Source organism: Pleurodeles waltl, chromosome 7 (assembly GCF_031143425.1).
Source record: "Pleurodeles waltl isolate 20211129_DDA chromosome 7, aPleWal1.hap1.20221129, whole genome shotgun sequence".
NCBI lineage: Eukaryota > Metazoa > Chordata > Amphibia > Caudata > Salamandridae > Pleurodeles > Pleurodeles waltl.
In genome coordinates, this window is record NC_090446.1 from 958,199,270 (window position 1) to 959,340,894 (window position 1,141,625).

Genomic DNA, 1,141,625 nt, shown 5'->3' on the forward strand with positions numbered 1-1,141,625 from the left:
GCCATATTAAGTATATGGTCTGGGAGTTTGTCAAAAACAAACTCCACAGCTCCATAATGGCTACAATGAATACTGGGAAATTTGGTATCAAACTTCTCAGTATAATAAACCCACACTGATGCCAGTGCTGAATGTATTAGGAAATGCACACAGAGGGCATCTTAGAGATGCCCCCTGTATTTTACCCAATCCTTCAGTGCAGGACCGTCTGGTCAGTGGCAGCCTGCCACTGAGATGAGTTTCTGACCCCATGGGATGAGAGCCTTTGTGCTCTATGAGGCCAGAAACAAAGCCTGCACTGGGTGGAGGTTCTTCACACCTCCCCCCTGCAGGAACTGAAACACCTAGCAGTGAGCCTCAAAGGCTCAGGCTTCATGTTACAATGCCCCAGGGCACACCTGCTAGTGGAGAGGCCCACCCCCTGGACACAGCCCCCATTTTTGGCAGCAAGTCCGGAGTCAGCGACAGCCCCTAAGGTGTCCTGAGCTGAGGTGACCAATGCCTTAGGAAATCCTCCATCTTGTTTTGGAGGATTCCCCCAATAGGATTAGGGAGGAGGCACAAGGAGGGTGTCACCCTCAAGGACAGTAGTCATTGGCTACTACCCGCCAGACCTAAACACACCCCTAAATTGAGAATTTAGGGGTGACACTGACCCCAGATTCCTGCAACCTGAAGAAAGAAGGACTGCTGACCTGAAAGCCCAGCAGAGACAACAACTGACTTGGACCCAGCCCTACCAGCCTGTTTCCTGACTCAAAGAACCGGCACAGCGACGCATCCAGCGGGACCAGCGACCTCTGAGGACTGCCCTGCAACCAAAGGACCAAGAACCTGCTGTGGACAGCGGCTCTGTTCAAAAACAGCAACAAGAAACCAACTTTAAAGAGACTCCAACTTCCTGCCAGAAGTGTGAGTCTTCACACACTGCACCCGACGCCCCCAGCTCGAGTATAGAGAAACCAACACCGCAGAGAGGACTCCCAGGCAACTCCAACAAAGTGGATACCCTGAGTCGACCTCCCTGCATCCCCACAGTGACGCCTGCAGAGGATCCAGAGGCTCCTCCTGACCGCGACTGCCTGGTAACAGAGGAACCTGACGCCTGGAGCAAGCACTGCACCCGCAGCCCCCAGGACCGAGAGGAACCACCTACCAGTGCAGGAGTGACCAGCAGGCTTCCCTCATCCTAGCCCAGTCGTTGGCTGCCCCAAGAAGCCCCCCTGTGCCCTGCCTGCATTGCCAGAGAGCCCTCCGGGTCCCTCCATTGTTTTCAATGACAAACCCAACACCTACTTTGCACACTGCCCCCGGCCGCCCGTGTGCCGCTGAGGGTGTATTTTGTGTGCCTGTGTACCCCCACCCCAAGTGCTCTAAAAAAAAACCCTGGTCTGCTCTCCGAGGACGCAGGTACTTACCTGCTAGCAGACTGGAATCGGAGCACCCTTGTTGTCCATAGGTGCCTATGTTGTTTGGGCCCTCCTTTGACCTCTGTACCCGACTGGCCCTGTGTTGCTGGTGCTGAAGGTTTGGGGTTGCCTTGAACCCCCAATGGTGGGCTGTCTATGCCCAGGAGACTGAACTTGTAAGTGTTTTATTTACCTGAGAAACTAACCAATACTTACCTCCCTCAGGAATTGTTGATTTTTGCACTGTGTCCACTTTTAAAATTGCTTATTGCCATTTTTGCCAAAACTGTGTGTACTACTGTTTTAAATAAAAGTTCTATACTTACCAGTGTGAAGTACCTTACAATTTATGTACTTACCTAAATTCTGAATCTTGTGGTTCTAAAATAAATTAAGAAAATAATATTTTTCTATATAAAAACCTACTGGCCTGGAGTTATGTCTGAGTGTGTGTTCTCATTTTTTGCCTCTGTGTGTACAACAAATGCTTAACACTAACCGCTGATAAGCCATAAGCCTACTGCTCGACCACACTACCACAAAATAGAGCATTAGTATGATCTAATTTTGCCACTATCAACCTCTAAGGGGAACCACTTTGAGATAGTATATACAGAGCCAACTTCCTATGTTGTTAATGTATTGAGTGAGTATTGAAGCGGTTGTTTTTGCTGCTATTCTCCTCAATCACGTCCTGCCTCTCCCAGTGTCGGTCCCCCTCCTTTCTAGTCACCAAGAGCTTTTCAAAGATGTGATCAGTAGTTCCCAGGCTTGCGCATTTTCCACTCTGCCTATCCCCCATGCGCATCTCTTCGCAGCAGCGTTCCCCTCACATTCTGCCCATCTCTCCAATTCCTTCTTCCAACAGTGTAGGCTACGGCCTTTGTGCGTTTTCCATTTTCTAGTTATTTCCCTCTTAGCTAATATTAAGCCTAGATCTTGAAATCTGCTGGTTACTTTAGTCTTAGCAGTATGGGGGAACCAGTGTAGCAAACAAGGGGCGGGCGGGCGTAGTTGGAATTATTTTTTTCAATAACCTCTGCTAGGCGTTTGACAACCTGCGTCCAGTATGCAATCAAAACTGGACATGCCCACATCAAGAGTAAAAGTGATTCACTCATCCCTCTTCATCCATAGTATGCAGCCTCTTGTGTGCTACAATATTTATGAATCCTCTCTGGATGTAAATATGCTGTGTCGTACACAGAAACTAAAGAGACTAAATCTGGGGTTTCTAGTAGCTCTGGGGGTTCTAATACGTCCTTCCTATCTTTCTCTGAAATAGGGGTACCCAGGTCCGCCTCCCACTTGCCCCGTATGCCATCTAAGGGCCAGAGCGTTTCCGTTTGCAAGTGGCGGTAAATGCAAGTAATTGCTTTGAACGTCCCTGCTGCTTGTAAGACATAGGATGTTCCTACAACATTTCTGCATGGTCTTGTGGGCCTGCAGGTTCAGCCCGGTGGGGGTATCAATTCTCAGGACCAGTTCGAGCAACGTGCATTGTGTTGGTATAAACCCATCTAAAGGCCTATCCAATTGTCGCCTGCTTACTAGCCATTGCAATTGGGTCTGCCAATCCTCCCTGCTGTACAGGATGTCGGAGTGTAGCGAGCGCCACCCGCCATCGCCCAGTACCACATATAAATGCTGTGCTAATTGTGGCTAGTTTATTAAAGTATGACTGGGGTACCCACAGTGGGAGTGCTCCGAATAAGTACGGCAACCGGGGTAGGGCCACCATTTTTAGGAGGGCAATTCTACCTGCCACTGAGACAGGGAGCATCGGCCAAAAGGCTATGGATGACTTCGAGTTTCTGAGGCCCAACCCATATTTACCCTCAAACATATCCAGAGTGGAGCGGTACATTTTCACACTTCGGTATGGCAAGCAATGAAGTTCTAGCTCCAAGTCCCTGGGCAAGTCAACTGGGATCCCGGCTTCTTCAATCAGGAAGAGTTTAGTTTTGGTCCAGTTTACTCTGAGTACGAGACTTGCACAAAACTCTCCAACAAAGATTGAGCCCCTTGTAGATCTCTCCCCACATCTCTTAACAATAGTAGAAGGTCATCAGCATAGAGTGCAATGCATTTCATGCCTTGCTCTAAGGCCCTCAAAGAAGGTCCCTGATCTAGCCAACACTGCCAGAAGCTCCATAGCAATAGCGAATAGCAAAGGGGACAGTGGACATCCCTACTGCGTGCCTCGCTCCAGCCCAAAGCTCTCTGAAATGCTTTGTCCCGTCCATACCCCAGCCGTGGGCTTAGTATACAAGTCTCGTCCTGGCCACAAAGCCCTGGCCGAACCCCATGAGAGTCATTACCTCATACATGTAGTCCCATTCAAATGCCTTTTCAATGCCTATAGAAAATATTGTTGTCTGGTTGTGTGAAGTATCTTCAAGTGTAGCCAAAAGCCATCTGATATTAACTGCAGTGCTGCGTTTGGGGATAAAAGCTGTTTATTCAGGATGTATCTACGCAGTCATTAAGGGGAGGAGCCGAGAGGCCGAAATGCCACTCAGAATCTTGTAATCGTCATTCAACATAGAAAACGGTCAGTATGCTCCCACGTCAGTGGCCGATTTCCTGGGCTTGACAAGCGGAATAATCACCGCCTCTCTAGTAGATGAGGCAGATACCCAAGTGTGTGTGCCTCATTAAACTGCTTCACTAATCTCAGAGCCACCACTGCTGAGTAAGTGCTATAAAATTCGATCGGCAGGCCATCCGACCAGGGGACCTTGCCGTGAGCCATTCTTTTAATTACCCACAGTACCTCAGGCAGAGTAATTTCCTCCCCCAGGGCATCTGCAGGCCCTAGTTGGGGAACAGCAACATCACACAAGAATCTAGTTTGTCGGATGGTGTAAAGTGAAAGTCTGCTATGATACAAGGACCGATAAAAAGAGGCAAAGCAGGCATTTATCTCCTCCTGAGTCTCCAGGGGTGCCCCGGAACTTGTATTAAATTTCACTATCAAGGAGCCTCTCTGGGCCGGATTAGCGAGGCATGCCAAAAGTCTCCCCGCTCGATCTCCTTCAGCATGCGTCTTTGCAGTATATATCTTACTGTCGAAAGAGTGAAGTCGCTCTGTGTAATCCGCCACTTTCTCCCAGGCCTCTTGCAACCTCGGCTCCAAGTTTGGGTGGCCCGGCCTATCTCACTCCAAGGATCAGACCTTAGATTCTGCGACACTAATGTCTCTTAGTAGGGTGGAGCGAACTCCAACAGTCTCTGAGATACAATGACCCCGAATCACTACTTTAAACTCGTTTAATGCAAAATAGTTCTCTATTTGTTGACGTGCAGTCTCCTGAAATGGAGGATCCTTGAGAGCTTCCGGCCTCAGTCTCCAACCCAGAACTGTCGCAAGCCGTGTCCCCCAGGCAAAACGAAGCAGCACAGGGTTGTGGTCTGATAATGTACAGGCGAGGTACTCAATTCCCTCAATCAAAATATGAACGGCTTGGGAGCACAGAAAAAAATCTAGAAGGAATGAATTGGTACATGTATTATCATTGTATATTTGATTTAATAATTGGTCTTTGATTTATTATTTTTCATTGTTCCGTTTTACGAGAACACGAAAGTCCAGAATTTGAATTGATTGATACATTTTTTTATTATTTTTTTTTAACGGGAGCAAGCTCAATAGTCTGTTTATGTCTATGTGAGTTTGTTATATTTAAATATATTCACTTCAAATGGTCTGAACTGCGGAGCGCTCTTACTGTGGGTGCCAGCACAGGGTTGAGACCACAACCCTAATATATTATTACCACACCGAAAATGTGGCAGTCCCTGAGGCTTTAAGTAGCAAATTCCATTTATTTACAGAGCAGTATTTCAAACACCACAACGCGTTTCAACATTCCATCTTTCTCAACTGGTTTCAGTTTGTATGCACACATTGTTCTGATTAACCTGCCTTTTATCCTTTCAGAGGCATTCTGGGAATTATAGTACATGGTGCCTCCTTTCAAAGTCTTTATTCAGCTGAGGCTGATAAGCCCTGTTTCCAAACGACCAACTTCTGATGATTTTATGGGTAAAAACATTTTTTTCGTTGTTTCTGCTCAGTTCATTAATGCTCGTACTTTCAGTTGTAAAAACAACACTCTCAAAGTTGTTTATCAAAAGAACTCGTATTTAGATATTTCAATAAAGCTTTCTCAGCAAGCACCAATTCAGATTTAAACTTTCCAGTCCTCTTTAGCTCTGCTACATGACAATAAAGATTTACTGCTTTGCCTCCAGGCCCTTTCGCCCCTGAATGAATATTCAGTTCAGGGCTGCATTGATATTGTGACATGTAGTAAATCTTTATCAAATCATAGCTAAATCTGGACTCTGCACAGTAAGGAATCGCCTCTGTCCTAGTGATTAAGGTCTCAGAAATATACACTAAAAGTTAAGGGTTCTAGACTAGGTGAGTCTGTGGTGATTTCCTAGGTTATTTTATTTTCAACTATAAATACAGTTACATACTAAAAGGTGATCTCACTCTTTAATTGACAAAAATATTTATTTTTTCAACTTGTCCGGAAATATCTCATTCTAAGTACATATTTCATCAAAGCTTAAATTGCTCTCTCTCTCTCTCTGTCTCTCACAGGTTTGGGTGGTTAGGGGGTTTGGCAGCAGGGACTGGCGGGGCACTAGGTTAGGTAGTGCATGGCGGTGGTCGGATTCACATAAAGTGCAAATTACTATACATTTAAAAAAACATCATATTCACTGAAATATACAGTGACGTTATAGTTAGGCTCACATTTTAAATGTACCAAACCATAGAAATTCACTCAGAGTTATCTCAAGAGAGTAAAGGAAAGAACGGAGAGAGATAGGTGAAACAGACCCTCCCAAATAAAGATGGCAGCTAACAATTGATTTAATTGGCTGCCCCACATCCTCAAACAGAAGTAAGAATGTGGAACAACAGGGGGCACTGCAGAACAGCAGCAGATGCATTAGCAGAGTTGTATGTGAACCCCAATACAACAATAATGGGGCGCCTCATATCTGTATTGGGGATATAGACAGAGCTGTGTCCCGGTCCAGTGCTGGAACAACAGGAAGGCAGCTGGTGAAAAATGAGAAACAGAGCGCTGTGTAATTCCTGGTAGTGGAATAGTGGGGGGCTGCAGATTAGGGTTGAGGTGCACTGACAGAGTTGTATGTGGGCAGCAGTACTGAAATAGTAACAGACACAAAGGTCAGAAGTGAGGTATGTTAATGAAGCTATGTGTGGAACCTAGAATTGGCATGCCAGTGTTGCCAAGTGTTAGCCTGGAGGTTCCCTGGTGAAAGTGCGAGTGGGTTCCAGCATGGGAGTGGCAATGCCTCTGAACTACAGAAATGAAGGGCGTGTGTGAGCCTTAGTACTGAGAGGAAATGTGCACTGAATGTTAGAATTGATGGACTCTGGCAGAACTGTGGTGGTTCCCATCAACATTGGCGCTGGATGTTAGACTTGAGGTGCACTAGCTGAACTGTGTTTTGCTCTTCTGGGTCCAGTATTGGCCTGGCAGTTGGACTGAATATTAGAATTGAGCTGCTGTAACAGAACTGTATGTGAGCGGGGTCCCAATATAGGAAAGGAAGTGACCTCGCCGGGGTAGAACTGAGGTGCACTGATGGAGCTGCGCCCGAGATCCCAGAACTGGAACAGTAGTGTGTATTGACTGTAAGAACTGAGGTGCTCTGGCAGACTGCATGTGTGGGGTTCTGGCACAGGCATGGCTGAGGGGCTGAGGGGCTTCGAGTGTGTGAACTGCGGTGCACTGATGGAGCTGAGCCCGAGGTCCCAGTACTGGAATAGCAGTGCTTGCGACCTCAACATTCCAGGAACCATCTTTGAACTTACCTGTGCAGTGCTTTTCCAAGTGGTTGCCCGCAGTGGCCCTGCACCAGCTCCAGAGATCTTTCATCACTGCTTCCGCCGGAACTGAGAGCCCCGGAACTTCTCCAGCTGGCACAGTGTGCCCACCGACGACTGCGACTAACCTGCGAAAGAAGAACTTGGTAAATCAACTGTACAATTTTAAATATATTTTTAAAGGTGATCTTCCAATGATTCCTATGGTGTGTAATTACGCACAAAAAGACTATTTTTATTCAACTTTAAAAATTAATGTCTCAAAAAGTATTTAATTTTGATAATCTTGGTCTTAAATATTACATAAACATCTGAAGTATTTTTATAAATTGGTCTCGAGTTATTCCTTTGAGTGTGTGGGTTGCATGATTGATGCTGTGAGTACAACAAATGCTTTGCAGTCCTCCAAGATTGGTTTAACTGCTCGACCAAGCTACCTTAAAAATTAGAGCATTGGGTGATTTAGTTTTTACTCTTGTAAACCAACATGTGTTTGCCTGGATCCCCTGCACAGTGTGCCTAGCTTTGCACACTACACAGAGGGCCAGACTCCTACAGTACTGACTGATCGCAGTGTGGAGCAGAAGAGGGCACTGTCTCTAAGGATTGCTGAGGCCTGGTAGAGCTTGATGCCTAGGTTATAAGCAGTTATAAGCGATCCTCCGCCCTTGCTCTCAGCACCGGGGACCACAGGCAGGCACACTTGGCAAAGAAAATCTAAGCAAAGGAAGGGCGGGAGCCAGCCAGCTGAGAGAGGGTGTAGAGGGCCCACAAAAAACAAATGTGACCAAGGTAACAGCCTGATTTATAGCCTTGTTTACAACTAACCTCAGAGCAAGAAAGCTTTGCAAATGAAAAGGGAAGCTTCTCTGGACAGGAGCAGGAAACAAGTTAAAACAAAAAAAAAAGTCTCCTACAGACCAGATAAACAGGACAAAGCGTAATTATACGGTAGTTGTTCCCTGCTCCCACACAGGAGGGACAAAGAGGCACGACTGACCACGAGCAAACAAGGATTTTTAAATGACACAAACTAACAAATGAAATAGCTGGAAGCCCACAGAAGAAGTATACTTAAAAGTATACAAGAGGTCGGACACTTAGGCTCAACTTAAAAGGGTCGCTTTCTGAACAAAGATCTACCTTTCTGGCAAATTTGGTATAAATCCGTCCAGTGGTTCGGGTGTTATTACTGTTCAAAATTCCTATGGAAAAATGCATGGGGAAAAGGTGGATTAGATCCCCCCTTTTTCTCAGCCCCCGCTTGACGGATCACCCCAACACTTTCAAGACAGAGGCTGAAGGGAGTGTTGTATTTTTTTTTGGAAAAGTTCATTAAGATCCATCAAACAGCACCAACAGTATTAAAAAAAAAAAAAACGCTTTTTCTATAGAAACTAGGTCCAGCTATAACTTCCTAGTGGCAGTAATATATATATATAAGGTTAAAGTGACATTATAATTAGGTGAAAATGTCAGCTTAAAAGTAAAGTTTTGAACAAAAAAAAATGCAACAAAAAAAAATCACTGAAATTAACAAGTTACAGAGAGCAACTATAACTTGCGGCTCCTCCATGCACTCCTTAAGCTTTCACATGACACTCATGACATGTTCTATGACCTTTATGACATCACTGATGACATCATCCAATGAGCATGTTAGTTTGTTTTAGATTTTATACAGTTGTAGGGAACTACCATATTACATTTTTACCTAATTTTGTACATCATGTATCTAGCTTCAGTGTTTACAAAATGCATTAGCTCCTAATGCACCATAGATGTGTAGAGGTATTGAACGCCTTCTATATCTTTGAGGACTGTGTGTTCAGGTCTCGGACGACTCAAGTTCATTATGTACCACACACGCTATTTTGGTACTGCAGAAATGGTTTCTGGTAGGGCAAAGTTTCTACATACTAAGTACAGTAAGCAGTCTTGAGTTGTTAGACAACCATTTCAGCATGGCAATTTCAACTTAACAGTAGAAGACTGTGTGCACTAGGTATTAACCTATGTACATGTGCTTGTTTTGCTTCAGAAGATGGACTCAAGTTTTAACCACAGTATAAAGGCTGCAGGTAGTATGATCTTTAGCACCTTCAGTCCTTGGTTATTTTAAGTGAATAGTCGCTCTTTGGCCATGTTTTGCACATGGTATATACTGTACTAAGTAGATACTTTTTAATACTCTGTTGCATATTTCTCATGAGAGTTTCAATGTCTGCAAACAGTGCAGTACAGAGTAAATAGAGTAAACTGCATTAACATTACCACCCTTTCTACTTTATCGCTGCTTTATTTCTCAGTGTAGGTTCAATCAGTTTCAGGGGTTTGATACAGGTAAAGACTAAAGTAGGGCATTAGTTTTGTAACAGGGCTTGAGTATCTGGAGGAACTATGTTTCCCCTAAACAGCTGCATATAGGTTGAACACAGTGTGCAGAATATGTTACCTTTTATATGTGGTTCATAGCCAACATGAACTGGGCTACTTAAAGTGTATGGTATAGGGTCAATGATGCAAGTAACACAAGCTTGCTTTACCTTTGGGGTTTTTACATATGATAGTAATAGAGGTGCTTCATATTATTCTGAGCTATTTAGCACTTACTTCTAATTGCCTGTTTATAGAGTAATGTGTAGAAAAGCTTGAATGATGTCATCAATGACGTCATTTGATATGTGATGAGTGATGTCAGGTGAGACCATAAGCAGCCCATGGCAGGGCGCAAGTTATAGTTAACTCTGCTAACTGGTGAATGGCTTTTTTTTTTTAGTTCAAAATATTTATTGTTGTCACTGAGAAAGTCACCTAACTATATTGTTACTTTCACCTTTGTTTTTTTCAGGGAACTTCTAAGGTTTAAAAAAAACAAAAAAACAAAACAAAAAAAAAAAAACATCTTTTTAATCACATCTAACTATAACATTGGTTTAACCTTTTTCCCAAGTGAATTTCTAGTTTATTTTTTTATTTTTAACATTAAGTAAATATTTAATTGCCATCCGTAAATACACCTTTCCACGCACAGCTGCATGAACTTCAGCCAACCTACCACAGCCAGCCAAACTCACACTGCGCAATACCCTCGGTTGTGCATGACTGGGTTAGCCACGGGCATGGATTGCAGCCATTCCCGGCTTCCAACCCTAGGGTGTGTGCCTGGCCTTTGGCCATGCATGGTGGGGGGTTGACCACAAGGCCTTGTGGCCAACCCTACAAAGGCAGCCAACCCCACAGTGCACATGGCCTTCATCCGTGCACGGCGAGTAGTTGGCCTCAGGGCCTGGCCCTGATGACCCCATCCTCAAGGGCCTTTTTAATTAATGAATTTTTTAAAGGGGAAGAGGGCCGCGCGGCCCTCCCCAAACCTATTATGGCCCTAGGGACCCCATCACCCCGGGCCATACATATATATTTTAAAGAGGAGGTGGCCGCGGGCTCCCCCCTCTCCCTTGAGCCACATTAGGCCCTGGGGAACCATCTTGCAGGGCCTTATTTGTTTTAAAGGGGGGCATGGCACTTCTACTTGACCTTTGTTAGGGCCTGGGCCCCCTCCCCCCGCCTCTGAACGGCCACTCACTCACCTGAGCTTTATTAGGCTGAGGGACCTCCTCTACAAGCCTAAAAAGGGTCTAGGGAGACACATTCCTCAGGGCCCTGAATTTTTTAAGGGGCCTCCCTCCCCCGGTGCATTTTTCATGGGCTGATTGTTTAAAGATGGCTGCCCTGGTGCCCAACCAAGGCACCCATGATATACTTGCTGTTCCCAAGGACCTGCTGCAGCAGTTGGCTACTTGCATCCAGCTGGAGCCGGCTTTGCTCCCACCCATAGGCAGCAGCTACTAACACTACTCCCTGTGTGCAAGAGAAATAGTTTTATCTATTTCCCTCCCCCCAAAAGTCTGCTCCCATTATGTCAAGCAGACTTGGTGTGTGATCCCGATTGGTGGCCCTTGGTGGGAAATACAAAAATGCTTCCGCTAAGATTTCCCTGCCTGCGCCGTTGCAGGCACGGAAAACCGATATGTTCTGGGGTGGGCTCCCAGACACATAGCTAGTAAGATAGAGCCTGGGATGTGCTCCCTGGAGCCATTAAGGAGGGGAGCTTCACAGCCTCCCTCCCCTACAGTAAAGAAATGGGCCTCAGGGGGTGGGGCTCCTCAAGGCCTTTTATGGATCTGGGAGCGGGGGCCCCCACTCTATTTTGTTAAATTCCGTCCTCGGAGGAGGCTCCCCTGGGGCCTTTTGAGGGTTGGGGGGGGGGGGGTGGAGGGGGTGGAGGAGCAGCCCCACTCCCTATATGGATACATTTTGGTCCCAGTGTTCAGCCCCCCTCCCCTTCATCAATACAGCCACAGGGTATAAACATAATAAATGCAGCCCGGCTGCCATTTCTCCCCACCCGATCCTGCGAGATTGCCCCATTTTTGCCAAATTTATTTTTCTTTCTGGCCCCGGAGGCAGGTAGGGTGGGGGTTTCTTCCATGGGGCCTAGGGGGCCAGGGGGTCCCAACCCTGCCCCTTATATTATTATTGTTTCTTATTTCATGACAGGGGACTAAGTCCCCAAGGTCTGTAATGGCTGCCAGCAAATTTTTACTCATGTAGCTGGCAGCCAATCAGAGTGCTAGCTCCTGTGGGAGTCTGACTCCCGAAGCAACAAGATGGCCCAAGAGAAGTAAAACTCCCTGGCCAATCAGAATGCTTTATTTAGGTCGCAGCCTCCCAGACAGCACAGCTATCTGGTTTGCTGAAGACATCTTGGGAACATTCAAAAAGTTGACCTAGGAATGCATTCTGCCTGTTGCATGCCATTGGCTTTGTGGTTTGTAACTCACATTTTCTTGCTTTCCATGTCCTGGCTTTATTTGTTTTAGGCTGTGCAGCTTGAGTTTGAACCTTCCCTTACCAAAACCTTTTTTTACAGTATCCTTCAAAGCGCTCCCTTTCTGTGAACAGGTCTGTAAATCTTGTTCTTATCTCGTCGCATTTGCTGTGCATTCAAAGAACGAGATCAAATGTCAGGTGCTGTCTTCCGAGGGCGCTTGCTTACTTTTCTTTCTCTGACTTCAAAGTGAGAGGATTTAAGTGACTATCATGCTGGGTATTGGTGGGGTCGGAGGGAGGACGAAAGCATTCTCTTTCTAGCACACTACAACATTTAAATGAACTGCGTAAGTATTTTAGAATATATCAGAATTAAGAACAAAAACGAAGCATATTTTTGTTATTTCTGGAGTGTGCTGGAAACAAATACTTTAAAATGATCAAAACAAATCATTACACTAGGTGATGCAATCTCCACACGTTTGTCTGTGCACTGTATAGTGTAATTAGTCAAACTAAAAACTGTATGTCTGTGCAAATGTAATAGTCATTTCAATTGAAATGTGTTGTCTGTAATGGGTGTGTGTTTGCAAACCACAAATACTCCTCTCTAAGCCACTCCAGTATAGCCCCACCACTTCATTCTACTCTGCACCACTCCACTTTACCCCACTCCGCTGCACTTTGCACCAATCCACTCTATGCCACTGCACTCTAGGCCACTTCATGCCACGCCCCTCTACTCTACCCTGTACCACTCTGCTATATGCCAATGCACTCTTTGCCACTCTACTCTAGGCCACATCAATCTACTCTGCACAACTCCACCCTACACGTCTCTGCAAAACTGCACTCTACACCACTGCACTCTAATCTACTCTGCAACATTGCACAGTACATCACTTTACTCTACCCCATTACACTCTATACAACTGCACTCTACCCAGCACCACTCCACTTCACTGTATTCTGAAATAATCTACTCCACTTTTAACCACTGCACTCAGCATATCTTAACTCTATATCAGTGCACTCTACTCTGCATCACTGTACTCTCGACACTGAACTCTATACCACTCTACTCTGCACTACTCCACTCTACGCAACTGCACTCTAGACAGCTCGACTCTAATCTGCGCCATTGCACTCTGCATCACTCAACTCCACACCACTACCCTGTATTTTGCACCACTCTAATTTACACCACTGCATTCTACGATGCTGCATTGTATGCTGCTGAATTTAATGCTACCGCACTCTATGCCACTATACTCTACAAAACTGTACGTAAATGCACTCTAAACCACTTCACTCTAAGCCACTCCAGTGTATGCCACTTTACGTGACCCCACACTGTGCCAGTCCAATACATGATACTCTTTGCCACTCCACAACACTCTACTCTTCACCATTCCACTCTAAGGCACTCCACGCTATTCACCTCTAAGCCACTAACTTTTAGCCATGCTGAGCAGCAGCCACACGGGTGTATAACATGGATAAACCACATTGGCAAAGCCAATAGCTCTTGCATAGGTGAGACCTACTAGCTTTGCAAATGCTCATTTTAAATTGCCTGTGAGGATCTCTTGAGGTTCTTGCGGACCCAACTGTCCAGATCCAAAATTATATTTCATCCTTCATTTCTTAAGAGCTACGGAACAAATTCACACCAAATCACAACAACGCAATATGTGGGCCAAGATCTAGCTTCCTGGCAAATATGGTGTAATTCTGTTTAGCAGTTTTTGCTGTAGCCCATTTTAAAGAAGTCTATTAAAAATGCATGGGGATTTTGCATTTTGGGACCTCCCTTTTTTCTTGGCCCTCACTTGACGGATCACCTCAAAACCTTCCATTCACAAACTTCCAATGTAGAACCTTTTTGGAAAGCTTTGTCAAATAGTGCCAAAGTTAACTATAACTACCCAGCGGCGACTGCCACTAGAAGACAGACAGACAGACAAACACACACCCACCCGAAAAGTATCTCTATACTCAGGGGACTAAGAAGAACACATATTGGGGCTGAAGATTTTCCTGTATGAGGAAGGTCTAAGCATAATTAGCTCTAGCGGATTTCTATGCAAAGAAAGGAGCTGCATTGCCTGTGGACTCCTTGCAAGACATCAACTAGAAATGTGTTTTCTGCCCATAGATCAATTCCTCAGGGGAGTGTTAAAGCACAAAATAAATTATTCGCTCAGTTTCTGGTCACCAATTTGAAGTGGTGGGAGTAAAGTATACTGTGGAGTTATGGCTTACCTGCAGGTGGAGACAGAAACTTCTACACAGACCTTCTAAAGTGTGGAAAACCATACAATTAGCACAGGCCACGGTATGAACTTTGTATCCCACCATCTCCATTGTTCACCAGATGACCCCCTTGAAACCACAAAAGACAAATCAGAAACCTTTCAACAACTACGAAAGTACAAATGTCGAAGCTCATAAAGAAAACAAACAAGCCTCAAAGTCATTGTCTTTATTGCACCAGCTAGGTCCAGCTCTGAGGGGCTCGATCATAAGGCCAGATTTAGAGTTCCCAACCCAGACAAAGCTCCCAGCAAACAACAAGAAAACGTTGCTGATCATTTGCATATTTCATTAACGCTCACAATGATTTGTACAAAAACAACATTTATCTAAAATTAACTTGAGTGTGATAAAATAGGCAGACCTGAATGAGTTTCCATTAACGGTGATAAACAAGACACTCAATAGCTCGTTTTTTGATACGTATCGTTAATTGATGGACACACAAAACTGTAGGTTTACAGCTACTCGCTGCCTCCTTAAAATAAAACCTTTCTTTTAAACGAAAATTTGGAAACTGCCATGATAACATTTTCTTTAATATAGTTTTATATGTATAATATATAATTTTTGGAATAATTGCGAACTTTTAACGCTTTATCAAAATTCGTGCTACAGAGAGCATTTTAAAGTTGGCAAATAATGGTGCCTTGGACGCTCTAAACTAGATTGTCTATTACACAACAACAGATTAAAGCATCTGGATATCGTCAGGTATGAAAATAATGGAGAAGAGGAAGCCGAAAAACAAATTTACAGAAAGTTACATGGATAGACAACTTTGGGAGTGTTGGCGTAACTGGTAGGGCAAATTACAAAAATACCAAGGGAAAAAACGGTGAGAGCAGACAGAAGTGAATTTAAGGTCAGAGGAAATTGACAAACAGAGGAGGCAACATAGTGACGGAAGAGCAACTGAAGAGGAAAATGAGGGAGGGCAGAGAGTACTCAACTACTGGAAGTAATAAACCATCCCTTGTTCAGAATGCCGCCGAAAGCCTTAAAGGGAGGATCTTCTGTCACAAAATCAACTGTGAGCAGTTCTTCACTTTGACATCAAACATGTTTCCTGCAATGCTGCGGTATGCAGGACAGCACTTCAAAGAAGGTTCCTCAAAGCCAGCCGATAGCAGCATAACATGACTTAGTCCGGATTCACACAGAGGAACAACATTCCTTGCAGTCATGTAATTTAGGGGCATACTGAAGTGCTTGGGAAGGATCAAGATAAATTGTGGTTCACGTGATTACAGCTACAATCCACCACTACAGAGCCCCAACACATGGTATGAGACAGGGTCAGGACCTCATTAACACTTGAGCATAAAATCCAGGTTTTGCACTGTTTAGTACAATAGGTGGTAACTAGATGCTTAGCCAATCGACCCCAAAGTGGAATGACTGGGATAGACCAACTGGGGAGTATCGTATTAGGATGGTGTATTCGCCATGGAACAGAGGTATGAACAAACGCCCGTCTATTGCGCATTATGTTCTTATAAGAACACCACTGACCAGATGTAGAGTCCACTGCTTCACGCATAAGCATGGAAAAGTTTGAAGACAATTTAAATATAACCCCATCACGCTCCTCAGCTGTCCACTGCTTCTCAAAATACACAGAAACCTGACTGAGCAACGTTTTATTCAATACATTTTCTCCAGACATGGCGGGAGCTTATCGGGACACTTCTAAAGTCCTCCGAAGCACAGCATTCTGTATACAGGGTCTCACAACAACTGCCAGCACGCTCCTGTCCTCACGAGCAACAGATTCCCAGTCAGTGACAGTTGTTAGGGGCAGAGGTTTTGAAAATGCACTTCTGGGTCAGCACATCAAAGAATCACCGCAGTTGTCCGGTATTCCCAAAACATTGTTCAGACCTAGTCACTTCGGTGGTGCGGACAGATTCATCTGGAAAATAATCAACAGAAAGAATTTCAGACCACATTAACAGCGAGATAAACAGACATTTTGGGCTACAATTTAAGTATTATACTATGAATGTAACTTTGCAAAACTGGCTACCATGACTGGAAAGTGAACAGACTGAAAGAAGGTCCTCTACATCACCTAATAGTACATGCAATAATAGCCATCACACAGTAAGGTACCACGAAAAAAAGACAACCATTTACCTTCACTTGACTAGTAACATCCAGCACACAAAATATAAACGCATCCCCACCTTCCTATCCAGCAACCCCACCACCCAGTAAAATAACTGCACTCAGTCCGTAGAAAAACGAAGTATCCATGTAACTCTACCAGCACGACCTATCTAAGAAAAACAATTGCTATCAGCTATAAGAAAAACAAAGCATGACCTCAAATAAACCACCCTGCTTCCCTCATTGAAGAATAAGCAGCACACTCCACACAAGCATGTATAGGTTACTCACCGACTAAGGTCTTTTTTCCCCACGAGTGGAAAGTGCTGAATGTACTGGAAACTACTAAAGCTTTAGGCTTGGTCCTCTCATGCTCCTCTGGCACTGTTATAACTTACGTATCAACCTGCCTGCCCCAATTTAACCAAACAGTCTTCAACAGGTAAGATTTTATGGTAAAAAAGCGCTGAAGGTGGGAGTTTTAAAGGCAACTTGACATCAGTGCACACAGGGTAGGTCTGTGGCAGAGGAATATGCCTCTCCGATCACATCATAGGGATGAAGCCAGCAGGATTCGCTTCTATAGTGAGAGTTACTGTAGAAATGTCCCTGTTTGCCCTGTCACCGCTCAGAACTGACACACATGGGATTTGGGTTTGAGCAAAGGCATGATTTCTGAAGGATGATCGTCACTGATATTAAGGAAAAAATGCCTTGATTTTCTAATGAACTTTGACGGATTGATACATCACCTGTAATTTAAAGTGCCTTACGAACACCAAAGATGCATCTCCATCTTGGAGCCACATCCCACCCATCTAAACTACACGGCAAAGGAATGTGTTTTTTGTGGAATACTAACCAGTCATCTTTAGTACAAGGACGTAATAGATACACATCTTTCAGACAGGGGATACCATGTCTTTTCCACTTTACTGGAGAAGTATTATCATTAGGATCTCACAGAGCTTGCCCTCGTGAAAGCCTTGAAAATGGGTCTAAAAGCATCTGCTAGGCTTATCTGTACAATAAATACTTAAAATATGAATGAGACAAAATATATATAATTTTTTTTATTTATTTATTTACATACGCAGAGTGTAGGTTACTTCAAAGGAATGGATGATCAAGGTCTCACTTCTCGTAAAATGTAGTTGTATTCCTTCCTGTTAGTGGAAGGGATGCTAGTGTGTTGGGGACGAGGCATTCGACAAACATTTTGCAGTACAGCCCTTTACTTCATTTCTCCCTTAGCGTTACATTGATTTTCTTCATTATTTTGCTCTGTCTTCATTTCTTTTCCTTGACTAGCCCTAAATTTCACAACAATAAACATTTTCTTAACCTAATTACATTTACTTTGATTAATACTAATCCTTAATATAACTTTTTTTACATTTAATAAAAATAAGTTACTATGTTTTAACACTAAAAATATATATTTTAATAATAGTGAATATTAGATGTAACCCCCTAACCCTATTTAATCTTGTTATAATAGTTAACTTTAAGCCTTTCATTAGTGCATGAAATACATGGCACTGGAGCACGCACAGAAAATGGCATGTGATCAATGTATAAATGAATTTAGCAGAAGCTTTCATGAAGGTCAACGTCTCTTAAATTTAATCTAACTAGTTCTTGAAACAGCATTTACAGAGACACATTTGTTAACAGCAAAACAGCCAATGCATGTTTTGTGCGATGGACTTCATCAAGGCTTATATGAAATTTCAGAATGGACTGCATAAAAAGAGTAGTTAATTGGTAGGAAGTGCCATTGGGAAGTAGCCCTTATGTAATCAAGGACAGGATGTTGGCCTGTATTAATAGATCGTCTGTACTGGTGTCCAAAATGATGGATCTACATAGCTACTCAATAAATAACATGAACATACGAGGGTCTTTAACTTTTTTAACCAAGTTTTCTTGATAGAAATTATTTTTTCATAGCCAAATGTAACTTTGTGTTTTCATATAACTGGGTATTCAAAAATGTTAAGAAGCAAAGAACACTGACGTTTTTTTATGTAAAATACCCCAAAACTTGTAAAAGAAAAATGTAAAAAATGTTTGACATCATATACATAGGTGCAGCTACTACGTTTATACATATAAAAGATGGACAGATAACGATAATTAGAGGTAAGTAAACAGTTGCTTTTTCAGAAGGAATATAGTATTTATTCACATGTTGCTCACAGGATAGCAAGTAGTATCAAAGTAGTTGTAGGGATGTGTAAAAACCTGTCCTCATGAAATTGGATGAAAGGAGCATCAGTGATGCATGCTTGCTAATTGCTTATATTCCTTAGCGACATAATGGCAAGGAGGCAGGTCTACTTCAGCATAAACTTTCATATTGGCCTGGTGCATAGGTTCAAATGGTGGCAGCATGAGATTAAAGAGAACTACGTTCAGATCCGAGTTGACAATTTGTATTCTCAGTGGACACAGCTTTTATTCCGGGTACATTACATTAAACAAGGGTTAATCTTGTGCCAACAAAATAAACCGATCGAGCATATTTAAGTCCCTTCTTTGTGAATTATAGAATGTTTAAAAGTATCTTGCATCCTGGTGCAAATGGGTGACATAACAGGTGCAAATAAATAACGGAAATATGTTACTTACTTCAGGAAAAGTAACGGATCTCTTCTTGGTGTCTATGAATGCCACTACTGTTTTTCGAGTATTCGTGACACAAGATATGGAGGTTGACTCCTTTATCAGCAAGTTGTATGTGTTGATACACATTTCTGATATACATCTGCTCCCTCCCTCACGTGTTGTCACCAAAGAAACATTATGTAAATACACTTGATACAGATTTTATTGAGAACGCAAAACTTTAAAAAAAGACGATGCTAACACATACAGTACATTTCATCTTTCATCCCTAAATGCAAGGACTTAATATAAAGTGTTCATCCTAAAGCATTGTCACAAATACCTCGTTCTGCTGGGATGAGGATAATGCAGTTGCTGCTTTCAGCAGAACAGGGATAGTCAGGGGCCATCCCTCACACGACATTCTGGAACGCTGTCTTTTATAAAAAAAAAAAAAAATGTCTAGTTGTGTTGCACTCTTTTCCAACAGCTAACTTGCTCCTTACAGGCCTGCCTGCTTTATGCCGCTTACCATTTCAGAGACGATGTGCCTCATTTGCATTCTGTTCTTCGTTATCAGTCATATATAGATAATATTTTTAACACTGATATAATCACTATTTTAAGATCCTAAAAACTCCAGTGTCTCTGGTCCCTGGAGCGATGATGACCAATTAGTCTCAACCTCCAAACGAGTAAACTGATTCATCCACTTGCTGCAGCGATCGAGTTTATCGTTGCATATTTTATTGAACATCCGGAGTAGAAAGGACCCTTTTGTTGTAATTTCAACGTCCCCGTGTTCCTTAAGACTGGTTGCAGCTTTTCTGAAGCGTTCCCAGATGATAATAATAATGAAGGCCTTTGTGGGTTGTGGCTAGAGTTTTGCAAATCCTTCGAGTAGGGGATTCATGAATAAGTCTTGCCAAGGTTGCAGTTTATCTAACTGCTAAAGTACTAGTGGGCATGAAACAATCCTAAATGTCTATGAGTAGGACCAGTGCACTGGTTGCCGACAGGCAGAAGGGAGGCTTTTAAAACTGTGTATTTGATGCAAAATGTATTTTTCTATCTTGGTCGTTCCTCTTTTCTGGGGAGTAACTATAGTACTAGGTTTAACTTCACTACTTATCACCTGCCCTTTTCTAGTTCCATTCTTTAAGTAGGCCCAATAAGGCAAAAAAAACTCTTCTCTTTTCGGGGTGCTACTGTCTGGAACTCGCTCTTGCTTGACTGAGCAAAGCAGCCAACATCCTCTGTTTCTTCAACAAACTGGAGATTTCTATTGTGTGGATACAGTACAAAATGTGACTCTACAGCACTTCACGCCACAAACTGATGCTTACAGGGTAAGTAACATAATCTGTTCCAAGGCATGTGTGGCTGTAGATACTCATGCTCTGCACAGATTGTAAAGCAGTCCCTCCATAAAAGCGGTGGCTAGCCTGTAGGAGTTGCAGTTTACTGGAAAAGAGTACATAGCACAGCCTGACCTACATTGGCTTGTTGGCATGATAGCACATCCACACAGTAGTGTTTTGTGCATGTGCGTGATGTGGACCATGTAGCTGCCTTGCAAATGTCAGCTATAGGAATGCTTCAACGGAAGGCCACAGTAGCCCCCCTTTTCCTAGTAGTGTGTGCTCTACCTAGCAGTTTATGCTGTAGGAGTAACGGGTAAATGTCTCTTGGCCTTAGCATAACAAGCCTGGGCTACCATTACAAGGTAGTGAAAAAGCCACAGAGTTGCTTGGTTTTCCTAAAATTTTTGTTTCTGTCAATATATAACATGAGAGCTTTTGTGATATCTAGAATGTGAAAGGCTCTTACGGCAACAGAGTCTGATTGCGGGAAGAAGATTGGTAGTTTAATGGACTGGTTACTGTGAAACTACTTTATGGAGAAATTTAGGGTTAGTGCGAAGGACTACTTTATTCCAATGAATTAGGAAGAATCGCTTTTCCTAGGTTATTGCCTGGCACTCTCCAACATGCCTGAGTGATGCGATGGCAACTAAGAAAGACACTTTGCAGGAGAGAAATTGAAGTGGACATGAATGAATTGGTTCAAGTGGGGGAACCATGAGTCTGGTGAGCACAATGTTAAGGTTCCACAATGGTGCAGGAGGTACCCCTAGGTGGAATTACATGTTTAAGACCTTCCACGAAAGCCTTAATGGCTGGGATTCTGAACAAGGAAATATGTTGTCTGTTCTGTAGATATGCAGCTTAATCTGTGAGATGTAACTGAATGTTAGTGTAGGCTAGATTTGCTTTCTGTAAGTGGAGCAAATAACAGTCTATTTATTGTACTGTAGGTTTCATGGGGTCAAGGCATTTGGGTTGGCAGCAGCAAACAAAAGGTTTCCATTGTGCAGCACAACAGGCTCTAGTAGTAGGTCTACAGGTTTCCTGGAGAATGTGAATGCACTCTACAGGCAAGCCTAAGAAGCCAAACTATGACCTAAGGAGCCATATTGCAAGGTGGAGTGGCTTGGGGTCTTGATGTTTGATTTGTCACTGATTTTGAGTGAGAAAGTTTGGCCTGTTGGGGAGCTTCTCGTGTGGGACTACTGAGAGATCCAGGAGTGTGGGAACCAAGGCTGGCGTGCCCAAGTGGGAGCTACAAGGATCATAGTGAGAGATGTTTGCCTGATCCTCCAAACCAGAAATGAAATGAGAGGAAGAGGTGGAAAAGTGTAGGTAAACATCCCTGACCAATTCATCCATAGTCAGGGGTGTGGAATTTATTAAAATATCTACTTGTCCAGGGGACAGGTTGCTTCTCAAATCTACTTGTCCTGTAAAAAGATCTACTTGTCCCTTTGGTGCCATGTAGTGTGGCGACAAATTATGGCAGCAATTAATAGCCTCTCTGATTATGCCAGGGCTACTACCATAGTAGGGCTTGAATACTTGGAGTTTCAATCCCTACTGTAGCAATTTCCTTATTTTGCCACCTTTCTGCAGATCTGCATACTGGGGCTGGAGGAAGCAGTAAGCAATAGTTCCAGGGCTGGAATGCCTTTGAGTCTGCAAACCTACTAACCTGCATGTTTTAAAGATTTTTACCAGCTTCTCTCTAATATTTTCCCATAATAAGAAAGGTTGGACATTTACTCCTGACAATGGCAGAATTAGAACTTCTTCCAGGGTTGGGAAGAAAGTGGCTGGAGGGAAAATGAACTTGCAAATGCTCAATAGATTTTCACATGAGCAAATCTACACATCGTATTTACCCACACTAAAATACAGTTCACAAATATTTTATAGGGTTACGACACATACCATGGGTGCACTTTTGTGACTTTCTTTAAGAATTTGGGGCCACAAGTAGGTAGGTTCAGATTTGTGACCTGCAAATTGCGAGTCGCAAATCCGAACGTAGGATGGTGTCCTTGACACCATCTGTGATTCGCAGGGGCTTCGCAAATGCCCACATCATGAATAATCATGAGGTGGGTTGCAATTTGCGACCCCCTCACGAATGGTGGCCTGCTGGAGACAGCAGACCACCATGTCTGTGACTGCTTTTCAATAAAGCAGTTTTTTTTGTAATGCAGCCCGTTTTCCTTAAAGGAAAACGAGATGCATAACATAAACGAAAAATGAAACGTTTTCGTTTCATTTTTTCAGAGCAGGCAGTGGTCCATAGGACCACTGCTTGCTCTGAAAAAATGTTTACAGTGACATTCACAATGGGAAAGGGGTCCCATGGGGATCCCTTCCCTTTTGCGAAAGTGTTAGCACCCATTTGAAATGGGTGCAAACTGCGATTGGTTTGCGCCCGCGTTCGCGGTCACAAAACAATCCTACATTGCACTGCGAGTTGCAATTAGGAAGGGAACACCCCTTACTAATTGCGAGTCGCAAACCCGTTTTGTGATTCGGTAACCAGGTTACTGAATCGCAAAACTGGGTTTGTGCATCGCAATGTGCTTTTTGCACGTCGCAAACAGCGAAAGTCGCTGTTTGCGACATGCAAAAAGCTACCTACATGTGGGTCTTGGTCCCTAATTAGGTCTGGTGTTAACAAAGACATTTTGTTTTTATTAAACTTCTATTTCTCTCTCTTTAGGCTGGCTTTACTGTGAGTGATCGCATTCTGCTCTTCCACAAGGAGCATATTGCCACACAAAGTAGTTTTGTTCAGTGTCAGGAACTACAGTGGCAATCAGTGACGTAACGAAACTGGAGGGTGCCCCTTTGCAAAGAACATGGAGGAGCCCCCTCTCCAGACTCACTCAGGGCAGGTGCTGTGCTGACGGGGTCCCCTGGAGGGCGGCTGCGGGGCCTTTGTTATGCCGCTGGTGGCAACGTGTGCTTTAAGAGTTCAAAAACTTTTTGGGGGGGTTTTGCCAATGTTTGTTACAATGTTGAGGGCCTGGTAGCTCCCACAACAATAAAGTGTTACAAAAGCCATGTCAAAACAAGACACGCATTGATGAAACTAAAAGACTTATAAAAATATGTCAGATCAGTTGGCTTTGTCAGTGTTTGTTTATTTTCATGCTTCCCATAATCGTGTTGAAAATGGTTACACTGATTTTCCATTAGAAATATTTTTGGGAAATACTAGCATGCATCAACACATTTTACTAAATGACACTTCATTTGCATATAATCAGAGAGCATTCTGGGAGCATTATACTTAGCCTCTTAGCCTAAACTTTTCAAACATGTGTGTACACGTTTTTTTTTTTTTGTACTGGAACCAACGTCAGTAGTGAAGTGTGACCTTAAAACATTTATTTACAGCACGCACCCTAATAATGAAGGCTTTCAAATAATGAACAATAAATACAAGTTCGAACAGCATTATCCTTTGGAAACACATTACCTCAACTGCAGAGAGTTCAACTCTCTGTAAACAGGCAGCCAAAGGGTTTGTGCTGCAGGGGGTTGGGCTTACTTGTCCCAAGGACAAAGTAAACATAAAAACTTGTTGCCCTTGACCCCAAACAAGATGTCCCGGGCGATAGGAATTCCACATCCCTGCATAGTGTGTTGCCCTGGATAGTGTATGTGGATACCTGTAGGTGACGATTGGGCCTTTTGTGTTTTCTGCTGTGGCGTAAAGGTCTATGTGAGGAGTTCCCCACTTTGTGAAGTATGACTGAAGGACTTATGGATGGAGTTCCCACTCGTGGACTTGTTGCTGCATCCTGCTGAGCAGATCTGCACTCATTGTCTGTGCCAGGCAGGTATCCCACCACCAGGTGAAAGTGGCAGTAAAGGGCTCACTTTCATATGATCTGAGAGAGTTGAGAAGACAGTGTCCCCCTGTTTCTGTAAGTAATATATGGCTGTCATGTTGCCCGTGCTGACTAAGACAACCTTGTAAGACAGGTGAGGAAGGAATGCTTTCAGAGCTAGGAATACTGTTTGAAGCTCTAGGTAACTGATGTGTAGGGACCGGAGATTGGTATCCCAGAGGCCCTGTACTGGCAGGCCTTGAAGGTGAGCATCCCAACCTGTGAGTGATTCATCTGTGGTCAATGTGGTTTGAGGCATAGGGTCTAGAAAGGGCTGCCCATTCAAAAGGCTATTGGTGTTCCAGCATTGCAGAGAACAATAAGATGGATGGTTTAACATTAGATCTTCCAGGTGACCCTGTGACTCAGACCATTGGCAAAACAAACATTGTGGTAGGGTGCGCATGTGCAGTCTGGCATGTGGAACGATGGAGATGCAAGAGGCCATTATCTCCAACAGACACATAACGGTCCTGATTGAGGGAGGTGGTCAGAAAACTCTTGACACAAGCCGGGTTGGGATATGCCAACCCTAACTCCATATTCAAGATAGCCTCTAAGTAAAGTTGCATCTATAGGGTCTGGAGGTGAGATTTGGGAATGCTGAGTGTAAAGGCCAGGTTGTTGCGAAGAAAATCCATTATCAACTGAGTGTTTTGTTTACAATGGCGTAAGGTGCATGCTTTGATGAACCAGTCGTCGAGGTAGGGAAACACATGAACGTTTTGCCTTCTCAGGTGTGCGGGACTACTGCTACGCATTTTGTGACAATTCTGGGAGTGCTAGTGACTCCAAATGGAAGGACCTTGAACTGGTAGTGTTTGCCCGCAATAACAAATCTTAAGTATTTTCGATGTGCAGGGCAAATTGGAATGTGAAATTAGGTGTTCTTAGTCTAGAGCTGTCAAAATCACCTTGCTGTAGAAGCAGAATGGCACTGTGAAGGGTAGCGACGTGGAAGTGTTCCGAAAGGATGTATTTGTTTAGAGGCCTGAGGTCGAGTACTGGCCTGAGAGAGCCATCCTTTTTGGGAATCAGGAAGTATAGGGAGTACACTCCTGTCCTCTGATGTTGTAGCGGAACGGGCTCTAAGGCCCCTTTGAGAAGATGGGCTTGGACCTCTTGTTTGGGAAGAGTTAAGTGTGCCTGAGATTGCCTATGAGTGCAAAGGAGAATATTGGGCGGGTGGTGTAAAGTCCAGAAAATAACCATATTTGATAACGGCGAGGACCCACTGGTCCCAGGTAATGGTGCCCCATGTTCAATAGAAATGTTGGAGTCTTCCCCTGACAGGTGTTGGAAGAAGAGGGGAGGAGGAAGGTAGTCACTGCTTGGCAGTGAAGGAGAACCCACGTGTGGCGGTGCTCCTTTTCCTCCCTTTGTTGATGGTACTTGTAGGAGGCTGTCTCAGTTTATAGTGTACACCTATTGTGTGGCTTCCAATACTGAGGGCAGGCAACCCTTAGTGATAGTGTTTTGGTGCCTAGATAACCAAAGCTCTCTAGGGGTAGCTGTGGAGATCAGCTCAGGCTTATCAAGGAGGAGTGTAAAGCACTTGCAATACCACAATAGTCAGTCAGTGATGTTCACACAAGAAAGGACCACACCAAGTGTTACAAAAAATAAAGTAGTCTTTATTATAACACTCATACTAACCTAACTTTGGTATATCTTCACTTGGTGATATCTACACACAACAAATATACTTAGTAACAAGCAGGGAAAGCATAGAAATACATGCAGCCCTATGAGGAGGCCAAACCATATAATAAGAAAGTGGTATAAGAATGGAGGTGTCCAACCAAGGTAAGTGTGTTAGAAACCAAGGGGCTGGGGGAGTATGTAAGTAGGAGAAATCCCCCAGACACACGTATGCAGAGGTGTTATCTAACTCAAAGTCCCATGGGCTAACCCAAGACCTTTGTGATTGGAATTTTCAAGATTCAGGACCCTTCCCAGAGAACACCAGTTGGCAGGAGAAAGGTTCAATAGTACCCCTACCCGTAGATACCCAGGAAGACGGAGTACCTACACCAGGGAACCCAGGTGCATAGGTGTGAAGTGATGTCAGAAACCTTCGATGAAGTCAACGAGGGTCTCGATTGTCCAGTCACGACCCGTGGACCAGGCCTGTGGAACCCAAGGGTGGATTCCGGTCAGGAAGAACCTAAAAATGAAGGGGACAGAGTCCAGACCACTTGGAGATGTCCTGTGGTGCAGGTAGGAAATGCCCACCCTTCTTGAGAAGTTGTTCCATCAGGACTGTGATGGAAGAAGCACAACTGCAGAGTCTAGGGGATGCAGGAGGTCCTTTGAGTTGCCCACGAGTTGTTGCATGCCGGACACCGGAATGCAGGGGAGAGGTGAGTCAGTGGTCAGCAGAACCACCACCAAGTCTTTTCAAAAACAGGAAGAAGCTGCAGGGAAATTTGCAGGATTTTGGGGACCGGTAAGGTCCAAATGACTCAACCCTTGGTCGGCCTTCAGCAGGCAGGAGAGCCGGCCGGAATCTTTGGAGCCCCCATGAGGACTCACTAGCAGCAGGCACAGGGAATCGCAGGGAAGCCTCAGCAGCACAGCGAAGGAAGGGTCCGACGCCACAGGAGTTGCAGAGTGGATGCTGTTCTTGGAGTTGCAAAGTGCTGGAGGCTGGGGCTTCTTGGAGCTTGAAGATCTTCAGGAGGAAGAGTCACCAAGCCTTGGCAACAGCAACAATGCACAGGGGTTCCGTCCCTGTGGCTACTGCAGGGGCCCACCGTCTCCCAAGTTGTACAGAAGACATGTTGGACCTGGAGAGGGCCACAGAACCACCACCTGTGTTGCAGAACCTTAGGATGTCTATGGGATAGCAGAGTCAGCCAGCCAGTTGTCATAGAGGTGCCTGCGGATGCAAAGGAATGGCTCCTTCATTCCAAGGGAGATTCCTTCTTGCTTCCTAGATGCAGGCAGAGTCCTTATGACCCTGAAGGATGCACAGCCATGGATGTTGCAGGATTCTTGCAGGAACTAGAGAAACAATGTTGCAGCAGGAGCCCTCCTATTGGATACGGTCTTGTTTCTGTTCCTAAAGCAGACTAGCAGCGGTTCTGGAGTCCAGGTTGCAGAAGTGTCTTGCAGAGAGTTCCTTGTGGAGTCTTGGTTGACAATTATGGGGACCCACTCTCAGGGGAGCCCTTAAGTAACCCTATAAGTGGGTTGGACACTATCTGCAGTGACCCACTTATCAGAGGCGGTCAGGGACGTCAACTAGCTGGCCTAATCAGTCAGATGCTCCCAGGGGCTTATACCCACCTTGTTTCCAAGATGGCAGAATCAAGCGGCCACTTGGCAGAGCTCCTTGCACCTTCCTAGGAGAGGAGCTGGACAGGGGGCGTAGTCACTCCCCTGCCCTTTGTGTGGTTTTGCCCCAGGGCGGAAACCAAGGGTTCCTGTACTGATGCATACCAGTTTATGCGAGGAGGGCACCAAATGTACCCTTCAAAGCAGTCAGGTGGCACTCAGAGGCCACACTACCCCACCCCAGCCCAGGGACAACCATTTCAAAGGGAGAGGTAGCCACACTTCTCCCCTACAGAAAACCCTTTGTTTTTGCTTCCTCTGCTTGAGTTAGTCTCACCAGCAGGAGGGCAGAACAGTGCCTGGGGTCAGTAGCAGCACAGGCTGACGTTCAGACCCTGCAGGGCTGTATATGCAGATGTGGGGGACCCTTTAAGGAGCCCCCATAGTACAAGGTGTCATGCAACTAACACTGGAACTGGTGCAATTGCATATTCCAACATGTTTGATGCCAAACATGCCTAGGTTTGGAGAAGCCATTATGATGTTGGACATCTCGTGTTGACCAGTGTCCACTACATACCTTAAGATGGCTTCCCTGCACTTACAAAGCCCAGAGAATGGAGTCTAGGGTTTGTAGGGGTACTATTGCTCATGCAGGGGTACCCTCACACTTGGGGCCATGCACCCTGCCATTGGGCTGAAGGGTCTACCATAAGGATGGCTTACAGGGTCCAAGTGCAGTGAACACAATATAAGGCAAGCCTTATATCTAAAGTGAAAGGTGCATGCACCATTTCACGCAGGCTGCAATGGCAGGCCTGCAGACACAGTCTGCACAGGCTCCATGGGTGGCACAGTAAGTGCTGCAGCCCATGGGAGCCCCCTGGTGCACCAATGGCCTGGGTACCTAAGTACTATTTACCAGGGACTTACAGGGGTGCACCACTATACCAATTGTGGGTGAAAGAATCACTTACAAAGTCAGTTTTAGGGGAGAGAGCACCGACACTGGGGTCCTGGTTAGCCGGATCCCAGAGTACTACAGTCTAAACACATTGACACCAGGCAAAAAACGTGGGGGTAACTATGTCAGAAAGATCCATAGGTGCCTCTGTACACTCTTCTAGTATAGATCGATTGAAACTTTCTAGGGTGCGAGGTAGACGCCACCGAGGTGGAGGACTTGTATGAGCCTCTGAACCCAAGGTGACAGAAAGTGCCTCTTTGTGTAAGGGGCTGAAGGGCACCCATGACTTTAGTAGTGTCCGTGTCTTTCTTGAGTTTCTCTAAAGTGGGGTAAACCTGAGGCCTAAACAGGTGCTCCCTGTCAAAGGGCACGTTGAGGGCTGCTTGCTGGACTTCAGGTTCGAAACCTGAGCAACGCAGCCAAGCACTTCTTTGGAGAATGACACTGGTGTTTATGCCTCGAGCTGCTGTGTCTGCGCCATCAGGAGCACACTTGATTGAATTATTGGAGATGACCTGCCTCTCTGCAACTATCTGTTGCCTTCTTTTACAATGTTCATCAGGTAAAAACTGGAGGAGCTCCACCATTTCAGCCCAATGAGTCAGGTCATACTGGGTTAGCAAGGCTTGAGAGCTGGCTATGCGCCCCAGTGGTCAGCGGCCTTTGCTGCCACTCTCTTCCCCGCAGCATCTACTTTCATACTCTTCTTCTCAGGGGGAGGAGACCCCAGTGGCCTAAGCTGTTGCTGCTACAATAGAGTCAGATGGAACCTGTGACATGATGTAGAGCGGGTCCGCGGGGGCTGCCTTATACTTTTCCCCCACCCTTAGCGTGATTACCCTAGAGTTGACAGGCTCCTTGAAAATATCCTCTGTACGCCAAGGAATGCTGGGGAGCATGGGAAAATAGTGTATGTACCTGTAAGTGCTAGTTAGTGTGTCCAAAAGAGGTCCTGCTCAATGAGATCCTTATATAGCTCTATGTTGTGGAACACAGCAGTCCTAGCTACTACCTGTTGGTAAGAGGTAGTATTCTCAGGTGGAGAGGGGTGTGCTGGGAAGAGGTCAGGGTTGTTGGAGGGAATAGGTTCAGGGTCATATACATCTCAAGGATGTGTGTCTTCCTGGGACCCCGCCATACCACTAGTGGAAAAGAAAGGAGAAACTTGAGCTGTGTAATCCCCTAGTAAGGGTGTAGTGGGGGAATGGGGAGCAGAAAGGGACGGAGGAAGAAGAAGAGGTGGGGAAGGCCTACACAAGGGACTAATAGCCTTGTCCTCAGTTCTCCTCTTAAAAGAGACAGGGATGTCCAAATCCTCCTGGAAAGACAGTTTTTTTTTTGGAAGCGCAGGACCGGAAGAAGCGGCAATGATTTAGCCTGTGCCCTCTTGTATTTGGAGTCTGCGCTGACGAGCGTCCATTGTTTCAAAAATTGGCTCGACCGGATAAGGGCTGGTAGAAGACTGGCCAGAGTCTAGTTTCTGAAGTTTTCGGCTCTGAAAATCTCTGCACAAAAGGTTTTGGTCTGTGTGGTTTGGTTGGCACCAAAGTTGAGGCTGAAGGCTGCCTGCTTGATCCTGACGTCTGGATCGAAACCAAAATGATCTCTCAGTCCGAGGAAATGGAGGTCGATGCCGAGCATGTGGCCTTGGTCTTAGCAGTGGTTTTCGGTGCAGGCTGGGTGGGCCATTCAAAAACAACAGTTCAGTATCGACCATGGCATGGTGGCACTCAATCTCGTGACTCAGAAACCTCTTTGAAGAAAAGCGAACGTGCACCACTCTGGACCAAACATTACACAGCAAGAGTATGTAGAGCATGTCTATGAACAGCCACACGTCATCAAACTGTTATATTCTCAAAAGCCCAATAGAAATATTCAACAAAACAAATATACAAGTGCACCAGTCCAATAGTTATCAAAAAGTGTCCCAACTAAGCTTTACAGCAAGTGACTTTGCCCATGCTTCTAACAACTGTATGTGAAACTGGCCCTCGCAGTAGTTCTTGGGCATCAACTTTAAGGCAATTTCCTTAGTTCCCTAAAGAGCCTAGCAATTTAAGGGGGGCGGAACTGTGAAATTTTGCAGACTTTTTGTCTAAATCTGCGGACTTATGCAGAGTACAACTCATTGAGTTCTGCCCACCCCTAGTTGCAGCAGAGTCCACTAATCGTGGTCAGTGGAAATAATAAGTATATTAAGCTTGAGCCTTTAAAACCTATCGGCTTTAGCAATTACTTTTAGCCATGCTAAACAGGAGCGCGACTGTTGTGCAGCATGGCAGACAATAATGCAAAAAAAAAAAAAAAAAAAAAAAAAAAAGAACATTATGACACAGCCTTCGCATCATTTTTAGACATGCGCCGATGCGGATTAGTAAACAAAATATGCGCAAAATCCGCTTTTGGGTTGGAGGCAAGGGACAAGGCAACACAGGGTGCAAGAAGCATATAGGTGGTGGGGAGAAGGACAAGCAAGAGACAGCATTGATGTAGTACAAGGACAAAGAAGGGTGAGTGACGGGGAAGCACACAGAGGATGGGTGGCCAGATGGGGATAGGGAAGCACACGGACAACGAAGGGTGGGCTGGCAGGCATAGGGAAAAATGGACAACTGAGGAGGGGTAGGGAAGCAAGAACAGCAACAGAAGGTAAGCGGACTAGGGAGGAAGTAAGTATGGCAACTCGGGGAGGGAGAAGGGAGAAATATGAGCAAGAAAAAGGAACACAAAATAAACAAGAGCTCTATCTGGAAAACATACACTCTTGTAGAAAGCTTAACCAAAAAGAAAAAATCTTAGTATCTGAAAAGGGAGCCGTGGAAGGACAAGTAATGAGTTCTAGCGCCAAGGGATGGCCACACACTAGAAAGGGAAGGAAAGAAGGCAAGGCAACAAAAGCTGATGAAACAGCAAGCAAATGAGTGTGACAAAGCCAACCAATGGGCAGGATATAAGCCAAATTTAAGCTGGCAGATCTCCAACAGACAGCACATGTGCTACCATAGCCAAAACATAAAAAGGGAACAGAGCATAAGGCTTTACCATGACTCATAGGAGCAAAGACAAATGCATACGGTTCTTTAGATTCATTACACTTCCATTTGATACAGTTTCTAGTACCATATATTGAGGACTTGTATGACAAAGCAAAATATCAATAGTCTTCTCCTTTTTTCTCCATCCTACCCTAGAAATCAAGGACATATGATCTCATATACTCACTTTATTTTTCAGAACCTGGAACTGAAGCTGGAAAACTTCCCAGGGTGCGTCACGGACCAGAAGTTGCGTCTGTTTTGTAGCTTCTGAAAGGCATTGAGACGTCTCCTCCTTTCTTGCTTCAACTTTTTTGCCTTTTTCACCTGATGTCGAAGTCATATTAGAGCACTCTTTAGAACAAAGACTCAAAAAAATGTTCACATTTCCCTCTTATACTTGATACCCAAGAATGACCTGACACACACATACAGTAAGGATATAATGCACCATTTAGGATTGCAGTATAGCTAGTTGACAATGTTTACGCTTCCAACAACATAAGTACAGGAATGTGCTTTTAAACTCAAACTTTCATTTAATTTAACATTTTTGAAAATTCTGGTTATTCCTGCATCAGTTCAAAGCACTAGCGACCACATTTCTTTAAAATTTCAACAAGTTTTATTGAAAATTTTGCATGAAGAAACATATCCAACAATTCCATTAAAGAAAAGAAAAGGAAATACGAAAAAGGCATATTTACATACAAGGTCTAATCATGTTTAAAAAAATTACATAGGAGGGTGTGAAGAAAACATGCATAAAATTACACTGATCACTATGGAGTAGTTGAAGAGGACTGTGAGACAGTATAAGCGCCCAAAAAGACCACAAACGCTCAGTCATAAGAATCAAAATGGCATCTGAAGGAAATGCAAGTAATACCTATAAGGATTTACCAAGCATGTCAGGTAGAAAAGAGCAAAATAAAAGGCACAGTGTACAAGTAATACATAGAATAGTATGCACAGTGCAAGGTATACTATTAACAAACTGTCATAAGATCCGCCGGGAGAACAAAGATAATAATCCGCTAAATGTTCATAAGGGTTTAGTAGTAGTAAAGAAAGCATCAAGCCTATTCAATAATTTTCTATATTGTGGTTTCCAGTGGGAGTACTGTAAAGCAATATTATCAGAACCCCTAATATGTGTGATCCAATTCAGCCAGGATTTAAAGGAGGTAGATGCATTATCTTTCCAACTGGAAATGACTGATTTACAAACTGCTGTTAATAAAACGTTTAACAGTAATGCTTCTGGTTGGGACTGTATGTGTGGGTTGGGAAAGCCTATATTAATCGAGTGGATCTCACGTTTAATCTGAAAGCCAAATAATGAAGAGAGGAACTCAAGAACGTGGACCAAGAAACTAGCAACAGCGCTGAAAGGAAAGAGTAAAATTCGTAAATCGCCAATCTCTTTACTGCAATTCCAACAAGTTGGTTCAATTCTCAAGCCAACTCTATGAAGGCGAGAAGGGATCCAGAATATTTTGTGAAGGAGCGATAACTTGGTTTGGGAGAGTGCAGATATAATTTTATGGGAGACCACCGATTTCCAAGTCAGTTTCCAATGTTCTTGGGTTAGTGAATTATTCAGACCCCATTTCTTGAGTATATCTCAGGCATTTGGTTGTAGTAGCTTGTAGTACTTTGAGATCTGGTGACCCTGTTATTGGTGACTATTATCAAATTAAGAAGGGTGGACTCTTGGTAGTGAGGGCTGGACCTAGACACACAGGCCCTGAGTTTGAGCAAGTGATAAGTCTATATTATCAAGGTTAAATCGTTTCTGCAGTTCTCTAAAAAAAAATGATTTTTTTTCGGTCCCAATTGTATTAAAAGGTGGATCCCTTCAACATACCATGCTGACCATTCAATTGGGGCACCTTCAATTATGAACTGTGTATTTTTCCATAGGTAGACCAGGTTAGAGTTCCTAACTGGAACCTCCAACTTTTTGTCTAGTTGCAACAAGGCTTGTTTGGGGGCCAGGAAAATTTGTCTACCTGGGAGAGAAAAGGAATGGTTTCTTACCTGTAACTCCAGTTCTCTCGTAGGGGTATTTCCATGATAGTCATAAGCACTGAATAGTTCAGCGCGCCTGCGGGGACCCCGGAGCACTGTTCTGTAGTGTATTCTTAAGTGTAGATTTTAGCCTTTCTTGAAAAAAGGCCTGTCAAGCCACTTAAGAATATCAATGTGCAGCCTAGGTGAAAAGCTACACAGGTCAAATTGTTCATTCTTGAGGTTGGAAAGAAAGGAAGCTGTAGTACAGATACACCTTTAAACACATATTTATTCTAGAAATGTAGTAAAAAACATTCTCAAACTTTATTTACACCTCTAAATGAGAATGAAACAATACAGGGCAGTGTAGCCCATAGGCTGCCATTATACAGGATGTAAATAGAGCTGTGCCTTTAAGAAAGGAAAGTCTTCCTGTATCCCATCATGCACAGCAAAAGGCAGTTGCCTCAGTTCTTTTTGTAGGCTTGTAATATGACATGAAGAAACCTGAACATTCTTTGTATTAACAACATCGTTATCGTTATTGCAGATATCCTTATGTCAACTCCACCGGGGAGGAGGGAGAGTTGCTTATGACTATCATGGAAATACCCCTACGAGAGAACTGGAGTTACAGGTAAGAAACCATTCCTTCTCTCGTAGGGGATTTCCATGTATAGTCATAAGCACTGAATAGATTAGCAAGCCCATCCCAATAACCGCAGTGGAGTAGACAGAGCAATAATGAAACCATAAATTACGCAAATAAATTCTTGAGAGAGGCCTGTCCGACCTGCGCATCTGTCCTAGCATCTGAATCAAGGCATTAATGCTTAGTAAAGGTATGGACAGATTTCCAGGTAGCCGCTTTGCATATTTCTGCCAAAGGAATATTTCTCATCAAAGCAGCAGTCGCTGCCTTCCCTCTAGTGGAATGGGCTTTTGGCCTGCCATCTAGGGATTTATTTGCTAACTGATAACAGAATACGATGCATGAGACAATCCACCTGGATAAGGATTGTTTGGAAGTGGCTAAACCTGTTCTAACTGGGCCATAGTTAATAAACAGCTGCTGTGATTTGCGCAAGCATTTTGTTCTATCCAAGTAAAATTTTAAAACCCTCTTTACATCGAGAGAATGTAGGGTTCTCTCAGCAGGGGTAGTCGGATTTTGGAAGAAAGTCGACAATGAAATGGTTTGGTTCACATGGAAGTCTGAAACGACTTTAGTTAAAATTTTTGGATATGTCCTCAGTACTACTTTTGAAAAATAAAAAAACTTATAAGGCTCTTGAGCGCAAAGGGCCTGGATCTCACTGACCCTACGAGCTGAAGTGATTGCAACCAGAAAAGCAGTTTTCCACGTAAGATGTTGGAGTGATGCTTTATGTATTGGTTCAAAAGGATGTAGCATCAGACGCGAAAGGACAATATTCAGCTCCCATGGAGGGGATGGCCTTCTAATGGGAGGAAAGACCTTTTTTAAACCTTCCAGGAAGTCCTTTATGATTGGAATTCTAAAGAAAAAGGATTGGGAAGGGCTCTTTCTATATGCTGTTAGAGCTGCCAGATGTACTTTTATTGATGACAACTGCAATCCAGACTTTGCCAAACTTAACAAGTATGGAAGAATAGCTTCCCCTCCGCATGGTATTGGGTCGACGCTGTTGTCCAAGCACCACATGCAGAACCTTTTCCATTTGCAGGCATAAGCTGTTCTTGTGGAGGGGCGCTTTGCCTCCCTTAGAATCTCCATGCAGTCCTGAGGTAGGTTCAGATGACCATATTGTACTAACTCAGGAGCCATGCTGCCAAATTCAACGATGAGAGGTTGGGATGTGTTATCTGGCCTCAAAACTTCGTGAGAAGGTCTGGGTGACAAGGTAGTCTGATGTGTGGTTTGAGTGACCAGTGAAGGAGGTCTGGAAACCACCACTGGCGTGGCCCTTCTGGGGCAATGAGAATCATCTTGGTGTGAGAATTGGACAGCTTCAGGACTGTCGGTATCAGGGGAAGCGGTGGAAAGGCGTAAAGAAATGCTCCTGACCAGTCTATCCACAGGGCATTCCCCAGCCTTCCTGGATGGTAGTATCTGGAGGCGAAGTTTTGGCATTTTTTGTTTTCTGGGGTTGCGAATAGGTCTATAGAAGGGGTACCCCATGTGGCAAAAATGGAATGGACGTCGTCGTCGTGCAAAACCCATTTGTGGTTTTCATCCATTGCTCGGCTGAGGGCATCCGCTTGAACATTCTGTATGCCCGGAAGGTGAGTTGCCACTAGCGATAGGTTCCTGGCTAGAAGCCAGTGCCAAATTGTTTGAGCCTTTGTCAACAGAGTCCTGGATCTGGTACCCCCTTGTTTGTTTAAAGAATACATGGTGGCCATGTTGTCTGTCTGAAGAAGCAGAGTTTTCGCCTTCGGTGAGGGGAGGATGGCCTTGAGTGCAAGATGGACTGCGCGAAGCTCTAAAAGATTGATGTGATACAGTCGCTCTCTCTGTGACCACGTGCCTTGTATCCGAAGGTGATCCATATGCGCTCCCCATCCGAGCAGCGATGCTTCTCTGACAATGGTTTGTGTTGGTGGCTGTTGTTGGAATGGAATCCCCTCCAGAAGATTGTCCGGGGAACACCACCACTTGAGAGATTGTATGGTGTGGGGAGAAAGAAGGACGCTGTTCTCCCAATCGTCCACTAGTTGATACCATTGATTCTTCACATTCCTGTAAGGGTCTCATATGGAGGCGAGCATTGGGAATGAGGTAGATGCAAGACGCCATCGAGCCCAGGAGAGAGGATATCGCTCTTGCAGTGGTCTGAGGCATTTTCTCAAGCTGCTGGCACTTTTGGAAGATTGATAACCGTCGTTCCTCCGAAGGAAACACCTTTCCTTGAGTGGTATCTATGATGGCGCCTAAGTAATGCAACCTCTGAACAGGTGTTGCTGTGGATTTGGAGAGGTTGACCTGAAGGCCCAGACTCTGTAGCAGCTGGTGAGTCCAGTTGAAATGCTGCTGAGCCTCTAGATATGTGGAAGCTTTTATGAGCCAATCGTCTAGATAGGGGTAGACGAATATCCGATGTTTCCTTAAATGGGCTGCCACCACCGCCATGCATTTGGAAAAAGTTCTCAGTGCTGATTTGAGGCCGAAAGGTAGTACCGTAAATTGGTAATGACTTTTTCCGATGAGGAATCTTAGAAACTTTCAATGCTTCTTGATCACCGGAATGTGAAAGTAAGCGTTGCGAAGATCTATTGCACAGAGCCAGTCTCCCTGACGAAGTTGAGAATAGATTTGGTTTAAGGATAGCATCCTGAATTTCTCTCTGCGAATCCATTTGTTGGCTACCCTTTGATCTAGAATGGGATGAAACTCGTGTTTGTCTTTCTTTGGTACCAGAAAATACCTAGAGTAGATTCCTTTTCCCTGCTGGTGGATCGGGACAGGTTCTATCGCTCTCTTTTGTAATAGGGTTGTTACTTCCAATTGGAGAGCGTTGAGGTGGTGACTCACTGGTTTGGGTGGAATAGACGGTGGAGGGCTGATGAACCTGAGACAGTAGCCATTCCGCACAATATTCAACACCCAGGAGTCTGATGTGATGCGTTGCCACTCGTCCAGATGATTTGAGATACTTCCCCCTACCGGAGTGGGTAACGGAGGAGGGGGAAGCGAGGATTCAGGGCTTAGATGCTGGTGTCTGACGAGCTGTTTGGGTTTGTGGCATACAGCGACCCCTTGTTGGCTTTCGTTGGGTCGAGAAGGTTCTCTGATGCTTTTGCTGGGATCTTGAAGGCATCCACTATGGTGTTTGATATCTCTGAGTAAAGAGTCTACGGTGGGAGGGACGGAAAGTTTTTCGTTGCTCTCTTGGTCTCTCGATGCCCACCGCTTTCAGAGTGTCTAGTTCCGTTTTCATTCTCGACATCTCGTCGTCAGCATGAGAACCAAACAAAGTGGAACCTGAAAAGGGCAAATTTTGTATTCTCTGTTGCGCCTCTGGTTCAAGTGACGTCAGCCGTAGCCAGGAGTGTCTTCTTAAAGAAACTCCATGAGCATAATTATGTGCGGATAAGATCGAGGAGTCGGCAGCGGCGTTGATCACTTGATTGGAGACCATGGCACCTTCACTAACGATCTCCAAAAAAACCTTTTTTTTTTTCTCCTTAGGGAGATGTTCCGCAAATTGCAGCACAGAGTCCCAAAGGGCACGATCATACCTGCCTAACAGGGCAGTAGCACTAGCTGCTTTCATCGTGATGGCTGATGTAGAGGATACTTTGCGGCCTGTGGCATCAATCTTTCTACTCTCCTTGTCCGGTGGCAAAGAGGAAGACGGAGATGTAGAATGCAACTTTTTAGCAGCCACCATAACCACCAAGTCAGGCACCGGATCCGCCCTCAGACACAAAGGGTCCTGCTCCGGAGGACGATATTTCTTTATAAGCCTGGAAGGAGCAGTTGTAGCTGTGGACAGAGTTAAAAATATGTCTATTGCCGGTTCAAGTAGTCCTGGGACCAGCGGTAGTAATGGTCTTGAAGACGAACGCTGGTGTAATGTCTCGAAAATGACAGAGGTTGTTGGAGCGGGTACTGCCAGTGGGATGCTCAATTTGGTAGCACCTTGAACTAGGACCTCTTGAAAGGTGTTCACGTCGTCTATGGGAGAAACTCTTGGAGACGGGGCGTAAGATAAAGTCTGAGAGTAATCCCTTGTGGATGAGGAGGAATGTCTATGGTGGGACCGAGGAGATCTTTGAACAGATTCACGTCGATGATGATGACGAGATGAAGAAGAGCGTCTCGAAGAGTGTGGGGAATATCTTGTAGATTCTGCTGGAGTCACTGGAGCGGTATCTGAAGGAGGTACAGGCGGAGGAGCTGTCGGTGCCAGAGGTGTCTGTGGTAGAGGTGACGGCTGAGGAGACGGCTGAGGTGAAGATGGTAAAAGAATGAGAGAAGCCGAGGATTCTGAGGCTCCTTGGCCTCTTTGAGTGCCTTCTCGACGTCAACACACTTCTCGACGTCGAAGTACGATGACGACGAGTACCTCTCGGCGTTGACTCCTCTCGTCATCGAGAGCCCCTCGACGGTGATCTCTCTCGACGTCGATGGGATGATGGCGATCGCCTCCGACGCTGAGTACCGTCCACCGACGTCAATCGTCCCCGTCGCGTCGACAGCGACCTGGACCAAGATCTTCTCGACAGCGAGTGTCTACGCCGTCGCAACGGCGATACAGCTGTCGTCGTCGAGCGATGTCTCTTCCTCAATGGTGAGCCGGTCCTCGACGGCGAGCATGTTGGCGCCATTCCTGGCCTCGATGTCGATGCTCTCGACATCGGAGACCTATGACGCTTGTGAGCAGGTCTGGCAGCTGCTCCAGAGGACACAGTGAGAGCCCTGGTAGAAGACTGACCTTCTCCTCGCTCTGTGGCAGATTGCCCTCTTCATCTCCTGCCCTCTCTTGCCTGAAGGCGGATTTTCTCCCTGTCACGAAGAGTTCTTCTGGAGAAAGTTTTGCAAATGTCACAGGCATCAGGTTTGTGACTTGATGGTAGGCAAATAATACAGACTTGATGTGGGTCTGTTTTGGCCTTTTTCCTGCCACAGCTAGGGCACTTATCAAAAAGAGAAGGCATTCTGGAAACAGAAAAGCTTTAAATTTGTCAGAATTTGACAGGAAAAGCTAGAAAATGTTTACTCTAGATGAAAAATGTCGAGTGAAATTGAAATCCAAAGGATTTTAGTTGAGTTTTTGTCAAAAAAAGCTACGTAAAGGTAGAGCTCAATGCTTCAGGGTCCTGTCAGAAGGAGCCGGAAAAAAGAACTGAGGCAACTGCCTTTTGCTGTGCATGATGGGATACAGGAAGACTTTCCTTTCTTAAAGGCACAGCTCTATTTACATCCTGTATAATGGCAGCCTATGGGCTACACTGCCCTGCATTGTTTCATTCTCATTTAGAGGTGTAAATAAAGTTTGAGAATATGTTTTTTACTACATTTCTAGAATAAATGTGTGTTTAAAGGTGCATCTGTACTACAGCTTCCTTTCTTTCCAACCTCAAGAATGAACAATTTGGCATGTGTAGCTTTTCACCTAGGCTGCACATTGATATTCTTAAGTGGCTTGACAGGCCTTTTTTCAAGAAAGGCTAACATCTACACTTAAGAATACACTACAGAACAGTGCTCCGCGGTCCCCGCAGGCGCGCAGAACTATTCAGTGCTTATGACTATACATGGAAATCCCCTACGAGAGAATTTAAGTTTAGTACAAAGTAACATAATAGGATGGTAAACTTCATTAAGTGCTTTTTCGGCTAGAAGCCAGGCAGGATTATACACCTGTGGCAGATTAAACCACATAGAACACTGTTTGGCCATAAAGACGTTTGATGTAACCCAAAGTTAGCGAGGTTTACACCACTAAGGGAAGTTGAGAGGCGGGGCTTCTTGATTGATATCCTTGGACGTTTATTTTGCCAGATAAATATGTTCAAGAATGTATCTAATATGCATTGGAAGTCCTCATACAGAGAGAGTGGGAGCATGGGTATGAGGAAATTTACTATTGGTGTAATCATCATTTTTATTGTTTCTATGCATCCCACCATGTAGCACATTTGGGGTTCCAGGATTCAAGGAAATTTTGGACTTTTCCATAGTTCATTTCTCATTGTGTTGTAGGGTGTCTATTAGGTCTATGCCGAATTCCATGCCTAAATATTTCAAATAACCTGAATGCCATGTCAGGCCAGGTTTACCAACAACTTCCACAGTGCAAATGTTATTTAGATCTTTCACTTCCGACTTATCTCTATTAAAATTATATCCTGCAACTCGAGTATAATCAATAGTATGAATGAGTGCACCAATCGATGGTTGGGTGTTATCCGTCATAATCAAGTTATCATCCAAGTAGGCTGCCAACTTCAATGTTGTATCCTTGAAACTGACCCCTGAAATGGAGTTATTACTTGGATACTTTGGAGGACCGGTTCTAGTATAAGAATAAACAGGGATAAGGACAGAGGGCAACCCAGTCTAGTTCCTTTCCCGAGGCTGAAGAATGCCGAGATCGACCACATTTTTTTAAAAACAACTATTTTTGATTTTCTTGTAGAAGTGGAGAATATCAATAGAACATGAATAGAAGCATAGAAACATAATACATCTTGCAGTTTCCCCAAGTACCAACATACAATATCACAATAATATTTATATTAACATTAACATCGACAAGCGTTCCCTGGTGGATCAAACACATAAGCTCCTGAATAATAAGTTTTTACAAAGGTTTAATCATAGCTGCAAATCTGATAATCACCAGACTGTAGTCTGACTCCATAATTTCTATCTTAATAAAGGAAACTGACATGCTTTGAAAAGCAATGGTTTTAAATTGAAAGCTCCTGGTCCTAATATTCCTAGGAAGAACGATGTAGATTGCTGCATGGCACGGCACCTTGCACACTGTGCTGCAACTACAAGCTTTTTAAGTGCAGCAACTTTAATGTAGGACATCAGCATTCGAAAACTCATCTCTCCAGACACAATATTCCCAGTAACATATTATTTAGTATCAGAAGCAAACTCATTCCAATTAAAGAGCATTGGTCTCCCACGGATGGCCCTTTGCTTACACTTCTGAATGCATCGGCTTACTTTTGAATCATAGCACCACAAACTCTCCACTTAACCTTCAAAACATATTTAGTGACATACAAATCTCGGAAATGCACCACCTAGCTTCAAATCCTAACCTGATCACTGCGTACAAATCCCGACTTATACCTCACTTGTCTCTACTACTAACAAACCAACCACAAGAATCAGCGCTGTCGCTAGAACACTGAAATAATGTGCCACTCAAAAATGCCATATTAGTCCAGGCGTCACAGTTAAATTAGAAAAGCAGAAAATGAACCATTATATCATCTAATCTGTTGGCTGTCCTGGTGTGCAAGCTCAGGCATGTTTTTTCAGCATGTCCCTAATAACCTAATGCAGCAGCATTTAAGAGATTTCATCTGGGGCAGAGTGAACAGAGCCATTTACCCCCAAATTACTGCTCTGTTGAAAATGCTAAGCAATGTGTACCTCGTTTTGACCCATTTGGCTGACAATTTACACCTATCAAAAGCAAGTAGCAGGTATAAAAACAATCAAGATGTAGACATCAACAGCTATCTTGAAGAGCCATTCTTACCTTCCCGCGGTCAAACTCCTCATCCCACTCATCGATTACAGTTTTGTCCTCGGAATCCCTTAAGTCCTGAATGGCGTCCCGACTTATGGCAGACACTGCCCCGTCCCAAGTCAGCACTGTGGGGCAGAGAAAAACAGCCCATAAATAACAGGGGTATGTACATTTGCTCTACAGAACTTCTGTGAAGAGGACGTGTGGTAGTCCAACAAATTCACAGAAGCAATCGGAAGTGCCACATTGTTTGTGAAAGTCTTGGGCAACAGCATGTTGAAATGTTACTGTATGAGGATTAATTCCAGTGCAGAGTTAATACATTAGAACCAGAGTAGAATTAATCAGAGTGCACTATCACCATGTACCTACTAGTCAAGATGGACCAAAACACATTTAACAACCGTCCGAAAGCAGAAAAGAGGGTCTCCTTTAAATGATTATTTAGATTACTATTCAGCAGGTTTACAAAGTGCTACAACACCATAGATACTCAAGTGAAGAGAAAGGGTGCGTCAGAAACAGAAAGCCCACATATCAGCTAATCAGTCACAGTCCATAAACAGTAGAACAAGTAATTTACTTTGGTAGCGATCTTTCTGGTGGAGAATATAAATGCAGGTTCCACACCTAATAATACTCCACAATCACCAGAATGGATCCGGAAACTCTCAAGCAATGCTCCCACTCACCGCTAGGTGGCAACATGTGCCTCTACACTGGCTGTACCAACCTGGAAGTAACAGAATGGAGCAGCATGCAAGAATCAGACTTGCACCCGGACATCAGTTTCCTACTTATCTCATTCTGTGCCATTAGAAGCAGAGCGTGAATGGTTGTTTGTACCGGTTCTAACTTGGACATTATTATAGCCTTAGAACCCGCCGTAGCGGGCTCTACCGGCTATTAAAGGCCCGCTCCCCGCGTTAAATGCCGAGCCGAAGGCGAGGGCATTTAACAAGGGAGAGGGACTTTAATAGCCGGTAGAGCCCGCTACGGCGGGTTCTAAGGCTATTAGAACATTCTGCCACTCAGGGCAGAATGTTCTATTAAAAAAAAAAAAAAAATCACGGAGCCCGAGGGCTCGGGCTCTGTGAGGCTTTGTTCACAGCTGTTGTTGTGAACAAAGCGAACATTGGAATGTTGGCGCTGCGGGCTTTTACCGGCCAGTAAAAGCCCGCAGCACTCCATTGTTTTCAATGGAGCCCCCAGCATTCCAATGTTCTAATAAGCATTAAAAAGAGGTCACTCCAGACAACAGGAAGCTGGGAGAGCACTGAATCTGAAGTTAGAGTAGCCACCAGATGGTAACCTGTTCTTCTGATGTATACAGCTAACTGAAAATTCCTCACCTTAAAACAGATACCAAACCAGTACCTCTCCCTCAGTGGACAGTCTCTAGAGTGGGCTCAGACCAAGAAGTCTTGTAGGACTGAATGGATGAAATGCCATACACGCCAGACCCGGCTGTAAAGGTAGTACTGCTTTGTGAATGGTGCAGCCTGGCAAATGTCAAGAACAGGCACTTTGCATGCCAACACAGTCGAAGCAGACTTGGTCCGAGTGAAATGGGCTCTCAGCCCTTCTGGGGGTGCTTCTTGACCAAGCCGTAGAAGATCTTGATAAAGAGGACAATCAACCTAGAGTACCCTTCTGCACAGCCTTACATTTCTGCGCCTTGCAGAACCCCACAAAATGCTGATTCCCAATGAACACTATTTCTTTGTACAATCATCATAAAAGCTTAAAGCCCAGTTGATGTCCAACCAACATAGCTTATCCTCTTTCAAGCAATAAGTGGAGCAAAGAACGCAGGAAGGGTGACAGATGGGAAAAAGTGTCACAACTTTAGGCATGAAGACCGCTTGAGTCCTCAACACCAACTGAAAGTGCCTGGAATTCACTCAAGAGACAAGCTGATATGATTTCAATGAGGAAGACGGTCTTTGAAGTTAGGAGACCCAATGATTGGTTATGCATCAGCTCGAAAGGCGTGCACATGAGAAAAGGTAAGACCAAATTAAAGTCATGCTTTGCCATCACAAATGTTTTGGGAGGAAACTGGTTTCAAACCTTTTATAAACCTCATCACAGCAGGTGATTTAAATAAAGGCAGTTGGTCCAGCAAAAGTAGAAAGCCTAAAAGGGCTATCAAATAACCTTCCATAGTGCTCACTGCAAGGCTTTGGTGGGCAGATGACAAAACAAACTAAAGAACATTCAACAGCTTGGCTTGTAAAAGTCAAAATGGCAATTAACACACTAGGCCATAAATCTATCCTAACACCTAACATAAGGGGACTTTTTCTTTTATTGAAATTAAATATATAGCACAAATCCGACCCAAACGTATTTTGCACTGTACATGAGCACTTGTTACATTACACCATGTCAATTTTTTCTAGACAAAGGGAGATTAGGCGATTTTCCCAGAAAAAAAGGATGTTGAGCTGAGTCAGAGACTCAAACCTGGTCCCCAGTTCCAAAGTTGGCAGCTCCAGGGATGACACCAGATCCTCTGCCACTCTTTTGAAGGGTGTCTGGCATCCAGGACGACGTCCTCCTTTTCAGACAGCAGCTCAGAGGCACTCAACTGCTATCCATCTTATTCCACAAATGGAGGTTTAGATTGTGCAAGTTCAGTTACATGCTACTGCTATGCTGCTGTGACAGATGGTGCTCCCAAAGAGGAAGCCTGTTCAGTGGACTGTTACTCATGTCCAGAAAATCTGGGTACCACCTTTCCTGGCCCAATCCAGACCACTAAGAGGACTTCGGCCCTATCTCTAGAGATCTTTTTGAAAACTGGGGCAGGAAAGGCAGGAGGTGGGGTTGGGGGTGTGAGAGAAAGACATACAAGGATCCTGTGTCCCATTGCAGCCAGAAAGCATTTTTCATTGAGCGTTCCTGTGGAAACTCCAATGCGAAAAAGCTTTGATACTGTGTATTTAATGGTGGAGGAAAAAGATCTAGCTAAGGTTTTTCCCACTGTCGAATGATGCCCTGTGCCACTTCAGGATGTGGCCGCTTTTTGTGATCTGCCAGAAGGCATCTTCTTTGCTCGTCCGCTCTGGCAATTATCGACCCCACAAAGTGATTCATGACCAGGGAAATGCCCTGATGCTCCAACCAACTCCAGGGCCACAGAGCTTTCGGACACTGGACCTAGGATCCCACTTCTCCCTGACTGTCGCAATACAACAAGGCAGTGGCTTAGACTTTAAGAACCTGCACCAGTCGCACTCTGATGAGCTGCAGGAAAGTCTTCAGTGCCAGAATGGCCCACAACATCAACAGCCTAATATAAAGCTGAAAGTCCTGAGACCGGAGTCCTCTGATCTCCACTTTCTCCAGGTGACCTTCCCTTCCTCCAGATAGCCTCTTCAACCCAGTAGTGACACATCCGTCTACTCTGGGTGTGGAAGGTAAAGGGGCCTGCAGCTGGACCATTTGCTTTCAAGTATTCCGAAATGTTGTTGACATCTGACTGATTTCTTAGGTGCTGGTTCCACTGGAATGAAAATGTCACTTACCCAGTGTACATCTGTTCGTGGCATTAGTCGCTGCAGATTCACATGCTGTGCATAGTCCGCCGTCTTGTGTTGGGTCGGAGTGTTACAAGTTGTTTTTCTTCGAAGAAGTCTTTGAGTCACGAGACCGAGGGACTCCTCCTCCTTTGTTTCCATTGCGCATGGGCGTCGACTCCATCTTAGATTGTTTTCCCCGCAGAGGGTGAGGTAGGAGTTGTGTATGTTAGTAATAGTGCCCATGCAATGGAATGAATAAGTATGTACAAAATAAAGTTTAAGTAATATATTTACAAATGTTGAAGATTACTTCCAAACGGCTACAGGCTCCCGGGGAGGCGGGTGGGCGCATGTGAATCTGCAGCGACTAATGCCATGAACAGATGTACACTGGGTAAGTGACATTTTCAGTTCGGTGGCATGTGTAGCTGCAGATACACATGCTGTGCATAGACTAGTAAGCAGTTATCTCCCCAAAAGCGGTGGCTCAGCCTGTAGGAGTGGAAGTAGTTTGAAATAAAGTTCTTAGTACGGCTTGACCTACTGTGGCTTGTTGTGCAGATAGCACGTCTACACAGTAGTGCTTAGTAAATGTGTGAGGCGTAGACCATGTGGCTGCCTTACATATTTCGTTCATTGGAATATTTCCTAGGAAGGCCATGGTAGCGCCTTTCTTTCTGGTTGAGTGTGCCTTTGGTGTAATGGGCAGCTCTCTCTTTGCTTTAAGGTAGCAGGTTTGGATACACTTAACTATCCATCTGGCTATACCCTGTTTTGATATTGGGTTTCCTGTATGAGGTTTTTGAAATGCAATAAACAGTTGTTTTGTTTTCCTAATTAGTTTTGTTCTGTCAATGTAGTACATTAATGCTCTTCTGATGTCTAATGTATGTAGTGCCCTTTCAGCTACTGAGTCTGGCTGTGGAAAGAACACTGGTAGTTCTACTGTTTGATTTAAGTGGAACGGTGAAATAACTTTTGGTAAAAATTTAGGATTAGTTCTTAGAACTACCTTATTTTTGTGTATTTGAATAAAAAGTTCCGGTATAGTAAACGCTTGAATTTCGCTTACTCTTCTTAGAGATGTAATGGCAACGAGAAATGCAACCTTCCACGTTAAGAATTGCATTTCGCAAGAATGCATGGGTTCGAAAGGTGGACCCATGAGTCTTGTTAAGACGATGTTGAGGTTCCATGAAGGAACAGGTGGTGTTCTTGGTGGTATAATTCTTTTTAGGCCTTCCATAAACGCTTTAATGACAGGTATCCTAAATAGTGAAGTTGAATGGGTAATCTGCAGGTATGCAGAAATTGCCGCGAGGTGTATCTTTATGGAAGAGAAGGCCAGATTTGATTTCTGCAAATGTAGTAAGTATCCTACTACATCCTTTGGAGATGCATGTAATGGTTGAACTTGATTACTTTGGCAGTAGCAAACAAATCTTTTCCATTTACTTGCATAGCAGTGTCTAGTGGATGGCCTTCTAGCCTGTTTTATGACCTCCATACATTCTTGGGTGAGGTTTAAATGTCAGAATTCTAGGATTTCAGGACCCAGATTGCTAGATTCAGCGATGCTGGGTTTGGATGCCTGATCTGTTGTTTGTGTTGTGTTAGCAGATCTGGCCTGTTGGGTAGCTTGACATGGGGTACTACTGACATGTCTAGTAGTGTTGTGTACCAGGGTTGTCTTGCCCATGTTAGTGCTATTAGTATGAGTTTGAGTTTGTTTTGACTCAATTTGTTTACTAGATATGGAAGGAGAGGGAGAGGGGGAAAAGCGTATGCAAATATCCCTGACCAATTCATCCATAGAGCATTGCCTTGAGACTGCCTGTGTGGGTACCTGGATGCAAAGTTTTGGCATTTTGCGTTCTCCTTTGTTGCAAATAGGTCTATTTGAGGTGTTCCCCAAATGTGGAAGTAAGTGTTTAGAATTTGGGGGTGAATCTCCCATTCGTGGACTTGTTGGTGATCTCGAGAGAGGTTGTCTGCTAGTTGATTCTGGATCCCTGGAATAAATTGTGCTATTAGGCGAGTGTGGTTGTGAATTGCCCATTGCCATATCTTTTGTGCCAGGAGGCACAGCTGTGTCGAGTGTGTTCCCCGTTTGTTTAGATAATACATTGTTGTCATGTTGTCTGTTTTGACAAGAATGTATTTGTGGGTTATGATGGGTTGAAATGCTTTCAACGCTAGGAATACTGCTAACAATTCGAGGTGATTTATATGCAGCTTCGTTTGATGTACGTCCCATTGTCCTTGGATGCTGTGTTGATTGAGGTGTGCTCCCCACCCTGTCATGGAAGCATCTGTTGTTATCACGTATTGTGGCACTGGGTCTTGGAAAGGCCGCCCTTTGTTTAAATTTATACTGTTCCACCATAGAAGCGAGATGTATGTTTGGCGGTTTATCAACACCAGATCTAGAAGGTGACCCTGTGCCTGTGACCATTGCGATGCTAGGCACTGTTGTAAGGGCCTCATGTGCAGTCTTGCGTTTGGGACAATGGCTATGCATGAAGACATCATGCCTAGGAGTTTTAATACCATCTTTGCATGTATTTTTTGTGTCGGATACATGGCTTGTATAACCTTGTAAAAATTTTGAACCCTTTGTGGACTTGGAGTGGCTATCCCCTTTGTTGTGTTGATTGTCGCTCCTAAGTATTGCTGTGTTTTGCACGGCAGAATGTGTGATTTTGCATAGTTGATGGAGAAACCGAGTTTGTAGAGGGTTTGTATGACATACTCTGTGTGGTGTGAACACTTTGTTAGAGAGTTGGTCTTGATTAGCCAATCGTCTAGGTAGGGGAACACGTGTATTTGCTGCCTTCTGATATGTGCAGCTACTATTGCTAGGCATTTTGTAAATACTCTTGGTGCGGTCGTTATACCGAACGGCAACACTTTGAATTGGTAATGTATTCCCTTGAATACGAACCTTAGGTATTTCCTGTGCGAGGGATGTATCGGTATGTGGAAATACGCGTCCTTTAGATCTAAGGTTGTCATATAGTCTTGTTGTTTTAGCAGTGGTAATACGTCTTGTAGCGTGACCATGTGAAAGTGTTCCGATTTGATGTAGATGTTTAGTGTTCTGAGATCTAAGATTGGTCTCAGTGTTTTGTCTTTTTTTGGTATTAGAAAGTACAGTGAGTAAACTCCTGTGTTCCTTTGTGTACGTGGTACAAATTCTATTGCGTCCTTTTGCAGTAATGCCTGAACTTCTAATTCCAGAAGGTCTAAATGCTGTTTTGACATGTTTTGTGTTTTTGGTGGGACATTTGGAGGGATTTGGAGAAATTCTATGCAATAACCATGTTGGATAATTGCTAAGACCCAAGTGTCTGTTGTTATCTCCTCCCAAGCTTTGTAAAATTGGCTTAGTCTTCCCCCCACTGGTGTTGTGTGAAGGGGTTGAGTGACATGTGAGTCACTGTTTGGTTGTAGGGGTTTTGGGACCTTGAACTTTTCCCCGGTTTCTAGGGAATTGTCCCCCTCTGTACTGGCCCCGAAAGCCTCCCCTTTGGTACTGTCCCTGGTAGGTAGACGGTGTTGATTGTGAGGTGCTGGCTTGTGTGGCTTGACCCCGAAACCCCCCTCTGAAGGGTGTTCTGCGAAATGTGCCAAAAGTGCCTCTGCCCTGCGGGGAATAGAGTGCGCCCATGGCCTTGGCCGTGTCAGTGTCCTTTTTCAATTTCTCAATTGCCGTGTCCACATTGGGTCCAAACAATTGTTGTTCGTTGAACGGCATATTGAGCACTGCCTGTTCTATCTCGGGTTTAAACCCGGATGTGCGCAACCATGCGTGCCTTCTTATGGTTACCGCAGTATTTATTGTTCTTGCAGCTGTATCCGCTGCATCCATAGAGGAGCGTATTTGGTTATTAGAGATATTTTGTCCCTCCTCAACTACTTGTTTTGCCCGTTTCTGTAATTCTTTGGGTAGATGCTCGATGAGATGCTGCATCTCATCCCAATGGGCTCTGTCATATCGCGCTAGGAGCGCCTGAGAGTTCGCGATGCGCCACTGGTTTGCAGCTTGTACAGCAACCCTTTTTCCACCTGCGTCGAACTTGCGGCTCTCTTTGTCCGGAGGTGGGGCGTCGCCTGATGTGTGCGAGTTGGCTCTCTTGCGAGCTGCCCCTACTACAACTGAATCTGGTGGCAGTTGTGATGTGATAAAAGCAGGGTCCGTGGGCGGTGCTTTATATTTTTTCTCCACCCGTGGAGTTATCGCTCTGATTTTGACAGGTTCTTTAAAGATCTGTTTTGCGTGCCTTAGCATTCCCGGGAGCATAGGCAGGCTTTGATAGGTGCTATGGGTGGAGGAGAGGGTGTTGAAAAGGAAGTCATCCTCGACAGGTTCTGAGTGTAACGACACGTTATGGAACTCTGCTGCCCTAGCTACAACCTGTGCATACGCTGTGCTGTCCTCAGGTGGTGAGGGCTTGGTAGGGTACGACTCAGGACTATTGTCTGATACTGGGGCGTCATATAGGTACCAAGCGTCCTGGTCATCTTGGCTCATGGTGGTATGAGCTGGTGAATGTGACGGAGTTTGTGCCGGTGATGTAGGAGTTACAGGTGGAGGAGAGGGTGGTGGAGTTACTTTCTTCACCACTTTTGCTTGTGGTGTTTGTTCTTGTGTTTGGAACTCGAGTCTCCTTTTCCTCCTGATTGGGGGAAGAGTGCTGATCTTCCCTGTCCCACTCTGTATGAAGATCCGCTTCTGGGTGTGGTCTACGTCAGTGGTTTGTAACTCTTCTTCAAATCTGTGTTTGCGCATTTGAGAGGACAGTGATTGTTCCTCTGAATACGAGCTGGCAGTCGGTTCGGTTGCTGGGCGTTTTGGCACCGAAACTGTGTCTTTGCTTGTTTTCGGCTCAGAGGAGAATTTTCTCTTTTTTGTAGTCGAGCTTTCTCGGCGTCGATCATCCTCGGTGCCGCTGTCTCTGCGTCGAGCAGCTTCGGTTCCGCTGTCTCGGCGTCGACCCTTTTCGGCAGCACTTTCTCGGTCCCGAGATTGCTGCGTGCCTGTGTCTCGACCCGAGTCGGACGATCTCGGCACCAGTTCGCCCTTTTTCGGTGCCGATGGACGGTCACCTATTTTATGGGTTGAGCCATGGCCTGTTGGCAGTGGCGTCCCCTGGGCCTTGTCTGTTTTCCCGTGTGGTGCTTGTTTCGACGTCTTACTCACGGTTTCTTCGACGTCGAACTCCTCCGAGTCCGATTCATGGATGGAGAAGGCTTCCTCTTCTTCTCCTTGTTCCTCGAACCCTCGTTGTCCTGTCGGCGTGGACGCCATTTGCAACCTTCTGGCTCTTCGGTCACGGACCGTCTTTCGGGACCGAAACGCACGACAGGCCTCACACGTTTCTTCCTTGTGCTCGGGCGACAGGCACAAGTTACAGACCAAATGTTGGTCTGTATATGGATATTTACTATGGCATTTAGGACAGAATCGGAACGGGGTCCGTTCCATCGGTGTCGATGTTACACGCGGTCGGGCCGACCAGGCCCCGACGGTGGTCGAAGTTACCCCGAAGGTCTACCGGAGCTCTTCACGATTCGGTGTCGATTCTATCTAACCCGATACCGAACGAAACAATACCGACGTAGTTTTCCGAAGTTCTGACTATCTTTCCGTCCCGAAACCCGGAGCGAAAAGGAACACGTCCGAACCCGATGGCGGAAAAAAAACAATCTAAGATGGAGTCGACGCCCATGCGCAATGGAAACAAAGGAGGAGGAGTCCCTCGGTCTCGTGACTCTAAAAGACTTCTTCGAAGAAAAACAACTTGTAACACTCCGACCCAACACCAGACGGCGGACTATGCACAGCATGTGTATCTGCAGCTACACATGCCACCGAACCTTCAGTTTCCATTGCAGAACCGCCCACATGTGCCAGCACGTGCCTTTTGGTGTGGTTGACTAACAAAATGTCAGAAAGAAGAGGTCAAAAAGTCTCAGAACTGCTCTCCCAGAGATCCAGGACAGAGGATGAAACATCAGGATCATAGCACAAATGTCCTGGACTTGTTGTGGCGGAAGGAAGACCTTGAACTGCAATGAGTCTTGGATATCTCCAAAGAATGGCAGCCTCAGTGAAGGAGTTAGGTGCAACTTCGACTTGATTGAGAACTCCAACAATGTCAAGAGGTTTGTAGTCTTGAGGAGGTACTCTATGACTGATTATGGAGAGCCTGGATTTAACAGCCAGTCATTTAGGTCAGGGAAAACTGGCACCACCAACATCTGAATATGTGTGGCAACCATTGCCATTGCGAACCACCGAACTGTGGTCAAAGGCCAACAGCAATCACTGCCAACACAGTGCTCCTGGGCGATATTAAACCATAGGTAATGTATCAGGGACTGCAGGATGGGTATATAAAAATACACAATCTAAAAATCCAGACCCCATCAAATTCCCCAAGTCCAGAACAGGCAAGATCTAGGCCTGCAAGAGGATTTTTAATTTGTCCTTCAGAAGGTCCAACATAGGTCAGAGGCCTCCATCCTTTTTCAGCACAAAGAAATAACATTTAACAACCCCCTCCCCGTTTCAAAGCCCGTAACCTGCTCTTCTCAGTAGCAATGGGGAACAGCAACATTAGCATTTTTTTTTCTTTTAAGAGAATGGAGAGGCACTCCTCCGAATGCTGGACAAACGTGAGGTGGGGGGTAATTTAGCAGAGCAAAAAGAAAGCCTAGGGCAATGCATGCCGAAGGATTTGTATGATCAACCTGTCAGACATGATGCATCGCCACCCTAGAAGAAAATAATGAATCCTGACCTCCATGGGATGAGTGTGTGCAGATAATGGCAAACAAAAGTGAGTTGGTGGATGTTGTCGCAGGGAAAGAGGACTAGTGACCCTTCTGGCCTCCACGTTGTCTACCAACCCCATGTCCCGGGCCTTAAAAGAACTGAAGTCATTATTGCTGTGCTGCAGTAGGGGCGACTGTCACAGTCTATACGACAGCTCACTGGAGTAGCATTTGAAATTTCAGCTGATGTGGGGGCTGCTTGGCAGGGGATAAGAGACTCCGGGATTGCACCGTGGCTCTAGAGCTGGAAAAACTCTCCATGTGAGAATAACCTTTTTGACTAAAACAATGTAAGCCATCAAAGGGTATACACATGTGAAAGGAAATTCCAGAAAATCCACTGGACAGCATCCACATGCAGCAGCAGAGCACAACACTTGTGTTAACCTTCCCCTCGCAGGCAATCAGTAGTATCAAGGCCAACACGAATCACGTATTTGGAAGCATCCTGATCATCATGAATTGTTCTAGTGAAGCCCTAAGGACTTCTGTGACCACCAGCAAGGTTTGCTAGCCATGTCCTGAAGGGCAAGCATGTTGAGACCCAAAACTTTAATGCAAGCTAGCTGAGATTTTTTATTTTTTATTTTTTAAACAATGCCTCAATCCTCTTGGACTCCCTATCTGGCGGAGTTGTGGGGAATACATTGGGGTTCAACTTGCTGGCTGACGCCTGAACCATGAAGGAGGGTATTTAGCAAAAAAACAAATCAGGATCACCAGATCAAGGTCTAATTCCTGGCCACCTGCCTATCCACTGGTAGACAAGAACTGGGCTCCGACAAGGGTCCATCATGAAATCACTGAGGGCCTGATTAAAAGGAAGCAAGGGCTCAGATGTGGCTGGCACAGGCTTCAAAATTTATGCAAAGGAGGGAATGCAACTGGAGGCCCCTGTGGTTCACTGGAGCTGGAAGGGCACTGAATATCTGCAGCATAGCCCCTCTGAAGGCCTTGATGTGCTGAGGCATTTTTGATAGCACAGGAAGCTCTTACTGCACTGTTTAGAGTAGTGTCCCAAGCCTAAACATCACAGGCGCTCCTTCTGTGGGTCTGTTACACAAATGTTTTCTACAGTTGTGCCATGGTTTGAAACCTATATTTGTAGAAGGGCACATCACTCTGTGGCACACTGGGTTTCTTTATAGTTGTTGGTAGGTAGACAAATTTAGGAGCGGAGCTCTGGATCCGAGTTGAATGGCGCAAAAAGAAAGTAAATGACGTCAGTGTGTAGGAGTGTTGCTTATGCTAAAGTCCACGTCATCGCTGTGGAAGCATTACAGAGACAGCATAAAGCTGCATGGCGACACCGAGAAGCTCCCAGGAGCATTTCTTGAAAAAAAAGTTTCCAGATTCACTATGGCGCATGGCAAGTATTCAAAGGCAAGGAATCTATGTTTAAAAGTATCCATTAGAAAGTTGTAGTAAAGAGAAATGTCTTACAGGGCAGCCGAGCAGACATAGCCCTAAATAACAGGCTGCAATCCAGTACTCACTCTCAGAGCTGAGTTAACAGGTTACCTTGAGTCCCGTAAGCTTTATCTGAGGAATTCTTCAGAAGTTCCAGCACCACATTAGAGTCCTTCCTTCCATCCCAGGGTAAGTCAGCTGTAGTGGATGCAGGGGTTTTCATGCTGGAAGCACACGTGTACCCATCCTGCACCTGGCTATCCCACAAGAATACTGCAGCTGGGGAGACAGAAAATCCCTTATTAATGCTTACCTAAAATACCACAATTCTGGAGATATAAATATATCTATTAGACCTTTGGTGTCCATATCAGTCACAAAACTCTGGACCATTTCAGAATTAACCAAACACAACCAAAAACAATAACACTTTGACCCATCACTGGTGAGAAACATCGCTAACAGCCTCACATACTTTAAAAAAAAAAAAAAACAACAACCTACTTAGAACTATTGGCAATCTGAAGCTTTCAACATATTAGGCCACCAAGAAACAGGAGTGATCGACTCATGACAGTTTTCCTTCCGAAGATATTCTCTACCTTTCATAAGTGATGGGATATTTCTGTTTGTAGCATATTATTGGAGACCCCATGCTGTGCACTAGTTCAAAAACGGTGTCTCGGTGGTAGAAACTAAAGGTAGCTGTGACACGTAATGTTTGAAAGACTGTTTAAGCTACCTGGGCATCGTTTGTTGCATACATGGTATATCAGTAATGGTTTGTGACTGTATGAGCAGACGACTAAGCTGCTGTCTTGCAAATAATCATATGTGGGGGTGCTGCTCACGAAAGCCCTTCTAGCACCTTATTATGTGCTAAATGATACCTGTGGAAAATCTGAAATGCCAGTTGGGTGTGCATAACAAATCTGAAAGCACTAAGATTCATCTGGCTATGCCAGCTTTAGAAATGGGTGAGTAGGCATAAGATAAGTAACTAATTTGTTTTGGGTAAATGTCGGGTTCTGACTATGAAGCACCTAAGTGCACGCTTTATATCTAATGAATGCAGTTCCATTTCTATCCTGCTTTAAGGGTTTTCAAAGCATACTTGGGAGTTCAATGGTTTGAGAGAAGTGAAAAGGGTTTACAACATTTGGAAGGAAATGTGGATGAGTGCAAAATACTTTTTTGTCTTTGTGTTCCTGGATTAAAGGTTTCTTCACTGATAGTGCATGGTGTGCACTAACTGCGCAAGAGAGTGACTTCTAGTAGAAGTAAAATGTTACTTTTACAGTATGCATCTGTTCGTGGCATGAGGTGCTCTAGATTCATATGCTTAGCATAATCCTGCCATCTATTGTTGGGCCCAAAGTGTGCAAGTTGTTTATCTTGGAATAAAGTCTTTCGAGTCACGGGTAGTGACTCCTCCTCTTGCTGATAATGGCCATGGTCATCCGCTCCATTGTTAGATTGTTTTCCTGCAAGGCTGGTGAGGATGGAATGTGAAGTGGAGCATAGTAGAACAAGATGTCCATGCTGAAAAAATTTGTGATCATCTACAAAAGTAACTGCAACACTCACAGGTGTCCTGGGCACATGTGGATGTACGGCACTGCATGCCACGAACAGATGCTAATTAGATAAGTAACATTTTCCATTCAAAGGCATGTGTGGCTGTAGATAATCATGCTTAGCAGTCCTCCTACATAAGCAGTCGAAAGCCTGTGGGGGTTGCAGCTGTTTGAAATGGTGTATATAGAACCACTTGACCCACAATGGCTTGCTGACAGACCAGCACATATACACAGTAATGTTTCTTAAATGTATGTGGTGTAGACCAAGTAGCAGCTTTACATATGTCAGCTATAGGTATATTTCCCAGGGATGCAACTGGAGCTCCATTTTTGCTAGTGGAGTGAGCTCTTGGAAGGCTAGGTACAATTCTTTTAGCTTTAGCATAGCACGTTTGGATGCATCTGGCAATCCAATGTGCAATGCCTGATTTAGAAATGGTCTTCCCTTGTGTGGTTTTGAAAAGGCCGCAAATTTGCTGTGTTTTCTTAGATTTCTGGGTTCTGTTACTGTAATACACAAGGGCTCATTTGTCATCAAAGGTGTGTAGAGCCGTTGCTGCTACTGAGTCAGGTTGGGCAAAAATACTTACAATTCACTAGATTAAGGCGGAATTGATATACCACCTTTGGAAGATATTTTGGATTGGTACATAACACCTACCTATCTTTATGTAGTTGGAAGACAGGTTCTTTTATGGTTAATGCCTGAAGCTCACTGACACGTCTGAGTTAAGTGATAGCTACTAGGAATGATACTTTCCAGGTTAAAAACTGGAGGGAGCAGGAGTGAAGGGACTCAAATGGGGGCCCATGAATCTTGTTAATACGATATTGAGATTCCAAGTGGGAGCTGGTGACACCTTAGGAGGAATAACTCTTAAGACATTCCAAGTAGGCTTTAATAACTGGGATCCTGCTACTACCACTAGGTGTAGCTGTATAGATGTAAAAGCTAGACCGGAGGTATGTAAATGAAATAGATAATAGACAATGTCTTGAACATTAGGTTTTAATGGATCAATTTGTTTGGAATGTCAGTAGTGGCCAAATCTTTTCGATGTTGCAGCATAACAAGCATGAGTAGTGGCCTTGCGTGCTTCTTTAAGGTTGTCCATCCAGGGTTGTGACAGATTCAAATAACCAAACTCTAGGACTTCAGGAGCTAGATCACAGGGTTGAGGGATCTGTGGTCTGGGTGTCTGATTTCTCCATAGTTCACTGTGAGGCAATACCCCAAAGGGGAACTCCTGAGAGTTCTAGGAGTGTGGTGAACCATGATTTCTGTGCCCATGTGGAAGCTACGAGGATGAGGGTGAGAGATGTTTAAGTTTGTAAACCACAAACCGAAGCAGTATGAGAGGTGGAAAAGCATAGGCAAACATATCTGGCCAACCCATCCATAGTGCGTTGCCCCTGGACTGAGGGTGCGTGAACCTGGAGGAGAAGTTAGGGTATTTGGTGTTTTCTGCTGTGAGGAAAAGCTCTATTTCTGGTTGACACCAATGCCGGAAGTATGGGAGGAGGGTTTGCGTGTGGAGCTCCAACTCATGGACTTGCTGGAGCCCCCTGTTGAGGAGATATGCAAAGTCATTTTCACTCCCGGAAGGTACTCCACTAGCAGGTGAATGTTGTATAGGAGAGCCCATTTCCAAATGGTCTGGACTAGATGAGACAGCTGAGGGGAACCTGTTGTCTCCCTGCTTTTAAAGATAATACATTGCAGCTGTGTTGTCAATCAATCAGGGTTCTTCTAAAGCGTGACCACTCACCCGTGAGGGTCTGAAGGTGCCGAGAAGGGAAAGGGTGGATCTGCAGATTAGTTGAAAAGCCAGGTCTTGAAGTCCTTCCTGATTTGCCGCAGCGATGGGGATTGCCTGAGGTGCAGAGGCAGGGAGCTCCAGGTGTTTGCAGCAAGGTAGGAAAAGGATCTTCCTCCAGCCGTGGTCTTGCAGATCCATTGGATGGTAGCCAGGGCCAGTTGGAAGGAGTGGAGGTGTCTGGTGGGAGTGAAGGAGTGGCAGTGGTTGAGGTATGCAGGTCCGGCGTTGTGGAGGGCTTTGTAGGCGTGTGTGAGGAGCTTGAAGGTAATTCTTTTGTTTATAGATAGCCAGGCAAGGTTTCTCAGGTGGCCGGTGATGTGCCTGCAGCGTGGGACATTCAGGATGAGTCTGGTGGAGGGGTTATGCATGTTCTGTAGTTTCAGGGTGATGCCAGTTTGCCGTAGTCGAGTCTGCTGCTGCCGAGCACATGGGTGACCCTTTTGCCTGGATTTGGTCGGGATCCACTTGAAGATCTTTTGAAGCAGGCAGAGTGATTGGGAAGCAGGACGACAAAACAGCGTTGACTTGGCAGTTCATTGAGAGTGAGAAGTCCAGGATGATGCTATTGTTTCGGGTCTGAGGGGGGGTGTGTGTGTGTGTGTGGAGGATGGGTGGTACTTGGGGTCCAGGTCTCGTCTCAAGTGGAGCAGGTTAAGCCCAGGATGACGACTTCCTTGTCTGAGTTAAGCTTGAGGCAGCTATCCTTCATCCAGGTGGGGACTGCCTTCACTCTATTGTGGAAGCTGTTCTTGGCGGTTATTGGTTTGTCTGTGAGGGAGAGAATCAGCTGGGTGTCATCGGCATAGGAGAGGTTGTTGAGTCCGTGGCTTTTGACGATGGCTGCCAGTGGGGCCATGGAGATGTTGAAGAGGGTGGGGCTCGGGGAGGAGCCCTGAGGCACTCCGCAGCAGATCTCTGTGGGTTTTGAGTTCAATGGTGGAAGTCTAACTCTCAGTGTTCGGCCAGTGAGGAATGAGTGGATTCATTCTAGTGCTTTGTCATGAATGCTGGCGTTGTGAAGGCTTGCGCAGAGGGTGTGGTGGGAGACGGTGTTGAAGGCGGCTGAGAGGTCCAAAATGATAAGGGCAGCAGTTTTGCCTCTGTCAAGGAGGGTGCGGATGTCGTCTGTAGTGGCAAGGAGAGTGATCTTGGTGCTGTGGTTTCTTCTGAAGTCTGATTGGGAGAAGTCCAGGATGTGGTTGAACTCACAGAGTTGGGTGTTGATAGCTTTCTCGACTTTGGCTGGGAAGGGGAGCAGCAAGGTGGGTTTGTAGTTCTTGAGGTCCGTCGGGTCGCGGAGGGTCTCTTCAGGAGGCGATTTATCTCTATGTGCTTCCAGTGTTCCAGGAAGGTGGTGAACTTGATGGAGCAGTTGATGGTGCGGCAGAGTTCTGGTGCGATGATGGTGCCGGCTCTGCTGAAGATGTGGTGAGAGCAGGGGCCCGAGGGGGCTCCGGAGTGGATGCTCATCATGATCCTGAGAGTGTCTTCAGAGGTGAGGGTGGTCATCTTGGATAAGATCTGCAGGGGTCTGGAGTCATTGGATGCGGGTAGAGTGGGTGGGCGGATCTTGGGTTGCAAAGCTATCTTTGATCTTGCTGGGGAAGAAGGTGGTGATGTTATCACATAGATTTTGAGAGGAGGGAATGTCTGCTGTCTGTGTTGGGTTTGGTGAATTCTTTAACTACGGCGAAGAGTTATCTGCTGTTGTGTGCGTTGGTAGTGATGCATTCCTTTAATGCTGCTTTCTTTGTTGTTCTGATAGGGTGGTGGTGTGCGGTGATGGCTGTTTTGAAGGCTGTGTGGTCTTCCACAGTCTTACTGCTCCTTCATCTTTTCTCGAGCGGTCTGCAGGCGTGCTTGGGGAGGGGAGAACCAGCTGGCTTTCTTCAAGGGCAGCTTGTCTGAGGGTTTCCTGCGGGGAGCCAGTGTGTTGGCGCAATTGGATGCCCATCGATGGAGGTTGCGTGCTGAGGTGCTGGCGTCCGTGGATGTAAGTGGTGGGGTTTTGCTGAGGGAGGTGGTGATCTGGTCTTCAGTGACCTTGTTCCACCTTCTGCGAGGATCATGGTGGGCGTGGTGATGGAGGGTGTGTTTGGTGAAGGAGAAGTGGACGTGTTGGTGGTCGGTTCAGTGTAGCTCTGAGGTGTGGCTGACAGAAATGCTGTTGCTTGCGGAGAAGATTGGGTTGAGCGTGTGTCCTAATGAGTGGGTTGGAGTTGTGGCTAGTTGTTTGAGGCAGATGGTGGCGAGGTTCTCCAGTAGGGATGAGGTGTTGTGGTTGTCAAAGTTGTCCAGGTGGTAGCTGAGGTAGTTGAGGAGGATGTAGTCAGTTGAGGCGAGAGCTTGGTGAACAATAAAGTTGAATATGGCTTCACTGATGGGGGGAGGGGTTCAGGTTGGTCTGTAGACGAAGGTGCAGTAGAGGATGGTGTTCGGGTTGATGTGGATCTGGAAGTGGAGGTGTTCCAGGTCGGTGAGAGGTCAGAGCTGGTTGTGAGGCGGAGGATGATGCCGCCTCCTGATCGGTTGATGCGGTCCTTGTGGTTGATTTTGTAGCCGTGGGGGATGGCGGTTGCGATGTCCAGGGCTGAGGTGGAGTTCAACCAGGTTTCCGTAAAGTAGGCGACGTCGGGGAATTGGAGTTCAAGCAGGTTCCAGTTTTCCATTGCGTGTCTTTTGAGGGAGCAGGAATTGAGTAGGATGTATCTAAGGTGGTCGGGTCTAGTTCTTGAAAGTCGTGCAGTCGGTGAGTCTGGTATGAGGCGAGAGAAGAAAGCACAGTTGCGGCAGGTGAATGGGCCTTGGGTGTTCTTCAGACATATGAGTTGGCAGGTGCTGGACGGTCGGGTTGAGTGCGTGGAGGGTGCTGGAGTTGTGCCATTGGACGGTCCAAAGACTAAGGTTCGTGGCACTGGTTGCGGTCCAGGTGCTGACGGACTTGCCTTTGGCATGCGAGCGGCGCGGCCACCATTAAGTAGAGTTGGGGAGGGCTGGCCAGCTGGGAGGTGGGAAAACGGTGCTGGAAAGGGGGCAGGGCCACAGGGGATGAGGAGCGGCAAGGGCACGAAGAGAAAACAGGCGCAAAGACAATAAATTAGATAAAGTGAAAGAAAGCAGTAATAGATGAAAAGGTGGAAAAAGAAGAAGGCAGAGAGCAGCAGCAGAGAAGAGATGCTCCCCACAGGACCACCAGGGATGAGGCGTAGGCGGGTGCCTGTGGGTTGAGGAGGACCTAGAACTAAGGAACTGAAAGGGTCAGGGGGCATAGCTACCAGGCAGAGCCGTGCGGTGAGACAAACAATTTACTGAGAAGGTCAGTAAGATTGCTTGTGGTCTGTTTTGATGACGACTACCTTGTCAATCAGGTGGAGTACTAAGGCTCCGAGTGGTAGGTGAATAGCTAGTAAACCCCAGGTGATTGATAAGGAGAGGTTTCTGGCTGCGTGTCCATCGTCCCTGGACATTAATGAGCTCCCAAACCGGTGAGGGAGGCATCTGTTATAGTACTCTGCTGTACAGGGTCTATGAAAGGCAACCTTTAAGAAGCTTGGTGGTTTTCCACTACTGCAGAGAATGGCAAGCTTGATGGCCGACCAATGCTAGATCCTCCCACTGACCCTCCGCCTGAGACCATTGGTGCACTAAGCACTCTTGAAACGGACGCATGCTGAGTCTGGCATGAGGTACCTGGCTAAGCATGAAGCCATCAAACCAAGAAGATGCATGACTGTCTTCACTTGCTGATGAGACTAACTGGGGGAATAAATGCCTGGAAGGATTAAATCGAGCAGCATTGGGGTAAGCAATCCTCATTGAGGATGGCTCCTGGGTAGGGTTGTATTTGGAGAGACTGGAGATGGGATGTGAGTGCATTGATTGTAAAGCCTAGTTGATGAAGTAGGTTTATAGTGGCCTTAGTGCAGATGAAGCACTGTTGACGAGTAGTGCTTTTGATGAGCCAGCACTGTTGACGAGTAGTGCTTTTGATGAGCCAATCGTCTAAATATGGAAAAAAAAGTATATGTTTTGCATGCACAGGTGGGTGCTACTACTCCAAGACATTTGGTGAAAACCTGGGGGCGGTTGTGATCCCAAAGGGGAGCCCCTTGAATTGGAAATGCTGGTTGTTTATTACGAACCCAAATTATCAGTGATGTGCTGGGTGAACAGGAATGTGGAAATTGCCTTTTTTCAGACTGAGTGCTGCCATGAATTCGGCTTGTTGTAATAACGGGATTATATCTTGAACATGCGAAAGTGCTCCTAGAGGATGTATTCGTTTAGGGGTCTGAGGTCCAAGATTGGTTTCAAGGACCAGTTCTCTTTGGGAATAAGGAAGTAGAGTGAGTAGCCTCCTGTGCCTTGCTAGTGTATTGGCGCTGGTTCAATGGCCCCTTTTTAAAGTAGTGCTTGAATGTCCTCCTTGATCAGCTGTTGATGTTCTGATGAGAATCTGTGTTTGCGAGGTGGAATGTTTGGAGGTGTGAAAGTGAGCTCCACACAATAACCATGTTGATTAATATCGAACATCAACATCAAAAGAGGGACAGGGAGGTCCAGTGTACAATCTCCCAAATTACTAGTTGCACAAAAAGAGAACACTGTTCCAAGGGAGGGATAATTCACGGGAACCTTCAAGCTCAGGAGCAAGAGCCCTCACACATCCTGACGGATGTCATGCTTCATCATCGGGGTGCTCCTCTTCAGACCGGCACTGCATTGTCTGACGGGTTCCCCGTTAGGGGGCTCTTTGCCGGAGATCTTTTGTGGTGACTGCTGTGGTAGAAGGTTCTAAAGAAATTACAGGCACTGCTCAAGGCAGATTAATATCTAACACCAGCTGGTTGGAAGTGCTGTTCTGCCAGGCTGGAAAGAACCCTTCTAGCCGACCCCCGAAAGGTGTTGTGTGGTCAGGGAGAACGGTTGGCTAGTCAGGGTTTGGTGGATGTGGCAGAGGATTTGGTAAAACCACTCACACCTTTACTCCTAGAATTACTGCCCCTATAGGAGCCCATATAGTATCCGTTAGGCAAAGTGATTTGTACCTCAGGAACTTTGGTAGGATGTAGAGGGATCTGTGGAGGTGGATTTTGTTCCTCCATGATAGAGGGAGTGGCGAAAGGAGCCGTGTTGAGATGAGGTCTGCAATGCTCCCATAGCTTTGGTCTCTATCTTTTTAGATTTTTTCAAGTAAAGTGTCCACTTGAGGGCCAAAAGAATGTTCGCCATTAAAAGGAAGTGTGAGTATGTTTTGTTGCACTTCAGGTTGGAAGTTTGAGACTCTAAGCCAGACGTGATGTCTAAGGAGCACGCTGGAGTTAATGCCTCTTGCTGCTGTCAGCTGCATCAAAGGCACAGCGAATAGAGGTGTTTACAATTAATTTACCCTCAGATGCGATCTCATATGCCTTTCTTTTCTTTTGTTCCTCTGGGATATGTTAGAGTAGCCCTCCATCTTCTCCCAATGAGCTCTGTCAGAGAGGGAGAGGAGACCAAAGGAGTAGGCAATTCTCCATTGGTTGGCAGACTGGGCAGGCACTGTCTTCCCCACCACATCTATCTTTTTACTTTCTTTGTCTGGTGAGGACACCTCCCCAGATGTTTGCACGTTTGCTAATTTCCTCGCTGTTGCAACCACCAGAGTCAGGACGAACTTGACCTTTAATGTATGTGGGAAAGGTTTATGTTTATCGACCCTTGGCGTAATGACGCAGGCCTTAACTGGTTCTTTAACGACGTCAGGAGTGTGTCTAAGCATACCTTTAAGCATCGGCAAAGACCATGTTGAGCGTTGACTAAAGGAGAGTGATTTGAACAAATAATCATCCTCTAGTGGTTCTGTTTGGAGCCCAACACTAGATGGTGGGATCATGATAAGCATTTGTATCTACAGACACACATGCAGCTTTCAATATGAACATGTGAAGTGAGCATGAGTGTCGTGGCTCAAAAAACATACCCGTAAGTCTAAGCAAGACAATGCTGAGATCCCAAGTGTCAAGCAGGGTGCCCTCTACTGGACATCTCTTTTTAAACCTTCTATGAAAAATTGAATGACCGATTTTATGATTATTAATTGAATGTCTACTTTGTAAGTAGCGTGCTACTGCTGACAAATATTTTCTAATATAAGTGTTGCATAGGCCTGCTTCCGGAGGCCAATAAAAGGTATCGCACACGTTCATTCACAATAACAAACAAAGCGTCTCCCATTTTGCCTCATAGCATGCCCATGTTATGAGGTGATATGCTTCCATACTCCCTGATGGCAAGCTATCTAAATTCAAAGAATTCAAGAGCCAAATCGATTAACTGATGTGGAATGCAAAGATAAATTTGGTCACTATGTATTATCAACAAGTTTGGGCAAATTCATAGCGTGAAGTATGGCTACATGCACATCAAGCAACTGAGTATCATACCTCTCTGGTCAAGCTGGTGCAATTACGATTAAGAGCATGGGAGCTTATCACATTTTTCATCCAACTGCTGGAATCAACATAAGAGGTGGAAAAAGCTCATGTAAACATCCATGGCCAGTTTAGCCACAGAGAATTCTCTAGACTTTTAAAGTGTTGCAACTTGGTTATGCCTGTTTTGCCCCATCACTGGTAGTACTAGTTAGAAAACTCAGGATTCAGTTCATTTTCTCATGTGTGTTTTGACTGTGACGAGAAATCTGCAAGCTACTAGTCTTTCCCAGGAAGGTCTTCTGCCCGGAGGCAGATGTGCTATTTCCGTTCCCAGTTCCACATCTTTGGTGCAATTGTGCAATTTGAGACTCAAGTGTTGAGTATGTTCCTCCTGGTTTTAAAATCAAATAGACAGTCATGTTATTTGTGTTTATCAGTACATTTTTTCCCTGAAGTATGGTTGGATAGCTTTCAGTGTTAGAAACACTGACTTTAATTTCACATTCATGTTGTGCAGTTCTTCACTGGTACATCTTCTTGGATTATGAAATGGGTGTTGTGTTCCCGATGCCCGCGTCTGTCTTGAATGCTGTGAGGCTAGGGATATATAATGTGCCATGCTATCCGCTACGTTTCATAATAGCAGCCTTTGTTTGATAACATCCCTGTTGAAAGGATCGGTTTTGAGGTGCTTGCTGATGAAGACTGTCTCACTTGAAAAACTTGCCTAATACGACGTGTGACTCAACTCAACTTGTTTCATGCATGTCTGGAACAAGGTCTTCAGATCATTGCCCTTGTTTCTCCTCTACATCTGTTTTGGCTTGTGGATAGACAGGGAATATAGTACTAGATCCTGTTGTCCAAACATCTGTGAGTGTGAGTTGACGACTGGGCTGAAAAAGAGGTAAGCGCTGATGTAATACCAACATCCTTTGTGGACTGGAATAGGTTTTGCCAGTGACGAGCACTGCCCATAGCAAGGTTTGGATCTGGAGGGGGTGCAGGTAGCATTTGGTGGCACTATTTGTAAAGCCAAGACTGCAGAGAAGGGAGAAGGTAGAAGGTAGCATGAGCGTGGGCTAAGCATTGATGCTTACTTGTGCTCTTGATCAGCCAATCGTTGAGGTAGGGAAATATGTGGATCCCCTCATCCTTAAGTGGGCAGCTATCAATGCAAGGAACTTTGTGAATGCCCTTGGAGCGATGGTGACTCTGAAAGGAAGTACTTTAAACTAATAATGGTGGTCACTTTCGATGGAGTGGGTGTAGCACCGGTCTGCAGGACAGATGGGGATTCGAAAGGCTTTCTTCAGGTCTTATGTCATCATGTGGTCACTTTGGTGGATCAGAGGGATGACCTGTCGCAGTTACCTTCCAGAAAGGATGTATCAATTGAGAGACCTGAGATCTAAGATAGCCCTGAGGGAGCCATTGTTCTTTGGGATGATGAAGCAAAGAGAATAGACTGTTGCACCAATGGTTGAAAGGCAATGGTTCTAAGGCCCCCTTTTTAAGGAGTGCGTGTACCTCTTCCTGCAGGAGGTTGAGATGTTCCTTGCTGAGGGTGTGGGTGACAGGGCGAGTCCGTGCTTGGAGGTGGAGGCCTTAACAGGGCCACCTCTACTCCTATATTTGAGTTTGCATGCCTGGTGAACCCTCTTGTAGCCTTTTGGTGGAAAGTGTGTTTCATTCTAGAGTATCAAAGGGCAGCCCTGTAGCCCCTCTCTAGCCTGCTGTCCCTAAGAGGAGACTATGTATGATGGCGTCTGGAGAGCACCCATACATTTAGATAAGTCTTTGTCCTGCAGCTTTACCAGCATCTAATCAATCTGTGGTCTGAATATGTTGTATCTGTTAGAACACCATTCAGAAGGCCACGGGCAAGCATGCGCTACTGAGCCAAACCATAGGGGTTGAGGCCTTTTACTCCTGATGTCCAGTTCTTGACTCTCAGGAATAGGGTGATCCATGTAGTCCAAGGCTCCCTTCATGGAGGGAGGGTGAACATGGGTTCACAAGTCAAAATATGAGCAGGAACAGCAATAAGTTACTGCCAAGTCAAATACTCACTTTTATAATAAAAGAGTAGTGTTTAATTTTGCCGAAAACACAAAGGTAAATAGGACACTGACACACAACTAACACAGTCCCGGGAGGTAAGGGCTCTAGTGTTTCATAGACAGTTCCTTGTTGCTCACTCCTACTCTTATGATAGTGATTATTTGCCATTCACTACTGCCAAAGCCCCAGGAATTATGAAGCAGGGAAGCACCAATTAGTGCGGCAAGAAAAGACACATTACACAGCATAATGCACCATTTTCTTGGTTGATATTATGGATTAATCATTTTCTCATTTTTACACATGGTAATACTGTCAGAGTGTCCAGAGTTCCTGAGTGAGAATCTGCGGGTTTCGGAGTAGCAGCGGCTAGTTAAGGTGAGCTCACTCCACACGTCCGAGGTGGGCTGCACTCAGCGATCCGCTAGTTACTCACCCCCAGGCATGCTCCCACAATGCCCAGAGGCATCTTGCTGCTCCTCCTGGCAGGGTAACTCTTTCAGTCCGTCCCTCGCTGGGGAGAAGGGCTTGGACGGATGGAGGGATTTTTAAGGGCAGGGTGGGGTAGGTTTTAGAGTTCAGGGAGGGGTAGTTTTTAGGGGAGGGTGGGGTAGTTTTTAAGACAGGATATGTTTTGGGGTGGGAGGGTCAGTATAGGTTTTAGGATGGGGTAAGTTTTAGAACAGAGCAGGGTAGCTTTTAGGGTTTAGGGTGCGGGTCGGTGTAGTTTTTGGACAGGGCAAGGTTTTGGGGGGAGTGGGGGAGATCGATTAGTGGTGACATTGTAGGTTCTCTGTGGTGGCAAAAAGATCGAATGAAGGTGCTTCCTAATTGCAGGAGAGACCTCATACCAATTCTGACTAACTCGCACTCTGCTAGGCGGTGATGAGTGAGTTTATCTGCCCTGGCTTTTAGTGAATCCACAGGTGCTTTACCATCAGGAAAAGTCCTTGAAGGTCTAGCTTTTTCCAAGGACACAGTGCCTCCTGGCAAAAGGTCCATAATCCCCCCATCACCCTGTTTGCTGCAGTACCACATGGTGGTTGTCTTGGCCGTAAGCACCTATATCGGCCTCCCCTTGATGGGTGGAGATAACGCTTTTAAGCCAAGCCAATGGTCCTCAGGTCAAGAAGACTGATATAGAGCTGGCACTCCGTCAGAGACCAAAGGCCTCTGATCTCTACCTCACCCAGATGCCTGCCCAAACCCAATAGAGATGCACCGTCCACCACTGTCTGCTCTGGGTGGGTTAAGCAGAGGGGCTTGCCATAGACCCATTTGCTGTTCAGCGAGTACCACAGCAGATCTTTTGCAGTCTCCTGAGAAATCTGGATGTAGTCGCAGAAGTCACCTTGATGTTAGGCCCACTGAGACTTCAGATCCACATGTAGAGCCCGCATATGTCAACTAGCAGACATGACACGCAGGAGCCATTAACCCCAGCAGCCTCAGAGATGACCTCACTGAACTCCAGACAATGTAGAAATAACCCTGGCAATCAAAATTGTTTAAATAACAATGTCTCAGATATTACAATAGCGCTCAGACAAAATTATTCATGTGTAACTTTATTACTACTTATTATCACTGTATTTAATGTAATCTCTACATTCATTGCCATGTAATGCACCAAAGACTCATCCCACATACATACTCCACTCATACTTATTTGCCTTTAATTGAACACTCCAACCCTTTCACTCCATTTTAAAATCTCAGACAGAATGTATATAACATATACGTATAATGTATATTACCGAAATGACAATTTGGATCAACAATTTTTGTTGTACAGCAATTTGACCTTTTTTTGCTGCATCATTAGGATCTGTCATATGTTCTTTTTAACCATGCCAGTAAAATACGATATTTTCTAAAAATCAATGCAATTCGCCTTTGTGTGTGGAAGTAATATCCCATACTTTCAAACAATGACATGATACTATTCATTTAATCCTTTCTCAAAAATGCAACATAATTGGTAAATATGTATAGTACAATCTCTTTATCTTTAAACAGACACACTGTTAGTAGACTTGTGTAGCTTCAACTATTTCTACGCAAGGTTTGGTGAACCAATGCCTTTTTCAGAAAAGCCATCTCCAACTTAGCATATTTGCCAATACCTGCAACACATGTAATGATTGAGCCATAAGAATAAAACTACATATTATACTATTTTTAACTATTGAATCAAAACCTCCACCAGGGTCACGCATGAACAAAAGATGCTGAAGGACAAGACAACCTCACAACCAATACACCCCTGTGAGCCAATGACAGGAAGATAGATGGACAAACAGCAATATGTCCTGAGATCACGGTCATTAAATGATACTGACATAGAAACACTCTCGATGCTGAATAATATATTCTATATGTGTAGCGTCATACAGTTCAATGGAACAAAGCACAAACTTCACAAGCCAACCTGGCTCTTTATCACACGAGAAAAAAATAGACTAACAATTCCATGTAAAAGGTGGTAGCTAAAGATACATCAAACTAGAATATCTGAAGGAGGCACTTCCAAAGGGCTAACCAAGCGTAGTACAGACAACCCTAATAACATGCAGTGTTAACAACACAGACCTTGTATCTCTCAAAAATGCTCTATCAAATGCCGTTTTAACAGACAGACGTGAACAGATAATATTCCTAAAGGACGCTGACTTACCGTTGTCTTTAAAACCTTCCCGCAGATGGCCGCATGAACGGTACAAGGGGAATGAGCTTCGGATCGTGGTCTTGGACTCAGAGAATCGGCCACTGAATGCTCCGGCCATATTGGAAAAGGCCATGCAAACAAAGTCTTAAATTGAGCTGCTATACGAAATGATAGTAAGGATCTGTGAGAAAGTAGCCTCTTTCTAGCCTTGTTACCCCCACTTTTGGCCTGTTTGTGAGTATATGTCAGGGTGTTTTCACTGTCTCACTGGGATCCTGCTAGCCAGGGCCCAGTGCTCATAGTGAAAACCCTATGTTTTCAGTATGTTTGATATGTGTCACTGGGACCCTGCTAGCCAGGACCCCAGTGCTCATAAGTTTGTGACCTATATGTATGTGTTCCCTGTGTGATGCCTAACTGTCTCACTAAGGCTCTGCTAACCAGAACCTCAGTGGTTATGCTCTCTCTTTACAAATTGTCACTAACAGGCTAGTGACCAATTTCACCAATTCACATTGGCATACTGGAACACCCTTATAATTCCCTAGTATATGGTACTGAGGTACCCAGGGTGTTGGGGTTCCAGGAGATCCCTATGGGCTGCAGCATTTCCTTTGCCACCCATAGGGAGCTCTGACAATTCTTACACAGGTCTGCCACTGCAGCCTGAGTGAAATAACGTCCACGTTATTTCACAGCCATTTACCACTGCACTTAAGTAACTTATAAGTCACCTATATGTCTAACCTTTACCTGGTAAAGGTTGGGTGCTAAGTTACTTAGTGTGTGGGCACCCTGGCACTAGCCAAGGTGCCCCCACATTGTTCAGGGCAAATTCCCCGGACTTTGTGAGTGCGGGGACACCATTACACGCGTGCACTGTACATAAGTCACTACCTATGTACAGCGTCACAATAGTAACTCCGAACATGTAACATGTCTAAGATCATGGGATTGTCACCCCAATGCCATTCTGGCATTGGGGAGACAATTCCATGATCCCCGAGTCTCTAGCCTGTGCTACTGCCAAACTACCTTTCCCGGGGTTTCACTGCAGCTGCTGCTGCCAACCCCTCAGACAGGTTTCTGCCTTCCTGGGGTCCAGCCAGGCTTGGCCCAGGAAGGCAGAACATAGGACTTCCTCAGAGAGAGGGTTTTACACCCTCTCCCTTTGGAAAAAGGTGTCAGGGCTGAGGAGGAGTAGCCTCCCCCAGCCTCTGGAAATGCTTTGATGGGCACAGATGGTGCCCATCTCTGTATAAGCCAGTCTACACCGGTTCAGGGATCCCCCAGCCCTGCTCTGGCGCGAAACTGGACAAAGGAAAGGGGAGTGACCACTCCCCTGACCTACACCTCCCAGGGGAGGTGCCCAGAGCTCCTCCAGTGTGCTCCAGACCTCTGCCATCTTAGATGTAGAGGTGCTGCTGGCACACTGGACTGCTCTGAGTGGCCAGTGCCAGCAGGTGACGTCAGAGACTCCTCCTGATAGGTTCTTACCTGTGTTGCTAGCCTATCCTCCTTCCTAGGTAGCCAAACCTCCTTTTCTGGCTATTTAGGGTCTCTGCTTTGGGGAATTCTTTAGATAACGAATGCAAGAGCTCATCAGAGTTCCTGCGCATCTCTCTCTTCACCTTCTGCCAAGGAATCGACCGCTGACTGCTCAGGACGCCTGCAAAACCGCAACAAAGTAGCAAAGACGACTACTGCAACCTTGTATCGCTGATCCTGCCGCCTTCGACTGTTTTCCTGGTGGTGCATGCTGTGGGGGTAGTCTGCCGCCTCTCTGCACTAGAAGCTCCGAAGAAATCTCCCGTGGGACCGAATCCTCCCCCTGCAACCGCAGGCACCAAAAGAACTGCATCACCGGTCCTCTGGGTCCCCTCTCAGCACGACGAACGTGGTCCCTGGAACTCAGCAACTCTGTCCAAGTGACTCCCACAGTCAAGTTTGGTGGAGGTAAGTCCTTGCCTCCCCACGCTAGACTGCATTGCTGGGTACCGCGTGATTTGCAGCTGCTCCGGCTCCTGTGCACTCTTCCAGGATTTCCTTTGTGCACAGCCAAGCCTGGGTCCCCGACACTCTAACCTGCAGTGCACAACCTCCTGAGTTGTCCTCCGGCGTCGTGGGATCCCCTTTTGTGACTTCGGGTGAGCTCCGGTTCACTCTTCTTCGTAGTGCCTGTTCTGGCACTTCTGCGGGTGCTGCCTGCTTCTATGAGGGCTCCCTGTCTTGCTGGGCGCCCCCTCTGCCTCCTCACGCAAGTGGTGACATCCTAGTCCCTCCTGGGCCACAGCAGCATCCAAAAACCCTAACCGCGACCCTTGCAGCTAGCAAGGCTTGTTTGCGGTCTTTCTGCGTGGGAACACCTCTGCAAGCTTCTTCACGACGTGGGACATCCATCCTCCAAAGGGGAAGTTCCGAGTCCTCTTCATTCTTGCAGAATCCACAGCTTCTACCATCCGGTGCCAGCTTCTTTGCACCCTCAGCTGGCATTTCCTGGGCATCTGCCCAATCTCGACTTTGTCGGGACTCTTGGACTTGGTCCCCTTGTTCCACAGGTACTCTCATCCGGAAATCCACTTTGGTTGCATTGCTGGTGTTGGTCTTCCTTGCAGAATTCCCCTATCACGACTTTTGTGCTCTCTGGGGAATATAGGTACACTTTACACCTACTTTTCTGGGTCTTGGGGTGGGCTATTTTTCTAACTCTCACTGTTTTCGTACAGTCCCAGCGACCCTCTACAAGATCACATAGGTTTGGGGTCCATTCGTGGTTCGCATTCCACTTCTAGAGTATATGGTTTGTGTTGCCCCTGTACCTATGTGCTCCTATTGCAATCTACTGTAACTTTACATTGCTTGCATTACTTCCTTTTGCTATTACTGCATATTTTTGGTATTGTGTACATAGATCTCGTGTATATTTGGTATCCTCATACTGAGGGTACACTGAGATACTTTTGGCATATTGTCATAAAAAATAAAGTACCTTTATTTTTAGTATATCTGTGTATTGTGTTTCTTATGATATTGTGCATTTGACACCAGTGGTATAGTAGGAGCTTTGCATGTCTCCCAGTTCAGCCTAAGCTGCTCTGCTATAGCTACCTTCTATCAGCCTAAGGTGCTAGAAACACCTCTTCTACACTAATAAGGGATAACTGGATCTGGTACAGAGTGTAAGTACCCCTTGGTACCCACTACAAGCTAGGCCAGCCTCCTACATTGGTTGTGCAGCGGTGGGATAAGTACTTCTAACTACTTACCACTTAACAAAACAAGTTCAGTGTATGTACACCTAACCAAAAAGTTTTGCTTTTCTTCTCTTACTCTATTGCTAAGTGCTGAAAAGTACCTCTAAACTTTCAAAAAGTTTCTAAAAAGTTGAAAAAGTTTTTTTTCTGTTTCCTTAAAAAGTCCTGAAACTTTTTCCTTTCTTTTTTCTGTCCCTAAACCCTTTTCTATCATGTCTGGCACAGGTCCTACTCTTGATCTGGCCAGCACAGCTTATGACCTCCTTAGCTGGAAAGGTTTGAGGAGTCTCTGCATTGAAAGAGGTTTAGGGGTAGGGAAGAATCCCTCTAGCGAACTGTTAAATAACATGCTCATTGAAAATGATAAGGCCTTAGCTGGCACATCTGTTGAGAAGTTAGGAGATGGCTCACATTCTGTCTCTGGGGTAATCCCAGTAAGAGTGTTAGATGGTAACCTTCCCAATCTGCCCCTTAGCAGACCACCTAGCATAACTGGTACTAATGTGAGTTCTCATCACAGTAGGGATGGTCTTCCTGCAGCCAGGTTGTTAGAGTGCCAACTGTAAGGGATATTTCACCCTCTGTTCATTCACATCATTCTTCTGTCTCAAAGCATGCCCAACCCACCCACCCTGATGACAGAATGTTAGAAAGGGAGCTCAATAGATTGAGAGTGGAGGAGTCCAGGCTGAAGCTTAAACAGCAACAGCTGGCTCTAGACAGGGAATCTTTAGACTTAGAAAGACAGAGGTTGGGGTTTGGACCCCATGGTGGCAGCAGCAGTATTACAGATAGTAATTCTGTAAAAGAGCATGATTCTAGGAATCTGCATAAGATAGTTCCCCCTTACAAGGAGGGAGATGACATTAACAAGTGGTTTGCTGCACTTGAGAGGGCCTGTGTTGTAAAGGGGGTCAAAGACAGTGGGCTGTTGTCCTATGGCTATCTTTCAGTGGAAAGGGTAGGGATAGGCTCCTTACTGTGAAGGAAAGTGATGCCAATAATTTTACAGTTTTGAAGAATGCACTCTTGGATGGATCTGGCTTAACCACTGAACAATACAGGATTAAGTTCAGAGAAACCAGAAAAGAGTCCTCACAAGACTGGGTAGACTTTGTTGACTATTCAGTGAAAGTCTTGGATGGGTGATTACATGGCAGTAAAGTTTCTGACTATGAAAGCCTGTATAATCTGATCCTGAGAGAGCATATTCTGAATAACTGTGTGTCTGATTTGTGACACCAATATCTAGTGGACTCAGATCTGACCTCTCCCCAAGAATTGGGAAAGAAGGCAGACAAATGGGTCAGAACAAGAGTGAACAGAAAAGTTCATACAGGTGGTGACAAGGATGGCAAGAAGAAAGATGGTGGGAAATGTCAGGATAAGCATGGGGATAAGGGTAAAACCAAAGATCCTTCTTCAAATCCTAAACACTCTTCAGGGGGTGGGGATAAAACAGATTATTCCTCTTCTTCACAAGCTACACACATTAAAAAGCCTTGGTACTTTGTGTGTAAAAACAGAGGCCATAGGCCAGGGGATAAGTCCTGTCCAGGTAAACCCCCTGAGCCTACCACTACTAATACATCAAGCTTTAGTGCCCCTAGTAGTAGTGGTACTAGTGGTGGGACTGCTGGCAACAGTCAAGCTAAGGGTGTAGTTGGGTTCACTTATGGGTCCATCATAGAAACTGGGGTAGTCAGTCCAAAGACCGTTTCTGTCACACCTAGTGGCATTGGCCTTGCCACACTGGCTGCTTGTCCCCTTACAATGGATAAGTACAGGCAGACAGTTTCAATAAATGGTGTTGAGGCCCAGGCCTACAGGGACACAGGTGCCAGTATCACTTTGGTGACTGAAAACCTAGTGGCCCCTGAAAAACACATCATTGGACAACAGTATAAGATTATTGATGTCCATAACTCCACTAAGTTTCTTCCCTTAGCTATAGTTCAGCTTAGTTGGGGTGGAGTTACTGGCCCTAAGCAGGTGGTAGTATCACCTAGCTTACCTGTAGACTGTCTCTTAGGTAATGACCTAGAGGCCTCAGGTTGGGCTGATGTAGAGTTTTATGCCCATGCAGCCATGCTGGGTATCCCTGAGGAATTGTTCCCTCTCATTGCTACTGAAATGAAAAAGCAAAGGAGAGAAGGCCTGAGAACTCAAGATCCCTCTCCAAAAACAGGTAAAAAGGGTATCACAGTATCCCCTAACCACCCTGCCATTCAGGATACCATTCCTGTGGTGGGAGAAACCTCTCCTGGGGTGACACCTGTTCCAAGGGAATCATCAGCTGGCATAGCTGTACTCCCTGAGGTGGAAGTACCTCTCTGTGGGATAACTCATATTGGTGAGAAAAAGAGCACCATTTTAGTTAACATGGAGCATCCCTCCAACCCTCCCAGAGAAACTTTAGTGCAGAAACCCTGCACTGCCTCACTACACTTAGGACAGCAGCCCTGCCCTAGTGTGGAGCTCATAGGACAGCATCCCTGCCCTGCTCCAACTCAAGAGAAACAGCATCCCTGTTCTCTCTTCCAGCCATATGGACAAAGTTTTTGCCCAGCTATGGCTTTACTGAGACAGCATCCCTGTCTGGCATTCTCATCACTAGAAATAGGTCCAGTGGACAATTCCCACTGCTCTAAACTAAAACTTACTGATAGAAACTCTGAAAATACATCTTCACATTGTTGCTTAGCTACAAAACTTCAAACAGGGTGGTTTACATCCCCACAGGAAAGTAACCATATAGTGGATGATAAAGGGAGTAACCAGTCTATTGCAGAGCTACTCTCTACTTATCACCACTTACATAATAAAGTCTCAACTGGCCAAGGTTAGCCTTATTGTCCATCGTTTGGGGGGGGGGGGGGGGGATTGTGTGGGAAAGTAGCCTCTTTCTAGCCTTGTTACCCCCACTTTTGGCCTGTTTGTGAGTATATATCAGGGTGCTTTCACTGTCTCACTGGGATCCTGCTAGCCAGGGCCCAGTGCTCATAGTGAAATCCCTATGTTTTCAGTATGTTTGTTGTGTGTCACTGGGACCCTGCTAGCCAGGACCCCAGTGCTCATAAGTTTGTGGCCTATATGTATGTGTTCCCTGTGTGATGCCTAACTGTCTCACTGAGGCTCTGCTAACCAGAACCTCAGTGGTTATGCTCTCTCTTTACAAATTGTCACTAACAGGCTAGTGACCAATTTCACCAATTCACATTGGCATACTGGAACACCCTTATAATTCCCTAGTATATGGTACTGAGGTACCCAGGGTATTGGGGTTCCAGGAGATCCCTATGGGCTGCAGCATTTCTTTTGCCACCCATAGGGAGCTCTGATAATTCTTACACAGGCCTGCCACTGCAGCCTGAGTGAAATAACGTCCACGTTATTTCACAGCCATTTACCACTGCACTTAAGTAACGTATAAGTCACCTATATGTCTAACCTTTACCTGGTAAAGGTTGGGTGCTAAGTTACTTAGTGTGTGGGCACCCTGGCACTAGCCTAGGTACCCCCACATTGTTCAGGGCAAATTCTCTGGACTTTGTGAGTGCGGGGACACCATTACACGCGTGCACTGTACATAGGTCACTACCTATGTACAGCGTCACAATGGTAACTCCGAACATGGCCATGTAACATGTCTAAGATCATGGAATTGTCACCCCAATGCCATTCTGGCATTGGGGAGACAATTCCATGATCCCCCGAGTCTCTAGCACAGACCCGGGTACTGCCAAACTACCTTTCCCGGGGTTTCACTGCAGCTGCTGCCGCCAACCCCTCAGACAGGTTTTTTGCCGAGCAATTCAGTTGGTTTATCAGGCACCAGAAGCAAGGGTGTTGGTGAATGGGGGACTTATGGATTCATTTGTGATTACTAGAGGTACTAGACAGGGCTGTCCTCTTTCTCCTTTGTTGTTTGATTTGTATATTGAGCCTTTTGCAAGAAGGATTAGGCAAGATCCAAGAATTTCTCCCTTTAGTAGTAAAGGATGGGTGAAGAAGGTTGCTTTATTTGCTGATGACCCCTTGGTCTACACTTAAAATTGATCTGACTCTCTCCCGGCATTGAGTTTAGCGGATGATTTTGGGAGGGTTTCTGGTTATTGTATTAATCCAGATAAAACAGAAATTATGATATGGAACCTGAGTGCGGACAATTGCCATATGACAAAATCTATTAGATACTTAGGTTTGGTAATAGAGCAGGAGGTGGAGCGTATTGCAGAGGTTAATTTTAGAGTGGTAGCAGTAGAATGTAATAAGTTAATGTTAAGATGGGCACATCTGCCTCTTACATTGATTGGGAGGGTAAATTTGATCAAAATGATGATTCTGCCTAAGCTGAATTTTCTTTTCAACTCCATCCCATTCTTAATGCATAGTAAGCTCTTGAGTTTGTTTCAACAAAAGGTCAATTTGTTTATTTGGGCACAGAAGGGGTCTAGGATTGCATGGAAGAAACTGCATAGAAGGAAGGAGAAAGGAGGCCTCACACTTCCGGATTTACAATATTACGCATGGGCATTCCATTTGAAGAATGTAATTTAATTATCCAGGCTATGCGGCGATTGGAGAAATGCTTAATTGTATGTTAACAACAGTTAAAGGCGCAGCTATTTTTTTTTTGCATAAGTCGGGGATCCCAAGTTTTTTAAGAAAGTGAGACTTAAGATATTACAGGATGCGGCTAAAGTGTGGTATAGGGTGCGTCAATTGGCAGGTATTGAGTATTACAATTTTTGGGGACCGGTTTGGGAGATCCCAGGGACACCGGAATGTCTCAATGATGTGTTAGCTTTGCCGCTGAAGAGAGCGGGGATCCAATACTGGTGGGAGCTAGTCGATAGCGGTTTGTTATTATCTTGGGAAGATCTTTCGGAACGGACGGGTCATAGTTTATCAAGGCTGAAATATATACAATTGAGGAATTGGTCTCAGAAGGTTATAGCCAGGTTGGGGCCTGAAAATCAGTTCTTAGACAATATAATAAATAACCATGCAAGTTTAGCAAAGGTTTCAGTTGGTATTGGCCCTGGTGGAGGTGCAGGATGGGGATTTCAATTTGCCGCACTCTCTTTGGGGGGGATGTTATGCCTGTAGATCTAATACAAAGATGGTGGGGAGACTCAATGCGTATTATATATAAAGAAGTTAAGTTAGCATCACTATTAAGGAACCACCTCTTTACCCTGCATAGGGTCTTTTTTACACCAGCGAAGCTATCAAAGATGAGAGGAGGTGACCCAGATAACTGTGCAAAATGTGGTTTATTGAGAGCATCAGACATCCACATGTTCTGGGATTGCCCATTGGTAAAAAGCTTTTGGGTAAAAGTGTGTAAGGTTATTACGAAGGTTGTGCAACAACTGATTGTGCCAAGTCTCCCATTAGTGATTTTTAGTGTCCCGAATGAAGGTGAAGTTAAGAATTGGCTGGAGAGTAATTTGTTTTGCAATAATTTTGGCTAGGCGGGAAATATGTTGTAAGTGGACTTCCTCTCGCCCTCGGTCATATATGGATTGGTTGGGAGCACTTAAGGGGATTGCTAGGCGGGAGGTAATAATTAAGGATGTGAATAGGGAGGGGAAGGTGGAGGTATGGTCACGTACAGCACAGCACTGCTTTATAGATATTTTCATAAATGTAAGTCTTGTCCGATGATTAAAGGCTAGGTTAATTGAACTCTCAAGTGGTGTTAATTGAGATCCAATGAGAGAAACCCAAGCCCCCCCCATTTTTGGCGTCATGGACTTGTATGTAAGTGAGATCATTTACTTATTTTGATAACATGAAGCTGATCCAATTAGGGGTGTATGAGGACAAAAAAAAAAAAGAACAATTAGCATTGAAAACTCTCACGAACAATAACTCATTAACCGTAAAAAGTTGTAACAAAGGAGGGGGGCATCGTACTGATGGCTACGGATCATTATAAAGCAAAAATGACAGAATGTCTTAGTAACTTGGACCAGTGTTCACAATGAGTCTTCACAACAGAGTTTCAATCTGCACTCCCCCTATGGCCATCGGGTTCATCTATGTGCAGTCACTGCAGGCCTTTGAGTTGTGACTCGAATCTTAGCACCAAAAACAAATCTAATGAGGATCTGTCACAGACATTGCATGCAACAGTTCTTGCAGGGTTTAAGACTGGTTATCTTGGGAGGTGCAATTTCCACTGCACAATGCAAATTTTGAGGTAAAGAAGGTCTCAGAGGTAAGAGGTAGCTCCAGATCCGTGTCTAGTGGCACATAAAATAAAGGAATTGACATCAATGCTTACTGGGGCACTGAGGTACTGCTGAAAAAAAAAAGCTTCCAGATCCAAATATGACATCTGGGGAATATTCATAAGGTGAGGAATCTGCTCTTAGAAGTCTATCAGAAAAATGTTTTCTTTAAAAATAGCAGGCGGTCAACTTTTTCGTCAAGTGCAATAATGATGCCATTATATAAGAAAGGTACTAGTAATGGCATAGCTAATCAGAAGACATCTCTCAAGATTCCACTGGTAAAATCTTTGACAGACTAACATTGAATAATATTCAGAAATGAAGAGAACGTACTGCCAGATCGTTAAGATGTGTTTTGAAGTGGCAGAGGGACTACTGCCCGATGTTTCAGACTACACGTAATTTTGGCAAAGCAATCAGGAAATCAAGAGCCATCTTGTTTCTAGTTATGGTAAAAAAACATTTGACACCTTCAATCGAATGAAAGTATGGCAAAGATTAAAATAGTCGGAAAACTGATTTGATTTACATGCTTCAATTAATGTGTACCAGTAACAGTACACAAGTTAGAAAAGATAGAAGAATCAAATTGACTCATTTGATTCTAAAGTAAGCTAGTGCTTGCTAACTTTATTCCTGAATGATCTGGACCAGGCTTCTCAAACCATTAGCTTGGGAGCTACTTGGCAGCTATCCACCTACCAGTGAGTAGCTCTGCTGTGTGCAGCCCAGCCTAATAAATTAGAAGTGTATGTTTAGTTAAATTAATGTATGCATCCCAAAACTAAAAAGTGTGCATTCTAGACAAAAATGTTTGTATTTTTAGAACTCATAAGTTAATGTTTGGAAAAAATGGTTTGATTCACAAAATATATGTAAAGCTGATATTTGAGTAAGAAATAAATAAAATGTTGGGGAGGCCTATTACCATGATTATGAGCTTGGTGCCGGAGGCATTGCAGTTATGTAGGTAGATGCAGCATTGAGGCATTTCAAAATCATAAATCCTTTTATAACAGTAATGCTGGCAACTCTGCCTGATCAACTGAGGTGATCACAGCCGGTAATCTTGTATGAAGTTGCCATCTTGTCTGTTGTGGTCACCATCACACTAGTAATGTTTAGTAGATCATTATGATTTTCATTGAACATAAGTAGCTCTTATTACAGAAAAGGTTGGAGACTCTTCTGGACACTTCCTTATTGGACCTGAATCTGGACTTTCCAAACGTCAAATCAATAAGGCCCTTTCCAGTACTATTATTGTTCAAAGATAGGCTAACAATGTGACAGGAAAGCACCCTCAACATCATATGAACATAATAACGGATATTTCTCTACCTAGGGTAGCCTCATACAGTCTAAGCCTGAGAGCTCAGATTATGCCATCAGACTAGAAACTGGGCTCACTAAACACCTAATCAACAACCTTGAACAAATCCAAAGCTCTGTTGCCAAACAAGTCCTTACTCTGAATGGCGATGACTGTTCACACACTTCAAGGCCCTACACTGGCTACCTGCAGCAAAAAGAATAACTCAGACTGTGAAGGCAATAAACTGACTTTTCGCCAATCCATATTCAAATTGTACACTTTAAAAAGGAACTAAAGATTGCCACCTCTACTAATCATCATTCCTCCTTTCAGAAGAAGGAACCGTACAGATGAAGATCTTGAACCATGGTACACAAAAAATTAAAAATAAATGCCAACAAGAAAGCACACAGAATTCCGGAAAAAACAAACAAAGAAAACGTGTAGTTTTGATAAAACATGACTCAAGCGCAAGGAGAATGGATAATACTTTCACATCAAACATATCAAAAGGTAGTAGGAAGATATCTAATGTCCCAATGATTAGGTCCACAGTCGCACTGGATGGACCAGAAAGTCATTGAAGGGCTTCCATTTCTGTCCCACAGCTGTGTGAGGACCGGCATTGTGTTTCAACTGTGTGCTATCAATGGCAGTCTCATAAAACAATGTCAAAATATTTGGAAAGCACCCTCATGCAATGCTTCATCTATCTCACACTCTCCACCATACTCACGCTTTTGAACTGGAAGCCTTGTGCAACACCTCAAACCTGCTTTCTAAGATCACATGAAGCACCCAGTTTTTTTCTCCAGCATAAGAACCTACTACCAATACCCTTTCAATCACCACTGGGTGCAACCAACAACCTTTCAATAACCATACAGCGCACAGAAAGCTGGTGAAACTTTAAGATCGCAAATGCCTTTTTGAGGGCAATGAGAAATATATATATTTAACAAAGAGTAGCTATGTATTCAAGAAACAAGAAAGCACTTGAAGCTTCAGAAAGGTTATGGACACCATAAAAAATGCAGATGTAACACAATAAAATACAATATCTTGCGGTTGATGGAGTCAATCAAGTTAACTAAATTGTAAATGCATAGGCTAGATCATAGGGTCAAAAGATATTGTTTGCAGAAAGGCTCACTACAAATGAAACAAAAACTAAGGTGATAGTCCCAGGTAATCATAACAGGCAAAATCTAAATACAGAGTTAACATTGGTTCCCTGGATCAAACATCCAAGTTTGATTATCTTAGGCTTGCTAAGTGACCATGTTGGTCATCACAAAGTGAGAAATGTGTTTTCAGTACGAAGAGGTACTGAGCAAACAAAAGATTTAAAAAATGCAAATGGCTTATTTCCCTCAAGGTCATGAAGGACATTTAGAATGCAAAGGTGTTATCTTCCAAAACTAAATGAGGACATTTTGAGAGTAGTTTTTAAAAAGTGATTTTTCGTATGGCACCAAAAATCAAAATTAAGTTAAAATCTGGCAAAAACCATATTAAAGATATTGCTCAGTTGAAGCTAGTAATTTAATGGATTAAAATATGTTTAAGAGTCCACATCAGTATACAAAAGTATGCCAATGGAGCTAACAGGTTAGAGCAGATCAGTAATGTTACAGTGGTTAGCCCACATTAGGGAAGCACTTGGTGCAGTTGAACCTCAGGCACTATTAGAAAAATCTGAACTCCAAAGAAATCGTACACTGATAGAAGTTAAAGATGGGTACTGTTAGAAAATATTTTTTTGCTGTGCTTGAACACAAGACTATTTGGTTGGTAATTCCATTGTTTTTCCCATCAATGGTACCTTATGGAGTTTCAATTTGTGACAATCTTAATCAATTCTCATATGCGCACAATCAGTTAACTCGTGCAGCAAAATATATTAATTAGTAGTTGTTCATCTTTGAGCGTTTTTTTGTTTTCATCCATTGTTGTTTCAGTTGTCCTCATCCAGTCCAAGTGTTCCAATGGCGTTGTCTCTGTCTTTCCCTTCTTGGTCTTTGTATTCGTTTTTAGTTTTGTTTCTTTTGCCCTGACTTTTATGCTAAGAAGCTTTATTTAAATGTTCGACGACTTGTTGTAACAGAGGAGAAGGATTACAACTCAGGGCGCATTCTAACTTTTGCAAAACAAATTTACAAATTCAGAACACAGATGGCGTAGGATAATACCTTAAAGTCAATGGACAGAAGAATGGAGTATACAGCCTCCATAGAGGTGACTGATACTGAGAGAGAGGTTGTCAAATTGGGATTGTCATTCTGCTGTAACACTTTGTGATAATGCGCAAATAAGAATAGATTGGTTTACGTTTGCTCACAAATTGAAACTCCATAAGGTACATTTGATGAAAGACTAAAATCTAAACAGTGCTATTACCAAATATGGAGAGATCATATTTAATCATTGATGACAATGAAATGCTAAACACATTCTATGATTTGAGTCATGAAATTGACATGACTTTTGAAATAGAGATATGTGATTTCTTTGATCCCAGCTTTAGAATGAAGATGCTGAATGAATATGGTTTAAGTACAAATTCAACTGTAAAAACCGATATCAATACATATGTACAACAGATAAAGGATAACACTGGTATTTTCTGTGAGTTAGTTGCGAAAGATCGGTTACTGTTCAATAATGGAGGGAATGTGGTACTAATGTTGAGGAAGCATTCAGACAACTTAGTAATAGTGCATGTTAAAAGAAAATCGACAAGCAGTATTAAACAGACCTACAGAACAAATACTACATGGATACAAAGAGTGGCACACTAGCAAATTGACTGAATAGGAAGAGGTGCAATTTTTAAAGAATCATACATCTATGGTACCAACTTTATGTGAGTTACCCAAGATTCACAAGAATGGCCTAAACCTTCCAGGGTGACCCATAGAGTCATCAATAAAACAGCTTAATAGAGAGTACTTCTATTTATGTTGACCACTTTGTGTTTAACTTGTATAAAAGTTAGCGAACTATATAAGGGATACTAAAGACTATTTCTAAAATACAGTACATTGACTGTGAACACTATTTTCTACTATGTCTAGATATAGAATATCTACACACAAACATACGACACATGGATGAAATTGAGGCTAGTAAGTATTTTTTGAGAGCAAGAGGGATCATCCTTTTACAACAAAACCACATTCTCTTGAAAATGATCCATATCTAAGTGAGAATATTTTTATATTTCAGCACCAATACTTTGGACAACTGTAAGGGATGGCTATGAGCACCTGCTTTGTCCCAGCTATGTGAATTTGGTAGTAGCCTTGTGGGAGGACCATATACTATGGACCACTGAACTTGAATAACTCACTGACAAAGTAGTTATGCGACTATGATATATTTACAATGTGTTTTGCATTTGGAAAGGACAGGCACAAGAATTAAAACAATTTGTAATGATTTTGAATCAGAATCAGGTAAACTTCAAGTTTATTATGAATTACAGTAAGGAAACCATTGATTTTCTAGATTTAAAATAGAGTTAAAAACCAATCTTTGGATACAGAAATGTTTAGGAAAAGCGTGCAGGAAATTCCAACTTAAATACAGAAAGTATTCATCCACTCAACTTTAGGTGAAGCATTCCCAATAGCAAATTTCTACAAGTGAAACTTAACTGTGGCTTGGTAGAAAGCTATAAAAGAAAAAGATGCTGAATCAAGCCACTGAGATGGCTAGTGAAGTAAGCAGGAAAACCATTTTGTATAGACCGGGGAAAAATGAGATGAAAGGCCAAATTAAAGAATCAATTTGCTTCATAACAGCACAAAGCGATCCAAAAAAACTAAGAAATATATTGCGTAGAAGGTGGGATATTTTGCCACAAGATGAAACCCTGAAGGAGGTGATTGGTGAGAATCCAGATATAACTTTCAAAAGAAACATGCCACCTCACATTCTGGCTATGCTTGAGGGACGCTTATCTGAATGGCGCCTGAGGCATCTTTTAAACACGGAAACCATATAGTAGATCCAGAAGGTTGGTAAGTCAAACTGCACAGGACCCTTGGTGGCCGTGAGATGTTTTTTAATGTTTATGCTCCCAACACCGTTTGCCCAATTTTTTCCCCCAGGGTTTTAGCAGAGGCATCGCCTCACGTTTTCGCAACCGTCGTGCGCAGGGGACTGTAAATGTGTTGTAAATGGGGAGTTTTATTGGGAACCCTCTCGGCTCAACACTAAGCCCAGTCTTACCGCGGTGCTCCTTGAAATAGGGAACGGATTACGCCTAGGTGACATATGGCATGAGAGAGAACCTATGCAAAAGTGTTTTCTTGCTATACCCCGATGACAGGCACATCTAGCCAAACAGACTACTGCTTTATCTCCGCCTAATTGGCACCCAGAGTTGCTGACATTGCTTACCTGCCTCAATATCTCTTCATCACTCCTCGGTTTTGTTGGGCTTTGAGGAGGAGTCGAGATGCCTGGCGATACCTTTGTGGCGTATCAGGGAGGAAGCCTTAACAGACCCACCATTCACACAGACAATCCAGGACATGCTCCTGCTGCACTACTTTACAGATAACTGGGACTCAGCGAACAGCAGAGCCCTTAATTGGGAGGCCATGAAGGTCGTGCTACGTGGGGTTTGTATAAATACATGTTACGGGGTTTGTCACCAGCTACAGAGTGTCACCAGCTACAGAGTGACATTCACATTCAGGAACAGAAACTAGGCAAGCTAGAAGCTAAGCTCCCCTTTAACCCTCATGTGCAGGTGGCCTGTTGCACGGCACACACCAAGCTATTAGACTAATAGCACTGACTTGAAAAGCACCACTACACATCATGTAGACAGCTGCTACATGCAGAGGGTGACAGAACGGAAGTGCTGTTGGCCTGGCGGGAGTCCCTTGACCCCATTGTGCTGTTCATTTCTACAGACACAGGGACCCTAGTACACACACAGAGGACAATTTACATTGCATTCTTTACCAGTCTTAGTGCAGTATATGCCTAGCCGCCATTTTCTATTGAAGACTGCAAAGGTAGTCACATTCTTAAAATAGTTATGGCAGCTTTATTTATATGCCTAGAATGTTCTTCATGTTAAGGACATTTCTTCTATCTATATTATTAGGACTTGAACTACTTATGTATGTTTTAGTGAAACAATACATTTTCCACTTGGAAGGAAGTTTTCATTTCCGGAGTAATGTCTTTTGGCTGTGTGAGATTTATGTGTATTTTATTAGATATATTTGATGGTGCTGTAATTAGTTGCTTTTTTGTAGGTTGTGCAGTTGGTAGAAGAAGTTCAACTGTTGGATTGAATTTAAGCTTTCTTTGTTTCATAGATTCGTCTGCGTAGCTTTTTTTCTCTTTTTGTATTTGTTCTATTGTGTGCTTTCGTTGAACGGTGCAATTCGGTTTGTTAACTAATAATGTTAAAGAGGTCTGATTCTTTTATGTTCAAACAATATAAAGGCTTGAGCTTACAAAGTCTTTGACTTGTACCTGCTGGAGAAAGAGCAGAGGAGGCACTGATGGGGAGTTGTTCTGGATGGAGTCCACCCTGTTCTACCTCCGTTTACTGGAGCTGATAGTTGTTCTGTGGACACAGACAATTTAACTTAAATTGTTTATTTTAATCTCTTTGTAGATTATGGTTCTCTCAGCAGGCTTGTCATTCAAACTTAACTCTAGGGTGAACAATATTTGACACAGCACCAGGACAGACTTCAGTTTCATTCAAGAGTTCACAGTACAACTAATGTTGAAGTAGTAGTTTTGGGGTTTTACTCTCCTGATGGGAATTATTAACAAGCCAACAGTTTCCTCATTCTATGGTGTGGTGCACACCATTATTCTCTGATGCCATAAGCAGGATTTTTTTTTTGCTTCTGCAGTCATGCTGCATTTTTTTTTATAACACACAAATCCTTCCCATAGATCAACCAGACTCTGATCAGCTATTCAAAGTTTGTCCTGTCATGGACCACTTTCTGGGGGTATTTCAAAGAAATTTATAGTGCAGGAAAAAAACAGCCATTGATGAGTTCTCAATGTTATACAAATGACGGCTGCGGGTTAAGCACAATATCAAAAGCAATAGAGCTCGGTACAGTATAACATTACCTACTTTGTGGAAGAAGTACTGGCTGTATCTACACATGTATCTATACGCGTATACACATGGAAGGACACTGTGCATGTTATTACATGGTTTTCCTGAGTCACTGCCACCAATGGAAATATCGTTTGGGGTCTTCTAAGCCCCTTATTGAAGAAGGAGCACTACTTTTATCTAGACAACTTCTACCCTGAAAATTCCAGTGTTCAGAAAACACCTGCGTGTGGTACAATCATGCACAAGAGAATAAATGTTTCCAGTGGAGCCAGTTAACATGAAGCTTGTAAAAGGGCAGTGTAATGCTTTACATTTTGAGCCTCTGCTAATCCTTACATTTCAAGATCGCAGGCAAGTGTATCTTTTAACCACTACACGAGGAAGCATCCTGCATGCCAATGGTAGAAGGGCCAAAGTCCAGAAGCCTGATTGCGTTGTGGACTATAACAAATACATGGGTAGGGTTGACAAGCACGACTAGGTGCTTCAGCCCTACAATGCTGCATGTAATGCCTGTATCTGCTATAAGAACGACCCAATGCTTCAGCCCTACAATGCTGCATGTAACACCTGCAACTGCTATAGTAAGCTGGCTGTGCACCTCTTGAAAATGGCATTGTATAATGCATATGTGTAGAAAGGCTTTGCGAATAACAAAAGAGACTCCATGAGGTCTCAGAAAGTCTTCTTTATTCAAAATAACTTTCGTTATTTATGGCTTTTCCTGTTTTTATTTTATGTTTTAAAAAGGAGGGTGTATTATACTTGCTATTTTTATTTTATTAAGCTATATGTAGTGAACTTTGGATTTAGAATATAGAATTTTGAATATATGGGGAGTTTGTGTGAAACATTTGGATATGGCAGTGCAGGGACAGCAGATTGTAACGAGCTCATCTGCTCCTCTTTGCTCCTTGTGTGTCCGTGATTCTTTTGGCATGCCTTTGGCATGGATAAGTCACCCCTCTAGCAGGCCTTACAACCATAAGGCGAGGTGCACTATACCACAGCTGAGGGCTTAGCTGCATGAGCAATATGCTCCTACAGTGTCTAAGTCCATTCTTAGACATTGTAAGTACAGTGTGGCCATACTGAGTCCCTGGCCTGGGAGTTTGTCTTTACAAACTCCACAGCTCCATGATGGCTTCACTGAAGAGTGGGAAGTTTGGTATCAAACTTCCCAGCACAATAAGCTCACACTTTATTGTAAAATGCACACAGAGGGCATCTTAGAGATGTCCCCTGTATTTTACCCAACCCTTCAGTGCAGGACGGACCAGTCTGTGCCAGCCTGCCACTAACGGACAAGTTTCTGACCCCATGGGATGAGAGCCTTTGTGCTCTCTGGGGTCAGAAACAGCTTACTCTGGGTGAAGGTTCTTCCCACCTGACCCCTGCAGGAAATATAACACTTGGTGGTGAGCCTCAAAGGTACAGGCATCCTGTTACAGTGGCCCAGCAACTGGAGTTGCCACTCCCCCCCTTGACCAAGCCCCACTTTTGGCAGCAGGTCCGGTGGGAAAATTAGGTAAAACAGGGAGGAGTGACCACTGCAGCTAGAACTACCCCTGAGGTTTCCCGAGCTGAAGTGACCCCCTCCTTCCAGAATCCTCCATCTTGTTTTGGAGGGTAGGGACCAATAGGGTTAGGAATGTGCCCCCTTACCAAAGGAAGTGGGCACCGGAAGTGTGTAACCACCTTCAGAGACAGTGGCCTTTGGCTACGCCCTCTGACCCCTGTAATGCCCCTAAATCTATTATTTAGCAGTCCCCCTGAACCTCTCTCATCAGTTTCCACGTCACCTGTAGAAGAAGAAGAAGAAAGAAGAAGTACTGCTAAGCCGATCGCAGCAGAGAAGACTTCAGATGACAAATGACTTGGCCCCAGCTGTACCAGCCTGTCTACAGCTTAAAACACTCCTGCTCCAAAAAGGTGACGCATCCTGCAGGACCACTGACCTCTACAAAGTAACAAAATATATTTTTGCCATATAAACCAATTTGTGTGTGCCTCATTTCTTGACTGTGTGTGTATAACAAATGCTTTGCACTAACCTCTGATAAGCCTAACTGCTCAACCACACTACCACAAAAGAGAGCATTAGTATTATCTACTTTAGCCTCTGTTAAGCCTCTCGGAAACCCCTGGACTTTGTACACTGTATCTCATTTTGGTATAGTATATACAGAGCCAGCTTCCTACAATGTCTTAAATTGTTTCCACATGATGCACAAGTTACAGTGGCCAGGACACTGTTCTCTCTAGGCTGGATTATGCCAACCTGCTGTATCTGGGTATCCCGGAATATCTGACTGCGCAGCTACAAATTATGCAGAACATGGCAGACTGCCTATTGTACAAAATACCTAAATACTTATTGGTGTCCTTATTTCGGGAAATACTGCACTGGCTGCCAGTTTGACAATGCATAACGTACAAGGCACTGACCCTGATGCACCACGCTCTCCACAATAACGGGCCTATGTAGCTCAATGAGAGGATTAAGCAATTTAGACCAGGGGGGCCCCTGTGGTCAAATTAACCCTGGCTTAATCGTGGTTCCCCATTTTAAAGGGCAATGCATAGGAGGCTTTTCCTTCATTGACAAAGCGACCGGTATGTGGAATACATTGCCTGAAAAGTTGAGGTCCATTAAAGAGGAAGTAAAATTTAAGTAAGAGCTGAAATAACTCCTATTCAAGCTTCAGGGATGACATGACTCCTGTGGTTCCCGGCTTCTTTCAGGCTTTAGTTGCCTAAAGCACTGGGGCACTTTTTGAGTAGCCGTGCGCTACAGAAGACTCTCTCATTCATACAGTTGGGTCTACGAGTGAGAGCACCATCTTTGTTGAAACACTGTTCCACACTTTCCACAGCATTAACTTTTGTCGTATTATCTGCTTACTATTTTGACAAACACTCTGAAAATGTCCAATCTTGTTAGAAGTACATTTCTTATTTAGAGTAGGACAACTTGAGTCATTACTGTTACGAGTTTTGGACCCACACCTTAAACAACTGACTTGTTCACAACCTTTTTAGCTGGAGCCACCCTGCATCAAATCACATATACTAACAGTGGAGACCACCTCTTACTTTACTATAACAACTTCTGATTTCATGGACCTCTGTATCTTCTTAGCAGTATTCAATACCTCTGTAAAGTGTGGGATTATGACATGCCAATAATTGCTCTTATTTTCTTTGACTCACAATCAAAAATAAATTGTTCTCCAATACAGGCAACAACAATGGCATCAAATTCGCAGTTTGATGTCCAAATTATCAAGCTACCACATCCTCAGCAGATTAATCACCATACGGTTTCCTCTTAAAAGAAACTGTGATGTTTTGTTTTAACATTTTGGTTCTTCTGTAAAATGCTTATACAGCCTACACACTGCTTCCTTGTACAGATTCCATGGAACATTTTTAGCTACAGGTACGGGCACTTGTTTAAGATTATCAAAGATTTCCAGAGCTGCTTTCCCTAGGAAGCTGAACAAAAAGTTCTAATTTCCTCTCAGGTGATAATTCCTTACCATCAATTGCCACCCAATAATTCTCAAATGACCTACACCCCTGATGTCTTCAACGTGCTTTCCCACAGGCCAGGACTGTGAGTTTATTGCCATGCCACGCAGGAGCTGTGAAAGGGAGCTGGAGCCACGTGGTCATGTTCGTGATTAAGTATGGACCAAACCTTTGACATTTAGAGGCATACCCTTGAGGGGATATTTAGAGGGCATTGCTGGTTTACCACGTTGCCGGTGTCAGAGCTTGCCCCACCCAACCTCTCACCTTGCTCCGTGTTTGGCTCACTCGGGGAGCAGAGTGAGTTGAAGCATACAGCAGAACAGGAGGGTGGTGTTAGTATGAGTGTGTGTGTCAGGTGACAGGGAGGATACTGGCTACTGGAGGCATTGAGAGAAGTAAAGTGCTGATATCCCCCCCTACTTTTCTTTTCTTCTGTCCATTCACTTCTGGAGAGATAGCCCCCTCTGGACTTGGACTACAAACTGTCCTCAGGACCTACAGTCTATGGATTGAAGGCAGAGGCCTAAAATGCACTAAGTTTGGAAGTACACTCAGTGCTAGTACATATCTGGTCAGGTATGCCTGTTGTTCGAGTTGAGCCTGGGGTGGAGGTAGCAGCATCTTGTTTGCCCAAAAGTGAGAAGTCATTTATAAGCACACTTGCAGGGCAAGTGCTGGGATACTATATTGTGTTAAACTGTGCTACACGTGCTGGCCGAGTGTGTGTGGAGCTTCAGGCTTGTGTCGTGTACCCACCCACACAACACGAGGCGAGAGGATGAAAGGTCTCTCCATGTTCCAAAGTTTTCAAACCTTGAGCGTGGTTTGAGTGCATTTGGACGGCGGTTTCCCTGCCTGCAGTATCCAGTATTTGCCTGCAGTATTCAGTGGGGAAGGAGTATGTTTTTTTTTTGAGTTCCTAGTGTCAAACTCAGGAAGGACTCAAGAATAAGTAATTCTGAGCTCACAGCATGCAACAGCATTTCATGGAGACTGGGCTTGCTTAGTTAGTTATAGTACCAAAGAAGTTTGGGGTTGGGTTTGACCCCTCTTCTTGGTTTCATCTTTAGAGGGGAACCCCAACCTAATCTAACCAAAATTCTACTAGAGTTTGACTTCAGTAGTATAAAATATGGGGAGGAAGAAGCCAGCAAGAAGGGTCCCTGTCTCACACCCTTACTTTGAAATTTACTTCGATAGACCATATGCTTGAGAGGGCGATAAGGATAGGGAGTACAGAGATTGCCCTCTCAGAAAGAAGGATGTCATTAAATTTAGGTTCTCCTCCTCCTTCTCTGGCCTCGCAACCCCTACAACCTTCCCCAGTGGCCGGCAAAGATCTTAAAATAGCTGCCATCCCATCCCAGGGCCAATTTTTGAGTCTCACATCAAAACTGCAACCTCAGGCCAAGGCCGGAGTTTCCAGCAAGGACAACCATTCACCTGATTGCATCATTCCCCTGGCCCCTAAGTCCAAAAGGATAATACACCAGGAACAAACTGGAAAGAAAGCTATGACTACAAACCTTGCATTATCAAACCACTCAAGATGGTCATCAAACCTTGCAGTGCAACCTGCACCCTCAGCCACTTTCGTCTGTGATAAATGAGGATCTTCAGGAACCCATATCTCAGTACATGTCTATGTTAATAGAGAGCTGCATAGACAGATTTAGAGAAATATTAAGGGCAGAGCTAGCTCCCCTGGTGGCTCACCTTGAAGATTAAATATCAAAGTAGAAGCTCTTAGGAGCTCTTCTCCCCCTGGAGTAGGAAATAGATCTTCCTCCACTACTGCACTGTTATATCTACCTGCGCAGGCTAGGGTGAATCCCCACTCTTCATTGCAAATGCCTTGTGAGCCTGAATCTACAACTTACCAGTGAGTAGCAGACTTAGTGAGTTAGGCAGAAGGGCGAGCCCGGGGTAATACAAGGGTGCAGCGGATAGAAGGAAAGGACATGTCTAGTACAAAAATCCATTTAGGTAGCCATTCAGGTACAGCCCCGACCAAATGTCCCCAATTGCCCCCACAGTGTACTCCCTGATTGTGCTCAAGAATGTTCCAGAGATAAAAACCCCCCTCACCCCCCCCCCCCCCGGTGTAAGTGAAGACTCACAGGCCCTGAAAAATACATCTGTTTATTGGATAAAAACAAATGTGAGATGGCCCCAGGAATTGGCCCAGGTGGTTATATCAGTAAGAAGAGGCCCCTGGCTAGGCAAACATCCTAAATCCTTCCCTGGGGACTATCTACTAGTTAACTTCAAGTCTCCCTTTTTAGTAGAATTGCTTTTACGGCGATTAAGCTCAAGGACTTCCCCTCTAAGCCAAATTAAAGCCCTTACATTATGGTATTTCTATAGACCAGTTGCTGCACCCACACTTAATAGGGATTCACCCGGACCTGAAGGTCCCATCACCAAACACGGTCAAACAACGTTCTATTTAGCCATGAAAAATTCCTTTGAATCCTTTTCAGCTCTGGATGCTCAAGATTGACTGTGTGAAAATGTTATGTGGGGGCAACAGTACATTCCCTAGAGAGGGTAGGGGCCCCAGGATGAATCATGATTGAGTAGCACATTACATCTAGTACCCTTAAAGGGGGCTTGTTGCCATATAACAGATCCCTTTCTTATGAATTGCCCTACAGATGCATCTGCAGTACAACCAAACACAGGATGTCAGCTGGATGCTCTTGACCCAGATCATTATCCGGATAATGCCATAAAAGCTACTGCCAACTTGACACCATCAAAGGGGACATGCAACGATTTTGAATCTCTGCTTTTTCTAACAAGTATATCCCACAGCCAGGCGACTGATTCGCCCTTGTATTGGCAAAATCTTCAGCTTATCAGGAACAATCAGAATTCTCTTGTTGAACATTGCTGGTAGTAGGTCTAAAGAGCTTGCACCTGACTGGAGGGAATATATAGACCAATTTGATGTATGTATGCTCCAAGAAACATGGGCAACTGACAACCTGTTTAAATCTGGCTAAACTACATGTTATGTTAAAGCATTGCCGGCTGCTCGAAACAGGGCTCAAGTGGGGTGGGGGTCTCTTGATTTGGGTCAAAATTGACAAACATACAAATCAAAATTTTAAATGCGGACTCGTCAGATATTTTGGGGCTAAAAACGTATTTTCCAGAGGGGACTTGTTTGTAATGTCTATTGCAGACCTAGAAGCCGAACTGAGGGATCGCCAATTTTAAACATCTTTCAACATTATGTTAGCTGGATTAATTCCTTGGGCATGGTTGCTATAGGTGGAGATTTTAATGTAGACTTCAAACTTCTATATGGATATGATTTAGTAGTGGAGAAAGAGGACGAGAACTTGGGTATTCCTTCTCTCTGCTCAAGATCCAATATCCCGAGCTCAGTGGCTGCCATACAAGTTAGCCCGTTTTTTGCCACAAAACAGTTGAGGGTATGTAATGGTGGATCCGTATCTGACAAGCTAGGGGCACTGACATTTACGAAAGGCTCCATAAGATCAATAAATGATTACATCATGATAGAAGTCACCATGTAAGGAAGATTGCAGGATTTTGAAGTGGATTAAAGAAAGGAGATCGACCACAATCCCTACATCTTATTCTCCGGGGTTGTCACTCCAACAACTACCTGACCCCTGCAGCACCATAACTAATGCTAATAATGGGAAACATTTGTAGGTCCATCAAACGGCCCTCAATTACGGGGAACGCAGAGACTATGACAGAGATATATTTGTGAAGGTACTATCTCCACTAAATAGCTCTGACAGCCCTAAGATTTTTATTGCTGATATTCATGCAAACCTGCTAGCTTCTTTAACACAGATTTTGACCCAATCACTAGAAAAGAAACCCCTTACAAGGATGCATAGTGTAGACAGTAATCCATGGTATACAAAGGACTGTAGGCTGGCAAAGAAAGTACTGGTGAATGCTCTTTAAAAAAAAAAAAAAAAAAAAAAGAGTCCCTGACGGTCATATAGCCAGGGACTTACATAAGAAAACACTAAGAAATTCAAGGGCCAGGTGGGAGGATGCCAGCTGGAGCGACCTGATAATGGCTGCCAGGTCTGGAGATAATTGGTCGTTCTGGAAAATAGCTGCCCATGGGACAGGAGCTCCATTTTACAAATAGATTGTCACCTGAGTCCTGGGTAGACCCCTTCACTAAGATATGCGACTGTGCCGCAATTAACTTAATTGCAGCAGCCCCCCCCCCCCAATTCCTTTAACTCCTCAAGACCTTCACTTCACACTTGAAGAACCCAAGACAGTTATCACTGCTATTAAAATAGGTAAGGACCCAAGACCAGACAAAATCCTTGGCGAGTTACTTCGCCATGACAGGTTAGTCAGGACCCCATATGTTAACTGCCTGAGCAACACAATAGCTGGAGGGGCTCAAGCTCTTGATACTCTCTAAAAGGTTTTCGTAAGGCAGCTGTTAAACAAATTAAACAAATGGATTGAAGGTGCAGAGATTTTAACCCCCTATAAAGCAAGATTTAGATCCAGGGTCAGCACTAAGGACCACGTACTCAGGCTGCTTCTTATAATTTGGAAGTATACAAGGCTGAGGGAAGGCCATCTGTATATAGCCTTTGTTGACCTCAGAGAAGCCTTTGACTTGGTCCCCCGTGGAACTCCTAAGAGTGACATTAAAAACCCTAGAGGTACAAGACACCCTGCTTAGCCAACTATTTGAACTCCATCAGGACAATTATGCCCAAGTGCGATGGGGTCCTCCGGGACAATTAACAGATCAGATCCCAATACACAGAGGGGTGAGACAAGGGTGTGTGCTGTCCCCCCTCACCATTTGTTCTTATTTGTTAATGATGTTATTGAGGCCCTCTGAAAAGGAGCCATAGATGCACCCAAATTAGATGGGGGATAGTGTCCCTGCTTTACTGTTTGCCGATGACACCCTTCTAATCTCACAGACCACTATGGGATTACAGCAGCTCCTGGCTAACTTTAATTTTTTCTGTGGTGCCATGGGTCTGGAAATTAAATGTTTCAAAAACCAAATTCATGGTAGTTAGACCCCACAGGATCATTTGAAAACACCCTAGCCCTAGGAAATGAGGAACTGGAGCAGGTCTTTAGCTTTGAATATTTGTGCATTGCACTGGATAGCAGGGCCTTGTGGTCCTCCCACATCCAGAAGAGAAGTGTGGTGCTTCAATATCAGGTATCAATTATTCATTTAAAAAAAACATCACGGGATAACCTCAAGAGCCCCACTCCCTGCCATAGAGTTATACACATTAAAAGCCCAATCAGCTGTCTTATATGGCACAGAACTGTGGTCCAGGTGAATACTCACTTACTCTTAGTGAAAGTAAGATAGTATGATCGCTCCTCCATCTCCCTAAGAGCACCCCTTTAACACCTATGTTTCTTAATGTGGTACTCAAACGGGTAGGAGATGTTGCCCGGCTAAGGCCCTTAATATACTGAGCAAGGATTTGGACCACAGAAGAGCTTAAGCCTTACCCCAGTGAAGTAAAGGCATTATTGTCAATTGTCACAAGCCTCACTTTCCTGTGGTTCAAGCATGTCTAATCCTGTTATGAAAAACTGGGTTTTGGTTCTTTCTGGACAAACCCCACATCAACGACCTATGCCTTAAAGAAACAGTTAAAAGCCTGCTACTGGGCTTATATTCAAGCCAATCATTCTTATTCTTCCAAACCTTAGGGAGACTGACAAATTATTTTTTTATTTTAAGACACTCCCTCGTATGAGGCATTCTAAGATATTCCCCAACAATAGGCAAAAACTTTATATTTTGACGTTTTGCTCTGGCATACTTGAAATAGGGGCCTTTACATCCATGGGGAATGCTGGCAGGAGTACTGACCTTAATGATCTCTGTACAATGTGCTCATTGGCAGCTAAAGAAACTGCAAGTCATGTTTTGTTTTTCTGCCCTGCATATAAAAAGCCAAGCAGCAAATGTATTCATCCACTCTGTAACCATTTAGCTATTAGGAGGCACATCGAGGCGCTAAGGGTACTGAAGAGCAACACATCTATTATTATAGTGGCTACCCTTTGCAAATATTTATTTTCAGTGGGGTTTATAAGGAAATAAAAAGGTAAGATATTATAGCCCTGCTGATTGGCAAGAAACGCTGAGCTTTATCAAGCATATATGTTCCCCTTTTAGACTGATGGGTCAATTAAGAAAATAATGAATTATCCTGTTGTGTAATAAACATGTGCTAGGGGTTGGTGAGCTTTCCCCAGTTAGTAACATATTGAGTTCTGTGTCCGATGTCTTGTAAACATTTATAATCGTTCTGTGAGAAAAAGTCTATAAAACAAACAGTGGGCTTGTTTTATAGTATTTGGATATTATTATTGCACTAGACAGTCTGTATTAGATGTTAATTTATGTTTCATCTGATTTTAAAGTATATGCTATTGTTATTTTCCGTCCATTAGAGGATGGGCGTAAAACGGACATGAGATGTTATAACTGCTATTATGGACTTTGCACTTCTCGTTTGAACTTATGGCTCAAGTGTCCTATCCAAGAATTGAACTTTTTTATGAAAATAAATGTTTTATTAGGTATATGTTTTACGCAATGAACATTTTCTAAAATACATATTCTAGGTACTCTTGATCCAGTTCAAAACTGGCTATCTGCAATGTGCAAAAATAAATTATATTGATTGAAGGTATCATCTGTAGCTGTAGCAGCCAAAGATTACAAAATACACTTGGCACAACAGAGGTTAAAATCCATCAGTTGTATGAAACTAAGAATCTGAAGAAATTACTTCACATAAAACCCTCTCCAGAATGTTCTCACCAGTGTGCCGATCACCGAAAAATGATCAACTCTATATTGCAAAGTCGTGTGCCAGTCACCATGGTAGTAAGAAGAAATGTTTTTAAAGGTATGTCAATCACTAATATGAAAACTGACACTTCAGCTTTAAATGGTGTGTCGATCACCTAAGTTCTGATAAACACAAACTACAGACGAGGCCAGTGTTGCAAGATTTTAAAAGCCTTCTAAAGCCCAAAGCTGTTAAACTACCAGTGAAAAGTAAGCCCAGAAAGAACCAGTCCTAGCCCAAAAAGTAGCTCGAAATTTTAACAATGAAATAATATGCCTGCCTCTTTTCTCCCTGATCTCATGTGGTGCTGAAGCAATATATAACAATAGCCAGCCAGTAAAGGATGAGGACAGTGCAGCAAAACGTGACTGAATCCAGTGGCGCCTTGCCTTTTGTTATTTCATGTCAGGCAAGGAACTCAGTCACCACCAGGCACGCAGCCGACTGGCACAGAGTAGCAGTGGCAGCTTTGTGTTTTCATGTGCAATTGTCTGCTCCAACGAGACACTGAGATCTCAGCCTCTGGCGGGAGGTTTCTTCGCCTCGGACTCCTGTCTCCAGCACATCACATTGACACTATCTGTGCAGCAGAGCAGCTGCCTGCTGAGTGTGACTCCACAGACTGGCACCACCTCGAGGCAGCAGGCATCTTTCCCAGCACTGACAGTGTCTCTGAGTTAGTAAGTCAAAGACCTGCTGGAGAGAGTTTGGAGTTTTCTCTAGTGGCAGTTTTGAGATAGTTCATCTCAAAGTAGCACAGAGGGTTAATGTGCCTGCTGCAAAAAACATGCATGATATCTCAGAACTGTATTACATGTAGAAAGCTCAGTGGATTGCTGTTATTGCCATAGAGATCTTTTTGTTACTCGATTCAGCCACACCTGGGACTACGCTGGGGAAGGGGGGTGCTGTGCTTGGGCATAACTTATGGGTGTAAAAGCTCCTGAAGGAGGGTTACTTGTGTGTCTAGCAGTTTTCAAGCAACACTAAAAACATCAAAGTTAAATGATGATTAATGTTCCTGCTGGAGAAAAATGAGTTTTGTCTAATAGCAGTTTTACCTCACCATAAAGTATTGCAGAGGGTTCAAATGCCCGCTGCACAGATCCGGTGCTTTACACCAGTTTCAAGATCTTCATAGAGTTTTTCCTTGATCAAATGGGTGTAATTTATGATATTTATCTTTTACCATGGACTTCATTGCTTGATTTTGCTCGTGAGAAAGTGTGTCTCAAAGAGTTGGCCATTTGGTCATTATGCCACTCATAAGTACACAAACAATTATGAAAATGTCATAAGCAATCTGAAACACCTTAGCAGCTATGCAGGCCCTGCAAGGCAACGCTCTTCCAGGTAACAAGGGAGGCTGGCAGGCTGCCATGGCGTTAGCAGTGTTACCTAAAACAGCGGTAAAAATGCTCATCCTAAAATCACTTTGACCGCTGGTTTCAGACAGTGAGGCTTGGGTGGCAGAGGAAGTAGGGGGGGGGGGGGGGAGGGGGGGTAAGGTTGGGGTGGGGTGGTGTGATGGGGTTTGCTGGTGGTGGTGGGGGGGATGACGGAGAATTTCCGTTTGCATTTTGCACAGGCACGACAAATAATGCGCACACACCAGCCCAGTCAGCAGCACTTACCTTTTTTTTTTTTTTTTTTAACTTGCAGGGCAGGCTAAGCTTGAGAGCAGGTGTGTCACGGGCCTTTGAGTTGCAGGCCACTCACGACTGCCGGTGCCCACAGAAGGAGGGGGCGGGGGGAGTCTGCGACGGCATAGGCACTGGAGACTCCGAGAGAGTAGAGACATGAGTAATCCGAGTGACGGCCCGGATACACCAGTCATAAGCCACTACTCAAACTATGCGCAAACATAGCAGGCCTGGAACAAATTTGCTACTCTGACTTCAATGGGGTAGCCTTTATCTCTCCAGGATGGAGCGAGATTAATGAGCGCACTGAAATCACTTTCAAAAGCCAAGATTTTGTCAAGGCTCTGTAAGAAAGTAAGAGACAGTTTGAACAATGGGGCATACAACTGATCGGGCCTGCTGTAAACAAGTACCCAGCATGCTTCCAGCATATGGACGCCTACTTGAACATAGCAGCAGGCCAGGAGGCCAACCAAAAAAAACAGAAATAAGCCGGCCACTGGCTCACTATTAATTGGCACCCCAAGGGAAAGCTGCAAGAGGGGATATACGGACAAGAGGCTAATGATCACGACAAGGAGTTCAGGGGAAGGACAGCCATGCACATCACAAAGGCAGGCTCCAATGGAGTGGACATGGTTATCAAGTTTATTACATTCCAATGTTTAACATCGGGCCTCAAAAAAATAATAGATCTCAAAAAGAGAATGGCCTGCAAATAAGCTCATGGAACATAAGAGGTCTAACTGATTGCACAGACAAGGTAAAAGCGATTGAAGAACTGAGGAAATGCGATATTAATGCTCTTCAAAAACAAGGGCAATAAACACCTCTCCTTGGCCCGACTTCACTGTATACAAATATCCTGCAATGGCGTCACAAGTAGGGGGGCCACACCTCTGGGGGGTATCAATTTATGTGAAAAATGACCTGGTGGCAACAACCAAGGTACTAAAAGCACTGTAGGGGGATTACATTATTGTGGAACTAACCCTCACCTGTAATACGCGCATGAGTCTATGTAAAACCCTTATTGTAGGTAGTATATATCTACACCCCTCAAGGCCAAGAATAGATGTAACTCTGATGCCATTGCTCCCACTCCTCCAGGACCTTGGCACCTCCCACCCAGATGAGATGTGGATAATTATGGACTACTTCAACTGCAATTTAATGCAAAAAGATCTGAACATCAGCTTTGTAGAACTCATCGATGAGGTCTGGGATATTTAACGCCTAATGGTGCAATATCTAAAAAGTGACAAACAAGGCAGAGAGCTGGCAGTGCAATTAAATCAACCTTGCCTTCGCATCTTAAAGGGCATAGTAGCACTGGACATCCCTGTGGCCTACACTCACACCTTGGTTTTTAAAATGGATTATATCTGGGTGTATATGGCCCATCTCAACCGGATAGGCAAATTCGAAGCATGTGTGACATTAGTAAGTGATCACGCCATCCTTAGCTGTGAAGTCTCAATTTAACGACTGTGCTGCAGAAATGTGACCCTTATCGGAAAACAAGATGAGTTTGAACCAATCAACAGGGTGAAGTGGATCATGGAAAATTGAGAAGAGTATGGATCAAGGGTGGATACATTCCTGGAGATGACTGAATGAGGAGGAGGAGGCATACACCCATTTTAGTCTTTGGGGCACCTGACCATTTTTCTAAAGGTTAAGGATGGTCCCCTTATAAGAAGCATAGGCACCAAGAGATCATTCCAGCCCACATTTGTAAAAAAAAAAAAAAAAAAAAACAGCTCATGCCAAATACGGGCCTTAAAACAGCAGTTAAATAAAGCTCTGAAAAACAAAAGCCACAGCAAAAGGCAGAATAAGTGGTGCATTCCCAGATTTCCACCATAAGGAAAAAATACAGAAATGGTCTATACACAAAAAAAAAACGGATGAAGAAACAAGGAAATGGGCTGATTCACACCAAATCATAAAAGCAATGGACCAAAGAAAATTATGGAGATGGATTAATAAAACCCTCTACCCCAAAATCTCAGGTGACAACATCGCTCCTTCTGACTGGAAAACATGTGTCTCAAATCTATATAGGGAACAAACAGAAGTCACATCCACAAAAGGTAATAATGGAATGGGCTGTGGCAGGACTAGGCATCTGTCTCCAATACCATCAAGGACTGCAGATAGGGATTTGACAAAAAATAGCGCGGCACAAGTTATTAAGGCGATCAAAGCAATGTGCACAGGAGGGGTCCCCCCGGTCCAAACGGTATCTCGTCCGCAGTATGTAAATGGGCCCCAAGGAGATGGGTCTTAGTCATGGTCCCCCTTTTCCAACAGTACCTGCTGGGGTCAGCCATTCCTGGGTCATGGAGGGGCTCACTACAGGTACAAATATACAAAAAGGGGCCCAGGTCAGCCCCCATTAATTATAGGCTAATCGCTCTCCTGGACACAGAAGGGAAGTGCTTCGCTAGTGTCTTAAACTAAGAACTCCAAGCTTGGGCTGAAAGTGTAAATATAATTCAATCGAGCCAAATGGGCTTTCAAAGAGCAAGCCATATTGAGGACAACCTCTTCTGCTTGGCTCACCCGAGCAAATCAACCATAGCAACTAAGGCAAAGGCCCTATATACAGGTTTTATGGATTTCCAAACAGCCTTCGACAGCGTCTCAAGATCATGGCTTTGGGAAAAACCTGAAGGCCTGGACAATTCCAACCAATCTACTGAAAGCCATTACTGCACTTTATACAGACGCTTGGGTAAAAATAAAGGTCAGCACTAGATGGCCTACCACAGCAAAAAATAGGACTGACAAGGGCCTAAAACAAGGATGCATATTGGCACTGCTACTATTCAATCTGTATCTGGAGGACCTGCCAATCCATCTAGAGATGGTGAGTGTGTTCACCCCAAAAATGTCAGGCACCAGATTACAAGCTCTACAGTACGCAGATGACATGGTGCTTCTGGAGCAGACATCAATAAGGCAACATCGCCTTCGCAACACTCTCGTGGCTTATTGCCAAAAAAACAGCTTGAAAATAAACGTCACAAAAACAAAAGTCACGGTAATTTCATCAAAACTGAAGAAACATGGGCCAGGTTTATTGAGGGGAGCCCCGTGGTATAGCAAGTCTACAAATACTTGTGGATTTAGTTTGACCACAGGGGGCACACACTTCAGCGCATATTCAAGCCCTACAAGCAGCCGCAAACTCATAAGTCGGCCTTCTGTAAGCTCCGGAAGTCATTGATGAATCCAGACTTAAGACCCTTGTTAAAAGTGATGGGGGGAAAATTACTTCCAACTTTAACACATGGTGCAATTATATTTAGACAGAAAATTGCTAATTGGCTTGACAGGATACAATCAATCTGTTACTGCAGAGTATCTTCTCTACCAAACTGTACAGCACATGCCCAAATTTGTCAGGAGTTTGTCCTGACATCCAAGTATTGGGCTCTGAAAGCGAAATTCTTAAAATATTGTGTGGAATCCAAACAAGTAAAAGAAGGCACATTAAAAAATACAATCTCGAAAATAATTAAAAAAAACATCCAACCAATTGTTAGAAGTATTTAAGTCAAGCATTGGACACCCTAAAGATTGTCTTTGGCGTGCCAGCGGCCGCCATTACGAAGGGGAGTGAGGGTCCAGTCAACTAGGAGGTGGGGCTGCAGGGGGCAGCAGCGGCGTGGGGGAAAATGCGGGACAGACTATGGAGGGGGGGGGGGAGAGACAAGGGGAGAAAAATGGCGTATAAGACAGAAAAATAAAAACAGAAGTAAAAGGCAGGAGTAAAGAGAGAAAGAAGATACTTGCATGCAGATGGCCACTAGGCCACAAGGGATGAAGCACAGGCGGGAGCCTGCGGGTGGAGGTGGGCCTCGAACTGAGAGTCAAGCAGGCTCTCAGTTCGCCAGAGGCAGCAGCAACAGGTGGAACTGCACAGGGGTGGGCAACAGACACTGACCAGGCGGTCAGAGGAGTTGCCCTCTCACTGCGCAGCGGCTGCCATTAAGAAGGTGAGGAAGATGGGGAGTCTGGTAAGCTTGGAGTCAGGCTGGTCGGGCCACAGAGGCAGCAGCGGCGCGGGGGAAAACACAGGCCAGAGAAGGGAGAGATAAAAGGGAGAGAAAAAAGGCAAAGGGAGGAAAACGGAGTATAAGACAGAAAAATAAAAACAGAAGTAAAGACAGAGGTAAAGGCAGAAGTAAAAGCAGGAGTAAAGTACTTACATGCAGATGGCCACTAGGTCACCAGGGATGAGGCGCAGGCAGGAGCCTGCGGGTGGAGGTGGACCTCGAACTGAGAGTCAAACAGGCTCCCAGTGCACCAAAGGCAGACGCAGCAGCAACAGGTTGCATCATCTCTTTCATAGAAGGTTCTTGTTCTCCCATTGTTGTGGGCTGTGTAGATTCCCCCTATCCATCTCATCGCCCTGCACAGTGGTGCCAGAGACATATTTCTCCAGTTTGCGGGATAAAGTTGATTTGGGGCCTTTATTTGACACCATTTTGGTATCTTTGCTAGCAACAGATGTCTGCCATTGAATGTTATCTGGAGAAACAGCAAACCTTCCCTTCTACCTGAGGCCTCTGATTTATGGACCGGGTCAGGGCTGTTCCACTCTTACACTGAGTTGCCCCCGTCTCCTCATATTGGCACTCCATGGTGCTCTTCCCTCTCGGTCCAGCTTCTAGCTTGTGTGCCCCACCCTTTTGCTATCTCTGGATGGTATGTCGGACTGCGTTTGCACCCGTTCAAATCTTCTTTGTCTTATCCTGGACAAGCCCAGCCTGTCACTGCTCTTCTGATGGCAAGCGCTGTGAGAGCTCTCAGTCCTTGGCCACTCCTCACTCATGCCCAGCCGCTGTCTCAGGCACTCCACCTCTCCACTTTCCCCGGGTGGTTTGTCAGGTTAACGACCGCCACCTCCACCTGGGTGTTTTTTCTATGCCCACAATCTCACTGGGACTGACTGTCTGCTGCCCTGCAGCCTCTGTTCATCAGGGAAGCATTGTGGGTCTTCTTGCTCTCTGGCATTCCTGCTGGCTGTCCTTCTGTTGCCACTCTGTTCTCCTTAGCATGTTTCTCGAGCTGATTTCCATCTCTAGATTATCGGCGCTGATGTACGTTGAGGCCTTAATTGCTGCAACCGTACACTGCTGGTCTCCTCCTGTGAAGATTTCAATATATTTTGCCCTCCTCTGTGGGAGCTAGTATGCCATCTTAGTTTGGGCGCTTAGCCACGCCTCCCATAGCACTGCACATAACAGTGGATGGGACATATACGGCACGTTGGCAGACTACCCTGTGCCACAAATTGTAAAGCCCTTAGTAGTTTTGGAAGTACTCTTTAGCTAACTTAGGACAGCTGGCTGCATTATTAAAGGTTTGCTAGGAACATGTATATTATCAGTCATGACTTCGAGCGACATGTAGTAAAAGCTTAGACTAGGTGTCTTTTCATTGGGATGTTGTGAAGCTTGAGGCTCCAACCCACATCATTCTGGTGGTATGTGTGTGGAGGTTTGCTGGTCAGGTGTATCAAGCTGGTGTAAGACTAGGTGAGTGGTGTAGTGATTGTGTGAACGACCCGTAAAGTGGTTGGTGCGTTGACAAGGCTTTACAGCTCCCCTCCAGCAGTTATGAGTTTAATATTTTATTACTGTTGCTAGCATTTGCTCTTTGACCCTAGCACTACAGGTGGTGCTAAAAGCAACTGGTGTGAGTCCATAATCAAGTAGTGCATGGCATCTGAGAAAACCTATCAACCCCAGCCAAAGTGGTGTGCCTTGCCTACAATACCATGCAAACATCAAACTTTGCCTAAAATCACACAATTCCATCACATTTCTGTGAGGGATAATTCTGGATTCACTAGGGATCCACAAAATTCATACTAACCAGCCTTTCATACTGGTCCAGAGAAAAACACTAACCCACTTGGGTTGCTGAGGCTAGTGTTCGCGACAGGAACAGATCAAACTGAAACCAGGAACGCTGTGTGTTGTTAAGGATTTAGTAAAGGTGTACAAGGAATTTGTGTTGAATTAGTTAGGATTTCAAGAGACACAGGTAGTAAAAACTTAGTCTAGGTTTTTCGAGGACTTGCACAGGTCCTGGTTTGGCCCGTTCTTGTGGCGTGGCGGGGGCACTAGGTCTAACCACACAAGTGAAGTACCATTGTTATTGGAAATCATGTGGAAATATTGGGTGGTAGAAAATGTGTGGATCCCCGAAGAGGAAAAGGTGTGTGTTTAGCTGAGCTTTGCAAGGGCTTTTGGGTTAAAAAATATATTGTGAGAGCAATGTATATGACACCTCCCTGGACTCCTCTGCGTGTCCAGTAATGCTTAAGTTTGGTAGGGATCCCTAGGTGGCAACCAAGCCCAGGCTCAAAATCCACTACTATCGGTAATACAAAAAAGTGTGGGTTTAGAATTCTATTGTATTCAAGTTGCTTTTATGGGTCTTTCTTGTTGTGGACTCTAGGTTCACCCACATATTTGGGGGACAGTTTCTATCAGGAGATATGTGGTAACACAGAATATTTGAACATTTATTACTAATTGGATTTCTCTGCATTTGTGGCTTACAAATATAAGATACTGTGCAAGAAAGATAACTTTTTGGAAAATGCCCTCTGAATCACATGATATAATGGGTAACCACAAATTCAGAGATGCACAAATAACCACTCTTCCTAAACTAAGTAAATTGTGAACACTTCAGAAATACGTAGGTTTCCATCACACCCAATTTTTCATTTCCATATTTTACCGTATGAATTTCTACATAATGGTTACATAATGAAAAATTATTATATGGTAGAGCTCATTTGTAGACTCTGGGTACTGCATTTTTTTGAAGATTCTACAAACCCTATATATATATATATCACGGTGACTAGAAGGGTCTATTAGACAAACAGTGCATTGTTTTCATAAACTGGGCATCATCAAAACAAATTAGAGATAAAAATGGTAGGTTATCTCCTACTCGATTTCATTTGTTTCTTATTTCAACACTCAGTTTCATTTGGGAATCCTTGAGGGATCGACATAAGTCACGTTTTGCTGAATTCAGAATCTTATCCTCTTTTCAGAAAGCCCTAGCAGTGAAGCAGTTAAAATAAATGTTTTTTCTTTATCAGAAGCCAAGTAAGTTTCTTCAAAATGGGACTGGTTCCAGCAAAGAGGGACGTTTCCGAAAAACCAACAAAGCTGCTGTATTTTGGAACACTTGTAAATCCTGCAACAAAACGTAATGTTTTACGCAAGTCCAACTGGTGAACAACCATCGATAAACACAAGCAGCGCGGAGCTTCCAAAGACATGCTTGGTGTCCACTAGTATTATGGAGCAGGGCAGGCAACATATCTGCAGGCTTCATGTCCAGCATAACACCACCAATTCGTCAAATAGCTACCACCATTAACAAACTGATGAACTCTGCACCCACAAGTCAAGCTTTACACTGAAACAATCTTGACAAACATCACTTACAATATGCATACATGTTCTAGACATGAAGGCCAAAGGACTGCAATGAGCTTAACTAAGTGGGTGCTAGTAGGCAATTCCATCCTGAGGGGTACAAGAAAAAAGACCTAAGCCTAGACTGCCACCACCTTCAGTTTCTCATACCACAGGTAAACAACACATCAGCCACTGTCACGCTTTTTGTGAAGCAACTTCAACACCAAACTGGTTCTGAAGTCTCAAGTCAGTAAAAAGGGTGTACTTTAAATGGGCTTACTAATGTTAATCTCACTGGGGCTCACTAAAATACGTACACATGAGGGAGGCAATGCTTCCCAAATCCATGCAAGGAATCTACATCTTAATTATAGATGAAAACGTATTTATTAATCACCATAAAGTGAACACTGGCAATTTACCCGAGTCGGTGGGTGCTCCTGGGGCAAAGACACTTTTGAGTGTTCTGTAATTACAGGAGTTAATCGGACATGTGTATTGGCCCCAGGCTTGTTCTGCACCTCTATAAATGATCTTACAAATACCTTTCAAATGTAATAGCTGACACTGCAAATCTGGGTAGCAAAGCATTTAACATACCGCAGTCTGCAGATGTTGCTCCACTTCTCCCCAAATCACGGATGGATTTAAACAATTTACTAACTAGTTTTATGATTTCTTTTTGGATTTTGGACATTTAAAACTAAACAATGCATTCCAACACCACAAATTGTTAAAGGAAAGCATTTGCTTAGAGTGTAAGTGGCTGGTGAGTTTATCAACCTTTGATAAGTTGTGGGACTAGGAGTCAGAAATGAAATGTTAAGGCAAAAAAAGAAAAAAACAGCCCATTCTCAATGGCTTGCTTAGCGGGTGTCAACAAGAGATTGAACTCGAGCAAATTTTGCCAGCACTGAAAGGCCAAGTCAGCTGCTTTTGGAGGCTCAGAGAAATCTGAGTCATGCTTCCATCCTAATGCAAGCCAAGACATAAAATGTTACTATATGACCTGATTAATGCTAAGATTCCTTTAACTTCTTAGTTATCAGAAATGCGGTTGGACAATATCTTTAGTTTAGCCAGATTTCACCCTTAAATTTTGGCTAATGACTTGCACGCATTGAATATTCGACTATAGACATGTTATAATAAATATGCTTAGGGAGTTGTGATATTCTGACTATGCACACACAAATATATATTAAGAGTGCCTTTTGTTAACTCTCACACTGGCAACCAGGAGTATCTCTCAGATCAAGAAACTTTACCTCACTTCGTCTTAAATCATGCTTTCTTTTAATTTCAGTCGACTTTACTGAATTTATAAAAGGGAAAATTTACTTACATGAAAGATCAGTTATACACTTGGTGGAATAGGAATAAGGAATAGGCTTTGATTACTTAGCAGTGTTCATGAAAATAGAAAGTAAAGAAAGGGAAAAAACCGAATCATATAAAATAGCATGCGAATGAGGAATTGTTACCTATAGGCATGACAGATTAGGAATGGAGGAATTATAGATGAACCTAGGACCAAACTAAGTAAGTCTGGGGATGGGCTTTGGAGGGGGAAGGAGAGAGGATGGGGAATCACAAGCAATGTAGGTAGGAAACGTGCCACTTACCATGTGTACATCTGTTCGTGGCATGTTCCACATGCTATGCATACTTCTGCCATCTCGTGTTGGGCTCGGAGTGTTACAAGTTGTTTTCCTTCGAAGAAGTGTTTGAGTCACGGGATCGAGTGACTCCTCCTCGTCGGCTCCATTGCGTATGGGCATCGACTCCATGTTAGATTGTTTTCAAGCAGAGGGTAAGGTAGGAGTGAGAGTATAAAGAAACGAGATGTCCATGCAAATGGAATATATATACATATGTACAAGTGTTTGTTTAACTTGAACAGCTACAGGCTTCCGGGTAGGTGGGAGGGTGCATGTCAATCTGCAGTGGAACATGCCACGAACAGATGTACACTGGGTAAGTGACCTTTTCCGTTCGATGGAATGTGTAGCTGCAGATACACATGCTATGCACAGACTAGAAAGCAGTTATTCATCCCATAATAGCGGTGGTTAGCCTGTAGGAGTTGAAGTTGTACAGCTTTACCTACTGTGGCTTGCTGCACTGCTAAAACATCTACACAATAATGTTTAGTAAATGTATGCGGTGTTGACCAAGTAGCTGCTTTACATATTTCACCCATTGGTATATTTCCTATGAAGGCAATTGTAGCACCTTTTTTCCTTGTGGAATGTGCTTTAGGTGAAACTAAGAGTTGTCTTTTAGCTTTAAGGTAACGTGTTTGGATGCATTTTACTATCCATCTTGCTAAACCTTGTTTTGAAATGGGGTTTAGTTTTTCTGAATGGTTTTGTTTTACCTATGTAGTACATTCAAGCTCTTTTAATGTCTAATGTATGTAGAGCTCTTTCTGCCACAGAATCTGGCTGTGGGAAGAAGACTGGTAGTTCCACTGGTTGATTGATATGCAAAGGTGATACTACTTTAAGAAGAAATTTAGGGTTAGTTCGTAGTACGACTTTATGTACTTGTATGAACGGTTCTTCAATAGTAAAAACTTGAATTTCACTAACTCTTCACAATGATGTAATTGCGACTAGGAAGGCAACCTTCCATGTTAAGAATTGCATTTGACATGAGTGCATAGGTTCGAATGGTGGGCCCCTAAGTCGCGAAAGCACTATGTTTAGATTCCACGAAGGAACTGGAGGTGTTCTGGGTGGGATGATGCATTTTAAACCTTCAATGAAGGCTTTGATAACAGGAACTCTAAATAAAGAGCTGTGCTGTATATTTTGCAAATATGCGGAAATTGCAGTGAGATGTATTTTTATGGAAGAGAATGCTAAATCAGATTTTTGTAAATGAAGTAAATAGCATACAATATCTTGTATTGATGATGAAAGAGGGGCAATTTGTTTAAATTGGCAGTAATATACAAATCTTTTCCATTTGTTGGCATAACACTGTCTGGTAGTGGGTTTTCATGCTTGCTTAATTACTTCCATACATTCAGTTGGTAGTTGTAAATACCCAAATTCTATGACCTCAGGAGCCAAATCGCTAGATTTAGTGTGTTGGGATTTGGGTGCCTGATCTGCCCTTTGTTTTGGGTCAACAGATCTGGTCTGTTTGGGAGTTTGGAGTGTGGTACTACTGACAAGTCTAGTAGTATTGTGTTACACGATTGACGTGCCCACGTTGGCGCTATGAGTATCAGATTGAGCGTGTTTTGATGCAGTTTGTTGACTACAAATGGAATGAGTGTGAGAGGGGGAAAAGCGTAAGTAAATATCCCTGACCAATTGATCCATAGAGCATTGCCCTTGGATAGGGGATTTGGGTATCTGGATACAAAGTTTTGGCATTTTGCGTGTTCGCTGGTGGCGAACAGATCTATGTCTGGTGTTCCCCATTGATGAAAGTATTTTTGAGGTACTTGAGGGTGCATCTAATGTAGGAGGCTGGACTGGCTTGTAGTGAGTACCTAGGGGTACTTGCACCTTGCACCAGGCCCAGTTATCCCTTATTAGTGTATAGGGTGTCTAGCAGCATAGGCTGATAGATAATGGTAGCTTAGCAGAGAAGCTTAGGCTGAACTAGGAGATGAGTGAAGCTCCTACAGTACCACCTAGTGTCATATGCACAATATCATAAGAAAACACAATACACAGTTATACTAAAAATAAAGGTACTTTATTTTTATGACAATATGCCAAAGTATCTCAGAGTGTACCCTCAGTGAGAGGATAGGAAATATACACAAGATATATATACACAATACCAAAAATATGCAGTATAGTCTTAGAAAACAGTGCAAACAATGTATAGTTACAATAGGATGCAATGGGGACACATAGGGATAGGGGCAACACAAACCATATACTCCAAAAGTGGAATGCGAACCACGAATGGACCCCAAACCTATGTGACCTTGTAGAGGGTTGCTGGGACTGTAAGAAAACAGTGAGGGTTAGAAAAATAGCCCACCCCAAGACCCTGAAAAGTGAGTGGAAAGTGCACTAAAGTTCCCCAAAGGACATAGAAGTCGTGATAGGGGAATTCTGCAGGAAAGACACAAACCAGCAATGCAACAACAATGGATTTCCAGTCGAGGGTACCTGTGGAACAAGGGGACCAAGTCCAAAAGTCACAAGCAAGTCGGAGATGGGCAGATGCCCAGGAAATGCGAGCTGTGGGTGCAAAGAAGCTGCTACTGGACTGTAGAAGCTTAGGTTTCTGCAGGAACGACAAGGGCTAGAGACTTCCCCTTTGGAGGATGGATCCCTCACGCCGTGGAGAGTCGTGCAGAAGTGTTTTCCCGCCGAAAGACCGCCAACAAGCCTTGCTAGCTGCAAATTGTGCGGTAAGGGTTTTTGGACGCTGCTGTGGCCTAGGAGGGACAAGTATGTCGCAAATTGCGTCAGGAGACAGAGGGGACGTCGAGCACGACAAGGAGCCCTCTCAGCAGCAGGTAGCACCCTGAGAAGTGCCAGAAACAGGCACTACGAGGATGCGTGAAACGGTGCTCACCCGAAGTCGCACAAAGGAGTCCCACGTAGCCGGAGAACAACTTAGGAGGTCGTGCAATGCAGGTTAGAGTGCCGTGGACCCAGGCTGGACTGTGCACAAAGGATTTCCGCCGGAAGTGCACGGAGGCCGGAGTAGCTGCAAAAGTCGCGGTTCCCAGCAATGCAGTCTGGCGTGGGGAGGCAAGGACTTACCTCCACCAAACTTGGACTGAAGAGTCACTGGACTGTGGGAGTCACTTGGACAGAGTTGCTGGATTCAAGGGACCTCGCTCGTCGTGCTGAGAGGAGACCCAGGGGACCGGTGATGCAGTTCTTTGGTGCCTGCGGTTGCAGGGGGATGATTCTGTCGACCCACGGGAGATTTCTTCAGAGCTTCTAGTGCAGAGAGGAGGCAGACTACCCCCACAGCATGCACCACCAGGAAAACAGTCGAGAAGGCGGCAGGATCAGCGTTACAGAGTTGCAGTAGTCGTCTTTGCTACTATGTTGCAGTTTTGCAGGCTTCCAGCGAGGTCAGCAGTCGATTCCTTGGCAGAAGGTGAAGAGAGAGATGCAGAGGAACTCGGATGAGCTCTTGCATTCGTTATCTAAGGAATCCCAAGAGACAGAGACTCTAAATAGCCAGAAAAGAGGTTTTGGCTACCTAGGAGAGAGGATAGGCTATCAACACCTGAAGGAGCCTATCAGAAGGAGTCTCTGACGTCACCTGGTGGCACTGGCCACTCAGAGCAGTCCAGTGTGCCAGCAGCACCTCTGTTTCCAAGATGGCAGAGGTCTGGAGCACACTGGAGGAGCTCTGGGCACCTCCCAGGGGAGGTACAGGTCAGGGGAGTGGTCACTCCCCTTTCCTTTGTCCAGTTTCGCGCCAGAGCATGGCTAAGGGGTCCCTGAACCGGTGTAGACTGGCTTATGCAGAAATGGGCACCAAATGTGCCCATGAAAGCATTTCCAGAGGCTGGGGGAGGCTACTCCACCCCTGCCTTCACACCATTTTCCAAGGGGAGAGGGTGTAACACCCTCTCTCAGAGGAAGTCCTTTGTTCTGCCATCCTGGGCCAGGCCTGGCTGGACCCCAGGAGGGCAGATGCCTGTCTGAGGGGTTGGCAGCAGCAGCAGCTGCAGTGAAACCCCGGGAAAGGCAGTTTGGCAGTACCAGGGTCTGTGCTACAGACCACTGGGATCATGGGATTGTGCCAACTATGCCAGGATGGTATAGAGGGGGCAATTCCATGATCATAGACATATTACATGGCCATATTCGGAGCTACCATTGTGAAGCTACATATAGGTAGTGACCTATATGTAGTGCACGCGTGTAATGGTGTCCCCGCACTCACAAAGTCCGGGGAATTGGCCCTGAACAATGTGGGGGCACCTTGGCTAGTGCCAGGGTGCCCTCACACTAAGTAACTTTGCACCTAACCTTTACCAGGTAAAGGTTAGACATATAGGTGACTTATAAGTTACTTAAGTGCAGTGTAAAATGGCTGTGAAATAACGTGGACGTTATTTCACTCAAGCTGTAGTGGCAGGCCTGTGTAAGAATTGTCAGAGCTCCCTATGGGTGGCAAAAGAAATGCTGCAGCCCATAGGGATCTCCTGGAACCCCAATACCCTGGGTACCTCAGTACCATATACTAGGGAATTATAAGGGTGTTCCAGTAAGCCAATGTAAATTGGTAAAATTGGTCACTAGCCTGTTAGTGGTTATGCTCTCTCATTTCTTTCAAATTGTCACTGAGGTTCTGATTAGCAGAGCCTCAGTGAGACAGTTAGTCACTACACAGGTAACACATTCAGGCACACTTATGAGCACTGGGGCCCTGGATGACAGGGTCCCAGTGACACATACAACTAAAACAACATATATGCAGTGAAAAATGGGGGTAACATGCCAGGCAAGATGGTACTTTCCTACAATCTCCCACTCGTGTGTCTGTTGATGATTTCTGCTGAGAACATCTGCTAATTGGTTGTGTATCCCTGGAATGTACTGTGCTACCAGGTGAATTTGGTTGTGTATTGCCCATTTCCAAATTTTTTGAGTTAGGAGGGAGAGTTGGGATGAATGTGTCCCTCCTTGTTTGTTTAGATAATACATGGTGGTCATGTTGTCTGTTTTGATCAAGACATTTTTGTGAATAAGGAGAGGCTGAAAAGCTTTAAGTGCTAGGAACACAGCTAACATCTCTAAGTGATTTATATATAGCTGATTGTGTTGGGCATCCCATTGTCCTTGAATGTTGTGATTGCTGAGATGAGATCCCCAGCCAATCACTGATGCATCTGTTGTGTGTATGGTCTGAAGCACAGGGTCTTGAAATGGCCGCCCTTTGTTTAGATTTGTGGAATTCCACCACTGAAGGGACATGTATGTTTGGCGGTCTATCAGCACTAGATCTTGAGGCTGACCCTGTGCTTGTGACCATTGCTGTGCAAGGGACTGTTGCAAGGGCCGCATGTTTAGTCTTGCATGTGGAACAATTGCAATACACGATGCCATCATGCCTAATACTTTCATGACCAATTTGAAAGTGTCCTGTTGACCTCTCTGTATGCTGTATTCTTTGCGTATTTGGACTTGCAAGCGCTTTTTGAGTATTTAGTATTGCCCCTAAATACTGTTGTATTTGCGCATGTTGTAGTTGTGACTTTTGGTAGTGTATGGAGAACCCTAGCTTGTGCAGGGTTTGTATTACATAATATGTATGGTTTTGACACTGCGTATGACTGTTTGATTTTATTAGCCAATCGTCTAGAGATGGAAAGACATGAATGTGTTGTCTTCTTAGGTAGGCTGCGACTACCGCCAGGCACTTTGTGAATACCCTTGGAGCTGTTGTTATACCAAAGGGTAACACTTTGAACTGATAATGCTTTCCTTGAATGACAAACCTGAGATATTTTCTGTGCGCAGGAAGGATGGGTATGTTTAAATACGATCTTTGAGGTCTAATGTTGCCATGAAATTGTGTTGCTGAAGTAGTGGGATAACATCCTGTAGGGTTACCACATGAAAGTGTTCTGACAGGATGTAAAGATTTAGGGGTCTGAGATCTAATATTGGCCTTAAGGTGCCATCCTTTTTGGGAATGAGGAAACACAGTGAGTAAACTCTCGGCCCTACTTGATTTTGTGGCACGGCTTCTATTGCTTGTTTGAGTAATAGAGATTTGACGTCTCCCTGTAACAGAGTAATATGGTCTGTGGCTAGTTTATGTGGTTTTGGTGGAGTTTGTATGAATTCTAGGCAATAGCCATTGCGGATAATTGATAATACCCATTTGTCTGTGGTAATGTTTTGCCAATTGGTGTGGAACTTTTGCAGTCTCTCTCCCACAGGGGAGGTGTGGAGTGGAAGGAAATGGAACAAGTCACTGTTTACTGTGTTGTGAGGCTTGTTTGATATTTCCCTCTACCTCTGGGGTACTGGCCTCTATACGTGCTCTTAAAACCACCTTGTTGGTATTGAGGTTAGTAGGACGGTTTTGGCTGCGATGTGGATGCCTCTGCAGTTTGAGCCCTAAATCCACCTCTAAACTGGGGTTTCCGAAAGGATCCCTTGTATTGTGTGGTGTATAGTGCACCCATCGCTTTTGCGGTGTATGAATCCTTATGCATTTTTTTCAATTGCAGTGTCCACCTCTAAGCCGAAAGGCTGTTTTTTGTTGAACAGCATATTCAACACAGCTTGTTGGATTTTGGGTTTGGACCTGAGCTATGCATGCCTCCTGATGATTGTTACAGCAGTGTTGATGCTCCTGGCCGCTGTGTCTGCTGAGTCTAGGGCAGACCTAATCTGATTGTTGGTGATGGCTTGCCCTTCCTCCACTATCTGCTGTGCCCTCTTTTGCTGTTCCTATGGGAGATGCTGAATTATATCTTTCATCTTGTCCCAATGGGCCCTGTCATATCTAGGCAACAACGCCTGTGAGTTGGCTATTCTCCATTGGTTGACTGCCTGGGATGCCACTCTCTTCCCTGCAGCATCAGATTTTCTACTCTCTTTGTCTGGTGGGGGTGCATCACCCGACGACAGAGTTTGCCCTCTTCCTGGCAGCGCTTACCATCACTGAGTCTGGAGGGAGTTGCCGAGATATATAGACAGGATCAGAGGGAGGAGGCTTGTATTTTTTTCTACTCTAGGAGTTCTTATTCTTGCTTTTATAGGCTTGCTAAATATTTGATCAGCATGAGCATAGGGAGCGACTGGTATGTTGTATGCGTGGAGGAGATTGTATTAAACAAAAAATCGTCCTCCAACGGTTCAGTGTGCATGGTGACACTATGGTATGCTGCAGCCCTAACTAACACTTCATTGTAGCCTGTACTATCCTCAGGTGATGAAGGCCTAGAGGGATAGCAATCAGGGTTACTGTTGGTAATGGGGTCTGGATCATAAAGATCCCATGGGTCCCACATTGTCTTGCTGTGAGTCAAATTAATGTGATGGTGACTGCATTGGTGTAGGACTAGTAGTAGGAGAGATATGCATGTGTGGAGGAGAATGAGGAGGAGAAAATTGAGGAGGTGGAGGTCTCTCCTTTGTCTTTGGCACTTTAGCTGTAGGCTGTGTAGAATCCAAATCCTACTGAAAGGCTAATTTCCTCTTAGGTTTTAGAGGAGGTGCTGTTAAAATTCTGCCAGTTTCTTTATGGATATGAATCCTGGCTTGCCTTTCATCCATTACTTCCAGTATTGGCTGTATTTGGGAGTCCTCCTTAGGAGTTTTATGGCCTTCTTTAAGTGTCTTAGAAAGTCCATGCTCCTCAGTGTAACCTGCTCTTTTCGGTATCGAAAAAGATGGCGTTGTGGATGGTCTCAGCTCCGAAAGGGATTTCCAAAATTCTGACTCAGAAGAGTAGTGTTTGCTCGAGTCGGAGACAGAGCTTTTGGTCGACTCCGATGGCTTCGGAGGAGTGGCCTTTTTCCGTGCCGAACTGGGGGTTTGGTTATCGGGTCGAGCCATGGCCTTCTGGCAGTGGCGTCCCCAAGGCCTTATGTTTTGGTTTAGATTGTACGGGGCAGGCATACTCACGTGCTGTCCTGCGGTGACCGGTCTCTCCTCCTCGGAATCCTGGTTGGAGTCGGATCCTCGAATGGAGCCTGAGGTCTGCATGATCTCTTCGACAATTGAGATGTTTGGAGCTTTTTTACGCCATCTCGATCCTTCGTGATCTTCTGTCTCAAAGTGTCTTTTTTGATCAGAAGGATCGGCAGGCCTCGCAATTTTCTTCCCGATGATCTGGGGAAAGGCAAAGATTACAGATGAGGTGTTGGTCTGTATAAGGGAATTTAGCGTGGCACCGAGGACAGAATCGGAATGGAGTCCAATCCATGAGGCTTCCACGCGGTCGGCCCGACCCGGCCCGAGTTGGGCGCGCGCGCCCTCAAGGGTGAGTAGATATGTTTGTTCCGACGGTTCCGAAGTGTCAATTGAAGATGTAACTCGATCGAAACAATACCGACGAGAAATGAAGCGTTTTCAAAGTTTTCAGAATCGAAGTATAAGCCAAAGGAAACACGTCCGAACCTGACGGCGGAAAGAAAGCAATCTAACATGGAGTCGATGCCCATGCGCAATGGAGCCGAAGAGGAGGAGTCACTCGATCCCGTGACTCGAAAACACTTCTTCGAAGAAAAACAACTTGTAACACTCCGAGCCCAACACTAGATGGCAGAAGACGATTTCAGGCCGAAGGGCAAGACTTTGAACTGGAAATGGTCTCCGGCTACTGCAAATCTGAGATACCTTCTGTGGGAGGGATGAATAGGGATATGGAAATATGCATCCTGCAAATCGAGGGTGGCCATGAAATCCCCCGAATTTAGAAGGGACAGAATGTCTAATGGGGTGATCATACGGAATGATTGTTTTTTGAGATAAGTGTTGAGATCCCGGAGGTCTAGAATTGGACACCCACGTTTCTGCTTCTTTCAGACTAAGACGAATCAGGAGTAGTAACCCTTTCCTCTCTCCTGATGTGGAACCCTTTCTATAGCTCCCTTGAGAAGCATGGACTCGACCTCCTGCTTGAGCAGATGCAAGTGCTTTACCTTTCGAGGAAGGGGAGGCTTCGTAGGAGGGTAGTACAAGAACTCCAGGGTATGGCCAAACTGGATGAGATTTAGGACCCATTGGTCTGATGTTATCTTATGCCAATTGTGGAAGTAGAGGGAAATCCTTCCCCCTAGTCTTGGGCCCAAGAGAAGGTAAGTAGCCGGAGACAATAGCAAGTCATTGTCTACGGCCTGTATCTTTTGGTTGTCTTCCGGCCTTTCCTCTCTGGGAAGCTCTCGAATAAGCTGCTGGTGGAGGCATTCTCTGTTGGAACTGAGGACGAAAGGAATGGGATGCCGCAGAGACACAAGGGTATTTATACTGCTGAAAACCTGGTCTATGTGATGAGTAGCCTCAGCCTCTAGCTCCTCGGAAAGGCTGTCTTTTAAACTGCAGGGTGCCGAGGGACCTGGCTGTGTCAGTGTCTGTCTTGATTGACTGAAGCGTATCATCAATGTGCTTCCTGAAAAGGGCTTCACCATCAAAAGGGAGGTCAAGGATTTTGTTTTGGACCTTGGGTCTAAATGAAGTCGCTCTAAGCCAACCCTGCCTTTTGAGAACCGCAGAACCTGCTATCTGACGGAAAGCCGTGGTGGCGATGTCCATAGCACAGTCTAATATTTCTGCAGAAGATCTCTCCCCTTCCTGCAAGACTTTCCTGGCTTCTAATTTAGAGTCTTCAGGCAGTTGATCCAAATAGGGCGCAATGTCAGCCTATAGCTTTCTATCATATCTGCCTAGGATAGCCAGAGAGTTAGAAGCCCTTATTATAAGCGAAGCCATTAAGGAAAAGCGTTTTCCTATATTGTCTAGTCTCCTACCCTCCTTGTCTGGTGAGGCAGATTGGTGTTAAAGGGTTCCTAGTTCTGCGTTGTGCCACATGGGCAATAACTGAGTCGGGTCTGGGATGGCCCATGAGGCAGGCCGGAGAGTCTTCAGTCGCCTTATACTTTTTGTCAAGGCGAGGTAGAACCGGGGTGACTGTGGCCGGGTTCTTCATAACTTTAATGCCCTCATTCCAGATATAGTCCACAATCGGCATAGATTTAACACTCTTCTGAAATGGCTCCTTAAAATCATACAAAAAGCAGTCCATCTGCTTTGTGGGCATGGGCAACTCAAACCTTTTAGCAGCTCTTTCAAGCAGGTTTTGGAAACCGCTGAGGGGAATCTACAGGAACCGGAGAGGGCGAGGACGGAGTAGGAATTTGATAGTCATCCCATTCTGTTATTGCATCCGGTAATTCTCCCTCCTCTCTGTCATCATCATCATCATCAGAAGAGGACAAATCCTTCATAGGGATGGAAATTAGTGTCTGTGGCGGTACATGAGATGGTTGGATTCCTGGATGGACCGGGGTAGAAGGCACAGAGCGCGCAACAGAAGGCTGCTGAACTTCCAAACCAGCTGGTAGAAACCGCCTTCTGTTGTCATCCAACATGAGTTGCAGATCAGCTATGGGCGATCCTGGCAAAGAAACCATCTGCTCCTGATAAGGATACTGGGGTGCCTGCGGGTAGTAACAGTGCAGATCATGCTGGGTGTCTTTCTCTAGATCCTGGCACTTGACGTGTAGTTCTGATGGGCTATGAGCAACCCCGAAAGGTCCATCATCATCTGAGTCCTCTTGTTCCAGTAAATGCGTAGGTACCAAGGCTGAAACCCTACTTGGAGATGTCACCAATGGTGAAAGGAAAGCAGACTTCTTATGTGCTTTAACCCTCGTCGACGGTATCGACAGCAACAAGGATGGCATCGTCAACGGGGATGTAGCTGGCACACTCTTCGGCATCACCGACAGCATCATCGACTGTATCCGCATCGTCGACGGGTGCGCCGACGGAGACATCGCTGGAGAAATTCTCGTTGACGAGGAAAACGATGACGACAGAGTCAACGCCGTCGGTCTCACCGGCAGTATCATCGATGGAGAGGCGATAGGCGAGGCAACCATTAACGCAGTCGACGAGGACGTTGTCGACACGATCGTCGATGAGGAAGACAACGCCGTAGAGACTGTAGAAGTTGTAGCAGTCAACGATGAAGCTGTACAGACACCTTTAGACACCGCTGTTGACGCTGCTCTCGTCTACGATGTCGTCGACTGTGTCGTCGTCGTAGATTTTTCGATTGGCCTCTTAAAGACATGTTTCACCACAGGAGGTGGCATTGGAGGCTCAGAAAAGGCCCTTTTGCTGCGCTCCGAGGAGAGAGATCTTTCTTTACGGTGCCTTTTAGAAGAAACAGAACTCCTGTGAGGAGAACTGGAAGGACTTCCAGCTCTAGAGGACACCCGTTTGGTCTTCTTGTGAGCCTTTTTTGGAAGATCTTTTGAGTGGGGTTGAGGAGATCTGCCTTTTTTCTGTAGTTTTCTGGAGGAAGTTGTATATTCCTCACTGTCAGAACCAGACACTGGACTAGATCTGGACTTCAACTTCTGGAGCCAAATTAGTAGCCTACCCTCCCTGTCTGAGGGTTTTGTTAGAAAAGGTCCTGCAAACTTTGCAGTCTTTGGCTACATAGTCTGGGTAGAGGCAATAAATACAGTCCCTGTGTGGGTCCTCAAAGTGGAGCCTTTCCTTCCCACAGGTCTTACAGGCTCTGAAAGGCTTTTCTTCTCTTTATCAGACATGGTGAATTCTCTTCAAAATAGAGTTCCCTTAAGTAAAGTAAGAAGAAGACACCTTACTTGCTGTAGGAAATCCTTTTTCTGAGGAAAAATAGCAAAAATGAACTTCTCTGAAGTGTTGACTGAGCAGAGCTCAATGGAGACTCCCTAGCACGACATGCAGTAGTTCTGAGGGAAGGGAGCCCTCTCAGGAGGGTTCTAGAGGGAGGGGTAGCCTGATTGGCTGGGTCTTGCTTTGGTCCTTTTTGCTCATAATGATAAGGATGGGCTACTAAAGTGAAATCCTTAGGCCTTTTTTCATTGCAGTAGCCTATATGTATAGCTGTTTTGATGTACTGGGGGCTCCCATCTCGACGTCGGGGAAGGATTCAAGCATGTGAATCTATGAAAGTTCTAATACTGGAGTAAATAGATTGCATCAGTACTTTAGTGACTATGTTGGCTAGCAACTGGAGACCACTGTCAGTTCCAAATTATTTCCATAGTCCACAGCACTCTCTCTTCCGTACCCTTTTGATTCTTGTGATTAACCCTCCACAAAAACAAGAACCAATTCATAAAACTGCACCAAAAAAAAAAAAAAAAAAGAAACCAACAGGAATTGTGTTCATGGTAAGTGCTTCCCTGCAGGCATGTTGCTGCTGCTTTCCAGCTGGTACCCGGCAATAGCTCACATTCAAACTGCCAAGCTCAACGTGAGCTAGCACAAACTGCCAGCACGGCAGCAGTCAGCCGCCTTTGACCACTGAACTCCATAAGGATGCAACTAGCAGCAACTTACCAGTTAGTTTTAGAAGTCAGTTTGAACATCTTATCTCTCACATGGTCCATAGGAGGTATCTAGTTGTAGCAGAGCACATTTATCTCAACACCCTCACTACCCCCTTCCTCCTAGATTCTAAACTAAACATCCAGGAAGAAAGATAGGCGGGAACACACAAATTTACCCATACCCAGCTCCCTAGAAGGTTCGACCAGCAGTGCAGACTAACACACCACTATGCGCTATAGGTTCCAAACACACACACACACGCCAGCTTCATGAAGCCAGCAAAGATTCTTATTATGCCAATCCTCTGATACCTGTTTTTTTTTCACTTGCTGTGGTGTCATCTTCAGTTCTATTTGATGTTCTGTGGCCAGACTCCAGGTAGCAGTCATCAGTTTCAGTTTGCTTGCAAGTCTCAAAAACCAGCTCTTCTGATCTTGTCTTCTTTCTGCTCACAGGGCACGCGTGGGGAATGGTTTCCAGTAGGGCATCTTCTGAGGCCAAGCACCCTCTGTTTTGGATTTAAAAAAATGACGATAAGGCCTGCAATGCTACACACAATTATAAAATTAGCCCAGCTGTTCTATGCTCATTGCTACACACACCACCTGGTGCACTTTAACATCCTGCATGCACATCTTCAGGCTACTTTAGGCTCAACCTGCCAGAGCACATGAAAAACAGTTCAGACACTCCATGAATGCTATCGCAACATACATATTTGTAGATTCTGAACTGCAGTACACATGGCATTTTAAAGAACATGGTGATACTCTGGAAGCCATATTTAATTCTGGGAGTACTGCTTTGTAAAGTCAGCAGTGTTAGAACAGTGTTTAGCACCTAGAACTTAATCCCAGGTTGCTGAAGGCCAGTAGCAAAATAAGCATACACTGAGCAGAATGAGAGGGCATGAAGGTGGATATCAGAATGAACAAACAAAGATGACAGACTTCACCTTCCCCATTCTGTGCAGTATGCATGAGACAGTTTCTGAATGTCAATCTGTGGGACCCCAGAACTGCTCACAAGGAGACCTAAGCAACTGAGAAGACAATGTAGGCACACAAACAAGCACATGATAACAAATCTGAACCCAGAGAGGCATTACTGCCATGTTTCAGAGGTGAAAGCATTATCTGCTTGGATTCTAAGCAGGTGAAGCAGCAAGTATTCTCCAATGAAGAAGTAGCAGTTGCGTAAGCAGGTGGGTAAATTGAGGAGGCAAATATTCTGTAAGCTTAAAGAAAACAAGCATTACATAGGGTGAGTGACCATTTGCAAATAATTCAGCACTCAAAACGGCAACCTTCTAAAATCTGCATAAATAGAAGTCGCTAAAACAGTAGCAGAACACCAACCTCTCAAACCCCACACCAGAAAGACCACTAAAGTCCAATCGGTCCCAGTCATCTGCTCGTGTTGGGAGTGAAGAGGGTGGATGTGATGCGGGTAGAGGGGCGGGAGGTCTGTTGTGCTTCTGTTGCAATGTGGTTATTTTAATATGGATCCCTGGAGACACTTATTTATTTGTAGGTTCTTGAGTTTCTGAACGTACCTTGGTAACGATTGGTAAATAATACATTCATGTAGGCACACACAGACAACATAAGTCAGACAGGAACAATGTGCATTCATTTAGCCATAATCAGAACCACAAGGATAAAGATCCCTTAGTGATTAGGGAGTGCAACATGTCCCAGACTTACACAACCAAGGTTTCTGACCTCAAGCTGCAGTCAGTCTTAGGCTCCAAGCTTCGCTCTTCATCTGGCTTCCGTTTTTTCTTCCTCTTGTATTTGATGGCATTCCCAGAGCACACTTTTCCTCCGAGCTGATTACCCTCTACCAGATTCAGTCCTCTGTGTTCCAAATGGGAAGTCACACATTCCTTGTGCCAGGGCTGCTCACAGTTTTCAGGGTCCATGTTTCTTTTCCTCGTAGGATCTGGACTTGACAGTGTTCTAACATTACTCTCACAGGACACCATAGTACAGGTCTCTCCTGACTTGTGCTTTTTCCTTTTCTTTTTTAGGTAGGGTGTAGGAGGTTGCTGTTCATAGAGATTCTGGAAGACTGTCTGTAAAGGGACAGGAGATTGAAGACTAGTTTCCATGTTGGCTTTCCCCTGTACACCAGGTGCAGGTTGAAGGCAAGATCGTGATGGGGGCATGGCGGCATGATGTGGTGTAGGTGATCCTAATGCCTGGTTTATCAAGGCAGTATCCAAGGACTGAGTAAAAGGTCCACTAGGAGGAGAGGCAGCAATTAACTTTAGCGGACCTGGTGATTTTGAAGGCAGCAAGACATCCCTAGAGAAAAATGATAAAGAGTGATGTTCAATCAAGCCTAAGGGAGACGAAACAAAAGAAGCAAATACTGTCAAGCCTTAGGAAGGCAAAACAAGAAAATGAATGCAAGATCTGAGAAACGTAACCAATATTGAAAAATATGAGTTTGGTTAATATTTCGAACAAATTCCCTAGTGAATCACTTTCATTTTGTTGCAAACTAAAGGAAAGAAGTGTACTAAATCCTTAAAACTATTTGTATGCACTGTGGACTTTAATCACTACACACAGAAGAAATGGAAAGTTGCTAACAATAGTGGACACTACTATTACAATAGCAGAATTTCTACTTTAATGACAGATGTGTCAGATTTAAATGAAGCTAATTTTGTCCTAGGCTCCAGGCACCGCCAGCGCCTCTGCATCTAATGGAGCCAGCCAAGTCATCTCAAAGCCACTAACAAATTGAGAGCATTTTCAATGGACCAGTAAAAGCATGATGAAGATACTGGCTCTATGGCATCTTGCAGCAGTTTGGTCCAAGCACATGAAACCGAGAGGAAGGAGTCTCAATTTTGAGTACAATTTTAGCCAATAAATGGCTGGACGCAGAGTAGTAATACACTCAATGGGGGAAACGTTATTTAGACTTTGAGCAAAGCACCAACAGATTAAGCCTCTTATTACTGAATGGAGTGATGATGGTGTCTTAAATCTAATACATCAATGAAGTGTCAGAGAGGGCCTTTCCTGCTCAAATTGCTGGATTTGGAATAGAAGAAAGTGCTTTCCTCCACACTAACCTAACTGGCCAACTTTAGCACAAGTGCTAATCGTTTACTTGAGCGCCCTTCAGCTTAATCAATAAAACTAAAACTTATGTCCATGGATCTTTGGAGCAGATAGCAGACATTTGAGTAGACTGAGGGCCAGAATTAGAACTTGGCAGACAGGTTACTCTGTTACAACAGTGACAAATATCCCATCCACCAAAATCTAAATTCCATTATAACCAATGGGATTTAGATTTCGGCGGATAGGATGTTCGGCAGCATCATCACGGAGTAATTTGTCTGCAGAGTTCTAAATCAGGCCTCTGGTTTGCACTGTTCTCGAAGGATGTTGCCTGTTTATCCCCATTTCCTGAATAGAACAAAACAAAAAAATAATAACCTCTAGAAAGAAATATTGTTTTCAAGAAGATATGTTTTAACAAAGGTTCTTGGATTCTTCACCCAAGCAGAGATTTGCAGGTTAGCTACATGGCTTAGCAAGTTAAGCATGCTGTTGACTTGTGTATGACCTGTCGATTCAGAGTTTGAATCCAGGCAGAGTACACAGACCTTTTCATTCTTCCAAAGTAAATACACTGGATTTTAATAACACTTGGCATTTACTAAACTTAGGAAAGGAAAGGAAAATACTGAACAACTGAGTGTCTATATAAAAACATGTTATGAGTATGATTATCAAGTAGATACTGTGATTAAGAATAGGGTGGAACACTTTTATTGGTATTCCACTGAAATTACAACATTCTTGTGGAGACTTTTTCCAGTCTGGAGTACAACAATGAGGTGGGGAGGGATATTTGGACGATTAAGTAGCAGTCGTCACCACGCTGAATCACATTTACCACTGCTTGCATCCTGGTCTCAGGACCAAGTTTCACAAGTTTGAATCAGCACCTGTTAAAATATCCTAACTAAAAATGTTTTTGAACTTGGCTGTGACTAAAGTGCAGATCAACAAGGGAGTAATATTGCATTTCAGCTCCTTCATAAAGCAGGTGTTACCGATGACACTGATAACTGCATGTTTTGTGAAAGGTAATGGAGGTTGCTTAGCTTTGTGAATTTGTGTTACATTTGTTACTTTTACAGACTTGTGTTCCACCCTAAGGTCACCACAAGGTGCTATGGTGTGTCAGAGATGGAAAAGACAGGCCCACACTGCAATAAAAGTATACCACAAGAGAGGGAATGTGAAAGGAGCCTTTACATAAAACGTATAAACCTTTGATCTTATAACATGAAGCAACAGTTTGTTATGTGTGGCTATAAAAATAGGAGACGGAATGAGACTGCATAACAGTCAAGAAGCATCAGGAGAATGCAGGTGGTAGAAATTAGGAGAAAGCAACAGTAATAGGAAGCATGGTATGACAGAAGGTATGATAGATTTGCCCCTCTATAAAATGTACATTTACCTATTGGTACCCAGGTTAAGAGGGAGCTGGAATAGTGGGGCAACGTGGCTATTACGTATAATCTATCATATCCTTCACAGATCAGTTTCCTTTGAGGAAAGAAGTAGCAGGGTTCAATGAAAATCCCTCAACAAGTCAAAGGAGAGGCCCCAGTATTTGCCTAAAGATCACCTATGCTTTGCTGTTACAGAGATGCACCCTTGCATCTTCAATGGAGAACCTGCACCATTCCTAAAATTTCCTGTAATCGGTCCCTTGACCAATGTTATACAAAATCTAAAGCCTAGGAGCCCTAAAATATTTGAAGTCATGTTTCAGCCTGAGACTATCCTAGTACTTTCTAACTGTAGATCGATCATTTAGAGCTGCTGTTTCACTAACCTGTTAAAAAAGTTAATTTCAATCTTTGAAGATAAAGTAATGTTGGACGTTGAGTATGGAATATTAATTAAATTACCATGCTTTATCTGAATTTGTAACCCCTATCCACCTTTTGGTATTAAACCTGAACTGCTAGACTTTAACTACTGCTGGTGAGTCACAGGCCTAAAAGGAGTAACTTGGTTATAATACTGGATTGGAACAGTACTGGTGTACCAGTGACACGAATGGTAAAAGACAAAACAGTGCCCAGCGCCCCAGCATTTTGGGAAAAGTCCATATATCTGGTTTTCCATGAGGTTTTAAATAACTCTCACCCAGAAAAAATGAAGGCAGGACTTCTGGTGGAGAAAATTTGTCTTGACCTTAAAATGGTTTTATATGAATATCTAGGTCTTCGTGAGTACAGAGTCAAACAAAATGGCCCCAAGACCTACGCCCACAACTATAACTCTAGTGGGAAGAATTCATGGTCAGTGACCGCAGGTATGTACCTTGGAAAAAGGACTAATTTTAAAAGATGATGTATAAAAATCCGCATGTGATGGAACTAGTTTAACAACTTTTGCACAGACGGACTAAGGACAATGATGATGATGCAGGCATCTGTTAATCCCAACGATCTCTGCACCACCAAACTAAAAATCATAGGATGATGGGTGGGAAGTCAGTTCTGAAGAGGAGCCTATCACTGCTCCTACGAACGGATGCTCATGAAATAGATCTAAATAAGGTTTTCTGGTTGTAGTGGAAAATTCAAGCCAGATTTTCCAAAGACCTTAAGGTTCCACATGAAAGCAGTTGGAAAGGTTTTGAGAAGCTAGTTGTCCAAATTTGGACATGATCCAGACCCCTTTTTGCATGGCCACAAGAACTAAGTAAGCACAAGAATGTCAATGGTCACTGCCAGGAGAAATTCAGGTTGTAAAGTTGAGGTTCTTCACAGTCCACACCTCTTAAAAATTTTTTTTTTAAAAAAAAATAATAAATGGGTGGAGTGGGGGAAGGTAATGTAGAAGGGGATACCAGTACATTTAGTTTTACAGCATATGCTTCCCCGCCCTCAGTGAAACTCACTAATCCTTGTTTCCTGTGTTGTGACTTACTTTAATAATGTATCACAGATCATTTATGTATATCTACTACATGCATTTCTTAAGCTAATCCGTGTTAGTATGTCAAATGTGCGTTAGAAGTGATCCAACAATACTGAAAGTTTCCAACAAGAAGAAAACCAATCTAGTACAAGAGAAATAGGCCGTGCTTTCATAGGAATACCAATGAAGAAACACATTCTTTACTAAAAGAACTGTGTAAAGAACCACAGTGAGAAAAAAAGCATAAAAACATTAAAAGCATGGAGAAAGCATGACCCACGATTGATACCATTAAAAATCGGTCCATAGAACAAAACCGGTCTAGAACCATTCAAAAAGGCCAGGCATTCATAATAATGCAAGTAAGCCCAACAAATTTCACCACATAAGACTGGGAGGAGTCACGTATAAGGAGTCACAAAATTTTCAAAACATGGAATAAAGAAAATAAATGTTAATATGACCAATATGTGTTAGAGTCTAACAAAGAGAGTGAATATTAAACGTCTTGCTCCCCTCATGGGATGAGAACCCATGCACGAACACCCCATCAATATTGTAGGAAGGATCACAGCTATGATATCATAAAGAAAAAGAAAACATGAGTAAGAAATAATATCCATGACTGTAGGACAGTATTGCCAAATGACATAGTGAATATGAATCTATTTGATCTTATATGTAGGAAGAAACTGCATGCTCTACCCCGATGGAACACAAAGCAGCATAGCACGCTATTGAGTAATACCCTCTTACCACATAAAGGTATATCCTAACCAGATCTACACTATAAGACACACACAGAATGTTTAGTTCTTGCAGAGAAAACATAAAATTGCCCTTGGTTGTCAAGGACGCAACCATTACGTCCTTGGCTGCAGCGCTGAGGCGCCAAGGACATAACCTGAGACTGGCTGAGACCCCACTTCTCCCCGCAACCCTCAGGGCATGGATGGAAGAGAAATTGCTTCCCCTTCCACCCGCCCCGCGTGATGCCAGTGCGCAATCGCACGCTGACCTCATCAGAGGCTGCCCCCCATTGCACTGGTAGCTCAGCTTCTAGTGCGATCGAACAAGTCACTTACCTTCGGTAACAAAGTATCTGGAAGAGACTATCCAGCTGCAGATTACTTACCTTAGAATACCCTGGCGTCCGCTTCGAATCTGGAATTTTTCTGCTGACCAGTACCCTGTGCACACTGTCGGATGGCTTCGTTCGGATCCGCATGTGTCGTCCGTGTTGTTGGAGCCGTCTGTGACATCACGGTCTTCTATATAGGAACCACCCCAGCGCACATATGTCAGTTATTTTCCACAACTTCCCACGCCAAAAGCGCAGTCATGGAAGAACCAACAATTATTTACTTTTCTTTGTTTGACTAAAAAGACATGCCCTTGAGAAAGGGAAAACATTTTTAAAACAATATATATATATATAAAAATATATATATATATATATATATATATATATATATATATATATATATATATATATATATATATATATATTCGCAGAGCGGGGAGGCTTGGGTGGGTGTAAGGAACCTGCAGCTAGATAGAGTCTCTACCAGATAATTCGTTACCGAAGGTAAGTAACTTGTTCATCTGATAGAGACTTCTAGCTGCAGATTCCTTACCGTAGAATAGATACCCAAGCTACAACTCCTGGTGATGGGCTGCGAAAATATACTTCACACCAGGAAGTCCTGTAGGATCGAGCGGGCAAAATGCCCCTCCCTCCTCACCTGGCTATCCAGGCAGTAGTGTCTTGCAAACGTGTGCAAGGAAGCCCACGTTGTGGCTTGGCAAATATCAAATACCGGCACACCCGAGCTAACACAGTGGTAGCAGCTTTCCCTCAAAGTGAGCTCTTAAGTCCTCAGGAGGCTGCTCCTTAGCGAAAGCGTAGCAAATTTTAATACAGAGAACCAGCGCAAAATGGTTAGTTTCTGGACTGCCCGACCCTTCTTTGTACCAACGTACCCCACAAAGAGTTGGTCGTCCACCCGGTACTCTTTTGTGAGGTCAAGGTAGAACGAGAACGCTCTTTTTTGGGTCCAGCCGATGGAGACGCTCCTCTTCTTTAGAGGGATGCGGTGGAGCAAAGAAGGTGGGCAGGGTGATATTTTGGCCCACATGGAAAGGGGTCACCAGCCTGGGGAGGAAAGAGACACGAGTTCTGAGGACTACCTTATCAGGATATATTGTGAGATATGGCGGTTTCGATAATAAAGCCTGCATCTCACTCACTCGCCTGGCAGATGTGATTGCCACTGAAAAGGCTGTTTTGATAGTGAGCAGCCGGGGAGGACAGTTATGTAAAGGCTCAAAAGGAGCACACATTCGAAAAGTGAGCACTAGATTAAGATCCCACTGGGGCATAACAAAAGGCATAGGCGGAAACATATGTACAAGCCCTTTTAAGAATCTCTGTACAATGGGAGACTTAAACAAAGATGGTTGATCAGGCAAGCGAAGAATAGCTGATAAGGCAAAAAGATAGCCCTTGAGAGTCCCTAAGGAGGAACCCTGTTGGGCGAGTGACAGAATAAACAGAAGGATATTAGAAAGAGAAGAAGAAAGTATCAATAGACCTCTCTGTACAACATGAAACAAAACGTTTCCAACGGCAGGCGTAAATCGACTTAGTAGTGGGATGCCTGGCTGCTAGAATGACATCACAGACTTCGGGAGGGAGGACATAAACCATCAACTGTCGCCACTCAATCTCCACGCATGAAGCCACAGAGTTGACAAGTTTGGGTGGAGAACCTTCCTCTGTTGCTGCAACAGAAGATCCTCCCGAAGAGGCAACCTGATTGACGGACTGATGCTCATTTTGAGAAGCTCGGGATACCAGACTCTTTGTGCCCAATCCGGAGCCACTAGGATTACTTGGGCCCAGTCGTTCTTGATTTTCTTGAGAACTCTGGGCAGAAGTGGCATGGGCGGAAAGGCGTACAGGAGGCCTCAAGTCCACTCGCGACGAAAAGCGTTGCCTAGCAATAGCCGCCTTGGAAACTCCAACGCGCAATACTTCTGACATTGCGTGTTCTCTAATGAGGCGAACAGATCTAACAAATGCTCTCCCCACTGCTCAAAGGGTCCTTGCACCACCCCCGGATGGAGATATCATTCGTGATCCGCTAAGCATCGCCAGTTGAGGTCGTCCGCCCTGACGTTCAGAGAACCTGACAGGTGTTGAACCACCAGGGTTATGCCCTGTTGTTCCAGCCATGTCCAGAGACTTAGAGCCTATTGACAAAGAGTCCATGACCCCACACCGCCCTGCTTGTTGCAGTACCACATTGCAGTAGTGTTGTCCGCGAACACTGGCACTACCTTCCCTTTCACAACAGGAAGAAATGCCTTTAATGCTAGTCAGATAGCCTTAAGCTCCAACAAGTTGATATGGAGCCCGGATTCCGCAGCCATGAGTCCAAACAGCCTCAGAGTCTGTCTTACCAAAATCCAGGATAGAGGCCGAAACATCGGTATCATAACCTGAATATCCTGGACTCGCTGCTCAGGAGGATAGGCCTGATATTGCACATTGTCCAGAACAGCTCAGATGAAAGTGAGCTTCTGAGAGGGAGTCAGGTGTGACTTTGGAACATTTATAGTGAACCCCAATGAATGCAGGAGGTTCGCCGTCGTCTGGAGGTGGGTGACGAGAGCCTGGGGCGTTGGAGCCTTCAACAACCAATCGTCTAGGTAGGGGAAGACTGAAATATCTAACCTGCGCAGATGAGCTGCCACCATGCTTTCACCTTCGTGAACACCTGAGGGGCACTGGTGAGACCGAAAGGGAGCACGGTAAACTGAAAATGCTTGTGGCCCACCTTGAACAGCAAGTAACGCCTCTGGGTGGGCAGGATGGGGATATGTTAATATGCATACTGCAAGTCCAGTGCCTCCATTCAGTCTCCTTGGTCTAGGGTAGACAAGACCTGAGCCAGGGTGAGCATCTTGAATTTCTCCTTTTTGAGGAAGAGATTGACGTTCCTTAAATCCAGGATAGGGTGAAGGCCCTTGTTCTTTTAAGGAATCAGAAAGTAGCAGGAATAACAACTACTGCCTACTTCTGACATCGGGACCCTTTCTATAGCTCCCTTGGCCAAAAGAGCCATAACTTCCTCATGGAGCAAAACCAAATGATCCTCTATCAGCCGTTCTTTTATCAGAGGGATAGAAGGAGGGAAAGACTGGAAGGGGAGGGAATAGCCCGCCCTTCCGTATGAACTGCAAGACCCATTTGTCCGATGTGATGGATTTCCAGTGAGGGAGATGAAATTGAATCCTCCCTCCAACTGGACGGACATGGTCTTGCAGAACCACACTAGGAGGGCTTGGGCGCTGTGGAGGGGGGCTGTGTGGTGGCCGAACTCTGAACAGACCCTCTGGGTCTGACGGTACCACGACCACGTCCTTGCACGGGATGTTGTGAAGCCAGAGAACGGTGGCTAAGTTGTGGCTAAATTGTAACCCTTCCGAAGCCTTGAAAGGGACTCAAGAAAGACTACTGGCGAGCTGGCACAGAGAGGCCCAAGGATCTGGCCGTAGCTCGAGAATTCTTGAACCTCTCAAGGGTGGAGTCTGCCTTCTCACCAAAAAGGTGAGAGCCATCAAAGGGCATGTCCATCAAACTCGACTGGACATCCCCTGAAAAGCCAGAACAGAGCCAGACGTGGCGACGAAGGGCCACTGTCGAAGCAATCGCTCTACCCAGCAAGTCGGTCGTGTCCAATCCACACCTAAGAGTAAACTTAGCTGCATCTCTCCCATCCTTGACAGCCTGGGTGAGAGTGTGCTGTATGCCCTTCAGGATCTGGGGCAGCACCTGTGCCACCGTATCCCATAATGGATGGGAAAAACGTCCCAATAGACAAGAGGTGTTTACTGACCTCAATGCCAGGCTGGAGGAAGAAAACAACTTGTTTCTAAGTTGGTCCAGCCTCTTGTATCCCTATCCGGAGGAGCGGAAGGGAAGGCACCACGGGAAGTGGAGGCTTGGACAACTAAGCTCTGGGGTGGGGTGTTGGGTGAGGAAACTAGGGTCATTTGGAGCAGGTCTATGGCGGCGGCCCTCTGTCCTATTCACAGGAGCCCCTGTGCTGGGTTTGGACCATGTTCCCAGAAGGATATCCGTCAGGGCTTTATTGAAGGGTAACATGGGCTCCGATGTAGTCACCCCCCGTTGAAGCATCTCCATCAGGAGATTCGTCCTGACTGGCACCGTATGCAAAGCTAGGTCCAAAACCTCAGCTGCCCTATGCACCATAAGAAACCCCTTCCTCCGTAGCCACACTGGGAGGAAAGAGCATGCCAGTATCTGGAGAAGTATCCAAACCACTGGCTTCCCCTAGATCCTCATAACAGTCCTGTTCTTGCTCCAATCCTTACTCTAATGGGACCTCTCCTGTGCCTGGCTGTTCTGATTAAGCCTCAAGCACTGATCTGGGCCTAGACGGCGCAGTTGAATTCGGAATCGGCGTCGTATGATGTTGTTCCGGCTCATCTGGAATAAGGATGGAGCTACCACCACCACCAGAGGAGGTCGACTGTGAGGGACCGGCACCGGTCTAGATCCACTATCGGATCCCAGGGTCCCCAATAGCACTGAGCCCAAAGCCGCCGCTGTCGAACCCAATGGGGTCCCTGCTGACTCCGCAGGGCCCGAAGACCCACCTGAGGGTGCAGCCCGCTCAAAAACAAGGTGCATAGCCTCGTAAAAAATCTTTAATTTGAGCGGGTCGCGCTGGTCCCAGGAAAAGGGGGAAGACGTGGAGTCGACCCTGGCGATGGCTCGGCAGAGCCGCTCTCTGAACGTCTACGTTCCCTAAATGCCTCGTCGGCCGACGGGCATGGCGAAGTAGAAGTCCGCTTGGACTTCTATTACTTTTTGTGCCTCTTATCTGAGTGCCCCGATGACCTCAAATGTGAGGAAGGACTTGGGGCTCCGGGAGCGGTGTTGTACCCCTCTTATTGTGGGACTGTGACCTCCTCTGTGTCGCGCCGACTGAAGACTGCTGTCGGGCTGCTAGAAGCTTTGGTGATCTCTCCGTCAAGGCCTTTGGAGCCATGACCCAACAGTCAGAACATGACGTCGAATTGTGGTCCTTCTGCAGACACCAGAGACACACTCGGTGGGATCCGTGACCGACATGGTGCGATGACATGCACCACACAGTTTGAATCCTGTCTTTCTCGAAGACATCTCAAACAATCAAAAAACCTCGACAAAATCGTTGAAGAAAAAGTGTAGCTCTTCCCGGATCTGCACTTCACCAGTGCGGAAGGAAAAGAACTGACGAAAGTGCACTGGTGTGGTGCTCATATACAAGACCGTGATGTCACAAACGGCTCTAACGATGCTGACGAAGCTACGCGGAGCCGGACGACGCACGCGGATCCGAACAATGCCACCCGACGGCACGCGCATAGTACTGTTCAGCAGAAAAATTCCGGCTTCGAAGCCAACGCCAGGGAATTCTAAGGTAAGGAATCTGCAGCTAGAAGTCTATCAGATGGAAGAGAAATGCAAAACATTTCTCTTCCAATCGGAGGTGGGGGCGGCACAGAGACATGAAAGGAAAGGAAAAGCATTTCCTTTCATGTCTGAGCATTTCTGCAGCCCAATCGTGAAGCGATTGGGCTGCAGAAATGCCCACTAGACACCAGGGATTTTTTGATTTTTTTTTGTATTTATGTATAAAGGGATGGCAAGGGCCGCTCCCCAGGGGGGCAATTTATTATTAGGCCTTTTCAACGCAACCTCCCGGGGGCAGATCCCACTAGACAGCAGGGATAATTTTTTTATTTTTTCACCTTAGGCAAGGGTCACTCTCCAGGGGCAAAGTGTTTTGAGGCCTTTTCTGCCCACCTTGGGGGCAGAAACCACTAGACAGCAGGGATTTTTTTTGCGTCACTTTCAAGCAAGTGGAGAAACCCCTTAGGCAGGGGTCGCTGCCCTAGGGGGCAAATTTATTTTAGGCCATTTCTGTCCTCCTTTGGGGCAGTTTGGCATATTTTAATTAGGCCAATCTGCCCATGGGGGGTGGGGTGGGGGATGGGGGGGGGGTATATTAGGCCATTCCTGCCTAATGCAGAATGCAAAGCAGAGACCAGGGAAGATTAAAAAAAAAAAAAAAAGAAAAAGGGTGGGGATATGGCCATACTCCCACCCAAAATAAATTGGGACAAAGTTATTCTCCCCACCGGTGGGCAGATGGGGCAATTACCCCTGATCCATTCCCCGGTAGGCAGAAAGCCTACTAGATGCCAAGGAATAACAAAATAAAAAAAATTGTGGGGTGGCAGCTACCAACCAGTATGGGCATGGTTATCGGAAGACTGGGGGGGGAACGTTGGGTGGTAGGAAATTTGTGCTGGTGTGGTGAGCTAACACAGAAATGTGGGGAAAGTGTCATTTTTAGCTAAATTTGAGGTTTGCTGAGGATTCTAGGTAAGAAAACACTGGGGGATCCACGCAAGTCAAACCTCCCTGAACACTCTTGGGTGTCTAATTTTCAGAAATGTCTGGGTTTGCTAGATTTCCCTAGATGGCTGCTGTGCCCAGGACCAAAAATGCAGGTGCGCCCCTGCAAAAACAGGTAGTTTTGTATTTGATCATTTTGATGTGTCCATGTAGTGTTTTGGGGCATCTCCTGTCGCGGGCACTAAGCCTACACACACAAGCAAGATACAATATTTATCGGGAGACCTGGAGGAATGCTGGGAGGATGGAAGTTTGTGACTCCCCTCAGATTTCAGAACTTTGCAGTACCGAAATGTGAGGAAAAAGGGTTTGTTTGCCAAATTTTTAGGTTTGCTAAGGATTCTGGGTAACAGAACCTTGTAAGAGCGTCACATGTTACTCAATCGGTTCCCCTAGGTGTCTCGTTTTCAGAAATGTCCAGGTTTGCTAGGTTTTCCTAGGTGCTAGAGTCCAAAATTCACAGCTAGGCACTTTGCAAAAAACGGGTCAGTTTTCTTTGGGAAAATATGATGTGTCCATGTTGTGTTTTGGGCATTTCCTGTCGCGGGCACTAGGCCTACCCACACAAGTGAGGTACCAGTTTGATCAGGAAACTTGGGGGAATGCTGGGTGAAGAAAATTTGTGACTCCTCTCAGATTCCTGAACTTTCTATCACTGAAATGTGAAATATGAAACCTTGTAGGATCTACACAAATGACCCCTTGGTGAATTTAAAATTTTGTCTGCTTTTCAGAAATATTTAGCTTTCTGTGATCCAGCATTGGTTTCACACCCATTGCTGTCACTAACTGGAAGGAGGCTAAAAGCACAGAGAATAGTAAAAATAGGTTATGGCCCACTAAAATGTCAAAATTATGTTAAAAACTGGTTTTCTGATTCAAATCTGCCTGTTCCTGAAAGCTGGGAAGATGGTGATTTTAGCACCCCAAACTCTTTGTTGGTGCCATTTTCAGGGAAAAAACCTCAAGCCTTCTTCTGCAGCCCTTTTTCCAATTTGAAAAAAAAAAAAAAAAAAAAAAAAAAAATAGCTGTATTTTGGAAAATTTCTTGGTCCCCTCCAGGAGAACCCACAAACTCACAGTACCTTTAGAATCCCTAGGATGTTAGAAAAAAGGACGCAAATTTGGCATGGGTTGCTTTTGTTGACAAAAAGTTATGAGGGCCTACGCATGAACTGCCCCAGATAGCCAAAAAAATGCCTGGCACCTGAGGGGGAAAAGGCCGGGCAGCGAAGGGGTTAAAAAGAAGATGAAGACAACAATAGCATCCATGTGGCATATAAATATAGTTTTACCCTGGAAAAGTAGAAAGAGCTCATAAAAATAGATGTTCAAGATATTCTCAATATATATACACCCAATGACTTAGGAATATAAACAAATGCATATATAGATATATAAACAAATACATGTGTATGTGTTTATATATATATACGATTTTTTTTTCCCTACAGAAACCAAGGTGAATATGTGACTTATTATGAATAAGACTCATCCACAGATTAACTGGAAAAGTCAATGACGCAAAAATAGAAAATGTACAAGATTCTTAAATAAAAAGAATCCCTCTGATTTTAAACAGTCGGGTCTTACGTCAACACTCACATTGTGAACCTAACCTACAACAAGTACTAGACCTTATCAATGCATGATCTCATAACTTAGGAAGATAACTTTCTGCAGAAGGAGCACCTCTGTACCCCCAAATGAAGGTGTCACAAGATAAAGAATCCAGCCTGTGCATATATATAATACTAATGCTCACCAGGCATACAAAATAATACTCCACTTACAGTAAGGGACATACTATGAAGGTATCAACTCTTCAGCACCAGCTCTTCTTCATCACACTGTTTAAGTGACGAACACATAATAGGCCGAAAACAACCTGCCAACCATTACTGAATCTGCATTGAAAGCAGAATAAAAGGAACTGACATCGGCAAGGGGGTTATATGGACTCTGCTGATGTCATATCCGGTGGCCAATGTCAATATGGAGTTGTGCAACACCCTCTTCAGATGCACAGACATGCTATGGGAAAAGGTTTCCGGATCCAGGCTCATGCCTGGGCAAGATTCTAAAATAAGGATTCTGCAGCTAGATATCCCTATCAGATATGTTTCCTAAGGTCAATTCCTGTACCCTTAACCCCACTGGTGCAGGCCACGACCAGTGGCCGACACCAGGGAGGGGATTAAAAAAAATCCTCTGGTGGATTTTTTTTTCTCTTCTTTTTTTTTTTACCCTGGGAGACGTGGAACAACTTCCATGTCTACCACCACCTGCCCACAGCGTGCTGGTGTCACATTTTTTCCCCCACCAGAGGATCGAGGAGCAGGTAAGCGTCCTCTCCCCACTCTGGTGGAGAAAAAAAAAAAAAAGGGCCAAAACGCCCCCCTTTCCATCAATGCCTTCCTGGCACTGTTACCTGGTCATGGATCGCAGCACAGTGGCGATCCATGGCCAGGAAATGCCCCTATGCACCAGGGATCTTGTTTTTGGAGGGGGGGTTTGGCTCACGTGTAAGTGGGCCGGTCTCCCACCCCTGTGGAAGCATACATTAAAAAAAATTAGTAAGTTGGGGGTTCTTCTGGGGGGCAATTGCACCCCCCAGATTATTAAAAAACAGGTATATTTAAAAAAGAAGCCAGTCATCGAGGTAGGCAAAGACAAATTCCTAGCTGGTGCAGATGAGCTGCAACCACTGCCATCGCTTTCATGAACCATGAGGGGCGCTGGTAAGGCCAAAGTAGAGCACGGTTAACTGAAAGTGCTTGTGACCCACCACAAACAACGTCTGTGGGCAGGCAGGAAGGGAATATAAAAGTAGGCATCCTGCAAATCCAACACTGCTATCCAGTCTCCCAGGTCCAGGGCAGATAGGACCTGAGCCAGAGTGAGCACTCTGAACTTCTCCTTCCTGAGGAAGGGATTGAGGGACAGGAGGGCTAAGATAGAGCAGAGGTCCTATTTGGGCACCAGAAAGTAGCGGGAATAACCATGACCTACTTCTGGAACAGGGACCCTCTTCTATAGCTTCCTTGGCAAAGAGAGCTGTAATTTCCTCCCTGGAAAAGTGCCAAATGATCCTCCATCATCCGATCGTAGGATGGTGGCATAGCAGGAGGGGTAGTCTCAAAGGGGAGGGAGGAGCCCCTTTGGAAAATTTGCAAAATCCACCTGTCTGTCGTGATGGATTCCCGGTAGTCGTCTTGCTACTTTGTTGCGGTTTTGCAGGCGTCCTGGAGCAGTCAGCGGTCGATCCTTGGCAGAAGTCGAAGAGGGAAGTGCAGAGGAACTCTGGTGAGCTCTTGCATTCGTTATCTGAAGAATACCCCAGAGGAGAGACCCTAAATAGCCAGAAAAGGAGGTTTGGCTACCAAGAAAGTAGGACTTGCTACCAAGAGAGGTAAGAGCCTATCAGAGGGGGTCTCGGACGTCACCTGCTGGCACTGGCCACTCAGAGCAGCCCAGTGTGTCCCCAACACCTCTGAATCCAAGATGGCAGAGGTCTGGGACACACTGGAGGAGCTCTGAGCACCTCCCCTGGGAGGTACTGGTCAGGGGAGTGGTCACTCCCCTTTCCTTTGTCCAGTTTCGCGCCAGAGCAGGGCTGGGGGATCCCTGAACTGGTGTAGACTGGTTTAAGCAGAGATGGGCATCATCTGTGCCCATCAAAGCATTTCCAGTGGCTGGGGGAGGCTACTCCTCCCCAGCCCTTCACACCTATTTCCAAAGGGAGCGGGTGTGACACCCTCTCTCAGAGGAAATCCTTTGTTCTGCCTTCCTGGGCTGGGGCTGCCCAGACCCCAGGAGGGTAGAATCCTGTCTGAGGTGTTGGCAGCAGCAGCAGCTGCAGTGGAAACCCCAGAAAGGCAGTCTGGCAGCACCCGGTTTCTGTGCTAGAGACCCGGGGTATCATGGAATTGTCCCCCCAATCCCAGAATGGTATTGGGGTGACAATTCCATGATCTTAGACATGTTACATGGCCATGTTCGGAGTTACCATTGTGACGCTATACATAGGTAGTGACCTATGTGTAGTGCACACGTGTAATGGTGTCCCAACACTCACAAAGTCTGGGGAATTTGCCCTGAACGATGTGGGGGCACCTTGGCTAGTGCCAGGGTGCCCACACACTAAGTAACTTGGCACCCAACCGTCACTAAGTGAGGGTTAGACATATAGGTGACTTATAAGTTACTTAAGTGCAGTGAAAAATGGCTGTGAAATAATGTGCCAGACCTGTTTAAGAATTGTCTGAGCTCCCTATGGGTGGCAAAAGAAATGCTGCAGCCCATAGGGATCTCCCGGAACCCAATACCCTGGGTACCTCAGTACCATATACGAGGGAATTATATGAGTGTACCAGTGTGACAATGAGAATTTGTAAATCTAGTCACTAGCCTACAGTGACAAATTTAGAAAGCAGAGAGCATAAACACGGAGGTTCTGGTTAGCAGAGCCTCAGTGATACAGTTAGGCACCACACAGGGAACACATACAGGGCACATACTTTGAGCACTGGGGTCCTGCCTGGCAGGATCCCAGTGACACAAGGGCTAAAACAAACATACATACAGTGAAAATGGGGGTAACATGCCAGGCAAGATGGTACTTTCCTACAGAGGCTCTGTGAGAAGGTAGCCTCTTTCTAGCCTTGTTACCCCCACTTTTGGCCTGTTTGTGAGTGTATGTCAGGGTGTTTGTCACTGTTTTCACTGTCTCACTGGGATCCTGATAGCCAGGCCTCAGTGCTCATAGTGAAAACACTATGTTTTCAGTATGGTTGTTATGTGTCACTGGGATCCTGCTAGTCAGGACCCCAGTGCTCATAGGTTTGTGGCCTATATGTATGTGTCACTGGGACCCTGTCACACAGGGCCCCAGTGCTCATAGGTGTGCATGTATATGTTCCCTGTGTGGTGCCTAACTGTCTCACTGAGGCTCTGCTAACCAGAACCTCAGTGGTTATGCTCTCTCATTACTTTCAAATTGTCACTGACAGGCTAGTGACCATTTTTACCAATTTACATTGGCTTACTGGAACACCCTTATAATTCCCTAGTATATGGTACTGAGGTACCCAAGGTATTGGGGTTCCAGGAGATCCCTATGGGCTGCAGCATTTCTTTTGCCACCCATAGGGAGCTCTGACAATTCTTACACAGGCCTGCCACTGCAGCCTGAGTGAAATAACGTCCACGTTATTTCACAGCCATTTTACACTGCACTTAAGTAACTTATAAGTCACCTATATGTCTAACCTTTACCTGGTAAAGGTTAGGTGCAAAGTTACTTAGTGTGAGGGCACCCTGGCACTAGCCAAGGTGCCCCCACATTGTTCAGAGCCAATTCCCTGAACTTTGTGAGTGCGGGCACACCATTACACGCGTGCACTACATATAGGTCACTACCTATATGTAGCTTCACAATGGTAACTCCGAATATGGCCATGTAACATGTCTATGATCATGGAATTGCCCCCTCTATGCCATCCTAGCATAGTTGGCACAATCCCATGATCCCAGTGGTCTGTAGCACAGACCCTGGTACTGCCAAACTGCCCTTCCTGGGGTTTCACTGCAGCTGCTGCTGCTGCCAACCCCTCAGACAGGCATCTGCCCTCCTGGGGTCCAGCCAGGCCTGGCCCAGGATGGCAGAACAAAGAACTTCCTCTGAGAGAGGGTGTGACACCCTCTCCCTTTGGAAAATGGTGTGAAGGCAGGGGAGGAGTAGCCTCCCCCAGCCTCTGGAAATGCTTTGTTGGGCACAGATGTGCCCAATTCTGCATAAGCCAGTCTACACCGGTTCAGGGACCCCTTAGCCCCTGCTCTGGCGCGAAACTGGACAAAGGAAAGGGGAGTGACCACTCCCCTGACCTGCACCTCCCCTGGGAGGTGTCCAGAGCTCCTCCAGTGTGCTCCAGACCTCTGCCATCTTGGAAACAGAGGTGCTGCTGGCACACTGGACTGCTCTGAGTGGTCAGTGCCACCAGGTGACGTCAGAGACTCCTTGTGATAGGCTCCTTCAGGTGTTAGTAGCCTTTCCTCTCTCCTAGGTAGCCAAACCCTCTTTTCTGGCTATTTAGGGTCTCTGTCTCTGGGGAAACTTCAGATAACGAATGCATGAGCTCAGCCGAGTTCCTCTGCATCTCTCTCTTCACCTTCTGATAAGGAATCGACCGCTGACCGCGCTGGAAGCCTGCAAACCTGCAACATAGTAGCAAAGACGACTACTGCAACTCTGTAACGCTGATCCTGCCGCCTTCTCGACTGTTTTCCTGCTTGTGCATGCTGTGGGGGTAGGCTGCCTCCTCTCTGCACCAGAAGCTCCGAAGAAATCTCCCGTGGGTCGACGGAATCTTCCCCCTGCAACCGCAGGCACCAAAAAGCTGCATTACCGGTCCCTTGGGTCTCCTCTCAGCACGACGAGCGAGGTCCCTCGAATCCAGCGACTCTGTCCAAGTGACCCCCACAGTCCAGTGACTCTTCAGTCCAAGTTTGGTGGAGGTAAGTCCTTGCCTCACCTCGCTGGGCTGCATTGCTGGGAACCGCGACTTTGCAAGCTACTCCGGCCCCTGTGCACTTCCGGCGGAAATCCTTTGTGCACAGCCAAGCCTGGGTCCACGGCACTCTAACCTGCATTGCACGACTTTCTAAGTTGGTCTCCGGCGACGTGGGACTCCTTTGTGCAACTTCGGCGAGCACCGTTTCACGCATCCTCGTAGTGCCTGTTTCTGGCACTTCTCCGGGTGCTACCTGCTTCAGTGAGGGCTCTTTGTCTTGCTCGACGTCCCCTCTCTCTTCAGGTCCAATTTGCGACCTCCTGGTCCCTCCTGGGCCCCAGCAGCGTCCAAAAACGCCAAACGCACGATTTGCGCCTAGCAAAGCTTGTTGGCGTCCTTTCGGCGGGAAAACACTTCTGCACGACTCTCCACGGCGAGAGGGATCCGTCCACCAAAGGGGAAGTCTCTAGCCCTTTTCGTTCCTGCAGAAACCTAAGCTTCTTCTGTCCAGTCGAAGCTTCTTTGCACCCGCAGCTGGCATTTCCTGGGCATCTGCCCATCTCCGACTTGCTTGTGACTTTTGGACTTGGTCCCCTTGTTCCACAGGTACCCTAGATTGGAAATCCACAGTTGTTGCATTGCTGGTTTGTGTCTTTCCTGCATTATTCCTCTAACACGACTCTTTTGTCCTTAGGGGAACTTTAGTGCACTTTGCACTCACTTTTCAGGGTCTTGGGGAGGGTTATTTTTCTAACTCTCACTATTTTCTAATAGTCCCAGCGACCCTCTACAAGGTCACATAGGTTTAGGGTCCATTCGTGGTTCGCATTCCACTTCTGGAGTATATGGTTTGTGTTGCCCCTATCCCTATGTTTCCCCATTGCATCCTATTGTAACTATAGATTGTTTGCACTGTTTTCTAAGACTATACTGCATATTTTTGCTATTGTGTATATATATCTTGTGTATATTTCCTATCCTCTCACTGAGGGTACACTCTAAGATACTTTGGCATATTGTCATAAAAATAAAGTACCTTTATTTTTAGTATAACTGTGTATTGTGTTTTCTTATGATATTGTGCATATGACACTAAGTGGTACTGTAGTAGCTTCACACGTCTCCTAGTTCAGCCTAAGCTGCTCTGCTAAGCTACCATTATCTATCAGCCTAAGCTGCTAGACACCCTATACACTAATAAGGGATAACTGGGCCTGGTGCAAGGTGCAAGTACCCCTTGGTACTCACTACAAGCCAGTCCAGCCTCCTACAGGCTCCCTCCTCTGTAGCCACGGTAAGGTGTCTAGACCACTGGCTTCATCCAACTCCAGAGCCCAGTCTACATCAGGTCATCTAGCTGGTAATCTGGCAGCGACTCCTCCATACTCTCACCATACCCGTAGTCTTAGGCATAAGGGTCAAAAGCCAACCTGGGGAATAAGAGACCTGTCGGAATGGGGCAATGTCGTTTAAGCTCTGGGTCGGAGTTGGGAATCAGTATGGGGTTGACGTCCATTGTGGACAAGACCAATGTGGGGAGTCCGGACTTCTGTACCAGCGCTGTGGAAGGTCCCAATGGTACGACGGGCATCGGCTCGGATCCAGTAACAGATCCTGGTGTTCCCTCCAGGGTAGAGGCAGAATCCGCAGGTGGGGAACCGGAGGGGGCCACGGCCGACCCCACTGGGCCCAAAGGTGTCACAAGAGGTTTGAACTGCCCAAAGATGAGGAACATGACCTCATAAAACTCCCTGAATTGGGCAGGGGTGGCTCCATCTCCCAGAAATTCTGGGAGGCGTGGAGCCGACCCAGAAACAGGCTCCGAGGACAGAGGCCTAGAACAACAACACTTCACCCCTTTGCTTGGGTGATGCGATGAGGGAGAAGTCGAAGAACGTTTTGTTCTCTTTTGACTTCTTCTTGTGACCAGAATGTCCAGAGGATTTGGATTGGAACGAGCATGAGTGGTGATGGGTACGCGAGTGGTCTTGTGACCTTCCTCTTGAGCGAGACCGGGAGCAACACATAGCCAAACCCCGGGTCACCATTAGCTTTAGGGACCACTCCCTCAAAGCCTTCGGGTTCATGGCCCAGCACTCAGAGCACAACTTCGGGTCGTAGTCACGCCCAGGCACCACAAGAACACGAATTGAGGATCCGTCATCGAAATCATTCGGTTACAGGAGTCGCACCGCTTGAATCTGATCTTCCAGGACGACATGTTGATGCACCAGGTGATCAAAAAAAGTTCAACAAAATGTCAAAAAGTAGGTCAAAAATCGACTGAGGGTAGCTCTTCTCCAGATCTGTGCGTAGGCTGGTGTGGAAAGAAAAGAACTGATGTCAGCATGCCGGGTGGCACCTAAATATGACAAGGTACGTCATCATGGTGACCACAACACCAACGTCAGGCGCAGAGTCGACCGTCGACACCTTACGGCGCGCAGGGGTACTGCTCAAAGAAAAATATCCAGATCCAGTCTGAAGCCTGGGGGAAATTCTAAGGTAAGGAATCTGCAACTAGAAGTCTCTATCAGATCTAGCTAATTTTGCTGGGGAAATGTTATACGTGAACAGAGAGATAAGATGATTTGTCATCGAGGAGTTTTGATGGTCCATTGGTGGCTTTGTCTTCAAGCAAAGGTGTTTTGGTCAATAGTCCAACTCTCTTTTTATGGCCAATTACACAGAATCAATGTAGTTAATAATAAAGTCACAATTTTCTTAGCTTTTCAGAGTTCTTGTTTTCAGTATACAAGTTGTGAAATCCACTAGGCCTGTTGATTCATTGTATTTAATTATTTGATTCCCACCCAGCTAGAGTTTACCTTCTGCTAGCTAGGTTATTAGGGCCTTGACAAAGCCCACTGATGCTGTGCAGTGCCCTGTAGTTCTACTCTCCAGCCTGCAGTGTTTTTCTATGAAAACCTTTCATTAGTTAAGCAAACCTGAATGGTTGGTAAACAAAAGAACATGTGCACACACATAAATAACAAGGGAAATGCCTGTTACAACTTGTGTGTAAGGTAAGGGTTTATTGTATGTCCAGGCTCTGTGCTGAAAAAACATGAAAAGCAGCTGAAAAGCCATTCATCGGCAAAGACAAGATTATAGTCACTTTTAGTTTAAGAAGCAGGTTACTAACCTGTAACAGTGGTTTCAGAGCTAGTTTTTCCAGTCTCAACTACAGATCACTTTTAGTTTCATATTACTTTAGTGAAAGGATCAAAAGTGAACAACACAAAAAAGGGGTGGGGGGAGATGCAAGAGATATCAGGATATCAGCAGCAAGGCCATTACACAATCACAATGAGAACAGTCCTGGAATAAACAAAGATACAACAGTATAACTCGCCTGCTGGGCTTTAAGGCTAGATCCTCTGGAAGCTTGTAGTCCCAAGAGCTACAAGAAGCAGATGATGCTTGGGCATGTGGGTTCATAAGTGCAAGGGGTGGGGGTGTAACAAGGTGGACAGGCTGAGATATCTGCATGTGGGCTTGTGGTAGTGCAAGGGGTAGAGAAGGTGGGGAAAGTTGGGGGGTCGTGTTAGCTTCGAGGAGTGGTGGGGGGGGGGGTTGGGAGGTGCCTGTTTGGGCCAGTTCTGTCAGTGCTATGGGACCTGAGGGAGCCCATTCACTGGCTAAGCTGATAAGGCATGGTAGGAGGTTGGTGCAGGACCAATGGTTAATGCAGGGCATCACTGAGGAAGGGCGTCAATGTTTGGAGGAAGTTATCAGTTCTGTCCTGAAGACTGAAGACGATTCCCTCGTGTGAGGCTTCTTGGGACATCGCCATGAGCCATTCATCATGGGAAAAGGGCTATGGGGAAATTCCAGTGACGGGGAATATATATCTTGGTTGTGGCGAGTGCCTGTATAAGAGTAGGCTCTGCCAGTGGGAGAGGTTTGGTGAGTCAGCAGGATCATGTGTAAAAAATCAGAGGTTTGGGGAAGGGGTGTTGTGACCAGTAGGGTCTCTCAAAGTATTCTCAACCCCAAAACAACTTTATCTAGGGGCAGTCACAGAGAATAAATAGCAGGTCAAAATGGGTTATGGGGCAGTGGCAACAGTTTGTGTGGGAAAGAAGGCCAGTCCAGTGCCAGTCATGTAACATTTTGAAATAGACAGCTTTTAGTTGTCTTGTCAAACGCCTATTGTGCACAGAACCAATACTTAGAGTGGGCTTTGTGGCAGCCCACTGCTCCTCATTGGTTGGCTTTCTTGTCAATCTAATCTGCTTCTTTATGAACCTTCTGACTGGGTGACTAGATGTTCCAGGGCATACATCATGGAACTACTTTTCTCTTTTTCCTGGTGCACTTCATGCAACTGCATGCATTTTCTGGCTGCAACATTAGCATAAGTATGTACAGAGATGTGAAGCAGTAAAGTCTGTGTGGTAGGGGTGAAGAATATACACTAACAAAAATAGCGACTGGTAAATGTCAGTGTGTACAAACATCCAGAAATGTGGGAGCACCCATGTCAATCAACAGCACTACAAGCTGCAAAATTATTATTAAGGTTAAGTTTCTATTTACAGCCTGTGTTGTTCTAGATCACATGGCAAGCACAGACCGTAAAACAGTACCCTCGACCCTAAAGCAGTGGCTTGCAAGCAGCAAAAAGGTGTTTAGAATAGCATTGTAAGTAATGTTTGTTCAGACTGAGCTTCTTGTCAGGCATGAATATCCACTCAGTGCTTTGTGATCCTGTGGATATAGTGTAATTTATCGCAGCACTGCATGTTTCTATGAGTTTTTACATAAAAAATGTGCCCTAGGCACAGTGTGTTATGAACGTTTGGCTCTGGCTTAAATATGAATGCATCTGACACTCCATATAGCTAGGTTCGCATTGGAAATTGCATTTCCTACATAGGACTGTCCACAAGCCACAGATAACTGCTGGTCTTTCTAATGGATTTGGTACTTTCAATGTGGTACACAAGGGCCCTTAGCACCTTAAGTGTGTAGGACCTGTTCCTCTACAAACTGTGGTTGAGGTAGGAAAATCCTGATAAATCAATACTATGACATGAAAAGGGGAGACTACTTTTGGCAGAAAACAAAAGGTGTGTTCTAACACAAACACTGTGCACTTGGATGAATGGCTCCTCAAACATTAAGGCTTGCAGTTTACTAAGTATGTGGAGGGAAGTGACTGCAATGATGAAGGACACTTTCCATGAGAAGAACTGTAGTAGACAATTGTCGGAAGCTGGCTCCTTATTGTAGGAAAATGGCTCCCTCATGCAGTTACCCCCCACTTTTTGCCTGATATTGATGCTGACTTGACTGAAGTGTGCTGGGACCCTGCTAACCAGGCCCCAGCACCAGTGTTCTTTCACTAGAAATGTACCATTGTTACCACAATTGGCACACCCCTGGCACACAGATAAGTCCCTTGTGAAAGGTACCAGTGGTACCAAGGGCCCTGTGACCAGAGAAGGGCTCTAAGGGCTGCAGCATGTGTTGTGCCACCCTTACAGATTGTGTGTGTTGGTGGTGAGAAAAAGGCAAAGTCTACAGGGCATCCCCCTCAGGACGCCATGCACACACAATGCTGCCTGTGGCATAGGTAAGCCACCCCTCTACCAGGCCCTACAGCCCTAAGGCAGGGTGCACTATACCACAGGTGAGGGCATAGCTGCACGAGCAATATGCCCCTACAGTGTCTAAGTCCATTCTTAGACATTGTAAGTACAGTGTGGCCATATTAAGTATATGGTCTGGGAGTCTGTCAAACATGAACTCCAGTCCCATAATGGCTACACTGAATACTGGGAAGTTTGGTATCAAACTTCTCAGAATAATAAACCCACACTGATGCCAGTGTTGGATTTATTAAAACATGCACACAGAGGGCATCTTAGAGATCCCCCCCTGAATTTTACCCAATCCTTCAGTGCAGGACTGACTGGTCTGTGCAAGCCTGCTGCTGAGATACAAGTTTCTGACCCCCAAGGGTGAGGGCCTTTGTGCCCTCTGAGGCCAGAAAAAAAGCCTGCTCTGGGTGCAGGTGCTTCACACCTCCCCCCTTGCAGGAACTGTAACAACTAGCAGTGAGCCTCAAAGGCTCAGGCTTCGTGTAACAATGCCCCAGGGCACTCCAGCTGGTGGAGATGCCCACCCCCTTGACACAGCCCCCACTTTTGGCGGAAAGTCCAGGGGAGATAATGAGAAAAACAAGGAGGAGTCACCCACCAGTCAGGACAGCCCCTAAGGTGTCCGGAGCTGAGGTGACTCTGACTTTTAGAAATCCTCCATCTTGGTTTTGGAGGATTCCCCCAATATGAATAGGGATGTGCCCCCCTCCCCTCAGGGAGGAGGCAGAAAAAGAGGGTGTAGCCACCCTCAAGGACTGTAGCCATTGGCTACTGCCCTCCCAGACCTAAACACACCCCTAAATTCATTATTTAGGGGCACCCCAGATCCCAGGAAATCAGATTCCTGCAACCTGAAGAAACAAGAAGGACTGCTGACCTACAAGCCTGCAGAGAAGGAGGAAGACGACAACTGCTTTGGACCCAGCCCTACCGGACTGTCTCCAACTTCGAAAACCTGCTCCAGTGACGCATCCGACAGGGACCAGCGACCTCTTAAGCCACAGAGGACTGCCCTGGACTACAGGACCAAGAAACTCCAGTGAACAGCGGCCCTGTTCAAAATCAGCTACTTCTTTGCAACAAAGAAGCAACTTTCAAAGACTGCAAGTTTCCCGCCGGAAGCGTGAGACTTCACACTCTGCACCCGGCTCGAGATCCAGAGAACAAACACCTCAGGGAGGACTCCCCGGTGACTGGGAGCCCGTGAGTAACCAGAGACGACCCCCGTGAGCCCCCGCAGCGACGCCTGCAGAGAGAATCCAGAGGCTCCCCCTGACCACGACTGCCTGTAACAAGAGACCCGACGCCTGGAACCAGCAGTGCACCTGCAGCCCCCAGGACCTGAAGGAACCGAACCTCAGCGCAGGAGTGCCTTGCCCAGGTGGTGGCTGTCCCGAGAAGCCCCCCCTGAGCCTGCCTGCACCGCTAGAGTGACCCATGGGTCCCTCCATTGATTCCTATCTGAAACCCGACGCCTGCTTTGCACACTGCACCCGGCCGCCCCTGTGCCGCTGAGGGTGTGTTGTGTGCCTACTTGTGTCCCCCCCCAGTGCTCTAGAAAACCCCCCTGGTCTGCCCCCTGAGGACGTAGGTACTTACCTGCTGGCAGACTGGAACCGGAGCGCCCCTGTTCTCCATAGGCGCCTATGTGTTTTGGGCACCTCTTTGACCTCTGCACCTGACCGGCCCTGAGCTACTGGTGTGGTAACTTTGCGGTTGCCTTGAACCCCCAACATTGGGATGCCTTTGCCCCAGAACTGAGACTTGTAAGGGTTTTACTTACCTCCTAATCTAACCTTTACTTCCCTCCCCCAGGAACTGTTGATTTTTGCACAGTGTCCACTTTGAAAAAAGCTTATTGCCATTTTTACAAAGACTATGTGATATTGCTTTTATTCAAAGTTCCTAAAGTATCTGAGTGAAGTACCTTACATTTAAAGTGTTTAATGTAAATCTTGAACCTGTGGTTCTTAAAAACAAAAAAGAAAATATATTTTTCTATATAAAAACCTATTGGCCTGGAATAGTCTTTGAGTGTGTGTTCCTCATTTATTGCCTGTGTGTGTACAACAAATGCTTAACACTACCCTCTGATAAGCCTACTGCTCAACCACACTACCACAAAATAGAGCATTAGAATTATCTACTTTTGCCACTATCTTACCTCTAAGGGGAACCCTTGGACTCTGTGCACACTATTTCTTACTTTGAAATAGTATATACAGAGCCAACTTCCTACACTTATTTTATACAGTATACCAAAATGAGGTATACCATGCAGAAAGTGCTGGTATTCCCTTATAAGTGGACAGGAGCTTGCTCTAGCAATCAGAAGGTGCTCTCTTATTGTGGTCGAGCAGTCTTAGGCTTATCAAAGAGGAGTGTTAGACAGCTGCAATAGGCACATAGTCAATAAGTGATGCACACAACTCAACAAGGATCTCCACACCAACTGAAAAAAATTACACCTACATTTATATAAATTTATGCACCAAAATCATCACGATCAGGTAAGTACATTTGAGTTAGAAATTCATACAGGTCTAATAAGTTGACACTTCACAGCAACTTACACGACCAATCTTGCAGACTTAAGGAAAGTATGGGGCAGGGACCTAGGCCACAACTACAGGTCACCTTGGGCAGCCAGGTGCAGTTCAGCTTCTGGTGTCCCACTGAAGTCAATCGGGATTGGTAAGTAAGAGGCTGCAAGCTGGGACTGGGGAGTCAGTCTGGCTGAACCAACAAAGGGGCTCAGGTCTCACGATGTTCTGGACGTGGGGACACCACCTTTGGTCCTTTTTGCCTGGGGCCAGGGTGGTCGGGTGCAGAGGTGTCCTGAGGCATCGAGTCTGTCTCCAGGTCACTTGCGGTACAGGGGGGGCCCATACAAAGAGGCTGCAGATGTCACTGTGAAGTCCAGAGTGGATGGTCCCAAGTTCGGCTTCATCTCTGGAGGGTCCGGGGACCATGCTGGCACCGCTGGCCCACTTCAACTCAGGTTAAGGGACACGGGGCAGTGGTGCTTTCCGTGTTGAATTTTGGCAATCCGGAGTCCTTGCAGTTCTTCTTGAGGCGCATGCAAGATGAAGGGGAGCAGCTCTGCTACTCCATAGGAGTTCCTGGGTCTTGGGTGAAGGCTGGCAGTCCTCCCAGGCTTTTAGACACAAGCTGTTGCAGGAAGAGACGACTTTGGCACAACTACCGAAGACAGCAGGCAGGCTGAAGGGTTGATGCCAAGTCAGTTGCTGGTCTTCTGTTCTTAGTTTTGCATCTCTTTCAGTGTCCTCCTCCTCCTCCTCTCAGGTTGGCAGGAGCAGATCTTCTGGTGCCAGGGGCTCCACTAAATACTGGGTTTAGGAGAGTAGCCAGAGGGCTACTCACCCCTGGGGTCACTATGCCCCCTATTTGACCACCTAATCTGGGAAGTTGGCCTAATCATGTTCCAGAGTTCTTAGTTCTGCCATCACCAATATGGCAGACTCAAATTTTGTGTTCACATCAGATAGTTCACCTTAGGGATGGAATTGGCCTGAAGGTGGACAAGCCTCTCTGACTACTGATTTTCCCATCTGTGCAGCTGCCAAATGGGCCCTGGGGTTTGGGGGCAGTGGAGGGGTCATTATCTCCCCACCTCTGAGGGAAGCCAGATTCACATAACAGCAGCAGCAAGCTCTTTAAAGCTCCGTGTCTTGGGATGCTAATTTGTAGGTTATCCTGTTAAACAGATGTGTGGAACACCCCTCCCAGAGCAGGCTTTGTTCCTGACTGCCCGAGAGCGTAGGACCTCTGGGGGTCAGAAACGTGTCTGTGGTGGTAGACTGGTTAAGCCCAGTCAGCTAGCATGCTGGTAGGTTTTTCAGGGGGCACCTCTAAGGTGCCCTCTGGGTGAAGACATTACTAAATCCATCACTGAAATCAGTGTGGGTTTATGAATATGAGATGTTTGATACCAATCATCCCTGGTTTCAGTGAAGCAATCATGTAGCTGGGGAACTTGTATGGACCAATGTCCATCACATGTACTTAAAGTGGCTTCCCTGATCACTTTTTAAGTCTAAAAATCGACAGACAGCAGGGGCATATCTGCCCTTGCAGATATGGCCACACATTTAATATAATGCACCCTACCATGGGGCTGGATGACCTGAGGTAGGGGTGACTTACACTGCATGCAGTGTCAGTGAGCATGGCACACAGGCTGCGTGCCATGTTGTGTTTTCACTTTTAACTGCACCAAGACACACTGCCTACAATGGCAGTCTGCATGAGGTGGGTGAGGGGTCCCTTACAGTGACAAGACATGCTGCAGCCCGCAGGGACCCTCTTTGGTAACCCCCATGCCCTAGGTACCTTGGATACCAATTTACTAGGGACTTACAGGGGTGCCAAAGATATTGTCAACTGGGGGAACAATTTTACAGTTTAGGGGAAGAGATCTGCCGTTGGGGACCTGGATAGCAGGAGCCCACTGCACTTTCATGTCACTATTGAATCAAATACAAGACAAAAAGTGGGGGTGGCCATGTCAAAGGGAGGCCTCATAAGTTGTGTTAAGACCATATTTAGATGCCATAAAAGGACAGGTGTCAAGCGACGTGGGGGAACCTTCATTAGACTTTCTGTAAAGGCTTAACAAGTGGAATTTTGAAGACCTACTGATGTTCCTTATTTTGCAGGTAGGCGAGTACAACTGCTAGGTGTACCATTATGGATGAGTAAGCTAATTCTTCTTTTAATAGGCGCAACAAGTAATAGATGACCACTTGTACCGTGGCTTCTAAGGGCTGCTTGTGAAGATTATAAGGATAATGTCCATTCTCTTCCATTTTGCCATACACCATAGTCCTGTAGTGGGCTTTCTAGCTTCTTTAAGGCCTTGCATGTACTCCTCAGGAAGCTATAGGTAAGTACATTCTCTAACTTCAGGTGCCAAATCGCAACATTTAGTGCTGAGGTTGGTGTGAAACAGCTGATCACAACCCTGTGAGAGAAGATCTGGGCACAGTGCTAGCTTTCCTGAGAAAGAATAGATATTTCCAGGAGCAGCGAGTACTATGGCTGCTGAGTCCAGGTGCGAGCTATTAGGATTTAACTCTACTGCTTGGTGCATCTATATCGCTTTATATTAAGTGTGTAGTAGTGGGGAACAGTAAGCAAATATCCCTGACCAACTGATAAATAGAGCACTGTCCATGGGTTGTGGCTACCTGGATGCAAAGTTTTAGCACATTCACTTGTGGTAAATGGATCTACCCATAAGGCCTCCAGTGGTGACGTATTATTGGAGCATCTCAGCCTTTATTTCCCATTTATGTGTTGGTGGATCCTGCTTAGCAGATCCCCAAAGGTGTCTACTCCTCTGAGGGTTTCAGCTAGGAAAACGACTTTGTAGGAAACCAGGCTTTTTCATGTTGCCACCCCCCACCCAAACACGTTTTGCCCCCATTTGGACTACTAGATGCTGGTTTTTTACTTTCTGTGCACCGGGTCCCTGCTAACCAGGCCCCAGTGTTCTTTCCCCTAAAAGTGTTAGATGCATAACTGTACCCCAATTGGCAAGGACGTGAGCACCCTTTTAAGTCCCTAGTAAATGGTAGCCCTGGTACCCAAGGCATGGGTAATAAGCAGAGCTCCTAGGGATTTCAGCATGTACTATGCCAACCTAAAGGGCCGACTCACACTCAAACACATGCAGACTGCCATAGCAGAATGCGTGAAATAGCACAAACCATTTTGAAAAACACATTGTATGCAATGTGTGCAATGCCCATACCACTGCATATAATATATGTAAGTCACCCCAATAGCAGGCCTTAAGAGCCCTAGGGTGTGCATTATATTACATGTGAGGTCACATCTGCATGAGGAGATAAGCCCCTGTGATGTCTAGTGTCATTACTAAATATATTGCAAGTGATCGAGCAGCTATCTTGAGGACAAGTTTTGGGCACTGGTCAACATGAGTTACCCAGCTACATGATGGCTGCACGAAAACCTACGGGGTTTATCCATACCAATGCTAGAATTGGATTTATTATGACATGCACCCAGAGAGCACCTTAGAGGTGCCCCCTGAAAACTACCAGTCTTCCAGTGTGCTAGCTGCCCCCTGAAAACTACTAGTCTTCCAGTGTGCTTGCAGGCTGGTATCGACCAGCCTGCCACCACAGACTAGTTTCTGACCCCCTGCAGGTGAAAGCCAGCGCTCTTTGAGGTCCTCCAGCAGGATGGCTAGGGAAGCTACGTACCAAGGTCAGGGTCTTCAAAGTCCCCGCCGCCTTTGATGGGGGACCCCCCATGGCTGCCTCCACACCTGCAGAATGCCACTCCCTCCCCTGAGGCCCCTTTGGAACCAGGACGAGTGGGAAATTAGCTATGAAGGCTAATCACATCCCTAAGGTGGGTTATTTGATGTGTTTAACGAAAAAAGGGTTCCATCATCTTATTTTTGGCGGATTTAGGAACTCTGGGAAGGGTTATGCTTACTCCCCACAGGAAGATGTCATATAGCAGGTGTAGTCAACCCAGGGGTAAACAGGACATTGGCTACTACCCTACACTCCCCTCACAACCCCTAAGTTCAGTTTTTAGGTGGCTCCCGACACCGGGAACTCAGATTTGCCTGCCTAAAAGAAGGACAAAGAAGAGCCAACCAGCGCAAGAAATGTGGACTATTTGTGGACTTTGGCACCAAACCTTGCCTGCCTGCCTTCTCCTGTCCCGCAATTGCAAAGACCTGACTCATCCCACAGCTGTGCATCCTCCCTAAGCCTTGGAGGCCTGCCAGCATTTCGCCAACTAGGCAGCATCTCCCTTCACGTGGAGGAGCCACTTCCTGCAGCCACAGCCCGCAATGTCCGTTTAATCGATCTGTTGACCACTGGGTCCACCAACATAGCAGCAGCCCAGGGGGTGTCACCATGTTGTCTACGCAGAGCAGCAGAGTAATTTCTTGAAGAGTTTTCATCTTAAATTCTGAAAGTATTTCAATATGATATAGTGATTGAGTGGTCAGAGGTTGTGCACCGGCTGCAACACCCTACCTTTCTTTGGAACTGGAAATTAAAGTGAATCGATTCCTTCTGTATGTGTGCATGGAGGAACAGGTTCAATAGCTCATTTTTGGGTACAGCTTGCAGTCGTCAAGCAGCAGTCGTAGGTGGTCGACTTATGCTGTGGGGTTTTGGCATCCTCATGGTAGGCTACTGAATTCCATGCAGTAGTCTTGATCTAGGACTGAAAACATCCAGTTGGTCTGAGGTATATCCTTCCAGTGTGGAAGGCATAAATTGACGTGTCTCCAATAGTTGAGTGGTTGGGGGAATTTCTGTAAGGTCATTGTTTGGAGACAAATGTGTCCTTGTTTTGTGTACCTCTTGACTCAACGTGACTGTTGCCCTGGAAGCTGCCTCTGGTGTACAACCTGGATGATTGAAACCCCACTCCCCCACCCAATCTTAATAGGACTGGTAACAGCAGACATTGTAAGGTAGCTGCAGTTATTGCTGTAGCCTGTCTGTTGAAGACAAAATCCTGACTTTGATTGTACGTTTGCATTGCTCATGTGGCTTTTGCCACTTCAGTATCAGCTTATATGTACTCCTACAGAATAGACCAGAGGCCTAAAGAAGGGTTCACCATCAAAGGGCAAGCCAATCAGGTGCTGTTGCATATCTGGCCAGAAGAGGGACACACTGAGCAGAGCATGGCAGCAAAGAAGAATATATTAAGTCTACCAGGAGATAGAATCAGAGGTCTCAAGAGTGCATCTGATCTTTGTGTTTGAAATTAACTAGTCCTTGTAGGAGGCTGGCCTGGCTTGTACTGGGTACCAAGGGGTACTTACACTCTGTACCAGGTCCAGTTATCCCTTATTAGTGTAGAAGAGGTATTTCAAGCAGCTTAGGCTGATAGAAGGTAGCTATAGCAGAGCAGCTTAGGCTGAACTAGGAGACATGCAAAGCTCCTACTATACCACTGGTGTCATATGCACAATATCATAAGAAAACACAATACACAGATATACTAAAAATAAAGGTACTTTATTTTTATGACAATATGCCAAAAGTATCTCAGTGAGTACCCTCAGTATGAGGATGCCAAATATACACAAGATATATGCACACAATACCAAAAATATGCAGTAATAGCAAAAGGAAGTAATGCAAGCAATGTAGAATTACAGTAGATTGCGATAGGAGCACATAGGTATAGGGGCAACACAAACCATATACTCCAAACGTGGAATGCGAACCACGAATGGACCCCAAACCTATGTGAGCTTGTAAAGGGTCGCTGGGGCTGTAAGAAAACAGTGAGGGTTAGAAAAATAGCCCACCCCAAGACCCTGAAAAGTAGGTGTAAAGTGCACCTATATTCCCCAGAGAGCACAGAAGTCGTGATAGGGGAATTCTGCAAGGAAGACCAGCACCAGCAATGCAACCAAAGTGGATTTCCGGACGAGAGTACCTGTGGAACAAGGGGACCAAGTCCAAGAGTCGCGACAAAGTCGAGAGTGGGCAGATGCCCAGGGAATGCCAGTTGAGGGTGCAAAGAAGCTGCCACCGGATGGTAGAAGCTGTGGATTCTGCAAGAACGAAGAGGACTAGGAACTTCCCATTTGGAGGATGGATGTCCCACGTCGTGAAGAAGCTTGCAGAGGTGTTCCCACGCAGAAAGACCGCAAACAAGCCTTGCTAGCTGCAAGGGTCGCGGTTAGGGTTTTTGGATGCTGCTGTGGCCCAGGAGGGACCAGGATGTCGCCACTTGGATGAGGAGACAGAGGGGGCGCCCAGCAAGTCAGGGAGCCCTCACAGAAGCAGGCAGCACCCGCAGAAGTACCGGAACAGGCACTTGGAAGAGGAGTGAACCGGAGCTCACCAGAAGACACAAAAGGGAGTCCCACGACGCCGGAGGACAACTTAGGAGGTTGTGCACTGCAGGTTAGAGTGTCGGGGACCCAGGCTTGGCTGTGCACGAAGGAAATCCTGGAAGAGTGCACAGGAGCCGGAGCAGCTGCAAATCACGCGGTACCCAGCAATGCAGTCTAGCGTGGGGAGGAAAAGACTTACCTCCACCAAACTTGGACTGAAGAGTCACTGGACTGTGGGAGTCACTAGGACAGAGTTGCTGAGTTCCAGGGACCACGCTCATCGTGCTGAGAGGGGACCCAGAGGACTGGTGATGCAGTCTTTTGTTGCCTGCGGTTGCAGGGGGAAGATTCCGTCGTCCCACGGGAGATTTCTTCAGAGCTCCTGGTGCAAGAAGGAGGCAAGCTACCCCCAGAGCATGCACCACCAGGAAACAGGCGAGAAAGCGGCAGGATCAGCGATACAAGGTTGCAGTAGTCGTCTTTGCTACTCTGTTGCGGTTTTGCAGGCGTCCTGAGCAGTCAGCGGTCGATCCTTTGGCAGAAGGTGAAGAGAGAGATGCAGAGGAACTCTGATGAGCTCTTGCATTCGTTATCTAAAGAATTCCCCAAAGCAAAGACCCTAAATAGCCAGAAAAGGAGGTTTGGCTACCTAGGAAGGAGGATAGGCTAGCAACACAGGTAAGAGCCTATCAGAAGGAGTCTCTGACGTCACCTGCTGGCACTGGCCACTCAGAGCAGTCCAGTGTGCCAGCAACACCTCTGTTTCCAAGATGGCAGAGGTCTGGAGCACACTGGAGGAGCTCTGGGCACCTCCCCTGGGAGGTCAGGGGAGTGGTCACTCCCCTTTCTTTTGTCCAGTTTCGCACCAGAGTAGGGCTGGGGGATCCCTGAACCGGTGTAGACTGGCTTATGCAGAGATTGGCACCATCTGTGCCCATCAAAGCATTTCCAGAGGCTGTGGGAGGCTACTCCTCCCCAGCCATGACACCTTTTTCCAACGGGAGAGGGTGTAACACCCTCTCTCTGAGGAAGTCCTTTGTTCTGCCTTCCTGGGCCAGGCCTGGCTGGACCCCAGGAGGGCAGAAACCTGTCTGAGGGGTTGGCAGCAGCAGCAGCTGCAGTGAAACCCCGGGAAAGGTAGTTTGGCAGTACCCGGGTCTGTGCTAGAGACTCGGGGGATCATGGAATTGTCTCCCCAATGCCAGAATGGCATTGGGGAGACAATTCCATGATCTTAGACATGTTACATGGCCATGTTCGGAGTTACCATTGTGACGCTATACATAGGTAGTGACCTATGTATAGTGCACGCGTGTAATGGTGTCCCCGCAAAGTCCTGAACGATGTGGGGGCACCTTGGCTAGTGCCAGGGTGCCCACACACTAAGTAACTAAGTAACTTAGCACCCAACCTTCACCAGGTGAAGGTTAGACATATAGGTGACTTATAAGTTACTTAAGTGCAGTGGTAAATGGCTGTGAAATAACGTGGACGTTATTTCACTCAGGCTGCAGTGGCAGGCCTGTGTAAGAATTGTCAGAGCTCCCTATGGGTGGCAAAAGAAATGCTGCAGCCCATAGGGATCTCCTGGAACCCCAAGACCCTGGGTACCTCAGTACCATATACTAGGGAATTATAAGGGTGTTCCAGTATGCCAATGTGAATTGGTGAAATTGATCACTAGCCTGTTAGTGACAATTTGTAAAGAGAGAGCACAACCACTGAGGTTCTGGTTAGCAGAGCCTCAGTGAGACAGATAGGCATCACACAGGGAACACATACGGGGCACACTTATGAGCAATGGGGCCCTGGCTGGCAGGGTCCCAGTGACACATACACTAAAACAACATTTATACAGTGAAATATGGGGGTAACATGCCAGGCAAGATGGTACTTTCCTACACAACCCCGCCCCCAAACGAAGGACAATAAGACTAGCCATGACCTGATGAGTCTTCATTGTCTAAGTGGAAATATCTGGAGAGTCCATCTGCATTGGAGTGGGTACTCCCAGGTCTATGTTCCACTGTATAGTCCATTCCCTGTAGAGATATGGACCACCTCAACAATTTAGGGTTTTCACCTTTCATTTGTTTTAGCCAAAGTAGAGGTTTGTGGTCTGTCTGAACAATGAAGTGAGTGCCAAACAGGTATGGCCTCAACTTCTTCAGAGCCCAGACCACAGCAAAGGCCTCCCTCTCTATGGCAGACCAACGCTTTTCTCTAGGGGTCAACCTCCTGCTGATAAAAGCAACAGGTTGATCCTGGCCCTCAGAATTGAGTTGTGATAAGACTGCCCCTAGCCCTAATTCAGATGCATCAGTTTGAACAATGAATTTCTTGGAGTAACATGGACTTTTTAGGACTGGTGCAACGCACATGGCCTGTTTCAGTTCCTCAAAAGCTTTCTGACAGCTAGCTGTCCACAATACCTTTTTAGGCATTTTCTTGGAGGTGAGGTCATTAAGTGGGGCTGCAATGGAGCCATAGTTCTTAATGAACCTCATGTAATACCCAGTGAGGCCTAAGAAGGCTCTCACCTGGGTCTGAGTTGTAGGGGGAACCCAATCTATGATAGTTTGGATTTTCCCCTGAAGTGGTGCAATCTGTTCTCCACCTACCAGGTGTCCCAGATAAACCACTTTCCCCTGCCCTATCTGGCACTTTGAAGCCTGGATAGTGAGGCCTGCCTTCTGCAGGGCCTCCAAAACTTTCCACAGGTGGACCAGGTGATCATCCCAGGTGGAGCTAAAGACAGCTATATCATTTAGATATGCTGCACTAAAAGCCTCCAACCCTTGTAGGACTGTATTCACCAACCTCTGAAAAGTGGCAGATGCATTTTTCAAACCAAAGGGCATTACTGTGAAATGGTAGTGCCCTCCAATAGTCGAAAATGCAGTTTTTGCTTTAGCATCCTCTGATAACTTGATCTGCCAATACCATGCAGTCAAATCAAAGGTGCTTAGATACTTGGCAGATGCCAGTGTATCTATGAGCTCATCTGCCCTGGGTATAGGGTGAGCATCAGTTTTAGTTACCTGGTTGAGACCTCTGTAATCTACACAAAACCTAATTTCCATTTTTCCATCTTTGGAGTGAGGTTTTGGTACAAGCACCACAGGAGAGGCCCATGGGCTTTCAGAATGTTCAACCACTCCCAGTTCAAGCATTTTCTGAACTTCTTGTTTTATGCAGTCTCTGACATGGTCAGGCTGCCTATAGATCTTACTTTTGACAGGCATGCTGTCTCCAGTACCTATAGTGTGCTCACACCAAGAAGTGGTGCCTGGCACAGTAGAAAAGAGTTCAGAAAACTGACCCAGGAGATTTATGCAGTGGTCTTTCTGCTCAGCAGTAAGACAGTCTGCCAACACTACACCCTCCACTAGAGCATCTTGTTCTGTGGAAGAGAACAGATCAGGGAGAGGGTCACTCTCTTCTTCCTGCCCTTCATCTGTTGCCATGAGCAGGGTGAGATCAGCCCTGTCATAGTAGGGTTTTAGGCGATTGACATGGAGCACCCTAAGGGGACTCCTGGCAGTGCCCAAGTCAACCAAGTAGGTGACTTCTCCCTTCTTTTCAACAATGATGTGGGGTCCACTCCATTTGTCTTGGAGTGCTCTTGGGGCCACAGGCTCCAAGACCCACACCTTCTGCCCTGGTTGGTACTGAATCAGAACAGCCTTCTGTTCATGCCATTGCTTTTGGAGCTCTTGGCTGGCCTGAAGGTTTTTACTGGCCTTTTTCATGTACTCAGCCATTCTGGATCTTAGGCCAAGTACATAATCCACTAAGTCTTGCTTAGGAGCTTTTAAAGGTTGTTCCCAACCTTCCTTTACAAGTGTTATAGGACCTCTTACAGGGTGTCCAAATAGGAGTTCAAAGGGGCTGAAGCCCACTCCTTTCTGGGGTACCTCCCTGTAAGCAAAAAGGAAGCAAGGTAACAGGACATCCCATCTCCTCCCGAGTTTTTCAGGGAGTCCCATTATCATTCCTTTGAGAGTTTTATTAAACCTCTCTACCAGTCCATTAGTTTGTGGATGATAAGGTGTGGTGAATTTGTATGTTACACCACATTCCTTCCACATGGCCTTCAAGTATGCAGACATAAAGTTGCTACCCCTGTCCGATACCACCTCTTTTGGGAAACCCACCCTGGAAAAGATTCCCAGGAGGGCTTTTGCCACTGCAGGTGCTGTAGTGGTCCTTAGAGGAATTGCTTCAGGATATCTTGTGGCATGGTCCACTACCACCAAGATAAACCTACTGCCTGAAGCAGTAGGAGGGTCAAGGGGGCCAACTATGTCAACCCCTACCCTTTCAAAGGGAACGCCAACCACAGGCAGTGGAATAAGGGGAGCTTTTGGAGTGCCACCAGTCTTGCCAGGTCACACAGGACTTACAAAAATCCTTTGTGTCCTCCGACATCCTAGGCCAGTGAAACAGGGGGACAAGCCTTTCCCATGTTTTGATCTGACCCAAATGTCCAGCCAAGGGAATGTCGTGTGCCAGAGTTAGGAGGAACTCTCGGTATTGCAGAGGAATGACCAATCTCCTGGCTGCTCCAGGTTTTGGGTCCCTTGCCTCTGTATACAAGAGGTTGTCCTCCCAGTAAACTATGTGAGTCACTGACATCCCCATTTTGCTGTTTGACAGCTTGCTGTCTTAGACCCTCTAATGTGGGACAGGTTTGCTGTGCCACACTCAGCTCCTCCCTGGCAGGCCCCCCTCCACCCAAAAGCTCAGCAGTGTCTGCTTCCAGCTCCTCTGGTGAAGGTTCTGCACAGGGGGGAAATTCTTCTTCCTCAGATGTAGAATCATCTGTAGAGGGAGGGATAGTGGGTAGGGATTTACCCTTACTAACCCTAGCTTTAGGGAGCACTTGGTCCATTGTTCCAGGATCCTCCAAGTCACCCTGTCCTTTTTGCTTTTTGGCCTGAGCCATTGTCAAAGCAAAGATATGCCCAGGAATGGCCAGCATTGCTGCATGAGCCTCCAACTCCACTTCTGCCCAAGCTGATGTCTCTAAATCATTCCCTAGTAGACAGTCTACAGGTAAATCTGAGGCAACCACAACTTTCTTTGGACCAGTAACCCCCCCCCCCCAGTTGAGATTCACAACAGCCATGGGGTGGCTAAGAGTGTTGTTATGAGCGTCTGTCACTTGGTACTGGTGACCAAGTAGGTGTTCTTCAGGGTGTACCAGCTTCTCTATTATCATGGTAACACTGCCACCTGTGTCCCTGTAGGCCTGAACCTCAACACCAATGATTAGGGGAAGTTGCTTGTACTTATCCATATTAAGGGGACAAGCAACCAAGGTGGCCAAATCAATGGCACCTTCAGAGACTAGCACAGCCTCTGTGGTCTCCCTAACAAAACCAACCCCAACTAAATTACCAAAAGTGAGCCCAGCTACTCCCTTGGATTGGCTATTAGTAGGTTTGCTCCCACCACCACTGCTATTACTAGGGGCACTAGAGGTTGCAGTAGGGGTTGTGGTAGTGGGAGGCTTGGTGCTTTTCTTTGGACAACTGGCATCAGTTGTCCAATGGCCTTTTACTTTACATAAATAGCACCATGGTTTCTTTACTTGATTAGAAGAGGATTTGGACCCACCACCCCCACCAGAGTGTTTTTGTGGGCCTGATGAAGACTCATTTTTTGATTTGTCCCCACCCTTGTCTGAAGACTTACCATCCTCCTTGCCATCCTTGTCACCCCCTGTATGAACTTTTCTGTTCACTCTTGTTCTGACCCATTTGTCTGCCTTCTTTCCCAATTCTTGGGGAGAGGTCAGATCTGAGTCCACTAGATATTGGTGTAACAAATCTGACACACAGTTATTCAGAATATGCTCTCTCAGGATCAGATTGTACAGGCTTTCATAGTCAGAAACTTTACTGCCATGTAACCACCCCTCCAAGGCCTTCACTGAATGGTCAACAAAGTCTACCCAGTCTTGTGAGGACTCTTTTCTGGTTTCTCTGAACTTAATCCTGTATTGTTCAGTGGTTAAGCCAAATCCACCAAGAGTGCATTCTTCAAAACTGTACAATTATTGGCATCACTTTCCTTCACAGTAAGGAGCCTATCCCTACCCTTTCCACTGAAAGATTGCCATAGGATAGCAGCCACTGCCATTGAGGGACTCCCTGTACAACACAGGCCCTATCAAGTGCAGCAAACCACTTGTTAATGTCATCCCCCTCCTTGTAAAGGGGAACTATTTTATGCAGATTCCTAGAATCATGCTCTTTCACAGGATTACTATCTGGAATACTGCTGCTGCCACCATGGGGTCCTAACCCCAACCTCTGTCTCTCTTTTTCTAAGTCAAGAGATTTCCTGTCTAGAGCCAGCTGTTGCTGTTTAAGCTTCAGCCTGGACTCTTCCACTCTCATTCTATTTAGTTCCCTTTCTAACAGTCTGTCATCAGGGTGGGTGGGTTGGGAATGCTTTGACACAGAAGAATGATGTGAATGAACAAAGGGGGACCTGTCCCTAACAGTTGGCACCCTAACAACCTGGCCTGCAGGAATAACATCCCTACTGTGATGTGAGCTTCCATTGCTACCAGCTATGCTAGGTGGTCTGCTAAGGGGCAGGTTGGGAAGGTCACCTTCTAACACTCTTACTGTGGGCTCCCCTGAGTCAGAGTGTGAACTATCTCCTAACTTCTCAATGGAAGTTCCAGCTAAGGCCTTATCATTCTCAATAAGCATGTTAGACAATAATTGTCTAGAGGGATTCTTTCCCACTCCTAAACCTCTATCAATGCAGAGACTCCTTAAACCCTTCCAGTTAAGGTGGTCATAAGCTGAGCTGACCAAGTTAGTAGAAGTTCCTACATCAGACATGATAGAAAAGGTTTAGGGACAGATAAAGAAAAAGTTTCAGGACTTTTTAAGGAAACAGAAAAAAATAACTTTTTCAACTTTTTAGAAACGTTTTGAAAGTTTAGAGGTACTTTTCAGAACTTAACAGATAGTGTAAGAGAAGAAAAGCAAAACGTTTTGGTTAGGTGTACATACACTGAACTTGTTTTGTATATTTTTCTCTTATGAAAGGTACACAATGACAAAGTGGTAAGCAGTTGCAAGTACTTATCCCACCGCTGCACAACCAATGTAGGAGGCTGGCCTGGCTTGTAGTGGGTACCAAGGGGTACTTACACTCTGTACCAGGTCCAGTTTTCCCTTATTAGTGTAGAAGAGGTGTTTCTAGCAGCTTAGGCTGATAGAAGGCAGCTATAGCAGAGCAGCTTAGGCTGAACTAGGAGACATGCAAAGCTCCTACTATACCACTGGTGTCATATGCACAATATCATAAGAAAACACAATACACAGATATACTAAAAATAAAGGTACTTTATTTTTATGACAATATGCCAAAAGTATCTCAGTGAGTACCCTCAGTATGAGGATGCCAAATATACACAAGATATATGTACACAATACCAAAAATATGCAGTAATAGCAAAAGGAAGTAATGCAAGCAATGTAGAATTAAAGTAGAATGCGACAGGAGCACATAGGTATAGGGGCAACACAAACCATATACTCCAAAAGTGGAATGCGAACCACGAATGGACCCCAAAGCTATGTGAGCTTGTAGAGGGTCGCTGGGGCTGTAAGAAAACAGTGAGGGTTAGAAAAATAGCCCACCCCAAGACCCTGAAAAGTAGGTGTAAATTGCACCTATATTCCCCAGAGAGCACAGAAGTCGTGATAGGGGAATTCTGCAAGGAAGGACAGCACCAGCAATGCAACCAAAGTGGATTTCCAGACGAGAGTACCTGTGGAACAAGGGGACCAAGTCCAAGAGTTGCGACAAAGTCGAGATTGGGCAGATGCCCAGGAAATGCCAGAGAGGGTGCAAAGAAGCTGCCACCGGATGGTAGAAGCTGTGAATTCTGCAAGAACGAAGAGGACTAGGAACTTCCCCTTTGGAGGATGGATGTCCCACGTCGTGAAGAAGCTTGCAGAGGTGTTCCCATGCAGAAAGACCGCAAACAAGCCTTGCTAGCTGCAAGGGTCGCCGTTAGGGTTTTTGGATGCTGCTGAGGCCCAGGAGGGACTAGGATGTCGCAACTTGGATGAGGAGACAGAGGGGGCGCCCAGCAAGTCAGGGAGCCCTCACAGAAGCAGGCAGCACCCGCAGAAGTACTGGAACAGGCACTTGGAAGAGGAGTGAACCGGAGCTCACCCGAAGACACAAAAGGGAGTCCCACGACGCCGGAGGACAACTCAGGAGGTTGTGCACTGCAGGTTAGAGTGTCGGGGACCCAGGCTTGGCTGTGCACAAAGGAAATCCTGGAAGAGTGCACAGGAGCCGGAGCAGCTGCAAATCATGCAGTACCCAGCAATGCCGTCTAGCGTGGGGAGGCAAGGACTTACGTCCACCAAACCTGGACTGAAGAGTCACTGGACTGTGGGAGTCACTTGGACAGAGTTGCTGAGTTCCAGGGACCACGCTCGTTGTGCTGAGAGGGGACCCAGAGGACCGGTGATGCAGTCTTTTGTTGCCTGCGGTTGCAGGGGGAAGATTCTGTCGTCCCACGGGAGATTTCTTCAGAGCTCCTGGTGCAAGAAGGAGGCAGGCTACCCCCAGAGCATGCACCACCAGGAAACAGGCGAGAAAGCGGCAGGATCAGCGATACAAGGTTGCAGTAGTCGTCTTTGCTACTTTGTTGCGGTTTTGCAGGCATCCTGAGCAGTCAGCGGTCGATCCTTTGGCAGAAGGTGAAGAGAGAGATGCAGAAGAACTCTGATGAGCTCTTGCATTTGTTATCTAAAGAATTCCCCAAAGCAGAGACCCTAAACAGCCAGAAAAGGAGGTTTGGCTACCTAGGAAGGAGGATAGGCTAGCAACACAGGTAAGAGCCTATCAGAAGGAGTCTCTGACGTCACCTGCTGGCACTGGCCACTCAGAGCAGTCCAGTGTGCCAGCAACACCTCTGTTTCCAAGATGGCAGAGGTCTGGAGCACACTGGAGGAGCTCTGGGCACCTCCCTTGGGAGGTGCCGGTCAGGGGAGTGGTCACTCCCCTTTCCTTTGTCCAGTTTCGCGCCAGAGCAGGGCTGGGGGATCCCTGAACCGGTGTAGACTGGCTTATGCAGAGAGGGGCACCATCTGTGCCCATCAAAGCATTTCCAGAGGCTGGGGGAGGCTACTCCTCCTCAGCCCTGACACCTTTTTCCAAAGGGAGAGGGTGTAACACCCTCTCTCTGAGGAAGTCCTTTGTTCTGCCTTCCTGGGCCAGGCCTGGCTGGGCCCCAGGAGGGCAGAAACCTGTCTGAGGGGTTGGCAGCAGCTGCAGTGAAACCCCGGGAAAGGTAGTTTGGCAGTACCCGGGTCTGTGCCAGAGACTCGGGGGATCATGGAATTCTCTCCCCAATGCCAGAATGGCATTGGGGTGACAATTCCATGATCTTAGACATGTTACATGGCATTGTTCGGAGTTACCATTGTGACGCTATACATAGGTAGTGACCTATGTATAGTGCACACGTGTAATGGTGTCCCCGCACTCACAAAGTCTGGAGAATTTGCCCTGAACGATGTGGGGGCACCTTGGCTAGTGCCAGGGTGCCCACACACTAAGTAACTTAGCACCCAACCTTCACCAGGTGAAGGTTAGAACATATAGGTGACTTGTAAGTTACTTAAGTGCAGTGGTAAATGGCTGTGAAATAACGTGGACGTTATTTCACTCAGGCTGCAGTGGCAGGCCTATGTAAGAATTGTTAGAGCTCCCTATGGGTGGCAAAAGAAATGCTGCAGCCCATAGGGATCTCCTGGAACCCCAATACCCTGGGTACCTCAGTACCATATACTAGGGAATTATAAGGGTGTTCCAGAATGCCAATGTGAATTGGTGAAATTGGTCACTAGCCTGTTAGTGACAATTTAGAAAGCAGAGAGAGCATAACCACTGAGGTTCTGGTTAGCAGAGCCTCAGTGAGACAGTTAGTCATCACACAGGGAACACAAACAGGGCACACTTATGAGCACTGGGGCCCTGGCTGGCAGGGTCCCAGTGACACATACACTAAAACAACATATATACAGTGAAATATGGGGGTAACATGCCAGGCAAGATGGTACTTTCCTACAGTCCTCATGGTCAATTTCTTTCCCCTGCTTTTTGTAACATCAAGAATGTGCCTGACAAGCTTCTCTATTTCATCTGACTGACATGTGTCTTAAAAAGGAAAGTAGTCTGATGGAGTTGACGTTTTGACACTGCATGGCAGCCCCAACAGATACCTGCCTGCCTACAACACCAGTTCTCTTGTTCCCCTTTTCAAGTGAGGGGTCCCCCGTTCCTTCATTAATGTCCTTTTTTATGCTCTCTACATAATCAGGTAGCTCTGATTCAAAACAGCCAGTGTTCAGAATAGCTCTGATGAACAGGAGTGTCTGTGAAGTAGTCAGGTGTGACCCCAGCATGTTGATAGGGAACCCCAACAATGTTAAAAGGTTCAACATCGTCTGGAGGTCGGCGACTGCTGCCTGGGACAAGCACCTTTATAGCAGCCAGTTGTTCATGGAAGACTGGAACCCCATTCCTCGTCAGGGGTGCTGCAACCACTGCCATCATTTTAGTGAACACTGGAGGGACACTGATGAGGCCAAAGGGGAGTAGTGCATACTATGAACCACAGATAACACCTGTGGACTCACTGTGAACCATAGTTAACACCTGTTGGCCAGTAGGTTGGGTAGAAGGTAGTAAGCATCCTCCAGGTCCAACTCCGCCATCCAGTCTCAGGGTTTCAGGGCAGACCAGACCACGTTAGTGTGAGCACCTTTATTTTGCCCTTCTAGAGGAAGGTGTTGAGAGGGTGAAGGTCTGAAATAGGAAAGCTGCCCTCTGTCCTTTTTTCGGTACAAGGAAGTAGGCGTAACATTCAGTTACTACTGCAGAAGCCGGAACATCCTCTATATCTTCTTTAGCCAAAAGGGTTTTCATTTCCTGCTGCAATATAGACAGGTGGTCCTCCAACAGCCACTCTCATGATGGTGGAAGGTGTGGCACACTGGGGAGAAATGGGAGGGCATAGCCCTGATGTACAATTTGGAGGACCCAGTAATCTCTTGCCACCCTTGGAGGAAACACCCGATCCTACCTCAGGCAGAGTGGCTGTGCACAGCCAAGGCCACAATACATTGGTTTTGTGGCTGAAGGAGGGGCGATGGACTGACCTGTACGTTGTCTCTGCTAACCTGGGTGTTGGCTTTATGAAATGCGGATTCGGCCACGAAAGGGCTTTAAGACCTGCTGGGTTAGTGGAGGGGCACTGATGTTAGCGAAACTGCAAATCCAGACCATAACAACAAGGGGGCTAAATTGGTGGTGGAATTGTTTGATAGAGAAGAAAGACCCAAGGAATGTGTTGTGGCCCCACTTTCTTTAAATTGTTGCACAGCTGGGCTGCAGCGTCCCATAAGGCATGTGTATAGCAACCTAGAAGACACCAGATGTTCACTGTGTGAACAGCAAGGCTCGTAGAGGAAAAACAATTGCCGAATGCACCTATTCTCTCATGATCAGGTGGAATGGTAGGGAAGGTTTTGTGATTAACTTTAATGGTGGACTCCTGCACAATCAAACTCTGTGACTTAGGATGTTGTGTAAGAAAGGCTGCATCACCTGGTGCTGGAGGATGACGTGCAATCTTTTATTAACTGGTTATTCCAAACATGGTTTCGCCCACATGCTCAAAAGGGTATCTATAAGGGCCTAACTAAATAGCAGTAGTGGTTCTGGAGGGGGCTTGAGCAGGCTGGAGTACCTCTGTCAGAAATTTTGTTTTTACCTCCACAGTTGGTAGTTGTAGGTCTGATACTTCTGATGCCATTCGCATAATGATGGGGAAGGATGAGCTTTTCTCAGTAGTAAGAACAGGAGGAGACAGGGCTAGAATGCAGAGAAATATTCAGGCCTCTGACATCTTGGAGTTCTTCATAACAGTTTTCTTCATCAGAGTGGGGGACATAATCATCTCCATCATCAAAACTGTCAATGTCAAAGTTGGTGCTTAAGAGTGCCTAACTTGGCCACTACCGCATGGTGAGAGCAAAGTGTCAGAATCCTAAGAATTGCCTGTTGGCTATGCTCCGGTGGAAGCCAGACACAGCCTCAAGTCAAGGTGGAATCTATTCAAAGTGGGATGGCACAATAGGCTGCAAATCTTCCTTTGGCATTGGCAGCATTGAAGCAAAGGGAACAGGCCCAGAGGGTGGCATAGGAACCGAAGTCGGCCCCAGAGCTGGTACAGGACCAGATGCAGGTAAAAGACTCCGCTGAGGGAGGACCTGGTGGCAGAAACCGGACTGGAGGCCTCTGCAGATCCATGGGGCCTGAAGGTGCGCTAAAAGTAGCTGGTAAAATGCTGAAAAAACACAGCTTGACCTTCTCGAAGTCCTCTACTTGTTGTGACATCCCCGACAGACCCGGAAATTCAAGGTGCATTAGGATTGGACTTTGGATTAGATCTGATGGACATAAGAGCGAGACAGGGTAGGCACCTACTCTGGAGTTAGAGAATAGCTGGAAATGGGTGCCCTCTCTGGAGTTAGAGAGTAGCTGGAAATGGCAGATTACCACTTGGAAGTTTTGTGTACTTTGATTTAGAGAATTTAACCGCAATGAGCATCTGCTTTGAGAACGACTTGGGGGAGTGGAACAGGACCTTCCTTTTGATTTAGGTCGATTGTAGTACAGTCTCTTCCGATGTTTGGTGACAGAGTTTCACCTTGCAGTCCTCTATGTCACCTTTCGATTAATCTTGGAGCAGGTGTCCCCAGCCGTGGAGCCATGAGCCAACACCAGGCACTACAGGCATACCTCATGGGCTTGTGTTACACATTTTCTTTTTTGAGACAGTCACCAGATGTTTTAAACACTGTTGTTTTGGGGAGTTGATATTTTCCCATGCACAGTCAAAATTAGTTTGAGAACTGCTTCTTCAAAAAAGTCCAAGAAGTAGCTAAGGATGAGAGTCTGAAGGTGTAAAAAGAAAGGAACTTACATCAGTACAAAACTTTCTCTCTTCCACTGGAGAGGTGGGAGGGTTGCTCATGATGTCAATGGGGATACCCCTAAAGGAGAACTAGGATTACAGGTAAGAAGGAATGTCTTCTCTTTCAGGGGATCTCCACTGACAAACATGGAAGCAAATGGCTACCTTATCCCCTAAGCTATATAGGAAGAGGTAAAAGGTAAAACAAAAATAAGCAAAGATATTTTTCAAAGAGGCATAACACCTTTCACATCTGCTCTAGAGTCTGAACGAAGACAAGACTGTCTTGTAAAGGTATTAACAGATTTCAAGGTTGCTGCCTTGCATATCTCCGAGACTGGAATATTTCTCAGTAATGCAGCGGCTCTACCTCTGATTGAACAGGTATCCGGCTTTACAAGTAAGGTTTTATTTTTTTATTTTTTTTATTTTAGCTTTCTGGTAGTACAGGAGTATGCAAGAGACTAGCCATCCAGATAAGGATTGTTTGGGTGACAAACCCCATTTGCAATTGGACACAGTTTACAAGCAATTGTTTAGACTTTCTCAAGCTCTTACTTTAAAACCCTTCTCACGCCAAGAATGCGGCAGGTCCTCTCTGCCAGAGAAGAGGGATTCTGAAAAAAAGGTAGGTAAAGTAATAAGCTAATTGATATGAAAGTCCAATTCAACTTTTGCAAGGAATATGGGATGGGTTCTCATCATTACCCTATTACTGTGAAAATGCTGTTTAAAGGTTTGGGGGAACAAAGTCTACATTTCACTAACCATGCATGCATGCAGAGGTTATCGCGATTGGGACAGAAGCTTTCCATGATAATTGCTGTAGAGAAGCCTTATGTATAAACTAGAAAAGAGGACCCATGAAACATGAAAGTACAATAGTCAACTCCCACAGAGGCGAAGGTCTCCTGATGGGAGGATAAACTTTCTCAGTTCTTTCAAGCCAACTGTCTAGATAGGGGTAGTTTAATAACTTCAAACTACTTAGATGTGCTGCAATGACCACCATACATAAAAGATCCAGAGTGCAGACGTGAAACGAAAAGGAAGGACTTTGTATGGACAATGGTCTCATCCCACTCTTTACCTTCAAGAATTTGCAATGTGTTTTTGGTTACTGGTATGTGAAAATAGGCATCCTGCAGATCTAAAGAGTATAGCCACTTCTCGGATGGAGGTGGTGGTAGAACTGATGTACAGCCAACATTCTGATTTTTTTTTTAAATTGCCAATCAACTAGTTCACTTTCTTCAGATCTAGAATGGCTTGCAACTCAATTGTTCTTCGCCAGGAAGCAACAGGTATAAATTCTCATTACTTTGTGAGGATTTTGGACCTTTTTTCACTATCGCAAGATGAAGACTTCTTGCTGAAGATATTCCCAATGCAAAGGGAAGGACTTCTTTGGTAGATTTACAGGTGTATGATACTTGAATCTGATACAGTATCCATTTTGCACAATATGGTTATCCATTTTTTTTTTTTAAACAGATTTATATCTCCGATGGCTGCCCTGAAAAGGGCTTCCCAGTGTGCCTGAAAGAAGAATAAAGTGCTTTTCTACTTTAAAACAGCCAGATCTTGAGCACGTACTTTAAGCGGGTAGTTTGTGTTGTCCTATAAGGTTGCTGGAAGCTTATTTCAGAAATGTGGCCCAAGACAGTGGAAAGAAGTTTTGCCCTGTCTAATTAGCTTAAAGTGAAGAATAATTACCAGACTAAGGATCTAAGAAATCCAATTAGGTGACCGACCGGTAGAGAGTTGGGATAGGAGGGTCCATATTTTATTAAGGACACCATGAGTGACAATGCCTTGAACTCAATGTGTTTCTCTAGAGGGAGCCAGTATAGACTCCGTAGCTGGTTAAAGATCGATCACAATTAGAATAGCTGACCCAGCAATAGGGTAGCAGCATGGATAATTTTAAATATATTCTTAACAGACTTGATAATGCCAAGATATAGGATGCTACAGTAATCTAGGTGTGAAATGACCAAAGCCTGAATAATCGCTCTCTCTACAGAGAATCATTTAAAATAATTTTCTTTTTAAGCATACCAAAGCAGCAAGATGTCACAGCCTTGATTTGCAGCTAAAAGGACAGCTTACTATCAATACAACTTTCTAAACTCTTCACTGCTGATTTCAGAGTCAGAAGTGGTTGCAGCACATCAGGCCACCTGTGAGGTCCCCAAGCCAGAGACTGTTTTACACTATTAAAACCTCAGTTTCGTTGACATTCAGTTCAAGGCAGTTCATATGCATCATTTTGCCACTGAGGTCATACAGTGTCTGAATTGGGAAGGACCCCACTCCCCACTCGAGGACACAGAACAGATCAATTTTAAGATCTGTATACAGTATGACATCAGTGACAGTCTATAATTCTCAAAAAGGTTTGGTAAAGGGAGGACAAAGATGTTAAAAAGAGTAGGGCTAAAGACAGATCCCCGAGAGACCCCAAACTGAAGCTTACATTTTGTGGAGGAGAACAGAGGCAATACCATGTGGAAAGAACGTTAGTTCAAAAAAAGACCTGAACCACGCTAATGCCTGGTCACAAATCCCATAATCTCTCAGTCTTTCTCAATACTTTATGGGATACTGTATCAAACTCAGCACTCACAATCAGCAGGATCAGTGCAACTTAATCTCCTTTATCCAAAATTGGATGGAGCGCTACCGTGACCCTAAGCAGACACAGTACAGTCTCTGTATTATGTGTTTGCCTAAAGCCAGTTTGAGACAGATGTAAATGATGTTCCTTCAGATATTCTGCCAGTTGACTATTTATACATTTTTCAAGCACTTTTACCAGAAAAGGTAAATGTGAAATAGGCCAACAATTCTCTGGCAGCCTATAGTCAAGTGAAGGTTGTTTTAAGTAGGGGTATAACCATGGCATGTTTACAACTGGGTGTAACCACTAATGTGGAGGTGGAAAAGTTCAGACGTTTAAGAACAATGGGAAAAATAACTTATTCTGATATATATATATTTTTTTAATATGGCTGGCCTTGCCAGATCAAACAGCAACCCAGATTTTACTATAGTATAGTTTTTCAGGCAAGTTGCTAGACAAGGTCTCAAAAAATGCTTCTGTTCTAGTTGTGCATGCTAATCAGAGACTATGCTGGGGTCCTCACCAGCACAATTGACATAAATCAGCCCTGCCGAGTACCCCGCCTCAGGGGTTATAAGGCATTTTAAAGCAAGCAACACCACATTAAAATACTAGTTCACGTAAATTAAAGGTTAAGTGTGAATTGCGATCAGATGCTGCAGCTGTCGGAGCAAAGGTCTGAGCTGGGTCCAGGTTGAGGAAGGTTTAGTGTTTACTATGGATACCACATCCCCGCCTGGGCCTGGCTTGTTTAGTTCATCTGGTTAACAGTTACTCCAGACACAATAACCGAGGGAATGGGCTGCCTCCGGTCCTCCTCATTGCATCCTGATCTCGGCCAAAACCGGTTTAGAATTTCTCACATTAACATTTCTTAAAATAACAAATAAAATGTAGACTAGAGGTGTCACTGTCAAATTCACTGTCCAGTTTGAGAATTGTTTATTTTCAGTTTTATTTCACTTACTTGTATAACCAACAGCTAAGATTGGGAAAATACCTGAGGTACTTCCTTCAACAGCTTACACATACACCACTGAAAAGTAAGGGAAAATCAGACCTAAAGGAAGAGAAAAGATGGTGTTTGGAGGCAGGAAACAGAAGTAGTGGACAGAAGAGACAGGGGCGTAGCTTGGTCAGTAAGACTTGAAGGCGGAGGTGAGCTTCAGATTTTCCAACAATCAGGCTGGCATTTAATGTTAAAATACATTATACAATGGTAAAATCCGACAGACATCTCTGCATACCCGACTGAAAACAACTGTACCCAACTATTTATCAGATAGTACATTTATTAGAGGGGATTTAATACCCCAAACATCACCCGAGAAGACAATGTAACATGAAGCAGGCGAGGTGGGGAAAACCAGACCGCACTGTACATGGCTACTCCGATAGGGGCACTTGCTGCAGATCACTTTGTAGTTAACAGAAAACGATGCTAGTCACTGAGAGAAGATTGAGACCTCTAACGCATTGCAAATTCATTACATGCCCCAGAAGGCACTGCAACTAGTCCGTAAAAACCATTACAGCTTGGAGGACTAGACCAAGATGTGGTTCGAAAACATGGACATTGTTTGCCTCTTCCTGCCGCCCTGTCGCTGAGGCACCCTGGAATTATTGTTCAGAGCAGTACTGGTTGCATACCTGTAGGAAAGTACCATCTTGCCTGGCATGTTACCCCCATTTTTCACTGTATATATGTTGTTTTAGTTGTATGTGTCACTGGGACCCTGGTAACCCAGGGCCCCAGTGCTCATAAGTGTGCCTGAATGTGTTACCTGTGTAGTGACTAACTGTCTCACTGAGGCTCTGCTAATCAGAACCTCAGTGGTTATGCTCTCTCATTTCTTTCCAAATTGTCACTAACAGGCTAGTGACCATTTTTACCAATTTACATTGGCTTACTGGAACACCCTTATAATTCCCTAGTATATGGTACTGAGGTACCCAGGGTATTGGGGTTCCAGGAGATCCCTATGGGCTGCAGCATTTCTTTTGCCACCCATAGGGAGCTCTGACAATTCTTACACAGGCCTGCCACTGCAGCCTGAGTGAAATAACGTCCACGTTATTTCACAGCCATTTTACACTGCACTTAAGTAACTTATAAGTCACCTATATGTCTAACCTTTACCTGGTAAAGGTTAGGTGCAAAGTTACTTAGTGTGAGGGCACCCTGGCACTAGCCAAGGTGCCCCCACATTGTTCAGAGCCAATTCCCTGAACTTTGTGAGTGCGGGGACACCATTACACGCGTGCACTACATATAGGTCACTACCTATATGTAGCTTCACAATGGTAACTCCGAATATGGCCATGTAACATGTCTATGATCATGGAATTGCCCCCTCTATGCCATCCTGGCATAGTTGGCACAATCCCATGATCCCAGTGGTCTGTAGCACAGACCCTGGTACTGCCAAACTGCCCTTCCTGGGGTTTCACTGCAGCTGCTGCTGCTGCCAGCCCCTCAGACAGGCAGCTGCCCTCCTGGGGTCCAGCCAGGCCTGGCCCAGGATGGCAGAACAAAGAACTTCCTCTGAGAGAGGGTGTGACACCCTCTCCCTTTGGAAAATGGTGTGAAGGCAGGGGAGGAGTAGCCTCCCCCAGCCTCTGGAAATGCTTTGTTGGGCACAGATGTGCCCAATTCTGCATAAGCCAGTCTACACCGGTTCAGGGACCCCTTAGCCCCTGCTCTGGCGCGAAACTGGACAAAGGAAAGGGGAGTGACCACTCCCCTGACCTGCACCTCCCCTGGGAGGTGTCCAGAGCTCCTCCAGTGTGCTCCAGACCTCTGCCATCTTGGAAACAGAGGTGCTGCTGGCACACTGGACTGCTCTGAGTGGCCAGTGCCACCAGGTGACGTCAGAGACTCCTTGTGATAGGCTCCTTCAGGTGTTGCTAGCCTATCCTCTCTCCTAGGTAGCCAAACCCTCTTTTCTGGCTATTTAGGGTCTCTGTCTCTGGGGAAACTTTAGATAACGAATGCATGAGCTCAGCCGAGTTCCTCTGCATCTCTCTCTTCACCTTCTGATAAGGAATCGACCGCTGACCGCGCTGGAAGCCTGCAAACCGGCAACATAGTAGCAAAGACGACTACTGCAACTCTGTAACGCTGATCCTGCCGCCTTCTCGACTGTTTTCCTGCTTGTGCATGCTGTGGGGGTAGCCTGCCTCCTCTCTGCACCAGAAGCTCCGAAGAAATCTCCCGTGGGTCGACGGAATCATCCCCCTGCAACCGCAGGCACCAAAAAGCTGCATTACCGGTCCCTTGGGTCTCCTCTCAGCACGACGAGCGAGGTCCCTCGAATCCAGCGACTCTGTCCAAGTGACCCCCACAGTCCAGTGACTCTTCAGTCCAAGTTTGGTGGAGGTAAGTCCTTGCCTCACCTCGCTGGGCTGCATTGCTGGGAACCGCGACTTTGCAGCTACTCCGGCCCCTGTGCACTTCCGGCGGAAATCCTTTGTGCACAGCCAAGCCTGGGTCCACGGAACTCTAACCTGCATTGCACGACTTTCTAAGTTGGTCTCCGGCGACGTGGGACTCCTTTGTGCAACTTCGGCGAGCACCTGTTTCTGGCACTTCTCCGGGTGCTACCTGCTTCAGTGAGGGCTCTTTGTCTTGCTCGACGTCCCCTCTCTCTTCAGGTCCAATTTGCGACCTCCTGGTCCCTCCTGGGCCCCAGCAGTGTCCAAAAACGCCAAACGCACGATTTGCGTGTAGCAAGGCTTGTTGGCTTCCTTCCGGCGGGAAAACACTTCTGCACGACTCTCCAAGGCGAGAGGGATCCGTCCACCAAAGGGGAAGTCTCTAGCCCTTTTCGTTCCTGCAGAAACCTCAGCTTCTTCTGTCCAGTCGAAGCTTCTTTGCACCCGCAGCTGGCATTTCCTGGGCATCTGCCCATCTCCGACTTGCTTGTGACTTTTGGACTTGGTCCCCTTGTTCCACAGGTACCCTAGATTGGAAATCCACAGTTGTTGCATTGCTGGTTTGTGTCTTTCCTGCATTATTCCTCTAACACGACTATTTTGTCCTTAGGGGAACTTTAGTGCACTTTGCACTCACTTTTCAGAGTCTTGGGGAGGGTTATTTTTCTAACTCTCACTATTTTCTAATAGTCCCAGCGACCCTCTACAAGGTCACATAGGTTTGGGGTCCATTCGTGGTTCGCATTCCACTTCTGGAGTATATGGTTTGTGTTGCCCCTATCCCTATGTTTCCCCATTGCATCCTATTGTAACTATACATTGTTTGCACTGTTTTCTAAGACTATACTGCATATTTTTGCTATTGTGTATATATATCTTGTGTATATTTCCTATCCTCTCACTGAGGGTACACTCTAAGATACTTTGGCATATTGTCATAAAAATAAAGTACCTTTATTTTTAGTATAACTGTGTATTGTGTTTTCTTATGATATTGTGCATATGACACTAAGTGGTACTGTAGTAGCTTCACACGTCTCCTAGTTCAGCCTAAGCTGCTCTGCTAAGCTACCATTATCTATCAGCCTAAGCTGCTAGACACCCTATACACTAATAAGGGATAACTGGGCCTGGTGCAAGGTGCAAGTACCCCTTGGTACTCACTACAAGCCAGTCCAGCCTCCTACAATACCTACTAGTGCTGCAGAGTGTGTCCAAGTAGCAGGTGCAGTCTGTCTTTACAGAATTATTTTATTTTCCTTGAAGCCTCTCTTGGGCCACACGATGGGGCTGGGTACCTCCCAACCACTAAATTCCAGAATCAGAGGAGGGGTGTGGTCACAAACTGACCCACTACACATATGTCTTTCAGGCTGAATGCAGTTCTTCAATGCCAGTTCATAATTCAGTGAGTTGGATTTCTAGGATTAGAACGTGTGACACGATGGTAAAATTTAGGCTTCTGCAGCAGCAAAAGGAGTAACCCGCTGAGCTGTCTGCATAAAATACAAATCTGTGACCTGCTGTGCTTTGCAACACACAGATTAAACATATACACTGTCTTATGATGAGTCAAACCTGTGACTAGACTGCACACAGATTTCTCCAGCAAGTAAGCACCAATTAAGTTAGTGAGCTTCAATTTCTGAGGCTCTGCAGCAGTGTCAATGACCTTTTATAGCTTCTCATTGCTCCCAAAACGCTAATTGCCAATATTTGTTTTATATGCACTCGAAATGTCACACATTTGAGAGTCGAATGTCACTGAAACCATGGAAATGTCGCACAACAGTAATGTGAAAACTTGGCAGCTATGATAAATGTCCATCACTTCTTTTAATACACAGGTAGCATGTTGCATTTATCATCCGAGGCATCAGGCAGAGGAGTCATCAGTTGCATTTATCAGCAACTGCACAATGGCAAAAATCTCCTTGGGCAAATACTGACCACCCTCAATTGTTAAACGGACACATTTTAGCCTTTATGCTGACAATCTTGTGATCATTTATAATAGCTGGAGAATAGATCATTTTAGCAGTTGAATCATCGGACTTATGCCATAAGTGTTCAAGAATTTTGCATTTTTTTTTTTTAGCTTAACTAGACTCTTACCCAACAAAGGAGCAAGTAAGTGTTTTGGGGTTTAACTACCATAACCAAGATAAGGGTATCTAATGCGGTTAGTAAACTAGGAGTTGACCTTAGTCACTGATTTAAAAAAAAAAAAAACATTTTTGTCTAGAGGCAGTATATCACGTTCTCACAGATTACAAAATCCAACTTAGTCTAATTTATTCCCTCTAAAGATACGTGGTCTGGGATTCCTTGGAGGTGGTGTATGCTTCACCAGTACAATTATAGGGACCACATATTGGTCAATGCAGGATAATGGGGTAGAGATACTAACATCCAAAAAAAGCTAGATAAGAAAAGGCTGGATCCAGAATGGCCTGCTGAGTGGGTTGATGCTTTACCTAGCTAAGTTAACTAAAGAGCTTCCAAGTCTTTCACCAAGTTTTATGTAGGAATATGGTTATCCATATCAAAATGGAGATTCAAGACCCCAATCTTTTCAAATTGGCAGACCTCATAGCAAAAGGTGCAATTACATGAACAAAGGCTTCCAGGAAAACGTTCCCTGGCCCTAGGGGCTGGTAGAAAAGTATTCCAGAAAAAAACAAAGGTTTTGGTCAAATCAATAGAGAACAGGATGCTTTCAAATCTTGGAATCATAATCTGCTCCACGAGCAAGAAAAAAGTATATTTGAAAATTATTGTGATGCCCCGCCCCTTCTACTGCCTCTATCAAGTCTACGAATACATAATCCTTACACATGCCTCAGAGCAACATCCGGATTAGCACACTGATTCAGACAGGTTTCTGTTAGAAATTAGGCATTTTGATTATTATCGTCAATTAAAAAAAAATAGCAGCTTTATGCCTGACCGGAAAGCGACAGTTAAGACTAAACGTGATTTTTATCAACTCAAGTTTTCCCCAAACTGGAACTATTTTATCACCGGATCTAAACATAAAATTGAAAGATTTGCACCTGTTGTCCGACTTATCACAGTTAATAGAAGGCCTGAATCTATTACCCAACACAAGATGAAGTACAAGCAGTTGGGCAGACTAGTGTTGTACGATATGGCTTGAAGAACTGGCATATTTCCTGGCTTTGTCCAGGTGAGCACAGGTGCAGACAGGCTTGCCTTTGGCGTGCCAGTAGCGCTCCTGTGCGTCAGCCTTTTTTTTTTAATGGTGAATGTGGCTTGTACATGGGATCATGTGCCGGTCAACTAGACAAAACAGTGCAAATGTTTCCCTGGTATGGTACAGCCAAAATGGCTGCTGTAGTGTGACTCATTCCGCAAATGACAGTGCACTTGTGCCTACCCAAGTGAGCAGTAAAAAAAAAACAATAAAAAAATAATAATAAAAATAATGCACAAGAATTTCCAAATTATCAAAATAGCAAATTTAAAAAGTTAATAAGTTTTAGCCAACAAACAAGCTGCCACCGGGAGCACGTTTAGTGGGTGGGGCAGACTGGTGACCTAATTTGCCTCTGGATTTCCACCCTTGTTGTTGATGCTTCTGCAGTTGTTGATCTTGATGCAAGTGAGGGTTCTGAACCCTCAAGGGGTAATTTAGGAGGTCTTAGGGTCTAAAGGCATGTTTTCTGTATTCCTTAATCTTCTCCAATCCGATCATGCCTAGTTCTGCTTTCATGAGAGAAATATGGTCATCAGCATTTAATTCAAACAAAGTGCTCCATGAAAACAGGACATTCAAAATCCTGTGCTGTCCTTCAGGTTTCAGTCCTGTGCGCCTAAACAAAGATGAATGACGAAAGGCAAACCATTAAAGTATCAATGGACTGCTAGAAAAGATGTATCCACTGATGAATTTCCTGGATACCACCATATCTTTATGATCTACTAAAGTCTTTGTCTCTTGGCAGGTCATTTATGAACTGCTGCAGTGAGTCCCCGAGAGAACTACCATACCTCCCAACAAAGGTAGAAACAAATGACCCTAGTGGTGGAACAGATCCAGGTATTTTTTATGCGGAAGAGAAGAAGCCGCCTTGATGGAGGCAGGAAAAGATGGATGACTGGTTTAATGAGACCTAGTGCTGGAGGAAGTAACAGACTTGAGACAGACAGTTGGTGAAGTGACTAAAAATTACAAATGTAGAGGCTGTAGTTGCCCAAAGAATGATTTTCAATTTGTTGGCACCTCTTGAAAGGTATTGATGCCATCCACAAGAAATATGTTCAGTGAAAAACTTTTTAAAAGTAGATGAGCAAAGGTCCATGGATCTGGTTGTGCCGTAAGAACTCGAAGACCTTGATTGGGAAGTGGAATACAGTTTAAATTTTGAACAAAATCACCTGCAGACTAAAGGTAGATGGGGAGGTGGCGTAGGTGGGGAAATAGAATCCACTATGATGACTAGAGAAACCGGTCTTGAAGGTGAGTAAGTCCTGGAGTATTCAATCTTGTTCAGAGAGAAGGCTACACATTTTCATCCTTTAAAGCCACTCTGCCATTTTCTTTTCCGTAGCCCAAGAGTGTCTTGACGTTAAACCATGTCTCAGCGTTGAATTTCTCGCTGTTGATGAACCTCTCAGTGTTTATGCTCGCCTTCTCCTCAATGTCATGTGAGTACTTGAAGGCAGCCCGGCAACTGATGGAGAGCAAGAAGGCGGATGTCTTTTTTAGATCTCACCCGCAGGAGTTATCTTAGAGTGCGATAGGGGCACTAGTAGAGGAAGCAGCCTTCCCTCTCCTGTCAAGTGTCTTCCAGCCAGGGAGTTTTGACTTTTTCACCCTTCTTCTTGAAGATAAATCTTCCGATGCTATCTTAGGGTAAGCCTGGAGAGCGACCTGCAGTGTGACATACTCTGGGGTTATTCAAATCTAGCAAACATAGAATACAGATCTGGTGTTGGTCTGATTTTGTAATTTTCAAAGAAAAGTTCCAGTTGCGAAATACAGAAAAATATTCTCTCCCTCTTGGAAATTTGATCTTGATGCAAAGTCACCTTGGATTTTTTTTGCTGGCTATAGAACTCTGTGCACTTTACCCGTGCTAACCAATGCAAGAGTGCTTGTGCTCCTCCTTTAGCATGTTGTAATTGGTATACACCAAATTGGCACATTTAAATTACCTGTAAGTCTCTTGTGAATGGTACCAAGCTGAATCCAGGGCATATAAGTTACATTTCACAAGCGGACTGCAGCACCTCTTGTACCATTAACTACAAAGGCAATGTTACTGCAGGCCTGCCACAGTCGCCTGGTTGTGCAGGTTTTAACTGCAAATTTGACCTGTCAAAATAACCCCTTTTCACAGGCCTAAAACTCCCTTTTAAATTTAAGTCACCCATCTAGTAGGCCTTACTGCTCATAAGGCAGGGTGCAAGGTATGTAAAAGTAGGACATATAAAGCTTTAATGTCAAATAAGTCCTTACAGTCAAAAGGCCTTAAAAGCTATTTTCACTGTAGCAGCCTTGGCAGTTCCATAGGAAAGCAATGGGATACAATATTTAGTTTAATATATCTTATCTTTGCCTAGGAAAAAGTTACACTTGTAATGTTTGGACTTTTTAATATATATTGCAAGCCCAATTCACTAGTAAAATTGGCTTCATAACAAATATGTTGAAAAGATGACTTTAAATAAGTTCCGTCTGCCCTGCTTGAAGTCCATGGAACCTAAATCTGCATTTTGTTCTCCCTTCAGCCAGCTAGTAATAAGCATTTAAATGGGCGTGATGAGGTGCGAACGTGGTCCCAGGGCAGGGACAAAAGGATTGGATGTGGGAAGGTGTTGCATCCTTGACAGGATGGCCTGTGACCTGGCCTTAGGTCTTGGTTAAGTTCAAAGAGGCTTACCCTGCCACAAGAAGATGCAGCTAACACCCAAACGTAGAACTGCATCTATCACAGTGGACCTCTAGTTATAATCACACTGTCAGATTCTGCTGGAGTCTCACAATTTGCTTGACAGGTCTGCTGGGGTTTTTCATATGACACTGGGAGTGCATTTTAGAAGGAGGGAAACTGAATGTCACAAGGTGTGTGCATCCACTTTCTGGTTGCTGATAGCTCAGCTTTATCTTACCAGACTTGCCTGAGTCTTTTGTGGCACAAAGAACCTAAAACTGTATTTTAATATTAGCTATGGGAGGAAACTAGAATGGTCATAATACATTCCCCTCACACATTCCAGCTCTCAAAGCCCAGGTTTAGAACAGTCAAAGACTTTGGTCATCTTGAAAATGCCCACAGTGGGTAGGGTTAGCCCCAGGATCCTTTACCCCAATGGTTAGGGCGTTTTTAATGTCATTTACCCTGTAAGCCTCTGTTTGTATTATGCAGTGCTGTATATTTCCACGTTGTGCATACTTCTGCCATACTTCTGATATCTAGGTTTGGGCTTGGACATGTACAACTTGTTTTCTTCGAAAGAAGATCATGGGATCAGGTGACTCCACCTAACAGTGCTAATAAGCACAGGATCAGCTCCGTTCTTAGACTGTTTCTTCACATGCGGAGGACGTGACTGGAGATGCAGCTCATAGATGCAGGAAAGAATGACCATATAAAGTAGGAGGTATCAATATGGGGAAAAGGAAGAAAGACTATATACACCAACCACAGGCATTCAGGGAGGAGGGTACGCGCATGTAAATGTACAGTATTACATGCCAAAAGCAGATGCTTGCAGGGTAACATTTTCCGTCCATGGCAAATATAGCTGTAGATAAACATGCTGTGCACAGACTGTAAATCTTTCCTCCTAAAGCAGTCCCAGCCTGAGGATGTTGCAGAAGACTGATATAGTGTACGCAGAACAGCCTGACCAACTCTAGCTTGTTGCCTGGCTAGGACATCCACACAGAAGTGTTTAGCAAAGGTGTAAAGCAGTAGTTCTCAATTTGTGCACTGCAGCACCGTGGTGTGCCATCAAACTCCGTTGGGGTGCCGCGGTCACTACAAAACTATTAACGATTAATACATTATATATTCAACAATGAAGCTTGCAGATCGTTTCAATGAACTGCAGTTCCATTAATAGCCACTAGATGCCAATTTGAGCACAAAGCTCCAGTCTTCGGGACCAGCTGCCCATAGGAAAGCTGAAGTATCTTTAATATACAAAGGTAAAGTCGCAACATATTCTGCGAAGAAGAGACAAATATCTGGAGGTGTTTTCAATAATGCACCGATGGAGCTCACAATTGGCCTTCTTGGTGCATGGTTAAGAGATTTATGGATTTTGGGGAGGAAGTATATGAAGAGTTTTCAAATAATGATATTCCTCTATTCCCAGTAAACTCTTCACTTTCCAGATCAATAGCATCTGATGACATTCCATTTCAATTTCTTTAAGAGGGTTGGTTTTCAAGATTTCATAATGCTGGTGATTCCTCGGTTGCCTCAGTGCCTCCACTAAATACTGTAGTTGCATCATTGTGATTACTGAAGGACAACTTTAGTTCTACTTACATGTGTTTCCCCCATTTGTAAGTCACCTCATCTGGAGAAAAAGGCCAGTTTTTCAGAAAAATTGTAACCCTGCCCTAAGCACTCAAGATGACTCAGTTTTTCACTGTTGCACACTCTACCCTTTGCCGGAACACTGCTGATATTTTACATCAGGACTCTCTTTAGAAGTAGTTAAACATGCTGGTGTTAACATTGTTTTCTACATTCAGTCCTGTGTTTGTAATAGTCACTCTAGCCTTTAAATTAACATAGTTTTTCAGGCTCACCCCTGTAACAAATCGTGTGATGTAATTTTGAATGTGTGCAGTAGGGGTTTACATGTATCTTTTTTCAATATCTGGTGGTGTACAGAAACAACAAGCTGCTGGGAACTGCATGCATTAATGTATTGTCTTTCCCTTCGCTGTGAACTGATGCTGCATTAGCCATCATTATATTCAGTCTCTACAACAAGGCTGATGAATGAGCATTATAGTGCAAACTGTGCAAGAGCAAAGTGCCATTACTAAAAGTCAGTGGTTGAAATAGGCCTTATGTTGTGCCCCACTCCATGCGTTTTGGAGGGCAGAAGCAAAATGTGAATGACACCACAATGGACTAATAACAAATAAACAGGGCAGAGAGAAAGTCCCTGAAAGCATGTATATTACATATTTTTTTTTTATTAAAAACAAAAAGTTGTGATTAACGCCCAACCTAAAACGTTCCTGGTAGTGACAAATTAAACAATGCAGTTTTGCCACATCCAGGAGGGGTGTCCAGTACACTGTCATATCTAGATTTAAAAACATCTCTTGATCGAGAATATGGTATCAAAGCAGAGACTCATAGAGTCATATAACAGCTCTTTTTCTTTGCAGTTTTATATAGCCCAAATTCGACCCCACCTGCCCAAAAAAAGTAAAGTAATGGGGAGCCACGGCCAATGGCCGACTTGTCAAGTGACCCGCAGGTCAAAAAAGTTTGGGAACGGCCGGTGTAAGAAGAGGAATAGGCAGTTGCTTTACAGATGTCAGCTAGTGGTATGTTACCTGAGAAAGCCATAGAACCCCTTTCATGCGAATAGAAAAGAATAGAATATGGTTTAGGAGAGGCAGGCACAGTCCTTTTAGCTTTTGTCTGAATGCACTTGACAAGTCAACGTGCAACCCCTGCCTTAGAAATGGAACGCCCCTTATGCGGCTTAGATTAAGACACAAACAGCTGTTTGGTCTTACAAAATGGGTTGGTTCTTTTTATGTAGCCAATCAATCCTCTTTTGAAATGTGTATGTAAAGCGTGTTCCGCTACAAACACTGGATGTGGAAAGAAGATTGACAACTCAATTGTCTGATTAAGGTAGATGCTAGAGACCACCTTAGGGAGGGATTTGGGATTCTGCTAAGAACCACCCTATTGTGATGAACCCAGAATTGTTTTTCCTCTGTAAGAGCATGTACCTCACTGACTCATATAAGGGGAAGTGTTGGCTATGAGGAAAGCTGCTTTCCACAACAGAAATTGTAAGGGGCAAGAGTGAAGTGGCTCTAAAGGAGGGCCCATGAGCCTACATAGAACAATGTTAAGATTCTTTGAAGGGACTGAATTTGGGATTTGGTCAAGTTGATGGTAAAACCTAGACAGGTGTGTATGGTGGTTTACAGATGCACTAGGCATAATTGGTGTGTGGCACTCTTGATCAACCACTAATCCAGGTACAGGTACATGTGGATGCCACTCCTCCGGAGATGAGCTGGTACTATGGCAAGACATTTTGTAAAGACTGTGGAAGCTGCGGTAAGCCCAAAAAGGAGCATGTGGAACAGGAAATTTTGTCCACTTACCATGACTCTCAGGTATATTCGATGGACTGGGTGAATGGGGATGTGGAAGTAGGTGTCTTTCAGACGAAGGGCATTCATGAAGTCGCCTTGTTGCAGCAGAGGAATGACATCCTGTAGAGTTATCCGATGGAGATGTACCTGTTGAGAGGTCGGAGGGAGCCATCCTTTTTGAGGATAAGGAAGTACGAGGAGTACATCCACTTTCCGTGGTGCTGTGCCAGAACTGGCTCTATGACTCCTTTGGACTAATTTGGCGGGGGAGGGTGATGGTTCTTTGCGCAATGGGGAGGAAGGGGACAGACTAGATGGTGACTGTTTCGGAGGGACAGCCCTTTCCTCTGCCTTTCTTGTGATCACCCCTGTATCCACCCATTTAATATCCCCGTGAGGGTGTTTGCTGCATTGGCCTGGAGAAAGTGTAAGAGGTCTCTGAAGCCGGTAGTCTTATGTGCAGTGCGGTATTGTAAGCAGCTTAAAGAGCCATGAGGAGTGGGAGTCTACAATGCACCCCACTGCTTTGGCAGTCTCTGTATTCTTTTAAATTCTTACCTAGCATCTTATCGACTAGAGGGACAAATTGATGCTGACCATCAAAAGGGACGTTCAAGAGGTTTTGCTGGACCTTTGGCATGAAGCCAGACACTCACAGCCACTGATGGTCGTGTAATAAGATCCTCGTATCTATCTCCTGGGTAAGTGTATCAGCAGCATCAAACGTGAAGTGAAAACTGGTGTTGGAGATGATGTTGCCCTTCGCCACCAACTCCTGTCCTTTTTTGCGATAATGCTCCCTGATAGCTGCACAAAAAGATCTGCCATGTGATCCCAGCAGGTGAGTCGTACCGGGTGAGTAAGCCTATAGGGTTTGGGTGGAATGGGAGTTATGAAGGGGGGGCATTCACCAAGCACTCCTATTCACTTACCAAAATGCAAAAAAGTTGCACACAGTTAGCATGTCCCATGAGTACGCTTTTTGAAAGGAAGGAAAGGGTGCCCCGTGGACCATTCAGTTACTTTGTGCACATGCCTGCAGGCAGATCTCTGCCTCCTTTTTAAATCAAGCAGGTTTGGGGCCTCAAAATTGAAATGCTGGCTAGCGGTTTCAAGCAATCGATCATCCTTTCACTGAAGTGCGGCTCCTATGGCAGGCACAAGACTGCAGTTGCACTAAGGACCGAGCAGCACATTAATTTATTTGACTTTTTTTTTTTTTTTTTTTGCTTTTCATTTTTCTGTTGCCACAATGTAGTCCTGAATTGAACCCAATGGCTGAAATACACAATCTATATAAAAAATATGCTAGGACATACATGTGAAACTACTGTCGACATCAAGTGGGATTAGTACCTCAGACACAACCATGGTGAACACTGACAATTAAAAATTTGCAGTAAAACACAATGTTGTCCCCAGTGTTGTATAACAGTAGACGGCAACCTAAAACAGAGTTAACGATGCTACATTTTTGTCAGTCATATTCCCCCACCCATTCAGTGAACACAAATCTTGTCATGTTAATTTGACATTCATTCAAACCCACTTTCCATTAGCTTTTAGAAAATCTCCTATGTACTCAGGTTTCACGTACCTGGAGATACTGGGAGGCCATTGTCTGGCCGGACAGATGGTGGTGGCGATTGGGGCTGTCATGGGATGGGCACGGTTGATGATGGATGAACACTGTGATGAATAAACGTCATTTCCTCCCTTCGTCATCATGTGGCTGTCCTGCAGTTATTGACATAAATAAAAGCTTGGTGGTCTAAAGAAAAGGGGTTGGAAGGGGTTATGATCATAGACAACACAATGAAAAAAGGAAGTGTGGTGGGGAGGAGTTAGGGTCAGCAGTCAACAGTATGGAAGGAAAAGAATTGGAAACAAAAAAGGAAGGAAGGAAAGTTAAATAAAAAAGCACCATCTAGAGGACAGAGTGCAAACACACACAATTGTACATTTACAGCTCAGAAGGGACTTATAACACCAAACATGGAGACTTCTGGAAACTTGGAGACTTTTGGATCTAGTTTTCATAAAATCCACAATAATACTAGAGAGCGAGGGGAGGTTGAGGTTGTGCACTCAGGTTCACTTCAGAGCAACTCTTCTTCATTTTTTTTTTTTTAATTCACACACTCACAGCACTTAGTCAAGAACACAATGAGTGCATTTATGGTCGGGTGTCCCAATCATACCAGATGTCCAAATGTAGCCAAGATCTTCAACCTGCCCTTACCAAATGAAGGAGTTACATACTTTTGAGATTCTCCAACAGCACTCTTCACCGTTTTATCCTCCGTAGGTTGAAGACTAGATCCTCCAATGGCTCCTGCGTATGAGCAAGTGGTGCCATCTACCTCACTCACAGCACTCTCCTACTTACAGACATGACAGATCTGCATAAAAGTCATCTCTGCATGCTGATGTAAATTTATTCATTATACCTTTCTGCACCCTCAGACGTGACTTGTAGCTGAATGACAAATTCAACTGGCAGTGTGCAAATCTAACTTGGGACTTTATTAACCCCCGAAAGCACCAGGATAACTTTGCGGGTGATAGTGTGCTTTACAAATACACAGAACATAAAAAGGTCCTCCCCACTGAACAAGTACGTGGGCAGTGTGGGTTATGTGGTTAGGCAACTTATTCTTCTCATGGGTATGTCTGACCTCTGATTCCTAAACTTATAAATCAATAGCAAAGCAATAGCCCCTTCAGACCCACTTTCTTAAGGAGTAGACTTTTTGCCAGGATAGTACTAAGCAGGCAAAATGCCACCTTTTCCAGGTCTGCCAATAGAGTAGTGCTTGATCAAAGTATGGGCAGATGCCCAAACGGCCGCAAGTAGAGGTCCAACACTGGAACACTATGAGCCAGAGATGTAACTTTCAACCAGGTGGAATAAGCTTTAAGGCCCTCAGCAGTCTTTAATTAACCAGGAATAGCACGGAACGATGCAAAAGAACAGTCCATCAGGATAAAGTCTGTTGCTGGGCTGCCATTCCTTTCTTTGCACCAGTGATTCCTACAGTCATATACACAGTACTCCTTAGTTCCATCACTGTAGAAGCTAAAGGAATGATGTAGGTACATCATTTGCCTCTGCTCCTCCTTAGATAGATAGGACAGAAAAAAAAAGTGTGTGCATGATGGTCTGTCTCACATGGAAAGACAATACCTTTATCAGATTAAAGGATGTACAAATCCAAAACACCAGCTTGTCAGGGAAGAAGGTAGTATATGCATGCTGAGCTGACCAGGCCTACAGCTTAACGTAATGAAATGCATAAGTGACTGCCATAAGAAACAGTTTCAAGGTAAAAACCCTCAGAGTAAAACTACCAGGATGCTGGAGAGGACATACAAAAATTAGGACCAATTACCTAATGCAACTTTGCTATTAACATAAGCATGCAGGTTTCTCCCAACAATAACACAGCAAACATTTATTTTATACTCAATAGGTTTAAACTTAACAGTCCTTACATTTTGATATATTTACTTCGGAACAACATTTTTTATTCTCATTTCTCACAATTCAATGTTTCTCCTTTCTCTGATTTTGCATCACTAAGCAATGTTGGATTTCTTCGCATTTGTTACTGTATCATTTTGAAAAACCAATAAGGTACACTTGAAATCATGGCATAATGAAGGGAACATGAGGAATCCTCTAATTCATTTAAAAACAATGTGCAACAAAGGGTGACTTGAATGAGGACGCCACATAAGCAGATGAAGAAAAGTAGACCGGGCCTATAAGTAACCACTTCAGTGCCCACTGCAAAATCTTGCCAGATCAATGATAAAACAAAAGGACATCAGACAATATTATTCACAGAGGGAGAGCCAGTTTTTCCCAGCATTAGGCCATAAAATAAATATCCTAAATACATAGATTTGGTAGAAGGGTGGCAGGCAGCCAGAATAACATCCACGTCCTCCAAAGGGATACTGAAACAGTGCAGTTGATACCGCTTAATATCCACACATGAAGTTGTAGACAACTTTGTGACCGGAGCGATCCCCATAGACTTACATATGGCACCCGATGCTTAACTGCATCACTGCACCTGGCTGCCGCAGTGCTGCCTGAGGCGACCGGTTGGTGTGGCCTTGGACCCTGCCCCATACTTACAGTAAGTCCAGGAGATTAGTCCCGTTAGTCGCTGTTCAATACCTGCATGCAGTGCTCGTTCTTCCTCCAAAGTATAACATTGCTGCATCTGCAAAATGCACTGTCAACTTTTGAAAACTCAAAAAAAAAAAAATCTTAACTTGAAAAGTAATCACTTGATTCTGGTCATCTTGGTCTCTAAATTTATACACATGTATGAGTTATTTTTATAAACTTGGGTAGGATTTCTTTGAGTGTGTCTCACTGTATGAGTGTGACTTACATGCTTAGCACTACCCTCCGATATGCCTAACTGCTCGACCACACTACCACAAGAGAGAGCAATTGGTATCATTTGCGCCTCAGTGATTCCTTTAGGTGTGCCTGGAATCTATGCACAATGTACCTCACTTTGGTTCACTATATAAAGAGCCAGAATACTACAATGAGATGTAAATGCCAGCTCTCCTACTGACCCTTGATACCACCATAGCTCAAAATAATTGCACAAGTGTGAGAAAGAGCATTATAAATGAGCCTCTGACAGAGAAGGATGGATGGTAGCATGTCAACATAAAAGATACAAAGGGTGTAGAACTGGAGTTACATATAAGGAAATACCTTGTTCTCCAGTCTTGGATCTTTAGTATTTTACATGCTTGAATCAATGGTAAGCTGTACATCACAATTAAGATAATTATAAGGGTGAGAAGCAATCTCACCTTTACTGAAACAGGTTTTGGAGGACTGCTTGCCCCACTGTGGAGTCGGTTTCTGCATTCTCTTTAAAGAAATAGTGTTTTGTGAATGTGCACCTGGGTCTCCAGGTAGCAGTACGACAGAGGTCTTGCAGGGGTTCACCAGTGTAGTGTGCAGCAGTCCTAGCCATGCTCTTGATGGAATGCTCCCTCACTCTTCTCTGGAGCCATTGCTTGGCTTTGCTGTGGCAGAAAAGGATCCAGTCTGAGAGCAAACGTGCTATCCTCTGTTCGGATAAGGGTCAACTCCCTTCCTGGCCAATGGGAAGACACAAACAGCTGGTCTGATGAACAAAATCCTTTGTCTTGTCCATACTGAACCTAACATTTGCACACATCACTAGGCCAATAATCTTTCTGTTGATGTTGTGGGATTTGGGAAGAACAAGCAAAGGAGCAGCACTGAAAGCTAGGGAGCGACTCACGTTGAGGAGGCGGAGTCTTCACTGCGGGAACATGGCGGCTGGCTAGCGGCCATTCAGGACACCCGCCTGTAAGGAAGCCGCTCTGCCGCACTGCAAAATGAATTCTACATGCGTCGCATGGAAAGTGGCGCTGGTGCTGCTGCCCCCTTCCACCATCCCCACCCCTATTACTAATATCATCCTACTGATGGTGGCCACAGGCATCCACTGCTGGGTCCAGGCTGCTGGAGCGCTCCGTGAACAGCGTGCAGCACAGTGGAGGCAGCCATCCAGGATGTCACAACAGGAGAGGCAGGAGAGGTAGTGGCAGAGTCAGGACAAGTCAGAGCTATTAGCTCGGAGAAGAGATGAGTGCTGCAACAGAGGTGAGGAGTGCAGGCTGAAGAAAATAGCTGACAAAGAGAGCAGGCAACTCCCTCGGTTAACGGAGAATGTGGATGTGGGACAACGCCTAGTGGGTGAGCTGACTCAGGGGGCTGCGGTTGAATCTGGGGTTTAATATCTTAGAAATGCACCTTATGTGAAGCAGGGCTGTATTGAAAGATACTCTTTGAGGTACTTTAAGCCTCGTCACTCGCAAGAAGGTGGTGGGAGAGACAGGATTGGCCTAGGACAAATGAAAATAAGGGCTCCTGCAATAGATTAAACCCCGGGCGAAGAACTCCTTAGTGAGGGCCCCCCACTCTAAAACTCCTTGGAAAAATCAGTCGTACAGTGTTATCAAACTGAGGAAAAGTTATCTTTGGGGAAAAGCCTCTGTTGGCATGGTTACTCCCTAAGTTTTTGCCTTTTGTTGATGCTAGTTATGATTGAAAGTGTGACCCTGCTAACAAGGCCCCAGCACCAGTTCTTTCCCTAAACTGCACCTTTGTCTCCACAATTGGCACAACCCTGGCACACAGATAAAACCCTTGTACATGGTACCCCTGGTACCAAGGGCCCTGTGGCCAGGGAAGGTCTCTAAGGGCTGCAGCATGTATTATGCCACCCTGGGGACCCCTGACTCAGCACATGCACACTGCTTCACAGCTTGTGTGTGCTGGTGGGGATAAAAAGACAAAGTTGACATGGCACTCCCCTCAGAGTGCCAAGCCCACAACCCACTGCCTGTGGCATAGGTAAGTCACCCCTCTAGCAGACCTTACAGCCCTACGGCAGGGTGCACTATACCACAGGTGAGGGCATAGTTGCAAGAGCACTATGCTGCTACAGTGTCTAAGCCAAATTCTTAGACATTGTAAGTGAAGGGTAGCCATAAAGAGTATATGGTCTTGGAGTTTGTCAAACACAAACTCCACAGTTCCATAAAGGCTACACTGAATATTGGGAAGTTTGGTATCAAACTTATCAGCACAATACATCCATACTGAGGGCATCTTAGAGATTCCCCCTTATACCAGCCCAACTACTAGTGCTAGGCTGACCAGTTTCTGTCAGCCTGCCACATGCAGACAGGTTTCTGGCCACATGGTCACCTCATGTGGGTTTCTGGTCACATGAGGCGAGTGCCTTTGTCCTTCTGTGGCCAGAAACAAAGCCTGTACTGGGTGGAGGTGCTTCACACCTCCCCCTGCAGGAACTGTAACACCCGGCAGTGAGCCTCAAAGGCTCAAGCCTGATGTTACAGTGCCCCAGGGCACTCCAACTAGTGGAGATAAACCCCCCACCTAGATACAGCCCCAACGTTTGGCAGCAATTTCAGAGGAGATAATGAGAAAATCAAGGAGGAGTCACCCTCCAGTCAGGACAGCCCCTAAGGTGTCCTGAGCCTAGGTGACCCCTGCCTTAGGAAATCCTCCATCTTGTTTTGGAGGATTCCCCCCAATAGGATTAGGGATGTGCCCCCCTCCCCACAGTGAGGAGGCACAAAGAGGGTGTAGCCATCCTCAAGGACAGTAGCCATTGGCTACTTCCGCCCAGACCTAAACACACCCCTAAATTGAGTATTTAGGGGCAACCCTGAACCCAGGAAACCAGATTCCTGAAAACCTACAACAAGAAGGACTGCTGACCAGAAAGCCTCGCAGAGACGACAACTGACATGGCCCCAGCCCTACCGGCCTGTCTCCAGACACAAAGAACCTGCACAGCGACGCATCCAGCGGGACCAGAGACCTTTGAGGACTCAGAGGACTGCCTTGCAACCAAAGGACCAAGAAACTCCTGTGGACAGCAGCTCTGTCCAAAAAACAGAGAAAAATAAATCTTTAAAGAGACTCCAGCCTCACTCCGGAAGCGTGAGTCCCCAACACTCTGCACCTGACGCCCCAGCTTGTGTCCAGAAGAACCAACACTGCAGAGAGGACCCCCAGGTGACTCCCACTCGATGACTCCCTAAGACGACCTCCCTGCACCCCCACAGTGACATCTGCAGAGAGAATCCAGAGGCTCCCTCTGACCGCAACTGTCTGGTATCAAAGAACCTGACACCTGGAAGAAGCACTGCACCCGCAGCGTCCAGAACTGAGAGAAACCAACTACCGGTGCAGGAGTGACCAGCAGGCGGCCCTCATCCTTGCCCGGTAGCTGGCTGGCCGGAGAAGCCCCCCCCCCCCCTCGGCCCTGCCTGCATCGCCAGAGTGACCCCCAGGTCTCTCCATTGATTTCAATTACAATCCTGACGCCTTGTTTGCCCACTGCACCCGGCCGCCCCTGTGCTGCTGAGGTTGTGCTTTGTTTGCCTACTTGGGACCTCCCCAGTGCTCTACCAAACCCCCCTGGTCTGCTCCCAGAGGACGCAGGTACTTACCTGCCAGCAGGCTGGAACCGGAGCACCCCCTGTCTCCATAGGTGTCTATGTTATTTGGGCCCTACTTTGACCTCTGCATCTGACCGGCCCTGTGTTGCTGGTGCAGGGTGTTTGGGGTTGCCTTGAACCCCCAATGGTGGGCTGCCTTTCCCCCGGAGACTGTACTTGTAAAGTGCTTTACTTACCTGAAAAACTAACCAATACTTACCTCCCTCAGAAACTGTTGATTTTTGAAGTGTCCACTTTTAAAATAGCTTATTGACATTTTTGCCAACTGTGTACATTACTGTTTTAATTCAAAGCTACATATTCACCTATGCCAAGTACCTTACAATTTTTGTACTTACTTGAATTATGAATGTTGTGGTCCTAAAATAAATTAAGAAAATAATATTTTTCTATATAATAACCTATTGGCCTGGAGTGAAGTCTTTGAGTGTGTCATTTATTGCCTGTGTGTGTACAACAAATGCTTAACACTACCCTCTGATAAGCCTACTGCTTGACCACACTGCCACAAATAGAGCATTAGTATTATCTATTATTGCCACTATCAACCTCTAAGGGGATTCCCTGGACTCTGTGCACACTATCTCTCACTTTGAGATAGTATATACAGAGCCAACGTCCTACAGTATCTCTAAGCAAAAACCCTCAGAGAATTACGCCCTCCTTAAAAACGTACTATAAAATTCAAAAGGACACAAGTGGCTGCGCTAGAGAGGACAAGACATAGGAAAAAAGATTATGGTAACAAAGTGAAAGACATGGAACCTGGGAGAGAGTTGACCCCCCGGGAGTCCTTCACCTCTGTAGCCCCGCCAGTGATAACGATGCTATCTATGCATAATAGATTTGCAGGCTTGGCGGTGGATGCTCCTGATTTAGCGGATGGGGGGCCTCACATGGGAGACAGTAAGGTTCAGCCCGAGCCCCAACAGATGGAAGACTTAAATACACAGAACAACTGGTCCAGTGCGTGGGACTTGGTGCAACAGATACTCCCTCGATTAGCCCAAGAGATTAAAGAGCGTTTCGCAACCTCTAAGGCAAACCAGATGGGAATTCAGGATACTTGCTCTGTTTAGAAGCCACAATTGCGAATTTAACCCAGCGCACTCAAGTTCTAGAGGAAGGGTTTCAGGTCATCCAAGCTGAGGTACAAGAAAATGCCCAGGAGGTGACAGGTATAAAGACTAGACTTGGAAGAATAGAAAACAATGTCAGAAGAAACAACGTTAGAATTCTGGGGGTAAAAGAGTTGCGGACATTAATTCATTTGTATTTAGTCTATTGAGTAACTCTTTCCCCCAAGATAGGTGGACGGATAGTCTTGAAAGAGAATTTCAGCAAGTTCACAGAGATCCTTTTAAACTACACCCTGGGCGGAAGAGCAAGCGAAAGATTCTGGTAAATTGTCTTTCATATTCAGTCAAAGAGAAACTATTGGGCCTCGCTCTAAAATCAGGCTCACTGAAAGCATTAGGGGCATCTTTCAGGATCAGATCTGGTATCTCCAGAAAGACAGCTGATAGGCAGTGGGAGATGGGAAAAAGATTGAAGGATCTAAAGGAGTTGGGTGCAATGGCACAATTGAGGTTTCCAGCTATTATGAAGGTCAGGTGCCAAAATAAGATGGACAACTTCTCTGAACTGATGGATTTAGACAATTTTATCTCTCAGATAAGGAGGGTGGGGCACCCAGGCGCAACTTAAGTGTGATTGGGTGGTGATGATTTCCTTTACAGACGGGTGAAATAAGCATTTGGAAATGCCTAACAATGGTTGGGAGGGTTCCTGAGGGAGGTCACTTGTGGTGGGGAGCAGTGGGAGAAAAAGAAAAAAAAAATGTTGTCCTCAACTTTGATCATGCACATAGTTCTCAAATGGAAACACCAGCTAGATTCATGGCATAGCAGGAATCAAGACAGCAGGAATAGGTTTGGGTGAGAGAAATAGCACGAACACTTGGGCGATACTTTGTTGGAATGTAAATTGGCTTCAGATAGCTAAAAGGAGGTGAATAGTCTTACAATATTTAAAAATAAGTAATGCTCAGATACTTATGCTTCAGGAGACACATATTGCGTCAGGAGTGCAGGGAGCTTTTTTTCGAAGCAAAGGTGGGTGGAGACTATAATAGCAACAGAGCAAGCACACTGTTCTGAAGGAGTTGCCCTAGTATTTAAAGTAAATTCAGGGGTGAGCCTAGTTTGGTATAAGGCAGATATGAAAGGACGATGGATAATCGTAGAGATAAAGGTTAACAACTCCTTGTACACCATAGCTAGCTATTACGGCCTAAATGTGGATGACACTATCTCGTTATCTGAGCTTTTCGAAAACCTTCTCCTTTTTAAAGCCTTTATTATTTTAGGAGGTGGGGGGAACTTTAATGTCCTATTAGATAATGCGCTAGACAGGTCCTCAGAGGGGATACAAATTAGTTCCCTGAAGACGAGGGCCTATTTGTTGGACATGATGGTAAACTTTGGCCTATGTAATGCCTTGCGCAGTCTGAAAGGGAAGTGTAGAAAATACTTTCCAAAGTAAAAAAAAAAAAAAAAAAAAAAACAACACACAAACACACTACTCAAGGTTAGACTTTTTTTTTTTTTTTTAGAAAGAAAGAAAGGAGATAGAGTTATTGGTTTAGAGCATTTGCCTATCCATATATCAGACCAAAGGACAAAAGGATGTTAGCTGAGTATGTTGACAAGATATTACAACAAGCCACAGAGGTTTTCTCATGGAATCAGGAGTCTGCCCCGATACATGTGGTATGGGACTCATACAAAGCTTGGCTAAGGGGGACAATTACTAGTTTAGCTGCCCACTGGGTAAAGCAGGAGAAATTACAACAGACCCAATTGGAGGGGGAAGATTGAGAGACTGGAAGAGGCGCCAAAAACCAACACTTTAAACGAGGCAGGGAAGGTGGAATTGCCTGAAGATTCGCAGTAAAGTTCATGGTCATGATGGATGAAAGGGTGTCACAACAGTGGGAGGCTAGTAGAGCACGTAATATAGCACATGGGGAAACCTGTGGTAAGCTGCTGGCATGGAAATCCAGACTGGAAAAGCATCAGAATAACATTAAGAAGATAATATGTGGTGACATAGAGGGGTGGTCAAAGAGATAATTCCAAGATAACTGCAAATTTTCCATTCTTTTTTCAAGAGTTATATAGACTAAATCTGGAGCCAGATTTGGATGCAGTAGGAGCGTGGCTGGAGCAGAAGCACCTCCCGAGGATATCCATTGAGCAGAGTCAATCACTGTGTCAAGAGATATCTGAGAGTGAGATTTTAGCTGCTATTAGAAAGGCAAAGAAAGGGAAAGCGGCAGGACCCGACGGGATTCCCCGTGAACTCTATGGCACGATGGAGGAGGTTGTTATCCCAGCCTGGGTACAGTTGTTCAATGCCATATTGTTAGAGAGTGGTCCTATCCTGAGCTCTTAGAACGACACAGTAATTTCACTGATATTGAAGCCAGGCAAGGACCCCCAACAGTATCACTCTTATCGTTTAACATCCCTACTTAATTGTGATTATAAAATCTTCACTAGTATTCTAGCAGACCGTCTAGATAAACTTGCGGGTCACTTGGTGCATCAAGATCAGAGAGGATTTCTGCATGGAAGGAATATGAGGGATCTCAACCATACTTGATTTGGCCACAACGCTGGATATCCAATAACTACAGTGATGGTAGACGCCGCTAAAGCTTTCGACCGCGTGAATTGGCAATATCCTATGATGGTGTTGGCCCACTTTGGAATAGGCAATTCCTTCATTAATGTGCTAGCAAGGATCTATAGTCCTCCCACCATGAAAAGCCTGGTGAATGGCTGTGGGAAAGTACCATCTTGCCTGGCATGTTACCCCCATTTTTCACTGTATATATGTTGTTTTAGTTGTATGTGTCACTGGGACCCTGTCATCCAGGGCCCCAGTGCTCATAAGTGTGCCTGAATGTGTTACCTGTGTAGTGACTAACTGTCTCACGGAGGCTCTGCTAATCAGAACCTCAGTGGTTATGCTCTCTCATTTCTTTCAAATTGTCACTAACAGGCTAGTGACCAATTTTACCAATTTACATTGGCTTACTGGAACACCCTTATAATTCCCTAGTATATGGTACTGAGGTACCCAGGGTATTGGGGTTCCAGGAGATCCCTATGGGCTGCAGCATTTCTTTTGCCACCCATAGGGAGCTCTGACAATTCTTACACAGGCCTGCCACTGCAGCCTGAGTGAAATAACGTCCACGTTATTTCACAGCCATTTTACACTGCACTTAAGTAACTTATAAGTCACCTATATGTCTAACCTTTACCTGGTAAAGGTTAGGTGCAAAGTTACTTAGTGTGAGGGCACCCTGGCACTAGCCAAGGTGCCCCCACATTGTTCAGGGCCAATTCCCCAGACTTTGTGAGTGCGGGGACACCATTAAAAGCGTGCACTACATATAGGTCACTACCTATATGTAGCTTCACAATGGTAACTCCGAATATGGCCATGTAACATGTCTATGATCATGGAATTGCCCCCTCTATACCATCCTGGCATAGTTGGCACAATCCCATGATCCCAGTGGTCTGTAGCACAGACCCTGGTACTGCCAAACTGCCTTTCCCGGGGTTTCACTGCAGCTGCTGCTGCTGCCAACCCCTCAGACAGGCATCTGCCCTCCTGGGGTCCAGCCAGGCCTGGCCCAGGATGGCAGAACAAAGGACTTCCTCTGAGAGAGGGTGTTACACCCTCTCCCCTTCGAAAATGGTGTGAAGGCAGGGGAGGAGTAGCCTCCCCCAGCCTATGGAAATGCTTTCATGGGCACATTTGGTGCCCATTTCTGCATAAGCCAGCCTACACCGGTTCAGGGACCCCTTAGCCCTGCTCTGGCGCGAAACTGGACAAAGGAAAGGGGAGTGACCACTCCCCTGACCTGTACCTCCCCTGGGAGGTGCCCAGAGCTCCTCCAGTGTGCTCCAGACCTCTGCCATCTTGGAAACAGAGGTGCTGCTGGCACACTGGACTGCTCTGAGTGGCCAGTGCCACCAGGTGACGTCAGAGACTCCTTCTGATAGGCTCCTTCAGGTGTTGCTAGCCTATCCTCTCTCCTAGGTAGCCAAACCCTCTTTTCTGGCTATTTAGGGTCTCTGTCTCTTGGGATTCCTTAGATAACGAATGCAAAAGCTCATCCGAGTTCCTCTGCATCTCTCTCTTCACCTTCTGCCAAGGAATCGACTGCTGACCGTGCTGGAAGCCTGCAAAACTGCAACAAAGTAGCAAAGACGACTACTGCAACTCTGTAACACTGATCCTGCCGCCTTCTCGACTGTTTTCCTGGTGGTGCATGCTGTGGGGGTAGTCTGCCTCCTCTCTGCACTAGAAGCTCCGAAGAAATCTCCCGTGGGTCGACGGAATCGCCCCCCTGCAACCGCAGGCACCAAAGAACTGCATCACTGGTCCCCTGGGTCTCCTCTCAGCACGACGAGCGAGGTCCCTTGAATCCAGCAACTCTGTCCAAGTGACTCCCACAGTCCAGTGACTCTTCAGTCCAAGTTTGGTGGAGGTAAGTCCTTGCCTCCCCACGCCAGACTGCATTGCTGGGAACCGTGACTTTTGCAGCTACTCCGGCCTCCGTGCACTTCCGGCGGAAATCCTTTGTGCACAGTCCAGCCTGGGTCCACGGCACTCTAACCTGCATTGCACGACCTCCTAAAGTTGTTCTCCGGCGACGTGGGACTCCTTTGTGCGACTTCGGGTGAGCACCGTTTCACGCATCCTCATAGTGCCTGTTTCTGGCACTTCTCCGGGTGCTACCTGCTGCTGAGAGAGCTCCTTGTCGTGCTCGACGTCCCCTCTGTCTCCTGACGCAATTTGCGACATCCTGGTCCCTCCTGGGCCACAGCAGCGTCCAAAAACCCTTACCGCACGATTTGCAGCTAGCAAGGCATGTTGGCGGTCTTTCGGCAGGAAAACACTTCTGCACGACTCTCCACGGCGTGAGGGATCCATCCTCCAAAGGGGAAGTCTCTAGCCCTTATCGTTCCTGCAGAAACCTAAGCTTCTACAGTCCAGTAGCAGCTTCTTTGCACCCACAGCTGGCATTTCCTGGGCATCTGCCCATCTCCGACTTGCTTGTGACTTTTGGACTTGGTCCCCTTGTTCCACAGGTACCCTCGACTGGAAATCCATTGTTGTTGCATTGCTGGTTTGTGTCTTTCCTGCAGAATTCCCCTATCACGACTTCTATGTCCTTTGGGGAACTTTAGTGCACTTTGCACTCACTTTTCAGAGTCTTGGGGTGGGCTATTTTTCCAACCCTCACTATTTTCTAATAGTCCCAGCGACCCTCTACAAGGTCACATAGGTTTGGGGTCCATTCGTGGTTCGCATTCCACTTTTGGAGTATATGGTTTGTGTTGCCCCTATCCCTATGTGTCCCCATTGCATCCTATTGTAACTATACATTGTTTGCACTGTTTTCTAAGACTATACTGCATATTTTTGGTATTGTGTATATATATCTTGTGTATATTTCCTATCCTCTCACTGAGGGTACACTCTGAGATACTTTGGCATATTGTCATAAAAATAAAGTACCTTTATTTTTAGTATAACTGTGTATTGTGTTTTCTTATGATATTGTGCATATGACACTAGGTGGTAATGTAGGAGCTTCACTCGTCTCCTAGTTCAGCCTAAGCTGCTCTGCTAAGCTACCATTATCTATCAGCCTATGCTGCTAGACACCCTATACACTAATAAGGGATAACTGGGCCTGGTGCAAGGTGCAAGTACCCCTAGGTACTCACTACAAGCCAGTCCAGCCTCCTACAATGGCAGCTTGTCTTCGGCAGTGAAGATAGAAAGGGGACCTAGACAAGGCTGCCCCCTTGCACTGATCCTTTTTGATTTTGATAGAGAGCCTTTTGCAGAAAGTTTGAGGTTAAATGAGCAGATGAAACCACCTTTTGTGGCATGAGATTTTCATAGGAAAATTGCCCTATAAGCAGATGACCTGATGGTATACACCTCTGATATGATTTCTACCCTTACAAACCTTTTAAAAGAAGCATTGGTTTTCCTCAAAGATGGCTGCCTATGAGATTATTGAGGAAAAAACAGAGATAATGATATGGAATCAGAATAATGAGGATTCTAGAGGGGTCTCGGAGATGAGGTACTTAGGTATTAGAATAACGCAAGACGTGGGAAAGTTAGCGGATAGAAATCTGGAGAAGGTGGCCGGTGAGGTTGGGGTTCTCTTGAAAGAAAAAAAAAAAGAAAAATGGGGAAGCTGCCACTTACTATATACAGGCGGGTTAACTTAGTGAAGATGTCCATCCTGCCAAAAATAACCTTTCTATTTGATAACAACCCCCTAACTTTTGATAAAAAGGCTATTTCAATCCTGCAAGGGAAGATACCCTCATTTATCTGGGCTGGTAAAGGCATACGCCTATCTTGGAAAAAACTGAGGAGGAGGGTTGGTGTTGGTGGCCTGGCCCTTCCTTGACCTGCAGCTTAACTGTTGGGCTTACCAGTTAAAGAATAACAGAATGTTGTTACCCTGTCTTACCCCGGACAAGTCGGTACTAGGGACCATGGAAGGGGAAGGCTCCTTGCCTAGATCAACAAAGTCATCTACTGGATTCGACATAGTAGAGGCTGTCTCTCAGTAATTAGAAAAGATTTTCTCAGGGCCAGACGACATAGGTCCCCGAGCTCTCTGTCCGACTGCATTGAACTTCTTCTAGAAAACGGGCAGTTAGCTTATGACTTAGTGGCACTAAACCAAAGAACCAATCCCCCAGATGGGTCTACCATACAGTTTAAACTCAAACCATCCCTCTCTTTTTGCACCCCCCCCCCACACTGTTGTAGATGATGGCACTGTCTGTTCCAAGTTAGACTGCCCCATTGAGGCCGAGGCACAGGCCTCTCATGATAGCTCCAATAGCAGTCATGCCCGATCAGAGAGGCAGGAAGTCTCCTATTGTACCACCTAACGCCGTTGCACTAGTCACCAAGGAAGCCTGTAAACTTTCTACAGGCTCTGTAGATTCCCAGGCAAAACTTCCCTCAACGCTTAACTCCATGACTACTTGTTGGAAAGCAAACATCGTCCCTCGGAATGTGGCAGGCCTTAAATCCAATCTTCTATTGCCCCACTGGCATACACTCACTGCATTTTCCAGGAAACCTGGCTAGTCGAACCTGCCTACAAACCTGGTTATGCACCTACCACATTCCCGCTATTTCTAGTAAGGTGGGTCCGCCCATCCGGGGTCCTCGTAATATGGGTGAAAATCGCACTTCAGTTCATAGTGAATTAGCTACCTACAGATAGCCCCAACATTCTTGGTATTAGTCTCAGGGGACCTAGGACCACTCTCACTGACATATTCAACATCTACGCTAGGGGGACAAAGGGGCACAACTACTCCGCCACCCTGCAGTCTCTCGAAATCCTTCCTGGTGAAAAACCGTCCAATCACACCGTTATTGTAGCAGGGGATTTCAACCCCTCCGTCTGGACAATATGGGCGATTTCCTAGAAGAAGATAACCTTTGGCATGTACCGAAGCTTGAGCCCCCTCCCTCCCCCATCAAGATGTGGTGTCAGGCTGCTATGCAATTAAATGCCTTGACCCTTGGCCTAGGCCTGAGTGCAGTCAACAGGAGAACCAAGTCTGACAGGCATGCTGCCCATACTTTCATTGGCACACAGGGGAAGAGTTGCATCAACTACATCCTGATGGACTTCAGACATTGGCATCTGGTAGATGACATGGTAGTTCAGAACCAAATGGACAGTGACCCAATCCTATTTGCCTTAGCCTAGAGCCCCCTTGAGGTATGCCGCCTATTGCGCCAACCACCGCCAAAGTAACCAAAGTGGTCCAAGCTGAGAACAACAGAGGGTGTTTAAGATGGAGCAAGGTTGTCCTGCAAGACGACATTCTCTCTACCATCAACCAGGATCTGACACACTGTGCAGCATTGAAATGGAAGAGGAAGAGGGCAAATGCTCCCATATATTTGATGTACATACTGGGCTTTTCAAAAGATTGGAACAGCTACTAACTATGCCAGCTGCCCACACCACACGTAGTCCTCTACCCCGTAAGGGAGACAACGGGTTTAAGCGAAACTGTCAATTGGCCCGAGCAAACCTAATTAGTGCAATCAAGCAAAAAGATGTTGCCCGCGTTAGGAGTCTGCGGTACCAGTATAAGCAAACGCAGACTCAGGCCAGGAAGGATTGGGAGGAGGAAAGATGGAGGTTTATGAAGGTCGCTTGCGAACGCAGGGACTCCAAATCCTTCTGGCTTATGGTAAGCAAAAGAAACCAAAGGGGAGTTCCTGCAATTGGCAATAACATCCAGCCCTCAAACTGCTTTCAACATTTTAACTTCCTTTACAATGCTGAAAGCCAATAACCAACCACCTCTGTTCTTTTACTCCCCCCTCAGCTGAGTATTAACCACTGGGAGGTTTTGTTTAACATAGTACGTCTGAAAGCTGCTGGCCCTGATGGTATTTCCGGTGACCTTTTTCTCCATAACATTGACAAATCTGCCGAGTACATCCTCCTTTTTTCCAATGCATTTGCCAGGAGAGCCTCCATTCCAGAGTTATGGAAGGTTGCCAAGGTAATACCCATCTATAAGAAAAGCGATAGATCTCTACCTGCCAACTTCAGGCCCATAAGCCTCATGGATACAATACAAAAGGTATTCTGTAGTGATTTACTATCAAAAATCCACGACTGGATTACTGAGAACAACATCTTGTCACTATTCCAGGCCGGCTTCAGGTCTAAAACCAGTACCATAGATCAGGTGTTTCGGTTTCTGCTTTTGTATTGGAAGGTTGTAGCGATAGGGAAGGGATGCCTCTATGTAGCATTCATAGACCTTACATCTACCTTCGACCTGGTCCCCAGAGGCAAATTCTGGGAGGTTCTCAATGAGATGGGAATGCCCCAGGGTTCCTGACCATAATCATTTGATTACATGAAGCCAACTTTGCAAGAGTACGTTGAGGGAACCAAGGCGACCTCACCAATCCAATTAGAGTAGGCAGGGGCGTCCAGGAAGGATGGGTACTAGCTCCAACTCTCTTTTTTTCTATATCTGAACCAGGTCGTCCAACATCTCACCTCACAGCCCTCTGATGCACCAGCCATAGGCAATGAAAAGATCACAACACTCTTGTTTGCTGATGACACCTTGTTAGTATCTAAAACCCTGACGGGTCCCCAATCTCTGCTGAACCGATCTGACGAGTTCTGCTCAAAGAGAGGTTTAGAAATAAACACTTCCAAAACTAAGTTCACGGTTATTAACCCTCACAGATCATAAAGGGATCTTTCCCTAGGCGGGGACTAAATTAGAATGAGTTAACACTTTTGAATATTTGGGGATCAAACTATCGGACTCAATGTCCTGGAAAACCCATATTAATTCCATTTCGTAAACTTTAGCCAGTTGGTGGGCGTCCTTCTAAGGGAGCATCATGCATCCACTACACGACCAATAGCTGCTGCTCTCCAGATTTACAACATGAAGTCGGTCGGTGCAGCACTCTACAGGACTTAACTCTGGGGCTTTGAGGATGTAAAGGCGCTTACCCGCACAAAAAACAAGTTCATGAGAAAGATCACCTCCCTGCCCCAGAGTACTCCGCTCCTCCCCTTGCATTTGGATCTGGCCCATAAAACCATTAACTGCCATAGTTGGTCTTGGACCACTGCTGTTTTGGAGGAGAATCATGGCTACTCCTGAACTGTCTTCCTATGCCATTGCGCTCAGGGAAGATTGTCTGCTTGATACTTCTAATAAGATCAAGTGGATAATCTCAGTTAAGTCACCATTGATCGCCACGGGGATGGGAGAAACATAGAATGGCTCATTCACAGGGTCACCACCCACTAAAAAGAGAGTGAAGTCTTGCTACTGGGAGTCTATATCTTGTGCACTTTGCATAGGGCGACTACCTAGCGAGTTTGTGGATTTCAAGTCTACCTGGCTGCTAGAGTCCTATTTGGATAGCATAATAGACCCAGCTGACAGGAAGCTCTATAGGCAATTTAGATTTTGCTCCCTCCCACTCAAACCTTTCACTAATAGATGGCAGAGTGGGGCTTCTACTAACTTGTTATGTCCCTTCTGCAACATGTCGCAGGAGTCTATTGCCCATGCCTTCTTTGTATGTCCACTTTACACTTCCCTACGCAGGACATGGCTTGTCCGAATCTGCAAACGGCTGGGTGCTTGAGACCATTCCACAGGCATGAGGATTCTAAAATCAGACCCAAGCCCGCTCAGTGCAGCTGCCAAATTCCTCAGAGGAATGTGGAGTATTAGAAGGAAGTTGGCCAAGCCTGTTTAGCTCCAAAGTCCCTCAGTAGTCCTACATGCACTTTTCAGTCCCAGACTGTAATTTAGAATTGCACTTTGATTGTATTGTCCTTCGTCTATTGCTTTTATTTTAAAGTATGTTTTTATGAATCTATTATTTATTGTGGTGCTATGTGACTTTTATGGCACTGGATGCCGAAATAAAGTTTTTATTGGATTCTCCAGGTTAATGGATGGCTTAAGAGTCAAGGGGGTCTGGGCCCTGAATCTACTCAAATGGAGTTAGATCTACAGACATTCAGGCCACAAAGAAGGAAGTTGCACAATGGTATCAGTACCTTTTAGCCGCAGTGGAGAACCTGATGCAACCTTTGTGTTACGGATGGAGAGGTTTTTTCCCCAGATGAGGCGCTGCAGCAGTTACGGCAAGTATCCTTTGCTACATTATATTCAGTGATTGCATCCGCTGCTCTAAGGAAAAATCATTTTTTTACCCTTCATAGAGCGTATTGGACTCCCAAAAAATTGGAAACTTAAGAGGAAGTGCAACCTCCAATTGCAAGCGGTGTGGCAACTGCGAGGCAGACAGCATTCATATTTTGTTTCCTGCCAAAATTAGAAGGATTCTGGTCTGCAGTTGGTTTAAGACAATCTCAGACTCCAGGGACTTTACAATCAAGGTGAGCCCCTTCTTAGTTATGTTTGGAATTTTGCCCTAGAAAATTGGTTGCTCCCCACCTAAGCCGCAATATAGAGACCTGGTGTTTTACTTGATATTACTGGCAAGGAGAGAAATTTGTAAAGGCTGGGGTCAAGCCTCCGCTCCGCGCTGGCATGCATGGAAAAGATCTGCATTATTCTTCAGCGAAGTAGATAAAAGAGAAGTAAAAAGGAATGGGAAAGAGTTTTGGGACTCCCTTAAGTTTTGATGTGTTTGAGGTGTTTCAGGTCCAATGATAAGTCGCCCCGACTGGCTAGGCTGGGAATCTACCCCACGACCTAGAGGGATCACTGTGAGGATTGAAGAAAAAAAAAAAAAGAAAAAAAAAAAGTATAGGTTCTTTCAGATGTAACTCAGTAGGGACTGGTTCATAATATTACTTTCTCCCTTGAGAAACCATATCAAGGTTCCTTTAACAGCGAATGCCTGCATCTGATGTACCTTGTTTATTGATTCTTTTGGAGAACAGAGTAGAACAGGTGTATTCTTTTAGACTGATTCTTGATATTGCTGTCATATAGACTCATACCGTTGAGTATTTCAGACCACTCTGGGCTAAATCCAACAAGTATTGAAGTATTTGGTGAGACTGTGCTTTTGCTTCAGACACAAAAACTCTTCCATTTAGAGTTAGACATCCTTGTGGCGGCAGCTGCTCGTGCCTGCATCAGGATGCTCCTACATTCTGTTGGCAAATCCAAGTGACCAAAGTTGTCAGGTATAAACATGTCAAGTTCAGCAAGATAGTGTTGTGATGAAACATTTCTCTGTGGAGCCTGGAGTGCAGTTTCAAATAATCACCAACATGCAGATATTTGCAGAAGTTTGCTGTAGCGGTACAGGTATAGCAATGCCAGAGAAATGAGGTTCAGGGTACAGTGATCCACCTTCGCTTTCCTCAGCAACTTGGGGATCAGGAGAAATAGAGGAAAGATGCAAAGGCTCTGGATCATCTGGCCGAAAGGACAATGCTCATAATTCCTGATGGCCAAAATCTGCTGCCATAGCACTGGCATTTTCTGTTCCTCGGGGTGGTAAACAAAGGATGTCTACTTCATCATCAGGGCCTGTGTAGTTAAGGAAGCGCAAACCTTCAGACTCATAATGGGGAATGTGCGAAAGGCTCAATATCTGCAGTAGATCCAAATAGGGCTGTAGGTTATCATAATACTGGTGTGAATGCAAGGGGAATCTTTCCACACTAAGGGCTGGAATTTGAAACAGGCATTGGGGTTGGAATCTGGAACCTAGTACAACTTGAGCAGAGGTCGGGCCTGAACCAGCTGGAAATGGTATAGTCTTCAGCAAAGGTGAGGCCGCCTGGGCTAGGACACACAAATAGCCAGGTGCAGGCCTGGTGAGGTCCATCAGTGCCAAGGGCAGCATGACAGACAAAAGCCCTACTGGTGATCCCGCCAGAGACATGAGCCCCAAATGCACTCCAGGTGGACATAGAACAATCTCAAAAAGCTGCAGCACCACCTCCTTGAATGCCTCAACATGTAACAGAGTGTACAATGGCCCACAAATTTGGGGGTGCAATGCCTTCAACTGAGGAACATGATCGGAGTCTGACAATAGTGGCATAGTCTGACCCTTAGAACTTCAACTGCGCAACCTCTTCTCTGGAGTGGAAAAGTTGGGGAGGAATGGATTCTCGCCTACTATTTCTGTGCTTGTGTCAAAACTAGTCTTTCAACTCAATCTTGGACTTACCAAAGGAAGGAGATGTGGACCAGGATTTAGATCAGGAGAAGGAGGAATTCTAAAGTAACCAACCTCACTTTTTGTCTTGGACTGGCTGACATACATATTTGCTTCACGCACCCTGATAGCCCAAGGGTGCATCAGGAAGCACTTTTCATAGGACTTTGAGTCATATTTGGAAACTAAGCACCAGAATCGGGTGTTGTGCGAATCTCTGACCAACATCGGTTTTCTGTAGGCATGACGTAAAATCAGTAGTCTCCAGTGGGGACATTTTCCCTATGCACATTGATAGTAACTGTTTAGAGAGGACCAACAAAGGTCCTGATTCACAAAGGGCCTCTGTGCTCGTGGCATAGGCCCCACAGTCCTGACAGGGGTCTGTACTGCATTTTCTCATTGAAAAGGTGCTGCCACAAATGTGGAACCTATAATGACTGCGGGGCCTCCACCACAAGTGTGGAGGCCCTTTGTTAATCAGGCCCAAAATGTTGGGGAACAAAGCTAAAAATCCACATTGAAGGACATAGATATCAGCATGCTAGGGTGGGGCCTACTTATGGTTCTCTGTCATCACTTCGTGGGCCAGTGTTTGGTACACGGAGACTGGTGGCATCACTTATTGGCATGCAGGAGCTTTTCAACAAAAAAAATACTGGATACATTCTGGCACCTGGAAGAACTCAAAAGGCCAGTAATCTGCATTTAGATGTGTCCATCATAAGAACTATGGTCTAGTATTGACAAGAAGAATATGATGTTCTGCACCAATATTTTGGGAGACTCTTAAGTTCTGTCACAGGACAGATGTCCAGGGACCATTTAATGTAAACTTCTGTTTTGTCAGCGCATGCATGAATGCTGATTTGTGAGCCTTGAAAGATATTGAAAATGCATGCAAGGTAAACATTAAAAAGTTAGTGAAAGTAGGGAGCCTTGGGGCAATCCCTATGTTGGGTCATCTAACTGAGAGAAATATAGATCCAAAAAAAAAAAAAAGAAAAAAACTGTTGGGCCCAATCCTTGTGGAATGACTCAAACTATTTTAAAAGACTAGAATCTGTGAAATCTACAGGTGGCTGTTTACTCACCATGAGTGGATGATCAACAGTATGTTGATGAACTGGAACGTGCACTGGCAATAAAATATTAACTTAGGCTTTCAGTCACTGACAATCAGTGCCACTAGGTTTGAGCTGGTTTACCTGACAAGAAACTACAACCTTACTTAGAGCTTGACGGATGGAATACTCTGTCAAAATGTGATGTATTTAGAGCCTGTTGTATTACAACTGCCATAGGCTATAAGGCAATTGTAATATGGTAGACAGGACATCCGCTATGTTTGTGATTGAGTAGTTCATCCACTCAACCCCAAGTAAGGCCCTTAAAAAGGTTTTAAGTACACACAGTTTTCAGGCATAAGGTTTTTACCAGAGCTTCCAAGCCATCACATATCATGTATGATCCTCCCAGTCAGTCTTGGATTTTAAATCAAAAGCATTTCGCGTTAGGTGACTTTCCATATTCAAATAGATTCCCAAGTTGTGAAAAAAAAAAAAAAAAAAAGCTTTTAGCTGAAGGGCCGACACGACCAAGAAGCTTCACATTACATGGGGCTACTTGGTACCCATAGCTTTACTGTACCCCATATTTTCCCCTTGAGTCCTGTTTACAAAGTAACAACTGGTAGCAGTGGAAGTAAACATCCATACTGAGCAAAGCTCAACAGATATGCCAGGAGGCTTCAAGAGCACAGATCTCAACTGCACTGATGAGCTGGCAGAAACACAAGTTGGGGATCAGAGTTTCTTCCTTACAGACACTGAATAGGAGTAATGTTATCACAGGTGGTACATAGACATTTTATATGCAACTATACCTAAGCATGCAGGACCCTTTCTGCACCCCTCCAGAAACACACCCATCATGTGATAATACTACAAGAAGTGAAACAATTAACCAATTTCTGATGTTGCTTCTTGATCCCATACTAAACAAGAGACACCAAAGCAGCAGCTATCAAAATGCTGGCTGAAGGGGAACATGAGTAAGTGAAGCAGCCTAAGCATGTGGCACGTGAGCCAGTCTACATGTTGTCCCAACATATTCATCAGCAGGCCCTCTGAATTCTATTGCACATTACCTAAATCATTACTACTTTTTGTGGCAAGATGCTGTTGGGTGGAGACATCTAAATAAGGATTGTCTACTTGCTTTTAGCAACACCAGTAGTATCCTCTTTAACAATGGACAATTGCCTGAATAGGTCAAATAGTCCTTCCAGTGGCAGCTGGGTTCATTTGAAGAACAATTTGGCAGTTTCATCAGTTATGCTGAAAAGCAAGTTAATGCTCAATTGACTACGACACCCACCTTCTTTGTGGAGAGGGCCAGTTTCTTGGCAGGCGGAGGAGACATGTTGGCAATGGCCTCAGACACAGCATTCAACAAGCCCTGTGGTTTTAACTTCACCATCTTTCGTTCATTGGCAGCTTCTACTGGAGACTCCTGTGGGTGGGCACTAAGTGCTGGTGCAAAGTCCTGGGAGGCACAAACGTCTTTCTTGCCAAGAGGAATTGATGAGCAGGTGCTGTTTACTTCACATTCTGGGGTGGCTGGGTTCTTTCGCAACTGTTCACAGACTCTCACATTGTCACTGGGTTTGGGTCCACTGCATGAGGACTCTGCAGAGGAGTCCAACAGCGACTCTGGTGACCCCGTCAGGCTATCATCATGGCCCTCCCACGAGTTAGATTTGCACCTTACTAGTTTGGTTTGAGACAGGTCTCCAAAGCTCTGGCTACCTTTCGATGAAGGCTGTGTAGGCAGTGGTTTTTTAAACTTCTTCCAAGATGCTTCCAGGGTTGCAGGGGTGGGCTTAGGTTTGCTGGTCAAATTTGTGGGTGGTGTGATGGGGGTGGAGGGCCTGTGGTGGGAAGGGCCATTCAGAGATTTGGAACCAGGTGTAACACAGAGCCTGGCAACCGGGACCCCCATCTCTTCTGTGGTGTGATGTTTCTTCTCTTGTGGATTATCTGGCCTCTGAAAAGCAACAAGCAAAACAAGGTGTGTGTTATTGCAGAGATAATAGCTTTACTATGGCTAGGGTTGTATGCAAAGGTCTCTGAAAATACAATCTACACACCCACACAGCAAGAACTTCAGATAAAAAGCATAAAGAGGTGTACAAAAGGGCATCAAGGTTAGGAAGGCACTACAGTGCCATATTAATAATAGAAAGTACTGCACAAATACGGATAATGCAGCATAACAATACACCTGCCTGCTTGATTAGTCGCATTAAAGTAAAGTCTGTTCCTGTGATCATGGGTAGTAAAGGGATAGTGTGGTGCGTTCTAAATGTGTACCAATTACCATTGAGGTGTCAGGGTCAGAAATAGTGCAGTACAGTTTGATAACCAAGTTGTTTGCTTTGGGCACTCGACTCTCCAAGAAGTCAACTCTTAACCTGGGTTTTAACAGTTAAAACGGATATAAAACACAGCAAATAACACAAACTTAAAGTCTAGTCAGTCTTATAAAATCTAAGACCATGACTATTAGCATGTTAGTAAAATAGGACAGGTAATAATAGCATCCAAAAAAAACAGAAAGTTCTAACACCTTTTAGGCTATAGAGATTACCATTCCGCACTTTTTTTTATTAAGTCTTATGGTCAAATGTTAATCTTTGGGGTAACGTTTGGATACAATGGCAACCAGTCAAGTGCACTAAACTGTAAATCAAACTCAATCGTCAGGACAGTGGGGCCAGACAATAAGTATCCAGTTAGATATCAACAGTCTGCCCTATGTTTGGAGCAAGACTGCCAGCTCAATGGGTTTGAGACTCTGATGCTGTGATTCCAGTCAAAACAGTGCATAAATCCTTTGGCCCGAAACCCTTCACCTAAATATTAGCAGTTATCCCCAGCACAACCCAAAAAATGATAAGCCATATTCTCATGCGATCTCAGTGTCCAGTTAACAAGAGCTACTAGGAATCTGGTAGCTGGTGTCGAACAAAACAGAGAATGTAAAGACAAGATAAGGAACTAACTGGCCGTTTACTTTCAAAAGGGGGACAAAGGGAGTAGTGGTTTAGCAAATAAAACTTTCTGAAATACCAAGCACTCGATCCCCTGTATCTCAAAACAGGAAAGTTACAGTGGCAGTGTCTTTCTTCCTTTTTTGTTTACATTTTGCAGCAATGGGGCAAACAGAAGTGAGAGCACCACTGAACCTACTCAATTCAAACTGGGGGCAAGGATTTCAGGTTAGGTTGCAACACTAGATTCAAAAGACCTTATCTGTGGTTATCTATCGGATAGCTTTTCTGGTATCAGGTAAATGGGCCACAGCCGTGCAAAAATAGCTCCAATGGTAAGAGTGAAGAGGAAAAACAGTTTGGGGCTGAATATAGCAGGTATAAGTAATCCAAGTTACCATGTTAGTCTGCAATGGTCCCCAACCTTAAGGAAGGCCGCTAATTGAAAGAGTCCTATCTGCACACCAGTGCTCATATGATAACAGACAGGATCACCAAAAAATTAAATAAAGTTAAAGCTATTGGCTGTACGGTGCCACTATTTAATTAAGTCTACTCTGGAAGCATGAGCCAACCAAATTGTAAGCTTTGTTTAAAGTAAAAAGTTGAAAGTATTTCTTTAACCAGCAGGACATGTATTTTTTGGTCTTTGCCTTAAGGATTTCCCATAAATGAAGTGCAGGGTTGGAGTGTAGGATAATATTATTTAAATCTTAGAACCAGACGGCTCCGATCACAGACCTCAGATTCCCAAAAGTTACCTTGTTTAAAGCATCAAAAGGGGGAGAGGAAAATGCTACAAATTAAAGCACAGCAGCAAAACCTACTTTGCAAGGAAAGTATTAGGTCGTCTTCTTCCACTGCCAGTCATATATCTGCATTTTTGAAAGGTCAATCATGAGCAAAAGGACAAGAAAGATGTCACAACCACGATGATTAAGAAAATCTTTCCTGGAAACCGCCACCTTGGGTGATTTGTACTGTGTCCTGAGCTGACAACAGTGGCAGCCGGATGACCTAATAATACATGCGTATAGGCACCATTAGGAGGACTTGTCTAAGTTCATAGGAATAAGCCAAAGGATTCTGTACATCTGCAACCCACCTGACACAAAGTGTGCACCCCTTTTTTGACTGAAGGTTGGCAGGGAGTTAAAAATAAATAAATAAAATAAATAAATAAACGAAACCCAAAAACCCTCAATTACAAAAAAAGAGACATATTAGGAAGCTCTCAAATGTAGCTCATGCCAGTTTTCAAATGAAGACATTCCTCATGGATATGATCTATAAAGTGCAGCTCTGGGTGTGTTTGCATTGGTTATAGAATATGCTGCTCTTGGTAACAGGGCAAACGGAGCGAGCACTTAGAAGGAACTTACTTAATTGTATCAGAAATGGACGTTCAACAACTTTTAGTGCTGAAGAGTTAGTATTTGCTACTGCCCAAAAGAGCGAGAAACCGCAAGGCATGAACCAGAATCCCACTGATCAACCACCATTTCTCAGAATCCCACTGACTTGCTTGTGGCAACTCTTACAAACAAAACACACACACACACAACCCCACACACACTATTTCCAATACGCAAATAAGGGGACCAAATATACACACCTTTAATAATTATAACTCAATTTCCATTAATGATGGAATGGGCAAACTGTATGGTAAGGTCTGAACAGAGAGCTTGTAGACTTACTTGTTTTAAATAATATCATTAAAGACTGACAGGTAGTCTCTAACCCTCATTTAGGAATAGTGGAATATGGTTTCAAGCTATAATGTTTCATTATGAAATATGTCGGTCTGGTCCAGACTCCAGTCCAGTCCGGATACAGGACTGGATCCCTGAGAGCCCATCGGCGTTGAGGCCGAAGCTGCAGGTGTGAAACCAGATGAGGCCCTCTCCAACCCCTTGAGTTCCAAAGGCACTCCAACAGAGTTGGACTGCCCAATTGAGGTGCATGGCCTCATAAAACTCTTACCTGGTAAGGGGTCACTCCGGCTCCCGGAAACTCGGGGAGGCAAGGAGTCAGCCCAGGCTTCGAAGAACGATGCCTAGAATAAAGATGCTCTGTTGTCGTGTCGGCCGACAGGCGAAGACAAGTCTAAGAAGTGCTTCGACTGCTTACTTATTTTTTTTTTGTGCCTCAACTTACCCGATCGCCCCGAGGACGTCGGGTGGGACGGCAACTACTTTGAACTCTGCGACTGGTCCCAGGTCCTTCCTCTCGACCAATATCTCACTCTACAGGGAGTTGCGTGCCAGTTCACCATCAGCTTTACAGACTGCTCCCTCAAAGCCTTCGGATGCATGGCCCGGCACGCGGGTTGTGGACGTGCTAAAGACACCACAAGAACACAAGGTGTGGATCAGTCATGGACATCGCCCGATGACAGGAATTACAGGGCTGGAGCTCGTTTACCTAGATGACATTCCCTTGACACACCAGGAGTCCTCAAAAAGGAATTCGACAAAAAAGTAAAAAAAGACTGGTCAAAAAGTGACTGAGGGGTATCTCTCTTTAGATCAGCGCTGGATGGTGTGTGTGTGTGTGGGGGGGGGGGGGGGGTGGAAACCTGATCGTCTGGGTGGTGCCTATTTTGGAACCATGACGTCATTTTGGGCGTGGACGATGCAGACGATGGATGCAGAGCCGATCAACACCACCTACCAGTGCGCAGGTTACTGCTCATGAAAATCTTCCAGTGAAGTGATTTGGCAAATTATTTTAAGGCCATGAGAATCCGTTGTCATGGATTCCTCATATTTTAGTTCCAACAGCTTTCCATAATGAGTTATTGTTGCTTTAGGACAGACTTCTTTAAATTGTGGGGCACCAGGAGTCTGTGGTATCATTCCCAGGGGGGTGCAAATGCCTCAGCTAATATATGTAAATAAAAAAGGCCTGGAAGCACAACACTGGCGCAGGGTCAATGAGAGAGGTGATGGGGTAAAAGATGTGGCTAAGAAGAACAAAACATTATTTAACTATTGTGTTGTCTTTTTCCTCCTTCACGTAACTGCATATAAATGAAGCACTATTGGTGAGGAATGTATTGTTATGAAACCACAGTTGGCTAATTTGATCATTGCAGATGTCTGTGTGTGACTAGAGAGACACAGACTTTAATCTTGTTTGGGACAGTGGGGAACAGTGACTTCTTTGTTTATGGTGCTGAAAGGTTCCAGCCCATGACCAAAAGCAATCTGAATATGTAAGTCAATATATATATATATGTATTTTAGTAAGTCATGCTATTACACCTTGAAACGTTTTTTTAACTTTCCATTAAAAGGCCACACTCCAGAACTTAGCCACTAACACCCTTATATTATTTCTGAATAAAAATACATCTTTGTCATTATGGAGTCCACTAGCACTCAAGCAGCTTTTGTATTTGGTGATTAACCACTTGAATATACTTACATTAATTTCAGGTAGTAGGTACCATGGTGATAAGGCTTGTTTGTTCATTAGTTTTGTGTTCCTCCCTCAGGTTCACAGAACAGAACCTTCTTCCTCCCACACCTCACTTTCAGGTAGAGGCATCTAAAGGTTAGACTTGACCTATAAGGTACAACTATTTTTGTTTTTGTAAAAGGGTGTGTCCAGGGGGTGGCAGGGAGGAGGCCAGCAGGGTTTCATTCATATGCAAAAGTCCAGTTCTCCAGATTCCTGGGGCCTCAGAGTAATGGTCCAGGAGAAAGAGAAGAAGAGCCACAGATAGAGTCCAAGAGAAAGTACAGCGTGGAGGTCATTTTCTGGTTACAAATGGAGAGTGGCAGCTTCCTTCGAGAGATGACTCCAGGGAAGGTGGGCAAAAAAAAGGGCCTTTTTTTTTTCTTCTTTTTTAAAGGCCATCAATACTAACAGTGCAGCAAGTGCTGAGGCGCTGGAGCCAAGGGTGTGTGCAGCCACTGTGCCCCCATTGTGTCGGTCTTACTACCAAAAAGTGGAGTGAGAGCCCATTTTACTTGCTAGTATTATGGACAAAGCCATCCTTGAAGTTTACAGAACAGGAAGCAAGCAACAGGACGGTGAGACGTGGGGCTTTAAAAAACTAAAATAAAAACTAAAAACAATTATGTTTATGCAAAGTCGCAGAACACCTACTTTGTTCCTCAGACCTGGCAGTGATGGCCCAATGGCTGAGGCAGAACAAATAGCCTGTAGCTATCATTGATGGTGCAGTGGCACCACGGCCCATCTGTATGAGAGACCAATTAAACCCCCTGTTTTACTATTCTTCGTTGCACTATGGTCCAGTGCACACCTGCCGCACCAGTGTAGCTTTGGCCTCAAAGCAATGGCACAGGAGAGGGTAATTTGAAGGAGAGGTTAATTTGATGCAGAGGAGACATCTTATTTTGGAGGTTGGAGACATGGAAGGGAGAGGGATAGGGGAAGATAAGATTCCGTGTGTTTTTTTTTTTTTTTTTAACTAAACAAAGGGCTGAGGAGATAGTCCGCTTCTCAGGGCAGTAGCTATAGTTAGTTAATCAGGCCCAGTAACACTAGGGTTAACTGGCCTGAGGTGCCCACTGTACTTTAAATTAAAGTATGACTCTAATAAAAAAAAGTAAAAAAAAAAAGGGGGGGGGGGGGGGGGGAGAGACACACGGGCTCTTTTTCCTGGATTCTATTAGGGCAGAGGGCACATTAACTGGCAAAACAAAAGGGGGACAACAAATGGGAGCTCAATCTTTTCTGAAAGGGACAGAAAGCCTGTGTCAAGACTACAATGATGATCAGGCGTGGTAAAGGGTTCAAAGAGGCAAAGGAGATTGTCAGTTACTCAGGGCTGCAGCTATTAGAGCAGCAGCTGCAGTTGCATTAGGGCCCATGAAAGCAAGGGTCTTACATCACCCCAATTATGGAGAACGGAGATTTTTGGTCAATTTCTGTTTTTGTTTAATGCATTTGCTCTTCTACAAGTCTCACATTTATTGTGGATTATTAGCTACACAAAAAGTATTCCTATGCTCATCTCTCCAATCCATGCCAAAGTTTTGGAGGGGGTCCCGCCTTCAATATATTTTGCTGTGGGGTGTTTCAGAGCAAAAACGTTCAAATACCTCTACTTTAGGATGTAGATATTGATCTTGCGATGTATTTACTATATACTGTCTTAGCAATGGTGTATGCATGATCGTGTGCACACTGAAAACCCCTACTGCCGTTGGGCAATAAGTGCCCTGCCACATCCTCTTTCCGATAGAAGACAGCATGGAGAGATAAGAGTTTGTATTTCATTTAGACAACAGGGTACGAGTGAATTTATATGGCTCTTTTCGTTTGTTGCAGAACACAGAGTTTTATCTCGTGTACTGGTACAGCTTACAGCATAGTAAAATGCCACACAAATACATTCATGCATGCACATACATTATTGTTTTAATTATTTTGTTCATTTCAGTGTAGGTTTTCAGCAGAAGAGCAATACTGTTAGTTTGGGATTGATCATATCGCTTTTTGATAATAGGAGGTAAACTGTCAAATGTGGGGTGTTGCATATTTGGCTTCCCTGAAGAACTGAAGCCGCTGAAAGTACATCGTTATGAATAACACGCGTTCTTAACTCGGAATTATTTTGTTTCCATTTATATTTTTGCCTCTTTTTTGCTCATAACCTCCTTCACTGGGAGGGTACGAGGGGCGGGGATCACTTGTGACTCTAGAAGAGCTTCAGACTACAAAAACATTGTTACAGGTAAGTAGCTTGTTTCTTTTGTAGCATGAAACTCATCCAGTTTTAGATGCTGTACATAGATTATGTAGCTGTATTTACCTCTGGCAGAGGAGGAGTTGAAGTCTGAATAGTGACACTTCTTACCTATTAGACCTTTGATTGTATGTGTATACAATATAGTTTGTGGAACATGATCAGCGAGGACTAGTAGTGGCTGCGACCGTGACCTAAAGAGTATGTTGGTTTATATACTTAATAAGCATGAAACAAATTTTTTATACTTAGTTCAATTTCTGTGATCTCAATATGCTCTAACTGTATTTGTAATTATAGGATGTTGCTTTAACTGTTGCCAATCACTAGTATGTTTTATTCCGTTTTGTAACTAGGATTGTTTTTGTATCTATGAGTTAAATGGCACTGTCCACATTCTTGACTCAAAGCTGCATGCTTTATTTTCCTGCTTGCCAGGACCACTGTGCATTTTGGTGGGCCTTTATCTGCAGTCAATCACCCATTGAGGGAGCCTGCTGCAAATACTTATGTATTTATTTTTTGACTGTTGTGGAGGTGGTCAACATGCATTGGGTGCTGACTATCATAGCGTCATTATGAAGAGCATCTTGAAGCTTACTGTCTTGCTTTTAAGACAAATTAAATGTGGACTGAATTTCAAAGTCATTTTATGTGATTTGTACTTCTATTTGGGTCTTGTTTGGAGATTGTGATGTGGTCCCTTCAGTATGTATTCTATTGTGTGACGAAGTTGAGTCAGGGTCTGCTTTTACACTGACTCGATCATCCTCAGACGTCGAGCTGCGGGTACCTCCTTTAGCTGACCTGCATGAATGCTTTTACCAACATCGATCCTCCATTGAAGTCTAATCGTGGACTCGTTTTACACTTCACTCACACACACACACACACACACAAACACGCGTCTTATGAAGTTGAATGGTGGTCCATTTTTGTGATCTTACTACTATATTGCAACTCAGGAGATGTCGCGTTTTGGCTTCAACAAAAGAGGTCACCCTTGTATCATTTTGCCGATAATTCTGCTTCCTTGGTTTATGGCACTGTTGTGGAGCATACCTTAGCCAATGACACCATTGGCTGTAAAGGGCTTTAGTTACATTTTCCTGAAATGGTAAGTGGTCTTTAAATAGTGTGTAGTGTGGGCAACATTGTTAACCCTTCATTCCTTCATTATCATAACTCTTTTCTCAAGAGGCATAATAATGGGTGTAGGAAGCTGGCTCTGTATATACTATATCAAAATGAGATCTAGTGTGCAGAGTTCCCCCGAGGCTTGACAGAGGCAATAATAGATAATACTAATGCTCTATTTGTGGTAGTGTGGTCGAGCAGTTAGGTTTAACAAAGGGTAGTGTTAAGCATTTGTTGTACACACACACAAGCGATAGAAGAAACACACTCAATAACCTAACTCCAGACCAAAGGGATTTCATTTAGAAAAATATATTTTTGTTACTTTACTACTAGAACCACAAGACTCAGTTCAGAAGTAAATACTGCTGCAAGTAAGTACTTAGCATAGACATCAATATAACTGTTTCACTTTAGTCAAGTAAACAGTTTTTAAGAGAATATCTATTTTAAAAGTGGACACTGCATTTTCAGAACAGTTCCTGGGGGAAGAAAATAAAGTACAGATTTTGAGGTAAGTACACGATTTACGGTTCCAATCTCCGGGTTATAGGTAGCCCACCGTTGAGGGGTTCAAGTTAACCCCAAACACCCACCACCAGCAACACAGGGCCAGCCGGGTGCAGAGGTCAATGTTGAGCAATTTTAACGTGGGCTCCTATGGAGACAGGGGGTACTCGGAATTCGGTCTGCCAGCAGGTAAGTACCCGTGGTTCGGAGGGCAGACCGGGGGGGGGGGATTATAGGAGCACTGGAGGGGCCCCAAGTAGGCACCAATCCCACACCCTCAGCGGCACTGGGGTGGGCGGGTGCAAACAGGGCACCAGGGTTTCCAAAGAAACTATGAGGGGATCCCGGGGGTCACTCAGACGCTGCAGGTGAGGTCCAGGGGGGTGTTTCGGGCACACCACTTGTCGGACATGGAAAAGGGCCGCCTATTGATCGTTGCTGCACCAGGTGTCGATTTCTCCAAGGCCTGGGGGCTGCGGGTGCAGTGGGTCCTTTGGTATTGGTTATTTTCATCCAGGTCAGTCACAGTCAGGGGGGTCCTCGGGATGCCCTTTGCAGGCGTCGTTGTGGAGGGGTCAACCCAGGGTGGGCGCTTGGTCACCATCACCTGGGGGTCCTCTCTGGTCGGTTGGGCCACCTGGACTCGTGCCGTGGGCGTCGGGTGCAGAGCGGTTAGGGACTCACGCTTCTGGAGTGAGGAAGCGGTTTCTTCTTCTTTTCTTCTTTGGACTGGGCTGCTGTCCACGGGAATGCTTGATCCTCTGTTATGTAGGCAGTCCTCAGGAGGTTTTTCAGAGGTATCTGGACCTGCAGGATGCATAGCTTTTCTTCTGCAGGTTCTTTGAAGTAGGAGACAGGTCGGTAGGGCTGGGGCCAAGTCAGTTGTTGTCTCCTTTCCTTCCCTGCTGGGGTTTCCGCTAAGCAGTCCTTCTCCTTTTGAGGTTGTCAGGAATCTGACTAGTTTAGTTCAAGAAGCCCTTAAATACAAGATTTAGGGGCGTTTTAGGGGTCAGAGGGCAGTAGCAAATGGCTACTGTCCCTGAGGGTGGCTACACCCTTCTTGTGCTCACTCCGTTTGGGGAGGGGAGCACATTCCTATCCCTGTTGGCCCTGATTCTCCAAACTAAGATGGAAGATTCTGCGAAGAGGGGTTCACTTCAGCTCTGGAAACCTTAGGGGTGGTCCAGCTGAGGTGGTGACTCCTCCATGTTTTTCCTAATTATCCCTCTGGACCTGCCTCCAAAAGTGGGGGCTTTGTCCGGGGGCTGGGCACCTCCACTAGCTGGAGTGCCCTGGAGCATTGTAACACGAAACCTGAGCCTTTGAGGCTCACTGCTAGGTGTTACAGCTCCTGCAAAGGGGGGGGGGGGGGGTTGTGAAGCACCTCCATCCAGTGCAGGCTTTGTTTCGGGCCTCAGAGAGCACCAAGGCCCTCACCCCATGGGGTCACAAACTCGTCTCTCAGTGGCAGGCTGGCACAGACCTGTCAGACCTGCACTGAAGGAATCAGGAAAAATACAGGGGGCATCTCTAAGATGCCCTCTGCGTACATTTTTTCATAAATCCAACACTGGCATCAGTATGGGTTTATTATTCTGAGAAGTTTGATACCAAACTTCCCAGTATTTAGTGTAGCCATTATGGAACTGTGGAGTTCGTTTTGACAAACTCTCAGACCATTTACTTAATATAGCCACACTGTACTTACAATGTCTAAGAATGGACTTAGACACTGTAGGAGCATATTGCTCATGCAGCTATGCCCCCACCTGTGGTATAGTGCACCCTGCCTTGCGGCTGTAAGGCCTGCTAGAGGGGTGACTTACCTATGCCACAGGCAGTGGTTTGTGTGCAGGGCATCCTGAGGGGGATGCCATGTCGACTTTGCCTTTTTCTCCCCACCAACACAAACAACCTGCAATTGTTGTGTAGCCATTTTAGTTATAGCTCCATGTACATTATTTTAGCCTACTAGGCCTGCCGCTGTGCATTTTAACCTAGATCTATTTTATTCAGCTTCATTTTATTATTCTTACAATAGTCACTTTTGCGGTCTTGTTTTATTTCTCTCTATCTTGCAGTTTTTACCTAGTCCAGCCCTACACTATATGTGCTTTGTTCAAGGCTGTAGTAAAATAGGTTGCCAATGAACGTGGTACAAGTTTTGTCTCTGACATTCATAGAAAAACACACATTCTAAAGTAGGGACATTTTCTCAGAACATCAGCTGTTTATTATAAAACCACTCATCGGTCCCTTACACATTAGAGTGAGATTCCAGCCTGAGAACCACGACTGTATGCTTAACGCTTCGCTACAGCTGCTTATACAGACTTCAGGCCTTTGCTCAGGTATGGGGGATGTCTTCTTCCCAGGGGAACCTGAAGGGCAGAATTAGAGCTTAACACGCTGTGGTCTATTATAGCTTAGGTGGAAATTAGTCTATTGACAACATGGTAGCGTTATTTCTATGCTTTACTCTCCTTGTCACAATATTAATCTTGTCATGCTGTATCGTCCTGGTTATTGCAGCACATGCTTTGCTATATAAGATGCAGTCGCTTCATTAAAATCTTATTAAAACATATACTGCCTCTGCTTGTCATTGTGTATGTGAGAACAATGTAACTGAGAGAAACGAATGGGACCTGAGTGACCATGGTTTCCCTGAGAAATCAATTATGTCCTGCGCTCGGCTGCCCAATCATCCCTGCCCTTGGGCAGAGATGAGGCACTGCTAGTTAGCCGGAGCAAAACCCAGATTGGGGCGACAGGTGCAGTGGCGTAGCGTGGGGAGTGCAGGGGGGGGGGGGGCGGCCGCACCAGGTGCAACATCTTGGAAGAGACTAAAACCACGGGTTAGAGGGCGCAAATTACTTGCCTTGCCCCGGGTTAGGGGGCGCAAATTACTTGCCTTGCCCCGGGTGCTGACAACCCACGCTACGCCACTGGACAGGTGTCACCTGCAGTGGGTCAGGCTCAGTCTCCCACACCGCAGGCGATTCTGCCGCTCAAAATCCAGTAGTCTCATTAGAATAATGAGAGCCTACGAGACATGGCACCGCCAACGTTTGGTCAGGCCCTAATTTTCGGGTCCTATCTCTGTTTCACTATATACAAGGACACCTAAGTACTATATACGGAGAAGTCTGTTTTATTGAGGATTTCCTCCTCAGCAAAGTAGGGAACACCTATCTGATGCTGGAGGTTGTTCAAGCTTGAATTCTAAAAGAAAAATCCCCATCTGGTGCACTTATCTCTGAACAAATTCACCATCTAACATAACGAATCCACTGCAGGAAGCAATTGCAGTTAATATGAGACAACCCCTTACTACACATCTATTTGCACATGGCCTAACGGTCCAATCACTTTTGTTCTTGACGCAGATGCAGCTTATAGGACAGAAATCTTTTATTCTTGGGTCACATTTCCAGCAGTTGATGGGAACACAAACACATTTCATCACTATACACCTGCAAACGTACCTGGACAATACAGAGCGTACGCATATTTAGAAATACCGTTATCTTATCAAGAGCACAATAATTGGCTTGATGGCGCCCTACTCCATACAATTTTACCAGTTAACTTAGGTCATCTAAGTAATGATGGCCCTACCTGGCCTTTATTGGCCACTTATACACCCCACCATGCAGTAGCAAACCTAGCAGTAGCTGAAGTCCGTCGCTTGTATACTGATCTGACAGCATTATACAGACGACGAGTACAGTTTGAAATGCAAATTTTAAATACAAACCCAGCACGTGCTCCACCGCAACAACATGCAGTGACGCCAGGTATTAACCATGCCACTGTACATTCGATCATCGGTAAGGTACCCACCAAACGAGAAGAAATTCCATTTTGGTTAGATCAAAAAATAAATGCACTGGAAGCAGTATTTCCCCATACGGGACCTCAGGATAAACACAGAATACTAACGATGTGCTTGCCATTTGGGATGGATACCACAATAGATAACTGTAATACATGGGGCAAGGTATTTGGCGCGCTCTATACTATCGCACACAGAACACTGACACTTGCCAATTTACCGGAAGTGTTGAAACCGATTCAAGATGAATATGGGGCTGCCCCAGCCCTGGATTTGGGGATGCAATTGATGGGCAACTTTGGCACAGTATCTTCCATTATCCTAAGTAACCTTAAAGGGGAAGCAGTTGCATTAGCGGTGCACATGCGGTTCCGGGATGTTCCTAAACAGGATCAGCCCTTAGGGACCTTCCCTGGTCTAAAGGCCCTTGGTGCCACTTGTCCTTTTTACAAGGGACTTAACTGTGTGCCAGGGGCATGCCAATTGTGGAAACAATGGTACATTTTTAGTGAAAGAAAACTGGTGCTGGGCCTTGGTGAACAGATTCCCAGCACACACTCAGTCAAGTCAGCATCAATATCAGGCAAAAACAGGGGGCAACTACAACAAGACAAGTTTCCTACAATGGACATTATGGTGCATATTTAAACCTGTGATTGATTTGGTTATAAAAAGTTTAACCTTTAGCACTTAAGTGAATCATGTAGGATGCAATCCCAAATACCTATGTGCTTTGCCAGGAAGGTACTCTCACCCCTGCTAGGTACTGGTGGAAGTTAGAACAATAATATCAGTAGTAGGTTTTCATAACTGAAGTTTTCTCCCTATTCTATGCCCTTGTGGTTGGGCAAAGAGTGCTCCAACATTAACACTTTCAGCAAAACCCTGTGCCAAAATTGAAACCAAAGTTGTATTTTAAAAGACATGAACTCACCTTTCATTCTGTTTAGTTGAAAGCAATCTAAAAAGGCTTTGTGGATAGTGATTATAAGGTGACTTCGATCTCTTACACAATTTTTTGAGGATGTGAACATTACCCTTAATTTGTAGTCTTAAAAATGTGAGGTGTTGTCATATGAATTTCTAATTAACTGTCACTGATAATATTCCACTAGTGCAGGTCGTGGTTGTCAAGGATCAATGAAGACAGCGAGTCAGTAAGAAACTGTTTTTTTATGCACAGTAAGAGCAGATAGAGTGACTCGCACAATGTCTCGTTACATGTTCCAACACATCATGGCATGGTTTGGATGACAGTGTGGAAACCGAAATGCATTATCACAATGTAGAGATGCATTGTAGGCAGATCGTCATGTTACCTTTTCGGTGAGTATAGCATATGTATGTGGCCAAAGGCTAATTTTATATGTTTTTTTGTAAAGGTACAATTAGCACTTTTTACCAGACATTACTCTGTGTAACCCTTTCTTTACATGTTGCCTTTAAATATAATGTGTAAATAAATAGTGATGGGAGCAAAGCAACTGAGCATTCCTAGTAAAGCATGCACATTCTATAATTATAAGTTTTAAGAAATGTGGTGGGCAAAACATTTGATTTATTTGACATGCCCCTTAAAATTCACCCCATTGCAATTGTTAGTGGAGGTGTTATGAAGTGTTTGACATCAACAGTGTTTTCTTAGGGAAATGTTACTACCCCTGTCCTTTGAAATCACCGCAGACTGAATATCTAACTAATTTTTTTTCATTAATAAAATATATATATTTTTTAAAACATGATGTGTGGTGGACAAGACGTGGAGCAAGATAGACGCTTATCTCGGCAGCTCTGTTTCAACACTGGAGATATGGCATGCACGCACAGAGCCTGAGAAACTCCTAATGAGGTGAAAGCAAAGTCAGAACATCCAAGGAACAAATCCTCTGCCCTGCAACAGCATCTACAGCAAGCTTTATCCGTACCATCGGCAGGGCACCAATTTCGGCATGGGTGGTGTGTTGGAGAACCTCGGGCATGGAACGATGCAACCACTCCTCACGAGAGGAGTGATCCTCGCTGCTGAGACACACGAGGTTGGCTTCCTAATGCTGGATTTCTGCTCTTTTTTGAGGAAAAACACACACTGTATTACATTTGACGCCAGCTCATGTTTGAGCTACTTAGTCTAATAGACAGAATGCAATGATCTAGCAAGTGGAAAAGGGTGATCTTTGCACTTATTATTCGTCACAGGACTTATCTTTAAGCAGACTGATGTATTGCTGTTAGACAGAAATCATATGTCAGTTCATTTGCAGTTCTGCTACTTTTTGTTTATTCTGCGCTACTTATTCCACCATATATAATCCAAAGCTTCTGTCCAATGCATCTACACAATACCTACCCCTGTGTTATCCTGTGCTGTGTTTCACAGCAGGGTGCAGTTCTTCCTCGTTTTGTGTCTTCACAGGTCCACAACTAACATAGCCCAAGTCACTGCTTTCACACTCCTTAGCTATTAACGTCTCGTTTATGCTACGATTTCCTACTAAATCCTATTTGCTGTGATTCTGATGCCACAAGTGCTTGATTTTCACCTTATGCTCATAAAAGAAAATTGAAGTTTTGATGTAACCAACAGGTTATGTATTAAGGAATATTGCCAAGCCAGCAACTTACAGTTAACTTACAGTGAATTCTTTTGACACTTTCATTATTACAGGCTTTATGTTTTCATTCATCTCTGGAGACATGATTCGGGGTTCATCCCTTCATCAACGGAGAAAAGTAGTCTGTAATGTTTCACCTCAGTAGGTGTAGCCAATGCTGAAAGCGTTCAAGACATCTCCTCCCTTGTTCAAAGACCAAGTGCATGGCTGCTCAGCTGGTTTTAATTGCCAGCACCTGATTACTCTGTTAAATACCAGTTCTGCCCCAGTGGGCCTCTAAAGTGAGTTGAAAAGTGCATTCTGGTAAAGGTAGTCCTGCATATTTGATAATATTTTCCCAAGTGGGTCGCTGCAGCCAAGCGAAATAATAAAAACAGAGTTCATTACCTAAAGTAGGCATATTCAATGTAAAAACACCGGGTTTGCTGAAAGTGTCCCAGCCTGCTGCTCAAAATGTGACAGCCTTTAAGTCACACAGACCTGCTCCTTTATGCAGTGGTGCTGCCTTCCTGGCTGGACAGGCTAGTAATTCAAGGCAGCAGGTTGGGACGACTGGGTTCTCTTAGAACCGGAGAGAGCACACCGAGTTCCAGCTCATTCCAATCAGAATAAGAAACAGTTTCAGTTGGGTCACAGGATTTCTCAAACGCCTCAGTAGATACTAGGAAAGCCTTCTTAATCCTTCGACCAAGACAGAGCGAGGAACTTAGAATTTTTCTTTTGCAGGTCCTTCGAAATATTGAGTCTCACTAAATGGCGACACAAAAGTATCTTCACTTCTGATAAGAAACTGGAAAATGTTCCTTGAAAAATTTGATGACTGATATTGATACCTCTTTTTCAAGCGCTAAAGCTTCTCTGAACAATGACAAGTGGTAGATTTAATAACTTCAATTAATCATATGTTCATTACATGGTCTTATAATGGAGGACAATGTTGTCCATTTCACTCTTCCACCAATATTCCTAAACATTCTCTCAACTACATGATTACCTACCTTGGTATTTGCTCTAGTATGTTTTCTTAAATACCCTTAAAGCAGGTTTCATAAGGATGTGTACAACAGTTCTAGCCACAACAGCTGTCAATGTTTAGTTAATGATGCTACTGCTTGTTACTATCTATGTGTCTCGGGTACTTAGTGTTCAAAAGATCTCTACTCTGTTGGGAGGGGGCTTCTGGAGGAGGGCAGGGGTCAGGGAGATATCCTGTTCCCTATTCATTGCTGGCGTTCCTAGTTTTTAAGGGGTAGGGGTGGGTGGGGTACTTAGGGTTGGATAAAATGTTTATTCTTTCATATCTATGTTTTAGGGGAAACATTTTCTTTACCTTTGTTGAAGCCTCGTGATTTTTTTGTTGACAATTCTGCCCTTTGATCTCTTCCTTCTTTCTTACCCTCCCACTGCTCACCCTTTTTTTTTTTGGTTTGATTTTTTATGGTTTGATTGTGTTGTTTTATCTATGGGGTGTGCCCCTCTCTAATACTAGGAGGACCGCTTATTATATGGTTAGGTTTAATATTCACCTTGGAGTTCTTGCTCCGAACAAATACTGCATTATATTTACTACACAAACTCATGGCACTCACTAAAACCAATCTCAACATACTTACACTCAATACCAAAAGGTCTCAACCACCCACACTAGCGGCGCCAAATAACTGACTATCTTTACAAGTTGAAAGGAGACATCATTCTGCTACAAGAGACTAAGCTCTAAGAGAGGGAAACAACCTCTTTTGAGAATAAAAGGATAAGTGAGGTGGCTTATTTCCCTGCTTTGGGTAAAAAGAATGGAGTATTGACTCTAGTTGCAAAGAAATCCAATAGCGCTACACTAAATAGTAAATTTGACAAAGAAGGCAAATGGACTATCTCCGAAATGCGTAATGAAGGTAAATCCTTTTATGTCATTAATGTTCATGCAACAAATGGGGACCCGCAAGGTTTTTGAGAAGAACTTTTCTTGAATATGACTTTTATCCCTGATGTCTCACTGACACACTGTAGAAGGAATTTCAATCTTCCTATTGACTATATAACTGATAGATCCGCTATATGTACCTTTCGGCTTCCAAACAGCTCACAGAGCCACGTAAAACATATGTTTAAGAATGATTTTAAAAGATCCATGGAGACTCCAAAACACAGATACACTAGACTTCAATTTTTCTCTCCACCACACCTTTGCTACTCCAGGACTGATTACGTATTGATCGCTCGATCTCATAAGCAAAGCATCAACTACACTAGTATAGAACCCAGGTCTATCGAACCCAGGCCTATCTTAGACAACCCTATTGTTTACATGGGTAGCCTCTTCTACTAAATGTAATCTCTGGAGACTGACAAAATCATCACAGAAATTCAAAACATCCTAGTCAATGATACCTCCCCTATTACCAGATGGGAAGCCTTGAAAGTGACTGTCAGAAGTACACTTGTCTTAGATACGTTATGAACAAATTAGAGAATCACTGAACAACTTGTAAAAATAAATAAAATCCCTGGAATTTAAATTCAGAAGAGATGTAACTAATACACAGTTGCTGGCCAATTTAAATAAACAGTACTCATATAATAGGCTATTGAGTAAGAGGAAAGGAGTGTGGGTTCAAAAACAAAAACGTATTTGTGTGAAGCTAATAGAGGAGATAAAATACTGCTTGCTTATTTACAACTTAAGGAGAATATATCCTTGATTTTGAGTTTCAGACGCTCGGAAGGTACAATTCATACTAAGTCAGAACATATAGCAGACATTTTCAGAAACTTCTACTTGGACCTCTATAGCAATAAACAATTTGACGCTGAACAATGTAATGACTATCGCCTTCGAGGAAGGGATAACCCTTGCCATGCCCCTTTCCTATGAGGAAGTTTGGTCAGTTATAAAACAGGTAAAAACCTCCAAGGCCCTGAGTCTCGACGGTACACTGCATCTTTTGGTCTGATCTGGACGTCCCTTTGCTAGACTTGCAGCAATCATTCTTCTCGTCATTCATGCTAGCCTGGCTGGTCCCATAATGCTTGTTTCCAGTCCAGGGAGGACCTGCCTGCCAGTTCAGGCTGGTCTGTTTCCATGGGGAGCATGGTCAAGACTGATTTATGGAACAAGACTGATTTGCATATGGCTGGGTCCAAACTGGGGCGGCATGGTGAGCAAAAGAACGATGGATTCAACCCAGATCTGTGACTGGGTGCGAGTGTTTGAAAAGTTTCAACACTCCATGCATTAGCCTTTTGTGTTGCTAAAGTCACCCTAAGTGGCCAGGTTATGCCCAGACATGGGTCCCTTGCTCACTGTACCACTGGATTCATGCTAGCCTGGCTGATACCCCAAAACCGGGCCCTAAAATGCTTAGTTTTTGACCAGGGAGGTCCTGGTCTGGAAGTTCGGCTGGATGGTTACCATGGGTAGCAGGGTCAAAACCTATTTGCATATGGCTGGGTCCAAAATGGGGTGGCATGGTGAGCAAAAGAACAATGGATTCAGCCCAGATCTTGAATTGAGGTAAGTGAGTGAAACATTTCAGCACTCCATCCATTATCCTTTTGTGTTGCCAATTTTAAGAACAAACCATACTCATAATAGGCTACTGAGTAAGAGGGAAGGAGTTTGGGTTAAAAAACAATAAAGTATTTGTTTATGTGAGGCTAACAGAGCAGGTAAAATGCTGCTTGCTTATTTACAATTTAAGGAGAATAAATCCTCGATTTCGAATTTAAGAAACTCAAATGGTACAATTAGTACTAAGTCAGAACGTATAGCAGACATTTTCTGAAACTTCTACTTGGATCTCTATAGCAATAAACAATTTGACTCTGAACAATGTAATGAATTTCTAAATAGATTAGTACTTTAGACTATCACCGATGAGGAGAGGATAACTCTTGCCATACCCTTTTCCTATGATGAAGTTTGGTCAGTTATAAAGTGGGTAAAAACCTCCAAGGGTCCGGGTCCCGACAGTACATTGTATCTTTCGGTCTGATCTGGATGTCCCTTTGATAGACTTGCACTCATCATTCTCCTCTTCAGGAGAACTACTGGCACACGGCTGAAGTGGCCATTGCAATCATCCCAAAAGAAAGGAAGGATTTATCTCTCCCGAAAAATTGTAAACCAATATCATTGATCAATATACTTTGTAAAATCGAAGCTAAAGCCCTGGCCACACGTTAGACAAACTAATTCTGAAACACAATCACCCCACCCAAGTGGGTTTGTTAAAATCAGGCTTTCTAGCGATAACACTAGACTATTTTGTTATGTTCAGAGTTTGTTGCAGTACTGAGTTAGCCCTTATCGGTGTTACAGAATATCTTCAAGGCCAAGTGGACTCAGGTAGCACTGCAGCACTGATTCTTTTAGATCTCAGTGCCACATTTGATACTGTGAATCACTCCACTCTGCTCTGTATGCTAGAAGGAATGGGTATTCAAGGCAGAGCCTTGTTCTGGCTCAGTTCTTTCCTGTCTAGCTGCATCTTTTTGGTGCACTCACACAAATACAGATCCAAACCACATCACCTAGCCTCAGGAGTGCAGTAAGGTTCTACCCTTAGCCCACTGCTGTTCAATCTATATGTGAGGCCTCTTACAGAGATTGTGGAATCCCATGGGCTTACACTTTGTTTCCTACACCGATGACACCCAAACTGTGGTATCCTTATCTACTAAGGATAACCGCAACGCAGAAGCCCTTAATATTGGTCTAGCCCAAGTCTCAGCATGGATGAACACCAATTTGCTGAAACTTAATGGGGGCAAGAGAGAGGTTCTGCTTGTGGGCAATTATCCCCACCCCTGGGGTCCTCATCTTTGGCTTTCAAACATGGGTTTGTCCCCCTCTCCAGCTCAAGTAGTATAAAGTTAGGGAGTGCTGCTAGATGATAACTGACTAGGTGTTGCCAAACAAACAAGGTGGTAGACAGTTGTTTGGCATCCTTAAATGTCTGAGAAATATCTTGGCATGTATTCCAGCTGCTGCTCAACGGACTGTGGCCCAGGCTCTGGTGGTCTCCAGGCTGGACGGTGGCAATATATTGTATCAGAGTTCTGCAAAAGCTATATTGAAACAGCTTCAAATAGTTCAAAATGTGGCAGCCAGCTTACTTCATCCACCCAGATTTACTTCTTTGGCCAGCCTACTACACACCTTACACTAGCTCCCCATGGAGTGGTAAGTCCATTTCAAGAATCTTTGTTACATGCACAAGTCTCTTGCCAACACTGGACTTGTGTATTTGAGACAGTTCGTGACTGGGTGACTGTTCAAATCGTACATTTTGCTTTAGCCATAAGGATCTGGCAATAGTTCCCAGGATCAGTAAGTCTCTTCAGGGTAGCTGGGCATTTGTGTTTCTTGGCCCTAGGCTTTGGAACAATAAGCCATATTCACGGAGAGCCTGTAAACCGCTCACAGCTTTCCAGAAGCAGCTAAAAACCTGGCTGCTTCCATCTGCCCTCTAATTGGTAAGGTTATGGCTTGACTGCCCTGGGCTTAGGAGGCTAGCGCTATGAAACCTTTTAGGTAGCCATGGGCTTTATAGGTAAAAATAACATAACATGTTGTTGAGAAGCCTTCTCAATTAACTTCCCCCCACAGTAGCGATAGCACTTGATGCTGACAAAGGCATTTGACAAAGTATCTTGGCCCTTTCTCAAAGCTGTCAGTAACAAAATTGATCAAGGAGAAAATGTTATTAAAAATGGCAATAGCCCTTTACACCCATCCTAGAGCAAGAGTCAGAATTAATGGCAATATCTCTAAATATTTTAACCTAAAGCAAGGTACAAGGCAAGGTTTTCCGCTATCTCCTTCACTTTATGTCATACAGCTTGTAGTAGTTGTTCAGTTATTGAGAGAAAATAACAAGATCAAAGATTGCAAGGGGGTTCAATTCGGTAATTTTACAATTAAAGCAGCTTCATACTGCAGATGACCTACTAATTTTCACTGACGACACACAATCATCCTTCCAGGCCTTGTCAGAAACTATTCCAGAGAAGTGTTCCAAGGGGCTTACTCTTTAAACAGAGCTCTAAATAGCTATATATCCCAGACCAATACTAACCAATATGGTTGAGGTAGAACGTCAGATTATGCAAAACTCCAACCTAATTTGGTTTCTAAATTCTTCTTCTAACGTGCTGCTCCCGCACTCCGTAATATATTTCACCAATCAAAATGAGTAACACTATCATACTAGATGGCTCATTTATTTACTGGCCAAGCTGGACCCACTTGGATCCCAGCACTCTCTAGTGACTCTTTAGTGGGTGCGGCTGTAGTTGTGTATAAAATCCCTATGGGAAATTGCATAGAGAAAATAAGTTTTGGTCCTTCTGCTTTTTTCTCGTGCCCAGCTTGACGGATCAACCTGAAACTTTATAGACAGTAGCTGAATTAACTAGCAAACTATTTTTTAATAACAAATTGTGAAGTTTCGTCAAATGGCGCCAAAGTTTTTAGCAAACAAAAAAAAGCTTTTCCTATGGAAACTAGGCCCTACCTAAGGTGTAAGCGAGAGAGTGTGACTGTGTCCCATCCACCCCCCACACTGAAAAAAAACAAAGGCAGAGGGACGTTCTAGTTCGGTCCTGAATTTACACACAAAACTATAGAAATTCAGCTGTTATAGTTAGTTATTTTAAGTAACTATAACTCGTGCCCTAAGGTAACTATAACTCGCACCCCCACCAAGCACAGTTTCCTCATCAATTTAATTGCAAATGTTGCAGAAATAATATCAATGATGCCATGGGAGATGTTATGAATGATGAAATATGTGTGGTAATTAGCTATGCATGGCGAGGGCGCAAGTTATAGTTACCTTAGGGCACAAGGTCTAGTTACTTGAAATAACTATAACAGCTGAATTTCTATGGTTTTGTGTGCGTAAATTCAGAACCTAACTATAATTTCCCTCTAACCTTTGTTTTTTTCAGTGAGTTTCTAAGGTTTTTTAAACGTTAATTCTGAACTGTAACGCCCCTGTAACTTTTTTTTTCCTGTGACTTTTTATGATTTCTTTTTTTTTTGGTGGGGGGAGAGGGGTTAGCTCGAACTCTGGCTGTAGGGTTCGGATGCAGAGGTGTTTGGACTGGTGGGTCACTGGAATTAGAGGCCCTCACTTCTTGGGGCTCACATGGTGATGAGGGGGAAACACAACGGTTAAACCCCCAGCATGCATGCAGCCCCACACCATGCGCAGCCTCTGGTCATGCACGTTGGGAGTTTGCTTCAAGGCCAGCAGCCAAAACCCGCAGGCATTTAACCCCGTGCCATGCACGGCCTTCGGGCTGATGTGAGGCAGAGTATGAGGACACTGAATTGACAGTAGCAACTGACCAATTCGAATCTCAAACATTTTGAATGATTGAGGTGAATAGGAACATCAAAAAAATGCATCCTATACTTCATTGTGTTGTGTGGACAAGTAATTTATTTTTGACTTCCTGCATAGACACCCTTCAAAATGTTTGCTTCTTGAGAAAATCAATTAATTAGCATAGATCTAAAATTGATGCCCTTGTGTTTGATTTCTTTTGACGAGAAACCTCTACTTGATTGCGAGTTGGACCAGCTCCATCACTCCCTTCTGTAACATTTGGATGTCTGTTTGTAACAGACCAAAATGCTGATGGGGCTTCTTGGATATTAGAATTGGTGGAGGTTTCTGGATGAAGTCTAGTGTGCCCATCAAACTGTATAAGCCTCAGAACCTAGCAGCTGGATAGTAGTTTTTCACTGTTTGAAAAAATTAAATCTTCCCTCAATACATAACTGCTTGGAGAAGTTGGAACCGTCGCCAGAAAGGTCCTGCGGTTGTCTGAGGACTCTAGGCCTCTAGAATGACTGCAGTCACTTTTTTGAGGGGGCTGCCTTAGCTAGAACGCCGGAGGTGGGGCTCTGTATTGAGGGGGTATATTGTTGGCTGTAGGGTTGCTGAGGCAAATGATATGACTGGAATCCGGACCCCTTCCTCTAGCTCTCGAAAAGTTCTGAGGTCATCACTTACAAAAATCCAAATGATCTTGCTGTAATTGCCCTGCCTCATTCACATGAGGCACAAAAAAGGACTCATCATAAGGCATGTCTAAGCTACTGTTTTGCACCCCGCGTGATAACAGTAAGACTTCAACAATCCTTGCCTACGCAAAACAAAGGTTTCAGCTTATTGCATGAATCCAGGGGTCAGAATGTCCATGACTCTGGTGATTATGATTGAAGATGTTCTTTCTCATTCCAAAAGAGCAGCCCTCCCTTTGCTCCGTTTGTCAACCAACAGGAGATCCAAATTGTAGAAAGCTGGCTATCTATGTAGTGTACCAATATAGGGGTACACCATGCAGATAGTCCAATCAACCTTTACTGGTTTACAGGGTTTAAATTAATAATCCCAAATGCCCTTTTTGTGGTCGTGTGGCAAACAGTTTAGGCTTATCAGAGGACAGTGTTAAACATTTGTTGAACACACAAGGTCAATAAATGTGACAAAAGCTTAGAAAGAAACTCAAGACCAATTTAGAAAAATTGTAAAGATTTTATTATTAATTTAGACACCAAGATCTATATGATCAGGTAAGTATGTTTTGAGTTAACGATTTTAAGTAACACAGAAAATACAGCGGTCAGATATAAGCCTTAAACGCCGTAATGTTATCCAATGGGGGAACAAAACACTGCACAGGGTCACTTTCAATCGACTTACAAGACTGTTCTTCTCAATTTAAGTTAAGTAGGAGCCAAGGTCCTTAGAACCACCAGCAGTTTTGGGATATATGCCCTTGTGTGTGGAGTGCAGAGATGCTCCTAGCGGTGGTAGCCTCGGATGCTACGCATTCAAGTCAATGCGAGCAGTACCTGTAAGCAAAGGGCTGCAAGTGGGGACTGGGTGACCACTGACTGAACCCAAAGCAGGACTCTGGTCTTGAGGGTCTCTGGACTGTTTTGTCAGGTCACTGGCATTAGAGGCCCTCACTTCTTGGGGTCGACCTGGTGATATAGGGGCAGGGCAAGAACACAGCAGCAGGGCCATTCTTGGTGCTGACCTCAGGGTTGCTGATGTCCGTGGTCAATAGGTCAGTCTTGGCGCTGTTGGTGACTGGCCTGGTTACTAAACAAGCCTTGGCGCTTGCAACTGGCTGCGATACTCCAGGCTGTGGTACAGGAAGACTCAAAGAGAGGCTAGGTCAACAGGGCTGCACTTCAGAACACTCGGGAATCCTCTTCCTGGCACAATGCTCCCTCAGAGGACCCGATGGTCAGCAAAATAGAGAACCGGGCAGTTGCGGCTGATGCCTGCTGGTGCAGGAAGTGGCTCAGTGGCTCCTCCACTCTAAGGGAGATGCTGACTGGGGGGCGAAGTGCTGGCAGTCCCCCACTGCTCTGGGCGGATGCACAGCTTCAAGAAGAGTCAAATCTTTATAAATGTTGGAACAGAAACAGGCAGGGATTGGCACCATGTCCACAGCTATTCTATAGTTTTTGCGTCTTTGGCTCTACTTTTTCCTTCTCTTTGTTCCCTTTGTAGTGAAGTGAATCTGAGTTCCTGGTATAAGGGGGCCCCCTAAATACTACATTCAGAGGTGTTCAGGGGAGAGTAAGCGACTTAACCCTGGGGTGACTACACCCCCTGTATGACCACTTCCTATAGGAAGGGGCCATAACCCTGTCCCACAATTCCTAATTCCACCAAAAACAGGATGATGGAATCCTTCCTTCATGGATCACATCAGGCAGCTCACTTTAAGGGTGTGACTAGCCTAGACGTGCAACACGCCTACTTGCATAGCAAATTTCCCACCTGTCCTGGTGTCAAATGGGCCTCAGGTCAGGGGGTGGCATCTCCCAGGTCTGGGGTAAGCAGGGGCTGCATATCAAAGGTGGTAGGGACTTTGAAGTCCCTGGCATGCAGATTCACTAGCCATCCTTGCTGGAGGAGGTGATAACACCTTCCTCTGGAACAGACACTGTTTGACCTCTGAGATCGCAGGCTCTCACCTCCAGAGGGTCATAATCTTGGCTGTGGTCGCAGACTGTTCGATACCAGTCAGCCAGCACACTAGAGGACTAGTAGGTTTTCAGGGGGGCACCTCAAAGGTGCCTTCTTGGGTGCATGTCATATTAAATCCAACACTGGCATCGGTGTGGATTTACTAATATGAGGTGTTTGATACCAAACACAATAGGTTTCAATGACTCCATTATGTAGCTGGGTAAATCGTAATGACCACTACCTTGTACATACCTTAAGATAGCTTCCCTGTTCAACTGTAATGTCTAGTAATAGAACTAGACACCACATGGACATATCTGCTCATGCCCCCTCACATACAAAATATTGTACCCTGTCTGGGGGCCTCAATGTCTGTTGTAGTGGTGACTTACATATATTATATGCACTGTGTCGTGTTTTCACTCATGTATTGCACCATGACACGCAGCCTGCAGTGGCAGTCTGCATGTTATTTGTATGTGGATCCCTTGGGGTAGCATAATACGTGCTGCAGCACTTTGGCACCCTCTAATACCAATTCCCTAGGTATTAGGGGTACCAATTACTAGGGTCTTACAGGGGTGACAAAACGTGTGCCTGTTGTACACAATTGGGTATTTTCGTTTTTACGAGGAAGAAGACTGGGACCTGGAGCCTGGTTAGACTGCTTCAGTACACTGTCAGAGTCAAAAACCAGCATCTTTTAGTTCAAATGGGGATAAAAAGTGTGGGGACAGCCTGCAAAAAGCCTGGTTTCCTACACAAATATGGTACTGGGCCAGGACTGTTATAACTTTGGAAGCCCTAACTGAAGTCGCTGCTGTAGCAGCAAATAACTTCTCATTATTATCAGGTCTCCTACCTTCAGTCTGATGGCCCAGATTCTAGATCATCTCTGTTCAGTTTGATTTACTACAGAGTCTGCCCAAGTATGCACAACTGGGTAGCTAGTGCATCTTTAGATGCTAAGTACTTTATGTTGAGTCTGGGAACTGCAGCTACAGTAGCTGGATTATTCTTCACTTTAAGCACCCTCAGCCCAGATACGATCTATGACTAGAGTCAGTCTAACTGCTTTAAGTGTTGGCTCCTTAAAGTACTTAAAGTCATAGGAACCAGAAGGTCATATATTCTGCCACCCTCTAACAAGTTACATAAGTCCCCGTGTCCTCTGGAGGGGAGTCTGCTGGGCGAATAATAGGATCTCCAGCTATTGGCACTACAATCACCCCATTCTGGGCCAGTATGGTGTGGAGTAATACCTTCAACTTGTAATTCCTCATCACAAGCCACAGTCCCTCTGAGGGCAGCTAGAAGAATGCAATGGTTGAGACACTGATGGGTTGTCTGAGTGGTAGATGTACAGGTGTGAGTAACGTGGAGGAGGAATAGCTGACCTTCATTTGAGGTAGTGAATACAGTCTGGAAGGCTGTCTACTATGAAGGTTGTTGCACTTTCCAGAGAGCGTATGTAACAGACTGCCAGCATAAGTCTAAGTTCTTTCAACAGGTTAATTGGTGCTTGCATGATAGGTAGACTTAGCTTTCATCCTAAGAGGCGAAATGCAGCCAATCCTCTAGATGTTCAGCAAACGGCTTGTAAGATCGCAGGCAGTTGTGTCTTGCTGCCTTTGGCCCTGATAAAAATAGAAGACCTCTTCTGCCTCACCATGTTCTTCCTTATCAGGGTCCGGATATTTCACGTTGAGCTGCATGTAACTTCGCTGGCCAAAAAGTTCCCTTGTCATCACATTCCTCTGTGTAGGACAGGCTTTGTACAGGATATGGGGGAGACTTTCCTTGGAGATTTTTGTTCAGGCATCAAGGGTGTTCGGATGCCATTTTCTGAGATTACTCTCACTTTTGGTATTTTTGCACTGTTAGAGCGTGGCATTGTCGACAAAGCTTTAGTCAAAGAAATACTTGTCAATAAGATGGTCCTCTGTGAAGTTGATGACTTAACAGTGATGTCTAAAATATGGTAGTAGTGAATAAACGTCTCAATGAGTTAGCTGTCAGTGATGGCTGATTTGAGGACTTTTCCCATCAGGATGATCCTTGTTGAAGGTTTTGTTGACAACGGTCTCTTTAAAGATGTCCTCATCACTTGAGCCAGTCAACAATAGTACTATGGTTTTGGTTATTCCAATTCCAGAGGTACATTTGTTTGGGGCTTTGATGGTTCACAAGTACTCCCACTGACTATTGTACTACTGCCCTAGAGCAAAATGGTTTAAACAATATTGTCGGAATATGGGGTTTCAGGAGTATCTATCGGAGTAGATTTTTACTAGCTGTGGGGGTGCGACTCTGAAAACAGTTGGTTCTTCCACTGTACTATAAGGCTGTATTGTATTTCAGGCCCAAGGAAACATGCAGCAGGCTTAATGTCTGTATTTTTTAGTATATTCTTGTAGTACCCAACATGATTGTTCTTACGCAGAGACATAAAACAACACAGCAGTAACTACACACGAGCAATTATAGGTGGATCCACATATATTGCAGGGCTTTTTATCGTATACCAATTAGGTCGACTCGAGGTTTAGGGCCTAATGTGCTGCTTGCACTGAGGAAGGGTTGTGCTAAGCTTTTATGTTCATGAGTTGGGTGATTTTATTTCCAATTTTAATGTATTTTTACAACTGTAATTATATATTTTGCATTATTGCTAAATGGTCTGTGACCGAAATAAAGCGCTGTACTAGTCTTTGAGACAACTCTGTCAAAATGATCAGAGGCGACAGACTTATCTCTGGATTTTTGAAAGAAGTTTGTTCGGAGTTTCTTCGGATGTAGAAAGTATCTCCGCAGAAGTGGATTTGGGAGAGCGCCCTGCCAGAGAAGAAGGCTTTTATGGAGGTTATTTCTTTCTTTATTTCTTTAAACACATTCTTGAGAAACCATCAGAGTTCTAATCTGAAAATGGTGTGTCCTTTGATTTCACAAGGCTGATTAAAATCCTACTTGTCCTGTCCTTGAGGGAGGTTTTTGCGGAAACTTTGAAACAGATATTACAGTCTTCACCTTTGCGGTGACCCGTGCAGCTCCCTCTCAAAATAACTACCCAATTTAGTCAAAAGGTAATTTATCTGAAGGCTAAGCGTAATGCTCAAGGAACTCCTTACACCATATGAGGTAGAAATTGGAGGAATGGTGTTCTTTGAGCTTGCTTCTGACTGGTGGAAGTTTAGTTCTTTTGAAACATGAATAGGCTAATAATGTGACCATGTTAAAGCTTCCCAGGTTATGTACAATACTGCACTGCTCAGGCTGACTCAAAGCCATGTGAAAAATAAACAAATGCTATTAAGATATTCTTTATGTGATCTATAAAGTGCTTTTTCCACGTGTATACATGTGAGCTATTGGCTAGCTGCTTTTGGCAACCGCACACTGGAAGAGAGCACATAGAAGGAAAGGTTACTTACCTATAACTCCGGTTTACCATCATGGAATACTTAACTATTAAATAATAGACAGATCCAGGCTGACCCTTCTATCTCAGATGGCTCAACTCAAAGACTTTCAAAGACACTTATTTTGCACCTTATATCATTTTGAAGAGACTCTACCTCCATTTCTCAGAGAAGGTGGGTTGTTGTCCAAGAATGTAGTAAATATTCTCATGAGCAAGACCTTGCTAATCTAATTAAAGTAAAATAGTATTGTGGTTCTTAGAAAACTGAGGTAAAAGACAAAGTGTCAACCCAAACAGAGCCCCCAAGGGGAATATAGATAATAGTGATAATTGTAAAAAACCAAAAAAAAAAAAAAAAACATATTGCCTAGCACTGTTAATTTTTTTAACTTCGTAAAAACAAAAAATATAAGTCTTACTGGTTAGTGATTCTATGGAGTTATTTATTGTGCCATACTTTGATTTATTGAAAGCCTACCTCCTGATTGTAGGAAGCTGGCCTGGTGTGTGGTGAGCACCTACAGTGTTATCATTTTATACCAGTTCCAGGTATCCCCTATTAGTGAGGTGTAGGCAGTGTCTAGGAAGCCAGGGCTCTCTAGAGCTAACTGTGGATGAGCAGCCAAGACTTATCTAGAAGACATGCAAAGCTTCTGCAATACCACTACAGTCAACAGCACTTACACACATGAAAGAAACCACGCAGTGTTACAAAAATAAAGGTACTTTATTATGGTAACACAAATACTAAAATACTGTATAGGTAATACTCTGCTAGAAGGTGAGTAAACACACTATTATATACACATTAGAAGTCAGTGATTAGCATAGAAAGCAGTAAACTCAATATTAAATAGTGAAGGCCCTGGGGGAGACCAAGCAATATACTAAGTAAGTGGAATATGAAAGGCAGTCCCGTACCCAAAGAACTGGAATCGGTAGAGGCGATCTGGAGGAACTAGGAACCTGAAAAGGTACGTACCAGGGTGCCCCCCCCCAGCGACCAGGAGGAAAGAGGTCGGTACCTGTTTTCCCCAAACTCAACAAGAGGACTTTAGAAAAGGACTATGCAAGACCCAGATAAGACTGAGAGAAACCATCAAAAGAAGGGGAACAAGTCCAGTTCGAATGGGAGTGTACAGTTGTGGTGGGAGCCACTACCTATCCTTCTGTGGATGCAGAACCAGGTTCGAAGGTGGACGGAAAAGGTTAGCAGTGCAGCACCAGAGCACGAGAAGAGTTCCAGAAGTGATGCAGTCGATGTCCCATCTCAAGAGTCGGTCAGTGGTGCTGGAAAACTACCATTCAAGCCTTGGCAAATGCAAGAAACAATAAAGACTGTTTTGCAAGGCTGAAGAGGACCAGCAAGGCCCAGGGGACTCGACCCAAGGAGGGGAGTCCGAGGTGACCCTCTGCAGCTGAGAGAGTCACAGGAAGAGGAGGCAGCCCCCACAGGCAGCAGGCACAGTAGTCGTGGTGAGGCCCACGCAGCACACCTAGAAAGGTGTCCCATGTTGCCTGAGCAGCGAGCAGGAGACCTTGCGTCACAGGGAAGAGTACGGGGGGCTGGTGCTACATGGAGTCTGAAGACCAACCCCTTTGAGGAGAAGCAAACAGGCTTGGCAGCTTGAAGAGTCACGGTGGTACTGTTCTGCATGGAGAGGCAAGGGCTTACCATCTCCCAAGTTGGACAGCTGGTAAAGAGGACCAGGGGGACCACTCTAAACCTGCACAGGTGATGCAGGATCCACGCAGCCGGTCGTCGTTGCAGTTGGTGCCTGCGGATGCATCGGAGTGACTCCTTCACTCCAAGGGAGATTCCTTCTTGATTCCTGTGCAGGCTGAAGACTTGTCACCCTCAGAGGATGCACAGCCAGGGAAATAATGTTGTTGCTGGAAGGAGCCGGAGAAACAATGTTGCAAAGGTTTGCTGTAGTTGCAGATAGTCAGTTCCTGGAGGGTCCAGTTGCAGTTTCAGTGGCCAAAGGGTGAAGTAAACGATGCAGAGGAGTCCTGCTGGAATCTAGCACGTCGAATCTGAGGACCCACCCAAGAGGGAGACCCTAAATAGCCCAGGAAAGGGGATTGGTCACCTAACAGAGTGACCACGTATCAGGAGGGGGCTGTGACATCACTTGTTTGACCTGGCCACTCAGATGCTCCTAGGGGCCTCTGCCCACTTTGAATTCAAGATGGCAAAACCAAGTGGTCACCTGGAGCAGCTCTGACCACCACTCCTGGGGTGTTGATGGACAGGGGAGTAGCTACTCCCCTTTCCATTGTCCAGTTTCACACCAGAGCAGTGACCGGGGGTCCCTGGACTGGTGCAAACCGGTTTATGCAAGGAGGGCACCAAATGTGCCCTTCAAAGCATACCGTTGGCTTGGGGAGGCTACCCCTCCCAAGCCATGTAACACCTATTTCCAAGGGAGAGGGTGTTACCTCCCTCTCCCACAGGATACCCTTTGTTCTGCCATTCTCTGCCTGAGCTGGTCAAGCAGGAAGAGGACAGAAACCTGTCTGAGGTGTGGCAACAGCGTGGGCAGCCCAGAAAACCCCAGAAGACTAGCAGGAGCAATGATGGGAGTCCTCTTAGGAGTCCCCAGAGTGCATGGAATCATACACCCAATACTGGCAACAGTATTGGGGTATGATTCCGAAATGTTTGATACCAAACATGCCCAGGTTTGGCGTTACCATTATGTAGCTGGACACAGGTAGTGACCTATGTCCAGTTCACAGGTAAAATGGCTTCCCCGTACTTACGAAGTACAGGGTAATGGAGCTGGAGTTCATAGGGGCACCTCTGGTCATGCAAGGGTGCCCTCACACACAGCAACCTGCACCCTCCCTCTAGGCTAGGAGGGCCTACCATAGGGATGACTTACAGTGACCTGGTGCAGTGACCTGCATTGAGAGTGCATGCACCTTTTCACAAATGCTGCAATGGCAGGCCTGCAGGTACATTTTGCATGGACTCCCATCGGTGGCACAATAAGTGCTGCAGCCTATGAGGAACCCCTGGTGTCCCAATGCCCTGGGTACCTAGGTACCATATACTAGGGACTTACATGGGGGAACGAGTATGCCAATTTTGGGGTGAGTAAAGTCCCAAGCAACCAAATTTAGAAGGAGAGAGCACAGTCACTAGGGTCCTAGTTAGCAGGATTCCAGTGAACACAATCAAAACACACTGACAGAAGGCAAAACGTGGGGGTAACCACGCCAAAAAGAGGGTACTTCCCTGCACTGATGTCCACCCCACTCAAAGTCAAGTGCCTAAAAGGACAGTCTCTGCTGTTCCCATGGGCTGCACCTGTATTGTGGCCATGGGACACCAGTACAACACCGCCAGAACATAATACTGCTGAATAATCATAGGGCTGCCCAGGATTTCAAGAAAAGACATCAAAGAAATGTAGCAGTTAATCATTCCATGAAAGGCTCTGGGTACAAGAAGCTAAAGGTTAGCAGACAATTCATATCTACGAGCTCACTATATAGAATACTCTAAAGGTGTCAAGAAGGTTAGAAATCCAGTAAGATAACCAGTGCAAGGGGTCTCCTAAGACTTGCAACTCCACAAACAAATTTGAGTCACTTAACTGTAACCCGCAAACAAAAGGGTCACCAAAACAGCTTCAAGTAGCACTTAGCAGTTTTGTTTACAACCTTATTTTGCGTAGACAAACCACTAATGGTGTTCATGGATTGTCCATTTACTAAGGATAACAAATACTTGCATTTGACTGAAGGGGACCTTCTGACTACGACCACTGAGACTTGACGGGTACTGCTCGTTTAACCTGTCAAAGGGTCAGAAGAGGCTGGCTCCAATTCTGCAGGCATTTAGGCAACTTTTGTGGCAAAACTGTTAGAGCTCATGACCTAAGCATAATTGTTCTGCATTAAAGCATGCTATATCAATTAATAATAACGTTAACGATTACCAGGGACTTTCAGCATTACAACTGGGTGTGATTCAAGAATTGAAAAGGTTACTTACTGGCACTAGTAGGTTTTGCAGCTGGAAGAATTTTTCTGGACTCGCATACTGAGCATTATTGTGCCATCTAGTGGTTGAGTCTGAAATGGTCTTGAGTTATTCATAGTCCCTCCTTTCTCTTTTGTGTGTGGGCATTGTAGAGTCTCTGACCATTTGGTGCGATGTCCGATCTTTTGAGACGTCAGATGCACGTCTTGGAACCCCTTTGACATAGCTGCTATCTAAAGATGCTTTTTTTCTCTTTTTTGTCTTGGACAGGTTTATCCCCTTTGCGTCTGCTGATTTCTCCTTAAACTTCTTTGAAAATAAACATCTACAGGTGGAGGTGGGTGGGTCGTATGTGAATCCAGTAAATTTCTCAAGCTCCAAAACTATTTCTACTGCCAAGTATACATTTCATTTTGCAGCATGAAGCTTTTCGGGATTCATCTGCTGTAAATCGATTAGATAGCGGTGTTTTCTTCTGTGGGGAAGTTGGGCCCTTTTGAGTATGTGTTTGCAAACATATTTTAGCAATGTTTTTACCACTCACACCTCAGTGTTGGCTTGAATGGAAAAACAGTAGTGTTTTGTGAATGTGTGTCTTACTACACAGACATTGCCCGGTGCCACGCTTCCTAGTAAGGAGGACATTGCTCCGTTTTCCTTGTTGAGTGGCCTTTTCCTTTGTGCAGTGGTTCCCAAACTGTGGTCCGGGTAACCCGGGGGGGTGGGGGTGAGGTGGGAGCGGGGAGGTGGGTTCACAAAGCCTCCACAGGGGGTACGTGTAGAAAATTAAATAATATTCATGAATTATTAAAGTGTATATTAATAAGTGGCTAAATGTACAATTGAAAATTTCACAATGTACTGTAAATGTTAAGGAATTTGAAAGTGGAGTTAAAAAATTAAATTAGTATCCTCAGATTGATTTGTGGGAGCAGTGCACTTACATCACAAAGAATATAATATGAATGATGTGTGGCTTCAACTGAACTTAGAAAAGCTCCAACTATTATAAACAAATAATAATTGTATTTGTTTGCAAATTATATAAAATGTGTTATCATTTGTGTATGAGTTGGAAGAATGTTTGTTTCAGTATTTTTGTGCATTGTTTTCGCATTTGCATTTCAAATCATCGAAAAATGTTTAGGCCGGGATCCCTGGCTTCAAACACTGACTCAGTTTGGATAGTCCCCGGATTCTAGTATTCAGTGGGGGTCCCTGTGTTCCAGTAATGATAAAGTTGGGGTCCACAGAAGTCAAAAGGTTGAGAACCACTGCCTTAGTGTTTCTCCTGCTGCCTTATCACAGTAATGGATTTTCTGTACTCTCCATCTTGCAATAACTCCTTTAGTGACAGGGCAATACTTACTCGCGTGGGCGAAGGATACAAAGAATTGATCCTTGTTCCTGATCGTCTTTGTTCTTTCCAGGAAGTACTTGATTACTCGTCTCACCTCGTGTATGTAGACCAAAAAGGCTGTTAAGTGGATAGACTGATTAACATCAAATTGTGAAAGCACCTTTGTTTGAACTTTGGAGTTGTACTAATTACCACTTTTTCTTTGAGGTTTTGCAGATGTGATTCATGAGTGGTAAGCGCTTGGATGTTTCTAACCCTCCTTAGTGATGCGATAGGAAGGCTGTTTTTAGAGATAGGGGCTTCAGTTGAAAGTTCGACACTGGCTCAAAAGATGATGTCATTAGCTGTGTTAGAATTAAATTGGGGTTCCACATTGGTAAAAGTGTTCATCTTGGTGGCAATAATTTCCCCTGCCCCTCCAGGAAATGCTTTACCAATGGTGTGGTGAAGAAACTTCCCCCATCACTCCTCTTGCGTATGCGACAATGGCTGCTAGGTGGACCTTCAGGGAGACGTAAGATAGGTGTTTATCTAATAGGTGAGTAAGGTATCTGATCACAGCGGCTTCCTGTGACTAATTGTTTTGGTTCCCCTGCTTATTGCACCAGTGCAAGCACCTGTTCCACTTGGTGCTGTAACATCTTCTTGTTGTCTCCATCCTTGCTCCTTAAATATTTCCTTAGATCTTGCAAGTAAGATGGCCAAACTCTACATCCTCAGAAGCCATTCTGCAAGACTGAGGATGTCAGGTTCTGGGTAGCATACTTGACCTTCCTCTATTTTCACCAGATCCCGATGTGTTGCCAGTCAATGTTTTGAGACCTAGTGGAAATGTCACATGGACATTTGTCTATCACATGTGGTATCGGAATAGGAGGAAAAGCATAGGCAAAGGTCCCTGATCATTTTATCGACAGGGTACTTACTAATTTTTTTGGGTGGTAGAATCTGAATGTGAAGCTTTGGCATTTCTCACTCTTGTGCACTGCGAACAGGGATAAATGGGCTGTCTAACTTGTGGGGAATATTTAGGACCACCTCCTGCTTTAACTCCCACCTGTGCATGCTTTTTGCTCATCTGCTTAGCCTGTCTGCTTCTATGTTTAGTTCTCCTGGTAGGTGTATAGCTACTAGCAAAATATTGTTCTCCATCACTCATTTCTATATTTATTGCACTAGTTTTGATAGGGTGTGTGACTTTGTTACCCCTTATTTGTTGAGGTAGAACATGGTCGTTGTCTGTTTGGATTACTGTCCTTCCCATTGGGTTACTGTCTTAATTTCCAGCACATTCATGGGTCGTACTGCTTCTATAGGGCTCCATAGATGCCCGATGTTTAGTTTTAGCACCGGAGATTCCCATTCCGTGTGGGATGAGTCTGCTGTGATGGTCACTGAGTTGGTGGTTTGAAGGCTTTCCCTACTGTAATTTTTATTAGATCAACATTGCACTCCGTTCTGAACTTTATAACTAGCACTATATGTTAATTTCAAATTAATGCCATTTGTAAAGCACACAAATGCCTATCCTCCCCTCCGCTGTGGGTGCTCTTTCTCTGTGCCATCACACAGGGTGGTCCTTTGTACTGTGAAGGGCAGGTTTATTACTGCCTGTTGGACCTCTTGTTGGAATCCAAAGACCTTAAGGCAAGCATGTCTACCTACGGTAGTAGGAGAACATAATATGTGTTGCATTTCGTCCTACTGTAGGTGGGCGTATCGAATGAGCAGGGCGTTTGAGTTGGTTAGACTCAATTGTGCAACAGTTTACATCTTTATCTTTCTCCCCACCATGTTCACCCTTTTACTTTACTTGCCTGGTGAAGGACCTGTGGAGATGGGGTTGTTGGCTCTCGTGAGCAATTCCCACAGTTAGTGAGTTGCTCGTCCATTACCCCTGATATTTGGTGAAAAAACTATTTATTTTCCACAATACAGGTGAAGACCTTAGCTGATGCTTGCTATTTGAACGCCTCTCTACCCTGGTCCAGGACACTGTGTAACATTTCAAGGAATTAGTTCCTCCTCTAGTCCAGCAGTAATGTCTCTAGAAGAAGCACACTTCTGTTTGTTCCTCTTCCAGTTACATCTCGAATGTATCTGCAGGTCGTAACTATTGTATGCATCTTTGAAATCTAACGCAGGCATGTAATCTTGTTTTTATAGTAGTGGAATGACGTCCTGTCGAGTTACCATGTGAAAGTGTTCTGACAGGATACATAGATTTAGTGGTCTGAGATCTAGAATGGGTCTGAGAGTGACATCCTTTTTGGGAATGGGGAAGTATAGTGAATATACTCCTGTTCCGTGTTGAGATTTTGGAACAAATTCCATTGCCTCTTTCAGTAATAGCGATTGTACTTCTTTTATTAATAGAACGTTGTGTCCCGGGGACACCCTGTGTTAACGAGGAGGAATATTTGGAGGGGTAGAAATCAATTCTAGGCAATAACCATTGCTGATAATTGAGAGTACCAATTGGTCTGAGGTGATATTTTGCTATTGGGAGTGGAATTGCTGCAGTCTGCCCACCACAGGAGATGTGTGGGGGTGTGGCCTGCTTATGAAGTCACTGTTTTGATGGGGTAGTGACATTTTTCGAGGCCTGGAATTTGCGTCTGGCTCTAAAGTGTTGTCCTCTATAAGAGCCTCTAAATCCCCCCCTCTGGTACTGCTGCTGATGACCTTGTTTAGGCTGGGAGGTAGAAGCCTTTGTAGATTAGGGCTTGAATCCTCCTCTAAATTGCTGCATGCAAATGGAACCTCTGTAAGGTGTTGTGTATAAGGCTCCCATTGCTTTAGCAGTGTCTGAGAGGTGTCAACCTCAGGACCAAACAGGTGTTTTTTTTGTTTGTTCCCCCCCCCAAAAAAAAAATCAAATCGATGGGCACATTCAGTACTACCTGCTGTATTTCTGGTTTGCATCCAGAGGAAGAGAATTATGCATGACTGCGTATGGTTACAGCAGTATTCACACTTCTAGCTGCTGTACCTGGATCAAGGGCAGACCTTATTTGGTTATTACTTATGGCTTGCCCTTCCTCAATAATTTGTTGAGCCCTTTTCTAATGCTCTTTTAGCAGGTGTTGTAATAGCTCCTGCATCTCATCCCAGTGAGCTCTATCATACCTTGCTAGAAAGGCGTGTGAGTTTGCAATTCACCATTAGTTAGCTGCTTGTGTAGGTACCCCTCTTGCTAGCAGCATCGAATTTCCTGTGTTCTCTGTCAGGGGGAGGGGCATCCCCTGACGATTGACTATTGGCCCTTTTTCTGGCGGCACTGACAACCACTGAGTCTGGAGGTACCTGTTGTGTAATATAAGCAGGGTCTTAGGTGCAGACTTATTTTTCTTATCTATGCGTGGTGTTAAAACCCTAGCTTTAACCGGCTCATTAAATATCTCATCTGCATGTTTGATCGTGCCTGGTAGCCTTGGGAGGCACTGGTAACATGAGTGCGTGGAGGATAAGGTTTTAAAAAGGAAATCCTCTTCTAAAGGCTCACTGTGCATAAGTACCCCGTGGTACGCAGCTGCTCTAGAGATGACCTGCGTGTATGCAATTGTGTCTTCTGGTGGGGAAGGTCTGGAAGGATATAAGTCTGGGTCATTAGCAGGTATAGGATCTGGATTATACAGATCACAAGGATCAACCGTATCACCATGAGAATAAGTCTGTGAGTGAGTGAGTTGGTGAAGGCAAAGGTGGTGGGGTAGTGGGTGGTGGTGAAAAAGAAAATCGTGGTGAATGAGGGGGAGCAGTATGCAGAGGTAATGGCTTCTTCTTCCGTTTGAAAATCTTTGCTGGTGGTGGAGCAGTATCTAGATGTTCCTGAAAAGCCAACTTTCTTTTAGTCTGTGGAAGAGGTGCAGTAATGATTCTGCCAGTCTCTTTATTGATATGGTTGCTTGATTATCTTTCATCCATGATTTCGAGAATGGGTTGAATTTCAGTGATGATTTAGGGCTGTTCAACATATGGCTTGGAGCTCTGATTTTGATGGTTCCAAAGTCCTTGTTCATCTGTGTAAGAATACTTTTTCAGCTCTGAAGTTTGCAGTTTTTTCGGGCCAGAAAATACAGCCTGTTTCGGTCCCGAGGCAGAACATCAAAGTTTTGACTCGTAAGAGTGTGGACGCCGACTCGGTTCAGAAGTTGAGCTTTTGGTGGTTTTGCTCGACTCCGGTATCGAAGTAGGTGTTGACTTTTTCGGCGCCGAACCAGAAGGTCCATCGCCCAGTATTTTCTACGGGTCGAACCATGGCTCTCTGGCAGTGGTGCACCCAAGGCCTTCGAGGACTTTTTTGGAGTGGGAGTATGGGCGGTCGTACTCACGTGCTGGCCAGCAGTGATGAGTTGGCTATCTTCCTCTGAGTTTTCTTCTGAGTCAGTGTCCTGAATGGAACCTGCCATCTGCACCTGTTCTTCCTCAAGTGTGTCGATATACTCGGTACTTTGACGGCATCTCCAGTCTCCTGGCTCTCCGGTCACGCAGTGTCTTCTTGGATCAGAACGATCGACAAGCTTCACAATCCTCTTCTCGGTGATCGGGAGAGAGACACAGATTACATACCAGGTGTTGATCTGTGTATGGAAATTTCACGTGGCAGCGAGGATAGAATCGTAATTGAGTCCCATCCATCAGGCTTTGAGGCGGAAGGCCCAAACAGGCCCGAGATGGGCACTCGCGCCCAGAAGGACGAAAATTGGTTTTCAACTGTACTATCGGCTCGACTATAGATGAAAAGCGCGATTGAAACAATAACAATGGTGAAAGAAAGTTATCTAGAGTTTCCAATTCAAAATCTCGGAACGGAAACCCGTCCGAACCCGACAGCGGAAAGAAAAAACAATCTAACAAAGGAGTCGATGCCCTTGCGCAGTATGACCGAAAGGAGGAGTCACTCGATCCTGTGACTCCGAAAAGACTTCTTCGAAGAAAAACAACTTGTAACACTCTGAGCCCAACACCAGATGGTGGAAGCAATGCATAGCATATGTATCTGCAGCTACACATGCCATTGAACACACACACACATATATATATATATATATATATATATATATATATATATATTTCATATTCACATACATACATACATGGGAGGGGGCTCCAAACTCCTTTCCCATTCTCTGAGCCATGTGGTCTTGATGTGCTTCTGGCTTCTCATTTCTTCAGTATTGTTTGATGTTTTTCCCCGTCTTTGCATTACCAAATGATATTTGTTGTGATCTTTGATATATTTTAACTATATTCTCTGTTTTCTTTGATTAAAACTATACCCTGCAATGCAGCTTCATCCCCAGCTCCGGGTCTCCTCTTTGCTCCCAGGCCTCAACAGTGTAAAAAAGAAGCTGAAGATGGTGACTACATCGAAGGGATTCCAGAGCACGAGTCTGACATCTCAGAGAGGACATAGCACTAAATGGTATAAAACTCAACATCGGCGACGTAAAAAAAAGGGTGGGGCTAAGAAAGACAAAAAAAAAGTTCAGACCCAAGCACTAGGTGGCGGAATAATTGACAGATTCGGAATCAGAAAATAGACATGCTGAAAAAGTAAATTCATGAAAATCAATTTTGGAGAAATGACTGACATGCAGAAGCCATGATCGCTACTAATATGCCTGGGGTTTAGGACTAAGGGAATACTCTCTAGGTCAAAATTGTTGCTCCACAGCATTTCAGCCCATCATCACTCTCAGTAAAGCTCCTAAAAGGATCTTTGAATGAATAAGGATTCTCTTAGCATTCTGTTTTGCACTTTCCCTCACTTTTTGTGCATGCCGCTGCTGATATAAAGCAAAAAAAAGATTACCATCTCACACTTTTCAAACAAAGTCCAACTTCTTTACAGCGTTGTTTTTAACACAATTTTTTTTTTTTTTACTTTATCCCTTCAGAACAATCCCTCATGCTAGATACCCAAATCTTCACAATCTTTTTGTTTGACCTCAAAGTAAACATTACAACATTCATTACCAAACCGAATTCCTAGACTGAGTGCAGGAAGTGTTCCTGGCAGAACTCAACAATCAAACGCTTATAGAGTCCAAAAGGAGTACTACCAACTTGACTACAGTAAAACTTGCAACATGCGTACAAGGGTCACTTCTGACCAATGTTCCCTCTAATTTTTTTCCACTGTGTGCAGCAGTGTGCGGTCTCTGTGCGCTGCAGCCAAGGATACGTGCGCCAAGAAATTTACCATTCACACGCGCGCAGCGCATAACTAGCCAAGATCTTTGGCATTAGCCTCTCCATACCACTAAAGCAAAAAAGGGATATCATTGCTCCATGCAATAGGGCATCAAGGCAGTATTGTGACCTGGATGCACACCCCAAGGACATGACCTGTTAAGTGCCACCTACACCCCAGTTAGAGAAAACAGAGGAACATTGCCAGCGGCCTTTAAACGCTGTTTTCATTGACTTCAATCCAGATTCAAATATGAGCATTTTCTGCAATAGGAGAGCACGACTATCGCTCTAAAAGGCTTATTTGAGCTGAGAAAGTGATAATGCACATAAACAACTATGAAGTATGACAATGATGGAAAAGTTGATAACAGCACATTTCCTACTATTCTGAAGCATTTCCTAGCTCATTAACCATTAATTTTCAACATAAATATCACTTGCTCGCTTGTATGCTAAAGTGCGCCAAATGATGTTTAAAACACTCCCCGCGGCCTTAAAAGCTGTTTTCATTGACTTCAATCCAGATTCAAATATGAGCATTATCTGCCTTAGGGGAGCACGTATATCGCTCTAAAAGGCTTATTTATTAACGTGCGCGCTTGCCGAAAGGGCCTGCGCGATGGGGGAAGGAAAGGTGCGCGCGCGCATTACAGGGAACATTGCTTCTGACTCAGAACTGCACTTATGGCAACCAACAAGGTACCTGAATGGGACATCACCAATGGGTGTATAGATGTTTCCTTCAAAAGGAGGACAGGATGGTTCAACCTAGCTTAGATTTTGATAGGCTCCCTGAACTCCCCTCTTGTATTATCCTAAAACACTTACCATTCCAATCGCAGGGGAAGAGTGAGAGCCATTCATTGTGTTCTTTTTTGCAGGATCTGGAACAGTGACAGGTCTGTTTGACAGGCTGCCCGAGCTTTTATAAAATGAAGCCTCAGAACTCTTCCTGGAATCCGGAATTCTGACATGGACAACAACAAGTAAAAAAGAAAGACTCAAGTGTTTCCAATAATAAACCACAATAACTGCACAACAGAGAATTAAACAACCTTTTCATGACATGAAAAGAGGGAAGTCCAGGAGTACTTAAAATCACTGACAGTCAAGTTAGAAAGAAGAAAGACAACAAAGCTATGACTTGCAAAACAAGACTTGAAATTGGATGAAGATGTTCACAGGAGATAAGAAAACATGTTGGAACAAATACATACATAAAAAAAACTGCCACTAGTTACATTGACAGATCAGAGGGTTTGTAAAACAATACAAAAAAATGGGGCGAGGTGTATGCCACCAACGTACAATGGAAAACAACCAATAAAAACACTTAAAACTCAGGTTAAGATACAGAGGTCAAAAGGAATATATAAAAAATGTGGATACTAGAACTCCTTGCACAGATAAAGAATTGCACCTTACATTGCAGGCAAGCAGAAGGAAAGCTGAGGAAATAAAACACCACAAAATAGTGGGAGGAAGAAAACCTGGAGCCAATGCTAGGAAATGTTAAGGGGTTAGAACAGACAAAAATAGATAATATATTTAAACAATGGTTCCAAACCCCTTTTCATGCTGAGAAAATCTGGCTTAATTTAGGAACACAACATTCAGAAAGAAATTGGAGCAGGATTGCAGTTTCAGGTTTTAGTAAAGCTTTAAAGCTAAGCTATACAGAAGGCACAGAAACAAGCAGAGAGAAATAGGGCTGAGAATCATTAAATGTTCTAGTGTCACATGGTTAAAAAGTATTGTGGAGTGATGATTTCTGAACATAGTGGTAAAACGTGAGGGCATTCAGGACATTCCTGGAACCCCTGCTCTAGGATCCTTCCTAGGATCTACAGAAATGTTAGAAAGGAAAGTGCAATTTCTAGAGAATATGGCAAAACTTTATTTTAATGGGATTCACACAGCACATTGTCTCACCTTAGATAGAAGAGCACATAGGCCTGTTGGTTCAGCACTACCTTGATGTTGCTTGAATGTACTATGGAGTCGTTCATCTGGTACCACTGCCCGTTACTGGCCTGGAGACGAGAAGAGTAACAGCAACATACATGAAAGGTATCCAACCCCTCTGTAAAGCTTGTTGTAGCACTATGTTCACTGTACAGAACATACACAATCTGAACTTTTATCTGTACAGCCCATTAGATACATTAACAAGTACACTTTTTGTAAAAATCCTGAACCTACTTTGTGTAAGGCTATATAATGAAAATGTCACTTACCCAGTGTACATCTGTTCGTGGCATCAGTCGCAGTAGATTCGCATGTTTTGCAATAGCTCGCCATCTGGTGTTGGGCCGGAGTGTTACAAGTTGTTTTTCTTCGAAGAAGTCTTTCGAGTCACGGGACCGAGTGACTCCTCCTTTTGTCTCCATTGCGCATGGGCGTCGACTCCATCTTCGATTGTTTTTCCCCGCAGAGGGTGAGGTAGGAGTTGAATTGTAGTAATAGTGCCCATGCAATGGAGTGACTAAGTATGCACCTATTTAAGGTTGAGATGATACATATACAAATAGTTGAAGGTAACTTCCAAACTGCTACAGGCTCCCGGTGAGGCGGGTGGGCACATGCGAATCTACTGCGACTGATGCCACGAACAGATGTACACTGGGTAAGTGACATTTTCAGTTCGATGGCATCTGTCGCTGTAGATACGCATGTTTTGCATAGACTAGTAAGCAGTTATCTCCCCAAAAGCGGTGGATCAGCCTGTAGGAGTGGAAGTAGTCTGAAATAATGTTCTTAATACGGCTTGACCTACTGTGGCTTGTTGTGCGGATAACACGTCTACACAGTAGTGCTTGGTGAATGTGTGAGGCGTAGACCATGTGGCTGCCTTACATATTTCTTGCATTGGGATGTTTCCTAGAAAGGCCATGGTAGCACCTTTCTTTCTGGTTGAGTGTGCCCTTGGTGTAATGGGCAGCTGTCGTTTAGCTTTAAGGTAGCAGATTTGGATGCATTTAACTATCCATCTGGCTATACCTTGTTTTGATATTGGGTTTCCTGCATGAGGTTTTTGAAATGCAATAAATAGTTGTTTAGTCTTTCTGATGTTCTTTGTTCTGTCAATGTAATACATCAATGCTCTTTTGACATCTAATGTATGTAGTGCCCTTTCAGCTACGGTATCTGGCTGTGGAAAGAACACTGGAAGTTCCACTGTTTGATTTAGATGGAACGGTGAAATAACCTTTGGCAAAAAGTTTGGATTGGTCCTTAGGACGACCTTATTCTTGTGTAGTTGTATAAAAGGTTCCTGTATTGTAAACGCCTGAATCTCGCTTACTCTTCTTAGGGAAGTAATGGCGATGAGAAATGCCACCTTCCAGGTTAGGAACTGTATTTCGCAGGAGTGCATGGGTTCAAAAGGTGGACCCATAAGTCTAGTTAGGACAACATTTAGGTTCCATGAAGGAACAGGTGGTGTTCTTGGTGGTATAATTCTCCTAAGGCCCTCCATGAATGCTTTAATGACTGGTATCTTATATAGGGAAGTTGAATAGGTAGTCTGCAGGTATGCAGATATTGCTGCAAGGTGTATTTTAATGGAAGAGAAAGCCAGGTTAGATTTTTGTAAGTGAAGCAAGTAACCCACTACATGTTCTGGAGTTGTGTGTAATGGTTGTATTTGATTAATATGGCAGTAGCAAACAAACCTCTTCCATTTCCTTGCATAGCAGTGCCTGGTGGATGGCCTTCTGGCTTGTTTTATGACTTCCATACATTCTTGGGTAAGTTGTAAGTGCCCGAATTCTAGGATTTCAGGAGCCAGATTGCTAGATTCAGCGATGCTGGATCTGGGTGTCTGATCTTTTGGTTGTGTTGTGTCAACAGATCTGGCCTGTTGGGCAATTTGATGCAGGGTACTACTGATAGGTCTAGCAGCGTTGTGTACCAGGGTTGCCTTGCCCAAGTTGGTGCTATTAATATGAGTTTGAGTTTGTTGTGACTGAGTTTGTTTACCAGGTAAGGAAGGAGAGGGAGAGGAGGAAAAGCGTAAGCAAATATCCCTGACCAGTTCATCCATAGGGCATTGCCTTGGGACTGTTTGTGTGGGTATCTGGATGCGAAGTTTTGGCATTTTGCGTTCTCCTTTGTCGCAAACAAGTCTATCTGAGGTGTTCCCCAGAGTTTGAAATAAGTGTTCAGAATTTGGGGGTGAATTTCCCATTCGTGGACCTGTTGGTGATCTCTCGAGAGATTGTCTGCGAGTTGATTTTGGATCCCTGGTATAAATTGTGCTATTAGGCGAATTTGGTTGTGAATTGCCCAACGCCAAATCTTTTGTGCTAGCAGGCTTAACTGCGTGGAGTGCTTCCCCCCTTGCTTGTTTAGATAATACATTGTTGTCATGTTGTCTGTTTTGACGAGAATGTATTTGTGAACTATTATTGGTTGGAAAGCTTTTAGTGCTTGAAAAACTGCTAGAAGTTCTAGGTGATTTATATGCAGTTTTGTTTGATGTACGTTCCATTGTCCTTGTATGCTGTGTTGATTGAGGTGTGCTCCCCACCCTGTCATGGAAGCATCTGTTGTTATTACGTATTGTGGCACTGGGTCTTGGAAAGGCCGCCCTTTGTTTAAATTTATGTTGTTCCACCACAGAAGCGAGAGGTAAGTTTGGCGGTCTATTAACACCAGATCTAGAAGGTGACCCTGTGCTTGTGACCATTGTGATGCTAGGCACTGTTGTAAGGGCCTCATGTGCAGTCTTGCGTTTGGGACAATGGCTATGCATGAAGACATCATGCCTAGGAGTTGTAGTACCATCTTTGCTTGTATCCTTTGTGTTGGATACATGCGTTGTATGATGGTGTTGAAATTTTGAATTCTTTGTGGACTTGGAGTGGCTACTCCTTTTGATGTGTCTATTATGGCTCCTAGGTATTGTTGTACCTTGCGCGGCAGAATTTTGGATTTTGTGAAGTTGGCGGTGAACCCTAGTTTGAAGAGGGTTTGTATGATATGATTTGTGTGATTTGAGCACTCTATTAACGAATGGGCCTTGATTAACCAGTCGTCTAGATATGGGAACACATGTATTTGCTGCCGTCTTATGTGTGCAGCGACTACCGCTAGACATTTGGTAAAGACTCTTGGTGCGGTTGTTAATCCGAAAGGCAGTACCTTGAATTGGTAATGTATTCCCTTGAATACAAACCTTAGGTATTTCCTGTGCGATGGGTGTATTGGTATATGGAAATAAGCATCCTTGAGGTCTAAAGTTGCCATGTAGTCGTGTAGTTTTAGCAATGGCAATACTTCTTGTAGTGTGACCATGTGAAAGTGGTCTGATTTGATGAAAGTGTTCACTACTCTGAGGTCTAGGATTGGTCTCAGCGTTTTGTCCTTCTTTGGTATCAGAAAGTACAGTGAGTAAACTCCTGTGTTTATTTGTGTGTTTGGCACTAATTCGATTGCATTCTTTTGCAATAGTGCCTGCACTTCTATCTCCAGGAGATTGGAATGATGTTTTGTCAAATTTTGTGCTTTTGGTGGTATGTTTGGAGGGAATTGTAGAAATTCTATGCAATAACCATGTTGGATAATTGCTAGAACCCAAGTGTCTGTAGTGATTTCCTCCCATGCTTTGTAATAATGACTTATTCTTCCCCCCACTGGTGTTGTGTGGAGGGGGTGAGTGACATGTGAGTCACTGTTTAGTAGTAGGGGTTTTGGGGCTCTGAAATCTTCCTCTATTCCTAGGGAATTGCCCTCCTCTATATTGTCCCCGAAAACCTCCTCTATACTGTCCCTGGTAACTGGACGGTGTTGCTTGTGAGGTGCTGGCTTGTGTGCTCTGACCCCGAAACCCCCCTCTAAAGGGTGTTTTACGGAATGTGCTGTAATTCCCTCTGCTCTGCGGGGAGTAGAGTGCGCCCATGGCTTTGGCAGTGTCCGTATCTTTTTTGAGTTTCTCAATCGCTGTGTCCACTTCTGGACCGAACAGTTCTTTTTCGTTAAAAGGCATATTGAGAACTGCTTGTTGAATCTCTGGTTTAAATCCAGACGTTCGGAGCCATGCATGCCTTCTGATAGTTACAGATGTACTAATTGTCCGTGCAGCTGTATCTGCAGCGTCCATGGAGGAGCGGATCTGGTTGTTGGAAATGGTCTGTCCCTCCTCAACCACTTGTTTTGCCCTATTTTGTAAGTCCTTGGGCAGATGTTCAATGAGATGTTGCATCTCGTCCCAATGGGCTCTGTCATGGCGCGCAAGTAGTGCCTGGGAGTTCGCGATGCGCCACTGGTTTGCGGCTTGTGCTGCGACTCTCTTACCAGCTGCATCAAACTTGCGGCTTTCTTTATCTGGGGGTGGTGCATCTCCAGATGTGTGGGAGTTGGCCCTTTTCCTAGCTGCTCCTACAACGACAGAGTCTGGTGGCAGCTGTGTAGTGATGAAAACCGGGTCTGTAGGAGGCGCCTTATACTTTTTTTCCACCCTTGGTGTGATTGCCCTACTTTTGACTGGCTCCTTAAAGATTTCTTTTGCGTGCCGGAGCATACCAGGGAGCATAGGCAGGCTTTGGTATGAGCTGTGGGTGGAGGAGAGTGTGTTGAATAAAAAATCATCCTCGACCTGTTCTGAGTGGAGGCTTACGTTGTGAAATTGTGCTGCTCTAGCCACCACTTGAGAATACGCGGTGCTGTCCTCTGGTGGAGATGGCTTCGTAGGGTATGCCTCCGGACTGTTATCTGACACTGGGGCGTCGTATAGGTCCCATGCGTCTTGATCTTGGTCACCCTGGCTTATGGTGGTGTGAGCTGGGGAGTGTGATGGAGTTTGTGCTGGTGAGACGTTAATCACGGGCGGAGGAGAGGGTGGTGGGGTAACTCTTTTCACCACTTTTGGTTGTGGTGTCTGTTCAGTTTGGAACTCCAACCTTCTCTTTCTTCTAATAGGGGGAAGGGTGCTTATTTTTCCTGTCCCCTGCTGTATGAAAATACGCTTTTGCGTATGGTCCACATCAGTTGATTGTAGCTCTTCCTCAAACCTATGCTTTTGCATTTGGGAGGTTAGCGAGTGCTCTTCTGTATAAGAGCCTGAAGCTGGGTCGGTTGCAGTTTGTTTCGGGACCGAAACCCTGTCTGCGTCCTTTTTCGGCTCCGAGGTGACTTTTTTCATTTTCGGGGCCGAAACCTGTCGGCGCCGATCTTCTTCGGGGCCGCTGTCTCAGCGTCGAGCCGTGTCTACACCGGCATCTCGGTGTCGATGCTTGTCTCCAGCACTTTCTCGGTCCCGAGAAGGCTGCGTGCCGGTGTCTCGACCGGAGTCGGACGATCTCGGCACTGTTTGGGCCTTTTTCGGTGCCGACGGTCGGTCACCGAATTTATGGGTGGAGCCATGGCCTGGTGGCAGTGGCGTCCCCTGGGCCTTGTAAATCTTCCTCTGAGTGGTTTTCGACGTCTTACTCACGGTTTGTGTATCGTCGAATCCTTCGGAGTCTGAGTCTTGGATCGAGAAGGTACCTTCCTCTTCTTGTTCCTCGAACTCTCGGTGGGCTATCGGCGCGGACGCCATCTGAAGTCTTCTGGCTCGACGGTCTCGGAGTGTTTTTCGGGACCGGAACGCACGAAAGGCCTCGCAGGTGTCTTCACTGTGCTCAGGTGACAGGCACAGGTTACAGACCAAGTGTTGGTCTGTATAGGGGTATTTATTGTGGCATTTGGGGCAGAAACGGAACGGGGTCGGTTCCATCGGCGTTCTTCAGCACGCGGTCGGGCCGACCAGGCCCCGACGGGGGATCGAAAAAACTACCCCCGAAGGGCACCGGAGCTCTTCGATCCTTCGACGCGGTGTTGAATCTAACTACGCCGATCCCTAACGCAACAATACCGACGAAAATCTTCCGAAATTAGCTATCTTTCCGTTCCGAAACTCGGAGCGACAGGAACACGTCCGAACCCGATGGCGGAAAAAAAACAATCGAAGATGGAGTCGACGCCCATGCGCAATGGAGACAAAAGGAGGAGTCACTCGGTCCCGTGACTCGAAAGACTTCTTCGAAGAAAAACAACTTGTAACACTCCGGCCCAACACCAGATGGCGAGCTATTGCAAAACATGCGTATCTACAGCGACAGATGCCATCGAACACAGTGGTTTTCTTTTCGCCAATTGTCGCTCCTTGGCAGCTCATAAACTTGATATATGCCTACTTCTCAGTGATCGCGCACCGACCGCCTTGTTTCTCACTGAGACCTGGCTTAATAAGCGGTCATTTCCAGATGTAGCCTTGGCGTTACCCCAAGACTACTTGATAAGTAGGCTGGATAGAGACAACTCAAGAGGTGGGGGAATTGCCATCATCTACAGGGAATCAGTAAAGCTCACCGCCCAGCCTTTACAGATACAGGGTTGTGAAAGTATGTATTTTTCTATTACACTAAATCCTCAATTCACTTTTCCAGGAGCCCTTGTGCATAGACCCCCAGCCCTCCAGAAACCGTTCTACAATCTCTCTTAGATCATATTTCTGAATTAATATGTAAAAAAAACCAATTTTACGGTCTTGTATGATTTTAATATTCATGCAGAGGATTTAGAAAACTCGGCTGACAAAAATCTACTTACTGATATGGCCGCATGAGAGTTGTCCCAATGGTTAGGGGTCCTACGTATGTTAACGGCCACACTACTGATTTAGTTTTCAGTAACATAGTTGGCTTAACTTCCATGCCTCCCCGTCCTTTGGCTTGGTCTGACCATTTCCTAATTAGGATTAATTTAGCTTAACTAAGCATAAGCTTAAGGCCAGCGAATGGATCAATTCTCTTGAAACACTGAAACCCTCTCTCAGGGATAATGAAGTTTGCCATCTAGAGTCATTTAAAGATTGGCTCCCCAAAAGTTTAGACACACTGCTTCCTTATTCTATCAAACCTGCGGTGCCATATAAAAGGCGCTCCTTGGTTCTCTCCGCATCTTCACAACCTAAAAAGGGAATGCAGGCGTCTGGAAAGGAGATGGAGAAAATCTTATGAAGTGACACTGAAGCAGGAGTATAGGAAAGAAATCAGATTTTTCCACTCAGAAATTAAATTAGCTCAATCTATCTATTGCGCTACTAGAACTGAGCAGTCATCAAACTCGCCAGAAGAGATTTTCCAAATAATTAAGGAAATTGCACAGCCTTACACTCACTTATGAATCCCTCCCAAGAACATAGTAATAATCTGGCATTGTTTTTTCAACAAAAAATATATCTATTCAGCTTTTCCAGTAAACTCTCCTCAGGCTACTGATTTTATAGATCAGAATATCATTCTTTCCACTTCCAATCTGCCCCCCTCTCCAAGGACATGGTATCCAAGTTACTTGCTGCTCTCAAATCGGGGTCCCAGCTCAACCCAGCCCCTCCTTAGGTGCTGGCTCAAGGTGCTTCTTCCACTTCTTATTGATCTCCTAAACTACTCATTTTCTAGGAGTCTTGGTTCCGCAACAACAGAAACATGGTATAGTCAAACCTCTGCCAAAAAAGCGTAACCCTGATGCAGCTCAGCTGAATAACTACAGGCCCATTTCTCTGCTGCCAGCCTTATCTGAAATAATTGAAATGCATGTTAATGCCCAACTCTCAAGTTTTCTTGAAGATAACAATGTCCTTCATCCCACCCAGATGGGCTTTAGACCACTTCACAGCACAGAATCGGCTCTGATTGAAGTCACGGAAGAGGCCGGAAGGCATCTAGATCAGGGGATTGTGACGGCTATTATCCTTCTTGACCTTAATGTTGCCTTCGACATGGTTGATCAGGATACATTACTTCTGAGAAAGAGGGCAGTCAGAATCTTTGGTAGTGCCTTGGGATGTATTTACTCTTTTTTGGAAAGGAGATCGTTTCAGGTACTGGTCCAGCCTTTTCTATTCAGTCGTGTTAAGAGCAGCTGTGGAGTGCCACAGGGCTCGTCGCTTAGTCTGACACTATTCAAGATTTATATGCAGAGCTAGTGAAGCCCTTTGGTCTCTCATTGGTGTCTTATGCAGATGACACTCAGCTGGTAGTATCATTGTCCACCAACTCCAGCTCTAACTGTTCGTCACTCGCCCTATGCCTGCAGGTATTGTTGGGATGGATGCCTGAATATAAGCTTAATGGAGACAAGACCGAAGTAATGATACTAGGATATAGCCCTCGATTGGGGATCAATACTTAAATATTTTGAAATCCTTGGAAAACCTGCCCTCCCCTAAAGATAATATTAAGAGCTTAGGAGTCAGGCTGGACCCACGGCTTAGCACGGAACATCATGTTAATAAGATTTCCTCAACATGTTTTGGCTTGCTTAGGCTTTTGAGGAAGGTTTTTAAAATTCTTCCATTTATTGCGAAAAGACTCAGGCCCTTATTGTTTCCCGGTTACACTATGGCAATGCACTGTATCTTAGTTCCCCACAATATGTGACTAGAAAGTTGCAGGTGGTGCAGAATGCCTGTGCCCGCCTTCTTTTAAATACACAGAGACATGTTTCAGCCAAAGCAGCTATATCTTCCTTCCATTGGCTACCACACATCGCATAAAGTTTAAAACCTTGTGTTGTGTCCACAGGGCCTTACGTAATCAAGGGCCCCCTCTGCTAAGGTCATTAGCTTCTTTCCATAGGCCAGTTAGACAGCTTAGGTCCTCATCAGCAGCTTTGGCCTCAGTCCCCAGAGTAAACAAATCCAGGTGGGGCGGAAGTTCCATAGCCTACCTTGGAGCCAAGTTATGGAATTCACTGCCTCTTACCCTTCGCCTTACTAGCCATGAACTGTCCTTTCGGTGGATACTTAAAACCTGGAATTGCAGAGTATAACCACTAGACTATCTTAGAGGTTTGCTATCAGCGCTGTGATGTTTTTGGGAAACCATGCGCTTCATAAAAGACTATAACATAACATACCATTCGGCTGAAAGCCTTTGTCACGGATAGAGTATTGTCATGGCAACTCATTCAAATAACCCAAAACAATGACATAAAAAAACGGACCAACTTAAGCTCATACATTATTTCACTTGTATCGGTGGCGGCCATCTTTGAATGTCAAATTTTATATATATATATATATATATATATATATATATATACACACATAATAAATGCACCAATGCAATTAAATACTCTCAAATCAAAATTACAATAATCAAATATAACTATACTCTGTTTATAAATTATCTATTAGGCTACGCTGAAAACATACTCAAAGATATACTGTACATTTCTCTACTTATTTCATAAATTGAAGTCTGCACAATTCCTCAATAACTGTTCCTATGATTTCATTATATTCATATTCAGCACTAATAGAGCATTCTGGCCCAAGTGGGCAAAGTCAATTGCACGGTAAACATACTCTATATAATTTATAAATGACATTTATCTAATTTTTATTTCATTCCCCTGCCGTTATATATAATTTGGTCCTGATCCTATTAATGTAAAAAGTGCATATTAACCCAAAACCAACACCCTGATATGTATAACAACATATAATCAAACAATTAACCCACATGGATGCTCAATTCTTCACTTGAGTTCAACCCCACGGGGTCCAAAGTCTCAAAATCTATAATATATCTTGATTCCATGATTCTCAATAATCGCTCTCTCTTGCCACCCCGTTTATTAGATTTCACCTGGTCAATAACCACAACAGATTTTCATTACCTAAATGATGACTAAAGAAGTGTCTCGCCACTAGATAACTTTTGTCATAATTCTTAATCGCTCGCCTGTGTTCCAAAACTCGTTTTTTAGCACTGTGAATTGTGCTCTCTACATATAATTTATCACAGGGGCATATTAAGCAATACACACAGTATATGGTACCACCATCATAACTACCTTTAATGACAAACTCTTCATCTCTCCCTGGTATTCTCAATTTCTTACAGTTACTACTTGTCTTACAGGCTTTGCATTTCATGCAGCAAAAGTATTCCCTTACTGTATTGCTCTTACTATTACCTTCACATATTATGTCATTACGACACAAATCATCCCTAAGGGAATCTACTTCTCTTGAATGTTATCTGAGGTCTCTCATTAATACAATCATTCAGGATTGGATCCGTTTGTAAAATATGCCAGCTTCTATTTACAATAGTCCGTAATCTCTGTGATTGATTACTAAATGTCGTTATAAATCTAACTTTGTCTTCCTTCTTTCTCTGATTACTTGTCTGATAAAGGAGATCATCTCTGTTCAATTTCTCCACTTTCTGTTTAGCTTGTTCAATAATCTTAACCCCATAGCGTCTCTCTTTAAACCTCTCGCACATTACTTCACACTTTTGATGAAAGTCTGCCATACTTCCACAATTCCTACGGGCTCTTAATAGTTCACCATAGGGGATGCTACGAATCAGACTGATTGGATGTGCGCTCCGAGCATCGAGAAGACTATTACCAGCTGTTTTCTTCCTATGTAGTCTAGGGATTAAGCCTTGATCAGTTGCCATAACTTCAACATCTAAGAACTCAACACTACTAGGGTGCATATCTTCCGTAAATCTCAGATTATATTCATTATCATTTAGATTTTGTACAAATTGCATTGCTGAAATCTCATCCCTCTTCCAAATCAAAAAGATGCTGTCAATAAAACGACACCATAGAATCACATTCCTATCAAATTCAATCATAGTTTCCGATACTTGCTCCTCCCCCCAGCCCATTAATCAATTTGATTAGCTGGGGGCAAAGCAAGTACCCATAGCTGTCCCCTGCACTTGTCTATACAGCTGATCAAAGATAAATTATTCCTCAGACAAAACTTGATCAGGTCACATAACATTTCAGAGTGAAAGAACAATGATAATGATCTTGCTCTTAGAAAATGTCTAATAAATTTCAGCCCCAAATCATGATCTATACATATAAACTATATATATATATATATCTAAACTGGTAACATCCAAGGTTAATAATAAATAATCATCCTCCCATTGGATAATCTCAATGATCTTTAAGAAATGTGTTGTATCCTTTAAATATGAAGGAATTGTCTCAACAAATGGACGCAAGAAGTAGTCAATATATTTTGATGTATTCTCTAGAAGGGAACCAATAGCCGAGACTATAGGCCTTCCAGGAGGACTTATCCTGTCTTTATGCATCTTGGGTAAAAGATATAATATTGGGATTTTGGGATAATCACATTTAAGAAATAGGAATTCTTCCCATTCTATTAGGCCTCTCTCCCTCCAATCAACCAACATACCATAATACTCCTCATTCATCAGTTTGACATCTTCATAACCAACCTTTCTATAACATTCACTGTTATTCAATTGTCTTATCCCTTCAGCCACATATCTGCTAACATTTTGTACCACTACATTGCCACCCTTGTCAGATTGTCTTATGACAATGGTATGATCTTTTCAAATCCTGAAGGGCTTTCCATTGCGATCCTGTTAAATTCATTTTTTCTTTTTAACCTCATTTCTCATATTATATCCCATCTTTTTCAATTGTTTCGTAATCTCTCGTTCAAATACATCTAAAGCATCACACTGAATTGTCGGTAAAAATGTGGATTTAGGTTTAAACTTGCTCACACATTTACCATCTAAAGAAATACTCAATCCGTCCAGATTTAAGATCGAATCGTCATGGGCAGTTGTACCATCACACAGATCTGTAACTGTATGTAAAACCTCTATATCAGAGATACATATAAGGGAGCGAGCACAGCTGCTCAAATCCATTACCAACATTGGGATTTGATATGAAGTAATTTATACACGGCTGCTGTGCCCTGTGAATTGTTTGAAGGCAATTGTACCCCCTATTACAATGACTTGCAGAACACAGTGGATAATAAATAGAAATTGAAGTAAAAAAATATTTATTTTTATCCACATTCGTACTCGACAATTGGAATATTGTTGAAACATACTATCAGGAAATCAAGTTTAATATGGCAATTATGGCTTCTGTTTGGGAAGCCAGACGTAAAGAGAAATCTAAGAAGTTATTTTTTTCCCCAAATGGATGGTGTGCAGCTCACCCAATCTGGTTGTGGGAATATTGGAGTGAAAGTGAAGCTACAAACTTTATATGACAAACTGGAGAAATTTGACAGAAGAGAACTATCTAAATGGTGGGAAGTTGAGTCACTGCAAAGGTATATTGATGTTGAGTAGGTTCCTAGAGGGTTCAGAATTTATACTATACCAACCTATGAGGATCCTGATCCAGAAATGTTGGAAGAAAGGGCGGATAACTCCAAACAAAGTTAATTGAACATGATGTCAATACTAATTAAATATGCAGTCAAAGATAGGAGTAAAATTCTAGATGAAAATGAAAAAGTTTGGTTGGAGCTATTGAGGATTATCACACAGGAGACATTGGATGAATTTATGAAGAATTTGGAGAAGAAACTACTCAAATTGGAGGAAGAGATTACCAATAAAAAGCAGAGAAAATGTATACGAGACTTCAAGATTTATCAAACAGGTCATATTTTGACTTTCCAACGTAAATATGACCATATGTACAATGATGAAGTGTCTGAATTAAGTTTAAAGGATTTGGAAAGAACATCTGTGCCAGCGGAGCAGCAAGTGAAAAGTGAAGTCTCGGACAGTAATCTTTCTGATGTACCTGAAACAATATTGTCTAAAGGTTTAATACCTGATAAGGGAATTGAAAGATCTAATTTTTTTAAAACAATTCCGACTTTTAAATCCGGGACGGACAGATCAGTACAAGGAATCTCATCTGCAGAGGAAGTGGACCCAGAGGAAGAAGAAGAGGAAGAGGAACAGACAGGCAAAGAAGAGGAGATGTAGAAGAAGATACAAGATCTTTGGGGGTGGTAACTCGCGCCCGAAAATGAATGTTATGAATGTTATTAATCTCTCTAGCAGAGTGCTGTCTGATGTGGAAGAGAGCCTGTAAGGAAATGCCTCCTTGGCATGGTTACCCCCTGACTTTTTGCCTTTGCTGATGCTATGTTTTGAATTGAAAGTGTGCTGAGGCCTGCTAACCAGGCCCCAGCACCAGTGTTCTTTCCCTAACCTGTACTTTTGTATCCACAATTGGCACACCCTGGCATCCAGATAAGTCCCTTGTAAATGGTACCCCTGGTACCAAGGGCCCTGATGCCAAGGAAGGTCTCTAAGGGCTGCAGCATGTCTTATGCCACCCTGGAGACCCCTCACTCAGCACAGACACACTGCTTGCCAGCTTGTGTGTGCTGGTGAGAACAAAACGAGTAAGTCGACATGGCACTCCCCTCAGGGTGCCATGCCAGCCTCTCACTGCCTATGCAGGTATAGATAAGTCACCCCTCTAGCAGGCCTTACCGCCCTAAGGCAGGGTGCACTATACCCTAGGTGAGGGCACCAGTGCATGAGCACTGTGCCCCAACAGTGTCTAAGCAAAACCTAAGACATTGTAAGTGCAGGGTAGCCATAAGAGTATATGGTCTGGGAGTCTGTTTTACACGAACTCCACAGCACCATAATGGCTACACTGAAAACTGGGAAGTTTGGTATCAAACTTCTCAGCACAATAAATGCACACTGATGCCAGTGTACATTTTATTGTAAAATACACCCCAGAGGGCACCTTAGAGGTGCCCCCTGAAACCTTGACCGACTATCTGTGTAGGCTGACTGGATCCAGCAGCCTGCCACAACCGAGACATGTTGCTGGCCCCATGGGGAGAGTGCCTTTGTCACTCTGAGGCCAGTAACAAAGCCTGCACTGGGTGAAGATGCTAACACCTCCCCCAGGCAGGAGCTGTAACACCTGGCGGTGAGCCTCAAAGGCTCACCCCCTTTGTTCCAGCACCACAGGGCACTCCAGCTAGTGGAGTTGCCCGCCCCCTCCGGCCACAGCTCCACTTTTGGCGGCAAGGCCGGGGGAAATAATGAGAATAACAAGGAGGAGTCACTGGCCAGTCAGGACAGCCCCTAAGGTGTCCTGAGCTGAAGTGACTAACTTTTAGAAATCCTCCATCTTGCAGATGGAGGATTCCCCAATAGGATTAGGGATGTGACCCCCCTCCCCTTGGGAGGAGGCACAAAGAGGGTGTACCCACCCTCAGGGCTAGTAGCCATTGGCTACTAACCCCCCAGACCTAAACACGCCCTTAAATTTAGTATTTAAGGGCTTCCCTGAACCTAAAACTTTAGATTCCTGAAACTACAAGAAGAAGAAGACTGCTGAGCTGAAAAACCCCTGCAGAGGAAGAACAGAAGACACCAACTGCTTTGGCCCCAGACTTACCGGCCTGTCTCCTGCCTTCCAAAGAAACCTGCTCCAGCGACGCTTTCCAAGGGACCAGCGACCTCTGAATCCTCTGAGGACTGCCCTGCTTCAAGAAAGACAAGAAACTCCTGAGGACAGCGGCACTGCTCCAAAAGAACTGCAACTTTGTTACAAAGGAGCAGATTTAAAGACCCCTGCAACTCCCCGCAAGAAGCGTGAGACTTGCAACACGGCACCCGGCGACCCCGAATCGACTGGTCGAGAACCAACACCTCAGGGAGGACCCTCCGGCGACTCCGAGTCCGTGAGTAACCAAAGTTGTCCCCCCTGAGCCCCCACAGCGACGCCTGCAGAGGGAATCCCGAGGCTCCCCCTGACCGCGACTGCCTGAACCTAAAGTCCCGACGGCTGGAAAAGACCCTGCACCCGCAGCCCCCAGCACCTGAAGGAACGGAACTTCTGTGCAGGAGTGACCCCCAGGAGGCCCTCTCCCTTGCCCAGGTGGTGGCTACCCCGAGGAAGCCCCCCCCTTGCCTGCCTGCATCGCTGAAGAGGCCCCTTGGTCTCTCATTGAAAACCATTGAAAACCCGACGCGTGTTTGCACACTGCACCCGGCCGCCCCCGCGCTGCTGAGGGTGTACTTTTTGTGCTGACTTGTGTCCCCCCCGGTGCCCTACAAAACCCCCCTGGTCTGCCCTCCGAAGACGCGGGTACTTACCTGCTGGCAGACCGGAACCGGGGCACCCCCTTCTCTCCATTGAAGCCTATGTGTTTTGGGCACCTCTTTGACCTCTGCACCTGACCGGCCCTGAGCTGCTGGTGTGGTAACTTTGGGGTTGCTCTGAACCCCCTACGGTGGGCTACCTTGGACCCAAAACTGAAACCTGTAAGTGACTTACTTACCTGTGAAACCTAACAATACTTTACCTCCCCCAGGAACTGTGAAAATTGCACTGTGTCCACTTTTAAAACAGCTTATTGTGTTTTATGTAAAAAGTATATATGCTACCGTGATTATTCAAAGTTCCTAAAGTACTTACCTGCAATACCTTTCAAATGAGATATTACATGTAGAATTTGAACCTGTGGTTCTTAAAATAAACTAAGAAAATATATTTTTCTATAACAAAACCTATTGGCTGGATTTGTCTCGGAGTGTTTGTTCCTCATTTATTGCCTGTGTGTATGTACAACAAATGCTTAACACTACTCCTTGGATAAGCCTACTGCTCAACCACACTACCACAAAATAGAGCATTAGTATTATCTCTTTTTGCCACTATCTTACCTCTCAGGGGAACCCTTGGACTCTGTGCATACTATTCCTTACTTTGAAATAGTGCATACAGAACCAACTTCCTACAGAGCCTCTTATCTTTGGGTCTTTCCTTTTGCCCGACAGGTTGTTTTAACTATGCTCAAACCAGGATAGATACCTTCAAGTTTATTAGGAATCTGAAATTAAGAAAATGGTATCAGACTAAGGTAAAGAATAAGGAGACAACTGTAGAAAGACAAGAGAATAGTAACCTGTGTATCTCTGATATAGAGGTTTTATATACACTTCCAGATATGTGTGATGGTACAACTGCCCATGAGGATTCGATCTTAAATCTGGATGGATTGGGTATTTCTTTAGATGGTAAATGTGTGAGCAAGTTTAAACCTAAATCCACATTTTTACCGACAATTCAGTGTGATGCTTTAGATATATTTGAACGAGAGATTATGAAACAATTGAAAAAGATGAGATATAATGTGAGAGATGAGATAAAAAAGAAAAAATTAATTTAACAGGATTGCAATGGAAAGCCCTTCAGGATTTGAAAAGAGATCACACCATTGTCATCAGACAATCTGACAAGGGTGGCAATGTAGTGGTACAAGATGTTAGCAGATATGTGGCTGAAGGGATAAGACAATTGAATAACAGTGAATGTTATAGAAAGGTTGGTTATGAAGATGTCAAATTGATGAATGAGGAGTATTATGGTATGTTGGTTGATTGGAGGGAAAGATGCCTAATAGAATGGGAAGAATTCCTATTTCTTAAATGTAATTATCCCAAAATCCCAATATTATATCTTTTACCCAAGATCCATAAAGACCGGATAAGTCCTCCAGGTAGACCTATAGTCTCGGCTATTGGTTCCCTTCTAGAGAATACATCAAAATATATTGACTACTTCTTACGTCCATTTGTTGAGACAATACCTTCATATTTAAAGGATACAACGCATTTCTTAAAGATCACTGAGGGTATCCAATGGGAGGATGATTATTTATTATTAACCTTGGATGTTACCAGTTTGTACACATGTATAGATCATGATTTGGGGGTGAAAGCTATTAGACATTTTCTAAGAGCAAGATCATTATCATTGTTCTTTCACTCTGAAATGTTATGTGACATGATCAAGTTTTGCCTTAGGAATAATTTATCTTAGATGGTCAGGTGTATAGACAAGTGCAGGGGATACCTATGGGTACTTGCTTTGCCCCCAGCTATGCAAATTTATTCATGGGCTGGTGGGAGGAGCAAGTATCGGAAACTATAATTGAATTTGATAGGAATGTGATTCTATGGTGTCGTTTTATTGACAACATCTTTTTGATTTGGAAGGGGGATGAGATTTCAGCAATGCAATTTGTATAAAATCTAAATGTAATGAATATAATCTGAGATTTACGGAAGATATGCACCCTAGTAGTGTTGAGTTCTTAGATGTTGAAGTTATGGCAACTGATCAAGGCTTAATCCCTAGACTACATAGGAAGAAAACAGCTGGTAATAGTCTTCTCGGAGTGCACATCCTATCAGTCTGATTCGTAGCATCCCCTATGGTGAACTATTAGGAGCCCGTAGGATTTGTGGAAGTATGGCAGATTTTCATCAAGAGTGTGAAGTAATGTGTGAGAGATTTAAAGAGAGAGGCTATGGGGTTAAGATTATTGAACAAGCTAAATAGAAAGTGGAGAAATTGAACAGAGAGGATCTCCTTTATCAGACAAATAGTAATCAGAGAAAGAAGGAAGACAAAGTTAGATTTATAATGACATTTAGTAATCAATCACAGAGATTACGGACTATTGTAAATAGGAGCTGGCATATTTTACAAACGGATCCAATCCTGAATGATTGTATTAATGAGAGACCTCAGATAACATTCAAGAGAAGTAGATCCCGTAGGGATGATTTGTGTCGTATTGACATAACATGTCAAGGTAATAGTAAGAGCAATACAGTAAGGGGATTCTTTTGCTGTATGAAATGCAAAGCCTGTAAGGCAAGTAGTAACTGTAAGAAATTGAGAATACCAGGGAGAGATGAAGAGTTTGTCATTAAAGGTAGTTATGATTGTGGTACCATATACTGTGTGTATTGCTTAATATGCCCCTGTGATAAATTATTTGTAGGGAGCACAATTCACAGCGCCAAAAAACGAGTTTTGGAACACAGGCGAGCGATTAAGAATTGTGACAAAAGTTATCCAGTGGCGAGACACTTCTTTAGACATCATTCAGGTAATGAAAATCTGTTGTGGTTATTGACCAGGTGAAATCTAATAAACCGGGTGGCAACAAAGAGCTATTATTGAGAATCATGGAATCAAGATATATTATAGATTTTGAGACTTTGGACCCCGTGGGGTTGAACTCAAGTGAAGAATTGAGCATCCATTTGGGTTAATTGTTTGATTATATGTTGTTATACATATCAGGGTGTTGGTTTTGGGTTAATACACAATTTTTAGATTAATAGGATCAGGACCAAATTATATATAACGGCGGGTGAATGAAATAAAGACGAGATAAAGGTCATTTATAAATTATATAGAGTATGTTTACCGTGCAATTGACTATGCCCACTTGGGCCAGAAGGCTCTATTAGTGCTGAATATGAATATAATGAAATCATAGGAACAGTTATTGAGGAATTGTGCAGACTTCAATTTATGAAATAAGTAGAGAAATGTACAGTAAATCTTTGAGTATGTTTTCAGCGTAGCCTAATAGATAATTTATAAACAGAGTATAATTATATTTGATTATGGTAATTTTGATTTGAGAGTATTTAATTGCATTGGTGCATTTATTATGTATATATATATATATATATATATATATATACAATTTGACATTCAAAGATGGCCGCCACCGATACGAGTGAAATAATGTATGAGCTTAAGTTGGTACGTTTTTTATGCCATTGTTTTGGTTTATTTGAATGCGTTGCCATGACAATACTCTATCCGTGACAAAGGCTTTCAGGTGAAACACGTTGGTGTTTGTGTTTGCTTAATTAAATTGGATTTTCCATTTTACGGAGGTGTCCTGTTTCTCTTCGTATTGGAAGAGTGTGTACGTTATAATTGATTTTGGGCGACTCAGAGCCCAGCCAGGACCGCTGTAGAGTAGCGTCCGCACTCCAAGGAAACACTGTGGGTTTGCGTGATACATATGGAAAATGTCACTTACCCAGTGAACATCTGTTTGTGGCATGAGACGCTGCAGATTCAGATGCTGTGCATTATCCTGCCATGTAGTGTTGGGCTCTGAGTGTTACAAGTTGTTTTTCTTCGAAGAAGTCTTTTCGAATCACGGGACCGAGTGACTCCTCCCTTTCGGCTCCATTGAGCATGGGCGTCGACTCCATCTTAAATTGTTTTCCCCGCAGAGGGTGAGATAGGAGTTGTGAGTATACTAGAGGTGCCCATGCAATGGAGTAGTAATGTATGTATCTAATGTCTATTAAAATATTTATTTACATATTTACAATTGTTATTCAACTAAAAACGGCTACAGGCTACCGGGGAGGTGGGAGGGCGCATGTGAATCCGCAGCGTCTCATGCCATGAACAGATGTACACTGGGTAAGTGACATTTTCTGTTCGGTGGCATGTGTAGCTGCAGATACACATGCTGTGCATAGACTACTAAGCATTTATCTCCCCAAAAAGCGTTGAGTTGAAGTTGTCTGAAATAATGTTCTTAATACAGCCTGTCCTACTGTGGCCTGTTGTGTTGCTAACACGTCTACACTGTAATGCTTAGTAAATGTATGTGGCGTATAACAGGCGGCTGCCTTACAAATTTCTGTCATTGGTATATTCCCAAGAAAAGCCATTGTGGCACCTTTCTTTCTAGTGGAATGTGCTCTTGGTGTCATAAGTAATTCTCTTTTTGCTTTAATGTAGCAAGTTTGAATACATTTAACAATCCATCTGGCAATGCCGTGTTTGGATATAGGGTTACCTGCATGAGGTTTTTGGAAAGCTACAAACAATTGTTTTGTTCTGTCAATGTAATACATTAGTGCTCTTTTTATGTCTAATGTATGCAAGGCCCTTTCAGCTACTGAGTCTGGTTGTGGAAAGAAGACTGGGAGTTCCACAGTTTGGTTTAGATGGAATGGTGATATGACCTTAGGTAAGAATTTTGGATTCGTACGGAGAACCACTTTATGTTTATGTATTTGTTTAAAGGGTTCTTGAATAGTAAATGCTTGTATTTCACTCACTCTTCTAAGTGATGTGATAGCTATTAGAAAGGCTACTTTCGGAGTCAGATATTGAATTTGACAAGAATGCATGGGTTCAAATGGTGGTCCCATGAGTCGTGTTAACACAATATTAAGGTTCCACGAAGGTACTGGTGGTGTCCTTGGGGGTATGATTCTTTTTAGTCCCTCCATAAATGCTTTAATGACTGGGATTCTAAAAAGTGATGTTGTATGTGTAATCTGCAGATAGGCAGATATTGCAGTGAGATGGATCTTAATGGAAGAAAATGCTAGATTAGACTTTTTTTAAGTGTAATAAATAGCTTACAATGCCCTTTGTGGAGGCATGTAGTGGTTGAATTTGATTAGTGTGGCAGTAGCAAACGAATCTCTTCCATTTGTTTGTGTAACAATGTCTTGTTGTAGGTTTTCTGGCTTGTTTAATGACCTCCATACACTCTTGTATAAGATTTAAATGTCCAAATTCTAAGACTTCACGAGCCAGATTGCTCTGTTGTTTGTGTTGTGTTAACAGATCTGGTCTGTTTGGTAGTTTGATGTGGGGTACTACTGATAAGTCCAACAGTGTTGTGTACCATGGTTGGCGAGCCCAGGTTGGAGCTATGAGTATTAGTTTGAGTTTGTTTTGACTTAGTTTGTTGACCAGATAAGGAATGAGTGGGAGAGGGGGAAAAGTGTAAGCAAATATCCCTGATCAACTGATCTATTTGACTGAGGGTATGGGTACCTGGGTGCAAAGTTTTGGCATTTTGCGTTTTCTTCTGTTGTGAACAGGTCTATGTTTGGTGTTCCCCAGCGGTGGAAGTGATCCTGTAGGATCTGGGGATGTATTTGCCATTCGCGAGTTTACTGGTGATCTCGACTGAGATTGTCGGCTAACTGATTCTGAATGCCTGGTATGTATTGTGCTATTAGGCGAATGTGGTTGTGAATTGCCCAATGCCAAATCTTTTGTGCTAAGAGACAGTTGTGACAAGTGTGTCCCCCCTTGTTTGTTGAGATAGTACATTGTTGTCATGTTGTCTGTCTTGACAAGAATGTGTTTGTGGGCTACTAGTGGTTGAAACGCTTTTAATGCTAGACAAACCACTAGCAGTTCCAAATGATTTATGTGAAGTTGTTTTTGTTGATTGTCCCATTGACCCTGTATGCTGTGATTGTTGAGGTGTGCTCCCCACCATGGAAGCATCTGTTGTGATAACAGCTTGAGGCACTGGGTCTTGGAATGGCCGCCCTTTGTCTAAATTTATAGGGTTCCACCATTGAAGCAAGGAGTGTGTTTGGCGGTCTATCAACACTAGATCTTGAAGTTGACCCTGTGCTTGTGTCCATTGTTTTGCTAGGCACTGTTGCAAGGGCCACATTTGTAATCTTGCATTTGGGACAATGGCTATGCATGAGGACATCATGCCTAGAAGTTTCATTAAAAACCTTACTGTGTAGTGTTGGTTCGGTTGTATGCTTGATCTTACATTTTGGAATGATTGGACTCTTTGTGGACTTGGAGTGGCAATTGCCCTTTGTGTGTTGAGTGTTGCTCCCAAGTATTGTTGTATTTGGGATGGTTGCAGATGTGATTTCTGGTAATTTATAGAGAACCCCAGTTTGTGTAGAGTTTCTTTGACGTATTGCCTGTGAAGAAGACACTGTTGTTGAGTGTTGGTTTTTATTAGCCAGTCGTCTAAATATGGGAATACGTGCATGTGCTGTCTCCTTATGTGAGCGGCTACTACTGCTAGGCATTTTGTGAATACCCTTGGGGCTGTTGTTATTCCGAACGGTAGCACTTTGAATTGATAGTGTATGCCGTGCATTACAAACCTTAAGTATTTTCTGTGAGAAGGATGGATGGGTATGTGGAAATACGCATCCTTGAGATCCAATGTCGTCATGTATTCCTCCTTTTTTAATAAGGGAACTACGTCTTGAAGTGTTACCATGTGGAAGTGGTCAGATTTGATGAAGAGATTCAGTGTTCTGAGATCTAAGATATGTCTTAACGTTTTGTCCTTTTTTGGAATCAGGAAATATAGTGAGTAGACACCTGTTCCTCTTTGGTGATTGGGTACGCGCTCTATTGCTTGCTTTTGTAGTGGTGCTTGGACCTCTATTTGTAATAGGTCTAAGTGTTGTTGGGACAGTCTGTGCGTTTTGAGTGGCACATCTGGTGGGAATCTTGTGAATTCTATGCAATAACCATGTTGGACAATTGATAGGACCCATGCGTCTGTGATAATGTGTGTCCAGTTTTGGTAGTATGTGGTTAGCCTCCCCCCCACTGGTGACAAGTGTTGGGGTGTTGTGACATTGAAGGCACTGCTTGGTCTGGCTTGGTTTAGTTGTTTGGAATTTTCCCCTTCCTCTTGGGAATTGTCCTCTATAGGAACCACAAAACCGTTCCCTTTGGTATTGTGCCTGATAGGTGGGTCTGGTTTGAGAGGTGGAAGGCTCAGATGTTTGTTGCCGGAAACTTCCTCTGAATTGTGGTTTTCTAAAGGTGCCTCTGACTTGCGGGGAATAGAGCGTGCCCATGGCTTTGGTCGTGTCTGTGTCTTTTTTCATTTTCTCAATGGCTGTGTCGACTTCCGGCCCAAACAACTGTTGTTGGTTAAACGGAATATTTAACACCGCTTGTTGAATCTCTGGCTTGAATTTAGAACTTCTCAGCCATGCATGTCTGCGAATGGTCACAGCCGTGTTGAAGGTCCGTAGTGACGTGTCTGCCGAGTCTATTGCAGACCTTATCTGGTTATTAGATAGGGCCTGTCCCTCTTCCACTACTTGCTGGGCACGTTTTTGGTGTTCTTTGGGAAAGTGCTGTATGATGTCTTGCATCTCATCCCAGTGTGCCCTGTCGTAGTGTGCAAGTAGGGCTTGTGAATTTGCTATTCGCCATTGATTGGCTGCTTGTGCTGCCACTCGCTTGCCTGCTGCGTCAAATTTTCTACTTTCCTTGTCAGGTGGTGGAGCGTCTCCTGACGATTGAGAGTTTACTCTTTTTCTTGCCTCCCCTACAACCACTGAGTCCGGTGTGAGTAGTTGTGTTATGAACACAGGATCTGTTGGGGGAGGCTTGTACTTTTTCTCAACTCTAGGCGTGATAGCTCTTCCCTTTACATGCTCCTGGAAGACCTGTTGCGCGTGCTTGAGCATGCCCGGGAGCATCGGCAGACTCTGATAGGAAGCATGGGTGGATGCCAGAGTTTTAAAAAGGAAATCATCCTCCACTGGCTCTGTGCGCATTGCTACGTTGTGGGACGTAGCTGCCCTGGATAGTACCTGCATATATGCAGAACTGTCTTCTGGTGGTGACGGGTTTGTTGGATAACATGCTGGACTGTTATCCGATACTGGCGCATCATACAAGTCCCATGCATCAGCATCATCCTGTGTCATCCCAGTATGTGTGGGCGACTGCATTATAGGTGTTCCCACTGGTGACAGTTGTGGTGAGTGCGGTGGGCAGGGTTGTGGTGAGAACATTGGTGGTGGAGATTTGTCTCTAACCACTTTTGCCTTAGGTTGCATTTCTGTCTCCTGAAATGCAAGCTTCCCTTTTGATTTGAGTGGAGGTAAAGTTTTTTTTTTTTCCAGTCTCTTTTTGGATATGTTACCTCCTTTGTGTATGGTCAGGTTCTTCCATACCTAACTCTTGCTCGAATCGATGTCTTTCCTTGAGTTGGCTGGAAAGTCCTTGCTCTTCTGTATAAGAGCTTCTTTTCGGCTCCGAGGCCGCTTTTTTCGGTACCGAAGTTTCTGTTACAGTCTTTTCCGGTTCAGAGGAGATTTTCCGTGGTTTGGTCGATTCGAACTCTCGGTGTCGAGATCGTTCGGTGCCGGATTTTCTACCGGAGTCGGAAGTCTTCGGCAATTCTTTGGCCTTTTTCGGTGCCAATGTTTGGTCACCTTCCTTTTGGTGGGTTGAGCCATGGCCTGCTGGCGGTGGCGTCCCCATGGCCTTAAATGTTTTGGTGTGACCCTGAGTTTTGGACGGGGCAGGTTTACTCATGGTTCGTTGCACCGTCGAGGGTCGTTCACCTTCGGATTCACCCGAGTCTGTCTCTTGGATGGAGATGCTTTCCTCCTCTCCAACGTCGAGCTGTTCTTTTGGTTTCAACTCCATTTGTAGTCTTCTTGCGCGTCGATCCCTCAAGGTCTTTTTCGATCGGAACGCTCGGCAAGCTTCGCAAGTATCCTCTCTGTGTTCGGGTGATAGACACAGATTACAGACCCGACCCTGGTCTGTATAAGGATACTTTGAGTGACACTTAGGACAGAAACGGAGGGGGGTCCGGTCCATTAGTCTGGGACGATGGGTGTGGTCAGGCCGACCATGCCTCGGTGAAGAGTGGAAGCCCCGAAGGGCCGCCGAAGCGGTCTTGATGGCGGTGCAGATACACTAACACTAACCCGGTACCGAGCGATAATACCGTCGAATTTTCGATACTTTAGCTTACTTTCCCGATTCGAAATACGGAGCGAAGAGGAACACGTCCGAACCCGATGGCGGAAAGAAAACAATCTAAGATGGAGTCGACACCTGTAAGGAAATGCCTCCTTGGCATGGTTACCCCCTGACTTTTTGCCTTTGCTGATGCCAAGTTATGATTTGAAAGTGTGCTGAGGCCTGCTATCCAGGCCCCAGCACCAGTGTTCTTTCCCTAACCTGTACCTTTGTTTCCACAATTGGCACACCCTGGCATTCAGGTAAGTCCCTTGTAACTGGTACCCCTGGTACCAAGGGCCCTGATGCCAGGGAAGGTCTCTAAGGGCTGCAACATGTCTTATGCCACCCTGGAGACCCCTCACTCAGCACAGACACACTGCTTGCCAGCTTGTGTGTGCTGGTGGGGAGACAATGACTAAGTCGACATGGCACTCCCCTCAGGGTGCCATGCCAACCTCACACTGCCTATAGGTATAGATAAGTCACCCCTCTAGCAGGCCTTACAGCCCTAAGGCAGGGTGCACTATACCATAGGTGAGGGCATAAGTGCATGAGCACTACGCCCCTACAGTGTCTAAGCAAAACCTTAGACATTGTAAGTGCAGGGTAGCCATAGGAGTATATGGTCTGGGAGTCTGTCATACACGAACTCCACAGCACCATAATGGCTACACTGAAAACTGGGAAGTTTGGTATCAAACTTCTCAGCACAATAAATGCACACTGATGCCAGTGTACATTTTATTGTAAAATACACCCCAGAGGGCATCTTAGAGATGCCCCTTGAAACCATACCTGACTACCAGTGTGGGCTGACTAGATTTAGCAGCCTGCCACACACCAGACATGTTGCTGTCCACATGGGGAGAGTGCCTTTGTCACTCTGTGGCTAGTAACAAAGCCTGTACTGGGTGGAGGTGCTTCTCACCTCCCCCTGCAGGAACTGTAACACCTGGCGGTGAGCCTCAAAGGCTCATCCACTTTGTTACAGCACCCCAGGGCACTCCAGCTAGTGGAGTTGATGCCCCCTCCGGCCACCGCCCCACTTTTGGCGGCAAGGCCGGAGGATATAATGAGAAAAACAAGGAGGAGTCACTGGCCAGTCAGGACAGCCCCTAAGGTGTCCTGAGCTGAGGTGACTCTGACTTTTAGAAATCCTCCATCTTGCAGATGGAGGATTCCCCCAATAGGATTAGGGAGGAGGCACAAAGAGGGTGTAGCCACCCTCAGGGCTAGTAGCCATTGGCTACTAACCCCCCCAGACCTAAACACACCCCTAAATCGAGTATTTAGGGGCTCCCAGAACCTAGGTAAAGAGATTCCTGCAACCTAAGACGAAGAAGGACTGCTGAGCTGAAAAACCTGCAGAGAAGACGGAGACACCAACTGCTTTGGCCCCAGCTCTACCGGCCTGTCTCCCCCTTTCAAAAGAACTGTTCCAGCGACGCGTTTCACAGGGTCCATCGACCTCTTAAGCCTCAGAGGACTACCCTGCATCTAAAAGGTCCAAGAACTCCTGAGGACAGCGGCTCTGCTCCAAGGAAGAAGCATCTTTGCAACAAAGAAGCAACTTTGAAAGAACACATGTTTCCCGCCAGAAGCGTGAGACTTTGCACTCTGCACCCGACGCCCCCGGCTCAACTTGTGGAGAACCAACGCTACAGGGAGGACTCCCCGGCGACTCCGAGCCTGTGAGTAGCCAGAGTTGACTCCCCTGAGCCCCCACAGCGACGCCTGCAGAGGGAATCCAGAGGCTCACCCTGACCGCGACTGCCTGCTTCGAAGAACCCAAGCCTGGTAAGGACACTGCACCCGCAGCCCCCAGGACCTGAAGGATCTGACCTCCAGTGCAGGAGCGACCCCCAGGTGGCCCTCTCCCTTGCCCAGGTGGTGGCTACCCCGAGGAGCCCCCCCCCTTGCCTGCATCGCTGAAGAGACCCCTAGGTCTCCCATTAAACTCCATTGCAAACTCGACGCCTGTTTGCACACTGCACCCGGCTGCCCCTGTGCCGCTGAGGGTGTACTTTTTGTGCTGACTTGTGTCCCCCCCGGTGCCCTACAAAACCCCCCTGGTCTGCCCTCCAAAGACACGTACTTACCTGCTGGCAAACTAGAACCGGGGCACCCCCTTCTCCATTGAAGCCTATGTGTTTTGGGCACCACTTTGACCTCTGCACCTGACCGGCCCTGAGCTGCTGGTGTGGTAACTTTGGGGTTGCTCTGAACCCCCAACGGTGGGCTACCTTGGACCCAACCTTGAACCCTGTAGGTGGTTTACTTACCTACAAAACTAACAAACACTTACCTCCCCCAGGAACTGTTGAAAATTGCACTAAGTGTCCAGTTTTAAAATAGCTTATTGCCATTTTGTGAAAACTGTATATGCTATTTTGCTAATTCAAAGTTCCTAAGTGAAATACCTTTCATTTAAAGTATTGTTTGTAAATCTTGAACCTGTGGTTCTTAAAATAAACTAAGAAAACATATTTTTCTATATAAAAACCTATTGGCCTGGAATTGTCTTTGAGTGTGTGTTCCTCATTTATTGCCTGTGTGTGTACAATAAATGCTTCACACTACCCTCTGATAAGCCTACTGCTCGACCACACTACCACAAAATAGAGCATTAGAATTATCTCTTTTTGCCACTATCTTACCTCTAAGGGGAATCCTTTGACTCTGTGCATGCTATTTCTTACTTTGAAATAGTACATACAGAGCCAACTTCCTACAACGCCCATGCGCAATGGAGCCGAAAGGGAGGAGTCGCTCGGTCCGTGACTCTAAAAGACTTCTTTGAAGAAAAACAACTTGTAACACTCCGAGCCCAACACTAGATGGCAGGATAATGCACAGCATGTGTATCTGCATCTACACATGCCACCGAACACACATATATGGAAAATGTCACTTACCCAGTGTACATCTGTTCGTGGCATTAGTCGCATTCACATGCTGTGCACATCCCGCCATCTAGTGTTGGGCTCGGAGTGTTACAAGTTGTTTTTCTTTGAAGAAGTCTTTTCGAGTCACGAGATCGAGGGACTCCTCCCATTTCGGCTCCACTGCGCATGGGCGTCGACTCCATCTTAGATTGTTTTCCCCGCAGAGGGTGAGGTAGGAGTTGTGTATTATAGTAATAGTGCCCATGCAATGGAGTGAATACGTATGTACATAATGTAGTTTAAAGTGATATATTTACAAATTTACAAATGTTCAAGATCAACTTCTAAACGGCTACAGGCTACCGGGGAGGTGGGTGGGCGGATGTGAATCTGCAGCGACTAATGCCACGAACAGATGTATACTGGGTAAGTGACATTTTCCGTTCGATGGCATGTGTAGCTGCAGATACACATGCTGTGCATAGACTAGTAAGCAGTTATCTCCCCAAAAGCGGTGGTTCAGCCTGTAGGAGTTGAAGTTGTTCGAAACAATGTTCGTAGTACTGCTTGGCCTACTGTGGCTTGTTGTCCCGTTAACACATCTACACAGTAGTGTTTGGTAAATGTATGAGGCGTAGACCATGTGGCTGCCTTACATATTTCGGTCATTGGAATATTTCCTAGAAAGGCCATGGTAGCACCTTTCTTTGTAGTTGAGTGTGCCTTTGGTGTAATAGGCAGTTCTCTTTTTGCTTTAAGATAACAAGTTTGAATGCACTTAACTATCCATCTAGCAATGCCTTGTTTAGATATTGGATTTCCTGTATGGAGTTTTTGGAAAGCAATAAATAATTGTTTTGTCTTCAGAATTAGTTTTGTTCTGTCAATGTAGTACATTAACGCTCTTATGATGTCTAATGTATGTAGTGCTCTTTCAGCTACAGAATCTGTCTGTGGAAAGAACACTGGAAGTTCTACTGTTTGATTCAAGTGGAACGGTGATATGACTTTTGGCAAGAATTTAGGATTTGTTCGTAAGACTACTTTATGCTTGTGTATCTGAATAAATGGTTCTTGTATGGTAAATGCTTGTATCTCACTTACCCTTCTTAGAGATGTGATAGCAATTAGAAATGCAACTTTCCATGTTAAATATTACATTTCACATGAGTGCATAGGTTCGAAAGGTGGACCCATAAGGCGAGTTAAGACAATATTGAGGTTCCATGAAGGAACTGGTGGTGTTCTTGGTGGTATAATTCTCTTCAGGCCTTCCATAAACGCTTTAATGACTGGTATCCTAAATAAAGAAGTTGTGTGTGTAATTTGCAGATAAGCTGAAATTGCGGTAAGATGTATTTTAATGGAGGAAAAAGCTAGCTTTAACTTTTGCAAATGTAGTAAGTAGCTTACAATGTCTTTAGCAGATGCGTGTAATGGTTGGATTTGATTATTGTGGCAATAATAAACAAATCTCTTCCACTTATTTGCATAGCAATGTCTAGTGGTTGGTTTCCTAGCTTGTTTTATGACCTCCATACATTCCTGTGTAAGGTCTAAGTGTCCGAATTCTAATATTTCAGGAGCCAAATTGCTAGATTCAGCGATGCTGGATTTGGGTGTCTGATCTGTTGTTTGTGTTGAGTCAACAGATCTGGTTTGTTTGGTAGTTTTACATGAGGCACCACTGAGAGGTCTAATAGTGTTGTGTACCAAGGTTGTCTTGCCCAAGTTGGTGCTATTAGTATGAGTTTGTTTTGACTCAATTTGTTTACTAGATATGGAAGGAGTGGGAGAGGGGGAAAAGCGTATGCAAATATCCCTGACCAACTCATCCATAACGCATTGCCCTGAGACTGATCTTGTGGGTATCTGGATGCGAAGTTTTGGCATTTTGCGTTTTCTTTTGTTGCAAATAGGTCTATTTGTGGTGTTCCCCATCTCTGGAAGTAAGAGTTTAGTATTTCGGGGTGACTCTCCCATTCGTGGATCTGTTGGTGATCCTGAGAAAGATTGTCTGCTAACTGATTCTGAATCCCTGGAATAAACTGTGCTATTAGGCGAATGTGGTTGTGAATCACCCAATGCCATATTCTTTGTGCTAGGAGACATAACTGAGTTGAGTGTGTTCCTCCCTGTTTGTTCAGATAATACATTGTTGTCATGTTGTCTGTTTTGACAAGGATGTGTTTGTGGCTTATTATGGGTTGAAATGCTTTTAGCTCTAGAAATACAGCCAGTAGTTCTAAGTGATTTATGTGAAATTGTCTTTGCTGAGTGTCCCATTGTCCCTGGATGCTGTGTTGATTGAGATGAGCTCCCCACCCTATCATGGAGGCATCTGTAGTTATTACGTATTGAGGCACTGGGTCTTGGAAAGGCCACCTTTGGTTTAAATTTATGCTGTTCCGCCATAGAAGCGAGGTGTATGTTTGGCAGTCTATCAACACTAGATCTAGAAGTTGACCCTGTGCCTGTGACCATTGTGATGCTAGGCACTGTTGTAAGGGACGCATGTACAATCTGGCGTTTGGGACAATGGCTATGCATGAGGACATCATGCCTAGTAGTTTCATTACCATCTTGACCTGTATTCTTTGATTTGGATACATGACCTGTACTACCTTGTGAAATGCTTGTACTCTTTGTGAACTTGGAGTGGCAACCCCTTTTGTTGTGTCGATTGTCGCCCCTAAGTACTGCTGTGTTTGGCACGGCTGAATGTGCGACTTTGTGTAGTTGAGTGAGAAACCTAGTTTGTGGAGGGTCTCGATAACGTACCTTGTGTGTTGTGAACACTGGTTTTGCGTGTTGGTTTTGATTAACCAATCGTCTAGGTACGGGAAGACGTGTATTTGCTGTCTTCTGATATGCGCCGCTACCACTGCCAGGCATTTTGTGAAAACTCTTGGCGCAGTTGTTATCCCAAATGGCAACACTTTGAATTGGTAATGTACCCCTTGGAATACAAACCTTAGGTGCTTTCTGTGTGAAGGATGTATCGGTATATGGAAGTATGCATCCTTTAGGTCTAGTGTTGTCATGTAGTCTTGCTGTTTAATCAATGGGATTACGTCCTGTAACATCACCATGTGAAAGTGATCTGATTTGATGTAGGTATTTAATGTTCTGAGATCTAATATAGGTCTTCGAGTTTTGTCCTTTTTGGGTATGAGAAAGTACAGAGAGTAAACTACCGTTCCTTTCTGATGAATTGGTACTAATTCTATTGCTTGTTTTTGTAACAATGCTTGGACCTCTATTTGTAGAAGATCCATGTGTTGTTTTGACATATTGTGTGTCTTCGGTGGGACATTTGGTCGGAAATTGAGAAATTCTATGCAATAACCATGCTGGATAATTGCTAAGACCCAAGTAACTGTTGTTATCTCCTCCCATTGTTTGTAGAACTTGGTTAGTCTCCCCCGCACAGGTGTTATATGTTGGGGATTTGTGACGTAAGTCACTTCTTGCTTTGTGGTGTTTTGGGACTTTGGAATTTTCCTCTACTTTTTTGGAACTGTCCCCCTCTATATTGTCCCCGAAAATTTCCCCGCTGATATTGGCTTTGATAAGTGGGCCTTGTTTGTGAGGTTGTGGGTTCTGTGCTTTGTCCTCGAAACCCCCCTCGAAACTGTGTCTTTCGAAATGTGCCTCTGCTCTGTGGGGAGTAGAGTGCACCCATGGCTTTGGCCATATCTGTGTCTTTTTTAAGATTTTCGATGGCAGTATCCACCTCCGGCCCAAACAACTGCTGTCCGTTAAATGGCATATTCAGCACGGCTTGTTGTATTTCCGGCTTGAATCCTGATGTACGCAGCCATGCATGTCTTCTTATTGTCACTGCTGTGTTTACAGTTCTAGCAGCTGTATCTGCTGCATCTATTGCTAACCGTATCTGATTGTTTGAGATACTCTGTCCTTCTTCCACTACTTGCTGTGCTCTCTTTTGGAACTCCTTGGGCAAATGTTCTATAAAGTGTTGCATTTCGTCCCAATGAGCTCGATCGTAACGGGCCAACAAAGCCTGTGAGTTTGCAATATGCCACTGGTTTGCTGCCTGTGCCGCCACTCTTTTTCCTGCTGCGTCGAATTTACGACTCTCTTTATCTGGAGGTGGTGCATCTCCTGAAGTGTGTGAGTTAGCCCTCTTGCGAGCTGCCCCTACTACTACTGAGTCCGGTGTTAATTGTTGTGTGATGTACACGGGGTCAGTTGGTGGCGGTTTATATTTCTTCTCCACTCTTGGAGTAATGGCCCTTCCTTTTACAGGCTCCTCAAACACTTGTTTGGAGTGCTTTAACATTCCAGGTAGCATGGGGAGACTCTGGTACTGGCTGTGTGTGGACGACAGTGTATTGAATAGAAAGTCGTCTTCAATTGGATCTGAATGTAGGCTGACATTATGAAACGCCGCTGCCCTAGACACCACCTGCGCGTAAGCTGTACTATCTTCTGGTGGTGCCGGTCTAGCTGGATAACAGTCAGGACTATTATCTGACACTGGCGCATCATAAAGATCCCACGCGTCTGGATCGTCCTGACTCATCCCTGTATGAGTCGGGGATTGCATCATTGGTGGAGTGGCTATCAGTGATGTTTGCGGAGAGCGTTGTGGGGACGGTGGCGGGCTTACTTGTTTAGCCACCTTTGCCTGTGTCTGCTTGTCTTTCTCCTGGAAGGCAAGTTTGCGTTTCATTCTAATGGGAGGGAGAGTGCTGATCTTCCCCGTTTCTTTTTGGATGTGGAGCCTTCTTTGGGTGTAGTCTGGCTCCATTGTCTCTAGTTCCTGTCCAAATCTGTGTGTTTTTATTTGTGAGGACAGTCCTTGTTCCTCTGTGTAGGAACTTGATTTCGGTTCAGAGGCCGGTTGTTTCGGTATCGAAACCTTTTTGGCTGCTCTTTCCGGTTCCGACGAAACCTTTTTTTATTTTCAGCGTCGTGGTCTCTCGGTGCCGACTTATTTCGGTTCCGCCGTCCCGGTGCCGAACTTGCTCGGAGCCGCTGTCTCGGGCCCGAGATTGCTGAGTGGCGGTATCTCGACCGGAGTCGGATGACTTCGACACCAGCGTGCCCTTTTTCGGTGCCGATGATCGGTCACCTATTTTTCAGGTTAAGCCATGGCCTGTTGGCGGTGGCGTCCCCTGGGCTTTTGTGGTCTTTTCGTGAGTTTTATGTTTCGACATCTTACTCACGGTTTTCGGCGTTTCTTCTGGATCGAGCTCGTCCGAGTCCGACTCCTGGATGGAGAAAGTTTCTTCTTCCTCCTCGAAACGCCCTTGTCCTGTCGGCGCCGACGCCATCTGCAGTCTTCTCGCTCATCGGTCCCTTAATGTCTTTCTGGACCGAAACGCTCGACAGGCTGCACAAGTATCTTCCTTGTGCTCTGGAGACAAACACAAGTTACAGACCAGATGCTGATCTGTATACGGATACTTGTTATGACATTTTGGGCAGAAGCGGAATGGGGTCCGTTCCATCAGCCTTGAAGAGACACGTGGCCGGGCCGACCAGGCCCCGACGGGGGATCGAAAAAAAACCAAAGGGCCACCGGAGCTCTTCAAAAATCGGTGTCGATCTGTTATAACTAACCCGATACCGAACGCAAACAATGCCGATGATTTTTCCGAGATTCCAACTAACTTTCCGACCCGAAACACGGAGCGAAAAGGAACACGTCCGAACCCGATGGCGGAAAAAAAACAATCTAAGATGGAGTCGACGCCCATGCGCAATGGAGCCGAAATGGGAGGAGTCCCTCGATCTCGTGACTCGAAAAGACTTCTTCGAAGAAAAACAACTTGTAACACTCCGAGCCCAACACTAGATGTCAGGATGTGCACAGCATGTGTATCTGCAGCTACACATGCCATCGAGCATATATATATTTGGATTCGATCGGTTTATACATGAAATCTGACACCAGAGAATGTCTGCAAGGGAGGTGGGAGGATGCATGCAAATCTGCAGCACTACACACTACGAATAGATGCTTCAAGGTAAGTAACATACTCCATTTGTAGCATGTGTTGGCTGCAAATACATATGCTGTGCACAGACTGTATAGCATTTTTCCTCCTGTGGTGGCTTTAGGCCTCAGATGGTCCAGGTGTGTGTAATAAAGTTATTAACACTGTTTGCCCAGCAGCTTTAGTCTTACTGGGACATCCACACAACAGAATTTAGTAAACGTATGCAGATTAGTCCATGCAGCTGCCTTACAAATATCAGCTGAAGGACTGTTCCCTAGAAAGACCAAAGAAGCACCTTCCTTTCTAGTAGAATGAGCTGGCAGAGCTGATAGTAATGCACATTTGGATTTTATGTAACACATTTGTATGCATTTACTATCCATCTCACAATTCCGGCTTTTTCTCCTAAAAGGTTTAGTCCAAACAATGCAATACATTAATGTCCTTTTAACATCAAGTGTCTGAAATGCTCTGTCAGCTACTGTCTGGTTCTGGAAAAAACAAAGGGAGCTCAAATGTTTGATTTGAATGAAAAGTGGATATGATTTTAGGAAGAAACTTTAGATTGAATTTGTCCATAGTTGTACCTTGTTTTGGAAAACTAAGTATGGTTCTTCTATTATGAGGGCCTGCAACTCACTAACCCTTGTTAATAATGTGACAGCTACTAGAAAAGCAACCTTCAACGACAGGAACTGTAGTAGACAGGAAGGCAAAGGCATGAAATGCATGGACATTAGTCTTGTGAGTATCACAATTAAATTCTATGATGGGACCGGAGGTGCTTGTGGAGAAATTATCCTTTTAAGCCCTTTCATGAAAACTTTAATGACTGGTATGAGGAAAAGGGGCTGCTGCTTTTGATTTTGCAGATATGCTGCAACTGCAGCAAGGGGCAGCCGAACTGAAGTGTAGGCTAAACTTGATTTTTGTAGGTGCAGCAGATAACATACTATTTGTTGTACTAATGGAACACAAGGGTCTATGTGTTGAGCCATGCAGTAACGGATAAACTTTCCATGTAGCTGCATAGCAGGCTCTAGTTGTTGAACACCTTGCCTGTCTGAGAATGTCCAAACATTCTTGAGGCAGCTGTAAGTAACAGAATTCTATTCCTTCACAAGCACGATTGATAGGCTGAGTTGTCTGTGGTTTGGATGCCCCAGCTGTGAGCAGGGTCTGCGGTGTTGGGAAGCCTCTTGTGAGGTATTAGGAGCAATTCCGGAAGTGTTGTGTACCAGGGTTGTCGTACCCAGGTGGGAGCCACTAGGATCATCCCAAGGGTTTCCTGACAAGAAAAGGAATAAGAGGGGGAGGAGGAAAAGCATAGGCCATTATCCCTGACCAATTCATCCACAGTGCATTACCTTTGCCATTTTGCGTTTTCTGCAGTGGCGAACAGGTCCACGTCTGGTGTCCCTCAGTGAAGAAAGCAGGGCTGGAGGACTTGGGGATGGAGTTCCCACTTGTGAACGAGCTGCTGTGTGCTGCTGATCAGGTCTGCCACAGAACTGTCCACTCCCCAGAGATATTCTACCTGAAGGTTGATGTGATGGTGAAGAGCCCTAATGCCAAATCCCCTACAGTAAGCAAGACAACTGTCTCAGATGGGTGCCCCTTTTTACTGTCTGTAATACATTGCTGTCATGTTGTCTGTTCTGAGGAGACCAACTTTCCCAGTTACACTGGTGATGAAGGCTTTTAGTGCTAACTGAATCGCTATGATTTCTAGTACATTGATGTGCAGCATTTGTTGATCAGTCTATGCAACATGCCTCGCCATGTGCTACATATGCGCTGTGTTAACTGTCACTTGTAGAATTGGGTAGAAAAAAGGTCTGCCCTTCAGAAGATTGCCTGTGCTCCACCACCGCAATGACCAATGGCTAGTAGCTGGATGTAATGACTGATGGGCATGGCTGAAATGCTACACACTCTTGTAGGGGACATATATGAAGCCTGGTGTGTAGCACAATTGCTGTACAGGAAGCTATCCTGCCCAAGAGCCACATCACAAATATGAATGGCAGACAACTATGTGGCTGAAAAAAAGGCAGTTGATTCTGGAGATTGAGAACCCTCTGGCCTGTGGGATATGCTTTGGCTGTAACAGAATTTAGAGTTGATCTCAAATATGTTTGTATCTGGAGAGGCTGTAAGTGGGACTTTGCTGCAATGATTGTGTAACATGTGTTTGTCTGTGTATCCTGCAAGCATTTATGTCTGCATTAACTCTTAATCGTCCAGGTATAGGAAGACATGTAAGTTGTGTCTTAAACAGGTTGCTGCTACTGCCAGGCATTTGGTAAAGACTATTGGTGCTGTCGTCACCCCAAAAGGCAATACCTTAAACTGGGAATGCCTTCCATGTAACACAAACCTGAGGTAACGGCAATGTGCCAGATGAATGGGAATATGAAAGTACGTGTCCTTCATGTCGATAGTCGCCATGAGATTGCCTTCCTGAAGCAGAGGGATCACATCCTGTAGTGTCACCATATGGAAGTAATTTGATAATATATATTGATTGAGAAGATGGCGATCCAGTGTAGTGTAGCCATTTTTAATATAGCTTCTGCGCGTTTGCTTAAAGCATTAGGCCTCTGTGCACTTTGTTCTAAATGCATTTTATTCAGCCTCGCACTGTTATTTTTCAATAACCAGTTTCACTGTCTTGTTTTATTTTCTTCTACCACACTTTAGTTTACTTCAGCACCGGAGTTCTCAAACAATACATTCTTGCTCGCTCTGTGCTTCAGTTAAGGATAGTCTGGTACATTGCCGATAGACGTGGTAGAAGTTTAGTCTTTAGGGTTCGCAGAAAGTACACATTCATACGTAGGGACGTTTCTTAGAACTCGGCGTGTTAGTTATAAAAACACTTCCTAGTCCTGGTACACGCAAGAGAGAGATTCCGACCAGGGAACCACAACTTGACGCTGACTGCCCTGTTGCAGATGCTGATCCAGATCACAGGCCTTTGCTCACGTATGAGGGTTGATGTCCTCCCGGGGAACCCGAAAGGCAGGCTTAGAGCTTAACATGCTGTGCTCAAAATAGAACTTAGAAGAGAGAACGTACTATAGTAGCACTATGATAGCGTTATTCTCATGTTTCACTCTCCTCGTTACTATTTCAATCTTACTGTGTTGTATGGTTCTGGTTATTGCGGCTCACTCTTTGCTATCTAAACTGCAGTTGTTTTATTAAACTAATCTTTAAAACTCAAACTGCCTTTGTCATTTATATATGAGACCACACTGTGTATGAGAGAACTGGTTGGGACCTGAGTGACCACGACTTCCCTGGGAAGCACCAAGATGTCATGAGCTCGGCTGCCCAATTGTCTCTTCCCTTTGGGAGAGATGAGACACTGCTAGTTAGCCGGAGCTCAACCCGGATTTGGGGTGACAAGGGTCCTTCTCCGTGGGTTAGACTTACTCCCCCACACTGCGAACGATCCTGCCACCCAAAAAATCCAGTAGTCTCATTAGGATAATGAGAGCCTACGCGACATGGCGCTGCCAACGTTTGGTCTGGCTCTAATTTTCGGGTCCACCTGTCTCTCTCGGTCTCATATATTATAATGATCCCTCAGTTCCTTTAACGGAGACGTCCGTGGGACTGAGGACTTCCACCACCGCAATATAGGCAACCCTAGATATATCGGATGGTTGTTCAAGCTTGAACCATAAAAGGAAAGACCCCATTTTTGGTGTGCCTTCTCTGAACCATCACGGTTTTTCTAATGCCGAATCCCCAGGTAATACAAATAGCTCTTAATATGAGACAGACGCTCACAGCGCATTTGCTAGCACACAGTCTTACGATCCAGGGGGGTCCAGTCACGTTTGTGGTGGCCGCCCATGCAGCTTATAGAACAGAACTTTTCTACTCTTGGGTCACATTTCCAGCAGTTGATGGGAATACAAATACATTTCACACATACACGACTGCGAACGCGCCTGGCCAATACAGGGCGTACGCATATTTAGCGATACCTCTATCTTATCAAGAACATAATAATTGGCTTGATGGCGCCCTACCCCATACAATATTGCCAGTAAGGTTAGGTCCACTGAGTAATGATGGTCCGACCTGGCCTTTATTGGCCACATATACACCACATCCTGCGGTTGCAAATATGCCGGTGGCTAAAGTTCGTTGTTTATATACCGACTTAACGGCTACATATAGACGCTTAGTACAATTTGTGATGCAGACATTAAATACAAACCCAGCGCGTGCTGCTCCAGCACAACCACATGCAGTAGCTCCAGGTATAAACCCGACGACCGTACACTCTATCATGGGTAAGGTTCTGGCAAAACAGGAGGAGACTCCATTTTGGCTGGCGCAAAAAATTGATACGCTGGAGGCGGTATTTCCCCATACGGGACCTCAGGACAAACATAGAATATTAACTATGTGTTTACCATTTGGCATGGTTCCCACAGTGGAACATTGTAATACATGGTGCACTGTTTGCTCCGCTCTACACAACAGCACACGGTACACCAACATTGGCAAACCTACCGGAGGTGCTTAAACAAATTCAGGATGAATGCAGGGCTGCCCCAGCCTTAGATTTGGGAATGCAACTGATGGGCAATTTTGCCACGGTTTCCTCAATAATACCAAGTAATCTTAAAGGGGAGGCAGTTGCACTAGCGGTGTGTATGCGTCCTTGTGATGTCCTGCAACTAGATCAGGAGCGGGAACTGCCAAAAATAATAGCCGAAACATATTCCAGTATCGGTCGAGATAGCCTAGGGGCAAGACCACAAAAACCACAGTTTTAAGGAAAAATTAGTAAAGATAATACCAAACAGCAACCTGAGGGTAATAAAAAGCGCTGGGAGAAAAAACAACAGACACCTAAAAAAGAAAGGGGAGAATCTCCGCGACCGGAGACCCCCCCAGACTAGGTATAATCTCAGAAATAGGGATAACTTGAAAACGCCTGATAGATATCAATACACTGATACACGCCAATCTCGTTCCTTTCAGGACTCATCGGAAAAGAGAAATGAGAGAGGTGGGCGGTCAGAGCGGAGAACATAGTACGTGAAACCAAGAAAGGAATCACAACGCTCCTCAGAGGTTTCTGTCAAGAAGGAAGAAAAACCGATACAACAAAAACAACAGTTTAAAAAGAAAAAAGTGGCGGCAGTCTCAGTTAGACATGCCACACAGGAAGAAAGTTCTCTTGAAGAACAAGACTTAGGCACTAGCACTGCTAGACAGCGCGGAAGAGGTCACAATAGTTTGCCTGAATCTTCTAGAGCATCTGGAGGTGAAAGCAACTGATGACTTCATACAAGCTGAAATAGCAGATATGCATCTCTGAACTCGATAGGGTATATACAGTGACTTTACAATTGGAAGGAGACATTGAACGCACTAACGCAATCTTTTGGGATCGTGTAGTCAAGATATATGACATTTTGCTGGCTGAACAGGATTGGCTATCTGACTTTGTTCGCACCTGCCCAGTTGGGGAGGAGGTTATTAAACCTTAGTTCTCACCACTTGTTCCAGGGGAACTCGCAGAGTCCTATAGCATCAAATGAGCTCTAGCACAAGCGCCTGCCTTATATAGAAATCACGTAGGGTGGGATAAGGATTCTCCATATCATGTAATTCCGATTAAAGGTGAACCTCAGCCACAACCGCAATATCCAATAAAACATGAAGCAAGGGCACCGGTGAGAGAAATACTTACGCAATTAGAATACCAGGGAGTAATTGAACCCTGTGTCTCGCCGATGAATAATCCCTTATACCCTGTAGCTAAACCAGACCATTCATATAGAATAGTCTTAGACTACAGACACTTGAACGGACATACATGTACATATGCTATACAAAATCCACATAGCGCAGCACTAATGAACAACATTGTGCAGAAAAAGTACAAAACGACTTTGGACATCTCGAATGGTTTCTTCTGCCAGAATATAGCACCCGAAAGTAGGGACCTTACAAGCTTTAGTGCGTTAGGCTCTCAGAAACAATTCTGTTGTTTGCCTCAGGGGTATAAGAATAGCCCAGGACTGTTTGAGGCTCATGTGACTGAAATTTTACAAAGGTTGGACCCTGAAGCATTGTCATATGTGGATGATATATATCTCACGGATGACGAGTTACTACAACATTTAAGACGGGTAGCCTGCATTGTTGTTGGGTTTGCCAAAATTGGCTACAACTTTAACTTCAAAAAATCAAAAATCGCCTTCCTCAGCGTCATATTCCTGGGATATGAGCTGTCAAATGAAGGTAAGAGCCTAGCGCCACAATTTTTAGAAAAATGTGCACAATTGCAACCACCTAATACGATTAAGAAACTTCAATCATTGTTGGGCTTTCTAAATTTTGGCAGAACATACATTCCTGATTTTCTACACGTATAAAACTATTATACGAATTAATACGTCCTGATTTTTCAAGCAAATTCTGGACAATTGAGCATACACATACTATTCGGGAGTTGCAAACAGATCTCCTGGCTGCAAAACATTTACATACGCAGGACAATAAGACATCTGGTCATCAGGGTAATAGCTGGGACCATTGGGTTTACGTATGTCACATTTAATGAAGGTGAGACAGTCCCGATTGGATACAAGTCCCACTTGTATTCGGCTGCTGAACAACGATTCGCACCAACAGAGAAAATTCTCATTGCTGTACAGATGGCTGTTATTAAAGAACGACCTCTTGCCCAGGGCAAACGCATTATAGTCGTTTCCCCTATTCCGGCCCTAGAGGCTGTTACAAAAGCGAGTGTTCCTAATGCGAAAGCACTGCACCCGCGATGGATACAATGGGCTACGTCTTTAACAGCCACTGATGTAGATTACATTTTTGACCCAAAGTTACAAACTCAGGAATTTCTGCAATATGAAATTGAATATCCAGTTCCCGCTGACACGTTGCCTGTTGATCACTATCAAGTAGTCATGTATACCGATGGCTCTGCGCAACCGGCGGTGGGGGCAAAACACCAATATTCTGCTGCATGTGCAGTAGTGAGCGGCCATATGGTGGGGGAGAAATTCTGCCCCCAACATACTTATACACAACCCTTAGGGGACTGTACGGCACAGTTGGCTGATCTGAAAGCTCTATTGATGGCATTAGAACATACGGATCCGACACAGTTCACACTGATAGTTTGTGATTCGTATTATTGTGTACAGCCTTTTAATGAATACCTACATTACTGGAGCCTGAATGGGTTCAGAGATTCAAAGGGCAACACCATAAAACACAGACTACTGTGGGGGAAGGTAGCGGATCTGAAGGAGACGCTACCAAAAGTCCATGTAGTACATACTCTTGGACACCAGCGCGTTGGAATACACGTTGCTGGGAATACTTTGGCTGATGAAGCCGCCAAGTCGGCAGTGGCAGTTGCCACTGTGGCCGCAGTGACTTGTTCGAGTTCCTAACCAGACACAGAGATTCTGGCTGCCATAAAAGCTACGGTTGATGGCACGCCTTATCCTAAAGGATTTCCTAATAAATATCAGTACTTTATGGGAAGTATGCTGAATGCCGAGGTTAAAATTCCAGGCATACGCGAGATCCCCAATAAAGTTTTAAGACCTCAATTGATTAATGCAGCGCATGAGGGGGTGGCATCTGCACATGCTGGCGTGGCCGCCACGATTTTGCTAATACAGGCCCATTACTGGTGGCCTGGTCTCTATAAGGAGACAAAGCAGTATGTCCTTTGTTGCGACATCTGTCAAACAGACCATTACAATGTGTGTATTTAGATCATTGCGGTCCACTGACACCGGATAGTGCATACAAATATATAATGGTGGCTGTAGATTCTTGCACCAGATTTGTGTGGGTATGGCCACAGCGCTCGGCTGACGCTCGAACTGTTATTAAAGATTTGCGTGTCTTTGTCAGTACATATGCAGTTGCGGCGTTCCATTCGGACCAGGGCCCTGCTTTTGCCACAAGGGCATTCAGGGACGCCATGGTTTCGTTGGGGGTCTAGCTCCAGTTCTCATCTTCATTTCATCCCGAGGGAAATTCTGCCGTGAAGCGATTAAATCGTGATTTAAAGCAATCCTTAACGGCAAGAGTCTTAGGTATGGGTCGTAGTTGGCTAACCCACGCATGTTTGTTCCGGATCTAGATGGTCCTGGTGTGGAGGCGGCGGAAACGCCTTTTGACATAAATGATCGTGTCACTGTTTTGCAGGAATTACAACAGTTCCGTGAAGATAACTCTTCTAAAAGTGCTGCCTCCACAGGAATTAAGGATGTGCCAGTAACGCCTACTGGCTGGATTCCCAGGGTTGGGGATCTTGTGCGTAGAAAGGTCGCAGTGAAAAAAGAATTTGGCCATTCTTATCGAGCACCAGTCCCTGTGTTGGGGATACACGGAACAAGAACTGTTATTTTACCACCGTTGCCAGGTGCCAAAGAAAATCGCTTTGTTTCCATTGACAATATCAAGTTACAACATGTGGCCGATTCTGCACAGCAGACCAAAAGGAACGCCCAGTAGTTCCCGAATCCCTCTCACTACTGGGGAAGATGTTCCGCTCCAAGTTATTTATACCAACACTGTTACCTCCCGGAGCTTGGGGAGGGTGGAAGATGATCGTGCATTAGTTCCACTGACGACAGATAATTCGGAAACATTTGATCGAGTAACAATGACTACTGATATAGCGGGTGGTGCTATCTACAGCGTACCACAGCGAGAAACACCAACTCCTCCATTGAATACGGCAACACCTTTTACAAGAACTGCCTCTGGGTACTTTGCAAACAACAACAATGGTCTATCAGACTTGTTTGCCTCTTCAACCACTGACCCAGGTCCACGTAAGCTGATTTATTGGCTCAAAGATACGTATTTTGTTTTTCCTTGGAACTATCTGTGGCTCTTATTGACTATGTTAGCATTTTTTCTCTGGATAGGGTTTGTCGTTACCTTCTTTCTATTAATACATGGTCATTTTCTTCCTGAGAGATCAGCGGTTGAACAGGTGGAGGAGGTGTTGAAGCCACATTTTTCATTGCATAAGGTTTGAAGAGACTTGTCCTTTGTGAACATTTCTGCAGTACCAATTCCGGATGGGATTGTGTGGGATAAAGTAATGTTTGATATATACGGTCCCACTGAGATAATTCAAATACTGTATGTTCTAAAGTTATCTATAAATGATATTGTAATACCAGGCATCGTATCTGATGATTGGGATGTGAAGACAGTTGATTCCATGATGACTGAATTACAATACTATACTGTCTATGAGAATGAAGATGTTTACCAGTTTAAAGACAATTATGGTGACAGGTTTTGCTATAATTATTATGGGCACCACTTTATACATAAAGCAAGTAGTCTAAAAACGATATTTGACTATACGCAATGGGAGCATTGCCCAACTCCCCCGCAAGGGGGTTCTAAAACATATTCTGACAAATTTGCATATTTTTCTGGGCATCATCAAATGAATGCTAAGTCATATTATTTTAAGTTAACTCCGTATAAAGATAAGCAAATGTTGTTGACTAATACGAAATTCATATACTCAGATTCTTTTGTTTCCCGACTGTCGATTGAAGGTTACGAATATTGGTCAAATAATGTTGATTTGAAAAGTGTTTGGGGAACAAAACATTGGCAGACACAGGGTAGAGAAACATTGCTTAGAGCATGTCTCATTCCTATCCAAATGATTTTTTTAAATGAAACAGTACAAAAGACAAGCTGTTTGGGCTTAGCAACGATTAGAGAATTGAATATGCCTAGTATACCTGTCCCTACAAAAATGAAGGATTGGCAGAAATAAATCAATGCCACTTTTAGTGAACTTACAGACTGGGTCCAGAATGGTACATTTAAAACTTCATTGTCACACCCGGGCGGGTAGTTATTGTGGCCTATAGACACCAATGGGTGTCATCAACGTTTTGTCACCTCCTCGGGGGGTTTCAGGACGAGTCGGGCAGACCCTCGCTTCATCTCACCTGAACATGCTGAAATTATTACTACATATAATGTGGGAAAACTGTGTCAACAATGGTTAAAATCATCCTCGCTAAATGCAGTCAAGACACATCTCACTCTCCTATCTAATAACACTGACTTGCAAGATTTTTTGTCAGGCCTGAAGACACCACGTAGGAAGCGTTTTTTGTACGAAGTGTACAATAAAATAGGGAAACTTTCCCAACAAGAGGCTGTGGCCCGGTTAAGGCAGATAGATCAGGAAAATTTGAAAAAGGCATTTGCTGTTGTGGATAATGGAATTCACACCCTGTCTGACCGAATATATACCATAGACAACATTGTTTCTTCTGCCATAGACATTATACGATCTGATATGTCTTCTTTATATCATGGACAAAGCCAAACAAGGTCTATTATGCAGTTGGGTTGGACACTCCAGACACTGAAGGCGGGTCGCGTTCCGTGGCAGCACATCAGGGATAGGGAGATATTTTTTTCCTTTAATTTGACACGACAACAACAACTGATGGCTGAGAAGGAGGCAACTTATGTCATGCTTAACATTGAAAAATTGGAAAGATTGCCTTTTACCGTGGCCGAGATTCCCTCAGCTGAGTGGTTGATACACAGGGTTATTAATCTGCGCATTTCCACACTACAATTCACTTCTTGTTTAAAACATGTTCCGGTGGGCAGATATGAAAAGCTGGGAGATAGTTATATACATGAGGTGTGGGAACTTCCCTTCTTGTACAAATGTCTTAATGGCATGAGAGAAGTTTTTCTTAGCGGTAGTGAATGCAAGACTTCAGTCAGCCATTCGATGATTTGTAAGCAGCTGTCCTTGCATGGGGCATGTAATGCCTCGGTTGCGAACTTGGCTTGCTATCTGAAGGGAGTTCTGGTCCCCTTGATTAAACGCACATTCCAGGTGCTTTCAAACGGCAGCTACGTCCTCCTCAATAGTGAAGACTGTTTACGCATGCGGGCCGGAAAAGTTTACATTGTTTTGGTCACCAAGGTCGTAACTTGCTGCGGGAATGTGTTGTTTCCCCCCACTAAATTAAGGGAGGTAGATATCTGGCCTCACATTGCTACTTCCAAGGTGAATTTCGACAACTTAAGTAGACTAAAAGCTTTATTGTTTCAGAAGCATGTGGCCCTTACATCTGCAAGTGAGAACTACGCACTTCAGGTGGCAAGGTCATCGGCGGAAATACAGTCCCTGTTAAATACCAACTTTCCGAGCCACTTTGGTGAACTCATGGGACGTATATTTAATGCGTCCAGCACGGCTGGATTTGCACATTGTTCACACCTTCTCGTCCATATTCGGTTTAATACCTTCGGCTATTCATTCAATTTTCGGAAGCATTTTTTGGGGATTTCTGATAACTTTGGCCTTATTAGCCGGCATTTTGCTGTTGCTGTTGTTTTTCCGCAATGGCTGTCCCGCCGCAACAAGGACGAATGTGGGCGCTCCCATCAGCGCAGCTGTGTCGTGAACGCATGATGCAGTACTTCAGAGCAACACTCCTGGGACATTTGGAGTATGACTGGTCTCTGTCATTCAGACCGGTTTTGGATTGTGTGCAGCCCGTGTTTCGGTGCCGTTGGTGCTCTTTTGAACATGCACTAGACATCTGTCTGTCACAGCAACGTCCCCCAGTGGTTGATGCTGATCTGTTGATGTTCCCGATGAGGGCTCATTCCCAGACATGCGCGCTGCGGCTGCGTTTGCTTCGTGAGGATGATTACGAGATACCCTTCCTGGAGGAAGTTGATAATAACTTGTTTACGGACGATGTACGGGATGCTGCCTTGGTTGATTCCGGGGCTTTGGAACACACTTGCTCCTTAATAGTCTTTGGTGTGGATTTTCTGGTCTTGTCATCTGCCGAAGTGGAGAACCTCCTGCTTTCAATGACCACCGTTTGAATTGGATTTGGTCTGAATTGACACTGATACATGAACTTGGCTATTAGCCGCATGCTTATTTTTAAATTTAGGATTATTGTGCTTTGGTGTCCTCTTGACTTGTTGAAATTATATCAGGTTTTAGTTATTATTATTATTATTATTTTTTTTTTAAACTTAGGGCATTTTTTAGCTTTGTTTTAAACCACTTTCTACCGACACAAGAGGGTGTAGTGTAGCCATTTTTAATATAGCTTTTGCACCTTTGCTTAAAGCATTAGGCCTCTGTGCACTTTGTTCTAGATGCATTTTATTCAGCCTCGCACTGTTATTTTTCAATAACCAGTTTCACGGTCTTGTTTTATTTTCTTCTATCACACTGTTTAGTTTACTTCAGGACCGGAGTTCTCAAAAAATACATTCTTGCTCGCTCCGTGCTTCAGTCAAGGATACAGTCTGGTACATTGCCGATAGACGTGGTAGAAGTTTAGTCTTTAGAGTTCGCAGAAAGTACACATTCTTACGTAGGGACGTTTCTTAGAACTCGGCGTGTTAGTTATAAAAACACTTCCTAGTCCTGGTACACGTAAGAGGGAGATTCCGACCAGGGAACCACAACTAGACGCTGATTGCCCTGTTGCAGATGCTGATCCAGATCACAGGCCTTTGCTCACTTATGAGGGTTGATGTCCTCCCGGGGAACCAGAAAGGCAGGCTTAGAGCTTAACATGATGTGCTCAAAATAGAACTTAGAAGAGAGAACGTACTATAGTAGCACTATGATAGCTTTATTCTTATGTTTCACTCTCCTCGTTACTATTTCAATCTTACGTTGTTGTATCGTTCTGGTTATTGCGGCTCACGCCTTGCTATCTAAACTGCAGTCGTTTTATTAAACTAATCTTTAAAACTCAAACTGCCTTTGTCATTTATATATGAGACCACTCTGTGTATGAGAGAACTGGTTGGGACCTGAGTGACCACGTCTTCCCTGGGAAGCACTAAGATGTCATGCGCTCGGCTGCCCAATTGTCTCTTCCCTTTGGGAGAGATGAGGCACTGCTAGTTAGCCGGAGCTCAACCCGGATTTGGGGTGACAAGGGTTTTTCTCCGTGGGTTAGACTTAGTCCCCCACACTGCGAACGATCCTACCACCCAAAAAATCCAGTAGTCTCATTAGGATAATGAGAGCCTACGCGACACCAGTACTGGTCTTCGTGTCCTGTTCGTCCTGGGAATCAAGAAGCATAGGGAATACAAACCTCCAAAGTGTTCTTTTGGAACTAGCTCAATAGCACCTTTTAACAGCAGAGCTTTCAACTCCTCCTTGAGCAGGTGAAGGTGTTGAGAGTGTGTGTGCGGTGGCATGTTTGGGGGCTGGAATGCGAGTTCTAGGAAGTATCTGTGCTGAACAATGGACAGCACTTATTGGATGGATGTTATTTGAGGCCAAAGGTCGTGGAACTGCTGCAGTCTTTCCCAAGAGGTGTTGTGTAATGGCGGGGGTGGGTGTGGGCTTGTTGTGGGGACTTATTGTTTAGAAGTAGAGGCTTTCTTTCCACGAGTACCTTTACCTTTTCTTCTTTGACAACCGCCCCACCCCACGGTATCTTCCTCTGTAATAGCCCCATGCGCTTTGGTGGTGGTATACCTGCTGCGTCTGGTAGGAGTGGCTGTCAATAAAATGGAGGTTTCGGCTGCCCCCTTGCCCTGAAACTAAAGGACTGCTGACTAGGTGTTGTGGCCTGTAATGCACCCATAGGTATTACAGCTTCAGTTTCAGTTAATCTTTTCTAATTGAGTACCCACCTCTGGGCCAAAGAAATGTTCCCCATCAAAAGAAATGCTTTAGAGGTGCTGCTGAACCTCAGTCTTGAATTCCGATATGCACAACCAGGGAGGTCTGTGTAGTATAATTGAGGAATTAATTCCTCATGCAGCGGTATCTGCACTGTCCAGGGCACACCGAATAGCTTCACTGGAAATTTGTTTGCCCACAGAAAGTAGTTTCTCTGCTCTTTGTTTATATTGATCTGGGAGATAATGTAACAGCTCCTCCATGTCATCCCAGGCAGCCTTGTTGAATAGCAAGAGTAGGCTCGTTGAATTTGCTGTGCACCAATGATTGGCATGCTCTACTGCCAAATGCTTGCCCTGTCCCCTAATTTAGAGCAGATAATTAGGAGAAGGTTTCTATTTACACTTATTATGAGGTGATAGTACTAAACTTAACTGGGTATTTAAATATTTCTGTTGAGACTCTAAACATTAACACCCTCACGGGTAGATACTGAACTGAGCACTCCATTTTGGTGAGCATCTCTACTAAAATAATAATATCACCTCCCTTCTCTGTGGTGTGCATCTGTAATTTAGTATAGTCAGTTGTGCACTGCAGAACTCTATGATAAAAAGTAATGTGTGGTGGTGATGCTTTGACTGGGGTCAGCACATAAATGTCAGGGGCTGGTGGAACAACAACATATGTGACCCCAGGAACTGAACTATTTTTTTTTGGGAGGGGGGGGGGGAAGGATATTTCTTGAAAGTCATCATCATGTGTAGTATGTAGGGCTCCCTGTGTCTATGTTGTCTGAGTGTGTGGAAACAGGTGACATGGAATGTGATGAAGTGTCCAACGGCACAGGGTTGGTTGCCTTGCGTTCTACCAGTCTTTCTTTGGAGAAGGCCAAGATTGAGATATGCCCTACCTCGTCCTTTTATGACAGTTTTCCTACTACATTTTCCACCTTCAAAATCACTTCATATTCATCAGCCCTTGGAGGTTCTCAAAGACCTTGCCCTCTGCATCAGGGTGGCCAGTGCATTGGGCTTTGTGATGTGCACGTCTTATTGTCTGCCGCTGCTGGGAAGCTGAAGCCACTGTAGTTGGTGTCTTCGGTGGTGATGCCGATTATGCACAAGTTCTCAATGACGTGTGTCGATTCAACTCCGATGGCTTTGCCGGCACCAAAGCGGTACGGGCACCAATGGCTTTGTCTTCACCGAATGCTCCTTTTACTTTGAGGGCTGCATGCTCCTTCCACTTTTGCCCTGTAGGCCCTTGAGCCTGATTAGCAACGTTGCAGTCATCCTGTCTCGGCTCCGATGGACGCTCTTGGTGTTGACCAGAAGGGTGTGGCCCAGGAAGGCTGTGATTAGTGGGCGCTGTGGCTAATTGCGTGGTGTAAGTGTGGGACTGGAGACTCTGGGTACTCACACCCCTCAGAGTAGTCTTCATCCTGCGCCCAGATCTCGTTATTCCACACATCTGCCCCACCTGATGCTTAAAACAAACCACGGCAGAAAATTGCTTAGTCTATACAAAGCATGTGTATCTGCAGCCAACACATGCTACGAATGGGGTATGTTACTTACCTTGTAAGCATCTATTTGTAGTGTGGAGTGCTGTGCTGTGCTGCAGTTCCACATGGACCGTCCTGCCTCCTTGGCAAGCATTCTCCGGTGTCAGATTTCATGTATAAACCTGTTATATCCAAATGTGTCTTTATATTTTAGCCTTAAATAATTCTTGTGTATCTACATTACACCTTTGCACATATGATTCTTAATCGTCAATTTTCACTAGCTCCATTCTTACTCGCCAAGATGGCAGGGAAAAAATTAACAATCTAACAATGGAGGTGCTGAGCATGCGTATTCACTCAAAGAAGAGTCTCAGCATAACGTCAGCAAAGGAAAACCCAGTACCCAGTAAGCATCTGTTTGTGGCACGTAGTGCTGTAGATTCACACACATTGCATACTCTTGCCATCTAGTGATGGGTCCGGAGTGTTGCAAGTTGTTTTTCTTCAAATAAGTATTTCCAGTCATGGGATTGAGTGACTACTCCTCCTCGGTGATACTCCGCATGGACTCCTATGTTAGACTGTTTTCCCCCGGACAGGTGAGAAAAGGAGAGTAGAGGAAGTACAGAGAAAGAAATGTCCAAGCAAATATAACTATATTAGCAAGTTACTTACCTTCGGTAACTCATTATCCGGTAGAGAGACTAACTAGCTGCAGATTCTTTACCTTTGAATTTCCCTAGGCATCAGACTGGATCCGTAAACATTTGCGCTGCCAATACCACTGCATGCGTTGCTGGGTGGCTGTGAGAAGGTAGCCTCTTTCTAGCCTTGTTACCCCCACTTTTGGCCTGTTTGTGAGTGTATGTCAGGGTGTTTGTCACTGTTTTCACTGTCTCACTGGGATCCTGATAGCTAGGCCCCAGTGCTCATAGTGAAAACACTATGTTTTCAGTATGTTTGTTATGTGTCACTGGGATCCTGCTGGTCAGGACCCCAGTGCTCATAGGTTTGTGGCCTATATGTATGTGTCACTGGGACCCTGTCACACAGGGCCCCAGTGCTCATAGGTGTGCATGTATATGTTCCCTGTGTGGTGCCTAACTGTCTCACTGAGGCTCTGCTAACCAGAGCCTCAGTGGTTATGCTCTCTCATTTCTTTCCAAATTGTCACTAACAGGCTAGTGACCATTTTTACCAATTTACATTGGCTTACTGGAACACCCTTATAATTCCCTAGTATATGGTACTGAGGTACCCAGGGTATTGGGGTTCCAGGAGACCCCTATGGGCTGTAGCATTTCTTTTGCCACCCATAGGGAGCTCTGACAATTCTTACACAGGCCTGCCACTGCAGCCTGAGTGAAATAACGTCCACGTTATTTCACAGCCATTTTACACTGCACTTAAGTAACTTATAAGTCACCTATATGTCTAACCTTTACCTGGTAAAGGTTAGGTGCAAAGTTACTTAGTGTGAGGGCACCCTGGCACTAGCCAAGGTGCCCCCACATTGTTCAGAGCCAATTCCCTGAACTTTGTGAGTGTGGGGACACCATTACACACGTGCACTACATATAGGTCACTACCTATATGTAGCTTCACAATGGTAACTCCGAATATGGCCATGTAACATGTCTATGATCATGGAATTGCCCCCTCTATGCCATCCTGGCATAGTTGGCACAATCCCATGATCCCAGTGGTCTGTAGCACAGACCCTGGTACTGCCAAACTGCCCTTCCTGGGGTTTCACTGCAGCTGCTGCTGCCAACCCCTCAGACAGGCATCTGCCCTCCTGGGGTCCAGCCAGGCCTGGCCCAGGATGGCAGAACAAAGAACTTCCTCTGAGAGAGGGTGTGACACCCTCTCCCTTTGGAAAATGGTGTGAAGGCAGGGGAGGAGTAGCCTCCCCCAGCCTCTGGAAATGCTTTCTTGGGCACAGATGTGCCCAATTCTGCATAAGCCAGTCTACACCGGTTCAGGGACCCCTTAGCCCCTGCTCTGGCGCGAAACTGGACAAAGGAAAGGGGAGTGACCACTCCCCTGACCTGCACCTCCCCTGGGAGGTGTCCAGAGCTCCTCCAGTGTGCTCCAGACCTCTGCCATCTTGGAAACAGAGGTGCTGCTGGCACACTGGACTGCTCTGAGTGGCCAGTGCCACCAGGTGACGTCAGAGACTCCTGCTGATAGGCTCCTTCAGGTGTTAGTAGCCTTTCCTCTCTCCTAGGTAGCCAAACCCTCTTTTCTGGCTATTTAGGGTCTCTGGGGAAACTTTAGATAACAAATGCATGAGCTCAGCCGAGTTCCTCTGTATCTCTCTCTTCACCTTCTGATAAGGAAACGACTGCTGACCGCGCTGGAAGCCTGCAAACCTGCAACATAGTAGCAAAGACGACTACTGCAACTCTGTAACGCTGATCCTGCCGCCTTCTCGACTGTTTTCCTGCTTGTGCATGCTGTGGGGGTAGCCTGCCTCCTCTCTGCACCAGAAGCTCCGAAGAAATCTCCCGTGGGTCGACGGAATCTTCCCCCTGCAACCGCAGGAACCAAAAAGCTGCATTACAGGTCCCTCGAATCCAGCGACTCTGTCCAAGTGACCCCCACAGTCCAGTGACTCTTCAGTCCAAGTTTGGTGGAGGTAAGTCCTTGCCTCACCTCGCTGGGCTGCATTGCTGGGAACCGCGACTTTGCAGCTACTCCGGCCCCTGTGCACTTCCGGCGGAAATCCTTTGTGCACAGCCAAGCCTGGGTCCACGGCACTCTAACCTGCATTGCACGACTTTCTAAGTTGGTCTCCGGCGACGTGGGACTCCTTTGTGCAACTTCGGCGAGCACCGTTTCACGCATCCTCGTAGTGCCTGTTTCTGGCACTTCTCCGGGTGCTACCTGCTTCAGTGAGGGCTCTTTGTCTTGCTCGACGTCCCCTCTCTCTTCAGGTCCAATTTGCGACCTCCTGGGCCCCAGCAGCGTCCAAAAACGCCAAACGCACGATTTGCAGCTAGCAAGGCTTGTTGGCTTTCTTTCAGCGGGAAAACACTTCTGCACGACTCTCCACGGCGAGAGGGATCCGTCCACCAGGGAAGTCTCTAGCCCTTTTCGTTCCTGCAGAAACCTCAGCTTCTTCTGTCCAGTCGAAGCTTCTTTGCACCCGCAGCTGGCATTTCCTGGGCATCTGCCCATCTCCGACTTGCTTGTGACTTTTGGACTTGGTCCCCTTGTTCCACAGGTACCCTAGATTGGAAATCCACAGTTGTTGCATTGCTGGTTTGTGTCTTTCCTGCATTATTCCTCTAACACGACTACTTTGTCCTTAGGGGAACTTTAGTGCACTTTGCACTCACTTTTCAGGGTCTTGGGGAAGGTTATTTTTCTAACTCTCACTATTTTCTAATAGTCCCAGCGACCCTCTACAAGGTCACATAGGTTTGGGGTCCATTCGTGGTTCGCATTCCACTTTTGGAGTATATGGTTTGTGTTGCCCCTATCCCTATGTTTCCCCATTGCATCCTACTGTAACTATACATTGTTTGCACTGTTTTCTAAGACTATACTGCATATTTTTGCTATTGTGTATATATATCTTGTGTATATTTCCTATCCTCTCACTGAGGGTACACTCTAAGATACTTTGGCATATTGTCATAAAAATAAAGTACCTTTATTTTTAGTATAACTGTGTATTGTGTTTTCTTATGATATTGTGCATATGACACTAAGTGGTACTGTAGTAGCTTCACACGTCTCCTAGTTCAGCCTAAGCTGCTCTGCTAAGCTACCATTATCTATCAGCCTAAGCTGCTAGACACCCTATACACTAATAAGGGATAACTGGGCCTGGTGCAAGTACCCCTTGGTACTCACTACAAGCCAGTCCAGCCTCCTACAGTGGCTCAGTTCGTTTCTGCGTGGCATCGTTGGTGTTGCTGGCACCAGATGTGATGTTGCGGTCACCTTTATAGGCACCACCAAGGAGCACGGATGTCACTTACGAAATGGTTTCTTACTGATAGAAGTAGTTTTGCAGCTTGAAGAGTTTTCTGGGTTCACATACTGTGCTTTATTCTGCCATCTAGTCCTTGGGTCTGAAAAGTTGTGATCTATTCTTTTTTCTTATTTTTCTCCTCCTCTTTGGGGTGTCACTGACCACCATTTGGTGTTAAGTCAATCCTCTGTGTGACGTCAGACAGCGCCCCAGAAGTTCCTGTGCATTGTTGTCATATTCAGATTCTTTTTTTCTCTTCCCTTTTTTTCTTTAACTTTTTTTTTTCCTTCTCCCACCTATTTGCTTCCTGTTTCATTTCTGGGGAGGTGGATGGGTCACATATGAATCCAGAAAACATTTCAAGCTGAAAAACTACTTATACAGGTAGAAAACCATTTAGTTTTGCAGCATGAATCCTAATCCTTTTCTGGATTCACATGCTGTGCATTGGATTATACAGCAGTATCCCCAGTCTTGAGTTGGTTGGGGTGAAATGTGGATGGAGTTGGCAAATAAGTATTGTAGTACCTTCTGACTCACACTTGCTTGTACACAGTAGTGTTTTGCAGTGTGTAGAGATGCCCATGTCGCTGTAGTGCAGATTCCCTCAATGGGTACGTTTGCTAGGTACACTAGTGTGGTGCCCTTATTTCTGGTTGAGTGCGCTCTGGGTCGCGCAGGTAAGTGTTTTGCAGCTTTTGCATGACAAATTTGGATAGTGACAACAATCCATCTGGCAATGATTGCCTTAGACAACGGTGGTCCCTTTTTGACCTTGGTAAATGACACGAAAAACTGGTCTCTCTTGCAAATGTTTTGGTATACAGCAAGTAGTACATTTTGCGTTTTTCTGCTGTGGCGAACAGGTCTATACGTGGTGTGCCCCAAGTGTTGAAGATCCTTTGGAGAACCTCTAGCTTTATCTCCCACTCATGTGAGCTGTTTTCCTGTCTGCTTAATTTCTCTGCTTCTGTGTTTAGTTCTCCTGGTAGGTGAGTTGTTTGTAGAGTTGTTTGATGTTGTATTGCCCAGTGTCAAGCGTCTTGGCCTAGCCTAGATAGGGTGAAGGATTTTGTTCCACCTTGTTTATTCAGGTAGACCATGGTGGTTGTATTGAACGTTTGTGTCAAAACCTTTATGCCTGCCAAGTGCGCTTGGAAGGCCTTTATGGCTAGGAAGAGAGTTTTCAACCGTAGGTAACTGATGTGTTTCACTGCAACTGAGTCATTCCATTGGCCACATACTTTCTGGGGGCTTGAGTGAGCTTCAAAACCCTTGTGTGATTTGTCTGTTATGGTCACATTTGGAGCTGGTGTCTTGAAAGGTCTCCCTATGCTTATGTTTGTTGGATTCCACCATTGTATCCCCTTCTGTACCTCTGCTGTGACAACCACTAGATCCGCCCAGCTCCCTGTGGCTTGTCACCATTTGTTGCAAATCTATTCCTGGATGGGTTGCATGTGGGATTATTAGGTCCATGAGCTTTATGAAAGCCCTCAATGTCAGAGACTGACCCTTCTGGTACAAGAGTGTTTCTCAATGGCCTGTACCCTAATCTGAACTGGAGACGCTCTTGCCTTCTTTGAGGTTAGTGTGGCTCCTAGGAACATCTTTACTTGCTCTGGTTAAGGTTAAGATTTCTTCAGGTTTTCTGTGAAACCCAGGAGTACCTTTTGCATTTGCTCCCAGATTGTGCTTTTACTAGCCAATCGTCCAAGTATGTGTAAATGTGAATTTTTTGTCTTCTTAAATGTGCCACTACTGCAGAGAGGACCTTGGTGAAGACTCTTGGTGCAGATTTTACGCCGAAGGGCAGCACTGAGAATTGGTAGTGTTTGTTTGTCTATTATGAACCAGAGATATTTTTTGTGACCTTGGCTCATGGAAATATGTAGATATGCATCTTACAGCTCTAAGGTGGCCATGTAACCTTCCCCCTTCAATGAGTGGGATTACTTCATGCAAAGTTGTCATTTTGAAGTTGTGTGTTCAAATGCACTTGTTTATAAAGCTGAGGTCCAGGATTGGCCTTAATGTGAGATTATTGGTAAGCCTATGGTTGTATGGCTTGGAGAGAGTAACCCTGTTGTTGGTGTTCTTGCTACCCTGTATTATAAGGCGCCCTACCAATGGGCCTTCTGTTGGGATGCCTCTCTTATGTGTGCCCCTGAATTGCAGTGCTCCGACTGCTCTTGCTGTTTGGTTGCCTTGTTTTATCTGTTGCAAGGTGTTATCCACTGCCTGACCAGAAAGAGTGTCTCCTGTGAATGGCATTTTTAATATGGATGCTTCCACCTCTGGTTTGAAACCAGAGATCCTCTTCTTAGGATGGTTCCTCTGCAGATCTGCCTGCCGGCTTTATCTGTCGCATACAGTGCTGATTTTAGGCTTGTATTTGCAATGCCTTTCTGTAGGAGGCTGGCGTGGTGGACGCCTATGGTGTTAGCACCTTTTACCAGGTCTAGGCAACCCCTCTAAGCGTTACAGGGTCTAGGAAGCCAGAGCTCTCTAGTGGTAGCTGTGGTGAGCAACCAAGACCTATCTAGAAGGAGTGTAAAGCACTTGCAGTACCACAGTAGTCACACAGTAACGTATCACACATGAAAGGAACCACACAGTGTTGCAATAATAAAGGTACTTTATTATAGGAACAATGAATAAGAATACTATAAGCAATCCCTCCTTTCTGGAGATAAATACACACAAAACATACACAGGTAAGTACTGTGAATTAGCATAAAATCATTTGAAATAGCAAGGGCCCTATGGGGGGGGGGGGCAAACCATATACTAAAATAGTGGAATTCGAGAATGGGTCCCTCACCAGAGGATATTCAGTAGTTAGCCAAAGGCTAGGAGAGTATGGAACCCCAAGAGGTGAGTATCTAGAAGGCCCCCAGTGACCAGGAGAGCAGAGATACATTTCCTGGTCGTCCCATACACTAAGATGGAATTGGAATAATGCGAGAACAGGACAAGGCTGGTGGAACCAAATGGTGGATTCTGGATGAAGAGGGCCAGTAAAAGAATGGGACAGAGTCCAGTCCATGCAGGAGGGTCCAGGTGGAGCAGGACGCAATGCCCTCCCTTCTGTGGGTAAAGTTCCAGGTCGACTGTGGTGGTTGAAGGCCAGCTGAACAGTCCAGGAGCTGCAGACCCTGAAGTCACCAAGGAGCTGTCTCTCGACGGTCGTCGGATTGCAGACGGGTCAGTGGTCAGGAGGACAAGCAAATGCAACTGGAGCTGTTGGAGATTTGCAGAGTTGAAGAGGACCAACAACGTCCTGGGGACTCGACCCTTGGATGGAACTCCCAGCTGACCCTAAGAAGACAAGGGAGCCAGCAGAAGCAGTCTGAGCCCCCCACGAGCAACCCACTGGCAGCAGGCACAGTAAGTCGAGAGTCCCACGTCGCTGGAGCAGCAAAAAGGAGACTATCCTTGCAGAGGTAGAGTGTTGGGGGCTGGGGCTACTTGTAGCCTGAAGATCCCTCGGAGCAGAAGTCAACAAGCCTCGGTTGCACCAACAGTCGCAGTGCACAGGGATTCTGACCTGGAGGAAGAGGCAAAGGCTCATCATCTCCCAAGTTGGAGAGGACCCAGAGGACCCCTCAGAACCACCACCCTGTGTTGGAGAATCTCTGCTGGTCCAGAGGACAGCAGATCTCAGCAGCCGGAAGTTGTTGCCTTAGATGCATAGAATTGACTCCATCCCTCCAAGGGAGATTCCTTCTTGCTTCTTTGGTGCAACTGAAGTCCTGCTGACCTCACAGGATGCACAGCAGTGGAAATGTTGCACGTTGCTGACAGGAGCCGTGGAAACAATGTCGCAAGGTGAGGTTGTCTCAGTGTTGCAATCTGGTTCGGTTCCTGTGAAGTTCAGCAGCGGTTCCAGTGGCCAGGAGAAGAAGAGGTGGAGTCTTGCACGCTAAAGCTGGAAACCTACTTGCAAGGGAATCCCAAAATAGCCCTAAAAGGGGCTTAGTCACTCTGCAAGGGGACCACCTATCACAGGGGGTCACTGACATCATTTGCCTAACCTGACCAGTCAGATGCTCCCAGGGGCCTGTGCCCATCTTGATTTCAAAATGGCAGAATCAAGTAGCTACCTGGAGGCACTCTGGGCACCACTCTTGGGGTGGTTACGGACAGGGGGGGGAGGTCACGCCCCTTTCCTTTGTGCAGTTTCGTGCAAGAGCAGGGACCGGGGGACCCTGGATTGGTGCAAACCGGATTATGCAAGGAGGGCACCAAATGTGCCCTTCAAAGCAAGCCGGTGGCGTGAGGAGGCTACCCCTCCTCAGCCTTGAAAAACCTATTTCCAGTGAAGAGGAGGTTGCACCCCTCTCCCACAGGAAATCCTTTGTTCTGCCTTCCCCTGCTTGAGCGTGTCAAGCAGCACAAGGGCAGAATCCTGTCTAACGTATAGCAGCAGTGTGGGCTGCTCGCAGACCCTGGAAGACTGGAAGGAGCAATACTGGGGGGTCCTCTAAGGAACCCCCAGAGTACATGGAATCATGCCACCAATACTGGCATCAGTACTGGGGTATGATTCCAATATGTTTAATACCAAACATGCCTAGGCTTGGAGTTACCATTATGTAGCTTGACCATAGGTAGTGACCTATGGTCAGTACACAGCTAAAATGTGTTCCCTGCACTAGGGAATTGGAACTGGAGTTCGTAAGGGCACTTCTGCTATTGCAGGGGCACACACACACACACACACACACACACACACACACACACAAGGACCTGCACCCTGCCCTTAGGGATCGAAGGGCCTACCATAGGGGTGACTTAGTGACCAGAAGTGAAAAGGTGCACGCACCTTTTCACGCAGGCTGCAAATGGCAGGCCTGCAGAGACAGATAGCTTGGGCTCCCATGGGTGGCATAATACATGCTGCAGTCCGTGGGGGACTCCTGGTGTACCAATGCCCTGGGTACTTAAGTACCATATACTAGGGACTTAGATGTTTACACCAGTATGCCAATTGTGGAGTGTAAAGGGTACCAAGAAAACCAAATTTAGAGGAGAGAACACAATCACTGGGATCCTGGTTAGCAAGATCCCAGTGAAAACAGTCTAAGCACACTGACAATAGGCAAAAAAGTGCGGGTAACCATGCCAAAAAGAGGGACTTTCCTACACTTTCCCTTCTAGTATGACCGCCTTGCACCTCTTCTTGTATTCCTCTGGGAGGTGTTGTATGTGGCTCTCAGTTTACTGGTGTCCAGAGCACTTCCTGAGGGCATTGGAGTTGGCTATTCTCCATTGAGTAGTGGCCTCACTTTCCATTTTTCTTCCCTCCAGGTCCAGCCTCTTACTTTCCTTCTTGGGTGATGGCCATGTAGAGGTGGGTGCGTTGTTTCTCTTACTTGCAGTGGTGACAATAATGAAATCTGCAGTAACATTGCCCATGATGTATCTTGGATCCTTTAGTGGAAGGCTTATACTTTTTCTCCTCTCTGGGTGCGATTGTCTTTGTAGTAGCTGGTTCCCTAAAGGCATCCTTACCCTGACCTGGGATGCTGGGTAGCATGGACAAAAATAGATTTTCTTTTTGGGACAGCAATAGGCTTTCTAGGCGGAAGCACGATCCCTTCTACTTTTCTTCCAGTTGCACCCTATAGGTATCAGCAGCTTACTTCACCAGGTTGTTGTACATGGACAGATCATCTGGTGGTGAAGGCCTTGATGCACAATTGTCTATACCTTCTTCAGGTGACTGTGTCGAGGTCCTGCCATGTTTCCTCGAACTGGCTTGAGTCGTCGAAACTTTGAGTACATTCTGCGCCTTCGATTTTGAAGAACTCCCTGTTCTTCCTCATGGAGTGTGGGGTAGCTGGAGCCTCCAATGCTGACTGATCCTTCTCCGCGACCATAACTGCTGAGGGTCTTGCGGGGATACGAACTGTTTCAAGGAATTGTCGAATCCTCTTTTCCTCTGAATGAGAGCAGCCATTTCTGTCTCGAGCTTCCTCTTTTTGCTTCGGACCTCTTGTGCCCTTAGGTCTGCTTCATCGGTCAGCAAAAGGCTTCCTTTTTTGGTGTCGCGGGCTCCAGCATCTTTGACGCTGGAGCCTTCTCTCTCACTCATACATGCCCAGGGGCTTTTGTCGAGTCCTTCGACAATATCTTCAGGCCTTGGGTATCTTTTGGTTGGAATCCCTGCGGCTCTTTTGACTTTTGTCACCGCTGGTTTTGATTCCAAGGCTGCTTTAGGGGGGTTTATCTGATCATTTAGAGTTCGAGCCTTTCAGCAGTTTTACCTTTTTCCTTACGGCATCCTTCGACCCCTTCTTCTGCGGCTGAATTTTCTCTGCTAAGGACTCAAAGATTTCGACATCTGAGTCACCCCCTCTTGTCTGTTTAGCCTCCTCCACGTTGTCCTCTTTATCACTCAAAAGGCCTAGGTGTTGAAGTGATTCCTGCTTCTGAGCCAATGCCACACGTTGTGGTGCTCGAGTCTTTTTCTGCGGTGTGCCTTTAGATTCTTCGGCACAAATCTGGCACATCCCTCACAGTCCTCATCCTTGTGATCTTTCAGTAGGCGAAGGTTACAGACTTCGTGGAGGTCTCTCTGTGCAAATTTGTGATGACAATTGGGGCAGAATTGAAAAGGTTTTTTTTTTTTTCCATTATCCTTTTTTGTCACCTGTTTCTTCATTCACCGTCGGCGGTGGAATCTTCTCTCTTGGTGACCCCACTGGGGCTCGCAGATTCTTGCCAGCGGTGTCCCCTGATGGGGCACAGCAAGATCTCTCCCCTTTTCCCCTCTCCTCTCGCTGATGACTTCGTCTCGCTTGGCATACTATTTAGTTTTGCCAATAAAACTTTGAAAAAAAGCCAAACATTTTTAAAGCTCCTGACGTACTTCCAGACCCAAGGGCAGAAAAAAGAATCTGAATATGGCGACCACGCACAGGAACTCCTGGGACACCATCTGGCGTCACAAAGACGATGGATTTAGCACCAAAAGGTGGTCGAGGACTCCCCAAAGGGGAGGGGCGTCTCGACAAGTGACTAGAACACAACTTTCCAGACCCATTCACTAAATAGCAGAAAAATGCATTGCATATGAATCCAGAAAAGGTATTCATGCTGCAACACTTTAACCATGACTTTCCACGCCAGGAGCGCAGAGCCATGAAAGCAACTGACAATTACATGTGTCTAAACTAAGGCCTTGAAAGGCATCACCCTAACCCTAGTAAAAGAGTCCGCAGAGCGGTGATGCATGGGTGGGTGTACGTGATCTGCAGATAGAGTCTCTATGAGATAATGCATTACAGAAGATAAGTAACTTGTTCATCTGATAGAGACCTCTAGCTGCAGATTACTTAACTTTGAATAGATACCCAAGCCTTACCATCCTGGCGGTCGGCTGTGGACAAATTTCTTAAACTACAAAATCCTGCAGGACTGAACGGGCGAAATGCCCATCCCTGCAAACTGACTTTCCAGGCAGTAGTGCTTTGCAAACATGTGCAGGAACACCCATGTTACTGCCTGGCAGATGTCCAGGAGTGGGATTCATAGAGTTAATGTGGTGGTTGCAGCTTTTCCCTTGGTGGAATGGGCCTGTAAGCCCTCAGAGGCTGCTTTTTAGACAGGGGGTAGCAGATATTTTTACAGAGAATGACCCAACGCTAAATGATTTGTTTCTGTACTGCCCAACCTTTCTTTGTTCCCACGTAACCCACAAAGAGTTGGTCGTCCAGCCGGAACTATTTTATGTGGTTAAAGTGGAACAACAACGCTCTTTTTGGGTCCAGCCAGTGGAATCGATCCTCTTCCTTAGATGAATGAAGCTAAGAAGATGGGCAGGGTGACAATCTGTACCAAATGGAATGGGTTGACCACCTTTGGAAGTAAAGAGGCATGGGTGCAAAGCACCACTTTTTTCAGAAAAGACTGGAGATAGGAGGCTTGGATGATAAAAAGTACAGCTCACTTACCCTCCGGGCAGATGTTATGGCCACGAGAAAGGCTGTTTTGATGGTGAACAGCCTGAGGGGACAATTATGAAGAGGCTCAAAAGAAGCTCACATAAGTTAAGTGAGGACCTGATTCAGGTCCCACTGAGGAAGTATGAAGGGCAAAGATGGAAACATATGTACAAGCCCTTTGAGAAGCATACTTACAATAGGGGACTTAACTAAAGAACAGATAGCCCTTAAGAATACACAGAGCAGAACCCTGCTGGGCAAGAAAAAGAATGAAGAGGAGAACATTGGAGAGAGAAGCAGAAAGAGGATCTATAGACTTCTCAGTACAATATTTTACAAATCTTTGCCCACAGCAGGCATATACCGTTTTAGTGGAGTAATGCCTGGTTGCCAGAATAACATAACAGACTTCGAGAGGAAGGTCGAAAGCTATCAACTGTTGCAACTCATTCTCCACGCATGCAGGCGTAGAGTTACCAGGTTTAGGTGGAGGACCCTTCCCTGCTGTTGCGACAGAAGATGCTACCGAAGGAGCAGCCTTATAGCAGGATCAATACTCAATCTCAGAAGCTCAGGATACCAGACTCTCCTTGGCCAGTCCAGAGCCACAAGGATTATTTGAGCCCGGTCGTTCTTGATCTTCTTGAGAACTCTGACCAGAAGTAATATAGGCGGAAAGACATACAGGAGTTCTAAGCTCCCCGTGACGAAAAGGGTAGCTGAGCGAGTGCTGCCTTGGAAACTCCAACACACAACACTACTGTCATTGTGCATTCTCTTCGGAGGTGAACAGATCTAACTAATGCTCTCCCCACTGCTGAAAGAGTGCTTGTGCCACCTTACGATGGTGATGCCACTTGGGATCCGCTAGGCATCGACAGCTGAGTTTGTCCGCCCTAGCGGTCAGAGAACCTGGCAGGTGTTGAACCACCAGGGTTATGCCCTTCAGAGAACCTGCCAGGTGTTGAACCATCAGGGCTATACACCGCTGTTCTAGCCATGGCCAGAGACATTGGGCCTTTTGACAAAGGGTCCTGGACCCCACACCGCCCTGTTTGTTGCAGTACCACATTGCGGTAGTGTGTCCGTAAAGACCTGCACTAGCTTCCTCTTGACAGAGGGAAGAAATGCCTTTAAAGCTACTCGGATCACCCAAAGCTCCAGCAAGTTGATGTGAAGTCCGGATTCCGCCAGAGACCAGAAACCACTGATTTCCACCTCTCGCAGATGGCCACCCCATCCCAGGAGTGACTCATTTGTCACTACTGTGAGGGCTGGTTGGGGAAGGGACAGGAGCCTTACCTTTGACCCAATCGCAGTTTGTGATCCACAACTACAGGTTTTTTGCAGTTCCCTCCGAGATCTGGACCATGTCGGAGAGATTTCCCTGATGCTGCACCCACTGGAATTTCAGGTCCCACTGAAAAGCACACATATGAAGTATGGCATGATTCACCAGCAGGATGCAGGAGGCCATGAGGCCTAGCAGCCTCAGAATCTCTCTCTCTGAAATCCAAGACAGAGGCCAAAACATTGGAATCATCATCTGAATATCCTGGACTCGCTGCTCAGGAAGATAAGCCCAAAACTGCACTGTATACAGAACACTCGGATGAAAGGAAGTGCTTGAAAGGGAGTCAGGTGTGACTTCAGCACTTTTATAGAGACCACAGTGAATGCAGGAGGTTTGCCGTAGTCTGGAGGTGGAAGACGACAGCCTTAGGCGAGCCCGCCTTCAACAGCCAGTCATCAAGGTATGGGGAGGACAAACCCCTAACCTGGGCAGATGAGCTGCAACCACCACTATCGACAGCCGAGGGGCACTGGTAAGGCCAAAGGAGAGCACGATGAAGTGAAAGTGCTCGTGGCGTACCTTGAACCGCAGGTAACACCTGTGGGCAGGCAAGATCAGGATGTGAAAGTAGGCAACCAGCAAATCCAATGCTATCAGCCAGTCTCCTTGATCTATGGCAGACAAGACCTGAGATAGGGTGAGCATTTTGAATTTCTCCTTTTTGAGGAAGAGATTTACAGTCCGCAGGTCTAGAACATGCCTACTTCTGATACTCGGACCTTTTCTATAGCCCTCTTGGCCAAGAGAGCTGTAATCTCCTTTCGGAGAAAGATAAAATGATCCTCTGCCAGCCTTTCTTGTGTTGGCGGTATTGGGGAGGAAAGGATTGGAAGGGCAGGACATAGTCCCTCTGAATGGTCTACAGAACCCATGTGTCCGATGTAATGGGCTGCCAGTAAAAAAGATGATGTTGTATTTTCCCTCCAACTGGGCAACCATGGTCCTGCAGAATCATCAAACTAGGAGGGCTTCGAGGCTTCAGCTGCCAGGGGCTGGGTGACAGACAACTTATTGCTTCCACACCCTCTTGGTCTGAAGGCACCACGTCCACATTCTCGCAAAGACTGGGGTGCTCGCGTAGGACGGTAGCTGGCATAAGGCTGGAGTTGTGCCATGCCGCTTCCATATCCAATTAAGGGGCAAAGGGCAGACAGTGGATTGGGGGGGAATGGGAGGGTGGGGTGGATGGGCGGTCACAGAGAGGCCCAAGGACTTGGCCATCGGCTGAGAGTCCTTAATGCGCTCCAGCGTCGAGTCTGCCTTCTCGCCGAACAAGCGAGTTCCACTGAAGGGCATGTCCATAAGGTTTGCCTAGTTATCCCCCGAAAAACCAGATGTTTTCAGCCCAGCGTGGCACATTAAGGCCACCGTTGACAAAACTGCTGTACCCAGTGAGTCAGTCATGTCTAGGCAACACCTAATATTGAACTTCGCTGCATCCCTTCCATCTTTCACTGCCTGGGAGAGAATGGCCTAGGCCATCTCTGGGACCTAGGGCAGCACTTGCACAGCCATATTCCATTAGGTGTGCAAAAAATGGCCCAATAACAAGGTGTTCACTTACCTCAGTGCCAGGCTAGAAGAAGAAAACCTCTACTTCCCAAGATGCTCCCTGTCTGGGGAAGTGGATGGGAATGTGCCATGGGAAGATGAGGTCTGGACTACCAGGCTCTTAGGTGTGTGGCGTTGGCTGCAGAAACTAGAGTGGCTTGGTGCAAGGCGATGGCAGCAGGCAATCATGCTATTTACAGGAGCCCCTGTGCTAGGCTTGAACCAAGTTCCCAGCAAGACGTCAGTAGGTGCCTCATTAAAGGGTAGTAGGGGTTTGAAAGTGGAAGCCCCAGGCTGAAGCACTTCAGTCAAGATGTAGGTCTTGACAGCGACTGAGGGTAGTTTGGGATTGAGGGCCTTCACTGCCCTGCACCTACTTACAGCACTAAGGAAGGGTTCACTATACCACAGGTGAGGACATAGTTGCATGTGCAATATGCCCTTACAGTGTCTAACTGCATTCTTAGACATTGTAAGTGCAGTGTGGCCATATTAAGTACATGTGCTGGGAGTTCGGCATTATGAATTCCACAGCACCATGATGGCTCCACTGAACGCTGGGAAGTTTATATCAAACTTCTCAGCACAATAAACCCACACTGATTGCCAGTGTTAGATTTATTGTAAAATGCACTTAAAGGGCATCCTAGAGATCTCCCCTGTATTTTACCCAGCCCTCAAGTGTAGGGCTGACTCATCTGTGCCAGGCTGCCACTAGCTGACAAGTTTCTGACCCCATGGGGTGAGAGCCTTTGTGCTCTCTGGGGTCACCAACAAAGCATGCTCTGGGTGGAGGCGCTTCACACCTCCACAAAGACGGGCTGCAACACTTGGTGGTGAGCCTCAAAGGCTCAGGCCTCCTCTTACAGTGCCCCAGGGCACTCCAGCTAGTGGAGATACCCCCCTGACCAAGACCCACTTTTGGGGGCAGGTACGGCAGTAAAACTAGGAAAAACAAGGAGTGACCACTGCAGTTAGCACCACCCCTAAGGTGTCCGGAGCTGAAGTGACCCACCTCCTCGCAGAATCCTCCATCTTGTTTTGGAAGAGAGGGACCAATAGGGATAGGAATGTGCCCCCTTCCCAAAGAGAGTAGGCACAGGAAGGGTGAAGCCACCCTCTGACCCCTGTAATGCTCCTAAATCCAGGGTTTAGGGGCAGCCGGAACCTTGCTCTTCAGTTTTCCTGGTGACCTCAAGAAAGAAGAAGGACTGAAGAGCCGACCCCAGCAGTAAAGTCTCCAGATGACAACTGACTTGGCCCCTAGCTCTATTGGCCTGCATGCAGCTTCGAGACTCCTGCTACAAAAAAATCAAAGCGTCCTGCTGGACCAGTGACTTATACACCCCCCCCCCCAGAGGACTGCCTGCCGAGCAGAAGACCCAGAACTCCCAAGAACAGCAGCCCTGTCCATACAAAACCTTCCAAAAGGACTCCAAAACCACCCTGGATCCACAAGCTCTGTCCACTCTGCACCCAATGCCCGACTCTAGGGGGCCCACCGGTCCAGAGAAGATACCCAGGCAATTCCAACCCAGAGTCTACCCTGGGTTGACACCTCCAGGCCAACACGACAACGCCTGAAGCCTAAATCCAGAGGCTCCCCCTGACCACAACCAGATCCAATGAAGACTCCTGGTGCACAAAGGTACCTCTGCACCCCTAGCTCCCTGGCCTTGGGGAATCCAACCGACGGTCCAGCAACGTCCAGCAGGCGACTCTCCTACTTGTCCATCCTTTGGTTTTCCGGAAGCAACCCCCTGGACCCAGCCTGCAGCATCCTTGTGACCCCCGGGGTTTCTCCATTAAAAAGCAATGGGCGCCCGATGGTGTGTTAGCACCCTGCGCACCTGTGCCACTGAGGGTGTGTGTTTGGGGCTGGGACTGGGGGTGAATGTTTGATTGGTTCTGCATTCCGTCCATCCAGTTACGCTATCCCACAGCGTTTGTGTTTTGCTTTGCTTTTGCCGCCCTAAGTGCACCGGGTATGCCCAGACGTGGGTCCCGGGCTCACTGTGCCACTGGATTCAAGCTAGCCTGGCTGATGAGGGGCGAAACCCCGTAACCGGTCCCAGGATGCTTGTTTCCGGTCCAGGGAGAACCTGGCCTGGCAGTTCGGGCTGGACTGTTCCCATAAGGAACAGGGTCAAGACTGATTTGCATATGGCTGGGTTCAAACTGGGGTGGCATGGTGAGCAAAATAATGGATGGATTAAACCCAGATCTGTGACTGGGGGTGAATGTTTGATTGGTTCTGCATTCCGTCCATCCAGTTACGCTATCCCACAGCGTTTGTGTTTTGCTGTGTGTTTGGGGCTGACCTGTGTCCCCCTCCCATAACCCCCTATCTCTCCCCACCACTGCTGACCTAAACTTTCCAGGCTTGTGTCCTGGAACCGTAGGTACTTAACTACAGTCTGTTTTCTTCCGAGTGCCCCCAGTCCTCATAGGATTCCCTTGAAAACCTGACACCAAATATGACCTCTGTACTCAGACAGCCCTGTGTTGCACTCCTGGGGTCAACTTGAACTTTGAGCTGTGGACATCCTAACCCCCGAAGACTGAGATGGTAAGTTGAGTACTCATCTGTTAACTGTGATTGCATTGGTTCCTATGAGAAACTGCACTCAGTGTCAACTTTTAAAATTGAAAAGTGTTACTTGTAAACAGTTTTATTTGCAAAACCTAAACAAAGTACATTTAATACGTATGCTTGATACCTACTTACAACTGTACTTACCTGAAACAAAGACCTTTTGGTTCTAGTAACAAACTATATTTTTGCTATATAAAAATATTGGCCTGGAGTTAGTCATGGAGTGTGTGCCTCATTTCTTTTCTCTGTGTGTACACCAAATGCTTTGCACTACCCTCTGATAAGCCGAACTACTCGACCACACTACCACCAAAGACAGCATTACTATTATCTACTTACATCTCTGTTAAGCCTCTGGGTAACCCCTGGAGTCTGTGCACAAAATACCTCATTTTGGTATTATATATACAGAGCTAGCTTCCTACATTGGTGGATCAGCGGTGGAGTCTACAACTTTACATTAGCTGGACTACTAAGCAAACATCTGATCACATAACTAAATTCTAAAATTACCTCTAGATTCAATTGATTTTTGAATTGACAACTTTTCTAAATGTTTAAAAGTTCTGCTAGGGCCTTGGCTAAGTCCCCGTTAGCATTTCTTTTAAGTTTTAAAAGTTACTATAGTTAGGGGTAAGTAGCTAGAAGTAGTCTTAGTTCCTAAAAGAAGTCCCCAACCTTAGTAAAATAATGAGCAGCTCAGAGGGCAATGTTGTGGAACTCGACCTGACCTCTTACCTCCATCTCAAGATGAGAGAGTTAAGGTCTCTCTGCGGCCTCAAAAAAATAAAATTGGTTCCAACCCTACCAAGATTAAGATCTCGGAGCTCTTGGCAGAGTATGCAAAGGAACAACCTATTGAGGAGGATGACACCCTTGCATGTGGGGAAGAAGTTACGGAACACTGGGTTAACCTCCCTCCTCCTAATCTAACTAGGGAGGACAGGGCCTCAGTGCCCCTGACACAAAGGATAGTACTCATAGGATCTTTGTCTCCCACAGAGGGGTCTGGCTCCTGTGGGAACACTGAAGTCAGCCTCAGTGAAGAGAATGGCCAAAAGATTACCTTTGTAGAGACAGCTCCTGGCTATAGAAAGGGAAAGATCAGAAACAGGCTTAGCACCCACAGATGCTGGCAGCAACTTAATACATAGGGCCAGAGAGCACTCTGATACCCCTAAAGTCCCCAAATATGAGGAGGGTGATAACATCACCAAGTGGTTCACAGCCTTTGAGAGGGCCTGTGGAACCAGAAGACTGAAAAAGTTTCATTGGGGAGTTCTCCTCTGGGAACTGTTCACTGGTAACTGTAGGGATAGGCTCCTCACACTCACTGGTACAGATGCTGAATCCTTGAAAGCTACCCTGAGTGAGGGCTTTGGAGGGGTATAGAATTAGGTTTAGGGGGGCTCACAAAATATCGAGCCAGTATTGGGTTGATTTTGTTGACTACTCAGTGAAAACACTAGATGGTTGATTAACTGGAAGTGAAGTGCATGCCTATGATGGGCTTTATAACTTGTTTATGTTATGAAGGAGAACATATTAATGAACTACTTCAATAAAAAGTCTCATCAATATCTGGTAGACCTAGGTCCAATGTCTCCCCAAGAATTGGGAAAGCAGGCAAACCACTGGGTCAAGACTAGGGTGACCAAGACTTTCACTGAGGGTGCCCAACAGAAAGGAGTTACAAAGCCTCCCCATGGAAAGGCCCCTGAGCTTCTTCACAAACTTTCCAAGGTTACAAAGGTAAACACTTTGATCCCAAAAATGATTGGTGTTTCAACCGTAGGCTTAATGGACACCAAATTGGATACTTGGTCTGTCCCAAAAAGAACTCTCCCAATACTGCACCAGCTAGCTATGGTATGGCCTGTCTCCAGGTGGCATCAACAGTGTGCCCAGAGCAAATCCGGGTTCACACTGAAGCCACTCTAGTCTCTGAGGGTGAGGTAGATGTTGCCACTCTTCCAGTCTGGCACCCTAATATGAACAAATACAAACAGTAATCCTTGATTAATGGGACTAAGGTAGAAGCCCTGAAGGATACAGGTGCCAGTGTCACTATGGTGACAGAAAAACTGGTTTCCATTTAAAGGTATGAGGGTGGACAGACTTATCCATTCACCAGTACTGACAATGTAACTAAGGTCCATCCATGGCTATGGTGAACTTAGAATAGGGGGTAGGGTGGGGGGGGGTGGGGTGGGACGGGGAGTTCAGTGGGGGGTTACTGGCCTGAACCAGGTAGTCGTCTCTTCTGCAGTCGCAGTTGAATGTCTGCTAGGGAATGTCCTGGAGTACTCAGCTTGGGCTGAGCTAGAGCTCCAAACCCATGCAGCCATGCTGGGAATCCCTGAAACGGTGTGTGTGTAAAGACTAGAACATAAAGCCGAGCACAGGTTGAAGAAGAAAAAAAAAATAAAGTGTTGCAGTCTGGAATAATGGCCCAACCTTCCTAGAGAAAGGGCAAAAAGACTGGGGGACCAGCGTCTGTACAGCAAACAGCACAAGACTCTTCTCAGGAAGAAGTCTTAACATCATCTGATAGAACTGAGCCATGGGACTCGATCCTTACCAGGTAGAGCACTTGGGCCCAGGGGGACCTCTAAGAACCAGCTGTCCCAGGAATAGAGAACCTGTCCCACTCTAGAAAGCCTGAGCCAGCAAGTTGCTGCACAGGAAAAGGGGGATGTTCAAAGGTCTTTGAGGCTCACCGCCAGGTGTTACAATTCCCGCAGGTGGGAGGTGTGAAGCACCTCCACCCATAGCAGGCTTTGTTTCTGGCCTCAGAAGGCACAAAGGCCGTCACTCCATGAGGTCAGAAACTTGTCTGAAAGTGGCAGGCTGGCATAGACCAGTCAGTCCTACACTAGAGGATTGGGTAAAATACAGGGGGCATCTCTAAGATGCCCTCTGTGTGCATGTGTTAATAAATCCAACACTAGTTCTGTGTGGGTTTATTATGCTGAGAAGTTTGATGCCAAACTTCCCAGTATTTAGTGTAGCCATTATGAAACTGTGGAGTTCGTTTTGACAAACTCCACTTTCAATGTCTAAGAATGGGCTTAGACACTGTAGGGGCATATTGCTCATGCAGCTATACCCTCACCAGTGGTATAGTTCACCCTGCCTTAGGGCTTTAAGGCCTGCTAGAGGGGTGACTTACCTATGTCACCGGCAATGTTTTGTGGGCATGGCACCCTGAGGGTGATGCCACGTCGACTGTCTTTTTATCCTCACCAACACACACAATCTGGAATGGCAGTATGCATGTGTTTGGTGCACCCAGAGGGCACCTTAAATGTGCCCCTGAAAAACCTACCAACTACCAGTGTGTGGACTGGCTGGTATTAGCCAGCCTACTACCATCAGACATGAGTCTGAACCCCCCCCCCCCCCCCCCCAGGTTAAAGCCTTTACTCTCAGACAGATCGAAACACAGCCTGTTCTGGGAGAGGCGATTCCACCCCCTACCCAACAGGATGCCCCGTGAATCTGCATCCCAAGGCAGGGTGCTTCAAAGAAACTCACAGCCCTTGGGATGCAGATCTGGCTTTACTCAAAGGAGAGTTACCGACCCCTCTTCCCCAGGGCCCATTTGCATCTGGACAAGTGGTCATTTACTATTCAAGGAGGTGTGTCCACCCCTCAGGTCCTTCCCACACACCCCTAATGAGGTCCTAAGTTTTAGAAATCTGCCATCTTGGTGTTGCCAGATTTAGGATATCTGGGACAGCGTTATGCCCACATGACTACTACCCTACACTCCCCAAAAGGCCCATAAATGCAGTATTTATGGGAGCCCCTGAAACAGCAGATTCCTGCTAACTTACAAAGGAGGACACTGAAGGGCAGCAAAAGCAAAGTAACAAGCACCTGACCTGGACTCAGCCCTGCCTGCCTGTCTGCTGCTCCGCTGAACTGCTCTAAAGTCATCTGGTCATGCAGCTGTTGTGCCTCTAAAGCCTGGGAGGACTGCATGCCTTCAATAAAGACCCAGGAACGTCAATGTAGCAGTGGAGCTGCTTCCCTGCATCTTGCAGGCACCCATAGACAAACTTTGAGGACTCCGTACTGCCAAAAACCCAAACCTTTAAGCACCACTGCACCTGTGCCGCACAGCCAGAGTGGACTAACTGTGCCAGTTTGGTTCCCTGGCCCTCCAAAGACAAAGCCTTGGACTTTCCAACTGTGGACCCTCCCGATTTCGCCAGCAGCCTCTGCAGGCAGGCCCCCTCAACCGCAAGTGCTCTGGTGGAGAAAATCAGATCTCTCACGACACCGCTGGACCCAATCGCCCCCTGGCTCACAAAGAGGAACCGAGGTCTTTCCACGTCCCCGGAAAGAAGTTTGGAACTCACATGTTAGTTCCTCCCAAATGGATCCCCAGTCCCCACCTGCAGCATCTTTTCGACCAGCCCGATCACTATTGACTAACATTGGGCACCCAATGCTGTACTACACCTCTGCACCAGGCTGCTCCAGTGCCGCACGGTGTGACCCTTGCCTCAATACTCACCTTAAGTCCAGGAGATTGGTCCCATAAAGCACTGTACTTTATCTGTTTTGTCATCTCTGTTTTTCCTCCATAGATTAACATTGCAGTTTCCAAAAATTGCACTTTTGTTGCCTTTCCAAAACTGTAAAGATTTTTCCTCCGAAAAGTACTTACTGTGGTGTGGATATCTTTCTTGAGTCGGGTGTTTCATTTATTGACTGTGTGTGTATATTTGCAGATGTCCGACACTCCTCTCTGACAAGACTAAGGCTACTTGATGACAATACTCCTTAAATGACACCTTGGGATTGCTAGAGCAAGCCCTGATTGTAGGAGGCTGGCCTGGCTTGTAGTGGGTACCAGAGGTACTTACACTGTGTGCCAGGTTCAGTTATCCCTTATTAGTGTCGAAGAGGTGTTTCTAGCAGCTTAGGCTGATAGAAGGTAGCTATGGCAAAGCAGCTTAGGCTGAAATAGGAGACATGCAAAGCTCCTACTATACCACTTATATGATATGCACAATATCATAAGAAAACACAATACACAGAAATACTAAAAATAAAGGTACATTATTTTTATGACAATATGGCAAAAGTATCTCAGTGAGTACCCTCAGTAAGAAGGTAAGTAATATACACAAGTTATATGTACACAAACCAAAATTAGGTAAGCAAGAGCAAGAAAAGTAATGCAAACAGTGTAGAATTACATTAGGAGAACATAGGTATAGGGGCAACACAAACCATATACTCCAAAAGTGGAATGCGAACCACAAATGGACCCCAGACCTATGTGAGCTTGTAGAGGGTCGCTGGGACTGTAAGAAAACAGTGAGGGTTAGAAAAATACCCCACCCCAAGACCCTGAAAAGTAGGAGTAAAGTGCACCTACTACCCCCAGAGAGCACAGAAGTCGTGATAGGGGGATTCTGCAGGAAGAACAAACGCCAGCAGTGCACTGACAACGGATTTCCGGACCTGAGGACCTGCAAGGCAAGGGGACCAAGTCCAATAGTCGCGACAGTGTCTGGGGGGGGGAGACAGGAACCCCGGATGAAGGTGCAAGGAAGCTGCCTCCGGTTGAAAGAAGCTTGGAGTTCTGCAAGAAAGAAGAGGACTAGGGACTTCTACTTTGGAAGACGGATGTACCACGTCACGATGAACCTTGCAGAGGTGTTCCCACACAAAATACCGCAAACAAGCCTTGCTAGCTGCAAGGGTCGCGGTAGAGGTTTTTGGGTGCTGCTGAGGACCAGGAAGGGCCAGGATGTCGCCTTTTGGAGGAGGAGACAGAGGGGGCGCTCAGCAACTCAGAGAGCCCTCACAGAAGCAGGCAGCACCCGCAGAAGTAACCCAACAGGCACTTAGAAGAAGAGTGAACCAGAGTCCACGCGAAATTACAAAAGGGGGTCCCACGATGTCGGAGGACAACTCAGAAGGTTGTGCACTGCAGGACGGAGAGCTGAGGAGCCAGGCTTGGCTGTGCACGAAGGAAATCCTGGAAGAGTGCAAAGGAGCCGGAGCAGCTGCAAATTACACGGTACACAGCTTTGCAGTCTAACGTGGGGAGGCAAGGACTTACCTCCACCAAACTTGGACTGAAGAGTCACTGGACTGTGGGAGTCACTTGGACAGAGTTGCTGAGTTCCAGTGACCACGCTCGTCGGGATGAGAGGGGACCCAGAGGACCAGTGATGCAGTCTTTTGGTTCCTGCGTTAGCAGGGGGAAGATTCCGTCGACCCACGGGAGATTTCTTCAGAGCTTCTGGTGCAGGGTGAAGGCAGGCTACCCCCAGAGCATGCACCACCAGGAAACAGTTGAGAAAGCCGGCAGGATTAGGCGCTACAATGTTGCTGGTAGTCATCTTGCTACTTTGTTGCGGTTTTGCAGGCGTCCTGGAGTAGTCAGCGGTCGATCCTTGGTAGAAGGTGAAGAGGGAGATGCAGAGGAACTCTGGTGAGCTCTTGCATTCGTTATCTAAGGAATTCCCCAAAGCAGAGACCCTAAATAGCCAGAAAAGGAGGTTTGGTTACCAAGGAAGGAGGATTGGCTACCAAGAGAGTTAAGAGCCTAGCAGAAGTAGCCTCTGACGTCACCTGCTGGCACTGGCCACTCCGAGTAGTCTAGTGTGCCCCCAACACCTCTGTTTCCAAGATGGCAGAGGTCTGGGACACACTGGAGGAGCTCTGGGCACCTCCCCTGGGAGGTACTGGTCAGGGGAGTGGTCACTCCCCTTTCCTTTGTCCAGTTTCGCACCAGAGCAGGGCTGGGGGGGATCCCTGAACCGGTGTAGACTGGCTTATGCAAAGATGGGCACCATGTGTGCCCATCAAAGCATTTCCAGAGGCTGGGGGAGGCTACTCCTCCCCAGCCCTTCACACCTATTTCCAAAGGGAGAGGGTGTAACATTCTCTCAGAGGAAATCCTTTGTTCTGCCTTCCTGGGCCAGGGCTGCCTGGACCCCAGGAGGGCAGAAACCTGTCTGAGGAGTTGGCAGCAGCTGCAGTGGCGAGCCTGGAAAGGCAGTTTGGCAGTACCCGGGTTCTGTGCTAGAGACCCGGGGGATCATGGAATTGTCCCCCCCAATATCAGAATGGTATTGGGGTGACAATTCCATGATCTTAGACATGTTACATTGCCATGTTCGGAGTTAGCATTGTGACGCTATACATAGGTAGTGACCTATGTATAGTGCACGTGTGTAATGGTGTCCCCGCACTCACAAAGTCCAGGGAATTTGCCCTTAACGATGTGGGGGCACCTTGGCTAGTGCCAGGGTGCCCACACACTAAGTAACTTGGCACCCAACCTTCACTAAGTGAAGGTTAGACATATAGGTGATGTAGGAAAGTACCATCTTGCCTGGCATGTTACCCCCATATTTCACTGTATATATGTTGTCTTAGTTGTATGTGTCACTGGGACCCTGCCAGCCAGGGCCCCAGTGCTCATAAGTGTGCCCTGTATGTGTTACCTGTGTTATGACTAACTGTCTCACTGAGGCTCTGCTAACCAGAACCTCAGAGGTTATGCTCTCTCATTTATTTCAAAATTGTCACTAACAGGCTAGTGACCATTTTTCACCAAATCACATTGGCATACTGGAACACCCTTATAATTCCCTAGTATATGGTACTGAGGTACCCAGGGTATTGGGGTTTCAGGAGATCCCTATGGGCTGCAGCATTTCTTGTGCCACCCATAGGGAGCTCTGACAATTCTTACACATGCCTGCTACTGCAGCCTGAGTGAAATAACGTCCACGTTATTTCACAGCCATTTACCACTGCACTTAAGTAACTTATAAGTCACCTATATGTCTAACCTTTACCTGGTAAAGGTTGGGTGCTAAGTTACTTAGTGTGTGGGCACCCTGGCACTAGCCAAGGTGCCCCCACATCGTTAAGGGCAAATTCCCTGGACTTTGTGAATGCGGGGACACCATTACACACGTGCACTATACATAGGTCACTACCTATGTATAGCGTCACAATGGTAACTCCGAACATGGCCATGTAACCTGTCTAAGATCATGGAATTGTCACCCCAATGCCATTCTGGCATTGGGGAGACAATTCCATGATCCCCCGAGTCTCTAGCTCAGACCTGGGTACTGCCAAACTACCTTTCCCGGGGTTTCACTACAGCTGCTGCCAACCCCTCAGACAGGTTTCTGCCCTCCTGGGGTCCAGCCAGGCTTGGCCCAGGAAGGCAGAACAAAGGACTTCCTCAGAGAGAGGGTGTTACACCCTCTCTCTTTGGAAAAAGGTGTCAGGGCTGGGGAGGAGTAGCCTCCCCCAGCCTCTGGAAATGCTTTGATGGGCACAGATGGTGCCCATCTCTGCATAAGCCAGTCTACACCGGTTCAGGGATCCCCCCAGCCCTGCTCTGGTGCGAAACTGGAAAAAGGAAAGGGGAGTGACCACTCCCCTGGGAGGTGCCCAGAGCTCCTCCAGTGTGTTCCAGACCTCTGCCATCTTGGAAACAGAGGTGCTGCTGGCACACTGGACTGCTCTGAGTGGCCAGTGCCAGCAGGTGACGTCAGAGACTCCTTCTGATAGGCTCCTTCAGGTGTTGCTAGGCTATCCTCTCTCCTAAGTAGCCAAACCTCCTTTTCTGGCTATTTAGGGTCTCTGCTTTGGGGAATTCTTTAGATAACGAATGCAAGAGCTCATCAGAGTTCTCTGCATATCTCTCTTCACCTTCTGCCAAGGAATCGACTGCTGACCGCGCTGGAAGCCTGCAAAACTGCAACAAAGTAGCAAAGACGACAACTGCGACCTTGTAACGCTGATCCTGCTGCCTTCTCGACTGTTTTCCTGGTGGAGCATGCTGTGGGGGTAGTCTGCCTCCTCTCTGCACTAGAAGCTCCGAAGAAATCTCCCGTGGGTCGACGGAATCTTCCCCCTGCAACCGCAGACACCAAAGAACTGCATCACCAGTTCTCTGGGTCTCCTCTCAGCACGACGAGCGAGGTCCCTTGAACTCAGCAACTCTGTCCAAGTGACTCCCACAGTCCAGTGACTCTTCAGTCCAAGTTTGGTGGAGGTAAGTCCTTGCCTCCCCACGCCAGACTGCATTGCTGGGAACCGCGTGTTTTGCAGCTGCTCCGGCTCCTGTGCACTGTAGGAGGCTGGACTGGCTTGTAGTGAGTACCAAGGGGTACTTGCACCTTGCACCAGGCCCAGTTATCCCTTATTAGTGTATAGGGTGTCTAGCAGCTTAGGCTGATAGATAATGGTAGCTTAGCAGAGCAGCTTAGGCTGAACTAGGAGACGTGTGAAGCTACTACAGTACCACTTAGTGTCATATGCACAATATCATAAGAAAACACAATACACAGTTATACTAAAAATAAAGGTACTTTATTTTTTATGACAATATGCCAAAGTGTCTTAGGGTGTACCCTCAGTGAGAGGATAGGAAATATACACAAGATATATATACACAATAGCAAAAATATGCAGTATAGTCTTAGAAAACAGTGCAAACAATGTATAGTTACAATAGGATGCAATGGGGAAACATAGGGATAGGGGCAACACAAACCATATACTCCAAAAGTGGAATGCGAACCACGAATGGACCCCAAACCTATGTGACCTTGTAGAGGGTCGCTGGGACTATTAGAAAATAGTGAGAGTTAGAAAAATAACCCTCCCCAAGACCCTGAAAAGTGAGTGCAAAGTGCACTAAAGTTCCCCTAAGGACAAAATAGTCGTGTTAGAGGAATAAGGCAGGAAAGACACAAACCAGCAATGCAACAACTGTGGATTTCCAATCTAGGGTACCTGTGGAACAAGGGGACCAAGTCCAAAAGTCACAAGCAAGTCGGAGATGGGCAGATGCCCAGGAAATGCCAGCTGCGGGTGCAAAGAAGCTTCGACGGGACAGAAGAAGCTGAGGTTTCTGCAGGAACGAAAAGGGCTAGAGACTTCCCCTTTGGTGGACGGATCCCTCTCGCCTTGGAGAGTCGTGCAGAAGTGTTTTCCCGCCGGAAGGACGCCAACAAGCCTTGCTACACGCAAATCGTGCGTTTGGCGTTTTTGGACGCTGCTGGGGCCCAGGAGGGACCAGGAGGTCGCAAATTGGACCTGAAGAGAGAGGGGACGTCGAGCAAGACAAAGAGCCCTCACTGAAGCAGGTAGCACCCGGAGAAGTGCCAGAAACAGGCACTACGAGGATGCATGAAACGGTGCTCGCCGAAGTTGCACAAGGGAGTCCCACGTCGCCGGAGACCAACTTAGAAAGTCGTGCAATGCAGGTTAGAGTGCCGTGGACCCACGCTTGGCTGTGCACAAAGGATTTCCGCCGGAAGTGCACAGGGGCCGGAGTAGCTGCAAAGTCGCGGTTCCCAGCAATGCAGCCCAGCGAGGTGAGGCAAGGACTTACCTCCACCAAACTTGGGCTGAAGAGTCACTGGACTGTGGGGGTCACTTGGACAGAGTCGCTGGATTCGAGGGACCTCGCTCGTCGTGCTGAGAGGAGACCCAAGGGACCGGTAATGCAGCTTTTTGGTGCCTGCGGTTGCAGGGGGAAGATTCCGTCGACCCACGGGAGATTTCTTCGGAGCTTCTGGTGCAGAGAGGAGGCAGGCTACCCCCACAGCATGCACAAGCAGGAAAACAGTCGAGAAGGCGGCAGGATCAGCGTTACAGAGTTGCAGTAGTCGTCTTTGCTACTATGTTGCAGGTTTGCAGGCTTCCAGCGCGGTCAGCGGTCGTTTCCTTATCAGAAGGTGAAGAGAGAGATGCAGAGGAACTCGGCTGAGCTCATGCATTCGTTATCTGAAGTTTCCCCAGAGACAGAGACCCTAAATAGCCAGAAAAGAGGGTTTGGCTACCTAGGAGAGAGGATAGGCTACTAACACCTGAAGGAGCCTATCAGCAGGAGTCTCTGACGTCACCTGGTGGCACTGGCCACTCAGAGCAGTCCAGTGTGCCAGCAGCACCTCTGTTTCCTAGATGGCATTGGTCTGGAGCACACTGGAGGAGCTCTGGACACCTCCCAGGGGAGGTGCAGGTCAGGGGAGTGGTCACTCCCCTTTCCTTTGTCCAGTTTCGCGCCAGAGCAGGGCTAAGGGGTCCCTGAACCGGTGTAGACTGGCTTATGCAGAATTGGGCACATCTGTGCCCAACAAAGCATTTCCAGAGGCTGGGGGAGGCTACTCCTCCCCTGCCTTCACACCATTTTCCAAAGAGAGAGGGTGTCACACCCTCTCTCAGAGGAAGTTCTTTGTTCTGCCATCCTGGGCCAGGCCTGGCTGGACCCCAGGAGGGCAGCTGCCTGTCTGAGGGGTTGGCAGCAGCAGCAGCTGCAGTGAAACCCCAGGAAGGGCAGTTTGGCAGTACCAGGGTCTGTGCTACAGACCACTGGGATCATGGGATTGTGCCAACTATGCCAGGATGGCATAGAGGGGGCAATTCCATGATCATAGACATGTTACATGGCCATATTCGGAGTTACCATTGTGAAGCTACATATAGGTAGTTACCTATATGTAGTGCACGCGTGTAATGGTGTCCCCGCACTCACAAAGTTCAGGGAATTGGCTCTGAACAATGTGGGAGCACCTTGGCTAGTGCCAGGGTGCCCTCACACTAAGTAACTTTGCACCTAACCTTTACCAGGTAAAGGTTAGACATATAGGTGACTTATAAGTTACTTAAGTGCAGTGTAAAATGGCTGTGAAATAACGTGGACATTATTTCACTCAGGCTGCAGTGGCAGGCCTGTGTAAGAATTGTCAGAGCTCCCTATGGGTGGCAAAAGAAATGCTGCAGCCCATAGGGATCTCCTGGAACCCCAATACCCTGGGTACCTCAGTACCATATACTAGGGAATTATAAGGGTGTTCCAGTAAGCCAATGTAAATTGGTAAAATTGGTCACTAGCCTGTTAGTGACAATTTGAAAGTAATGAGAGAGCATAACCACTGAGGTTCTGGTTAGCAGAGCCTCAGTGAGACAGTTAGGCACCACACAGGGAACATATACATGCACACCTATGAGCACTGGGGCCCTGTGTGACAGGGTCCCAGTGACACATACATATAGGCCACAAACCTATGAGCACTGGGGTCCTGACCAGCAGGATCCCAGTGACACATAACAAACATACTGAAAACATAGTGTTTTCACTATGAGCACTGAGGCCTGGCTATCAGGATCCCAGTGAGACAGTGAAAACAGTGACAAACACCCTGACATACACTCACAAACAGGCCAAAAGTGGGGGTAACAAGGCTAGAAAGAGGCTACCTTCTCACATGCACTCTTCCAGGATTTCCTTTGTGCACAGCCAAGCCTGGGTCCCCGGCACTCTAACCTGCAGTGCACAACCTCCTGAGTTGTCCTCTGGCGTCGTGGGACCCTCTTTTGTGACTTCGGGTGAGCTCTGGTTCACTCCACTTCGTAGTGCCTGTTCCGGCACTTCTGCGGGTGCTGCTTGCTTCTGAGTGGGCTCTTTGTCTTGCTGGACGCCCCCTCTGTCTCCTCACGCAATTGGCGACATCCTAGTCCCTCCTGGGCCACAGCAGCATCCAAACCGCTAACCGCGACCCTTGCAGCTAGCAAGGCTTGTTTGCGGTCTTTCTGCATGGAAACACCTCTGCACGACTCTTCGCGACGTGGGACATCCATCCTCCAAAGGGGAAGTTTCTAGCCCTTGTCGTTCTTGCAGAATCCACAGCTTCTTTGCACCCACAGCTGGCATTTCCTGGGCATCTGCCCACTCCCGACTTGATCGTGACTCTTGGACTTGGTCCCCTTGTTCCACAGGTACCCTCGTCAGGAAATCCATCGGTGTTGCATTGCTGGTGTTGGTCTTCCCTGCTGAATTCCCCTATCACGACTTCTGTGCTCTTTGGGGAACTTAGGTGCACTTTGCACCCACTTTTCAGGGTCTTGGGGTGGGCTATTTTTTTAACCCTCACTGTTTCCTTACAGTCCCAACGACCCTCTACGAGGTCACATAGGTTTGGGGTCCATTCGTGGTTCGCATTCCACTTCTAGAGTATATGGTTTGTGTTGCCCCTATCCCTATGTGCCCCAATTGCATTCTATTGTGACTATACATTGTTTGCACTGTTTTCTATTGCTTTCACTGCATATTTTGGTATTGTGTACATATATCTTGTGTATATTTGCTATTCTCATACTGAGGGTACTCACTGAGATACTTTGGCATATTGTCATAAAAATAAAGTACCTTTATTTTTAGTATATCTGTGTATTGTGTTTTCTTATGATATTGTGCATATGACACTAGTGGTACTGTAGGAGCTTCACTCGTCTCCTAGTTCAGCCTAAGCTGCTCTGCTAAGCTACCTTTTCTATCAGCCTAAGCTGCTAGACACCCCTCTACACTAATAAGGGATACCTGGGCCTGGTGCAAGGTGTAAGTACCTCTTGGTACCCACTACAAGCCAGTCCAGCCTCCTACAGGTGACTTATAAGTTACTTATGTGCAGTGGTAAATGGCTGTGAAATAACGTGGACGTTATTTCACGCAGGCTGCAGTGGTAGGCCTGTGTAAGAATTGTCAGATCTCCCTATGGGTGGCAAAAGAAATGCTGCAGCCCATAGGGATATCCTGGAATCCCAATATCCTGGGTACCTCAGTACCATATACAAGAGAATTATATGGGTGTACCAGTATGCCAATGTGAATTGGTAAATTTACTCACTAGCCTGTTAGTGACAAATTTGGAAAGCAGAGAGAGCATAACCACTGAGGTTCTGGTTAGCAGCGCTTCAGTGAAACAGTTAGGCATCACACAGGGAACACATACAGGGTACATACTTGTGAGCACTGGGGCCCTGCCTGGCAGGGTCCCAGTGACACATGAACTAAAACAACATACATACAGTGATATATGGGGTAACATGCCAGGCAAGATGGTACTTTCCTACACCGATCCACTAGTAAGGGAACCCCTGGACACTGCATGATATATCTCATTTTGGTATGGCATATGAAGAGCCATCTTCCTACAGATGTCCACCCCGAATTCTCCTGGCAAAGGACTGTTTCCAAGAACTTCAACAGCCTTTGGAAAACTGGCAGCACAACTCTAAGGTGAGAAGACTCCTTCTGCGCCCTCTTTCTCAGTATGAAACTCTGGCACCAATGGTGCAGAGGCTGCCCTCTGCTTTAAAGTCTCCTTGGTGGCCCATGTCGCATTCATACACAGTGCCTAAGGAACTCAAGCAGAATAGCTGTGTAGAGTGCAGATCTGCAGCCGACATGTTGCTATCATAGTAGCTGCAAAGATTCAATGCTCCCATTGTGATTATGTCACACCGAGGGGCCAAATAAGGGCAGTTCTTATCTCTGGAATATGAAGACATAAGACTGGACAAAAAAAGTAACCAGCAAGGGAAAAGGATCCCTTTAGAAGGTAAAGGGTTTGTATGAAACAAAAAGGAGTTCTGCTAGGTCACAGGCCAGTCTGCAGTTCTCCATACAGTCTTTTCTTTTGCCGGGCCGCTATCTCTGAATCTACTAGATGCAGAAGAGGTTTCGCAGTGGAGTAGTACACTCTGGGACTAATGATGGCACAGGTGGCTACTAGCCAGTGGCTGAATTGGAGGAAAAGGCAATTGACATTAACCAAAAATATTTTCAGACATAAGGACAGATGATAGTTAAAAGAAAAAAAGAAAGAAAAAAAACAGAGTCAGGGAGATATCCTCAAGCAATGGTGATGAAACCCAATGCTAGGGTACAATGAGCAAAAGTATTAAGGTCATGTAGCAGCAAATGTTTTATGTTATGGAATCCCAAAGACAGATTTAGAAAATAATACAAGCACGCCCTTCTTGAATTTTGAAGGTGAAGGAGCCGCTGTACGACCTAGGTGTCACTTTTGCTCTTCTGCATCAGCTAGACTGTACCAACTGGGCACTCTCCATCAACGTCCTCCAACATAGGTCCTATCAGTCAGTTGGGCTAGGCTACTTCCTGGGATCAAGTTATCTCCAGGCATGCACAAATCAACTCCTCATGCAGGACACAAGACTGTTCTCTCTGCAGGTCAAGCAGCAAGGAGATTCCACAGGTTTTCCAGTCTTCAGGTCAGTCTGTAGAAAGAGCAGCAACTCAAGAAGAGATCCCACGCCTGACTCTTCAGTCTTCTCAACCTGGTATACTAGATCTTCTTGGTGCCAAGTCGAACGCTGAACCAAGTACCAGCAGAAAAGGCCAATTACTTATACTGATTTGGTAGCCATGCTAATCAGGTAGGCTACACCTTTTGTATGTGCGGGGTCTGCAAATCCACATTGAAGGAGTACTGCCACCAATCTGGTAGCCCAAATATTTAGCATCTTTTCTGTTGTTCCTAGCAACACCAGTTTAGGCTAAGGTAAATGAGAAATTTCTCAGTCTCTGTTTCAGCCTCATAAACGCCCTATACGGGTCAACGGCCTTCTTCAGGGCTATTCTAATCCCTGCCTACTCTACATCCCAGTCATGCAAAGTGATGAGGCATAGGCAATCACACCTTTACTACTCCATTGGTGGTTGTCACTCTTAATTTGGGTTAATTTTAGTCAGGTCAAGAGGCACCTCCTTGTAGGCACACACTCGTCAAAAGTGCAGGTGCAGGCCAAAACATACTTGTTCCTCATCTGACCGCTAGTACCTAGTGGTGGCTTTCATCTTTGGAACAGCAGTCTCTGTAACAAAGCACAGGATCTGGCTATATAGTATCAACCAACAGACTTATTAGGTCTCAACGTAGGAGATGCTTAACAGAAGGCTGGTGTGTTCGAAAGGACAACACCAGATCTCAACAATGGAAACTACATGGAGAACCCAACAAACACCAAACTACAGAAACACATTCACAACAAGCATCCTTCATAAATGTCCCAGATATGACAAATACATGAGCCAGTTATGGGTGACATAACAGAACTGTACATAGGAAAGACCATAAGGTAGTTGGAAAAGGGAAATTGGGGGAGGGGGAGGATTTTAAGGTGAAGTAACACTCTGTGCCCCCAACTCCAAAATACACTGTAGCCACAATCGGTCTCAGATAACTTGGGTAGAAGGGACAATAGTGACACTAACAGAGAGTAGAAGCTTTGGGTGTGCCCAAAAAGAACAGCCCAATACTCATGTCTCAAAGTCAAGTGAACTAAACAAGAAAATTCTAAGCTGGCTTACATTACTCTCAAGTGAATTGGAGGAAACACACATAGCTTTAAAGGGCAGCGTGGCGCAGCATTCAGTGTGCTTTGGTCACAGAACTTTAAATTTGGATTGAGATAAGAGAATTGTGAAGAGCAAAACGAGAGAGAAAGAGAGCAGCAATTTTACACATTCAGTAAGGTCTGTTGTGCAATCAAGAATGTTTAGACAAATGTAGTACATCACAGTTCCTTTGACATTTAAGGTGTAGAGGCCTCCCCCACTGCTACAGAGTCTGGAAGTGGATAAAAGTACAGGGCTCTCAATATCTGGTTAAGATGAAAAGGGGAGACTCCGTTATGAAGGAACTTAGGGCTAGTTCTAAGGGTAACCTCATCTTTAGGACATTGATTGAAGGGTTCTTTTAGTGTGAGGTAATAGCCTGTAACTTGCCGATGCGAGGAAGAGTTGTTATGGCCACATGAAAGGCCACTGACTAGGAGATGTATAGGAGAAAGTAAGTGTATTAAGAGTTGGGGGGGGGGGGGGGGGGTCATAATTGTGGTAATGACTGGTAAGATCCCACACAGGAATGGGGGTGTGGGAAGGGGGAACAGAAAGCCGCTAAATGGCAAGTGTAGAGGTGTAGGCTAAGCCTGAAATTTACTGATGGAGCAGGTAGCAGAAGATTCCCTGGACTATAGGTTTTAGTGCGTCCAGGTGTTAGGAGATTTAGTATAAACAAATCCTTTACACTTTGTTCTATTTCTTTTTATTGATAATTCAAGAACATTACAGGAGGTTAATGCAACAAGACAATGGGAACATCATGGCGGTACACATATTGTGTAGTCAACATTAAGAGACAATAGCCTACATCATTCCCTAGATCCTATAATCGTTATTTGAAAATATCACTCATTAGAAAATGGCAGTTAGTGTACCGGATAGAGAAGGGGGGAGATTGAAGGGTACCACTCAGAAAGGTCGCAGCTGAATAGTTCCCTGCTCGCGGGGGCAATCATCATGTTCAAGATGTCACAATAATCTGTAATCATCACAAGCCATTTTTCTGCATGAATATATAGGCGTCAGACACAACAATGTCAATCTGAGGATCATGCAACAGGGAGCACCCCTCTCTGTCATTGCTGTCTGCTCTTGTTCTCAGGTATCGCTCTGGTAGGGCCCAGATATCTTTGGATCGCAACCTCTCTGGCATCAGTTCCTAAAAGACTGTCTGATTTTCTTGGCAGATTGCTGTGTTCTTGAGCCATGCCTCTTTTTTCGTTGTTGGGTAGCGCCCCCACAGAAGCGCCACCCGTCGCTTGGTTAGCAGCAGCAGGAGCACAGTCCACTTTTGTTGGCCCACAGGGATTTCCCTCACATAATCAAGCAGCGCAACTTGTGGTGTGCGCTCCAGTGGGAGGTCAATTATCTCCTCTAGGAAAGTACCCTCTTTCTAGGCATGGTTACCCCCATTTTCTGCCTGTTGTCAGTGTGTTTGACTGTGTTCACTAGCATCCTGCTAACCAGGACCGCAGTGGTTATGCGGTCTCCCTTCTAACTTGGTAACTTGTACCATTTTCAGCCCACATTTGGCATACTGGTTCCCACATGTAAGTCTCTAGTAAACAGTACACAGGTACCCAGGGCATTGGGATACCAGGGGATCCCCATGGGCTGCAGCATGTATTATGCCACCCATGGGGAGCCCACGCAAAGTGTTCTGTACACAGTGGTAGTTCTGAACCTAGGCATGGTTAGTATCAAACATGTCAGAATCCTACCCCAATACTGTTGCCAGTATTGGAGGTATGATTCCATGAACTCTGGGGTCTCCTCAAAGGAAGCCTAGCATTACTCCTACCAGTCTTCCAGTGTTTTCCAGGCAGCCCAAGCTGCTGCCACCCCTCAGGCAGGTTTCTGCCCTCCTGCTGCTTGAACAGCTCAAGCCCAGGAGGGCAGAACAAAGGATTTCCTTTGGGAGAGGGGTGTTACACCCTCTCGCTTTGAAAACAGGTGTAGGAAGTTGGCTCTGTATATACCATTAAGTAAGAAACAGTGTGCACAGAGTCCAAGGGTTCCCCTTAGAGGTAAGATAGTAGCAAAATTAGATCATTCTAATGCTCTATTTTGTGGTAGTGTGGTCGAGCAGTAGGCGTATCAGAAGGTAGTGTTAAGCATTTGTTGTACACACACAGGCAATAAATGAGGAACACACGCTCAAAGACAATTCCAGGACAATAGGCTTTTAGAATGATAAATATATTTTCTTGGTTTATTTTAAGAACCACAGGTTCATGATTTACATTAAACACTTTAAATGTAATGTACTTCACTTAGCTTCTTTAGGAACTTTGAATAAAAGCAATTCCCTATACAGTCTTTGTAAAAATGGCAAGAAGCTATTTTCAAAGTGGACACTGTGCAAAAATCAACAGTTCCTGGGGGAGGTAAGTAAAGGTTAGATTAGGAGGTAATTAAAACACTTACAAGTCTCAGTCCTGGGGCATAGGCAGCCCACCGTTGGGGATTCAAGGCAACCCCAAATTACACCAGCAGCTCAGGGCCGGTCAGGTGCAGAGGTCAAAGAGGTGCCCAAAACACATAGGTGCCTATGGAGAACAGGGGTGCTCCTGTTCCAGTCTGCCAGCAGGTACCTGCGTCCTCGGGGGGCAGACCAGGGGGGATTTGTAGAGCACACCCTCAGCGGCACAGGGGCGGCCGGGTGCAGTGTGCAAAGCAGGCATCTGGTTTTGTATAGGTTTCAATGGTGGGACCCGGGGGTCACTTTAGCAGTGCAGGCAGGCACGGGGGGGCTTCTCGGGACAGTCACCACCTGGGCAAGGCAGAGGGTCGCCTGGGGGTCACTCCTGCGCTGAGGTTTGGCTCCTTCAGGTCCTGGGGGCTGCGGGTGCAGTGTTGGTCCCAGGCGCCGGGTCCCTTGTTATAGGCAATCGCGGTCAGGGGGGTGGGGGGAAATGGTCATCTCTGGTTACTCACGGGCTCGCCGTCGAGTCCTCCCTGAGGTGTTTGTTCTCTGGATCGCGAGCCGGGGCGTCGGGTGGAGAGTGTGAAGTCTCACGCTTCCGGTGGGAAACGTGCAGTCTTTGAAAGTTTCTTCTTTGTTGCAAAGAAGTAGCTGGTTTTGAACAGGGCTGCTGTTCACAGGAGTTTCTTGGTCCTTTAGTTCAGGGTAGTCCTCTGAGGCTTCAGAGGTCGCTGGTCCCCGTCGGATGCGTCGCTGGAGCAGGTTTTCGAAGTTGGAGACAGGCCGGTAGGGCTGGGGCCAAAGCAGTTGTCGTCTTCCTCCTCCTCTGCAGGCTTGTAGGTCAGCAGTCCTCCTTGTTTCTTCAGGTTGCAGGAATCTGATTTCCTGGGATCTGGGGAGCCCCTAAATTCTGAATTTAGGGGTGTGTTTAGGTCTGGGAGGGCAGTAGCCAACGGCTACTGTCCTTGAGGGTGGCTACACCCTCTTAGTGCCTCCTCCCTATGGGGAGGGGGCACATCCCTAATCCTATTGGGGGAATCCTCCAAAACTCAAGATGGAGGATTTCTAAAAGTCAGAATCTCCCTTGGAGTGTAGGCGTCATTCCCCTGCATCCGCAGGCACCTACTGTAATGACGACCGGCTGCATGGATCTCCTCTTAACCCAAGCTGTGTGGGTCATGTATCACAGGTGGTGGTCTGGAGTAGTTCTCTTGGTCCTCTCTGCCAGCTGTCCACCTTTGGTGGAGGCAAGCCCTTGCATTATCAAGAAGGACACTACCCCGTGCACTGCATCTCTTGCAGCTGCCATGGCTTGTTTGCATCTCTTCCAAGGGAACTCCAGGCTAAGTGTAGCTCTGGCCCCCAGTACTCCTTCCTGTGAAGCACAGCACTCTGCGTGGTTCTCCTGTGGCGTGAGATCCTGTTTTGTAGTGCTAGAGGGGTCCTTCTGCAACTTGTGTCCCCGCCCTATGGGACTCCTGTGGGTGCTGCCTTTGCTCCTGTGAACTCTGTGTTGCTGATGGTCCCCTCTGCCTCCCCTGCCTGGGTTGAGTCCTCCTTGGCCTAGTCGGTCCCCGGCAGCACCACTATTTCACTAACTGCAAATTTGCCTTTGCCAGAACTTGTTGGTGGAATTCCTACACCGACACCCCTCTGCAATCTTTATTCCAGCGTGGGACATCTTCTGCATCTCTCAGGAACTCTCCAGTGCTGCAGTGCTGACCTGTTCTTCATCACTGTCAACCAAGTACTGCAAGTACAGCTGGGTGGGTAGTAGCTCTTACTCCTCCTGGACTCCACTGCTACTACTGGAATTGGTCCCCTCTCTTCACAGGTCTTGCTCTCTGGGAATCCACAGCTGGTTTCTTTTAATCTTGTCTGGGTGTCTTCTTTTCCTTCCTTTTGGGTGGTTCCCGTGATTTACTCTTGCTTTCTTGGTCACTGGGGGTTACTTGCCTCTCTGGTTTTCTGGTACTCCCAGTTCTTCTCTACACATTCCACTTACCTAGGAGGGGATTGGGTGTTCGCATTCCATTTTTTTAGTATATGGTTTGGGCTCCTCCTAGGGTCACTATTGGTTATTTACATCTGTACTGTTTTCTAACCTTTTTCATGCCTATTTCTGTTTACTAGTGTATATAACTAGCGTAGTACTTACCTCCTATAGGAGGGCTGCCCTTCTAGTACCTTGTGGTATTGTGTGACCAAAAATACAGTACCTTTATTTTTGTACAACGGAGTGTATTCTTTCATGTGTTTAAATGCTGTGTGACTATACTGGTTTTGCATGAGCTTTGCATGTCTCCTAGATAAGACTTGGTTGCTCATCCAAAGCTACCTCTAGAGAGCCTGGCTTCTAGACACTGCCTGCAATTCACTAAGTGGAGATACCTGGAGTTGGTGTAAGGTTTATGTAGCTTGGATACCCACCACACACCAGGCCAGCTTCCTACACCTCCTATAGTATCAAAGACAGCAGTCCAGAACTATCACAGCCCCGGGCTAGAAAGTCTGCATTGATCCCTGAACACCAGTTACAGCGTGCAGCCTCTGAGGCCATTCTGTCCACTCACTTCGGGGCGTGATAGAGCATGAGTTAAGTATTTGAAGTAGATTAGACGAAGTCGGTAGTTAGGCGAGAAATCTTGTGTATATAAGAGGTGCCACGCTTTCTCTGTAATGAAGCTGTCAAGTGTGCTAGCCCACGCCTGCTGGGCACCAGAGACAGACTGGGGCAGAATTATAGATGCTGGAGTACAGCCTGGTGATGAGCCTGCGCAGGGACAGGGAAGTCAGTAAAGTGTCAAGGGTTTGAAACACTGGGGGTGCTGCAGGAAAGAAACTGTGCAGACCGTGCACCGCGCCCTGTAGCGGATAGTACGTTTATGTGTCAAGAAGAGAAGTACCGGGGTATGGCAATGCTTGCTGGGGGTTGACAAAAGTGCCTCCTGAGTAGATGTCTCCCATGATTTTAAGATTTAGTTTCTGCAGTCTGCTGCGTGTACCTGCATCCTCTGTGATAGGTAAGGCAGGGTGGCCAATTAACGGGACAGAAGGGCTATAAAGTGATTTCATCCAGGCACGCCGCCTCAACCCATCCACATTGTGCATCCCACAGTGTCAATCAAGGACCTGAGCTATTTTTGGAGGCTGATATAGTGCTGAGTGGAGAGGGCATGAGGCCGCAGAGCCATGTTCAGGTGCTTTGTGAGGGAGAAATCAGGTGTGATATAGCCAGCAGTATGCAAATAGCGCTTGCGAGCAGTAGTAATAAAGGACCCTAACCAGTGCCACCAGCACACTCTGTTCAAGTGGTAGTGTAAGAATCTTCCGCAATGCAGGGCTGTTTCCCAGTCTGCACAAGGGCTATGAGAAGAGGGCAGATGTGATATCTGAAGTGTTGCATTGGTGGGAGTGGGAGGTTAATAAACAGGTAAAAGAATTTGGGTAATACAATCATTTCCGCTAAAGCAAGTCTGCCAGTCAAAGAGATTGGGGAGGCAATTCCATGCCTCAACTCTGTCATCCTTCCAGCTCATCAAGTGTCCGTAATTGAAGTGCCAGAGAACGTCCACATTTTGGATCAGCCAAACTCCCAGGTATTTAACCGGTTCAGTCGTCCAGTGTAGGGGAATCTCCAGCTCAACCTCTTGGGCCACTGACTAAGGCAGGAACATAATGGATTTGGACAGGTTTATGGTGATGCCACAGAGGCCACTGCTGTGTCCACTGCCGCCTCGCCGCCCTTAAGGTTTCAGCTCTACTATATAGTCTTTAGCCCAGGGCTTGTGCAGCATATTCACAAGTGTTTTACTCGCTCTATTTCCCTGCCTGTATCGTTGGGCCTAGCTCTCTTTACACAGGCGATATGTCTTCCATTGCGCAGCCTCCTTGAAGTCATTTAATTTACTGTGAATGCCTGCCGGTGTGTGTTCACTTTTGTCAGTAAAGAACCGAAGGTCTAGTGACCTGATATCTGAATCGACACACAACAGGTTGTTTCACAGCGTGTGCCCAACCCCAGCTTGGTTAGCTATATTATATATAAATTCCATGAATGACAGTTTTGAACACCTCCCATAGGGTAGTGCATGAGTCCACCATTCTTTTATTATGCGCAAAGTATTCTACTATAGGTGTCCACACTTCCTTCAAAATACCTGGTCTCGCAGCGCACTATGAGGTAGGCGTCACATGAATGCGCAATATCTGTAGTCTGGGAGGTTTATATGCAGTAGAACCGGTGAGTGGTCTGACAGGGTGCATGGCCTGTTGAGGACCTCGTTAGTCCATGCATCTATAGCTCATGTAGCTAGCCAGAGGTCTAATCGGGACCAGGTGGGATAATTGTAGGAGGCTGGACTGGCTTGTAGTGAGTACCAATGGGTACTTACACCTTGCACCAGGCCCAGGTATCCCTTATTAGTGTAGAGGGGTGTCTAGCAGCTTAGGCTGATAGAAAAGGTAGCTTAGCAGAGCAGCTTAGGCTGAACTAGGAGACGAGTGAAGCTCCTACAGTACCACTAGTGTCATATGCACAATATCATAAGAAAACACAATACACAGATATACTAAAAATAAAGGTACTTTATTTTTATGACAATATGCCAAAAGTATCTCAGTGAGTACCCTCAGTATGAGGATAGCAAATATACACAAGATATATGTACACAATACCAAAATATGCAGTAATAGCAATAGAAAACAGTGCAAACAATGTATAGTCACAATAGAATACAATGAGGGCACATAGGGATAGGGGCAACACAAACCATATACTCTAGAAGTAGAATGCGAACCACAAATGGACCCCAAACCTATGTGACCTCGTAGAGGGTCGCTGGGACTGTAAGAAAACAGTGAGGGTTAGAAAAATAGCCCACCCCTAGACCCTGAAAAGTGGGTGCAAAGTGCACCTAAGTTCCCCAAAGAGCACAGAAGTCGTGATAGGGGAATTCTGCAGGAAAGACCAACACCAGCAATGCAACAACGATGGATTTCCAGACGAGAGTACCTGTGGAACAAGGGGACCAAGTTCAAAAGTCACGATCAAGTCGGGAGTGGGCAGATGCCCAGGAAATGCCAGCTGTGGATGCAAAGAAGCTGCCACCGGATGGTAGAAGCTGAGGATTCTGCACGAACGACAAGGGCTAGAAACTTCCCCTTTGGAGGATGGATGCCCCACGTCGTGAAGAGTCGTGCAGAAGTGTTTTCCCACAGAAAGACCGTAAACAAACCTTGCTAGCTGCAAGGGTCGCGGTTAGGGTTTTTGGATGCTGCTGTGGCCCAGGAGGGACCAGGATGTCACCAATTGCGTGAGGGGACAGAGGGGGCGTCCAGCAAGACAAAGAGCCCACTCAGAAGCAAGCAGCACCCGCAGAAGTGCCGGAACAGGCACTACGAAGTGGAGTGAATCAGTGCTCACCCGAAGTTGCACAAGAGAGTCCCACGCCGCCGGAGGACAACTCAGGAGGTCGTGCAATGCAGGTTAGAGTGCCGGGGACCCAGGCTTGGTTGTGCACGAAGGAAATCCTCGGTGAGTGCACAGGAGCCGGAGTAGCTGCAAAACACGCGGTTCCCAGCAATGCAGTCTAGCGTGGGGAGGCAAGGACTTACCTCCACCAAACGTGGACTGAAGAGTCACTGGACTGTGGTAGTCACTTGGACAGAGTTGCTGAGTTCAAGGGACCTCGCTCGTCGTGCTGAGAGGAGACCCAGAGGACCGGTGATGCAGTTCTTTGGTGCCTGCGGTTGCAGGGGGAAGATTCCGTCGACCCACGGGAGATTTCTTCGGAGTTTCTAGTGCAGAGAGGAGGCAGACTACCCCCACAGCATGCACCACCAGGAAAACAGTCGAGAAGGCGGCAGGATCAGCGTTACAATGTCGCAGTAGTCGTCTTTGCTACTTTGTTGCAGTTTTGCAGGCTTCCAGCGCGGTCAGCAGTCGATTCCTTGGCAGAAGGGGAAGAGAGAGATGCAGAGGAACTCTGATGAGCTCTTGCATTCGTTATCTAAAGAATTCCCCAAAGCAGAGACCCTAAATAGCTAGAAAAGGAGGTTTGGCTACTTAGGAGAGAGGATAGGCTAGCAACACCTGAAGGAGCCTATCAGAAGGAGTCTCTGACGTCACCTGCTGGCCCTGGCCACTCGGAGCAGTCCAGTGTGCCAGCAGCACCTCTGTTTCCAAGATGGTTGAGGTCTGGAGCACACTGGAGGAGCTCTGGGCACCTCCCAGGGGAGGTGCATGTCAGGGGAGTGGTCACTCCCCTTTCCTTTGTCCAGTTTCGCGCCAGAGCAGGGCTGAGGGATCCCTGAACCGGTGTAGACTGGCTTATGCAGAGATGGGCACCATCTGTGCCCATCAAAGCATTTCCAGAGGCTGGGGGAGGCTACTCCTCCCCAGCCCTGACACCTTATTCCAAAGGGAGAGGGTGTAACACCCTCTCTCTGAGGAAGTCCTTTGTTCTGCCTTCCTGGGCCAAGCGTGGCTGGACCCCAGGAGGGCAGAAACCTGTCTGAGGGGTTGGCAGCAGCAGCTGCAGTGAAACCCCGGGAAAGGCAGTTTGGCAGTACCCGGGTCTGTGCTAGAGACCCAGGGAATCATGGGATTGTCTCCCCAATACCAGGATGGCATTGGTGGGGCAATTCCATGATCTTAGACATGTTACATGGCCATATTCGGAGTTACCATTGTGAAGCTACACATAGGTAGTGACCAATGTGTAGTGCACGCGTGTAATGGTGTCCCCGCACTCAAAGTCTGGGGAATTGGCCCTGAACCATGTGGGGGCACCTTGGCTAGTGCCAGGGTGCCCACACACTAAGTAACTTAGCACCCAACCTTTACCAGGTAAAGGTTACACATATAGGTGACTTATAAGTTACTTAAGTGCAGTGTAAAATGGCTGTGAAATAACGTGGACGTTATTTCACTCAGGCTGCAGTGGCAGGCCTGTGTAAGAATTGTCAGAGCTCCCTATGAGTGGCAAAAGAAATGCTGCAGCCCATAGGGATCTCCTGGAACCCCAATACCCTGGATACCTCAGTACCATATACTAGGGAATTATAAGGGTGTTCCAGTATGCCAATGTAAATTGGTAAAATTGGTCACTAGCCTGTTAGTGACAATTTGGAAAGAAATGAGAGACCATAACCACTGAGGTTCTGATTAGCAGAGCCTCAGTGAGACAGTTAGTCATAACACAGGTAACACATACAGGACACACTCATGAGCACTGGGGCCCTGGCTGGCAGGGTCCCAGTGACACATACAACTAAAACAACATATATACAGTGAAATATGGGGGTAACATGCCAGGCAAGATGGTACTTTCCTACAATAATGTAATGCAGGTCCCTTCCTCACTGCTCAAATTCTCCATTAATCAACCAGACCACGATCTTCCATGATGGAGCGCAGCAAAGCAGTTGCGCACAGGTGAGGTCTCCTAGGATTGCTAGATCTGTCCGCTGAGTCGTCGAGGACCACATTGAAGTCCCTGACCCACAGCAAACCTCCAGGGCGAAAGGAACTTCACTAGTCTCCAAACCTCTGCAAAGAAGTTGGGGGTCATCTATGTTAGAACCGTAAATAGAAAGAAGCATACGCAGGTGGAGCGGGTGGTGGCCCTGCAGCATCCCCGATAATATCACATATCGACTCCGTTTCTTCTCAGAAGCATATGTCGACGCCCTGTTTCAGCAAGTACTCCAGCACATGGCGTCTCTTCTCTTGCATCTATCATTCAGTCCCCGGACATTCCATGTTAAGCAGGGTAATGGCGTCATATCGGGGTGCCTGTAGTTTGATGGGGGTGAATCGTTGCATGCGTGCAGGAGGCAAGTGCGCATCGCAGCACTGCTGAGCATGCATTGTGTGGAGGGGGGATGGGACAATTAGAAAGCCCAGTTTGAAAAACAAGCGCAATACTCCAACAATAACCCAGCCCTCCCACCCACTTCAGCCCCCCCCCCCCCCCTAATCGGGCCAAAGGATACCTACCCATCCCCAAACAGGCAACAAGGGCCAGTGAGGAAGGACTTCCAAGGACTGATCCCAAGGGGGTATCTACAGGCCCAGCACCTGCCTAGTCAAGGAGGGCGGAGGACTGGTGAGAAAAAGGCTCATCATCGAGGATCATCCGCCGGCACTAGGTCCAGTCAAGCCAGTTTTTGAATTAGCTTATTATTCCAAGGGCCCAGAGTTCAAAATGGCTAATTATACTCATGTTTGCATGTTCAATAATATCATCACCTGCTGTCTTTAGGCAGGCAGCAGGGGTAAGGGCCCCAAGCTTCTATTTGTTGTCATCGGTGAGGTGCTGCTCCAGGTTTGTGACATCCTCATTCAGGCTAGTCTTCTTCAGCGGAATGTTTGACTAATTTACCAGCCGCTTTTGGGTCTATAAAGTACTTGGTCTTGGCAGCGTGGAAAATTTGCAGCTTTGCGGGGTACAATAATGAATATCTGACGTCTGTTCTTATCTGAGGGAGAGTTTAATTGGCAAGAAGTCTCTTCCAGCTGCTTGCATGGCAACTGTGAAACCTGGATAAAAAGAGACATTCAGGCCTTGATAAATGAGGGACCAGCGGTCCCTTGTGAGTCAACCTACAGTGTTTGTCTCTATAGTTTAATAGTTGGGCTATTATAAGTCTGGCTGGAGTTCTAGGCGGGGGCCACAGGCCCAGAGATCTTTCGCTCTACCCGCAATCAGCAAAGGGGAGAGTGCATCTCTGAAGAGAGTGCTTAGCACTGCCTCCACGTTGTCTTCCATTCTGCCCATGGTGGTAGACTCCGGAACCCCATGATCCTGAGGTTTTTCCGCCACGAGGGTGCCTCCAGGTCTTCATTTTTGTTGCGGATCACCTCTGGGACCTTCTCCATCTGCAGTAGTTTGTCTCTCAGTTGGGTTCCATCATCAAGCAGTGATATGCAGCTTTCCAGCTGGGTTATGCATTCGCTGTGGCCATATACGTTTTCCTTTAGGCGATCAAATCCATCTGTGAGCATGTCAATCTTCGTGTTGATGGTGGTTAGGCTATGTCGTTAGTCCAAAAACATTGACAGTATATCTGTTCCAGCAGGTGACACTTCCCTGCTGCCTAAGCCCGAATGTTCATCTTCCTGTGTCTCAGTCGTGCACATCTTTCAGCGCTGTTCAAACATGAGCTTAGATTGTTTTAAGCTGGATTTCCCCATCTTGTAAGTACTGAAGGACAGGTAGGCGTACAGTCACAAAGGGGGACGTGTTGTATAAGTGGTAAGGTCGGACAATCTCCTCCAGTAGGGTCAGGCCTCACCCCAGAGATGTTTCCGAGGGGCAAGAGCAGACCTCGGCCATTCTAGGTGCATCTCTTCCCAGGTATGTATTATACTTGCTGGTTAGACAATTCCTCAATCTCAGATTAGATATGCTCCAGACTGAAGGAGTCGTGACCGCCATTCCTCGCAGTTCACAGGCGAGGGGCATGAGCAGGTCAACAGGTCTCCAGTCATTCGGGGCTCCTCGCGGTGGCCTACCAAACTCACTGAACCCGTTGAATGTTATAAGTGTCTCAAGTCTTGGGGAGTAATCTCACAGTGTCACTGCCTTACTGTTATCCAGTAGAATTGGCAAAAGCTCCTACTCTGTCAGTTGCTCATTCTCAAGTGTGACCTGGCAGCACATCTCAGTGCTTTCTAATTGTAGTGTTCCCAGTATAGTGAGAAAATTCGTTATATGCGGGCAAAACAGCAAGGGTCATAAGGGATACAACAAGGGAAATGTCAATCCCCGCCAGCAAGCACACATGGGCACCCACATATCTGCTAATTACAGAGCCTCGCGCACAAGGCCTCTAGTGGCAAGAAGCTCAAGTACAACGCCAGACCCTGCCTCACCTTGTATGCAGAGGGCCACCCGTGCTCCAGTGTCGCCTCGGTTCCTGTTGATGGTGGGGGACTTTCCTCAGTCTCAGCGCCTATAGCAGGGCCTGCAGCACAGCTACACACTCAGGCCATGTCTATCAACCCGAGCAGCCCACCGTTCACAATCCCGGCCTTTTGTTAGGCTGCACGCCTCTCCTTCAGACCCAAGGCAACTCCCAGATGTCGCATCGCATAGGCTGCATGGGTAGGGTTCCTCCAGTCTGTGGGATGGGGTCCTCAGTCTCAGATCGCTCCAATCAGATTTAGTGACTTTCCAGGATGTGTGCGTCAGGGATGACCATCTTTCCATATGGGAAGCAAGAGGTAGGCAGGTTTCTACAGTTGCTCCCTCCTGATGCCATCCCTCCCGAATTGTGCATGGCCGTTGCAGATTGTCATCCTGACACCAGCTCCACCTCTAGTAAGCTCTCCTGGTTGGGAAGAGCAACAGACCATTAGTTCCGGTCAACAGATGCCAATGCTGTTAATTCTGTAGGATAAATTCAGGTCTTCACTCCCCTGTCAGCGGAGCCTCATAGAGTAACGGCAGCCGGGCTCTCGGGCTTCTCCCCAACAAACCCTTTACACTTGCTGCATTGCAGGCCCATGTGGTATGTGTGAGGGACTACTGAAAGATGTCCATGCACTACTGCGGAAGACACAGGCAGCTAAACTAAGACTTAAGGCCCCAAATTGCTAGATTTAGCCTTTTAGGGCCTGGGTGCCTGGTCTGACCTCAATTCCTGGTGAAAGGTTTCAAACATTTGGGGAGCTTCTCGTGTGAACTGATTGACAGCTCAAGGAGCAGAGAGTACTGGAACGGTCCTGTCACATGAGGGCTACGAGGAGAAGAGTGAGATGTCTGCCACTTTTCCATACAACAAACGGAAGTGGTAGGGGAGGCAGAAAAGCATAAGCAAAGAACCCTGACCACGGTATCCTGGCTGTTATACCTGAAGGTGAAGTTTTGGAAGTTCGCATATAGGGGGTGATTCCAAATCGCTGATTTGTGGAGTGCCTAAAGAACGAGTTACTTACCTTCGGTAACGACTTTTCTGGTGGATACATTAGCTACCTGTGGATTCCTCACCTCATGAATACTCCCATGGCGCCAGCATTCGACGGAAATCTTCTTACTAGTCTCTGCACGTCGACGAGGACGTCACTCTAGCCCACGCGACGCCGTCTGACGTCATACAGGCAATAAGAGGTCCTCGACGACGTGCGGAAGTCAGTACCAATCATTTTTTACGTGCATGAGAACAACCAGGCAATGCAATGAAAGAGCAAGGCAACATCCCATTATATTGTAAAAATACACAACATTGTATGAATAACTGTAAATCTTTTTATATAAATATATATATAAAACTTTCTCTTTTAAAATATATACACACACCAAGTATATACACAAATATATATACATATATATAAATATATTATATACACATCTATTGCACCCTCAAAGACCAAGAGGAGCGCACTCAAGGATTACTTGGTAAGACCAGAAAGGCAACGGGGAGGCGGGTGGGACCGTGAGGAATCCACAGGTAGCTAATGTATCCACCAGAAAAGTCGTTACCGAAGGTAAGTAACTCGTTCTTCTGATGGATACAACTACCTGTGGATTCCTCACCTCATGAATAGAGTCCCAAAGCAGTACCACGCCCGGCGGTGGGTGCCTAAATGGTCAAACCAAGAAATCCTGCAGCACTGACCGTGCAAAATGGCCGTCCCTTCTAACCTCAGAATCCAAACAGTAATGTTTTGCAAAAGTGTGAAGGGACGACCAAGTTGCGGCCTTGCAGATGTCGACCACAGGAACACCCCTGGCCAAGGCCGAAGTGGCCGACTTAGCTCTGGTGGAATGAGCTCTAATGCCCTCAGGAGGATCCTTCTTTGCCAAAGAGTAACAGATTTTAATGCAAAGAACAACCCACCTGGATAGTGTTCTCTTGTGGACTGCCTTTCCTCTCCTCTTGCCCACGTATCCAATAAACAGCTGATCCTCCAGCCTGAAATCCTTTGTCCTATCAATAAAGAAGCTCAACGCTCTCTTTGGATCCAGACGGTGCAGTCTTTCTTCCTCTTTGGAAGGATGAGGCGGAGGATAGAACGTGGACAAAGTAATTGCCTGAGCCAAATGGAAGGGTGAAACAACCTTCGGGAGGAAAGCAGCCTTGGTCCTCAACACCACCTTATCCCCATAAAAAGTTGTATAAGGGGGCTTTACTGATAAGGCCTGCAACTCACTCACTCTCCTTGCTGATGTTATAGCTATCAGGAAGACTGTTTTTAAAACCAAATACCTCAAGGGGCAAGAATGCATAGGTTCAAAAGGGGACCCCATAAGGAAAGTCAGGACCAAGGACAAATCCCATTGCGGCATAACGAATGGCTTTGGAGGATATTGATTTAGAAGACCTTTCAAGAATCTGATAACAATAGGGGATTTAAATAAAGATGGTTGGTCTGGAAGACATATGAAGGCTGACAAGGCCGATAAATAACCCTTAATGGTAGCCACTGCACAACCTTTCTGCGCCAGAGACAGAGCAAAAGACAAAACGTCCGATAGATGAGCATGCAAAGGATCAATCTGCCTCTCTCCACACTACGCAACAAATTTAGACCACCTATTAGCGTAGATAGATTTAGTGGAGTGTCGCCTGGCCGCTAATATAACATCCACTACCTCAGGCGGGAGAGAGAAGGAACTCAGGTTGCCCCGTTCAATCTCCAGGCATGTAGGTGCAGACTCTGGAGGTTGGGGTGTAGAACCTGCCCCTGCGACTGCGAGAGGAGGTCTGCCCTGAAAGGGAGACGGAGCGGCGGGCACATTGAGAGTTGGAGAAGGTCGGAGTACCACACCCTCCTTGGCCAATCCGGAGCTATTAAGATTACTAGAGCCCGGTCTTGGCGAATCTTCCTCAATACTCGAGGAATCAAGGGTATGGGAGGAAACGCGTAAAGCAACTGGCCGCACCAGGTTATTTGAAACGCGTCCCCCAACGCTCCCTGCATCGGATACTGAAGGCTGCAGAACAACGGACAATGCGCGTTCTCTCAAGTGGCGAACAGATCTACCCGAGGAAACCCCCACCTCTGGAAGATTAAACGGACTTGATCTGGATGGAGACGCCACTCGTGGTCTGCTGAGAAGTGGCGACTGAGACTGTCCGCACGCACGTTCAAAACTCCGGCCAGATGGTTTGCTATCAAGCAAATCCGATGGTCCTTTGCCCAGGACCATAGTCGAAGAGCTTCTCTGCAGAGAAGGTACGACCCCACTCCTCCCTGCTTGTTTATGTACCACATCGTGGTAGTATTGTCCGTTAGGACCTGTACCGACTGACCACGAAGGGAAGGGAGGAAGGCCTTGAGAGCCAGACGTACAGCCCGTAACTCTAACAGATTGATGTGAAACATCTGTTCCTCTGGAGACCAAAGACCTTTGATCTCCAGATCCCCCAGATGAGCTCCCCACCCTAGAGTGGAAGCATCCGTTATGACTGTGGTCACTGTTGGCGACTGCTGGAACGGCTTTCCTTGTGAAAGATTGTTGCTTGCAATCCACCACTTCAAATCCACAGCAGCATCTCTGGAGATCTTGACAGTACCCTCTAGATCCCCTCTGTGTTGAGACCACTGCCTTCGGAGGCACCACTGAAGAGCCCTCATGTGCCAGCGAGCATGCGTGACCAACAGAATGCAGGAGGCAAAAAGACCGAGCAGACGAAGGACCTTGAGGACTGGAACTACCGCTCCATTTCGAAACATTGGAACCAAATCCTGAATATCTTGAATCCGCTGAGGCGGAGGAAAGGCCCGACCCAATGTTGTATCCAGTACTGCCCCTATGAACAGGAGGCGCTGAGAGGGCTCTAGGTGAGATTTGGGCTCGTTCACCGAAAAACCCAGGTCGAACAACAACTGGGTTGTCGACTGCAGATGATGCGACACAAGCTCCGGGGACTTGGCTTTGATCAACCAGTCGTCCAAGTAAGGGAATACTGCTATCCCCTTCCTTCTGAGTTCTGCCGCAACCACCGACATCACCTTCGTGAAGACTCGAGGTGCTGAAGTAAGACCAAACGGAAGGACCGCAAACTGATAGTGTTGCGATCCCACCACAAACCGGAGATACTTCCTGTGTGACTTGAGTATCGGGATATGAAAGTAAGCATCCTGCAAGTCGACAGACACCATCCAGTCTTCCATGTTCAACGCCAAAAGCACCTGTGCTAGGGTCAGCATCTTGAACTTTTCCTGCTTGAGGAACCAATTCAAGATCCTCAGGTCCAGAATTGGTCTCAAACGACCATCCTTCTTGGGAATCAGGAAATACCTTGAGTAAACTCCTCGACCCCTTTCCTGCTCTGGGACCAACTCCACCGCGCCCTTTGAAAAGAGGACTTGCACCTCCTGTTCTAGCAACAGGAGGTGTTCTTCTGAACAATACGAAGGGCGGGGCGGGATGAGGGGCGGGAACTCCCGAAAGGGAAGGGTGTAGCCTTTTCCCACAACACTGAGAACCCAAGTGTCCGATGTAACAGTCTTCCATTTGGTGAGAAAATGCTGTAATCTTCCCCCTACAGGAGAGGAGTGAGTGGGAAATGGTGGAAGCCTAAGGCTGCTTCCCCTGCTGCACCCCGCCAGAGGATGAGGAAGAGGCAGAGTGCTGCTGAGAGGCTCCTCTGGTGCGGACCCTACCTCTCCCCCTGAAAGATCTATAGGGATGGGAAGAAGCAGGTTGCTGATATCTCCCCTGAAAGGAAGAGGAGGAAGAGCCACGCCCAAATCCACGAAACCTCCTGAAGAATCTGGAAGAGGCTGTGGAAGAAGGAGCTTGGAGCCCTAACGACTTAGCCGTGGCCCTGCTTTCTTTAAAACGTTCCAAGGCCGAATCAGCCTTAGCCCCAAACAGTTTGTCCCCATCAAACGGGAGATCCAACAATGTGGACTGTACATCCGCCGAAAAGCCCGAGTTACGGAGCCAGGCCTGTCTCCTTGCCACCACAGTTGTGCCCATTGCCCTGGCTACCGAGTCGGTGGTATCCAGTCCCGTCTGGATAATTTGGGTCGCAGCAGCCTGGGCATTTGAGACAAGATCCAAAAGACCCTGGGGAAGCTCTGTAAACGAAGAGGAAATGTCATCCATCAGAGCATGAATATACCTCCCCAGGATACAGGTTGCATTGGTGGCTTTTAACGCCAGACTGCAGGATGAAAAAATCTTCTTCGACTGCGCCTCTAGCCTCTTTGAATCTCTGTCCCCAGGCACCGTCGGAAAAGAACCAGGCGCTGACTTGGACGAACAGGAGGCCTGCACCACCAAGCTCTCCGGCGTAGGGTGCCTAGATAGGAAACCAGGGTCAGTTGGAGCCGTCCGATACCTCCTGGCCACGGCTCTGTGAACTGCTGGGGAAGATGCCGGCCTCTTCCACACCTCTAACACCGGATCCAGCAGAGCGTCATTAAATGGTAACAGAGGCTCCGCCGCGGCTGAGGCCGGATGTAACACCTCTGTCAAAAGGTTTTGTTTTGACTCCACCACCGGCAAAGGCAGGTCCAAAAAACTAGCTGCCTTCCGTACCACTGCATGAAAGGAAGCAGCCTCCTCAGTATATTCCCCCGGGGACGAAAGGTCCCACTCAGGGGAAGTGTCCAGCCCACTGGCCGACTCCAGTCCACGCAGCCCATCACCCGAGTCCTCTAGCTCTCCTTCCTCTAGGGCTCGTTGGTACTCCTGCTCTTCTAATACACGGAGAGCACGTCTCCTTGAATGAAGTCGTTGCTCAATACGCGGAGTCGACAATGCCTCCGCCGAAGTCGAAGATCGGCGCCGATCTTCAGAGGCTACCGACGCCGCATCCGGCGCCACAGGTAACTTCGGCGCCGACGGAAGAGCAGCTGAAGCAGATGGACCCACCGGAGTCACAGGCCGAAATCCCGACGTCGACGGGATGGAAATCCCCGGGGCCAATCCTTCTGAAGCCACCGGAGCGGCCACCGGCGCCGACAGTGGCGCCGAGCCCACGTTCCCAAACGGGAGAAAGGGCATAAAGGGTGCCGGCCGAAGAGGCGCAGGATCACCCAAAGAAAAGGCCAAAGGCCCAGCCGGAGCACCCCCTGGAGCCATCTGTTGGAAGATGGCATACATCGCATTCAAGAATGCGGAACTATCGGCACCAGGGGTGGGAAAAGCCGGATACTGGGGTGCCTGTCTCGGAGGCGACCCCGACGCCGGTCTCGGCGTCTGCGCCGGAGAAAACACTTGAGGCTCCAATACCTCAATCACCGACGCCTGTCCAGGTGAAGTTGGAGACGCCGGAGAGGGCAACGGCGTCGAAGGATGCGGCGTAACCGTGGGACTGACCTCCCATGTCCTTCGGCGCCGATCCGGAGACCTGGAACGAGTCTCCTTTGAATGACGCCGAGATTCTCTACAGCGCCGGGAGTCTCGATGACGCCGATGTCTTGGGGAAGAAGACTTCTTGTGATGTTTCCCCTTTGACTTGGCCATAAACAGCTTCGCCTCACGTTCCTTGAGGGCCTTTGGATTCATGTGCTGACATGAATCACAAGTCGAGACGTCGTGGTCGGAGCTCAGACACCAAAGGCAATCGGAATGAGGATCAGTCACCGACATCTTGCCTCCACACTCACGACAAGGCTTAAATCCAGACTTCCTCTGCGACATTATTTCCACAGCGAAAGACTACGCAGCAAGATACACTGTAACCGCAAGAGTAACAGTTGCTCCCTCGAAGATAACCGTTTCGAATGCACGGAAAAAAGGGAACTGACGTCCGCACGTCGTCGAGGACCTCTTATTGCCTGTATGACGTCAGACGGCGTCGCGTGGGCTAGAGTGACGTCCTCGTCGACGTGCAGAGACTAGTAAGAAGATTTCCGTCGAATGCTGGCGCCATGGGAGGATTCATGAGGTGAGGAATCCACAGGTAGTTGTATCCATCAGAACATTCAGTACTGGAAAAGGACTTGTGGGTGGAGTCCGGATTCATGGACTTGTTGATGCTCCCTGCTGAGCAGGCCCACAGGGTTGCTGTCCATCCCAAAAACATACTCCATCGTCAGGTGGATGTGGTGGGGGTGTGCCCAATGCCAGATGCTCAGTGCCATCAGGAAGGGGAGTTTAGATTAATGCCCTGCTTTTGTAGGTGGAATAAGGCAGTCATTTGTTTTGCCCTGGCGAGGACTACTTTGCCTTAAATGAGGGGATGGAAGGCTTTGAGGGCTAGAGACAGTTGCTGTGGAGTTGTCCAAAGATTTACCCTATGTGAGATTTCGCTTCTACCTGATGGCTCCAGGGGTCTGGTGGACACATAAAGATTAAGTGACTCTGGGTAAAATTTAAAAAGTTGTCTCCACAACAAAAAAGAAACATATTGCCTTAAACCACTTCTTTTCTACACTTTCTCCAAACTATGACTTATTATGGTCACAGCATCAGACTGAACAGAAACTTTAAAGGTGTTTAAAACAAAATAAGTGGAAAGCATCTTCATCTTATAAGGTGTTTAAGCACAGATAGCGCCTTTTCTCTAAACTATATTGCTCTGATGCTCGCCACCACAGCCTTCAAACAGATATGTGCATAAGGAAATCTTGTACCCGACAGAGAAAATAGACGTCCTAGAGAAGGCATATTTTGAAATGAGAACGGTAAACTTCCTATGTACATGACTGAGCAATGAAACACCTCCCTGTTCCCACAGAGGGGACCAAGATGGCTTAAGTTTTGACAGTCTGTCACTTCCCATCTTGTGTGAAAGTGGGAAGTGGACACAGGGTGAGAGTGAAGTTGGAAGCACACTACAGGAGGTGAGGACTCAGTGAAACTTGTGGCACTCCTCTGCTCCATAATGGTGGAGAGAAGACATCCAATCAGGTGACTGAGCTGACTGGGAGCAAACAAGAGCAATGATGGGTTGATTGGGACAAAAGCCAGGTGTGCATATGTCCTCAAGGACAAACAAATTTAATGACCTCTTGATTAAATCATCCCCGCCCCACTATCAAAGAGAACAATGGTCCATTGAAGAGTCAAGGGAACCAACAGTGCAAGTGTGAGAGTGAGCGAATACCAAAATAAGTTAAAAACACACCCAAATCGTAGATAGCGGAAATACATTTCTTCCCAACACATTGCACCTGCTCAGGTTCAGAAAAGTGGTTATGGACATGTCCGATTTAAAGAAGTGGAAAAAAGCAGCAGGATATCCCAAAAGCCTGGCCATAAGAAAACTGTATTAAAAAAAAAAAAAAAAAAAAAAAAAAGGGTTTTCTTCACCTTTGAGATTTAAATATCAGAATTGACATACTGCAAACAAAAACGTCGACACTGGAGCTCATGCGGTCTGTTCTGTAGAGTGACACGAATAGGAGTAAATTAATTGCTCAAGTGTCATTCATCAAAATGAATAAGGACTTTCAGCGGTAGGCAGTGGACCTCACTGTATGACTAGTGACTAAAGTGGATATCCTCAAAAATACAGGGCATGCAGCCAACATGAGAGTGTTGGGATTCTAGTGCTAGAAGAAAAGACAAAAAGTCCAAAAGCGATGTAAGCCTCTCTCAATGCACAGGTGAGCCTGGGCAAAGGAATCCCTGTATCTGGTTAGCTTTTTTAAAATGTGACACCTCGAGCTGATGAAGCTGAAGCAGGATCTCCTGAAGGAGCAGACTGAAGTAGCAAAACGGTTAGTTAACAACAGTAAAACGAAGAAGGGTGTGTTACAGGTACTAAGACACTAATAGGTATACCAGGTGAACAAGTCTAACAACCACTTGAGTTATGACTGATACTCAAAACACAACACCGTAAGCTTTACTTTTCCCACTCCCAACAACCCACCTCCCGCCATGCTGATGCCTCTTGTAGGTAGGGGACACTGTAGGTTTTGAAGGCAGGTAACCCAGTGTAAAGTATATGTTTTAATTAACACTCACCATGCCTTCCAAAGGTGCATTGTTTGAATGCTTGGGCAATATAGCATTTTTAATTTTTTTTTGTAAAGCAGGAGATTGCATTATATGCTGGCTTTGTGCTTTCCTTTAGTGGAGCTGGATGTACTATTATAAATTGCTACTTCTTGTTACGAACACTAATCCCAATAAGACTCATCTCAACAGGGAGGGGGTACAGCAATTGGAATTTAGAAAAAAATGTTGTTTCAAGAAGTTTCAGTTTATGTTGATGGTAGATCATCCAAGCATAATTTATCTTGAAAGTCAAAGGTAAATGGGCGATATATTATGGAAAGGAGAATTTCAAATACAGATGGGTAACATCAAAATATCAATCGTATGATAGACCATAGTTTATGAGAATGCCGCTGAGCTGTTCAATGTACAGGCTGAAAAAAGGACGAGCCAGACCTGATCTCTGTAGAGGCATGCAAGCCTTTTCCTGGGCAGCATCCTCTGTGTGTACTGCTTACCATTGGTGTACTGCAGACAACTAGAATATGGCTATCATGACTTGAAAATAAAGTCATTTCATCAGGTATGCCATTGGAAAGCATTCTGGAAGGACCTCTTGCAGGACTGCTCCCCCCAACATCCACCCCATCGACAATACAATCCCACGATCTATCACATCTTTTGCAACTACAACCCACTGGATACATTTTCAATACAGTATGATAAACTCATTACCTTAACATAACAGTAGTAATGCCCTGCATGGCAGCTGTATCCTGAATGCACCAACACAGCATACAATCCATACATCACGGGGTCCCCATTAGTCTGAGACATGTAGGGGCGGATATTCAGGAACTCCGGGTAACCCACATCCTGCAAGATTTTCAGGGAAGGGAGATGTGAATAACGAAAACTTACAGAATGGACAAAACATGAGCCAAGAAACACACTTAAGATTTCAGCGTGCAGCAAACTCATATTCTAAATATTTAAAGTCACAATTGTGCAAATTAGTTTATTTCCAGGCACCAAGGTGCCACAACTCAAAGTGTCTATATATAAAAAAGCGGAGTGGCTGAAGGATCACTGTGGTTGTGCAGTGTATGTAGCTTGCATGCATAGTAAGAACTGCAGCATCTATGGAATCTGTAACATATGTCCATAGCTGTCACGTGACCTACATTGGTAATTTCTGTTTCAAATCCACACTTTTGACAGGAAGCTGTGGAGAACAGAAAACCAAGAGATGTAATCCTGATTTGGTTAGTAACTCCACTCTGAATTGGTCTTTATTCCCAAGTCAGAAAGTAGCTGTAATCCTAGATTAGAGGACAAACTTAATCATAAATAGGAGTGGGCCAACAATATTAGTTAAGGAAAAATCACCTGTATTTTGCACGGAGCATGGAATAAATGACAATTTAAAGCGCTTGTGTAGGAATCTGGCCTGGTATGTGGTGAGCATCTCTGGTGTTATCACCTTATACCAGGTCCAGGTATCACCTATTAGTGAGGTGTAGGCAGTGTCAACGAAGCCAGGGCTCTCTAGAAGTAGCTGTGGGTGAGCAGCAAAAACTTATCTAGGAGACATGCAAAGCTTAGGCTATACCACTACAGTCACACAGCACTTACGCACATGAAAGAAACCATGCAGTGTTGCAAAAATAAAGGTACTTTATTATGGTAACACAACTACTAAAATACTGTATAAGGCAATACTCCACTAGCAGGTGATTAGACACACTATTATATACACATTAGTGACCAGAAATGGGCATAGAAAGCAATGAAAGACAGTGAAAAAACAGAAAATAATGGAGACCCTAAGGGGAGACCAAACCATATACTAAGTAAACGGAATGCGAAAGGCAGTCCCCCACCCAGGGAAGTGGAATCTGTAGAGGAGAGCTGGAGGAACTAGGACCCCCAAAAGGTAAGTACCAGAGTCCCCCCTTCCTCAAATCCACAGGTAAACTTTGTAAAAGGACTGTGCAAAACCCAAGCAAGACTGGAAGGAGTAGAAAATGGATCCTGACTGAAGAGGACCTGCAAAAGAAAGAGACCAAGTCCAGTCTGAGGTGAGGTGTCCGGTTGGGGCAGGAACCACTACCCACCCTTCTGGACATGCAAGACAAGGTCAACGGTGAAGACCAGGATTCGGCTATGCACCACAGGAGAAGAGTTCAGGGGATGATGCAGTCGATGTCCCACATCAGAAGAAGAGTTGCAGTCAGTCAGTGGTGTGGAAAAATCATCAAGAAGCCTTGGCAAAGGCAAGAGGCGCACATGAAGCGTTGCAGAGCTGCCGGAGCCCAGGAAGGGTGGACTAAACCCAAGGAGGGGAGTCCCAGGTGACCCTTAGCAGTGAGTCAGAAGTCGAAGATGCAGCCCCCACAGGAAACAGACACAGGAGTCGCAGTGAGGTCCACTCTGGACACCTGGTGAGGAGTCCCATGTCACTGGAGCAGCAGGAAAGAGACTGTGCTGTGCAGGGAAGAGTGCTGGATGCCGGGCTACACAGAGCCTGAAGATCCCTTGGAAGAAGAGCCAACAAGCCTTGTTAGCTGCAAGAGTAGCAGTGCAAAGGGGTGCTGTCCTGCAAGGAGAGGCAAGGACTTTTTGCCTCCCACGTTGGACAGCTCTGGTAGAGGGGACCAAGGGGACTTCCCAAGACCACCGTGTTGCAGGATCTCTGCAGGTTTGCAGGCGAGAAGATCCACGCAACCAGTTGTCATTGCAGACGTTGCCTGCAGATGCAGGAGAGGGACTCCTTCACTCAAGGGAGATTCCTTCCTGCTTCTTGTGCAGGCTGAAGGCTCATCATCCTCAGAGGATGCACAGACAGGAAAATGTTGCAGTTGCTGTAAAGAGCCAAAAAAAACGATATTGCAAAGCGGAGTCATCACTGGAGTTGCAGATTGTCAGTTCCTGAAGGGTCCAGTTGCAGTCCCGGTGGCCAGAAGATTAAGTAAATGATGCAGAGGAGCCCGCTGAAATCTTGCACATCAAATCTGAGGACCCACCCAAGAGAGAGACCCTAAATAGCCCAGGAAGGGGGGCTGGTCACCTAGCAAGGTGACCACCTATCAGGAGGAGTCTGTGACATCACCTGCCTGACCTGGCCACTCAGATGCTCCCAGAAGCCTCTGCCCACCTTGGATTCAAGGTTTCACGCAAGAGCTGGGACTGGAGGTCCCTAGACTGGTGCAAACCGGTTGATGCAAGTAGGGCACCAAACCTAGGCCTCAAAGGAAATAGGGGTGCCCCGGTTCCAGTCTGCCAGCAGGTAAGTACCCGCGACTTCGGAGGGCAGACCAGGAGTTTTTTGTAGGGCACTGGGGGGGGGGGGCACAAGCAGGCACAGAATGTACACACTCAGTGGCACAGGGGCGGCCGGGTGCAGAGTGCAAACAGGCGTAGGGTTTTCAATAGGGATCAATGAGGAGACCCGGGGGTCCCTTCAACGATGCAGGCAGGCACAGGGGGGGGGGGGCTCCTCGGGATAGCCACCACCTGGGCTAGGCAGAGGGTCGCCTGGGGGTCGCTTTTGCACTGGAGTTCGGTTCCTTTAGGTCCTGGGGGCTGCAGGTGCAGTGTGGTTTCTAGGCGTCAGGTTCCTTGAAGCAGGCAGTTGCAATCGGGGGGAGGGGGGGGCCTCTGGATTTTCTCTGCAGGCGTCGCTGTGGGGGCTCAGGGGGGGTCAACTCTGGCTACTCACGGGCTAGCAGTCGCTGGGGAGTCCTCCCTGTAGTGTTAGTTTTCCACAGGTCGAGCCGGGGGTGTCGGGTGCAGAGTGGAAAGTCTCACGCTTCCGGCGGGAAATGTGTGGTCTTTAAAAGTTGCTTCTTTGTTGCAAAGTTGCAGTCTTTGTGGAACAGGGCCGCTGTCCTCTGGAGTTTCTTGGTCCTTTTAGATGCAGGGTAGTCCTCTGAGGCTTCAGAGGTCGCTGGACCCTGGGGGACGAGTCGCTGTTGCAGTTTTTCTTGAAGTGGGGAGACAGGCCGGTAGGGCTGGGGCCAAAGCAGTTGGTGTCTCCGTCTTCTCTGCAGGGCTTCAGGTTAGCAGTCCTTCTTTAGGTTGCAGGAATCTATCTTCCTCGGTTCTGGGAGCCCCTAAATACTCAATTTAGGGGGTGTGTTTAGGTCTGGGAGGGCAGTAGCCAATGGCCACTGTCCTTGAGGGTGGCTACACCCTCTTTGTGCCTCCTCCCTGAGGGGAGGGGGGGGGGCACATCCCTATTTCTATTAGCGGAATCCTCCAAAATCAAGATGGAGGATTTCTAAAGGCAGGGGTCACCTCAGCTCAGGACACCTTAGGGGCTGTCCTGACTGGTGGGTGACTCCTCCTTGTTTTTTTTCTCATTATCTCCCCTGGACTTGCCGCCAAAAGTGGGGGCAGGCCGGTAGGGCTGGGGCCAAAGCAGTTGGTGTCTCCGTCTTCTCTGCAGGGCTTCAGGTCAGAAGTCCTTCTTAATCTTCAGGTTGCAGGAATCTGATTTCCTAGGTTCTGGGGAGCCCCTAAATACTGAATTTAGGGGTGTGTTTAGGTCTGGGAGGGCAGTAGCCAATGGCCACTGTCCTTGAGGGTGGCTACACCCTCTTTGTGCCTCCTCCCTGAGGGGAGGGGGGGGCACATCCCTATTTCTATTAGCGGAATCCTCCAAAATCAAGATGGAGGATTTCTAAAGGCAGGGGTCACCTCAGCTCAGGACACCTTAGGGGCTGTCCTGACTGGTGGGTGACTCCTCCTTGTTTTTTTTTCTAATTATCTCCCCTGGACTTGCCGCCAAAAGTGGGGGCTGTGTCCAGGGGGCGGGCATCTCCACTAGCTGGAGTGCCCGTGAGCACTGTAACAAGAAGCCTGAGCCTTTGAGGATCACTGCTAGGTGTTACAGTTCCTGCAGGGGGAGGTGTGAAGCACCTCCACCCAGAGCAGGCTTTTGTTTCTGTCCTCAGAGAGCACAAGGGCCCTCACCAGAAGGGGTCAGAAACTTCTCTCAGCAGCAGGCTGGCACAGACCAGTCAGTCCTGCAATGAACAATTGGGTAAAATACAAGGGCCTCTGTGTGCATTTTTTTATAAATCCAACACTGGCATCAGTGTGGGTTTATTATTCTGAGAAGTTTGATACCAAACTTCCCAGTATTCAGTGTAGCCATTATGGAGCTGTGGAGTTCGTTTTTGACAAACACCCAGACCATATACTTAATATGGCCACAACTGTACTTACAATTTCTAAGAATAGACTTAGACACTGTAGGGGCATATTGCTTATGCAGCTATGCCCTCACCTGTGGTATAGTGCACCATGCCTTAGGGTTGTAAGGCCTGCTAGAGGGGTGACTTACCTATGCCACAGGCAGTATTTTGTATGCATGGCATCCTGAGGGGGATGCCATGTCGACTTTGCCTTTTTCTCCCCACCAACACACACAATCTGCAATGGCAGTGTGCATGTGTTAGGTGAGGGGTCCCTTAGGGTGGCACAACATATGCTGCAGCCCTTAGGGACCTTCCCTGGTCACAGGGCCCTTGGTACCACTGGTACCTTTTACAAGGGACTTATCTGTGTGCCAGGGGTGTGCCAACTGTGGAAACAATGGTACATTTTAATTGAAAGAAAACTGGTGCTAGGGCCTGCTTAGCAGGGTCCCAGCACACTTCTTAGTCAAGTCAGCATCAGTATCAGTATCAGGCAAAACGTGGGGGTAACTGCAACAGGGAGCCATTTCTTTACAATGTTGACGAATGAGGATTCGTGGTAAACCGTGGTACGAGACACTGTATCAGACGCCTACATTTAAGCTTTGGCCCACCATCATGGTTTACATTCTGACCTCACGCTATTTTTTGTTGACTTTGAGAAGGTGTTCGACACGGTGGACTGGAGGTATTTGCAGTTGGTTTTACATCGAGCCAGAGTGGGACCTCATTTCCGTAGACTGGTCCAGGCTTTATATGTAAACCACACAGCCCGTGTCCAGATTATGGTAACCTCTCCCACACATTCCCCATCCGTTGAGGGACCCATCAGGGCTATCCCCTCTCCTCTTCACCCTGGCAAATGAGCCGCTGGTGCAATTTATCAGAGGTGGTTCCCTCTATCCTGGATGGAATTGGGGCTGGGCTTAAGAGGACTGCATAGTGCTATGCAGAAGATGTTCTCCTTTACTCGGCAGACCCTCATCACCTCTGGCCCACTTAGTCTTCACCTTTTGTGCTGCTTTGAAGTGGCATCTTGGCCCTGCATGAATCCATCAAAATCGGTATTGGTATCCCGGACACCGTACCAAGACTGCTTTCCCTGGCACAAGAGTGCACATATGCTGGCTGAGCTTCAAATATCTGGGCATCTGGGCTGCTCTCCTCCCTGAATTGCCTGGTCCCTGAATCTTACACCGCTGACGCAGCGAGCCAACACAGATCTGGCAAGATGGCTGTCCCTCCCACTAAATTCTTTTGGCCGCACAGCGTTATACAAAATGATGATCCTCCCACGGTTGCTGAACCTCTTTCAGAATTTCCTGCTCCCACTACCACACTCCTGGTTCCATGGCATGGATAGGTCCGCAACCTTGTTCCTTTGGCGAGGTACCAGACATCATATCGCACTGCAACACTGTCAGAGTTTAACAGGTGGGCGGACCCGGCATACTGACTTGAGCTTACCCTCCTTAGTTTCTCACAAATACTGGATCTGCTTTACGGCTCTCCAATCCCCAGTAATATGGGCCTGGTGACAAAGGTGATTTTCCTAGCATGGTGCACAGCCCTACAGCATACTCGATGGACACATACCCTGACCCTAACAGACACCCCCTTTGGCAGGGCACCTGGCTATGTGAATCAGCAGCACTGCAAGGGTTCGACAAATGGGCCCTGTTTGGCATCTCCCAGCTTGGGGAAGTGTGGGCTGGAACCAGTATGTGTTCCTTTCAAAAACCTACAAACCTACCAAGCTTTCCCACACCCAATTTTACAGATAGCTCCAACTCCGCCATGCCCTCTGTACACACCTATCTCACACTGACTCCCTCCCATAATTTAGTCTACATGCGGTCAAACTTATAATAGGGGCATTGGGAAAGGGGGCAGTGTACCAAATATAAAATGTTGATTTTTCATGCCCCAAGTGACTTAAACAACATTAGGAGGCAGATGGAAACAATCATTGGGACTCATCGAGGACGAAGACTGGTGTGATGCCTTAATGGCACCCAGAGTTATAACCATGTTGTCTCGACTACGAATGATACAAACATACTACTTACATGGGGCACATTTCTCACCAGCTAGGTTGCACTGGGCGGGACTCCTCCTGAACTCTACCTGTCCCAGATGTGCAGGAGCCCCCATGGATTTCTTTCACATGAAATGGATGTGCCCTCTAATTCTGCAATACTGGACTGTACTGCTAAATGAACTTGCTGAGATATTGGGCTGGGACATCTCGCTGTCCCTGTTAGGGGTTCTGCTGGGGTTCTGGAAGGTATAGGGGACACTTTCTTAGGAACTGCCTTTATGGTGGCTAAAAGAGACATTGCAGCCAACTGGAAATTGACTGCACCACCTACCCTCTCAAGATGTTAAGGGGTTGACTAGTGTGCAAGACAAGAGAAGCCAATCTATGATGCTCAGGGTTGCCCCCTCAAACACACTAAAGGTATGGGGGAAGTGGTTGGGCCACACACCATGAACATTATTTGAGCCTGAGCCCACTACTGTTGACGACTTGCAATTCGAATGTACCTGGATGATAAACACTTAAGTGCCTATTTACAAGTGATACTGCGCTGGCCCCATGAGGCTAAGTCTGCTTTTCTTTATGTCTTCATTCTTAAAAACTCAATAAAAGTGGTTTATCAAAAAAAGGATTCCGTGTAGGTGCAGGGGTGACCTTAGGTGGAATTATTCTTTTAAGTCCTTCCATGAATGCACTAATGACTGGTACTTTGAACAGTGATGAATGTTGTCTGTTTAGTAAGTAGGCAGCAACTGCAGCCAAATGTAATCGTATTGAAGTGTATGTCAGACCAGAGGTCTGCAAATGAAATAGATAACAGACACTATTTTTAACAGTTGCATGAAACAGATCAATGTGTTTACTATGGCAGTAGAAAATAAATCTTTTCCACTTAGCAAAGTAACTCGCTCTTGTTGTGGGTTTACGGGCTTCCTGTAGAATGGTCATACATTTTGTTGGGAGATTGAGGTAACCAAACTCGATGACCTCATGAGCCAAATCGCTAGGTTGAGTTCCTTTGGATTTGGGTGCCTGACTTTTCCATGATTCAGAGTGAGAAGATCCAGGTTGACGGAAAACTTCTTGTGAGGCACCACATAAAGTTCAAGTATTGTGGTGAGCCATGGTTGACGAGCCCAAGTAGGAGCTATTAGAATGAGGGTGGGAGAGGTTTGCCTGAGCTTCCGAAACTCAAACGGAAGAGGCGGGAAATGTGAAAAAGTACAGGCAAATATCCCCGACAAATACATCCACAGATTACTGCCCTTGGACAGTGGGTTGGGGGAGCCTGGAGGCGAAGTCTGGTCATTTTGCGCTGTCTGCAGTTGTGAACAGGTCTATCTGTGGAAACCCCACCTGTGAAAGTATGGGAGGGGGTCTAGGGGTTGGATTTCCCACTCGTGGACTTGTTGCTCGTCCTGCTGAGAAGGTCAGCAAAGTTGTTGTTCATCCCTTGGAGGTGTTTTGTTAACAGGTGAATGTGGTGACATAATGCCCACCGCAAAATCATCTGAGATAGGTGTGATAACTGTAGAGATTGTGTCCCCCTACACCCACTCCCTGTTTTGCAGATAAAACATGGCTTTTGTGTTTGTGAGGACAAAGACAACTTTGCCTTTCAAGTGAAGAAAATAAGTTACTGTAAGGATATGCCTCCTTGGCATGGTTACCCCCTAACTAAAATGATTTGAAAGTGTGCTGGGACCCTGCTAACCAGGCCCCAGCACCAGTGTTCTTTCCCTAAACTGTACCTTTGTCTCCACAATTGGCACAACCCTGGCACTCAGGTAAGCCCCTTGTAACTTGTACCCCTGGTACCAAGGGCCCTGATGCCAGGGAAGGTCTCTAAAGGGCTGCAGCAAGTCGTATGCCACCCTGGGGACCCCTCACACAGCACATGCACACTGCCTCACAGCTTGTGTGTGCTGGTGGGGAGAAAATGACTAAGTCGACATGGCACTCCCCTCAGAGTGCCATGCCAACCTCACACTGCCTGTGGCATAGGTAAGTCATTCTAGCAAGCCTTACAACCCTAAGGCAGGGTGCACTATACCACAGGTGAGGGCATATGTGCATGAGCACTATGCCCCTACAGTGTCTAAGCAAAACCTTAGACATTGTTAGTGCAGGGTAGCCATAAGAGTATATGGTCTGGGAGTTTGTCAAACACTAACTCCACAGTTCTACAATGGCTACATTGAAAACTGGGAAGTTTGTTATCAAACTTCTCAGCACAATAAATGCACACTGATGCCAGTGTGCAATTTATTGTAAGATACACCCAGAGGGCATCTTAGAGATGCCCCCTGAATACCAATCCGACTTCTAGTGTAGGCTGACCAGTTTCTGCCAGCCTGCCACACACCAGACATGTTGCTGGCCACATGGGGAGAGTGCCTTTGTCACTCTGTGGCCAGGAACAAAGCCTGTACTGGGTGGAGGTGCTTCTCACCTCCCCCTGCAGGAACTGTAATACCTGGCGGTGAGCCTCAAAGGCTCACCCCTTTTGTTACAGTGCCCCAGGGCATCACAGCTACTGGAGATGCCCGCCCCTCCGGCCACTGCCCCCACTTTTGGCGGCAAGGCTTGAGGAGATAATGAGGAAAAACAAGGAGGAGTCACCCACCAGTCAGGACAGCCCCTATGGTGTCCTGAGCTGAGGTGACCACTGCCTTTAGAAATCCTCCATCTTGAGTTTTGGAGGATTCCCCCAATAGGATTAGGGATATGCCCCACTCCCCACAGGGAGGAGGCACGAAGAGGGTGTAGCCACCCTCAAGGACAGTAGCCATTGGCTACTGCCCTCTAAGACCTAAACACACCCCTAAATTCAGTATTTAATGGAGAACCACAGTTCCAGGTAAGTAACTTCTTACTCCAATATTGGAACTTTCATAGTTTCACATGCGTGAATCAGAATAGCAACAGTAATGAGCACATTTTCTATGTACATTCTTCTCTTTTTCTTTCAGCTATGTAACTATTAGAAAGTTAAAATATGATATAGGCAGAATTAAAGACTTAGACAAAATGTGCGTCAGACATCAAAAGCGGATGGTGGGAACATAAAATGGCTAACCTTTATTGAAAAAGATGTCTCAGTATCGCCTGTCCAACAGCCGCATCCCTGAGCGCTTCTGCATCTAGACAGTAGTGGTGGGTGAAGGTATGTGCACTTTTCCACATTGCTGCCCGGCAGATGTCAGGCAATGATACCCCCGCAAACAATGAACAGGACGTGGCGATAGCTCTCGTAGAGTGTGCGTGCACTGAAGAGTTCAAAGGCCAACCTGCCTTTTCATGGCAATGAACAATTGCATTTGCAATCCATCTAGAAATGGTCTGTTTTGTTACCGGGCACCCTCTTCACGGGACACTGTGAGCTACGAATAGCTGGTTTGTGTTTCTGAAAGAATTAGTCCTGTCCAAGTAGAATTTGAGGCACCTTTTCAGATCTAGCGAGTGGAGGTCTCTTTGTGCCACTTTTTTATGATTTGGGAAGAACGACTTAAGCACTACAGGCTAGTTTAGATGAAAGTCCTAGGGGACTTTAAGGACGAATTATCAGTTGGTACACAAAACAACTACGTCCTCTCTGAATTGGAGAAATGGCTGCTTGATAATAAATGCCTGGATCTCACTGACCTTTCATGCTGACGTAAGCACGAGGAGCAGAGTCACCTTCCATGTAAGGTATTTGATGTCCGCTTTATGTATGAGGTCAAATGTCTCTTTCACCAACTGGCCAAGTACCGTGTTGAGCTGCCATGCTGCTAAAGAGACCCTTTATGAATTGCTTAATAGTCCTCTTGGACCACAGTGGTTTACTGAATCTCCTCCTAAACCGGGATATGGCTGCAAGATGGAAGCATGTGCCAATCCTGATCGTGACAACTGTTAAAGGGAAGGCAAGATCTCTTCTGGCAAGGAGGAGAGAGGATGTATAATAGCAGTTCTGCACCACAGACAGAATGTTCTCCATTTTAGGCTGGATGGTTTATTTGTGCTGTCTGCTCCTGCCCTGACAAGGATATCTTTACAATCTTTAGGGATGTTTAAGTGGGCATATTATTGGAACTCAGGAACCAGGCTGGTAAGCTGGGAGATCTGGGAACCGAATGTCTCACTTGCCCTGGTTCATGGTCAGCAACAATGGAATCTGCTTGAGTTTGATGGGAGGACATAGTGATAGGAGGATGACTTCTGTGTACCAGTGCTGACCTGGCCACACAGGAGCGGAGTATGATCCAGCAGAGTTCTGTTCTCATCTTGCTGAGCGCTCCTGGAAGGAGAGGAATTGTAGAAAAGGCATAAGCAAATGTGTCGGATCATGCTATCGAAAAAGCATCCCCCCACTACTCCTGTTGGTGATGGCAGCTTGCGTAGAACTGGCATTTGGAACTCTGGAAGGTCACGAAAAGATCCAGGTTCGGTTTGCCCCACTGGAGGAATATGCTGTCCAGTGTTTTCTGGTCCAACTCCCATTCGTGAGACGTTGTTGTCAGCCTGCTTAAGGTGTCTGCAACAGTGTTTTGATGCCCTGGAACATGTTCTGCTCTTATGTGTATGGAGTGTCAAATGCACCACACCTGAATCGTTTGGGCTTCCTGAGACAATAGGTGCGAACACGTTCCTCCCAGTTTGTTGATGAAGTGCATGGTCGTTGCATTGTCTGTTCTGACAAGCACAGATCTGTGAATTCTCTGATGGAAGGATTGCAGTGCCAAATACACAACTCTTAGAACTAGGAGATAGATGTTAAGGCTCCGATGTGAGGGGTTTCATTTGCCACTTAGTTGAAGGTCCTGTATGTAGACACCCCATCCGTCCAGCAACACATCCATTCTAATGGTCAGCAGAGGCGTTTGAGCTAAGAACTGTAGGCCTCCCGACAGATTTTCAGGTTTTGTCCACTAACAGAGAGGTTATCAAGAATGGAATTACTTGGATGACATTCTCAAAGGACCCTGTCACTTGTTTCCATTATATGTCCAGCTACTCCTGGAGAGGGCGCACATGAAGGCAACAGTTCGGTATGAGATGATTACAAGAGGACATCATTCATATCAGACACTTGTAACGTCTAACTGAACAAGAATTTCTTCTTTGTAGTCGCTTTGCTAGGGTAATTAGTTACTCTCGTCTCTCGAGCGTGGGGTAGGCTTTGGTCTGTTCGGTATCTAATATAGCTCTAAGAAAGGTTATCCACTTTGATGGTTGGAGCACTGATTTTGGTTGAGAGCGAGACTCAACTCCTTGAAAGAGGTGTAAGGTAGCTTTGATGGATGCCTGCCCTGACTTGATATTGGGAGCTTTTATTAACTAGTCGTCTAGATAGGAGAAAACTTCCGCCTGAGGTAGGCTCCAACTAGTGCTAGGCATTAGATAAATGGGGAGCAGACTTGAGCCCAGAGGGTAGGACCTTGAATTGAAAATGCTTGCGGCTACCTCGAATCTCAGGAACCTTCTGTGCCTCGGATGAAGGGGTATGTCAAAGTAGGCATCTTGGAGGTCCAGGGAGGCCATGTAGTCTCCCTCGTTGAGGAGCTGTACTATGTCTTGTAATAAGACCATGTAGTACGTTTGTTTCTTTAGGTATTTTCTGAGTTCCCTTAAGTCGAGAATTGGTCTCCACTGTCAAGATTTATTTCTGATCAAGAAGAAACAGGAGTAGAAGCCCTTCCCTTTTTGAGAATATTGTACTTCTATTGCTCCTTTTTGAAACATGATCTCCGCTTCCAATATGAGCAAATGCAGGTATTTTTGCGGCTCTAGAGTAGATGGTGTTAGTGGGGGTATCTGCACGAACTCTAGAAGATGCTCAAATTATGTCCAGGACCCATTGATCTTTGGTTATTTGTTGCCATCGATGGAGGTGGGCAGTCAATATTCCTGGTAATTCTGATGGGGAAGAAGGAGAGGTAGCTGGCGCTTGAACACAATCATGGCCTAACGGAGGCTTCCTTGCCCTGCCTTCCGGGTTTTCCTCTGGGAAGAGGCCTACTCTATGCAGCCAAAGGCGGCTGTCTTTGTTGATATTGAGAACTGACGTTTTGAGTAGTACAGTTGTATGCTGGGTATCTATATTGTTGGTATCCTCTACAAAATGAGGGCTGGCTTCTTCCCCTGGCGCCACTAAATGGTACCTTTTCGTATTGCAGCACACCCAGTGATCTAGCGTTGTCGGTATCAGATTTAATAGCTTGGGGAACGTCATCAACATGCTTCCCAAACAGTACTTCCCCATCATTTGGAAGATCCAAGATTTTCGTGTGCACCTCCCGTCTGAAATTAATGGCTTTAAGCCACCCTTCATGTCGCAGTACTGCTGCTCAAGCTAGTTGCTTGAAACACATGGAGACAATATCCAGCGCGCAGTCAATCTCTGCAGAAGAACTCTGGCCTTCCAACAGCACTTTCTTCGCCTCCCCTCTGGTGTTTTCAGGAAGCTCCTTCAAATATTGAGCAACATCTGACTACAGTTACCTATTGTACCTTCCAAGGATCGCCAAGGAATTCGCAGCTCGCACAGTAAGGGCAGACACTGAGGAGAAATATATTATATAATATTTTTTATTCTCTCAGGGCCATTCTGGGAGTTATCGGCCGAAGTGCCTATTTCAAGGTCCTTACTTTACTATAACTAATTAGTCAAACATCTTCGTTCTGCTAATTTCAATGACACACAACCTTTTGTGGGTCATTACTGTCTCTGTATTGTTTTTGCTCTGTGCTCTTAAATTCATATTTTCATTTATAAAGACGTCTTTCACATAAAGTTGATTTATCAGCAGAACGTGTATTACAAAATGTTAGTAAAGCATTCTCTGCAGGCACAATGTTCAGATTTAATCTTCATAAGCCCCTTTAACTCCGTCTCTGTCACAGAGTACATTTAAGATTTACTGCATTACCGCAGGCCCTTTTCCCTGAATAAATATTCAGTCAAGGATGCATCAGTGTTATGGCCATGCAACCAAGCAGGCCTCCTAATTATTACGCTAGTGTTTATAATCCTACCTGCGGTGTCTGCTGCACTTAGGACAGATTTAATCTAGTTGTTGGACACAGCCTGTCCTTCTGCAACTACCTGCTGTGCTCTTTTTTGGTGTTCTGGTGGGAGACAGTGCAGAACTCCTGCATCTCTTCCCAATGGGCCCTATCGTTTCTGGCTAAAAGAGCTTGGGAGTTGGCAATTCTCCACTGATTTGCAGCTTAACTTGCCACTCTCTTGTCTGCTACATCAAATTTCTGGCTTGCCGTATCAGGAGGAGGAGCATCCCTGGTGGACTGACTATTTGCCTTCTTTCTTGCTGCACTAGCAACAACAGAATCAGGTGGCAATAGCTGAGTGATGAAGAGTGGATCTGATGGTGCAGCTTTGTATTTTTTATCCACCCTTGGTATGAGTACCCTATCCTTTACTGGCTCTTTAAAAATATAATTGCCATGTTTTTAAGCATGCCTGGAAGCATTGGTACTCTGTGTGTGTAGAGCAGAGGTCTTCAAACTGGGGGGTGGCCCCCCTTAGGGGGGCCTCTAGTGATCCCAGGGGTGGCACCAGACTCTGGGCAAAAGACGCATTATACAGATAACAGGCCTTTGTTTTAAGCAGAAGCATGTTATTGCATTTTTAAAAAAGTGACAGTACTTAACTACAATGTTTAAATAGATCTAGACATATTTAAACATTGCCATTTTTATAAAATAATAGTAATTTATTGGGGGGCCCAATGATTTTTATTTTTCAACTGGGGAGCGGCATTAAAAAGTTTGGAGACCACTGGTGTAGAGGATAGTGTGTTAAATGAAAAAATCATCCTCTATGGGATCTGAGTGCAGCTGCACATTGTGGTATGCAGCTGCTCTAGCAATAACCTGATTACAGGCTGTGGTCTCTTCAGGTGGAGATGGCCTAGTGTGATATACATCAGGATTGTTAGATGGGATAGGGTCTGGGTCATACAAATCCTATGTATCTACACTAAGTATTGTCACCCAGGTCATCCCCATGTGAGGAAACCAGGGATTGCGAAGAAAATTGTGTAGGTGAAGGTGGTGGAGAAGTGGGAAGCAAACGAAAATGTGGTGGTGAAGGTTTCTCCTTATGTTTGAAGATTTTGGCAGGTGAAGGCCCAGCTTCCAAGATCTCTTGGAAAGATAGTTTCCTTTTAGTTACAGAAGGAGGAGAGGTAATCTTTCCAGTATCCTTATGGATTTGGATTTTTCACTGTCTACGGTCCATCACCTCAAGTATGAGTCTAATGTGTGTGGATTGTTCTACAGATGGTGCATTTTTCTTTCCCTCAGTTTTGTGCTCCGAAAGCTTGGAGACCGACTGTTTTAATTGGGCCAAGAGGGTCAACTCCGAAGCAGGCAGAAGTTTTTTCAGCTCCGAAGAGGACGTTGGGAGTTTTGGCTCTGAGGTGGAAGACGAATGCTTTGGTTCTGAAGTGGAGGCCTCCACTTTTTGAGTTGATTCAGAAACAGGCGTGGTAGTCTGTTCAGTCAACATCAAATTAATTTTGGTCTTTTTCGACACCGAACCCGATGTAACTTTCAGACCATGGCCGGCAAACAGTGGTGGACCCATGACCAGTTGTGCTGATTTTTTGGATGTTTTTTGGTGATGGAAAGGGGATGGCATACTCACGTACTGCGCTGCTGTAATCACTTGGCTGTCCCCATCAGAGTCAGGGTCGGAATCAGAATCTGCAATGGAAACTGCAGTCTGCACTTTTTCCTCATCGAAAATGTCTGGCGTTTGTTCGGTAGACTTGGATGCCATCTCTAGTGCTCTTTGATCCTGCATTCTTCTTGGAGCAGAAGGCTCGACACGCCTCACAGTTCTCTTACTTCTGGATCGGGAGAAAGGCAGGGGTTGCGCACGGAGTGATGGTCGGTGTAGGGGAACTTGGCGTGGCACCGAGGGCAGAATCGAAACTGAGTCTGATCCATGAGCCTGTGCGGCAGCAGGCCCAAGAAGGGCAGCCCGAAAGGGCGTTTAATCTGTCCTGCCGATACAATCGGATTGTGTAGTCAGAAAACAAGTTCAAAAACTATATTGACGTTTAAAGGAAATAGAGAGAAGTTCAGATAGTACCGAACCGAGATCTACTGGAGCGAGAGAGAACACGTCTGAACCCGATGGCGGAAAGAAAACAATCTAACAAAGGACAAAGGACTCTATGCCCATGCGCACTATCGCCGAGAAGGGGAGTCACTCGATCTTGTGACTCGAAAAAGCTTCTTCGAAAAAACAACTTGCAACACTACGAGCCCAACACTAGATGGCGGAATTATGCAAAGCATGTGTATCTGAAGCTACACATTCCATAGAATATTATATATATACACAAACATACATATTTTCATCTTTCTGCACATAAAATTCATGTTTGAAATTGATATTCAGAGTCATGTTCTTGCGGGGCAAAAACATTGAGCCTCTGATATGCTATATCTGAGTGCACATCATGAAATTAGATTGACATCAACACACTATAGATATTTAAAATGCACAAGTGCTCCGGGGCCCATGCAGAATTATTCAATCACTGAAGATCCTGCAATGCAGAAATATATCAACACACATACGTGTCTGAGGGGAAATTCTCAAACCTCCCATTCCCATATCTATCAAATTTGTTTAAACCCCTTTCTGAGTCCCTCCACCTTTAAAACCCCCAGACTACCCCTGTACCCTTACCTCCACCCTTAAAACCCTCATAACCCTTTATTGCCCATACCTTTACCCATCCCGGAACTCAAAACACCACTCATTATCATTTACTACCCTCAATCCTTAACCCTTCCTTAAATCGTAAAGCCCTTTTCTGGCCTATAACCTTATCCTACCTTTAACCCTAAAAAACCCTCACTGCCATTTATCCATACCCATTCATGAGCACTACACCTACCCATCCCAAAAAACTCTACAACCCCGTATCCTTACTCATTCTTAAGGCCTTTAAACTATGTTGACCCCTCAATTCCCTTTAAAAACAGTTACCAGTGTGGCAAAGTCCTGCACTATAAGGTGACAGAAACTGGCATGCACGTTACTTACCTGTGTGGTAACTAGCATTACTATGCATTACAATTACAACACATCAGAGTTCTAAAGACGGCATACCATTCTGTGATCATTGCCTTTGTACTATATATAACTGTTACTTGTTTTTATATACTCTTACTTAGAAGCTGCGTGTATTACCATGGGTCAGGAATCCAATAATGGCATTCAGAACTGCATTATGCAGCTGTGTGGCAGCAATAGATTGTTTCCTTGTTTTAATCCATCAAGTTATAAACTCATGGCAGCTAAATCTGCCTGTAGTCAACCAAATCACATCTTTTAATACGCATGAGTTGGCAAGTGGTTAGACTTGGCAAATAAATATTTTGGGAGGCTCCAGGTCCAAAAAGAGTCCCAATTAATCCATTCAAAAAAAGGAATATTTAATAGAAGATATTTGACAGCATCCTTTCTAAAAGCATGGTGGGGAGATTTACCTTTGCTCAACAATTACTGCCATAGAACTTTGGGTGCCGGCCCACTACTCTATCTGTCCCAATGAATTCAATGCGGATAGGATTCTTCATTTGGTGGCATGTTTTAGTGCAGCGGGATTTTATTCTGGGGCGTGTTTTAATCTTGTTGAGTAACTGGAGGCTCAGTTGCTGAGGCAGTGTGACGATTACTAGATTTTACTATCCTGCAGCCATATACTGGAGACATGAACATTTATCTCACCCCTGCCCATCATAAAGAGAATGAGCCGCATCACAGTACAACATTGGCAACATGGCCAATGTTCTAGAAAATATAGTATTTGGTGCATACCAAAGTTTGTGGTTCTACTCTGGCTCCAGACAGTCCCAGGGCATTCAGAGCTGTTCTTTGTGTGTCCAAACTTTACCTGAACTAGCAGTTTCTTAGAAAACAGACAGACTAGACATTGAGTGTCATTTATGGTCACCCTGTATCTAACATCTAGGACACTCCACCCACCACTGACCACTCCCCTCAAAAACAACCCCTTAAACTACCCCACAGCTCAGTTGAAATCTTAAATGCTACACCTTCTTCCTCTAGAGATTCAAGTACCCAATGCAATAGTACTGTGGACCAGGGACACCAATGGTGGATGACAGTATTCACACTGGATACCCCGCAGTAAATGTAGATTTCCCTGTGACCACAGAAAAAGGTCTCACAACAGCAGGTAAACCTGAATTTAAGCTTTTTTTAAATTGCTGCAATCACATGAACAGTATGCTGTAAAAACATAAGGAGTAATACAAGAAAATACTTTCCACTCAAAGATAGCACTTATTTTTCCAATAATCACCAACTCACCTTGGTAATTTTACCACCACTAAAATTGGCAAACCGTTTCAGCGAGAGGGTCAGTACCATGGACGCTCGATGTACAGTGAACCGCTTACTAGCTGCAACTTTCTTCTTACACCTGAAGTGAGAAAAAAATGGGGATGAGAACAGCCAACCCCTGAGAAACCAACTGCGGTTTTACATTTTATTAGCTGTTTTTCGGTATTACCCGAGACAGCTCATGAGTTCTTGTTTGCAAGAGTTATCATATAGAAGAGGTTTGCAGCCTGTCCATTGCTTATCATTTGTTTGCTTCACTGTCACTCCTATCTCCTACCTTCTAATTAGCCAGCGAGTGCTGGCTTCACTTCCTCTTCTTTCAAATGAAGCATAGACCAAGTTCCGATTACATCAGCTTAATTACTTACTATCCCTTTGTTGATGGTGTTGTGATTGAGGTGCTCCTTTTTGTTTTCCTCTTTCCTCCTGTGGTGTTGAATCTCTTGCCATTTGTAGCTATTGCACTTCAAATAAGCTATTTTCTCTGTTGAAAAGGGTTTTCATTATGACAACAGATGTTATCTGCTTTTATTGTGACAACATATGCTATCTGCATAGCACTAACACATGGGCACAACTGCTATTTTTTGGTGACAGTATTTTTTGCCAAAGGTCATAATTTTGTTCCTTTTTTCACGCATGGGAAGATCAACTAATGTGTTCAGAATGACAGTGCTGCTGTGCAGAGACCTAACAAGCACTAGCAAAGCCAATAGGTCTTGATTTTAAGACTACTGGCACTGCCTTTTGTTCATGTTGTACACAATGGGCACTGCCGACTTTGGCAATGATTTGTAACCATGCTGTATATCGGTGCTGTGCAGCATGGCTTAAAAGATAATAAAAAAGGACTATGATCTATGATGTATCCAGCACCAATGCACTGAAAGATAAAAAGGCAGCATTAGTTCTGACTGTGTAAGTGATTTCTTAAATTAGTTTAAGCCACACTGGAAAGTATACGGGCTGCTGTATAGCACAGCTACAAAATACTGCCAAAACCAATACCTCTCACAGGCAAGACCTACTGACTTTGCCAATGCTTGTTTGACAAATGTTTCTTTCATTAAAACAATTAACCCCCTAGCCTAGAAGAAACTGACCCAGACTCAGACCTTAACCATTAGGAGACAATGTCCTCAATAGCTGCACATTGAGGCACATACCTATGAGAAGAAAAATTGCTTCCAGAAAGGTAATGTCCACCTACATCAATCACAGTTGACCTTCCAGGGAAATTGTATGCAACATGAAATGCTTATCGCAAGCCAAGAATATAAGTGAAAAAAGACAGCAAAAAAAAAAATTTGCACAAAATGCTCCCAGTGAACTTCACAACAAGATGAGTCAAGCAGAAGTGGTGGTGGCGGTTGGGAGTGATGGAGGGGCTGGAAGGCTTGAGCGGGCAAAACTGGCCACTGCATGAAAAAGCTCAAGAGCAGTGGTTCCTAACCTTTTGACTTCTGTGGCACCCATTTAATCATTACTGGACTCTGGGGCCCCCAATGAATATTTTTTTAAAAATCTTCGAATGCCCCCCCGAAACAAGTAATTATTGGAAACCACTGACCTCTGTGTCGGGGACACCAAGGGGTCCCCATACCACAAGTTAAGAACTACTCCTCTAGAGGATCTGCCAAATAACCCCAGATATCAAGTACAAATAAAATAGGAATGACAGACCCATCTATATCAACTTTTTCTGCACCCAGTGAGCTAATAATGAGGATCTAAAAAACAAAGGAATAGTTAGGTAACCCTTGAGGAGTTATGCCTCAATGCCATACTTTCTATTTCCATCTGTAGATCTTTCATAATGTGCATGATTACTCAAGGCACGAGTACGGACGGTCAAGAGGGAACAAGTTGCACCTCACAGGTTATGCAGCCAGGTTTTGCGAACCTTGTGGAACTTAGTGATCTGTTCAGATCAGATGATGTATACTAATGTATTCAACAAAGAGGGTCCTAAGCCCTAGAAAAATCCCAAAATTTAAATTTCGGGACTAAAAGTTAGACTGGGGGTGATCTCAAATGAAGACAAGATTTTCCTTTCTTTATTTTATTTTTTAAAGAAAAATGCAGGAGTAATGTGGTGAAGCTTCATGCATCAAGCATTCCCTCTGCAGATAGGGGACAAACCAGACTGCCTCAGCGTGGGACTAAAGCAAGTAGGCTTGGCATTGACATAGAGGAGTTACTACCCTCTTACAGAGTCTTGAAACCCAGCTTATGGGTGACTCAATCTAAGTCCCACACCACTCTGGGGTCAGCCTAGTCACTGGGAGGCTGCAGGAGGAACTGCCTGCTGGTGCCCACACAATACTTGGCACTCAAAATTTCACTGCTGACCTGGGATTTCAAAAATACCAAAAACTGGTCTTCCTCTCAACCCACTGAATACCAAATGAAATGGTTATTTACCAGTACATGTAGTTTTGCAGCTTGAAGTGTTTCTGGATTTACATGCTGTACAATATTCAACCGAGTAGTGGTAGGGTTTGGAATACTGTGCAAGTCCTTGTATTTCCCCCAACCTCGTCCCCCACCCCTCCTCCCTCCCCCACCCCATCATTGACATCGACCATTTGGTTCCTGGTCCCACTTTAATGACTTCAGATGCTGCTCCTAGAATCCTCTGTGCATGGTCACCATCTTCAGGTTTTCCCCCACCCACTCGCAATGTAGCTAAGGAAAGGTCACCTGTGAATTCAGAAGTTCTTTAAGTAGCAAAACTACTCCTGCTGGTAAGTAACAGTTTTGCAGTGTGAATAATTTCTTGATTCACATTTTGTGCATTGCTTTGATCACTGTTTCTTTCTCTTCCTTTTTTTCTTTTCTTTTGGAAGGCTGGATTATGATGACTGTTTGCAAACAGGTGCTTTAGGACAGTCTCACCTGGGCCTCTGCTGGCTTGAGTGTCCAAACAATAGTATTTTGTGAAGGTGTGTCTAGATGTCTATGTGGCTGCTCTACATGTCCTCTATGTATACATTGGCAATGAATGTGAGCGTCACTCCCTTCTTTTCTGCCAAGTGGGTTCTGGGCCTCTCTTATAGGGCCACCCCTGCTGTTACGTGGCATTTCTGTATTGTTTGCACTATTCCTCTTGCTATGGCTGTCTTGCTTACTGGCTTTCCCTTAAAGGCCTGGCTGAAGAAGACAAAGAAATGCTTGCTCCTCCTAATTCTCTTTTTTTCTTGGATATAGAACATCACTGATCTTCGTAAATCCAAAGTACCTCTAAGTCCCTAGTAATTGGTACCCGTGGTACCTAGGGCCTGGGTACTAGAGAGGGTCCCTAAGGGCTGCAGCACATATTATGCCACTCTAACTGATCCCCCCCTACAAGTTGCAGACAGCCTGACATTGCAGACTGTGTGTCATGGTGTGCCCTGCCCTAGTCACTGCATCTAAATATATGCAAGTCACCCCTTAGAGCAAACCTTAGCCCTAAAGCAGGGTGGACTTTATCTGATGTGAGGACATTCCTGCATAAGCAGATATACCCCTATGACGTCTAGTTTAATTGCTTAGGCACTGCAAGTGAACAGGGAAGCCATTGTTAAGTTTGTAATGGGCAATGGTCAGCCAAAGTTACCAAGCTACATAATGGCCTCATTGAAACCTATGGTGTAGAGTATCAAAACACCTCATCTTAATAAATCCAGACTGATGTCTTTCTTGGATTTATTATGACAAACACCCAGAGAGCATCTTAGAGATGTCCCTTAAAACGTACTAGTCCTCTAGTGTGCTGCCTGACTGGTAGCGAACAGCCTGCCATCACATACTAGTTTCTGACACCCTGCAGGTGAAAGCCCGTGCTCTCAGAGACCAGAAACAATGCCTGCTCCAGAGGAAGGTGTTATCACCTTTTCCAGCAGGATGGCTAGTGAATCTCCATAACGAGGTCAGGGACTTCAAAGACCCTGCTGTCTCTGGTATGCCACCCTAGTTTTCCCCAGACCTGGGAGTTGCTATTCCCTGCCCCGAGGGCCGTTTAGCACTGGGACAGATGGGAAATTAGTTATGCAGGTAGGTGCTGTACCAGGCTAGTCACAGCCCTAATGTGGCCAGCCTGATGTGCTCCATGAAAGAAGGGTTCCTAGTGAAACTAGAAACTCTGGGCTAGGTTGTACCCACTTCCCACATGAAATGGTCGTATAGTGGTGCAATCATCCCAAGGTTAAGTAGCCCATTGGCTACTACAGTACAATCCCTGGTCGCTTGAAAACAGAAGATCATATTAGACTGACAGACTGACTGACTGACGAAAGAAGAGGACAAAGATAAGCTGAAAAAGTGAGAACTGTGGGCTGCTGGTGGACTTTGGCACAAAACCTTGCTGCTTACCTAGTCCTGTCCTGGCAATCGCACCAACCTGACTCATCCTGCAGCTGTGCATCCTCCAAAAGTCTTGGAGAGCCTCCATCAACTCATCAAACCGTCAGCATCTCCTTTGAAGTGGAGATGCCACATCCCTGCACCCTGCAGGCACCAATCGCAACATCCGGTTCACCGTTCTGCTTACCATAATGTCCACCAAGCTCCATCAGGACCAACTCTCCGCCCCATTAAGCGAGAAGATCCCCAGGACCTATAGGAGCCAAACTCCACCAATACCCAGAACACCGGACCCCTTGCAGCAAACAACACTTGTTTGAGTTCAGGCCCCACTCCAATTCCGTGACCAGAGACCAGCTGTCGATGGACGTCAGCATCGCAAAGGATATCACTGAGAGTGGACCGGCTGCCCTGTTTTTGTACCCTCTTTGTAGGACTACCAAAAAACACTTGGTGCCTTGACGCAGGAACATACGACGACCAAAACCCAATGCACCAGAGCTCCACAAAAACCAATGGTGTTCCCTTGCTTTCAGGACCCCCCCGACTGAACCGAGACACACTCTCCCCCACTCCACCAATTGGGAGCTCACAGACTTGTCCCTAAGTTCCCCCTCTGCAGCCTATTTCCACACAGCCACCCTCTAAGCCAAGCGTATGATGCCGAAGGCACCAGACCCATCCAGCACCTATGCACTGGGATGAGCCAGGAAGGTAAAACTGAACTGCTAATGTTTCTCGTTACCTTGTCCCCCTAGCACCATAAGACCCAAAGGTGACTGCAGAGAATCGACTACAGGGACCCTATGCAGTAAAAGTTATTTATCCAATGAAAGTCCTTTTACCGCGTAAAAGTGCATTTGACTGAATTGTTTCTTACAGTACTTACCTTCTTCTGAAGTTATTCTGGTGCAGAAGCATTCTATAAAAGTAACTATATTTTCTAAAATTGGTCTTGAGTATCTTCTTGAGTGTGTGTCTCATTTATTGACTCTGTGTTCAACAAATAATAAGCCTAAACTGCTCGCCAATAAAACCACAAAAGAGAGCTGTAGGAAAGTGCCACTGCTGGCATGGTTCCTCCCCCCACTTTTTGCCTAGCGTTGATGCCAACTTTGATTGAAAGTGTGCTGGGACCCTGCTAACCCGGCACCAGTCTTCTTTCCCTAAAACGGTTCCTTTGTTTCCACAATTGGCACAGACCTGGCACAGAGTGGAGTCCCCTGTAAAAGGTACCCCTGGTACCACGGGCCCTGTGGCCAGGGAAGGTCTCTTAGGGCTGCAGCATGTATTATGCCACCCTAGGGGACCCCTCACTCAGCACATGCACACCGCCTTGCAGCTTGTGTGTGCTGGTGGTGAGAAAAAGAAAGTCGACATGACACCCCTCTCAGGGTGCCATGGCCACCAAACACTGCCAACGGCGTAGGTAAGTCACCCCTCTAGCAGGTCTTACAGCCCTAAGGCAGGGTGCACTATACCACAGGTGAGGGTATAGCTGCATGAGCAATATGCCCCTACAGTGCCTAAGTCCATTCTTAGACATTGTAAGTACAGTGTGGCCATATTAAGTATATGGTCTGGGAGTTTGTCAAAACGAACTCCACAGTTCCATAATGGCTACACTGAACACTGGGAAGTTTGGTATCAAACTTCTCAGAATAATAAACCCACACTGATGCCAGTGCTGGATTTATTAAAAAGAATGCACACAGAGGGCATCTTGGAGATGCCTCCTGTATTTTATCTGATCTTTCAGTGCAGGACTGACTGGTCTGTGCCAGCCTGCCACTGAGGGTCGAGTTTCTGACCTCCTGGGGTGAGAGCCTTTGTGCTCTCTGAGGCCAGAAACAAAACCTGCACTGGGTGGAGGTGCTTCACACTTCTCCCCTGCAGAACTGTAACACCTAGCAGCGAGCCTCAAAGACTCAGGCTTTGTGTTACAATGCCCGCCCCCTCTGGACACAGCCCCCACTTCTGGCGGCAAGTCCGGGGAGATAATGAGAAAAACAAGGAGGAGTCACCCCCTCAGCCAGGTCCACCCCTAAGGTGACACGATCTGTTGTGACCCCCGCCTGGGAAAATCCTCCATCTAGTTTTGGAGGATTTAGCCCAATAGGATTAGGGTTGTGCCCCCTCTCGCCAAAGGGAGGAGGCACAAGGAGGGTGTGGCCACCCTCAGGGACAGTAGCCATTGGCTACTGCCCTCCAGCCCTAAACACATCCCTAAATCTAGTAGAGAAGAAGGAAGACGACAACTCCATCCCATCCCTATCGGCCTGTCTCCAGATTCAAAGAACCTGCAACAGCGACGCATCCAGCGGGCCTAGCGACCTCTGCCGACTCAGAGGACTACCCTGCAAACCCAAAGGACCAAGAAACTCACGTGGACAGCAGCTCTGTCCTAAACAACCAAGAAGAAACCATCTTTAAAGGGACTCCCACCTCACTCATGAAGCGTGAGTCCCAAACACTCTGCACCTGATGCCGCCGGCCTGTGTCCAGAGAAACCAACACTGCAGCGAGGCCCCCCGGGCGACTCCCACGACGTGTCCACACTGAGACGACCTCGCTGCACCCCCACTGCGACATCTGCAAAGAGAATCCAGAGGATCACCCTGACCGCGACTGCCTGGTAACAAAGAACCCAACGCCTGGAAGAAGCACTGCACCCGCAGCCCCCAGGCCAGAGAGGAACCAACTACCAGTGCAGGAGTGACCAGCAGGCAGCCCTCATCCTTGCCCGGTCGGTGGCTGGCCCAAGAAGTCCCCCTGTGCCCTGCCTGCATTGCCAGAGGGACCCCCGGGTCCCTCCATTGAATCCAATACAAAACCCGACGCCTTGTTAGCACACTGCACCCGGCCGCCCCTGAGGGTGTATTTTGCCTGCCTATTTGGAACCCCCGAGTGCTCTACGAGGACGCAGGGACTTACCTGCTAGCAGACTGTAACCGGAGCACCCTTAGTCTCCATAGGTGCCTATGTTATTTGGGCCCCTCTTTGACCTCTGCACCTGACCAGCCCTGTGTTGCTGGTGCTTGGTGTTAATTTGAACCCCCAACGGTGGGCTGCCTATGCCCCAGAGATTGAACTTGTAAATGCTTTACTTACCTCAAAAACTAACCTTTATGTACCTTCCCCAAGAACTGTTGAATTTTGTTGTGTCCACTTTTAAAATAGTTTATTGCCATTTTATGCTATACTGTGTACATTACTTTTCATTCAAAGTTCATATATTTACCTATGCCTAGTACCTTACAATTTATGTACTTACTTGAAATCTGAATCTTGTGGTTTTTTAAGAAAATAATATTTTTCTATATAAAAACCTATTGGCCTGGAGTTAAGTCTTTGAGTGTGTGTTCCCATTTATTGCCTGTGTGTGTGTGTGTGTGTGTGTGTACAACAAATGCTTAACACTACCCTCTGATAAGCCTACCTGCTTTACCACACTACCACAAATAGAGCAATAGTATTATCTATTATTGCCACTATCAACCTCCAAAGGGAACCCCTGGACTCTGTGCACACTATCTCTCACTTTGAGATAGCATATACAGAGCCAACTTCCTACAGATTGTATAAGGTTTTCTCACCCACCAGGGGGCTCAGGATTACGGCCACAGCACATACATAATTTTTTTATTGGGTGGGGGAAGCACACTTTGGACCTCAGATGAAATTGGTGCGGCCATCCACAAACCAAGCCTCCAGCTTTGAAGGATTTTGCGAATTGGTACTTTCCTGGTAAATCATTTATGGAGCGCGAGGCCTACGTTTACTGTCAGCCTGGCTGCTAAAAAAGAAATCCGAACAGGATTTCATTATTTTTTTATTTTATTTAACAATATTGCCTTTGTAAGTTGATTAATAGCCGTCTGCTGCACAATTCATACTGCTATGTGCTGGTGCATGTCTGTATGGGGCCAGCCAAGAGCACTCTTGTTTTAACTCCTGCTTTGTAGCAAATCACCAATATGGGAGCAGTGGTGAAAGTCCATAAAAAAATAGAATGGCAACCAAGCAGCCTGAAAAGATGTATGGCCCTAATGGGGAGATAAGCTTTGAGTGGTGTGTGGATGTTGAGGGCTGGTAGGGAGGGGAACCTGGACAGAGACACTCCGGATGATAGGCTCTGCAATTCAAGTTTTAACAAAATGGAGGCGCCAAGGGAAACAACAGGAAGGAAGTGGTTAAGGGTGGGTGCAGAGCGGGAGGGTGACCGACTGAGGAAAATGTTGACAAATCCTCCTAAAAAAAGACAATTGCTTTGGATAGTCGATGTGGCATAACATGCAGCGTTGCGGACTTTGGAAATGGGGATCATGGTTAGAGTCTCGGCACTGGCTATCTGTAACTGAAGAAAGGCGTGCAATACCTAAAGATAAATCACGCCATCAGCTAAGCCACTAATAAAATAATAAAAAATAAATAAACGGTCAGGGATGTTTGTTACTGTCGTGGCTCGCAAAGGAAAGAAAAAGGAAGAAAATGCTACTTACCCAGTAGACATTTGTCGTGGCATGTAGTGCTGTAGATTCACATGCTTTGCATGAGTCTGCCATCTAGTGTTGGGCTCAGAGTGTTACAAGTTGTTTTTCATCGAATATTTTCAGGTCACGAGATCGAGTGACTCCTCCTCTCTGTGATAGTGTGCATGAGCATTGAGTCTTTAGTTTGATTTTTTTCCTCACAGGCGGGTGAGGTAACTTACGGAAAATGTCACTTACCTAGTGTACATCTGTTCGTGGCTTGTAGTGCTGCAGATTCACATGCTGACAAGAAGTCTTTTTTCGAGTCACAGGATCGAGTGATTCCTCCTCTCGGTGATAGTGCACATGGGCATCGACTCCTTTGTTAGATTGTTTTCTTTCCGCCGTCGGGTTCGGACGTGTTCCCTCTAGCTCAGAGACCTTCGATTCGGAAACTCTATATTCACTTTCTCATACTGTCGGTATTGTTTTCAAACACATTTTACCTCTGCAACCGATCCGAACCCTGGGTGGAATTACTCTTAAGTCCTTCCATAAATGAGTTAACAACAGGAATTCTAAACAAAGAAACATGTCTTTTTTTTTTTTTAAAGAGATAAGCAGGTATGGCTGCTAAATGAAGTCTAATAAAGTATGCTAAATCTGCCTTTTGTAAATGTAGCAAATAACAATGTCTTGTACGGACGCTTTAAGTGGATTAATGTTTTTAGGTTGACAGTAATCTACAAAACGTTTCCATTTTGCAGCTTACCACTGTCTAGTTGTAGGTCTGCATGCCTCTGTAATAATGTCCATATATTCAGAAGGAAGTTGTGAATACTCAAACTTTATGACTTCATGAGCCGTATCGCAAGACTGAGCGTTTTGGGGTCTGGATGCCTTATTTGACATCTCTTCGGAGTCAAAAGGTCTGGTCTATTGGGACGTTTGTGATGGGGAACCACAGACAGATCCAATAGTGTTGTGTACCAGGGTTGACGTGCCCATGTGGGAGCTACAAGGATCATGGTGTAGGAAGTTGGCTCTGTATGCACTATTTCAAAGTAAGGAATAGTATGCACAGAGTCCAAGGGTTCCCCTTAGAGGTAAGATAGTGGCAAAAAGAGATAATACTAATGCTCTATTTTGTGGTAGTGTGGTCGATCAGTAGGCTTATCAAAGGAGTAGTGTTAAGCATTTGTTGTACAAACACACAGGCAATAAATGAGGAACACACTCAGAGACAAATCCAGCCAATAGGTTTTGTTATAGAAAAATATATTTTCTTAGTTTATTTTAAGAACCACAGGTTCAAATTCTACATGTAATATCTCATTTGAAAGGTATTGCAGGTAAGTACTTTAGGAACTTTGAATAATTACAGTAGCATATATACTTTTTACATAAAACACAATAAGCAGTTTTAAAAGTGGACACTTTTCACAGTTCCTGGGGGAGGTAAAGTATTGTTAGGTTTCACAGGTAAGTAAGTCACTTACAGGTTTCAGTTTTTGGTCCAAGGTAGCCCACCGTTGGGTGTTCAGAGCAACCCCAAAGTTACCACACCAGCAGCTCAGGGCCGGTCAGGTGCAGAGGTCAAAGAGGTGCCCAAAACACATAGGCTTCAATGGAGAGAAGGGGGTGCCCCGGTTCCAGTCTGCCAGCAGGTAAGTACCCGCGTCTTCGGAGGGCAGACCAGGGGGGTTTTGTAGGGCACCGGGGGGGACACAAGTCAGCACAAAAAGTACACCCTCAGCAGCGCGGGGGCGGCCGGGTGCAGTGTGCAAACACACGTCGGGTTTACAATGGTTTTCAATGAGAGATCAAGGGATCTCTTCAGCGTTGCAGGCAGGCAAGGGGGGGGCTCCTCGGGGTAGCCACCACCTGGGCAAGGGAGAGGGCCTCCTGGGGGTCACTCCTGCACAGGAGTTCCGTTCCTTTAGGTGCTGGGGGCTGCGGGTGCAGGGTCTTTTCCAGCCGTCGGGAAATGGAGTTCAGGCAGTCGCGGTCAGGGGGAGCCTCGGGATTCCCTCTGCAAGCGTCGCTGTGGGGGCTCAGGGGGGACAACTTTGGTTACTCACGGTCTCGGAGTCACCGGAGGGTCCTCCCTGAGGTGTTGGTTCTCCACCAGTCGAGTCGGGGTCGCTGGGTGCAGTGTTGCAAGTCTCACGCTTCTTGCGGGGAGTTGCAGGGGTCTTTAAATCTGCTCCTTGAAACAAAGTTGCAGTTCTTTTGGAGCAGTGCCGCTGTCCTCAGGAGTTTGTCTTTCTTGAAGCAGGGCAGTCCTCAGAGGATTCAGAGGTCGCTGGTCCCTTGGAAAGCGTCGCTGGAGCAGGTTTCTTTGGAAGGCAGGAGACAGGCCGGTAAGTCTGGGGCCAAAGCAGTTGGTGTCTTCTGTTCTTCCTCTGCAGGGGTTCTTCAGCTCAGCAGTCCTCTTCTTGTAGTTTCAGGAATCTAAAGTTTTAGGTTCAGGGAAGCCCTTAAATACTAAATTTAAGGGCGTGTTTAGGTCTGGGGGGGTTAGTAGCCAATGGCTACTAGCCCGGAGGGTGGGTACACCCTCTTTGTGCCTCCTCCCAAGGGGAGGGGGTCACATCCCTAATCCTATTGGGGAATCCTCCATCTGCAAAATGGAGGATTTCTAAAAGTTAGAGTCACTTCAGCTCAGGACACCTTAGGGGCTGTCCTGACTGGCCAGTGACCCCTCCTTGTTATTCTCATTATTTTCTCCGGCCTTGCCGCCAAAAGTGGGGGCCGTGGCCGGAGGGGGCGGGCAACTCCACTAGCTGGAGTGTCCTGCGGTGCTGGCACAAAGGGGTGAGCCTTTGAGGCTCACCGCCAGGTGTGACAGCTCCTGCCTGGGGGAGGTGTTAGCATCTCCACCCAGTGCAGGCTTTGTTACTGGCCTCAGAGTGACAAAGGCACTCTCCCCATGGGGCCAGCAACATGTCTCGGTTGTGGCAGGCTGCTGGAACCAGTCAGCCTACACAGATAGTTGGTTAAGGTTTCAGGGGGCACCTCTAAGGTGCCCTCTGGGGTGTATTTTACAATAAAATGTACACTGGCATCAGTGTGCATTTATTGTGCTGAGAAGTTTGATACCAAACTTCCCAGTTTTCAGTGTAGCCATTATGGTGCTGTGGAGTTCGTGTAAAACAGACTCCCAGACCACATACTCTTATGGCTACCCTGCACATACAATGTCTAAGGTATTGCTTAGACACTGTAGGGGCCCAGTGCTCATGCACTGGTGCCCTCACCTATGGTATAGTGCACCCTGCCTTAGGGCTGTAAGGCCTACTAGAGGGGTGACTTATCTACACCTGCATAGGCAGTGAGAGGCTGGCATGGCACCCTGAGGGGAGTGCCATGTCGACTTACTCGTTTTGTTCTCACCAGCACACACATGCTGGCAAGCAGGGTGTCTGTGCTGGGTGAGGGGTCTCCAGGGTGGCATAAGACATGCTGCAGCCCTTAGAGACCTTCCTTGGCATCAGGGCCCTTGGTATCAGGGGTACCATTTACAAGGGACTTATCTGGATGCCAGGGTGTGCCAATTGTGGATACAAAAGTACAGGTTAGGGAAAGAACACTGGTGCTGGGGCCTGGTTAGCAGGCCTTAGCACACTTTCAATTCAAAACATAGCATCAGCAAAGGCAAAAAGTCAGGGGGTAACCATGCCAAGGAGGCATTTCCTTACACAACCCCCCCCCCCCCCAAAAGAAAGAGGATGAGACTAACCTTTCCCAAGAGAGTCTTCATTTTCTAAGTGGAAGAACCTCGAAAGGCCATCTGCATTGGCATGGGCAGTCCCAGGTCTGTGTTCCACTATAAAGTCCATTCCCTGTAGGGAGATGGACCACCTCAACAGTTTTGGATTTTCACCTTTCATTTGCACAGCCATCTGAGAGGCCTGTGGTCAGTTTGAACTAGGAAGTGAGTACCAAAGAGGTATGGTCTCAGCTTCTTAAGGGACCAAACCACAGCAAAGACCTCCCTCTCAATGGCACTCCAACGCTGCTCCCTGGGGAGTAACCTCCTGCTAATGAAAGCAACAGGCTGGTCAAGGCCATCATCATTTGTTTGGGACAAAACTGCCTCTATCCCATGTTCAGAGGCATCTGTTTGCACAATGAATTGCTTGGAGTAATCTGGAGCTTTTAGAACTGGTGCTGTGCACATAGCTTGTTTCAGGGTGTCAAAGGCCTGTTGGCATTCTACAGTCCAGTTTACTTTCTTGGGCATTTTCTTGGAGGTGAGTTCTGTGAGGGCTGTCACAATGGATCCATATCCCTTCACAAACCTCCTATAGTACCCAGTCAAGCCAAGGAATGCCCTGACTTGAGTCTGGGTTTTTGGAGCTGCCCAGTCCAGAATAGTCTGGATCTTAGGCTGGAGTGGCTGAACTTGGCCTCCACCTACAAGGTGTCCCAAGTAAACCACAGTTCCCTGCCCTATCTGGCATTTGGATGCCTTGATAGAGAGGCCTGCTGATTGCAGAGCCTTCAAAACCTTCTTCAGGTGGACCAGGTGATCCTGCCAGTTGGAGCTAAAGACAGCAATATCATCTAGATAAGCTGCACTAAAGGACTCCAACCCAGCAAGGACTTGATTCACCAAACTTTGGAAGGTGGCAGGGGCATTCTTTAAACCAAAGGGCATAACAGTAAACTGATAATGCCCATCAGGTGTGGAGAATGCGGTCTTTTCTTTTGCTCCTGGTGCCATTTTGATTTGCCAGTACCCTGCTGTTAAGTCAAAGGTACTTAAGAATTTGGCAGCACCTAATTTGTCAATCAGCTCGTCAGCTCTAGGAATGGGATGGGCATATGTCTTGGTGACAGAATTAAGACCTCTGTAGTCCACACAAAACCTCATCTCTCTCTTTCCTTCTTTGGTGTGAGGTTTGGGGACTAAGACCACTGGGCTAGCCCAGGGGCTGTCAGAGTGCTCAATTACTCCCAATTCCAGCATCTTGTGGACTTCCACCTTGATGCTTTCCTTAACTTGATCAGACTGTCTGAAGATTTTGTTTTTGACAGGCATGCTGTCTCCTGTGTCCACATCATGGGTACACAGGTGTGTCTGACCAGGGGTTAGGGAAAAGAGCTCAGCAAACTGTTGTAGGACTTTCCTACAGTCAGCTTGCTGTTGGCCAGAGAGGGTGTCTGAATAGATCACTCCATCCACTGAGCCATCTTTAGGGTCTGATGAGAGGAGATCAGGGAGAGGCTCACTCTCAGCTTCCTGGTCCTCATCTGTTACCATCAACAGATTTACATCAGCCCTGTCATGGAAGAGCTTAAGGCGGTTCACATGGATCACCCTCTTGGGGCTCCTGCTAGTGCCCAGGTCCACCAGGTAGGTGACCTGACTCTTCCTCTCTAGCACTGGGTAAGGGCCACTCCATTTGTCCTGATGTGCCCTGGGAGCCACAGGCTCCAGAACCCAGACTTTCTGCCCTGGTTGAAAATTCAACCAGTGCAGCCTTTTGGTCATACCAAAACTTCTGGAGTTGTTGGCTGGCCTCAAGGTTTTTACTTGCCTTTTCCATGTACTCTGCCATCCTTGAGCGAAGGCCAAATACATAGTCCACTATGTCTTGTTTAGGCTCATGAAGAGGTCTCTCCCAGCCTTCTTTAACAAGAGCAAGTGGTCCCCTTACAGGGTGGCCAAACATAAGTTCAAAGGGTGAGAAACCTACTCCCTTCTGAGGAACCTCTCTGTAAGCGAAAAGCAGACATGGCAGGAGGACATCCCATCTCCTTTTGAGTTTTTCTGGGAGCCCCATGATCATGCCCTTTAATGTCTTGTTGAATCTCTCAACAAGGCCATTAGTTTGTGGATGATATGGTGTAGTGAATTTGTAAGTCACTCCACACTCATTCCACATGTGTTTTAGGTATGCTGACATGAAGTTGGTACCTCTGTCAGACACCACCTCCTTAGGGAAGCCCACTCTGGTAAAGATACCAATGAGGGCCTTGGCTACTGCAGGGGCAGTAGTCGACCTAAGGGGAATAGCTTCAGGATACCTAGTAGCATGATCCACTACTACTAGGATGTACATATTTCCTGAGGCTGTGAGAGGTTCAAGTGGACCCACTATGTCCACACCCACTCTTTCAAAGGAGACACCCACCACTGGAAGTGGAATGAGGGGGGCCTTTGGGTGTCCACCTGTCTTACCACTGGCTTGACAGGTGGGACAGGAGATGCAAAACTCCTTAACCTTCTGGGACATGTTGGGCCAGTAGAAGTGGTTGACTAACCTCTCCCACGTCTTGGTTTGTCCCAAATGCCCAGCAAGGGGAATATCATGGGCTAAGGTCAGAATAAACTCTCTGAACGCCTGAGGCACTACCACTCTCCTAGTGGCACCAGGTTTGGGATCTCTTGCCTCAGTGTACAGGAGTCCATCTTCCAAATAGACCCTATGTGTTCCATTTTTCTTGCTTTTGGACTCTTCAGCAGCTTGCTGCCTAAGGCCTTCAAGAGAGGGACAGGTTTCTTGTCCCTTACACAACTCTTCCCTTGAGGGTCCCCCTGGGCCTAAGAGCTCAACCTGATAAGGTTCCAGCTCCATAGGCTCAGTTCCCTCAGAGGGCAGAACTTCTCTCTGAGAAGAGAGGTTCTCTTTCTCTTGTTGTGTTGCAGCTGGTTTCCCAGCTGACTTTCCTTTTCTCTTGGTAGGCTGGGCCTTTCTTCCAGACTCCAGCTCTACTTTTTCACCCTGTGCCTTGCACTGTGCCCTTGTCTTGACACACACCAGTTCAGGGATACCCGGCATGGCTGCATGGGTTTTCAGTTCTACCTCAGCCCATGCTGAGGACTCCAGGTCATTTCCAAGCAAACAGTCTACTGGGATATTTGAGGAGACCACCACCTGTTTCAGGCCATTGACCCCTCCCCACTCTAAAGTTACCATAGCCATGGGATGTACTTTAGTCTGATTGTCAGCGTTGGTGACTGGATAAGTTTGTCCAGCCAGGTATTGGCCAGGGGAAACCAGTTTCTCTGTCACCATAGTGACACTGGCACCTGTATCCCTCAGGCCCTCTACACTTACCCATTAATTAAGAACTGCTGCCTGTATTTTTGCATGTTAGGGGGCCAGGCAGCCAGTGTGGCTAAATCCACCCCACCCTCAGAGACTAATGTAGCTTCAGTGTGACACCTGATTTGCTCTGGGCACACTGTTGATCCCACTTGGAGACTAGCCATTCCAGTGTTAGCTGGAGTGGAGTTTGAAGTGGTATTTTTCTTGGGACAGGCCTTGTCTCCAGTTTGGTGTCCAGACTGACTACAGCTACGACACCAGGCCTTTTTGGGATCAAAGTTTTTACCCTTGTACCCAGAATTGTTTTGTGAAGAGGCTCTGGGCCCACCCTCCTGTGCAGGTTTTTGGGGGCCTGTAGAAGACTCTTTACTATTTTTGTTTTTGGCTGTCTCACCACCCTTCCTCTGGGGAGGTTTTGTGACCCCTTTCTTTTGGTCACCCCCTGTGGAAGTTTTGGACACCCTAGTCTTGACCCAATGGTCCGCCTTCTTTCCCAATTCTTGGGGAGAAATTGGTCCTAGGTCTACCAGATGCTGATGCAGTTTAAAATTGAAACAATTACTTAATAGGTGTTCTTTCACAAATAAATTGTACAGCCCATCATAATTACTTACACCACTGCCTTGAATCCAACCATCTAGTGTTTTTACTGAGTAGTCTACAAAGTCAACCCAGGTCTGGCTCGAGGATTTTTACGCCCCCCTGAACCTAATTCTATACTCCTCAGTGGAGAATCCAAAGCCCTCAATCAGGGTACCCTTCATGAGGTCATAAGATTCTGCATCTTTTCCAATGAGTGTGAGGAGTCTATCCCTACACTTTCCTGTGAACATTTCCCAAAGGCGAGCACCCCAGTGAGATTTGTTCACTTTTATGGTTACACAAGCCCTCTCAAAAGCTGTGAACCATTTGGTGATGTCATCACCATCTTCATATTTAGTTACAATCCCTTTAGGGATTTTCAACATGTCAGGAGAATCTCTGACCCTATTTATGTTCCTGCCACCATTGATGGGTCCTAGGCCCATCTCTTGTCTTTCCCTTTCTATGGCTAGGATCTGTCTTTCCAAAGCCAATCTTTTGGCCATCCTGGCTAACTGGATGTCCTCTTCACTGGAGTTATCCTCAGTGATTTCAGAGAGGTTGGTCCCTCCTGTGAGGGAGCCAGCATCTCTGACTATTATGCTTGGAGTCAGGGCTTGAGAGGCCCTGTCCTGGTAGGGGGGAATCATCCTCCAATTCACTATCCTCATCCTCGGTGTTGCCATCCTCGGAGGGGTTGGCCTTTTCAAACTCTGCCAACAGCTCCTGGAGCTGTAGTTTGGAAGGTCTGGGGCCCATTACTATTTTCTTTATTTTACAGAGTGACCTTAGCTCCCTCATCTTAAGATGGAGGTAAGGTGTGGTGTTGAGTTCCACCACATTCACATCTGTACTGGACATTATGTTTCTAAAAGTTGGAATACTTTTTAAGAATCTAAAACTAGTTCTAGAATCTAATTCAAACTTTTACCAAACTTTTTAAACACTAAAAGAAATGCTAAACAGGGACTAACACAAGGCCCTAGCAGGACTTTTAAGAATTTAGAAAAATTTCAAATTGCAAAAATCAATTTCTAATGACAATTTTTGGAATTTGTCGTGTGATCAGGTATTGGCTGAGTAGTCCAGCAAATGCAAAGTCTTGTACCCCACCGCTGATCCACCAATGTAGGAAGTTGGCTCTGTATGCACTATTTCAAAGTAAGGAATAGTATGCACAGAGTCCAAGGGTTCCCCTTAGAGGTAAGATAGTGGCAAAAAGAGATAATACTAATGCTCTATTTTGTGGTAGTGTAGTCGAGCAGTAGGCTTATCAAAGGAGTAGTGTTAAGCATTTGTTGTACATACACACAGGCAATAAATGAGGAACACACACTCAGACAAATCCAGCCAATAGATTTTGTTATAGAAAAATATATTTTCTTAGTTTATTTTAAGAACCACAGGTTCAAATTCTACATGTAATATCTCATTTGAAAGGTATTGCAGGTAAGTACTTTAGGAACTTTGAATAATTACAGTAGCATATATACTTTTTACATAAAACACAATAAGCAGTTTTAAAAGTGGACACTTTTCACAGTTCCTGGGGGAGGTAAAGTATTGTTAGGTTTCACAGGTAAGTAAGTCACTTACAGGTTTCAGTTTTTGGTCCAAGGTAGCCCACCGTTGGGGGTTCAGAGCAACCCCAAAGTTACCACACCAGCAGCTCAGGGCCGGTCAGGTGCAGAGGTCAAAGAGGTGCCCAAAACACATAGGCTTCAATGGAGAGAAGGGGGTGCCCCGGTTCCAGTCTGCCAGCAGGTAAGTACCTGCGTCTTCGGAGGGCAGACCAGGGGGGATTTGTAGGGCACCGGGGGGACACAAGTCAGCACAAAAAGTACACCCTCAGCAAACACGCGTCGGGTTCACAATGGTTTTCAATGAGAGATCAAGGGATCTCTTCAGCGTTGCAGGCAGGCAAGGGGGGGTGGCTCTTCGGGGTAGCCACCACCTGGGCAAGGGAGAGGGCCTCCTGGGGGTCACTCCTGCACAGGAGTTCCGTTCCTTTAGGTGCTGGGGGCTGCGGGTGCAGGGTCTTTTCCAGCCGTCGGGAAATGGAGTTCAGGCAGTCGCGGTCAGGGGGAGCCTCGGGATTCCCACTGCAGGCGTCGCTGTGGGGGCTCAGGGGGGACAACTTTGGTTACTCACGGTCTCTGAGTCGCCGGAGGGTCCTCCCTGAGGTGTTGGTTCTCCACCAGTCGAGTCGGGGTCACCGGGTGCAGTGTTGCAAGTCTCACGCTTCTTGCGGGGAGTTGCAGGGGTCTTTAAATCTGCTCCTTGAAACAAAGTTGCAGTTCTTTTGGAGCAGTGCCGCTGCCCTCGGGAGTTTCTGGTCTTTCTTGAAGCAGGGCAGTCCTCAGAGGATTCAGAGGTCGCTGGTCCCTTGGAAAGCGTCGCTGGAGCAGGTTTCTTTGGAAGGCAGGAGACAGGCCGGTAAGTCTGGGGCCAAAGCAGTTGGTGTCTTCTGTTCTTCCTCTGCAGGGGTTCTTCAGCTCAGCAGTCCTCTTCTTCTTGTAGTTTCAGGAATCTAAAGTTTTAGGTTCAGGGAAGCCCTTAAATACTAAATTTAAGGGCGTGTTTAGGTCTGGGGGGTTAGTAGCCAATGGCTACTAGCCCTGAGGGTGGGTACACCCTCTTTGTGCCTCCTCCCAAGGGGAGGGGGTCACATCCCTAATCCTATTGGGGAATCCTCCATCTGCAAGATGGAGGATTTCTAAAAGTTAGAGTCACTTCAGCTTAGGACACCTTAGGGGCTGTCCTGACTGGCCAGTGACTCCTCCTTGTTATTCTCATTATTTTCTCTGGCCTTGCCGCCAAAAGTGGGGGCCGTGGCCGGAGGGGGCGGGCAACTCCACTAGCTGGAGTGTCCTGCGGTGCTGGCCTTTGAGGCTCACCGCCAGGTGTGACAGCTCCTGCCTGGGGGAGGTGTTAGCATCTCCACCCAGTGCAGGCTTTGTTACTGGCCTCAGAGTGACAAAGGCACTCTCCCCATGGGGCCAGCAACATGTCTCGGTTGTGGCAGGCTGCTGGAACCAGTCAGCCTACACAGATAGTTGGTTAAGGTTTCAGGGGGCACCTCTAAGGTGCCCTCTGGGGTGTATTTTACAATAAAATGTACACTGGCATCAGTGTGCATTTATTGTGCTGAGAAGTTTGATACCAAACTTCCCAGTTTTCAGTGTAGCCATTATGGTGCTGTGGAGTTCGTGTAAAACAGACTCCCAGACCATATACTCTTATGGCTACCCTGCACTTACAATGTCTAAGGTATTGCTTAGACACTGTAGGGGCCCAGTGCTCATGCACTGGTGCCCTCACCTATGGTATAGTGCACCCTGCCTTAGGGCTGTAAGGCCTACTAGAGGGGTGACTTATCTACACCTGCATAGGCAGTGAGAGGCTGGCATGGCACCCTGAGGGGAGTGCCATGTCGACTTACTCGTTTTGTTCTCACCAGCACACACAAGCTGGCAAGCAGGGTGTCTGTGCTGAGTGAGGGGTCTCCAGGGTGGCATAAGACATGCTGCAGCCCTTAGAGACCTTCCTTGGCATCAGGGCCCTTGGTACCAGGGGTACCATTTACAAGGGACTTATCTGGATGCCAGGGTGTGCCAATTGTGGATACAAAAGTACAGGTTAGGGAAAGAACACTGGTGCTGGGGCCTGGTTAGCAGGCCTCAGCACACTTTCAATTCAAAACATAGCATCAGCAAAGGCAAAAAGTCAGGGGGTAACCATGCCAAGGAGGCATTTCCTTACACATGGTGAGTGATGTTTGTTTTAATTTGCGTACCAGAAACTGAATGAGTTGGAGAGGCAGAAAGACATAAGCAAATATCCCTGACCAATTCATCCATAGAGCATTGCCCTTGGACTGAGGGTGTGGGTATCTGGATGCAAAGTTTTGGCATTTTCAGTTTTCTACGGTGGGGAATAGGTCTATTTCTGGTGTTCCCCTGAGGCGAAAGTATTAGTGAAGTACCTGTGGGTGAATTTCCCATTCATGGACTTGTTGCTGCGTCCTGCTTAATAGGTCCGCAAACTGATTGTGCTTTCCTGGGAGATATTCAGCCAGTCATTGAATGAGACTGTGAGTGCTAGGGAGACTGCTAGCAACTCCAAATAGTTGATGTGATAAGTCTGTTGAATGGGATCCCATTTTCCTTGTATGGTAAGGTTGGGGAGGTGGGCTCCCCAACCCATCTGTGATGCATCTGTTGTGAGAATGATCTGAGGCACATGGGTCTGAAAGGGCCACCCTTTTGAAAGATTGGAGGGATTCCACCATTGCAGAGAGCAGTGAATCTAGAAGTCCAACAACACTAGATCTTGAAGATGACCCTGTGACTGAGACCACTGACAAGATGGACACTGCTGTAGTGGACGCATGTGTAGCCTTGCATAGGGAACGATTGCAATGCACGAAGCCATGATCCCCAATAGTTTCATCACTAGTTTTACTGTGCAAGTATGATTCTCCTGTAATTAAACCAGGAGATTTTGAAAAGCCTGACTTCTTAGTGGCCTTGGATATGCCAGTGCTGAAGGAGTAGTGAGAATTGATCCCAGATAAGGCTGTATTTGAGAAGGTTGAGTAAGGGATCGGAGGTATTTTACTGCAAAACCCAAGTTGTGTAGAAGATTTATTGTGTCTTGAGTATGTTGCTGGCATTTTTGGATGGTATTGGCTTTTATGCGCCAATCATCCAAATATGGGAAGACATGGATGTGTTGCCATCTGAGAAATGCAGCTACTACAGCTAAGCATTTTGTGAATACCCTTGGGGATGTTGTTATCCCAAATGGTGGTACTTTGAATTGATAATGTTTTCCCTCAATGACAAATCGAAGATATTTGCAGTGTGTTGGATGTAGAGGAATGTGGAAAAAAGCATCTTTGAGATCTAATGCTGTCATGTAATCCTCTTATTGTAATAGAGGAATAACATCTTGCAGAGTGACCATATGGAAATGCTCTGAAAGTATGTATAGATTGAGAGGCCTGAGATCTAGAATTGGTCTTAAAGAACCGTCTTTCTTCGGTATGAGGAAGTATGACGACTATACTCCTGACCCCTGTTGGGATAAGGGAACTAGTTCTAAAGCCCCTTTGAGAACGAGGGACCGTACCTCGTATTTTAAGAGAATGAGATGGTCGTGTGAGAGATTGTGAAAATTAGGTTTATTTGGTGCAGTGGAAATGAGTTCTAGATAACGATCATGTTGGATAATTGATAGAACCCACTGGTCTGTGGTGATATTGGACAATTGGGAATAAAAATGTGCCTGCCTTCCTCCCACAGATGTATGTGCTGCGGGGATTTGTAAAAAGTCACTGTTTTGTATTAGAGGATATCCTCTAGAGGCGGATGCTTTACCTCTCCCTCTATTATTTGTGCTTCTATAAGATCCTCTAAAGGAACCTCCGTTGTAAAAATGTGTTCCTTGCTTTTGTTGGGAGGTGGAAGGCTCGGTGGTTGAGGTTTTGAAACCACCCCTGCTGTTTTGAAACCACCCCTAAATTGTGGCCTACAGAAATTAACCCAGTTGGGTGTAGTTAATAAGGACCATATGGCTTTAGATGTTTCCAAGTCCTTTTTACATTTTTCGGTAGGGGTTTCTACCTCTGGGCCAAATAAATGCTCCTTTTTGAAAGGCATATTCAAGACTGCCTGTTGTATCTCTGGTTTAAATCGTGAACACCTTAACTATGAATGCCTTGTTATGACAACACTAGGGTTCATGCCACTTGCTGCTGTGTCAGCCGAATCAATGGCACATCTGATTGAATTATTGGAGATGGCCTTTCTGCAATTATCTCCAGCCCTCATTTTTATATTCCTGCGGAAGATATTTTAATAACTCCTCTATCTCATCCCAGTGAGCCCTGTCATACCTCAACAGGAGTACTTGAGAATGTGCAATTCTCCAATGATTTGGAGCTTGAGCAGCCACTCTTTTGCCCGTTACATCCAGTCTTTTGCTCTCTTTATCTGGAGGAGGAGAATCTCCTGTGGACTGAATGTTAGCCCTCTTTCGTGCTGCACTTACCGCTACAGAGTCTGGTGGTAGGTCTGCTTTCATTAAAGTTAGATCTGAGGGTGCAGCTTTATATTTCTTGTCTACCCGTGGTGTGATTATTATTGCCCTAACAGGTTCTTTGAATATGTCAGTAGCATGTCTGAGCATGCCTGGTGGCATGAGTAGCAACCGAGACTCTGTGTGTGTTGGTTAGTGTGTAGAAGAGAAAGTCCTCATCGATTGGGTCTGTATGCATTTAGACATTATGATGCGTTGCTGCTCTTGCAATAACTTTCTTGTAAGCAGTCACAGCCCTCAGAAGGAGAAGGTCTTGCTGGATAAAGGTCAGAGTCATTAAGGAGAATGGGATACGGATTGTATAAATCCCATGGATCCACATCTTGTGGAATATCACGTAAATCATCTCTACAAGGTGATGACGATGATGCTTGTGGAGAAAACTGTGGGTGAATAAAGGACTGAGGTGATTGTGGTGGTAGAGTAGAGGGAAGCACATGAGAATGAGGTGGCGAAGGCTGTTCTGGAGCCTTGTCTTTTTCTTTGGAGACTTTTTTTTGGGAGGGAGGCACAGTGCCCAATGTTTCTTGGAATGCAAGTCTCCTTTTGATTGGAATAGGAGGAGAAGCCATGATTCTTCCTGTTTCTTTCTGAATGTGAATTGTGTGCTGTTTAGCATCCATCACTTCAAAGATAGGCTCTACAGAAGAAGTTCCCTCAGAGGAAATTGTAGAATCCTTGCACACTTTAGTTTTCAGCTCTGAACTCTTCGGTACTGAATGCTTTTTTCGAGCCAAAAGTGTCGGCTCGGAAGTAGATGGCAATAGTCCGCACCAAAATGGGTGACTGGAATGCTGGACTCAATCCCAAAACAGATTGGGATGTTGCTGCCTGTTTGGTCAGTGCCAAAGGCATTTTGGTTTTTATCAATTTCAGTGCCAAACCGGAAGGTGGGGCATCCAAATGTATTTTTCATATCCTACCAATGCCCGTGGGCAGCGGAGGACCGACAACCAATTTAGAAGTCTTTTTAAATGTCTTTACTTGGTGCAATGGTGCTGGTGTACTCACGTACTGTGCTGCTGGAATGGATTGACTCCTGATGTCTGAATCGTGCTCTGACTCGGAGTCTCCAATTGAAAGGGCTGTCTGGTGTCTGACTTTTTCCTGTGAGTGCTCTTCTCCGAAGATGTTGGGGGTGTCATCTGTTTTCGATGCCATTTCTAATCGACGTGCTCTTCGGTCCCGGGGTCTTTTTGGGTCAAAAGGAACTACAAGTGTCACAGGTCTCGCCTTTGGGTTCCGGAGACATGCACAAATTACACTCCAAGTGTTGATCTGTGTACTGAAACTTGGAGTGACACAGAGGGCAGAATCTAAACAGAGTATGTTCCATTAGCCTATCATTCTCCGACTACAGCTGATGAAGTAGGCCCAAGAAGGGCGTGGACGCCCCTAAGGGCGTTAAATCCACCCCAATGATTACATTTGTATTGATTTGATTTGTAAAAAAAAAAAAAAAAAAAGCGTGTAATACACGATCGAAAACAATACCGACTTTGATAGAAAGATGGAATTTAAGTTCGAAAGACACTGAAGTGAGATTCACCGGAGTGAGAGGAAACACGTCTGACCAGCGGAGAGAAAACAATCTAACAAAGGACTCTATGCCCATGCGCACTATCACCGAGAGGAGTCACTCGATCTTGTGACTCGAAAATATTCTTTTAAGAAAATGAACTTATAACAGTCCCAGCCGAACACCAGATGGCGGACTTATGCAAAGCATGTGTATCTACAGCCACACATGCCAGCGAACACAATGTAGCGTAACCGGTGCTCATGCAAAGCATTCCAATATCGCTGATGAAGTTCACGCTGTATCAAACTTTAAAGCGCCTTGAACGCGAAGGGCAGAGACAAAAGAAAAAAAAAAAAAGTTCACCACACTAAAGTATATTGGCAATGGTGCAGTTATCCATTTAACAGGATCAGTCTGCAAGGCGTGACAAAACCGCCTTAAGGAGCAGACGTAAAGCATTTGCCAATAACATCAAGGGATTTTTGAAAGGCAAGACCATGACCGAATGAAAGAACTGGGCAAGGTTAAACACATACACATAGATTACAATAGGTCAGAAAAGCTATGTTTGACCTAAAAAAAAAAAATCTGCATGATTGCTAATAGAAACTGGTTAAATATGGCATCAACTCAAGGCAATAGAACATTTGTAGTCTGACTGAATGCAGTAGTTCAGGAGCAACGGATGTCTTTATAAAAGAACTGATGCATCATATTTGAATTGAAAAGGACATTGTGACTGCCCCGATGTTAAACAATTAAATCTTAAGCCCTTTTGTTTGTGGGCCATTCTGCGATGAAGACAGATGCTGTCTGTTATCCTTGCACATTCATCATCCTACATGTGTAAAGAGTCTAGCACAGAAAATAGCAACTGCTAACCAATAAATGTGTCTAAAAACAATTCCGGTTTTAATTTTAAATGAAGTCAATATAAGCTTATACATACTTTTTTTTTCATAGCCTTACAGAATGAGGCAAAAGTTGCCTAAGATATTGAGACTAAGCAAAAGGTGCATCAGTGAGGGCCTTAACTGGTTATCATTTCATTTGCAGACTCAACCACCCACCCACCACTCCATTTGTGATACTGGTTTGAAAACCCACATTATTTTTCACTCACGTACTTTGCACACATGTACGCATTTTCTCCGCTCAGTGCATCTGGTTTCACAAACATCTCAAGGGCTCGCACAATGTTTGCAGCCTGCTGCAAGAGATGAACAGTCAGATACGTTAAAGTAGTTGGTCACTGATGAAAAAATAAATTACTACAGCAATTTTATCTTTTCTTTACCCCACATATTACAGAGGTTACAATTACACAACCATCAAAGGAAAGAGTACTTATAAGCCGAGTTCTCCATCTTGAATTTTTTTCATCTACAAATAGATTTTTTCTGCCCCTGGTCAAATGTGGAACACAATTTGATTTAACCAAAAAAATAAAACAAAAAACAATCACTGGAAGTTCGGCAGTTTATTTTTCTAGGGCGCCCTTTGCAAGGGTCTAGAAATTTACTTAATGTTAATGAGGTGGAAGACGTGTTGGTTATTAAGTTAAAAGATAACCTATAGTGGGGAATGTTAAGTCACTTGTGAGCTAGTTCTGTATAGTCGGAATCTTAGCATCAAACACTAGAACTGCCCTGCCTGTGATCCTGGAACACTTCATTTGTCATATAATTAATGGTAAGGAAGCAGTATTTTTAGCTGCAGCTGATCTCTAGGCCATGTTCAAAAAGTTCAACTGCTTTCCACTCAATTTTAAATGAAACTCTAAATGACACATTAAAAAAAAAAAAACACCTGCTTGCAGTACGCTAAACCTGTGGCCCTAATGCCCCTTTAAAAAATGTAGGGAATAAAGAGAAATGCAGTGACATAGTAAGCAACCTTGTAGACCTAAACAACTGATATGCAACTGTTCCATTAAGAAGCAAGCAACTTCTCTATATCTTGCTCTGTACTGGAAGTTGCTGAGAGCCCCAGTTCGTTAGATGGGATACCACTTCAAGTATCTCCTATGAAAATATGTCTTATCGTCTAATACTTCAAAGTCAGGGCAGTGGATGGATTGTCATCAATAAAGATTGCTACGATGCAGATATAGTATTACAAGTACATTTTCTCTCTGCACCGTAAGATTTGAATCGATAGTCATTAACAGAAGAGCAAGCTTAATACAAGAATTTGCAGCTTAAATAGAATTGGAAAGCAAGATTCCGAATTTTAGGGAAAATAGAACACCAATACATTTTTCAGAGCAGCTTGACTCATAAAATCATCTCTAGCACCTGAACCCAAATTGTGATGTATCGTGAAAGTAATATCATTGGTATCACCTAAATGGATAATTCTGACCCAAGCAGTCCTATCAGTTTTCGTTCTTGTAAAGTGGGCTTTTGGTGTCCCTGGCAACATCTTGATAATCCATTAATAAATTAGCGGTATATGGGCAAAATTAGTCCATTGAGAGATGGGCTGTTTGAAATCTGGTATGTCCCGGTCTGAATGGAACTTCACTTCTCTACTAACAAGTATAATATGAAAAACTTTGTGCTGATGTAAGGTTACCAAAAAAAACATACAAAAGGCATGCAGGAATGGCAAAGGCCACAAAATGGCAAACACAATCCTCCTTCACACTCATCCTTCCACCACCCGTGGCAAAAGGAGCCAGAGAAACTCAAAAGATAGACCTCTGTACAGCACAGAAGCAGCAGGGAGCAACAAGGAATCCTCGAAAGAGCAAGAAGACTGAATGCCACAGTAGCAGCACAACATTTCACCCCATTAACATAACACCAGCAAACAAGCAAGAACGCATCCCTGCAACAAAGAGGCCAGAAAGAGTGTGCCCTCTGGACTGAACTAAGCCCAGGCAACGGAGGCCTCAGTGAAAGATCCTATTTCAAGTTAAGGTGACTGTAAGTATAGGCCCTCACTGAGGCAAAGTAAAAGCTGGCTCTGTGGAGAACGAGCAGGAACGTGCCTCTGCAGAAGTAATTAAACTTGTGAATCATAGAGGTGAGATGCCGGTAGTAGCACTGATGGGAAAGACAGGTGCTACTATAGAGACCAGGCTGCAATTGCTGACAGAATATCATGGCAAGTCAAAAGACATCCGAGTCCACTTCCTCGAAACGGGGAACCTGTACAGGGAGAAGTAGAAGTTCACTGTTGGCACGGAAAAGTCCTCTGCATGGTTAAGACGTGTACCCGTGCCATGAATGCCCAACTGAACTGTTGTCTGGATCCCTAACGCTGATTTTTTTGTCACAGGTGAACAAAAACCATGTGTGCGCACCATGACATAGGTCTCTCCCAAGTACTGCAGTCTTTCTGGACCGGGAGGGGTGCTCAAAGTACTGCCCTCATAGCGGTGGAAGGCTACCACCTTCACCAGGATTTTAGCAATATGAGCGCAGTGGTGGCATACCATGTAGTGATCTATAGTAATGAACAGGACAGTGTGTGCACAATGAGAATACGTGGTGGATGTATGTATGCTTGCTTCAAGTACAATACATGAAGGGTGAAGGGTTGAGCAGAGCACATAAGGGGAGTTGTGCTGACAGTGAGTTTGTAAATAGTCCGCCCTGGTTAAATATAGAAAATCTTTATTACTGAACAGTGCGTGCAGAGTGTGTGTGCTGAATGCATGTGTACACTTAAGGGTACAATGTACGGAGGTACTAGCGCTTGACATTGTGTGCTGTGAATGTACACAGAGTAAGCATGCCTGCAGTGGTATATTATATGAAGGTCACTGGGTTCCATTTTAGGAAGCCCAGGACTGCCTGGTGCAGAAAAGAGGAGAGGAATCCCCCCCAGTCAGATTTGTGTATTGCTGCATTCCTGTGAGCTGGCTGTGCTCCCATCACATGCTGCTGTAAAAATATAATTGGTACTCACTACTCCAAAGCTCCACTCCCACCTCAAAACCTGTAGTATTCCTGCCTGGGGTCCGAAGGTTAGCTTGTGCACTGGTCATGGTGTATTTAAAGGCTAAGATGCGTGCTGCGAGTGGCCCAGTCTGGGTCCTCTCAGCAGCCCGGGGGAACTAGATCATTGCCTCCCTAAAATGGGGGAGTCTTTTGGAAAACAGGGTGTCTTCCCTGTAGGACCCCCTAGTAAACTAGTTGACTGTTGCATCGCCTCGCCTCTTAAAAAAATAAAAAAAAAGTGGGGGGTGATGTTAGCAAATTATGACATTAATTGCCCAATTAATACAAAGGGTGTGCTGGGGACAGGATTGGTGGTGACAATTGTACTCCGGTAGGCCTCTTAATGAGCAGTGCAAACAAAGAGATCCCTCTGTGTAAAGATAAATAGAATGCCCTGTTAGATGCCATATTACTGTATAGGGCTGATGATGACGTGTACGCAAGCCTGCATAATGAGTAATGTAAACACAGAGATCCCTGTGTGGAGATGAACAGTGTGGAATATTAGTGCATAGGGCATGCTGGGGCAGGATTTGAGAGACAGATGTACACATAAGCCTTCAAAACGAGTAATGGAAACACAGAGATCCCTGTGTGTAGAGATTAACAGGGTCGTATATGTGGGGATACAAGAAGGCTGTATTCTTCCTTATGGATTTACTTGGCCCCAAGGAATGTCATCATTCAGTCCTTTATCATGTGTTTCTAATTTATAAACCTAATGTTTCTTGTTGAACAATCAGCTAGAATCTTCCCTCAGATGTTCCAGAATGACTCACCGGTAATCTTGTACTGTGTGCCCCTTCTCCAAAAGAATGGGCTGACATTTTCGTAGTGGCCTGTCTGCATCTGAGGGTACTGCGATGTTCACCTTTTCTTGCTTTATTTTGCTGGTTCAAAAGCCTATGTAGTGTAGTTTGCACAGGCATGTTATCAGATATATCACCTACAGTGTATTACAGTTGGTGAAATCCCTCAGGTCACATGTGGCGGTGTTGTTGTTGAAAGTCAGTTGTTGTAACCTTGGTAAGGTGGCACGTTCGTGGTCCTGTGTGTACTAACATGCCCCTTAGGCTTTGACCCCGTCTGTAGGGGAACATAGGTTTGGGGCTATTCAGTGACCTACTGTTGAGGATGAGCCAATGTTTGTTAATTATTTTACTCTCTTGGTTTGAGGCAATGTTAAATGTTATGAAGCATATCAGTCTATCCCTCCTTTTCCTTGTGGGGGCAGGGGTTTCCAGTAGGGCTTCCCTTTTGTTATTTCGTGCCAGTTTCATAGCCTGTTTGATCATTTTCAGTGGGTATTTCCTTGCTTCCAACTTAGCTGCTAAGCAACCTGCCTGTTCCTTGTAATCCCAGACTTCATAACAATTCCTCTTTAGTCTGAGCAACTGGCCAAAGGGGAGGTTCTATTTAAGGTGCTGTGAGTGAAAGCTGTCATGAGTAGCAGGCAATTTTTTGCAGTAGGTTTTTCATGTGATGTAGTGCATGAGGTCCCCTGATCCGCTATGATGTTTAGATCCGGAAAACCCGCTCCTTTTTACTGATCATGTGGGTGAATTTGAGGAACTCATCTTGTCCGTTAAGCCATTTAAAAAATCCTGTTGTTTTGGCTAACATCTCTCATATGATATTACATCATCTAAGTATCTCTTCCACATTTTGATGAGTTGTCTGTAGGGATCGGTGGGGGCTAAGATCTATGGACTTCCAAATGATGAACATACAGGCCAACTATACTCGTCGAGACGGTACTGCCCTGCTGGTCCTGTGTTTCTGGAAGTACAAGGAGCCCTCAAGTTAAAAATATATATATATTTTTAAGAGCCCAGTCACAGCACTCCATAACCACATTCTGTGGTGTTCGATATTCCCACTCCACCTTGAACAGGAAATCCTCTATTAGGCTCAAGGTTTCGGCATGGGGAAGGCTAGTGCAGAGACTTCCTATGTCCAGTCCTATCAGAAGCTGTGTGTTAGGGTCAAAAGCAAGGTTTTTGATCAATCGTAGTACATCTTTTGTGTCCTTCAAATATGTATCAATGTTCTGAACAATCGGTCTTAGAAAGCAATCTGCAAACCGAGATAGGTGGTTCTAGAATGGACCCTATACCTGACACAATAGGATATCCAGGTGGCGTTTCCAAATTTTTGTGGATTTTGGGAAGTGTGTAAAAATAAGGGTGCCTGGGTTTATTCGTTAATAAGAAATCCCCTTCTTTCTGGGATATCCAGTCAGGAGCTAAGGGCCTGCTCCACCATGCTGCTAATCTTTATCCTCAAAAAAATCAGTAGGTTCATCTGCGACTTTCACATAATAACATGTGTCCGCTAGATGTCTGACACATTCATTACAGTATGCTGTGGTGGGTTGAATAACTACAGTTCCCCCCCCTTGTCTGCAGGTTTTAGAACTATGCGCTGGTTACTTGATAATTCCCCGACAGCTACCTTCTCCTCTCTGGTAGTGTTGTGGAAAACCCTCAGGTGCCTGGGTCAGCCTCCCCTACCTCTTTCAAAACTGCTTTCTCAAAAGCAAGTATCTCGGCTGGGATAGATGTATTGGGTGGTGTAAAAGTGGACTTGTTTCTCAAGTCTGGTTCGCCCTGTGTACCCCTGTCCATAGGTTTCCCATAAAAGAAGGCTCAAAGTTTAATCTTCCTGACAAATTCATCTCGCAACTGAGCTTGCACTTGTCCAGGCATTAGCCCATAAATTTACTGTTTCCCCCATTAGAGTGTGTGACTACAAGCCCACCTCCCCAGCAGAGGATCCATGATACACCTATCTAGAATCTGATAAGTATGTTAAGTCCACATTATTTATGTGTTATATGTTGTTCTGTATTGTGGCTTTGGCGGCGCAGGCATCAATGTGCGCTATCACCCTCGCTTATCTTTTCTATCACAAATGAATTTCACGTTTGAGGGTGAGATATGTAAATTAGAAGCACAGTATTTACATGTAAACATTAAAAACACTGCCACTGGCAGGCTAAACTCCTCTTTTGTATACCAAAACCCGCCTATAAGTAGGTGTGGCATTCTCTCTATATTAACACATTAGGTTTTGTAACGGCACTTTCATTTATGAAGGATTGGCACCAGGATTCACTCAAAGTCCTGATGAAGACGAAGGGTAGGCTTGAACCATGCAGACATCATACTGGAAAGACAGGTGCGTAGCACCCCCCTTTCCACTCACCCCACTTTTAATCAAACCGTCACTTAGAATAGGTACTACAACTTTGATTCTCCTAGGAGGCAGGTATTTTTTAGCTTTTTTATGGCCCCCCAACTCCTGTTCATACACCATCATAGTGGATTACATAATAAGTGCTCCCACATAACCAGTTGGTGGCAGCGTGCCCGACTCGATGATGGAGTATGCCACCAAGGGGTAACCCTGGTGGGTGATGGTTTTAATGGGAAACTTAACAGTGTCCAGGTCCTTTTGGAGAGTTAACATTGTAGGGAAGGGCAGGGCTTCTGTTAGGTTTACATGAACGGTTCTGTAGAAGGATGACCCCTTGCCCTTATCTTTTCTCTCCACTTCCTCTAAGGTTTTCAAGGTGTACTTTCAACAAAACAGTGGTGGTAGAAAGATTGCCTGGCTGTGTTTTTGGTTTATTTTGTCATTATATTAGCTCTTTTACAGCAGTTTTATTCTTTTGTGGGCCCTTTTCTAACCATGACCAGCACCCCATGCCTGCTCTCCCTCCTCTGGGGATCTTAAAATGGTAGCCGGCGCATATAAGGCAAGCAAGTCAGCGCCTGTCCACCCACAAAGCCAGGACCCTGGCCCCAAGCTCACCCACGACAAGATATGTTGCCTTCTCTACCCCTCAATTTCTACATATTAGACCTCAGATCCCACTCAGCTGCACAAAGAGTCCAACCCCAAATTAAACCGCACTTTTTGTTACTGCAGGTGGAGATTCTCTTGCAGCCCGACCTTCCCCCCCTTAAAATGTTTTTGCCTCTCAAATTTACTTCTAAAAGCTTGTATTCAGACAATCTTAACAGTAACAAAGCACTGGTACAGAGTGATAGAACGCACCTGTAAATGCACACAACTCAAACAGGGCAAATAATAAAGCTGCCCTAAACAACTATCAATAGACAAATTAAGCTGGCAGCCGCACACAACTTGTGGATCACTCTGAACACAGTTTCAACTCCTCCAAAGAGATCTCTACCATTATTAAACAGTTTTCCAGTCCGCTTATCTTACATTGTTCCATCTCAGGACGTCGGTTCCAAATGTGAGATTTTTTCTTAGCAATATCAACATTATCTATGCCAACTTTGCACCTCGGCCCCCTCTTGACCAGCTCACTTTACTCGACAACACTTACTGTTCCATCTGGGATTGCTCTTTCTCATCTCTCTCTCTTAACACTAGATTGTAACTAAACTGTTAATCTTCATCTAATCTTGATATCTGTATGCTCAATTACCTTACTTCATCTACTCTCTGCCAGGGCATCAGGGGCCCTAAACTCATCTTTCTATGCAGCACGTCTCTTCTGTCTGCTGAGATACCCAGTACATGGAACTAGGCTAACAGTATCCTGCTACTTAAATAACACAATGCCAATCTTCAGATTCTTTCAAATTACAGATAGATATAGCTCCTTCCCAGCCAAAGTCCTCTTAAAAATAGTCAATGCTCTGTTACTGACCTACCCCTATTGAACTCATCCCAATTGGTCTTCAGAGCAGCTCACAGTACTAAAACAGCTCTGATTATTGCTACGGACATCCACCTTATCCCGGGCAAAGGTGCTTCACCGGCCCGATTCTTCTTGAAGGGCCTGCTGCTTTCAACAGTTTTCCATGCTACCCTTCTAAACTGCTTCCATGACAGCGGCTGCTGTCTAGACGCCCTTAACTGGTTTCGATTTTTTTTTCCTAGAGATCTCTTTCTATCCTACTATCCCCCTACCAAATTTAACCCTAGCCATCTCACCTGTGGGTCTACTGTTTAATATTTACATGACCGCTTTTGCTAGCATTGTCAGAAAACAGGGCTTCAAAATTTTCCCTTATGCAGATGAAACCACTTATTTTGTCTATCTGCAACTTAGCCTGCATCCTTAAGAGTTTTACTATCTGCATGCTCAAGGTAGCCCACTGAATAGGCGAGCATTGTAGAAGTTGTGCAGCGATAAGAAGCGGTTATGCTGTTTGAGAACGCCATCTGTAAGGAAATGCCTCCTTGGCATGGTTACCCCCTGACTTTTTGCTTTTGCTGATGCTAAGTTTTGATTTGAAAGTGTGCTGAGGCCTGCTAACCAGGCCCCAGCACCAGTGTTCTTTCCCTAACCTGTACTTTTGTTTCCACAATTGGCACACCCTGGCATCCAGGTAAGTCCCTGGTAACTGGTACCCCTGGTACCAAGGGCCCTGATGCCAGGGAAGGTCTCTAAGGGCTGCAGCATGTCTTATGCCACCCTGGGGACCCCTCACTCAGCACAGACACACCCCCTTTGTTACAGCACCCCAGGGCACTCCAGCTAGTGGAGTTGCCCGCCCCCTCCGGCCACAGACCCACTTTTGGCGGCAAGGCTTGAGGAGATAATGAGAAAAACAAGGAGGAGTCACTGGCCAGTCAGGACAGCCCCTAAGGTGTCCTGAGCTGAGGTGACTAACTTTTAGAAATCCTCCATCTTGCAGATGGAGGATTCCCCCAATAGGATTAGGGATGTGCCCCCCTCCCCTCAGGGAGGAGGCACAAAGAGGGTGTACCCACCCTCAGGGCTAGTAGCCATTGGCTACTAACCCCCCAGACCTAAACACGCCCTTAAATTTAGTATTTAAGGGCTCCCCAGAACCTAGGAACTCAGATTCCTGCAACCTAAGAAGAAGAGGACTGCTAAGCTGAAAAACCCTGCAGAGAAGACGGAGACACCAACTGCTTTGGCCCTAGCTCTACCGGCCTGTCTCCCCACTTCTAAAGACACTGCTCCAGCGACGCTTTCCACAGGGACCAGCGACCTCTGAAGCCTCAGAGGACTGCCCTGCATCTAGAAGAACCAAGAACTCCCGAGGACAGCGGCTCTGTTCACCAAAGACTGCAACTTTACAACAACAAAGCAACTTTGAAACACGCGTTTCCCGCCGGAAGCGTGAGACTTGGCACTCTGCACCTGACGCCCCCAGCTCGACTTGTGGAGAACAATCACTTCAGGGAGGACTCCCCGGCGACTACAAGACCGTGAGTAGCCAGAGTTGACCCCCCTGAGCCCCTGCAGCGACGCCTGCAGAAGGAATCCCGAGGCACCCCTGACCGCGACTGCCTGCTTCAAAGACCCGACACCTGGTAAAGGCACTGCATCCGCAGCCCCCAGGACCTGAAGGATCCGACCTCCAGTGCAGGAGCGACCCCCTGGTGGCCCTCTCCCTTGCCCAGGTGGTGGCTACCCCAAGGAGCCCCCCCCCCCCTTGCCTGCATCGCTGAAGAGACCCCTTGCTGTCCCATTGCTTTCTATTACAAACCCGACGCTTGTTTGCACACTGCACCTGGCCGCCCCCGTGCCGCTGAGGGTGTACTTTCTGTGTTGACTTGTGTCCCCCCATGGTGCCCTACAAAACCCCACTGGTCTGCCCTCCGAAGACGCGAGTACTGGAACCGCGGCACCCCCTTCTCCATTGAAGCCTATGCGTTTTGGGCACCACTTTGACCTCTGCACCTGACTGGCCCTGAGCTGCTGGTGTGGTAACTTTGGGGTTGCTCTGAACCCCCAATGGTGGGCTACCTTGGACCCAAACTTGAACCCCGTAGGTGGTTTACTTACCTGCAAAAACTAACAAACACTTACCTCCCCCAGGACCTGTTGAAAATTGCACTGTCTAGTTTTAAAATAGCTATATGTCATTTATGTGAAAACTGTATATGATATTTTGCTAATTCAAAGTTCCTAAAGTACCTACCTGTAATACCTTTCATTTGAAGTATTACATGTAAATCTTGAACCTGTGGTTTTTAAAATAAACTAAGAAATGAAAATGTCACTTACCCAGTGTACATCTGTTCGTGGCATCAGTCGCAGTAGATTCGCATGTTCTGCAATAGCTGGCCGGAGTGTTACAAGTTGTTTTTCTTCGAAGAAGTCTTTCGAGTCACGGGACCGAGTGACTCCTCCTTTTTTCTCCATTGCGCATGGGCGTCGACTCCATCCTCGATTGTTTTTCCCCGCAGAGGGTGAGGTAGGAGTTGAATTGTAGTAATAGTGCCCATGCAATGGAGTGACTAAGTATGCACTTATTTAAGGTTGAGATGATACATATATAAATAATTGAAGGTAACTTCCAAACTGCTACAGGCTCCCGGGGAGGCGGGTGGGCACATGCGAATCTACTGCGACTGATGCCACGAACAGATGTACACTGGGTAAGTGACATTTTCAGTTCGATGGCATCTGTCGCTGTAGATACGCATGTTCTGCAATAGACTAGTAAGCAGTTATTTCCCCAAAAGCGGTGGATCAGCCTGTAGGAGTGGAAGTAGTCTGAAATAATGTCCTTAATACAGCTTGACCTACTGTGGCTTGTTGTGCGGATAACACGTCTACACAGTAGTGCTTGGTGAATGTGTGAGGCGTAGACCATGTGGCTGCCTTACATATTTCTTGCATTGGGATGTTTCCTAGAAAGGCCATGGTAGCACCCTTCTTTCTGGTTGAGTGTGCCCTTGGTGTAATGGGCAGCTGTCTTTTAGCTTTAAGGTAGCAGATTTGGATGCATTTAACTATCCATCTGGCTATACCTTGTTTTGAAATTGGGTTTCCTGCATGAGGTTTTTGAAATGCAATAAAGAGTTGTTTAGTCTTTCTGATGTTCTTTGTTCTGTCAATGTAATACATTAATGCTCTTTTGACATCTAATGTATGTAGTGCCCTTTCAGCTACGGTATCTGGCTGTGGAAAGAACACCGGAAGTTCCACTGTTTGATTTAGATGGAACGGTGAAATAACCTTTGGCAAAAATTTAGGATTGGTCCTTAGGACGACTTTATTTTTGTGTAGTTGTATAAAAGGTTCCTGTATAGTAAACGCCTGAATCTCGCTTACTCTTCTCAGGGAAGTAATGGCGATGAGAAATGCCACCTTCCAGGTTAGGAACTGTATGTCGCAGGAGTGCATGGGTTCAAAAGGTGGACCCATAAGTCTAGTTAGGACAACATTTAGGTTCCATGAAGGAACAGGTAGTGTTCTTGGTGGTATAATTCTCCTAAGGCCCTCCATGAATGCTTTAATGACTGGTATTTTATATAGGGAAGTTGAATAGGTAGTCTGCAGGTATGCAGATATTGCTGCAAGGTGAATCTTAATGGAAGAGAAAGCTAGGTTAGATTTTTGTAAGTGAAGCAAGTAACCCACTACATGTTCTGGAGTTGTGTGTAATGGTTGTATTTGATTAATATGGCAGTAGCAAACAAACCTCTTCCATTTACTTGCATAGCAGTGCCTGGTGGATGGCCTTCTTGCTTGTTTTATGACTTCCATACATTCTTGGGTAAGTTGTAAGTGCCCGAATTCTAGGATTTCAGGAGCCAGATTGCTAGATTTAGCGATGCTGGATCTGGGTGTCTGATCTTTTGGTTGTGCTGTGTCAACAGATCTGGCCTGTTGGGCAATTTGATGCAGGGTACCACTGATAGGTCTAGCAGCGTTGTGTACCAGGGTTGCCTTGCCCAAGTTGGTGCTATCAATATGAGTTTGAGTTTGCTTTGACTGAGTTTGTTTACCAGGTAAGGAAGGAGAGGGAGAGGAGGAAAAGCGTAAGCAAATATCCCTGACCAGTTCATCCATAGGGCATTGCCTTGGGATTGTTTGTGTGGGTACCTGGATGCGAAGTTTTGGCATTTTGCGTTCTCCCTTGTCGCAAACAAGTCTATCTGAGGTGTTCCCCAGAGTTTGAAATAAGTGTTCAGTATTTGGGGGTGAATTTCCCATTCGTGGACCTGTTGGTGATCTCGAGAGAGATTGTCTGCGAGTTGATTTTGTATCCCTGGTATAAACTGTGCAATTAGGCGAATTTGGTTGTGAATTGCCCAATGCCAAATTTTTTGTGCTAACATGCTTAACTGCGTGGAGTGCGTCCCTCCCTGCTTGTTTAGATAATACATTGTTGTCATGTTGTCTGTTTTGACGAGAATGTATTTGTGAACTATTATTGGTTGGAAAGCTTTTAGTGCTTGAAAAACTGCAAGAAGTTCTAGGTGATTGATATGCAGTTTTGTTTGATGTACGTTCCATTGTCCTTGTATGCTGTGTTGATCGAGGTGTGCTCCCCACCCTGTCATGGAAGCATCTGTTGTTATTACGTATTGTGGCACTGGGTCTTGAAAAGGCCGCCCCTTGTTTAAATTTATGTTGTTCCACCACAGAAGCGAGAGGTAAGTTTGGCGGTCTATTAACACCAGATCTAGAAGGTGACCCTGTGCTTGAGACCACTGTGATGCTAGGCATTGTTGTAGGGGCCTCATGTGCAGTCTTGCGTTTGGGACAATGGCTATGCATGATGACATCATGCCTAGGAGTTGTAATACCATCTTTGCTTGTATCTTTTGTGTTGGATACATGCGTTGTATGATGGTGTTGAAATTTTGAATTCTTTGTGGACTTGGAGTGGCTACTCCTTTTGATGTGTCTATTATGGCTCCCAGGTATTGTTGTACCTTGCGTGGCCGAATCTTGGATTTTGTGAAATTGACGGTGAACCCTAGTTTGAAGAGGGTTTGTATGATATGATTTGTGTGATTTGAGCACTCTATTAACGAATGGGCCTTGATTAGCCAGTCGTCTAGATATGGGAACACATGTATTTGCTGCCTTCTGATGTGTGCAGCGACTACCGCTAGACATTTGGTAAAGACTCTTGGTGCGGTTGTTAATCCGAAAGGCAGTACCTTGAATTGGTAATGTATTCCTTTGAATACAAACCTTAGGTATTTCCTGTGCGATGGGTGAATTGGTATATGGAAATAAGCATCCTTGAGGTCTAAAGTTGCCATGTAGTCGTGCAGCTTTAGCAATGGCAATACTTCTTGTAGTGTGACCATGTGGAAGTGGTCTGATTTGATGAAAGTGTTGACTACTCTGAGGTCTAGGATTGGTCTCAGTGTTTTGTCCTTCTTTGGTATCAGAAAGTACAGTGAGTAAACTCCTGTGTTTATTTGTGTGTTTGGCACTAATTCGATTGCATTCTTTTGCAATAGTGCCTGCACTTCTATCTCTAGGAGATTGGAATGGTGTGTTGTTAAATTTTGTGCTTTTGGTGGTATGTTTGGAGGGAACTGTAGAAATTCTATGCAGTAACCATGTTGGATAATTGCTAGAACCCAAGTGTCTGTAGTGATTTTCTCCCATGCTCTGTAATAATGACCTATTCGTCCCCCCACTGGTGTTGTGTGGAGGGGGTGAGTGACATGTGAGTCACTGTTTAGTAGTAGGGGTTTTGGGGCTTTGGAATCTTCCTCTATTTCTAGGGAATTGCCCTCCTCTATATTGTCCCCGAAAACCTCCTCTATACTGTCCTTGGTAACTGGACGGTGTGGCTTGTGAGGTGCTGGCTTGTGTGCTTTGACCCCGAAACCCCCCTCGAAAGGGCGTTTTACGGAATGAGCTGTAATTCCCTCTGCTCTGCGGGGAGTAGAGTGCGCCCATGGCTTTGGCAGTGTCCGTATCTTTTTTGAGTTTCTCAATCGCTGTGTCCACTTCTGGACCGAACAGTTCTTTTTCATTAAAAGGCATATTGAGAACTGCTTGTTGAATCTCTGGTTTAAATCCAGACGTTCGGAGCCATGCATGCCTTCTGATAGTTACAGATGTATTAATTGTCCGTGCAGCTGTATCTGCAGCGTCCATGGAGGAGCGGATCTGGTTGTTGGAGATGGCCTGTCCCTCCTCAACCACTTGTTTTGCCCTATTTTGGAAGTCTTTGGGCAGATGTTCAATGAGATGTTGCATCTCGTCCCAGTGGGCTCTGTCATAGCGCGCAAGTAGTGCCTGGGAGTTCGCGATGCGCCACTGGTTTGCAGCTTGTGCTGCGACTCTTTTACCAGCTGCATCAAACTTGCGGCTTTCTTTATCTGGGGGTGGTGCATCTCCAGATGTGTGAGAATTGGCCCTTTTCCTAGCTGCTCCTACAACAACAGAGTCTGGTGGCAGCTGTGTTGTGATGAAAGCCGGGTCTGTAGGAGGCGGCTTATACTTTTTTTCCACCCTTGGTGTGATTGCCCTACTTTTGACCGGGTCCTTAAATATGTCTTTTGCGTGCCGGAGCATACCAGGGAGCATAGGCAGGCTTTGGTAGGAGCTGTGGGTGGAGGAGAGTGTGTTGAACAGGAAATCATCCTCGACCTGTTCTGAGTGGAGGCTTACGTTGTGAAATTGTGCTGCTCTAGCCACCACCTGAGAGTACGCGGTGCTGTCTTCTGGTGGAGATGGTTTTGTAGGGTATGCCTCTGGGCTGTTATCTGACACTGGGGCGTCGTATAGGTCCCATGCGTCCTGGTCTTGGTCACCCTGGCTCATGGTGGTGTGAGCTGGGGAGTGTGATGGCGTTTGTGCTGGTGAAACGTTAATCACGGGCGGAGGAGAGGGTGGTGGTGTAACTCTTTTCACCACTTTTGGTTGTGGTGCTTGTTCCGTCTGGAACTCCAACCTTCTCTTTCTCCTAATGGGGGGAAGGGTGCTTATTTTTCCTGTCCCCTGCTGAATGAAGATACGCTTTTGCGTATGGTCCGCATCAGTTGCTTGTAGCTCTTCCTCAAACCTATGCTTCTGCATTTGGGAGGTTAGCGAGTGCTCTTCTGTATAAGAGCCTGAAGCTGGGTCGCTTGCAGTTTGTTTCGGCGTCGAAACTGTGTCTGCGTGTTTTTTCGGCTCCGAGGTGACTTTTTTCCTTTTCGGGGCCGAAACCTCTCGGCGTCGATCTGTTTCGGTGCCGCTGTCTCGGCGTCGAGCCGTGTCCACACCGGCATCTCGGTGTCGAGGCTTGTCTCCAGCACTTTCTCGGTCCCGAGAAGGCTGCGTGCCGGTGTCTCGACCGGAGTCGGACGATCTCGGCACTGTTTGGGCCTTTTTCGGTGCCGACGGTCGGTCACCGATTTTATGGGTTGAGCCATGGCCTGGTGGCAGTGGCGTCCCCTGGGCCTTGTAAATGTTTCTTTGTGTGGTTTTCGACGTCTTACTCACGGTTTGTGTATCGTCGAATCCTTTGGAGTCTGAGTCTTGGATGGAGAAGGTACCTTCCTCTTCCTGTTCCTCGAACTCCCGTCGGGCTGTCGGTGCGGACGCCATTTGAAGTCTTCTGGCTCGACGGTCTCGGAGTGTTTTTCGGGACCGGAACGCACGACAGGCCTCGCAGGTGTCTTCGCTGTGCTCAGGTGACAGGCACAGGTTGCAGACCAAGTGTTGGTCTGTGTAGGGGTATTTATTGTGGCATTTGGGGCAGAAACGGAACGGGGTCCGTTCCATCGGCGTTCTTCAGCACGCGGTCGGGCCGACCAGGCCCCGACGGAGGATCGAAAAATTACCCCGAAGGGCACCGGAGCTCTTCGATCTTCGATGCGGTGTTGAATGTAAGTATGCCGATCCCGAACGCAACAATACCGACGAAAATCTTCCGAAATTAACTATTTTTTCTGTTCCGAAACTCGGAGCGACAGGAACACGTCCGAACCCGATGGCGGAAAAAAAACAATCGAGGATGGAGTCGACGCCCATGCGCAATGGAGAAAAAAGGAGGAGTCACTCGGTCCCGTGACTCGAAAGACTTCTTCGAAGAAAAACAACTTGTAACACTCCGGCCAGCTATTGCAGAACATGCGTATCTACAGCGACAGATGCCATCGAACATATATTTTTCTATACAAAAACCTATTGGCCTGGAATTGTCTCTGAGTGTGTGTTGCTCATTTATTGCTTGTGTGTGTACAACAAATGCTTAACACTACTCCTTTGATAAGCCTACTGCTCGACCACACTACCACAAAATAGAGCATTAGAATTATCTCTTTTTGCCACTATCTTACCTCTGTGCATGCTATTTCTTACTTTGAAATAGTACATACAGAGCCAACTTCCTACATTGGTGGATCAGCGGTGGGGTACAAGACTTAGCATTTGCTGGACTACTCAGCCAATACTTGCGTTCTCGAGCATGAGTTTGAATGTGTGTGGTGCATTTTAGAATGTGTGAATGTGTACGAGGTCAGGTCTTTGTGTTTTGAGGAGTCTCTGTGGAGGTTTTTTGTCTTTCTCTGGTGCAACTGTTGAGACAGAGCATGGGGTGCTGGGTAAAGTACATGATTATATCTTTTCATGTTCCAGTAGAAGATACATTTTGGCCCAGGGTCATTTTGGACCCAAACAGGAGATGCCCAAGACTGTGCCCGCCCTTTGCTGGGGAAGCCCAAGTGATGAGACACCCTAAATAGCTGATTGAAGTAGTGAGATAGCGGGAAGTGATGTCACTTCCTGAGTAGATGGATGGGCATTGCAGTGATGTACCTTTATGCAAAGACGGATGCTGGGATAAAATATTCTGATGGTTTTTTTCACTGTGGTGTAATCTTTCAGAATGGAGATAGAAAATAAACCTCACACACTACTCAGTATAGACTTACAGAACTGGACATGACAGCACAATCCAAAGACACAAACAACCAAAAGACAAAATCGCCACAGGGCCGCCCACAAGACTAACAGAGAATCAAGAAGAAACCAGTACAGGGACCAGCAAAACAGGGGAGTGAGCAAACAGGACTAACTGGGCCACTATCTCAACCTGGGCAGGAAGGTCAACCTGAACAACACTGAACAACACTGAACAACACTGAACAACACTGAACAACACTGAACAACACTGAACAACACTGAACAACACTGAACAACACTGAACAACACTGAACAACACAGATACCAGGAACCAAGTTTCACAAATAACAAGCTGACATCAAAGAATCTTGGTAAAGAGTTTGCTGTTCCTTCCAAGAACTAAGAGTCCAAAGAGACTCTGCATCAACCTCAGAATTTATTATTCCTCCTGAATATTTCATGTATCAAGTAGGAAAAGCACCAAGCAGCATAAGGTGCCAAAGGTAGTCAATGGGGTGGTAGACCAGGACTTAAGATGCTATTTGACATGGACAACGATAGAACATGGGTCGAATACACCAACCAGGTTCAACCTGGTCAAAGATTTTACCTTCTGGCTTCAATCTTAAGTCCCAATTCACCGCAGGAGCACACTTTTGAAACTGACCAGGGCCTCACCAGTGAAGGGACGTAGAGACTCATAGGGTGGCAGACAAAGTGCAAAGAGCATTGTTCAGCTTCAGGAAAAAGTTTCTTGCTTCCAGGCGCAGTTAAGAACGAGTCCAAGAATCACGGTATGTTGAACATATTTATTCTTCCAAGATTGCAGTGTTCAGAACAAGTAGATTCTTTACAAGGAAAATAGCCCCGGCTGCACACGGACCTGCCACCTCTTCTCCTGTTGTCTCCGTCTCAACCGCCTCGAATCATCCCCCACATTCATCCCACAACATTCACTCCTCAACATTCTCCCGTTCACAGACTTGCGCTAATCAAGCGCAAGCCTAATACATATAACAAAGATTGTCACGTTACATCTGCAATACAACATTCAGCTGCAGGAAAAGGTTTCTTGTTTCCCTGTAGCTTTATACAGAAAGTCCATCAACCGATAAACGCTGCAATGGATCGTCCACCACCAAATGCCCTGGGCTAAAGCAGACAACTGTCCAGAGGGAGTACCACCTTTGTTGCTGCATCCTACTGAGCAGGTCTGCAAAATTGTTGTCCTGTACCAGAAGATACTTCGTTAGCAGATTTGTCTTGTGGCGGATGGCCCAATGCCAAATGTTCTGCATTAACTCCAAGAACTGGGGAGAATGCCCCTTGTTTCTGATGGTAGTACATGGCAATCGTTGTCTGTTTTGGCCAAGACTGTTTTTTAATGTATGTACCAGAAGAATGCTTTGAGAGCAAATTGGATTGCTGGTGTTTCCATATAATTGAGCCTGTAGAAGGGGTATCCACATTCCATAAACAGTCATCTCCTTGAAATGCGATCTGCCCCTAGCCCAGTGAGAGGCGTCCGTGGTGATGGTCACTTGAGGAACTGGGTCTAGATAGGGCCTGCCCTGCAACAGGTTGTTTCTGTTACACCACTCCAGAAGGTGATGGGTGCTGGCCCAAATCAACACTGGACCCTCCCAGAGAACCACCTACAGCCCAATCAACCCCCTCACCCCGAATACCTCCTGTCCCCCAACCTTGGTTTTCGATCTTTGTGCCGCCGGGCACTCTTGAAGTTTATGCATGTGCAACAGAACGTGGGAAACGATGGAACTGAAGGAGACCATCATGCTACTGTGGGATATTACTGTCCTTACAGTTAGCTGGTGATCCGGTTGTAAGAGAGGCAGCCGAAGCTGGGAAGCTTGGACCCGTGAGCGGCTGGGATGAGCCTTCCCAGAGACTGAATTTAGAACTGCCCTTAGAAAGGGCTCTACCTGAAGAGGTTGACGGTGTGATTTGCCCACGTGGATGATGAACTGGAGATCGCGGAGGAGATCTAGGGAGATCTGGGTGTGAGCCAAGCACTGATATCTGCTTTCGCTCTTGAGCAGCCAGTCAACGAAGGTACTGGAAAACGTGGACACTGTGCCTCCTAAGATGAGCGGCTACCCCTGCAAGGCATTTGGTAAAGACTCTGGGAGCCACAGTTACCCTAAAGTGCAGAACTTTGTTTTGAAAGCACTGTCCAGTTACCACAAACATGAGGTATCTGCGGTGCGCACAGTAGATCAGGATGTGGAAATAGGCATCCTTCAGGTTGAGAGAGAGCAGCCACAAAGTCGCCTTGCTACCGCAAAGGAATCACATCCTGGAGTGTGACCACGCAAAGTGCTCCAACAGGGTGTACTTGGTGAGGGGCCTGAGGTTGAATATAGACCTAAAGGTTCCATCTTTAGTGGGATGAAAACATACAGGAAGCACACCCCTAGGCCATGTTGATGTGACGGCACAGGCCATTTGGCCCCTTTGAGTAACAGCCCAGTCACTTCAAAGAGGATGTGCTAGTGTTCTTCCAGTCCAGTATTACAATGGAAAAAAGCCATTGGTTTGAGGTGATGTTTTGCCATTGTGTGAAAAACTGCTGCAACTGTCACTTGAGAAGCGTAATGTGGTCAAGTGAGTTGGGGGAAGAGGGGGAAGGGAGATGGAGTCACTGCTTGGTGGGGGCAGTTCCACCTGATGCACTGCCTCTGCGCTTGTGGTTATTTCCCCCTCAAGGCAACTCCGTATTAAACCCGGGAGGCTCTGGTATGAAGAAGCCACCTCTGTGGAGGTCGCTTTGGCACCGCCATGAAACTGAGTGACAAAAGGACCTATGGGACAATGTGGACCGAAAAGCCCCTAAAGCCTTGGCTGAGTCCTTCTTAATATTCTCTAGCATCTAATCAATTTGAGACACGAAAATGTGTTCCCCATCAAAGGGCATGTTGAAGAGATGCTGTTGGACTTGTGGCTTAAAGCCAGAGACATGGAGTCCGGCATGTCAGTGAATATACAGAAACTTCGAAACCCAACCTCCACCTAAGGACTTCCTCAACAGATACACCACCACCGTAATCGACAAGAACCACATACGGACCACCTGGAACATCCTCTCCACCCAGGACATCACCTCCACCATCCATTCAGGAGCTCCCACAGACCAATGCCCGCACTACATCTTCAACCTTGGAAACCAAAGGATTGGCCAGGAACTCACCACCCTATTTAATACCTCTATTAACACTGCAACATTTCCAAATGCCTGGAAACACACCGAAGTCAGGCCACTACTCAAAAACCCGTCCGCCGACCTCAGCAAACCCAGAAACTACCAGCCAATCTTCCTGCTCCCATTCCCAGCTAAGGTACTGGAAAAGATCAACAACAAGCAACTCACAACATACCTGGAGCAGCTGCAACTACTCAATGCCTCTCAATCAGGTTTCCACAGCAATCACAGCACCAAAACTTCCCTGATCGCAGCCACCGATGACATCCGAACCCTCCTTGACCTAGGACAAACCGCAGCTTTGATCCTCCTCAACCTCTCAGCAGCCTTCGATACCGTATCCCACCACATGTTGATCGAAAGACTCCACCACATCGGCATCCAAGGGGACGCGCTCAGATAGATCACCTCCTTCCTCACTGGAAGAACCCAGAAGATCTACCTCCCACCTTTCATCTCTGAACCCAAAGAGATCACCTGAGGTGTCCCACAGGGCTCATCCCTCAGCCCCACACTCTTCAACGCATATATGACCCCACTGGCCAACAAAGTCAGATCTCACGGTATCAACATAATTTCCTAGGCAGATGACACCCAATTCCTCCTCTCCCTCACTGATAACCCACCTACCACTAGAAACAGCTTTCACAGGTGCACGAGAAGCGTCGTTGATTGGATGAAGAACAACTGCCTGCAGCTAAATACTGACAAGACAGAAGTACTGATCTTTGGCAACAGAAGCAATGCATGGAACGACTCCTGGTGGCTATCAGACCTAGGACCCACACCCACTCCCTCCGACCATGCTAAAAACTTTAGAATCATCATCAACCAGCAGCTCATCATCAAATCACAGATCAATGCGGTCTCCTCCGTCTGCTTCATCACTTAGATCTTCAAGTGGTTACCTCTACATGAGACGCATCATGACACAGGCCCTCATCACCAACTGACTGGACTACGGCAACGCCCTGTATGTAGGAATTGCCATGCACCTCCTGCAGAGACTTCAGACCATACAGACCCCGCAGCCAGACTCCTCCTCGGCCTTCCCCAATGAACCCAGATCACACCCCACCTCAGGCAACTAGTCTGGCTCCCCGTACAGTAGAGATGCCAATTCAAGCTGCGGCCCCACACACAAGGCTCTTCGTAACCAAGGACCCGCGTACATTAACCACTGCCTGAACTTCCAGCAACCGTTAAGACTACGCTCTGCCTCCCTTTCACTTGCCCATACTCCCCATATCTACCGAAGCATAAGTGGAGGATGCTCCTTATCTCATGTTGCAGCAAAAACCTGGAACAGCCTCCCCACAGGCAGAAGCCATCAAGGGTGCAGCCGATGCCAAGGAAGTCTTATGCAACTGTTCTGGTGCCAAGTTCGCAGTCAGTATTGGATTTAAAGCCTTGCATGAGTGCGGGCCATGTTTAGGAAGCAGTGGCAACCCCGAAGGCTATTGGGATGGTAGTGGAGGAGATGCCAGACCCCTTTGAGGCGATGTTTTTGGTGGTGGGATACAGTACACACAGTTGACTTCTTCGTGTGTTGGCAGTTGATCTTTGGCATCTGAGCCTCCTGATGGAAAATTCAACTCCAGGATGAAGGCAACAGGTTGATTGGCAGAGGTGACCATTTCACCTTCGACATCCTCCCTGAAGACGTCGAGGGTGTCCTCATCTTGCCGCTACGCCATCTTGCATCGAGCGAGGAGTCAATCGCATCAGTTCCTGAGGGTATTCATGGACCGGGACACGAGGCAGGAGGTCTTGTCGTGCTCCAGTGACGAGCAGAGGTTACAAATGTTGCACTCTGGAAAGTACAGGAAAGGGCTCCTTTCTACTACAGCCTGTACATTCTCAAGGAGGGTGACAAAGGAGAAGGGCCCAAGGAGAGTAGAGGCCCCAGACAAAGCAAAGATATCCAGGACACAGATACCAATGGAACGAGAACGAAGTCAAGAAGACTATAAAAAAACACAACTGTTTTATGCCAATGGGGGTGGAAGCACCGAACACCCATCTGTGGAGCACCATGCAGAGCTTCCACAACACATCCAAACCAGAAAGTGAAAGCAAATAATTCAACAATTGAGTTGATGCCCATGTGTATTCATAAGAGGAGTCATTACACCTTATGACTCAAATAACTTCTTCAAAGCAAAGCAGGTTTTACACACCCAAGCCAAATACTACATGGCAGGAGTATTCAGAGTACGTGTACCTACAGCTACACATGCCATGAACAAGCAGATTTCCTACAGTGTATGATGGTCATGGTTTCACGACGCAACAGATTTACAGTAAATCTTCAGTGGTTAGCATGCTGATCAGTGTCTATGCTAGATGTTAAACTAGCCCAGATCCCTTGTTTAGAGTGTGTATGTTTTTGTGCTGCCTCCTCTCCTATGAGCTCTCGGTCGGTACCCTTCAGCTCATTCACAGCTGCTTATCCTTAAGAAGTCCCTTATCAGATTGCTCTTTAGTTCTCCTGAAACTCTACCTCATAAGTCATCCTCCAATTTACCTCTGCGGCGAATGCCCTCTCTGTCCTATTGGATGTTCATGAACATCAACAGGCAAATTTGGCATTTGACTGTTGCCTGAGGCAAAAAAGTGGAAAATTAATGTCAAAACACCATGATTTCCGTAAGAAAATATCTGAATCTTGAAAAGAAATCTGGTGAATGAAACAGAAGATGGGTTGAATTATTAGTCATAAATCACAGTTGAAAAACCCAAGGAAGTGCTTTAAGAGCCTCTCAGCATAAGATGGAAAAAATAATCTACTGCCAGTTTTTTTTTATAAATGTTACCCATATCAATCTATAACTATAAAATAAAAAAATTAAGACAATCACTCTATATAACATTTCCAGCATTGGACTTTTTATTTCAAGTTGCCTCAGAAAGGAAAATTCCACAGCACTAAAATGTTCACCAACTGCCAGGTTCCCCCACTCCTAAAACTCTACTGCTGCCCTAATCTTCCTAGACACCCCATCCCTCATGTTGTGGCTCATAACAAAACCTCCTGATCTCCCAATGTCAATCCCCCTTGGGTACCTCGGACCAGAGCACATAAGCAACTTCTGTATTTACCACTCTCCTTCGAGCTGTACTGAAAACTCTTCCCTGGGAGCTAAACCACTCGGGTAGTGGGGCAGGGAAGTTCCCTAAAATCCTATGTCATGAGTTCCAGGTGCTTTCCTCGATTAGCCTCTAATGCTGGGCTACTTCTGAATCTCAGCTTGTCTATGCCTAGTAATTCTCCTATTCTGTAGGTCCAATCGAGGCATACCAGAGAGGAAAGTGCCCAGATACAATGTGTTAAAACTGCCAACTCCACATTGCAAAATAAACCCTTTTGTCAGATCAAATTCTTCCTTAAATATTAATACGCCATCCCTAAAGAAGGCCTGGATAGTCCAACAGGCAGGTTGCTTGATATTAAGAAGGTTATGTTCTGTCTCTTGTGTGTTTAACATGCCCTGACGGCCAGAACACAAAATTGCCATTTTTACTGTAACAAGGCCGGAGGATCTATTGGCTAACAATGGAATTTCACAAGCCACTGTAACTGTGTTGAATGCCAAATTCCATTTAGGACCACCAAAGATATTACTCCAATAAGAAGGAAACTGGGTTATTAGTTGTGGGATTGTGAGAGGTCAAGTACCAATTCCATACTTCACTATAAGGTCCAGTTAGGTATCAATAAATGAAACCTTATCTTAACACTTGGTAGCTTGACACAGAGCCATTAGGTTTAGCTTACGCGAGGAACATGCATAGATCATTTAACACCAAAACAGTCAATAAGCAAGAAACGTGACAATAACATTCTGACTCCAATTTATAAAAACAGCTTATGTTTTTATCTTTAAATAGACAACAACGGGACAAAAATATATAATAGGGAACTAGAGATTTTTAATTATAGAAGACAAAAAAAATAGGTAATAAATTACTTCGGTTCACTGCAACGGTTCACAATCAGGCTAGAAGAATAGGCTCTCTATGTTTGAGGCTACCTTCAAACAGGCGGGCCAGAAGAATCAGGGCAACAGGTGCATCGTTTTCAGGCTAAGCTTTACTGGGGTTAGCTTGATCCCTGAAAATCTGCGGGGTGGCCTTTGGTTCTTTTGTGATCTAAGGGGGCAGCAAGTTCTTTGAGTGCCAGTCCTCCTTGGCAACAGTCAAGACTTTGGGGCCTATGATTGGGGTGGATGTATCAATCATCCAGAATGCACCCAGGCAGCTCCAGACAAGTCCAGCTGTACACTGTCAACTGGCCCAACAATTGCCAATTTGGTTGTAGTTTATTCTGCTTTCTTCCGCTGGGGCAGGAAGGGGGAGAAAAAAGTATACTGAAGCCAACTTCAGGTCAAGGGGCTGGTGGGCATCTCATGGCAGGAGCAACTAGGCTCTTAGCAAACAGTCCTCTCTAGCTTTTTGTGTTCCTGCGGCTTAACAGGGGACTAGCCAACTAGACCTTGCAGAAGACTATTCTGTCCTGGGTATAAGTGGGGGGAGCCCAGCACTTGGGGGTTACTCCTCACAGGTCAAACTGCAGACACAGTCGTCCCTGGTGAAATTCAAATTGCAGCAGGCACAGACCTTTTTGGTGCAGCCCCTCAATGTGCGGTCCAGCTGGCACAGTATTCCTGTTTCCTCAGGTCTAGCATTTTTCTGAGTTCTCTGGGGGTGACTGACAATTGTAGCCTTTACACACACTTGTGGGAGGGGAGAATTCAATAGGCAATAGGGCTACCGCTCCCCTGGGCAATCCCCCCCACCTTGTGACTACTTCCTGGGAAGTATAGGATCAAAAACAGATTTTCCACAGTTTTAATGGGTAGAAAATCAAGATTGTATTAAAGACAGTTTAATACTGTTCACTATCCCTTTGTTGCACTCACACACAGCAGCAACAAATTAATGCAGAACACATTAGAACTTAAAACACTCAGGAACTCTTTACCATGCATAAAACCAGAACCAGCAGCCATCTTCCTTCTTTTTGCTGCGAGTTTCCAAAGTCCAAACAAACTCTTAATCAAAATCTTATGTTGATTACTTGTGAACACCTTCCATATCACCAACAATCTTTTTTCTTCAATCGTCTTCATAACTTTGTCCAGCAGAACAGAATTCAAACACATCAATAGGGTTGGGTAGAACAAGGGGGATAATATTAGCCTCCATGTATTTAATAAAATCTTGATTTTCTATCTGTTAAAGCCTTGGAAAGTCTGCATTTTATGTCCAGTCACAGAGGGTAATATTATGCATGCTCAAAGCTCATCCATAATATTCTCTAAATTTACCACAGGTTTAAAGTAAAAAAAAAAAAAAAAAGTCTAATCATTTGACCAATCTGCTACCTTCATAATACTACTAAGACTAGTTAGTACCTGTCATAATAACCCTACCTGCCATTGCTACCCCTAACTGAATGTGCTCCGAACAGATTCACCTCAATTCCTGCCTTTCTCATTATCGCCCTAATCCATTTAGCCAACGTAGGCGTAGATACAGCTTTATAAGACTGTCTAAAAGATATCAACAACTGAGTACATCCATAAGGTCTCAATCCATTTTTTCATACTCCTTTAAGCATCTTACCACACAAATCTTGTTGTGAGCCTCCATAGAAGGATAAAATATTGTTCTAGACATCGTCTGTGTGTGTTTCCTTACTTCAACTTGCACTCTTCCTGGATGATAACTTCCTGAATTCACTTCCAAGGCCCTTTTATCTGAATTTCTCCTGAAGGATACTAAACAAAGTAATAGTCATTTTCCACGATAACACCTTCAATGGAAGTTCCTCATTACTCTCCCATCCTTCCATCTCTTTCAACACCAATGTCACATCCCATAATGATGAATATTTTGCCTTTGGAGGAATCTCCATACAAACTCTTGACAATCCGCCTCACCAAACTATGTTGGCTTACCGGTATCCCACCTACCAACTCATGATCTGCTGAAATTGATGACCTGCTTATATTAGCTGAACTGAATGAAAAAACCTTCCTTAAAAATCACCACTAAGTAATTCAGTACTTCTATTACAAGAGCGGAGATGGGATGGGATCCAAACCCCTTGCAGTGCACCAACCATTCCATTTCCTCTATGCTGTCCTGTATGCCTTTGTTGTACTTGGTGCCCAAGAGTCCTTGGCAGGTTCTGAAGCATCTTCCGATAACCCCAACATTTGCCACTCTCCTGAAATCAACATTAGCTCACCTGACTCTACTCGTGGTATACTCCCTGAACATCTACGAACAAAAGTGAAAACAAGGTAACACTGGATCATCTATTAACAAACATCACGTCCACAAACCACACCTGTGGTTGCCAAAACGGAGTTATCAACAACAATTCTGCCTTCTCTTTAATCACTTTCATCAAAACTCTCTGAATCACTGCAAACAGAGGGAACGCATAAAGCCTCACTTCCTCCCACCTCTGAAGAAATGTGTCAACTCCCTCAGTCTACGGATCTGACTTCCAGATGTAAAGTCTAGGGAGCTGAGCATTCAACCTGTCCGCAAACAAATCCACTTATAACGGGCTCCATCTCCTGCTCGGACTCAAAAATACTTCCTGTTCAGCTTTCACCTGATGGAATCCTTTCAATTCCTTCAGCTCCAATTCTCTCTTCCATGGAATATACTGTGCCTGAACCATGATGTTCTTTGCTAAACAATAATTCCAGAACTCTTTTGCCATTTCAACCAACACTCTAGACAGAGGGCGCCCTAACTTCTTGATATACCTCACTGCTGAAACATTGTCCATTTTTATTAACACAAAGCATTTCACCTGATCCCTCACAAAACTCTTTATTGTGAATGATGTTGCTCACAACTATAGGCAATTGATATGAATTCCACTCTCCCTTACTGACCAAAATCATGAACCACATCTGGCTCCCTAACCATGAAGGCTTGCATCTGATTCGATCACCATCTCTGGAATTTCTCAAAAACATTGCCCTGCCGTTCCAAGTTTCCACATTCCTCAACCACCAATTCACTTCCTCTACCGCTTCCTCGCTTCATTTGATCTTTTGAGAATATTTTGCCCCTAGACACAAATTATGTCCTTTCAACATCTGAAGTGCTCTGCATTAAAGGAGAGCTGGAAATATCACCTGAATCGATCCCGTTGGTAGAGCTAACAGCCTGGATAGCTGTTGTAAACGTATCTGCTGCAACTTCTCCACTCTTCAATTCCTTCCAAATCGTTTTTTTCTTTTTACCTTCGCAATAGGCAACTTCAACACTCCCTACAAGGTCTGCACCTGAAGGCCTAAAATAATTAATCTCCCATGTGGGTATCAAACAGGATTTTCCCCTGTTTATCACAAAACCTAAATCCTCTAGAATCCTCACAGTTAACTCAGTCCGCTCCAATATCACGTCCTTTGTCTCTGCCATAATCAACACATTGCCCAGATACACAATCAGACGAATCCCCCTTGACCTCAACCAAAACCATTACCGGTCTTATAACCTTTGTAAAGCACCACGGACCAGAGATCAGGCCAGATGCAAGATTCTTGAACCTCCATCTCTTTCCTTCCCCACAGAAGGGCAGATAATCGATGTGCTCTGTACAAACCAGAATTGTTAAAGTATGCATCCTTCAAATCCAGCCTTGTCATCCAATTCTCTTTCCTTAAAAGGTCTTTCAGCATATGGATACCTTCCATGTTGAAATGATTAACATAACCAATTGTTTAACTCTCTTAAATGTATCACTTGTCTCATTCTGCTGTCTTTCATTTCTACTAGAAAAATGTTGCTTTCAGAACATCCTGGACAGTTCTTAGCCTTTTCTATGGCACCCTTTGTAAGGAAATGCCTCCTTGGCATGGTTACCCCCTGACATTTTGCCTTTTGTTGATGCCAGTTATGACTGAAAGTGTGCTGGGACCCTGCTAACCAGGCCCCAGCACCAGTGTCCTTTACCTAAATTGCACCTTTGTTCCCACAATTGGCACAGCCCTGGTACACAGATAAGTCCCTTGTAAATGGTACCCCTGGTACCAAGGGCCCTGTTGCCAGGGAAGGTCTCTAAGGGCTGCAGCATGTCTTATGCCACCCTGGGGACCCCTCACTCAGCAAATACACACTGCCTCACAGCTTGTGTGTGCTGGTGGGGAGAAAATGACTAAGTCGACATGGCACTCCCCTCAAAGTGTCATGCCCACCTCTCACTGCCTGTGGCATAGGTAAGTCACACCTCTAGCAGGCCTTACAGCCCTAAGACAGGATGCACTATACCACAGGTGAGGGCATATGTGCATGAGAACTATGCCCCTACAGTGTCTAAGCAAAACCTTAGACATTGTAAGTGCAGGGTAGCCATAAAGAGTATATGGTCTGGGAGTTTGTCAAATACGAACTCCACAGTTCCATAATGGCTACACTGAAATCTGGGAAGTTTGGAACCAAACTTCTCAGCACAATAAATGCACACTGATGCCAGTGTGGGATTTATTGTAAAATACACCCAGAGGGCATATTTGAGATGCCCCCTGAATACCAGTCTCCTAGTGCTAGGCTGACCAGTGTTTGCCAGCCTGCCACAACCAGACTAGTTTCTGGCCACATGGGGTGAGTGCCTTTGTCACTCTGTGGCAAGGAACAAAGCCTCTACTGGGTGGAGGTGCTTCTCACCATCCCCCCCTTGCAGGAACTATAACACCTGGCAGTGAGCCTCAAAGTCTCATGCCTTTTGTTACAGCACCCCAGCTAGTGGAGATGCCTGCCCCTCCAGCCACTGCCCCCACTTTTGGCGGCAAGGCTGGAGGAGATAATGAGAAAAACAAGGAGGAGTCACTCACCAGTCAGGACAGCCCCTAAGGTGTCCTGAGCTGATGTGACCCCTACCTTGAGAAATCCTCCATCTTGAGTTTGGAGGATTCCCCCAATAGGATTAGGGATGTGCTCCCCCTCCCCACAGGGAGGAGGCACAAAGAGGGTGTAGCCACCCTCAAGGACAGTAGCCATTGGCTACTGCCTTCCCAGACCTAAACACACCCCTAAATTCAGTATTTAGGGGCTCCCCAGATCCCAGGAAATCAGATTCCTGCAACCTGAAGAAACAAGAAGGACTGCTGACTTACAAGACTGCAGAGAAGGAGGAAGACGACAACTGCTTTGGACCCAGCCCTACCGGCCTCTCTCCATCTTCGAAAACCTACTCCAGCGAAGCATCCGACAGGGACCAGCGACCTCTGAAGCCTCAGAGGACTGCCCTGGATTACAGGACCAAGAAACTCCTGTGAACAGCGTCCCTGTTCAAAATCAGCTACTTCTTTGCAACAAAGAAGCAACTTCCAAGGACTTCACGTTTCCCGCTGGAAGCCTGAGACTCTACACTCTGCACCCAACGCCCCTGGCTCGACCTGCAGAAAACTAACACCTCAGGGAGGACTCCACGGCAACTGCGAGCCTGTGAGTAACCGGAGAAGACCCCCCCTGAGCCCTCACAGCGACACCTGCAGAGAAAATCCAGAGGCTCCCCCTGACCGCGACTGCCTGTAACAAGGGACCCGACGCCTGGAACCAACACTGCACCCGCAGCCCCCAGGACCTGAAGGAACCGAACTTCGACACAGGAGTGACCCCCAGGCGACCCTCTGCCTTGCCCAGGTGGTGGCTGTCCCGAGAAGCCCCCCCCGTGCCTGCCTGCACTGCTAGAGTGACCCCCGGGTCCCTCCATTGAAACCTTTACAAAACCCGACGCCTGCTTTGCACACTGCATCCGGCCGCCCCGTGCCGCTGAGGATGTGTTTTGGGTGCCTACTTGTGTCCCCCCCCCCCCAGTGCTCTACAAAACCCCCCTGGTCTGCCCCCCGAGGACACAGGTACTTACCTGCTGGCAGACTGGAACCGGAGCACCCCTGTTCTCCATAGGCGCCTATGTGTTTTAGGCACCTCTTTGACCTCTGCACCTGACCGGCCCTGAGCTGCTGGTGTGCTAACTTTGGGGTTGCCTTGAACCCCCAACGGTGGGCTGCCTAGGCCCCAGAACCGAGACTTGTAAGTGTTTTACTTACCTCCTAATCTAACCTTTACTTACCTCCCCCAGGAACTGTTGATTTTTGCAGTGTCCACTTTGAAAATAGTTTGCCATTTTTACAAAGACTGTACATGATATTGTTTTCATTCAAAGTTCCTAAAGTATCTAAGTGAAGTGCCTTACATTTAAAGTGTTTGATGTAAATCTTGAACCTGTGGTTCTTGAAAAATATATTTTCTTAGTTTATTTTAATATAAAAACCTATTGGCCTGGAGTAAGTCTGAGTGTGTGTTCCTCATTTAATTGCCTGTGTGTGTGTACAACAAATGCTTAACACTACCCTCTGATAACCCTGCTGCTCGACCACACTACCACAAAATAGAGCATTAGAAATATCTACTTTTGCCACTATCTTACCTCTAAGGGGAATGCTTGCACTCTGTGCACACTATTTCTTACTTTGAAATAGTATATACAGAGGCAACTTCCTACAGGCTCTGATTCGATGTGCTATACATTTGTTCCTTTGATTAAGCCGGACTGCTTTGTGCCACAGCTACCCAGAACTGAGCTAAGGATTATAATAACTAAACCTAACTGGGTCTGATCAAGACTGACAATGTGAGGTTTCACCACCATACCACATAATAATCCACTTTTATACTTAAGAGATTTGTCTACCTTTCCTAGAGGATAACAAGTAGGTCCACAGGAGGATATTTTCAGGGCTCTGTGGCAACAACACTTGCTAAATCTCAATGATGAAATTATCTTCTTTGTAGTATTCTACAAATAGTAAGAAAAACAGTGTACCCCCCTCTCATATCGTTGTCAGCATCCAACTTATTTGCCTCCGTCCCACATATAAAAACTACTGAGTATTGTCCTTGTGACGTATGCCCTGAGCCACCTCTCATCCTAGCCCAGGCTGTCAAGCTCTTTTGCCTGTACACTTCTTCATCTCCTTTGACATAGTACATTTACCCTGTATAAAATAAGGTACTATCTCAGTAACCCTAGGAATCAGGCTGTATGAATTTATCAGTCTCAGAACTTTTTTCCCTTGAGAAGTGGTAAAGTGTAGAGCACATTGTTCTCTACAGTACTGTAAATCTTGATTGAATGAGGGCAGGGAAGAAGCGCTGCCGACGAAGGGCTCCCATCAGCTGCTGCTGGCATGGCCGCTTTGTGCGCAGCTGAGCCCTTGCTGGGGGTGTGCTGCAAGCAGGTGTACTGGTTTGCCGAGACAGCAGGCAAAGCCCGCTACAACTGCGGGCAGCATCCCGTGTTTTTAAGTGACCGCAGATCTCTGCAAGCCGCCTGCTGGGGCCAGGCTGTGGAGCGGTGACTGTGCCCCGATCCACCATCTTGGTGCAGCCAGGAGCCGTTGGAGACCCAGGCGGTTGCCATGAAGGCTTGCAGTGATGCCTGCCGGGACTAAGAAGTGCAGCAGGGGGGCTGAGAAGGACTGCAGCAGCATTGCAGGGTTGCCTGCTCTGACAGTTGCAGATAGCAGCGGCTGGGCCAAACAGCAGAGAGAGTCTGCTGTGAGAGTGCGCTGTGTCTCCTTGGGATAGAGGGGGGCTGTGTCGAACATTGGTGGCTCCGTGATACAGGGTGTTATACTGCTACTGGATGTTATAACTGCTGAAGTGTGCAGGGGCTGCCAAACTGTTGCTTGGGTACGCCTCTTGGCACTGTGTCTTGGCATGCTGCCTTCAAGACCTGCTACGTGATCGTTGGGTTGACCCTGGACGGTGACTTTAAGGTATGTCCACTCTTGGTTGCAAGTGCGGGGGCACCTTTGGGGAACTGCCCTTGCTCACTAGGTATTACTGGAAGCGGAGCTTGGGAGGGGTGGGGGACCGGGCTGGCATTTGAGACTGCTTTTGTGCCTGTGGGGCGGTGCTTCCCCGCCCGTGGTATCGTGTGTTGACTGCTGCAATCCTTCAGGAGTTTAGAAATTGTGCCAGGACCCTGCCTTGTGGTTGTGTGGTGCCCGTGGGGGGTCGTATTGCCCACAGACGTGGGCAAAGATAAACTGCTCAAGAGTCCTGCCCCTACCCTACAATGCAGTATGCCATCCTTCAGTAGCCGTCGCAGCGGCTGATTGGTGGAACCCCTCTTGGAATCTGCATTCTCATGGTCAAAGCTTGGGGTGATCCCTTTAGGGCAGATTTATTGGCTGCTATACTGGGACCACGTGCTGCAATGTAGCACAGGATCGAAGCAGTGGCTGTTGATGTGAACTTGCTTAGGGCAGGCATTGCGGAAGGTCGCAGAGAAAGTGACAACCACTGAGACTAATATTGAGACTACAGACGGAGTTCTCAACACTAAAGCTGCAGATGGCTCAAGAGGCAATGACCACTACAGAGTTGGAGGCCCGGGTGGAGGATGCAGATGGGCTGTGCTTTCTGGGCTTTCCGGAAAGAGTGGAGGGTCTGCCTGCAGCTATCTTTCTGGAGAACTAGATCAGACAGCAATTGGGGCAGAGTGGGCTGTCCGATCTGTTTGTGCCTGTGAGGGCAAACCAGGCTCTTGGGCAGGCTCCGCCACATGGCTCCCTCCTCCCCAATGCCACAACCCACCCCCCCACCCACTTGCTAACCCCCTCTGCTCTAGAGCTTTCATAGCTAAAATACTCAACTACAGGGACAGAGACTCTATCCTACAGGAACAGGAGATCCCAAGGGTTGATAAACATGCAATTGCTTTTTCCCCCAGATTACACAAAGAAGATTCAGGAGCTACAAAAGTCATTCTCGGGTGTCAAACAGAAGCTGTGGGCCATGAAGTTGATGTACATGTTGCTCTACCCCTCCAAGTTGAAGGTCATAGCCAGCTGAGGGCACTCTTTTTTTTGAGAGACCTCAGGATATGTGGGATTGGCTGCAAGTCTGGGATGGTACTTCGGCCAGTGAACTGGGGCGTCTGTGGCTATTTTTGGGGGCAGAAGGGTTTTGGAGCTTGGAGAGGCAGCGCTGGTAGGGCAGCGTTGAATGACCAGCCCCAGGACTCGCATAGAGTTACGATCCAGGAGGATGGTACTATGCAGGTGGTGGATATGCCTTTGCAGCAGTCTGGTGGGAAGGTGTCTCCAGATGGGGAAACACTTTCCAACTTATTGGATTTCAAAGTTGTGCCAGAAACTAATCTTTCTGATGAGTGACACTCTGATGTTTTATGATTTTGTTCCAGAGGACTGGATCCAAGGTTTTATGGAGTGTACAGTCAGGGGCACACTTACTTGGTGACTCTGATTATCCTTTCTGTTCAGGCTTGTTGGCTTTTGGAATGGGGCACCTTTCAGTTAGAGGGTGGGGACCTTATGCTGTCGACTTAAACACTCTTTGCCTCTTTCAAGGGCTTGCTGAATAACCCCTGGGGCTCAGCGCGGAGCTGACACGTTGCACTGTGATCTGGTAAGGGGGTTACTTTGGGTGGAAGCTGAGGGGGAGATTTGTAGTTGGGGTTCATATTCCTGTTGGATGAGCAGGTTATAGTGTGTTGCCCTGGCACATCTGTGGGCAGACTTACGTAGCATGACTGTTCTAATATGTTTTCCTGGGCTAGGGATGGGGAGTGGTTTGGACATGAGGGCTCTTTCAATCCTTAATATTTATGCCCCCTATATGGATGATCCTCAGTTTTACTTTAGGCTACAGGACCTGATGGGTTCCGAGGTGGATGGCCCTTTTATATAGTTGAGAGACTTTAATTGTGTCCTGGATGGGGAGCGGGATAGGCGCCCTCCTAGGGCTGACACGAAGCCACGTATGATTGAGTCATTGGATGAAGTCATATTTAATTTGGGATTGCTGGATGCTTGGAGAGCTCATAGCCCGGTTCAGCGAGTGTTTAACTGTCAGTCACTTACCCACCATACACAGTCGGCTGGGTAGGATACTGGTGGCTTGGTTCCCTGTAGATAAAGACCCGAGGGTGCAACACTTGGCTTGTTTCCTGTTGGATCATACACTTCTGCTTGGGGTACTGGATTTGTGGGGAGGGATGTAGTGGTGCCCGAACTCGGGCTATGCACTTCCAGGTGAATGTAAAGACTGAAGCAGTGGTTAAAGGCACACTATCAAAGTCTGTGGCTGCATACTTGCAGCCTAACTGGGGCCTCCCTGGTTCCAGAGTGGTGGAGTGGAATGCCATGAAGGCAATGATTCGTGGGCATTGCTTGGGTTTGACATGGTGGGTGTGCAGGCAGCTGCGTTGTGAGTTGTGTGCTGAGGAAGGGGAGCTGGCGGAGCTGAAGAAGGCATACCTGACTGATCCAGAGATTCATGGGGAGGAGTTGCGAATGCACCGGAGTACAGCAGGAAAATGGGATAGGTTGGCTGTGTATATGCTTACTCAGCACAGGTAGCGGCTGCATCGTGAAGGGAATAAATCAGGGAGGTTGCTTACTTGGTTACTCAAGAGGGAAGGGCCCTCTCTCCCATATGCTCCATTTGGTTGAGCCGGATGGAGGGACTGCGTCCTCCAGGGTGGGGGAGGTGGCAGCCTTTCAGAGGCACCTTGAGGGGGTGTACAAAGGAGGTGCCTGTAAATCTGTGGAAAAGGTTTGTGCCTTTTTGGACCCGCTGGTGACGTCACTGTTGGGTGCGGTGGTCATTGAGGAACCGGAGGCAGAAGTTACAGTGGAAGAGGTTAGGACCGATTTGCTGCAGAGTATTATCAAGGTTTTACAGCATAGTTGACCCAACCAATGCTGGTAGTGTTTCTGGAGACTAAGAACAAGGGGGTTCACCTCCGCCTAGTATTGGGAAAGGCCTAATTTGTATGTTGTTGAAGCTGGTGGGGGGGGAAGGGGAACTCTTCTAATCCTGCGTCATACCAGCCTTAGACGATGATAAACACGGATATTAAGATACTTTGTAAGCTGTTGTTGTGTTGCTTGATCCAGTGATGTTGGGTTTAGTGCATGTTGATCAGTGTTGTAGGAAGTTGGCTCTGTATGCACTATTTCAAAGTAAGGAATAGTATGCACTGAGTCCAAGGGTTCCCCTTAGAGGTAAGATAGTGGCAAAAAGAGATAACTCTAATGCTCTATTTTGTGGTAGGTGTGGTCGAGCAGTAGGCTTATCAAAGGAGTAGTGTTAAGCATTTGTTGTACACTCAAAGGCAATAAATGAGGAACACACACTCCGAGACAATTCCAGGCCAATAGGTTTTTGTATAGAAAAATATATTTTCTTAGTTTATTTTAAGAACCACAGGTTCAAGATTTACATGTAATACTTCAAATGAAAGGTATTGCAGGTAGGTACTTTAGGAACTTTGAATTAGCAAAATAGCATTTACAGTTTTCACATAAATCACATATAGCTATTTTAAAACTAGACAGTGCAATTTTCAACAGTTCCTGGGGGGAGTAAGAGTTTGTTAGTTTTTGCAGGTAAGTAAACCACCTACGGGGTTCAAGTTTGGGTCCAAGGTAGCCCACCGTTGGGGGTTCAGAGCAACCCCAAAGTTACCACACCAGCAGCTCAGGGCCGGTCAGGTGCAGAGGTCAAAGTGGTGCCCAAAACGCATAGGATCAATGGAGAAGGGGGTGCCCCGGTTCCAGTATGCCAGCAGGTAAGTACCCGTGTCTTCGGAGGGCAGGCCAGGGGGGTTTTGTAGGGCACCGGGGGGGACACAAGTCCACACAGAAAGTACACCCTCAGCGGCACGGGGGCAGCCGGGTGCAGTGTGCAAACAAGCATCAGGTTTGTAATAGAAAGCAATGGGAGACCAAGGGGTCTCTTCAGCGATGCAGGCAGGCGGAGGGGGGGTGGCTCCTCGGGGTAGCCACCACCTGGGCAAGGGAGAGGGCCACCTGGGGGTCGCTCCTGCACTGGAGGTCGGATCCTTCAGGTCCAGGGGGCTGCGGGTGCAGTGTCCCTACCAGGTGTCGGGTTCTTAGAAGCAGGCAGTCGGGGTCAGGGGGAGCCTCGGGATTCCCTCTGCAGGCGTCGCTGTGGGGGCTCAGGGGGCGGTCAACTCTGGCTACTCACGGTCTCATAGTCGCCGGGGAGTCCTCCCTGTGGTGTTTGTTCTCCACAAGTCGAGCCGGGGGCGTCTGGTGCAGAGTGCCAAGTCTCACGCTTCCGGTGGGAAAAGCGTGTTGTTTCAAAGTTGCTTCTTTGTTGCAAAGTTGCAGTCTTTGGTGAACAGAGCCGCTGTCCTCGGGAGTTCTTGGTCCTTCTAGATGCAGGGCAGTCCTCTGAGGCTTCAGAGGTCGCTGGTCCCTGTGGAAAGCGTCGCTAGAGCAGTGTCTTTAGAAGTGGGGAGACAGGCCGGTAGAGCTGGGCCCAAAGCAGTTGGTGTCTCCGTCTTCTCTGCAGGGTTTTTCAGCTTAGCAGTCCTCTTCTTCTTAGGTTGCAGGAATCTGAGTTCCTAAGGTTCTGGGGAGCCCCTAAATACTGAATTTAGGGGTGTGTTTAGGTCTGGGGGGTTAGTAGCCGATGGCTACTAGCCCCGAGGGTGGCTACACCCTCTTTGTGCCTCCTCCCTGAGGGGAGGGGAGCACATCCCTAATCCTATTGGGGGAATCCTCCATCTGCAAGATGGAGGATTTCTAAAAGTCAGTCTCACCTCAGCTCAGGACACCGGACTGGCCAGTGACAACTCCTTGTTTTTCTCATTATCTCCTCCGGCCTTGCCGCCAGGGGGCGGGCAACTCCACTAGCTGGAGTGCCCTGGGGTGCTGTAACAAAGGGGGTGAGCCTTTGAGGCTCACCGCCAGGTGTTACAGTTCCTGCAGGGGGAGGTGTGAAGCACCTCCACCCAGTACAGGCTTTGTTACTAGCCACAGAGTGTCAAAGGCACTCTCCCCATGTGGCCAGCAACATGTCTGGAGTGTGGCAGGCTGCTAAAACCAGTCAGCCTACACGGAATAGTCGGTTAAGGTTTCAGGGGGCACCTCTAAGGTGCCCTCTGGGGTGTACGTTACAATAAAATGTACACTGGCATCAGTGTGCATTTATTGTGCTGAGAAGTTTGATACCAAACTTCACAGTTTTCAGTGTAGCCATTATGGTGCTGTGGAGTTCGTGCATGACAGACTCCCAGACCATATACTCTTATGGCTACCCTGCACTTACAATGTCTAAGGTTTTGCTTAGACACTGTAGGGGCATAGTGCTCATGCACTTATGACCTCACCTATGGTATAGTGTACCCTGCCTTAGGGCTGTAAGGCCTGCTAGAGGGGTGACTTATCTATGCCATAGGCAGTATGAGGTTGGCATGGCACCCTGAGGGGAGTGCCATGTCGACTTAGTCATTTTCTCCCCACCAGCACACACAAGCTGGTAAGCAGTGTGTCTGTGCTGAGTGAGGGGTCTCAAGGGTGGCATAAGACATGCTGCAGCCCTTGGAGACCTTCCCTGGCATCAGGGCCCTTGGTACCAGGGGTACTAGTTACAAGGGACTTACCTGGATGCCAGGGTGTGCCAATTGTGGAAACAAAAGTACAGGTTAGGGAAAGAACACTGGTGATGGGGCCTGGTTAGCAGGCCTCAGCACACTTTCAAATGAAAACTTAGCATCAGCAAAGGCAAAAAGTCAGGGGGTAACCATGCCAAGGAGGCATTTCCTTACAAGTGCGGTTTTATCCCTGGATGTAGAACAACAATGAATTTGAGGCACCTAGCAAATGTCATGCATGAGGTCGGGGTCGACAGGAGGATTTTGTGTTGGCTTTGATCAATACTGATAAAGCATCTAACACTGTGGATTAGGGGTACCTATTGGAGGTCATAAGAGCCATGTGGTTTGGGCCACAGTTCATAGCCAGAGTACACTGGTTCTGTGGCACTGGTGAGGGTAGGTCAACATAGTCCTGCGTGCTGAGAAATTGAACATGGCACTCGACGGGGTGCCCACTGCCGCCCTTGCTTTTTGTGTTGGAGCCCTTTGTGGTGAAGGTTTGCACTATGTTGGGTAGTTGAGGGATTGAGGTGGGGCATACACAGCATGCCATCTCAATTTACGCAGACAATGCGCTGTTTTACATCAGTGAGCCAAATACATCAGTTGCAGCTCTACTGGGACTTCTCCCGGAGTTTAGTGAGATGTCAGGCCTCCATGTTAACAAGCGGAAATTGTTAGTGTTCTTTTTGGTGGTGTGACTCAGGTGTCCAGGGATTGGCTGCCTGAGTTAAGATTCAGATGGGAGACGGAGAAGTTTTGCTACCTTGGTGTGATGCAGTTAGTGTAACATTGAGAGGGTTCTCATCTCTCTGCGCGCTTCTGTCCAAATCTGGAACACACTGCCATTGTCTTTGATGGGAAGAGTGGCAGTTTCTAAGATGAAGAGAATTCCCTTCTCACCTCGCTTCTATGGATGGGAAAGCACTCTAGAGTGGCGTGACTGACTGATGAGGCGATATGAGGATTTGGGCCTTGGGGCTCCGAACTTGGAACATTATTATATTGCTTCTTAGATGCAGCATGTGGCCCAATAGTTGGATGAGGGTGTTAATTGGTAGAAGGAGCTTCTTGCGGGTTTGGTGGGAGGGGATGCGCTCTCTGTATATCTGATGGAGGATGCTGATGTGCCCCGAGATGTGCCTAATGTGGTGCAGCTGACTGGGGCCGTTTGGCATAGGTTGGTTAAGTTGGCAGTTCAGGAGGCTGCCTTTCATAGGAAGCTCCCAATATGGATACTGGCTCTGTTTCGTCAATGGAGGAGACTATGACATTTCGAGCTTGGGGTGAGGGAGGCTGTGAATTGATGGGGGATTTGTACACATCTGAGGTTTTCATGTCCTTTGACCTGGCCCGGGACCAGTTCAAACTCCAGGGCATTTCCTTCATTAGGCTGGGGTACTGCACACAGTGCGGGAGTTTGGTCATCGTATCCAGCAGGTCTGTCTGCCTCGGCCACTCTGGGGCGTTGTTGACTCTGGGGACAGGGCGGCATCTCATTTCTTTGCTCCGTAAGGCACTGCAGACTATCATTATTCAGGGACCCCTGAGAGTTCAGAGTGTTTCGGGAGGTGGATCTGGGGAGCCCTGTCGCAGAAGTGGGTTGGTCTAGACTGTGTAAACTTCTGAGGACAGTGTCAGGTATTGCATGGTTTCAATTGATTCACTTTATCTTCTTGCATCGCACCTATATGATGCCAGCGAGCTTGAATAAAAATTAATGTTGAGCATGACTACTCATCTAGTCCCGGTGCAGGAAAGAGGGGCAGATTTTATGCATCTTGTGTGGGGCTGCAGGAGGGTAAGAGACGTTGTTGGTACCTTTAAACCGGACCACTTCCCCGACTTGTGAGCTTTCGTCATAACTGTGCCTGCAGACTATTGCTCTCTAAGAAACAAATAATGACAATTCACTTCATGCAATTGGCTCTTGTACTGGCAAGAAGGCGAGTTGCCATCACTTGGATGGGGGTTAGGGCTCCAACAGAGAAGGCTGTGGATTAGAGATGTTTAAGAATGGTCAGTGACTGAGGAGACGCATATGCGTCAAGTTGGAAATGATGACAAACTTCCTTTCGACTTAGAGGAATGGGGAATTGCTCTGGCAAACGTTCTTGGGCTAGGGGACTGAGGGGGGAGGAAGGTGTTTCCTCAGGTAGTGAGCGCTGAGCATGATAGTGATAGGACATGAGGTCTAGGTGTGGTATAGCTGGAGGTCTACGTCCTGGAATGCCACTCATAATATTATAATGGGTTGTGATTTCCTCCACAGTATCTGATTAGGATATTTTAACCATTAATTTGGGCTATGCCTGGCCCAGCTGTGTGTGTACACTGCTCCGCTTACTGATTTTTTTTGTTGCTGTCAAGTTTTTTTCTAAAGCCACACATAAGTTTTTTTTTTTTTTTTTTTTTTTTTTTAAAGTGAAAAATGTTGAAATGTTTGAGGTACGAAATACATGCAAAAAGTGTTGAGAAAATCAAGTACATACAGGTACACAAGAAACTGGCTGCAGAGGAGAAGTCTATGGGGAGGAATGACAATAGCTAATTCCTAAAGCCTGGATGGCTCAGTGGCATACGAGTGCATATGGTATAATGCATATGGTAAAACATGTCAACTTTTTGACTCTCTAACAAGGATTTGATAGCTTCAGAATCAGAAGTGGTGCGGGTGGGAGCATGCTTTAGGGACCAAAGAATTACGATTGGTAAGTAGCCCATGTGCAGGAAAGCAAGCAGCAGCTAAGAGGTCAGGTCTGGATCTATCTGGGATCCAGGCAAAAGTCCTAGGAAAGCACTACGGTGTATGACATGTGGCGACATCCACTCTGAACAACCACTTGCAAAGCCAAGAGGTCTGATCTTTGTGACCTACTGACTTTGTCAATGTTTTTTTCCATGCTGGAAATCATCTAGAATGCTGTGCAGCATGGCTACAGTTTAAAAATAAAAAGCCCTTGATGTGGGAGGGGGAAGGAACACAGAAGTAACACAGGAGAGGTTGGAGTAGACTGTTGAAGCAACACAGGGAGGGCTTGAGGCGACAAAGGTACCATGGGGATGCAACACTGGCTGGCGGGAAGCAATAAAGAGACACACACAGGGAAGCACAAGAGGGAAGACAGAAGCAGCAACGGAGCAATAGAGTGCAGGGGTAGAAATGTAAACAAGGGAGACTGCTCGAAAGTACATGCACTCATGTAGTTCTTAACAGAAAAAAAGGAAGCACTTAAAAAGCAAGCAGTAAAAGCAGAGATGAAAGCCAAATAAAGAGATTGTAAAGAAGCAACGCTTCTTCTGAGGAATAACCACAGGATTGGGAAGCTAGGGCATAAAAATAAGCAGGCAAGTGAGCGACTAAAGAGTCAACTAATGGTAAGCCATGGACATGCTTCACACCCCTCTAAGTTGTTGCCAAGCCACAATGCGCCTCGCAACAGACCATGCATGTGCTATACAGTAGGCACAATTTAAAAAATGTTGGTCTGTTACATCTAACCTTAGGAAATCAAGAAACGAACTGAACATGTACCACCCGCTGTAGTAATCTGAAACAGATCAGGAGTGTGTTCGTGTGTATGAGAACGGTAAGGTATCCAGGCAGTCAGATACTGCCGCCACATTGACAGGTAGAACATCCTGGACAATAAATCTGCAGGGTCAAGAGCAGCGTGGAATAAATTCGCATACGTTTTCTGCATACACATTTTTCATTTATTACATTTTTCTGTCCACAGTCCCCATATTCTCCTGTGTTAAAGGGAAAGTCAATATGCTCTACTTACACTTGTTTTCGATGGGTTCTTTTGATTTTTAAGTGGACAAATTTCTTTCAGAATGAAAAATATATTTTGCATCCTTATATAGTTATGTAAATAAAAAGAATTTTAGAAAATCTTCTTGATTAGCTTGCCCTCATTAACAAAAGTTTACATAAAGCTTTTTTTTCTTTTTTTTTTTCTCAATTATGCTCCAAGATCACCTATGTATTGTAATGTTTAGGACTATCAAAGATATTCTGATGATAAAGAAGGGTAACTCAGCCTGGTCAGGATACCCGCTCATTACTTAATATATCCTAATAGTTTGCTTAGAGCATGCTTCTCCAACGAGTAGCTCGTGAGCTACTGGTAGCGCTTCAGCTAGCTAAAAGTAGCTCTCCCTATGTTCATCCAGGCCTAGTAAATTGGGACTTTCCTTGGTTGAATTAATGTATACTAATGCTGATTTTTGAGTGATAAATCATGTTGTATGACTTATTACTAGTATTATTACTTGGTGCTAGAGGCAATGCACGTGTGATTGACATGTATTACCTGCGTAGAGGCATTCCAAACTGGCAAAGTCTTTTTTACATTACTGCAGGCAACCCTGCCTGATGCACTGAGGTGATCACTGCTGGTAATCTTGCATACGGGGGGGGGGCACTGATGTGATCTTGTCTGATGTGGTCACTATTACAACACTAATCATATTATTGGCTTGCGATAATTTTAATTCAACATGAGTAGCTTAGTATACAGAAGGTTGGAGACCCCTGGCTTTGAGTTTCCTGCAAACCACTCACTGTAACCACTCCTAAAAAGGCAATCTTGCCTCACCCTTCAGCTCCTTCCCACCAGCTGGCCAATGGATTCACAAACACAAAGAAACAATGAAAAGCCCAATCAATACCCGAATCTCCAGCGCGATGTCGAGGTACGGGTCATATGTGTCTGAAACACTTTTACACTGGGAGCACTTCACTGGGGGGAAAAAGAAGGATTAATTAGTGAACAGGAATAGCTGTGCCACTGGATATATAGAGCAAAGCTGCAGTAATTAATATTTACTCACCACGGGATCGCAGGTATCCACCAAATATCTGATGCACAAGTGTGGTTGCTTGACTCTGACGATCCAGCCTGCGAAACAGAAACAGACAATACCAACAGCTGCAGAGAAAATTATCAAACACCATTACAACCCTCCACCTATCAACATTGTCCTCAACTTGTACTTAAGAAAACTCCAAGCATACAGGCGTAAAAAGATTTCACAATATGGAGTGTGTTCTGTGAATACTAAGCAATACTAAGCAGGGAAGCAACCTGACACACTGGAAAGGTTGCATTACTTAAACTATTCAAGGTTCTTTATCTTTTCCAGTTAGGTCATCAACAGAAGATAAGTGTATGAATGGCATGGAAAGTTTTATCTTGGGTGGACTGTAGAGTTGGGAGATTTGAGGTGGAACAGGAAGATCTACACTTCTGTCCCAAGGTCATGAAAAGGCAGTAAGATCTCTTTACTCAGTCTCAGGTAGAGAGCCCAAGATGGTGGCAACCTCTTGATTCTAGCCAATGTCTCTCACAGTGTGCACATGCTCCAAGAAGCTCACTGCAAATGCTCAGGTTCTCCAAACATGTTTTTTATTTTTTCCATGTGCTCCTTCCTTCAAATACAATCAGTGTGACCCTACCTGCTCCAATGGGCAATCTTCCAAACCCAAATGGAAATACACTCAGTGATGCCTGGAGCACATGAGTAGGCAGCACAAGGCGTTTGGATACATTTACATTGAGAGGCACTCACACAGCCATGGGTCCAGGATGTATAACCTGTGAAAATGCATCAATAGAATCACACAGAAGGTACACTAGTCATAGTGCACTGAAAATGGCACACTATTACTGCCTTTGCATCAGTTCATGCTGTGCAGCAGCTTACAAAATGTCATCAACATCCAAACATATATTTGAAGGACTGTACAGTAAATATAACTGAATCTATAAGCATAATTATTTTATAGGTACTCCAACAAACGGTGCTGTGCAATTAAGGAGTCACCTAAGCGAAGAATGGTGCACTGGTGATATATACAAAGCATAAATAACTAACACTATGGACTGGTTTGTGATATGGTTTTTTCATCATGACTCGGAGAACAATGTGCTCAACAATAAAAAGAATGTCAGCCCACTAGTGAAAACGCCAATGTTCAACCCCTAAAGTAATTATCTTTGGGTCTATATAAGGCCAAAAGGTACAGACCGATTATATGCGATAGCCTAAATCAAAAACTTCTTGAACTAAAGGTCCCCTAATATCAGGGCACTGAATCAAATCCGCTACTGCAATAAGGTAGTATCACAAGGAGTAAGTGAATCTTCCCCAGATAGTCAGTGGATCGGTGTTCAAACATCCGATATTAATTCAAAGCAGAGTTTGAGACAGATGTTGACAACATTTTGTCGGCCAAGGTAGTTTAGGCTCATTACTTCCTTTGAGATAATCATTGTTGTTTCATATTGCTAGCTGCCTAGGTTCCAAGGAATATAGGGCCGCCCCATGATATATTGCAGCAGAAAATGGCCATCACCTTTAAGCCACAAACAAGGGAAATAAAGGAGTTAAACTGAGGAGTAACACGCCGATCAGACACTAAAGTGACATGTAGAATCTAGCAACAGTGAAAGGATCTGCTCCCGTGAGTGGATTGTTTCCCTGAATCAAATAATTATGGATCAACATCAGGTCCACACTGTTGGAAATAAGACCACATTTTTAAATATGCTTATTCAAAACAGCCTGCTTTCTAGAGCTGTAATTATCAGAGTTAGCAACTGCAGGTAGGCAGAATATCCTCCTGCTGAAAGGCAGACTTGATAGAAGAGAATTTCACAGTGATGTGAAATAAGCACTCACTTGGTGTACCCGTTGAGACATGCTTTTTGCATTGCATCAATGGTGTAGCGGAGAAATTCATGTGCATCTTCCTGGCTGCCGAAACGGAAATGACGGGCAATTTCTACAAAAGAAAAGATAACGTGAGAGATCAGCAATGTCTCAAATCCTAGGAAAGAACATGAACAGTGGCAGCTGGAACTGACAGCTAAAACATCTTTCAAAATGAACTGCATATTTACTTAAAAAGACATGTATTTTATGAATGCAAGTGCAGAGATTGCTGAAAAAAAGAAATAGGGCAAATCCAGAACACTGATAACCTGTTGTCCAAACATTCCCAACCCCACTAAATCCCAAAGAGAAACCTCCAAGGAGCATTTTGATGATGGCACCAGATTGGTCGCAAGGGATATCAAATAATACATACATACATACATTTGGATTTAAGGCCCATTCATGGCCTTGCCCATTAACACAGGACCACTAAGAGATTACCTGATACACTTGTCACGAATGTTTCAGTACATCTCAAAAATACAAAAAAAAAAAAAAAAAAGTATCAACCTCATCCCAGCACCTACGCAACACAGTTTTTTCCCCCATAAGGACCAGTAAAGACAATGCCCACAATATAAGACACATTCTAATAACACCTTGAGACCCTTAGGAACAGACCACGGCAGCTGAAAGGGCTGTGAAATGTAAACGTTAATGATTAAATGCTTAACAGAAAAGTACCAGTTTTGCCATTGTTACACTCCAGTTCATGTTTAAAACAGATTAGAAAAAAAATATTCTAACATAACAGGTAATGTACACTAGAAAGATCAGCAAATATGTAACAACAGAGCTGGAAATAAAGCTCAAGTGAGTGAAAATATATGTGCAATACATTTTACAAACAAGATGGCGTTTTTTGTTTAGTAACAGCACCTCGCAAAGAATACACAGATAAGGTAGATTCTGAACCTTTCAGGTTAATGACTAACCAAAAGTAATGAGCTTGAACAGGTACCAAATGATCTTTTCAACCTTTCTCTTAATTCAAGTGATGTACAAAGTTCAAAAAGACACAAAGGAAACAAAGACTTCCTGGGGAAACAGTCAATATATATTTCTAAATAAAGTATTTGCCCTGGCAGACAATAAAATACTCTTATGAAGTTGTTATGAGGTTCCTATTATGGTAATAAGATTGCGTGTTTAGGACAGCAGCACCACTGACTGCGGGAGACTTGGTACACCCCACGTCACTTGGTGGCTGTCAGCCTAACTCCTGCCTAGCTCACAGAGCCTCACCCAAACCTCCAAACCTGTATGTCTGAAAGGGGATTTGTGGCAACCTGACACTGTCTGAAAAAGAAAGTAATGGAAACCTATCATACCCCTTTCACTTGGTTACTCACGGAAGCCAAGGCAAGACACAAAATGTGAACTGGATAGCAATGCGTTTATTGAAGAAGTCACATTCCAGTGGAAAAGCATGTCATGCAATAAGGCAGAGGAAAAATAGCACAGTAACCCACATTACAAACAAAGTGAATAAGATGAACAACCTCACCATTTTATATGATTATGGAGTCTAGATGTTCCTACCAAAACCCTAGGTCTAAATCTGAGAGCATAATGGTTGTAACCCTCTGCCTGGCCTGAACTAAGGGATTAGCCCCAGCCTCATACCTGAATACAATAGCAGGGGTCTACCTGGGGTCTGGATGGCAATCCTCTCAGAAAGCTGGAGAGTCAGCACCAGGATCAGCAAAGCGGTCTGTTGTGTAGTACGCATCCCAGGATGGTCATAACTGAAATTCCCCTCTACCCTCCTAGGGCTTATGTGTTGCTTATATATGGCCCATGCATTACCCTGAGAACAGTTGTGATGTAATGCTATGTCTTGAAGACAGAAACTGGCTTCTGGGCTGAAAATACAAGTTAGCATATCATGTACCGTACATGGCAGTCTTGGACAAAGGTACAGGTTACATGTTGTACAATGGCTAATACAAATGTGCAGGTTAAACCATGCCTTCCTAGAAGCAGCTGACAAAATATATAAGACTCGCTAATAACATGAATACAAACATGCACGAAAAAGGCACAAAACATGAAACTTAGCTAAAATAGGAATGTCCAATTTGAGTACTAAAGGGTCCTCAGGACAAAGTTCCCACGATATTTCCTTCACTGTACAAATAACCAGGCATCATGTCATTTGCATGATGTATAAAGAAGTGAGCACAAATATTAAAGCAGCATTTTCCTCTAGACAAACTTATGAAAAAAGTTTTTAGATGCCTTCACTTATGCTTACACTGTATAAATACCTTATCTAGTAACCAAAAAGCACACCACTCAAACAAGGACATGCACGTTTATGAAGTCAATGCTGCTTCAAACAACGATTTAGTTATGAAGTAGGTGGAGACCCAGGGTGGTTTACCAGTATCACTAAGGACAGAACACTAAGTGCATGAAGTCCCACAACTAGTGTAGCTACAACCTGCTATTTTTAAAGGGACTAATGTACAAGACGAACAAGCAACCAATATAGACTCGCAAGAGTGTTTAAAACTTTAGGGGCCCATATCTGAAGACAGGTTCACAGCGGTCAACATTTTCTGGTGGCTGGGGCACATAATGCAATCAATGACTTCAGCAGTTGTAACTGGGAACTGGATCTCAGGGCTAGGATTCACCAGGAGTTAAAAGCAAGTATCTCCTAAACTACACAGACCAGAAAGGTGGGTCAAAAGGTTTGAGAATTGGAGTGACCTTCAACCAACAGAACTGGACTAAGATTCTGGGGGCGTTAGGAAGGAAACAAAGTTGAACTGCCTCCTGGTCCTTCTGGGACTGGGGGTGATAGAGACATGATTGTTTTGGGTTAAGTTAACCAGTCCTTTCACCAAATGATGCAACTATCTGGCCTGACAATGCTCTCATTCAGGCCTTGCTTCTCCTGGCCAATTGTCCTGCAGGATCACATGGCTCCCGGGCAACCTTAGCCTGTAAGCTGGGGCTAGTCATGTTTTTTTGGGGTCCTTTATCTTACCTCATGTCTCACATTAAAAAGTGCAATAAACATACTCGAAAGAAAAACAGGACATGAGTGTTTGCATCATCATATGTTATAAATCTCATGAATACTCAGATAATAGAGCTTATGCAAGATTTAAGTCACAGAGAGAGGTCCAGGGGGAGGAGATGGGGCGCTCTCATTTTCCCGACTTGTCTGGCCCGCCTCAGTGAAATGGCATTTAAAAATAAATCCCCAAGGATCTGCCATCAATAAATATTCTAAATCGGAAAAGTGTGGTGGTGGTGGTGGTGGAACCCGGAATCCATGAGGGAATCATACCCTTGAATGTTATGTTAACTACAAATAAACATGACCCTTACAAGCAAGTGTAAGGGGCTGTAGTGGCACTTTGTCTTAATATCTGACAAATATTAAAAATCACCACTAATTAACATTTCCCAACCAGTTTACAGATCCTGTTTCAGTGAAAATTGTTAAAGAGTTGTCTTACTGATTTTTCCGCACTAGAGCAATCCAATGAATCTGTCTCTCAAACAGAGGTGTGTTCCCAGAATGTTTTAAGACTAGTCAAGTTACCCTCATTGCTGAAAAGACAGTCTGCAGATGCAAGTAATCTCAACTTGTCTTTTCGCAGGGCTTCCCTTCCTTCTTGAAGTGGAGGGCTGTGCTGCACTACAAGCAACAGGGCATGCACTGAAGGACATGTCTTCAATTAAGTCCACTCAGGATTCATGCAAGGGTGCAACACAAACTGCGTTGCCCTTCAAAGCTAGATTCTGTCAGTTCTTGTCCTCTGCAATTTAACTGCTGCAGTCAATACAGTGAATCACTCTATGCTCATTAAATCTCACATTGAAGGCATAGGCATGGACTGTTGAGCTTAAATACTTTGCTTCTTACTTTATTGGTCATAACGGATACCTACTTTTCTAGTTGAGTTGCTTTCACTCAGGAGCTCCCACATGGCTCCATTCTTGCCTCTACTTTATTTTTTAATACATACTAACTTTGAATCATACTTAAGAAATCTGGGATCCTATATCTTTATCATGCAGATGATATACATCTGTCATGATTTCCTCTTTCATTAATGCTTACCTTGCTCAAATTTTTAAATGTACACACAAATGGATGTTTGCTAAACAATTAAAATTCAATCATACAAACACTGAATTTCTCCTGATGTCATCTTCTCATTGACCTTACCAGTTCAATCATGTACTGTTTTCCTTGGTGTCCTTGACTGCACCAAACCTTGAATCGTCACTCTTGGAAAAAGCCACTCAAAGCAGTGCTACACTTGGCAGCACTATTTGTTTCAGGAAACAAACAATATGCCAACATCACATCAATGCCCTTAACCTTCCAATAACTTCCCACTAATTGGTTGACACTGCCAGGGACGCTGACCAGAATGGGTGGGTGGGGATGAGTGAGGGAGCACTTGGTAGTGGTTATGCATTAGAGAGGAAGGAGTGAGTAATGACTGAGGGAAATTATTGGTCAGGGAGGAGTTTACATTTCATAGGGCAACAATGGACCCCTTTAAATATATATTTTTTTTAAACAATAGCTTGTTCACCTCATGGTATTGCCCTTTAGTGTTCTCAATTTAAATAAATAAAAAATAAATAAAAAAAAACATTAAAAAAAGATAAACTGCTACTCGATTTAAACAAATGTGTAATTTTTATTTATCAACATAAAACAACTGTTGCTCGGAATAGACAATTGGCAGTGATTGATAAAATACCCCTTGATCATGCAGAACCCATAGTTTCAAGCAGTTTATTTGTGAACAATCCCTGGAAGTCACCAGTTCCGCCATATCCGGGTCTGGTAGTTTATGGTGGTTCTGCCTAAGGTCATGGCTGCATCTTCTTTTTTGTTTCCTCGATGCGCCACCTCCACCCCCCCCACACTTCCACGTTTGGTTCTGCAGCCTGGGGAGAGCCATTCATCTAACCACTCCCATGCATCCTCTGGCGAGGTGAAATGCCATGCTTTGCCCTCCAAAATCACTTGAATATACTTGAGTTCACCCTTTCACAATGCCTTTTTGACTTCTTGGCAACTACGCCTTTGTCGCTGCTCCAGGAGTGTAAAGTCCGGGAGGAAACCAATAGTGGTGCTCTCAAAATTGAGGTCGCTTAAGGACCAAGGTGCCTGCAGGATCGCATCCGTCATGGAAATTGAAGACCCTCTCGATGATTGCTCTGGGAAGGGCCTCCAGCGCCCTGCAAGCCCTTTCTATTGTATAAAAAAAAATAAAAACTAAAAATAAAAAGTTGGAAGGTCGCTAGGGGCGAAGTGTTTTGGTGATGAGGTCCTCCAGAAAAGTTCAACACTCGGCCCCCTCAGCACCCCTCCCGAACGCCCCACCACTCTAATATTGTTCCTCTTTACTCTCCCTGCCTGATCAAGTCGGGCTTTGATCCTCTTGTATTCCTTAGTAAGGAACTGTACTTGACACTCCAGTCTTTTGTAGGTGGACTGCAGATGGGCAATGTACCACTCAGCCGTTGTGACCTTTTCTGTGACTTTTTTGAGGTCCTCACGGAGAAGTGTGACAAACTGTGTAATTTTGGTTCCCATGAGCCTCCGAGGTCTTGGATGGCTGCCATTATCACCCCCAGTGATGATTCTGCCAGGGGAGGAGGGGGGCAGGGGTGTTGGGAGGAGGTATGTGTTCTGCTCTTCCCTCGGGACTCCTGCTGCATCCTCTCCCATCACAGCCCCTTTGGCCGGTCTAAGGACAGAATATTTGTCTGTTTTATTTGTTGCAAAGGCGACTACCCCTTGTTTCTCACCATACTGAATTGGGCTCCTCCCAGGAGGCTACAGAGAAACTGGGCTGTACATATCTTCCACCACTGCCCACAATACAGTACCTCACCCAGCCCCCAGGTCTGACCATCAGTCCCTTTCGGCCCCGGGGAAGACTGTATGGCCCCCAACTTGTGCATGGCTCTTGGACTGTCTGTAGATTCTCTCCTCCCCCTGCACTGCAGCTCACAGAGTGTTGGTCCACAATGACACTCTAGATAGCCACTCCAGGACTCCCTCTAATTGCAGAGCTTCAGTTGTGCTACAAGTCAATAATCAGACTTCCCAGGCCCACCTTGCTATTTCCATCAAGTACCGGTATCAGATACACTGTCTGGCGATCGTCTCATTGTAGGCCCCAGGCTGTTGCACTGCTGCAGGCTTTTGGTCTCCGAAAGCACATGGGGGGGGTGAAATGGGGAAGAGAGGTGTAAGAAGGGGGGAGGAGCAGCAAGTGCAAGGGACTAGTGCTATGTCAGGGCCCAACTCACCAGGAGGGGCCGCTTCATGAGATCTGTTATTTAAATGCTCCCTGGGCCTATCTGCCTCTTCTCAGACCCACCCTACCCATGGTGCCTCAGCCTCTTAGGATCTTCGCAGGCCTACCTTCTTAGGCCTATGTAGTGTTGCTTGTGCACGCCAGGCGTCTCCCCTCTGGGGTCACCATCTGGCACTTGGCCATATCTCTACTGCGATTTCCAGCACAGGGAGTCACATCATCAGCAGTCGTATTCGTGCCCCGTACAGTCAGTTCAAATGAGGGAGGGTGCCGGAACTCCTAGCGGCAGCAGTCTCGTCAGCTCAGCAGCGCGTCCCTCTCTGGGACCCAGAGAGTCCCCTTATCATCTTCCACCTGCTCCGTCAGGCAGCCTCTCTTCCGTCGTTTGCCCCAGCTAGCACTCCAAGTAAGATGGGAGGGACAATTGGCAGCCTCTCCCCTCTGGGCCCACTCCTCCTCAAACTGCAGCTGTTCAAAACCTCTGCCACACTCTCTGCTCACAGCGTTAACAGGGGGCTCGATGGGCAGCAGTGTCACCATTCAGTCCCGGCCCGCCATCGGCGATGCAGGCTCCGCTGGATCAGGCAGCATAAGAGGATTAATAGTCTGCTATTTGGGGGGATTCAAATCAGCAGCTAGGAAGCTCCTTCAAGCTGTGGCCATCTTGGCTGGCGTTTAGCCATGCCCCTGTGCCATTAGAATTTTTACCTCTCTGCTTCCAGGGTTACGAACCACCACTTTGTTGTCTGCTTTCAAGACAGAGTTGAATACTTCCCTTTCAAAGACACTTTAGACATGCTCACACATACTTTCTACCCATAAAATTCACCTTCTTCTTGGGCTTCTTCCTCAATACACCCTGTTCACTTCTCATCATTTGTCCTTTACCCGATTCTTTTCCTGCCTTTCTACACACCACTCCCTACCAAGTACTTTCTTGCCTGTTATACTTTGCTATTATGAATCTCACACAATCATCATATTTTAACAATTCTAATTATCAGGTTATGTCCTTTGCCTATATGCTTATGTGACTGCTTGCAGACGCTTATGATTTTTTTATTACGTTTTGTTATCTTGCGTATTTCCACCTTTTCTCCTCCACTTAAAAACTGAGTTGTGTTATTCTAATCAATATCACTTGATTTTCTATCTAAAGAGCTTTAATACTTTGGACAGTGTCCACATAAAACTGCATAATATGTAAATTAATTAATAAACAGTGGGGTGGGAGCTTTAGGGACACAATTTTTCAAACCAGGAGGAGGCCCAAGAACCTATTAAGCACCAGAGGTGATGCCCCAAGTGGAGCTTCTGGGTAACTATCAGCCCCGCCCCCCTCCACCCAAGGTTCCACCTGGGCAGACCTAGTCTGCTGTGTGCTTTCCATGGGGCCTTCGTATGCTGTTGCTTGTTCTCAAGTCTCTTGAGTCACTGGGTATACAGTAGACATAGTGTGGAATTGACAGCCCCTCTTGAAGCACTGGGCATGTTTTTCTTCTTATTCGTGAGTTTCCAACAAAGAATGAAAGTACGCAGGACTGTGTGCACAAACAGGAAACTCTTAATCACAATCCATCAGCCTTCATACCCTGCTCTGGCACCGGAATATTTTCCCTGGCAACGGATCAGCAAAAATGCAAGGCCATCCATTTTGGCCATCTGTCATTTCACCTTTTTCAGACTCTGAAGTAAAGAATCAAATTCAGGGCTGTCTGGACTGGTCTCAGTTGATTCCAGTACTGCACTCTGATTACACGCTTATCAGTTGCCACAGACTAAGGAACCTGCAAGAATAAAAGAATAAAACGGGCAGGTGCGTTTTACTGAGTTATTGGAAATCCACACTGAAAAAAGAAAGGCCTGACAACCTACCGCTACCCACAAGGTACAAAGATTTTGTGGAAGGAGCCTGGAGCACATCCAGGTTGATATGTCAATCATGGATAACACCAGCCTTCACAGAGGAAAGACACCTTTTTGTGCAGCACTCACAATGGATCAATATGGGCAACACCAGGCACACACAAACCACCCACACACCACACATCCTACATAAAAATACACATGATGAAAGCAAGAGACTGCAGTCCTGGTGAGTGAACTAACTTTTTCCAGGCAGAGGCAGCTCGCATTCTCACTAAAAGGATAAAGGAAAAAAGGCAGAGCTCCTGAATTATTAAATTGCCATACCACCAACAGGGACGGTGTAGCCTGCCGCAAGACGATAGCAGTCTTGTCAACTCAAAAAATTTACTTGCCCACTCACTATAGAGTCCAATTTTATCAGGGGAAGCTATTTTTGTTTTAGGACCAACAAACCTGTTCTAACGAGAGAGTTTGAGCTGGCAAGGACAGGTTATGTTCATTCAGAATGTGAACCGGCAATAGAGATGCTATTAAATCTTGGTTTTGTCAGGTCACATTTGCAGTGTGTTTGATGACAGAGGTTGAATGTCAGCTTAAGTCTTCTTACAAATTGCTGCTTATTTTATGCTACAGACTGCATATAGAGAAAGAAAAGCAAACACTAATGTTAGAGGATTTTGTCAACTGGACTGTGACAATCCTGCTGACCACACAACATTTTAACAGCTAGTAAATAAACTCTGATGACAATGCTATTAGTTAACTAAGATGCAAGTCAAGGGTCACGTGGAATATATATGTGGAGTAGATTTTAATTTACATGGAGCAAGCGTTTAGTTTATTAAATCAAACAAGAGTTTTTTTTAACAGCTGACATGTTGAAATCATGTACTCTTATGGCGATAATGAAGAAAAAGGCTACTCAAGGAAATATTTTTTTTTGCTTAGGTTAACACAATTTGAGCAGGGTTTATGGGTCAAGCACATTACAGTTAGGTTGTGTAGGTTACTGAAATCACTAAACCTGCAGGTCTGGTAACAGGTTTCTGATTTTTCAAGCCCTGGTGTTGTACAATTTTGGGGTCCATGTGATAACAATGATAAAATGATCGTGCAGCAGCCATCATGATCATTTTTCAACCTATATTATTGTGTGCAATACAGATAAATGGCACTTGTGTTTAAGAATTCTGATACCGCATGACCTCATGAGAATCCGGGCCATCTTTTAACAGAACACATTATGCACTGCAGATCTGTGCAAGGTTGCGTTTGGAGATGGCAAGAACCTGAAATGCCTCTTTAGAAAGTCAATAGCAAATTTTAATTGAAACAAGGTAAATTGTGGGTATTAGGCATGTGGATGACAAGAATTGGTTTCTCTAGGAGAAAGCACCAATAAATACTGAAGTGGGAGTTTCAAATACTAGGAATACAACTGGACAATCTGATGTACAGATGGATGCATAAGTAACAGTTGATGTGGCGCATCATTAAAATTGCTTGAATATCTCTCCACTAACGAGAAATCAAGATCACAAGTTATGTCTACATCAACTATAACTAGCAAAGATCACACAACAATATTAACAGGACATAAATGGACGCACATTTAACAGTTGTGGGTAACATAATCATAATAGCATCTACTAGAACCGAGAGTGTACTGAAGCCACATCAGCGGCACATCAGTACCATTTACTAAACAGCACACATAAATCCTAATGGAATTTACAGTAAACTCAATTACCCAAATCATAATTTCCAAACTAGAAGACGTTATCTGGTCAGATCACTCTTCTCTTTCAAGAAAATAAACATAGATGCCAGACATCTTCATAACATAGAACAGCCTTCAAACTTCCCTTGCTGGGGAAATTTAAATAGAAAACTGTTCCAACGCAAATTTTTGTCCAAATACTGAAGGCCTGTAATCTGGATTTCTGCGAAAAGACAAAGTTAGTGCCTCACTGACTGGACGGGATGCAACTGATCACAAAACTGTGTTCAACATCCATTTCTTCAAAATAGGTACAGAAGGAAGGCAATGGTTACAATCTTTCATGGAATCAAGCACAGTTTGTAAAAATGGCTTCATACAGATCGCACTACTGCTGAACAGGTTACCCAAGGATCAATTATTTACAAAACTCAGACATGTTAATGTCCCCATTCATCCATCCACTGACTTTACAAAACTGCTGCTCAAAATTTGTAACCCTTCAACGACAACTACTGTATAAAAAAAAAAAAATTGAAAAGTAATAAAATGGATAAGCGGAGTCATTTTTTTTCATTGAACCCAACTAAAAACAGAATCTTTTCTTATCTACTCCAACAAATTAACTTTTCCAGCCCCAAATTTTTTAATACTTGCACCATTAGGTATTGCTCCCACACTGTTTGGGATTTGCTACATCTTCAGGGTTCATCATTGACCAAAACCTTCCTGAAGTACTGCAGCTCTTCAAACAAACTAAAACAGAATCTTCTCAACTACAAACTCTAGTACCTCAAGCCATTCAGCTCTCCTTCATATTCCAGCACTGCAGTACATGTTTCATACATATCCTGCTCACTGTGCACTGGTCCTAAGCTGCACCTAACTGAAGAGCCCCAATCATGGTGAACCCAAACATTGGTTGCTTGTGTTCTGGTTCAGGGAGGACCCGACCTGGCAGTTCAGGCTGGATTGTTACATTTGGAGCAAGGTCCAGACTGATTTCCATATGGTTGGGTTCAAACTGAGGCGTTATGGTGGGCAAAAGAACGATGGGTTGGAATGCTACCCTGAGCGATTGCCACTGGTGAGACCTATTGCAAGCATTTCTCCCATCACCTTTTATTTGTTCTGAAATCATATCGATAGTGGTCTTGCAATGCTAGCTATTCTTCTCAAGTCTGATCTAGCTCTTCTCAAGGTCACCATAAATGCAGCATATTCATCAGTCAGCTGCAAATAAGAAGAAAAAAAAATTGTCTTTGAGAGAAAGCCAGTGTAGATATCCTTGGATAGCGATGTTCAATTTTACAATGGCTTGTTTCACGGTCAAGCACTGCACATTGGTTCACCCATCTACCTGAAGGACAAGCCACAAACAGCAGGTCACGGAAACATTTCTAGCAACCTGGAAACCTCCCTCCCCCCCCCTCAAAACCTAAAACAACCATATTTTCACCAATGAACAGGGGTGTGGAATTTAATAAAATATCTACTTGTCCATGGAACAGGTTGCTTCTTAAATCTATTTGTTCTATAAAACAAAAAATCTACTTGTTCCTATGGTACCATGCAGTGCGCCAACAAATTATGGCAGCAATCTGATTATATAGGAGCTCTGATAAGAGCTTCTCTGATTGTCAATTTCAATCCCTACTACAGCAACTTCCTTATTTTGCCACCTTTACACAAATCTACATCCTGGGGCTGGAGGAAGCTGTAAGGAGCATTTCCAGGGCTGGAATACCTTTGAGTTTGGAAACCTATTAACTTGCACGTTTTAAGGATTTTCACCAGCTCTTCTTTAATTTTGGCTTGTAATGAGAAAGGTTGGACATTTACTCCTGACAATGGCAGAAGCAGACTTTCTTCTACGGTTGGGGAAAAAAGTGGTTGAAGGGAAAGTGAACTTGTAAGCACTCAACAGATTTTCACGAGCAAATCTACAAATGCATATTTGCTCATGCTAAAATAAAGCTCACCAATATTTTCAAGGAGTACAATTTCCTGGTCTACTTCTGTAAGTGCTTGTGAACTCATAAAAGCCACTCATTCAAAGTCATATACTATGGGTGCACGTTTGTGGCTCTGTATGTACTATTTCAAAGTAAGAAATAGCATGCACAGAGTCCAAGGGTCCCCCTTAGAGGTAAGATAGTGGCAACAAAAAGATAATTCTAATGCTCTATTTTGTGGTAGTGTGGTCGAGCAGTAGGGTTATCAGAGGGTAGTGTTAAGCATTTGTTGTACACACACAGGCAATAAATGAGGAACACACACTCAGACAATTCCAGGCCAATAGGTTTTTATATAGAAAAATATATTTTCTTAGTTTATTTTAAGAACCACAGGTTCAAGATTTACAAACAATACTTTAAATGAAAGGTATTTCACTCAGGTATCTTAGGAACTTTGAATTATCACAATAGCATGTACAGTTTTGGCAAAAATGGCAATAAGCTATTTTTAAAATGGACACGTGCAAAAATCAACAGTTCCTGGGGGAGTTAAGTATTTGTTAGGTTCACAGGTAAGTAAAGCACTTACAGGTTCAAAGTTGGGTCCAAAGTAGCCCACCGTTAGGGGTTCAAGGCAACCCCAAAGTTACCACACCAGCAGCTCAGGGCTGGTTAGGTGCAGAGGTCAAAGTGCTGCCCAAAACACATAGGCTTCAATGGAAATAGGGGTGCCCCGGTTCCAGTCTGCCAGCAGGTAAGTACCCGTGACTTCGGAGGGTAGACCAGGGGGGTTTTGTAGGGCACCGGAGGGGGGGACACAAGCAGGCCCAGAAAGTACACCCTCAGCGGCACAGGGGCGGCCGGGTACACAGTGCAAACAGGCGTCGGTTCGCAATAGGTTTCAATGGGAGACCCAGGGGTCTCTTCAGCGATGCAGGCAGGCAAGGGTGGGGGGGGGGGGGGGGGGGGGGGCTCCTCGGGGTAGCCACCACCTGGGCTAGGAAGAGGGCCACCTGGGGGTTGCTCCTGCACTGGTGTTCGGTTCCTTCCGGTCCTGGGGGCTGCAGGTGCAGTGTCTTTCCCAGGAGTCAGGTTCCTTGAAGCTGGCAGTCGCGGTCGGGGAAGCCTCTGGATTCCCTCTGCAGGCGTCGCTGTGGGGGCTCAGGGAGGTCAACTCTGGCTACTCACGGGCTCGCAGTCGCCGGGGAGTCCTCCCTGTAGTGTTAGTTTTCCGCAGGTCGAGCCGGGGGCATCTGGTGCAGAGTGGAAAGTCTCACGCTTCCGGCGGGAAACGGGTGGTCTTTAAAAGTTGCTTCTTTGTTGCAAAGTTGCAGTTTCTGTGGAACAGGACCGCTGTCCTCTGGAGTTTCTTGGTCCTTTTAGACGCAGGGTAGTCCTCTGAGACTTCAGAGGTTGCTGGACCCTGGGGGACGCGTCGCTGTTGCAGTTTTTCTTGAAGAGGGGAGACAGGCCGGTAGGGCTGGGGCCAAAGCAGTTGGTGTCTCAGCATTCTCTGCAAGGCTTCAGGTCAGCAGTTCTTCTTCGTCTTCAGGTTGCAGGAATCTATCTTCCTTGGTTGTGGGGGCCCCTAAATACTCAATTTAGGGGTGTGTTTAGGTCCGGGAGGATAGTAGCCAATGGCTACTAGCCCTGAGGGTGGCTACACCCTCTTTGTGCCTCCTCCCTGAGGGGAGGGGGGCACATCCCTAATCCTATTGGGGGAATCCTCCACCTGCAAGATGGAGGATTTCTAAAAATCAGAGTGACCTCAGCTCAGGACACCTTAGGGGTTGTCCTGACTGGCCAGTGACTCCTCCTTGTTTTTTTTCATTATCATCTCCTCCAGCCTTGCCGCCAAAAGTGGGGGCAGTGGCCGGAGGGGTGGGCATCTCCACTAGCTGGGATGCCCTGTGACGCTGTAATAAATGGGGTGAGCCTTTGAGGCTCACTGCCAGGTGTTACAGTTCCTGCAGGGGGAGGTGTGAAGCCAGTACAGGCTTTGTTACTGGTCACAGAGTGACAAAGGCACTCTCCCCATGTGGCCAGCAACATGTCTGGTGTGTGGCAGGCTGGCAAAACTAGTCAGCCCAAACTGGAAGTCGGGTATGTTTTCAGGGGACATCTCTAAGATGCCCTCTGGGTGTATTTCACAATAAAATGTACACTGGCATCAGTGTGTATTTATTGTGCTGAGAAGTTTGATACCAAACTTCCCAGTTTTCAGTATAGCCATTATGGTGCTGTGGAGTTCGTGCATGACAGACTCCCAGACCATATACTCTTATGGCCACACTGCACTTACAACGTCTAAGAATAGACTTAGACAACGTAGGGGCATAATGCCCATGCAGCTCTGCCCTCACCTGTGGTATACTGCACCCTGCCTTAGGTTTGTAAGGCCAGCTAGAAGGCTGACTTACCTATGCCACAGGCATTGGTTTGTGAGAATGGCACCGTGGGATGGGTGCCATGTCAACTTTGTGTTTTTCTCCCCACCAGCACACACAGGCTGCAATAGCAGTGTGCATGTACTTGGTGAGGCGGCATAATACATACTGCAGCACCTAAGGACCTTCCCTGGCCACAGGGCCTTTGGTGCCATGGGTACCTTTTACAAGGGACTTCACTGTGGCCCAAGGATGTGCCAATTGTGGGAACAGTGGCACAGTTTTTGGGAAAGAACACTGGTGCTGGGGCCTGGTTAGCAGGATCCTAGCACACTCTCAGTCAAGTTGGCATCAATATCAGGCAAAAGGTGGGGGGGGGGTGTAACCATGCCAACAAGGGCACTTTCCTACAAAATTCTAGCATGCATTAACACATTTTACTAAATGACGCTCCAAAGAAATAGCACCTAAAATTTCACAGTAGCAAAATGATTTTTCCCTACTTGCAAAGAATCATCACACTTGCTTACAAGCTTCTGCAAACATTTGCATCTAATCAGACCATTCTGGGAGCATATGCTTCATATGAACAAGTGATTTACCTTCGGTAACGCCTTTTCTGGAGGATACACTAGCTACCTGTGGATTCCTCACCTAATGAATTTTCCCAATGTGCCAGCATTCAACGTAAATTTTCTTCCTAGCTCTGAACTTCGACATGCACGTCACAATTGCCCGACTCCCACGCGACGGTGTCTGACGTCATCAAGGCAGTAAGAGGTCCTCGCCGGCGTGCTGACGTCAGTTTTCACCATTTTTTACGTGCCTTTGAGGCAAACAGGTGACTACCGACAATACATACTTGACATGAGTACATCAATCAAATATAAATCACATTATTTAATCAAACAAATTGCAAAATATCAACAAAAAACTATATATATATATATATATATATATATATATATATATATATTAAAAAAAAAAAAATCACAAAAAGTATTCACTGCACTCCACGAGGTATCAATAGTGCATGTTTATTCCAAATAACAACCACCAACGCGTTTCAACTCCCTCAGGAGTCTTGTTCATATATATGGAAAATGTCACTTACCCAGTGTACATCTGTTCGTGGCATGAGACGCTGCAGATTCACATGCTGTGCACTATCCTGCCATCTAGTGTTGGGCTCGGAGTGTTACAAGTTGCCCCTCCCCGAAGAAGTCCCCTCAAGTCACGAGATCGAGGGACTCCTTCCCTTTCGGCTCCATTGCGCATGGGCATCGACTCCATCTTAGATTTTTTTCCACGCCGAGGGAGAGGTAGGAGTTGTGTATATAGTAATAGTGCCCATGCAATGGAGTAAGTATGTATGTACATAATGTGTCTAAAAGTGATATATATTTACAAATGAACAAGTTTTATCAACATATTATATATATATATATATATATATAATTTTATCAACTTATAACAGCTACAGGCTCCCGGGGAGGAGGGAAGGGCGCATGTGAATCTGCAGCGTCTCATGCCACGAACAGATGTACTCTGGGTAAGTGACATTTTCCGTTCGATGGCATGTGTAGCTGCAGATACACATGCTGTGCATAGACTAGTAAGCAGTTATCTCCCCAAAAGCGGTGGTTTAGCCTGTAGGAGTTGAAGTTGTTTGAAATAATGTCCGTAATACTGCCTGTCCTACTGTGGCTTGTTGTGTTGTTAACACATCTACACAGTAATGTTTTGTGAATGTATGAGGCGTAGACCATGTGGCTGCCTTACAGATTTCTGTCATAGGTATATTTCCTAGAAAGGCCATTGTGGTGCCTTTCTTTGTAGTGGAGTGTGCCTTCGGTGTAATAGGCAGGTCTCTTTTAGCTTTAACATAGCAGGTTTGAATACACTTTACTATCCATCTGGCAATGCCTTGTTTGGATATTGGATTGCCTGCATGAGGTTTTTGAAAGGCTACAAACAATTGTTTTGTTTTCCGAAATTGTTTTGTTCTATCAATGTAATACATTAGTGCCCTTTTGATGTCTAATGTATGTAATGCTCTTTCGGCTACTGAGTCTGGTTGTGGAAAAAAGACTGGGAGTTCCACAGTTTGATTTAGGTGGAACGGTGATATAACTTTTGGTAGAAATTTTGGATTTGTGCGTAGAACCACTTTATGTTTGTGTATTTGTATAAAGGGTTCTTGTATGGTAAATGCCTGTATTTCACTTACTCTTCTAAGAGACGTGATAGCTATTAGGAAGGCTACTTTCCAGGTTAAGTATTGCATTTCACAAGAATGCATGGGTTCAAATGGTGGACCCATGAGTCGTGTTAATACAATATTGAGGTTCCACGAGGGAACTGGTGGTGTTCTTGGAGGTATAATTCTCTTTAGACCCTCCATAAATGCTTTTATGACCGGGATTCTAAAGAGTGATGTTGAATGTGTAATTTGAAGATATTGCTGTAAGATGTATTTTAATTGACGAAAAAGCTAGCTTTAATTTTTGTAGGTGTAATAAATAGCTTACAATGTTTTTTGTGGACGCATGTAGTGGCTGAATTTGATTATTTTGGCAATAATAAAACAAATCTTTTCCATTTATTTGCGTAACAATGTTTTGTAGTAGGTTTCCTAGCTTGTTTAATGACCTCCATACATTCCTGTGTAAGGTCTAAATGTCCAAATTCTAAGACTTCAGGAGCCAGATTGCTAGATTGATCGATGCTGGATTCGGGTGTCTGATCTGTTGTTTGTGTTGAGTTAACAGATCTGGTCTGTTTGGTAGTTTTATATGAGGTACTACTGACAGGTCTAGTAGTGTTGTGTACCATGGTTGGTGAGCTTAAGTTGGTGCTATTAGTATTATTTTGAGTTTGGTTTGACTCAATTTGTTTACTAGATACGGAAGGAGTAGGAGAGGGGGAAAAGCGTAAGCAAATATCCCTGACCAACTCATCCATAACGCATTGCCCTTGGAGTGAGGGTGTGGGTACCTGGATGCGAAGTTTTGGCATTTTGCGTTTGCTTTTGTTGCGAATAGATCTATTTGCGGTGTTCCCCAGTTTTGAAAGTAAGTTTGCAGTATATGTGGATGAATTTCCCATTCGTGGATCTGTTGGTGATCTCGACTGAGATTGTCGGCCAACTGGTTTTGAATTCCTGGGATGTACTCTGCTATTAGGCGAATGTGATTGTGAATCACCCAATGCCAAATCTTCTGTGCTAAGAGAGACAGCTGTGATGAGTGTGTCCCTCCCTGTTTGTTTAGGTAATACATTGTTGTCATGTTGTCTGTTTTGACAAGAATGTGTGTGGGCTATTAGCGGTTGAAATGCTTTCACTGCTAGAAACACTGCTAGTAGTTCTAGTTGATTTATATGAAGCTGGCTTTGTTGAGTGTCCCATTGTCCATGGATGCTGTGCTGGTTGAGGTGTGCTCCCCACCCTACCACAGAAGCATCTGTTGTGATCACGTATTGAGGCACTGGGTCTTGGAATGGCCGCCCTTGGTTTAAATTTACAGAATTCCACCATTGAAGCGAGGAGTGTGTTTGGCGGTGTATCAACACTAGATCCTGAAGTTGACCCTGTGCTTGTGTCCATTGTGCTGCTAGGCACTGTTGTAAGGGCCGCATGTGTAATCTTGCGTTTGGGACAATGGCTATGCATGAAGACATCATGCCTAGAAGTTTCATCACAAACTTTACTTGATACTGTTGGTTTGGGTGTATGTTTAGTATTACGTTTTGGAATGCTTGTACCCTTTGTGGACTTGGAGTGGCAATCCCTTTTATTGTGTTGATTGTTGCTCCTAAGTATTATTGTATTTGACACGGCTGTAGGTGTGATTTTTGGAAGTTTAGTGAGAAACCTAGCTTGTGAAGGGTTTCTATGACGTATTGTGTGTGTTGAAGACACTGTTTCTAAGTGCTGTTTTTTATTAACCAATCGTCTAGGTACGGGAATACGTGTATGTGCTGTCTTCTGATATGTGCAGCTACTACCGCAAGGCATTTTGTAAATACTCTTGGTGCTGTTGTTATCCAGAATGGTAACGCTTTGAATTGGTAATGTACTCCTTGGATTACAAACCTCAAGTATTTCCTGTGGGAAGGATGTATGGGTATATGGAAGTAAGCATCCTTGAGGTCTAATGTTGACATGTAGTCTTGTTGTTTGAGCAATGGAATCACGTCTTGAAGTGTTACCATGTGAAAGTGATCTGATTTGATGTAAAGATTTAGTGTTCTGAGATCTAAGATGGGTCTCAGTGTTTTGTCCTTTTTTGGTATTAGAAAATACAGGGAGTAAACACCTGTTCCTTTCTGATGGTTGGGTACTAGTTCCATTGCTTCTTTTTGTAACAACGCTTGGACTTCTAGTTGTAATAGATCTAAGTGCTGTTTGGACATGTGTGTTTTTGGAGGCACATTTGGTGGTAATTGTAGGAATTCTATGCAATAACCATGTTGGATAATGGCTAGGACCCATGAGTCCGTAGTTATGTCTTGCCAATTTTTGTAATAATCTGGGAGTCTCACCCCCACTGGTGTCATGTGTTGGGGATTTGTGACATTGGAGTCACTGTTTAGTTTGTGGGGTTTTTGGACTTTGGAATTTCCCTCTTGTTTTAGGGAACTGTCCACCCCTATATTGTCCCCGAAAGCCTCCTCTTTGGTATTGGCCCTGGTATGTGGGTCTGGCCTGTGAGGTTGAAGGTTCTGTGCTTTGGGCCCGAAACCCCCCTCTAAAGTGTGGCTTCCTAAAGATGCCTCTGCTCTGTGGGGAGTCGAGCGCGCCCATGGCTTTGGCTGTGTCCGTGTCCTTCTTTAGCTTTTCTATAGCTGTATCCACCTCCGGCCCAAACAACTGTTGTCCATTAAAAGGCATATTTAGCACAGCCTGCTGGATCTCTGGTTTAAATCCGGAGGTGCGTAAACATGCGTGTCTCCGAATGGTGACCGCCGTGTTTACTGTTCTGACGGCTGTGTCCGCTGCGTCTATAGCCGACCTTATTTGGTTGTTGGAGATACTTTGGCCCTCCTCCACCACCTGTTGTGCACGCTTTTGAAACTCTTTGGGTAGATGTTCAATGAAATGTTGCATTTCATCCCAATGAGCCCTATCATATCTTGCCAATAAAGCCTGTGAATTGGCAATGCGCCATTGATTGGCTGCCTGTGCTGCAACCCTTTTCCCTGCTGCATCAAACTTTCGACTTTCTTTGTCGGGTGGCGGTGCATCCCCCGAAGTCTGAGTTTGCCCTTTTCCGGGCTGCCCCTACTACCACCGAGTCGGGTGTTAGTTGCTGCGTGATGTACACAGGGTCTGTAGGGGGAGGTTTGTACTTCTCCATCCTAGATGTGATGGCCCTGCTTTTGACTGGGTCTTGGAACACCTGTTTCGCGTGTTTTAACATGCCTGGTAACATCGGCAGACTTTGGTATTGGCTGTGTGTTGATGACAGGGTATTGAATAAGAAGTCATCCTCTATAGGTTCAGAATGCAGTGCTACGTTGTGGAAAGTAGCTGCTCTGGAAACCACCTGCATGTAAGCAGTACTGTCTTCCGGTGGTGATGGTCTTGCCTGGTATCAATCGGGACTATTATCGGATACTGGTGTATCGTATAGATCCCATGCATCTGGGTCATCTTGGCTCATCCCTGTGTGCGTTGGTGATTGCATCGTTGGGGGTGTTGCAATTAGGGACAGTTGCAGTGAGTGCTGTGGCGATGGCTGTGGCGAAAAACGTGGTGGAGTTTTTTCTTTAGCCACCTTTGCTTTTGGCTGTTTTTCATTTTCCTGGAAAGCCAGTTTCCGTTTCATTTTAACTGGGGGAAGAGTTCTTATTTTCCCTGGGTCCTTCTGTATATGGAGCCTTCTCTGTGTATAGTCTGGCTCTCCCATCTCTAGTTCTTGTCCAAACCTATGGCCTTGTAGTTGTGATGAAAGGCCTTGTTCCTCGGTATAAGAGCTTTGTTTCGGCTCCGAGGCTGGATGTTTCGGCACCGAAACCTTTTCAGCAGTCTTTTTCGGCTCCAAAGCCACTTTTTTCGGTTTCGGGGTGCCGATATCTCGGTGCAGAGTTTGGTCGGAGCCGGTATCTCGGTGACGAGTATACTCTGTGCCAGTATCTCGACCGGAGTCGGATGTCTTCGGCTCGTGTGTGCCCTTTTTCGGTGCGGATGCTTGGTCACCGTGCTTACGGGTTAAGCCATGGCCTGTCGGAGGTGGCGTCCCCTGGGCTTTCATAATTTTGTAGTGAGTTTTGGCCGGGCTGTTTTACTCACGGTTTGATGCCTCGCCAGCTGCTCACTCTCGGGCTCGTCCGAGTCCGAATCCGGAATGGAGAATGTCTCCTCTTCTTCGACGTCGGGGTGTCCAGCCGGCGTCAACGCCATTTGAAGCCTTCGAGCTCTCCGGTCTCGTAGCGTCTTCTTTGACCGAAATGCCAGACAGGCCTCGCCGGTATCCTCTTTGTGTTCGGGGGACAAACACAAATTACAGACCAAATGCTGGTCTGTATAAGGATACTTAGTGTGGCATTTGGGGCAGAAGCGGAATGGGGTCTGTTCCATGAGCCTTGAAGACGCACGCGGTCGGGCCGACCAGGCCCCGCCGGGGAGTGGAAGCCCCGAAGGGCTACCGGAGCTCTTCTGTTCTTCGGTGTCGATGTGCTATTACTAACCCGATACCGAGCGCAAACAATACCGTCAAATTTTCCGAATGTTAACTAACTTTTCCGAACCGAAACACGGAGCGAAGAGGAACACGTCCGAACCCGATGGCGGAAAGAAAACAATCTAAGATGGAGTCGACGTCCATGCGCAATGGAGCCGAAAGGGGAGGAGTCCCTCGAGCTCGTGACTCGAGGGGACTTCTTCGGGGAGGGGCAACTTGTAACACTCCGAGCCCAACACTAGATGGCAGGATAGTGCACAGCATGTGAATCTGCAGCCACACATGCCATCAAACATAATATATATATATATATATATACACACACATATACATACACATACACACACACACACACATATATACACACACTTAAAAATATATAACCTCACATATGTTCAAATATATTCATATACCATCAATCAAAAATACACATTCTTATAGACAAAGCTACCCCAGGATATCCTGTCAAGACCATCCAGGCAACGGGGAGGCGGGTGGGACCGTGAGGAATCCATAAGTAGCTAGTGTATCCACCAGAAACGGCGTTACCGAAGGTAAGTAACTTGTTCTTCTGATGGATACAAGTACCTGTGGATTCCTCACCTAATGAATAGAGTCCCAAAGCAGTACCGCACTCGGTGGTGAGTGCCTGAATGGTCAAACCAAGAAATCCTGCAGCACGGACAGTGTAAAATGGCCAACCCTCCTAACCTCTGAATCCAAACAATAATGCTTTGCAAAAGGATGGAGGGATGCCCAAATTGCGGCCTTACAAATGTCAGCCACAGGAACACCTCTAGCCAAGGCCGAAGAGGCCAACTTAGCCCTGGTGGAATGGGATCTAATTCCCACAGGAGGAATCTTCCTTGCCAAGGAATAACACACTTTGATGCAAAGAACAACCCACCTGGATAGTGTTCTCTTGTGGACAGCCTTGCCTTTCCTCTTCCCCACATAACCGACAAAGAGGTGATCCTACACTCAGAACTCTTTCATCCTGTCGATGTAGAAACTCAACACCCTTTTAGGATCCAACCGATGCAGTCTCTCCTCCTCCTTTGATGATGGGGAGGAGGATAGTAGGACGAGTTATAGACTGCCCTAAATGAAAGGGTGTAACAACCTTCGGTAGGAAAGCCGCCTTTGTCCTCAACACCACTTTGTCCACATGAAAGGAAGTGAAAGGGGGCTTAAAGCTAAGAGCCTGAAGCTCACTCACACGCCTAGCCGATGTAATGGCTATACGAAACACGTTTTTTAAAACCAAAAACCTTAAAGGACATGAATGCAAAGGTTCAAACGGTGAACCCATCAGGAACTTTAATACCAAATTTAAATCCCACTGAGGCATAACAAAAGGAGTGGGAGGAAACCGGTTAGTATGGCCCTTTAAGAACCTTAAAACTATAGGGGACTTAAATAAAGAAGATTGATCAGGCAGGCACAGAAAGGCTGACAGTGCCGACAAATAGCCTTGAACAGTCACAACTGCACAACCCCTCTGCGCCAAGGATAACGCGTATGATAGAATGTCCGACAAATGGGCACGTAAGGGATCAACTTGACTCTCTCCACACCAAGCCACAAATTTTGCCCATCTGCCAGAATAGATAGATTTGGTGGAGTGTCGCCTGGCCGATAAAATAACGTCCACCACTTCTGGTGGGAGAGAAAAGGAACTCCGATTGCCCAGTTCAATCTCCAGGCATGTAGGTGCAGGCTCTGGAGGTGGGGGTGTAAAATCTGACCCTGCGACTGCGAGAGGAGGTCTGCCCTGTGAGGGAGACGGAGCAGAGGGCACAGTGAGAGTTGGAGAAGACCTGTGTACCACACCCTTCTTGGCGAATCCAGAGCTATCAAGATAACTTGGGCCTGGTCTTGGCGAATCTTCCTCAGAACCAGATGAATCAAGGGTATGGGGGGGGAAATGCATAAAGCAACTGGCCGAACCAGGACATCTGAAACACGTCCCCCAACGCTCCTTGCACCAGATGCTGGAGGCTGCAGAACGACAGGCAGTGCGCGTTCGCCCGAGTGTCAAACAAGTCTACCTGTGGAAACTCCCACATCCGGAAAATATAAAGGATCAGGTCTGGATGGAGACGCCACTCGTGATCGGTCGAGATGTTCCGACTGAGGCTGTCCGCACGTACGTTTAGAACTCCAGCCAAATGGTTTGCTACTATGCAAATCCGATGGTCCTGTGCCCAGGACCAGAGCCGCAGAGCCTCTCTGCAGAGAAGGTACGACCCTACTACCCCCCCTGCTTGTTGATGTACCACATCGCAGTAGTGTTGTCCATCAGGACCTGAACCAACTGGCCGCAAAGGGAAGGGAAGAAGGCCTTGAGAGCTAGACTTATCGCCTGCAGATCCAACAGATTTATATGAAACATCTGTTCCACTGGAGACCAATGACCTTTGATCTCCAGGTTCCCCCAGATGAGCTCCCCACCCTAGAGTGGAAGCATCTGTTATGATCGTGGCCACTGGCGGTGGTAGTGAAACTGCCTTCCTTGGGAAAGACTGCCGTCCACAGCCCACCATTGCAGATCCGCCGCAGTGTCTCTGGAGATCCTTATCGACTCCTCGAGATCTCCCCCTGTGTTGAAACCACTGTCTGCGGAGGCACCACTGAAGGGCCCTCTTGTGCCAGCGTGCATGAGTGACCAACAGAATGCAAGAAGCGAACAGACCGAGCAGACGAAGGACCTTGAGGGCTGGAACAACCGCTCCACTTTGAAACATTGGAATCAACGCCTGAATGTCCTGAATCCGCTGAGGCGGAGGAAAGGCCCGATTCAATGTTGTGTCCAGTACTGCCCCTTTGAACAGGAGGCGTTGAGGGCTCCAGGTGAGATTTGGGCACGTTCACCGAAAATCCCAGGTCGAACAACAGCCGGGTTGTCAACCCCAGGTGATGCAGAACAAGCTCTAGAGACTTGGCTTTGATCAACCAATCGTTCAGGTAAGGGAATACCGCTACTCCCTTCCTCCTGAGATTTGCTGCAACCACAGCCATCACCTTCGTGAAGACTCAAGGTGCGGAAGTAAGACCGAAAGGAAGGACCGCAAACTGGTAGTGTTGCTATCCCACCACAAACCAGAGATACTTCCTGTGCGACTTCAGAATGGGGATATGAAAGTAAGCATCCTGCAAATCGACAGACACCATCCAATCCTCTTCGTTCAACGCCAAACGCACCTGCGCTAGGGTCAGCATTTTGAATTTCTTCTGTTTGAGGAACCAATTCAAAACCCTCACGTCCAGGATAGGCCTCAACCGACCATCCTTCTTTGGGATCAGGAAATATCTCGAATAACAACCCTGACCCCTTTCCAGCTCTGGAACCAACCCCACTGCACCTTTTGACAAAAGGACTAGAACCTCCTGCTGCAACAACAGGAGATGGTCTTCCGGGCAGAAGGATGGGAGGGCTGGGAGGGGGAAACTCCCGAAAAGGAAGGGCATAACCTTTGTTCACAATATTGATGACCCAGGAGTCCGATGTGATTGACTCCCACATACGGAGAAAACACAATAGCCTTCCCCCTACAGTAGAAGTATGGGATGGAATGGATGGATGGAGGACTAAGTCTGTTTTCCCTGTTACACCCCTCCGAAGGAAGAGGAAGAGGCAAGGTGCTGCTGGGCGGCCCCTCTTGTCCTAAACCTACCCCACCCTCTATATGACCTATAGGGAAGAACAGTGGTAGGTTGCTGGCCTGCTGGCTGCAATCTCCCCCAAAAGGTAGAGCCTCGCCCAAACCACCTGAACCTCCTGAATGATCTAAAAAGGGTGGTGGTAGAAGCCTGCAAGCCCAGAGACTTAGCGGTAGCCCTGCTCTCCTTGAAACGTTCCAAGGCAGAATCAGCCTTAGTACCAAACAGCTTGTCCCCATCAAAAGGCAAATCTAGGAGGGTGGATTGCACATCGGATGAAAACCCAGAAGACCTCAACCAAGCATGCCTCCTGGTTGCTAGAGACGTGGCCATTGCCCTGGCCACCGAATCAGATGTATCTAGTCCTGACTGAATGACCCGAGTTGCTGTTGCCTGCACATCAGTCAGAAGGCCCAGAACATCCTGGGACAAATCAGGCTGCCTAGCCTTGGCCGCGTCCATCAGGGCATAGATATACCTGCCCAAGACACAGGTTGCGTTGGTAGACTTCAGGGCCATACTGCAGGATGAAAAAGTAATTTTTGCTGATAGTTCCATCTTTTTAAATTCTCTGTCAGACGGGGCCCCAGGGAAAGACCCAGGAGCTGTGCGTGAGGAACACAAGGCCTGTACCACCAGACTCTCCGGAGTCGGTGTCTTGAAAGGAAACCTGGATCCCCAGGAGCCACTCGGTATCTCTTCGCCACAGATCTACTCACAGCAGGCGAGGACACTGGCTTTCTCCACACCTCCATGATCGGTTCCGTGAGTGGGAGGTGCGGCTCCGCCGCTGCCGAAGCAGGATGCAATACCTCTGTGAGGATGTTAGTTTTGACCTCAGCTGCAGGAAGCGGAAGATCTAGAAAATCTGCCGACTTCCTCACCACTGAGTGGTACGAGGCAGCCTCCTCAGTATACTCCTTAGGAGATGCCAAATCCCACTCCGGGGAAGTGTCAAGAACGCTAGCGGAGTCCAAGCTCTGAGGGTCTCCCAGGGGCTCCACGATCTCTCCTTCCTCCAGGAGCTGCCATCTATATTCCTGCTCCTCTAACAGTCTCAGAGCCTTTCTCCTGGAGTGCAACCTGGCCTCTATCCTTGGCATCGACAAGGAGTTAGCGGACGTCAAAGACCTTGGATGACTTAGATCTTCGGATTCGCCCGACACCAGATCCATCGGCGTTGTGGACAGGCAGGCCCTCTTCACCGGCGTCAACTGGAGCCGTGGCGAATCATGCCAGTGTCGGGAGTCATGACGACGTCGCTTATGGGTCTTCGAAGATTTGGAAGACGACCTCCAATGTCAGCGCATTTCCTTTTTCTTCGACTTAGCTAAAAACAACTTGGCTTCACGTTCTTTGAGCGCCTTGGGATTCATTTGTTGGCACGAGCCGCACTCCTCCACATCGCGCTCGGAGCTTAAACACCACAAGCAGTCATTATGCGGGTCCGTCACCGACATACGGCTCCCGCACTTCCTACAGGGCTTAAACCCGGATTTCCTAGGAGGAGACATAATATAAAAAGTATCACCTTCTGAGAAACAGTTGCTCCCCAGAGCCTGAAGGAAAAAAACGTTACTCGAAGGCACGAAAAAAGGGGAACTGACGTCAGCACGCCGGTGAGGACCTCTTATTGCCTCAATGACATCAGACGGCGTCGCCTGGGAGTCGGGCAATTGTGACGTCCTAGTCGACGTGCAGAGCTAGGAAGAAAATTTCCGTATAATGCTGGCGCATTGGGAGAATTCATTAGGTGATGAATGCACAGGTAGTTGTATCCATCAGAATGTTAAACTTTTCAAACATGTGTGTACACTTTTTTTTTTTTTTTTACTGGAACCACTTTCAGTAGTGGAGTGTTGACTTAATAAAGTTTATTTACAGCACTCACCCTAATAATGAAGGCTTTTCATTAATGAACCATAAATACAAGTTTGAACAGCATTATAACCTCAACTGCAGACAGTTCCCTTCTCTGTAAACTGGCAGCCAATGGATTTGTGCTACAGGGGGTTGGGCCCACGTGTCCCAAGGACAAAATAAACTTTTTGGGAAACCTGGTTGCCCTTGACCCCAAACAATATGTCCAAGGCGCCGGGTGATAGGAATTCCACATCCCTGAATGAAGCTACTAATCTATGCATTAGTCTACCCAAAGGCACAGTGAACCTTAGCTTCTAATCTTAGAGAGGACTACAGAAGTACGTTTGCTGTGTTTACCTTAAACAGTTACTTTTTTCTATGCAACTGTCCTGCTGCTGCTCATCTTTGCTGTTCTGCATTGTAACATTCCTGTTTTGCTTAAGAAGTACTCCACTGCCCATCTGGCTTGATCTGTGCTTTAAAATATCATTGACACATAAGCATTCCTTTCTGAGGGACCCAAATGGACCATTAATATACCCTGCTACTTAGTTATACTTAGTAAGCATTTCAATGGGGCTAATGAGGAAGTCTTAAAGGGCCATCTAGTGAATGAAGGATGTTTTTCAAAAAGCCAACATACAACCTATATTGTTGGTGCTTCTTAATGAAGAATGATGAAGTAAGAGAACAACTGTTTTCTTTACTGGATGGCTCGTTTCAAAAATTCACAACTATTGCTTTTTTCTGTGCTCCACATGCTATATCCTAGGAGTCTGCCAACCAAAACCACGCAAAAATTTCTGGCTGTAAACACACAATTAAGAGACACAAAAGGACCCTAAAATCAGAGGAGAAGTGGAAACACAAGTCTTAGTGCAGAGTTGAACATTCAAGTAGAAGGTCAGGAAGGGATTTAGTCTTACTTTTGAGGTCACGGATGAAACATACTGGCTTGATAGCATTGCCACTGTTTGCAAAAGCCTGGATCATGTGGTTCTGCATGACGCATAACATACAGAATCCACCCGGAGAACCTAGAGGAAAAAGTGACAGTAAAAGAAAATCAGGCAACAGTAACTCTAAGCTTTTGCTAAATGAGAATTTAGAACATTTAGAGAACTATACATGTTGGTTTGCACACTGCGAGGCTGGTTCTGGCGGCCACCCAGATTCGGAGCCCAGTCCATCCACAATTTTTTTTAATGTTTTTATTACTTTAATTATTGATGACAACATTAGAAGTTAGCTTCAAACAATGGAAGGAAATAAAAAATAAAAACAATAAAAATAAAAAAGCAAAAATCAACTCCTGCCTCTACAAAGACAACAGGATTCCTCAGTTTACATTTATTGGTTCTTACAATCAGCTAAGCCTGGCTTGCATAACTGGCAACTTATGGTCATACAAGCAATCCCATCTTTCTCATCAGTGAGTAGGACTCTGCCTTGGAAGTGAACTGTGTAAACAGAACTGAGGTCCAACTATGCTCAGCTGGCATACCTTGTCTTGCCATTCTGCTGCTTAGTGTCTGTATCTAATAAATAGCATTGTAGGGAATCCCAGATGTTGTTTAGTCTTGACTTGGGCAGCATGAGGTCCCAGTATGCAACCAACTGTTCACCGAAGTAAGGCATATCTCAGAGTCAGTCCTTGGTGCCTTAAAGGAGACCCTGGATCCACTACATAGCCACTCTCCTTTTCACCAATAGCATGGCCAGTGCTTTTACCTTACGATGTAGAGCAATAAGATCTTTCACATATCCCAATAACATAATCTGGATCAACTGCAGGACAACGTGGCCCAATGTGTCAAAGTTCAAGTGTCATCAACCAGCAGTCAAGCACTGGGACAACGCCATTCCACATGGGTAAAAGCTACGCCTGCAGAGCCATATCTATTCAAATTTGCATCAGCCCTCACCCCAGTTCAGTGAAGAATGGCAGGTGTATGATACGCCATATGTAGACATTTAAAGTGCATTATGCAGAGGCTTCAGTTTGGAGAGAGTACCCCAGTCATTTTCTACAGTCATTATGATGCCATTGGGCATCAGTTTAAGTGTCAGCGATCCATTTCTGCTTACCAAGGGCTTAACACAGAGGCAAATGTTGGTGTGGGGGTTAGGAATTGACAGCTGACAGCTCTGTAGGCTGCCTGCATTCTGAAGTATAGGAAAATATCTAATAATGCAAGTTTCGTCATGGATTTCACATCATCTATTGACAAGGAGTCATCGCTTGGGAGGAGGTCACCTCATGTTGCCAAGTGAAGTTAGTCTAATTGGTGCTGCACTCTGTGGCAGAGCTGGTTTATGTGCCATGGGTACGCTGGGTGGAAAGTAAAATCTCCGACAAAGCTCTCGTATGAAGGAGTGTCCATGTCCATATTACACATGTGACTGTATCGATCTCCACTAACAGACGAAGGCGTATGTTTGGTCTCTGCAGGCATGGGTATTTGGAATCTGCTTTGACCGCCAGATGTGGTTGAGATGGTACTGGGAATTGCCAGAAATTGAGGAATTTTGCCTGAGTACAAAGACAGCACAGTTTGAAGTTAGACGTGGCCAAGCCCCTCTCTTCTAATGGCAATTTAAGGCTTTTTTAGGCATGTTGTTTGCCTGCCCAGGTCAACTGAGTCAAACAATTTCAGTCGCTGGAAGGAGGATTCGTTCAGGGGGACAGATACCAAGAAGGGCCCAAAAGTGGGAGGGGTTATAACCTTAATTTTAATTCTTCATTCATTGACAGCCTGTGTTGGACCAGCAGTTAGACATTCTCATTATAGAATTGGACTGCAAAGCCGAAAGGGCCTTGTACCTTACCACTGAGGAAGTTTATGCTGGACTGCACCAGCTCTGCAGCTGTGAACAGGGTACTCCGATATTGCCAGTGGCCTCCCCCAGTCACGACAATGCAATGAAGTCAAAGTAAGAGGTAAGATAGGAGTCAGAAGGATAAACCTGGGATATGAACAAGTCTACATATAATTCCAAAATTCCTGAAGGGCATCATCATCATCATCTGAAACAGTCTCACCCAACTCTGTGGTGAGTACATCTACCTTTGTGCCAGTCTGTGTGCACCTAATTAAATTAGGCAGAGTTTCTCTTGGCCTATTGCCTTATCCACATGCTCAGTTCCTGGCTTCTCTGCCTAGAAATTTGAGCTTGCTGTCTGAGACTTCATAGAACCGTGTAAGCTTGGAGTGTATCAAGCCAGCTTTGCCTCGCACTGGCCACCAGAGAGATTTTCTTCAAGGGAATTAACGTCTGCCTTCAGTCTATCCAGTTGCATAGGTATATCCTTTCAAATGCTTTACTATTTGACAATGCAGGTACCATGAACACAACCTTAAAAGATTCCCAGGGACTGATCAGACTTTCGACCAAGTCAGGCATAAGGTTCTCTTTTATGTCACTCTTTAAACTATCCCTAAACACACTGTCCTGAGGGGAATCAAAGCAGCTGCTGTGTGTACCCCAGGGTGCATAGACCTGGGACTTGAAGGTCCAATAGGATCGGGGAGTGATCTGACAACATGCGGTGCATAAACAATATCTGTTTGATCCAAGCACACATCTATAGACAGTCAGTAATCCAAACCAAAACCAATGATCAAGAGTAGCAGGAGCCTTCTTCTACAGCAAGATGTGAGAGGCACCAGACACGTATGTGCCCCTGCTCAAACAATCTATCAGTTTCTGCTTTACCAATTGCAGATGTGGATGGCAGGAGGCACCTTATCTATCTAGTTTGGGGTTCAGAGTGGTGCTTAAGTCTCCCACCCAAGAGGATGATGTGGTAAATACAATTAAATAAATTTGGGGTATATGTCTTGGAAAAAAAGGCCAGGGAGTTGCATTCTGGGCCATCCTCATTAGATAATGTCAGAGTTTCTTTTTTTTTTTGTATTTAAAAAAAATAAAATAAAAAAGTGCCTGCAGTGTTATGTATATCCCTTCACAGCACCCACTGAAAACTCTCAGACATCCAAGTCCACTTTCTCACTAGGATGGCCACATAGGAATAGGAGGCCATATACTTCATCTCCACCAACTTGGCCTGCAAGTGGACCACCCTACTGTTCATGAGGAGCTTTTCATGCAGCAATCCTATGCTGATCCCATGTCTATTAATGTACGCCAGTATTTCTTGCGGTGTAGGGATTGTTTGGCATCCTTATATTCCAGGAGATTAGATTAGATTAATGGCGCGCATTCCACCATAGTGGATTCTGCATCATGGAATGTCAATCGTAATGTCTTGAAACCAAAAGGGCTTGGTGTCCTTACGAGAGAGTGAATTATGTGCCTTGCATTTTGCCACAGCAACTCCTTGTTGACCTGTTATTTATGGACGGTTGATGTGCAATACACCACTCTCCCACTTTGGCTACCACAACTTGCTAAAGAACTTCCGCTGGGATGCCATGGAGCAAGGGGAGACCAGTACCAGTACAAAAACTGGTTGCTGGTAGATAGTGGTGAAAAGAGTGCTTGGGATGGGATGGGATGGGGTCAGATGCAGGCATGTCTCCATGACTGATTTCCCAATACCCAACTGCCCAACCGGTGGTCGGAAGTGCCGATACCCAGACCCACATTATGGGGTCAGTAACCTCTAAGGTCCCTCAGGAGATCTGTAGGCAATACAACAGCATTATGGATACTCCCTACCTAGAAAGGGCACTGCCTGTATGTAGTTGCTTATACTATGGTATGTACACCAAAATCGGCAACAGGGATGGACTAATCCAGCAAGCATCATGGTCTGGCCCATGCTTAACTATTCCAAATCACTGTATAGCACTGATGTCTCCAGAGAGTCTGTCACTCTTACTTGCAAGGCTGGGCACAAACCTGTTAGCTAACATTGGGGCTATCAACTAGCAAGGACTGCCACTCTTCAGGAGGCACAATTTGGTAGGATTGATTAGTGAATGGTGGATTCATCCCATCTAATGTTCTCTTTGCTAGAAGGAACCCTTGACTCACCACCTGCAATGCTGGAGTTAACTTTAAGTAGATTAATTGTGTATATATTTCTCTCTTCTCCTTAGACATTTTTAGGGTCAGGTCATGGTCTCTAAAATTCAGAGAATGTGCTATAAGGGGTGTGCGGGTGCCTCTGTTCCCGGGATCTGTGTTCTCTCAGAAAGCAACAGTGGAAATTGGCATGGTGTGCGGCATGGAGGCAGAAAGAGCGATCTACAAGGTGGGGGGATGCCCGAGGAAGTTTCAGAAAGTGTGGAAACACTAGTGGGCTCATCATAATCTAGCTTCGGATGACTTCAGCAGGGAATGGACGAGGTGAGCTGTTTGGAGTGGATGGGTAGGTAGTGGATGTCACACACAGTGGCAGGCAAAAGGAAAGGAGACAACAGGGAAGAGTTTGGGTCCCCAGAACCATCCTTTCCCAATAAAAACGTAATGCCCTGGTGACGATGTTACATGATAGCCTTGATGACTTTATAAACTTAATCAGTGACCGGGTGGTGGATTTTGCTGTGTTTAGTTTAATTTTGTTGTCTTTGTAAAAAGAGCAGGTGCCAACATAATGTCAAAATAGGCTGCAAGTTACAAGGTTTCATGCAAACTGAAAACTTCATGAAAATGTAGAAGCACAGAGCATCCCACATCATCCATGCGCAAAGGAACTATATCACAGATAAAGCAAATTCAAATGGAGCAGCAACATCTATTGACACTATGCACACAGTCATGTAGCATACATGCAGGCTAACAAAGTAATGATACAGAATTAATTTTACTCCCTCTCCAGATTAAATCAAAATTAAGGTGGAAAAATTAAGGTGGAAAAGTGGAACGTTAATCCATATATGGTTATCAGGTAACCATTGCTCTCTTTGGATCTCCTTTATGTAACATAACAATGCTGTCTGCCAGCTCATTCTATTCTTTCTTTCTTCATGTATGGGCATCGCTGTAGTACAGCACCCTCCAGCTCTCTAGCACAACCATACAATGCACTTAGTTCCTAGCCTGCATCTAGTGTACCTGTCCCAACCTATACCTTTAACAACCTATGAGCTGGTGTGCCAGTTCAAGTGATCTAACAAAGATAAAGAACTCTTGTGATGCACCTAATTGGTTACATTAAGACCAAATACAAAATGTGTCCATCATACATGGGGTTACCTGAAAAAGCTATTTGCACTGCAGTCTGCCATCATTAGGTTTAGCAGGTTTAGGTTTTCTACACATAACTGGAATTTAAGATATTGAATTATTAAAAAAAGAAATTGCATTTCTGTACACTGAAGGAGCGAAAACAAAAAAGTGCAGTTGTCAGCTGAGAGACAAATGCTATTAATTCTTCTGAACTAGTTCACTTTGTTGGACCATCAAACCTTTAACCTAGGTTTACAATTCCTCCAAAACAATGTTTCACATGCAAGACATTAGCAGGGTGAAGAATGTAAAAGGTTGAGGCTCCACTAAGTTTAGGACTTTCTACCAAAACACTAATACACATGCAGACAAGCTATTACAGCAAACGCCTGTCAGCAAAACGGTGTCAGATTTGCCAGTATTCAATTTGTACAAGAGCCACCACCATCACCACCACTGAGAACAGCAAATATTGTGTTACAAGAGTGAAATAGATATGTTGGAGGGCACTTGCATTTCCCTCCTGCTCAACGACAAAGCTGGCAAGCTCCATGCCATCGAACACGAGGTGCAGGCTTTTATTTCACAACAACATGCATTCTTAGCGGAGGGTCATTTTGTGCCTATTAAACTATCCAGGGTATAATCACCCATTAAGGAAAAGATACTTTCATCAATTAATTAAAATTCATCTTACTTGTGTTGCCTAGTGGGGATTTAATTTTATTTTCCCCTGCCCCCAAAATGACATACAACACAAACCTACTAATGGAAGAAACCTTACACCATCATAGTTAAAAACAATGGCAAAGTTTGCCAATGCTGTAAATAATAAGCAAAAAGTATAAAAAATAAATAAAATACAAGTTATTGCTCATGCTGAAAAGTGTTGGCCAAAAAAACAAACACAAAAACAACAATAATAGGCAATGGTGAAGTAAAATGGAAAGTGAAAGTGCATTATTTACAAAGGAACACCCTAGTAGCAGGTGCTGGGTTCTCAAAAAAACAAAATAATAGCAGTAATAATAATAATACATATGGTCACCACTAGGCAGTTATACTTAGGTCTGCTTTTCCACTGAAAAGCGTTTTTTTATTTGCTAATAACTTTGGTCCCATTTGACAAATGTTCATAATTTTTTTTATTTTTAAATAGTTCACTCACTACAGCTACTTCCTAGAAAGTTTCACGGAGATCAGCGAAGCGGAGATCAAGGGAAAAAAAAAAAAAAAAGGAGGTCGCAAAACAGTCAATTCACATGTATTTTTCACAGACTTCTTTAATACGACCTATGGAATCACACCAAATTTGTCAGGAAGCTAGATCTTGGTCCGCAGATTTTGCTTTCGGTTATACGGTGTGACTCCGTTCAGTAGTTTTTGAGAAATTAAGGGTCAACCTAATATAGTTATCTGGATGGCTGGGCCCGCAAGAGGTGAGAGAGATTCTTGCAGGAGGGCCAATATAAAAATGGAGTGCTCGGATTGGCTCATGGAGCTTCATTTTTGCTTGGAGAATGTCGCCCCCGGGGAGTCAGACTCTCACAAGCACTCAGATTGGCTGGCAGCAATTATAGGACTAATGGACTTAATCTCCTGTCCTGAAGCTTAAAAATCATACTAATCATCAATTGTGCCAATTACAATGATTGGTTGAATAAACATTAATCTATACAAAACAAAACACAAAAAAACAAACAAACTAATCAACATTACCCTAGAAAGTATGGAGACCTACTGGAAACTCATTGGAAAACTGCAACCCCAATGCTATAGATATGACTGTGATCAGCTATGACCAAACATCAACTAAATCAATGTTATAATTGTTTTCATTTGTAGAAAAATGAGTTAGATATCTGGAGGAAAAACCGTACTGAAAGGGAGAAAGAATAAATGTGTGCCCGAGCAAAAGTAAGTTACCATGGAGGGGGGACCCACGTGAATTAACACAGTTTGTTTTTTTGTGTTTTGTTTTGTATAGATTAATGTTTATTCAACCAATCATTGTAATTGGCACAATTGATGATTAGTATGATTTTATATTTTTCACGTTCATTATTTACATTTTGTTTATAAAGATGGGGTTTATATAGACAAAATACCAAAAGAACGAGTTACTTACCTTCGGTAACGACTTTTCTGGTGGATACATTAGCTACCTGTGGATTCCTCACCTAATGAATTCTCCCATGGCGCCAGCATTCGACGGAAATCTTCTTCCTAGTCTCTGCACATCGACGAGGACGTCACTCTAGCCCACGCGACGCCGTCTGACGTCATACAGGCAATAAGAGGTCCTCGACGACGTGCCGACGTCAGTACCAATCATTTTTTACGTGCATGAGAACAACCAGGCAATGCAATGAAAGAGCAAGGCAACATCCCATAACATTGTAAAATACACAACATTGCATGAATAGCTGTAAATTTTTTATATATATATATATATATATATATATATAAATAAAACTCTTTTTTTTTTTAAATATATATACAAATCAAGTATATACACAAAGAAATATATATATATATATATATATATATATATATACATAAACAGATAAATATACACAAGTATACATATATACAACATCTATTGCACCCTCGAAGACCAAGAGGAGCGCACTCAAGGATTACTTAGTAAGACCAGAAAGGCCACGGGGAGGCGGGTGGGACCGTGAGGAATCCACAGGTAGCTAATGTATCCACCAGAAAAGTCGTTACCGAAGGTAAGTAACTCGTTCTTCTGATGGATACAACTACCTGTGGATTCCTCACCTAATGAATAGAGTCCCAAAGCAGTACCACGCCCGGCGGTGGGTGCCTAAATGGTCAAACCAAGAAATCCTGCAGCACTGACCGTGCAAAATGGCCGTCCCTTCTAACCTCAGAATCCAAACAGTAATGTTTTGCAAAAGTGTGAAGGGACGACCAAGTTGCGGCCTTGCAGATGTCGACCACAGGAACACCTCTGGCCAAGGCCGAAGTGGCCGACTTAGCTCTGGTGGAATGAGCTCTAATGCCCTCAGGAGGATCCTTCTTTGCCAAAGAGTAACAGATTTTAATGCAAAGAACAACCCACCTGGATATTGTTCTCTTGTGGACTGCCTTTCCTCTCCTCTTGCCCACGTATCCAATAAACAGCTGATCCTCCAGCCTGAAATCCAAAGAAGCTCAACGCCCTCTTTGGGTCCAGACGGTGCAATCTTTCTTCCTCTTTGGAAGGATGAGGCGGAGGATAGAACGTGGACAAAGTAATTGCCGGAGCCAAATGGAAAGGTGAAACAACCTTCGGGAGGAAAGCAGCCTTGGTCCTCAACACCACCTTATCCCCATAAAAAGTTGTATAAGGGGGCTTTACTGATAAGGCCTGCAACTCACTCACTCTCCTTGCTGATGTTATAGCTATCAGGAAGACCGTTTTTAAAACCAAATACCTTAAGGGGCAAGAATGCATAGGTTCAAAAGGGGACCCCATAAGGAAAGTCAGGACCAAGGACAAATCCCATTGCGGCATAACGAATGGCTTTGGAGGATATTCATTTAGAAGACCTTTCAAGAATCCGAGAACAATAGGGGATTTAAATAAAGATGGTTGGTCTGGAAGACATATGAAGGCTGACAAGGCCGATAAATAACCCTTAATGGTAGCCACTGCACAACCTTTCTGCGCTAGAGACAGAGCAAAAGACAAAACGTCCGATAGATGAGCATGCAAAGGATCAATCTGCCTCTCTCCACACCACGCAACAAATTTAGACCATCTATTAGCGTAGATAGATTTAGTGGAGTGTCGCCTGGCCGCTAATATAACATCCACTACCTCAGGCGGGAGAGAGAAGGAACTCAGGTTGCCCCGTTCAATCTCCAGGCATGTAGGTGCAGACTCTGGAGGTTGGGGTGTAAAACCTGCCCCTGCGACTGCGAGAGGCGGTCTGCCCTGAAAGGGAGACGGAGCGGAGGGCACATTGAGAGTTGGAGAAGGTCGGAGTACCATACCCTCCTTGGCCAATCCGGAGCTATTAAGATGACTAGAGCCCGGTCCTGGTGAATCTTCCTCAATACTCGAGGAATCAAGGGTATGGGAGGAAACGCGTAAAGCAACTGGCCGCACCAGGTTATTTGAAACGCGTCCCCCAACGCTCCCTGCATCGGATACTGGAGGCTACAGAATAACGGACAATGCGCGTTCTCTCGAGTGGCAAACAGATCTACCCGAGGAAACCCCCCACCTCTGGAAGATTAAACGGACTTGATCTGGATGGAGACGCCACTCGTGGTCTGCCGAGAATTGCCGACTGAGACTGTCCGCACGCACGTTCAAGACTCCGGCCAGATGGTTTGCTATCAAGCAAATCTGATGGTCCTTTGCCCAGGACCATAGTCGAAGAGCTTCTCTGCAGAGAAGGTACGACCCCACTCCTCCCTGCTTGTTTATGTACCACATCGTGGTAGTATTGTCCGTTAGGACCTGTACCGACTGACCACGAAGGGAAGGGAGGAAGGCCTTGAGAGCCAGACATACAGCCCGTAACGCTAACAGATTGATGTGAAACATCTGTTCCTCTGGAGACCAAAGGCCTTTGATCTCCAGATCCCCCAGATGAGCTCCCCACCCTAGAGTGGAAGCATCCGTTATGACTGTGGCCACTGGTGGCGACTGCTGGAACGGCTTTCCTTGTGAAAGATTGTTGCTTGCAATCCACCACTTCAAATCCACAGCAGCATCTCTGGAGATCTTGACAGTACTCTCTAGATCTCCTTTGTGTTGAGACCACTGCCTTCGGAGGCACCACTGAAGAGCCCTCATGTGCCAGCGAGCATACGTGACCAACAGAATGCAGGAGGCAAACAGACCGAGCAGACGAAGGACCTGGAGGACTGGAACTACCGCTCCATTTCGAAACATTGGAACCAAATCCTGAATATCTTGAATCCGCTGAGGCGGAGGAAAGGCCCGACCCAATGTTTTATCCAGTACTGCCCCTATGAACAGGAGGCGCTGAGAGGGCTCTAGGTGAGATTTGGGCTCGTTCACCGAAAAACCCAGGTCGAACAACAACTGGGTTGTTGACTGCAGATGATGCGACACAAGCTCCGGGGACTTGGCTTTGATCAACCAGTCGTCCAAGTAAGGGAATACTGCTATCCCCTTCCTTCTGAGTTCTGCCGCAACCACCGACATCACCTTCGTGAAGACTCGAGGTGCTGAAGTAAGACCAAACGGAAGGACCGCAAACTGATAGTGCTGCGATCCCACCACAAACCAGAGATACTTCCTGTGTGACTTGAGTATCGGGATATGAAAGTAAGCATCCTGCAAGTCGACAGACACCATCCAGTCTTCCTTGTTCAACGCCAAAAGCACCTGTGCTAGGGTCAGCATCTTGAACTTTTCCTGCTTGAGGAACCAATTCAAGATCCTCAGGTCCAGGATTGGTCTCAAACGACCATCCTTCTTGGGAATCAGGAAATACCTTGAGTAACATCCTCGACCCCTTTCCTGCTCTGGGACCAACTCCACCGCGCCCTTTGAAAAGAGGGCTTGTACCTCCTGTTCTAGCAACAGGAGGTGTTCTTCTGAACAATAAGAAGGGCGGGCGGGATGAGGGGCGGGAACTCCCGAAAGGGAAGGGTGTAGCCTTTTCCCACAATACTGAGAACCCAAGTGTCCGTTGTAACAGTCTTCCATTTGGTGAGAAAATGCTGTAATCTTCCCCCTACAGGAGAGGAGTGAGTGGGAAATGGTGGAAGCCTAAGGCTGCTTCCCCTGCTGCACCCCGCCAGAGGATGAGGAAGAGGCAGAGTGCTGCTGAGAGGCTCCTCTGGTGCGAACCCTACCTCTCCCTCTAAAAGATCTATAGGGATGGGAAGAGGCAGGTTGCTGATATCTTCCCCGAAAGGAAGAGGAGGAAGAGCCACGCCCAAATCCACGAAACCTCCTGAAAAATCTGGAAGAGGCCGTGGAAGAAGGAGCTTGGAGCCCTAACGACTTAGCCGTGGCCCTGCTTTCCTTAAAACGTTCCAAGGCCGAATCAGCCTTGGCTCCAAACAGTTTGTCCCCATCAAACGGGAGATCCAACAATGTGGACTGTACATCCACAGAAAAGCCCGAGTTACGGAGCCAGGCCTGCCTCCTTGCCACCACAGTTGTGCCCATTGCTCTGGCCACCGAGTCGGTCGTATCCAGTCCAGTCTGGATAATCTGGGTCGCAGCAGCCTGGGCATTTGAAACAACATCCAAAAGACCCTGGGGAAGCTCTGTAAATGATGAGGAAATGTCATCCATCAGAGCATGAATATACCTCCCCAGGATACAGGTTGCGTTGGTGGCCTTCAACGCCAGACTGCAGGACGAAAAAATCTTCTTGGACTGCGCATCCAGTTTCTTTGAATCTCTGTCCCCAACCACCGTCGGGAAAGAACCAGGCGCTGACTTGGATGAACAGGAGGCCTGCACCACCAAGCTCTCCGGCGTAGGGTGCCTAGACAGAAAACCAGGGTCAGTTGGAGCCGCCCGATACCTCCTGGCCACGGCTCTTTGAACTGCTGGGGAAGATGCCGGCCTCTTCCACACCTCTAACACCGGATCCAGCAGAGCGTCATTAAATGGCAAAAGAGGCTCCGCCACAGCTGAGGCCGGATGTAGCACCTCCGTTAGAAGGTTTTGTTTTGCCTCCACCACCGGCAAAGGCAGGTCCAAAAAACTAGCTGCCTTCCATACCACTGCGTGAAAGGAAGCAGCCTCCTCCGTATATTCTCCCGGGGACGAAAGGTCCCACTCAGGGGAAGTGTCCAGCCCACTGGCCGACTCCAGACCACGCAGCCCATCACCCGAGTCCTCTAGCTCTCCTTCTTCCAGGGCTCGTTGGTACTCCTGCTCCTCTAATACACGGAGAGCACGTCTCCTTGAATGAAGCCGTTGTTCAATACGCGGAGTCGACAATGCCTCCGCCGAAGTCGAAGATCGGCGCCGATCTTAAGAAGCCACCGACGCCGCGTCCGGCGCCACAGGTAACTTCGGCGCCGACGAAAGAGCAGTCGAAGCAGATGGACCCACAGGAGTCACAGGCCGAAATCCCGACGTCGACGGGATGGAAATCTCCGGGGCCAATCCCTTTGAAGCCACCGGAGCGGCCACCGGCGCCGACACCGGCGCCGAGCCCACGTTCCCAAAAGGGAGAAAGGGCATAAAGGGTGCCGGCCGAAGAGGCGCAGGATCACCCAATGAAAAGGCCAAAGGCCCAGCCGGAGCACCCCCTGGAGCCATCTGTTGGAAGATGGCATACATCGCATTCAAGAATGCGGAACTATCGGCTCCAGGGGTGGGGAAAGCCGGATACTGGGGTGCCTGTCTCGGAGGCGACCCCGACGCCGGCCTCGACGTCTGCGACGCCGGAGATAACACCTGAGGCTCCAATACCTCAATCACCGACGCCTGTCCAGGTGAAGTCGGAGACGCCGGAGAGGGCAACGGCGTCGAAGGATGCGGCGTAACCGTGGGACTGATCTCCCATGTCCTTCGGCGCCGATCCGAAGACCTGGAACGAGTCTCCTTGCTTGAATGACGCCGTGATTCTCTACGGCGCCGGGAGTCTCGATGACGCCGATGTCTTGGCAAAGAAGACTTCTTGTGATGCTTCTCTTTTTTCGCTTTCGCCATAAACAGCTTCGCCTCATGTTCCTTGAGGGCCTTTGGATTCATGTGCTGGCATGAATCACAAGTCGAGACGTCGTGGTCGGAGCTCAGACACCAAAGGCAGTCGGAATGAGGATCCGTCACTGACATCTTGCCTCCACACTCACGACAAGGCTTGAATCCAGACTTTCTCTGCGACATTATTACCACAGCGAAAGACTACGCAGCAAAAATACACTGTAACCACAAAAGTAACAGTTGCTCCCTCGAAGATAACCGTTTCGAATGCACGGAAAAAAGGGAACTGACGTCGGCACGTCGTCGAGGACCTCTTATTGCCTGTATGACGTCAGACGGCGTCGCGTGGGCTAGAGTGACGTCCTCGTCGACGTGCAGAGACTAGGAAGAAGATTTCCGTCGAATGCTGGCGCCATGGGAGAATTCATTAGGTGAGGAATCCACAGGTAGTTGTATCCATCAGAAATGTGTCATGGGAAATCTCATTTATAGTCATATATAATGTTTGTTTAAAAGAAATAATGATAGATATTTTATGTTGCATTATTATGATTTTGTGGTACCATGTTGCTTTAAGAAAATCACTTGTATATAAATGGGGAAAAAATGGCGGCCCCCACAGGTTGAGAAAGGCGGAGACGCGAAACGCGTTCCTGTGTGGTTACATTAAACCTTATTTAGCACATTCACGGAGTGCTGGGTGCCTTATTTATCAATAATGTGTTGTGTTTATATATATATATATATATATATATATATATATATATATATATAAACTGGAACACTGGAAAAACCAAAGGATAGAGGGGCGTTATAGTTAGGTTCTGAATTTACACACACAAAACCAGAGAAATTCAGGAGTTAGTTATTTTAAGTAACCATAACTCATGCCCTAAGCTAACTGTAACTCACGCTTTCGCCATTCACAGCTAATTGCTCCACATAATATATCATTGATGACACCTATGGCATCATTGACATTGTCACTACAATAATTGCAATGAAATTATTGATGAGAAAACTGTGCATGACGAGGGCGCAAGTAATAGTTACCTTAGGGCATGAGTTATAGTTTGCAGCTTTGCATTGGATGAGTTTAAGAAGCTCGGCGAATTTATCCTTTACAAAATCGGAGCTTCAGCTGGGGGCACTGGCTATTTTTATATTTGTAAGTGCTTCCCGTTGACGTTTAATTTCTTTGAAATGAGCATCAGTAGCAGAAAGGATCTTCATCTGCTTATTTATCCAAAAGGAGACCACAGTTTGGAGCAAAATGTCTACCTGAGTGGAGTACATTTTAATGGCTAATTATTAAGTGTTATTTTGTTGGGGAAGGTTTAGTGCATATTGGACCCCAGTCTCTGCCGGCTTTCTGCCAAGCAAAAGCAAACTGCTATCTCCCGAGGGTGCGCCTCAGGAGACAGGGAGCCGGCCCTGGGTGACTGGGGTCCCCAGGGTCATTAGTGGCTCCAGGTAAGGGGACACACAGCTCCCATCCTTTCTTATTTAGGGCCAACCCAGGGGAAGTGGTGTTCCCTGGGGTGGAAAATGGTCTGGGAGGGAAGCTGCGCTCCCTCCTCCCCAGCTATTTTGTATTTCTGGCCCCAGGGAGGTGGTCCTTGGGGCCCTCATGGGCCACAGAGGAGGGTGCACACGGCCCCCCTCCAATTTGTTTTCAAAGCCCCGGGGAGGTGGTTGTCCCCAGGGCACGTTAAAGTGTCCATCCAAAATATTACATACCTGCATGGCCTATCCGGGGGCTGAATGAAAAACAAAAGCTGGAAACATAGATTTTTTTCAATTTTGATGCAGATTGGTGGACCTTATGTGATTTTGCTCAAAATTAGGAGGGGATATTTCTACTGTGCCCCGTTTTCTTTATTTTTTACTTTTTTTTGGGACTCAGCTGAGTCAGTGTCCCAAAACGGCTGCCATCATTTTCTGGTCGAAGAGTTGGCAGCCAATCAGATACAGTCTGATCCCTGGAGGATTTGAGTCCCTAAGATATCTATATATTTTTTTTTTCCTTTAATATCTCAAAATCTACTGAACTGATTCACACCAAATCACAAAAAGGGCGCTTTCGGACCTGAAAGCTACCTTTCTGCAAAATTTGGTTTAATTCTGTCTAGCGGTTCGGTGTGTAGTCACGTCTAAAGATCCCTATGGAAACTGCATGGAGAAAAAGTGTTTTGTCACCTCCCTCCCCCCTTTTTCTCAGCCCCCGTTTGCCTAATCACCCCTACATGTTCAGCACAATCCTAGAGGACTAAGGCAGGGTTAGGAAATCAATGGAGTAACAGGGAAGGCAACATGGAGGCAGGGATGTGAGAGCGAAGTAGAAGACTGTGGATAGACTGAGAGCTTTAGATGGATACAAGTCATTCAATTAAAAGGGTGGTAAAGAAAGCTATGCTCCAGAGGAGGGAAATAAGCAAGCAAGTATATCAGTCTGCCCTCTCTAAAGACTGGTAGTTTACACAAAAGGTCTTCAACAGACCGTAAATGCATTCTTTAGGTGAAACTTAAATGTCTCTCCAGTAACCCTTTTGTTAAGTGGCTAGAGCACCTTCTTCCCTATGCATATGCTAATGTAAATTACACCAGATATACAGCAACATTTTAAAGCTGAAACCAAACCGCTGCATTATCATCAGCAGCTCCCTGCTCTCCATGGGAATATTCAGGAGTGTGTCCCAGACTCACTGTGCAATAGGATCTAATCTATACCTCACCGACGGGCACAAAATTGGTCTGGGATTGCTTGGCTTCTCTTATAGGTCATCTTTCCTACATTTAAGTACTGTTCCCCATGAGGAGCTGGGTCAGTAGGGGTTTGCACAAGAAAGGCCTCTTTGTAGAGCACCAGTGTGGCTGAGAAAGTACGAGTTGGGGTGCTACGCATAACAGTTGCCAGTGGTTTAGACTATTTCCAAGCATTCCCCCTCTTCCCAATCACCATTTCTGTCCATCAAGAGGCACAGAAGTAGCTGGACAATGCAAGTCTGCATATAGCTAAAAGAAGGATCCTGGCAAAAGGCCATCAATAAAGAAGATTGTTTCTCAAACTTGCACTTTTCCGGTGTCTACTCATCCAGGAGTGTGTTTATTTGGTGGTTGCTAGTTTAGGAAAACGGGAATCACAGGTTTATGGTTTATGAAGACCTGGAAAAAAGTGTCAACATCGATTTTGTTTTTAAGTGCTTTTGACAGATAACAGACTTTGAAGTTGATAGTCTATTTAGTTTGTTTTCTTCTCCAGCCAAAACATTCTTACGAGTCCCAAGTCCTTCATTTGGTTACAGACGTCCCTGATGCATAGACGTGTTGGAATATCCAATGAAGTGCAACGTAAGACAGACCGGATTAAAATGAGAACATGTTTTAGTATGATATCTTTCTTGAGTAATGCTGATCTCAGAAGGGTCCTGAAGATCTACCAGACCACCAAGGAGCTCTAGATTACCATCCATGTTACAGTTCTATAGTGGCATGGTTAATGAAGGGTCCCTAAATCTGTGGTAAAGATTTATCAATGTTTTGACTGTACAGAGGTTTCAACTATATAAAACGTCAAGGCATAAATGGTGAGTTTTGAGGCTTATGTCAAAGGTTTTAATGTCAGTGACATTGACAGACCTCAGAGGCCTTAACAGTTCAGTGATGTAAAATGTAAAAGGATTCAATACTGTTGCTGTTTCAAAGAGGCAATTACATCAAATGTTGCGATGTCTGTAGAGAAGAAAGGGACTTGTGAGTTTAAGCCTTTTAGGGTTCCAAGACTTCTCAGGTGGAGGAAGAACCAGTTTTATCTTCATTACCTCACATTTATGCATCCTTTCATACCATGAGTGAATTACTTTATGCTCCTAGAGATCGCATCTTGACATTTTCTGCCAAACAAGGCTTTATTGTGTTTTAAAGTCTGGCAAGCACACCGCAGTCAAACGCTTCTTAAAATCTTTCACATTTTTTCCTGTTAAGGAAGAATTTGTTTGCAATCTAAAGGAAATTTTTATCTTAATGGTTACGAGAAAATCAAATCTTAACCTAGTGCAATTTCACTGTATTAAACATCCTTCATGCTCAATTTAATTCTAATGGTAGTTGGCTTCTTATAAAACAGACTAAAATGCAACAGGTATAGAGGTTACTTAGTAAGACAGTATGAATACTGTGAGCAATTACACATTTGAGGAGATGTTTTCCCCCCTCTTATTTAAAGTGTTTCAGAAGCCAACAAATGGGTGCTTCATGACTATAAAAGATTACTTGTTAGAAAACAGTGGCTTAATAAGAAAACATGAGGAGTTGAAAGACTGAAGAAACAGGAGTGGGTCACGGTAGCAATACTACACTTACTGCACCCCACCCATTATTCAATGCCTTAAAGGCTCTGCATAAATGAGGCCCAGATGCAGCAACCAAGATACCAAATCTGAAAAACAGCTGCAGCAATAGTCTGCCTATTTTCTATGTAGGTGTGTGTGTGTATACACACACACACACAGAATACCCTACATTAACGTACCATTGTTCACACAAACTGGGATTACTCACAGTTCCGGCTATGCTCCTTTGACAACAAAAAGTTGGCAAGTGGTGGGGTGTAGGTCAGGCACTGCACAGTTGAGTTCAAGAAGCAGGTATTTCCTAGGTTGTGAAGCCCAGCACCAACTCTGGAAATACGTTCCCATTTTGTAGACAGCCGCTCTACAGGAAAGAGAACTTTCTGCGGCGTAGGTACACCATCCACAGAGCCACGAATTCCATTATCACTACCTGGGGAAAATAAAAAAAAACACACAATATTGGAAATCAGAAAAACATTTTGTGAGCAACTGCCACCAAAAGCAGCTTGCATAAAAAACATTGACTGCACACGGTGCAAAAGGCTATTGCTTTTGGACCTACCTATTCGTTTGAAGGGTGTCTGCTGGTAGCAGATATTGGAGGCTGTGCTTTGAGACCTGGGGTTCAGCAACACATACTTGCTTTTCAGTGTCTCCAACTGGTAGGAAAAACTCTTGCTAGCAGGCTCAAACTCTATTTTCTGCAGTAGAATCTTCTTGGCAGATGAGGCCAGGAGCTTGCCCAGCTCCTTCTCTTCCACAGAATTCCTCTGTCCTGGCTTCAAGGCCTCTTTCAGCTTGTCCACAATTGGCATGGTGCATCACTGCAGGATTGCAAAGGAACTTGGTCAGATCATACTGCTGAGATACTGCTCACCAAATACACAGACAAGCCTTCAAACGACATGGCAGGCAATCAACAGAAAAACTGCTGTAGTAGGGAATGAGGGCATTCTAGCAGTAAAAAAAATGCTTAGATTTTAATGGGCTAAGGCACCTTGTTGTCATAATAAATCATAAACAGCAATGACAGTGAGCGACAGAGTACATCACATAAAAAGGACCTCATCCGGCATCTTTGAAGACTGAGACGCCACAAAAATGATCAACATTCAGCCCCAAAATGAATAGACTATCACTTTCCCTTTTAGGTTTTTCAAAATGTTCCATTAAGGTAACACCCTTTCCTTTAGTAACCAAGCTTTGAGAGATATGATAGTTACAGAGCATAATCCTGATTGTGCACCACCATAAAAAACACATTACAGGCTCCTAATAGCACATTTGGAGAAGAGACTCTAGTCTGAGAAACCAAATTAAGTACAAATCAAAGAAACTTCAAAGTGATTGGACCATGTGACAATATGCATACATTTCAACCACATCAATGTTCTGCCAACAGTTGTACAAATAAAACTGAACATATCTGAACCTAGAAACGAATATGAGCAGTTATGAAAGCAGAGTTTAATACATCAAAACTGGAAACGCAATGCAGACTGAAGATTCCTAAGATTACTTCCTTGCAGGGGAGAACACCAACTAAATATAACATTATTATATATTTAATTCAGATTTCTCAATCTCCATATTAGCTAAACAATAAAGGGTAGAAATTATAAACAGTGTGTAACATTTAAAAAGGGTATAAAATATGTTACATCTTTTAACACTTGAAGCTTTCAAAACAATCACCTTGTATTTTTATATCACCTAATCATTTTAACATTAACAATTTGATCTACTTTAAATAACCTTATTTTATATATTTGATTACTTTTTCATACAGCTTACACCAATCATAAGACGTGGCAGAATAAATGTGGGGGCCGGTCTACTCCAATTGTCGTACACCGTATTCTGCCCGTATGGTAATGACATGAAAAACATCAGCTAAGGTTGATACAAGCATCAGCATCATGCAATTAAACAGAGAATAAAAAAATTAAAAAAAATACAACGATGACCAACAAAAGAACCAACCTCGCTTGTCTCCCCACACCCATCATCCATCCCTCGATTTCCAGGAGAAATACACACAACAGCAGTCAAGCAGCAATCTACTTTAAATAAACTTCATTTACCTTTAATTAATGCAGTTCCTATATTAAAGGGTTGAGGTGACATTTGTAAACCAAAAGGCAGAGCAAATTACAAATGTCACCTGAATCCAGAGATTAAACTCTAGGCCCATCCTGCACAGTTAACTGTACTGTAATCAGGGGTGTGGAATTTATTAAAATATCTACTTGTCCAGTGGACAGGTTGCTTCTCAAATCTACTTGTCCTGTAAAAAGATCTACTTGTCCCTTTGGTGCCATGTAGTGTGGCGACAAATTATGGCAGCAATCTCATTATGTAAGTGCTCTGATAATAGCCTCTCTGATTATGCCAGGGCTACTACCATAGTAGGGCTTGAATAATTGCAGTTTCAATCCCTACTGTAGCAATTTCCTTATTTTGCCACCTTTCTGCAGATCTACATACTGGGGCTGGAGGAAGCAGTAAGCAATAGTTCTAGGGCTGGAATGCCTTTGAGTCTGCAAACCTACTAACCTGCATGTTTTAAAGATTTTTACCAGCTTCTCTCTAATATTTTCCCATAATAAGAAAGGTTGGACATTTACTCCTGACAATGGCAGAATTAGAACTTCTTCCAGGGTTGGGAAGAAAGTGGCTGGAGGGAAAATGAACTTGCAAATGCTCAATAGATTTTTACATGAGCAAATCTACACATCGTATTTACCCATGCTAAAATACAGTTCACAAATATTTTATAGGGGTATGACATATACCATGGGTGCACTTTTGTGACTTTCTTTAAGAATTTGGGGCCACATGTAGGTAGGTTCAGATTTGCGACCTGCAAATTGCGAGTCGCAAATCCGAATGTAGGATGGTGTCCCTGACACCATCTGTGATTCGCAAGGGCTTCGCAAATGCCCATCTCATGAATAATCATGAGGTGGGTCGCAATTTGCGACCCCCTCGCGAATGGCGGCCCTCACAGGGATGGGGGCCTGCTGCAGACAGCAGACCACCATGTCTGTGACTGCTTTTCAATAAAGCAGTTTTTTTTTTTTGTATTGAAGCCAGTTTTCCTCAAAGGAAAACGATATGCATAACAAAAATGAAAAATGACAAATGAAACGTTTTTGTTTCATTTTTTCAGAGCAGGCAGTGGTCCACAGGACCACTGCCTGCTCTGCAAAAATGTTTACAGTGACATTCACAATGGGGAAGGGGTCCCATGGGGATCCCTTCCCTTTTGCGAAAGTGTTAGCACCCATTTGAAATGGGTGCAAACTGCGATTGGTTTGCGCCCGCGGTCACAAAACAATCCTACATTGCACTGCGAGTCACAATTAGGAAGGGAACACCCCTTACTAATTGCGAATCGCAAACCCGTTTTGCGATTCTGTAACCAGGTTACCGAATCGCAAAACTGGGTTTGTGCATCGCAATGTGCTTTTTGCATGTCGTAAACAGCGAAAGTCGCTGTTTGCGACATGCAAAAAGCTACCTACATGTGGGTCTTGGTCCCTAATTAGGTCTGGTGTTAACAAAGACATTTTGTTTTTATTAAACTTCTATTTCTGTCTCTTTCGGCCGGCTTTACTGTGAGTGATCACATTCTGCTCTTCCACAAGGAGCATATTGCCACACAAAGTAGTTTTGTTCAGTGTCAGGAACTACAGTGGCAATCAGTGACGTAACGAAACTGGAGGGTGCCCCTTTGTAAAGAACATGGAGGAGCCCCCTCTCCAGACTCACTCAGGGCAGGTGCTGTGCTGAAGGGGCCCCCTGGAGGGCGGCTGCTGGGCCTTTGTTATGCCGCTGGTGTGCTTTTAGAGTTCAAAACTTTTTTGGGGGGGGGGGGGTTTGCCAGTGTTTGTTACAATGTTGAGGGCCTGGTAGCTCCCACAACAATAAAGTGTTACAAAAGCCATGTCAAAACAAGACACGCATTGATGAAACTAAAAGACTTATAAAAATATGTCAGATCAGTTGGCTTTGTCAATGTTTGTTTATTTTCATGCTTCCCATAATCGTGTTGAAAATGGTTACACTGATTTTCCATTAGAAATATTTTTGGGAAATACTAGCATGCATCAACACATTTTACTAAATGACACTTCATTTGCATATAATCAGAGAGCATTCTGGGAGCATTATACTTAGCCTCATAGCCTAAACTTTTCAAACATGTGTATACACGTTTTTTTTTTTTTTGTACTGGAACCAACGTTAGTAGTGAAGTGTGACCTTAAAGCATTTATTTACAGCACTCACCCTAATAATGAAGGCTTTCAAATAATGAACCATAAATACAAGTTCGAACAGCATTGTCTTTTGGAAACACATTACCTCAAATGCAGAGAGGTCCACTCTCTGTAATCAGGCAGCCAAAGGGCTTGTGCTGCAGGGGGTTGGGCCTACTTGTCCCAAGGACAAAGTAAACATAAAAACTTGTTGCCCTTGACCCCAAACAAGATGTCCCGGGCGTCGGGCGATAGGAATTCCACATCCCTGTGTAATTATATATGACATAACTGCTCGATTTTAGTGCTGTACAGAATCATTTGCACAAATTAAATGTCAGTAATTTAGTATTCACTGCTTTCTTGAGGATGTAGAGGTCTGTCAACCATTTGAGAGATGTGTGTTTTTATTGGGGATAATGAGCTAATTAAAAAGTGTTTTATGCAACAGTGTATTATTGCAAGTCAAATTTTAAATGCAAAGTCCATTGTAAAGACATTAAAGAACATTCTTTTTTTTTTTGTAGTACATGGACACAATACCAGGCATAGAAACATGTAAAAATTAAGTAAAAAACGAAAACCGAAAAAGGTGTAATGTGGCTCAGGATTCTGTGTTTACAATGTTTATTTTCACAACCTGAGGAGGATTTAATGGTAGATGCTTGGTTTGACCTTCCAAAGAAGCTTAGCAGCACTATCACTGTGAATGTGTTTTTCTGCAGAACTGAAAGAAAGTCAAAATGCTATGTTCAACTTCCCTAAGCAAATAAAACTTCTCACTATTCTGCAAATGAATGCAGAACTGTGAATTAGGGAAAATAATTCCCAGATAGGACCTCTTTTCTGTTAATCAGGACAAGTGAGGAAATGTCTCTTTTTGATTGATCACCCCCAACGTTTTGGACTGATGGTGCTCTTTTAAGGTTTTTCCTGCACAGGCCTTGTGCTTTGCTTGCTAAATCTTATGTTTTTTTTAAAAAAGCCTGTGCATTACTTATCTTTATTTACCATTGGCTGGCTCCCACGAAACTATTTATCATTGACTAGTTCTCACGTCACTCTCGTTTCCTTGCTTACTATTGTTCAGCATCGCCTCCTCCCAGTCTCCCTCCTGGACTTCAAGTAGAGCCTTCATCTAGCCAAGGAGTCTGGACCAAGTACTGCTTGTGGTGGTCAGTGTCCTTTCACTGCAGGCACTCTTTCTCACAGCGGCGTGACGTGGCTTAAAGAATAAAAAGTCACTACGATGCAATCAACTCAGATCGTGACATAGCACTTTTTTTCCCCCATAAGTTGGTGATAGATTTACTCGCTGTGCTGTGAGCATGATGAAACACATTCATATGTTTCTTCCTTGGATCACTAATGCCACTGCTGAACTACATTTAGTGCAATATTTGATTTGGTCTCCTAATTATCTTCCGTTTCATCAGTTGCTAGCCTTCCCCCTTCCCCCCAGACAGCTGGTCCCGATAAGTTGTTTCTGTTAAATATAAAATAAAATACGGCAGTACAAATAACAGCCAAACTACAGTGTGTTAAATAAGTAAAGAAGGAAACAGAAAGTGTGCAATTATGAGAAGAGGATGGGTTAAGGGTTATTATGGATAAGGCAACCACTGTCAGAGAAAGCATTAGCCTTTTGTTGTGCAAAGTCCCCAAATACCTTCAGCCTACTGTTACAGCTATTCAAAGCCAGATTCTGGCTGTGGGACCAGCAGTGGGCAACGAATCCAGCTAGGAAAGTACATCACCACTTGACCCATTCATGTGCACTGTCGCACACAGACTCAGGATGCCAAAGCATCTCATGTATTCTGAAGGACAATTTGCTTGCTGGTGGAGAATGTTACAGCCAGATATGCTGACTATGGAACTTGGAAACCAGGTTTGAGTCTCGGCGTCTCCTCACCATCCTGTGATTCTGGGCAAACCACTTTAATCTCCCCATGCCTAAAAGCAACAAGCATTAGCAAAGTCAGTAGGTTTCACCTATGCAATATCTACTGACTTTGTCAATGTTTTTTCTTTTTACATGTTGCACAGCAGTTGAGCTGCTTCGCAACATGGCTTAAAAGGTTAAAGAAAAGTGCTATGATGAGAGCAGAGCTTGCTGCATCATAGCATTTTTTTAAATTGTACTTTAAGCAATGTAAAAAACGTGTAAATAAATGACAAAGCCAATAGATTTCTCATAGCCAAAACCCATTTGGTTGACAGTGCTAGTTTTTCCAGAGTGCACAGAGACCTGCTAACTAGACCTCAGTGCCAGTGCCCTGACCCTGAATCATGTATGTTTGATTGGCCTATAACCAACTGGCATAAGCTAACTTACTTTTAAGACCATAGTATATGATATTCAGGGCCAGTAAGTTAAAAGTGTCCCCTCAGGGACAGCAACTTGGGTTGTGCACCTTGAGTGGGACAGTGTAAAACATGTCTCTCAACCTGAACTGCAGACTGGTAGAGTAGTTTAAAACTAACCTCGACTTTGCCAATTCCAACAATGGCAAAGTCTAAGCCTTTATTTTGGGGTGAGCCTGCGAATGCATGCGCTGGTGCATGCTTCTCACTTGCGAGACTCTTGTTTACAAAAAGGGCTTAGCGTCTACCCGTTGCTTACTATTTGCCTGCTTCAGCCTCCTTCTTTGGTGCCATCTCATTTGGCCAATGCATCCACAATCTCACTTCAGATTAATGCAGAGGAGCAAGGACTACGCACAGATGAATTCAACTTAATCAGTGCCCTTCAGCTGCTCCTGAACAGTTAGGTACTATATCATCCACCCTCCCCATGTCTGCTGCTCCCTTTGTAGTTCCTTTTTTCCATTCTTGTTTCCTTGTTACAGGCTCGCCATATCTTAAAAAAAGCCCTTCAATGGAGAAGCGCAAACCGCCAGAAAAGATGGCCGCCTGAAATCAGAGCTCTGTGCATCGTCGGACACGTTTTGTGGACCAGAACCGTTTTTCTTCGGTTTAATGACGTTATGATCATTTGCACGTACGTTGGAAGACTTGGTGAGCAGTTTACTCTTTTGAAAGCCATCTTGTTTCTTTTTTTTTGTTCTTAAAATGCTTTTTACATTTTACTTCATAAGACGGCCATCTTAAATTTTAACTGCTCATTATAATAGGTGCTCATCTGACTGGATCATGACTCTTGTGAGCAAGTTCCTGTTTCCTTTAATTAACGCTTCTTCTTTTTGCCTTTCTATCAATATATATTTGGAGTTTTTTCCTTTTTGAAGGCTTTTTACCTTATATGGGCAAATTAAAGAAACATATCTTTTTCACATCAGTCCTCTTCCACCGATAAACTTTCACAATTTTTAAAGCGGGATACTTTTACAGCATCTTTTTCTACTGTGCCAAAGATGTCTGTCATCTTCTCCGTCTAAGGCTTCTCAGAGTATTTCTACAACTCTTCATAAGAGGGTTAAACAGGATCCACCTTCACCAGTGAAATCTCCTTCACCGATTTCTCTTAAACTTGAGCTTGATGAAATACGTGCACTGCGTCCTTTTATTGAAGAAACCAACTCTCGGATAGAGAATTTAGATAATAAGTGGTCTCAAATGGAAGTGAGAGTTTCTGATTTGGAGCAAAGAGTTAGTGATGTGCAGGACGAAACAAATAAAATTTAAATTTTGGAGAAGGAAGTAACATAATTAAAGTCACTTACTGAGGATTTGGAAAACATAAATAGGCGAAACAATCTTTGCCTTTATGGATTACCAGAAGATCTTGAAGGAAGTGACCAGATTTCATTTTTTGCTTCATTCTTTCCACAGTTAGTGGATTTACCATCTACTACAGTTTTGAACATTCAGAGGGCACATCGTATAGGACATCATCCTCAGAACTCTCCTTTATTTACACCAAGAGGAGTGATTATTTTCTTTCTTGAATTTACTGATCTCTTGAAAGTCCTTAATGCAGCAAAATCCGAATAACAGCTTTCCTGGCATGGAAGTAAGATCTTAATTTTTGTTCATTCATATCAGGTATGTTCTTATAGTCGCCTTTATTTAGCAGGTACTGTCTTTTCGTTTTCTCTTGAATATTTTCCTTCCTTTTTCTTATTGTTTTCTCTTCACTCTTTCTTTCCTTTGTTATTCTTGTTTTCCTATCCCTTTATATATTTCTTCAGTAACTTATTTTACAAGACCCTTAGTGTGTGTATATATAGTTATGTAATGTAAATTCAGAGATGTTTCCTGGAATGTCAAAGGTTTTATTAATCCGATAAAAAAGGCAGAGAATTTTATCCCATTTAGCTAAATATAATCCAGACTTGGTCCTTTTACAAGAGACCCATTTGACTGATCCTGAAGTAATGAAACTTAAGAGGTTGGGTGGGTAATGTTTTTACTTCTCCTACATCCACAAAGAAAAATGGAGTAATTTTGATTTGCCATAAAAAATTATCAGTCAGTGTTCTTTCTCAGGACTCAGATGGCTCTTTGTGAATGTAATTATTAATGGAATTACACTGTCTATTGGTAACATTTATGGTCCTACTCAATCAGATTATCTTTTTTGGCCCAGTGTTACTAAACAATGTATGCAATATAATGATGATTTTTTTCTACTTGAAGGGGATTGCAATCAGATTATTGACCCTTTTGTAGAGAGGCAATCCATAGTCAAATTTTCTCCCCACAAAATGCATAAACAATTTAAGGCACTTCTATCACAATGCAAGTTAGTTGATTCATGGAGAATCTGTAATCCTGATAGCAGGGATTTTTCGTGTTATTCTCCACAACATGGCTCCTTATCTAGACTTGATCATATTTTTATTTCAAAATCACTTCCCCAAAACCTTATTAATTCCTCCACTGAACAAATGGATATATCTGATCATGCTGCAGTCATTACGGATTTCGATTTACTCCCGGTACATCCCAAGTCCAATAGTTGGAGATTTAATAATTCTTTGTTGCTCGATTCTAAATTTTCCACATCTTTTATTGCTTTTGCAGAGGAGTTTTTTTAAATTCAAGGATGATTCTCATATTTCCCCGCAATTGTTATGGGATTCCTTTAAGGCTGCAGCTCATGGGCATATAATTAATTTTGTTTCTAATAAAAGAAAAGCTTATAATGCACAACATCAATCTCTACATCTAAAAATTAAACGTTTAGACCATCAATATTATTCCTCTTCTTCTCCCTTTAACTTGCAAGAACTTATTCAAGCAAAACTGCAATTTAATAAATTGTCTTTGGATAATACCTCTTCCTTTCTTTTACGCAGTAGTGCCCGCTATTATGGAGGTCGAAATAGTTCAGGAAAACTTCTTGCTAATTATTTAAAAGCCCGGAAACAACGCCACACGGTGAAGTTTATAACTACGGATACTGGTAAATTTCTCTTCAAGGATGATGATATTTTAGCTGAATTCGTCAATTATTATCAAACACTCTATACTCCTGAATCGGTCCCGTGTGCTTCACAGCTAGATTAGTATTTAAAGAAAATTCCAAATCCCAATATGACTTTATTTGATGTTTCTTCTCTTGAAGTAGATATTTCTTTGCCAGAAATTCTTAATGCTCTTCATTCTCTTAAAAAAGGTAGAACTCCTGGCCCGGATGGGTTTACTGTGGAATTTTTCCTTCATTTTTCAGATTTTCTACTTCCCAAACGTTTATTGCTTTTCCAGTTTTTCTCAGAATCAGGATAAACAGGGGGAACGTTTCAAGAAGCCACTATTTGTCTTCTCCCAAAGGAGGGTAAGGATCATTATTTTTGTAAAAATTACAAGCCAATTTCTCTACTTAATACAGATTATAAAGTTTTTGCTAAATTGTTAGCCTTACGTTTTGATCCTCTTTTGCCTGCTATTGTAGGGATAGAACAAACTGGATTTGTTAAAGGTAGACTTGCTTCTGATAATTCTAGAATATTTTTTAATGTACTTAGTAAAGCATCTACTCTTTCATGCTCCCTAGCAGCAATTTCCATAGATGCTGAGAAAGCTTTTGATCGAATAGCCTGGTCTTTTCTATTAAAAGCCTTAGCTTGGCATGGCCTTGGGTCCCATTTTATTTAGTTTATTTCTTTGCTTTATCACTCCCCAATGGCATCGGTTTTAGTTAATGGAAATTTGTCTAGATATTTTTTATTAGGTTGTGGGGTTCATCAAGGTTGTCCGCTTTCTCCTCTCTTATTTATCTTAGCTCTAGAGCCATTTTATCCTGTATTAGAAATAATATTAGAATTGAGGGCTTCCAATATGGTGAGAAACACTTAAAACTAACAGCATATGCACATGACATACTTCTATATATTTCAAACCCTGAAATCTCGATACCATCTCTACTCCAGGAGATAGAAGATTTTGTCTTTGATTTCAGGTTATAAGATAAATGCAGATAAAACTGAAATCCCCCATCTTACAAAATTTTGTTTTAGATTACTGTTTGCTATTACTGGCTTTCATTGGAATACATCCATGATTAAATATTTAGTTTACCTCTTCTATTACAAAGTCTATTGAAGTAATTATCTCTGATGCTTTAGAGAAAATAAATAGATCCCTTCTATTATGCAACCCTTTATTTTTATCTTGGTGGGGTCGTCCTGACTCGATCAAAATGATGATTTCTCCTATCATTTTATATATTCTATCTATGATTCCGGTCCCTCTTCCTGCTACTTTTTTCAAACAACTTGATTCAAGATTGTCTAAATTTCTTTGGAACAATAAGAAATCTAGAATTTCTTTTAGTCAACTTTGCCATTCTAAACAGGAAGGTGGAGCCAACTTTCCTGATTTTCGACTTTACCATAAATCTTTTTGTTTGCGTCAAGCTTCTAGATGGATTGCCTTGTCAGGTTCTCCGTTTACCCCTTTATGGCTGGATATTGAATGTTCTTTTCTTCTACCGTTTTCTCCTCTTGAGGTGGTGTCCTTTACTTATAATAATATTTCGATTAGCTCCTCCCCGCTTCTTAAACATACTTGTGCTCTTCTACGCTCTCATTGTTTATCTCCATCTGTTACTTGTTCCTCTTTTCTAAACTCCCCTCTTTGGCATAATCATCTCAGAACTATCAATAAAAAACCTCTATTTTGGAAATCTTGGAGACAAAAAGGCATAGTATGGGTCAAAGACTTATTTTCCAATGACACTCCACTTTCGTTCTCGCAATTCCAACTTCTTTTTAACGGTCCTAACTCCTTCATGCCTAAATATCTCCTCCTTATTAGTATTATCCTTGATATTTTATTTTCATTGCCAAATTCCCCTTCTTCTGCGGAGTTGCCTTCTTTGGCTTCGTTTCTTACCTATTTTCCTACAGCATCAAATATCTATAAACTTTTTCATTCTCCTATTTTGACAAGACCTAAATCTAAAATCGAATCTCGGTGGGAATTGAATTGGGGATGTACCTGGACTATTCCTTTCTGGAACAGGATATGGGATAGGTCATATAAAATTTCTAGATAAGTTTCTACTACACAATCATTGTTTTTTCTTTAACACATAGTTTATATTACCCCCTCCACCATAGTTAAATTTTCTATATCTTCAACGTCACATTGTTGGTCATGTGACAACCAAAAAGGAGATCTTATGCAAATCCTTTTTGAATGTCCACCCACTAGCTCTTTTTGGAGGAAAGTCTGGCATCAGCTCACCTCCATTTTTCATTTGGGAACCCAATTATCTCCCTCTGCGCTCTTCCTAGGCAGTTTAGCTGATGATATTGCTTCAGATGGCGATAATTTAAAGCTGTCAGATCTTATGTTAGTTGTAGCTTTTCAGGAAATTACCCTTAATTGGAAAAAATAATCCAAAATTTCCTATAAAGCTTGGTGGTATAATGAATGCCACTATATTAGGCTTGATACTACATTCACCTCTTTATGCTGCCCCTCCATTAATAGAGATCTGTATTGGTTACCTTTGACTACTTATATTGATGCTTCTGCTTGCAAACCTAGTAATTGTACACTATCAGAAAATTGTAGGCCGCCGTAATTGGTTTGTTTTCTCCGTGATTGATTGATTTTAATTTTATTATATGCTTTTAATTATAGCTAATGCTCTTTAGTTTTTAATATACATTGTATCCCTTTTCTTTTTATTGGTCTTGTTCCTTTTATTGTTTCCCATCATCATTCTTTTCCTACTTATCACCCCTTACATTTAAAATGTTAAACAGCTTTTTTCAGTTACTTCCACATTATACTGTTATCTTTGAGATTGACATTTGTACTGTTACTATGAGATTAATATGTATTCGATTTCAATAAAGCTGAATTACCTTAAAAAAAAAAAAAAAAAAAAGCCCTTCAATAGTTTTTCAAAATGCCCCCGGCGTTGCCCTCTTACACCATTTTACTATTTTCAGTCCTGTATTAGAGAGACGGCTGATTAATAAAGCCATTCAGCTGGAGCACACCTCTAAATAGGGCTCCATCCTCAAAGGCATCTGCGCCGTCACATTCCCCTCCTAGGGGGTCATCTTGGAAGAATTGTGATAGACATGAAAGGTCAAGATGGGTTAGCTTGTGTTCTCAGAGGAGATTGATGAAACACAAGGTATCACAAAATGCGTGCTTAGGAGCTGCTCAAACCCCAGCACAATCTCTCATTCAAGTCTATGTTCAAAGTCTTTAATTCTGAACTCAAAACTTTCTAACACCACATCTACTCGAGCACAGGCTCTTATTTCTGTAACAGTACTTTCCATTTCCTAAGTTGTGGGCCTCTTCTCGACACGAAACCACTTGCACACGTGATGCTTCCGTAGTTGTTGACTTCCCTGCTGTGACATGTGTTTAGCCCTTTTTGCTCTGTGCAGCAATCAACAATTATATTTCTGTAACAACAAAATACACGCACATTGTAGTGTATGTACAGTGCAATTTTTCAAGCATTTTCTGCAGTGTTTCAATGCCACTAATTACTCCTTTCTGCTGCAGAAAATCATGTAAATATGTAAAAATAAAACCTTGCACCTTGCCAGTGTCAAAAATCAAAGGCACCCACACATAAATAAATGTGGCTCTGATGTGGTCCGTCAACTTCCTGGATGACTTGGCAAGTGGGTAAGATGCCCCACTTGGGTTATGAAACCAAGCCTCCTGATGCCTAGTATTTGGCCATGCCATATGACACAGGGCATCAGCTGAATGCACAGACCGAGAGAAAGTAAATAACCTGATTGCCCACCACAGCAGGAACTGGGACCTATGAGGTGCAACCTCTGCCCAGGCAGTTTTAGCAAGAGTAACAAGCATTGGCAAAGCCAACAGGTCTCACCTTTACAAGACCTATTGGCTTGGTTAATGTCTTTTAGCCATTTTGTACAGCAGCGCACCTGTGTGCTGCATGGTTGAAAGTTAGGAAAAATAGTGCTGTGCTGCCTTGCAGCACTGTGTAAAAAGCGCTGTGACGAGCCCAGACCCAACCACTTTGTTTTATTTTTTTGTTTTTTTTTTAAAGTCATGCAGAGCAGAAGCTATGCTGCTGTACATGTCCAAAAGAGATTGACATAGGTGAGACCTATTGGCTTTGCCAATGCTTTTTTAATTTTTTTTTTATGTATACAGGTCAGCCCTTTACCAGGCCTATCAATTCCTATTGCAGGGTGCAGCATATTACAAAGCAGAACATGTGTTTTACATGGTTCAATAGTAAAGACACACATTTGTTATTTTACTGTGAAAGAGGCTAGTAACCCTATCAGCGAGTACAGGTTATACGCTGAGAGTTTAGCTGTGCTAGCTTCTGAATGGGACTACTGAAGTTGACACTTCAAGTTAACAAACAGCTTGATACATTAAGCCAGGCGTGAAGCCCAAGTTGAATTAATTTAACTTTTTGCTACATGCAACTTTTTGAAAGTTGCCACTATTGCCCTAGCTTCTCAGTGCCTTTGCAGATGCTGGCCATGATACAGCCTTTTGCCTGCCTGGGGAGACGTGTAAACAACTCCCAGGAGAGTTAACAATAGGTCTGCTGCTGAAAGTGTTATCTCCCCCTGGCAGGAAGCCACATGGGTGTTAGCACAAAAGGTAGGCCTCAAAAGGGAAGCCGTCTTTGAAGAGCAAATGGTGAACATCCACAAGAGGTGCAGCTTTGTTGTCTGGATAGACAGGCTCGCGTGGGAACAGAGGGGGGGAGGGGGGGGAGGGGGGGGGAGGGGGGGGAGGGGGGGAGGGGGGGGGGGGGGGTGGGAGGGGGGGGGGCGGGGAAAGGGGGGACACACTAGCCTAACTGTTTTTTCCCCATGGGCCTATAGTACCCCAAGTAGCCACTCTTCTAGGGCAGGGGTTACTGAGCTTAACATACCAAGAGAAGGGTTTAGCCATTTTGTGAGTGTGCAGAATAGAGCACCGAGGGATAGCTAAATGTCACACTTCCAAGTAGCCCATAGGGGAGGTTGTGGCCACTAGCCAAAGAGCACTCTCTGGGCATAAAAAGATCACCTCTGGCCCCCTCAGATCTTGCATGGACTGGAGAAGGAGACTGAAGAAGGACTGCCCTGCTGACCTTGGACCTGACAAAGAGAGGCTGCACCTGCTACTCTTTGGTCTAGTGAAGAATGGACTGTGCCTGAGGTGTCCTGCTTGTGGAGAAGACGTCCCTCAAGCCCAGCCAGAAGCATAGACTCAGAAAGTAAGTTGCCTGACTTTCCATTCACAGCACAGGGCCACAAAAGCCGAGGATCCCTGCCTAGGCAAGGTAGTATCCCAGATCACAGGATTGTATCAGCATAGCCTGGGAGATGAAGACCCAATACCCAAAAGTTGCAACAGAACCTGCTGGACCTGGGAGAGTTGTTGGAGTGCAGGATTGTCGTCCAGTAGTTATCGCAAAAAGAAGGGAACTGCTGATTTTATTGTCCTCAACAACTAATAGTCTAGTGCGGATTGGACTTTTACCAGACCAAAGAGGATTTCGATGGACCAGGACCCCAGTGGCCAAAGTCATCACACCTGGACCAAGTAGTAGCTCCAGAAAGCCCCTCCCTCAACCTCACAGCATCTTCATGATCACGTATCCCTTGCATCAGGACCACTTTAATGAAGTCAATGTTACGTGGCCATTAGTGCTGAAACTGGAATGGTGACTACTTTTCTTGTGACCTTGTAGTCTCCCCGACTGCCTCCCGGACACGGTTGGTCCCCAAAAGTAATCCAAAGTGTTTGCAGAAAACCCTGATAGAACTTTCTAAGTCCCAAATTAGTTGAATTTACCAATCCTTGTTAGCAGTTGAGTGAAACGTATAGACTTTATAGGTTTATTGTTTTTTTTTTTTATATCTTTATCGCCGCAACCCTCTGATGGATCTTTTTTGCTTTGGTGTCCATACATTTATAAAAAGAACTTATTTTTATAAGTTGATGTTGGATTTCTTGAGTCTTGTTTCTGTTACATTTTTTACCTGGGGATATAAGCAGTCCAAAGACAGGTGCAATAACCTGGAAACATATGTCTGACTTTGCTTACAGGAGTACTATTACACCTCTTGTGAACTGCATTTGCACCATATAGGATGGTTGGTATTTTTACACTTTTCTTTGTGAATTGGGGACACAGTATATATGCAGTTGAACAGAGCGCAACAGACTATTTACCACCATTGCTGACTGTGGGGACAGGTCAGATAAGGTAAGGTAAGAAGCCTTTGGTGGCACGCGTTCCCACAAGTATCCCCACCACTTTCATTATTCCCCTTCCAACTCCTTCGGAGTGACAAAAATGAAAAACATCCAAAGGCAATTATTAGGCTTCACTACATATTAAGTGAACCTTTCATCATTTAGAATGATAAATACCAAATTTAGAGAATACTACGTACAATATAACATTAGCTGAAATACAAGATTCAGGTATGATTTAAGTGAAGGACGGGTAGATCCATAATATCTAAACACATAAGAGCATTAACAAAGAATAGTTTTATTTAAGTGCTGGCCAGGCATTATAAATATAAATATATGAAAGATTCGAAGTTCTGCAGATTTTATGCCAATGACAATGTCGAGAAAAATAAAAGAGATGGGGAGACTGAGAACAGGATTCCATAAATTAGCTAGATAGAAATTATTAAGTACAAACTATAGCACTCAGTGATGAAAAAACCAAACAAAATAACAAAATCCACCTAAGACCTACCGGTGGGTGCAAACTCAAATAGGCAAAATAAACAGATTCACTACGGACTGGTGGATAATACAAGAGTTTGCTAGGGAAAACATGAAATAAGGAAAAGATGCCAATAAAGTATAAATAAAAACAATTCTGGGCAGACTTCTTGTGACGAAGTCCATAAATCAGCTGAGTTACAGCAGAAACTCAGCCACCTAGAGTACACCCTACCACATTAGGAGGTAAAGGTATGTGTATTACAATTCAGGGGTATGGGCATTTTTACCTGCACCGCAGGTGGAGAAGCTGTCTACTGCCCATTTCATCATGTATGGGATGTGTGCCAATGCATGGTACTTTTTGCCAAACCTGGAGACTGACTGAAAGATCGGTCCATTTGGAGCACCAAGTGCCTGCCTGCACAATGCATGTTTCCCTGTAGAGAGTTCTTTGCCTAGAATGAACATAACAACCTTCCTGTCCTTCAGGAACCTGACGTTATCCCATCATGTAGCGCCAGCCCAGCGACGAGTTAGGCCCAATGAAGAAGCATGCCACCCTAGGGTGTGTGAGGGCTTTTGCTCCGGTAACTCAACACTTTCATTGGCCACATCTGTCTTGTGCACTTAGTCGGGGTCCCTGGTCTAGTAAAGGAACTGCACACTTTATGACATGATTAACAGATCTGGAATGTACGGCTTTTAAACTTTCATTTGTAATATCTTTGTGTACTAACATGCTTTCAGCGTGGTGCAAGTGCTTCAGTTCTCCATTAGGATGAAAATTATCCAAGTAATTAGCTTACAAAGTTCCAGTTCATGAAGGTGCCCATTGCCTTTGAGTCCACTTCTTTGCCTAGGGTGCAAGCGGGAGAGCAGGTCCGGTCTTTAAGGGTTCCTCTCGGGCAGCAAGTTTAGTCCTCTTCTGATTTTTTATGGGCCCAGGAGCGTTCTAAAGTGGTTGCCCTGAGATGTAACACTTAAGCCTTGCACAAGCTTGAGGGAGGGAATGATCCCTGAGGGCACCCTATGCAAAAGGGCTCTGGGGCTAACCCTACTCACTTTGGGCATTTTCAAGATTGCCAAATTAGTTGGCCACACTAAATGTGGGCTCTGAGGGCTGGAGGAGTGTACTATGCGAAGTCTAAAGTCCTCCCACCTCTAACACTAAAATCCAGTTTGAGACAGTCATTGCAACAACAACAACCTTAAAGACCGATCTGGTAGAACAAAACTAAGTTATCAGAAACCAGACGGGGGTGCAAATCAAGACTTAAGATCCATACTAGCAAACCACTGCAAATTTAAAATTTTGGAAAATATACATATATGGATGTATGACAAGACTTCAAGATCACTACGAGGATGAAGAGAAAGAAGAAAGTTAAGCTAGATGAGACACAGGTTTTCCAACAAGCAAATAGTGCTAGAGAAAAGGTTAACAGCTCCTAAACAAAACACATAGGAGCTCTAGCTCAACTCATAAAAAGGCTACAACAGCTCCCCCAGCGAGCAAGTAATATATTAAAGGGAGTCCAACTCAAAGTTTACAAACACTGGTGGCATTTGAGGATTTCCCTTGCTTCCGAAATCTCATTGATTTAAGCAGAAGTCAGTGGTGTGTAAGAGAAAAGCTTGAGGAAGAAGTGCAGCCGATTATCTAAAGTAATCTTGATCAAGGACAGTTAAGGACAAAGGCAGGTCAAAAGCAAGTCAGGCTCCCTGGTGCAGCCCTCACTATTGACAATGCCTATTAGTAATATTTAAGACAGCCCCCACCCCGCTCAATCAATGCTTTTTTGCTGTATACACAAAAAGACACATGGGATGGTATATACAAGTTAAACTAAATGCAGGACAACCCATATGTGCTTCCAGTATAGCAGGATGTGTGCAGGAGGATCAGGGGGACTGTCAGCGCATGCAGCCTTTCCAGTGCTGTCATTTTCTCTTCCATCTTTTTAAGGAACTTCACTAGGCGGCCATTCAGCTTTGGGTCTCCTGGAGTGAAGCAAGCCAGCACAGCCTGCCTTCATGTACAGATTCTTCTTTGATTGAAAGATGTTTTAAGCAGGAATCTTCGTTCTGCCATTAGCTCTTTTAAGGAACATATTAGATGTGGCAGATCTTCTTTGCCATTGTCACCTAAGCAGCAGCTGCTCAAGAATGGGTTTTGCTTTCAAGATGTAACAGAGATGAGAGCAGGCCAATGTGATATTTCAAAAACTTCTATTTGGCAGAGTTTGTATACCCAGTATGGAAGTAAGGTTGGGGAGCCACAATTCTATAGCTGTTCAGAAAAAGCCAAGCGTGGCCTCTTCCGGCCAAGGCTCACTTGTCCTCGATCACTGAGAGGAATTTGATAATTTTTATTGACCAGTTTTTGGAAGTATAGATGGCTGGTGGAATTTTGCTAAAGTTTATTTAGTCCTGTTGCAGTTAAGGTATCGTCTGGCAGGAAAGTTGTCCCTGCTGTGCAGATCTGTCCAAAAGTGTGTGTTCACGGTACTGGGGGGCTGCCTTCCTGATTTTATTTCAGCAGTTTATAAGCACCCCCGTCTGATCAGAGTCTGCTTCTGGACACCAAATTCAAGCCTGATCTGCACTGGAGACATAACTGGGGAGGTTAAAAATCATTCTATTCTCTGTACCATGATGCTGTCCAAGATGGATGCTTCCCTCCTTCGCAGGGGTTTACTCCTAATTGCAATGGTAGGTACAAGCTTTGCTTGTATTACTCGAAGTAATGGCGACAGCGTTGGACCAGATAATTTTTTTTTTTGTATTTTATTTTTTTTATTTTTAATATAATGGTTATGGCCAGTGGATGGCCTTTTCGTTTTAGACCCTCTTTCTGGAGGATAAATGACCCGCTTCCATCTATGATAACACCCAGATATTTGTATTTACCTACTGACTGAAACGCTTCCTGGCCAAATACCTGCTTAATGATCTTCCTGTTGCTGTGCTAATTGGCATGGTTTTTGTTTTTTCTAAATGGGTAGCTGGGCCATTTTCTATTGTGAAGTCCTGCATGATGTTATACAGGTGCTGCTACCCCACCTGGGAACCGCTTATTAGGACCAGGTTGGCAGCATACAGAAGGCTGGAGAAGGCCATGCCTCCTTGTTTCAGAGCGGGGGAGTTACAGGCATTTCACTTTGGTGTTATATCAGCTAGGAAAAGATTGAACAAAGTGGGCGAAGAGATTGAACAAAGTGGGCAAAGGACACACCCCTGCTTCAGAACTTTAATTGGTGAAATTCTTCTGGAGAGGTGTGTTCCTGTGCCCAGCTTGACCTGCACCCATGTATCCCTGTGAGAAAGTATGAGCAAATTCAGTAGGGCCAGTAGAAAATTCTAATTTGCCAGTTTTCAACAGAGTTTGCCATGGTCAAAGGCAGACCTGTAGTCAATAAAGCATAAATACAAAGGCAGCCTTGCTCCTTTTGCTGCGTCAATCAGGAGGGATAGGGCCAAGATGCTGGTATTGGTTCCAGCGTGTTTAGAGAATCCCATCCAGTTTGGTAGGATTATGGCCTTGTCAGAAGCCCAAGATGATAGTTCCTCAGGGAGTGTGCCAGCAAAATACTTAGCCTCATTCCCAATGAGCATCACCAGACAGTTTTTGTCAGAAGAGTTATTTATCTCTGCTCTTGGAGAGGGTCGATAATTTCCCCATCTTCATGAAGCCGATATTACTCCCTTGTCGCTACATGAAGGAAGACAGATCTGTGTTTCTCCACCCAGTATCCTGCATCATACTTATTCAGGGCAGGAGGGATGCCGTTTGGTCCCAGGCCCCCTCACGTCTGCCCTTGGCTATTTGTCCTCCGATTGTCGCAGTGTTTATAAAAGGTGTTACAATGAGGTGGTGTAATGACATTGGTGTTTTGACCACCCACTCCACGTTGCACTTAGTTTAGCAGCACACCGTCACATTAGTGACCACCAGATTCTTTTTGCCTATTGACTTTATTTTAGCATTAGCCACCGCCACGTTAAAAGCTACAAGTAGTTTTCCACGTTGTACAATGTGCTCATGCTTTTATTTGTCGTTTTCTTTCCCACCAACGGCTTAGGCTGATAGGAATGTACTATGGTGGCTGGGAACGGTCTGGTTTTGCAGGGGCATCTTGGTATTGTAGCCAAGTCCTTACGTGTTCCTTTCAAAGCTGGCCTAAACTAATCAGCATTTTTTTAATAATAAACTTTTGCAGTGAGAGGGAGGTTCTAGAATTTTCCTCTCTTGTTTGTTCAAGGTATAAGAGGCCGAGACCAGATAGACCGGGGACCTAGAGAGTGCTTCAGATCTCAGACATGCCCAGGACGCTGGGGTGTGTCATTCTTCCCATGAGGATAACTGATCTCTCGCTCTCCTCGATCAATTCTGGGATCTGCCAATCTGTTGCTGAATAGGAGGGAGATGAACCAGTTGTGCCCTTGCCTCAAGGTGATGCATATTTTTTAACTCATTATTTGCTTTGCATTATAACAGATACATATAGTTGTGGCGAATCAATTGTACAAGTTTTCATTTCACTGCGTGTGACCATTTTTAAAACTGTGCTTTCAGCATGCTAATCTTTTATGAACCTTGCAAAGTGAAATAATAAATGTCTTCTTTGGACTAAGAAGCGCATTCCAGAGATTTTTGTCAGTGCATGAGTCTTTCAGCTTAGTCATTAGTGAAGCAAAACAGGTGGTCTACTATTAGCTGCAAATGAGCCAATTATTGGCATCCCAAGTCAGAGTCATGTCTGTGAAGGGTTGTTGTCAATGTGCCTTCGAGGGCTTTGTTGGTAGCTCCTCCACCAGCATGCTGATTGAAGTGACCAATCAGAAATACTGCCCAAGTGTCCTCCGGCAGATGTGGGCTGATTCCTCCTTGAGCGTGTCGCAAAAGCTTATTGTTTGTTTCCCAGAACGACAGTGTTGTTCCTTACATCAGAGAGCAGTTTGTCCCAAAACAAGTCATCCTGCCGCCTTTTTATAGGCCATTTCAGTTTCTTTAATATAGTTTTATGGTGTCTCAGTGATTGTTGCACATTTTTATCTCTCGGCCTGGGATGAAGGGATCTTAGTATTTTGTTCATGGCCTTTTTAAACAACTTCAATTTTTTAATATGAGGCAGTGAAATGGAGCTCTGTTGCCAGCTGCCATAAGTTAATATCCTTGGTTTTATTGGGGTAGCAAATGTGTCAGTGAGCTATTTAGTGAGTAACCCCCAAGCAATTAAAGTGTTATTACCCCTTACCTATTCTATCAGAACACTTATGGTTGAAAGAGAAAATGTAATCCTTTTGTTGTTTATGGTGAATACTGAGCCAGGTGCCTCAGCTGGAGGGCTAAAGACGTCCGGGGTTGCTTGGAAGGAAACTTCTTGTGGAAGTTGGTCACTATCTTCCTTCCTGCCGAGATGATAGGAGTGGACACTAAACATTAATGGAAGGGTGACAAAAACGTAATCTAATCTGGAACTGGCTGAATTTGAGTGTAACGAGGCTGACAGCAAATTGGTCTCCGGGAATCAGTCATTAAGTGCACGCAAGCTTAGATAATCTACACCACCTACAAGTTGTTTACGGATTCTTTTTAATTTGCCAGTTCTGTTTTCACCCGGAGCTGGTAAGTCCAAATGTAAAGATTAAGAGTTTATGAACTCTTCTTCAGAGGAGGATCTTAAACGATGTGGGGGGGAGGGCAGAAGCCATCCGACACCACAAGGTTTAAGGTTTGGTCTTCTTTCAGATACCTCAGAATTTCATCTATCAGAAATTCTGAGGTCTTTGGCCTGTTTTTAGGGTGCATGTAGACACTGGTAATTATGACCTCAATCTTGGTGTTCTGGCAATAAATTGTTGTCCTTACTGCATTTACTGCCAGTAAGTTCAAATGAAGTGCCTTAGAAGAGCCTACACTTGTTTAAATTGCGCAACCGCCCCTTGAGTGGACGTATTTTGCTGCTTTGCAGTCTGGCACAGAAAAATGTGTGTAGCCCTGTGTATGGAAGGGGTCTTCAAGCCACGTCTCCTGGAGGAGGAGGATAGCAAACGTTTGCAGGTAGGATAAAAATTCTGGATCCGATGTTTTGCTTGCTAGGCTGCTGATGTTCTAAGAACACAGTTGTAGCGATCCTAACCATCCCTTGGAGTGTGTGCAGTGTACTGGTCTTTGTCACAGGTTAGTAGCTGCGCAGTTTATAGGCCACGAAAGCCCTCTCCAGTTTTGGTCCAAAGTCCCAGCTAACTGCGATTATGACCCTGATTGATTCCTGGGTGCGGCCCTTGGTGGTGGTGATTTGCCCTGAGCATCCTTAAGGACTGAGTGTGTGATCTTAGTTGGCCGAATATTGTCTCTGGATTGATCCGGGCCTAGTAAGGGAAGAGGGTATCCAGGTTCACGATGGGGTCTCAGCCTTATCACCCAAATCTTAAAGGTCGGACATTTATTCAGCACTCTCCGGGCTTTATAGTTGCCTCATTCTCCAATGGACTTCCAGAACAAACAAATTTGATTGAAGTAAGACCAGTTGACCTTAGATCTTCCAATTTGTCAATCAGGGTCATTAGGTGTAAAATATTGCGAGTTAGGGTAGTGCAGATGCCTTTAAATTTATATTCAAGTAAGAAGATTACAATGTTTGTGCCTGGTGTTAGAATCCATTTTGAATTGCTTCGTTTCTTTTACACGTGTAAGTTTGAGCTTTTGTTGTCTCTGAACGCACTGTCTATCACATATGTTATCTTATGTATATTTGTTTAAGTAAAATAAGCCTGGTTCCACGCCATAGGCTTGCAGCTGGTTTCTTTCCCTAACTGGGGCACTGTACTCATTAGAATTGTGTGTTCAAAATAACTAACTGACCTTGGCTGTGGTATTTTGGGGAGGGAAAGGCTGATATCTATACCTTTGAACCACGTAATCCTTTGAAGGGTCTCAAGAATGTGGGGAGTCAGGCAGCTGCAGAGGGGAGGCAAGGACAAAGCTGGGAATGGAACCGGTGTGTGGAAACTGATTAACTCCTTAAAATATCTGTATGACGTATATCATTATTTACACATTTTATGTATCCTTTGATGTATGAGTATAAATATCACTGTTAAACGCTTTATGCTAGCACACTTTACTTCGGGCCTGGGATGCCAGTGGTAAACCTGTCCTCTTTGCTGCAGCAAAAATAAACAGACCTTTGGTCATTGATTTTTCACTCCGGCTCTCCGTGTCAAAAACTCCTTTGTAAATGCATTTGTAAGTATCTGCAAATATGTGCATTTGACAATTTGGCGCCCGAACAGGGACCTTCCAGTGGATATCTTCAGTAGCTCTGTCAAGAGACGTGCTGCCAGTGGGGGGACGCCGTTCCGGAGGTGTAGATTCCAGGGGCCCCTGCACAAAGACTTAGTTTCAAAAGCAGCTGCATCTTATCCACCGGGCAGGCCTCTCCCCGCTTTCTCATGATGTCCCAGCGAAGTCCCTGAAAACATCGGTTTTTATCTTGACTGATTAGTCTGACACGGGCGGCCGGAGAGAAATCCAGGAAAAAGCAGATAGTCAGGTAAGACTGTTCCTCGCTGGCTACTTGTCTGCTTTAACTTGCATTTGAGAGAATAATTGTTTTTGGATAACTTATCCTTTTTGGGAATGATTAGTTCTTGGTAAATTTGCATTTGTACAAGGTACCATTTGACAATTTGTATTACACGGGTTTTTCTTGTTTGAGTAATTTGCCCAGGCCTGGAGCAATTTGTAAGTTGGTAAATATTTGAAAAAGGGGTTTTTTTTTCTTCTTTGGTGCACATTTGAAAAAGGTTTTCTTTGGTGCATATTTGAAAAAGGGTTTCTTTGGTGCATGTTGCATTTTGAAATTTGGTGTGTGTTGTCTTTTGAAAATTGAAAAGGTTAGATATGGGAAATAAGAAATGTTGGCAAGGGTTATGTCTTTGTTTTCGCCGAAATCATGTGCCACGTTTAGATAAAAAGCAACCGATCCCAAAAGAGGGAACACCAGGGTGGGACATGTTAAAGGATTATGGTTTAGAGAGTAATTTGTATAATAGTATATGGCGCAGGTATACTAGACATTGTCCTGACCTCCAGTGGCCAGAGGATGGGTCTTTTGATTTAAACTAACCAACCTACCTACAGGAATGTTTGTTTCATAAAAAGGCTAGACAACATATGTTTGAGGTATACAGAAAATGGGAAATGGAGGCCAATAAAAGAAAAATTAAATCAGATAAACTGATAGAGAGGGAAAACAGGAGAACCATCATGCAGAAGGCCGCCCTTTATCACCAGTCCCAAACCCAGAAAGGGATTGAATCTGAAGATAGAGTCCATAGGGCCCAGGTGGAGGGAAGTTATGTATCAAAGCCAACAGAAACCAAACATGCATTAGAGGAAGATGAGGTAATGCTACAGCTATTAGATAATAGCCCTACTGCACCTCCACCTTACACACCCCCTGCAGTAGCCCAACCTATCATGGGGGCACAGCAACAGCAGCAAGGGCAAGGGCACAATTTGGGAAATCCAGGTGCACCACTACAGCAGCATGTGCCACAACCACCACAGCCTCTAGCCCAAGCTACCCCAATAGCCCAAGTCCTAATCCCTCCACCACCTGCCCCACCACTACCAGCCAGCACTGCAAGGTTACAAATAATGTCCCCTGCCCCTAATACCCCAAATGGACAACGCCGACAGTGCACAGCCACACACTCACTTTCACCCATATGGAGCACACCTATTAAGTCGATTTCGCCCCCTAGTACCCGCTCCACTATTGGGGATGGGGAAAAACAGGTTATCAAGAATCAGTCAGAGAACTGGATGTCACATACTATTTACACCCACACCGATATTATGGACACAATACAACAGATGTCACATTTTGGACAGCAATTAGCACTACAGTATATGATTGAAAAATTGGAGAGGGATTGGAAGTCTTGTATTACAGATTCTACCCCTCTCCCTTATGAACAAGAATTATACCAATTATGGCGGGACAGTGTGGCTTGTATTCTTGATAGTAACAGCATAAATGAGGGAGTACGCATTTGTGTCATAGCCAGGGAAAATGTTCTCAATATATATGACAAGGGGTACCCAATGAGGGAAGTGCACCCTGATATGCCTACTGCAGCTGCAGTTGCAGCAGCAGCTGCCGCCGGACGACCAGCTCCCGTGCCGGTGGCCCAATTTGTCCATATAACATGGAAAAGGGAGGAGGTAATGGCTATAAAGAAAGACTTGCCAGACCCTCGAAAGAATCCAGCTGGATTCTATCGGGACCTTAGAACTGCCATTTCCACCACAACCATGACACTCAAAGACATTGACTATTTTTTTGGTGTTTTATTGGGTCCTGAAGTTTGGCATAAAATTAGAAGAGTAGATGATGCACCTACCTTGGGAAATACATGGGGGGGGTTTAGAAGCACGAGAAGCACAAAGGGCACCAGGAACCCTGCCGCATCAGGATATTTTAAAATTTACCTAACCGGATATTGACTAAGTTAGAAACTGTTATACCTCTTCAGACTGTGGATTGGGGAAAACTTGCCACTTATAAACAGAAAATAGGTGAAGATGTCCCAGATTATTTTACTAGAATTGAACAAGCTTTCATAGATTTTAGCGGTCAAGACCTCGCCAACGTAACAGGTGTCACACTATTTGTAGAACGCTTTGTTAATGGCCTTCTACCTGAAATATCACAAAAATTAAAAGCAACAGAGAGTTCGTGGATGACGAAGGGACAGGCAGAGATTTTACAGATGGCACAATACTATGAGAGCAGGTACAAGGAAGAATTAGAAAAGAATGAGAAGTCAGTAAAAGAATTGAAGAAAAAGGTATTATTACAGCAGGCATACCCCCAGCGGGATACAACCCCTCAGCAAAGGGGTGGCCCACCAAGGGGAAGGGGTCGAGGCGCATCTGCACCACCCCAAGACCGCCGATTAAATATCAACCAATGTGCCTACTGTAAGCAGGATGGACATTGGCGTGATACTTGCCCATTACTGGAAGGAAGACAAAGTATGTCACTTCATAGAGGGAACGCGGCAGGTAATGCACGAGGACGAGGAAGAGGTAGAACTGATCAGAATTCGCAGAATGAGAATCAGGTCCCGCGTAACACTAATATTTTTGACAATGCATTTGAACGACAATATTATGCTGATGATTTCTTTTCTGAATCCTACAATTATTAGGACAGCCACAGACAGGGCCAGGGGCGAGTAAGTATTCCTGTAGATCAGAATGGTCCCTACATTGATGTAAAAATCGAAGGAGAGGGCCATAAGTTTCTTCTAGATACTGGTGCCACCAGAACATCTATTGCACATTCTGCAGTCCCCGGGGCTCCCCTGTCTGGGCTTCATACCACATCAATTGGGATTTCTGGGATCCCCGTGGTGAGCCCCATCTCAACACCTATGAGAGTAACTGTAGGCCCATTTACAGTACACACGCCACTCTCTTTAACATCAGGTTGCAATGAAAACTTGTTTGCATTAGATTTGTTAAAGAAATTAAATGCAGTTATTCACTGTTCAATGGATGGTGTCTATGTAACTATGGATAGTGTTTCCCCAACTCGGTGCATGTTCTCACAGGAATACGACTTACCCCCAGAGCTAAAGGAAATAGACCCTCGCTTATGGGCCAAAGGCAAGAATGATGTAGGCATTATGGATATCGACCCTATTGTAATAAAAATCAAACCAGGTGCCCGGTTACCTCGTGTTCTTCAATACAAATTACCTAAATCAAGCGAAAAAGGGCTCAAGGCAGTCATATCTGATCTTGTGCATGCAGGTGTCATAAAGGAAATAGTGAGCAGCCCATGTAACAGTCCAATCCTTCCTGTTGTAAAGAAACAAAATGATGCTAATAGATTAGATGGTGAGCAATCAGTTACTGATAACACAGTATATCGATTAGTTATTGATCTCCGAGAAATTAATAAAATAGTAATTCCCCAGTTTCCCGTGGTCCCAGACATGAATAGTCTTTTCACCATGATTCCACCCTCTGCGTGTTTTTTCACCGTAATCGATTTGAAGAATGCTTTCTTCAGCATTCCAATTGCCGAAGAATCTCAATATTTGTTTAGCTTCGCGATTTTTGGTAGATCATTCGCGATGACAAGAATTCCTCAGGGATTTGTTGAGTCCCCGAGCATATATAGTCAATGTCTTAAACGTCAATTAGACCAATTCAATCCACCTTCAGGCTCTGCATTGTTGCAGTACATTGATGATATTTTAATTGCCTCAGATTCCATGACACAATGTAAGACTGATACTGTTGCATTATTACATCATTTAGCACCTCTGGGCCATAAGGTGTCCCTTCCAAAATTGCAGTATTGTAGAGAGGAGGTCACCTATCTAGGACACCTCCTCTCTAAGGAGGGAAGGAGATTACATCCAGACAGAATTAAACTGGTTCATACAATGACTGCACCACGCACCCCTTCTGAAGTCCGAGCATTTTTGGGATTTACATCCTTTTGCAGACAGTGGATTCCAAATTTTTCACTTATAGCAAAACCATTGACTGCTCTGACACTTTCAGATGTGCCCTCTCCTGTACCTTGGACTGACAAATGTGAGGAGGCTTTTCAAGATTTAAAAAAGGCGATGTGCTCTGCTCCTGCATTGGGTAATCCGGATTACAGCAAACCATTTGTTTTATTTGTGCATGAAAAGCATGGCTGTACATTGTCTGTTTTGACACAGGATCAAGGTGGGAGACAACGCCCTTGTGCATACTTCTCTTCCACCTTGGACACTGTGGCGCAAGCTTTGCCTACTTGTCTTAGAGGAGTGGCTTCTGCAGCAGCTGCGGTGAAACAAAGTGAAGGGTTTGTTGGTGGCAATCCGCTCACTGTGATGGTTCCTCATGCCGTTGATATTTTGTTAAACAAGACACAGACGCAGCACCTCACCAGTGCTCGTCTAACGGGTTACGAATTAACATTGTTCAGTCCAAATATTACTTTGAAGCGGTGCAATGTCTTGAACCCAGCTACGTTACTACCCCTCCCTCAGGACAATGTGGAATTTGATCATAATTGCATTTTTACCACTGAGGAAGAAACCAAGGGACGGGTAGACTTAACAGACACTCCCCTATCTGACCCACAGGGAGAGCTGTTTGTAGATGGGTCTTGCTTCAAGTTACCAGATGGTACGACCACTGCAGCCTATGCCGTCACCACAGTCAAAACAGTGGTTGAATCTCATAGAATCCCGCAAAATTCGGCACAGGCTGCAGAATTAATTGCCCTCACCAGAGCTTGTGAAATAAGTGAACATCTTAGTGTTAACATCTACACTGATAGCCAATATGCGTTTGGAGTAGCTCATAATTTTGGGCGACTCTGGGCGAATAGAGGCTTTATCACGTCACATGGCACTACCATTCAGCATGGCAACTTGATTGTGACACTTTTGACTGCTCTCAGCCTGCCCCGTCAGGTCGCAATCATTAAGTGTAGTGCCCACAAAAAAATTACTGATGATATAGGACGAGGAAATGCTTTTGCAGATGCTACAGCGAAAGCAACAGCACGAGCACCATTTGACAATGCATATGTTGAGAGTAGCATCAAGGGAGAGCCCCAGTACGAAGTATTAGAAAATACCATGCAGTGTGTGAGAGATATTCAAGCAGAAGCAACAGCAGAGGAAAGGGAACAGTGGGAGAAGAACGGTAGACTAGACAGTGAGGGTTGTTACACAGATGACACAGACAGAAGAAGATGGATGTTACCTAATTGTTATGTACACGCTATGGTTACTATGGCCCACAGTCCTGCACACATCAGTGCCCAAGGCATCAAGACAACTTTGGACCATGTTTGGAGTAATCCTCTGATATCCAAAGCTGCTAATAACCTGGTTAAAAGTTGTATGGTGTGTGCAGTGCACAATGCAGGAAAAGGGACCCCTACGCCCCCTGGCCACTTTGCCCCTCCTGATCTCCCCTTTGAAGCTATACAGATGGATTTTATCCACATGGAACCGTGTAACAAACTGAAATACGTGTTAGTGGTAGTATGCATGTTTTCAAAATGGATAGAGGCCTACCCATTAAAAGACAATGGTGCCCTCTCTACCGCCAAAATATTACTAAAAGAATATTTTCCTAGATACGCATTGCCACGATTAGTCTGAAGTGACAATGGCAGTCATTTTTCTAATGAGGTAATGGAGAAGGTCTGTACCGCCCTTAACATCAAACATCGATTTCATGCTGCAAATCACCCACAATCAGCGGGCCTTGTAGAAAGGTATAATTACACCTTGAAGAGCAAAATAGCTAAGATTTGTGCTGAGACCAACTTAAAATGGCCAGATGCTTTGCCCCTAGCATTAATGTCCATCAGGATGACTGCCAGTAGCAAGTCACGATTATCCCCCTATGAAGTTGTCATGGGGAGGCCAGCCAATATCTGGGGGGTACCACGACCAAAGAAGCTTTCTGAAGTGCATTATCCTTTGTTTGTAGATTACTGTAAACAATTGACTAAAGATTTGCGTTTGATCCACCAACAGGTCAAGGCCAGCCTACCGACTCTTCTTGAAGGCCCTGGTCACCCTTTTAAGCCAGGGGATTGGCTTATGACAAAGAATTTTCAAAGAACCAACAGTCTTCAGCCCAGGTGGCGGGGGCCAGCCCAGGTACTGCTTGCAACACAGACAGCGGTGAAAGTGGAAGGAAGGAAAAACTGGATACATGCTAGCCACTGTAAGCGTGCACCAATTCCACTACAAAGTACTCTAACAGCAGAATTACCATTGTCTCCTGATTACAGAGAAGTAGGGAGACAGGAAACACCTCCACAGGTTTCAAGTGCTACTTCTGCTCCTGAGGTGACACAGCAGCCCAGTGACGAAGAGTTGCTGTTTGAAGATCAACAAACTCATCGATACAACCTGCGTCCTCGCCCATCCAAATGAACAGAATTTTGAAGGTGCGTAAGGTGGTGACCCCTACGAAAAGCTACATTTACATCACCCTGATAGCTCCTAGCTTGGAATTGCAAACTGAGGTCTCTTCTGAATGGCCAAGGAATCCTTTGCTCAGCAGAATACGGCACGCCTGCCTTCATGAAATACAGTTCCCAGCTTTCACCGCCACCGGCATTTCCGATGCCATTGATGTACCAGCATTAAAACGAGCTATCCTCACTGTTGTTACGCACACTTTGGGCGACGAGGTTGTAAATGACTGTGATGACTAAATTTCCAGCATGAACAGAAACACGGGTGACTAGCCTGTGCAACGACACCAGAACATTGGTCAGAACAATTGTCTCAACGAGAACACAAGCATAGTGAGATGCAGCTTGTGCAACGCTATTATCTGTGTTAAAAGCAGTGGGTAAATGGAGTTAACAGTTCTGTGACTGGTGAGAAAAACCAAGTACCAGTTCTACGGAAGCGGCCAGCCATTAGGGTTGGTGCGGTTTGTAGTCCCAGCGGTAAAAAAAAAAAAAAAGGTGCCCTTTTCTGTTTAATACCCAAGCACATCACTGATCTGGTTGAAAATTGCTGGCCTCCGCCCTCATTTTTGCTGAGACACTGAACGAAACTGACAAACTATACTGAAGACGAACTTTGAAGTATCGCGACTTACTCACTGGGAGTTGAGACTCACCAGGAGTTAAAACTTGAAAAGGAGAAAATAAGGGACCTAGGATCAAGCCAACATCTATTGTCCTGTATTTGAAAAAACTTGTTCATGGACCAACCAGTGCAGCCTAACTGCTAGAGTGGAAAGCACGGCGGTGCTGAACCCTAGTGGGTGTGAACATTGAAGGAAAATTTACTTATCTGTATTTCCAAAAGATAATGCTGTTCGAACTTGTATATATGGTTCATTATTTGAAAGCCTTCATTATTAGGGTGAGTGCTGTAAATAAATGTTTTAAGGTCACACTTCACTACTGACGTTGGTTCCAGTACAAAAAAAAAAAAAAACGTGTACACACATATTTGAAAAGTTTAGGCTAAGAGGCTAAGTATAATGCTCCCAGAATGCTCTCTGATTATATGCAAATGAAGTGTCATTTAGTAAAATGTGTTGATGCATGCTAGTATTTCCCAAAAATATTCGTAATGGAAAATCAGTGTAAACATTTTCAACACGATTATGGGAAGCATGAAAATAAACAAACACTGACAAAGCCAACTGATCTGACATATTTTTATAAGTCTTTTAGTTTCATCAATGCGTGTCTTGTTTTGACATGGCTTTTGTAACACTTTATTCTTGAGGGAGCTACCAGGCCCTCAACATTGTAACAAACATTGGCAAAACCCCCCCAAAAAGTTTTTGAACTGTTAAAGCACACGTTGCCACCAGCGGCATAACAAAGGCCCCGCAGCCGCCCTCCAGGGGGCCCCTCCAGCACAGCACCTGCCCTGAGTGAGTCTGGAGAGGGGGCTCCTCCATGTTCTTTGCAAAGGGGCACCCTCCAGTTTTGTTACGTCACTGATTGCCACTGTAGTTCCTGACACTGAACAAAACTACTTTGTGTGGCAATATGCTCCTTGTGGAAGAGCAGAATGCGATCGCTCACAGTTAAGCCAGCCGAAAGAGAGAGAAATAGAAGTTTAATAAAAACGAAATGTCTTTGTTAACACCAGACCTAATTAGGGACCAAGACCCACATGTAGGTAGCTTTTTGCATGTCGCAAACAGCGACTTTCGCTGTTTGCGACATGCAAAAAGCACATTGCGATACACAAACCCAGTTTTGCGATTCAGTAACCTGGTTACCGAATCACAAAACGGGTTTGCAACTCGCAATTGGTAAGGGGTATTCCCTTCCTAATTGCAACTCGCAGTGCAATGTAGGATTGTTTTGTGACCGCGAACGCGGGCGCAAACCAATCGCAGTTTGCACCCATTTCAAATGGGTGCTAACACTTTCGCAAAATGGAAGGGATCCCCATGGGACCCCTTCCCCATTGTGAATGTCACTGTAAACATTTTTTCAGAGCAGGCAGTGGTCCTGCGGACCACTGCCTGCTCTGAAAAAATGAAACGAAAACGTTTCATTTTTCGTTTTTGTTATGCATCTCGTTTTCCTTTAAGGAAAACGGGCTGCATTACAAAAACAAACAAAAAAAAATGCTTTATTGAAAAGCAGTCACAGACATGGTGGTCTGCTGTCTCCAGCAGGCCACCATTCGCGAGGGGGTCGCACCGCCTCATGACTATTCATGAGGTGGGCATTTGTGAAGCCCTTGCGAATCACAGATGGTGTCAAGGACACCATCCTACATTCGGATTTGCGACTCGCAATTTGCAGGTCACAAATCTGAACCTACCTACATGTGGCCCCAAATTCTTAAAGAAAGTCACAAAAGTGCACCCATGGTATATGTCGTACCCCTATAAAATATTTGTGAACTGTATTTTAGCATGGTTAAATACGATGTGTAGATTTGCTCATGTGAAAATCTATTGAGCATTTGCAAGTTCATTTTCCCTCCAGCCACTTTCTTCCCAACCCTGGAAGAAGTTCTAATTCTGCCATTGTCAGGAGTAAATGTCCAACCTTTCTTATTACGGGAAAATATTAGAGAGAAGCTGGTAAAAATCTTTAAAACATGCAGGTTAGTAGGTTTGCAGACTCAAAGGCATTCCAGCCCTGAAACTATTGCTTACTGCTTCCTCCAGCCCCAGTATGCAGATCTGCAGAAAGGTGGCAAAATAAGGAAATTGCTACAGTAGCGATTGAAACTCCAAGTATTCAAGCCCTACTATGGTAGTAGCCCTGGCATAATCAGAGAGGCTATTAATTGCTGCCATAATTTGTCGCCACACTACATGGCACCAAAGGGACAAGTAGATCTTTTTACAGGACAAGTAGATTTGAGAAGCAACCTGTCCCCTGGACAAGTAGATATTTTAATAAATTCCACACCCCTGACGTATATGATTATTAGTATAGTGATATCAATATTTTGCATTTACATATTTGGTAATTGTGTGGGTATATTTTTGAACACACATAGGCGGTTGAGACGAGTAAAACGGTATCATAGAAAGGTTGTAGGACCAAGGAGGAGAGCACAATAAAATTATGAAAATATATCCATTTGGCAGGACAAATATCCCTCTAGAGAATAGGGAAGAGTGGCCTTATAACTATTTCTACAAAACAACAATGAAGTACCTAGTGACCCTTATGTTAATATCTATAATGTCCAGTGGTGTTGCATCATTGTTGCAAAATCCTACCTTACATCCATTGATAAAGGTTCATGGAAAATTAGCGGAGACATTAAGTCTCACTGACTGCTGGATTTGCCGGCACTTGTCTAGACACCCTGAGGATCCTATAGGCCTTTATGAAGTACCAGTATCACCAAGCGAATATGAAAGAGGGGAAGTGTGTCTTGTACCAAATACCACTTGGAGATGTGACCAACAAGAATATCAATGGTACCCTAGGTGTGCGGTGCTCCCTAATACCCAGGCAGAATACAAGCTCTCCCCGATGCCTGGAGAGAATGCCACACTTAAAATGTTTCCCATATGTTTTGGTACCTATTTTTATGGGCAAAACCCAGAGGCAAAATACATGGGAAAGATCCCTCCTGAACAGTGTGTTTACACTTTGTTATTTGATATAAAAACAGGGAATTGGGATCTTGAAGGAGAGGAGAAAATAGACAGAAATTGGACAGCGTTAATTAATGGGACTCATCAAAATTACACTGTAAATTATTGGAACCTGACTGTGGGAGAAAATGAGATTCTGGTAGATCCAGAAGGATTGTTATATGATCCCTCCAGAGAACAAGATAGAAATGGGAAAAATTCACCTGTAATATTATCCCGGGTTTTCCTTGGCCCCCTCTGGACGGCTAGATGTTCATATGTTGCACCCTGGGCAAATGTATCATTGCTAAATACAATCTGGGAAGATTACAAGTATTGCAATAATTCTGAGCATGACACCCCAGAGGGTGTAGGATTGCCCCGAATAAAATACAGCATTATAAATTCACAAATCCAGGGAGGCATGTACTTCGTATGTGGAAGAACTGCATATAAAGTACTACCTCTAAACTGGGAAGGGATATGTTCACTGGTATATTTGGCACCCAACATTACTGTGATATCAAATATATCATCTTCCCAGCCCCTTAACATGGGGAGTTTTGCACATAGGTACAAACGAGGGACACCCATACTGGAGGAGCGAAAGAACTGGGTATTTCAAGTGTTACATGTTCTTATTCCAGGATTTGGAATTTTCGATTTACAACTGGCAATGATGAATATGTCAGCTGAATTAGCCATTGCATTTAATGCCACCAGGGAGGCCATAGGAAGTGTACAGATAGAGATAAACTCTGCAGCCCAATTGGCGATACAAAATCGGCTTGCCCTAGACTTGATTACAGTACAACAAGGAGGAGTATGTGTTTTAATCCAACATCAGTACCAGCAAAAGTGCTGTTATTTTGTCAACAAGTCATCAGAGATAGAATTGGATATTGGGAAAATAAAAGAAGCAGTACAGGTATTTGAAAAGGGGGGCCAATATGAAGGAGGCGATTTGAGTTTATCATGGTTATGGTCTTGGTTTGGGGGGTGGGGCTGGTTGTTTAAAGACATACTTTTTATAATAATAGCTATTGTATTAAGTTGTTTGTTAGTACAGTGCTTACCTGCTCTCTGTTCCTGTTTAAAATTGTGTAAACTTCCGCCAGTGAAAATACTAGAAACAAATCGAGCTATGATGCAGAGAGAAGAGATAAATTCCCTAATGGCTATTGACCCCACTATCCTCACTACAGATACTGGTTGCTCATACCCATCGGTTGTTTATGTCCCCATGAATGCAAATTTCAAGGAAGTAGGAGTAAAATTCAACATATATGAGGAAATTTAGAACTATTCAAACGTTGATTATGTTCAGAAGAAAAAAAACTCCAAAAGGGTCGATTGTTAGAATCCATTTTGAATTGCTTCGTTTCTTTTACACGTGTAAGTTTGAGCTTTTGTTGTCTCTGAACGCACTGTCTATCACATATGTTATCTTATGTATATTTGTTTAAGTAAAATAAGCCTGGTTCCACGCCATAGGCTTGCAGCTGGTTTCTTTCCCTAACTGGGGCACTGTACTCATTATAATTGTGTGTTCAAAATAACTAACTGACCTCGGCTGTGGTATTTTGGGGAGGGAAAGGCTGATATCTATACCTTTGAACCACGTAATCCTTTGAAGGGTCTCAAGAATGTGGGGAGTCAGGCAGCTGCAGAGGGGAGGCAAGGACAAAGCTGGGAATGGAACCGGTGTGTGGAAACTGATTAACTCCTTAAAATATCTGTATGACGTATATCATTATTTACACATTTTATGTATCCTTTGATGTAGGAGTATAAATATCACTGTTAAACGCTTTATGCTAGCACACTTTACTTCGGGCCTGGGATGCCAGTGGTAAACCTGTCCTCTTTGCTGCAGCAAAAATAAACAGACCTTTGGGTCATTGATTTTTCACTCCGGCTCTCCGTGTCAAAAACTCCTTTGTAAATGCATTTGTAAGTATCTGCAAATATGTGCATTTGACACTGACTGGCCATCGGACATTAGCCGAGGTTTATATTGAGATCTAAGCAGGGGTTGTGACCTTTTTAGAGGTAGCTGCTAGTGTGTTAGGCACTGTGGTCCTTAAGACAAGTGGGTCTTCAGTTGATATATTTGATTTTGGAGCAACTAGCTGAAAGCTTTCCTGGTCTGCTTTAAACTCCTCGTGTCTTATGAGCCCTTGATATTGATAAGGGGATTTATTTTTGCTAGCTCACCACCCAGCAGGGTAGTAAGTTGCACTTTTATTACAATGTTAGTCCCTGTCTTAGTGTCTGAAGATCCACCTGTATGTCGTGCTTCTATACATGGAGAGGCGCTCATCTCTTCTAAGCCTGGATATGCTTATTTTAGGCATGTTGGATGCCTTTTTGATGCTCCCTTGTTGTTCTGATCTTTCAGGGCATCACCACTGACTGCAAAGTACCAGTTGAAGCTGCCGACTTCAGCTTCATTCTCTGCCTGCTTAACCACTGCTGGAGTGACTTGTAGACGGAGTAGCGTTTCAGGATTATTGTCATCATAGAGCCTGGTCACTGTTCGGGATATGAAGTATCCCCCTAAAGTAATTGGTGAGGTCATTTTTTTTTTCTTTTTTTTTTTCTTTCCTTCTGCCACTCCTGTGTGTTACTCAGCTGCCCCGTTGCCTTGGAAGTATGTGCCAAATTAGGTTCTATTTAATCTCAAATTTCCGCCTGCTTGTTTGATGATAAATTCAAGGCCCTTTTGGATGATCCGGTTGTATTTTAGTGTAAACTAACCTTGACTAAAGGAGTGAGCGTGTTAGTTTGGGTGGGCCATGAGCTTCCAGGGTGGAGTTGAAAGGGTGTGACTGAACTCCAGTCACTGGCTTGGTGGCTTGTTTTAGGGCTGCAAGTAAATTGGTGAGCATGGTAGGAAGGGAGAATAACTTCTCCAAAAACGGAGTGCAGGTAGAACCAGCTTGCATCAAGTGAGAGTAAGACTGGGGCCCTTGATAAGGTTAAGTTGCCCAGTTTTTCTTTTATGCCAGCAACATTGGGTAATGATAACTGGATGTCCATTTTATTTGACTAGTATCATAGGGCACTGCATAGTGTTTAGAGAGGATGTCCATATAGTGTCCGTCTGTGGTTCTTTTTTTAGGCCCTAGTTTCACTTTAACACTTTGAGTGTTTCCTATGTGAAGTGCGCTCTCCAGCATACCAAGCTACCATCTCTTCCCATTCCTGAGTGGTAAGGTAGGAGATGTTGTTAGTCACCTGGACCTCTTCCAGTACTTTTGGGCCTGAATGCTCTTGGCTCATCTTAGCTTCCAGGCCATGGTTAGGCTCAGTGGCCTCTAAGCCGTGGGTAGGTTTAGTAGCCATCAGTGGTAAAATCAGCCGAACCCCTTTCCCATGATTGGGTGCTTCGATGGTCTGCTGCACCTCGTGGTTTGAGATTGGTGATGCATGGGCTAAAGACTTGCATTCACCTGGGGAATCCCTGTGGCCCAACTGTGTTCCTCTATTGGAGATTCCACTGAACTCTTAAATACGATTAAGTCCGGTTCCTGCCTCCTTTGGGAGGTCTGCTGGATTGGGGGGCCAATGCTTGAGGGCCTCTCAAACCCCTGATCTGTGGCCCCTTCCATATTTCCTTTTCTATTTTCTTTGTACGAGAAGTCATTAGAATGGACTGGCCTCTATAACTGGGGTAGATCCAACTGGTGTTGGCTGCTTCTTCTTTCAATCCTTGTGTTGACATGTCGGTGGATCTCAAATCGTCTGGATGGGAAGAGTCCCCCCTCTGAGGGGTAATTTATGACCTTCAGTTGTAACGGTTTCGGCAGACTAGTTAGCCCGTTACTGAAGCAGAGGACAGATCCAGCGTCCTTCAGAAAACTGATTTTTTTGCATATGTTTGGTTGAAATTCACAGGTTGTTACCTGTGAGGAGGGGCACCCTCTTTGGGGCTAAGGTCCCCAGTTGTTGAGGTTCCTCCGTACTGAGCAGCAGGCTCCGAGTCAGTTGGGACCAGAAGGTTTACCCTAGAGATGGTTGATCTTGTAGTTGAGTAGTTTGGCGAGTGCATCTTCTCTCGACAGTCCTGGTGGGGACTGATCCCAGACCTTTCGCAGCCTCATTAGGATTGATGTAGGAAGAATAGGAATACATCACATACAAACAAACATAAGTTCCCAAATCCCAATACAAACATTTTAGGCTAGATAGTTGTAAACCAATGTAAGTAGTGAAAGGTTTAATACATGACATGTTAAAAAAGACAGACTGTGGGATCAATAGAAAAGGCAGGTCATATTTAGGACAAACAAACACTTATTACTTAGGAAACATATACACATGCTGCATTGTTAAGTTAGCTGTGCTGAAACACACAAGAGGCCCCAGCCACATTAAAAAGAGAGTTTTGCTTTAAAGCTGCACCAACTGTTGCTTTCATAATGTTCACTTAGCATGAACAGGGTGGAACAGAAGGGTGTATCCTCCCTTAGCACAGGGGTCCTAAAAACCATAAGTCATTCATATTGTGTTAAGGGGAACTGTGTAAAGGGTCAGATAAGTATTTGCAAGGGAGGGCTACCTTGAGCAGCACGCAACATATAATCTCTTGTTGTGCAGAAAGATAGATATGGTGAATGACGTCATTGTAACTTACACACCCATGAGGCCAACAAGTGCAAGTGCTTCTTTCCAGAGGCACCTCATTACCTTATCTGTACTGCTTGTAGTTGCTTACGTAAATGCTGAACTCTTGACCACAGTTTTTTGTGGTTTTTACAGTATAAATGCTACTGGTGTTTGAACCAGAACTTTGAACTTCAGTCATGGCCTCTATGTGAGACTGCCTGTTGTTCCCAGCTGAAAATCGATTAAATTTATATTATTGTGTCAAAATGATTTGTTTTATTTTATTAACAGATTTCCCTCTAACATATTGGCGAGCTAAGCCAGGAGCTCTACTTTGATCTCACCAACTGCTGAACTGGGGGCCCTGCCTGTCTCCACGAGGTGATTTGTGCACATTTTAAAGAGGTAAGGGAGATGCCTACATTTATGTAAAAATCTCTGATTTCGTGGGGACAGATGGGTCTCAGTGGAAGGTAGTGAGGTGGACAAAGTACGAGGTCTGTTCCTTTTATTTTATAAAGACATTTACAATTTTGACACTGTAATATATGTAATTTTTGTGTTTGCATGTAAGATTGTGTATGAATTGAGATAATATTAAGGGATCCCGGTGGTAAGTCCGGAAGATACAGGGAGCTTGACTAAGTAAGTCAAAAGTGGTCAGGAGTAGTGTTGGACTTGGGGGCTGAGCAATCAGTGTATGTTTTAAAGAACACTCATGTCAACCTAACCCAGATATTAAATCTGGAAGTCACTTTTTTGTTGAAAATAGTGAAAAGTTGTCCCCTCTATGAATCCAGAGGGAAGTGACCAGTAGTATTTTGTTTGCCCTAGTATGAAATTAAGAATTACTGTGTATGTATATTAAAATTTACTGTGTATGTTTATGCATGTATAGACAGAAATGTGGCCACATAATAATGTCAATATATAAGTTTGTTATTTAGTGTATAATTTAGGAATAAGTATCAGACCTCCTATTCTTATGAAGGTTAAGTTATAATAGTATACTCAAAAGTAAAGTAATTGACTGGATTGGGCAGGTCCCAAAAAGTCAACTAATTAATTCCACATCCCTGAATTAATTATAAATGTTTATAACAGTCAGGCTGTCGCCCTCTGCAACAGAACTGACCTTAGTAGATCAGCAATATCAATACCATAGAATCATTTTTTAAGTCAGAAGTTTATGAATGCCTAGGTATTTATAGTATATCACCTCTAGGCCTAAAAACAACCTACATTGACATAAGAGAAATGCCTATTAGACAATTATAAAAAATATTCAAAGAACTAATACAAGGACATTATTTTCCAAGTTAAAAGTAGTGTACTAGCCTCATGAACCCCATAACAAATATTGACACTACTATTATCCCCATTATGAAACTATAGAGCCTTAAGATTGGAGGCTAGATGAATTATCAAATAGTATAGACTGGGACATACACATATATATTGAAGGTATACAAATAGAAGGAGAAATATCAGCTACTATACATACAAATATATTTAACTACCTTTCATATAGATGTGAACAGGATCTTCACATAATTAGAATAAAAGAGTTTATTTTGAAATGTACAAAACCTGTTGCAGTTGTCTTTCCAAGAGAAAGGCACTCATTTGAAGGCCTCTAAAAATAAATACATTTTGTTTTAATTTTTTCATGTGTGACACTGGAGCCACATTGTGGCCAGAAAGTGAATATATTGAAGTTACTGCAATTTTTCAGTGGAACCATGGGCAACAGTCATGTGAATTCCCTGCAATAATAACAGACTCATATTTAGCATTAGACCTCCCACTGTATGCATTTATTGGGGATCTCCCAGTGTGGAATTTAGGATATGAGTAATTAATAAACATGTATATAGATCACAATAACATTATTGTTTGTTGTGTCAGGCAAACAAACCACTTAGGCCACACATAAATGCACCTACCATATATATCTATATATAAAGGAACAAAGTCTTTCAGAGATTGGGGATATATATATCTGATGTTCACCTTCACAGCCTAATAATAGTTTATGTGAAGTCTGGAAATACCATAGGAAGTAAATAGAAGCCCATTTAGAGTGTAACACATATAGTAAAAAAGATTAAGTTCACTAAACAGACATGGGGTCTCCTTTAGAACACATGGTTAAAGTGTTCTCTTGAGACAGGGACGGGATAGGAAAATACTGTAAGGAATGGCACAAAGCAACATTAAAACTTGCACATGTATGGCCCAAAGTGGGCACATCTGATAATACAATAATAGAACACATGGCCACCTTCCTAGAGAGATTTAAAGGGAAATAAACTAGAGAAAAGGAAGATCACACTAGACCTATGGAGGGTCTTTTGTGAAACAAATATGAATGAGTCAAATACAAAGCCTCAGACCCTCCCATCGGCTCCTCCACCCCCCCCCCATCAAGATGTGCAATTAAGGTTAGCAGTGCAAAGGTACAGGGCATGTATACGTTGCAACCTGGTGCCCCACATTCATTACCCACCTCTTCACATCCCCCTGCTGTGGGATATACAGACCCAGAGTATAGCCCACCATTAGAATCTTTTTCTAAACAGAGAATATGTTCACCCATCTCCATGTCCTCAAATGGCCAGTACACCACAGGAAATGTCAGGTGGGGACAGTACTAAGTACATAGGGACTGTAGATGCTACATTTACACTTTATTTAGAGGATGAGATGTCCCCCACTAGAAAAAATAAAGGTATACCTAATGAGGGATCAAGAGAGGCACAGAGAATGGATGGGGCTAGAAAAAAAAGAAGGTGTTTTGAAAAAAAACGAGTACCAATATTAAAAATAAGACAAGAAGGTTAGCTTTCACACCAGAAAGTTCTCCCACAGAGTACTGGAGGTTCATGTACCCAGGAGCAGAAGAGAATAGTGTAGGCAAGTGGATCACAGAGCAGGAAGATGGACGGGTAGACAAAAGAGCGACTTTGGAAAAGGAGGAAGGGCCCCTGAGGCAGTCAAGGGCCCTCACTAGGGCACAAATGATTGAACAAGAAGGACTAGATGACACAGTCTCCACACATAGCAGCTTAGATGAAAAGATCTGGATTTAGAAAAATTTTACAAAGGATCAGAGGGGGCATTAGATGACATCACTGAACATGTTAAAAGAATGTCCCTTTTTGAGGACCATAACAAGGAACAGTCACAATATGCCTGTGAGGGAGAAGAAAACAATAAGACAGGACAGACTTTACAAAAGAAGCCAAGAGAATTACAGAGATTAGTATTTGATAGCGTGAATGCACGCCCATATGAGAGAAAGGGAACATTTGATAAGGCAGCAAAAATGACACTGAGGAAAGACATGGCACATGCATTCCCTGTATGCCCTGGCAATACTTTGACACCCAATGAAATAGTAGCTCAGTATGAAAGCAGTTGGTATAATGTTGTCCTTTTACTGACAACCTAGCAGGTTGGACAGAAGGATTGGCATCACAGATGACACCATGGCCGCAAGAGGGTTCCTTTGAACCCTGAGACATGGCTAATGCAGAAATGTGCATTTTTTAGGCCACAGTGGACCCTTACTGGGATTATCCCTATTTGCAGAAAAGCCTAAGAGTGTGGCAGAGATATGCTTGTAAGTATGACTCTCGTCACCATACTGGCAATAGGACTACAGTCCTGTCACAACTGCCCTTGATATTCAAGGGCCCAGGGGCGCCTCAATATATACCATGGCCCCAGATGGACAAAGAAAATCTTAAAAACAGTTGCCACAACATTCTGAGGGTGCTGGGAAATGGATAGCAGCTCTGGAGAAACATACTGCAGGGATTACTCTTGCAATAGGGGACATTAAGAGTTTACTAAGTTCCCTTATAGGAGATGACACAGACACACTGTTCACAAAGGCAGGAGTAAAGGATGTGACATTGACCAACCCAAAATGTGATGGGGAACCCTTTAATAGAGTAAGGGGAATTGTTTGGAAACAACTGAGGAAAATGTATCCAGACAGGCCAGACATTGGGTCCCTTATGGCACAAGCAATGCAGCCAAATGAGGACCCACACCAATTCCTTAGCAGAATGAAGGAAAAATGGATACAGGAAGTGGGGGAGAGTTGGGATGTCACTGGACAGAATGCAATACTATTTTTCAATGTAGTGAAAAAGCGTCTGCCAGCTGAAGTGCAGGATAAATTAGATAATATAGTTGCCTTGGAGGCCAAACCACGGACAGAGATACAAGCACACATAATACATTTTTGTAAGAAGAGACAAGAAAAGGAAAAGAGAGAGGAAGATAAAATAGAGAAAGCAGCAGCTAAATTGGTCCAGCAGAAACTAGCCAAGAAAACAGAGGAAGGAATTGCCACTGTAATGGCCAGGTGATGACAGCTGTCCTCACCCAAAAGTATCCTTTAGGCCACAAACCAGTTGCATATTTTAGTGGCCTACTTGATTCTGTCATGAAAAGTAATTACCCTTGTGAACAAGCACTAGCCACAGCAGCCTTTGTAGTAGAGAAAAGTGCTCCCATTGTCATGGGTGCACCCTTGACCCTGTATGCTGAACCTGCTGTGTTTGCAATAATTCAGAAAGCTAAAACAACATTAACAACAAGGAGAGTATCAGGCTATGAGATAATATTATCACTAACATCCTTAAAGGTGGTTAAATGCCACACAAATCAATCCTGCTACCTTCTTTGCACACCCCATTTCAGACACTGATGATGATGCCCATGATTGTGCCACATATTCTCCAGATGAGTGTAGCCAAGCAACAGAAGACCCCATTCCAGGTAATGTTGTATATTTTGTGGATGAAACTTCCACAATAGATCAGGACACGGGAGTAAGACATACAAGTGCTGCAGTGGTCAGAGCGATGAGCACAACTCTTCAGACACACTGCAGATAACTGAACAGATAACTTTGCAATCTCAATATTCAGCCCAGGCTGCTGAATTAGTAGCTTTAGGGGCAGCTCTCAGACAAGGGGAAGGAGAAACAATAACAGCATACTCTGATTCAGCCTATGTCACTACAACAGTGCATTCCAGCATTATGTGGTGGAATAGATGGGGATTTCTCAAGTATGATGGAAGCACTGTCATGCACCGAACCCTTTTAGAGGACTTGATACAAGCTTTAACACTGCCACATGCAGTTGCAGTAGTGAAATGCGCAGTCCACACTAATGCTCAGATTTTGTGTCCCATGGAAATGTCCTGGCTGATTGGGCAGCCAAAGATGCAGCAACACACCCTCTTAGTGACACACATACCACAGTTTTGTTAGATAGTGAAACATTGACATCTTCAGACCCTTTGAATGCATCCAGACATTACACAGAAACAGCTCATCTGCATATAAGAGAGATACAAGAAAATGCACCAGAACATGAGAAACAGTTGTGGGAAGCCAGAGGATGCACACAGACAGGAACAGATTTAATATACAGACAAATATCAACAGGGAAGCCTGTCATGCCCCAAGCATTGCTACTGATAGCTCTAAACCAGCTACATCTTCCTTCACATACTGCTAGAGACAATATGTCCCTCCAAATACGTCAGGATTGGTTTGTCCCTTACTTACATGAGATTATTATAATGTACACACACACCTGCACAGTGTGCCAGCAGTATTCACCAAATCCCACCTCTAAGGTAATAGCTTCTACAATACCTCGCCCACAAGGTCCCTTTAAGGAACTGCATATTGACTACATTGATATGATTGACAGATGCAATCATTATTGCTATCTTATAGTTGTAGTCTGCCCATTCTCAAGGTGGATTGAAGCAGGACCTTGTATTCACCATAATGCCAAGTCTGTTAACCCTCTTTGCTTTGAGAAATACCCCAGGATCAGAGCACTATTTGACTCCTCATCAAATAGTGACAGGTAGAACAATGAGCACATTTGTGCCACCAACCAGACATAAGTTGGAGACTGAGAGTGCACCTGAAGTTGTACAAACTGAAATGAATGAATACATGTCTGAGCTAACCAAAGTTGCAAAGTTCTTCTCTAAACAGGTTACACGTGCAGCCAAGAAGCGCGCCAACGCATCTCCTGTAAAGCATCAACAAACACCATTACCTTTGGGAACTTTAGCAATTTTGCAAGACAATGGAAGAACTGCAAATTTAATGGACTCTTCCCAGTGTCATCCATCCCTTTGGACACCGAGCAGGAAAAAGAGGGGGGAGAACGGGAGAAGCAACCGGAGTAAAACCTCCCTCTAAAGCCTCAATCTTACACAATTCTTCTTTTAAGTTATGTATTTTATGTTTGTTTTTCCTCCTCGTTGCACTGATTTTGCTGCTTTTAGCGCCCTTGGATATTTTAATTATATCAATTATTACACGCATGCGTAGAACTGTTGATAATGATACTGACCATCACCCTCGCCATATTGCTTTGTTTGACAATGTGTGGTATCAGCACATGCACAGTATAGGCACATCCACATCCAACACCAGTTGTTATGTATGCTCTCTCATCCCCCATGCTGCTGGAGTAGATAACTTGCATCTCCCTAAAGAGGTATCCCCAAACATTACACATTGTCTCCTGCACCTATTTTTATGCAGAATGAGAGCACAGCTACAGCCAACTCACGTTAGTCCTGTTACTGCACAAGCTAAACCCCTGCTTCCTGATTGCGCAAGCAGGCCAGTTATTAGTATCACAAGATCAGTATTTGCCCATGATAAATGGTACAGAGACACAAGGTCCACTAAGCTTTAATAAGATAATAGGCCAGTGTCAGGAAATATGGGATGCGAACATACAGAGATATACATGGACAGGGACTACCATACACCCTAGAATAGCAATGAAATTAACACAGTTTTCTCTTTGTTTCAGAGGGAATGGGACAATGAAGGTGGGGAGTAACCTCAACTGCAACATCACCACCTACAACGCTGATATGCAGGGCGGCACCTCCAGCCTGATGGATCACTACTGGATGTGTGGGGCCCAGCTCCACATGCAACTACCCCCAAACTGGAATGGCCTCTGCTCCCCAGTGCCTTTGCACACCCCCTCCCTGGTGATACCAGGTGTGGACATCTCTCAGTTACATGACCATCCCATGAGCCATCCAACAACCTTGCTTCACCATTATCGGACAAAACGAGCTGCTGAGTTTCTTGGTACTGAAGTGTGGAAAGACGTTCCACAGGAACTTAGACTATTTAATGATGCCCAAATCTTTTTTGGTAGCATCCTACCATTTATTCAGGTGAAGGCAACTGCACGCTGGCTGCAGATCACGCACTTTGAATTGATGAAGACCATAAATGCAATTGAAGATGGGTTCAATGCTATCAAGGAAGAACTTCGAGCCCTTAGGCTGATGTTAATGCAACACAGATATGTATTTGATTTAATGATGGCCATGGAAGGAGGGGTGTGTAAGAAGATTGGATCTTTATGTGCTGGCCAATGATGCGGGCAATGGGACATTAACTCAGGCCATTCAGACATTGTATGATTTACAAAAGAAAATGATCGATGAGGGGGGTGCCCCTGATGGGTGGTTCGAGGGCTGGATCGAATGGGTGCCGTCCTGGATGTCGGGGTTGTTCAAGGCCTTGTTGCCTTTGATTGTGTTGTTGCTTTTGATGTGTCTTATTTTTCAGGTAATAATAGCATGTTGCAAAAGGATGACAGCTAAATTGGGAGGGACAGAGTAGTGGGTATGTGACGATTCCCCTAGTTTCATTAGTAGATGGGAAGGTAGGAAAAGTAGTTGAATAATCAACTAGAGGGAGGAATGATGTAGGAAGAATAGGAATACATCACATACAAACAAACATAAGTTCCCAAATCCCAATACAAACATTTTAGGCTAGATAGTTGTAAACCAATGTAAGTAGTGAAAGGTTTAATACATGACATGTTAAAAAAGACAGACTGTGGGATCAATAGAAAAGGCAGGTCATATTTAGGACAAACAAACACTTATTACTTAGGAAACATATACACATGCTGCATTGTTAAGTTAGCTGTGCTGAAACACACAAGAGGCCCCAGCCACATTAAAAAGAGAGTTTTTCTTTAAAGCTGCACCAACTGTTGCTTTCATAATGTTCACTTAGCATGAACAGGGTGGAACAGAAGGGTGTATCCTCCCTTAGCACAGGGGTCCTAAAAACCATAAGTCATTCATATTGTGTTAAGGGGAACTGTGTAAAGGGTCAGATAAGTATTTGCAAGGGAGGGCTACCTTGAGCAGCACGCAACATATAATCTCTTGTTGTGCAGAAAGATAGATATGGTGAATGACGTCATTGTAACTTACACACCCATGAGGCCAACAAGTGCAAGTGCTTCTTTCCAGAGGCACCTCATTACCTTATCTGTACTGCTTGTAGTTGCTTACGTAAATGCTGAACTCTTGACCACAGTTTTTTGTGGTTTTTACAGTATAAATGCTACTGGTGTTTGAACCAGAACTTTGAACTTCAGTCATGGCCTCTATGTGAGACTGCCTGTTGTTCCCAGCTGAAAATCGATTAAATTTATATTATTGTGTCAAAATGATTTGTTTTATTTTATTAACAGATTTCCCTCTAACAGGATCTGCCTGGAGTCTGTTTACAGAAGCCTGTGTTAAGCCCTTGACAGAAGAGGAGTGCCACTAGATGAAGTTATCTGCAGTTGTTTGCAGTGTGCTGTAACAGCACTCTCGCCTGGTCAATGCTGTCTGTGCTGGGATAGCGAGCTGCTTTGAGAGGCTTGACAGAGTGGTGCAATGGTGCCTCAATAGCATGGAAGCCTGGGTTTGGTGGTGGTTCAAATAATGCACGTGCCTGGGTGCCCGCCAGTGTTGCAGCTGAATTCTGTGCTTGACTTGACTATGACTGCCAAAAACGTGTCCATGTGCATGTAGTAGCAACAACAGTAGTGGTGACTTTAACACATCATAACAGGCAGAGATGAAAATTCCAGGGAAGCGCAGGGCTGCAGACCACACCACGACCTAGCACGGCCGCTTCCACACTTCCCACTGCCTCCCTTAGTACAGACACCTTAATGGCATTTATACCACCTGGGAACCGACAACTCAGAAAGTTGACCAGGATGCCAGTATGCCAATAAGGCAGAGCTCTCGCCACACTCTGCCTCAACGATGCTCAACCACCACTTCACTGTTTTCTTCTTTGAGTTCGGAGAAGAATGCAGAAAGCCGCAGAAAGGAGAGGGGAGCCATTGGGTGTTAAAAGTTGGATGCAGGCACCCAGCGGGGACATAAGCTGGCTGGGTGCGGGCAAGTGATTATGTGGAGTGCGAGGTGGCGTCTCCTACCTCTAGAATGGTCACATAAGATTGATACCTCCCTTAATGTGCTATGACACTTCTGCTCCGACTTGCTGATGTCAGACCCCCCCTTCCACCTGCTGCCTCCAGACACCCTCTCCGCCTAACGGCCTATTAGCTGCAGCTTGTTCCTCGCAACTCACGTAGTTCCATCCACTCCGACTCCACTCCTGCTGGTTCACTCAGACTGACTCCACCTGAGAGAGACCATCAGGCTGACAAAGAAATCCATATGCAAAACCTTGTAAAGGTGAAACAATGTCAAGCAGAATGTGGCATTCAAGCAGGATTTGAGGTTTTAACGTTGAAAAAGCCCCACTGTGATTGGGGCCTGCCTGAGGGCAGACAAAAAAAAAAGTCCTTCCCAAGTGTCAACTAACATTTACTTGTAAAGTTTATTATATTCCTTGGCACATCCTAGATGGTCAGCCTGCCTGAAGAATAGCACACCTCCCTATGCCCAATGCTTGCTTTGAGGCCCTGTTCTTGGAAACACCTCAAAGGGGTGCCATTAGCTGCCAGGTGACAGCAGCTGGAATTTGACAGATAGTCTTCTAGAGGCTTTAATCAGGGTAAAGGTAATTTTCCCCTTCCCAAACTAGTTATTACACATCGAACATCAGTGTATTTTTTAATAAATATTTTTTTAAAGTCCAAAAATGAAGATTGGAGTGGATCCCCTGCTAGAGATAACATTTATTAGATTTAATATTGTAATCCAATGATTTCCTTTGGAACAGCCAATCCTGCTATGGTAAAACAAATTTTAGGGTCTTGTCATTGGAGGGGCATGTTCAAAATTAAACGTGCAAATGTTCTACTTTCAAGTACAATACACACTGCCTTTTGGGCTGTAAAGCCTACTTAGGGGTGAATTAACCCCTTCGCTGCCAGGCCTTTGCCCCCTCAGGTGCCAGGCATTTTTTGGCTATTTGGGGCAGTTTGTGCTTAGGCCCTCATAACTTTTTGTCCACATAAGCTACCCATGCCAAATTTGCATCCTTTTTTACCACAACATCCTAGGGATTCTAGAGGTACCCAGACTTTGTGGGTTCCCCTGAAGGAGACCAAGAAATTAGCCAAAATATAGCGAAAATTCGTTTTTTAAAAACAAATGGGAAAAAAGGGCTGCAGAAGAAGGCTTGTGGTTTGAAAATGGCATAAACAAAGGGTTTGCTGTGATAAAATCACCAGCTTCCCAGCTTTCAGGAACAGACAGACTTGAATCAGAAAAACACATTTTTCAACACCATTTTGGCATTTTACTGGGACATACCTCATTTTTACTATTTTGTGTGCTTTTAGCCTCCTTCCAGTTAGTGACAAAAATGGGTATGAAACCAATGCTGGATCCCAGAGAGCTAAACATTTCTAAAAAATTAGACAACATTCTGAATTCAACAAGGGGTCATTTGTGTAGATCCTACAAGGTTTTCCTACAGAAAATAACAGCTGAAATAAAACAAAAAATGAAATTGAGCTGAAAAAAAAAAAGCCATTTTTCTCCACGTTTTAATCTGTAACTTTTTCCTGCAATGTCAGATTTGTGAAAGCAATATAATGTTACGTCTGTTGGACTCTTCTGGTTGCGGGGATATATAGGGTTTGAAGGTTTATCAAGCACCCTAGGTACCCAGAGCCAATAAATGAGCTGCACCTTGCAATGGGTTCTCATTTTATACCGGGTATACAGCATTCATTTGGTGAAATTTAAAGAGTGAAAAATAGGTATCAAGCAAGGAAACCTTTGTATTTCCAAAATGGGCACAAGATAAGGTGTTGAGAAGCAGTGGTTATTTGCACATCTCTGAATTCTGGGGTCCCCATACTAGCATGTGAATTACAGGGCATTTCTCAAATATACATTTTTTTTTTTTTTTTTTTTTTTTTTTTTTTTACACACTGTCTTACATTTGGAAGGAAAAAGTATAGAGAAAGGCAAAGGGCAAGAAGACTTGTTCTTCTATTCTGTGTTCCCCTAAGTCTCCCAATTAAAATGGTACCTCACCTGTGTGGGTAGGCCTACCGCCAGCGACAGGAAACGCAACATGGACACATCACATTTTTAAATTACTTGTTTTTTGTAAAGTGCCTAGCTGTGGATTTGATCTCTAGCTCAGCCGGCACCTAGGGAAACCTACCAAACCTGTGCATTTTTTAAAACTAAACACCTAGGGGAATCCAGGATGGGGTGACTTATGGGGCTCTCACCAGGTTCTGTTACCCAGAATCCTTTGCAACCCTCAATTTGGCTTTAAAAAAAAACACACAAAAAAAACTTTTTCCTCACATTTTAGTGACAGAAAGCTTTGGAATCTGAGAGGAGCCACAGATTTCCTTCCACCCAGCATTCTTCCAAGTCTCCCGATAAAAATGGTACCTCACTTGTGTGGGTAAGCCTAATGCCCGTGAAAGGAAATGCCCCAAAATACTATGGGGGTCATTCCGACCCTGGCGGTAAAAACCGCCAGGGCCGTGACCGACGGAAAGCACCGCCAACAGGCTGGCAGTGCTTTCCTGCCCATTCTGACCGCGGCGGTAAAGCCGCGGTCAGAAAAGGGGATCCGGCGGTTTCCCGCCGGATTACCCCTGGCTGGGCTGAATCTCCATGGCGGCGCTGCTTGCAGCGCCGCCATGGAGATTCTGACCCCCTTCCCGCCATCCTGTTTCTGGTGGTTTTTACTGCCAGGAACAGGATGGCGGGAACGGGTGTCATGGGGCCCCTGGGGGCCCCTGCACTGCCCGTGCCACTGACATGGGCAGTGCATGGGCCCCCTAACAGGGCCCTAGCATGATTTTCACTGTCTGCTTAGCAGACAGTGAAAATCGCGACGGGTGCAACTGCACCCGTCGCACCCCTGCAACACCGCCGGGTCCATTCGGAGCCGGCTCCTGTGTTGCAGGGCCTTTCCCGCTGGGCCGGCGGGCGCTCCCTTGGCGGGCGCCCGCCGGCCCAGCGGGAAAGTCGAAATGGCCCCCGCGGTCTTCTGACCGCGGAGCTGTCTTTTGACGGGGGAAGTTTGGCGGGCGGCAACCGCCGCCCGCCAAACTTGGAATGACCCCCTATGTGTATACATCAAAATTATCAAATACAAAACAACCTGTTTTGGCAGGGGGTGAGGACCTGCATTTTTGGTCCTGGGCTCAGCAGCCATCTATGGAAACTTAAAAAACCCAGACATTTATGAAAACTAGACACCCGAGGGAGTCCAGGGAGGTGTGACTTGCGTGGATCCCACAGTGTTTTCCTATCCAGAATCCTCAGCAAACCTCAAATTTATTTAGCTAGAAAATGACATGTTTCCCACATTTCTGTGTGGGATCACCGCAACGGGACAAATTTCCTACCACCCAACGTTCCCCTCAGTCTCCCGGTAAAAATGATACCTCACTTGTGTAGGTGGGCCAAGTGCCTGTGACAGGGCCCAAGAGTTCGCTCCCCTTATGCTAATTTCAGTTTGAAAAATTATCCCTGGTGTCTAGTGGGCATATCAAGAGCCGGATCGCTTCATGATCCAGCTGCTGAAATGCCCCGAGAGACATTGAAGGGAAGGAAATTTCTTTCCTTTCCTTTGAAGCCTCTCAGGACCCCATCACGCTGACCTCATCAGACATCACTGGAGGGCGGGGGGTCAGGGATAGAAGGGGAAGCAATTCCCCTTCCATCCCGGCCATGGGGGGGAGGGCAGGGCGCACAGCTCTAGGTGGGAGCGCTAGCACTTCACCCGATGGCCGGTACTAGGACGTAATGGTTACGTTTGTTGCGCCTCAGACGTAACCATTGCGTACTTGGCACCCAAGTGGTTAATATTAAAAGGAGGGTTAGGCCTAGCAAAAGGGTTTGTTTTCAGAGGTTGAATTTGCACTTTAAAACTGCACAGTCAGGCTGTAGTTGGTTGGCCTGCAGTCCTAAATACTCTGTCACTGCAGTGGATGGCACAATGGACACTGCAGTCCACTAGTGACACTTAACTTACAAGTCCTGGATGCATTTGTGTACCATACATTAGGGACTTATAGGTAAGGTGAATTTACCAGTTAAGTGTATGCCAATTTCAACATGTTTTAAGGAGGAGCATAGATACTTTTCCCCTTTCCACGGGTACGGTTCAGAGAGTTCTATAGCCAACGTAAACAGTTAAGGCAAAATTCTGGAGGTAGACCATGCAAAAGATGGTCATTTACAATAGGTGCCATGCAGACATCAACCAAACAAACATAACTGGCAAAATTTAGCGGGTGGAAGTGCATACATAAAATGATGAGAGATTGCCAATTTGAGTAAACCTGAAAGTGAAAAACCACTTGTTGCCACAGAAACATCAGCCCACAATTTAAAAATAAAATACAAAAAGAAGAATCACTGTGCAATAGCCTAAATTATGTAGGAAATGCAAGAAGAGCGTGTAACATTTTTCACTGAGAGCAGGAAGCAACTCCCTACAACAGCTTGCCAACACCTTCAACTGAGACAGCACCACATGGGAAGCTCTTTTGCACCAGAGGAGATGACACAATGCCAAAGACTTACCTCAGTGGAGGAGAGGGCCTCCACAATCCTGTACAACCAGACACTCAATCTGCAGAATCCTGAATACAGCAGGAATTTAGTGCCAAACTCACTATTGCAACCACTCACAATTCTGACCATTGCCCTAGAACTTCTGTCCTGCAGCCAAAGGCAGACATTCAGTGACGATTTGAGGAAAGTGAGCTAGCATGAGTCAGTAGACCAACTGGTGGATCTGCTACAGTTTGAAGACTGTCTGGCCCTGGAAGCACTGAAGAGGACCCACGAACCACCATATTCTAAAGCCTTTTCAACAGTATCACTACAGCCCGAGACATTCAGATCCAACAGTCGAAATGGGACCCTTATAATGTTTTATAACAATTATCAACCTTCAAACACAGCGCCAACGGAGCACAATAGCATGACAATATATGAACCATACTCATGGCCATAAACAGCTTGACAAACCACTCCATGATTTATATGTACATGAAGAACCCTATAAACTCAATCACGTGGAATTAACAAAACATCTGGCGCCTGCACAAGATTCCACTGATCTGCTGAAGAAGAAAAACTGCACGGCACTGAAAGGGAATGTCGTCAATAAATACAAGCCTTATAACGAACTAATCAGTAAAATTGAGCACTAACAGAGTAGCCAACCCGAGTAGAAAGCACATTATTTTCTATGCCTCTGATTTTAACTATCACATACGAAACATTCCAATATCCCAGAACAAACATCACCACTGACCCACAGCATGGTGCCATTAAGGCAGCCAAAGTTAGCACTTACATGACGTGTAAGACACTACACTTCATTTTGTGTCTTTACTCTTTCCTTTGAAAAGCATGCAAGTTTAGACAAACCTAGGATATTGCGCCCTAACCTTTTTCCACTACACCAACACCTCTCGGGCTGTACTGAGGCTTCAATAAGACCGCAACAATTCCCTTACAAAGTAAGCCTTCATGCCAAATGTCAACAACCAAGGTAAAACTGCACTCCATTACCCAGGTGATGCAAGAAGGACATTAACTGGCCATCTGTCTACCAATGACCCCCTCTAAGGAACTCTCACCCTATTCCTGATACTAGTGATAAATCCAGGGATCAGACAGACAAATCATTCCCACCCTCGCTTAACGGTCATGCTTAAGAATCGCAGTCACCATTCAATATTATTGTGAAATGTAACACGTTTAAAAATTGAGAGTATGCGCACACAGAAATGCTACAATAGTATAGATGACATTGCTCAGTTTATGACATTAGCGTCCATAACCTGTTAAAGTTGAGGCTTCAGGGAGTGCCACGTGCGGCTGTCAGCAAGATCCCGAATTACGTTGACCACCTATCCCCTACTAACAGAAATCGCCCGTAAACGAACCTTACGTCCGTCGTCGGTTGCTGATATTTTACTGACGTCATTTGTCTGCAACTTTAGCACTTCCGGGTAGAACAACACCCAATCCTACCGCAGGATATATTCTGGAGTAGTCATTTTGGATTGGGCACTACTAATTATTGTGTTAGAAGATCTTGGATTGGAGCATTGGATTAGTATAGTGAGGGGCTATAGAAAAATTCTGATTGGCTGTTGGATCCGGACGTGCTTTTATCCCGTCCGTTCTCTCTTGAATGCCTCACCTCGTCCAGTTCCTTCCCTCCAGGTTTCTATTCTCTCCTCATATTGAACGTTGATTGAGGGGGTTGGTACGTTGTTAACGGTGGAGAAGAAGCGAATGTTGCAATTAAATAATTTAATTACGAAACCTCTCGGGCAGCCTCAGTAGTTATTCGTCTCTTTCGGGGTAATAAGCACTTTACAAGCCCAATTTCAACCAACGCGGGGAGTTTAACCCACGTGCCCATGTGACGCATCCTGTAGAGACGTTCACATGTTTCGGCTTTTATCTTCTGAAGCTTCAGTCACAGAGACATACGAGTTACTATGTTAAGGATGACGCAGTGCAATGGCATCACAACTTTAACTTATGTGGATTTAGAAATCACCTTAGATACATCGACCTCATAATGATGTCCCTATGACCAAGTTTGAGGTTAAAAATAGGATTCTTACTCCCCCTGCGCGCCTGTTATATCGTGCGTTTTAATCTTATTTTAGTATGTATATTGTACTATTGATATTATTTTATATATATATATATAAGAGCAGGTGTCCTTTTGAGTATATCGTTGTGTTCTATTGCTTTGGCTTCTGCCGCTGATCTCAGATGAAATTCCATATGGACAGGCTGTTTGGGACAGTGATTTCTACTGGCACTTCTGCCCGCACTTTGTGGGCTGTTTATAATTGGATTTCTTTCCTTCTTGAAATAAACCTTTATTGGATCTAACATTGCGTTTCCGGCATAATCCTTTATGGAGTTACTACATAAATATTGGCGATGAGGAGAAAATCTGTTTTTGCTCACTTAAGACTTTTACGCTATTGCTGTGACAGGAGGTCATACAACTGATCATTTTGTGACACTAGGTTGCATTGTAGATATTGTTATCTACTTGTGGAAACTATTGGATTACAGAAAATGTTGCCGATGCTTGAAGGTATTAATTCGACATGGAACATTGTTGAAACTACATTTAAAAATACGCACTTACCAGACTTCTTGCAGCACGTCATTTGGAATCTTCTTAATGGTCTGAGACTCCTGCATTGACTCGTCACGCATAATCAACATTGAGGCTCTGCGTTGACGCGCCTCCATGCAATGGTCTCTGGGTCTCAACTGTGGTGTGCTAGCATGCATAGAACCCTGGGGTGCGTCTCAGTAATATTTCATCCCCTAGGGCGTGTCTCAAACTTTTTCCATTGCGTATTCCTGCGACCACACTAGTTACGCTGCTTCGTCCTTGCTGCATTCTATTAAACACGCACCTCAGATTCTAAGTTGGGACCAGAGGCGAGGATTATGCATTTCTTTCTTCACTTTATTAAAATAGTAATTTTCAAAGACGTATAAAAAGAAGAAATATAACAACTGCATATCCCATGAGACATAGGAAATTAGTGTTCATAGTAACCACAGTCCAATCATAACTCGGTCTGCCGCATATAAGTGTATGAAGTCCTTCCTGTTCCTCTTTCTTCACTGCTCGTCAGTTAAGTCAATGCATTTCTTAACTTCTCATTTAATTATAATCACTGAATAGTGTGCTTGTTTAAAGATTTAATTGCATAACTGAGACCCGTGTACTACTATCGCGCGTGGTAGGCTTTTTCTGTCTGAGAGCGTTTTCTTTATACCTTGTGGTCCTGAGAAGTCGCTTTTGAGCGTGTGGGAGTGCGGAAGGTCACTCTTTCGGTGAGGTAGGTTGGGCCGGTGTTGTGGAGGGATTTGTGTGCGTGGATGAGGATCTTAAAGGTGATCCTTTTGTCTATGGGGAGCCAGTGGAGGGATTTGAGGTGTGGTGAGATGTGTTCATGTCGGGGCAGGTCGAGGATGAGTCGTGCTGCTGAGTTCTGGATTCGTTGTAGTTTGCGTTTGAGTTTTAGTGTGGTGCCGGCGTAGAGGGCGTTGCCGTAGTCAAGCCTGCTGCTGATGATTGCGTGGGTGACTCTGGTCTCTGGGGATCCATTTGAATGTCTTCTTCAGTGTGCAGAGTGTGTTAAAACATGAGGAGGTGAGGGCGTTGATTTGTTGGGTCATAGAGAGGGAGGGGTCCAGGATGACGCTGAGGTTGCGTGCGTGGTTTGCGGGGGTGGGTGCGGGCCTAACGTGGTGGGCCACCAAGAGGGGTCCCAAGTGTTTTTGTGTGGACCAAAAATTATTATTTCGGTTTTGTTGGAGTTGAGTTTAAGGTGGTTGGCTGTCATCCAGACATCGGTGTCAAGGAGTGCAGCGTGTAGGTTGGTTTTGGCGGTGGTGGGGTTGCGGGTGAGGGAAAAAATGAGTTGTGTGTCATCAGCGTATGAGAGGATGGTGATGCCATGGGGTTTGAGGATGTTGGCAAGTGGGGCCATGTAGATGTTAAAGAGTGTGGGGCTGAGGGAGGAGCCTTGTGGGACTCCGCTTATGATTTTGGTGGCGGAGGATTGGAAGGGTGGGAGACAGACTTTTTGGGTTCTGTCGGTAAGGAAGGAGGTGAGCCAGTCCAGCAAGTGGCGGATCCCGGCGTCGTGGAGTCGTGTACGGAGTGTGTGGTGGCAGACAGTATCAAAGGCTGCAGAGAGGTCCAGGAGTATGAGTACTACGGTCTCGCCCATGTCGACTCTGGATCTGATTTAGTCGGTGCAAGCGATGAGAGTGGTTTCCGTGCTGTGATTCTTGCGGAACCCAGATTGGGAGGGGTCAAGTGTGTGGTTTGTCTTGAGGAAGTGGGATAGGCGGGCGTTGACTAGTTTTTCCGTGACCTTGGCTGGGAAAGGGAGGAGGGAGATGGGGCGGTAGTTGGAGAGGTCGTCTGGGTCGGCTTTGTTTTTTTTAGGAGCGCAGTGACTTCCGCGTGTTTCCAGAGGTCAGGGAAGGTGGCGGTTGCGAATGAGCTGTTGATTATGGCTCGGAGTTTAGGGGCTATGGTGGGACTGGCCTTGTATATTCGGTGTGGGCATGGGTCGGAGGGGGAGCCAGAGTGAATGGAGTTCATTTTCTTTTCAGTTTCTTCGTCGGTGGTGGGGGCCCAAGTGGTGAGTAGGTTGGGGGGGGGGAGGGTGCAGTGGGTTTGTGTTGTGTGGGTGGGGGGTTGTGTGTGGTGTGAAGCTGTTGTGTATGTCCTGGATATTGCGGTGGAAATGATTTGAGAGGGAGTTGCAGAGGGTTTGTGTGTGGGTGGGGTCTCGGTTGCTGGCTTTGGGTTTGGAGAGCTCTTTGATGATGGTAAAGAGTTCTTTGCTGCTTTGAGAGTTGTTGTCAATACGTTCCTTGTAGTGTGCTCTTTACGTTGTGCGTATGAGTTGGTGGTGGATGCGTGTGGTGGTTTTGAGGGCGGAGAAGTTTGTGGCGGAGGGTTCTTGTCTCCAAGTTTTCTCTGCTTTGCGGCATTTGCGTTTGGACTTGTGGAGTTCAGTGGTGAACCATGAGGTGTTCTTGATATTGCGGGTGGTGATGTTTTTTTTGAGGGGTGCTAAAGCGTCAGCACAGGTGGTGATCCATTTGTTGAGGTTGTGTGCGGCGATGTTGGGGTCGGTGGTGTTGGGTGGGGGGGGTTTTGTCAGTTGGGAGTTCAGTTGCTCCGTGGGGATCTTGTCCCACATGTGGTAGGGGGTGGTGTGTTGGTGGTGGTGTGTGGGTGGTTTGTTATAGGAGAAGTGGACGCAATGGTGGTCTGTCCATGGAAGTTTGGTGGTGTGGGTGTAGGTGACGTGTTGGCTTGCAGTGAAAATTGCGTTGAGTGGGTGGTGGCTGTAACCAGTTGTTTGAGTCCCAGGTTGGTGAGGTTGTCCAGGAGGGAGGAGGAGTTGTGGTCTTGGGGGTTTTCCAGGTGGAAGTTGAAATCGCCGAGAAGTATGTAGTCTGTGGAGGTGAGAGCGTGCGTGCTGATGGTATCAGCGATGGTGGTGATCCATTTGTTGAGGTTGTGTGCAGCGATGTTGGGGTCAGTGGTGTTGGGTGGGGGGGTTTGTGTCAGTTGGGAGTTCAGTTGCTCCGTGAGGATCTTGTCCCACATGCGGTAGGGGGTGGTGTGTTGGTGGTGGTGTGTGGGTGGTTTGTTATAGGAGAAGTGGATGCAATGGTGGTCTGTCCATTGGAGTTTGGTGGTGTGGGTGTAGGTGACGTGTTGGCTTGCAGTGAAAATTGTGTTGAGTGGGTGGGGGCTGTAACCAGTTGTTTGAGTCCCAGGTTGGTGAGGGTGTCCAGGAGGGAGGAGGAGTTGTGGTCTTGGGGTTTTCCAGGTGGAAGTTGAAATCGCCGAGGAGTATGTAGTCTGTGGAGGTGAGAGCGTGCGTGCTGATGGTGTCAGCGATGGTGTCGCAGAAGGGATGGCGTGGTCCAGGGGGTCTGTATATGAGTGTGCCTCTGAGGGTGGTGGTGTTGTTGATGTGGATGAGGAAGTGCATGTGTTCTGCGTTGTTGAGGGTGTCGAGGGTGTTGGTGGTGACCTTGATGGTGTCTCTGTCAAGGATTTCGATGCCACCTCCAGGTTTGTTAAGGCGGTCTTTGTGTTGGAGTTTGTAGCCCTCTGGGATGGCTGTGGCTATGTCTGGCTCATATGTGAGGTGTGTCCATGTTTCTGTGAGGAAGACGATGTCGGGTGAGTGTGATGAGGTCCCAGAGTTCTATGGCATGTTTGTGTAGGGACCGGGTGTTTAGTAGCAGGCAGCTGAGATGGTTGCGGGTGGTGTGGTTGTTGTGATGTGAGATAGCGTTTGCGGGGTGCTTGTGGTGTTGCTGTGGGTAGAGGTGGCATTGGCGTGGGGCGTGTGCGGGTTGTGGAGCTTGTTGGTGGGTGCTGATGTAGTTGTGTGGGGGCTGTTGTGTTTGGTGTTGGTGTGGGGTGCGTGGGAGGTGGAGCAGGAGAATAGGCAGGTGCGGCAGGAGAAGGGGCCTTGTGTGTGTGTGTGTGGGGCTGGTTCGTATGCAGTTGGGGCGAGCTCCGGGGTTGAGGGCGAGGAGGGAGTGGGGGTGGTAGTGTAGTCTGGGGGGGTTGTGGCTGGTAGGGCCAGAGGGACTGGCGCTGGGCGCGGTCCAGGCGCAGACGGGCACGCCTCCGGCGCACCAGCGGCGCGGCTGTGCAACGACCGCCATTAAGAGGGGGAGGTGGGAGGGAGGTGCAGCTGGGAGGTGGGCGGGAGAGCGAATGGGGGCGGGAGGGGGACAGGGACGCAGCAGCGGGGAATAGGCAGGAGCCGGGGGAGCGCACAAGGGTCGAGATGGCCCAGAAAAGAAGGAACGGTGAGGGAAAAACCGTGAGAACGTAGTGAAAAAAGGCACATAAAACCAAAACACAATGCACAGGCTATTAAAGAGAAGCAGAAAGCAGAGGGAAAGTGGATGAGGTCAGGAACAGTGGAAAAACAGTGGAAACAGGCAGTACAAAGCACAGACTCACAGCGGAGGACAGAAGGAAGGAGAAGGGGTCAGAAAAACAGTGGAAACGGGCAATACAGAGCACAGACTAGCAGCGGAGGACAGAAGGAAGAAGAGGTCAGGAAACAGTGGAAACGGGCAATACAGAGCACATACCAACAGCGGAGGACAGAAGGGAAGGAGAAGAGGTCAGAAAAACGGTGGAAGCAGTGGAAACAGTGGAAAAAACAGGAGAGACAGTGCACAGAATAGGAAAACACTTACCAGCGTACACTGGACACCAGGGATGCGGAGGAGGGCCTCGAACACGCGATCGGTCGCGTGGGCGGGGGTCGGGGAGGAGCGGAACAGCAAGGTGGTGCTGTCGGCGCAGGAGAGCGAGCTCCGGCCAAAAGAGGTCAGGGGTGTCAGGCGCATCGTGGCCTCGTGAAGTGCTGCTTATACCCAGAACTCTAACAAAGCTCGCACATGTTAGGGGATTTTTGTGAGGAATTCCTTCGGTTTTCTCATATTACTCCCCTGCCAACCCTCATGTTTATGCCGCTATGGCCGTTGTTATCCCCTGTAATTTTGAGTCGTGTAGTACGACGCTGGTGCCACCTGCTGGCCATAATTTAATTTACAACTGTTTTATGGTTATTAGCACCGGCGAGGGGGCTGCCCTGTGTAAGTTTTGGGCGTACATTTTTTCATTGATGTAATCACCCTCACTATTTATGGGTCACTGTGGTGAACATGAACACTCATCCTTCCAGAATGCTGAGGAACAATGGCCTCCCCAAAAGTTGCCTGTTGGGGTGGACCAAGCGCTTTAATTTCTAGAGCACTGCCCCTCCCCCCCCTTCCCTTAAAGACCAAGTAGAAAAATTGGCCAAGATATCTCGGGTTTTTAGTGACTCTAAATCTCAAGGCCCAGGCCCTGTTAAAGGGGGGAAGCAGGCCTCTAAGAGCAAAGCGGGGCACCTGGAGGATTTCGATAAATTGACAGAAACCTTCCTTAAGTGCACGCATGCTTAAACATACATTCAACCGGGAGGGAGATCAACCCAGAGAAAATAGTTACGCTGTCGCCCAAAATTCAGACCCTGAGGGTGAGTTTCCCTTTAGATGGTATGGTAGCCCAGCTGGTGACATTTCATCTGAGGAAGATCAAGAATCTAGTAAACCATGGAATACGGGGTTTCATACTTCTGATTCCCCGGAGGAGGACACATACCAGTCTGACATGTTCGACCCCTCTGATATGCATCATCCATGCTTGTCTGAATGAACACATGACCACATAGTGGCGGATTACATTGCTAGTAAAATCCTCCAGCCTTTGGAAAAGGAGGTCAGAGTGAGAGTGAATGCAGAGTGCTTCAGATCCTCAATGTAGGGGAAAGTAGTTGCCACTCCGGATATTGATGCAAAATTATGCACATTTTTCAATAAATATATGAAGGACCCTAAAAAGGGCATAGACAGATCCTGAAGAAATTTCCAGGATAAACTCCAGGACGTTGTTGGCCCTCTTAACCAGATCATCCATGTGTCGAAACAAGCAAAGCAATCAAGCGTTCCCATGTCCACCAAAATAGTAGCTCGTTGGGCACAGAAAGCTGTCTGTTTGCTGGGTAACATAAACTGCACGATTACGTCAGAACGCAGGAGATCCCTTCTCAGTAAAATCACCCTCAAACTCTGGGATTTAGCAACTTATGAGGCAGGGGTAACCTCTTTGGGGAGTTTTTCGTCAAGGAGTTTAGGAAGTTTGTGGGAAAAGATCTTCCCGGGGAAGGTTTTTGCAGGGGCCAGACACAGCAAGGGCTGCTCCTCTGGCCACTCCTTCCACCAAGGTCCATCTAGAACTCAGTTCAAAAGGAACAACCGCTGGAATGACTGAAGACAGGGAGCCTTTTACCCAGCAGAGGCTTAGGCAGAGAAAGAAACAGCTGAGCCGGCAGAGGAGGTGCTTATGCGCCAGGAGGAAACACCGGTAAGCAGTACCCCTTTTTAACCCTCAAAACCTATGGAGAAGACTCCTAAAATATGCCCACAATTGGGGGAGGATTAAAGCGGACCCTTGGGTCCTTCAAACTGTTGAAGATTTTCACATAAAAGTTTATGGATCCCTAGTTCGGAACACTAGGCCTTTGGTCATTTTGAATGAAGAAATTATTTTAATTGATACGGAGGTGACAGAGTTGTTCCGTAAAGGTGCCATTTACAGGTCAGTATTCCACCTTCAGGGTTTTTTAAGCAACATATTTCTGGTGCAAAAGGGCAGGGGCTTCAGACCAGTAATAAATCTGAGAGAATTCAATGAGTGGTTGGTTTACCGCCACTTTAAGATGGAGGGAATCCATCTTCTAGGAGACATTCATTTGACGGGAGATTGGATGGTCAGGTTGGGTCACAAAGATGCCTACCTCACGATTCCCATCTTCCTGCCTCACCAGAGGTTTATCCAGTTTGTTTGGAGGGGACAAGGGTACAAATTTGGAGCCTTCCCCTTCGATCTTTCCTCAGCCCCAGGGTGCTTTACAAAGCTCCTGAGACCAGTAGTGGAGATTCTTCGCACAAGAGGAATAAGGATGATCATCAACTTGGATGGCATCCTCCTGATGGACCAATCTTAAACACAGATCAGATGGAATCTGAAATGACTTTTGCTCTCCTCCGGGACCTAGAGTTTGTCATCAACAAACAGAAATCAGAACTTATTCCAATCCAACAGATGACATTCCTAGGATTCCTCATCGATTCAGTGACAGCTTCACTTGTCTTTTCTCTCTTCAAAGGTCACAAAGATACAGAAGGAGCTCTGAACCATCCTGCGATGGGACAAAATATCTCTGCACAAACTGTCCAGAATAGTGGGACTTCTATCATCATCCATCCAAGCCATTTTGTTCGGGACCTTTGCATTATTAAGCCATCCAGAGACTAAAGGCTTCTTACCTAAGAAGGGGCCTAACATATTGGAACTGATTTCCTTGTCTCAGGAAGCCAAAACGGAACTCCAGTGGTGGATAGATCACATGGAGGCCTGGAATCGGAGGGCAGTATTCGGGACAACACCGGACATACTCATAGAATGACATGCCAGCCGATTGGGCTGGGAAGCCAGATGTGGAAACATATCTTTGGGGGGGGAGGGGGGGCGATAGTCAGCAGAGGAATTACTATTACACATAAATTGTCCAGGACTCATGGCCGGATCCTTTGCGATAAAATCTCTTACCAAGGATGGGTTTCCTGCTGAATTCTGCTACAAATGGACAACATCTCAGTGGTCCAATACATCAACCGTCTAGGAGGAACACAGTCAAAGATGCTATCAAACTTGGCAAAGGATTTCTGGCATTACTGCCTACAGAAACAAATCTCAGTAACAGCAGAACACAGTGGCAGATTGGAACTCAAGGAACTTCACAGACAGCAGCGATTGGAAACTGGATCGCTCATTCTTTCTAGCCCTGATGGACAGATGGGGTCTGTGCAATCTGGACCTTTTTCGCTTCCCGACTGAATCACCAATTGACTCGATATGTGAGCTGGAGACCTGATCCATACGCAGTAGCAGTGGATACTTTCCTTCAGGATAGGTCGAAGGACCAACCATATGCTTCTCCACCTTTTCTGATGAGTCCCAGTGTGTTGGTTCAGGTCAGATGGCATACAGCATTGCTGGTGTTAGTAACGCCGATTTGGAAAACGCAAGCATGGTTCCAGATGCTGATGGAACTCTTCCGGGATCTCCCAATAGAACTGCCCTTTTTCCCTTCAATCCTATGGGACCATCAAGGTTACTTGGATCCGATGGTCCTTCAGGGTCACCTATCCCTTATGGCATGGAGGATTTCTGGAGACATGTAAAAACTATTACTTTTTTGCAGATGCTGCAAAATTCATCTAACAAGCGTGGGCTTCGATCAGCACTAAAATATCAATTGGCTTGGAGACAATGGCATCATTGGCGTGTGGGAAAACATCTGAATCCCTTGGGGGCAGAAGTTAGTCAGATCATAAATTGTTTGGGTGGAATTAGCTCAAGCAGGATCAACAAACCGTACAATCAATTACTGATCAGCCATATCTTCAGAGCATAACACCGTTCACAACAAGCCCATCAGTGAACACCCATGGATTTGCAAATTGATGATAGGTATTCATCTCTCAAGACCTCCAGAGCACAGATATTCGGGCCTCTGGGACATTAATATGGTTTTGAGGCTATTGTTGGGTTGGCGAGATAATCAGTATCTGTCTATAAAAGAGCTTTCAGCAAAATTAGCCATCTTATTTAGTCTCATATCATGCAAAAGAGTCTCAGATATCCGAACTCTAGATACCTCAGCCAGAGTTTTCACTCCAGATGGAATTACATTTGCTATATCTAGGAGGACCAAGACTAATACCAGGTGGGTATCCTATCCTAGTTTTTCTGAACAACCTAAACTATGTGTGGGAAGATGAATTAATCATATGAGGACATGACACCTGATTTCAGACCACCAGGGGAATGATAGCTTCTCATTGCTATGCAGAACCCATTTAAGGCAGTATCTTCTCCCTCCATTTCCAGGTGGGTACGGTGGATCATAGCAGAAGCCAGGGTGGATATAAATACGTTTGGTGCTGTAGGAAACTACCATCTTGCCTGGCATGTTACCCCCATTTTCACTGTATTTATGTTTTTACCTATTTGTCACTGGGATCCTGCTAGGCAGGACCCCAGTGCTCATAATGTATGCCCTGTATGTGTTCCCTGTGTGGTGCCTAACTGTATCACTGAGGCTCTGCTAACCAGAACCTCAGTGTTTATGCTCTCTCTGCTTTTTAAAATTGTCACTGCAGGCTAGTGACTAATTTTACCAATTCTGATTGGCACACCGGAACACCCTTATAATTCCCTTGTATATGGTACCCAGGGTATTGGGGTTCCAGGAGATCCCTATGGGCTGCAGCATTTATTTTGCCACCCATAGGGAGCTCAGACAATTCTTACACAGGACTGCCAATGCAGCCATTTTTCACTGCACATAAGTAACTTATAAGTCACCTATATGTCTAACCCTCACTTGGTGAAGGTTAGGTGCAATGTTACCTAGTGTGTGGGCACCCTGGCACTAGCCAAGGTGCCCCCACATTGTTCAGGGCAAATTCCCGAACTTTGTGAGTGCGGGGACACCATTACGCACATGCACAATGGTAACTCCGAACATGGCCATGTAACATGTCTAGGATCATGGAATTGTCACCCCAATACCATTCTGGTATTAGGGGGACAATTCCATGCATCCCCGGGTCTCTAGCACAGAACCCGGGTACTGCCAAACTGCCTTTCCGGGGCCTCCACTGCAGCTGCTGCTGCTGCCAACCCCTCAGACAGGTTTCTGCCCCCCTGGGGCCTGGTCAGTCTGGTCCCAGGAAGGCAGAACAAAGGATTTCCCTTTGGAAATAAGTGTGAAGGGCTGGGGGAGGAGTAGCCTCCCCCAGCCTCTGGAAATGGTTTCATGGGCACAGATGGTGCCCATCTCTGCATAAGCCAGTCTACACCGGTTCAGGGATCCCCCAGCCCTACTCTGGCGCGAAACTGGACAAAGGAAAGGGGAATGACCACTCTCCTGACCAGCACCTCCCAGCGGAGGTGTCCAGAGCTCCTCCAGTGTGTCCCAGACCTCTGCCATCTTGGATACAGAGGTGTTGGGGCACAATGGGCAGCTCTGAGTGGCCATCGCCAGCAGGTGATGTCAGAGACCCCCTCTGATAGGTGCTTACGTTTCTCAGTAGCCAATCCTCCTTTTTGGGCTATTTAGGGTCTCTCCTCTGGGCTATTCCTCAGATAACGAATGCAAGAGTTCACCAGAGTTCCTCTGCACTTCCCTCTTCGACTTCTGCCAAGGATCGACAGCTGACTGCTCCAGGACGCCTGCAAAACCGCAACAAAGTAGCAAGACGACTACCAGCAACATTGGAGCGCCTCATCCTGCCGGCTTTCTCGACTGTTTCCTGGTGGTGCATGCTCTGAGGGCTGTCTGCCTTCACCCTGCACTAGAAGCCAAGAAGAAATCTCCCGTAGGTCAACTGAATCTTCCCCCTGCTAATGCAGGCACCAAACTTCTGCATTACCAGTCCTCTGGGTCCCCTCTCATCCTGACGAGCGTGGTCCCTGGAACAGAGGAGCTGGGTCCAAGTGTCTCCCACAGTCCAGTGGCCCTTCTGTCCAAATTTGGTGTAGGTAAGTCCTTGCCTCCCCACGCCAGACAGTAATCCTGTGTACTGCGTGATCTGCAGCTAGTACCGGCACTTTCCCAAGGATTCCTTTGTGCACAGCCTAGCCTGGGTCCCCAGCACTCCGTCCTGCATTGCCCAACTCACTGAGTTGGACTCCGACGTCGTCGACCCTCCTTTGTGACTCTGAGTCGACCGCTGTCCTCAGATCTTCTAAGTGCCTGATCTGGTACTTATGCGGGTGCTGCCTGCTTCTGTGGGGGCTCTCTGAGTTGCTGAGCGCCCCCTCTGTCTCCTCCTCCAAGGGGCGACATCCTGGTCCTTCCTGCACCCAAAATCCTCAACCGTGACTCTTGCAGCTAGCAAGGCTTGTTTGCGGTCTTTCTGTGTGGAAACAACTCTGTATCCTCCAGCACTCTGTGGGACATCTTCTGACCAAAGGAGAAGTTCCTGGCACCTTCCGTTGTTGCAGAATCTTCTGCTTCTTCCACCCGGAGGCAGCCCTTTTGCACCTTCATCCAGGGTTTAGTGGGCTCCTGTCCCCCCCCCCCCACACTTGCGTGACTCTTGGACTTGGTCCCCTTCCTTTACAGGTCCTCAGGTCCAGGAATCCGTCTTCAGTGTTTTGCTGGCATTTGTTGTTCTTGCAGAATCCCCTATCTCGACTATATTGTCTTTCTGGGGTATTAGGGTAACTTTACTCCTACTTTTCAGGGTCTGGAGGTCGGGTATCTTGGACACCCTAAGGGCCAGATGTACGAATTTCCGATATTGCGACTCGGAAATTGCAAGTCGGTGCGACTCGCAATTTCCGAGTCGCAATAACGGATGCAGAACGGTGTCTCAGACACCGCCTGCGACTCGCTATGGGGTCGCAAAGACCCACCTCATAAATATTAATGAGGTGGGTCGCATTTTGCGACCCCATAGCGAGTCCCTGCACTCACAGGGATGGTTGCCTGCTGAAGTCAGCAGACCTCCATGTCTGTGACTGCTTTTTAAATAAAGCAGTTTTTTATTTTAATTTTGCAGCCCGTTTTCCTTAAAGGAAAACAAGTTGCAAAATAAAAAAATAAAACATTTGGTTTCGTTTTTTCAGAGTAGGCCTTTTGGGCAACATTCACAAAGGAGAAAGGGTCCTATGAGGACCCCTTCCCTTTTGCGAATGAGTTACCACCAGTGTGACATTGGTGGTAACTGCGAATTGCTTTGCGACCGCATTCGCGGTCACAAAGCAATTCTGCATTGCGATGCGAGTCGCAAATAGGAAGGGAACACCCCTTCCTATTTGCGAGTCACATTCACAATTTGCGAGTCAGTACCGACTCGCAAATTGTGAATGAGCATCGCATAAGGCTGTTTGCATGGCGCTAACTGCGATTTTCGCAGTTTGTACCATGCAAACGGCTTCCTACATCTGGCCCTTAGTGTTTTCCAACAGTCCCAGCGACCCTCTACAACCTACCATAGGCCTGGGGTCCATTCGTGATTCGCATTCCACTTTTGGAGTATATGGTTTGTGTTGCCCCTAGGCCTATTTCTACCTATTGCATCCTATTTTGATTCTACATTGTTTGCACTACTTTTTTTTACTGTTACTTACCTGATTTTGGTTTGTGTGCATATAATTTGTGTATATTACTTACCTCCTAAGCGAGGGTATCCTCTGAGATAATTTTGGCATATTGTCACTAAAATAAAGTACCTTTATTTTTGGTAACTCTGAGTATTGTGTTTTCTTGTGATATAGTGCTATATGATATAAGTGGTATAGTAGGAGCTTTGCATGTGTCCTAGTTCAGCCTAAGCTGCTCTGCTATAGCTACCTCTATCAGCCTAAGCTGCTAGAACACCTCTCTTCTACTAATAAGGGATAACTGGACCTGGCACAAGGTGTAAGTACCACAAGGTACCCACTATAAGCCAGGCCAGCCTCCTATAGGTGCTCACTCAATAAGAAGTGCTGTGGCATCTAAAGCCATTCAGGTAGGTGGCAGAGTTGAAGACATGAACGCAGTGGATTGGTCTTCCGAATAAACATTTAAGAAGGGCTATCTTAAACCTATCTCAGAGGCCGCATCTCTGGTGGTAAGTAAGCTTTGAATATGCATAATCCTCGTCTCCGGTCTTGACATAGAAAGAAACATTTCCTAGCTAATGAGAAGGAAAGTTTTAATTCTATTAAGGACAAGGAGGCGAGGACTATCCCACCCAAGGACATTGAACATGATCTCCAGACCCTCCCTAGAACATTTTATTTTCAGTAAGTAAAGTCAATAATTGATGTTATTATGTAAATGGATATCTAATGATTTGGGTTGTAATGTTCTCTTGTCTTAATATATGTTAGCTTAGCTTAGTTTAGTTTACTGGATTTATAGAGTGCATGGCTACCCGGAGGCATCCCGGCGCTAATGCAGGACCAGGAGGAAACCAAATTGGGACTATACTGAGGAAAATAAAGTCTTCAGTTTTCCACAAAAAGAGAATTCAGAGTTGTCTAGTCGAAGTTTCAAGGGGAGGGAATTCCATATATTGGCTGCTCTACAAGCAAATGGACTGCCTCCCCATCTTGCTTTGTTAACACAACAAGTGTTAATTAGAACATCTGATGAGGATCTAAGTGTTCTCTGAGGATGTAGGGTGTTATGATTCGTCTGAGAAAAGCTGGACCCTAATTATGAAGGGATCGGTGCACAATACACATGGCTTTTAAGTTAATCCGTTGTTGAATAGGAAGCCAGTGAAGGGAATCTAGGGCTGACTTAGCAGAAAGATGTCTGGGAATGTCCATGAGTAAGCGGGTAGATGGGTATTGTACAACCTGCAAGCCCTTTAATAGTAAGTAGGAGAACTCAGAACTAGAACATTCCCATAGTCTAGAAGTGACAATATAAGGTCTTAAATAATAAGTCTTTTGGCGGGAAAAGGAAGAAGCTTACATTTTTTCCTAAGAGTTCTTAATAGATTGAAGCAGGTGGCGACGAGATGTTTGGAGTGGCATTCCATTGTAAGTCGAGAATCCATTCAAAAAATGACATTTTTTCTGTTTTCTTTTGGTAGGGGGAGGTCTTTTAGCCCTTCTGGGCTTAGATTATGTGACTTAAGTAAGGAAAAGTTCCCGACCAACATTACCTCATTTTTTTCGTCGTTAAGTTTAAGCTTTTAGTCTGCCATCCATCTGGCGACATCTAATAGGAAGATACAGCGGCCTGTTCGGAGTTGGCATTGCTAGAGAATGAGAAGACAAGCTGAGTGTCATCATCAGAGGAGATTAGGGATAGACCATAGGGTTCCACGATCTTTGCCAATGGAGACATAAATATTAAAAAGAATAGTGCTCAGGGAAGAGCCTTGAGGAGCCCCACAAGAGAGGGGACAAATATTGGAAAGGAATGACCTCTTTTCCAAAAAGGAAAAAAGCCATTTAAGAGTGATACCCTCAAATCCTGCTTGGGATATTCTTATGATCCACTGTGTCAAATGCGGCGCTCAGATCTAGTAAAACGATTGCTGCATATCCACCTGCATCTAGTTGTTGACAACTGTCTTCTTTCGCGGCCAGAAGGGCAGTTTCAGTGCTATGTTGTGGTCTGAAGCCCATTTGGGTGGGATGAACAAGCTTATGTTCTTCAAGGAAGCCTGTTGCTTGCTTATTTACATGTTTTTCAATTATTTTGGATGCTATAGGGGGAAGAGCAATAGGTATATAATTACTAAGTAGAGATGCATCCAGCCTAGGTTTTTTCAGTAAAGGCTTGTTAACAGCATGTTTCCAATTTTGCGGTACCTGACTGGCTGTAAGGGAATCATTAAGAACATTGGTTAAGACAGGCTCTATGACATCCGCACCTAAGGCTAGTATAGACGGAGGGGCGGGGTCCAGAGGGGATCCAGATTTTATATTGCACAGGTGGTCTGTTAGAAATGGGGTCTTTGGTTGGCAGTCAGGTTACCTCCTGTCCAAGCACGGACCCTCACTCTAGTCAGGGTAAAGGAGAATCACCCTCAGTTAACCCCCGCTCACCATCTTGGTACAAGCAGGCAGGCTTAACTTCAGAGTCTAGGTGTAAAGTATTTGTACCAACACACACAGTAACTCAGTAAAAACACTACAAAATGACACAACACAGGTTTAGAACAATAGAAAATATGTATCTAAACAAAACAAGACCAAAATGACAAAATTCCAACATACACAAGTCAAGTTAATAACTTTAAAAGCAAAAGAGTCATAAATTCTTGAGAAAACAGTCAAAACAGTGTACCTGGGTTGCATAAAAATAACACACACGGGCGAGTTTGTCAGTAAAGGCTAGCGATGCGTCGATTTCTGACCCGCAAGCGATACTGTGCATCATTCTCCTCCGGTCTGGTCAGTGTGCGTAATTTTTCCTCTCCACAGGACAATGATGCGTCGATCCGGGCAAGCACTCGGATCCGGGCAGGCTTTGCGTCGCTTTTCCATGCCCAGCAAGGTTTGCGTCGAAAATCCTGCCGCACGGTATCAGCAAAACCGCACTATGTGGGTTGCGACGTTATCAGCCTCCGGCAGCGGGTGTTGCATGCCGTTTCTCCAGTTACGTGTGTCGATCTTCCAGCCGCGATGCGGGTGGAGCGTTGATTTCTGCCGCAAAGCCGGCGGCGCTTCGTTTTTCGGCCACGTCTCGGAAGGTGCATCAATATTTTTCCCGCACGGCGGTCTGTGGTTGGATTTTCAATCTTGATCTGCTAGCTTCACCTTCCAAGGCCCCAGGAACTGGATAGGGCACCACTTGGCAGGGCAGAAGTCCCAGCAGAGAGTCCAGGTGCTGGCAGGAGAAGTCCTTGATGGCCCTGAGACTTCAACAACAGGAGGCAAGCTCAAGACAAGCCCTTGGAGATTCCTTCACAAGCAGGAATGCACAACAAAGTCCAGTCTTTGTCCCTTTGCACAGGAAGAAGCAGCAACTGCAGGGTAGCTCCACAAAGCACAGGCAGGGCAACACTTCTCCTCAGTACTTCTCCAGGCAGAGGTTCCTCTTGATGTCCAGAAGTGATCCAAAGTCTGTGGTTTTGGGTGCTCTTCTTATACCCATTTTGGCCTTTGAAGTAGGCTTACTTCAAAGTAAAGTCTCTCTTGTTTGTGAAATCCTGCCTTGCCCTGGCCAGGCAACAGACTCACACCAGGGGGTTGGAGACTGCATTGTGTGAGGGCAGGCACAGCCCTTTCAGGTGTAAGTGACCGCTCCTCTCCTCCCTCCTAGCACAGATGGCTCATCAGTATATGCAGGCTACACCCCAGCTCACTTTGTGTCACTGTCTAGAGAGAGTTACAAACAGCCCAACTGTCAAACTGACCCAGACAGGGAATCCACAAACAGGCAGAGTCAGAGAATGGTTCAAACAAGAAAATGCTCACTTTCTAAAAGTGACATTTTCAAACACACAGTCTCAAAACCAACTTTACTAAAAGATGTATTTTTAAATTGTGAGCTCAGAGACCCCAAACTCCACATGTCTATCTGCTCCCAAAGGGAATCTACGCTTTAATCATTTTTAAAGGCAGCCCCCATGTTAACCTATGAGAGAGATAGGCCTTGCAACAGTGAAAAGCGAATTTGGCAGTATTTCACTGTCAGGACATATAAAACACATTAGTATATGTCCTACCTTAAACATACACTGCACCCTGCCCGGGGGCTACCTAGTGCCTACCTCAGGGGTGTCTTACATGTAAGAAAAGGGAAGGTTTAGGCCTGGCAAGTGGGTACACTCACCAAGTCGAATTGGCAGTTAAACTCTGCACACACTGAAGTGGCAGGTCTGAGTCATGTTTACAGGGCTACTAATGTGGGTGGCACTACCAGTGCTGCAGGCCCACTAGTAGCATTTGATTTCCAGGCCCTGGGCACCTCTAGTGCACTGTGCTAGGGACTTACCAGTAAATCAAATATGCCAATCATGGAAATCCAATTACACATACATTTTACATAGAAGCACTTGCACTTTAGCACTAGTTAGCAGTGGTAAAGTGCCCTGAGTAACAAAAACAGAGTCCATCACACATCAACAACCTGAGGAACAGAGGCAAAAAGTTAGGGGAGACCACGCCAAGGATGCCAAGTCTAACACCTACTAATTCTCCAGTCAGAGCCTGAAAGACTGAGAGAGTGGGTCTGAGAAAATGAAATTCATCCTGAGGTGCCAGCTTGACCTCTTGGGAGGAATTATTAGAAAAGGTTGCCTGAATGTTAAGGATTTTATTTTGAAAGAAACACGCCAGATTATTACTGTGTTCCTTAGAGGCTTCAGATAAATTGGTTGGAGATGGTTCAAGAATCATTTCTTTAAAAGATTAAACAGATCTCTTTAGGGGAGTTGGAGAATTGTTCTATTCTAGAAGCATAAAACGCTGCCTGCGCAAATTTAATTTTCATGTGGTAGGATCTAATCGCTTTCCTAAATTCAGGTTTAGAGACTTCATCATAAGTTTTCCTCCATTTCCTTTCCAGCTGCTTACACTCCTTATTTGAGTGCCGCAGCTGAGGAGAAAACCAGGGTAATTTCTTTTGGCCAGCATTTTTAAGGACAGTCTTAGTTGATAGTATGATGTCCGAAGAGTTAGAGATCCAATTATTGAATATCTCTGCTGAGCATGGCTCACTGATGAGAGAGTTAGTACGAGAATGTTCTAAGGTGTCTATCCAGTCCCTACGTCTCAGTTTTGATCATTGGCACAAAGTCAGCTTGCTAAGCAGTTGGCGGAGGATATGGGGGGATTAAGCGGGATTAAAAAATTATCAGACCAGTCCAGGGAGAGAGGGGGCTGAGCAGATAAATTTAGAAGGTTACTAAACACCAAGTCAATTGTGTGACCTTTGGTATGAGCGTGGCCAACTATCAGCTGTGCAAGATCTAATGCTGCATGATCCGTAAGAAGGGCTTTACCAGCATTATTGTGAGCCTCATCTATATTGATATTAAAGTCACCCAGGATTGTGAAGTTGGGGTGTCTGCAGGCAAAATCTACTGCCAATTCTGGTAGAGCCAGTAAGAACTTCCCATAGAGGCCAGGAGGACGATATAACAGTATTCCAGAGAAAGTGAAAGTAACACTAATTGTTAAAGAAATAAACGGGCTTTCACTGTCCGGTATTGCCAAAGGTTGAGTGAGGCAGTTAATCGAGTTTTTATAGAAAATTGCAACTCCTCCACCCTTAGAAGGGGGGTCTGTCTAGTCGATGTATTAAGTAAGCCTGGTGGAGGGCCAGGATTCATGTTGTGGGTTCATTGGTATAACAGAAATGGTTCTCCATTGATTACATGTTTTATAATGTGCATTACTTCTATGTTTGATGGGTAATGATTAGAGGATCGAATAGGATAATCACTCAAGACTAACTTCCTCCAGTGAAGAAGAGACACAGGAAGGGACGTCATACACTTATATACGGCAGATCAAGTTATGATTGGACTGTGGTTACTAAGTGAAGAAAGAAATGCATAATCCTTGCCTCCTTGTCCTTAATAGAATTTAAACTTTCCTTCTCATTAGCTAGGCCTTTTTTCATTCTATATATGTGCTGTTATTTATAAGCATCACATGTTGGAAACCGCTCAAATTCATAACTCACTGTGCAACTGACTTTCTTTTCAGCATATTTGGCCCTTTCTTACAGAATCCTAGACGACCTCCAATAAAATGGCAACAATGGGTTAGAGCCTTTGAAAATGTCATTATGGCCATTGATGGCAAAGGTTGTTCAAATTAAAGAAAAAAGCATTTCTTTTCAGCTTATTGGGTGTAGGAAAGTAGGCTGTTTCTAGATTGGTTACCCATACTTTTGGGCTGTTTGTCAGTGTGTTTGACTGAGTCTAATGGGATCCTGCTAATCAGGACCCCAGTAGTTATGCTCTCTCCCTTGAATTATGGTTGTTGCATACTGGTAACCCACAATTGGCATACTGGTGCCCCCTTATAAGTCCCTAGTATATGGTACCTATGTACTCAGGGCATTGGAGTTCCATGGGATCCCTATGGGATGCAGCATATCTTTTGCCACCCATAGGAAGCACATGCAAAGGCTTCTACAGGACTGCCATTGCAGCCTGTGTTAAAAGGTGCATACACCCTTTCACTGCCATTTACACTGTACCAGGTCACTTATAAGTCACCCCTATAGCAAGCTCTCCAGTCCTGAGGGCAGGGTGCAAAGTACCTGTTTGTGAGGGCACCCCTGCACTAGCAGAAGTGCCCCCACGACCTCCAGGATCATTTTCCCAGATTTTGTGAGTGTGGGGACACCATTTTACGCGTGCACTGGGCATAGGTCACTACCTGTGTTCAGCTACATAATGTTAACTCTGAACATAGGCATGTTTGGTATCAAACATGTTGGAATCATACCCCAAGGCTTTTGCAAGCATTGGTTGTATGATTCCATGCTCTCTGGGGCTCCTTAGAGGACCCCCTGTATTGCCATTCCACCCTTCTGAGGTTTTCCAGGCAGCCCCAGCTTCTGCCACCTCTCAGACAGGTTTCCGCCCTCCTGTTGCTTGAGTAGCTCAAGCCCAGGAAGGCAGAACAAAGGTTTTCCTTGGGAGAGGGGTGTTACACCCTTTCCCTTTGGAAATAGGTGTTACAGGCTTGGGAGGGGTAGCCTTCCCAAGCCACTGGAAATGCTTTGAAGGGCACATTTGCTGCCATTCTTGCATAGTCCAGTCTACACCTATTCAGGGACCCCCAGTCCCTGCTCTGGCTCGAAATTGGACAAAGGAAAGGGGAGTGACCACTCCCCTATCCATCACCACACCAGGTGTGGTGCTCAGAGCTCCTCCAGAGGGTCACTGGGTTGTGCCATCTTGGGTTCCAAGTTGGCAGGGAACTCTGGGAGCATCTGAGTGGCCAGTGCCAGCAGGTGACGACAGAGCCATCCCCTGATAGGTGCTTACCATTTAAGGTGACCAATCCCCCTTTCAGGGCTTTTTAGGGTCTCTTCTTTTGGTGGTTCTTCAGATTCGGATTGCAAGACTCAAGCAGAAATCCTCTGCATCCTCTACTTCACCTTCTCACCAAAGAAACTGCATCTGGATCCTCCAGGACCTCTACAAACTGCAACAAAGAAGCAAAGATGACTTCTGCAACATTGTATCTCCAGCTCCTGCCAGCAACTGTTTGCCTAAGAGGACAGCCTGTCTTCAGCCTGCACCAGACTCTCCCTTGCAGTGAAGGAATCAATCCCCTGATTCAGCAGGCACCTCTCTGCATCGACGACCGGCGGCGTGGGTCCCCTCTCCTGATGAGTTGTGTGGGTCCTGCATCACGGGTGGTGGACTGAAGTGATCCTGACGTCCTACTGTCCAACTTTGGTGGTGGTACACATGATCCATGGCTTGCCTCTTAGTTTAATAATAGCATTGCCATAAGGGCAGAAGTATTTCTCAGTTTATGTTTAAACTCTCACTTTTAAAAATATATTACTAAAGCATGATGTGGTAGCGCACTGTCATTTACAGACAGTAAATGTAAAAAAAAGAAAAATGTAAAAAAACTTCCCACCAACTTGCAGCTTTACTGATAAAACTATACAGTGTATTATCAATAACCTGTTAAAATTGGGTTTTCAGAAAGCAATGTATCATTTGCGCACCATCAAGTAAAGTGTTCTGATTTGTTTTCATCGTATTAAAATATTTTACTCATTCAGAAGTATAATAAAATGGGCATTCACAACTACTGAGATATATTTTGAAATGTCTGTACAGTTGACTTAGCTATTTAAACGTGTTAGGAAACACCTGACACCTCACAGCATTTCATTTCACACACTTTGTTCAGCAGGTCACATGGTTCACCTTTGAAAATCCTGGAACTCTGCAGTGAGAAGGAAGAATAATTGTAAGACAAACTGACTTTTGACCTTCGTCTCTGAACACAGATCAAATGTGACAAGACAAGAAGCAGATTTAAAGGTGTTTCTTTTGCTCCTTCACTTTCTGACTGAACAGAGCACCTGCTCTTTGTCTACTCTCTAAAAGGGATGAGTAGGTCCTAAAAATATCTTGACCTAATAAAATATGACTCGCCATAGCAAGTGGGCGAGTAGATTTTTCAAGGCCTGGTTATTCTTCAAATAGAATGGCTGCTGCGTTAAAGCCAGTATTTGCTTTTACTGATGGAGTTCTCTTGAAGCTTGGCATAGCCAAAGATGTATTCTGTTTGAGTGATAGTGCAAGGGTGATACCAACTGACCTGTGGAGTGCATGCCTTTGATAGTTATAAAAAATGTTAACGCTGGTTTCAGTCTATTACTACAATTTATATTTTGGAAGCACTTTTTAAAACTTATACCTAAAACTTTATTGCACAATTTGCGTCAGTCTATCATATACTGTATATAATGTAAGTTTGAAACAATTACATATATTTACAGTGCTTTCTGTGACAGGCTGGGACCTCATAACACTAAAAACACGTCACTGTTCCCCTCTGCACCAACCAGAATTCAATTCTGTGACTCTCCATTACAAACACACAAACATACATACACAAACATGAGCAGTGATCACTGTTGGACCTGGCCTTTTTGCAGGGTCATCCCTAAACTTTTTGCCTCTTTCCTCTTTTTCTGACCAGTATTTGTTGGCTTTACGACTCTGGGCATTGTACCACTGCTAACCAGTGCTAAAGTGCTTACGCTCTCTGTCTGAATTGTATTGGTGATTGGTTTATCCATGATTGGTATATTTGATTTACTAGTAAGTCCCTAGTAAAGTGCCTTAGAGGTGCCCAAGGCCTGTATTTCAAATGCTACTACTGGGCCTGCAGCACTGATTGTGCCACCCACATGAGTAGCTCTATAAACATGTCTCAGACCTGCCACTACAGTGTCTGTGTGTGCTGTCTTGCACTGCCAATTTGACCTGGCAAATGCCCAAACCTTCCCCTTTACCACATGTAAGTCACCCCTAAGGTAGGCCATAGGTAGCCCCATGGGCAGGGTGCAGTGCATTTAAAAGGCGGGACTTTGGTGTGTTTTACATGCCCTTATAGTGAAATACTTCCAAATTAGTTTTTCACTATTACAAGGCCTGTCTCTCCCATAGGTTAACATGGAGACTGCCTTTAAATATCTTTTAAATGCAGTTTCCCATTGGAAGCAGATAGAGATATGGAGGTTGGGGTCTCTGAACAATTTAAAAATAAACCTTTTGGTAGAGTTGGTTTTTAGATTGTCTGTTTGAAAATTCTACTTTTAGAAAGTGGGCATTTTCTTGCTTAACCATTCTGTGCCTCAGCCTGCCTGTGGAATCCACGCTTGGGTCAGACTGACAGTTGGGCTGTTTGTGAAGTCCCTCTAGACAGTGATACAAAGGGAGCTGAGGCGTATCCTGCATATCCTGATGAGTCTTCCTGGGCTAGAGCGGGGAGGGAGGAGCTGACACTTGCACCTGAAAGGGCTTTGCCTTTCCTCACACAATGCAGTCTCCAACCTCCTGGAGTGTGTCTGTGGCCAGGCCTGGGCAAGGCAGGATCTTGTGAACAACAGAGACTTTCCTTTGAAGTTTGCCTACTCCAGAGGCGGAAATGAGTATAAGTAGTGGACCCAAAACCCCAGATTTTTGGAACACTTCTGGATCAAGAGGAACCTCTGCCAAGGAGAAGAGCGGGAGGAGGAGTACTTCCGCTTTGCTGTGTGTGCTTTGCTGGGTTGGCCTGCAGTTGCTACTTCTGTCTTAAAGAGGACAAAGACTGGAGTTTGCTGTGTATCTGCTTGTGAAGTTTCTCCAAGGTCTTAGACTTAGCTTGCTCCCTGTTAAGACGTCTCAAGGACATCAAATAATTCACCTACCAGCCTCTGGGTTTGCTTGCTGTGGACCCTAACTCGCCAGGTGGTGCCTATTCCAGTTTCTGGGCCCTTGGGAGTGAAAGCTGGCCTAAAAACAAGAAGAACCGGGTGCACCAACTCCGGACAACTACAGGACCGACGCCGCTGCCCGACTCCGTGACGCTACCTGCACCCAAAGTTGTGGTCCCTGCTGGAGTGCGATGACTGCGACTGACATCGCAGGCCTGATGCCTCAGCCCCCGATGTCCTGTAACTTAGTGAGTCTCAAGTGCTGTGTCACCTACGTCTGTGACAGCCCAACTCTGCCGCAGAACCTGTAGTCACGTGGCATGGCCGCAACTCCATGAGGTCGCCCAACGCGTCTTGCCCCGCCGGATTCATCTACCACGCTGGATCGTCAAGAACCAACATCTCGCACTGATGCTGCATCACCTCCCCTGCTCTGCAGTCACGAACCGACACTGCACTGGATTCAGCGACGCCTCACCTCCCTGACTTTGTGCACCAGCTTGTTTCCTCGTTACCAAAGGTACTGTACCTAGGGGTCCGTGGGGCTCCATGACAGGCCCCACTCTCCTCACGAGTGGTGTCGGATTGTTGGGAACGACTCCGTCAACGACGCCGTGATAGCTCAAGTTGGAGCTATTTACGTTTCTAAGCACTATAGTGAAGTTTAATCTTTGAAAATTCGTATCTTTGCTTGTGTATGTTGGATTTTTGTCAGTCTGATCTTGTTTTACTAAGATAAATATTGGCTATGTTTCTAAACTGGTGTTGAGTGTTTTTATGGTGTTTTCACTGTGTTACTGTGTGTGTTGGTACAAATACTTTACACATTACCTCTGAGATAAACCGGACTGCTTCTACCAAGGGGGTGAGCACGGGTTATCTCAGCTGTGTATCTCCCTTACCCTGACTAGAGGTTGGGTCCCTTCTTGGATAGGGTGTAAACTGACTGCCAACTAGAGACCCCATTTTTAACAAGCACATTAACGAATAGAGGCTTAATAACAAAATAGTACATCTCTCACTGATAAATATAAATGCAAGTTAAATATAAGGTGTTCGTTATTTTATATGCAGTTACCTGAAGGTAAAAAAACAACAAAATAGTTACAGAATAGCGTGTTCTTTTTAGCCATGCCTTTGATTCCGCCTCATGTTCAAAATTGTGCTCAGGATCACAGTTCCCTTACGTTTATTTAATGCACCGCTGGCCTGCGACCATTTGTGGACCAGCATAGTAAACCATCCCAGTGGTGATGCTGTGATCTGAGACACAGGCACTCATATGGGCTTAGGGAATGTGGGGATGCAGGAATGTAGTCCCCCAGATTTTGGAGTGGCACAAGTGACAAAGGGTGGGGATGACGAGGGGTCAAAATAATTTTCCCTCTCGCTTCCATGATTTGACAAGGGCATTAGCACACAAAATCACTGCCTATAATCGCCCTGCAGTTGAACTGCTGACCTGCCTCCAGTTATCTGTGACCAGTCTAATGGTTCACATAATAAAAGGGAGTCAAGAGGCCACCTATGCCCTCTGCCTTTTTGTTTGTGTTGTTTACAACTGACCGCATTCTGCATGAGTGAGCACAAAAAGAGAGAGGAGGAGAAAGCAGTGTTTGCTGTCTGCATCCTGCCATCTTCGGCACTACTCCCACCTGCTGTCTTGCAGAGGAACACTGCAGGGAAACGAGGAAGATCTAGAGAGGGAACAGTGTTTGGCCCAGCCTGACATCAGCTGGATGTAAAGAAGACTCAGTGAAATACAGTATTTACCTCGTATCACACCATTGGGTGAAACATGGAAGCCGAGATTGAGCCCAGATTTTACCTTTTCATACTGCACAATTCAGCTTCTAGAACAGTATCTCTTTCTGGCATCTATACTTAATGTTTTTTTTTTACCTAGTTAATGAATGGTTAGATTACAGTGTGGGTGACAGGGAGAAGCCACTTTCATTTTGGTCAGTTTTGCCTAGCATTATTATTTATGTTGTTGTTATTGTTACATACTTAGGCATATTGAAGTATATCATGATTTTTTCTGTTTTTAATATTCTCGTTTGCCTTGTATCACAATTTTTCAAAATTAATTTTCAAGTTTTTTATGTGTACAGACAGAAAAAAATCAACAAATAAAAAAAGAATAACTGTTACATAGCAAGATACATTAGTGACAGTCGAGCACGGCATCAGTAATACAGTGTCTTTATCAGTACATCTGTGTAAATCTGCACACATTTTACAATGTTACAGATTAATATAGTGAGTGCAGTCCATCCCCATAAGAGCAAGAGCAAGAGGACCTGAAAAGCAGAATACAGTTTGACCGTCACACTGGTTAAATTGCATATTGTATTGTGGGTTCCCGGATCTTTGTATAGTGGCAGTGTATATATTACAAGCATAGAATGTTTAGTCTAATATATGGGTTAGGCTAGGGGATATCGATGGTTCAACACTGTCATCTTCAGCAGCGTGGAATAAAAAGGTACATAGTGGATCCCAGATATCTTTATTTCTTGAAGAAGGGGGTTGTAGTTCTTCATATATTTCACTTTTTTTGTTTGATTCATCATGACCAGGAAATCATTGAATATTCCATTTCACACTGAGCCCCTCCATGAGGTATAGGTGTGGCATAGGCCGGGAAATAGCGTTTGAAAGTTCAGTATGCAAGTTCACCCAGCCTTGCATGGGGTTATAACTTTCAGTACACATTTCTTATTATAGCATGTGATACCAAGAGCTTCTTCTGTGTGAATGTCCCGGTTCTGACTGATGTGGAGCTGAACTGCCCAAGATCACACACAGAACTAGGAGTGTTATTAGAACAGTGGTCTCAAAGCACAGTTTACAATTGTACTTTGATTGTTTTTTACATCTCCTGTGCGGTTTTAGTTCGGATGAGGAGAGGGCTGTATTTTCATGTTTTTGCAAGCATGTAACTTACTACAATTCTTGTGTATGTGTCTCACACATTAGGCATTTTCATATTTTAAGCATCTCTTTTCCATACAAATACTCTGAATCTCATTTTTGCGAGCATCTCAAACGTGAGGCTTATATGTCCCATAGGGCTTCTATTGTTTGTGTGCAAGCTATGCAGTTTGAGTGCACTCTACAATCATGGCATCTATCTGCAATAACTGTTCCCATTGATAAGGCAACAAAAATTGGACGTTTTAGTACTGAAGACCCTGCAAATGTGTTGACAAAGGCATTGTGTCCAAAGCACTGGATGTTTTGTGAAAGCTGTCCAATCAGTAATGGATAGCTACAAACCTATTCTGGAAACCTTAGAACAAATACCAACCTTCAAGACAAGTGGTGATGTGTCTGCTTGTACTCTTGCTTTCCTGGTACACATTTAGAAAGGAACAACCTTCCTAAGTCTTCAGGTTAGCCTCACAGTACTGCTGCTTAGGGAATGCTTGGATAGTGCCATGCAAAGAGGCCAGCAAATTATAGCAGGACTACTAGCTGCTGTTAATTTAGCAAAAAGTCCAGTACTAAACAGTTGCAGTGATGGATTGTTCGACAGTCTGCACAATTCCAAAAGCCAGTATAATGATTATACTCAGAAGTACCATCTTAATGCCATTAAAGTGCCCTAACTGAGGTCATAGATGATGGAGCAGCAGAACATGTTATCCTTTAACTGTCAAGGACTACTATAACCCTAAGTATTTAGAAAAAACTTGAACAGCTGCATGTAACACAAAATGGTATTGACACTATTGTTCAGTATGGAGAAATTGACCCTTTGCTTCTTTCAGCTCAATTAGCTATATTATTAAGTATTTCAAGTTCTTTTCAGCCCTGGAGCTGGCAGACATACTTTGAGAAATGGTTCCAACAGGGAGAGCTTTCTTTCCACAAGTTGAAAAGCTACTACAGATTCTCTCATTTATTCCAGTATCTTCTTGTAAAGCTGAGAGAAGCTTCAGTGGTCTCCGCTGACTGAAACCTTGGCTAAGATCAACTATGTCCCAGAAAAGACTGAATCATGTTGTTATGTGCAACATACAAAAAGAGATGATGGAGTCACTTGACATATAGACAACACTAAAAGATGTCCTCTGAATTGAAAGCTGCAAGAAAATATTAGATTTTTCAAATTACACTCATGATTTTATTATAGATGCCTGCAGTTAGAAAGAATGGTTTTTAAGTAGTCCAGTTGCATTTCGTGGTTTAGGAATGTCACTAAAAACATTTAGGCCCTCACTACAACCCTTGCGGTCGGTGATAAAGCGGCGGTAATACTGCCAACAGCCTGGCGGCAACCAAAATGAAATTATGACCACGGCGGAAACTGTTCAGAAACACAGCCACTTGAACACACCGACCGCCACGGCGGAATCAACAAGCACCACAGCGGTAACCGCCAACAGCCAGGCAGAAGACAATGTACCGCCCACTCTATTATGACATAACAATCCGCCACCTTTTCTGAAGCGGTAGTACAACATCAAAAGCCTGGCATAAACACTGAACAGAAATCAAGGGACTCACCTGTGGAGACTCTGAGAACAACCACAACACCATGGAGCCCGAGCTGCAAATATTTCCGAAGCTCGTCTACCTTCTGCTGCATTATGAACATCAACACCGGCGTAGATGACCACAGTGAGTACTGCCGCCTAGCCCACAAGGGAGGGGGGAGGAAAAAGAGAGTGACACACAGAAGCAACACGCAAGACGCAACACCCCCACCCCCAACACCATGCACACAACCAGATGCACAAACATCACACATTCACCCCGTACCCCTCAGGAATAATGCAAGGACAAAATGATTTGAAGAAAGTGAGTGTAATACGATAAAATACTATGAATGCATGCATCAAAATACAAACGTATATACATATTTACAAATGTTGGGACACTGCCCAGTCCTCAGTGTCCGTGGGCCACAGAGCCACAACACATAGGCCAAGGCCCCACCTCACTTCTGCAACAACACAGAGAGAACACTGCTGGGGCATCAGGTTGAAAATACACAGGCACCTCAGGGGGACGGGGAACGGGGGGCACCTCAGCCGGAAGATGGTACAACACCACTGGTCCTGGAGGGGGCAACATGCCCTGTGCGATGTCCTGGGTAGTGCAAGGCTACAGTCTCTCAGGTGGGTGGTATGCCCACTGCTTGGTCCTGGGGAGTGCAAGGCCACAGTCTCTCAGGTGGGTGGTTTGCCCACTGCTTGGTCCTGGGGAGTGCAAAGCCACCGTCTCTCAAGTGGATGGTTTGCCCACTGCCTGGTCCTGGGGAGTGTGAGGCCACAGTCTCTCAGGTGGGTGGTTTGCCCACTGCTTGGTCCTGGGGAGTGCAAAGCCAAAGTCTCACAAGTGGGTGGTTTGCCCAATGCTTGGTCCTGGGAGGTGCAAGGCCACAGTCTCTCTAGTGGGTGGCTACTTCCACTGGTTCTGGAGGGGGCATTGTGCCCAGTGTACTTCATCCTGGCAAGGATGGGGTGAGTGGATGGCTTCTTCCACTGGTTCTGGGGGGGCATTGTGCCCAGTGTGCTTCATCCTGGGAAGGATGGGGTGAGTGGATGGCTTCTCCACTGGTTCTGGAGGGGGCATTGTGCCCAGTGTGCTTAATCCTGGGAAGGATGGGGTGAGTGGATGGCTTCTCCACTGGTTCTGGAGGGGGCATTGTGCTCAGTGTGCTTCATCCTGGGTAGGATGCAGTGAGTGGATGGCTTCTTCCACTGGTTCTGGAGGGGGCATTGTGCCCTGTGATGCAGATCTTGGGGAGTGCAAGGTCACAGTCTCTCACCTGGGTGTCAGACCCACAGGATTTGCAGGGGCCAGGACACACAACAGCCCACAGATGAAGGACTACACACTGTCCGCCGGCGGTGACAACTGCTCAGTGGTGGCAGTAGTGGTGCTGGTGCCGGTGCTGGCAGTGGTAGGGGGAGGCTCCAGCCCTTTTCCTGCAGCCTCGGACAGCTGCCCACTAGGGCTGCTTTTGCTGGCAGTAGTGCTGGCAGTGTTGCTGGTGGCGGTGCTGGCAGTGGTGGGGGGAGGCTCCAGCCCTTCCCCTGCATCCTTGGATGGCTGCCCACTGGGGCTGCTGCTGCTGGCAATGGTGCTGGTGTCGGTGCTGGCAGTGGTAGGGGGAGGCTCCAACCCTTCCCCTGCAGCCTCGGATGGCTGCCCACTGGGGCTGCTACTGCTGGCAGTGGTGCTGGTGTCGGTGCTGGCAGTGGTGGAGAAGGCTCCATCCCTTCCCCTGCATCCTCGGACGGCTGCCCACTGGGGTTGCTGCTGCTGGAAGTAGTGCTGGTGGCGGTGCTGGCAGTGGTGAGGGGAGGCTCCAGCACTTCCCCTGCAGCCTCGGACAGCTTCCCACAGGGACTGCTGCTGCTGGCACTGGTACTGCTGTAAGAGCTGGCAGTGGTGTGGGGAGGCTCAGGGGTGGGTTCTAATACTTACCTTTGGTGTTTTCTTACACTCCCACCGCCCCTCTACACACTAAACTTGCCTAGGCGGGAAATCGACTTTAGCATTCCACAATTTTAGTATATGGTTTGTGTTCCCCCTAGGCGCATTGCAACCTATTGTGATTTTCACTATGTGCACTGTTTTCTAACTGTTTTTACAGCTATTTCTACATTCTAGTGTACATACTGTGTATATTACTTACCTCCTAAGGGAGTATAGTCTCTAAGGTATTTTTGGCATTGTGTCACTAAGAATAAAGGACCTTTATTTTTGTAACACTGAGTATTTTCTTTCATGTGTGTGAGTACTGTGTGACTACAGTGGTATTACAAGAGCTTTGCATGTCTCTTAAATAAACCTTGGCTGCTCAGCTACAGCTACCCCTAGACAGCCTGGCTTCTAGACACTGACTACATTTCACTAATAAGGGATAACTGGACCTGGTATAAGGTGTAAATACCGTTGGTACCCACTACAAACCAGACCAGCCTCCTACAAGGTAGACATCCTAAATAAGAAAAGAGGACAAAATATCTCCTGGAGCAACACTGGGTAGAACATTTTGCAAAGTGTCCATCTTGAAATAAACTGGTGAACCAAAGCAATTTAGATTGTTTTAGATGAATAAAGGGTTAACGCTTCCGGAATGCTTTTGTACCAAAAAGATAATGGAGAAAACACCCTGGTATATTTCCAACTGATTATTTGGAAACACAGCTTTTTTTCTCTATTAATTCTTAATCTAAGTTGGCAGAGCTGATTGTTTCATTGGCTCCCAAGGTCAGGGGATCACTTTTATTGCAGAATCTGGAGGGGTAGACGAGAATTGCATTTTGTAGCCTTCTATAGCAATTTCCAGAGCCCATTGATATTAGGTAGAATGAAACCAAACATTTAAAAAATGAGAGTTTTCCTTTACTAAAATGTTATGAGAACTTATGTTCATGGCAGAGTCATGATCTGGAAGATTTGGAAGGAGAGGGGCCGGAAGGATGCTTGAAAAGCTTTTATTATCTGGGTATTATTCCCTAAATCTGATGAAAAGGGCGAAATCTTGTAAGATTCTTCTTTGGTTTACTAATCACTGGTAGAAGTGCATGGCCTTTGAAGGCTTTTTAAATCATGTCCTCAAGGTAAGGACCAAACAGAAATTGCCCTGAAAAGAGCAACTTGATAAAAATATATTCCACACACCTTCAGCCTTCCAGTCACTTATAAGAACTTGTCACATCTAGATTTTGTGGCTCCTGAAGCCAGAGCAGAAGCTTTAAAGTGGTCTAAGGAAACATATGAAAGGAACTTGACTTGCATTTCCGTTGCAGAAAGAAAGTAAGAATTACATTCTCTATTTTTAATAGCCAATGAAAGTTTCTGAAAGCTCTTGACTAATGATTGAGAGGCATTTGTGGCATAATAACCTACCCTCATTGACAAGTCAATGTCTCCATAGGCTTTCTTCATGTGCCCATCTACCTTCTGGTCCGCTGTCTCTGAATGAGTAGTGTCATCACTCAGACTTGAAGTGTTCCTAGTTACATTATTCATTTGACAATTCACTGTAACGGATCACAGAAACGCACTATTAACACCTTTGAAATCGTATAGGCAAGATAAAGTCTCAGAACTGAAACTTTGTCCATGTCTTCCCGTTCCTTTCCTATTACATTTTGTTAATAAGCTGACCAATTGGGGGACGAGGAGAAGAATCATGTTGAAACTGATGAAACAAGACACCATAACAATTTCCACTTCAAGAAACCCTCGATTTACCACGAGGTATCCAAACATTTGCCCTTGCTACTGTGAAAATCAAATGCCCCTCGATCAGAATCAAATAATTCTCTGGACGAGGAGGCTTCGTGTTCATTTTTCTGAGAGTGCTAGCCCCTGGCTACCAGCAGATTATACGACTAAAGAAGAGAACAGGCTGCCTGAAAGATTTGTAAAACAACTCGAAAGCCCCAAACAAAAAGAAAGGAAAATTAATGCCTGAAAGAATATCACTGGTTTCAGATGAAAGTAATACTCAATTTGAGCTCATTTAATTAATTCTACATGAAGTTTAAACAATCTAAATGGAATACCTCCTATTTACTTTCCAGCTTAAGCTAAGAGAATAAAAAAAAGTGACTAACTTTAAACAGATAATCTTCCTGGCCCCTGGGCGCCATGGGGAGTATGGGAAGCTAACATATACGAGGGTGGCTTCACTCCTACCATCATGGATGGTAAAATAATATTATCTGACATTCAGAACTCCGATTTGAGGCCAGGAAGTGTGTGCGCTCCAAGCCGGCAAGACAGTCATATTTTACCGTATCCATCTGAGGCACGCCTACCAGGCAGATACACACACGTTCTCGTGGCCGAAGTCTACAACAGATCCTCTGAAAGGGATAGCGAAGGAGAGCTTCTTCAACAGCCCATGACAACAGCCTTGCCTCTCTGCACATTTGACTTACACAGAAAAATACTAGTCTCGACCAGGAGACAAGCAAAAAAACAAGAAACGTTTTCGGTGTATGCCCACTTTTTTATAACAGTGACGTAAGGAAGGAATAATACAAACTGGCCTCGTATAGAAAGGAAGGTCCGAGTAAGTGGATGTAGAACAAATGCATGTTTCTGCCCGCTGCTTCATCGATCGAAGAGATGGTAATAAAATGATGACAATTCTGTTCACTGTGCACTGGAACAACAACAAGGTGATGGATGAAATGTTCGAATTAATCTCAGGCACTGGCAATTGCTCGGGCCGCATTCCAGTCCAGTCCGTCCAGAAGAGGACACACACAACCCTAGGCCAGTTTTGCCCTGCTTTGGGCTTGTCAGTTGGGTATAGCGTAAGTCTTGTGGCAAGGCGCACACAGGACCCACGCCTGGACATCCCGGCACTGCCTATTGTGCCTCAGCCAGCCTACCAAATCTTTATTTGATTTTCGAGTCAACTGCTAATTTTCACTAAACGTACTTCCGCCTAAATGGTGAGAATTCTTTTGATGAAAAACACGACAGCATGACAGACATGTTGGCACTTTTTTTCTTTTCCTAAATGTAACTTATAAAACCTTGGGTGATGTTAAATCTAGGATCTGCCACAAAATAAATATGTCCTTCAGGTGTATCCGCCATATACACTCATATGTATACACAGACAACACAAATAATGCAAGCATACCACTAAGCAGCACACCTTACCCATGATCTAGTGCAAATAAAGGTTTGCACTTTGTGTCTCTTTTTTAAAAAACATGTTTTTTTCCTTTTATTTGCTCCGCTCTTCCTAACAGAGTCCGCTACAGCTTCAGCCCTCTGATACACACTCACAGGCATGCACACACATAGTGTTATAACAGACATGCACGTATGAAGCTTGAAATAACGCTCACTGAAGACACAATTTCCTTTTGGTGATAATACTGTTTATTTTCCACGAAGGGACGTCACATAGATGGACTTAAAAGCTCCAAAGGCATGCACTCACTGCTCCGATGGCAATTATTCAATAACTTTCATGTGTTCCCAGCACAAGAAGTTTCAGACTTTAATTCCCAGCAAAAAAATCCACAAAGCTTTATATTACTGCCAACGGAATGTTACAGATATATAGTTTTAATACTTATTAAGCAAAGACGTTTCTTAAAAAGAACTATTGTGTAAACTTTTTTAAACTGACTTGGTTGCACAGATGATGAACAGTTGTGAGATCCTTAAAACATTAAACAATAATGACTCCTAAATCATCTGGAAGTTAAAAAAAAATCGAAAATAATTTGCAAACTTTCGTTCAAAAGATATTCCTATCTGGTAAGTTCATGTCAGACCACTGTATGGACGGCGGCCTCCACTTCCCGTTGCTGGTGCAGAGTGACAAATGGCATCAGTGGACGTGTGGTGCTATGTTCACCAGCGCAGATGCATGTGTAATGACACTGGTAGCGTTTTTAGAGTTGTGCTGGTGGCATACTTGGGTTTGTGCTGATGGTGTACGGAGCGTTACGCCGAATAGTTTTTAGTGTGGACAGAGTTGAATTAATAACAAGTGGAGTAATGTTGATGGTGTTTTTAGAGTTGTGGTTAATGTGTGCATGGAGTTGTACTGTTGGTGTAGATGGAATTTTGCGGGTGGTGTGCAAAGAGTTGTGTTACAGATAATTTTGGAGCGGTTGTGTTGATGTGGATGGAATTCTGATGATGGTATTCTTAGAGCTGTTCTAATTGTAAACGTGATTGAGTGCGTAATGGGAGTTATGCAGAATGCATGCGTGGAGATTTGTTGAAAGAGTACATGGCTATACTTTGAGTTATGGCCCATCGAGTAGTGTTGCAAAAAGTTGTGTCATCTTTGTGTCTTGATGTTCATTTTTGTAATCACAGTTGCCAAATGAGAGCACTGAATTGCTCACTACCATGTTATTAACTAGTATCTAGTTCCCTCGTGCTTTTACGCTACAGGATCCTTATCCTTTCAAGTCAGTCCCAAAGCACACACAGCACTGTATAGGCATCAGTGTGTATGCTATAGTGCCTGCTGTGGTAGAGGCAGTGTGTTTGAGTGAGCTAGGGAACAGCAATAGGGTGTTATGGGAGAAGCAATGCCTCTGACTGAAGTGTGGTAGGAGAGGAGAACCTTGGTGTGTGCCTTGCTGGAGGAAAGGTATGTATTGTGGGTGGTACAGTGTTTGTGTTGTAGTGCAAGCAGTCCATATATATGTATTGTGGAAGGAGCTGAATGTGCTTGTTGGAGTATAGTGGTGTGTGTTTGTTCTATGAGAGGAGCAGCAATTGCACGTGTGTTGTTAGGGCAGACTGTGTCTTGTGAGGGTTATGGCCTCCATTTTTGAAGAAACAACTCGTATAGCACAGGACCAAAACTTAAAGCACAACAGTTGTGGCATATAAAAAGTGTCAATTGAGAGGGTCCATGTTACCGACCCTGCAGAATCTTGATTTAAAAAAAAACTAGTAACAAAACCAGTGCTTAATTTGTAAATAAAGAGGTGCCGGTGCCCAAAGCACCCCTCTTAAACATGTGGCTGCTGCAATTAAATGTGTGAACACAGAATACTGAGGCGGCGTAATCCTGAACCCATCTCGGGCCTCTTCAATACATTTAAAGCCACTCCCTGCTCCTTCAGCTCACTCTTGCAGCTTTCTGCTTTCTCCCATTGTGACGCTTTTTCGTTTTTCCCTTCCTCCATCTGTCCCATATGTGTCTTTTGCTCGCAGCAAATGCTTGAGGCAGAAGAATAAGCCCCGGCCCTCAAAAATAATAAGTCCCGGTGCTCAGCACCGGAAACAACAAGCACAAATTAAACACGGAACAAAACAGAAAATAATAATGTCTGCAGCTGCTTATGAAAGTTCACCAAAATGCCATGAGTAGCAAACGTGACATTACACACCTCAAGCGGCCTCTTTTATCTGCTGAAAAGTAGAAGGGCATGACGTGAATACTAGAGCGATTTTAGAGTGTTTACTTTATTTACTTTCTGTTCCTGGTCCCTCCTTAATTGCCGTTTAGCACAGGGTTATCACGAGCAGTACCAGTGGAATCAAGGGTAGCAACTGCTACCACGACTAACCCTACTTGATGTCTCTTATGTATCAAATCATAAATATCTGGCTGGGTGGATCTGGATGGCCACTGTGTAGACAAAGGATGATGCCATCTACATAAACTTCCTTTAGCCCAGTAGCCGAAGGCCCCAACATTCAAGTTGTTCATTATGCTAACTACCAAAATGTAGGGAGCCCCTCAGGATGGACAGCACTGAGGGATTTCCCTTCCCTGAATTCGGGGAATATACAAGAAAAGGAGAAAAAGAGAGAAATGGACTAGATGAACACTTCCCAAGATCAGTATGAATAGCAAGCTCGCAGGGCTCAAAGGTATGCTGCCTAGCGAATGGGGAGTATTTGTAACATACTGTCTCAACAAAGCTTCCATGGATTTAGATACTTTATTGTCCTTCTAAACCTTGTAGTGTATGCAACACCGTTTGCTTTACAAACATTTAACAGGAAAACTAAAGACTGCGAGCAACAGCAATGACCAAAAATAAAAAAGGAGCAGGCACTGGCTGTTCGCTGAAGGAAGATCATATTGTCAGAATAAAACAAACATAAGGGCAACGGGACAGTAGATATAAGGATGTATGACAGAGTCAACATTAGATTGGTCTGCACTCGATTTAGGGTCTGAACAGAATACTGTGTGAAATATTATTAGGAACAGTGGCACTAACAGCATGAAAACTTCCTGCAGTGTTTATCCAGGACTTAATTTGTGATGGTGAGTGTGTGGACTGATAGTGTGTGGTTGTGGGGTTAAATGCGTCATTTGTTTGATTGTCTTTTTATATTTGTAGGGATCAAAGTGCTATTGGTGAGGTTGTAGGTGTGTTTGTGAGGCTAGGTTTATGGCTTGCCTGATTGTCTAGATACCTGTGTGTGATTTAAAGTGTATCACCTTTCTGATTGTCTACCTCTTAGTTTACAGAGTTGAATGTGTCATTTGTTTGATTGTCAGCTTATGTGGCAAGTGAGCTGTGTGTCTGTGATTATGCTGATCACTGTGTGTTTGAAAGGCTGGGGTGTGGTCTGTTTGATTGTCTCAGTTTTGGGCGTATGATCTATCCTAGGATAAGTGGGTGGTCCTTCCGATTGTCTGTTCACGTGGAGCTGAGCGTAATTCTTCTAATTGTTCAGTCTGATGGTGTGTTTGTGGATTAAGCACACCTTGCCACAAACCGAATCAGAATCTTAACAGCAAGGAAACACTGACACTGTTCAGAAAGTAATCTCTGGACTACTGAGTGTGCTGTGAAGCTGCAACAATGGCAGATTGTGTGCTACATAAGTGACAAATAACAAGATGTGTGTTTGGTTTGACTTATGCAGTTAATTGTGAGTTCAGTCAGCTGAATGTGTATTCCTCTGATTGTCTAACAGGCTGGTGTAGTCTCTTTCAAAATGCTGCAGCTCTGATACCTCATGACTGAAGCCCATCTTTAAGCATTACATCCCTAATACCTCATACAGGAAGTTCTGCCTCCAGGATAATCATGGTTTCTTTTTCTCCTCATGGTAAAGAATCAGAGAGAGCATATGAGAAGGTGAAATAAGGGGGGGAACTTCTGGAGACAAACAATGAGGATACAGTTCCTCTTTATGTTTGAGAATCTTGGAAGGCCGTGTCTACAATATCAGGGCAGGATGCCATTGATCCTTTGGAAAGTCAACATAGGGAATGGCTGCTTCTGTTCCTAAGGAAAAGAATACCCACAATCCGATAATGTAAGGGGCTGTGAAACCACCTTGTCCCTAATGTTGTGGGGTCATATCCATGAAAGCCTAACACACATCTCTGTACTCTGTATTGGCACATGAAGTCAGATGAGATGAAGGGTCTTTGCTGGTGTTTTCCATTGACCAAAGGATGTATCATACAGTCAGCTTACAACTGTGCTTACGCCACAAGGAATCGAAACTTTGGGTCTGTCATTGATTGTAACACCAGTTTCTTTGTAAGGGTTGTCAAAAGCAAGAATAACCACAAGCAGAATCCAAGGGTTTAAAAAGGGGCTAAGCAGGAAAGCGCATGCGCTCTGCCCATTTATCGTTCTAAAAAAGCAACAGCAAGAGTTACTGACTTCTACCTCAACAAAAGAGCACAGACACAGTTGGAGACAAAGTAGCGTTTATGGCATTTCAGCAGGCAGGGAAAACGGATAGGGTAAATCTGAATGGGGTATTTTCTTCTCTTTTTTATCTATATTTCGTGGCTCAAACGCAATTCATTTACCTCTACTTTATAACTTTTTGAGCCTTTTTTTGAAAGCCACACATAACACTGTCTGTACAAGTCATTATAGGATCCAGCTCCGGGGCCAAACCGCACAGACAGGAGAAAGTGAAAAAATGGCGTAGAAAGAGAGAGTTTGTAAGCCACGCCAAGGCGGGATGGTGTATAGTCAAGGAGGAGTTCTGAGAACACATGCAACTTGCACTATTTGCGAGGACCCTGGTAGACCAGCTACACAGAACTCAGTGAATACAAATTCCCTACAAGTCCCAGTGACTTTATATTCTAGCACTCCAAAACACAGTTTGCATTATTCCCATAGGAAGCCTCTTACATTTTTAAATTTCATGTTGGTGGGCTGATGACATTGGGTAAGGAAAACTAACCTTCACCTGTGACATAAAGACATAGCAGGTCCCCATATTCCTTTCCCATTAAAATAAAGAGTTGGAAAGAACAGACTTATTTTTTTCAGCCACACCCCTTTTCATATGAGGGCATGGAGCCAAATGTTCGGTGCATCTGTCTGTGCGGGATGGGACTCTCCAGGAAGTGATGTTGGAGCAGGATCAGTCTAGTTTCACACAGGTTCCTCTCGGGGGCTCTATAAAGCAAGTTCTAGCCATTTATGGGTCTTCGATGTCAAGGAACTCCTGCTTGGGTGGAGCAGCACCGCGGTACCATGCACATGAGCCATCGCTTCTCTTGATGCAGGCGTAGTGCTTGGCTTGAACCCCATTTTTGTTCTTCTCAATAACTACGTCGGTCCACAGGCACTCATCAGGTGAGGAGACATAACAAGGAGTGGAAGTGCAACGGGAGATCTGCAGAGGCAAGAAGGAGGGAAAAAGTAATTAACAAAACAAGAACTGCAGATGGGACAGCAGAATGGCTCCTAGGTATAATGACATTAGGAGACGTAACATAAGTTTGATGGCTATCTGAGAGCTAGAGCAGAATCAACTGCAATAGCTGGGATCGACTTATAGAAAGGTAAGTTCTTATCTAACCTACCATCACCAATAGGCTTTGGAGTTATCTATGTGGCAGTAAAGAATAAGTTACTTACCTTCGGTAACGCTTTTTCTGCTGGATACAGTAACTACCTGTGGATTCCTCACCAAAAGAATTCTCCCCTCGCGCCAGCCTCAACGGAAATTTCTTCTAGCTCTGCACGTCGACGATGACGTCACAATAGCCCGACTCCACGCGACGCCGTATGACGTAATCCAGGCAATAAGAAGCCCTCGTCGACGTGCAGACGTCAGTTATCACCATTTTTTACGTGCCATAGAGGCGAACAGGTTAACCCTAAAGAGTACATATTCATCTCGAATGAATGAAAATAGAACATTTATTATAAATACATATTATTATAAATAACAGTAATGAATGCTCAATACAAGAGAGAAATATATATATATAAACCAAGTCCAAACATGCCTTTCTTTGGACTATCTTAATTTGCAAAGGAAATGCATACACAGTTATCACAACTATATACATGAATCAGTTATATACATATATATTCAAGACCAAGGATGCTCACCCAAGGATATCTCGGTTTGACCAGTCAGGCAACGGGGAGGCGGGTGGGACCATGAGGAATCCACAGGTAGTTACTGTAGCCACCAGAAAAAGCGTTACCGAAGGTAAGTAACTTATTCTTCTGATGTATACACCTTCCTGTGGATTCCTCACCAAAAGAATAGAGTCCCAAAGCAGTACAACCTCCGAAGGTGGGTGCCCGAATGGTCAAACCAAGAAATCCTGCAGCACAGAGCGAGCAAAATGGCCATTACTCCTAACCTCAGAATCCAAACAGTAATGTTTGACAAAAGTATGGAGGGACGCCCAGGTCACTGCCCTGCAGATGTCAGCCACAGGAACACCTCTAGGCAAAGCCGATGAAGCTGCTTTAGCCCTGGTGGAATGGGCACGAAGCCCCACAGGTGGTTCTTTCTTCGCCAAAGAATAACAAATCTTAATACATAGAATGACCCACCTGGATAGCGTTCTCTTGTGGACCGCTCTACCTTTCCTCTTCCCCACGTATCCAACGAAGAGCTGATCATCTTGTCTGAACTCTCTCATCCTGGTGACGTAGAAGCTCAGCACTCTTCGTGGATCCAGCCGGTGGAGCCTCTCTTCCTCCTTTGATGGGTGAGGTGGAGGGTAAAAGGAAGAGAGAGTAATCTACTGCCCCAGGTGAAAGGGTGTAACAACCTTCGGTAGGAAAGCCGCCTTGGTCCTTAACACCACTTTGTCCTTAAAGAAAGAAAGGTAAGAGGGTTCTACACTAAGAGCCTGAAGCTCACTAACCCTTCTGGCAGATGTTATGGCCACCTGGAAAACAGTCTTGAAAACTAGCAACCGTAAAGAGCAAGAATGCATCGGTTCAAAAGGGGACCCCATTAGAAACGCTAAAACTAAGTTAAGGTCCCACTGAGGCATAATGAATGGTGTTGGTGGAAATTTGTTAGTGAGTCCCTTTAGAAACCTTAAAACAATAGGAGATTTAAAGAAAGATGGCTGATCAGGAAGGCACAGAAAAGCGGACAGTGCAGACAAATAACCTTTGACTGTGGTAATCGCACAACCCTTCTGTGCCAGACAAAGAGCAAATGACAATATGTCAGATAAACCAGCTTTTAAGGGATCGATTCTGTTCTCTCCACACCAGCATGCAAATTTAGCCCAACGACTAGCATAGATTGATTTGGTGGAGTGTCGCCTGGCCGATAAAATAGGAACTCAGATTGCCCCGTTCAATCTCCAGGCATGAAGGTGCAGACTCTGGAGGTGGGGGTGTAGAATCTGCCCCTGCGACTGCGAGAGGAGGTCCATCCTGTAAGGGAGACGGAGCGGTGGGCACTGAGAGAGTTGGAGAAGGTCTGAACACCACACCCTTCTTGGCCAATCCAGAGCTATTAAGATGACTTGAGCTCGGTCTTGGCGGATCTTCCTCAGAACTCGAGGAATCAAGGGTATGGGGGGAAACCCGTAAAGCAACTGATCCTTCCAGGACATCTGAAACGCGTCCCCCAAAGCTCCTTGCACCGGATACTGGAGGCTGCAAAATAGCGGGCACTGCGCATTCTCTTGAGTTGCAAACAGATCTATTTGTGAATATCCCCACATCCGGAAGATATACAGAACCAGATCTGGATGAAGACGCCACTCGTGGTCGACTGAGCTGCGTCGACTGAGAACATCCGCACGCACGTTCAGGACTCCGGCCAAATGATGTGCTACCAAGCAGATCTTGTGTTCCTGAAGCCAGGACCAGAGTCGAAGAGCTTCTCTGCAGAGAAGATACACCCCCACTCCTCCCTGTTTGTTTATATACCACATCGCGGTAGTGTTGTCCGTTAGAATCTGGACTGACCACGAATGGAAGGGAGGAAGGCCTTGAGAGCTAGACGTACTGCCCGCAATTCCAACAGATTGATGTGTAATCTCTGTTCTACCGGAGACTAAAGGCCTTTGACCTCCAGGTCCCCCAGATGAGCTCCCCACCCTAGAATGGAAGCATCCGTTACTACTGTGGCCACTGGTGGGGGCAGCAAGAATGGCCTTCCTTGTGACAGGTTGTCGACCGCTGCCCACCATTGAAGATCCACTGCAGTGTCTCTGGAGATCTTTATTGACTCCGCAAGATCCCCTTTGTGTTGAAACCACTGCCTGCGGACGTGCCAGTGAAGAGCCCTCATGTGCCAGCGTGCATGAGTGACCAACAGTATGCAAGAAGCGAACAGACCGAGCAGACGAAGGACCTTGAGGACTGGAACTACCGCTCCATTTCGAAACATTGGAATCAACACCTGAATGTCCTGGACCCGCTGGGGCGGAGGAAAGGCCTGATTCGATGTCGTGTCCAATACTGCCCCTATGAACAGGAGGCGTTGAGAGGGCTCCAGGTGAGATTTGGGTACATTGACTGAAAAACCCAGGCCGTACAACAATTGAGTTGTCGACTGGAGATGTCGCCGCACGAGCTCCGGAGTCTTGGCTTTGATCAACCAATCGTCCAGATAGGGGAACACCGCTATCCCCCTTCTTCTGAGCTCTGCCGCTACCACCGCCATCACCTTTGTGATGACTCGAGGTGCTGAAGTAAGACCAAACTGGAGGACAGCAAACTGATAATGTTGCGATCCCACAACAAACCGGAGATACTTCCGGTGCGATTTGAGGATCGGAATATGAAAATACGCGTCCTGCAAATCGACCGACACCATCCAGTCTCCTTCGTTCAACGCCAAAAGAACCTGTGAAAGGGTCAGCATTTTGAACTTTTCCTGTTTGAGGAACCAATTCAAAACCCTCAAGTCAAAAATTGGTCTCAACCGACCATCCTTTTTGGGGATCAGGCAGTATCTAGCCCTGACCCCTCTCCTGCTCGGGAACCAACTCTATCGTGCCTTTTGCCAAAAGGGACAACACTTCCTGTTGTAATAGGAGAAGATGGTCTTCCGAACAGAAGGATGGGCGGGGAGGGAAGGGAGGAGGGAATTCCCAAAAGGGAAGAGCGTACCCCTTCTTCACAATGTCGATGACCCAGGAGTCCGATGTTATAACCTCCCACATCGGAAGAAAATGGGCAAGTCTCCCCCCTACTGGAGACAAGTGGACAGGGAGTGGAGGAGGACTACGGCTGCTTTCCTTGCTGCACCCCTCCCGAGGAAGAGGCAGAGTGCTGCTGGGTGGCTCCTCTTGTCCGGACTCTGCCCCTGCCCCTGCCCCTGCCCCTGCCCCTGAAAGATCTGTATGGCAGGGTGGATGCAGTCTGTTGTGGTCCTTGAAATCTGCCATGAAAGGAGGAGCCACGTCCAAATCCTTTAAACCTCCTATAACCTCTAAAGGAGGATGAGGCAGAAGACTGAAGCCCCAAAGATCTTGCAGTAGCTCTGCTTTCCTTAAAACGCTCCAGAGCAGAATCCGCCTTAGTTCCAAAGAGCTTCTCGCCATCAAAGGGTAGATCGAGAAGAGTCGCCTGCACGTCAGACGAGAAGCCAGATGAACGTAGCCAAGATTGTCGCCTAGAAACTATGGTCGTGCCGATAGCTCTAGCCACCGAGTCTGAAGTGTCCAATCCCGACTGGATCAACTGAGTCGCAGCCGCCTGAGCATCCGCCAGTAGCTGCAACATTTCCTGGGACAAGTTCGGGTGGCCTTTCGCTTCCTCCATAAGGGCATGGATGTAACAGCCCAAAATGCAGGTCGCGTTGGATGACTTTAAGGCCATACTACAAGATGAAAAGGCCTTTTTAGCAGTATGGTCCATCTACTTCGATTCCCTGTCCGCAGGTGTTCCGGGAAACTAGCCAGGAAAGGACCTAGACGAACAAGAGGCCTGTACCACTAAACTCTCCGGTGTTGGGTGTTTGGAGAGAAACACAGGATCACCTGGTGCCGCCCGATAGCGACGAGCCACCGCCCTGTTGACAGCAGCGGTAGACACAGGTTTCCTCCAGATGTCTTTTATGGGATCCAGTAGTGCCTCATTAAAGGGCAAAAGAGGCTCAGCAGATACAGAAGCTGGGTGCAAAACCTCCGTCAATAGATTTCTCTTGACTTCCGCAGCTGGAAGGGGAAGGTCTAAAAAGTCCGCAGCCTTCCGAATAACCGCGTGGAATGATGCCGCTTCCTCGGTGAACTCTCCAGGGGAAGCTAGATCCCACTCCGGGGAGGTATCTATGCCACTGGCTGTATCAAGACCCTGGAAGTCACCAGAAGGCTCCAAAACCTCACCCTCTTCCAGGTGCTGCCTTGCATATTCTTCTTCCTCCAATAGTCGCAGAGCCAGACGCCTGGATCGAAGCCTTGACTCCTGACCCGGCGTCGATAAGGCATCGGCCGATGCGGAAGATCTCTGTCGGCGCCGAATCTCGGATCCATCCGACTCCGGACCCTCCGGCTCCACAGGAACCTTGACTGTGGATCGGATCCGAGGCGAATCCAACGGCGCGTAGCAGGTGTAGCAGGTCTCCTGGGCGACGTCAAGGGCATCGGCGCCGCTTCAGGTGCAGCAGGCAAAAATGGAGTGAAAGGCATTGATTTGTAAGACGCCGGAACGCCCAAATTAAAGGCCAAAGGGCCAGATGGACCTGCTTGACTTCCACCCGGCGCCATGGAAGTAAAAATGTTAAACATGGCGTTCAAGAACGCCGCAGGATCCGTTCCCGGAGTCGGGAAAGCCGGGTATTGTTGCTGCACCGGCTCCGGCATAGACGCCGCGGAAGGGCCAGGTAACTCCTGGCTAGGAGAACCCTCTGGCCTCTGGGGAGGCTCGACCTCGAAGACCGACCCAGGTGACGTCTGGGTCGTAGGAGGTGGAGGGGTGACGGTCGGGCTAATCTCCCACGTCGGACGGCGCCGAGCTGACGGAGAAGCCGATCTCGATCTGGACCGTCCCTTGCTCGATCGGTGCCGGGAACCGTGACGGCGCCGAGAGTCACCATGGTGATGACGAGATCTCGAGGATCTTGAAGAGGACTCCCTCAGATGACGCCTCTCCTTCTTTTTCTTGGACCGAGGCAAGACATTTTTTGCCTCCCTCTCTTTAAGTGCCTTAGGATTCATGCGCTGGCAGAAGCCGCATGACTCGACCTCATGGTCGGAGCTAAGGCACCAGAGGCAATTCTCATGGGGATCAGTAACCGACATCCGACCCCCGCACTGGTTACATGGTTTAAAGCCAGATTTCCTTGGCTGCGACATTGTAACCGTCATTCGAAACAGTAGCTCCCTGTGAGCCTCGAAGAAATAACCGGTACTCGGAGGCACGAAAAAAAGGGAACTGACGTCTGCACGTCGACGAGGGCTTCTTATTGCCTGGATGACGTCATACGCGTCGCGTGGAGTCGGGCGATTGTGACGTCATCGTCGACGTGCAGAGCTAGAAGAAATTTCCGTCGAGGCTGGCGCGAGGGGAGAATTCTTTTGGTGAGGAATCCACAGGTAGGTGTATCCATCAGAAGGCGGTCTTACCTTCATTCAAATTAGCACCCAAAACCAAAGGAGACATTTTCACTTACACTCTGAATCATTCAGAGGAAGTAACACAAACTGTAGTCAATCACACACTTTACAATCTATTAATCTACCAAAAAGTGATGGTAATCCCTAGCCACTGGTGCATTTATTTTTCCACAGATACTAACAGTGAGCTCTTAATTGCAAGTGGCACCGTAAGCGGCAAACTGAGAGGCAACATATGACTTTCATGTAGTCACACATGTTTGTATGAAGAACATAGGCCCAGATTTATACTTTTCGGTCAAAAGGTTTACCACCGGCTACCGCCATTCTTAGACGCCAGCCGGGCATCATATTTAAGGAATGACACTAGCCGGCGCTAAGGCCCGGTTATCGTAAAAATAAATGATGCTAACCGAGCAAGGGGGGCGTAGGGAAGACTGAGGGTTGTACGTCAAAGAATGGTGCAAGTCAGGTTATCGTAAAAAATATTGACTCTAACCTGACCAGCATCATTTTTTGATGCGCAGCCCCCATGGACATGACTGCTGTCTTAGCAAAGACAGGAGTCATGCTCCCCTGCCCAATGGCCATCCCCTGGGCATGGCCACTGGGCACAGTGCCATGTAGGGGGGCCCCAAGTTAGGCCCCCTCTATGCCATTTAAAAAAAAAAAAAAAAAAAAAAAACTTACCTGGACTTACCTTGGATAGGTCCCCTCATTCTTGGGTGTCCTCTAGGGGTGGGTGGGGGTGGCAGGGAAGGGCACCTGTGGACTACTTCCATGGTCTCTGACCATTGAAATGAGCCCACAGGTCCCCTAACGCCTGCCCTGATACAGGCGTTACATAATGGGGCTAAACAGGCTTAGCGCCATTATTTAACGCCCTCCTCCTACCGTGCATCGTTTTTGCACGGGAGGATAAATAAGGCGCATATGCCTTAGAGTCATTTTTTGCCAGGGAACACCTACCTTGCATCTCATTGACGCAAGGTAGGTTTGCACAGTAAAAAATGACATTAACTCCAATATTTTGACGCAAGACGGGTCTAGCGTCAAAATATAAATATGTAGTTACGTTTGCGCCGGATTTGCATAAAAAAAAGTGGCGCAAATCCGGGACAAACAGAGCATAAATATGGGCCATAGTTTGTAGTGCTGCTTTCCAGTCTTTGACTGACCTGTGTGTAAAAGACATTTAGAGTGCTTCTGCCCAGTCTGTGCTTGTTTTTAATGACAGTGGGGATATTATGGCTGGTGCTATGTTCTACCCATTCTTTGCAAGGCACACTTAAAATCACTGTGCGATTGGCATAAAATCATATGATCTTAACCTCATCAACAAGAGCAGTAGGGCAGTGGAGAGAGTAGGCTGCTTCTTAAAATTATATAATAATTGAAAATGAAAGCATGGAGCCCCTTTAAGCAAGAGGTGACTGGATTTACTATCCATCTGTATCCCTACGACCAAATTGGACAGTTTGGATTTAAGTGCTTAGCTGTCAGTTTGTTGACCCTCCAATGAAGTTGTAGTCAGGTGCTTAAGTGGGTAATCCTATGAAAATCAATAGAGAACTAACAGTTTTTAAAGATTAAATTCACGTGAAAACAGGGTTACCTCATTGAAATCAATGAAGCCATTTTTTTTTTTACCAAAGGGTGAATTTGACTGAAAAGTGGGTGACACTTGCCAAATAAAACTTAACAGGTACTGACGTAATAATACGCTATACCATGCAAAGACATAGAGTTGGGGAAGGCTCTATGTACCATACAGCTGCCTGGGTTTCATTGGTAGCAAAAAAGTTAAATATGTTGCTGTGTCTTTAATAAAGTGTTGGAGGGCCATAAAATACAAAATTAATATTAACAATGTGGAACATACCCAGGAAACGTAAACACAATCTTTGCAACCCAAAGTATGAAGCATTCACTTTAAACTGTGCTGTAATTCACTTTATTGTTGATGTGTAGAGTCCTGACCTAACAAGAACATGGCACTGCCATTTGCAAAGCATAATTTTAAATTCGTATGGTTGCAAGAAAGTTAAATGCAGCATGACAGTTTTTTTTTTTTAGAAATGTATGTATTCAGCTTTTATGGAAAAACAGCACAACAGCGTAATACAGTGAACAATATCAACATTGTGACAGGTTAGAAGCCACATTTTCAGAACGATATCCAGAATTCCTCAATTTCTTAATGACCTAAAGGCAGACAGCAAGTAACAAAATCTGGTGGTGGAGGAGTGAGAGAGAGAGGAGGAGAGTAGCCGGGCATCCAGAAGATAAGCTCAAGAGCTTCCCACAACTGACACCTCAATTCCATGTAGGCAGGAGGGAGGTCCAGGGGGTCCATGTACACCAGCTACATCCCACTCATCCCCCCCTATATATCACTAGTCTGCGCCCTCTTCACACCCTAGGATCCTGCCAAATAGCCACAGAACTAAGCTCCGATCCTTTGCGACCGCCATCCCACCCCACCCCCTTACTCTGCTCGTCGCTCCCCTTATGCCATCCTCCCTGAGAATTCCATTCACTCAGACCCTTGTGCTGCAGCACCTGGCAGCCATTCCTGATCATCACAGTCGCTCAGCATGCTCATCTGTCCGGAACCTATGGAGTCTATACTCCTCAGCCATTGCCCATTCCACTAGATGCGCCATCCATTTGACACAGGTAGGAGTAGTTGGGCTTCCCCAATGAATAGCAATGCGCCACTTCGCCAGTATCAGCCCCAGCTGCGCAAACCGGCATGTCATTTTGCATTTTTTTTTGGTGAGAGCTAACAGCCCCAGCAAACAGTGCTGCATCGTCATCTCTATTTTAACTGTTGTGGTAAATGTTAGTACTCTCACTATCCCACACCAAAACGATTGCAAGGACCTGCATAGCCATGTGAAATGTTCAAAAGTGGCCGGGGAGGTACTGCAGGACACACAGTTGTCAGTGTGTACCAGACATATTCTATGCAGTCGCTTCAGATGCAAATAATAAAATTGCGCCAGTTTTAATCTGGCATTACTGGACCCTTCCTGCATCAGCACGCATGCCCTGTTCCATTCCCCTTCCTTCAGCTGTAGCTCTAGATCTGCATCCCACATCACACGCACTGCCAACATATCTATTCGGCTATCTCTTTTAAGGCTGCATACACTCGGAGAGGAGACCTCGAGCAGAACCTGGATCCAACACTGTCTTCATCAAATGGGACTCTGAGGGTTCCTCTGGAAAGGAGGTCCAAATCTCTCGAGCTGGACTCTGTGTACTGGCATAGTGCAGGAACTGTCCCTGTCCAACTTCGAAGTGTGTCACAGCCCCCTCCAAGGTGACAAAAGTGCCATTCTGATATAAATCCCCTGCATTGTTGCAGCCACATATTCGCCAGCTTGTGAAGTCCATTGCATCTGCGATGCACACAAAAGGGCGCAGCCACCAATATGGGAGCAGGCGCGCATAAGGTGCTCGTCAGATTACCCGGGTGACCGCCCACTTCCATATCCGGGCCACATGCGAGACCACAAAAGGAACACCTACTGGGAGCCCAGTACCACTCACATGAAGTGTCAGGAGCTCTGCTATATGCACTGCCCCGTCAAGTAGGTTTTTCTCCCAATTAGGTCCGTCATCACACCAGAAGGCCGCATATTGTAACAGACCTGCAATATAATATAAATAGAGATCCAGCACTCCCAACCTACCATCCACCAGATCTAGTTTCAGTACCTCGAAACGGACCCTGCACCTCTTACCTGCCCAGATCTGGGACACCAGCAATCTATATTATCTGGCAAAACAGTGCCAGCGGCAGTGCACAAAAAGAATTCTGCATAACATATAAGTAGCGAGGGAGGAATACCATTTTACTAAGCATGACCCTGCCCATGACTGACAATGGGAGTGTGGTACAGAATTGGAAAGAGGCGCGGAGTCCATCAATCACTCTGCCTATGTTCAAACTATATTGTAACCGAGGAGAGTGAGTCACCCGCATAGTTAGATATTGAAATGTCTCCATCTCCCATGCCAGACCCACACATCGGAGTTTCGGCACCGCTAGGTCAACCAGAGATGCCATCTGGTAGAGTACTGTCTTAAGCCTGTTGACACAGAGGCCCATAATCGCTCCAAAGTTGTCCATAAGGCTCAATAAAAGAGGGACTGAGTGCTCTGGATCTGTTACGTACATCAGAGCATCATCTGCAAATAACGATATAGTATGCACTCCAGCCCCCACCTTCATACCCCATGCTTGAAGCCTTGCCCTAAGCTGCACCGCCAAAGGCTCCATTGCTAGCGCAAATAGGAGCGGAAACAACGGGCAACCCTGTCTTGTACCACGCTCTATGTGCAGAGGTTCAGATACCATTGCCCCAGTGCGAACCCTTGCTCGCGTTGCCATGTACAGCAGGCATACACATGACAGGAAGCTTGGCCCAATCCTCATTCGTCGCATCACCTCCCATAAATAATCCCATGACAGGGTGTCAAACACCTTTTCAATGTCCAAGGCAACTAGAGCAGCCCGCATCTCTGAGCCTCTAGTTTCCTGCATCTCGTGGGAGATTCTCTGCAGGTTCATATGCGTCCCCCCACAGGCACAAATCCACATTGGTCTTTGTGCAACAGGTGCGTAATCACTTGGCACAATCGCATTGCCAGTACTTTAGCAAGTAATTTTACATCAACATTTAACATCGACAACAGTCGGTAGGAACTGGGGTCAGTCGGATCCCTCCCCTGTTTTGGTATCATAACTATTGATGCCTCCTCATGTGCACAGGCAGTGCACCCTCCCTATGCACCTCACAAAACATCTCCAATAGGCTAGGGAGAAGTGTGGACGAGTATGCCTGAAAAAACTCAACCGGGAGACCATCTGGACCTGGTGCATTTCTGCGAGGCATCGCCCACAGCGCCTCCTACAATTCTTCCAATTGTATGACTCCCTCCAGATCACCATCCTGGGTCTCCGTCAACCTTGGGAGCTGGAGGCTAGCCAGGTACCCATCCACTTGGGAACCATCCACACACATTGGCGAGGCATATACACCCCTCAGGTGGTCACGCAACAGCGAATTGACCCATTCCTGTCCCAGTATCATGTTCTCCAGCCGGCCTACAAAGGGATATAATCAATGGTGGAGGCCTCTCACGGTTAAGCAGCCCTGCTAACATGCGCCCTGACCAGTCGCCCTCCCGATGCAACTGCTGTCTCTAATTCTTGCGCATCGGATTCTATCTAATCTGTTCCACGTGACCTCTATCCACCTGTGCACCTCTAGGTCTCCTGCTTCATCCACAGCACCGTCCCCTTAATGACTCTGCAATGGAGCCAGGGCCCCCTTCTGCTGTGCAAGCTCCCCTTCCAGCTTCCTCCGTATACCATACACTTTTTTTTAAACTCACTCCCCTCATAATTACCTTTAAGGCCTCCCATTCCATTCCGCGGGTCTGAGCCGTGTTCCAGTTCTCCCTGATGTATCCCTGTAGCGCTGCCAGCACATCTATCCTATATTCGGGATCCCTGAGCGTCTCAGGATGCAGATGCCGTAGGGGGACAGCCAGTCCAGGAGCGTGAGTCGCACACTCCAGCACCAATGGGGCATGATCCAACAGAAATGTCATCTGATATGCTGCCCGCCGAACAGCCAGGGAACCATCATTTGCTAGCAGACACAGTCCAGCCTACTATATGCTCCATGATCCGGCGTATAGCAAGAGTACATTTTGGACACAGGATTGGAGCTCCCTCCAAATGTCCACAAAGTGCAGCCTTGCCATAATTTCCTGAAGAGCGATATGTACCCCAACTCGTCTGAGGTATGAGTGGACTCTTTTACATTTTACAAATTACTTCAGACCTCTCACGTTCCGCGTAAGAAAGTGCACTAAATCTCTCATTGGGGTCTATTTCAGTACACAATCGTAGAAGTCCCTCTGCCATTCCTCCCCCCTCTGATCTCCCCGGACACCCCATCATCCACCCACCGGTCTCACAAGCCTGCGTATACATTGCTCTCTTTTCGCACATCTTTGAACCACTCATTGCGTTAGTGCACACAATCCACCACTGCTGTAACAAAAATCTCCAATGCAACAATGAACAATCCCCACTCAACCCCATCCCACCCCAGGTAAACACTTCTGATCAACTTGTCTCTCCCCACGCCATGTGTGTATCCTACTCTCCCTTGCAGTCTACACCTAGGCAAGAGGCAGCATGTTAGAGACTCCCACCCTACCGCATGGAGAGCTTAAGGTGTCTTCGGCCTTCCCGATTTGCTGGGCCTGGGGGCTGCAGAATCATGTAGGATTCTGTACTTGGGGGCCTGAGCACTAACTCAGTGCTACTGGTCGGCCTTCTTGCGGCCACGCCCCCAGATGCAGCATGACAGTTTACCTTAATTTGTAGTAGCCATGATTGGAGCGAAGGAAATGAAAGTACTAGTTGTTGCCTGAAGCATTGGGATCTGCCAATAAATTATCCTATTGACAAACAGCGGTATTGTTACCCATCAGACAGCTAATGCATCTGAACCTAGGAGTATAATGATTTGTTGCCACAACTAATGTCCTTAAACACGTTTTCAACATCTATAGGCCTGTCAAAGAAAAATAAGTATCTTTAAAACAGTTCTCTCAACCATGCGTGTTTAAGTATCCTAAACTATTTAAGGAATAAAACAAAATCGGGGGTCTTAAACCCTCAAAGTGAGCGGTGAAAGTTGTATAGCAGACCTATTATTCAAAGTTACAACTTGAAATGTATGACTTTGCTCCGTGAGTAGTAATGTAATGAAAATAAATACTTCTTTTTATATGACTTTGTGAAGGACTCTTTGCAGCTTGCTGCTCGAAATCCTCAAAGGCACTTGTAAAGATTGCGTACCCATTCACTAAAATACGTTTGAAAGTACAATACCGCCATGGAAATTGATTTCCTGCTTACACGTCTGACTCTGTCAATGCTTAACTGTAATAAACATATTTTGAAGTTTAGATACTTAACAGCCATTGTACCAACGAAAGTGATTATTATATATTGCGGGTTCAAAGACGTGTGAAACCTAGACAGATTTAAGGTGCCCAAATAGCTGCAATGTCTGCTTCACTTACGGCTGCAGGAGTGGCACCAATGCAGATGTAGAAAGACTATACATAAAACAAGCATTTTCAATGCAATGGGTCTCAAGTTTGCTCGAGTTAGAGCTATTAGCGTTGTAAATTCCTAACTGAATTTTTCTTGCCACATAAATTCAAAATGAAAAGTAAAACAGTTGACAGAAGCAAGACGATTCAAAGTGCCACCGCTACCATGACCATCAGTGCGAGAGTTATTGGCTCCCTGCATGAATGTCTAGAAAGGATCGCGGCTGGGATGAAAGGCAAACCGAAATCGGAGAAGGGGCCCCACACACTGTAACAGGAGGAAGCGTGTCGTAGTGTGATGGCCAACAGAAATGTTCACTTAGTTAAATCGCCTGGGGAGGGAACTCAGCACACAAAGGAGGGACATTTCACAAAATGCACCAATAAAAATGAAGCATTTAAGACAAGCGTACAAAGAACGAATAGCAAGAGTGGGCGTGGTTAAAAGCCCACAGAGAGATTACAACAGGCTAGAGCGCTTGCGCGCTCGACCCTAAAAATGTTTAGGCACCAATCCCAACAAAGACCAATCATATTTATAGATTAATCTTCAGCATACAAATCCATCTTCCAAAAGATGGATTTGTTTGCTGAAGATTAATTTATAAATATAATTGGTCTTTATATTGTGGAATTGGCTTTATGCCCTACTCGGGGGTGGAGGGTGAAAAGGGCTGACATCCTGGTCCAGTGCACTGACATGGTTATCTGATTTTTCCCACCGTGACAGTGTGCCACAGTCCTTTGTAAATCATTTGTTGGGCGGTAGGAAGCATTCACATAAATGGCACAATTTGGAAGCAAACAAGAGAAAAGATACGAGAAACAAATACTGGATCACAAAAAATTAAACTTCAACCTGTGACCAACAGGAAAGAAGGAGAGCATTTGGCATTCTTCTACAAGAGAAATAACGTGCTGCTCTCTTTTGGGTTGGAGACGTGGAAATTGCTGCAATGCTGCGTGACGTAATTTTGTGAATTGTGAATTCCATTCAGTCAAATTTAAAGCAGCTCACTAGGATGTCCTGCGCTCTACTAGCTCAACTAGAAAGTTCTGACACTTACGGACTTCCACATGAGTTGTTCCATCAATCTTTTTAAGGACTAGTCATTTAAAAATGAGAGGGAAATGCGCCTATCGAAAAATAACGGCACAAGAATAACAGTGTAATTGAAGAAACGCTTTTTAGACATTTAACAAGTACCCTGTCTGGACTGGATACTCGAGGATAATATTTAGAACAAATATATACAGTAAATGTTCGGGATCAAACCTAGGTCCTAATATGTGCAAAGCAAGGGTCCTTCATTTAAACTGTATCACTTAATTGAAAACACCCTAATGTCGAGGGTATGTAAAAAGCCAGGAGTGCCGTGACTGGATTCACTTGGTCACCATATGCAGAAGACTCCCCTCCTTGGTGCCTGGTTTCCTAGAACATGTTCCTGTGCTCGGTATTAGCTTTGTTTTTTTTAAGAAACAGCATAATGTTGCGTTGCTCAATTCTTTGTAGGTTTGTTTTAAAGTTTCTGTCCTGAAAAACTGAAATACATATATCCACAAGTGCTGGTATTGAGCATTAAAAGTTGAGGGCCAGTGCTGAGCTCCTCTGTTGTTCTCTCCTCTGCTAGGTAGTTCTATAATCCAGGAATTGTAATTATAAATAAATACGAAAATGTGCCACTGCACACACTTTACAGATGTATCAATAACTGGAACAATGCTGGGAAAGAAAGAGGGATACTGGAATGCACCACCATGTTTCACACATACCACTAGACAGAATCATATCAATTGTAGCCGAATGCGGGTGACACAACAATTAACCCCGACATTTGTAATGCTATTTCCCAATTCCAAATTAAGAAAATTAAAACATCTGTAAGAAACTAGGCACCAACAATGAAGGAGACATATCAGCAAGGCAGTAACTGCTGCAAAGTTCACCTCTGTTTTAACTTTTGTCCTTTTTTCCACTTTGTTCAGACACTGAAGAGACCAGCACTTTAGTCCTCTAAAATCTGGTTACCTGCTAAACTGTCTTTCAGTGAACATTATTATATCTCCTACCAGGATGGCTGTTACTGCTGTTACTCAGTTGTTTAATGAATTCTTTCAAACAGATGTTGTTTCTATTAAAGGGAAGCCTCCACTGGACGTGTCTAATTAAGCTAATTATAGACATATTTCAAGGCTTCCAGTTTAACTCAGGCTGGCTGAAAATGTTGCCACTAAGTGGCTACATTCCTATATAAAAGGCTATGGCTTGTTGGATAATGTTCAGACAAGCTTTTAACTCGTTTGAGGAAGAGAACGTACTTCCTTTTGGCAGTTGTTCAACTTTGTAGAATAACATAAATAAAGGAGGCACATTAGCATTAATACTTTGATACCATACCGTCTGCTTTGAATAATTGGCGATATGGAGATTGATGGCGTAGTCAGTCCCTCTTTGACTTTATCTTTTCTTACAGATAGATCATTATTATCACTAATATTGTTTAATATTTATGTCTAACCTATCACAATGTTATTTTGATAATTTGTTTTTTATTCTACCCACCGGCGCACAAGACACAAATTATTTGGCACTTAGACACGGAATGCCACAATACCTCAGTCGTTTCAAGCCTTCTTGTAATGCAAGACTGGGCCACTTACAATGTATTGAAGTTAAACATAGATAAAATTAAGGTTCTATTTGTATGAGGTGAGAAAAATCAAGCATGATACAATTCATTATCAGTTGACTGTGAAAAATCAAGTCAGTGTTGTGGTGTCTTCCTGTCGTTTTCTGTTGAAACAGTTAAGGAAATTATGACCTAAATCTCAGATTATCAATTTTGTTATTTCAGCTAGAAGCAAGCCTGTATCTGGGTATTCTAGCATCCCAGATTAAGAGACTGAAATAACTAGAAAATTAATCAGTATGACTCACTATTTAGATCTGAATTAATGGTCATGTCTGGTGATCTCACCACGACCTGCACCCTACTACTTCACAAATGATTAGAATTAAAGCTTTTCAGCATTATCCTGCACATGTAAGGAGTGAGAAGTTATATACACCCAATGTGATTTTCTCTTTGACATAATCACTTAACTTACACAAGACAAAGCAAGTTTAGATTATTCCAGTGCTATTCTCTTTTTATGCATGTTAGAATCCCTTTTGGGTGAGATAAAATCCCTCGTGCTCATTTTGTGGCAAGCTTCATCACTGGGCATATCTTGATCCACCACATTATTTTGTCTAGAAAGCTTTCTACTAAAACATTTGGAGATCTTGCTATTTTATAGAGATCTTAATTGAAATGGAGTCAAATATAATTGTCTACAAAAACCTAATAATTAATTTATTGGTGACTAATCTGACAAGTCTAAAACCTTAAAACAGGCTAATGGTTATGGAACTTAATTATCCTCGTATTCTTTATTCAGTCAATATGTTTCAGCCTATTTAATTTGCCTCTCGGGGTCAGTAGGCCTTTCTCATGACTGAGAAGATCCCTGTTTTGGCCCTACTTGACTTATTATGATACCCAACGCTATGTGTATATGTGTAGGCTGGCAGACAAAGCATTACAAATATCCATGAGATTCTCACTTATACCACTTATGGTCAGTGTATTTTCCTGTTTTGGTAAACATATACCATACAAGAAGAACAACAAAGTAGACTTCATTTTGGTCTCACATGCAAATAAGTGATGCACTGCAAATTGTGAAAAAATACTGCACTCTGGTGGGAGCGTGGGTTTTCAAATATTACAATTCATATGCGTACTCACTTAGCCTATACTATTAGCTAAGGTGACACATGGGAGCAGAGGTGGTAACATCTCCCTATTGGCACACTGTCATAACCCTGTTAAGAGGGCCACAGGACATGCAGGAGCTACCAGGCCCAACCATGTGGGTTAAGGTATTTTACTCCTGATGTCCTGGGGCCCCACCTACTATGAATCCTGAGTAAAAGAGCCAAGTACCCCTTCAGCACTTGACTTAAGTAGCATATGTTTTTAAGTCTGTTAAAGTTCTTTTCTTTTGCAAAGTAAAACACTGACTAGACATCAATATTATTAGCTGGTTTCATTATGCAAAATGTATTCTGAGTGTCTAGCTTACATCATTTCCTTCAGTAAAGTGGACTCCTATGTCTCGCTATGCTGCAAGTTAGGTGCTAAAGGGGAGTAATCGGTTATATAATTTTGGGTCTATTGATACTATGGGTCCCACAACAGCAATGGTACACGACTCCAATCATCATAGTTGGAGATCAATAACACCTGATTTCTCTGGAACCCCAGGAACCAGGTTGCCACGCTTCTATTGAAAGATTTTCAACCATTTAAATGTGGACTTTACAGATATTACTATTGATACTTATAAGTCCTTTTGTTAATACAATAAACACTTGTCAAAGTTGGCTGCCTTAGCAGGATGTTAAACAAATCAGAGAGTAAAATCAACAAGAAAGGGTCAGATCCAAGGATAAATGTCACATTAAAGAAAAGAGCATTGCTCCTACTGACCAAGATTTTTATTGGCGATGACAAGCAGTGTATATTAAACCTAAGCTTAGATGAGCTCTGTCAAATCAGAAAACACACTTCCCTCCATTCTTGGAATTACTGTGCACTTACCTTGCACTCACATCCCATCTGGTACCGCTGGTTCAAATTCTTTTTTTGAGTTATGCTCAGAGAGTCCCATGAAAAGATGAAGTCACAGAGTGTGATGTGCATCTTCCCTTCACCTTCTGACTTTCCTGTTGGACAAAAAGACTGAGATGGGACGCACAGTATTAAAGAACAGATTCTGCACACTTCCTAGTGAAGGCCCAAAGCTTACTACAGCGTGAATTGCAGTGGCTCAGTTTTCAATCATTCCAGTTCTTTATTGCTGCATCTTAAATTCAAAATTTACCTAGATGACAGGTCAATATATTTTCCATGTCTTGTTATCATAGTTTTGCTTAACACATTTTTCCCCAGTAGAATATTTGTTTGAACGATAGATCTTAAATTCAAAGCACTGAATGGTACTGCTCGCCCGCCACCAAGTGCTTTTTGGCATCTTGACTTTCTAAAGGTCCTGAAGCACTGACACTAGAATTATGCTATTCTGTTGGTTTTCTGCATAGTTAGGGATACTGTACTTGCATAATAATCCATGATCTGCTGCATAATTTGCGGCTTTCAACAAAAAATATTGTTTCTAGCTCAAACGGAGCAAAAGTTACTAAACATTTGCTGCACGTATTCAGGTGTTAAACAAATACTGATGAGGTAAAGCATTTGTCCAGCACGTATTAGTGTGTGTTAAAATGACAAAATAGTTGATTGCCTCAAAATTCCAGTGGCCCTGCCTTTAAGGTGCATGTTCATCCTCAGTGTAGGATGAGGTGCAACAAGTGTGAAGTATCTCAGGATCCCAGAGTAGGTGTGATAAGTGCAAAATACCTCCAGGTCGATAAACATGATTGTAGGTGTGAAATAGAGAATAGAGAAGATATTATAGGTGTGAGCTATCACAAGATCCCAGGGACCATGTTATATAAGTGAGACATTTAAGGGCCTTAGGAAATGTGTTACAGGTGCTAGGCATTACAGGGCCTCACATAAGGCTCCCCTTATGTAATTGCATGTGCTGTCTTTCACCTTTGCCTCATTAATGGAATTCACATTACTTTACAATGTCATGCCCCTGTTAACTGCTGTTTTGTAATAGTTCAGAATGTGTCTGCATGGCTTCTCTACAGTATTGATATGCAAGATCAGATACAAATTCTCAAATGTGTGAAGTGGTGTCTCTAAAGGAGGGGCTGGTAGCAGATGGGGCTTGCAAGGTGTATTTGTCCCTGCCCCTTTTGTGCACTATCACCACAGCTGCTGAATGTACCAAGAGGTAACACAGAAAAATACATCTGCAATTTGTCCAACCACCTTTCTTTGCAAAGCAGTGTTGTTTGCTTAAATGTTAAATCTGGCTTTGGATGTACGATTCTAAATCTAAATACACAATACAGATATATATATGTATTGAAAAAACAAAGATTAAATTGGCGTTAAAGTTGGTTGAAAATGTCGGTGCCAACAAGACATTTTAAACTAAACAAAACACTGAAATTCTTCAGTTATAGTTATCTTTTGTAAATATAACTCATGCCCTAGGGTAACTATAACTCGTGCCCCCACAGGCAGTCAACCTCCTGCCGAGGCCCAAGGCCAGAGAAGGGGGGAGTCACATAGCCTCCTCCCCAAGCCACTATAGGCCTCTGGGACCCCATTCCCCGGAACATTTTGTTTTTAAAAAGGAGAGGGCTTGCACATGCCCCCCCTAGCCTTCAGTGGCCCCAGTACCTTCTCCCATGGGGTCTTCTTTAATAAAGGGGAGGGTATATTATTTTGTGTTATTAGGGGAGGGTGGTGTGCAAATCACCATACGGGAGTCCGAATGAGCCTTGTGGGCCCCATCCCTCCGAGCCATACTTTATAAGGGAGGGTGAGGTATACCAGCCCTTTTCCTGCCTTAGGAGACCACAAAACCCCATTCGCCGGAGCCAAATGCATTAATATTAGGGGAGGAGGGCAAGAGTTATAGTTACCTTAGGGCATGGTTATAGTTACTTGAAATAACTATAACTGGTGATTTTCTGGGGTTTTTACAGTTTAAAATGTTACGTTGTTACTGAGCGTTTCACCTAACTATAATGTTACATTAACCTTTGGGTTTTTCTATGAATTTCTATGTTTTTTTTAACGTAAAGTAATATCTCGTAACCATACATAATGGCAACACCTCATCACCCACGGCCAGGCCCTGCAGCCAACCTGTTGCAGGCAGCCAAATCCCCCTCCACACCTAACACCTTATATATAAAACATATACTTTATCTTTCTCCAAAAAATACCAATAATTGTAATCAAATGAATTTTTCAATAATGACTTACAAATATTTAATACATTTCTATTATAGTACATGTCTTGTGACTTTTTCTTTTTACCTAGATTTCATTATTACATTTTAGGGTGAATGGTGTGAAAATGAAAAGTCTTAAAAAAAATACATATATGTCTTAGTCTTCCTTTCAAGATTCTACATGCAAAAATTGCAGTGTCAAAAATAACAACATAAAAACCTTGTACGTCTGTAGAGCAAATGTTCTAGCCTGAAGAATGCTTTAAAAAAATATGGCAAGTTCTCCTGGTGGCATGGTTTCAATGACTCAGGAGACTTACAAATTATTGCAGAACTCCCTACAGCCCCCACCACAATATTAAAACAGATGTCTCTGCTCCTTCTAGAAACATTTCCAAAAAACAAAATATATGGAAATAGCCCTCTCAAAGCATTATGGAGCTCCCCTTGAAGGAGCAGTAAATAATAAACGAGCGGTTTTGGCCATTTGTTATTCACTTTTTGGGCTGGTCTTTATATTTTTCTGGGTGTATTGGTCCCACCCAGGACACCTACTATTTTTTAAAGAAGTCTCAGGGGGATTCCTAGGGCACCCGCGGTCCCGCCAGCTTCCTGCAAGCAGTCCTATGGGAGCTGGTGTTTTTTTTTTTAATTGACAGAGTGCCCTGGTGCCCACCCGGGGCATACCAGGCCATGATTCTTTTAGCAGGCTGTGGAGGGAGCCCCAAAGGTCCTGTCGGCTACCTGCAAGTTTGCCTATGGAGTGGGATTTTTTTTATCCACGGGCTGCACTGGTATCCACCCAGGGCACCCCACATCATTATAATTCTTAGGGCCTGCAGGGGAGCCCCAGGGCTCCTGGAGCTTTACTGGCTTCCCTGCTTTCAACCATTGTGAATGCAGCTGGAGCCAGCATTGCTCCAACCCCACAGGAGCAGGGTTTTGTGCTCCTGTAGGTCAGGAGCAATTCAAAGCATTTCCCTGTCTGAGAGCGCAGGCAGGGAAATGTTTTCTTCTCTCAAGGGCTGCTCTTGCCTGATGGGAGAACATTTGCACTTTTCCTGCCTGCACTCGTTGGCAGGGAATTAGACAGTGTCCTGGGGGTTGGGGACCCCGGGACACCACCACTGAACTGACTTCGGGGGATGGGGTCCCCAGGCTCTCTCTTGGTTCGGGGAGGGAAGTTGTGCTTTGTGTTTTATTAAACTATTAAACTTTTTAGATACAGGGAGGTGAGCTGCACACACTCTCCCCTTAATTTGTTACACAGCCCCTGGGAATGGGGTCCCTGGGGCCCCTCCTGGCTTGAGGAGAGGAGCTGCAAGGCCCCCCTTCCTCTTTAATAACATGTCAGCCCCAAGCGATGGGGTACCCAGGGCCTCTTGGAAGCTTGAGGAGGAATAGCATGCACCCACTCACCCTAAAATATGCCCTGCTCCTCCCAACCCCGGACCCTGGCCCACCCAGGGGATGTTTTTCTATGAAAGGTGTGGGCTCATGCTTTTTAAAAAAACATATTTTGCCTTGGATCCTCAGTGAATTTGTGGCAACATTTAAAAAAAAATGTTTTTGGTCCCAGGCCTAGGTGGTCAGGGTATCCCTGACCCTGAACCTATGTCTGGTTGATGTAGTGGCAGCCAATCAGATTTCAAGATGAAATCTGCCAGCTCTAAGGATCCTCCACTGCAAGATATATACAATTTTATTTAAACTTAATTGTTCCCAAACTACTAAACATATTTACACCAAAACACAAAAAGCGCTCTTTCTGGACAATATCTTCCTTTCTGCCACATCTGGTGTAAATCCATTAAGTGGTTTGGGCTGTAGCTGAGTCTAAAGTTCCTATGAAAAAATTTAATGGGGGAAACATTTTTTGGGAACCCCTTTTCTGGGTCCCTGCCTGATGGATCACCCCGAAACTTCCCATGTGCAAGCTAGTAAAAAATTAGCACCTTTTTGGAAAGTTTTGTGAATATCTGTCAAATGGCGCTAACGTTATTAGCAACACAAAACAGGCATTTCTGATGGAAACACGATGGAAACTACCCTTCCCATAGCAAAAAAGAACCCAGGCATAGAAGACATATTGGGCCTGATTACAACTTTGGAGGAGGTGTTAATCCGTGTCAAATGTGACGGATATACCACCAGCCGTATTACGAGTTCCATAGGATATAATGGACTCGTAATACGGCTGGTGGTATATCCGTCACTTTACCGTCACTTTTGGGACGGATTAACACCTCCTCCAAAGTTGTAATCAGGCCCATTGTGCTATTCAAATAAAAGTGATTTAAAAAGCAAACCAATTAATGTTCACTGTAATTCGTGTGCACGTTCCACATGTTGGCTTATGAAATCCAAATTTCTAAGCAGAGACAACATATACAAATTAATCATACATTGATTATACACGTACGTTTCAAATATATACACACACTCGGAGACTAGACACACAAGTACAGTTTTTGCTACAGATGCTGGCACATTTTGCAAACATGCAGTGCTCTGGTATAATGCAAAATAATTCACCCACTCTTTAGAATGTAATGAGGGTCCCCTCATTACATTGACCATGGCTCATTGGGAGCATCTTGCTTATGGGGCCCTATCCGCTGCCCAGGCTGCAGGGGGGTCTGTGATATGCTTCTGCGTCCCTTCTCACACACAGGAAGTTTTTGGCTAAGGACTGAGAACCTGACTGTTTTTTTCTGGCTGCTGGCTCTGAAGTACATGCCAAACCGTCTGCAAAATGCTACCAGAAAGAAATCATGAACGTGAGCTGTGCATGTATACATGGTGTGATTTTTTTCCAACGTTTTTTTTTTTTTTTTTTTGCAGGAGGTGTTTCAGAATTAAAAGGCGTCCTTACTAAGGTTTGAAAATATGAAATCCTAGAATGATGCTGTCCTCCTTTTGCGTTTCTGGGAATTAATTCTATATCGGTTAAACAGATGTCCCAATCCTGCATGGAAATTAAAATAAGGCAGTACAGAAATTAAGGGCCTCATTCTGAGGCCGGCGGCGGCGGTCGCCGCCCGCCTGGCGGGAACCGCCATATGGCCGCTCCGCGGTCGAAAGACCGCGGAGGCCATTCTGGCTTTCCCGCTGGGCTGGCGGGCGACCGCCAGAAGGCCGCCCGCCAGCCCAGCGGGAAACCCCTTCCCACGAGGAAGCCGGCTCCGAATGGAGCCGGCGGAGTGGGAAGGTGCGACGGGTGCAGTTGCACCCGTCGCGAATTTCAGTGTCTGCTAAGCAGACACTGAAATTCTTTGTGGGGCCCTCTTACGGGGGCCCCTGCAGTGCCCATGCCATTGGCATGGGCACTGCAGGGGACCCCAGGGGCCCCACGACACCCCATACTGCCATCCTGTTCCTGGCGGGCGAACCACCAGGAACAGGATGGCGGTATGGGGTGTCGGAATCCCCATGGCGGCGCAGCAAGCTGCGCCGCCATGGAGGATTCCTGAGGGCAGCGGAAAACCGGCGGGAGACCGCCGGTTTTCCCTTTCTGACCGCGGCCAAACCGCCGCGGTCAGAATGCCCTTGAGAGCACCGCCAGCCTGTTGGCGGTGCTCTCGTGGTCGTTGACCCTGGCGGTCAATGACCGCCAGGGTCAGAATGACCCCCTAAATGTATGTATAGAGGTAGGTAACATGCTGCCTTTGTCTCAAGGGCAGTAGTATAATATCAGAAGGGTATATCTGGACAAGATAGAAGCATATCTTATCAGATCACATGGTCTTGTTGAAACATTGTGAGTGAGTGAGGCTGATGGTTAGATCTCTTTCAAAACGCCTTTCAGTTTCTCTGAGGTTGACTGTCAGGGAAGCTGGCCAACAGAGACAAACCGTATTAACACAATACCCCTTCATTTTGAAAGACAGAGGGGGTATGCGGTCAGACCAGCCAAAAGAGAGGGTGCATGAACACTAAGGGCCTTATTAAGAGGCTGGTGGTCCTAGGACTGCCAGTCTCACGGTGGTGATTGGACCACCACATTACAACCATGGCAAGTGGACCCCTCAGGAGACCGCCGTTCCCACCAGGAACATTGTTCCAGACGGGTTGACGGTGGTCAGAGTTGTAACAAGCCAGGGCGGCGCTGAACTTCAGTGGCTCCTGGCTGATTACAACCCTACTTCCAGCCAGCCTTTTCATAGTGGGGACCCCACCATAAAAAGGCTGTTGGAAAGCCAGTGCCAGGGTCCATAGGGGGGCCTCTCCACTGCCCATTAATAGGCAGTGCAGGGGCCCCCTTGCCCAGCACCATCTGAATGCCCACTGGGTGCTGGCAGGCCCCCTCTGTGCTAAGTATAGGATTTGGCTCTCTTAAGGAAGCTAAGTCCTATATTGTAGCACTGTTCCTGCTGGACTGACTGGTGGGAACTCTCTATTACAATGTTCCCGCTGGTCAGCCCGGCGGGAAGATTGTAATAGGGTGGGGGGGCACCACTGGTATGACGGTGGCGTTCTCCCCACGGCATTGGCGATTGGCTGGTCTGCCAGTGTCGTGATGATGCCCTAGATCTTTTACCATTCAAAGAGAGAGGCAGAACTAATACACTGGCACTTAAAGGCAATGCTATTGAGGTTGGACTATTAATTTCTTAAGTGTTAAGATCGAAACATACCAGAGTCTTATCAGGTACATAGATATCTTGACAATAATGGACGCTGCTGATTTTTGTAAAAGGTCTATCTGACGAGAGTTTATCGGCAGGCTGCTTTGTTTGAGCTTTTCAATGGCTTCCTAGGCCACAACTTGTACTAAGTCAATGGTCGTAGAAAAGTAGGATCACATTTTTTTTCTGTGGTTTGAGAGTGTGTAAGAAATGGAATGTGTAACGAATGGACCACTCAGGAAGTAATTAAGGCTCTTCTCGTAAAATGAACCTGACTGTTCGGCTCTTAGACCGGTCTCTACTCTATGTGCTAACAATGTTTGTCTACGATAAAAGTTCTGTTTCGATGTTTTAGACAGTTGCTGTTAGATGCACATTGAAAATCACAGTCTAAGGAAAGTCGTTCACAATTATTATTTTCATGTCAGTTCATTCCCTTGTGTCCTTACACGGTGGCTGAATGTTTTCTCTGTAATATAAGAAAAGCAGTCAAGAAATATGCGCCAATCGTACTAACTAGATGGGCCCTCTTTAAAAATAACTTTTCGAGCTACTTGAACGTTTTTTGCCATAATAAATATCTGAACCAACCAACCTAAAAATGCAGATGCGCAATGCAGAAGATTAAAAAAAATATATATTTTATTATTTTACAACAATTAACTGAGAACTAAAAGAAGTGGACTCAAGATACACACTAGTCATTAAAGTAGGTATCTCATAACACTACTAAACCCCCAAGCGTCAAGGTTAAGTATGGACGCTCCTAATCTCCTACAGTTAATCCATGTAAGCACCTCGGCAACCATCATATATAATCTACACATATATGAATCCATCAATTTATAGGGCTCCTTTTTTCTAGGCCGTAAATCCTTACCTAGTACTGGGCAAGTTGGAATACTCCAGGGCTCACTCTCATCCTAGGCCATCATACTCTATCCGTTGTGACCATGGTGGTCATTATGACCCTGGCGGTATTACAACCGCAGGGCCAAAACGACGGGAGCACCGCCAAGAGGCTGGCGGTGCCTCCCAACGTATTTTGACCACGGCGGTAGAGCCGTGGTCGCACCGCCGGGGCAGGCGGTTTTCCGCCACAATGGCCCCGGCGGATGTAATCCGCCAGGGCAGCGCTGCTTGCAGCGCTGCCCAGGGGATTACGAGTCCCCGACCGCCAGCCTTTTTCTGGCGGTCTGAACCGCCAGGAAAAGGCTACAGCAGACAGGGAAAAGCGCGACGGGTGTAACTGCACCCGTCGCACGGCCGCAACACCGCCGGCTCTATTTGGAGCCGGCTCCTATGTTGCGGGCGTGATCCCCGCTGTGCCGGCAGGCGGAAACCAGGTTTCCGCCCGCCGGCCCAGTGGGGATCTCCAAATGGCCGTGGCGGGGGTGCGGCCGCATTGGCGGCCGCATGGTGGTCAGATCTTGGTGGGCGGCTGATGCCACCCGCCAAGGTCATAATGACCCCCTATGTCTTTAGATATTTGTGGGTGCACCCTGAACCACCACATAGCAGTCCTCTTAGCCTTGCGTCACCAGTCCTCGTGCCATTATTTTGTTGTTGATATCTGTGGGCTACTCCATTTTCATGCTATATGTTTCTTAGCCACTGCATAGCCAAGGCTCACAAGTAATTGTTGACACCACATGCCGTCTTGGTTTTCCCTTACTCACCTAATGTTTTACCGGCCTCAAATCTCAGTTTAGTTTTCTATTTCTTCTTCAACCCGTTTCCAAAACTGCGGTATTTCTGCACAAGACTAGAACATTTGTATAAAATAAGCCTGCTTCTCACACAGTCTAGGCTGGTATCATTTATGTGATTAAACTTCAATAAATACATTCTTACATGATAGGTTGTATGGAGAATTTTTAAGGTTCGTTAGGATTGACACCAGTTGCAGGTATGCCAATGCCTAAGCCCAAGTTGCTTCATCTAATTTCCCAATATTCCTTCCCCACCTCCATTTCCGACCTAGTATTTGTTTGGACTTTTTATTCAGGGTAGATAGGGCCCCTTTGCCCATTTTAGAATCCAGTATCCTCCCTGCCAGTGTGGGAATTGTTCCTGTAGGGCCTCTCATGCTCTGTCTTTTCCTTGGACAGTGCTTCTCATAGTTGCTTCAAACAGTTTGGCAACCCACAAGTAGAACAGAAATTAAATAAATGTACAACAGATATTCATTTCATTTCAATTCTGCTTGTAGTTTGCCAAATCATTTAATGGTAGTCGATTCCCATACAACAACAAATTGAGAGAGATTTCTATAAGGTCCCATGTACAAAATCACACTACAGCATTCATGTTCTGCAAGCCTCCTACCTAACCAGGGTCGTGGTTTTCCTGTGTGCATGTGCTTTTCTCATATAATAATTACTATGTGTGTCGAAACAGAAGAGTTAGGGAAATCGTGTTTCGTTCTAAAGAAATATGAATGAAATATTGCCTCAGCCAACATTTGTTGCTGTCTTTGATATATATTATGAGAGGAGTATCAACAGTTACCTATTTTGAAAAGTGAAGAGGAACCAGCATGCACGCAGAGTAAGACATGCAGCGGAGGAGCTCCAGGTCCTGGGGGCGATAAAATGGCGTCCTCTGCCACACCGGACCCGGGAGCTGCATTTGCCCAGCAGAAAGGAGCTGAGGAGGATGAGGTGGACCTGCTCCTGGGGGGGGAGCACCCAAGAAGCTGGTGGACCGAGGAAACGCCATGACCGGGCCTAGCTGGAGCCACCATTTTGGCAGGTAGAGCGGTGGGCGTCTGATCGGCAGGTCTGGGAGCGGGGGGCTGCAGCCCCTGAGCGAGTGGGTCCAGGGAAGCCAGTGGACGGGCTTGCCGAGCTGCGGGGCCTGGCCTTCGTGGATCTGTCGCTCCCCCGCATGTCAATCAGTGGTCTACAGGGCCTGCGCTTGGGACAGCTGGGCCTGGGGCCTGCTACGTACAGCATGGACTTGGGGGCTGAGAGTCAGGACGCCAGAGCAATGGAGATGGCTGCCAGCTGGAGCTGCAATGTGCCACGAAAAAAGGGGCCGGCTGGAGATGCGGCATGAGGGCCCTAAGGTGAGCAGAGAGTGGGGGAGACACGGAGGGGGGCCCCAACGGAGGACTGTGGGTCCAGTGAAGCCTGGGCAGATTCAGGGCCCCCCGGAGGACCTCATACAAGGCGGGGTGCAGGGCAGCTGGACAGTGGTGTGGCCCAGCAGCGCCTAAGAAAGGTGGGACAGACGGACCAGCGAGCGGAATGCCAAAGGTGAGGAGCTGGGCGGTGGTACCCATATTGGAGGGATCTCTCCCTCTTCTCTGCCCAATCTGCCTGTTAGGAGTGTGGCCTGCAGTGCTGGGGTGCAGTGAGGACAGGGATACACATGCACCGGCAGGGAGCGCCTAACTTGGACACAGCAAAGGGGAGTTCCCTGGGTATCATTGCAACATGCCATGCACTAAGGCTCCCAGGGACACCCCCATTACCGCCATGTGGACCAAGTCCCCGGGAATCACCACGGAAGCCAAAAGCATGCCCCAGCGCGTGTTGGAGGCGGTGCGACTCCCCTCCTGTAACACAGGACTATATGGACCACTTCCTCCAAGAAATACGGAAAGATGTTACATCCCTCAAAATGACCTCAAATTCTGCATCCGAGAAATCTAGAAAGAGGTGACTGAGGTTAGTGAGAGGGTGGACAACGTTGAGCTCACTGTAGATGCGTGACCAGAAAATCAAGAAATGCTTTGGAGGCGCATGGCGACATTGGAAGAGCAGCACATTGAGCTCCAACTCAAGCAGGAAGATTTAGAGAACAGAAGCTGCCGAAATAATGTCAAAATACGGTGGGTGCCCAGGGGTGAGGAAGGAACAGACATTATGACCTACACAGCGGCCCTCTTGTGTGCGGTTGCGGGGATCCCTTGCGGCCACTGCCGTTACCTGACAGAGCCTATCAGGTGGCAACAGTACCAGGGTGCACCAATGCCTCACCGGATGTCCTTACTAGAAAAAGGCCATTATCCAGGCGGCGCGACAGAGCACTGGCCTAGAGTACCAGGGACACAGAACTTAAATATATCAAGACCTTGCCATCACCACTTTAAGGAGATGCAAAGACTTCAAGGCAGTAATTGACAAGCTACAAACATTAAATGTCAAATATCAATGGGGTCATCCTTTTGCCCTAATCTTTAAATGGGAAGGTAAGAGACGTGCACTCCGCTCTCTTGTTGAGGCGAAATGGCTGCTGGGTCTCCCCATATCAGAGGAAGCCGGGACCTTTTCCCAGTGCGAGAGCTCCACCAGTGATCTCCAGTGATGGACCACAGTGGGGAGGAGTCACCCAGACAGGAGCTGGGTGGCGATGTCCTCACAGTACACAAACAGAGAGACATTATACAGCACCTACGGAATATGAACAATCCAACTTCGCCTCCGCGGTCTGGCGTGGGCTCTGCTGAAGAGGACCGCCACTCTGATGCCTAGCAGTGGTCCACTCCTGGACAAGGCTATTTGCTGGTTGGTACTTACCTCCCTGGTGGGGCCAGCCCCCGATGGCCTCCCGGAGCATCCTCCGTACTCTTGAATGAGTGACATAACAGATCTATGTAGCGCTACTGCGCTGCCCCAGTCCTACTGGGGGGTGACACCTCCATGGAGATGCTTGTGACTCTACATGGCTCCCTAACAAGAATGGATACATAAGTTGGGCTCCGTTGGCCTAGGATTGTTTTTGAATGTTGTTCTTTTTGTTACTTTTCAGGTCTACACTAGTTTATTAGGATGTGGGGGAAGACACATGGTCCAAGGCAGGGGCAGAGGGAGGACTGTGGCCCCCAAATGGACAAGCCAGAACCCCGGAAGTAGGCACAGCAAACACCCACCCACTTCCAGATGAATAATTGGGGGGCATGAAACTATTATCTCCAAATATAAGGGGGCTCAACTCTCCAAACAAGTGTAGTCAGCTGTGGCGATATATTCTTCAAAATGACCCCGTTGTTGTTTTCCTCCAAGAGACGCATATATGCGGGATAGAGAGGCATAGGATGGCCCACCCAAAATACCCTGGGCGATATTGGGCATATATGGATACCAAGATGCTGGGAGTGGCCATATTTTGCAAAGCACGCCTTAGCCCACACATCACAAATGTTATCAGGGACAGGGAAGGACGATATGTGACCATACAACTACAGGAAGGTGAAGAACGCTTCCTAACATGGCTCTGGATGCCTACCTGCGCAGTGTACTGAAGTCCAAACTGGAGGGACTTGGTGGAGACATTATAGTAGCGAGGGACATGAATATGGTACGGGACCCTGATCTGGACCGACACACAATACACAGCAGGTGACAGGAGCCATGTCAGCCCAGGTAAAGCGGGACATACTAGATCTAGGTCTTACTGATGCCTGACGCTATCTGTACCCAGGCACACAAGACTACATCTTTTACTCCCACCTCCACACCACATACTCCCGCATAGACTACCTCTTCCTCTGCCATAAGCTCTTACAAGCCCTTGACACCATTGCAATCTCTGGTATATCCATTTCTAATCATGCACACATAGACGCGGTATGGTCTCCACCCAGCGAAGCCCAGGGAGGACCCCCCAGGTGGCGGCTCCCGACAAGGTTGCTGAGGAACACACTGGATGTAGCTGAAATCCGAAAGGGCATTAAGGACTACTTCACTCACAACACAGACCAAGCAATCTCTCTGCACACTCTATGAAGGACTTTATGGCTACTGTTCGGGGAGTGATATCGACAATAGCCGTTGCACGTGGCAGAGAGGAGAACATAGTAGAGCAAAATCTAATTTCTGATCTAAAAGTGTTGGAACAACAAGATAAAGTTCACCCTACATGCTGGAACAAACGGCAGTTGGCCATTCTGAGGTGCCAACTCTGTGCATACAGAATGAATAAGGCTGAGAGGACTCTCTTGGTGCTCAAACATCGGTATTACAAAGGGGGTAACAAGGTGGATACGCTACTGCCACAGGTTGCAACAGCACCATAAAGCACATATAGCTAAATTCCGGAAATTGGATGGATCTTGGGCAGCCACAGAAAGGGACAAACGGAACAAGCTCTGCACTTATTACCAGACCCTTTATGGTAGGGACACAACATCGCAGGAGCAGATCGATGTGTATCTGGGCGCCTGCGACTGGGCCCCACTGGAGCCCATACATACAGAGGCCTTGGAATCCTCTATCTCGGCAGAAGAGATTCAACAGGTGCTGCGAGTACTTCCCATAGGCAAGGCACTGGGGCTGGATGGCCTCCTGGTAACCTTCTATCAGCTGTTTCTTCCTGACATTGAGGTTCATCTGCTTAAGCTATACAATCCTTTTGGCGAGGACACGGGGCTCACCCCCACAATGGCAGGCACGGAGATCATGCTCATCCCTAAGCCAGATAAGGACCCTACCCAGTGTGCCTCCTAACTCCCCTTTGCACTGCTCAACACCAATGTTAAAATCTACACGAAGATACTAGCGATTAGACTGAGAAATATATGCCTGGCCTCATAGACCCTGACCAGGTGGCCTTCATTCAGCGCCGGCAGGGAGGGGACAACATCCACAGGGTGGCACATCTGATTGAGAAGGCCAATCGTCACACAACCCCTCATGCCTTCTCTTTCTGGATGCGGAAAAGGCATTTGATGGGGTTGACTGGAAGTTTCTCCGCTCTATTTTAGTGAGGGTGGGGTTGGGCCCGGGTATGGTCTCCAGAATGTTGGCATCCTATGTGTCCGCAAGGGCTACTATTCGAGTGAATAGAAGACTCACAGATCCCATCAATATTAGACATGGCACCCAGCAGGGGTGTCCCCTTTCGCTGCTCTTTTTTGCCCTAGCGGTGGAGCCTCTGGCCATTGTGATACGTGGCATCTGGCAGATTGAGGGGATACCCTTTAGGGGGCAAGAGCATAAAATCAACTTGTTCACTGATGACCTTCTCTTAACATTAACCCAGCTGGAGACTTCGATACCGGCGACTGTAGCCTGCCTAGCAGAATTTGCAGAGGTTTCCGGATTCAAAGTGAACCTCTCCAAATCACAGATCTTGAACATCACCATCCCAAAGTCAGATGTTCGGGAGCTGCAAGATCTGGCACCTTTTTTCGCTGGGCCCCAGGTAAGATAAAATATCTGGGGATTTATCTCACGCCCACGTTGGAAATGTGAACAAGCACGTACTGGCCGATGCTCAGGTTGGCGCTCCTTGAGGACCTCAGACGATGGAAGCCACTCCACATACATGTTTGGGACGCATAAACGTAGTGAAAATGAATGTGTTCCTAAGGGTGCTGTACCTGTTTCAATCTTTCCCTACGTTGAACCCCTGAGATGATATACTGAGGCTCCAGGGTGACCTGCAAGCCTTTATTTGCGGCAGGAGGGCTCCCTGCCTCTTCAACTCTCTCCTAATGCAGCCCTGGGATAGGGGTTGCCTGGGTTGACCAAACCTATTGAACTATTATGCAGCAGCACACCGACAATATGTCTTGGCATGGACGACAAGGGAGAGCAAGAGCCATTGGTTCCATATGGATAGGGCGGTGGCATGCCGCCCCTTGTGGGACCTAGCGTGGCTTCCCCGACACACTCGTCTCCACAGTGCGTATTTCGCAACCCAACTCAGATGGTCCTAATCGCGTGGGATAGGATGGCGGAATTGAGGGGCCTGACCACTTTCCCATCGCCCAACACGCCCCTGGCACGCAATCCCACGTTCCCCCCAGCTCTAGTTCCGCTCACCTTTGGGGCCTGGACAGACACAGAAAGTAGAACCCTACGCAACCTCTTTCAGGGCAATACCATAAAAACGTTCGAGCAATGTCAAAAGGACTATCAGCTTAGACATTGGCCCCTACACCCTTTAGTACATCGTGGTATAGCCCGCCCATACACTTCCTTTGAAATGCTCGTCAGGACATACAACGTATCCCAGGGGCTCATCTCCAACACCTATTGGGTTCTGCAACACTCTACACCTCAGCAAACTTATCACTGTCAGCTCGAGTGGGTTCTAGCCCCAACTGATGATATCCCTCCCAAACAATAGGAAAGATTATGGCAGGACATCCCTAAAACATACCGCTGACTCCCTCTCAGAGAAACTGCCTACAAGCTCATGTACCAAGGGTACTACACCACTGCACGACTGGCACTCATATACCCGGGCACCTCGGACTCCTGCTGGAGATGCGGCTTGGAGCAGGGTGACTTCTTTCCATATGGTGGAAATGTGTGCTGATCGCCATCTTTTGAAAGGAAGTACTAAGCCATATAAAAGATATAGTGGGGTTCCCCATGCCGGCCGTGGTTTATACTGTGATGTTGGGACTACGGCCCACCCAGCTGACAGCCATGTCCAACGCTGACTGGGCCCTTGCTAGCTACATGATACACACAGTCAGGCAACTAATAGCTATAGCATGGAAGCAAACAACATCACCCTCTCTGGCTTAGTGATTTACTCAACTATGGCAAGTCATGGCTCAAGTGCATCTCGCATAGTCTGTCCCTTACGGATGACAAATTCCAGGCTATATGGCAGCCCTTAATAAGCTATCTTACACGTACAGAGCACTCTTGCTTTAATCCGCCCCTGCTCAGAGCACTACAACTCTTCTAGTGACACCTCGCTGCCTTCCCATCTGACGCCACATAGGATAGACATGCCTATCATGACACATAGATATCAAATGGGAAATACACTACATGCTTAAAAGCATGTGATAACACCCTTATGGTACATGACCTGAACAATGTATTGTTGTTTCCTGTTGGTTTTTATGTTGAGCACTACTCCCTCTCCCCCATGTCCCTTTTTAGGCGCAAGCAATTTGGAGGATACCTAACATGATGTGCAACGATTTGCTTTTCAGTACATGAGAATACGTCACCCAAGGTTTAACATAAGCATACATTCCCCCCCCCGCGCCTTGGGACCCTACCGGGTGAGTAGTGCGCTTAAGACATTTTTTGATTGATTGATTGATACATAGATTGCTTGATGTGAAGTGCTGATTGTCCTCAGTGCACAGCTGTGTTTTTTTCTCTACCTGTTAAAACTTAATAAAATGATTCTACATGAAAAGTTAAGAGGGTGCTTTTGTGTTCAGATGATAGAGTTTTAGGGTTTATTGGTACTTTGAATGAATTTGTACATCTTTTTTTTTTTTTTTGGTCATGCAGTCTAGGTATATATGAATAGTAGTGATTGTTTACTCATTGTTTTGTAGACTTGTAAATTGTTTCTATATATTGTTACTAATACCTGTATTTATAAATAAATGTAAAAAATTCTGGATTACATATATCTCTTTAGACATGCTCAGTATTAAATATGTTTTGTGTGGCTGGGTTTTTTGCACTATGTTTGCCGTGTTGAGGCCTGAACAGAGAACACTTTTCCTCAAGATTGCTTTTTGTAAGATCAGCAACATTTAAATACATAGCCATGTGAAGAGAGTGGGACACAATACTCGAGTTGCCAAAGGTCCTTGGGGTCATAGACTGAATTCACTTGTCCACAGACAGCCAGTACAGCTGTGCCATAAGAGTTAACATTTGTGACCTTGTGGTGGTTCCAGCTGCCAGCCAGATAACTGCACTTTCACATTGTAGGAGGCTGGCCTGGTTTGTAGTGGGTACCTAAGATACTTACACCTTATACCAGGTCCAGCTATACCTTATTAGTGAAATGAAGGCAGTGTTCTAGCAGCTTAGGCTGTCTAGAGGTAGCTGTAGTAGAGCAGCCAAGGCTGAGCTAGGAGACATGCAAAGCTCCTGCAATACCACCATAGTTACACAGTACTTATACACATTAAAAGACAATACTCAGTGTTACCAAAAATAAAGGTACTTTATTTTAGTGACACAAGGCCAAACATATCTTAGAGGCAATACTCATTCTGGAGGTAAGTATTATACACAATATATACACTATCAACCAAACATCAGGTAAGTACATTGTCAGAAAACAGTGCAAACAGTGAAAAACACAAAAGATTGCAATAGGCCTAGGGGCAACACAAACCATATACTAAAATAGTAGAACGTGAATAGCAAAATCTCCCCTAGGCAAGTGTAGTGTGTAGAGGGGCACTAGGAGTGTAAGAAAACACCAAAATACCCCACCCTAGAGCCCAGGAAAACAGGACTAAAGTATAGGGATCTGGGGGTCTGAACACGAACTGAGGAGACAGAGGGGGCTCTCAGCACTTCAGAGTGCCCTCAGAAGACCAGGCAGCACCCACGGGAGTCCCACGAAATGAGGACAAAGGAGGTGCAAAGTGTGGACGTCGCAGCTGTTGCAATTGCTGGCTGGAGCTGAAGTTGCGCGTCACAGTAGCCTTCCTGGATAATTTGTTGCGGTTCCTGGAGCAGTCTGCTGTTGATCTGACGGTCAGAAGCTGAAGCAGAGGAGTTCTGGAGGAGTCTTGCAAACCGAATCTGAGGAAACACCCAGAGGAGAGACCCTAAATAGCCCTGAGAGGGGGATTGGCGACCTACCCAGGTATGCACTTATCAGGAGGGGTCTCTGACGTTACCTGCTGGCACTGGCCACTCCGAGGTCTCCAGAGGGTCCCCACACCTTGGAATCCAAGATGGCTAATGCCAGAAACACTCTGGAGGAGCTCTGGGCCCACTCCTGGGGTGGTGATGGACAGGAGAGTGGTCACTCCCCTTTCCTTTGCCCAGTTTCACACCAGAGCAGGGACTGGGGGTCCCTGAACCAGTGTAGACTGGATTATGCAAGGAAGGCACCGCCCATCAAAGCATTTCCAGAGGCTCTGGGAGGCTACCCCTCCCATGCCTGTAACACCTATTTCCAATGGGAGAGGGTGTAACACCCCTCTCCTAAAGGAAATGTATTGTTCTGCTTTCCTGGGATTGAGCTGCTCAATCCCCAGGAGGGCAGAATCCTGTCTGTGAGGTGGCAGCAGCTGGGGCTGCAGTTGAAATCTCAGAGAGCTGGTTTGGCAGTACTAGGGGTCCATGGTGGAGCTCCCAGTGTGCATGGAATTGCCCCCCCAATATCAGATTTGGACTGGGGGTTTAATTTCACAATCTTAGACACCTCACATGGCCATATTCAGAGTTATCATTGTGAAGCTACATATATGTATTGAGTCCCCACACTCATGAAGTCCAGGGAATTGGCCCTGGGCAACGTGGAGTCACCTTTGCTAGTGCAAGAGTGCCCTCACACACAGTAAAGTTGCACCTACTCTTCAGTAAATGGAGGTTAGACATATAGGTGACTTATAAGTTACTTTAGTGCAGTGAAAATGACTGTGAAATAGTGTGCACTATTTCACTCAGGCTGCAGTGGCAGTCCTGAAGAAAGGTTTGTATGTGCTCCTTTTGGGTGGCAAAGAAATGCTGCAGCCCATGAGGATCTCCTGGAACTCCAATGGCCTGGGTACCTAGGTACCATATACTAGGGACTTTTAAGGGGGGGTCCAGTGTGCCAATCATAATTGGAATATCACTAAACTATAGTGACACATTTGGTACACAGAGAGGGCAAAAGCACTGGAGTTCTGGTTAGCAGAACTTCAGTGACACAGTCAAGCATACTGACAACACACATAGGCCACAAACTATGAGCACTGGGGTCCTGGTTAGCAGGATCCCAGTGAGACAGTAAAAACACACTGACAAATAGATCTCAAACTATGAGCACTGTGGTCCTGACTAGCAGGATCCCAGTGAGACAGTAAAAACACACTGAAAAACACTGACCAACAGGCTACAAATGGGGGTAACTATGCTATAAAGAGGCTACGTTCTCACGTAACATCCCACCCCCAAACGAAGGACAATAAGGCTAGCCTTGGCCAGTTGAGACTTTATTGTCTAAGTGTGATAAGTGGAGAGTAGATCTGCAATAGAGTAGTTACTCCCTTAATCATCCACTATATGGTTACTTCCCTGTGGAGATTTTTTTACCTAGAAAACAGTGCAACTGTAGATTCTCAGATTCTCTATGTGTACAGTTTAAAGTGGGGCAGTGGGACTGTTCTACTGAGCCTATGTCAAGATAGGGTTGCTGTCCTAAGGATGAGAAAGCTAGACAGGGATGCTGTCTCAGTGAGGCCATAGCTGGGAAAAAGGTTTGTCCATTGGCTTAAAGAGAGAACAGGGTTGCTGTTTCTCTTTGGTTGGAGCAGGGCAGGGCTGCTGCCCTATAAGCTCCACACTAGGACAGGGTTGCCGCCCTGTGTGTTCAGAGGTAGTGCAGGGCTGCTGCTCTAAAGTTTCTCTGGGAGGGTTGGAGGGCTGCTCCAGATTTACTAAAACAGTGCAATTTTGCACCTCTGGTTTAGTAGTTCCATAGAGAGGCACTTTTACCTCTGAGAGTTCAGCTGTGGCAGCTGTGGGCTCCCTTGGCACAGGTTCCTCCCCTGGAGAGGTTTCTCCCACCACAGGAATGGTATTCTTAATGGTAGGGTGTGGAAGGGATACTTTGATGCTCTTTTTATTTGTTGGTTGAGAAGAATCCTGAGACTTAAGGCCTTTTGACCCTAGGGTAGGTCACTCCCCCGCCACCGCAGCTCCACCTGCCCAGGCCCCTGCCACTGGTCTGGTAAGTCCTAGGCTCCTCCTCTGTTCCGCTCCCGTCCGTCTCCATGTCTGTGCTTTTTCCCTTCTCTGTGCTCTTCTTCGCTCAGTTTTCTCCTCCTGCTGTGCTCTTCTTCGCTCCGCTTTCTCCTCCTGCTGTGCTGTTCTTCGCTCCGTCTTCTCCTTCTGCTGTGCTCTTCTTCGCTCCATTTTCTCCTCCTGCTGTGCTCTTCTTTGCTTCATTAACCTCTCCTGTTGTGCCTCATTCGCCCCGTTTTTCTTCACCTGCCGCGCTCTTTCGCACTCTGTTTTCTACACCTGTTGTGCTCTTCCGCGCTCCGCTTTCCTCTCCTGTTGTGCTATCTTCGCTTTCCCTCTTTCTCTCCTGCTGCACGCTATCTCTTTTTTCTATCTATTCTGTTGTCCTTTCCCGCCCGTTTTCCGCTCTCCGGACGCTCCCTGTCCCCCGCTCTCCCCCCTCCCGCCTTGCCGCTTTCCCGCCGCTGCCTCCAGTGCGGCCCCACTCCCATTCGCTACTCCTCCTCCCGCCTCCCAGCTGACCCCGCCTCCCCCCCCTTCCTTCTTATGGCGGCCGCTGTGTGCGGCAGAGACAGCGACCCTTGAACCTAGAGTAGGTCGCTCCCCCGCCACCGCAGCTCCACCTGCCCAGGCCCCTGCCACTGGTCTGGTAAGTCCTAGGCTCCTCCTCTGTTCCGCTCCCGTCCGTCTCCTTCTCTGTACTTTTTCCCTTCTCTGTGCTCTTCTTTGCTCCGTTTTCTCCTCCTGCTGCGCTCTTCTTCGCTCCGCTTTCTCCTCCTGCTGTGCTCTTCTTCGCTCCGTCTTTTCCTCCTGCTGTGCTCTTCTTCGCTCCGCTTTCTCCTCCTGCTGTGCTCTTCTTCGCTCCGTCTTTTCCTCCTGCTGTGCTCTTCTTCGCTCCATTTTCTCCTCCTGCTGTGCTCTTCTTCGCTTCATTAACCTCTCCGGTTGTGCCTCATTCGCCCCGTTTTTCTTCACCTGCTGCGCTCTTCCGCACTCCGTTTTCTACACCTGTTGTGCTCTTCCGTGCTCCGCTTTCCTCTCCTGTTGTGCTATCTTCGCTTTCCCTCTTTCTCTCCTGCTGCACTCTATCTCTTTTTTCTATCTATTCTGTTGTCCTTTCCCGCCCGTTTTCCACTCTCCGGACGCTCCCTGTCCCCCGCTCTCCTCCCTTCCCGCTTTCCTGCCGCTGCCTCCAGTGCGGCCCCGCCCCGCTCCCATTCGCTACTCCTCCTCCCAGCTGACCCCGCCTCCCCCCCTTACCTCTTATGGCACCCGCTGCACGGCAGAGACAGCGACCCTTGACCCTAGGGTAGGTCGCTCCCCCGCCACCGCAGCTCCACCTGCCCAGGCCCCTGCTACTGGTCTGGTAAGTCCTAGGCTCCCCCTCTGTTCCGCTCCCGTCCGTCTCCTCGTCTGTGCTTTTTCCCTTCTCTGTGCTCTTCTTCGCTCTGTTTTCTCCTCCTGCTGTGCTCTTCTTCGCTCCGCTTTCTCCTCCTGCTGTGCTCTTCTTCGCTCCGTCTTCTCCTCCTGCTGTGCTCTTCTTCGCTCCGTTTTCTCCTCCTCCTGTGCTCTTCTTCGCTTCATTAACCTCTCCTGTTGTGCCTCATTCGCCCCGTTTTTCTTCACCTGCCGCGCTCTTCCGCACTCTGTTTTCTACACCTGTTGTGCTCTTCCGCGCTCCGCTTTCCTCTCCTGTTGTGCTAGCTTTGCTTTCCCTCTTTCTCTCCTGCTGCACGCTATCTCTTTTTTCTATCTATTCTGTTGTCCTTTCCCACCCGTTTTCCGCCCTCCGGACGCTCCCTGTCCCCCACTCTCCCCCCTCCCGACTTCCCGCTTTCCTGCCGCTGCCTCCCGTGCAGTCCCCCCGCTCCCATTCGCTACCACTCCTCCCGCCTCCCAGCTGACCCCGACTCTCCCCCTTCCCGGGGCACACCAAAGGCAAGCCCGTCTGTGCCCGTCTGCGCCTGGACCGCGCCCAGCGCCAGAACCCCTGGCCCCCGGCGCTCCCTAAACCCCCAGCTTAGCTACGACGACGCCGCCTCCCTCCAATCACTCAACCCCGGACGAACTACCACCTGCTACCAAGCCAGCCCGAAACGCACCCATGGACCCTTCGCCTGTCATACTTGCAAGCTTAACTTCCACCGCAACCGCAATCCGTCCACCAGCCCACACTCCAACAACCACCTCAAGTGCATCCTCATCAACGCACGCTCCGTCCACAAGCATGCCATTGAACTATGGGACCTCTTGGACTCAACTTCACCAGACGTCGCCTTCATCACTGAGACCTGGATGAACGCCTCATCGGCCCCCGGCATCGCCCTAGCCATCCCTGACGGCTACAAGATCGCCAGGAAAGACCGCACCAACCAAATCGGAGGAGGAATCGCCATCATCCACAAGAGCTCCATCAACATCACTACCTCCATCAAAGACACCCTCCTCACCGCCGAACACATGCACTTCCAGATCCACACCGACCCCAGGACCACCCTCAGAGGAACTCTTGTCTACAGGCCCCCTGGCCCACGCGCCCATTTCAGCGAATCAATCACAGACTTCATCTCCCCGCACGCCCTAGCCTCGCCAGACTACATCCTCCTCGGGGACCTGAACTTCCACCTGGAGAAGAACAACGACACCAACACCACCACCCTGCTCGCCAACCTCGGACTCAAGCAACTGGTGAACACCCCCACCCACATCGCTGGACACACGCTCGACCCCATCTTCTCTGCCAGCGACTACGTATCCTTCAGCCACTCCTCCGAGATACACTGGACTGACCACAGATGTGTCCACTTCACCTTCAGACGCAAGACCCACCACCTTCGCACACAACCTATCACTCGCAGACCCTGGAACAAAATCTCCACAGAACAGCTACTCTCCACCCTCAACCACAACCAACCTGCCATCACTCCGACACCAACAACGCAGCCCTCTGCCTCACACGGTGGATCACCAACTGCACCAACAACCTCACCCCCCTCAAAAGCCACCCAAGACAGACCAACATCAGAAAACCTCCTTGGTTCACAGACGCCCTCAGAGAATCCAAGAAAACCTGCAGTACCCTCGAAAAAACCTGGCGCAAAGAACACACCGCAGAAAATATGTCAGCCCTCAAAATCGCCACCTGCGAACACCACCAGCTGATCCGCTCCACCAAAAGAGCATCCTTCAAAGAGAGACTGGACAAGAACACCCATAACAGCAACGAACTCTTCGTCATCGTCAGAGAGCTCTCCAATCCCAACGCCAGCTCAACTCCATCACGCCCTCACAAGAACTATGCAACTCCCTCGCTACCTTCTTCCATCGAAAGATCACCGACCTACACAACAGCTTCGGACCACAGATCCCGCCGATCACCACGGAACTCACAGCCCCAACCATCACCCTCAACGCCTGGAAACCCATCAGCACCGAAGAGACTAGAACCACCATGAACACTATCCACTCCGGCGCCCCCTCGGACCCGTGCCCACATCACATCTTCAACAAAGCCGACGCCATCATTGCCCCCTATCTCCAGAGCATCATCAACAGCTCGTTTACATCTGCCACCTTCCCCGAGAGCTGGAAACACGCAGAAGTCAACGCTCTCCTGAAAAAACCTACGTCAGACCCCAACGACCTGAAGAACTTCCGCCCCATCTCGCTCCTCCCATTCCCGGCCAAGGTCATCGAGAAGGCCGTCAACAAGCAACTGACCAACTTCCTCGAAGACAACAACCTGCTCCACCCCTCCCAGTCCGGCTTTCAAGCCAACCACAGCACGGAAACCGCCCTCATCGCAGTCACCGACGACATCCGAACCCTGCTGGACAACGGAGAAACAACCGCCCTCATCCTCCTTGACCTCTCAGCTGCCTTCGACACCGTCTGCCACCGCACCCTAATAACCCGCCTCCGCTCCATCGGTACACAAGGACAGGCCCTGGACTGGATCATCTCTTTCCTCTCGGACCCATACCAAAGAGTCTACCTCCCGCCCTTCCGCTCGGAACCCACCGAGTTCATCTGCGGCGTCCCACAAGGCTCCTCGCTCAGCCCTACGCTCTTCAATGTTTACATGAGCCCCCTTGCCGACATCGCTTGCAAACACAACATCAACATCCTCTCCTACACCGACGACACCCAGCTGATACTCTCCCTCACCAAAGACCCAGCCACCGCCAACCTACAGGATGGAATGAAAGACGTCGCAGAATGGATGAAGCTCAGCCGCCTGAGGCTGAACTCAGACAAGACGGAAGTCCTCCTCCTCGGAAACTCCCCGTCTGCCTGGGACGACTCTTGGTGGCCCACGGCCCTGGGCACCGCACCAAACCCTTCAGACCACGCACGCAACCTCGGATTCATCCTGGACCCCCTTCTCACCATGACCAAGCAAGTCAACGCCGTCTCGTCCTCTTGCTTCCACACACTTCGCATGCTCCGAAAGATCTTCCGCTGGATCCCCGCCGACACCAGAAAAAACGCGACCCACGCCCTCGCACAAGTCGCCTGGACTACGGAAAAACCCTATACGCAGGAACCACCGCAAAACTTCAGAAACGTCTTCAGCGCATACAAAACGCTTCTGCACGCGTCATCCTCGAAGCACCCCGCCACAGCCACATCTTCACCCACCTGAAACACCTGCACTGGCTACCCGTCAACAAAAGGATCACCTTCAGGCTCCTCACCCACGCACATAAAGCCCTCCACAACAAAGGCCCTGAATACCTCAACAGTCGCCTCGCCTTCTACACGCCCACCTGTCAACTTCGCTCCACCAACCTCGCCCTCGCCGCCGTCCCTCGCATCCGCCGAACCAACGCTGGAGGGAAATCCTTCTCCTACCTGGCAGCCAAGACGTGGAGCTCCCTCCCTGCCCACCTCAGGACCACCCAGGACCACCTCGCCTTCAGGAAGCTCCTCAAGACTTGGCTCTTTGAGCAGCAGTGACCCCCCCCTAGCGCCTTGAGACCCTCACGGGTGAGTAGCGCGCTCTATAAATACCATGATTTGATTGATTCTTTCTCTTCTTAGCATTTTCATTTCACCTGAAATGAGAGAAAGCAATTCCTCAGGGATACCCAGCATGGATGCATGGGTCCTAAACTCTCCCTAAGCCCAACCTGAGGCATCTAGGTCATTACCTAAGAGACAGTCTACATGTAAGCTAGGTGATATCACCACCTGCTTTGGGCCAGTAACTCCACCCTAACTAAGTTGCAAAACAGCTAAGGGGGGAGACGGAGTGGACTTGCTGACATAAGTAACCTGGTACTTCTGTCCAAGAGGTGTTGTGCAGGTGACACCAAGTTTTCAGTCATCAAAGTGATACTGGCACCTGTGTCCCTGTAGGCCGGGGCCTCAACACCATTTATTAGAATTGAGTGCTTGTACTTGTCCATGTTAAGGGTACAAGCAGCCAAGGTGGCAAGGCCAGTGCCACCAGGTGTGACAGAAACTGTCTTGGGGTCGCTACACATACCCCAGTTTCTATGATGAACCCAAAAGTGAACCCAACTACACCCTTTGTTTGACTATTGACAGTAGTCCCACCACTATTACCACTACTGCTAGGGGCACTATGATGTATTAGTGGTGGTAGGCTCAGGGGCTTTACCTGGGCAGGACTTATCCCCTAGCCTATGGCCTTTACCTCTGCACACATAGCACCAGGGCTTTTTATTGTGTGTAGAGTGAGAAGACGAGGACGATGATTTATCCCCACCCCCAGGGGAGTGTTGTGGACCTGAAGAATGATCTTTGTGCTTACTTTCATCCACTTGCTTATCCTGAGACTTTTCACCATCTTTATTCCTTTCTTTGTCACTCACTGGATGAGCTTTTCTGCTCACCCTTGTTCTGACCTGTTTGTCTGCTTTCTTTCCCAATTCTTGGGGAGAGGTCAGATCTGAGTCCACAAGATACTGGTGTAACAAGTCAGACACACAACTATTCAATATATGCTCTATCAAAATCAGATTATATAGGCCCTGGTAATCCGACATTTTACTGCCATGCAACCAACCCTCTAAAGCTTTCATAGAACAGTGCACAAAGTCAACCTAATCTTGTGAAGATTCTTTCTTGGTTTCCCTGAACGTAATTCTGTATTGCTCTGTGGTGAGCCCAAAATCATCAATGAGTGCATTATTTAAAATGTTGCAGTTGTCTGCATCGTCCTCCCTAACAGTGAGGAGTCTGTCCCTCCCTTTGAAGGACAACCAAAGTATAGCAACCCACTGCTTTTGAGGGATGCTTTGAACCTTACAGGCCCTCTCAGGTACAGCAAACCACTTTTGAATATCATCCCCCACCTTGTATGGGGAACAATTTTGTGTAAGTTTCTGGAGCTAATGTTGTCCTCCCTGACCTCATTACTGTAGGAAAGTACCATCTTGCCTGGCATGTTACCCCCATTTTTCACTGTATATATGTTGTTTTAGTTGTATGTGTCACTGGGACCCTGGTAACCCAGGGCCCCAGTGCTCATAAGTGTGCCTGAATGTGTTACCTGTGTAGTGACTAACTGTCTCACTGAGGCTCTGCTAACCAGAACCTCAGTGGTTATGCTCTCTCATTTCTTTCCAAATTGTCACTAACAAGCTAGTGACCATTTTTACCAATTTACATTGGCTTACTGGAACACCCTTATAATTCCCTAGTATATGGTACTGAGGTACCCAGGGTATTGGGGTTCCAGGAGATCCCTATGGGCTGCAGCATTTCTTTTGCCACCCATAGGGAGCTCTGACAATTCTTACACAGGCCTGCCACTGCAGCCTGAGTGAAATAACGTCCACGTTATTTCACAGCCATTTTACACTGCACTTAAGTAAATTATAAGTCACCTATATGTCTAACCTTTACCTGGTAAAGGTTAGGTGCAAAGTTACTTAGTGTGAGGGCACCCTGGCACTAGCCACGGTGCCCCCACATTGTTCAGAGCCAATTCCCTGAACTTTGTGAGTGCGGGGACACCATTACACGCGTGCACTACATATAGGTCACTACCTATATGTAGCTTCACAATGGTAACTCCGAATATGGCCATGTAACATGTCTATGATCATGGAATTGCCCCCTCTATGCCATCCTGGCATAGTTGGCACAATCCCATGATCCCAGTGGTCTGTAGCACAGACCCTGGTACTGCCAAACTGCCCTTCCTGGGGTTTCACTGCAGCTGCTGCTGCTGCCAACCCCTCAGACAGGCATCTGCCCTCCTGGGGTCCAGCCAGGCCTGGCCCAGGATGGCAGAACAAAGGACTTCCTCTGAGAGAGGGTGTTACACCCTCTCCCTTTGGAAAATGGTGTGAAGGCAGGGGAGGAGTAGCCTCCCCCAGCCTCTGGAAATGCTTTGTTGGGCACAGATGTGCCCAATTCTGCATAAGCCAGTCTACACCGGTTCAGGGGACCCCTTAGCCCTGCTCTGGCGCAAAACTGGACAAAGGAAAGGGGAGTGACCACTCCCCTGACCTGCACCTCCCCTGGGAGGTGTCCAGAGCTCCTCCAGTGTGCTCCAGACCTCTGCCATCTTGGAAACAGAGGTGCTGCTGGCACACTGGACTGCTCTGAGTGGCCAGTGCCACCAGGTGACGTCAGAGACTCCTGCTGATAGGCTCCTTCAGGTGTTAGTAGCCTTTCCTCTCTCCTAGGTAGCCAAACCCTCTTTTCTGGCTATTTAGGGTCTCTGTCTCTGGGGAAACTTTAGATAACGAATGCATGAGCTCAGCCGAGTTCCTCTGCATCTCTCTCTTCACCTTCTGATAAGGAATCGACCGCTGACCGCGCTGGAAGCCTGCAAACCTGCAACATAGTAGCAAAGACGACTACTGCAACTCTGTAACGCTGATCCTGCCGCCTTCTCGACTGTTTTCCTGCTTGTGCATGCTGTGGGGGTAGCCTGCCTCCTCTCTGCACCAGAAGCTCCGAAGAAATCTCCCGTGGGTCGACGGAATCTTCCCCCTGCAACCGCAGGCACCAAAAAGCTGCATTACCGGTCCCTTGGGTCTCCTCTCAGAACGACGAGCGAGGTCCCTCGAATCCAGCGACTCTGTCCAAGTGACCCCCACAGTCCAGTGACTCTTCAGTCCAAGTTTGGTGGAGGTAAGTCCTTGCCTCACCTCGCTGGGCTGCATTGCTGGGAACCGCGACTTTTGCAGCTACTCCGGCCCCTGTGCACTTCCGGCGGAAATCCTTTGTGCACAGCTGTAGGAGGCTGGACTGGCTTGTAGTGAGTACCAAGGGGTACTTGCACCTTGCACCAGGCCCAGTTATCCCTTATTAGTGTATAGGGTGTCTAGCAGCTTAGGCTGATAGATAATGGTAGCTTAGCAGAGCAGCTTAGGCTGAACTAGGAGACGTGTGAAGCTACCACAGTACCACTTAGTGTCATATGCACAATATCATAAGAAAACACAATACACAGTTATACTAAAAATAAAGGTACTTTATTTTTATGACAATATGCCAAAGTATCTTAGAGTGTACCCTCAGTGAGAGGAGGATAGGAAATATACACAAGATATATATACACAATAGCAAAAATATGCAGTATAGTCTTAGAAAACAGTGCAAACAATGTATAGTTACAATAGGATGCAATGGGGAAACATAGGGATAGGGGCAACACAAACCATATACTCCAAAAGTGGAATGCGAACCACGAATGGACCCCAAACCTATGTGACCTTGTAGAGGGTCGCTGGGACTATTAGAAAATAGTGAGAGTTAGAAAAATAACCCTCCCCAAGACCCTGAAAAGTGAATGCAAAGTGCACCAAAGTTCCCCTAAGGACAAAATAGTTGTGTTAGAGGAATAATGCAGGAAAGACACAAACCAGCAATGCAACAACTGTGGATTTCCAATCTAGGGTACCTGTGGAACAAGGGGACCAAGTCCAAAAGTCACAAGCAAGTCGGAGATGGGCAGATGCCCAGGAAATGCCAGCTGCGGGTGCAAAGAAGCTTCGACTGGACAGAAGAAGCTGAGGTTTCTGCAGGAACAAAAAGGGCTAGAGACTTCCCCTTTGGTGGACGGATCCCTCTCGCCTTGGAGAGTCGTGCAGAAGTGTTTTCCCGCCGGAAGGACGCCAACAAGCCTTGCTACACGCAAATCGTGCGTTTGGCGTTTTTGGACGCTGCTGGGGCCCAGGAGGGACCAGGAGGTCGCAAATTGGACCTGCAGAGAGAGGGGACGTCGAGCAAGACAAAGAGCCCTCACTGAAGCAGGTAGCACCCAGAGAAGTGCCAGAAACAGGCACTACGAGGATGCGTGAAACGGTGCTCGCCGAAGTTGCACAAAGGAGTCCCACGTCGCCGGAGACCAACTTAGAAAGTCGTGCAATGCAGGTTAGAGTGCCGTGGACCCAGGCTTGGCTGTGCACAAAGGATTTCCGCCGGAAGTGCACAGGGGCCGGAGTAGCTGCAAAGTCGCGGTTCCCAGCAATGCAGCCCAGCGAGGTGAGGCAAGGACTTACCTCCACCAAACTTGGGCTGAAGAGTCACTGGACTGTGGGGGTCACTTGGACAGAGTCGCTGGATTCGAGGGACCTCGCTCGTCGTTCTGAGAGGAGACCCAAGGGACTGGTAATGCAGCTTTTTGGTGCCTGCGGTTGCAGGGGGAAGATTCCGTCGACCCACGGGAGATTTCTTCGGAGCTTCTGGTGCAGAGAGGAGGCAGGCTACCCCCACAGCATGCACAAGCAGGAAAACAGTCGAGAAGGCGGCAGGATCAGCGTTACAGAGTTGCAGTAGTCGTCTTTGCTACTATGTTGCAGGTTTGCAGGCTTCCAGCGCGGTCAGTGGTCGATTCCTTATCAGAAGGTGAAGAGAGAGATGCAGAGGAACTCGGCTGAGCTCATGCATTCGTTATCTAAAGTTTCCCCAGAGACAGAGACCCTAAATAGCCAGAAAAGAGGGTTTGGCTACCTAGGAGAGAGGAAAGGCTACTAACACCTGAAGGAGCCTATCAGCAGGAGTCTCTGACGTCACCTGGTGGCACTGGCCACTCAGAGCAGTCCAGTGTGTCAGCAGCACCTCTGTTTCCAAGATGGCAGAGGTCTGGAGCACACTGGAGGAGCTCTGGACAACTCCCAGGGGAGGTGCAGGTCAGGGGAGTGGTCACTCCCCTTTCCTTTGTCCAGTTTCGCGCCAGAGCAGGGGCTAAGGGGTCCCTGAACCGGTGTAGACTGGCTTATGCAGAATTGGGCACATCTGTGCCCCACAAAGCATTTCCAGAGGCTGGGGGAGGCTACTCCTCCCCTGCCTTCACACCATTTTCCAAAGGGAGAGGGTGTCACACCCTCTCTCAGAGGAAGTTCTTTGTTCTGCCATCCTGGGCCAGGCCTGGCTGGACCCCAGGAGGGCAGCTGCCTGTCTGAGGGGTTGGCAGCAGCAGCAGCTGCAGTGAAACCCCAGGAAGGGCAGTCTGGCAGTACCAGGGTCTGTGCTACAGACCACTGGGATCATGGAATTGTACCAACAATGCCAGGATGGCATAGAGGGGGCAATTCCATGATCATAGACATGTTACATGGCCATATTCGGAGTTACCATGGTGAAGCTACATATAGGTAGTGACCTATATGTAGTGCACGCGTGTAATGGTGTCCCCGCACTCACAAAGTTCAGTGAATTGGTTCTGAACAATGTGGGGGCACCTTGGCTAGTGCCAGGGTGCCCTCACACTAAGTAACTTTGCACCTAACCTTTACCAGGTAAAGGTTAGACATATAGGTGACTTATAAGTTACTTAAGTGCAGTGTAAAATGGCTGTGAAATAACGTGGACGTTATTTCACTCAGGCTGCAGTGGCAGGCCTGTGTAAGAATTGTCAGAGCTCCCTATGGGTGGCAAAAGAAATGCTGCAGCCCATAGGGATCTCCTGGAACCCCAATACCCTGGGTACCTCAGTACCATATACTAGGGAATTATAAGGGTGTTCCAGTAAGCCAATGTAAATTGGTAAAAATAGTCACTAGCCTGTCAGTGACAATTTGGAAAGAAATGAGAGAGCATAACCACTGAGGTTCTGATTAGCAGAGCCTCAGTGAGACAGTTAGTCACTACACAGGTAACATATTCAGGCACACTTATGAGCACTGGGGCCCTGGGTTACCAGGGTCCCAGTGACACATACACTAAAACAACATATATACAGTGAAAAATGGGGGTAACATGCCAGGCAAGATGGTACTTTCCTACACAACCCCCCCCCAAACGAAGGACAATAAGACTAGCCATTACCTGATGAGTCTTCATTGTCTAAGTGGAAATATCTGGAGAGTCCATCTGCATTGGAGTGGCTACTCCCAGGTCTATGTTCCACTGTATAGTCCATTCCCTGTAGGGATATGGACCACCTCAACAATTTAGGATTTTCACCTTTCATTTGTTTTAGCCAAAGTTTGCAATTTAGTTGGGGTTGGTCTGATTAGGGAGACCACAGAGGCTACTTTAGTCTCTGAAGGGGCTATTGATTTAGCCACTTTGGTTGCTTGCCCCCATAACTTGGAGAAGTACAAGCAACTAACCCTAATAAATGGTGTTGAGGTCCAGGCCTACAGGGACACAGGTGCCAGTGTCACAATGGTGATTGAGAAACTGGTGCACCCTGAACAACACATACTTGGACACCAGTACCAAGTAACCGATGCTCACAACATAACACAAAGCCACCCCATGGCTGTTGTAAATCTCAACTGGGGGGGGGTAACTGGTCCAAAGAAAGTTGTGGTAGCTTCAGATTTACCTGTAGACTGTCTATTAGGGAATGATTTGGAGACATCAGCTTGGTCAGATGTGGAGTTGGAGGCCCATGCAGCAATGCTGGGCATCCCAGGGCATATTTTTGCTTTGACAAGGGCTCAGGCCAAAAAGCAAAAAGGACAGGGAAGCTTGGATCCTGGAACAATGGACCAAGTGCTCCCTAAATCTAGGGCTAGTAGAAGCAAACCACTTCCTACTATCCCTCCCTCTACAGTGGATTCAACTTCTGAGGAAGAAGAATTCCCTCCCTGTGCAGAACCTACACCAGAGGAGCTGGAAGCAGACACTGCTGAGCTTTTGGGTGAAGGGGGGCCTGCCAGGGAGGAGCTGAGTGTGGCACAGCAAACCTGTCCCACATTAGAGGGTCTCAGACAGCAAGCTGTCAAACAAGCTAATGGGGATGTCAGTGACTCTCACAGAGTTTACTGGGAGGACAACCTCTTGTACACTGAGCATAGGGATCCTAAACCTGGAGCTGCCAGGAGATTAGTGATTCCTCAGGAGTACAGAAAGTTCCTCCTAACACTGGCACATGACATTCCCCTAGCTGGGCACCTGGGTCAAATGAAAACTTGGGACAGATTGGTTCCATTGTTTCATTGGCCTAGGATGTCTGAGGACACAAAAGAATTTTGTAAGTCCTGTGAAACCTGTCAAGCCAGTGGCAAGACAGGTGGCACTCCAAAGGCACCCCTTATCCCACTGCCTGTGGTTGGGGTTCCCTTTGAAAGGGTAGGGGTTGACATAGTTGGCCCCCTTGACCCTCCTACTGCTTCAGGCAATAGGTTTATCTTGGTGGTAGTGGACCATGCCACAAGATATCCTGAAGCTATTCCTTTAAGGACCACTACAGCTCCTGCAGTGGCAAAGGCCCTCCTGGGAATATTTTCCAGGGTGGGCTTCCCAAAGGAAGTAGTATCAGACAGAGGAAGCAATTTCATGTCTGGATACTTAAAGGCCATGTGGAAGGAGTGTGGTGTAACTTACAAGTTCACAACACCCTATCATCCACAAACAAATGGACTGGTGGAGAGATTTAATAAAACTCTCAAAGGCATGATTATGGGACTCCCTGAAAAACTCCGCAGGAGATGGGATATCCTTCTACCATGCCTCCTTTTTGCCTACAGGGAGGTACCCCAGAAAGGAGTGGGCTTCAGCCCCTTTGAACTTCTTTTTGGACACCCTGTTAGGGGTCCACTCACACTTGTAAAGGAGGGTTGGGAACAACCTTTAAAAGCTCCTAAGCAGGATATTGTGGACTATGTACTTGGCCTCAGATCAAGGATGGCTGAGTACATGAAAAAGGCCAGTAAAAACCTTCAGGCCAGCCAAGAGCTCCAGAAGCAATGGCATGATCAGAAGGCTGTTTTGGTTCAGTACCAACCAGGGCAGAAAGTGTGGGTCTTGGAGCCTGTGGCCCCAAGAGCACTCCAAGATAAATGGAGTGGACCCCACACAATTGTTGAAAAGAAGGGTGAAGTCACCTACTTGGTTGACTTAGGCACTGCCAGGAGTCCCCTTAGGGTGCTCCATGTCAACCGCCTGAAACCCTACTATGACAGGGCTGATCTCACCCTGCTCATGGCAACAGATGAGGGACAGGAAGAAGACAGTGATCCTCTACCTGATCTCTTCTCTTCCACAGAACAAGATGCTCTTGTGGAAGGGGTAGTTTTGGCTGATTGTCTTACTGCTGAGCAGAAAGATAATTGCATAAATCTCCTAGGACAATTTTCAGAACTCTTCTCTACTGTGCCAGGCACCACTTCTTGGTGTGAGCACACTATAGATACTGGAGACAGTTTACCTGTCAAAAGTAAGATCTATAGGCAGCCTGACCATGTCAGGGACTGCATAAAGCAAGAAGTTCAGAAAATGTTGGAACTAGGAGTGGTTGAGCACTCTGACAGTCCATGGGCTTCTCCTGTGGTACTGGTACCAAAACCCAATTCTAAAGATGGAAAGAAGGAAATGAGGTTTTGTGTAGACTATAGAGGTCTCAACTTGGTAACCAAAACTGATGCTCACCCTATACCCAGGGCAGATGAGCTCATAGATACACTGGCATCTGCCAAGTATCTAAGCACTTTTGATTTGACTGCAGGGTATTGGCAGATCAAATTGTCAGAAGATGCTAAACCTAAGACTGCATTTTCTACCATTGGAGGACATTACCAGTTTTCTGTAATGCCTTTTGGTTTGAAAAATGCACCTGCCACTTTTCAGAGGTTGGTGAACACAGTCCTGCAAGGGCTGGAAGCTTTCAGTGCAGCATATTTGGATGATATAGCTGTCTTTAGCTCCAGCTGGGATGATCACCTGGTCCACCTTTGGAAAGTTTTGGAGGCTCTGCAAAAGGCAGGCCTCACTATCAAGGCTTCAAAGTGCCAGATAGGGCAGGGTAAGGTGGTTTATCTGGGACACCTTGTTGGTGGGGAACAGATTGCACCACTTCAGGGGAAAATCCAAACTATTATTGATTGGGTTCCCCCTACCACTCAGACTCAGGTGAGAGCCTTCCTAGGCCTCACTGGGTATTACAGGAGGTTCATTAAGAACTATGGCTCCATTGCAGCCCCTCTTAATGACCTCACATCCAAGAAAATGCCTAAAAAGGTATTATGGACAGCAAGCTGTCAGAAAGCTTTTCAGGAGCTGAAGCAGGCCATGTGCTCTGCACCTGTCCTGAAAAGCCCTTGTTACTCTAAAAAATTCTATGTCCAAACTGATGCATCTGAATTAGGAGTAGGGGCAGTCCTATCACAACTTAATTCTGAGGGCCAGGATCAACCTGTTGCTTTTATTAGTAGAAGGTTGACCCCTAGAGAAAAGCGTTGGTCTGCCATTGAGAGGGAGGCCTTTGCTGTGGTCTGGGCTCTGAAGAAGTTGAGGCCATACCTGTTTGGCACTCACTTCATTGTTCAGACAGACCACAAACCTCTACTTTGACTAAAACAAATGAAAGGTGAAAATCCTAAATTGTTGAGGTGGTTCATATCCCTACAGGGAATGGACTATACAGTGGAACATAGACCTGGGAGTAGCCACTCCAATGCAGATGGACTCTCCAGATATTTCCACTTAGACAATGAAGACTCATCAGGTAATGGCTAGTCTTATTGTCCTTCGTTTGGGGGGGGGTTGTGTAGGAAAGTACCATCTTGCCTGGCATGTTACCCCCATTTTTCACTGTATATATGTTGTTTTAGTGTATGTGTCACTGGGACCCTGGTAACCCAGGGCCCCAGTGCTCATAAGTGTGCCTGAATATGTTACCTGTGTAGTGACTAACTGTCTCACTGAGGCTCTGCTAATCAGAACCTCAGTGGTTATGCTCTCTCATTTCTTTCCAAATTGTCACTGACAGGCTAGTGACTATTTTTACCAATTTACATTGGCTTACTGGAACACCCTTATAATTCCCTAGTATATGGTACTGAGGTACCCAGGGTATTGGGGTTCCAGGAGATCCCTATGGGCTGCAGCATTTCTTTTGCCACCCATAGGGAGCTCTGACAATTCTTACACAGGCCTGCCACTGCAGCCTGAGTGAAATAACGTCCACGTTATTTCACAGCCATTTTACACTGCACTTAAGTAACTTATAAGTCACCTATATGTCTAACCTTTACCTGGTAAAGGTTAGGTGCAAAGTTACTTAGTGTGAGGGCACCCTGGCACTAGCCAAGGTGCCCCCACATTGTTCAGAACCAATTCACTGAACTTTGTGAGTGCGGGGACACCATTACACACGTGCACTACATATAGGTTACTACCTATATGTAGCTTCACCATGGTAACTCCGAATATGGCCATGTAACATGTCTATGATCATGGAATTGCCCCCTCTATGCCATCCTGGCATTGTTGGTACAATTCCATGATCCCAGTGGTCTGTAGCACAGACCCTGGTACTGCCAGACTGCCCTTCCTGGGGTTTCACTGCAGCTGCTGTTGCTGCCAACCCCTCAGACAGGCAGCTGCCCTCCTGGGGTCCAGCCAGGCCTGGCCCAGGATGGCAGAACAAAGAACTTCCTCTGAGAGAGGGTGTGACACTCTCTCCCTTTGGAAAATGGTGTGAAGGCAGGGGAGGAGTAGCCTCCCCCAGCCTCTGGAAATGCTTTGTTGGGCACAGATGTGCCCAATTCTGCATAAGCCAGTCTACACCGGTTCAGGGACCCCTTAGCCCCTGCTCTGGCGCGAAACTGGACAAAGGAAAGGGAAGTGACCACTCCCCTGACCTGCACCTCCCCTGGGAGGTGTCCAGAGCTCCTCCAGTGAGCTCCAGACCTCTGCCATCTTGGAAACAGAGGTGCTGCTGGCACACTGGACTGCTCTGAGTGGCCAGTGCCACCAGGTGACGTCAGAGACTCCTGCTGATAGGCTCCTTCAGGTGTTAGTAGCCTTTCCTCTCTCCTAGGTAGCCAAACCCTCTTTTCTGGCTATTTAGGGTCTCTGTCTCTGGGGAAACTTTAGATAACGAATGCATGAGCTCAGCCGAGTTCCTCTGCATCTCTCTCTTCACCTTCTGATAAGGAATCGACCGCTGACCGCGCTGGAAGCCTGCAAACCTGCAACATAGTAGCAAAGACGACTACTGCAACTCTGTAACGCTGATCCTGCCGCCTTCTCGACTGTTTTCCTGCTTGTGCATGCTGTGGGGGTAGCCTGCCTCCTCTCTGCACCAGAAGCTCCGAAGAAATCTCCCGTGGGTCGACGGAATCTTCCCCCTGCAACCGCAGGCACCAAAAAGCTGCATTACCGGTCCCTTGGGTCTCCTCTCAGAACGACGAGCGAGGTCCCTCGAATCCAGCGACTCTGTCCAAGTGACCCCCACAGTCCAGTGACTCTTCAGCCCAAGTTTGGTGGAGGTAAGTCCTTGCCTCACCTCGCTGGGCTGCATTGCTGGGAACCGCGACTTTGCAGCTACTCCGGCCCCTGTGCACTTCCGGCGGAAATCCTTTGTGCACAGCCAAGCCTGGGTCCACGGCACTCTAACCTGCATTGCACGACTTTCTAAGTTGGTCTCCGGCGACGTGGGACTCCTTTGTGCAACTTCGGCGAGCACCGTTTCACGCATCCTCGTAGTGCCTGTTTCTGGCACTTCTCTGGGTGCTACCTGCTTCAGTGAGGGCTCTTTGTCTTGCTCGACGTCCCCTCTCTCTGCAGGTCCAATTTGCGACCTCCTGGTCCCTCCTGGGCCCCAGCAGCGTCCAAAAACGCCAAACGCACGATTTGCGTGTAGCAAGGCTTGTTGGCGTCCTTCCGGCGGGAAAACACTTCTGCACGACTCTCCACGGCGAGAGGGATCCGTCCACCAAAGGGGAAGTCTCTAGCCCTTTTCGTTCCTGCAGAAACCTCAGCTTCTTCTGTTTAGTAGAAGCTTCTTTGCACCCGCAGCTGGCATTTCCTGGGCATCTGCCCATCTCCGACTTGCTTGTGACTTTTGGACTTGGTCCCCTTGTTCCACAGGTACCCTAGATTGGAAATCCACAGTTGTTGCATTGTTGGTTTGTGTCTTTCCTGCATTATTCCTCTAACACGACTTCTTTGTCCTTAGGGGAACTTTAGTGCACTTTGCACTCACTCTTCAGGGTCTTGGGGAGGGTTATTTTTCTAACTCTCACTATTTTCTAATAGTCCCAGCGACCCTCTACAAGGTCACATAGGTTTGGGGTCCATTCGTGGTTCGCATTCCACTTTTGGAGTATATGGTTTGTGTTGCCCCTATCCCTATGTTTCCCCATTGCATCCTATTGTAACTATACATTGTTTGCACTGTTTTCTAAGACTATACTGCATATTTTTGCTATTGTGTATATATATCTTGTGTATATTTCCTATCCTCTTACTGAGGGTACACTCTAAGATACTTTGGCATATTGTCATAAAAATAAAGTACCTTTATTTTTAGTATAACTGTGTATTGTGTTTTCTTATGATATTGTGCATATGACACTAAGTGGTACTGTAGTAGCTTCACACGTCTCCTAGTTCAGCCTAAGCTGCTCTGCTAAGCTACCATTATCTATCAGCCTAAGCTGCTAGACACCCTATACACTAATAAGGGATAACTGGGCCTGGTGCAAGGTGCAAGTACCCCTTGGTACTCACTACAAGCCAGTCCAGCCTCCTACAATTACTTCTGAAACTTTCAATGCTGCTGCCACCATGGGGAACTAAGCCCAACCCCTGTCTTTATCTTTCTACAGCTAAGGCTTCCCTATTGAGGGCCAGCTGTTGCTGTTTCAGCTTCAGTCTGGCCTCCTCCAATCTCAGCTTTCTGAGTTTCCTATCTAGGGAGTTATCCTCAGGAGTGGATATGTTAGACCCTTCAGAGACTGAGGTGATGTGAGAATGAGCAGAAGTAGATTTCCCCCTAACTTGTGTAACCCTAGTGATCTAGGGTTATACAAGATCACTTACTTGTGTGAAACCCCTTCCCACTACCAGCTACGCTAGGACATTCGTTAGTGGAAAGATCTGTTAAAGGACTCTACCCTGCATCTTCAGGACCCTCTCCTGAATCTAATTGGTCAGAATCTCCCTCCACCTTTCCTTCTGATTGTACATGACCATCAGGATGCTCCTGGTCATCTTGTAAGAGGAGATTCAAAAGGAAATCCTTATTAGGGTTCTTCCCAGTCCCTAAGCTTCTTTCTAAAAAGAGACCCCTCAGGCTTTTGAAATTAAGATTTTCATAAGTGGTCTTGGCTTGGGGGTAGCCTCTATAGAAGACATAGTGATAAAAATAAAAGTTTGCGAGAAGAGTGAGAAGTTAGCAAACTATTTCATCTAACTTTTTAGAAGAAAAGAAAAAGAAAAACTTTTCAGAACTTTTGAAAAATGTTATAAAGTTTGAAAGAACTTTTTGGAAGTGAAAAAATGACTGCTAGGTATAATTTGTATTTAGCTTTAAGTATTGGAGTACACTTTTCTTGTGAAAAGCACTAGTAACAAAGTGGTAAAGCAATTGCAAGTACCTATCCCACCGCTGCACCACCTATGTAGGAGGCTGCCCTGCTTTGTAGTGGGTACCTAAGGTACTTACACCTTATACCAGGTCCAGTTATCCCTTATCACTACACTGGAGGATCCCACGCCACCAGAGAACAACTCAGGGAGCATTGCATCACAGGATAGAGTGTTGGGGACCTGGGCTATGCTGTGCACAGAGGACATTTGGAAGAAGTGCACAGAAGCCCAAGGAGCTGCAGAAGATGTGGTGCACAGGGGTACTGTTGCAGCACGGGGAGCCAAGCTCTTACCTCCACCAAATTTGGACACCTGAACCTTTGGACAGTCTGGGTCACTTCAGTCCACCACCTGTGTTCCAGGGATCACGCTTGTTAACAGGAGAGGAGTCCCAGAGTACCGGTTGTCATTGCAGAAAGGGGCCTGCTGAAGCAGGTAAGTGACTCCGTCACTCCACAGGAGATTCCTTTGGTTCTTTTGGTGCAGGGTGAAGACAGGCAGTCCTCAGACCGTGCACACCTTGAAAACTGTTGACATTGCTGGCTGGTGCTGAAGTTGCAGGTCACAGTAACCTTCCTGGATACCTTGCTGCAGTTACAGTGGTTCCTGGAGCAGTCTGGGGTTGATCCGACGGTCAGAAGCTGAAGCAGAAGATGCAGAGGAGTCCTGAAGGAGTCTTGCAAACCGAATCTGAGGAAACACCCAGAGGAGAGACCCTAAATAGCCCTAAGAGAGGGATTGGCGACCTACCTAGGTATGCACCTATCAGGCGTGGTCTCTGACATCACCTGCTTCCACTGGCCACTCAGAGGCCTCTAGAGGGTCCTCACATCTTGGAATCCAAGATGGCTAATGGCAGGGACACTCTGGAGGAGCTCTGGGCACCACCCCTGGGGTGGTGATGGACAGGGGAGTGGCCACTCCCCTTTCCTTTGTCCAGGTTCGTGCCAGAGCAGGGACTGGGGGTCCCTGAACCGGTGTAGACTGGATTATGCAAGGAGGTCACCGTTTGTGCCCTTCAAAGCAATTCCAGAGGCTCTGGGAGGCTACCTCTCCCATGCCTGTAACACCTATTTCCAACGGGACAGGGTGTAATACCCCTCTACTAAAGGAAATGCATTTTTCTGCCTTCCTGGGACTGAGTTGCTCAATCCCCAGGAGGGCAGAAACCTGTCTGTGAGGTGGCAGCACCTGGGGCTGCAGTGGGAACCTCAGAGAGCTGGTTTAGCAGTACTGGGGATTCATGGTGAAGCCCCAAGGGTGCATGGAATTGGCCCTCCAATACCAGATTTGGATTTCACAATTTTAGACACCTCACATGGCCATATTCGGAGTTACCATTGTGAAGCTACATATATGTATTGACATATATGTAGTGCACGCTTATAATGGTGTCCCCGCACTCATGAATTCTGGGGAATTGGCCCTGGACAACGTGGTGGCACCTTTGCTAATGCAAAGGTGCCCTCACACACAATAACTTTGCACCTAGCCTTCAGTAAATGAAGGTTAGACATATAGGTGACTTATAAGTTACTTTAGTGCAATGAAAATGGCTGTGAAATAGTGTGTGAGGAAAGGTCTGTATGAGCTCCTTATGGGTGGCAAAAGAAATGCTGCAGCCCATAGGATCTCCTGGAACCCCAATGCCCTGGGTACCTAGGTACCATATACTAGTGACTTATAAGTGGGGTCCAGTGTGCCAATCAGAATTGGACTATGGAGTCACTAAACCATAGTGACAAACTTGGTACACAGAGAGAGCATAGGCACTGGAGTTCTGGTTAGCAGAACTCCAGTGACACAGTCAAGCATACTGACAACACACATAGGCCACAAACTATGAGCACTGGGGTCCTGGCTAGCAGGATCCCAGTGAGACAGTAAAAACACACTGACAAATAGGTCTCAAACTATGAGCACTGGGGTCCTGGCTAGCAGGATCCCAGTGAGACAGTAAAAACACACTGAAAAACACTGACAAACAGGCCAAAAATGGGGGTAACTATGCTAGAAAGAGGCTACTTTCTCACAGACAGTGTTGACATCTTTGGTGCCGATACTGAGAAAGACTTCAGAAGAGTTAGTTACAGGAGTCCAGTTATACAGATATGAGCACGGAGCTAATATATCTGTGCTTTGAGAAGGAGTGTGAGGACCTGCCAAAGAGTCGTACATTGTAGGAAGCCCTACTTTTATTGTGCCTTGATAGAGGAGGCATGCCTCAAGTTTTTATTGAATTGGAAGCACATATTAACGACTGCAGGGACAGGAGTGTGGCAGACATACTACAATAAAAGTGGAGTACATATTCTGCATCTAGACAGATATTGCAGGCAGGGATGTAAAGATCAAGTGCAGAAGCATTTCCAAGTACACAAAACAGTTTTTGATGTCCTTTTCACATGAGGAAAATGGCAGGTTAAAGGAGGAAATTATTCTGGCGGAGGGGTACACAACAACAGCAGAAAGAGTCAGGCTACATGAAGAGCCATGATCAAACCCATGAGAGAAAAGGGCATTGTAAGGGTAATAGTGGAAGAAGACTGGCTCAGAAAGAAATTAAAATTTAATGGCTGTGTGATACACATTTGTGCCCGGTGAAGGAGCATAACTTCATCAGTGGTACCAAATGCTTTAGAAGGTTTAACTGGTCATTGCTCTAACATTATCACCATTAGCCACCTTTTACAGTTCATCCATCCATCAGGGCTGACCACCGGACCCCTTCATCACCTCCACCTGATCATTCTGGAAAGATTTGAGTACAGAGTTTGATTCTAAGAAAGATTTGCCCCGAATTGAGCCTATTGACTTGAGAAGCTGAGCGAGGTAGGGATGTTGGGTGAGTCGCCAGAGTCCAAAGAAATTGTTTAAAAAGTAATTTAGGTGGATTCAAGCACGACTGCAGTAAGTTTTTTATAAAGGCAGAGTGCAAAGATGCTACTGTTTCATGGATTTACTTCAAGACTCTTCTAGGTAAAGATCTACTGGTGACTTTCTAAAAGGTCATAAATTACAACAATAATGATTCCAGCCATTTGCTAATTTCTCTTAGTTATTTCCTTTTGATGATGTAAATGCCTCTACACTGACACCCAAAGATCTCTTCTTTATTCTTAGAGACAACTGGCTATGTTGGTGTCCTTAAAACCTGTGTGGCGCTGCTCTTTTCAGTGTAATTCATGATTAGTCCAGCCCAGTCTATATTTCTAGGAGAGCAGTAACCGTTCCCTGTATTTCTTCTATATTTTTGTTTCGCAGTGTCAACATTAAACAATGCTTTAATTGAAGTCACAATTCAGTTATGCCACTGATGTTGAAGTGAAGGCAGTGTATCTAACTTTTAATCTAGTACAATTGCATACTTAAATCAAACCCTTTGGTCAAACCTAGCCATGATAAGCCTACAGACAAATGTTTACCAAGGCTTCCCTATGTGCAGGATATAAAAGAGTTCCCTTACTTTTGTCTCCACTGTTGCATGTCCTATTATTGTTAATGGTAGAGCCGGGTTCCTTCGAATGTGAGGGCTGAGAATAGCCTCCCAGTTCTTGAATATGCCAGTCATCAAGACAATCAAAGGAATAGAAAAGAACATTTTCCAACTATGGTGGCAAGTAAGCAAATGAGAACATGGTACAAACCACAAGAATAGTTTCTATGTTCTGAATTCTTGCTTTCCTTGTGGTCCACAGCGGTAATTCGAAGGTCCACTATTTGTCTTACACCCTCTGCCTTTACAATATGTCAGAAGCTAAAGTCAAATTTAAATATTTTAATATAGCATGTACCACATAATCGGAGAAGATTTGCAGAGGACTTCACTGGATTCCAAGGCTGAAATGTTTTTATCTGCACAGGGTCTCTTTCCAGCTAACTGATCATAGAACATTGGTCTCAGGTAGCAGAACATTTTACTAGTTTTGAAGAAGAGAATCATTTCTGTGGGGTAGAGGGAGTGCTCCTGCCCCGAGCCATGGCTCTCTCGGCACAGTTAACTTTGAAAAGAGATCTTTAAGGCTGAAACTACAAAGTTTAACTCTCACTCAGCTGCTACACATTCTTTCTGTGGTGCAGCTCCATTTTTCAGAAAGCCCTACTCAAAGACTGCCATTATCTTAAAAACCTTCTTGTTATCTGCAAATAACTAAAATCACATCTCTTTAGACTCTATCTTAACCTGTACCCCTTTTGCCTGTTCTCCTAATCGCCAATATTATCTTCCTCGAATTAACTTGCCCCAAGATACTGAGTCTTTTCTTTTCTCCGCATATCATTTCATCCGCCTTGGCTCTGAGAGTTTGTCCTCTCACTGTTGAACGGTATCTAGGGATTTAGTTGCTACTCACTTGCTTTCTTACATTCTTGTAACAGGTTTGCCTATTTTAGATAAAGCTTTGATGGATTTGTGTTTCACTTGAATTGAGTACTATTATTATGCTGCAATACGTTTTTTAGACCAAACAAACATATAATGACAATAGAATAATTACAATCATGTTTGCAATCATTCCATCTCCTAATCACTCCCTCCTGACAATCATTTCATCTACTAACCACTCAACTCAGACAGTCATTCCTTTATTATCTACTTCCTCTGGACAAAACTCTAACATTTATTTTTTATTTTAGTGACAGATATGGTAGCTCTGGTAGCTTCTAACTTGTTAGTAACACAACAAGGCACTGTACACAGTTGGGAAGGAATTCTTCTTCAGAAGCCTAACTTTTGTCAATGAGGAAGCCTGTCAAGGGGGCTTAAGTGGGCAGGGGGGCTACCCCCAAACCCCAGACTTCAACTTTCTGCTCATGCGGATATACGGGAATAGCCAGAGATGTCATTAGCCAGAAGACTCAGACTGGACTTTCATTAGGAAGGATTCTATTTCTCCCACTTTGCTATAAATATGAATTTCCCAACTGAATGCAATGCCCTTTCACTGCTTGCTACCATGAACTTGTGCCTGCAGATCCAAGTGGACCCAAGGGAGCAGTCAAAATTTCCTCAGCCAAAGGTTTCAAACTAGACTTGCTTTAAAGTTTTCCATTGCTTGAACTGAGGTAAAATGTGACTTTTCCATCCGACTGTATTGCTATTTCACAGGTTGCAACCATGTAGCTTATACCTTCAGGTTCAAGAGGGCTCACAGGAACAGTCAATGATCCCATCAGCCATAGGCCTCAGAAAGACATGTTTCCATAGCCACCACATTGATGACTTTGCATTTTACCTTGAACTTCACCATCGTTTGCAGGATACCACCTCGATGCTTGCACCTTCAGGTTAAAGAGTGTTTCCTACTACTATTTAATTTGGTATGGGGCCTTTTGCGGTCGCAAGCTGATGATTCACCAAATCACAGGATTCGCGACTGCAAAAAGGCTTTTTTACAGCGCAATCCCTTTTATATATCGGAAAGTCTTTTCTGATTATATAAAAGGGGGTTTATGACCCGTTACAAGTCGCAAATAGGATGGGCTGTTCCACTCCTATTTGTGATTTGGAAAGGGTGTAACAATGGTTTGCAACTGCAACTATGATCACAACCATCAGTTTGATATTGATACCTCAAAAAGGTTTGTCTCCCCCCACCCTTATATTTCCCCGAACGGGAAACATTTGTTGTAACAGCAGCACCTGTCGCTTTAATGGATACACACTGCTTTCAAAAATGTTTCCCTTTTGGAAAGGCAAAAGTAGGTAATTTTGCAACCCCCTACCAGTGGACAATTTGGCATACGAAATATTAGTGCACAGGTCGCATCACACACTGCATTCCTAATCGCAAAACACATGGGCACAAATCACACATCTCTGGTTTGTGAATGGGATTAGTACATCAGGACCTGATACTGACAGACTAAAATCAGGGAAGAATATGAGTAGGGCGCAAGTCAGGAGTTGAGAACTGTGGATGGAGTCCTTACTTTTAAGTCTGGCTTGACAGCACAGCTTTCTACAAGACCCCTTTTGGGCAAGTTCTTTAAAATATGCATAGAGGGGGCTTTGGCTTTACTCAGAGAAATATTTCTCTCTCACCTCATGCTGTTGGCTGTTTTGTGTAGCATTTCACCTCCTATAGAGTATTAGCACTGCAATGCAATGCACAAGAGGGTGTTTTACATTTCAAAAGTATACTGAATTCACAGTCATTAAAATATTTACCTTATATAAGCATTATACATAGAAAGTAATCTTTTGCGATGTGTTTACACTGCAGCAAGTGTTTTAGATGTTTTAGTAAGGACTCAAAAAGCAACCTAGACCTGCTGTCTTAGTCAATTGTTATAGAGGGCACTGTTTAACTGTATGCGGAACCACCATATGTAACCATTGCATGTTTCTGTATACACTTTCAATGTTGACTTAGAGAGTGCCTTTTAAGCCCCGTGGTAGCATCCATTTTATCTGTGGGAAGGGACTAGGTGACGGGGAGAGCTGCCTGCAGTGAAACCTTCATCCTTATGCTTCAATCACTGCATTGGGATCTCTTAAAAGTTGAAATTGTCTCTTCATCTCCAAATGGATGAAGGGTGCTCCTTTGCGCGTTGGATTGAGTTTATGAAAATACATACAGGAAACCAAAACATCATGCTTTTAAAGTGGAAAGAAGGAGTCATTCCTCTATAACTATAAAAACACTTTAAATATATTTAAAAAAATCCAAATTGCTTTTCGATAAACGTTTTTGTCTGTGATGATTATAGGGTGTTGACTTCATTTTCTGCAACATAGCTGCACCTTCCAAATGTGAATAAGTCCACTCACTGAATAACCAAAATAACAGCCTGTGGCATTTGAACCTATTTTAGTTTTTTGAGAGATGCTGCCTTTAATATGACTTTCCTAGTGTGTGGCTTATGCAGAACCACCTCACAGTCTGCTGCCTAATCTATTTGCCTTTCTTGTCTTACCCTGGAAGTCAAACATCTCCCTTTTCTACGTTGCTGCGCATGAGGTTGTCCAATTGAAGGCACTGATCTCTGCTATTGTGTTTTGCAGGTGTTCTTATGGGTCAAGGTCTGATAGGCACATCACCTTGATGTTTCTAGGGCTTTTTCAATGCTAAATGCTGCCAATTGTTAATCTGGACCTGTCTAAAATGACGTTGATGGGCTAAGTGTCATCACATGTTCATGGGGGTGGTTTAAATTGTGAGCTATCTTACAGCTTCATGGAGAAAGGTGTGGTTGGAGGATATCGGTGCTCTGGAGAGTTCTGCAGGGAAGGGTAGAGGTGTGAGCTGACTCAAGGTCTCAGATAACTTATACACTTGAGTCAGCCCAGTGCCTCTGGAAAAATGAAGTCTGTACGAGATATAGAAGAGCCAATGAGGCGTGCTATAGATATGAGTTCTCAGTGCTTCAGAGAAGGTTTTACAGACATGAGATACCACTTTCCTACAGTAAGCAAGGAACGGATAGACGATTTCAGGAAACGAGGTACAGGACATAAGGCAACGTTTTAGAGATGAGCGATATCTAATGTTATCATCACTTGTGAGTGGGAGATGGCCAAGTGCTTCAGAAGACCTTCTGTAAATAGAAGACATCTCAGTGTTTCAGGAGGTGTGCTGCATCTGCAAGAAGTCTTAGCAGGCGGGATATCAAAATCACAGAAATGTGCAACAGTAGTGAGATATATTAAGGCTTCAGGTAAAATCTGTTTGGGAAATCTCACAGCACAAGAGGACGTATAGGTGTGCGATTATTCAGGCCTTGCGAAAATGTGCTAGAGGTGTAATATTTCCAGGACATGGGAAGGGTGTTACAATTGTGAGGCAAAGTAAGACCTCAGGGAAGATTTTACAGCTGTGAGATTTCTTAGATGATCGAGAATTTGTTCTAAGTAAGTAACAGCCGAATGCTGTTGACCACTGCTGTTGCTTGTTATTACTCTGTGTTTTCTGCATCTATGTTACCTGCTAGAAAATAACCTCCTCACCCCAGTTTCCAGTTTTATCCCATAAACTGCTGAGGAGGAGGTGGTGGTAAAATTGAACTTGAGAGAGTTCTGCAGGCGCATGATAAAGGTTTTGGAAAATGTGTGAGGTATCTCAGGGGCATGGGAAATATGTTAGTGGTGTGGGACATCGAACGACCTAGGGAAGATGTTAGTTTCGAAATTTCTCAGGTACTAGAGAGTGTGTTACAGGTGTAGGTGTGTTTATTCGTCTATAATTGACACAGTTGGACGTTATTACATACTGTACTCAGTTTCTACTTTACCTGCTATAAGATACTCCTTCTTCCCCCCAGTTTCCAGGATCATCCCACACATTGCCGAGGTGGTGGCAGTGTAAATGAACTCGATATCCTTGTCTGGTCCTTTAAACATCTAGAAGATAAAATGCAAACATGAAATCCATTGTTTGAATAGTTAACACCTCAGTACACTGCCCAGACGCACTGCAGGAAGTTGGAGAATACCACGTTGCTGGAGGCTATAGCACTGACATGACATTGGATGGTCACACGACTGAGAGTTGACACACACTGCTAAAGACATTTCAAGCTTACTTGTCACAGGTGAAGGAAGCTGAAACAGCTGGGTGGAGCGCACACTTCTAGTCACTGTTCTTTCATATCTCTTCTGGAGGGGACGTGCAGACTGATAGGGTCCTTTGTCACTGCCAATGCACTGTCAGAGAACCCTGCACTGCTGTGTGGAATATGACACTGCTGGAGGAGTGACCTACGCAGGCAGGCTGTTGTTAGGTACAAAGTTGCACTGAATTTTATGCACGTGCCAGCCTACACGTGATGTGCTAGATAAATGGCCTTTCTGGGTAATTCCTCTGGAAATTCATCTTATGAACTACGATCAAGAAGCCCAAGGGACCAGCTAAAAGGCTCCATGAATCAGCCCATTTACCCACGTTCAAGCTTTAATTATTGTACAGGTCCGTAAAAGGAAATGGAGGAGTCCTATGGCACTGGCAGGGCATTTCTAGAGGAAGTTCACACTGAGGTGATTACTATAGCATAGACCAGTGGTTCCCAACCTGTGGTCCAGGGTCCCCTGGGGGTCTGCAAAGCCTCCTCAGGGGGTCCGTGACTAATGAGAAAATAAAATAATATCAACAGATTAGGTCCCCAGCTTTCAGTAATGACCCAGTGGGGGGTTCCTGCATTCCAATAATGATTTATTGGGGCTCCAGTAGTGATAAAGTGGGGGTCCACAGAAGTCAAAAGTTTGGGAACCACTGGCATAGAAACATTATTGATGTTGCTGACTAGTATAGCACTCAGAGGTCGTTTTAGAGAGGAAGTTACACTGATGGTGTCCTTGGCTACAATGTATTCTTTTCATGGACTCTGTTGTATTGGCACTACACTACACTGAGATACCCTATATGTTGGGGGTCCTGTTGCACTGGAGTTGTATTGCTCTAACAGTGTCATACTAGATGACACTGCAGTGCTTGAGGATAAAGCATCCATTGTTGACGTCCTTCATTCTGTCAGAGGCAACTCACACTGTTTGGGCTTTGTAGAATTGAAAAGGCAGCTGTGGATGAAGCTCACACAACTATGATCATATTGTGCTGTCATTACATGCTGGAAGCATTTGCCAATCTGGGGCTTATAGCATCTTCCAGGCACTGCTGAAGAAGCTCACTCTGCCAGTATCCTAAGGCACTATTGACCTCATTATAAATTAGGTGGCTTTATGTCTGGGGTTAGCATGTGGTCAGAAATAATGTTTCCTACTAGAATCCCAACACATAAATTCACCTAATACAAGTTATTCACATGGACTGGAGAATAACTGTGCAGACCAGTTATAGGCAACATTCCACACAGAATTCAAAATCTCTTGCGGATTAGTGCTTCGATTTACCACGGGGGTTATGTTTAGAAGAGGATGTGAGGACAGTGTTGTCACGCTGCGGCGGTCCGTGGCGTCTCCTGGCCGGGCCGGGGTATAAGCCGCGGCCTGTGTTAGGGGTCGGGGGCCCGCGGCGGCCCTTTTCTTCGACCGCACGCTGTTCTTTTGCTGCGTCGAGGCCGTAGGCCCAGGAATGGGCGTCGGTCCTCGCCGCGCACAGCGTGCGATACAAGTATATTAGTGGGGTGTCTGTGCCGCCCCCAGCATCACAAACTCACCTGGTGCCCCATTTCAGGGCCTTCCTTTCCTCCTCATTATTCCTGGAACAATGTTTTCTTCTTCCCAGCACACCTTGCACCTCTCTTTTCCCTGCATGCATCTGTTTCCTTTCTACTATGGTGCTTTTTCCTATCTATTGCTATAGCCCCTTCCCAATCCAAAATGGTGGTATTACTTCTTCCTGTCTATCACTTCCTGTCTAGGGGCATATAAGGGGAATCAATTCTTCTTCTCATTGCGTTGCAACACTTCTGCTGTGGTGGTCACGCTCCAGCTGGTATTCGCTTGGACTCCAGTTCCTGTTTTGTTTCAGGGAGTTCCTGTTGGACTCTGGGACTCCTTCTGGAGGGCACGGACTGTGGTGGCGTACTTTTGTCAACAGCACCGTGGCTACCAGAAGGGGTCACCCCTACCTCAGTCAGAGTAACACTTGCAGGAACCAGGGCCGCACACCATCCCTCTCTGATACAGACGGTAAGCCAAGGGTGAATCGTGACAAGTGTTTGGTGACAGAGGAGCTAGTGGTCTGGCAGAGGGAAGCATTGCTTGCTCCTGTTGTTCTGGAGAAAGTGGTCAGCCGAGGCCTGATGCTACGCTTCTCTTGCGTTCCAAAGTTTAAACTGATTTTTCTGGCAGGTAAGTCTGGGTTTGGTGTTGTTACAGTTGGGTAATATAGGTGCGGGAACACAAAGCCAGTTATAATTGGGAAGAGAGGTATATATCGCTTGAAGATACGGCTCCAGAACAAACTTATGATCGGGCACTATAAGGACACTGTTCAGTGAGAAAGGATATTCTGAAAAGGTGTTCCAGCCAGAGAAAAAGTCACACCACAGACGAGAGCTTCTCACAGCTGGAGAAATCTTGAATCTCTGGGGGAATTCACAAGTGGAAGTTCAAACTGCTGCAGGAAACTTATGCTGCTAACGAGACTGCAAAGGACAGATCAGACAACAGGACTGGCATGGCAATGCTGAGATGAAGCACGCTGAGACTGTTAAGGCGGAACCTCATTATACTGGAGGGATCTAACACTTCAAGTAATAGTGCTGAAGTTCTTTAGTTCTGTCAGGAAGACACTCACATAACTGTTAGAGGAAAGTAACACTAGTCGGAAAATCACACCCTGCAGGACGTATCCAGGGTTGCTGACCGAGGTTCAAGCTACCTGGGCCTGATAGCACTACCAGGGCACCGCTGGGAGAAGCTTATGCAGCTAGAGTCCTGCATCACGGGTGAGATCTAGGTCACTGACTGAGATCTAGAGCTGAGAAGACATTGCTAAAGAAAACTCGAAGTGCTGGGCACTGTAACACTGCCACAGCCATCCTTTCAGAAATACTCACTTCTAATGTAAACTCGCACACACTGGTGAAATAAACATTTATATTTTGTTGCAGTTAAGACCATTTTCCTACCTTGATCTGCTTGATCTCATACTGGATCCTTTTGATTGGGTTGCCGTAGATGTCATTTCCAGATTCCACCTCTTTGCTCACGGTGGCTTTTGCTCGGATCACTACATAAAAAGTCAAACAATGAAAACGTCAAAGCAATTTCATGAATGTTACAGGAAGATCTGTTTTAGCACAGTTATATGAAAAATATATCGTAGGAAGTCACAGGTCGTATGCCTTTAGATGGACGCTGTGTAACCACGACTCATTCTCTATCTCAAAAACTTAGGGTCCAGAGAATGTTTACACTCTCAGCCATAACATAAGGGATGCTCTTTTGTTTACCAGATTTCAAAACTATCACATCATTTTTATTTTTTTTAAAACACAAGACATAATAAAAAAGAGTTCACACGGCTGAATGTTAACAAATATTTATCAGTTATATAGAACTTCTAGTGAATCACATACAGATAAAAGCAAAGACTTATAACCAAGGACTAAACAATTATGAACAAATCTAGGATGGTCCCCAGTTGCTGTAGTTACACTTTGCTGTAAGGGAAATTAAACTCTTCTCGGGAATGTATTGTGTATTATATATTTGTATACCATGAATATATATATATATATATATATATATATATATATATATATATATATATATATATATATATACACACACACACACACACAATAATTTTTGCAAAGTTTGAATAAGCGAATAAATGGAGGTTGGAAGGTGATTTATTTTTTCATATAATATATCCGGGACTGTTCTTCTGACTTTGCTTTAATAACCATGCTGCCTTGCTTTGGAGAGGTTGCTCTCTTTTTTACAGCATATGTGCACATTGCAGCCATTTTGGAATGGTAAGATAAAACATTCCAAGCTGTCTGCCAGGTGTGCAAATCTGTGCACATACTTCATAATTTATATATACACGTATGCGGCGTGCAACGTGTTATGACACAACAGTGGGCATTTCGGCATTTTTACTTTACTGCTTCAGAATGTCTGATGGCCATTGTAGAAAGACAAGGTAAAAAAAGAGAAAACTGAACTGCTGAGAAGTGCATAAATGAGAAGCCACTGGCCCAGCAGCACTCTACCACTACATGGCCATAGAAAATGTAAAAAAAAACAAGCATTTGCAATGCAATCTGTCTCGCATTTGCTAGAGTTAGAGCTACTGGCTTTGTAAATTACAATGTTTTTTACCCACGTGTTTTGGTTTGGAATGGAATGAATGTATGCTGTGTGGCATGGAATTCTGTGGGTTTTGTTGTGTTATGTTATGCTATGCTAGGTTGTGTTATGTTATGCTATGCTGTGTTATGTTATGCTATGATGTTTTATGCTTTACTATGGTGCGTCATGTTATGATATGCTATGTTGTGTCATGTTATGCTATGCTATATTGTGTTATGTTATGCTATGTTATGCTATGCTACATTGTGCAATGTTATGCTGTGTTATTTTGTGTTATGCTATGTAGTGTTATGTTATGCTATGTCGTGTTATGGTATGCTAGGTTGTGTTATATTGTGTTATGTTATGCTATGTTGTGTTTTGTTGTGTTATGCTATGCTGTGTTATGTTAAGCTGTTGTTATATTCTGTTATGTTATGCTATGTTGTGTTACACTGTTATGTTATGCATGCTATGCTATGTTGTGTTACACTGTGTTATGTTATGCTATGCTTTGCTATGTTGTGTTATGATATGTTATGCTATGTGGTGTTATGTTATGCTATGTTGTGTTATGTTATGGTATGTAATGTTGTGTTATTTTGTGGTATGTTATGCTATGCTTTGTGCCAGCTGAAGAGATAGGAAACTCAGTCTGCTAAGCTAAGACGGAATAAACACCAGGCAGCCAGCCTGCAGGCACCTTACTTTTTCTTTATTTGGGGAACCTCTATTACGCACTCAAGATCCCCCAAAAGAGGTACACAAGGCGTGCGACAGCATGAAAAATATACAGAATAAAGAGGCTTATCTTATGTTCAGGAGGGTAGAAGGAAACTTAAAAGTGCATTGTATACGTACAAAAAATTCTGAATAAACAATATACAACGAGTTCACGCAGTTGTGCTTGTTCGCACTGTTCGTGCCATTACCACCATGCAGCGAGAAGCAGCGAGACAAAAGAAACAAAATAGTTTGCCCACCCTGATGCGCATCAGCAATCGTTCAATTATCCATGTAAAAGGGGCAGTCTGCAAGGCGTGACAAAAACAGACTCAAGGCAGGACACACATAAAGCATTTACCAATGAAATCAAGTGAGTTCTAAAAGGCAAGCCCACGAACGAGTGAAAGTGATGGGCCTTAGGTGGGCGTAGTTGAGAGCCCACAATACTAAACAACAGTTCAAAGAGCTTGTGTGCCCGACCTAAAAATCAGTCACATTACTCAAGACCAACTACAAGTCCTAGGACATAGAGAAAAGGCCAGCTCTCTCAGATGCACTCAGATGGCTGACATTTCTATTTCATTCCCAAAAAAGTTAAGGAGAATGTATTTGAGAATTAAAAAAACATTTTTTACCACCACCCCGAATATCAGTGAATGCCACATATCCCTACAGCAACAGTCACTCAGTACATTTAAACAGCCCCATTCATTTGTGACACTAAACATCGAAATAATTCCTTCTGTAGGTTCCCGGCTGCTATGATATTACTACCCATGTGCTAATACTTGTGAGTTGGAGTATTTGCCACCTTGCAGGAACTGATGCGGACATGTGAAGCATCGCTGATCCATGGAGGGCAGGAGATTTGTTCAAACGTCACACCGGTCCTCTACATTTCTAGCTGTTTCGCTAATGGTAGATGAACCAAAAGAACATGATCACATGACAAACAGACGATGCATGTTGTAGCTCAGACAAAGGTCATTATGTGGCCACAGGGCGACCAGACACTGCCCTGGACTCTTCAAAAAAACTGGCACCAAACACCATGGCTCCTGCACACTTTACCACATAGGCTGTTAACAAGAAGACGAGGGTGACAGTTCCTCCCTGATATATCATACTGCACTATGCTGAATAAACTGAAAACATTTATGCAAGTATTCCTACACTTAAATAGAAAGCACACTCCAAAGTATCCGGGCTCTATGAAGCTACAAAAATAGCATATGTGTAGTGCATAAAGGAAAGGGAGCAGAAGATAATGGACTGAACAAAACGTTAATGTGGGGATGCACAATTCCATAGAGCTTTAGGGGCATCGCTTGCAAGGGCAGCATGAGGCCAGGTACCACAAGGATGTATAGACTAGCAGGTGCCAGCTAGCTCCGGGTACCAAATACTAAGCTAAAGCAGCAAACATCTATAATGGGAATGTCATATAAATCTGTCATCATTGCGTGTACTGGGATGGAAAACTAGTTGTGGCCATGGATCTCTGGCACATCCACTCTGAGAATTCCATATTTAAAACATGACTGAGGTTACATATTTGGAATTCTAGCATTGGTAAAAAATACGCAAGTAATTCTCTGCAGTTGCTGAAGCACCACAAACAACTGACTAACGAAAAGGAAGTTTTCAACACGGTTAATGAGAAACTATGCAGGCCAGGCCGGTAGTGACGTATCACGCAGGCATACAAAGAAACCCTGTATGTCACTCATTGCAACCCTTAAACAGAAGTCACTGAGCAGAAGAGTATTTTCTGCACCTCATATACAAAAGAGCTAAACAAAGTGCTCCAGCAACTCTCCAAATCCGACTTTGCACAAAGATGGGACTAAAATACATGCCCGCCTCTGCTCTTTGGAGCGCTTCTTTGAGCAAGACCACTAGTAGGTTCCATATTCCTAAGCTTCCCAACCGCGAAGAGTGATCTCTGAAGGATCTGGCCTGGGATCTGTTAACAGAGGAGACTCGTTAAACGCAACGTTCAGAACCAAAAATGTGAACAATCCCTTCTGAAGACATATGGCGAGCAGGGTTATGCCAGCTCCTGCCCAGCCTTTGAAGTGAGCCAGCCTTCCTACAAGAACACCCTAAGGGCAGTGACGGGTGCATGAGGACAGTGTTTACTATACCAGGCATGAAAGCTTACATACTGAAGTATCTTTGTGAGTGCGTCTAAGTGAAAGCAGAGAGGAAATGGAAGGTTACGATACATACATCAGAAGATAGTACGATACCACGATATTCAGGGCTTTTTGGGGGTGAGCGCAAAACGCTCAGTCCCCTGTAGTAATCTCTCTTTGGGCTTCCAACTACGCCCATGTCACACCAATCACTTTCATTGGTTCGTGGGCTTGCCTTTTAAAATCCACTTGCTTTCATTTGTGAAAGGCATACATACTTCATGCCTTTTCCGGGGTTTAGCTCACCTACACAGCACCAGTAAACTACTAAAACATACGAGGCTCGATGTTTTCAGCATGGTTTCCGGACCACTTTATCTGTTTATTTTCCACGCAGCACGATCGTGCTGCATTTTACATAGTGCGATCGTGCTGCATTTTTTTTCTTTTAATTTGTGTGGCAAGAAAAGTCTGGTTAGGAGTTTACAATGCTAATAGCTCTAACTCGAGCAAATGCGAGACCTGTTGCATTGAAAATGCTTGTTCTATCCTTGTCAGGGGTAGTAAGCGGTTATATAAATGCAATCTAAATATAAGCAAACACACATCCATAAAGCCTCCTGACCTGCAGGCCTCGAAAATGCCTCACTAACACTCCACTCCTTTTAAGTACCATTCCTCTTCAAAATACAAACCGCACACTCAGTCCCACAAAGACCTCACTTGTTTTCACTACTCCCAATATTCCACTGCCCATCATACTCCAAATACAGCTGCTGCATATCATGACAACATAATTTTTTTCTACTGGTAGAGGTGCATGATCATCATAGATGAGGGGGTGAATTGTGAGCTAATATGTCTGTGCTGTAGCCTCTAAGTCGCATACACAGGTATCAGAAATTCTCCTCAGTTAGTGTTCAACGACCCCGTCAGCAAGGATTCTACAGCCATTCCATGCACTCAGACCCCTTGTACATACAACCCTAGTTTTTTTTGGCTGGGTACATATACTCCACGAATAGCACATAAATACACCCTTGCTGGGCCGCAAAAGAGACACAACGAATATGCTCATTTACAGAGGAACAACAGCATGAAATGTTCGACATGACTATATCAGCAGTAGGAAACACTGTATATGTGTAGAATGCATAATAGAAAAGAGTAACAGCAAGTCAAAGTGCTTGCGCTCGAAAATGAAAAGTAAAACAGTTGACATTAGGAAGCCAATTCAAAGCCTCATGGCCGCCATGAGCGCAAAGGAGAGACACAAAAAGAAAAAGAAGTTCGCTCGCACTCAAACGTATCGGCAATTGTGCAATTATCCATGTAACAGGGTCAGTGTCTAAGGTGGTAACCAAATCTCCCCAAGGAGGGACAAACATAAACCATTATCAATGATAATAAAGGATTTTTGAAAGGCAAGCCTACGAATGAGTGAAAGTGATGGGCGTGAGGTGGGCTTGGTTAAAAGCCTACAATACTTACAACAGGTCAAAGTGCTTGCACGTTCGACCTAAAAATTAGTAGGGGAGCCCTGGAGAGGGATATGTGGAAGAATACTGAATGGACAAGTTTGGGGGTGGGCATTAAGACTTTGTGTGTGTGTACACTACTCTTCAGATGTTCACGTCCGTGAAATGACATGGGTGTATACCATTACTGATAGAGAAGCCTGTGAGCCACTACTTAAAGCCAGCTAAACCACAATAGCTGAAAAGGCTTTTCCAAAAGCCCTGGTGAGTGTACGTTTAACTACATTGTGTTTGTCGTGTGACTGCATCACTTTCCAGATGGCTTTAATTGCCTTAAGGTGAGAATTGAAAAGACCAATTGTGGAAAAAACCTAAAACACATCAGTTAAGATGCCTTTAAAAAAACACACAATATCTTTACGTAAACAGTGATGTGTTTCCTTTTTTGTAGTCACCGCTCACTGAAACCTGAACTCACGCTGACGTTTTTGAATTAAATGAATGACAGTGACCAACGGAACTGTAGTACACAGGTCTGCGTTGTGCAACCTTAGTATGCATGTTTTCCATGTTTGTATAGTGTAAACCAATGGTATGCTGTTTTCCTGAATGAATATGGCCTTTTTATAGTCAATTCACTTGGTCCATGTTGTTACATTCCGCAACTACGATGTTGTGCGGATACTGCATGAGTATACATTTGTTTTTGTGAATGTGCATTCATTTGTCTAAACACAATATTATATGGCACAATTGTATTGGGCGGTAACTCCCAAATGGAATCAAAAGGGTTCCCTGAACTGAATATTCTGGGGGGGGCATGAACAGGATGGGAGTCCCAACGTAGCAGACAACACTAGAAGATTGAACACAACACCTAGCTCCAAGGCCTCCTGTAATATACTTGGAGGAACTAGGTCCCTCCACCCTGCACTAATTACATGGAACGTAACAGGCATACGGAACAAGATCGATGATGCTGAGTGGGGCTTGTTTATTGACACTTTTAGTATTTGTCTTGTCCAGGAAACATCGGCTACTACAAATGTGTATAGGCAGGGGTATATTTAATTTTGTAAGGAGGCTACCCTTCATCTGCAGGGAGGGCAGGAGGAGTCCTCATTACGTGGATAAACATTTCCCAGGTGGGAGAAGTAAAGGAAATTTATGTTGAATCACCTGACATCCTGGCAGTCTCAATCAAGCTAAAACAGGGACCCCTGTTCCTGTGTGTTAACCTCTATAATAGACCAGGTCCTCCTAGTCAAACCTCAAAAACCATCAGCCTGTTAAGTGCTCTGGTGGCAGAATTACTTCCCTCACATTTTGCCATCATAGCCAGAGATTTTAATGTGTTTCTAGAGCCTAACTCCCTTTTTTTCTCAGTTAACACAGGAAGAGGACCGATATGGGAAGTTCAACCTTTTCTACAATGAGGAAACAGCCTAAGTCTAGTATCAGGGCGCTGTAGGTCATGGACCTAATGTTGATGCACAGTCTACGGCCAGGAAATGGGCGCTTTCCCTCAGATACCCCAGCAAATCCCACTTTATCCAGAGGGACCTATAGCAGTCTAATCGATTATTTTCTTATAGACATAAGGATATGGCAGGTGATAAAGGAACTCAGGGTGGGAGAGCAACATAATAGCGACCATTCCCCCCCTCATGGTAGAGTGGGAGAGGTGGTTCTCTGACAACGGGACCAATTGACGAGAGCAAGAGGTCATGCCTCCCTTAGAGGTGGCATATAGCCAGCATAAATTAAGATGGGAAACTTTTAGGAACTCAAGTGCTCTAGTGGCGAGAATGCACGACTTAGTCTCCAATCAACTACCAGCCCACACATCTAATGCATATTCGTCAACTCAGATCATGGCAAAACATGCAGAGCTGTTTGCTTTCCTGAAAGCTCTTCTTACCAGCGATATAAAAGGAAGCAAAAAGCTCAAAGTGGGCAATCACAGCAGATGGTTTGATAACACTTGCAAAAAAGTGTAGACTTCTGGAAGCAATAAGAAAACAGCATAGACCAATGATAATCTTGGCGAGGCGCAAGTAAGCTGTTGCAATAAAGACTAGCAAGGCGCAGTGGGAGGAGGCCACATGGCAGGAATTGTTGATAGCAGCCAAGGGTAACAACGCAAAGCGGTTTTGGTCCCTGGTTTCCCAAAATGGGTGCAATGAAAGTTCCAGACCTGACTGCCACGTTCCTGCAGAAAAATTGATTCTCCACTTCACTGAACTCTATAGTCAGGAGTCCGCTCTCCAAACGGGTATAGAGAACCTAAACAAGAGTGAGATTGAATGGACAGATGCGATCACTCCGTTCACCATGAGAGAAACTGAGGTAGTTATCATGGCTCAAAAACCTAGGAAGGCGTCTGGGCTAGACATCACAGGTTTCGCACTTTAACTGCTATAGCGTATCACTCACTACTTGACATGAAACATCCCGCTGAAAATACCCATTTTGCATCAAGGATGCTTTTCTTTTAAATGCTATATGGACATCATATTTCCCATTTTACCAGTTGTTGGGGACAGAAAGGTCCCCTGAAAGGTGATGGATATTCACCATGAATGGCCCAGCTACATGGATATCTGGATCTGTGGTACTGATTTTTGGTCACAGATCATGCATGTGTGCTATGTCCTAGGCCTGTCTCTTGGTAATACAGTGTGGTTAGACCAGGAGAGATGCACTAAGCACTACCCTCATAGTGGTAGAAGGCCTTCGGCCTTAACTGAAGTTAAGTGATGTGCACAGTGGTGGCAGCATATTCGTTTTGTGTTTAGTAGTGATCAGTAGAGTGAGAATGCCTTTTTACTTGTGTCACTGGAGTAGTGCCTACTCGCCGATTCACTGCTGTGGACTTAACTTACCTACATGGTGAGTGGTTGTAGCATCGGATGGAACATGATAAATGTGTGCGTGTGCTGAGATGTGTGTGTCTGTGCAATAACATAACATGGAATCCCTTGGGTTCCACTTCGGAAGCCCAGGGCCTGGAAAGGCTAGTGGAGATGAAGAGTGTAACCCCCCAGACAAGAGATGTGGATTGCTGACATTCCTGAGCGCTGGGGTAAAAACACACACCCTGGAGGAAGGGGAGCAAGCATTCTCTGTGTTCATCAATGGCCTCTTTGATTCTAAGAAGAGGGGCCAGGGCTCATTGTCAGGGAGGTGGTGTGACTGATAAGGCTGGCCCTGTGGGCCAGGGAATATTGATAGAGGGGAAGGCGTGGGCCTTTCAGTGTTTGTGAGGAATATTTTAGTGGAGGCTGACAGCCTTGTGTGATCCCTGGTTACTCCCTTGACCTGTGGTATTGGTCAACCACAATTAGAGCCACTCCTGCTGTGGCAGACTGTCCCTTTGACAAAGAACAGGACAGTGACGAGATTACTTTAAAGGTGCTGGCAGTCTGTCCTTTTGTCAAAGAACAGGACAGAGGAGAAAATACTTTAAAGAAGCTGACACCCACAACTCGAATTTCAAAGGACCAGGCACTAAATCATATTTGCGTCTGGATTTGGACTATAAAGGTGGGAGCCCAAGACCCACTCTTTGTTCATCAGCATTGTTGAACAGAAGAGATTACCAAGACTTCTAGCTGTTGGAAGCAGGACTAGGGACCAAGCTCTGTTTGTATTACTGCTGGTTGAAGGGCCATCATGCAGTAAGTTAAGACCAGTTACCCTAAGCCTGAAGCACCAGCCTTTTGCCTGCCTGCAAAGGCCCAGTGAGGACGAGGAGTGGCTGGAGGGACAAAGGCCCTGTGGGGATCCTACCAAGTGGATCCTGGTGAGTAGGTTGTGAGACACCTAGTCTGGCGGAACAACTGCACAATGAAGTTGACAACCCCTGTATTGGAGGATTGGCCACTGTGAAGGGCCATGTAGGAGGCTGGACTGGCTTGTAGTGAGCACCAAGGGGTACTTGCACCTTGCACCAGGCCCAGTTATCCCTTATTAGTGTATAGGGTGTCTAGCAGCATAGGCTGATAGATAATGGTAGCTTAGCAGAGCAGCTTAGGCTGAACTAGGAGACGAGTGAAGCTCCTACAGTACCACTAGTGTCACTTGCACAATATCATAAGAAAACACAATACACAGTTATACTAAAAATAAAGGTACTTTATTTTTATGACAATATGCCAAAGTATCTCAGAGTGTACCCTCAGTATGAGGATAGCAAATATACACAAGATATATATACACAATACCAAAATATGCAGTAATAATCTTAGAAAACAGTGCAAACAATGTATAGTTACAATAGGATGCAATGGAGACACATAGGGATAGGGGCAACACAAACCATATACTCCAAAAGTGGAATGCGAACCACGAATGGACCCCAAACCTATGTGACCTTGTAGAGGGTCGCTGGGACTATTAGAAAATAGTAAGGGTTAGAAAAACAGCCCACCCCAAGACCCTGAAAAGTGAGTGCAAAGTGCACTAAAGTTCCCCAAAGGACATAGAAGTCGTGATAGGGGAATTCTGCAGGAAAGACACAAACCAGCAATGCAACAACGATGGATTTCCAGTCGAGGGTACCTGTGGAACAAGGGGACCAGGTCCAAAAGTCACAAGCAAGTCGGAGATGGGCAGATGCCCAGGAAATGCCAGCTGTGGGTGCAAAGAAGCTGCTACTGGACTGTAGAAGCTTAGGTTTCTGCAGGAACGACAAGGGCTAGAGACTTCCCCTTTGGAGGAAGGATCCCCACGCCGTGGAGAGTCGTGCAGAAGTGTTTTCCCGCCGAAAGACCACCAACAAGCCTTGCTAGCTGCAAATCGTGCGGTAAGGGTTTTTGGACGCTGCTGTGGCCCAGGAGAGACCAGGATGTCGCAAATTGCGTCAGGAGACAGAGGGGACGTCGAGCAAGACAAGGAGCCCTCTCAGCAGCAGGTAGCACCCAGAGAAGTGCCAGAAACAGGCACTACGAGGATGTGTGAAACGGTGCTCACCCGAAGTCGCACAAAGGAGTCCCACGTCGCCGGAGAACAACTTAGGAGGTCGTGCAATGCAGGTTAGAGTGCCGTGGACCCAGGCTGGACTGTGCACAAAGGATTTCCGCCGGAAGTGCACGGAGGCCGGAGTAGCTGCAAAAGTCGCGGTTCCCAGCAATGCAGTCTGGCGTGGGGAGGCAAGGAGTTACCTCCAACAAACTTGGACTGAAGAGTCACTGGACTGTGGGAGTCATTTGGACAGAGTTGCTGGATTCAAGGGACCTCGCTCGTCGTGCTGAGAGGAGACCCAGGGTACCGGTGATGCAGTTCTTTGGTGCCTGCGGTTGCAGGGGGACGATTCCGTCGACCCACGGGAGATTTCTTCGGAGCTTCTAGTGCAGAGAAGAGGCAGACTACCCCCACAGCATGCACCACCAGGAAAACAGTCGAGAAGGCGGCAGGATCAGCGTTACAGAGTTGCAGTAGTCGTCTTAGCTACTTTGTTGCAGTTTTGCAGGCTTCCAGCGCGGTCAGCAGTCGATTCCTTGGCAGAAGGTGAAGAGAGAGATGCAGAGGAACTCGGATGAGCTCTTGCATTCGTTATCTAAGGAATCCCAAGAGACAGAGACCCTAAATAGCCAGAAAAGAGGGTTTGGCTACCTAGGAGAGAGGATAGGCTAGCAACACCTGAAGGAGCCTATCAGAAGGAGTCTCTGACGTCACCTGGTGGCACTGGCCACTCAGAGCAGTCCAGTGTGCCAGCAGCACCTCTGTTTCCAAGATGGCAGAGGTCTGGAGCACACTGGAGGAGCTCTGGGCACCTCCCAGGGGAGGTACAGGTCAGGGGAGTGGTCACTCCCCTTTCCTTTGTCCAGTTTCGCACCAGAGCAGGGCTAAGGGGTCCCTGAACCGGTGTAGACTGGCTTATGCAGAAATGGGCACCAAATGTGCCCATGAAAGCATTTCCAGAGGCTGGGGGAGGCTACTCCTCCCCTGCCTTCACACCATTTTCCAAAGGGAGAGGGTGTAACACCCTCTCTCAGAGGAAGTCCTTTGTTCTGCCATCCTAGGCCAGGCCTGGCTGGACCCCAGGAGGGCAGAAGACTGTCTGAGGGGTTGGCAGCAGCAGCAGCTGCGGTGAAACCCCAGGAAAGGCAGTTTGGCAGTACCAGGGTCTGTGCTACAGACCACTGGGATCATGGGATTGTGCCAACTATGCCAGGATGGTATAGAGGGGGCAATTCCATGATCATAGACATGTTACATGGCCATATTCGGAGTTACCATTGTGAAGCTACATATAGGTAGTGACCTATATGTAGTGCACGCGTGTAATGGTGTCCCCGCACTCACAAAGTCCGGGGAATTGGCCCTGAACAATGTGGGGGCACCTTGGCTAGTGCCAGGGTGCCCTCACACTAAGTAACTTTGCACCTAACCTTTACCAGGTAAAGGTTAGACATATAGGTGACTTATAAGTTACTTAAGTGCAGTGTAAAATGGCTGTGAAATAACGTGGACGTTATTTCACTCAGGCTGCAGTGGCAGGCCTGTGTAAGAATTGTCAGAGCTCCCTATGGGTGGCAAAAGAAATGCTGCAGCCCATAGGGATCTCCTGGAACCCCAATACCCAGGGTACCTCAGTACCATATACTAGGGAATTATAAGGGTGTTCCAGTAAGCCAATGTAAATTGGTAAAATTGGTCACTAGCCTGTTAGTGACAATTTGAAAGAAATGAGAGAGCATAACCACTGAGGTTCTGGTTAGCAGAGCCTCAGTGAGACAGTTAGGCACCACACAGGGAACACATACATATAGGCCACAAACTTATGAGCACTGGGGTCCTGACTAGCAGGGTCCCAGTGACACATAACAAACATACTGAAAACATAGGGTTTTCACTATGAGCACTGGGCCCTGGCCAGCAGGATCCCAGTGAGACAGTGAAAACACCCTGACATACACTCACAAACAGACCAAAAGTGGGGGTAACAAGGCTAGAAAGAGGCTACTTTCTCACAGGCCATCACCCTTGTGCTAAGCCAGTTGACAACCTCAAGTGTGCTAGGTGGGGCTACTGTAAAGTAAGAGCCGTCACCATTGTGCAGACCCTGTCAGCGACCCTTAAATATCAGGAGGGGGGCACCATGAAGTAAGGGTCGCCACCCTCATACGGAGGAAATTGGAGGTACCCATGTGCAAGGAGGAGGGCACCGTGGAGGGAAGGCTGTTGCCCTGGACTGTCAGGCCCAGGCTGCTGTGAGGAACACTTGCTGATTACCAGGAGCTGTGGAGAAGGACGTCTGACACTGATATGGGCTTTCTGGAGACTGAGGAGGCTAACTCGTCATTGAGGAAAGACCACCAGATGTCCCAGATCCTCAGCATTGGGAGCCCGCAGAAACATGCCCTGATCTTAACACACTTGCCAGCTGCAATCGGGTTAGATAAGACTGTTCGAGGCTACCAGGCCTGTCGGGGGCTTGCACAAACTTAGTGCGTAGCACTGCTGAAGATTACTATTAAGGCTAAATTCAAACTTTGCCACGTGGAAACTAGCATGTGTCACACCTGAAAGTCACTTTCAGTATCAAATGAGGAACCAGCCTCACTACAAAGTAATGGAGGAACCGGGAAAACATTAGCACGCTTACCTGGATATTATTTATTATGATGCCTCTATGCTTTTATGCTTGTATTAAAATGCTACTTTTTTCATAAAAACAAGTATTTGACCGGACAATCACCTTATTGCATTTACTGTTTGTACTTTAGGTCTTGCATCGGTGTATGCCTCACACCTGCCTCCCCATAAAGAGCCTTGTACTGCTCGACCCGCACTAGCACTGACAGGTGCTGAAAGGGGTAGTATTTGGACCAGTTACTCAGACTCCGTAGCAGGTCAGCTCTGGAATAGCAGGAGTGAAATGCCATAACCACCTGCGTTGGGCCAGTAACTCCTGCTGGCCCCTGTGGCCTACTGAAAGGGGTTCTGCCCACAGCTATCCCAAGGATTGTGAGGCTGGTTGAGAAGGGAACTCTGGAGCCTCCTTGCCAAAGTGCCACTACTATTACGTTCACTCAAGCCTGAAAGAAGTGCTATAGTGAGACAAGCTGCACACGGTGTTAGCCAACTGCAGATCCAAAGTTGCCAGAGAGACGATTGGGGTTCATTTATTACTACCTGCATGGAAAGTCCATTGCTATGGGACTGCGAAATAGGGACACACATTCCAGAGATTCGCACTTAAGCACATTGTTGGGACTGAAAACGTCACCTGCATGGCAAGTTTCCCATTCTGAGTTTCTGCAGATTTATTTTTATTTTTACCTTGGCAAGCATGACAGTCATGCCCTGGCACTTGGGGGTTCCTTGTGACAAAGAATGAGAGCTAGAGGAGGGCTCTGCATCATAGTGTGGTACACCATGTGCCCTCTTTTTTCAAAGCGTAACTCATGTCTGCTCACTGGACTTTAGAAGACTGGTAGTGGTGGCAGCAACAGATTCTAGCTGCAGGACAGGCATTTTTACCTGTCACCTGTTAGGGAGAGATGCCTACTTTCCTCATCAGTGTTTTAAATTGATCTGTCTGTCACCTGCAGCTAGATCCCTGATTGGATGCATGTGCAACATGGATGACGTGCATGTGTTTAGTATGTATGTACACAGTAAAATATGTATGGAGCAGAACTGCACGTGATTGTGGCCACCCAGGAATTAATTTTGATTTTTTGAACTGAAGTAGTACAAAAGATGGAAGTAAAGATAGAGGTTGGAGACAGCCTCAGACTGCATTATGAATTGCAGGGCTTCCCCAAAGCATTGCTGCGATTCTTTATAGGGGACCAGGTTCAGGTATGTGGAGGGGAGGGGAAAGTAGGTTATTTTAAAGTGTAGGGCAATTTCCCTGCCCTTTCAGCTTCATTGTTCCCTGGAAGTGTTACCCCTAACAGATTGAGTGGTAGTTCAGTGGGGAAGCCTTTCCCGTTTTTGTACTTGTGTTTTGAGTCTCTCCTGACAGGAAGCTCCCTGCTGACACAGTAAGATAAAGACTGTGGCTGGACCACTCTGTGAGAAATATGCAAAAGTCATGAACTGTCTGAAACCAGTCCCAGAGTGAACTTGTGGAATACACAAACTCCATCTGCAAGTAAAGGGGAGAAACTACCAGTGAGGGTGTCAAGATTTCTCTAGAAGAATCTTGGATTGCACAGTAGTGCCAACTGAAAAACTCTATTGTGCACCAGGACTGGTGTACGGACTGCCTGCTTCCCTGACTTGGAAACACGTTTATGCTTCGGGGTGAAGGAATTGAGGACCAACTCACCTGGCTAGGTTCCGGCCCTGAAAAATGGGGAGTTATCTAGCATGAAAGGCAAAGCTGCGTCAGGTCTACCTTGAAGGAAGAAGCTGACCAACTGCCGAAGAGTGACATGTAGATGCCCTTGCACAAGGAAGACTGGAACTGCCAGGAAAAGATGAAGGGGGCTGCTACAAGCTGAGGAAGGATGTTTTGAAGCTGCATACTGTGACTCAGAAAGACGGTATCTCTAGGCTGTAGAGAAAGGCCCTTAGACCCTAGTATCCCTACAGCATACTCCAAATCTAGAGCACCCATGACTACGCCTAGGGAAAACTCAAATGTACATAGCGGATTCCCTGTCAAAAGAAGACAAGGCACCTGTTACCTTTTGGCGCTGAGTAACCATGACTGTAGTTGGTGGTGTCACCTTAGGAACTGAACTGCTAGGAGGGGTGCTGCACCAGGATTGGATAGGTCCCCACAGTCAGTGAGGTCATTGACTTACACCTCTTCACCACAAACGTGACCTAGGGCGGGATCTTCATCTTGTTTTGGTGGTGGGCTTGTGTCTTGACCGAAGGTTGGCAATCCTGTATAGATTTACTGGACAACAATGACCTTGATAAAAAGGCAACATCTTCACCATTAATGTGAGCTCTCCCAATATTTATCCATCTCTGGTATGCACACCTGTCGTGGAACGGGACAATGTCAGCTGTGCTGTGCTTGGACAAAGTCTGCATTATCCAGGTCAGTGGACCTTGGGAGTACACATGTTTACCTACAGCAGCGCTGCCCCTAAGGCTTATTGTGTATAGATAACCAAGCACACAAAGGTACAATGCATGAGTGAGACAATCTGGAGGAAGGAAATTAGACTGGGGCTAAGTCAATGCTAACTCTGAGAAAGCTGACCACCTGCTAAGGAGGGGAAGGAGGAAGCCTTACACAAGGGAGAGGAGGCCTAGAAAAGGGCAGTGCCCAGAGCTGAAGTAGGACAAACTGAAGCTGCCTGCTATGGCTCAGAAGAATGACCAGCATTGCTATACCAAGGAATGAGACCCTAGAACTTGAGTATCCCCACAGCGTGCCCCAAAGTCAGCACACCCATGACTATGCAGCATACACCAAGCATACCTCACAGGTTTCCTGCCAAAACAACACTTAGGGGGTGATTCTGATTCTGGCGGGCGGCGGAGGCCGCCCGCCAGAATTCCGCCCCCATTATACCGCTCCACGGTCAGAAGACCGCGGAGGGTATTATGAGTTTTTTCCTGGGCTGGCGGGCGGTCTCCAAAAGACTTTGCGGGGCCCTCTTACGGGGGCCCCTGCCGTGCCCATGCCATTGGCATGGGCACGGCAGGGGCCCCCAGGGGCCCCGCGACCCCCCCTACCGCCATCCTGTTCATGGCGGCTTTCCCGCCATGAACAGGATGGCGGTAGGGGGGGTCAGAATCCTCATGGCTGCGGAGCGCGCTCCGCAGCCATGGAGGATTCAAACGAGCAGCGGAAAGTCAGCGGGAGATCGCTGACTTTCCGCTTCTGACCGCGGCTGAACCGCCGCGGTCAGAATGCTCGTTGGAGCACCGCCAGCCTGTTGGCGGTGCTCCCGTGGTCGGTGGCCCTGGCGGCCACCGGCCGCCAGGGTCAGAATGACCCCCTTAGTGCCAGGACCACTGTTGCGTTTGCTCTCATTATGCTAATGAGACTGCTGGATTTGGGCAGCAGTATCATCTGAATTGTGGGAACTGAGTTCAATCCCACACAATGTGACAACTGTCAGCCTAATCTGTTTTGGGCCAGCTAGCAGCGCTTCATCTCTGCCCAAGAGCAGGGATGATGTGTGGCAACCGGGCGCATGACATGATGACTTCTCAGGGAAATCGTGGTGATCAGATCTCATCCTCTTCTCTCAGTTACATTAGTCTCACACACGCAAAGACAAACAGAGGCAGGAAATGGTTCAATAAGATTTATAGAATCAGCTGCATCTTAGATAAAATGGCATGAAATTCAATAATTAGAATGATGAAACATACTAAAAGCAAAATGGTAACAAAGAAAGTGAAACTCAGGAAAGGTCCTCCCATACTGTCACTATGCACACAATAGGAGATTCTTACCTAAGCTATGTTAGAGCACAGCAGGATAAGCCCTAATCTGCCCTTCAGGATCCCCCCCCCCCCCGGGATGACATAATTCCCCACATTTGAAAATGAAGATGCCTGTTATCTGTACAGACACCATCCCCATGCGGGCCAGGGTACAGGTGGTCTGAATAAGCAGCTGTAATGAAGTCAAACAGCTTGCAGTTGTGGTCTTCTGGCTGGAACCCCCTCTAATGTGTGTGCGACAGAGAAGTGTTTATATAATAAAACAACTGATGTTCTGAGAAAATGACCCCATTTAAAAATATGTGTGTTTCTGTGAATGTTAGAGACGCAGTGTACCACTTGTACCGACAATCCTATCTCGCTGCAGCCTAGAGGAAAGCACAGAGTGAAAAGATATAGTGCTAAGAAATGTAATGCTTTTCTAGGCAAAAGGACAACTAGATAAAGAAAATAAAACACCACCACGAATGTTACCGATTCTAAAAGAATAAAATGAAGCAGAATAAAATGTTACTAGGCTAAAGGGCATAAGCAGCAGGTCTAGTTGCTAAAACAATGTGCCCAGAGACATCACTAAAATGGCTCCATAACACCACTCAACCTTGTGAAACCCTAACTGCTGTCAGCAGTCTCACCTGAAGACCTGAAGCACCTGGAGGGGTATTGCACCAGGTCAGAAAAAGTGCACACTCTCATCAACCTACACCTCCTCATCACTGCTGTGACAGAGAGTGGACTTTTTGGACTGTTTGACTGGCATGATTGTGTTGGAGTCCGAGGAGATCCCCCTGTGAAGATTTAGCAGATCGCGAGTAGCTCAAATACACTGCAGCCCCTTTACACAGGTGCTAGCGCTGCCCATGTTCATCCAACCCTGGTGAACACACCAGTAGCAGACAGTGGCAATGTCAGCTGTAGCGGGTAGAGTCCGTGTGATCCTGATCACTGGGCCAAGTGAGTGCACATACTACTTTGAGTGGTGTTACCCAGCCTCCTGTGTACACCTGGAAACCTAGCTTGCAAATAAAGGCAAATAAATACAGAAAAGTTCTGTGAAAAGGTGAGACACTCAGGTCACTTCATTGACCTACTTGTGTTCCAAAAAAGCACAAAAATGTCAACAGATAAAATAACTCATAGTTTGATGTGAACCAATCAACCAACTCAACCTCTTCTTTGCCATGCAGTGAAATTGACTGACTTGCACAAAAAAGAGGAGATCACAGGACACATAACTGATCATCTCATAAACATGATGTAACTAAGAAGCAACTTCTAGCGTCTGCTGGGGACATACTTCATCAGGAGACAGCATTTTTTTGGGGGAGAACAGAAACATCTATGAGCCTCTTGTACTACTCTCCCCTCTACACAGTCTTGCTCAGAGAGTATTTTCTTTTGAGTATATAGAAAAGGTACACAGGAGCAGCATCTTCTCTGAATAAAGACACCCATTTGCACTCTCACAGTGATCAGTAGCAGGGATTTATGTGGAATTCCCTCCTGTGTTACTGCTCTTCCTGCAGAGACTAGGTGCCTGATTTAGAGTTTAGTGGACAGGGCACTCCTTCGCAAACATGATGAGGTACCCTGACTGACAAATACTTGGTCCGTCTGTCTCATTTGAAGATGGCCGGACCTTAAGTATTTCCATACTGGAAATCACATTGTCTCCATGAAAAGAACACTTCCTCCAATAGCCTGACGAACCAACAGCGTCCGGTGCCAAAATATTTAGTACACTGAAAGGAACTGCTGTGATTGTGGTTCCTTTCAATATACACAGATGACAGCTGGGCCAGTGGTCATTTCTAAATTTGTCTGACAGAGTACCGTCAGGATCGCTGAAGCAATGTCTTCCACCATCCCAAGGGACACTACGGGGTCCGTCAAACCCTAAATCAGGCCTTACATGTTTAAGCTTGTTTGTATAGTACATACTCCAACAAGTTAATTGCTACTAGTCATTTTTGCCAGTAGCAGCATTGACACAAGCAATGACAGTGACACATGTGAGATCGATTACGGAGTTTTTGTGTGTATTATACATGTGCATTCCATGCAGAGTCCTTTGCTGGAATGCGTTACATAGGTCTGTCTTATGCAGATTATATTTCCGTTCACTGTAGCTATGTAAAAGCATTCATATCATCATATAGACATTTAGGGGGTGATTCTGACCCCGGCGGTCAGGTCGGCGGGAGCACCGCCAACAGGCTGGCGGTGCTCCGCAGGGCATTCTGACCGCGGCGGTATGGCCGCGGTCAGAACCGGAAAACCAGCGGTGTCCCGCCGGTTTTCCGCTGCCCTGAGGAATCCCCCATGGCGGCGCAGCTTGCTGCGCCGCCATGGGGGATTCCGACCCCCTCACCGCCATCCTGTTCCTGGCGGTTTCGACCGCCAGGAACAGGATGGCGGTGAGGGGTGTCGTGGGGCCCCTGGGGGCCCCTGCAGTGCCCATGCCAATGGCATGGGCACTGCAGGGGCCCCCGTAAGAGGGCCCCACTTTGAATTTCAGTGTCTGCTTAGCAGACACTGAAATTCGCGACGGGTGCTACTGCACCCGTCGCACCCTTCCCACTCCGCCGGCTCCATTCGGAGCCGGCTTCCTCGTGGGAAGGGGTTTTCCGCTGGGCTGGCGGGCAGCCTTCTGGCGGTCGCCCGCCAGCCCAGCGGGAAACACAGAATAACCGCGGCGGTCTCCTGACCGCGGAGCGGTATTCTGTTGGGGGAACTTTGGCGGGCGGCCTCCGCCGCCCGTCAACGTTGGAATGACCCCCTTACTCACGTAACATTTGTTTATACATTTATATTTTTACAGATTAGATTTCTGCACAATGCGGTTACTTAGAGCAATTAAAAGCCATATATTTATTTACACTTTACGAATGGGGTGGGGGAAGAGTTTGATAAGCAGGTCCTGTCCCTAACCTACGTCAGAGGTGCAAAAGCAGTATGAGTTTTCAGTTATGTCCTACTGCAGATGTTTGAGGAAAGTTCAAGCCAGAACCATGGGCCAGCGACTGAGAATCAACTGTCTCCTCTACATTTGCATCTGGCTCTGGTGAACACTAGGAGGATGGCTGGTTGATCAGAGTGACCAAGGTGTGTAGGAGCTAGACAAACTGTTTGGGGGCAGTTGGCATTTGCAAATAGGACAGTCACATATTTATCAACATTCTCTGACCAAAATTGATTTGTCAAAACTAATTAGCATACTACTCTATCGCCGGACAATACATCATATATTTCACTCTATCACGGCTGCATCACTGGAAATTACTAAAAATGAAACTGGAACTAAATCACAGAAAATGATTGTGTGGATTCTGACCAGCGTGATATCCTGAGATAAAAAAGATATCACATAAGTTAATAGGCTTTGATCATTGAGCAATACCTACACCTCACTAACAGCAGGAGATAGGAACTTGATCAGCATCTTGCATACTGGTGGTCTTCGGAAAACTCTCTTTATGCTTGAGATGCTTCTATTTACCTACAAGCTCCTTTTTATGAGCAATGTTACAAATCAGCTGTAATGCTACCAAAAAGCAGTTGCCTACACCGTGTGACCAGGCATCCTGGATTTGCAGGAACAGTCCCAGTTTTTCACCAGCTGCCCAAGCAGATTTTGGGAAGTTTAGCTCATGTCCCGGTTTTTAAAGTGTCAACTGAAACCATGTTTTCCACAGCAGGGATCGTTGGCAGCTGTAATAGGAAACCAAATTAATTAACAGGCATGATACTGGCTTTAAAAGGTGCATTTGATTTAGGTTCTAAGTGCCTTTGCTTTAATTTTATGCTGATGAGCACTGTCATTCTGTGAGCTCAGTGGAAGTAAAATTGCAGTCCTTTTTGATTTTATTGAAATGGTCCTGTTTTTGACTTAAACATTCTGGTCACCTTGAGCCTTCATGTAGGGTAACCGGGGTCCCAGCAAATCCCAGCTTTTCATCAGCTCTCCCGGCAGATTTTGACAAATTTGGCTAGTGTCCCAGTTTTTAGAAAGGTGTAGTGTCTTGCTGGACACATTCTAGTGTTTTCACTAGCCACTCTGTTGAGGGCTGGCTTTCACACACACCCTACACCCATCCAGCACATGCGTCACCAGTCAGGTGACCCTGCCAGTAAAAAGGGCCTGGCACACCTGCCCTAGGCCAGTTACCACCACCCTAACTACATGTTTGTGTGAGTTATTAATCTAATATGTGGGCTAAGGGCCCACAATCCTGCAAAAGGGTCGAGTGAAAACAGTGTGAGGCACATTTGTATGTGTTCCAATGCAGGGCTAGTTAGCAGATGTTATAAGATAGCAATTTAAGTAAAAGGTATGATACTGGGTTTAAAAATAGCATTTTATTAATTTTCATACTACTTTTTCTATCGTTCTATGCAGATGAGTGCTATGTTTCTGTGGCGTTTGGTTGATATAAAGTTGTACTCCTTCTTCTATGTTTGTAAAATGTTCCTGTTTTGGGTTTTTAAAATCTGGTTACCCTAACTTCATGATCTTTTGCTCTGGCAGCTATGCAGTCATCCTTCCATATTTATGCATAGTCAGCATTTCCAGAACACTTTATATGATTGCCTTAGCTGCGCCATCACGGAAATAATTGGCCAGGAGTGGTCAGGCGCCTTTTGGGAATGAGGGGCAGATGAATCGATCCACACGACTCTTTTTTTCCTCTGTGACTAACAAACCATTCTTTAGGGTGATATTTTTGGCTCACAGATTGAGTTCTATCATTGGACGGCTGCTACGTCCTGGAGACATCTGGATGAACCACGACCAAGGAGCAGCTGCGAAGCAGGATTAAAAAAGGCACATTAGCAGCAATTGTGGTGTGCAATGCTAACTCTGAAAACACGGCTCTTCGCCACGTGCGCACAGCAAACAGTGGCCTGCCGGGGAGATGGGGGCGCCAAAGGGGGGGGGGGGGGGGGGGGGGGGGGGGGAGGGGCGAAAGAAAAACAGAGCCAGGGACGGCTTCAGATGTTGGTGTTGACAAGGAGTGAGTTAAGAGGATGGAGGTCGAGGGGAGGCAGAGAGGAAGGCAAAGACAGGAAGTTCCGAAGGAGTCTTGGAGAGAGAAAGAGACCCACACAGGCAGCAAGAAATGAAGACCGGGGGAGGGAAAAGAAAGTCAGTGACAGGGAACCACAGCTCTGAAAGCTTCTTTTGTATGAGTAGCTGGAGTTGTTTACAGTTTATTGGAGGAAGGATGCTGGCCTACGAAAAAGGTGGCATTGGCAATAAAAATAGGGTATCCTTGCCAATATTCTGCTTACCTTGTACCATTAAACTCCTCGTTCTCACTCAGAATGGCACTATCTCCAAAGTAGCTAACAGTCTTGCTTCGACCCACTGAATGTTATAATTACCACGATTAACATAAGCGGAGAACTGTGCACTGCTTTCACGCATGAACCAAGGCCAAGAACACTGCAAATACTGGCCCAGCCGCACCATTTGATGATGCTGTACTCACACAGCAACCGGGGAATAGCTGTTTGGCTCACATCTTTTTTTATCAAGAACCAGAATTATAAAAGGCAGCCACCTTGAAGTAATTGCTTCTCACAAGCCAGGTAAGTACAATCCTTTATTAAGAAGTAAGGACGGAAGAACAGGTCCGATCAGGGACAGGCTCTGGATCAACTGACTTCAGGAGACTGCACGACATAGAACGTGGAATCTCCCCAAGTCAGCATCACGAGCATTCTAAGAATAAAACTAGAACACTACACATCCTCCTTCTTTTCTTATAACAAGAAAATATGGAACAAGAAAAAAAACAATTAACATAACAATAGATAAAAAGAACTTAAAGATGAAAATCAGAAACGTCATCAGAAACGTCAGTTAAGTATCCTAACACGTAATCCTTCAACCAACCAGGAGGAATCACTTTCCTTGTCCTTTCCACAGACTCACCCTGTTGCACACCACCAGATATACCACCACTCACTTTCCTTGTCCTTTCCACAGACTCACCCTGTTGCACACCACCAAATATATCACCACTCCCAATTTCCGACTCGACAACCGAATCCCTTATCACATCTTCCTCCTCGCACAAAACGGGTGGAGGCGCTTCCTTATTAAACACATTGTGACTCATAACTTCATCTTCCAACCATTCAGCCTTTCCACCCTCCTTATCGTTAGTGTGAACTCCACCCCATCCCAATTCCTGTCCGTTACGAAGTAAGACAATACGTTTAAGATTCCACACCTTGCCATCACTCAGTTTTACCGCATTATGCAAAACTTCCATGACACGTTCAGGATTAAAGTACTGGCTCTCGCCCTTCTTAACCTTGTAGGGTTTCTTAACTCTAACCAAATCACCAATATTAATATCAACAGACTTAACATGATGGAGCTTATCATAATAGGACTTCGATTTTTCAAGAGATTTATTCAAACAATCCCTTACATTCACCACAGACCAGTGTTGAAAACCAGTCTCGCTCAACCAAGCAGGGTTATGTTTGCATCTTGGTCTTCTTCCCCTCATAATAATGAAAGGGCTGAGACCCGTAGTAACATTCTCTGTTATCCTATACGCCCACACAGCTTTAAAGATGGCAATGTGCCAATCCTCTCCACCATTCATAGCACCTTGAATTATACCTTTAACTACTCTATTGAATCTTTCTACCGCTCCATTTCCACTGGGATTGTACAGAGAAGTAGTTTTATGTTCAATTCCCACTCTCCTAAAATAGTTTCTTGCAGCATCTGACATAAACTGTACCCCATTATCACTCAACAATTTAGAAGGGATACCTTCTGCAAGGAAAATCTTATCCAAAAACTCCAACACGCTTACAGTGTCTGCTTTTTCTAAAATGCCAACTTCTGGCCATTTGGAAAACAAATCAATAAGGACTATTACAAACTCTTGAGAATCACCCACCGGACCCAAGAGATCAATAGCGACATATTCCCATGGTTGTCTTGGAATGAATGTTTGCTGCATGGAAGGCCTAAGGGTACACAAACTTTTGTCAGCTGTAGAACATATATGACAGGTTCTGACAAATCTTTCCACCGATCTATCAACACCAGGCCACCAGAACAGCTCCTTTACCACAGATTTGGTTCTAACGATGCCGAAATGTCCCTCATGACATAATTCTAAGATCACCTCCCTAATACCAGAAGGAGGAACTATCTTATCACCTCTCCAAAGAACATTGTTCACAACAGAAAGTTCGTTCCTTACCTCCCAAAAATTTCTGCACAGTTCAGGTAATAGATCCTTCCTAGGCCATCCATTCAAAACGAAATTTAAAACGGACTGTAAACTAACATCTACCTGCATTTCCTTCCTCCAAATATCCTCATTCAGTGCAGGGTTGCCAAAGTCATGTATAAGCGCCACATTCCATTCATGCCACGGGTCATCAACACATTTCTCCAACAAATTAGGTAATCTAGAAAGGCCATCCGCTAATACATTACTCTTGCCTGGTACATACATCATACGATAAGTGTAGTCCTTTAAACGCATAGACAACCTTAAGATTCTAGCAGAAGCCATTACACTTCCTTCACTTGTAAGAAGTTTAATCAAAGGCTTATGGTCACAGCGAATGGTTATGTCCTTACCCCACACAAATGCACGGAAGTGCTCTAAAGCCCAAGCGCAAGCTAAGGCTTCCTTCTCTATAACAGAGTATCTCTCTTCTGAAGGAGATAACGATCTGGAAGCAAAAAGTATAATCCTTTCCTTACCCTTACAATTCCTTTGAGACAAAACAGCACCTAAACCTTTATTACTTGCATCTGTGGTAACAAATGTATCCAAATTAGGGTCAAAACTTTCTAAACATGCAGCCTTGCTTAACTCCCTTTTAATACACTCAAACTCCTGATTACATGCTTCACTCCACGCGAAAGGTGAATTCTTTTTTAGCAAAGATCTTAAATTGTAAACCTTACTGGCAAAGTTCGGAATAAATTTTGCACAAAACTCAGCCATACCCAAAAAAGATCTTACCTCGTCTTTAGACACAGGAGGAGATACCTCGATTATAGCATTCACCAAATAAGTTTTTGGTCTAACACCCTCACCACTAATCTCATGTCCCAAATACTCCACACTTCTTTTCGCAAATTTGCATTTACTTAATTCCACTGTTAACCCCTTCTCACCCAAAACTTCCAATACATGTTCCAAACGCTCATCATGCATGCACTTATCCTTCCCAAAAATTAAAATGTCATCTTGGAAGCACATAACCCCTTTAACCTTCCCAAACAGTTTATGCATTAGACGTTGAAAAACAGCTGCTGCAGACGCTAGACCGAAAGGCATCCTCTTGTATTGGAAGCATCCGAAGGGTGTGATGAAGGCTGTTAATCTTTTTGAACTCTCGGATAAGGGAATCTGGTGATACGTAGATGACAAGTCAATAGTAGAAAACCAACGCGCTCCCTCAAGACTAGAAACCATTTCTGTAATCTTGGGTAGAGGGAAACAGTCAATCAGGATATTATTATTTAAGTATCTTAAGTCTACACATAAACGGATTTTCCTGTTACTGCGCCGAGCTATTACTACAGGCGAAATCCATTCCGAACTCTCAATTGGCTCAATCACATCCATTGAAATCAATTTGTCCAGCTCCTTGGAGACTTCTTCTCTGATCATGATCGGCACAGTTCTGGCCTTATGAATTTTTGGTAAAGCTTCCTTCTTTAAAATGATCTTGTGCTCGAAACTGGTAAGTTTTCCCAAACCCTTGTGAAAAACTTTGGGAAATTTGACCTCCATCACAGCGGTCACGGAGCATTCTTCATTTACCATTAACACTTTTTCTTTACTGTTAGGATCTAGGTTCATCTGCAACTGTCCTTGATCCTTCCACCCTAGAACAGACGGTCCCCTCTTAGCAACATATAACTTTCCTCTGGCACTCCTGTTCTTGAACGAGAATGCCAACCATCTAAAACCTAACAAGTCGATCTTCTCTCCTGTGTAGCTCTCTGGCTGAATATCTGGCGGAGTAAGTTGCTTGCCAATCTTCACTGCAAAGGACTTGTTCCACACATCCTCATTCACAATTGTGAACGATGATCCAGAGTCAGCATACATTGTAACTGGTACTCCACCAATTTCCATGTTACATATTGGTTTTTCCTTAGTGTGTACTTCCGTTATATTGAGTACGAAACTCTTATTCTCATCCATTACCCTGGAATCCATATTTTTCTCCTCCGTGTCACTCTGTGCCGTATAATCACCTTCATAAATACACTTAACTATTTTCTTTTTACTTCTACATACTTTGGCAAAATGGCCCACCATTCCACATTTATTGCATTTTACTTTTAACGCTGGGCACAACTTTGAGTGAGCCAAATGATCCTTGTTATCACATCTATAACATTTCCTTTCAGTTTCCCCACTCTGAATTTTTTTTTCAGGTTTGCTGTTAAACACTTTGTAAATGCCGTCCTCATTTTTCCCTGTAGATTTTATTTCATTTAAACTTCTTTCCGAGATCTCTGCTTTCCTTACTATGGCTAAGATGTCTTCCAGAGGCGAATCACCATTTATCCAAAGTCTTTCTTGAATCGATTGATTACCGCAATGCATGACTACTTGATCCCTAATAAGTTCATCATGAATTGTTCCAAATCTACAGTACAGAGCAAGTTTCTTTAAGTCCGCAACATAGTCATCCACAAGCTCATTTTTTTCCTGTTTTCGTTGGAAAAATTTATAGCGGACAATTCCCATACAAACTTTTGGAGAAAAATACTTGTCAAGATCCAGCATAGCGGCATTAAAAACACAAATATCACCGCTTATGGCATTTTTGGGCATCTTATTAAAAGTTTTTAGACCCATAGGACCCAAAGAATGCAACAGGATCCTCTTTTTCTGTTCTGCAGGCATTTTGTTATCCATATCAATGGCAGCTAAATAATTAAAAAAATAGTCTTTCCATTCTAACCACTTGATAGGTGGTGAATTGCCCATTGCCCAAAAAGTTTGCGGGGGAACAATTGTAAAATTGGCCTGCGCCATGTTAGTGGCCAATTATAATGTACACGCAATGACCTCCAATGCCACTAAATAATACTAATTAATAAAAAAAAAAAAATATATATCCTTCCCTTCTCGGACCTGTTCCAACCCTTTACAATAGAATGTTGTTTTTACAATTAAAGAAAAATGCCTTCAAAATTGTTGTTTCCAAGACTCCTCCTTTGCTAATAATGTTCAAAGGCTAACAATGTTTGAATGTGCAGTTTGTAGAACCCCATGAAAACACGACGATAGCAGAAGAAACAGTACATGCAGAGGTCAGCAGAGATCCACAAGATTCAAAATAATATACTTTTTGTGTTACACGTAACCTGCCTTGGAGATCGAAGGAGACACTAGCAGAAGCTGTGTTAGTCTCCTTAGCGTGCTCGTAGCTAAGGAGACTCGCTGAAGAGGAATCGTCGCGTTGCCCAGGCGACGCGCGTAGTGCGTGCGCGTCTGTTGAAAGGAGGACGCTCGCGCTGTCCTGCTCGCGCTGATCTGCACGCGCGCACACCAACGGCCGGGCAGGGCACAAAAGCGCACGGAGGAAGGATTTCCAAATTTCCCCAAAAACAAATATAACGAAGATAATTACATTGACGTTCCGTCCCAGGTTGACAGCCCCCAAGGCAGTAGCAAGGTACTAAAAGGCGGTGGAGAAGCATCCAGAAGATGAAAACGCTGACAAAGACGCTGCCGGTTTGGATCCTCGTCGCCAAATTGAAGTAATTGCTTCTCACAAGCCAGGTAAGTACAATCCTTTATTAAGAAGTAAGGACGGAAGAACAGGTCCGATCAGGGACAGGCTCTGGATCAACTGACTTCAGGAGACTGCACGACATAGAACGTGGAATCTCCCCAAGTCAGCATCACAAGCATTCTAAGAATAAAACTAGAACACTACACACCTCTTCCACCAGCATGTTCTTTTTAAGAATAATTATTTACTGGCCATTTGCAAATACACGCTCTATTAAATTAAAGGAGTTTGCACTGTCAGTGCACCCTGTGAGTGCTTCCCTCTAGAAGTGTGAAAGGGGATCCCATGACCCACAGACATCCCAGGCGGGTGCAGTCACTCACTGCACTTGTGTGCATGGGAATCTCTCTACCCTCTTCAAAATGCAGGAGGGTTGCCACCTACGTAGAGACACACAGACCTGCGAGTTGTAAGCAGCCCCGAGGGCAGTGCACTGTCCCTATTTGCGCCCGGCACAGCTGTTTAAAGACAGTGTGCCGTTTCACTAATACGGGCCTTGGTTTTCTCGAGCGTGTTGTGCCATCTTAAAGATTACTGGGGCCATGGGCAAGACTATTTTGGAGGTCCGTGTGGAGACCAATTTTGAATTTTTTACCAACTTTCAACGAATTCAAGTACTTGTAATGTTAAACAACATGATATGACACGTTATATTTTCAGGAAAATAGGACACACAAACAACTGAAAGCTTAAACAGCCCTGCCACCACTTGCCAAACAGTTCTAAAAGAAAGGGTGAAAAAGCACTGATAGAGCCATTACTTTTTGTATTTGGATCGAAATTTTGTTTTGCAATAACACTATTTTAAGCTGGATTCAGTGTCTAACCAGCCTATTCCTCCCATTGTGGGTGACTTGGTTGATGTTTAGTGTGCTAGTGCAGAATACAATTTTTTTTTTAAATACTGACAAATACTATAATTAACAACAGACATTCCATGAATAAAAATAAAAAAGAAATTCAATAACAAATGGTGCCACACCACAAAGTGACAGAAAAGGTTAATTATTCAATGATAACCTTTACAAAAATAATGGCTTCACAGATTACACTAAAATACTTTACACAAATCATGTACAGTGTAAAACACAATCAAGAAACAATGGAACAGAAAAAATAATAAAACACAAAAAGTAAAGTAAGTAAAAAAAACATCAGCAGTCAGTGCTTATGTCCATTCGTTCAAACAGGCGTCAACGGCGTTTCGACCCTTGTTGTTCAACGGGTCATCATCAGGACGTAAACATTTTTGAAGTACACATCAATATATCCCAAAAACAAGAATGAAACGGTAATATGGCACCACAAACTAAATAGGACCACACTAGTTGTAATTTGCAACATGTAGTATACGCTATTTGATGTACCTGCAATGTGATCTATGTGGGACAAAGCACACAGATGGTGGGGTCCAGATTATCCAGGTACAAAAGCCGTATTTGCAAGAAAATAGTTTCAGCACCTCTTGTTTCCCAGTTTTTGGAACAAAATCATTCACCTAATGAAATACAGTGGCAAACTGTGGAGTTGATAAAAAGACCGCCACAAAGTGGCGGCTTACAGATTGCCCTTAAGAGGGTACACAGTGGGCAAACCGGGATAGCACCCTGGATCACAACGTTGGGAAAGGACTAATTAAGCCCTGGTATGGGTCATAATGAGCAGAGGACGGTCAGGCATCTAAACGATCTGGGATGTTGGCTCCTGTGGGTCCCAGAATACAAATCAAGGGGTCCACATGATATTCTAAATCCGTAGAGCATTTGAAAACTGACAAAGGCCACACCATGGCTAGAACATGTCGTATCTGGATAATACATTGTGACAGTATTTCAAAAGTTTTTAATACAGTCGAGGATTGTAATTCTTTCTTATTTTTTATGTTTCATCATTTCTTTTTTGCGTTTTACACTGTACATGGTTTGTGTAAGGTATGTTAGTGTAATTTGTGGAGCCATTATTTTTGTAAAGATTATCACTGAATAATTTATCTTTTTCTATCACGGTGTGGCACCATTTGTTATTAAATTTCTTTTTATTTTTGTTACTGGAGGTGGCTCCTTGTAAGTATTAAGGATGACGAGAGACAAAATGGAGCTCTGGGGCACTCCATAGGTGATAGGGACTTTTTTGGCTGGGAGGATAAACGGTTACAAAGTTAGGAGGAGTGCCACTGCAGGACATTGTCTGTGCATGCTGTTCCAGACTCAGAGGTGCATTTGAGAGTGGGATGGTCAACTGTGACAAAGGCAACTAAAAAGTCCAGCAATATAACAAGGCAGGGGTTCTCTTCATCTGTCGTCAAGAAGGCATTGTCTATGATGTGTAAAGTAGCAGTTGCTGTGCTGCAGAGTGATCTGACACCAGGCTGGTACTCGTGTACATGACATGATGATTAGCATTGAATTTGATCCTTGGGTTGAATATACAGCGCTTTTTCAGTGATCTTGCAGACTAATGGCAGGTGAGTGATGAGCTGGCAGGTGGTGAGGGAATAGTGTGTGTTCCTTAAGGAGTTAGAGGATCTGCACTGTAGTGATAGAGATGAGGTAGAAAGATAGGTGAGAAATGTTAGGTAAATAGAAAATTGTGATTTAGCATGAACAAGAGATACCAAGAGATAGAGAGGTGAAATGGTGGGGAGTGAAAGAGATGCAATGAGATATGTAAAAGAGATAGCTAGAGCTAGGGAGAAGAAAATGTAGACACAGAAGTGGATACACCTAGGTTTGAGGTAGCAAGTGTGGAATAGTAAAAAAGATATGAGTTGAGAACAGCAGATGTAGACAGGGACAGAGGTAGAAAGATAAATAATGAAGGTAGTGGGAGATGTGTAGAGAGATGGATGGTTGAGAGAGACAGGAGAGAGGCAGAGAAAGGTGCAAAATGAGAAGTGCAGAAAGACAGGTGAGGTAAAGAGATTACTGAGGCAAGAGAAATGTAGAGCTAGAGAGATAGGGCTGGAGTTTAGAAAGGTAAGAAACAAGTAACAAGAATAGCGAGTCACAGGTAAGATAGAGAAAGGGAGATGAGGTTGATACAGAGGCGGAGAGGAAGAGTTGTGAGTTGGAGTGAAAAGTAAAGACATATGGGTGAGGTAGAGGGATGCATATATAGAGAAAGGGTGAGTTGAAACAGAGAATAAGACACGGAGAAATCAGAGTGAGAAATGAGATAATGATAGAGAACAAGGTAAGAGAGGTAGCAAGAAAACAAAAGTAGTGAAAAGTGAAATGGAGAGAACAGAGGTAAAAAGGTAAAAGAAGTGGAGAGATGAACTTGACAGTGAATGGTGAGGAACTGAGAGATTAGGTGAAGGGCAGAGGGAGAGTGAGATGGTGTAAAAATAGAAGTGATAGTGAAAGACAAATGAGACAGGGAGAGGTGAGGGAGAGATAGGTGAGGTAGATAGTGGGCTGAGAAAGAAGTGAGATATAGAGAAGTGGAATGAGAAATGGTATGGTAAAGAGAGGGATAACGTTGAGGAAGGTAAAGTAGATGGAGTTGACATACCGAAAGTTGAAACAGAGTAGAAAGGCATAGAAAGTCAAAAGAGGCAAGGAGAGTGGGGACAGACAGTGATGGAGTGATGTATGGTAGGCACAAAAAGTAGTAGAAAGAGGTGAGATGATGAGGAAGGGTTAAAGTGATGTGAACTGAGAGAGAGTCGTGGTAGAAAGATTTGAGGTAAGAGAGAGGATGCAGGTACAAAAGATGTATACATAGGTAGAGAGAAACAGAGGTATAGAAAGATAATGAGGTAGACGAGGTAAAGTGAATTAAGGAGAAAGAAACGAGACAGACTAATTAGCTTGCATTTCAATTGTTACAAAATGCCTGAGATCCCAAGGATTAATAACACATGTTCTAGCTGTCAAGATAAAAAGAATCTGTTTTTACATCAGGAACTATGACTTTCTTAATAACTTTTTAGTGAGGGTCCTTTGAAGGTGAGGGCCCTGAGCAATTGCCCATTTTGCCCATCAGTGGCCATTTCAATCCTTTGTAACTTCTCCTAGATATGCGGTAACCATCTCTAGGCTTCAATCATGTTTATTAGGTTTCAAAGACATGTAAGAGTCATACAATTCTCTGTGTGCATATAAGAATTAAGATAAAGCTATTCAACATAATCTTAACTACTCCAACATCTCCTTTGCCACCCTTAACTTATCCTCACTGATAATTCTGCATTATACTGTGCTCTCCTCCGTGAGTCAGTCTTTCTCAGTTCAGCACCATTTATGCTTAAATCAAACTCTTACTCCTTGAGCCCCAATCTCTGTGTCTTCCCATAATGTATAGAACTCTCAAACCTTTTGGTCAGTAAAGGTATCTAAAGTCTGTGGCCAAGTAATGTATTAGCTTCCCTACCTTTGCCTCCACCCCCGCACGGGGTTTCATACATTTCTGATCTTACCCCAGTGTGTTATGCACCATTTTTTCAATTCCTAGCAGATTTCAAATTCAGTGTACTGTGATAGTTATTTTTGCCTTACCCCACCTTGCTATCATGTTCTGTTTTGCTCCAAGAAGCATATTTGAGGTGAACGTGTATTTCTTTGAGTGGGGGAATAAATGTTTTCCAACAAAAAACCTCTGGACATTTCGCGAGTAAGTTCCCAGTAAATATCTGGAACATGATGTCAGAATAATACTACCATCTTGGGGCATTATTTGTGCAATTTCTGTACATTCCCTCCAGCATGATTCAGAATGTTGCAAAATAATCACAAGTAGCCTTTCCAGTGTGAGGTGCTGTATGTCACCTATCTCATAGAGCATTTCACTGCCTCGGTCACGGCAGGCAAAAAAAGTACAACGTTCACAAATGTCCTACTCTGATTTTCATCTAATTGTATGCCTTGTTCCTACTCCCAGGCCAGTAGAATCTTGTCACGTTCCTTTTTCTGTCTGCTATCAGGGCCTTTTATATCTTGTAAACCATATCGGAGCTGTATCTAGATCCCTAAAGCACTTTTCCGTGTCATTAGTGCTCCAGTAGCTTCTGTCGTACTATGGGTTGAAGCACCCATTGCTGGACTTGGGCCTACATGAACTGCTACTTTTCTGATAGAGCAACTTTCTAGCTGAGTTCGTCAAACCCTTTCAATCCACTCCTACCAAACATCTCTCTTAATCTAAAATATCCTCACTCCTTCCAAACCACCAAGACCTCCCTCTGTAGTCCTCATATAATCCTGGTTATCCCGTAATGGTGTGATGGGTGATGGTTAACGCAACATACCCCAGCCTCTTTCCCAACCTATCCCATGTCTTCAATAGTGTGCTGGTCGCTGGTTATTTATATAGGTTTGGGTATGCTATTTTTTAAACAATGCAAGGGAAATCCCAGAGGAGGGGGAATCTACAAGCCAGTGTATGGTCTATCACGCACCACCATTTCTCATTTTCCACTCTCAATCAATGCGTACAAATATAAGCTGTGTTGACTGATAGTAGCATGAGTTGTCTGGATGCTTGAGGTGACCTATTGGGTACTTTACATTTCTTAAATAACTTCACTAGTAGTCCCAGAGGTAGATGCACAAAGACTTTTTAAAAGTTAGACGTAAACCCAACTGGACTATGAGGTTTCCCAACTTTAAAGGGCTTGATATCTGCCATCACTTTCTCCATTACTGTAGGGCTATGTAGTTTTACCCCACTTCTCCACCAAGATTCTCAACAGCTCAGTTTACTCCGAATAGGTGTCTTTCCCTCTACTCTTGTTCTTTTTTCACTTATACATTTTCATAGAAGTCCCTAAAGACTCTTCTCTTTTCATCCTCAGTATCAACATATATTTCTATCCGCACTCTAATTTCAAATATGCAAACTCAAGTCTGTGCAGCCCTAAGTTTGTTTGCCAATAGTGTTCCTGTCTTATTTCCTCCTGTTGGAAATGGCCCTTTCTGCAGGGTCATTGCCAGACTTTTTGCCTTCCTCCTCCTGTTTTTCTGACTAATTTTTGCTGGTTTTTAGGATTCCGGGTGCTTTACCACTGTAGACCAGTTCTAAAGTGCACGTGCTCTGTTCTCTAAAACATGGCAACATTGGCATATCCACAATTGGAATATTTAATTTACTTGTAAGTCCCTAGTAAAGTACACTATATATGCTCAGGGTCTGTAAACTAAATGCTACTAGTGGGCCTGCAGCACTGATTGTGCCACCCACTACGGTAGCCTTTCAAACATGTCTCAGGCCTGCCACTGCAGAGCCTCTGTGTGCGGTTTTAAAACTGCCATTTCAACCTGGCCGTCCCAAACCTTCCTTTTTATTACATTTAAGTCACCCCTAAGGTAGGCCTTAGCTAGCCCCTAGGGCGGGGCGCAGTGTGTTTAAAAAGTTGGGCATGTACTTTTAAGTTTAACATGTCCAGATAGTAAAAAACTCTTAGATTCATTTTACACTATTGCAAGGCCTATCTCTCTCATAGGATAACATATTTTAAGTGTCATTTCCAAATATGAAAAGATAAAAAAATAGAGTTCGGTGTCCGTAGACTCACAATTTAAAATCACAAATTATGGTGACACTGGATTTTAAATTGTAAGCCTGAAAATGCCACTTTTAGAAAGTTAGCATTTTCTTACTTAACCATTCCGTGACTCTGCCTTTCTCTGAATACACGTTTGGGCTGGTGGACAGCTGGGTTTTGTGCATTCCCTTTAGACAGCCACACACAATGGGAGTGTAGGTAGGACTTGATGGGCTTTAATGAGCCATTAACTGGCTTGATGGGGGGCGGAGCTTAGCACTGCCTCATTTACACCTGAATAGACGTGTCCTGTCTACCCACAATAGGGCTTAACAATCCTGTATTATCACTCCAGCCAGTTTGAAACCAGGACATGGGAGGCTGGACATCGGTAGATTTCAAAGAAAGGCCTGGAAGTGTCTCTCACCTTCCTGAACCAGGGCACCAAAGTATAAATACTCGACCTCAAACCCCAGTCAGACCTCTTCTGGAACCAAGGACACTCTGCCAGGAAGAATGACCGATGTGCTGCCAGGAGGGACTGCCACTCTGCAACTGCATTGCTGTGTTGGCCTACTGCTTCTGTAAGCTGTGCTGTAGGAGGGACTGCCACTTTGCTGTTTGCTCTTATGTATTGACCTGCTGCTTCTGTCCTGCAGTGAGAGAGGCTGGACTTGCTCTCTACATCCTTGAACCCAAGCGTCTCCAAGGGCTTGCTGGCTTGGCCCATGTTCTTCTGCATCCTCAGGGACAACAAAAACAGACTGCTTGCAACTCTCCTGGTCCTGCTGGTCTCTGCCATCTGTGATGCCTATCCTTGCCTGAGGTGCCTCCTCCAGTACTAGGCCTCAGAAGTGGGTTCAGAAGCTGTAAACTTCAAAACGTGATGCATCGCCCAAGTGCCCCAGAAATATTGACGCATCGTGTTCTTGCCATTGATGCATTGCTTCAACAAAGGTACTGTTCAGCAGACCTTGAGTGGGTTCTGTAGCTGGCCTATCCTCCATTGCGGTCAGCCTAGAGTTTGGATTTGCACCGGTCCCGCTCGACCTCAAGTAACCTTTTTACCGCTATGGACTTCTGAGCAATATCTTCACATTTAATCCCCAACTTACACTGATTGGATTTTTGTAATGTTGGTCATGTTTTGCACAGATAAATATTATCTAAACTGGTGTTGAGTCTTTTTGTGGTGCCTTTAAACTGTGTTACTATAAATATGTGTTGCACATTGCTTTCTAAGTGAAGCCTGCCCCCTCTGTGCCAAGCTACCAGAGGGTGAGCACAGGTTAATTTAGGTTGTATAACTGACTTACCCTGACTAGGATTGTAGTCCCTACCTGGACAGGGTACATACCTCTGCCAACTAGAGACCCAGTTTCTAAGACCCCCACATCATATCTGAGGTTCAGTTTGTGCAATGCATATTCTGATTTGTCTAACTCCATTGTTCTATTTTGACCTCTTAGAATTATAATCTTCCACCATATATATTGTGTACATTTATGTTGCAAACTTTGTTCTACAGTGGCCAGTTGTGCTGCTCTCTCTTTTTTTCACTCGTGATGCTTCTGCTATAAAGCATCCCCTTTCCACTATTTTTTTATGCATCCAACTATTTTGCTTTTCCTACTTCCTTGTTCCAATTATATTGAAAGAAGCCTTCTATAGTTCTTGTGACCTGGCCATAAATGTGCCCACCTCTCCCTTTTCAGAAAGTACAGAGGCCAAAGCATCTAGTTGTGGTGTCTCCCTTGATCTTTGGCCACCAGATATGTTCCTTGTGTAAAAGTAACGTATGTCTGTCGCAGCCGCTGCAGGATTGCTCATGTCTTCACTGTGTTGTTTAAATCTCTGACATTATAGGAAGTAAACGTAAATGTAATAATTCGATAACATTTCAGATGACCCTGCCATACCTAAACCATGGGTGAAAGCAATTGCCGCTCGTTGCAATCTACTTGCAACCTCCATCTTCGTAATTTGTCTTGAAGTGGTCATTTGTTCATATCCCACCCCTTCCTCTTTGAACCCCTACTTCATAACATTCCTCCTAATGATTCCTTTCCCGCAACCTCTCCTACGTTAATAAACCAAATATAACATAAGCTAGTTTTCCCTCTTTCCATGGCATAAGTGTCCCTTAATTCCCAACCCGGCATCTATGGCATGAGTGCATGATGTCCAAGGTAAACATGTGCTGACCCGATCCCACATCTCTCTTACCCTTCACTCCGCAGCCAGGCCCCCCCAGGTGCAATCCACTGCCTCAATTCCAACACTGCAGGCATGGATGACTTAGGTATTGGCTTTTCTATTCTTAGTGCCATATGCTTTGTCAGTGAGTCTTTCTTGGCCTTCTGTACTTCTCTTTGCTCATACATCACATCTGTTTCAGGATTCCTTTCAGCTTAGTTAACTTGCACCACTCCTTTTCATTGGGTTCATATATTCTTCTTCACGGATCCACCCATTGCCATTCGGCCTCAACTCAGTCAGCTCGTTGATATGAGAGTCCTTTACCTGGGCCTTCTGACCCCCAATTAAGGGACCCAGCACTTGACATACTTCTCTGGAAAAATCATTGTTGTATTGGATATTTTAGCAACACAAAAGGATGATGGACGGAGTGCTGAACAATGCAAACACTCACCCTCAGGCACAAATCTGGGTTTAATCCATCGTTCTTTTGCTCACCATGCCACCCAGTTTGGACCCAGCCATATGCAAATCAGCCTTGACCCTGTTCCCCATGGGAACAGTCCAGCCCGAACTGCCAGGCCAGGTCCTCCGTGGACCGGAAGCAAGCATCCATCATCCTTTTGTGTTGCTAAAGTATTGGTTATTTTGCCATGTGAAGAAGAGATGAAATAGATGTCCCCACTTATATCTAATGACTTCCTTCCTTAGCAAGTCTGTGATTGGTTTAAAGAATTATGTTTTGTGAAGGATGACAACTGCCTCCTTCTCTTGCACATTTAGTATAAAGTGTAGCATATCTTCATATTAGTGCAGCCATGCCAATATGTCTGGGGGAAATCATCTGGAGCTGCTGGGTGGATCCACGTGATGCACTGTCATGTTTGAACAAGGCTGTCCCTGGTCTTTCCATCCTAGCTTTGAAGAGTTGCTCCACAAAGGCTTTAATGTCTTTGTCTTCCACGCCCTGAAGAGAGACCTTTTTTTCTACACTATTTCTTCTTGAATGTTTTTGGAGATCTCCTTTCTTTTCTTTTCTCTTTTCTTTTCGCAGAAATATGTTTGTTCTTCCAGGGCTGGCAAAACTGTTCAATAGTCTTCCATGACCAAGACAGAGTCATCCATCCTTTTTTTCCAATGCATGAACCCATTCCCCATTCAGATACATCCCTCTTAATATCCTTAAGACCTCTTTGTAGGTCTGTATGCCTTGGCTGATAGAATGTATTCCTTCAAGAAGATTAATTTCATGAAGGCGCCTGTCACTTGTATCGCCTGCTTCATCTGTATTCGGGTCTCCCACTTTACTAGGGCTGCCAACCTCTCCTTCACCATCTGATGTTTTATGATTTTTGGATTTAGTGTGCAACAGCATTGTTTTAATGTTGGTTTCTTTTTTAGGTTTCATCAATGCCATTTTATTTTTGCCTCTGAAAGGGTCACTAAGCCCCTAATGTTTTTGTGCATTGTCTATGCAGGACTGGGTGATCAAGGATCTGAGAACGGGTGTAATTTGCAGGCAGATAGCTCTTCACCCCATCAGGAATGAGTCTAACTGCCAGTCTCACAGCCCATCAGCTGCAGTTTAGGAGATGTTTAATAACTCAAACAATGATTATTTCTTGGTCTTCACCTGACATAAATTAGCTATGTCTTATGCTGAATGATGCTCTCCATTTTCACAGACTTGGATCTTTGCATAAAGTGTAGAGGCGGGCCATTGAGTCACAATCCCCTGTTGCTTGGCATACAACCTCCAACTAGTTCTAAATGCCTCCTCCAGCATCACGGCTGGGTTGCTTTGTATAATCTGCATACATAGCTGCACTCACCCACCATGTATTCAAGTTTTATAATGTTTCACTAACATCTTGTTGTTCTTTCTGCTGCGTTTAAGTTTTATTTAGGTCTGTCTAGACTGTGAGATGGTGTATCATGGAACTTGCACAGTAGCGCCTTGCTGCTTTTCTCCTAGGTTACACGGAGTGACCTTCCACATTGTGGCTCAATCCATCCACTTCTTCTCTGCCACGTATCCTTCTGTGTCCTACAGTGTGCACTATTCTTCCACACTCCTTGGATGTGTGCAGCATCAATTCCTCTTCGTGATATAAGCCTCAGCCTCTGAGTTAGCTTTCAATTTGAATGCCTGTTGTGACACTGCAACCAGTATGATCTTTGCTGTCCTTTTACCTAGCTGTTACATGGGCTCTGTGGCACTCTCCCCTCTCCCAAGCTGCCACCTGGCTCAGGCTTCACCCTTCTGTTTCAGTGTGCTTCGTTCCTGCAGGCAGAGTAGATTTGGTGACCTCAGCCACCCCGCAACTCCTCTGCCATCATCAGTAACTTCTGTGTCCTAAGCTTCAAGAGTTACTGCCCAACATGCGCATGCTTTCTCACACACCACCAGTTGTTTGTGTTCTAAAGTAGTGTCTTCGTCAGCCACTCTTGTGCGTTGAAAACTCTGAAAGCCTCTTGCACCGTCCTGGCCAGTAATCCTTCTTCAGTACTCTTGCCTCATTCCTTAAAACAGGTGGTCAGAGCAGATCACTGAGATCATACGTGGGTCGCCATCTTGCCAGAGTCCATCTCTAGTGATATCTTCTCCTTGCTGATTCCTTTTGTGTGTTAAAAGTCTTAGAGCCCATTGCTGGAGCTGGCTGATTCCAAGATGGTGTATATTCTTTGGCTGCCTCACTGAGCAGTCTCTGCGGCAACAATACCCCCTGTATTCTTAACAGTACAGTCAATAGCTTTCAGGTGGAATGTAGTTTGTTGAAACTGGAGGGATCTAACTGCTCAAGTGGGGGGAAGGGGCCAGCCACACCATTATAGTCTCCACACCATTGTACCACTGGAGGAGATGTCAGCTCTGCTGAGGTCTGCCCAGTGCTTCTGTGCACAAGAGTGTGGCAATAGTTAACTCAGGAATACAGTCTGCGCATTTTGTGGGTGTAAATCTGTCTCTACCTTTTGTCTTCCACCCTTACAAAATAGCTGCCATAGGCACTTTTGATAGTCCTTTTTACTTGGGAGCTGACCATGTGGAAATACTCTCCCATTGTAAGGCCTGATGTGTGACTTCCAGTTCTCTGCAGTGTAGGGATGATCTGGGCTTCAAACAAATCTTTAATGCTCCAGTACTGTGCTGGGAGCCATAGCTCATGCAAACAAGGACCTGGGTGTCTGATTCAGGGAGGTAACACAATTGTGAGGTCCATATGCCTCCTATGTGAATCTTCTGCTTATTGACACTTACCCGCTGAATAGCCACCAACATCAAGTTTGGCTTACTGTAGTGCGATCAGGGCTGGACTGGGAACCCAAAGCAGCCCTCCCAAGTTTGTCAGACCAGCCCTGTGCCATTGGGAGGGAGGAGGTCTTAAGGGGGGCTTGCGGGTGGGAAGGGTGGTGCGGGGGGAAGAGAGCGAAGCACTGCTGCTTTTGTTACTTGGGGCCGAGTTTGCAGCACTGCTGCAAAACCGGCCCCCACCGCTACAAAACCGGTGCCCACCCTTTCAGCCAACCGGGAAAATGCCAGATGCATGCTACAGCCAGTCCGGCCCTGAGTGCGAACTATAACAAGTTCCCAGCCAATATTATCAGTAGACTTCAAAGGTCCCACAACTATGCACCAAATACTATTTTTATTCCGGATGCCTGTAGGAAAGTGCCCCTTTTTGACATGGTCATCCTCACTTTTTGCCTGGTATTCAATGCAATTTTGACTGAAAGTGTATTGGGTACCTGCTAACCAGGTCCCCAGTGCCAGATCTTTTTCCCTAAAACTGTACAATTGGTCCTCCTTTGGCAATACTTTTGCCCCCCTCTGTAAGTCCCTAGTAGACGGTACCCCTGGTACCTAGGGCATGGGCACAAAAGAGGGTTCCCAAGGGCTACAGCATGTATTGTGCCACCCTCACAAACCCACATGTAGCACACACAAACTGCCATTGCAGGCTGCGTGTCTCGGTGCAGCTGAGAGTGAAGACAAGACATGGCACACCGCCTGTGCTCCATGTCCCCTAACACTCCATGCAATATATGAAAGTGATTCATACCGCAGGCATTACAGCCCTAAGGCAGGATCCAATATATTACATGTGAGGACATATATACATGAGCAGATGCCCCTGCTATATCTTTGTCAATTCTCAGACATAGCGAGCGGGGGAACCATTTCAAAGTACATGTGCTGGGCACTGGTCAATACGAGTTCCCCAGCTACAGGATGGTTTCACTAAAAATGGGGATTCTTGGTATAACACATCAGGTATTGATAAACCCTCACCGATGCCACTGATGAATTTATTAATACATGCATGCAGAGGGCACCTTAGGTGCCCCCTGAAAACCTACCAACTGCCTGTGTGGGACTGACTATTCTTAGCCAGTCTACCACCACCAGACATGAGTTGAACCTCCTAAGGTGAGGGCATATCCTCTTGGGCAGTCAATCACAAAGCCTGCTCTTGGAGAGGTGTTTCACACACCCCGCTCAACAAGATGACCTGTAAATCTGCATTCCAAGGCTGGGGGCTTCAAGGCGGCCCACTATTCTTGGTATGCAGACATGGCTTCACTCACGGGAGAGATGCCGACCCCTGCCCCAGGGCCCATTTGACACCTGGACCGTCAGGAAATTCCATATTCAAGGAAGTGTGTCCAACCCTTCAAGTCAGTCACACCCCTGAGGTTTTAGAAATCTGCCATCTTGGTGTTGACAGATTTAGGAACTCTGCGACAGAGTTATGCCTCCTTTCCATAGGAAGTGGTCATATATGGGGTGTAGTGAACCAGAGGTAAGTAGCCCATTGCTACTACCCAGCACTCCCCGAAATGCCCCTAAATGAAGTATTTATCTAATTTCCTGAAGACCTGCAAAAGCAAAGGAAGAAGCACCTGACCTGGACCCAGCCCTGCCGGCCTGTCCGCTGCTCCTGCTGAATTGCGCCAAAGATGACACGTCCTGCAGCTGTTGTGCCTCCAAAGCCTGGGAGGACTGCCTGCCTTCACCAAAGACCCAGAAACTCCTGTGGAGCAGTGGAACAGCTTCCATTCATCTTGCAGACACCCAAAGACCAACTGTGAGGACTTCGGGCTGCCAAAAACCAGACCCCCGAAAGCACCACTGCACCTGTGCAACCCGAGTTGAAGTGGACTAACAGTGCCAGATTGGTTACTCAGCCCTCCAGATAAAGCCCACCTTGGACTTGCCCCTGGTGAACCCCCAGACGTCCCCTGCATCCTCTGTTCGCAGGCTCCTTCAACGAGTGCTCTGGTGGTAAAAACTCAATGCCTCGAAGCACCTCTGTACGCGGCGTCCCTGGCCCGTGGAGAAGAGGACCCGATGTGCCCTCATGTTCCTGAACATCCGAAGATTAAAACCCAAATGTTGCTTCCTCCTGACTGAATCCCCAGTCCTCACCTACAACCTCTTCTCGACCGTACTGATCTCCATTGAGTAACATTGGACATCCGACGCCGTACTACACCTCTGCACCCGGCTGCCCGGTGTGACCTTTTAGTGGGTCCTGACTCTTGCCCAATATTTACCTGAAGTCCAAGAGACTAGCCCCATAAGTTGCTGCACTATATCTTAATGAAGTACTTGTTTTTCTCTCCCTGGATAACATTACTGCTTCTTAAAAAAATGCACTGTGTTGACTTTTGAAAAGTGTACAGATTTTGCTCACAAAACGTGCTTACTTGATTGAACTGATTCTGGTGCCAAACATATATAAAGGTACTTGCATTGGTTGTAAATTGGTGTGGATCTCATACTTGAGTCATGTGTCTCATATATTGACTGGTAGTAGGTATTTGCAAATATCTCACCCTCCTCTCTGATAAGCCTAAGGCTGCTCAACTACACTGCCCCCTAAAAGTGCCCCTCGGGACTGCTAGAGCGAGTCTCTGTTCGCTAGTAAGGGGAACCTCTGGACTCTTTGCACGATATACCTAATTTTGATATCTCAGATAAAGAGCCAGCTTCCTACAATGCCCCAGCCATCATTATCCTAGAGTAGAAATCCCTGAACTGGCTTTGGCCGTGCGCAGCATAGGTTGGCCACAGGGCCTGTCTCTGTCAGTAGATGTGTGAGTGGGTGCATGAGTGGGTCTGAAAGTGGGTGTGTGATTCTATGAGTGAGTCTGAGTGGTTGCATGAATGTGTTAGTGGATCTGTGAGTGGGCGCTTGAGCCTCTGAGTGTATGTATGAGTGAATTAATTAGTGTATGAATGAGTCTGTGGTTTCTCTTTCAGATTGTTTCATAATCATGAATATTTTGTGAATAGTTCATAGAAATTCGCGAAAAGTTTCGTGATTATCGCATACTGTCACAAAAAATGATATTAAACCTTTAATTTGCACCTATATTACACCCCTGGGGTCAGGGTACCTTCACCCTGACCCCTTATGCCACCATCAATTTGAATTTTCACCCCTGGGGACTGTGTCCCATGAAATAAAATGGCAGTCGCAACTTTCTAGTCAGGCTGCAGCCAGCCAATTACAACGCTTCTTTTCGCACGCGTATTTGCTAAAATTGGCAAATGTTCGCAAATTATTAGAGGGCAGAGATGTACAAATGTATTTGCCCTTACATATCTCCTAAACTACTGAATGGAATTACACCAAATAACATAAAGTACAATCTCCCTACAGGCAGCTAGCTTTCAGCCAAATTTGATGTAATTACATCCAGTGGTTCGAGCTGTAGACGTGTTGACATGTCCTATGGGAATTAACATGGGAAACGCAACATTTTTTTAGTCCCCTTTGTCTCTGCCCCCACTTGACAGATCACCACTAAACTTCCTGTGCGCAACAAGAATCACCGGGCCACTTTTTTTGGGGAAATTTCGCAAAGATTCATCAAACGGTGCCAAAGATATAGGCAAGTCAAAAAATGCTTTTTCTATGGAAACATGGCCCGAACTATAGCTAACTAACTACCTAGTGCCGCCCGCCAGTAGGTAATATATATATATTTATATATATAGTTGAGGAGACTTATAGCCTTACGTCAGGCTTCATCCTTTGCAACTTCTCCTCATCCTGCCCTCAACCAAGGCTTTAGGAAGATGTTCTGAGATTCAACAGAAATGTGAAATATCACCTGTAGTTGGTTACCTAAAATCTATTTGTGACTTGAAGACCAATATCAAGACTGCCACTGGCTGTGCACCGCGTTCAGCTGGATGTGCGGCACCCAAAGGCCATTGTTCCCCTGAAATGCACGGAAGTGGCTGCAAAGGGATATAGAGTAGGCCTGGGAAGAGTTCGCAGAGTTCTGCTATGCAGAACTCCGTGAAGTGATGAAAAAACTCTGCAGCGCTACGTGGAGTTCCACGAGAGGCGGAGTTTGGGTAAGGCACGCTGTGCACATTGATTTTAAGCGCGGGAGTGTCTCCTGCACTGTAAAATCAGCGCGAATGGCATCAGGCGGAGCGCTGTAGGGCACTAACTTCTTTTTGTCGCTTGAGTAGATTTTCTACTCAAGCAGCAGCTTCCTCAACGCGAGCAGCACCTTTCTCATCGCGAGTGGTTGCAGCCTACTGCGGCCGCTTACATTCAGAAATCTCGCTCGCCAACTTAGCGATTTCTCGCGCTCACCAACTTAATGTTGTCAAGCGAGAGGAAAAGCTCAGCACCGTGTCACTTCGTGGAGTTTTTCGGAAATCCGCGTGTAGTGCGGAGTGGGAAAAACTCCACCGGCGGAGTGGAATTCTTCACCCACCCCTAATTTAGAGGCTATACAAAATCCCAGATAACTACATGAATCAATAAGTAACCACTCCACTGACTATCCTCACATGACATTCTTGATGCACAGCACCCCCTTTTCGCCAATATTTTCAACAATCTTCTATTTAGAGGACAGAAAACCCTGGCTACAAGAACAGTTTTTGCCATAAGAGCTGATTGTGCAGGAAATTGCAACAACCCTTTCATAAAAAACAGATATTGGCTAGGCTTAATTTCAGGATCTCAACTGCAATACCATACACTCCCCAGGGATCTCTATGATGACAGTGTGCAGGATATTTAAGACTTTCAGCTTTCAAAGGACTTTAATGTCAGAAAAGTGATAGATCCATTTTTGTACCACATCTTCTTCTATGGAGAGGAGAAGTTATTAACTGCTTGTCTCTCTTGTAGTAAAAATAGCTTTCTTAATGTTTCTGTACGCAAACATGAACTCCCAGCTACAAAGAAATAAACTGTGGCAGACTACAAACTCCTATTCAGAACTGTCTCTAAAGTCCATGCACTCTGTTGTCCAGTTATTTCATGATTTTTGCTCACAAAGAACAGGTTTGCAGATTTAAGGAAAGATGCTTTTGAATCCAGCAAACCTGTCTGAGGGATGTGCAGTGTGATCAGTTACTAGGGAAAGGGGCCAGATGTATAAAGGGAATTAGTGTCTGCAAACTCTCTGATTCAATCAGAGGTTTGCACATGCTAAAACCCTTTTTCAAATGTACTAATCCTATTTAGCAATGTGGAAAAGGTTTTCTGAATCGTTAAATGGGTTTAAGAAACTGTTGGATCTGGCCCTTTTTGCAGGGTTAGCCCCAAATTTTTGCCTTCCTCCTCCTATTTTTTTCAGTACTGTTTTGTTTGCTTTGGGACTCTAGGTACTTTATCAGCGCTAAAGTGCATATGCTGTCTGTCTAAAATGTATTGGTGATTGGTTTCTCCATGACTGACAGATCTGATTTACAAGTAAGTCCCTTGTACCCCGCACAGCGAGTGTCCAGGGCCTGTATATCAAAAGCTACTAGTGGGCCTGCAGCACTATTTGGGCCTCCCATATAAGCAGCCCTGTAAATATGTCTCAGGCTGCCAATGCAGTGTCTGTGTGTGCAGTTCTAAACTGCCATTTCGACCTGGCAAGCGTACCTACTTGCCAGGTCCAAACCTTCCCTTTTATTACCTGTATGTTACCCCAGAGGCAGGCCCAAGATAGCCGCATGGGCAGGAAACAGGGTATTTAAAAGGTCGGACATACAATGGTGTGTTTTACATGTCCTGATAGTGAAATACTACTAATTTCAGTTTTCACTACACAAGGGTATCTCTCCCATAGGGTAACATGGGGATTGTGATCAAATATCTTTTAAGTGTAATTTCCTATTGGGAGCAGATAGAGATGTGAAGTTTAGGGTCTCTGAACTCACAAATTAAAAATACATATTTTGGTGAAGTTGGTTTTTGAATTGTGAGTTTGGAAATGCCACTTTTGGAAAGTGGGCATTTTCTTGCTTAACCATTCTTTGCCTCTGCCTGTCTGTTGAATACATGTCTTGGTCAGGATGACAGTTGGGCTGTTTGTACATTCACTCTAGACAGTCACACAAAGGGAGCTGAGGTGTGCCCTGCATATCCTGACGGCCCATTTGCTAGGCTTATCCTGAGCTAGAGTGGTGGTAGGAGCTGATGCTTGCACCTGAATAGGGCTAAGCCTTTCCTCACACTAAGCAGTCTCCAAACCCCTGGAGTGTGTCTGGGGCCAGTGTCTTGTGTACTACAAAGACTTCTCTTTGAAGTTTGCCTACTTCAAAGACAGAAATGGGTACACGTACTGGACCTCTGACACCACATAGTTAGAAATCTTCTGGACTGAGGGAATTCTGCCAGGAAGAAGAGCTGGATGCTGTAGGAGGGACTGCCATACTGCCTGTTGTTTTTTTTGTGCTGGACTGCTGCTTGCTGCTTCTGTCTTGGGAGTGAAAGGACTGGACTTGGCTTTTTACATCAGCTTCCAAAGGTTACCCAAGGGCTTGGACTAAGCTTGCCTTCTGTTAAGAAGTCTCAAGGACATCAAAGGCTTCATCTGCCAGTGCCCGGGCTCTTCTGCTGAGAGTCCTGACTTGCCAAGTGGTGCCATCTGCAGTTCAGGGGCCCTTGGAAGTGCAAACTGGTGATCTGAAGGAGAGAATCCAGGCATCAATGTGCCGCGACAGAAGAATCAATGCAGCGCAAGTCTCATGCCTGGAGAAGCGACGCAGAGCCTGCCTCGTGGCTGCAGAATCAAAACAGCACCTGTTCCACCGCAGTCCCATTAACACAGCGCGTCTGTATTTTTCACGCATCGTCCCTGGGCGCTACGTTTTCATTGACCCTGCACCGCAGTAAGGAACTGAGGCCGCATGTCTGGAAATCGACGTATCAGCTCCCCTGCCAGTGAGAAACCAACATATTGTCTCACCTGCAGGAATCACCTTCCTACGCAGTAAGACAGCAATGCATCGCTTTGCTTTTCCGGCACCTCACCTCCACTGTGGCCTGCATTGTCTTTGATGCATCCCAAGTACTTTGTGCTAAAACATACATCAATTGATTCCTATGGATTAAGACTCGCTTAAACTTTTAAAAAGTGATATCTTGACTTGTGTATGTTAGATCTTTGTCGTTTTGGTTTTGTTTTACTCAGATAAATGTTGCCTATTTCTCTAAACTGGTGTGGACTCCTTTTGTAGTGTTTTCACGGTGTTACTGTGTGTGGGGGTACAAATTCTTCATAAATTGCCACTGAGATAAGCCTGACTGCTTGAGCCAAGCTACCAAGGGCGTGAGGAGGGGTTATCTTAGCTGTGTCGCTCCCTTACCCTGACTAGAGGGAGGGTCCCTACTTGGACAGGGTGCAAACCACTTCCAACTAGAGACCCCATTTCTAATAGAAACCATACCAAATCTGTATTTGGAACTGGTGTGTCTAGTGTGACCCTTTCAAATACCGATTCCTTATGGTATGCATTAATGTTTTGCTAACAAAATCCAATTGCAAAACATTAATATTTTACAGAGACTGATTTGATAACCCATTAGCAAACCTAAAGGGGGTCCCACAACACTCCTTCCTCTTAGTGAATGTTGAAAAAAAAAAATTGGGAAATAGGCAGCGGTCATGGGACCACTGCTTACGCCTCAAAAAAGTTTGTGAAACTTTTCATTTTTTAAACGCATCCCGTTGTCCTTTAAGGAAAAGGAGCTGCATTTAAGAAATTGTTTGCTTTATTTAAAAGCAATCACAGACATGGTGGTCTGCTGAATCCAGTAGCATGAGCATAACGGAGGCCCTCGCAGCCCCTGTGGTGCAGAGCCCAGCATTTCTTGTTTTGGAGTGGGGGGGTCTCAGCCCCTAACTCATGCCATTGCATGCCCGGCAAAATATATGCAATGGCATGGAAAAAGAAATAGTTAAATGCATGGGAAAGTCACTTTGGTTTGTGGAGCAAACAGAATTGCAACACTGTTCAGTAAATATAGCTGGCAGATAAAGGGTCAGTGAAAGGGTATACCCCATGTCATTGATTGTCCATCAGGCCACCATCACTCTGATGGCAGCAGATCATAGTGGGTCCCACTTTACAACCTATCAGTAATATTCATGATGTGGGCCAAATTGCAACCCACTGTAATTCTATATTTTTTGTGAACTGACATATTCAGTACATTTGGCAAATGTCGGTGTGCAAACTGTGTTCACTTTTACCAAGTGCATTCTTGGTACATGAGGCTCGAATATTTCAGTACAATGCTGAAAATGATATAATTGGACTTTGATTGCACACTTGAAACAAAATTGTATCTTTCCTCATGCTGCAATTCATACAAAAACAGAAGTGAACTGTGCCTAGCTTTGTGCACTACTATTTGCATCTTAATTAGAATGTTTTTCATAAATACTTTTCTGGTAAGAATGGAAAATGCACTGACCCGTTTAAATCAACCGGGGGGGTGGGGTCAGGCAATGTTGTATCTTGGCTCCTTCTCTCTTCCTGTTATATATTCATGGGCTGGATACATATGTGACTATGAATGGAAATAAATTACCTGTGGTGGACGGGTGACGGGTCCCATGCCTTCTCTGTGCAGATGATGTGGTACTTATAGCACGAACAGCAAATGGACTAAAGTGGCTAATGGAATCTTTTACTGATTTTATGTTGAACTTGGATTTAACGGTAAGTTCTGTAAAATCCTTTATGATAGTCGTGGACCCTAAAATGACTAAACCTAGGTTGCACGTAGTTGAAGCAGATACCATCAATAGAGTCTCGACTTTTAGTTACCTAGGTATGCCCTTTGACACTGCATACAATTGGTCGCACCTACTTAAGGTCAGAGCGCACCAAGTACAGAGTGTTTTGAAGGCAATCTTCCGTTTCACATCTAGGCTGGGTGCAAAATTGGTAAAAGAAATGTTGCTCCTGTATAAAAGTACATGTAACCCAGTTCGGCTTTACGGAGCAGGGGTGTGGGGATATGCCAATGTTCGTACTCTCCAGATTCTGGAAAATAGATTCATAAACTGCATTTGTCACATCCCTTCATCACTAGCCTCATTCACTGGTCATCAGGAATTGAGTTTAGGCTACCTTAAGATGTGGTGCAGCTCGACCCTTTACTTTTGTGGCCCAAGATTTGGTCAACACCAGAAGCAGCCTATTTGAGACTGATTCTAACAGATTGCCTAGTTCTGGATGGGGTGGAGCGGATTCCCTGGCTGATGTATATAAAACATTACTTTAAGAAATTGGGCCTGGATGACCTGTTTTTTAACCCTACAACCATTACATCTCACACTTAGGAACAGGGTAAAATTGCTTTTTCTAGATAGTGTGCAAACATTAAGGATTTCGAAGGCAATTAATATGAAAACAGTAAAGACCTATTTAGATTTGGTCCTGACTATTGATTTGGAGCCATATCTTATTCTTTCAAGAAATATAGATTTTATCGGACTAGATTCAGGTTGAGTGTCATTCGTTTCCTATGTGCTCTCTCTATTCAGGGATCCTGGTTTTAACCATTGCCCAAATGTCCTTGTGATAATGACACTTTGCAAAGCACAAAGGGCCAGATGTAGCAAAGTATTTGCACGTCGCAAACGGCGAAAATCGCCGTTTGCGAGGTGCAAATGCCTCTTTGCTATGCAGAAATGCATATTGCGAGTCGGTACCGACTCGCAATATGCATTTCCGACTCGCAAATAGGAAGGGGTGTTCCCTTCCTATTTGCGAGTCTGAGTGGTATGCAATACCATTTGCGACCGCGGCATCGCAGTTACCATCCACTTCAAGTGGATGGTAACCCACTCGCAAATTGGAAGGGGTCCCCATGGGACCCCTTCCAGTTTGTGACTGGACCCACAAATATTTTTTCAGGGCAGGGAGTGGTCCAAGGGACCACTCCCTGCCCTGAAAAAATACCGAAACTAAAGGTTTCGTTTTTTTTTTAAGTGCAGCTCGTTTTCCTGTAAGGAAAACGGGCTACACTTAAAAAAAAAAAAACTGCTTTATTTAAAAGCAGTCACGAACATGGAGGTCTGCTGACGACAGCAGGCCTCCATGTTTGCGAGTGCCTATACTCGCTATGGGGCCGCAATTTGCGACCCACCTCATGAATATTCATGAGGTGGGTCATTGCGACCCCATAGCGAGTTGCAGTCGGTGTCTGAGACACCGTACTGCATACCAATTTGCGAGGTGCAAAGTGCGAGTCGCATGGACTCGCACTTTGCACCTCGCAAATTTTAAATTTGCTACATCTGGCCCAAAGTTCTTTACCTTTTTAGCTCATTATATGCTAATCCACGAAAGAGGTTTTATTTCCAGTTTTGAAAGTGGACGAGCTTTCATTTTTCTGCAACAAATGAAGTTGGCAGAGATATGCTTCACAGTTGTGAATTTCATAAGAAGTGCCCTAGCCATTAGACGTAGATATGCACAGTTGTCATTATATTTTTAAATATGTTTTAAATTGATGAAATTTGAAATGTAGCGGAATTTGAATATATTTATTTTATACCTTGAATTGAGAAGGGAAAATAATCTTTATGTACAAGGAATGGATTGAATCTATCATGCTAATGTGTGTAATTATGCTGATTAGGTATTGGTTTTTACTTATGGATTTCTGTATTATGTATGTTTTCAGTGTTGATTGAACTGTTTTGTATTTGACTTTTTATGGTACATTTTTGACCGAAGTGAAATATCTATGACTAAAGAGGAAGTTCAGGCAAACACCCAACCTCAAAAAACTAACCAAGTATAGTGCTGGTCATGGTGAGAGCCAACTGCAAATTATTCACGTAAGGACTTACTTGAATGTAGCTTTATGTTCTTCAAGCCCTTTTCTTTATGGACAGGGAGGTAGTCACTCAGCAACAGAAGGGGATGGGAATGTCTCGGTAAATGCATGTTTTCAGCTTGTTTTTGAACCTACCCATGTCAGAGCAGTTCCTCAGGTCTGATAGCAAAGAGTTCCAGGGCTGGGTACCAAAGACCTGATTGGTCGTCCTCTTCGTTTCCTCCGGTTGTGGCTTGCTTTTGCAATCTGGATAGCCATACTTAACCTCAGAACATGATTGGGCTTATAAATTGTGAAAAAGTGTGTAAATGTTTAGGGACATGACCCCTTGTGTTCTGAAGTTCTACAAAAAGGTTGAAGTTTATTCTCTGGTCAACTGGGAGCCTCGGTAGGACTTTGTGGGCTGGAGTGATGTGGTCTTATTTCTTTCAGTTTAGATTTCATCATAATTATTAGAGAATTCAGCATCTTAAACCATCAGTAACTACCACAAAAATGTTACATGTACTCCAATTCTCGCTTTTCATCTTAGAGATTAAATAAATATAACATGGCAACCTCCAACCCTGTTCCCTTTCTCTACTTCAAATTCTGACTTATGGAGATAAGGAATGAGTGAAGGAGGTAATAAGACTGATAACCAACATTCGTTCCACAATCTATCAGTGTTCTGCCTCTCCGCACAGACTCTGTAGGATGGCATCTGTATGAACCCCACCCCTGGCAAGAATGTAAAATCTGTAGACCTGGGTTCTTGATTTGAACACTGTATTTTTGTGATCTCTTTCCAGCATAGAAAATGTGGCTGATTTTCAATAACACCAATGTATTTGCTAGTTCAATGTGTTATGTTAACTGGCAGAAGAAGAGGCACAACCCTTCTCAATAGCCTCAGCAAGAAGTAAGTATTTAAACCAGTGTATTGATTTGGTGGTTCAAATAAAGATTCTGTTTGAGCCAGGCACTTGAGATCTTAAGTGCATAGATTGTAAATGGGATGTTTGCTAGTTCATTCTGCTAGACAAAAAGCAGGCTCTATTTACTGTATAGGGCATTCCTCTCGGAGTATTTCAGCCAGTAGGCAGAGATAGCTTTTCTTTAATCAGTGGCAGATGGGGTTTCAGTCATAAAGAAATGCTTTTATTCTGATCTACTATTCTACCAAACCAGATATGCAGTTGGATGCTGTCTGCATACATTTGGAAATGGATATGGTGCGGAGAAAGTATCTGAGACTGTGATATTATGTGCATATTAAATAGCAGAGGTGAGTGGGAAGATCTATGTGGTACCCCACACAGACTCTGTCTCACTGTGGACCAGGATGAACCATTTCTATATTGCTGGCTCAAGTTTGTCAGAGATGATTGAGACCAAATGTTCAAGGACTGTTCTATGATTCATTGTGTCATTAGCTGAAAAAGGTCGGATTTCCAAGTACCCTTGTCAAGGAAGATGATCATATCTTCTTTAACATCAGCAATTGCTGAGTATGTGCCTATCTACAGTTTACAAGATCGTCTGTAGCATAAGGCTACTTACTTCTATGAAGTTTTGCTATTGGCCCTTGGCCTCCTGATATATATTTAAGGATGAATAGAAGGTTCGAAATCTGTCTGTCATTTGCTGGACCTTATGGATTGGCTACTGGTTTGTTCAGTGAAGGTTTAATAATGTGTGCTTTAGAGTATTAAGTGCTATCGCTATCCTTTGATGGAATAAGGCATTGATAATTATGTTTACATCTCCTTCCAGCAATGGTATGAGTTCCTTTATTGCAGCAACAGAGCAAGGTTACACCATGATAATTGTGGCTTTCAACTTTTGGATTGGTTTGAACATTTGCTTGTGAAATATTGCGGAAATTAGCTAGAAGGAAATTTGGATAACAGGTGGTTCAATCGGTTCACTAGTAAGGAGCTCTCAGAAATGTAAACCAATATCTTGAGACTCCTGTTTTCAATTAATACTATTGGGTCTTTGTAAGATAATAGAAATCTCCTTCCGGGCCACAGTGCCTCCGGTTTATTTACTTCTCTAAATATTTTAAGGCACAACCACGTTTGCTTTAATGCAGGATTAATTGCGTTGCATAATGCTATTTTGTTACCTTTGGAATTTTGCAATGCTATCCCCTCATATGTGATTTACAGTGCTCCCTGTCATGTGTTGATTGGGATTTCTTCCATTTATGTACCAGTCTCTGACCACTCTCTTCAACATGGCAGCTATAATACGAAGCAAAAAGGATGATGAGGGGAACGCTTGCAAAAGTCTAAACCACTGGCAATAGTTTTGGGCCACTTCCACTCCATCGTTTTTTTTTGCCCACACAGACCATCTCTAACCTGATCCAACTTTTGGGTGCCTTGTCAGCAGTTTTGGCTTTCTGTGATCAAGCGTTGTTGTGATTTTGTGGTGGAGATTTTCAAGGAGAGTCTGAGGGTTAGAGTCTGTGGCGAGTTGATAAGTTTCATATACTCCAATATTTTGAGGATTCTCGTTGAAGAGACTTTTCTTTGGTGCCAGCTCTGTTCATGTTGACTCACAATGAAGTTTAATTTTAGTATGATTGGATTTGGCCACTCAGTAGTCCGGACACAATTAGGGTTCAACCTTCTTGTCAGAAGTAATAATACCATATATGAATATCAAGTCTAATATGAGGTCTGCTGAATGGGTAGGAGTGAAATCACAAGCAGAAATCTTACAGTTTCTAGTTTTCTAAACACTTCCAGGGCCTGCTTGTTACTCGATCTAATCTGTTATCGCCATTTATATGGTGCACAGTATACTATTGTTATGGCATTAAGGCACTTTCATAGTTCAAGGGAGAACTTAAAAACACTTCTGATGGTTTAGTAGAAGATCAAAATGGATTTGACTTAAGATGTGCTTTCAGCAGTGTCGATGGGTGTGCTTCTAATTTAGGTGAATACAATCAACTTCAATGTGCTGTGAGCAAATATGCTTCGAAAGTCATGCGAGGTTGGTGCTTTTCGTGTTAAAAGAAGATGCACTGAACTGCGAATTCCACACAACTACCGGTGACGAGTAAAGCAACTTCTAAGGAACTTATTCCTGGATTAGAAATGGCAATGATACACGTAACCTTGACTCACTCCTGGGAAGGGCAGGCCAAGCATAAGGTTTGCAATCACTAGAACTCCCTCGAGATACAGGAAACTACAAAAGCTACTGCCATACAAGTAAAGGATACAGACCTTAATGTACAAACCAAGCGAGGTATAACAATCTAAAACTATCTTATCAAGTTACCACCAAAATATCAGGATTGACAATAAGACAAATTAAAATAGATGTATATATTTTGGATAAAATTAGTAAAATTCAGAAACATCAAAAATCTAATTCTGGTGCCTTGCTCTTTGTATTCTGATACTAGAAGTAAAAACGCTGCAGCATATTTTCCGAGTGCACCATGGTTTACCTCTCAAGGTGTCCCCACCGTATGAACACGAACTCTTATCCACACCACTGACATTATCTTCAATAATTACTATACGTTGCACAAGCAGTATATGGAGGTAAAAGTGTAATATGACGCTACTTGCAGTCATCATCAGAAAAGTCTCAGAAAACACTGGAAGTAACATTCTTATTGCTGGTTATTCCCCAACATTGCGGTGCAGGTTCGTAATGAAGTAGGAATGGCTGGAAATAATGGTATTACTGCCGGAGCTACTTTCAGCATATTTGCCACAAGGGTTCATAACTTACCCCAGGCTTATGCGCATTTTCACGCACGTGCATTAAGCAATGGATTCTGTCATTTGGGACAGTTTTACCTTAGTAGAGAAGCAGTAAAAATGCATCAAACTACCAATTTCTAGCAAAATACTACATGTAAAGTAAAATCAGGAGCATTTGGGTTTTACCACCGAGAAGAGATCTAAATTACATCTGATAATTCTCACACAAACTGGAAAGGCTGGGGAAAAGCCATTCGGAAGTAAGCTGGGACTGCAAAAAAAGTACCTCGTGCTTCACTCTTAGTTTTAAGGGATAAGTTACTCTACCTTCTTAACCTTTGACGTGGATGGTCAACAATGCACTTCAGGTTTCACAGAGATGAAAAACACGCATCAAGGCAGGGCGGTCCAGCACGGAAATCGAGATACAAAAAGAGAATTCTCGAGCGGCAGGTCCAGTCGTTCATACTTCTGGCTGCAGTTTTTTACCTACTTTATCCAGATCCATTGCAGAGTACCCAACTAGTCTTGGGCGGCAAAGAGCCTCTAAAATGCTTTGGCTTTCGAGATATTAGATGTGAAATTTTTTCACTTTTGGCAAAGAGCCTTTTATGCTAAGACACAAAAATGCACGCACGGAAAATATATATTGTACACTATAGTGATTCAAAATATGGAACAGAAGGGTATCTGGGATGAGAAGGTAAAGCAATGTTATATCACAGTGAGTAAATGGGCCTGGGCACCTTTGGCATGCATTGAAAGAATGCAGTTTAGATGATATTGCACTAAGCAAGTTTTACTCTGCTTAAACCTTATTATCAGCTGTTATAAGTACAAAAAGGATAACACTCACATTTCACAATCACCCCATCCCTAGACCACTTCAATCTATGATGGCAGGCCGCATTTCCCCTTACAGAGTCGGTTTGCAGGAAAGAGAGTTTCTACACAGAGCTAAACTCACTTACTCGTGTGTACTCCTTTCTCGGATCCAAGCTATGTCTTCGCTTCACAGTAGACCATGGATGCAACAACTCACAGAGGGGCTAGAGATCTTATTCTTTATGTGACTGCCAGAGAATGCCCTCTCATCTTCATCATGTTGCTGTCAATGTCTTCCAACAGAAAGAGCACCGAGGTCACCCTATATCCGGTTCTTCATGATCTCAAACGAGGAAGGATACTACTCTTGGGTTTATGGACAGATCAATGACAAAAGTTGTTGTTGTACCTTGAATTATAATCTCACATTTCACCATAACAAAAAGTCTATGTTTTTGCACACCTGATAGAACATGAAGGTTTGGTTGTAAATACTTGTGATGGGGATGTCCTGCTCAATGAGAGAAATTCTCCCAGCTTGCTATTGCGTTGCGCTTTTTGCACTGAGTACACTGTCTTGAACATAAGTGTTTTTCATCAACAAATCTTCCGGATCCCACTTCAGGGCTACTTTATTGTGTGAAGGATTCCCCAGCTTTAGGTGCTGAAACCTTGCCTTATCTACTATGTTGCTGTCATGAAATGTACAAATTAGGTGGGACTATTCTGCACTCTATGCATAACTGATCGATAAGCAAGATGGGGTTCCCAGGCAGCCTCTCCAAGGCTCTAAGGGAGCAGTAGCAGCTTCTCCAATAGAGTATGCTCACTCACCCACATTCTGGTGGTGTAAGGACAAGGCTCCACAACACCACACCTCATGCCATGGTACATTAATGTTTGAAATCAAATCTTTGTCCACATGCCCAGAAACAGAATTGCCATAAATCCTGTCAAAAACGGATCACGTTTCCTTCTTCTACAGCGTTAGCATTTTATGACTGGATATATGGTTTTCAGCATTAAGGTGTTAAATATTCTCACCCATATATATTGTTCAACATTCATGTCTTCAGGTTCACTCTTGTTAGTAAACCTTTTATTCTTTTTGCAACCATCCCCCTTTGGCCACAGGCAGCTCCTGTTTTGCATTTGGTGTTGAGTCTACGGGGAACAATTGATCAACATAAATGAGAGCTCGTACTGGAAGACCGTAGCCTGAGCTACACTTTAAATGCTACTAATATAAAGACATAATATGACTGGGGCCAAGAGGCAGCCCTGCTTTCCTCCTCTCATTGATGCAAATGTTTGATGTTGTTTGCCATTGCTGTATATTCTGACAGAGAGCTGGAGAATAATCTTCAGATGATAGTCAAACAGATTTGCCTCAAACCATAGGCATTTTAATTTGGCACATAGATTTTAAAGGTGCTGGGGTTGCGTGCACCTGATGGTGAAGAACGTATGCACAATCTGCAAAAGTATAACTTTCAGGGCTACAGATGACTGCCCTCGAAGTAAACCACCTTGGTTAGGTAACAAAAGATTCCACCTTTTGAATCTTGTACAGGAATAATCTTTGGAAAAAAACATATATATCGCTAAGCAGAAAGACCCACCAATGCAGCAGGATAGACTCCTTGGGCCTCTCACTGCGTAGTGGGATTAAGCACTACAGCTTCTAGGCCTTGCATCTTCAGTGATTTATAACACTTGCCTGGATGAGGCAGTCTTGGTATCAATTAGCAAAGTGGAAAAGATAAACTGTACTGTTTCTTGGGGACAGCATCCAAGAGAAGCCTTCCCAGTCCTGGAAACAACCGTCAGTCCAGTTAGGAAAGAGGTAAGTCATGATTGTTTAGCCTGGCAAGAAGATGCCCAGAACGTGTTCAAAATCATGCAGTCACATCTATGTCTGGGCTGGTGAGAATTTCGAGAACCTACGATAAGGTATCAAGGATTATCATTACTAGAGAGTCGCCCAACTTTCTTAGCAGTGTAATATTGAAAGTACTTGTGAGACTACGCTTTTTGGCAAACTACAGACCACAGTAGTTACAGGCTCCAAAAAGACCCCAACAAGACTTTCTATAAAATTGTCCTTTATCCCAGAGGATTTACCTCAAAGGTGTCCACCACTGGCCTGTCAGAAAGGTGGAAACCCTGCCCTCACTGTGTTGGTGCCAGGTGCCTGATGTTGTTCCCCTGGAGGAATATATTTGCACAAGCACACTTAAATACCAGTCGCTGTGACTGAGCTAAAAACTGATGGAATTTGCTAATGAGTCATCTGCATTTACGAAAGTGCTTCTAGGCACTGGCCCTCATAGATTGAAATACAGTGTTGAAAAAGGAACCTTTTTTAAATCCCTCGATGGTTTTTAAAATTGCAAATTATTTATTGTGTGGGTTTAATATAAAGTACCATGTCTGCTGCATACAATAAAGGAAATGAATGCTGACAGTAGGTAGAAACCAAAATGAGAATTTAATTCTGAGCTGTGAGACTGTAGTACGGTCAGCCCCACCCCCAGCATTTGTGAAGCCCTAAACAAAGTTATATTTTGCGGTCGAAGCACGGCCCATACTCTAACAACAAGAACATTCTTGAGGCCAGTTGTTTTTAATCTGGTTCCCTATGATGGCCATTTGTGGAGGTGCTGTAAGGCAAATGGCGAACAATGGTCTTAATGTAAAACCAGTCCTGAGCATTTTGAGCAGGCCACATGTAGGACACATGCTCAGTGTATGCCATGGGCTCCTAATACAGTGACAGATTGCGCACTGCAGATAAAAGGCTTCTGTGGTTGGTGATTGTAGGAAAGTACCATCTTGCTTGGCATGTTACCCCCATATTTCACTGTATATATGTTGTTTTAGTTGTATGTGTCACTGGGACCCTGCCAGCCAGGGCCCCAGTGCTCATAAGTGTGCCCTGTATGTGTTACCTGTGTTATGACTAACTGTCTCACTGAGGCTCTGCTAACCAGAACCTCAGTGGTTATGCTCTCTCATTTCTTTCCAAATTGTCACTAACAGGCTAGTGACCAATTTTACCAATTCACATTGGCATACTGGAACACCCTTATAATTCCCTAGTATATGGTACTGAGGGACCCAGGGTATTGGGGTTCCAGGAGATCCCTATGGGCTGCAGCATTTCTTTTGCCACCCATAGGGAGCTCTGACAATTCTTACACAGGCCTGCCACTGCAGCCTGAGTGAAATAACGTCCACGTTATTTCACAGCCATTTTACACTGCACTTAAGTAACTTATAAGTCACCTATATGTCTAACCTTTACCTGGTAAAGGTTGGGTGCTAAGTTACTTAGTGTGTGGGCACCCTGGCACTAGCCAAGGTGCCCCCACATTGTTCAGGGCCAATTCCCCGGACTTTGTGAGTGCGGGGACACCATTACACACGTGCACTACACATAGGTCACTACCTATGTGTAGCTTCACAATGGTAACTCCGAATATGGCCATGTAACATGTCTAAGATCATGGAATTGCCCCACCAATGCCATCCTGGTATTGGGGAGACCATCCCATGATTCCCCGGGTCTCTAGCACAGACCCGGGTACTGCCAAACTGCCTTTCCCTGGGTTTCACTGCAGCTGCTGCCAACCCCTCAGACAGTTTTCTGCCCTCCTGGGGTCCGGCCAGGCTTGGCCCAGGAAGGCAAAACAAAGGACTTCCTCAGAGAGAGGGTGTTACACCCTCTCCCTTTGGAATAAGGTGTCAGGGCTGGGGAGGAGTAGCCTCCCCCAGCCTCTGGAAATGCTTTGATGGGCACAGATGGTGCCCATCACTGCATAAGCCAGTTTCCACCGGTTCAGGGATCCCCCAGCCCTGCTCTGGCGCGAAACTGGACAAAGGAAAGGGGAGTGACCACTCCCCTGACCTGCACCTCCCCTGGGAGGTGCCCAGAGCTCCTCCAGTGTGCTCCAGACCTCTGCCATCTTGGAAACAGAGGTGCTGCTGCACACTGGACTGCTCTGAGTGGCCAGTGCCAGCAGGTGATGTCAGAGACTCCTTCTGATAGGCTCCTTCAGGTGTTGCTAGCCTATCCTCTCTCCTAGGTAGCCAAACCTCCTTTTCTGGCTATTTAGGGTCTCTGCTTTGGGGAATTCCTTAGATAACGAATGCAAGAGCTCATCAGAGTTCCTCTGCATCTCTCTCTTCACCTTCTGCCAAGAAATCGACTGCTGACCACGCTGGAAGCCTGCAAAACTGCAACAAAGTAGCAAAGACGACTACTGCGACACTGTAACGCTGATCCTGCCGCCTTCTCGACTGTTTTCCTGGTGGTGCATGCTGTGGGGGTAGTCTGCCTCCTCTCTGCACTAGAAGCGCCGAAGAAATCTCCTGTGGGTCGACGGAATCTTCCCCCTGCAACCGCAGGCACCAAAGAACTGCATCACCGGTCCTCTGGGTCTCCTCTCAGCACGACGAGCGAGGTCCCTTGAACTCAGCAACTCTGTCCAAGTGACTCCCACAGTCCAGTGACTCTTCAGTCCAAGTTTGGTGGAGGTAAGTCCTTGCCTCCCCACGCTAGACTGCATTGATGGGAACCGCGTGTTTTGCAGCTACTCTGGCTCCTGTGCACTCACCGAGGATTTCCTTCGTGCACAGCCAAGCCTGGGTCCCCGGCACTCTAACCTGCATTGCACGATCTCCTGAGTCGTCCTCCGGCGTCGTGGGAATCTCTTGTGCAACTTCGGGTGAGCACTGATTCACTCCACTTCGTAGTGCCTGTTCCGGCACTTCTGCGGTGCTGCTTGCTTCTGAGTGGGCTCTTGTCTGGCTGGATGCCCCCTCTGTCCCCTCACGCAATTGGTGACATCCTGGTCCCTCCTGGGCCACAGCAGCATCCAAAAACACCCTTACCGCGACCCTTGCAGCTAGCAAGGCTTGTTTGCGGTCTTTCTGCGGGAAAACACTTCTGCACGACTCTTCACGACGTGGGACATCCATCCTCCAAAGGGGAAGTTTCTAGCCCTTGTCGTTCATGCAGAATCCTCAGCTTCTACTATCCGGTGGCAGCTTCTTTGCATCCACAGCTGGCATTTCCTGGGCATCTGCCCACTCCCGACTTGATCGTGACTTTTGGACTTGGTCCCCTTGTTCCACAGGTACTCTCGTCTGGAAATCCATCGTTGTTGCAGTGCTGGTGTTGGTCTTTCCTGCAGAATTCCCCTATCACGACTTCTGTGCTCTTTGGGGAACTTAGGTGCACTTTGCACCCACTTTTCAGGGTCTTGGGGTGGGCTATTTTTCTAACCCTCACTGTTTTCTTACAGTCCCAGCGACCCTCTACAAGGTCACATAGGTTTGGGGTCCATTCGTGGTTCGCATTCCACTTCTAGAGTATATGGTTTGTGTTGCCCCTATCCCTATGTGCCCCCATTGCATTCTATTGTGACTATACATTGTTTGCACTGTTTTCTATTGCTATTACTGCATATTTTGGTATTGTGTACATATATCTTGTGTATATTTGCTATCCTCATACTGAGGGTCCTCAGTGAGATACTTTCGCATATTGTCATAAAAATAAAGTACCTTTATTTTTAGTATATCTGTGTATTGTGTTTTCTTATGATATTGTGCATATGACACTAGTGGTACTGTAGGAGCTTCACTCGTCTCCTAGTTCAGCCTAAACTGCTCTGCTAAGCTACCTTTTCTATCAGCCTAAGCTGCTAGACACCCCTCTACACTAATAAGGGATACCTGGGCCTGGTGCAAGGTGTAAGTACCCCTTGGTACTCATTACAAGCCAGTCCAGCCACCTACAGTGATGTACATTTAAAAGTTACACTGCGGCTCGACAGGCGTGGTTGCTCCATGTTACTCATGTTTGTGGGCCGAGCTTCGCAATAAAAAAAACAGTGTGGTGGCACTACAGTGAACGCTTGTTTATGAAAAGTGAAAAACATTGGGCTTAAGCAAAAGTATATATCAGCCCCGGCCCTCAGCTGATTTTTAAAAAGAGGATGAAAAAAGCAAACAAGGATTAACACAGCCAATGGGTCTGGCAATGCACTCGTTTTTATTTTTATTTTTTGCAAACATATAGAAAGTGCAAAAAAATGGCAAACATATAAAGGAGGTGCCCAACATACCAGGCACACCAGATATGGCCATTAAATGCACTCCCTTTCAGGTGGCTGTGCACATATGACGAGGGTAAATGGTGTCACCCGATATAGAAAACAGCCAATGAAAGTAGTGGTCTGACCTACTGACCCAGGCTGAATGTATTGTATTGTATTAGAATGTGGTGATGAATGATACCAAACTATGACTGACACTTGAACAGGCCAATGGATGGAGCAGGCTGAGCGAAAACGCCTGTGAGTAATATGCACACATATACGTATGTGTTTTAATTATGATTTTTTGGGAAATGTGAGCATGGCGAGTGTCGAGACTAAGGCTGTCTCCGGGACAGACCTAAAAGCCTCGGAATTAAAGCAAAAGGCAAATTAACCATCGTCCCTACGCAATAATGGCTACTTTAGTGATTAGCAGGACAACAAAAGAATGTACATTTATAATTCTTTACAAATTCTTCCAAATAGATTGTTATCTCAGCATATAAACTGCTGCTTTCTAAGGATGGAGACGGTAAGCGCCTTTCACAGGGGAAGAAAGAGAGGAAGAGAACGGAATGTTAACAGGAGAGAAGGGTGTGAGAAAAATAAGCAAGAAACTGGGTGAGGAGGAGTAAGTGAGATAGCCCGAACTAGCGAGAGATGTGGTACAAGGAGGCGAGAGAGAACGACAGGCAGAGGTGAGCGGCAACAGCCTACACTGGATACTCAGACACACTCACGCAGGCTTGCACACCCATACTAAGAGCATCCCGAATGACCTCTACCCTCGTTCAAGTCCACCTTAAATGTGTCCGCCCTCCATGAGTATGTCCTGTACCCAAACACACACACAAACATAGGCACATGTGATCATGTGTCACACGCTCATGCCCGCCCACGCCAGATGTGGACTACTGGAATGCTGAACTCGCGATTTATTAGAACCACATCCTCAAGCTGAGGTGAGCTCTGCATGAAGTCACTTCCTGTGTCAGAAAGCAAACCATGCAACATGATCTGCTCACCTCTGGGCCCTATTCATTCAAGCAGTACTTTTAATAATGAGTACCTCTTTCGAGATTTTCTGCTAGCGCCGAAGGAGTCTCTAAAATAGTATCGCAGCACTTAACTGCATTAAAAACACAGAGCAAAAGCCCATAGGCAAATCAAAAGCCGATAATGTCAAAAGTAGATAATCCAGAGGATGTCTGTAGAACTGCACACTGCAGTACAGATGAGGCCTGCAGAATTGCAGAACCTGACACAGCAATCCAGGTGGAACCTGGTGGACTGGACACCGTGGTAAAGATGAGGCCTGCAGAAATGGAAACAACACATGGAACATCATTCCACTAACTGGATTAGCCTTCTCCTCTTCATATCCCACCACCCACTGCTTATCTCTGTCCCCACCATTTTATTACACTGAATCTAGACACTTTCCCGTTTAATTACGGTTGTCTTTGGACACAGCTCTTATTTCCCACCTCCCTGTTAAGTCCGCCGGGCTCCGTGTTATATCTCCCAGCCCTTCCACCAGCCCTAGAAAAGCAGTGTGCCTTTAAAAGTTGGGGATGCTTGGCATGACTTCGGAGTGGAGACGCGGTGGTGAGGTGTTGTGGTCCAGCTTTTCCACTCACATGCTGCTGAATCACTCAACAAAAATGCATCAAACGGAGGATTTAGAGGGAACAGAGCTGCTTTGTGGAGCAGATCACAGAGCAAAGCACTTTCTGGGCCAAGTGCCGCGGACAAGAGCCAAACTGCATTAATGTGGGAAGAGAGGGCTGTGGAAGGATCGCAGAAAAGCGGGAAGGACAGAGGAATGAAAGGGGGTTGGCAATGAAAGGACAAGGAGAGAGAGACAGGCAAGGGAATGGTGGCAAGTGCAGGGGAAGATCGCGAAAAAGACAAAAGGAAACAAGGGTGTCAAAAAGACAAAGGACGTATGGGGATTTATGACGAGGTACAGCAGACGAGCGGGCATGGAAGTGTGAGAAAGGACAAGAGACAGAATAGAAGAGATAGGGATAGACGATAGGAAAGGGATAGCTACAAGTGAGAAATGGAAAATGGCAACCAAAAGTGACGAACAAGTTGGACCGGAGAGGGAGGGACACAGGGGAGATGGGATGCAGAAAATTCTGTGGTAGAGAATGAGTTTGGTAGATTATAGAGATGTGCTGTCCTGCGTATCACCATCATTTAAATAGAAATGTAAGCACACATACTTCTACGTTCCTCCTCCTCGGCCACTCATTACTTTAAATGTGAATCGCACCCTTTGTGGCACAAAACAAACAGTTCTGCAATACAAGGCACGTTCACCATCAGCTGAGCACCATACTAGTGCTGGCACCAAGGGCATCCGGTTTGTTTCCTGTCTCTACTCAGACAAGTATTTCGGGAGGTATGAGGTCTCTGTCAGGCTTAAATCTCCAGCGGTGTTTTCTGGAATCCTCCCCTGCTGGGCTGGAGGGAACAAGAAAACAACGCGGGAGTGGGAGACTGAGGTAGAGTGGACATAATCCCTTGCAATGCGGATCATTGCAGGATAAGCAGCAAAGTTTGGTGTGTAGGCTTCTTACCATGTTTACGAAGGAATATCCACTGCACGTTAGGCTTTTCGTTTTGGGACACGGCTATGGAGGAGGTTTTGGTGGTCCCTAAAGGTGATTCAAACCCCCTCTCCTCCACAAGTAAGTAGCCATTAAGGCAAGCATTTTATTTTTGCCAAGTTTTTGTTTGTGGCAATATTGGGCATTTGTTTGCCATATTAACTGACCTGGCTACTGCGGTTCAGAATAAATCCTGTCAGATTCCTACCATTTGTTTCCAGGAACATGGGAAACATTTTAAAAAAAGAAGTCACCTACTCTATTCCACTCTACACCTCTCTATGCCACTTCACTCTAGGCCACTGTGCTGCACTCTATGACACTCGACTCTACAACACTTCACTTTACATAATCCACTCTGACACTCTACTTCATTCCACTGGATGACACTCTACTCCACTCTACACTACTCCGCTCTATGACACTCTACGCCACTCTGCGCAAATTCAGCTAGACCACTCTACGCCACTCCATTCTACAGTACTCTGTGTTCTGCGCCACTTCACTCTATCAATGATACTCAAATCTAGGGCACTTTATGCCACTTTACTCCACCCTATGCCACTCCATGCTATGCAACTCCACTCCACCCCTGGACACTTTATTCCACTTTACACTATGCCACTGCACTCTACCCCATTCTGCAGCAATCCACTCCACTCTATGGCACTTCACTCTATGCCACTTTACTCCATTCTACAACACTTTACTGAGCCACTCTTCACCCCTCCACTCTATGACATTGCACTCCACCCCATCGTCATCTACTCCATTCCCCTCCACTCCACTTCACATTCATTCCAGTTCACTCCAACCCACTCCACCCTACTCCACTCTATGCCCCTCTAATTTATACCCCTCCACCATACTATAATAGTAATTGGGCAACACAATGCAATACAGAGCGAGAGCAATGTATTTTCTACTTTGAGCTTCATGCTTTTTGCTTATATCCTTTGTATCCTTTTGCTCAGCCCACAGCCGCCAGCCTTTGGTCTCCAACAAATTATCTAGAATAACGAATAGAGGGGGAAGCAAGGATGAGTTCGTAGCATTTTTAAGAGAGTAACAATAGTAGCAGGGAAGCCAAAGGGCAGCCTAAGGTCAAACTAAAGTGAGCGTAGGTACATAAAAACAATGTGGGCACAGTGCAGGGAAGGGAGCACATCCAGGCTATAAGCTGCATCTCAATCCGGTCGGACTGCTTCCACAAACCCGAGACTCCATCAATACAGCGGGACTTACGTCCACTGCACCCACCGCTGCCGCCCTCCCACTTCAGGCCTTACCACGACCACTCTCTGTCCCTCTGCTTCCTCTCGTCCATTCTACTACTCTCTACTCTACACACTCTGCTCCACTCCACTCTACAACACTCCCCTCCACTCTACTGTACTCTATGATCCTCTGCCTTATGACCCTCCACAACACTCTGCAGCCCGTCAGGACACTCTACAACCCTCCATGACACTCTACAACACTCTACACACGCCACTCTATGCCTCGCTATGAGGCACCAGTCTATGCCACTCAGCTCTACTCTATGCCATTCCAATATGTGACCCTCCGCTCTGCGACCCTCCATGACACTCTACTCCACTCTATGTCACGCTAGTCTACAAAACCCCGTGACACTCTAGCCACTCCACACTACAGCACTCCAATCTATGACACTCTATGCCACTTTACTCTACTCTATGCCACTCCACACTATGCCACCCCACTCTATGGCACTTTACACTGCTCTATTCTACTCCGCTCTGCGGCACTCCATGCCACTCCACTGAATGACACTTTACTCCATTCTACAACACTATTCTCCATTTTAGGCTATGCCACTCAATGTCGCTCCACTCTGTGACACTCAATTCTTTGACACTCCACTCTATGCCACTGTATACTGCTCCACGACACTCCACTCTAATACACGATACTCATCTCTATGACACTCCAATCTACAACACTCTATGCCACTCTGTGACACTCTACATCATTCTACGACACTCAGGTTTGAGCCACTCTGCTTTACGATGCTCTGTGCCACTCCACTCTATGCCATTCTACTCCATGCCACCCTTCTCTATGCCACAAACATTACCCATTCTGAAAAGCAGCAATGCTGGTCTTCAATAAGACTGAAAAACACTGACAAAGCATGGTTTTGCCAATGCTATTTTTTTTGCCGTCTTAGCTGTGACTTGGCTGGTACAGTCCACTTTTGTCCAGTTCTCAGCACTACCAACCACGTACAGAGCTCAGGGGAATGGGAACCCAAGGAGCACAATTGCCTGTCCACTGGAAAGATAATTATTTAACACAACAGGTCTGTCCAACATCACCGTACCGCAGTGACAACCAGTAATTTGAACGAGGGAGGGCACACAAGCACTCATACACACTCACTTACGCCCATGCATTCACACATGTACGTGAGCACACACGCATTAACAATACTCACTCACAAATACACATACATTTATACATACATGCTAGCACACAATCACCAATGTTACAAAACATAAAACTTAGCTGCAGGGTCTCGGAGGTGGCAGTCCCTACCTCATCAAAGAGTGGTATGGGGTCAGTGAGAAGTGCTGATGCCATCCCATTCTGTGATGAGGTGTCACTGATAGACACTCAGCCCTGGGCACCTCAGCTCCTAAAACTAAAGTGCCAAGGTTATCAGTGATGCTCCCTCTCCTCATGATGGGGAGGTCCTACAAGCACTTTGCCAGGTTGAAGAGGTCATGCTCACAGGAGCTGTGACATCTTCAGTCAGACAAAGTTAGGCTCAGGCGGCATGCACATTTAGCGTATGACTAGCACCTGGCTGCCTGACCTGAATGTAAAGAGTGCCTGTAAGGCTGACCTTTGCTCAGACATTGTTCATGTCTGCAAAAAAGGTAGGGGGGTGGGCCCTCAGTCCATAAGGGCAGGCCGAAGCTGCCGCACTGTCTCTCTAAACTCCTGCCCCCACCTGATTCACAGGTCAGATATGCAGATGTAGGACAATTACAGCCCTTCTAGAACTGGACTAAAAAATTAGAGCAGAATTAACAATTTAGATCAATATTATTGTTAAATTGCATTTTTACTGCCTGTCTGAAATTGAGAACAGAACAGTACAAGTCCCTTGTAGGCTTGGGTTGCCTGAGGTCTTTCCCAGCAAACACCACTCTGAGGGATAACAGACAGGATTTTCACTAGACAGATTCTAAAGGTGGATAAGCCACTGAGTGCTCGAGCCAGATGGAGCCTGAAGCCTGGCTCAGCTCGAGATCCTGTTAGAAACTTGAGCCCATAACAAGCTGGGCTTTCATGTGGCTTTTCCCTGCCATCCTCACTCTCCCCATGATGTGGTGTTGGGCCCGAGCTGCTGACTTTGGAATTGGGCTCAACATCCTGTGATTCTGGGAAAACCATTAATCGCCCCATGTCTAAAAACATGATTGTGACCTTATGTAATGTAACTCGTGCTCATGCAAAGCGCTCCAATAGTTTCAGGTGGAGTTTGCACTATATAAAAACTGTAGAAAATTGGACAAAGAGGTAAAAATAAAGCATTAACAAAAAAAGGAGAGACAAATAGACACCTTTTAGTCACTGATTTGTACAAAGTGAAACAAGAAAACCTGGATAAAACATGGCTTCCCTACTGTAAAACATTTTATTTCACAAAAACTACTTTTTCTTCAAAATTCCATATGAAAGCACTTTAAAGTGCCATAGTTCAGAATACCAGCTGTACAAAAACCTATTGTATTTGATTTAATAGACTATCATGTTGCTTTATAATAATCTAAGTTGATGATACTGTCACCAGTGTAGGGACGGGAGCAAGAATGGTTCTAAGTTCATGTTTAAACAAGCTTTTGCAATGCAATAGGTCTCGCATCTGTGAGAGTTAGAGCTATTGGCGTTGTGAATGCATAATTGGACTTTCTTGCCACATACATTGGTCAACCTTGCCTCATAATTTGTTCTTTTCCTGCCACATAATTCCACTGACCCTGCAGATAACTAAAGCACTTCAGTTTACTTTCTTCCTCTATCTCTAGCAAACACATGAAAATGTTGCTATTTAGCATCCTAATTTAAATCTGCCATGCTAATTCCAATAAAATACCACTTTCACCACCCCACCATCAGAGTTGCTGGCTAGCTAACACAATTACCCTCCAAAAAAACACATAAGACATCCACAGAGGAGTAATGAGAGAACTAAAAAATAAATAAACTAGAAGGTCACCCAAACATATCAATAGTGTTCAAACAGTCATAGTGTAATAAGGATGTTATGTCGGCCTGAGTCACGGTCATAATTGCAATAAGGAGAGATTAATAAAACATATACAATCATCATGTAAACCCAACAAAACCTTTATCAGAAATAAACTTTTGGCATTAGAGGGCATCACAACAAAAATAGCATTTTGAAGAAACTTGGTCAGGGAACCATACAGTCAGCCCCTAAAGGGCATAACCACATGAAAACAGAATGGCAGAAAGTAATGTAATATAACCATATATGTATTCCCTAGAGGGCGTAGTATCTTACACATTTTCAGGCATAACGGGCCTACTGCAATACTATTACAAACAAGTCCCTTAAAACATAATCTACTCCCAGCTGTAAAACAAAAGTTCCAGCCATGAGAGAGCTTAAAAAGACACTGAATGGTTGGAAGAGTTATTATTTTGGGGTCCCCACTAACCTAGTGTGGGGACCCAGAGATGAGCGAGACAGAAAGAGCTTGTCGTGCTGAATGGTTTGGCATTGGCCCCATTGTCCTAGGACTGCCACAGGCTGAGTTATGGGCAACAATGTTTTGTAAAAGGAATGCCCACCACAGCATTATGGGGTGAGTTTTCCGAGTGCAATGAATATTGTAGCATCAGCTCTTCCTGTTGTGCCGGGAGAACTGTGTTGACAATATCTGTGTTTTTTTCTTTTGAAACTGCTGCAGTTTGTATATTTTTCAAGTGCTAAATCTGTGAAGCATTTAGGAATGGGGTTGCAAATTTAAATGACTCTGACTCCGTAACAATGTCACGTAACTGGTGCTTATGCAAAGCGCTTCAATACATCAGATCGAGTTCCCGCTTCAAACTGCCATGGCTGCCATGGAGCGCAATGCAGAGAGACAAAAGTAAAATTTAAATGGCTCCGATTCGCTAAATGTGGGACGTAACTGATACTCATGTTAAGCGCTGCAATATCCCCCGATCTAGTTTTCGCTATATGAAACTTCAAAACACCACGGCCGCCACACAGCTCAGAGCGACGAGACAAAAGGAAAAAGTAGTGCCACACATGAAAGTATATGGCAGATCATGCAATAATCAATGTAACACGGTCAGTCTGCAGGAGTAACAAAGCAACCTCAAGGCGGGGCAAACGTAAAGCATTTCCCTAGGAAATCAAGGGAATTTTGAAAGGGAGGCTCAGGAAAGAATGAAAGTGATGGATGTGAGATGGGTGAGGTTAAAGCCCACACAATAGATTACAACATGTCAAGAAGAGCAGCGCTTGTGCATTGCTACGCTCGACCTTAAAAACTATCAGTTTTATTAGCTACTTCTCAATGCAGTGCTATAATGTGACATATTAATTTCAAAGCTTCCACATGTGATGTTAAAGAAATACACTTTTTTGAATTTTGAATAGAATCGTATCACATTTTGTGTGATGTTTGTTGTATGACTTACAAAGCAAGCATTTTCAGGGCTCAGCTTGTACACAAGCTTTAAGAGCTAAGCCAGACCCCTGGCTTGGCTCTGGCTCAGCTCACCCACATGTTTTGGCTCGCACACCTCTAATGGACCATGACGTGTCATCACGAGTATTATGCTTAGACATGCAAGCACGTTCATTGAGCAATTTACTGAACTGGCTCTAGACCAGGCTTGGGAATGCTTACTTTAGCATTGTTCAAGATCACATCACAATGATATTCTACTGAACCCTATATCACAACAGTAAATGTAAAAGTATACAGTGAGAATTATACCAGCTGCATAGGGCAATCAGGGATGCTCCGATGTCTCCCCCTGGGACTACAGAAACCAGCCTGACATGCGCCTGGCTCTGTCCAAAAATAAGTACTAGCTTGTCAGAATTCACCTTAAGCCTGGAGCCTGCTTTATGAGCTGTTCCTGTTGTCAAGCTCCCGTTCTGTCTTCGTCATTAGGGCTTGGGTGTTGTTGACGTCTGTCGCCTATAAAGCAGGTGACTTTAAGGTATGTCAATCAGGGCCTGCTGCATTCCGAGATTTTCAGGATAAACACTAGCTATAAAAATGGTATCTGTTTAGGTTAAGTAAAATAATGTTACATAGATATCATTACATCTGATATGAATCATGCCCTCTTGGCCCTAGATTGGATGCCTCAGGTGTATAAAATCTAATTAAGTCTTGTGGTTCCTATACTGAAAAAGTGTGAAAAGGACTCAGACTCTACAATACAATGGTTACTTTAGCAGAGTTACAAAGTGGCCACATATCAGGTATGACAATGTAGACAAACAGCCTTTTCTGCGTGGTCACCCCCTATTATCCATAAGGAGGCGCCTGTGCCCTTCCTTAAACATGGACAAATTGGCATAGCATACACCCAATTGGCATATTTAACTTACATATACATCCCTAGTATATGGTACAAAATGTACCCAGGGCCTGCAAGTTAGATTTCACCAGTACAATGCAGCACCTCTTGTGCCATCCATACACTGACAGTGTAAAAGTAGGCTTCAAGCCTACCACTGTACCTGACTGTGACAGGTTAAATACTGCAGTTCAACCTGCCAGAATAAGTTCTTTTGAGAGGTCAAAACCTCCCTTTTAAATATTAGTAAGTCGCCCCATGTAGGCCTTGTAGTCCACAATGCAAAGTGCATGGTATTTAAAATCAGGACATTTAGAAATAGCATGTTAACATGTCCTTGCAGTGACTTGCACCCAAAAGCTAGTTTTCATTGTGGCAGGGCAAGCTGTCCTATATAGAACCCCTGAGATAGAGTAAAACCCTAATAGTGTATCTTGAGAAAGGGAGTAGCTAGAAAAACAATCAAGCTACTATTTTCAATAGGTAATTAAAAACTCAGATTAAAGGTGTGGTCAAATGTTTAATAAATATTAAGAAAAAGTAACTTTTCGAAAGTTACTTTTTCCCTTCCTGACATTCTAGGAGGCTAAATTTGCATTTGCTCTCCCACTTCTGCCAGTCAGTATTTATCATTTGAATATGTGTGAAGAAGGTTTGAAGTGTCTCCCAGAATCAAACAATAGGCTGACCTCAATGGGCAGAATGAACCCCCTGAACCTCCTATTATATGTACAGTGGGGCTGTGAGCATTTTTTTGACATTACATTGTCAAATTCTGCTTGAATGTCAAACCCTTGTACCAGGCATAAATATGGCATATCCAGGTTACCATTTCAGAACACTCCTAAACCTGAAGGAAAACAGAAGATGAGTGGGCTTATTGTATGTGACCAGAGATGAGTCTTAAAAGACTGGCCCTCTTCCCTCTTGTCCCCAGAACAAAGACGTGGACTCCAAGGTTGATCTGTTCAAGCAACAGGGATACAACAAGTTACAAGAGGCTTGCCTTACAACTGCTTAGCTGATCAGTGGTAACTAGACCCGCACTGGACTCTGTCTGGCACACTGTGAGTCTCTAATTGCCTCCCCGGAGTTCCTGGGGGGGTTTAGAAGTGTATTTCTGTGGCGGTTCAGGACTAAAAGGACTGCAGTCAGAATGTGAAATCTTTGACCAGGACAACCTGGTTGGTATATCCCACCTGCCTTCCATTGCGGTCAGGGACAAATTGTGCCTAGGTTCCGATCTACCACAAATTTTGACTGTCATTGGCACCTGATGCTTCTTTGGGCTTGTCCTACTTACATTACAAAAATAATCATATCTCTGGTTTCCCTTATTGGATTTTTGCCACTTTTGTGTCATTCTGTTTATTACATTTTACTCTATTTTCTAGGTCAGCTTAGGATTCTTATTGTTTTGCATTTAAAACGTATTACTGTTTTGGTACTGCATAACTATTTTATAAATTGCCTTAAGTTAAGCCTGACTGCTCTCTGCTATGACTAGCAGGGGGTTGAGGGTTCACCCTGAAATGGGTTGTGATTATTTCGTCAGTTCTAGCTTTTTTAACCACTGCACTTAACATGCTGTGCTTGTTAGCTCCTATAGCGTTAAAAGCAAAACTAAAAGCCTCAGCATGCAAAGTGCTGTTGGCTAAAACGCTATTACTGAATGTAAGTGTCACACATAGCATATGGCCACTTGGCATGTGTGCACTCTAACACATAATTCATGCATTTTCACATTTCATCCATGCATTTCCCCTAGTGTGAATTGCCAAGAAGAAGCTAATTTTGAGCTTTTCTGCTGCTAGAAGCTCCTCAAAAGGAGAAGAATAAAGTGGAAGCTGCACCGGGACCAGCCTGCAGCATAAGCCCATGTGAACTCGGCTTGGCCAACCGGTCCCTGCAGTTGCCAGGTTTCCTGTCTTCCGGAGGTAAGTGAGTAGGTGCACTCTCACTTCAGAAAGAGGAAAAAGCACACCTGACCGACTGCACGGTAAAGGGTCACTGGACCCTTACTCAGCCAGGCAAGCCCAGCGCTCGCACGTCTCCAAGGGCTTTCGGTTTTTGAACTCTCAGGGAATCACTGCCTTTCCATCCTGAACGAAGTTTTGATAAAGCCATGGGCATTTTCCTGTTTGGTCCTGATAAGCCTCGGACAGCCAAAAGCAAAAACCACCTCAAACTCCAGGTAAGCCACCAACATGTTAACAATAAATAGGAGTCAAGAGAGAAAAAGGAACATCACCCACCCAAATTGTAAAAGTTCCTTGAACAACACCGTTTATTTATTGCAAACTTCAATATGATGTACCAGCTGCCTTACTCCCACTGCAGAGATATCTGACATATTGTCAAACAACACATTCACACACTTCTCATCTGTTCATCAAATCCAACAATTTAAGACACAACCAACTCAGCACCACTCACCCCCTTGTATTCAGCCGAAAATACACCTCATGCTTGTTAACATACATTCTGCAGAAACCCTTGCAGCATACTTCACAAACACCATTATCACACGTTCACTTGACATACTCCTGATCTCTGAAGCATGGCCAAACATCAGCTAATAACCCATGCTGACAAGTTTGTTCTACATGCTACAGCATACTGCATTTTAACCCCATGCACAAGACTGTCCACGAGGTCTTCTGGCCCTGCACATTCCTCATCTCAACAATATAGTTAGCAACTTTCGACTTAATATGCAGGTTCCCCAGAACCAGCAACATTTATTTGAGGAAGTCACATAATTTCTCACAACATTATGCATCAGCCACTCACTTCTTTGGAGACTTCAACCTCCTTACAGACCTCTGTATAAAGTACATGCAGAAAGCACTCCTCAGCCTCCTAGACACTGTTAACATCAAACAATACATCACAGAACCAAATCAATTCAAAACCTAAACTGCGGATCTTACCTTCTCCAGCACTTAAGCCATTCAATGCTATTTGCTCTATTGCTGGACTGATCTGACCACTCTACAATCCCAGTCCTCATCTTCCAAACATTAGCTGTAAACCAAAGACGGACTAAATTGCCCAACAACAGCACTATTCCTTCAATGATTAAAATTTAAAAATCTAGACTGTTGTTCCCTAGCATCCTTGACCAACCCAACAGCTGATATTCACTCCCTCGGGAACATGCTCAATACCACTCTGAAGGCCAATGCGTTGAAGGGGTCACTTACAAAATAGTGAAAAGTCTCACCCAGAAAGCACTTGTGGCATTGCCAAAAATAATCAGTCTTACATTTACAGGGCATATTTCTTGGCACACTTACAATACGATAAATCCTCCTACTACTGAAAAGACCAATCTTGAATCCAACCAACTAGACAACTATCAGCCAATCACACAGGCATCATTACCAGAAAGATCACCAATATAGCAATAACTATCCAATTACGAAATCAAAAAAACATTAGCTCACTCCTTCACAATTAAAAGTTGTGCTTCCGAACATGCTGCAGCACCGAGACAGCAACCTTCCACGTTGTAAATGACACACTTCTCATGATAAACGACAGTGAACCTTTTCCTCTAGTCTTATTTGACCTCTTAGCAGCCTTCAACACCACTTATTGTTAGACTTTACTGATCATGCTGTTTACTCTCTTGTGTTTGTTAACTCTGTACTACAGTAATTCCTCTCTTTCATCTCTAACTAACATCAGCACATTCAGATGCAGCCATGCTGGTACAAAGGACAACCTATGACTTCCAGAATAATCCAAGGATTTATCCTCTCACCATTGGCCTTTGGTCTCGAGGTGAAGCTCCTCAGACACAAAGACATCTAACTGTACTTCAAAGCCTACTCAAGTGCAGATATCGACTGACACATGACATCACTTCATCTAGGCCTAGGTGTCCAGCACTCACCTCAAACTAAAGCCCACCAAGACAAATTAATTCTCATTACCAACAGAGAACAAGCATTTGCAATGCTACAGGTCTCACATATTCTTGAGTGAGAGCTATTGGCATTGTAAATTCATTAATTTTGTCTTTTCCTGTCAAATAATTCCAGTGGCTCAGCATTTAAATAAAGAACTTCGATTTACCTTCTTCTTCTATATTAAAACATATACAATTATCACAAAAATCTTTATCAGAAATAAACCTTTGACATGAGAGGGTAATGCTCAAAACACCATAACACAAATACCATTTGGGACAGATTGAAGGGTGAAAGGAAAGATGGAGTTGGGAGGAAAGATGGAGAGGACAAGTGGCCTAGTAACGGTGTCATGGGCCCTGGAGTAGGAAAGGAAAATGGCTGCATAGAATTTTGGTAGGAGAACAGAGCAGTAATTAGAGATGAGTGAGGTCCGAAGGCCTCAGGTCCCCGGTGCCACTATACCTGTAGCTCCATTGATAACTAGGTCTCAGGAAAGAAAGCAGATGGAGCAGAAAAAGAGAAGCAAAAGGAATAGAACATAGAAAAGGAAAAAAAGAGAATGGGTCACAAAGAAATAAAGAAGGGAAAGAAAGAACGAGAAAATGAAAGCACAACTAAGAGAACAAATAGAACAAACATGCAAGACAAAAGAAAAAAGAGAAGGAATCGAGAGAGCAAAAGATAAGCAGGAAAAAATATTGAAAGAAGTGTGAAAAGAAAGAGAAAAATGAACATTACAGAAAAAAAAGAGATGGTGAGAGAAACAAGCAGCAAAAGAACCAGGGCATGTAAGTACTGACACATTTTCCAGAGACACAGAACGGGAAAACCACTGTGACACTTAGAGTCCCAACAAGTAACTTGTGGCTTCCACATACAGACAGGAAAAAGAGGGATTCATAGTAAACGTGATTTGGCAGATAAAGATATGAAAATCACTATAGAATGAAGGAAGAAATATCTTTAAAAAAAGTGAAAGGATGCATACCGAGTCAAAGGAAAGAGCAAATAAAAAAGACAAAGAAAGAATAAAGGGGAGAGAAAAAAATAATGAAAGAATGAACGCCTGATGAAGAAAAAAAGAGAGGAACGAAACCAGGAAAGAAATAACCAAGTTTTTGCTAGTTTGAAAGAGGAGGTAGCAAGAGGAAGAGGGAAATAAAACAAGCATTTACAATGCAACGGGTCTTGCGTTTGCTCATGTTAGAGCTGATCGCGTTGTAAACTCCTAACCCGACTTTTCACCTATCGGGCAAAAGTGCATTTATGTACATAACCCGAAAAAGTGAAATTAACTATGTAAAGCACTCGACTTCTGCCAAGCGAGATCGCGCTCCTAAATTAGAGAAAAAGAAGTCCACGAGCCAGACAGAAAACAGCGAGCCTCGCATTTTTTCTGTACTTGGTCGCTGCGCTCAAGGAGGGCTAGCCACCAGAAAAGGCATGACGTATGCGTGCCTTCAACTAATGAAAGCAAGCAGATTTTATTAGGCAAGCCCACGAACCAATAAAAAACACTGACATGAAGTTGACAGGGCTCCTAGCCCGTTTTCTAAATACAAAAGCGTCTCGCTGCGATACGCATGCGCGAGCGCATGCAACGCAGGCTCGACCCTAAAAAGGGAGAGATGTAGAAATAAACAGTTGAAAGAAAGAGCAAAACTGTTAACATGTGGAACTTAAGAGCTGGAAAGAGTAACATTGAGAGTAAACAGAGCAAAGGAAAAAAACAGAGTGAGATAGCTGAAATAGGTACTCCCAAATAAAGATGACAGCTAAGAATAGATTTAATTGTCTCCCCCACGTCCTCAGACAAAAGTCAGAGTAACAGCAGAGGGCACTGCAGAACAACAGGAAGTGCATTAGCAGAGTTGTCTGTGAACCCCAATACAGCAAAATTGGGGCACTTCAGATAAGGATTGGGGGTATAGACAGAGCTGTGTCCCGCCCAGTGCTGGAATAATGGGGCACTGCAGGTTAGGGTTGAGGTGCGGCTGCCAGAGTTGTTTGTGGGATGCAGGTCTGGAATAGTAACGGGCACACAAGGTCAGAATTGAGGCATTTTAATGGAGCTATGTGTGGAACCTAGTATTGGTGTGCCAGTGTGACTGAGTGTTATCCTGGAGGTGCCCTGGTGAAGCTGCGAGTGGGGCCCAGCATGAGGGTGGCATTGCTTCTGAACCACAGAAGTGAGGAGTCCTGAAGCGCATGTGTGTGAGCCTGAGTACTGAGAAGAAATGTGCACTGAATGTTAGAATTGATGGATTCTGGTGGAGCTGTGGTGGGTCCCATAAAAAGTTGTGTTGGATGTTAGACTTGAGGCACGGCAGGAGGCTTGGAGTGTATGAACTGAGGAGCACTGATGGAGCTGCGCCCGAGGTCCCAGTACTGTAGCAGCAGAGTGTACCGACTGCAAGAACTGAAGTCCTCTGGCAGACAGCGTGTGTGGGGTTCCTGACATGGCTGAGGGGTTGGAGTGTGAGAACTGAGACGCACTGATGGAGCTTCACTCAAGGTCCCAGTAATGGAGCAGCAAAGTGTACTGACTGGAAGAACCGAGGTGCTCTGGCAGACAGCATGTGTGGGGTTCTTGGCACTGGCACGGCTGAGGGCTTAAAGTGTGTAAACTGAGGTGCACAGACGGAGCTGCGCCTGAGGTCCCAGTACTGGAACAGCAGTGTGTACTGACTGTAAGAACTGAGGTCCTCTGGCAGACAGCATGTGTGGGGTTCTGGCATGGCTGAGGGGCTTGGAGTGTGTGAACTGAGGTGCACTGATGGAGCTTCGTCTGAGGTCCCAGTCCTGGAGCAGCGGTGTGTACTGACAGTAAGACTGAGGGGCTCTGGCAGACAGCGCATGTGGGGTTCCTGGCACGTCTGATGGAGCTGCACCCGAGGTCCTAATATTGGAGCAGCAGAGTTTAGTGACTGCATGAACTGAGGTGCTCTGGCAGACAGTGTGTGTGGGGTTCCTGGCACAGGCAAGGCTGAGGGCCTGGAGTGTGTGAACTGAGGGGCACTGATGGAGCTGCGCCCGAGGTCCCAGTACTGGAGTAGCAGAGTGTACTGACTGCAAGAACTGAGGTGCTCTGGCAGACAGCGCGTGTGGGGTTCCTGTCACTGGCATGGCTGAGGGCCTGGAGTGTGTGAACTGAGGGGCACTGATGGAGCTGCGCCCGAGGTCCCAGTACTGGAGTAGCAGAGTGTACTGACTGCAAGAACTGAGGTGCTCTGGCAGACAGCTCGTGTGGGGTTCCTGTCACTGGCACGGCTGAGGTCTTGAAGTGTGTGAACTGAGGAGCACTGATGGAGCTGTGCCCGAGGTCCCAGTACTAAAGCACCACAGTGTACCGACTGCAAGAACTGAAGTGTGGGCAGGCAGGCAGACAGAGCTGTGGGGTTCCTGGCACAGCTGAGGGCTTGGAGTGTGTGAACTGAGGTGCACTGATGGAGCTGCACCTGAGATCCCAGTACTGAAGCAGCAGAGTGCACTGACTGGAAGAACTAAGGTGCTCTGGCAGACAGCGTGTGTGGGCTTCCTGTCACTGGCAAGGCTGAGGGCTAGGAGTGTGTGAACTGAGGTGCACTGACGGAGCTGCACCCGAGGTCCTAGTACTGGAATAGCAGTGTGTACCGACTGTAACAACTGAGGTGCTCTGGCACACAGTGTGTGTGGGGTTCCTGGCACTGGCACGGCTGAGGGCTTGGAGTGTGTGAACTGTGGTGCACTGACAAAGCTGCGCCTGAGGTCCCAGTACTGGAGCAGCAGAGTGTACTGACTGCAAAAACTGAGGTGCTCTGGCAGACAGCATGTGTGGGGTCCATTGCATGGCTGAGGGCTTGGCATGTGTGAACTGCGGTGCACTGATAGAGCTGTGTCCGAGGTCCCAGTACTGGAGCAGCTGAGTCTAATGACTGCAAGAACTGAGGTGCTCTGGCAGACAGCGTGTGTGGGGTTCCTGGCACGGCTGTGGGGCTTGGAGTGTGTGAGCTGAGGTACACTGATGGAGCTGCGCTCAAGGTCCCAGTACTGGAACAGCAGTGTGTACTGGCTGTAAGAACTGAGGTGCTCTGGCAGACAGCAGTGTGAGGTTCCTGGCATGGCTGAGGGCTTGAAGTGTGTGAACTGAGGTGCACTGATGGAGCAGTGAGTAGGATCCCAGTAAGGAGCAGAAGTGGCCACTGTCTCTAAGGATTGTGGCGCTCTGGTAGAGTTGGTAAATAAAATCCAAGCTATGGAAGGGTGGGAGCCAGGCAGCTGAGAGAGGGTGCAGAGAGCCCACAAAGACCAAATATGACCACAATATCCTGATTTATAGCACTGTTTACAGCTAAGCTCAGAGTAAGAATGCTCTGCAAATGAAAAGGGAAGCATCACTGGAAAGGAGCAGGAAACTAAGTTTTAAAAAAACGTCCCCTACAGACTAGATAAACAGGACAAAGCGTAATTATACAGTAGTTAGTCCCTGCTCCCACACAGAAGAAGGAGGGACAAAGAGGCATGACTGAGCACTAGAAAGCAAGGATTTTTAAATGACACTGAAACTAATGAATGAAATAGCTGAAAGTCCACAGAAGAAGTATACTTAAAATTGTACAAGAGGTTGTACGTTTAGGCTCGACCTAAAAATAAACCCAGATAGAGTATTGGCTCTCCAGAATAAAGCTGCAAGGATTCACTCCGTAACCCCAAAATTAGGTCCCTAAGCTTTATTATGGACTAAAGCCTGTGTTTCAAATCTCACATTTGAAGAGGATGCAACTGTCTGGCATCAATACTCTACTGTGACAAATAAAACCATGCCTACCCCAACCCGAATTCAGAACTACTGTACAACCCCTGGTTCTCACTTAAATAGATAGTATTGTACTGATTTATATTGATATTTATGTAGTACTTTCTACCCCCCCCAGCCCTTCTAGGCCGAAACTGATAGGCCTAGTGGCACTGTCTAACTCAACATCATGCTCAATTCCCACTTGGTCACAAAGAAGAGTGTCATGCATGCCACCATCTGACTTATCAAAGGCTATGAAGCAATTTCACTGACTAATCCAACCTAACTGCTTCATCCACGATAATTACAATCAACACTGCACTCTCCTACCCTCGGAGGATTGCCACCTTGAAGTGGTCAAGAGGCTTGCGTGTCTCAGTGACCTGGGGAGCAATATTGGCGGAAGCTTAGTCTCCTGGCAGAGTTTCCCAACCTGGACAGGTCAAAGGGTAGAGATCAGACAAGGTGCAGTCCTCTAGTCCTCCAAGTTGGGGGTTGGGCACAAGGCTAACAACCATTTTTTGTCCCATAAAAAGCATTCATTTTGGAAACAGCAGCAAGAAACACTAAATCTTCTCGGCATAATGGACTTCCAGGGTCTCTGCATGAGACATGCTTGATTGACAGTAGGCTAAGTTGCAAGGAAACTACTGACAAGATGATGGAAGTTCTTGGTGCCGTTTGCAAGACCAGAATCGGTTTCTGGAACATATGGACTATGTATGACTCAGGAAAGCTGGCTCAAGTAACATCAAAGATGAGGTCCCACAACCTATACATCTTGGGGATCAGCATAAGTAGAGACAGAAACTAGGTCAATGCTGACTACTGTGTTGTCTTCTGAATGTGGATGACATGTGAATCCTACACCTTGTCCCCATGTGAAGTGCTCTGAAACCCTACATTGGTATGAGAAGTGCTTTAAAACAAATGAATTACATGTGACAGAGACAGAAACTAGGTTGACAACCTGAGGGTAAGTGGCACCTAGAGACACTCACTGTAAGATGTCAGAGTGAGGAGGGAAGCATACATCGGCAGTGATCATCATCTAACGACCACTCCTGTGAAGCTCAGAAAAACATATTGCAATATTGCAAAACAATAACACGAGAGTATTTTAATATGGCAAAATTACACAACCCCAAGAACAGGAAAGCATTTGTCTTACAAATCAAAAACAGGTTCCTACTCCTGGCATACACTGAAGGTCAGTTTCAGCCAGCTGCTGATACAGTCAAAAAGAAATTGGAACAGGTCTCTTCAGTCCATGCAAAGAGCAGTGAAACATGCCTGTGGACCAAGACAGGAGGAGGAAGAAGAAAACGTAGATAACATAAGACACATGGCAAGCTATTGAAGGTAGGAGGGCAGCAAAAAAGAAACTTGTGGAGGCCAAATCTGAGAGGCTGCAGAAGATGTACAAGCAACAGTACATAGAAGCAACCAGAGCAGTCAAAAGAATAAGAGCATACAGGCAAGTATACTTGAATAACCAGAGGAGGTAGCCAGTAGAGGAAAATGAGGGAAGGACTTCAAGATCACAAAGACAGCCAGTGGTAAATCTCATGCAAAATACAATTCCCCTACCATGGTTAAGAAAGGCAGACTACTCACAACAGAGAAAGTGTAGGAAGCCCAATAGGCCGAGAAAATCAAAGAAGTCTTAGACAAACCAGTACCAACAAATAAAGCAGACATCCAAGAAGCAGAGATAGACTTGGATGTGAACACCGCCCCATCACACAAAGAAGAAATCATCACTAATCACCCGATCCTTCAAGGAAGGAAAGACTTCTAGCCGTGACAACTTGCATGCAGAAATGTTCAAGGCAGACCCTGAAATATCAGCCACAATCCTCCAACCACTGTTCACATTGATTTGGAAGAGAAATAAAGTACTAGGGCCCGTATTTATACTTTTTTTAGCGCCGCATTTGTGCCGCTTTTTGACGCAAAACGGCGCAAACCTACAAAATACAATGGCATTTTGCAAGTTTGCGCCGTTTTTGCGTCAAAAAACGACGCTAATGCGGCGCAAAAAAAGTATAAATACGGGCCTAGATGACTAGAACCAAGGCATTATCGTCAAGATTCTAAAGAAGGGAGCATTAACTAACTGTAACAACTGGTGTGGAATCACCCTTCTCTCATTCCCCAGTAAAATCCTAGCACACATCATTCTACAGCACATTTCTTATGCCAAGTACAAGCAGTTAGGAAAAGAAATGGCTGGGTTCTACAAGTCCACAGGAAGTGTTTTTCAGATCCTCATTCTACACAACATAGTAAAGCATTGCACCCAGTGGCAGAGACAAGTCTACATCAACTTCATTGATTTAGAGAAAGCCTTTGACAGTATTCACTGTAAAAGCCTCTGATGTATACTGAAAACCAATGATATATTACAGTAAACAGTTCTCCTTATGAAGAGCATCTATGATAATTTTACCAGCAAGGTGGAAGACGGTGAGTATAGCTTTGAAGTCAAGACTGATGTGAGACAGTGATGCTTGATGTCAGTGTTGCTTCAAACTAGTTACTGACTGGGTGATGTGAGGCACAACAAAAAAGAACAAGCCAGAGGCATCAGATGGACCATAATCCCTACACTGAATGACCTTGACTATGCAGATGACCTAGCCTTCCTCTCTCACACACCAGCATATGAAGAAGAGATGCTTCACCTCTTCATCTATACACAGCAAGTGGACCTCCAGATCAAAGCAAAAAAAATCAAAATTCATGCCACTCAACATCTAAAACCCTTCACAAATCAAGGTGGATGGAGATGACCTAGCCATTACTGAAGAGTTTATTTATCTAGGCCAGTGGTTACCAACCAGTGGTCCGTGAACCCACTGAGGTTCGTGACACATTCACGGGGTCCGCAGGCCTGCGACAGGAGGAAGACACTTCTCCAGCAGGAGCCTCTGACAAAAATGTGTGTCTTTTTATATTTATTACTTCCTTTGTGCAGCAGTTTTAAAAGCACTGCAAAGTTCCTTCTACATCCAGCAGCTTTCGGCCAAAAATAAAAGTGTCAAGATAACTCTAGTGATTAATGCACCTGCTGGAGATAGATGGGAGTTTTGTCTAGTGGCAGTTTTGACTCAAAGATAGCACAGATGGTTAAAATGCCTGCTGCAAAGAACATGTATCATGAAGAGAACAGTATTTTATGTGCATAGCACAGTGTGTTCCTGCTTTTGTCACAGAGATTCTTTTGTTACTGTGCAGTTCATAAGTAACAATTGTAATCTAGCACACTGAGTTATGAACTGCCACTTAAAAGCTGCATGCAAACTGCATGGCACAAATTAGAAAGTTATTTTTTCCCCAGTCTTTCATTTTCCTTATACTGCCAAAAAAGGTTTGCTTGCTTAGAAATACATTCTTATTATTAAAGTCAATGCTAACTACTGTGTTGTGTTCTGAATCCTGAGTTTGTGCTTGTCCAGACCAAGCACTCTTAAAAAATGCTTAACAGTGTGGATGACATGTGAATCCTACACCTTGTCCCCATGTGAAGTGCTCTGAAACCCTACATTGGTATGAGAAGTGCTATAAAACAAATGAATTACATGTGACAGAGACAGAAACTAGGTTGACCACCTGTGGTAAGCGGCACCTGGAGACACTCACTGTAAGATGTCAGAGTGAGGAGGGAAGCATACATCGGCAGTGATCACCATCTAACGACCACTCCTGTGAAGTTCAGAAAAACATTTTGCAATATTGCAAAACAATAACACGAGAGCATTTTGATATGGCAAAATTACACAACCCCAAGAACAGGAAAGGATTTGTCTTACAAATCAAAAACAGGTTCCTACTCTGGCAGACACTGAAGATCAGTTTGTGCTTGTCCAGACCAAGAACTCTTAAAAAATGCCTACCTGTGTGGATGACATGTGAATCCTACACCTTGTCCCCTGTGAAGTGTCCTGAAACCCTAGATTGGTATGAGAAGTGCTATAAAACAAATGAATTACATGTGACAGAGAGGCTATGGAGAGATGAGTAGCCCTTATGGTTTTACTTCCTTTCCCTACCACATATTTATGTGAAAAAGCTTTCTCGGATCCTTGTTGCACTGCACACAAATCAGTCAATAATGGCACTCCTTCATATTGAGCACCTAAGATAAGGTTGTTCTGAGGATCATGCTAAACTTGGACCCTCAGGACCAGATGTACAACGCTATTTAGCATTACTTAATGGGCCGAATTGCTATTTCGGCCCATTACAAAATGCTAAATAGCCTTTTGGCAGGTACAAAGGTCGTTTGGGAACAGCAAAATGTGATTTCTGCACCCAAATAGGAAATCGCAAGTAGGATTAGAAAAGACTAGAATGAGTCCAGCTGGACTCTACATCTCACACATGTATCCGTGCAAAGGATACAGTGCACCCACATTGTCAAAAACTGGAACCCTCAGGAATCTGTGTACGCAAGCACGGTCTCCTAGAGATACCAAAACACATAATCACCGAACATTTTAGAAACATCTGTAAACAGAAATCCAGGCAGACGTAATTTATCCACACGGCGTGTACGAATCCCAGTTGTTGGCAGTTGTTCACCATCACCGTGGACCGTGTCTGTATATCGAAAGCCCTTCGCCTACGCTCTCAGCTCCCACGTGTATCTATTTACAGAATCCATGTCAGGTACATTGTGACCCTGACAGGTATGCTGTACAAATACACACACACTGTCTCCCCTGCGGCTACCTCTAAGGCTGCAAACGGAATCCATGCTAGCAACGACGCTTTAACAGAAATTGTGGCGTACCACGGGTTCGGTACTTCCTGATGCAAGGAACGCAAGTAGACCTCATCACTTCGCAGAGGAAAGAGGCCATAACGGGGGTGCAGGGACACCTTACTTGTCTGGGTCCTGTTGCCACTCCCCCTGCTGAACTAACGCTCACTACGCCGCTGCACAAACATCGACATAGAATCTCATTTGCACATAATCGCCCCAGAAATGTCTCAACGGATTTCCAGTCAAATACACCGTCACTCCTAGAAACACTGCTACATCGTCTGTCACATGCAGACACATACACGCCAACGTAGAAGCGTGCGTGCAAACACACGTGTAGAATAAAAGACATAAACTGTCACAACTATCCCTTATATGCTGCGAGATTTCTGAACCAGATTCCAAACGTCTCACACAGTGACTCTGTGTGTCACTCCCCAAAGCAGTCTCCCTCACTGGTGCACTCTTTAGTTGCAAGTCTTAGGGCCAAATGTACAAAGCCATTTTGCCTTTCTTAACTGTCCAAACTGCTATTTCGGGCCGTTAAGAAATGCAAAATGGGCTTTTCAAATGAAAAAAGCCCTTTAGGAAATCGCAAATTGCGATTTCTACCCAGTAGAAATCGCAATTTGCGATCCACTGACTTGGAAATCGCAAATAGCGATTACACATTTGCGATTCCTATTTAGATTTACAAAGCATTTCTTACCTAAATGCAAATTGAGCATTTAGGAAATGCAATTACTATCAACTTCAAGTCAAAGGTAACCATGTGCAATAAAAAAAAAAACACCCTAAAATGTATTTTTTTAAAGCGCAGTAGAGCAAACACATGCCCCTTGGGCATATGTGTTCTCTACATGTGCTCCACTATTTTTGGGGTGCATTTCAGGGAGCCTTTTGCCCATAGCCATCCTTGGTTTTGGATTTCCCATATGCAATTTCCTGATAGGAAATCGCTATTTGGGGAATGTAAAACCGGCCCATTGTGACAAATGGCATGGGATTTCTTATTTGCAATTTCCTAATAACAATCATTATTAGGAAATCGGTACCTTGGTACATAGCATTTTGCATTTCCTAAATAGCAATTTCTACGAAGTCGCTATTTAGGAAATGCAAAATTGCATCTACGTACATCTGACCCTAAGTCACTGGGTTTGACTTACTGCTTGGAATACAGCTTTAGTCGTTGGCCTCAAGCTTCACAGTCTTGAATATAGCATTCAACACTTCAAGGGTAAGCACTATATAAATACAATTACATTGCAATACAGAACCCTCCTTGCCCACTTATGAAAATAACGTAACACTCAGTGGCTGGGCTGCCAGTTGTAGTTCAAACAGGCTACATAATAATTATTGTATTCTGCTTGAGAATCTTATGCTTGCATAAAACAAGACTGTCGTGGGTCATTTCCATCCCCCAATAATGTACCAGTCCACAGCAATAAACCACTCATCACCAACAAAAGAGATATGAAAAAACTGAGGAGATCTGTCATAAGCTGCTGGCCAAAGGAAGGTCTGAATTTATTCCACCACTGTGGGCTCCAGCTAGCTACATATTATGACCACTTGTTGCACATACATACAAAATGACAATCACATATAGAATGATATTAACAAAGTCTATCCCAGAAGATCTCCCCACCATCTCTCCCTTCAGCCTATGCCTGTTCAGGACCATAAACTTGAAACAAAATATCGAAATACTCAGTGAAGTAACCAGCTGAGTGGACTATGCCTATAAGAAATAACACAAAGGGATCTGAAAAGCTGCTCAGAGCTGCTTGTTTACTGAAAATAATAAAATGCATAGCACTCTTTCACACTTCATCTGTCACACAGGTAAGTGCTGCGTTCCAGGACACAATCGCCACACCTCGGTGATCATCACGCATGAAATGGAAACATGACATGGAAACACTTCCCACATAGGATCAACACAGACAACACACTTCCAGCCATACACAACACAGTGTAGAATTCCAGCCATATAGACAAACATTTCAGCGCTCCACATAGAGGTAGTAAGCGTTACATAAATATGTTATTAAAATACAATACTCTATAAAAATTCTCATTGGAATTCATCAGCTGGGTACGTTTTCATCGCGTGAACAGAAAAAAAGTAATATGTTCAAATAAAATGCATTTCCTCCAAATTAGAGATAGGCTCTAATCTGGGGTTATTCTCACTCAATCGGTGAGTGTGACTCAGCCGGGCAGTTTATCTAATAACCAGTTTTACCATTTTTTGTGACTTCAATGTTATGGCGACCACAGTGGAGTAACACAAAATGATGCGTATCCCGCAGAAGTCAACGAGGGCCCCGAGACACACATCTCACCACTAGCCATAGGAAAAGACTGAATGGGAGCTGCTTCAAGAGTGGGGGATTCCTGTGCCGCAGAGGTTTGCCTTACATCCTTGTGTAACAACCGAGGAGCAGTAAATCGCTTATAGGACGACTCTTGGATGGACAGACCTCAGCTGAGCATGCGTCAGCAGTTTCTGAGGTCAGGGATTGATGGCAGTGTAGTGGCTGTAAGATGATGCCCCACTCCCAGGCGCAGCGCTAGGAAATGAAGTCATAGAAATAACAGCACATGCGGGCGACCTCTCTGGCACGGAGAAGAGGGCTGGGAGGTGGCAGAGGACGGGATGTTTAGAGAGGAAAGGAAAGAAAGGTAGGACAGAGAGAGCGAGAGAGAAGAGGTCAAATAAAAAGAGCAGTCTTGCCTGTCTCCATGTACCGCTTCCTCTATTTGGAGGACCCTGTTTGTCACCATGGCCTCCTGTCTGTCTCCATGTATCACATTCTCCCCTATGTGCGCTGTTTGTCTACGTGTTCCTGCCTATCTATCTCCCTGTTCCTCTCGGTCCCTATGTGTCTTTGTCACTCACCTGTCTCCTTTTCCTTTCCACGTCTTTCTTACTCCCTGCTCCTTATTCTATTCCTCCATGTCTGACCATCCCTCTTATCCTACTTCTCGCTCATCTATTTTTCTGCATCTCTCTCTTTTTCCCTCGTCTCTGCCCTTCTGCCTCAGTTGCGGTCTTCCTCTGCCTCCTTCATTTTTGCTCTCTCTGTCCCTAGGTTTCCATCTCCTTCTAACTCGCTGTCCATTTGTCACCTAGACCCTATGTCTAAATGTTTCCCTGTCCTTCGGTCTCATCCCATCTGTGTTTTTCGACTACGTGCTTCTTTTCCAATATGCCCCTCCGAGTACACAGAGGTGCTGCAGTCGTCTGAGCGAAGAGGTTGCAGATATTCTAGAGGGCCAGCCTCGTACACCTTGTCACTTTACAATCAAGTATCACCACCCTGTTGCTCGAACCATAGGGTGGGATTGCTGCACAGGTACACATTCACAAGCTCACACAAAAATACACACACATCCTTTATCCTCAATGACCCCTACCTTCAACAATGCCTATCCTCAATGCATCTGACGTCCATGGGTATGCATCACACACGTCTGACTCTCAATGATTACAATTTCAATGAGTTGAACCTCTAAGTCTTGAGTCAGACCTTCAAAATTCGTCCAGCGAAGTCAGACTCTTAGCAAGCCCCACTCAATAGGTTTACCGTCAAAGCGTATGCCCTTAATAAGTCTGCCCTTCTATAAGTACATCCTCTGTTGAGTCCCATTCTTCATGGGTCAGATTATTTATGAATCTGATCCTCCAAGGGTCCAATCTTCAATTTTTGTGATCCTCAACCAGTCTGATCCTTCTTGAAAAAAAAAAACCTTTGTGTCAGATTCTCTGAGGGTCTGACCATTCACAAATCTGATACTCCACGAGTCTGACGTTTGACACTCCACTGGTCTGATCTATCATGGGTCTGATCTTCCCTCAGTCATACCTCAACGAGTCCAATATTTAATGGATTTAATGCTCCATGGATCTGATCCTCCATGGATGTTATCCTTCATGAGCTTCAGCCTCTGTGGGTCTGGTCCTCCAGAAGTTTAATCTTCAACCAGTCTGTTCCTCCACAAGTCTGATCCTCCATGCGTCTGATCCTCCACGAGTCTGATTCTCCATGGGTCTGATTTTCCTGTGTCTGACCCTTAATGAGTACAATCCTCTGTAAGTCTGATCCTTAATGAGACAGTTATTTCATGAGTTTAATCCTCCTTGGGTCTGTTCCTCCATGGAATTATCTTCCACAAGCTTCAGCCCATGTGTGTGGACCTCGAGAAGTCTGACCCTTCTTTAATCTGACACTTCATGCACCTGACCCTCATTGTAGCTGATCCTTCATGAGTGTGACCTCAAGTAAGTGTGATTCTCAATTACGAATGTCCTGCATAAGTGTGAGTGTTCATAAAGTTAATCCTTCTGCATACGTCCAACGTAACTAAATTCGACCTCCAAATAATTCAACCTTCATAATGGTGGGTTTGGAACACTGTGATGTGGCAATGGATGTCACTTTAGCAGGAATGGTACCCAACGATATATTATCACAAATTACCTTAAGTGCAGGTCTAGTGATTCTCATGTGAAAAGATTAATAATCAAGCTAGTGTCAAGAATAGTGCCCATTTTCATAATTATGTTCCTTGTGGCATGATAAGTGCCCATTGTTGAAAGACTAATAACATTATGTGATAATAACATTATGTGAAGATAGCTGCTAATTATAATAAAACTATGCGCCGTGACTGTAGTAAGAGTATAGCTGTTAGTGAAAATAAGACTTATCATGGCAGAGCCCGCATCCCTTCTCAAGACAAAAGTAATAACTGTACTTGTGGAAAGACTGCTGCCAAGCACCATGGCAGGGACTAAAAACCATCATTATGACAAAACTAATGACAGTCATTTTGGCAGGAATTATATCTAAAACTTTGATTGGTTTAATGTGCATCATTGCAGCAAACAACGTGCACATCCTCAGGAAGGAAATAATGGCAGTGATCTTAACTGATTTGGAGCCCATGGTCCTAATAAGTCTAACCTTTATCATGACAGGAGTGGTCCCCATTGCCTTCATAAGGCCAACAACTGCTCCTATGAAACGTATGCCCACTGGGAAGATAGTTGTAAATCCCTCACTATGACAGATATTGTGACCATCTCCATGATCAAACTCTACTGACTAACTGTGGCAGGACTGGTCACAATCCTCATACTTGGAAAAATGGCGGCATTTTGGTAAGGCAATTTTCCTTCTTCATAATGTGACTAATGACCCTAATCATGGAAAAACTGGTGCACATCATCATATTAATAATGACTGTCATTGTGGGAGGAATTATCATACTCATAAAACCAACGAGCCTTACTGTGACAGAAACGGTGACCTTTGTGATGTTAGGACTAACAGACTTATTGTGACAGGAATAATATCCATTGTTACGTGGAATTGGACTCACCACACTGAATAAAGGAAATGCCTTCAACCCCAGGATATAGGACTGTGGACTGCTTTCATTGAATGAAAAGTGTACTGTCCACCCCTCCCCAAAAGAAGAGATCCCTGTCAACTCTCCCAATGACACAATCCCGTCCCAATCAAGGGTTCTCCCACCCATGTTACCACTGAAGGGTCCCCATCAGCTCCCTTCCTACCTTCATAACAAGGCCATCCCTACCCTTTTTCAAATAAACTAGTACCACCACCAACCTTGAAAGTGATGCAACCCCTGATCATCTTTCAATTATGCCATTCCCAGACCTGCTTCAAAATGGAGAGCCACTGCCCACCATTCCGTTAAACCAGTCTATCATCAGCTTACCCACTGAAATCACCCTCGCTCACCTTGCCTTGAAGAAACTTCTGTCACCGCTCAATAAACCTGTCTCTGTTCACCTTCCCAATGAAATTACTCATCCTGCCTTACCAATGAAACGACTCTTGCTTACCCTTTATTAAACATGTCCCTCATCATCATGCCCAATAAAGCGACCCTCACCCACCATCACAATGATGCAACACCTGCCTACCTTTCAGATAAACTTGTCCCCTCTCCACCTTCCCTATAAAGTGATTCTCACCCTCAGTCATAATGAAATAATCCTTGCTCATCCTTCAAATAAACCTTCCCCCATCCACCTTCCCAGTGAAGGGACCCATCCTCGCACTTCAAATAAACCAGTCTCCATCCACCTTCATAATGAACAGACGCCTGCCAGCCTTTCAAATAAAACTAGCCCCTTCCACCTTCCCATTGAAGTCACCCTCACCCATTCTCACAATGACCGACCACTGACTATCTTTCAATAAAACTCCCCATCCACCTTTCTAGTGAAGTGATTCCCATCTACCATCACAATGAAACAAATGCTGCCTGCCTTTTTTTTTTAAATAGTTCCTTGCCCATCATGCCCATAAATGTCCCCTCCACCTATCTCTCCAAAGAAGCAAGCACTCACATAAGATTCAAATTAAATATTATCTAGAACAATTTCTCAATACAGGGGTCCCTGCAACTTTTTCCAAATTGAGTGGTACCCCATAAAGCCTTCCAATGAACTGTTTCCGGACTTACCTTTCAAATGAAAAAGGGTCCTAATATCAAAAGTACCAGTGAACTTAGCCAAGACACGCATTCCCAATAAAGCAGCCCTCTGCCTAACATTCAAACAAGCATCCCTTTGCACATCTTTACCAGTCACCAGCCGATCATCCCAATGAAGCCAAAGGACCCATCTTCACAATAAAATGGTGTACACTCTTCACACACCGATCATTCCAAGAAGATAAATTACCATTCTTCATAATGAAGTGGTCTCCATTCTCCACCCATTAATCCTCCCAATGAGACCAAACCACCCATCGTCACAAAGAAGTGTTCTACATTCTCCACTCACTTATCATTCCAATGGACCCAAATCACCATTCTTCATAATGAAGTGATCTCCTCTCTCCACCCATCGATCATCACAATGAAGCCAAACAACCCATCTTCACACGGAAGTGGTCTACACTTTTCACCCACTTCTCATTCCAAGAAACCGTAATTACCATTCTTCATAAAGGCCTAGTCTCCACTATCCACCCACCAATCACCCCAATGACGCCGAGCCATCCATCTTCACAAGGAAATGGTCTACACTCTTGACTCTCTCATCATTCCAAGAAACTGTAATTACCATTCTTCATAATGGCCTGTTCTCCACTCTCCACCCAACAATCATCCCAATGACGCCAAACCACCCATCTTCACAAGGAAGTGGTCTACACTCTTCACCCACTGATCATTCCAAGAAACCTAAATTTCCATTCTTCATAATGGCCTGGTCTCTACTCTCCACTCAACAATCATCCAAATGATGCCAAACCACTCACCTTCACAAGGAAATGGTGTACACTCTTCACCCACTGACCATGCCAAGAAACCTAAATTACAGTTCTTCATAATGGAGTGGTCTGCCCTCTCTACCTGCCTTTCTAGTGAAACATCCTACAGCTCACTTCCGAATGACAGCTTCTCTACCCACCTAACCATTACAACAGACTCCTGCTCACATTCCTATTAAAATGACTCCCACCCACCTTACCAAGGAAGACGTATCCTGTCCACCTTTGTGATGAATATGTACTTCCTGCCTCATATATGAAATGATCTCTCACCCACCTTCCCAGAGAAGTACATGTCAAACACACCATGCGTAGCTTCCCAAAACAATGGCTCCCTGTTTACCTTGCAAAGAGAACCGTCCCTATTCCAACTCGAAATAAGGAAGCCCCTTGTACACTTGACCAAAAGGTGTGGGCTGCCTTCCTTTTGAAGCAATCTCCTGCCCATCGGTGAAATGAAATAGCCTGCCATCCACCTTTCTAATAAAACCCTCTTTTGCCCACCTGCCCAATAATCTGCTGCCCCACCCACTGAAATTAAGACATCTGCCTTCCCAATGACGTCAACTTACACCTCACACCCCAGCCTTCATGCACTGCCACAACTGTCTTTCCAGTGAGACGGTCAGTCTCCTAAAAATCGTCACTTTTTCTCTTCTTGCACTTTTGACTGTCATCTTCACACACGCTCCCATTCCCGTCGATCTACATCTAACAGTCACGTCTGACCGGCGCCTTGACATGTCACTCCTGGAAGAGATCGCAGGCGGCACTGAGGGTACTTACCTACATCTGCGTTGCAAAAGGCTTGCTGGGGGTGAATCGGGGAGCAGCTGCAGGCTTCAGAGAGATGATCTGCAGGCCAAAGCACGAGCAGTACAGCCAAGAAAGCAAAGACATCCCTCAGGGTAGCTCCCATCGTCTTTGAAGCTCTTGGGTGTAGATAGGACAAGACGTGTTCAACAACGCTTGCGAGGAAGAATTTAGTTCATCAAAGTAGTTCACTTAAGGACTGAGCCCAGGCCACCAGTGTGGGGCACTAAATGGACCGAAAGAATGAGGCCACCAACGTAGGCCAGAGCAGTAGCCTACGAAAGATATCTGGACTCAGCTCTAAGAACAGACTGTGTTCTGAGCCAGCCCGGGCCCCACCAAAACTTCAGTGCGAAGGATGGTGAAAGACACTCCTGTGAAGACAACACTTTCCTCAAATGCAACTACCCTTCCGCTTTTTCATAACCACAAAAAAATAGAGAGAAAAACAACAACTCTTCATAGAATCCGGAAAGGGCTATTCGTTGAGACGTCGTATGAAAACTGCTCGGGGATCGCCCCAGAAAGAATGGGTCTGATAAATCAGGGCAAGGCTGGGTAGATAGTGGAGCAACAGTGGGATGACAGCGAAGTAATTCGGTACTGGATCAGCACTGGCGTTTGGGGGCACACTGTCCACATCCAGCCGTGTCACTTGAATGCTGCTTTTTTCTGTCGGCCTGCTGCCTCCTCGCTGCTGCCTGCCCGTCTGCTGCCTTCTATGGACGTGTTTTCCTCCTCCTCTGGAGCCTGGGTGTTTTTTCTCTAACGGTCACTAGGGATATTCCGCCCCTCCTCTTGTGGCAAAAATCCAAGTACACTGTGTAGCTTATGTGCAGCCACACGCCATCCCTTCCTGCCCACTCACTGCTTCTATCAGTCTCTCCCTCCCCAAATCTCTCCCCTACAGTGTTTTCTGTTCCTCCTCCCTCCTTCAGTGTCCCTCCTCCTCTTCCTTCCTCAGCAAGTCACTCGCCCCTCCCCCTGTCTTCCCCTGTGGCTCAGCCCCCCTTTAGCTTCTCTTCTGTTTCCCAGACTCTTTGCGTCGGTCTCTCACTTCTCCTCCCCTCTGTCTCAGCCCTTCTCAAACAGTCCTCCCTCATCTTGTGCCTCTCTGTTTTCCGGGGTCTTCTTCCTCCCTCCCTGTCTGTCTCATCGCCTCCATCCCGCAGTCAGTCTCATGTTTTGCCTAATCAATTAGTCATTCTCCTCTCTGTCGCTCCCTCTTTTTCTTTCCCACTGTCTTCCACGAATGTGCCTTCACTCAGCCTTTCTTTCCTCACCAGTCCTTTTTGCGATGTCCCCCAATGCCGCTCCTCCATTAGTCTCTTTCCTCCTCGTCTCCACATCTGCCCGTTCTCCGTCTCTTTTCTGTTGTGTTTTTCTCCCGGATTCTCCCTCCTTCCTGTGCATCTCCTCTGCATGAATTTCCACAGTCTCCCGCTAATCATTTGCCTTCAAGCTCTCAATACCCCTTCCCTTGTATTCCAATCTTTCTTTTTCCATGTCTTTCTGCTCCGTGTTCCCAGTCTGCCCTCTTAGTCTCTCCTCATGTGTTTCACTACATCAGTCTGCCTTTCTCTCTCTCCCTCTTTCCTTCTTCCTTTCCGGTCTACCCCCTCTCTTACCTCACCCTCATTTCTCTTTTGTGATTTGTCTCTCCCTTCCTATATTTCCTATGCCTCGGCCTTCTTCCTTTCTCTATCGTGTCTCTCTTCCTCTGCCCCTTCCTCAGTCACTCATGTGAAATCACCTTCTTCTCCGTTTCCTCGAATTCTGGAGTTTTCCACGCCTTTCTCTCAGTCGCCTCCCCATAACCTCTATTTAAATGTATTTATTTCCTTCCTATCTTTCTTTCTTTCTTTCTTTCTTTCTTTCTTTCTTTCTTTCTTTCTTTCTTTCTTTCTTTCTTTCTTTCTTTCTTTCTTTCTCTTCCTGCCTACTTACTACTGACTCTTTACCACCCCTGCCTCTGCGTATACTCTATATTACTGCTTTTACTGTGTTACTCTCTTTCGGTCTTTCTCAGTCTTTCACTTTCTCTTGGCCGTCTAGGTGCGGTACGAACCCTCTATTTCCTTTTTCCGTACATTCTCTCTTTCTCATTAGTGCGATGGGCACTAGTCCTGTCCCATTAAGGCGCATTTGTACTATCCTATCGATAGGCAGCACCCCTGTCACAATAATATGCACTAGTTCTATCACGACATTGGCACCAGTCTTTTCATAATATGATGCACTAAGCCTTTCACGACGATTCCCTCCAGTCCCGTCAGGATACGGTGCACTAGTCATAATGTGACAAGAAACGGTACTCAAGGCACAGTAAGGCGCACTGCTCCTACCACAATCATAGTCATCCATCCTTTCATCGTAAGACATGTCATTCCCATCATGACAATAGACAACATACAAAGGCATGGTAATATGCATTACTCCTAGAATGACACTGAGCACTATCCCTTTTACAAAACTGTTATTTAGTCTTTTCGTAAGTGTTAACGCGTGAATGTGCCCTGTTTGTTAGTCGTGTACTCCTTTCCTGAGTACCTGAATGCAAGTGAAACTGGTATCTTGACATTTGTTCTGGCTCTTTTGTCAAACTAATCTAATTGTATGCAGAGGCCTAGGCACGTTCATGGTAATGCAAGGTCCAGAAGCTGGCCTGTGACCTGGAGGGGTGCACAAATTGAGTCCTCATTGTGGGCACAGGACTACTGTCCAGGGCTTGGATGTATCACTGTCAGACCCTGTTGAGGGGCAATACGGCAGACAGGGGTGTCTGGTCTCTGACTGTGGTAGTCGTGGTCATTTGCTTCTGGTGTCTTGGGATACGTCCTACTATGACTCTGCAAACAGGGCTAAGTGAAACCCTTTCCGCATTGTAGTGGCACAGTCTTACTTCTAAAATGGCAGTTTGTCTCCTAACGGCGAGCAACAGCCATGGCTTTGTGTTGAACGCTCTTTCAGATGAGCCAAGAAGCAAGCAAGCAGGAGCTACTCGGCGGCTCAACCATGGGGGTTGAGGCCTTGCACTCCTGATATCTCAGGGCCCAACCTACTATGGGTCCTTAGTAACTGGGCCAAGTTACACTCCATCCAGCACTTGACTCTCAGTGTTAGCGCAGGTCAGGCAGTGAAAGGTTCTTCAAGGGAGGTAGGTGCTAGACATACACAGGCTCATAACTCAACACACAGACAAAAGCAGCAATAAGATGACTGTCCAATGAAATACTCACTTTTATGAAAAAACGAGTATTTAATATAAACACACAAAGCATGCACTACCATCTAAATACTCCACACAACTCTCTTGAAGTCAGAATGCTAGCGTTACCATAGATGGGATTCCTGAGTCTTCATGCACATGCAAGTATCACGTGACATCTGGTGCTACATGCACTCCATACAGACAAAGGTTGAGTTAAGTACATACCCATTGACCTTTAAACAACTGTGCCAGTAGGCCTCACTCCAGGGACATAGGTAAAAAGGCCTATTCACATTAGTGATTCTACTGAGCACAAAATAAGTACACTGCCACAACCATGCTCTTGTCTCTAAACTTCCTGTAAGGATAGTAGCCCTCTACCTTCATTAAGTTCGCTTGGTGTGCCTCTCCCAGTGTAAGCAGATCAAATTGGCCTGAGACAGGCTTAAGCCATGGCACACACGCATGATCCATGTTGGACCATAACCAAAAATCTGTATGATAGATTCAGATGTCCATGCAGCTGGGGCATTCATTATATATGGGTGCACGTCCATTACACTGCAGGGGACTTTTCCATCCCAACACTTCGAGAGAGTCATTAGTCCAATAACGATGATGTGACTAGTATCATCATTACGTTGGGGATACGAGATGTCTTAATAAGGGTTATTTGTTTTGTCATAATGGTTGACACAAATCCTGCAATGATGAACCTCATCTGCCCTACCATGCCTGCTGACATTCATCTTCTCACAATTAGCATTGCCTGGCTGAGTTCGATAGGGTTTTCAGGGGATGTCCAATCTTCCCTGATAGACATGCCTTTGATGGTTCCCGCCTATTCGGAGATAAGGCGGACATAACGCTAAAGCACTTTAAGGAGAGTCGAGTCACCAACAGATCCATCTGCCTCTTGGGTTTCCTGACAACACCAACAGTTTTCCTTTCAACTCTTCCAGTGCCACGGCCGGGGCACCCATGTGTATCCACAATTGCAACCTCAGCCCCAGGCCAAAAGGCTTCTCAGTGATTTCGTGGTCGGGGACATGGGTCCTACAGAAGACATGGAACCCATGCCCAACGTACTGTCTATTCACCCACCGTTTTGACTGCTGTAGCCTCCAAACCTCTTTAATAGGTCCTTAACACAGCACAATCATCCTGTTGGCAGCAGGATCAGGCACCACCTGCCCCAGTGTTGAGTGATAACCTCTGACAAGTGGGGCTCAAATCGTGCAGCAGGGTAATGTCCTTCAATTTCTGGACACCCCAACTACCTTGTCAATATCCACAGAACGGCTGATGGAGGACCATCTCTTTTTGCTCCATCAGGAAGTGCAGGCTCTGCTGGCCACAGGAGTCATTGAGAAAGTGAAGCATCAGAAGTAGGACTTGGTTGTTATTCCATTTACTTTCTGGTGCCGAAAAAGGACATAGACCTCCACCCTATACTAGATCTTCTTCCTCTAAATGCCTTTCAAGAGAAATTCAAAATGCTCATCTTGGCTCAGGTTCTGTCCGCCCTGAAGCCCAAGACTGGGTGGTACCGCTCGATCTCCAGGACGCATATCTCCACATTCCCATCCTGCATGCCCACAGGCGTTACCTGCGGTTCAATGTTGTCCTCGAGCATTTACAGTTTGTTGTGTTCCCCTTTTGCTTCACCAGTGCTGCTCAGCTGATCACAAAAATGATGGCAGTAACCTGCAGAGGTCAGGAGTCCCAGTTTTTCCCTACCTTAATGACTTGCTGTCAGACAGCTGTCACCCACCTCCATACTAGGGCAAACCTTCTGCACTCATACCTGACTCTTTCTCAGACGCTCCCTTTAATTGGAGCTATTCTGGACATGCTGCAGTTTCACATCTACCCTCTGTAGCCAAGTGCCTGAATTCTGGCTATGGTCCAGATGTTTCAACCTTAGTCCTGGATTTCGGTGATACCGACACTGAGGCTGCTGGGTCTGATGGCGTCCTGCATTCTGCTGGTGAAGCATGCTCCATGGCATATGCAGGCTTTGCAGTGGGCCTGAAGTCCCAGTGGGCACAACACCATAAGAATCACTCCAATCTGATCCAGATTTTGGAGGAGACTGCAAAAGATCTGCAGTGGTGGTTGACAAATCTTGATTGGATCTGCGGCAGACTCCTCTCTTTTCTCTACCTGGAGCTCACATTAGTGATTGATGCACTTGGGAGAAGTGAAGATCAGAGGACTTGTATCAGGAAGAATCCCAGCTCCATAACAATCTCCTGGAGCTGCAGGCTAACTGCTTGGCAGTGAAGGCCTTCCTCATGTCCATCAAGGGAAGGCTGGTTCAGGTGTTCACATACAACACCACTGAGATGTGATGTTGCACCACACAGGGCATGGGGTTGTGGACCCTATGCCAGGAGGCAATGCACTGCTGGACTTGACTGAACTGCAAGAGCATCTTCCTGGTTATGTAGCACCTGGCAGGATCTCTGAATGGCAGGACAGATGAACACAGCTGTCTCTGCCTTGGGGATCATGAATGGTGTCTACATTTGGAGGTGGCACAAAGTCTCTTCCGAGAATGGAGAGAATCTTGTGCTCGATCTGTTCACAACTGGCAACAATGCACAATGTCAGCAATTCTGTCTTTTGGAGTTACCAAAGTAGCTCTCGCTTGGAGATGGGTTCTACTTAGAATAGAGCCCGGGACTCCTGTATGCCTTTCAGCCAATACCACTCCTGCTCTGGCTTCTCAGGAAGATCAGGACTGACCCGGCTTAAGTCAACTTAGTGATTACGGACTTGGCAAGGAGAGTTTGGTATTGCAAACTCCTGAGCATGAGCATCTGTCTTCTGATCAGCTGCCCCTTCACCTGAATCTGTGTACACTTCATCTTCATGCGTTGAGATTGAGTGGTAACAGTTGAATGCCTTTGATCTTCTTTTCAAGATTTGTGATGTCATCTTGGCAGCAAGGTGTCCCTCAGCAAAAATTCTACATGCCTGCAGTTAGGACAGATTTGTGACTGGGTGTAGTTTATGTCATGTTGATACACTTTCTGCCTCCTTGTCAGAGATGTTGTTTGTGCTGCCATTGTTTGAGACTTCTGAATGTTAAGATGTTCTTTTTAGTGGCCATTACATCAGCCACGAGGGTCAGTGAGCTTCAAGCTCTTTCAATTAATTCTTCATATACCAGCTTCTACCTAGGCAAACTGGTTCTTCAGACTCACACCTCCTTCCGACCGATGGCGGTGACTACATTCCATGTCAACCAAAACAACACATTGATAGCATTTTTCACTCCACCTCATACTTCCAAGGAAGAGAAGAGGCTTCACCAGCTGGTTCTGAACAAAACTATGGCCCTCATTACAACCCTGGCGGAAAATCCCGCTTACGCCGTTCTGACGGCCGCCAACATACTGTGACCGTGGCAGTATTCCACTACGGGTATTATGACCCACACTGAGAAAAACACCACTGTATAGCCACCCACACAAGTCCGCCAGATCAAAGGTCAGTGTTAAACTGGCGATAGCAAAACCCACACCGGTTTCTCTTCTGTGTTCTGTTTCCGCCGTGCTTTGGATGACGTTGGTACCGCCCCGGAAAAGGTGGCGGATTGGTGCCTTGTAATACGGTCAGCGGTACATTGTCTTCTGCCTGTCTGTTGGCGGTGACCGCCGCGGTGTTTGTAGCTACCGCCGTGGTGGTCGGAGTGTTAAAGTAGCTGTCTATGTTTGCGGTTTCCGCCGTGGTCGTGATCTTCTTTTTTTACTGCTGGCCTGTTGGCGGTGTTACCGCCGCTTTAACACCGACCGCCAGGGTTGTAATGAGGGCCTATGCCTTTTCACATTGATCACACCAAAGACCACCAGGTGGGCAATCAGTTCTTCATCAGTCTCACAGGAGCGCAAAATGCAAGGTTGTGCAGAAGAGAGCCATCTTTTGATGGATTGTACTGTGTATCAAGATCTGCTATGCACTAGCTAAGAAGCAGCCACCTGAGTGCTATTCTACAGGGCCAAAACTTAGTTAGCACATGAAGTACCTGTCCTGGACACATGCAAAGCTGCTACATAAGTGTCACTCCACACGTCCCCAAAGCACTACTGCTTGGACAGTCAGGTCAGACAAGATTGGCATTTTGCCTGTTCTGTCCTCCAGGATTTCCTGGTTTGAGACAGTTTCCAGACCCACCTCTGGGGAGGTATTGCTTGGGTATCTGCAGTTAGATGTCTCTGTCAGAGCAACAAGTTACTTACCTTTGGTAACTCTTTTTCTGGTAGAGACTCTAACTGCAGATTTCTCACTGACCCTCTCATCCTTCCTGATTGGTGAAAAGGGCTCTTCACCGTGAAGCTCCTGCTAGATTCAGCGCACTGGTCATATATCTTTCAGTAGTGGGTGCGTGCTTATAGAGCTGAAATAGTTATGAAAGAACCTATGTGAGCATGCCAGAGTGGCGCCTATAAAAGCACTGTGCATGTCACTTCCACCACAGATGAAGCAGATGCGGAGCTGATCGATGACACCTACTGGTATAAAGAGGTACTGCTCAACATTTTCCGGATCCAGTCTGATGGCTGGGGAATATTTTAAGATCATGAGTCTGCAGTTAGATAGTCTCTACCAGAAAAAGCGTTACTGAAGGTAATTAACTTGTTCTACTAGGCCTTGCTGCTGCCTTTTTTTAATTTTAGCCTTTAAAGCGACATAATTAGGAATGATGGCGAGTAGAGTACTAGCCGGAGATGGCGATGGAGGCTATGAGGAAAGCTCCATATTCAAAAAGAAAAGGTCCTTTTTGATGTGTTGAGAGACAAGGTTTCATCGAATGTTTCTTGAAGCAGAACACCTCTAGAGCTGCTGACATTCATTTCAGCTGAGGGAATCTGAAGATTTATTAGCTAATGATACAGAGTATAGAGGTGATTGTGAGCCTCAAAATCCATTCACATTGAAAGATAAATGGGTGAAAGGAAAGTAATGCCTTTGCGTCATTATAATGCATTCACTGTGAGATTTAAGCACTTTTACCGGTTCGCTGAGCATTTTCACTATACAGTAATTTTCCACTTAGCTCTCCAAAACGTGTAAAGAAAAGACTGTTTGTTATATTTTAGGTGCACATTGCAACAGGAAAGCATTTGATCTAAGGCAAAACAGAATGCTTTAAATGTTTCAATGTGCTGTAAACAGAAACATTCTCATAATTACAGCAGCAACCAGACAGACAGGAAAATCTTTGAAGCAGCTGTTGAGCTTGTAAAGGGAAAGACACAGTCACATGAATACGAGCAGTTAGACTTAACGAAAACCTTATTCACATTTCCAATTAGCTTAGTTTATGTAGATTCAATGGCCTATTTATGTGCTTATATTTATTGATTTAGAATTTGTTGGACCTGGCTCTTTTTGCAGGGTCTTGCCAGGCCCAAACCTTCCTTTTTATACATGTAAGGCACCCCTAAGTTAGGCCCTAGGTAGCCCCATGGGCAGGGTGCAGTGTATGTTAAAGGTGGGGCATGTACTGATGTGTTTTACATGTCCTAAAAGTGAGATACTGTCAGATTAGCTTTTCACTGTTGCAAGGCCTATCACTCTCATAGGTTAACAAGGGGGATGCCTTTAAATAACTTGTAAGTGTAGTTTCACTTTGGGGGCAGATGGAGATATAGAGTTTGGGGTCTCTGAACTCACAGTTTAAAAATACATCTTTTGGTAAAGTTGTTTTTTAAATTGTCTGTTTGAAAATGCCACTCTTAGAAAGTGGGCATTTTCTTGCTTAAACTATCTGTGACTCTGCCTGCTTATGTATTCCCTGTCTAGATCAGACTGACAGCTGGGCTGTTTGTGAATCCCCACTAGACAGTGACACAAAGGAAGCTGGGGTGTAGCCTGCATATCCTGATGGGTCACCTGGGCTAGAGTGGAGGGAGGAGCTGACACTTACACCTGAATGGGCTGTGCCTGACCTCACACAATGCAGTCTCCAACCCCCTGATGTGTGTCTGGGGCCAGGCCTGGGCAAGGCAGAATCTTGTGAACAGAGACTTTACTTTGAAGTTTGCCTACTTCAAAGGCAAAACAGGGTATGAGTAGTGGACCCAAAACCCCAGATTACTTCTGGATCTAAGAGGAACATCTGCCAAGGAGAAGAGCTAAAGAGCTGGAGGAGGAGTATTGGCCCTTTGCCTGTGACTGTGCTTTGCTGGGTTGGCCTGGAGTTGCTGGCCAACGCAGCCTGAAAGAGGACAAAGACTGAACTTTGTGGGATATTCCTACTTGTGAAGTGTCTACAAGGGCTTGGACTGAGCTTACCTCCTGTTTTGAAGCCTCAGAGCCATCAAAGACTTTCTCTTCCAGCACCTGGACTCTCTGATGAGACTCCTACCCTGCCAAGTGGTGCCCTATCCAGTCCCTGTGCTCTTGAAAGGTGAAACTGGTGGAACCAAGGCTGAAATCCACACACAGGAGCCGTGCAGGGACAATTTCAACACACCACCTGCAACATGGCTGTAAAAACAATGCACCACCTGAGAATTCGACACACCACCTGCATCGCGCCTGGGAAATCGACGCATCACCTGCATCGCAGCTGGAGAAACGATGCAACACCCGCTTGTGGCTGCTGAAAAGGACACAACCACCACGCAGCGTGATTTTCCATTACCGTGCGGCCAGATTTTGCACGCATCATCGCTGGGCGTCAAAATCAATGTGAACTTGCGTGGACCCGAGGTGCCCCATCTGGAAACCGATGCACCACTCTCTTGTTGGAGAGAAAAACGACGCATCACCTACCCACTCGGAGAAGAAACAACACACGGCTTCACTTGCGAGTAAGGAATCGACACATCGCTCACTTTTCCGACGCACGTTCAACCATGCAGCTTTATTTTTGACACAAACCAAGTACTTTGTGTGACTACAACATTTCCATTGTTTTCTATGAAGTAAGATTCTATTATTTTATAAGCTTATAACTTCACTTGTGTATGTTGGATTTTTGTCATTTTGTTCTTGTTTAATTTAGATAAATATTGCCTATTTTTCTAAACTGGTGTGGTGTCCATTTTGTATAGTTTTCACTCTGTTACTGTGTGTTTTGGAACAAATACTTTACACATAGCCTTTGAGATAAGTCTGACTGCTTGTGCCAAGCTACCAAGGGGGAGAGCAGGGGTTATCTTAAGTGTGTATCTTCATTGCCCTGACTAAAGTGAGGTTCCCTGCTTGGACAGAGTGGACAGAGTGCAGACTGACTGTCTACCAGAGACTCCATTTCTAACAGATTTAAATTATTGGAATAAGCAATAGACTGTTTCGACAAGTTCTTAATCATCTAGGCACTTTGGTTGGAGAAGTATTCATATTTATATACTATATATATATTACTTATTTACACTTACCTATGCTTACACCTGCATTATTCATTAATGTTTTACATACACAATAATAATATTTTGGCAGAGGAAGTTAAATTATTGCATGAGATAATATCCGCTATATGATAACATTATCATCTTTGTGGGAATGCCTTGCATCTCACATAGCGCATGAGGCTCAAGGAGTGGAGGGCCTATTAGAGAACGCTTAACTTCGTTGCAAACATATGTTAAATTATTTACACATTTTCTTAATACTTATTTTCAGATACTGAAGACATATTGACATATTATTAGTGAAAAGAAGAGAGTAAGAATACGCTCATGTTGTTTCACCCCCAGTGCTATGCCATTCCTTAAGCAGCAGTATGATATTGAGTTACATACACATAAAGGTGAAAGGCATGCTGCTGCATTGAAGGCTAATACTGATATCACAGACAAATTGAGCAAAGCCCAGGCAGTAATTTAAATCGAACTACAGAGAAAAATTAGTCCAGAAGGGCTGAAAGTTGGTATTTGAAGTAAAACCACCCTAAGAAGGTGTGAGAAAGCAATTAGAGGGGACTGAATTAAATACAAGATTTTCGAGCAATGTGTAATCTTGGACATAACAGAAAACACCTTTAAATAAAGGAATGCAAAAGGCTGCATGAATGGATCAGATAAAAACATGTTGTTCCAAAGATCCTGATGCCAAGGAGCTAGTTGTTCAGAATACATTGACAGGGTTGTAAGTTATCACATGAGACATACAAATAACAAAAAAAAGTAGATGACAAAACTTGAAAATGTATGTTAGAGAATATGTAGTACATATATGCAGGTCAAAAATAAAAATCACGCCAGAACTTGCTTTTGCTGTTATTATTAGAATTTCAGCGTAGAGTTCTCATAGCAGGCTAATAACTGTCACCGTGTCTTTGAAGAATATTCAGCTGTATAGACTGCCACCTTAAAGTGATTGAGGGGTTTTGCGTGTCCGGTGATCTGGAGAACTATCCTAACTGGAACTTTGGGGGATATTTAAGGAAAGTGGAATTGCACCCAGTGCAGTGCAACTTTCCTTGCGCCCCTAAGCACCCCCCTCCCGCCACCATGCGTGCACCATATTTAAAATATGGCTCACCGTGGCGCAGGGTAGGGAGAATAGCGTAATTTCTTTTGACGCTATTGGTGTACTCTGCAGGAGTAGCGCCAAAATATTGGCACTACTCCTGCAGAGTACATAGGAGCACATTATAAATAATGGCATGCCCCCTTTTAATGCCTGCTCTGAGTTGGTGTTAAAAGTGACAAAAAAATGCCGCAAGGAAATCTGAGAGATTTCCTTGTGCCATTTTTTCACCCCCACCTGATAGGGGAATGACCCCCCTTGCATACATTATGCTTCGCACAGGAATAATGTGGTGCAGGGGTTTACAGAGTTGCGCCACTTTGTAAACATGGCTTGGGGAAAATGACACTTTAGTGTCGCCTTTGCGTAAAAAAAATGACGCTATGGCGGCACTACGGTGGCGCTAAGGGCTCTTAAATATGCCCTTTAGTCTCCTAGCAGAATCGTCCAGGCCAGACAGTTCAGACAGCAGAGACCAGACAAAGCATGATCCACTGGTCCTCAAAATATTTGTTACAGTAACAGCAGCAAGAACCACTAAAGCTTCTGGGCGCGAAGGACTTCAGGGGTCTCTGAATGAGGCATGCATGATTGATAAAAGTCAAAGCTGCAAAAAACATATTGCCAGCATGATGGAAGTTCTGCGTGTCAAGTGCAAGACTAGAATCAGATTCTGGATCATAAGAACTATGTATGACACAGGAAAGCTGGCTCAAGTAATATCTGAGATGAATTGCTACAACCTACATATCCTTAGGGTCAGTGAAAGTAGGTAGACCATCACAGGATAGACTTTATTATAGTCAGGAAGGGATGATAACCAACATCACAAAAGAGCTGCCATCATCCTGAACAAGGGGACAGAGAAATGCCTTATTGAGTAGAAGCCAGACATAAACAGACTCATGATAGCCACGTTAAAAGGCAGACAGATAAACATCACCATTATCCTGTGCTATGCTCCAACAAATGACACAGAGGAAACTTTCAGGGATAGTCTACCAACAGTCAACAGATGCAAGCTACGCTTCAAGCCATGCCAAACCACAACCTGAAGATTGTCATGGAGACTTGAATTCTTATATGGGAAATGACAACAAGAACCATGACAGAGTCATGGAAAAGGCAGATTGTGCAACAATGAATGACAATGGAAAAATACTGTTGGAACTTTGTGCCACAAATGATTTGGTCATATGAGGAAAACTCTTCCCCAAAAGTGATATTCACAAACTATCTTGATGCTCACCCACAGCAGAGACATCAAACGGATTGACCACCTGATGATAAGTGGCATCTGGAGACGCTCACTACAAGTTGTCAGAGTGAGAGGAGAGCGGACATTGGCAATGATCAGTATCTAGTGACTGGTCTTGTGAAGCTGAGTCTCAGAAAAATAGAACACAAAATACCAGGATGACAGCACTTCGATGTGGCAAAATTAAAGGACCCTAAGACTGAGAAGGCATTTGTCTTGCAAATCAAAAACAGGTTCCAACTCCTGTCAAACACTGAAGATCAGTCCGAGCCAGCTGAATGGGACCAGGTCTCATCAGCATATGACAAAACTGTGAAACATGCCTGTGGACCAAGACAAGGAGGAGAGAAGAATGGATAAGACACATGGCAAGCAACTGAAGGCACAAGGGCAGCAAAAAAGAAATTAATGAGGCCAAGTCTGAGAAGCTGCAAGAGAAGTACGAGCAACAGCACATAGAAGCAAACAGAGCATTCAAAAGAATGACAAGAGCAGGCAAGCAGATGTACATGGATAACCTTGCAAGCCATTCAGAAAAGGCAGCCAGTAGAGGAGAACAAAGAAAGGTCTTCAAAATCACACAGATATTCAGTGGTAAATCCTTTGCAACATTTAACATCTTTATCACGGACAAGTAAGGCAAACTACTCACAAAAGAGAGATAAAGCAGGAACCATGCTGGGCCGAGCACTTAAAAGAAATGTTGAACAGACCAATAACAACAAGTGAAGTGGACATCCAAGAAGGTGAGACAGACTTGGATGTGAACACCACCTCATCACAAAAAGAAATTGTCATTGCCATCCAGCCTCTCAAGAACGGAAAGGTTCCTACCAAAACGACCCTAAAGCAGAAATGTTCAAGGTAGACCCTAAAACATCAGCCAAGGTCCTCCAACCACTGTTTACATTGATTTGGAAGAGAAATAATTGACTGGAACCAAGGCATCATTGTCAAGATCCCAAAGAAGGGAGCATTAACCAACTGTAACAACTAGTGTAGAGTCACCCTTCTTTCAATCCTGAGTAAAATCCTTGCAAAATCATTATACAGTGTATTTCCGATGCAGTTGGCAAGCAGTTGAGAAAAGAGCAGGCTGGGTTCCGCAAAGACAGATGGTATGTTGATCAAATCCTTACTCTATACGACTCTATAGAGCAGCGTACAGAGTGGCAGAGACAACTATTCATCAGCTTCATTGATTTTGAGAAAGCCTTTGACAATATCCACCCTAACAACCTCTGACGTATACGAGACCCTATTGTGTAGCACAGCAGATAGTTCTCCTCATCAAAGGCTTCTATGATAATCTTACCACAAGGTGGGAGATAGTGAATATAGCTTTGAAGTCAAGACCAGTGGTCAACCTGGTCTTCAACCTGGTCATTGACTCTGTGATGTGGCGCACAACTGAACCACAGGCGTCAGATGGACCTTATTCTCTACAATGGAGGACATTGACTATGCAGATGACCTAGCCTTGCTTTGTGAAACAAACCAGTACATGCAGGGAAACATATTCCACCTGTACATCTGTGCACAGAAAGCAAGCCTGAAGCTCAACATGAAAAAATCTGAAAATCAGAAGTCATGCCACTCAAAATCCCAGACTGAACAAGGCCAGGAATGCCTTCACGATGCTCAAAAATGTGTGGTGGTCCTCTCAGTACAGCACCAACAAAAGGCTTTACCAGAGATGATTTCTGTCCACACTCTTGTATGGAACAAAATGCTGGTGGATGATGAAAAGCATCACCATCAAAACTGTCAGCCTTCCACACCAGTAGCCTGAGAAGAGTTGTGCACATTAGTGCATTGTCTGGCTGCGAACCATCTCCAAACAGGAGTTGTTCACTAGATACAAGCAAGAGACCTAGACTCCACCACCAGAACAGCTGTCCACCAGACCCCCGAAGGCAAACAGAAGAGAAGCAGGTCAAAGAACACCTGGAGGTGAATTGTTGAAACAGAAATGAATACCCTAAACCGCAGCTGGGGCAACGCACAGGCACTTGCCCAAGACAGACAGAAATGGTGGTCCTTCATTTCTGCCCTACATGCCAGCCAGCATTACGGGCAGTATGCTTGTCCGTGAGTAGAGGATTGGTTCTTTATGAGCCAAACAAAACCCTCAAAAGAAAATCAGCCATTGGCAAACCAGGTGGCCATGTCTAGGAGAGTGGTATTGGCTTTGTTAATGCTTTTTAGCCCATTTGTAAAGCAGTGCAGCTGCTGTGCAGCATGGCTCAAAGTTAAAAAGAAAAGTGTAGGAAGGTAGCCTCTTTCTAACATTGTTACCCCCACTTTTGGCCTGTTGTGAGTATATGTCAGATTGTTTTTACTGTCTCACTGGGATCGTGCTAGCCAGGACCCCAGTGCTCATAGTGAAAACCCTATTTGTCAGTGTGTTTTATATGTCTCACTGGGACCCTGCTAGCCAGGACCCGAGTGCTCATAGTCTGTGGCCTGAATGTGTATACCTGTGTAGTGCCTAACTGTGTCACTGAGGCTCTGCTAATTAGAACCTCAGTGCTTATGCTCTCTCTGCCTTTAAAAGTATCACTATAGGCTAGTGACCATTTTTACCAATTCTAATTAGCACACTGGAACACCCTTATAATTCCCTAGTATATGGTACCTAGGTACCCAGGGTATTGAGGTTCCAGGAGATCCCTATGGGCTGCAGCATTTCTTTTGCCACACATAGGGAGCTCAGACAAATCTTACACAGGACTGCCACTGCAGCCTGAGTGAAATAACGCACACGTTATTTCACAGCCATTTTACACTGCACTTAAATAACTTATAAGTCACCTATATGTCTAACCCTCACTTAGTGAAGGTTAGGTGCAAAGTTACTAAGTGTGAGGGCCCCCTTGCACTAGCAAAGGTGCCCCACATAGTTCAGGGCAATTTCCCCAGACTTTGTGAGTGCGGGGACACTATTACACGCGTGCAGTACACATAGGTCAATACCTATATGTAGCTTCACAATGGTACTCCGAATATGGCCATGTAACATGTCTAAAATCATGGCACTGTCCCCCTATGCCAAATCTGGTATTGGGGGGCAAATCCCATGCATCGCCGGGGCTCCTCAATGGACCCCGGGTACTGCCAAACCAGCTCTCTGGGGTTTTCTCTGCAGCTACCGCTGCTGCCACCCCACAGACAGGGTTCTGCCCTCCTAGGGTCTGGGCAGCCCAGTCCCAGGAAGGCAGAAAAAAGAATTTCCTCTGAAAGAGGGTGTTACACCCTCTCCCTTTGGAAATAGGTGTTAAGGGCTGGGGAGGAGTAGCCTCCCCCAGCATCTGGAATTGCTTTGAAGGGCACAGATGGTGCCCTCCTTGCATAAGCCAATCTACACCGGTTCAGGGAATCCAGTCCCTGCTCTGGCACAAAACTGAACAAAGGAAAGGGAGTGACCACTCCCCTGTCCATCACCACCCCAGGGGTGGTGCCCAGAGCTCTTCCAGTGTGTCTCAGACCACTCCCATCTTGAATCCAGAGGTGTAAGGGCACACTGGAGGTCTCTGAGTGGCCAGTGCCAGTAGGTGATCTCAGAGACCCCTCCTGATAGGTGCTTTCCTGACTAGGTGACCAATCCTCCTCTGAGGGCTATTTAGGGTCTCTCCTGTGGGCTTTTACTCAGATAACGACTTGCAAGAATTCACCAGAGTTCCTCTGCACCTCTCTCTTGGACTTCTGCCAAGGATTGACCGCTGACTGCTCCAGGACGCCTGCAAAACTGCAACAAAGTAGCAAGACTGTTTCCTGGTGGTGCATGCTTTGGGGGCTGCCTGCCTTCATCCTGCACTGGAAGCCACAAAGAAATTTCCCGTGGGTTGACGGAATCTTCCCCCTGCTCCAGCAGCCACCAAACTTCAGCAACACTGTTACTCTGGGACCCCTCTCATCCTGACGAGCATGGCCTCTGGAACACAGGTGGTGGACCCAAGTGACCCAGACTGTCCAGTGGTCCAACTGTCCAAATTTGGAGGAGGTAAGTCCTTGCCTCCCCTCTCTAGACAGTAATCCTGTGCACTGCGTGAACTGCAGCTGCTAAGGCTTCTGTGTACTTTTGCAAGGAATCCTTCATGCACAGCCTAGCCCAGGTCCCCAGCCCTCCGTCCTGCTTGGCTCAACTCCCTGAGTTGACCTCCGGCTTTGTGGGACCCTCTTTTGTAGTGTTGAGATGAACCTGTGTTCAAGGACTTCTGCGGGTGCTGCCTGCTTGTGCATGGCCTCTCTGTGTTGCTGAGGGCCCCCTCTGTCTCCTCTCCCAAGTGGCGACATCCTGGTCCTTCCTTGGCCCGGGCAACACCCTTTTTCTTCATCCGCGACCTTTGCAGCTAGCAAGGCTTGCTTGCGTTTTTTCTCCCAAGAAACAACTCTGAATCCTCCAGCACTCTGTGGGACATCTTGTGCACAAAGAAGAAGTTCCTAGCATCTTCCGTTGTTACAGAATCTTCAGCTTCTTCCATCCGGAGGCAGCCATTTTGCACCTTCTTCCGGGGTTTAGTGGGCTCCTGCCCCCCCAGGACACTTTCACGACTCTTGGACTTGGTCCCCTTCCTTTGCAGGTCCTCAGGTCCAGGAATCCGTCTTCAGTGCGTTGCAGTCTGTTGTGGTTTTTGCAGAATCCTCTATCATGAGTTTAGTGTGTTTCTGGGGAAGTAGTAGCACTTTACTCCTACTTTTCAGGGTCTTGGCGTGGGGTATCTTGGACACCCTTAGTGTTTTCTTACACTCCCTGCAACCCTCTACACACTACACTAGCCTAGGGGTCCATTCGTGGTTCGCATTCCACTTTCTTAGTAAATGGTTTGTGTTGCCCCTAGGCCTATTGCATCCTATTGTATTCTACAGTGTTTGCACTACTTTCTGACTGTTTTACTTACCTGATTTTGGTTTTGTGTATTCTACTTACCTCCTAAGGGACTATATCCTCTGATATATTTTTGGCACATTGTCACTAAAATAAAGTACCTTTATTTTTAGTAACCCTGAGTATTGTGTTTCTTATGGTACAGTACCTATATGATATAAGTGGTATAGTAGGAGATTTTCTTGTCTCCTAGTTCAGCCTAAGCTGCTCTGCTATAGCTACCTCTACCAGCATAAGCTGCTAGAACACTACTAATAAGGGATAACTGGACCTGGCACAAGGTGTAAGTACCATCAGGTACCCACTATAAGCCAGGCCAGCCTCCTACAAAAAGTCATAGCACTTTTTTTACATTCAGCAGTGAAAACATTGACAAAACCAATTGCTCTCTCGTAGGCGAGACCTTTTGGCTTTGCTAGTGCTTTGTTTTACTACATAGTTTAAAGCATAATTATAAAAAGGAAACACTTTACATTGTATTCCAGAGCAGACAGAATTACCTTCGAATCTCCCCTTCTGGTCTTCAAAGTCCATGTACCTTTATCATTGTCTCAGCTGATACCAGCCACTGATGGTTTCAAAGCATCGTAAGACCAGAGCTAGGAGGGTGTGGGCAGATTTTCTCTGTCTTTCCTAGACTGTGTATTTCCTTACCAGCCTATCTTCTATTACTGCTATTATACCCTCCCATAAGGCATTAAAAACCTGGCTATTTGCCCAGGCCATTGTCTGGTCTCCACTTTCCATTATATTTTTTTCTTCGGCACTGGGGCACCTTCTAGGTACTCGAGTGCTTAATAAAACCAAACAGTCATACATACATGCATACACCCTTGATGAAGATAGTTTTACCAAACCATTCTCAAACAAATCAGTGGTGCTTCCTCCTCTCAGGAGAAAGGGTATAGTCAAGAATTGCAAATTCCAGAGACCATAACATGAATTCCCCCTTCTGAACGAATGGATTTACAATAGACAATAACTTAGGGTTGCAGCAGCTACAAAAAGTAGAGGCTGAGCCCAACAGGCAAATTATTAAATAGCTATTTGCATATAGCATATACCACTAGAATAATTCAAGTGCTTGGTCAGCTGTGATCTGCAATGCAAAGTTAGACAGTGTCTCCCATATACATAAAGTTGAACAAAGAGAAGCAAACTACACGTGTGTAAGTGTTATCTGGAGGTGAAGAGGAATATGCCATCTGCAAAGGGTTGAGCACAGAAAGTCTGAGGAAAAAGGGGTGGCGATAAGGTAGTCCAAGTCAACATTGGAAGCATTAACATTGCTATGAAAGGGGGAAGATTAAGGAATGAAGGTGCTTTGCGTCTCCAGACATAAATGAATCCTGCTTTAATAAGTCAGGCTCAGGAGAAAAATGTTACAACAACCTTTCAGAGAAGGTTAGATATATTGTGCAATTAAGATATGCTCTGCAGCTTGTGCAAGGCACGAGGCTGTGCAAGGCACGAGGCTGCGCCAGCCAGGCTCCTTGCCTCTGCTTTGGTGACCTGCTTTGGGGACCTGATAAATTCCCCTTGTGCAGCATACAGACCATCTACCAAGTTTGGGATCCTTCAGATTATGCGTAAAAGGGCTGTCCTAGGCCTGGCACACAACAGGTTAAGGCTCTTATTGTTTAAATGATGCATACACTTGGAATCACAAGTTTAAGCCTTCTGCCCTGGATTTGGAGCAATAATGTATAACGTTGTTTCTCTCTAAAGCCTAAATTCTCCGACTGCTGTCTAACTCAGAAAGCCTTCTATCGCTATACTTCATGAAAAACTAACACTGACTTACTCTCGCTTGATTCCACATTTCTTTCTTCAGAGAGACCCTCTTCTAACTTTCCATCCTCTGCATACCTTGTATTTTTGAGAATAGCTTCCTCTTAGTTTCATCCCCGTCTGCCTCAATCCTACTTATTGTAATTCTGCAATTGACTGATACCTCATTTCAGGAGCAGCTTGCGGTGCATGGTGGGGGCGGCGTGGGGGAGAAAAATTAATAATAAGACACAAAAAAAAACTTACCTGAAGCTGCCGCCGTCACCACCACGCAGCTCCTCTTTCATTCACCGCAGGCACAGGCTCCCAGCCTGCCCTGCGGCCAATCTGAACTCTGCTGTCATGCTGCTGGCAACACAACAGCAGCGTTCTGTTTTGTCGGAGCGCCTAGCAAGGGCACTCCCAGGCAGACTGGGAGAGTCTGCCTGCTCTCTACAGCCCGGGCACTGTGGTGCCAGCTTGGACAGAGCTTAGTGCACATGTATGTTTGGCCGGCCTGAGACAGCCAGCCAAACATACATGCGTACTGAGGGGGAGTGCTGAGCACTCCCTCTCTGTGTTCGCCAGCTTCGTGGCCAGCCTCTTCTACAATACAACGTTAATAAACGTAGTTTATTATTGTTGTATTGCTGAAGTTTGGCAGCTGCTGCTGCAGGCAGGGGGCGACGCTCCTCCACCCTAGCAGAGGAGCCACCACTGCCTCATTTCATAGATCACAACCTCTCTTCTTTAAATCCCTGCCCCATGTAATGTAACATTACCTAACCTCCACCTCCAGCCTATCTCACCAACCATTCACCCAAAACCACATAGTCCCCACTAATGATCACACCTACCTAGTACTAATTTATCACAAAGTAAATGGAATAAATGCATGTGTAATTTTTGACAGTACATTACTAAACACAATAAACACCAACAACCACGGGCCTAACCACTAACTTTGGGTTCTGAAGTAGCGTGCTACTCGCCATATTGAGCTTTAGAGCCTTGTCGGGGATAGTAATTGCTATATAAATCCAATTACAAATAAAAAGGATACCTTTAGAGTTTCTCTGCATCTCTTGTGACACCAAAAGCAGAGGCAGCAGCAACCAGACGCACAGACCGACACCGCAGGTGCTCCCTTCTGAAGAAGCAGCAAGTTCTATACACAAGCGGAGCGATGGGGCAGGCAGAAATGGGTGAGCCAAAGATTGAACAGGAAAAGGCAAACCAAGCATTGGCTCTGGCTCTATGAGTCTGTATACATTCCAAGCTCTGAAAATATTCTGAATGCCAATAATGCAGCAAACATTAAAGTAGCTCCTGCACTTATAGGTGTATGTTAAGGGAATCTTCAAAATTCAAGAGTGTGTATTTCTTTCAACACCTCATACCCGTTCCACCTTAATACATCAGCTTATATGAAAAGTATGAGTTAAAAGTGAGTTTTTAAACATGAGAAGCATTTGAAATATATTGTTAGTGAACAAAGAGGCAAACCCAGATTCCCATCATAGATGGAGCAACATTATAGATCATCAAATCAAACACAAATGAGGTTCTTTGTGCAGTGCACATCCAGAGCCCATGCATTTGAATGTCCTCTCCTATGTGACAGTGGACAAAAAGGATGCCGATGGAATAAGGCACTTGCCTAGTATCACACAATTTGGTCAAACAGGGAGGTTGGCCACGTTCACAGCAAATTAATTATGACAGAGAAAGCAAGAACAAGTCACATTATTAATCCCCTTTTTAAGTTTAAGTTTCGCCTGCACAGCGCTAGCACAATTCCCTGGAATTAAAAGAAACCTTAGAAGGGGCTTAAAGCCCGCCCATTACTTACCTTTTTTTACCATTGTTTGGCTGCCACATCACTATCGTTTCCTGTCTTCCTATTGGTTAATGGCTCCTTGTGGCCTCCGACATCCTCCTGGGATTCGGAGTATTAGTCCATGCCATGGAGCTTGGACAGAGTACTGCTCTCTGTGGCCGGTGGCCTTCCACTGGCTGCAGGTACTGTTTAAAAAAAAATGACATGCACTTTCAGAGATTACATGTGTCCGCAGTCCACTCCACACATAAAAAACCAAAAGCGATATGACGTGATCACCCTCATAGCCCTTTTTTTTTTTTTCTACTTTAAACCATTTTGCATAGCAGCTTGAGCTGCGGTGCACTGAGTAAAAAACAGTGACAAAGCCAATAGATCGCGCATAGGCGGAACCTATTGGCTTTGCCATTGTTTGTTTTGATTCATTGCAAAGGGGCCAGCTTCTTAGCAAGTCAAGCTTCGACTCTGCACGCATATTGGGTTTTGGGGGGCAACCAACTCCCGGAAAGAGCATATGCCAGTCTGCATGATCCTGACGGGTGGTTGGAGCTCTACATGGCCATGCGTGGCCTCCCTTCCCTGAATCCAAGTGGCACCCGCACCCCTGGGTAACTAGGCAGGAGATACACCTAATATTCTCACCGAGGTCGAATTTTCTCCTTCTAAATAAAGCCAAAACTACCAACTAAATTCTTTTTTAATACCGACACGGTGAACGCATGTAAGTGAAACAGGGGATGTGCAGGCGGGCAATGGATCTAACTGGCTTTCCTGAAGAGTAACAACAGGTCCTCATTGGCACATCAGAGCTTGGGCCCATGATATTATCATCCATCTGCCTGTGCTCTCAAGCGTGGACTGGCAGGCCAGTCAGGGATGAGTATCTGGGGGATAAAAGAAAGCATCACTTACAGATCCCTGTCTCTCTGAAACCTAGAGAGTCAAAAGGTACTGCTATTTCAGTCAGTAGTGCACCGAAGGGCAACATGCATGTAACTGCTACAGTGCTGGAGGCCGACCAATGCAAGAGGAAACCACTAAGTCTGTGTGAAGCAGCACAGCTACAAAAATATGCTCTTGCACAGAGTGCTTCTTTAAAAAGAAAAAAGTAGCTCCACCGAGAAAGTAGTGGAGGGACACTCCAAAAGCAGTAGGTTCTTGGTCCATGCTCCAAAGAAAAGATAAACACATGAAGAGAGACAGGAAGCCACATGCACTAACCAATGTAAAACAAGGAAATGAGAGTGAGAGCCAGCAAATGCGAAGTAATGGGCGGGCTCTATGTCCCCTTTAAGATTTTTATTTCTGAACAATAGAGAGTCTCAAGCAACATAGCATGCACTGTCTCAGACAAGACATAAAAAGTAGGCCTATTAGAACTTGGGCCCATATTTATACTTTTTGACGCTAAACTGCGCTAACGCAGTTTAGCGTCAAAAAGTTTTGCGCCGGCTAACGCCATTCTGAAGCGCCATGCGGGCGCCGTATTTATTGAATGGCGTTAGCCGGCGCAAGCAGACCGGCGCTGCCTGGTGTGCGCGAGAAAAACCACGTACACCAGGCAGCGCCGGCGTAGGGGGAAAATGGCGCATGGGCGTCTTAAAATGGGGCAAGTCAGGTTACGTCGAAAAAATCGTCGTAACCCGACTTGCGCCATTTATTTTCGACGCCCATCCCCCATCAACATGACTCCTATCATTGTAAAGATAGGAGTCATGCCCCCTTGCCCAATGGCCATGCCCAGGGGACTTCTGTCCCCTGGGCATGGTCATTGGGCATAGTGGCATGTAGGGGGGCACAAATCAGGCCCCCCTATGCCAAAAAAAATTATTAAAAAAAAAATAAAAAAATACTTACCTGAATGTCCCTGGGGTGGGTCCCTCCAGCCTTGGGTGTCCTCCTGGGGTGGGCAAGGGTGGCAGGGGGGGTCCCTGGGGGCAGGGGAGGGCACTCTGGGCTCATTTTGAGCCCACTTGTCCCTTAACGCCATGCCTGACCCAGGCGTTAAAAAGCGGCGCAAATGCGCCGTTTTTAGCCACGCCCACTCCCGGGCGTCTCTTTTGCCCGGGAGTATAAATACCACGTAAAGGCCTGGGAGTCATTTTTTAGACGGGAACGCCTCCCTTGCATATCATTAACGCAAGGAAGGGGTTCACGCTAAAAAATGACGCACATTCCGGGAACTTTGGCGCTATTCGCCTCTAACGCCATAGTATAAATATGGCGTTAGTTGGCGTTAGTTTAGCGTCGAATTTGCGTCGAAAAAAACGACGCAAATTCGGCGCAACCAGAGTATAAATACGGCCCTTGGTGTGGGATTTCAATCCATCACTATCATCCTTCGGTGGAAAGGGTCACTCAGTTTTTTCCATATAGTCTAGGAAGGGAAGAGGTAAAGAGAAACAATATAATTAGTATAGGAGAATAAAAGAAAACAAAGACAATATGCCACTGTCCCAGATGGAGTAAACCACAAAGAATGCAACAATTATCAGGAGTAACCATGTAGCTGATTACTAATGAAAACAGATATTTCTGGATAAGAAAACGTCACCAACGTTTGTGAAATGCTTATTTACTTGTAACCTTACTTTGTCCTGGTAAGGAAATGGACTCGCTAATTCAGGGAGTTTTTGTAAGTGGTTGCTGGATATGACAAAGGGATCCAGGTTGCTAAAATTACCTTAAGGTAAGCCCAAATAATTTTCTTTTATTAAGGTTACACTGGATAATATGAAAAAAACGAGAGTGGATGTGTGATGAGTGTTTAATACCCATACATCCCTGGAAGTGCCAACATGTCTCATCCTGTTCTAAAGCCCTGGTGAGCCGAAGTCATTCATCAGGACTAATGCAGATCCCCATTTAAATACTACATCTGCGCATTCATACTTGTCACTTCTAAAGGAGAAATAGTTACATACCAATTTAGTTGAATCCAAGGACCCTAACTAGGGAATATCAGATCTTCACATACATAACACGGGAGACACATATTCATCAAGTGGTTGTCACAGGTCAAGACAGTGAGCAAATGAGGTACTAAATATGAACAGTATTAGTATCAGGGTAGTCTTATCTCACCAGGACAGGGTATGGTTACCAATGATGACGCATACCATAAATGAATGGGTGAGGTTTCCTTAACCAATAACATGTATTTCTGTTATTAATCAGATACATGGTTACTGCTGATAATATTTGCATTTAAAAACAAAAATTCACTAGAAGGGAGGTCATGCAATGATTTCTCCTTTTTCCTCACACTCTCCATTTGACGTCCACTGTCTCTGGTGGAATCACCGGTGCCTCTGGAGGTCTGATGGGCTGGGTCAAAACAACAATGAATAGTGAAAAACATCATCTTGTACTAAGGGGAACATCTTATCTGGAGTGCACAGGGAGCAGAAGGCTATTTCGTTTTTGAAGTCCCACATAACTAGTGTTCCTGGGCTCAGACTCCATTCTCTGGGGATGTTCTCCTCTTTCTGCTTCTTTGTGTTAGCGCTGTCACTTTCATGTGCTTTCTTGGATCACTGGAAAGATTCTCTAGTGGAAAGGTCACAGCTTGCAAGACCCTCTAGCGGGCAGAGGTCCACATCTCTCTTAACGGTTCCTGCTCAAGGGCTCTTTTCTGGTGCTCTTCTTTGGGACTCTTTTTTGTCCTCCTCCTACCTCGCACCTTTATAATGTCACTCTTCCTTTTTACACAGCGTCTGTTTCACTGGATGCATACACAGACGCTCATGTTCTTCTACATCTGCCTGAAATTGTAAGTTATACAGAAGTTGCTTTGGCTGTCTTTCTGTTCCTTCCTCCTGAGCCATAAGAAACAACGAGGAACGGAATGAGTGGGGTGGTGACAGTGGAAGAAACTTGCAACACAAAAAACAGCATCGGTTTGGTATTTCCCTTCACTGTGGATCCATGGAAGAAAAGGTTGCAAGATCAAAATGTCTCCAAGGATATGATGGCTGCTATTGCTGTTTCTAGACAGCCATACCAAATGTGCAAGTTCTGAAGTCCAGACGAAGACTTCAATTTATCTAATTCTTGCACTCTCAAAATCCACACAAACCGCTGCTACTGTAGAATCTTGGACTGAATCAACAAGAAACTGCTTGTGTGTCTCCTTTCACAGCTGCATACAGAGTAAATCATGGCGATTGAGAGCTCTAGGATGAGGAAGATTGAAGTCTTCGCCTGGTGACTACTCTTAGAGCCCACACATTCTTTGTACTCATTTGGGTCTGCGGGATCCCATTGGGGATATAAACCCACATGTCACTCTATTTCTGTAACATGACAACTGACCTAACCTCAGTCTCATGTATTCTGAAAGCCTTTGGAGACGCCTTAGTCTATGGGTTAATCATACCAAATCCTCTGTTTTTCCCTTTAGACGGGCCATACCATCATCACCAGTCCTATGGGGGTCCAGGAAAATCTAATGGGCACCGCACACTTTTTGATATTTAGGTATACACATGGATCATTTCCATACAGACTTTTTAGATGGTAATCTGGGCAAAACAATAAATGTCTTTATACTCTCAAATGGCTTTTTGGTCTACCTTGCCCCTCACGATAACGGTTCGTATAGCAGTAGCAAAGACAGTGATGCTTTCCCATCTGTTATATAATTTTGTGAACCTGCTGGTCATTATTCCTAAGTTATATTTCCAGCCTCTTGGTGCCCTCCTGGTCAAGCTCACATGGGGATGTGGATGGCTGAGAGTTAGCTTTACAAAACTCAGACTTTCCACCACTAGACGAGACATGGGAGCCCCACATTTTAAGGGATATTAGTATGCAGGGCAGCTCCAGTGGTCAGCTTATTGGCTAGTAGGACACCAGCGGGAGCAGAGCCAGGTTTTGGGCAGTGCAAGCGGTGCGGACGCACTGGGAGTTGCCCTCAGGGGGGCGCAGTGTTTAGCAATAATGTCTGAAACTTGTGATTTAAAAGCACCTGCTGAAAAGTTCCTTGTTAGTCCAGCCTTCAGGAAACAATTAACATGTCAATATACCTCTTGTAATTAATGTTCCTGCTAGGGAGAGGGATGGGAGTTTTGGCTAGTGGCAGCTTTGACTCAACATAAAGTAGCATAGAGGATTAATATGCCTGCTGCAAAAAATAGAACCATGGGGCATATTTAAGAAAAGTAGCGCTGCACACAGTTCAGCGCCACTTTTCTTGCATCCCTTAGCGCCCCCCTAAGGCCACCATGTGTGCGTCATATTTTAAAAAATGGCACACCATTGCAGTAGTTAGGGGGCTAGCATCAGAATTTTTTATGCCAGTCCAGCGCTTTGCAGGATTAGCATCAACATTTTTTACGCTAATCTTGCAATACACCCAAAGGCCCATTGTAACCAATGGAAGCCTCCTTTTAAGGCCTGCTCTGAGCAGGGATTAAAAGTGTCAGGAAAAACATTTTGATGTAAAGGGGGAAGGCCCCCTTTGCTTACAATATGCCTGTCTCAGTCATAATGTAGCACAAAGGGTTACAAAGTGGTGCAATGCATGCATTGCGCCACTTTGTAAAAATGACACTAATGTGGCGTTAGATTGACACCAGTGGCTCTTACATATGCCCCTATGGTGCATATTTGAAAAAAGTGGCACTGTACACAGTGCTGCCGCACGTTTCATGCGCCCCATAGCGTCCCCCTAATGTGACCATGGGTGCGCTGTATTTAAAATAGGGCGCACCATGGCAGTAGTTAGGGGACTATCGTCAGAAATTTTGACGCTAGACCGGCGCTTTGCAGGATTAGCGTAAATTTTGTTTTATGCTAATCCTGCAAAGCACCCAGAGGCCCATTGTAACCAACGGAAGCCTCCTTTTAACACTTGCTCAGAGCAGGTGTTAAAAGTGCCTGAAAAAAATGACGCTAATTAATCTGCCAGATTTCTTTGTGCCATTTTTTGGCCCCCCTCCTAATGAGGTAATGCCGCCTTTGCATATATTATGCCTGACGCAGGCAAAATGTAGTGCACAGGGATACAAAGTGGCGTAATGCATGCATTGCGCCACTTTGTAAATATGGCATGGTGTTTTTGGGCCTTCTAATGCCACATAAGTGTCACAATAATGACGTTAATGTGGAGTTAGAATGGCGCTAGGGGTCTTTAATATGTCCCTATATTGTATGTGGATAGCTGAGTGAATTAGTAAAGCCAGCTTTTACAAGTGCTATAAAACACATGAATGTATGTGAAAGGGGAGCGATGGAGTCATCTCTGCCGGTTGGTAGTGAGTGAAACCGAGGAGGAGGTCATGGGGTGGGGTGCGCCAAAATAAACTGTCGCACAGGGCGCCACCAGTCCTAAAGCCATCCCTGAGCGGGAGGAAACCCAATTTAGTGTGGCCCAGATCTGAGAGGGGAACTGCACAAATTATTGTTCTTGATTGCCAAGCCCCCTAGCTGTTCTCCCCTATTACTGAGGACCGCATTAAAAGTTTTGTAGCAGTGCATTCTGTATACTCATCGAACAATAACATACACACCTGCTACCCCAATGCTGGGTTTCCGTACTCCAGGAGGCCCGCTTACACCTGTGAGATCAGAGAAGGGACACATTGCTATGATGCTGGGGGCTCTTCTATCCGTCCATAACAAAGGATCACAAGAGGGTCAGTTTCTACTGCATGGCAGGCTCATACACACAGTACGCCAGCTCTGGAGAGCTGACCTAGGGGCAGTGCTTTAAATGGGCTGGTACTCTCCAGTACTGAGTACCGGCACTTTTTTATTTTGAGAGGGAGAGTACCGGCATATCTCAAGAAAAACGTAATACTTTTAATTGGAGAGTACCGGCACTTCTCAGAAACAAGCAGGTACTCTGGTACAGAGTACCTGCACTTCTATTTTTCCATTTAAAGCACTGCCTAGGGGAATACCCCACGCATACAATAATTCAAACTCTGCATACCATAGGGTGCAGGCGTAGACTAATCAGCTGATTTTATAAATCAGTGTTAGATGACATTAGGGTATCCTATCCCTATGGGCATCCCTAACACTTAAGAACTGGTGGGAGCAGAGATCACAGAGGCTAGGCAATAGAGAAAGAATGGTGGCGTGTCCTGGAGTAGGCACAGAAGATTTCCTATGATACACGTCTCAAATTTACCAGATTTACCATTCTACATAGGGCTGACCTTAACCCCACCAAGTTTTACACGATTTTTGTCTCAGTCACAGATATTCGCTATATAAATACTATTACAATTACAATTTGTCCTAGATGCCGGCATACTCCACTGGATTTTCTTCAAATATTCTGCCGGTGTGCTTCCCTTTGATCCGTGGACATCATGGGCCAGATGTAGCAAAGTGTTTGCGCCTCGCAAACGGCGAAAATCGCCGTTTGCGAGGCGCAAAAGCCACTTTGCCATTCAGAAATGCATTTTGCGAGTCGGCTCCGACTCGCAAAATGCATTTCTGACTCGCAAATAGGAAGGGGTGTTCCCTTCCTATTTGCGACTCGCAGTGGGATGCAATTCCATTTGCGAAAATGGAGTCGCAGTTACCATCCACTTCAAGTGGATGGTAACCCACTCGCAAATTGGAAGGGGTCCCCATGGGACCCCTTCCAGTTTGTGACTGGACCCCAAATTATTTTTTCAGGGCAGGGAGTGGTCCAAGGGACCACTCCCTGCCCTGAAAAAAACCCGAAACTAAAGGTTTCGTTTTTTTTGAAGTGCAGCTCGTTTTCCTGTTAGGAAAACGGGCTACACTTAAAAACAAAACAAAACTGCTTTATTGAAAAGCAGGTCGCGAACATGGAGGTCTGCTGACGACAGCAGGACTCCATGTTAGCGAGTGCCTATACTCGCAATGGGGCCGCAATTTGCGACCCACCTCATGAATATTCATGAGGTGGGTCATTGCGACCCCATTGCGAGTCGCAGTCGGTGTCTGAGACACCGTACTGCATAGCAATTTGCGACTTGCAAATTGCGAGTCGCAAGGACTCGCAATTTGCAAGTCGCAAATTGCCGACTTGCTACATCTGGCCCCAAGTCACAGAAAAGCCAGGGGTAGTGGAAGTGACATCACATGCCCTTTGACTTCCACTTTCACACACACACATATTTACACATACACACAAATTTACATTTACATAGACTCTACGCACCCAGCATACATTTAAAAGCATTTTTTAGTTAAGCTGCAGTGGAAAGGGCATATTCTATCTAATTGTACTCTATTTTTGTTACAATATTAGTGAATAATGTAGTTTTATTCACTATTAGTGCAATAAAAATTGTCAGAAAACAAAGAGAGTGGAGCCCCAACTCCTAAGGAAGAGCTGCCACGGTGCTACTGGCACTGAACTTGCGACCTTTGAGATGAGGAGTCGCAAATGCAGTACCAGGGGACGCAACTGCTACCCCTGGTGACCCCTAAATGACATCCATGCTCTGAGCCTTCTGGGAAGTGCTAGCGCATCTGACCTTAATAAGTAAGCTTACAAGGGGACGCGAATAGGTCACTGAAACCTTTGACTCTCAATTAAGATGATCCCACCATAATTCTAGTACATGCAGATCAATAACCAATACACAATATCAATAATCAACAATAATCAATAACATTACCAATCAATAGAGTCAGTAATTGTCATGCACCATGACCTTTCAGTCATGAATAACCACACCTTTTAGTAAAAGGATATTTATTTCCTTATATTAACAATGCTAACGTCATGTAAATTAGTCTAAAAATTTAAATGATATGCATACAGAAACAACACTGGCTGTCTAAAGCGACGGAAAAACGAAATCTAATCAAAGCTTGAACTATTACACATTCTAAGGTTACAGTGCAAATTAAGAACAAGAACAATTTCACTACAAGATCACATACAAGTAGATTCAGGCAAGAAACTTATTAAGCATTATTCCCTATTGGCAGATTTCCATTAGTGAGGATCCTTAACTAACACCAGATTAGCATCAGCATGTTGGGCTTCATGCAAAACAATTTAGTAACACGAATTTGGAAAAACATCTAGCTAAGGCTGTCGCAAAACAGTGTGGTTGGTACCTAGAAAGAAAAAGCAAATAGGCATAACAGAATAACAGACAAATAGGTACAATTTATACCTCTCCTTAATTGGATCGGCAAGACAAGATAGTCTTCGTCATCAGGACATCAGTCGATCAGCAAGGCATCAGGATTCAGCACCAAAGTTTAGAAAAGGCAAAGTCTTTAAGCAATAAAGTTAAGCACGTCTTTTGTCAAGACACACAAGAAAATATTTACCTTTCGTCCAGCAAGAAAATGGGCAATGGGGATGTCTTCCCTCGGTGCAGTCTCGTTAAGTTAAATTCACTAAAACTATTTCCCAAATCCCTATTGGTCAAGGGATCACATGTTCACACTTTGTCCAATAAAACTAAGACTCCAAATCTATGAATTCTACCATTACTCCATTCACATGTTGCTGATTGGCATTACTGCAATCTCCTCATCATCCGGCTCGTCAGGTAACAATATTGTTGCAGCTTGTACTCCAGTCAGTGTCTCCATTTTTCTCCTCCTGAGAAAGTCAGTCTTACACACATTACATACATAGAGCCTCATTACAACCCTGGCGGTCGGTGTTAAAGCGCCATTAATACTGCCAACAGGCCGGCGGTAAAAGAATTGGTAGTAACGGCTGCTGGGCTGGAGACTTCGGTCTCCAGCCCGGCGGTCATCACATTTCCACCCTCGGGATTACGACCCGGCCTACCGCCATGGTTTTCGTGCCAAACATACCATCACGAAAACCATGGCGGTAGGCACTATCAGTGCCAGGGAATCCCTTCCCTGGAACTGATAGGGGTCTCCCCTGCCCCCTCTCCCTCCCCAGAGCTCTCCCTCACCCTCCCTGTTCCCCTCCTGCCCCTGCACATATGCACACCCACACGTGCACCCATATACACACATGCACACACGCATACCCACCACCACCCACGCATGCACACATACATACCCACACACCACAAGACACACCAACATACCTTGTCACACGCATGCATTCACAACACACAACACTCACAATCACTCATTCACACACGCATTCAACGTGACTCACACCCGCATGCACACATTCCAAAACATACACATACACCCCCACATACACACAACAGCCCCCACTCCCTTCTCCTGTCGGAGAACCCGACTTACCTGCTTGCAGGGGGTCCTCCGGCTGGAGAAGGTCCGTGGCGCTGCTGTCAGCAGCAGCGTCCGCAAGCAACACACCGCCAGGCCGTATCATTGGTCATGATACGGTCGGTGGTGTTTTGCTGGCGTGACGGTCCTGCTGTCAGCAGCGCCACCTTACCGCCGTCCGCCGTCTGCCGCCATGACCGTCGGCGGTGTTTGCCAGAATTCTGGCAGAATACCGTTGGCGGTCATGATACGCGTAGACAGCTGGTATCCATGGCGGCGGCATGCTGGCGGCCGTCGCCATGGCGGTAGGCGGTAGTTACCGCCAATGTTGTAATGAGGGCCATAGAGTTACATTTAGCAAGAACAGCATCTTCTAGCAGTCGGTTCTCATGAGTAATGATTCTCAGCTGTGAGCACATTTACACAATAAAATGGAAAATCACAGTTTAACTCTCTAGGACAGCCATTTATTAAATGTTAAAAAATACAGCTTGACATGAGGCCTGGCAACTAGGCCAAGACCTTTGCTAAGTTAAGGCCTACAATTAATAAAACTAACACACAGTGCATAACCTTTAAAATAACATATTACTATGTTAGTCAAACATATGCTCAACATTTCATAGTATTCAACTCTTAATAAGTATACTTTGTGAACATTGGTGGCCACTCATTTTCAAATGCGTGCATTATTTTTCTACGTTATTATATTTTCTACACAAATCCATTAATCAGAATACATGAATGCTCATTAATACATTTTATCAAAACACCTGCAATAGCAATTCCTCCTCTGATGACTAAATGTGTCATCACATTAACTTTCAGTCACAAATTTTTGCATCAGCTAAAATTCTATCAATTCAATCCCTTCATACCTTTGTTCCCTTTTTGAATTTTCCCTGTACAATTGTTCCCTTTTCTTTTCTTCCCTCCTCTGATTATCCTTCGATCTTTTTAATTTAATACTTTTGCATAATTTACACAATCCCCATATTCCAATTAGGCAAACCCAAATTCCCCTGCAGTATTTTCAATAGAATCCCATTCCAAATGTTGCTGAGCCAATTTCCCACTGAAGCAAACCTTTTACCAATCTCCTGGCTCTTTTAATTCTTTCAAATAAGCAATTTCATTAGTCAGATTAGTAATAAAGGCCCTCATTCTGTACTTGGTGTGATAGCCCGCCACCAACCATGCTGACGGTCAAGAGAAGACTGTCAGTGGGGGCGGCATGCATCCCGACAGATATTGACGCCTGGTGGCACACCGCCATTGATGGCAGTGAGGGCCGCTAGCAGCCTTTGTGGCGGTCTGTGGCGGATGTTGCTCCACCCTCACCACCACGTCAGTCCAGACACCGCAACGCCTATAATGATGTAGCCATAGGCGTGGCAGTGTATGGAGATGCAGTGATGCTGGTGGAGCAGCATCCTAGGAGCCCGTTCCCTCCCAGAGCAGCGCCATAGATTAGGTAAGTGCTGGCCGAGAGGGAAGGGGGGGGTGGGGGTATATGTTGAGCGAGTGAGTGCCTGCATGGTGGTGTGCATGTGTGTTTGTGAAGGGAGGATGTGTGTCTGCACGTATGAATGCGTGTGTGTGTGTCGGTATATGGGTGCTTATGTATGTGGGGGTTGGGGAGGTCCTGAACGGAGGTGGGGTGGGTGGGGTTGTGGAGGACCAACAGGGAGATCGGAGGGAGGAGGGATGGGGGACGATTTTCAGGGTTCGGAGGGTGGGAGGTTGGGGGCAGGTCTAGGGGGTTGGGGGGATGGTGAGGGTTGTGGCAAAGGAGGGGGCCTGGTGTGTCACATACAGGTGACCGGAATGAGAATTCCTCCCACCCGTATGCTTTCCGCCAGTGATTACCTGGCGGGGTATCCCACCAGGAAATCCTGGGTGGAAATGGGGACATTATCTCACCGGCGGTCTGCCCTCCACCGCCGGGTCGAACGTGGCTACCGTCGGCCCGGCGGTCGAATCTGGTCTGGCAGTGGGTGGTAGTGAACTGGCTGCTCTGCAGCCAGTTCAGTACTGTTTTCATTATATGGCAGTCTGAACCGCCATGCCGTCGGTGGTAATTACTGCCACCGCCAGCAGTACGGTCTGCACCGCCATGTTCAGAATGAGGGCCTAAGTCTCTAATTTCTTTACTATTGTTAGGAATATACGAATAACAATGCCTAGAATCATTTTACAGACTCCGCCATCCTTTGCTAAAAGAATATCTAAAGCAAGATGATTCTGAAGAGTCATAGCTCTTTCAGCAGCTAATTCAGTATCTATCAGGAGTATGGCTCCTGAAAAATTTGTCAGCATGTTATCCATAATAGTAGACAACTTTCGAATCTTTATCGGATTCAGAATTGCTTCTACTGAAAGAATCATTGCTCCGAATATATATCTCCCAATATACCAGAAGGAGACTCCCTCCTCTGTCTCATATGATGTAATTCAGTCACTTTCGGAATCTTTTTCAAATTATTCATTTGATAAATCTTTGGGAAAACTATCCCCAAGTAACATGTCCCATACCATCCTCTTGGAAGATGGTAATAAGCATTAAGACCACATATATTATAAATTCCAGGATCAGTTGGGTCCTGTCCATTCAACATAAACGTCCATTTACTCTGAAACAAAAACACATGCTTACATTCACTCATTCCCACAAATAAAGTGTCAGTGCATGATTTAGGCCTATATATACAAAGTTTCCCTACGTGTTGTGCATCTAAAGCTTATTTCCCTTGCGTTGTAATCGCACTATAAGCATAATCATTCCTGTGAGTCGTTTTTTCTCTAAGCCTTTTTCTAACTTCTCCTTCAATGCCTTTCTCCTATCATGTGTGTGATCTAAGAAGGTCTCCTCTACAAGTGTAAGCAAGCATGTCAGATTATTCCTGTGCGCATAAGCTGTGCCAAACATCAATATTGGTTCAAAGAAACCTCTATCTAATACTATGTCATTATCCTTAGCTAATCTACTCAAGTACCTAATTATAGGGACAAACGAAAACACGACATCACGATTTGAGTAAAAGTACTGGATGTACACCTGCTTATAAAATCTTGTTAGTAGCAGACTACAACTTATTCCATATGTGAAAGGCAGACTATGGTACGTAACTCCTTCCTCAACTGATGAAGGAATCTGCGTACACACATAACAATTCCTCGCATCCATCATCTCAACATACTCACTCAACAAGCGATAGAAAACATTAGAAGAAAGTTCTCCTTGTGCATTAGTATCCCCATGCAAATACTTCTCATCTAACCTAAACTCTCCATTGCCTTTAGTGCAGTAGTTATCTCAAAAGCAGAGGTATGGTTGGCTTCACTCTTCTCAAGAATAGACATACCCACAATCAACACCACAAAAAATATCCCACAAATATTTGCCAAACCAATACTGATATATTTACAGCGCCTAGTATTCCTACCCTGCTGGCTAATGTTACCAATGATCTGTAAAGAATCAGAAAGCAGAAGAAAATTTAGAAAAACTGCAGCAAAAATAAAAAACAAACAACTCTTCTTTCAGCAGTTATTTATAGCTTTCAGTCTTACTTCCAGGATCCCTTGTCAAAATCGGCAAGCAGCTTGTAAAAATCAGGTTTCAAAAGTGAAATCAGTTTATCAATGTCTCTTCCGGTTATTTTCGACTGTCTCTTACTCAAAAATCTTCTCTCAGGTTGTTTCAACAGTTCAGTTCATCAGCTTCCTTCAAGTGCCAAAATATTGACCCTCTCTATCAAAACAAAAAGACAAAAATTCTTGCTGCCATTCACTTGTAGTTGCATACACCCATTCAGGTCCTACGTATCTTCGACTTGCTATTCTCTTTCTATTAAACTTTTGATCACCATTCAATTCTCCATCACTTATATCTTCTCTCCTTGTTGTATTTACTTCTTCCTTGATTGTTGTCTCAACAACCACTTCCTTTCCTTTTCCTTGCAGCTCTGGCCACGTATCTCCTTTCAGTGGACCTTTTGTCAGTGTTCTCTTTAGAGTCGAACTTGAAACTCCCCCTTGATCTGCGGTGTTTTCTCGTGACGGACTTGCAACAGGTCCAGGAGGAGTCAGATCACAGTGACTTTGATCCACCTCAACTCCTTTCCCCTCTGGGTCTGGCAATTGCTCTGTTTCTCTCTCAAGATCGTCTCCTTCTGGGAAAGCCCTCCTCTGACTAGGCTCTCCTGCTGCATCAGTTAAAATCGCCTACCCATCACCCTCCTGGAGGTCTTCTCCTTCATCTCTCACAGCAGTGTTTGAACCATCTTCAACAGGCTCAGATCCGGTCTCAGTTCCTCTTTGTTCTCTTTCTGGCCCTGAGACTTGTTTCACTGTTGTTGGTACTCTCAACAACTCTTCTTCCTCATGATCCAGTGGACATGCCACTTTCTTTGTGTGACTGGCATGGATCCAATTCGGAATTCCAGTGCACTTCACAGCAGTGGTAGTTGTCAGAACCACCTGAAATGGCCTTTTCCAACGAGGCTCCAAACAAGTTTTCCTCACCTGTTTTCGGACCACAACCCAGTCTCTGGCTCTCAGGTTGTGCCTTGGGTCATGGATCGGTGGCAGTGTGGTGGCTTCCACCTGCTGAGAGAAAGAGCGAACCACATCAGCCAAACCTTTGAAGTAGTCCAACACCATGTCATCTGTATTGCTGATAAGTGCATTTGCAGGCACCGCTGGCAACCTCATGGCTTGGCCCATAAGGATCTCATGCAGCGACAATCCTATTTTCCTGTCACGTGTATTTCTCATTGACATCAAAACTAAAGACAATGTATCAGGCTATTTAAAATTCATTGCCGCACACATCTTTGCAACTCTTGACTTCAAAGTACCATTCATCTGCTCCACTAGTCCTGATGCTTCAGGGCAGTAACTACAATGCAACTTCTGTTCAATGTTCACTGCTGCACACAGTAATTTAGTTACTTCATTGTTGAAGTGACTCCCCCTATCTGATTCTAAAGAGATCGGAAACCCAAAACGCGGTATCAGTTCCCTAAGCAGTAGTTTCGCTACTGTGAGACTATCATTTCTTTGTGTAGGGTAAGCTTCAATCCAGTGACTAAAAATGCAAACAATCACCAACACATATCTCAAATCTCCACACACAGGCATCTCAATAAAATCCATCTGCATTCTGCTGAATGGACCTCCTGCTCTTCCAATGTGGCTCAAATTAATCACTCTCCCTTTCCCCGCGTTCAATTGTTGGCAAATGGCACAATGATGGCAAACTGCTACAGCAACCTTTCTAAATCTTGGGTAGAACCAATCATGTTTGAACAACCGAATAATGACATCCCTCCCAACATGTGCTTGATCATGATATTACCTAGCTATTTGAGACAACAGACTGTTTGGCAAAACCAATTGACCCTCTTCTGAAACCCACAATTCATATCTGGTCTACCTTGCACCAGTCAAATATTGTTTTTTTGTCCTTGTAAGTAGAATCTCAATAGAATGAGGGACAATTAAAGTCAGGGGATGTCCCCCTTGTTTTTGCATACATTTCATTTTGCTCCATTAACATTTTTCCTCCCTGTCAGCATTATTCTGCAACATTTTCAATTCTTCCGAGGTGTCAATTACTTTCAATGCAAAACTTGGACATATTTAATCTTCTTTGGGTAACAGCTCCCACTTATTTTTAAACGATATACAGTTCAATGTGCAAAACCTTGCGACTTGATCCGCATATCCATTTCCCAAGTATACAATGTCCTGCGACTTCAGATGTGCACTGCATTTTACCATGGCAATCTTTTCAGGCATTTGAATAGCATGTAACACCCTCGCGCCACTCAAAAAACCCACTGACAACCAAGCCAGAAGAAAAGTCGCCTGGTTCACCGACGAGCTCCTAAATTCCAAACGCGACTGTCGGAAGCTAAAAAAGGAATGGCTCCTCAAACGCACACCTGACAGCCTCACAGCCCACAAGGACGCCATCCGCAAGCACCACCAACTCATCAGACAAGCCAAACGATCCCACTTCAAAGACCGCCTGGACAACAACGCACACAACAGCAAAGAGCTCTTCAGCATCGTGAAAGAACTCTCCAACCCCAGCGCCAACATCAACGACATCCCTCCATCCCAAGAACTCTGCAACGCACTGTCCACCTTCTTCCACCGGAAGATCACGGACATCCATGACAGCTTTGACACCTCTCCCACGCCAGACCCCACCCCGAACACTCCACCTCGGCAAACCACCTGACCTCCTGGACCAACGTGAACGACACAGAGACACGCAAGATAATGAACTCCATCCACTCAGGTTCTCCATCAGACCCCTGCCCCCACCACGTATACAACAAAGCCGACTCCACCATCGCCCCCCAACTACGGAAGGTCATCAACATCTCCTTCGAAACAGCGACATTCCCTGAAAAATGGAAACACGCCGAAATCCGCACCCTCCTCAAGAAGCCCAAAGCAAACCCCAACGACCTCAAGAACTTCCGACCCATCTCCCTGCTCCCTTTCCCAGCAAAGGTGATTGAAAAAATCGTCAACACACAACTAACCAGCCACCTCGAAGACAACGGCATCCTAGACCCCTCCCAGTCCGGCTTAAGACGAAACCACAGCACCGAAACCGCCCTTCTCGCTGCCACAGACGACATCAGACGCCAAATGGACAACGGCGAAACATCAGCCCTCATCCTCCTGGACCTATCTGCCGCCTTCGACACAGTCTGCCACCGCACCCTGAAATCACGCCTCCACGAAACCGGAATTCAAGGTAAAGCCCTCGACTGGATCGTCTCATTTCTCTCCGGCAGAACCCAGAGAGTCCGCCTCCCCCCCTTCCGCTCTGAAGCCACCGACATCATCTGCGGCGTCCACCAAGGCTCATCCCTCACCCCGACGCTGTTCAACATCTACATGGCCCCCCTCGCTCAAGTGGCCCGACAACACAACCTCAACATTCTCACCTACGCCGACGACACCCAGCTCATCCTCGGACCCACCCCCCTCTGCCTGGGACGACTCCTGGTGGCCCACCGCACTAGGAACCCCGCCGACACCGTCCGACCACACTCGCAACCTGGGCTTCATCCTCGACTCCTCCCTCACCTTGTCTAAACAAGTCAACGCAGTTTCCTCCTCCTGCTACAACACACTCCGCATGCTCCGCAGAATCTACAAGTGGATACCGACAGAAACGAGAAGAACAGTGACACACGCCCTCGTCAGCAGCGGGCTGGACTACGGCAATGCACTCTATACAGGCATCCCAGCAAATGACCTACTATGCCTCCAACGCATCCAAAACGCCTCCGCCCGGCTGATCCTCAATGTACACTGCCACAGGCACATCTCCCACCACCTGAGAAACCTTCACTGGCTCCCCGTGGACAAAAGGATCACTTTCAAGCTCCTAACCTACGCTCACAAAGCGCTCCACGACACCGGACCAGCCTACCTAAACAACAGACTCAACTTCTACACCCCCACCCGTCAGCTCCGCTCCACTAACATCGCCCTCACCGTCGTCCCCTGCATCCGAAGAAAGACCTCCGGCGGCAGATCCTTCTCATACCTCACTGCCAAAACCTGGAACATCCTCCCCACCAACCTGCGACAGACTCAAGACCTACTCACCTTCAGAAGACCCCTCAAGACCTGGCTCTTCGACCAGTAACCCCAGTTCTCCCCCCTCCCCCTCCAGCGCCTTGAAACCCTCACGGGTACGTAGCGTGCTTTATAAATTCAATGATTGATTGATTGATTGATTCTTTAATTCTTTCACCATTTCTCACTGGTGAACCAAAAGAGGTCATGAAACCTCTCATGACCACAACTGGCCAGAATCATGGACTATTCCAAATCCACTGGCTATCCATATAGATTTTAACTTTCAGCTGAGCAGAAACATGGCACGCTCTAGTAAGGGCTACCAGTTCTGCTACTTGGGCAGAATACACTCCTCGAAGCCAAGAAGCTTCCAAAATCCCAGTAATTGTGCACACGGCATATCCTGCTCTCAGTGTCCCTGCAGTGTCTCTCAGACAGGAACCATCAACAAAGATAATTTGGTCATTCTCTTCCAATCGGGTATCTCTAATGTCAGGTCTCGGTTTTGTGCACAAGTCAGTTACTTCAAGACAATCATGCTCAACTTCTTTCAATTTCTCGATTTCAACATTTTCATTTGGGAGTAAGGTTGCCGGGTTCAGCACTGTACATCTTTTCAATGACACATTTGGTGACCCTAGAATACTCATTTCATATCTGGTCAACCTTGCACCAGTCAAATATTGGGTTTTTGTCCTTGTAAGTAGAATCTCAATAGAATGAGGGGTAATTATAGTCAGGGGATGTCCCCTCACAATGCTTTCACACTGTGTAAGGCTTTGCCCAACCACTGTAACTGCGCGCAAACAACCTGGTAAGGCTGCTGCAACTGGGTCCAAAGTAGCTGTAAAATATGCCACTGGGCGGTTTACACCTCCATTGACCTGTGTTAAGACAGGCAAAGGACATGCATCACGCTCATGACAAAACAATGTCAAAGGTTTTGTGTAGTCAGACATACCTAAAGCTGGAGCCTTGCACAGACTCTCTCTCAGTTCATTCCCGACTGGTCTAACACTACAGGATCAGTGACTTCCTTGTGAGTCAGCTTCTGCAATGGTCTCAAAATGAGTGAAAAATTTGGAAATTTGGAATCCTTTGGCGACAGTAGCTTACCATCCATAAAAACATCCTGACATCTATCTGTGTGGTCGTGGGATTTATCTGCAATATGGCTGTAATCCTTTCTCTAGATATTTTTCTAGATCCTTTCTCCTTTCTCAATCTGGTGACCCAAGTATTTCACAACTTTTTGACAGTATTGCAATTTAAGCGGAGACACTTTGTGACCCTTCTTTCCCAAATGGTTCAGTAAGGCAATCGTATCATACTTTCCCTCGTCTTTTGTTTTAGACGCAATCAGCAGTCATCAATGTACTGCAGCAAGGTCGATTGGAAAGGCAATTCTAACAACTCCAAATTATTTTTCAAGATCTGATTAAATATGGAAGGTGACTCTGAAAACCCTTGAGGAATTCTGCACCCAAACAATAAACTCGATCCAGAAACTTGAAACAAAAGAGAAATTGGCTATCCTCATGAAGAGGCACAGAAAAGAAGGCTTGCGACAAATCAATGACAGTGAACCACTCAGCATCACATGGAATCTGAAACATTATCAAGGCTGGATTTGGCACCACGGGGCAACATTTGACCACAATCTCATTTACTTTTCTCAAAACCTGGACAATTCGAACTTTCCCACAGGGCTTTTGCAAACCCATAATCAATGAATTACATGGGCTGCTCAATACTTCCTTAAGCCAATCAAATTACTCTTAATCATCTGGCTAATTTCAGGGCTCAACCCTTCCACAAATCTTAACACAAAATGAATCATGTCTTTCGCCTCAATGGTCTCTGTACCACTGTAATGCTTGAACGCCTGCAACAATCTCTTATAATACGCATGTATATACTCCTTTGCTTCCTGAGCTGTCCTGTCAATCCTCTGCCAATCAATATTCTTGGGCGAAATTCTTGTTTTAAAAAACTCAATCACCTTATAGTAATATTTCCTTACCTCAGGAGATGGTGCACATGTATGTTTGTCTCTCTCTGGTTCGCTTGTTGGCCAATCTACACTCCTCTTACACTCTATCCACCGATCAGCTGGAACCACTATCTCTAGTAATGTGTTCAAGTCCTCCCACAGGCACTTAGCAAGTTTTACAAACCTGTCTGTCTGCTGATACCACTCTACTGGCTTCTCTCTCAATTTTGGATAATCATTTGTGAATGATAGAATATCATTTCTGCTCCAAGGGACATGGATAAAATTCCCCCTGGAATATCTCTTATTGGTAAAGGTTTGACTGGATCTTGGTCTTGCTGCACATTTGCAGTCAGCTCCAAAGAATCCCTTTTTCTTTTGTCTCTTTTCTTTACCCATCTGCCTTCCCACTTGTCTAATGCTCCCCAGGTCTGGGCACTTTGAAGCAATTCCTCAAGGTGTGCCTTCATTCCGGCAGATCTCATGTGTTCAAAATCTTTAGCTTCAAAATCAAATCTGTAACTCCTTTTCAAATGCTTTGTCTTTTCTATTTCTACACCGTACTTCTCTGCCAGGTCTGCTAGTTTATGATGCACAATGCTCACTTCCCTTGTAATCTTCGAGCACAAATATCTCAACTCTGCCTCTGTGAAGGATTCTAACCTGTTCACATCCATAGTTCCCTCAATGAGTTCACCCGCTTCCATGCTTAGCCTAGCATAATTCAAACACTCCTCCCCCTTAGGAGCACTCTGCAGGGTATTCAACTTGTCTTGCCATTCAGGCAACTGCTGAGCTGTCAAACCTTGCAACAAAATATTACTGGCTTGGACTGGTGGCACCTGCTGTGCAACTGCATTCGGAGTCTGCGGTGTCAACAATTTCAAACTCTGGCTAACGTTTGACCCTAACATTGGATCTGGAAGTGCTAAAATGGACTGAGGTCTAACAATGATCTTGATCCGTCAAAAGTCTGTCCCACAGGAGAGACTACCTGAGCATTATCATTATGTCCTCCCCTCATTATATTCTGGGACATGGCACCCTGCTCACCTACAGAAGGTTTCTTCTATTCAATAAGGTTAAGGCTGGACCAACAGTAATAGGTAGCGATATAGCATCTGGGGTTGATCTGGCACTTACACTCTGTGGGAGAGTAACTCCCATATTCTGATTCATCATTGAAGACATATCTGATTGTCCCTGTTACAGGAGTGAATCTCGGCATTACCTGCGGCTGCACATGGGGCAGTAAATGTGGAGTTGGTTCAGTCAGAACCAACATCGGTCTCGGGTAAACCTGTTCCCTAGGCACCATTAAATTTGAAGTTGTTTCCATAATGGAGCTTATCAGAGTAAATTCTCTGAACCTGTGGCGGTTGCACCTTATTTTGCACTACAGGAGTTGTAGGCACATTAAGACCACTCTGCATCACATTCTGTGTCAGGCTAGCATTAACTTGCATCGGACACATTGTCCTATTAACCTGTGTCGGAGCTGTGGGATCAGCACTGGTGCTCAGACCACTCTCATGTGCTGCATATGGTGGTGGAAGACTTTTCAATAACTGTAAAATAAACTCATCATCATCTGATTCTTCCTCCATTGTTGAAGACTTTCTAGCTTCCCTACTCTCGGATGGACTTCTGTTAGTCTTTCTAGTAGCATTCCTGCCTTCTCATTGTCTGCGTAATTGCCGGAAACAACTTAATTCTGTGCAAAGTCTCCATCCTCCAAACTCTCTGATCGCTGTCCCACCTAACCTCTGTTAAAGTTTTTCTGCCTTTCTCCTCCTCCTCTCGAATTTCTGTTGCTGTCTGTCTACTAGCTCCCAAATCACTAATGCCTCAAACTGTGCTGGTCTCGGAAGGGGCTTCAATTCACATAGCACCATCCTTAAATGCTCCAAAACCCTCAAGTTGAACGTCCCATTTGTAGGAAATTCTAAGTTCCCATCCTTTTCTGTCACTTTGCACCATTGCTTTAGCCAAAGACATGGCGTGCACCCTTCTCTTCCATTACAATGTAAGCATGTGTACCTTCTGGCAGTGTAGCCTCGCCTGTACTCTTTGTAATATTTCATATTTCCCCTGAAAGCACCCTTTAAAGCTTACCAATTTGAGCTGTGGCTGTTTGCGTCTTTTTTTAGAACGTGACACGACACGAGTAGACGCCGGCAGACGGCAGGCGTGAGCAGATGCGAGTAACCGGCTCAAACCAGCTCTCGAGGAGGCGTCGGGAGTTGGGAGCTCGGGAAGTCAGTGGTTGGCGGCGGAAGCAGCCACGGAGATCTCCGTGAGTGCTGGGTTGGGTTGGAGTTGAGGGGAGTCTGAGGGACGCGGGGCCGGTGCCGAGGAGAAACAGCGGGATGCGGGGCTACTGGGGGTGATTGGGTTAGGCGCGTTCGAGTGAAGCTTGTTTTGGCTTTTGGGCTTGGGCTGAGTGCCGAGACAAGGGAGGTCGGGGCAGAGGAGTTGTGGAGGAGCTGCTGCAAGGAGAGTGTGAGTGTGAGCGCAGGTCATTGTGCTGCTTTCCTCCCTGCCTCCTTGCACCTATCTCTGCACCAACTCCTCCCTTCCCAGTCTTGGTCTTTGTTCTAGGTTCTTTGCCTCCCACTCCCACTTCTTTCCCCACCCTCCCCCATCCGGTTCCTCTCTCACGACTGCTGCTACCGCTCCTCAGTTGCCACATGTTGGCTTCAGCTGCCTCTCAGCTCCTCCCGCTCCTCATGCTCCTTCGGATCATTGCAGGCCTCACCCAGCCCACCTTAGCCCCTACTGGTCCTAGCCGCTCCCTCTATCACATTTCTCCCTGCTTTGCCTGGCTCTCCTCCTGGAAGATCCCTAGGACAGCTGCTGTATCGCAAGAAGGTCTACGAGCGCAGTGGCTGTAGCTAGCCACCACTGAGTGCGCACCACGGGGTGAGACCCGCTCACAGCCCATCATCTTCAATCACCCTCTCCCTGCTGACAGGTTGCTGATGGTATTCTGCTTCACCATCCCGAGCCCCTCTTCAGGGCATATACTTAGAGAAAAGAGGCTGCCGGGAACCGAGCTGCCACTTGTCATTACCCTGTATTAGTGCACTAAAAGTGCAGCAAGAATGCAGCAGGAGTGTAGAAGGCGAACAAGAGAGTGAGTGAGAGAGTTGCAGCCCCAAAATGCGCTCTGAGAGAACAGACATCCCCCTACCTCCAGCCGAAGAAAGAAGCCAAACAGAAGAGGAGGGCTGATTCATCTGGAATTCTGGTCAGTGTCACTGACACTAGTGAAACAATTGATCAGTCACCACCTCAACAGCTCTAACTTGGTCAATTCAGTCAACCAGACAGCACCCCATGGCAAGATTAGCTTAAGGGGCTCAAGGACTGTGCAAGACATTCTTACAGCTGCAAAGTGCCAGCCCAAAATTATTGTAAAATTTCTTCTTCTTAAGGACCCGGCTTCAGCTATCTACGCATCAAATTCAAGTACTCCAGGTTTACCATCCCCTTTGGAACCAATTATTATCAGCCAAGTAGCAGCTCTTGGTTTAGCTCCAAACTCAGTGTGCACCCCCAAAATTTTCAAAACTGTGGAATATCCATCTATTCCACCAGACTCCCTGCGTCGGGGGTCATCCTCCTTGTAAATGAGGGCTAAACCCTTTACAGAGGTTCAGGTCCATTCGCATGGCACCGGATTGGAGCCTCCATCCATAGACGAAATTGTCAAGTGTAACGGCTACATAGATAAACTTAACTCAGTGGGCTTAAATCACATTTCCCCCACCTCTATGCTGGGATCGCCACCAAGGCAGTTATTCCAGCATGCCAGCTTAGTTCAGTCATGCCCCTTGGACTCATCAGGCTTAAGCCCGAACCATCTACCAAAAGCCTGCTCCTGCGACAGTTTCCCCAGTGCAGTGCAAGCAGACCCAAAATTGGGCCAAGACTCCATAAAGCGTCCAAAGCACCCAATGGATGAACCCTGCCTAGATCTACCCCTCAGCAGCTCTGCACCCCTCAGCTGGTCTGCTACCCGGGATAAACCAGCAAGCTGCTTGCAGCAGAATCCGTCATCGCTTACCTCCTTGGAATGGGAAGCAATGGTGGCAGTATATGGGGACAGAGATGGGATGGGCGCCTTGGGGCAGAGCCAGTCTTGCTCTGCCCCGCGCTCAACTGCAGCAACTTGCTTTAAGACTAGGCCCCAATTGGGAGCCGACATTCCTTCTGAGATTGCCATTGTCCCAGATATACCAACAGTTTTTAATATAATACGGAGTACCCTACAGCTTACTCCTGAAGCCTTAAACCTCCAGTCCACCAAAATGGACACCCAAATTAAATTGCTAAATACAATAGCAGTTTTTACTTCAGGAATTGACTCAAAAATTGCAGATCTCAACAACTTGATAGTTAGAGCTCAGAACTCTGCAGATTCCTGGTTACCAGTCTGCCCCTGTACCTGCTCTTCAATATTGGATAAACTAAGCTCTCTACCAGGAGCTTTAAGCAGCATCTTTGAGGACTTGAAAAGAACACTGGCTCAAAACAAAGTGGTTGCTCTCAGACTCGCCTCCAACCCCACGAGCGACAACCCCCCAACAACGTGTCTGCAGGACACATCCATGGAACCTTCCAAGCCCTATCTACAGGAACCTACGGATGGCCACTGACCGGTAGCGAACAATTAAGCAGCAGATCTCCCTGGAACATCCTTGCAGAACTCAGACTCACTGAGCAGCTCGGGCCCCCTCCCAGCCTTGGGGCCCCTTTTCCTCATGCCACAATTGACACCCCAGCTAAAAGAAATTCACCACCCCCACTCCGGAAGAAATGGCAACGGAAAGGGAGGAAGCACAGAACATCCAATAACAAGAACATCATTTCCTTCTTCAGTAGCCAGGTAAGTGGGCCCAAAAAATTGTCCTGCTCTCCTTCAGGGCTTCAGACTCAAGTACACACATCCTCATCGGAAACTAAGGGTGGGTCATCTAGCAGTCTCAAACCGACGCCCCTCTCCACCAAGCCAGTTGTGAGAAGGCACCTCCGTTGGTGATTCTAGTAGTAACATCAAACCATCAAATGTCCCGACAAATGTACTTCATCAAATGTGCCCCTAATTATTACAGCACATTTTGATAAAAGATCTTGCCAGGTCCAACTGTCCCAGAACTTAGTAAGTCAATAAAAGCTCATGGAGAGGGCGCAGGAGAGCGACTTTATAGCAACAGTGCCAACAACTTTCAAGGCTACCAGACCTCAAAGCAGGACCAGCCATATGATGCTCCAGCTGCAAATAGCCCCTACAAGCTCTTCGTTGAGCATGTGCAACAATGACCCAAGCTCCACATGCACCCGGAATATAGATAAAGAGGCTCATTTGACCTGCTGAACCATGGGAACATTCTATGGTTGTTAGGACAGCTCCCAGAAACCGCAAATCTCACCTCGGCGGACATGGTCTCAGTGGCATTTATACCTCCTTTGGCACCCCAGACGAATGAAATAGCCAAAGTTACCTGGACCTCGGCAGAGGTAGCAGAACAAGTGCCTGGAGTAGGCACTACACTCAGGAGCTGGGGGATACATATAACCCTGGCAATACACCCTGCTTATCCACAACCTCTAATAAATTGGCAGGGTGGTCAAGGGTCTCAACAATCACCCAGTGTTTCCAACAAGACCTCAAGGAATTCAAGGAACTCTCATGGCATGGCCCAGTTCAGCATCTCTGCCCTGGGGCGCCATCCTTCTCTAACGACTGGAGCTGGTTACCCAGCGCACTGAGCACAGTATCAAGGAAATCATGATGGGATGGGCTAAACATCAGCAACAAAGAGGACAAGTCCAATTTTGCCATTTGTTCCTGGAATATCAATGGGCTACTGGACAAACTGGGGGACAAGTGCCTACTCAACTACCTAATGTCATTCCAGATAATAATGCTGCAAGAGACATGGACGGAATCCCCACCTGCAATTACAGGATTTGTGAGCTATCAACAAGGAGGGCTCGCTTTGGGCACTTGAGTGGTGGACTCATCACATATCTCAGTTCAACAATGAAGGGACGCCATCATACGTCTCCAGTAACGTGCAGCAATTTGTTGACAGTTCTTCTTACTGTGACTCAAGGCCCCTCCACCCTTCATCTAGCCCTAATGAACATCTCTATCCCACCAGGAAAAACGTACAAACTAGAAGCTGCATGTCAGCTGAAAGAGAATATTGAAGAACTAGTCAATAATGTGGTGTTTTCCATTAAAATAGATCTTATAATCTACCTACAAGACTATGATAGACAATAGTTGAAGTATTAATGGGAAAACAAGTTATTATAAGGATTGATATGATTTGTCTTGTCAGCCTTGATAAAGTCCCTCACAGGACGAAACACGTGTCGGCTGAATCTGATCAGAAACCTGCAAACCAATCTTTTATATTGGATGATAAGAACTTTCACTGCCGCAAGTCAACAAATTGGACATTGCATATTTGTTCTATGGACTAACTGGAGTATGGTGCATTGACACTATAGTTTTTGAAGAACATTTGTTTTTGACTGGATTAGAGGATTTGTGTTAAATGTGTGGTATTTATGTTTGTAATTTGATATTGTCTTGACATATATGTTTTATGTCTATAGTTATTGCTTTGTATATATTTATGATATATTGGTATTTTTTGTATTAAAAGTGTAATTGTAATAGTACAGTCTTGAAACCATCATACACCAATGCTATCTTTTTTGACTATACTATGTCTATTTATAAAACTTTTTCAGTAGAATTGAAGATTCCATGGATACAACTAGAAATTTAATTTAATTTAACTATTCAAAGTGTGCTCCGTTCTTAATTCCAGTCATAGTTTGTTGGTACAAGTTTTCTTGCCCCACAATACATGTTTGACAACAGGCATATTTAGAATGTATTGAGCACCATCACTATACTCTATACTAAAGGAATGTGAGGCCTTCCAATAAGGTTTTCTGTTGTCAAGTATTTTCTGTGATGTAATAGGTATACAAAGCACTTACACAGAACTTAAATTCCGCCCTCCGCCATCTTCAGAAAGAACCTAGGAATGAAGCCCTGAGAACGCTGGTATCTACCTCCAGACAGGCCTTCAGAGGCCACCTATGGACACATCGAAGAGACAAGGCAGCTGCACTAGCAGCAAAACTCTTGCATGCATCAAAGACAAATCGGCATGTGCAGTTCTGCAGGCTTATAAACAGCCTAAGCTCTGCAACACACTCCCCCACCATGATTAATATCTCTGAGCCGACCTGGTATCAGTATCTCTCATACCATTTTGGTCTTTCGACTAAGCACCCTGTAGATGAGGCAAAAGCATCAACCTGTACCTCTACTGGCTCTCCAAAACAACAACGCAGCTGCTTTTCGGTTCCCACAGAAACAGCGAGGATGAGAATTATTAAGTGGCGGAATGAGGGAGCTTCGGAACCCAATGGTATCTCTGCCGCCCTGTACAAAGAGGACCCAGATTTTGCATTTTTGCTATCAACATCATCCCGCAAGCATGGAGAGGCTCAACTATCACCCCCATCTATAAAGGGGGTGCGACTAACGACCTAGCAAATTACCGATTAATAGCACTCCTAGATTTCGAATCAAAAATCGTTGCAGGAATTCTCTTAGAAGTGCTCAAAACCTGGGCTAATGTCAACAACCTGATCCCGTTTAACCAAACTGGATTCTCAAAGGGGTGGGCACGACTGCTAACGTCATGGCTGTCGCACTATTATTTGCCCAATGCCAACGTGCCAAGAAGTCCTTCTTTCTTTCATTTATAGACTATGATGCTGCATTTGATTGAGTAGAAAGAGGGAAACTCTGGTTTAATCTTGCAAGTTGGGGCATTCCCTTCCAATTGTTGAAAGCAATAGTCCTTCTCCACACAGATACCTGGGTGAGGGTCAAACGGGGTGGTGGGACGCACCTTTCCAGGAAAATTCCCACTCTTCAGGGTCTGTGTCAGGGATGTGTACTTGCACCACTTCTTTTCAATTTATTTTTGGCTGACCTACAGGCAGAACTGGACAAAGTGAACTCACATTCACCAAGGCTGGGGCAAACTGCCATGACAAGCTTGATGTACGCCGACGATCTCATCCTTTTCAACCACACTAGAATAGGCCTGCTACTTAACGCAACAGCTGAATTCTCTGACATAAATGCTATCCTTATTAATTTGAATAAATAAAAAAATCATGCCCTTTAAGACGACTGGGGGGGCTGCGACATCAGTGGTACTTGGGTAACAATAAGGTTGAAACAGTGCACAAATATAAATATCTAGGGGTTCTTCTTGACAGCAATGGCTCCTTCAAACCCCATCTGGAGCCCCTCAGTCGTAAATCCACCTCGCTTGCATTCACGATCAACAGCGTTAAAAAAGCAACTGGTTGTTCAACCTATCTGCCGCTATTAAAGGTCATCCAAACCAACAATATTTAATTAATACCAACAATTACATATGGCAGTGAAGTTCTAAGAGGTCATGGCGACGACCACTTGGACAAAATGATCACTAAACTCTTCAAGAGGTTGTTCAGCTTACCAAATTATGTTTCACCGGCCCAAGTTCGCCTAGAACTTCGCTTGGGAAAGCAGTCTATAGCAAGTAAAGGGGCATTTATCAACCTAAGCCATAAGCTCAAAGTAGCAAAAGAAGGCACACTAAGCTCTCTTATTTGGGTGGAAATTACTTTGGATCCAACTTCCGCCTTCCACCTCTACCTCGAGTCCTCCTTGACAACACTGGGCCTGGAAGATCAACTACTCCAACTCAGCTCACATCAGCTTGTCAAACTTGCAACGAAAGTAAGCATCACGTCTCTTTCACATCTTCAGGACAAAGAGGCTTTATCGAAATGAAGCCATGCCTGGTTGGTTCTATCATCATACGGCTCTCTAATCCCACAGCTATATCTGGGAGCAGCAGTTAATCCACAAGCCTTTATGAAATATCGAATGGGCTGCCTTCCAACATATGCGCACATTCCCAGGTGGACGAGAGTCAACATGACTGACACCTGTCGAATATGCGGGCTAGCTCCGGAAACGCTGATCCATCAGACATGCCTAGGCAAAAGCATCACAACAGATCGTAACAGGCTCCTATGACCAGTTTGGCTTCAAAGGGGTCTGCGCAGATGCAGACCGGCACCTTCTTCAAGAGACTGAACAAGAGAGATAAACGCGCACAATCAGCCTGCAAGCAACGTCGTAGCACTCTGTAATTTAGCTGAAACATTTTAACTCAAATCGATTGTATTACTGTATTTACGACTCTTTGGCTTTTTGTTGTTTTCCCTTTCTTTTTCTTCTTTTCCTCTCTTTTCTATTTCTCTCTTTTCTTTGTGTAATAGTTTTCATTGACCGAACATGTGTTCAAATAAAATATAAATACACACTTTAAAGCTTTGAAAAATGTCATCTTTTCAACCTTTTTGTTATTCAAAATCAAATCAGGAAGTGACTTTTGATCCCAGAATTCCCTTCACCTACTTTCTCACGGGCAGCTGCCAATCCGTGCGCGACCCTTCTCACTAACTGACGTATCCCAGCGCAGCTCCAATGACGTCACACTCACACATACTGAGGCTGACAAAGTCTTGCGGCTTGTCCTACCAAACTTAGATTCACACAAAACTAATGCAAAAAAATTGCGAGCACTAATCAAAACCCAAATCTGCTGGTTTACTACAGGAAAGGTAACACAATTCCTTTGGAAACTTTACAGATTTTTCACTGACAGCTCTTCCCACAATAACAGCTACTTCCTCTTTCTCAGTCTCCCAGATTCACAAGCAAAACTCGACCTGCAAATTTTACTCTCAACTGATCAATGGGTCTGTGCTGGTGCACATAGGACTCGCCAAATCTCAGTTGAAATTTTCTTTCACTCACCTTGACTCACACTCTGACTTGTTGACCACGCCCGACTGATCTACAAAACCAGACAAATTACACCATAAAACCAAGTGTCTCATACACTTTTTCAATATACTCCAGAGTCTTAGACCACGCAGGGTGCATACATCAACAACCATGTGGACAATTTTTTAGCACAAAGTGCCATGCACCTGTGAAGTTCGACAACTTCCCTACTCTCACACTGCGGAGTATGCGCACTCCTTCTACAACTTAATTTGGAGTACGCAAACTCCCTAAACACTCACACACCTCACAGTTCACCTGCGATTTACATAAACTGTGCAAGCGCAACCTAATTTATTCACACTGTCACTAGAACGCCGAGAACATTCTCAGACAACCATTAGCAAAATATGAGATTCTGGGAAAGTAGTTTCTGGACTTAGGGAAATATTTCCAGGTCATCTCTGCAATTTGTATCATAAAAATAAGTCAAAATCTCAGTAATAATGAACTCTCAAAGGACCAGATCATCAGGCTACCACCATCTCTGGGTACACCTACGACAAGCTCTTAGGGAGACGAACCATCAGTCTCTGCTATCTTCTCTGTACCGGACATCTATAGTGAGCTCCTTAGGAGACAAACCTTTACCTCTGTTGCTATCTCCGGACGTCCATGATGCGCTCTTAAGGAGACTTACCATCACCTCCTTTACTGTCTCTGAATGTCTATGACGGGCTCTTAAGGAGACTAACCAACAGCTCTGCTACCATCACTGTTAGCGCGTCTGACCTTAATAAGTAAACTTACAAGGGGACTCGAATAGGTCGATGACCCTTTTGACTCGCAATTAAGATGATCCCACCATAATTCCAGTACATGCAGATCAATAATCAATAACCAATACACAATATCAATAATCAACAATAATCAATAACATTAACAATCAATAGAGTCAGTAATTATCATGCACCATGACCTTTCAGTCATGAATAACCACACCTTTTAGTAAAGGTTACGATATTTATTTCCTTATATTAATAATGCTAACGTCATGTAAATTAATCTCAATATTCAAATGATATGTATACAGAAACAGCACTGGCTGTCTAAAGCGACGGAAAAACGTAATCTAATCAAAGCTTGAACTATTACACATTCTAAGGTTACAGTGCAAATTAATAACAAGAACAATTTCACTACTAGATCACATACAAGTAGATTCAGTAAAGAAACTTATCAAGCATTATTCCCTATTGGCAGATTTCTATTAGTGAGGATCCTTAACTAACACTAGATTAGCATCAGCATGTTGGGCTTCATGCAAAATAATTTAGTAACACAAATTTGGAAAAACATCTAACTAAGGCTCTCGCAAAACAGTGCGGTTGGTACCTAGAAAGAAAAAGCAAATAGGCATAACAGACAAATAGGTACAATTTATACCTCTCCTCAATTGGATCGGCAAGACAAGATAGTCTTCATCGTCAGGACATCAGTCGATCAGCAAGGCATCAGGATTCAGCATCAAAGTTTAGAAAAGGCAAAGTCTTTAAGCAATAAAGTTAAGCATGTCTCTTGTCAAGACGCACAAGAAAATATTGACCTTTCGCCCAACAAGAAAATGGGCAATGGGGCTGTCTTCCCTCGGTGCAGTCTCGTTAAGTTAAGTTCACTAAAACTATTTCCCAAATCCCTATTGGCCAAGGGATCGCATGTTCACACTTTGTCCAATAAAACTAAAGCTCCAAATCTATGAATTCTACCATTACTCCGTTCACATGTCGCTGATTGGCTTTCCTGCAGTGTCCTCATCACCCGGCTCGTCAGGTAACAATATTGTTGCAGCTTCTACTCCAGTCAGTGTCTCCATTGTTCTTCTCCTGAGAAAGTCAGTCTTACACACATCACACACATAATGTTACATTTAGCAAGAGCAGCCTCTTCTAGCAGTTGGTTCTCAGCTGTGAGCACATTTACACAATACAATGGAAAATCACAATTTAACTCTCTAGGACAGCCATTTATTAAACGTTAAGAAATACAGCTTGCCGTGAGGCCTGGCAACTAGGCCAAGACCTTTGCTAAGTCAAGGCCTTCAATTAATAAAACTAATACATAATGCATAACCTTTAATATGACATATTACTATGTTAGTCAAACATATGCTCAACATTTCATAGTATTAGACTATTAATAAGTATACTTTGTGAACATTGGTGGCCACTCATCGTAATCACATTTTCAAATGCATGCATTATTTTTCTATGTTATTATATTTTCTACCCAAATCAATTATTCAGAATACATGAGTACTCATTAAAACACCTGCGCTAGCAGAAGGCGTCTTGGAGATGCTGTCAGCAGTGATAGCTAATCCGATACTGGATCAGATGAAAACCTGCCTTCTGAAAAAATATTTCCCCTACCTAAGATGGCCAAGGTAACCACAAAATTCTTGGACTTAGCACTTTTATTAGCCAAACGTGCTGTAACAATGTGGTGAAATTCTCCCTCAGCGTCAGCCGTTCTTGCATAGAAGCAGGAAGTAGTTATTTAAGCTGAGGCTGAGAGTCAAGCTCTTCAGAGAGAAGAAAAATGAGGGTTGTGCAAAAGGTCAGTCACAGCGTACTGGGATGCCCTAGTGCAAGAGCTCACGGTTTATGGGAACGATGATGAACAAACACCTTAAACTTCTATCCTTCCCTTCTCTGGTCTCCCTGAAAGCCTCAGATTGCTGTTGGCTTTGCCTTTAAAATCACAGCCAGGCTCTAACTGACCCTCTTTAAGCTCCCTGGTGTACCCCACACTTCACCAGTGCATGATGCTCTTGTACAACCCAATGGGCATGTCTGCCATTCCAACTGATTAGTTTCCAAAGTACACTGACTCCCTGCGGAGCTACTCTGAGGAATTAGGCTGAATTTAGTCTTCTGTCTTGGTTAGCAGCCCACTTTCGTTCCCTACATTTTAGGATAAAGGACCCTCCATAGGAGAGGATAGGTTTTTTTTATTTTGAGTTTGTTGATAACTTACAATTGTAGCCATCTGTATGGTTTGTCCCATAGCTACTCGAAATAAGTCAATTTTCTGTGCGACAATTGTACCATTTGAATGTAAATCAATAAAAAGATAAGTTCAAAAATACACACACACAGGTTGTTCCCCCTTTAATCCAAGGAATTTGTAAATATAGCCTAAAAAGATTTTTTTTTTAAAATAAACTAAAAAAGGTATGTGACTGTCCCAACTCGAATCTCTGTTGCCATTGTACGCTGGTTGGGCTGGCTCAAAACAACAATTAACAGTGCAAAACAGTATGTTGTACTGTATGGAGAACGTTATCTGGAGTTCACAGTGAGTAGTAGATTTTTGCTGCGTACAGCCCACCCCATTAATGGCCCCTGCAATACCTGAGACCACAACCTTCTCTGTGGGTGGTAGTTGAAGGAATGTGTAAGCCCAACTTTTCCCAGTGGGTCTCTGTTTTTTTTTCTCAAGCTCCACGTTCCGGAGTAGGCTTCTTCTCTCCAAATGTTCGATTTAGAAGCATCGCTGTCAGGTGTCCCCGTTGATGGACTCAGGTCCTGGGGAGTGGTGAAGTCAGTGCCTGAGCAACCCTTGACCTGATGACGGTCCATATCTCCCTTTACGGGTCCTATAGCAAGGGTCCTGTTCAGTGATTGTCTTCTATAGTCTTCTTGTTTCACCTCTCTCGTGCTTTCAGATTCTCAATCTTCTTTTTCCATTGCAAGCACAGACATTCATGGTTCTCCTTACATCTGCCTGATGTATTGTCCTCCTCAGAGTGGGAACATGCAGATGACCATGCCACACATGGAGCTCTGTAGCATACATCTTTATCCTCAGCATACAATCACACACTACACTCTGATTATGTCTTAACCATTAATAACCACACCTTAACACCTCCCAGCAAACTATGTAATTCCTCTGTTGAGCCCTTGTAGAATCACAATGGTCCTAGCGCACTTAGGTGGTCATTCCAACCCTGGCGGTTGGTGTTAAAGTGGCGGCAAAACCGCCCACAGGCTGGCGGTAAAAAAAATGCAATTCCGACCCTGGCGGAAACCGCCAACAGAGACCGCCACTTCAACACACCGCCCGCCACGGCGGGACAAACAAACAGTGCGGCGGTCACCGCCAACAGACAGGCGGGAGACAATGTACCGCCCACCCTATCACAACCCACCAATCCGCCACCTTTTCCGGGGCGGTAGCCCCGCCGATAAAAACACAGCAGAAACAGCCATTTCAAACGGAAAACGCTCACTTCCATACACCCCACGAGGAATCTGGACAGCATGGAACCCGAACTCCACATCCTCCCAGCGATTGTCTTCCTGCTCCTCTACCAGGAGCACGAACTGTCGCGGTTTTCAATGGTCTTACCGTCGAAGCTGAGAGGCGTAGGGGAACGACCCTTGTTCCGGCAGGTTCTGCTCTGGCCGAGGTAGGGGCGACCCCTTCCAGTAGCCACGGTGCTGTTTGGTATGAGCAAACCACTACAGTCCGTGCCCTCCAGAAGGAGTCCCAGAGGAAAAACCCCCGTAGGGTAAAAAACCTCCACAGGAACTCCCTGAAATGAAAGGAGGACACCAGGGCGTTAGGACCAAGGATCAGGAAGACTGGAAAACAAGGCAGGACAGGAACAGACAGGATTCGCAGGAGGAGATCAATCGGAGCGTGACTACCACCAAGGAGTGTTGCAACGCAATGAACAAGCAATTGGAATCCCCTTATATACCCCTGGACAGGAAGTAGGAAACAGGAAGTAGAACACCACCATCTTGGATTGGGGAGAAAACAACAAGAGTGAATTAGGTATGTGTGTAAAACAATGCATGCTGGGCAGACAGGAAGTGGTCAGCATGCTGGGAAGAAAAGAGACAAGTATAAAGTACCCCAAGTGTAAGGGTTCGGTTTGTTCCAGGAAACATCGGTAAGTAAATGACAGGAAACGGACATGTAAGAAAATGAATGTTGAGCGCAAACTGCGCTGATGCGGCCATGCCTGAACCCCCTCGGGGTCTCAGACCTTGCCGCTTCTGCCTTTACGGCAGAACTTAAAATATGGCAAGCGGCGAGTGCCGCAACCCCTAGACCGGCTCCCTGGAGCCTCCATGGCTCCCGCCCGGGCCGCGGCAACCCCCGCGACCTGAGCGTCGGCGTTCTCCGCGACCCGGGTGCCGGCCACGGCAGAAAAAACGTGCCGCGCTGCGGTAACTGAAGCCCGCGGCCGCGGGGAGCGCCCCGGCATAACAGTATGCCCCCCCCCGAGGCCCCAGGTTTGTGGGGGAAGAGCCGAAAAAAGCGGCGGAGCAAAAGAGGGGCATGGACTGAAGAGGCATCCTCCCAGGAACACTCACTCAAAGGGTATCCCTTCCAATGAATAAGGTATTGGAGGCGCCCATGGAAAAACCGAGAGTCACAGACCTCCTGTACTTCGTACTCAGGCACATTGTCAACCAACAGAGGAGGGGGACAGGGCAACTGCCTATGAAAAAGATCAGGACGGTAGGGTTTCAATTGCGAGACATGAAATACCGGGTGGATCTTCCATGTCCGAGGTAGGCGAAGACGCATAGACACAGGGTTGATTTTCTTGAGAATTAGAAAGGGACCGTAAAAGCGGGGTTTGAATTTGTTTTGGGTGAGTCGGAGAGGTAGGAATCTAGAGGAGAGCCAGACCTTATCATGGACCTGATATAGAGGAGCCGCACAGCGTCTCCTATCTGCTATCTTCTTCATGCAGGACTTGGTGGACACAAGGTTGGAATGGATAATTTGTTGTATACCCCGTAGCTGTCGAACAAAGGAGGAGATGGCGGGAAGATTGGAGTTGTCTCTCAGGGGAGTTGGGAAGGCCCTGGGATGAAAACCATAAGAGCCATAGAAAGGAGAGACTTTAGAGGCACTGTGTAGAGAGTTGTTATAGGAGAATTCTGCAAGCGGTAAGTAGGGAGCCCAATTACTTTGTGTAGCGTTACAGAAGCTACGTAAGTACTGTTCGAGACCCTGATTGAGTCGTTCCGTTTGTCCATTGGTTTGAGGGTGGAACCCGGATGATAAGGCCACCTGGATCCTCAAGGTCTTGCAGAATTGATTCCAGAATCGGGAGATATATTGAGGACCCCTGTCCGATATAATAACTTGGGGTAACCCATGTAGCCTGAAGATTTCTTGAGTAAAGATCTGACTTAACTCCTTTGCCGTTGGTAACTTTCTCAATGCAGTGAAGTGGGCCATCTTGGTGAAGGAGTCCACAGTTACCATTATGACGTGGTTTCCCATTGAGGAAGGTAATGCGCACATAAAATCGGTGGATATGGTATGCCATGGGCCTGGGGGAACAGGTAATGGGCGGAGTAACCCCACAGGTCTGGTTTGGGGTGTCTTGGCTTGAGCACATGTAGGACAGGATAACACATATGCCTCAGTGTCAGCCTTGAGAGTTGGCCACCAGAAAGAGCGAAGTAAAAGATCTTGAGTCGCTTTCATTCCTCGATGACCGGCAATAGGGGAATCATGGCACATGCGTAAAGCTTCGATTTGCACTGTTTTAGTGGGTAAAAACAGGGCCTTATCACGATAATAGTAGTCATGATCTATGTGCAGCTGTGGACGTAACTTTTTTAGTTCTGTTTCGTGTAGACGGGCATATTCGGACTTGACTTGATCTAAAAAAGTCTGTGCTACCCCAATGATTTTATTGTTGTCAAATAAATTTTGAACCGCGGAATCACCGCACCCAGGATAACGTCGGGACAAGGCATCCGCCAGGATGTTCTGAGAACCAGGGATGTAGGTGATATAGAAATCATATTGGCTGAAGAAGAAGGCCCATCGAGCCTGCCGGCTATTTTGGCACTGGAAATTTCTTAAGCACTGTAGATTTCTGTGATCGGTCCGGGCTTCAAAGGGCTCCTTTGATCCCATCAAAAAGTGTCTCCATTCAGTGCACGCGACCTTTAAGGCGAGTAATTCGCGTTCTAGCACGGAATAGTTTTGCTCAGAATCAGATAGAATGTGTGAGAGATAAAATACAGGGTGTTCTAGGTCATCATCGTCTTGTTTTTGTAACAAGGCAGCCCCAATGGCTCTTTCTGAGGCGTCTGTGACAACAATGAATTGTTTGCTGGTGTCTGGGTGTCGAAGAATAGGGGCTTGAATAAAGGCTTTCTTTAAGTCCTGAAAAGCTGACTCAGCGCCTGGTGTCCAACAAAAACCTTTCTTTAGATGTTCCTTTTTGAGGGTTTGAGTAATGAAGGTGGTTCTCTGGGCAAAGTCTGCTATGAACTGTTGGTAGAAGTTGGCTAGTCCCAGAAAACATTGAGTCTCCTTGATGGAAGAAGGAGATGGCCAATTCAATATAGCCTGTACTTTGTCTGAGTCCATGGCAACTCCGGTTTGGTTTATACAGTATCCCAAGTATTTTACTTCTATCTGATCAAACTCGCATTTTTCAGGCTTACAGAACAAATGATGTTGTCGGAGTCTCTCTAAGACTTGCCGAACGTGCTTGGAATGTTCCTCTGGATGAACCGAATAAATTAGGATATCGTCAAGATGCACCACCACTGTTTGTTGCAAAAGATCAGAAAAGATAGAATCCATGAATCTTTGAAAGATGGACGGGGCATTAGTGAGTCCGAAGGGCATTACTCTATATTCGTAGTGACCAAAAGGTGTTCTAAAGGCGGTCTTCCACTCATCACCTTCTCTGTTTCTTAGTAGATGATAGGCTCCTCGGAGATCCATCTTGGTGAATCTCTGGGCTCCTCTGACTGCTTCTAAGATGTCCTTGATGAGGGGTAACGGATACCGGTCTTTGATAGTGATCCTGTTTAATCCTCTGAAGTCGATACAGGGACGCAGATCTTTGGTTTTCTTTGGTACAAAGAAAAGAGGAGCCCCGGCGGGTGAAGAGGAGGGAGTTATCAACCCACTTTGTAGATTCTCATCTAGGTACTCCTTCAAAATTTGTTTCTCTGGTTCTGTGAGAGAGTACATCCGCCCAAAAGGAACTACGGTGTCTGGTTCTAAAGGAATGGCACAGTCGTATTCTCTGTGGGGTGGCAATTCAGGCTTTTCAGGCTTCTGGAATACATCGATATAGTCCTGATAATGTCTGGGAACTCCCTGTAGGACATTAATGGATCCTCCCACCTGAGAGGGTGCTGTTGAGAGACTTTTTGGGGACCAATAATCCCCGGCCGGATAGCAGTGGTGTTGACAAAAATGGGAGGATAACGAAATGGTTTTTGTTTCCCAGTTAATGTAAGGATTGTGCCGTGTAAGCCATGGAATTCCCAGGATCATGACGTGGTGTGGTGATGAAATTAAGTCAAACAAGAGAATTTCCTGATGTTTTCCAAACTGTAAACAGAAGGTAGGGGTGGTGTATTGTACAGGTCCAGAGGCCAAGAGTGACCCATCAACGGTATGTACCTGTTCTGGTACTTCTTTGGGTATTTGTGTTATCTGTCGTTCTTTGGCCCAGGTTTCATCTAAATAGAGACCACTTGCTCCGCAGTCCAATAAGGCCAAAGTTCTTTCTTCGCAGCCATCAGTTAAATGGAGGGTAACTGGTAAGAGAAAAAGAGCAGTTCCTTCCTCCCTGCAAGAGCAAATAGAAGGTATATCACGATATCCCGTCCTCACCCTTCTTACTGGGGACGGGAGTTGGCGTTTCCCAAGGGCTTGGTTGGACGAATGGGGCAAGCGCGAATTAGGTGACCAGCTGCACCACAATATAGGCAAAGCCCCTTCCTTCGTCTATGTTCCCTTTCACTGGCGGATAAAGGTCCGCGAGCTGTGTCAATCTGCATGGGCTCTTCCTCGGTATTCCCTTTGGATTCAGGACGGACTTCCTTGGTACGATGGGCGAAGGGACGAGATGGTACTGAGTGAGAAGGCAAACGACTCTTCTTTTTCTCCATTCTTCGTTCATTCAACCGATATTCTATCGTTAGTGCCTGGTCCATCAATCCTTTGAGGTTTTCTATCCTGGCAGAATGTACTAGTTCATCTTTGATGTCCTCTCTGAGACCTCTACGGAAGAGTGTCACCAAGGTACGTTCCACCCAGGTTGTTTCTGCAGCTAATTGTCTGAAACGGGTGATGTATTGTAATACATCTTGACCCCCTTGTTGGACTTCGCAAAGAGCCTCTTCTGCTGACGCCTCGAGTCCAGGGCGTTCAAACATCTGTTTGAAAGTAGTGATAAAGGTGGAATAATTAGATAGGCAGGGATCGTTTCTGGTTACTAGAGGTGTGGCCCAGGCTAAGGCTGGTCCTGATAAGGCACTAATCAAATACCCCACCTTGGTCTTATCTTGTACAAATTGCGAGGGGCGAAAGGCAAAGTACACCGTCAAGGCATCCAGGAATTCTTTTAATGTGGTGGGATCCCCAGAAAATCGAGGTGTAGAGGCGGCTACTGCAGGACATGTGTGGTCCTGGAGGCAAAGGCTTGTCGATAAACAGTATTCTCAGTACGTAATTGCTGGAGTTCTTGAGCCTGTTGTTGTATTGTCGCCAGTATGTCCTGGTTAGTAGGTTCCATGTTTGCCACTGGGTTATCCATAGTTCCGGACTGCAACTGGAATTTTTGGCGTTGCAATCTGTCGCGGTTTTCAATGGTCTTACCGTCGAAGCTGAGAGGCGTAGGGGAACGACCCTTGTTCCGGCAGGTTCTGCTCTGGCAGAGGTAGGGGCGACCCCTTCCAGTAGCCACGGTGCTGTTTGGTATGAGCAAACCACTACAGTCCGTGCCCTCCAGAAGGAGTCCCAGAGGAAAAACCCCCGTAGGGTAAAAAACCTCCACAGGATCTCCCTGAAATGAAAGGAGGACACCAGGGCGTTAGGACCAAGGATCAGGAAGACTGGAAAACAAGGCAGGACAGGAACAGACAGGATTCGCAGGAGGAGATCAATCGGAGCGTGACTACCACCAAGGAGTGTTGCAACGCAATGAACAAGCAATTGGAATCCCCTTATATGCCCCTGGACAGGAAGTAGGAAACAGGAAGTAGAACACCACCATCTTGGATTGGGGAGAAAACAACAAGAGTGAATTAGGTATGTGTGTAAAACAATGCATGCTGGGCAGACAGGAAGTGGTCAGCATGCTGGGAAGAAAAGAGACAAGTATAAAGTACCCCAAGTGTAAGGGTTCGGTTTGTTCCAGGAAACATCGGTAAGTAAATGACAGGAAACGGACATGTAAGAAAATGAATGTTGAGCGCAAACTGCGCTGATGCGGCCATGCCTGAACCCCCTCGGGGTCTCAGACCTTGCCGCTTCTGCCTTTACGGCAGAACTTAAAATATGGCAAGCGGCGAGTGCCGCAACCCCTAGACCGGCTCCCTGGAGCCTCCATGGCTCCCGCCCGGGCCGCGGCAACCCCCGCGACCTGAGCGTCGGCCGCGGCGTTCTCCGCGACCCAGGTGCCGGCCACGGCATAAAAAACGTGCCGCGCCGCGGTAACCGAAGCCCGCGGCCGCAGGGAGCGGCGCGGCATAACACGAACACCGGCGCAGAAGACAACGGTGAGTACTGCAACTACGACACAGGGGAGGGGGGAGGCAAAAAATGACGGGGACACACATATGCGGCACACCCTCCCTCACCCTCACCCACTACAACACACACATCAATGCATAGCAACACATCACAGTTACCCCCCCAAACCCCCTGGAAGAATGCAAAGACAAAAGGAAATGATTATAAACTATGGAATATATTGTATGACTGAGTATAAAATATATCACACATCTAAAAGTTTATATACATAAATTGTCCAGTCCGATATGTGTATCAGGCATTGTTCGCGGGCCACTGGGCCCAAATCACATGGGCAAAGCCCACACAGGATACCTGACTCCAACGGAGAGAACACTGCAGGGGCATCAGATAGGAAAACTACAGGCACCTCAGGGGGAAGGGAAGGGGGGGCACCTCAGCCAGATGAGTCCACGACGCCAGATCCGCGAGGGGCCTCCATGGCCACTGTTCCATCCTGGGGAGTGCAAAGCCACAGTCTCTCAAGTCAATATCAGTGGGTGGCTTGCCCACTGTGCCATCCTGGGGAGTGCAAAGCCACAGTCTCTCAAGTCAATATCAGTGGGTGGCTTGCCCACTGTGCCATCCTGGGGAGTGCAAAGCCACAGTCTCTCAAGTCTCTACAGTGGGTGGCTTGCCCACTGTGCCATCCTGGGGAGTGCAAAGCCACAGTCTCTCAAGTCAATATCAGTCTCCACTGGAACTGGAGGGGGACTAGTGCCCAGAGTGCTTCGTGAAGCCCTGCCCGACACAGATGCGGGCCTGCCCCTTCCGCCAATGGGCCAGCGGTGCTTGAGACGGCGGTGCCCAGCGGAGCGGTGCTTGAGACGGCGGTGCCCAGTGGAGCGGTGCTTGAGATGAAGGGCCCAGCGCAGCAGTGCTGGAGATGAAGGGCCCAGTGGAGCAGTGCTTGAGATGAAGGGGATGAAGGGCCCAGCGGAGCGGTGCTTGAGATGAAGGGCCCAGCGGAGCGGTGCTTGAGATGAAGGGCCCAGCGGAGCGGTGCTTGAGATGAAGGGCCCAGCGGAGCGGTGCTTGAGATGAAGGGCCCAGCGGAGCGGTGCTTGAGATGAAGGGTCCAGCGAAGCGGTGCTTGAGATGAAGGGCCCAGCGGAGCAGTGCTTGAGATGAAGGGCCCAGCGGAGCAGTGCTTGAGATGAAGGGCCCAGCGGAGCGGTGCTTGAGATGAAGGGCCCAGCGCAGCGGTGCTTGAGATGAAGGGTGCCCAGTTCAGCGGTGCTTGAGATGAAGGGCCCAGTTCAGCGGTGCTTGAGACGGCGGTGCCCAGTTCAGCGGTGCTTCGGATGACTGCCCAGTTCAGCGGATCCGCCCATGGCGTGGAGGTCATTCGCCACCTGACCTGTGGCTGGCTGCGCCTTCCTGCCCACCTGGGATGGGCCTGGTGGGGCCCTCCTGGGCTGCAGTACAGGGCCTGTTGTTGTCCTCCTGCCCACCTGGGATGGGGCATGCGGGGCCCTCCTGCACAGCTGGGCTGCTGGCGGTCTTGTCGGGCGTACTGCCCTTCCCAGCCTTCCCTGTTCGCCTGTGGCCCTTCCCCACCTTTGGCGGTGTGCCAGCTGGCACCACACTCCCTGCCGGAGCCATGGTAGGGATTTTGGTTCCAGGTGTTGCAGGCCTCTCGCGCCGGCCACTCACAATCTTCGCATGTTTTTGCGGGGGTGGGCTGGCCGTGCCTTGGCCTTGAGCCAAGGCACTGACCTTGACCCTGACCTTGAGGGTGGGGGACTCCACAGTCCATGGCAGACTGTCTTCACAGGGCCCGCTTTTGTGGTGGCTGAGGTGCTGACTGGAGTCCTATTAGATGGACGGGGTGGGGGAGTTGTTGGAAAGAGGTCAAGTTTTGATAGGAAAATAAGTTTAGAAAGAGAGGGACGGGTAGGTGTAGTAGGTATGGGAGTGGAGGAAGAGGTTGTGGTTGTAGGAGTTTGAAGTCTGCTGTCTTTGAGGGCAGGTGCTTGGGCTGGAGGCTGTCGTGAGCTGGATGGCTGTTGGGTGGGTGGCTGCCTGCGTTTGTGTAGCTTGGAAGAGGGGGTGACAGACACACTGGGAGAGGACACAGGGGACGTGTGAATGGTAGTGGGGGTGGTGACTGCACGTGTGCTGGGGGTTCTGGTGTGTGTGTGCTGGTGATGGACGTAGTGGCTGAAGATGTTGTGCATGCAGGTGTGAGTGGAGACGTGACAGGGAGGGAGGAGGGAGACGAGGAGGAGGGGGACACAGTGGAGGCAGTGGGTGTTGGTATGTCTGCATGTGGATGTTGCTTGTGTGAATGCTTGTGTGATGTGTGGTGCTTATGTCTGTCTGAGCTTCCCTTGGGTGTTGAGGTGTGTGCAGGCGGGTCTGATGGTGTGTCTGGGATAGGCAGAGGTACAGGGGATTGGGTATGGGTGGAGGAAGTTGGAGGGGGGAGGCTAGAGACAGGGACAATTTCTGCCATCAGTGCTGAGGCCAGAGTGTTGAACGATTGCTGATGGGCAGCCTGACCAGAATGAATGCCCTCCAGGTATGCATTACTCTGGTGCACCTCCCTTTCTACACCCTGGATGGCATTCAAAAGGGTACACTGCCCAACAATGAGCGTCCTCAGAAGGTCAATGACCTCCTCACTGAGGGCAGCAGGGGTGACTGGGGCAGGGCCTGAGGTGCCTGGGGCGAAGGAGATGCCCACCTTCCTGGGTGAGCGGGCACGGGGCAAACGCTGAGAGGCTGCTGGGAGGGAGGTGCTGGTGCGCTGGGTGGCGGCTGTACCTGTTGGTGCGGGGGGCACGGATGTTGCCGCCACCACAAGGGAGCTCCCTTCAGAGGACGAGTCACTGTCACTGACATCCGCACGAGTCCCCGCTGTGGAGCTCCCCTCGCCCTCCGTCTCACTGGTGAATTCCAATTCTGTTGCCTGGCCCGCCATGGCCATGTGAGATGCAGCTCCCTCGTGCTCCGATGCCTCTTCTCCTCTGCCTGATGGTGCTAATGCACAAATGAACAGGAAGACAACAAAAGGGGGGTGGGGAAAAATAAATAAATTTTGAGTGCATGCATTGGCGACACCGTTGGCGGACAGGACAGACACAGAAGCCCCCTGCACTACGCCGCGCACTTGGGGTCGACTACGCAATCCGTGGGACATGGCCTACAAGCCTATGGGTGACCTCTGCTCACATACATGACACAGGGCAATGAATAGCTGTACTTGGCAACCTACAGAGGTGGGGGCACAGGGCCATGCCTTACGGAGGGGCCTGGCCTACAGATATCGCCCTGGCCTAGGGATACCCACAGCCCTCCTCCCCCACCCAGACCCCTCCACTGCGCGCAAAGTCACCAGGATTTGAGTGTACTCACCCCCTTGTGTCTGCTGTGATGTCCTCACGCGCCCATCCAAATCGGGGTAGGCCACCGCCAGGATCCGGGACATCAGGGGGGTCAAAGTACGACGGGCACCCCTCCCACGTTGGGAGGCCATCCCCAGCTGAGCCTCTGCCGTCTTCCTGCTCCAGCGTCGGATGTCCTCCCATCTCTTCCGGCAGTGGGTGCCCCGTCTCTGGTGGAACCCCAGAGTCCGGACGTCCTTAGCGATGGCACGCCAAATATCGATTTTCTGGTGGGCGCTGACCTATGTGACATGTACAGGGAGAGAAGAATAATCATCACCTTCTGCATGCTCGATGTGAGTGGCCCCCTCATCCCCACCCTTGCCATGTGGCACATGCCCTCATCTGTCGTTTGATGCATGCCTCAATCGCTCCCCTCCCCACCATCTTTCATCCACCCCACTCAACACAGGCATTGGCCACAAAGCATGGTCCCAGTGTACTTACCTGTTGGTCTGGAGGACCGTAGAGTAGCGCATACTGGGGGAGGACCCCATCCACGAGTTTCTCCAACTCCTGAGCAGTGAAGGCAGGGGCCCTTTCCCCAGTCGCATGAGCCATTGTCTCTTCCAGACCGTGGTCACAGCAGCACTTGCAGTGTAGGTCCTCTCCTGTCGAAGATCAGGTATCGAGTGATTAAGCAGATGGAAAATGGCGGTCACGCCCGCGGCGGTGCGTACCGCAGCGGTGCGTACCGCGGCCGCCGGCGCACATCGTCATTGGCTCCTGACACCCATAGGGTTCAATGTTAACCAATGCTGCTTTGCGCCGCGGTCTTCGACCGCCTACCACCACGGTGTGCCACGCCAGCGCATTGACCTCACATCCCATCGTCGCACTTCACAGGTCAGGCAGCCGCCATTTCAAGGGCCCACATGCCTTATTTTCTACTGCGTCACACATACCTAGGCCTTGCATCGAAACTCATACAAGCCATTCAATGCATTGGGAATCGTGTTATGTGCAAGCTGTGGTTACGTACCTGTGGGTAGATTGACTCTGTGCTCGCTGTTGTCCTTCATAGGCACCGTCCGCTGGGACATGCGAGGAGATGGAGAAATCTTCCCGTGTACAGACCGCTGGTGGACCTGTCGACAATGGAAGAAAGACATGCCATACTGACATACAGGCTTGACCGAGACACTATACAGGAACTGTGTGCCCAGCTGGAGCCAGACCTGATGTCACCAATCCACCAACCCACAGGGATCCCCCCCTCTAGTGCAGGTGCTGTCAGTACTCCATTTCCTAGCAAGTGGGTCATTTCAAACAACACTGGCCATATCATCAGGGATGTCCCAGCCCATGTTTTCCAAGGTGTTGTCCAGAGTGTTGTCTGCCCTGCTCAAACACATGCGGAGCTACATCGTCTACCCTGAGGTGGGGGATTTGGCTACAGTGAAGGCTGATTTCTATGCCCTTGGACATATACCCAACATCATTGGTGCCATTGATGGGACACTTGTTGCTTTGGTCCCCCCCAGCAGAAGTGAACAGGTGTACAGGAACAGGAAGAGTTATAATTCCATGAATGTCCAGATGGTGTGTTTGGCTGACCAGTACATCTCCCATGTTAATGCCAAGTTCCCTGGGTCAGTGCATGACGCCTACATCATGCGGAATAGCAGCATCCCTTACGTGATGGGTCAACTCCAGAGGCACCGTGTGTGGCTATTAGGAGACTCTGGTTACCCCAACCTGTCATGGCTACTGACCCCAATGAGGAATCCCAGGACAAGGGCAGAGGAACGGTACAATGAGGCCCATGGGCGAACTAGGAGGGTGATCGAGCGGACCTTCGGCTTCCTAAAGGCCAGGTTTAGGTGCCTCCATATGACTGGTGGATCCCTAATGTACTCACCAAAGAAGGTGTGCCAGATCATCGTGGCCTGCTGTATGCTTCACAACCTGGCTTTGCGACGCCAGATGCCTTTTCTGCAGGAGGATGGTCAAGATGGTGGTGTTGTAGCAGCTGTGGGGCCTGTGGAGAGTGAAGAGGAGGAAGGCGAAGAGGACGACATAGAGAACAGGAACACAGTAATACAGCAGTATTTTCAATGACACACAGGTAAGAATCCACAACAGCATTTTACTTATACTTAACCCCTACTACCTCTCTACTGTCTGACCTTTTCCCCAGTGTATGGTAACTGAGTTGTGTTTTTCCCTTCCGATTTCAGAAATGTGGCCCCCAGTGTGTGACATCTGCTTTGTTTACCCATGGACTACAGCTGTGTGACATTGGTATGTTGGCATCACAATGTGAATATGCCATTTGGCACGGTAATATCTAATACATTTGTACAAAATCACAGCCAGACTCCAGATTGTTTTATGCAATAAGTGTGTTTATTACAGTGCTCTAAATTGGTGGGTGGGTGCAAATCGTTGAGGTGTGATGGTGGAGGATTGTCCATGGCAGAGTCCAGACTATCAGTATCACAGGTGCATTGTCCAGATGCCTGTGGAAAGTGGAGCAGGGGCAGTGTAAGGTTGGACAGGGTGTCAATGTGGGACAGTGGGATGACAATCAGGGAGGTATCCTTTCCTGGCTGGGGTCTTGGCATCTTACTCTGTCTTCTTCCTGGATCTCAGGGCCCGCTTGCGGGGTGGTTCTCCTTTTGCAGGGGGTGGGGTTCTGGTGGCCTGCTGGTCTTGTGTCGGGGCCTCCTGTCCACTAGCGCCGGCGGAGGTGGTAGGCAGTTCTTGGTCCATTCTAGGCCCTTTGTGGTGCAACAGTGTCCCGCAATGTGGTGACTACCTGATTCAGGGCCACTACGATGGTGCCCATGGTGGAACTGATGTTTCTTAGTTCTTCCCTGAACCCCATATACTGTTGCTCCTGCAGAAGCTGGATCTCCTGAAACCTGGCCAGGACCGTGGCCATCGTCTCCTGGGAGTGGTGGTATGCTCCCATGATGTTGGAGAGGGCCTCGTGGAGAGTGGGTTCCCTGGGCCTGTCCCCCCCCTGTCGCACAGCAGCCCTCCCAGTTGCCCTGTTTCCATGGGCCTCTGTCCCCTGGACCGTGTGCCCACTACCACTGCCCCCAGGGCCCTGTTGTTGTTGGGGTGGTGGGTTAACCTGGGTGCCCTGTAGTGGTGGACACACCGCTGATTGACGTGTCCTGGGGACGGAGATATGGGCCCGCTGGGTGGGTGCTGTGCTGGTGTCCCCAGAGGGGGGAAGGTCTGCTGTGGCCTGTGGCTGTCTGAGGGGAACCGACTGTCCAGAGGTCCCCGATGGGCCGGGCTGGTCATCTAGATCCAGGGAGACAGAGCTGCTGTCATCACTGTGGGCCTCTTCTGGGGGTGGAGTGGGCATTTGTGGACCCTCCTGCGCGGTGACGTGGCGTTCGGGTCCTGCAGGGGTATAAACGTATGGTTATTGCTTCTGTGTGTGCCATAGCGTGCAATGGGTGGGTGCCCGTGTACCCCTGTGCTTGCATTCCTGTGTGGGGGCTTTTGTGACGGTGGTTTGGCCGGGTGGGGGTGGGTATGTGCCCTGGGCATGCTTAGGTGATGGGTGTCCATGCTTTGTGGTCGCATGCAGGGCTTAGTATTGGGATGGGTGGGTTGTGAGGGCGAGACATTTGCAAGGAGTAGGTGTGATGGGGTTGAGGGTATGAGTTGGCATGCTGGTGGGGTGGGGGGGATGAAGTAGTTAAGATTAGACTTACCAGAGTCCATTCCTCCGCCTACTCCTTCGAGGCCCTCAGGATGCAGGATCGCCAAGACCTGCTCCTCCCATGTTGTAAATTCTGGGGGAGGAGGTGGGGGTCCGCCGCCAGTCCGCTGCACCGCAATGTTGTGCCTGGATACCATGGAACGCACCTTCCCCCGTAGGTCGTTCCACCGCTTCCTGATGTCGTCCCTATTTCTTGGGTGCTGTCCCACAGCGTTGACCCTGTCCACTATTCTTCTCCATAGCTCCATCTTCCTGGCAATGGTGGTGTGCTGCACCTGTGTCCCGGAGAGCTGTGGCTCTACCCGTACAATTTCCTCCACCATGACCCTGAGTTCAGCCTCAGAAAACCTGGGGTGTCTTTGCGGTGCCATGGGGTGGTTTGGGTGATGTGTGGGGTGGATTGTGTGGTGCTAAGTGCGGTGATGTGTATTGGTGTGTAGTTTGAAGTGCGTGGTAATAATGTTGGGTGACAGTGAATTGCGCGTCAGGGTGCTCGGGTCTCTTATCTCTGTGCGTGTTCACGAATCTCTAGGAGTGGGGGTTTATGGGTGATGTCGGTGTGTGTTTTATAATGTGTTGGGTGTGTGGGAGTGTTGTTTGTATGTGTATCAGGTGTGTATATTTCGATTTGTCCAATGTGGCTGTGTTTTGTATATGTGTGTGTATTTTGAGCGCTGCGGTGTGTACCGCCAATGGAATACCGCGTTTGAAAGACCGCCGCGTGGATTCGTGTCTCGTGATAGTGTGGGCGTATTTCTGTTGCCGTGACAGTGGAGGTCTGGTCATCGCCAGTTTCTCGCTGGCCTTTGGTGTGGCAGACTTTTGTGGATGTCTGTATTTTGTCGGGTTGCCTGTTGTGGGTCAGAATGACCGTGGCGGTTTACCGCGACGGTTTTATGGCGGTCTTCTGCATGGCGGTAAGCGCCTTTTACCGCCGAGGTCAGAATGACCCCCTTAGTCTCAAAACACTACAACTCACAACACTACACCTGACTTACACAGACCCTGCTTTATAACATTCTCTTTCCCTTAGACCTAGACCTGAGGGCACAATCAATAGAACAGAGATAAGTGGAACCCAGACTGTGAGGGACCCTATTAAAGAGAAGACATCTATGTCAGCTACAAAAGAGTATTCCCACATAAGGCAAGACTACTAGCAATGTCAGGCTGCTATGTTAAAGGCAAGAAAGGAAGGAAATAAGGATCTTTGCATGTTTTATGAATATTTTTCCCTTTTTGCTTTTGTTTTCTGGGTGCTTGCTTTCAACCAGGGCACCTCCAGATTCAGGGATTCATTGGGGCTACAAGGGGAGCTCAAGGCACCCAATGTCCCAACAACTCCCTGTGTGCAGGGTCCTTTCTAGTTCTGCACAGGCGTCAGCAGCATTTCCATATGCTCTGGCTAAGAGAGAGGAGCCTTTCCTCTTGGCTCTCTCCTGCAACAGAAGCAGTGCAGAGTCCCCTGTCCATGAAGTACAAGGCAAGAGGCTTGTGCCTCCGCTCCCCACGACACAGGCACAGGGAGCGGAAAACACCCTCAGTCTTGTGGTGGCTTTGTTGTCCCGGGGCATAGGGACCTCGGGACATCCTTGCATCAGGCCCTGGGGAATGGGGTGCCTGGGGCAGAAGAATAAGTTACTTACCTTTGGTAATGCTTTTTCTGGTGGATACAGTAACTACCTGTGGATTCCTCACGGTCCCACCGCCTCCCCGTTGCCTGACTGGTCAAGCCAAGATCTCTTTGGGTGCGCATCCTTGATCTTGTATATATCCACCAGAAAAAGCGTTACCGAAGGTAAGTAACTTATTCTTCTGATGGATACACCTACCTGTGGATTCCTCACCTAAAGAATAGAGTCCCCAAGAAATATAACCTCCGGTGGTGGGTGCCTGAATGGTCAAACCAAGAAATCTTGCAGCACCGAGCGAGCAAAATGGCCATCCCTCCTAACCTCAGAGTCCAAACAGTAATGTTTGGCAAAAGTATGGAGGGATGCCCAGGTCGCTGCCCTGCAGATGTCAGCCACAGGAACACCTCTAGCCAAAGCAGATGAAGTTGCTTTGGCTCTGGTGCAATGGGCACGAAGCCCCACAGGTGGATCTCTCTTCGCCAAAGAATAGCAGATCTTAATACATAGAATGACCCACCTGGATAGCGTTCTCTTGTGGACCACTCTACCTTTCCTCTTCCCCACGTATCCAACGAAGAGCTGTTCATCCTGTCTGAACTCTTTCGTTCTAGCGACGTAGAAGCTCAGTGCTCTTCGCGGATCCAGCCGGTGGAGCCTCTCTTCCTCCTTGGATGGGTGAGGTGGAGGTAAAAGGAAGAGAGAGTAATTGACTGCCCCAGCTGAAAGGGTGTAACAACCTTCAGTAGGAAAGCCGCCTTGGTCCTCAACACCACTTTGTCCTTAAAGAAAGAAAGGTATGGGGTTTCCACAGTGAGAGCCTGAAGCTCGCTAACCCTTCTGGTAGATGTAATGGCGACCAGGAAAACAGTTTTGAATACTAGGAACCGTAAAGAACAAGAGTGCATAGGTTGAAACGGGGCCCCCATAAGAAAAGTTAAGACTAAGTTAAGGTCCCACTGAGGCATAATGAATGGTGTGGGTGGATACTTATTAGTGAGTCCCTTTAGAAACTTTAAAACAATTGGTGATTTAAAGAAGGATGGTTGATCAGGAAGGCACAGAAAAGCAGATAGTGCAGACAGATAACCTTTAACAGTGGCAATCGCACAACCTCTCTGTGCCAGATGGAGTGCAAATGACAAAATGTCAGATAAACCAGCTTTTAAGGGATCTAAACTATTCTCTCCACACCAGCTTGTAAATTTAGCCCAACGATTAGCATATATTGACTTGGTGGAGTGTTGCCTGGCCAATAAAATAACTTCCACCACATCTGGAGGGAGAGAAAAGGAACTCAGATTGCCCCGTTCAATCTCCAGGCATGAAGATGCAGGCTCCGGAGGTGGGGGTGTAGAATCTGCCCCTGCGACTGCGAGAGGAGGTCCACCCTGCAAGGGAGACAGAGCGGAGGGCACTGAGAGAGTTGGAGTAGGTCCGAATACCACACCCTTCTTGGCCAATCCGGAGCTATTAAGATGACTTGAGTTCAGTCTTGGCGGATCTTCCTGAGAACTCGAGGAATCAAGGGTATGGGGGGAAACGCGTAAAGCAACTGACCCTTCCAGGACATCTGAAACGCGTCCCCCAAAGCTCCTTGCACCGGATACTGGAGGCTGCAAAATAGCGGACACTGCGCATTCTCTTGAGTTGCAAACAGATCTATTTGTGGATATCCCCACATCCGGAAGATACCCGTAACTAGATCTGGATGAAGACGCCACTCGTGATCGACCGAGCTGCGTCGACTGAGAATGTCTGCACGCACGTTCAGGACTCCGGCCAAATGATGTGCAATCAAGCAGATCTTGTGTTCCTGAAGCCAGGACCAGAGACGAAGAGCTTTTCTGCAGAGAAGATACGACCCCACTCCTCCCTGTTTGTTTATATACCACATCGCGGTCGTGTTGTCCGTCAGAACTTTGATTGACTCACCGCGAATGGAGGGGGGGGGGGCCTTGAGAGCCAGACATACTGCCCGCAACTCTAACAGATTGATGTGTAACCTCTGATCCCCTGGAGACCAAAGGCCCTTGATCTCCAGGTCCCCCAGATGAGCTCCCCACCCTAGAGTGGAAGCATCCGTTACCACCATGGCCACTGGAGGTGGCAGCGAGAACGGCCTTCCTTGAGACAGGTTGTCGACCGCTGCCCACCATCGAAGATCCACTGCAGTGTCTCTGGAGATCTTTATCGAATCCTCGAGATCCCCTTTGTGCTGAAACCACTGCCTGCGGACGCACCACTGAAGAGCCCTCATGTGCCAGCGTGCATGAGTGACCAACAGTATGTAAGAAGCGAACAGACCGAGCAGACGAAGGATCTTGAGGACTGGAACTACCGCTCCATTTTGAAACATTGGAATCAATGCCTGAATATCCTGGACCCGCTGGGGTGGAGGAAAGGCCCGATTCAATGTCGTGTCCAACACTGCCCCTATGAACAGGAGGCGTTGAGAGGGCTCCAGGTGAGATTTGGGTACATTGACTGAAAAACCCAGGTCGTACAACAATTGAGTCGTCGACTGGAGATGGCACCGCACGAGCTCTGGAGTTTTGGCTTTGATCAACCAATCGTCCAGATAGGGACACAGCTATCCCCCTTCTTCTGAGCTCTGCTGCTACCACCGCCATCACCTTTGTGAAGACTCGAGGTGCTGAAGTAAGACCAAAAGGGAGGACCGCAAACTGATAATGCTGCGATCCCACCAAAAACCGGAGATACTTCCTGTGCGATTTGAGGATCGGAATATGAAAATACGCGTCCTGCAAATCGACCGACACCATCCAGTCTCCTTCGTTCAACGCCAAAAGAACCTGTGAGAGGGTCAGCATTTTGAATTTTTCCTGCTTGAGGAACCAATTCAAAATCCTCAAGTCCAAAATCGGTCTCAACCGACCATCCTTTTTGGGAATCAGGAAGTATCTTGAATAACAACCCTGACCCCTCTCTTGCTCGGGAACCAACTCTATTGCACCTTTTCCCAATAGGGATAATACCTCCTGCTGTAATAGGAGAAGATGGTCTTCCGAACAGAAGGATGGGCGGGGAGGGAAGGTAGGAGGGAATTCCCGAAAGGGAAGAGCGTACCCCTTCTTCACAATGTTGATGACCCAGGAGTCCGATTTTATAACCTCCCACATTGGAAGAAAATGGGCAAGTCTCCCCCCTACTGGAGACAAGTGGACAGGGAGTGGAGGAGGACTACAGCTGCTTATCTTGCTGCACCCCTCCCGAGGAAGAGGAAGAGGCAGAGTGCTGCAAGGTGGCTCCTCTCGTACGGACTCTGCCCCTGCCCCTGAAGGATCTGTATGGCAGGGTAGAAGCAGATTGTTGTGATCCTTGCAATCTTCCACGAAATGAACCACGTTCAAATCCTTTTAACCTCCGAAAACCTCTAAAGGAGGATGAGGCTGACGACTGGAGTCCCAAAGATCTTGCAGTCGCTCTGCTTTCCATAAAACGTTCCAGGGCAGAGTCAGCCTTTGCGCCGAAGAGCCTCTCCCCATCAAAAGGAAGATCAAGAAGTGTGGCCTGCACGTCCAACGAGAAGCCAGATGACCGTAGCCAAGACTGCCGTCTAGAAACTATGGTCGTGCCCATAGCCCTAGCCACCGAGTCCGAAGTATCCAATCCCGACTGGATCGCCTGAGTCGCAGCTGCCTGAGCATCCGCCAACAGCTGCAACATCTCCTGAGACAAACTAGGGTGGCCCTTCGCCTCTTCCATAAGGGCATGGATGTAACGCCCCAGTATGCAAGTTGCATTGGAAGATTTTAAGGCCATACTGCAAGATGAAAAGGTCTTTTTTGCAGTATGGTCCATCTTTTTTGACTCCCTGTCCACAGGTGTCCCAGGAAACGAGCCAGGAGAGGATCTGGACGAACAAGAGGCTTGCACCACTAGACTCTCCAGAGTTGGCTGTCTGGAGAGAAACACCGGATCACCAGGCGCCGCCCTAGAGCGACGAGCCACCGCTCTGTTGACCGCAGCGGTGGACACAGGTTTCAACCAGATGTCCTTAATGGGGTCCAGCAGAGCCTCATTGAAGGGCAAAAGAGGCTCAGCAGAAGCAGAAGCCGGGTGTAAAACCTCTGTCATTAAATTTCTTTTGACCTCCGCAGTAGGAAGGGGAAGGTCCAAAAAGTCTGCAGCCTTCCGAATGACTGCGTGGAATGAAGCAGCTTCCTCTGTGATCTCTCCAGGGGAAGCTAGATCCCATTCCGGGGTAGTGTCCAAGCCACTGGCTGTATCCAGTCCCTGGAAGTCACCAGAGGGCACCTTCCTCCGGGTGTTGTCTCGCGTACTCTTCTTCCTCCAAAAGTTGAAGAGCCAGACGTCTTGATTTAAGCCTTGACTCCAAGCTTGGAGTCGATAAGGCGTTGGCCGACGCCGAAGATCTTCGTCGGCGCCGAACCTCGGATCCGTCTGAAGCCGGAAGCTCCGACTCCATAGGATTCTTAGACGTCGATCGGATCCGAGGCGAATCCAGCGGCGCCGTAGCAGGTGTAGTCAGTCTGGGCAACGTCATAGGCATCGGCGCCGCTTCAGGTGCAGCAGATAAAAATGGGGTGAAAGGCGTCGATCTATAAGACGCCGGAACACCCAAATCATAGGCCAGAGGGCCAGATGGACCTGCATGACTTCCACCCGGCATCATGGAAGCAAAAATGTTAAACATTGCGTTTAAAAACGCTGCAGGATCCGTTCCCTGAGCCGGGAAAGCCAGGTATTGCTGCTGCTGCACCGGCGCCAGCATAGATGCCGAGGAAGGTCCAGGTAACTCCTGGCCAGGAGAACCTTCTGGCCTCTGGGGAGGCTCGACCTCAAAGACCGACCGGGTGACTTCGGGGTCGTAGGAGGCGGAGGGGTGACGGTCGGGCTTATCTCCCACGTCGGACGACGCCGAGCTGAGGGAGAAGCCGATCTTGACCTGGACCGTTCCTTGCTCGATCGGCGCCGAGATCCGTGACGGCGCCGAGAGTCACTATGATGGTGACGAGACCTCGAGGATCTCGAAGAAGACTCCCTCCGATGACGCCTCTCCTTCTTCTTCTTGGACCGAGCCAAGAACAATTTCGCCTTCCTCTCTTTAAGTGCCTTAGGATTCATGCGCTGACATGAGCCGCATGACTCGACCTCATGGTCGGAACTAAGGCACCAGAGGCACTTTTCGTGGGGGTCGGTAACCGACATTCGACCCCCGCACTGGCTACAAGGTATGAAGCTGGATTTTCTTGGCTGCGACATCGTAACAGTCGATGGAAACAGTAGCTCCCTGTGAGCCTCGAAGAATTAACCGTTACTCGGGCACGAAAAAAGGGAACTGACGTCTGCACGTCGGCGAGGGCTTCTTATTGCCTGGATGACGTCATGTGGCGTCGCGTGGAGTCGGGCGATTGTGACGTCATCGTCGGCTGGCACGAGGGGAGAATACTTTAGGTGAGGAATCCACAGGTAGGTGTATCCATCAGAAAGCTGATTCTAAGATGGAACTCCACTCACAACCCCTCTCCATCAAGTACAATAAAATGTAGGTGTGCCAACTCTTGGGCCCTGGGCCACTCCAGGGATACTTCAAAGGAATGAGGTGGCGCATTAAGAATGCATTATCTTCATGTTTCTTTCTCTGGAGGCAAAACTTTAAATAAGAACAACTCTGACCCCATAGGGCTGATTTCGATGATCTTTACTTTGTTTTGCTACTGGTGACCAGCCCTATGCACCAGGAACATTTTCTTTAGGTCTTCTGGCTTCTAGAGGAGTTATTTGGGTGGGGAACTGCATTTTTACTGCCCCATGTGCTAGACCTGTCCTCTGTCTGGGCTCCTGGTGATATTTTTCTGTTGGAGGGGGCGTCTTGCACAGTTCCTCCACAACCATCCAACAAAACAATCTTCCTGCACACTTTACTCATCGCATAGCCTACTTGCTTCTCAAAGGGCACAGGTGTATCAGTGAGGTCCAGTGCCAGACCACAGAAGTCCTAGGAGAACCACCAAGGAAATGTTCTTTCTACCAACTGTTTCTCGAGGGGCTAAGGGGATCAGTGCCACTGGCCTTGGAGAGACCTATTCTGGTCCTGGGGATCAGCTGAAGTCAAAGTCTTTCAGTCCATCCTTTTAGGGCATTAGGTGGCTTCCCCTTCCAGCTGTGTGTCCTTTTGCCATCATCACTCCCAGGTCCAGAGTCTTCTCATCTTCCTCTCCCTTGTGCAGAGGTTTTTAAGTGAAGTGGGAAGTTTTAGGAGACAGCCACCCCTGCCACTCTTAGAATGCCACCCCTGTCCCAAACCCTCCTGCCCAACATTCTGGGACATTACAAAATGGGGACTTCATGTTGTGCATGGTTAGAGCGCCTCTGAGAGCCTCAGCTGTACTACTTGATGACACAGTTGCCTGTACCCTTCCCACCAAACCTTTAAAGGTGAGCACCTTGTGTGTCGGCCCTCTGAATGTCTTCGTTTGTTCCAGGTGACCTGGGCTGGGACAGCTGAGGTGCATTGTGACAATCTAATTAACAGATTTCTCCCCATCTCTTTCCTTTCCCAGGAACTCAGTCATGCACTGTTAACTGCCCTACTGTGTGAGGAGGCCTTTGATCCCTTTGCTGAGGAGTAGAGTAATTAACTTGGCCCAGTAGGGGGTCAAAGGCCTGGAATCTGATTATGAGCTAAGCCCGGGAAATATGACAAACAGTATAAAACATCTTGACAAAGTGCTTCATTCAGCGATGCAACTTAGGCCACAGTGAGCCACACATTTCCCCCATACCCTCACATCTTTCCAGAGGCACATCTTGACTTGTAAATCAGCTCCTCAGGTTTAGCACTCTAGTCCGTCACTGCTCTCAAAACATGCCAGTGTTGATGGGGGTGGGGAGCTCCAGTATTTAGCAAGATCATGTTTGTTGATTATTGTCCCAGTACCGAGGAACCTGAGTTCTCCCCTTAATCCTGCAAACTCATCCACAATACAGAGCAGGGCTATTATCGGGGAGGTCTCCATAGCATCTCTGATTAGCTCTGAGATCTCAATGAACACACCCTTCCAATAGATCCTAATAATGAGGCAGTAACATGGTAAAAATGGGCCTCTGCACATCGCCAGCGATTGAATGTTGGGGCGGCCAAAATGTTGGCCTGTCACACATGTAGAGGTGTTTGTTAGGTCAAGTGCAGATAATTTAATTTGGATGAATCAGAGTTTGAAGGAGACCACCAGCACTCTAGGAGACATGCAAGCATCTGTCCAGTCCGGCTGCGGGTCAAGGGGAACCACTGGCTGTTCCCATTTTGCTTTTAAGTCCAAGAGTTAATTGGGAGAGTTATTAACCAGGGACATGTACATACACCCTCTACCCATGGGTCCCATGAGGATTTGTGACTCTACAGGTCACTATACAGGTGCAGACTCCAAAAATGTTCAAGGGGGGGTGGAGTGAATGTTGGAGTTCTAAGTAGCAGAAGAATTAGAATTTGTGTAGAAAGTATTCCTTTTGGAGTTCGCAAACAGACGTTAGGTGGCATCCTTGCCAAAGGTAGCCCTCTGTGCTAATGCCATTAAAATCCGATTTCTCAAACTCCTTGAGTTGGGCTGTTATGTAGCCAAGTACCTGTCTAGAATGGTGTGTCAAAGGTAATTTTCCTGTCCAAACCAGTCCATTTCAGAGCAGAGCGCCATGTCCCGAGGACCACCTTGAGGATGTCAGGAAGAACCCAGGGAATCAGACCTTTGTAAAATATATTGAATATATTGTTCGGACTGATTCATGCCACCTCAGCGTGGGAAGCCAAAGCCTTCCAACCTTCATTCAGCCAGTCATTCACTATCAGAAGTTGTGGCACCCAATAGTATAGATGAATCTCCGCCATGCCCATTCCCCCAGTGTATGTGGACCAAACACAGTTGCCTTATGCCCCTCTGGCCGGCTAATTCATCCAGAGGAAGGAGTAGTTCTTAGCAGACTTTTTTCAGAACCAAGCTCAGAGTATCAGTAGTGGGAAGTTCTGAACAGTGTATAGGATACTTGGGAGTATGGTCATTTTAAATAAAACCACCCTACCTAGTGTGTTCAGTGGGAGCCTGGACAATGTGGCGAGAGTTCCAAAGAGTTTGGCTTCGAGGGGGCCAGACTCAAATTTCAAGTGAGGCTGGGCTCCAAGGCCATATATACACCCAAGTACTGAGAGCTTTGTCTGCGGATCAGCAGGTTACCTGCCATCCCACTACACTCAGGTCACTCTTTAATGCCTTTAGTAGGACCAAGAGGAATTTAGCACAATTGACCTGCAGGCCGGATGCCTCACTATATAGTGACAGCATTTGGAGGAGGGCCTGAGAGGGAGGGTTGGGCGAGGAACAATAAAACATCATCCGTGCTGTGTGATCCTCTACTGCAAGCCCCCAATCAAAGCCCCACATCTTGGCATCACATCTCACCCATGTTGCTAATAGTTCTACAGCCACAGCGAATAAGAGGGGGGATAGTGGACAACCTTGGCAGGTGCACTGCCCAATCGGGAAGGGTTCTGAGGGGGTACTGTTGACCCAGAATTGCACCCTTGGTTGTTAGTACAGGACTGTGCTATAGTAGTCAAATTTTGAACTAAAGCCCAGTTTCGTGAGTACACTCTCCATGAAGGACCAATTGATGGAGTTGAAAGCCTTCTCAAAATCGATCAGCATTAGGTCAGCAGGCCTCAGGTGTCTGAAAGGTGGCCATCTGCATCCTGCGTATCCAGTGTCTGGTAATCCGGCGTGGCATAAATCCACTCTGGTCAGGTTGAGCCAAGTGAGGGAGTAGGGGGTAATCTGTTGGCTATCGTTTTAGCATAGATCTTGACCTCTGAATTAATTCGGAATATTAGCTGTTATATGTAACATTATTCCACAGGCGACCTGGTTTGTGTAGCACTGAAGTGGTGGCCAAATCCAGTTCCGGGAGGTAATGCCTCTTAGCAATTGCTTCTTGACGCATATTAAGAAGCGTTGGTTTTAGAGAGTTGTGAAACATTGTAATACTTCACTGATTAGCCATCAGGTCCCGGCATTTCCCCAGTATTCAGGTCTGGGTGAGCCTGTCGGATTTCATCAGGGTGCAGGGGTTGTTCAAGCACTCAACTTTTGGTTAAGTACATGCATGGAAGGGAAAGATCCTCAATAAGTGGGTAAGATGCTTCTCTGGGGGGTCACTTGCTAGTTTTGCATAGTGTGCAGTAATATGCTGCAACTGCTGCTGCTATTTTGACTGCCTTGACCAGGTTCTCCCCTTGAGCAATGACCCCCCGAAGTGATCATATAGGAAGCAGTGTCTCTTAATTTAATTAATTTGTTGCCCCATCCTCCTAGAAGAGGCCATGCAACTTCGGTGGGTCTCGTCAAGCGCTAATTGTCACAGGGATATCCTGGCCATAGGTATGCGTCCTTATGTCTGTTTGGAGGGGCACCTCCGATGAAGATGCTCCAGGTTAATTACATCAGTCTCGAGGTCAGTCATACATTGCCCCGTCTTTTTTTCCCTGATCCTCAAGTAGGCTTTAGCTATGTCTCTTAAGGTGGCCTTCCCAGCGGCCCGTAGAATGCTGTGGGAGGAGACAGAATCATTATTAATTACAAGATAGTGTTTGATTTCTTGTCTACGGAACTTTGCAAAGGGAGTGTTAGTGAGGTGCCATGCATTGAGGTGCCAAATTGAACAAATTCTCACATTAGGGAAACCAATTAGTAAGAGTAAATGGGGGCGTGATCTGAAATGCCCTGGGGTAGCACATGGACAACTGTTGTGCAGGTCAGGTTGAGTTCTGGGCGCAGGAAGACATTGATGTGTGACGAAGTTTTATGTGTGGCCGATAAGTAGATATAAGCCCGGTCGCAAGGGTTACCTCTCTTCATTCATCACAGATGCCTATGCATTCAAGCCAGCCCTTCAGTTTTTCTCTAGGACCACCTCCTAATCTCTAGGACTCTGTGGGGTATGTATTGTGGTTCACTACATTGTTGAAATCTCCCCTATGATAGTAAAGTCCAGGACTGGCCCTAGTATAAGGTCTTGGAGCTCTGGCAAGGCATCTTGCTCAAGAGTGGAGTGACATATATACTCAGAAAAGGGATGGGGTGGCCCTCAAGGGTATCTTTACCCACTTTGCTGCCAGGCCTTTTCTCCCTCAGACGCCAGGCCTTTTTTGGCTATTTGGGATACTTTGTGCTTCGGCCTCATAACTTTTTGTCCACGTAAGCTACCCATGCCAAATTTGCGTCCTTTTTTTCCAACAACCTAGGGATTCTAGAGGTACCCAGAGTTTGTGGGTTCCACTGGAGGAGACCAAGAAATTAGCCAAAATACAGCAATTTTTATTTTTTGTTTAAATGGGGAAAAAGGGCTGCAGAAGAAGGCTTGTGGTTTTTCCCCTGAAAATGGTATTAACAAAGCGTTTACGGTGCTAAAATCACCATCTTCCCAGGTTTCAGGAACAGGCAGACTTGAATCAGAAAACCACATTTTTCAACACAATTTTGGCATTTTGCTGGGACTTACCCCATTTTTACTATTTATTGTGCTTTTAGCCTCCTTCCAGTTAGTGACAGAAATGGGTGTGAAACCAATGCTGGATCATGGACAGCTAAACATTTCTGAAAAGTAGACAACATTCTAAATTCACCAAGAGGTCATTTGTGTAAATCTAACAAGGTTTTTCTATAGAAAATAACAGCTGAAATAAAAAAATATTTAAATTGAGGTGAAAAAAAAGCAGTTTTTCTCCACTTTTTCCTGCAATGTCAGATTTTCAAAAGTAATATACCGTTACGTCTGCTGGACTCTTCTGGTTGCAGGGATATATTGGGCTTGTAGGTTCATCAAGAACCCTAGGTTCCCAGAGCCAGTGAAGGAGCTACACCTTGCAATGGGTTTTCCTTGTATGCCTGGTATACAGCAATTCATTTGGTGAAATATAAAGCGTGAAAAATAGGTATCAAGGAAACCTTTGTATTTCCGGGCACAAAATGAGGTGTTGAGAAGCAGTGGTTATTTGCACATCTCTGAATTCCAGGGTGCCCATACTAGCATTCGAAATTTAGGGCATTTCTCAAATAGACTTCTTTTTTACACACTGTCTTACATTTGGAAGGTAAAAATGTAGAGAAAGGCAAGGGGCAATAACACTTGTTCCCCCAAGTCTCCTGGTAAAATTGGCACCTCACTTGCGTGGGTAGGCCTAATGCCTGTGACAGGAAACGCAACATAGACACATCACATTTTTACATTGAAAACTGGCGTGTTTTTTGGAAAGTGCCTAGACGTGGATTTTGATCACTAGCTCAGCCGGCACCTACGGAAACCTACCAAACCTGTGCATTTTTTTAAACTAGACACCTAGGGGAATCCAAGATGGGGTGACTTGTAGGGCTCTCACCAGGTTCTGTTACCCAGAACCTCAAAATTTGGCCCAAAAAACCCACTTTTTCCTCACATTTCGGTGACAGAAAGTGCTGGAATGTGAGAGGAGCCACAAATTTCCTTCCACTCAGCGTTGCCCCAAGTCTCCCAATAAAAATGGTACCTCTCTTGTGTGGGTAGGCCTAGTGCCCGCAACAGGAAATGTCCCAAAACACAACGTGGACCCATCACATTTTCCCAAAGACAACAGAGCTGTTTTTTGCAAAGTGCCTAGCTGTGGATTTTGGCCTCTAGCTCAGCAGGCACCTAGGGAAACCTACCAAACCTGTGCATTTGTGAACAATAGACACCTAGGGGAATCCAAGATGGGGTAACTTGTGGGGCTCTTACCAGCTTCTGTTACCCAGAATCCTTTGCAAAACTAAAATTTTGGCTAAAAAAACACTTTTTCCTCACATTTCGGTGACAAAAAGTTCTGGAATCTGAGAGGAGCCACAAATTTCGTTCCACCCAGCGTTCCCCCAATTCTTCCGATAAAAACTATATCTGACTTGTTTGGATAGGCCTAGTGCCTGCGACAGGAAATGCCCCAAAACACTATGTGGACACATAAAAATTAGCAAATACAAAACTACCTATTTTTGCGGGTGCACCTGTGTTTTTGGTCCTGGGCTCAGCAGACATATAGGGAAACCTACCAAACCCAAACATTTCTGAAAACTAGACACCCGAGGGAGTCCAGAGAGGTGTGACTTGCGTTGCTCCCCCAGTGTTTTCTTACCCAGAATCCTCAGCAAACTTCAAATTTAGCAAAAAAAATCACATTTTCCCACATTTCTGTGTGGGATCACCACACCAGGACAAATTTCATACAACCTAACGCTCCCCTCAGTCTCACGGTAAAAATGTAACCTCACTTGTGTAGGTGGGCCAAGTGCCTGTGACAGGGAAGAGCCAAAAATATGTCGAAATTGAGGGGTAACCAAAGCGGGTCCAAAAGGGCAGTTTGAAAAAAACATTTTTAGGCTGACAAGTGGTTAAGAATTTTTATCGGTATAGATGCAATGATGCTGGGTGGTAGGAATTTTGTGGATTCCTGCAGATTCTGGAAGGTTCCATCACAAAAATATGGGAAAAATGTGTGATTTCCAGTAAAGTTGGAGGCTTGGAGGGCATAGAGGGTAAGTAAATGGTGCGTGGTGCATGTGAAGCACACCACCCTGGACTCACCCAGATGTTTAGTTTTCAGATGTGTCTAGGTGTTGTGGATTTTTCTACAAGGCAGCGTCCCAAAGTCCAAAAAGTGCAGCCCTCACCATTTCAAGTGGGACGATTTTGAGAGTTAGACAAGCTCTCATGGCCCAAATGTAAAACCAAAACCCAAAATAATCAAATGCCCTCTTGTTTGCAGTGGAATAAGATGTTTTAGTGTGCGGGGAGAGGTGAAAGACTGTTAACCCCTTCAGTTGCCCATACTGGTTGGTAGCCACCACTCCACTATTTTTTTATTTTTGATTTAATTCCCTGGCATCTAGTAGGCTTTCTGCCCCCGCCCCGGGGAGTGGCTCAGGGGTAATTGCCCTATCTGCCCACCGATAGGCAGAACAACTTTGGCATGGGGGTATGGCCATACTCCCACCCTCTTTAAAAAAAATAATAATAATCTTCCCTGGATTCTGGTGGGCTTTCTGCCCCCCTGAGTTATAGCCCAGAGGAGAGACCCTAAATAGCCAAAAAAGGAGGTTTGGCTACTGAGAAAGGAGGCTTGGCTACTGAGAGAGGTAAGCACCTATCATGAGGGGTCTCTGACGTCACCTGCTGGCACTGGCCACTCAGAGCTGTCCATTGTGCCCCAGCACCTCTGAATCCAAGATGGCAGAGGTCTGGGACACACTGGAGGAGCTCTGGGCACCTCCCCTGGGAGGTACTGGTCACTCCCCTTTCCTTTGTCCAGTTTCGCGCCAGAGCAGGGCTGGGGGATCCCTGAACCGGTGTAGACTGGCTTATGCAGAGATGGGCACCATCTGTGCCCATCAAGGCATTTCCAGGGCTGGGGGAGGCTACTCCTCCCCAGCCCTTCACACCTATTTCCAAAGGGAGAGGGTGTAACACCCTCTCTCAGAGGAAATCCTTTGTTTTGCCTTCCTGGGACTGGGCTGCCCAGACCCCAGGGGGGCAGAAACCTGTATGAGGGGTTGGCAGCAGCTGCAGTGGAGACCCCGGAAAGGCAGTTTGGCAGTACCGGGTTCTGTGCTAGAGACCCAGGGATGCATAGAATTGTCCCCCCAATACCAGAATGATATTGGGGGGACAATTCCATGATCCTAGACATGTTAAATGGCCATGTTTGGAGTTACCATTGTGACGCTACATATAGGTATTGACCCATATGTAGTGCACGCGTGTAATGGTGCCCCCGCACTCACAAAGTCCGGGGAATTTGCCCTGAACAATGTGGGGGAACCTTGGCTAGTGCCAGGGTGCCCACACACTAAGTAACTTGACACCTAACCTTCACCAAGTGAGGTTTAGACATATAGGTGACTTATAAGTTACCTATGTGCAGTGAAAATGGCTGTGGGTGTTATTTCACCCAGGCTGCAGTGGCAGTCCTGTGTAAGAATTGTCTGAGCTCCCTATGGGTGGCAAAAGAAATGCTGCAGCCCATAGGGATCTCCTGGAACCCCAATACCCTGGGTACCTCGGTACCATATACAAGGGAATTATAAGGGTGTTCCAGTGTGCCAATGAGAATTGGTAAAATTAGTCACTAGCCTGTAGTGACAATTTTAAAAGCAGAGAGAGCATAAACACTGGGGTTCTGGTTAGCAGAGCCTCAGTGATACAGTTAGGCACCACAAAGGGACCACATACAGGGCATACATTATGAGCACTGGGTTCCTGCCTAGCAGGATCCCAGTGACACATGGGCAAAAACAAACATACATACAGTGAAAATGGGGGTAACATGCCAGGCAAGATGGTACTTTCCTACATTCCAATGCCCTAAAGCCCCAAAGTTTATGTATTTCAGGGAGCCAGCAACCCTCCCACAATGGTATTTCTTTCATAAGTCTATCATATCAATCAATGGCTTTCATGACCCTCTCCCAGGCTTTAATCGCCACTTGGGTGGCTGGGAGGAGGCGTGGTGTTCCCTGACCCCCGTAAAGAGGTGGTCTATTGCAACCGTTCCAAATTGAATGTTGGATTGTCAAGAGAGGTACAGATCCAATCATTAATGTTGATTAGGTGACACACCCAGTAGTAAGCATGCACATCTGGGAGAGCAATGCCACCCTAGAACTGATTGTTTTGCAGAGTTTTAAGAGCAACCCTAGGTTGCCTGCCATTCCAAAGAAAAGTCTACAGATCTCCATCAGTCATTGTGACTATATCTGGGGAAATGGGGTAGTATGTGTGCTGTAGGGTGTAGAGAAGTTTTGGCAGAGAGATCATCTTGAACATGGCAGTTCTCCCGAGGAGTGTCAGGGGCAGTACTCGCCATCTTTTTATGTCTTCCCAATAGGCTCTCACTACTCTCCCAAGATTGCACTTAAGGCATGTATCCCTGTTCAATGCCAAGAAGATGCTGAACCCTAGGGTGGTCAGTGACAATTGTTGGAGGGGTGGCATCTCCATCTCCACTTGTGGGAGATAGAGCATTTATTTTCCCCTGTTAATCCGGTACCGTGAGTGGCTCCTGTATTCCTCAAAATTGCCAAGAATCAGGGGAAGGGCCTCGGAGGGCGTAGCTACTAACAACAAGATATCATCCACGTATTGGGAAATTTTCTCTTCTGAGGCATCACTGCTCGAAACAGTGAAGCTGCGGATTTCAGGATGCGTCCAAACTTTGCATGCCAGCCTCTTAATAGTCAGGGCAAACAATAGCGCGACCAAGGGGCAACCCTGTATAATACCCATACCAGTGAGGAACTCTGCAGACATCACATCGTTCACCCTAACTGTGGCCACAGGGGCTTGGTACAGCAGCCTAGCCAAGCTCCTAACTTTAGGCTAAATCCAAATTTGACCAGTGTTTGTTCGAGTAAGGGCCAATGCACGGCATCAAACACCGTCTCGGTGTTGAATGGCAGAAAACAGTGAGGTTCCAAACTGTCCTTTACCTCGTTTAGCCAGGTGTGAGCACATCTAAGGCTATACCTGCCTGGTGTTAAGCCTGATTTTTCACAGTGAATTAAGGGTGTAATGATCTTAAGTAATCTAGTGGCCAAGACCGCAGCCAGTATTTTAACCTCTGTATTGAATAGTGAGATTGGGCGGTATGAGCTACATTGTTCTCTAGGTTTGCCCTCTTTGGGAATCACCACTATGACCCCACATTGAAGGTCAGGTGGGAGAAATCACTCCTGTTCAGCTTTGTTGAACAAATTGAGAAGATTGGGGCCCAGCAGGTCTACATACCATTTATAAAGCTCCGCGGGGATCCCTTTGGGGCATGGGTTTTTGTTGGAGTTGAGCTTCACTGTGGCCGTACGGATGTCTTCTAGGGTGATCTCTGCCTCGAACTTCTCACGAGTCTCTGCGTCTAGCACAGGGTTGTGACCAATGTCAAGTAATCTGTTGTATGAGGTAGGGTCTGTAGCAGTCTCGCTTTATAAAGATCCCCGTAATACCCCACAAAGGCTATAGCTATGTCCTTATCAGAGTCTGCGATCCCACCCTCAGGAGTTAACACATGGTAAACCCACTGTGCCCCGGCTTCCTTGTGGCCCAGCCATGCCAGAAGCTTCCTAGCTTTTCCCCCCATGTCATATAGGTGATGTAGGGACACCAGCATTTGAATTGTGGTGCTCTCTTGTGGTAGGGTTTTATATTCCTCACATAGCAGCGCTATATGCCTAAAGAGAGCGGGGTCAGGTTGCACTGTTGCGTCTTGCTTGAGTTCAAACAGCTGGCCCTCAATATGTTCATGGGAAGCTGATGTTTTCCTCTTTATATGTGCTATCAGATCCTGGGCTCTGTCATGGAGGACTATTTTGTAAGCTTCTCAGAGCACTGTCTTAGAGGTGACCGAGTGTTCATTTTCCTAATAATAAAGCTCTATGTCTACTCTGAATCCCACTGCTACCTTATGGTTTCATAGGGCCAAAGTATTTAGTTTTCATCCCATCCCTTTTCTATATTTCCACAGAGTTTCACTAATAGGGGGAATAGTCTGAGAGGACTTGGGCCAAGTAGTAAGCCTGGTGTATTGTACCCTCTTCATCCACAGGGGAAAAGATGTAATCAAAGTGAGAGAACACTCTATGGGCCCCTGGGAAGAAGGAGTAGGTTTTCTCAAGCTACACATCATAGCGTTGTTGGATCACTCGCAGCTGCTTGGCGCTGTGACAGGATGGAGGTCCTTGATGTTGGATTCCTGAGTCTCGCCTCCAAGCCCTCCTTGGCAAGTTCTGTTTCATGGTCCGTAAGTTTGCACCTCTTTGGTCTGTAGATGGGCCTAGTTCTGATTTTGAGGTGAGCGCTGGGCATCCCGCTTTGCGTGTCTGGCACCAGGTTATATCCAAGTCTCTCAGGGAGAATCATGCACCCTTTCGCTGGGGTCATCTCTATTCTTTTGGTCAGGCTACCTCCACCATGAAGGGCTGGGAGCCGGATTGCTGATCATGTCTCTGCGGTGTTCGTGGCCACTCCTCCAGCCAGGTCCAGGCCTCCTCTGGAGATTGAAAGAAGGGCTTTCCCTGAAAGCGAACTTTTAGCTTGGCTTGGAACAGAAGCACATATTTCATTTGGAGGCCCTGGAGTCTGTCCTTAACTTTGTCAAAGGTGTACCTCTGTTTTTGTTCTTCCCTGGTATAATAAGGGAAAATTTGGATTTTGGAGTTGCCATGGCACATTTCGCCCAGTTTGCGTCCTTCAGCCAGGATCACATCTCTATCCTGATAGTTTAGAAAGAGTGCTATGACTGGGGGGTGGGGAGGCTGTCCCCCAGTGCTTGATGGGCTCTTTCTATCACAAAGCAGGAGGAGAAGTTAGCTTGAGGGAGCATCCAATTAGTCAGAAACTGCACCTTGTTGGAGCCCTCCACCCCCTCCGAAACACCACAAAACACAAATTGTTTTGATGGGCTCTGTTTTCAGCATCCTCCAGCCACCACAGCACAATCTTGTTGATATCTCAGGTCTCGGTCACCTTGCTGTGAACAGTTTTGACTGTATCCAGCTCCGAAATTCGGGATTCTACAGCAGAGAGTCTCTCCATTATGTTGTGGGGATCTTGGCGGAGTAAGGATACTTCTGACTGCCCCTCTTCTATATATCTTTCCAGTATTTTGTGGGATGATTGTATTGCCAAGAGCAGGGCAGAATTATTGTGCATGGGCTGCTTATGGGGCTCTCTGGGGGGGAAGGGTGACCTCATTTGTGTATCGGTCCAGCTTCCCCAGCAGGTGGGTCTGGGGTCTTTATCCTCAGCCATGACATCTGTGCGTGTACTCCTTTGAAGCGTATCACAGTGGCTCAGAACAGACCCCCAAGTGTCTCAGTGGCCAACTGGGACCCAGCCAGATCACCCCCCCAGAACACCATGTCTGCAGGAAAAAACATTTATTCAAAGGGGTCAGTCACTCTATGGGGTCGGATTTGCTGTACGCACCCAGCCGTAGGGTATCCGTATGCGTGCTGATGCCTATCCCCCGGGAAGATCGCAGGGGGCTCTGGGTCAGCTCATTGGTTAATGCCAGCAGGGTGATGTTGTCTTTTCGATGCATGGTTTCATGTCCGTGTTCGCTTCCACCTGGAGCAATGTCACCAGTGACTCAGGCAACCCTGTTGTCGCTCCCAGGCCTGGTGGGTCTCGTATTTCATGGCCCACTGGCAGGAGGAAGAGTAGAAGCAGAGGGGTCAATGGAAGAGTCCAGAAAGCAGGGGAAAAGGACACCCAGCAGGGGACGAGGAGTCATTTTGGAAGTGGGGCCTCACGCAGTGCACAACTGCATTCCCTGGTCACTGGGGATTTGCTAATCAGTCCCCCAGGACTCACCGCACCAATCCACCACGCAGTTCGTTTCAACAAGCATAGTGTCACCTCATATCAGCAGGCAGGCGTGGAGCTCCACTGCAGAGCATCCAGCTCCGTCTCCATCTTGTCCAATCCCCACTCCTGATCCATTGTTGAATGAAAGTACTATTTTAGGTTACCCAATGGAAGGTTGCAAAACATTCATGCCCTGCCCTTATGTAGAGGTTGCAAAATATTAGGTTTTGAGGCAGTGCTCAATTTGAGTCGGTAGTTGCAGGAAGAGCTCACTTGAACTCATTTTTTTGGGGTCCAGCACTTATTTTTCTTCATCAGACTTTGTTCCAGAACAAAATAAAGGAAAACACAAAAGGGGGAAAGAATAGAATCATGTGTAAGCAGTTTTGGTATTCATCTCTCTCGACATTTGAAATTGTCGGGAATGGGCTTCTAAGTGAAACTTTGGTCCCTGATATTTATTATTTTACAAATTAAGGACTGTTTGGTAGGTTACTGCATGTTACATTAGGGTGTGTAACTGGATTAGTTTCCAAAATATTATTCCTTCTCCCTGAGATTAAATGTATGTGAATGAGTTGGTAATATTTCTGCCTTTAAATCTGTTCTACACTAAATAAACATCCAATAGGTATTATTAGCACACCACACTGAGCAGTTCTCATATATGTAGAATATTGAGCCATGTCAATGCAGTAATGCACCAGGCTGCTATTAAAGAGCTGGCAAAAAAGTAGGAAAATAGTGAAGTAGCCTTGTAGGGAAGGGAGTATTATGGGTAGAGGCGACAGCCTCTATTGTAGAGGTGTACCTAGACTACAGATATAAAGTTATTTTTTTAGGAAAGTTAGTCCAATTCCAAGTCCCTTTCGAAATTAACAAAATTAAAGGTAAAGGAGAGTCAAGTAATAGGTGTGCCAGTACTCTATTTGAATCCATTAAGTTTTAAAATTATTCCATGTGGAAATCAGTGTTGCTTTTGTGCCACAGCCATACCAGAATCTGTTTTGGTATCCTGAGAGAAGTTTATTCTCTTCGATGAATGTAGATATTTGTTTTGAAGCCGATCTTTTAATCCTTATGCCTAGAAACAGATGGTTTTTGGCCAGAAGATAGAAAGAGCACTTGTTTGAAAGACTCTTTGTTTTAGAGAGTTGGTTTGGGAAGAGACCTTTATCGAAGGAGTTGTTGAAGTTCTGGTTGGTTTAGTTGCAGAGCTATTAATGAGGTTATTCTTGAACAGGACATGGGTGTGGTGATGATTATGCTGGCCTATAAGCTTTTGCAGCCTTGATGAAGTCCTGTGTGGTCAAGAGGTTAAAAGTGAGCAACTGTGGTTGTTTTCATGACTTGTTTTCTAGTAAACTGTGCATCACTCCTGGAATTGTTATTTTGCAGTTATTACCAATGGAGAGGGAAGCAGGGGTCAAAAAATAATTTGAAGGGTTAGAAGTGATGGAAATGTAGTGCCACCCCTCGTGCTTTATTATGTCTCATGTGTAACTGTCTAAATTTAGACAATTCCAAAGATACCCATTTTAAAGTTGCTAATGTTTTCATTTTCACACTATCACAATGTGCCTTTCTAAATTAGCATGCTAGAACAATAAACATGCTGTTAAAGTATATTTTAGGCTCTAGGCAGACTGCTAGTATAAAAACGAATTTATTTTTCTAATGACAAACGTGTGAGTAATGAGTTTTAAATTATGTGCACACTAAAAGAAATGCAGTTCTCTCCTATACCTAATGTAATGCAATAACAACGCTTTTCCTTTTAAGCGAAATAATTTACTTGCTCTAATGAAATGTTGTTTATGATGAATTTATAAATGTGCATATTATGTGTGTTTTACTAAGAATGAACTAATTAAAAGTTGGATTTTTCTTAGGTTTGCTAGAACTAGGCCTACAGAGTTGGTGTCTCACAAGTAAATATGCTGAATTGGTATTTTTTCATAATGTGAAGATTTCTTGTAGAAGTGATTCTCATGAGAGGAAAGAATGTAGGTAAGAGCTCAATGTTTAAACTGTGAGAGAGAGACTCTTGTCCTTGAAACTGATATGCTGCTGGTACACGGAATGAGTTCATTTACATTTGTTTCAAACCTGCCTGTAGCCAAACGAAAAGCAGCTGTTCCCAATAAGCAACTGTTCCCATTATTTCTGAAAGTTTAACTTAGCATTGCACTTGGACTCTGCAGGAGGTGCTGCCAGGAAAGGAGAGGAGAAAGATTATGCCTTTCAATTTGAACCTTTGCTGAAGAAAAATTATTGTAAGCTGTGCCCCTGGAGAGGAATTCTCTCTGCCCTTTCCCTGTGATGCCCCTTGAGAACTAGGGGCATATTTATGTAAAATGGCGCACAACCGAGCTAACGTAGTTTTGCTTCATTTTATTTAGCACAAGCTAACGCCATCCTTAGCGCTAGCTATGCGCCATATTTAAGTAATGACGCATGATGGCGCTAAGGAATGGCTAGCATAAAAACAAAAGACGCTAGCCAGGGGGGGATGCATTAGGGGGAATGGCGCTAGTGGGTCAGCCTAGCATCATTTTCTGATGCACAAGCAGCCAAAGAATGCTGAGGCTTGGTGTGGGCATCTTTGTACCCATTCCACGGTGTTTAGCCATGAAAATGGGCCTACCTGTACCCTAACGCCTGGTCTGACCCAGGCGTTAAATAATGGCACTAAGCAGGCTTAGTATCAATATTTAGGCCCGCTTCCTCGCGCATCGTTTCTGCGATTTGAGGTAAATATGGCGCTGGGGGTTAACGTCGTGTTTAGAACGGTAACGCCTACCTTGCATCTCATTGATGCAAGGTGGTTTTGAACATCCTAAACATGGCGCTAACTACAATATTTTGACCCTAGATCTGTCTAGCATCAACATATAAATATGGAGTTAAGTTAGCACCGTTTTAGTGCCAAAATTAATGGCGCTAAGGCAACGCTAACCATCCATAAATATGGGCCTTAGTATTTTACCAAGCCCTTCAGCAGACTCTTTATGTGGTTCCTGCCATGCTGCCGCATTTTTTTCCTTTTATTTTTCATAGTTAGAATCCAATGACACCAAGTTTATTTTTCCAAATTCTTTTTGTCACTCTTTTAAAGTAGTTTTTGCCTGCTTGTGGAAAGCCCCACACATGAAAGCCCCTGATTTGAATATGAGGGTTGTCCCATTTCCTGAAGTCCTATTTGAGCATCTGTTAAATTTGACTGATGCTTGACCCATCTAATAAGAGTGGAGTTGTTCTTTTATATTTGCTTTTAATGGTCTTCTGTATTGTAGCCAATGACTGTTTAGTTCTGTTAGTGAAAATAAACTTCTTTTGTCGCCTTAGGCTACCATTGGTATTTATGTTTGTTTATAATCTTGTGTTGAGAATCATTTACATGACTTTAATTCTGAGTCTGTATAAATATTTTCACCCCATTCTGATTGGGGTCTCATTGTGTGACCAAATGGGTCATACTGATTATATTGCAATTTTGTAGTCACTGTTAGATGGTTGGACCTACCTTACTCTTCGTTTAGGGTCCAAAGATCCATCGACCTGCATGACCATTTTGATCACTGCGAAGGGTGGAAAATGTGTTTGCAGATCTGGTATCACAGTAAGGTTTGCCCCACAAGAGGGGAGAACAGTATTTTCTTTGAGTAGCGTAGGGAGTTAGGGTCAGTCCTATGTTAGTGTCCAGTACAAAAATTGCCTGCCCATAACTCGTCCCATGATCAGTTCTAGAGATTGATGAAGTTTCAGCGTTGTGCCTAGATTCCGGTGAAGTGGGATGTTGTGAAGTGTTTTGCGGAGTCGTCGTACTCAAATTGATTGTAGTGCTTTTCACAAAAAAATGTCAGCATTGTTGTTGATGGATCCGTCAAGGCCTCAGATTCCTGGATAAGTCATAAGTGTAGAAGAAACTTGGTTAATTAATTGTCTGCAGTGAGGTACGTGTCATGTGGTACCATTGACAGTGCCATTAGTTTCTCCTTGAGTGAGTGTGAGTTGTGATTGGTATTAGGTGAATCCTGGGTGCACACAGAGGATCTATATCAACCAGAGTGAGAATTGCTGTTCAAGTTTCACTTGTGTAGTTGCGAAAGCCACAGTCGAAAGCATAGCCCGTACAGCATTCAAAGCATTTGAGTTCCTACCTGAAGTGCGCAGACAGGTTGTTGAGTTTTGCTCGCAATATTTTGCATTTAGTGTATGTGTGATTGATTGTGTGTGAGGAGACAGTAACAAAGTGACTGCAGCAGCTGAGAAGTGAGTGTGACGTCAATTTGTGCTACATTGGTGTAGGTCAGCTATGGTGAAGACATATTCACCCTATTAGTGGACAGTACCGCATCGATATTGGTTGAGAACAGCTTGCGACGAGGATTGTGGGATTTAAATTATTTACTGATTTGATAGGAAATCATTGTGGTTAATTGAATTTAGTCTAAAGTGACATTTTTCAAAGCATTTAGAAGTGCATTAAGAGGAGATGTGTTTATTCCAGTTAGAGTGGGTGAAGAAGTTATGCCAGAGGGAACACCAGCTTACGAACTTTCAGAATTAAAAGGAGTTTCTGTATGCATATGGCTTAAACAATGATGTAAAATAACTGAGAAAGAGGGTGCATTTGCTTTTCCACGCTACTGAACTTTTAATTTGAGGATTTTAGCCAATTTGAGGAGAAAAATGTGTGAATTGCAACCTCGTCTGAGACCCGTACAATTTGAAGTCCTTGCTATTAGGGAACTCATTGCAAGACAGAAGGCAGGGATAAAATTTGAGAATGGAATGCAGAAAGCAGTTAAACATTAGCAGAAGCTAGATGGGATGAAGAACAAAAAATGTGGAGAGCAGACATATTAGATGGACTAAGAATGTTTTCAGCTATTAAAAGTGAAGAAGGTGAAAACACAAAGGTCCTCATTACAAGTCTGGCAGTCTCGGGACCGCCATGTTGGCGTCTGTGATTGTACCGCCAATGGCAGGCGGTGAAGACGGCGGTCTTCCCAACAGAATAAAGCCAATACACTGCCAGTACCGCCAGTGCGGTTATGCCGCCGCAGATGGCGGTAGGCACCTTCAGACCGGCAGGTATCAAGTTTCCACCGGACATATTGTGAGGTTGTACACTGCCAGGGTTTCTGCCACCACCACCAAAACCCTGGTAGAAACGAATGCTATAAAAGGAAACACTCACCTTCTGGAACACAGAGCTGCCCGGAGCCACCATGAAACCTGAACTCAAAGTCTTCTCACTGCTGCTGCTCCTACAAGGACCCCAGAACCAGCGACAAAGACATCACCCGTAAGTATACACCTAGCACACACTGGAGGGAAAGGCATTGGTACACACCCACACACAACACACACATGCGGCACGCCATGCGATAGGCACACATGCACGTACCCACACACCTATATGAACACACACACACCTCCACATACACACATGCACGCACATATTACACACAAGCACACATGAACTACACACACCACGGCCAACACATATGTGACATACACACACACCAACCCACACACACATCAAACAGCCACTGTCGAACACATTTAAACACAACTCCACCGACTCACACAACCACATCACAACCGCAACTACACATACGCTTCACCAAGCACTCTCACTGCACACCTCCACATCACAACACATACAATGATACGTAACAACACCACACAACCAAGCCACACCAACCCAAACCCACACAACAAATCTGCCGTCACACCACGCCCACGCCCACACCACACGCAATGCATAGGACATAGCCAACACCACACACACAAACGCACATGCAACCACCACACACTGGCACACAACACCTACACACCACATCGCACCACTAACAATACACAATACAGCTACACACACGCATGTGACTACACAATCAGATCACACACACAAAACACACCCATCACAGTGGGACTGATGGCAGGGCACCACACACACATGCAGCTCAGGCACAACAGCACGCACAACCAACACACACACATCTCTCACACACAAACTGAGGATCACAAACACAATTCCCACATGGAGAAAGAAAGGTTTCTTGCTTGTTCTGGATTGACCAAGGTAGGGGCGACCCTTTCCAGTAGCCACAGTTCTGCCAATAATAAAACACGAAGGAGGCCGTAACTTCCAGAAGGAGTTCCAGAGGAAAAAACCCAACGTGGGAAAAACCTCAGAATCAAGGACTCCTGAAAAAATAAGAACAAAAGCACTAAAAAGAATTGGAACAAGCTGCAGGCGGAAAAAGAACAGGAGAAATTTAAAATCACAGGATGCGGCAATTCAACAGCTTTACCAAAACCCAACGGCTACGATACAAGTTGCCGGGCTAAAGTCGTCCTCAATCAATATTCAGAGAGGCACGCAACAAGGGTGCCCGTGTTCCACACTGCTTTTTGCGCTATATATTGATCCCTTGATCAGGAAAATGATCCGGAATGGTCGGATCATGCCAGTCTCATTGAAAGGGGGGTGTACTAAGATTTTAGCATATGCAGACGATATCGCGGTGGTGACCACGGACCCCAGGACTGCTATATTGGAAATAGAGCAGGAAGCCCTGCAGTTTGGGAAAAGATCTGGTTATTTGCTGAACAAGAGTAAATGCCAAATATTGGTGAATGAATCAGTAGATTTTAAGGACGAGCGGGTGCTGACACAGGTACAATATTTAGGTGTTAAACTTACAGCAAACCTTGACGAAGTGGTGAAAATAAACATGGGCCCAATTTTAACAAAGACTAGGAAAGATCTCGCTCGCATTAACAATCTACACTTGTCACTCATGGGACGCTGTAATGTGATAAAAATGGTGTTTCTACCCAAAGTACTCTACCTCTTTAGAACAATCCCCCTAGGGATTGGGCAAGATTGATTTAAATTAATAGAGGGATTGGTTAATAGCTTCATTTGTTCCTATACAAAACCACGCCGGGCTTTCCATTATATGACTCTCCCAAGAGAGCAAGGGGGGTGGGCACTTCCCAATTTTAAACTTTATTATTTGGCAGCAGTGCTTCAGTATGCACAGATACTTTATGCTACGGATAGACCCGGGCAAGATGCTCTCCCTTCGATATATACCCTGATTCTGGGCAAAGAAGCAGACGCAGTCTTTCTGCGGATTCTGGAACCCAGCTACTATAAAAAGGTTAAATTTAAGGTAATTTATGCTGCATTTAAGGCATGGACCCAGGTTAAGCGCAAGATAGGTATAGGACGAATCTGCCACTACACTCCCTTGTGGATTACCCCCACATTTCCAGCAATATTTAAAGACCACTATTGCTTGAGGTGGAGTAATCGGGGTATTCACAAAGTCGGGGACTTGTTTCACTCTGGCAGCCACCTCAAATCATTTGAGGAACTGAGTGCGGAATTTGCGCTGGAAAAAATAGACTTTTTTAAATTTTTACAGATTAGAGCCTTTTTACTAACTAGTATGACCCAAGGTTGGCACACGGATAAGATTAAGCTAATGGAAGTCTCACGACACCCCACTAGCTGCGGTATTAAAAACCTGTATCCACTGCTCTTAAATTCTATACAAGATGACCTGGCGACATTGGTTAAAAAATGGGAAGCACGGGTTGGAGCTAAAGAGACAGAGGTTTGTGAGTCTATGGAAATGGCATGGACTGTTTTAGTGTCTGCTGGCCCGCAAGCTCAACATTTTATGGTATTGTATAATTTATATTATACACCTGCTAAGATTGCGAGCTGGGGCAAAACGGCGGGAATTATGTGTCCACGATGCGGTTGCCCGAAAGCAGATCTCTGTCATATGTTCTTTCAGTGTGTAAAACTGGGAAGTTTGATTACTGGGATATCCGATATATTGAAGAAAATCTTGAAACAGTCTATCTATCTGACACCTCAAATGGTTTTACTGGAAGTTGATCATTCAGTCTGCAATAGTCGAGATAGATACTTTCTGTTCATAGCAATGTCAGTATTTCGTAACTGCATAGCATCTCTGTGGCGTGATGTTGATCCCCCACGGTTCAATCAATGGTTTTCACAACTCTTATCTATGTATCACCTGGAGAATAGCCTGTATGAACTAAAAGGAGCAGCGGCCTGTAAAAGATTCACTAGAGCTTGGGCACCTCTCTCCGTATGGCTCTTGGGCCCCGAGAACGTGCCGACTATATAAGTAAATTTCTGAGATTCTTAAGAGTAGAAACTATTATCATTGACTCTTGTTTAGAATGTTTGCTTCACGTGTACGACAATATTGATGTATTTATGCTTCTTTTTTTTTTTCTTTTTTTTTTCCTCTTTATTATTGCAAACATGTAACCCGCTGCGTGTCCTTAAAAAATAAAATAAAAGAAAATAAAAAGGATGCGGAAGCGAGGAGCACAACCACGAAAGAAGTGTTTGCAAAGCAAGGAACAGAAGACCAATTAAATACCGACAAACAGGAAGTGACATGCAGGAAGTGACATGCAGGAAGTATTGAAGACACCATCTTGGAATGGGAAAGACCACATTCAGGTCATATGGCCATCTACACATGACAGACTTGGAGAAGAATGGAACAGGGAGATGAATTTCCATTGACAGTAGAGCATGGGCACACAACTAGAAAAAATACTATGCAAGGTTGCCAATTGGCCATGTTCAAAAGTTGAAGCACATGTAGCATCAACTGCAATGCCACTTTGGCTACACTTAAGCACATAATCCCAAAGAAGGCCAACCAAGTCCCAGGATACAGTCAGCACTCACTCCCTTGTGGTTGCTGTGCTGCCCTCAAATGCCCATCCACCCTAGGTAAGGCCATTGCCAAAATTGGGGGACAGGGGTCAAGGTCCAACGGGCACCTCGCCCTCGTTAGGAGGACATCCCCAGCTGGGCCTCCGTGGTCATTCGGGCTCAGCATCCAGGTCCTCACACCTCATCCTGCAATGGGAGCTCCACTGGCAATGGATCCTCAGGGTGAACACTTGCTTGGCGATGGCACGCCAAATCCCTTTCTTTTGATGGGCGTTGACCTGCATGGGTGACACAGACAGAAGGAGAAAGTTATGTAGACTGGCAGCGTAACAGAAGTCGACTATAAACATCAGACCCATCAAATGCTCTCACAAACCCCTCCTCACAGTTCACACACCTAAACTTCATGCCCCCCTGCATGCATGTTCACCCTGACCGCCACACGGAGACATTCACCCTCGCACACACACCAATCCTACATTACTATGGCCTTGCGCTCACCTGCTCATCTGGGGACCCCATAGAGCTGTCCATACAGGAGAAGGACCCTCATCAACCAACTTCTTCAGTTCTTCTTGGGTGAAGGCCGGGGCCCTATCACCTGCAGGACGTGGCATGATGGCTCCCAGAGACAGTACACAGCTCCTCAAGTAGTGGAGGTCTTGCTTGCATGAGTGTCAGGAGTCAAGTGAGCTAGCCTGCAGAAAATGGCTCTCACGACCGCTGCATACAAGACCGTCACCGCTGGCGGTTATCGCCATTGGCCCCAGTCTCTCATAGGCAGCAATGTTACCCAATGAGAAGTTGCATGGCAGTTGCGACCGCCTACCGCCATGACGAATTACGCCGGCGAAATGAGGTACTACCACCTGTCCGGTGCTGCAGGTCAGGCGGCTGCCATTTTGGGCACATTTCATGGCATGTTGGTGTAAAATAAGTGTGTCATACACCTTATAAGACTGATTGCAAGGTGGGCCCAAGTGGTGCCATCATGTTTTGGCACATACACCTGGGATACATGCCACAGTGAACCTATGTGGCTGGTTGGGTGATGTCCTGAAACTCCTCACCTGGGTGATGGTGTGTCCATTTCGGTAATGGCATAGCGACATACATGCTCAGAGCAGGATAGGTCAGTGTACCACATATGGAACATGAGAGATGTGATGTATGTCAGACACTATTGATCAGGTGCAACAATGTGCTTTTAGGGAGACACATGCCACTTCAGCATTGCCAATATAGTATGTGCCAGCAGTGTGCGCCATGTGGACAGTGTTAGGTGTGTGCAATTCAGATGTGTCCTGCTACCATGTGTGGTGTGCGTATCACATTGTGCATTATCTCCTCTCCATCCTAGATACCATGTCTTGAGCAGAATGAGACATGCACCAGTGTACTGTCCGCTAGTGGATCTTGCAAGCCTGGAAGAGAGGCACATCATTCAGACCTAAAGTCTGAATCGTCTGACCATCATGGAACTATGTACCCAGTTGGAGCCTGATCTCTTGCCGGCCATACGTAATCCTTATGCTATCCCTCCCGCAGTTCAAGTCCTGTCAGTGCTACACTTTCTTGCCAGATGCTCCTTTCAGATTACAGTGGGCTTGGCAGCCAGGATGTTACAGCCCATTTTCAGTCTTGTGTTGAAGGATGCACTGTGTGCTTTATTGAAACACCTGGACACCTACATCAGGTTCCCCCAACGAGGCGATTTGGCCTATTTGAAGTCAGACGTCTATGGTATGGGACAAATCCCTCATCTGATAGGGGCCATAGATGGCACCCATATAGAGTTGGTCCCTCCCAGAGCCAATGAACAGGTGTATAGGAACCAGAAAAACTACCACTCCATCAATGTTCAGGTGGTGTGCCTGGCAGACGAGTACATTTCACAAGTGACTGCCAAGTTTCCTGGATCTGTGCATGACTCCTACATTCTGAGGAACAGTAATGTCCCCAACATGATAGCAAAACTACAGAGGGAGAGGGAGAGGGTGTGGTTTATAGGTATGTCAGCATTTGCAAGCATTTCTCTATCATGAAACCTGCCTTCACAATGTACCCTACGGCTGTACCCACCCTGTAACAGGTCCTACCTTTGTGCACACAGGTGACTCTGGCTACCCTAATCTTCCCTGGCTATTGAGACTAGTGAGGTACCCTACGACACAAAGGGAACACCATTTCAATGAGGCCCACGGCAGGATGAGGTGTGAAATAGAAAGGACTTTTGGGCTCCTGAAGGCCAGATTCAGGTACCTGCACGTTTCTGGAGGTGCCGTCCTCTATAGTCCTCAAAAGGTATGCCAGATCATAGTGGCCTGCTGCATGCTCCACAATCTAGCCCTGAGACGTCAGATACACTTACTAGCTGAGGAGGAGGAAGAGGCTGCCTGACCAGTGGCTGGTGAGGCTGACATGGAAAGTGATGAGGAAGCAAATGATGATGGTGCAGCTAACTCAAGGCCTGAGTTCATCAATCAGTACTTCCAGTGGCATACAGGTATACTGTTTGTGTATTTGCATGTCTTGTATTTCATTTTAATTTTGTATCAATGCTCCTCCTGATTTGGAATATAGGAGGTGGTATGAAGTGTCCCTATCCCTATGTGTGTGTTGTGGAGGTGATTGAATGCAAGTAAGGTGCAGATTTGAACTGTTTCCTCTCTAATACATGTACTCTATGCAGGTTGAAAGAATCACATCTCCTATGGAAAGGCCTGTATTGTGCTAGGTGTCCTGCATTCTCCTGTTCTAGTGGCATACCAGCTACTAACTGTGCACTGTTCATCTTTACCCTCCTAACTATTGCTTGTGGCATTCATGTTCATGTTACGGTGCACAGGGTGGAGTTAGGCACATAAGAGGTGCCATCTACTGTGTTTTGTGCTGTATTACCTGCAAGTGGTGATGCAGAACTGTCATCTGTTGTGCTGTGTTTACTTGCCTAATTCACTGATCACGTCCACTATGGACTACATATGTGCTATTGCTGGCACCATGGCTACTTACCTGCTGGTAATCTATATCATGGTCTCATTGCAGGTTGCGTGGATCTCCTCTGGTGTGTGGCAAGACTAGTGACACCCTTACATCAGTCCTGACATATCTGTTGTACTGTGTCTGCTGCAGAGGCTGCCTCACTCTGCAGTCCATTAAATTGCCTGTTGGATTGTGGCCCATTACACTTTGTCATTTTGTTACACATACCTTTGTCTCTGTACAAATAAAGACACATATGCAGTAGGTGTGATCTATGATGTTTATTGTGCCCAAGGTGTCAAACAGGTGATAAGTGGATTCATGGTAGTTGAAATCCAGAAAGTAGGTGGCACAGCTGTAGGTAGCACAGGTCTAGTGTCCATGGGCCATAGGAAAATGGAGTTTAGGCATTGAACAGTCAACAGGGTGTCTGAGTGGCACACAAGGGGGAGTCACTAGGTGGGGGTACCTTCCTGCCAGTGGGTTTGGTCTTGGCATCTGCCGGATGTCCGGTTGGACAACCATGTCTGCGGGTGGGTTCTTCAGCTACAGAGGGAGGGGTGCCTGAGGCCTGTACCTCCTCTGTCAGGGCCTCCATTCCACTAGCAGCCACAGATGTTGAGGGCTCAGATGTCGGATGGCTAGTGGAAGGGGCCTGCTGGTGGGTGGAGGAGGCACGCAGGGTGGTGTTAATGTCCCTGAGCACCCCTGCAATGGATGACATGGTGGCATTGTGGGCCTGCCACTGCTGCATGAACTCCTGTTGGTATGCCTTCTGCAGCCTCTGGTTTTCCCCACGATGGATATGATCAGGCCCATCATGTCCTGTTGTGGGAGATAGGTGCCTGGCCAGTTTCTCCCTTGGCTGCCCCGCCCTTTGGCCCACAGGTCCCCTCCCACACACCCTGCCCCCATGTGCCTGTGCCCCTGGCATGATGTGCCCACTCCCAGTGTCAGCAGGACCTTCATTGTCTTGGGTGTGAGGGATCGACTCAGGTCCCTATAGTGTGGGGCACACAACTGATTGATGAGTCCTTGGGAACAGGTTTGGGGACGTAGGGTTGGCTGAGCTGTTGATGCCACAGAGGGGAGGGGCGTTAGATGTGGGCAGGGTGAGGCAGGGAGTGGTAGACTGACCAGTGGTCCCAGATAGACCATGAAGGCCATCTGTGTCTGAACATCCAGCTGCGTTGTCCTTACTGGGGTTTTCATCCTGAGGAGGACTGGCAGTCTCTAGTAGGCTCTCCGTTGTTGCTGCAGCCGCGGTACCTGTGGATGGAGTGAGAGAGAGTTATATGGTGTAGTTGTGTATAGGTGTCTGTTAGTCTGATGCATATGGTGGCTTGGCTTGATTCCCAGCAATGGCATTGACAGGTGCAACACTGCTGACACTGTTTGTGGATTGTAGTTTGTTACATGTGTACTATGCTCTTTGGGGTTGTTTGTATGGGGTTTGGTCACTTGTGGTCGGTGGGTGGGTTGTGTTCCTGTGTGCTGGTTCACAGGAGAGTTTTGCCCTGTTAGCTGGCGGGCATTGTGGCTTGGTATATTTGAGTGGAATGGCTGTACATTGCAGGATGTTGTCCAAGTCGGAGGTGGGTATGTGTGTGTGCAAGGTTGTTTGACTATCTGTGGCTGTTGTGCATGGGGTATACCTCCTTACTTTCAAGGCCAAGATTATTCCATTTCATGGTAGTGGGCCTGGATTAGTGGCCCATAGGATTGTTGACAGTGCTGTAGTGGTGTTTGGACTAGTGTGTACTTGAATTGTGCCATTGCATTGCTGTCATTGCCATGTAGTGGTCCTCAGTCGCGGCATGTGATTGCTGTAGCAAGTGCAATAGTCATACATGCAAGAGGTGTGATGTGATGTGCACAATACAGATTTTGTGGTGGATGGGCTAGTGAATTATGGCAGTGGTAGTGCTTGTTACTGGCAGTGCTATCCCTGCACTTGGTAGGGAGTGTGTGGGCATTGGGGGTGGGTGGTGTGGCATGCAGGAGGAGGGCATTAGGTGAGTAGGTGGGAGGAGTGGTGGGAGATGGAGTGTATAAGGGAGTGACTGGGTGGTGAAGAAGCATGCTGGACAGGACAATTTAGTGGCAGGGGCGTGTTAGTTACTCACCAGAGTCCAGTCCGCCAGGTATTCCAGTCAGGCCCTCAGGATGCAGTATGTCTAAGACCCTCTCCTCCCACAGTGTGAATTCTAGGGGAGGAGGTGGGGGCCCACCGCCAGTCTTGAGTACCGTCAGCTGGTGCCTGGTGGCCATGGAACACACCTTCACCCGTAGGTCGTTTCCACCTCTTCCTGATGTCCTTCCTTGTGCATGGATGGCTGCCCACTGAGTTGACCCTTTCGACTATTCTCTGCCATTACTCAATTTTCCTGGATATTGATGTCTGCTGCACCTGTGCTCCAAAGAGCTGTGGCTCTACCCTGAGGATTTCCTCCACCATGACCCGCAACTCTTCGTCAGTGAAGTGTAGGTGTTTCTGCTGTGACATGGTGATTGTGTTGTGGTGGGGGTGAGTGTTGTGTGTGTTGGGTACAGTGTAGGGTACTAGGTGTGGTGGGGATGTTTGGTTGTGAGTGGTGTAGGGTTGTGGTGTATGTGTGTAGTTGTGATGTGTAGCTGTGTGATGGGCGGTGAGTGTGTAGTGTGTGAGTGCCTATGGTATTCAAGTGCAAAATCGGTAGTTTGTGGGGCCTCGCTGTGTGTGAATGTCATGTTGGTCGCAAAGGATTGTGGGCTGGATGGGGGTGTGTTATATAGTGCAGTGAGTAGGTGTGCCTGGTGTGTGTATGTGTGTCAGGTGTGGGATATTTGAACTGTCCAATGTGGTTTTGTGTTCCGGCTGATGTGGGTTTCTGACCTCAGTGGTTCAGACTGCTAATGGTTTACCGCCATGGAAGGAGTGCTGTGGTGATTTGTGGGTCTTAATCTGGTGGGTGGAATGTTGTCGGCATGGTGGTGCTGGTGGTGGAACTGGCTCTTTCCCACCCTCCAGTGTCGGATTTGTGGCTGTTTTTTTGGCGGTCTTCAATGTGGACTCTTAATATGGTGGGCGGAATACCACCAACACTGGTGGTCTTTTTTTGCCTGCTATAGCGGCGGTTTTGCAAAAAGACGGCCAAACTTGTAATGACCACCAAAGTCTAAGACTAGAAAACAACAGACAGCAAAGGCAGGAAAGCAGAAGATGAGAGCAGGAATACAGTTACATATAACAGTGATTCGGAAGATGAGTTTATAAATCAGCTTTTGATGAATCGTGCCTCACCTTATCATGTAGTTGAGACACCAGCGAGAAGAGGTGCAGTACAAAATGTAGCCCAGAATATTGCAACTGCTCCAGTTGAGCAAACCCTGAATCAGATATTTCCATGTACACCTGCTAGTTCAGTGACACAAGTGGCCATGGCTTACCCACCACTTGCGATTACAAATACAGTCATCCGAATTAAGTCCAGTTGTGAACCAGATCGTGCCAAGTTCCATTGTGAACCAGACAGTACAGACGCTTGGTATAACTACCCCGTACAGAATTACAACCAGAATCAGCCTATGCCTATGTTCAAACCAATGCAGACAATGTCAAATGCTACTCCAATTCAGACAGGACAAACATTAAGTACTGTTTTACCAGTAGCGTTCAGGGGCTACGGCAATGAGATAAGGCATGTAGCGCTCCCGGCTGGTCAAAGCCCTCCCTCACCCTGAACTCCACGTCAGAGTTAGCTTGCCCAAGTTGTGCATTGGTTATTGTTAAAGGTTATTAAATTAACGGACATACTAGAATGTTAATCCTGTGATAATTACATGAATATACAATCAAATAATAAAATGTCAATAAATACAGTTTAAAAAAAAAAAAGGACTGTTTTACCAGGTCGAAGTGCAGGAATGACAATTCCCCAAAACCAGAGGAGTTGACATTTCCTGTGACTGTAGGTCCAGTTGTTCCCTTGTATGCTTTAGGTAATACTGAAAGTAATGACCATTCAATTAATGTTCTGACAGTTCCTGAAACACCAGTTGCATCTGTGGGACTAACCCAAAATGGTATGGAGAGATTAGTTTCCCTTGTTCCACCCTTGATGCCTGCACAAGTTGCACAGTCAAACCTGATGCAGGATTTACTCCTGATGTGAGGTTTCTGCAAGGAACTCCACTTCCTTACATGCCCAGACCTCATCGGATCATAAGTGTACATTGTAGTACCCGACAAGCAGACGTATCCCAGAGAAATAATGTTAGTTTACAAGGTTTTACAGCACAACAGTTGACAGATCGAGTAAACAATTGGAGCCCACTAGCAGCTGCAGGAACAACAAATGGCAATGTTGGAACCGAAGTGACATCTGAGAGAGACAGGACAGTAAATGTGCACAAATTAAAATTGGAATTAAATGAATTAATGATGGGAACATTAGACATGGCTTAACTAGAAACATATACTGAGGATGTATTGCGATTCATGTGTAAGGATATGACCCAACGTGCAGGACAGGCTTACGGAAGATTATCTGAAGTGGCAGAGAAATACGATGTGGCCCCAAAGAAATCCAAATCATTGAGATTAAGTTACAGATTAGAGTTCAGCACAAAAGATATACCTAATATGAGATCCCCCTGGAATGAGAATGCAAATTAAGAAATTGATCACATACATTCGAACATGGGGAGCATTTGATAAATGGGGAGGCAGATGGGTAAAGAAAAGAGATCAGAAGAAAGCTAAGCAGAGATTGCCTCAAGATGTAGCAAATCAAGCTGAGGACAATGTGAAAATTATGCCCATGAGAGAAATACCTGGGTGAGGTTATGTACATGTCCTTCGGAGTGGCATATTGTCATTTACAAATGATTACCCAAGAGAGAACTCAGTGGAATGGTACAAGCAGACAGAGAGATTTGTGAAACTTTAAAAATGCCTGTGGGAAGATTTGAATACATTGTTTGATATTGTGGTTCCAGTTGATTTGTAGATGAAGTGTAAAAGGATTGTTGATTGGCCTGATCGCGAGCCTCCAAGAGATCCAGTTACAGGTACGCCGTCTGAAGAGGTGATAAAAAAGTATTACAAGGTGACTGAATTCCTGAAAAACAAAGTGTCGCTGAAAGAGATTGATTAGCCGAAAATGGACAAGACAATACAGGAAACAAAAGAGTCGATTCATGCATATTATGATATATTGTTGCAAGCTTTGAAACAGCATATTGGCACAGAGAACATAGAGCCAAAAGATATAGGTCATTTAGGGGGTCATTCTGACACTGGCGGTCGGGGACCGCGGATGCACCGCCAACAGGCTGGCGGTGCATCCAGGCCAATTCTGACTGCGGCGGTAAAGCCGCGGTCAGAAAAGGGAAACCGGCGGTTTCCCGCCGGTTTTCCCCTGGCCTGAGGAATCCTCCATGGCGGCGCTGCAGGCAGCGCCGCCATGGGGATTCCGACCCCCTTCCCGCCAGCCTGGTTCTGGCGGTTTTGACCACCAGAACCTTGCTGGCGGGAACGGGTGTCGTGGGGCCCCTGGGGGCCCCTGCAGTGCCCATGCCAATGGCATGGGCACTGCAGGGGCCCCCTAACAGGGCCCCACAAAGATTTTCAGTGTCTGCATAGCAGACACTGAAAATCGCGACGGGTGCAACTGCACCCATCGCACCCTTTCCACTCCGCCGGCTCCATTCGGAGCCGGCATCCTCGTGGAAGGGGGTTTCCCGCTGGGCGGGCGGGCGGCCTTCTGGCAGTCGCCCTCCGGCCCAGCGGGAAACTCAGAATTACCGCGGCGGTCTTTTGACCGCGCTGCGGTATTCTGTCGGGGGAACTTTGGCGGGCGGTCTCCGCCGCCCGCCGAAGTCAGAATGACCCCCTTTGTGTTTTAGGTGTGTGTAAGGATTGAAACCAGACATTAGTACAATGATTCAGCAGCATTTGATTTGTTGGCAGAACAAAGCAAATAATGAGTTCCTGCAGTGTGGTAGATACTGTAGTGATGAAATTGAGTTAAAGCAGAAAAAGTTGAAAGAGAAGTTGCTGTGATGCAGTTGAAGGCTGCACAGAAGGGAAATCAGAGTCTGCAGATGTTGGTATATACAAATGGAATGCAAGGTTTGCAACAACGGGTGAACCACGTGGTTCAGCTCAGAGGTAGAGGATGCGGTGTTCAGGTAGATCAGCACAGAAATTTGATTGACTGCCAGTCATTCAAGAAAACAAATCCATGTCATGCTTGCAGAAATTTAGGTCATTGGTGAAGGGAATATCCCTACAGAAATGTGAATATTTTGGTGCAGAATGGTGGTGTTGCTCGAGCACATGGTAATATTCAAGTTCAAGTTCAAAGAGCCTAGATGCAAAATGTGATTGCTTCAACAGCACACAATTCTTCTGAGGCAACAGGTAAATGCTAATCTGAATCAAGTAGCATCACAGTATCCCCTGATAGATTTGGCAAAGATGAGTTATCAGAAGTCCTTTCACATGATAGTTCTGATGATGGGTAGTCCACGTTAGCCGCATCCCTAAAAGTAGATCAGCGTGGTCCCTATGTAAATGCCAGTGTTATGGGACATGACATGTCATTCTTGGTTGACACTGGAGCTACACTTTCCACTGTCAGAACTGCAGAGGTGCCACATTAGCCCCTGTCAGGAAGAAGAATTCAGGTGATAGGAGTGGCTAATCAGCAACTGACAAACCCAGTTATGGAACATGTCATAGTAAAAATAGGTTCATTAAAAGATAGGCAACAATTTGTGGTCTGTGATTTTAGTCCAGTGAGTCTATTAGGACTTGACCTATTGTTTAAGCTAAACTGCTCCATTAGCTGTACGACCCAAGGAACTGAAATTCAAACAAATAAGATGTGCCATGTGACAGTGTAGAACAGTACCCGCTTGTCACACTGTACACAGTGATGACATCTGAGGATCTGCCAGTAGAATTACGAGACACAGTTGTTCCTGAAGTTTGGGATTGTCCAGGGAAAGATTTAGGAATCATAAAAGAAGTTGAACCAGTTACAATAACAGTGAAGCCAAACACAGTGAATTGGAGAATACCACCTTAAAGCATGACCCCAGAAACAATTGCAGGAAGAACCCCACTGAATGAAAGCCTGATTGAGCAAGGTGTCCTAAAATAACTTTTAGGAAGGTCCTGTAATTCTACTATTTTACGACTGCAGAAACCCAATGGAAAATAACGCATTGTCCAGGATCTGAGAAAAGTGAATGTTGTCCAGTAGTACCGTATCCAGCAGTGATTTTGTTTCAGATCCGGATAACGCGTCCCACCTTTAATAATTTAACACGGGGACTCGTTTTAAACCAATGAACCTTTTGACCCTGATTGGAGACTCCTTGGGACGAGATGTCTATTCAACATTTCAATCAGTAGAGCAATAACCTCATCAATATTCACAATAACAAGTTAATCATATTAGTTAATAACATTGATAAGAATCAAAACACACCATGACCCTTCAGCCATGAATAACCACACAAATTTATTAAGATTTAGGATATTTATTCCCTATTTGTTACACTCTACTAGCAAGTTTATTAATCTCAATACCAGTAAGCACATCAACAAAACTACAATATGACAACTTGAATAAGACTTTATCAACGCAAAGATCATGAACATTAGGACAAAGCACAACGTCAACATGTATCACCTTTAGCAGAGTATCATTAGCACGTTATTCAACAAAGCAAAAGATTCAGTCAGTTGTTTATTTTCACCCAGTATTAGTGAACTCCTGAACTTCCCCCTAATTAGCATCAGCATGTGGGGCTTCATGCAAAACAATTTAGCCACACAAATTTGGAAAACATCTAACTATGGCCTCTATCAAAAGAGCAGTTGGTACCTAGAAAGAAAAGGCAAACAGACAATTTCAATTTCATTATCAGATAGTTACCCATCTAAGTGGGGTGGCATACAGTGTCAGTCTTCGTCCTCAGGACATCAGTCGATTCTCCATCAGCCAGGATATAACAGCAAAGTCTCAGCAAGGCATAGCAAGGAGGAACTCTTCCCTCATAAGGAGGAGAAGTAAGTATAGGGCAAGGTAAAGGGCCGGGATGGTTTAAAGTATTAAACCGTTAGAAGACAAAGGTGGTCATTACAACCCTGGCGGTCGGTGTTAAAGCGCCGGTAAGACCGCCAACAGGCCGGCGGTAAAATGTTTGCAATTATGACCGTGGCGGAAACCTCCAACAAAGACAGCCACTTTAACACTCCGACCGCCACGGCGGTACAAACAAACAGCGCGGCGGTCACCACCAACAGACAGGCAGAGGACAAAGTACCGCCCACAGTATCACAACCTACCAATCCGCCACCTTTTCCGGGGTGGATTCACCGCGGATAAAAACACGGCGGAAACAGGATTCCGAAGGGAAAACGCTCACCTCTACACACCCCACCAGGAACTAGGACACCATGGATCCGGAACTTGACATTCTTCCTGCGATAGTCTTGCTGCTCCTCTACCAGGAGCACGAATGCTGGTGGCGAAGACCACGGTGAGTACTGCACCTACGACACAGGGGAGGAGGAAGGAAAAAACAGGGACACACACACGCAACACCCCCACCCCCACCCTCACCCACACTAATACATATTGATACATCACAGTTACACCCCCCAGCCCCCACGGAAGAATGCAAAGACAAAAGAAAAGGAGTGTAACCATTGTAATATATTAAAATCAAGTATGCAAAAATATATATATATACACCATTAACAAAATATACACCAAGCATAGTAGTCCAGGTAATGCTCCAATTAAGTCCGTGGAACACTAGGCCCACACGGTATGGGCGAGGCCCACACAAGATCCCCGACCATGATGGAGAGAACACTGCAGGGGCATCAGAGAGCAACAAAACAGGCACCTCAGGGGGAGGGAAAAGGGGGGCACCTCAGCCGGTTGAGTGCACAATGCCAAATCCACGAGAGGGCCACATGCCCACTGTTCAATCCTGGGGAGTGCAAAGCCACAGTCTCTCAAGTCTCTACAGTGGGTGGGTTGCCCACTGTTCAATCCTGGGGAGTGCAAAGCCACAGTCTCTCAAGTCTCTACAGTGGGTGGGTTGCCCACTGTTCCATCCTGGGGAGTGCAAAGCCACAGTCTCTTAAGTCTCTACAGGGGGTGGGTTGCCCACTGTTCAATCCTGGGGAGTGCAAAGCCACAGTCTCTCAAGTCTCTACAGTGGGTGGGTTGCCCACTGTTCCATCCTGGGGAGTGCAAAGCCACAGTCTGTCAAGTCTCTACAGTGGGTGTTTTGCCCACTGTTCCATCCTGGGGAATGCAAAGCCACAGTCTCTCAAGTGGATAACAGTCTCCACTGGTTCTGGAAGGGGCATTGTGCCCAGAGTGCTTCATCCTGCTAAGGACAGAGGTAGTGGATGGATTTCTCCACTGGTTCTGGAGGGGGCATGGTGCCCAGAGTGCTTCATCCTGCTAAGGACAGAGGTAGTGGATGGATCTCTCCACTGGTTCCGGAGGGGGCATGGTGCCCAGAGTGATTCATCCTGCTAAGGACAGAGGTAGTGGATGGATCTCTCCACTGGTTCTGGACAGGGCATGGTGCCCAGAGTGCTTCATCCTGCTAAGGACAGAGGTAGTGGATGGATCTCTCCACTGGTTCTGGAGGGGGCATGGTGCCCAGAGTGCTTCATTCTGCCCGTGACGGACTCAGTAGCTTCAGTGCCCTTGGCGCTCATGGGCCAGCGTTATTTGAGACGGCGGTGCCCTGTTCACCGTTGCTTGAGATGGCGGTGCCCTGTTCAGCGGTGCTTGAGACGGAGGTGCACTGTTCAGCGGTGCTTGACGCGGCGGTGCCCTGTTCAGCGGTGCTTGGAGCGGCGGGCTCCTTTGCAGTGACTCAGCTGCTGGCGGTCCTTCATGGCCCAGCGGGGCTTGTGCTGGCGGTCCTCTCTAGCCCAGCAGGGCTTGTGCTGGCGGTCCTCTCTAGCCCAGCGTGGCTTATGCTGGCGGTCCTCTCTGTCCCAGTGGGGCTTGTGCTGGCGGTCCTCTCTAGCCCAGCGGGGCTTGTGCTGGCGGTCCTCCCTAGCCCAGCAGGGCTTGTGCTGGCGGTCCTCTCTAGCCCAGTGGGACTTGCGCTGGCGGTCCTCTCTAGCCCAGCCGGGCTTGTGCTGGCGGTCCTGTCTGTCCCAGCGGGGATGACGGCTGTGGCCTCCTGGGCAGCGGGGATGATGGCGGTGGCCTCCTGGGCAGCTGGGCTGGTGGTGGGCTCCTGGGCAGCAGGGCTGGTGGCGGTGGGCTCCTGGGCAGCAGGGCTGGTGGCGGTGGCCTCCTGGGCAGCAGGGCTGGTGGCGGTGGCCTCCTGGGCAGCAGGGCTGGTGGCGGTGGCCTCCTGGGCAGCTGGGCTGGTGCTGGCCTCCTGGGCAGCCGGGATGATGGCGGTCTTCTCCACCGTGCTGCACTTCCCAGAATTGCTGAGTTTCTTGTGCCCCTGCCCCACCTTGGAAGGTGTCGCAGCTGACTCCACACTCCCACCTGTACCCCTGGGAGTGGCTTTGGTGGCTGGAGTCTTCCCCCTCTCCCGCCGGGCACTGGCCAACTTCTGATGCTTGACAGGTGGGGGACTGTCTGTGCTGTGGCTCCGTGCCACACTGGCTGCCCTGGTGGCCGGTGCACTCCAGATTCCGGTGACTACAGGCACCACTGGTCCTGGAGATGTTGTGGCTGAGGTGCTAGTTCGGGACCTAGGAGATGGAGGGGTGGGGTAGTTGTGGGAAAGAGGTCAAGGTTGGACAGGAAACATTTTTTGGAGACACTGGGATGGGTAGATGGAGGGGGTTTGGGAGTGGAGGAAGAGGTTGTGGTTGTAGGAGGTGTTCGTTTGCTGACTTTGGGTGAAGGTGCATGCCCTGGAGGCTGTCGTGAGGTGGATGGCTGTTGGGTGGGTGTGTGCCTGCGTTTGTGTATCTTGGGAGGGGAGTCACAGACACACTGGGAGAGGACACAGGACGTGTGAATGGTAGTGGGGTGGTGACTGCACATGAGCGGGGTGTGGTGGTGGGTGTGCTGGTGATGGTAGTAGTGGCTGTAGAGGTAGTGCATGCAGGTGTGAGTGTAGACGAGACTGGGAGGGAGGAGGGAGACGAGGAGGAGGGGGACACAGTGGAGGCAGTGGATGTTGGTGTGTCTGCATGTGTGTGATGCTTGCGTGAGTGCCTGTGGGATGTGTGGTGCTTATGTTTGCCTGAGCTTCCCTTGTGTGTTGACGTGTGTGCATGCTGGTCTAGAGGTGTGCTTGGGATAGGCTGGGGTACAGGGGATTGGGTCTGGGTGGAGGAAGTTGGAGGGGGGAGGCTAGACACAGGGACAATTGCTGCCATCAGTGCTGAGGCCAGAGTCTGAAAAGCTTGCTGAAGGGCCGCCTGACCAGAATGAATGCCCTCCAGGAATGCATTTGTTTGTTGCAACTGCCTTTCTACACCCTGGATGGCATTCAAAATGGTAGACTGCCCAACAGTGAGGGACCTGAGGAGGTCAATGGCCTCCTCACTGAGGGCAGCAGGGGTGACTGGGGCAGAGCCTGAGGTGCCTGGGGCGAAGGTGATGCCCACCCTCCTGGGTGAGCAGGCACGGGGCAAAGGCTAAGGGGCTGCTGGGAGGGCGGTGCTGGAAGGGGGGGTGGCGGCTGTACCTGTAGATGGGGAGGGGCACAGATGTTGCCGCCACCACAAGGGAGCTCCCAACAGAGGACGAGTCTGTGTCACTGGTCTCAGCTCCTGTCCCCGCCGTGGAGCTCCCCTAGCCCTCCGTCCCACTGGTGAAGTCCGATTCCGTAGTGTGGCCCTCCATGGCCATGTGGGGTGCAGCCCCCTCGTGCTCCGGTGCCACTGCTCCTCCGCCTGATGATGCTAATGCACAAAAGAACAGGGAGACTACAAAAAGGGGGACGACAACAGAAGAAAGACATATTGAGTGCATGCATTACCACTACCGTTGGCGGACACGACAGACACACAAGCCCCCTGCACTACGCCGCGCTCTTGGGCTCCACTGTTCAATTCCTGGGAAATGGCCTACTATGCTATGGACGACATCTGCACACATGGATGACACAGGGGCATGACTAGGTGTACTTGGCACTCTACAGAGGTGCGGTGGGGTGCCACATGGCCTGCCTTACGGAGGGACCTTGCCTACGGAACTCGCCCTGGCCTAGGGAAACCCACAGCCCACCTCCCCCACCCAGACCCCTCCAATGCACGCAAAATCAGCAGAATGAGAGTGTACTCACCCCCTTGTGGCTGCTGTGATGCCCTCAAGCGCCCATCCAACTCCAGGTACGCCACCACCAGGATCCTGAACATCAGGGGGGTCATGGTGCGATGGGGCCATCCCCAGCTGAGCCTCCGCCGTCTTCTTGCTCCAGCGGCGAATGTCCTCCCATCTTTTCCGGCAGTTGGTGCTCCGTCTGTGGTAGACCCCTAGGGTCCGGACGTCCTTGGCGATGGCACGCCAAATATATGTTTTCTGGTGGGCGCTGACCTACATGAATTGTACAGGAGAAAGAAAAACTTATTACCAACTGCACCATCACAGTCATTGGCCCCCATCCCTACCCTTGCCATGTGGCACATGCACTCACCGTCGTTTCATGCACGCCGCACTCTCCCCCCTTCCTTCTTATATCCACACCTCTCCACACAGGCATAGCCCATACAGCATGCTCCCAGTGTACTTACTTGTTTGTCTGGAGGACCGTAGAGTAGCGTGTACTGGGGGAGGACCCCATCCACGAGTTTCTCCAACTCCTCCGATATGAAGACAGGGGCCCTTTCCCCAGACACTCAAGCCATTGTCTCTTTCAGACCGAGGTCACAGCAGCACTTGCAGTGTAGGTCCTCTCCTGATGAAGATCAGGTATTGAGTGATTGAAGTGATAGAAAATGGCGGTCACGTCCGCAGCGGTGTGTACCGTCACCGCCGTCGTACATCGTCATTGGCTCCTGGGACCCATAGGGTCCAATGTTAACCAATGCAGCATTGCGCCGCGGTCTTTGACCGCCTACCGCGACGGTGTACAACGCCAGCGCAGTTACCTCACATCCCATTGTCCCACTTTAGAGGTCAGGCAGCCGCCATTTCAGGGGCCCACATGGCTTCATTTTCAACTGCGTCACAAATACCTAGGCCTAGACTCAACACACATACAGGCCACTTTTTAGATTATGATTGGTGTTCTGTGTAAGCTGTGGGTAAGTACCTCTGAGTTGTTTGACTCTGTGCTCGCTATTGTCCTTCAAAGGCACCGTTCGCTGGGACATGTGAGGAGATGGCGGCATCCTCCGGTGTACCGACCGTTGGTGGACCTGTCGACAATGAAGGGAAAGACATGTGATCATCATCTACAGGCTTGACCGTGCCACAATCCAAGAACTGTATACCCAGTTGGAGCCAGACTTGATGTCAGCTATCCGCCATCCCACAGGGATCCCCCCTCAAGTGCAGGTGTTGTCAGTGCTCCATTTCCTTGCAAGTGGGTCATTTCAAACAACAGTGGCCATAGCATCAGGGATGTCCCAGCCTATGTTTTCCAACGTGTTGTCCAGAGTGCTGTCTGCCCTGCTGAAACACATGTGGAGCTACATCGTTTTCCCTCAGGTGGAGGATTTGCCTACAGTGAAAGGTGATTTCTATGCCCTGGGACATATCACCAACATCATAGGTGCCATTGATGGGACACATGTGGCTTTGGTACCCCCTCCAGGAGTGAACAGGTGTACAGAAACCGGAAGAGTTATCATTCGATGAATGTACAGATGGTACGTTTGGCAGACCAGTACATCTCCCGTGTGAATGCCAAGTTCCCTGGCTCAGTGCATGACGCCTACATCCTGCGGAATAGCAGCATCCCTTATGTGATGGGTCAACTCCAGAGGCATCGTGTGTGGCTATAAGGTGAGCACCAGGAAGCTAGTCAGTGGGAATGGTTGTCTGGGTCTGGGGATATCCCTCCAGGTTAGTGTGTGTCTAACAGTTGGCCCTCACCATTTGCAGGTGACTCTGGTTACCCCAACCTGTCATGGCTACTGACCTCAGTGAGGAATCCCAGGACAAGGGCAGAGGAACGCTACAATGAGGGCCATGGGCGAACTAGGAGGGTGATCGAGCGGACCTTCGGCCTCCTGAAGGCCAGGTTCAGGTGCCTCCATATGACAGGTGGATCCCTATTATACTCACCAAAGAAGGTGTGCCAGATCATCGTGGCCTGCTGTATGCTTCACAACTTGGCTTTGCAATGACAGGTGCCTTTTCTGCAGGAGGATGGTCCAGGTGGCGGTGTTGTTGCAGCTGTGGAGCCTGTGGACAGTGAAGACGAGGAAGCAGAAGAAGAAGACATGGACAACAGGGACTCAGTGATCCAGCAATATTTCCAGTGAAACACAGGTAAGAATAGAGACCTGCCTACTACATGTACTTAAACACTACTACCTCTGTACTGTCTGTTGTTTTCACCCAGTGTATGGTCACTGAGTTGTCACTTTCCCTTACGATTTCACAGATGTGGGTCCCAATGTGTGACATCTGCTTTGATTCCTCATGGACTACAGCTGTGTGACATAGGTATGTTGACATTACAAATGAAATAGCTTTTTGCCACAGTAATTGCTAATACAGTATTCCGAAATCACAGACTGACTCCAGATTTGTTTGTGCTTTAAGGGTGTTTATTTTAGTGCTCAATATTGGAGGGGGTAGCAAAATGGTGAGGGGTGACGGCGGAGGAATGTCCATGGCAGAGTCCAGTCTATTAGTCTCACAGGTGCATTGCCCAAATGGGCATAGGAAGTGGAGCTGGGGCAGTTTAAGGATGGACAGGGTGTCAAAAAGGGGGAGAATAGGATGTCAATCAGGGTGGTCTCATTTCTTGGCGGGGGTCTTGGCATTGTTCTCTGTCTTTGTCCTGGATCTCAGGGACCGTTTGCAAGGTGGTTCTCCCTCTGCAGGGGGTGGGGTGCTGGTGTGGTGGTCCTGTGGCGGTGCCTCCTGTCCACTAGCGCCAGCGGAGGTGGTGGGCAGTTCATTGTCCAGGCTAGTGTCGGGGCCCCTTGTAGGGCCACAGTGTCCCTCCTGGTGTTGAGTACTTCCTTCAGCACCCCTACAATGGTGCCCAGGGTGGAATTGATGGTTCTGAGTTCCTCCCTGAAGCCCAAATACTGTTTCTCCTGCAGCCGCTGGGTCTCCTGAAACTTGGCCAGTACCGTTGCCATCGTCTCCTGGGAGTGGTGGTAGGCTCTCATGATGTTGGAGAGGGCCTCGTGGAGAGTGGGATCCCTGGGGCTGTCGGCCCCCTGTCGCACAGCAGCCCTCCAAGTTCCCCTGTGTTCCTGGGCCTCCGTCCCCTGGACCGTGTGCCCACTACCACTGCACCCATGTCCCTGTTGTTGTTGGGGTGGTGGGTTAGCCTGGGTTCCCTGTAGTGGTGGACACACTGCTGATTGACGTGTCCTGGGGACGGAGGTATGGGCCCGCTGGGTGGGTGCTGTGCTGGTGTTTCCAGAGTGGCAAAGCTCTGTGGTGGCCTGTGACTGGGTGAGGGGAACCGACTGTCCTGAGGTCCCCGATGGGCCGGGCTGGTCATCTGGATTCAGTTGGACAGAGGTGCTGTCATCACTGTGGGCCTCTTCTGTTGGTGGTGTGGACATGTGTGGACCCTCCTGTCCAGTGACATTGGGTAGGGGTCCTGCAGGGGTATAAAAGGATGTTTATTACATCTGTGTGTGCCATGGTGTGCAATGGGTGGGTGACCGTGTACCCCAGTGCTTGCATTCCTGTGTGGGACCTTGCGTGATGATGGTTTAGGGGGGTGTATGGGTATGTGCAGTGGCCATGCTTTAGTGATGGGTGTCCATGCTTTGTTGTTGCATGCAGGGCTTGGGGTTAGGATGTGTGGTTTGTGATGTTGGGACATTTGTGAGAAGTTAGAGTGATGGGGGTGAGGGTGGGGGTATGTGCTGGCATGCAGGTAGGGTGGGGGATGTAATAGCTAAGATTTGACTTACCAGAGTCCATTCCTCCACCTACTCCTGCGAGGCCCTCAGGATGCAGAATCATCAAGACCTGCTCCTCCCATGTTGTTAGTTGTGGGGGTTTGCCGCCAGTCCGCTGAACCGCAAGGTTGTGTCTTGAGACCACGGAACGCACCTTCCCCCGTAGGTCGTTCCACCTCTTCCTGATGTCCTCCCAATTTCTTGGGTGCTGTCCCACTGCATTGACCCTGTCCACTATTCTTCACCATAGCTCCATCTTCCTTGCAATTGAGGTGTGCTGCACCTGTGATCCGAATAGCTGTGGCTCTACCCAGATAATTTCCTCCACCATGACCCTGGGCTCCTCCTCCGAGAACCTGGGGTGTCTTTGCCGTGCCATAGGGTGGTGTAGGTGATGTGTGGGGTGGTGTGTGGGGTGATAAGTGTGCTGATATGTAGTGGTGTGTCGTGTGAGGTGCTTAGAAGTTCTGTGGGTGATGGTGATGTGTGCCTGTGGATGCTAGTATTGTTGATGGTGGTGTCTCTCTCTGGCCTTCTCTCAGTAATTGTGGTTGTAGGGGTTTGTGGGTGATGTGGGTGTGTGTTTTATATTGTATTGGGTGTGGGTGTGTGGGAGTGGTGTGTGTATGTGTATCAGGTGTGTGTATTTGGAATTGTCCAATGTGGCTGTGTTTTGTATGTGTGTGTGTATTTTGAGCGCGGCGGTGTGTACCGCCAATGGACTACCGCGGTTGAAAGACCGCCGCATGGATTCGTGGGTCATGATTGTGTGGGCGTATTTCTGTTGGCGTGATGGTTGAGGATTTGTTTTCGTCAGTTTATCACTGACCTTTGGTGTGGCGGACTTGTGTGGGTGTCTGAATTTTGGTGGATTCTGTGCTGTGGGTCATAATAGCTGTGGCGGATTTCCACGGCCGCAGCGGTGTGTTGGCGGTCTTCTGCACGGCGGTAAGCGGCTTTTACCGCCAATGTTGTAATGACCGCCAAGGTCTCTTAGAGTATAGGACAAGTAACAGCATCAAAGTAGCGGGGAGGATGATTAAGAATGGCAGGGTAAAAGGCGCGTAATGGCTGATTTCTCCTTGTGTCATGCCGTTATATCAAACTTGTCGAACAAGCCTCTAATTTCCAAATGGGCAATATTTGGTGCATTGTTATCTCTGTCCAATGATCCATCACACACCTTACTAGAATTTTCACTTATGACAGTTCTCAATTAGTTTATTGGCTCCTGTGATGGACGTCTTTAACGGGTAGAATGTCAGGTAAGAAAAGTTACACTTGTCGCTCCAGTCAGTAGTTCCATTGTCTTCTCCCAGTACAGGCGACCTTGCACCTGTTGCGAATTACACTGTTGCATTTGGCAAGAATGTCTCCTTGAGCAAGTTGGGTCCCAAAAAGAATTTACTACGGTTACACACACACATATCTCTAGCTTCTGGAAAAGTACAGCTTCAAGTCCTTCAAGAAGACAGCACATTGCACGTTAGAAAAACACATTTAATATGAGACCAGGCAGCTAGGCCCAGACCCTTGCCAACTAAGCCCTAGTGATTAATTTAGCAAAACCTTAACATATAACTCTAAATGCTAATACAAAATCATACACTAGTACATTATTAATTCATCATTAGTCAATTTCATTAATCATTGTATACATTGGTGGCCACTCCCCGTGGGCACATTTCAAACGTGTGCATTAGTACTTGTATTAACACATTTTCTATGCGGCTTTATTACACATTATTTTGCAAGCTTTTCATGTTAATATTGATTATAAAAGTGACACTCCAACAATCCCTCCTCTGATGACTCTTGTCATCACACAAATCCTTTTCTCACAGCTTATTCATCTTCTGAGCTCTTTCATCTCTATTTCTTCCCCCATTTTGGTTACATCAATTTTTTCTCTGAACAATTTCTCCCTTTTATTTTCTTCCCTCCTCTGATTATTTTTTGCCCTTTTCAGTTTAATCATTTTACTAATTTTGCATGCCAACCATAATCCAAATAAACAAGCCAAAACCGTCAATATTCCCTGTTATATTTTTCCCAATATTCCATGCCAAATATCACTAAACCAGCTTCCCACTTTAGCAATTCCTTTTCCAACCTTTTCCCAAACTCCTGGCTCTTTCAGTTCCTTCAAATCTGCACTATCTCTTGTTAGGTTAGTAAGCATACTTCTAATCTCATTACTATTGTCCCGAATATAGGCACAACAATGTCGCTCATTAAGCATCTTACAGACTCTGCCATTTTTCGCTAAAAGAATGTCTAAAGCAAGCCTGTCCATTTAGCATGAACGTCCACTTACTCTGAAACAAAAACACATGCTTACACTCACTCGTTCCCACAAACACATTGTCATAATATGACTTTGGTCGCATAATGCAAAACTTACCTATGTGTAGTGCATCTAAAGCTAATTTCCCCTGTTCCCTAACTGCACTATAACTCTCACTACTAATAAAAGATCGTTGCTGCAAGCCTTTCTCCAATTTCCCTTTCAAAGCCCTTCTTCTATCTTCAGTGTGATGTAGACATTTTTTCTCTACAGGTGTAAGCAAACATGTCAAGTTATTGCGGTGTGCATATGATGTACTCATTGTTAATGTTGCTTCAAAGAATCCCTTAACTAGTTTTATGTGATAGTATTTAGCTACACTATTCAAATCCTCCTTGATAGGCACATAAGAAAACACAAGGTCGTGATTGGAATAGAAATACTGCACCTCTTCTTGGTTATAGAAACGTGTTAGTAACAGACTACAGCTTATCCCATAAGTTAGGGGCAAACTATGATAGGTAACTCCCTCTTTTGTACCGAAACAGGAATTTGCGTACACACATAACAAGCCTTTGCATCCATAGTATCAACATACTCACTCAGCAAGCAATAGAAAACATTAGTAGATAGTTCCCCTTTTGTGGTAGTTCCCTCATGCAAATATTTTGTATCTTGCTCGAACCTCTCCCAAGTTGTTAGTGTGGCAGTTGTCTCAGGAAATGTAGCATTGTTAGCCTCACTCTTATCCACCAAAGGCATTCCCACAATCAAAACTATAATTAATACCACATACACGACAACCAAAGCAACCCCCAAACATTTGCAACGCCTACTCCCCTTATTGTAATTTCTAGTGTTAGCCATGACCTGTAAAGAATCAGAAAGTAAAGTGCTATAAGTGTAAACAACAACCAACTGAGGATGGTTAAAGCTTTTTTTTTTCTTCAGCAAAGCTAAGCAAAGTCTTTCTTCAGCAAGTATTTACAGCTTTCTCATTCACTCCCAGGATCCTTGTCAATTCAGGTTAGCAGCTTTGTCAAAATCAGTTCTCAAAAGTCAATTCAGGTTAACAGTGTCACATCCGGTAATTTATCAATCTCTTCTCTCGATTTTCTTTAATTCAATATTCACATTTACACAGTCTCTTCCTCTGCTCGGACTCAGGTACCATAGTACTGACCTGGAACTTCTCGATCAAAAGAGAACGACAAGAACTCTTGTTGCCACTCAGCTGACATTGCATATGCCCATTCAGGACCTGCGTATCTTCTGTTTGCTACTCTCTTTCTTTTCAACTTGCGATCACCTTGCAACTCTCCTTCACTCAGGTCTTCTTTCCTTGTTTTATCGACCTCTTCCTCTATTGTCTCGTCGACAACCACCTTTCCTTTTGTCACATGCGATTCTGGCCACTTATCTCCTTTCAGCGACTCTCTGGTCTTCGATTTCCCTTGTGGCAACTCGTTGCCCTCCTCTGTTTCTATGGTGTTTTCTCTTGATGGACCTGCAAGTGGCTCAGGTGGAGTCTGGACACTCTGACTCTCTTCCGCCTCAACTCCTTCGCCTTCTGGGTCTGTCAAGGGCTCAACTTCAATACCACATCCGTCTGCTTCTGGGAGGACCTCTCTCTGGGTCGGACCTCCTGGCGCCTCAGTTGAGATAGGCTCACCGTCACCCCTCTGGGTCTCGTTTATTGTTTGAGTGACCAAGCCGTCCTCAAAGGGCTCTCCTTCTGTCTCAGTTCCCCTTTGATTACTCTCCGGCCCTGAGACTTCCTTTTCTGCTGTTGTTACTTTCGACAATTCAAGTTCCTCATCAGTTGGACACAACACCTTCTTTGTGTGACTGGCATGGATCCAGTTTGGAATTCCCGCACACTTCACAGCATTAGTAGTCATCAGTATTACTTGACATGGCTCCTTCCAACGTGGCTCCAAACACGACTTCCTCACCTGTTTCTTGAGAACAACCCAGTCACCAGATTTCAGGTTGTGACCTGGATCATTTATCAGTGGCAGTGTGGTTGCTTCCACCTGGTGAGAGAAAGAGCGGACCACGTCAGCCAGACCCTTGCAGTAGTCCAACAACATATCATCTGTGATATTCACAAGAGCATTTGCAGGCACTGCAGACAATTTCATAGCTCGACCCATGAGAATTTCATGAGGAGACAGTCCTGTTTTCTTGTTGGGTGTATTTCTCATTGACATTAGTACCAAAGAATGCATCAGGCCATTTCAAATTTGTAGCAGCACACATTTTTGCCATCCTTGACTTCAGGGTACCATTTATTTGCTCCACTAATCCTGAGGCTTCAGGGCGGTAACTACAATGCAACTTCTGTTCAATGTTCAATGCTGAGCACAATAGCTTAACCACCTCATTGTTGAAGTGACTTCCTCTATCTGATTCTAAAGAGATCGGAAACCCGAAATGTGGTATCAATTCCCTAAGCAGCAACTTCGCTACTGTGAGGCTGTCATTTCTACATGTGGGGTATGCTTCAATCCAGTGACTAAAGATACACACAATCACCAACACGTACCTCAAACCTCCACACACAGGCATTTCGATCAAATCCAATTGCATTCTGCTAAATGGACCTCCTGCTCTCCCAAAATGGCTCAAATTCATCACTGTCCCTTTCCCCGCATTCATCTGTTGACAGATGATGCACCTGCGACAAATCACTTCTGCAGCTTGTCTGAATTTCTGGTTAAACCAGTCAATTTTGAACAACCTGATCATGGCATCCCTCCCAGTATGTGCTTGCCCATGATAAAACCTTGCAAACTGTGACAAAAGACTGTTCGGCAAAACCATTTTCCCTTCGTCTGAAACCCACAAATCATCTGGTCTCTGTACACATTGCATCTTAACCCAAGAACGCTTCTCATCCCTGCTGGCACGTCCCTGTAACAATTTCAATTCTTCCAATGTGTCAACCACCCTCAAAGCATAACCTGTGCATGTCTCATTTTCGGTTTCAGGTAACAATTCCCACTGATCCTTGAACGGAATACGGTTCAATGCGCAAAACCTTGCAACTTGATCCGCATATCCATTTCCCATTGAGACAAAGTCTTGTGATTTCACATGAGCGCTGCATTTCAGCACGGCAATTTTATGAGGTAACTGAATCGCGTGCAACAACTCCTTAATTCTTTCACCATTTTTCACTGGAGAACCAGAAGAGGTCAGGAAACCCGTCTGGGACCATAGCTGGCTTAAGTCATGGACAATTCCAAATCCATACCTGCTGTCAGTATAGATAGTTACCTTCAGTTTGTCAGCGGCATGGCATGGCCTAGTAAGAGCAACCAATTCAGCCACTTGAGCAGAATATACTCTTTCAAGCCAAGTTGCTTCTAGGATACTAGTGATTGTACACACAGCGTATCCAGCTCTCAGTACTCCTACTGAGTCTCGCAAACATGAGCCATCAACAAAGATAATGTAGTCATTTTCTTCCAATTGGGTATCTTTAATGTCAGGTCTCGGTTTGGTGCACAGTTCTGTTACCTCAAGACAATCATGTTCTACCTCATCAGCATCCTCAACATCTGTATTCTCATTTGGAAGCAAAGTTGCCGGGTTCAGCACTGTACATCTCTTTAGAGTTACATTTGGTGACCCCAATATAATCGTTTCATATTTTGTCAATCTTGCGTTTGTCATGTGCTGTGTCTTGGTACGGGTTAACAACATCTCAACTGAGTGTGGACCATTACTGTTAAAGGATGTCCCATCACTATGCTTTCACACTGTGTAAGGCTTTGACCAACTGCTGCTACTGCACGTAGACAACCCGGTAAGGCTGCTGCGACTGGGTCCAAAGTAGCTGAAAAATATGCTGCTGGTCGGATTGCACCTCCATGGACCTGTGTCAGGACAGACAAAGAACAAGCATCATGTTCATGACAAAACAAGACAAAAGGCTTCATATAATCAAGCATACCTAAAGCTGGAGCCCTACACATACACTCTCTCAACTCAATGAATGCCTTCATTTCTGTCTCTGACAAGGTTAGAACATCTGGCCCATCTTTAACTTCCTTAACAGTCAGTCTCACTAATGGCCTAGAGATAACGGAGAAATTCGGGATCCACTGACGACAGTAGGCCACTATTCCCAGAAACATCCTAACATCTCTCCGAGATGTTGGAGGATTCATCTGCAATATGGCGGTCACTCTTTCCTTGGATATTTTCCTCAACCCATTTTCAATTAGATGACCTAGATATTTCACCTGTTTCTAACAGTACTGCAGCTTCTTTGGGGATACTTTATGCCCATTCTTTCTTAAATGGTTCAGTAAGGCAATGGTATAGTACTTGCAGTCATCTCTTGTTTTAGATGCAATTAACAAATCATCGATGTACTGCACTAGAGTCGAATTAAAAGGCAATTCCAATGACTCCAAATCTTTCTTCAAAATCTGATTGAAGATAGTAGGTGATTTTGAAAACCGTTGAGGAATACGACACCAACTGTAAACTTTGGCCAAGAATTTGAAATTGAAGAGTAATTGGCTGTCCTCATGAAGAGGCACAGAAAAGAACGCTTGGGACAAATCTACTACTGTGGACCACTCTGCATCACATGGGACCTGAAACATAATCACGGCCGGATTTGGCACCACTGGGCAACATTTCACCACTATGTCATTAATCTTTCTCAAGTCTTGGACAATTCAAACATTCCCACACGGCTTTCTCAGGCCATTATTGGTGAATTTCATGGACTGCTCATCACTTCTTTCAGGACCCCTTGCTTCACAAAGTCTGCAATTATTTGCGTCACCTGTATAAGGACATCTTGCGTCATATGGTACTGTGGTACTTGGGGAAACACAGCATTTGGCTTCACACTGACTTTAACTGGATCTTCTCCCTTAATCAGACCCACTTCCTTTCCTGTCAAGTCCCACACTTTCTTTTTGACTGTCCCCTGCAAGTCTGCTGGCAGATCAGTCACCGTGAACATCGGGAAAAAGCTTATCAAGGGGTATTCCTCATTGGTTGTTTCCGTCTCAGGCTCTGAGATCTGTCCGTCATCCCCTTCATCCTCACTGTTTGTCTATACCTGTCACGACTTACGTGCTGCTTTACCCTGGAGTCCGCAGAACGAGTGGTGTGGATCCTGTTCTTGAATGTTCCGCCTTGGCCCAAGTAGGGGCGACTCTTTCTGGTAGCCACAGTACTAAAGGCAACGGGTACGCCAAGAGCAGGCCGTGTCCCTCAGAAGTAGTGCCAGAGGGAAAAAAAACGAGAAAGGGGAACAAACCTCCAAAAAGATAGGTTCCTGCTACAGGAACAAAAAGAATAGGTAACAACAGGAGCAAAAATACAGAGAAATACACTGGAACCGACGAGAACCAGCACAGGAATACAAGGAAGCAGGAGCGAAGACACCATCCAAACAGAAAGTGTTGCAGCGCAAGGAGAGAAAGAATCACAGCTCTTAAATACCAACAAACAGGAAACAACCAACAGGAAGTAAAAGGACACCATCTTAGATAGGGAAAAGCACATAGAACAGAATGGACTAGGAGCCATAGAGAGTAGGGAACAAGGAATGCTGGGAAGAGAAGGGTAATATGGGAAAGGGAGAAAAAACATAAAGGAAGGCACAACCAGATGTCCAGAAAAAGAAGAAAAGAAAAGAACAGATGAGTGGGGGGTCAGACCTGCCTAGAAGTGCGGTGCGCTAAAAAAGAATGAGGCCCCATGCCCAATTTGGGGCCTCGTAAGGTACAGAGCAGGCTGGGGACGCGGCGCGTCTTAAGACCGCGTGCTGCGGCCCGAGCCGAATGTCCGGCTCGTGCCGTGCGCAGTGGCGCGACAGTAGGTCCCCCCCCAAAGGTTCAGGTTTGTGCGGAAACAATCGGTGAAAATTGCGAATCAGAAGAGGTGCATGAACAGAAGATGCATCTTCCCAAGAGCATTCACTGAGAGGTTAACCCTTCCAATAAATCAAATACTGAAGACGTTTGTGAAAGATACGAGAGTCACAAATCTCTTGTACCTCATATTCAGATACATCATCCACTAACACAGGAGGAGGACAAGGAAACTGACGAGAAGAAGGATCAGGTACATAGGGTTTGAGTTGAGAAACATGAAAGACTGGGTGAATCCTCCAGGTACGAGGCAAGTGAAGACGGACAGTGACAGGATTAATCAGCTGAAGGATACGGAAAGGACCATAGTAACGAGGTGTGAACTTATTCTGAGAAAGGCGTAAAGGCCAAAACTTTGAAGAAAGCCAGACTTTATCCTGAAGGTGATATTCTGGAGCATCCCTACGCTTCTTGTCTGCTATTCTCTTCATGTATCTTTTGGTGTTCAACAAGTTAGCTCAAATAAATCTATGGATCTGTAAAAGTTGTCTGGAGAATGAAGTAACAGCAGGAAGAGAAGAGGTAGACTGAGGAGTAGTAGGAAAAGAGGTAGGATGATAGCCATAAGAACATAAAAAAGGAGTGACCTTGGAGGCACTATGGACAGTGTTATTGTAAGAGAATTCAGCGATAGGAAGGTAATTGTTCCAGTTGCTCTGGGTAGAATTACAAAAGCAGCGAAGGTACTGCTCCAATCCTTGGTTGAGACGCTCAGTCTGTCCATTGGTTTGAGGATGGAAACCCGATGATAGTGCTATATTGATATTCAGTGTCCTACAAAAATGTTTCCAAAACCGGGAGATGTACTGAGGTCCCCTGTCGGATACAATGCTGTGTGGAAGTCCATGGAGATGGAAAATATGATGGATAAATATCTGACTTAGTTCTTGGGAATTAGGTAATTTTTTCAGGGCAGTGAAGTGAGCCATCTTAGTAAAGGAATCTATGGTGACCATGATAACCCGGTTTCCCACTGATGGAGGTAATGAACACATAAAATCAGTAGAAATGGTGTGCCAGGGAGCAAGTGGAACAGGTTATGGTTGTAGTAATCCTGCAGGTCTGGTACGGTGGATCTTTACTTCAGCACATATGGGACAAGCCTGAACGTATCTTTCGACCTCCGATTTTTAGGTAGGCCACCAGAAAGATCGTGAGAGTAGTTCTTGTGTGGCCTTAATGCCTCTATGACCAGCAACCGGCGAATCATGGCACATTTGTAGTGCCTTTTCTCTTACTCCATTAGTAGGGAGAAACAACAGGTTCTTATAATAATAATAACCTTGCATTTTACATATGTTCAGTTTCTTTAATTCTTGATCAGTCAGGTTGGAATATTCCAGTTGTACCTCATCCTCATCCAGGAAAGACTGAGCTACTCCGATGATTTTACTGGGCTCAAGTAGATACTGTGGTGGGGCAGAAGTACAATCTTGATAACGGCGAGACAGAGCATCGGCCAGAATGTTTTGGGATCCAGGAATATAGGTGACATAAAAGTCATACTGACTGAAGAAAAAGGCCCAACGAGCCTGACGACTGTTCTGGCATAAAAAATTACGTAAACATTGTAGATTACGATGGTCTGTTCTCACCTCGAAGGGCTCTTTGGAACCCATAAGAAACTGTCTCCACTCTAGGCAGGCTGTTTTCAGAGCTAACAACTCCCTTTCAAGTACTGAGTAATGTTTTTCCGACGCAGAGAGTACATGGGACAAATAGAACACAGGATGTTCAAGACCGTCATCTTCTTGTTGTTGGACTAAGGCAGCTCCGATGACTCTTTCGGAAGCATCAGTAACAACAATAAATTGTTTGTTGGTATCTGGGTGTCTTAATATCGGTGCTTGAGAGAAGGCTTTTTTTAGACTCTGAAAAGCTTTTTCAGCCACCCTTGTCCAGATAAAGCCTTTCTTTAAATTTTAATTTTTTAATGTTTGAGTTATGTGGCTGGTTTGTTCTGCAAAGTCTAAAATGAACTGCTGATAAAAATTAGCCAATCCTAGAAAACATTGCGTTTCCTTAATAGAGGAAGGAGAAGGCCAGTCTAGGATGGCTTGTACCTTTTCCTGGTCCATTGCTATTCCAGTGGGACTAAGGTGATATCCCAAATATTTGACTTCGGTCTTGAAAAACTCACACTTTTCCAGTTTACAGGACAGTTGATGTTCCTGGAGTCTTTGGAGGACTTGTTTCACGTGAGAGGAATGAAGTTCAAGACGTCTAGAATAAATAAGGATATTGTCTAAGTAGATGACAACCGTATGGTTCAAGAGATCAGAGAAAACAGAGTCCATAAATCTTTGGAAAATGGAAGGGGCATTAGTGAGACCAAAAGGCATAACTCTGTACTCATAATGACCAAATGGGGTCCGGAAAGCAGTCTTCCACTCGTCTCCTTCTTTAATACGCAAAAGGTGGTAGGCTCCACGAAGATCCAGTTTGGTAAATCGTTGAGCTCCTCTGACTGCCTCTAGTATATCCTTGATGAGGGGCAAAGGATAACGGTCTTTTATAGTTATTTTATTTAGACCTCGAAAATCCAGGCAGGGACGAAGATCCTTCGTCTTCTTGGGTACAAAAAATAGGGGAGCCCCTGCCGGAGAGGACTATGGTACAATAAGACCGCTATGTAAGTTTTCTTGCAGATATTCCTTTAGAACTTCCCTTTCAGGTTCCGTGCGTGAATACATCCTCCCAAAGGGAACCATAGCTCCGGGTTCCAAAGGAATAGCACAATCATAATCTCGATGTGGGGGTAACACAGGTCTGGTTGGTTTTTGGAACACATCTTGAAATTCTAGATAGTGATCAGGGACTCCTTGAACTGTATTGATGGAACATCCTGTAGTAATTTCAGTAGGCATCAACCTCTTGGGTGACCAATATGTGTCTGAAGCAAAGCAGTTCTCATGACAAAACAATTTACATAAGGGTTATGTCTTATGAACCACGGAATTCCTAAAATGATAGTCTGTTTGGGGGATGATATGAGATCAAATGAGATGTGTTCTTGGTGGTTTCTGAATTGTAAACTTAGTGTCATGGTGGTAGTATCAACTGGACCAGAGGATATTAAGGACCCATCCACTGTATGAACTTGTTCTGGGATTTCTTTGGGTCGTGTGGGTATTTGTTGAGTTGTGTCCCAAGTCTTATCCATATATATGCCACTGGCACCACAATCAAGTAAAGCCATTGTTCTTTCTTGACGGCTGTCCGGCAAATGTAACGTCACAGGTAACATAAACAAAGTTGTGGCATTGTCCTTGAATGAACTGATGGAAGGTATAGCAGATTATCCCGTCCCCTCCCTTCTTACAGAGGACGGGAAGTGGCGTTTCCCGATGGCCTTTGAGGACAAACAGGGCAGGTACAAAGCATGTGGCCAGCAGCACCACAATACAGGCACAATCCTTTCCTACGTCTGTCTTCCCGCTCGCTAACGGAAAGTGGGCCTCGAGTGGTATCCACCTGCATAGGTTCGCCTTCGGTTTCTCTGGCGGGAGGATGAGGTTCCTCGGGACGATGCATAAAGACACGTGAAGTGCTTGGCTGGGAAGATCCTCTACTCTTTCTCTTCTCCATACGTCGTTCTTGGAGACGGTATTCGATGGAAAGAGCCTGATCCATCAGAACACAAAGATCTTCAACTCAGGTGGAGTGTACTAACTCATCTTTAATCTCCTCTTTCAGTCCTCTACGGAATAAAGTCACCAGAGTTCGTTCCACCCAAGTGGTCTCAGCCGCTAGCTGTCGACAGAGGGTAATATATTGGAGGACATCTTGTGAGTCTTGTTGGATGTCACATACGGCTTCTTCCGCAGAGGCCTCCAATCCTGGACGTCTGAACATCTGTTTAAACCGATTCACGAAGGCGGAATAGTCCGATAATACTGGGTCATTGGATGATACCATCGGGGTTGCACAGGCCAAGGCAGGACCGGATAACGCACTGATAAAATATCCCACCTTTGTCTTATCGTGGGAGAATTGGGTAGGTCGGAAGGCGAAACACACAGTTAATGCATCAAGGAACTCTCCATTTTAGTTGGTTCACTGGAGAAACGAGCAGTAGAGGTGGAGACGGCCGGAACATCCGCACTGCAGAAGGCCAAAGCCTGTCGTAATGCAGCATTCTCATTGCATAATTGTTGCAGTTCCTGAGCCTGTTGCTGAATGGTTGCCAGAAGAGATTGGTCAGGATCCGCAGCAGCCGCCACTGTATCATCCATGATGTTAGACGACGTCGGGAGTATTTGGCGCTGCAATCTGTCACGACTTACGTTCTGCTTTACCCTGGAGTCCGCAGAACGAGTAGCGTGGATCCTGTTCTTGAATGTTCCGCCTTGGCCCAAGTAGGGGCGACTCTTTATGGTAGCCACGGTGCTGCAGGCAATAGGTACGCCAAGAGCAGGCCGTGTCCCTCAGAAGTAGTGCCAGAGGGAAAAAAAAACAGAAAGGGGAAAAAACCTCCAAAAAGATAGGTTCCTGCAACAGGAACAAAAAGAATAGGTAACAGCAGGAGCAAAAATACAGAAAAATACACAGGAACCGACGAGAACCAGCACAGGAATACAAGGAAGCAGGAGCGAAGACACCATCCAAACAGAAAGTGTTGCAGCGCAAGGAGAGAAAGAATCACAGCTCTTAAATACCAACAAACAGGAAACGACCAACAGGAAGTAAAAGGACACCATCTTAGATAGGGAAAAGCGCATAGAACAGAATGGACTAGGAGCCATAGAGAGTAGGGAACAAGGAATGTTGGGAAGAGAAGGGTAATATGAGAAAGGGAGAAAAAACATAAAGGAAGGCACAACCAGATGTCCAGAAAAAAGAAGAAAAGAAAAGTTGAGAGGGGGGGTCAGACCTACCTAGAAGCACGGTGCGCTAAAAAAGAACGAGGCCCCATGCCCAATTTAGGGGCTTGTAAGGTACAGAGCAGGCTGGGGACGCTCGCGTCTTAAGACCGCGTGCTGCGGCCCGAGCCGAATGTTCGGCTCGTGCCGCGTGCAGCGGCGCGACAGTACCTCAATCCCTTCATTAGAACAGGTGATAGAACACCTCATCTTGCACAGTAAGTCTCTTCCCAGTAGGGACACAGGACTTGAATCACAGACTACAAATCGGTGCAATCCCTGAAAGGTACCGATCTCAACCTGAACCGGATCTGTGATCGGGTTTGTCAGGAGCTGGTTTGCCACTCCTACAACCTTTATTGTACATCCCGAAAGAGGCAACTTCGGAACCTCTGCACTTCTGGCTGTAGAGTGTGTAGCTTCTTTTTCAACCAAGAATGATACTTTGTGACCCATCACTTTCCCTTGCACATAAGGTCCTCTCTGATCTACTTCTAGGGACGCTGCAAGCCTGCACTCCTTGCTATCTGAGCTTTCATCTGACCATTCATCGTTTATTCCATTCTCACCACGCAATAGGAACTGTTGTACTGCATTATTTTGACTCATTCCTTGACTTGTGACCTGTTGAGGAAGCATCACCTGTTGCTGTCCCATTGGTGCTAAGGGCAACTGCTTTTGCTGTCTAGGTACCACAGGAATCTGCTGTTGCACTTGCTGCACCTGCACTGGTTGTACACGTGGCATCTGCACATGTTGCATGGGTTGAAGCCCCTGCATCTGAACCATGTTATTCTGAAAGTTCGGATTAGGACCCCTCATTCTTGGTCCTTTAACATTTTGAAATGCATTAACATCATTGCTTTGTTGAACAACACCCTCCTGCACCATCATCGGACATTCCCGCTTCCAGTGTCCAACGCCCCCGCAAGCATGACAAAGTAACACCTTCTTCATCCCCTGCACATCATTTGAACTGCTACAGTATTCAGATCTGAACCACAGTTCACAAAACCTCCTCGACCTCTGCCTCTCACTTACGCCTGTAACATTCCTCACCTTCTCAACCAATTGCCTCTCACGGATGGCTGCCAATCCGTGCGTGACTATTCTCACTAACCGATCTATCCCAGCGCGGCTCCAATGACGTCACACTCACACACACTGCGGCTGACAAAGTCTTGCGGCTTGTCTTCCTCACTCTCTATTCACACAAAACGAATGCAATATATTGCAAGCACTAACAAAAACTCAAATTTGAAGGTTTACTACAGGAAAGGGTAACACAATTACTTCAGAACTTTACAGAGATTTCACTTTAAGCCTCGGCCGCTACTCTCTCCTTCTCAGATCCCGTACTCGCAAGCAAAATTTGACCCGCAAATTCTACTCTCAACTTGTCAATGGATTGTCCTAGTGCACTTTAGAACTCGCCAAATCTCCATAACTCAACTCGTCAACCACGCCTGATTGACCTATTAAACCGCGCAAATTACAACATAAACCAAGTGTCTCATACACTTATCAATATACTCCGGAGTCTTAGACCACGCAGGGTCCGTACTTCACCAACAACCACGTGGACAATTTTTTAGCACAAAGCACCACACTCACATGAAGTTCGCCGACTTCCCTACTCTCATACTGCTGAGTCCGCACACTCCTACTAAAACATTACCTGGCCTAAAATTCTCACAAACTTCACAATTCACCTGCGATATGCATAAGCTGGGCAAGCGCAAACGTCACTCACTCTATCACTAGTACGCCGAGAACATACCCAACTCACTTCCGTAAGCTCAGAGATTCCAGGAAAGTCATTTGGGATTTAGGGGCACATCATCTCTCCAATCTGCATTATCTCAAAAACACTTTTCAAACAATGGTCCCTCGTCCTAGGACCCCAAAGAGCCGAAACCATCCTCTGCTACCAGAACTGATAATGCGTCCCACCTTTAATAAGTTAACCTACACGGGGACTCGTTTTAGGCCAATGAAGCTTTTGACCCTGATTGGAGACTCCTTGGGACGAGATATCTATTCAACATTTCAATCAATAGAGCAATAACCTCATCAATATTCACAATAACAAATTAATCAAATTAGTTAAAAACATTGATAAGAATCAAAACACACCATGACCCTTCAGCCATGAATAACCACACAAATTTAGTAAGATTTAGGATATTTATTCCCTATTTGTTATACTCTACTAGCAAGTTTATTAATCTCAATACCAGTAAGCACATCAACAAAACTACAATATGACAACTTGAATAAGACTTTATCAAAGCAAAGATCATGAACATTAGGACAAAGCACGACGTCAACATGTATCAACTTTAGCAGAGTATCATTAGCATGTTATTAAAGAAAGCAAAAGATTCAGTCATTTGTTTATTTTCACCCAGTATTAGTGAACTCCTTAACTACCCCCTAATTACCATCAGCATGTTGGGCTTCATGCAAAACAATTTAGCTCCACAAATTTGGAAAACATCTAACTATGGCCTCTATCAAAAGAGCAGTTGGTACCTAGAAAGAAAAGGCAAACAGACAATTTCAATTTCATTATCAGATAGTTTCCCATCCAAATGGGGCGGCATACAGTGTCAGTCTTCGTCCTCAGGACATCAGTCGATTCGTCATCAGCCAGGATATAACAGCAAAGTCTCAGCAAGGCATAGCAAGGAGGAAATCTTCCCTCATAAGGAGGAGAAGTAAGTATAGGGCAAGGTAAAGGGTGGGGATGGTTTAAAGTATTAAACCGTTAGAAGACATAGGCCCTCATTACAACATTGGCGGTAAATCCCGCTTACCACCGTGCAGAAGACCGCCAACACACCGCTGCGGCCGCGGAATCCCGCCACAGCCATTACGACCCACAGCTCAGAATCCACCAAAATTCTGACATCCACACAAGTCCGCCACACCAAAGGTCAGTGATAAACTGGCGATAACAAAACCTCCACCGTCACGCCAGCAGGAATACGCCCACACTATCACAACACACAAATCCACATGGCGGTCTTTCAACCGCGGTATTTCATTGGCAGTACACACCGCCGCGCTCAAAATACATACACTTTTAGAAGACACTACCACATTGGACCATTCCAAATACACACACCTGATACACATACACACACCACTCTTACAATATAAAACACACACCCACATTACCCACAAACCCTTACAATGAAAAATTTGGAAGAAGCAGAGAAACAGCAAAGCAAAGGCCACACCGGCGTACAGAGGCACATAACACCATCACACATCCACATCCACGCACAAAACACCACACACCCCTAGACATCACCCCACACATCACAACACACACCACCTCACACATCACCCACACCACCCCATGGCACTGCAAAGACACCCCAGGTTTTCTGAGGAGGAGCTCAGGGTCATGGTGGAGGAAATCACCCCGGGTAGAGCCACAGCTATTCGGATCACAGGTGCAGCACACCTCCATAGCTAGGAAGATGGATTTATGGCGCAGAATCGTGGACAGGGTCAACGCAGTGGGACAGCACCCAAGAACACGGGATGACATCAGGAAGAGGTGGAACGACCTACGGGGGAAGGTGCGTTGTGTGGTCTCGAGACACCACATTGCGGTACAGAGGACTGGCGGCGGACCCCCACCTCCTCCCCGACAACTAACAACATGGGAGGAGCAGGTCTTGGCTATACTGCTTCCTGAGGGCCTCGCAGGAGTAGCTGGAGGAATGGACTCTGGTAAGTCAAATCTTTAACTACTTCATCCCCTACCTTACATGCATGCGATCACATACCCCCGCCCTCGCCCTCACCCCCATCACTCCAACTCCTCACATATGTCCCACTATCACAAAACACACATCCCAACACCAAGCCATGCATGCAACACCAAAGCATGGACACCCATCACCAATGCATGTCCACTACAGATACCCACACAGACCCCTAAACAAATATCACACAAGGTCCTACACAAGAATGTAAGCACTGGGGTACAGAGTCACCCACCCATTGCACACCATGGCCCACACAGATGCAATAATCATGCCTTTACACTCCTGCAGGACCCCTACCCAACGTCACCGGACAGGAGGTTCCAGACATGTTCACTACCCCCACAGAAGAGGCCCACAGTGATGACAGCAGCTCTGTCCAACTGGATCTAGATGACCAGCCCGGCCCATCAGGGACCTCGGGACAGTCGGTTCCCCTGACACAGTCACAGGCCACCACAGAGCCTCCCCCCTCAGGAAACACCAGCACAGCATCCACCCAGCGGGCCCATACCTCTGTCCCCAGGACAAGTCAAGCAGCAGTGTGTCCACCACTACAGGGAACCCAGGCTAACCCACCACCCCAAGAACACCAGGGACTTGGGGGCAGTGGGCACACGGTTCAGGGGACAGAGGCACAGGAAAACCGGGGAACTGGGAAGTCTGCAGTGCGACAGGGGGAGGACAGGCCCAGGGAACCCACTCTCCACGAGGCCCTCTGCAACATCATGGGAGCGTACCATCATTCCCAGGAGACGATGGCAATGGTACTGGCCAAGTTTCAGGAGACCCAGCGGCTGCAGGAGGAACAGTTTTTGGGGTTCGGGGAGGAACTCAAGTCCATCAATACCACCCTGGGCACCATTGTAGGGGTGCTGAAGGACCTCGTGAACACCAGGAGGGACACTGTGGCACAACATTGGGTCCCTGACACTAGCCTGGATGATGAACTGCCCACCACCTCCACCAGCGCTAGTGGACAGGAGGCACCGCCACAGGACCATGACACCAGCACCCTACCCCCTGCAGATGGAGAACCACTCGTGAGCGGTCCCTGAGATCCAGGACAAAGACAGAGAACAATGCCAAGACCCCCGCCAAGAAATGAGACCCCCTGAATGTCATCCTTCTGTCCCACTTTGTCACCCTGTCCATCCTTAAACTGCCCTAGCTCCACTTCCTATGCCCCTTTGGACAAATAGACTGGACTCTGCCATGGACGTTCCACCACCATCACCCCTGCCCATTTTACAACCCCATCCACAATTTAGCACTTAAATAAACACCCTTGAATCACCAAACAATCGGGAGTCAGTCTGTGCTTTCACAAATGTGTATTTGCAATAACTGAGGGAAATAGCAATGTCCACTGTAATGTCAACATACCAATGTCACACAGCTCTAGTCCATGAGGTAACATAGCAGAGGTCACACAGTGGGACCCACATTTGTGAAATTGAAGGGTAAAGTGACAAAACAGGGTCCATACACTGGGTGAAAGTGACAGACAGATGATATGTCGACCAATTTTATCAGATGTAGGAGGCAGTGATGTCTTCTTACCTGTGTCTCACTGGAAGTATTGCTGGATCACTATGTTTCTGTTGTCTATGTCCTCTTCTTCTGCCTCCTCTTCTTCACTGTCCACAGGCTCCACAGCTGCCACAAGACCGCCTTCTGGACCATCTTCCTGCAGAAAAGGCACCTGTCGTCGCAAAGCCAAGATGTGCAGCATACAGCAGGCCACGATGATCTGGCACACCTTCTCTGGTGAGTAGTATAGGGAACCACCTGTCAGATGGAGGTACCGGAACCTGGCCTTCAGGAGGCCGAAGGTCCTCTCTATAACCCTCCTAGTCTGCCCATGTGCCTCATTGTAGCAGTCCTCTGCCCTTGTCCTGGGATTCCTAACTGGGGTCAGTAGCCATGACAGGTTGGGATAGCCAGAGTCACCTGCAAATGTCGAGGGACAACTGTTAGACACACACTAAACCTGAGGGACAACCCCAGACCCAGACAACTAATCACACTGTATAGGGTCCTTTTCCTCACCTAATAGCCACACACGGTGCCTATGGAGTTGCCCCATCACATAAGGGATGCTGCTATTCCTCAGAATGTAGGCATCATGCACTGAGCCAGGAAACTTGGCTTTCACATGGGAGATGTACTGGTCGGCCAAACACACCATCTGCACATTCATAGAATGGTAGCTCTTTCGGTTTCTGTAAACCTGTTCACTTCTGTGGGGGGTACCAAGGCCACATGTGTCCCATCAATGGCACCTATGATGTTGGGGATATGTCCCAGGGCATAGAAGTCACCTTTCACTGTAGGCAAATCCTCCACCTGAGGGAAGATGATGTAGCTGCACATTTGTTTCAGCAGGGCAGACAACACTATGGACAACACGTTTGAGAACATAGGCTGGGACATCCCTGATGCTATGGCCACTGTAGTTTGAAAAGACCCACTTGCCAGGAAATGGAGTACTGACAGCACCTGCACTAGAGGGGGGATTCCTGTGGGATGGCGGATCGCTGACATCAGGTCTGGCTCCAACTGGGCGCACAGTTCCTGGATTGTGGCACGATCAACTCTGTAGGTCACAATGACATGTCGCTCTTCCATTGTCGACAGGTCCACCAGCGGTCTGTACACCGGAGAATGCCGCCATCTCCTCACCTGCCCCAGCAGGCGTGCTCTATGGATGAGAACAGCGATCAGAGGGTCAGCCAACACTGAGGTACTAAAAAAAACTACTTTCTGGCACACATTTGTCAATTCGCTATGTGCCTGCCTCTGTGTGTATGCAAGGCCTAGATATGTGTGACGCATTTAAAATTAATGCCATGTGGCCCCCTGAAATGGCGGCTGCCTGACCTGTAATGTGGGACAAGGGGATATGAGGTAACTGCGCTGGCGTTGTACACCGTTGCGGTAGGCAGTTGAAGACCACGGCGCAATCCTGCATTGGTTAACATTGGACCCTGTGGGTCCCAGGAGCCAATGACGATGTACGCCGGCGGTGACGGTACGCACCGCTGCGGACGTGACCGCCGTTTTCTCTCTGTTCACTCACTTGATACCTGATCTTCAACAGGAGAGGACCTACACTGCAAGTGCTGCTGTGACGTTAGTCTGGAAGTGACAATGGCTCATGTGTCTGGGGAAAGGGCCCCTGCCTTCTAATCGGAGGAGTTGGAAAAACTAGTGGATGGGGTCCTCCCCCCGTACACGCTACTCTACTGTCCTCCAGACAAACAGGTGATTACACTTTGAGCATGCTGTATGGGCAATGCCTGTTTGTAGTGGTGTGGATGGGAGATGGGGGGGATGAGGCGTGCATTACCCGACGGTGAGTGTATGTGCGTCAGGGCAAGGGTGGTTACGTGGGCCAATGACTGTGGCGGTCCGGACGGTTAATGTTGTACCTTTTCCCCTGTACTATTCCTGTAGGTCAGGGCCCACCAGAAGAAGGATATTTGGCGTGCCATCGCCAAGGACGTCCGGGCCCTGGGGGTCCACCACAGACGGAGCACCTACAAGATGGGAGGACATTTGCCGCTGGAGCAAGAAGACAGCGGAGGCCCAGCTGGGGATGGCCTCCCAACGTGGGAGGGGTGCCCTTCGCACAATGACCCCTCTGATGTTCCGGATCCTGGCGGTGGCGTATCCGGAGTTGGATGGGCGCTTGAGGACATCACAGCAGCCACAAGGGGGTGAGTACAGTCACATTCATCTGACTCTGTGCGCATTGGAGATGTCTGGGTGGGGGAGGTGGGTTGTGGGTTCCCCTAGGCTAGGGCGAGCCTTGTAGACAAGGACCCTTTGTGAGGCAGGCTAAGTGGCACCCCAACCCCACCAGTAGTAAGAGCCATCTACACCTAGTCAGGATCCTGTGACTTCCATTTGTGCAGCAATGGGGCATAGGCCATGTACCCCATGTCCCTGTGAGGAATTAGGGAACTTTAAGTGCATGGCGTAGTGCAGAGGGCTGCTGTGTCTGTAGTGCCCGCCAACTGTAGCGGTATTACATGTACTGAACATGTCTTTTTACTTTCTTTCCCCCCTTTTTTTTGTCTCTCTGTTCTTGTGTGCATTAGCATCATCAGGCGGAGGAGCTGTGCCACCGGAGCAGGAGGGAGCTGCATCCCACATGGCCCTGGAGGGCGAGACTACGGAGTCAGAATTCACCAGTGGGATGGAGGGTGAGGGGAGCTCCACGGCGGGGACTGGAGCAGAGACCAGTGACACCGACTCCTCCTCTGATGGGAGCTCCCTTGCGGTGGCGGGCCCCTCTGTGCCCCCCGCTTCTACAATTACAGCCGCCACCCCCCCTACCAGCACCGCCCTCCCAGCAGCCCCTCAGCGTGTGCCTCGTGGCCGCTCACCCAGGAGGGTGGGCATCTCCTTCGCCCCAGGCACCTTAGGCCCTGCCCCAGTCAGCCCTGCTGCCCTCAGTGAGGAGGCATTGACCTCCTGAGATCCCTCACTGTTGGGCAGTCTACAATTCTGAATGCCATCCAGGGTGTAGAGAGGCAGTTGCAACAGGAAAATGCATACCTGGAGGGCATTCATTCTGGTCAGGCAGCCCAACAGCGAGCATTTCAGACTCTGGCCTCAGCTTTGTCCAACCTCCCCCCTCTAACTTCCTCCACCCAGACACCATCAGACCAGCATGCACACACCTCAACACACAAGGGTAGCTCTGGCAAACATAAGCACCACACATCCTACAGGCACTCACACAAGCATCATACCCATGCACACATACCAACATCCACTGCCTCCACTGTGTCCCCCTCCCTGTCACGTCTCCACTCACACCTGCATGCACTACATCCTCAGCCACTACCTCCATCACCAGCATGCCCATCACCACACACCGCTCACGTGCAATCACCACCCCCACTACCATTCACACATCCCCTGTGTCCTCTACCAGTGTGTCTGTGAGCCCTCCTCCCAAACTACACAAACGCAGTCACACACCCACCCAACAGCCATCCACCTCACGGCAGCCTCCAGCCCATGCACCTTCACCCAAAATCAGCAAACGAACACCTCCTACAACCACTACCTCTTCCTCCACTCCCAAACCCCCTCCATCTACCCGTCCCAGTGTGTCTAAAAAACTTTTCCTGGCAAACCTTGACCTCTTACCTTCACCTTCCCCCACCCCTTCTGTCCCCTAGGGCCCACCTTTCCAGGTCCCAACCCAGCACCTCAGCAACCACATCACCGGGCGCAGTGGTGCCAGCAGTAACCGGCTTCTGGAGTGCGCCAAGCAGCTGGGCTGCCAGTGTCCCTAGGAGCGAGGCCAAGGACATTCCCCCACCTCCAAAACAGAAGTTGCCCACATCACGGAGGGAGAAGGTTAAAACACCTGCCACCAAGGGCTCAGCCAAGACAACAGTTGGGAGTGGCAAGACAGCTGCGCCACCATCCAAGGTGGGGAAGGGCCTGAAAAAGAAAGGCAAGTCAACGTTGCCGCCAACCTGCACGGCGGACCAGACCGCCACAGGCACCGCCACATGCACAGCCGCCACGGGCACCGCCGCCAGCGCCCAAGATACAGAGCCCTTTACCAGCACCGCTGACACTGTGCCCTCCAGCAGCACCGCTGCTCATGACACCGCCGCCTGCACCGAGGTCAGTGAGCCCCCCACCAGCACCGACGCTCATGACACCGCCGCCAGCACCGAGGTCAGTGAGCCCCCCACCAGCACCGCCGCTCATGATACCGCCGCCAGCACCGAGGTCAGTGAGCCCGCCACCAGCACCGCTGCCCAATGACCGCCACAAGCACCGCCGCTACTGAGGCCACCGCCAGCGGCCAGGCCACATCCTAAGCCAGTGGAGAGATACATCCACTACCTCAGTCCTTGGCAGGATGAAGCACTCTGGGCACAAAGCCCCCTCCAGAACCAGTGGCGAGATACATCCACTACCTCAGTCCTTGGCAGGATGGAGCACTCTGGCACAAAGGCCCCTCCAGAACCAGTGGAGAGATACATCCACTACCTCAGTCCTTGGCAGGATGAAGCACTCTGGGCACAAAGCCCCCTCCAGAACCAGTGGAGAGGTACATCCACTACCTCAGTCCTTGGCAGGATGAAGCACTCTGGGCACAAAGCCCCCTCCAGAGCCAGTGGAGAGATACATCCACTACCTCAGTCCTTGGCAGGATGAAGCACTCTGGGCACCAAGCCCCCTCCGGAACCAGTAGAGAAAGGCATCCACTTGAGAGACTGTGGCTTTGCACTCCCCAGGATGCAGCAGTGGGTAACCCACCCACTGGAGAGACTTGAGAGACTGTGGCTTTTCACTCCCCAGGATGCAGCAGTGGGCAACCCACCCACTGAAGAGACTTGAGAGACTGTGGCTTTGCACTCCCCAGGATGCCGCAGTGGGCAAACTACACACTGGAGAGACTTGAGAGACTGTGGCTTTGCACTCCCCAGGATGCAGCAGTGGGCAAACTACACACTGGAGAGACTTGAGAGACTGTGGCTTTGCACTCCCCAGGATGCAGCAGTGGGCAAACCACCCACTGAAGAGACTTGAGAGACTGTGGCTTTGCACTCCCCAGGATAAAGCAGTGGCCAAACCACCCACTGGAGAGGCTTGAGAGACTGTGGCTTTGCACTCCCCAGGATGCAGCAGTCGACAAACCACCCACTGGAGAGACTTGAGAGACTGTGGCTTTGCACTCCCCAGGATAAAGCAGTGCGCAAACCACCCACTGGAGAGACTTGAGAGACTGTGGCTTTGCACTCCTCAGGATTAAGCAGTGGGCAAACCACCCACTGGAGAGACTTGAGAGACTGTGGCTTTGCACTACCCAGGATACTTCAATGGTCATGGAGCCCCCTCGTGGAGCTGGTGTTGTGTACTCATCCGGCTGAGGTGCCCCCCTTCCCTTCCCCCTGAGGTGCCTGTTTTATTTCGATCTGATGCCCCTGCAGTGTTCTCTCCGTTTCGATCGGGTATCTTGTGTGGGCCTCGCCCTTGCATTTTGGGCCCAGTGGTCTACGGACTATATTGCTGCAGTACCTGGACTTGAAATCTTGGTGTACATATTTGTTTATGGTGTATATAAATTTGGGCTTAATGGATTTTACATTATTACAATCGTTCAACTCATTTCCTTTTGTCATTGCGTTCTTCCAGGGGGGTTTGGGGGGTGTAAATGTAATGTTTACACATGTATTGGTGTTTGTGTTGTAGTTTGTGAGGGTGGGGGTGTTGCGTGTGTGTGTCACTCTCTTTTCCCTCCCCCCTCCCCTGTGTCGTAGGTGCAGTACACACCGTGGTCATCGCCGCCGTCGGTCGTGCTCCTGGTAGAGGAGCAGGAAGACAATCGCAGGGAGCATTTGGAGTTCAGGCTCCATGGTGTCTTGGTTCCTCATGGGTTGTGCAGAGGTGACTGTTTCCCCTTCCGAGCCCTGTTTCCGCCGTGCTTTTGTTCGCATTGAATCCGCCCCAGAAAAGGTGGCGGATTGGCCTGTCATAATAGTGTGGGCGGTACATTGTTTTCCGCCTGACTGTTGGCGGTGACCGCCATGCTGTTTGTCTGTACCGCCGTGGCGGTCGGAGTGTTAAAGTGGCTGTCTATGTTGGCGGTTTCCGCCGTGGTCGTAATCCCATTTTTTTCCGCCGGCCTGTTGGCGGTCTTACCGCTGCTTTAACAGCTACCGCCAGGGTTGTAATGAGGGCCAAAGTCTCTTAGAGTATAGGACAAGTAACAGCATCAAAGGGGCGGGGAGGATGATTAATAATGGCAGGGTAAAAGGCACGTAATGGCTGATTTCTCCTTGTGTCACGCCTTTATATTAAACTTGTCGAACAAGCCTCTAATTTCCAATTGGGCAATATTTGGTGCATTGTTATCTCTGTCCAATGATCCATCACACACCTTACTAGAATTTTCACTTATGACAGTTCTCACGTAGTTTATTGGCTCCTGTGATTGACGTCTTCAACGGGTAGAATGTCAGGTAAGAAAAGTTACACTTGTCGCTCCAGTCAGTAGTTCCATTGTCTTCTCCCAGTACAGGCGACCTTGCACCTGTTGCATTCGGCAAGAATGTCTCCTTGAGCAAGTCGGGTCCCATGAGAAAGAATTTACTATGGTTACACACACATCTCTAGCTTCTGGAAAAGCACAGCTTCACGACCTTCATGAAGACAGCACATTGCACGTTAGAAAAACACAATTAATATGAGACCAGGCAGCTTGGGCCAGACCCTTGCCAACTAAGCCCTTGTGATTAATTTTACAAAACCTTAACATATAACTCTTAATGCTAATACAAAATCATACACTAGTACATTATTAATTCATCATTAGTCAATATCATTAATCATCGTATACATTGGTGGCCACTCCCCGTGGGCACATTTCAAACGCGTGCATTAGTACTTGTATTAACACATTTTTTATGCGGCTTTATTATACATTATTTTGCAAGCTTTTCATGTTAATATTGATTATAAAAGTCACACTCCAACAATCCCATGCAAAGCAGAGTGGTTTACCATCATTGATTAGTGCCAATCTTTTTTCTCAATTCCTTTGCATGAAGAAAGTCAAGTTATTTTTGCATTTAAATTTGGTAGTTGTGTTTTAGTATGGTGCCATACTGCCCAGGGTTATAAGCAATCTTTAGTCAGATTTTGAAGAAGAACTTAGAATCCCTCAAAAGGCCCTAGCATTCAGACCGAGTACAGTACACTGACGATTTGTTGGTTGCATCCAACACTTGTGAAGCATGCAGAACAGATACACTAGCTCTTTTGAACCACTTGGGTGAAAATGCGCATAAAGTGTCACCAGAAATGTTACAGTATTGCAAGAAGGAAGTCCAGGACTTAGGTTACCACATTGAGAAGTGTGCAAAGAAAGTGAGTGTCTCAACAGAGAATTTCAGTGATCCTGTAGATGAATCCCCCAGTTACTCACAGGGAACACAGAATGTTCCTGGGAATGGTGGGCTACTGCCGCCAATGGATTCCAAATTTTCACTTTTGTCCAAGCCTTTACAGAGGCTGACACACAACGATGTGTTAACTCTGGTATCATTTGAGGACAACTGCATGTGTGCCTTCACAGAGCTGAGAGGAAGCCTGTGTCGAGCCCCAGCTCTGGGAATGCCCGACAACAACAAATTGTATTTCTTTGTTTTGCTGTTAGAGGGATGGATGTGCTCTATTCTGTTTTAACACAGTTGAATGGAATGTAAACAAGCCTATGACATATTTTTAAGCTACACTTGCTCGTATAGCTGCTGCGTTACCTGGTTGAATTATTTTTGAAAGTTTTATTTAGCATTGCACTTGGACTTTGCAGCAGTTGCTGCCAGGAGAGGAGAGGAGAAAGATGATGCCTTTCAATTTGAACCTTTGCTAAAGAAGAATTATTGTAAGCTGTGCCCTGGAAAGGAATGCCTCTCTGCCCATTCTCCTGTGATGCCCCTGGAGAATTAATATTTTACCAAGCCCTTCAGGTGACTCTTTATTGGGTTCCTGCCATGCTGATGCCTTTTTCCCTTTTATTTTTCACAGATGGAATCCAATGACACCAAGTTTATTTTTCCGAAATCTTTTTGTCACTCTTTTAAAGTATTTTTTGCCCGCATGTGTAAGGGCCCTGATTTGATTGTGAGGGTTGTCCCATTTCCTTAAGTCCTATTTGAGCATCTATTGAATTTGACTGATGCATGACCCATTTAATCAGAGTAGATTTTCTCTGTTATTTTTGCTTTTAATGGTCTTCTGTACCGTGGCCAATGAATGTTTAGTTCTGTTAGTGACAATAAACTTCTTTCGTTGCCTTGGGGACCATTGGTGTTTATCTATGTTTACAATTTTGTGTTGAGAATCATTTACATGACTTTAATCCTGAGTCTGTAATAAATATTTTAGCCCCATTCTGATTAGAGTTTCATTATCTGGCCAAATGGGTCATACTGTTTAAACTGAAATTGTGTAGTCAGTGTTAGATGGTTAGTTCTACAACTTAGGGTCCAGAGATCTGTCGACCTCTGTGTAGTGTGTCAGGCACACAGAAAGTATAAGTGGTGAGGCCTTCGACTGTGCTGCCAAGGCATTAGGATGTCCTAATGTGCAGCCACTTCAGGTACTGTGGTTAGAGGTTCTTTGTTACTGTGCACTCTTCTAGCAAGTCTGTTTTTGTGATCTTGGGCCCCATCATCAGCTCTCCTTGTTTAGCGCGCCTGTCTACTATTCAGACCACAGTTCAGCTCTTCAGGACATAGTCACGTTTGTGTGACACAAGGCAGACAGGCATCAAGTCTAATAGCTTCCCTGGCTCCAATCAACTTTCCCTGCTATCTATTCCTGGGTTGATTTTCAGGAGAAAAGAAAATGACACCTGCTTACCATTTAAAGGGTGGGCAGTGGCTATTACTGTAGGTGTGTGCTGTACAGACATGGGTAATTATTGGAAAGGCTATATATTTAGTTCAATGATTATACATTGAAGTGCAAATAAACATGATTTTAGTATCCATGCAATGACACAATTAACGGAGTCCACTAAACATGTACAGAGTGAACAAACCATGAGAGCCCATATTAATTTAGAAAAATATAAATTGCATGAATATGCTCTGTACTAGTAAGGGTACACGTTCCAACAGGACAGCTATGCACCATGCAGTACCTAGCTCCATGTAGTACCTGTCATTCTCTTTGATTTCATTGGTAGTCAAAGGCACAATAGATGCAAATGGGAACTGCACAAGATTAATGGCAATAAACGCATGAAATGAAAGAAATGAAAACGATGTGATTTGAATAAAACTGCAAGTGTTATAAAACCACTGCACTGATTATGGATAATGACCAATCTCCTGTAACCCATAACATTAATTCCATCCGTTAGTCTGAAAATCCTAAGAAACTTGCATAGTGCTGTGATTCATATTTTGTAAAGCCCTGTAGCTAATGGATGTGTTTCAGAACTTCTGAGATTCAGAGATTTATGTTTTTAGGTCTGGCTTCAAATTGCAGCAGGCACCTGACATTATGTGATCAACAGAAAAAGAGCATCACGAATCACACCATAAAGAGGAGCTCTGTCTCCGTTCACATGCTGGTTATCCTGAGTACAGTATTTGATTGTGCTGAAGGTGTGTGGTGCCCTCGGGAAACAGTGTGTTGTACTCCTGTTGGCTCCTGATGGGAGTTTGGTCACGTAAACAAATGTTATGATGCGGCAGTTTACAATGGGAAGAGTCTCTACCATGTTGAAATAATATTGGTTAATAATTTTCTTAAAGTATCATGACATGCTCACTCTGTGCATTAACTATAAAGTGGACCATGTTTTTATTGATAAGCTCATCCTGTTGGCGGCTAGAGCATCTCAATAAGGATGTTCACAGATTCCAAATGACTGTGCATCCACCACATTGCTCCAAAGGCATCTACGCATGTTTTTTTCATCCCTGTTTTCAATAGTGCTATACAGAATAAGCATTTTGTTCTGCCATCCCAGAACTCTGACGGACACGCCAGTTGCTGCAGCCCCAAGAGAAAATCCTTCCTCATGCACCAACTCACTGTCTTAGTTGCAACTTCCCAACTGCAGCACCCTGCACATGACCAACACCCCTCGCCATGGGAGCCAGATTCACAGAGTTACTGAGACAGCCTGGACCACATGGCTCAATTCTGACTTTAAATTGGGAAAAGAATTACAGACTGGGGATGAGAGCAACAAGTTTAGCCACTTTTCAAATGTAAGTAAATATATACATTTTACGATTAGACAATGCTATTATTTCATTGCCAAATTTCTACTCCTGTCCTCTCTGTAGATCGGCTGCGCACTCTACTCTTAAACTACCTCCTCTGCGCCCTGTAAATTTGCTTACTAGTGCTAGCTGAAGATCTTTGTAAGTGATGGGGTGTGATGCTTTCCTCAGGTTCAGCAAGCAATACGAGTAAACAGATTTTTTGTAGGTGGTTTCGGGGAGAATGGACTTCTCCCTGAGAATTTCTTGGAAAATTTGGGGTCAAATTTGCTAAAACGTTATAGACAATGAAAGAGCATTAATGAAATATTCCAGTACTTTAATAGTGTGCCAGTGAGCTTGGCCTTTCCTAGGAGTAGATACATTTTTTCAAATCCCATAAGTCAGAAATGACTTCTACTATGAAAAGATCTGCATTTGTTCGTGAGTGAGCCCCTATTACCAAGGATTTCGTGCAATATTCCAGTGCCAGAATTTTGTCATGAAGACTCCATCCGTAGCCATGGGTATCTCCACAAATTACCTTCTGCATACAGGGTCAGCATTTTGCCATTGGCACCATGTAAAAAATTAGTGCAAAATCTCTTAGGACAAGAATTGCCTCAAATGTCAATCAATCAATCAAGGATTTATAGACCGCACTAATCACCCGTTAGGGTCTCAAGGCGCTGGGGGGGGGGAGCTACTGGTCGTAGTGCCATGTCTTGAGGCGTTTCCTGAATGTCAAGAGGTCTTGGGTCTGGCGAAGGTGGAGCGGTAGGGAGTTCCAGGTCTTGGCGGCTAGGTGAGAGAAGGATCTTCCTCCGGCGGTGGTGCGGCGGATGCGGGGGATGGAGGCGAGGGCGAGGTTGGCGGACGAAGATTGCGGGTGGGAGTGTGGAAGGTGAGTCTGTCGTTGAGGTAGGCTGGACCTGTGTTGTGGAGGGCCTTGTGTGCGTGGATGAGGAGTTTTAAGGTGATCCTCTTTGATAGTGGTAGCCAGTGAAGGTCTCTGAGGTGGGGGGAAATGTGGTCACGGCGTGGGATGTCCAGAATGAGGCGGGTGGATGCGTTCTGGATTCTTTGCAGTTTTGTTAGGAGTTTGGTTGTTATTCCTGCATATAGGGTGTTTCCGTAGTCCAATCGGCTGCTGACCAGGGCGTGGGTGACAGTTTTCCTGGTTTCAATGGGAATCCACTTGAAGATTTTGCGGAGCATGCAGAGAGTGTTGTAGCAGGAAGAGGAGATGGCATTGACCTGCTGAGTCATGCTGAGTGTGGAGTCCAAGATGAAGCCTAGGTTGCGTGCGTGGGTGGTGGGTGAGGGTGCGGTTCCTAGGGAGTTGGGATTCCAGGAGTCATTCCAAGTTGAGGGGTTGGTGCCAAAGATGAGGATTTCTGTCTTGTCTGTGTTTACCTTGAGGTGGCTTGATTCCATCCAGCTGGCGATGGCGTGAAGTCCGTTGTGGAGGTTGTTCTTTGCAGTTGTAGGGTCTTTCATGAGGGAGAGGATGAGCTGAGTGTCGTCTGCGTAAGAAACTATGTTGATGTGGTGGGTTCGTGCGATGTTGGCGAGGGGGACCATGTAAACGTTGAAGAGCGTGGGGCTGAGCGAAGATCCTTGGGGAACGCTACAGATGATTCTGGAAGCTTCTGACAGGAACGGTGGGAGGCGGACCCTCTGGGTTCTGCCTGAGAGAAATGACGAGATACAGTTGAGTGCCTTGTCGCGGATTCCAGCGTTGTGTAGGCGTGTGCCGAGAGTGTGATGACATACCATGTCGAAAGCTGCGGAGAGGTCCAGGAGGATGAGTGCTGCTGTTTCTCCTTCGTCGAGCATGGTCCTAATGTCGTCTGTGGCAGCAATGAGTGCAGTCTCAGTGCTGTGGTTTCTGCGGGATCCAGATTGGGAGGTGTCCAGTAACTTGCTGTCTTCCAGGAACCGGGATAGTTGGCTGTTTACAATGTTTTCGATGACCTTGGCTGGGAAGGGGGGAGGGAGATCGGACGGTAGTTCTTGGGGTTGTCTGGGTCTGCCTTTGGTTTCTTTAGCAGGGGTTGATTTCTGCGTGCTTCCATCTTTCTGGGAAGGTGGCTGACTCAAAGGAGCTGTTGATGGTTTTGCAGAGGTGGGGGGCGATGATGAGGTTTGCCTTATTGAAGATATGGTGTGGGCAGGGGTCCGATGGTGATCCAGAGTGGATGGAGGCCATGGTGGTGGCAGTGTCCTCTATGTTGACGGGGGTCCAGGTGTGGATGAGGTGGGTGTTGCTTAGAGCGTTGGGTTCTTGGGTGTTTGTCATGTCAGTTCCAGCATTTTGCTACTGATGCAACCTATATTCTAAGAATTACGTGCATGCAGCATGTCACTGCCTTCATTTTGCCATAAGTAACATCTCCCATCCATATGCCATTAGCGCCCTTATCCATAGCCATATACACCAGACCAGCAGCACACACAAGATTCACAATAAGCTTTATTCGGCCAACAGACCATCAAAGCAATACAATACAAAGATAAATAATCATCATATCAATCAAATCAAATCAAAAAACATTTATAAAGCGCGCTACTCACCTGTGAGGGTCTCAAGGCGCTAGGGGGAGGGGGTTACTGCTGCTCGAAGAGCCAGGTCTTGAGCTGCCTCCGGAAAGCAAGGTGGTCCTGAGGTTGGTGGGGAGGGAATTCCATGTCTTGGCCGCCAGGTAGGAGAAGGATTTGCGGCGTGTAGAAACTGAGGCGACGGTTGAGGTATTCGGGTCCCTTTTTGTGGAGGGCTTTGTGTGCGTGGGTGAGGAGCCGGAAGGTGATCCTTTTGTTGATGGGAAGCCAGTGCAGGTGTCTCAGGTGGGCGGAGATGTGGCTGTTGCGGGGTATGTCGAGGACGAGGCGGGCGGAGGCGTTTTGTATTCGCTGCAGACGTTTCTGGAGTTTTGCGGTTGTTCCTGCATATAGGGTGTTTCCGTAGTCCAGGCGGCTCGTGATCAGGGCGTGGGTCACAGTCTTTCTGGTGTCGGCGGGGATCCAGCGGAAGATCTTTTGGAGCATGCGGAGGGTGAGGAAGCAGGAAGATGATACGGCGTTGACTTGTTTGGTCATGGTGAGGAGCGGGTCCAGGATGAATCCGAGGTTGCGTGCGTGGTCCGGGGGGGTTGGTGCGGTGCCTAGGGCCGTGGGCCACCAAGAGTCGTCCCAGGCGCACGGGGTGTTTCCGAGGATGAGGACTTCCGTTTTTTCTGAGTTCAGTTTCAGACGGCTGAGTTTCATCCATTCTGCGACGTCTTTCATTCCATCTTGTAGGTTGGTCTTGGCACCAGTGGGGTCCTTGGTGAGGGAAAGTATCAGCTGAGTGTCGTCGGCGTAGGAGGTGATGTTGATGTTGTGTTTGCGTACGATGTCGGCGAGGGGGCTCATGTAGACATTGAAGAGAGTCGGGCTGAGCGAGGAGCCTTGTGGGACGCCGCAGATGATCTCGGTGGGGTCTGAGCAGAACGGAGGGAGGTAGACTCTTTGGGAACGGTTAGAGAGGTAAGAGGAGATCCAGTCCAGGGCCAGTCCTTGGATACCAGTGGAGTGCAGGCGGGATGTTAGGGTTCGATGGCAGACGGTGTCGAAGGCATCCGATAGGTCGAGGAGGATGAGGGCGACTGTTTCTCCGTTGTCCATCAGAGTTCTGATGTCGTCTGTGACTGAGATGAGGGCGGTTTCTGTGCTGTGATTGGCTCGGAATCCGGACTGAGAGGGGTCGAGTAGGTTGTTGTCTTCAAGGAAGTTGGTAAGTTGCTTGTTGACGGTCTTCTCTATGACTTTGGCAGGGAAGGGGAGGAGCGAGATGGGGCGGAAGTTCTTCAGGTCGCTGGGGTCTGCCGTAGGTTTCTTCAGTAGGGCGTTGACTTCTGGGTGTTTCCAGCTCTCAGGAAAGGTGGCAGAAGCAAACGAGCTGTTGATGATGGTCTGGAGATGCGGGGCGATGATGTCGTCGGCTTTGTTGAAGATGAAGTGTGGACAGGGGTGCAAGGGGGCACCGGAGTGGATGGAGTTCATGGTAGTTTTGGTCTCCTCCGTGCTGATGTGAGTCCAGGCGTTGAGGGTGATGGCTGGGGTTGTAGGTTCTGTGGTGGTTGGCTGGGTCTGGTGTCCGAAGCTGTCGTGTAGGTCGGTGATCTTACGGTGGAAGAAGGTGGCGAGGGAATTGCAAAGGTCTTGTGAGGGCGTGATGGCGTTGGAGTTGGCGTTAGGATTGGAGAGCTCTTTGACAATGTTGTAGAGTTCTTTGCTGTTGTGAGTGTTCTTGTCCAGTCTGTCTGTGAAGGAAGTTCTTTTGGTGGCGCAGATCAGTTGGTGGTGTTCGCGGGTGGCGTTTTTGAGGGCAGACATGTTTTCTGCGGTGTGGTCCTTGCGCCAGGCTTTCTCGAGGGTACGGCAGTTTTTTTTGGATTCCTTGAGGGTGTCTGTGAACCATTGAGGTTTCCTGGTGCTGGTCTGTCTTGGGAGGCGTCTGAGGGGTGCGAGGTTGTCCGTGCAGTTGTTGATCCAATGAGTGAGGCTGAGGGCTGCGTCGTTGGGGTCGGTGGAGAAGGTGGGTTGGTTGTCGCTGAGAGAGGAGAGAAGCTGTTCCGTGGGGATTTTGTTCCAATGTCTGCGTGGGATGGGTTGTGTGCGGAGGTGGAGAGTCTCGTGTCTGAAGGTGAAGTGGACACATCTGTGGTCGATCCAGTGTATTATGGAGGAGTGGCTGAAGGATACGTGGTTGCTGGCGGAGAAGATGGGGTCGAGCGTGTGTCCGGCGATGTGGGTGGGGGTGTTCACCAGTTGCTTGCGACCGAGGTTGGCGAGGTTGGCGAGCAGGGCGGTGGTGTTGGGGTCGGTGTTCTGTTCCAGGTGGAAGTTGAGGTCACCGAGGAGGATGTAGTCCGGCGAGGCAAGGGCGTGCGGGGAGATGAAGTCAGCGATGGATTCGCTGAAGAGGGCGCGTGGTCCAGGGGGTCTGTAGATGAGAGTTCCTCTGAGGGTGGTCTTGGGGTCGGTGTGGATCTGGAAGTGCAAGTGTTCGGCAGCGAGGGGGGTGTCTTCGGTGGAGGTGGTGACGTTGATGGAGTCCCTGAAGACGATGGCGATTACTCCACCGACTTGGTTGGTGCGGACTCTCCTGGTGATCTTGTAGCCGTCGGGGATGGCTATGGCGATGTCGGGGCCGAGGAGGCGTTCATCCAGGTCTCAGTGATGAAGGTGACGTCCGGTGGAGTCCAGGAGGTCCCATAGTTCAATGGCGTGCTTGTGGACGGAGCGTGCGTTGATCAGGATGCATTTGAGGTGGTTGTTGGCGCGTGGGCTGGCGGGCGGGCGGGGTGGAGTCGCGGTGGAAGGTGTGTTTGCAGGTGAGGCATGCGAAGGGTCCATGGGTGCGTTTAGGGATGGCTTGGAAGCAGGTTCTGGAGCGCCCCGGGTTGAGAGCGTGGAGGGAGTTGGGGTCGTAGCGGTGCTGTTGGGTTTGGGAGTGCTAGGGGCCAGGGGTCGTGGCGCTGGGCGCGGTCCAGGCGCGGACGGGCGCAGACAGGCTTGCCTTTGGCGCGCCTTCGGCACAAACAGTACAAATCTACCATGAACCAAAATCTAGAAATGAAATAAAATCCCTGATTGCCCAGACTTAAAATCAGTTAAGATCATTGTTTACATAAAAATAACGTATACGCCATGCTGCTACTAAAAACTTGCTTACTGCATAAATTAACACATTAGAATTGTGACTTTTTAAAATCCTCAGCGCTAAGGCACATTTCCTTATCTTCAATTCCCGGCAGATTTTACGGATCCATTTAAACCTTGGGACTGAGTATGCAGGACAGAAAAACATAAAATGTTCTACTGTTTCGGGGGAATTGCCACACACAGGGCAGATATCAGAAGTGGTATTGGATCCCCATCTGCTCGTCAGGGTCTTCAATGGCATAGTCCCAAAACGGAATCTAGCATACAGTCCTTTGCCTAATAGGTCAGGTATTATATCTAGATATGGTTCAAACTCTGGGTACCATTTAAAATCAATAAAAAGATTAGTTAGACGGCCGTGGGATTTGTGAGAAATATAATTGTTCTGTATGTAGGACCAGTAAACACTCCAATACTTTTACATGGGATTTCTCAAGTTGGTGGGGATTCTCCCATAAGTCTCCCAATCCCAATGTATGAAACCAACTAGATACATGTTTAATGCATGGGATGGAGGTAGAATTTGAACATTTTAACAATTCTAGAAATGAGGTCTTATATACGACCATTTCAGGGACTATCCATAGCCTCACCCAATACAGCAGAGGTCGTAAAATAATTAGGTCGGCCATCCGTTTTAGTCCTAAATCTAGAAACAAGGGAATTAATGGGGTGCTGGTAGGACACGCACATATGGCCCTAGCAAAGCTATTCTCAATTTTGGTTATTCTACTACTATCAGAGATGCCCCAGATCTCTGCACCGTAGGCAGCAGCTCCCTGCGCCTTGGCCACATAGATCTTGATTGCTGGGGATACAGCTTTGGCCATTGTACTCCTATAAAGGCGCAATATGGATGCTGCCCGATGTTGCAAGAGCCCAGCACTCTTCCTAACCTGTTCTTCCCAATGAAGTGAATCTGTAAGCCTCACACCCAAGTAATCAATGGATCTAACCTGATCCAAGATAACACCATCTAATCTTATAGTGCATTTCTTCCGAGAACCAGAACGAAACACCATCAGTTTAGTTTTCTTCAGGTTCAACTCTAGACCAGAGTTCCGACAAAATAGATTAAATTTGTCCACAAGAATTTGTAGGCCCATAGGGGTTTTTGAGATGAGTAGGGAGTCATCAGCAAAAAGAAGAATAGGAATTTTCTGGTCATCTAAGGTAGGAGCATCATTCTGACATGCCCTTAGTTCTTGCACCACCTCGTTAATAAATAGAGAGAACAGGAGTGGTGCGAGCACACAACCCTGTCGAACACCCCTTTTAATGGGGAATTTATTAGTCAACTCACCTTGGTTGCCCCATCTCACTTGCGCATATGTGTCTTCATGCATGTGTTTCAATAGGTGAATTATATTAGCTGGTATCCCTATTTTATATAACACTTCCCACAACTTTTCTCTTGGGACCAAATCAAAAGCAGATCGCAAATCAACAAAGGTAACATATAAGGTTTGCTTTGCCAAGACTACATATTTCCAATGTAGCACTGCCAACCTAAAAGCCTGGTCTACCGTACTTATTCTAGGTCGGAACCCCGCCTGGAGGGGAGAAAGAATCTGTTGTTCCATGACCCAACTCGATAGTCTATCTAAGAGCTGTTTAGCAAAACATTTTTGCAGATTATCAATTAGACTAATCGGTCTATAGTTGGTTGGGAGATTTGCGTTACCCTTTTTGTAGATGGGGATAATTTCGGCACCCTTCCACGTCCCGGGAATCTGTCCTCCTTCTGTGATTTTATTCGACAGTAGGTTGATATACCAGTTTCATATCGATGGCTCTGATCTATAAAGATCGCCTGGGATTTTATCTGGTCCTGGGGTTTACCAGGTTTCAAGGAGTTGATAGCGTCAGCAGTTTCTTCTAAAGAGAAACAAATGTGGTCCTCTGGGTCATATAGACTCCCGTCTAAGGAAGAGATAACAAGGTTAGCATTTGGCGAAGTGAGGGGATCTAGTCCCACGTCGCCACTATCAGGAGCCCCTGGAATGGTAATTTTCTCGTAAAGGGAAGAGAAGTGCTCCACCCAACTTTCAGGTTGAATATGGTTCCTTAGGCTAGACCTGCCCCCTTTCTCACGTTTAGTCAACAATTCCCAGAACAGCGTGTTATTATTGATTTTCGTGGCATCCAACTGCTCCTGCCAAATAGAATCTTCCCGGGATTTCTTTGATTGTGAGATTGTCTTCTTATACAGACATCTTGCTTGTTGGATCGCCCCTGGGGTCCCATCCTTGATAGCCTTTTTTAACCCAGACTTGGCCCTCATACATGAATCGTTGAACCATCTATTATTAGTCGAAACCCCACATCGCGGCCTTGCCATAACCTTTTTGTAAAAAATACTTTGAAGTTTGACAGTCACATTTTCATGAATACCAAGAATTGGGATAGCCTTAGAATCAAGGTCTTCATAGGCTGACAAATTATCAATAAACATTTGGTAGATCTCGCGTAACAAATAGGGATTCGACAACACTTTTGGCCATCCAACCTTCGTATAAGCATTATTCAGAATAGGGGGAGGGACCATTGTGGATTGCATGTTCAAGGTTCTACCAAAGATATTCCCAGAGAGGGTGAGTAACAGGGGGTAATGGTCGCTCTCACACCTGGAATCCACCCTCATATCTCTCAATAATGGCCAAAGTCGTACATCCACTAGGAAATAATCAATAACACTAGTCAAAGAGCCTCGTTGGAATGTAGGTGCAAGGTTTAAATCAGAGGGGGTACGACCATTACAGGCCCCAAGGCCAAATTTTAAGCATAGTGAGGCTAACTGGACTGCAACTCGAGAACGTGGGCAACGGATGTCACCATTCAATTGTGCAATCCCCCATAGTTCGTCATCCTCCACGGTTAAGTCACTAAAAAGCACAGAGGGTTCAAAAGTACAATTTACATCCCCAGCTATAATTAAATAAGAATTGGTTTGTATGGTATCTAGGAAATCAGAGAGTAGAGTTAAAATGTGAGATTCTGATCCTCGAGAAACAGATCGAGCATATACATTAATAAAAATTACATTAAAATTCTGTTGGAAGGAAATTTGTAAACCCATCAAATCAACACAATCAAATTTTATAACCTTATAATCACATTGAAGTTTTGAATTTAAAAGAATTAAAAGTCCCCCTTTTGCACGACCTGTTAATTTAGCTGATGGCTGTGCAGGGATATTAAAAGAAAGCAACCCTCATATCTCTCAATAATGGCCAAAGTCGTACATCCACTAGGAAATAATCAATAACACTAGTCAAAGAGCCTCGTTGGAATGTAGGTGCAAGGTTTAAATCAGAGGGGGTACGACCATTACAGGCCCCAAGGCCAAATTTTAAGCATAGTGAGGCTAACTGGACTGCAACTCGAGAACGTGGGCAACGGATGTCACCATTCAATTGTGCAATCCCCCATAGTTCGTCATCCTCCACGGTTAAGTCACTAAAAAGCACGGAGGGTTCAAAAGTACAATTTACATCCCCAGCTATAATTAAATAAGAATTGGTTTGTATGGTATCTAGGAAATCAGAGAGTAGAGTTAAAATGTGAGATTCTGATCCTCGAGAAACAGATCGAGCATATACATTAATAAAAATTACATTAAAATTCTGTTGGAAGGAAATTTGTAAACCCATCAAATCAACACAATCAAATTTTATAACCTTATAATCACATTGAAGTTTTGAATTTAAAAGAATTAAAAGTCCCCCTTTTGCACGACCTGTTAATTTAGCTGATGGCTGTGCAGGGATATTAAAAGAAAGCAACCCATCTATACTAGTTCGACCCTCGGCCCAGGTTTCTTGGAAGAGACACACGTCTTGGGTCTTTATATAAGTGACCCAATCTATATCGTCCAGTTTCCTAGCAAGGCCAGCTAGATTCCAAGTCATTATGGATAGCCCAATAGGGTCTGTTTCAATACCATAGGTTGTGGGAGGAACATCCTCGAGGTTCGACTCCTTAATAATAATCTTATCAGGGCTATTCATTTGGGATTCCTCTGAGTTGTCCCTGGTGAGAACTTTCTGGGCAGAAGACAGTCATACAGGACCATGGTGCATAAGGATAACAAGAATAACACCATACGCTCACACAAACACGCACTCACACACATACATATTCTCTCATCAACACTCATTCTCTCACACCCCATTTAACACACTCTCACACTCATTCTCACTACATCTCTTGCATTCTTTGGTACATTTTCACTCTGTCATACCCACACACTGGCACTCACACTCCCATTAGTCAAACCGACTTCTGTTGTGTTAGAAATGCCTGCAATGCTGCTGCCCTTGCTATATCTGGTCCTGCCTTATATTGAAATTTAGTAAACATTTTCTCTGTACACTATTCAAAAATCATACCAAATGGCCTTGTCAAAAACTGTTACAAGCATGACGTGAATGAAAAACTGCACTTCCTTAAAAGGTAGCTTTATAGGGCTTATATTTGGTTTCACATGTGGATCAAGCAGTTCCAGTACTGGAAATGAACTAATCCACCTTCTAAAATGACACACACAGTATCCAATTAATCTTATGAAATGCTCAACTTCTTCAGAAACCACAACATTTATCCAATAGCACTTTGCATGTTGAACATTTCATATTCAATTTATAATGTAAAAAAACACTATGGGCCCGAGTCACAACAGTAACCTTAGGCCTGAAGTTTAACATTAGACCTGAAGTCTAAGTTTAGGTCCGAAGTCTAAGGGGGTTATTACAACTTTGGAGGAGGGTTAATCCGTCCCAAAAGTGACGGTAAAGTGACGGATATACCACCAGCCGTATTACGAGTTCCATAGGATATAATGGACTCGTACTACGGCTAGTGGTATATCCGTCACTTTACCGTCACTTTACCGTCACTTTTGGGACGGATTAACACCTCCTCCAAAGTTGTAATAACCCCCTAAATTTGGACCTGAAATCTGAGTTTAGACCTGAAGTCTAACTATAGACCTAAAGTCTAAGTTTAGACTTGAAGTCTAAGGTTAGACTTGACGTTTAACTTTAGACGTGAAGTCTAACTTTAGACTTCAGGTCTGAACTTGAACTTCAAGTCTAAAGTTAGACTTCAGACCTAAGCTTACCTTTTTGAATTCAGCCCTACACATCCCAGAATGAAGCATTGTGATGAATGGAAAGCCTGTCACATAAGACAATGGACAACTATGTAAAAAGTTTAAAAACAAGTTAATTAACAGGCGAAAGGGCGAAGATTGCATTTCAAGCACAGATGTTAGAATTTAAGTGATAACTGGAAAATATTCAAACTCCTATAAAACATTGGAGATTGCTAAAACTTGTTAGACCAATGTTATAGGATCGCCTGCAACCCCCACCCCTCCTTAGGTCATGCGATTTAACAGCAGCAACTGAATGTGTCTTAATTGAGAATATGAACAGAAAACCTGCAGGCTGGTGCCTGTGCTCCCATGCAGAACCCAGGATTTGCTGTGCTTTTAAGATCCCAAGCCTCTCAGCTGAAATATTGTTAGGGCTTGACCCTCAGTGTCCTACAGACCTACAGAAGTTGGTGCCGTGCCCACAGCCTCAGACAGCTCTTTACTGTGATATCTGTCTCAGCAGAGCACTCCCACCATGCAATGAGGCCCAAATGTTGATCTACGTTGTAGCTATGTTGTGGCTTCAGCAGCACAGAAGACAGCAGGACCCTTTGCAGGTCAATGAGACCCAGGTACAGGATTGAGAAGAACCTCTTGAGCCAGGGTGTGCAGAGTGAGAGAAATGAGTGCAGGGTGTAAATGCAGGGTTAGTGGTGTGGCTGTGTGAGTGCTGGGTGCAAACTGAGCAGTGAGATTGAAGTATGAGTTGTGGGTGTGACAGGGGAGATCATGGTGCGAGGACTTAGTGCAATGTGAGTGATGTGTCCCTGTGAGTTCTAGCAGACTTTTGTGACTTTGTAGAGGCATGGTGATCTGCGTGAGTGAGGGGTGAATGCAGTGCCTGTATGTGCACATGTTTGTGTGGTGTGCCCATGCAAATGCAGGATGAGTGGAGAAAGTGCAGTGTGAGTGGTGTGAATATATGGTGAGTGAAGTGCTTGTTGGAGTGGTTGAGTGTAGGGTGAGTAGTGTGCCCCGTGAGTGAAGGGTGAACTGTATTGGATGTGGCAGTGCCTATGTGAGAGCAGGGAATGAGTGGAGGGTGAGCAATGTGAGAGCAGGATGAGTGATGGGCACATTTAAGTTTGGATTTGGGTGAAAGTGCACAGTGGGAGATGCAATGAATGGTGAGCGATGTGCTTGTTTGAGACTGAGTGCAGGGAAAGTGATGAGAGTGACAAGTTTGTGGAGTGTCATGTGAGAAAAGGTTGAGTGGTGTTCCCCTGTGAGTGAGACTAGGGTGAACGGCTAGAGTGCATGGGGAGAGGTGTGAGTGCAATGTGATCGCTATGATTGCAGAGTGAGATTCAAAGTGAAGGATTGAGCGTTGAGAACGAGGGGTGAGTTGTCTGAATGCAGGATGTATTCCAGAAACTCTGAGTAACTCAGCATGTTATTGACTATTGGCAAGTGGGGTTTCAGATATAACTTAAATTATTGCTGTTATGTTATCAGTCACGAATGGAGGGTGGCGGAAATAAATGATTGGCTGATCCTACAACAAACTTCCAACCTCTTGATATGCCTAACATTACGTTCCATGAAATACATTCTCCCACTGCAGCAGCAAATTTACGAATGTAAGGAATAGGCAGAGTGGTGATGCAGGGGATTTGGGAACTGGTGAAAAAACAAATAAAGGCTTGTTACCCGCTAAATGGTCTTTTAAAGACCTGTGAAATACTCAGAAGTGGCTAAGATAAGCCACTGCCCAGACAAGCCCAAGCAACTCAAGAACTGTGTGTCCTGAAAGCTGCATCAACCTGGGCTAAGATACACAATGAGGGGTTGGGGCTACAGACCTTTCAGCCACATGGGTGTTGCATGCCCGGTCCTATCAATAACGAGCCAGGAGGGGGCAGCTATTCCCCAAAAGATATGTTTCCTGTAGAAATAGAACAGGTATGGTGTGCCTCTTAGCAAATCTCAAGAACCCTGTACATTTAGGGGGTCATTCCTACCCTGGCGGTCCGAGACCGCCAGGGTAGGGGACGGAGGAAGCACCGCCAACAGGCTGGCGGTGCTTCTGGGGCTATTCTGACCGCGGCGGTAAAGCCGCGGTCAGAAAAGGGAAGCCAGCAGTTTCCCGCCGGCTTCCCGCTGCCCCTGTGAATCCTCCACGGCGGCGCTGCAAGCAGCGCCGCCATGGGGATTCCGACCCCCTTCCTGCCAGCCTGGTTCTGGCGGTTTTCACCGCCAGAACCTGGCTGGCGGGAACGGGTGTCGTGGGGCCCCTGCAGTGCCCATGCCAGGGGCATGGGCACTGCAGGGGCCCCCTAACAGGGCCCCACATTGATTTTCAGTGTCTGCTTGGCAGACACTGAAAATCGCGACGGGTGCAACTGCACCCGTCGCACACCAGCAACTCCGCCGGCTCCATTCGGAGCCGGCTTCCTCGTTGCTGGTGCTTTCCCGCTGGGCGGGCGGGCGGCCTTTTGGCGGTCGCCCGCCAGCCCAGCGGGAAAGACAGAAAGACCGCCGTGGTCTTTTGACCGCGGTACGGTCTTCTGGCGGTTCCCGCCAGGCGGGCGGCGACCGCCACCCGCCAAGGTAGGAATGACCGCCTTAATTTGGTCGTTGAAACTGTTTACAAGTCATGAGTGTAAACTCTTGCATGGGATTGGAGAATGTGGTATGTGGTGAAAGTGAGCCCCCGCAGCCCTGATAGGCAGGCTGTGCCAGCTGATTGAAGCAGTATAGTGCCCTAGAAAGCAGATTTTGACCTTTATAACACTATTATAATCACAACGAAATGCCTCAAGAGTAACAAGCCCAGGTGGGCTAACATAGGTAACGCCTACCCCAAATACTCCCCTTTCCATACTTCCCCCCAGAAGCATCTGTTGCCCCACACAAACAAAACTAGCTGATTGTCTTAATTGAGTTTCAAGCGTGCAACAGGCAGTGGCAGCTTGGTGAAGGATACAGTGGTTCTGATGGCTAAATGCAGATTTCTCAGTCTAGTGCCTGCAAGCGTGAGGAGGGCTCTGAGTAAAAGAGCAGAGAGTATGGTGACCTCCCTGGAGTGGAGCAGTATCGATGTTTAAGACCCTATCGGGTAGAGCTTAGTCTGAATTTGAGGAGTACTGCTTCCTGGATGTTGTTTGCTGCCATCTGCAGGACCTCTTGTGGCCCCCACATGATGCACCAGCCAGAGGTTGACTGTTTTCCACTGTGCCTCGTGGGGATTCGGGTTGACCTAAGGTGCAGGTGTTCCATTGCCTAGTCCCAGGCAGCTTCCGGTGTGTCAAAGAAAAATTATTTGGAGGCATGGATCATCTTTTGTTTCTCTGGGTATAGAAGCATAGGCTGAAGTTTAGGGGCCCAGAGTTTCTGCTCTACCTTTTTGAAGGATTCCATCTGTTGCTGCACCTGGCAAGTGTAATTGGGGAATATCCTTATGTGCTGAGACTAGAAGACAAGGTTGATATGCCACTCACCTGATTGGATCTCTATCCTTGTAATTGAGGATCTTGCTATGGAAGGGCGCCGTAGAGCTGCGGGAGGGTGTCTCTGCGAAATGGATCTGTGGGCCTGTTCAATGACAAAGCTGGTGAACATAACATCTCCACGACACCAGGTTGTAATCCATTGTTCCAGGAAGGTCTCTGGAGAGGAGCCCTCTATCCATTGAGGAAGCCCACAAAGCAAAGGTTACACCGTCTTGATCTGTTTTTGACATTCGGATTTTGGAATCCACCTGATTCTCTAGTGCTCTTGATATATTTAAGAGACTGGACACCGTGGTTGTTAGTTCTTTCACTTTGCCCTCCAGTTCCAAGATGCGGCCGCTCAGTCACACCTGAAAATCTTGGCAAAGCAGTGAGACCTCAACTCTGACATCTCTGATATTTGTTTCAAGGGCCATCTGGGAGTACTGGCTGGTTTGTAAGATGGTGTTGGAGTCGGCTGTCTCAGGGATCTGTGCAAGCTGCTCCACCTGCTCTCCAGCCCTGCTTCCACCTGATGTTAGGGGCTGTATATTTGTCAACTTTGCAAAGGGTATATTGAGCTGCCAGCTGGTCCCGTGCCATTGTGGGTGAACCAGAAAGGTGGAGCCAATGGTATGTCAGGGCAAGGAACCCCCACCACCCCACTGGAGAGTGACAAGCATAGGGGAGGGGCGCCTGAACAGTGAGGTCCCTAACCCACTTGCCACCGGCTCCCCGTGGTGCACAAGTAGTAGAGGGGGGGCCTCCTCCCCGATGGGATTACATGGTGTCGACATAGGTCCTGGATCACCTCCTGCTCCAGTTCCACTGGGCTACTGTCGTAGACTTCTGACACCACTCGGGGAGTCCCTGCATGAGTAGTTCACCTCTTTTATGGTCCCAGGTATCCTTACCACCTTTGAGCGAGGACGATGGGCACTTGAAATAGGGGCCCCCGACACTTGCCACTCATATTACTCCCAAAACACCCCGCACTCAAGGCTGCCCCATAGCCCTGCCGATGTACAGTCTGGTTGCACAGTTCCAGAGACCCAAGGGATCGTCTTTTAAAAGGGTAAAAAGGGCCCTCATGCCCCAGATCACTCCGTACCCCAAACCATTCCACCTTTGCTCTGGGGGCTGTCATATGTGCGCCTTTGGAAGCATCTATCGTCTTGGCCCGTTTGGCCACGACCCAGGATGCCAAGCTTTAAATGAACTCAGCTACCTTGTCACAAGTGATCAGAGGTGGTTTGAGGTGATAAGAGGGTGCCAGCTTAAGTGAGAAAATATTACATTGTGAGGGGAACCTATAATCCACATCACTACAATAGACTTGAATGCCCATCTTTACTCCAATTCCTGCAGAGCCATAATTAGAAAAACTGTCAAAGAGCAATCCAAGCTCCAATTTCAATCTAAAAGCATGGGGATGATGGTAAACACTGGAAAGAGTCAGAATTCCATGGCTCTTTCAAACCAACAACCGCCACATGACAATCTGGATATTAATAAAAAAACATTGGATACAACAAAGCTTTGTGTCAATAGATAACAAAATGCATGTGTTAAACCAGAGAATTGACAGACTGGCACTAAAAATATACATGCAACACAGATTACAGCAGCTATATAAGGTGATATATCTGATGCAAAAGACAATTTGAGATTGAAATAGAAAAAATGGCTAGCTACAAATAAATTGCTGACCGTTATGAATGCCAAAAATGAAGACTTGAAGGCATGCCTGAGATGGATCATTCTTTGCATTCTGGGCATCCCAAAATCAACAGAAATGGGAAAGCTAGAGGTCTTTATTGAAATTATGCTGACTTTCATATTCCTAGCAGCATCTTTTTTCAACTTCTTGTTGATGAAATAGCATTCATTCTCTTGCCCCAGATGGATCAGGGTGCCCCTGCTAGACCAATAATAGTAGGATTATTAAATTTCAGAAACAGAGACCTGGTGTTGCATCTCAGCAGTGAAAGAAAAGATCTGTGCTTCAATATAAATAGTATGTTCTGTTCCCTGGACTTTAAACTGGCTGTCCAAGAAGAGTGACAGACTTAGCAAGCAGTGAAGAAGAAGCTACAACAAATGGATTCATAATCACCATGTTATACCCAGCCCAGCTCACAATCACTCACCAAGCAAGCAGAACATCTTTTCTAGCTCTGAATATCTGAAGAAACAGAAGAACAGAGTGTGAGGTGGACATGACTGAGGAGACTCCACTTCCTGGTCTTCTTCCGGACTCTGAGTAATGTCACAAACAAATCTGCATGAACTATGTTTCAAAGTGCTGCTCTGTTTTTGTCATTTGATCTGCATTTATCTACAACATGAAGAAAAATTGGCAATTGCCAAGTTTGCCCATGCCTTAAAATGTCTCTGGCCAGTGGTGAGAAAAATTTCTACTGTTCCTCCCATCACCTTTGGTGTGTTTGATATCTAGAAGCTAACAACTGTCAAGTGCTGCTGGCTTATGCTGAGCTGCAGTGTAGAGATCACATAGTGTAGATGGACCGTGTGCTGTACTATAACATCGAGAAGAAAAGGAAGTAAGACCAGCTGGTGTTGCAAGTAGAGGTTTATCTGTCTCAGATAACTATCCATGTCATAAGCTTGAGTTTCAAGCAAATATGTGTGCAATACTTCCAAATTCCTATGACTTTCCTTGAGCCAAATTCACAGAACTGACAATAACCCATTAACATATGTGCTCAAGAAAGCTGAGCAAGATGTAACTAGGCAACAATGGTTCTGATTTTATTAATATTTGCTTAGTTTACAATTATATTATCGATCTGGCAAAGATAATGTCAATGCTGACATTTTGTTCAGGAATGCATATCCATTATCATCTACAGCAGTGGTTCCCAACCTGTGGTCTGGGGACCCGTAGGGGTCTGCGAAGCATCCTCAGGGGGTCTGCGACTACTGAAAAAATGAAATAATATAAAATATCTCACCGCCACGAAAAGCATGGTGGAAATAAACAACATATAAAAGGGAACACTCATCTTCAGGAACACAGGCATGTCCGTAGGCGTCATGGCACGTGAACTGCAAGTCTTACCAATGCTCCTGCTGCCATTGACTTCCAGGACCAGCGATCACTGTAAGTACACCAGCCTAGCACACACTGGAGGGAAGGACATTAGTACACACACAACACACACATACATGGCACAGCAAGCCACGTCCACACACACACACACACACACAAACACCCATACTTACATACACACACACACATACACATGCCAAATTGCATAACTATGACACATACATGTGGAAGGAAAGCCAGGACCAGGTTGTCTGCATCGACACCAATGGGCAGTGGTGCAGATATAATAAATAACTTAAAACCAATAAAACTATGTACAATGAGGCCCAAAGACCAGTCCAAAATTATCCACTGTGCCCCAACAACACAGGGCACAAAATGAGGCCCCAACTTGACTCCTGACTGCAAAGTACTGGCCTCCACAGGGCAGGGGAATCAATAGGGCATGCAGGCACCTTGGGGTGGTGGGGTTTGGGCTTGGAGGGGGGGTCATTTGGGCTGGGCTCGGAGGGGGGGTGCTTTGGGCTGGGTTTGGAGGGGGGGTCCCTAGGCTTGCCCCTGGATGGTGTGGTTGAGCCAGGAGGGGGGTTGGTTTGGGCCTGGCCCTGGAAGTGGAGGGAGTGGGCTTGGCCTTGGCTGTGGGACGGGCAACTATGGACTTGCTGGGGGGGATGTCTTAGGCAGGGGACGGGCATGGCGACGACCAGTGGAGGCCTGGGAGGTGGAAGGCAGGGGTCTGGGAAGGATAGCAAGGCGCATGGGGGGAACAGGGAGTGGGTCAGTGGTGGGGAACATGGAAAACTCTGACAGAAACGTTTCTTAGAGGCACAAGGTAGGTCATGGAAAGGACGTTTGGGACTGGAGGGAGATGGTATGGTTGAGAGGTGTGTACGTGGAGGTGCCTTTGGTGCAGGTGCAAGGGTGTGTGCCATGTGTGCGCTGGGTGAGTGTTGGGTGGGTGAGTGTGGGCGTTTAGGTGCATTGGGAGGAGGGTTGGAGGAGAGGCAGGGAGATGGCAGAGGAATGTGTAAGTGAACGTTGGGGTGGTGTCTGCAAGTAGAGTATATGTGCTGCATGTGGGGGTGTTGATTGTCATGTGTGTGCATGTGGTGTATGGGGTGCATGTATGGGGGTCTCTTATTGCGGTGACGGTGCAAGTGAGGGCACATGTGGCAGGATGTGTGAATGATGAGGTGCTGACTGCAGGTGTGAGTGGTGTTGTGACTGTGATGAGGGAGGTGGTGGAGGAGTCTGTGGAGGGAGTGGATTTTGGCATGTCTGCATCTGAATGTGGTGTGTGTCCATGGCGGTGGTGGCATTTGTGGTGCTTGTGTCTGTCCTTGCGTACCGTGTCTGTTTATGTGGATGCATGTGGGTCAGTAAGTATATCTTGGACAGGTCAGGGGAGAGGGATGTGGGTTTGGGAACAGGTAGCTGGAGGGGAGACAGAAGAAGGGGGGACACTGGCTGCCATCAAGGAGGAGGTCAGAGCCTGAAACGATCTCTGCAGGCCAGACAGGGCACTGTGAATGCCTTCCAGGAACACATTGATCTGCTGCATCGGGGATGACAGTCCCTGGATGGCATTCCTGATGGTTGGCCACCCCACGAAGATGGACCTCAGGAGGTCAATAGCCTCCTCTTTGAGGGCAGCAGGGCTGTTGGAGCCGGGGCAGAGATGCCTGCGACAAAGGAGATGCCCACCCTCCTGGGTGAGCGGGCACGAGCAACTGGGTGGGGAGCTACAGGGAGGGCGGTACTGGTAAAAGGGGTGGCGGACAAGGTCCCCCTTCTCCTTCACCAGATGATGCTGATGCACACAAAGACAGAGGAGAAGAGGGAGGGAGGGTGTGTGGGAGAAAGAGAGACAGGGTGAAATCTGTCAATGCCAGCACCACAGTCACACAGAGTAACTACAACATCTACTGATGCCATGACACGCCATGCCCTCACCTACACATGCTACAGCAATGGAACACCATGGGGGAAACCACAAGCAGTGCACATGTATACCGCTGACACTGATACAGATGCAATTGTGTACATGATGAGAGGCATACTCGCCACCCCTACCAAGGACCTGCCCTCTTCACATGCCCATAGAAATACAGATGGGCCTTTCAGTCTTCCGGGCCCAGCGTCTCAGGTCCTCCCACCTCTTTCTGCAGTGGGTGCTCCGCAAGGCATGGACCCCAAAGGTCTGCACTTGTTTGGCGATGGCACGCCATATCCCCTTCTTCTGATGGTCGCTGACCTGCATGGGTGACACAGACAGAAGGACAAATTAATGTAAAGTGGCATCACAGGGACAGCAGTGGACAGCATACATCTCACGACCACACTCCCATGTCATCAATCCAAGTAGGCTCAGACTCACCCATGTCCATTCTCCAGTCACAGTGACTCATCCCAAGGCCTCCCTCCCCATGCGCACCACTCAAAGATAGGACAGTCATGTTGACCTCACCTGTTGCTCTGGTGCTCCATACAACTGTCCATACAGGGGTAGGACCCCCTCCACGAGCTTCTCCAATTCCTCCTGATTGAAAGCTGGGGCCCTATCTCCTGCAGGACATGGCATCTTGGCTACTAGAGTCAGAACACAGCATCACACGCAGTGGAGGTCTTCTGTGCACGAGTGTCAGAAGTCAAGTGAGCATGAAAACATGAAATGGTGGTCACGGCGGCGATCACCAATGGCTCCTGTCTCCCATTGGCAACCATGTTAACCAATGAGGAGTTGCACGGCAGTTTAGACCGCCTACCGCCATGACGTGTTACGCCAGCGGGAAGAGCACACTTCCGTATGTCCAGTGCATGCAGGACAGGTGGCCGCCATTTTACATGTGCATTTATGGTGCGTCATGGGTGACATTTGTTGACCTGTGCACAGTTGAAACGCATCCACACAGTCAATGCTGCACTTCATGATTTCTACTTCCTCCCATTTGCAGGTACGGTGAAAGGTTGAGGATGAGGAATGCTCCGGTGTACAGACCCCTAGTCGACGTTGCCACCCTGGAAGAGTGACATGTCATACAGACCTATAGTGTGAACTGTCAGACCATCATGGAGCTGGTGATCCAGTTGGAGCCAGAACTATTGCCTGCCATTTGTCATCCCAATGAGATCCCTCCCACAGTACAGGTGTTGTCAGTCCTCCACTTCCTTGCGTAAGGGTCCTTCCAGATGACAGTGGGTTTGGCAGCAGGGATGTCACAGCACATGTTCAGCAACGTCCTATGTGCCCTACTACAACATATGGCCAGCTACATCAGGTTCCCACATCGTGCTGATTTGCCCACTGTGAAAGCTGCCTTCTATGATCTGGCACATGTTCCTCATATGATAGGGGCCGTAGATGGTACCCACATTGTTCTGGTGCCACCCAGGAGGAGTGAACAAGTGTATAGGAAGTGTAAAAACTTCTATTCCACCAATTTGTAAGTGGTGTGTCTGGCTGACCAATATATCACACAAGTGACAGCCAGGTTCCCTGGGTCTGTGCATGACTCCTACATTCTGTGGAACAGCACCCTTACACACATGATGGCACCACAACAGATGTATCCTCACATATGTGTGCCCCTCTGCTCTCAACACTCACAACCTACACTACACCCTCCTGGTCCTGACATGGCTCTTGTCTCTGTGCACACAGGTGACTCTAGCTATCCCAACCCTCGCTGGCTACTGACACCCATGAGGCATCCAACTACAGTTGCTGAAAACAGGTACAATGAGGCCCACAGTAGTACAAGACGGGTGACTGAGCAGACCATTGGCCTGCTGACGGCCATATTCCAGTGTCTGCACATCTCCGGAGATGCCCTACTCTATACACCACAGAAAGTGTGACAGATCATTGTTGCTAGCTGCATGCTACAAAATCTGGCCCTGAGACGTCACATCCCGTTGCTGGATGCAGAGGAGGTGGCAGCTGTTCCAGTGGCTGATGAAGGAGACATGGGGAGTTATGATGAGGAAGATGATGAGGATGCAGCTTACTCTAGACCAGAGCTGATACGACAATACTTCCACTGAGATACAGGTATGTGTCATATGTATGGTTTATGTCCAGTTCCACTGTCTGCCTTGTGCCATGCTACCACCGGCTATCTCTAATACCTGGAGATATTGGAGCTCTGAGTCTGGGTGGTTTGGGGGGGGTTACATGTGGCCATGAGTTGAGTTGTTACTGTTCACAGGTCAGTGCTATTTTCATTCTGCTGTTGTGTTGCTGCACTTGTGACATCTATGTGCAGGACCATTGTTCCCTGAACTGCCTGATCCAGTGCAATATGTGTGCTACACTAGGTGATTTCCTCAAATATATTACATCCTGTACTGGGATTCGACATTGGGAGGTGGTGCAACATAACTCTTTTTGTGGCAGTGTGAACTGCCTAACGTGTGGCTCTGTTTGCTGTGAGGGAGGGACCATTTGGGAGGTATGTCTTGTGAATGTGGGTTTGTTATGGCCATATGTTTTAGTACTTGACTTGCCATCTCAACCTTGGCTTCCTGTACTTACAGTGCATGTGTATTGATTTGGCATATGTGACGCCTATAGTGATTGACATCCGTGTCTTGTTCTACTTTCAGGACATTGTTGTCGTGCACTCTGGTCCCTGCCTCACCTGTTGCCTCCCTTGACCCGTCTCTCCAGCCACTGCCTGCTCCACTATAATCCTTGCTACATTTTGCTCCCCCTCTGTCACACATACATACATTGGCAGGACATTGGTTTAACTGTTGCATACATAATGGCTGTATCTTTCGTGCTCATGACAAAAGAGACGTAGTCAGTAATTGTGGTCAATGGTGTTTATTTTGGATGTACAAGTGCAAGGGGTGATGAGTGGGGTCATGGCGGGTGGGCTCATCAGAGTACTTGGGCTGTGGGTAGTCGGAGCCCAGTATGGTGGGCATGGGAGTAGGGAGAAATGACAGTGGACAGTCAACAGGGTACCTCAGTGACACACAAGGGAGAATGTTCAGGAGAGGGTCACTTCCTGGTGGTGGTGGTCTTGGTCTTGGCATCAGTTCCGGCAGGATGTCTGGTTGGACATCCTCGCTTGCGTGGGGACTTGTCAGCTACAGCGGTAGGGGTGCTGGTGTCCTGTGGGTCCTGTGGCAGTTCCTCCATTCCATTAGCTGACGCTGACATGGAGGGCTCAGAAGTGATGTGGCTAATGTAAGGGGCCTGCTGGTGGGAGATGGACTCACGCAGGATAGTGGTGAGTTCCTTCAGCACCCCTGCCATGGCAGCCATGGTGGTATTGTGAGTCTGCCACTGACTTTTAGCCTCCTAATGGTATTCACTCTGCAGGCTCTGAGTCTCCTTCACAGTGGCGAGGATCTGGGCCATGATGTCCTAGGTTTGGTGGTATGCACACAGGATTTGGGTGAGGTCCTCCTGGGCAGCCAGTTGTTTTGTCTGCCCCATCTATTGGGCCACTGATCCCCTCCCACTGACACTAGCCCCATGTGCCCCTGGCACAGCGTGCCCACCCCCAGTGGCACCAGGCCCTTCATTGTCTGGGGTGTGTGCCCTTGACTCTGGCCCCTGTACTGTGGGGCAGACTTCTGATTGAGAGGTCCCTGGGGCACAGGTTTGGGGAGGAGGGGATGGCTGGGGTATGGTAGCCACATGGAATGGGGAGTCTGATGTGTCCAGGGTGGGGCTGCTGGGAGTGGACTGACCAGTCACCTCAGATGGCCTAGGCAACTCGTCCCCATCCAGACATCCACCTGGGGCCTTCATCACGGGGGCGGCTGTCTGACCCTGTTATAGTCTGCTAGGTGCCAGTGGCAGGGTTACCTGTGGATGGAAAGAGGGAGAGTTTTTGTGTGGATGTGTAGTTTTCAGGGTTTGGTGCATGCAGTGGCTTCATTTGCTTCCCAGTGATGGCAATGACAGCTGCAGTACAGCCGACATTGATTTGATTATGGGGACTGTGTCATGGTTTTTATGTGCCATGATGGGTTGTGGATGGTGGTTGGCATTGCTGTCCTTGCCATGTGTTGGGAGGCAGTCGTCACAAACAGTAGGTGTGGGGTGTGATATGGTTGTCCATGCAGGTGTCCCACTGTGAAGTGGTACAGCGAGTTTTAGTTATGTGGTGCATTGTGGGAGTTGTGGTTCTTCGCATTGTGATCGTTATCCGTGCATTGGGGTAGTGTGTGGGTATGGTGGGAGAGGGGTGGTGTGGCCTGCATGGGAGGGGCATGGACTCCCATCAGTTGTGGCTCATCTCTGACGATCTCGTCCACCATGACCTGAAACTCATTGTCTGTGGACTGTGGGTGCTTCTGTCATGATGTGTTGGGGGGTGCTGCTGTGGGGGTAGGGTGCAGTGCGGGGTGATTGGTGTTGTGGGGGTGTTTGGTTGTGGGTGCTGGTGGGTTGTGCAAAATGTCCAATGTGCAGGTTTTTATTGTGTATGGAGTGTGGCTCGTGTCTCTCTGGCTAGTCGCACAGGATTGTTGGTGTTTGGGGGGGTGTTATATGGTGCTGTGAGCAGGTGTGTGTGTATGTGTTTCAGGTGTGGAGTATTCGAACTGTCCAATGGGGTGTTGGCTACTATTGGCAATGCGTTTCTGTACCGCAGCAGTGCAGATCGCCATTGGTTTACTGCTGTGCATGTGCCACTGTGCTGAAAAATTACTCTTAGGGTGGTCGGAATGGGGTCGACGTGGGGGGCCTACAGTAGATCAGTCAGCATTTCACAGTTGGACGCCCTGGTGGTGTTGGTTTTGTGGCTGTATTTGGGCAGTTTGTTCTTTGTGACTCGTAATATGGTGGTCACTGTTCCGCCACCACAGCGGTATGATGGTGGCATTTTGCATGGCGGTCTTGCCTGAAAACCATCAAAGTCATAATGAGGGCCCACGTCCTATACAACCATTTGGCAGGAAAAACAGGGATTCTAGAGAATACCCTTGTTATGTTATATTATGTTACCTTATGCAGAATTGTAGAGCAGACTATCCCCTATATCTCCCCTCCATTTATATGACTTCTGATATAATCTATCTTTATATCACTTGTCTCTCTCTCCCTGTCTCTGCTACTTTATCGCTCTTAGTCTCGCTCAGTTCTTTCCCTAAAACACCACTCTTTATCTAATTTCTCTCCCTTCCTCACATCTCCCTCACTGCCTCAACTCTCTATACCCCATCGCTCTCTCTTTAAATGTCCCTCACCTCTCCACCTTATCTTCCACTCATTCTACCACTGTTCCCTTTCCTATCTCACTACACATCTCCTTCTCTGTTTCAACTAACCCCCTCCACCTCAGCTATCCCTCTCAGTCTTTTTCTTTATAGATCTCTCAACCTCACCATTACTTCTTCTTTTCTATCTCACAACTTATTACCTCTGTAGAAACCTCACTTCTTTCTCTATTTCACGTTTCTTAACTTCCTCTTTTCACACTACACCACATTCCTCCACCTACCCATCCCTCCTATCTCTGCTTCTCTCTTTTCTCCATTACTTTCTTTACCTGACTGATTTTTTTGTTTACCTCTATCTTTTTGCCCTCTTTCTAACTTTCATCTCTTTGTTTTTTTCTCAGTGGCTCTATCTACATCCACCGCTCACCTGTCTAATTCACCTTTTTCTACATCACCTCTCTCTCTACTTAATCCCTTGGAGTACTGTACTATACTGCCTCTTTCTACATTTCCTTCTACGTATCACTGTTTGTCTCTGCGATACTCTAAAATATTACCTAATTTCTGTCTCTCCTGTTGGGGCTCAACGGCAGGAATTTGTTGGGAAACCATGGGCTTTCGGGACACCCATGTAATTTTTGGGGTTAGGAAGGACTTTGGGTTATGCTATGGGATATGCATTCAAAGCATTAGATTCAATAGGCTGCCATGGACTCTGGGTTGTTAAGGCATGTCTACTTAGTACCTGGATGGGAATTTAACAGATGCTTTCCAAGAGCTGCAAACACTGGAAGACACTGAGGTGGTCATTACGACCCTGGCGGATTACTTCCGCCAGGGCCGCGGGACGCTGTGGCACCGCTGACAGGCCGGCGGTGCCCCGCGGGGCATTCTGACCGCGGCGGCTTAGCCGCAGTCAGAGAAGGGAAACCGGCGGTCTCCCGCCGGTTTCCCGCTGCCCCCAAGGAATCCTCTGCGCCGGCTTGGGGATTCAGACTCCCCCTCCCGCCATCCAGTTCCTGGCGGTTCTCCCGCCGGGAACCGGATGGCGGGAGGGGGAGTCGCGGGGCCCCTGGGGGCCCCTGCAGTGCCCATGCCAACGGCATGGGCACTGCAGGGGCCCCCCCTAAGAGGGCCCCAAAATGTATTTCACTGTCTGCCTTGCAGACAGTGAAATACGCGACGGGTGCAACAGCACCCGTCGCACCTTCCCACTCCGCCGGCTCTATTACGAGCCGGCATCCTCGTGGGAAGGGAGTTTTTTCCTGGGCTGGCGGGCGGTCTTTTGGAGACCGCCCGCCAGCCCAGGGAAAAACTCATAATACCCTCTGCGGTCTTCTGACCGCGGAGCGGTATTATGGAGGGCGGAATTCTGGCGGGCGGCCTCCGCCGCCCGCCGGAATCGTAATCAGGCCCTGAGTTCTGTGATGAGGGCAGTTTATGGTAACAGGATGTCTGAATCTGAAAAACTGTTCAGTAATTTCCAAAGGAATAGAAGATTCAATTGCTGATAACAAGAGGAGCAGTGTCAATCAGGTCAACATAAGGGAGAGACAGTAGGAATGGGTGCCAATGGGAAGAGAGACAATAGGTCTGACAGATAATACATTGATATAGATCCAGGGCTGATCAATAGAAAGTTATTGGAGCAGGAATGACTAGAGTGGGGAAAAGGCATGAATGCAGTAAGAGAAAATATTCAGACTTGGGGTGGGCAAAAATTGTAGCGAAGAGAGGAGAGCAATGAGTTCGTACAAGGGAGGTGGTAGATGAGATGGGCAATGGAACAGAAACTAAGAGTAATGAGGAAGAATGCGAGAAGAAAGGTCCTCTGAAAAAAATAGAGGCAGAGAAAGCAGATTGTTAGAGAGATAGGAACAGGAAGAGCCAATGGAACAAAATAGTATCTAAGAGTGGCCAGAGAGGGAAACCTACGGAAAGAGCAAGGGCTAAAAAATGAGATCTGTAGAAGTTGGTAGATATGAGGGGATGAGGTGAAATGGGAACTACCAGTTCAGTGGAGAAAGGAGGTGGCAGAGAGGGCCAGTGAAGAGAAACACATGCAGAGATGTTCAGTGAAGCAGTGAAAGCTAATGTTGAGAGACTAGAGCAGAAAAATCCAAATGCATTTCCAAAACAGCAATAATGTCAAAATGCAAAAAACATAACTCTCAAACCGGTGGTGGAAGAGTGGGCCAGTGATGAGAGGTGTGTGCAGAGATGGTCAATGGAGCAGTGAGAGCTAATGTTGAAAGTCCAGAGCAGCAAGAACAAAATGCTAAAGTCAAAATGCAAAGCAATGTAACTTCTAAACCAAATTAGAAACATAGAGTAATATTTAATAAATAAAATGACACGAAACTGATAAAAATCCAAATAGGAGAAATGAAGAGATGAATTTTTAAAGTAGAAATAACACCAAAAATCACAAAGCGCCAATTATAGCGAATGGTTGCAGTAGACTAGGACATAGGCACAATTTGAGGCTACTCAAGATGAAGTGCAGGTTGCATACACCTAACAAGGTTCATCCTAGACACTATTGTGCCTTAGGGCCTGACTTCAATTTTGGCATATGGTGTTACTCTGTCACAAATGTGAGGGATATCCTGTCTGCCTTGTTATGATTCCCATAAGTTATAATGGGATTGTAATACAGCAAATGGAATATCCTTCACGTCTGTGATGGAGTAACCCCATCCGCTAAACTCTAAATCAGGCCCATAGTCTTTTAAGTCCCAATCCACCACAGACTTACACTTCTAAAGCCCCCAAGGACCTCAGGGGAGACACACACTTAGAGGCTCACTAGTGTAAGGCAGATGCCTAAAGCATGGTCCAGTCCATATCCAATTCCCACTAGTCAGGTGGGTACCTCCAGGAACAGGCCATCTGCAACTTGCTATTTTCCTCTAGCCACATAGAAGGTCAGGCAAATGACCCTTGAAATGCACTTCTTTGTCCTGAGTTCAAACGGGAACAGGTCCAGTCCTTCCTCTCATGTTAAAGACAGCAGGTTCAGTGTTCTTCTGATCTTCCGCAGGTCCAGAAAGGTTTCTGAAGTAGGTGCTTGGAAGTGCCACGTTTATGCCTGGAACCAGTTAGGGTAATAGGATGAATCCTGGGCATGCCCTAACCAATGGGGTAAAAGTTCACAGTTCCTGACCTGACCTGACCTGACCTGACCTACCTACTCCCATTTGCCTTGCTACAAACAGGCCCAAAATACAAGGCAAAACCAAGATGGTGAAGGTCTTCAGCCGCACTAAACTTTGGCTATGAGGCTAGATGTGTGAGTGAGGTGTGGTCTAGGGTAATCCTATTGTCCTGTCACATCTGACATTAAAATTGAGTGAGCTTGTTGCTTGCTCCTCACAGTCAGTTCACACCTTTTTCACACCTATTCAAGACTAATAATTGGTTGGGAGAAGCAAGGGAGACAATCCAAATCAGCTGAGAGGAACTTCAGCCAGGAAAAAGGTAACTTTCTAAAACTTACTTTACCTTAATATTTATTAAAAATCCAACCTAACCACTGAATTGGATTTTTAACAACTATTAAAATAGTTCAATTTTGTTGCACCTAACCCCATTCCCAAAATGCAGATTTAGTATGTAGTATTGCTTCCCTATGTTCCGCTTTGAGCCAGCCAACCTTCCTACAGTGAAAATAGCAATTGAGTGCTGTACTCAGGTATGAAATGTAGACAGTTAGGTCTGTCACAGTGAAAATAAATGTTGGATGCGCGTAACTCTAAGGACATGTCAACATTACATTTCTACATACCTTACTTTTAAATATCATGCACCCTGCCTTGTGGGTGGCATGGCCTACCTGAGGTGACATATTTAAAAGAGAGGTTTTGACCAGTCAAAAGGATTTATTTCATCAGGGTGAACTGTAGTGTTTACACTGCCATATGTAGGCTACTATGGTGGGCCTGAGCCACTTTTGCAGTATCACAGTGGTGGATGGCACAGTAGGTGATACAATCCAATAGTGATATTTAACTTCCAGGCCCCTGTACCAAATACTAGGGACTTATATGAAAGTTGAATATGTCAGTTAGGAGTATGCCAATTCAACCATATTTAAGGGGGAGCACAGGCACTTCGTTACTGGCTAGCAGGGGTAAAATACACAGAGTTGTAAAACCAGTAAAAATATAAGGCCTAACAAAAGGCAAGAAATCTGGGGTGACTGCACAAAAAAGGTATATTTCCTACAAAGTTCCTAATGCAGACTCTTCAAAATGAAAGGTTACTCTCACCTGAGGACTTGTGAACTTTTTGTAATTGCTTCTTTCTGTTCCAGCATGGTATGCTACACATTGATTGATTGCAGAATTTCTCTCTCAGGGACTAAACGCCTGTAGAGTGACAAAATACATTTTATGATTGTCATTTCATGCAGATACAATAAACTGGGAGATGTACAATGGTGCACACGCAGTTCCCCCAATAAGGTTGTAGAACTTAGATACATGGCATTCTTGTGCTGATATACAGCTGTGGTGAAAACAACTTGTGGGTGAAGCTAATGGTGTTTCAGAGATTTGAGGGTTCTATTATTTTTCGTTTGTATATCTTCTGCAAAGAGATTAACTGTACAATAGAAATTTGTGGAGGGAAATAATATCTGGATTATAACATCTAAATACCAGCCAGACCTATGACACACTAGTCACGTGATAAACCTAAGCAAGTGGTAAGAAGCTGCCGCTCTGTTCCATTAGTACTCACCATGTCAGGATTACTCACAGAACTGACCATCTTCATTCTCAGTGACATTCACACCAAGGAGGCAATTTACCCCATTGTATAATCTCCACTAGATATTAGTGTACTTACGAAATATAATTTCACCTTTAAAAAAATTGCAAATGTTATTTTGCTTCTCTGTACGCACTGCATACTGTAACAAAATGTAATTTGTGTATATATTATATATATTGATGTTAAAATTGTTTACGAATGTTGATTCCCTCCTTCTTCTAACCATGCAATGGTTGGAAATCTCCTTTGGGATTATGTCTATGATATAAACAAAACAGTAAATAAAAGATAAAATAATTGAAGGAGACTTAAAGTGCTATCTGTGATGACCACCAGACTTAAGGGTCCTTCAGTGATGACAGGGACTGAAGTTTGTAACTACCTGCCTTAACAACTTCTCGGAACAAGCTGGGACACCAAAACCGGTGGTCAGTGCACTTTGCTAAAATTGGGGACCCATTTCTCAGTCTACATTAATGGACCCCTGCTTGTAGCCTCGAGGCACTGCGTCTAGCTTGTTCACGACAACCAACGTCTCATCCCTTTTGTAGTTTTACAACCTGGGCTTTTGGAGGAAAGTTCTAGAGGAAACCTCTGGAAGCAACATTGTGTGTAAATTCCATAACACTGTCCTGATGAACTTATAATCAAAACTCCAAAAAATGAATTGAATAATTCATGGGAGAACTAAGGATGCAGGGGCCTGATATACAATTATTAAATTCGCAAAATATGGTCCGAAACTGTGCACTGACGTTTTGTGTTTTGCAACCTGACATATCTACAAAAAGATTGGTTCACAAAATACGGAATTGCGAGGGGTTGCGGAACCACCTGCCTAACTAATGTTAATTAGGCAGGTAGCAATTTGAGAAACCCTGTGATCGACTACAGTCAAAGAGGGGGTGGCTTGCAAGAGATAGCAGACCACCAGTCATGTGATTGCTTTCCAAAATGAAAAACCTTTGAAGCAGCACACTTTCCTCAAATGAAAACTTTACTGGGAACAGGCAGTGCCCCCCTTTTGCCCCTGCCTAATTTCCCTGAAGCTGCCACACTGATTAGCAAAAGGAGAAGAGGCCCAAATTGGTCCCTAGTCCAAAATGGACCCCTTTGCAAATCACTTACCACCCCAACTTAGGAGTCGGTAGCTGATTCATTGTTTGCGACAAACATTGAAACATACTTTACTAACTTGCAAACTGGAAGCAATGCCCTAAACATTTGCTTTCCAAATTGTGATTCTGTACTGGTTTCTAAGCCGAGTTTACAATTTGAAAAAAGTTTTCTGAATTGAAAGTTGGGGCTAGTACATCAAAAAAGTGATTAAGTGGTTGCAAGTCCTATAATTCCAGGGGTTTGTGACCACTAATCACTTTGTACATCAGGAACCAGATCTTTAACTCCTTTGAACAACACTTTCAGAGAGGAGCTTCCTTTCAGAAGGAGCAGCCAGCAGACAGTGCCAACCCCAGATCGAAAATGGGAACTCGAACGGAGGAAGAGAGACACAGCAGGATCAAGCGAAAAGTAGAGAGCAGAGGCCAGCGATTGCTAACGGAATGACAAAGGAAGAAGCAGGCATCATATTATACAATGCAGAAGGCGGTAATTAATGAACTCAGGAGATTGGAGTTGTGTTTAGTTACACTAGGAAAATAAAATGCTATCCTGTTTTAAACCCATAGAAATGTTGTCTGTGCTTCAGTTCCAAACAGAAAAGTCTGAGTGTGAGTGTTGGGACTATCATTTGGGAAAGATGTGCCGTCCTTTCCTTATGGGTTTTCTGGGCAACCAGTATGCTTTCCTCCAGTAAGCTTGACTAGACCCACAGGCGCTCAATGTAGTTTTTTCAACATCGGAGCTATCGGAAACACACCCACATAGTTTACCAACACTTTCAGTGACAGTAACTACCATACTGTTAGTACACGCTGTGAGATGACTGTGGTGTCAGTGTAATTATTGTTGAGGTGGCACATCCGTTTTCACCTGTAATCCTGCGGGCAGACTGCCTTCCAGCTTCCTCTAGTTAAGGCTCCTATTGGGGAGACACCCTGTCTGGTCTCCTTAGTAAACGTACATTGAGCCCCCATAACAGGTTTCTTTTTCTTTCATTATCTCTCAAATACGAATGTACTCAGTATGGGTCAGGTGTACTACTGTCAAATTTACTGATTTGTAATTTGTGAATGTTAACAAATCTACTTCAGTCCTTAAGAATAGCAAGTCAGGAAGGTCAGCAATTGGAAACAGGACAGAAAAGAAAACAGAAGTTTCCTGATGAAGAAGCAGAGATACTTTTTGAAGAATTTGTGGCCAACAATGATCAGCATTTTGGTAGAACATCTTTTATAGCTCCAGAATCAACTAGGAAAAGATCCTGGAGCCAAATTCAAGAGCACATAAATACAGTGGGACTAACCACATGCAGTGATTCAATTTCACAAATAGTGGTATGACTTTCCTTCCGAAACAATGGAAAAGGCTGCAAGTTGGAGGATGGAAGCTGCTACAACTGGAGGAGGCCTATCCACGCAGCCACACCTTTGGATGAGGCTATTAAGAGTACTTTGTAATTAGAAGCTGTGTGGGAACTGACTGCAATTGACACTTCTGAGCATTCTCAGTCACCTTCAGATTAATTTAAAAAATATATATTCCATGGTGTGTAATAAATGTTACTGCCCTTTATTAGAAATATAACATGACATTTCAATATCAGATTTTATTTTTTCAAAGTTAACTTACAAATGTACAAGACATCTTTCTGATTGTATGGTGAAATGCATTATGGGATCTGCAGTCTGTAATACATAATGCTATGACGATTTTTTTTAAAAATATTGTGCTTTGGTATATCAAACACTAAACATCATACATATTAAAATAGTCGCCGTCATCTTTTCTATAATGTAATACGTGTTACCTTTCCAAGTACAAAAACACATTACAAATAGAATTCATTCGTCTCATGTCCATTCGGCAGTTACAGAGTAATTGTAAATTTGAAAAGTGTATTGAAATGCACCAGGTAATTCTGCAGTTATGTAAAACCAACAGTGGCGTAGCGTGGGTTGTCAGCACCCGGGGCAAGGCAAGTAATTTGCGCCCCCTAACCCGGGGCAAGGCAAGTAATTTGTGCCCCCTAACTGTGGTTCTAAAAATTCTGGACCCATGTAATTTACTTTGCCACAGCAGTACGATTTTAGTATCAAAAGACCGATAATGACTAGTACACTAAGCATGAGCATTTTCCCTCAATTCCAGTAGCGTTTTCACCTCGAAATCGCCATTTTCGTCCTGCACTCGTGGCTCCCATTTTATACACGGCAGCCATTTTTAAAAGTTGCCCTCACATAGGCTTATAATACAGTCAGATTTGATTCCAAGGACATGTACACCTTGATTGACTTTTCTCTGACCTGGGCAAGCTGGAACCATTGCCTCAGGCCAAACCTGTTTGGTCAGTCCCTCTCCCAGTGGCCGAATCAGATAGCATCAAGGCACACCATGCCATAAAACCCTTATTATCGCTCACACACCCTGCCTAATCTTGCTCACACCTGCACCTGCTCTTTTCTTCTTCTTACTTTACGAGGGGGAGGTGCCCGTTTTTATTGGGGGTCCACACTTATCTGATGTAAAATACTAGGCCTTGCCGGGTAATTTATTATGGGTTGGATGACATGAAATATGAGGTTTCATCATGACACTGTTTTTTCCTTTGTAGTGAAAACATGTGAATGACCAACCAAAATGTCAAGAATGTTTGCCTGAAGCTTAAAAAACTGTATATAAGGAAACCTGACTTTGCATTGAAACACAGTCTCCTGAGAACATACAAACCGTGCTGTTGTACTTCTAGGACGCTTGTTACTTGGTTGCAGCCAATAAATTCGATCTTTGACTTCACCTAGAAGACTCTGAGTTTCTGTGGTCTGAATCAGGAAAGTACCCGAGGTCTTTGGGTGTACCCTGGCACCGCTGGGTTACCGGATCAGTACCGGTTCTGAAAAACCCAGTACCTCATAACCCGTGGATTTTAGCACTCGAGTCTCTTCCAAGATGGTGCGCCCGGTGCGGCCGGCCCCCCCTGCACCCCCCACGCTACGCCACTGAAAACCAATATGTGATGACAAATATTTTTTTTCATTTATATACATGTTTGTACTGAAAATAACATATTTTAAATATAAAGAAATTATATTATAAGAAAATATACACTATTGTTACGTCATTTCAATACAAATATAGAGACAACATACCAAATGCCCGGTAGGAGGATACTCAGGATGAGGTTGAGGATCAATCTAGTACCGCCATTGATATTCCTAAACTAACGGACATGTCCTGTTACGCAACAAACAACATAACTTTCTTCACATGTACTTCTAGCACTGCAATGTAGAACAACTCTCTACATGCAAAGACTTAAAAGGCAAAAAATAATGCAATTGAGAGTACGGTTTACTGTAATACAGGAAGTGCAAAGTGAAGTACCTTCAAGGGAGGGATTTGTGCAGATTGAACCACATTCCTAATTCCATGGAGATTGTACTATGCCATGTTGTTATTATCGGGGAGTGGTCTACTGGTAGTCCCCCGCATATGCGTAGCATGTTGGTTCACTCCAGCATACTCTGGAGAGCTAATAAAAGAATGTGGGGCATGGTTAGAGTTAGTCGCAGTCGGCTGTAAGCAGCAGCGGATGTCTGTGTGTGTTCTTTGCCATCTAGGCTGGCCCGCATGACCTGGGGGCCGTACGGGGGAGGCCATCCCGCGACGTAGCGGGTGTGCAGACCCCGCCTGCCCTGTGCACAACAGTTTGGTGCGTGGCTGCGTTTTCGAATGAACAGAAAGAAAGTAATGAACAGAAAGAATGAAAGGCCACAACTCATGCAAACCAGACAAGGCTCGACCGGCCCAACCCCAGCACATGCACCTTCATTACTCAGAAGCAGACTGTGCGGCCTACAGTCAGAAGGCACCAGGCATTTCAGACCTCGATGATTACGTGGAGGAGTGCCACACTGCTTGCAAACCCTGTCACAAGGTGGGTGGTTCAGACCTGTGCAATCACAGAATCATGCATAAAGAGAGAGAGAGAAAGAGAGAGGGGGAAACACTAAGAAAACGGGTATTCAACATTGTGCTGCACGCAAGCGCTGCACTCCTCAACACCAAGTTACAGTCTGCCCTCGCCACCTACCACAAGCATTGTGGGGAAAGAAAGGAAAGTCTCAGTCGGGTGACTGTCCAAGCCTCAAAAAGGACAGTGCTCATGCCCGGAGTGACAAGAACATAGCAGAACGATCATAGGCCAGGCCACGGCTGTGACACAGCCTTAACCATACCAAAAATGGCATCCATCCTACTCATTGAACCTTTTGCCGTTGATGGGGCACCCTCTGCGCTTGTGCCAAAATGGAAGGACTGGGTGGAGCGTCTTCACTTCTTCTTTGAAGGGGCGGACATCCTCGCAGAGCAAGAAGGGCCCTCCTGCTGCGTTTCGGTGAGAAAGACATTCACAAAATATACAAAACGTTGACAGAGGATATGCCAAAATCGTACACCACCCTACTATGAGCTCTGGGCAGCCATTTTGAACCAACGGCAAACAGAGACTGCAAGATTTGTATTCCGCCAAGCCTGCCAAGAACCCAAAGAGTCTCTGGACACAAACCACAGTATTTAATAGAGTCCGTCTGCACTTGCGCTTTGGCAAACAAACAAGACAAGATCAGCGGACAAGTGATCCAAGGAAGCTCATCCTCAAAGCTAAATGAGGCAATCCACTAAGAACCAGGAAAATCACTACAGAGCATCCTGACCTTAGGGACGATGAAGGAAGGTCAGAGCCACTCACATGGAAACCATTGTTCACCGGCCAATCAAAACAGAACAAGTCAACGTTGTCCGAGCCGACTTCAAGCTACCAGTTCAAAAAGGACCACAAGACAAATGCAAAGAATATGGATACTGTGGGGGCCCTCCCCAGCTACTTAACAACTGCCCAGCAAAAGGTCAAAGCTGTGTCGCGGGCTAGAAATACAACCATTTTGTGAAGGTTTGTTAATCCTTCAAGCTTAAGACCTCGAAAGAGGTTGTCCAAGTGGTGTCCAAAAACCCTGATGGATCACAAGATATGGACAATGATGCAGAAGACTATGTTGTCCCCACTGTTTTTGCCATAAGAGCTACACCATCTGCTTGTTGTCCTCTCCTGAAGTGTCAAATCAACACAGCAACCATCAATATGGGAGCCTTAACGAGCCTTCTCCGAGTGTTCGCGTGTGGCCAGACAAAACCAATTCCGCTATTAGGATGCTTTCAAACATTGATATCCCAGGGAAACATCAGTGCTGAAACATCAATCTATGTGGCCAACGGAGGGCAAGGCATGCTGATCAGCAGGCAGACAGTAGAGGCGCTGGTTTTGCTATAATTTGCCCTGGGGGTGCAGGAAGAAGAGATAGCAGACCTCCTAGAAGAATATGCAAAAGTTTTTAGAGGCATTGGCTGTCTCAAAGGGAGTGAAGTCAAGCTCCATATCAACCGGTCAATCCAACCGATTACTCTGAGACACAGGAGCATAGCATTCCATCTCAGTTCCAAAGTTGAAGAGGAACAGATTAAACTAGAGAAGGCTGGTATTATTGAGAAGGTGTTGGGGCCCACACCATAGGTTTCACCAATTGTCGTCACTAGAAACCCCAAACAGCAAGGAGAAGTCGCCATTTGCGTGGATATGAGACTACCCAATTCGGCCATGAAATGGGAGTGACATTTAAGTCCTACTGTAGATGATATCCTCAGCAAGCTAACCAGAGCTCAATGGTTCTCCAAAGTCGACCTTCGATCTGGATATCCTCAATTACCCCTCCATAGTGAGTCTTGCTACATCACAACTTTCTCAACCCACCTGGGTTTGCAACGTTATTGCCACCTTAATTGTAGCATCTCCAGTGTGGCAGTAATCTTTCAGAATACGATTTGTGAAGTACTCAGTGGTGTCCCTGGAGTCATCAACATCAGTGATGACATGCTTTTCCATGACAAGTTGATGCAAGGAAATCATGATCATCTACATGGGGTTCTCCAGAGGATACAGTACTTCGGACTTCGGACTCATGTTGCACAAAGAGAAATGCAAATTTCTCGAGCAGAAGATAAGCTTCTTTGGATACACTTTCTCATCCAAAGGCACTGCCCCAGACCCTGATAACATGAGTGATGTACAAGAAGCCCCAACCCCTACCAACATGTCAGAAGTCAGCGGCTTGCTAGGAATGGTCAATTTCTGTGGTCGCTTTATTTCAAACCTTACTGACCTCACACAACCACTGAGGAAGCTCACCAAGCCCACCACACCCTAGACATAGGGCCCGAAAGAGGAGGAGGCCTTTCAGCTGACCAAAGTGGCATTGTCAGCAAGCACCACCTTATCCTACTTTGATCCAACCATGCCGATGAACATTGCAGTAGACACCAGCCCCAAAGGACTGGGGGCGGTGGTTACCCAACAACAACTTCATTGTGACTGGGACCCTGTTGCGTATGCAAGCTGATCGCTCACTGAAACAGGACAGTGGTACTCACAAATAGAGCAGGAGGCCATTGCCATACATTTACCTTGCAGTCACTTATATGTTTATGGCCACCCTTCTGTCGTCACTACCGACCACAAGCCACTGATACCCCGGTTCCAAGGGTCATTTTCCAAACTACCCCCTCGCATCAAGAAATGGATGTTGCAGCTGCAGCAATATCACTGTCAGGAAGAGTTCCGGCCAGGCTCACCAACCCAGCACTTCTCCCGACACTCTCAAGCGGCACCCCTGAAGAAGAAGCTGAGGCACAAGAGACAGAAGCCTATGTAAACTCAATTGCAGAATACTTTTTATTGCATCCTATATCTCTGGAAATGTTGCAACAAGCCACAAAGGAAGACGAGTGCTTTCAGCTTGCCCTGGCTGCATTTCAAACAAATAACTGGCGAGCCATCAAAGCACAACTGCAGCGAAGAACTCCGGGGGCAAGAAAATTACTAGAATCATTACTATTCCTTCAACAACAGCTGTCAACAGATGATGGAGGGTGTCTTTATTGAGAGGGTCTCGCCAGGTCATCCCAGCGAGACTAACTCAACGTGCAGTCCAGCTTGTACAGGAGCAGATGCGAAGACTGTTCCCAATTCCCTTCCCAGAGCACCCTTTGTTCTCAAATAACACTGAACAACAAAAGCTCGCCAAATGGGGAAAGGTGATGGGCAAAACAAGAAGAGACAGCTTTGTAGTCACTGGTTCCTTCTATCCTGTGTGTTTTCTATCTTCTATGTGTAGAGTGTATGATACGGCTGATTTGTTTTCCTATTTGAGGAATTTTAGGATCTGCAAAAGAAAAACAACCATTATCACATTCATTACCCATTTTTGTTAATTAAACATTTTTTTAAACAAAAAACTCTGCAACTTTTACATACCCAACATGACTAAGGCTATTGCTACTCTTCTATGTGTGTATGACGTTATATATGAGAATTAGATGTTGTTTTAGAAATGTTGATGATTGTACTTCTGTCTATATTAATATTAATAACTTCTTGTCCCACTCCTTTGCTTTTTACTCAGAATTGTTCACAACTTGCCAACTGGTTTTCTTTTCCTTTTAATACATATAAATATACATTGAGCTTTCATTAATTGTCTTTTTCTTATAGGAGTTACTTGCCAGCTCCAGAAATAACAAGGCCCAAGGGAAAAGACAATAACTTTAGCTTCACAGATTCTGTAGTTTTAATTTCCTTTTCTTATTTCTTGAAAACTGCTGACCTTTCGATTAACTGAAATGCCATGAAGGAAATAATGTTCAGTTTACTAGAAACTCTCTTTCTGACAGACAAATAAGTCTTCGTTTCCTGGGAATTTATGGTTTAGACTGTCTAGCATTAAACCACTCGAGGTCCAGTTTTTCCCAAAACAGAAAGAAAGGAAGGCATTGAAAAAGAACACAATGAAAAGACCTTCATGACTGAAATGTAATGTTTACCTTCCTATCCCAGACTGCTGACTCAAGAATTCTAAACCAGAGACACTAAAACAACAACGCAAAAATAACAACACCTGTACCTTAACTAGCTTTCCCAATGGAGACTCTGGAGGAGGCTGTTCTCTGAGGAAAATCTTCAGTGAAGTGCACATTCCTTAGCTAGCACGTGCTTCATATTTCATTTGTGCTTGAAGGAAAGAACAACTAGTGCGCTGCAGAGAAAACTGATCTGGCAGCCATCTTGAGTTTCCAGCACTGCCAGTTCTGTTTCCAATTGTTTGTTTGTTTTCCTACTTGTTTCCTACTTTTGATTTTGGTTGACACTACACTGGCCATTAGAGGTTTGTCAACAGGTATCCTTACTAGTGTAATCCAGGGGTGAAGATGTAGAATTTGTCTGTCTCCTGCACAGACTGGGTTCTACTCCTCGTCGCCAATATGAAAAACAATAAGATGCACATTCTTCTTGAAATCAGCTGGTTTAATGAATAATACATCACTGCTTCTCTCTCAATCACTCTTCCCATCACATTGCATGGTGATATCACTGTTCCATTCCCTTGTATCATCATCTCCATAACTCCACACACATCCTGTATTATGCAATATTTATTGCATCTGATATGTACCGGACACCACAAAATGGGATTTTAACTGGTGAGGTGAATATCACAACCCAACCATGGCACTCCATATTGATTTGACTTTCAGAAGGAGGTAAAGTCGGTCAAAGCTTACTCTTGGAGGCTGGAAGGCGGGTTGCATGGTTAGATTATTCTAGTACATAATGTAGAGGAAGTGTTACTTCTTTGAACTTCTAAAAGTTCAATGACATTGCTAACAACATTTTGTTAAAGCTTGATATATGATTGGATGTAAAAAGGATACATAACAAACTGTGACCGATTGAGATTAAGATTTAGCCAAACCGCAGTGTCTTCCTTGTATGAGCATAAAGATTGCAATTCAGGGGGTCATCGTCCACAGCCCCTCCACAGCCAATCAGCAGGCCACTCTTTCTGCAACACTTCCCAAACCCCATGGCTTGAGTTGTCTTGCAGCGCACATGTGTGTCAGTATTGGAGTCAGTACCCACTCTCTTTGAGAAGGGCACATTCCTACAGGACCTGTCCACAGAAGTCTCAGTGGAACCCTCCAGTATCCTCCCATAAGCTCCATTCCCTGTGCCGTTTTCTCAGGAGCATAAGGGGTCTTGCACCACTGGCCAAGGAGAGACCCATCTTAGGCTTTCCTCAGTGGCAGTTGAAGTTTCAGAGTCCAAAAGTCCATCCTGGCAGAGTTTCAAGGGTCTTCTTCCTTCCAGCTGGGCAATATTCCTGTGTCACAAGTCCAGTATCTTCTCAAGTGCCTGTCCCTTTTGCAGGGGTTTTTAAGTGTGGTTGGAACACTCTGGAAGGTAGATGATGCAACATCATCTCTACCTCTGCTCCAGTCCTCCTGCACGGCAATCTGGGACATTTCAACATGGCAGCTTCAAGTGGTCTATGATAAAGACCTTCCCTGGGAGCCTCAGCCTCTCAACCAAATGATTCAGCTGCCTGATCCCTTCCCACCAAAACTTCAAAGGAGGACCCTCCTGTCTTCAGCTTTTGAGGCCTGGTCTCCCTACTTCCAGGCCAGGTGCAGTGTGAAAAGTTAATCAGCATGTGCAGATTTCCTCCCCACCCCTTCCTTTCCCTGGAACTGGACCAACCACTGTTAATGACTCTGTTGTGTGGGGAGGCCTTTGATCCTACTGCTGTTCTTTAGAGTAATTAACTTGGCCCAGTAGGAAGGAAAAAGTCAACATTTTGGAGAAGCATGTATATTGGAGACATTTGTAAATGAACTGCTTTCTGGCTTCCTGGAATATAATCACATCCAGGAGCCCATATAGCCTGGTTTCTAACAGACACCCAGTACAGAAACAGCTTTACTGTCAGTCCTTCAGGATCATAGAATGTAAGCAGAAAAGCCAGTTGTCTTAGTTCTTCTCAGTCTATCTCATTCCATCCTCCTAATCAGACTGGCTGAGGGTGGGTCTGGGGCATTGATGTGGTGCAAATCCTATATAGAGGATAGACACCAATCAGTTGACCTTACTCCACATGTATTGGCCACCAAAACATTGGGTCAAGGCATTTCACAAGGGCCTGCATTAAGTTCTACCCTCTTAAATGTTATATTCATGCTTTGGCTTTACCGTTCAGTTCTTTTGGTGTCACCTCCATGAATTATGCAAATGACACCCAATTGATCATTGTCTTGGACAGTTATGGTTGGCCGCCCCTTGAAACTTTCAACACTGTATGGCTGCTATTGCCTCTTGCCTTTGACACAATGCCTTGAAGTTTAACTCTGATAAGACTGAACTGCTCTGGATATCCCATTCTTCTGGTAGACCATTTCCTTCTATCTTCTGGCCTTCATCCTGGGCTGATCCCCCTCACACAGTGAAGGATTTAGGTTTTCATTCCAAGTCTAGTTTATCTCTGGAGAAACCAGCCAATCATCTGGCCTACCTATGTTTTCTCCTGTTTAGGGTGCTTAGAAAAATTTCCTCACCCCTTCCTTCAAAGGCTGGTTGGGTTGTGGTCCAGGTGACTGTTCTTGGGCACCTCAACATTGCAATTCTCTTTCTTTGGGTGCCTCCAATTTTGTTGAAAACATTTCAATGAATTAAAAACGCTGCTTCTAAATTTGTTCTTGGATTGCCCGAGTACACTTGTGCTTCTACTGCTGTTGACTCACTGTACTGGCTGCCAGTAGCAAAAAGGTTTATTGTTAAGTCCCTTAGTGGTGAGCCATCTATCACAACGGACAGTGTTATTTGGGGGAAAATGTGTACATCTCTGTCCTTGATCACTCACTCCGCTCACAAGAAGCCTGTTTCCTTTCAATACCAATTCGGGTCAGTGGCAGGGCTTTCTAGGTGGCTGCAGGGAAACTCTGGAAACTCAACTCAAAGTGCCATAAGAGTACAGTTATCACAACAATGACAGTGGATCTGCACCCAGGGTACGCAGGGTACATGTTTACCTAACCAGTATCTGTGTGCCTAAGTATGGCAAATCTTTATGCCAATAAAGTATAATGCAGCAAACACACAGCCTTTTCCTTCTTCAGTTTCAGAAAAGCTCTACAGACCTACACTATAAATGCCCACTCACATTATAAGGCATTTCCCAGCTCAGCACCAATCCCTGAATGATTCCTTCTGCCACAAGCTACTTGTGTGCAGAATCCAGGCTACATTTGATGGTAGTCTGATATGCTCAGCCAGCACACATGTGCACATGAATGTGCTCACTTGTTTGTGTGTAACCAGCTCAAAGCCTTTTACGTTAACTATACAGCAGCAACCTTATCTTAAAAGGTGGACATTAGAGGTTGGCACTTTCACTCCATTTCCACAGAATTTGCTGTGAATGAGACTCAGATGGTGAGACTCACTCACAGAAAAAGTCCAAAAACAGGTAGTCAAAAAGCGAACAGTCCAGGGGAATTTAGTGGACGAAACCCATTCCCTAGTCTTGTATTTCCCCGTGCCTTCTCCACTGCTAAGAGTGGGCTTTCTCATTGCTTCTGTGAACAAATAAACTCTATATTCTCCATAGTGCAATATCAGTTTTATAGTAGGACTCCTTAACTCTCTTATAATCTTTCGAACTATGTATAGAACTTGTGAGTCATACTATTCCTTCATCACACTCACAGTAGAACTAATTAGTTCCCCTAGCTCAGTGTCAAATTAACTGTTTTAGTCATTGTTTCCCTAGCCATGTAACCCACTGACAGTCAGGCTCATCATGCATTATTCATAAGCCCTAGGTCACAATGTTTTAAATCCAACTAGTAGGCCGAGGGGAAGAATGGCAGCCTGAGGGGAAGACTGACCAAAAATAGTTATGGTTGAGTTCAGTATCTCACAAGATTATGGCCCTCATTATTAACTTGGCGGTAATCACCGCCAACCGCCGTGGTGACGGTGACCAGAAGACCGCCAGTGGCGGTAGACTGCACACCGCCTAATAATGATGCCAAAAAGTCAAACCTTTAAAAATCCTGCAACCTCCACCCACTGCCAGGGCCTACGATGACTGAAAGGCAGTACACCCCACCCTGCCACCACCTTGCAGACAAATCCTCCACCCACCAAATAATAATGCACAAATCAGCGTGGTGAATAGTGAATGCCGAACGACCATTGGCGGTACGCACCGCCACGGCCAGCAATGGGACCCACCAACAACAAATGCACACATTGGCTACTTTGAAACCCACACACCTGACACACATCCACAATATAAATCAATCACATACATACCCCAAAATTCTTTGCATCGCCAGTAGCACTACAGATATTGACAACACAACATGCATATACTGAACCCACCGCCATGCACCTGATCATTGGTTTACATGGTTGTCAATGTGGAACCTGGGCGAATCATGAACGCTGCTGGCGGTGATGGAGCACACCATCGCAGTACCTATGCCATTTTGTCAGACTCTTGACACTTGACTCCTGATTCCTGTGAAGGGTAGTACTCCACTGCGTGTGCTACTGTGTCCTGAGTCTGGTCCCTGAGATGGCACGGATTTCAGGGGAACGGGCCCGGCCTTCACCGTGGAGTACCTTGAGAAGCTGTTGGACAGGGTCCTACCCCGTATACGAAGTTGTATGAGCGACCAGAGGAGCAGGTGAGTTGGCATCTGTCATGCTTAGATGTGTGTGATTGTGGCAGATGCCTGTATGCCTGTGTGTCCGATGTGTGGCAGCACAGCCATAGATTGTCTGGCACATTGAAAACATGCCTGTCAACAATGGGCGTTCCATATGGAGCGACATGGCATTTGTATTCGGTGCACACTTACTGGCGTCTGTTTATTTCCTCTGTGTGTCCCATGCAGGTCAGCACCCATCAAGAGAAAGGCCTGTGGCAAGCCATCACCAAGGCCCTGGGGGTCTACAACCGGCAGAGCACCCACTGCAGCAAGCGGTGAGAGGACCTGAGGCGCTGGGCCAGGAAGACTGGAGAGGCCCAGCTGGGGAAGGCCTCCCAACGAGGAAGGGGTGCCTGTCGGACCCTCACCCCCTAATGGCCCGCATTCTGGTGGTGGCCTATCCGGATTTGGATGGGCGCTTGAAGGCAGCACAGCAGATACAAGGGGGTGAGTAGCAACACTGTTGTGATACCCCTTTGATGGATGGATGTTGGTGCTGTGGTATGTATGCATTGTAGTGCCAGGCACTTGGACAGGTGTGTTCCTGCAGTCCTGCCCCCTCCAAGCCCTCGGGATGGTGTAACGGCTAGTTTGGGCAGTCTCTATAGGCCTATGAAGGGACCCCTTTCTGTCATCTGGTATTCATTGTGGCCTTATGGACTTGTAAGTGTATTGGCTGGGCATGGTCTCTCCTGGGTCGCCTCCACACAGTGTATCAGGTTCATGTTTCATGAGGGTTATGTAGTGTATTCTAGGGTCGTGACCACTAGTCAGGGGCACAGTCATTACACATACACATTACAGTATGTTGTCTGTGCTGAGTGTACGTACGTGACCTGGATGGGAGTGTATGTGTGCCAAAATGTACATATATTCAGGATTTGACAAAGTTCTCCCTTGTTTTGTTTCCCCGCCCCTGTGCTCTTGTGTCCTTTGTGTACATTAACATCATCTGGCGAGGAAGCTGAGGCACCGGCGAGTGGGGATGCAGCAGCCCATGGTTCCAAGGACGCAGAGTCGACCGACGCCAAGGGCACCAGTGGGTTGGAGGGTGAGGGGAGAACCACGGGGGAAGCAACGACCACTGGAGGTAGTGACTCTGATACCTCCTCTGATGGGAGCTCCCTGGTGGTGGCGGACCTTACTGGGTCCACCCATTCTTTGCCATCTCCCGCCACCCCCATACCATCACCGCCCTCCCAGTTGCTCTCCACCGAATTGCCCGTGCCCGCTCACCCAGGAGGGTGGGTGTCTCCTTTGCCCCAGGCACCTCATTCCCTTCCCCAGCCCTGCTGCCCTCACGAGGGAGGCTATTGACCTCCTGAGACCCATCTCTGTAGAGCAGACAACCATCGTGAATGCCATCCAGGGGCTAGCATCCCAGATGCAGCAATGCAATTCATACCTGGAGGGCATTCACGGTGCCATGTCTGGCCTACAGAGATCTTTTCAGGCTCTGGCCTCCTCTTTGACGGCAGCGTGTCCCTAGTCTTTCCGTCCCCTCTCCCACCACCTCTACCCCTTCCAGCACCCCACTCCCTTCACCCATTCCAAGCACACATACCGACAGCCATGCACACAGATCAACACACAAGAAGCACACTGAAAAACACAAGCACCACACTTCCCACCACAGGCAGACACACACCCAACATACAAAAGCACACACAACATCCACTTTCCCCAGTGTGTCGACCTCCCCCGCCACCCTGTCTGTCACCTCACCTTGCACACCCACACGCACTGCACCCTCAGTCCCTGCTGCTGCCCCCATTCATGCAGTCACCACAGCACCTGACATCCAGACATGTAACCAAGACACCACACCTGCACTCACCACGACTACATTGACAGACACTTGCAGCACATTCACCAGACCTGCAGACCCCCAGACAACATCCATGTACACTGGCAGCCTGTCTTCTCCCATTGTGTCCACCCCTCCTTCCAAAACACTCAAACATTTACTGATATCCACACCACACACATCCACCACACATAAGCATACTTTACAGGCACCTGCATCCACATCCGGCACACCTACACCTGATACGAGCACTCCCTCAACCTCCACTCCCAGACCTGCCTCCAAATCCGCTTCAACTGCATCTAAAAAGCTTTTTCTCTCCCATGTTGACCTGTTTGAACCCACTGTCTCACCCCGTCTTGTCCCTAAACATGCACATGTCCTTGCCCAGTCCACTCTTTCCTCGTCCAAACCCACCCCAGTCCGCCCTTCCCATTCCTGAGCTCCTTCCCCAGGGAGGAAGAGGCCATGTGTTGTCCCAGTCCCTCTGCCACCCTGGTCCAAGCCCACTCCCCCTCCATCCAAGGGCAAGCCCACCCCCTTCCAGACGTAAGTCCCCACCCCCACCACCCCCTGCCCCTGTTCCCTGAGGTGCCTGGCTGCCCCCTTGATGCCCCTTTCGAAGGAAAGTACCCTTTGCACATGTGGGAGTCAAGTTCGGCCTATATTGGACCTTCTGCGATTTAATAATGGACTGGCCAATGGCCTTCTTTGGCCATTACAGTTCTTACATTTCAATAAATTCCAGTGCCCAGTAGTGCGGTTGGCACAATGTAGTGTCTTGGTTCAGTGTTTCACTGTGTGGGTGGGGTGTGCACATGTGTGTACTTTGGTGCAGGTCTTTGTTGGCTTGTGTCTGGTAAGTACATTTTGTTATGGTATGTTTGGTTTGTGATGGTGAGAGGGGTTGTGAGTGCGTTGCAGGGTGGGTGGGGTGGGTGTGTAACTGTGCTCTTTCTTCCCATGTGTACTAGGCAGCGTTACTTACCGTCATCGTCTTCGTCGTCGGTCGCGGTCCTGGAGGAATATAGCAAGGAGAAGCACTGGGATTATTTCCAACTTTCTCTCCATGTCTGCGTCGGCGTTTTCTGTGTGCCTAAGGTGAGTGTTTCCTTTTATATTGTTGGTTTCCGCCACACTTTGCGTGACGGTGGTTCCTGCCCCGGAACTGATGGCAGTCTGGTGTTTCATTATTTGGTGGGCGGGTAGGTCCTTTCCACCGGCCTGTGGGCGGCCTCCTCCGTCCTCATTGGGACTACAAAGATGGCGGTGTGTGGATGGACCGCTACTTGTTTTTCCATATTCTTCATTATTTGGCAGTCCGGATCGCCAGCCTGTTGGCAGTAGTTACCTCCAGTGCTGTTGGTGCGGTGTTTACCACCATGTTCATAATGACCACCTATGAATGGGGGTCCTTAGAAAGGCAGTTTGAAGATTTTGTGAAAATCCCCTTGTCTTGCCTTTTGGGAATGTAGGCCAAGGTGAAAAAGTAACTATATGTGATGGTGGGTGGTGAATGTGGACATGTAGCAACACAAAGAGCAAAACAAATAAATAATACATGCTTGACTGTCTCAGCCAATTTGTTAAAGATACAATTAAATATATTATCTAATAGGTAAAATGTGATTAAATGGGATGAGTAGAAGATAGTAAATGAAGAGGTAACAATTGCTTACCCAATTTAGATACAGATTTGTTCACTGTTAGTCCTAAGGCAACAACAGAGTCTCGCTGGGACACCAGTTCTCTTGCCATATACTGAACAGTTTCAAATAGGATGCACAGAAAGGTTTAGAGTCACAATTCGAGTGCACCAGTGAGTTCACTAGAGTCTGAATTAATAACAAAAGCTTAGCATGTTTGATTGAAACATTATGCCATGTGGAGAAGTCATTATGTTATGAGGAGAGGTCAGTTACATAGTTGTATGTATACTGCTTTTCTCTGCTCCTGATGAAGGCTGTCTGTTGTGTATGTTGCTGTTTTGGCTTGGTTTTCTGATGGAAGTTCTGATTTAGGTACTAAATTATTTTGTGGTTAACATTTCATGCTTGACCGTTTCTAAATCATACCAGTGGTGTCTTAGGATTTCTTCTAATTTATTCAAAACAGGCATGCATCTAGTAGCCCAAAAAGTACAGACAGTCTTTCCAATTCAGTGCAAGGGAGAACAATGAACTGCTTGGTGTCTCAGTGCTCACGGGTGTCCAGCTGCGGTCCATGTAACGTCTTGGGTCTCACTGCTAACAGGTCAAACAAAGACTTCCAAAGGCAGGATACCCAAAAGCAAACCAACCAAAAGGACCATTACAGTGGTTCCAAGTGTAAATCATATTCTGTAGGTAGTTCCAGTTTGATAGAGACTGTTAGAATGTGTTTTATTATATGGTGTGGTTGAGCGACCTCACTTTGTCATAATAACACAATTCTATATCACATCCAGTCAGGTTAATTTGTACATTAAATTCAACTTGAGCAACAAGACGGCTTTAGTGCAATGATTGATTCTTTTGATACCTTGAAGTACTATTTAAAAGTTAGCACTTCTGAATTGTCAGTGAATAGCTCTATGCTATCCTATAGGGCTACTAGCCTTTCCACAGTTAAAACACAACAATGCCCGGTTTTTACTGCCAGGACATGTAAAACCACTTGTCCTTCTTTTTACTATACAACACCCTGCCTTAAGGCTTGTTAGGCTTACTTTTGGGGTGACCTATATATAATAAAAAGGAACGTTTGTGTAGTGTTATATAATAATGTGTTATTAATTATCTTGCTGTTTTATTTCCTCCATATTGTGTTTGGATAGTATTATGTTGCGTGATTGGCGTGAGGTGCTTTCTGACATGTTCACCCTTGTGCCACCCTGACAGTGTTCAATTTTATTTAATTGCATTGTTGTAATTTACATGAGCAGAGTTCAGTTGATGTCTCCTACCTTTGGAGGATTCTTGCTCTGGATGTTAGGGACCTATTAACCCAATAAACTTCTTTATACTGGACTCCGTTCCTTACAGTTTGGGCTTTGCTGTCAGTTAAAATGGCAAAGTCAAGTCAGTAGTGTTAGAAATTGGGTCTCTAGTTGGCAGTCAGTTTACACCCTTGTCCAAGTAGGAACCCTCACCCTAGTCAGGGTAAGGGAGATACACAGCTCAGATAACACCTGCTCACCCCCTTGGTAGCTTGGCACAAAAAGTCAGGCTTATCTCAGAGGCAATGTGTAAAGTATTTGTACAAACACCCACAGTAACACAGTGAAAACACCACAAAAGAACTCCACACCAGTTTAGAAAATTAGCCAATATTTATCTAAATCAAACAAGACCAGAGATAGGAACTTTCAAAGGTTAAATCCCAATAAAAACACTTAGAAACACAATAGCTCCAACTGGGGCTATCACAGCGTTGACAGAGTTGTTCCCAACAGTCCGATGTCAATCGCGGGAAGGGCGGAGCTAGTCACTGAGTCGCATGGATTCTCAGGTACAGTACCTTTTGGTAACAAGAAGACCAAGCTGGAGCACGGAATTGGCGAAGCATCGGTTCCTTTCTATCTGGCGGGTTCGATGAATCCAGCGGGTCAAGACGCGGTAGGGCGACTTCTCGGGGTCACGGTCACACCCCGGGGCCACAGGTGCTGCAGCGGAGTCGGGTGTCACGGACTTCATTGACACGCCACTCGGGACTCACGATTTTGCAGGACTTCATCGAGGAATCGGTGGCATCAGGCCTGCGGTGTCATTCGGGATCATCACTTTCCAGCAGGGACCACGGCTTTGAGTTGCAGGCAGCGGCACCAGTTCTGGAGTCGTCCGGAGTCAGTCTGCTTGGTTGTTCTTGGTTTCAAGCCAGCTTTCACTCATAAGGGCCCAGGAACTGGATTAGCACCATTTGGCAAGTCAGGATCCTCAACAGGTATACCAAGGTGCTGGCAGATGAAGCCTTTGATGTCCCTGAGACTTCCTAACAGGAGGCAAATTCAGTCCAAACCCTTAGAGAAACTTCACAAGCAGGATTTCAGAAAGCAAAGTCCAGTCATTTTCCCTCTTAAGGCAGAAGCAGCAGCAGCAGGCCAGCACAGCAAATCAACAGGCAGAGTGGCAGGTCCTTATCAAGCATCAAGCTTGTCTCCTTGGCAGAGGTTCCGCTTGATCCAGAAGTAATCTAAAGTTGTGAGGTCAGCAGTCCAATACTTATAGTCATATCTGTCTTTGAAGTAGGCAAACGTCAAAGGGAAGTATTTGTAGTGCACAAGACCCTGCCTCTTCCTTGCCCCAGACACACTCTAGGGGGTTGGAGAATGTATTGTGTGAGGGCAGGCACAGCCCCTTGAAGTGCAGGTGTCAGCTCCTCCCTCCCACTCTAACCCAGGAAGACCCATCAGGATATGCAGGCAAACCTCAGCTCCCTTCGTGTCACTGTCTAGAGTGAATTCGCAAACAGCCCAACTGCCAGTCTGACTCAGACGTGTATTCAGCAGCAAAGCAGAGGCACAGAATGACTAAGCAAGAAAATGCTCACTTTCTAATAGTGGTATTTTCAAACAGACAATCTAAAAACCAACTTTACAAAAGATGTATTTTTAAATTGTGAGTTCAGAGACCCCAAACTCCAAATCTCTAGCGGCTCCCAATAAGAAATTGCACTTAAAAGATATTTAAAGACAATCCCCATGTTAACCTATGGGTAAAATAAGCCTTGTAATAGTGAAAAACAAAATTGGCGGTATTTCACTATCAGGACATGTAAAACACACCACTACATGTCCTACCTTTTACATACACAACGAATCCTGCCCATGGGGCTACCTATGGTCTACCTTAGGGATGACGTACATGTAGTAAAAGGGAAGGTTTGGGCCTGGCAAGTGGGTACACTTGCCAGGTTGAATCGGCAGTGCAAAACTGCACACACAGACACTGCAGTGGTAGGCCTGAAACATGTTTACTGGGCTTCTCATGTGGGTGGCACAATCAGTGCTGCAGGCCCACTAGTAGCATCTGATTAACAGGCCCTGTGCATACATGGTGCACTATACCAGGGACTTACCAGTAAATCAAATGTGACAATCGTGGGAAAACAATTACCAATGTCCTTTAGACAGAGAGCACTGGCACTTTATGTAGGAGGCTGGCCTGGCTTATAGTGGGTACCTTGTGGTTCTTACACCTTGTGACAGGTCCAGTTATCCCTTATTAGTATATTAGTAGTGTTCTCGCAGCTTAGGCTGATAGAGGTAGCTATAGCAGAGCAGCTTAGGCTGAACTAGGATACATGCAAAGCTCCCACTATACCACGTATATCACTTAGCACTATATCATAAGAAACACAATACTCAGAGTTACTAAAAATAAAGGTACTTTATTTTAGTGACAACATGCCAAAAGTATCTCAGAGGATACATTCCCTTAGCAGGCAAGTAAAATACACAAAATATACACACAGACTAAAATCAGGTAAGTAAACAGTTAGAAAAGTAGTGCAAACACTGTAGAACACAATAGAATGCAATAGGAGACAATAGGCCTAGGGGCAACACAAACCATATACTCCAAAAGTGGAATGCGAACCACAAATGGACCCCAGACCTAGTGTAGTGTCTAGAGGGTCACTGGGAGTGTAAGAAAACACTAAGGGTGTCCAAGATACCCTACCCCAAGACCCTGAAAGGTAGGAGTAAAGTTACCCTACTACCCCAGAAAGACAGTAAAGTCGAGATAGGGGATTCTGCAAAGACAACAACTGACTGCAAAGCACTGAAGACGGATTCCTGGACCTGAGGACCTGTAAAGGAAGGGGACCAAGTCCAAGAGTCACGCAAGTGTCTAGGGGGGGCAGGAGCCCACTAAACCCCGGATGAAGGTGCAAAAGGGCTGCCTCCGGGTGGAAGAAGCCGAAGATTCTGCAACAACGTAAGGTGCCAGGAACTTCTCCTTTGGTCAAAGATGCCCCACGGCGTGCTGGAGAATGCAGAGTTGTTTCCACGCAGAAAGACTGCAAACAAGCCTTGCTAGCTGCAAGAGTTGGGGTTAAAGGTTTTGGGTGCTGCCAGGGCCCAGGAAGGACCAGGAGGTCGCCCCTTGGAGGAGGAGACAGAGGGGGCACTCAGCAACACGGAGAGCCCACACAGAAGCAGGCAGCACCTGCAGAAGCACCTGAACAGGCATTCACAAGATCTGAGCACGATGGTCAACTCAGCACAACAAAAGAGGGTCCCACGAAGTCAGGGTCCAACTCAGCAAGTTGGGCAATGCAGGACAGAGTGCTGGGGACCTGAGCTTGGCTGTGCATGAAGGAAGTCTTATAAAAGTGCACAGAATCCCAAGCAGCTACAGTTCACGCAGTACACAGGATTACTGTCTGGCGTGGGGAGGCAATGACTTACCTCCACCAAATTGGGACAGAAAGGCCACTGGACTGTCAGGGATACTTGGATCCAGCTCCTGTGTTCCAGGGACCATGCTCGTCAAGATGAGAGGGGACCCAGAGGACCAGTGATGCAGAAGTTTGGTGCCTGCGTTGGCAGTGGGAAGATTCCGTCGACCCACAGGAGATTTCTTCTTGGCTTTCAGTGCAGGGTGAAGGCAGACAGCCCTCAGGGCATACACCACCAGGAAACAGTTGAGAAAGCCGGCAGGATGATGCGCTACAATGTTGCTGGCAGTCTTCTTGCTACTTTGTTGCGGTTTTGCAGGCGTCCTGGAGCAGTCAGCAGTCGATCCTTGGCAGAAGTTGAAGAGGGAAGTGCAGAGGAACTCTGGTGAGCTCTTGCATTCGTTATCTGGTGAGATACCCACAGGAGAGACCCTAAATAGCCCTCAGAGGAGGATTGGCTACAGAGAAAGTTAAGCACCTATCAGGAGGGGTCTCTGACGCCACCGGCTTGCACTGGCCACTCAGAGGTGTACATTGTTCCCTCACACCTCTGCATCCAAGACGGCAGAGGTCTGGGACACACTGGAGAAGCTCTCGGCACCTCCCCTTGGGAGGTGCTGGTCAGGGGAGCGGCCACTCCCCTTTCCTTTGTCCAGTTTCACGCCAGAGCAGGGCTGGGGGGATCCCTGAACCGATGTAGACTGGCTTATGCAAGGAGGGCACCATCTGTGCCCTTCAAAGCATTTCCAGAGGCCAGGAGAGGCTACCCCTCTCAGGCCCTTAACACCTATTTCCAAAGGGAGAGGGTGTAACACCCTCTCTCAGAGGAAATCCTTTGTTCTGCCTTCCTGGGACTGGGCTGCCCAGGCCCCAGGGGGGCAGAAACGTGTTAGAGCAGTGGTTCCCAACCTGTGGTCTGGGGACCCCTGGGGGTCCGCAAAGCCTTCTCAGGGGGTCCGCGAGAGCCTAGAAAATTAAACAATATTAACAAATATTGACAAATTTGGTCCCCAACTTCCAGTAATGACTCAGGCGGGGGTCCCCGGATTCTAATGATGATTCAGTGGGGGTCCCTGGTTTCCATTAATGTTGAAGTGGGGGTCCACAGAAATCAAAAGGTTGGGAACCACTGTGTTAGAGGGTTGGCAGCAGCGGTAGCTGCAGAGAAAACCCTGGAAAGTTAGTTTGGCAGTACCTGAGCTCTGTGCTGGAGCCCCGGGGATGAATGGAATTGTCACCCCAATACCAAAATAGTATTGGGGTGACAATTCCACAATCCTAGACATGTTACATGGCCATGTTCAGAGTTACCATTGTGACGCTACATATAGGTATTGACCTATATGTAGTGCACGCGTGTAATGGTGTCCCCGCACTCACAAAGTCCGGGGAAATTGCCCTGAACAATGTGGGGGCACCTTGGCTAGTGCCAGGGTGCCCTCAGACTAAGTAACTTTGCACCTAACCTTCACTAAGTGAGGGTTAGACTTATAGGTGACTTTTAAGTTACTTAAGTGCAGTGTAAAATGGCTGTGAAATAACGTGGACGTTATTTCACTCAGGCTGCAGTGGCAGTCCAGTGTAAGAATTGTCTGAGCTCCCTATGGGTGGCAAAGGAAATGCTGCAGCCAATAGGGATCTCCTGGAACCCAATACCCTGGGTACCTAGGTACTATATACTAGGGAATTATAAGGGTGGTCCAGTGTGCCAATGAGAAGTGGTAAAATTAGTCACTAGCCTGCAGTGAAAATTTTAAAAGCAGAGAGAGCATAAACACTAAGGTTCTGACAGTGATTCAGTTAGGCACCACACAGGGAACACATACAGGGCATACTTTATAAGCACTGGGGTCCTGGCTAGCAGGATCCCAGTGACACAGGCAAAAACAAACATACATACAAGTAAAAATGGGAGTAACATGCCAGGCAAGATGGTACTTTCCTACACTTTAGCACTGGTTAGCAGTGGTAAAGTACCCATGGTATCAAAACCAGCAAAAACGAATTACAGCACAGGGTCAAAAACAGGAGGTCATAAGCAAAAAGTACAGGGAAACCACCCCAATAGCTGCCAGGTCTAACAAGCAGTAAAAAACTGCTCTACCCGCCTGCAATAGCAGTTTGGGTGTTTTGTCTTACCTTGTCACAATTGTTGTGGCACAACCAGTGCTGTAGTCCACGAGGGACCCTTAACTTACAGGCCCTAGGTAGCCTTAATACCATATACTAGGGGCTTATAACTAAGTTATTTATGCCAACTGGGGATAAGCCAATTAAACATATACCTTTTATGGGTAAGAGTACATGTACTGTGGCCTGGTTAACAGGGCCCAGTGCATCACAGTGATTACAGCAGCACAGAAATCGACCAACAGTAGGTCATTAAGTGAGGGAGAGGCTGCAAAAGGGGCAGCTCCTCACACAAGCTCCCACCCCCAGCTCAAGGTCAAAGGGCAGCAGCCTTGACCTTGGTAGGTACCACTGAGTCTTCAGCAGAAACGTTATGGAGAGCCCTTTACACATGCAGGTCAACTGAGCCTCACATCCTTCTGTCTAAACCAATCTTTATGGATATTTGATCCACCTCAATATTGACCCCACCCAAACTGCATCTTAGACAGTACTACACCTTCTTTACTAACTTCGAGGGACTGTAGGGTACCAACCTCACTTCCCCCTCCTTTAGCTAGGGCAATACCTAGCTTACCCAAGAAGCTACCTAACAATTGAGTAATCCCACCATGACCAACAAGGTCAGGGGGCCTACTTTGTTTCCCGGGACAGAAGCTGACCTCCGTGCTAGAGCTGGTGCTGCCATAAAGATAAGGAACCAGCAGAGGCCAATGATAGCCGTCAGTGTCCAGAACCACACCCTTAGCTCCCCACAGATATGCTTCTTTAGGGTCAGACGGAGGTTTCACTTCCAGCCTTGGGACTGGCAAGGGGTCACACACTATCCCTTTGGATTCCTTTAGCCTCTTTTGCTTTTCAGAATGGGGGCTACAGTAGGAAGGTATCCTCTTATTGGCATGTTACCCCCAATTTCTGCCTGATATCAGTGTGTTTGACTGTGTCACTGGGATCCTGCTAACCAGGACCCCAGTGCTTATGCTTTCTCTCCTCTCAAATTTGTCACTACATACTGGTAACCCAGTATTTCACCCCAAATTGGCATACTGGTGCCCCCTTATAAGTCCCTAGTATATGATACTTAGGTACCCAGGGCACTGGGGTTTCAGAGGATCCCTATGGGCTGCAGCATTACTTTTGTCACCCATAGGAAGCCCATGCAAAGGCTTCTGCAGGACTGCCATTGCAGCCTGCGTGAAATGGTGCATGAACCCTTTCACAGCCATTTTCACTGTACCAGGGGCCAGAAGTAGAAAGCTTTTTGCATGACGCAAACTGCGAAAATCGTAGTTTGCGCCATGCAAAAAGCCTTTTGCGATGCTCATTCACAAATTGCGAGTTGGTACCGACTCGCAACTTGTGAATGCAACTCGCAAATAGGAAGGGGTGTTCCCTTCCTATTTGCGACTCGCATCGCAATTCAGAGTTGCTTTGTGACCGCGAATGCGGTCGCAAACCAACTCGCAGTTACCACCAGTGTCACACTGGTGGTAACTCATTCGCAAAAGGGAAGGGGTCCCCATGGGACCCCTCCCCCTTTGTGAATGTCGACAAAAATATTTTTTCAGAGCAGGCAGTGGTCCTATGGACCACTGCCTGCTCTGAAAAAAACGAAACCAAATGGTTTCGGTATTATTTTCATTTTGCAACTCGTTTTCCTTTAAGGAAAACGGGCTGCAAAATGAAAAAAAATAACTGCTTTATTTACAAAGCAGTCACAGACATGGAGGTCTGCTGACTACAGCAGGCCACCATCCCTGTGAGTGCAGGGACTCGCTATGGGGTCGCAATATGCGACTCACCTCATGAATATTGATGAGGTGGGTCTTTGCGACCCCATAGCGAATCGCAGAAGGTGTCTGAGACACCATTCTGCATCCGCTTTTGCGACTTGCAAATTGCGAGTCGCTCAGACTCGCAATTTGCAAGTCGCAAAAACTGATTTTGCTACATCTGGCCCCAGGTCACTTATAAGTCACCTATATGTCAGGCCTTCCAACCCTGAAGGCTGGGTGCAAAGTATCTGTGTGTGATGGCACCCCTGCACTAGCAGAGGTGCTATGACGTCGTCCAGGACCATTTTCCCAGACTTCGTGAGTTGGGGAACTCCATTTTACGCGTGCACTGGACATAGGTCAATACCCATGTCCAGCTACGCAACTGTAACTCCAAATATGGCCATGTAAGGTGTCTAACACCTGGGGATTATACCCCAATACTGATTCCAGTATTGGTTTCACAGTTCCATGCACTCTGGGGGCTCCACAGTAGACTCCCAGTACTGCCATACCAACCTTCTGAGGTTTTCCAGGCAGCCCCAGCTGCTGCCACCTCACAGACAGGTTTCTGCCCTCCTGTTGCTCAAGCAGCTCGAGCTCAGGAAGGCAGAACAAAGCATTTCCTTTGGGAGAGGCGTGTTACACCCTCTCCCTTTGGAAATAGGTGTTACAGGCATGGGAGGGATAGCCTCCCAGAGCCTCTGGAAATGCTTTGAAGGGCACAGATGGTGCCCTCCTTGCATAATCAGGTCTACACCGGTTCAGGCACTCCCATTCCCTGCTCTGGTGTGAAACTGGACAAAGGGAAGGGGAGTGACCACTCCCCTGCCCATCACCACCCCAGGGGTGGTGTCCAAAGCTCCTCCAGAGTGTCCCTGGGTTTTGCCATCTTGGATTCCAAGGTGGTGGGGGCACTCTGGGAGCATCTGAGTGGCCAGTGCCAGCAGGTGACTTCAGAACCCTCCCCTGATAGGTGCTTACCTGTATAGCTAGCCAATACCCCTTTCAGGGCTATTTAGGGTTCTTCTCCTGGGTGTTTCCTCAGACTTGGATTGCAAGACTCCAGCAGGAATCCTCTGCATCCTTTAGTTCATCTTCTACCGACGAAACTGCATCTGAACCCTCTAGGAACTCTACAAACTGCAACAGAGAATCAAAGATGACTTCTGCAACATTGTAACTTCAGCTCCTGCCAGCAACTTCAACTGTTTCCATGTTGTGAATCCTCCGAGGACTGCTTGTCTTCAGCCTGCACCAGAAGAAGCGAAGGAATCTCCCTTGAAGTGAAGGAGTCACTTCCCTGCTTCAGCAGGCACCTCTCTGCAGCAACGACCAGTGGCCTGGGTCCCCTCTCCTGATGAAGTGCGTTGATCCAGAAACACAGGTGGTGGACTGAAGTGGTCCCAACGGTCCTAAGGTCCAGCTGTCCAACTTTGGTGGAGGTAAGAGCTTGCCTCCACACACAAGACAGTACCCCCATGCACTGTGTGATTTGCAGTTGCCAAGGCTTCTTTGTGGCCTTTCACAATCTTCTTAGTGCACAACTCTGGCCCCAGGCACTCATTCCTGCGACTCACAGCTATCTGAGTGGTTCTCCGGTGGCGTGGGATCCCTTTGTGTCGTGCTGCGTGGGCCTCCATCTGCACCTTCTTTGTCCCTGTGCTGTGGGACACCCGTGTGCGCTGCCTGGTCTTCTGAGGGCTCTCTGAGTTGCTGAGAGCCCCCTCTGTCTCCTCCTCTTGGGTAGATGCCACCAGGTCCCTTCTGGTCACGGGCAGCGCCATTTTCTGCTAAACGCGAGCTTTGCATGTGCCAGGCTTGTTGGTGGAATCCAGCGACGCAAACCAGACTGCAATCATCCATCCGGCGTGGGACATCAACTGCACCAACCAGGACCCCCATCCATCTTCTTGGGTGCAGTACTGACTGTTCTACTTTACCGGTGGTTCTTCGTTTGCACCTTCATCTGGGTTAGCTGGGGCTCCTGTTCTCCCTGGACTCTTCAGTGCTTCTTGGACTTGGTCCCCTTCTTCCACAGGTCTCCAGTTCCAGGAATCCATTGTTGGTGTCTTGCAGTCTCTTCTAGTTCTTGCACTATCTTCTATCATGAGTTCTTGTGTGTTCTAGGAAACTTACTGTGATTTACTACTGTTTTCCTGGGCTCTGGGTTGGGTTCTAGTACTTACCTTTGGTGTTTTCTTACAGTCCCAGCGCCCCTCTACACATTACACTTGCCTAGGTGGGAAACCGACTTCACATTCTACTATTTTAGTAATTGGTTTGTGTTCCCCCTAGGCCCAAAATTGTGATTTTCACTATTTGCACTGTTTTCTAACTGTTTGTACAGCTATTTCTGCATTGTAGTGTATATACTGTGTATATTACTTACCTCCTAAGGGAGTATAGGGCCAGATGTATCAAGGTTTTTTGCATTCGCAAACGGTGCGAATGCCCGTTTGAGAATGCAAAAAGCCAGTTCAGGATGTATGAAAGACATTCTGAATGCAATTTGAAGGAATCGCTAAAAATTGCGACCCTGTTTAGAGAGGATTCCTTATTTGCGATTTCTTAGCACATGTATGAAGCCATTCCTAAATGCGATTTGGGCATTTAGGAATTGCTATTTACGACCAGGTTGAACCTGGTGGTAACCATGTGCAAAATTTAAAAAAGCATTTTAAATGCATTTTTAAACTGTACATGTAAAGCACACATGCCCTTTTGGCATGTGTGCACTTTAAATGTCCCAAAAAATAATTTTGGGGTGCAGCAGAAGGGGCCTTAGGCCCCCAGCACCCTGGGGTTTTGCATTTCCAAAATTGCGATTTCTGGTTAAGAAATCGCAATTTTGGAAATGCAAAAAATTCGCAGATATGGGCCAACAGGCCCATAGGTGCGAATGGGGACGGTATCGCAATTTGCGATTCGGTAATAGCATTTGCGATTTTTAAGAAATCACTTTTACTAATTCGCAAATGTGATACATGGCATTTTGCGAGTCAGAAATAGCGATTTCTTAAAAATCGCTATTTCCGAATCGCAAAAGGCCTTCATGATACATCTGGCCCATAGTCTCTAAGGTACTTTTGGCATTATGTCACTAAAAGTAAAGTACCTTTATTTTTGTAACACTGAGTATTTTCTTTCATGTGTGTGAGTACTGTGCGACTACAGTAGTATTGCAAGAGCTTTGCATGTCTTCTAGATAAGTCTTGTCTGCTCATCTACAGCTACCCCTAGATAACCTGGCTTCTAGACGCTGACCACATTTCACTGATAAGGGATAACTGGACCTGATATAAGGTGTAAATACCTTAGGTACCCACTACAAACCAGGCCAGAATCCTACAGCTACCTAGTGCTCTGGGGTGAGATCCTGAGGCTGAAAGAACAGCTGCCTGACAATCCAGGACTTCTAGGCCTGACACAAAGTCTCTCTCAAGGACAGTGGCTGCTTCACTAATGCCAGTCATGTGGTACTCTCATACCTGTGTAGATTGCCCTGAGCTCTCTGGCCCCATTTGTAAGAGTGCCCTCCTCTTCCTACCTTTACTTCTCCTCTTGGGCCTCCACTTCCTGGACTTAGGGACATTACCCCGAGAATCTTTGGGTTTTGGGATACGCTAGGCAGTCATCACACCTTGTTCGCTGCGCACCTCTGAGAGGTCATTGCTTAGGATACAATCTAGGGGAAGGTCTGAATTAATTACCACTATATGCAGGATAAAGGTACCCCTATCTCTAAGGACACTAAAGCCACAGGGCGTACAGTTACTTGCCCTCGGATTGTCTACACCTTTACTTACTCTCCTGGCAAGTACTGGTCTGGGGAAACCAGCCTGTCCACCACTAGGGTGTAACGACACCCGGGCAGTGGTTGGGATCCCATTAACCTTTATCTAGTGTAAGTGTCTGATACCACCCTCAGGGATCCCAAGCTTAACAACGGGTCCCTTTTCCCAGTTGTATGCCATCAGGATCATGTATCTGAAGGTCTCCTTCCCAAAGCCAACACTAGAAAATCCAGTGCTAACCTTTCTCTTTGGCCAAGCAGCACCCTCTCGGCAGTGTTGTGACTGCTGACAGTAAACCACGTCTTCTGAAAGAGTTTCTTCAGCCCTGGATCCCCACTACTCTGCTTGCCAGATGTGGGTTTGGCCTTGACCATCTCCTTAGAATCTGGGACTCTGAGGGCAGCTCTCTTGTGTGCTTACTACTCCTTTCTTCCTTACTTATGTGAGCATCATCCTCGGACATCTTGGATATCCGTGTTTGTACCCATTCAACTGCTACCTTGCCCAGTTCTTGGGGCTGGATAGCTTGGAATCGACCAGATGCTGGTGTAACTTAGCTGTGGGTCAATTAATTACCATGTGCTCTTTAAGAACCAAAGCTATACCACCATTCATTTGTTTCTACCTTGTAACCCTTCATCAAAACATCCAGTGCCTTGACTGAAACATCCACAAATTCGACCCATGTCTTTGTTGCCCCCTTGGATGTGTTCCTGACTTTCTGTTGATACTCATCTTGGTTGAGACCAACCAACTCTGTAAGTGCAGCCTTATCGTGGGTGTAAGACTCTACCAACTTATCCTCCACGGTCAGAAGCCTATCCCACCCCACCACTGGTACCAGTTCCCACAAGGACACTCAGTGTTGAAAACCCACCCTCCTCATCCTAAGAGGTCTCTTATAGGATGCCGGCCACTTATCTATGTCATCCCCTCAACATACTTAGGCACAGTACCTTTGAGAAATCTTGTGTCATGCGCACCCCCTGCAGGAACCTCATACTCCTTGTTGCTACCATCATTCTCTTTAGGACTCATACCCAGCTTGACCCTCCTATCCTTTGAGCCAGTCCTCTCCTCCAGCGCCAGTCTCCTCTCTCCCAAGTCTAGGATGCATACCTGGACCTTAAGGTCTTTTAGCACCCTCTGTGAAGTTGATCTCCTCTCTTACTCACTTATGCCTACTATCCCTCCTGGTGTATATTCCATGAACCAGGACTCTCCAACTATCTCTGTCTATTGCTTTCTTTTCAATCTGACTCTAGACATAACCCATTTCCTTGCAGTCAGCCTTGAGACATCAGCACCAAGTGTTTCTTGGCCTTCCTCTTTTCCTTTTTCCATGAGGGTTCCAGATCAGGGTTTGCTTGGTGGTGTTTGATGCAGGCTTGTTGAGGGTGTGACCTATCCAGCCCCAGTTTTTTTTAATGACTTCCTCACGAGTAGAGAGTTGGAAAGTATGCTGCCATAGGTCGTTTTTTTTAATGGTGTAGTGAATCCTAGTTTGTTTTAACGGGTTAACAGGAGTTACTTTAGCCGTAGGCTTGTAAACTCGTGCCCCCGTCACCCAGTGGCTTTTAACCTACTTAGCTTGCTCTGGCTTAGTCCATTTAATTATTTATTTCCTTTAAAATGGCGGCCTTGTTTATAGTTAGGCCACTTGTTATGGGTTCTATTATCAGTATCACTGCGCCAAGGCGTCAAGATCAAGCACGAAAGATAAACATACAGTAGGCATTCACACTTAGGGATTTTCCCTCTCTATACTTTCGAGGGATTGTTGATATTAATTGCCGTCCCAAGCATGCCTGTTATCTATTGTTATGAATAACACTTATGTCAGGGGACCTTGTAGATCTGTATAAATACAACACACTTTTAGACAGATAATCAGAGGGATTCGGACCAGAGGGCATCGCCACCATCGCTGATACCGATGCTGCAGTCATCTTGACACTGACCCAGTCTTCGTGTCCCTGCGGAGTCTGAGATAGAGACCTCATTCCAAGGTAACGAGGGTTGGGGGCTCCTTTCATGGACACGGCTTCGGCAGATTAGGTTTAACGAACCCAGCTCTCCTTTTTTAGGTAGGAGGTTAGATCTACTCTCCTTAGGGTATTAGGGCTTATTCCATCTTTTACATATACATATATTTCTTTCATATATTACATAATGGTGGGGGTCTTTATAGCAATGACTCTCCTCTTTACAATACTGTTGCTTGGTATATTCATTATCCTAATCATTGCAGTTCATGCAACTTATCACAAATTGCAGTTATGTTGAATAAAAACTATTATAACTTTACTGCATCTGTGTTATTGACTTTGTTTGTATGAGACATAATAAATCTGTGAGAAAAGGGTAATTTCCGTTTAACCACGACAACCCTGAGATATTGTACTTTGAGTCCATGCGTAAGCGACTGCTACAAATCACCTTTTACTATTGTGTTTTTGGTGAGGTACTGCTAGTAAGCCGGTAAGGTTTGGACAACAGTTACAACTAGTTGTAGGAAGAGACATAGCTACCTACAAACGAAAGTACTGTCATCCTGAGACCAGCAGTCTTGCTCAGAGCAAGAGTCCAAACTACGACAATGGTGTTTGACCAGTGGATGTGGAGGATTTTCCTCAGAGAGGTGTTGATGAAGGTCTGGATTTTGTTGGTGAAGGTCACTGTTGTCCTCAAAGTTTCTGCTCCATAAAGAAAGACCAATTTTTCATTGGTGATAAGGTACATTAGTTTGCAGTGTTAGGTCCTTGGAGCTCTACATCTTCTTTAACTGAATGAAGGCATCCCTTACCTTGATAATTCTTGCCTTCACATTGGCGTCTCTGACTCCTTTCTTGTCTATGACACTTCCCAGTTAGATGAAGGCCTTAACCTCGTCAAGTGCATCACCTGCAAGAGTGACTGCAGTTATGCCTGCTATGTTAGCCTTCAGGATCTTGGTTCTTCCTCTGTGCATCTTGAAGCCAAGTTGTGCTGATGTGGCTGCCACATTGTTGGTCTTCTCTTGCATCTGCAGATGGGTATGGAACAGAAGGGTCACGTCATCTGCAAGGTCCAGGTGTTGAGCTGCATCTAAGGTATCCACTGAATCCCATTTCTTCTCCTTGCTCTGGATGTCTTCATGATCCAGTCCAAGGCCAGCAGGAGCAGAAAAGATGAGAGCAAACAAACCTGGCATACTCCGGTCTTCACTTGGAAGACTTCCCTGAATTGTCCTTCATGGACTAACTTGCAGGTTATTACCTCGTAAGAGTTTCAGATGATCCTTACATGTTTACCTGGCACAACATAGTGGCAAAGGAGCTGTCCATGCTGTTGAATGCCTTTTCATAGTTGATGAAGTTGACATAGAGGGAGAGTTCCATTCCATTCACTGCTCAATGATGACGTGCAGTGTTGCAATATGGTTTGTGCAGGATTTATCTTTGCGGAAGCCAACTTGTTGGTCTTGCAAATTAGGGTCAACTTGTTCCTTCATTCTGTTTAGGAAGACACTTTGTCTGCGGTTGACAGAAGAGTTATCTCTCTGTAGTCTGTGTAGTTACTCAGGTCACCTTGCTTGGGGATCTTGATAAGATATCCCTCCTTCCAGTATGATGGCACTTTTTCCTCTTCCCAGATCCTTCCAAACATGGGGTAGAGCATGTCTACTGATTCAACATCTGCTTTCAGTGCCTCTTCAGGAATGTTGTCAGGTCCTGGTACCTTCCTATTTCTTGTATGATGACTTGCCAGATTCCTTCCTTGGTTGGTCTGCTGCAGTTGATTCGCAAGTCCTTGTCAGCTGGCCGTATGTCTGGTGGAGACTGTGGCACATACTGGTTCAGCAGTTCTTCAAAGTTCTCCAGCCATCTTTGTTGTTGGGCTTCATACCCCATGATTGTCCTCCTAACTTGGTCTTTGACAGGTCTTTCTAGCTTGCTGTATCTGCCAGAGAGTTTCCTTATTATGTTGTAGAGTTCTTTCAAGTTTCCATGGCTTTCTGCTTCCTGGGCTTCTGCGGTAAGACCATAAATAAATCTTCGGTTCTCTGCTCTTAAGCTTCCCTTTGCTTCCTTGGTGGTTTTGGAGTATTTCCCTTGAGCTTTCGTTTTTCCTGCTCTTGTTCAGCTGGTGTTGACTGCAGCTTTCTTCAATTTCCTTTAATGGATTTTGCAGAGTCACAGTGGAGATCCATTCATCTATGCTGGTGTTTCTTCGGACCCAGTACCTCCTGACAGGATGATGTTACTGTTTCTTTGATCTTCTCGTCCAGACTTTGTACTGGTTCTCCATTTTCCGCTAGTTCTTGAAGGACGTGAAACTTGTTACTGAGGGTGACTAGGTAGTCACTCTGTTTCTGAGCATCTCTGAGGAAGATGGTGTTAGATCCCTGGTGTTAGTTTGTGTCAACACCAGGGCAGTGCGCGCTCTATTGGCGACTAGAATCCAAAAACCCAGCACTCTCAAAACAACGTAATTTATGCATTGTGCTGATATGTTGTTGTTTAACCTTTTGCATTGCAGAGTTCAATTCTGAAGACTTATTTTTAATGTGCTTACAAATGCTGTTCATTTGCAATGTATTGCTGCAGGCTTTCAGAGTGTGTTAGGGTGTGGTCCCTTTCCAGGGCCTTCTAGAGACTTTCCCTGCAACATGCCTGGGTGTGGTTGTGGGCTGGGCCAAGACTCTATAAAAAGGAGCCAGCCCAGATTCAAGTGCTCACTATTCAGAGGTCCCGGTGCAGAGCAGCAGCTACTTCCTGAGCTCCTGTCCCGGTGGCCTATTTGATCTTCCAGACATCTGACTTTCATTCTTCATTTGGAGATCCTTGTTCTGGGCGGTAAGAAGGTGGTTGGGCTGGCCTCCCGACACCGTTATCGAGGACTCTCATGTTCTTGGGCCTAATTCTTTTATGATTTGACAGAGTACTTTGCGCGTGTGAAATATGCGCATGAGTGTTTGTGTCATTTGCAGGGTGATTTGAAAATCGGCAAGACGCGCGATTCCTTTCATGATAATTTAATCTTGTTATGCATTGCACTCTACCATTTCTTGACATTTGCATGGTGGCTTAAGCATCTGCAAGACGCGCGATTCGTTTTATGGTGTTTTAACTTTGTTGTTCTTTGCGTGCTACCATTTCTTGACATTTACATGGTGGCTTAAGAATCGGCAAAAGACGCGCAATTCGTTTCATTGTACTTTGATCTTGTTATTCATTGTGAGCTGGTATTTCTTGGCATTTACATCGTGGTTTACGAATCTGCAAGACGCGCGATTCGTTTAATGATGATTTGACTTTGATATTCATTGCGTACTACCATTTCATGGCATTTTACATGGTGACACTCGAATCGGCAAGACGCACGATTCTCTCCTCGAGTTTAATTCATGTTGTTTATTGTGTGCCATTATTCTAAGATATTTATCAAGTAATATTCGAGTTGACAAGTTATGTGATTTATTTTCCTGAATCCATATTGTGTTATTCATGGTGCACAATCCTTTTGGTGTTTACCATATATATATATATAAAAATCTACAATATGCACAATTTGTGTTGAAACATTTCAAGAGTACACAGAAGATCAGAGTTTCTAAATGCAATATTGTATGGTCCTAGTATGCATTCTCAAAAACGGATTTATATGACTGGTTTAAAATTTAGTCAGAATGTTTTTCTGATTCTCATGTAAAGGAAAGTACTTGAATAAGAAAGTATTAATTTAATCCATCTTGATTCCCTTACAGGTATCCGGCCATCTTGAAACTTAGTCATTTTAAACTTAATTCTTAGATTGTTCATGTTTTCAGAATGACTATGCTTAGAATCATAGTATAGTATTGATTTCAGGAGATATAATTTTCATATTGTGTGTTCTAACCTTTTTCTTACTACAGGTCTCCTTCCCAGCTGTTTCCCTTCCTAATCCCCTCTTCCCCTCTTGAACTCTCTTAGCCTCTGTGATTTATCTATCAGAGTCTTGGAGCTGTTTAGTGGTGCACGTGTTGGGAATGTGCGCAGACCCCGAGGATCTGGTGACTCTGTCAGTTCCATTCATTAATTTTTCAGCTTTTAGCTTTAGCCTGGTGATGGGCTGACCCCTCGTCACTCCCACTTCCAGCATAGACCTCTGGATCTTCTTGGCAATGTGGACATGGTAAATCTGATTCTCTGTTGAATGGTCTGGTGACACCCACTCTTTCTTAAGTACTCGTTTGTGTGGGGATACACTACTGTCTATCGCTAGACTATTCAGGATGCAGAGTTATGTGAGACTTTTAAGGTTGCCACTGATTTCTTTGGACCCAGTATTGTCGCTTCCAATCTTGGCATTGAGGTCCCCCATCAGTAAGGTGATGTCTCGCTCAAACCTTTTCCCCAGGTTGGACTAGATCCTATTGAAAAACTGTTCTTTTTCCTCTTCTTTGCTGTCATTTGTAGGTGCTCTGGATAACATTCATGTTGATCATCTTTTTCTTTGTGCGTAAGGTCGCTGTGGTAATTCTGGGTCCATGGGCTTCCCATCCAATCAAAGTGCTGTTGGATGTTGGCGTTAAGTGCTACTCTCTGAGTATGTGGGGTATTCTCTTCCTTGTGTCCAGAATACACCAGTATTCCTTCTTGAGCCGGTCTCTTCTATCCTGACTGTGTCCATCTGGTCTCACTGATGCCAAGATAGGCAAGGTTGGATTTTTCATCTCTGCTGAAATGTGGGCTGTTTTGTCTGTCTCGTACTTGGTCATCAAGTTCCATGTCCAGATGGTGATGGCCTTGGTTCGATCGGCTTTGTGGCTCCCAAACATCTCTGGCTTTAACTGCAAAGTGTTATAGCTCTCGGTGAAGGAGATTCCCCTCTTCCTAAGGCCGGGATGTCTTTAGGTTAACACTTCTGAAGCTATGATTTTTTAACATGGTGGGGTAGCTTGCCCCACACATAATCCTCCCCCTTTCACAGCTAGGCTTAGGATCAGCCATGGCAGAGTTTGAGCTCCCCTCACTGCTAGATTTTGAGGACAGCATGGGTCTGGTGATGGGGGTCAGAGTGTTGTCGACCCTCTCATCCTCTTCATTGATGACTTGCCTTTCATCATCTTCCTCTCCACTGTCTTGGATAATTTCACTTTCCATGGGTGCTTGGGCTCTGTGAGCTTCCTCCTAGGCCCTGAGGGCCTTCTTGAGATCTTCCTTCTTGGCTGAAGAGCCCCGATTATTCTTTCTGTCCTTATACAACTCTCTCAACTCATTGATCTTGAGTGTGGACAGAGTAGCCAAATTGATTTCCATGGCTCTTGTTACCACTCTTGAAAACTTTGCAAAAGTTGTTTACAATATTTTTGAAACTTTTGAAAACATTTTTAAAAGTTTGGTAACATTTGGACACAGTACTTTTCAGTCTTCAAAATCTGAGCCCACTAAGCAATTGTGATTGGCAATCACAAATACTTTTGATTGTGTAGTTTTGGTGGATTTTTAAGTTTTCAAGCTTATTAACTGTGCGGTTTTGCTAAACACAAGGCCCTCATTATGACATTGGCGGTAAGTCTTGCTTACTGCCATGCCGACCACCACCAACATACCGCCGTGGCGGCGGATTACCGCTACCCATATTATGACCCACACATAGCAATCCGTCACTATGCAGACACACACACAAGTCTGCCAGCCCAAAGGTCAGTGATAAACTGGCAGTACCAAAACCTACACTGTTACCCCAACAGAACTACGCCCACAGCATTATGACCGACGAATCACTGCGGCGGACATTCAAGCATGGTAAACCATTGGCGGTACATACCACCGCACTCAAAATACACATACACATACAAAACAACACAACATAGGACAAGTCAAACTACACACACCTGACACACATACACACATACACACACCACACCCACATCACTATAAAACACACACCCACATTACCCACAACCCTTTACAACTAAAATAAATTGACAACTGAGAGAGATAGACACCAAGAGCACCTACAGAACCAGAGCCACATACCACTATCACCCATACACCATCCACGCACCTTACAGCACACACCCCAGCACATCACCCCACACACCCTCACACACACCACTCACACTACACCCATGGCACCACAACGACACCCCAGGTTCTCAGAGGAGGAGCTAAGGGTCACGGTGGAGGAAATCATCCAGGTAGAGCCACACCTATTTGGATCACAAGTGCAGCAGACATCCATTGCTAGGAAGATGGAGCTATGGCGGAGAATCGTGGACAGGGTCAACGCCGTGGGACAGCACCCCAGAACAAGGGATGACATCAGGAAGAGGTGGAACGAGCTACGGGGTAAGGTGCGTTCCATGGTAGCAAGACACCAGATAGCAGTACAAAGGACTGGTGGTGGACCCCCACGTCCTCCCCCACAATTAACAACATGGAAGGAGCAAGTCTTGGCAATCATGGATCCTGAGGGCCTGGCAGGAGTAACAGGAGGACTGGACTCTGGTAAGTCAAATCTCAATTACTAACTGTAGGAAAGTAGCCTCTTTCTAGCCTTGTTAACCCCACTTTTGGCCTGTTTGTGAGTATATGTCAGGATGTTTTCGCTGTCTCACTGGGATCCTGCTAGCCAGGGCCCAGTGCTCATAGTGAAGACCCTATGTTGTAAGTATGTTTGTTATGTGTCACTAGGATCCTACTAGCCAGCACCCCAGTGCTCATAGGCTTGTGGCCTATATGTGTTCCCTGTGTAGTGCCTAACTGTCTCACTGAGGCTCTGCTAACCAAAACCTCAGTGGTTATGCTCTCTCTGCTTTCCAAATTTGTCACTAACAGGCTAGTGACTAAATTTACCAATTCACATTGGCATACTGGTATACCCATATAATTCCCTTATATATGGTGCTGAGGTACCCAGGGTATTGGGGTTCCAGGAGATCCCTATGGGCTGCAGCATTTCTTTTGCCACCCATAGGGAGCTCTGGCAATTCTTACACAGGCCTGCCAGTGCAGCCTGTGTGAAATAACGTCCACGTTATTTCACAGCCATTTACCACTGCACTTAAGTAACTTATAAGTCACTTATATGTCTAACCTTCACCTGGTGAAGGTTGGGTGCAAGGTTACCTAGTGTGTGGGCACCCTGGCACTAGCCAAGGTGCCCCCACATCGTTCAGGGCAAATTCCCCAGACTTTGTGAGTGCGGGGACACCATTACACCCGTGCAATATACATAGGTCACTACCTATGTATAGCGTCACAATGGTAACTCCGAACATGGCCATGTAACATGTCTAAGATCATGAAATTGTCACCCCAATACCATTCTGGTATTGGGGTGACAATTCCATGATCCCCTGGGTCTCTAGCACAGTACCCGGGTACTGCCAAACTGCCTTTCCGGGGTCCCCACTGCAGATGCTGCTGCTGCCAACCCCTCAGACAGGTTTTTGCCCTCTTGGGGTCCAGGCAGCCCTGGTCCAGGAAGGCAGAGCAAAGGATTTCCTCTGAGAGAGGGTGTTACACCCTCTCCCTTTGGAAATAGGTGTGAAGGGTTGGGGAGGAGTAGCCTCCCCCAGCCTCTGGAAATGCTCTGCATAAGCCAGTCTACACCGGTTCAGGGATCCCCCAGCCCTGTTCTGGCGCAAAACTGGACAAAGGAAAGGGGAGTGACCACTCCCCTGACCTGCACCTCCCATGGGAGGTGCCCAGAGCTCCTCCAGTGTGTCCCAGACCTCTACCATCTTGAAAACAGAGGTGTTGGGGGCACACTGGACTGCTCTGAGTGGCCAGTGCCAGCAGGTGATGTCAGAGGCTCCTTCTGATAGGCTGTTACCTCTCTTGGTAGCCAATCCTCCTTCCTTGGTAACCAAACCTCCTTTTCTGGCTATTTAGGGTCTCTGCTTTGGGGAATTCTTTAGATAACGAATGTAAGAGCTCACCAGAGTTCCTCTGCATCTCCCTCTTCACCTTCTACCAAAGGATCGACCGCTGACTGCTCAGGATGCCTGCAAAACCACAACAAAGTAGCCAGACGACTACCAGCAACATTGTAGCGCCTAATCCTGCCGTCTTTCTCGACTGTTTCCAGGTGGTGCATGCTCTGGGAGTAGCCTGCCTTCACCCTGCACCAGAAGCTCAGAAGAAATCTCCTGTGGGTCGACGGAATCTTCCCCCTGCTAACGCAGGCACCAAAAGACTGCATCACTGGTCCTCTGGGTCCCCTCTCATCCTGACGAGCGTGGTCCCTGGAACTCAGCAACTCTGTTCAGGTGACTCCCACAGTCCAGTGACTCTTCAAGCCAAGTTTGGTGGAGGTAAGTCCTTGCCTCCCCACACTAGACTGCATTGCTGGGTACCGCGTGATTTGCAGCTGCTCCGGCTCCTGTGCACTCTTCCAGGATTTCCTTCGTGCACAGCCAGGCCTGGGTCCCCGGCACTCCTTCCTGCAGTGCACAACCTTCTGAGTTGTCCTCCGGCGTCGTGGGATTCCCTTTTGTGACTTCACATGGACTCCGGTTCACTTTCCTTCCAAGTGCCTGTTCAGGTACTTTTGCAGGTGCTGCCTGCTTCTGTGAGGGCTCCCTGAGTTGCTGGGCGCCCCCTCTGTCTCCTCCTCCAAGTTGCGACATCCTGGTCTCTCCTGGGCCACAGCAGCACCCAAAAACCTCTACCGCAACCCTTGCAGCTAGCAAGGCTTGTTTGCGGTCTTTCTGCGTGGGAACACCTCTGTGAGCTTCATCGCGATGTGGGACATCCGTCCTCCAAAGGAGAAGTTCCTAGTCCTCTTCTTTCTTGCAGAAAACCAAGCTTCTTCCAACAGGTGGCAGCTACCTTGCACCCTCAGCTGGCATTTCCTGGGCTCCTGCCCACTCTCGACACTGTCGCGACTATTGGACTTGGTCCCCTTGTCTTACAGGTACTCAGGTCCAGAAATCCACTGTTGTTGCATTGCTGGTGTTTGTTCTTCCTGCAGAATCCCCCTATCACGACTTCTGTGCTCTCTGGGTCCTGGGGTGGGCTATTTTTTTTTCTAACCCTCACTGTTTTCTTACAGTCCCAGCGACCCTCTACAAGCTCACATATGTTTGGGGTCCATTCGTGGTTCGCATTCCACTTTTGGAGTATATGGTTTGTGTTTCCCCATACCTATGTGCTCCTATTGCAATCTATTGTAATTATACACTGTTTGCATTACTTTTCTTGCTATTACTTACCTAATTTTAGTTTGTGTACATATAACTTGTGTATATATCTTATCCTCTTACTGAGGGTACTCACTGAGATACTTTTGGCATATTGTCATCAAAATAAAGTACCTTTATTTTTAGTAACTCTGTGTATTGTGTTCACTTATGATATTGTGCATATGATACAAGTGGTATAGTAGGAGCTTTATATGTCTCCTAGTTCAGCCTAAGCTGCTTTGCCATGGCTACCTTCCATCAGTCTAAGCTGCTAGAAACACCTCTTCTACACTAATAAGGGATAACTGGACCTGGTACAAGGTGTAAGTACCTCTGGTACCCACTACAAGCCATGCCAGCCTCCTACATCATTTAACACCCCCCTACCTGCATTCCATCACAAACCCCCACCCGTACCCTTCCTTCCATCACTCCACCACCTCCCACACACCCCACCATCACAACCCACCCATCCCAATACCAAGCCCTGCATGTAACACCAATGCACGGACCCCCATCGTAGACCTGCATGGATACCCATCACTAAAGAATGCACACTAGAGACGATCACCTAACCCACCAAATAACTACTCACACAAGGATAAGCTGCCAAGGCAATAACAACCATAGAGGGCAACACACCCATGCACAAGATGTCACACGCAGAAACAATAACACTGCATTTACATCCCCACAGGTCCCCCATCCAACGTCACTGGAGAGGAGGTGCCAGCAACATCCAGTCCCCCCCCCAGAAGAGGCCCACAGTGATGACAGCAGCTCTGGACGCCTGGATCTGGATGATCAACCTGGCCCATCAGGGACCTCCAGACAGTCGGTTACCCAGGCACAGTCCCATACCACCACAGAGCCTCGCCCCTCAGGAAACACCACCAGAATACCCACCCAGCGGGCCCATACCACTGTCCCCAGGACACATGAATTAGCAGTGTGTCCATCACTACAGGGACCCCAGACAACCCCACAAACACAGAACGATCAGGGACCTGGGGTCAGTGGGAGTGGGCACACGGATCAGGGGACAGAGGCATAGGACAACAGGGAAGCTGGGAGGACTGCTGAGCGACAGGGGGAGGACAGGCCCAGGGAACCGACTCTCCAGGAGGCACTCCCCAACATCCTGGGAGCATAGGATGGGCCAAATACTGTACAAATTGCAGGAGACCCAGCGGCTGCAGGAGGGACAGTACCTGGGGATCAGGGAGGACCTGAGGGACATCAACACCACCCTGGTCACCATTGCAGAGGTGCTGGCAGACATGGCCAACACCATGAGGGAGGCAGTGGCACACCAACGGGCCCCTGACATTAGCCACACCAATGAACAGCCCTCCACCTCCGCTGCCGGTAGTGGACAGGAGGCCCGCTACAGGAACAAGAGGCCACCAGCACCCCTCCCCCTGCAGAAGGAGAACCACCACGCAAACGGTCCCTGCGATCCAGGCAGTAGCCAGAGAACATTGCCAAGACCCCCGCCAAGAAATAAGACTCTCCTGAATGTCACCCTTGTGTCCCACTCTGTCACCCTGTCCACCTTGAACTGCCACTGCTCCACTTCCTATGCCCCCTTGGACATTGCACCTGCGATACAAATACACTGGGCTCTACCCTGGACTTTCCTCCATCATCAACCCAGCCCACTGCAGTACCCCCTCCACTTATTAGCACTTAAATAAACACCCTTGAAAAAAATACAAGTATGGAGTCTGTCAATTGATTGAACTATGTATTCGTTTAACAAACTGTAAACATTGCAATTCAACTGTACAGTAATTTATACATAGGTATGACCTGTAGTTGGCTGCAGTCAACACACCAGAAGCCAGAGTGGGGCACAGATATCTGCAAATAGAGATGCCAGAGGGTACAGTAATTGGCCATAGTAGTGGGAAAATCCGCCTGCCATGGACAATGTCCAACACAAAACTGTCAATGGAAGGTGAAGTTACAGTGTCTTACCTGTGTGTCACTGGAAGTACTGTCATATGATTTCTGTTCTGTTGTCCTCATCCTCATTCTCTGCTTCCTCTTCGTCACTGTCCAAAGGGTCCACTGCTGCCACACATCCATCTCCAGCCTCATCCTCCTGCAGAAAAGGCACCTGGCGTCTCAAGGCAAAGTTATGCAAGATGTAGCATGCCACGATGATCTGGCAGACCTTCTTGGGTGAGTAGTACAGGGAACCACCTGTTAGGTGGAGGCAATGAAACCTGGCATTCAGGAGGCCGAATATCCTCTCAATTATTCTTCTTGTTCTCCCATGTGCCTCATTGTAACGTTCCTCGGCTCTTGTCCTGGGATTCCTCACAGGGGTCAGTAGCCATGAGAGGTTGGGGTAACCAGAATCACCCACAAATATCGATGGATACCTGTTAACCAAACACTAACCCTTAGGGCCAACACCATACCCATACACCAACATATACTGGGTGGGAAGCATGGGCTTACCGATTAGCCACACCTGGTGCCTCTGGAGTTGAGCCATCACATTTGGGATGCTGCTATTCCTCAGGATAAAGGCATCATGCACAGACCCAGGATACTTTGCATTGACATGGGAGATGTACTGGTCCACCAGGCACACTATCTGCACATTCATGGAGTGAAAGCTCTTTCGAATTCTGAACACCTGTTCATTTCTCCAGGGGGACAAATGCAATATGTGTACCATCAATAGCCCCAATAACGTTGGGAATATGTCCCATTGCATAGAAGTCAGCTTTCACTGTGGCCAAATCCTCAACCTGGGGGAAAACAATGTAGCTGCACATGTGTTTAATCAGGGCAGACAACACTCTGGTCGGCACTATTGAGAACATTGGCTGAGACATTCCTGCTGCCAAGCCCACTGTCACTTGGAAGGAGCCAGTTGCCAAGAAATGGAGCACAGATAGGACTTGCACAAGAGGGGGGATCCCAGTGGGGCTACGGATAGCAGATATCAGATCTGACTCCAATTGAGCACACAGCTCTGTGATTGTGTCCCTGTCAAGTCTGTAGGTGAGGATAATGTGCCTGTCCTCTATTGTTGCCAAGTCCACCAGGGGTCTGTACACGGGGGATGTCTCCATCTCCTATTCACCCACAGCGGTTGTAATCTAGAGGGCAAAACGGGGAGCAGCTGGTCAGTATTCCACATTTCCAAACACTACACTGCATTCATGTTGTGACTGAAACAGTATGTTGTTGGATAGGCCCAAATGGTGCCTATGTGTACTGTGACGCAGTTAGGTGCCATGGCCTGCCCCCCCCGAAATGGCGTCCGCCTGTCCTATGTGGATGGACATGTGGAAATGAGGTAATGCCTCTGAGGTTGTGCGCCGTTGCGGGAGGCGGTCGAGTACCGCTGTGCAACTCCTCATTGGTTGTTATTGGGCACTATGGGTTACAGTGGCCAATGGTGATGTGCGCTGGCAGTGACGGTACGCACCACCGTGGACGTGACCGCCATTTTCTATCTGTTCTCTCACTTGCTACCTGACCTTCAACAGGAGAGGACCTACACTGCAAGTGCTGATGTGACCTGTGTCTGGAACCGACGATGGCTCGAGGCACTGGGGAAAGGGCCCCTGCCTTCACCGCTGTAGAGTTGGAGAGACTGGTGGATGGGGTCCTACCCCTGTACCGAATGCTGTATGGGCCTCCAGACCAACAGGTGAGTACACTGTGAGCACGATACATGGGACATGAATGAATGGAGTGCTGTGTGTGAGGGCCTCGTGTAAGGAGGGGGTTGGTGGAAGGGTCCTAGGCAACGTGCTGCATGTATGGTGGGCGATGTCTGTGCGTCAGGGGATGTGAGGGCTATGGTGGGCCATGAGTGTAACAGGCCGGACAGTATGACTGATACCTTTTTCTATGTTTATTAGTCTGCAGGTCAGCGTCCATCAGAAAAAGGGTTTATGGCGTGCCATCGCCAAGGATGTGCGGATCCTGGGGGCCTATGGCAGGCAGAGCACCCACTGTCGCAAACGGTGGAAGGACCTGAGACGCTGGGCACGGAAGATGGCGGAGACCAACTGGGGATGACCTCCCAACGAGGAAGGGGTGCCCGTCGAACCCTGACCCCCCTGACGTTCCGCGTACTGGCGGTGGCCTATCCGAAGCTGGATGGGCGCTTGAGGACATCACAGTAGCCACAAAGGGGTGAGTACAGTTTCCCAATATTTTACTTGCACGTGGTGGGGTGGCCTCCAGGTGGGGGATGGGGGCCTGTGGGTGCCCCTAGGCCAGGCCGGACATTGCAGGGTAGATCCCATGTTGGGCAGGGGCTGATGAACACCACCTCCTACCATGCTAGTAGGCATCCACTACTAGGCAGGGGTCTGTGGGTGTCAGGTATGCTGCTATTGGCGTTAGGTATTCCTGTCCTTGGGCTGGTGACTAGCATTGTGGCTGGTAGTGCATTGTATAGTGCGTAGGCCTGTTCCCTGTATGAGGGTGCTGTGAACGGCAATGGTGGTGTTGGTGCAGCTATTGACCAAGTGTATCCTTTGTCTCTCCCCCCCTTTTTGTTTTGTAACCCTGTCCTTCTGTGCATTAGCATCATCTGGCGGAGGAGCAGAGGCACCGGCGACAGAGGGAGCTGCATCGCACATGGCCCAGGAGGCCGAATCCACCAACGGTGAGGGCACCAGTGGGACGGAGGGCGAGGGGAGCACCACGGTGGAGAAAGGAGGGGACAGTTCGGACAGTGAAACCTCCTCCGATGGAAGCTCCCTACTGGTGGTGGACACCTCTGTGGCCACCCCAACTACAGGTACAGCTGCCACCCCGTACCACCAAAGCCCTCCCAGCAGCCCCTCAGCGAGTTTCCTGTGCCTGCTCACCCAGGAGGGTGGGCATCTCCTTCACCTCAGGCACCTCAGGCCCTACCCCAGTTAGCCCTGCTTCCCTGAGTGAGGAGGCTATTGACCTCCTGCGATCCATCTCTTTTGGGCAGTCAACCATAGTGAATGCCATCCAGGGGCTCGCAGCCCATTTGCAACAAACAAATGCATTCCTGGAGGGCATTCACTCTGGCATGGCAGCCCAACAGAGATCAATTCAGGCTCTGACCTCTGCCCTGATCGCAGCCATTGTCCCTGTCTCTAGCCTCCCCGCTCCAACGACCTCTACTCAGTCCCATTCCCCTTAACCCCAACCTATCCCAAGCACACATTCAGACCAGCAGGCACCCAAGACAACACACAAGAGTGGCTCAGGCAAACACAAGCACCACACATCATCCCACAGGCACTCACACAAACGCCATCCAGATGCAGACACACCAACATCCACTGCCTCCACTGTGTCCCCCTCCTCCTCATCTGTCCACCACCCTCCCAGTAGCGTCTCCACTCACACCTGCATGCACTACATCCTCATCCACTACCGCCATCACCATCACCCCTATCACTACATACCCATCACTGGCAGTTACCACCCCCACATCCATGCACACGTCCCCTGTGTCCTCTCCCACTGTGTCTGTGACCCCTCCTCCCAAAGTACCCAAACGCAAGCACTCAGACACCCAACATCCATCCTTCTCACAACAGCATCCAGCCCATGCACCTGCACCCAAACACAGCAGACTGACACCTCCTACAACCACTTCCTCTTCCTCCACTCCCAAACCTTCACCCTCTTCCTGCCCCAGTGTCCCTAAGAAGCTTTTCCTCTCCGCCGTTGACCTCTTCCCTACCCCTCCTACCCCCGTCCTTCACGTCGGGCCAGGTGGTCAGAACCCAGGTGAGCACCTCAGCCACCCAGCCCACATTCACAGTAGTGGCAGCAGGTACTGCAGGTAGGAGAGGCTCCAAGGAACCAGCCATCAGCACTGACAGTGTGCCTGCACCAGCTGCCAATGAGAAGGGCAAGGAGACACCACTAGCTGCCGGGGGAAGGGCAAGGAGGCACCACCAGCTGTCAAGGGGAAGGGCAAGGAGGCACCACCAGCTGCGACAGGGAAGGGCAAGCCCCTGCAGGCAGGAAGGACAGGAGGCCTGGTGCTGGGACTGATTCTGAACCCCACCACCAGCCATGGAGGTCCAGCCGTCCAAGGCTGCAGGAGAGGGGCTGAAGCCTCCCCCCACCACTGGCATCCCCGACACCAGCACCGCCACCAGCACCGCCACCAGCACTACTGCCTGCACCACTGCCAGCAGCAGCCCCAGTGGGCAGCCATCCGAAGCTGCAGGGGAAGGGCTGGATCCTTCCCCCCTCCACTGGCATCCCCGACACCAGCACCCCCACCAGCAGCACTGCCTGCACCACTGCCAGAAGCAGCAGCCCCAGTGGGCAGCCGACCAAGGCTGCAGGGGAAGGGCTGGAGCCTCCCCCACCACTGGCATCCCCGACACCAGCACCGCCACCAGCACCACTGGCTGCACCACTGCCAGAAGCAGAAGTCCCAGTGGGCAGCCGTCCGAGGCTGCAGGGGAAGAGCTAGTGCCTCCTCCCACCACCGCATCCCCGACACCAGCACTGCCACCAGCACCACTGCCTGCACCACTGCAAGCAACAGCCGCCCAAGTGGGTAGCCGCCCGAGGCTGCAGGGGGAAGGTCTGGAGCCTAACCCCACCATTGACAGACACAACACCAGCCCCGCCACTGCCCCAACTGAGCAGCCTTCACCGCCTGCAGGCAGTGTGTACTCCTGCCTCCATGGGCTGTAGTACGTCCTGGCCCCTGCAAATCCTGTAGATGTGACACCCAGATGAGAGACTGTGACCTTGCACTCCCCCAAGTGCTGCGTCACAGGGCACAAGGCCCCCTCCAGAACCAGTAAAGAAGCCACCCACTCACCCTTGCCAGGATGAAGCAAACTGGGCACAAGGCCCTCTCCAGAACTAGTGGAAGAAGCCATCCACTCACCCCCTCCTTGCCAGGATAAAGCACACTGGGCACAAGGCCCACCCCCCCCCCCCGAACCAGTGGAAGAAGCCATCCGCTCACCCCCTCCTTGCCAGGATGAAGCACACTGGGCACAAGTCCCCCTCCAGAACCAGTGGAGAAGCCATCCACTAGAGAGACTGTGGCTTTGTACTCCCGAGGACCAAGCAGTGGGCAGACCACCTACTTGAGAGACTGTGGCTTTGCACTCCCCAGGACCAAGCAGTGGGCAGACCACCCACTTGAGAGAAAGCGGCTTTGCACTCCCAGGACCAAGCAGTAGGCAGACCACCCACTTGAGAGACTGTGGCTTTGCACTCCCCAGGACAGAGTGATGGGCATGTTGCCTCCTCCAGGACCAGTGGTGTTGTACCATTTTCCGGCTGAGGTGCCCCCCGTTCCCTGTCCCCCTGAGGTGCCTGGGTATTTTCGACCTGATGCCCCTGCGGTGTTCTCTCCGTGTTGTTGCAGGAGTCAAGTCGGACCTTGGCCTATGTGATGTGGCCCTGTGGCCCACAGACATTGTGGACTGCGTTGTGTCCCTCCATTTATATATATGTATATACTGTTTTGATCTTGAATCACGATTTTCTACAATTTTATCTTATTACACTCACTTTAATCAATTCCTTTTGTCCTTGCATTATTCCTGAGGGGTACGGGGTAAAAATGTTTTATTGCTGAATCTGTGTGTATGGTGTTGGGGTTGGGGGTGTTGCGTGTGTGTGTCACTCTCTTTTTCCTCCACTCTCCCTTGTGTGCTAGGCGCCAGTACTCACCGTGGTCGTCTTCGCCGGCGTTGGTGTTCATAGTGAAGAAGGATATAGACGAGCATGGGGAACACCTGCAACTCGGGCTCCATGGCGGCGTGGTTCTTCCTTGTGTCGCCTTCTGTGTATTGTTTCCGCCATGCTTTTGATGTCATTGGTACCGCCCCAGAAAAGGTGGTGGATAGGCCTGTTGTAATACTGTGGGCGGTACATTGACTTCAGCCTGGCTTTTGGCGGTTACCGCCACAGTGTTTGTTGCTACCACCCTGGAGGTTGGTGTGTTAAAGTGGTTGTCTGTGTGAGCGGTTTCCGCTGTGGTCATAATTCCATTTTTGTTACCGCCGGCCTGTTGGCGGTATTACCACCACTTCATCACCGACCGCCAGGGATGTAATGAGAGCCAAGGTGTGAATCCCACCACTAGGCACCAATGAGAGAATGTTGATTATTATATGATGTGGTTGTGCGACCTCACTATGCAATAATGAGACAGTTGGTCCTCATGCAATTGATACAGAATGCTGAAGATACTCAAAGATGCTGAGACAGTTTCTGGGGTGTTCTAGTGGTCACTCCAAAGTCCTGCAGCAAGGACGGCCAACTTTGTCCTCAGGGATTGATGTCCTAATCGAGGTCAAGTACAAAACCATTTGCCACTTGTCTATAGATCTGTGATTACAGTGAAATCAGCAGGTCTCTTTAACCTGCAGTGACTTTCATGCTGGGTGACCAAACAGCACTCCGGCAACTCTCCAGGGTCGAGCAGGCTCAGGTGCAACTTTTAAGGATTAAGGCTCCATCTCCCTAGCCTGCACCTTTTAGTGACTGATGATCAGGCTTCTAAGAGCTCACTTTCAAGGGTATAGGCTTCTTCAGTTTTTCTGGCATTTTGCTGTAACAGGGAGTCAACCAACTGACTCTTGGAGTCACCTTTTCCATCTGGGGCTCAGGGACTGCTTTTCCAAGAATTGGGCATCACAGGCACAGTCCTTTCACTGCTAGTCCAAGGTTCAGTAGGTGCAGTCCAGTCTTTCATGCAGCCTAACTTTGCTTGTTCCAGGGAATATCAGGGCAGTCTTTCTTCAGTCCTCTCTCCAGTTCAGACATGATCTGCGGTCTTGGTGCCAGGGGTGCCACTTTATGCCTGTTTCCTGCTCTCAGGAATGTGGTGACTACTTGCCAATGAGCTACTTGGCCTCTTCAGACCTAGCGATCACTTTCTGCAAAGTGTGACATCAGCATAGCCTAGAATGCACCATTCTGTCCACACCCAACATGGCAATCCCCTTCTCTTGGTGAGTGAAGCTCCCTAGCCCAGCTTAGAGGTGTGGCTATCTGGGGTGACATACCCCTTGAAAAAAACGTTTAGCAACAGCTTTTCCCTCTCTGCCTGAGATGCCAGCCTGTATGCTAAAACAAAAGAACAGTCCCTCCTGAGTGTAACTACCATTTGCTTTTCAATCTAAATGTGGGGGGTGAGTAACGAGTGAAAAGGCGCTCCTGTCCTCATAAATATTTGCTATAAATTGTCTTACAGTACACGGTGCCAAATACTGGGGTTACACCCTCCAATCTCCCCAACAAAGTAACACAGCGTTACTGCTAACCTAGCAAAAAGGTATTCGCACACGTGTACAAATTATGTGAAATTACACACCATGTTAGTAGATAGGTACAAATGTTATTACATCAAAATTCCGCACAATCAGAAAAGTACATTGGATCAAAATTACAGAAATCCTATTACAGATATTAAATTTATAAGGTTGAGTATCCAATAGTCCATATTTCCAAACTGAAGTATTAATTGCTTCACAGTTTTAAATTCGAATCCCAACTAATTTTAAGTATTCAAATATGGTCCAATCCATCCAAAGATTATCCACTAATAATATGTCCGTCCCGTAGTCAACACGTGTTTCATCCCGGGAGTACCCCTGGATTTCGTCAGGACCTCCTTTCAAGAGGGCTCCACTTGTTAAACTATTAATATATCCCTTGTTTTCTCATAGCCTTTTTATGAACTTCTGCGCTATTCTGTATCTCTGAAATGTCATTGGGATTGATTTTCCATATTATCATTCTCCTACATGCGAGTACGCTCATACGTCCGTCCCGTCATATATCGGGCTTCCCCTTTGAAGCTCACATTTTGAGCTCACACCCAACCTGTCCATCCTGCTAGGAGGTCACACCTCTACTCTCAGCAGATCCCTTGTTCCTGTTCCTGAGAGTCGTTCACACCTCTCACACAAGGGAGGCAGAAGGCTGTCTCAAGTACAGCAACATGTTGCAACTATAAATGGCAACTGGAAACTTTGAACAACAAATTAGCAACTGTCTGAAGCAGCTCTGCTTTGCAAAATAGTTACATTAAATCCGAATTGAGCAACAAGCCAACTTTAATGCACTGATTCTTTTGATGCATTGAAGAACCAACTTAAGTAGTTCCCATTTAGAAGTTATCACTGCTGAGTTGTCATTGTGCAACTCTAAGCTCACCAATGCGGCTGCTACCCTTTCCACTGTAAAAACAAAAATGCACGGTTTTTACTGCTAGGACACATAAAGCACATCTTTCTTTTTAATTCACGGCACCATGCCTTAGGGTCGTTAGGCATGCCTTAGGGGTGACATATATATTAAAAAAGAAGGTTTGTGTGCCTTAGGGTCTGTTCGGCCTGCCTAAAGGGTGACTTTTGTATATCAAAAAGAAGGTTTGGGCTTTGCCATAAGTTTAAGTGGCAAAGTCGAGTCAGTAGTTTGAAAACTGCTCTACCAGTCGGCAGTGGCAGTCTCAGTGTCATGCTTTAAGCTGTCACACTTGTGGTGGTGCAACCACTGCTGTAGTCATGAGGGACACTTAAGTTACTGGTGATAGGTACTCCTGGTACCATATGCTATACATGTATAAGTAAGTTAATGTATGCCAATTGGGAGTAAACCAATCAAACATACACATTTTCCGGCTTGCAGCACATGCACTGAGGCCTGGCCAGCAGGGCCCAATGCTTCCCAGAGTCATTACACCAGCATGAAATTCAGCCACAGTAGGGTAAAAAGTGGGGGTAGATCCTGCAAAAAGATCTACTCAAAGGGACCATCAAACTGGAGAAGACCTTTCTCTTCTTATGATTGTAATCAGAATAGTTATTCAAATTCCAAGTCTACTACCAGTTTTGGTATGATTCAACTGGATAGTAAGAGCATGACTGAATTTTATAGTACATAAAGTCAGTCACGGCTTGCGGGGGTTGCAAGGGGTGGGGCGGCGCGCAGGGGTTGGGGCGGTAATAATAATACAAATATAAAGAAAACAAATGTACCTGCGCGCCATGCCGCCGCTCCTCCATGTCCTTAGCAGGCAGCAAAGGCTCCCAGCCTGCCCTGTGGCCAATCCTGACGCTGCTCAGGGCAACGTTAGGATTGGCTGGGAGCGCCCAGCCAGGGCGCTCCCAGGCAGACTGGGAGCATGTGCCTGCTCTCTCCAGCCCGGCAACATAGTGCTCAAGATGGCCGGCCAAACACACATGTGCACTGAGAGGAGTACACAGTGAAGTCACCTCCGTGCTCGTCATCCCCAATTCCCCTACCCTTTAACAATGAAAGGATAATGAACACAGTTTATTATTATTTCGTTGTTCAAGGATTTGCAGCGGCTACTGCTGGTTGGGGGGGCGACGCTCCTCCGCCATAGCGGGGGAGCCGTTGCTGCATAAAGTAGTACTCCAGTAGTAGGCTGGAGTCCAAGGCAGGCTCCTGACAGCAAAACAGGCCTTCCAGGCACAGCAAAGCAATCTAGTGGAGTACACAGCATGCCAGAGCAGCAGCAAGTGCTCTAAGAGTTCTTCAGCAGGTCCAGAAAGTGAACTGAAGAGTGGGTCTGAGGGTCCTATTTTTATACCTGGTGCCTTCTTTGAAGCTGGGAGAAGTTTTGAGAGGTTTCTGTTTGAAGAGATGGGAATTTCCTGACTCCCCTGCCCTGGCTCCAAGCTGGCTGCTGAGACAATGTGAAGGCGACAAGCCCTTTTTGTGAAAGCAGAGCATGGTCTATTCAGTTGCGAGTGGGGCTCAGCTCCAGCCCGAAAATCTTACCAGCAGAAGGCCCATTGATGCACACCTGATCACTTTATTGTGTGGCTGTCTAGCAGGCACTTAGAGAGACTGACAGTCACAACCAGCCATGTGACCAAGGGGAGGCTGCATATACCGTATGCACAACAATCCTGTGGGACGCATTCAACGTTGGAGAACCCTTGGTAATTGAAAGGAATCCAAAATGAATAGCATAGATGTTTTTTCACACAACAAATGTTTGCATAATTCTGGAGACCAGAAGGAACAGCAGTTGACTACTCCTGCTTTTCTGTCAATTACTTTTATTAGCAAATTGATATAGCCGCAATTCAAATGCAGTCATGTGAATGGGTGAATCCAGGGCTCGAGGCAGTGCTCAAGAATAAAACAAAACTTAAAATTACATATACATGAAGACACTGCACAATCACCTGGTTTTACACATTATTATTTGTTACAAATCTTGGGGTGCTTTGAGGTAAATCACAGTTTCTCCTGCTAGCGAATGTTTTACAACAACAACCAAGTACAGTATACTGATGTTTTGACCTTGTTGTAGTTAAAGGGTCTCCTCAGGACCAAGTCATCTGATCATTGAACCACCATGTGAGTCTGGTTGAGGCTCTCAAACAATGTGTAGTAATCTCCTTAGTATTCAATACTCTTGTATAATGCGGTTATAAGCCATGTGTAACCAAGCAGGTCCAATGTCCTCAGATGGGTGAATCTTGTCTGAGTGTCTTTGGTGAGTCCCAGTCCCATCAGGCAGTAATTTTAGGTGCATCCAGATTTGAGCATTCCCATCAGAACAGAGCTCGAGATCATGCGGGAATAATACCAAATTCTGTCTGTTTTAAAATAACTTCCTATCTCCATCTGTTGCTGGGATCTTGTGTTGTCGCGTAAGGGGCAGCTGTTCATCAGGTCATTTTCTGTGCATTCATTCTTGTAGTCTTGCACCTCCTTATATTGATGCAGAACAGCTCACAGGTCGCCATTGTACTTCTGTTGTCTTTTTTTCAGATGACAGACAACCACTCTGGTAACAGAGGCTTCAGGAAACAAATGGCTAAGGGCAGAAAAATGCCAACCTTTTAAAAGTATATCTTTAAAATGCAAGAGCCACCCAAATGTCCATGTAAACTTGGGTATCTGAACAAGGCTTACACAGTTGTACACATGGAATTTATTTAAATTTTTTATATAAAAACAGCAAAATGGATGATCAGGAAAGAACCAGCATTCTCCAGTTATTACCACTGCATTGCATATTGAACAACATAAGATATTAGGCAACAAAAGAGAAACAAGATGCAGTGAAAAGTGCACATTACCCCCAAGTCCATTGGCATGGCCATTGGGCCTAGTGCCATGTATGGGGGTGGGGGGGCATTTCAGGGCCCCCATTGGCACTTTTAATTTAATTATAAAATACTCCCCTCTGCTTACCTATACTTACCTGGTTTCACCGTGGAAATAGGCCCACAGGTCCCCTAACACCTGCCCTGGCCCAGGAGTTAAATAATGGCGCTAAGTAAGCTTAACGCCATTATTTAGGCACGCCTCCCTCCCGTGCACAATTTTTGCATGGTAGGATAAATAAGGCACCTGGGCCTTAGAGTAATTTTTTGCCCGGGAACACCTACCTTGCATCTCATTGATGCAAGTTAGTTTCCAGCTAGCAAAAAATTACTTATACTCCAAAAACGTTGGCGCTAGACGGGTCGAGAGCCAAAGTATAAATTTGGAGTTAGGTTTGCGCTGAATTAGCGTAAAAATGAATGACGCCAATTCAGCGCAAAACAAATATAAACCTGGGCCATAGTGTTTTGACAATCAATGGTATGACTGTGAAAGTTTAGACCCTCATGAGGATCTCCAGGACTTAAGATGACATGGGGATGGTTTCTTAGATGAAAACTGGAAAGCCCAGGGCAACAAGGTCCCTTTTTGTAAATTCAAAAGTACCACCAAATTGTGTGCCAAGAAACAAAATTTGTACTCAAGGGGCAATGCCCATGTAATGTAAAGGTGCACTTAAGATTATGCAATACTCCCACGTGATGGGAGCGTGCTCTCAGGGCAGCAAGGCTCTGAAATGGGAGCGTTTAAGCAGAGTGACCCAATCAATTCTCACTGTCTTTTAGAATTTACAAATAGGGACATACCATTGATTGTAAAAACACTACGGGCTATATGTGTGAACACATTTTCCCACAGGCACAGAATGGACAAACCCCATTCATACATCTGGCCCTATGTGATTTTACAGGGCTATAGCTCCTTCTTCCTCCAACCTCTCTGCTTGTGCAGCCATTTCCAGCTGTACAGCTGTAACTGGGACACCCCTTCACCTCTCCTGTTACCCAGGCATTTAGGAGTCAGGCGTGGGGAACACAGTAGGGGACCTCACTCCTGTGAATCTCCCACTCTTTGGTTCTGGAGCTGCCAAGGAAAAATAAAACTCCTCTCTCTCCAGCACTCGAGCTGTTGCAAAGTAGTCCTCCTAAGCCTCTATTTCCCCCTCTTCCTTATCAATTATATCCTCCTCATCATCAGCCTCTTATACTGCAGCTTACATTCTATGTGCTTTCTTCCAGGTTCTAATGGCTATCTGGTACTCAAACTTTAGAGTGCCCTTGGGGAGTGTGACAGTCCCCTCTCCCTGCACAACATCTTCAGCTCAGCCATGCTGTAGCATTCAATGACGATGATATCTAACTCCATCTTCACAGGCAAGAGTTACAGGCACCCAACATGTGAGGGGGAGTCACATTTGGAAAAAGTAATAACTTAGAAGAAATCTGTAAAGTAGTAATGCAGCACACAAACAGTATTAAAGTTGCAACACAACACAAGAAAAATCCCGACCAATTTAGAAAAATAGAGTAAAGTTTAATAAATCATTTGACACTAAAATGATAAAACTCCAATAAGTGGAACCAGAGTTATGAATTTTAAAAGTTGTTTTTGTAAAAACTAGCACCTAAAAGATCAAAGCACCAACTGCAGACATCTAGTCATGCAAGACTCGGTCAAAGTTGAAAATATGGCTGACCGTTTTCAGAATATGTAAAATTCAGAGGGACAAGGCTTCAGGCGGTGTCTAAAGAGGGAGCGTCATCGTCGGAAAGCCCCTGGACAAAGTCACAGTGAAAATTTCTATGTTCATACTTTTATGGGAAGCAAAAATCTCCAGCCAGATGAGGCAGGAGGCTGGACCCGAAGACAGTTCCCAGAGCACAGCTGAACAGGATTTGATGATGCAGAGAAGAGTGTAGCATGAACAGCCACAGTCATGCCGACCAGCGATGCACATTGGGTGGATCAACGAGCAGGATGGTTCCGTTCTTCCCTTGGTTCTCAGAGCGGTTTTTTTTTTACATATTTTTTTCCAGTTTTATTTATGCAAGTATATCAACTTATACATATTTGCACCACATGAAAATCGCATTTCATGAGCCATACATCTTATCCCGCTCAATGAAATATAACATTATTATCAATTCAATTATTCGTGGACGTTTCCGGTATGTTACATACAATACATATGGTTGGGCAATACAATAGTACTTATACAATGTTTTGGCGTGACTACATAACAGTTGCATACAGTAGTGATGGGCTAGCCTGCCCATATCAACTACAGTGCATAGTATATTCACTTTTAACAATTAAACTATGATACTGTAGTGCATATTACCTGATACAAATATGAAGAGAGAACAACTGTCGCACACAACAGGACCAGTCAACAATATCTTGTCAGCTTAGACTCTTAGTTGGGTCAGCCAAACCCAATCTGTGGCTACATAAGCAGATCGAACGAGGAGGGGAGGAAGTTGAGGCACTGCAGGTCAGAGCAGGCAGGAGAGGAGGCGTATCATCGCTCAGAGCAGTGTTTATCCAAAACGTTTCTAAGTCCCAAGTTTTGGATTTTGGCTTTCTAGGCACCTTTAGCACCACAACCAAGGACCAAGGATTGGTAGGGCACCACTTTGGGGCTCAGGATTCACTCATGCTGGGTCCAAGTGCAGGTTCAAGATGGTGGGAGCCTTTTATGTCCCTGTGACTGTGTACAGGAGGCCAGCCAAGAAGGTTCAAGGTAGGTTCCATGCAGCAAAGCAGTCCTTCCAGGTGCAGCAAAGCGGTATTATGGAATATACAGCAGGTCATTTCTGCAGGCAGTGCTGTGAGAGTCCTTCCACAGGTCCAGACAGTGAACTGAAGAGTGGGGCAAAGGGCCCTAATTTTATATCTAGTGCCTTAATTGAAGTTGGGAGACGTTTCTAGAGGTTTCTCTTTAAAGTGATGGGAATTCCCTGACTCTCCGGCCCTGACTTCAAGCTGGCTGCTGAGACAATGTGAGGTATCAAGCCCTTTGTGTGAAGGCAGAGCACAACCTATTCATTTGCGCGTGGGGCTGTGCCCAGCTCCGCCCCCCCATCCTGCCAGCAGATGGCCCAGTCAGGCACACTTATTTGTTCTATTGTGCCTGCCTGGGAGGCATTCACAAAGTCTAACTGCCAGTTACACCTAGTCATGTGACCCAGGGAATGCCCCAGGCACCCAATGGCTAAGGGCAGGAATATGCCAACTTTTTAAAAGTAACAACAACAAGGTGAAGGGAAAAATGCTTGATTTAATCTCAGCCACTACCACTCGCTTTTGGCCGTATCCTTGTTTTTTGCCCACCATGCCACCTCAGTTTGGACCCAGCCACGTGCAAATCAGTCTTGACCCTGCTCCAGTGGGAACAGTGCAGCCCAAACTGTCCAGCCAGGTCCCCCCAAACTAGAATACAAGCAACCTAGGACTGGCTTAACCCTTATTATGGGCTTTTCAGCCAGATATAGATTGATTCCAGTGGCACAACACAGGATCTATAACACAAATGGAGGAACAATGAGGCTACCTGAAAGCGGGAAGGGAAAACCACATCTGCCTGTAGTACCACAATCCAGTCACAAACTGATGTGGTGCCCTGGGAGAACGCACCTCAACCATTGTCTTAAAATACTCTTGAGGAAGAACTGTACCTTTACTTGTCACTATCCTATTATCCTACTCTTGGTCATGGCAAATCCAATATTTGGGCAAGGTGGGCTCACTCATGTAATGTGACATGCTTCATCATGGACCACCTTGTCCCATCCTAGTAAGATAGTACTACCAGAGCTCACTCAGCCTCGAGTTGGACTGTCTGGAGGGAGTTATTATAGATTAATTTCTCTGAATAATTTTCTGGGATCCAGCTACTAATGTTAAAAATCCCTTTGAGTAAATCACAAAGTGTCCTGTATTCGGTGTTACTCTAGGGCTATTGAAAATACTAAAAAGTATATTCAGCGAATGTCAATGGGTATCATGACCCAACTGTCCTCCCCTCAGACAGCCTATATAGGTCTTAGGCATTCATCAGGGCTTAAACTATGGATCCCAATCTGTTAGTAATGTTCAGCTATGAAAGCAAAAGAGAGAACTTATCTCTCTCATTGCTATTCATTAGGTAACTGTACCTGGAGGATAACAGAACAAGGTTGAATGAACTGGCCACACACTGTACTATTATAAATGCCAGTATATTGGTACTGTTTGTGTCTTGCAACTTGGACTCTCTTAAAATGTGGGGTTGCAAATGTGGAACCCATTTCACATCACTGCAAAAACGGTGACATGCATGCACAGGTGAAAAATTACACACGTGACCACAGCACACATTCATGCACGACTAGGCATCCACACTTTTACGTAATAATCATCATCATCATACAAAGCTTTATTCGGTCATCAAACAACCATCAAAGCATACAAAACAAGAAGCTCCACATGAATTTATGTTAATAAATACAAAAAGATAAAAAACCTGCATAAAATGCTAGCAACAATTAAAATCAATCAATCCCCGAGCCCCGGCCACTGAGCATGCGTAATTTCATATTATTAAACATGACTCATTGACATTATTTTTCAAAAGAAACAAGCACCTGTGGGCCATGTATGAGTAATTAGCACAAATTATTAAACATGATCCATTGCCAGTCTTTTTAAAAAACGGGTGCATATGTACCATGCAGCCACAAGGAACTTGCCAACTGCCTGCACCCTAACAGTAGAAATATCGCTTTTTAAAGTCCTGAGGGTGGTAACATATTGTCTGGTGCCCAGGTTCCAGAAGATAGGATGTATCCACTTATGCTGGGGAATAATGTAAGCTGTACAGTAAAACAAGAACTGTTCAACCGTCTCAGGAACTGCACCACAGACCAGGCAAATGTTTGTTACAGATGTTGCCCTCCAGCTACTTTTCAAAGACATTAGTGCCAAACACCCATAACAAAAATGAATATGCAAGCTCCTAGCAAGGGGTTCAGGGATAATATCTAAAAAAAAGACTCATACCAAGGGTACCACTTAAAATCAAGAAATTGATTGGTCAACCGCCTTTGAGTTGTGGCAAAAAGGTGGTTGTTCTTGACATAGGCCCAATAAGCTGATTTCAGGGATTGCATCTGGGCTTTCCTTAAATCCTGGGAATTGTCCCAGAAACTCCAAAGAATCAGGATATGGAACGAGTTTGACACATGCTTAAACCATGGGATAAAGGCTACGTAATGTCTTTTAAAAAAATCAAGAAGTTAATTTCTGTAAGTATTGAGTTCTGGAGTGGTCCATATCCTTACCTAGTATAACAGATGTTTTAAAACTAGCATATCTAAAATCCGATTGAGACCAAGGTCAAGATAAATGGGAACCAGAGGGTACTGCCTGGACAAGTAAGTAGTGCTCTAACAAAGCTATTTTCTCTCACAGACAGTTTGTGAACTTTCCAATAGCCCCACAACTCTGCACCATAGGTAGCAGCATTTTGTGCTTTTGCCAAGTAAATCTTTAGGGCCGGAGATACAGCTTTCGTGTCAGTACTCTTAGACAAGTGCAGGATAGCACCTGATCTGTGTTGTAAAAGAAACAAATTCATATTTATCTGATCTTTCCACTTAAAATTGTTTGAGATCCTAACACCAAGATAATCTATGGAGCCAACCCTGTCCAAGGGGACAACGTCTACAGAAATTGTGCATCTCTTGGGTGGCCCACGGCTGAGCACCATCAATTTTGTTTTGCTAACATTCAGTTCCAGCCAGTGATCTGCACAAAAAGCTGTAAATCTATTTACAAGAATCTGTAACCCTTTCAGTGTCTTAGAATTAAGGAGAGAATTGTCCGTAAAAAGTAATATGGGAATTTTTTTAACACGTTGGGTGGGGGCGTCATTCAGGCAAGAAGACAAGGCTTGAACCACCCCACTTATATATGAAGTAAATAATGACGGTGCCAGGAGGCAAGCTTGACGAACCCCCGAATGTATAGGGATATGGTCAGTTAATTCTCCCCATTCGCCCCCTCTCACCCGAGTGTAGCTACCTTAGTGGACCCGCGCTAAAATATGAATTAGGTTCCTAGGTATACCCTCTTTATATAAGACCTCCCATAATTTCTGTCTAGGAATCAAATCAAATGCGGACCAAAGGTCCACAAAAGAGACGTACAGACTTTGTTTGGCAAGAAGTGCATATTTCCAATATATAAGAGTCAACCAGCAAACTTGGTCTACAGTACTAGTTTTGGGTTGAAAACCCGTCTGAAGGGGGGACAGCACATGGTTAACATCAACCCACTCTAACAGCCTATACAGAACCTGCTTTGCACACATTATTTTTTGTAGGTTATCGATAAGGCTGATAAGTCTGTAGTTAGCAGGGGAACTCACTTCACCTTTCTTATAGATAGGTATTATTTCAGCTCCCTTCCAAGTAGCAGAGATAGGGCCCCCAGCTGCTATAGCATTTGATATCATATTGATGTAACTGGACCAGATTACCAGCTCAGATTCATGTAGATCCCCTGGTATTTTGTTGTGGAGTTCAGTTACAACTGCCTTAGAGGAGAAGAGTCGTCACTAGGTGTATAGAGCGTAAAGATTGGAGAAGAGGTCAACCTAACTCTCCGGGTGAATATGATAATGGTTTAAATCCACCCTCATTTTGACTTTAGGAAAGTAACTTCCAGAAAGTCCTATTGTCATTTAAACTGGTTGCTTCACGCAAATTCTGCCAAACAGTGTCTTCCCAGTCTTTCTTTGCCTGCGCTATGGCCTTATTGTATGCAATTCTAGCTGTCCTAATCATCCCCTGTGATCGAGACATCACAGCGAACTTTAGTGCTGATTTATACTTTGAGCAATTATTGTTAAACCACTTAATTATTTTGTGTGTAGAGACAATCCTCTTGGTAGTGGTCTTGCTATAAATAATGCCCTGTCATTTAGGAACAAAGGTCTCTTGGATTCTGAGAAATGGAATGTTTTCAACCTCATACTCCTCATAATTAGATAGGCAACAGTAAACAAATTATAGATCTCCTTGTGCAAATAAGGGTTTGACATTGCTTTCAGCCAGGTAACACGTTTGTAATCATTAGCTACTAATGGCTTGGGCACCATAGTGGAGTGGTTATTCTGTGATCTCATAAATACATTGCTGTGCAAAGTAAGACGTAAAGAATTATGATCGCTTTGAAAATCAACCTTCACATCTTTCAAAAAATAATCAATGACGCTAGTCAGCTGGCCACACTTAAAGGTAGGAGCGTTACATTGATCGAAGTGCGTGCGGCCATTACAGGCCCTTAGCCCTTGCTTAAGACACAGCGCTGTTTACTGAAGGGCGGCACGCAAACAAGTAGGCAGTCGTTTTCCCATCAATCGTGGGATACCCCAATATTCATCCTCATCAGCAGTCAAATCGCTGCTTTAATAAGAGGGTTCAAATGAGCAATTAACACCACCAGCGACCACTAAATTAAAAGAATAATGCAATGTATCTGTAAATTCAATCAACTGGCCCAAGGTCTGAGACTTTGGACCCCGTGGCACTGATCTAGCATATACGTTAATTATTATAAGTCTAAAGCCTCACTTAAATTTAAGCTGGATTCCTAATAAATCAAGTGGGTCTATTTTTATGGCTGAGGGAGTACACTGCACTTTCTTATTTATCTAAATCAAAAGGCCTCCCTTAGCCCGACCGCTGCCCCCATCAGCGGTCTGGGCCTTCACATAATAAGATAAAAAACCATCCAAGGAGACTGGGACCAAAGAGCAAGTCTCCTGAAATATGCATATAATCTGTTTATTAACATAAGCGGCCCACTTGGGGTCCATTAGTTTGCTACTCAACCCTTCCAGATCCCAAGACATAATAAATAGCTTAGCACTATCCTCCATAGTACTAGGCATACAACTCTGGGCCTTTTCCCCTATCCCGCAATCAACAGGCCCAACCAACACACCATCCCTACTCACTGGGGCCACTTGTAAAATCGCAGCACTAGATTTAGTGGATAATCAATCAATAGCATTAAAATCAGGAGAATTGCTATCTGCCAAAGCAAGGACATTGATTGTCTGGGATAAAACTTTCCACCTATATTTCCCTGGAAATTCTATGTGTAGTAGTAATGGGCAGAGATAGTTTTAGCCTAATGCCCACCCCTCAAGGCTTCCCAAGGTAACAGGTGCGCAATTCAAAGCCAATGAGATTGCTCACGAGCAGTTTTCGATAATAAGGATAGCAAAGAAATCATAATTTGACCCTTACGGACTGTGTTGTACAGCTTCGACAATATCCGCTCTAATGACAGAGAGGCAATTGTGCTGGACTCTCAGCCAGTAAATAACCTTATTTATCAGGGAGTCCTGAGTTTCTGGAGATTCTAATGACATCTTTGGCACCCAACCATAAAAATAGTTCTTCCTGACTTCCCCGGACCCTGAGCCTCTTGCTTTGCTGTTGATAATCTTGCATCAGACCAATGCTGAGGACAACCTAATGCTCTTGCACCCTAGATGTAGCTTCTCCAACAGACACCTGGATACAACTCCCCCCACAAGGGCCCTTTATATGAGCAGCGGAATGGGGCATAACAAGGTAACCCAGCTCAGTGGAAACACTCTTCTTTACATTAGGACTGTGCTTGCGCCTACGAGCCCTAGAAGTGGCTTTTGTTCCCTCTGCATGAGGAGCAGGTTGGTAAATAAGGGGCGAGTCAGTGGCGGACCCCAAGGGCATGTCACTAGATAATAATCTAGATTCTGACAAAACAGTACCAGTGGTCCCTCCCCCTGAAGCAGACACTATTCCACCCACACTTGGCATCAAGCTCCTGCACCTACAAAGCTGAACAGGTATCCCCATTACTTTGTCTAACAGCAGCTAACAGCAGCAGCTGTTGGTGGGTTGGTGAGAGGCCAACTCTTCCACAGCAGTACTTCCACTATCACACTTAGGCACAGCAGAATCATCACACTGATAAACAGTTGTCGCATGGGATAATGCTTCACTTGCATATTGGACCACTTCTTGTTGTCCGGCCTTGCTTGAGATATTAGGTGGTGTGGGCCTTTTCTTAAACACATCAGGAATTCTATGTGCTTGGGGGCCACAATTCGCAGGGGTAATGGTGGCATTATTTCTCAGGATGGCCTTCACTTCCTTTGTCAAGGTTTCAATATTTTCAAATGTATTGTTATCCTTGCTGCCCAAAGAGCTGGTCTTGTTGTTTGAAGTTTTCTTAGATTTCTTTGGACCACATGAATGTGCAGGACCATCTACAGTTTTGTGCTTGCCCATGGCCACTAGTAGTAGCGAAAGAAGTAACTTGGAAGACTAAGCAACGTAACTAGGGATATGCACTGTTTCACTTCTAGGACTAGCACTTACTTCTAGAACAATGAAAGGGGTGCCCAGCCCAGCCTCTTCCGGTCAATGACAGGTGAAGACTGGCCCGTCTTGGCCCGGTCTTCACCCAGGCAGATGCCTGGGTGCGTCCCAGGCTGAGAGGTAACCAGCACTTTTTATAGAACGTCACTAGGCCGGGAGGCGAGGTCCAAGGAGAAGTGCAGGCTGGGGGAAGAAGTCCCACCCCAGCTGAGAAGCGTGGCCCAGAGTGGCCCAGGATTCCCTTTTGATATGCACGCTTCCCTTTCTCTTAATATAAGATGTTAGAGGAGTGGCCCAGCCCAGCATCCTTCAGGCCCTGAAGGGAGTGGACGGGCCTGCCCTTGGCCCAAGCTTCATCTGGGCGCGTCCCGCACTGCGGGAGAATGAAAGAGCTTATGAGCGCAAGTCAGTGCCGGTGAGCCGGTGTGCTGGTGGGCCTGGGACTGCCTCCTGGGGCCCTGAGCCTGCTGGGACCTACACTCTTCCCTTAAAACTGGTGCTGGTGTTGTTAGCGTCCTGCGCTGCGGGTGAATGAAACCACTTATGAGCGTGAATCAGTGCTGGTGTGCCGGTGGGCCTGGGACTGCCTCCTGACGCCCTGAGCCTTCTGGGACCTGCAGTCTCCCCTTGAAACTGGTGCTGGTGCTGTTAGTGTCGTGCGCTGCGGGTGAATGAAAGCACTTATGAGTGTGAGTCAGTGCTGGTGTGCCAATGGGTCGGGACAGCCTCCTGGGGCCCTGAGCGTGCTGAGACCTGCAGTCTCCCTGCAAAACTGGTGCTGGTGCTGTTAGCATCCCCTAATAATAATAATTATAAAGTGGGCTATTGACTCATGGTCTGTTCTGGGAGGGCGTCTCCTGAAGTCACACTCTAAAGTAAGCATTACACAAATATACTATTGCCATTGTACTGATGTCAGGTACCCTTCGTAATTGTTGCTGGGGGTACGATAATCTCACAAGGGACAGTGTAAAGGTGCCACCATGGGAAAAAGCGCTGATCACTTACTTCATCAAAGAGCACCGCCCGAATGCATCCTGCCATAACCCCATTGAACAGCTGTCTTGTTCTAAAATCATGGTTGTGGTGCAGTTTCATTTATCCTAGTGTGCATGCTGTTGTGATTGGCTACTTTTACCTTGATCTAAAAAGGTGCACCTGAGAGCAGACACCGCCACACTAAGGAAGCCGCAATTGGCCAATTTTTCATTGTTGGTAGTTCGACAGCAACTGTGCACTGCTGCCACCGTACTCAGCAAGACCCTTATTTCAAGCCCCACAAAGGGCCGTGGCTCGCTCTCACTCAATCATTTTGTGGTTTACTCTAATGGATTTTTAACAACAGTAGATGGATCCCAGAAAATTGTCCAGAGAAATTAATCTATAAGAACTCCCTCAAGGGAGTCCAACTTGAGGTTGAGTCCGCCCTGGTAGTGCTATTTTACCAGGGTGGTCGTCCATGATGAAGCATGTCACATTGCGTGAGTGAGCCCACCTTGTCTAAATCTTGGATTTGCCATGAGCAAGAGTAGAATCATAGGATAGTGGCAAGTAAGGATACAGTTCTTCCTTAGGAGCATTTCAAGACAATGGCTGCTATGCGCTCGCATTGGGCTTCATGTCAGATTATGAATGGATAGTGAGCACGTCATCCATGTCTGTGCATGCCCTAAGTGTGACGAGTATGCCCAAACCTGGGTCCTGTTCTCACTGTACCACTAAATTCAGGCTACACCTAGCTGAAGAGCCTATAACTATGGCAAAACCAGTCCCCGGTTGCCTATAGTACAGCTCAAGGAGGACCTGGCCTGGCAGGTCTCTTCTGACAGGAGCAGATTCAAGATTGATTTGTATATGGCTGGGTCAAAACTGAGGTGACATGGTGTGAAAATGCCAATGGATTGGGATGCGGCCTGGAGTAATTGCCAGTGGCTGAGATTAATTCAAGCATTCCATCCATCACTTTTATGTAAACTCTTTAAAAGTGGCATTTTCAAAATTGTAATTTAAAATCCGACTTTACCTTTAAATAAGATTTTTAATTACAAGTTCATAGATACCAAACATGAAATGCCTACCTGTCCCAAATTGCAGATATTAAATATAGTAAGGCAACCCAATGCGATCCTATGGGACACAGTAGTGAAAAATGAATTTAGGATGTGAAACTTAAAAGTCCCTTTCCAACTTTTTATTTACAATGCACCCTGCCCTATGGGCTAGCTAGGACCTACCTTAGGGGTCACCTATATGTAATAAAAGGAGAGTTTAAGGCTTGCCAAGGAGATTATACTACCAAGTCGAACTGCCAGTTTAAAACTTCATTGAGGCTGCAATGGCAGACCTGGGTCATGTTTTAGTGGCTACTTAAGTGGGTCGGCACAATATATGCTGCAGGCCTACTGGTAGCATTTAATTTACAGGCCTTGGGTAAATGGTGTACCACTCTACAAGGGACTTATAAGTAAATGAAATATGACAATCAGGTGTAAACCAATTCTACTATGTTTGGGGGAGAGTACAGGCATGTTAGCACTGGTGAACCGTGGTAAAGTGCACAGAGTACAGAGGCCAACAAAAACAAATGTCAGCAAAAATGGAGAGTAAAGGCAAAATGTCTAGGGGTGACCCTACAGAGAAGGCCAGGTCCAACACTGCCTATATTAAAATACTGGCTGCATTTAATTTCATGACCACTGGGTCTTTCAAGAGGATCAGTTTAGACAATATAGGCAGGCTACAAGCTACCCAGTCTTGATACTTGCACCAGATACTAAGATACCTCGACAGAAGAGTGTACCAGTTTATTGCTAAGCCACAGTCAACTGTTGAAAGTGACAATGGAATTCTATACATTTGTCCACACCCCTTGTGTTTTAGGCACCATTGCTTGCACCCATGTGGCACTCCAGCCACCTCACCACAGGGAGCACCTTTTTCGCAACATACACCATTGGATCTCTATCAATGGGCAAGCTGCCTGCAGTGCCAAGGGCTATTTCACTGATATTTACAATAACTCTCCTCGAAACACGTCAACTGCCACTTCGAACAGTCACCTATTGCATATTGTATGGTTTCTGGAGATTTTGGTGACATGTGGCTCATAGGAACGTTATAACATTTATGATTAGGGCACCCATGTGCATCTGGGACAGCACAATAGAGACAAAACACCCTTACATTAATGCATGTATGGATGCATGATGCAGTAAATTTAGAATCAAAGCACATTTTAAGTATTTGTGTATGTCTTTGTTGCAGGTGATTCTGGGTATGCTCCTTGAATCATTGAATGCGTATTTGTAGCCACTCGTAGGTGAGATAGCTCGGCAGGATAATGCATCTGCTGCAGAAATTTGTGTGAAACCGTTGGGTTACATGTTCCACAGTTAACAGCTTGCCTGATCACAGTCACAGATTCTCAGCTCAGTGGGAGATTGCATTTTTTGCAGAAGTCTGTGTGAATTCTGTTTTCTGCATTTGCAGTCCCATTAGCACAGTGTAGTAGAATAATGCATTGAAGCGTTTTGACTCTTGTATACATGACACGATATCCAGAGCCTATGGGATTGCCAAGTAGGATAAAGCACATACGGCATAGGTCTGTAGGCACCCTACAGGTTACAGATTTCATTTTCTGTAGCAATGCAACATCGGCTACTGGGGCCTGTCGACTGCAAGTCACAGTTTCCATTCACAGTGGCATAGCTCTGTGGGTTCATGCCTTTGTTACTGAGTCCCGATTACCACATACAGAACAAAGGTTCCTTAGCAGTTGATGTAGAAAGAATAGGAACACATCATATGCATCACATACATACAAACATAAGTTCCCAAACCCCAATACAAACATTGTAGGCTAGGGATAGTTGTAAACCAATGTAAGCAGTGAAAGGCTTAATACATGACATGGTAAAAAAAGACAGACTGTGGATTCGATAGAAAAGGCAGGTCATATTTAGGACAAACAAACACTTACTACTTAGGAAACTTATACACATGCTGCATTACTAAGTTAGCTGTGCTGAAACACACAAGAGGCCCAAGCCACATTAGAATGATAGTTTTTCTTTAAAGCTGCACCAACTGTCGCTTTCAAAATCTTCACTTAGAACGTACAGGGTGGAACAAAAGGGTGCATCCTGCCTTTGCACAAGGGTCCTAAAAACCACAAGTCTTTCATATCTTGGTGAGGTGAACTGTGTAAGGGTCAGATAAGCATTTGCACAAGGGAGGGCTACCGTGAGCATCATGTAACATATAATCACTTGTCATGCAGAAAGATATAGATGCTGAATGATGTCAATGTTAGTTACCCACCCATGAGGCAACCAATAATTGTGCATGTGCTCTTTTCAAGAGGTACCTATCCCCTATTATCTTATCTGTAGTGCTTGTTCTTGCTTATGTCAATGCTGAACTTGTAAACATAGTTTTTTGTGGTTTTTACAGTACAAATACCACTGCTTGTGAACTAGAACTTTGAACTTCAGTCATGGCCTCTATGTTGAGACTACCTGTCATTCCCTGCTGAAAATCGATTAAACCTATATTACTTTGTCAAATTGATCTGTCTTATTTTATTAACAGATTTCCTTCTAACATATTGGCCAGCCAGCCACAAGCTCTACTTTGATCTCACCAACTGCTGGACTGGGGGCCCTGCCTGCCTCCACGAGGTGATTTGCGCACTTTTTAAAGAGGTAAGGGAGATGCCAACATTTAAGTAAAAATCTCTGTTTTCGTGGGGACGGATGGGACTCTGTTGTTTCGCATTAAGGTGGACAAAGTACGTGGTCTGTTCCTTTTATTTTATAAAGACATTTACAATTTTTGACACCGTAATGTATATAATTTTGGTGTTTGCATGCAAGATTGTGTATGAATTGATACAATATTAAGGGATCCCGGTGGTAAGTCCGGAAGATACAGGGAACTTGACTAAGTAGTCAAAAGTGGTCAAGAGTAGTGTTGGACTTGGGGCTGAGCAATCAGTGCATGTTCTAAAGAACACTCAAGTCAACCTAACCCAGACCTTAAGTCTGGATGTCACAATTTGTAGTTGCAAATAGTGAAAAGTTGTCCCCTTTATGAATTCGGAGGGAAGTAACCAGTAGTATCTTGTTTGCCCTAGTATGAAATTAAGAATTACTGTTTATGTATATGCATGTATAGATAGAAATGTGGCCACATAATAATGTCAATATGTAAGTTTATGTTATTTAGGGCCAGATGTATCAAAGGGTTTTACCCATTCTGTGTCTATGGGAAAATGCGTTGGTACATAAGGCCCTTAGTGTATAATTTAGGAATAAGTATCAGACCTCCTATTCTTATGAAGGTAAAGTTATAACAGTATACTCAAAAGTAAAGTAATTGACTGGACTGGGCAAATGTCCCAAAAAAGTCAACTAATTATTTCCACATCCCTGAATTAAATATTCATTTTTATAACGGTCAGGCTGTCGCCCTCTGCAACAGAATTGACCTTAGTAGACCAGCAATATCAATACTATAGAATCATTTTTTTAAGTAAGAAGTTTATGAATGCCTAGGTATATATAGTATATCACCTCTAGGCCTTAAAACAACCTACATTGACATAAGAGAAATGCCTGTTAGACAATTATAAATAATTATTCGAAGAACTAATACAAGGACATTGCCCTCCAAGTTGAGTATAGTGTAGTAGCCTCATGAACCCCATAACAAATACTGACACTACTAACCTAACTATTATACCCATTATGAAACTATAGAGCCTCAAGATTGGAGGCTAGATGAATTATCAAACAGTATAGACAGGGACAGATACACATATCTTGAGGGTATACAAATAGAAGGAGAATTATCAGCTACTATACATACAAATATATTTAACTACCTTTCAGATAGATGTGAATGGGACCTTCGCATATTTAGAATAAAAGAGTTTGTTTTGAAATCTACAAAACCTATTGCAGTTGTCTTTCCAAGAGTGAGGCACCCCTTTGAAGGCCTCTAAAACATTCAGTTTAATTTTTCATGTGTGACACTGGTGCCACCTTGTGGCCAGAAAGTGCATATATTGAAGTCACTGCAATTTTTCAGTGGAACCATGGGCAACAGTCACATGAATTCCCTGAAATAATAACAGACTCATATTTAGCATTAGACCTTCTACTATATGCATTTATTAGGGACCTCCCAGTGTGGAATTTAGGATATGAGTAACTTATAAACATGTATATATATATATCACAATAACATTATTGTTTGTTGTGTCAGACAAACAAACCACTTAAGCCACACATAAATGCACCTACCTAATATATATATAAATGAACAAAGTCTTTCAGAGATTAGGGACAGATATATATCTGATGTTCACTTTTATAACCTAATAACAGTTTATGTGAAGTCTGAAAATACCCCAGGAAGTAAATAGAAGTCACTTTAGAGTGTAAACCATATAGTACAAAGGATTAAGGGCCAGATGTAGCAATTTCCGATTTTGCGAATCGGAAATTGCGAGTTGGTGCGACTCGCAATTTCCGATTCGCAAAATCGGATGCAGTATGTTGTCTCAGACACCGACTGCGAGTCGCTATGGGGTCGCAAACACCCACCTCATTAATATTAATGAGGTGGGTCGCATTTTGCGACCCCATAGCGAGTTCCTGCACTCACAGGGATGGTGGCCTGCTGAAGTCAGCAGACCTCCATGTCTGTGACTGCTTTTTAAATAAAGCAGGTTTTTTTAAATTTTGCAGCCCATTTTCCTTAAAGGAAAACGAGTTGCAAAATAAAAAAAATAACGAAACCTTTTGGTTTTGGTTTTTCAGAGTAGGCAAAACCCTTATTGGCAACATTCACAAAGGGGAAGGGGTCCCATGGGGACCCCTTCCCTTTTGCGAATGGGTTACCACCAGTGTGACACTGGTGGTAACTGCGAATTGCTTTGCGACCGCATTCGCGGTCACAAAGCAATTTAGCACAGCGATGCGAGTCGCAAATAGGAAGGGAACACCCCTTCCTATTCGCGAGTCGCATTCACAATTTGCGAGTCGGTACCGACTCGCAAATTGTGAATGTGTATCGCAAAAGGCATTTTGCATGGCGCAAACTGCGATTTTCGCAGCTTGCACCATACAAAATGCTTTCTACATCTGGCCCTAAGTTCACTAAACAGACATGGGGTCTCCTTTAGAACACATGGTTAAAGTGTTCTCAGGAGACAAGGACAGGATAGGAAAATACTGTAAGGAATGGCACAAAGCAACATTAAAACTTGCACATGAGTGGCCCAAAGAGGGCACATTTGATAACACAACAATAGAACACATGGCCACCTTCCTACAGAGTAAATTCAAGGGAACTAAACTAGAGAAAAGGAAGATCACACTAGACCTATAGAGGGTCTTTTGTGAAACACATATGAATGAGTCAAATACAAAGCCTCAGACGCTCCTTTCGGCTCCTCCACCCTCCTATCAAGACGTGCAATTAAGGTTAGGCAGTGCAAAGGTACAGGGCATGTATACGATGCAACCTGGTGCCCCACACTCACTACCCGCCTCTTCATATCCCCATGCTGTGGGATATACAGACCCGAGTATAGCCCACCATTAGAATCTTTTTCTAAACATAGAGAATATGTCCACCTATCTCCATGTCCTCAAATGACCAGTACACCACGGGAAATGTTAGGTGGGGACAGTACTAAATACATAGGGACAGTAGGTGCCACATTTACACTTCATTTGGAGGACGAGATGTCCCCCACTAGGAAAAATGAAGGTATACCTAATGAGGGGTTAAGAGAGGCACAGAGAATGGATGCGGCTAGAAAAAAGGAAGGTGTTTTGCAAAAACCAAGTACCAACATTAAAAATGAGACAAGAATGTTAGCTTACACACCTGAAAGTCCTCCCACAGGGTGCTGGAGGTTCATGCACCCAGGAGCAGAGGAGAATAATGTAGGCAAGGGGGTCACAGTGCAGGAAGATGGATGGGTAGACCAAAGAGCGATTCAGGAAAAGGATGAAGGGCCAGTGAGGCAGTCAAGGGCCCTCACTGGGCCACAAATGATTGAACAAGAAGGACTAGAGGATGCAGTCTCCACACATAGCAGCTTAGGTGAAGAAGATCTGGATTTAGAAAAATCCTACAAAGGATCAGAGGGGACATTAGATGACATCAATGAACATGTTAAAATAATGTCCCTTCTTGAGGACCATAACAGGGAACAGTCACAATATGCCTGTGAGGGAGAAGAAAACAATAAGACAGGACAGACTTTACAAAAGAAGCCAAGAGAATTACAGCGATTAGTATTTGATGGGGCGCATGCACGCCCATATGAGAGAAAGGGAACATTTGATATGACAGGAAAAATGACACTGAGGAAAGCCATGGCACATGCATTCCCTGTATGCCCTGGCAATAATTTGACGCCCAATGAAATAGTTGCTCAGTATGAAAATAGTTGTATAATGTTGTCCCTTTTACTGACAACCTAGCAGGTTGGACAGAGGGATTGGCATCACAGATGACACCATGGCCGCAAGAGGATTCTTTTGAACCCCGAGACATGGCTAATGCAGAAATGTGCATTTTTCAGGGCACAGGAGATCCTTACTGGGATTATCCCTATATGCAGAAAAGTCTAAGAGTGTGGCAGAAATATGCTTGTAAGTATGACTCTCGTCACCCTACTGGCAATAGGACTACAGTCCTGTCATAACTGCCCTTGATTTTCAAGTGCCCAGGGGCGCCTCAGTATATACCATGGCCCCAGATGGACAAAGAAAATCTTAAAAAACAGTTGTCACAACTTGCTAAGGGTGCTGGGAAATGGATAGCAGCTCTGGAAAAACATACCGCAGAGATTACTCTTGCAATAGGGGACATTAAGGGTTTACTAAGTTCCCTTATAGGAGATGAGACAGACCTACTGTTCACAAAGGCAGGAGTAAAGGATGTGACACTGACCAACCCAAAATGTGATGGGGCACCCTTTTATAGAGTAAGGAAGCAACTGGGGACAATGTATCCAGACTGGCCAGACATTGGGTCCCTTATGGCACAAACAATGCAGCCAAATGAGGACCCAGCCCAATTCCTTAGCAGAATGAAGGGAAAATGGACACAGGAAGTGGGGGAGAGTTGGGATGTAACTGGACAGAATGCAATACTATTTTACAATATAGTGAAAAAAGGATCTGCCAGCTGAAGTGCAGGATAAATGAGATAATATAGTGACCTTAGAGGCCAAACCATGGATTGAGATACAAGCACACATAATACATTTTTGTAAGAACAGACAAGAAAAGGAAAAGAGCGAGAAAGATACAATAGAGAAAGCAGCAGCTAAATTGGTCCAGCAGAAACTGGCTAAGAAAACAGAAGAAGGAATTGCCACTGCCACCACCCCTTCAGGCACCCCAATTTAACTCTACCAGTATGCCCAGAGAAGCAATAACAGGAATAATGGAAGAGGAGGGCGAGGAAGGTTTGGGAGAAATAGAGTAAACACATTCCAGAGTGGACAGACATGCCACTATTGCAAGATGACAGGGCATTTCATTAGAGACTGTAGGTTTAAAAAGGAAGATGAACTTAGCAACCAGACAAGGGCAAATTATGGCCAACAAATGGCACCGCCTGGTGGCATTGTAGCACAACCTGCCACGAGTCCCCAAGTGATATATCTCTCACAGCCCCAAATAGAACTGCAGCCTCAACCACAGATACAGCCTCAGCAGTTACATAAATCAGTGCCCCAAATACAGTATGGGCCACAGCAGACAGTGCAGCCCACCTTGCAGCACCAGAACTTACAAGGAGGGGTAACTGTCAGGGGAGGGAACCCATTCCAGCAAAACTACATGGGAGGATATGCCCAATGAAGGTGCCGAAGGAGAAGTCTCATGTGTCCAGTCTCATCGATAACCCACAGGCCAGACGAGGGACCCACTGTGATGGTAGCCAAGCAACAGAAGACCCCATTCCAGGTAGTGTTGTATATTTTGTGGATGGGTCTTCCACAATAGATCAGGACACATGGGTAAGACATACAGGTGCTGCAGTGGTCAGAGCGATGCAGCACAACTCTTCAGACACACTGCAGATAACCGAACAGATAACTTTGCCATCTCAATATTCAGCCCAGACTGCTGAATTAGTAGCTTTAGTGGCAGCCCTCAAACAAGTGGAAGGAGAAACAATAACAGTATACTCTGATTCAGCCTATGTCACTACAACAGTGCATTCCAGCATTATGCGGTGGAACAGATGTGGACTTCTCAAGTCTGATGGAAGCCCTGTCATGCACTGCTCCCTTTTAGAGGACTTGATACAAGCTTTAACACTGCCACATGCAGTTGCAGTAGTGAAATGCACAGCTCACACTAAGGGTCAGGGTTTTGTGTCCCGTGGAAATGCTCTGGCTGATTGGGCAGCCAAAGATGCAGCAACACGCCCTCTAAGTGACACACATACCACAGTTTTGTTAGGTAGTGAAACACTGACACCTTCAGACCCTTTGAATTCATCCAGACAATACACAGAGACAGCTTATCTGCATATAAGAGAGATACAAGAAAATGCCCCAGAGCATGAGAAACAGTTGTGGGAAGCCAGAGGATGCACACAGACAGGAACAGATTTAATATACAGACAAATGGCAACAGGGAAGCCTGTCATGCCCCAAGCATTGCTACTGATACCTGTAAACCAGCTACATCTTCCTTCACATACTGCTAGAGACAATATGTCCCTCCAAATACGTCAGGATTGGTCTGTCCCTAACTTACATGAGATGATTACAATGTACATACACACCTGCGCAGTGTGCCAGCAGTATTCACCAAGTCCCACCTTTAAGGTAATAGCTTCCACAATACCTCGCCCACAAGGTCCCTTTAAGGAACTGCACATTGATTACATTGATATGATTGACAGATGCAATCATTATCGCTATCTTATAGTTGTAGTCTGCCCATTCTCAAGGTGGATTGAAGCAGGACCTTGTGTTCACTGTGATGCCAAGTCTGCTGCTAATTTTTTGATCCATGAGGTAATACTGCACTGGGGTGTTCCTGAGGGGATCAGATCCGACAATGGCACCCACTTCGTTAATAATATCTTTTCTCACCTCATCACCTTGTTAGAATTAACACACAAATTGTCCTCAGCTTATCATCCGCAAAGCAATGGAATTGTGGAGCGCCTTAATGGCCTCCTCAAGAACAAAATAAGTAAACTATGTGTGACATTGAAATAGAAATGGCTATACTGACTCCCATTAGCACTCTTTGCTTTGAGAAATACCCCAGGATCAGATCACCATTTGACTCCTCATCAAATAGTGACAGGTAGAACAATGAGCACATTTGTGCCATCAACTAGACATAAGTTGGAGACTGAGAGTGCACCTGAAGTTGTACAAACTGAAATGAATGAATACATGTCTGAGCTAACCAAAGTTGCAAAGTTCTTCTCTAAACAGGTTACACGTGCAGCCAATAAGCGCGCCCACGCATCTCTTGTAAAGAATCAACAAACACCATTACCTTTGGGAACTTTAGTATATATTTGCAATTTTGTAAGGAAGTGGATCGCTGCAAATTCAATGAACCCTTCCCAGTGAAAGACAGCACGACTACAGCATTGAAAGTCCAAGGCCACAAACCATGGTACCACCTATAGGACATCTGCCTGGCCCGACCATGCCATCCATCCCTTTGGACACCGAGCAGAAAAAAGAGGGGGGAGAACAGTAGAAGCAACCAGAGTAAAGACTCCCTCTAAAGCTCCAATAGTAGACAATTCTTCTTTCCAGTTATGTATTTTATGTTTGTTTTTCCTCCTCAGTGCACTGATATTGATGTTTTTAGCCCTTGGATATTTTTATTTTTTTGATCCTATATCAATTATTACACGCATGCGTAGAACTGTTGATAATGGTATTGACCATCACCCTCTCCATACTGCTTTGTTTGATGATATGTGGTACCAGCACATGGATAGTATAGGCACATCCACGTCCAACACCAGTTGTTATGTATGCTCTCTCATCCCCCATGCTGCTGGAGTAGGTAGATTGCATCTCCCTAAAGAGGTATCACCAAACATTACACATTGTCTCATGCACCTATTGTTATGCAGAATGAGAGCACAGCTACAACCAACTCATGGTAGTCCTGTTACTGCACTAGTTAACACGACTAGATTTTACATCACCCCAGAAGTCCTACAAGTTCTGACAGAAAAACAAGAGATAATGGAAGAGATATCAAAAATGAAGAAAGCAGGGCAAAAAAGGTCTCACCCAGATTGGGAAAAGGGGTATTACGTCAAGGTATTTTTGGAAGGTCTTACCCATCATCTGAATGTAGTAACTATTTAGCTACACCCCTGCCCCCTGATTGCGCAGGCATGCCAGTTCTTAGTATCACAGGATCAGTATTTGCCCATGATAAATGGCATACCGAGGCCAAGTTCACATGTAGAGCAATATCATTATAGAATGGCACCGAGACACAAGGTCCACTAAGTTTTAATAAGATAATAGGCCAATGTCAGGAAACATGGGATGCGAACATACGGAGATATACATGGATATACCATAGACCATAGATTAGCAATGAAATTAACACAGTTTTCTCTTTGTTTCAGAGGGAATGGGACAGTGAAGGTGGGGAGTAACCTCAACTGCAACATCACCACCTACAACGCAGTTATGCAGGGCGGCACCTCCAGCCTGATGGATCACTACTGGATGGGTGGGGCCTGGCACCACATACAACTACCCCCGAACTGGAGTGGCCTCTGCTCCCTAGTGACTTTGCACAACCCCTCCCTGGTGATACCAGGTGTGGACATCTCGCAGTTACATAACCATCTCATGAGCCGTCCAACAACCGTGCTTCACCATTACCGGACAAATAGAGCTGTCGAGTATTTGGTACTGCAGTGTGGAAAGACGTTCCACAGGAACATAGACTATTTAATGATGCCCAAATCTGTTTTGGTAGCATCTTACCATTTATTCAGGCGAAAGCAACTGCACGCTGGATGCGGATCACGCGCTTTGAATCTGAAGACCATAAATGCAACCAAAGATGGGTTCAATGCTATCAAGGAAGAACTCCGAGCCCCTAGGCTGATGGTAATGAAACACAGATATGTACTTGATTTAATGACGGCCATGGAAGGAGGGCTGTGTAAGAAGATTGGATCGGCCAATGATGCGGACAATGGAACATTAACTCAGGCCATTCAGACATTGCATGATCTACAGAAGAAAATGATCGATGAGGGGGGTGCCCCTGATGGGTGGTTCGAGGGCTGGTTCGAATGGGTGCCGTCCTGAATGTCGGGGTTGGTCAAGGCCTTTGATCGTATTGTTGCTCTTGATGTGTCTTATTTTTCTGCTAATAATAGCATGTTGCAAAAGGATGACAGCTAAACTGTGAGGGACAGAGTAGTGGGTATGTGGTGATTCCCCTAGTTTCATTAGTAGATGGGAAGGCAGGAAAAGTAGTTGAATAATCTACTAGAGGGGGGAATGATGTAGGAAGAATAGGAACACATCATATACATCACATACATACAAACATAAGTTCCCAAAGCCAATACAAACATTGTAGGATAGGGATAGTTGTAAACCAATGTAAGTAGTGAAAGGCTTAATACATGACATGTAAACAAAAGACAGACTGTGGGTTCAATAGAAAAGGCAGGTCATATTTAGGACAAACAAACACTTATTACTTAGGAAACTTATACACATGCTGCATTGTTAAGTTAGCTGTGCTGAAACAAACAAGAGGCAGAAGCCACATTATAATGAGAGTTTTTCTTTAAAGCTGCACCAACTGTCACTTTCAAAATCTTCACTTAGCACGTACAGAATGGAACAAAAGGATGTATCCTACCTTAGCACAAGGGTCCTAAAAACAACAAGTCTTTCATATCTTGGTGCGTGGAACTGTGTAAGGGTCAGATAAGCATTTGCACAAGGCAGGGCTACCGTGAGCATCATGTAACATATAATCACTTGTTGTGCAGAAAGATAGAGATGCTGAATGATGTCAATGTTACTTACCCACCCATGAGGCGACCAATAATCGTGCATGTGCTCTTTTCAAGAGATACCTCTCCCCTATTATCTTATCTGTACTGCTTGTTCTTGCTTTCGTCAATGCTGAACTTGTAACCATAGTTTTTTGTGGTTTTTACAGTATAAATACCACTGCTTGTGAACTAGAACTTTGAACTTCAGTCATGGCCTCTATGTTGAGACTGCCTGTCGTTCCCAGCTGAAAATCGATTAATCCCATATAACTTTGTCAAATTGATCTGTCTTATTTTATTAACAGATTTCTTTCTAACACAGTCAACAGAGGTGATTATTAATAGTTCCTCATAACACTACAACATATCTTGTTTTAAAAGGAGTTATCCAATGCTACCTGTCCAAGTACCAAATATTGTTTTCAATATTAATACGGTGCCAGCAGCAATATACAACTGATTGGAATCAAGGTTGCAGTTGTAGGGTTGCTTCAGCTCTTTAAGACAATTCAGATTTCATCAGTTTTGTGTTTCTTAGTGATGAACAGTTGCATTTCAACTTTAACTTCTGCATTTTTATGACATCTGAAACTTTACCTGCCTTTTGTGAAAAGTTTTCAATAGTAGTTTTCTTTAGTACAAAGAGGAAAACTTAGTCTTTCGTTTGCTTTATTTTGATTTTGTTTGCTATACATTCTAACTTCCTTTTCAGCCCCAAGATGCCAATAACGGCAGCTGTTTGCACTGTACAAATTCATTAATTCATTTGTCAACACGGAAGCTGTGGCCAATACTCCTTGAATGTCATTTTTTTAAACTTATTAACATTCAGTAACTCTTTCCTATTTGACCCGTACATGAATGAGTGTAGTGATCTGCTACATAGCACTGAGATGACATCAGTCCCCTGCCCAAGAACCAGTCAAGCAGCGGCATCGAGTCTGGACTCTATTTGTATATCTGTGTGTATGTGTGCGGGTCTATGTGTGTGGGTCCATGTGTGAGGTGAGTGGCCCACTGAGTGTGTGCGTGTGAGTCTGAAGTCAGCAAGTACAAATTTATGAAAAAGTGGTGCATCAGAGCTGATGTGCCACTTTTTCTGTGCCTCCTACCCGCACCTAACGACACCATGGTTGTGCTGTATTTATAAAAAACATTTTTGACGCTACTCTGGCTCATTGCTACACTGACATCGAAAACGTTGACACTAGTGTAGCACAGTGCAAGGAGGCCCATATGTTTGTATGGGTGCACCATTTTAATGCCTGCTCTTAGCAGGCGTTAAAAATGATGACAAAAATGGTGCAGTGAAATCTGTTAAATTTCACTCTGCCATTTTTGCAGACCTCCTAGCTCCAGAACGCCCCTCCTTGCATACATTATACAGGCATAATGTGGCGCCAGGGGTTACAAAGTGGCACAATGCATGCATTGTGCCACTTTGTAAATATGGCATGAGGAAAAGTCCACCTTAGCGCCACCTTAGTGTCAAATAAATTACACTAAGGCGGCGCTAAGGCAGCACAAGGGGCTCTTAAATATACTCCACCTCTTCAAAAATATGTATTTGATACTGGGTCGTTTTGTTAGGAAATATAGACTCCGGAAACTATTTTCTTGCACTTTTTCTAAGGAAACAAAATATTTTTAAAATGCCCTTTTCGTTTTGGAAAACTGTTATGTTGTTCAAGTTCACAGTTTTAAAACTGTAATTTGTGTCACATAGCTGCAAAGTCGATTTTCAGCTTCAGCTTTATTGTCTGTAGGTCTGCTTCTGACCTCATACCAATATTTACTTTACTTTCAGTCATGTTGGCAAAGCCAATAGGTTTCGCCTATGTGAGATCTATTAGTCTTGTCAATGTTTGAAAGATATGTTGCACCCCCGACGTTACCCCAGACGTTTTGTCTTTACCTCCTGTTTTGTTGCTATATCTTTTTGTTGGTTTTGGAACTCTGAGCACTTTACCACTGTTAATCAGTGCTAAAGTGCACGTTCTTCTCCCCTAAAACATGGTAACATTGGTGTATCCACAATTGGCATATTCAATTAACCTGTATGTCCCTTGTAGAGTGGTATACCATATACCAAGGGCCTGTAAATTAAAAGCTACTAGTGGGCCTGCAGCATTGATTGTGCCACCCACTTAAGATAACCCTGTAAACATGTATCAGGCTTGCCACTGCAGAGCCTCTATTGGCAGTCTCACTGCCATCATGTCTTGACATCTAAAACCTCTTGCCGAGCCCAAAACTCACCTTTTCTTACATATGTCACTCCTAAGGTAGGTCCTGGGAAGCCCATAGATCAAGGTGACATGGAAGCAAAAGGCAGGACATGTACCTTTAAGCTTTTCATGTCCTAGTAATGAAAAACTCCTAAAGTCATATTTCATTAGTGTGAGGCCTGCCCCTCTCATAGGCCAGCATTGGGAACTTATTATAAAATCTTTAAGCTGTTATTCATGATCTGAGAGGGGTAGCTGAATCACGTTTAGTACCACTGAAATGGTAATTATAAATCCTTTTTACTAGTAAGGTCAGATTTATTATTAATATTTTAGAAATGCCACTTTTAGAAAGTGGGAATTTCTCTCCAACCTCTGCCTTGTGTGCCTACAGCCTATTTCCGAAACAGGTCTGGCTTGGGCTAGGTGACAGCTATACTTGTGCAATCCCTTCAGACACCCACAACACAGGATACTCAGCTATATCCGCAATCATCTGCATTCTGATGGGTCTTCATGTGGAGGTGGTTAGGAAGTGCTTACAATTACATTTCAAGGGGTAGTGACTAGAGCCCAAACAAAGGGGCTGATTACCTCCCACTGACAGTCTGGAGACGAGGCTAACCTGAAAGGGGGACCTGTGTACTTCACAAGAACTCTTTTGTAGTCACACCCCACATCAAAGGCACTTGTCATTGTAAGTACTAGGTCTCTTGACTCAGTCATGGCAGTACACTACTGGACTAAGAAGAAACTCTGCTGGAGTAAAGGCTTCTGTGCCAGGAGGATTGCCACTCTGCTGTGACTGACTATTCCCAGGAACTGCTGACTTGCTGTGTAGTGCTACCCTGCTGCCTGCTTGTAGGATGCTGGCCCTCTATGTAGTGTGCAAAGCTGGGCACACTGTTCAGGTGGCCCAGGCAACCACAGGTTGGTTTACAGAGGTAAAACCAGACCACCTAATGCTCTAACTTTTGCGATAGCTTGGTCAAGCAGTTAGGCTAATCTTGGAGAAGTGCAGAGCATTTTTTGTACTCACAGTATTAACAAATGAGACCACACACGCAAAAGAATAACGCGAGGCCAAGTTACAAAAATACTTCAGATTTATATAAAAATTTGAAGACAGAGATCATCAAAATTGGGTAAGTACTTTTTAAGTTATGAATTTTTTACGTTTTAATAAAAATAGTATTTTTGTGCATAATTACGCATCAGAGGAATCATCGGAGAATATACTTTAAAAAAGCATATAAAATTGGGAAATTGGATTACTAATGTTTCCTTTTGCTGGTATGTTGAGGTCTTCGGTGGGCACTATGGGCCAGCAGGAGAAGTTAGGGCGGCTCCCTGTTTCGGTGGGAGCAGCTGCAGATAGTCATTGGAACTGGTGCCAGGCCACTGCGGGGGACCACTTGGAAAAGCACTACACAGGTGGACTTAAAGGTAAGTCCGGTGGGTCCCCTTGGAGTGTCGAGGTTGCAAGGGATGGGGGACCCTTAAGGCACAGCTGGATCTTCGGTGCAGAACATAGGGTGGCCAGGTCAAGAGTGAATTGGTGAGCCAGGTGCTGAGCGCAAAGGTGCCCTTGGAAGCAGGAGGTAGTTCTCATTAAGGGTCACATGCAGGTCAACCAGGGCACTTTGGTGGGAGGTCCTGGTGGTTCCTGAAGTCTCTTGGCTGGGGCTTCCTTCTGGTCCTTTTGCAGGCAGGAATTGACTGTCTTTCTTGGGGTATGATGTGAGATGACCAGTACCTAGGGGTATTGCACTGTTTGGCCACTGGAGAGTGCAGTGCCATCAAGCTTGGCACACTTGCAGGGTTTGTCCGCATGGTCTTTCAGGTGGAGTTTGGTCAGGTGGTGGTGTCCGGTTCCTTGGTCAGCAGCCAGTCAGTGAAGTGGCCTTCAATGGGTCTTTAGTGTTGGGTTGCAGGAGAATGATGCCTTCACTCTGGCGGGAGATCGTTGGCGATTTTTGAAGAGTGGCAGACTTCTCGGGGTTTATATAGTCCGTACAGTGTCCAAGCAACCCCTCAGTGGCGATTGTCGAGTCCTGAGTGCAGCAGGCAGGGTTTGGAGCCTTTTCTTGGTGCAGCAGGACTTCAGTTCTTGAGCCTTGGGTCTTCTTTGTTGGTAGTCTTCTTTTGTCCTTGGAATCTAATTTATTGGTTTGGAAATGCCCTCTAAATACTGTATTTAGTGGGAATTTAGGGGAGTACCTAGTAGTGACCAATGGGTCAGGTGCACCCACTAAGTGACCACTTTTTGTGGGCAGAGGTCACTTCCCTATACCTGATTGGCTATTTTCCTTCCTTGCAAGATGCAGGGAAATTAAATGGGTGGTGCAAGCTGGGTATGACCACTCTTCCTAGTCTTTGTGTGGTTTCCCACCTTTGCTCCTGCCAAAAGTGGGGGTTTGCAACGGGGTGCCCATCTGCTGCTAGCAGCAGGCTTGGGGGGAGGGCAAAGTTTCAAGGGCGATAAGTCCTTTGAAGCTTGCTAGCAGGGCAGTGCACATTCCTGAGGGAGGTGTTGTTTGCAGCTCCACCCAGGAAGGGCTTTGTTCTGGGACCCAGAGAGCAGGATCTCTCACCGTAGGGTTGCAGAATCTTGTCTGGTGGTGGGAGGCTGGTTGTGATCGGTCAGCAGCCATGCCAGGGTAGTTAGCTTTTTCAGGGGGCACCTCTAAGGTGACCCCTGAGTACATGTGGTAATAAATCTAATTCTGGTACAGTTTGGACTCATCATTCTGAGTTGTTTGACACAAAACAACTAAGGGTTCAGAGTAGCCATCATGTAGCCATGAAACTTGTACTAACCAATGTCCAGCACATGTATTAAAATGGCTGCTCTGTTCACTTACTATGTCCTAGGTTTGGCAAGGACACAGTAGGGGCATATTTCTCATGCACCTATGCCCACACATTTAATATAGTGCACCCTGCCTTAGGAATTGAAGGCCTGCTAGAGAGGTGACTTACCTATAGTGCATGCAGTGTGTAGTGGACAGGGCACACAGGACGTATGCCCTGTCGAGTTTGACTTTTAGGATTACAATGGCAGTGCTATGTGCTTCTGGATGCACAGCCCTAGAGGGTGGCACAATCTGTGCTGATGCTCTCAGGGTCCTACCCTTAGTACCTAATGCCCTGAGTATCTAAGTATCATTTACTAGGGACTTATAGTGGCAGCTAAAGGTGTTACCAATAAGGCCAATGCATCACAACAGTTTTAGGGAAAGAGATCTGGCCCAGGGAACCTGGTTAGCAGGGGTCCTGGGCACTAGCAATTTTGAGGCTACATAAGGTACCAGGCAAAAAGTGGGGGCTGACCATGACAAATGAGGCCTTTTCTCATACTGCTGACCTTTGCCCTGCAATAAGAACCAACAAACAGCTCCAGAGTGTCTTCAAGGGCCCATTGACTGACTCACCCTTCCCTTCATCGGTCTGAGGCTGCAGGAATGCATCAACCTCACCAGCCTCCCTACCAGTGTCTGCAGCGATGTCCAAGTGCTGTGGGCTGAGCACCTTAAAGGAGTGTAACAGCGCAGGCACCTGCAAGTTCAGCGCGGCTCCAACTTCCACAACCACCGCGCTTGGGACTAAGTAAGACTAATCCTTCCCTGCATGGAGTACTTGGCAGGCGTTGCATTGCAACAAGTAAGTTGCGTTTTTGTTTGGACCCCTGCGTGCTGCTCATCCCCCCTTTGACCCTACCTGCCACTGAGCTCCATATATGTGTATGAGATGGCCAGCGTTTCAACAGTCGGGAACACAGACTTGCCTGATAGCCTAGCCCCATCCACGACACACAGTACACTCCTGCCCGACTCCCGTTTCCTACTTGCAACCAGGAATATTCCTGGCCGCGGCACCTACAGCATTTCTTTTGTGATCAGACCAGAGAGGTCCCAGGGGATTACTTGGCACTCCTCACAGGTGAGCAGTACTACCGTGTTTCTCCTAATAGGCCTGCCAGCGGGGCCAGGCTCCTTCAACAACCACTTACGGGGCATTCCTCTGCAGTACTGTAAAGGCCTGAAATCGAGCCCTGTGCACTTAGGATCTGCCTATTCCTCCATCTGTGCAACTGCCTTTTTCACTACGGTGTGAACTTAACTCAGGATCATATTTATTGCTGTGATCTAATATCTAACATTGACTGGAGCAGTTTTGTTTTAATATCTAACTCCTAAACTACGTATTGGATTTTTATTGTATGGGTCTTATTCCAATCAAATAAACCTCACTTATTTTTCTAAACATGTGTAGAGTCTTTTTGTGGTGTTTCCATTGTGTTGCTGTACGTGTGTGTTGCACAGTACTTTACACATTGCCTTCTAAGCTACGCCTGCCTGCTCTGTGCCAAGCTACCAGAGGCTGAGCACAGGATCATTTTGGTTGTGCAATTGACGTACTCTGACTAGATTGACAGTCCCTACTTGGACATGGTGCAAACCTCTGCCAATTTGAGACTCTATTTTTAACAGGGGGGTCTAGTGCAAGGCCATACTTGCCATTTACCTATACCACTTTCAGCAGAGGGATGCTAGATTACATCAAGTATATGGTGCTATTGTAAGAATCTGGCATAGCAATACAACATTTAACTTAAGGTGGCAAAAATCCTTGCACTGGCACCCCTGTTGTGAGGCAGGTCGGAAATATGGTTTGATATGTTTGGTATGGAACATTTATGTGCCAGAATATCATATACAAAAATATAAAATGCAGTGCTCTATAAGTATAATAATAACAAAAATATCGTCCGGTTATGTATGAATGTTCACCAATGGGGAAGTATGTCTGTGGACCATATTTAGGTCAAGATGTTTATTTTAGACAATGTTTCAACAACGGTATTCTGGTACCACTCCTATAGAGCCCTAGTCTTAATAAGTGAGACTCGTCCTTCCTGAAACCCCCCAAAGGTGAGACTTGTTCTTGGCTTTTCCAGGCAACAGATGCTAAAGTGTATGCAACTCATTTAAGAGTCGATAAGACAGGCAAGGCGTACATTTGTATATTCACCACACTGACACGATTTCTGCATGCCATTTTTTAACCCTTAATAAAATCATGATTTGAAAACATAAGTGAAAAAACACAAAATCAGATTCAAAAGTTTCAGTTCAAATTACAAATGTATTTTAATTTGCATAAACATGCTATAACCTTACACTAGTTCTAATTAATGGATTGGATTCGAAAGACATTCACGTTGCATGTAGGCACACTGTGCATCAATAGAGATAGACAGAGCCAAGTCCCTTGACAGAAACATTTAATTGGAAAGGCCTCGCACCTTTTCTAGTGTGCTCGACATATGTAGGAAGGGGTTGTGACTATAAATATGGGCTTAAGTAGTGCGTAGATCTAGAACCTCAATGGAGTCCACAGTTAGTACAGATAATTCAAAAGGCTCTGCGATTCAAGCAAGGAAGGTGGAATTTTCTAAACATAATCATGATCATGCGCCCTAGTCCTGTGTCTCACTAACAGTAAGATTCTTTATTTACCATGGCCCTCTTCACTTACAGTATGATTCATGATTCTCACTAGTCGATTATCAGTCTTACAATATGACTTATTATTCCCCATAACACTAACATTAAGACTCCCCTTGGGTCTTCCCCTATAGCAATCGCCTCTATATTAAACTTACTGTGGAACTCGTAGTTCACACACACACCTCTATTCACACTAACCATACTAACACTTAATTCTTTCTCTATCAGTTCCTCTCTGAGAAAAATATAATTATTTTACCCCCGAGACCTGTATCATTTTGAAAGTAGGACTCATCATTTCCCTACTCCTATATTTCGCTAATAGGAGGACTTTCAAGCCTGCACTTTATTACGCAGTGACTAACAGGACTCGTCGGTGTGGCTTTATCATCAGCAGCAGTAGGAATGCTACTTAAGATGGCCCAGTGTGTGCCCCTATACAATGGGGTCTGGTAAGGCTACGTACATAGGACGGATAACCAGTGTGAACTGGGAATATCCAGAGGGACAGGGGAAGGGGGAGCCATTTGCCCCACTGGGCACTATAGCCAGTCTGTCCTTGAAGTCCTGGACTTCAGTAATGACATTACCCTGGCAACGCATGAGAGCTTTATTCTCATACCATATGGAGTGCTCTGCGGAATAGGCACTGGCGAGACTCAGAAGAGGAAATGAGCCTTCAGGACAAGTGAAGCCATAGTTTCTGCAGCTCTGACTGGAAGGGTGGAAGCCAGCGTTCCAGTACAAAAGCTGTGACCTAAATATGAAGCTGGGGTGAGTAGGAGTCTGGAAAGATTGATACATCCCGTAGTAGTAGCTGTTGTCGTTGCTGTTCATCTGGTGCGTCCAACCAGGAGAGGTATAAATCCTGGGGGTGAAAGTGGCCTCAGTCAGGTTCACATGCTGTGCCAGGGTTTGGAAAGAGACTGTATGGAACTCCAGAGACTCTAGTATTCGGCCTTGGAAGAGGGCCTCAAAGTCACTGTAGAATGACAGGTTGAACTGAAGCTGAAAAAGGTCCTCGGGTGGTATCATGGGGAAGCGAATCTCTTCCACCAGATGTCGATCCAGGCGGTTCAATGTCCTCCACCTTCCCAGTGCTCTCAGCAGGGAGAGCTCATCCCGCACCACTACATCAGACCTCACAAGCAATGCTCTGAGCTGCTCATAGCTGAGATTCAACCAGGCCTCAGTTTCAGAGAATGCTTCACAGTTCCAGGCAAGGAACTGCAGACAGAGCTCTGCTAACTGGGGGTCTTGACTATCAAGTGCGTAGTTGTATAGATCCAGTTGGGCATGGAACGTGGGGTCTTCTGGAATGATAAGTGAGAAGAGCTGGGCACAGAACTGCTGCAGTTTAGTCGCTTTGTAGTCAGAGGCTATTTTGTGGAAACACTTTACCGAAGACAGCTTGATTTCAATGCTTCTAGTGTAGAGATACCTATGGGACAATGGAGAAGTATAGGCACATTAAATTTCAAGAAGCAGATTATTTGCAGAAAAAGACAATTAAGTTAGATAGGCTGCAATGCAGCTGTTTGATGGTGCAGACGTAGGAGGTGAAGACTGTAATGTAGCTTGTGATGAGTGAATTCAGGGAAAATGCTTTGAAGCAGTCAGTCGAAGTTGTCCTACTTCACCTAAATGAAATTTTCTGGTATGCACAAGTAGGCTATTTTCGACCTGCAGGTTGTCCTGCAGGTGAAGAGGGGAGACATCCTTTGGCTAGAAGACAGCATAGCTGGGGACAGGGCTAGGGGAGGCGGGGGCGCTGAGTTTTCGGTGGGGGAAGCTGGAGTTCTGGGAAATTGTGATGAGTGTGTGGCCCGAATGTTCAACTATTGAAATTAAGGTGATTTTGTGGGGAAAGATGAAGGGGTAAGGTGGCAGGGGACCATGCAAGGGCAGGGGGAATGGGACTGGCAGGGAGGATAGGGTTAGGGATTAATTTCAAGCAGAGGTAGCTCGCTGGCTGCACGTGGCAGCGGGGGGGGGTACAATTTTGCACCGCTGTGAAAAGCTACAGGTCTTTTTCTGAACCTAGTCGACATTGATGATCATCCAGCATTGATATACAGCCTGAAAACTAGTATGGGCTTTACTAGCACATTCTTTCAAAATCCTACCTCAGCAATGACAGAAAGATACTCGGTGACTAGCTGTGCCTCTGGCACCTTATCCCACTGGTACAGTGAAAATATGTCAGCATTTATGAACACTGTGGACTGAGACCAGATTTGTTATACGTAGTTTGTAGTTCTGGCTCTGAGGAGCTAAGATATTCATAGGCAAAGACTAAATGTAATTAAAACGAAGCTCTCCGGAAATGCAATAAAGAAATTCATATAAAAACAAAACTTTTTCAGATAGAGGCTTCCCGATCCTGGATTCTCCAGCATCATCTGAAGTGTGCTATCCTGTAAGCCATCATTTTCACCTTTTGTTTGAAACCCCTTAAGAGCCATCCGTACAGACAGGAAAATCAAGATCCACCAGAATGCTAAAGACAGTCAACTCTAGCTCAAAAACCCCTCAGTAAACGACATACAGAGACACAAAGCTTGCCTCGAACACATTTAAACCTCGTAATGACTGAATTCCTCCTGGGTGCCAACAACTGTGAGAAAGTAGCCTCTTTCTAGCCTTGTTACCCCCACTTTTGGCCTGTTTATGAGTATATGTCAGGGTATTTTCACTGTCTCACTGGGATCCTGCTAGCCAGGGCCCAGTGCTCATAGTGAAAACCCTATGTTGTCAGTATGTTTGTTATGTGTCACTGGGACCCTGCTAGCCAGGACCCCAGTGCTCATAAGTTTGTGGCCTATATGTATGTGTTCCCTGTGTGATGCCTAACTGTCTCACTGAGGCTCTGCTAACCAGAACCTCAGTGGTTATGCTCTCTCTGCTTACCAAATTTGTCACTAACAGGCTAGTGACCAATTTCACCAATTCACATTGGCATACTGGTACACCCATATAATTCCCTAGTATATGGTACTAAGGTACCCAGGGTATTGGGGTTCCAGGAGATCCCTATTGGCTGCAGCATTTCTTTTGCCACCCATAGGGAGCTCTGACAATTCTTACACAGGCCTTCCAGTGCAGCCTGAGTGAAATAACGTCCACGTTATTTCACAGCCATTTACCACTGCACTTAAGTAACTTATAAGTCACCTATATGTCTAACCTTCACCTGGTGAAGGTTGGGTGCAAAGTTACTTTGTGTGTGGGCACCCTGGCACTAGCCAAGGTGCCCCAACATTGTTCAGGGCAAATTCCCCGGACTTTGTGAGAGCGGGGACACCATTACACGCGTGCACTGTACATAGGTCACTACCTATGTACAGCGTCACAATGGTAACTCCGAACATGGCCATGTAACATGTCTAAGATCATGGAGTTGTCACCCCAATGCCATTCTGGCATTGGGGGTGACAATTCCATGATCCTTCGGGTCTCTAGCACAGAACCCGGGTACTGCTAAACTGCCTTTCCGGGGTATCCACTGCAGCTGCTGCTGCTGCCAACCCCTCAGACAGGTTTCTGCCCTCCTGGGGTCCAAGCAGCCCTGGCCCAGGAAGGCAGAACAAAGGACTTTCTCTGAGAGAGGGTGTAACACCCTCTCCCTTTGGAAATAGGTGTGAAGGCTGGGGAGGAGTAGCCTCCCCCAGCCTCTGCAAATGCGTTGATGGGCACAGATGGTGCCCATCTCGGCATAAGCCACTCTACACCGGTTCAGGGATCCCCCAGCCCTGCTCTGGCACGAAACTGGACAAAGGAAAGGGGAGTGACCACTCCCCTGACCTGCACCTCCCAGGGAAGGCGCCCAGAGCTCCTCCAGTGTCTCCCAGACCTCTGCCATCTTGGAAACAGAGGTGTTTGTGGCCAGTGCCAGCAGGTGACGTCAGAGGCTCCTTCTGATAGGCTCTTACCTCTCTTCGTAGCCAATCCTCCTTCCTAGGTAGCCAAACCTCCTTTTCTGGCTATTTAGGGTCTCTGCTTTGGGGATCTCACCAGATAACAAATGCAAGAGCTCACCAGAGTTCCTCTGCATCTCCCTCTTCACCTTCTGCCAAAGGATCGACCGCTGACTGCTCAGGACGCCTGCAAAACCGCAACAAAGTAGCAGGACGACTACTAGCAACCTTGTATTGCTTCATCCTGCCGGCTTTCTCGACTGTTTCCAGGTGGTGCATGCTCTGGGGGTAGCCTGCCTCCTTGCTGCACCAGGAGCTCTGAAGAAATCTCCTGTGGGTCGACGGAATCTTCCCCCTGCAACCGCAGGCAACAAAAGACTGCATCACTGGTCTTCTGGTTCCCCTCTCAGCACTACGAGCATGGTCCCTGGAACTCAGCAACTCTGTCCAAGTGACTCCCACAGTCCAGTGACTCTTCAGTCCAAGTTTGGTGGAGGTTAGACCTTGCCTCCCCACGCTAGACTGCATTGCTGGGTACCGCATGATTTGAAGCTGCTCCGGCTCCTGTGCACTCTTCCAGGATTTCCTTCATGCACAGCCAAGCCTGCGTCCCCGACACTCTAACTTGCAGTGCACAACCTTCTGAGTTGTCCTCCGGCGTCGTGGGACCCCCTTTTGTGACTTCCCGTGGACTCCGGTTCACTCTTCTTCCAAGTACCTGTTCAGGTACTTCTGCAGGTGCTGACTGCTTCTGTGAGGGCTCCCTGACTTGCTGAGCGCCTCCTCTGTCTCCTCATCCAAGTAGTGACATCCTGGTCCCTCCTGGGCCGCAGCAGCATCCAAAAACCCTAACAGCGACCCTTGCAGCTAGCAAGGCTTGTTTGCGGTCTTTCTGTGTGGGAACACCTCTGCAAGCTTCTTCACAACGTGAGACATCCATCCTCCAAAGGGGAAGTTCCTAGTCCTCTTCGTTCTTGCAGAACACCAAGCTTCTTCCACCCAGTGGCAGCTTCCTTGCACACTCAGCTGGCATTTCCTGGGCTCCTGCCGACTCTCGACATTGTTGCGACTCTTGGACTTGGTCCCCTTGTCTTACAGGTACTCAGGTCCGGAAATCCACTGTTGTTGCATTGCTGGTGTTTGTTCTTCCTGCAAAAACCCCCTATCACGACTTCTGTGCTCTCTGGGGGGTAGTAGGTGCACTTTACACCTACCTTTCAGGGTCTTGGGGAGGGGGCTATTTTTCTAACCCTCACTGTTTTCTTACAGTCCCAACGACCCTCTACAAGCTCACATAGGTTTGGGGTCCATTCGTGGTTCGCATTCCACTTTTGGAGTATATGATTTGTGTTGCTCCTATACCTATGTGCTCCTATTGCAATCTACTGTAACTTTACATTGCTTGCATTACTTCCTTTTGCTATTACCTGCATAATTTTGGTTTGTGTGCATATATCTTGTGTATATATCCTATCCTCATACTGAGGGTACTCACTGAAATACTTTTGGCATATTGTCATAAAAATAAAGTACCTTTATTTTTAGTATATCTGTGTATTGTGTTTTCTTATGATATTGTGCATATGACAACAGTGGTATAGTTGGAGCTTTACATGTCTCCTAGTTCAGCCTAAGCTGCTTTGCCATAGCTACCTTCTATCAGCCTAAGCTGCTAGAAACACCTCTTCTACACTAATAAGGGATAACTGCACCTGGCACAAGGTGTAAGTACCTCTGGTACCCACTACAAGCCAGGCCAGCCTCCTACATTGGTTGTGCAGCGGTGGGATAAGTACTTGTAACTACTTACCACTTTGTAATTGTGTACTTTTCATAAGAGAATAATATACAACACAAGTTCAGTGTATGTACACTTAACCAAAAAGTTTTGCTTTTCTTCTCTTACACTTTCTACTAAGTGTTGAAAAGTACTCCAAAACTTCTAAAAAGTTTCTAAAAGATTTAAAAAGTTTTTTTTTCTCTGTTCTTTAAAAAGTTCTATAACTTTTTCTTTCTTCTCACTGTCTCTAAACCTTCTGTTATCGTGTCTGCTGTAGAGTCTGCTCTTAAAATGTTCAATACCACCTATGACAATTTAAATTTCAAGAGCTTAAGGAGTCTCTGCTTAGATAGAGGCTTACTGATAGGAAAGAACCCTACAAGAGAATTTCTGTATAACATGCTCATTGTGAATGATGAGTCCCTAGCAGGCACTTCAAATGAGAAGTTAATAGATAGCTCCCATTCTGACTCAGGGGAACCCCTGGAGGGAGGTGGGGATGGTTCTATTCCAAATCTGCCCCTCAGCAGACCACATAGCAATGCTGGTAGTAATAGGAGCTCCCATCATAGTAGGGATGTTTTTATTCCTGGAGGCCAGGTTGTTAGAGTCCAAGCTGTTAGGGACAGATCTCCCTCTGTGGTTTCCAATTTATCCTCAGTGTCCAAGCATTCCCATCCCACCCACCCTGAAGACAATATGTTAGAAAGGGAACTCAAAAGGTTGAGAGTGTAAGAGACCAGACTGAAGCTTAAACAGCAACAGCTGGGTCTAGACAGGGAATCCCTAGACCTGGAGAAGGAGAGACAGAGATTGGGGTTTGGACCCCATGGTGGCAGCAGCAGTATTCCTGATAGTAATCCTGTTAGAGAGCATGATTCCAGGAATCTGCACAAGATAGTTCCCCCTTACAAGGAGGGGGATGACATCAGCAAGTGGTTTGCTGCCCTTGAGAGGCCCTGTATGGTACAGGGGGTCCCTCAAAGGCAGTGGGCTGCTATATTGTGGCTATCTTTCACTGGAAAGGGTAGGGATAGGCTCCTTACTATTAGAGAAAGTGATGCTAACAATTTTGCAGTTTTGAAGGATGCACTCTTGGATGGATTTGGCTTAACCACTGAACAATACAGGATTAAGTTCAGAGACACCAGAAAAGAGTCCTCACAAGACTGGATAGACTTTGTTGACTGTTCAGTGAAGGCCTTGGAGGGGTGGTTACATGGCAGTAAAGTTTCTGACTATGAAAGCCTGTATAATCTTATTCTGAGAGAGCATATTCTGAATAACTGTGTGTCTGACTTGTTACACCAATATCTAGTGGACTCAGATCTGACCTCTCCCCAAGAATTGGGAAAGAAGGCAGACAAATGGGTCAGAACAAGAGTGAACAGAAAAGTTCATACAGGGGGTGACAAGGATGGCAAGAAGAAAGATGGTGAGAAATCTCAGGATAAGCATGGGGATACGCGTAAAACCAAAGATCCTTCTTCAAGTCCTAAACACTCTTCAGGGGGTGGAGATAAATCAAATTCTTCCTCTTCTTCACAGCATACACACATTAAAAAGCCTTGGTGCTATGTGTGTAAAAATAAAGGCCATTGGCAATGGGATAAGTCCTGTCCAGGTAAACCCCCTGAGCCAACCACCACTAATACATCAAACTCTAGTGCCCCTAGCAGTAGAGGTAATAGTGGTGGGACTGCTGGCAACAGTCAAAGTAAGGGTGTAGTTGGGTTCACTTATGGGTCAATCATAGAAACTGGGGTAGTCAGTCCCAAGACAGTTTCTGTCACACCTAGTGGCATTGGCCTTGCCACACTGGCTGCTTGTCCCCTTACAATGGATAAGTACAGGCAGACAGTTTCAATAAATGGTGTTGAGGCCCAGGCCTACAGGGACACAGGTGCCAGTATCACTCTGGGACTGCAAACCTAGTGCCCCCTGAACAACACATCATTGGACAACAGTACAAGATTATTGATGTCCATAACTCCACTAAGTTTCTTCCCTTAGCTATAGTTCAGCTTAGTTGGGGTGGAGTTACTGGCCCTAAGCAGGTGGTAGTATCACCTAGCTTACCTGTAGACTGTCTCTTAGGTAATGACCTAGAGACCTCAGGTTGGGCTGAGGTAGAGTTTTATACCCATGCAGCCATGCTGGGTATCCCTGAGGAATTGCTTCCTCTCATTTCTATTGAAATGAAAAAGCAAAGGAGAGAAAAAGGCCTGAAAACTCAGGATCCTTCTCCAACAACAGGTAAAAAGGGTATCACAGTATCCCCTAACCACCCTGCCATTCAGGATACCATTCCTGTGGTGGGAGAAACCTCTCCTGGGGTGGCACCTGTACCAAGGGAATCATCAGCTGGCACAGCTGTACTCCCTGAGGTGAAAGTACCTCTCTGTGGGATAACTAATATTGGTGAGTAAAAGGGCACCATTTTAGTTAACATGGAGCATCCCTCCAGCCCTCCCAGAGAAACTTTAGTGCAGAAACCCTGCACTGCCTCACAACACTTAGGACAGCAGCCCCACCCTAGTATGGAGCTCATAGGACAGCATCCCTGCCCTGCTCCAACTAAAGAGAAACAGCATCCCTGTTCTCTCTTACAGCCATATGGACAACGTTTTTGCCCAGCTATGGCTTTACTGAGACAGCATCCCTGTCTGGCATTCTCATCACTAGAAATAGGTCCAGTGGACAATTCCCACTGTTCTAAACTGAAACTTACTGATAGGAACTCTGAAAATATATCTTCACATTGTTGGTTAGTTAAAAAACTTCAAACAGGGTGGTTTACATCCCCACAGGGAAGTAACCATATAGTGGATTGTTAGAAATGGGGTCCTTGGTTGACAGTCAGGTTACCCCCTGTTCAAGCAAAGACCCTCACTCTAGTCAGGGTAAAAGAGAATCACCCTCAGCTAACCCCTGCTTACCCCCTTGGTAGCTTGGCAGAGCAGTAGGCTTAACCTCAGAGTGCTAGGCGTAAAGTATTTGTACCAACACACACAGTAACTCAATGAAAACACTACAAAATGACACAACATAGGTTTAGAAAAATAGGAAATATTTATCTAAACAAAACAAGACCAAAATGAAAAAAATCCACCATACACAAGTCAAGTTATTAATTAAAAATCAAAAAGAGTCTTTAAGTAGTTTTAAAAACACACTAGCGCTGCTAGAGTGAAAATGTACCTGGTGTGCGTCAAAAATAACCCAGCACGGGCGGGCGTGCGTCGAAAATAACTCCGCACGGCGGTACTCGAGTCAAAAATCCAGCCGCACGATGAGTTGACGATCCAGCCGCGCAGGTTGCGATCTCCCAGTCTCCGTCAGCGATGCTGCGCTTAGTTTCTCTTGCTCCGTGCGTCGATTCTTCGGTCGCGTTTCCTGCGAGCGTCGTTTCTCAGCCGCGCAGCTCGCGGCGCGTCGTTTTTCAGCCGCCGATCGGATTCGCGTCGATCTTTTCCCCGCACGGCGCTCTGTGCGTGGATTTTCTTGCCTTTAGGCTGCCAGCTTCTCCTTTCAGGGTCCCAGGAACTGGATGGGCACCACAGGGCAGAGTAGGAGTCTCTCCAGAGACTCCAGGTGCTGGCAGAGAGAAGTCTTTGCTGTCCCTGAGACTTCAAACAACAGGAGGCAAGCTCTAGATCAAGCCCTTGGAGATTTCTTCTCAAGATGGAAGGCACGCAAAGTCCAGTCTTTGCCCTCTTACTCTGGCAGAAGCAGCAACTGCAGGATAGCTCCACAAAGCACAGTCACAGGCAGGGCAGCTTTTCTTCCTCAGCTATTCAGCTCTTCTCCAGGCAGAGGTTCCTCTTGATTCCAGAAGTGTTTCTCAAGTCTGTAGATTTGGGTGCCCTTCTTATACCCATTTTAGTCTTTGAAGTCACCTTTCTTCAAAGGGGACTCACACCTACTTGTGAAATCCTGCCTTGCCCAGGCAAGGCCTCAGACACACACCAGGGGGTTGGAGCCGGCATTGTTAGAGGCAGGCACAGTCCTTTCAGATGAGAGTGACCACTCCACCCCTCCCTCCTAGCAGAGATGGCTAATCAGGAAATGCAGGTTACACCCCAGCTCCCTTTGTGTCACTGTCTGGTGTGAGGTGAAAAACAACCCAACTGTCAAACTGACCCAGACAGGGAATCCACAAACAAGGCAGAGTCACAGAATGGTTTAAGCAAGAAAATGCTCACTTTCTAAAAGTGGCATTTTCAAACGCACAATCTTAAAATCAACTTTATTAAAAGATGTATTTTTAAATTGTGAGCTCAGGGACCCCAAACTCCACATGTCCATCTACTCTCTAGGGGAATCTACGCTTTAATCATATTTAAAGGTAGCCCCCATATTATCCTATGAGAGAGACAGTCCTTGCAACAGTGAAAAACGAATTTAGCAGTATTTCACTGTCAGGACATATAAACCACATTACTATATGTCCTACCTTATCCATACACTGCACCCTGCCCTTGGGGCTACCTAGGGCCTACCTTAGGGGTGCCTTACATGTAAGAAAAGGGAAGGTTTTAGGCCTGGCAAGTGGGTACACTTGCCAAGTCGAATTTACAGTGTAAAAATACACACACAGACACTGCAGTGGCAGGTCTGAGACATGATTACAGAGCTACTTATGTGGGTGGCACAACCAGTGCTGCAGGCCCACTAGTAGCATTTGATTTACAGGCCCTGGCACCTCTAGTGCACCTTACTAGGGACTTACTAGTAAATCAAATATGCCAATCATGGATAAACCAATTACATACAATTTACACGGAGAGCATATGCACTTTAGCACTGGTTAGCAGTGGTAAAGTGCTCAGAGTTGAAAAGCCAACAGCAACAGGTCAGAAACAAATAGGAGGCAGGAGGCAAAAAGACTGGGGATGACCCTGCATAAGCAAAAGTCCAACATGGATGATAAAGGGAGTAACCAGTCTATTGTAGAGCTACTCTCCACTTATCACCACTTAGACATTAAAGACTCAACTGGCCAAGGTTAGCCTTATTGTCTTTCGTTGGGGAGGGGTGGGTTGTGTGAGAAAGTAGCCTCTTTCTAGCCTTGACACCCCCACTTTTGGCCTGTTTGTGAGTATATGTCAGGGTATTTTCACTGTCTCACTGGGATCCTGCTAGCCAGGGCCCAGTGCTCATAGTGAAAACCCTATGGTGTCAGTATGTTTGTTATGTGTCACTGGGACCCTGCTAGCCAGGACCCCAGTGTTCATAAGTTTGTGGCCTATATGTATGTGTTCCCTGTGTGATGCCTAACTGTCTCACTGAGGCTCTGCTAACCAGAACCTCAGTGGTTATGCTCTCTCTGCTTTCCAAATTCGTCACTAACAGGTTAGTGACCAATTTCACCAATTCACATTTGCATACTGGTACACCCATATAATTCCCTAGTATATGGTACTGAGGTACCCAGGGTATTGGGGTTCCAGGAGATCCCTATGGGCTGCAGCATTTCTTTTGCCACCCATAGGGAGCTCTGACAATTCTTACACAGGCCTGCCAGTGCAGCCTGAGTGAAATAACGTCCACGTTATTTCACAGCCATTTACCACTGCACTTAAGTAACTTATAAGTCACCTATATGTCTAACCTTCACCTGGTGAAGGTTGGGTGCAAAGTTACTTAGTGTGTGGGCACCCTGGCACTAGCCAAGGTGCCCCCAAATTGTTCAGGGCAAATTCCCCAGACTTTGTGAGTGCGGGGACACCATTACACGTGTGCACTGTACATAGGTCACTACCTATGTACAGCGTCACAATGGTAACTGCGAACATGGCCATGTAACATGTCTAAGATCATTCTGGCATTGGGGGGCAATTCCATGATCCCCCGGGTCTCTAGCACAGAACCCGGGTACTGCAAAACTGCCTTTCCGGGGTCTCCACTGCAGCTGCTGCTGCTGCCAACCCCTCAGACAGGTTTCTGCCCTCCTGGGGTCCAGGCAGCCCTGGCCCAGGAAGACAGAACAAAGGATTTCCTCTGAGAAAGTGTGTAACACCCTCTCCCTTTGGAAATAGGTGTGAAGGCTGGGGAGGAGTAGCCTCCCCCAACCTCTGGAAATGCGTTGATGGGCACAGATGGTGCCCATCTCTGCATAAGCCAGTCTACACCGGTTCAGGGATTCCCCAACCCTGCTCTGGCGCGAAACTGGACAAAGGAAAGGGGAGTGACCACTCCCCTGACCTGCACCTCCCAGGGGAGGTGCCCAGAGCTCCTCCAGTGTGTCCCAGACCTCTGCCATCTTGGAAACAGAGGTGTTTGTGGCACACTGGACTGCTCTGAGTGGCCAGTGCCAGCAGGTGACGTCAGAGTATCCTTCTGATAGGCTCTTACCTCTCTTGGTAGCCAATCCTCCTTCCTAGGTAGCCAAACCTCCTTTTCTGGCTATTTAGGGTCTCTGCTTTGGGGATCTCACCAGATAACAAATGCAAGAGCTCACCAGAGTTCCTCTGCATCTCCCTCTTCACCTTCTGCCAAAGGATCGACCGCTGACTGCTCAGGACGCCTGCAAAACCGCAACAAAGTAGCAAGACAACTACTAGCAACCTTGTATTGCTTCATCCTGCCGGCTTTCTCGACTGTTTCCAGGTGGTGCATGCTCTGGGGGTAGCCTGCCTCCTTGCTGCACCAGGAGCTCTGAAGAAATCTCCCGTGGGTCGACGGAATCTTCCTCCTGCAACCGCAGGCAACAAAAGACTGCATCACCGGTCCTCTGGGTCCCCTCTCAGCACGACGAGCGTGGTCCCTGGAACTCAACAACTCTGTCCAAGTGACTCCCACAGTCCAGTGACTCTTCAGTCCAAGTTTGGTGGAGGTAAGTCCTTGTCACCCCACGCTAGACTGCATTGCTGGGTACCGCTTGATTTGCAGCTGCTCTGGCTCCTGTGCACTCTTCCAGGATTTCCTTCGTGCACAGCCAAGCCTGGGTCCCCGACACTCTAACCTGCAGTGCACAACCTTCTGAGTTGTCCTCCGGCGTCGTGGGACTCCCTTTTGTGACTTTGCATGGACTCCGGTTCACTCTTCTTCCAAGTGCCTTCTGTGAGGGCTCCCTGACTTGCTGGGTGCCCTCTCTGTCTCCTCATGCAAGTGGTGACATCCTGGTCCCTCCTGGGCCACAGCAGCATCCAAAAACCCTAACCACGACGCTTGCAGCTAGCAAGGCTTGTTTGCGGTCTTTCTGCGTGGGAACACCTCTGCAAGTTTTTTCCCGGCGTGGGACATCCATCCTCCAAAGGGGAAGTTCCTAGTCCTCTTCGTTCTTGCAGAACACCAAGCTTCTTCCACCCGGTGGCAGCTTCCTTGCACCCTCAGCTGGCATTTCCTGGGCTCCTGCCCACTCTCGACATTGTCGCGACTATTGGACTTGGTCCCCTTGCCTTACAGGTACTCACGTCCGGAAATCCACTGTTGTTGCATTGCTGGTGTTTGTTCTTCCTGCAGAAACTCCCTATCACGACTTCTGTGCTTTCTGGGGTTAGTAGGTGCACTTTACACCTACCTTTCAGGGTCTTGGGGTGGACTATTTTTCTAACCCTCACTGTTTTCTTACAGTCCCAGCGACCCTCTACAAGCTCACATAGGTTTGGGGTCCATTTGTGGTTCGCATTCCACTTTTGGAGTATATGTTTGTGTTGCCCCTACACCTATGTGCTCCTATTGCAATCTACTGTAACTTTACATTGCTTGCGTTACTTCCTTTTGCTATTACCTGCATAATTTTGGTTTGTGTACATATATCTTGTGTATATATCCTTTCCTCATACTGAGGGTACTCACTGAGATACTTTTGGCATATTGTCATAAACATAAAGTACCTTTATTTTTAGTATATCTGTGTATTGTGTTTTCTTACGATATTGTGCATATGGCACCAGTGGTATAGTAGGAGCTTTACATGTCTCCTAGTTCAGCCTAAGCTGCTTTGCCATAGCTACCTCCTATCAGCCTAAGCTGCTAGAAACACCTCTTCTACACTAATAAGGGATAACTGGACCTGGCACAAGGTGTAAGTACCTCTGGTACCCACTACAAGCCAGGCCAGTCTCCTACAACAACACCAAACATTCTCTGATTCAATTATGGCTCTCCAACTTAAACCTAACAGGCTTCATATCACATGTGACAGAACACGTCAATTCACCATGATTCACCCTCTACTCAAAACTCTCACTCAAAGAACACATTGTTGAGAAAGCCAAAACAGCCTGATTCTCTCTCTCTCCCGAAACAATAAAATATTTTCTCCCAGCAGAAAAATTCAGAATGATATTTCATGCCCGTGTCTTCCCCTACCTTGACAGATGCAATGCTCTGCTCAACAGCATGAGACCATCCTCACTCCCTTGAAAGGCAAACTTTTTGCAGCAGCAGGGCTCATTAAAGGGCTGAAGAAACCAACCAGATCACCCTTGTGCTAAAGAATCTACACTGCCCCCCCCCGCAAACTCAGATCATCTTCAAGATTAGCTTCATCACTTACAAGGCCAGCTACACCAAAACCCCTGGCTACTTTTTTTAACAATATAAGAAGTTCGACACCAGACTAAGAACTTTGACATTGGCAGTTTAGAGATTAAATATTGCTGGATGGAGGAAACAGAAAAACAAGCTTTCTCCGCCTATGGCCTAAGGATCTGTATCAACATACCATATGACATCTAAACAGCAACAGCCCTCCCACAATTCAGGAAAAAGCTGAAAACGCAATTCTTCACGGAATTCTACCTCAGATAGACTGACTTCTCAACCCTTCCACTGGCTCGACTTCCTCTAAGTTTCCCCTCTTTCTCACGTATCCCCACCGAGGCTTATGCCCTACCATATAGCGCTCTGTTGGTAGCAAGTTAGGTTTATGCTTTAGAAATTCCAAAGCACATCTACATACAAACGTACATACATGCATACATACATACGTGTGTGCATACATTCATTCATACATACATACATGTGCAGGATTGCTTCTCTTCCTATGTAAGAGGAACATTGTAATTCGGGTAGGACAGCTCCTTTGCATGTGATAGCTCGGTAATAGCGGCCAGGTGCTAAACAAGGACTGGGATGGATACTAGTGTGATCCCAGAAGTTAAGAAGTATTGGCTGGAATTTTTCTATCTAGCTCTTTTTTCTTGTCTCACAAAATGTCAAAAAGTGCCCTAAAATGACAGATTGCTTTAACAAGGGGAAGAACATAGTTGATCATCATTGCTCTCTTGTGGCAGCGATGATCGGGTTCTTGGATGACCTTTCTACAGTGGATAAGAAGGTGACCTTCTCTTCACTAATCTTGTAACCTAAGGAAGGGGCGATTATAAAATACTTTCATTTGCTTATACTTGATTCTAATTCTACGACACAACTCTCCCTGACAGCTCTCTTTAGTTTACTTCTAGAAAGTATTTGTTGTATCTTTGTAGTCCCCTGGTTGTGGAGATCTACAAGTCAAATAAGGTTAAGCTGTACCTCTTGATGCCATAAAATGTTTGGGAAACACAAACTTTGTCAATTGTTCTTAAACTCTGGGAAGGTGAACCTGAAAAGGGGGCATGTAGAAGGAGGAAGCTTTTCATCGTCAAAGACAGGAATGGTTCTTACCTGATGAACGGGTCCACGTAGGTCAAGCACTCCTCATCCACCAGGACTGTCGAAGTGTTTTCGCCATGTCCGAGGAGAAACGCCGCCTCGCTGTTCAGCGAGAGGATGAGGCTGTGGGCACAAAGGTCCATGGGTTGTGATGCGTTGTCCTTCCCCGCGACCGTGATGTGGAAGTCGCAGTCCCGGTTACTATCGTATAACTGGCTAAGAGATGAGGCAAGATCTGCGGACCAGTCAAGCAGGTGCACCGACTCATTACCGGACAACTCTGAAGGGAGTACGGGAGAACATAGATTTACATATGGGTAGACAAAGAAAGCTACAATTTGATTTGGAGAAATTCAGTTGTTGGCACATAATACGTGTATGAGGCTTGAAGTCATGCCATGTCTTGCACTTGAGCAGTGCTTGAAGTGGGTTGAAAAAAGTTGGGAGTGGGCGTCTGAAAGTAACGTGGCCAAAAAACACATATATAGGAATGCTTTACAAGACGCACAGTCTATCTGATTAAGTGTGCGTCTAAAACTTGTGTACCGCCTGACCCCACATATAAAGCATATACACTTAAATAAGCCAAACCTTCAGGCTTTGACAATTCATGTTAGCACTGTTTTTATTGTAATCGCTATCAGATAGATGAATAACAAAACACTGATACTGTAAATAAAAAGGTATCAATTATGAAAAGATATGATTCTAAAAATATGGAATTATGAATTAAACTCTACAGAGGTCTGTGGATGAGGGCTGTGATTCTGATGATCTCAGTCACTTGATTATTCCACATACTATCACCCTTCATTGTCACCGCGCTCTCTCTCTCGCTCTCGCTTTAGTCTCTTAAGCTCTTTTTCTACCCACATCTCTCCTTTTGAAATCTATCCATCTGCCACTCTCTTTCTCTCTCTGTCACACCCACACACACACCCACACACACACATACAAACACACCCTCTCTCCAGGTGCGGCTCGCGGCATGGAGAAGGGGTGGGGGGGGACCAGAAACAGATGTTTTTTTTTTTAAACTTACGTTACTCGCCGCCTCTGCCGCTCCTCGGTCCTCACAAAACAGCAGGCACAGACCCCCAGCCTGCCCTGAAGCTAATTCTAACAAGCAGCTTTAGGATTGGTCAGAGCGCTCTTGCTTGGTGCTCCGAGGCAGACTGGGAGCCTCTGCCTGCTCTCTCCAACCCGGCAACACAGTGCCAGGTGGGAGAGAGCACAGTGCCCATGTGTGTTTTGCCAGCCCGAGACCACTGGCCAAACACAAATGCGCACTGAGGGGAGTGCTGTGCACTCCCACTATATGCTCGTCATTCCAATTGCCCCGCCACTTTAAAAAAACATAGTTTATTATCGTTTTATTTTTAAAGGTTTTTGCTTCTGCTGCTGACCGGGCGGACGACACTCCTCCTCCATAGCGGAGGAGCCGCAGCTAACACACATATACACACATTCTCTCTCTCTCTCTCTCGAACATTGCATTTTATTTTCCTTTGGCGCTGTCAATATTTTAACAGCTTGTTTTCTACTTCACACATTTTCCTTAAAAATAGTAAATGCAGTTGGCATATATGTGGCCATCTCTCTGTACACTCCGATGAGCATGTAATGTGAACACCTTTATGACCCAGTGACAGGCAGTGTGAAAAACTCACAGTGAATTCAGTTTCTAATCCAACTCAATCGTTCCTTGTAATGAATAAGCATTCATACCCTGAACTCATACAGGCAACCGGAGGCTACTCAATTGACAGTATGTGCTAGACAAGTTTCAAATGTTGCATGAGAAGCTACATTTAACTCATGCAAAATCTGGGAAAATGAAATACTCGGAATAACTAGGGATACTTATACGATACAACATTAGGTAAAGCTCCTGAAAGGAGAACAGGCACTGCGTCTCTGACTAGGATTGTCGTAAGGGTTCTTATGTTTTTTTGCTTGTACATGTGAGGACATTATGTTAGGCTACTATTGGAATGCAAGTGTTACGTTTTGACTAGCTTGAGCTGTCTTTTGAAGACCCATAGTTCCTAACACATTACATATACTTAGAGTAGGGTTTGGGTGAGCCCCTTGAAATGATTGGATGGCTTTGCTTTCTATTCTCATCCTTGTCCCACTCAGAAGCATTATGGCCTCACAGTGTTCTGACTGAATGAACTGAATTCTTCCAATGCTGAACGAGGTTTTTTATTACAATGTTCCTTTCAGCACTTCATGGGAGTGGATGTGTTTCCTTGTTGCTGCTGTCTCCCTGTCCCACTGTCTGTTTCTGCATTTTAACCCTCACCCAACTTCCTTTTGCTCCCTCATTCCTGTTTTAATTATCTAACACCCACAGACTCTTCATATTTTACCCTCCCCCGCTCATTCACGGCTGCATAGTGCTCCCTGGTCAAATTTTCTATTTTAAGGTTTTTTACAGGGGTCCTTAAAGTGCTGCAGCGCTACTCGCTGACTTTTGGGGCTCCCACACACTTGCTTTGCATTTAATTTAGTGTTCTAAAATAGCTGTTGATCATGTTGGGAAAGTAAAATAACAATGACAAATTGGACACAGGTATGTCATGATCCATCCATACGCATTAGTGCCCATCTTGAAATGGCAATTCTTTAATTGAAAACTCATTCCAACATGGCCGCGCAGTTGGCCATGTGCGTCCTGATGTACTGGCAAATATTTTGACATTAACTTAGGCCAATGAAACAAGCATTAAACAAGCCAATTGCTTGGCTTTGTACTCCCTAGACCTATTGGCTTTGCCAAGGCTTGTCTTTACTTTTGCTAATGCTGAGTTCTGGCCGGACCCACCACATCTAAAGCCATTTGAGCTAACTTGCTGAGCAAATTCAATCTTCTTAGCAAACATTCCCATGTATATCATTCTCAGTTTTCCTATTATAAGCATGGGTTTAGATCACGAAGAATGCATGTGGTAAACAGGGCACAAAGCGGCTTGGTAGATCTAACAGATAATTTGTTAAACAACACAAACGAACTAGTGGTGTATGGTAACAGAAAAAGCACAATTTAAGAAAAAATATATGGAATGATGTCAAGATTATTACAGGAGCTATACTGGTAATTTTGCACCAGAAAGCAGGGGATAAACTTGATGCACTCTGGGGACTCTTTAAAGTGAAGGAGATGGTGCTTTTAAGGCTATTTTGATATTTCGCAGGTTCGTGGCTAATCATAGATTGAGGGGAAAAGGAGTCCAATAAAGGCTTGCTCCATAGTGCAAAAGACAGTTCCAGTCTGCAAGCAACTAAGGGTTCACCAGCCCTGCCAAGTAATAAGCACCCAGGGTTGGACTAATGCATTTTAAGTTGTGTCCCTGCATCACTACGCTAAAACGCATTGCCCCACATTCTATTTAACTCTCCCAGTGCATTGCTCGAGGCACTTTGTTGCCTACACATGTGCTGCATGTGTATACAGCCAATACTGATTGATCTCTTAAGTGTGCCCCATGTAGTGTGGGCTCAGAGAATAGGTGACTATAGTTGCCAAGGACATCGCCTCTGGGCAGTCTGGCTTCCCCACATCCGGACCCTCGGCATAGGGTAATTTGTCATACTTTGCAGCATGTATGACAATCATGGGCATTTCTTTCTTGCCCAGACAGGATCATGGTACCTTACCAACCCTGGTCATCCAAAGCAGTTTGCCTCACATCCCCCCTGGGCCTCCACGTTTATAAGAGCAAAGCCAACACAGTGATTGAAGGAATGCTTGATTTGGTCTCTGCCTCTGGATATCACTCAGGCCACATTCAACACCATCCTCTGTGCCATTATAGATATAGACCCACCTTATGCAAATGAGCCTTGGTCCTGCTCCAACAGGAACAGTTCACACAAACTGCCAGACTAGGTACCCTCACAATAAAAACACAAGCAAGACTGATTTTGACCTACTTAAGTCTTGTCAGTGAGAACTAGCTTTAGTCCTATTGCACAGTGAGTTTGGGACCCACGCCTGGACATACCTGTCACACATAGGGCATCAACTTCAAAAACAACAAGGTGATGGCAGGAATACTTGACTTAATCTGAGCCAATAGCAATAATTAGGGATAGCATTCCAGACTCTTGTTTTTTCCCATTGTCCCATTCTAGATATAGACCAGCTTTATGCAAATCAGTATAAGTCCTGCCCCAACAGTAACAATTGTGCTCCAGTAGTTACTGTCCAGCCCGAACTACCAGCCCAGGTCCCCTCTAGAGGGGAACACCAGCAACCCCAGAATGCTTTCAACTCACATAAGTCTCGGGAGTGTGGTATAGCTTGAGTCCTATGTCAAAGTGAGCATGGGACCCACATCTAGCTATTCATGTCACATTTAGAGTGTCAACTGCAGAAACAGGGTGGTGTACGGAATGGGGCATGATTGAGCTCTGGAGTTGAGGCTGAACTCAGTGGCAGTTTCTCACAGTGTCTGCCAATGATCCATAAAGATGTTAAGACTATTTGCACATCCAATCCTTGACCTGATCTCCGAAGAGCACAAAGAGTGATGGTCACATATATGCCAAATTGAATTACTAAAATCTTCGAAAGAATGTGAAAAAGGTAGCTGACTGTCCCGATATTTACAGCACCAGAGAAAATTCTGTGTTTGTAGCTAATTAAAGAGCGAGAACGAAAGTGTGTGTGTGTGTGTGTGTGTGTGTGTGAAATAAACATGCTTACGCAGATGACACAAGGACGTACATGCAGAAAGACAGAATGAGAAGAGAATGATGAAGAGGAAGGAGATAATGTGTGAGCTATGCATAAGGAGGATTTCAGAAAGATGTGGGGAGTAAAAGAGTGTGAGTGTCTAACATGATGTGAGACTGCAGAGAAAAGTGGTATGAGGGTGAGAACAGGGGTGAATGAGACACTCCAAGGACCATTAGCCTTTCAACAGACCTTAATAATCTACTGTTTATACAAACAATAAACTGTCCTTGGGACACATTTTATTGCTGTTGTTAAGTTGGCTCCTTGACAGGAGAGTAGGAGAAACAAAGCAGTGTATCTTTAACAAAATACAAACAGTAGTATTGGTTTACTCACACAAAGTGTTCAATGATTTACTAAGGTCTTGCATTATCCTTGCATGATATCAATTGTCGCAAGGCGACACAAGTCCTTATCTGGCATTTACTAATTCATGCAAAGCCACTTTATGAGGCGTTGTGTGGTTTATTAAATGCAAAGTAACGCAATGCAGTACATAACGCTGCCATGCGTTACTTTGCATCAGGGAGGTGTTCTATGGCCGGAGCATGGGAGTTCTCATGCATCCCTCCATGTATTTTGCTGCAATCCCATTAAAACTGAGATTGCACCAAAATGATGCGCCTCCCAGACCCAGGCTTAACAAGGAAAAATATCTTTCTCCTTGCTACTTCCTTTTTCTATGTGTGTTGCATTCCTTATCGCACATAGAAACATTTAAATGTCTATACATGCCTATAAAGATTGTTTCTGTCCAGGTAGCCCTTCCTTCACAAAAAAAAAACCCGCTCGTAACGCAGGCACCCTTGCAGCATTGCTCATGGGTAACTGTGTTGGCGCTAGGCAAGCTCAAGTGCACCAGCGCAAGGAGGGAGCAGAAGTGTGCCAGATCGTTGTAGATATGTCTTATTTCTGCTCTCTACCTTTCATGCAACACAGCACAACAACTTTGCTTACTGTCCTGCCTTGCATGAAATACCAGTAAATATGTCCCTCTGTTTTTAACTCGTAGGCCACAGATTCGGATCCCAAGGAGAAAGCTGAGATTTTGTGTACCTTCTGCAATGATCTGTATGTAACCTCTAGGTCTTTTGTTCCAGTCCCAGAAAGATTACTTTCTTCATATCTTCCTTGAACAGACCGGGTAGAAAGTTTTGTTAAAAATTGTCAGCTTTTGGCATTTTGTGGACGTTTTAAATGTCAACAACGTGTGCTTTACAAGTACACGTTCAGCTATATGGAAACAGTGTTATTTTCTGATCTTCACTGCTTTGATGTACTAGTGAGATAGAGTCACTGGAAGTGTCACACATTTGGTAGCAGAATGCCACTTATATGCACACTGAATCCGCAGAAATGTTACACATATGCAATCTGAACACTTGGAAATTATGATTCAGTATTGTGATGTGCAGCCAAATGGTGGCCCCAATGATCGAATGTGGGGGATTCTAAAGTGTAGTTAAAAACTCTCAGGCCTCAATCACGATTGCCTCCATGATTTAGTATCCTGCACACACCCCTGCTAATAAAGAGGTCGAAACGTGTGCCATAATATATTTGTAAACGAGAGGCCGCACAGATAAGGATGTTTAGAACTTGAACTAGATATGTATTTGAGGGACGTTCCCATGTTAGTTTTTAGCCCAGGAAGTTGAACAGTTAAAGGTTTTACATGGTATATGTTAAAAGGCCATGCTACATTTGTAGTTTTTCAAGAGTTTGAACCCAATTTTGAGCAATTAGGTTGTGTGGAAAGCGACTATTTGTACAGTTTTTTTTTCCATTTCAGAAACGTCAGTACTCCTGGTGCTTTGGGACACATACCTAGCATGCCCAACAAGAAATCCGAATTCCTGTACAATGATGTGGACCTAAGGACGAGTCAGTCACCTCTAAGGTGCTCAGTGCTTAATTTGAGCTAGTAGTTTCCAGTGCTCGGCACCGGCACTTAATGACAGTATGCCACATGGCAGACCTGATTGTCTAATTTAGATATGAGGACAGCACAAGCAATGACTAATATCTGCTGCCCAAGCAATTCTTATTGCTTTGGTGGACTGGAATAGTCTGAATGTCAAACTTGTAGGAGTGTGGTGCTTTGTAGTTGTGTAGGTACTGTCCCTGGTAGTTCAGGCAAGGGCAATGGGTGGTGCAAGCTGCAGTGGCCCCCTGATGAGGGCCCTGGCACCTATTGTTTAACAGATTAAGCACTGAAGGCACTAACATGTAAACTACTCTGCCCCACCATGTCTTGCACTTCAGAGACAAGGGTCTCTATAAGAAACCACATGGTTCATCTTAAAGTCTGAGAAGAGGATGATAGGATGCAGATGGTGACCCTTACCTGCTGCCAATCCTGATGCAAGAAAAAGTAGGCTGAGCAATGCGTAGACTCCCATTTCCATGGTTATTAGGCAGCTTCTCGTGGGACAGCTCTGTAAACCTGCAACAGGAAGAGGAAAGTCAGAAGCAGGTTTCTAAGCACCACTTCATCATTACGCCACACATGCACACACTAGTGCACACTCATGTGGATATAAGGCTGTGGGTGTAATGCAGCTGGGTGACATCATCCGGAGTTCTGGTCTGTGGCCCTATGTCCATTTCCGAAGCTGTGCTGACAGTTTTTTGTTCAGTAAAAAAGTATTTGACCACAGTTGTAGGAGGCTGGCCTGGCTTATAGTGGGTACCTTGTGGTACTTACACCTTGTGCCAGGTCCAGTTATCCCTTATTAGTAGAATAGAGGTGTTTCTAGCCGCTTAGGCTGTTAGAGGTAGCTATGGTGAAGCAGCTTAGGCTGAACTAGGAGACATGCAAAGCTCCTACTATACCACTTATATCAAATAGCACAATATCATAAGAAAACACAATACTCAGAGTTACTAAAAATAAAGGTACTTTAGTTTAGTGGCAATATGCCAAAAGTATCTCAGAGGATACCCTCACTTAGGAGGTAAGTAATATACACAAATTATATGTACACAAACCCATAACAGATAAGTAACAGTAAGAAAAGTAGTGCAAACAATGTAGAATCACAATAGGGTGCAATAGGTAGACATAGGACTAGGGGCAACACAAACCCTATACTCCAAAAGTGGAATGCAAATCACGAATGGACCCCAGGCCTATGGGAGGTTGTAGAGGGTCGCTGGGACTGTGAGAAAACAGTAAAGGTGTTCAAAATACCCCACCCCAAGAACCTGAAAAGTAGGAGTAAAGTTACCCTACTATCCCAGAAAGACAGTATAGTCGAGATAGAGGATTCTGCAAGAACCGCAACTGCTACCAAAGCCTGAAGATGGATTCCTGGACCTGAGGACCTGAAAAGAAGGGGACCAAGTCCAAGAGTCACGCAAGTGTCCAGGGGGGCAGGAGCCCACTAAACCCCGGATGAAGGTGCAAAAGGGCTGCCTCTGGGTGGAAGAAGCCAAAGATTCTGCAATAACGGAAGGTGCCAGGAACTTCTCCTTTGGTCAAAAGATGTCCACGGTGTGCTGGATGATGCAGGAGTGTTTCCACGCAGAAATACCACAAAAAAGCCTTGCTAGCTGCAAGAGTCACGGTTGAGGATTTTGGGTGCTGCTGGGGACCAGGAAGGACCAGGATGTCGCCCCTTGGAGGAGGAGGCAGAGGGGGCGCTAAGCAACTCAGAGAGCCCCTGCAGAAGCAGGCAGCTCCTGCAGAAGTACCAGAACAGGCACTCAGAAGATCTGAGGACAGCGGTCAACTCAGAGTCACAAAGGAGGGTCCCACAACGTCGGAGTCCAACTCAACAAGTTGGGCAATGCAGGACGGAGTGCTGGGGACCCAGGCTAGGCTGTGCACAAAGGAAGTCCTGGAAAAGTGCACAGAAGCCAGAGCAGCTGCAAATCACGCAAAACACAGGTTTGCTGTCTGACGTGGGGAGGCAAGGACTTACCTCCACCAAATTTGGACAGAAGGGCCACTGGACTGTGGGAGACACTTGGACCCAGCTCCTGTGTTCCAGGGACCAGGCTCGTCAGGATGAGAGGGGACCCAGAGGACCGGTGATGCAGAAGTTTGGTGCCTGCGTTGGCAGGGGGAAGATTCTGTCGACCCACTGGAGATTTCTTCTTGGCTTCCAGTGCAGAGTGAAGGCAGACAGCACTCAGAGCATGCACCACCAGGAAACAGTTGAGAAAGCTGGCAGGATGAGGCGCAACAATGTTGCTGGTAGTCGTCTTGCTACTTTGTTGCGGTTTTGCAGGTGTCCTGGAGCAGTCAGCGGTCGATCCTTGGCAGAAGTCAAAGAGGGAAGAGCAGAGAAACTCTAGGGAGCTCTTGCATTCGTTATCTGAGGAATAGCCCAGAGGAGAGACCCTAAATAGCCCAAAAAGGAGGTTTGGCTACTGAGAAAGGAGGCTTGGTTACTAAGAGAGGTAAGCACCTATCAGGAGGGGTCTCTGACTTCACCTGCTGGCACTGGCCACTCAGAGCTGTCCATTGTGCCCCAACACCTCTGAATCCAAGATGGCAGAGGTCTGGGACACACTGGAGGAGCTCTGGGCACCTCCTCTAGGAGGTGCTAGTCAGGGGAGTGGTCACTCCCCTTTCCTTTGTCCAGTTTCACGCCAGATCAGGGATGGGGGATCCCTGAGCCGGTGTAGACTGGCTTTTGCAGAGATGGGCACCATCTGTGCCCATCAAAGCATTTCCAGAGGCTGGGGGAGGCTACTCCTCCCCAGCCCTTCACACCTATTTCCAAAGGGAGAGGGTGTAATACCCTCTCTCAGAGGAAATCCTTTGTTCTGCCTTCCTGGGACCGGGCTGCCCAGGCTCCAGGGGGGCAGAAACCTGTCTGAGGGGTTGGAGACCCCGGAAAGGCAGTTTGGCAGTACCCGGGTTCTGTGCTAGAGACCCGGGGATCCCTGGAATTGTCCCCCCAATACCCCAGAATGGTGTTGGGGTGACAATTCCATGATCCTAGACATGTTACATGGCCATGTTCGGAGTTACCATTGTGACGCTACATATAGGTAGTGACCTATATGTAGTGCACATGTGTAACCTGTCGCTAGTGCCAGGGTGCCCACACACTAAGTAACTTGGCACCTAACCTTCATCATATAGACATATAGGTGACTTATAAGTTACCTATGTGCAGTGAAAATGGCTGTGAAATAACGTGGACGTTATTTCACTCAGGCTGCAGTGGCAGTCCTGTGTGAGAATTGTCTGAGCTCCCTATGGGTTGCAAAAGAAATACTGCAGCCCATAGGGATCTCCTGGAACCCCAATACCCTGGGTACCTAAGTACCATATACAAGGGAATTATAAGGGTGTTCCAGTGTGCCAATGAGAATTGGTAAAATTAGTCACTAGTCTGCAGTGACAATTTTAAAGCAAAGAGAGAGCATAAACACTGAGGTTCTGGTTAGTAGAGCCTCAGTTATACAATTAGGCACCACACAGGGAACACATACAGGGCATACATTATGAGCACTGGGGTCCTGCCTGGCAGGACCCCAGTGACACATAGGCAAAAACAAACATACATACAGTGAAAAAAATGGGGGTAACATGCCAGGCAAGATGGTACTTTCCTACAACAGTGGCTTTCAGAATAGAGCTAAATTGGCGAAGCCTCACTTCAGAGATGAATGGCCTGATTAGCAGGGTATCCGAGATGAATAATGGATCACTGTGTCATGCTCCTCTAAAGCCATTTGTTTTATGTCAGAATATCACTGACAAAATATTTTGACATAAACATTGTGTCCTTTATATGATTTGCAGAAGTATTGTCAATTTGTATGTAGGTTTTCTAATATTAACTTCAATAAGCGATATTTTTGCAATTATATCTGAAATACATTATTGTTGTCACACTATATTTTGTCGATGATATTCTGGTACCCCACGCATACAATTTTACATGTTATGTATTTTGATATATTACATATTTTAAAAAAGAAATTGTGTAACAAACCCTTACTAAGTAATACTGTTTTATATCTTAGTATTATAATCATTTCTAGGCTCTTCATTGGTTGAATTCTGTCATTCATAAAGCTATAGAAAATAGATAGTTCATCCAAGTTGCAACATTTCTGTGAACCAAAACATGAAAACATATTGTTAGCATTTTTCATTTGCTATGCAAACCTCTAGTTCACTCTTCATGCACTTCTGATGAGCACTGTGTTCGATAGTCGTGGGGAGTGACTGTGCCACTGTGGGCACCTGTCACAGCTTGCTAACATACCCTGGTAGTACACAGCACGGCCTTAGTTTTTAGACCAGGCCCTGTGCCCAATATCCCTCCATGATACTGTGAAAGAAGTATCAGAGAGGTCATCCCGACCTGTTGGCTTTTTCAATGTGTTTTAGCCATGTTGTACTGCTGTTCAACATTGCTAAAATTCTTAGATGTAGATGAGAATGGTATGGAGTGGAGTGGTGAAGAGTGGAGTAGAGTGTTGTAGAATGATGTGCAGTGGAGTGTCGTGGAGAGTCTTGGAATGTCGTGGAGAGTTGCAGAGTGGAGTGGCATAGAGTGTAGTGTCATAGAATAGAATGGCACAGAGTGGTGTTCAGTAAAATGGTGTAGAGTGAAGTAATGGATTAGACTGGAGTAGTGAGTTTTAGAGTACAGTGGAGTGAAGTGGCGTAGAATGGAGTAAATTGACATAGAAGGAGTTGTGTTTAGTGGAGTAGACTGTCATAGAGTGGAGGGGCCTAAAGTGTCGTAGAGTGGCGTACAGTGTCAAACAGTGAAGTAGAGTGTTATGAAGTGTCAAAGACTGGTGTACAGAGGTTACAGAGTGTAGAGTACATTAGTACTGAGCTTAGTGGTGCAGAGTAGAGTGGCATAGAGTGCAGTGCTGTAGAGTGCAATGGTACAGAGTCCAGTGGTGCAGAGTAAAGTAAAGTAGAGTGGCATTGAATGCAGTGGCCTAGAGTTGTACAGAGTAGAGTGGCATAGGGGACAGTGCTGTAGAGTGCTGTGATGTAGAGTAGAGTGGTGGAGAGTAGAAGAGAGTGGTATAGAGTGTAGTAGTATAAGGTGGTGCAGAGTAGAATAGAATGTAGTGATATTGAGTGGACTGCTGCATAGGACAGTGACATCAAGTTCAGTTGTGTAGAATGGAGTGATGCAGAGTAGAGTGGCATAGCGTATATTGGTGCAGAGTGCAGTAGAGTGGCTTAGAGTGGTGAAGAGTAGAGTGCAGCGGCGTAGAGTACAGTGGCATGGAGTGCACTGGTGCAGAATAAAGTGGTGTAGAGATAAGTAGCATAAAGTTCAGCATTGCAGAGTAGAGTGCCTTGGAGTGCAGTGGTGTAGAGTGGCATAGAGTGCATTGGTGTAGAGCAGAGTGGCGTAGAGTGCAGTAGCATGGTATAGAGATGAGTGGCACAGAATGCAGAATAGATTAGAATGGCAAAGAGTTGATAGGTATAGAGTGAAGTGGCATAGAGTGGAGTGTTACAGAGTAGAGTGCATTGGTGTAGATCGTATTGGATTATAGTGGCAGAGTGCAGTGTTGCAGAGCAGAATGACATAGAGTACAGTGATGCATAGTAGAGTGAAGTGCAGTGGCGTAGATTGGAGTTTCACAGCATACAGTGGAGTGGTACAGAGTGGAGTGGCACAGAGTGGCATAGAGTAGAGTTCAGTGGTGAAGAGGAGATTAGAGTGGCAAAGAGTAGATTAGCAAAGAGCGGAGTTGTACAGAGTGAGTGCACTGGCATAGATTGCTGTGTTGTAGAGTAGAGTGGCGTGGAGTGGTGTGGTGTGGTGCAGAGAAGAGTAGAGTGGCCAAGACTAGAGCAGTGTAGAGTGCAGTGGCGAAGAGTGCAGTGGTGCAGAGTAGAGTGGAACAGAGTGAATTGGCATAAAGTAGAGTGGTGCAAAGTAGAGTAGGGAGGCATAGGCTGAAGTGGCATAGAGTTCAGTGGCAGAGTAGAGTGCAGTGATGTAGAGTGGAATGGTGTAGAGTGGAGTGGTGCAGAGTAGAGTGCAGTGTCATGGAGTGGTGCAGAGGAGAGTGGAGTGGGTGTAAAGTGGGGTTTGTAGGGTGTGGTAGGCCACTGCCATCACAAGCAACACATTTTCAGTTGAAAATACTATTACATTTGCACAGACAGTTTTACTGATCAAAGTATACATCACACAAACTATGTGGGGAAATGTCATCATCATCTACTGTATTGATTTGTGTTAATGGTATTAAAATATTTGCCTCCACCACACTTCAGAATTACAAAAAATATGCTTCATTTATGCTTTCCTAATTCTGATAGATTCCGAAATACCTGCACAGTTCATTTACAGACATTTACATTTTGTTGTACGCTAGAAAAAAGCCTTTCCTTTCACAGCAAGATTGTCACATCTCCTTACACAGCAAGATTGTCACATAAATCCTTTCACTTTACTTTAAAATCAGAGAAAGAAAAGTAAACAGCAAGCCCCCTCGCAAGTCATAGCCTGAGATTTGACCTCTGTCTTTGAATACACAACAAATGTAACAAGATAAGAACAAAATCTAACGGTCTATTTACAGAAAGTGAGCTCTTGTGGAAGAATACAAAGAGCGATGATAAACAGGCAATGCTCCACGAAAGGGACAATCTCAAGCTGAACAGCCTAAAACAAATAAAGGAAGCAAATAGAAAGCAAACAAATTTGAGTTACAAACCACAAAGTCAATGGGAAGCAATAGTGGAACGTATTCCCAGGGAAGCTTTCCAAATGTTTACAAGATAGCTCCATCAAATCAGACTGCTGTGCCGTCTGGTGGGCTTTACCCTAAAAGTCTGTTGAGAAAACATAGTATCTATTGGAGCCAAGGCAACCAAAATAAAAAATGTTTCTTCTTAGCTGTGCTTATAAACTGGGCAGCTTTTCTTAATGCCTGGAACAGAAGCTCTTCTGGAAAAGTGTGTTAATGTTTGCCTCCATTTCCATGGCCCCCTCTGATCCATAATACTGGGTTAAGTCTAGGTGGGAGAGGAGCTAGGACCCCTATGTTGGACGGTTGAGGAAATCTTGACCATGTGGTGTACAGCTGTTTGGTTTCATTATTTTATTTGCAATATTCATACAGTGGTGCTGGAATACGTTTTAGAGTGGGGAAGGCCATCAATGTTACATCAGTGAAGTTCTGATTATGAAAAATCAAAACGTCACACAAAGAACAAGTGTAGCAAATGAACCACGCCCATTCTGCAGGAGAATGCTAAGGGTGTGATATGTAGCTGGTGGTGTATTTTTTAGCACATTGTCACAAATATATTACTAAATGATGGTTTGGAAGTTTACAGAAATCTACATACATCTCAATTTCCATTGAAATTGCCACAAAATGTGCACTCACACATAGCACACAAATAACATTTGGAAATCAGGTTTCAGCAAATATTCATCATTTGTACATCTCCAAGTGTCTTGCTTTCTTTTGCTCCTATGAAAATCTTTGCTTCCATCACACTTCAGAATTACAAAAAAGTCCTCCATTTGTGCTGTCCTAACTTCTGATTAATTTTGAAATATTTGTATAATTCATTTACAGGTATTTAAATGTTATTGTTAGAAGAAACTGACATAATACGGTCTTTTCTTTCACACGCCAGGTACCCTTGCAAGACTCTCGAATGGTTCAGTTTACAAAATCCTATGAATTTGAATCCTCTAAATTTGCAGTCAGAGAAAGAAAAGTAAACAAATCTCCATATTAAAAGAGATGTACAGCACGCTCTATAGTTTTGTAAAACTATACTGCTCCAAGTTATAGTTCGGACACATATAATCTCAAATGTTTGGACTTTGGGAGCAGGTGAGTAAGTGGGGAGATCAGAAGCACTAGGGGAAGACAGCCAAATAAAGATGGTCTTTGCTCAGAGAGTGGCCTGGGCGAAACCAACTTTGGCATACTCTTCCATTTGTACTTTTTAACTGTTTGTGTGTTGATAACATGGGAGTGGCATGGTGAAGATGAGGAGGGCAACAAAAAGAAGAGAGTCCTTTAAAAAGATTCAGGCAAAATACAGAAATGGGCACCAGCAGCCTCCAGATTCGGGGGCCTACTTAAGAGCCCCTAGCGGCTCCTTGTGCCATTTTATTTGATGCTAATGTGGCCCAATGAGGCTAAAATCACCGAGCCATATTCACAAAGTGGCACAGTGAATGCATTGCGCCACTTTGTAAACCTTTGCACTACATATGCCTGCACCAGGCATAATGTATGCAAAGGCGGCGTTCCCCCATTAGGTGGATGAAAAAATGGTACAAAGAAATCTAAAAGATTGTTTTAGGACTGGCTGGTATGATCCAATCACACCTTTCTCCCGAATTCTATTTCAAATTAGACAAAGAAGTTTCTTCTTTCTTTTGGTGTTATCAAATCCCTAGGCTCAGTTTGAAGAAATTAAGAATGCCTACCTGACTGGGGGTATTTAATTTCCCCAACTGGATTCATTACCAATCGGCTTTTCTAGCCACCCATGGTGCATGTTGGTTTGAAACAGCCCCAATGAAGAAACCTATCTGGTTAGACGTCAAATCTATCATTGCTTATCCCTACCCATTATTATCCACCCTCACGATGTCCCGCTTACTGGTTAAACACTCATCAAAAATGTTTAAAGACTCCAGTTCAGCACTCATCTCCATAGATAGGGGGTCATTACGACCTTGAAGGGTGGCTACAGCCGCCCGCCAGGCGGTAACCGCCGTGCGGCCACCAATGAGGCCGCACTCACGCGGCCCCCATTATGACATTCCCGCTGGGCCGGCGGGCGCAAACCAAGTTTGCGCCCGCCAGCCCAGCGGGAATGAGGCCGCAACATAGGAGCCGGCTCCTAATGGAGCCGGCGGTGTTGCGGCCATGCGACGGGTGCAGTTGCACCCGTCGCGCTTTTCACTGGCTGGCGGTAGGGGGGTCATAATCCCCAGGGCAGCGCTGCTTGCAGCGCTGCCCTGGTGGATTATCACCGCCGGGGCTAAAACGGCGGTAAACCGCCGGCCCCGGCGGTGCGACCGCGACGCTACCGCCACGGTCGTAATAAGGGCCTCCGTACCGCCAGCCTGTTGGCGGTACGGACGCCACATAGGCAGTCATTCTGACCCTGGCGGTAAAAACCGCCAGGGCCGTGGTCCGCGGGAGCACCGCCAACAGGCTGGCGGTGCTCCATTGGGCATTCTGACCGCAGCGGTACAGCCGCGGCCAGAAACAGAAAGTCGCCGGTCTCCCGCCGGCTTTCCGCTGCCCAGGGGAATCCTCCATGGCGGCGCAGCTTGCTGCGCCGCCATGGGGATTCCGACCCCCATACCGCCATCCTGTTCCTGGCGGTTTCGGCCGCCAGGAACAGGATGGCGGTATGGGGTGTCATGGGGCCCCTGGGGGCCCTTGCAGTGCCCATGCCAATGGCATGGGCACTGCAGGGGCCCCCGTAACAGGGCCCCACTTAGAATTTCAGTGTCTGCTTAGCAGTTGCACCCGTCGCACCCCTTCCACTCCGCCGGCTCCATTCGGAGACGGCTTCCTCGTGGAAGGGTGTTTCACGCTGGGCTGGCGGGCGGCCTTTTGGCGGTCGCCCGCCAGCCCAGTGGGAAACCCAGAATGACCGCCGCGGTCTTTTGACCGCGGTACGGTCTTCTGGCGGTTCCCGCTTGGCGGGCGGCTCCTGCCGCCCGCCAAGCTCAGAATCACCCCCATAGTGTCTTAGACACCAGCATTCGCAATTCATTTTTTATATCTCTCTGGCATAATAAGAAAATCTCAACCCAACTTTCACCAAACATTGCACCAATATGGGTGGCCAAAGGTATAGCAATGTTAATGGATCTTTACTCAAACAAAGAACCCCTATGTTTTACAAATCTCAAAGTTACACTTAATCTTTCAAACTTAGAATTCTGTGCCTTCTTTTCCATCAAAGCAAAGATTTTGAAACTTCCCCCCTTCCAACACTCCCAAATAATTCCTAAACATTAAACATTGCTAAATGGAGGTCACACAGCCTCTAAACTATGCTGACTTATTAACACCTCCAAACTACCACGTACTACCTCTTAGAGCCAGATGTATCAAAGGTTTTTACCCATTCTATGTCTATGGGAAAATGTGTTAATATATATGGCCCTTAGCTACCCCGGATAAACATTTTTGGAAAACCTGGTGCCCAGTAATGTATAAACACAAACTCACCCCTTCTATTCTCCAGACAATTTTTTTTGCAACACATTTTTAATACTGGACTCCATCTAAACTAGCCCGCCTGAAGCTTAGAGACACCAATACATGCTGGTCATGTGAATCCAATATTGGTAATGAGGAACATATGTTTTTCTCATGTCCCAACCTATGTGATTACTGGTGAAACATATACTTACAACTGGAAGCAATTTTTCAGTGCCAAATGAACCTATCATTCCAACAGTGACACTGAACCCACTGCTGATGGAACCTTCAGCTGACCTCTCAATGTCAGATCTTAGCCTGCTAGACCTCTTAGTTACTTTTGCGATCAAAGTAATATTAATTGATTGGAAGTCCTACCAAAACGTGTTTTACCATTCATGGTGGGGCTGGGTTACATTCTTAAGGCGCACACATCTTGCACTAATAAAAGGCAATACTCAGCTGTCACCTTCACCCAGTGCCTGGGAAACCCTGGACCTCTTTGTCCGAACACCACCAGTTTGAGGGTATCTCCTAAGGTACACTCTTACAACTGTATATACTTTTTGCACTGACAGTACCATTGAAACTCCTGTTTCTCCCAAAAGTACATATCATCTGTCCTTTCCCCCCATTTTTCTCTCCCTAGACTCTTAGACAAATTTAACTCATTATAGACATGCTCTACAGGTGTTTTCTATTAGGATGATTGTTTCTCTAATATACTTATGTATTATATTCTTTCTTCAAGTCATTAACACAAATCAGTGTTGGACTCTGCAAACCATTGTGCTATATAAGCATGTCATATATTGATTTATATTTTGTAACATCTTTTCCTCCTATGTGTTGTATTATTTCTCACAAAAAGTTCAATAAAATGTTTTGAACAAAATAAAAGTTAAATTTAAAAAAAAGTTTCATTTTTTACGAGCAAGCAATAGACCTCTGCCTGCTTTTAACAATGATTTGTTTCAACATTCTCATTCAACATTTGCAAAGGGGAATGGGTCTTGTGGGGCCATATCCACCCTTCAGGTGTTGGTAAAAAATGAATGTTTTGTGACCGTAATACGGTCGCTAAACATTCATAGATAGCACTAAAATTTGGTATTTGGAAAAGATGCCCTAAATATGCTCCTTCCAAATACCGAATCACTTTTGTACATATGGTCCCAAGTCACATGTCGATAACCTTTCCAAGATTGTGACTGACACTGCAATCCGAAACCATTCATACATGGCATTGCAACTCACAAGTCGAAGTGGAATATTCTTTTTATGCCCAGTGTTATCTACTAGAGAGAATGTGTCACAATAGCCATTTTGGAAATCAGAAAGGCTTTTCTGACTCGCAAGTGGTTACTGTCAATTGCGACTGGTTATTCTGTGGTTGTAAAGCCTGTGAATTTTTGTGAATCGCACTTCTTACATCAAGCCCTTAGTGTACACAAATGTGCGGCACCCGCTGTTCCAGGTTACATTTATTACATCCTATACCTTCAGTCATATTATCTCTCCTAAATACATGGAGGAAAAGATATGCTTCTGTGCAGAGACCTCAGGGGAAAGATTGTAGAGGGACAAGTATGGATTGGGGAAAGGGGTCCCTTCTAAAGTGGATGCAAAATACGGAATTAGAGCTGTGTGTGAGGTAGGGTCTGTGACTAAAAGACAGCTTCTCTCTTCAGGCACAGAGGGCTCTTGTTGTTGAGCATACTACGACCTGGATCTCAGCCATACTCTTAGCTAAACGAACATTGGAGGTAATGCCACAAGTGGAAACTGACTAAGAATATTGATGATGATTATCTTGTTTCCATAGATATCATTAAGACTGGAGAAATACATCATCTTCAAATAGGCTCTGGCCTAAACCTACATAGGACAAACAGTTGGACAAAACATGGAGTTTAAAATACTGTGATACACAAATTACCTAAAAAAATATAATTGCCACAAAAATATTGTGATACAGAATATTGTTGTCCGGAATATATGTTTTTTAGTAAGAATATTGTTTTAAAAAATATCATTGTTTTTAACATTGTTTTCATTAATATACTTGAAAAAATATCATTTTTAATTATTTTAATGTGTTTTAGTTAATATATTAGTTTTAGGTGTAATAACATAAATGTTATTTATTTTCAAAAATATAGTTTTTAAATTTAAGTGTTTTAGTAATTATTTTTAAAGTTAATTAGTAATTGTAAAATTAGTACTAGGTTGTTAGGTTTGTTAGTGTATAGCATGAGAAGTTAATTAAATTATAATTAATTAAAATGTTATGGTAAGTATAATTATTTATTTAATAGATCAATAATTGCCTAATTGCTGATTTACATTTTTATAATTTAGTTGGTTCGTTCTAATGTACATTTTAATGTTAGTATTAATAACAGTAAATTATATTTTAGTAGTGGATTATTGGGTTTGTAGGGGAATACGGCGAGGCGACGAGTAATTAATTTATATTTAATGGTAAGAATTGTTATTGTAATTTAATTATTTATTTGATTATTAATTATGTCAATTTGTTTATTGTTAGCTTATATTTTTGTATTTTATTATATAAATGTTAATGTATATTTTAATTTTATTAATAATAGTAGTATGCTACATTTTAGTAGCAGATTGCTGTATTTGTAGAGATATAGCGTGGGAAGTTAATAACATTATAACTAGTTTATTTTGATGGTATAAATTAATTTCTTTTAATTTTTAATTTAGTAAGGTTATTATTATTTTAAATGTTTAACTTTGACATATTTTTTACATTTATTTAAATATTTTTAAAGTATAATTTAGTATATATTTTAATTAATTAGTTTTTTTACAATTTTAAATTATGTATGTTTTTTAAAGTGTTACTCTATGTAGTATTAATATTTTCTATGTAGTGTGAGTTAATATGCTTTATTGTGTATTAAAATTGTTTTAATAAATGATTTGAACTTTTATATGTAGTACTTTCAAAGCCCAATGCTTTCCCTGCTGTTGCTCAGACAGGAGTAGGAATAGTAAATTCATCCCCTCCAAAGTCCAACCCTTTCCCCTAAGGCTCCTTGAGGCCTTTGTCCACAGCAGCAGCTGTGAACAACATTGGAATGTTGGAGCTCAGGGCTTCTACCAGCCATTCTTAGCCTGGAGCTACTCCTTTGTCTTCAAAGGAGCTCCCAACATTCCAATGTCCTAATATAGCCTTAGAACCCATCATAGCGGGCTCTACTGGCCATTAAAGGCCCGCTCCAGTGTTAAAGGGAGCGTGCCTTTAATGACCGGTAGGGCTCTAAGGCTATTAGAACATTCTGCCAATAGAGGGCAGAACGTTCTAGTAAATAAAACAAAGTCCTCACGGAGCACGAGGGGATTAAAATACCCTCAGATACCGTGAGGCCTTTGTTCACAGCTTTTGCTGTGAACAAAGAGAACATTGGAATGTTGGCGCTCAGGCTTTTACCAGCCATAAGAAGCCCTGAGCACTCCATTGTCTGCCATGTAGCTCTCAACATTCCAATGTTCTTATCTTAAATCTAACCCTTCCAAAGTCCAGTGGTTTCCCTGCTTCCCTACTGTTGCTTAGATTGGAGTGGGAAAGGTAAACCTACCCCCTCTGAAGTCCAATGTTTTCCCTAGTGTTGCTTAGAGTGGATTTAAAATAGAAATTCTAACCCCTCTGAAGTACGACCCTTTCCCTACTGTTACTCAGACTAGAGTGTGAATAGTAAATCTAACCTCTCCAAAGGTCAATGCTTTTCCATACTTTTGCTTAGGAGGGAGAGGGAATAGTAAATCTAAACCCTCTGAAATCCAACTTTTTCCCTAATGTTGATTACAGTGGACTTTTACTGTTTATTATATTGTTGTTTATTGTTAGTATTTTTTAAATAGTTTTTGTGTTTAGAAATGTTTATGTTGTTTGTATAGAAATGTTTTTACTATATTTCTTTAGTTGATAAATGGTTTATATATAAAGGGCCTAATTATGAGTTTACAGGACGAGAACACCCGTCCGCCAAACTCCCGACAGTGTGGCCACCACTGTAGTGGCGACCTCCCCGCTGGACCTATTATGACTTTCCTTCTGGGCTGAAGGGCTGTAACCAAGGTTTCTGCCCGTCAGCTCAGTGGGAAAGTGGCAGCAGCATTGTTGCTGGCTCGTAATTGAGATGGCGGCCATGCTTCCACCCGCAGGGTGCACCGGCACAACCGACAGTGAGCATTGCAAAGGTGCTGGGCACCCTCGCGGTGGAGGTCTGGACCGTCCGACCGCCTCATTACAACCCTGGTGGTTGGGCCACCAGTTATATATGTTAAGTAAATTGGCATTGTTTTTAAATTTATTGCACAGTCTAAGAAAATACATTTTATTTTAATATGTTTGTTTTAATATTATATTTAGGTTATACATTTTCTGGTTTATAGATAAGTTTGTTCATTTTTTATTTAACTTGCTGTTAATACTGACAATTATAATATTTGAAAACAAAATTTCAATGTCACTATTAGTTGTAGTTAGGACCTAGTTTCCATTGAAAAAGCTTCTTTTTACTTGGCTATGGGCCTTATTACGAGTCTGGAGGGTGGCCTGACAGACCGCCAGCCCCATGAAGAGAAGACTGCCACGGGCCCGGAGGTATTCTCTCCAGGCCAATTAAGACTTTCCCACTGGGCTGATGGGTCGGAACTAAGGTTCCTGCCCAGTGGGAAAGGTGCAGTGGCATTGTTCCAAGCTCATAAAAGAGCAGGCTGCAATGCTGCTACATGCAGGGTGCACCAGCACCCTTGAAATGCGCACTGTCTGCCCAGCAGGTCCTGGGAGCATTACAGGGTTAAAAAATGAGGGAGGGCACACGAGGTCACCCTCTAATGATTTTACACCACTCCGGGATAATGCTTAATTAAAATGCAGAGGGGCCCGATACCCTGGGGACTACCACCTCCCTGGGGCTAAATATAAAATAATTGAATGGGGGGAGGGGTCCTGTGGAGCTGCCCTAGGGACTACCACCTCCCAAGGGCTATGTTTTCAAAGTATGTGGGGGGCGCATTGCCCCAGGGACCACTACCCCAGGGAACATACAATTTTAATAGGAGGGTCCTTTGGACCCTCCCTGGTCCCGGAGACTGCCGCCTTCCCGGGCCAATGTGTTACAAATATGCGGGAGAGGCTGCACAGCCTCCTGCACCATGGGAACCACTACCTTCCCGGGTCTTGCTGAAAGCGGAGTTTTCATCTCTGCCCGTAAACGTCGGCAGGAAAAGAGATGAAATGATTGCTTGGAGGGAGCTGCTATTTGCATCTGTTCCCTGCGGTGGAAGCAATGCCGGCTTCAACAGGAGATGGGAGCCGCTGGGACCGCGGGTACGTTGAGGTTCCCCCTGCAGTCGCCATACATCTTAACTAGATGCCATGGGTGGGGCCAGGGCACCAATGAACATGTGGGCGAGTCTTGGGGGATGTGGTCCCCGGACCAAAATTGTGTCCCCCCCTTCCTTTTCTAGATAACTTATTTGGCCCTGGAGAGGTTGTAGTCTCCCCCCTTATATCATTATAATGCAGCTCTGGGAGGTAGTGGTCCCCAGGGCCTATGGCCTCCCTGTTTCATTTTGTTATTGTGGCCCCAGGGAGGTGGTGGTTCCCGGGGGGGTCCACATGACTTTCCCCTCAAATGAATGATGTTGTTGCCCTGGGGAGGTGGTGGTCCACAGGGCCTGGGGTAATCTGTGCGAACCCCTCATATTTTTTAAAAATATTATTCTGTGGAGTTGGTGGTATCTGGGACCCACGGGGAGTCTGTGCGGCCCCTCCACATAATCATAAAATGTAGCCCTAGGCAGGTGGTGTGCCCTGGGGCAGAAAGATGCTCCTGCCCGGAGCCGGAATTTTTTTTTCCCTGCCCACACTCTCAGGCAAGGAAATGCTTTTATTGCTCTCACATTGCGGGAGCAAAAGAAAAAACTGCTCCAATTTGATTGGAGCAATGCCCGCTCATGCTGCACCCACAAAGGGTGCAAGCAGGGGATCTGGCAGGGTTGGGGGGACCCTGGACTTCCCCCAGCAGTCTCTAATTATGGACTAGCTGTGGGGGTGCCCCAAGTGGGCATTGGGGAACCCACCACAAAAAAACATACTGGGAGTAGTTATGGCAGACTTCAGGTGGGCACTGAGACATGTCAATGCCAGTGGTGCTGCAGGGGCTATGATGCACCCCCTTGCCCAAAAAACAAAACTTCTCTGGGAAGCCCCAGGTGGGCACCAGGGCTTCCTTAAACTAGAAAATAAATGCAGGCTCCTGCGCTGTGCCATAGGGCCACATGCAGGGAGCAGCAGGGCTGCCATGGTCCTTGGGCCCCACCACGTAGCTCACTATATAAAAAAACGAAACAGCAGGTATCCAGTGTGGGACTGGGACACCAAGAAAAAAATAAAACCAAAACGAGAATAATAAATGAGTGGCCACAACCGCTCTTTTGTTCTTCGCTTTTCCTTTAAGTAGCGCACCATAATGCCCTAGGAGGGTTATTTTTTTATATTGTTTTTGGAGATGTCCCTGGAAAGGGATGAATATCACCAATTTCTTTCTAATGTTGTGGGAGTCTGGCAGCCCTCTAGAAACACCAGAAAAAAAGTAAATCTCCTGGGTCATTGAAATCGTGACCCTAGGATAACTTAGCATATTTTTTAAAAGCATGTCCCGGGCTGGAGCTTTTGGTCTAGAGCTGGGTGTGCAAAGACCACCTATGGGCTGGCATCATTCTATGTTGTCTGAAGAAATATCACATAAAAGACATGCTTTTATGTAGTTGTTATTATAATAAACATTTAATTGTGTGCATTATTAAAATATACAATTTATTACAATTATTGTTAATTTTTGGAGAAAGATGATAGATCTACTTTATATACAGGGCGTAGGGTGTAGAGGGGAGAGGGTTTGGCTGCCTGTGCGAGGGCAGGGTGGCCGTGATGTGGCCAATTCCATGTTGCACTCAGCCAAAGGATGTGCACAGCTCAGGGTTTGTCTCTCTGTGGGGGCTGGCCATGGGCCCCGGCTGCTGTGTGCGGTAGGGGGTTGGCTTTAATTATAGTAATAGAATATTTGTTTATGTTAGAAAATCATATAGAAATTAACTGAAAAAACAAAACTTACAGTAAAGTTATAGTTAGGTGAAATACTCAGAAACAGCGCAAGGTTTTAAACTGCAAAAACCACAGAAATTCACCAGTTATAGTTACAGTTATCTCAAGTATCTATAACGCGTGTCCTACGGTATCTATAACTTGCCATGTACTACAAATTACCACACATATTACCATATTATGTCATTTTTGACATCTTTTATGACATAATTGATAATATAACTGCAACATTTGCAATTAAATTATTGATGTGAAAACTGTGCATGGTGAGTGCGGGAGTTATAGTTACCTTACGGCATGATTGCTGAACATTTCACCTTACTATAACATAACTTTAACCTTTGCCTGCTTCAGTGAAGATATATATATATATACGTATAATATATATATATATATATATATTATACGTATATATATATATATATTATACGTATATATATATATATGTCACTCTAACCCTGAAGGGGCTTTGTTTTGACCTATACAGGGTGCTCCCTTGTGTCTGGGTAAAGCTAAACCCCTCTGAAGAATTATAATGATAGCAAAACATGTATCAGGGGTTGCTTTTACTCATTCCAGGTTGGTTTGGTTGGTATTTTACCAGTCCAAAGCTATAATACTGTGCCTGGAGTGGTGAATGGCTTTTGACATTTTACAGCTCGACGAGGATGGCACTTTGTCAATCCTATGCTTAAAGATTTTGCTGTATAAATGGCAAAATACTTTTTCCCTATCTGACGCAGCATGACTAGCACTGTGCTGATCCTATGCTTAAAAACTTTGCTAGATAAACAGATATTTGTCTGAGGGGACAGCCACCTCCCCGGACTCCAATCACATGTAATGTGGTGGTGCCGCCCAGCCCTCCCGTAGCCTCTGGGACCACCACCTCCCTGGGGATTTAACTAAACACAATGTGGGGGCAGCCTGGCCCCCCTGCAGCCTGGGGGACCGCCACATCCCCGGGGCATTATTAAAATAGAATGCGGGGCTGCCTGGTCCCCATGCACCCTGGGGGACAGCCACCTCCCCGGGTCATTATTAAAATAGAATGCCGGGGGCTGCCCAGCCTCTCCCCCACCACCTGGGCTACCTCCCTGGGGCTCTATTAAAAGCAGGCGGACCCGGCCTACTCGCAGCCCCGTGGAGCACTACCTTCCCGGGGCATTATTAAAATAGAATGTGGGGGGCTGCCCTGTCCCCCTGCAGCCCGGAGGACTGTGACCTCCTTGGGGCTTGAAGTAAATGTAATGCAGGGGGACCAACCAGCCACTGCACGCCTCGGGACCACCACCTCCCAAGGGCATTATTAAACCAGAATGCGGCCTGCAGCCTGGGGGACCACCACCTCCCTGGGTTATTATTAAAATAGAATGCAGGGGGCTGTATGACCCCCACTACAGCCCCGGAGACCGCCATCTCCCTGGGGCTTTATTAAAATAGAAGACAGGGGCTGCGCAGCGCTGGGGACCACCACCTCCCCAGGGCTTTAAGTAAAAGAATGAAGAGGGTCCACAGCGGTCCCCCGGCCCCAGGCACCTACACCTCCCTGGGGTTATTTCCAAGTTGGAGCGGGGCCACCATCGAAGAGCTATTACTGGACCTTGGAACTGCCAGCCCTCAGGGCTGGCTCCTGAAATGTCCCAGGGTACCCACCCTAGGACACAGCTGTTTGCTGTGAGCTCCCGCCAAGTCAGAGCAAACACTCTGCTTGCATAAAGTGAGAGCTGTCAAACAGCTCTCACTTGATGCAAGTGGAGGTTTCCTCTGTTTCACTGTCTGTGGAGATGCAGGCAGGGAAACAGAGGAAACTGCTCTCACAAAGAGGGAGCTGCTTTTACAGCTTTCTCTCTGTGACATTGATGCTGGCTCCCACAGGATTTGGGGAGCTGGCTGGGGAGGATTTAGGGAGCTGGCTGGCTGACAGGATTTGGCCTTTAGGCTCCATCCGCAGTCCCCAATATTGTGACTAGGGTGCCTTGGGGGGGGCAAGAGGTCACGTGGCCAGGCCCCGGGAGAAGGAGTCGCTGGGGCCAAGGTAAGCCCTGGGGAGGGACGCCATGTGGCCCCTCCTGCCCCCCAAAAAATAAATATTTAGGTTGCTCCCTGGAGCATGGGGTCCCTAGGGCTGACAACGGCCTGGGGAAGGGGGCTGCTCTGCCTTCCTCCCCTCCCCCCAAAAACATTTATGCTGAGCTCCGGGGCATGAGGTCCTCTGTGCTGAGATCAGCCTGGGAAGGGGGTCTACATGGCCCCCCTCTTAAAAAAAAAGTTTAGAAAGCCAGGCCCTGGGGGATGTGGTCCTAGGGCTGAAATCGTCCAGGGGAATGTGTCATGTGAAAATGCAGCTAACTACAACTGTGCATGGCCAAAGACCGCACCAACCAAGCAGGAGGAGGTATCGCCATCGTCTTCAAAGACTCCATCAGCGTCACCACCTCCACCGAAGACACCCCTCTCGCCGCTGAACACCTGCATTTTCAGATTCGCACCGACCCGAGGACCACCCTCAGAGGATCCCTCGTCTACCGTCCTCCCGGACCACGCGCCCCTTTCAGCGACGCCATCGCCGACTTCATCTCCCCGCACGCCCTCGCCTCACCGGACTACATCCTCCTAGGCGACCTCAACTTCCATCTGGAACAAAACAACGACCCCAACACCACCACCCTGCTCGACAACCTCGCCAACCTCGGCCTCAAACAACTGGTGAACACCGCCACCCACATCGCCGGACACACGCTCGACCCTATCTTCTCCGCCAGCAAACACGTCTTCTTCAGCCACACCTCCGCCCTACACTGGACCGACCACAGCTGCGTCCACTTCACATTCCGACGCGAGACCCGCCACCTCCGCACTCAACCTATCCCTCATCGACAGTGGAACAAGATCCCTGAAGAGCAACTCTTCTCCACACTAGCCGCCAACCAACCCACCCTCACCACCGACCCCAACGACGCACCCCTCAAACTCACAAACTGGATCTCCAACTGCGCAGACAACCTTGCTCCCCTCAAACGCACGCATCGACAGACCAACACCAAAAATCCTCTCTGGTTCTCTGACACCCTCAAAGAATCAAAGAAAACTTGTTGCGCCCTTGAGAAGGCCTGGCGCAAGGACCACACCGCTGACAACATGAACGCCCTCAAGAACGCTACCCGCGAACACCACCACCTGATCCGCGCTACCAAAAGGAACTTCTTCACCGACAGACTGGACAAAAACAGCCACAACAGCAGAGAACTCTTCAGCATCGTCAAGGAGTTCTCCAACCCCAGCGCCAACGCCAACGCCGTCACGCCCTCACAGGATCTGTGTGAATCCCTCGCCACTTTCTTCCATCGCAAGATCAGCGACTTCCACGACAGCTTCGGACACCAGACCCAACCAAACACCACCGAACCCGCATCCCCGGCCATCACCCTCAACAACTGGACCCACATCAACACGGAAGAAACCAAATCCATCATGAACTTTATCCACTCCGGTGCCCCTTCGGACCCTTGCCCTCACTTCATCTTTAACAAAGCCGACGACATCATCGCCCCGCACCTCCAGACCGTCATCAACTCTTCTTTTTCTTCTGCTACCTTCCCCGAATGCTGGAAACACGCCGAAGTCAACGCCCTACTAAAGAAACCTACGGCTGACCCGAGCGACCTGAAAAACTTCCGCCCCATCTCTCTTCTGCCTTTCCCAGCCAAAGTAATAGAGAAGACCATCAACAAACAGCTGACCACCTTCCTGGAAGACAACAACCTGCTCGACCCCTCACAAACCGGATTCCGAACCAACCACAACACTGAAACCGCCCTCATCTCAGTCACAGACGACATCAGAACCCTGATGGACAACGGTGAAACAGTCGCCCTCATTCTCCTCGACCTCTCGGCTGCCTTTGACACCGTCTGTCACTGCACCCTAATCACCCGCCTCCGCTCCACCGGGATCCAAGGCCAGGCCCTGGACTGGATCGCCTCCTTCCTCGCAAACCGTTCACAAAGAGTTTACCTCCCTCCGTTTCGCTCAGAACCCACTGAGATCATCTGCGGCGTACCTCAAGGCTCATCACTCAGCCCGACACTCTTCAATGTCTACATGAGCCCCCTCGCCAACATCGTACGCAAGCACGACATCATCATCACCTCCTACGCCGACGACACCCAACTTATACTCTCCCTCACCAAGGACCCCGCCAGCGCCAAGACCAACCTACAAGAGGGTATGAAGGACGTCGCAGATTGGATGAGGCTCAGCCGCCTAAAGCTGAACTCGGAAAAAACGGAAGTCCTCATCCTCGGCAACACCCCGTCCGCCTGGGACGACTCCTGGTGGCCCACAGCCCTCGGCACCGCACCGCACCGACCCCCACAGACCACGCCCGCAACCTCGGCTTCATCTTGGACCCTCTTCTCACCATGACTAAGCAAGTCAACGCTGTGTCCTCCGCCTGCTTCCTCACCCTCCGCATGCTCCGTAAGATCTTCCGCTGGATCCCCGCCGAAACCAGAAAAACCGTGACCCACGCCCTCGTCACGAGCCGCCTGGACTACGGCAACACCCTCTACGCAGGGACCACAGCCAAACTCCAAAATCGCCTGCAACGCATTCAAAACGCCTCGGCCCGCCTCATCCTAGACGTACCCCGCAGCAGCCACATCTCCGCACACCTGAGACACCTGCATTGGCTCCCAGTCAGCAAAAGGATCACCTTCCGACTTCTCACCCACGCACACAAAGCCCTCCACGACAAGGGACCGGAATACCTCAACAGACGCCTCAGCTTCTACGTCCCCACCCGCCACCTGCGCTCCTCTGGCCTCGCTCTTGCTGTCGTCCCTCGCATCCGCCGCTCCACAGCGGGTGGGAGGTCTTTCTCCTTCCTGGCGGCCAAGACCTGGAACTCCCTCCCCACCAGCCTCAGGACCACCCAGGACCACTCCGCTTTCCGGAGACTCCTAAAGACCTGGCTGTTCGAGCAGCAATAACCCCCCCTTTTTTCCCCTAGCACCTTGAGACCCGCACGGGTGAGTAGCGCGCTTTATAAATGTTAATGATTTTATTTGATTTGTGTAGGGTGGGAATGGGTGGTAGGGGTGTTGGCCGCAGGGATTGGGTACGGGCCAGACCCTGCGGCCAACCCCGCTGTGCATAGCCAAAGGCCAAGCACAGCATGGAGTTGGGTGGTTATAGCGGTTGGCCTCAGGGCCAGGCCCTGCAGCCAATTCCTGCTGCGCATGGCCAAAGGCGCGTGCACCGTGGGGTTTGGTGGTTATGGGGTTGGACCCAGGGCCGGGCCACAGGCCAGGCCTTCCAGCCAACCCCCAATGTGGGGTTAGGTGGTTAGAAGGCTCGGCCACAGGGACTGGCCTTGGGCCAGGCCATGTGGCAAACCACCGCTAAGCACGGCCAAAGGCTATGTGCGGGTGTAGTTGGATTAACGTATAAAAAAACAAAGAGATTCACTGGGACGTTATAGTTAGGAAATATAATTTTTTTTAAAGTTAGAAATTCAATTAAAAAACCAAAGGTTACAGGGACGTTATGGTTAGCCTCACATTTTAAACATACAAAACCATAGAAATTCAACAGTTAAAGTTATAGTTATTTCAAGTAACTATAACTTGCGCCCTCGACACGCACTGCTAATTCCCCCACAAATTACAGCACTTATGATATTTCTGGTAACATCAGTGATAATGTCATTTGCAACGACTGCAATAAAAATACTGATCAGATAACTGTACAAGGCGGGCATGTGAGTTATAGTTATCTTAGGGTGTGAGTTATTGTTATTTGAAATAGCTCTACCTATAACTGGTGAATGACTATGGTTTGGTACGTTTAAAATGTGAGCCTCCTATAACGTCCATTTAACCTTTGTTTTTTTAAATTAATTTCTAAGGTTTTTTTTAATTCTATTTCCTAACTATAACCTCCATGTAACCTTTGTGTTTTTCAGTGGAAAAAACATATCTATATATACACACACAGCCCCACACACGCACATAGATATAACAATATTTCAATTTCAAAAATACTTTCAATTATTAAATAAAAATAATATTATATCTAAAGAGTTCATTTTTTTAAATACACTACTTTAAATTCGATAGACAATTTATTTTTGTCTATTGTTGGTCGATAGTCTTATAAACAATATTTTTGACACACATTTTGTATTCCAATGCTTTTGTTTACAATATTCTGTTAGTGATCCCACCGAATACTTCCCTGCCCCCACCTACAAAGCACACCCGCGGATTACTCACCTCTTGTTCTCGTGTATCCAACCTTTCGTTTTCAGATGGCTCTGCACTTCCTAATGACTAACTTCTCACCACCGTCTGTTCCCTCACACTAGTCTATCTTCAGCCTATTTATACTCTGGCTCCCACCGAAGCTGGTTAACCACGTCCAACAAACACTATGGGTATCACCAGAATCCAAAGAATAGACGCCGCTTGCTTTCCGTTGTTTCGCATAGGTTTCGTTTCTGCGATTTGTACGTCAGTTAGAGGTGCATCTGGGGGCCCCACCCTGTTTCCATGACAGTATGTGCCGAGCGCACAGATCTGCCCTGCCATGGGCGAAAAGGTTCTGGGCTGATGGCACGCCACCTCTGAGAGGAGCGCAGGTGAATATGAAGATAATGGTCACAGGCGCATGCATACACACACAACTAGAGGGCGGTGCATTCGCCCTCATTGACCATGGCAGATGTGTGAGCATATGCACCAAAAGGTGAGAGGTGTACGTACGGTCACGAGCCACCAGAGCTGTGTGAATGCGCACTTGATATTCATGATCATACTGACTTGGGTACCCACTCACAAGATATCCATCAGAAGTGCATGTAGACACAGCAAAAGACCATGCTTAGAAGCGTGTATAAAAAACAGAAATATCACAACCAGAGATTGCGAAACGCATACTCACCAGACTAGCAGATGTAGATGTGTGTCCTCAAAGCTACACACTCAAAGATCATGATCCACGTTGTGTGCACACAACCTTTTGTTCCCTCAAACACTCTGTTCCCTACGCCCCCATCTACACTTTACACCCTTAACTTATACCACAAGCTTCACTAACAAATACACCATACACAACACTTAAACTTTGAAACTTTTAAGGACTTTTCCTATACTTTCCCGTAGAGTGTCAGAGATATCAACCTACATGTGCAAAGTTATCTGTAGTAGCCTGTTGTAGGAGGCTTTTCACCTGATTTGAGGTGAAGAAGAGATGTAAGTCTATACCTAAGTGTAGTAGTAAATATACACAAGTAAATATATTCATGTACATTCACCTTTCTGTATCTGGCCCCTCATGGATGCAGCAGACACCACAACCTCTACTCTTCACTAACACCTGAATCCTAGACCCATACTACTGTTAAACATCCAATGTCCTACACCACATATGATATACACCACATGCAACTTCCACACACCATTCACATCCTACAACACTTAGATCATACAACTCCAACTACACTGCCACCTACAACCAAATTAAGAATCTACACCTCACCTGCACACTAGTTCATCCTGCACGATCACCCACATCCTACACTGCCATCTACTCTCTACAATAATTCATATACAGTACACTACTCCGTACAAACTTTACCACCAACACTCTACACTGACGGGTACACCCCCACTTATACTCTATGTTAAAAAGTGTGCTGGTGATCCTTGTTGCATGTGGGAAGTTTCAAGGTGATCCATTTAGCAGGGGCAGTGAAAACGTAGGGGTGGGGGCAAAAATGGTGTGTTTCTCAATTAATTTCCCATAGACTCTTTAGACACATCTGCAGCCTGCACTGCTGGACGGATTACACCAACTTTGGCAGAAAGGTAGCTTTTGGTCTGCAGAAGGCCATTTTTGTTATGTGGTGTAAATCTGTTCAGTAGTGTAGGAGAAATTAAAGGAAATTCAAATTTGTATATTTCTGGCGTTGGTGAATTCAAAATGATTGCGGCATATTCATGAATGAATATCCTCCCAAGAATGCTGTGATTGGCTGACCAGAAGGTTGAGGCCTCCATTTTAAGGTCCTCGTGCACGGTCCCCTGGGCTGAAAGAAAAATGAGAAGAGGCACAGGTGTCAGGGTGGAGGTACCCTGACCCCAGGGGTTTGATCTAGGGGTGAATGAGAGTCAAATTATGACCTTAAAATTTTTTTTTTTGGTACCGCACAATATTTGCGAATATGTTGCAACACTCAGCGATGAAATCGAAAATATCGGTTGTGAAAAATTCACGAATAAGAAAAAGAAAATTAAAAGAACATTCACAGACTTATTGATACACTAACTCATTCACTCATAGTTGCATTCAGAGACTCATGCTCCCACTCACACACCCACTCAGACACTCATGCACCCACTCAGACCCACTCAGAGGCTGTACCCATCGCTCATAGCCTGTGTGGTTACAGGGGTTGGCTGCAGGGCCTGAGCACAGGCCAGACTCTATGGCTTTTCCCAGCTGTTGACAGCCAATGGCTATTGGCAGTGTGGGGTTGGATGGTTATAGGGCTTGGCTGTAGGGGATGGCCATGCATGGCGGTGGTTGGATTATTATATAACAAGTACAATTATTTTATGTTAAAAAAAAACTATCAATTCACTGAAAAAATAAGTTTACTGGGACATTATAGTTAGGTTCTGAATTTACTTGTACAAAACCATAGAAATTCAGCAGTTTTAGTTACGGTTATTTCAAGTAACAATAACTCGCTTCCCAAGGTAACTGTAACTCGCACTTTCGCCATGCACAGCTAATTACTCCACATATTATATCAGTAATGACACCTTCTATGGAATCATTGATATTGTCACAACAATATTTGCAATAAAATTATTGATGAGAAAACTGTACATGGCGAGGGTGCGACTAATACTTACCTTACGGCATGAGTTATAGTTACTTGAAATAACTGTAACTATAACTGCTGAATTTCTATGGTTTTGTATGAGTAAATTCATTAACCTCCTGTAACCTTTTGTTTTTTGAGTGAATATATATATATATGTGTGAGTGTGTGAATATATATATAAATATATATATATATATATGTGTGTGTGTGTGTGTATATATATATATAAATAAATATATATATATATATATACACACACACACATATATAGGTATGTATATATCTATATATATCTATATATATATATATATATATATATATATATTATATATATAAAACCCAGCGGCAGTCGTCGCCACTGGGTATGGTTAGGTCAGCCGGTCAGCTGTTCTATGGAAAAAGCGTTTTCTGTTGCTAATAACTTTGGCCCCATGTGACAAATCTCCACAAAACTTTCCCAAAATATGCTAGTCTAAATATTTTAGACTAGTTTGTGCATGGAAAGTTTTGGGTGATCCATCTAGCAGGGGTCGAGAAGAAAGGGGTTCAGAAAACACAAATTCCCTCATGCAGAAAAGACTGCTCAACAGAATTACACCAAATTTGTCAGGAAGTTAAATCTTGGTTCGCAGTTTGTGCTTTTGTGATCTAGTGTAAATCCATTCAGTAGTTTTTTAGAAATAAGGGGGCAAAAACATTTCCATATCTGGATGGTAGGGTACACAAGAGGCTCAAGAGACTGGTGGGAGCACCAATGATTGACCCACAGAGATTTATTTCCTTTGGGCCAATTTGCAACCGTGGGAGTCAGACTCCTATGGGAGCTAGTGCTCTGATTGGCTGGCAGCAGCATCAGAAAAATGTTGCTGGCAGCCATTGCCGGACTCGGGGACTTAGGGTACTATTACGAGTCTAGCGGTCTGAAGACCACCTGGTGGTTTACTGCCGCAGCTGTGGCAGTCTGACCGCCACCTTACAACCCTGGCTGTCAGACCTCCAAAAGACCTCTGTCTTCGCCAGGATCTTTGATCCCGATGGGATGTCAGCAGTCATGGTTGTAATCAGCCACGGCATTGCTGAAGTCAGCGCCGCTTTGCTAATTACAACCATGCTGTCCATCAGCTTTTTCATGGTGGTTCAACGTCATGAAAAGGCTGGTGGAGAACAAGTACAGGGGACCACCTCCCCAGCAATGTCAGAATGCGCACTGTCTGCACAGCAGACAGTGCGCATTCCGAAGGTGCTAGGGAGGCCCCAGTTTGGAGCCCAGTCCAATGCTGCCACACGTTTTCCACTGGGCTGCAAGGTTTCCGTCGGTCAGCCCAAGAGGAAACTGTAATGGGGCCAGTGCAGAGCCTGCTAGCACTTTGGCAGTCTCCTCATCGGGAGTTTGGCGGTAAGGTTTTTCTGACAGCCAAACTCGTAATCAGCCTCATAGTCCCCTGCCCTGAAGTTAAAAACAAAAAACAATATAAGTGGGCAGGGTATGAATATCCTGCCCCCGTAGGCCCCAGAGGGGGTCCCAAGGGAGCCCTCTGAGGCCAAAAAACTACAATAAATAAATGGCTTTTTGCCACAATCCAGCAGAACTCCCACAGGATCAAAGAGAATCCCAAAACAGATTTCACATTCTTTAATTATAGACCCCAGGGAGTCCTTCCCCAGGGCTGCATCATTTATTTAAGGGGTGAGGGGCACACAGACCCTTCCCAAAGCTATTATAAGCCCCAGAAACCAACCCCAGGGACCACAATCCATGAGGGGAGGCGGCATGTGATCCCCTATTCCCGGCGATTTGCAACCCCAGGCACTGCATATCCAGAGCCTGAAGTATTATTTAATGGGACGGGGTGTGCTCCTCCCTCCCCAGGCTGCTTTGGGCCGTGGGGACCCCATCCCCCAGGGTCCAATCTAATGAAATAGTGGAGGTGGGTGTGAGGCCTCCCTCCCACAGACATCAGTGGCTACGGGGATCCTATCCCCTGTTGCTGGCTCACATACTGTTTCCCGGGAAGCTAATCCCCGGAACACAACAATTTCCCGGCGTGCACTCGTACAAGCAGGGAAACTTGTATTTGCTCCCATCTGGCGGGAGCACCTTCAAAACTTCCACCACATGGGAGCAAACACAAAGGCCCTCGTTACAACCCTGGCGGTCGGTAATAAAGCGGCGGTGTAGGAAAGTACCATCTTGCCTGGCATGTTACCCCCATATTTCACTGTATATATGTTGTTTTAGTTGTATGTGTCACTGGGACCCTGCCAGCCAGGGCCCCAGTGCTCATAAGTGTGCCCTGTATGTGTTACCTGTGTTATGATTAACTGTCTCACTGAGGCTCTGCTAATCAGAACCTCAGTGGTTATGCTCTCTCATCTCTTTCAAATTGTCACTAACAGGCTAGTGACCAATTTTACCAATTTACATTGGCATACTGGAACACCCTTATAATTCCCTAGTAGATGGTACTGAGGTACCCAGGGTATTGGGGTTCCAGGTGATCCCTATGGGATGCAGCATTTCTTTTGCCACCCATAGGGAGCTCTGACAATTCTTACACAGGCCTGCCACTGCAGCCTGAGTGAAATAACGTCCACGTTATTTCACAGCCATTTTACACTGCACTTAAGTAACTTATAAGTCACCTTTATGTCTAACCTTTACCTGGTAAAGGTTGGTGTAGGAGGCTGGACTGGCTTGTAGTGAGTACCAAGGGGTACTTGCACCTTGCACCAGGCCCAGTTATCCCTTATTAGTGTATAGGGTGTCTAGCAGCTTAGGCTGATAGATAATGGTAGCTTAGCAGAGCAGCTTAGGCTGAACTAGGAGACGTGTGAAGCTACTACAGTACCACCTAGTGTCATATGCACAATATCATAAGAAAACACAATACACAGTTATACTAAAAATAAAGGTACTTTATTTTTATGACAATATGCCAAAGTATCTTAGAGTGTACCCTCAGTGAGAGGATAGGAAATATACACAAGATATATATACACAATAGCAAAAATATGCAGTATAGTCTTAGAAAACAGTGCAAACAATGTATAGTTACAATAGGATGCAATGGGGAAACATAGGGATAGGGGCAACACAAACCATATACTCCAGAAGTGGAATGCGAACCACGAATGGACCCCAAACCTATGTGACCTTGTAGAGGGTCGCTGGGACTATTGGAAAATAGTGAGAGTTAGAAAAATAACCCTCCCCAAGACCCTGAAAAGTGAGTGCAAAGTGCACCAAAGTTCCCCTAAGGACAAAATAGTCGTGTTAGAGGGAGAATGCAAGGAAAACACAAATCAGCAATGCAACAACGATGGATTCCTGTCTGAAGGTACCTGTGGAACAAGGGGACCAAGTCCAAAAGTCACAAGCAGCTCGGAGATGGGCAGATGCCCAAGAAATGCCAGCGGTTGGTGCAAAGAAGCTCTTACTAGGCTGAAGAACTGTGAATACTGCAGGAACGACAAGGGCTAGAGACTTCCCCTTTGGAGGATGGATCCCCCACGCCTTGGAGAGTCGTGCAGAAGTGTTTTCCCGCCAGATGGACGCCAACAAGCCTTGCTACACGCAAATCGTGCGTTTGGCGTTTTTGGACGCTGCTGGGGCCCAGGAGGGACCAGAAGGTCGCAAATTGGACCTGCAGAGAGAGGGGACGTCGAGCAAGACAAAGAGCCCTCACTGAAGCAGGTAGCACCCGGAGAAGTGCCAGAAACAGGCACTACGAGGATGCGTGAAACGGTGCTCGCCGAAGTTGCACAAAGGAGTCCCACGTCGCCGGAGACCAACTTAGAAAGTCGTGCAATGCAGGTTAGAGTGCCGTGGACCCAGGCTTGGCTGTGCACACAGGATTTCCGCCGGAAGTGCACAGGGGCCGGAGAAGCTTGCAAAGTCGCGGTTCCCAGCAATGCAGCCCAGCGAGGTGAGGCAAGGACTTACCTCCACCAAACTTGGGCTGAAGAGTCACTGGACTGTGGGGGTCACTTGGACGGTGTCGCTGGATTCGAGGGACCTCGCTCGTCGTGCTGAGAGGAGACCCAAGGGACCGGAGATGCAGCTTTTTGGTGCCTGCGGTTGCAGGGGGAAGATTCCGTCAACCCACGGGAGATTTCTTCGGAGCTTCTGGTGCAGAGAGGAGGCAGACTACCCCCACAGCATGCACAAGCAGGAAAACAGTCGAGAAGGCGGCAGGATCAGCGTTACAGAGTTGCAGTAGTCGTCTTTGCTACTATGTTGCAGGTTTGCAGGCTTCCAGCGCGGTCAGCGGTCGATTCCTTATCAGAAGGTGAAGAGGGAGATGCAGAGGAACTCGGCTGAGCTCATGCATTCGTTATCTAAAGTTTCCCCAGAGACAGAGACCCTAAATAGCCAGAAAAGAGGGTTTGGCTACCTAGGAGAGAGGAAAGGCTACTAACACCTGAAGGAGCCTATCACAAGGAGTCTCTGACGTCACCTGGTGGCACTGGCCACTCAGAGCAGTCCAGTGTGCCAGCAGCACCTCTGTTTCCAAGATGGCAGAGGTCTGGAGCACACTGGAGGAGCTCTGGACACCTCCCAGGGGAGGTGCAGGTCAGGGGAGTGGTCACTCCCCTTTCCTTTGTCCAGTTTCGCGCCAGAGCAGGGGCTAAGGGGTCCCTGAACCGGTGTAGACTGGCTTATGCAGAATTGGGCACCTCTGTGCCCAACAAAGCATTTCCAGAGGCTGGGGGAGGCTACTCCTCCCCTGCCTTCACACCATTTTCCAAAGGGAGAGGGTGTCACACCCTCTCTCAGAGGAAGTTCTTTGTTCTGCCATCCTGGGCCAGGCCTGGCTGGACCCCAGGAGGGCAGATGCCTGTCTGAGGGGTTGGCAGCAGCAGCAGCTGCAGAGAAACCCCAGGAAGGGCAGTCTGGCAGTACCAGGGTCTGTGCTACAGACCACTGGGATTATGGAATTGTACCAACAATGCCAGGATGGCATAGAGGGGGCAATTCCATGATCATAGACATGTTACATGGCCATATTCGGAGTTACCATGGTGAAGCTACATATAGGTAGTGACCTATATGTAGTGCACGCGTGTAATGGTGTCCCCGTACTCACAAAGTTCAGTGAATTGGCTCTGAACAATGTGGGGGCACCTTGGCTAGTGCCAGGGTGCCCTCACACTAAGTAACTTTGCACCTAACCTTTACCAGGTAAAGGTTAGACATATAGGTGACTTATAAGTTACTTAAGTGCAGTGTAAAATGGCTGTGAAATAACGTGGACGTTATTTCACTCAGGCTGCAGTGGCAGGCCTGTGTAAGAATTGTCAGAGCTCCCTATGGGTGGCAAAAGAAATGCTGCAGCCCATAGGGATCTCCTGGAACCCCAATACCCTGGGTACCTCAGTACCATATACTAGGGGATTATAAGGGTGTTCCAGTAAGCCAATGTAAATTGGTAAAAATGGTCACTAGCCTGTCAGTGACAATTTGGAAAGAAATGAGAGAGCATAACCACTGAGGTTCTGATTAGCAGAGCCTCAGTGAGACAGTTAGTCACTACACAGGTAACACATACAGGCACACTTATGAGCACTGGGGCCCTGGGTTACCAGGGTCCCAGTGACACATACAACTAAAACAACATATATACAGTGAAAAATGGGGGTAACATGCCAGGCAAGATGGTACTTTCCTACACAACCCCCCCCCAAACGAAGGACAATAAGACTAGCCATTACCTGATGAGTCTTCATTGTCTAAGTGGAAATATCTGGAGAGTCCATCTGCATTGGAGTGGCTACTCCCAGGTCTATGTTCCACTGTATAGTCCATTCCCTGTAGGGATATGGACCACCTCAACAATTTAGGATTTTCACCTTTCATTTGTTTTAGCCAAAGTAGAGGTTTGTGGTCTGTCTGAACAATGAAGTGAGTGCCAAACAGGTATGGCCTCAACTTCTTCAGAGCCCAGACCACAGCAAAGGCCTCCCTCTCAATGGCAGACCAACGCTTTTCTCTAGGGGTCAACCTTCTACTAATAAAAGCAACAGGTTGATCCTGGCCCTCAGAATTAAGTTGTGATAGGACTGCCCCTACTCCTAATTCAGATGCATCAGTTTGGACATAGAATTTTTTAGAGTAACAAGGGCTTTTCAGGACAGGTGCAGAGCACATGGCCTGCTTCAGCTCCTCAAAAGCTTTCTGACAGTTTGCTGTCCATAATACCTTTTTAGGCATTTTCTTGGATGTGAGGTCATTAAGAGGGGCTGCAATGGAGCCATAGTTCTTAATGAACCTCCTGTAATACCCAGTGAGGCCTAGGAAGGCTCTCACCTGAGTCTGAGTGGTAGGGGGAATCCAATCAATAATAGTTTGGATTTTCCCCTGAAGTGGTGCAATCTGTTCCCCACCAACAAGGTGTCCCAGATAAACCACCTTACCCTGCCCTATCTGGCACTTTGAAGCCTTGATAGTGAGGCCTGCCTTTTGCAGGGCCTCCAAAACTTTCCAAAGGTGGACCAGGTGATCATCCCAGCTGGAGCTAAAGACAGCTATATCATCCAAATATGCTGCACTGAAAGCTTCCAGCCCTTGCAGGACTGTGTTCACCAACCTCTGAAAAGTGGCAGGTGCATTTTTCAAACCAAAAGGCATTACAGTAAACTGGTAATGTCCTCCAATGGTAGAAAATGCAGTCTTAGGTTTAGCATCTTCTGACATTTTGATCTGCCAATACCCTGCAGTCAAATCAAAAGTGCTTAGATACTTGGCAGATGCCAGTGTATCTATTAGCTCATCTGCCCTGGGTATAGGGTGAGCATCTGTTTTGGTTACCAAGTTGAGACCTCTATAGTCTACACAAAACCTCATTTCCTTCTTTCCATCTTTAGAATTGGGTTTTGGTACCAGTACCACAGGAGAAGCCCATGGACTGTCAGAGTGCTCAACCACTCCTAGTTCCAACATCTTCTGAACTTCTTGCTTTATGCAGTCCCTGACATGGTCAGGCTGCCTATAGATCTTACTTTTGACAGGTAAACTGTCTCCAGTATCTATAGTGTGCTCACACCAAGAAGTGGTGCCTGGCACAATGGAGAAGAGTTCTGAAAATTGTCCTAGGAGATTTATGCAATTATCTTTCTGCTCAGCAGTAAGACAATCAGCCAAAACTACCCCTTCCACAAGAGCATCTTGTTCTGTGGAAGAGAAGAGATCAGGTAGAGGATCACTGTCTTCCTCCTGTCCCTCATCTGTTGCCATGAGCAGGGTGAGATCAGCCCTGTCATAGTAGGGTTTCAGGCGATTGACATGGAGCACCCTAAGGGGACTCCTGGCAGTGCCTAAGTCAACCAAGTAGGTGACTTCACCCTTCTTTTCAACAATTGTGTGTGGACCACTCCATTTATCTTGGAGTGCTCTTGGGGCCACAGGCTCCAAGACCCACACTTTCTGCCCTGGTTGGTACTGAACCAAAACAGCCTTCTGATCATGCCATTGCTTCTGGAGCTCTTGGCTGGCCTGAAGGTTTTTACTGGCCTTTTTCATGTACTCAGCCATCCTTGATCTGAGGCCAAGTACATAATCCACAATATCCTGCTTAGGAGCTTTCAAAGGTTGTTCCCAACCCTCCTTTACAAGTGTGAGTGGACCCCTAACAGGGTGTCCAAAAAGAAGTTCAAAGGGGCTGAAGCCCACTCCTTTCTGGGGTACCTCCCTGTAGGCAAAAAGGAGGCATGGTAGAAGGATATCCCATCTCCTGCGGAGTTTTTCAGGGAGTCCCATAATCATGCCTTTGAGAGTTTTATTAAATCTCTCCACCAGTCCATTTGTTTGTGGATGATAGGGTGTTGTGAACTTGTAAGTTACACCACACTCCTTCCACATGGCCTTTAAGTATGCAGACATGAAATTGCTTCCTCTGTCTGATACTACTTCCTTTGGGAAGCCCACCCTGGAAAATATTCCCAGGAGGGCCTTTGCCACTGCAGGAGCTGTAGTGGTCCTTAAGGGAATTGCTTCAGGATACCTTGTGGCATGGTCCACTACCACTAAGATAAACCTATTGCCTGAAGCAGTAGGAGGGTCAAGGGGGCCAACTATGTCAACCCCTACCCTTTCAAAGGGAACCCCAACCACAGGCAGTGGGATAAGGGGTGCCTTTGGAGTGCCACCTGTCTTGCCACTGGCTTGACAGGTTTCACAGGACTTACAAAAATCTTTTGTGTCCTCAGACATCCTAGGCCAATGAAACAGTGGTACCAATCTGTCCCAAGTTTTCATTTGACCCAGGTGCCCAGCTAAGGGAATGTCATGTGCCAGTGTTAGGAGGAACTTTCTGTACTCCTGAGGAATTACTAATCTCCTGGCAGCTCCAGGTTTAGGATCCCTTTGCTCAGTGTACAAGAGGTTGTCCTCCCAGTAAACTCTGTGTGAGTCACTGACATCCCCATTAGCCTGTTTGACAGCTTGCTGTCTGAGACCCTCTAATGTGGGACAGGTTTGCTGTGCCACACTCAGCTCCTCTCTGGCAGGCCCCCCTTCACCCAAAAGCTCAGCAGTGTCTGCTTCCAGCTCCTCTGGTGTAGGTTCTGCACAGGGAGGGAATTCTTCTTCCTCAGAAGTAGAATCCACTGTAGAGGGAGGGATAGTAGGAAGTGGTTTGCTTCTACTAGCCCTAGCTTTAGGGAGCACTTGGTCCATTGTTCCAGGATCCAAGCTTCCCTGTCCTTTTTGCTTTTTGGCCTGAGCCCTTGTCAAAGCAAAAATATGCCCTGGGATGCCCAGCATTGCTGCATGGGCCTCCAACTCCACATCTGACCAAGCTGATGTCTCCAAATCGTTCCCTAATAGACAGTCTACAGGTAAATCTGAAGCTACCACAACTTTCTTTGGACCAGATACCCCCCCCCAGTTGAGATTTACAACAGCCATGGGGTGGCTTTGTGTTATGTTGTGAGCATCGGTTACTTGGTACTGGTGTCCAAGTATGTGTTGTTCAGGGTGCACCAGTTTCTCAATCACCATTGTGACACTGGCACCTGTGTCCCTGTAGGCCTGGACCTCAACACCATTTATTAGGGTTAGTTGCTTGTACTTCTCCAAGTTATGGGGGCAAGCAACCAAAGTGGCTAAGTCAATAGCCCCTTCAGAGACTAAAGTAGCCTCTGTGGTCTCCCTAATCAGACCAACCCCAACTAAATTACCAAAAGTGAGCCCAGCTACTCCCTTGGATTGGCTATTAGTAGGTTTGCTCCCACCACCACTGCTATTAGTAGGGACACTAGGTGTAGCAGTAGGGGTTGTAGTGGTAGGAGCTGTGGTGCCTTTCTTTGGACAACTGGGATCTGTTGTCCAATGGCCTTTTATCTTACATAAATAGCACCATGGTTTCTTTTCCTTGTTCTGATTAGAGGAGGGTTTGGGCCCACCACCCCCACCAGAGTGTTTTTGTGGGCCTGATGAAGACTCATTTTTAGATTTGTCCCCACCCTTGTCAGAAGACTTACCATCCTTCTTTTTGTTGCCATCTTTGTCACCCCCTGTATGAACTTTTCTGTTCACTCTTGTTCTGACCCATTTGTCTGCCTTCTTTCCCAATTCTTGGGGAGAGGTCAGATCAGAGTCCACCAAGTACTGGTGCAACAAATCAGACACACAATTATTAAGAATATGCTCTCTCAGGATTAAGTTATACAGGCTGTCATAATCAGTAACTTTACTGCCATGTAACCACCCCTCCAAGGCCTTCACTGCCTGGTCAATGAAATCAACCCAGTCTTGTGAAGACTCCTTTTTGGTATCTCTGAACTTGATCCTGTACTGTTCAGTGGTTAAGCCATAACCATCCAGGAGTGCATTCTTAAGAACTTGGAAATTGTTAGCATCATTTTCTTTTACAGTAAGGAGCCTATCCCTACCTTTTCCAGTAAATGATAGCCATAGGATAGCAGCCCACTGCCTTTGAGGGACATCCTGTACAGCACAGGCCCTCTCAAGTGCAGCAAACCACTTGTTAATGTCATCCCCCTCCTTGTAAGGGGGAACTATCTTATGCAGATTCCTGGAATCATGCTCTTTTGCAGGATGACTATGGGGAATACTGCTGCTGCCACCATGGGTATCTAAACCCATTTTCTGTCTTTCCCTCTCTATTTCTAAAGACTGTCTATCCAAATCCAGCTGTTGCTTCTTGAGCTTCAGTCTGGTTTGCTCCACTCTCAATCTATTGAGCTCCCTTTCCAACAATCTGTCATCAGGGTGGGTGGGAGGGACATTTCTAGATACAGAGGTATGATGGGAATGAACAGAAGGAGACCTGTCCCTTACAGAGGGCACCCTAACAGCTTGGCTACCAGTATAATGTGAGAGCACATCATCAGTATGATGTGATTCAACCTCTGTACCAACTATGCTAGACTGTCTAGTAATGGGCAGGCTGAGAAGTTTCTTTCCTGAACCTTTTCCTGGGGGAGTCCCTGGATCAGATTGAGAACCATTAGCTACTTTTTCTACAGATTGGGCACTTATGGCCTTATCCTGTACTCTAAGCATATTAATTAACAGTTCTAAGGAAGGATTCTTCCCTACACTCAAACCTCTCTCTATGCAGAGACTCCTTGCTCCTTTCCAGCTAAGGTGATCATATGCAAGTTTGGACAGTTCAACTTTTTGGCCTGTGCCAGACATTTTTAGAGAGAGTTAAAGTGATAGACAAAAGAGAAAAAAGTTTTCAGAACTTTTTGGAAAGACAGAAAAAAACTTTTTAAACTTTTAAGAACTTTTTGAAAGTTTAGTAGTACTTTTCAGCACTTAGAAAAGAGTGAAAAGAGGAAATGCAAAACTTTTTGGCTATGTGTATATACACTGACCTTGTTTTGTATATTTTTCTCTTATGAAAAGTACAATGACAAGAGTGGTAAGTAGTCTCAAGCACTTATCCCACCACTGCACAACCAATGTAGGAGGCTGGACTGGCTTGTAGTGAGTACCAAGGGGTACTTGCACCTTGCACCAGGCCCAGTTATCCCTTATTAGTGTATAGGGTGTCTAGCAGCTTAGGCTGATAGATAATGGTAGCTTAGCAGAGCAGCTTAGGCTGAACTAGGAGACGTGTGAAGCTACTACAGTACCACCTAGTGTCATATGCACAATATCATAAGAAAACACAATACACAGTTATACTAAAAATAAAGGTACTTTATTTTTATGACAATATGCCAAAGTATCTTAGAGTGTACCCTCAGTGAGAGGATAGGAAATATACACAAGATATATATACACAATAGCAAAAATATGCAGTATAGTCTTAGAAAACAGTGCAAACAATGTATAGTTACAATAGGATGCAATGGGGAAACATAGGGATAGGGGCAACACAAACCATATACTCCAGAAGTGGAATGCGAACCACGAATGGACCCCAAACCTATGTGACCTTGTAGAGGGTCGCTGGGACTATTGGAAAATAGTGAGAGTTAGAAAAATAACCCTCCCCAAGACCCTGAAAAGTGAGTGCAAAGTGCACCAAAGTTCCCCTAAGGACAAAATAGTCGTGTTAGAGGGAGAATGCAAGGAAAACACAAATCAGCAATGCAACAACGATGGATTCCTGTCTGAAGGTACCTGTGGAACAAGGGGACCAAGTCCAAAAGTCACAAGCAGCTCGGAGATGGGCAGATGCCCAAGAAATGCCAGCGGTTGGTGCAAAGAAGCTCTTACTAGGCTGAAGAACTGTGAATACTGCAGGAACGACAAGGGCTAGAGACTTCCCCTTTGGAGGATGGATCCCCCACGCCTTGGAGAGTCGTGCAGAAGTGTTTTCCCGCCAGATGGACGCCAACAAGCCTTGCTACACGCAAATCGTGCGTTTGGCGTTTTTGGACGCTGCTGGGGCCCAGGAGGGACCAGAAGGTCGCAAATTGGACCTGCAGAGAGAGGGGACGTCGAGCAAGACAAAGAGCCCTCACTGAAGCAGGTAGCACCCGGAGAAGTGCCAGAAACAGGCACTACGAGGATGCGTGAAACGGTGCTCGCCGAAGTTGCACAAAGGAGTCCCACGTCGCCGGAGACCAACTTAGAAAGTCGTGCAATGCAGGTTAGAGTGCCGTGGACCCAGGCTTGGCTGTGCACACAGGATTTCCGCCGGAAGTGCACAGGGGCCGGAGAAGCTTGCAAAGTCGCGGTTCCCAGCAATGCAGCCCAGCGAGGTGAGGCAAGGACTTACCTCCACCAAACTTGGGCTGAAGAGTCACTGGACTGTGGGGGTCACTTGGACGGTGTCGCTGGATTCGAGGGACCTCGCTCGTCGTGCTGAGAGGAGACCCAAGGGACCGGAGATGCAGCTTTTTGGTGCCTGCGGTTGCAGGGGGAAGATTCCGTCGACCCACGGGAGATTTCTTCGGAGCTTCTGGTGCAGAGAGGAGGCAGACTACCCCCACAGCATGCACAAGCAGGAAAACAGTCGAGAAGGCGGCAGGATCAGCGTTACAGAGTTGCAGTAGTCGTCTTTGCTACTATGTTGCAGGTTTGCAGGCTTCCAGCGCGGTCAGCGGTCGATTCCTTATCAGAAGGTGAAGAGGGAGATGCAGAGGAACTCGGCTGAGCTCATGCATTCGTTATCTAAAGTTTCCCCAGAGACAGAGACCCTAAATAGCCAGAAAAGAGGGTTTGGCTACCTAGGAGAGAGGAAAGGCTACTAACACCTGAAGGAGCCTATCACAAGGAGTCTCTGACGTCACCTGGTGGCACTGGCCACTCAGAGCAGTCCAGTGTGCCAGCAGCACCTCTGTTTCCAAGATGGCAGAGGTCTGGAGCACACTGGAGGAGCTCTGGACACCTCCCAGGGGAGGTGCAGGTCAGGGGAGTGGTCACTCCCCTTTCCTTTGTCCAGTTTCGCGCCAGAGCAGGGGCTAAGGGGTCCCTGAACCGGTGTAGACTGGCTTATGCAGAATTGGGCACCTCTGTGCCCAACAAAGCATTTCCAGAGGCTGGGGGAGGCTACTCCTCCCCTGCCTTCACACCATTTTCCAAAGGGAGAGGGTGTCACACCCTCTCTCAGAGGAAGTTCTTTGTTCTGCCATCCTGGGCCAGGCCTGGCTGGACCCCAGGAGGGCAGATGCCTGTCTGAGGGGTTGGCAGCAGCAGCAGCTGCAGAGAAACCCCAGGAAGGGCAGTCTGGCAGTACCAGGGTCTGTGCTACAGACCACTGGGATTATGGAATTGTACCAACAATGCCAGGATGGCATAGAGGGGGCAATTCCATGATCATAGACATGTTACATGGCCATATTCGGAGTTACCATGGTGAAGCTACATATAGGTAGTGACCTATATGTAGTGCACGCGTGTAATGGTGTCCCCGTACTCACAAAGTTCAGTGAATTGGCTCTGAACAATGTGGGGGCACCTTGGCTAGTGCCAGGGTGCCCTCACACTAAGTAACTTTGCACCTAACCTTTACCAGGTAAAGGTTAGACATATAGGTGACTTATAAGTTACTTAAGTGCAGTGTAAAATGGCTGTGAAATAACGTGGACGTTATTTCACTCAGGCTGCAGTGGCAGGCCTGTGTAAGAATTGTCAGAGCTCCCTATGGGTGGCAAAAGAAATGCTGCAGCCCATAGGGATCTCCTGGAACCCCAATACCCTGGGTACCTCAGTACCATATACTAGGGGATTATAAGGGTGTTCCAGTAAGCCAATGTAAATTGGTAAAAATGGTCACTAGCCTGTCAGTGACAATTTGGAAAGAAATGAGAGAGCATAACCACTGAGGTTCTGATTAGCAGAGCCTCAGTGAGACAGTTAGTCACTACACAGGTAACACATACAGGCACACTTATGAGCACTGGGGCCCTGGGTTACCAGGGTCCCAGTGACACATACAACTAAAACAACATATATACAGTGAAAAATGGGGGTAACATGCCAGGCAAGATGGTACTTTCCTACAGTTGGGTGCTAAGTTACTTAGTGTGTGGGCACCCTGGCACTAGCCAAGGTGCCCCCACATTGTTCATGGCCAATTCCCCGGACTTTGTGAGTGCGGGGACACCATTACACACGTGCACTACATATAGGTCACTACCTATGTGTAGCTTCACAATGGTAACTCCGAATATGGCCATGTAACATGTCTATGATCATGGAATTGCCCCCTCTATGCCATCCTGGCATTGTTGGCACAATCCCATGATCCCACGGGTCTGTAGCACAGACCCGGGTACTGCCAAACTGCCTTTTCAGGGGTTTCACTGCAGCTGCTGCTGCTGCCAACCCCTCAGACAGGTTTCTGCCCTCCTGGGGTCCAGCCAGGCTTGGCCCAGGAAGGCAGAACAAAGGACTTCCTCAGAGAGAGGGTGTTACACCCTCTCCCTTTGGAAAATGGTGTGAAGGCAGGGGAGGAGTAGCTTCCCCCAGCCTCTGGAAATGCTTTCATGGGCACACATGGTGCCCATTTCTGCATAAGCCAGTCTACACCGGTTCAGGGACCCCTCAGCCCTGCTCTGGCGTGAAACTGGACAAAGGAAAGGGGAGTGACCACTCCCCTGACCTGCACCTCCCCTGGGAGGTGCCCAGAGCTCCTCCAGTGCGCTCCAGACCTCTGCCATCTTGGAAACAGAGGTGCTGCTGGCACACTGGACTGCTCTGAGTGGCCAGGGCCAGCAGGTGACGTCAGAGACTCCTTCTGATAGGCTCCTTCAGGTGTTGCTAGCCTATCTTCTCTCCTAAGTAGCCAAACCCTCTTTTCTGGCTATTTAGGGTCTCTGCTTTGGGGATTTCCTTAGATAACGAATGCAAGAGCTCATCAGAGTTCCTCCGCATCTCTCTCTTCACCTTCTGCCAAGGAATCGACTGCTGACCGCGCTGGAAGCCTGCAAAACTGCAACAAAGTAGCGAAGACGACTTCTGCAACTCTGTAACGCTGATCCTGCCGCCTTCTCGACTGCTTTCCTGGTGGTGCATGCTGTGGGGGTAGTCTGCCCCCTCTCTGCACTAGAAGCTCCGAGGAAATCTCCCGTGGGTCGACGGAATCTTCCCCCTGCAACCGCAGGCACCAAAGAACTGCATCACCGGTCCCCTGGGTCTCCTCTCAGCACGACGAGCGAGGTCCCTTGAATCCAGCAACTCTGTCCAAGTGACTCCCACAGTCCAGTGACTCTTCAGTCCAAGTTTGGTGGAGGTAAGTCCTTGCCTCCCCACGCCAGACTGCATTGCTGGGAACTGCGACTTTTGCAGCTACTCCGGCCTCTGTGCACTTCCGGCGGAAATCCTTTGTGCACAACCAAGCCTGGGTCCACGGCACTCTAACCTGCATTGCACGACCTCCTGAGTTGTCCTCCGGCGGCGTGGGACTCCTTTGTGCAACTTCGGGTGAGCACCCTTTCACTCCACTTCGTAGTGCCTGTTCCGGCACTTCTGCGGGTGCTGCCTGCTTCTGAGAGGGCTCCTTGTCTTGCTGGGCGCCCCCTCTGTCCCCTGACGCAATTGGCGACATCCTGGTCCCTCCTGGGCCACAGCAGCATCCAAAAACCCTAACCGCACGACTCTCCACGGCGTGGGACATCCATCCTCCAAAGGGGAAGTTTCTAGCCCTTGTCGTTCCTGCAGAATCCTCAGCTTCTACTGCCTAGTAGCAGCTTCTTTGCACCCCCAGCTGGCATTTCCTGGGCATCTGCCCACTCTCGACTTGGTCATGACTTTTGGACTTGGTCCCCTTGTTCCACAGGTACCCTCGTCTGGAAATCCATCGTTGTTGCATTGCTGGTTTTGGTCTTTCCTGCAGAATTCCCCTATCACGACTTCTGTGCTCTTTGGGGAACTTTAGTGCACTTTGCACTCACTTTTCAGGGTCTTGGGGTGGGCTATTTTTCTGACCCTCACTGTTTTCTTGCAGTCCCAGCGACCCTCTACAAGGTCACATAGGTTTGGGGTCCATTTGTGGTTCGCATTCCACTTTTGGAGTATATGGTTTGTGTTGCCCCTATCCCTATGTGTCCCCATTGCATCCTATTGTAAATATACATTGTTTGCACTATTTTCTAATACTATACTGCATATTTTTGGTATTGTGTACATATATCTTGTGTATATTTGCTATCCTCATACCGAGGGTACTCACTGAGATACTTTTGGCATATTGTCATAAAAATAAAGTACCTTTATTTTTAGTATATCTGTGTATTGTGTTTTCTTATGATATTGTGCATATGACACTAGTGGTACTGTAGGAGCTTCATTCGTCTCCTAGTTCAGCCTAAGCTGATCTGCTAAGCTACCATTATCTATCAGCCTAAGCTGCTAGACACCCTATACACTAATAAGGGATACCTGGGCCTGGTGCAAGGTGTAAGTACCCCTTGGTACTCACTACAAGCCAGTCCAGCCTCCTACAGGCGGTAATAACGCCAACAGGCCAGCGGTAACCAAAATAGAATTATGACCACCGCAGAAATCGCTCAGACAGACAGCTACTTTAACACACCAACCACCACGGCGGAATCAACCAGCACCACGGTGGTAACAGCCAACAGCCAGGCAGAAGTCAATGTACCGCCCACTGTATTAAGACAATCCAATCCGCCACCTTCTCCGGGGCAGTACCAACGACATCAAAAGCCTGGCAGAAAAACTCCACAGAAGTCAAAGGACTCACCTGTGGAGATTCAGGGAACAATCACGACGCCATGGAGCCCGAGCTGCAAATATTTCCAATGCTCATCTACCTTCTGCTGCATTATGAATGTCAACGCCGGCGAAGACGACCACAGTGAGTACTGCAGCCTAGCACACAAGGGAGGGGGGAGGAGAAAGAGAGTGACACACACACGCAACACGCAACACCCCCACCCCCAACACCATACACACAACCAGATGCACAAACATCACACATTCACCCAGTACCCCTCAAGAATAATGCAAGGAAAAGATGATTTGAAGAAAGTGAGTGTAATACGATAAAATACTGTGAATAAGTGCATCAAAATACAAACGTATATACATATTTACAAATGTTGGGACACTGCCCAGTTCTCAATGCCCGTGGGCCACAGGGCCACAACACATAGGCCAAGGCCCCACCTCACTCCTGCAACAACACAGAGAGAAAACACTGCAGGGGCATCAGGTCGAAAATACACAGGCACCTCAGGGGGATGGGAAATAGGGGAGCACCTCGGCTGAAAGATGGTACAACACCACTGGTCCTGGAGGGGGCTACATGCCCTGTGTGATGTCCTGGGGAGTGCAAGGCCACAGTCTCTCAAGTGGGTGGTTTGCCCACTGCTTGGTCCTGGGGAGTGTAAGGCCACAGTCTCTCTAGTGGATGGCTTCTTCCACTGGTTCTGGAGGGGGTATTGTGCCCAGTGTGCTTCATCCTGGGAAGGATGGGGTGAGTGGATGGTTTCTTCTACTGGTTCTGGAGAGGGCATTGTGCCCAGTGTGCTTCATCCTGGGAAGGATGGGGTGAGTGGATGGCTTTTTCCACTGGTTCTGGAGGAGGCATTGTGCCCTGTGATGCAGATCTTGGGGAGTGCAAGGTCACAATCTCTCACCTGGGTGTCAGACCCACAGGATTTGCAGGGGCCAGGGCTCACAACAGCCCATAGACACAGGACTACACACTGTCCGCCAGAGGTGATGGCTGCTCAGTGGTGGCAGTGCTGGTGTTGGTGCTGACAGTGGTGGGGGGAGGCTCCAGCCCATCCCCTGCAGCTTTGGACGGCTGCCCACTGGGGATGCTGCTGCTGGCAGTGGTGCTGCTGGTTGAGCTGGCAGTGGTCGGGGGAGGCTCCAGCCCATCCCCTGCAGCCTCAGATGACTGCCCACTGGGGCTGCTGCTGCTGGCAGTGGTGCTGGTGGCAGTGCTGGCAGAGGTGGGGGGAGGCTCCAGCCCTTCCCTTGCAGCCTCGGATGGCTGAATCACCATGGTTGGTGCTGGAGGCTCCGAATGAGTCCCAGCACCAGGCCTCCTGGTCTTCCTGCCTGCAGGCCCCTTGCCCTTCCTGTCAGTAACCAGGGATTGCACCTTGCCCTTCCCTGTGGCAGCTGGGGGTGCCTCCTTGCCCTTCCTAGACACTGCTGGTGTTGCCTCCTTGCCCTTCCCTGTCACAGCTGTCGTTGCCTACTTGCCCTTCCTAGACGCTGCTGGTGCAGGCACCCTTTCAGTGTGGCTGCCTGGTGCCCGGGATCCTATCCCACCTGCAGTAGCTGTCGACACTACTGTGGCCGTGGACTGGGTGGCTGAGGTGCTGGCCTGGGTTCTGACCACCCTGGCTCGACATGAAGGACGGGGGTAGGGAGTGGTAGGGAAGAGGTCAAGGATGGAGAGGAAAAGCTTCTTATGGACATTGGGGCAGGAAGAGGGTGAAGGTTTGGGAGGGGAGGAAGAGGAAATGATTGTGGGAGGTGTCTGCTGATTTTGGGTGCAAGTGCATGGGCTGGATGCTGTTGTGAGGTGGATGGCTGTTGGCTGTTTGAGTGCTTGCGTTTGTGTACTTTGGGTGGAGGGGGCACAAACACAGTGTTAGAGGACACAGGAGACGTGTGGGTTGATGTGGGGCTGGTGACTGCCAGTGAGGGGTGTATACTGATAGGTATGCTGGTGATGGAGGTAGTGGATGAGGATGTAGTGCATGCAGGTGTGAGAGTAGACGCTACTGGGGGAGGTGGATGACGACGAGGAGGGGGACACAGTGGAGGCAGTGGATGTTGGTATGTATCCATCTGGATGGTGTTTGCTTGAATGCCTGTGGGATGATGTGTGGTGCTTGTGTTTGCCTGAACCACTCCTGTGTGTTGTCCTGGGTGCATGCTGGTCGGCCTGTGTGCTTGGGATAGGTTGGGGTTGAGCGGAATGGGATTGGGTAGAGGAAGTTGGAGCCATGCCAGAGTGAATGCCCTCCAGGAATGCATTTGTTTGTTGCAAATGGGCTGCCAGCCCATGGATGGCATTCACAATGGTTGACTGCCCAACAGAGATGGATCTGAGGAGGTCAATAGTCTCCTCACTCAGGGCAGCTGGGCTAATTGGGCCAGGGCCTGAGGTGCCTGGGGCGAAGGAGATGCCCACCCTCCTGGGTGAGCGGGCACGGGAAACATGCTGAGGGGCTGCTGGGAGGGTGGTGCTGGTACAGGGTGGCGGCTGTACCTGTAGTTGGGGTGGGTACAGAGGTGTCCGCCACCACCAGGGAGCTTCCATCGGAGGAGGTATCACTGTCAGAACTGTCCCCTCAAAGTCTCCGCCGTGGTGCTCCCCTCGCCCTCCGTTTCACTGGTGCCCTCACCATCCGTGGATTCGGCTTCCTGGGCTCTGTGGGATGCAGCTCGCCCCATCGCCAGTGCCTCTGCTTCTCTGCCAGATGATGCTAATGCACATAAGGACAGGGCGACAAAACAAAAAGGGGGGGGAGTGACAAAGGATACACTTGGTCAATGGTGGCAACAACACCACTGTTGGCGTACACGACACACACTCACAGGGAACAGCCCTACGCACTAGGCAATGAACTATCAGTCACAATGCTAGTCACCTGCCCATGTACAGGGATACCTAACGCCAATTGCAGCATACCTGAGACCCACAGATCCCTGCCCAGTAGTGGATGCCTACTAGCTTGGTTGGAGGAGGTTTACATCAGACCCTGCCCAACATGGGACCTACCCTGCAATGTCCGGCCTGGCCTAGGGGCACCCACAGGCCCACATCCTCCACCAGGATGCCACCCCACCACGCAAAGTAGTAAATTGTGACACTGTACTCATCCGTTGTGGCTGCTGTGATGCCCTCAAGCGCCCATCCAGCTCCAGATAGGCCACTGCCAGTATGCGGGCCATCAGGGGGGTCAGAGTTCTACGGGCACTCCTTCCTCGTTGGGAGGCCATCCCTAGCTGGGCCTCCGCGGTCTTCCATGCCCTGCGTCTCAGATCCTCCCACCGTTTCTGACAGTGGGTGCTCCACCTGCCGTGGACCCCCAGGGTCCGCATGTCCTTGGCGATGGAACACCATATACCCTTTTTTTGATGGGCGCTGACCTGCAGAGAAAGACACATAAGAAAACGTATCAGTCAGACCGTCCTGCCTGTTACACTGATGGCCCACCATAGCACTCACATCCCCTTACGCACAGACATGGACCACCATACATGCATCACGCTGCCCAGGGCCCTTCATCAACCCCCCCCCACACGAGACCCTCACACACAGCACAGCATGCATTCATGTCCCATGCATCGTGCTCACAGTGTACTCACCTGTTGGTCTGGAGGCCAATACAGCAATCGGTACTGGGGTAGGACCCCATCCACCAGTCTCTCCAACTCTGCAGCAGTGAAGGCAGGGGCCCTTTCCCCAGTGACACGAGCCATGATCGGTTCCAGACACAGGTCACAGCAGTACTTGCAGTGTAGGTCCTCTCCTATTGAAGGTCAGATAGCAAGTGAGTGAACAGATAAAAAATAGCAGTCATGTCCACGGCGGTGCGGACCATCACCGCCGGCGTACATCACCATTGCCCACTGTAACCCATAGGGCCCAATGGTATCCAATGAGGAGTTGCACTGCAGTTCTCAACCGCTTCCCGCAACGGTGCACAACGTCAGCGGAATTACCTCATTTCCACCTGTCCCTCCATACAGGACAGGCGGATGCCATTTCGGGGGGAGGTGGGGCAGGCCATGGCACCTAACTGCGTCACAATACACATAGGCACTATTTGGGCCTATCCAACAATATACTCTTACAGTCACAACAGGCAATGCAGTATAGTGTTTGGAAATATGGAATACTGACCAGCTGCTCACCGTTTTGCCCCCAAGATTGCAACTGCTGCGCATTAATAGGAGATGGAGACATCCCCCGTGTACAGGCCTCTGGTGGGCTTGGCAACAATGGAGGACAGGCACATTATCCTCACCTATAGACTGGACAGAGCCACAATCACAGAGCTGTGTGCCCAATTGAAGCCTGACCTGATATCTGCTATCCGTCAGCCCACCGGGATCCCCCCTCTTGAGCAAGTCCTATCTGTGCTCCATTTCCTGGCAACTGGCTCCTTCCAAGTGACAGTGGGCTTGGCAGCAGAAATGTCTCAACCAATGTTCTCAATAGTGCTGACCAGAGTGTTGTCTGCCCTGATTAAACACAAGCACAGCTACATCGTTTTCCCCCAGGTGGAGGATTTGGCCAGAGTGAAAGCTGATTTCTATGCAATGGGACATATCCCCAACATTATTGGGGCTATTGATGGTACACATATTGCATTTGTCCCCCTCTGGAGAAATGAACAGGTGTTCAGAAATCGAAAGAGCTTTCACTCCATGAATGTGCAGATAGTGTGCTTGGCGGACCAGAACATCTCACATGTCAATGCAAAGTATCCTCGGTTTGTGCATGATGCCTTTATCCTGCGGAATAGCAGCATCCCATATGTGATGGCTCAACTCCAGAGGCACGGGTGTGGCTAATAGGTGAGCCCTGGTTCCCACCCTGTGGTTGTTGGTGTATGTGTCTGGTGTGGACCCTGAGGGTTAGTGTGTGGCTAACAGTTGTCCCTCGATATTTGCAGGTGACTCTGGTTACCTCAACCTCTCATGGCTACTGCCCCTGTGAGGAATCCCAAGACAAGGGCAGAGGAACGTTACAATGAGGCACTTGGGCGAACAAGAAGAATCATAGAGAGGACATTCAGCCTCCTGGAGGCCAGGTTTCGTTGCCTCCATCTAACAGGTGGATCCCTGTACTACTCACCCAAGAAGGTCTGCCAGATCATCGTGGCATGCTGAATGTTGCACAATCTTGCCTTAGGTGCCTTTTCTGCAGGAGGATGAGGCTGGAGATGGGCGTGTGGCAGCAGTGGACCCTGTGGACAGTGAAGATGAGGAGGCAGAGGATGAGGACAATAGAAGTGCAATAATACGACAATATTTCCAATGACACACAGGTAAGACACTGTAACTTCACTTTTCATTGACAGTTTTGTGTTTGACATTATCACTGGCAGGCTGATTTTCCCACTTCAATGGCCACTTACTGTACCCTTTGGCATCTCTATTTGCAGATATTTGTGCCACACTATCGCGCCTGGTGTGTTGACTGCAGACAGCTACAGGTCATTCCTATGTATACATTGCTGTACAGTTGTATTGCAGTGTTTATACCTTGTTAAATGAATACATAGTTCAATCATTTGACAGACTCCATACTTGTTTTGTTTTTCAAATGGTGTTTATTTAGGTGCTAATAAGTAGAGGGGGATGCACCATGGGCTGGGCTGATGGTGAAGGAAAGTCCAGGATAGAGTCCAGGCTATGTACATCACAGGTGCTTTGTCAAAGGGGGCATAGGAAGTGGAGCAATGGCAGTTCAAGGTGGACAGGGTGACAGGGTGGGACACAAGGGTGACAATCAGGAGAGTCTTATTTCTTGGCGGGGGTCTTGGTAATAGTCTCTGGCTTCTGCCTGGATCGCAGAGACCATTTGCGGGGTGGTTCTCCATCTGCAGGGGGAGGGGTGCTGGTGGCCTGTTGGTCCTGTGGCGGGGCCTCCTGTCCACTAGCGGCAGCGGAACTGGAGGGCTGTTCATTGGTTTGGCTAGTGGTAGGGGCCCGGTGGTGTGCCACTGCCTCCCTCATAGTGTTGGCCATGTCTGCCAGCACCCCTGCAATGGAGACCAGGGTGGTGTTAATGGACTTCAAGTCCTCCCTGATCCCCAGGTACTGTCCCTCCTACAGCCGCTGGTTCTCCTGCAACTTGTCCAGTATCTGGCCCATCGCCTCCTGTGAATGGTGGTATGCTCCCAGGATCTTGGTGAGTGACTCCTGGAGGTTTGGTTCCCTGGGCCTGTCCTCCCCCTTTCACACAGCAGTCCTCCCAGCTTCCCTGTTGTCCTGTGCCTCTGTCACCTGAATGGTGAGCCCACAGCCACTGACCCCAGGTCCCTGATCGTCCTGTGTTTGTGGGGTGCCCTGGGGTCCCTGTAGTGGTGGACGCACTGCTGATTGATGTTTCCTAGGGACAGAGGTATGGGCCTGCTGGGTGGGTACTGTGGTGGTGTTTCCTGAGGGGGGAGGCTCTGTGGTGGTATGGGACTGTGCCTGGGTAACCAACTGTCCGGAGATCCCTGATGGGCCAGGTTGGTCATCCAGATCCAGGCATCCAGAGCTGCTGCCATCACTGTGGGCCTCTTCTGGGGGGGGGGCTGGATGTTACTGGCACCTCCTCTCCGGTGACGTTGGACCTCCTCTCCAGTGACGTTGGCTGAGGGACCTGTGGGGATTTAAATGCAGCGATATTGTTTCTGCGTGTGACATCTTGTGCATGGGTGTGTTGCCCTCTAAAGTTGTTAATGCTCTGGCAGCTTTGCCTTGTGTGAGAAGTTATTTGGTGCGCTAGCTGTTTCTCTCTAGTGTGCATGCTTTAGTGATAGGTGTCCATGCAGTTCTGTGATGGGGGTCCATGCATTGGTGTTGCATGCAGGGCTTGGTATTGGGAAGGGTGGATTGTGATGGTGGGGTGTGTAGGAGGTGGTAGAGTGATAGGAGTGTGGGTAAGGGTGGGGGTTTGTGATGGCATGCAGGTAGGAGGGATGATAGTAATAGAGATTTGACTTACCAGAGTACAGTCCTCCTCCTACTCCTGCCAGGCCCTCAGGATGCATGACTCCCAAGACTTGCTCCTCCCATGTTGTTAGTTTTGGGGGAGGGTCCACCGCTAGCTAGTCCTCTGTACAGTTATTTGGTGTCTTGCTGCCACGGAACGCACCTTCCCCTGTAGGTCGTTCCACCTATTCCTGAAGTCATCCCTTGTTCTGGGGTGCTTTCCTACGGCGTTGACCCTGTCCACGATTCTCCTCCAAAGCTCCATCTTCCTAGCAATGGATGTCTGCTGCATCTCTGATCTGAATAGCTTTTGTTCTACCCCGATGATTTCCTCCACCATGACCCTCAGCTCCTCCTCAGAGAATCTGTGGTGTCGTTGTGGTGCCATGGTTGTAATGTGAGTGGTGTGGGTGAGGGTCTGTGGGGTGATGTGTTGGGTTGTGTGATGTAAGGTGGGTTGGTGGTGTATAGGTGATGGTGGTGTGTGGCTGTGGTCTTGCTATCTCTCTTGCGGCACTTGTTTGTACTTGTAAAGGGTTGTGGGTAGTGTGGGTGGGTGTTTTATAGTGGTGTGTGGGTGTGGTGTGTGTATGTGTGTCAGGTGTATGTAGTTTGAATTGTCCAATGTGATGTAGTTTTATATGTGTGTGTGTATTTTGAGCGTGGCGGTATGTAGCGCCAATGGTTTACCGCCATTGAATGTCCGCCATGGTGATTTGTGGGTCATATTATTGTGGGCGTAGTTCTGTTGGCGTAAGGGTGTGAGTTTTGCTACCGCCAGTTTATCACCGACCTTTGGGCTGGCGGACTTGTGTGTGTGGCTGTGTAGTGACGGATTGCTATGTGTGTGTCATAATATGGGTAGCGGTGATCTGCCGCAGCGGCGGTATGTTGGTGAGAGTCAGCAGTACTTACCGCCAATGTCATAATGAGGGCCAAAGTCTGTTCCAAAACAGCTGAAGCTTCAAAACTGCTCCCGCTGGGTGGGAGGAGACTTGTTATGTTATGTTATTGAGACTTATATAGCGCCAGCTACCCGGAGGCCTCGTAGCGCTTGAGATATGTTTCCCTGCCAGCACTAATCCGAGCAGGGAAACAGATGAAGAAATTGTTCCTACCCGATGGAGTGGTAAAAATAGCTGCTCCCTGCAGGTGGGAGCAATTCCCTGGGCCCCCCCCCCCGGCCTCCAATGTGTGTATGGTGGATGCTCTGGCTGGCATTAACTTAAATTAATGTGAGCCCCTGGGATGGGGAAGGTCATGGCACCAGGTCACTGCAAGTCACCCTATGAGAGGTCCTTCAAGCCCAGAGGGCAGGGTGCAAGTACCTGTGTGTAAGGGCACCCCTGCACGAGCAGAGGTACCCCTACGAGCTACAGTTCAATTTTCCTGGACTTCGTAAGTGCTGGAGCCATTTTACCCATGTACTGGACATAGCTCACTACCTGTGTCCAGATACATAATAGTAACTCCGAACCTGGCCATGTTTGGTATCAAACATGTCAAAATCAAATACTGTTGCCAGTATTGGTTGTATGAATCTATACACTCCTTAGAGGACCCCCAGTCTTGCTCCTACCAGTCTTCTGGGGTTTTCTGGGCAGCCTGCACTGCTGCCACCCCATAGATAGGAATCTGCCCTCCTGCTGCTTGACCAGCTCAGCCAGAGGAAGGCAGAACAAAAGATTTTCTTTGGGAGAGGGAGGCAACACCCTCTCCCTTTGGAAATAGGTGTTCCTTGGCTTGGGAGGGGTAGCCTCCCCAAGCCACTGATATGCTTTGAAGGGCACATTTAGTGTCCTCCTTGCATAAACTGGTTTGCACCAGTCCAGTGACTCCCGATCCCTGCTCTGGAGTGAAACTGGACAATGGAAAATGGAGTAACCACTCGCCTGTCCATCACCACCCCAGAGATGGTCCCTAGAGCTCCTCCAGATAGCCACTTGATTCTGCCATCTTGAATCCAAAGTGAGCAGAGGTCCCTTGGAGGATCTGAGTGCCCAGGTCAGACAGGTGATATCACAGACCCCTCCTGATAGGTGGTCACCCTGCTAGGTGACCAATCCCACTTCCTGGGCTATTTAGAATCTCCATCCAGGGTGGGTCTTCAGATTCAACATGCAAGATTCTAGCGGGTCTCCTTTGCATCATTTACTTCATCTTCTGGCCACCGGAACTGCAACTGGACCCTCCAGGAACCAACAATCTGCAACTCCAGCGATGACCCCACTCTGCAACATTGTTTCTTTGATTCCTTCAAGCAACTGCAACATTTCCCTGGCTGTGCATTCTCTGACGGTGACGAGTCTTCAGCTTGCAAAAGAAGCAAGAAGGAATCTCCCTAGGAGTGAAGGAGTCACTCCCCTGCATCCACAGGCACCAACTGTAATGATGTCTGGCTGCGTGGATCTTCTCTCCTGCAAAACTGCATTAATCCTGCAACACAGGTGGTAGTCTGGAGTCATCCCCTTTGTCCAGCTAACTAGGGAGACAGTGAGCCCTGGCCTCTCCTTGCAGGACAGTACCCCTGTGCACTGCGACCCTTGCAGCTACCAATGCATGTTTTTTTCAAGGGATATTCAGACTCTGTGTAGCCCGACCTCCAGCAGTCTTCCCTACAAAACACAGTCTCCTGCCTGCTCCTTCAGTGATGTGGTACTCCTCTCCATTTGTGCTGAGTAGGCCTCACTGCGACTCTTGTGCCTGCTACCTGTGAGTTGCCTGTGGGGGCTGCATCCTAATCTCCCAAATCTCCTCATTTCTGAGAGTCACCCAAACTCCCTTCCTTGGGTTGAGTCGTCCTGGACCTTCCTGGTCCCTGGCACCTCTGCAATCTTCGATGGCGACTCTTGTCTTTGTCAAGGCTTGTTGGCTTTTTTTCCACACCACTGATTGACTGCAACTCTTCTTCAGACATGGGACATTGCCTGCATCAATTCTGGAACTCTTCTCCTGCTCCTGTGCTGCACAGCTGACTCCTTGTCTTCACCGTCGACCTGGTCCTGCATCTCCAGAAGGGTGGGCAGTGGCTCCTGCCCCAACCGGACACTCCAACTTAAACTAGTCTTTGTCCCCTACTTTTGCAGGTCCTCTTCTGTCAGGATCCACCTTTGGTTTCCTCCAGTCTTGCTTGGGTCTTGCACAGTCCCTTTTCAAAGATTACCTGTGGGTTTGGTGAAAAACCAGGTACTTACCTCTTCTCCCCTAGTCACTGGTGGGCACCCTGGTACTTACATTTTGGGGCTCCTAGTTCCTCCAGTTCCCCTCTACAGATTCCACTTCCTTGGGTGGGTGACTGACTTTTGCATTCCACTTACTTAGTATGTGGTTTGGTCTCCCCTTAGGGTCTCGATTATTTTCTGTTATTTCACTGTTTTTTCTTGCTTGCTATGCAACCCTGACATCTAATGTGTATATAATAGTGTGTTTACTCACCTTCTAGTGGAGAATTGCCTATAGTGTATTTTGGTAATTGTGTTACCATAATAAAGTAGCTTTATTTTTGTAACTCTGTGTGGTTCTTTCATGCGTCGTGGATATGGCTTAAGCTTTGCATGTCTCCTAGATAAGTCTTGGCTGCACATCCACAGCTACCTCCAGAGAGCCCTGGCTTCCTAGACCCTGCCTACATCTCCCTAATAGGGGATACCTGGATCTGGCATAAGGTGATAACACCATAGGTGCTCACCACACATCAGGCCAGCTTCCTAACACATGCTATTCCTGGGGGATAAAAGCACCGCACACACCCTCACCTACTGCTCAAACAATATAGGAAGCACAAGCACCACACATACACAAATACCGGCATATAGCCAATGTCAGCCAGGATAACTCATACCTAGGAAGTGAAATGCAGGACAAAGATGTAACTAGAAAACCAACAACTGGTTTGTTATAGTATATTTGGATAGTAAATAATAATAAAGTCCTCTGCCATTGGCCAGTCCAGAAAAACAACATTGTATTGTACCTAAAGCACAAAACAGTGCCCCAACTTGACTCCTGACTGTCTTGTAACACCACAGTTAGGGGCGTCAAGGCGACAGGCAGGCACCTAAGGGAGTCTTAGGGAGGTGGGGAGGGGGATGGTTTAGGCTTAGGCTGTGGAGGGGTCGACTTCTTGGCAGTGGGAGGAGCATGAGTACTGGCAGGGGGTTAGAGGAGGCTTTGGAGGTGGAAGGAATAGTCTTGGGGAGAGAAACAGACCTTTTATAGGGTGTCATGGGTGGGGGAGTAGGGAAAAGGTTAAACTCCGGGAGGAAAGCATTTTTTTTCTCGTGTATCCAACCTTTCCTTTTCAGATGGCTCTGGACTTCCTAATGACTAACTTCTCACCAATGTCTGTTCCCTCACACTAGTCTATCTTCAGCCTATTTATAGTCTGGCTTCCACCAAAGCTGGACAAACACGTCGGACAAGAACAGTAGGAATCACTAGAATTCAAAGAAGAGACACCGCTTGCATTCTCTTCTTTTCGCATAGGCTTCGTTTCTGCGATTTGTACGTCAGTTAGAAATGAATCTGGGGGCCCCACCCTATTTCCATGACAGCATGTGCCGAGCGCACAGATCTGCCCTGCCGTGGGCGAAAGGGTTCTGGGCTGATGGCACGCCACCTCTGAGAGGAGCGCAGGTGAATATGAAGATAATGGTCACAGGCGCATGCATACACACACACAACTAGAGAACGGTGCATTCGCCCTTATTGACCTTGGCAGATGTGTGAGCATATGCACCAAAAGGTGAGAGGTGTACGTACGGCCACGAGCCACCAGAGCTGTGTGAATGCGCACTTGAAATTCATGATCATACTGACTTGGGTACCCACTCACAAGATATCCATCAGAAGTGCATGCAAACACAGCAAAATACCATGCTTAGAAGCGTGTATAAAAAAAACTGAAATACCACAACCATAGTTTCTACATGCATACTCACCAGACTAGCAGATGTAGGTGTGTTCACAAAGATACGCACTCAAAGATCATGATCCGCGTTCTGTGCACACAACCTCCGGTTCCCTCAAACACTCTGTTCCCTACACCTCCATCTACACTTTATACCCTTAACTTATACCACAATCTCCACTAACAAATACACCTTACACAACACTTTTACCCTAGCTAGCCACCCTCAGCTTACACGCCTTAGCCTACATACTCTTCAGCCTTAGCACCAAATACACCCAAAACTGGCAAATACACCCTACACCACCTTCATCCTACACTGTCACGTAAACCATTTGCACCCTGCCCCACCTAGAACTGCACCTACACTTACTGTAACTGAAACCTTTCACACTACGGCCCAGTCACACACTGCATTTTGTAATACACAGAGTGGTACTTCAAAATACTATTTATATACCTACAGGTGGAAACTTAAAATGAAATTTATTTCAATGTATTCAACAAAAACTTTGTAATCGGTAACAAGTTTTTCTAAAACGAAGTTCATTTGGTCAAAATATGAGTTTGTATATTTACTTCGTAAGGCACAATATGTCAATAGTTAATATTGTTCAAAATTTAGTTTCTATGTATTTATTTTTGAGAAAATTCATTATGTAATAAGGTTTTTTCAACACGCACGATGGTTGGTTGTAAGCATCATCATGAAAGTATTTAAACTGAGCCAACATGGCGATCGACAGGTTGAAGAAGGCGGCAACGCCGAAACGCGTCCCTGTTGGCGATTAAATAATTAACTTGCTGTGTTCGTGGAGTGCTGTCTTTCCTCGTAAACGCGGAAGAAATGTGTTGATAAAATACGCGGTGGCGCGCGCATTGAGACTAGCACCTTTGACGGTCTGGTGCAGAAAGGAAACGCCGAGTTCGAGTGTCTATATATATATATACATATATATATATATATATATATTAAAAAGTTAATAGAAATATAAACATATGAAATACATATATAAAGATATTTGTATTGTAATAATAAACTGCATTTAGAAAGTACTTTAAACTGAATCGTTTAAGGATTTTTCCTATACCTTCCCATAGAGTGGCAGAGATATCTACCTATATGTGCAAAGTTACTTGTAGTAACTTAACCTTTAAAGCCAGTTGTCGGAGGCTCTCCTCCTGACTGAGGTGATTGAGAGATGTAAGTCTATACCTAGGTGTAGTGGTAAATATACTTGAGTAAAACTATTCATGTACATTTACCTTTCTGTATCTGGCCCCTCTCCGATACAGCATACACCACAACCTGTACTCTACACTAACACCTGAATCCTAAACCCATATTACTGTTAAACGTCCAATATCCTACACCATATTTGATATACACTACATGCAACCTCCATACACCCCCCATATCCTGCAACACCTAGATCATACAACACCAACTACACTGCCACCTACAACCAAATTGAGAATCTACACCCCACCTACACACTGGTTCATCCTGCATGACCATCCACATCCTACACTGCCATCTACTCTGCAATAATTCATACACAGTACATTGTACCGTACAAACTTTACCACCAACATTCTACACTGACAGTTACACCCCCCTTATACCCTGTCATCTTGCTGAAAGTCATGCTCTGTACACATTTGAAGCGCACACACAGTGCATGCAACTAAAGCCATTGTGGCACTGCACCAAAGACATGACATCAGACAGTGACCTGCCTGTGTGAAGTACATAAAGGACATGGTAGCAGGCTATGCCTGAGTCTGATATGAAATATGAATATATATATATATATATATATATATATATTAAACAGTGGCGGTTGCCAGTAGGTAGTTATAGTTAACAGCATGTTTCTACAGAAAAAGCATTTTTTGACTTGCCTATATCTTTGGCACAGTTTGACGAATCTTCACAATATTTTCTAAAAAAGTGTGCCGGTGATTCTTGATGCGCATGGGAATTTTCAGGGTGATCCGTCCAGCAGGGGCAGAGAAAAAGTGGGGGGGGGGGGGTCAAAAATGTTGCATTTTCCAGTTAAGTTCCCATAGACACTTTAGACACATCTACAGCCTGAACCCCTGGATGGAATTACACCAACTTTGGCAGAAAGATAGCTTTTGGTCTACAGAAGGCCCTTTTGTTATGTGGTGTAAATCCGTTCAGTGGTGTAGGAGAAGTTAAAGGAAATTCAAATTTGTATATCTCTGGCTGTGTTGAATTCACGATTGCAGCATATTTCCGAATGAATGCGCTCCCAGGAATGGCTGGCTGCAACCTAACCAGAAAGTTGAGGCCTTCATTTTAATATCCTGGGGCGTGGACCCCAGGGCTGAAAAAAAATCAAAAGAGGCATGAGGATTCAGGGTGGAGGTACCCTGACCCCAGGGGTGTGATCTAGGGGTGAATGAGAGTCAAATTATGACCTTAAAATTGTTTTTTTTGATGCTGCACAATAATTGTGAATTATTTGCGGTGCTTACTGATGAATTCGCAAATATCAGTTGTGACAAATTTGTGAATAAGAAAAAGAAAATTGAAAGACATTCACAGACTCACTAATACACTAATTCATTCACTCAGTTGCACTCAGAGACTCATGCGACCACTCAGACACCCACTCAGACACCCACTCAGACCCATTCAGAGTCTCACACACAAGGCCATGCCCGTTAAGCACAGTGTGAGTGGTTACAGGGGTTGGCTGAAACTCTGTTGCTATCCCCAGCTGTGCATGGCCAAAGATTTTGTGCAGTGTGGGGTTGGGTGGTTATGGGCATTGGCTGTCTGCAGCCAACCCCAGTCATGCATGGCTGAACGCCATGCTCGGCGGTGGTTGGATGAACATATAGCAAGTAAAATTACTTTATCTTAAAAAAAAAACATATAAATTTACTGAATAAAACAAAGGTTACAGGAACATTATAGTTAGGTTCTGGATTTACTCATACAAAACATAGAATTTCAGCAGTTATAGTTACGATTATTTCAAGTAACTATAACTCGCGCCCTAAGGTAACTGCAATTATCACCTTCACCATGCACAGCTAATTACTCATTATATTATATCATTGATGAAACCTTCTATGGCATCATTGATATTGTCACTACAATATTTGCAATAAAATTATTGATGAGAAAACTGCATGGCGAGGGCGCGAGTAATAGTCACCTTAGGGCATGAGCAATAGTTACTTGAAATAACTCTAACTATTACTGCTGAATTTCTATGGTTTTGTATGAGTAAATTCAGAACCTAACTATAACGTCCCTGTAACCTTTGGTTTTTTGAGTGAATATATATATATTTATATATATATATATATATATATATATATATATATATATATATATATATATATATATATATATAAAATACATAAATATATAGACACACACATATATATAGGTGTGTGTATATATATATATATATAGATATATATAGATATAGATACATATGTATATATATGTATAAATAAATATCTATAACCGAGCAGCGGTCAGCACTAGGTAGTTCTAGCTAGGTCAGCTGTTCTATGAGAAAAGCGTTTTCGTGTTGCTAATGACCTTGGTTCCATGTGACAAAACTCCACAAAACGTTCCCAAAATCTGCTATGTTTAGACTAGTTTGTACATGGAAAGGTTTGGGTGATCCATCAAGCAGGGGTCAAGAAGAAAGGGGGTCCCAAAACACAAAGGGCCATATTTATGCTTTTTTACGCAAAAATGCGCCGGCGCAGTTTTGCGTCAAAAATATTACCGCCGGCTAACGGCATTTTGGTGTGCCGTGTGGGCGTCAAATATATACTTTGACGCACTGCGGCGCAAACCACAGGTGGGAGTCATTATTTTTTACACACACCGCAGCATCAAGTCGTAAAGCAAAACAACATTAACGCGGCGGAAATGACTGTGGGTCGATTTACGACCCCGCAAACCGGATATGCGCCGTTTTTTGATGCAATAGCATTAAAAAAAAAGTGAACACTGCCATTTCACCAGAGGAGAGCCAAAATGGATCCCAGATGCCACTACAGACCCCAGGAAGATGACAGCAGACCAGGAACCAGCCAGGAGGACCGACACAAGAACCAGGACACTTTTAAGAAGAAAAGAAAGTGTCGCTTCAGTGCAGAGGAGCAGGAAATTCTGGTTAAAGAGGTGACGGAACATCAGCACCAACTGTTTGTCACCTCAAAGTTGCCAAGCAGTAGGAGAGAGGCAATGTGGCAACAAATTGTTGACAAAATTAACAGTGTGGCTGAAGTACGCAGAACTGTCATCGAGTGCAAGAAACGCTGGCATGACTGCAAGCGCAGAACCAAGGAAAGATGGCCAGGAACAGGGAGGCAGGACTGGAGGTGGGAGTCCAGCACACCAGGAGGGCCTGGACCAGATGGAGGAGATTGTCGCAGCCGTCATCCCTAAGGAGATCGTCACAGGGATTCAAGGACAGGACAGCGCAGACTACCAGGAGACAACACACATGCAGGGTAAGTCGCATGGGGAATTATAATGCAATAATATCAACTGTGAGCAGGGGGGGGATAGCGACCACAACATTTATGGAAGACATCTTATACATGGAGTGGCATGGGTAAAGGGACGCAGCAGGGGTCATGGCCCGTTCTGAGAAGACCTGGGTCACACCATTACACAACACCAACAACAGTCCCATGGGGGCATGCTGTCATGCCAACGATGGAGCAAAGGTAAAGCCACGCCAGGAGGGAAGGCCACAACGTCAAACTGACATCCTGGCACACGTCAGCCACCAGACCCCCTACATTAACTAGGGCCCTCTTAACAACCTCTAGCCATACCGACAACTGGAATGTAACTGCGACAACAGTTGCCACTACCACCTCCGCTCTGTGTGCAGCTCAAGTAGCCAATGGCAGTCACCTCCCCATGGATCATACACACCTAAATTAGGGGGTGAGGATGACAACTTCAACAATCCCCTGAAACAAGACAAAGGCCCCAGTAAGGGCAAATGTCAATGCCCATAGTTGTCGCAAACATCAGCCAATGTAAACAGCAAGAGCTACACAGCACTAAGGACACACCCATGCTGCATATGTCAGGGTCCATCCTGTGCCTGGGTAACAATGCAACATCCCAAATGTCATACTGCTCAGACAACAGCATTGAGGGGGGGACACATGTAACTGGTCACTGAAATACACCTGCACAGTCAGAGGAGGAAATAGGACACTGATACAATTATCAGGGCAATCCAATGTAACACACATTCCCCAACATCAGCAGTACACATTACCAATGTCAACATCCATATCAGATCATAACATTGCTATGCATAGGATATGCCACATGTCAAATACATTTCAGTGGATGTGAAAGATCAGAGATTGGGGCAGGTCCAGATTGTTAAGTGTGCTGCCAGGGCCATCAGAACACCCACAGCCAGTGAAAGGTCTCACCATGAGAATGGAGGTAGACGGAGGCTTGAGTAGGACAAGAAGGTGGCAATTCTCTATTTGGCCTAAACCACCACCTAGAGGCGATGATGCTGACAAGTCTAATAACTCAATAACATACATGTGACATGCAGGTGGGCCATAGGCCTGGAAGAATGCCCATCTGAAGGACTGGAGCAATTAACACGAAACAAGATCACAATGTGAATTCATCAAAAGGCAGGCACATCACATCAAAATTGCCACAACACAGACACACTAATTGTACCCTGTTTCATTGCAGAGGAAGATGGATCTCCTGCCGATATGCCTGTCTCAGATTACCCTGATGATGACATGGATGACGAGCCGATAAACATTCCCCAGGAGACTATCTAAAAGGTCCTTGAAACCCTCCAGACCCCACCTTCAGTCACAAGGATGAGCACAGAAGAAGCAGCCAACACAGAGGATCCACCCACTACCCCAATTGTAAGACCTGCCAGCTCCAATACAGCTGAGGACTCTGACGACACTGGCACCAGCTTTGAGAGAAGTGTAGTTGGAGTACAGCAGGAGCTGGCCAAGGAGGTGCGGGTGGGGATGCAAAATATGGCAGCCAGCCTTGAGGGGATGCGTTTGTGCATGATGTCATCTGCAGATCAGACAGCAGCTATGCAAGCCCTAACATCTAACTTGCAGGAACTGCAGAAAACCCAGAAGGAAATCAGCACAGCTGTAATACAGTTGACCCAACACCTACAACAGTAATCCTGTCAACGTGTGCACGAATGCAACATTGAACCCCTCAGGGCCGACCTGGCTGCCTACCATCGTGATGTGGCTGCTATTCTCAAGAACCAGCAGATCCTCCTTGCTGCAGTACTGCCCTTAAGACCTTCACAGGGAGCAGCGACCGGGATGTCTGACTCCACGTCTTCTAACACTGAGGTGTGTGTTGCCCCTTCACAACCAACAACAACAAGGACAGAGGAGGCAACACACACATCAGAAGAAGAAGACATGGAACAGATCACATTCACAAGGAAAATGACCCGGAAGCACTAGTCCCTGCCACATGGCCAACTATTACCAAGGTCCTGCGCTTTGTAACTTGCCAGTCTTGCAACAACTGTACCCAAGCACTGTTCTGCAAACCACTGTATGTCTTGTCACCCAGCCCAGTGAGTGTCTCTCTCCTACTCATTGGCAAATTCTGTCCCTCTGCACTGTCTGACACAGCAACCCCAGCATGTCAAAAGCATTTTGGTAAACCCTTGTGTTGGATCACAATGTAAGATGTCACTATAATGGACTCACAATCATGGAGAATGTACAGATAGCACTACAGCACTTTTCAATAAATAGCACTTACACAACAAAACTGTCTCTGGGTAATGTGACATATCAACTGTGCAGTAGATAACTGAAATGTGCCTACTGTCAAATTATGTAGCTTGTCAATACAACTGTCCTGACATTATGTAGTCAGAGAAACTGCACAGTGCCCATGATTGCATCATACTCTGCCTATCCTGAGGGACATATCTGATGAAGTGAGAAACCATACACCATCATGCTGTGTTGGACAGAAGAATGCTTCCTGAGGGGATATCTAAGTCATCAAATAGTGGCCGCAAAATGTTGTCAACATGCAAAAATAACACATATAACAGTGCACACTAATCTAAGCAAACACTACAAAAACTGCATAAATGAAGGTGTCTGAGTTTACATACAAATAGGTAATCATGCTGAACTGTATCACAAATTATGTATGAGATTCATGAAGACAAGAATACAAGAGTGCCAATGAGAACTCATCTTATAAGGGTGTCCTTGATCATCACACTGCAGTCAGACCTAAAACTGTTTCCCCAATACCAAGTCTGGAAGCACTGTTTGTGACGTAGAAAACACACTTATCAACAGAAACACATTGTCATCCATATTAACTGTGATTGGTGGTTGCAACGAAGGGTCGACACTTTGCAAGGTAGCTCTGGGCTTGCTGCCAATCGTACAGCTCAGTTGGGATTTGTTTGTAGCATAGGACACAATAGTAATAGTACAAAATTTATGTACACTGAATCCAAACCCACGATCAAGTACCATTCAACAAATACCAATTAACGGTTAACCAAATATTTATTAGATGCTAATCACAATAGAGGAAACTGAGGGAAAAATCTTACCTACCCTAATCTACCCTGACTACTCATTACCCACAACTGTCCCTAACTAACCTAAGCTACACTTACTTATCACATGTAACGAAACGTTCTAAACATCCACCCCCACCCTCCTTATGAGACGGGACACATGGAGGACAACACATACTAACCTAAACACATACTATACTATCCTAAACAAATATATATTTTTTTGTATTTTTATTTTATATTTTTTTGTTTTCTTTTTAAATACACAAGAACCCCAACATAGCCCCCCACCCACCCATCCACACACTTAAGAAGTAAAAATATAAAGAATCTTGACTCCCACCCCCCACCCACTAACACTAACTAAACTAACTGCCTATACTAACCTAACACTATGCCCCCTAAGCCCATTAACTATAAGAACAAGGAAAGAGGAGGGAGGGGAGGGAATCATGTCCATCAAAAAATGTCTAGAGGTTGGCCCTCCGGAGGGTCCTCTTGATAGACTTAACACGCCGGTTAATGTGGCGCACATCCCGGCTCAGGTGGCTCAACTTGCGCAGCACACGGTCCATCTTACGTTCCATGTTGTGGAAGGCTGCAGGGTCAACAGATGGAGCTGTGGCAGTCTGGGTACCGGTGGAGGAGGTCTGTGTGTGTGTGGTGCCAGGCCCAGTGGGCTGTCCTGCATCGGTAGCAATGCTGGGGCCTGGAAGTCCAGCAGATGTAGAACCAACTGTCCCAGCTGTGGGTGGGGCCACCTGGTTTGAGAAAGTAGCCTCTTTCTAGCCTTGTTACCCCCACTTTTGGCCTGTTTGTGAGTGCATGTCAGAGTGTTTTCACTGTCTCACTGGGATCCTGCTAGCCAGGGCCCAGTGCTCATAGTGAAAAGCCTATGTTTTCAGTATGTTTGTTATGTGTCACTGGGACCCTGCTAGCCAGGACCCCAGTGCTCATAAGTTTGTGACCTATATGTATGTGTTCCCTGTGTGATGCCTAACTGTCTCACTGATGCTCTGCTAACCAGAACCTCAGTGGTTATGCTCTCTCTTTACAAATTGTCACTAACAGGCTAGTGACCAATTTCACCAATTCACATTGGCATACTGGAACACCCTTATAATTCCCTAGTATATGGTACTGAGGTACCCAGGGTATTGGGGTTCCAGGAGATCCCTATGGGCTGCAGCATTTCTTTTGCCACCCATAGGGAGCTCTGACAATTCTTACACAGGCCTGCCAGTGCAGCCTGAGTGAAATAACATCCACGTTATTTCACAGCCATTTACCACTGCACTTAAGTAACTTATAAGTCACCTATATGTCTAACCTTTACCTGGTAAAGGTTGGGTGCTAAGTTACTTAGTGTGTGGGCACCCTGGCACTAGCCAAGGTGCCCCCACATTGTTCAGGGCAAATTCCCCGGACTTTGTGAGTGCGGGGACACCATTACACGCGTGCACTATACATAGGTCACTACCTATGTATAGCGTCACAATGGTAACTCCGGACATGGCCATGTAACATGTCTAAGATCATGGAATTGTCACCCCAATGCCACTCTGGCATTGGGGAGACAATTCCATGATCCCCCGAGTCTCTAGCACAGACCCGGGTACTGCCAAACTGCCTTTCCCGGGGTTTCACTGCAGCTGCTGCTGCTGCCAACCCCTCAGACAGGTTTCTGCCCTCCTGGGGTCCAGCCAGGCTTGGCCCAGGAAGGCAGAACAAAGGACTTCCTCAGAGAGAGGGTGTTACACCCTCTCCCTTTGGAAAAAGGTGTCAGGGCTGGGGAGGAGTAGCCTCCCCCAGCCTCTGGAAATGCTTTGATGGCCACAGATGCTGCCCATCTCTGCATAAGCCAGTCTACACCGGTTCAGGGATCCCCCAACCCTGCTCTGGTGCTAAACTGGACAAAGGAAAGGGGAGTGACCACTCCCCTGACCTGCACCTCCCCTGGGAGGTGCCCAGAGCTCCTCCAGTGTGCTCCAGACCTCTGCCATCTTGGAAACAGAGGTGCTGCTGGCACACTGGACTGCTCTGAGTGGCCAGTGCCAGCAGGTGACATCAGAGACTCTTTCTGATAGGCTCTTACCTGTGTTGCTGGCCTATCCTCCTTCCTAAGTAGCCAAACCTCCTTTTCTGGCTAGTTAGGGTCTCTGCTTTGGGGAATTCTTTAGATAACGAATGCAAGAGCTCATCAGAGTTCCTCTGCATCTCTCTCTTCACCTTCTGCCAAGGAATCGACCGCTGACTGCTCTGGACGCCTGCAAAACTGCAACAAAGTAGCAAAGACGACTACTGCAACCTTGTATCGCTGATCCTGCAGCCTTCTCGACTGTTTTCCTGGTGGTGCATGCTGTGGGGGTAGTCTGCCTCCTCTCTGCACTAGAAGCTCTGAAGAAATCTCCCGTGGGTTGACGGAATCTTCCCCCTGCAACCGCAGGCACCAAAAGACTGCATCACCGGTCCTCTGGGTCCCCTCTCAGCATGACAAGCGTGGTCCCTGGAACTCAGCAACTCTGTCCAAGTGCCTCCCACAGTCCAGTGACTCTTTAGTCCAAGTTTGGTGGAGGTAAGTCCTTGCCTCCCCACGCTAGACTGCATTGCTGGGTACCGCGTGATTTGCAGCTGCTCCGGCTCCTGTGCACTCTTCCAGGATTTCCTTTGTGCACAGCCAAGCCTGGGTCCCCGACACTCTAACCTGCAGTGCACGACCTCCTGAGTTGTCCTCCGGCGTCGTGGGACCTTCTTTTGTGACTTCGGGTGAGCTCCGGTTCACTCTTCTTCGTAGTGCCTGTTCTGGCACTTCTGCGGGTGCTGCTTGTTTCTGACTGGGCTCTTTGTCTTGCTGGACACCCCCTCTGTCTCCTCACGCAATTGGCGACATCCTGGTCTCTCCTGGGCCACAGCAGCATCCAAAAATCCTAACTGGGACCCTTGCAGCTAGCAAGGCTTGTTTGTGGTCTTTCTGCATGGGAACACCTCTGCAAGCTTCTTCACGACGTGGGACATCCATCCTCCAAAGGGGAAGTTCCTAATCCTCTTTGTTCTTGCAGAATCCACAGCTCCTACCATCCGGTGGCAGCTTCTTTGCAACCTCAGCTGGCATTTCTTGGGCATCTGCCCACTCCCGACTTGAGTGTGACTCTTGGACTTGGTCCCCTTGTTCCACAGGTACTCTTGTCTGGAAATCCATTGTTGTTGCATTGCTGGTGTTGGTCTTCCTTGCAGAATTCCCCTATCACGACTTCTGTGCTCTCTGGGGAACTTAGGTGCACTTTGCACCCACTTTTCAGGGTCTTGGGGTGGGCTATTTTTCTAACCCTCACTGTTTTCTTACAGTCCCAGCGACACTCTACAAGCTCACATAGGTTTGGGGTCCATTCGTGGTTCGCATTCCACTTCTAGAGTATATGGTTTGTGTTGCCCCTATACCTATGTGCTCCTATTGCAATCTACTGTAACTTTACATTGCTTGCATTACTTCCTTTTGCTATTACTGCATATTTTTGGTATTGTGTACATATATCTTGTGTATGTTTGCTATCCTCATACTGAGGGTACTCACTGAGATACTTTTGGCATATTGTCATAAAAATAAAGTACCTTTATTTTTAGTATATCTGTGTATTGTGTTTTCTTATGATATTGTGCATATGACACTAGTGGTATAGTGAGAGCTTTGCATGTCTCCTAGTTCAGCCTAAGCTGCTCTGCTAAGCTATCCTTTTCTATCAGCCAAAGCTGCTAGACACCTCTTCTACACTAATAAGGGATACCTGGACCTGGTGCAGAGTGTAAGTACCCCTTGGTACTCACTACAAAGCAGGCCAGCCTCCTACACCTGGCTTGAATTGGTGGTTGTGCTGGTGGTGGCTGTGGTGGGCAAAATAGGGCCACCCTGTGGGAAGGCTCTCCATGCCCCAGAGGCCCGTTCATGGCGATATCTCCGGGCCATCCTGCTGAACCCCCGACTCCACCAGCAGGATGTGCTGGTATCCCATGGCCCGGCGCTGGAATTCATGGACCTGGTCTGGAGTCATGTGTGCAGCTGTGAAGACAAATGCAGATATTCTACATTAGTAACTGCATTTTGTGAAATGGCACAAGAAGTTAATCAGACAATACAGCTACTGTACTTGTAACAGCTCATATCACAATACAGATCATTGAATGTCCCCGAGGAAGTACATGGCAGGCCAGCCTACAAAGGTCACATCACACATAGCACATCAATAACCTACAAGATGGGTAACAACTGGCATTGACTTGCCATCTGAGTTCTGCCAGTTATCAGCTAAGAATCATGCTGCATATCCTCCGCCAAGATCTGGGCTACAAATGTCAGTGTACGGAAAGCAAAACTAAAGCCACATGGTCTGCAAGTTGTAACTGGACTTGCCAGTATAGTACCAAGTGCCAAACATTGAGTGTGTATACTAGGTTCCAACCAAACAGTCACTTATTCACATGTATGTGTAACATACTGGTAGCATCAGTACTAGGTACCCCATTCACAAACCCATGCCCGTGTTTGAGGGTGGGGGGGGGTGGATAAACAACTATCAATTTCCAACAACATGTACACCGAGGAGTGTATAGAAAACTCCACACGTGTTTGGCTCTACACACACACCACAGGTAAGGTCTATCAACAATTAGGAGTCAGCAAACACTAGACCAATCATAGGGCCACACATGTCAGGAAATGCAGAACTTGGTACACAACATATACTTTCACTAAGGACTGACTTACATCAGACACATAGTTGCAAGAACACCCATGATCATGAATTGCATGCACACCTAGGCCATTGCACTCAAGTTCCACATACTTGTAGTACTACATGTGGAAGTACATGCTGCTAGGAGGTTCTAACTACTGTTTCATAATTACGTTGGTAAATAGTAAAGCAGATGTCTATTGGCAAGCTATTTGCTGTAGCAATCTTGGAGAATGTGGGACTGACAGGCTGACTAAATCGGAGCTGACTTCCAGTGCGACTCTTGTTGATACAAGTGTCATCCACATGACTAACCCCTGTACTCACAGTGGGGCCTACAGGAATGGCCTACAAGCCCTACATAATACCATTGGATACGCATTGGCCAACTCAAAACATGTGAGAAGCTGAATTCCCACTCATGGAACTAGAGAAATGATAGCCCAACGCATCACACCTTGCTATGCGTTCAACACACACAAGTCCATAACCAGCAAACACAACACATAACAGACATATCAACCCTTACTGGAGTGGTCGGGGTCCTCAAATGTCGCCACCTCTCCCACAGTGTAGGGTGCTGGTCCACCTGTAAGGTATGGAAGGAAGAAATGTGCTCAAAATCTGTGCACAGCGCAACAATTTCATAAACATATACAATGTGTTCGCCTGAATAAGGAAATGGCAGCCATTCAGACATGATGGTACTGCATCTGATATATCACGGCCAACTTGTACATAGCATGGGTCTCCTGTGACACTTACACACATATCTGCACACATACATTGGCCCTAACTATCATGTGGTTGCAAACATGCCCCGTAATTGGTGACCAGAAAAAAATATGTAATCGTCTCATCATGTGCATCCAAGAGAGACATCTAAAGCCTGGTTACTTGAGGACTGCATTACCAGTCAAACATGCCTTGTGGCCATGACACATTAATGACACATAGGTACAATGTACAGAGGGAGGGGCAGGGACTTTTGTAAGCCCCCCTGTTGTTACATTTGATTCAATTGATGTGGCCCAGTTATGGTGATTTGCACCAACCATGGAGATGTGAAGCCAAGTGCATACACTTGGACTGCCATCCATATTTGGAATGTGGCACAACGAACTCCAACAAACATTCTAAGATGTTAGCTGAGGGCACCTTACACCTTTTCACGATGTTTTCAAATCCAGATCTGACATGTATCCAAAAAGATAAAGGACCACAATAATCCCAAACATTCATAGTACTTCCGTGAACGCTTTCCTTCCACACTCACCAGACTCACATGAGACATATGTCTGAGCCACTTTGCTATTATCAATTGACGTGAAGGCAGCACTCATTTTCACCATCATGTAGTGATTCTAAAGTCAGTCTAGCTATTGCGTCTACAAAGTTAGCCAATATGTTGGTACATCTTTACTTCTCTGTCAATAGTACCCTATATAGACATGATTGGCTCCTATTTAGTTTGGTTGTCTGACAAAAAGGCCACACCAATTTACTTCATGGAAAAGTATCCTGTAAGTTTGCTGAGCACGTGCTACCTGACAGCTAGCAATTGTGATCCTTGCCATAGTGCATCAATTATCCCTTTATGTTTCCCCAGCATTACACACAGTCAGCAAGTTAGCTGGCAGACATAGTACAAATCCTCTTATGTCACTACAGAGCATTTAATCGTGCACATTTACATGATTAGTACTCACCAACAGTGCCACCAATCACGATTCCCAGGTGGTCCAAGAGATCCTGCTCCCTGGTGATGAGGTCAGCCCACCGGTGCTTCAGCTGGTGGTCACTCCTCTGGCTGGCATACACACGCTGCAGGTGATGCAGCACCTTTCCCCACAGGATTCTGCGCGCCTCTGTTGGATACCCCTGTATCACCCTGCCCCCTGCCTGGATCATGAGTGGCAATAAATGGCACACAAGCCATATGAACCCCCCAACTCCTCTTCACCCATCCTGCCAAGACGTGGCCTACCAGACATACTGGAAAAGTGAAAGGGAATAGGGGTAAAAGAAATAGAAAGGGGAAAAGGGGGAAAGTAGGGGTACAAATACAGATGAAAAGTAAACTTAACCACTAAAAGAGGAAAACTATCCCCAAACTAACACTACCCACAACAGACTCCCATAAACAACAAAAACATAAGATAAATGGACAAATGTAGACAAAACACAGTAGTACAGTATACAGCAACAATATTTATTTCACAAATGGACTTTACAGAAAGCACACAGGACAAAAAAGCACAAAATCTCAGGACACCACTCTCTACACAGCCACACAGTCTAGAAGGATCATAGACTGCAAAGTGAAAGTGAAAGTACACCCACTGTACATGATCTGTAAACAGAATATCCTATTACATCACTTCCTGTATGAAATGTCCCGCCTTTTTCGCATTATACGTCATTTTTTGTCTACCAAAACTGTATTTGTGTCATTTTTTTTACGCACAGGAGTGAAAACTAGCCTGCATCCACATAATAGTACATGGCCTGTACAAATATCTGGATGCGGACTAATTTTCACTCCTGTGCGTAAAAAAAAATGACGCAAATACAGTTTTGGTAGACAAAAAATGACGCATAATGCTAGGAACGTCAACATTTCTGTGCATCAACAGGTTTTGGGCAATGTTTCTTGTTTTTTTGTTATGTTACATTTGGGACACATCAGAGATAGGCTGATTGAAGACACTATGGTGTTGATGGTGTATGTTCACATGTGTGACATCATACTGCAGCAGACCATGAACCGCTACTCCCTTCACAGTATTTTTACGGTTGGCTGACACAATAGTAGGTCATAAGTGTGGCCTACATATATGTGTTGCACAAATTGTGCATGTTTGGGATAAGGAGAGGATAGCAATGTGGCGCACATATGTACAATACCTAAATGCCTTTGGCTCAAACTGTGTGCTTTGGCAACTAATGTATTTGTTGACCAAGTGTGTGTGTATCACATTGAGCATAATTGTTCATATGCTTGTATGAATGTGACGTCCATGTGTCCAATCCTTAGATGCAAGTCATTGTGGAAATGAGAGAGGGCATGTGTTAGTCATACATGTAGCAACATCCATAATGTGGACTTCCAAGATTTAGGGTAACGTAGACACCACATGTGACATAGCATGCACCAGATAGATGGCAGATGATTGTTCATGTCAATGGTCCACATTTTCAACATCCTATGTCCTAGAGTATTGGTAACAGCTTCCTAGGCACTAGTTGGTGAATCCCACAGTGAGTCATACACATGCATTGAGGAAGTGGGTACCATGTTGTTTGCACAGACAGACAAGGGTGAATCTCAAATGTATGATGACACCACAGTTGAGGCCATAGAAGTGAGCCCCAACTATCAAGTGGCTGTGGTGGACCAGCATACAAGACAGCACGTGTCCACATATTTCCAGTGATCAATTGCACATAGGTGTCTTGTTCATGTGTGTGGTCCAATTATGATCCTGTATATTGTTTGGGGTGTAATTTGTCACAGTTCGGTCCAGGACTCATCATGAGTCAGTGGAAGCTATTCCTGTATCTACTGAATATCCTTGGTTGATCAATGTGAGTAAAGTGGATGAGGACATGTGAACCTACATGGGGATGGTCCCACCCTGTCACTAAAGACGTGTAATGAGACAGTCAAAAGGGCAACCTTGGTGTGCTTAGTGAGATAATGTCTCAGGTGTCATGTTCCGGCAGGTCTCATTACAACATTTGTACACAGGTTAGCCTCTGCAATTCCCACTGCATCTAGGAACATCATAGCCTCTGTGCTGATTATTCTCGCAGCTATTCACCACACACGGCCCATCAATATGTTGTGAGCACTGTGATTCTGTGTGTGAACTGTCATGGTCCTGCATTGTGTGTATTTTTCATGGACATTATCAGAGGTTGCTGGTTGTTCTGAAAGCCCCGTACCCAATCCCTGCCTACGGCCCTGGGACACTGTCACACTTTGTCATTCATGCATAAATGAGACCCAGAAAAGGGATGGGCCATGAATGTTGCTTTTCCCAGAGGATTTTACTCAAATGGTACAGTTAAATGGCAGATGATGCTATACAATGTATTTGTGTATGCATTGAAGAAGCCCATGTCCAATACCCCCTGATGAATGAGAGTTTTGCTAACGCAAGTGTGGTACATATGTAGACACAGGGATACTTTAGTGTGACGCACATACAGATGCCAGTCAGGCTGACAGAATGCAGGGTGATTGAGGATCCAGCAATTTGACAAGTTACATAATCAGTGGTCTGACTCAGACTGTTTGGAGGACAAACTAGACAGTTGACATGTCAAACTGTGTATGTCCTGTGTTTTTTAAGGTGACAAATGAACCCAAAGGCTGTGTTACACAGCTTAATTAGTATCAATGCTTAACGGTGTAATTGACTAAATGGCAACTCCTATGCTGTTCCAGGCATCAGCAGGGGCAGTGTTTTTTTTAAATGGGTGGTGTGCATGGAGGTGATCACAGGTGTGGGCTGCATCTGTTTCTCACCAGTCCTGTAGGTGAGATTTGCATTCTAAGGGCCAAGAGACATTTTCACACGGGAAGCAATCTACAGGTGCTAACAGGGCTTTGAAACTAGAAGACAGTGTATAAATTAACCTGACGTCCATGCAGTCAGATGTACTATGACAATGGCATACCTTAGGAAAGGGTGTAGCACACTGGATTGCTAATGGTGGTCTGTCTGTGTAGAGGGGGGAATATCAGGGTACACATCTTAGTATTCCAGGGACCTCTTCCGACAGGTGGGCTGTGTCCAGGTGCATGGGTGTGTCAGGAGTTAGGAAATGGGCTGACATGTACATGGAATATCATGTGTGCAATGCTGCTCATATGTGTGGCACTTGCGCTGTCTATGTTCTGCTTCTAGGGAACTCTGGTCACAGATAGACCTTGCAAATATTGGATGCAGTTGGACTTACTGCTGTCAAGGGTCTGGTTAGACATTCCTGTTAGTGATGCTAAAGCACATCGACTGCCTTATGTATGAGGCTTGTTTTCCCCTTATTGAGTGATGGTGTCTTAGTTGTGTGCCATATGCTGTGTTGGACCTTGATTTCAACATGTATGTGTGAAATAGGTGTGGTCCTCTGCTATTGGCCTTCAAAGGAGAAATGTTCATGATATATGTCATTAACAGTGTGTGTGTATGTGACCATTGTATGTTAGGCATCACATTAGCTCTGGGATGTTCAGTGTCCTAATCAGTATCTCAGCAATGCTCCATGAGGCAACACTCTTATTCTGATAAGTAGACATGAAGATGTGCAAAAATGAATAGCCAGACCATGGTATGGTGATTATTATAGGTGTTTATTTAAATTAGTTAACTAAAATGGTGAAGGTGATTATATTTAAAAGAAATTGTTGACGATATGTTGCCGTCTGCGTATACCAGCGGCCGTGTTCTGTAGTTCCCCCTCATGTTGCAGGCCAGCATCCTCCTCTTCCTCCTCTTCCTCCTCTTCAGGCATGTGTAGCTCTGGTTCCAGGAGGGGAATGTTCCTTTTGATGCAAATGTTGTGCAATATTGCACATGTTAGGATGATCCTACAGACCATCTCTGGCGAATATAGGAGGCTACCACCAGTGATGTCGAGGCACCAGAACCTTGACTTGAGGATGCCAAAGGTCCTCTCAACAATGCTGCGTGTCCTCCTATGTGCGTCGTTGTAGGCACGCTCTGCGGCAGTACTCGGGTTGCCAAATGGTGTCATAATCCATGGCTGGATGCCATACCCCGGATCAGCTGCAAAAGAAAATGAATGGGATCATGTTGATGTAGCTGGCCCTATTGAAATCACCTTTCATGGCACTAGTTGTCTTGTGTTGTCTGTGACTCTTTTGTGTTATAATGTAGCATCCTAGGCTTGTAGAATGTACCATCTGCATTGTGTTGTTTCCTTGGCTGAACGAGTGTTTGCCTGCTAACCGGTTGTCAGCTGTATGTTTTGGGATTTGCAGTACAGTGTGCCCTCCCTAGCATTGTGTCTTGTGATACAGGTGTCCGTGTGTCTTCACTGGGGGTGAGATGATAGTTCCATACACAGGTAAGAAATTGACAGCGTTGTTAACACGTTTATATCAATGTACCCTGGACATCCTATTCCTTTAGACTTATGCAATGGATTAATGTAAAGGTCATTGGGACACTTACATTTTGCAAGGTGACATTTAGGCAACACACTCCACACGTTGTGATCTTTGACATCTTAACATTAGGTTGTACAGTAATTTCAGATGTGTGACAGGTTCAATGGTGACCTAAGAAACATGGCTAGCGATGTCACGATCTCAGTGTGTTCCTGTTCACTTGTTGCTGTTGTGGTGTATGTGTTGTGTGTCCTAGAGGGTTGCTGTGCAGTGTGTATATAAGTAGGTTTTTGTACTTACCAACAAGTAGTCCATTGCCATACCGTCCATCCTGGAAGTGTTCATTGATGGTGCAGTGACGGAAGATGAAGGAGTCATGTACACTCCCAGGATATTTAGCCACGATGTTGGTGATCGCACTGTTATATCGCCTCTCATTCTCATTGCTAGGTGTTAGGTACGGGGTAAGTATCCATGGTCTTAGCGCATATGCACTGTCACCTGCTTGGCAAAAATAAGCAATGTTAGCAGGGCACGGATGGTTTCTACAGTGACCTGTGTGTATGGCTTCAGGGTGTAGTCAGCAATACCTAATAGATAGCCGCCTCCAAACTCCCCACGTTCTAGGCGTTGGTGTATCCCACTGTGCCTGAAAATGTAAGAGTCATGTGCACTCCCTGGAAATTTGGCTACAATGTCAGTGATTACATTATGGGCGTCACATACCACCTGGATGTTCAGTGAGTGGGTACATTTCCTATTGCGGAACAGATATTCCAGATTTGCAGGAGGGCAGATTTGTATATGTGTCCCGTCCACACACCCTATTACATGAGGGAAGTTGGCAATTCTGTAGAAGTCCAACTTGGTGCTGTTAATTTCTGCCTCATTCCTGGGTAGGTATATGTATCGGGACATGTGTGTGAGTATGGCATCTAGGAAACATCTGAGGAACCGTGAGAGTGCACTTTGGGATACCCCACCTGCCACTGCAATCACCCCCTGATAGCTACCCGAGGCCAAGAGGTGCAGTGAGCATAGCACTTGCACATGTGTGGGGATGGCACTGCTGCGCACAGTCTGGCGTTGAAGCTGCGGATTGAGTAGATCAATTAATTCTAATATTGCTGCACTGCTGAGTCTGTATTTGTCATAAATCTCCTCCTCAGTTTGTTGGAAAAGTGTCTGCCTGGTTCTGTATATCCTCTCCTGTCTCTGGCTCCTCCTCCTCCTCTGCTGGGTGGCGTGGACTCTCCTCCTCTTTGCTATCACATATATTTCAGCCATTTTGAGTAACCCAGATGCCTTCTGGGTCTCCTTTTATAATTTGGTTCTGGTTACCACCTGCTCTGACTTAGTGGTAATTTGGGTGTGCAAAATGGGCTTTTTGCGACTAGTCGCAATTTGCGAGTGGCTTTTTCATATGGTTTGCAACTCGCAATTTGCAACTTCCTAGTTGCGGGTCGCAAAATCAGGTCACAAATTTTGCGAGTCGGTAATGGCACGCATCGCAATTTGCACTTCGGAAATGGGATTTTTGCATCCCATTTCCAATTTTGCGGTGTCGCAAATTGCGATTCGGGCCATTTGCGACTCGCAAAACTTTGCTACATCTGGCCCTAATACCTTTGTAATCTTTCTTAGGGGAGCTGAAAGAGTTGTCAGATTTTTGATGATCCAGACAATCCCACAACTCTTATGGATAGTGGGGCTGATGCTGAATGTATATCATTGACTTTGACAGGGTCAGAAACTACCCTTTTGGCAAAAAACCGAAATAAAAAAAGCTGATACTGTTTTTCAGAAATGCACATTTCACTTTGGGGAGAGTCAGTCCACAGTCTATCAGTATCTGGAATACATTCTGCAAGCATGCACAGTGTTCCTCCAGCATTGGAGCATGCACTAGAATGTCATCACTGACAACCCCCTCTAGTCTGGTTAGCACCTCTCTGATTCCCAACTTCAGTAGTGCTGGAGTTGTCAAAGTTGAGGATTTTGTACCTGTGAAATTCGAGGTGTGTTGAGAAAGTTAAGTAGCAAAATATTGGTAAACCCATGCTTCAATTGATTAGTTCATGTCTTCAATATTACAGTTTCAGTTATAGTCAATACATCCAATCTAATCAATAAATCCGATGAGAGTTTATTTTGAACTGCATGGATAACAAAGAGCCAGTTCAACATACATAGATAATGAGCGAACACTGACATGTGTTTCGCTCTCTAGTGGTGTATAGACCTGGGGCTTTCTCAAGGCTGTAAGAATACAGAAAACAAATTAAGAACAGACCATCTACTTGGAAGAGAACAGAAAGGAAAATTTAGAAATATTGCCCAAGTGCAAACGATTAAATGATGGCAAACAAGAAAAGACCAAATACCAAAGTCTAACTAGTGAAAGACCATCTCATAGAAACGTATGAGAGATTACCACAGAGATAAAACACCATTGTGAATATGAGATCAGTGACTTATATGAATAGAGGTGCTAGCAAATAAACACGATAGACTAGCAGAAAATAATCACTCAAGCAAGACAGAAATAAACAAGATAGAAGATATTGTGCTCACAACTGGCAGCACCAAAATCAGGAAAAATAACCCAAAGCAAGTAATAAATCCGAAAAATCTCTCATGCAATAATCCACTCAAGTCCAGTTGATCTAGACGGATATGGTATCTGTACAGGTGTACTTATAGTAGATTCATGTGAGACCACATTAACATATAGGTTGATCAAGGACCACATCTGTACCAATGAAAGTAATTAAAACACACATTATTATGGCTATTATTGTCCCTATAATAGTCATTCACTAAAGAACTCATATATGAAGATATAGATACGCATACAAAACTGATTGTAGGAAGTTGGCTTTGTATGTCCTATTTCAAAGTAAGAAATAGCATGCACAGAGTCCAAGGGTTCCCCTTAGAGGTAAGATAGTGGCAAAAAGAGATAATTCTAATGCTCTATTTTGTGGTAGTGTGGTCGAGCAGTAGGCTTATCAGAGGGTAGTGTTAAGCATTTGTTGTACACACACAGGCAATAAATGAGGAACACACACTCAGAGACAATTCCAGGCCAATAGGTCTTTGTATAGAAAAATATATTTTCTTAGTTTATTTTAAGATCCATAAGTTCAAGATTTACAAACAATACTTTAAATGAAAGGTATTTCACTTAGCAACTTTAGGAACTTTGAATTAGCAAAATAGCATATACAGTTTTCACACAAATGGCAAATACCTATTTTAAAACTAGACACTGCAATTTTCAACAGTTCCTGGGGGAGGTAAGTGTTTGTTAGATTTGCAGGTAAGTAAACCACCTACAGGGTTCAAAGTTGGGTCCAAGGTAGCCCACTGTTGGGGGTTCAGGGCAACCCCAAAGTTACCACACCAGCAGCTCAGGGCCGGTCAGGTGCAGAGGTCAAAGTGGTGCCTAAAAAGCATAGGCTTCAATGGAGAAGGGGGTGCCCCGGTTCCAGTCTGCCAGCAGGTAAGTACCCGCGTCTTCGGAGGGCAGACCAGGGGGGTTTTGTAGGGCACGGGGGGGGGCACAAGTCAGCACAAAAAGTACACCCTCAGCGGCACAGGGGCGGCCGGGTGCAGTGTGCAAACAGGCGTTGGGTTCGCAATAGGTTTCAATGGGAGACCAAGGGGTCTCTTCAGCGATGCAGGCAGGCAAGGGGCGGGGGCTCCTCGGGGTAGCCACCACCTGGGCAAGGGAGAGGGCCACCTGGGGGTCGCTCCTGCACTGGAGGTCGGATCCTTCAGGTCCTGGGGGCTGCAGGTGCAGTGTCTTTACCAGGCGTCGGGTCTTTGAAGCAGGCAGTCGCGGTCAGGGGGAGCCTCAGGATTCCCTCTGCAGGCGTCGCTGTGGGGACTCAGGGGGGTCAAATATGGCTACTCACGGTCTCGCAGTCGCCGGGGAGTCCTCCCTGTTGTGTTTGTTCTCCACAAGACGAGCGGGGGCATCGGGTGCAGAGTGCAAAGTCTCACGCTTCCGGCGGGAAACGTGTGTTGTTTCAAAGTTGCTTCTTTGTTGCAAAGTTGCAGTCTTTGTGGAGCAGAGCCGCTGTCCTCGGGAGTTCTTGGTCCTTCTAGATGCAGGGTAGTCCTCTGAGGCTTCAGAGGTCGCTGGACCCTGTGGAACGTGTCGCTGGAGCAGTGTCTTTAGAAGTGGGGAGACAGGCCGGTAGAGCTGGGGCCAAAGCAGTTGGTGTCTCCGTCTTCTCTGCAGGTTTTCAGCTCAGCAGTCCTTCTTTGTCTTAGGTTGCAGGAATCTATCTTGCTGTGTTCTGGGAGCCCCTAAATACTCGATTTAGGGGTGTGTTTAGGTCTGGGGGGTTAGTAGCCAATGGCTACTAGACCTGAGGATGGCTACACCCTCTTTGTGCCTCCTCCCTGAGGGGAGGGGGCACATCCCTATCCCTATTGGGGGAATCCTCCATCTGCAAGATGGAGGATTTCTAAAAGTCGGAGTCACCTCAGCTCAGGACACCTTAGGGGCTGTCCTGACTGGCCAGTGATTCCTCCTTGTTTTTCTCATTATCTCTTCCGGCCTTGCCGCCAAAAGTGGGGCCGTTGCTGGAGGGGGCGGGCAACTCCACTAGCTGGAGTGCCCTGGGTGCTGTAATAAAGGGGGTGAGCCTTTGAGGCTTACCGCCAGGTGTTACAGTTCCTGCAGGGGGAGGTGAGAAGCACCTCTACCCAGTACAGGCTTTGTTACTAGCCACAGAGTGACAAAGGCACTCTCCCCATGTGGCCAGCAACATGTCTGGTGTGTGGCAGGCTGTTAAAACTAGTCAGCCTACACTGGTAGACGGTTAAGGTTTCAGGGGGCACCTCTAAGGTGCCCTCTGGGGTGTATGTTACAATAAAATGTACACTGGCATCAGTGAGCATTTATTGTGCTGAGAAGTTTGATACCAAACTTCACATTTTTCAGTGTAGCCATTATGGTGCTGTGGAGTTCGTGCATGACAGACTCCCAGACCATATACTCTTATGGCTACCCTGCACTTATAATGTCTAAGGTTTTGCTTAGACACTGTAGGGGCATAGAGCTCATGCACTTATGCCCTCACCTATGGTATAGTGCACCCTGCCTTAGGGCTGTAAGGCCTGCTAGAGGGGTGACTTATCTATACCGATAGCCAGTGTGAGGTTGGCATGGCACCCTGAGGGGAGTGCCATGTCGACTTAGTCGTTTTATCCCCACTAGCACACACAAGCTGGCAAGCAGCGTGTCTGTGTTGAGTGAGGGGTCCCCAGGGTGGCATAAGACATGCTGCAGCCCTAATAGACCTTCCCTGGCATCAGGGCCCTTGGTACCAGAGGTACCAGTTACAAGTGACTTACCTGGATGCCAGGGTGTGCCAATTGTGGAAACAAAAGTACAGGTTAGGGAAAGAACACTGGTGCTGGGGCCTGGTTAGCAGGCCTCAGCACACTTTCAAATCATAACTTGGCATCAGCAAAGGTAAAAAGTCAGGGGGTAACCATGCCAAGGAGGCATTTCCTTACACCCCCCCTCCAAACGAAAGAGGATGAGACTAACCTTTCCCAAGAGAGTCTTCATTTTCTAAGTGGAAGAACCTGGAAAGGCCATCTGCATTGGCATGGGCAGTCCCAGGTCTGTGTTCCACTATAAAGTCCATTCCCTGAAAGGAGATGGACCACCTCAACAGTTTTGGATTTTCACCTTTAATTTGCATTAGCCATCTGAGAGGTCTGTGGTCAGTCTGAACTACAAAGTGAGTACCAAATAGGTATGGTCTCAGCTTCTTCAAGGACCAAACCACAGCAAAGGCCTCCCTCTCAATGGCACTCCAACACTGCTCCCTGGGGAGTAACCTCCTGCTAATGAAAGCAACAGGCTGGTCAAGGCCATCATCATTTGTTTGGGACAAAACTGCCCCTATCCCATGTTCAGAGGCATCAGTCTGCACAATGAACTGCTTGGAGTAATCTGGAGCTTTGAGAACTGGTGCTGTGCACATTGCTTGTTTCAGGGTGTCAAAGGCCTGTTGGCATTCTACAGTCCAGTTTACCTTCTTGGGCATTTCTTGGAGGTAAGTTCTGTGAGGGGTGTCACTATAGATCCATATCCCTTCACAAACCTCCTGTAGTACCCAGTCAAGCCAAGGAATGCCCTGACTTGGGTCTGGGTTTTTGGAGCTGCCCAGTCCAGAATAGTCTGGATCTTATGCTGGAGTGGCTGAACTTGGCCTCCACCTACAAGGTGTCCCAAGTAAACCACAGTTCCCTGCCCTATCTGGCATTTGGATGCCTTGATAGAGAGGCCTGCTGCTTGCAGAGCCTTCAAAACCTTCTTCAGGTGGACCAGGTGATCCTGCCAGCTGGAGCTAAAGACAGCGATATCGTCAAGATAAGCTGCACTAAAGGACTCCAAGCCAGCAAGGACTTGATTCACCAACCTTTGGAAGGTGGCAGGGGCATTCTTTAAACCAAAGGGCATAACAGTAAACTGATAATGCCCATCAGGTGTGGAGAATGCTGTCTTTTCTTTTGCTCCTGGTGCCATTTTGATTTGCCAGTACCCTGCTGTCAAGTCAAAGGTACTTAAGTATTTGGCAGCACCTAGTTTGTCTATCAATTCATCTGCCCTTGGAATGGGATGGGCATCTGTCTTGGTTACAGAATTAAGTCCTCTGTAGTCCACACAAAACCGCATCTCTCTCTTTCCATCTTTGGTGTGAGGTTTGGGGACTAAGACCACTGGGCTAGCTCAGGGACTGTCAGAGTGCTCAATGACTCCCAATTCCAGCATCTTGTGGACTTCCACTTTGATGCTTTCCTTAACTTGGTCAGACTGTCTAAAAATATTGTTTTTGACAGGCATACTGTCTCCTGTGTCCACATCATGGGTACACAGGTGTGTCTGACCAGGGGTTAGGGAAAAGAGCTCAGCAAACTGTTGCAGGACCTTCCTACAGTCAGATTGCTGTTGGCCAGAGAGGGTGTCTGAATAGATCACTCCATCAACTGAGCCATCTTTAGGGTCTGTGGAGAGGAGATCAGGGAGAGGTTCACTCTCAGCTTCCTGGTCACATCTGCCCTGTCATGGAAGAGTTTGAGGCGGTTCACATGGATCACCCTTTTGGGGGTCCTGCTAGTGCCGAGGTCTACCAGGTAGGTGACCTGACTCTTCCTTTCTAGCACTGGGTAAGGGCCACTCCATCTGTCCTGAAGTGCCCTAGGAGCCACAGGCTCCAGAACCCAGACTTTCTGCCCTGGCTGAAACTCCACCATAGCAGCCTTTTGGTCATACCACATCTTCTGGAGTTGTTGGCTGGCCTCAAGGTTTTTACTTGCCTTTTCCATTTACTCTGCCATCCTTGAACGTAGGCCTAGTACATAGTCCAATATATCTTGTTTAGGCTCATGAAGAGGTCTCTCCCAGCCTTCTTTTACAAGAGCTAGTGGTCCCCTTACAGGATGGCCAAACAGAAGTTCAAAGGGGGAAAACCCTACTCCCTTCTGAGGCACCTCTCTGTAGGCGAAAAGCAGACATGGCAAGAGGACATCCCATCTCCTTTTGCGTTTTTCAGGGAGCCCCATGATCATGCCTTTCAATGTCTTGTTAAATCTTTCAACAAGACCATTGGTTTGTGGATGGTATGATGTGGTGAATTTATAAGTCACCCCACACTCATTCCACATGTGTTTCAGGTATGCCGACATGAAGTTGGTACCTCTGTCAGACACCACCTCCTTAGGAAATCCCACTTTGGTAAAAATATCAATGAGTGCTTTGGCTACTGCAGGGGCAGTAGTCGACCTAAGGGGAATTGCTTCAGGGTATGTAGTAGCATGATCCACTACTACTAGTATGTATTGGTTCCCTGAGGCTGTGGGAGGTTCAAGTGGACCCACTATGTCCACACCCACTCTTTCAAAGGGGACCCCCACCACTGGAAGTGGAATGAGGGGGGCCTTTGGGTGTCCACCTGTCTTACCACTGGCTTGACAGGTGGCACAGGAGACACAAACTCCTTGACCTTCTGGGACATGTTGGGCCAATAGAAGTGGTTGACTAATCTCTCTCACGTCTTGGTCTGTCCCAAATGCCCAGCAAGAGGAATATCATGAGCTAAGGTCAGAATGAACTCCCTAAACTCCTGAGGCACTACCACTCTCCTAGTGGCACCAGGTTTGGGATCTCTTGCCTCAGCGTAAAGGAGTCCATCTTCCCAATAGACTCTATGTGTTCCTGTTATCTTTCCTTTGGACTCTTCAGCAGCTTGCTGCCTAAGGCCTTCAAGAGAGGGACATGTCTCTTGCCCCTTGCACAACTGTTCCCTTGAGGGTCCCCCTGGGCCTAGGAGCTCAACCTGATAAGGTTCTAACTCCATGGGCTCAGTTCCCTTGGAGGGCAGAACTTCTTCCTGGGAAGAGAGGTTCTCTTTTTCTTGTTGTGTTGAAACTGGTTCCCCAGTTTTCTTTCCTTTTTTCTTGGAGGGTTGGGCCCTTTTTCCAGGCTCCAACACCACTTTTTCACCCTGAGCCTTGCACTGTGCCCTTGTCTTGACACACACCAGTTCAGGGATACCCAGCATGGCTGCATGGGTTTTGAGTTCTACCTCAGCCCATGCTGAGGACTCCAGGTCATTTCCAAGCAAACAGTCTACAGGGATATTTGAGGAGACCACCACCTGTTTCAGGCCATTGACCCCTCCCCACTCTAAAGTTACCATAGCCATGGGATGTACTTTAGTCTGATTGTCAGCATTGGTGACTGGATAAGTTTGTCCAGCCAGGTATTGACAAGGGAAAACAGTTTCTCTGTCACCATGGTGACACTGGCACCTGTATCCCTCAGGCCTTCTACACTTGTCCCATTAATTAAGAGCTGCTGCCTGTATTTTTGCATATCAGGGGGCCAGGCAGCCAGTGTGGCTAAATCCACCCCACCCTCAGAGACTAATGTAGTTTCAGTGTGAACCCTGATTTGCTCTGGGCACACTGTTGATCCCACTTGGAGACTGGCCATTACAGTGTTAGCTGGAGTAGAGTTAGAAGTGGAACCTTTCTTGGGACAGGCCTTGTCTCCAGTTTGGTGTCCTGGCTGATTACAGCTACGACACCAGGCCTTTTTGGGATAAAAGTTTTTACCCTTGTACCCAAAATTGGATTGTGAAGAGGCTCTGGACCCTCCCTCCTGAGCAGGTTTTTGGGGCCCTATAGAAGACTCCTTACTTTTCCCTTTGGATGTCTCAACACTCTTCCCCTGGGGAGTTTTTGTGACCCCTTTCTTTTGGTCACCCCCTGTGGAAGTCTTGGTCACCCTAGTCTTGACCCAATGGTCCGCCTTCTTTCCCAATTCTTGGGGAGAAATTGGTCCTAGGTCTAACAGATGCTGATGCAGTTTATCTTTGAAACAATTACTTAACAGTTGTTCTTACACAAATAAATTGTACAGCCCATCATAATCATTTACACCACTGCCTTGAATCCAACCATCCAGTGTTTTCACTGAGTAGTCAACAAAATCAACCCAGGTCTGGCTCGAGGATTTTTTAGCCCCCCTGAACCTAATTCTATACTCCTCAGTGGAGAATCCAAAGCCCTCAATCAGGGTAGCCTTCATGAGGTCATAGGATTCTGCATCTTTTCCAGAGAGTGTGAGGAGTCTATCCCTACACTTTCTAGTGAACATTTCCCAAAGGAGAGCACCCCAGTGAGATCTGTTTACTTTTCTGGTTGCACAAGCCCTCTCAAAAGCTGTGAACCATTTGGTGATGTCATCACCATCTTTATATTTAGTTACAATCCCTTTTGGGATTTTCAACATGTCAGGAGAATCTCTGACCCTATTTATGTTGCTGCCACCATTGATGGGACCAAAACCCATCTCTTGTCTTTCCCTTTCTATGGCTAGGAGCTGTCTCTCTAAAGCCAATCTTTTGGCCATCCTGGCTAGCAGGAGATCCTCTTCATTGAGGCTATCCTCAATGATTCCAGAGGTGCTGGACTCTCCTGTGAGAGAAGCAGCATTTCTGACTATCACTTGTGGAGATAGGGTTTGAGGGACCCTGTGCTCCCTAACTAGGACTGGAGATGGAAATTCCTCCACATCACTAGCTTCCCCCTCTGGGAGGTTATCCTCAGAGGGGTTTTTCTTAGCAAACTCTGCCAAAAGCTCCTGGAGCTGTACTTTGGTAGGGTTTGAACCAGTTTTAATCTGTTTGGTTTTGCAGAGAGACCTTAACTCTGACATCCTAAGATGCAGGTAAGGGGTGACGTTGAGTTCCATCACACTCTCTTCTGCATTAGACATTATGGCCCTCATTCTGACCTTGGCGGGCGGCGGAGGCCGCCCGCCAAAGTCCCGCCGTCAGGTTACCGTTCCGCGGTCGAAAGACCGCGGCGGTAATTCTGACTTTCCCACTGGGCTGGCGGGCGGTCGCCTTCAGGCCGCCCGCCAGCCCAGCGGGAAAGAGGCTTCCACGATGAAGCCGGCTCGGAATCGAGCCGGCGGAGTGGAAGCTGTGCGACGGGTGCAGTTGCACCCGTTGCGTATTTCACTGTCTGCGCAGCAGACAGTGAAATACATTTAGGGGCCCTCTTACGGGGGCCCCTGCAATGCCCATGCCAGTGGCATGGGCACTGCAGGGGCCCCCAGGGGCCCCGCGACCCCCCCTACCGCCATCCGGTTCCCGGCGGTCGGACCGCCGGGATCTGGATGGCGGTAGGGGGGGTCGGAATCCCCTCGGCGGCGCAGCAAGCTGCGCCGCCTTGGAGGATTCAATGGGGCGGCGGTACACTGGCGGGAGACCGCCAGTGTTGCCGGTCCGACCGCGGCTTTACCGCCGCGGTCGGAATCCCCATTGGAGCACCGCCGGCCTGTCGGCGGTGCTCCCGCGGTCCTCCGCCCTGGCGGTCTTTGACCGCCAGGGTCAGAATGACCGCCTATATTTCTAAAAGTTGGAATACTTTTTAAGAATCTAAAACTATCTCTAGAACTTAATTCAAACTTTTACAAAACTTTTAAACTCTAAAAGAAATGCTAACAGGGACTAACACAAGGCCCTAGCAGGACTTTTAAAAATTTAGAAAAAATAGCTCAAATTTCAAAAATCTGTTTCTAATGACAATTTTTGGAATTTAGTCATGTGATCAGGTATTGGCTGAGCAGTCCAGCAAATGCAAAGTCTTGTACCCCACCGCTGATCCACCAATGTAGGAAGTTGGCTCTGTATGTACTATTTCAAAGTAAGAAATAGCATGCACAGAGTCCAAGGGTTCCCCTTAGAGGTAAGATAGTGGCAAAAAGAGATAATTCTAATGTTCTATTTTGTGGTAGTGTGGTCAAGCAGTAGGCTTATCAGAGGGTAGTGTTAAGCATTTGTTGTACACACACAGGCAATAAATGAGGAACACACACTCAGAGACAATTCCAGGCCAATAGGTTTTTGTATAGAAAAATATCTTTTCTTAGTTTATTTTAAGAACCACAGGTTCAAGATTTACAAACAATACTTTAAATGAAAGATATTTCACTTAGGAACTTTAGGAACGTTGAATTAGCAAAATAGCATATACAGTTTTCACACAAATGGCAAATAGCTATTTTAAAACTAGAGACAGTGCAATTTTCAACAGTTCCTGGGGGAGTTAAGTGTTTGTTAGATTTGCAGGTAAGTAAACCACCTACAGGGTTCAAAGTAGGGTCCAAGGTAGCCCACCGTTGGGGGTTCAGGGCAACCCCAAAGTTACCACACCAGCAGCACAGGGCCGGTCAGGTGCAGAGGTCAAAGTGGTGCCCAAAACGCATAGGCTTCAATGGAGAAGGGGGTGCCCCGATTCCAGTCTGCCAGCAGGTAAGTACCCGCGTCTTTGGAGGGCAGACCAGGGGGGTTTTGTAGGGCACCGGGGGGGACACAAGTCAGCACAAAAAGTACACCCTCAGCGGGCACAGGGGCGACCGGGTGCAGTGTGCAAACAGGTGTTGGGTTCGCAATAGGTTTCAATGGGAGACCAAGGGGTCTCTTCAGCAATGCAGGCAGGCAAGGGAGGGGCTCCTCGGGGTAGCCACCACCTGGGCAAGGGAGAAGGCCACCTGGGGGTCGCTCCTGCACTGGAGGTTGGATCCTTCAGGTCCTGGGGGCTGCGGGTGCAGTGTCTTTACCAGGCGTCGGGTCTTTGAAGCAGGCAGTCGCGGTCAGGGGGAGCCTCGGGATTCCCTCTGCAGGCGTCGCTGTGGGGGCTCAGGGGGGTCAACTCTGGCTACTCACGGTCTCGCAGTCGCCGGGGAGTCCTCCCTGTTGTGTTTATTCTCCACAAGTTGAGCCGGGGGCTTCGGGTGCAGAGTGCAAAGTCTCACACTTCCGGCGGGTAACGTGTGTTGTTTCAAAGTTGCTTCTTTGTTGCAAAGTTGCAGTCTTTGTGGAGCAGAGCCGCTGTCCTCGGGAGTTCTTGGTCCTTCTAGATGCAGGGTAGTCCTCTGAGGCTTCAGAGGTCGCTGGACCCTGTGGAACGCGTTGCTGGAGCAGTGTCTTTAGAAGTGGGGAGACAGGCCAGTAGAGCTGGGGCCAAAGCAGTTGGTGTCTCCGTCTTCTCTGCAGGTTTTCAGCTCAGCAGTCCTTTTTCATCTTAGGTTGCAGGAATCTATCTTGCTGTGTTCTGGGAGCCCCTAAATACTCGATTTAGGGGTGTGTTTAGGTCTGGGGGGTTAGTAGCCAATGGCTACTAGACCTGAGGATGGCTACACCCTCTTTGTGCCTCCTCCCTGAGGGGAGGGGGCACATCCCTATCCCTATTGGGGGAATCCTCCATCTGCAAGATAGAGGATTTCTAAAAGTCAGAGTCACCTCAGCTCAGGACACCTTAGGGGCTGTCCTGACTGGCCAGTGATTCCTCCTTGTTTTTCGCATTATCTCCTCTGGCGTTGCCGCCAAAAGTGGGGCCGTGGCCAGAGGGGGTGGGCAACTCCACTAGCTGGAGTGCCCTGGGGTGCTGTAACAAAGGGGGTGAGCCTTTGAGGCTCACCGCCAGGTGTTACAGTTCCTGCAGGGGGAGGTGAGTAGCACCTCCACCCAGTACAGGCTTTGTTACTAGCCACAGTGGCCAGCAATATGTCTGGTGTGTGGCAGGCTGTTAAAACTAGTCAGCCTACACTGGTATTCGGTTAAGGTTTCAGGGGGCACCTCTAAGGTGCCCTCTGGGGTGTATGTTACAATAAAATGTACACTGGCATCAGTGTGCATTTATTGTGCTGAGAAGTTTGATACCAAACTTCACAGTTTTCAGTGTAGCCATTATGGTGCTGTGGAGTTCGTGCATGACAGACTCCCAGACCATATACTCTTATGGCTACCCTGCACTTACAATGTCTAAGGTTTTGCTTAGACACTGTAGGGGCATAGTGCTCATGCACTTATGCCCTCACCTATGGTATAGTGCACCCTGCCTTAGGGCTGTAAGGCCTGCTAGAGGGGTGATTTATCTATACTGCATAGGCAGTGTGAGGTTGGCATGGCACCCTGAGGGGAGTGTCATGTCGACTTAGTCGTTTTATCCCCACTAGCACACACAAGCTGGCAAGCAGTGTGTCCGTGTTGAGTGAGGGGTCCCCAGGGTGGCATAAGACATACTGCAGCCCTTAGAGACCTTCCCTGGCATCAGGGCCCTTGGTACCAGAGCTACCAGTTACAAGGGACTTACCTGGATGCGAGGGTGTGCCAATTGTGGAAACAAAAGTACAGGTTAGGGAAAGAACACTGGTGCTGGGGCTTGGTTAGCAGGCCTCAGCACACTTTCAAATCATAACTTGGCATCAGCAAAGGCAAAAAGTCAGGGGGTAACCATGCCAAGGAGGCATTTCCTTACACTGATGTAATACAATCTATGAGTGACTTGTGGAAAAAGATCCAGCTATAGGTATTCGTCCTTAGTACATATGTCCAACAATGGTCAATTAAATATGTACTTCATTATATAAATAGTAAAAAAACTTGTGGTTCACTCAACCATTAATACAAAGAATCATCATTATTTATAACCGATTATATAAGTTAATGTCAAGCAGATTCAAACATAAGATAATTAAGGGAAGGCCGCCAGGTTATATGTAGTAGGTCATGTCAATGTAAATGTGAATTACTAAAGATCTAAGTATACGGGTCAAGCCATCATGATAATTAATCTTTACAGAGAAGAAACCTAAAAGTTTAGATCCAGTATAGTTTTGAACAATCACTCCCCCGGGCAGATTCACGGGGCATAAATTCCTGGAGAGAGAACCGGCTAGACTGGGCATTCTGGTTCAGCGCCATTTTTATTACCAGATACGCAGTTAGTCCTTTGTTTGTTTCCACTGCCCGAGGTGAGAAGGAGAGCCTGGGTGCAGCCATCTTAGGAGCGGAATAGTTAATAAAATGGAAAAAATCCTAGTCCTATTTTAATTGTAACTATCCTGCATCGAAAGAACCCCCCAGAACAGCCATCAGTAGTACAGCTGGGGGAACACATCAACCGATTGGAAGACAGTATGAAAAATAAAACGATTAAATAAGTCACAACATTATTTGATCATGTACACAAAAATCAAAAAACAAAAATTGAAAATCAAGGTGATTCAATTATGAAGACGACAATTACAGAAGTAATAAGATTGTTAACATACTGAAGATTAAAGATTCAGAAACAATGGCCGCCATCTTAAGGTGGTCCACCGCCAGCTAAGAGAACTGAACAATAAGGATGACAAACAGACTAAGAATAATTAACTCATTGTGTTTGGCGTGTAAAGCAGATCATTATATGCAGGGAATATATATTTTTGAAGTTGAAGTCCAGATAATTCTGATCCAACTGCTGCATTGTTGAAGGATTGTCATACTCCTGTTACATATCAATGATAATCATGTTTGCATAGATGTAAATACAATATATGAGGGAGTAGCATAAGTACTAGGCTCATGGTTAGTTCTCATCCTACTTTTACATTATCCGCTTGACATTGTCTTTCTCAATCTATAGATAGAAGGCATGTTGGCATTGAATAGATTTGTAGTAAATATAAGGTTTTACTATTTAAGATGAGACCTTCTATTCTATATAGGTGAGTGTGGTGGCCACAGTGTGGCCCCATACTGATACTCCTCTCATTTCTAGTGATAATATGAACAAATGTAGTGTAAATGAATACATTATGGCACTTAGCATACAGATGAAACATCAAATGATGAAGATTGAACTTTACATATTGGTTGGTGATTACAGTAGCCAATAATGCCATTCTGCATCTTTGTTTAACCCATTTCGAACGGTATCAAGCCGAATGATCAAGGAACTTTCATATTGTCGTAATCTCAGTTCCAGGTCTCCTCCTCGGGGATGATGTTTTAGATTTAAAAGGCCACAAAATGAATAAGGACCTGGTGTGTGGGTGACATGATAGAAAATGTTCAACCAGTGGGAAGTGCACTTCATCTCTTGTATATTACGAAAATGTTCCTGTATCCTTTGTTTCAGTGGTTTGGTTGTGCTCCCTACATAGGGTTTATCACAAGGACAAGTGATAAGATAAACCTCACTGATTCTGTCACAATTAATGAAATCCCTTATTGTAAAGTCATTACCATTAATTTTAACTTGTTTTGTTTTAGGCAAGCCAAGCTTGCAGATGGAACAGTTAGCATAGGTGTAAAAGCCAGAGACTGGATGAAGAAAGTGTTGCAATGTTCTTTTCTCATGAAGGAAAGAAGGGGAAAGCTTTTCCCTAAGGTTTGGTGCCCTTTTGTAGCACATTTGAGGAAATGGCGATATATCTCTGAAAAGTGATGGGTTGTCAGTAAGTAAGGACCAGTGTTTTTGTAATAATTTACGCACGTGTTACTGTCCATTGCGGAATTTGGTGATGAAACGGATTGGAGATTTCGCTTCAGAAGACTTAGGATACTTTGGCGACCTATATTCTCAATACGGACTTGTGTTTGATTTAGCCGGGATGGATGATAACCCCTCTTAATTAGCCTTTGTGAAATCTCCAAAGCCTGTTGTGCATATTCTTCCTTTTTTACTACAATTTTGTCTGGCCCGTTTAAAATCTCCAGGGGGTATATTGAGTATTGTGTTATGAGGGTGGCAGCTAGATGCATTAAGCTTAGAATTGGCAGCTGTTTCTTTACGGTGGAGACGAGTATTTAATTTGGTTTCTTCAAAATAAAATGTCAGGTCTAGGAATTCAAGAGTTTTTCATGAAATTTGAAAGGTAACTTCAATATTCCATCGATTGGGTGTTAACGTCTTCAGGAAATGATGTAAGTGTTTCTCCTGACCCTGCCAAATCAATAAGATATCGTCTATATAACGACACCAAAAGATAATATTGTTAGACAAATTTTCTGTCTTGTCTCTCCACAACCAATATCTTTCCATCTCTCCCATTAAGATACAAACGTACGGTGGAGCAAAGCAAGCTCCCATCACAGTTCCTGTAACTGAAGGTAGTATTCACCTTTGAACAAAAAGAAATTATTTTTAAGACAAAAGTTATGCATTTCAAGGATCATATTGTTTCTATCAAGAAAATGTATTGAACGAGTAGATAGACATTTTTTAACTGCTTCAATGCCATCTTTATGTTTAGTTGATGTGTATAAGCTAACCACATCAATTGTGGCTAGTAAAAAGTCTGGTTGCCAGTGTACATTCTGTAATTTTTTAAGAATTTATTTTTGTATCTTGAATAAAAGACACTAAGGGGGTTATTCTAACTTTGGAGGAGGTGTTAATCCGTCCCAAAAGTGACGGAAAAGTGACGGATTTACCACCAGCCGTATTACGAGTCCATTATATCCTATGGAACTCGTAATACGGCTGGTGGTATATCCGTCACTTTTGGGACGGATTAACACTCCTCCAAAGTTGGAATAACCTCCTAAGTTTTTGATAAAGGGTTGTAATTCAAGATCAATGACGTTGGCTAAATTGGAACAAATTGAATTAATCCCAGCAATGACGGGTCCGCCTTTAGGAGGAAAGCCACCCTTATGGACTTTAGGCAAAAAGTACAATGTTGGAGTAGTTGGGTGTTTTATAAATAAGTAAGTCTTTTCTTCCGAAGTAAGTAACCCGTTAGAAAACCAGAGGTCCAATAGTTCTTTTAATTTATTTTGGACTTGCTGGGTTGGATTACTGGGCAATTTCATATAATAGTTGTTGTCATTCAATTGTCGATATGCTTCCCCAACATAATCTTCTTTATGGAGGATAATGATATTACCTCCTTTATCTGCCTCCTTGATAATGATTGACCTTTCGTCTTGTAGGACACGTATGGCTTGTCTTTGTTTATGATTAATGTTCCTCGGTAAATATTTTTTCTTGGCTGTGTATTTCTTTTGTTCCCAATCTAGGTCTTGCATCATAGCCGTGAAAAAAAGATCAATCGTGTTACCAGCTGATAGTATGGGTGTAAAAATTGATTTTGTTGGTAATGCTAAAATTTTGGTAGATGAAGTCTCAATCCCAAGTTCTAAGTCTGTTTCTGTGATAGGTTGATCCGCTCCTTCCATTCTTGAAAGATTGTTAAGTAGATGAACTGTTTCAAGGTCTTGTACTGTTAGGTTACTTGTGAATGATTGATAAGTGACCTTAGTATTAGGTGATTCCCGAATGCAGAAAAAAGATTTTGATTTCAGTTTCCTAATGAATTTGAATAAATCAAGTTTAATTTGAACCAAATCCCATTCAGCAGTTGGACAGAAGGAAAAGTCCCTTGGACAATATCTCAATCTGAGATCTTGAAAGTACTTTGTCGGATAGGTTTAGAATTAAATCTTCATTCAGATTTTGTTCTTGGCTTCCTAGTTGAGGGCTTGTGCCTATATACCCGAGGTACTGGGTTCCTGAATTGTGTAATTTGGTGATCTTATACGGTTGTCTTGTGCCGTTCCTAGGCGATGTCTTCGTGCCTCCTCGTAAAAATGTACTCCTGGTCTCATAGTTTGTAGATTGTTGGGTCGTATTTCAGGTTCATCAACCGATTCCACGTCAGATGAAGGTATTGTTTCAGAGCAGCTGGGTACTTCTGCTGTCAGTGTAGAGGTTTTAATGTTGTCATACTTCTTCCCAAAAGTGTACACTCTCTGCTGTGTTGAAAGTTGTTATATAGCAGAACTCCGGCACTAGCATGAGTTGATGGTATCCAATCCCATGGTTCATTCTGGAAAACCAGCATGAGCTTGTGATTTCACTCACTAGCTCATCCACTATTGGTGTGAGGTGTCTCTCTCTTTTTATCGCTAGGGTTGAAAGCCCCATGTCCACACAGAAGCATACAGCCTCCGGTTCCTTTGGTTCATGAGTGAGCACAATGGGAGAGACCCACGGGCAGAGGCCTTCGTTCCGCTCAATAATGTCTGCAGCCTCCAGGTTGTGGAACTCCTCCTTCACCTTTGGTTTAAGGTGAAATGCCACCCTGCAATGGTGGAGCACCAATGGCTGTACTATGAGGTCGATATGGAGTTGTCTTTTCTTTACGTTCCTTTCCTTTAAGACACCCATTGCCCTGGAAGTCATCTAGCAGCCTGTCATCAGCTGCTGCATGGACACAGAACGCAATAAGCTGTGTCTTTCTGTTCTTTGACAGTGTAAGAGCATGCTCTGTCTTCCTTGGTGACACAGACCTTAGCCTTTGTGGTGTTCTCTTCCAGTGTGATATCAATGACAAACACTCCAGCTTTAGAGAGTGGCTTGGGATTTCCATAAACGTACACTTTTACAAGGATTGGTCTAAGGCTCAGTATCTGTGAGAACACCTTGGAGGTCTCATAGGTCAATACATATATGGATGCACCTGTGTCTATAATGGGGCCTACCAGTTGCCCCTACCAGTACTCAGCACTGTGGGCTGGCCCAGACTTGCTTCTGAACTTCATCCACAGAATGAATCACATGGATTGTCCCTTTTCCTTGTCATCATCCATATCTTCTCCTCACTGCCTGGCTGGGGTAGGTGCTGCAGCTGATGTCTTTCTCTAAGGGGTTCTCCGTGGCTTCGACGACCTACACACTTTTGCAAAGTGCTTAATTTTCCCACACGCTGAGCACTTCTAGCCTGTAGCTGGGCATTCCCCGGTGTGTGTGTGTAAGAAACTGGGTTGTTGGTTGACTGTAGTGTGAGCCCTGGTCACGCATCAACCACAATCCATGTCAGGGTGATGCACAAGCCAACCCTAAATTAATCTGTGCCCCCCCTTTGGTAGTTTGGCACAGAGAAGTCAGGCGTAACTTAGCGGCAATGTGTAAAGTATTTGTGCAACACTTCCAACAGTAACAAAGTAAAAAAACACACAAAAAGGATTCCACATCAAGTTTAAAAAAGAAAGTTATTTTTAATAACTAAAACAATACCAACGTGACAAGAATCCAAACAGTAGAATCAGAGTTATGCAGGTTTAAAGATTTCAGTGAATATAGTGCCAAAAAGCACAAAGTGGCATCTGTAGATATTTGGTCACGCTGGACTGGGACAAAGTCACAAGTTCAGACTGACTTTGATCGAACTAAAGGGTCCCAGTTAGGCCCTCTGAACAATGGCCCATATTTAGGAAAAAATGGTGCATCAGCTATGATACCCCACTTTTCTTGGCCACCCCTACCGGGCACCTAATGACACCATGGTTGCACCGTATTTATAATACAGTGCACCATGGCAGTCGTTAGCACAATAGCGTAAAAAATGTTGATGCTCTTATGGTGCTTTGCTACACTAGCATTAAAAATGTTGAAGCTAGTGCAGCAAAGTGCACGGAGGTTCATGGGTTACTATGGGAGCATCATTTTAACGCCTGCGATGAGCAGGTGTTACAAATGATGCCCAAAATGGCATGCTGAAATCTTTTAAATTCACTGTGCCATTTTTGTGGCCCACCTAGTGCCTGAAAGCCCCCCTTGCATGCTTTATGCCTGGCGCAGGCATAATGGCACAAGGGATTACAAAGTGGTGCAATGCGTACATTGCACTACTTTGCGAATATGGCGCAGCGGAAAAGCCACTTTAGCGCTGCCTTAGTATAAAAAAATGACACTATGGTGGCTCTAAGGTGGTACTCAGGGGTCTTAAATATACCCCAAAGTACCTTAAATACTGATTTATGCAGAATTGCAAGGCTCCACATTGAAGATGTGTCGCACAGTCGAAGCAAAGTCCTGAGTTGTTGTTGAGGATGTGCCGCACAGTCCAGGTGATGCATCATTTCCAAGGAGCTGCAAAGCTGTGATGCAGAGTCTGGAATCATCGTCAAGGCTGCCGTCAATGAAGGATGCAAGGGCCTTCTCCAAAGGATGCAGGCTGTGATGCAGGTCTTTGCGCCAGTACCCATCCACGCAGCAGCAGCGATGCATTGTTTATGCTTGAGGTCACACCGAGCAGCAGAGTAGATACATCAGTTCTGCTGTATTCACAGAGGCTGACAGAGCACCTTAGGGCCATTCCATTGGTCCAGGATGGGGGTGGCACCACTTGGCAGGATACATTTACAGATGGCAGAGCCCAGGTGCTGGGCTGAGGTTGCTGGAGCATTCTGTCCATGAGACTCAAATCAGGAGGCCAGCCAACTAGCCCTTGGCGTCACTCTGGCGATCCTGGGCTCAACAGCTGCAGGTCCGGTCCTTCTCACCCAGGCGCGGGGGCAGCAGATCAGCAGGGCAGCAGTCATTCAGAGCATCAGTCCAGCAGAGTGGCAGTACTTTCAGCAGCACAGCAGTCCTTCTTATTGGCAGAGAATCAACTGGTCCAGAAGTGTAGTGAAGAGTTGGTGTCTGAGGTCTAGTGTTTGTACACAGTTGTGCCATTTGAAGTAGGGGGAAGCTTCTAGAGACATGTCTTTGAAATGCACAGGTGCCCTGCCTTCCTTGCCCTGGCTCCAGACTAACTACAGAAGTGTGCAGCCCTTTGTGTGGAGGCAGGACACAGCCTATTCAGATGTAAGTGAGCTTAGCACAGCTCCTCCCTCATACCCTGCCAGTGATGGCCCTTCCAGGCACACCTAAGCACCCTATTGTGTATGGCTGTTGAGGAGGAATACACAAAGCCCAACTGGCATCTACACCCAATCATGTGCCCCAGAGACAGGCTGCAGGTGTCAAAGGCAGAAAAATTTAAACTTGTTTTCATTGCAGTTCCAAAGGCACCAAACAATAATGAATTACCTGTTCTCATTTGGAAGTAACAGCGTATTATATGTATTAAATGTAACTCTAGTGTTATCTTATGGGAGAGGAAGGCCTTGCAGAAGTGAAAAATGAATTTAAGAGTTTTTCACTACCATGACATGTAAAACTTAAAATTACATGTCCTACTTTTTAAATACTTTGCACACTCCTCTCTAGGGTGACGGGAGCCTACCCTAGGGTTGACATATATGTATTAAAAAGGAGGGAAGAGGGTTTGGGCCTGGAAAAAGGTTTATTTTGCAAAGTCAAAATGGAAGTTTAAAACTGCACACACAGGCTGCAATGGCAAGCCTGAGACATGTTTAAAGTGCTTCATACATGAGTGGCAAAAGCACTGCTGCAAGCCTACTAGTAGCAAGTAGTACCACCTTACTCTGTACTTACAAGTAAATCAAGTATGCCAATTGGGTAGAAGCCAATCTTACTAAGTTCTAAGGAGAGAACACAAGAGCCAGCAGAAACGAAGTTAGCAAAACAGGAGGTCTGAGGGCAAAAAGCCAGGGGGATAACCATGGCGAGGATACCAGGTCTAACAGTGTGAAAAAAGACTCCCCCACCATCTAAATGATCTGTGCAGCACCTTATTTCCTTCTCCCTTAACCGTTGCTGTGTTTACTTGGTTAATGGCTCCAGTCTTTACAGGCCATTGAAGGGCCACCTCCTAGCTGCGGCTCCTCCATTAGGGTGGAGGAGTGGAGTTCCGCTATGAGCAACTCTGCGAAGTGACCAGAAAATTCCACTTTGCTACTGTGAGCACGTCTGTCCTTATCTGGTCTTTTATAACTTAATTGATAAGGGGACGCGTTAGAAGTTTGACGGACCTTTTGACGGCGCTTAGAGTGGTTCCACCATAAATCATAACTTCACCAATAATACAACATCCTAATCAATAAACAACATCAAATTACTTTTGGAGTCAATAATCTTTATGCACCATGATCCATTTGGCCATGAATAACCACACCTTTAGTAAAGTTAAAATGTTTAGTTCCTTAAATTAACAATGCTAATATCACATAGATTAGTCTCAAAATCAATTGATATACGTATACAAACAACACGGGTTGACCAAAACGTCTGAAAAATCTCAATTTAGCTAAAGCATTAATAACTAAACACTCAAGAGTTATAGTACAAATCAATAACAGTAATAACTGAAAGACAGAAATAGTATAGATTGAGGCTCAACAGAAGAACAGAATCAATTCTTGGTTAATAATAATTGTCAACATGTGGGCTTTCCAACTAACCTTCAAATTAGAATAACATGTTTGGACTTCATGCAAAACAATTTTTGTCAAAATAATTTGGAAAACATCTAACTATGGCTCTATCAAAAAAGCGATTGGTACCTTAAAGGAAAACAAAAATACACCATAGAAAGAATAACATTCCATTATATGTCTCCTCAATGTGTCAGCAAGATGCGGTCTCTTCGCCAGGTGGACATCTGTCTGGTCAGCATCATCAATGGGACAATGAAAGGGAATGGCTCAGCCACAATTGGGCTCTAAATTAACTGAACCGTTTAAGAAGCAGTATCTAAGGGATCAGCATTCAGCATTAAAGTCAAAGATAGGAAATAAATCAACATGAACTGTTCAGCTCCCCAAACAGAATAGAATAAGCTTCTCCTCCCTCTGTGCTGTCGGACTAACTTAAAGTTGCATAAAGTGTCTTCCCACATCATCATTAGTCAGAAAACCGTAACTTCACACTAGGACCAATAGCCTTTACTGCATAAATCTAAAATATAACTAAACAGTCTTTCACATGTCGATGATTGGCTCCTCTTCTCCTGTTCCCATCATCAGGTTCGTCAGGTAACTGTTTTGTTTCAATCCTAGTTGTAGTCAGTGCGGCCATTGCTCAGTCCTGGGAACATCTTCTTCTCACACGTCATACCTACAAAGTATTGCTTTCTACTGTAAGACATTCTAACAGGCAGTTCTCATGAGAAAGTCTAATACATTTACAAATCAATTGGTCAACTCTGTGTGAACAAAAGACAATATTCATTCTCGGCTTTCACAGAAAATGTACATTTCATTAATTCTTTCTGCTTTACAGCTTAACATGAGCTCTTTCAACTAGGCCCAAACTACATGATTTATCAATGCCTACTATAAGTCTTAAGTACATAGCACTAATGTTAATGCAATGTATTAATAAAATTTACTACATGTACACATCATTTAACTATAAACGTGCATTCATAATAACTTTTTGTTTGTCTCAAGGTGGCCACATCCGTGGGCACATTTTTCATGACACACAATTTTACTCTAAGTTATCCTAATTCATGTAGATTCTTAACAGTTAATAAACTTGCATTTATTAGTAATTAATTCAGCTTTCACAATCCCTCCTCTGATGGCTAAATGTGTCATCACACTTCTTTACACATCACAAATGTTTAGTTTACCTTAAAATTGTGTCTTGCTATAATTTCTTGCATTTCTTTTCCCATTTAAATTTTCATCAAAGAATTCACTTTTTCTTTGTTCTAATTTAATTTTTTCACTCCCCTGATCATTTCTTTCTTTTGATCAGACAATAAAATTTACAAATTCCCTATATGCTAATGATACAAATTACAATAATTAACATTATGTGTATTATTTTCATAATTATACCTTTCCCTAGGTTGCCCAGCCAATTTCCCACAGGAGCAAAACCTTTGCCAACCTTTTCCAAAACTTCAGTTCTTTCAATTCTTTCAAATCAGTGTTATTATTAGTCAGATTGTTCATAAGGCTTCTCATTTCTTTACTACTTTTAGGTATATATGAGCAACAATGTTGCAAACTCAGCATTTTATAGACTCCGCCCTCCTTTGCTAAAAGGATGTCTAATGTAAGATGGTTCTGAGGAGTCATAGATCTTACCACAACCATTTCTGTATCCATTAGGATAATAGGATAATAGCTCCTGAAAAATTAGTCAGCATGTTATCCACAATAGTAGACAACATTTGAATTTTCAAAGAATTCAGAATAATTCCTACTAAGAGAGCTATAGCTCCGAATATATATCTCCAATTATGCCAAAATAAGATTCTCTCTTTGATCTAGCAAGGTGGAATTCATTCAGTATAGGTGTCTTGTTCACATTTTCATGTTGATAAAACTTAGGGAAAACTATTCCCAAGTATCATGTGCCATACCATCCTCTTGGAAGACGGTAATAAGCATTTGGTCGACATATATAATAACTCCTGCAATTGCCGGGTTTTGTCATTTAACATAAAACTCCATTTACTCTGGAATAAAAACACATCTCTGCATTCACTCGTTCCCACAAACAACGTGTCAGTTCTAGATTTAGGCCTATATATACAAAGCTTCCCTACGTGTTGTGCATCTAAAGCTAATTTCCCTTGTGTCTTTATTGCACTAAAAGCATGATCATTTCTAAATGTTCTTTATTCTAAGCCCTTCTCTAACCTCTCCTTTAATGCGTTTCTCCTGTAATCAGTTTGATCTAAGAAGCTCTTTTCTACTGGTGTAAGCAAGAATGTCAGGTTGTTCTTGTGTGCGTAACCTGTGCCAAATGTCAATGTAGATTCAAAGAAACCGCTCACTAATTCTATATTATTTTCCTTAGCTACTCTCCTCAGATACTTAATTATCAGAACAAACGAGAAAACCAAATCGTGATTTGAGTAAAAATATTGAATGTATTCTTGGTTATAGAATCTTGTTAGTAGAAGACTGCAACTTATTCCATACGGTATTGGCAAACTATGATACGTAATTCCTTCCTCTACTAATGAAGGAATATGCGTGCAAACTTAATTTCTTGCATTCATCGTTTCCACATACTAACGCAATAAGCGATAGAAAACATTAGAGGAAAGATCTTCTTGTGAACCGTCTATGTGTAAATACTTCTCATCTCTTCTAAACTTGTCTAACGCTGTAAGTGTAGTAGTTTCTAAAGCAGAGGTATGGTTGGCTACAATTTTATCAAGAAGAGTCATACTCACAATCAACACCAAACATAATATCATGCATACAATTGTCAAACCAATACCTATGAATTTACAGCACCTATTCTTTCTAACCTGTTGGTTGTGGTTACTCATGATCTGTAAAGAATCATAAAGTAGAAGTGAAAAATATAACTATGCAGCAAAGCAAAACAAAAATCTTCAATCTTCTTGGCAGTTATTTACCACTTTCAGTCTCTATTCCAGAATTTTTGTCAAACTCGCTATTTGTCACAATCAGTTTAGCATCTTGTCAAATCAGGTTATTTCAAAAGTCTCTTTCGGTTTCTCTCAATGTCTCTTTATCACCTTTCTTAGTTTTCACAACTTACAAAGTTATGTTAATTGATCTCCTTCACGTGCCAAAATATTGACCTGGAATTTCTTGATCAAAACAAAAACACAAGAATTCTCTTTGCCAATCACTAGTTGTCGCATACGCCTATTCAGGACCTACGTACCTTCTATTTGCAATTTGCTTTCTCTTCAACCTTCGATCTCCACTTAATTCTTCATCACTCAAGTCTTCCTTTCTTGTGGTGTGTACTTCTTCTTCGATTATTGACAATGTGCTTGAGTCTTTTCTCTTCTTTTGTGATTTCGGCCACGTGTCTTCTATCCATGATCGTTTAGACAGTGCTCTTTTCAGTGCTGGACTTATAACTTCTCCTTGTTCTGCAGGATTTTGACTTGATGTACCTGCAACTGGCTCAGGAGGAGTCATATCACTTTGACTCTGATCTAACTCAACTCCCTCCACTGGGTCTGTAGGCTGTTCTTCTTGATTCTCAAGATGACCTGCTTCTGGGAGAGCCCTCCTCTGACTAGACTCTACTGCTGTCTCAGCCGAGACTTGTCTACTGGCAACCTCCTGTATTTCCTCCAATTCGTCTCTTACAGGTGTGTCTGGATTTTCTTCTGTCTGCTCAGAGTCTGTTTCTGATTCTCCAGTTTCCTTTTCTGTTTCTGGAGTTTGTCTGGACGTTGTTGGCAGTCTCACAAATTCTTCTTCATTGTCCAAAGGACAGAGTACTTTTTCGAGTATGGCTGGCATGAATCCAGTTGGGAACTCCAGCACACTTCACAGCTGTAGTAGTAACCAATACTGCTTGGTGGGGTCCCTTCCACCTGAGCCCCAGATGAGTCTTCCTCACGTGTTTTCTTATCACAACCCAGTCTCCTGCTCTCAGGTTGTGGCTTTGTTCTTGGGGTGGTTGCAGTGTGGTGGCCTCCATGTGATGAGAGAAAGAGTGAACCACATCAGCCAGACCCTTGCAGTAATCCAACACTATATCATCTGTTATGTTCACAAGAGAATTGGCAGGAACTGCTGGCAATCTCATTGCTCTGCCCATTAAGATTAAGATCTCATGCGGCGACAGTCCAGTCTGCCTGTCGGGAGTATTTCTCACACTCATCAGAACTAATGGTAGTGCGTCTAGCCATTTCAGATTCTTGGACGCACACATCTTTGCAATTCTTGACTTCAGGGTACCATTCATTTGCTCAACATGTCCTGAGGCTTCAGGGCGGTAGCTACAATGCAACTTCTGTTCAATGTTTAATGCTGAACATAGCAATCTAATTACTTCATGGTTGAAATGAATTCCTCTATCTGATCTAAAGAGATCAGAAAACCAAAATGGGATATCAGTTCCCTAAGCAACAACTTTGCTACTGTAAGGCTATCATTTCTTCGTGTGGAGTAGGCTTCAATCCAATGACTAAAGATACAAACAATCACCAACACATTTCCCAATCCTCCATACACAGGCATCTCAATGAAATCCTTCTGCATTCTGCTAAATGGACTTCCCACTCTTCCAGTATGGCTCAAGTTAACCACTGTTCTTTTACCCATGTTCATCTGCTGACAGATGACACAATGATGGTAAATTGCTTCGGCAACCTGTCTAAATTTGGGATTAAACCATGTCTGCCAGAAAGTGCGAATCATAGCATCCCTTCCAACATGTGCTTTTCCATGATAGTATCTGGCCATTTGTGTCAACAAACATTTAGGGAGAATGACTTGTCCCTCCCCAGACACTCACACGTCATCTTCCCGCTGTACACATTTCAGTTTAACCCACTCTTTCCTTTCATCTCTGTTGACCTTTTCCTGTAAAACTTTCAATTCATCCCAAGTATTTATCACATGTAATGCATAATTTGGGTACATGTCTTCTTCCGGTAACAATTCCCACTAGTCTTTGAAAGATATACAATTCAATGCGCAAAACCTTGCAACTTGATCCGCATATCCATTTCCCATTTAAACAAAATCTTGCATTCTCTGGTGTGCCCTGCATTTCACCACAGCAATCTTTTCGGGCGTTTGTAAAGCTTGTAACAAATCATGAATTCTGTCACCATTTCTAACTGGTAAGTCTGAAGAGGTCAGGGAACCTCTCTGTGATGATAAGTGGCCAAAGTCATGAACAATTCCAAATCTGTACAGGCTATCTGTATAAATGGTTACTTTAAGTTGTGCTAAAACATAGTTTGCTCTAGTAAGGGCTACCAATTTAGTCACTTGTGCAGAATATACTCCTGAAGCCAGGAAGCTTCGAGTATACCAGAAATTGTGCACACTGCATATCCTGCCTTCAATGTTCCCATGTTATCTCTTAAACAGGACCCATCAACAAAAATAATTTGGTCATTTTCTTTAAATCGGGTATCTCACATGTCAGGTCTTGGTTTTGTGCACAAATCAGTAACTTTTAGACAGTCATTGACATCTTTCAATTTGTCAACTTCAATATTTTCTATTGGAAGCAAAGTTGCTGGGTTAAGCACTGTACACCTTTTCAGTAAAACATTAGGAGACCCTAAAATAATGATCTCATATCTTGTCAGTAGGGGATTTGTCAAATGCTGTGTCTTGTTTCGTGTAAGCAAAACTTCAATGGAGTGAGAGACCATAACGGTTAAAGGATGACACATCACAATTCTCTCACTGAGTGAGTCTCAATCCAACCGCTGCCACAGTGCGCAAACAGCCAGGTAAAGCTGCTGCGACTGGGTCCAACGTAGCTGAAAAATATGCTACTGGACGGTTTACACCACCATGGACTTTTGTCAAAGCAGACAAAGTACATGCATCACGCTCATGAAAAAACAACATAAAAGGTTTTGTGTAGTCAGGCATTCCCAAAGCCGGAGCTTTGCACAAACGTTCTCTCAATTCAGTAAACGCTTTCATGCAAGTTTGATCTAACTCTAGGGGATCAGTGACTTTGTTGTGAGTCAGCTTCTGCAATGGCTTAGAAATGACTGAAAAATTTGGAACCCCCTGTCAACAATAGCTCACCATTCCCAGAAACATTCTGACATCTCTTTGTGTGACAGGGGGGTTCATCTGTAATGTGGCAATGACACTCTCCCTAGACATTTTCCTAGCTCCCTTTTTAATTAGGTGTTCCAAGTATTTCACTTCTCTCTGACAATAATGTAATTTCGCTGATGACACCTTATGTAAATTTCTTCCCAAATGGTTAAGTAAGGCAATGTTTTTGAAGAAACCAACAAATAATCAATGTATAGGACTAACATCGATTTGAAAGGCATTTCCAATGACTCCAGGTTTTTTTCAGGATCTGGATGAAGATGGATGATGACTCTGAAAAGCCTTGAGGAATTCTCCACCAACAATAAACTCTATTCAAGAATTTAAAACAGAAGTGAAACTGGATATCCTCATGAAGAGGTACAGAAAAGAATGCTTGTGATAGGTCCACTACGGTGAACCATTCTGCATCACATGGGATCTGAAACAATATCACTGCTGTATTTGACACTACAGGACAATATTTAATCACAATATTGTTTATTTTCCTCAAATCCTGAAGTATCAGAAATATTCCACAAGGCTTCCTCAATCCCATTATAGGTGAATTACATGTGTTGCTCAATACGTCTTTTAAGACACTGTGCCTTTCAAATTCTGCAATTATAGGGGCAATTCCTTAAGTAGTATACTGTGTCATGTGATACTGTAGAGTCTGGGGGGAAATCACATTTTGCTTAGCTGGGACTTTAACTGGCTCAAATCCTTTGATCAGACCAATGTCTTTTCCTGAAAAATCCCAAACTTTCCTCTTAACGGTTCCCTGTAAATCAGAAGGTAGATCACACACTGTAAAAACAGGAAATAAACTGATCAAGGTGTATTCTTCATTTACTAGGTCACAGTCTGTTGTCTCAGGCTGATCATCTTCGTCAACACTGTTTGTCCGAATGGCAATTCCATCATTTGAACAGGTAACTGAACATTTCGTTTTGCATAGCAAGTCCCTTCCCAGTAGGGATACCAGACTCTAATCACAAACTACAAACTTGTGTAGTCCTCTGAAGTTTCCAATTTTAACTGAAACTGGTTCTGTAATTGGGTTTGTCAAATACTGGTTTGCAACTCCTACAATCGGTACTGTTTTCCCTGAAAGGGGTAAGTTGGGAACTTCTGCACCTCTAACAGTAGAGCGTGCAGCTCCTGTGTCAACAAGGAATGAAACTTTGTGACCCATTACTTTTCCCTTCACGAATGGACCTTTCTGATCTATTTCTAGTGATGCTGCCAACACACATTCTTCTTCATCTGAACTCCCACACAACCAATCATCGTTTATTCTATCCTCACTGTGTAGTGGGAATTGGTGTACTGTGTTATTACTGTGGTTAAACCTTTGACCTGTGCCCTGCTGAGGAAGCATCATCTGTTGCTGATCCATTGGGGCTTGAGGTTTCTGTATTTGCTGCCTAGGTACCATTTGAACTTGGGGTTGCATTTGTTGTGACTGTGGCATCTGCAAACACTGCATTTGCGTTTGTTGCATAGGATGGAAACCTATCGCGCTACAGCAAAAAAATTCTCCGCTTTTCGCATTCTCCACTAAAATTTCTGTTGCTGTTGCTTTCTGGCCACTAACTCCCAAATACCTAACGCTTCAAATTGTGCAGGTCTCGGAGGAGGTTTTGAATCATACAGTACTCTCATCAAATTCTCTAATATATTCAAGTTAAATGTTCCATGGGTAGGAAACACTAAGCTTCCTTCTTTCTCTGTCTCTTTGCACCATTGTTTTAACCAAAGACATGGAGCTGCAGCTTGTTCCTCAAAAACAATGTATGCCGGTGTACCTTCTGGCGGTGCAATTTCTCCTATTCTAACTGGAATGAACGCATCTCCCCCTAGGACCCTTTTTAATGCTTTGAAAAACTTAATTTTCTTTCAAATGAGTCTTTTAATCAAATCAGGAAGTACATTTTAATCCCAAAATCCTTTTCATCTCCCTTCTTAACCAATTACGCTTCATGGTTGTCCACCTATCCCAGCGCGGCTCTGGTGACATCATACTCACACATACAACAGCTGACAAAGCCATCCGGCTTGTCTTCCTCAACTCAGATTCACACAAAACTAATGAGAATATTGCAAGCACTAAGTAAAATCAATACACAAACTTGTCTGTTTACTACAGGTAGGTAACACAATTGCTTCAGAAACCTTACTGCTTTTTCACTGCAGCATTTTGCTCTGACAGATACGCCTTCAATCTCAGTTTCCCTGGCTCGCAAGCAAATTTCGACCAGCAAATTTTACTCTCAATTGATCATTGGGTCTTCCTGGAGCACATAGGATTCACCAAATCTCTGTCGAAAATTAGCACTCTCTTTAACATACACTCTGAATTTGTCAACTGCGCCCTATTGACCTAATAAACAGACAAATTACAACATTAAACCCAGTGTCTCACACACTTATTCAATACTCTGGGGTCTTAGACCACTCAGGGTACATATACCAACAACCAAGTGGGCAATTTTTTAGCACAAAGTGCCACATACATATGAAGTTCGACGACTTCCCTATTCTCACACTTTGGAGTACACAAACTCCTTAAATAACTTTGCAGTACGCAAACTCCTAAAACAACTTCATTGGAGTATGCAAACTGCTTAGCTCACACCCATCACAATTCACCTGCGATGTGCTGATGCTGTGCAAGCGCAAAATCTATTTCATTCACACTCTCACTAGACTGCTGAGAACATCTTCAAACAAGCATAGGCAAACTCCAAGGTTCTAGGTTCTTAGGGAGACACCTTTGTTTCACTTTGTATAATCAAATCTGGAAATCTTAGCCTTTACCAACTTCTCTACCAAATCTGTGAATTATATTGAGCTCTTAAAGAGACTACCCATCTGACTTTTCTATCACAGACTAACCATGCAACTCTTCTTCCTATTTCTAAGGAAAATGACTTTATTGTGACCTCATAAGGAGATAACCAACCATCTCTGTTAGCAAGGTTTGAGGAGACAAGGACCTTATGGTGGGCTCTTAAGGACACTAATCTTCCAACTCTGCTACCATTTCTGTTAGCGTGTGTGTCTTCATTTGGTCTTTTATCATTGAATTGATAAGGTGACGTTTTAGAGGTTCAACGGACCTTTTGACTACGCTTAGAGTGGTTCCACCATAAATCATTACTTCACCAATAATACAACATCCTAATCAATAAACAACATCAAATTACTTGTGGAGTCAGTAATCTTTATGCACCATGATCCATTTGGCCATGAATAATCACACCTTTAGTAAAGTTAAAATGTTTATTTCCCTAGACTAACAATGCTAATATCATGCAGATTAGTCTCAAAATCAATTGATACACGTATACAAACAACACAGGTTGACCAAAACATCTGAAAAATCTGAATTTAGATAAAGCAATAACAACTAAACTCTCAAGAGTTATAGTACAAATCACTAACAGTAATAACTGAAAGACAGAAATTGTATAGATCTAGGCTCAATAGAAGAACAGAATCAATACTTGGTTAATGATAATTGTCAACATTTGGGCTTACTAACCTTCAAATTAGAATAGCATGTTTGAACTTCATGCAAAACAATTTTTGTCAAAGTAATTGTAAAACATCTAACTATAGCTCTATCAAAATAGCGGTTGGCATCTTAAAGGAAAACACAAATACAGCATAGAAAGAATAACATTTCATTATAATCCTCAATGTGTCAGCAAGATGCAGTCTCTTCGTGAGGTGGACATCCACCTGAAGTTCTTAACTATATACCAGGTAGAAAGCTGTGCTTAAGGTAGAGACAATAAATACTGCCTTTCTTTCTCCCTTCAACTTGAAGTAGAGCCTCATTACATGAAATGATCACAAAGCTATTTAGACTGCTTTCACCAGTAACTAGGGACAGTCCAAAGGGCTTGTTCCGTCTCTAGGTGTAAAGGAACAAAAATTCCTCTGTCTTCCTCACTTAATGTATTGACGGCAAAAGTGTGACCTAGTCAAGACATGCCGCCATGTTGCTAAGTGCAACTTATGCCTCTGCTATTCCCTGTGCTCAACGTGAACAAAGGCACCATGGTCAGACATTCTTTACGCCATCGAGCAGCTGAATGGTGGAATAATCTCCCCCAGGAGGTAATAAAGCAAGAGAACTGTGTAGCCGTTTAGAAAGTCATCCACATGTCCCACTTTTGTTAGCTGATTGCTGTTTATTCAGAATATTTTCATCATTATGAAGAATCACACTAGATCCAAACCATGCATAGGAAAAAGTCACGTTGACATGGCTGTACGAGGGGCTTTAGCTTCGTGTTATAGAGAAGGTTGTAATGATTGCTGCTCTGAGTCGAAACGTCATCGACTTGCACAGCATTGGGTGGCTATATGAGATTCTGAACTGCATGCTGGCAATTTTAAAGCAATAAGGGCCAGATGTAGCAATTTCCGATTTTGCGAATCGGAAATTGCGAGTCGGTGTGACTCGCAATTTCCGATTCGCAAAATCGGATGCAATACGGTGTCTCAGACACCGACTGCGAGTTGCTATGGGGTCGCAAAGACCCACCTCATTATTATTAATGAGGTGGGTCGCATTTTGCGACCCCATAGCGAGTCCCTGCACTCACAGGGATGGTGGCCTGCTGAAGTCAGCAGACCTCCATGTCTGTAACTGCTTTTTAAATAAAGCAGTTTTTAAAAATTATTTTGCAGCCCGTTTTCCTTAAAGGAAAACGAGCTGCAAAATAAAAAAAAAAACGAAACCTTTTGGTTTCGGTTTTTCAGAGTAGGCAGTGATCCATTGGACCACTGCCTGCTCTGAAAAACCCTTATTGGCAACATTCACAAAGGGGAAGGGGTCCCATGGGGACCCCTTCCCTTTTGCGAATGGGTTACCACCAGTGTGACACTGGTGGTAACTGCAAATTGCTTTGTGACCGCATTTGCGGTCACAAAGCAATTTAGCATAGCGATGCGAGTCGCAAATAGGAAGGAAACACCCCTTCCTATTTGCGAGTCGCATTCACAATTTGCGAGTTGGTACCGACTCGCAAATTGTGAATGTGCATCGCAAAAGGCTTTTTGCATGGCGCAAACTGCGGTTTTCACAGTTTGCACCATGCAAAAAGCTTTTTACATCTGACCCTAAGTGAGTAGCATTGGTTTATGTTTTCTTACCTCTAAAATCCCACTATGTTGTCACACTTATTTCAAAATTACAGGTTTTCCAGAGAGAGCAACAATTCACAAGCAATTCTCAGGCACTGTTAGCCTATTACTGAAGGACTTTGCTTGTAGTTATATTTTGAACAAAACACCAAATTGGGTTGCCTTAAATATTTATGACATGTGAATATATAGATAATGTATGTATCATTTATGATTGAGAACATGATTATGGTGGTCATTACAACCCTGGCGGACGGTGTTAAAGCGGCGGTAAAACCGCCAACAGGCCGGCGGTAAAGTGTTTGGAAATATGACCGTGGCGGAAACCGCCAACAAAGACATTCACTTTAACACTCCGACCGACACGGTGGTACAGACAAACCATTGTAATATATCAAAATACAGTAACCAAATATATAAATATATATATACACCTTAAACAAAAAATACACCACGATTAGTAGTGCAGGTAATGCACCATTCATTGTCCGTGGACCACTGTGCCCAAAATGCATGGGCGAGGCCCACACAAGATACCTGATTAAAACGGAGAGAACACTGCAGGGGCATCAGATCGAAATATAACAGGCACCTCAGGGGGAAGGGAAGGGGGAGCACCTCAGCCGGATGAGTGCACCACGCCAGATCCACGAGGGGGCTCCGTGCCCATTGATGTATCCTGGGGAGTGCAAAGCCACAGTCTCTCAAGTCTCTACAGTGGGTGGGTTGCCCACTGTACCATCCTGGGGACTGCAGAGCCACAGTCTCTCAAGTCTCTACAGTGGGTGGTTTGCCCACTGTACCATCCTGGGGAGTGCAAAGCCACAGTCTCTCAAGTCTCTACAGTGGGTGGGTTGCCCACTGTACCATCCTGGGGAGTGCAAAGCCACAGTCTCTCAAGTGGATGCCTGTCTCCATTGGTTCTGGAGGGGGACTGGTGTCCAGAGTGCTTCATGCTGTGCAGGACAGACGGAGTGGATGCAAGTCTCCACTGGTTCTGGAGGGGGACTGGTGCCCAGAGTGCTTTATCTTGTGCAGGACAGACGGAGTGGATGCAAGTCTCCACTGGTTCTGGAGGGGGACTGGTTCCCAGAGTGCTTCATCCTGTGCAGGACAGATGGAGTGGATGTAAGTCTCCACTGGTTCTGGAGGGGAACTGGTGCCCAGAGTGCAGCACTCACCCCGTGATGGTCCCTGTTGCGTCACTGCCTCTGCCGCTCATGGGCTAGCGGTGCTTGAGTTGGCGGTCCTTGCCCTGTTCAGCGGTGCTTGCCCTGTTCAGCGGTCCTTGCCCTGTTCAGCGGTGCTTGCCCTGTTCAGCGGTGCTTGAGTTGGCGGTCCTTGCCCTGTTCAGCGGTGCTTGAGTTGGCAGTCCTTGCCCTGTTCAGTGGTGCTTGCCCTGTTCAGCGGTGCTTGCGTTGCCAGTGTCAGACCTGTTCAGTGGTGCATTCCATGGCAGTCTTTGCCCTGTTCAGCGGTCCCTGGCCTGTTCAGCGGTGCTTGCCCTGTTAAGCGGTGCTTGCCAAGGCAGTCCTTCATTGCCCAGCAGGGCTGTGGCTGGCGGTCCTTCATGGGTCAGCTGGGCTGTGGCTTGTGGGGCCCTCCTGGCCAGCTGGGCTGTGGCTGGCGGTGGCCTCCTGGCCAGTGACTCTGGGGCTGGCGGTGGCCTCCTGGCCAGTGACGATGGGGCTGGCCTCCTGGGCAGTGACTCTGGCGGTGGCCTCCTGGCCAGTGACGATGGGGCTAGCGGTGGCCTCCTGGGCAGCGGGGATGATGGCGGTCCTCTCCGCCGTGCTGCTCCTCCCAGACTTTGGAGATTTATTCTGCCCCTTGCCCACCTTGGGAGGAGTCACAGCTGAGTCGACACTCCCCCCGGGACCCTTGTGAGCGGCTTTGCTGGCTGGAGTCTTCCCCTTCTCCCGCCGGGCACTGTCCAACTTCTGTTGCTTCACAGGGGGGGGACTGGCTGTGCTGTGGCTCCACGCCACACTGGCTGTCCTGGTGGCCGGTGCACTCCACATACCTGTAACAACAGGCACCACTGGTCCCGGAGATTTTTTGGTTGAGTTGCTAGTACGGGACCTATGAGTTGGAGGGGGGGGGGAATAGGTTAAGGGGGGGCCAGGAAAAGTTTTTGGGAGACACTGGGACGGGTAGATGGAGGGGGTTTGGGAGTGGAGGAAGAGGTGGTGGTTGTAGGAGGTGTAAGTTTTGTGGATGAGGGAGATGACGACGAGGGGGACACAGTGGAGGCAGTGGATGTTGGTGTGTCATATGTGTGTGATGCTTGCATGAGTGCCTGTGGGATGTGTGGTGCTTATGCTTGCCTGAGCTTCCCTTGTGTGTTGACGAGTGTGCATGCTGGTCTGTAGGTGTGCTTGGGATAGGCTGAGGTACAGGGGATTGGGTCGGGGTGGAGGAAGTTGGAGGGGGGAGGCTAGACACAGGGACAATGGCTGCCATCCGTGCTGAGGCCAGAGTTTGCAGGTTTCGATGAAGGGCAGCCTGACCAGAATGAATGCCATCCAGGAATGCATCAGTGTGTTGCAATTCCCTTTCTACACCCTGGATGGCATTCAAAATGGTAGACTGCCCAACAGTGAAGGACCTGAGGAGGTCAATGGCCTCCTCACTGAGGGCAGCAGAGGTGACAGGGGCAGGGGCTGAGGTGCCTGGGGCGAAGGTGATGCCCACCCTCCTGGGTGAGCGAGCACGGGGCGAAGGCTGAGGGGCTGCTGGGAGGGCGGTGCTGGTAGGGGGGGTGGCGGCTGTACCTGTAGAAGTGGGGGGCACAGATTTTTCCGCCACCGCAAGGGAGCTCCCATCAGAGGACAAGTCTGTGTCGCTGGTTGTAGATCCTGTAAATGCCGTGGTGCTCCCCTCGCCCTCCGTCCCACTGGTGTATTCTGAGTCCGTGGTGTTGGCCTCCATGGCCATGTGGGATGCAGCTCCCTCATGCTCTGGTGCCACTCTACCTCTGCCTGATGATGCTGATGCACACAAGAACAGGGAGACCACAAAAAGGGGGGGGGGGCGACAGAAGAAAGACAGGTTGAGTGCATGGCTTACCACTACCGTTGGCGGACAATACAAACACAGCAGCCCCCGCACTACGTCGCGCTGTTGGGCTCTACAGATGCAATTCCTGGGATATGGCCTACATGGCTATGGTCGACAACACAAATACAGGCCACATTTTGTGTATGAATGGTGTTCTGTGTAGACTGTGGGTACATACCTCTGAGTTGTTTGACTCTGTGGTCGCTGTTGTCATTCCTAGGCACCGTCTGCTGGGACATGTGAGGAGATGGCAGAATCCTCTGGTGTACCGACCGCTGGTGGACCTGTCGACAATGGAGGAAAGACATTTGATCATCACTTACAGGTCTGACCGTGCCACAATCCAGGAACTGTGTGCTCAGTTGGAGCCAGACCTGATGTCAGCAATCCGCCATCCCACAGGGATCCCCCCTCAAGTGCAGGTGCTGTCAGTGCTCCATTTCCTTGCAAGTGGGTCATTTCAAACAACAGTGGCCATGGCATCAGGGATGTCCCAGCCTATGTTTTCCAACGTGTTGTCCAGAGTGTTGTCTGCCATGCTGAAACACATGCGGAGCTACATCGTTTTCCCTCAGGTGGAGGATTTGCCTACAGTTAAAGGTGACTTCTATGCCCTTGGACATATCCCCAACATAATCGGTGTCATTGATGGTCCCCCCCCCACAGGAGTGAACAGGTGTACAGAAACCGGAAGAGTTATCATTCGATGAATGTACAGATGGTATGTTTGACAGACCAGTACATCTCCCAGGTAAATGCTATGTTCCCTGGCTCAGTGCATGACGCCTACATCCTGCGGAATAGCAGCATCCCTTATGTGATGGGTCAACTCCAGAGGCACCCGGTGTGGCTATTAGGGGACTCTGGTTACCCCAACCTGTCATGGCTACTGACCCCAGTGAGGAATCCCAGGACCAGGGCAGAGGAACGCTACAATGAGGCCCATGGGCGGACTAGGAGGGTGATGGAACGCACCTTCGGCCTCCTGAAGGCCAGGTTCAGGTGCCTGCATATGACAGGTGGATCCCTATTCTACTCACCAAAGAAGGGGGTGATTCTAAGTCTGGCGGGCGGCAGAGGCCGCCCCCCAGACTTCCCCCTCCAAAATACCGCTCCGCGGTCGGAAGACCGCTGAGGGTATTCTGGGTTTTGCACTGGGCTGGCGGGCGACCGCCAAAAGGCCGCCCGCCAGCCCAGTGCAAAACTACCTTCCCACGAGGACGCCGGCTCCGAATGGAGCCAGCGGAGTGGGAAGGTGCGACGGGTGCAGTGGCACCCGTCGCGAATTTCACTGTCTGCAATGCAGACAGTGAAATTCTTTGTGGGGCCCTCTTACGGGGGCCCCTGCAGTGCCCATGCCATTGGCATGGGCACTGCAGGGGCCCCCAGGGGCCCCACGACAACCCATACCGCCATCCTGTTCCTGGCGGGCGAACCGCCAGGAACAGGATGGCGGCATGAGCTGTCAGAATCCCCATGGCGGCGCAGCGAGCTGCGCCGCCATGGAGGATTCAAATGGGCAGCGGAAAACCGGCGGGAGACCGCCGGTTTTCCACTTCTGACCGCGGTCAAACCGCCGCGGTCAGAATGCCCAGCGGGGCACCGCCAGCCTGTTGGCGGTGCCCCCGTCATTTTAGCCCTGGCGGTCTTGGACCGCCAGGGTTAGAATGACCCCCAAGGTGTGCCAGATCATCGTGACCTGCTGTATGCTTCACAACTTGGCTTTGCGACGCTAGGTGCCTTTTCTGCAGGAGGATGGTCCAGTGTGCCCACTGCCCCCAGGTCCCTGTTGTTGTTGGGGTGGTGGGTTATCCTGGGTTCCCTGTAGTGGTTGACACACAGCTGATTGACATGTCCTGGGTACGGAGGTATGGGCCCGCTGGGTGGGTGCTGTGCTGGTGTTACCAGAGGGTGGAAGGTCTGTGGTGGCCTGTGACTGGGTGTGGGGAACCGACTGTCCCGAGGCCCACGATGGCCCGGGCTGGTCATCTGGATCCAGTTGGACAGAGCTGCTGTCATCACTGTGGGCCTCTTCTGTGGGTGGGGTGGGGATGTCTGGCCCTCCTGTCTGGTGACGTTGGGTAGTGGTCCTGCAGGGGTGTAAAAGCATGATTATTGCATCTGTTTGTGTCATGGTGTGCAATGGGTGGGTGACCGTGTACCCCAGTGCTAGCATTCCTGTGTGGGGGCTTGTGTGATGATGGTTGAGGGGGTGTTATGGGTATGTGCAGTGGGCATGCTTTACTGATGGGTGTCCATGCTTTGTTGTGTCATGCAGGGCTTGGTATTAGGATGTGTGGTTTGTGTTATTAGTACATTTGTGAGGAGTTGGAGTGATAGGGGAGGGGGCGAGGGTGGGGGTCTGTGATAGCATGCATGTAGGGTGGGGGATATGATAGTTAAGATTTGACTTACCAGAGTCCATTCCTCCACCGACTCCTGCGAGGCCCTCAGGATGCAGAATCTCCAAGACCTGCTCCTCCCATGTTGTTAGTTGTGGGGGAGGAGGCGGGGGTCCGCCGCCAGTCCGCTGTACCGCGATGTGGTGTCTGGAGACCACGGAACGCACCTTCCCCTGTAGGTCGTTCCACCTCTTCCTGATGTCGGCCCGATTTCTTTGGTGCAGTCTCACTGCGTTGACCCTGTCGACTATTCTTCGCCATAGCTCCATCTTCCTTGCAATTGAGGTGTGCTGCACCTGTGCTCCAAATAGCTGTGGCTCTACCCGGACTATTTCCTCTACCATGACCCTGAGCTCCTCCTCCGAGAACCTGGGGTGTCTTTGCCGTGCCATGGGGTGGTGTAGGTGATGTGTGGGGTGGTGTATGTGGTGATAAGTGTGCTGATATGTAGTGGTGTGTTGTGTGAGGTGCGTGGAAGTTGTGTGGGTGATGGTGTTGTGTGCCCTGTGGCTGCTAGTTTGTGGATGGTGGTGTCTCTCTCTGGTCTTCTCTCTGTAATAGTGGTCGTAAGGGTTTGTGGGTGATGTGGGTGTGTGTTTTATATTGTATTGGGTGTGTGGGAGTGGTGTGTGTATGTGTATCTGGTGTGTGTATTTCGAATTGTGCAATGTGGTAGTGTTTTGTAAATGTGTGTGTATTTTGAGCGTGGCGGTGTGTACCGCCAATGGAATACCGCGGTTGAAAGACAGCCGCGTGGATTCGTGGGTCGTGATAGTGTGGGCGTATTTCTGTTGGCGTGACGGTGGAGGTTTTGTTATCGCCAGTTTATCACTGACCTTTGGTGTGGCGGACTTGTGTGGGTGTCTGGATTTTGTCAGATTTCGAGATGTGGGACGTAATAGCTGTTGCGGAATTCCGCGGCGGTGTGTTGGCGGTCTTCTGCACGGCGGTAAGCGGCTTTTACCGCCAATGTTGTAATGACCCCCTAAATGTTTTTTTTATTATGGCAATATTTCAGCAGTGACATCTTTCATGGTGATTAAAGGTAATGCAGTCTTTTAGTGGCCAAAGGGACAACTAATCATCCACTGTCAGTATATTGTCATTACACAGTAATACATGGAGTGTATTTTTATAGATGCTTTAAACCAAATAAATGTTATTTCACTTGAGGGTCAATGTAAGGAAAGGGGCACTTGGCTGGTTACACATAAACATGTGTGCAAACATGTGAAGGCTGTGTGTGGGAGACTCCTGTCATGTACAGCCTGGTAGCTGCACACAGGTAGCCTGGTGCAGAGAGGACTCTGCAGTATTGGATATTGACCTGGGGTAAGTCTCATATTGTTAGTAATGTTAGTGTACATTAATTCATTATAGGTTAACTTCTGACAGGATGCGTACTGTCTTATTTGAGATGTTCCCTTATTGATTATTCTACGCAGAACTTTCTACTTTATTATATTTAAATAAATTACTAAATGAGTTCTGTGTGAAGGATTGTTCTTTGCTTCAGTTTTATTCCCATGTTCATGTGGACATTTGGGTTGCTCTTGTTGTTCAGAAGATTGATTGCACAGTGAATTACCTCAAGGGCTTACATATATATATGCATATTACTGCTCTATCCTATTGCAGGGTTGCTTTTTTTCCCCTTTATTTCCTTTTTGTATTACTACCTTGTTTTAATCTTGTAGTTCTGTGTTCTACATAACTGTGTCTACCTATTGGTGCAACCATTTTTAAAGAACTTGATTTATTGTTGTTCGATATAATGTCTGACAGGGAGGAGCCACTTTATACAGAGGAATATATAGCAAAAGTGATTAGTAGACCATCTCTTTTCTCTTCCAATACAGCTTCACTGATACCAAGCCTTAGACAGGTATTAATGAAAAAACTAGAAAAGGCAAAGTAAAAGTGTGTAGGTACAGAGTTACATGCTTGTATGCTCACTCAGTACCTGAAAGCTGGTATTATACCACTTGGTCTCAAGTTTGCAACGTCCCAGGCATTTTCTGACAGGATAAAACATTTAACTAGGGCTTTGGTTACATTGCAACCACATGCTGAAGACATTGGATGGTGTTAGGCATCGAGAATGTATTGAAACATAGTAAAAACGAACTTAAGGAAATAGCTGACATAGAGAAGGAATTACTGGACTGCGATAATCTTGAGGAAGCTAAACTGGCCCTATAGAAACTGAGCAAGACCATTCTCAAGTTCAATACTATAGATTTAAAAAAGAAAGCAAATAAAGTTCAAAAGGACATTAAAAACTTTAATAAAGAAAAAACATATTTCTATCTATCAGACGACTATTACACTCAGACACAGCCCCCAGGTAAAAACATCACTTGGGGAAGATACTAGGACAAGAGGTTGATTACTTTCTCAGAATCATCTGCAGACTCCGACTGTTCTGAAGACCCAGAGAGGGCACCATCAGCAACTCAAACAATCAGACCCCTAGCTTTTTTTTTAGGGAAAAAACAAAGGGGCAGGGGGAACAGCAGGAACCAAGGGTGGCCATGGAGCCAGTTCCCAGGAGATCGTCAGACTTGCAAATGCTACTACAAGTGGGGCCCAGAGGGGCAATGATCCAAATCATTTTGAACAGAAGTAGTGACTTGACTTACAGTGGTCTAGGCATTCCTCCTTCCCAACTCAGCACTTCACCAAGGACTCAACCGATTCCAAAACGTAATATGTCAAACTACAGAATTTCCATCTCAAGCATAACAGAGCACACTAAGGGCCATATTTATACTTTTTGACGCAAAACTGCGCTAACGCAGTTTTGCGTCAAAAAAATTAGCGCCAGCTAACGCCATTCTGAAGCACCATGCGGGCGCCGTATTTAATCAATGACGTTAGCCGGCGTTAGCCGCCGGCGCTGCCTGGTGTACGTGAAAAAAAACGACATACACCAGGCAGCGCCGGCGTAGGGGGACATGGAGCTTGGGCGTCCAAAAATGGGGCAAGTCAGGCTGAGGCAAATTTTTCGCCTCAACCCGATTTGCGCCATTTTTTTTTACTCCCAACCCCCATAGAAATGACTCCTGTCTTAGCAAAGACAGGAGTCATGCCCCCTTGCCCAATGGCCATGCCCAGGGGACTTCTGTCCCCTGGGCATGGTCATTGGGCATAGTGGCATGTAGGGGGCACAAATCAGGCCCCCCTATGCCACCCAAAAAAATAAAAAAAAATACTTACCTGAACTTACCTTAATGTCCCTGGGATGGGTCCCTCCAGCCTTGGGTGTCCTCCTGGGGTGGGCAAGGGTGACAGGGGGTGTCCCTGAGGGCATGGGGGGGGCACCTCTGGGCTCCTTCAGAGCCCACAGGTCCCTTAATGCCTGTCTTTTCCAGGCGCTAAAAAACGGCGCAAAAGCGGACGGACGTTTTTTGACCCGCCCACTCCCGGGCGTGAATTTTGCCTGGGAGTGTAAATACGGCGCACATGCCTCGGAGTCAATTTTTTAGACGGGAACGCCTACCTTGCATGTCATTAACGCAAAGTAGGTGTTCACGCTAAAAAATGACGCAAACTCCATGGACTTTGGCGCTAGACGGATGGAGATGGAGTTCGTTTTGCGCCGGAATTGCGTCAAAAAAAACGACGCAATTCCGGCGCAAACAGAGTATAAATATGCCCCTAACTTTTTCAAACTTCAATCTGAATTAGACAGGTTTTTCAGGAGCATAAGACTGAGATATTTATTTTATGGAAAAGACACCCTCAGTTAAAACGTGCATATCTTCTAATGCCCTGATGCCCCCAGAGGTATTAGCATTTGGAAGGACAGAACTGGAAGAGATCACCACTCATATCTACCAGGTCTTTTACTCCATATAATATTGCATGGCCAGAGAGTCAATCACCCAAAAAACGGAAATCAGACAATTCTATCATAATCAAGCCTGTTGACAAAGATGGGGGCTTTGTTATAGCAGATAGACAAATGTATGAGGCAGAGATTATGTGGCAGCTTGGCAATCAGAAAAATTACAGAAAACTGACCTCTAATCCCCTACCTGAAATTAAGTGCAGGATTCTCAAGATTACCTCCCATGGCCTTGAACAAGGCTTCCTTACAAAACAAGAGTTTTGTATATCTCAATAAAAAAATCACCTATGGCCCCAGTACTTTACACCCTGCCCAGGATCCCCCCCAAAAAAGCACCCACCCTCTGGGCAGACCCATTTTATCGGGATGTGACTCTATCCTATAGCACCTAGGCGAATACATCAACATTTTCATTAACGATTTTGTCCCCCTTTTGGGCATGTGTACGGGACAGAACATATATATGATCAGCCTTGCAGAAGGGATGGACTTTAACCCACACAAGAACGTTTGCTCTCTCCCTGAATTATTTCTTGTTTGGGCAAGATTATTACCAATAATGTTCAGGGACATCAATGGGAGCAATGTTTGCTCCTAACCTGGCAAATCTCTATGTTGGACAGCTTGAACATGAATTTGTTTATACAGACCTCAATCCATACCTCAGCAACATCCGCTGCTGGAAACAATACATAGATGATATTTGCATGATATGGGGTGCCTCAGAGGAGTTGTTTACAATGTTCATACAACACCTAAACAACTGCCAGCCTCATTTGAAATTCACACATAACACTGACAGGTACAGTCTACTCTAGTTGGATCTTACAATTAAGAATAATGATAACCATCTCATTGTCTCCTTGTATCGCAAACCCACAGAACATATCACATTGATACAATATAAAAGTTTTCACCCCAGGGCTCTTAAGGATGGCCACCCATTTGGCCAGTTTTTGAGACTAATGAGAAATTGCACACTAAAAAAAGACTATTTCAAAGAAAGGGCTATTCTCAGTGCTAAACTACAAGAGATGGGTTGCCCAAATGCCTTATTAGAAATTCTATGAAAAGGGTATGGTTTAATCCCAGAGAAGAAATCTTACAGACCAGAGAAAAATCCTCACTGGACAAAATGGTTTGTGTGACTGTAGGAAAGTACCATCTTGCCTGGCATGTTACCCCCATTTTTCACTGTATATATGTTGTTTTAGTTGTATGTGTCACTGGGACCCTGGTAACCCAGGGCCCCAGTGCTCATAAGTGTGCCTGAATGTGTTACCTGTGTAGTGACTAACTGTCTCACTGAGGCTCTGCTAATCAGAACCTCAGTGGTTATGCTCTCTCATTTCTTTCCAAATTGTCACTGACAGGCTAGTGACCATTTTTACCAATTTACATTGGATTACTGGAACACCCTTATAATTCCCTAGTATATGGTACTGAGGTACCCAGGGTATTGGGGTTCCAGGAGATCCCTATGGGCTGCAGCATTTCTTTTGCCACCCATAGGGAGCTCTGACAATTCTTACACAGGCCTGCCACTGCAGCCTGAGTGAAATAACGTCCACGTTATTTCACAGCCATTTTACACTGCACTTAAGTAACTTATAAGTCACCTATATGTCTAACCTTTACCTGGTAAAGGTTAGGTGCAAAGTTACTTAGTGTGAGGGCACCCTGGCACTAGCCAAGGTGCCCCCACATTGTTCAGAGCCAATTCACTGAACTTTGTGAGTGCGGGGACACCATTACACGCGTGCACTACATATAGGTCACTACCTATATGTAGCTTCACCATGGTAACTCCGAATATGGCCATGTAACATGTCTATGATCATGGAATTGCCCCCTCTATGCCATCCTGGCATTGTTGGTACAATTCCATGATCCCAGTGGTCTGTAGCACAGACCCTGGTACTGCCAGACTGCCCTTCCTGGGGTTTCACTGCAGCTGCTGCTGCTGCCAACCCCTCAGACAGGCAGCTGCCCTCCTGGGGTCCAGCCAGGCCTGGCCCAGGATGGCAGAACAAAGAACTTCCTCTGAGAGAGGGTGTGACACCCTCTCCCTTTGGAAAATGGTGTGAAGGCAGGGGAGGAGTAGCCTCCCCCAGCCTCTGGAAATGCTTTGTTGGGCACAGATGTGCCCAATTCTGCATAAGCCAGTCTACACCGGTTCATGGACCCCTTAGCCCCTGCTCTGGCGCGAAACTGGACAAAGGAAAGGGGAGTGACCACTCCCCTGACCTGCACCTCCCCTGGGAGGTGTCCAGAGCTCCTCCAGTGTGCTCCAGACCTCTGCCATCTTGGAAACAGAGGTGCTGCTGGCACACTGGACTGCTCTGAGTGGCCAGTGCCACCAGGTGACGTCAGAGACTCCTGCTGATAGGCTCCTTCAGGTGTTAGTAGCCTTTCCTCTCTCCTAGGTAGCCAAACCCTCTTTTCTGGCTATTTAGGGTCTCTGTCTCTGGGGAAACTTCAGATAACGAATGCATGAGCTCAGCCGAGTTCCTCTGCATCTCCCTCTTCACCTTCTGATAAGGAATCGACCGCTGACCGCGCTGGAAGCCTGCAAACCTGCAACATAGTAGCAAAGACGACTACTGCAACTCTGTAACGCTGATCCTGCCGCCTTCTCGACTGTTTTCCTGCTTGTGCATGCTGTGGGGATAGTCTGCCTCCTCTCTGCACCAGAAGCTCCGAAGAAATCTCCCGTGGGTCGACGGAATCGTCCCCCTGCAACCGCAGGCACCAAAAAGCTGCATTACCGGTCCCTTGGGTCTCCTCTCAGCACGACGAGCGAGGTCCCTCGAATCCAGCGACACCGTCCAAGTGACCCCCACAGTCCAGTGACTCTTCAGCCCAAGTTTGGTGGAGGTAAGTCCTTGCCTCACCTCGCTGGGCTGCATTGCTGGGAACCGCGACTTTGCAAGCTACTCCGGCCCCTGTGCACTTCCGGCGGAAATCCTTCGTGCACAGCCAAGCCTGGGTCCACGGCACTCTAAACCTGCATTGCACGACTTTCTAAGTTGGTCTCCGGCGACGTGGGACTCCTTTGTGCAACTTATGCGAGCACCGTTTCACGCATCCTCGTAGTGCCTGTTTCTGGCACTTCTCCGGGTGCTACCTGCTTCAGTGAGGGCTCTTTGTCTTGCTCGACGTCCCCTCTCTCTGCAGGTCCAATTTGCGACCTCCTGGTCCCTCCTGGGCCCCAGCAGCGTCCAAACCGCCAAACGCACGATTTGCGTGTAGCAAGGCTTGTTGGCGTCCATCCGGCGGGAAAACACTTCTGCACGACTCTCCAAGGCGTGGGGGATCCATCCTCCAAAGGGGAAGTCTCTAGCCCTTGTCGTTCCTGCAGTATTCACAGTTCTTCAGCCTAGTAAGAGCTTCTTTGCACCAACCGCTGGCATTTCTTGGGCATCTGCCCAGCTCCGAGTTGCTTGTGACTTTTGGACTTGGTCCCCTTGTTCCACAGGTACCCTCAGTCAGGAATCCATCGTTGTTGCATTGCTGATTTGTGTTTTCCTTGCATTTTCCCTCTAACACGACTATTCTGTCCTTAGGGGAACTTTAGTGCACTTTGCACTCACTTTTCAGGGTCTTGGGGAGGGTTATTTTTCTAACTCTCACTATTTTCTAATAGTCCCAGCGACCCTCTACAAGGTCACATAGGTTTGGGGTCCATTCGTGGTTCGCATTCCACTTCTGGAGTATATGGTTTGTGTTGCCCCTATCCCTATGTTTCCCCATTGCATCCTATTGTAACTATACATTGTTTGCACTGTTTTCTAATACTATACTGCATATTTTTGCTATTGTGTATATATATCTTGTGTATATTTCCTATCCTCTCACTGAGGGTACACTCTAAGATACTTTGGCATATTGTCATAAAAATAAATTACCTTTATTTTTAGTATAACTGTGTATTGTGTTTTCTTATGATATTGTGCATATGACACTAAGTGGTACTGTAGTAGCTTCACACGTCTCCTAGTTCAGCCTAAGCTGCTCTGCTAAGCTACCATTATCTATCAGCCTAAGCTGCTAGACACCCTATACACTAATAAGGGATAACTGGGCCTGGTGCAAGGTGCAAGTACCCCTTGGTACTCACTACAAGCCAGTCCAGCCTCCTACAGTGACTACGTATTGTCCAGAGACTAATAAGATTGTCAAGATCATCAAAAAACATTGGTCTGTTCTCAAAACCATGGACCCTTTTTGTGAGCTCCTCTCTTCTCCTACAAGAGAGGCAAAAACATCAGGGACCATTGGTACATGCCAACGCAAATGCTCCAAATACAGACAACACGGTTTTATCTTTGATGGGCCTTGATCTTAATAGGGGCCACTATAAGTTTAGCAAATGTGTCTCTTGTCAGTACATTACTAATACAAAGACCTTCACACATGGCAACATCAAAATTACATTGCAATATCATACTAATTGTGCTTCGAGTAATGTTATTTATTGTATTTGGTGCCTCGCAATTTGATATTCATAGGCCAAACATCACAAGTGAGATCCCGGATCAGTCAACATAGGAGCCGTATTAGATGTGCCATAGAAACTGCCCCCATGGTTAAACATTTTCTGGAAAAACATCACTCAGTGGATGATGTGAGATGGCAGGTGATAGAGAAGGCTTTAACATCAGCAAAGGGAGGGAAGGGTTTGTACGCTCTACAAAGGCTTGAATGCAAATGGATCGACAAATCTGACTTCATAAAGAATGGACTTAAAACCACAGAGGAGTGGCATAGATTAATTGCCTTCATGAACTGATTCTTCTGAACCCCACTCTTCTGTTGGATATTGAGATACCACTGACATGTCTATTTATGATTTGTTTTTCCATTATTGCTTTTTTCCATTCTTGTTTTCCTTTCAAGCCTTCGCTCATGGCCTTCAGGCATGTTACTTGAGACATGTTTTGTTCAATGATTATTGCTATTGTTCTTTTTGTGTAATATGTATGCAATTTTAATTTTTAAATTGTTGTTGTCATTCACCAGCCCTTACGTTGATACAGAGGGTATTGTTATGTCTGATAATCCATATCCATGGTCTTCCCTCTAATTCCCTGGACCTCTATTTACATGGTACATTTTTCACTTAGGTAAGGCCTTACTGTAGCCTTTTCCGCAGGTATCTATCTGTCTCTTTTTTTACTCTCCCCATTGCTTAACATGTTTATTATACATGTATATTGGGTGTTTGAATACCACTGTGCTTCCATTTTTCAAAATCTACTATTTTGTTTACCTTTTCATCTAAATTGTATTTTTTAATTCTGAAACAAATGGGCTGATCCGTGGTCATTTGCCCTTATACTATTTCTTCATTCTTGGAGGGTAGACTGTGGGCTGTAAGGTGTTCCCCAGAAGCTAAGCCCCTCTATCACACCCATGCGCCACCCACCAGTCTGCTGCATCAACCAGGTGCTGCTTGTCCCTTTTCAGGTAGACAAGCAAACAAGATCCCTTTGGTATCTCTGATCGAGAGCCAACCTTTTCTGTGCTGAATCGCTCAGGCCTAAGCTCCATCCGGAGGCCTTTGCTGCCATAAGTTGATACTTACGGGTAAGCTCAAGCGTCCTCTTTACGCCTCCTTACTTTGTACTTACTCTTTTTTTTGTGAGTTCACAGTTGTTCCTTTTGACTCTTTTTGACCTCCTCAATACCGCAGCTATTCCATGAGTATTTCCTACAATTACTTACTATTATACGCATCAGTGGCATGGTATCCATCGCTTTTTAAGCGGCAGTCACCAACTATTGTACACATCGTTGGTATGGTATTCTTATTAGCTCTTATAAGTGTCAATTAATACTTCATAACTATTTTTCAGAAAGCTGCCTTGGCCACACCATAGCCCCTTTTTTCCTAACATCACCACTCTCCCCACAGGTTACCGTCTGGAACCCCTGTAGTGGCGGACAAGTGTTTACTGTGACTATGTGTTCCATAGACCAATTCAGTTGGCAACCAGTATGTATATTTTATTTTCCCATCTTTCCTATATGTTTTTTTAACTTGTTCAGCATACTTACCTAATGTATCCTTTTTTTCTTCTCAGTCCCCTAGGTTACTATTTGTCCCAAAGAGACCCTTGTATCCTGACAGGATACCTTGTAAAAGAATATGCACACTCGCAGGACAGAATAATCCCCATAAAGCCTTGCAGGGCCTCCCCAGTTGCTGATATTTCTGCGACCAGAGCGGATGGGGAAACCACCAACGACATAAAAAAAGGCCAGGAGGAGCTGCAAGAGGGCCCCAACCCCTTCCCCCCCCAAGGAGACCCAGGAGAATTACCACAAAGTACTGACCTTAAGTTAGCAGGGTCTTTGAAGGAGTGACCAACCCAGGCTTTCCTACATTCCTCAAGCTTTCCCCAAGTTGGAGTTTGAGCTTTTCTGCTGGGAATACAGCTGCCTTCAGGGCTTAAGTTTATGGCTGCAGTTATTGTGGCCTGAAGGTTTCTAAAGGAAGATACATGTTATACAATGCCCTTGAGGGGCCAAGTTTTTGATTACCTTTTGTGGTGAAAATGTGATGCTCTCTAAAAATTACTGTTTTGATAGTAATGACTGAAAGTATATAAAAAGGCTCACAGACCCATGGGAAATATATTTTAAATGCTTTATTGAAACAATGTTGACAGTGATTACTGATCAAAATGTATATATTTTACTAACACTAATAAGTGCATTTACACATGGTTATTATTGATCATCGTATCTACTCCAAAATGACTGTTTTAGACTTGTGATTTGTTGATCTTGGCCCATTTAGGGTGTCACAGGTGAGTACGCAACGTCATCAAAGGGAATTCTCATTAGCCTTATGTATATATGGGCTTGTTAATTAAAAAACCTGTAAGGGTTTGGGGGAAATAAAGATCATGTAGGCATATAGTAGTCCTTGTGTGGTTTGTTTTTATGGTTAGATGCGGCAGTACTAGTTCTGGCCTATAACAAGGGGAAAAATGGGTGCAGGTACACAGGACCAAAGAACTATGGGCCATATTTATACTTTTTGACACAAAACTGCGCTAACGCAGTTTTGCGTCAAAAAGATTAGCGCTGGCTAACGCCATTCTGAAGCGCCATGCGGCCACCGTATTTAATCAATGACGTTAGCCGGCGTTAGCCGCCGGCGCTGCCTGGTGTGCGTGGAAAAAAACGACGTACACCAGGCAGCGCCGGCATAGGGGGATATGGAGCTTGGGTGACAAAAAATGGGGCAAGTCAGGCTGAGGCAAATTTTTCACCTCAACCCGATTTGCGCCATTTTTTTCGACTCCCAACCCCCATAGAAATGACTCCTGTCTTAGCAAAGACAGGAGTCATGCCCCCTTGCCCAATGGCCATGCCCAGGGGACTTCTGTCCCCTGGGCATGGTCATTGGGCATAGTGGCATGTTGGGGGGCACAAATCAGGCCCCCCTATGCCACAAAAAAAATATATATAT

At 45.9% G+C, this 1,141,625-nt stretch overlaps 3 protein-coding genes across 6 annotated transcripts; all 3 read right to left on the minus strand.

The window, feature by feature from the left end:
* Positions 1 to 14,590: 14,590 nt before the first annotated feature.
* Positions 14,591 to 537,765, minus strand: USP36 (ubiquitin specific peptidase 36). 4 transcript variants are annotated; one of them, XM_069199674.1, is made up of 20 exons: positions 537,622 to 537,765; positions 484,413 to 484,674; positions 484,059 to 484,280; positions 466,624 to 466,734; positions 439,205 to 439,307; positions 437,354 to 437,421; positions 437,192 to 437,262; positions 395,387 to 395,469; positions 370,141 to 370,252; positions 352,269 to 352,409; positions 248,262 to 248,362; positions 247,158 to 247,296; positions 205,847 to 206,515; positions 183,201 to 183,340; positions 120,407 to 121,009; positions 119,012 to 119,208; positions 53,805 to 53,972; positions 41,926 to 42,041; positions 31,884 to 32,023; positions 14,591 to 16,351 (listed from the first exon to the last, which is right to left on the minus strand). In XM_069199674.1, exons 2-19 carry the CDS (start codon positions 484,663 to 484,665, stop codon positions 31,892 to 31,894), a joined length of 3,429 nt encoding a protein of 1,142 aa, XP_069055775.1. In that variant the 5' UTR covers positions 484,666 to 484,674; positions 537,622 to 537,765; the 3' UTR covers positions 14,591 to 16,351; positions 31,884 to 31,891. The 4 variants fall into 4 exon arrangements, with proteins under 4 accessions (XP_069055775.1, XP_069055776.1, XP_069055777.1 ...); XM_069199675.1 differs by having other exon boundaries at positions 395,387 to 395,466; positions 484,059 to 484,276; positions 484,409 to 484,674; positions 537,622 to 537,758; XM_069199676.1 differs by having other exon boundaries at positions 120,425 to 121,009; positions 484,059 to 484,276; positions 484,409 to 484,674; positions 537,622 to 537,758.
* Positions 537,766 to 571,240: 33,475 nt separating this feature from the next.
* Positions 571,241 to 737,975, minus strand: TIMP2 (TIMP metallopeptidase inhibitor 2). The gene is made up of 5 exons (XM_069199677.1): positions 736,200 to 737,975; positions 644,260 to 644,360; positions 640,960 to 641,068; positions 594,433 to 594,557; positions 571,241 to 576,471 (listed from the first exon to the last, which is right to left on the minus strand). The coding sequence occupies exons 1-5, from the start codon at positions 736,330 to 736,332 to the stop codon at positions 576,274 to 576,276; spliced, it is 666 nt and encodes a 221-aa protein (XP_069055778.1). The 5' UTR covers positions 736,333 to 737,975; the 3' UTR covers positions 571,241 to 576,273.
* Positions 737,976 to 995,544: 257,569 nt separating this feature from the next.
* On the minus strand, positions 995,545 to 1,041,819 carry LOC138245781 (galectin-3-binding protein-like). Its single transcript, XM_069199678.1, has 4 exons — positions 1,041,558 to 1,041,819; positions 1,018,327 to 1,018,425; positions 1,011,245 to 1,011,512; positions 995,545 to 997,370 (listed from the first exon to the last, which is right to left on the minus strand). Exons 2-4 carry the CDS (start codon positions 1,018,385 to 1,018,387, stop codon positions 996,365 to 996,367), a joined length of 1,335 nt encoding a protein of 444 aa, XP_069055779.1. The 5' UTR covers positions 1,018,388 to 1,018,425; positions 1,041,558 to 1,041,819; the 3' UTR covers positions 995,545 to 996,364.
* Positions 1,041,820 to 1,141,625: the final 99,806 nt, after the last annotated feature.

Coding starts and splice junctions, on each gene's coding strand:
- TIMP2 (XM_069199677.1), bottom strand. CDS start 736,332: ATGGGAGCTACCCTGAGGGATGTCTTTGCTTTCTTGGCTGTACTGCTC. Junction 641,069..644,259: donor ATGAGATCAAGCAGATCAAG/GTAGGAAAATGG, acceptor TTTATCTTCTAG/ATGTTTAAAGGACCAGACAA. Junction 594,558..640,959: donor GAAGGAGTATCTTATAGCAG/GTAAAGTAGAAA, acceptor TTTGTCCAACAG/GAAAGTCAGAAGGTGAAGGG.
- LOC138245781 (XM_069199678.1), bottom strand. CDS start 1,018,387: ATGGAAATGGGAGTCTACGCATTGCTCAGCCTACTTTTTCTTGCATCA. Junction 1,011,513..1,018,326: donor TGCATCAGGATTGGCAGCAG/GTAAGGGTCACC, acceptor TACTCCCTTCAG/AGTTGTCCGGTAATGAGTCG. Junction 997,371..1,011,244: donor TACGTGGACCCGTTCATCAG/GTAAGAACCATT, acceptor ATTGTCCCATAG/GTATCTCTACACTAGAAGCA.
- USP36 (XM_069199674.1), bottom strand. CDS start 484,665: ATGCCAATTGTGGACAAGCTGAAAGAGGCCTTGAAGCCAGGACAGAGG. Junction 206,516..247,157: donor CTTCCCCTGCGATTGGAATG/GTAAGTGTTTTA, acceptor GTTGCTTTTCAG/AGGCCAGATAATCCACAAGA. Junction 121,010..183,200: donor TGGCCTCCCAGTATCTCCAG/GTACGTGAAACC, acceptor ATTTTTCTCTAG/GGATGTCTTGCTGCCTTCAA.